The sequence below is a fragment of the Chelonia mydas genome, chromosome 4, assembly GCF_015237465.2.
Source record: "Chelonia mydas isolate rCheMyd1 chromosome 4, rCheMyd1.pri.v2, whole genome shotgun sequence".
NCBI classification, from domain to species: Eukaryota; Metazoa; Chordata; order Testudines; family Cheloniidae; genus Chelonia; species Chelonia mydas.
The window spans coordinates 6828175-7981607 of record NC_057852.1 but is presented as its reverse complement, the minus strand read 5'-3'; the positions used below and the strand labels follow the sequence as shown (position 1 = coordinate 7981607).

The 1153433-nt window shown below is 43.7% G+C and overlaps 1 protein-coding gene across 36 annotated transcripts; it reads right to left on the bottom strand.

The window, feature by feature from the left end:
- Positions 1-345169: 345169 nt before the first annotated feature.
- On the bottom strand, positions 345170-1151694 carry ADGRL3 (adhesion G protein-coupled receptor L3). 36 transcript variants are annotated; one of them, XM_043545207.1, is made up of 27 exons: positions 1151252-1151691; positions 1003668-1003734; positions 863467-863722; positions 803742-803955; positions 705854-705963; positions 660192-660206; positions 657295-658095; positions 592886-592966; positions 527942-528247; positions 524702-524805; positions 515325-515510; positions 512314-512352; positions 489300-489483; positions 487392-487514; positions 483318-483526; positions 482449-482622; positions 464478-464687; positions 458869-459089; positions 447453-447519; positions 445875-445966; positions 428305-428331; positions 423975-424143; positions 418915-419040; positions 413337-413433; positions 379486-379614; positions 375710-375727; positions 370843-373201 (listed from the first exon to the last, which is right to left on the bottom strand). In XM_043545207.1, the coding sequence occupies exons 3-27, from the start codon at positions 863519-863521 to the stop codon at positions 372399-372401; spliced, it is 4560 nt and encodes a 1519-aa protein (XP_043401142.1). In that variant the 5' UTR covers positions 863522-863722; positions 1003668-1003734; positions 1151252-1151691; the 3' UTR covers positions 370843-372398. The 36 variants fall into 36 exon arrangements, with proteins under 36 accessions (XP_037752503.1, XP_037752501.1, XP_043401142.1 ...); XM_037896545.2 differs by having other exon boundaries at positions 482449-482625; positions 1151252-1151690; XM_037896547.2 differs by having other exon boundaries at positions 482449-482625; positions 527942-528244; positions 1151252-1151690.
- Between the last annotated feature and the right edge of the window lie 1739 nt (positions 1151695-1153433).

Genomic DNA, 1153433 nt, shown 5'->3' with positions numbered 1-1153433 from the left:
AAGGTGTTCTTTTTTACTCTGCAGGGAACCAGTGATTAAAGAGACACTCAAAAGCATAGCTGAGGTTTTTTTACAACTTAGAAATGCCATCCAGATATCAGTGGCAGCAAAATAAGACTGGTAAACTATGGCTAAAACCTTTTTATTCTATTCCCCAAATAAAAGGTACTTTTTGTATTGAAGCTTGAATGTCTGTCCTCAAACTTATAAGTGAGTTTGTGCTTGTTAAAGCCACTGCAGGAAGCTTCATTATAAAAGAAACTTGGTACATGTGAGTCCAGGCCATTAGTTTGCCTAGAAGATGAATGGGCCTATTGATCTCTTTGAACCTAAAGCTTCTTATTACAGATACTAATTGTCTTATGGTGCCCCATTTCATACTTGCCAGTTCCGCTGTCACCACTCGTAGCAGCTTCTTGGAAATCTTGCCCACAGAAAATTATTCACTCAACCTGTCACCAGTATTTCTCAGAGGGAACTTTTATTCCAGAACTCATGTAGCTCACGAAAGCTTATGCTCAAATAAATTGGTTAGTCTCTAAGGTGCCACAAGTACCCCTTTTCTTTTTGCGAATACAGACTAACTCGGCTGTTACTCTGAAACCCATGGTTTAAAGGTTGTTACTTCTAGACTGTTTTCCCACTCTCTCTCTCTCTCTTTAAAAGGATTCCACATAATGCACTGCACAAACAAAACAAAAACCACCCTTTCTATACATAAGGGACACTCTCACTTCCCAGTGTACCTGACTAGAGGCCACATTGACACCTTGTTAGCAGTGGGAGGGCTATACCTAATATTAATTAATGGGAACAGATTGCCATGCATTCTCATGTCCAAGAGTGAGCTAAGGCCGAGGGAGATGTCTACAGTTCCTAGCAAGTAATGTTCTGAACTGATCCAAGTATCCAGGTCACTAAGATCAGGGTTAAGCATTACAGCAGGGAAATATGTCCTCCATGGGCTATGCATTTCTGTTTTACAGATGAGGGAGAGTGCAGCTCTTAGCTATTTCTCACACACACCTTCTTGTGTAAGATTTTAAAAATCATAAATAAAAACAACACACACACTATGGGCCTGATCCAAAGCCCAATGAACTCAGTGGAAGTTTCCCCACTGATTTTGACAGGCTTTGGATAAGTCCTGATGAAATCAGAGGAGGAAAGACCCATACAACAACTGAAATAACATGCTATTCACTCAATAGGAGCACTTTAATGGGGAAGTGATGTAGGATAAGATGACCTGTTATGAAAAATCAATGGAATGATGGAATTCCAATGACGGAATTCATGCAAAGTTAAAGCAAGCAGTGTCATGGAAATGGACAAAATAATTATTTTCATTTCTCAGCCTAACCACTTTTAAAACTAGAGCTGGACAGAAACCTGAATTCCCATTCCCTGGGAAATTCTGAAATTAAAGAAAAAGGTCAAAAATTTCCCACAGAATAGGAATTGCAAAAAAAAAATTGTTTAGAGAATGTAAAGGAGCCCAGCACCTAAGGAGCATGGTGGCCCTGGAGGCCCCAACCCCAGGAACGTCCACCTTTCGGGTGGGGGTACGGGGAGGGGAGAAAGAGCGGAGGAGAGCCACGGATCTGAGAAACATTTTCCAATGATTTGCAAAGAGTGAATTTTCTGTTGGAAAAATCATTCTGACAGAAAATTCCCCACTCTCTCTTATTAAAGGACAGTAAAGGCTGAAAATGTAGCTTTTGAATAGAACCTTAACAAAATATTCTGAGGAAGATTTTCAAAAGCTCTCAGAGAGACAGCCTAACTCTGCTCCTACAGAAATCAAGGACAAAACTCCCACTGGCTTCATGTAGGAGCAGTTAGCCCAATGCTGAGTGCTGCTGGAAATCGCACCCTATAATTGTTTACAAACGCTGGGAAACTGCAAATTCACACTTAACTTTCATTGATACCAGTGGGTTTGATTCTTTATTGAGAAGACATCAAATAACTCGGATCTATGAGTTTATTAAGCATAGACAAATCCGCACGGTACAGAAAGGGTTAATAATTTACCCAACCTGGAGAGCAGGTTTGTTGTGCACAGCTTCACTGTTCCAAAAGAGTGAGTGAAATTTTGATCATATTTATATAAAGGGCAGCAATAACAAGCACAACATACCGGTAATTAAATTTAACATCATTGTAGGGGGTGTGGGGGGGATATCAAAGAAACCTACCACAGTAGTATTTAACTTCAAAAAGGGGAACTACACAAAAATGAGGAAACAAGTTAAACAAAAATCAAAAGGAACAGTCACAAAAGTCAAAGGCCTGCAAGCTGCCTGGAAACTTTAAAAACAGAGGCTAATAGAGGCTAAACCGAAATATATACCCCAAATTAAAAAAACGAACAAAAGAAATAAAAAGGATCAAAAAAAATGTCACGATGGCTAAACACATAGTAAAAAGAGGTCATTAGAGACAAAAAGGCTTTAAAAATTGAAAGTCGAATCCTAGTGAGGAATAAACAGAAAGGAGCATAAAAGCTGGCAGAGTCAAGTGTAAAGTGATCATCGTAGTGTTATTTACCCCTTCATCTAATATATAATGAAGCAGGCCAAAAATCATTTGAAGAGCAACTAGCAAAAGACACAAAAACCAAACAGCAACATTTTATAAGTAATCAACAAGGAGGAAGCCTGCCAAGCAATCCATGGGGCCCCAGGACAACTGCGGTGCTAAAGAAGCAGTAAAATATGACAAAGCTGTTGTGAGAAGCTAAATGAATTCTCTGCACCGGTATTCCCTGAAGAGAATGAGAGGGAGATTCCCACACCTGATCCATCCTCTTCAGGAGACAAATCTGCAGAACTGTCCCAGACTGCAGTTTCAATAGAGGAGACTTCAGAACACATTGACCAATTAAACAGTAACCAGTCACCAGGACCAGATGACATTCACCCAAGAGTTTTGAAGGAACTCAGATACGAATCTGCAAAACTACTAAACTATTGCTTAAATCAATAGGTTACTAATGTAACCTATTGCTTAAATCAGCCTCTGGACCAGATGACTGCAGGATAGCTGATGTAATGCCATTTTAAAAATAAATAAATAAATAAATAAGGCTGAAGACGGGATCCTGGCAATTACAGGCTGGTAAGCTTAATTTCAGTAGCTGGCCAGTTTGTTGAAACTTTCATAAAATTATAGAATCGTAGGACTGGAAAGGACCCCAAGAGGTCATCAAGTTTAGTCTAGCTTGGCAGGCTTCCTCCTTGTTGATTACTTATAAAATGTTCCTGTTTAGTTTTTGCGTCTTTCGCTAGTTGCTCTTCAAATTCTTTTATGGCCTGCTTAATTATACCTTTAAACTTGACTTGCCAGCATTTATGCTCCTTTCTCTTTTCCACACTAGTAAAGTATAGTAAATAATAGAATTATCAGACACATAGATGAACACAATTTGTTGCAGAGGAGACAAGGTGGCTTTTGTAAAGGCAAATCATGCCTTACCAAACTATTAGAATTATTTAAGGAGGTCAACAAACATGTACAACAGTGATCCAGTGGATGTAGTGTTCTTGGATTCTCAGAAAGCCTTTGACAAGGTCCGTGATCAAGGGCTCTTAAGCAAATTAAGCAATCATGGGATAAGAGGGAAGGTCCTCTCATGGATTGGTAGCTGGATAAAAGATAGGAAACAGAAGGTAGGAATAAATGGTCCGTTTTCAGAATGGAGAAAGGTAAATACTGGTGTCCCCCAGAGGTCTGTATTGGGACCAGTCCTATTCAACATATTCATAAATGATCTGGAAAAAGGGGTAAAGACTGAGGTGACAAAATTTGCAAATGATACAAAATTGTTCAAGATAGTTAAGTCCCAGGGAGACTGCGAAGACCTACAAAAGGATCTCTCAAAACTGGGTGACTGGGCAATAAAATGGCAGATGAAATTCCATGCTGATAAAAGCAAAGTAATGCCCATTGGAAAACACAGTCCCAACTATACATACAAAATTATATGGTTTAAATGAGCTGTTACCACCCAAGAAAGAGATCTTGGAGTCATTGTGGACAAGTCTTTGAAAACATCCAAGAAATGGGGAAAGTACAGAGAAGGGCAACAAAAATGATTAGGGGTATGGAACAGCTTCTATATGGAATAGAGATTAACAAAACAGACTGTTCATCTTAGAAAAGAAATGACTAAAGCAGGACATGATACAGGTTTATAAAATCATGAATGGTATGGAGAAAGTGAATAGGGTAGTGTTATTTACCCCTTCATATAACAAGAAAATCAGGGGTCACCCAATGAAATTAATAGGCAGCAGGTTTAAAACAAACATAAGGAAGTACTTCTTCACACAGCAAAGAGTCAACCTGTGGAACTCATTGCCAGGGGATGTTGGGAAGGCCAATAGTATAACTTGGTTCAAAAAAGAATTAGAGATGCTCATGGAAGATAGCCATTGATGAACCTATCAGCCAAGATGGTCAGGGACACAACCCCATGCTCTGGATGTCCCTCAGTCTATGACTGCCAGAAGCAGGAACTGGACAACAGTGGATAGCTTGCTCAATAATTGCCCCTTTCTGTTCATTCCTTCTGAAGCATATGGCATCAGCCACTGTTGGAAGACAGGATACTGAGCCAGATGAACACTGGGCTCATCCAGTGTGGCCATTCTCATATCTCACTTGTTTAGAGCAGGTAGAAGATTGTACAGATTTTACTACATTACCACAAACCATTCATCCCTTTTCTATTCTAGTTATCTACATATTTGTAAGACTGCAAATACATCTGTACCAATTATCCCACTGGTCCTTGGCAGATATAAAAAGTGTGCTAGGCACCGTTGGTTATTTGGCATTGCTTCCAACAGGTTCTGCATACACAAACAACTGAGGTTACAGATAGTTCACCTGCTAATAAGTTTCCACAAAAATGCTTAGCATGAGTACACAGCGTGCTGGGAAATACCGTTTGTAATAGTACCACTTAGCATGAATACAGAACGGCCTCAGAAATATGCTATATTGGCTAACATCAACCTTAACTCTGCCCCCGAACTGCTGGGCCCTATAGGCCAGAGACCCACTTAGACACCTGCTGTGTTCACGTTTCCAAAATGGGGCACTGACCACCATTATCCAGACCCAAATTCTTCTAACAAACTAGCGTTGAGGCTGCTTAAATAAGAAACTGTGGGGCACGCACTGTACCAGAGCATATCATTGACAATGCCTTTGGCTCGGTCACAAACACTACCAGGGGCTTAACCGCACACGCACACAACTCAACCCTCCTTCAATGGCTAATGAAAAGTGGGGCGTTAAACACAGTGCCTTACTGTGTGCATGTGAATCAGCCCAGCGTCACGATGAAGCGCGGACGCTATCTTTCAGGTCGGAGTCGTGCCTCCAAGCAAAACTCACCAACTCTTCTAGCACAAACCCAGCAGGCTGCTGCCGAAATAAAAGCAACTCTAGAGAAGTGGTACGATAAAGAGAAACTACTTCTCTGGAGAGAAGGGAAGAAAATCCAACAGTGTCCTACTCAAAAGGAGTCACACAAAGATCTCGAAGGGTTTCATGATTTTATGAGTCATTCTGATCCCAATGAAAGATCTTGTTTAAGGAAACAAAAAAACACCAAGTTTTCTCAAACTTCCTCCAGTGTTGCTGGAAGCATTCCAATGGATAGTCTTTCATCATCTACTTAGAATGTAAGCGCTTTGAGGGACCATCTAGATGTATATCATATGTTTGTACCATGCCTAACAGAATGAGCTATGGGCCTTCTAGAGGCTACCACAATATACAAAAAATAAATAATAGTAAATCACCTTATCATAACTAGTTATTGCAATGGAAAAGCAGGTCCAATGAAAGGTGATGATGCTTCATTGGGCATGAAAGCATGTCTCCCGAATTACTCATCAGTCCCAAAAGCAATACCCCAGTCTTACAAATCCTCTCTGCTTTTCATGGGAGATTCAGGAGACTCTTATCATTTTGACTGATCACTCATGGAGAGGAGGTAGTATCACGAGAGATGCAGAAACTTCAGAGGTTCTGGTAAAACTTTTCTAGGATGCTTGCCCTGAACATCGGTGCTCTGGAAGCAGAGTTGGAATGCTAACAGGAACAAGCTTTCTTCTCTGGTTTATAGCAGTCCCTGGTTGATAAATCCACAAAAAAACAGCCTTTTTGGTATATCTGCTTCTATCCCAAGCAACAACATGCAGAGGGTGCAGTGTGACCATTCATACTAAACAGAAAACATGCCCTGGGCTTCAGAGGGTTTAGAAGTAGCTTCATAGGAAATGTCAGTTCTTATTTTATCTGACCTGGCTCAACCATCCCTAAAAATCCCTCATGAGGCTAAGGCCATTGAAATACTTCACTACTACACAAGTCCTCAGGCACACTTCGAAGCACTCTCCCATTTCATGTGTCTCTTGATGGAGTCTCCTCTACTGCAGAGATTCTCTTTCAGACAAACTCTTCTTAGAGAGAACCTTTCCAGCTAGCTCTGGCTCAGCCCTTTCACCGAAAGCCTCGTAGGAGGGCCCAGGCTGTCTCCTCTATTGCTGATTTTCTCTCTCCCGGACGCTTTCCCTGCTGGATTTTCCTTTTATTGTTCTTTTAAGATGGGGTTGTGCTCACTCTGCTTCTTATGACAGGCTGAACAGGAGCTCCAGACAAGCTCTTTCCAACACAGAAGAACCCTGAGAAGAGTGGCTATACCTGTGTGCAGAACTAAGCAGCCATTTTGTTCTGAGAGCTCAGTGAAGACTGTCAGAGGAGACACACACACTGTGCTCTCCAGTGTCCCTGCCCTTCTACAGCCGCTCCGCCACCACAAAGGGGCCACGCATCTGATTTAACCAAGTCTCAGGGAATATGCCCAGAGCAGGGGCAGAATAGTGCAGGCAAATTCTTGGCTTTGCTATGCTTGATGCTTCTGTTGTGTCTTTGCTATCCGTTCCTTGGGGCTTATAATACTGGTGAGTTTTGTTCCCCCATGACCCAGTCCTTGTCAGTGGAGCACCAGAAAGGAGGTACAGCATGGACTTGTTCATTTATTTCAGGAGTGATGGTAGTGGGAGCAGTACTGTAATTGCAACTGGTTCTTCTCCCTTATTCCCATTCTCTTCTACTTCCCCTCCCTTGAAATGCCAAGTCCATGGACAGAGCTGCCCCTGTTACTTCCCATTTACCATTGATCTTCACCAGAGGCTGGAGGTTTACAGTTTCTAGTGAAGAAGGGATGTTCAGTATGATCCCAGGGCACTTCTTCCTCTGGCCTCTTCCTCTAAGGGGCACAAGAATAATGCCAGTGGCATAAAAGACCAATAGCAAGGGAGCCACGGGTAGCAGTACGAGTGGTATATGCAATAACCAGAGGCAAACAATTGACAGGAGCAGCAGTAACAGGCCCAGGCCCATTAGGAGGCGCTAGACTGGGTAGTGTCCCCTATTCCCCTTTTCCCCTTTTCTCCTGGGCCAGCTACATGTCTGCACCAGCGAGGGGAAGAACACAGATGTGGGTATTTATTGACAAGCCTATCAAAGTTCTGGGCTCAATATCCATAGGCATAAAATGAGTGTGTGATGGGGGAGGGAATAACACATCGGGCTTTCCAAAGTACCTACTAGAACCTAGCATAGAAACAACTTTTTAGCAAAGTTATTTGATCAACCCTAAACACAGCTTTATGTCCTGAACTAGATTCCTGTGCTCAGAGAAATCCTTGTCATGACCTTTTCCTTTGGCAGCTGGTAGTCTGTTTCCCCCGTCGCCAGGCAGAATCAGTGGGGCTGATCCAATGATATCAGTCAAAAGACTGGATCAGGCCCCTCCTCAGCAGTCTTTTGACTATTAATGCTTTCTGGATTCTGACAGTTTGATCTTCCGCCATGAGCTCCAATGGTTAATAAAATAGTATTAAGCCTAGCTCTTTCCATCAGTTGCTCTCAAAGAGCTTTCCAAAGAAGGTCGAGATCATCATCGCCCATTTTACAGGTGGGCAAACTGAGGCACAGAGCGGTGATGTGCCTTTCTGGTCACCCAGAAGACCAGTGGTTGAGCCAGTAGCAGCCCTGGTCTCCAGAGTCTCAGGAGCACTCTAGGTCACACTTAACCCATGAGCATCCCTGGTTAATACTGTGAGGCCATGGGGCCAACCAACCATTCCACAGGATCCTTACAATAGGTCTGTGCTACATTTAAAAACCCACAGCGGCGGTTCTCAGAGCCCGGGTCCCACAGGCTTCCCAGGCTAGGGCTGTGGAGCTGAGACATTGTTGCTCAGGCTGGAGTTTGGGCTCCAAAACCCATCCTGGGGTTCAGAGCCTGAACCCAAACACCTATACAACCATTTTTAGTGCCGTAGCATGTGCCCGAGTTTGGAGACCTGGGATCGGAGACTTGCTGCTGCAGGTCTTCCAAAGCAGCGTAGACAGACCTGCCGAGGCGGTACCTTTAACGTCTCGCTCCTGCAAACACGGCACAACAATTCTGTGGCAGCAAAACCATAATAGTAATGCAAGAATTATGAAGTCTTAGCTGAACGATAGCGCCGCTGATAACTAGCTACTGCTCCTGGGAGCTGAATTCAAGTGCTCGTCCTCCAGCTCATACAGCTCCCCTGTATTCTAGTGCCGTGCCCTTCCTACTCGATGCTGCCTCCTGAGCTTTAGCATGTGTCATAACTATGAAGGGAAGGGTAACCACCTGTCTGTATACAGAACTATAAAATCCCTCCTGGCCAGAGGCAAAACCCTTTCACCTGCAAAGGATTAAGAAGCTAAGATAACCTCGCTGGCACCTGACCAAAATGACCAATGAGGAGACACGTTACTTTCAAAAGCTGGAGGGGGGGCGGGGAACAAAGGATCTGTCTCTCTGTATGATGCTTTTGCCAGGAACAGATCAGGAATGCTCTTCAGAACTCCGGTAAAAAGTTAGTAAGCAATCTAATTAGAAATGCGTTAGATTTTCTTTTGTTTAATGGCTGGTAAAATAGCTGTGCTGAATGGAATGTATATTCCTGTCTTTTTGTAACTTAGGTTTTTGCCTAGAGGGATTCTCTATGTCTTGAATCTGATTACCCTGTAAGGTATTTACCATCCTGATTTTACAGAGGTGATTCTTTTTCTTTAATAAAAATTCTTCTTTTAAGAACCTGATTGCTTTTTCATTGTTCTTAAGATCCAAGGGTTTGGGTCTGTGTTCACCTATGTAAATTGGTGAGAATTTTTATCAAGCCTTCCCCAGGAAAGGGGGTGTAAGGCTTGGGGGGAAGATGTCTGCAAGTGGGCTCTTTCCCTGTTCCTTGTTTAACACACTTGGTGGTGGTAGCATAGGGTTCAAGGACAAGGCAAAGTTTGTACCTTGAGGAAGTTTTTAACCTAAGCTGGTAAGAATAAGCTTAGGGTGTCTTTCATGCAGGTCCCCACATCTGAACCCGAGAGTTCAGCGTGGGGAAGGAACCTTGACAGCATGTGAATAGGAACAGAAGAGAATTAGTTTCTGGCCCTTGTAACATTTCCCCTTTCTAGCAATAACAGGCTCTCCCACAAACTCAAGCTCATGAATGCAGTAGCAGCTTGGTGCCAGCATGTATACTCGTGCCTGGATTCCCTAAATTGCATGTATTCCTCGCTCCTTAAATATTTCATATGGGAAGTGTGCTGAGTCCAAGTGGCACTGAAACCCTGTAGACTGGTGAATAATAAATAAAAGCCTGCCGTCTTTGTTAGCATCGCACGTCCTTGCTGACTGAGCTGCTCGCTGGGCCGTCAAAGGGAGCATATGTCTTTGCAACAGAGAAGCAAGATGCCATACCCTTAACTTCCCGGCAGCCTCCAAGGAAGTCCTGCTGTGCGCGCCTGTCAATTAAACCACCAAAGTCCCTCTGAAGGCACCTGAAGCAGCAGCGCTGCCTCTGAACTGGAACTGAATTTATCTTCCTTGTTTGGGCACTTGCAGCCATATCCGCCCTTGAATTACTCATTTGGGGCTGGATCCTGCTCCCACGCTGGCCAACCTCAGCGACAGCCAGATCAGACCCCATCTCGGTTTTTAATGACTCCCAGCACGTGACATTGGTTGAGCTGAATGTGAACAGGTTTTTGCCAGTGACAATCACACTGAGGACAAAGCGATCCAAACAACAACCCCATCCACTTACAACAGGGCCGGACCCGAAGCAGTGCAATTCTTTAATAAACACATACACACATTCAGCTGAGAAGATTCTACATCGAGCTAGAATGGAGTGCCTCGCCCCAATAAAGCAGTGGAAACAAATTTTCCAGCCATCTTCAACAGTAAAACAAGAAACATTTTGGCAGCAGAACATACCCCCTTACAGAGTTACATCTCACAACCCCCTTGCTACCATGGGGGAAACAGATTTACACTCATGCTAATAAACTCCTGTTCCCTTTAACCCTATGCTTTCCAGACAGTAGGCCCAGCAGTTTGCAGTGTGGCCCAGTGGACAGGGTATTGGACTAGGAGGTAGGAGTCCTGGGGTCTAATCCCAACCTTGCCACCCACCCACACAGTGGGTGCGTCTTGGTTTTCCTCCTGCCCCTTATCGATCTATGTGAGGTCTTTGGGGCTAGCACCAAGATTGCACAGCACCTCCCCTAACAGGACTCTGGTCTTAAACTGCAGCATCTTCCCACCAGCCTGGCCCTCTAACCCCCGCCCCACGCTGCTTTCTAACCCTGCCCCCATTGCGATGTAGACATTCGGGCTCAGGCTGGACCCCAGGCTCTGAGACCCTGCAAGGTGGGAGGGTCCCAGAGCTTGGGCTGCAGCCTGAGCCCGAATGTGGATGCTGCAATGCAACACCCCCCTAGCCTGGGTCAGCTGGCACAGGCCAGCGGCAGGTTTTTAACAGTGTAGACATACACACAGAGCGAAACAGCCCAAGCCAGAAATTAGTCGGAGCATCAGGGCTAACACCCCTGCTCTCACAAACAGGTCATTCTTTGTAATGCCTCTTTAGGGCTTTGGCTTTACATCTACACTGAAAAAACAAGAGCACAGAGTCCTCGAGCACTGGTCCTGGACTTTGGCTTTGTACTGACCGGAGTCTTCTGCCAAATCACTGGCACCTTTTCCTAGAGCACCTGGATGCTCTTATAGTTTCCAAGTGCAGACGGGACCATTTTCACCATCTAGTCTGACCTCCCGGCTAACTCAGGAGAAGCTGCCCCCCATCTGGGCCTCAGTGACTCAACCAAGGTCACACAGGTAGCTCTGACCCAGGAGGATCCTGTGCACTCTGGCAGAGCTTCTACATTCACAGCAGAAGGGGTGTGGTTGCTATCCCTCCCCTGCAGTGTGTGTTCAGACATCAGTGTGAGCTAATTAAACACCGCAGTCATTAATAATAAACCCAGGCCTGATGGTCTGCACATTATGCTTTCAGAGAAGGGAGTTTTCAGGAGGGTGTTGGGGGTATGAAGCAGGGAGCAATTGCAGCAGCAAGGGGGAAGCTAGGGGAAAGAGGACATTGAGACTCCTGCCCTATACATCTGGAGCAACATCATTTAGCTGCATAAACACAAGGCTTGACTGTAGAGCAAGTAGCAGCTCAGAATAAAGACTACAGCACATTTTCTAAGGGATCACACACCATAAAATACATCCTCTCCGACCTCTGCTACATGCCCAGTTTGATGCCGTATACATTTAATTTTGTGATCTTCAGTAAGGCACTTGAAGTTTCCAATACGACCAAAAATCTGCATAGCCCATGCTTTACAGCGGACATTATCAAAGAGGTTCTGTTGCCTGGTGGTAAGTGAGTAACCTGCATTGCATGAAGGACCTTGCTCAAGTCACCTGGGCTGTGTCGGGTACGTTTCCCATAATCACATTTAGCAATGGAATATGGGCACCACTTATCCTGCATGACTTTCATGTCACAAGGAGTAATTAATCACCATTATCTCTGCAGGGGAGAGATCCTTCTCAGATAATCTTGCCATTGCCTAGAAGCCTATGTTGAAAAGTTTGCTTTTTTGTGGGGGCAGGGTATGTGCCTAGACAGGGGCAGATTGCAAATTCATTGCTTGCATTGGTGAGCAATGACACACTTTTACTTCAATCAGACTCAGACCTTATTCCAGTAATATTCAGTCTCTGCATCTAAAGCACACTCTGGGCCTAGACAAATAAGCCTCTTCCATATGTAACAGTGGAACCATGACTGCAAATGTATAAAAAGCAAACCAAGCCCTAACGTGTAGTGACACCTGGAATAATCTTTTTAGTGTTTCCTGATACACCGTACAGTAGTTTGAGAGACCCGGTTTTTTTTCCTCCTACGTGTTATGCAAAGGAGGTAGTATTTCAACATGACCTCTCTCACTGGGCTTTCCAGCACTTCATTTCTTCCACCTCTGCTATCATGTAGCATCTTACTCGTTCATAGATTCCAAGGCCAGAAGGGACCACGACGGTCATTTAGTCTGGCCTCCTGTATAACACGGGCCAGAGAACTTCCTCAAATAAGACCTAAAGCAGATCTTTTAGAAAAAAAACATCTAATCTTGATTTTAAAATGGTCAGGGATGGAGAATCCACCATGACCCATGGTAAATTGTTCCAAATGGTTAATTACTCACTTAAAAATTTATGTCCTATTTCCAGTCTGAATGCGCCTAGCTTCAACTTCCAGCCATTGGATTAAGTTAAACGTTTCTCTGAGAGACTGAAGAGCCCATTATTAAATATTTGTTCCCCAGGTATGTACTTCTAGACTGTGATTAAGTCATCCTTTAATCTTTGCTTTGTTAAACTAAGTAGATTGATAGCTTTGAGTCTATTACAATAAGGCATGTTTTCTAGTCCTTCAGTCATTCCTGGGGCCTTTCTCTGAACCTTCTCCAATTGTTCAACATCCTTTCTCAAATGTGGGCACCAGAACTGGATACAATGTCCCAGCAGCAGACAAATACAGAGGTAAAATAACCTCTCCACTCCTACTCAAGGGGCCGAGGGCAGGCATGGTTGCAGTGCACCCTTTCCTGTATGAGTTTACCCTGTATAAACTTTATACAGAGTAAAACGGATTTATTTGACGTTTGGATCCCATTGGGAACTGGGTGCTGGAGATAGGTGACCTGCTGAGCAGTTTTTGGTTAAAGTCTGCAGCTTTGGGGGCATGGACCAGACCTGAGTCTGCGTTTGCAGCTGGCTAGTGTGTCTGGCTCAACAAGGCAGGGTTCTGGAGTCCCAAGCTGGCAGGGAAAACAGGCTCAGAGGTAAATTCAGCAAGTCAGGTGACAGTCCTAAGGGGGTCTCTGTGTGACCGAACCTGTCACACACGGAACCTATGATATTGGGGAAAAGACTAGGATAGTATAAGCAGACACAATGTACAAAGGCCTCTTTCTCAGTTAAAACATACTTGGTGATAAACTGGTAAGCTGGGCACTGACCAGCCAATGCTACAGCAACCGAAGAAGAATCACCTCACTCATACTCAGCAATAACAGATGAAGGCAAAAATCTTATGACGGAATCATAAGCATCTGCTCAAGGTACGTGAGAACGTGACTGAGACAAGTGAAGTGAGAGTAGACGTACAAGTTCCAAATAATTCACAACTGATCCTGTTACTGATACCGAGACTAAACAGTCTGTCCAAGACAAGGACATCCCTAAACAGGGTTTGCAATATGGCAGCCTGAGAAGATTGCTGAAACTTGCTAAGAGACTAATGGAGACATGTTAATGTTACGCTAAAGTACCTTGAAGGGTTGTTAAGCTGATTATTGTATTTGTTATAGTTTGCTAGTTTCATTTATTAGTGTTTCAGTTCAATCAGAGAATTTAAAAGAGGGGTTAAAAAAGGGAAGATGAGCTATAAAGTGAGTCCTTCAAGTAGTGTAGAGATGCTACACTTCCTGGACACTCTTTAGTCAGTCATTTGGTTTTCCCATGAGGCAATGCATTCTGGGTAAGAGAATAAACAAAAGGAGCCTAAGAGAGGGCAGTTATAACCTATAGCTAGAGAAAAGTAGACAGCTTTGGTATATTATTTATGTACATAGTTTCTGTCCTTAATAATGGGTTTATCTTGAAACCAGACTTGCTCATCAGTACCGTACCAACTGGTTCCCAGTCCTGTGTGTTCAGACCACTAACCCATAGCGGTTTCTATTCAACATATGGAAAAATTTCAGGATGTCCCAAACTGGCATGTTTCCCGTCTTAGGGTAGTCCATCAATATTCCAAATCAATTTTTATAGAGTTTGATCCAGTCCCTTGTGCCTACAGCACACAGTATAGGCTCCTCTAGCTACAAGTTTCATAACTGTGCCAGGCAGTACAGACTTTCTGAAACCCTTGCAGTCATGGTACCCACATATTCCAGCTTCCCTAATAAGGGGAGGCAATATCCCTTAGCAAGTGGGGAGTCAGGATCCTGAGCAGCTTCCTCAAGTGCTGAAAGGAAGGAGATAGGATAGCTGATTTTCAAGAAGCACAAAGAAAGAGGGTATTGCCCTGAAGAGGCTGCTGCTGATAGGACAATGGGAGTTAGGGATCTAAATACCTCTGAGGATCTGGCGCTGAGAGCCTTTGGGTTTTTTCTGGTAGATCTATAAAATCCATATCCAGGATCCTTTCTCATGGGTTTTTTCCTCCATCCCTGTACCACAAAAGGGTCTCCTGTTATTGTTGGTGAGGAATTCATACCTGGTCTTGGTCACAATGACCCCAAGGAGTACTGCATACCCACGGGAACTTTATGTTTGACTTGGGGTCCAATTCAGGAAAGCATTTAAGCATGTGCTCATGTTCCACTGAAGTTAAGCACATGCTTCAGTGCTTTTCTTAACTGGGGCCTTTGGGCCCAACTTGCACGGTGATAAGAACTTCCCTCTACATACTCCCATCACCCTATTTTTATGGAGGATGCTGCTGAATGCTTCACAGGATGGAGCCCATAGCCTAGATATATGTAGGAAGGGATAGCCTGAAATAGTTTGTGCTCTAGCTCCATTGTACTGTAACAACCTACAGCAGATATTTTAAAGGATTACCCAGTGCCTTGTGGGAGAACCGGAGTTGATGCAGTGTAAAGACACGATTGAAAGGAAAATTCCATCTGGTTGTTTCCATCCAGCAATCTGAAAATTCAGGAGGAACAAAGCACTTCTCCCCAGGAATAAACGGAGAGATTTATTTCATGATGCATTTGAGAATGGTTAGAATCGGCATTTCTGAGGCTCCTGCTGGCAGCAGCCATTGGGATGGATGGCATCTGTGACACAAACAGTGTGACAGCATTATGTAAGAGATTGCAAAGCCGTTTCTAACCCGCGTTTGATACTGCGTTAACAATCAGTGGGAAAAAAAACTCTGTTTAATATTTCAACATGTTTAAAAGTTAAATCTCTGCTGTCTTTTCAGCCCAAACAGTGCTGAGAGGGGATGATGTTTATATCGGCATACATTAGGCTTTCACACAGTCATCGCCACACATGAGCTGGCTTTCTGGCAAGATGGCCGACAGCAGCAGGGGACGAAGACATCCCAGCTTGCAACCATTTTTAAATGTATTTCATACTGTATTCACGTGGCTTTTGTTTCCACCTTTAAGATTGCTGGGCTCTTTTCAACTGGTTATCAGTCTAAAGGCTTGAGTGCAGCCTGAGTTGAATGGCTGTGCAGAGCTTTAATGGGGGAGAGACTCCCCCACTACCCCCCCTAGGACAGCTTCTCTAGTCCTGTCTCTGAAGCAGTGCAATTCTAGAGTAGGAGGCACTGTGCATCCATTACTCTCCTGCTGAATGACTGGGCAAGGGTATGAAGTGGGAGGAGCTTCAGCATAGCTGAGACCACACAAGAGTGGTTCTATGGTCTGGTTAGCAGATTACTTCCCCTGTGGGTAAGGAGAGAGAAGGGAAGGAATTATGCCTCTGTGAGACATTATTATTATTATTACCATCACATCTAGGAGCCAGAGTCACGGAGCAGGACCCCATTGTGCTGGGCGCTGTATAGACACAACAAAAAGACAGTCCCTGCCCAAAAGAGTTTACAATCTTAATTTCTTTGTTAGGACTCTCCTGGGGCAGTGCAGCTCTACACCACCCCTTAAACAGAGCAGATCGTGCTTTTACACAAGCTAGCTAAGTAAAGTGGGTTGCATTTTCTTTTAAGGATGCTCTGAGAATCTTAATTAAAGTTTTCCTTGTTTGTGCAACTTTGTCCCCTGCTAAGGACTGATTTTATGGTGAGGTTTTTATGCTTACATTTTAGTACTCTCCTCTAACCATACACATGTTCCTTCTCCTCTAGTTCCCAGGCTTGCTACCATTTCTGAACAATGAAGCCGACATTGGCAATGTCTTTCTGAAAGAGATATTCCAGCTCAGGCAGAAGTTACCTGCTCAGTTTCTCTGGCCTGTGTTATACCGGAGGTCAGACTAGAGGATCACAATGATCCCTTCTGGCAATGAAATCTATGAATCACATAAAAAAGTGTTCTGGAGAAGCTGTCAAATAAAAGGGCTTCGCCCCCCCACCCCCCGCAATAACTGTTTGAAATGATTTTTCCTATTCTAATGGCCAAGGGGACATTCTCTCACTATTTTATCTTATATTTGGCATTCCCCTATATACAGAATGGTATATGACATTTTAAAGTGGCCTTATAAATGGCTTCCGATAGAGTATTTTCATATTAAACCATCACAGTAAGCTAACAGTATTATAGCAGTATTATGCAAAAGAGATTTTCCCCACCATTATTTACAACTATTAATCAACTGCAATATATCTTTCATAAATAAAGCAGATTGCAATACTGTCAAGAGACATGCTACTACCTCGTAATTCAAAGGTTCTTTCAGATCTGTTTAACTTGTTTATTTGTTTTTAAATAATTTGAACTTTGTTTTCCTGTAATAAATCTGGCAATGAAAGTAAGTAACTAAGGGCCAGATTCAGTTACCTTCACTTCATGTTGAGGTGTCAAAATTCGGCTCATTGAAGTCAACAGGATTACTCATGCAATCACGTACTTACGGTACCACATGCTGCCAGTGGAATTGCAATTCTGAATAGTTCAGAGTGCCCATGGAATACCATTCTGGGCATTTTCCTATCATTTTCTTATGGCAGCTCAACCCCATATTTTGAAAAAATGGTAGCCACCCTTTCTCCTTAGACCCTCATAATTAGCCAGAGTGCTTTGTTGTACAATTAAATCTGTTTCGACAGTTTGGTCAGGGCTGCATCTGTTATGTATGTTTTCTCATGACAAGAAGCTATGAACAGTCAATTTTCCCTGTTGAAACTTTAATACATTTCTAATAGGTAGTTTATGCAGGTTTTGATGAGACACTAAATCATGCAGTAGTGAACAGTGGCCGAGATTGGTACAGTTTTGCAGTTGCTAGTAAAATAACCATGTTGGTTAGAGTATTATCAAAACCTGAAAATACGTAAATGAAGCTCTGGTGATAGACTAATATGGTTGTGGGGGGAAAAAAAGATTGAGGGACCTAGCTTATTCCCATTGAAGGCAATGGGAAAACTCCCCTGGACTAGGGCTGGCTCCATTTTTGGATGCCTAGTTCGAGACACTTGAAAAATTCCAGATTTTGCCCAAAGTGCTGAGCACCCACATTTTGGAAATCAGGCTCTTTTAAGGCCTCTCACTTTGAGCACCTAAAATTGCTAGTCAGTTTTGAAAAATCTTGCTTAGCATCTCTGTGATATGTTCATTGACTTCAGCTGCCATTGACCTCAATGGAAGTGGAAGGGACCAAAGCAATGGGCTCTCGATCAGGCTTCAGAATCCTTGCTGTAGGTGCTCAGCTCTTCACAAGATGGAGCCTTGCCTGTGGGAGCATGTTGGACAGGGATGGCTATTGCGGTGAAGCCAAGCACAACTTCCCTGTAATAGCCAGCCAGGCTGAGGAAGAGTCATACTGTCTGTTGGTTGAAGGGGCCAGGTATCAGATCAGTGTCTGGACTTTATCCACCACAGGGTATAGTCAGCCCCACCATATGGAGTACCTAAGGTATGTTATTTCTACCTGTCCCAGTCAGCATTTAGAAAAGTTCACAATAAGCCTGGCCTTTGAGTGCTTGAACAACCACGGTGACATGATATAGGTGGTCCTCCCAGCCATTACTATATATGATGATGACATCAATGTAGACAGCTGCGTACTGGTCATGGGCACAGCAATTGGTTCATCAGCGCCTGAAAGGTGGTAACTGCTCCGTGTAGGCCAAAGGGCGTGGTCACAAATTGGTAGAGACCAAAGGGAGTAGGAAAGGCAATCTTCTCCTGGCATACCCTTGTCAGCGGGATTTGCCAATAACTCTTGGTCAGGTCCAACATGAAGATAGTAGAGAGACTGTGAAGGGCTAAGTATAAGTCATCCACCCAGGGTATTGCATAGGCATCAAATCATGATATCGTGTTGCCTTTTCTAAAATTTATACAAAACCTTGTTGATCAGTCAGACTTTGGCACCAGTACAATAGGCCTCCTTCACTCACTGTGTAAGTCATTGATGACTCCCAGGGTCAGTATAGCCTGGAGCTCCTCACAGGCCACCTCCCACACTCTCTCATATTTTCTACCCAGTCATCATAGTGGTGTGGTGGTGGGTTAGATGCATCCTCCCTGGGAGAGCAGAGAACACCACGAGGAAGGCCTGAGTCAGCCATATTATTTGGGCCTGTTGTCTCAGGGTAAGCTCTGACCCCATCATCATGGGAATCAGGTGCAGGGCTGTCGACACTTGAGGCCCCAGTTCTGGTTCCAAGGGGCAGAGGGCTATCAGAAAGCTCGCCTGACCCTTCTAGTCCTTCAAGAGGTTGACTTGATAGATTTGCATCTCCTTCCACCTCCTGGTCTGTAGGATCTTGTAGTCTACTGGTCCTACCCTCCTGACCACCTCAAACAGGCCCTATCCCTGGGTTAATAGCTTTGACTCAGAGGTCAAGAGCAGCAACACGCTGTCATCCAGTTCAAATGCTTGCAGCTGAGCCTCTTGGTTGTAGGTGCGTTCCTATGTCTGCTAGGCTTTCAGAAGGTTTTCTTTAGTGAATCCCCATTGTGTTTTTAGTTGTTCTCCCAGCTGGAGCACAAACATCACTGAGCCCATGACCCAGGACTCTTTTTCTTCCCAGGCCTCCTGAAGGAGGCCCAAAATCCCCCTAGACTATCTACAGTACAGGAGCTCAAAAGAGGAGCACCCCGTGAAGGCTTGCATTTGAGACATGAGTCACAGAAATCACTCACTTCTTGGTGGACACCTGGCCAGAAGAACCTAAGGGCCACCTCTCCAGCATCTTTTCTCTCCCCAAGTGCCCATGACATGGCACCAAGTGGGCTAGGCACAGTAGCTTCCAACAAACTTTTTAGGTACCAGCAGTTGGCACCGTGTTTCCTGGGTTTGGGGGCAGTCTCTCGTCACTTGGTAAAGTCATTCATAGCAGAGCTCAAAGTGGGGCCACTGCTTTGCCCATTGGGTTTCACCCTCAAGGATGGCTACCTGCTCCCGAGCATGGCTCATGGCTCCTGAACAAAGTCTTTCTGGGCCCAGAGCTGCTCCTTAACCCTTTCCTCATCAGTGTGAGGTTTGTACAGTCGGTCACAGGGTGCTGGAGTAATTTTTATAGTGGGGATGTGAAGACTGTTCATGACCATGTGTTCGGTTGCTCTGGTTACTTGGCACCGGGGGTGTTATGGCACACTCAGCACCCCGAGCTCTGGCATTCCTACTTTCCTTTGCAAAAGCCATATGAACTATATATTTGTATGTGGACAATGTACTATTATTTGTGTTAGAGAAAGGACAGGACTCAGTCCCAATGAACATAAAGGAGATGCTTTAATGAGGCTGCTGGAAGCAGACTCTACAGTATTTACTGTCTACCTGGTGCCCCTGCTGACTAACAGAGCTCCTGCTGCCCATTGTCACCACAAAGAGTCTCCCCACAACCCAGCTTGGCATCCATGCAGTGAAAGGTGGATTGCGCTGGCCGTGCAGACCAAAGATTTAACACATCCGTACTTGCTGGAGTCATTTGTTTAGTGCACCTGAATCTATCGCAGAATTTCCACCCAAGGCTGTAGAATGCAGAGGCCTTACCTCAGGGTTTAAGGGCCAGTTTGTTGTGGCATACACAGGACCTGGGCTATTGGTATTTGTACAATGGGAGTGCCCCACAGCCCTAGTTAAGATCAGGGCTCCATTATGCCGGGTGCTGTAAAAACATAAAGGGGAGGGGGACCCTCCGCAAAATTGCTTACAACCTAATGACCTATTCCCAGGGTGTCAAGGTTCCTTCCCCACTCTGAACTCTAGGGTACAGATGTGGGGACCTGCATGAAAACCTCCTAAGCTTACTTTTACCAGCTTAGGTTAAAATTTCCCCAAGGTAAAAACTATTTTACCCTTGGACTTCCACTGCCACCACCAAACTTTATCTGGGTTCCTGAAAAAATGTAGTTTGGACACATCTTTCCCCCCAAAATCCTCCCAACCCTTGCACCCCACTTCCTGGGGAAGGTTTGGTAAAAATCTTCACCAATTTGCATAGGTGACCACAGACCCAAACCCTTGGATCTTAGAACAATGAAAAAGCATTCAGTTTTCTTACAAGAAGACTTTTAATAGAAGTAAAGGAATCACCTCTGTAAAATCAGGATGGTAGATACCTTACAGGGTAATTAGATTCAAACATAGAGAATCCCTCTAGGCAAAACCTTAAGTTACATAAAAGACACACAGACAGGAATATTCATTCTATTCAGCACAGCTATTTTCTCAGCCATTTAAAGAAATCATAATCTAACACATACCTAGCTAGATTACTTACTAAGTTCTAAGACTCCATTCCTGTTCTGTCTCCAGCAAAAGCAACACACAGACAGACACAGACCCTTTGTTTTTCTCCCTCCTCCCAGCTTTTGAAAGTATCTTGTCTCCTCATTGGTCATTTTGGTCAGGTGCCAGTGAGGTTACCTTTAGCTTCTTAACCCTTTACAGGTGAGAGGATTTTTTCCTCTGGCCAGGAGGGATTTTAAAGGGGTTTACCCTTCCCTTTATATTTATGACACAGGGGTTTCAAGGAAAGCAGAATATACTTTCTTGTGGTTAAAAGGAGAGTATTCCTGTAACAGCCTGACCTGCCCAGAGTGCTCCCTTGTGGCCTTCTCCGATAGTCTCCTGTGCTCAGGACCTGCCCCTCCTAGCAGATTCTTTTGAAGGCCTGTCCCTTGCAAGACAATAACATCCTTCAAACCCCAAATAATGTCCTCTGCCAACTTTAAAGCATACCCTTAAAGTGTCTTCCCTTTCTGAGCCTTCCCTTCAGTCTGCCTCACCAACAAAAACAGAGTGCAAATAATAAATACAGCCACTGCTGAGTTAGAGGTTTCAACTTCTCCTCTTCACTCCACCTCCCTGAGGACAGTGACTGGGAGAGCCACTTCCTTCAAGCCCTGCCCCTTCGCAGAGCCAGCTACAGGGCTAGTCCTGGCTCCTGCAGCTATACCTCTTGTCCCCCTTTCCTTATGCACCCTCTCCTCCCAGGAGAAGACTTCCACCCATGCCTGGTCTTCTCCATTGACTGCCCTACACTCTTTCTTTTGAGTTCTTTCCTGAGCCTGACCACCCTCTCACCCCTGGTGTGCTTGCTGAGGTTAATAGAGCCCTCCAGCTGCCTTTAACCTTTTCTGGGCCCCTCTGGGGTTCATACACCCCCACCACAGTTCCCAAACTACAGCGTGCTCAAAGGATATCTGAATCTGGAGCCTTGGAAAATATATTCACCTTTTACGAATGCCCTATGAACAGCCACACAGTCTCCAAAGTAATTGTGTGCACACAACTAGAGGAACCGATCAGGGTGTTGCAAGAGCTACCAAATTCACTCAGAAATGGACATGGTTGTAGGCCAACAAGGCAGATGTTTTTGGGTTGGTGATGCAGTGAGTGGTAGGTGCATTCATTACAATGGGAATTAGGCACCTCAATACCTTTGAGGGTCTGGTTCGAAGTGTCTCTAGCTGAAAGCAAAAGCTAACTTGACGAAGTGCAGAGGCGCACTGGAGTGAGTCCACACACAGAGCGCCTGCTGATGTCACTGAGAGCTCTGCCCTCTGACCTATCCCCTCCTTTTGCCAGTGCACTTTCTACTTCCAGCCTTGGGAGCCCAACAGGAAACATCAATCAGCACTCGCTACAAACTGAGTTTGACACCTTCGTTTTAGAGGATGCACTGAGAGAATCTATAATTATTCGTTCATTCATTTTTTCTCTTACTCTTAATCATTTGATTTCTGAGAATTGTTAGCTACATTTCCTGGCACAATAACTATAAATACTGCAAGATACGGGTATGGAGATAAAAATTCTATTTGAAGTTTTGATGACATTCGATATGAAATGATCCCCTGTTCTGTTTAGACTTGTATGCCACAGTAATTTTCAGAGGATAAGACTTCTGTATTTATATATTACTTCTCAGATCTATTGTCTTCTTCTAGCTTTGGGTGCCTCTTCCCAGCAGAAGCTCCCACCATGGGTTTTGACATGAGAGGCAGTGTGACCTAGTGGACAGAACACTGGACTGGAACACAGAAGACCTGGGGTCTATTCCTGACCGTCATTGGCCTGCTTGGACAAGTCACTTCCCTTCCCGTGCCTCAGTTTCCCTATCCCTGTAAAAGGGGTTAATGATACTGGCCTCCTTTGTAAAGCACTTTGAGATCTATAGATGAAAAGCACCATATAAAAATGAGGGCAATTATCACTTTATACATTTAAAAACTGGAAGGATCAGGGAGTTGGTTCTGCCAAATAGGGGAAGCACATTTGTCACCGACACGGTGAGGTGAGAGATTCTAAAGGTGTTAGTTATGCCAAGCATATGACAGATCATAAGCTACTTGCACCTTTCATCCGCAGTCAAGGAGTGCACTCTCTGCTGTACGGGCAGCCTGGCCCAATGGGTAGGGAACTAGACTACAAGTCAGGAGACCTGCAGTCTATTCCTGGCTTGTCTATTAAGGACCTGTTATGTGGCCTTGCGTAAGCCACAGCCTCTATTTCTCAGGCCTGTCTGTCTGTGTCTGTCTATATTTTAGGGTCTTCGGAGCAGGGTTTCTCACTCTATGGCTGTATCATGCCTGGCACACGGGGGTGTTCTTCAGGGTTGGGGCCCCTGGGTGCTACCGTAATCCTTATAATAAAATAGTCACAGGCTACAGTTCAACAGCTCTGAATTCCAAGCTTTCTGGGGGTTCAAGCCCATCACGTCCAGTTTCCGTCACCTACAAGGTAGCGAGAGCAACACAGGCTGCTAAAAGAATCCTGCACCAGAGATCCTGGATTAGCAGGACATGACAGAACACCAGAAAAGAGCCAGTCAGGCAGGTGCCATATCTAGGAAGAAAAAAGGCACATTACTATGGGGAACAATGATACAAAATTCATTTAATTTAAACTCCCACCTGGCTGTAAGTTATAAATGGACACAGCCACATGATGCATAACGACACCATAACGACACCAATCCGCTCAGGCATGAGCCCAGCTGCAAGGACACACCGGGGTGTGAGGAGCTCCTTCAGTCCACTGCGTGGGCTACTCACATTGCCAGACCCTGTGCCTGGAGAAAGCAACTGCCATCAGGTTGCATGTGGACACGGGGAGTAGGTGGAGCCTTGGGTGCACTGGCTGGCATGGAGGGCAAAGTAAGCTGAACAAGGAGAAGGGCTTGCCTTCCTCATGGATCAAGGGTCCAACTAGGACAGTGGTTCTCAACCTATTTACCATTATTTATGCATATGCAGCCCCCAGTGTGTTATGTGAGCTGCATCCAATGCTTCCAGGATGGCCCTGAGAATGTCACATGGACCACAGCTCTGTGCTGATTGGGCCCCAAGCAGCCCGCAGGCCACAGGTTGAGAACCACTGAACTAGGGACTGCCATATTTTGGTCCCTGCCTTATTTCTGGGGCAGCAGAGCTAGGCACTTTCTCTTACTTGGGCTGCATTGCAATCTAGCCTATATGAGCCACTCCTATTCTTTTCCATAGCAACCTCATGCCAGCATACTTCCATCTGCCTATAGAGAAATCACTCTGCAGATCCGTGTGGCTAGTTAGTAAAAAATCAGAAAAGTAGCAATACCAAAAACAGCTATGGTGATAAAATATAGTAAAAAAGAGAACTCTCTCAAATAAGCAAGCAAAGGGATGACAACTTCAGGGGAAATAGAGAAATTGGATATATCTACAGTTCCTTAGACATCACCTCCGTGAGGCAGGAAGTGTCTATAACTGGGATTTTTCTTTACTCACTTTGTTAGAGCTTTTATTCCATTGTTGCCTAAGCTTAAAAGTTCATATTTACATTTTACATGGGGCTCAAGCTTTGTTTACAAAGCCAGCAGCCTCAATCCGAGCGCCGTGAAAGGTGAAGAGAAATGCGAGGCAGTTTGGAGCTGAATACTGAAACTACCGAACTCCAAGAGCTGGAGTCTGATCTAAAGGATAGCCTGCCAAAGTTGCTGGGGTTCAAATGCTCACTGAAAGAAGATGACCAGGAACAGTCAGGCTTAGCTTGCAAATGGATATTTACTGCTGTCTTCTCAGCAAGTTGATCCATCTCAAATGTGCTTTCTAGCTTAACTCGAGAAAAGAGATCTGCTCTGTCATTTTTAAACTAAAATAATGAAAACTTCTTCCTCCTTTGAAATCCTCATTAACATGCATTAGATCAATTTCCAACACAGTAGCAGTGCTGACATTTTTAGATTTTTGTGATTCCGAACGTCAAACTCAGACAGAAGCGAAAACCCCATTGAGATGATTGTTTGGAGAACATTCTTAAAGAAAACAGAAAAGAAAAACAAGAGAGAGAGTGAGACTGACTGGAATGTTGATAAAGCAACCAGATCTTTACAGGAGGAAGAGAGATTATGAAGGATGGAGAAAGGAAGGCTCTTTAAAACCATGCAGCCAGTTGCAGTTTCTCCCTAGTGAATTTCAGATGAGATAATCTCATTCTGCCTGAGTCAGGTAAACTAAAAGTGTGAAACTCTCAAGAGGCACAGAGGCTGGAAAATCAGAGACACATTTCTCACCCTAATGGTCTTATTTGCTGGACCTTTACATGCCCCTTTGTACTAAACGAGGAGTGTTGGATCAGAGCAAGTATCGTTCGCCACAAATCACAACCATTCACCCTTGTTTTTAAGAGCACTGAATCAAGCCGATGCAAATTCCTTTTAATGTGTGTGGATGCTGGCACAAATCAGTCACCCGTGTAGCGGGCATTCCAAATACGGGTCTCACACAAAGAATAGAAACACGTCCATTACTGTCAAGTTTTTAGGTCATCAGTGTTGAAAACGAGACTTTTCTAGTTACTCATTAATAAAGAAAAAGAAATGGTAATGGAATCAACTGTGATTCCATGGCTGTTTAAAATATATTCCTGTCAAAGCATTATATTTTGATTCTCCCATCCAATTAAGCCGAGGCCAGGAATCTCACAGGGCATTCTGATGAAGGACATTGAATATGAACTTCATTTTAGGACACTGCAAATATGAATGAATATAAGAGTCCTGACATTTTAGGATTCAACATGGTTTTACCCAATCCCGACTTGAGCAAAATCTTGCTTGGAAGTTTTCCCCTAGTCGGGACTGAATAAGGACTCTGAGACAGATTTTAAACGTATCTAGGCCCCTGACTCCCAGATGGTTAGGCTCTTCTAAAAATCCCACTAGGCACCTAGCTGCATCTTTGGGCATCTAAATCCCCTTAAAATCTGGCCCTTTAGGATCTAGCTGATTGAGCTGGTGAATATCAACGTGGACCAGTGATGACGGTAACACGGAGTTACACAAGCCAAGTCTCGAGGTTTTAAAGCAACACTGGAAGTGTTTTGCATTTTGCCATTGAGCTGTGGAATTGGAGGACACACATGCAGGACTAAAACGTGATTCTGCCCAAGTTTGTTTGAAAAAAAGCCAAATTATCAAACACATGTAGGTAAAAAAAAAATCATTGCAACAGTCTCCTTTTCCCCCCTCTCTCCTTACAGCAGCTATTGATAACATAAGAAGAAATAACAAGGCTTATAATCCTTCCCCTTCCCTCACTCATGTTCTAGTGACACTCTGTTATTTAAGGTGTGGGACCTGCCAAGCTAGCTTCAAATGATTCTTTGTAATACTGACTGTCACAAGCTGAAGGGATCCATTGACTGGAAACCTCAACGTGGTGGAATTTAGCTTTCTGTGCTATGAGAGTCTGTCTAGAATCATCTTTGTACAGGCCTGAAAAATAAAAGCAATAAAAAGTGGGATGGGAAGAAGGCAATTTTCAAGTCTTTGCGGCTTTCAGAAAATGCCAAATCCCCTGATTTACAGTTTTAACTTGGAGTTCTAGAAGCTCTCTCTTCAAATGCTAGGTAGCGTTATCCTAGTGGCATCATCCAGCTGTGCTCTATGGTAGAAACTGAGGCTATGGCTACACTGCAGCGATTGTAGTGCAGATGGTCTAAGCCGATGGGAGAGAGGTCTCCCGTTGAGTTAATTATTCCAACCCCCACAAGCGGCAGTAGCTACATTGGTGGGAGAAACTCTCCTGCCAACATAGCACTGTCCACACCGGCGCTTAGGTTTGTGTAACGTGCATTGCTCAGTGGGGAGGCTTATTCAACCCTGAGCAACATAATTTATACCAATGTAAGCTATACTGCGTACACAGCCGCAGTAACGCAAGATGCTCTTAGCTCGGTGAATACGACAGCTGGGAGAGCCTCGGTTTGCAAATCAGATTCTGTATCCAGGCACGTAAATACAAACGTAGATGCCGCACTTTATCCTCCTATTTTAGAAAACTGGGTTCGCCCACAACAAAATAGACCATGTGCAGGTTGTCTTTGGGACGGCCAAACACGAAGTAAAGCAGCACTATAGCTTGGTAACATTTAACCCCGAGAGACCTTTGTCTGCCCCTTCTCTGCTAGGTCAAAATTGAGAACTGACCCCCCAATGTTCTTCCTCCCCCTCCTTCACTGAATGAGCCCCATCTCTTACCCTCCTGCTCTCTCCATCTTCCTCATGCTCATGTCCCCTCCTGTGTCCCTAATCCTCCCCTGCCTTCTCCCTGACTGCCAGACCATGTAATCCCCTCCACACACAGAGTCTTGCTTCACTCCTGTTCTGCTGCTCCACAAGTCCCATGCCAGCTCGCCAGGGCCTCCAGCCTCACTGCCTCCTCCCTTCCTGGTTGATGAGGTAAGGAAGAGGATTTTTGGTAGGGGTGAGGAAACCCACCCCACTGGTCTCACGTGAGGCAAGAATCCAGCCCCACTCCTTTCACAGCAGCTACTGGAGTTCCCAAACACCTTTAGGACCTGCCCAGTCTAAAAGATATGAAACCCCTGTGGCCATAAAGTCCCCTCCACTCCGAGGTGAACCTTGATGGTGCAACTTTCTCTGGCCAAGCAGCAGCAGGGTTATACCACCTCCCAGACACCATTCCACCTCCCATCCCTTGAACCTCAGGAAAGCCCTTTTGCTGGGGTTTTGTGAAGAAGTGTTCCTACGGAGTTTTATGGGTAAAGTAGTAGAGGACAGAGCAGGGGAGGTGTTGGTTTCTGCAACACCATAGATATCAGCCTGCACAGAATTCCTAATGGGAATTACTGCTGCAGGAAGCTGCCAGGCATCTGCCAGAGGTCTCAACCCATAGTAACACCTGTTGGTGTCATTTTTTTCTTGCCTTTTTACATAATAATACAGTATGAGCCACGGTGCCTTTGAATCGCAGGCACAGCATGCAAATCCCAAGGAAAGAGGAAATATGAATGTACTGGAAATATGGGATGGGATTCTAGCAGACACCAGTCTATCTACCAGCATCCTCTGTAGTATGTACCAATATCCCAGATGAGCATTTTCCATGTTAAATTAGCATCATGAAGCATGGCCTCAGACATCAAAAGAAAAGTCTAGGCTGTGATTTCCAGAAGAAGTGCCCAGTGTTGGCCTAACTCTGCTCCCATTGAAGTCAACTAGTGACCAGATTTAGGCCAGTGCTGAGAGCTTTTGAAAAATTCAGCCTTATTCATGCCTACTCGAAACTTTCAGCTTCCTTCTCACTCGAACATTGTCATCAGCCATTATGTAGAGCTGATCAAAAATATACCAAAAACATTTCATGAAAAAAATGGATACAATTTTGAAATTCTTCTACCCTTTCTCCAAGTAGGAACGAGGGTTAAGATGTTAACTTATCTTAAGGATTAACTACAGAATTGCCACCCTCAGATAATAAATTCACATTTTCGTTCATTACAGATATTTTTTTTAAAAAAAGAAACATAAGGCAGGTGGTAGCCTCAGATTATCTTTGTGAAAGCTTTCTATTAAGTCTCTTTCTTTTCCTTGTAGTATCTGACACTAATGACAACTCAGTTCATTAAGGTTAATTGTAAGGGATTGGAGACAAGGATTAATTTATTGCTTAAGCATACACAGTAATTATTACTGATGTTAAGGAGGATATTTAATCATTACCATGCTTCCAGTGCATTATTGCTGGTGGCACTGGCACCAAATTACCAGAATTGTATCTCAGGATTCATTAATATAATGGTTACCATTCTTTTTGTTGTTGTTTTATTCTGTATTGGGGGGGGGTTCCTCTTTTTTTCCTCGAGAATATTTGGGAACCACAAATAAACACGCAAACCCAAAACACTCAGTGGCCTTTGGCTCAAGACTTCAAAATGCAAAAGAGTAAAAAAATCGACGAGTCCAACAGAGTCTTAACAGGAGTACAAATTGGCCCAAGCGAACTGTTAGGAGTGCGAGTAACAATGCCTGTATTTTCACCTGAGATAGTAGTGTGGGTTTTGCTTGCCTGTTTGATACATATACATTCTTACTAATATGTGTGAACAAGGGACAAAGACAGTGTGTGTGATGCTTCTGGCTAGCCAGATGGGTTTGTTAGTATAATAGGAACATATAAGAGCAGTTAAAGTGTTTCTTGGCATGATGGGAGTATAATATACAAGCGCACACTTGAAGACTGCCTCCACTCCTATCTCAAGGCAAGGTCAAAGAACCAGTCGGGGGGAGGGGGAGGGGGCAAGGGGAGATTGAGGGAAAGGTAAAACACTAAAAGGACAGATAAAGGCCTTCCCCTGACCGTGGCACAACCTCACTCCTTACCCCTCCCATGCGGTACAAAAGAGGTGGGACGAAGACCCCAGATCCATGGCCCCCCAAAATGGAACATGACCATAAACTGTAAGGGGTGGGACTGTGGGCGTGCATTTCAGGTATAATTATGCCTAAGGAGCAGGGGGATGGGACACAGAGAAACAAGGCTCTGTGGCATCAGAGTTATGGACACGATTGCTGGAAACTAACCCAAATAACATCACATTCCCAGCACCCCGGACTGCTGATAGAAGCATAGAATATCAGGGTTGGAAGGGACCGCAGGAGGTCATCTAGTCCAACCCCCTGCTCAAAGCAGGACCAATCCCCAACTAAATCATCCCAGCCAGGGCTTTGTCAAGCCTGACCTTAAAAACTTCTAATGAAGGAGATTCCACCACCTCCCTAGGTAACACATTCCAGTGTTTCACCACCCTCCTAGTGAAAAAGTTTTTCCTAATATCCAACCTAACAACCTGCAACTTGATCTTCTAATTTCTGTCTGTGTGACAAGAACCAGGGGAGATGGTGAAGGGAAAGCCCTCTACCATGAACCTGGGCAGAATTCTGAGTTTCTAGTGAAACCCAAAACCATACCAGCAGGTTCCACATGAGACTAGCCACTGGTGCAGTTTTGCCAAGGGCTATGGGGGATTCGCCATCACTCCAAGTCTTTAAATCAAGATTGGATGCCTTTCTCCAGTTCAGCCACAAGACCTGGGCTTGGTGCTCCTGTGTTACTCAGGAGGTCAGATTAGATGATCAGAGTCACAGCCTTTATGAAACTTTAGGAACACTTTGCAAATGTTTGGTTACCGTGTAAAGTTGTAACTTTCCATTTGAGCAAACGGTGGATTAATATTTTGCCTACATAACCCACCTGACTTAGGCCATGTCACACTAAGTCATTCCCATTCTCTCCTCCTCTCCCTTTTGATGGCAGGGCTCACCTACTGTATCTGCCAGTGCTGATGGCTTTTCCCCTCCTTCTGCTTAACCCCTTCCAATTGCGTCTGAGCTCCTCTCTGGAGTACTGGCCCCATTCTACTTCCCTTCTTCACTTTCTGCCTTTTTAGACTTCTTTCTAGTAACACAGTCCTGTCTCTCCTCAAAAGCTTCCCCTTCAAAGTGAGGTAGGGCCGGAGAGAGTCACAGGGCCAATTTATTCTACTGGCAGGACACTTCAGGACAGTGCTTCCCATATTCAAGGGTTCATTCTGCTATCTGGGACTAGTTGATAAGGCTGTGACCACAACTGGTGAGTGTCTGGAAAAAGAGATTTGCCCAGTTAAAGGGGACCTTTGAAAAATCAAGACTGTAGCCGCAGACAGCAGTTAAAAACACACACAAAAACCAAACCAAACAAACCCACCTTTTTTTGGAAGCATCAATGACTCCGACGGTTACATGAGCAATACAGGAGTAGAATTGTGAGGTCATTTATTCCGCAGTTTGGGTCATCACTCAGGAATCTGAAATTCCTCTTCCATCAAGGATCTCTTCTTTCTCCTGCACTGTTCACATGCTTGTGCTATTTTGTATTATGGGATGGCTGCAGCTAGCCTATGGTGTAATCTAGAGACATATTCTCCTCCCACCAGCCCCAAGATCACTGGAGTAGAAAATAGCTTAGAGCCCCTGTTTTTCCCTGTCCCCCTTTCTTCTCCTCAGCTGTGGCAAGCGCAAACCCATGATAGCTGAGAATCTGGTTTGAAACATCAAAGGCATCCCAATCCTGCAAACACTTACACATGTGAGTAATCCTATTGACTCCAGTGAGTGTAGTTAAGTGTACACCCTGACATGCTGATTAAGTGCTACCAATTTAAAAACAAACAAAGAACCAAACCCAAATGGTCACTACATCACCTAGAACTGAGCTAACAAAAATAATGTGGCATATACACTTTTATTAAAGGCTGGAACGCAGCAACAGTGAAGTTGCTAAGGAGTATTTGCTACACGATGTAATGCCATTGATTCTAATCTCACGCACACCTATGTAACTCGGTTGACTTCGCTGAGTTACTCTTATTTACACCTGACAGAAGAATCAGGTTAAGTAGGGGTGGGTTGTTTTAACTCATCAACACTGATAAAAAATTGAATAGGTGTTTATCCAAGAAACACTAGAAAAACACCATAAATGTTTGCTTGCATCTAAGGTCTTGTCTGCGCAAAGTAGTAATGCAGACTACAGGAGTGGGATTTCTAAAGCTTCCTAACACGCTGCTCATTAATTGGTCCATATAGATCCTGCTGGTGCATACTAAAGGTTCCCTAGTGTGCGCTAACATAATGTGGTTTGAAACAGTCCTACATTAAAATGCACTAGGGAAATTACTCATTACAGTACTACTGCAGTGAGTAATTAATATAGTATATATTACTCATTATAGCATATGCAGAGAAAAAGCACCCCTCCCCCCAAAAATCTGATTTTTGGCCATCCATAGACAACTCAAAAATTGCTAGAAATAAACCCATAAAATGAAAATAATGAACTTCGAAAAACAGAAACCCTAATCATAAAGCCATTTATAGTCAATAATATGTCTCTTTCTTATAGTGAGCCTTTCCTGTATATGTCACAAAATGCTTTACAAAGGAGGTAGATGTCACAGTTGAGAGCAACTGCACCTCTGCTCCCCCTCTGTGGTCCTTTGAGGAACCAGGAGCCTAGAGTGTGTATCCTCAGTCATCACCTCTCTTGGGCAGAGACCCACAGCTCTTTCCCTCCAGACCCTGAATTTTCCAGGGTGTTCAGTTCACTGCTTGCACTGTGATATTCCCAGCAAACCAGATTGCATAAAACAGGCCAGTGTCTGTGCTTTGCTGTTTCTGTGAAGTCTAGGAACAACATAATTCCCAGCAGTTTATAAGCAAGCATATTTATTCTTAAAGGGAAAGATTAGAGCTAAAACACAAAAACAATACAAGTTCCTATACACTTGCTAAAAGCTTACCAGAGGTCACCCATCAGTCTTGCAGAGACTTAGTAAGCCAACTTTCTTCTAACCCTTCCCAGCAAGGATTTGAACCCCCCTTGGACAGAAGGTCCTGTCCATTTGCTGGCCCTGTATCAGTTTATACACAGGTAATTTATCCAGAAGTCTTGTCTGTTGCGCTCTAGATAATCCAGTATGAATTAGTATATGTGAACCTCTCCAGATGGTGGTAGCTCACTGTAAGTGATACAATCTGAGTGAGTTTGCCTAACCATCTTCCACTGTTCTTAGCTCTCGGATGGGCTGTGATCCCCACTCCCTGGCATTACAGACAATAACTGTTCCACAACGGTACACTAACTTGACACAGTGAGAGCTCCCCAAGTTATTGCAGGAAGTTGCCTTATCTGTCCTAGTTAGTATCTTTACCTCTGTTTTACAGGTTAGGCACAGAGAGGGGAGGTTACTAGTCTAGGTCATACAGAAGGTCATGGGACTGAGCCAGGACTGGAACTAGGTTTTCTGAGTACATACCCACTGCTGCTTTACCCATGAGGCTAGAAATACCTTTATGTCCACAATACCAAGGAGTAAGGTAAGTATTATTAGCCCCGTTCTACAAATGAGAAAACTGAGGCACCAAGAAGATAAAACCTAGAACCTGAAAAGGTATTCAGATGCCTAAATCCCATTGAAGTTAATGGGAGTTAGGCATCTAAATACCCTGGAGGATCTTGATTTAAGGATCTTACCACAGTCACATAGGAGGTCTGTGGCAGAATTGGGACTAGAAATCAGACCTAGTCCTGTAGACCCTGACTCTCTAGGGGTATGGCTACACTGCCCTACCGTTTGGACTACAGGCGGTGAATAGCAGCACACCCCAAAATGCCGCGCGGTAACTCCCCCTTGTGGATGCTGTGGGCACCAACTAAAAGGTTCCTAATTTGCATTAATGTAGTTGTGTTGGAAGAGGGCCACATTAGCGCAAACTAGGAACGTTTTAGTTCATGCCCGCAGCATCCACAAGGGGGAGTTAAAGAGCAGCATTTTCGGTTCGCTAGGCTAGTCATGCTCCCATAGTGAGAACTGTGGTGTCGTGTAGACATAGCCTTATGTGAGGCAAGAAAACTGGGGACTAGATTACTATTTGGAATGGCTGAAGTAAGAGAAGTGGCCAAAACATCATTAATCTTAGTTTCAGTTAGTTCCTCAATGCTGTGCATATGTATGCATATGCATAGTGTTTCCCTGCACATCTGGAAACTTGTATAAGAATTGACATCAAGCCTACTTCTCTGCCAGTGTCTTTGGCTGGTATGTCATTTTCTTTGTTCCAGTGGAAATTAAGCATTTTATTGTTTAGTGTCATTAATAATGAGGTCAACCAGCATCAACAGGGTTACTCTGGGAGCAAAGAAAACTAATTGCTGATAAAATGGCATGTTGGGAAAAACAAAATACAAACAACACTAATTCTTCCGTCTTTGAAAGCTCCATTTTACAGGAATGTAAACAAATAGATAAAATAATAGGAAGAAGATGGCTAGAAAATGTTTCAAACTGTTAGACGAAATCAGTGCTCCGGAAATCACACTTCTTATAATTGTAACAAAAACATCCCCAGTGAGAAACTTGCAAGCACAAGAGAGCTGATGGAATTGAAGCTAGAGCACAACATGACATATCTGAGCCTATGCAGCACCCATACTCACCTCTACACAACACTACGTTCAATAGCACAGTAGAGAAAATATGGTTCCCGGTCCCTATTGGTGTTTTCTACTGCGGAAGGACTCTATGAAAGTCATAGAATCATAGACTTTAAGGTCAGAAGGGACCATTATGATCATCTAGTCTGACCTCCTGCACAATGCAGGCCACAGAATCTCACCCACCCACTCCTGTAACAAACCCCTAACCTATGTCTGAGCTATTGACGTCTTCACATCGTGGTTTCAAGACTTCCAGGTGCAGAGAATCCTCCAGCAAGTGACCCGTGCCCCACGCTGCAGAGGAAGGCGAAAGTTTCTCTCCGCTTTGCTAGGACATTCATCATAGAATACCAGGGTTGGAAGGGACCTCAGGAGGTCATCTAGTCCAACCCCCTGCTCAGTGAAGGACCAATCCCCAATATTTGCCCCAGATCCCTAACGGCCCCCTCAAGGATTGAACTCACAACCCTGGGTTTAGCAGGTTAATGCTCAAATCACTGAGCTATCCCTCCCCCTGAGCTTCCCCATCAGCTATTAGCAATGTGTGATGCAGTGATGACAAGGGCCAGCTCCTCAGCGGGTGTAAATCAGCACAGCTCCACTGACTTTGGTGGGATTAGGGTGGTTTACACCTGCTGAGAAGCTGGTCTGACATTTTCAAGGGAGTCCTTTCAAAAACAGGGACAACTGGTATGGCAGGACCTACCAGTTCACCTCCTGGAATCTTCCCCTGCACTAGCCCCTAAACCCCTCATGCTATTGTGCATGCTGCTGCCGTCATTCTAGCTTGTGTCACAAGCCGCAGGCAACTCCAAGAAGTCTGATATAGTTTAATGCAGCCAGCTACACCAGAGCCTGAGTCTGCCCTACCACAGTGCAGAACAGGGACGATGCAAAGTTGTCTTAAAGCTACATCTGTACCCTCACCTCCTGCATGCACAGCATAAAATCTCTCTCTCCTTTACCAACATAGGGAGGGAAATAGGATACAATTGTTATAATCTATCATACAGTAGGGTTTTTTAGCAGAGGTATTGGGGGATGACAACTCCTCTGCCTGCTTCTCAGATGCATATTGCCAATAAATGTGTTGAACTGTAGGAAGTTCATAGATTTCAAGGCCAGAACAGATGACTGTGGGAATCTAAACTGACCTCCTGAATAACACAGGCCACAGAATTCCACCTAGTTATTATGGACTCGATGCAGGAATATCTGTTTGAGCTACAGCATAGTTTTTGAAAGACACCCAGTTTTGATTTCAAGACTCCAAGTGGCGGCGCATCCACACTGTCCCTCGATAAATTGTTCAAATGGTTAATTACATCTCACTGTAAAAATGGTGCCATATGCTCAGTCAGAATTTGTCTATCTTGTTATACCTTCACCTGCTGAACTAGAAAGTCCCCTGACTTCAGAAACGTCACAGCAGTGGCCAACATGACCTCACGCCTGGAATTACACTCCAGCGCCTCTTTCCGGGCCCGCACGAACAGAAATGTCTAGAGGAGGCAACACACTTTGCCGGTGGAAGGGGGGAAAGTGCAAATGCTTTACCAGACACTTTCAAACAAGAACATTCCGCACAGGCCGCTTAACTTCACAGTGGCGCCCAATTCTAATTATTTTCCCAGGTCAATATTTATAGAGAGACTAAAGTTTGCCCATAAAATGTGCAGGGTTTTTTTTATCAATGTACATACTCTGCTATTAAATGTTCTCTTTGTCCCTCGCTTAAGAATAAAGGCGATAGCATCATCCAATCAAAGGAAGCAGCAAGAGCAGTCCCAGGGGAGAATAATATTTATTGTAAATTTCCAGAGGGAATTAACCAATTTTCTGCATTATGATAGAATCAGCATATTGTAGATTGAACCTGTAGATAACGTCAAAGCAGAAGGGGGGCGTTCAGTTTTGTGTGCCGGCTGAATCCTAAATACACGAGGCGGCTGCTCTTCTGTTTGCTCTGCGGTTTTCTCATCAGTGCGCACGCTACTGGGCCTTGTTGCCACAGCTGCAGTGAGCATATCAAGCCAGCAGCTGGCACAAGCACAGATGTCCCTTTGGAGCTTGCGTGCTTTAAAACGGTAGGAAAACTGCCCCTCCTCCTCAATGCACTTGTGATGGAGAAAGTACGGGGAACAAGCGAGACAAATGGCAATCAAGAATGTACCATTTTACAAGTATGGGAACTTCCCATGCTGCTTAACCTGGGGAGGGGGGGGAAACAAGTTTCACATATTTCTACTGATTCATGATCTAATAGGTAAACTGATGGTTTTACGTGGAGGGGGCGTTGGCATGGGCTTACCATATAAAGGCAGTACAAGAGAATTCTTAACAAAAGCAAGAGAGGGAGTTCATCATCTTTGGAACCTGCATTCCAACTTTTAGACCATGATATAATTTTTAACAGGCCACCTACAATATTCCTGATAGTTACTTAGATTTTCATAGCACCCACATAGAGGCCCATGATGAAAAAAAAGGTGAAACTGGCCAAATGAAAGTTAAAGGGGAGGTTTAACTCTGTTTCCCTGATACTGATTCAACCCTGGGTTTTAGTGTGAGCAAGGTTTTGGCTTTTGTTTTTTGTTTCTAAGCAGGAATAGAACACACTGAGTAGAATGGCAGGGTGGTCTAGTGGTTAAGCTACTAGCCTACCACTCACGAAGCTTGTGTTAAATTTCCTGTGGCAGAGACTTCCTATATAATGCTGAGCAAGTCAGTTTGGCCTGGATCCTCAAAAGGAATTTAGATGCCTCACTCTGACTGAATTCAAACAAGAGTTAGGGACCTAAATATCCGAGGAACTGGCTCGTAGTCTCTCTATCACTGCTCCCAATCTGCCTAATGGGGGTACCAGAACTTCCCAAGCTCGCAGGGGTACTGTCAGAATGGCCCAGGGTGTGAAAATGACGGTGAGGTGCTCGGATACCATGGTGCTGTGGTACATAGATAAAGTTGACTGTTTTTCAACCAAGGCCATTGCTGAGTTGCTGACAAGAGAAGTGTTGAAAAGGCCTCATCACTTCAGCGCGATGCAGTGTCTGTGGGAAAGCGGACGAGATCCACCTTTTGAAAAGGCAGCGCTGTGAAGAGAGAAAGATTCCTAGTAGCAAACCGAGACCAAGCGAAACAGAAAGCGGAGCGCTCTGTCAGAGAGAAAGCAAAGCCCTGACTCTGTCAGAGAGAAAGATGAGAAGGAAAGCAGATGGGAAATAAGATGGGGGTGAGGCTGACAGTAACAAGTGTAAGTGCAGCACAGCGAAACCTGGCAACAGAGAGCTATGGCATAAATTTCAGGTGGGAAGTAAAAAGACTCTGAGATTTTAGGTAGTGAAAGCCAAGAACTGGCAACTCGGTTTCAGTGCGTGGCAGAATTACCCCCTACACTAGCTAAAGGCATCTCTACACCTCTGAGGTTAATTGAGGAGGGTGTCTGCCCATTTTTGCTGAGTTGAGATGAATTCAGACAACCCCATACCTGAGGTCTGTGACTGGAAGAAAAGCCAAGCCAGTCATAGTAAGCAGGAAAATCTAACCTGTGTCCAGCTCTCTGTTTCCCCTTGAACTCCAGACCAGTCACCTGGCCAGAATAATGATTAAGGGACTCACTCCTACAGGCAGAACGCCTGCCTCAGGGCGGTCAATATGCCCGTTCTACCTGAACCTTCAGATAAGTCCCTGGATAGAATACGGTCTAAAGCAACACAGATGGATTTTCAAACCTGCTCTGCACCCAGCAACTCTGGTTGTTCTTAGTGAGGAAGTTCTTCCCCATTGTTCCCAATGACAGCTGCTAACAGCACTTTTGAAAACCTGCCCAGGATCTGAAAGCCCTGCAGGCTGTAGGATCAAAGACAACATCCATGGTTAAAGCCATGCATTGAGAAAAGGAGGGTTGCTCCATTGTGAGCTGTTTAAGCAACTTTAAGAGTTACCATGTCTCTTGAACGAAACACCTTGGCTCTTTAAGTATGTAACCTAACCTGCCTTTTGGTTTATTTTAGTGGGTAGTAATACCTAGATCTTATACAGCACTTCTCATCAGGAGATGATCTCATTGTGCTTCCCCAAGAGGTCATCATCATCCTTTTACAAAAAGGGAAACTGAGGCACAGAGGTGAAACGACTTGCCCAAGATCACTCAGCAGGCTAGTGGCAGAAGCAAGCTTAGAACCTAAGACTTACGATTCACAGTCAGTACTCAAGCCAACAGACAACACTGCCTCCTTTAAAAATAAGTTATATACTTTAATAATAAAAGTACAATTTAATTCACTACCTCTGTGCAGTCCTGATTACCTAGAATGCTAATTAATGTGGGCTTCTTCTGCAGAAGAGGCAGCTTTCTCAGAAAGATTTGCAGAGTTACTAAAACTTTGCTTAGCTTGGTTTCCCAACGACCAGGAACCCCCTCACTCAGTTCTTTACAAACGATTGTGTTTTGTGATATTACTCTGTCTGCTCCTGAAGTGCAGCCACCTCTGGGCTGGAGCACCGCAACTCTAACAGAGCTCCTCCACTCCAGACCATCATTTAGGGGTCTGATCAAAGGAGCCCTCCACAACTGGAAGAGAAAAGCTGGGTCCTCACCCCTCCCCCAGAATCTCCAAAGGTTTTCAGAAACAGATCTTGAGACACCTGTTGGCTTATTGCTGGCTCCCTTCCCTCCACCTCTGCTGAGCTACTGGGAAAAGGGTCTAGTGAGCCATTACGTTGTTTATCCACCAGTCAGTGGGGCTCCATGATACCAAGAATTCAAGAAAGGGAAACAATGTCTTGAGGGCAGCAATATGGGGGAGGGATAGCTCAGTGGTTTGAGCACTGGCCTGCTAAACCCAGGGTTGTGAATTCAATCCTTGAGGGGGCCATTTAGAGTTCTGGGGCAAAAATTGGGGATTGGTCCTGCTTTGAGCAGGGGGTTGGACTAGATGACCTCCTGAGGGCCCTTCCAACCCTGATATTCTATGATACTGTATCGAGATTCAGAGCTTACATGTGAGCAGGAGCAACCAGCCAAAGCTGCAGAGAGAGAGAGAGAGAAAGAGGGAGGGAAGGTCAGGCAGCAGGCAGGTTGGGAGCTGGGGTGAGAAGCAGCCTGCCGCTGGCAGGGTCCCGCAGTAGCCGCTACAGAAGGATAACAATACTGGGCAAGGGACTGCAGGCAGTGTGGTGTGGATGGGTTACAATGAGTCACAGTTACCCTCATGTCCTGTGCTGGGCTGCCCGTAGGGTCTGGGTTAGGAACTCTTGTTGGTCTTCCATTGTAACTTGAGTACAAGGACTTCAAGCGTATTTCACCTGTTATTTCTGACAGCCCTAGTAAGCCATTACTCAGTGAGCATATTTATGGGAACCCATGAAGGCTGGAGCCCAGTGCTTAGAGAATGGCAGCGCCTGCTTTGAAGCTCATGGTACTTGGAGTATGCTACCAGATGTAGGCCTTGCTGGAGCCCAAGGCATAACAAACAGTATGAACCAAAGCCTGTGAACCAGAGTAGGCCTGGCCTTTGCAAAATAGCAGCACACCAGGTATTAGCCAACCAAGTAAGCACATTCCTGACCTGAGGGGATGGTACAGGAACACTGAGAGTTCTCAACTAATGACAGAAATGCATTCCTAGGAGATGGTACAGGGACCCACCGACCCCTCATATGATAAGGAGAGGGTGACAGGAAAATGGATGAGGATGTTTTGTTTGAACTAGCAGGTATAAGGGTAGTAACCATTGAGCTGGGGCACCAGGACCATCCTTTGTTGACAATGAACCTGGCCGAGCACCTTCACCACCGAACCGAGCCTGTGGCCTTTCTTTATGAGCAACGTTGAGATCTGCCGAGTCAGCCAGCTGCTATGGGACAGCTAATCCAGGAGCTCTGAGAACTGCACCAAACCACCACTCTGCAGCACTGCCACCACCTGACACCGAAGACAAGCGTCCCACAGCGCTCATAGCCACAGCCTGTGGACCTCAGCTACACAGAAGACCCTCCGTACAGGGCCCAGCTCTGACTGTGGGGTGGTAGCACCAGGGATGGAGAAGAAACATTTGGTGTGTGTGGCGGGGGGAAAAGCCTAGGAGAGATGTGGTGGTAGTTAAAAAGGAAAGCAGCTGACTAGCAGAAACAACTTCCTCAGGGTCAGATGTATCAGTCTATAGAAAGAAAAAACTGCCAGGCAAGCAGTGAAACTCCATGGCTCAGGACATTCAAAAGTGTGACTGGACCAAGCACTAAAAGAGAAGGCACAAGGAACAAGCATGCACTGGCATGAAGTTATTGCAGCGAGTGACCTCCATCGCTAACCTCTGTTATTCTATTCTTGGAGTTTCTCGCAATAAGGCCTCTGTTTCCCCTTCCCCTCTTTATCTATCCTGTCTATTATCCCTTATGCTCTTTGGGGAGTGACTGTCCCTTCCTCGGTGTGTGTACAATGTGCTCCGATCTCTGTGGGGATTTCTAGCCATTACTGTAAGAGATAATAGATTGTGCTTGGCACTGCTAAATATCAGCTACTTACACTATTGATTTTGGCCTCTTTCCACACAGGTGGAAATACAGTCTGAACTATAATGTACAGTACATGTGTTCCCCGGTATTTTAAGAATGCAAATAGGCTCAATATTGGCTTAATAAACTCAGGGCTTTTTTAATTGCCCACTTAGTCGTATTGCAATTATCTACCAAAAAAGAGTGCCAAACTGGTAAACACTGTACAATAATAAACCCCAATCTAAAAAGACTGAACAGAATTATTTCAAGAATCCAGTATCTAATAAGCAGGATTCCTTTGTGAATGAGAATGCCAATCCTTTTCTACATTTATTTTGCCAAGAACTCAATATCAGCCCATACAAATGAACTGTAATTATTCCTGTAACCCTCAAAGAGCTCAAGTGTCAGAGTTTGGTTGAAAGTCCACAATGCGTGCAACTGAGGTGTTTTCTAACTTGACATCTTTCTATTTGCTAAAGGTGTTTTTTAATTGGAAATTTCTCCAATACGGGAGAGAGGTTTTAATCAGGCATCAATCTCCAACTTGGGCTGGGTGGGGGAAGAAAAATGGAGCAGGGGAAGGAAAGGATTGTGAAACTAAATACTCCTACCTGAAAAATTCATTAAGTCAGGTCATTCACAGAGAGATAGGGTAAGAGATTTATACTTTAAAAACTATTTTTTAATTATGGAATACCTCTTCTGAACATCTCACTTTTTGTTATCAGCTAGCAAAATAATGTACGACATACAGTGTGCACATTATTCTCATAATAAGATAAAAGGCCAGGAGTTATGATTTTAATGACATTAAGATTTACAACCCTCATAACTAGGTCTGTAAAAATATAGATCTATCCTGTGTTCTAGACTATCCTGCTTTCCATGGTGATAGCCGACATGTCAGCGGAAGGAAAGACAACCCTCCATTGTACCTAGCTGGTTTGAAAAATTCGTTAAGGGTGGGATTTTGCAGAGTGGTCAGTGTAGGCCTAATTCTTCTGCCAGTAAAGTCAGTGGTATAACTCCCATGGACTTCAGTGGGAGCAGAGGTAGGCCAATGTTGAGCTCTTTTGAATACCCCACCCTTGATGCATGCAGCTCTCCAAACCAGGATGTAGCGTTAATTATCTGCATTTATCTATACCCTTTCTTCAGTGACCCAGCTGGAGATGACTTTTTAATGGCAGATTATTTAGATGCAACTGGCTAGGCCTTCAGCACATCTTAGAAATGGTGGCTCTTTACTGAGATTGAGTTATAATACAAAGACGACAATTGACAAATACACCTTTCCCCAATGCCGTGTCCCAACGGGATCTCTGTGTCCATACAGGCAGGAGCAGGGAGCATGGAGTGACACATGGTTGCTTCACAGGTAAGTGTTTTATTAGTCATAACCCTGAAGTGACATAGGAGAGACAGCGTGACTTCTGGGATGTGCAAGACCTATAACATTAATCTTTCAATGTCCTGACAGAACATCTCCCTTCTGATAACGAAGGAGCATTTATTAATACTGAAGAGGCCAGGCTATAACCTTAGGGCTTATCTATGCAAGCATTCAGTCTTGCAGCAAGCTGCGGTGAGACTCAGCTCTGCATTAAGATGCTGCAAACCAACTGTTCCTCTGGATTCTGATGACGTGATTGATACAGGACTAGATCAAAGTTCATTAACTAACCAACCAACCAACCACATCAGCTGGGCCCACAGAGACAGTTAGTCCGCAGCAGGCTAATGCAGGGTAGATTCGTATCCCAGCTTGCTGCAAACTGAATGTTTGCATAGACAAGCCCTTAGGCTACCTGAACCTCTGAGCCTGCAGTGTTGACAACTCTCATAATTTTATCCCAAGTCTTGTGATATTTGGTATTTTTCTTAAAGCCCCAGCTTCTGGAGTCATGTTATTACATAAGAACCTCTTAAAATATATGGAGGAATGGGGCAATTCATGCCTCCTTAGTGGCTGTTGTTTCAAACTGCCATGCATTGGATAAATTCTTCATATTGGTTTCACATCCAGAAGGGCTAGAAAATTAAATCTGTATAAAGGAAAGTTTAAATTCTGGGGAAAAACCACCTGCATACCAAAAAAAGAGAGAGAGAGAGAGAGAGAGATCACAAACCTCCTTGCATCTCCTGGCCTGGCGATCTGGGGAAGAGAGCTGCTACTTTCAAAAAACCAAATTGCTGCCATAGAGTTTTCTGATTTGTCAAGAGAAACTAGATTTGATTTTTTTTCTCATGCAAGATAAGATTTATGGTAGTGACCTGAAGCCAAAGAGCAACAAGCATTACCACTATCATCTACACAGGCCCAAAGCCCACGAGGAATCTGTAGCATTACCTGGAAATGGCAGGCTGACCCAGGAGAACATGGTGGGGTAATACTGAGCAAGACCCAAGAGCTCGTGATGTCAATTACCATCAATAGGGAAAGCATGCTGTGGACAGAAAGCGGTGGAGACAAATACTCAGAGGGGCAAGAAGCAACCTGGGCCGTAGAGCCAGGGAGTAGCTGTAAGAGTAATAATGCCACACACCGGGGCTCCTTTCTTTTTCATGCTTTAATGCCGAGCTAGTAACCCTAACATCACATGTAATGTAGGCTGGAACTTGGAGGTCAGGGCAGGAGATTGAACTTGTGATATCAGGGCCAGCGCACAACATTTTGGCACCTGAGGTGGAGAGCTCAAATGATACCCCCATGCCCCCTTGCTTGGGCCAAAACTTTGAAACTCTGGGTCCTAGTGGCGCCCCCGCACAGTCTGGTACCTTAGGCGACCGCCTCAGTTCGCCTCATGGTAAGGCCAGAAGACAAAAAGCCAGAGACGGGACTAGCACTGGGAGAGGGGACGTGATGAGAGTGATGGGAAAGGAAGGTGACTTTCATAGCAGTGCTCTGGATACACCGAGCAGGAGATCAGCCAGCTACAGAGGTGCCTGAGAAGCAGCTTTAGCATAGTCAAGCTACCAATTTATCGCTCAGGGTTTGAGCATAGGGACATCTAGGTCAGGATGCTTTTACCAAGGATGGAAAGTGACAGTTTCGTGGATAGACTCCTGACCACAGAACTGGTGCTCTGTGTTCTCCTCCTGCTTCTGCTGCATGACCTTGGGCAAGTCACTTTCCCACTCTGTGTTTTTGTTTCCCTTTCCACTTTTTGTCTCTTTAGATTGTGAGCTCTTTGGGGTAGGAACTCTTATCTAGCACATAGGTCAGTGTTCTCCTCAGCTAGAACATTGGGTCTTTGGATTGGTTTCGATTGACTCTCCCTTAAAAGAAAACCCATAGATTTAAGTTGCAATCCTGGGATAAAGTTTTCAAACCAGCTAAGTGACTTGGGCTGCTAACTCTGTGTAACAGTGGGAACTCACCACCAGGACAGCCCCTTACTCTAGGATGCAGTGCCGCTTGGATTTTTCCACACCACTGTCCCCTTTAAGTCAGCCAATCTGAGCCTGCAGCGGTCTGCGTCTTCTGGGGCCCAGGCCTCTGGCCAGGCTCAATCTCCTTCGGGGAAAACAAAAGTCTGACCAAAAAAAGCCAGATAAACCTCTCAACAAATGGTTTTTCTTGGACATTGACATTCCTTGCTCTGTGCCCCACTCCCAGGCCCTGCAAGCTCTTCTTTGCTTCCCGGGGCTTTTCCCTTGGAACCCTTCTTCCTAGCAGGTTCCCTGTACATTCCCTCCTTGGGGACTCCAGCAGCTTCTCCCAGGAACCTCCCTGCTACTTACAGGCCCCATCTCAGGGCCTCCCACAGGAGCCTAACCTGTTCCTCTGGGTTCCTTCTACAGCCTCTGTCACAGCTTCCTCCTCCTAACTGCATTCTTTCAAGCCTTTTGATGAGGTCCAGGTGTTTGCCATACTAATACCTGACCCCATTAGCCTCCCCTCCCCAGGCTGAGAGGCAGCTAATTATGGCACAGCCAGGGGTAATTGAACAAGGTTGGCTCAAATCCTTCTGGCCCTTAAAGTAACAGTACTACGGCCAGATTTGGAACCGTATGTAGGTGCCTAGTTCTAAAGAAGGTACCTAAATATCTTTCAAAATCTGGCTCTAAGTGCCCTAGTCCCTTTTGAAAATAGGACTTGGGCTCCAAAGTCATGTCAGTGCTTCTGAAAATTTTACCAGTAAAACACTAAACTTAAACTTAAACCTTCATTGCCTTAAACTTCATTATGATCTCCCCTCTTTATTTCTAGAACTTCTATGGGTGGGGTTTTCAAAAGTGCCTACATGATTTAAGAACACAGTCACGCTGACTTTCAGTAGCACTTGTGGTCTTAAATAATTTAGGTCCCTCTGAAAATCCCATCCTAGATGGACAAAACCAGTATCAGCAATTTTATATCGTAAATTGCCTTGTCAAAAAGTATGCCAATAACTGGCTTTATGGACAAGGTCCTATGAGCACTCCAGTGCTGAAGGACTGGTACAAACATTCCCACTCAATCTGTTCAATTCATCTTTGCATAAAAGTTGGTATGAGCCAAGTAACCAATGCCAGGAAATCATAAATGTTTGTGAACAAAGATAAACAGATACCCAGGGGCTAAAGTTAATCCTGGCAAGATTTGACACATTGACACAGCAGTGAGCTGAAAACATTTTCATGCTATTTATCTATTTTCCCCCCATTTGAAATGCTGCTGCAGCTCTGTTTGAAGATGAGCTTAATTTATTTAGACTTCTTCACCTGTGATACAGACTCACAGACAGTTCCCCACTTGGGATAATGAACAAATATAATAATTCAGCATGGAGTAAATTGTAAATATTGCCTGATTCTCAGGGCAACAACTGTGGAATAGCATCAAAAGGATGGAAAAAGTTAACACATGTGTGTGAAAGTAAGCCAATGTAGTATTCAGTTACATATTATTTGATTCACCGATTCCCCCTAGCAACTGCTGAGATGAACATTTCCCTTTGATGCACTTACACATCTGTTTAGGACACAAGAATTAAAGTGTCTGGCTGTAGTTTATTGGGGGGGATATTTACTGTTTTGTACAGGAGAGAGAAAAATTCCAGAAGAGCCAAACTGGCTCAATCACCTCGGTTCCAATTTCAGAAGTCAGGCCTTGTCTACACCGCAAACGTTGGTTGACACAAGATACATCATCATAAAGCCACCGCAGTTAGTATAGAGTTAGTTATTTTGCTTATGTTTGTGCACAGTTGGCTGCTTGCATTAGCGCTTTGTGTACTCACTGGGAGTGCTTGTGTTGACGCAAAGCATGGGGCACCAGGGGTTCAATGGGACTTAAGTTCCTAAGCAATTAACGCCCAGATCCTCAGAGGTGTTTAGGAGCCTAGCTCCCACGGATTTCAATGGAGTTAGGTGCCAAAATCTTTGCAGCTATGGACCTACGGTATTTTTCAAAATAGGACGTAGGCACCTAACTCACTTAGGTGCTTGAAAATTATACCTGAGGTCACTAAATTCTTTAAGGTGTCCACTGCTAAAAAGGGCACTATCAGAAATTGGAATGGTGATTGTGGCTGAGTAAAAGACTCCATCAGGCTGAGGTGTGTCATATAGACTCTGACTCCCCTCCCTTTCTTTGTGCTGAGGTGGTACTCCAACAGCTGCTTCTGCACTGGGACACATCTCTGAAGCACAAGCCATGGGACAGGAGTAGGTATGCATGCACAATCAGTGTGTGCATCTTTCCATATTGTCACATATCATGGATCAGGTTGGGAAACATCATGACAGGGTGATGCCCACGTGAACCAAGATTCTCCCTTATTTTTTCCTGCTAAATTGGGTTATCTGTCTCTTGCTGATGAGACTTAGCTAAGAACTCTCCCCGTGACACATACGCATAAGACATGTCACTCACACTTGCTCCTAGCAGAGGATGAATCCTGGCTATGCCATGTGTCACTCATTACTTTTACTCTGTCTAGAGTTTGAAGGAAGAATCACTAAGTCCCCCAGTTCCAGCTCCCTGGTTTAGTTGCTGTATGATCGTTATTACACAGTGAAGCATCCTGGGAGGGGGGATTGTGTGTGTAAAATCTCTCTTTTTATAGACAGCATAAGGGAGGTACAGATGCAAAGGAGAAGAACAAGGGCTCTATCAATAAACATGAGATATAAAATGACATTTTTCAATTTTATTCATAGAACATAGATTTTTGTGCCTCCTTTTGGGAGCAGTAAATGAGACAAACATTAAGACTGCACAAAACGTAAAGCAGCGGTTGGTACCTTCTGGCAGGTAATGTGGGAAATGTAACGTGGTACAAGCCTCCTGTCAGAGTGAGACCGAACACTTAGAATTGGTAGGGTGGACGTGATTCTGATTTCACACTGGTGTAACTCCATGGTCTCCAGTTCTACCACCGATAGGCACCAGCATATGATCCAATCAGATCGCACAGGCCTAAGGCTTACACTTTGCCCACCTCCTCAGGGTGCTCAGTTGTCCCTCCTTCAGTCACATTTCCCCTCTTCCCATTCAACACAAAGAGTGTAGGGATTTCACATAAGACTGAGGGAAGAGGCCTCAGCTCTGCATTGTTGGGAGTTAGCTCATGGAAGTGACATCAGCAAAAAGACCCAACCAGCCAGTCAGAATATTGGTTTAGATCAGAGGTTCTCAAACTACGGGGAGCACCCCCCTGGGGGAGCATGGAACGTATTCGCGGGGGAGGAGGATGAGAAGATTTAGGGGAAAAACAAACCACCACACCCCCCCTCCCTTGCTGCACACGTTCAGACCTGGGCATCTGGAGAGTTGCCAGCAGCAGCAGAGAAGTAAGGGTGGCATGGTGTGGGGTATTGCCACCCTTACTTCTGCACTGCTGCTGACGGCAATGCTGCCTTCAGAGCAGGGTGCCAGCAGCCGCTGCTCTCCGCTTTGCCTTCAGAGCTGGGCAGCCACAGAGTGGGGCTCTGGGGGGGGGCATAAACTACTACAGCCACAAAGATGGGGAGCATGATCAAAAACCACTGATTTAGACAAGCCATGTCCTCAGACAGGCTCCAACAAGAGTTTGTTCTCCTGGTGTGACTGGGTCTTGACTGGGAATTCTCTCACTCTGGCTAATGCTGCATCCACGAGGATGAGCTGGATTATTCTGTTAGGGCCCAGTATCCCCCTTTTTTTCCCATGAGCCGAGGTCTGGCGGAGCCCCTCCAAGGGGCAGAGAAGGGAAAAGTGCCGCTCACCTACATCCTCCTCCTTCTCAGACCCTTTTCAGCCTGGGGCTTGACGTGGTTTCAGAAGCGGAAGCAGGTTGGGAGTAGCTGCTCTCTGCAGCGATCCACCCCACAGGTTGTGATTACTCCAGCAACCTCAGTGCTGCCTGAAGGTGATGGCAGGATTTGTATAACTCACAGCATGAAGATCACATGTTGCTCCATTCAGCCTGCGTCTACCAGGGCCCAACCCTTCTCCCATTGAACTCAATGGCAAAGCTCCTGTTTGCTTCAGAGTGTCAGGACTGGGCCCTATGCATCCATCTAACACGCATTGTAGAACATGCCACGCTTTTGCCCAGCACCTTTCACATATACCATGGCTAGGGGAATCTCCAGGCACTACCCAAACTATACACCTCCAGCAGCCCTTCTAGCTACATCATTAATTACAAAGGGGCAGGAGGCTTGTTGGAGAGGATCTTAAGAAAAATGAAGACAAACTTGAGTAAGTAGGGGGCTGATGAATGTGGCCCATCGGCGCTTAAGATCCAATTAAAATTTCTATGGCTTCTGCAAAAGGAAGAGAAGGAACGGGGTGGGGAGGGGGGGGAACATATATATTAATGCAACACTTTAGGGAAGAAGCAGCTGCCAAAGAGTCCCATATATTTTAATTGCTATATATTGTGTGTCTATTTTAACTCAGCAGTTTGATAACACATTATTCACCAGGTAGCCACCAGGCTATACAATGCGCTGCACAAGGATCGGTTCTGCTGTGCTTCCGACAGAGATGTGTAAGGGACTGGTCAGAAGGTGGAGTCTCCCTTCGAGCATGCCAGATTTATTTGGCAAGAAACCCAGGTGGCTTTCCTCGCTGTCTTCAGAAAGGCAGGCAGCGTCCCCCATAGAAGCAGACCTTGTGTATAATACCAAACGCTCTGCTTTGACATCTTGTATTTGCCAAACTGTAAAACACAGAGATGCACAAATCAGTTCAGCGCTGTGGGCCCTGTGAACATGGCATGTAGAATCAAAGGCTGGGGTTTCTCCTTTTTTCATGTTAGTTCAGGTAAGTGTAACTAGCGTACATATAATGGGATGTACTGACAGTCTTTAGATCGCTAGTGGAGGGTATATTACAGAATATGGCAGAAAGTCTGGGGTTAAACTGGGGCAGGTGTTCCAATCTAAGGCACAATGGGCCAACTTCTGCTTCCGGCTACACTCATGACACCCTGTTGACGTCTCTTGCTACAAAGCACAGCTGAAAAGAGACCCTGGGTGAAAAATCCTAGCCCCAGGGGTGTCAATATGATTTTTACCATTGAATTCCATGGAGCCAGAATTTCGTCAGTCCCGTAGGCTCCTCGCCAGAACTGAAACTTTTTTTTCCCCAAGTGTAAGAATTTTAATTGCACAAAAGTCAGATCCATGTGAACCGCTTCTGCCTGGTTGGTGTGTCTGTGCCTTTAAGCAAAGGTCTCCCTGAGATGCCAGTGGACAGCAGAAGTAAAATGTGATGGCTGATATGGGAGGGTAGGGTAAAGGTGAGTTTGAGGCACAATGGTCCGGGCATGAGCCTGGGATTTGGGAGACGGAGGTTCAATTCTTTGTTCTGCCCATGGGACCTTGGATGAGTTTATTTAGCTTCTCTGTGGTTCAGGTCCCCATCTGTGCAATGGGACGACTGGCACTTCCTTACCACTCATGGGTGCTGTGAGGATAACTGCACTGAAGTATATGAGAAATTCAGATATTGCAGTAATGAGGTCATGAATCAAATACCTCAGATAGGTACTTTCTCTTATTACCTGTATGGCCTATTCAGAATTCTCTATTGTTAAGCAAAATAAGGAGCCCGGTTTTCACAACTGGATGCCTAAATTGGAGCACCTATTTCTGCACTTCAGTTCACAAATTGGCTCTGGGCTATGAAAAGCTAGTGTTTGGGCTGATACAGATCACTAATTTAAGCCGTCACCTTTGAAAGTTGGGCTCCATCTCCATTGGTGAGGTCTGAAAGTCCAGACCTTCTCTCACTCACAACCCCAGGTGGTGGAATTCCCATTAACGCGCAGGCCTTTACTGCCTACCCAACCCTTTGTCCGTTACCACTCACTTGGCACAGGAGGGGTCAACATCTCGCTCCAGCAAGGCTGACATTTTCTCTGCAAATTGCAAGGTTGGTCACGTGCCTCGCAAAGGGATTGGTTCAGCTTCTGTCCAAGTCACTAGGTATCCTTCCAATCTGTTCTACAGCAGTTGGATCAGGCCATAAGCAAGCAGGTACACAGGCCAATTCATAGATTGATTTATGGGGTAAATTCAAAGCCAAACCAGAACCTGGATCCTCATCACTTATAAGCAATTGCTTGTATAGATAAGCTAAGGGGAAAAGCTTGTTCCTTTCTCATACTAAAATTCTTCTAAATGTTGTCAATTCCAGACCCAGGTCAGGGAGCAAAGGAGAGGCTGATGCCATCTGGGTATTTCTAGCACCTATTCTTTATATAGTAGAATACTTTATAATACCAAAATTATGAAGATCTTTCAAATATATTGTAAAAAATATCCAAAAGCAATTCAAATTTATTAGGAAACTACTACTGAAATGAATAAAAAATAACCCTCATTGAGATTTGCAGCAGTCTCTCGGGTTTTCATTGTCGGCTCGAAGAAGCCACAGTTTTACTGGAAGTAAACTTGAAAGGCTGGATTTAAGCTTTAGTGTTTCCTATCACCTTCTGCACTGACATAATGAAAGCCTTTCACCTCTTTGTTCCCATATCGGCAGGTACAGTCAATAGGGTGTTTTTGCTTTCCTAGTTATCCTTGTGAGACATTGTTACAAGCTGGATTTCATTGGTACAGGATGGCTTTTGAATAGCACTTTTCACTTCTATTTTTTCACACTGATGCTCATCAAATCTACTGATGAATTGTTACAGGATGGCCTGCCCGCAATGTCTGTACTGCCTAGTGGTCAGCCCATCCCAACAGCTAGCATGCCCCTTAGGGATTTCAAAAGGCCCAATAAAGATACAAAGGACCTAAGGAGGAATAGGGATCGAAAGGAAGCAGCTCCGGGAATAAGTAGGGGTTGGGAGAAAGACAGGCACTGTTTCTTTTAAGGCCTGGGACCAGGAACCTGGCAGCATGAGTGTAACAAGATTCCCCTCTTCTCCAGACAATAAGGGGATAAACTGGGAGGAAGTGGCCAGCATAAAGGCTCTCAAGGTCAGACGCTGACAGGAGAAGGCTGGCCTCCTGAACCCTCCAGAGTGGAAGGTTAATTAGGGTGTTCATCTGAAGGGAGCTAGCAAAACCCCAGCTCCAGGAAGAGAGCTGAGGGGGAACTCCTTTCTGGAGGGCCATATCCACTGCTCAAAAGGTTAAAGACAGATGGACTGCTTGCAATATAGCCCAGCTGTTGCAGAGAAGGGATGAGAGCAGTCTCCAGGAAAGCAACTTCGTAGCTAGCTCAGGAGAAGCTGTGAGGAACCACAGATCCAGGCAGAGACAGCAGAGCCCAGAGACATGGTGAAGATATCAACGGGATGATGTTAGGAGTAGCGCACGGAAGTGTGAGTGGGGGGAATCAAGGAAACAGTGTTTCCCTGCCTAAAAGAGCATCCTTGATCTGGAACTCAGTGGGGAGTGAGGGCCTGAGACCCCCTACCCTTCCCCCAGATCAAGAGGAGAAGCCCCAGTATCAAGAATAAAAGAAGTCAAGAATGGAAGGTGCCAGAGAGAGGCCAGGAGATGGGCTTGAAGGTTTCTTATTCTCTGCAGTTCAGAAGGGGAATGGACCAAGTAGTGACCTGGCCGGAGGGCTGGCCACAGAAAACAACAGATCACTTTGGAACTGGAATGGCTGAAAGGGGCACTAAACTGAGAAAAATCCCTGCACTGCCACACTTCAACACAGGGTGGCGCTCTAGAGGCAAGATGCTCCATAGCGCATTGATGCTGTGTCCTGCCAGAGCAAGGGGTGATGGGAGCGCTGCTGCACCCCGTGGCTTGAAGTCATTATAACAACCCAAATGCATGGTTTCTGCCTTCAGCCCCCGCCCCGTAAAAATTGTTCCATCATCCCTGCTCTATTTCCCTGTCTCTCCATCTCTGTCACTCTTCAGCACCATGCTGAGAGGCAAGGGGTGAGAGAACAAGTGATTCTGATGATCGTGGATGTAAAGTTCTCTCCACACACAGTAAAAGCTGAGTGCGCGCATTAGCAAAGGGTTAGAGTTTGATGGTACTGGCGCGGTTTCCCCCAAGGGCATGCAGATGGCTGGTTAGGAGATTCAGGGTACGGTTTGTGGTTTTCCAAGAACATAGCTTTGGAAGTTAATACAAAGCTTTAATCAGCTAGCTTGATAGTGGCAGAAAGTGGTAAAACCAAGAGATGAAAGAGAGGCTGAGTACGCGGATATGACCATTTGGGTATAAACGCCACGGAGGGTTTCCAAAGGGAGGTAGGCAGCCCATTCCCACTGACAGGCAATAGCACTGGTGTGGGGAATGGTATGGCATGGGTTGCCTTTCTATTATTTTAGGTATGAGGGAGGTAAGATGTGGGTGGAAGCGAGGTGGTGGTTCGAAACCTAAGGACTCAATAAGGACCTACGGTTACCTACACTGTTGATTCTACTGTCAACAGCGGCAGGAGGGAGTGTGGACATGGGCCAGCTGGAGTTGGTTTGGTCCCAGCTGGCTGAAGATGCGAAACAAGGTCACTCCAGGGACTGTTCCATCAGGGATATTCTAGGTCCAGGCTGCTGAGAAGGTGAGAGTGGGATGGGAAGGGGAGAACATCAGACTCCATGGCTTCTGTACAGGAACTTCAGCCTGGTCTGGGGTATGAAATAAGACTTCCCAGGGCTGGAAAAGGACAATAGGGTTCATTCATAGATGTGAATTGTAAACAATAAGTTACGAGTTCATTCATTCTGGAGCGGCGCTGTGGTGAATGGGGATTTCACACCCATCAGGGCAGTGGTTTTCAAACTCTTTTTCTGGTGACCCACTTGGAGAAAATTGTTGATGCCCACGGAGCTGGGGATGAGGGGCTTCGGGTGTGGGAGGGATCTCTGGCCTGGGCTTGGGGTGCAGGAGGGGGCTCTGGGTTTGGGGGAGGACTCAAGGCTGGAGCAGTGGGTTGGGGTGCAGGAGGGGGTCAGGGCTCTGGGCTGGGGGTGCAGGCCCTGGGGTGGGGCCAGGAATGAGGGGCTTGGGGTGCAGGAAGGGGATCCAGGTTTGGGGGGGCTCAGGGCTGAGGCAGAGGATTGGGGTGTGGGGTTGGGGCACAGGCTTACCTCGGGCAGCTCCCGGTCAGTGGCGCAGTGGGGGTGAAGAGGCAGGCTTCCTGCCTCTCCTGGCACCACGGTCCATTCTGCGCCCTGTAAGCAGCCAGCAGCAGGTCCGGCTCTTAGGCAGAGGCAGGTAAGCAGCTCCACCTGGCTCTCGCCCACAGGCACCGCCCCACCCAGCTTCCATTGGCCAGTTCCCGGCCAATGGGAGTGCAGAGCCGGTGGTCAGGGAGGGGGCAGCACGCAGAGCCCTGTGGCCTCCCTGCCTAGGAGCCGGACCTGCTGCTGGCTGCTTACGGGGCGCAGCACGGTGTCAGAACAGGTAGGGATGAGCCTGCCTTAGCCAGGCAGCACCACCAATGGGACTTTTAATGACCCGGTCGGCAGTGCTGACCAGAGCCACCACGACCCAGTGCCTGACATGCCACAACCCAGTACTGGGTCATGACCCACAGTTTGAAAACCACTGCATCAGGGGACTCCATTCCTGGGGACAGGGGCCTTGTAAGAAGAGAGCAGAGGGTAAAATTTCCAACTGAAATTGTGGTAGCCGCAGGTAACAGAGCAGATCATGAAAAACCCAGGGTAGTGGAAGTTTCAATGGGAGCTGAGTGCCTAACTCCCTTAGCCACTTTGGAAATCCCCTATTGCAATTTTAGTTCTTGTACAAGCTTACCAAGATGAAACGGCACAAGGGGGGAGTGATTTAGGAGCACAAGCCCTGTTGAAAGTAGAGTTGGTTGAAATTTTTCATTAGGTTGTACATGTCAAACGTCCCCCAGAGTTTAGACTCACAGCTTGGGCATTGTGAGTAGAGGAGCTGGTGAACAGGAGCAGCAGCCAGGGGAGTTTTGCACACGGATGTGCCAGGTGAAGGAAGGGTGACTGCTTGAGTCTTGGGGTGAGACTGTTAGTTTCTGCTGAGTGCCTGCTTGCTTGCCGTATACCTGCTTGATTGACGTTTATAGTGTGGTCTCTTGGGAGTGCTGTGTGCCGAGCATAGCTGGTGGCTAGGCAAGGCTGAGAGCTTTTTAACGAGGGTCTAGCCTGCCATGATTTGATCCCTAATTCCTCTAGGATCCCTTGACAAGAAGGCAGGGTTAGCTCAGGGAGAGCAAGGGTTTGAAAAGCCAGCTCCTAAATGTAGGCTAATAACCACTACCACCCCCTGCAAAACACACACAAACAACAATCAGTTCAAGGGCAAAAAGAATGCAGGCAGAAGTCCAGCAGCAGAGGGGAGAATGTCCAGTTCATTTCACTGAATGCAGCAGGTCTTGTGGGCAGGTGGCATGGGAGTGCATTGAGTACAAAAGTGTGCGGCCCTCAGAGACCACGTACAGGCTTCTGCCACCAGAGCTGCTTTCTGGGAAATGGTCGAGTGGTCCCATCCCCGTCTGACAGCCTCTATGCTGTTGAAGAGGAGGAAAGTCTCAGGGAAGGAGAACATCAAACTGGAGCAGAGGAAAACAATTCCATAGTTGGGACCCTCCTTCCAGATGATGTCATGGTATCCCCTCATGTTGAGGACACCTCTCCAGGAGACACATTGAGGACACCCCTCCTGTTATTAGGAAGAGACAGGCAACAGTGATGCGGGGATTTGATTATTAGATATGGATGGATTGGTTTGTGATGACTGGAAGAGCTGCATGGTGAATTGCCTGCTGGATGCAAAGGTTGTGGATCTCTTGAGACATCCCAATAGAGATGTGTCCAGTGCTGGGGAGGAGACACAGGATGTGGTACACAGAGGTACCAGTGATATAGGGAAAGGCAAGAGTCCTGCTTTTTGGTCCTGGAGGCCAAAATTAGGCTGCAAGGTAAGGGATTGAAGTCCAGGCCCTCCATGGTAGCATTCTCTGAACTGCTTCCAGTTCCATACACAGGGCCAGTTAGATAGGCAGAACTGCAGGATCTCACTATATGGATGATGGTATTGGGAGGAGGGGGTCTTGGTGTATTAAGAACTGAGGACATTTTTGGGAAAGGAGGAGCCTGAACAGGAAGGATGGGTTCCACCTAAACCAAAATGGAACCAGATTGCCGGCATGACATGACTTAAGAAGGTCATAGAGAAGTTTTTTTAACCAAGGTCTGGGGGAAAGCTGATAGGAATAGGCGCACACGGTTCTAATAGACACATCCCTTGGCTGAGGCTGTATTAAAGGGAATACTGTACATCCTAGTAAAGAGAGGAGAGAATAAAAGTTGATAAACTGCAGGTGGGGACTAAAGAGAAACTGTAAAAAAAAGTCCCATTCAATTACATCACAGATAGAAGATAAACTATTGAAGAATTTTATAAGTGCTTGAATACAAATGTTAATACTCTAAATACTAACCTGAGTGTACTTGAGTGCCTGGTAGTAAATGAGGATATTGATCTAACAGGCATCCCAGAAACTTGGTGGATTGAGGATACTCAATGGGACACAGTACTGCCAGGGTACCAAATGTATCAGAAGGGTGGTGTAGGTCACGCTGGAGGGAGAATGGTAATAGAGTCAGATGTAGTAGAAGTAAAATGAATCAAATTGTATCAGAAGATTTCTAGATAGAAATTCCAAGCTTGAATAATAAGAGTACAGTAGGAATATACTGCCAGCCATCTGACCAGGATGGTGAGGGTCACTGTAAAGTGCTCGGGGAGATAAAAGACTACAAAAAAAACAATAATAATGGGGGATTTCAAGTAGTCTCATATTGATGAGATACATATCACCTCCGGATGAGATGCAGAAATAAAATTTCAAGGTACCATTAAATGTTTCAAAAAGAAAAGGAGTACTTGTGGCACCTTAGAGACTAACAAATGTATTTGTGCATAAGCTTTCATGAGCTACAGCTCACTTCATCGGATGCATTCAGTGGAAAATAGAGTGGGGAGATTTATGTACACAGAGAACATGAAATAATGGGTGTTACTATACACACTGTAATGAGATTGATCACTTAAGGTGAGCTATTACCAGCAGGAGAGCGGGGAGGGGGGAGGGAAACATTTGAAGTGATAATCAAGGTGGGCCATTTCCAGCAGTTGACAAGAATGTCTGAGGAACAGTGGGTGGGTGGGGGGGGGAATAAACATGCGGACAATGTATCACATCAGCGTATCACAATGTATACCTTCAAATCAGCGGCACTGCTATGGGTACCCGCATGGCCCCACAGTATGCCAACATTTTTATGGCTGACTTAGAACAACGCTTCCTCAGCTTTCGTCCCCTAACGCCCCTACTCTACTTGCACTACATTGATGACATCTTCATCATCTGGACCCATGGAAAAGAAGCCCTTGAGGAATTCCACCATGATTTCAACAATTTCCATCCCACCATCAACCTCAGCCTGGACCAGTCTACACAAGAGATCCACTTCCTGGACACTACGGTGTTAATAAGCAATGGTCACATAAACACCACCCTATACCGGAAACCTGCTGACCGCTCTTCCTACCTACATGCCTCCAGCTTTCATCCAGACCACATCACATGATCCATTGTCTACAGCCAAGCTCTATGATACAACCGCATTTGCTCCAACCCCTCAGGCAGAGACAAACACCTACAAGATCTCTATCAAGCATTCTTACAACTACAATACCCACCTGCTGAAGTGAAGAAACAGATTGACAGAGCCAGAAGAGTACCCAGAAGTTACCTACTACAGGACAGGTTCAACAAAGAAAATAACAGAACACCACTAGCCATCACCTTCAGCCCCCAACTAAAACCTCTCCAACGCATCATCAAGGATCTACAACCTATCCTGAAGGACGACCCATCACTCTCACAGATCTTGGGAGACAGGCCAGTCCTTGCTTACAGACAGCCCTCCAACCTCAAGCAAATACTCACCAGCAACCACACACCACACAACAGAACCACTAACCCAGGAACCTATCCTTGCAACAAAGCCCATTGCCAACTGTGTCCACATATCTATTCAGGGGACACCATCATACGGCCTTATCACATCAGCCACACTATCAGAGACTTGTTCACCTGCACATCTACCAATGTGATATATGCCATCATGTGCCAGCAATGCCCCTCTGCCACGTACATTGGTCAAACTGGACAGTCTCTACGTAAAAGAATAAATGGACACAAATCAGACATCAAGAATTAGAAAATTCAAAAACCAGTCGGAGAACACTTCAATCTCTTTGGTCACTCTATTACAGACCTAAAAGTTGCAATTCTTCAACAAAAAACTTCAAAAACAGACTCCAACGAGACACTGCTGAATTGGAATTAATTTGCAAACTGGATGCAATTAACTTAGGCTTGAATAAAGACTGGGAGTGGATGGGTCATTACACAAAGTAAAACTATTTCCCCGTGTTTATTCCCCCCCACCCCCACCCCCCACTGTTCCTCAGACGTTCTTGTCAACTGCTGAAATGGCAACCTTGATTATCACTACAAAAGGTTCCCCCCCCCTGCCCCGCTCTCCTGCTGGCAATAGCTCACCTTAAGTGATCACTCTGGTTACAGTGTGTATGGTAACACCCATTGTTTCATGTTCTCTGTGTATATAAAATCTCCCCACTGTATTTTCCACTACATGCATCCGATGAAGTGAGCTGTAGCTCATGAAAGCTTATGCTCAAATAAATTTGCTAGTCTCTAAGGTGCCACAAGTCCTCCTTTCCTTTTTGCAAATACAGACTAATAGGGCTGCTACTCTGAAACCTGTCATTAAATGACTGCTTCTTAGAGCAGCTAATCCTGAGGCGAGAGGCAACTCTTGAGTTAGTCCTCAGGGGTGTACAGGAGCTAGTCCAAGGGGCGAATATACCTGAACTGCTCAATAATAGCGACCATCACTACCATAATGGAATTAAAATGTAATAACCTTGTAGGGGGGAAATACCAAAGTAACCCACCACAGTAGCACTTAACTTCAAAAAGGGGAACTACACAAAAATCAGGAAGCTAATTAAATAGAAATGAAAAGGAACAGTCACAAGAGAGAAATAACTGGAAGCTGTATGGAAATGTTTTAAAAACACCATGGAGGCTCAAATTATTGTAAGCTCCAAATTAAAAAAAAAAAACCAGCAAGAGGACCAAAAAAATGCCAGCTAGCTAAACAGCAAAGTAAAAGGGGTGGTTAGAGACCAATAAAAAATATCGGAAGTCAAATCCTAGTGTGAAAAACAGAAAGGAGCGTAAAATCTGGCAAGTCAAATGGAAAAGTATAATTAGACTGGCCAAAAAAAAAAAATTGAAGAGCACCTCGCAGGAGGCAAAACCTAACCAGCAATATTATTTTGTAAAGTACATCCGAAGCAGGTAGCCTGCTTAAAAAAATCAGTGGGGACTCTGGATGATCAAGGTGGTAAAGGAGCACTCAGGGAAGACAAGGCCACTGCAGAAAAGCGAAATTCTTTGCATTGGTCTTCTCTGCAGAGAGAATGAGGGAGACTCCCACACCTGAGCCATTCTTTTTAGGTGACAAAACTGAGGAATTCTCCCAGATTGAGTTGTCAGCAGAGGAAGTTCTGGAACAAACTGACACATTCAACAGCAGTAAGTTACCAGGACCAGATGGTATTCACCCAGAACTTTCAAACAGGAAACTGCAGAACTACTAACTGTAGTGTGTAACGTATGACTTAAATAAACTGGATGAAACTATTCTGAAGAACAGAATTATCAGACACCTAGATTAATACAATATCTTGGAGAAGAGTCAACAAAGCTTTTGTAGAGGGAAATCATGCTTCACCAGCCTATTAGAATTCTTTGAGGAGGTTAACAAGCATGTGGATAAGAGTGGTGATCCAGTGGATATTGTGTACTTGCCCTTTCAGAAAGCCTTTGACAAAGTCCCTCACCAAAGGCTCTTAAGCAAAGTAAGCAGTCATGGGATAAGAGGGAAAGTCCTCTCATGGATCAGTAACTGGTTCAGAGATAGAAACAAAGGGTAGGAATAATTGGTCAGTTTTCAAACTGGAAAGAGGAAATAGTGGTGTCCCGCAGGGGTCTGTGCTTGTATGTGCTCAATTATATTCCTAAATTATCTGGGTGGCAAAATCTGCAGATGAAACAAAATTACTCAAGATAGTCAAGTCCCAAACAGACTGCAAAGAGCTACAAAGGGATCTCACAAAACTGGGTGACTAGGCAACAAAAAGGCAGGTGAAATTCAATGTTGATAAATGCAAAGTAATGTACATTGGAAAACAATCTCAACTATACATATAAAATGATGGTGTCTAAATTAGCTGTTACCACTCAAGGAAGAGATCTTGGAGTCATTATGAATAGTTCTCTGAAAATATCTGCTCAATGTGCAGTGTCAGTCAGAAAAGTGAACAGAATGTTACGAACCATGAGGAAAGGGATAGATAAGATAGAAATATATTGCCACTATATAGTTCCATGATAAGTCCACACCTTGAATATGGTGTGCCGTCCTGGTCACACCATCTCAAAAAAAGATACATTAGAATTGGAAAGAGAACTGAAAAGGGCAACAAAAATGATTAGGGGTAAGGAACAGCTTCCGTATGAGGAGAGATTAGAAAGACTGGGACTGTTCAGCTTAGAAGAGACTAAGGGGGGAAATCTATAAAATCATGAATGGTGTGGAGAAAGAACCAGGGGTCACCCAATGAAATTAATGGACAGCGGGTTTGAAAACAAACGTAAGAAAATACTTCTTCACAAAATGTCCAGTCAATCTGTAAAACTTGTTGCCAGGAGATGTGGTGAGGTCCAAAAGCATACATGTGTTAAAAAAGAATTAGGTAAGTTCACAGAAGAGGGATCCATTGATGGCTATTAGTCAAGATGGTCAGGGATTCAATCACACGCTCTAGGTGTCCCTAAACCTCTGACTGCCAGAAGCTGGGACTGGATGACAAGGGATGGATCACTCAATAAATTGTCTTGTTCTGTTCATTTCCTCTGATGTATCTGGCACAGGCCACTGGAGGAAGACAGGATACTGGGCTACATGACCAAATATGGTCATTCTTATGTTCTTGTGATACCTTTGATGTGTTTTTTTTTAAGGATCGGCCATTATTTTCTCCTCATTATTCTTCATAATGGAAAGAATTTTCATTAGTGGTGTCTGATCCTATGGTGGGCAAGGGGGAGAAGAAATATAATGTGTCTTTAAAAATCAGTTTAATCTAATCTGGGAATGGAAACATTAATATAGACTCATAGACCTGGAAGGGACCTCGAGAGGTCATCTAGTCCAGCCCTTTGCACTCATGGCAGGACTAAGTATTATCCATCCCTAACAAGTGTTTATCTAACCTGCTATTAAAAATCTCCAATGATGGAGATTTCACAACTTTCCTTGGCAATTTATGCCGGTGCTTAACCACCCTGAAAGTTAGGAAGTTTTTCCTAATTCCAACATAAACCTCCCTTGCTACAATTTGAGCACATTGCTTCTTGTCCTATCCCCTGAGGTTAAGAAAAAAAAATTCTCCCTCCTCCTTTTAACAACATTTTATGTACTTGAAAATTGTTATCATGTCCCCTCTCAGTCTTCTCTTCCCCAGACTAAACAAACCCAGTTTTTTCAATCTTCCCTCATAGCTCATATTTTCTAGATCTTCAATAATTTTTGTTGCTCTTCTCTTGACTTTCTCCAATTTGTCCACATCTTTCCTGAAATGTGGTGGTCATAACGGGACGCAATACTCCAGTTGAGGCCTAATTAGCACAGAGTTGAGGGGAAGAATTACTTCTTGTGTCTTGCTTACAATACTCCTGCTAATACATTCCAGAATGATGTCCTCTTTTTTTGCAACAGCGTTACACTGTTGACTCATATTTAGCTTGTGGTCCACTATAACCCCCAGATTCCTTTCTGCAGTACTCCTTCCGAGGCAGTCATTTCCCACTTTGTATGTGTGCAACTGATTGTTCCTTCCTAAGTGGAGTACTTTGCATTTGTCCTTATTGAATTTCATCCTATTTACTTCAGACCATTTCTCCAGTTTGTCCAGATTGTATTGAATTATAATCCTATCCTCCAAAGCATTTGCAACCCCTCCCATCTTGGTATCATCCGCAAACTTTATAAGTGTACTTTCTATGCCATTATCTAAACCATTGGTGAGGACATTGAACAGAACCAGACTCAGAAACGATCCCTGCAGTTATGCCCTTCTAGCATGACTGTGAACCACTAATAGCTACTCTCTGGGAACAGTTTTCCTACCAGTAATGCACCCACCTTATAGTAGCTCCATCTACGTTGGATTTCTCTAGTTTGTTTATGAGAAGGTCATGCAAACCAGTATCAAAAGCTTTACTAAAGTCAAGATATACCACATCTACTGCTTCCCCCCATCCACAAGCCTTGTTACCCTGTCAAAGAAAGCTATCAGGCTGGTTTGACATGATTTGTTCTTGACAAATCCATGCTGACTGTTACTTATCACCTTATTATCTTCTAGGTGTTTGCAAATTGATTGATTATTTGCTCCATTATCTTTCTGGGTACAGAAGTGAAGTCTTATAATTCCCCAGGTTGTTTGTATTTCCCTTTTTATAGATGGAGAAATATAGTGCCATTTTCCAGTCTTCTGGAATCTTAACCATCTTCCATGACGTTTCAAAGATAATTGCTAATGGCCCAGATATCTCCTCAGTCAGCTCCTTGAGTATTCTAGGATGCATTTCATCAAGCCCTGGTGACTTGAAGACATCTAATTTGTCTAAGTAATTTTTAACTTGTTCTTTCCCTATTTTAGCCTCTGATACTACCTCATTTTCACTGGCATTCACTGTGTTACATGTCCAATCACCACCAGCCTTCTTGGTGAAAACCAGAACAAAGAAGTCATTGAACACCTCTGCCATTTCCACATTTTTTGTTATTGTTTTCCTCCCCTCATTGAGTAAAGGGCCTACCCTGTCCTTGGTCTTCCTCTTGCTTCTAATGTATTTATAGAACTTTTTTGTTACCTTTTATGTCTCTAGCTAGTTTCATCTCATTTTGTGCCTTGGCCTTCCTAATTTTGTCCCTACATACTCGTGTTAGTTGTTTATATTCATCCTTTGTAATTTGACCTAATTTCCACTTTTTGTAGGACTCTTTTTCGATTTTTAGATCATTGAAGATTTGTTGGTTAAGCCAGGGTGGTCTTTTGCCATTCTTCCTATCTTTCCTATGCAGTGGAATACCTTGCTCTTGTGCCCTTAATAATGTCTCTTTGAAAAACTGCCAACTGTCTTCAATTATTTTTCCCCTTAGACTTGCTTCCCATGGGATCTTACCTACCAACTCCCTGAGTTTGCTAAGTCTGCCTGCTTGAAATCCATTGTCTTTATTGTGCTGTTCTCCTTCCTACCATTCCTTAGAATCATGAACTCTATCATTTCATGATCACTTTCACGCAAGCTGCCTTCCACTGTCAAATTCTCAACCAGTTCCTCCTTATCTGTCAAAATCAAATCTAGAACAGCCTCTCCCTTAGTAGCTTTCTCCACCTTCTAAAATAAAAAATTGTCTCCAATATATTCCAAGAACTTGTTGGGTAATCTGTACCCTGCTGAGTTATTTTCCCAACAGATGTCTGAATAGTTGAAGTCCCCTGTCACCACCAAGTCCTGTGCTTTGGATGATTTTGTTATTTCTTTAAAAAAGCCTCATCCACCTCTTCTTCCTGGTTAGGCGGTCTGTAGTAGACCCCTACCATGACATCACCCTTGTTGTTTACCCTTTTTATCCTTACCCAGAGACTTTCAACAAGTCTGTCTCCTATTTCCATCTCAACCTCAGTCTAAGGGTATACATTTTTAATATATAAGGCAACACCTCCTCTCTTTTTCCCCTGCCTGTCCTTCCTGACCAAGCTGTACCCTTCTATACCAATATTCCAGTAATGCATATATTATTCCACCAAGTTCTGTGATGCCAACTATGTCATAATTGTTTATTTACTAGCATTGTGAGTTCTTCCTGCTCATTCCCCATACTTTGTGCAATAGTATATAGACATCTAAGATATTGATTTAATTCCCACCTCCTGCTGTCTTGTCTCTCCCTTATCTCTGCTATAACAGCCCATGCTCCCCCCAAATTCCGATACTTTTCCCGAGTCTCCATGTTTTTGACTTACCTGTGGGCTTTGGTCACCTGCCCCTTCAAATGTAGTCTAAGGGTATGTCTACAGTATGAAGTTACTCCAATTTTACAGAAGTTGATTTTTGGGAACAGATTGTATAAAGTTGAGTGCATGCGTCCACATTAAGCACATTAATTCGGCGGTGTGCATCCACAGTACCGTGGCAAGCGTTGACATTCTGAGCGGTGCACTGTGGCTAGCTAGCCCACAGTTCCCGCAGTCCCCACAATTCTGGGCTGAGTTCCCAATGCCTGATGGGCCCAAAAATTTGTCACGGGTGATTATGGGTAAATGTCGTCAGTCAACCCTCCCTCCGTGAAAGCAACAGCAGACAATCATTTCATGCCCTTTTCCCTGGATTGCCCGAGCAGACGCCATAGCATGGCAAGCTTGGAGCCCGTTCAGCTCACCGGAGCAGTTATGACCATTGTAAACACCTCACGCATTATCATGCAGTTTATGCAGAACCAGAACCTGAAAAACCAGGCAAGGAGGCAACAGCAGTGTGGTGACAAGAGTGATGAGGACATGGACATAGATTTCTCTAAAACCACGGTCCCCGGCAATGGGGCAGGCTCATGCCAGGGAACGCCGATTCTGGGCCCGGCAAACAAGCACAGACTGGTGGGACCGCATAGTGTTGCAAGTTTGGGATGATTCCCAGTGGCTACAAAACTTTTGCATGCATAAGGGCACTTGCATGGAACTTTGTAACTTGCTTTCCCCTGCCCTGAAGCGCAAGAATACCAAGATGAGAGCAGCCCTCACAGTTGAGACGCAAGTCGTAATAGCCCGGTGGAAGCTTGCAACCCCAGACAGCTACAGGTCAGTCAGTAATCAATTCGGAGTGGGCAAATCTACTGTGGGGGTTGATGTGATGCAAGTAGCCAACACAATCATTGAGTTGCTGCTATCATAGAATATCAGGGTGAAAGGGACCTCAGGAGGTCATATAGTCCAACCCCCTGCTCAAAGCAGGACCAGTCCCCAAGTTTTGCCCCAGATCCCAAATGGCCCCCTCAAGGACTGAACTCACAACCCTGGGTTTAGCAGGCCAATGCTCAAACCACTGAGCTATCCCTCCCCCGTATCCAGATCCCTAAATGGTCCCCTTAAGGATTGAACTCACAACCCTGGGTTTAGCAAGCCCATGCTCAAACCACTGAACTATTCCTCCCTCAATCAAGGGTAGTGACTCTGGGAAATGTGCAGGTCATAATAGATGGCTTTGCTGCAATGGGATTCCCTAACTGTGGTGGGGCCATAGACGGAACCCATATCCCTATCTTGGGACTGGACAACCAGGGCAGCCAGTACATAAACTGCAAGGGGTACTTTTCAGTGGTGCTGCGAGCACTGCTGGATCACAAGGGACGTTTCAGCAGCATCAACATGGGATGGTCGGGAAAGGTTCATGACACTCACATCTTCAGGAACTCCGGTCTGTTTAAATGGCTGCAGGAAGGGATTTACTTCCCAGACCAGAAAATAACCGTTGGGGATGTTGAAATGCCTATAGTTATCCTTGGGGACCCAGCCTACCCCTTAATGCCATGGCTCATGAAGCCGTACACAGGCACCCTGGACAGTAGTCAGGAACTGTTCAACTACAGGCTGAGCAAGTGCGGACTGGTGGTAGAATGTGCATCTGGACTTTTAAAGAGTCACTGGCACAGTTTACTGACTCACTCAGTCCTCAGCGAAGCCAATATTGCCATTGTTATTGCTGCTTGCTGTGCGCGCCACAATCTCTGTGAGAGTACGGGGGAGACGTTTACGGCAGGGTGGGCGGTTGAGGCAAATTGCCTGGCCGCTGAGTACACGCAGCCAGACACCAGGGCGGTTAGAAGAGCACAGCAGGGTGCGCTGCACATCAGAGAAGCTTTGAAAACCAGTTTCATGACTGGCCAGGGTACCGTGTGACAGTTCTGTTTGTTTCTCCTTGATGAAAACCCTCCCCCTTGGTTGCCTCTACATTCCCTGTAAGCAACCTGCCCTCCCCCCTTCGATCTCCGCTTGCTTGCAAACGAAATAAAATCACTATCATTTAAAAATCATGTATTCTTTATTAATTGATTATAAAAATGGGGAAATAACTCACAAGGTAGCCTGGGTGGGGTGTGGGAGGAGGGTAGGAGGGAAGGAAAAGGCCACCTCAAAACTTGTTGAATGCCAGCCTTCTGTTGCTTGGGCTGTCCACTGGGGTGGAGTGGTTGGGTGCCCGGAGCCTCCCCCCTGCGTTCTTGGGCATCTGGGTGAGGAGGATATGGAACTTGGGGAGGAGGGAGGGCGGTGAAACAGGGGCTGCAGTGGCAGTCTGTGATCCTGCTGCTGTTCATAAACCTCCACCAGATGCCGGAGCATGTCCGTTTGATCCCGCAGTAGCCCCAGCGTTGCATCCTACCTCTTCTGATCTTCCTGTCACCACCTTCGATTGTCCCTCCTGTCCTCATGTTCATCGGCCGCTTTCCTGTACTGTGCAACTGTGTCCCTCCATACATTCCGCTGAGCTCTGTCAATGCCGGACGACTGCATGAGCTCAGAGAACATTTCATCGCGCGTGCGGTTTTTTCGCCACCTTATCTGAGATAGCCTTTGGGATGGAGGAGGGAGGCTTGAAACATTTGCAGCTGTGGGAGGAAAAAAGGGAGTGAAGTATTTAAAAAGATACATTTTACAGAACAATGGCTATACTCGTTCACGGTGAACAACACTATTCACATTACACAGCACATGTGATTTCGGTACAAGGTCGCATTTTGCATCTTATATTGAGTGTCTGTGGCTTTGGTGTTAGAGATCACACACGCAGTGCCGGGCAACAGAATTCAGCTTGCAGGTGGCCATGGTAAGCCATAGTCTTTCGACTTCTGCAACCTTCATAACAGCAGCGCCCTCCTTTCCCGTACCAAGCAAAGCACGTTGAGTTGGCCATTTAGCGCTGCGGTTTTCGTGTTAACGTGCAGCAGCAAAAACCAAACTAACCCCCCCACCATCCAATTCTCTGGGATGATCGCTTTACCCCTCCCCCCACCACATGGCTGGTATCAGGCAAGATCCCTGCTAGCCAAACACGAACAGCTCAGCCCCAATGCCCCCCCCCGACCGCTTGGCTAACTGCGTGGAGGATTTCTTTTCAGCCACAGGCAAACAGCCCAATAGGAATGGCCACCTCTGAATGTCCCCTTAATTAAATTCCCATATTTCAACCAGGTTACCATGAACTATATCACTCTCCTGAGGATAACACAGAGAGATAAAGAATGGATGTTGCTTGAATGCCAGCAAACACCAGGACCATATGCTGCCAGGCTTTGTCATGCAGTGATACCAGATTACTTGTTACTATCATGGCATGGTAAAGTGTCCTATCATGGAGGACGGAATAAGGCTGCTCTTCCCAGAAACCTTCTGCAAAGGCTTTTAGAGTACCTCCAGGAGAGCTTCATGGAGATGGCCCTGGAGGATTTCTGCTCCATCCCCAGAGACGTTAACAGACTTTTCCAGTAGCTGTACTGGCCATGAATGCATCCCAAGACCTCAGGGCAAATTAATCAGTAAAAAATGCTTGCTTTTAAAACATGTATTATATTTAAAAAGGTACAGTCACCAGAGGTCCCTTCTCCAGCTTGGTTGGGTTGGGAGGGTATTTCAGTCAGGGTGATAAAAAGATCCTGGCTGTCAGGGAGACCGGTGTGCTGTATGCTCTCCTCAAGCTCGTCCTCCTCCTCCTCATCTTCCCCATGTGCAAAACCCTCAGGCATGGCGGAGAGTACCCCATCATCGGAGTCCACGGACAGGGGTGGGGTAGTGGTGGCAGCCCCCCCTAGAACTGCATGCAGCTGAGCGTAGAAGCGGCATGTCTGGGGCTCTGTCCTGGAGCGTCCGTTTGATTCTTTGGTTTTCTGGTATGCTTGTCTGAGCTCCTTAAGTTTCACGCGGCACTGTGTTACGTCCCTGCTGTAGCCTCTGTCCATCATGGCCTTGGAGATTTTTTGAAATGTTTTGGCATTTCGTCTTTTGGAACATAGTTCTGATAGCACGGATTCGTCTCCCCATACAGCGATCAGATCCAGTACCTCCCATTCGGTCCATGCTGGAGCTCTTTTTCTATTCTGGGACTGCATGGTTACCTGTGCTGATGAGCTCTGCATGGTCACCTGTGCTGATGAGCCAACCTGGCCAAACAGGAAATGAGATTCAAAAGCTCCCTGGGCTTTTCCTGTACACCTGGCCAGTGCATCCGAGTTCAGAGTGCTGTCCAGAACGGTCACAAAGGTGTACTGTGGGATAGCTCACGGAGGCCAATACCATCGAATTGCATCCACACTAACCCTAATTCGAAACGGCGATGTCGATTTCAGCGCTAATCCCCTCGTCAGGGAGGAGTACAGAAATCAGTTTTAAGAGCCCTTTATGTCGACAAAAATGGCTTTGTTGTGTGGACGGGTGCAGGGTAAATTTGATTTAACGCTGCTAAATTCGACATAAACTCATAGTGTAGACCAGGCCTAAAGCCCTCCTCACTAGGGTACCAGTCTTTATCCAAATATGCTCTTACCCTTCCTTGATATGTGGGCCCCATCTTGGCTTAGCAGTCCTTCTTCCTGGAACAGCATCCCCAGGTCAAAGAAGCCAAAGCCCTCCTGGCAACACCATACTTGCAGCCAAGATTTAACCTCCAGGATTATAACCTTAGAACCATAATCATGCGGGTATTGAATGGCATCATTATAGCGCAGAGTTATGGTTATCTGAGTGCCTTAACTGCATTTTCATACTTAACTTGTCTGGATTTCAAACTGAACCATAACTGAATTTCTTGGGTTTACAACCCCATTTTGAAGACAACTACAATATCTCTCATGTATTTTACCCTCAATTGCTGATATCTACTCTGATCTTTAATTTATCTTATTATAGGAACAGACACACAACCTTACCACCCTCTCCCCAACATCCAAAGAACATTAAACTTTCAAAGTCAATCACTTTGAAATTGGGCCATGCCAGAACTATGGTTGCCTGTGTAAGATTTATTCAGTGCCCTTGTGCAATCTTACATGATCACACACTATTTTCCCCTCACAGAGCCTATGCCTCATTCAATGCACAAGATTGCTTATGATCCCATAATGAGCAGCTAGTCAATATTTTGTTTTCTTCTCATGTGTGGTCTGGGTCTTTTTCACTGCACATTGTTCAAACCCTGCTCTGAAGACACAATTACTGGGTTTTTTCCCATATTCTTTTGTATGGTATTTGTGTTGTGGCTTATTTATTTAGCTTGATTCTTTTTACTTTTCCAGATGTGCGACAGGCATTTAATTATATTGAGAGCTCTCTCAGCCACAATGGATACTTTAAGTCATTTAATTTCTTAGAAACAAATAATTTGTTATGTTTATTGATTCTTAAATAATAAAAAAGAAGAAGATATTTAGTAAGCAACTGAATAGTTGAATGATTTACAGTTTGATTTCAGTAAATTACTAAATTACTAAGTAAAAATAGCATTAAATAGTAATATCACATAACTGCAACATATTTGAGTTTATATTATTCTGTTATAACTCCCTGTTTTGCCAAGCAACCCTTCAACAGCAGTGGCTGCAGTGTTGTTCTTGGCTTCCAGTGGACATCACAATGGAAAAATACATACAAATTCCAGCACAGAAAGATTAAATGCTTCATGTCACTTTGCATGGCAAAAAGATCAGTAATCTATTTCTGCTGCCTTTCTGAAGGCAACCAAGGAAACTCACTAAGTTGTTCGAAGCACATCAGAACTGGTCACATTTCAATTACCAGTGTAATCAAATCATAAATGAAAATCACGCAGCTTTCAAAATACCCCAAAAGCTCTCCATTAGGATACATTCTTTATGTATAGAGGCAACTCACATGATTATGCTTTAAATTGATTACCACTAACTGTACCTATAATTAGATATAACTGATTCAATTTAAGGGGGAAGAAAACAATTATTTGAAACCAAAATACTGTAAATAATTTGCTGCCTTCCAATCAGTTTCCAAGCAGAAAATATATTATCTCACTAATATATGACTAGAAGCAACCGAGTTTTAATCTGGTCTCAAGACAGGATGTTTTTAAGGGAATATTTCCCAGCTAGACTTCAGCGTGTAAATGAACTTGCTGGATTCTTGAGTATGCCCCTAACATACACATCACAGAATGCACTGGAAGAGATGTGTCGTTGGGGAGGGATAGCTCAGTGGTTTGAGCATTGGCCTGCTAAACCCAGGGTTGTGAGTTCAATCCTTGAGGGGGCCATTTAGGGATCTGGGGCAAAAACTTGGGATTGGTCCTGCTTTGAGCAGGGTGTTGGACTAGATGACCTCCTGAGGTCCCTTCCAACCCTGATATTCTATGATTCTATGACAGATGCATTGGGGCCCAAGTCATTCCAGGAGTGGCTGGAGACAATCAGCATCCAGCCAGTAGGGAGCGCTGTTACTTAGGAAAACCTTGAAATGGCTGTGAACAACTACAGTATTGCCAACCCAAAGCATTCAAAAATCATGAGCACCCAAAAAAAAAAAAAGAGAGAGTTTTTTTTAAATAATCACATTGAGGTTCTTTTCATTGTTCTGGTTTCACAGCCTTTAGGGGTCATTTCATGTTTTCCATTTTTTTCTGTAAACATGAGGACTAAAGACTTTTCTTTTTAAATGAAAGCTGAGATTCACATGACTCCAGGAGCTGGGGCTTTAAGACAAGCACCCAATATCACAACACTCATGAAAAAATCATGAGAGTTGGCAATCCTGACTCTAGGGATATGGAGAATGTGTTTGATGGAGAAAGGGGTTCAGTGTGTGAGCACCAGGCTGAAGGCAGTTACCTATAGCAGTTCCCTACAAAGCTGCTCTTGTAGACACTCACTAGCTCAAGCAGAGCTACCCAAGCTGGGGATTTCATCTCCCAGCTGCTGTGTAGACATACCCTATGAGTTGGTTGAGGAGGGCAGGCAGCTTCGGATTTGGAACAAGGTGACCCAAGATAAGTTGGGATCTGACCAAGGGAAGTAGCAGCAGATGAAAAGGGAATAGTCTATAACCAGGACGGATAACTGCACAGCTATTTTAAAACACCTAGCACCCCTTGGGCACTAGTACATTTTCAGAAATGGTTAGTGATTTGGGGGCACTTCAATTTTTGGCTGCCCAACTTGAGACACCTTAAAGGGGACAGATGTTCAGAAGGCAGGTGCTCAGCTGTGCCTGAAAAAAACCAAGCTCAATAAGAGGTCTCAAGTTCAGCACCCAAAAACTGCAGCATCCAAAAGTCAAAATCATTTTGCAAGATGCAGGCCCAAACAAATCCTTCAGAAGGTTGTTATGAGGCTTACAAATATGTTTAAAGCATTTTGGAATAAGGGCATTATAGAAGTTCGAAGTATCATTACTACTACATTCCTATAAGGAAAAGGCCTCTAAGACTTGGTACCTTCCAAGGCCTAGAAATACCATATTAGTGCGGAGTCCTCTGAGGATGCTAAACAACCCTTAAGGGGTGCCCAGCACCAATTCCCATTACCTTCACTGGGAGATGAAGGTGCTCAGTATCTCGTATCCTCACAGAATCAGGCTCATGGGGTCAGCTGGTGTTTAGGCACCTAAAGATGCAGCTAGACACCCAGGGAGGTTTTCCAAGGCACCCAGAAAATCAGAAACTCAGAAAATCTCATTGTGCGTCTGTCTGCAGCTTGAAGTGCCTAAAATCAGGCTCTCAGTGAGGAAAAATGAATAATAAATGAAATCCTTGGGAAAAAAATCTTTAAAGATGTAAAGTCTTTGCTAAGGTTCATTGGATCAAGTGACAGGTGTTATATATCCAGTGTGCCTTTCTGTGCTTTCTCTAATTCAGCTAATAATTCTTCCTTGGGTTCCCAGACTAATTATGACTATGCACAGGTAACAGAATATGCAAATGTACAGATGATATTCCATAAAAGTTCTCTCCACTGGCCCATCGAGATTCTCCCACACTCTAAGATATTTTTTCAGTATACCTAGTCCTTCACCCATGAGTACTTCATCTTCCTCTGGGGCATGATATGCCACAGACCTTATCTCCTTTGCTGTGACATTAACCTTATATTTTAATTCTATTCGCTAGGTTAGCCAAAACCAACATAGCTATCATTATTGCATTAACAGTTCTCAGATTTACCACATTCTTCCCCCCCCACCCCCCCCACCCCACACACACACACACCTCAGTCCACCTGGAATGATTCCAGAAAGAGTATTAAACTGGTTGTAGCCTTCCTTATTGGAGGCGCAGGCAAAGCTAGCTTTCATTTCCTATTAATGTAAGGAGGAGGCTGGATGTGTGGATGGCCCATTAATCCAAGAACAATAAAAACTCATCCCGACTTGGATGCTTGTATAACTCTAGCTACTTCTCCAGAGCTGCTCTGAGCTCTTTAGATTCCCCTCCTCATAGAGTTTAAGGCCGGGGAGTCCACCAAATCATTTAGTCTGACCTCCTGCAGAGCACAAGCCACTGACCATCACCCAGCCACCCCGACACCAAGCCAGCAACCAGAACTGGACAAAAATATTACAGACCTCAGAAGACTACACTTATGTGACACAGGCAGAAAACAGGGGGGCCTGAGGTGCACAAATGCTCAAGGCCTTTACAATGGCAGGGAATTGATGGATAGACCCCTAGATATATATCCTCCTCAGTGTCATTTTAATGCATGGGCCCACAGGACCCCAGCCAATTTGGGGGCCCCCACAGGAGTGCTGGAACATGTGCAAAAGTGCGGGAGGCACCGATGCTGCAACTGTGCCCCCCGCGCCTCTGCTTCCCCTCGGGACCCCGCCCCCTAGCCAGACCAGAAGCCAGAGCCAGGCTGTGGTGAGAGCCACCCAGGGAGCCCAGGCTGTGGTGCGGAGCCCCAGACCCACCACCTGCCCTGGGACACTTTCTAAGGTGGTGTAGCTTATGTATCACCTGTTACTCAGGGCTGTCCTCAGGGCATAATTTAGCCCCTAGTGGGCCTATCAATTAACAAAGGCACTTTCATGCTATATACAGATAGGTAATGCAGGTGTTAGCTTGCTTGTAATTACAAGGAAATAAGACTGTTCCCTCCAATAAGTCAATGCAAATGATCACTTCTATCTCATTACACAACAGCTTCCGTTTACCCCAGGGCTGGAGCAACCTGACAAAGACAGTGGGCCACTTATCAAAGCTGATTAAAAATCTAGCATAACACTGGGTGAACCAGAGGAGGGCGGGAGCTGAACTTGCCCATGGTAGCTCTGTTCTGCCCTCCTTTGAACCAGACCGCCACTTTGCTGAGTTGGGGTTCATTCGGCAGCAAATCATGGTATGATGGCATTGAAACATGGGCAGACCAGGTGCCAGCTCATGCCAAGGCCCCAGACCTCACTGAACACTGACAGATGCACAGCTGGAAACCAGTCGGGCTCAGTGGTGGGTTAGTAGGGTTAAAAGAGATACTAGTGTTATCAGACTGTGTTTAGACTTTATGCTTATAGGATGTTGCATGTACGAATCCTACTTACAGTAGCTGTGCCCATGTTATAAGGTAATGTTTAAATGTTTGCTCTGTAACTACAATAATATTTGCTCAGACTGTAAATTCCCCAGAGTCAGGGGAGAAGCATTACCACCTGTGAAATGCTACCTTACTACAAGAGGGGTTATCGTCTCCCCAGTAGAAGAGCTACAGACATCTGCCAAGTCATTGTGGACAAAAAACACCCTGTTGATTCCTCAGGGGTGTGGGGCAGCAGATTATATGTGCAAGCCTGCATCCCATGACAGCATGAATGCTGGGAGAAGGGAATAAAAACGTCTGTGAAGAAATTGGTATCTTTATGCTGTCTGGACTCTGAGGGGCATAAGACATACGACAGAGATCCCCATGCTGCTTGGCGTGGGTCAGCCCTAAAAGACATAAAACCTTGCTTATATTAGCAACTTCTGTTACCTTTTGAATTTAAGACAAACTCATCTGTGGGTGTATGTTTCCTTGTAAATAACTCATTTCTTTTTCCTAGTTAATAAACATCTAGTTAGTTTATTATAGGATTGGCTACAAGGGTTGTCTTTGGTGAGAGAACTAGGGTGCACTTGACCTAGGGTATGTGCCTGATCCTTTGGCACTGGGAGTAACTGAATGCATCTGATGAAGTGAGCTGTAGCTCACGAAAGCTTATGCTCAAATAAATTGGTTAGTCTCTAAGGTGCCACAAGTCCTCCTTTTCCTTTTATGGATACAGACTAACACAGCTGCTACAGATATGAAGATTGAAACCTGAATATTGATGTGACTTTTGGTACAAAGGGACTATCTATCACAATGGTAGGCTTTCCTGGGTGGCAAGATAGACCAGAGTACCCAAGGGGACTGTGTGGCTCCATGGTAGGGCTCTTGTAGTCCTTAAGGAATTCACACTTGTTACTCGGTTGGTGAAATCTAAGTATAGAACACACAGCCCGTTTGAGGTTCATGCCCTGTTTCTTCTCGTCGTGATGCTAGCTCAGAAGAACTCTGCACTCTACAACCCCACTCTAGAGCACAGGGATGCTTGGGGTTAACCAATCCTACATCTTGCTAAGCTTTTACACAACCAGGCTAGCTGGCAGGGCTATTTGATCATAGAATCATAGAATATCAGGGTTGGAAGGGACCTCAGGAGGTCATCTAGTCCAACCCCCTGCTCAAAGCAGGACCGATCCCCAACTAAATCATCCCAGCCAGGGCTTTGTCAAGCCTGACCTTAAAAACTTCTAAGGAAGGAGATTCCACCACCTCCCTAGGTAACGCATTCCAGTGTTTCACCACCCTCCTAGTGAAAAAGTTTTTCCTAATATCCAATCTAAATCTCCCCCACTGCAACTTGAGACCATTACTCCTCATTCTGTCATCTGCTACCACTGAGAACAGTCTAGAGCCATCCTCTTTGGAACCCCCTTTCAGGTAGTTGAAAGCAGCTATCAAATCCCCCCTCATGCTTCTCTTCTGAAGACTAAACATCCCCAGTTCCCTCAGCCTCTCCTCATAAGTCATGTGTTCCAGTCCCCTAATCATTTTTGTTGCCCTCCGCTGGACTCTTTCCAATTTTTCCACATCCTTCTTGTAGTGTGGGGCCCAAAACTGGACACAGTACTCCAGATGAGGCCTCACCAATGTTGAATAGAGGGGAACGATCACGTCCCTCGATCTGCTAGCAATGCCCCTACTTATACATCCCAAAATGCCATTGGCCTTCTTGGCAACAAGGGCACACTGTTGACTCATATCCAACTTCTCATCCACTGTAACCCCTAGGTCCTTTTCCGCAGAACTGCTGCCGAGCCATTCGGTCCCTAGTCTGTAGCGGTGCATTGGATTCTTCCGTCCTAAGTGCAGGACTCTGCACTTGTCCTTGTTGAACCTCATCAGATTTCTTTTGGCCCAATCCTCCAATTTGTCTAGGGCCCTCTGTATCCTATCCCTACCCTCCAGCGTACCTATCTTTCCTCCCAGTTTAGTGTCATCTGCAAACTTGCTGAGGGTGCAATCCACACGATCCTCCAATCATTTATGAAGATATTGAACAAAACCGGCCCCAGGACCGACCCCTGGGGCACTCCACTTGATACCGGCTGCCAACTAGACATTAATCAGTGTGAAGTAAGTGCTGTGGTTTCCAAGGTGATCTGCAAGACTTAAAAAACCCCCACCAGTTGCAGTGTGCTCTGGAAGCCTCTCATAAACAGGTTCCATGCACTAGTTATTTAAACTCACCTTCTTATGTCCTGATCTGCAAACCCGGATGTGCAGCCCACCATGCACTGAGCATGACTCACCTGTCTACCAGGCAACAGACTGAGACCACCCACACATCACACAAAGGCCACAAAACAGCCATCAGAAATTGCTGCCATGACTCATCTGGCCTGGATTCAAACCAGCAACATCACCCTCTGTATCTCAGTACCAATGCCCCATTGCTAAGTTATGTTAACAGCATTTGGGGCAGTGTCTTCAATTATTCATTTTATAATCACTACTTTCACATTTCCCAGGCTTTCTTAGTTAAAATGACAGTCATTTTCAGTACTAGGTCTGGCATCAAATAAAGGAACTTCCTTTAAAAGGATACTTCTGTAGCATATATAAGAGGGGGGTCAAGGAGTGAGATGGAGGAAAAGATATATTTGTATATGGAAGTTGCCAGGGTCTGATCCAAATTCCATTGACATCAGGGGAATGAATCCACTGGTGTCAATAGAGCTGGATCATGCAATGGCAAGGTGCCCAAAAGCAAACCATTTTAAGAAAGTAATCTAGATTTGGAAGTAAACTGCCCCATCACCTCTCTACACCTATTTGCTCAAAACTTTGCCATCTATGATCAAGTATTTTCTAAGTGAAATTAATGCTGGTTTCATAGCCCTGGAGAGAGTGAGTTTTCTTCTGGTTGTCCAGATGCAGGTAGAGGCATGTCTGTAAACTTTCCCACACCGGCTCTCAAGCAGGTCTCCTCCCACTGACCTGTGTGGCATCACTTCCGTAAGTTCGGTCAACTCGTCCATCCAGTATTTGGTGCCTCTGCTGCGACTGGTGATGCTGTGCTGAGTAGCACACATTTCTGTGTAAGGGCAACATCACACTGGAGGGATTGTCCATTGCAGGAATCAAATGTGGGAACTCCGATTCTTAAAGCAGGAGCCTCCTCTACCTGAGCTGAAAGACCCAGCTCCAGCTTCGTTATCAAACTCCATGCATGGCCCAGCCGCCGTTAGCAGGGGACAGAGCACCACACTCAGTGGGGGTGGTTTACACAAGCATGTAGAAGATGTCTACCAAAGCCAAAAATAAAGCCCGTGCAAAGACATTCACCCTCCTACAGAGGCGGCAGCTCCACGGCAGATTCTGGTTTCCCGTTTGTGCTCCACGACTGAAACTTAGAAATAAAGGAACGTATTGAACACAATAACTTCTTTCTTGATTAACCATGGGGACTGATTTATGTCCATCACCACCAGACAGCAGCAACTTTTGGTCACTGTTCACCTGGACTGAATTAAAAAAGGACTATTACTGTAGATGCAAAAGGCTCTGTGTCACGTAGCTGTTCCCCCGTCCCCCTAAATATCATGTATGCAGCAAATCAGTTGAATTTTTCTTGTGGATGAGACAGAGTGGAGGGGTAATAATGCCCACCACTCCAGTCTACTCACACCTCCTCGAAAAGTGCCCAGGTAGAGCTAGATTTCCAGAAGTGCTCAGCCCTTTTGCAAATCTAGCCTCAACTGTGAGTGCTGGGGACATAAAGTCTCCCCTGAATTCTTTGGAAGTTCTCCCCCATAGTAACTAGGTCCCATGGACTGCAATACCTACAGCAGAGCCATGAATATCCTAGATTAGGCAGACTGCTCAGGAGAGAAAGTCTCTGGCAGAAGATGAATGGGAGCGAAAGAAGAAGCTGCTTCCCAAATGCTGTCTGGTTACAGCTCTAACGTTTAATCTAGTGGCACCATGATTGTAATTTTTAGGAACTGCAATGTCTAGCCTTTAATAATAGTCTTTGCCATCCATGTGAACAAATTAACCCTGACCTAACTAAAGGTGACCGCAAAGGATAAAGACCATGCTTTGGGATAATATGCAAAGCAGTAAAGACAGATGTAGGGAAATTAGCATTATGCTTTTATAGCTCCCAGGAGGATATTCCACAGCTGATGTTGTGTTGCACTGGACACACCATTGGTTCGTTAATAGCTGCATTCATAAAAGTCTTTATAGAAAAACGCTCTGAATTCTGACCACACGAGCAGAACGCTATATTTTCCTTTCCATTTCTTGGCGGATTAGCTCATTCGTGTCTGCTTTTAGTTTTCCATTCCATTCTGGTTTTCCTTCTCCCTTTTCGGGTTGCACTTCATTGTGAGCTGTCAGTCAGTGGGTAATAACTCACACTTGATTGTCAAAATATTGAAACAATTCTCCGTGTTTATCTCCTTGCTCTCTTTTTCGGAGGGTTTCCAATAAAAAATGCTTCTCGATTCAATGTTTGTGTTTAAGAGGCTGTGAGATCAGCTACAGAACCTCAAAGTGGAATCCCAGTGATATTACATACTAGGAAGCGAACATAAAAGAAAGCCAGAGCTCTCTGTAGCAGACATTTTACTATGTAACTCAGGAACAGACATTTTTTTTCCTCTCCCTGAGACAGTTCATTAAAAAAGCATCAGAAATTGCCTGCTCTTTTTGTGATGGATTTTGTGCTCATGGAAAGTGACAGATAGTGCTAGTAGCTGCCGTTTAGTCACTTGGATATAAGCCTGCCTGAGAAACTATCCCAATTCCCAGTTCAACAGTCAGGTTTATAAATTGCACAGCGGTGAGTTATGCTAAGCAGAAACAATCTCAGTACAAGGGTGCTCATTGCCACAAAATATTGTTTCCATCTCATAGCCATTTGATATTTTTAATGGGACCCTTCCTCTCCCGCTGGCGTTGTGTTTCTAATGGGTCTCTCTTATGGACTGTCATCAGACATGATACAAAGCACCCGCCACGTAACCGCCAATGGAATAAACATTGGGATGGAACGAACAGCGGTGAGGTGCCAGGGTACTGGTATTAGTCTGAGAGAATAGGGTACACTTAGCTCATCTCCCCAGAAGTTCTGGTGAGCGCATGCCAGGATTTTCAGTTGAAATATGACTCCCAGAGCCAGGGATCGCTCCCACAGCATGTGAGAAATCTTGTGGGGAAGCCTGATGCAATGAAGGCTCTGGGCAGCACAGCATGGGGAGGAGGTGACCAGCACTCTGTGGAGAAAGAAGTGGTTCAGGACTATTTAGAAAAGCTGGACGAGCACAAGTCCATGGGGCCAGATACGCTGCATCCGAGAGTGCTAAAGGAGTTAGCGGATGTGATTGCAGAGCCATTGGCCATTATCTTTGAAAACTCATGGCGATCGGGGGAGGACCTGGACGACTGAAAAAAGGCTAATGTAGTGCCCATCTTTAAAAAAGGGAAGGAGGATGATTCGGAGAACTACAGGCCAGTCAGCCTCACCTCAGTCCCTGGAAAAATCATGGAGCAGGTCCTCAAGGAATCAATTCTGAAGCACTTAGAGGAGAGGAAAGGGATCAGGAACAGTCAGCATTGGATTCACCAAGGGCAAGTCATGCCTGACTAATCTAATTGCCTTCTATGACGAGATATCTGGCTCTGTGGATGAGGGGAAAACGGTGGACGTGTTATTCCTTGACTTTAGCAAAGCTTTTGACACGGTTTCCCACAGTATTCTTGCCAGCAAGTTAAAGAAGTATGGGCTGGATGAATGGACTATAACGTGGATAGAAAGTTGGCTAGATTGTCGGGCTCAACGGGTAGTGATCAATGGCTCCATGTCTAGATGGCAGCCGGTATCAAGTGGAGTGCCCCAAGGGTCAGTCCTGGGACCAGTTTTGTTCAATATCTTCATAAATGATCTGGAGGATGGTGTGGATTGCACCCTCAGCAAGTTTGCAGATGACACTAAACTGGGAGGAGAGGTAGATACGCTGGAGGGTAGGGATAGGATATAGAGGGACCTAGACAAATTAGAGGATTGGGCCAAAAGAAATCTGATGAGGTTCATCAAGGACAAGTGTCCTGCACTTAGGAAGGAAGAATCCCATGCACCGCTACAGACTAGGGACCGAATGGCTCGGCAGCAGTTCTGCAGAAAAGGACCTAGGGATTACAGTGTATGAGAAGCTGGATATGAGTCAACAGTGTGCCCTTGTTGCCAAGAAGGCCAATGGCATTTTGGGATGTATAAGTAGGGGCATTGCCAGCAGATCGAGGGACATGATCGTTCCCCTCTATTCGACATTGGTGTGGCCTCATCTGGAGTACTGTGTCCAGTTTTGGGCCCCACAATACAAGAAGGATGTGGAAAAATTGGAAAGAGTCCAGCGGAGGGCAACAAAAATGATTAGGGGACTGGAACACATGACTGATGAGGAGAAGCTGAGGGAACCTGGATTGTTTAGTCTGCGGAAGAGAAGATTGAGGGGGGATTTGATAGCTGCTTTCAACTACCTGAAAGGGGGTTCCAAAGAGGATGGATCTAGACTGTTCTCAGTGGTAGCTGATGGCAGAACAAGGAGTAATGGTCTCAAGTTGCACTGGGGGAGGTTTAGGTTGGATATTAGGAAAAACTTTTTCACTAGGAGGGTGGTGAAACACTGGAATGCGTTACCTAGGGAGGTGGTGGAATCTCCTTCCTTAGAAGTTTTTAAGGTCAGGCTTGACAAAGCCCTGGCTGGGATGATTTAGTCGGGGATTGGTCCTGCTTTGAGCAGGGGGTTGGACTAGACCCTCCTGAGGTCCCTTCCAACCCTGATATTCTATGATTCTATGGATTCATATCAGAGTAACTGACAACAGAATCTAGCCTTCTATTTTTACTGAGGTTTCTCTTTCCCACCTGCTCTGGCAAATGCAAAGAGCAGAACCCGAAACCCCAGATTTTCTTGGCTGAAAGTTTAAATTACATGCTGTGAAGCAATGATCTGTGAAGAAATACACCACCCCCTGACACCTCATTAAACTACAGCACCCTTGTAAGTAAACTGTAAAAGTAGCAGGTATATGGGCTTGCTCCAACTCCTGTTGACTTCAGTGGGAGCTGGATCAGGCCCCAGGACAGGGACTGTGGTCTGGCGGACTAAACATTGGCTTGGGAACTAGGTGCTCCCAAACAGGCCCACAAAGCTTTGGTACAGTAGAACCGCAAAGGTACAAACACCAGAGTTACGGCGTGACCAGTCAGCTGGTCACCGTGGGAAACCGGAAGTAACCAATCAGGAAGCAGCAGAGACAAAAAACAAACAAACCGGCAAATACTGTACTGTGCCTATATTGCATCGTAAAGGTAGGCACATCTGGGCTGCCTGTCCCCACCCCACCCCTGCTCACGAGGGCAGCCACTTACAGGTAGGAGGTGGTGAGTGTTGGTTTCCCCCTCTCCTTGCCCCCTGGCTGGGAGGGGGACAATTCTGCAAGCTCAGAGCCTGGGAAAGAAACTCATAGACTCACAGATATTAAGGTCAGAAGGGACCATTATGATCATCTAGTCTGACCTCCTGCACAATGCAGGCCACAGAATCTCACCCACCCACTCCTGCGATAAACCTCTCACCTATCTCTGAGCTATTGAAGTCCTCAAATCATGGTTTAAAGACTTCAAGGTGCAGAGAATCCTCCAGCAAGTGACCCGTGCCTCATGCTACAAAGGAAGGCAAAAAAAAACCCCTCTGCCCTGGAGGAAAATTCCTTCCTGACCCCAAATATGGCGATCAGCTGAACCCTGAGCATGTGGGCAAGACTCACCAGCCAGACACCAGGAAAGAATTCTCTGTAGTAACTCAGATCCCACTCCATCTAACATCCCATCACAGGCCATTGGGCCTATTTACCATGAATAGTTAAAGATCAATTAATTGCCAGAATCTTGTTATCCCATCACACCATCTCCTCCATAAACTTATCGAGTTTAATCTTGAAGCCAGATAGGTCTTTTGCCCCCGCTGCTTGAGCTGCTACGGAAACCTGGCCCAGAGCTGAAACTGCTGGAGCCAGAGCCCAAGCTCCTGCCTGCATGCTGCGCTCTGGAGGAGCGGCTCCATTTTAAAGGGCCACATCCTGCACCATGCGCCCACTGACACTGTGGTGCCCCAGGGTGCCTCACTCATCATCCTTGCAGCCAGGGGGTTAGAACTAACTGCCTGTCCCCACCCCAACTTGCCGGGCAGCCACTGCGGAGCTGTGAGCCCCGCTCCGAGCAGTCTGCCCTGAGGAGCAGCCCATAACGGCTGGTTCAGAGTTACGAACATTTCAGAGTTACAAACAACCTCCATTCCCGAGGTGTCCGTAACTCGGAGGTTCTACTGTAAAAATTTGGTCAGTTAACATCTCCAGAATGCTGCACAAATGTTAAATGCTATGGGATATAAGTGCTAACTGTGATTGGGCAGCTGCCCCTCACTGGCTGGCAAAGGGTTAAAAGCAGCCCTTGGAGTGGCTTTGCATAACCGAGCCAGCCAGAGGAAGGTTTAGAAGCAGCCAGGCTGGACCCTATAAGAGGGGCTGCAGGGCAGAGAAGAGCCATCTCTCCCTGGAGCTTGAGGGAGAAGGACTGGCTGCCTGCACAGCACAGCACAGCACAGCACAGCAGTGCCGGGCAGGGTCAGGGGAGCAAGTGGAGCTCCAGCCTGGCTGGCTCCCAGACTGTGGTCTTGACACAGGAGCCAAGAAGGTGCAGGGGCTGCGGGGCCCAGGGAAAGCAGATAGTGGCAAGGGGAAGGAGAGACAATGAGCGGCTGCCAACTATAGGGTCCATGGGTCAGGGCCCAGAGTAGCAGGAGGGTCTAGGCCCGCTCCCCCCTTTGCCCCACTGGCTGCTGGGGGATGTGGCCAGCCGAAGGATTGCAGTTTGCCCCTGAGCAAAGGGCTGGACTAGGGGCTCCAGTATGCCACTGCGGCAAGAGGCCAGATGTAGGACTTCCGGTTCCCCTGGAAGGGGGGAGACAACACAGTTGGGGCACAGCTGGAGGGCTGTGCCCTGAAGAGGAGGCCGTGGTCTGGGAGCGACGCTGGTCCCCACAGACAGCAGAGACGGTGGAGAAGCAGTGATGGAGAGCAAGACACCACCAGAGGGGGGTGTCCTGCTGATGGACAGAGCTAATTACCAGAGCAACCAGAGGAGGCATCACGGAGGTGAGCACGTGTTACATAACTGAAACCATATTGGTGGTGATGCCCAGCAATCCTTGCTCAGATCTGTCTATGGGGTTTATACTATTGACCATCGCTACAGTATCTGAGCACCTTCCAGATACAATAAGTAGCATCAATGGAGTCCCTAGAGGACATCATAGAGTATCTGGCACTTCAATTTTTGGGGTCCAATCTCTGCTTAGGGCAGGGTTTGTTTTTTTATTTAGAATTTGTTTTTAGGGGTGAGTTAGGTTTTGAGGGTAGGAGGGTGTGCCAATTTTGTGAGTTATTCTAATGGTACAAAGAACAGGAGGACTTGTGGCACCTTAGAGACTAACCAATTTATTTGAGCATAAGCTTTCGTGAGCTACAGCTCACTTATGCTCAAATAAATTGGTTAGTCTCTAAGGTGCCACAAGTCCTCCTTTTCTCTTTGCAAATACAGACTAACACGGCTGCTACTCTGAAACCTGTCTAATGGTACAAAGGCCTTTTCAAAGATGAAGTCTTTGAAGAGTTTCCTAAAGACAGTCAGACTTTGGCTGTGCCTGATCCCCTGTGGAAGTTTGTTCCCCTAATCAGACCCTAAACCAAGAACGCTTTGTTCCAGCTCTCTCACTTCATCCTGACCTTAGCAATATCCACTGGAGTGCTGCAGTCATGGTGGGTCACAGACCGGAATTCAGTCAGTGCATGGATGAATGTATGTGGATTCGTTAGCATTATACAGATAATCAGAGTGAGTGTGGGAATCAGTAACAGAGTCCTTTAGGGGAGTATTTTATATTCTCTTTGTTAGAATACTATTGCTCTCTGCAGCTGAACTCTCAGGAATACCTTCTTTATATAAAGAACAGCTATTGATTTGGACTTGTATCCTGGCATGATGGAAGAGAGTCTTCTGAATTTTAACCTATGCATCAAAATTACAAGGAACACCAGGCTTGTCAATTTCAACCACAGGGGAAATTGACAAGCAGTTGTACTGGACTGCAGTACAAAACATCCAGGGACCCTGATTCATGAGCCCTTTTTTCCTGCACTCTGCCTCTGTGCCAAGCCTTTCCATATTATCATCCCCACATTCTGGGCTTCTTATGTATATTTAGCACATTAAAATTAGGGGTAAATTACATTATAAGGCAGTTTTGAGAGCTCCCAGGTGCAATGTAAAGTCTCAGAGAAAGCCTTGTGAGGTTACCAAGATATAAAGTTAGTTTTAAATCTTGAGCTGCCCACAAAGTCACTGCTAACAAGCCACAGACAGTACAGCACACAAACGGGTGAAAATGTGATCACCAGGGGTACCATAATGGTTCAGTGTCTGTATTATGGTCATAGGTTGGTGGATATCTCATTTAGCTATATATCTGTGCTTACAATAAGCTGTGGAATGTATCATTCAGATACATAACCCATTGATTCCACTTTGCACTGTCAAATATGTTTATATATTACTGAACAGGACTCAATTTGACAAGATATTGATGAGTAGATGAACTGTGTGGCTATTTAAACAGATAAAAAAGTACCTGACCATCACTCTCAAACTCAGAGTCCAGAAGTGGGACACCATGACTCCCAGTTCTCCTGTGTTCAGCAGATCATCCTGCCATATACTGATTTTCCTGATTCTACCCTGCCATTTTCAAATTCCAGTGTGGGCACTGCTCATGCATTTCACTCCCCACTCGGAACAAACAAAGCAGTTCCAGAAAATAAGAGCATTCCCTGCCCCTGCTAAGCTGCCCAGAATTTGAAGCATGACATACCACTAGACAGGCCGTTCTTTCTAGTTTCCAACTCACTTTTTTAGCTGCTCATAGTTTCAATGGATCAGACATGTCTGAACTGAAACCCTAAATGCTGAACCTTTTGAGGCTCACACATCACTACTCTCCACTTTCTCTGGTGGACACACTGTTCTGACACAAGAACAACCACACTGGGTGAGCCCAATGGTCCATCTAGCCCCCTATCCTGCCAGTGGCCAATGCCAGATGCTTTAGAAGGAACTAAACAGAACAGGGCAATTATCAAGTACTCCATCCCCTGTAATCCACTCTGTTAGGCATTTTCCCTGTATGCCACACAAGAAAAGGGGGGCCTTTGGGGCAAGGCATGGGACAGGGCCTCAGGAGCCATAAGTTCATATTGTATTAATAAAGCTAGAGACGTTGGACAAGGGTAGGGGGGAAAGGAAGCACAATGACCCCCTTTCACATAAGGAAGACCTCTGCTCAGAGTACTTTACTAAAGCACTTCATGGAGAGGTTGCTTTCGACTGCAGCTCATTCTCCTGGCCTTGAATGACTTGTTAGCCCTTTTGGCAACAGCAACCAAGCAGCAGAAGTGGCAGGTTCCTGGATAATATCAGTCTGTCCATTGGAGATGAGCTACCCTGATGCTTCTCTTCTGTTTTCACCAAAGGAAAGTAAGCCATGGTTACAAATGGTTGGATAGCATGGGTAAGCTCAGAACGCCAACTTTATTACTCCCAAAAGGAGTCCTCAAGTATCCAGGATGGGTGCTTATTATTAGGGTCCCAGGTGAACATTCCTCCAGTAAGCAGACCTGTGGTGCTAACGTGAGAGACCCAGTAAGAAAGTGAACATAAAATAAAGGAAGATGTTGATATTTTGAGGTAGTTTCCATTTTCCAGGGCTCAACACACACCAATTTTTTGTTACAAGCATGAACAATATTGTGAGGTTGTTTATTTTTCCCCCAAAAGCGTTGCCTGAGTTTGTAGTAGACCAAAAACCAGTAACCATCTCCATAAAAATCCCATTACCTAACTCCCCGTGCTAGTCTAGGGAGCCTGGGTACCAGACTCAAGTCTGAGGATAGCACTGGGTGACAGGACACCTAGGAGTGAGGTGGTGCACCACCTAACAGGTATCCTTTACCTGTTCCGAGAGCCGAAGGAGTAGATCCACACAGGTGACTCAGCTTCAGCATTGCAATGCCGAATGCTTCGGCACTTTGCTGCCCAGTGGATCCATAAAAGCCAGGAAGCTGAGTGGGGAAGATGCCTAAGCTAGCCACTAGCAACTATAGAGGAGAGAGGTAGGTCCTAAGCCCTGCCCCTTAATGGGAATTAAGCACTGAAGTCTTGGCTGGTGGGAGGCACCTATCTCCATTTGGGATTCACAGCTGTGAATCTTCTTTGGGAGTTAGCCACCTAAGCTAGTGCATGCGTACACACACACGGCATGCTCTACCAACCTCTGCCTTTCTCGCCTTTAGCTGGGTGATCAGACAGCTCACTCAGCGTGTGAGAGACCCAGGTTCAGCTCCCTTCTCCTTTTCTGGAGCGGGCAATTGAACCTACATCACCCATCTCTGAAAGTATCTACGGGCTCAGATCCTGCAGAGCAGTTAGATGGGGGACCGCTCGGTCTGAGGATCCCACCGGGGCTTACGTGTGAGCTAGATGCTTACGCATCAGGCTTTAGGCAGCTGTGCACATGGTCAGCAGCAAAACTTTAGGCACCGATAGGGTTAGACTGGGATTTTAAAGTTCTCGGTTTCTGATGCAGGCACCTAAATCCCTTTGGTCACATCGCCCTAAATGACTTGCACAAGAAACCTGCAGGAGAGCAGGGAATTGATGCCAGATTTCCTGACTACTAGGCTAACACCCTAGCCCCTGGGACATCCTTCCTCTTGACTGAAGATTCAGCTCAGTTGGCGACTGAGTTGACAGCTGGGGCTTTGGGGGACCTAACCACAAGACCAGCTGCCCTCCTCATCCAACTTTGAACAAACCTGGAAGCAGAAATTCTCTCCTGTATATGCACAGAAACGATACAGCACTGCAAGCTTCCACATGCTCTCCCACCCAGGGATGAAGTGTCCATGCCAGGGGTAAATGGGAATACACCTCCATGCAAGCCAACCAGACCTTGGGTTTGGGAACCTAGGACAGAGGTGAGTGGGGCTGGTGGGGAATAGAACATTGGCGTCAGTCCCTACACCTCATCAGTGCAGCTGACAGTGTGCAGGGAGCAGTGCAATTTGCTGCTGGTCTAGGCGAGTGGTAGATTCCTGTCCCCTTGAGCAAGGGAGGGAATTGTGCTTCTGGGGAGCGGGAAAGGGGCAGTGTTTGAGGCACTCTACAGCTTACACACCACCCTTTGCTCAGGGCTGCATCGAAAGCAGCAATCTCACCCTCTGTGCCTCAACGTGGCTCTGCAAGAGGCAGTTCTTGGGCACCGAGAGCATGATATATTTCCCAATGAGGCACTGCTCGACCTCTAACGAGACTGCCAGGGTGTGCCGGCTGCGGGGGTAGAGTTTGTGTTTCCGACAGTTGTTCAACTGGCACTGGACTGAGAGGACCAACTCGCTGGACTTCCTTTAAGCTACCAAACAGCCTCTAGCTGGGAATGATTTTAGGTTGCTACAGCCCTGGGTTGATCTATTTTAATTAAAATAAATCTCAACAGTGGGGGAAACAGATACAGAAACCCATTGTCTAACATCATTGAGATGCAGAAGAGACGTTATATAGTCTGATGTATCCTTCAGAAGTGTAATCATCATCATCACAACAAATCCAGCACAAGGATCTGCTTTGGCATTACCGCAGGGTAATTAGGTCATAATGGCTAATAGTAATAATTACAGCGAATGCACAGCTCCCAAACAGAGGCATGCCTCAATCTGTCTATAGCTAGGGTGCTGGGGCTATTCTGGCTGCAAGGACGTGAACATGGAAAAAACAAGACATTTTAACACCTTCAGTGCATGAATTCTTTAGCTCACAAAAGATGCAGGAAGTCAGTCAATTTCCTGTATAATTCTTCTAATAGGAAGTATGATTGTGTGTCCACATTGTGTGTCTGGATGAAAGTATAGCGCCTGTCTCCTAAATCCAACCAGTTTTAGCTCTGATTAACATGCTCCCTGCCGGCTGCAGGATTCCAATACCCCACTGTCTGAAAGGAACAGCATTTCATGATCTTCTCACACAGACCTCAGGGAGACTCAAGTGTTTGTAGGCAAAAAGCTGGACATGGGGAAAAAAGAATTTCTGGTGATTGCAATCCTAGATTTCAACACGTTCTTAAGTGTAGTCATTTATAACCCCAGTCATTTCTGATCCTTGATTGCTCCCAAGTTACCTATTGCGAAGTATATTGGATAACAAATCTATGTTTTATATCCTGGCCAGAAGAACAAGAAAGAGGTCACTAAGTCAACATACAGGAGCCCACAATTTTAATCCAATGAACAGATTTTTGGTGCATTGAGCAAATGGAACATTGGTAAATTTTCATTTCGTGGCTGAGATAATTGAAGCAGTTCTTTCATTAAATGAGCTTCAAATATGGCATGTCAGTTTAAATGGTCAATAGCGGGGAGTAAAATTCTGAACTGACCTCTTTCTCCCCACACCCCTGGGCATGACTGTCTTTTTAAGTCACCCAAAATGAGAGTGGAATTCCAAAAGGTTTGTCAAGACAATTTGTGACTCGGTGTCAATACAGAACCGGATATGGGTACAGGCCACAGGTGAACTGACTCCCATGTGGGAGGGGCAGACAAGACTTTGATGGTTTATCATCGGACTGAATTTCACAGCTATCACAAGCTAATTTTTGAAAGAGCAAAATGTGCATGCTGCATGGTTTGCCAACAACATCCAGATGTGAATGTTCAAAGCTTCAGTTCCTGGGTGGGTAAGGTCTATCCCCCCCCCCCCCCCCGCATCCAGTACTGAGGGTCCCAGGTTCAAATCATACCAATGGCCCAAGCACAGATGGTTAAGAGAGAGCACCAAAGTGAGGCTTGTATTCTGGCACACTCCAGATGCTTTCCCCCAGTGTGGGCAATATGGAACCCATGCTAGGAGACAATGCATCTTTGTGCCCTCTAATGGCTGGTCCAAATAGTACATAAATACCAGATGCACCTATGTTTAAAGAAACGAGGCTCTGTTCCAATGAATGTGAATTCCAGCAAAGCCAATCACACCTTCCTCATTCTAAAAGGGGAGATCTTCTGGAAAAGAACTTAAAAACAAACTGCCTCTTTGTTCTGCATGGATATTAACAATCCCATAAACCTTTGGGAGAGTCAGTTTGCCCCACTGCTTTGGCCAACATGTCCAATGTACATTTTTCCTCTTGGGTTTGACTTTGCAGTGGGAAGAGTTGGATAAGATTCTGCAATTCAGAATTTTGGAATGGGCTTTATTTGTTCCCCTTACAGTCTGCCATTATTGGGAGTGACCCCCTAAAGACTTTTAGCTGCCATGTATGTTGCCATACAAGTTCTTTCTACCGATCCTGGTCTGGATCTAGCAATTATGGGACTTGACTGCTGACCACATGACAACTATGGTCTGTCAAGGACATCTTGCAGTGCTGACATTTAGAAAAAAGCTTTATCAAATGAATGATACGGCACACACAGTGCTGCAGGTGACATTAGTACTGAACGGTTACACTATACGGTACAGCAGATGGTTGCACTCCTGTAGAACATGGAAGGGAGCATGGTCTCAGTTACATTTATAATATTTCCATTAAAGACCCTAGAGGCAAGTTACAAAGCATCTGCTTTTATTAAGGAAGATTCAAACTATGTAAGTAGAAGAGCTGCAGCCAGACTGATCGTTTAAGAAAAAACTTCCTGGCAGTGAGAGCAACTGGAAAACTCTCTCAGCAGACATGGTGGAAGTTTTGTCCCTATAGACCTTTAAAGTTAGATGGATCAAAGCATTTTAAAAACCAAGAATATTATCCTATAGGGAACAATTCTGGACAAGCCCCTTCCCCTACTTCCTCCGCCCAACAGCAGTTACTGATACAAGTTATTTCAATGGGAAATTTGCATGTTTCCTTCCTCATGGCCACAGAGGCTGCTGATGAAGTGATGTATGGTTTGTAAAATCCTGGAGAGGATTCCATGTTTGGTGTGAGGTTTAGTCCTATTGCTTTCTGGGGAAGATCAAGAAACCTTCAGAGAAAAAAAGAAACCTGGTGGGATCTAAACATGAAAACCCAAATCTGTTTGAGTATTGTTGTAGAAAAAAATCCAGCAGACAGGGTCACTCCAGACTTATTTGAGTACATATTTTTCAAGTTGTGTTCGTTTATTGCACTTTTTGTGCCTGGCTTCTGTGCCCTTCAGAACTGGCGTAGTTAGATGGGTTAAAAATGACTGTTTGAGAAGATGGTCAGGAAAGGGGTAGATTAACAGGGAGAAGAAAGAGACAGGAGTGGGTGGATTTATGATGAGAAGAAACAGGGGCCTTGAGAAGGGATGGTCTTGTGGTTCCTAGATGATTTTGATCAATGCAAGACCTGTAGTCAACCAAACATTAAATGACTTCATCATTGATGAGCCCCCCTCCCCCCCCCCCCCGACATATAGCCTATATTACCAAGACCTGGCTGCATGACACCAAGAGCCCTGTGCTAGCCCACATCATCTCCTCCCCTCCCCTCAGGAGAGACTTAATATATCACAGACCAAGATGGGAAAGGAGCCCACTGGTACCTTGTTGATGAAATATCCCAGACTTGTCATCCTGGGAGACTTCAAATCAGCTTTGTCAATATGCATCAGGCACAAAAACCCAAAAGCTCCTCTCCTCCCCTCGTCATCAACCTGCACAGCCCATCACACCCTGGACGGGATCCTCAGATGGACTGTTAAGATTGAGGACATCACAACCCAGACACTGTCTGGGACAGACCATCACCTCATTAAGGCAATAGTCAGAGACTTTCAAATCTCCCAAGCAACAAGACACCCCCACAACCCTGATTGGACCATGAAGATTCATGGGTTGCATCAGATTCCAGAGCCTGCTAAAGGACAGCACCGCTCCATTCAAGGATAAGAAGTCAAGGATGTAGTGAATCATTATTGCTGTATGCTAGCTTTGACCATACACTGGCCCTGAATGCCCCTTTCTCCTCATCACCCACACGTATCTCCTTGGTTTTTTGACCCCCTGCACTGCATGAAGACAGTTGGAGACTCAAGAGCCAATGGTGGAAAAATCACAGCTGATTCAGATAGGACAAAACATACCAAATTCCTCAAAGCCTCTTCTGAGGCAGAATTCAGGCCAAAATATCCTTCCCATCAGCAAGGTCACCAAATCCTGCCCCAAAGAGCTATCCTGGGTAATAAACCACTTCATCAGTCTTGAATGCCTACAGTCTGCATCAGAGCTGAGCACCAAGAGCTGGGAATGTCTTCTTCAGCAGAACTGATCACACATGTTCAGGGCGCCTCCTCAGAGCACACGGACCTACCTCCCCCAAACAGCTGCTCGCTTGCATTCCCAGAGATCAGTACGTTCACTCATCGAGACGTTCTGGTCTCCCCCAGAAGGCCTTTTGAGCCAAAACTTGTGAATCTGACCCCTCCCCTTCCTGGCTTGTCAAAGTCATGAACAACTGATGCCACTCCTGACTGAAATAGCCAAGCCTCATTCAGAGGGAATATTCCCTTCCTCCTTCCAACACGCAATAACCACCAGCACTGAAGAAACCCATGCTGGATACACTGGTTCTAGCCAACTACCACCCACTGTCATGCCTTCCATTCCTGAGCAAGTGACAGTCTGCCTTGGGCTAGCTTCTCCAAGCCCAGCTGGCACAATCCGGAATGAGGACATGGAACTGAAACTGCTTTGACAGCACTGATGGATGATCTCCTCCTGTCAATAGATAGAAGGCAGGCATCAATTCTCATTCTCCTGGACCTCTGCAGTATTCAATACTTACAAATAGGCTCCTGCATTTGCCATGGAGTTTACCCAGAATCTCTGCTGCCCCATTTATCGTAATAAGGGTCATGCTCTGGGCCATTCCACAGCCATGTAATTTAGCCTTTTTCAAGATACCACAAAATTCAGCATTTTTGCCACAATGTCTGCTGTTTTGCTATAGCCATTTTGTTTTGTCTCTCCGCCTTATCAGGACCTGCCTGCATATTCCTACTGCTTCCCCGAATTCCCTACATGAAGGAATTGACTGGATGTGAGTGCTCACGCCCAGTACTGCCCAATGGAGCCGGGCAGTCGGGGTTTGGTGAGCCAGAGATGAAATCCAGTTTGCATCCAGGGAAGCTAGACATTCAGGCCAGTGATGCTAGCTGGAGAACAGCACAAGAGCCAAAGCCCCTGAAAGAGGCTACAAGCTTCCCTGATGGAGCTCCTGTGCTGGGCTGCTTAGCCAGCACTGGGGAGCCAAGACCGGGAGTGCCAGGTGTCTTGGAGAACATAGTTAAAATCCTCACAGTTGAGAGCAATCCCTACTGGACGAAATCTCGGGTGAAATTCACCCCAGCAAGGGTTATATTTTTTTAATTCTGAGCCACAGCTGTGTGAGCCATGGAATAAATTAAAACATTGCCATAGATCTAGGAGGTGGTGCACTGGAATTTGGTGCTGCCGTACCAGTTTACACAATGCCCTGGTTCTGCTCTACTCTATTCTATCCAGTAACCATAGTATCGGAAAGCCACCTTCCCTTAGTGCAGGACTGGGAGGCAAACATCTGTTGTATGAGGTTCATATTCTCTCACCCTCTCTCCAGAAGGAGAAGTGTGCGTAGTGCAGGGTTTTTAGTTAATTGTATCCCGGTGCTGCGGTTGCCTTAAAGAAGGCCAGTCAGACATGTGCTTAGCATTTGGAGTGGAAGGTGGGGAGGTCTGTAATGGTCCTTAGGTCCTGTGGAAGTTCCTTCCAGTCTGGGCCCATCCCCTGTGATGCACAACCAAACAGTTTCCTACACAGTGATTTTCTCCCTTTAAAAAAAAAATCCCTTTTCTGAAAACCAGAAGAAAATAAGTTCTGCATATGTGTAGGTTAAAGTTTTCCTTTGCCTGCCAAACATTTCCCACGGTTCTCAGCATTCAGAGGCCAGGGCTGGAGGAAGGGAGGAACTAGCGCTTGGAGGAACTAGCTATTGATCCTGTGTGCTCCCCGCCGCAGAAGAAGTGGTGGGAGAGAGCGTGACTGCTGAAAGCAAGTCTTTGTTGAGGCCTTCTCTTTAAACTCTCAACTCTCTCCAGCACTGACATGGGTTTCCAGGCATGGGCAATTCCCCTGCAAGGCAGGCGGAACAATAAAAACGCGTATACCTTTCCCGTCCTACAGCGGACAAGGCAGGTGGCAGTGCTGGGTAGGTACAAAGACTACTTCTTTAAATTTTTAATTCAAGAGACTCAGATTTTCTTGTCTCGAGAACAAAGCCCTTCGGCGTGCACAATACTGAGTTCATTTGTACTTTGGGTCTATTATCCTAAGGCATACAATAAGCTGCCAGGCATAGTGCTGCTGATTCTGTGCAAAAACAGTGGAGTCGTCAGCTAGGAAAGAATTTTACTGCAAACGGCAGTATCACCGGTTGGATGCTACCCTATTCATGGAGTACATCAATCTAACGCAGCGCTCGGTCCTTTATCTGAGGTACTTATCTGAGCACCTCACAATCTCTAGTGTATTTACCATCACAAGGCTCCCCTGAGGCAGGGCAGTGCTATTATCCCCACTGGACATGGGGGGGGGGGGGGGGACCTGAAGCACAGAGAGGCTAAGTGACTTGCCCAAGGTCACACAGCAAGTCTATGGCGGAACAGGGAATTGAACCCAGATCCCTAGTTAGTGGCCTAACCACTGGGGGAATGCACATCACATGTTACAGCTGCAGTGCAGGTCAGACCTCAGAACAGGAGTGAGTGCTGTGATCAAACACCTGGAGGCACAGAGAGACGTGAGGACTATACACATTTGTATCAGTCAAATAGGGCAGTATTATTAAGTTATTACTATTGCTTTGTACTGCCACTCCTGCTGTAGGAGGGGGAGATTTTTGGTAGCCCAGAACCCAGGAACATGCCTAGACCGCTGGCTGCAGCTGGAATACCAATTGTTACGCTCATTGCTGAAAGCAGCTAGAAAGTTATGCTAAGGCTTCAGAAACAGCCTAAGCAGACCAGGGGGGAAGAGGAGCAATGATGTCAGAGGAGTAAACATGACCCTGTGCCCTCCTGACTTGAGCTTTTTGCCAAAGCATGCGGTTTTTCAAGATGGAAAGTCTGGCAACAATTAACTATTGCAGTTCTATTTCACATAGGGCACTCTTAAAGCTGCTGAGCAGAAGGTAAATTGATGAACAAGCTATACAATACTAACAAATTGGGTATAAAAAGGGGAATAAATCTGAGCGTGGTGGATATTTGAACACTTGGACACCAAGTTCCCCTGCAGGTGGATGGAATCCACTCAAGACCTTTTCAAGACCCTGAGTAACTATTAGAATCATGGAATATCAGGTTTGGAAGGGATCTCAGGAGGTCATCTAGTCTGACCCCCTGCTCAAAGCAGGACCAATCCCCAATTGTTTCCCCAGATCCCTAAATGGCCCCCTCAAGGATTGAGCTCACAACCCTGGGTTTAGCAGGCCAATGCTCAAACCACTGAGCTATCCCTCTCCCCCAAGGGTGCTCTACTAACTTAAACAGATGTGTTTAAGTGCTGGAGTCTAAAGTTGAAGCTTTGAGTGAAAGCACTTTTGTTTGCCTGGTTGCGTCAACTTTTGGCTGGGCAGGCTGTGTCCTCATAGATGTATTTCCTGCCACCGCCTTGCAAAGAGTAAAGTTACCAAGAGCTTTGGGTTCAGCAAAACTCTGTGTAACACTGGATCAGAACCCCTTTGTGCTAGGCCCCGTACAAATACATAAGGGGAAAAAAAGACTGGTTGTATAAGCTTTTTGGGGCAGGAGCGAAGTATAATACAAGAGACAACAGGTGGATACAGCAAGGGAGCACAATGAATCAATGACAATGCCGGTCAGCCTGGAAGGCATGGGAACAGCACACCAGCTCCCTGGCCAGTACTGGGGTTTTATAAGCATTGCAGCAGAGGAGAGTTTTAAGGAGGGCTCTAAAGTAGGAGAGTGAGAATTGCAGCATTTAGCTCTGTGTTTTTCCTTCCCTGACCCAGTAGGCCCTTCGTCTCATTACTTGTCTTGTGGGTTATTTACCCTAAAGCATAAACATGCTGTGTGCAGAATATTCCACAGAGTTTTAATTGCATTTCGTAGGAGCACACTTCTAGTCACCTTTCCTAGTCCCAGATGACATGAACGTCACTGCAAACTCACACATTGCAAGCTCACACATTGCACTAGACAGCACCCCCGGTCCCTAGCAATGAGATTTCCAGGGGGAACCATTGGGGTTCTGCTCCCCTCCTGCTGGAAAGCCTGTTGTGAGGCAGTTGGACTGAACACACATACTATCCAGCCCCACGGCTTAGCACAAGGAGCGGATGGACACTGCCGTTGCTAATTGCTTTCAAGCATCTTTGGAAAGTCACCAGCTTGCTGGCAATTGATCCCAGTGGATTCTCCAAAGCCATGAAGGCAGCTAGGCTTAATTGACAGCAATTATTTCAGGTTGACCCCTTGCAGCATAACTGAGTGCTAGGTGCTTCAAGGCCATAATGCATGAGACACCTCAAATAGATGTTTAACAGTGCCGTCTAGCTTGTATATAATGCTTTTTTATCAGTAGATCTCAAAGTTCTTTACAAAGGGAGGTGATTATTACTGCAGTATAATCCTCTTCACGGGGTTGCACTATCCCACCAACTAACAGAACAAGCTATTTCTAAACTGCTCATCACACTCCTGGATTAGGGTGACCAAATGTCCTGATTTTATAGGGACAGTCCCGCTTTTGGGGTCTTTTTCTTATTTAGGATCTATTACCCCCACCCCCATCCCAATTTTTCACAGTTGCTGTCTGGTCACCCTACTCCTGGATAGGCCCATGGAGGAGGCGGCATCTGCATCAGAACAGGACCTGAGCTTTCTACATCTGAGCCTGGCCACAAGAGCAGCTGTGAGCCACTTGGCATGTGCAGTTGGTGTGTTGGTAAGAACATAGCAGCAAGGGTGATGCAATTCACTGATCCAAAGCCCATTGGCGTCAAGGGAAAGCCTCATTGACTCCAGTGGACTTCTTTCTTATAGTCTCTAGGTACCACAGCTAAGGAGAGACTGGAAGCTGTCGTTAGAGGGACAAACAGAACCAATGTGAGTTCAGGTTCACAGCTTGGGAGCACAGTGTAAGAACCTAAACAGGGGAGACCAAGATACCCTTGAAAGCACCCCAACTAAGAATTGCTGTCTTCATTAACGGCCTTTTCTTGTAGTCCCATTAGCCAGAACTCTCACTGAAATCAAAGGCAGGTTCTCCTGAGTAAGATCTGAAGGATCAGACCCTTACATAGCATGCAACGCTACAGAGGATATTTAAATTTCAGCCAGCCAGTCTTCTGAAAGCTGTCCCAGGTCAGTGAAAGGACATCAATTACTGTTATTCACAGGTTGTGTGTTTTAAATAGCAAAACAAATGTTTCACTAATTTTATTTATTTTGGGGGGGGTTGTGCTGGAGGGTAATTATAATAGTAATTTCAGGATTACACAATCACTGCTACAATATCTGCATCTGTTTAGATTCAGCAAGAGCATCTCCCATATTAAATATTAGTGATACATGTGTCTGACAGTGCATTACATGGGGCTGAACTCCTTGATCACCACCATTAAGTTGGTACTTCTGCTAGTTAAGATAATGACATGGGTAATTAACCCTCATGCCTCACAGCATAAGCTGATCAACTCTGAGGGTGAGGCGAACATTGCACCATTTGCTAAATACATGAGGTTGTTTCCCCTTCCCTGGGGATTAGGTACTGTCTGCTAGTAGAGACAGGGTGGATAAGGTAATATATTTTATTGGGCCAGTTTCTGCAGACGACACAGACAAGCTTTCAGACGTACACAGGAGTTTCTTCTTCAGCTCTGTGAGAGCACAGAAGCTTGTCTTTCACCAACAGAAGTTGGTCCAATACAAGATATTCCCTCCTCCCGCAGTTTCTCCAATATCCTGGGAACACCAAAGCTACGACAGTGCAAACAACTGTTAAGGACAGACTGGCAAGGCACTAGGGTGCCTAGAGCATTGACCTTGGTGACAGACATGGGTTCTTTTCCTGGTTCTACCACTGACCGGCTCTGTGATGTCATGCCTCTGTTTCATGACCCGCCCTTTGTCAGTCTTGTCTATTCAACTGAAAGCTGTTTGGGTACTACGCTGTACAGGGCCAGGCACAAGGTGCTACTACAGAACAGACATATTGCTAGAACCTTGGCTCCATCCATGTAAAAACGTGGTTTGTCAGATCACTTATTTTAACATTATGAATAGTGAAGTTCTCTCTTAACTCGGTGCTGTTTACATACTTAATGCGTTTGAAGTGGAAGTGAAATGTGGTTTAGATTTGTTCATTTGGAAATTAATGAATCCTGGAACCCGTCTGGTACTGGGAGTTTTGCAATGGATTTCAATGAAAGCAGGATTGGGCCCCCACATCTGGGGGTCTATTCTGCATTCTGTCACTTCATCTTCGAGTCAAATGGTACATCTACCCAGCCCAAAAAACTCCACAGCAGCAAGTCTCAGAGCCCGGGTCAAACGACTCTGGCTCGTGGTGCTAGGGCTGTGGGCTAAGACTAGCAGGGTAGATGTTTGGGCTTGGGCTAGAGCCTGAGTTCTGAACCTGAGACCCCAAATATCTACACTGCTATTTCAATCCCTGAACTCAGACTTGCTGTCATAAATTGGGGGGGAGGGGTTGGCTTACCCTTGGAGTTTAAGGCCAGGCAGGACCACCAGATTACCTTGTCTGACCTCCTGTATAGCCCAGGCCATTAATCCCCACCCAGCCACGTCCACACAAACCCAGCAACCAGAACTGGACCAAAGTATTTCAGCCCTCAAGAAATTAAACTATTCTGTGCCACAGGCAGAGCATGGGAAGGACCTGAAGTCACTTGGAGTTGGGCAATTTCCTACATGTAAAATTTGGTGCATAATATTGAGTGATTATTTGAAGCATGCACTGCTCCAAATTCTAGACATTACCAGCCAGAACCTCCGCTGATGTAACTCAAGGCACTAGTGACTTCAGAACACAGAGATATACACCATCTGAGGACCCAGTCTGATCTCTCTTATAAATCTAATCAACTATAACCTCAGTGTCTAGATTAAAGCAATGCCACCGGGAAACCAATGCAGTGAAGGCACTGAGGAATCATAGCCATAAGAACAGCCATACTGGGTCAGACCAAAGGTCCATCTAGCCCAGTATCCTGTCTTCCGACAGTGGCCAGTGCCAGGTGCCCCAGAGGGAATGAACAGAACAGGTAATCATCAAGTAATCCATCCCCTGTCGCCCATTCCCACCTTCTAGCTCTCCCTTACAAATATATATATCAGATGGGTAGCCGTGTTAGTCTGTATACACAAAAACAACGAGGAGTCCGGTGGCACCTTAAAGACTAACAGATTTATTTGGGCATAAGCTTTTGTGAGTAAAAAACCCACTTCTTCAGATGCATGGAGTGAAAATTACAGATGCAGGCATTATATACTGACACATGAAGAGAAGGGAGTTACCTCACAAGTGGAGAACCAGTGTTCACCAGGCCAATTCGATCAGGGTGGATGTAGTCCACTCCCAATAATAGATGAGGAGGTGTCAATTCCAGGAGAGGCAAAGCTGCTTTTGTAATGAGCCAGCCACTCCCAGTCCCTATTCAAGCCCAAATTAATGGTGTTAAATTTGCAAATGAATTTTAGTTCTGCTGTTTCTCTTTGAAGTCTGTTTCTGAAGGTTTTTTGTTCAAGTATAGCTACTCTCAAATCTGTTATCGAATGTCCAGGAAGATTGAAGTGTTCTCCCACTGGCTTTTATATGTTACCATTCCTGATGTCTGATTTGTGTCCATTTATTCTTTTACATAGAGACTGTCCGGTTTGGCCAATGTACATGGCAGAGGGGCATTGCTGGCACATGATGGCATCAATCAGATTAGTAGATGTGCAGGTGAATGAGACCCAGATTGTGTGGCTCATGTCGTTGGGTCCTCTTATGGTGTCGCTAGAGTAGATATGGGGACAGAGTAGGCAACAAGGCTTGTTCCATGGATTGGTTCCTGGGTTAGCGTTTCTGTGGTGTGTAGTTGCTTGTGAGTATTTGCTTCAGGTTGGGGGGCTGTTTGTAAGCGAGGACTGGCCTGCCTCCTAAGGTCCGAGGGATCATTTTCAAGTCTAGGTTGTAGATCCAGCACATCATCAACAAATGTTACCAAATGCTTCACTCCACACTTATCTCAGAACAGGCAAGAGATGAGCAGTTTATGTGAGTATTCAAATGTTATGCACCTCGTGTCCTTCCACTGCAGGCCAGATGTCCAAGTTCAGTGCAGCTTTTAGCTACGCATTCTAGTGGTCTGTGTATTTCTTAATCCTCACCAGGTTGAAAGGAATCAAGGAAAAATAACTACAGAAGTGAACTGAAAATTCAGTTTTTCCCATAAATCAGGGACTGCAGCTTCTACCTCCTATTTCAGCCACCCAGGCCATCTTCAAGGAGAATTACAGCCATGACACAAGATCACCAGGTACAGGAATCAACAGCAACTGTTGGTGCTCCTCACTTTGAAAGTCAGGCCAGTTATTTAGGTGCCTACATATGGATTCAGGCCACCAAGTTTGAAAACATTGACCTTAATGTCGAGCATTCTTGTCATTACTATTTGCATTATAGTAGCACCCGGAGACCGCAGCTGAAGTCAGGACCCTGTTGTTCCACACACATTGTGACAGATGTTCCTTGCCCACACAAGCTTACAATTTAAATAGATGAGGGAGGGGAAGGGACTTGTCCAAGGGCAGAGAGCCAGGAAGAGAGGTGAGGTCAACACAGTCCCGGTGCCCTGGTCATTAGGTTACATTGTCCCCCATCCCCTCCAACTTCAACTTCCTTTCCTTCAACTTCAACTTCCCTTTCCTGCACTACCCTCCCCTTCCCACCTCCCCCAACGCCTATATATGGCATGTGCAAGATCTTAACTACTTAAGCCTCTAGGATTTCTGAGGGAAACCATTGGCAAATGCAATTTGACAAACAGGTATAGCGATCATATTGAAATGTGTCTCACGGCCGTACTGATGAAGTTTCACCAAGTCCCCATTGAGCAATCTGTCATGGTTTATCAATACCTGGGCATGTCGCTGTAAGATTAGATGGGCAGAACTACAAAGAATTTTCTTCCACCCCATGCTATTAGCACAACATTGAGGATTAATTTTTACAGAGTGGTTGTTAGATTTGGGTTTTGAGGGAGCGGTGTTTGGGGGTTGGGGGGGAAAGGGGGTATTTTGCCTGTTACATGCAGGATGGTGTGGTCCCTGAGCACCCCCTTGTGGGGAGACCCATTGTTGCAGCACTTCCAACCAGCTTCCCCATAGCGCTCTTCAGCCAACTCACTGTAAAACTGACACGCCCCTCTGGCCAACTCACTTCAAAGCATTCAGCCCCTTCCAGGGTAACAGAGTCCCTTAGTCCAAGTCCAGAGTCTGGGGTCCCCTCAGGCTCAGTTTTCACCCCTTGTTACAGATGCATCCCACCAGCAACAGCCAGTCTCATGGTCTAACCCATGGCTCCAATCAACCTGGCCACCCAGGTTAGGTCTACCCTCCTCACAAGGGTCTCTGGCAAGCCATAGCCATCAGCCAGCTCCTAGCTTGAGCCCAACTTCTAGATTTAAGTCAGAGAAGCCTGTCTGCTCTCCTCCCTCTGAAACGGGTCTCTAATGGCCCACGGCTGGGTGGATAATTACTGGTACCAGTGAAAAATTCTGTTACAATATGCTTAATGCAAAATAACTTATTTGAGAAAGAATCACACAAGCAGTAAAGGTTACATAATATGCATCTCCCTAATAAGCCTCAATTCCCCAAGCATAAAGCCTCAGTAACTGTTGGCCTTACACAGTATCCTGATTGGCAAACAAAGCAGGTATAGCTTCCAATTCTAGATGGGGACTTCTTTTCCTGCTCAGGTACTTGGTGTGTCAAACGTCCCCTTGATCAGGGCTTAGGTCACCCCAAGGCCTGCTGTTTCACTGTGTCAAGGACCTCTTCAGATGTTAATTGGGGAACTACCTAATTTACTTTGCTTAGCATTTATACCTTTTGCTCTCAAAGGAGTTATATGTCCCAGAAATATGCCCTGTGGGTATTTTATTACGGGTTTTTCTAATAAATATTTCAGAAGGGGGGCTGAAAAACAGACACAGACCAAAGCTCAATCAACATTTACCCTATTAATCATTTGCATGAGCGCTTAGTGCGGTGTCCTCCAAAAGGGGTTATTTTGTACTAAGCCCATCGATGGTGTGTTTTTACATATTCTTTACTTTGTGAACTGATCATCGGCTGACGTGTTTCAAAGTTTCATGTTGAAACACATAGACAAATCAAGCCATTTCAGCACTTCCAGTACATTTCCACACCATCTAATGCTCAGAGAATCCTGCTCCCAGAATCCTTTAGCAAATGCAGACGTACCACGCCATACCAAACTCCTGTCCGCCACATTCATTCATATCATAGTAATTTATAATAATTCAGCACCGTCCCAACACTCCCCCATCCAGCGCCAGGGATGCTGGGCTTTTCCTCTCTGGCCCTGAGAGGGGAGAGTTCCCAGCCATAAGAGACTCCCTGCCCCCCTCAACAGCTCTCCTTCTCAGCTAACCAGTCACTCCAGCCTGCCCTCCTCAGCAGGTTCTGTCGGCCTTCCCCAGAGAACACCCTCTCTGCTTCCGCTTTCTCTTCCTCCTCTTAAGTCCCACACTCTGCACAAGTTTAGCGTGGCAGAGCTAAAGTGACCAGGGCTGAATGGCCCCAGGCCTCTTGGTCTTAAGAGGCAGGCTGCCCTGCGACAGTCTTATCAACTGAATTCACAACAAACAGCATAGTGCAATAGACAGAAATTGACTTAGACTAAGTGAAATGACCAAATTTCCACTTCAGGGCCCCAATCCCACAAAGCAGTTCAGCACATATTTAACGTGAGTGCTGCCTTACCCAAGCGCTCAAAAATCATGAAACAGCCCCTCCCCTAAATCACGAGGTTTATTTTTTAACATACTACATAGTGGTACTATTTATCTTCTTCTAGCTTTTCTCTGCAACCATGAGGGCTAGAAGTATACTTTATAAAATACAAACAATGATTCTCTCCATCACGTGACTCCTGGAGATGGGGCTTTAAGAAAAAACACTACAGATGACATCATCCCTGCTGAGGCCCCTTTATGACACAGAAAAGCACTGTATGGGATGGAGGAAGATAGTTGTACAGCTCCCTCCCAAAGCTAGGTCCCCAGTGTAAGTAAGGGGCACGTCCTTTTAAAAGCTTAGCCCAGATTCTTATCTTAAAGATCACTAGACTCACCATAAAATCATGAAAGTTGACAATGCAAAAGGACAAACCAATTTAATTTGTGCTAATTAACATGAGCTCTCCTGGTATCAATGTAAAGAACATGACAGATACGACAGGAGTGTCAAAATATTCACAACATCTGCATGGGTCTTATATTCTGAAAAAACACAGCAAAAGCTCCAGTTCTGTCATTTTCTCTGCATTTTCATGTATTTAAGGGTTCGTGAGACTTGGCAGGGGGGTAAGGAAGAAAAAAAGAAAAAAAACTCAGATGCACTGAAATCAATGAGAGTTTTGCGATTGACTTCAATGGGGCCAGGATTTCACCCCAGGTCTTAATTCAGATCATTATATACACTAAATGGATACCTTGCATCTTTGATTTTCCATGAAAAAATACACTCACACTTTTGTATAGTTTCCAAAGTGACTTGTAATTCCTGAATAATTTTCTTCCGAACAATTTAATGGGAAATGATGTCACAGGCACTGAGCCAAAGTCATCGGTTTGCACACAATGTGGATGGTTTGGCCATTTTTCTGGAGTTTAGGGACTGAGACTCTGTTGCTGGCTGATTTGCAAATGGGTTTCCACTCTTAAAAATCCACATTTTCTTTTGCAGCTGAAAAGATGACGCCATATGCAGTGGTGAGCTGGAGCCGGTTCACACCGGTTCGCTGTAACCGGTTGTTAAATTTAGAAGCCCTTTTAGAACTGGTTGTCCCGCGAGGGATTAGCCTTAGGCACCAACTCCGTGGGTGCTCCGGGGCTGGAGCACCCACAGGGAAAATTTGGTGGGTGCAGAGCACACACCGGCAGCTCCCCTCCCTGTCCCTGTCCCCATCCCCATTCCCAGTTCGCCTCCACCCCTGAGTTATGCTCCGCCCCGGAGTTATGCTCCGCTCCGCTCTGTTTCTCCACCCCCCAGCTTCCCACAAATCAGCTGTTCGCATGGGAAGCCAGGAAGGGCTGAGAAGCAGGCAGTGGCTTCGGGCTCAGGCCCAGGGAGGTGGAGGTGAGCTGGGGTGGGGGGGGGTGAGAGGAGGTCCGCCCGTGCCGCAGCTGGTAACACGGGGGTGGGGGGGCGCAGGGGAACCGCTCCCCACCCCAGCTCTCCTCCGCCACCCTCGGCCTGAGCGCGAAGCAGCCGCCTGCTTCTCAGCCCTCCCAGGCTTCCCATACGAACAGCTGATTCGTGGGAAGCCGGGGGGGGGCGGGGCGGAGAAGCAGAGCGTGGCGGCACGTTCAGGGGAGGAGGTGGTGGAGCGGAGGTGAGGTGAGCTGGGGCCGAGAGCGGGGCGGGGAGCTGCCGGTGGGTGCTCTGCACCCACCAAATTTTCCCCGTGGGTGCTCCAGCCCTGGAGCACCCAGGGAGTCAGCGCCTAAGGTGCCACTTTTGATGTGATCAGTGGGGGGAGCGGCCGCTCCCCCTGCTCCCCCCCAGCTACACTACTCCGCCCCTAGGAGCCAGAGGGACCTGCCGGATGCTTCCTGGGAGCCACCCCAGGTAAGCACCACTGGGACTCCCCACCTCGCCCCCCGGCAGGTCCCTCTGGCTCTTAGGGGTGGGGTGCAGTGGGCACCCACTACGGTGGCCCACGAGACCCTCCTGCCCGGTTCTGGGGGCAGTCAGGGGAGGGGGGCGGATGGGGCAGGGGTCCCGGGGGGGGGGCGGGCTACAACCCTTTCGTGGGGTGAGGAGGGAACCGGGGTTGTTAAGATTTTGGCAGCTCATCACTGGCCACATGTTGCTGCATTAATACTTTACAGTGTCAGGTACCTATAACTGGTACTGTGGGAGAACTGTTCTTTTCAACCTGAGTTTTTGCACAGGAGCAGCCTACCAAACCAACCAAAGAATTCTTTTTATTAAGATTCACTTCCTTATTGTTTTATTGAATGTAGCATGACATGGTTCCTTCGAGGACCTTGACTGAAGGTATTACTGTCCGGAATAGCCACATTCTAATACCCAGTACGTTTTTATAGAGCTAGAGAAATTCTGCTGGTATTAACATAAATAAATTGAAGAGGTCTAACTTGGAACATTTCTTCCTCTATGTCTCTCTATTGTAATAGCCTCAAGGAGTCAGATTGATATGTTAATTATATTGCCTTTCAAGTCAAGTGCCATGCATTATTAATGATCACTACTTGTAGGGCTAGATCCTGCAAGGTGCTGAGTTTACTGGCCCCACCCTTCACTGGCAAAGCACTTCACCACAAGCATGCTATTAACTCTGCGTGGGAAACGGTTTTCCCATCCAGTGAGATTTTCCCAGCCAAGAATTTTTCCCATTCCCAGATCAGGACAAACACTCAAAAAAAAAAAATCTCAAAACTTTTCACAAACTGAAAACCTGAAAAAAACCTACAGTCATTGCTAGAGACAAGGATTAAGCAGCATCTTTGTGCTGAATAGAGAGCCAGGCCCCTTGGATCATCCACTCCAGATGCTGCTCCTAGATACAGGGACAGAACCCCAAAGAGCTTCATCCTCCATCCCTCACTAGGAGAAGACAGACTAGGACCTATTCCCTGTGAGTACAACTGTGAAACTGCAGGCTGCGTTGTACCCAGACGGATTAGACTGTGAGCAGCCTTTCCCCTTCTTGAAGGGAGAAGAGGTGTTCATTGTTGTAAGGCCCAACTCACCCACCCAAACCTAAGGTACAATCTGGTGACACATATTATAGTGTCTTTCTTTCTTTTCTTTTCTTTTTTTTGGGGGGGTGGGGCAGGGGGGGATTATGGCATAAAGGATGGGAATGTAAACTCTCCCTAGGAGCAGATGAGTGCTCAGTTACTTTCCTTCGCTCAGTGACTGTATCAGGCCAGATCCTCAGCAGGTGTAAAGCAGTGGACCATCATTCACTGATTTAATGAGAGCGACGCAGATATGCCAATACTAAAATATCTGGTTCTTATATTTTCGTTAGCAGATCTTAAAGCACTTCAGTCTTTAGTGTACATCAACTGAGACTGACTCAGTCACAATAAAACAGTCCCCAGTTTATTCCAGTTTATTTGAGCATGAGCTTTCGTGAGCTACAGCTCACTTCATCGGATCTATGCATCCGATGAAGTGAGCTGTAGCTCACGAAAGCTCATGCTCAAATAAACTGGTTAGTCTCTAAGGTGCCACAAGTACTCCTTTTCTTTTTACGAATACAGACTAACACGGCTGTTACTCTGAAACCAGTTTATTCCAACCACTCAAGATCATCTAAGAAGATAAAGGACTGGTTATAGACTGTTTATGTAGAAGACTGCCCTCTGGTTTCCTCAAACTCATTTGCAGAGGGTGGGGAAGACACCCCATCCCTTTCTCTGCTTTCTGTCTCCCTCATTTGCCCTTCAATTCCTTCCTTTTTCTAACCCACCTAGTCCTCTAATCTTACTTGATGTACAAACAATTCCATTTGTGTTCCACAGTTTACTTTCCTTTATGGAGTTTGCTCCAATGTGGCTAAGGTTAGGGACAAGGACAAAAAATGAGAGCTCTGGAAAATAAATGATTCATTTACATGTGGGCAGCTTAAGAATAATGTTTCATGATGGTACAATATGTCCTCTACAGAGCTGCAAGGATGGTTATTACTGCTGTTTGTATTGCATTACGCTATGCATTTGAATTAATGAAATACAGGCCTGTGCAAACCCACCTTCAGCACTAATACCTTGATCAATATGTTGAAAAAGCAATCCTCCAAAAGACAAGAAAGCAAAGGATCCAAATGAATCTGTGCTTCTCTGTGACATTCACTGAAATAGATAACAAATGACCAGATATAGCTTCAGGGCACATCTTAGCTAAACCACCTTTAAAAACAAGAAGGGATTTGGTTTACATTTAGAATCAGCTCTGAGGCCTCTAGCCATTCATATCTGAGAACGAACAATCAAATTCAATCGCAGGCAATTTCTTGATATTTTTTGCTTGTGTTACTAGTTAAGTTAACCTACCATTGCAAACAGCCAGATGGATGCAAACAGCCTAGTTAGAAAGGAGAGGTATAAATCACCAGGTCAGTTTCAGGCCATGGTTCAGCAAATCTCCCTGGTCAGCACAGCAGGTAAACACAAGTAAAGCTAAGTATGCTTAAATGCTTTGTTGAATAGTGATGGACTTAAGCAGGTTTGCAAGTGTTTTGTGGAATGGGGCCCTGGCTTGGTGAAATCTATAATTAAATAGTTTCTGCTGTTTAATCAATCTAAAATACATCTGATACTTTCATGCTAACAACTCTGATCTTGATTTTTTACTTCAAGTTTAAGTTTGATTTATAAAAATGTTTTGACTAAAAATGTGTGTCTCTCTCTCAAGAGAGTACTATAAAACTAAGTGAATGCTCAAAATCTAAGTGTTTGTGCTATTACATTTTGTGTGCATATACCCCACTTTCCCCTGCCTCCCCCCCCGGTGCTGACTGCTAGACTAGAAGTCCAGTGGGTTTGTCTTATGACCCAGTTCTCATTAAGCACTCCATGCCCTTAATAAAACCACAGTAACTCATTCAACTTCAGTTCTTTCACAAAAGCCTCAGTCCCAGAAATGGATTTGTTTTTTTGTTTCTTCCATAATACCCCTCAGATGGCATTCTGCACTACTCCATAAAGTTTAATTGGTCAATAATTAGCCTCTACCTCCTCACCTGTCATAAATGCTAGCCCGAACAATAGTAGCATTCTCCCATGGAAGTCCCTTGAGATCCTTCAGTAATTTCATGCATCAATAATACTTCATTGAAAACAAACAGACTTAAAACAGCTCCAAAGTTTCATGCTCTTTTGTAGCCAGGGAACAGTCAAGGAGCCATACATGTACTGATTTATGGCCAGGCTGCCTAGCGACCCTTCTAATTACATCATTTCATTAGTGTATCCCCAGATGGCCCACATTTCCTTCAGGGTGACAGAGCATATGTGCTCAGCTAGTCTGACTGGAGAGGTGTGACTAAAGGAGGCAATGAAACCTAATGATGTGGAACCTAGAGACTATAAATAAAGGCTAAGGTTCATTCAAGTGTTTTGGGTCAGAGGCATGGCCATCAGCTTGTGCTTCTGTATGAGGAGAATGGGATTTGTTTTGGTGGGGTTGCTCTGTTGCCTATCTTAGCGGGCTGTAGAGGACCTCTTTGGCTCCCAGTTATGGGCCAGATTCTGCCACTACCCTTAGACACATTGAACAGTATTTGCCTCAACTGTTTGCTGTCAGTAGATTGTCCATTGTGAAGACAGGCCTCCTATCTGCCATCCTGCTTCCCTCAGGTCTAATGGAGACCATGTACATCTCAGGCAAGAAGAGGGCAAAGACCAGGCAAGCCTGGGGGAAGGGAGTCCAACTATATGTGATTTGTCTCATCTCTGGCACTGTGAGGGCTACAGAGAAATCATAGACTATCAGGGTTGGAAGGGACCTCGGAAGGTCATCTAGTCCAACCCCTGCTCAAAGCAGAACCAATCCCCAAATTGACCCCCTCAAGGATTGAACTCACAACTCTCAGTTTAGCAGGCCAATGTTCAAACCACTGAGCTATCCCTCCCCCCTCCTTATATTATCATCTACTGCAAAGTACTCTCTGCAGCTAGAATCCTCAGATTAAAGAAGGAAAGTGGGAATCCCTGGCAATCCAGCTTTTATTAGAGCCAGAGTCCTGAACTGAAATGGATGCATGGGTCTTTCAGGCTCCCCGCTTCCCCGGTTCACGGCAAGTTTTGCAGCTTATTCCTTTCCCTCCAAATGGAACAATCTTCAATCTCCCCTGCTTCCCCTACCCCCAGCCTTACTGGTGACACCTCTCCATTGTTCCTAATGTACAATGGGATAGAGAAAAACTGATACACGGCTCCTGCCTGTGTCGGGGTTATGAGCAGAGCTGTGTGAATAATTGGTTTGTTTGTATTTTTTGGCTGGAGGGGGTGTGTTCAGCCACCGGACCAGAAAAAAGTTGTTTTGGGTCAAATCAAACTGATATTTTATTTTCATTTTGTTGAGGAAAATGAAAATAAAATGTTTCATTCAACCCACAATACGACATTTATTCTGTTGTCAGGTGTTTTTACCTTTAAGTATAGCAAAGTTACATAACATTTTATCGTGAAAAACTTGAAATGTTTTATATTGAAAATGGCAAAATGAAATGTTTCAATTTTCAGAATTTGTTTCTCCTTTGTTAGTCAGCCAAAACCATTTTTTCCCCAGATTTGACTCAAATTCAGAGACTTTTCTTTAACTGAAAAATTTGTTTCTTCCCAGAAGAAAATCATTCACTTTTCACTTGGGGGGGGGGGGGGGAACTACCCAGCTCTAGTTATGAGGCCCTACTGAGTACAAATTGTTGTAGAGTGCATGACAGATCATTAGAATAAGCAAATCATAAACACCAGGCACCCAGCCCAGTGCAGCTTCCCTTAGGCTACAGTTCACTTTGACATGGGAAAAATGCAGGACAAGCAGCCATTAGTACATATAAATCCAAAGAATGGCAGCTTCAGGAGTCTAGGTGGACCAGGAACATGCTCAGTGGAGAGGGAATGCTGAGATATTTTAGCAGCATACCTCTAACAAGTTCTGTTAAACATGTGGAAATGGTGATTCCTTTGTCTTAACATGAGAAAATGAGTATACTTTCACGATGACAGGAAAAAGACCTGACCTCAAGACTTTCCCCTTTCCCAATTTTGATTCCCTACTCCAAAGGGGACTCCAACATGTACACCTTACAACTCTTTAGAAAACTGGTTGGAAAAAGGGGTTAACATTGCAGTCACTTATTGGTTCCTAACTTCATTCTCAAAACAGCTGAACTGTTGTTGCTGAAACCAGAGGCGGAGACTAGGGAAGATTTCAGGCAGAACAGGTAAAATTTAACAAAGTTACAAACAAGTGAACCCAGGGTTTATAAATGTGTGGCATCCTTAAATTTAGGTGTTGCCTTCAGTGCCCCATAAAATATAGATCTACACAGAATGCACTCTAGTTTTCCAGTGCACATATCTTAGTTTGTTTTTACATATATATTACACGCATTCCGTTCATATGTATTTTGCCTTAAATTCAACTGCAATCATCCTACTCAATAATAAAGAAGTTTTCCCTAAGTTTGTCATTAAACAAGAATGCAGAGGATTTTGTTTTTTTAATAGCATGCCAAAAGAAACAGAAGAATGATAACATATCCCCATTATGATCCATTCTGTAATCACAGTGTAGACAGAATAGCAATCTTACTTCAAAATTTCTTTAACTGAAATCATTACATCTCATAATTTATTGAATTCTCAAAAACTCCAAATACTGAAATGTATATACTATCTGCAATTGCAAGATGACAAATACCATAAGATATACAAAAACTAAATTACCCGTGAAAACAATTATGCCATCCTTGGGTTGCAGGGGCCTTAGGAATTGGTGGCACCTTGATTTCTCCAATTCTTTGCCTATGGTATGCAGTTTAGTCACCCAAGGATTGAAATGCTTTGTTCGAAAGTCCTTGGGCTCAATACAGGAGAAATTTAGTGATCTGTGTTATACATGAACTTGTCTGACACTTTAGTCAGGATGATGCAAAAGGCTTAAGTGTATCAAAGAGCGAAGCCCAGCTCTGTGGCACCAGTCATAGGAACTGCCATACTGTAACAGACCTAATATCCACCTGGTCCAGGACTGTCTCCAACAGCAGCACCAGATGCTTCAGAGAAAGCTGCAAGAAATAATGCAATAGGCAGATTTGGGATAATTCACACGCACCCCCATAAAGATCTCATCCTAATTTCAATTAGATATTGGTTTCAACCCTTAAACATGAGGTTCTCTCTTCCCATACCCTTTTTGTTGTTAATTTTAACTCTGGATATTGTTATCCATCCAAATATTCTGTCCTTTGATTCTTGCTAATTTCATGAGGTCAGTGGAAGCCTGTGGCAAAGAGTTCAGCGGGAAAATAGTGTGTTGTGAAAAAGTCTTTGTTTTTATGGATTTTGAAATGTCCACCTTTCAGTTTAATTGACTGTCCCCTTGTGTTATCTGACATAAAGCTCCTGATATACCTTCTCTATATCATTTATCATCCTATTTCTTGTTTTCCTTTGACTATAGTGGTTCAGTGAGCAGAGGTCTTCCCTAAGTTGTCCATGATGATGCCCAGGTCCCTTTCCTGGGTAGACAGTTTATTTAAGGTAAATAAGTAGTTCAAATGTTTCCTTCCAACATGCACTACTTTGCATTTATCAACACAGAACTTCATATTTTGTTGTTTCAGAGTAGCAGCCGAGCTAGTTTCTATCAGCAAAAAGAACAGGAGGACTTGTGGCACCTTAGAGACGAACACATTTATTAAATAAATAAATAACAAATAAATAAATGTGTTCGTCTCTAAGGTGCCACAAGTACTCCTATATTTTGTTGTGTTGCCCGTTCACCTACCTTTGTTAAGTCCCTGTAAAGTTCTTCAGTCTCTCTACATGACTAAGCTTAGTCTCATCTGATTATTTTGCTATCTTATTTCTTACCCCCTTCCTTACCAGACAGTTAATATATATTTTAAACCACACTGCATCTAATACAGGCTTTTGATGCACTCAGCTGTTAACCTTTTGCCATAGTGAAAAAAAGAGCCAACCATTTAATCTCATTCTTGTCTTTTAGCGAGATCCCACAATTGGATCAATGCTTGTAGATCCTTGTGCCTGTGCAGAGCCCCATTGGTTTAGAGAGGATTCCATATACGCATAAGCACCAGTATCCAGACCCATACATTAAATATTGTAGGCTATTGGTCACATGGCTCTGGATGTGAGTGGGCAATGTAAAGAAAAATAAAATTGAAAAGGACAAGTTAACAAAGATGTCCTTACCTTTGTTCCCAATGCAGCTGGGTGAACTGTTAATATTACATTGCAAAATAACTTGCAAATACATGTGTCCAGTTTGGTATGTTACAGGGGCGAGGTTGCTGGCCTGGCCCCATGGAGACCTGTCTCTATTCCCTGCTCTGGCAGTGTGACCTTGAACAAGTGCTTCCACTGCTAGTTATCTTCCCCATCCTTTGCTCTATTTAGATTGTAAGCTTGTCAAGGGAGGACTATGTATTTGTCCAACATTTAGTACAAAGGACCCTGACTTTAGTTTGATCCTCTAGACGCCACTGTAATTAACACAACAAGAAGCAGCATGAATAATGATGGGGGATTGTCAAATAGTTAATTTGAAAAAAGACATTGTTAAATGCATCAAGTAAGTTATTCAACTGACTCTAGCTAGTCTTCTGGTGTCTGGCTTTGGATGGCAGAAACAGTGATAGACGCTGGGTAAGTGATATAGTCATTATCATGGAAAGAAAAGGAGTACTTGTGGCACCTTAGAGACTAACAAATTTATTTGAGCATAAGCTTTCGTGAGCTCACGAAAGCTTATGCTCAAATAAATTTGTTAGTCTCTAAGGTGCCACAAGTCCTCCTTTTCTTTTTGCGAATACAGACTAACATGGTTGCTACTCTGAAAATTATCATGGAAGCATCCCCCAGAGGTCAAGCGCATCCATCCACCATCAAGGTGATAAAGAGGGCAGTCCAGAACCATATGGCATGCTGCTTCTTCTTGAGCGCCATAGGGGGAGGGTGGGGAGCTCCAGAAGCCCAAACAGTAAGGACGTAAGTTAAACTGCCCATGACCACAACATATCCTGTTGTAACAAAGGCGGCTCTTTCAGTTCAGAACAGCCATATGAGGGGCATGCCAGAGCTGATCCAGAGAGACTAGGAGATGCGGATCTGAGCTGTCTATCTGCCAAGAAGTGAACCATTGATCCAAGATCTAGTCCCACACCACCTGTTGCTGCAGTTCCTTAGAAAAGTCATGCCTGATATACTGAGACACGCAACTATTTCAGAAAAGAGGTGTCTTGGCTTTAGTCGGCGTTTGATGCTGCTTCAAGATAAAATTGTGAAGTCAACTGTCTTATGAGTTGGCTGTACACAGCAGTGTGCCCAGAGCCATGCCTTCATACCTAATCACGGGAAGCAACTGCCTGGCTGGTACTGGTCTAGTTATTGACAATCTTAGATTAACTAAACAGATACATTCATTTAACCATTTCTCAGTTTACCTCACCTCACGTAGGTCAGTGACATTAGACAAGTCAGTTTAACTTTCTGGCTCTCACACACTATACTCAGTATTCTATTTGGATATACAACACTGCAGGGGAACTATTCATTGCAATGATTTGCAACTTCATAAGAATATTTCTGTGTTCATATTAAATTTATATGTGTTGGGTTTTTATTTCAAAACATAAATTTGGGGCCTAAATGACCTGACAGGCTACCTTAGCATAACTATGGGATTATTTAGTCAGCACCTAACTTGAAAATTTTTAACCCTTATTCAAATACATAAAAATGTAATATAGCATATGTCCAAAAAGAAACAATGCCAGAGCAATTTGCTACTGTGCCAACCTGTGTATTGGCTGAACACAAGTTCACCTTTCATGCTGTAAAGATCATTGGTCCATGAGAGAAGATCACACCTCTATCAAATGCATGAATAATAATGTTCCCTTCAATGCCATTTCTGAATTGTCAAGAGAGAAGTGTTTTCTGAAAGCTCTAAGTCATTCATTTTGCTCTCCAGAAATGCATTACTTTCAATGATCTGTCTTTGTTCAGTCAGCTTTGCCATTGGCTACAATTCCTAAGACATTCCAGATCCTCAACCCCCTGCCAAGTTTACATGAGCAAATCTAAAGTGCTCCTAGACACTATTTACATATTGGTATATCATAACGATGCAAGGGGTGCTTAGCATGTGGTTATTGATTGTGCAAAGAGCTCTTTATACTAGCTCTGAAGAAAGGAAGCCAGTTGCAGGACACAACAGCAAGATTTACTGGTCCTACAAGACACAGGAAATCAATGCTACAGTGATATTTATGGGCACCTCCTTTTTAATTCCCAACTCTACCAATGGCCTGCTGTGTGACCTTTGGCAAGTCACTCCCCATGCCTGAGCTTATTCCCTCTATAAGATGGGGACAGTGATACCAACCTCTTTTGTAGAGCACTTTTGTATCTACTGGTGAAAAGCACAAGATAACAGCTAGGGATTTCTGTATTATTACACAGTCATGTCTTGTTAACAAGGATCATGGGGTATAGCATCCAGCCCTTTGAAGAGGCAACTGTGTGCTGTTCTCTAACTCCTTGTGATGGGTTCGGTCACGGAGATCCCCTTGGGACTGTCACCTGATGTGCTGAAATTACCTCTGAGCCCATTTTCCCTGCCAGCTGGGGACTCCAGAACCCTGTCTTGTTGAGCCAGACATGCTAGCCTGCTGCAACACAGACTCAGGGTCTGGACCACGCACCCAAATCTGCAGACTTTAACCAAAAACAGCTCAGCAGGTCACCTCTCCAGCACCTGGACACCCAGTTCCCAATGGGATCCAAACCCCAAATACATTTGTTTTACTTTGTATAAAGCATACACAGGATAAACTCAAATTCTCCACCCTCTATAACACTGATAGAGAGATATGCCCAGCTGTTTGCTCCCCTGGTATTAGTCACTTACTCTGGGTTTATTATCATGGAATATCAGGGTTGGAAGGGACCTCAGGAGATCATCTAGCCCAACCCCCTGCTCAAAGCAGGACCAATCCCCAATTTTTGCCCCGGATCCCTAAATGGCCCCCTCAAGGATTGAGCTCATAACCCTGGGTTTAGCAGGCTAATGCTCAAACCACTGAGCTATCCCACCCCCCTAACTAAACAAAAGTGAGTTTATTAAGTATAAAAAGTAGGATTGAAGCGGTTTCAAGTAGTAACAGACAAAACAAAGTAAGTCACCAAGCAAAATAAAGCAAAAACATGCAAGTCTAAGCCTAATACATTAAGAAACTGATTACAGGTAATCTCACCCTCAGAGATGTTCCAATAAGCTTCTTTCACAGACTAGTCTCCTTCCTAGTCTGGGCCCAATCCTTTCCCCTGGTACAATCTTTGTTAGATTCAGCAGACATCTCAGGTGGTAAGCAGGAGTTTTCTCATGACTGGCAGCACCTTTTGTCCTACTCCACCCCCTTTTATAGCTTTGGCAGAAGGCAGGAATCTTTTGTCTCTCTGGGTCCTCACCCATCCTTCTAAATGGAAAAGTACCAGATTTAAGATGGATTTCATTATCAGGTAACATGATCACTTGTCACTGTAAGACGCCTAGTCTCCATTCCCGATGGGCTGCCTACACATACACAGGAAGGCTTTCAAATAACTAAGGCCATTTACAACTGATTGTTTCTGGGGCACCCTTAATGGCCTCCACTTAATATGTTTACATCAGTGATACAAATTTATATCTTATTCTCCTAACTCCAGATATCGAATAATACATGCAAATAAATAGGATGAACACACTTAGTAGATCACAAGCTTTCTAATGTCACCATACAAGGGGTATTTAGCATAAAGCATATTCCAGTTATGTCATATTCATAAGCATATTTCCATAAAGCATATGGAGTGCATCATCACACTCCTCCTAATGGAAAGGAAGCTAGCAGATTCTCTCTTGTCTCAGAGCACTGCTGATGACTGCCAGGCTGAAATCAATCTTAAGGCCTGGCTGGACTCCAAAGATTTCAGGAGTTCCAAGAGCATGTTAAGACTCCAATTCTACAGACACTTATGCATATGTAGTGAAGGGTCAGGATTTAACTCCATGTGCTCAGTGTAACCATTCCTCTCGAAAAACCTCAGGATTAAAACTTCAAGAACCCTTGCTGACTGAAAGCTTCCCCCTCACCCCGTACTGCTGAGTTAGCTGGTCCACTGCTCCAGATAAAGTTGGTAAAGCACTGGTGTTAAAAGTTTCACACCAGACGCCAGTTGCAGTGAAAACCAACCAACAAAAACAACTTTAGAGAAATAAGGTGGGTGAGGTAACATTTTATTGGACTGACTTCTGTTGGTGAGAGACAAGCTTTTGAGTCACACAGAGCTCTTCCTCACATCTACACAGAGGCCTTCAGGTCTGTGTAGCTCGTCTCTCCCCAGTCAGTCCAATTAAAGATATTACCTCACCCGCCTTGTCTCTAATACCCTGGGACCGACAACAACAACTGTATTGAACCTATTGATTTATGAACGCCACACCCTATGGGCTAGATTCACAAAAGGACCTGTGGCAGTTAGGCACCTAAATCCCAGAATCAGGCCCCACTGGGATTCACAATGCTCCCATTCACCTGCCACCTAAATTTGCTTGGTGCCTAAATGTTTGCAATAAATGGTCCCTGGTTGCCTGTGTTTCTGCCTCTGCCCATGTGCACTGCAGCCCCGAGCCAGGCATCCAGATAAGGTCCAAAGTAATACATTAACTGAGGAAAGACAGGTATTCTTCCACCTAACTTGCCTATGGGGTCTAATCCAGTAGGTAGGATCAGAGCTTGCCTACTGGCTAAGGGCCTCCTCTAGAGAAGCTTACACAGAATGGCCAGGGCAGGAGGAGTTGTCTCTTAGCCCAGACATTAGGACACTCAGCTGGGATGTGGGAAACCCCCAAGTTTGAGTCCCCCCCTCCACATTGGCGGAGATTGGATTTGAACATGGACCTGCCCTCTGTCCAGTGAGTGCTTCACCACTTGGGCTAAGGGCTATGCTGATGTGGGGCCCCCTCAGTCTCATATTTAAGCTGTTCCATTGTGAAATAAATAATTTTAAAAAAAAGTAATGAGAGCCGGGGGACTTGCATCTGGGTCTCCCACCTCCCAGGTGTGGGCTCTAGCCACCAGGCTAGAGAGCCAGTCTTGTGGTTGCTTACTCTGGCCAATGATTCTTTCATTATTTACCCAAAGTGCAGAGACAGCTCAGTCACCTGATCTCGAGAGAGCGGGTTTGTATCTGACAATCCCAAGCAGAGGGAGGAGGCTCCCTGCAGCCTGGATTTAGGCACCTCTTTCAGAAGGGGGTAGAGTTACCGTACCCCTCGACTTGGCATATCGCATTGGCTACTTTAGGCAAGGAGCTGTTCAGTATGCTGGCTTCTATGAATCCCATTCTGAGTCCCCCAGCTTTCCGCATTCATTGTACCAGGAGCCAAGCTGCCAGGCTCAGGCTGTGTGAATCCCACTGATTGTTCTTGGTGCCTACATTTGGGCGTGGCTAGACTCAGCATTACCCCCAGCTATTTTTTGTGACTCTAGCCCTGTATGCCTGTAGATAGCATAATCTTTTAGCCAGCTGTCTACATGCACATAGAGTGTTATATACAAGAGATGTCTGTCTCTAACAGTCTCTTTTAAAGGAATGGACAAGTCAGAAAAATCAGTAGTGTTTAAAATAGAAATGTAGGTCATGGTATACTTTTGCAGGTTTTTTACGAAGGGCTGAGATTCCTAGTAAAGAAATTAGATGCTAAAACTGGGGACACCTTTGAAAAAGCAGGCAGTCCAAATTTAGCTCTGATCAATGCTCTGTTCAAGCAATTTGGGTGGCGTGTGCATTCAGATCGTGAAAGAGGGAAGCAAATAAGAGAAACTTGTTCTCATTGATTCCTGGATAGAGGCTTGTTACCAATTACTGGCAATGAAAAGTGTTCAGAATTAATTCCAAGTAGATTTCTTTGGTGTTGATTTTTTTTCTGAGACTCCATTGTAACGATGCGTGGCTGCCTACACCAAAACAGAAAAAACCTAGCCACATCACAAGAATCTCCAGCGTTTGGAACAGGGACTTCAAATTGGATCACAGGAGAGTCACGAGGGGTCTTTTGCTGTTATCTTAGGACCCCTGCTTCATGTGCAGCGGAGACTGGAAGACACGCAGTGAATGAAGTCGAGGGTTGGTACCCCTTATGTGATGGTAAGCAATTGAGTATGGTTCACTGCTTGTATGTTCCTCATTCTCTGGGTGCCCAAGTTGAGATACCCGATGTCTCACTTTCAGAAATGCTGCGTATTCACAACTAGAGCTCTGCAGATAACAGTTAGTTTGCTAACAATTCTGGGAACAAAAAATCAGCAACAGGTGGAACTGAACCTGAAAATTAAGAAAAGTTTCAGCAACTGAAATTGAAAAAGGTCCATTTGGGGCTAAAAATACATGTCAAACCCAAAACATTTTGTTTTCATATTTTTAAAGGATTAGAGTCACAAAATGGTTGGACAAGGAGATGGTGGAAGAGGTCATGCTGAGTGTCAATACACAGTTATTTGTAATACCAAAAAAGAGTGAGAACTTTAGCCTGGTGATTAAGGCATTCACCGAGCACATGAGAGTTCCTGGTCTACTCCACTACATGCATCCGAAGAAGTGAGCTATAGCTCACAAAAGCTTATTCTCAAATAAATGTGTTACTCTCTAAGGTGCCACAAGTACTCCTTTTCTTTTGTGGTCTAGTTTACTTATAAAGAGTAGAACGGATTCAACATGAGAGAGAGAGAGAGAGAGAAGCCCCACAGCAGAATACCCAGAGCTGACCCAGGTACTAGTCTGTAATGTGGGAAATTAAAGTTCATCTCTCCTCCTCACCAGGTAAAGGGAAAAATTGAATCCATTCTCCCATGTGCCAGGGGAATGCCCTAAGCATTGGGCTAATGATGGAGAGGAAAAAGGGAGAGAACATCCTCCAACTATCTGGTGAATACACACCAAAAGCCCTAAAAAATTGGGGCCAAAATGATTTCACAAATTTGTGTAAAATTCAGTTTTGTGTTGATAGAAACTGCTTTTTTTGGTAACTAAACTTCCAGAAAAAGATTTCATGTAGCTCTGCTCACCATTGCAGATGAAGATCTCTGGCCTGTGTTATACAGGAGGCCAGACTAGATGATCACAAGAGTCCCACTCATTGAAGCTCTTGAAATTAGTGGCCATGTGTGTCACTTTTGGCCTAAATATCTCCACGCTTCTGTTTCTCACCTATAGAATGGGGATAATACTCAGCCCCCTTGCAGCAGTGTTGTGAAGATAATTCATTAATGTTTGTGAACAATTCAGATGCTATGACACTCTTCATTGTCGTAAGGGCCAGAAGGAAATAATAGTCCTTACTCCATGCAGGATTTGAATGGCATGCAGTAAATAAGGCCTGGACCACAGTGAATGAAAAGCATAAAAGGATATTGAATAGCTGTCCATTCAGTGAGCTCACTCCACCCCATGCACGTTCCTGTGGAGAAAGTAGTATGTGATCACGTAATTAAAGCCTGTATTGGAAAGCATATGCACAAGGGGGATGCATTATGGATGCCTGGGTAACCTTAATTCTAGCATTTCCTGATTTCAGTGCTTGATGTGGCAACTTTAAATTTCTTTTAACGTAGCTTTTTGAGAATTGGGTCCTTAATTTATAAAGCACAGTTCTCATTCCTGCTGGCACCAACTGAGGACACTGCCAAAATACTTGGCAATACATTATTGTTAGAGACAGAACAGAAATAAAAGGTGATCACCTTTTTTAAAAGCCAATCTATGTATTCAGTGGGTCCTCTTAGATGTTCAAGCCAGACTTAGAGTAAGGAGGTCAGGCTAGATCACAAAGGTCCTCTTAAAAATGGGGAGAACTCCTAGGTCTGGCAATACATCTAGAACCAACATTAACTTAAATGGGACCACTGTGCAGAGAATTAAACAGATTTTTCCCCAAAAATCAATAGTGCTATACTGTAAAAATGAATCTTTATAGCATTTTTGGGCGCAGTTATGTTTGTCACTTGTAATCACTTAAGAATTGCATGCAAGCACATTTCATTGAAGTAGCTAGTCTCTGATGGGGATTAATGTGTCATTTTAATAAAAAAGAGCCACACCCAATCATAAATGTGTAAGTATATGTCATTGGAGGAGGTGTGGTTTAAAAGTCTGTGGCAGGATATAATGCTTTTGCTTGCTTGGGATATGGCACAGTGAGTTACTGACACTAACAGTCCTGCTTCCACAAACCAATGTTCAAATCCTTTAAGGTTTTAAGTGACAAAAGTTAGATTCCTTTTGGGAGGCTCTGATTTATACATGCACAGTAGCTCCCATGCAGAATCCCCTCCTGCGCCACAATGCTAAATTATACAGTCCACTAATAAGACTCCCATTGAGTTCAGTGATAATTCTACATTTCCTTAGCTAGTCTAAACTTCAGTGAGGCTTGCCAGCTTCAGAGAAGAAATAAGGCAGGTATATGGAACTCAAGCAAGGAAAAACTTGCCCATACACACACGCATTTGTATAACATAACTGATTCAAGGAAAGAAAAGTTATGGGGAGAATTTTCAAGTGCTCTCAAACTTTGGCCCAGCTCTGCTCCCACTGAGGTAAATGACAGGGTCGTCACCATTGCTTTCAATGGAAGCAGAGTTAAGCCAATGTGGAGCGCTTTTGAAAAATCTCACTCACAGTATATGTAAGAAATACTGTCAAAGCCAAAGACATCCCTCCACTTCAAAGGGAGGCAGAGTTCTCAGAGGAGGTCTCCTCTCGAGGGTGTGGCCATTCTCTGGAGGATCTATAAATCAAGATTATACTTTGGAGGAAAGGGAGCAGTTTCTGATCCACGTGCCCTTTGGAATACCTACAGCTGTGTTTCTGGCTGTCTCCTAGGATATGCATATGTAACAACCAGCAGTGAGTCATATGGATAACATGCATCACCAAGGCAAAGATGGAGCACTTTCGTGACTTGTGCCCTAAGTGCCATTCAGGGCAGGTTTTGCACACCAGTGGTCTGTTCTTGCTACTGACATCCAGATTCTCTTTGCAGTTCAAGCAGTACTCAGCTAGGAGACAGCATGTGATTTGGAGGAGGTTGTTTGTCCAAAGGCACACATTGGGCTTGCCCAAGCATACTAAATTATTGCACAACACTCAGCAATCCTCATGCTAAGGAGGTCTCTGTAGAGTTTATTTCCCAAGCATAGACCCTGTTTTGCTTACGCCAGGAGGCAAACGGGCACAAACAGAAAGAGCATCAGAAAGGATGCGGTCCCCTTTTATCCTACCAACTATCAATGCCAGCAAGAAAGCAGTTCCTCCCTCTGGCGGGGCTGTTTGGAAAGGATTACTTTTATCCCAAAGCAAACCTGCATGGAACATGTGTTTCAAGGACACTTCTCATTGTCCGAACAGCTAGCTCAGCTGTTAGCTCAGCTGAGTAATTCCAGCAGAATGGGGATTACTTTTTAAAAGCTATTTTAGGAGGAAGGATGGGCTTTGGATTCAGGCAACGTGGGTTCAATTCCCAGCTCTGCCACAGAAATCATTTTATCTCTCTGCCTCAGTTCTCCATCTGTAACATAAGACTAAAACTCCTTTCCTCCCCCTTTTTGTCTGACTTAGATTAATGATCTTCAGGGTCGCGATTGTTTATTGCAGCGGTTCTCAAACTTCATTGCATCATGACCCCCTTCTGACAACAAAAATTACTACACAACCCCAGGAGGGGGGACCGAAGACTGAGCCTGCCCGAGCCCCATCCCCAGAGGCCAGGGGCAAAGCTGAAGCCCAAGGGCTTCTGCCCTGGGTGGGGGACATGTAACCTTAGCCCTGGGGCTTGGGCTTCAGACGAGCTGGGGCCCAGGGCCAACATCAGCCTTGGCAACCCCATTAAATGAGGTTACAACCCACTTTGAGGTCCCAACCTACGGTTTGAGAACCCCTGGTCTAGTGCTCTGGGTATGTACGGCATCTAGCACAGGGGGCCTCTGATCACATCTGGGACTTCCAGGAGCTATGTCATTGCTAATGATATTTTATTGACTTAATGTAGGACACAATCTTGGCATCCTTACTCATTCCAAACTCCCTTTGGCTTCAGAGAGAGAAGACTGGACCCATTCCCCTCTGTGCAAAGAAAGTTATAAAATTAGAGCCATGACCAAAAGTTTAAAGGCCAGATTTCCAGAAGACCACAGCTTCCATGTAGGCACCTAGTGAAATGGCCAGGTTTTCAACAGGGCTTCGCACCCACCAGTCCATAGATTTTAGAGTCAGAAGGGACCATCAGATGATCTAATCGGACCTCCTGCATATCTAGGCTTGTCAGAACTCAATTTTCTTTTCATTAATTCATTGATAATATCAATGTTTACTTTTAAACATTTCCCCCCTATTTTTATCTATTTAAATTTTCACAGTTGCAGGAAAATTATGGGGGCAGGGTCAGAAAAGAATTCAGTGTAGATGTTGAGATTCATAAAGTTAAAGCCTATAATCGTCAACATCACCTGGCAATAAAGAGTCAATATTCCTAAAGCAAACTAATCAGTTCCCAAGTTGCATTTTTCTTATTTTCCCTATCTGTAGACTTTGATGAATGGAAATATTTATCATTGTGTCTGTGTGGGGAAGCCACTATTTACCACTAAAAATCTAATCCTTCCAAGCCTATGCATAGCACAGGGCACACAATTTCATCCAGTTACTCCTATACTGGGCCCCAACAGCTTGTGTTTGACAAATACATCTCTTCCAGAAAGGCATCCAGTCTTGATATGAAAGTTTCGAGAGATGGAGAATTCATCACTTCCCTTGGTACTTTGTTCCAGTGGTTAACCATAACTGTTAGAAATGTGTACCTTATTTCTATCTTGAATTTATCCAACTTTAACTTCAAACACAATGGGATCTTCCAGCTGCTGGGCATCTGAAAATTTGGCCAGTTCTCATTTCAGTGCCTAAATGAGAGCTCTCGGCTCGTCAGACAGTCTGGCCTAAAGACATGGCAAAGCTAATAGATGCCACATGGTGGGAAACAAAGCAGTCATGGAAAGGAGTCATTTTATAAAAGTAAATAGACAAAAACCTAGTATCAAGAATGTGACTATTATTTCAGATCACTGTAGGGTTTGGTTTTATTCCCAAGCATTGCTATTCCAATAAATCCTCCTTCTCTAAAGTTAGAGCATTGCATAGGATAGAAGAAATGACATATAAACAATCTCAGTTGACAAGAAAGCAATTTTGTGTTAGCGTGATATTTCCAGGCAACACTTAATCAGCTAGAAAGTGCGACGAGATGACTGTTTCATTCCCAAGTTTAGGGAGCTCAGTAGGCATGGTGTATGAGGGGAAAGTCAAAGAGTAGAACCACCATTCTCCTCAGACTACAAACAAATGCACTGATTTTTTTTTAAATTAAATTTTACAAGAAGAAATTAAGTTCCTCTTAAATGGTGCTGAAGGCAGAGGCCTGGAAACCAAAGGTGGGGTTGTCAAAAGCATATAGTGTTGTCCAAATGATGCTCTGGAGGTCAAGGAGAGTTAGAGCAGCACTGAGTCAGAGGGGAGTTTGTATACCAAGCCCAGCTGTAACACGATTCTGCCAACAAACCCAGTGCCAGTGGATATGGTGGTGTCTATGTTGCAGGCACCTGGTCCACTTGGAACTGAGCAGACATCTTTGACTCATTTTACACAGGCCAAACATTAGATGGTCACGACTTCTGATCATGGACTGGATTCAAAGCAGTGACTATGCTGGTGGCCACTGACGGGTTAGTCTGGAAGGTCTCACCATACCAGGAAGTGGTGCTGACTCACTGCCTGTAGTTAGGTACTTGCCCCTCAAGTCACAAACCAGTACGTGTGCCCTGCTCTCACCTGCCCCACAATGTGATAGTGACCTCTTCCACAGCCAGACACTAACCTCACCTCCAATTTAAAAATCATTCCCTAACCCTTCCTTCCGCCTTACGCTTACGCCTTACGCCAACACGCTTACAAAATCTGGACAAAGTATAACTGCTGGCTTCTTCTCCCTTCCGTAAAAATGCATTGAATATGGTTACAGTATTGTCAATTGTCTATTAGACTAGAGGCTCCATCAAAATTCAAGAGCCTATTGTGATGGACCATGAGACAGGATCTGCCTGAGAGAATTTACAGTCATGACCTTAGGCAAGGCTGTCCCCTCTCTGGGCCTGTTTGTCCTCCCACACATTGGCCATCTTGTCTATTCAGAATGGAAACTCTTCAAGGCAGAGACTGTCTCTCAGTAGGCGTTTGTATAATGCCCAATATAATGGGCCCTAGTGTTGGTTGGGGCCTGTGGGTGCTACTATCACACAAAAGTAATATTATTAACCTTGCTTTCTTAAGGGGGAATAGAGGCACAGAGATCAACTGATTCATACTAAGTCATGCAGGAAATCTATAGCAGAATTGGGGATTGAATCCAGACCTCCCCATCGGTGCCTTCACCACAAGGCCAACCTTACTCTTTACCATTTGTTCCTGCTCCATTTGTGCCTGAAAATTCTTCAGGGCAAATTCTCCTTTCACTTTTACCCACGTAGACCCTACTGACATCAATTCACTGGTGTATGCAGAAAGAGAGCTTGCTCCTTGCTTTATATGATAATTTGTTAGGTTCTCATTTATGAAATTTGTCTAATACGTTCATTAAACACTGCTGTGGGGCATTTCAGAGCCTGCATTCCTTTTATCTTGCTCAGAACACACCACGATAACATAAATGGGAGGAATTAAGCAATCTGATTGGTTAATCAGCATTCTCAGCTATGTCTCTAAGTTGCACAGCTCACTAGATCAGATGCATCCGTTTATATCATATTACTTCATCCATGAAAGAGAAAAATAAATTAGCAAGGAAAGATATGTATGCCTTCTCCTCCTCCCCTGTTATTGCATTTGATTCTAAATCATTTTAGAAGCCCTGCTGGGTTCAGGGTCCTGAAGTAACTGCAGCCAATGAGATTAATACCTCTGAGTCCAGCTCTCTATTCTCCTCTCTATTGGCAAGACCCCTTGTTGCTGCCCAGGAAATAGGAAGTACAGCTGTTTCAGAGCATCAGATTCCTCCCCCCCAACTAACTTCATTTTCTGATCACAGTTGATTTTTAAAATACTTTAAAACCCACGCTCCTGGCATCCGCATCTGGCGGCTTTGACATCACCAACACATGTAGCATGATAGAGGCTCAAAGTTCCTTCTCATTCCCCTTGTACAATTTTTTGTAATCTCCTCACTTTATACATAGAATCATAGACTATCAGGGTTGGAAGAGGACTCAGGAGGTCATCTAGCCCAACCCCCTGCTCAAAGCAGGACCAACACCAACTAAATCATCCCAGCCAGGGCTTTGTTAAGCTGGGCCTTAAAAGCCTCTAAGGACGGAGGTTCCACCACCTCCTTAGGTAACCCATTCAAGTGCTTCACCAGGCTCCTAGTGAAATAGTGTTTCCTAATATCCAACCTAGACTTCCCCCACTGCAACTTGAGACCATTGCTTCTTGTTCTGACATCTGCCACCACTGAGAACAGCCTAGCTCCATCCTCTTTGGAACCCCCCCTTCAGGTAGTTGAAGGGCTGCTATCAAATCCCCCCTCACTCTTCTCTTCTGCAGACTAAATAACCCCAGTTCCCTCAGCCTCTCCTCATAAGTCATGTGCCCCAGCCCCCAATCATTTCCATTGCCCTCCGCTGGACTCTCTCCAATTTGTTCACATCCCACCCAAAACTGGATGCAATACTCCAGGTGTGGCCTCACCAGTGCCGAATAGAAGGGAATAACCACTTCGCTCAATCTGCTGGCAATGCTCCTACTAATACAGCCCAATATGCCGTTGGCCTTCTTGGCAACAAGGGCACACTGCTGACTCATATCCAGCTTCTCGTCCACTGTAATCCCTTGGTCCCTTTCTGCAGAACTGCTGCTTAGCCAGTCGGTCCCCAGCCTGTAGCGGTGCATGGGTTTCTTCCTTCCTAAGTGCAGGACTCTGCACTTGTCCTTGTTGAACCTTATCAGATTTCTTTTGGCCCAATCCTCCAATTTGTCTAGGTCACTCTGGACCCTATCCCTACCCTCCAGTGTATCTACCTCTCCCCCCAGCTTAGTGTGATCTGCGAACTTGCTGAGGGTGCAATTCATCCCATCATCCAGATCATTAATAAAGATGTTGAACAAAACTGGCCCCAGGACCTACCCCTCTTTCTCTTTTAGAAGAGGGAAATAAAAACCCACCCAACCTTGACAACACCAGAGATACATCTCATCTACAGAACAGAACTGCCACATGCTCTAGAGGGACCTAGAAGAGACAAAAGTCCTCTACATGTCTCTTTGGTCAATAGCGCAGACCTCTAGTCAATCTGTTGGACCACACTCAAGGTGCCTGTGGAAGTTTTTATCTGATCAACTTCAAAATGTGTTCCCATTTTGTGTGTGTGTATGTGTGTGTGTTCATCTTGGGTGTCTCTAGTAATTTTTCCATTGGCCTAGAAGATTTGAGGGCTTGTGACCCTTTTAAATATCACTCAGAAGCCATGACAAGGATGGTCTGGCCCAAGGGTCAGAAGCAGAATCAGGAGTCCAGAGAAGGGCTGCAGCAAGAGCAAGAATTATGGAGTCTATCACCACTATCAGGCAGAGGAGAGCTCCAACCCACAAAGTGACATTGAGAAGACTGAGCTGTTGTTTCTTCTGTGAGGCTTATATACCTGCCCTGAGAGTCATCAGACCAGCTCCTGGCTTGCACATTGGCTGGAGCCTAGCGCAGGAATGACTCATCCCTGCATGTGGCTGAATTAGGCTCTAGTTCAAGGATAACTCATCACCTTACCTCACCCTCTGGAACATGGAATGGGTGCTCTCTCCTCCATCTTATGCAGTCTAATTGCCCTTTAGGGGAAGTTAGAGATGTTGAATTAACATCAGGAAGTCACCCTGTGAGCAGTAAAATCATACTGAGAATTACAAATTAACACAACCCTTTAGAGAGACTGAAAAAATTGGCAATAGAATTCAAACAACACCTATTAGCCACAGTAGCTTATGACAAAATCGAAGCAAATGCAGATCCATATGTGATGTAGACTTTTAAACACAGATCTGTGGTTTGCTTGTTGGAAAAACTGTTCTCATTGTTAATGTCCATTCTATTTATTTGCCATGGTCATTATAGTGATATTTGAACCTCTTGGATGAGATTTTTCAATGCAGCATAAGTGGTTTGGACACTCAGTTCTAATTCATTATAATGGTGCACAAATGACATAGGCAGTGTAGAGTATCTTAGCACCGATGCTTTTAGTGTTCTTGGATGGTGATAATGGACCCAGTGCCACCCTCTGGTTCTGCAGCCTGTAAAATAGCAGTGTTTGATGTATCAGTCCAAAGGGGAGTGCCAACTCCTTTGCAGGCTCTGTCATAATCCACAAATACCCCTAAATGGGGGATCTGAAGGGTTAGGCCTCTGAAGCTTTGGAGGGAGTGAAGAAGACAGGCTAGTCTACAGCATCATTCCCCTCAGCAAGCCCATGGGGCATCCTGGCACAAGTTGACATGTTGAGTCAGTAGAGAGACAAGGTTGGTGAGGTAATATATTGTATTGGGCCATCTTCTGTTGGTGAATGAGGCAAGCTTTCGAGCCAACACAGAGCTCTTCCTCAGGTCTGGGAAAGGTACTCCCAGGGTCACAGCTAAATGCAAGGTGGAACAGCTAGTTTAGCATAAGGAGTTCATGTTGTAAGGGACCATTCAAGGTGGAGTAGCTTGTTAACTCCTCAGCAGTCAGAGGATAAAAAGAGGGAGTTAGTGGGTTACAAAATGTTTTAATAAACCAATAATCCAGTGTACCTGTACAGTCCATGACTTTTAGTGTCCACCAGAGTTATGAATTTAAGCTCCCAGGCTCATCTGTTGAAAGTGTTGTGCAGGTTTCCTTTGAGGATGAGGACTGACAGATCCGATATAGAGTGATTTCACACGCAGGTGACCAGGTGTTTTTGTCTTTTATCATTTTCTTGCGTGAGTTCATTTCAGAGTGTAGCGAATGTCTGGTTTCACCCACAGAGTTGTTGTTGGGCCATTCAGTGCACTGGATGAGGTACACCACATGTTGTGATAGGTATGTGTAGGGCCCATGGATCTTGAAAGCTGTGTTGTGGGGGGTGTTGATCATTGTAGCAGTGGAGATATGCATGCAGGTTTTGCATCTCTTGTTCTGGAAGCGTCTAGTACTGCTTTGAGTTGGGGAGCTTGCTTCTGACGAGGAGCTTTGAGAGGTGTGGGGTGGGGGGGTATTTGAAGGCCAGAAGAGGGGGTTCAGGAAAGATTTAGTTCAGGATGGGATCCCCATCGAGTATGAGTTGTAACTGGTTGATGATACCCAGTATGGGTTCCAGTGTGGGGTGATAGGTGACAACTAGGGGTATGTGGTCAGAGGGGGTTATTTCCATATCAAAGTAGGTTGTCTCGGGGTATTTGGGTTGCCCATTCCACGATGCAATCTACTTCTGTCAAGGTTCCTTCCCCACTCTGAACTCTAGGGTACAGATGTGGGGACCTGCATGAAAAACCCCCAAGCTTATTTTTACCAGCTTAGGTTAAAACTTCCCCAAGGTACAAACTATTTAACCTTTTGTCCCTGGACTTTATTGCTGCCACCACCAAGCGTCTAACAGATATATAACTGGGAAAGAGCCCACTTGGAAACATCTTTCCCCCCAGAATCCCCCCAAGCCCTACACCCCCTTTCCTGGGGAAGGCTTGATAAAAATCCTCACCAATTTGCATTGGTGAGCACAGACCCAAATTCTTGGATCTTAAGAACAAGGAAAAAGCGATCAGGTTCTTAAAAGAAGAATTTTAATTAAAGAAATGGTAAAAGAATCACCTTTGTAAAATCAGGATGGTAAATACCTTACAGGGTAATCAGATTCAAAACATAGAGAATCCCTCTAGGCAAAACTTTAAGTTACAAAAAGACACAAAAACCGGAATATCCATTCCATTCAGCACAACTTATTTTATCAGCCATTTAAACAAAACAGAATCTAACACATATCTAATTAGATTGCTTATTAAGCCTTTACAGGGGTTCTGACCTGCATTTCTGCTCTGGTCCCAGTAAAAACCAACACACACCGACAGAGAGAACCTTCTGTTCCCCCCCACCTCCAGCTTTGAAAGTATCTTGTCTCCTCATTGGTCATTTTGGTCAGGTGCCAGCGAGGTTATCCTAGCTTCTTAACCCTTTAAAGGTGAAAGGGTTTTTCCTCTGGCCAGGAGAGATTTAAAGGTGGTTAGTCTTCCCTTTATATTTATGACAACTTCTCTGGTGGAGTGTCCTTGTCTGGTGAAGTTGGTTTCCAGTGTACTAAGTCCTGTATGGCTACAACCATACTGCACACAACAATGGAAGGTATCGAATGTAGCCGTCTGAAATGGGACTGACACAGTTACAGCTACCCCACATACAGCATGTAGTGTCAGCTGTGCAGGCTGCCCTGCGTCAGACTGAAAGGAGGGAGCGGAAGCTCTGAGGCAGAGGACCACAGGGAAGAATGACTCACCATTGAAGAGGAAGGATTGTTCAGGGTTTAAGGTGCTTACTTGGGACTCAAAAGACCAGTGTTCAACTCCCTGCTCCACCACAGATTTCTTGTGTGACCTTGGGCAAGTCATTCAGTGTCCTTGTGCCTCAGTTTCCCACCTGTGCAATGGCGATAACAGCGGTGGCCTACCACATGGGGGGGTTGAGAGGAGAAATACATTATTGAGTGTGAGGTGCTCTGACACTTTGGTGATGAGGGCGCCACACAAATACCTCAGACAGATCGGAAAGAAGTGCTTGAGCACAGGTCACCCTTCATATGGGGCCATTTGGGGTTTGGTCCTGGGACAGAGAAGCCAATCTGATATGTGGGCACCAGAAAGAGAGCCAGGAGTTCCCAGCAGGAGAAAGACTGAACCTCCCAGCTCCTCCCACCCAGGGCTCCAAGGCAGGGAGGCCCATGACATCCTTGAACAGGCAATGTAACCCACATCCACTCAGTGTGGTACTGTGTCCCTCTCTAACAGCGGCTGGGCTACACCCAGCGTTGATGATCCTGCTACAGCCTTGCTTTAACAGAGCTGAGGCTTTTGGCTCAGCCAGGAGAGGCTCATACTTTTATAACCAACGGTCCCAGATTCAGTCTTTACCCCCAGCAAACCACTCGTGGGCATAGTATTCCAGTAACACTGTAGCGTAAGTGTTTCCATGGTTTCCAATATAGCATGCTTCTATTGTTAAATATGCCACTGGCGACTGAAGCTGCATGAGGAGCTGCTGTGTTCCTCAGAGGATTTCAATCTCATGGCATAACTAGGCCCACAAACCACTTCCCCTCCCATTTGAGCACACGGGAATGCAAAATACTAAACACCGCCATGCACAAAAGGGCATTCATTGCAATTATTGATTGCGTTTTGTCATCTGTCCCGATTAACAGAGCTGCTTCCCTGGTTGTGAAGAATACAAAGGGCAAAGCTGATCATCGCTATTATTATGACAACACAGAAAGTCGGCTGTTGTTACTATGACAATACAATGAAAAAATAAAGGAGTGGTGTTCCAACTACGTATAAACCTACAGCCCAAAGGCCTCAATGCACAAAAGGCATTGGGCACCTAACTGCCTGTTTTGGGACCACTACGATGCCCAGAATTTCTGCCAAACTCTGTAGGCATCTAAATTCACTTGGGGCCTACGTTTTTGCAGTACAAAGTTCCCGAGGTGCCTATGTTTCTGCCTGTGGGCATGCATACAGCTGCTCCACTCTAAGTGCCTGGGCACCTGTCTCCCACGGAAGCCCCAGAGCTATTCATGAACCAGGGGAAGATTGGAGTTCAGCCACCCAAATCGTGTGCAGGGGTTGCTCAAAGGTTGCCTCCAAGTGAGTTCACACAAAATGTTCTTACCACTAGGCTAGCAGATATTCTGATGTGGGGCTCCCTCAGGAGCAGTGGAACTGAATCCTGGGTCTCCCAAGTGAGTGCTCTAACCACCTGGCTGCAGAGTCATTCTCATGCTCTCTCTCGCGCTCTGTGTGTGTGTGTCATTTGGGCCAGAGAGAGACAGAATGACTCTGTAGCTTGGATTTAGGTGCCTATCTCAGAGAGGGCCGGGGCTTAGCACACATCTCTCTCGTCGGCATCTCCCATTGGTTAGCTTAAGCAGCTTCCTGCCTAGCATCCTGGCTTTTTGTGAATCCCATTCAAGGGTGCCCCTCTCTCTCCCCATTCACTACCTGGGAGCTCAGACAGAAACGTTTGTGAATCACAGTGATTTTCTAAGTGCCTAAGATTCGGCCCGGGGGTGCTCAGCATCGCAAAGACTAAGTTGCCCAGTTGCCTTACCATTTCTTCTGGTATTTCTTAATTAGCATGCAGCTGTACTCATGATGTCACTTAGGATCACAACTCAAGTCAATGTGACATATGTTCCTAAATTAGTTAGGCACCTTTGACTATCCCAGCTTATATGTGCATTTGAATGTGGGTCATTTAAAAGCCCCCAGTTGACCATGTCTTTTTCCTCCCTATTTATAGGTCAAAGCCCCAACCTGCTCAGGTAAGATTGTACCCCATCACCATGGACGATGGCCATGTGGGGCCCCAAGACTGGAGAGAATTGGACGGAGAAAGAAGCACCTGTGACCTGCCCCATGCCCACTTCATGTCACCAGCTCTCGTAGTTTTATCATGAGTCTCACAGTATTTGATGTTTTATTTAATGCCCAGCTCCTGGAGCCAGGTGTTTGTGAGAGAATCTCACTTTCATTAAAAAAAATACATTTCTAGCCATCCTGGTTGCAGAGAACATCTTTAAAAACATGGCCTATGTGCACCCAAAAGACTCCAAACTTATATGGCAAACAAATAGAACTTCCAACTTCCAGCCGTATGACTGTTTTTAAATGCTTGGGATTAGCTCTCTCCTCCCCGCTCCCCGCATCTGGCATAGCAACACCCCCATGTCCTGAGGCTTGTTACCCTGTCAAAGAAAGCTATCAGGTTGGTTTGACACAATTTGTTCTTGACAAATCCATGTTAACTGTTATTTATCACCTTATTATCTTCTAGGTGTTTGCAAATTGATTGCTTAATTATTTGCTCCATTATCCTTCTGGGTACAGAAGTTAAGCTGACTGGTCTGTAATTGTCCTTATTTCCCTTTTTTTTAATAGATGGGCACTACGTTTGCCCTTTTCCAGTCTGCTGGAATTTCTCCCGTCTTCCATGACTTTTCAAAGATAATTGCTAATGGCTCAGATATCTCCTCAGTCAGCTCCTTGAGTATTCTAGGATGCATTTCATCAGGCCCTGGTGATTTCAAGACATCTAAATTGTCTACATAATTTTTGACTTGTTTTTTCCCTATTTTAGACTTTGATCCTACCTCATTTTCACTGGATTTCACTACGTTAAATGTCCAATTGCCACCAATCGTCTTGGTGAAAACCGAAACAAAGAAGTCATTCAGCACCTCTGCCATTTCCACATTTTCTGTTATTGTTTTTTCCCCCTCATTGAGTAATGGGCCTACTCTGTCCTTGGCTTTCTTCTTGCTTCTAATGTGTTCGTAGAATGTTTTCTTGTTTCCTTTTATGTCCCGAGCTAGTTTGATCTTGTTTTGTGCCTTGGCCTTTCTAATTTTGTCCCTACATACTTGTGTTAATTGTTTGCATTCATCCTTTGTAATTTGACCTAGTTTCCACTTTTTGTAGGACTCTTTTTTGATTTTTAGATCATTGAAGATCTCCTGGTTAAGCCAGGGTGGTCTCTTGACATACCTCCTATCTTTCCTACAGAGTGGGATAGTTTGCTCTTGTGCCCTTATTAATGTCTTTTTGAAAAACTGCCAACTGTCTTCAATTGTTTTTCCCTTTAGACTTGCTTCCCATGGGATTTTACCTACCAGCTCTTTGAGTTTGCCAGAGTCTGCCTTCTTGAAATCCATTGTCTTTATTGTGCTGTACTCCCTCCCACCATTCCTTAGAATCATGAACTCTACCATTTCATGACCACTGTCACCCAAGCTGCCTTCCACTTCCAAATTCTCAACCAGTTCCTCCCTATTTGTCAAAATCAAATCTAGAACAGCCTCCCCCTAATAGCTTTCTCCACCTTCTGAAATAAAAAATTGTGTCAATACATTACAAGAACTTGTTGGATAATCTGTGCCCTGCTGTGTTATTTTCCCAAGAGATGTCTGGGTAGCTGAAGTCCCCCATTGCCACCAAGTCCTGTGCTTTGGATGATTTTGTTGGTTGTTTAAAAAAAGCCTCATCCATGTGAATGTCTACACAGCAAGTAAACAGCCCTTTAGTCCAAGCCCCATGAGCCTGAGTCAGCCAACATGATCCAGCTGTGGGTATCTAATTGCAATGTAGACGTATCCAGAGAGTGTTTAGTAGAACAAGAACTTGATCTTAGCTCTTCCACAGGCCCATGCTAGCAGACTAACCATTAAGCCATCCTTCATCACATAGAGCTCCAGAAAGGGAAGAGGGACCTGGACATCCCTAAGTGTCCTTTAAGGCCCTGTTCCTGCTATTGGACCCATGTTAGGTCCCATTCTGATGAATAGGACTCTGCACAGGGGGTCTGCCCCCATGGACAAGGCCTAACGTTGGCCATTAACCCACTCACTGATGTCAGTAAAGCAGTAAATCCAGTTACACATTGAGAGCCCACTCCTGCAACCACCCATACATGTGCCTCACTTTATACACCCGGCATGGCCCAAGTAGGTCCCTGCTTAGCTTTTAGTGCAGATCAGTTTCAGGCTTCTCCTTACTCAGAGTAGACTGCAAGATGACAAAGGAAGTAAGACTAGGGCAGATCTGATAATCGCAGCAAAATATCCCCCAATAGCTGGGGCTGGAGCTTGAGAAAGAACCAGTTTATTTGGCCATGTTGTCATAGGGTATGTAAAGAAGGGGAGGTGCAGTAGGGTACAGTGACCCACATAGTATTTATATAATGTTGCAGACTGGAGGGGCACAGAGAGTTCTTTAAAAGGCAGTGTGGTTAAAAAAAAAAGAGAGAGAGAGAGAGAGATCAAATAGAAATTGATGGGGACAATCTTCTGCTATTCCCAGCACCACGTCCTGCTACACAGCAAAGATGGAAAGCATTGACCAGCATAAAAAGAGATTTAGCAGCTGGGGGAATTTCTGCCTCCTTTCCCTTCCTGGAATAGCACCGAGAAATTTACTTAGGGGAAGGAAAAGAGCCTATTTGTTTTCAGATGTTAATTCAGCCATACAGCTCCTATTGGCGAGCAAAACCAAAATTCTGCGGCAAACAGGCAGGTGAGCCATGGGAATTGCCAGACAAAAGTAAACCAAAGGAGGTGTGGAGAAGAGCCAAGCTTCCAGCCATTAACTTGACAAACCACAGGGTTGGCTTGTGCCTGGAGCAGGACTCTTCCCTCACTCGCAGCCCCAACCACTCCTCCCTAGTGCCCTCATGGATGCGAGTCACCCCAAAAGGTGCAGCAGGTGATCTCGCAGGTGGGGCACAGGAGCTGGCATGCAACTCTTATGCACTGGGGAGCTCCAGAAGGGATTACGCCTTCCTATAGCATAACGCCTCCCTGTGGGGCGGTTAGCTCTGCTTTATTCTGTGCTGTGCTGTTAGGCACAACTGAGTCCACAACGTCCTCCATCCTGCAACTGGATGCACATGGGCAGAGTCCACCCACATGGGTCCATTTGCAGGCTCAGGGCCTACACCAGTTGTTATTAATGAACATTTCTATTTGCAGTACCACCTCGAGGCCTCAACCAGGTTGGCCAAACACAGAGACAAGGAAAGCCCCTACCCCAAAGAGCTCATAACTGTTTCAATATATGTTATTTCTTGATGCTTTGAATTCCCTTTGCTTTTTTCTGTAGGCTGTTTTCCCTACTCTTCCCATCCAATTGCCTGACCAGCCCTTACAATTTCCTATTTGTTTGTTTAAAATGAAGCAAGCCTGGGGGATTACTATGTTTCTGCATATTCAGTGACCGCACCGGACACTGAAGTTTCAACTCCCGTCAATGATGTTAGTCTCAGTGGCTGTTCCCAGACCCACAAGAAGAACAGATTCATTTTTTTAAAGTGCTTTGCAAAGGAATTTTTTTTTCTGTTCAAGCTTCCTGGGTTATTGTGGGTGAAAAATCCTTCATGGATTCCACAGAAATTTTTAATTACAAGTTTCCGTGCTATAGTCAGCCACTGTATTGTACTACCAAGAAAGATGATACAGATAACAAAGTATTTTGTACAGTTTTCCTATTGATTTAATAGTGTGGCTATAATGTCCTCTTCATGTAGTTTTTTGTATGGAATTTCCTAATGCCTTTTAGTAAAAAGAAATGAAGGAGGGGGAAAAAAAGAGAAAATTTAGAAAGAAGAGGCATCCTTGGGTGAGGTCATCTCTGCACCCACCATGTAGGCACAAAAAAGTGGGATATTATTTGTTCCTTCTCCCCTCCCTTGTAATTGGTGTAGGGCCAGACCCAATCTGGTTTGACCAAAGATTAAACAATAATCCAGCAGCAGATCATAAGAGCGGCCATACTGGGTCAGACCAAAGGTCCATCTAGCAAGTATCCTGTCTTCTGACAGTGGCCAATGCCAGGTGTCCCAGAGGGAATGAACAGAACAGGTAATCATCAAGTGATCCATCCCCTGTTGCCCACAACTGTGGACTAAGATCCACAACTTGGAAGTAAGACCCAAGGTCTTTAGTCTTTCAGGCCTTCGTTGTAATCAAGAAACTTTCTTGCCTCTTCCAGAAGGATGCTACCACACTTCTGATAGCCATGGCTGGGTGACCAAGTTTTCATATATTGACATTTTTCTCTGCAAGACCTAGGTTGATCCTCCTGAATTTATCTGAGTCCTTTACCATGACTGAATTTTGGCAGTCAACTTCTGCTCCCAATGCAGAAGCTCCTGCATCTGTAACAGCAAACTGTGAGCCCATATCTTCAAGTGTGCCATCAATGGTGGATCATGTGACCTGCTATTGTTCTACGTGTGCTTGGGGGCCCTGTAGCAAAGTAAAAGCAGCAGCCTGGAAACGATTAAGAGGTCCCAGCCTGCCACATGGCTGGACAGAGTATATAAGGAAGAGGAAGCGGGGTCCAGAAGGTCAGATGTGAAGGGTGTGTCTTCCTTCCCTAGGTGCTGGAGGCAGGGAAGAGCCTCTGGGGGCTGTGGTCAGTGTTTTCAGTTGGATGGATTTATTTTGCTTTGAGGTTTTTTGGTGGGTATTGTTGTAAACAATACACAGTGCCCACAGGAAAGTGTCTTTAAGAGGACTTGGGCAGAGAGTTTGCTTCTCTTGTCTGTCTAGGGTAAGAGCCCACCAGCCTCCAGCCCAGATTGGGGCCCCACTGTGCTGGATGCTGCACATACACAGGAACATCTGGTCTACACTTAAACTTTTACTGGTAGAGATATGTTGATTTGGGGGATGTTTTTTTTATTTGGCATAGCCATGCCAGTATAAACCCTAGTCGGGATGAAGTTACACCAGCCTAAGCACTTTTATACCAGTATAACTGCATCCACACTTTTGGTCTACACTAGCAAGTTAGGTCAACCCAGCTACATCGCTTGGGGTTGTGAAAAATATATTCACACCCCAGAGAGAAACAGTTAACCTGACCTAAGCCCTAGTATAGCCCTACAGCCTCTCAGAGAGGTGGATTTACTGCAGCAATGGAAGATCCCTTTTGTCACTGTAATATGCGTCTACACTACAGGGTTTTGCTGGCTCCACTACATCAGTATGGTTAAACTGGCAAACTGTTTCAGCATAGACAATACCTAAGAAATAGTTTCTACTCCAAAGATTTTAGTGTCTGAACAGAGACTCGCGGGAAACTGAGGCACAAAGAGAGGCAGTGACTTGCCCAAACTCACTGAGCAGATCAGTGTAAGTAGTGTAGCTGTAGCCATGTTGGTCCCAGAATAGTAAAGAAACAAGGTGGGCGAGGTAATATATTTTATTGGATTGATATAACCTCACTCGCTTTGTCACAGTGGACCAGTAATAGAACCCAGCGCTCCTGACTCCTACACCACTGCCCAATATGCTAGCCCATGCTGCCTCCCTGTTATGTCTCTGGCTCTGGATAGATTGCATTAATCCACGATACCCCATGCTTTCCCAGCTGTCAGGCAATGCTGTCATATCCACAACAGGGAGGGGGCAGTTTGACTGCAATGTTTGCCGTGTCCGAACACTTCATTTCCCTTTTGACACTGCAGATAAGCGCAGGAAACCAACAATGGCACAGTCACACTATGAAAAATTGTTCAACTGACTTAAAGTTAATCATGATAAAAGCAGCACTAAATGGAGCGGAAGCTCAGTTTATCAGCCCTTTTTCACAGCACAGAAACATCCCCTCCCACTGAAGTAAAAAAACAAGCCCTGTGAGATAAAGGCTAGGGCCGCTAGCTCCCCTTAATCACTTGATCGTAAAGCTTGTAAAGAAAAATGAATCAACAAATCAGAAATACAGCCAGGGCCAGAGACACAAATAACTTTAAATGTCAAGGCAGAATGCTGATAAGTTACTGGTAGCCATTGTAAGGATGCTGAAAGGAGGGGTGAGATAACACGCAAGCCTGATTTGGCTTGCAAGAGGAATGGACAGCCACATTTCGATAGAGAAATGGCAAGGGCGGAATTCAGGGCAGCAGCAGCAAATGAAAACATTCGTAATCCATTAGGATCCCCAGGGCATGCTTAGCACGGAGGGGAAGGCCATAGAAGGAACTCTGGGAAAAGCTCCTGCAGGGAAAGCCCAGTCAGGACTGACACCCACTTGGATTTCACTTCTTTTTGGGAGCTCATTAAAATAATGAAGAACTCATGGTCAGAGACAGCTGTAGAGTGGGCAGGATGCCACATTTCATGGTGGGTGCAGGAGGAAGGGCCATGGAGTGGGGTCTGCTGGATGACTTGGGAGGGCCATGGTTATCATGGCAACAGAGGCAGGAGGGCCTAGGAGGAGAAGATTGCAAAGCCAACTGCAGGCGAGACAAGGGACTGGACAGGAAACAATGGAGGCTGGTGACATCTGAAAGGCAAAAATGGCAGTTGACTTAGCTAGTAGAGATCATACTGAAGCCCTTGGAGGCTGCAGCCACCACGTTGGCAGCCAAGGGGTTAATTCTGAAGGGCCACCATGATAAGCCAAATTTTGGAAACGGGAGCCCCCTTTTGGCAAGAGCAATTTGGGGGATGACAAGTCTGTGCCTGGAATTGTGTAGCACATGCAAATCTGAGCAGTCATGCTCCTCCTAATTCCCTGGGTGCAGGTGTAAACTCTGCATCTCGAGGCAGCGTGATCTAGTAGGTTGGTCAGCACATTGGAACTCAGGTGACATGGAATCTATCCTTGGTGCAACCACAGACTTGCTGCATCTCCAGGCAAGTCACTCCACCTTTTCATTTCCCCTTCCACTTTTTGTCTGCCTTCTCTGTTCTGACGGTGAGCTCTTCAGAGCAGGGACTGTCTCTCACTATGTGTTTGTACAGGGCCTCGTGCCATGGGCCTCAGATCTCTGTTGGGATCTTTGGACACGACTCTAACACAGCTATTCAGATTTCCGCCATCATTTCTTGAAAAGACTGGCATAACAATACTGATGGGAATTACGCCCCTGTAAGAAAGTCCTTCTAAAAATCCGCTCCATTCATGTTTGTTAAATCTAGCAGCTCCTTGAACTGAATAAATGGATTTCTGCCAGAGGGAGATGTGGACAAGAGTGGTCTAGTTTTATGTGTGTCTTGTTTGTATAGAAATCAACTTTGCAGTCCCAAGCACTTGTAAAACTGAGAATTAAGGGGCCCAGGGCAGGTGTTCAAGAAATGTAAGGGCTGAAAGATTGCCTGAATTACTGTTAGACAGCACTTCAGCTAAACAAATTAACAGTGCAATCTCCAGACTCCTCGTGACATCTTTTCCTACCCAGCAAGTCCTCAGCTTCCTTCTGCCAAAAGCCAACAATTGTTAATGGGGGATGGCTGACCTCTGAAAGATTGCAGGGGGATACTCCTTGGGCATTCCTTAGACCTACATTGACAGGCAGCTTGAAGGCTTTAAGATAGCTAATTTGCAATCAGTAAAAGGTTCTGTTGGTAACAGTAAGTGTGATTCTGATCCTTTTTGCTAAACTGCAGCACAGAGACCCTAGAGGCATTCTATACCTGTCTCATCACAAGAGAATAGGGATGAAGTTCCTAATGTTAATGGCCAAAGATATCACACTACCCAGCAGCATGTGTTTGGAGAAATGACCTAATTAGAGAAAGGATTTTGACTGTCTGTAAGAGCAGAGACTAACACAGATTAGCTGTACAGTGGAACAGAAAGCTGCCTGCTTATATATCTGCCGAAAGCAGCTTTTTAGTGAACCCATAGATAAATGTGGGACATTCACTAAACAGACCGCCAAAAGCAGCGTGTATCCAAAAGGTAGCATGGGTGAATGGACATCACAACTTCTGGTTTCTGTTAACAGCCCTGCCATTAATCTGCCATACAACCATAAGCAAGTAATTTAAGGCGGTTAAGGCGAGGGCTCAGTGGACAACAGACTTTTCAGTTCGTTGGCGATTTCAAAGTTAAAAAGAAATTCATTTCTGATCGAGCTAAACATTTTTTTGACAAAATTGAAACATTTCATTTTGATTTCTAACATTTAACTTTTTTGCATTTCAAAGAAAAAAATAACATACATTTTGAAACAAAAAGTCATTTCACACCAAAAAAATCAAATTGTTTCATTTTGAAAATGCAAAACAAAACATGTCGCTTTGGTCAAAATTTGTCTTGCTCTCAAATGCACAATGTGATGAAACTGGCAGAAATTTGTAAAATGTTTTGGTGTTGCCAAATCTACGGTTTTTTTCCAAACAAGTGTCAGATCAAAAGTTTCACCCAGCTCTAGTTAGAGCATTAGACTGCGCCCAGATCAGCTTGGTTTAGTTTGTGTCTCTGCCAGAGGTTTCTTCTATGACCTCAGTAAGTTATATGACTTCTCTGTGCCTCAGGTTCCCTTCTATAAAATGATGTGATAAGATTTGCCTACTACACAGGCATATTGTGAAACTTAGTAAATACTTCTAAAGTACTTTGAGGTCTGCAAATTATTTTGCTTGGTTGTGTCCAGTATATAGCCCAATAAGAGTAAAAAATAGGGATCAGGCAATATGGTAGGGAATAAAGATAAAGCAAGTACACCAGGATTCAGAGATCACATTAAAAATAGTATTTCACCAACACTAATTAAAATTAATAACTGAGAGCATCAGTTACATAGTTTTCTGCCAAGGAATGAAACTGAAACCTGACTCACATGGTAGATATAAAGCACTGAGCTGCTGTACAAACATATCCTCCCTGACAACAACAAAAAATCCCTCACTGAATCTCAGTGTGCTCAGGGAATTGTCAGTTTGGGAAGGATACACTATTTTTCATGCATAACAAAGTGGTGAGATCTCTGCTTTCAGGACAAAAACAAAAACAAAAACTCAAGTGTTAGCCACCGCTGGTGCCTTCATACTAACAGTAACATCTAGGAGGCCCCAAACATACATCTGAGCACATCAGGATGTGGAGTGGGAGGGAAGGTTCATTTTTCTTCCCCCTCCCTTTTATTTAATGATTTTAGTTTTGTTTATGTTGTTTATTTTAAATTATTCATAGATTGATTGATTTTATCTGTATTTATTCATTTTACTCCAGCCATTGACGGTGTCAAGGCTTTCTCCAAAGGGGAGCAGCTACCAGCATCCCTGAATTGCTGTCGGACTCTGGAAAAGGAGCGTTTCACATTCTGGAGTTCATTCTGACTCTGAAAGTCAAAATAAGATACCCGGGGTGTGGACCTGCCTGAATCTCTGTGACATAAAACCAGATTGTCAGACAGCACTGCTAGCCACACAAAATCCACTACACAATATTTTCCGTCACTGCTTTGGCTGTGTGGGTGTGAGCCACATACACAGAGCTAGATATACGGATCAAAACTAGAAATGGTTCTCAGATCCAGTAGGACCTCAGGAGCCTGGCCCCTCCTCTGCACTTTGCATACTGTGAAGTTCAGAGATGTTGGTGTAATCCACCATTCAGTGTGTGTTAAGTAAAATTCTTTGGGCCCAATCCAGAGGCTATGGATCTGTTACATGTGCCAGTCTGAAATTCTGTCTCTTTAGCTTGAACTGGGGTTTTCAACTCAGGATGTCCCTGGTTCAAACCCTCATGATGCCCAAGATAACAGCATTACATTTCATCTAGGGTCTTGGTTTGGAGTGAGAAGCCAGATCTAAAACCTTCTCCTGGATTCAGATATGAAGTCTCCTTATAAAGTTCAAACCTGAGATTTTTCAAAGTCAGCTGGAGGATTTCAGCTGAACTGAAATCAAGAATTTTGAAGCAAGTCAATCTCTACTGGAAACACCAAGCTAAAATGACTTTCGTTTGTTAGACTCTAGCCTGTAACATTTAAAGGTGGTATAATGCTGAACCATGTGCTTTAAGGCCTATCTCTCCATACCTCTAGCTAAAAGATGATGTGTTAAACAACCAAAGTGAGCAAATAATTGTGCCTCTTAAATCAAGAGTGAATGATTTTGATCTCAGGGGGAGCAGTTTGACAATAAATGAAATAGAGAACCTAGTGCCAAATGCTGCAATATTACCATGCGTTTTGAGGTCACAGTGTAACCTCTCTGAGTAATTATTTTCCACTCTTGGCTGGAGGAAAAGTAATTGATTTACTGTACATGATCAATAGGACTCTGCTTCTGCTCTTTCATATTGTAGAATGCTTAGCGAATCCACAGGGCAGTCTGTGCCTTTTTGCTAGGCAGCTAAACCATCCCTGCACGTCTTTGCAAAACAGCACAATTATCTTTGAAGGCAGAAGAGAGATGTCATACAAAGCTAGTGAGCAGCTCTTAGTTTTATGATTAAAAAAAAATAAAGCTTCCTTTAGCTACTACATTTGATTTTTCAATTAAGATTTGAAATTCCTTGCTGGAAACCTCTGCCCTCAGTGACTCTTTTAATTAGCCAGTAGCCAGGATCCCACCATTTCTGTTTTCTCCACTTCAGTCAGTGCAGCACTGCTGAAAACACTGAGAAATAAAGGACACATTTCCTGGGCTGGAAAAAAGAACCTGGGCAGTTGGTCACAGAATACTAAGAGAAGAGACTGATGACCCCGAGCAGTCAGGCTTCAAGCCCGTATATGGAATGGGTTTGGCACTCATTGTGTTAACAGATGACCTCCTCTTCTCCAGAGATTGGAGAAGGACATCTATACTCATATTAATAGCTCTATTTATCTATTCTATTTAGGTTCTTACACAGGTTTTTAGGATGTGTGGATCTTTCTCCGGCATTCAGTATTGTTCAGCATCTATCTGAAGCCAACGGGGGAGGAAAGTGGAGGGGAACAAGACTTCATAGTCTCAAATGTCAACACTATGCAGGTAGTGCCCAGCTGTGTATCTGACTCACCTGCAGGGCTTAATGGAGTTTGAGCCAACTAGCTCATTGCCCAACCAAGATCAGCAACTGGCTGAAAAGCTGAAGCTAGACTCAGACAAGAAAGAGGCGAAGATAGCAAGGAGGTGGAGATATTTTGAAGAGCTGGCCACCAGCACAGCCTCTCCCACTTGTGAGGGAGTCTGGCCTGAAGGCTCAAGTCAGTTAATAGCCCCCCTGGCATTTAGTTTTACTTGTAGTCACTTGCTTACGGATTTCCACATTTTACCATCATCATGCACAGGAAGGGCTGCTGATTACTCACCCCTAAGCCCAGCTCCTTGACGGCTCTTAAGCATGCACAAACCAATTTTTGTAATCTCCTCATTCTTGATTCCTTCCCAGCTACCAAAAATAAGGACACTTGCAACCAGAAGCAGCAGCTCTCTCTAGTTTCCAAAGATCTTAACTCAGTCAGTCCCATGATAACCAAAGAGAACTGGCCCCCAGAACCTGCCGATAAACTGTCTCCTGAGCTGCCAAATGGGCGGAAGAATTGACACTGCCAGCATTGCTCAAACAGAGTTAGATGCTCAGCAGTTTCCTTTCCTCTGGCTAAGCAGTTACATTAACAATGAAAAAAGAAAAGGAGGACTTGTGGCACCTTAGAGACTAACCAATTTATTTGAGCATAAGCTTTCGTGAGCTACAGCCCACTTCATCGGATGCATGCAGTAGAAAAAATAGTGGGGAGATTTATAAGAGAACATGAAACAGTGGGTGTTTATATATGTATATAAATCTCCCCACTGTATTTTCCACTGCATGCATCCGATGAAGTGGGCTGTAGCTCACGAAAGCTTATGCTCAAATACATTGGTTAGTCTCTAAGGTGTCACAAGTCCTCCTTTTCTTTTTGCGAATACAGACTAACACGGCTGCTCCTCTGAAACCTGTCATTAAAAATGAAACTTCAGCTGCTGAGTCTCTTGCTGGTATTGAATCCAGACAGTCTGACGCTTCCAGACACACTGTTTCCAGCTCTCTCGACTTTATTGTGAGTCTTCTGCTGTTTGGGGTTTTTCTTAAAGTCCCAGCTCCTGGAATCAGGTGAAGAGATGAGAATCACACCTTTCATTTTTTTTTAAATAGTAAGCTCCGAGCCCTCATGGTTGCAGAGAAAAGCTGGAAAATGTGACCCAAATGCACACTCTAGAAGGTTTAGAGATCAGAAGACAATTAAAAATAACACACAATCAATTATTTTAGAACAATCTGGTGATTTTTTTTTATTTTTTTTTTGGTGTGACTCATGAGCTTTAAATGGTCAGGGCTGGCAGTATTCACAGACCGTGTTACCAAATTGATGTAAGAAAAGAAAAACTTCACAAATTCAAAATAAAAACAAAAAGATTCAGAGATACTTCCTTCTGACACTTAAAATAATAATCCTGATTTTAGAAATTATGATACCTTCAAATAAAGGGTTTGCAACCAATTCCATAAAGGTTGCATTAGGGGGCATATTTTTAAAGGTATTTAAGTGGCTATGGATGCAGGTAGGTGGAACTGAAGGGTCTGGAGAGTGCTTCCACCAACAGACAGGGGGCAGTTTCCATTCTTAGAGCTATTATGTCAAGCTGTCTACAGAGCCAGGCAGACATCTCTGTGTTTATTACACTTGGAACACGCTTTCAAGCTTTTCTTCATGTCTATGAGAGCTAGAAGTGTACTGTTTTTTAAATGAAAGCTGAGAGTCTGACATAATCACATGACTCCAGGAGCTGAGATTCTGGGTCTGGCCCCTGGGGGTTGAACTTAGGTTTTTCCTCAGCTCTTGTCCACTCAAATGCAGAATTTTCATATGCCGTTTTATACCAAATTTAGAATTAAGGAAAGCAAAGGGTAAAGGAGAAGATCCATATTTACCACTGCCCAGCTAGGGAGCTACATTACTGCAGTGTGCAAACTCACTGGCAGTTCTTCAACACAACAGACATACCAGTGCTCCATTACCAGATATGGGACACAACCAAAGGATGACAAATGACACTGTGATTTGGGCAAAGCAATTGGACAAGTCAGACCGTATAATGAATTATTACAGACGCAAAAGCCCTTTAAAGTTTTCTTTAAAAAAAATCCCAGTTAAAACTAGGCACAATGGTCACTAACCAGATCAAAACTATAGGGATTAGAAGTCCTCATTTATATCCAGGGATCACAGAAAGTCTTAATTGTATATTACGAAGGACTAAGACATTGCTTCACTCCCACCTTATCTTTTCTTCATATGGGGAGCTACTAAGAAAGAATCTGTGTTGCTCATCCCCTTCCCCACCCCACCCCCACCCCCTGTAGCTGTTCTTTGTCAAAGAGGCAGCATTCCCTGGATTGATGGTCATTTGCCATTGCGCAGCATGGGTTCACCTCGAGCAAATTAAAAAAAACTGTACACATTTTTACAAAGGTTTTTTGAAAGGTCAACAATTGGACCAACTCAGTGGATGGTCTAAAAAAGCAGGGAGGAAATCAATTTTTTTTTTTTAATTTTACCAAGTATTTTTAATTGAAATTGTAATTTTTTAGCAAAAAAAAATTCCCCCAAAATTAAAAATGGACAAAGAGCGAGCTCTAGTTTTGCCATTGTCTCCAAAAAATCCTTACCCATTCCACTCCACAGCTGGGGTATTTCTCTTGACATGTCCGTGATGCTCCCTGGGCTGTGAGGCACTTTGCTCCAACCTGCCCTTAGCATGAGGCAGCCTTGTCTGTGCTTGCTGTGGCTCAGCTCCCAGACACCACTGGCTGCTGGCAACACAAGCACGGCCTGCCAGGCCTCCACAGGCCTTGCTCTCTCTTTCCTGGTTAACAATAGGCATACGCCAACCTATAAGTCCCACAAGCCTCCCCTGTAGCATCAGCCCTGCTTCACTGGACTGGCACAGGCCTGCTGTTCCCAAAGAAACAGGACACCATCGTTTACTACTTCCAAAAGCTCAGTGTCTTTACTCAGAAACAGGATCATCCTGATGGTTTTGTTTTCTTCTTACAGGACCCGCAATCTATTGATTAGCATTTTGCTCCAACTGTAAATGGGCGTCCATTCTGAACCATACAATCCTCAGTTTGCACGTTACTGGCCAGCGTGGCGTCTCTCCCCCCACTTCCTAGCAGAAGTATTTGGATCACCTTTTAGTGATCTGTCTTGACTCACAGACCTAGAGAACACCGTTGTGTTCTCCATATGTACATCTCACAATGATTATGATGACCAGTGTGACACAGGCTTACATTAGAGACCTTACATGATATTCTTTGGCAAACTCAGGTGTAGATACCAGACCCAGAGGATCCCTGTAACCCTTCTGTCTTCAGGATGTAGGAAATAGAAGGGTTGCTCAAATTGCGAACATCACTAACAGGCTACACTAAGCACTCACAACTCCAGTTGAAGTCAGTGGGAGTTATAGGTATTTCTCACCTCTAAAAATCAAACCCTCATGTCAAGAGGAAGTAGATGCTCAGACTCTGGATTTGCCTGCTGTCCTCTGGCAGATGGTTCTGTAGTTGGATCCCCTAGATAGGGAATGCTTTGTCTCCAGCTCGCACGTGCTCCATCCTCGGCGTTCTGACCTGCTGTTCCAGAGGAGTGCAGCTTCCCCAGGATTCACGGATTAAAATTTGGTCTCTGAGGTAGCCAGAGCTTGGTCCATTAATTCCTTTGACAATTAGACCAAGGCCTTCAACTCGCCTTGGAAGCTGACTGGGAGCCAGCGGAACCTAACCACTCCATAAAGCAATCAGACGCTGGTGTTGCAAAGTTTAACAATTCAACATTACAATATTTTTTCACGAGTCAGAAGACAGGTATCCACTCTCTCACTGGGGCACAGGGAGTTCCACAAGATTCTCTGAAAGAGAGAGTTGGGTTGGTTTGTCCTCATCAGCCTCTGCCTGTTTTTTGTTGGGTTTTTTTTTGTTTGTTTGTTTTTGCCATTCCCATAGCCCTAGCAGGTGTATTAGTAGTCATAACAAATTTCAGAGAATTGTAGAAATGCAGGCCTGAAAGGGACTTCGAGACGTCATAAAGTGCAGCCCCCAGTGATGTGGCAGGAGCAAATAAAGCTAGACCATCCCTGACTGGTGTTTGTCCAACACATTCTTGAAAACCTCCAATGATGGGGATTCCACAATCTCCCTTGGAAGCCAGTTCCAGAGCTTAACTACCCTGATAGTTAAAGAGGGTTTCCCAATATCTAACCTAAATCTCCCTTGCTGCAGATTAAGACCATTACTTTTTGTCCTTCCTTCAGTGGACATGGAGAACAACTGCTCCCAGTCCTCTCTAAAACAGCCATTAACATATCTGAAGACTGTTCTCAGGTCCCCCCTTAGTCTTCTTTTCTCAAGACTAAAAATGTCCAAGTTTTTTAACCTTTCCTCATAGGTCAGGTTTTCTAAATGTTTTATCATTTTTTTTTCTCTCCTCTGGGCTCTCTCCAGTTTGTCTACATCTTTCCTAAAGTGTGTCACCTGGAATTGGACACAGGACTCCAACTGAGGCCTCATCAGTAGCAAATAGAGTGGGACAATTACCTCCCATGTGCTACATACAACACTCCTGTTAATACACCCCAGAATGAGATTAGCCTTTTTCACAGCTGCTTCGCATTGTTGGCTCATATTCAATTTGTGATCCACTATACTTCCAGATCTTTCCCAGCACTACTGCCACCTACCCAGTTATTTCCTATTTTGCAGTTGTGCATTTGATTTTTCCTCCTTCAGTTAAGTACTTTGAACTTGTCTTTATTGAATTTCCTCTTGGTGATTTCAGACAATTCTCCGATTTGTCAAGGTTTTTTTGAATTCTAACCCTCTCCTCCAAAATGCTTGCAATTCCTCCCACCTTGGTGTCATCCGCAATTTTTTAAGCATACTCTCCACTGTGCTACCCAAGTCATTAATGGAAATATTGAATAGTATCTGACCCAGGACTAATCCCATAGGAACCTACTAGATAGACCCTCCCAGTTTGACAGTAAATCATTGATAACTACTCTGAGCATGGTCTTTCAACCAGCTGTGCACTCACCTTGTCGTAATTTTATCGAGAGCACATCCCCCTAGTTTGCTTATGAGAATGTCATGTGGGACCGTGTCTAAAGTCTTACAAAAATCAAGATATATCATGATTATTGCTTCCCCACTATTCACTAGATGGGTAACCCTGTCAAAGAAGGAAATTAGGTTGATTAGGCATGACTTGTTCTTGACAAATCAATACTGGCTATTCCTTATTAATCTACGGTACTTATAAATGGATTGTTTGTTTCAGTATCTTTCCAGATACCAAAGTTAAACTATAATTTCCTTTTCATTCCCCTTTTTAAAGACAGATACTATGCTTGCCCTTCCCCAGTCCTCTGGGAGCTCAGTCATCCTCCAGGAGTTCTCAAAGATAATTGCTAACTGTTCCAAGATTGCTTCAGCTAGCTCTTTAAGTACCTGAGAATGAATGTCAGCAGGCCCTGCTGACTTGAATACATCTAACTTTTCTAAATATTGTTTACCTGTTCTTTCCTTATTTTGGCTTCCATTAAACACCTCAGTTTTCTTGATGTCATCAGTTATTAGCACTCCTTCCCCACAAAGTAGATCTACACTTTCCTTCGTCTTTCTCTTGTTGATAATGTATTTAAAGACCTTCTTCTTGCCTCTTACGTCCCTTGCTAGGTGCAAAGCATTTTGTGCCTTAGCCTTTCTGATTTTGTCCCTACATGCTTGTGCTACTGTTTTGTACTCATCTTTAGCAATTTGGCTGTTTCCACATTTTGTAGGATTCCTTTTTGATTTTCAGGGTATTCCAGAGCCATATAGGAATAATAGTAAGAGGTCAATCTTTCCTTCACATTGGGAAGTTTGGTGTTGGGCCTTTAATATTGTCTCCCTTCGAAACTGTCAGCTCTCCTGAACTACTTTTTCCCTTAGATTTTCTTCCCATGGGACCTTACTTACCAGGTCTCAGACCATTGTCTTTATTCTGCTGCTCTCACTCCTTCCTTTCCTTAGGAATTATGAAAAAGTGATCATTTCATGATCGCTTTCACCCAGATTGGCTTCCACCTTCAGATCTGTTACCAATTCCTCCCTGTTGATCAGAATCAAGCCTAAAATGGCTGTCCCCCAGTTTACTACCTCCACTTTCTGAAACAGACTGTTGTCCCCAATACATTCCAAGAACTTATTAGAAATATTGTGTTTTGCTGTATTGCTTTTCCAACAGATGTCTGGGTTGTTAAAGTCCCACATCACTAAAAGGTCTTGTGTTTTGGATACATCTGTTATTTCTAGAAATGTCTCATCTTCCACTTCTTCCTGATTTGGTGGTCTATAGTAAACCCTACCATGACATCACCCATATTTCCCCCCCTTTCTTCATCACACACAGACTTTCAACTGATCTGCCCCTCACGTCCTGCTGGACCTCAGAAGAAGTGTGCATGTACAGTGCAACTTCTGAACTCTCTTTCCTGCCAATTGTTCCTGAACATTGTACCAAAATTCCAGTCATGAGACTTATCCCACCAAGTCTCTGTGATGCCAGGGAAGTCATAATTTAGTTTATGTACTAATCCTTCCAGTTCTTCTTGTTTATTTCCCATACTCCTTGTATTCGCATTGAAACTTGTACAGAACCTTGCATTCAGGAATCTCAAAGATTATTTAAAGGAAGGTTCAGAACACCCATGCCATGCAGGGGTTACTATCCCCACTTTGCAGGTGGTTAAACTGAGATGCAGAAGTTAAGATGTACATTTTCAAAATCATCCACTGATTATGAGTCCCTCAGTTCTTGGGTGCCCACGTGCGAGAGATGTTGGTCACCATCACCTGGGCTGTGTATGGGAACACCCTTCCTGCATGTAAAATCTTCATGATACACTAGAGCCACCTATACATTAGCTATAGTGCTGCTACCAAGCTAATGGGGAGCTCTAATCACCATGCTGAAGGATATTCTTCAGATGCATAATAGTGCCTGGGAACTGTCTCTGCCTGCTCTTGATCCAGCCAAGCAATAGTCACGGCAATAGATTATTCATCATTAGAGATGGGCTTGAACCACAAAGCGGTTAATGAGACAACCATCAATGCTAGGGATTAAAGTGAGGATCTCTAGAGCTTTAATAGACCATATCCTCTGTGGACTGGGCAGAGATGTTGACACATAATGCACACCGAACTGCAGGTTACAACAAACCCTTTTCGACTCCAATTGAACTAAATTGGGAGTTCTGGGTATTTCTCACTGCTGAAAAATCAAGCCCTAGTTGTCTCAAGCTGGACACTTGTAAACTACCACACCCAAAACAAGTCGACATTTTGGAAAACTCAGGCCTCAGTGACTTGCTCAGAGTCAGAAATGTGAGTCAGTGGCAGAACCTGGAACAGAATATATAGATGTCTTGGCCACCACTTCACTGTTCTAAATGTGACACCAGATTGCCCTCGTGCCTCTCGTCATCTCCATTCAATACAATCCGTTTTTATTTCTAGAGCCCATTGTCTGAATTCCTACTGTGGTGTTTTGCTTTGATTTTATTTTTTTAAATACCCATTGAGGCAAAGGGGACATAAGTGTCTCCCACCCAATCAGCAGGTGTAAATGGGTCACCCTTCATTCAATTTAGGCTGCTCGGTTTGATCACCACCTCATTTACTTCACTGAAATCATCTTCTTGGAATAGGTTTGGCCAGGGCCTTTGAAAAGAAAGCATGATAATGAGTGTCAGCCTTTGAATGAGACCTGAAATACACGACTGGAAAGAAAGAAGGCAGTGTAAAACTGAAAGATTTAAACCTCCTCACACGCCTTCTTAAAACTAAAGCGATGGATCCACAAAGGATCTTAGCAAACTTGTAAATACCATTTTATACAGATCTAGAAAAACAACCAATCTGATGCAATAGTTTTTCACAGCAGAAATGGAATTTCATGGGGCTTGTTAGTTTTATGACATCATATGGGCTCCTCGCTGTAAACAGAATAGTGTGGAAAGCTCCCCATTCAGAGCAGGCCACAGCAAACAGATCTACAGTTTATTCAAGGCTTGTATAAATTTACTGTGGTCAAAAGCTCACCAAAAGCTTATAAAAGAGGCACCTGTGGCTTCTAAATTAAGTCTATTTTCTGTAATTAGCCTCTTTCTTTTTCACAAGTTTTCTCAGTCTCCCTGCATCTCTGCCCCAGTTCTTTCACACAGCAATGCTGAGAAGGCCATAAAACTCATGCACTTTTACTGGGAAGGGATTTGAGATTTTACAAGCCCAGTGGCAGAGAATTGAGGCCTCTTAGCTCAACCCCAAAATAGGAAAAAGAAACAGGGCATTTTGGTGGACTCAGACATGCTTGCCGGTAACGTAATCCTCATAAATTTGACTGGCATTAATTTCTTTCCATCTGGTTACATTCCTAACAGATTTGTCCTTTCCTTGGAGATTAATTCCCAACACAGTTCAAGATTTGCAAGCAAAATTTCTTTAACTCTTTCCAGCTGATAGAACAAAACCACATTTTTTAAAGAGAATTCTTACTTAAAGCAATGACTACCTAACCATTTTATCAATGCAAAGTAAGTATAAACAGCAGACATGTTCAAGAACAAGTCTATGGCAGAGAAACTTTTAGCTAGACAACGTGACTGAGGTAATTTTTTTTTATTGGACCAAAAGATATTACCTCACCCACCTTGTCTTTCTAATATCCTGGGACCAACACAGCTACACCTACGCTGTGTACAACAATGGAACTTTTTCCTAGTTAGTTGTTCTCATGCTATTTTAACAAATGGATTCTTTGGAGGACTGGGTGGCTCTGATTTTTGGGAATGGACTCAAGATCCAATCCCTTCTGCAGTACAGAGCTCGGTTGTGGTTTTTTTAGCCCTATATTGTAGTCAGTGCATAACACCTCAGTTTCATAAAGTGCACCAAGAATCATGATGCTCCCCACACGAGTTTCCAGTTACGCAGCCAGAGCGTGCCTGCTGATGAATCCTAGACAAGAATGAAGTATCTGACCAGCAGCCCACAGCCCTATTACAACCAGCAGAGCTGCTTGCCAATGCTTCACTCCCTTATTTTCAATGAAAACATTTCAGCCAGCTCTACTGGAAGCCAATGGCAGGCCTGAAGAAGACATGCAGACAAAGGCCTCATCTACACTTAAAATTCAGGTCCACATAACTACAAGGTTCAAGTGCTTGAAAAATCCACACCCCTGAGCACAGTAGCTATGCCAACCTAACCCCAAGTGTCGACCTAGCTACCATCACTCAGGGAGGTGCTGTTCTTACAGACATGGAAAGAAAAACCCTTCTGTTGCAGTAGGCTGCGTCTACACTATAGGGTTTTTCTGGGCTACCTCTGGCAACATAGGTATGCTGCTCTAGTGCTGATAGCATTGACAATGCCCGAGCCAACATGAACAAAGTTGAAGCCAGAGAGAGGCAGCCCCAGTGAGATAGAAACCGAGACAAATGGGAGCATGATTTGCAAAGAAAATTTCTTTCACCCTTGTAAGGGTTGCTTTGTAAGGAGTTGGCCACTTTTCAATTTCCAAACTCAAGGTCCTATGTTTTTTATATACTCCTTATGGTGACGCACTGGCCCAAGGGCCTACACCCATGTAGGTTTATCCTGCTTCCAACGGAAATAATCTGGTGAGAGGAACTGTCTTTTGACCTCTTGCCAGACAGAAATGGGAACATGAATGCTCACATTTGCAACTTACATGTGTCATTATTTACACAGAAGTAGGTAAACTTGGCCCACTGGATTGTTCACAGTTGAAGGGTTTGTTTCAGAGGAGCAATAAAGGTACCATGTTCCCAGATATTTAGTCCTGCTTTCTTCTACTGGTAGCAGAGAAGACTAATTCCATCCATGAAATTCCATGGATGACCATAGTGGTCCTTTCTGGCCTTCCAGTGAATCAGGCTCTTATTCCGTACTAAGAAACATCTCAGCCACTTCAGCCTTATGGTGCATCTACCACTTCTGTAGTTCCTACAAATGCAAAGAAAATGCCAATGAAAACACGAGGTGTCTTTCAATCAATGAAAACATCATTTAATTTAATACATGATCATTTGAAAATCTATGGTACCCAGTTGCCCATACAGACTATGCCATGGGTGCTATGAAGTCCAGTACGGTTTTTTTGTTTGTTTTTAGCAGAGACTGTTATCATCAAACTATGTTGAATTGTTGATGCTGTGAGATTTGGTTCCTTCACTATTTCTTTGTCATTCGGGAAGTAAGGTCACCTTTTTCCTTCATGCGCAGATTTTGAATTATGCCTGCTTCTGAAGCTAATGAGGCTGCTCCTAAAATAATGCGATGAAGCTGCTTACTAGCAATCAATCCCCTCAAATATCTGCAGAAATTAAAAATAAATAAGCCACAAAAATGACAGATCAGCAAGGTTTCGAAATGATCACCTAGTACAGTAGCTGGTAAGTTTAATTTAAATACAGGAGTAGAACCTATCATCTCCTTCTGATCATAGAATTTAGGAGCTTCTGAAGTCCTTGTTTATATCGAAAGTGTCACTGGCATATCTATCGGCACTGAAGAAATCAATTTAGCTACAGCAAGCTGTGCAAGTTACTTTCAGGGTTTTCCCCCACAAATAACCTTAAGGAATCTAGATTTTTTTTTTTTTTTTTTACATTTTATTTTTATCTTTCCTGCACTTCGGTCTGAAATCCTCTCTTAATTCAGTAGGAGATTTTTCAAAGCACCTAAGAGATTCAGGAGCACAAGTTCCACTGAGGACAAAGCTGGACTTTGTGCTCTGAGTCACTTAAGTGTTTTTGAAAACCCTACCCACAAACACCATTGACATTCAGTTGGGCTTGTGCTTCTAAGTTCCCTGAAAATCTCCCTCTTTCATGCCACGTATCTCAGCTACCATGTAAGGGACTATAAAAATAGCCTCCACAAATTCCAGTCCTAATAGTGGGCTCAAGTCTGGCCTTGAATATGCAGCAATATACTTGTTACATGATCATAATAATAGCGTAATGGTCTATCTAGACATTACTATTGTAAAATAAGCAAATCCTCCCTCAACCAGCTGTTCAGAGCCACACACATAGTATTCCCCATGGAAAAAACCCACAAGAGAGATGAAACACCCCTATTAATGCACCCAGCTCTCCATTCAGATCACTTCTCACTTTAGAAAAAAAAAAACTCATTTATTTGGTTCACTTGGTGCAGAGAGGAGGACCAACAGGGCTTTATGGACTCACTACAGCAGAGCTGGAATGATGTGTGAAATGAAGACAGCCAGCTGGCTGCCCAGAGAATATGGACAGCGAGCTAAATTCAGCTCTGGTGGAACTCCATGTGCTTCAATGGAGTTACAGCAGGGATAGGTTTGGTTCAGCAAACACAGTAGCTTCTTGATGCTGGCAGTACTGTGCGCTGCACAGACAATTCAGCTTTGAAGGAGGATGAAATTCACCCCGGGCAGAGACATAACAAAAGGCCTACCCACCCCTTACATCCTTTTAAATGGGACGTACAGAGAGCTGTGCCAACAATGCTTTTTTTCATTTCAAGGGGCATCCTGAAAATTGGGAAAGAAATCTTTTCTGGTGGACCAAAACCATTTAATTTTTTTTTCCAAGAAACAAAAAAAAAAAAAAAAATCTACTTTGGGTCAGACAAAATGTTGTGTTTTGTTGTCAAGCTTTTTTAACTTTTTAAAAACCTTTTCAATAAAATTGAAGTGTATTTCCAGACAAGAAGTGCTCTTGAATCAACTATCAAAATGTTTTGTGCAAAAAATGCCAGAATAAAACATTTGGAATTTTTTGGAATTTTTGGTTTTTAGGTTTTCTGCACCAGAACAGTTCAGCAAATTTGACAGAAGTCTACGAAATATTTTGGATGTGCGGAATCTGCCTTTTTCAGTGAATAAAGGTTCGGGCGAGAAATTTCACCCATCTCTAACCTTAAGTGTAGCATAGGAATCATGGCAGGGTGAATTTCATTCAAAATGAGATCTTACAAAAACAAAAGAATTTTTTTTTAAACGTTTCTTCTTTTTAACTTAATTTCTATTAAGGGAAAAGTAATTTTCTCTCACACACAGGCAAATTCTCTCCCCAGGCAGCCATTTATTGTATGGAAAATATGTAAGGAGAGGGCAACAAAAATGATTAGGGGTCTAGAGCACATGACTTATGAGGAGAGGCTGAGGGAGCTGGGATTGTTTAGTCTGCAGAAGAGAAGAATGAGGGGGGATTTGATAGCTGCTTTCAACTACCTGAAAGGGGGTTCCAAAGAGGATGGCTCTAGACTGTTCTCAATGGTAGCAGATGACAGAACGAGGAGTAATGGTCTCAAGTTGCAATGGGGGAGGTTTAGATTGGATATTAGGAAAAACTTTTTCACTAAGAGGGTGGTGAAACACTGGAATGCGTTACCTAGGGAGGTGGTAGAATCTCCTTCCTTAGAGGTTTTTAAGGTCAGGCTTGACAAAGCCCTGGCTGGGATGATTTAACTGGGACTTGGTCCTGCTTCGAGCAGGGGGTTGGACTAGATGACCTTCTGGGGTCCCTTCCAACCCTGATATTCTATGATTCTATGATTCTAAGTAAACCCATCACATGAGGACAAAACTATAGTTATTCCAGAAAACTAAAAAGCCTTTAAAAATCTGATCCATTCACTTCTAACTAATCAGTTAGGAGAACTCAGCCTGCGTGCGGAGTCCTCGCTCCTACCCCCTCCCTCCTGAATGCCGCAAACCAGCTGATTGCCACAGGAAGGAGGCAGAGGGGAGGAGGGAGAAGGCACTGATCCGCGGGGTCTACTGGCAGGCGGGAGGCGCTGGGAGGGGGTATAGGGGAGCTGATGGGGGGCTGCCAGCTGTGGTCAAAGCGGGCAGCCAAACCACATTATAGCGGAGCATTGCACAACTTTAAACGAGCATGTTCTGTAATGGAGCAGGGACGTAAGATCGAAACAACGTTAAGCGAGAGGATGTTAAGTGGGGAGTTTCTGAGTCACCTTTGGGGGGGAACTGTCATCACAGCCAAGAGAGCATTATTTGTTAACACGGGTTATCAACATTAAGGTTGCATCTACAGTACAGTAAGAAACTCCTTATCTGTTTCACAGCATCGTTACAGATGCACCAGTGCTACCAATGGTGTAAGTTGTCCTATAGTCTGGGTTCATTCTTAAAAGGATTAGATAACACAATGACAAAAACACTGAGACATGTGAATACTCAGTTTATATCACTGGTAGTTGCAGTGTAGCTACACAACTGCTGAAAAAGAAGTAAGAAATGTCTTTGTGTAGACAAGGGCAAACAAGTAGGGCTAGTCAAAAAATTTCCATCAAAACTGTTGCTCAACAGAAAATTGGACTTTCAACTAAACAAATATTTCCCACAGAAAGTATCTGCATATCACAGAAATTTTCAGTTTTTCATCAAAAAACCAAACACCCAAAAGACAAAATATTTGGGCCTAAATCAGAAATATTTCAGTCTGGCTATACTGCTGCAGTGCCTCACGGGACCTGCAGTTTGGTTGACTCGTGTCCCCATTTTCCTCTCTGGGCTGGATTTCCTGTGCAGACTACATCTCCCATGATCCAACTGCTTCCCCTGACCATGAGGTGAGACCATGGTTCATCATGTGAGATGTAGTCCCACCAGGGATCTTGGCCTATAGAGGAGAGTGGAAACATGATGCACACACCTGAACTACAACTCCCATAAATCACTGCACCAGCATTTCTAAATTGAAATATTTCAGGTATTTCAATTTACTCTGAAAAATAAAAATTGTCTCAGAGAAAAAAATCCTTTTTTCAACCAGCTCTAGTATCTGGCTTTGGGAACAGCTGTAAGCATGAAAAGGGTTCAATTTTTAATGAATTTTCCAGAGGGGCAGTTAGATTTTAAAACTAAAATCTAATAAACAGGGTCTGTTAATTGGATATGTTTTATAATCAATACAGAATGCAATTTACTAGTATAACCCCTTGCTATTGAATCTAAGGAGTGTTAGCTTACTAATTTTAACAATGGATTCTTTCCATGCTAACTTTTAACTTGGAAAGTATTTCTCAAATCAGGACATTTACTTATTCTTAACCAACAATTTATTAATTCACCTAGAACCACATTAATATACAATCAACAGTTCACCACTCAAGTGTAGACACAACCAGTATTCTAGGTTTGTACTACACATACAATACAGTCTTGTAAGCAGTTATCACAGACTGGAGTTGGGGCTTAGCAGTTATATTAAGAAACAATGGAAATTATCAAGATTTTTATTACATTTACTTATGATCATCACTTCTCAATTCTTTAGGACCGAACACCTTTATCAAACTTTCAAGGATGCACTTGTCTTTAAGACACGTTGAAGAGTGCAGTTAGTACAGTTTGAAAGGATAGGGACAAGTTTAGAATATTAAAAGCAATTGGTTAAAGTTATTGTTTTAAGTCTCTCTCAGGCCAATTTGCTTGGACTTATAAAGGAGTTAAAATCTAAAATAATGTTACTCAAGGTTTCACTAGAGAGTGTAGCCTTGGCAAGATAACCTACAGGTATTTATGTTAAAGAAATAGAAGGGGAAATATAATCTTCTCATTGAAATTTCACCACTTCTCATCCTCTTAACCCTGGGATGTGGGAGACCCCTTTCCACATGGCTGGTCTGGGTGTCGCTTGCACTTAGGATTCTGCAGCTTCTTCTTGGGTTCAGTCAACTTCGCTTGAACACATGGTGACTTCAGTATTGTATGCCTTAGTTTCAGAGCTTCCTATTAGACACATGTGGAATGAGAGCTCAGATTTCAGCTTGATCCATTTCTCTGCTGCTTCCATCGGTATCCAGTAGATGGCAATAGTGTATACCAAATTTCTTCAATCTTTTTCTTATCGGAGGCTTTTTATGTTTGATTCATGTCAAGGATTGAATTTTGTTAGCCCCTACTTTCAATTGGGATCCCCCCTTTTAAGCAATTTCTCTTAATGTTCCAACGTCATACCCTGGTTTATATCCTTCAACATTCCTCCTTTCTTGTGCCAGACAATTCCTATTACATCTAGTGTGCCACAATTGTTTACAGTGAAAATTAACAAAATCTCTTACACATTTTCTAAATTTGGAGGACATCCTCCACACATTCTTTGGCTGTACATAAGCACTTTATGTTACTTAGGACTTACAATAGGACAAGAGACATTTTCTACATATAGAATTATGTTGACCTGACTCACAAGGCAAAAACAGGTGCAGCTTCTTATCTGGGGTGGAAAACAAATGACCTCTGGTATTTTTGATTTATAAGGAAAACAATGTATAGTTTATAATTTGGGGTGAAAACTTGCGGTTTCGATTTCTTGGGGATTACAGGCAGTTTGCCCAATTTGACCTTCGATCTTACAGCCAGTCATTTCTAGTTTGCTTAATTTGCAGCTTCCCCACCCATCTCTTGATCCACTACCAATGTACAATGGGCCACTTTGCACATGAAAGCAGGCTGTGACCCTGCTTAGCAACTGGGAGTTCTTTTTAGCTAGGTTGAGAGGGAGAAAGACCTTTTACCCTTATGCAAATTATGATAGATTCTTGCCTAGGTATTTAACAATACTCTCACTTAGCCATTTTAGTTTCTATTCTTGGGGAGAACTCCAGACCCTGGCTGATCTGTGGGTCCTTTGACAAAGTGTCTTACAAGATGTGAACCATTTTCTTATTGTTTTTACTTCTCACATGGATCCTAATCTGAGATAAACAGAAGAAGAGAGCTTTTCTAATATTTGAAGGTCAGAAGGAATCAGTACTTATTAATCCTTATATCCCTTACCTAGAAGGGGCTGTATGATGTTTGGTCTTGGTCACATTTAGATAAACTCAAAAGATAATGATGAACTTTCTATCTATCAGAACCTCCATGCCGTAATTGTCTGTTCTTATCTGAAATAAAAAACTCGGACTCAGAAGAACAGTGTTCCGTTTTTGATTCAATTTCTCCAGACACTTGTGAGGAATAAAATGAACAACCAGAGCAAAAAAATAGTAAGTAATGCTGGCGTCACTTTCCTGACAGAGGAGGAGCCAAGGACTCCTTCATTATGACCCTGCCTTGAAGTGTGTAGGCTCCCTGTTCAGAAAGCACTTGATAAATAAATATAAACAACATTTGTTCGGTTGCTGGGCTCCTGGCTTGTGAAAAAATGCTGCTTAATTAAAAAATAAAGGGCCTGTCATTTTCAGGAAGCCCTCAATCTTGGTTCTCTTTTACTCTTTTTCCCCCTTTCCCCCTCCACCTCTTTAATAACAGATGGGCATATTGATGTTAATAGTCTCAGCATGCCCCAGTGACAATACAGCAGAATTCTGAACGGTTCTATTAACATTAGTTGGCAACATTGCCCCGATGGACAAGCTATTATCTTCTTGAGCCTTAGCTGTCTCATTCTGAATACTTATCTTTATCCAGTTGTTAAAGTCACACTCCCCCTCTGTTGTTTTCTCCTGCAGAGTGTGATCTATTTGATAATATGGTTTCAAACACAATTTCTTCCTGAATTATCCTAGCCATTCCATTATTCCCTTTCTATTAGCCTGAGACTCCAGATGACTAAGTGAAAAATGAGGTGCCAAATTCACTGGCAGTTCAGAAACTCAGACTGACATCTCTAAGTTCTTTGGCGGAGATTCTGTGATATCCTTCTCTCCTTCCCATTAACTTTAAATGACACAGTCCTGATAAAAAGATCTGGTTGCTGTTATTCTTTGAAATTTCAGGTAAATACCCATGTATACATTTCATCTACATGTATCCATCATTGTTATTGTATTAACATGTCTTTTTATCCACTAAAGGTATTACTCACTTGATACCCCTGCCTCAAAGATGTATGAAATGTAGCTGTAGCCATGTTGGCCCCAGGAAATTAGAGCGACAAATTGGGGGAGGTGATATCTTTTATGGGACCAACTTTTGTTGGTGAGAGACACGCTTTTGAGCTGTGCAGAGCCTGAGCCCCACAGAGCTGATCTGAAGAAAGAAAACGTCTTCTTGTCTCTCTATTTCCAAAGTGTTACATGGGACGTGATTAAATAAAGTGAATTGGAGAAGTTATTATCATGTGCTTCAAGGTGCTTTGTTTACAAAGATATGGCAAAACATCTTTATTTATTACTAGGATAGCCAAATCCTTAATGCATTATAGCATTTCAAACCTACATTATTTTGTAGATATTAAAATACCCTGGGAATTGGAAATTCAGTGCAGAGCGATTTCAGTACTTTAACTACCATCAGTCACTTAGATCCAGAATTTATACTCCCTTGTTATGCAGTTGGGCTGTTTCTAATTCAGTTATGTAGGTATTGGAAGCTCCCCTGTAGTTTTCTGGGAACAGAACAATTTTTTTGCACTGTTGTGTTTTTTCCCATTTATTCAAATTGCCTTCCCCCCTCATGTTGTCAGTAGAGCCCTACATGGATACAAAATTTGTATCTGTAGCCAATCCATGAGCCGCAAAAAGATCTGAGGATATCGCAGATTTGCAGGGCTTTAAATATAAAATGTGGATCCGCATCCATCCGCGATCTGCAAAAATGGTCCATAGATATCTGCATCTGCAGATGTGGATATCTATGGATATAAAGCAGATATCTGCAGATTTACAGGGCTCTAGTTGTCAGCATTGTCTTCTGTTCATAGAATGAGGAGTTCTTACCTCTAGTTGTGTATTTTAACTGACAGGCTGTCACTGAGGACATTCAAATGGCAAGGATGGGGGAGCAATTATTGCTCTTTCTCACCTTAGGGATCCTGAATGCAACACGGTCTAGAGCTGTTGCCCGCCCCCCGCCCCCCAAAAAATTGCCGGATAAGAAGATCCCCAAAGTGTTCTGATTTTGGCTGGCTGACTTCGTTCATAGTGGCTTATGGTCCACATGCAGAAACATTGCATACTTGGCCTATTTCCCGAAATTTTGCTCAAGACAAGTAAATATAGAATGAGCATAGAGACTGGCAAATTAAGTCATTTAGAATTCATGAAAGTCTCAAAGGTCATCAAAACTAGGGTCCCTACCCCTCCTGCAAACACATAAGAGTAACTTTATAGACTTGAGTAGTCCCATGGAACTCAGTGGAAGCACCAACATGCAGAAAGTTACTCCTGTGTGTAAAGGGATCTTCATAAGGTTTATGAAGTTACTTTAGCCAGGTCCCCTCCTTCAACGTAAATTGCTTCAAGTGGCATGCCAATTTATTTGTCTCATTTGGCCAGTTGGTTTACAATTTATATACACAGGAATGCTCAGGGTAGGTATAGCATCAGTGAGGTGCCTGCTTCTTGCCCACCTTTCTATCTGAGTTGACTTAAAAAAAGGAGGGCAAGTAAACTGACCAAGGTCACACAGCAAGTCAATACCATAGGATTAGAATGCAGAAAGGCCCAGCTCCTACTCAGCTCGTAGGTCTAACCCCCAAATCTAGAATCTACGACTGCTGGCAATTTGATGAAGTGTAGGAATCCCGTGCAGTTGACTCATCGAGGGTGGTACGTATAGATGCAGAGAAAATGCAACTCCCACCAAAGTGAACCTCTCCATGGAAGTTGCTGGTGGCCCACACCTCCCACACCTCTTAGCATTTGGCCCATATTTTATGAACAGAGTTGGAAAAAGCAGGTTTATTGGCAAGTGTCAATATCCACATACGCTCACAAACCAACAAAAAAAAATTTCCATTGATAATATTGCCTAGCTGCCAATTTCCAAGTAAGAAAAACGCTGCTTGATGACTTATTAGAGTTTGATTTAAGGATATTTACTTTGTATATTTCGACATGTGATGGTTTTGTGTTTTAATAGTCTACAAAGCTTTATTTTTTAGAAACTCAGTGTCTACTGTCATTAAATAAGTATTACCTGAGCCCCCCCATTGTCTAATCCCCCCCATAATTATCCACAACTGTGCAAATTTTAATCGATAAAAATAAAAGCTTAAAATCCTTAATTTTGTGCAACTGTGAAAATTTAAATCAATAGCAGTTGAACAAAATGCTTAGACTGAACTTCAATATTATACATCAAAATTATAAAAAAATAAAATAAAAATCAAATTGTGCCAAGCCTACATATAAAGTATTTGGGGAAGCTTTCGCATAAAAAGGAAAATTAAAACATAGCAATATTTGTATGGTCTTGTCGCCCAATATCTTCTCTTATCTAGATAATAATAAACTGTGTAGTATAGTGGTTATGGCACTTGAATATGAGTCAGAAGTTCTATACAAAGTTCGACAACCAACCTGTGTGACCTTATGAAAAAGTCTCTTCAGCTCTCTGTACCTTTGTTTCTCCTCTTAGCTTTTATTTAGATTCTAAGCAGTTTGGGGCATGGACTGTATCTGGCTATGTGTTTGTACAGCACCTAGCGCAGTGGGACCCGATCTCAACTGGGGCCTCTTTAGGACAATGAATATGTCTTACCTCTGTGCAGAATTATCATTGATCTGATCAAATAATCAATCTGATCAAATAATACATATCAATCTGATAATCAATCTGATCAAATAATAATATCAATCTGATCAAATAATACAAATATTTACATTTCTATCATTTATGCAAATATGTGCAACCATTCACCCATGACTGAAGTAGGCACAGCTCCATTGACTTTAATGGATACGTCCTTCCCTGTACAACATCAGCATTTCTCAGGCCCCGGCACACCGATGACTATGTGCGGTTACTCTATGAGGTGGAAAGGGTATTCCACTGTCTGTGCTCAGGCAGCATTTGCCTTCAGTGGTTCAGCAGTTTGGACTACTTTACAGGCCAGTCTCCCATTCATTTCAACAAAGGTTGAAGCACAGATGCAAACTCTTCTCCTTATCATGTGTCTCGTTGGGGCCCTGGTGAAACTACTGCACATTTACTCCCATTGGGTACTGGAGGCCCAGCACCTCTCTATCTTCAAGTCATGGCTTCGCCCTTGGATGTCTCCCTGTCCAAACCATGTGGCCGTACAGAAGGCTCTATTAACAGGGATTCTCCATCCTCGTAAGGAGGAGAGGATGGAAGTTGATAAAGCACAGATAGGAACTGAAGAGAAAAAGTCAAATACAAAAGAGTCCCAGTCATACATCACATAATGGCAGACAGCTAAAAGATGACAACTTTTACAAGTGCTTGTACACAAGTGCTAGAAGTCTAAATACTAAGATGGGTGAACTTGAGTGCCTGGTATTAAATGAGGATATTGATACAATAGGCATCACAGCAACTTGGTGGAACGATGATAATCAATGGGATACGGTAATACTAGGGTACAAAATATATAGGAATAAAAGAGTAGGTCGTGCTGATGGGAGAGTGGCACTAAATGTGAAAGAAAGCACAGAGTCAGATATGGTAGAAGTCAAATGAATCAAATTGTACCATAGAATCTCTATGGATAGTAATTCCATGTGTTAATAATAAGAATATGGCAGTAGGGATACACTACCAACTCCCTGACCAGGATGGTGATGGTGATTGTGACATGCTCAGGGACATTAGAGAGGCTATAAAATTAGAAAACTCAATAATAATGTGGAGAGGTTCAACTATCCCCATATTGACTGAGTACATGTCACCTCAGGGCAGGATGCAGAGATAAAGTTTCTTGACACCATAAATGACTGCTTCTTGGAGCAGCTAGTCCTGAAACCCACAAGGAAAGAGGCAATTCTTGATTTAATCTTAAAAAGGGAGAATAGGACCTGGTCCAAGAAGTAAATAAAGCTGAATTGGTTGGTAGTCGTGACCATAGTGTAATTAAATTTAACGCCCTCACTGGGGGGAAGGGACACCAAAGAAGCCCATTTAAATTTCAGAAAGGGGAACTATACAAAAATAAGGACGCTAGTTAAATGGAAATTAAAAATGCAAATGCCTGTAAGCTGCATGGTATCTTTTTAAAAACACCATATTAGAGCCTCAAATTAAATATGTACCCCAAATTACAAAACACAGTAAGAGGACCAGAAAAGTGCCACCATGGCAAAACAACAGAATAAACGAGGTGGTTAGAGGCAAAAAGGCATCCATTAAAAATTGAAAGTTAAATCCTTGTCAAGGTTCCTTCCCCACTCTGAACTCTAGGGTACAGATGTGGGGACCTGCATGAAAGACCCCACTAAGCTTATTCTTACCAGCTTAGGTTAAAAGCTGCCACCACCAAAGTGTTACACAAAGAACAGGGGAAGTGCCCACTTGGAAACATCTTTCCCCCACAAAATATCCCCCCAAACCCTACACCCCCTTTCCTGGGGAAGGCTTGATAAAAATCCTCACCAATTTGCATAGGTGACCACAGACCCAAACCCTTGGATCTTAAGAACAATGAAAAAAGCAATCAGGTTCTTAAAAGTGGAATTTTAATTAAAGAAAAGGTAAAAAGAATCACCTCTGTAAAATCAGGATGGTAAATACCTTACAGGGTAATCAGATTCAAAACATAGAGAATCCCTCTAGGCAAAACCTTAAGTTACAAAAAGACACAAAAACAGGAATATACATTCCATTTAGCACAACTTATTTTATCAGCCATTTAAACAAAACAGAATCTAACGCATATCTAACTAGATTGCTTACTAACTCTTTACAGGAGTTTTGACCTGCATTCCTGCTCTGGTCCCAGCAAAAACATCACACAGACAGAGAGGATCCTTTGTTTCCCCCCACCCCCAGCTTTGAAAGTATCTTGTCTCCTCATGGGTCATTTTGGTCAGGTGCCAGCGAGGTTATCTTAGCTTCTTAATCCTTTACAGGTGAAAGGGTTTTTCCTCTGGCCAGGACGGATTTAAAGGTGTTTACCCTTCCCTTTATATTTATGACATGAACACAGACCCAAACCCTTGGATCTTAAGAACAATGAAAAATTAAGCAGGTTCTTAAAAGAAGAATTTTATTTAAAGAAAAGGTAAAAGCATTACCTCTGTAAAATCAGGATGGTAAATACTTTACAGGGTAATCAGATTCAAAACATAGAGAATCCCTCTAGGCAAAACCTTAAGTTACAAAAAGACACAAAAACAGGAATACGCATTCCCTCCAGCACAGTGAATTTTACAAGCCATTAAACAAAAGAAAATCTAACGCATTTTCTAGCTAGATTACTTACTAATTTAACTAACAGCAATTTTTTTTAAGTACATCAGAAGCAGGAAGCCTGCCAAACAATCAGTGAGGTCACTAGAGGATTGAGATGCTAAAGGAGCACTCGAGGAAGATAAGGCCATTGCAGAGAAGCTAAATTCATTTTTTTGCATCAGTCTTCACTGCAGAGGATGTGACGGAGATCCCTACATATGAGTCATTCTTTTTAAACTGACAAATCTGAGGCACTGTCCCAGATTGAGGTGTCAATAGGAGTTGGAATAAATTTGTAAATTAAACAGTAATAAAGTCGCAACAACCAGATGGTATTCACCAGGGCCACCCGGGGTGGGGGGCGGGGCAAGTGGGGCAATTTTCCCCAGGCCCCGGGCCACCCCAACGAGAGTTTTCAGGGGCCCCCACTAGAGTTTTCAGCAGCAATTCGGCGGCGGGGGGGGGGTCTTTCAGTGCTGCCAAACACACCCAGAGTGAAGGATCCGCCGCCACTTCTTCCACTCCGGGTCTTCAGCAGCGGGGGTCCTTCCACTCCATGTCTTCGGCGAAGTGCCCCGAAGACCCGGAGCAAAAGTACCCCCACCGCCGAAGACCCCATGCCCCCTGAATCCTCTGGGCAGCCCTGGTATTCACCCAAGAGTTCTGAAAGAGCTCAAATGTGAAATTGCAGAAATACTAACTGAGGTATGAAACTTGTCATTTAAATCAGCCTCTGTACCAGATGAGTGGAAGATAGCTAACGTGACAACAATTTTTTTAAAAGGCTCCAGAGGAGATCCTGGTAATTACAGGCTGGTAAGCCTAACTGCAGTACCATACAAACTATTTGAAAACAAAGGGTAGGAATAAATGTCCAGTTTTCAGAATGGAGAAAGGTAAACAGTGGTGTCCCCCAGGGATCTGTACTAGGACAAGTGCTGTTCAAGATATTCAAAAATGATCTTGAAAAAAGGGGACCCAGAGAATGAACAAAATTTGCAGATGATACAAAATTACTCAATATAGTTACACCCAGGGATCTCACAAAACTGGGGGAGTGGGCAACAAAATGGCAGATGAAATTCAATGTTGATAAATGCAAAGTAATGCACATTGGAAAACATAATCCCAATTATACATACAAAATGATGAGGTCTGTATTAGCTGTTACCACTCAAGAAAGAGATCTTGACGTCATTGCAGGGACAATGTTCTCTGCAAACACCCGCTCCATATGTGGCAGAAGTAAAAAAAAAACAAAAAACTAGCGGAATGTTAGGCATCATGAGGAATGGGATCAATAATCATATAGAAAATATCATAAGGCCACTATACAAATACCTGGTATGCTCATTGCTTGTATACTGCATGCAATTCCGGTCACACCATCTCAAAAACGATATATGAGAATTGGAAAGGTACAGAGAAGAGCAACAAAAATTATTAAGGGTACGGAAAGCTTCCGTCTGAGGAGAGATTAAAAAGACTGGGTCTCGTAGTTTGGAAAAGAGACGACTGAGGCGGGGATATGACAGAGGTTTATAAAATCATGACTGCTGTGGAGAAAATAACTGAGGAAGTGTTATTTACTCCTTCATATAATACAGGAACTGGGCGGGGGGGTGGGTCACCGAATGAAATTAACAGGCACCCAGTTTAAAACAAACAAAATGAAGCACTTCTTCACATAACACGGTCAACCTGTGGGATTTGTTGCCAGAGAAAAGGCCAAAAGTATAAGGGGGTTCAAAAAAGAATTAGGTAAGTTCATGAAGGATAGGTCCATGAATGGCTATTAGCCATGGTCAGGGGCACAACCCCCTGCTCTGAGTGTTCCTAGTCTCTGTTTGCAAGAAGCTGGGAATGGGTGACAGGGGATGGATCCCTTGATCATTGCTTGTTCTGTTCATTCCCTCAGGGTCTCCTGGCATTGGCCACTGTCAGAAGACAGGATACAGGTCTAGGTGGACCAATGGTCTGACCCATTCTGGTTGGTCTTTTGTTCCTATATTCACTATCCTCACAATTCCTGTTGGTGAGCTGCAAGGAGGTGACTTGAGCCAAGGCAGAGCCCTCTTCATAGGATCTGGTATAGAACAGGTTTGCTTTATTAGGTATCTCTTCTTCCATCCATTGTTTCCAGGCTCACACAAAGCTCTATTAAATGGGATATGGACAGGAGCCAAAGCCACCCTCTTACCCATGAAATTGGGATGATGCTCCTTTGTAAAGTGCTTTGAGATCTGCTGATGAAAAACTCTATATAAAAGCGAGGTGTTGCTATTATTACCCACCACCACCACCACGTTGACTGATGTCATTTTAGACCTGCCCTGAGAAGAGCCAGCAGACGTCCCGACACTGTACCAGCACTCTCTGACACGGCCATAGGGGCCAAAAATTGATGCAGGGTGAGATTTTTTTAATGCTCGCAGGACTAGTCTAACGCTTCTCCCGTTGGACTCAAGGGCACACAAGCATAGTGTGAATATCACACAACGTGAATAGTGAATATCTAAATTACCGGTCATGGCAAAAAGTTCATGGGCAGTCAACAGACTAAAGTATATTCACATGATGTATTTGATGACCAACAGTTTTGAAAAATCAACACATTTGGGACAATCAAAATCTGATCTGGAATAAATGACAGGGAGGGGCTAAATTAGTTACATAAATTTCTCCCCGTCATCATGGAACTCTGGTTGCATCAAGTTTCACAAAACCACAGGTTAAAATAGACACAGACCTGCATCCAGAGACTCCACCCAATGGGGAGAGAAGCAGTCAAAGCCAGGAATTCTGGACATTGCAGCTATGTCTACATTGCAATTAAACACCCATGGCTGGCCTGTACCAGCGGACTCAGGTTAAGGGGCTGTTTAAATGTTGCGTAGACGTTCTGACTGGGGCTGCACCCCAAGCTCTGGCATCCCCCGACTTCGCAGGGTTGTAGAGCCTGAGCCAGAACATCACTATTGCAATTAAACAGCCCCTTAGCCCGAGTCCCGCAAACCTGATACAGCTGACACAAGCCAGAGTTGGTTTTTAACTGCAGTGTAGACGTACCCTTGGTGACCTTTCTACAGTTGTGACGGTACTTGCCCCACCCTGGGCTGACTGGCTGTTTGCTCAAACTCTCCCTCTCCCAACACATTCCCAGCTCACAGTGTAGACATGGCCACAGTCTCTTCACCTCTGCTTCTCACCCCTCTTCTCTCCGCCCTGTCTCCCTCACCCCCTCCCCTTTTCTTTCCATTTAGCTGATCCTATCCTAACTAAACCCATCCAAAATCATGGAACTAACTTGCCGTTTGCTGCCATGCCAGTGCGCTTTCTGCTTGTGTATTCCACCCCTTCCTTCACCCAGTGTTTGGTCTATTTGGATTGTAAGCTCTTCAGGGGAGGGACCACCTACAACTCAGTGTTTGTACAGCACCTCGCACAATGGGACGCCATCCTTAATTGGGCTTTAGAGTGCAACTGTAAGAAACCCATTAAATCAATGAAAATATCTATTCACGCTGGTCAAAAAGCAAGAAAGACTGTTGGCAGAAAATTTGGAAAATGTAGAAATAGCTGTTGTTCTCTGGGTTTCAAAAAGGAACCATTCTTCTTTTATTTGAAATCTCTCACGACTATTCTAACAAGCGTGCATGACTGGCACTGTGCAGTGGTGTGTTTTAGATAAGGAAATCTACTCCAGGCCACCTCTGGGAGGTTTGCATTCTCCTAAAACCCCTAATTTGGGGGGGGGAGAGGATTTTCAAGGGCATTCATCATAACACTGATTCATCTCCCACTGAAGTTGCCAGGAGTTTTATCCTTGAGTCCAACAGGAGAAGTGTTAGACTAGTCCTGAGAGCATTAAAAAAATCGCACCCTGTATCAATTTTTGGCCCCTATGGCGCTCCAGGGAAATGGACCAAATGTGGATTTAATTCAGTTAAAAATATGGCCCAGATATGAACATTTGCCTGCAGTATGTGCACAGATCTGTTTGCAGCATCAGTGCCATTCAGGATTTAGTTCCTCATTGCAAAGTGTTTCACAGTTACTCTTCTTTGCACATAGCATTAGTACTAACGGGACAGAGAATTTATGAGAGGCAGAGTGGTTTAGAGCACAGGATGCAGAGGATGTGGGTTCTAGCCCTTGGCCTGCTGGATGTTTTGCGACAAGTCAAGTCACTGCACCTCCCTGTTCCTCGGTTTCCCCATCTATAAAATAGGGATAATGATACTGACCCCCACTGTAAAGTGCTTTGAGATCTCCTAATGAAGCGTGCTATATAATATCTATGTGCTATTATTAATAAGACCAAGCCAAGAGGAACTCCCCAGAAGCGCTCCTAGTACAAAGCATTTAGAATACTGAAGACCTTTCAAACAAAGCATTTTTTCTTCCAAAAAAAAGGGGGGGGACAAAAAACCCAATTTTTTCAGGATTTTCCCCCCCATCGCCCACAAACCTCCACAATGAAACATTCAGTTTTCAGTGGCAAAACAAAAGTAAGGAGATAGGAAGAAAAGGTGGGTGGGGTCTGAATAAACCCACCCCACAATTAACATTTTCTATACAAATGTTTGCCAAAAAAAATATCAAATAAATGAAAAATCCTTCTCTTTTAAACCCTGTGGAGTGAAAATTATTTTGGCATTTAAAAAAAAACTGTAAACCAACTCTACAGTCACTCCTATAGAAATGAGATACTGCACCCTGCAATCAATGATCATATACTCTTTCATCTGAAATCGCCCAAATCCTTTTGTCATGCTGTCATGGGATTTATTGGCCAGAATTGCATGCACAGTCTTTCCACTGGGAACTTTGTCATTCCAGATCATTACTCAATTTGAAGAATCTCATTCAAATTAGAGAGGATTCCTGAAGATATTATTATATAGCATTGTAGCATCATAGCTCAGCCCTGATCTTGCAAACAGCTATTCCAGTGTGTAAGGCTTGGAACTGTCCCCAGTGCACCAAGTTAAGCATGTGTGTAAATATTTGCAGGATTGGGGTGCTAGGTGATTGCAAGACACTCCTCAATGCCCTGCAAAGAAAGCGCTGCAGAAACCATGGCTTCTGAGCAATATATAAATCACCAATTTTCTGTTTCCTTTGGGGGGGGTGCATTTTTATTAATGTGTATAGATTTAAAATAAACACTAACAAAAACAATACATAAAAGAGGAGTCAAGTGGGAAAGAGAGAAATTAGTGCACAAACCTAGTTTAAAAGCTGACAAAGACTCAAGCAATGTTTTCCCGTTTTAATACCGTGCAAACGCTATTTGCAAAGCATAAAGCTTTATGTTGGGTCTGTGGACCCCTGAGCTTTATCAGTGGAAGGGATTGTGCAACTGGTACTTTTATTTTCCTGACTTGATTCTGCTTGATCATTTTCACACAAGTTCTCTGTCTGACTTTCTTTCCTTTTCTGAGCAATGTTTGGTAAAATCCCCAAGACACTCCCCTGCACCTGTTCTGCGTCTTGCATTTCTTCCAGTTCTGGAAATCAGTGGCTTTATTTGCTTTCATTCTACATGCACTGTTTTGTATTTTGCTGGGCAACAAGCCATGCTGGCAGTGGTGTTGAATTTGTTTTATTCAGCGATTTCCTTGTCATGCATGTATAAAAGTTATTTTCCCCCCACCTCTCATTCAAACGTATTCCCCTCTGTTTTTCTGCAGTTGTGCAGTTTCTGGGTTTGCTTTATGACCTGCTCAGACTGGGAGCTGGCTGATGTTTGCCTTGGGCTGCTTTCTCATACAAAAGTTATGTTTCTCTTCGCTTCAGCAGAATTGGGATTGTGGGGGGTTTTTTTTGTTTGTTTTAAGTAATCGCAGCTTGCACCTGCTTTTGAGTATCTTTTGGTTTTGTAGATACCACTTGGAAATCTCGCTTTACAGAAAAGATCAGGCAGAAACCATGAAAAAGAACAAAACAGATCGCAAAAACTATCATGGATAACACAGCAAGTAAAATAATATAACTATTGTCTGGACGCACATAATATAACTATTGTCTTCCTGAGCACAGGCTTGAGTCCCCCTCCCCCGCCCCCAACTGAAGGCAATTGGCAGCTGAATTGGATTTCAAAGGAGCTTTAAAGGAAGCAGGTGCCTAATGCTATTGAATTTTGGCTCCTAACTGCCTTAGGCTCCTGGGACAATCCCCCCCTTAAATCTTACCAAAGAAGGAACTGGGGTTTAAAGTCTCAGTTGTGAGGGTCACCCAGAGTGGTGTCAGAATAGGGCTCATTGGCCATTTGGCTTGTAGCTAAAAGATTTTTGAAAACCCGCCATGCGTTTGTGAGCTCTCCAACGCCTTTACACACCTGTTGCTATCACTCTCTCATCCTCCAGCATGTCCCTTCCTGGCATACAGACACACTGCATCATCCAGCACCCCCTGCAGCCATGGCGACTCATGGGGAGACACAGACCCCTCTGCTTTTTGTACTCGCTATAGGAGGCATTGGTTTCTTTCCACTGTAAAAGAAGACAAGACTTTTGAGGTAGCGGATCACAAGGAGCAGCAGGATTCACTGAGACCCTTCAGAGTGTGCAGCAGGAACGGCTGAGCCGCCTGCGGCTCTCTTACAGTTAAAGGGTGGCTCCCGGAGCGCCCCATGTCCCTGCCCCCACCATTCTCTGCGTACCAGACTGGGAGTGGGGAGCTCCGGGCTCCTGCCCTGAAGCAGGGTGGTGGGGCTAGGGGCTTCTGCCAGAGATAACTGGTGCCTGCTGAGAGTGGGGGGGGGGCACAATTTAAAGGTTCGGCCCCCCAACAGCTTGAGTCATGCCCCACCAAGCATGCCCCCCTCTTACCCTCAGCCTTCCCCCCCTGCAGCTCCCAGGCGTTAGCTCCACATGGAGAGGCAGCGGCAAACAGCTGGGAGCTGCAGGGAGGGGCCGCTGCTTTAACTCCCTGGGAAGAGGCAGCACCAAAAGAAGCGGCTCTTCCTGCATCTCCCAGATGTTTGCCACTGCCTGTCCCCGGAGCCGCAGCTCCCAGCTGGCTCCAGCAGCTGCTGTGCAGGGAGGGGGCCCGGCAGCTCCAGATGCCTGAGCAGCATAGGCGCCAGTTCCATGGCTGGAGCACCTATGGAGAAAAATTAGCTGGTGCTTAGCACCCACCGGCAGCCAAGCCCCCCTCCCACCTGCCCCCAGTCCCGCCGGCCCCCACTGATCAGCTCTTAACCCCTCCCTCCCAGTGCTTCCTGCATGCTGCAGAACAGATGTTCCGTGGCATGTAGGACGTGCTAGGAGGGAGGGGGAGGAGTGGGGACAGGGCGCACTTGGGGGAGGGGACAGAAAGAGGCGGGGTGGGGTGGAGAAGGGCGGGAAGAGGTGGGGCTTTGGGGGAAGTGGTGGAGTGGGGATGGGGTCGCGGTTGAAGTGGGGGCGGGAAGAGGTGGGGCAGCGGAGAGAGGCTGGAGGAAGGGGTGGAATGGGTGCAGGGCTTGGGGCTGAGCAGGGGGTTGAGCACCCCCAGAGAAAATTAGAAGCCGGCGCCTGTGCAAAGCAGGACAAAAATCTGGGGCGGCATGTGCCCCCATGCGCCCCCCTACGCGTCACCTCTGGCTTCTGCCCAGCAGGGAGAGGAGAGTTGGGGCTTCAGCCCCGGCAGAACTTCTGAAGATGGTTGTATGCGGCTCGGAGCGTCTCTAAAGACTCTGGCGTCTGCTATTGTGTGTTCAGCTGAGTGAGCCTGTTCCAGCAGAGATGCACACAGCATGCTCTCTCACAGGCATTTCATTTCGGTCCTTGCTCACCGTGTTTTTCTCTCCATCTGCAAGAAACGTCACCTCGACTGAAAGTGCGGATCTACACTTGTGAATGGAAAACACAACAGAAGCCAACTGGAGTGGCCTGCCAGAGGTCCAGTCTGCCAGTGCAGGATCCCTGGAGCTTGCTCCGGCTGTCCCCTTCCCTGCGGGGCTATGAGCGGGTGGTACAGAGCCAGGTCCCCATGCAAGGGAATCCCTAGCTGACTGAGCCATCTGTCTGTCCCCTTTGCACTGCTGGATTATAAGAATTTGGCCAGTTATAAGAACCGGAGAGATACATCTACAGCACTGTTCCTCTGCATTTTGAGAGGTCATTGGGTACATTAGTAGTGCTCTCTGATCGTGGTTCCAGTTCAGGTGGAATCATCTCACTGACCAATCTTTAGTACGGTGGCTGGTGATTGGTCTGTTTCGTATTTTAGCACATGACACTGATCAGGACCCCACCGTGCTGGGCAATAACAGAACACAGAGACGGTCCCTGCCTCAGAGACCTTCTGCTCTCCACATTCGTTGTGCCACACATCAGGGGGTGAAGCTGAAAGGGGATTTACCTGATGGCTGGTTTGTTTGCCAAGAGCACACAGGATGGAAGCTAGAAGCTAAATTCTGACTCCACAAATAAATGCCCCCATGTCCTAGCCATGCTGCCACTATTGCATGTCCATAGCCCAGCCCCAGACTAAACCCTCTCACACAGGCAGATTATCCCTCGCAGCAGCATAAGTGATCTGTGGAAGTGGTTGCCCATAGTGACCACTGCTAGGGCGGAGAGCATACCAGCAAAAACATGCAGGCTGCACCATTCATCTGTTCTCCGGCTGGCGAGAGTCCCTCGTTGGCTCTTGTTGCAAAAAGCTTGCAAAATAGCCTCTCTTGCTTTTCAGGTGACCTTGTATGGGGGTGCTGTTTCATTAGCAATAGGTGATGCGACAGGCAGGCGGAGCTGTAGAAAGGAGATCTTTGGAACAAAGGCTGAGTGGCCAGCGCTGGGGCTCCAGTGTTTGAGAGCTAGCAGTCCGGACTCCACTCACATTTAAAAACTCCCTGATATCAATGAAACTAGATCCCTTCTGAAACCTGACCTTTTCTCTCCCAGGACAGGTGGTATGTTTCCTGGACATTCTCTCTTTGCTCTACCTGGGTTCCTCCCAAGCTTTAAAAAAGGGGCATGATCTAGCCAAAAGAGCCCCTGTGCAGTGCCTTAACCGCCTGGGTTCAATTCCGGCTTCTACCACACACTCCCTGACTTTGGGCAAATGGCTTAATCTCTCTGTGCCCTACCTGCAAAATGTGCTTACTCATCTCTGTCTTGCAGGGGCTGTGAGAGACTAAAACTCATGTGTGATGGCAACACACTCAGACACAATGGTAAGGAGAAGTCAAAATTGCTATACCACTATTTAAATGTGAAAGTTGAAGCTTCATTTTCTACCAACTTTGCTAAATCTTACCCTGCTCGCCTTCCATTTTTAACATTATCAGGAAGATTGTCCAGCTACCTATCCTATTCCTAAGGAAATGGCTGCATTATACTATCTCCAAAGGAAAGGCTGCCCACAGAGCTTTCTTGTCAAGTATCCATGCAGTGAAGGGGGAGGGGGAATTCCACTGAGGAAGTTTCAGAAAGGGAAATGGATATTTCTCCAGCAGAATCAGGTTTAAACAAAACTCTGCCCAAGATCACGGTGTTTAAGCTAACAAATTTCAGAGCTTTGTTAAAACTGCTTGTAACATACACTGCGAATATCACTTTGCTTATTCGCAAAAAGGAAAGGAGTACTTGTGGCACCTTAGAGACTAACAAATTTTACTTTGTTTATTAGTTTTCATTTCAAGTTTTCAAGGAACAGAAATAATACTCACGCTGAGTAGAGGTTTACCCCATGAGTAAGCCTATTGCTTTAATACCAATGCACAGCTATACCTAGCTACATTCCCCCATCTCTTTAAACATGCATAATTTTCCAGTCTATTTATGTACAGTATACGATTTGGAGATGATCAGAAGATCACAATTCGGTTTCACTGCAACTTTCAAGGTTTCAAAATTTGGTTTTGTTCTACACTGGCATGAAACCAAAACCTTCCAAGTATTTTTATGAAAATGGAATCACACAAAAATGTCTGGTGCTGGATTGAAACCAGAGCTTTGTATGTAATACCTGTTCATCAAGGCACTGCCTGGGGCATAGAGAACTCTGGTTTAAGTCCCTACGTTGCCTGATTCAGAGACAAGATTTTTTAATCCCAATCACTTTGAATCAGGGAGAGTTGGGACTGGAACCAGGGTCCCCCACCTCCCAGACCAGCATCCTAATCACCAGACTATAGAGTATGGCTCTTTCCTCTTAAAAAGCCTTCCCGATGAAAATGTCTTCAAACCCAATACTTCTCCATGAAACCTTTCAGTTGCAGCCAAGGAGTCTATTTCAGTGAAATTTCAGTCAAATGGAAATGTTCCAACTAGCTATTGTATTGTTACAGTATTTCATCAAAAGTACTTCTTGCAAGCATCAGGGACCTTGACTGAATTACAGACTAGACTTTGTTTAGGGATCCATAAACAAAGGCAGTCACCGCCAGCACAGAATGTGGGGTCCAGAGACTCGGCTGCTTCAACTCACTGTAACTCCATGGATTTATATCAGCTGTGAGTCCACCCCAAGATGTCCAAGTCTTGTTATTGCTTTCTAAGCCAGAAGATGGAACATAGATATGTGCAGAGGTGCTTCTGATATTATGTGCAGCTATCTAGGCATACAAACACATACTCATTTTCTTTTTCTTTTTTTTTAGGTTATGCATTTGGAAAATTTATGGATGGACCCAATCCTGGGAATTTTGCCTGTGCATGAAATATAAAGAGGGCCCAAACTTTTAGCCAACAGCTATTAAAACAAACAAAAATAAACCAAATCTTGAAGGCTCCTTGGAAGTTATACAAGAGGAGGAAAATATCACAATTTGGTCTTTTAACCTTTCTTTATACTTATAAGACTCTAAAATTCTTATCATGCTGCAAAAGGGAACATGCACTTCAGGGAAAAGCTATTTTGCAAAGTCAGAGTAAATTGGAATGAAAATAGATAAAATCTTCTCATAGTTCAACGTTAAAAATAATCACACAGCAATCTGCCGTCTCGTCTATAGCGGCATTACAATGAAGGACATGCTCAACCTTTCAAATCGTTCATTTCTGGAGTGGCTTATCACCTCCTACCTCTCAAGCTGATCATTCTCACTCGTTTAACATGCTTTACCGTTGACTTTTCCCTTTCTTTCCTCTCCCCTTTGGAACGTTTGATTACACTGACTGCTGTAGAACCCTAACATTAAGATCTTGGTCAGTGTGAGAGGGAAAAACTCATTTTCAAAATCTCTTTGCTTTGATGTGTATTATTAAACACTGCAGAGAGGGCTCAGTTTTGAGCAGCACCCACAATTGGAGCTAGATCCTGAAGAGAGCTCAGCTCCCACGTAAGCACCTCTAGTGGGGTACAACCCCTCCTCATGACCCAGGGTCGCTCTGTTTCGGTTTCCCCTTCCCTCAGGGCTCCTGAATAAACTCCAGCCCAGCTTCCTCATGGCTAACACCACCCCAGCCTGGGTCTGGTTTGATTCCAAACAGTTCAAAACAATCCTCAAAGTCCGTCACCACAAAACAAAAGCTCATACATAGCTCTGGTGCCCTCAGGCAGGCCTGGAGCTCCGCTTCTGACCCAGTCTCCTCCCCGCATCCGCTCCCTGCCCTTCCTAGATGGATTTTGACCTTCTTCATAGATTCATAGATATTTAGGTCAGAAGGGACCATTATGATCATCTAGTCTGACTTCCTGCACAACGCAGGCCACAGAATTTCACCCACCACTCCTGCAAAAAACCTCACACCTATATCTGTGCTATTGAAGTCCTCAAATCGTAGTTTAAAGACTTCAAGGAGCAGAGAATCCTCCAGCAAGTGACCCGTGCCCCATGCTACAGAGGAAGGCGAAAAACCTCCAGGGCCTCTTCCAATCTGCCTGGAGGAAAATTCCTTCCCGACCCCAAATATGGCAATCAACTAAACCCTGAGCATATGGGCAAGATTCATCAGCCAGATACTACAGAAAATTTTTTCCTGGGTAACTCGGATCCCACCTCATCTAATATCCCATCACAGGCCATTGGGCCTATTTACCATGAATATTTAATTACCAAAACCATGTTATCCCATCATACCATCTCCTCCATAAACTTATCGAGTTTAATCTTAAAGCCAGATAGATCTTTTGCCCCCACTGCTTCCCTTGGAAGGCTATTCCAAAACTTCACTCCTCTGATGGTTAGAAACCTTCGTCTAATTTCTAGTCTAAATTTCCTGGTAGCCAGTTTATATCCATTTGTTCTTGTGTCCACATTGGTACTGAGCTTAAATAATTCCTCTCCCTCTCCAGTATTTATCCCTCTGATATATTTATAGAGAGCAATCATATCTCCCCTCAACCTTCTTTTAGTTAGGCTAAACAAGCCAAGCTCCTTGAGTCTCCTTTCATAAGACAAGTTTTCCATTCCTCGGATCATCCTGGTAGCCCTTCTCTGTACCTGTTCCAGTTTGAATTCATCCTTCTTAAACATGGGAGACCAGAACTGCACACAGTATTCCAGGTGAGGTCTCACCAGTGCCTTGTATGACGGTACTAAAACCTCCTTATACCTACCGGAAATACCTCTCCTGGTGCATCCCAAGACCGCATTAGCTTTTTTCATGGCCATATCACATTGGCAGCTCATAGTGATCCTATGATCAACCAATAGTCCAAGGTCCTTTTCCTCCTCCATTACTTCTAATCGATGTGTCCCTAGCTTATAACTAAAATTCTTGTTATTAATCACTAAATGCATGACCTTACACTTCTCACTATTAAATTTCATCCTATTACTATTACTCCAGTTTACAAGGTCATCCAGATCCTCCTGTAGGATATCCCTGTCCTTCTCTAAATTGGCAATACCTCCCAGCTTTGTATCATCCGCAAACTTTATTAGCACACTCCCACTTTTTTTGCCAAGGTCAGTAATAAAAAGACTAAATAAGATTGGTCCCAAAACCGATCCTTGAGGAACTCCACTGGTAACCTCCCTCCAGCCTGACAGTTCACCTTTCAGTAGGACCCGTTGTAGTCTCCCCTTTAACCAATTCCTTATCCACCTTTCAATTTTCCTGTTGATCCCCATCTTATCCAATTTAACTAATAATTCCCCATGTGGCACGGTATCAAACGCCTTACTAAAATCTAGGTAAATTAGATCCACTGCATTTCCTTTGTCTAAAAAATCTGTTACTTTCTCAAAGAAGGAGATCAAGTTGGTTTGGCACGATCTACCTTTTGTAAAACCATGTTGTATTTTGTCTCATTTACCATTGACCTCAATGTCCTTAACTACCTTCTCCTTCAAAATTTTTTCCAAGACCTTGCATACTACAGATGTCAAACTAACAGGCCTATAATTACCCGGATCACTTTTTTTACCTTTCTTAAAAATAGGAACTATGTTAGCAATTCTCCAATCATGCGGTACAACCCCTGAGTTTACAGATTCATTAAAAATTCTTGCTAATGGGCTTGCAATTTCATGTGCCAATTCCTTTAATATTCTTGGATGAAGATTATCTGGGCCCCCCGATTTAGTCCCATTAAGCTGTTTGAGTTTCGCTTCTACCTCAAATATGGTAATGTCTACCTCCATAGCCTCATTCCCATTTGTCATGCTACCATTATCCCTAAGATCCTCTTTAGTCTTATTAAAGACTGAGGCAAAGTATTTGTTTAGATATTGGGCCATGCCTAGATTATCCTTGACCTCCATTCCATCCTCAGTGTTTAGCAGTCCCACTTCTTCTTTCTTTGTTTTCTTCTTATTTACATGACTATAGAACCTTTTACTATTGGTTTTAATTCCCTTTGCAAGGTCCAACTCTACTTGACTTTTAGCCTGTCTCACTTTAACCCTACATGTTCTGACCTCAATAAGGTAGCTTTCCTTGCTGATCCTTCCCTTCTTTCACTCCCTGTATGCTTTCTGCTTTTTCTTAATCGCCTCTCTGAGATGCTTGCTCATCCAGCTTGGTCTACAACTCCTGCCTATGAATTTTTTCCCCTTTCTTGGGATGCAGGCTTCCGATAGCTTCTGCAGCTTTGATTTAAAATAATCCCAGGCCTCCTCTACCTTTAGATCTATAAATTCTTCAGTCCAATCCACTTCCCTAACTAATTTCCTTAATTTTTGAAAGTCAGCCCTTTTGAAATCAAAAACCCTAGTTGCAGATTTATTTTTTTTAATCCTTTCGTTCAGTTTGAACTGAATTAGCTCATGATCACTTGAGCCAAGACTATCCCCTACAACCATTTCTTCTATGAGGTCCTCGCTACTCAGCAAAACCAAATCTAAAATGGCACCCCTTGAGTCGGTTTAGCAACTACTTGATGAAGGAATCCATCAGCAATCGCATCTAGGAAAATCTGAGCCCTATTATTATTACTAGCACTCGTCCTCCAGTCTATATCTCGGAAGTTAAAGTCTCCCATGATCACACAGTTTCCATTAGTATTTACTTTATTAAAAACATTAAAAAGGGCTCTATCCATATCCAAATTAGATCCCGGCGGTCTATAGCACACCCCAAGCACTATCCCAGGGGAGGCTCTAATAGTTTTCTTCCCCAATGTAATTTTTGCCCAGACGGACTCAGTCATATCCATTTCATTGCTTCTTATTTCTTTACATTCTACCTCATCATTGATATACAATGCTACTCCACCACCTTTACCTTTATTTCATCTCACTTGCACGCTCTCAGACTCAGGGAGGTCGGCCAACAAAACCCTCTCTGGTTCATGAGGGTCTCCTGCTCTTTGCAGCCTCTGCCACAGCTTCTTTTAGCACCCTGACCTCCCTGGATTGAGAAAGGTCAGCCTCCTCCTTTGTAAGGCCCAGCTGCCTTCCCATAAACCCAGCAGGACAGCAGTGCACTGGACCCCGCTTAAAGCACCGCCTCCAACTGAAACGGCCAAGTTTTCAAAAGGACCCAGCACCCAACAGCTGGGACAAATGGGAACCGCTGGGTTTTGAGCTCTTTTGACATCCTGCCCACTCATGTAGCTGCTTAAATAGAACTGTTGGGTTCTGAGTTCTTCTAAAAATCTACCTCTGCTTTAAGGGGCTTTTTTTTAAAGTTTACCTTCTACCTCTCCTTTTACAGGCTCATCAGCAGGTACATATTCTGTCAAGTGGTTTTGTTTTTTCCACGTTAGTTTTTGGACCAATTGGTGCAGTGTATTTGTTCCTGGTTTCTTTTAAATAACACCTGGTGTCAGGGACGGCAGCTAACATGGCACAGTCCTAGATTTGATCATTATATCTCACCTCAGCTGCTTGATGATAATATAATTTGAGAATCAACAGTACGTATTCCTGGGCTTTCTTTTCCCTGGTGTTAGGCATTTGCTCCCTTCTTAGTGGTGTTGGAATTCTGTCTCATGGCTCTCATTCCAGCCTGATTTATACAGACACATTGGCTTATGATAAAGAGCCGCCGTTTCCATAGGAACCTCCTACAGCTCCTGCGAATGTGATCGAGCGTGATCTGGATTACAGGAAAGATCTTAGCTCACCGTTGTGAATATGCAAAACTGATTACATGAAAGCACATGTGTTGCTAATCTATACACGTGTTCCTGCGTGAGATCTGTAGTATGAACAGACAGTGATGGTTCTATGAAAATAGAACCTCAGCCAATCAATGTGCAGGGATGCAGTACTGTGGTGGACCCATAGCAATGCTTAGTTCTCACCGATGCAATTTCCTGCTCTCTGATTGGCTGGAAGTGTTTAGGGGTCAAAGTTAATTCTCAACAATTCCCAGAAAGAGTGGCAGAACTGGGCCCAAAGCAGTCATGCTAATCTCTCTACTCTGATTGGCGGTAGCCTTTAGGTCACATTACTGGTCAGATGATTGTAATGGTTTCCCCTAATCTGTTGGGCCCATCTGGGCAGCAGCAGAAGAGAGGGCATGAGAAACCCTTTACGTGCTGCTGCAGCACGTTAAACTGCCCTCACTGTGCTGTGAGTGACACTGCACCTCCCCAAGCTCTCCCTGGGGTGTGGCAGCTACACCTGGCCCCTCTGCAGGGCTGTGGTCTAAAGCCCAGAGTAGATCTCTGAGCTAAAACTGTTCTTTAAACAAGGGTTCTCACTTTGCAAAGCCGTTGGGTGGTGAATTGATATCAGAGCTCTCTATGTGTAACATCATATCAACGGCCATGGCAACAGCATCTGATGTGATAAGGTCACAGCTGACTCCAGTAGAAATGTAACTGAGAGGTGAAAGGTTTAAGGCTTTAGTAAATAAATGAAGAAGAAATATAAATTTTAATATAAATTTCACGAGGAGGATGGGGAAGCACTGGAATGGGTTACCTAGGGAGGTGGTGGAATCTCCATCCTTAGAGGTTTTTAAGGCCCGGCTTGACAAAGCCCTGGCTGGGATGATTTAGTTGGGGTTGGGCCTGCTTTGAGCAGGGGGTTGGACTAGATGACTTCCTGAGGTCTCGTCCAACCCTGATATTCTATGATTCTATTAAAGTGCAGATGGGCAAAGAACAGGCTTTCTATGAGAACTTGATTCAGGAAGCATTCTGATTCAGGTAAGCACTTAAGCATATGTTTATGTCCCATTGATGTCAGTGGGGGAGCTTTCCAAAGGTACATGTGAGAGTTGAAAGTGCTTAAATCCTATTCTTTAATTCAATGAGTCTTAAATGCTTTCCTGACTTGTGGCCTAAATGTTCCTGTTTGCAAAACTGGCCACAATCTCTCTGCATGGATTAGTAATAATATCCATATTACATTCATATTGAGCCTATAATAAGCTCCTCCTCAACAGCATGCCGAGGGAGTATGATATGCTCAATTTTTTATTCAAACACTTAGGAAATTATTTTGATTCCAAAACTAATTACCTGGACTGTATCTTAATCATTCCTGGTAGTCTTACACAGACTGTAGGCGTGCTAGCATATGAGTCCCTAACAGACTGATATATTTCAATTTAAACCTAACTTAATAATTGCTGTGCCAATTAGTTAAAATGTAAGTAGGAAAAAACATTGGATGGAAGCATCTTAATTTAAATATAATCCATTAAGTAAAAACTGCTATTCTGATTAGTGATAATGTAGCACAATTAGGAAATAAAATTTGATTGGAACATTGGAATTTAAACTTAAGTAGTAACTGCTATTCTAATTAGTGGATGCAATATATTTAGTGCAGAGTTTTATCTGGGAGAAGAGATGGCAGTTGAGATGGCAGTACGGGAGGATGCAAGAGAAGAGTTGGACTCTCTGCTGAAGATATCTGATGGCCAAAAGTGTAAGGGTAAACTATAGGAGTGTCAGAAATCCATGCCTGAGTTTGTTTTATGGGTTCTGATTTTCTTTCAGCTGGCTGTTGTTAAAAATTTACACCTTATTTCCAGTCTGAATTTGTCTAGCTTCAACTTCCAGCCACTGGAGCATGTTAGACCTTTCTCTGCTAGATTAAAGAACCCATCATTGAATATTTGTTCCCTATTTGTTAAAGACTGTAATCAAGTCACCATTTAACCTTGTCTGTGTTAGGCTCAAGGAGCTAAATCTATTGATCTTATCATCATAAAGCATGTTTTCTAATCTTTTTATCATTCTCGTGGCTCTTCTCTGAACCCTCTGCAATTTCTCAACATCCTTCTTGAACTGTGGACACCAGAACTGGACATAGGATTGCAGCAGCTGTCACACCAGTGTCAAATACAGAGGTAAAATAACCTCTCTACTCTTACTTTAGATTCCCCTGTTTATACACCTAAAGACTGCGTTAGCCCTTTTGGCAACAGTGTCGCAGTAGGAGTTTACGTCCAGCTGATTGTCCACCATGATCCCCCAAATCTTTTTCAGAGTCCCTGCTTCCCAAGATAGAGACTCCCTCCCTGTAAGTACAGGCTACATTCTTTGTTCCTAGGTGTATACATTTAGCCATATTAGAACACATATTGTTTGCTTGCACCCAGCTTACCTACGGATCCAGATCACTCTGTATCAGACACTTGTCCTCTTCATTATTTACCCCTCCCCCAATTTTTGCATCATCTGCAAACTTTATCAGGGATGATTTTATGTTTTCTTCTAGATCATTAATAAAAATATGAAATAGCATCCGGCGAAGAATGAAATCCTGTAGGACCCAACTAGAAACACACCCATTGATGATAAACAGGGAATCAATTACATTTGGAGACTTATCAGTCAACCAGATTTTAATCCATTTAATGTGTGCCATGTTAATTTTTTATCTTTCTGGTTATTTAATCAAAATGTCATGTGGCACCAAGTCAAATTCCTTACAGAAGTCTTGTGATCTCTCCAAAAAAGGTATCAAATTAGTTTGACGGGATCTATTTGCCGAAAACCCATGTTGATTGGCATTAATTACATTACCAACTGTAATTCCACGTTAATCAAGTCCCATATGTGCCACTCCATTATCTTGCCCCAGGATCAATGTCAGCTGACTGGCCTGTAATTACCTGGGTCATCCCATTTACCCTTTTTTAAATATTAGCACATTAGCTTTCTTCCAGTCTCCTGGAACTTCCCCAGTGTTCCAGACTTATTGAAAATCAACATCAATACCTGTGTTTGTTAAAAAGCCCTCCACTAGCGAAAATGTAGGTGTACGCCATCTTCACCCACCCCTAACTTGAAAGATGAACATGAGAATTGACCTTTTCTAATCCATCCAGCAATAAGCTACTGGTCCACCCTGCACCTTCACCAGCTGCCCAGACCCTCCCCAACCCAGGCTGCTGGCTGTCTCTCTAGACACTTAACACATGCAATTGAGTGCAGCACCTCAGTCCCAAGTACATCAGTCCCCTCTCAGCTGGCAAAACTCTCTCCCACCCTGGCAGGGCATGTCACCCCAAAATGTGCTACAATGAAATCTGCCAGAAGCCACCCAAAAGCATATAACGGAGTTCATCCAGGCTGCAAAATTCCTATTACCAGCCCATGCTTGTAAGCCACCAGAGCTGGAAGATTCTCTGGGTATGTCTACACTGCAAAGAAAAACCTGCAACACTAAGTCTCAGAGCCCGGGTGAACTATCTTGGGCTGCGGGGCTGAAAATTGAAGTGTGGACATTCAGGCTCAGGCTGGAGCCTGGACTCTGCGACCTTCCCCCTTGCTGGGCTTCAGAGCCTGGACTCCAGCTACAGTCCGAACACTTGCATTGCTATTTTTAGTCGCACGGCCCGAGCCCTACAAGCTTAAGTTAATTGACTTGGATTCTGAGACTTGATGCCACAGGTTTTTCTTTGCAGCGTAGACATCCTCTGCAGCCTGTCTTGCAATACCCATTCAGGTTTGAATGCAGGAAATCACTTAAGCATTTGCTTCAAATCAATCCATCCCTATGCAGCAAAACACTTAAGCACATGTGCTAAAGTCCCATTGACTTCAGTGAGGCTCCAGCATATGCTTAGCTTTCAGCACATAAAGTGCTTGGCTAAACAGGGGTGCTTTCTTGAGCCTCACTCGGACAACACCTCGGCAACCTGCCCAGTGAACCCAGAGTTCGAAACTACTAGGCTCTTGCTAGTGTGCATGTGGTTTAGAAAATGAACAAAACGCTGATGTCAACGACTGTAATATGGTTTTTAACAACAGCTTTTTGGCCAGTCTTGTGTGCAAGCTGCCCGATTCCTTCTGCTCCCTTCGTTTTGCAAGAAACAATAATGCCGCTTGCTAAACAAGAAAGTCGCGGACCAGGGGGAGACCTCCTGAGAGAATAAAAGCAACGGCAGCAGGCCATCAGCTGCACAAATTGCTGTTAACAAACGGGAGTTGAGATAGAATCTCAGCCACTCTATTGAAAAGCTCCCCCTGACCTTGGTCTAACATTCCTGGAGCCCCTGGAGCTGTGTGCATCAGATTAAATGCACCTGCAGTTTTAAAAAGCAATTATATAGTTTTAGATTTCCACTGATAAGTTGGCATTAAACAAGGAAGGTAGCCCTACAGTTTATACCTGCCTCCATTTGTTGGTAGAAATAACAGCAGCCTGTGTGGATAGAGGTTCTCCCCTTGTTCCCCACTTTCATTGCCTGCGACTTCAAAACAAAGCAGGGACTGATCTACATTTGAAATTAGGGGTCTCCCAGTTAGCTGTCTGAGTAAAGGCACCCAGATAGCACAATGACAGGCACGGTATAAAAACCTACTAGAAAACAAGAGATATAGCTGTGGCTGCCCACTGGTAGCCAAATGCTGGGCAAAATTCAGTTCTTTTACGTGCCTTGAGCTGCCATGGAGCTAACTTTGCATTTATATATGAGGCCTTGCATTCCTTCAGAGAGCTTCACAAGCTCTTTGGGACAGAGTCTGTCCTTTTGTGCTGTGATTTGTGGTAGGTGCTGTACATAGAGCCCTGTCCAGGACTGGTGCCTGTAGGCATGACCAGAACACAAACTATTGATGATAATTATAATTAATAAATAAATAAGGCTCACAAAAGCCCTCTCTGACTGGTAAGTGTTGCTGTATGAACATCATGGGAAGCTGGAGACAAAGATTTGACTTGCCCAAGGTCACCTCACATAGAATTAGTGCCCAAGCAAAGACTAGGACCCAGCAGTCCTGGACGTTAGTAACACGCCTTCCTTGTGTTCACATACCCACATCCAAGAGCAGAATTTGGCTCCTACAGTGAACTTGAAATTAACATACCACTCACCTTTTTTGGAGTTCTACCATCATGCCTTAATTCTCCAGGGGGCTTTATCCTCTAAACACCTACCTCAGTTATTGATTTTTAAATGGAGCATCACAAAGAGGCCAACAATCAAGGATCAGAGTCTGTCCCCCCCACCCCGCAATGTGCTAGGCATTGTACACACATATAAATTGTTCGTGCCCTAAAGAGTTTACAATCTAAATGAATCTCTCCCCACTTTTAAATGACATTTGTAAATGACATTTTCTGTTCCAATCTCCAGTAAGCCATGGGTCAGATGCCCCAATTTTAATGAAGCAATTCGGATTGCCTTAGGCATATTTTGTATGGAATGTATGTGATTCCATATTGGTGCTGTTTGTTTAATTTAAAGGCGTAAATGATGACAAGGTAGGGAAAGGGAAACTTTAAAAATAAAGTTGTTAAATCTTAAAAGTATGCAAGGTGAGACACTGAGTTAAAAAACAGAGATAACAGCACATGAAATTGTCTAAATGTATTACAAAAGTCAAATACTGCTAGTCTTTTCTTTCTCTTATCACCAAAATGTCAAGGAGTAGAATTCATCAATGACTTACGTTTGCTCTTTACTCAGGAATTTTCTTGTGCCTCTAGGTCATACAGCCATCAGTTTAGCAAACATATGCATTATTGTGGATTCCAGTTTTCCATTTCCTTATTCCACCCTTACAGTTACCACAGTTACCAGCCCAAGGAGGATGTGACACAGAGCAGTGCTAGAGTTTAGTCTGCTCAGTTGGGAAATGGACAATGTCAGCTTTCTGAAGACGAAAAGAACAGTGAGATGGCAGCAACGTTCCCTATCCGTGATGGTGGAGAAGGTAGCATTGTGGCACGATATTGAGTGTTGATCAAAAACTTTCTCCTTTCAGTCACTTCAGATCTGCTAGCAGCTGTGTTTATGGCTTGTTTTCCCTAAATACTATATATGTATTATGCAAAGCCCATTAATAGGGGGAAAAAAACCACATAGTAGTGTCTGTTATCCAGAATGGTGGCTGTACTGCAAAGCACCTACACAAGAGGATTGGGTCTAGCTCACTTTAGTTCAGATAAACATTTAAACAGATTCATCACGAAAGGCAGAATGCCCCAGGGAGTGCAAAACACTAAAAAGGAGAACAGAAGAGAAAAGTGAACAAGCTGCATAGGAGCGGGACGCTTCTGAATGTATTGTGCTAAGGAAGAGTTCCAAAACCTGTGTTTTGCTTTTGCACCAAGCAGTGCTTTCATCAGCCTTCACAGGGAAGAATGGGTTCTCTCTATCTTTTGCTAGAGTTTCTTGCTCAACTTTAATATTCTCTCCTTGTGGGTATAAGCATAGGAAAGAGACTTGTGATTCAGGTGGTTTGCTACTGCAGGAATAATACACAGAGCCAGATTCAGTTTCCAGTTACACTGGCATAAATCTGGAATTACTCCAATGAAGTTACTCCAGATTTAAATGGTCCTGGAAGTCAGAGGAAATCCTGTGCAAAAATCCAGGTTCCATTCAGATATAGCAACTGCCCCCAGGTGTGGCTCAAGCTTCTTCCCCATGGCTTGCTCCTTGCAGGGGTATCTCCCCTCTCCTAGCACAGGCTAGGTTCTTTTTTGTGACGCCTGGTGCCTCCACCCAAGGTGATTCCTAGTGTGCCTGGGACACATGGGGTGCTGCCCACAGGGAAAGTGATTAAGGCTACCATTGCTGACATCATATAAAGGCCAATACACAGAAATCAATAAAGTACTTCAACACAAACTGCAGCAAAGAAGAGACAGACCCCAAAACGTCAGTGAGGGCTTTCTTGGGGGGCAGGGAAATAGGATCTGAGGAAGGAAATGTTTAGGGTTAACTAGTAAGTACTAAAACATCAATAATTCAACTAATTCCCCACTTGCCAACACTCACAATTCTTCCCAGCCCCCAGCTCTTCCCAGGCAGATGGGACACTGAGAATGGGTCCAGAGACAAGTGCTGTAGCACTGTGAATGGTAACCTGTTTAACCAAAATGGGTCCCCTTTCGGGTCTTCACCCCTCGATGGGGCAGGGTCCCCTCCTGGCTTCTTGGTCCAGAGTCCTGTGGAGGACTCAGAGGGCTCTCAGTAGCGGGCACAGGATGGGATCCCTGCCATTCTACAGGGTCGGAACTGCCTGACCCATGCACTAGATCCCACTGCAGTTCTCAGACTCCCTTTGTGGGGAGTGGGAATTAATCAGGGACTCCCTGAGCTGTTTGGCTTCTCTCTCAGCTCACCATCTAAAAACCAAAACTTAGCACTAGTCTCTTGGGGCTGGTCTAGGCTGCCAAGTTAAATCGGCTTAACTACATCACTCAGGGCAGTGAAAAATGTCATGCCCTGTGCGATGTAATTACGCTGACCCAGTGTAGACGCTGCTGGGTTGATGGAAGAATTCTTCCCTTGACCTAGCTACCATCTCTTGGAGAGGAGGATTAAGTGTCTATGCTACAGTGGTGCAGCTGCAGCTGTGCCATTGTTGCATTTCTAGTGTAGACATACTCTGTCTCTGTGTCAAGCTGTCCCCTTCCACTGAGGGGCCAAGCCGCCCTGGTTTATTATTGGCCCAGGAAACTGCTTGTCCACATCATCCCATGCAGAAACTCCCCATTAGCCACAGCAGGGGTTTCTAGTCCATTATGTGGCCACCCCTGACTCCAAGCATGCTGGGAAATGGGTCCAGGGGGCTCAGGTGGGCATTATTAGTGTCATGCATGAGGTAGGACCCCGCTAGAGGCAGAGCCCAGAGTACCAGAAGCTGACAAACACAAGTGTGTGTTAAATATCAAAACTCCTTCTGACTTCAACAGAGCCAGAGTTTCACCCCTTGCTTCCGGGGCTGGCTCTGCCATTGAGTTACTGTGTAACCCTGGGCAAGCCACTGCCTGTATTTGTGTGTCTGCTTCTCCACCAACCCACTGTCTGCCCTGCCTCTCTAGGCAGTGAGCTCTTCGGGGTAGAGGCTGTCTCTTACTAGATGGTGACCCTTGACAAAGGGTCCCCTGTTCTTTGCAAACAACTCTCTCCTCAGACCTGACAAACTCACTACACCAAATGTGTCTTTCAGGATATTTATCCAGAAAGAGTAAAACGTAAGGTATCTAAAGACAGCTTGTAACTTTGTCAAGACTCATAATCATTGTGAGATGCATGTCCAGGTAATATTTAAGGAATAATGTATCTATATAGAAAGTATGCTTTAGGGGCATGGTGTAAAACGTAACTATTAGTCACCAGGACATCTCCGTAATGGCCCGTTCAGGCTAGGGGAAGTTGTCACCCTGCCCTGCTTGGCCAGTGATGCAATGCCATGCTCCACTGTTCAGTCTTGACCAATATTAAGACTTTCAGTGGGAATCCATCAGAGGCAACAAGAAATAGGCAAAGCCACTTAAAGGTGAAAAAGAAACTTTACAAGACAGAGGTTTGCCCTATCTGTGAATAGAATCAAAAGGCTGTTTCAGTATAACACAGAGGACAAAGAAGCTCACTCACCATTCACTGTGGGGACATCTTAAGGGCTTTTGTGAATATTTGGATCCCTGATTCTTGTGAACCAGCCAGCTCTGCAATAGACTGAACTTTAGGGGGAACCCTACTTTGGGACAGGAAAGGTGACTCTTGATAAGTGTAGACCCAGGTTCACGGCTTATGACTTTGTGTTGTGTTGTAGCCAGTTATTTCCGCTGGTTTCTCTCACTTCTAGTTTAATCTTAATTCTTTCTTAAATAAACTTACTCCTGTCTGTGTTTTACAAGAGTGGTGGTTTAAGGTAAAATGGGGTACTCTGCCCCTTTGGGTGCAGAGGATCTGGGATTTCTCTGAGAAACCATCAGGGGCTGCATAGCACCAGGGAATGCTTCAGAAGGTCTTGCATCGTGCTTATTGTTAACCTGAAAGGCGGCGTGGGGCTGGCATAACCTAAAGGAGCGGCTGGTGTTAGGAAGCTGATACCCAGCCAGGTACAAGCAAGACTTTCTTGCCCTGAAGGCAGAGGTTAACAAGGTGACTCTCAGTCATGGATGTCCTGAGAACCATCAAATATTTGTCTCTATAGCACCTAGCACAAGAGGAACCTTATCTTGGTTGAGGTCTGTAGGTGCTACTTGAATATAAGAAACCAAAGAGCTATCCTGTGGTGGTGTTTAGCGAATAAAACTAGGAGGAGCTAGAATATCCTGCATGGCATAGAAAGGAGCTATCCAAGACTGGGTCTTTAAATTCTAGGTGGTTATTTTAGTGACAGATGAATGTTTTAAAAGTTTGGCTAGGCGTAAGTGCATAACCAAAGGCGGCTTATCCAAACTAAACCTGCCACTCTCATCTGCAGAACTGCGTGGAATGTCGGCGGCAGTGTGGGTATGCACACTTCCACCAGGAGATACCGCAGGAGCAGATTTTCCTCACATTGTCTCGGCCCTTGTGCTTCAAGAAAGGTTGTGAAAGGGACAAGGTGGCTGAGGAAAGATATTCTGTTGGCGGAAGAGACAAGTTTCACAGAGCTCTTCTTCAGGTCTGGGAAAGGTAACTAGAATGTCACAGCTAAATATAAGGTGAGACAGCTTGTTATGCATAAGGGGTTAACACAGGTTGCAAGAAATCACGTAAAATGAAGTGAGCAATTAACATTTCCTCAGTCATAGGACAAAGCGTCCATAGGTTACAAATTGATATAATGAGCCGTGTGGTCTGCTAGAATCGTGATTTTTAGTGTCTAGAAGAATTTATGAATTTAAATTCCCAGGCTCATCTTTTCAAGGTGTTGTGCAGGCTTCCTTTGAGGACAAGGACTGATATTTCTGATATGAACTGATTGCTCTATGAAAAGCATTTGCCCCCAGGTGATGGAGTGTTTTGTCTTTAATCATGTTAAGGACAGGTTGTGTGGTTTGGGACTTGAGAGATCCCTTTTCTGCTACTGACTCACCGAGAGACCTTGAGCAAGTCATTTTGCTTTTCCGTGCCTCAGTTTCCTCATGTGAAATTGGGATAATATCTGTCTCACAGGGGCAGTATGAGGCAAAATGAACTAATATAACAAGGACTATAAAGCTTGGGGGAATTCATACATCTATATTTTAGACTCTCACAAGAGGTTCATCATTGTGAGCATGGGTATAAAAATATGTGAACGTGGGGGGATTTGCTTTAGCCCAACTAGAATGTTAAGAGCCTTCCTGTTTCTTTCCATTTGCGTTTAGGTTGTTTACGCCAACTATTCATTTGTTTGCTTTGCTGCATTTCCACTCTCTGCATCTGTTCATTTGTTTAAGTAACATTCTCTTAGTTTTCCGCTTCTGTTTCCTCTCATTACAGTGCAGCAGCTGTTTAGCAATTTAAAAAAAATCAATTAAAAATAAAATCCTAATCCTATATTGAAGAGAAAAGTTTCTGAGAGTTTGGCTACAGAACGTTAGTGTTTGCATATTTCATTCATTATTACTTATTCAGGTGCCGGTCTGATGCAGTCTCCACACCCGAGAATGCCCATCTGAAGCAGGGGGTGCCCTTAGTATACATTTTAAAAGAGAAGAAGATGGTAGATTCAAGGCGGGGGAGGGAGAAATCCATCTGCACATCAACACTTCTTCGCATCCTTCTAGCACCAGTCATGGGAGCAATATAGATTACAAAGCCCCATAGTGCTTTCCCACTGGACAGAAATCCAAAAAGAAAAGGCCTTCAGCCAATTATTTCTTTACATTCTGCACAGGGCTGAATTTCGCCCATTCAAACAGCCAGTGCAAGGTCTGGGCATCACAGTGGCTTTAAGTGGAACTTCACCGACACAGACTTTGTGGGACTTCCGTGGCGTATTTTTCACCCTGTATTGGAACAGCTGGCTGGAATCCCACGAGGTTCAGAGCAGAGAGGGGTTCGGGCCACAACATTCCCCTCAGAGGCTGACTTTCTGCATAATCTGAGGATTGTGATTTTGGCCCAGCCCTAGTTCAAAGCTTTCGGTCACCTCAACAGGCCAAAATCTTGATTCTTTGGTGCAGTTGATCTAAAGTAGCTGAATGTTTTCAGGCCTTGCCCCCATTTCTGTCAACCCTTGCACCTCACCATTACCCTCTCACAGCTCCCTATCCCTTTTCTTGATCCCTGCCAACCCAAAATACAGAGCCTAGCTCACTATCCTCCTGTCTCAGACCCTCCCTTTATACTACCCCCCACCTTTGATGAACTGGTCATTGTGGCCTTCCCCCGCTCCTGGAGGAATCATGGCTCTTCAGGACAATCTGGGGATGAGCCCCTGACAAAGGAAGAAAGGAGAGAGAAAGCCATGAATGTGTCTCTGCCACTGAATATTCGGGACAGACACATATTCCTCTCCCTTCCGCAACTCTGAATGGAACAAATGGGTCCGTCCCCCCCAGCCAGGCAGCAGGGTTTTACAATGGGAAGCCACCCACCCCTCTTCTATCATTCGGGGACAGGAATCTTCAGAGGAAACATCCTCACCAGCCTATCTTCCTGCCAGGATAATGGGGGCGGGGGGTGAGAAGGGAAAACCAGCCACTTCCCAGGAGCTCTCACGGATTGTTCACAAAGATAAATCTCAGTCTGACCATGGGACATTTAGAGGAAAATGTTTTGCTGATTAAAGAAAAATTGAGGATCGGGTAAAAGTATATGGGGAGCACGTGAGAAGGATCCACAATGCCCTCTCCTGGCTAACCAATCTTGGCTAGAACCATTCGCTGCTGTAATCAGGTCAAGTGAAATGTCCGAGTTGCATTCAGGAGGCCGGCTTGGGTGATTACACTGAGTGGCAGAGAACAGTTCAACCGCATCTATCACCAAGGGCTCCTGCTCCTCCAATAACCAACCTTGCCGGCTCCCGGAGAGGAAATCATCATCATTTGGGTTGCAATTTCCCCCGATCACATTTAAGAAAATGTCCCCATTGTCGACACTCAATCACGGCTCCAAATTGTGCTTCTGTCTCTCACCCGTGTCCTCTCCTGCCGGCTCTGACCCTTCCCACTTACCACTTGAGTTCTGTATCTGCCACTTTCAAGGTGTTCTGACAGCATCCCTCATTAGAGCTCCTTTAGCATAAGGATCCTGAGTTATTAAAGGCCACACAAATGAGGCTTCTAAAATACTTACTCTGCCCTGCCTGCACACAGAATCTGTTCACACTTTGTATTAACGTTCCATACATGAGTGGTTTATAATGGGTTAATATATGATTGATAGGCACCTTACAGACTTGAGCACTATAATATCTAGGTGTTATAGATGACTGGAAACATAGTGGCAGCATGTGTTCCAGATGATTATAAGCCAGAGCTGCAAGCAACCTACTGACCTATTGATTAACGTTAACTGTCTATTAAAACATCTGTTCAACATATATTCATTCTCTTTAAATGGAAGCTTAATACAAAGTGTGACTGAAGATCCATTAGTTGCCTGTAATAAGCTTACACTCTATACTGTGTCACTTCTGAACACACAGGGGAACACAGAGATTGCCAGACTGGGTTGGACCCATGGGCAGCATCGGGTTGCCAAGAGTGGTCAGAGCCAGTTGGGTCAGAGCAATGTGCAAAGCACCCTGTGGCAGATACCCTGCTCTTAAAAGAAGTCAGCTAAATAGGCTCAGCTGTTTCCATCAGAGCCCATTTTTAAGGCTAAATAAAGCAGTCTAACCACCGGAGAAGAACAGTGGAAAATTGCCTGCCCACTCCCGCCAACACACGCACACACACACACCACTCTTCCATTTTACAACCTCATGTTTTTTAAACAACCTTCACGAGAACGGTATTGCTATTTTTCAAGGACAGAATAAGGAATGACTCGTTGGCTCAGTTCAAAAGTAGGGGAAGTCATTCTCACGGCCCTCTGCTCCTAGACTTGCCACACTTGCTTCTGTTCATTTGGCCTTTTTTTTTTTTGGACACTCTCACACCATGGAAGAGGGAGAAGGGAATTGCAGATTTTAACTGATACTTTGAGTTCACTGAAAAAGCATGCTGCAGCCATACCAAGGGCTTGTCTACATGGAAACGTTATACCAGTAGTAGCTATATTATTAATTTAAACAGCTATAATTATACCTGCCTAACTCGCCATGTGGACACTTACTCTGGTATCAGAGGGCATTTTTCTGGTTTAGCTTATGTTGCGTAGATGATTGAAGATAAACTGAAAAAAGCCACTCTGTACTGGAATAACTATGTCCACATGGGAGTTATATAGGTATAATGAGAGTGGTTTAACTATACCCTGTATAATTTAACCAGGGTAACTGGTTAAGCTTTGTCACGTACACAAACCCTCAAACATGGGCATACATCCTCATGAAAGGGTGGGATTTCTTTACTTCTTGGCAAGACTAGTGTGCTACGGCTGCAGTCCAAACAAACTGCCTTGGCATTCCCCAGATCCTGGGATCCCTGGCATGGAGTGGCCTCCGTGTTAGAGACAGGACAAGAACTCCGTCCTGTGCACAGACCATTAGACCGAAGCTCTCTCACTGAAAACTGGAGACCAAGACCAGCTGCTAGAGGAACACAACGGGACCTTGGTCTAGACAACCTGAAATGGTGTTTTGGCAGGGAGCGCCCATGTCTGCGCAGCTCGTGGCACGGGACGTCACAGCGCTGCTGGGAAGTGGCACCCACAGCTGCTGCGCTCTGCCGAGCATTCCCGGAGCCCTCCAGCGCCGGCATTCAGGGCCAGCCCAGAGCGCCTACGGCAACCCCCCTAGCTGGCGATGCAATGTGCTGGCAGCAGGGACTCTGGTTACACCGGCCTGTTCAGACGTGTCACCTACAGTGGAGTCCCTGGCTCCATCGCTCCGTGTTGCAACAGGCACCATCTACTGCACCCCGTGGCCTACACAGTGCTACCACACCATCCACTGCCCACTCTGGGCTGTTGACATCAGCTGGCTCGCTACTGGCAAGGGAGAGGCCCCTGAGCATGGCTGTATCCTGCCTGGCATCACCCAGGAGTCAAGGGGATCCTGGCAAGTACAAGAAAGGAAGAGATGCGACGGCAGTTCTGACACCGCTCCTCATCTGCGACTGGACATAACCACTCCCACTGGGCCAGAGCACAGAGCTAGGAGGGTGACAGAGCATGCATATGTAAGGGGACTGTTGCCCCCTTACTAACATTCAGTGGGGGTGTTTTGGTTGGCTAACTCCCAGTACTAAAAGGGGAAGGGTCTATGGGAAACCAGGACCCTGAGACTGATAATCCCCAGGAACAATGGGGAGAGGCCAATGCTCCAGGTCAGCCTGAATGACAGGGCGGGCAGGCTAATCATGGAGTCAGGAGGCCAGGGAGGTCCCGTCCTCCATGTGAGCTGGATTTGCCTGGGTCAGACAGAGTGGGGCAGAGCTAAGGAGAAGGCAGGGGCTCAAGCTGAACTGGGGAGCAGAGCTGGGCCAGATCCAGAGAGAGCAGACCCTGTCCTGGGAGCAGAGCTGCAGCCCCAAAGCCAGAGGCACAGCCCCGAGAGAGCAGATTTGCCTGGGAGCAGAGCTGCAGCAACCAGAGCCAGAGGGGCCAGAAAAGCAGCCCACGAAGCAGGTCAGTGCTGGGAGCAGAGTCACAGAAGCAGCCTGAGGAGCAGACCTGTCCTGGGAGCAGAGCTGCAGCAACCAGAGCCAGAGGGGCCAGAAAAGCAGCCCAGGGAGCTGGAGGCAGAGCAGCAGCAGCGGTGCAGAGACAGAGTGGTGGAGCTGGGGCTGGAGCAGTCCGGAGCTGGGTGCGGTGAGCAGCTGGGGAGTGCGAGGGGGACCCTGGGCAGCAGGCCCAGCACAGGGAGACGCCTCAGCCAAGGGGCTCTTCAGGCCAGGTTTGGATCATAACCCCGACAGGGTGGGGGTGACACTGGGAAGAGGGGTCCTTCCACTTAGAGCCTGAGAGCATGTGGCCACCACCAGAGCAAGTGTCCGACCCACAGCATCCCTGCAGCACAGCCAGGGCCAGAGCAGGAGGTCTGGGACCTACAAGGAACAGACTGTGAACTGCCCGGACGTTCCAGAGACGCTGTTTGTGATGTTCCCTGCCACAGAGCGGGGTGATGTGTTTCCTTTAACCTTTCCCATTGTTCCTTATTCTTTTTAAAATTAATTGTTGATTAAATAACTTGCATTTGCTTTAACTTGTATGTAGCGGTCAGTGGGTCAGAGAAGTGCCCATTGCAGAGAGAGTACCCCATAGTGGGGACACCCTAGCCCCTGCCCTAGGTAACCGCAGCAGGGTTGGGGGTCGAGCCCCCCAGGAATCCTGGGCCCAGCCTTGTTGGGGTTATGAGGACTCTGCCAGACAGGAGAGTGGAAGGGGAGTCCTCAAGGGCAGGGAGGCCATTGGGTAAAGGAAGTGGGAGCGAGGACTCAGATCCTTTCGCTAGCCCACTTCACCGGGGTAGTGCAGAAGCCAGGAAAGTTCCCCACAATAGCGGGACTATTCCCCCGCTTACACATAGCACTCCCCAGCTTTTGGGCGCGTTTCTCCCCCCATCAGCCCAGCTCAGGAAGTGAGGGGTTGTGGCTTGTGCTCTCACTGTGATGGGGGTGCTGGGGTCCAACCGGGCCCGCACTGCTGGTTATGGCACTCCTGAGGCCTGCTCTAACTCACCCACCGCATTGCTACGCTCCTATGGGACCTGTGGCAGTGAGGAAATGCCAGGGCACAGAACCAGCCTGGCTGCACCTGCTCCCACCCTATCCAGCACTGACACTCCCCACCCCTCCTGCAAGCTTGTCCCTGTCCTGGAGGCTACTGGGAGGAGCAGCGCACCAGTGAGTGTCACCAGGGTGGCATTAGACCTTCCCACAACTCCTTGGTAGCAGCACAGCTTGTGCAGTGGTGCCTGACAGGGTACACAGACCCCACACCAGGCCTGACGGGGGTGAGAGGCAATACTGGGCCCAGGTACCCCGTGCCTCCAGGTGTGCTTAGCATGCTCTGGCTGGAGGAGTGGGTTAGAAGGGGCTCAGAAGCCCAGGCAAAGGGTGGTGGACAGGCTGCAAGATGGAGGATCCCTTTTTCAGGAGGCCATACAGCCTGAGAGGGGACCACCAAGCAGGTAAGGCCCACAGGCAACTCCTTCTCCAAACACCATTCTCTTTGAGCACCAGCAGATCCTGCAGGGCCCTGATCCTTTGGACGCTTTTTGTTAAGCGATTGACTGTTTGGACACAGAGGCCATGGCCCAGACTTAAAGGACATATAGATAGGAAGTAGCCCAGAACAGCGCATTTAGACTCTCTGCAGGAACGGTCTGCCCGTTGCTTCCCCTAGAGCCCTGGGCTGGGAGAGGGAGAGCCCAGGTCTCCCTACCACATCCCCTTAAGGGCCGAAGCCGAGAGGCAGCTGGAGGCCAGAACATTGCTAGCTTAGGATAAGGAACGAGGCACCTGTACTGCTCAGACAGAGAGGCAAGGGGCCAGAGGCTAGGTGCATTAACCACTAGGCTGCCTGGCCCTCCAAACACCCTATCATGTGGTGCCACTGCGTAACAGCGCACCGAGCCCTCAGCACTATTTTTTGTGCCTATCTTGTTCCTTGAGGGCTTTTTTGCATGAAAGAGGATGATCTTGGCCCTCTCTGAAATTTACTAGCTTGTGCTTTCCAGCCAGTGGCGCATCCATTGGATTATTCTGTCCTGTTCTGTAGTCCATGTGTAATCTGCCACTCATATGCTAGAAAACGTGTTCAATCATAGCTCCGCTATGCTTCAACAATCCAAAGGAGGATAGTAAGAGATAAAAAATCTAGGCTCCATCGTGGGATGAACCTCTGCCTCATGAATAAAAAGACCCATCTGAGCATCTGTACTTATTCTAAGCTGTTTATTTAAACATTTCTTCCTCCATTAGCCTCTCTTCTTTTCCTTTCCCCGAAATAAAACAGGAATTACGTTCTACAGTGTTAGATAATACTTCCTACATAAAAGTCTTGTTTCTCTAATTAGCTGAAATATTCAAAACAATGGGGGAGGGCGGGTGGAGGCTTTTTCATTCTGCGATAAGCATAGGATATCATTCACAACATCACTTAATTAAATACGAGAAATGAGCTCTCATGGAAATGAGGACATTTTGGAAATGAATAATTCTTTCCTTAAACAATTCTTCCCTATGTTCAAATTTTGGCAAGAGAAATTTAGCTTTGTCACCGTGATCTGGTATTTAATTGATTTTTTTCATTTTTGATTCAATTTTAAAAGCATGAACTTTTGATGAAAAGGGAATGAATTCATTGGACCATTGGAAATGAATAATTGTTCAGTACGTTACCGAAGTAAAACCCCAACCTCCAGAAGTCCTTGTAATGTTTGATCTGCACTCCCCAATCTCAGCATCCCTTGTAAAGCGGACTCTGGAGGCATTTCTTTCACAAGACAGCATCAAGGGGAGGATTTTCAAAAGCACTCAGTGTGGCTCAAATTCTGCTCCCCCTGAAATCAATGGGAAATCACCACATTCAAAGGGAGCAGAGTTAGACCAACACTAATCACGTCTGAATATGTCACAGTCAGTCAATAAACGGCCAGTTTGTACAATTTATGTCAGTATATACGGGAGCACAGGATTCAATAACATCCTTACTTTAGTTCTTTTATGCAGCACATTAGGGCCCAGTCCTAAGCCTATTTAGAGCTGAGTGAATAATGGATTTTTTAGGAAAAAAAAAGAAAGAAAAAGAAATCTGGTTTCAACTAAGCTGATTTTGTTTCATGCCAAGATGAAAACCAAGCGGGGGTGAGGGATGAAACATGTTGGACCCAAAATGAAGTATTTTGGTTTTTTGTTTTGTTTTGGTCGGGGTTTTTTTTTTTGTGGGGGTGCGGGAGTTATACTTTTAACATTCACTTCAAAATTTAGCTAAAAAACAGTTCTAAACAAAAAAGTCAAGACGTTTCATTTAGACATTGTCAAAATGAAACAGACTTTTTTGGGGGTGGGGGTGGGGGTGGGGGAATCACTTTTTTTTTCCAGACAAAACCATTCGCCAGATTCAACCCACATTCACAAATAGTTTTGGTGACTTCAAAAATGCATTTGTCGGTAAATGTACTCTTTATCAATACACATTCACTCAGCTCTCCTCCCACTGCTTTCAATGGGAAATAGACCCTTATTCACCCGATTGTGTACATTTTCCGTTGCAGGAAAAACAGGAGCATGTAGTAGGAAGGAGGAGTGAAAATAGGGACAGTGAAGGAGCAGGGGAGCAAGAGAGATGAACCAAGGTGAGTGTTGTGCTATTGATGATGGATTACAGCATGCAAAGCCTTATATACCTGGTAGCCAGCTGGACCTACTTGCTGAATAAAAGTCTCTGGATTCAGCAATGCATACTGGAAACTCAGTTTCACACAGTAAGAATACACCTTTTTCTGTAGTGAAGACAAGGAAAGGAGAGTCACATGAAAAGAAAATCACTCATTGGATGCTGGGTTTTGATAATCCGAAGCCTGTACTTCAGTCTATTATCGCTACATAAAAGCCATTTTGCTTTGTCTTTCAGTACATAAAACACTTGCAGGTCCTTCGCTGCAGCATCTGTTTTATCCTGTTAAATTCAGACATTAAATGTTTACTATTTCTGATCACTCCCTTAGGAAACTCTACCAATCATGTCTTCTATTTATTAAACAAATGGAAAGTTTGTAACCCATATCTGGTTTATTTTATCCATTTTATGATTTATTTGAATTGCAGCAGTAACTAGGAGTGCCAGCCATAGACCAGGAGCCCATTGTACTCGGTTCTGTACGAGCACAGAACAAATAATGGTATTACTTATATAGCATTTTTCATCCATAGATCTCAAAGCATTTTACAAAGGAGGTTTCTTTACATTATTCCCATTTACTGATAAGGCAACTGAGACAGGAAGTGATTTGCCCCCCAATCACACAGTAGGCCGCTGGCTGAGCTGGGACTAGAACTCCTGAAACCCAGCCTAGTGCTTTTCCACTAAGCCACACGAGATAGTTTTTCCCTACTGCTAGGATAATCTGAGAAGAATTAATGTGGTACATCTGAACAGGAGCGCAAGGAAAGGAGGAGAGACTATTGGTCCGCATGATAGCTTTTTAGACGGCACCTGTCCCCCTAGTACCTAACAGTGAGGTACACTAGCACATGCCTAATTTTAAGCACACAAGTTACATTGAGACTCCTCGTGTCACAAGCTTGACACCTTGCTGAGTTAGTGCTCAGGAGATTTTCAAATGCTGTTGGGCACATAATTGCTACTTGTGCCTTTGAAAATCAACCCCTAAATACTGAGCTTCTCACTCAATATACCTACCAACTCTTCCTCTCCTCTCCTTCGGCAGATTACATTAGATTAGTGACTTCAGAGTAGGCCCTGTCAAGACCAGTTCAGTGGTGACCTTAACTGATGACCGTCAGCTCTTTGTTCAGTTGTCCACATGGAATGAGTTCTTCCTCTCAGTCTAGGCCCTAGCACTCATAATTGGGAGTCTCCCTAGGAAACCCAAAGGATTAGGACCTCAGCCTGCTAAGTGCCAACTATTTGAAATTGTTGGTGAATCAAAGAGTGGGGTTTTTTTTAAAATGTGTTTTAGGTGGAATGAAACAGTTTGTTCCACCCAAAATTAAACCTCTTGGTTCAGTTCCAATCATTTTTTTTTTAAAGCTTGACTTTTTAAAGAGGAGAAAATTAAAGAAAGTTTTGAAATAAAAAAAAAATTGCTTTGAACTGAAAACTGAAATGTTTTGATTTTTAGGTGTTCCTTGTTTTGTTTTGACTGAAACAATTCGGTGAAACCGACATGAATCCATGAAACGTTTCGGTACTGCCGAATCTGCATGTTTTGCCAAAAAAAGTTTCAGACGAAAAACTTCACCCAGCTGCAGTCTGAATAGCTAGAGCATAGGCAGGGGCACACAAAACACAGTACTATAGAAGTAGTGGACAGGGGGGCCCTTGTATTTTCTGTGGCGCTGCAATTTCCCAGCAGACCCTAAATGCTGTGACAGAAACAACCTCAAAAGGACTTTGGCAACATCCTTTTAAGGCTTGGTTCTCACAGCAGTCGGCTAGGTGGACAGGGTAGTGTTCAGTGCTTAAAGTGCTTGCAAGAGCTCTGCTTTATTTGATGTCTAGCTCCAACTGGCTGCGCATAGTAAGAGCTTCACCAGGCCCTGTCCAGACTCTTTGTCTGGGAAGCACAGTCCTTAAAGGCACAGCCCCTGCCACCAAAGATACCAAAGATGCCTCCTGTGAAGGCGACTTTCTCTTCTTTATCTGCCAACAATAATACTATTGAACTTAATAGGTTCATCTGAAAAATGAACAGCCAACTGCTTCGCATTATGCCAGTTAAAGAAGAGCTAAAAATCAAAAGACCCTCCCTCAGCATGTGAAATCAGAGCAATGACCTGCAGCTGCAGTGTCTTCACAGGAATGGGTGTGGAATGGTCTATGGGCAGTCTGGCTTCATAACAGGTTAACATTGATACCAACAGAACAAGAGAAGGCAGGACAGCAAGTCTCATTGGCCCCTTGCCTGAGACAGCTTTGCAGGGCCATATCCCTCAGCCATTCGGTCTGTATACATTTTCCCCACTCCTCTTGCATTTACCCTGGCCCTTTTTCTGAGCCTCACTGTTTCAAGTTATCAGAGTAGCAGCCATGCTTATCCACAAAAAGAAAAGGAGGACTTGTGGCACCTTAGAGACTAACAATTTATTTGAGCATAAGCTTTCGTGAGCTACAGTTCACTTCATCAGATGCATGCAGTGGAAAAATACAGTGGGGAGATTTATATACATAGAGAACATGAAACAATGGGTGTTACCATACACACTGTAATGAGAGTGATCAGATAAGGTGAGTTATTCTCACTCTCTCCCTAATACTCCCCATTACTGATTTCAACTTCCTCTGGGCTCCCTATGTAAGGCATTCCTGTACTCCCAGCTTCTGCTGTCACTTCTCAGGGAAGTTTATCTGCAGGACTATGGAGAGATACTCAGTTCACTGCTGAAGCTATGTCAGACAGCATGCCATGGTACAGTGTGCCCACCTTGCTGGACAACAGACGGGAGTTGTGTTTGGGGAGGATTTCAGAAAGTTTGGTTTTGAAAGGACAGTTCAGCTGCAAACAGCAGCAGTATTGTGCTTGCATTGTGCCCTTCAGTAGGCTAAAAGAAGCACTCTTAATGGCAGAGGACTGGGAATCCACCCTCTTGGACATACTCAGCTCTTCCACTTGGTGTACCATCTTGGGTGATTGCCTCACTCCGTGCCTCAGTTTCCTCCTTTGTGCACTGAGTGTAAAAATAATGCTTCCCTCTCGCCTACGGCTATGGTGAGATTTCATTCATACCTGTGTAACCCTCCACCCCTCCTGTTCACTGGCCCAGTGTTAGGTTCTGCAAGACAGGGTAAGTCTGCCTTGGGGCTTTTTTTACAGAGCTTTGGAAAACTGGGCTCCTCAAAGTGCTCTGCATTGCATGTCAGAGTGTGTTTCCCTCAGACCAGACCCACTCACACACTCCACCAGGAACAACGTTGTATTCTGTAAGGAAACAGACCAGGATGACAGTCCAGCAGCCTCCTCCTATCAGCTGGCTTGCCCCATGCTCCCAGCTTCAGTCATTGCCGAAACCTCCAACTGGGAGGGCAGAAGGGACCTGCTGGCAGGACCCCCAGGAAGTTCTCCCAGTGTGCAGCAGTTTGGAGTCCAGAACATGTAGTTCCCACTGCTGGAGCACACTGGACCTTGGGCTATGCGTAAAGCACTGGGATCCATGGATAAAAGGTGAAACCTAGCTGCAAAGTATGTGTTTTAGTCTAAAAGAATTATAATTCTCCTACCCTCGTGTAAGCCCACACACCAGTAACACTGTTAGAGCCATCTGAGATATTAACAACCACCAAAAACTGTGACGGCCTAACTTGTTTCCATAATGATGCAAACACACACCAACAAAACATGAGATGGGTTCAGAGTCCAAATTTTCTCATAATAGATGCAGCTCTTCACCTGTAATGAATAATCAGATCCTCCTGTTTTTCTGTTTTCAGAATTAACAAGGAGGCAGGGGGTGGGGGTGGGGCGGAGGCAGAAGAGAGACAAGGAGCTGGCTGGGCGCCATGGTTAAAAGATTTTTTTTTAAAAATCACACATGCACACAGAGCAGGGAAATGCAGAAATGCCATATGTAGAGTAAACAAGCTGTAGTGACCTTCTCGGGCTTTATCAAATATTCATGGGGAGTAGACTTGTGGGGATACAGAACTTATAATAATGAACTCATAGGCATTCTGGCGGCTCCGGTTCCCTGGCATTCCCCATGCACAGAGTTGCATCTCCATGTTACGCTCACAGATGCCTCTTAGCAAACTAACTTGAGTTAGAACAATATTAGGGCTGAGGGCAGAATGCAGCCTTTTGTTTCTAACAAGCTAAAGCAAAGAAGGCAGGCAAATTGCTCGACGGGATTTTGTTGCATCTGCGCTTTGTTATCGGAGAGAAGTCTGGGACAGCGAATGATCCTGTGGACGAGTGACACTCAACCTTTAACAGTGAAAGAGCCGTTCTGCAATTGCACAGAGCAGCAGAGAGCCGCAAGGGAATTCAACGTATGTAGCATGTGAAAATGCATGTGACAGTCATCACAGCAGTTAAATAAAGTTTACAGCATGAGGACACATAGTTTAAGAACTCAAAAGCTTCACCATTTTTGAAAGGTCAGGGCTTGACTATACATAAAATGATGCAGCACCATCTGGTGAAGACTCTCTGTGCCGATGGGAGAGAGCTTGCCCGTGGGCATGATAAAATCACCTCCGCGAGCGTCAGCAGCTGTGTTGGTGGGAGAATCTCTCCCGCCAACGTAACGATGTCCACACCAGTACTTAACTTATGTCGCTCGGAGCGGGGCGGGGGCGGTATTCACACCTCTGAGCAACATATGTTATGCCAACATGAGCTGTAGTGTAGATATAGCTTCCGACTCTACTCTTCATTAGAGAAGCTCCTCGAGCGTTAGAAGCAAAGCAGCCAGGTAAAGGTCCCCTAGTTGTAAATCACGTAACTCCCTCCCCAAGATGGCTGTGGGCAATCAGAGATTGTTTCAGAACAAGCAACATATTCAAAAACCTTTTAGGAAGAGCAGCAGGAGCAACATCTTCTACTGTGTGTACCCCAGAGCCGAGATCACCTCACAACCCAACTGCCAATAGTGTCTGGAAGTGGTCCCCAAAGGTTAGTGAGTGAGAGTCAGGCAGTCAACGCTACCTACTCTCTGAAAATATAGCAGCTTTTGTCAGGGCCAGGATTAGACACTCTAGAATCTAGGCTCCAGCTACCCAGTGGAGGTCAACCTTTAAAGGGCCAGCTCTCCCCCTCCCGTCCCCACATTTGTTCCAATGGGTGTCCAAGATAAAGCCGCACCAGAGTCAGTGAATAAAAGTCCCAGAGCTCTCCTCTCATACCTTTCATTATAAGGATCTCCTTGATGTTGGCAACATGGATCTCACCACCCTTTTCAAGACCACTGGGGAGGCCTTGCCACCTCTGAACTGCGCATGACAGAATCATTGATGCAGAGAATCACTGAGGAAGATCCACAATGGCATAAGTAGTGTGTCAAGGCTGAGAACCTGAAAACATCAGCGGGAAATCTTTTAAGACTTATAATTTGAACTAGGGCCTTAGTTCCTCTGCTTCTGTGGAACGTGACCCCACTGGGCACCGGTTGGACCCAAGAGCAGCTAAGCTCTATGTTGGCCAAATTTCTGGCCTTTGACAAGAAAAACCCATCATAGGCCCATGGGCTGTTGTAGCAGGGAAAAAGGAGAGAGAAGAGAGGAGAAAAGGAGCGGTAGGGAGAATCAAATTAGTATCTTAGATGTCTGTATACTAATGCGAGAAGTATGGGGAATAAGCAGGAAGAACTCAAAATGCTAGTAAATAAACATAACTATAACACAGTTGGCATCGCAGAGACCTGGTGGGATAATACACATGACTGGAATATTGGTATAGAATGGTACAGCTCACTCAGGAAGGACAGGCAGGGAAAAAAGGGAGGAGGTGTTGCCTTATATATTAAAAATGTATACACTTGGACTGAGGTTGAGATGGAAATAGGAGACAGACTTGTTGAAAGTCTCTGGGTAAGGATAAAAGGGGCAAACAACAAGGGTGATGTCATGGTAGGGGTCTACTACAGACCACCAAACCAGGAAGAAGAGGTGGATGAGGCTTTTTTAAACAACAAAATCATCCAAAGCGCAGGACTTGGTGGCGATGGGGGACTTCAACTACCCAGACATCTGTTGGGAAAATAACTCAGCAGGGCACAGATTATCCAACAACTTCTTGGAATGTATTGGACACAATTTTTTTTTATTTCAGAAGGTAGAGAAAGCTAGTAGGGGAGAGGCTGTTCTAGATTTGGAGTATTGTGTCCAGTTCTGGGTGCCACATCTCAGGAAAGATGTAGACAAATTGGAGAGAATCCAGAGAAGAGTAACAAAAATGATTAAAGGTCTAGAAAACATGACCTAGGAGGGAAGATTGAAAAAATTGGGTTTGTTTAGTCTGGAAAAAAGACTGAGGGGGGCGATAACAGTTTTCAAGTACATAAAAAGTTGTTAAGGAGGAGGGAGAAAAATTGTTTTTTTTAATCTCTGAAGATAAGACAAGAAGCAATGGGCTTAAATTGCAACAAGGGAGGTTTAGGTTGGATATTAGGAAAAACTTCCTAACTCTTAGGGTGGTTAAACCCTGGAATAAATTGCCTAGGGAGGTGGTGGAATATCCATCACTGGAGATTTTTAAGAGCAGGTTAGACAAACACCTGTCAGGGATGGTCTAGACAATACTTAGTCCTGCCATGAGTGCAGGGGACTGGATTAGATGACCTCTCGAGGTCCCTTCCAATCCTATGATTCTATCATCTTGGAAAGCTCAAATTCAACAATAGCAAGATGCATTTCTTCCAAAGCTTCCGCCCTTAACTTCCATGCTATCAAGCATTTTCGGAAGGAGAACTTAGCTCAGAGATCATCTATGCACCTAAACTCACCATCCACTGGAGGAACGAGAAACTTTTCTTTACCATCCCAGCTGAGATGACTTTTCCAATGGACAATGATGTACTTGAAAGCAACACCGGAACGCTGAGAGGGAATGAGAAGAATTATATCAATGAGACTACTTTGTGAAGTCGAACAGGTGAACACGTCTTTGCAAAATTCAGGGCTTTGGCTTGAATCTCTTATGAAAAGTAGCAGTGCTGTAATTGCTTGCAAGGTACATGCAGTATCTTGATTTCAGTATTCTTTGCCTTTTTTTAACTGCCTTTCTTTCTCCTACATATTTAAAATACCTATATTTAGCGAAAGGGGAGGTGGAAAGGAGAGAAGCAAAAAAACAGGCAAAGGCAAAGCAGTAGAAATAACCATAGAGAACATACAAAAAGCACCTGGTCTTCTAACTGAAAGGTCTTCAAACTTGTTAAAAAACATCCCAAATGGTGGAGTAAACAGCTTAGGGAAATTGCAGAAATTATCAGAAGCCCAATATTAAAAACCATTTGTGATTTGTTGTTGGCTGAATACCATTTTTGCAGTAACCTAGGGCTTGATCCAAGCCCAGTGAATTCAATGGGAGTTTTCCCCATTGATTTCAATGGGCTTTCAATCAGGCTCCTTAATGAGTGAAATTCATTCCTCAAATTCCAAACGGCATTCTCAAAACATCACTTGCAGTATATTGGGGTAAGTGATATCCCCATTAGTTTCATTGCTCCTAATAAACAACACAGTTGAAAGTTTGTGCTGCTTGCATATTGGAATCTTTCCAATGATTTAATCAGATCTTGAATATTAAAGAGTACGTCTCCTTCTGGGCAGACTCCTGTGGTGCCCGGCAGCTCAGCATATGCCCCTCTGATGTGGTTAGCCAGCTTCTGTAACTGTTCTCTTTCATTGCCGCAACAATTGCTGGTTAACCCCCAAGACGCCATCAGAGTCCTCTGATTTCCACTGTGTGATCCATGCTTGTGCCTCACTAATTGAACTTCTCCCCTTCAGAGGCAGTAATGAATCAATGCCCCCAAACAGAGTTAAGGGATATTGCTCGATGAGTGGAGTGAAATTACATGATAAACTGCAGAGCCATAGAATAAGCTGCATGTCTCATGCATCTTTAGCCACCAAAGCTGCACTCTGCCCATTAATTCAGTTCCCCTGGGACTATTTCTAATATTCCAAACCTCTGAACAGCGGCAGCTGACATTAAAAGAAGAAATAAAAGCCAGCTCGAATACACCAGATAAATATTGCGTTCTACCCTCCCCAAATGTGGCATTTCTGCCACAAAAGTCACACCAGCATGTTTTGTTTCTGAAAACCAAGTGACAAGATGTTTTTCTAAACAAGAGGAGTTGCATTCATTTTACAGGCTGAATTGCACTTCACATGATTTCATTGAAATCAGAGCAGAATTGAGCCCTTCAACTACAACAGATTTAAGGGGAGGGGGAACCCTTTAGTGTAAAAAGACAAAATGGGGGGGGAGTGAAAGAAGCAGAAGGTCCAGGGGGTGCTAGAGACAGACAAAACAACACAAGGGAAAAAATGTGCTGTGTGATCACAGCTACACAATCACATACCATACGTGACACCACTTATTGTGCTCTGTTATCCCCCAAGTGAAGTTAGCATGTACACATGCACACCTTCTCTTTTATATTAATGACATGCACGAGCTCAAAACCAACGACATCAGGGGTTCTCAAACTGGGGGTCAGGACCACTCAGGGGGTTGCGAGGTTATTACATAGGGGGTCCCAAGCTGCCAGCCTCCACCCCAAACCCCGCTTCGCCTCCAGCATTATAGTGGTGTTAAATAGATCAAAAAGTGTTTTTAATTTATAAGGGGGGGGGGGGCGCACTCAGAGGCTTGCAGTACCAAAGTTTGAGAACCACTGAACTACATCCACCTCCTCAGAAGTAGCCCGTGACTTTCTGTGACCCCCATTTGTGACCCAAGTCCAGGTGAAAAACAAATTTCAAACAGCCGCACAGAAACAAAGGCCCTTGGGGTATGTCTACACGGAAAAAAGCCACGAACTCACAGCAGCCAGTCTCAGAGCCTGGGTCAACTGACTTGGACTCCTGTGGCTCTCTTGCCAAAAACACCAGTGCAGACATTCAGGCTCGGGCTAGGACCCACATTTCAAACCCCTCCGCCTTGCCAGGTTTCAGAGCCCGGGCTCCAGCCTGAGCCAGACTGTCTGCACTGCTATTTGTAGCCCTGCAGCACAAGCCAGAGTCAGTGGAGACCTCTGAGAGGTTGGTGCCACAGGGGTTTTTTTTTGCTCCTAGAAGCCCGAGACAACCTGTGGCTGCCAATAGCGGGGGGGAGAGGAGGACAGAGTGAGGGCAGCCGGCTTCAGCAGTTTTACTGAGCATGCTCAGTCCATGTGATCATGCTCAGTACAAGCCGAACAAGAAATCAGTAAGGGAGGGGCACATAACCCCCCCATGCCCTCCCCATTCATTGCCTCTGCTAGAAGCTGTAGCCACTTCTGAAAATGCTGGTCTTAATCTCTATATATTTGTTCTTTCCAATTCCAGTCCCCCAAACTCCCACACCCCCTACAGGCAACTAATAAACGGAAAGGACCTGCAGTAATTCCATGGCACTTCTGCCTCCTGTTCATCGTAATATCACAAAAGAAGCTGTATTGTAGCCACTCCCCCTATCCGATTGCTTCCTTAGGCTTGGGGGATGCTATTGTTTGTTTTGATGCAGCATTTATAGTGTGTCATGAGTAGGGAAAGAGGTGGTCTATCAGGCCTTGGAACATAATGCTATAATTCCTTATTTGTTCACGCCAACACCCTTCTCTGGTTGCAACAATGGGTCCTAAACACTGTTCTGTATACCATCTGGCCTCTGGAAGTACTATATGCCTTAGTTTTAATTCAAGCTGCCCTTCCCTTCTCTTTGGTATTCTTTGTTCAAAGTCACAGCAAGAACAGATTCCTGATTGCCTCTCTACATGTTTATAATTAATCTATCTCAAGAGAATTAGAGCCAATATTACCACCAATGCATTTTCTAAGTATTGAATCAACAGCGGTTCCAAATATATATATGTATATGATTTATTCCCCCCCCCCCCCAGGGAGCAGTCATTTGTAAGAAGCAGATTACAGACATTCTGTAGCTGGCAAGAAAATCATATTAGCAATTAATACAGTATTTTGAAAGGAATCTTGACAACTGTAGAAATCTCTTAATGGCAGGAATGTAATAATATTACAGCATTGTGAAATATGCTGCAGTGATCAAGATAATAAGCAAGACTAGGACTAGACATTTTGATTGCAAACTCTTTGGAGCAGAGACCATTTTTTGTTCTTTGTACCTCATCTAGCACGGTAGGGTCCTAGTTCATGATTAGGGCTCTTGGCACTATGGCAATACAAATGATAATGCATAATAGATGCGTGAAGATGTTTGTTATTTTCAGATGGTTAGAAAGTGGTAAGTAGTTGATGTCAAATTCTGTGAAAAAAATATTTTTCAGCTTTTTCAAAATCTTTCATGGGATTTTTAGGGTGGGGGGCTCAGAGAAACTGTTGGTGCATTGCTTTTGAGTTCTGAACATTTTTCTTCAGGTTTTTCTTTTTGCAGTCAAAAAATACAATGTGTCTAAGCAATACAATTTTTCTGTAGCAAATTCTCCTTTAGAAAAGGCTATTTTTCATTTTTTTTTAAATCCCTAATTCCAAAGGAATAGTTTTGACCAGCTGTAGAAATGATAACGCAAATGGCCACAGACCGATCTAGTGGATCGTATGAATCAGTAAACTCAGAATAATACGTAGGGCCCAATCCTTTACCCAACGCAGTTGAGCACTAGGGCTAGACTGCGCCTTTGCCTCACTTAGCCAAGCCAGGTGGTAAAGGGACATGGAGTCCTGCACCCACTCCTGGATCTTCCATCTAGGTCTGATGTGTCCTTGCTTCTCTAGATACCCTCCCCCTGGGAGCAAGTTGTCCTTGGCTCTATCCCTCCAGCCCACCTGCCACAGTTGCTAACCAGGTTTGAGGTGAGGGAGAAAGCTACACCCTTTCAAAGGCTTCAGGAACTTACCTCATCCCTTGATTGTGGGACAAAGTAAGTGAGACATTGCTAAGACAGCAGAGAAATAATTGATAGGGCTAGAGTGTCCTTTGCTAATGCGCTCTCTATCAGTTACTAAGCAGGCTGGAGATGGGTAAAGGTTGCGTTAGTGGGTGATTTCAGGAGTCCATTAACCGCTGTTTGCCCATCTGTAAAACTGGCATTATAGCCCTTACACACCTCACGAGGGGCTGGAAGAGTTAATTAATGAAGGTCTGTAAAGTCCTTCGAGAGCCTAGATGCAAGATATAAACAAATTACACACTATAAGTAAAGTATTATTTATTATTGTTATGATGAGACTCTTGCAGCTTTACAGATATTTCAAAAGGTCATACCCAGGCACCACAAAAATCTGCAACTGCGAAAAGTCTGCAAATTCTGAGAAATTAGGGTCTCCCCAGGGATTTCCTGCTTTCTACAGCCTCTAAGCTTTCACTTAAGAAAACACTTTCTGGCTGTGAAGATAACTATCTAGTGTAAATTGCTGACTTTCTGAGTCTGCAGGGAGGTTGAAATAATCACACCGAGAGAAAAGAAAACCTTCCCCCTCCCGCTACCAGAGTGGTCTGCAAGATTTTCATACTTAATTATGAACATTTAAGGGGCAACACTCTTAACCTTTTCAGTACCAACCACTGCACCAGAACATCCAGGTACTGTGCTGCTTTAGCCTGCATGGGTGTGAATCCTCGGATAAAGGATGGCCTGTTATAATTCACCCCACACGTCCGGACTACGAAAATAGCATTTGGGTTGTGGTGATGAATGAGGAGTTTGCTTCTCTCTTGAAAATTAGAATAAAAGGAAGGATTACCAGGATGCCAGCTTAAAAAAAAATACACACACAAAATGTTACTCTCATCCCTCATCCAAAGCCAATCAAAGTTAATGGGAGTCTTTCCGTCGACTTTAATGGGCTTTGAGTTGAGCCAACAGTAAAGTTTGCATAAAAGTTTCTCTCAAACTTGTGCATTAGCTAAGGCAATTCACTTTAATAAGCCAATTACTATTTTTCAATTATTCTGCTTGTCTCATATGGTATTACCTAGCATTAAAATATGAATAAAGGCAAATAGAATAGAAAATGAAAAGCATCATCCCTGCTTTAGGAAGCCTACAGATTTGGGGGTTGTGGAAATCCCTCCAGATTTTGCCAGAGTGCTTTGCAGATGTCTTTTGCCCTTGGTTTAATTAACTGAATGTATTTCCCAAATCATAACAGCTTGGTTTAGGCCATGTATGATCACTTTGTTCTGCACAAATATGGCTGTAGCGTACAGACATAAATGAAAAGTTTCTTATATAGAGGATTTTATACAATCTATGGAGCAGAAGTTACTGAAGACTCCACAGTGCAATTAGAACAGTCACAAAATTTGTTTATTAACAGCTAAGTTCAACTGCTTAGTTGAAATTCCTAGCAAGCTGAGTTAGTTGTTTTGTGGAGCAAGACGGAACGGGGGGCTTATATATAATTTGTTTGATTTTTCAGGAATTTGGTGTTCTTCATTTTATCTACATGGGGGTGGAGATACCAGGTCTGGAAGGGAGGGGAGGACCACATGGGGAGTGTTGCAGAGCATACCTGCCTTGCAGTCACCCTGCAGCAGGAGCTCCTGTCCTGTGGGGCTGGGCTCAGCTCTCCACTCTGGGGATGGAGGGGCAGCCAAGCCAAATGGGAGTGAATGGCGCTGCAATGCTTTGCGGCAGGAAACATGGGAGAGGAGCTGCCACTGTTGGGCGATTGTGGGGTCAGGCCCCTGGTGGAAGAATATGCAGCTAACACCAAAGAGAGAAGCAGATTCTCCTCTTACTTACCCTGGTCTACATCAGGAGCAGCTGCCCTGAAGTCAAGGGAGCAAAACAGCTGGTGTCAAACTAGCTTAAACAAGTGGAGAATCAAGCACTGGGCATCAGGCATAACTGTCGCTCCCCTGGCTTTCCAGTTGGTTTGTGTATCCTACAGGCTCTGTCGGACTTGATTCCAGGCTGCATCCAGTCCAAGATCTGGCCTCTGCGAGTGGCCTATCCTTGGTGCTTCTGAGGGAAGGAAAAGCTCCCCACCAACTATCATAGTGGCTATCAACAATATATCTAAGCCCTCAGCTGTATGTGATGTCATAGCCTGACTGATACACATCTCCAAGGCAACCTAGAGGAATGTTCTGGGTACCTTTCTCTGGGGAATGCTTGACCCTGAGCTGGGCACAGGTGTGCCCCTCAAGTTCAGTAAGAGGGCTGGCTCTAGCTCACTGGCTCCTGAAAGGGGCTGAGACTGCCTGGAATGCCTTGTGCAATGGCTGGAGTCCTCCACCAATGCCTCCTCTCAACCCAAGCAAGAGAGAAGGGAGGGAAAATGGAAGGTTTTCCTGTTTCAGCTGGTGATGACATGCAGAAGAGAACTTCTGAGAGAGACATGCTGTGAGTTGGAGCTGGCACTCTGCTTGGTTTAGCTATCAGGTTTAAAGAACAGTACAAATCTTTGTGTTAGGAGAGGCAGGAGGTGCGGTGCTTCATGGCTTTGGCAGGTCAGTAATAATGAGAGTTGCCACCCGAAGGTGCATTCAAAATGTTAACACTTGCATGAAAAAAAAAAAAACAGCAGCATTTCTCAGTCCTCCAAACAGGTTCAAGTCTGAGTTTTGAACAACAGCTGGAGTCAATTGTCATTTGAGCCAAACCAGTTTGCTCCTCCCAAACATAGACTTGATCCCACAATTTTCTGACCTATAAATCAGAGCGATGGCCAAGGAGCCATGCTGACATGCCATCAAGGGCACCCCTGTGGTCTCCATTACTGTAGTGTCGGAGAACCTCGGTCGTTAACATGCTTATTCTCAAAACACCACTGTGAGGAAGGGAAGTGCTATTACCCCCATGTTACAGGTGGGCAATTGAGGCACAGACAGAACAAGACCCAGATCCTGGAAAGTACTTAGGAGCCTAACTTCTCTTGATTTCAAAGGGAGTTAAGTACCCAAATCTGTTTGAGGATCTGGCCTAAGCGACTTGCCCAAGCTCACACAAGAAGTCTATGGTCAAGCAAGGAATTGTTGACTCCTGAGTCCCAGCCTAGCCCCCAACAAACTAGACCAGCGACCACCCTTTTTCCCCAGCTAGGAGCACTGCATACAAAACATTGATCTTTACTGGGCAATAAGAACACAGGCCGAGCAACAGTGATCTCTGAGTAATTCACAGTCCCAGTTGCTTGCAATAATTCCTGCTGCCTTATTTCATCTCCAAAGTATGAATTCAAAGGACTAGCTCTTATCCCTCACTATAGCCCTGTCGTGCTGCTCTGGTGGACCAAAGAGGACATAAAGCTGGCTTAACCAGTTAACCAGGAATTCCTTCTGCATAAGGTGAGTCCTCACATAGCATAGCGCCAGCATCTTACCATACTGCCTTGCAGTTCCTAGGTAGAGTGCCACCGTTCCCAAAGTGGCTGCTTGGGGTCATAGGAAGCATGGCATAACCTAGAATGGCTCTTACCTCCCTTAATTGGGCCAGGATTCGGGTGGATATAAAAGTGGTCCTAGATTTGAGGGGCGGTGCACATCACAGGGTCCTTCCTTAGCCTTTTGCAGCGTGACATACTTGGGTATATCATAACCTGATTCTGAGACAGCTCTGGATCATTTGTATTCCCACAGTCCCACCTTTTCATTCAGTAACTAGTCAGAGTTTGGGCCACAAGGGATCACTCTAGCACTCAGGAACAGTCAGCATGGATTCACCAAGGGAAAGTCATGCCTGACTAATCTAATTGCCTTCTATGATGAGATAACTGGTTCTGTGGATGAAGGGAAAGCAGTGGACGTGTTATTCCTCGACTTTAGCAAAGCTTTTGACACGGTCTCCCACAGTATTCTTGTCAGCAAGTTAAAGAAGTATGGCCTGGATGGATGCACTACAAGGTGGGTAGAAAGTTGGCTAGATTATCGGGCTCAACGGATAGCGATCAATGGCTCCATGTCTAGTTGGCAGCCGGTATCTAGCGGAGTGCCCCAAGGGGCCGGTTTTGTTCAAGATCTTCATTAATGATCTGGAGGATGGTGTGGATTGCACCCTCAGCAAGTTTGCGGATGACACTAAACTGGGAGGAGTGGTAGATACGCTGGAGGGTAGAGATAGGATACAGAGGGACGTAGACAAACTGGAGGATTGGGCCAAAAGAAATCTGATGAGGTTCAACAAGGACAAGTGCAGAGTCCTGCACTTAGGATGGAAGAATCCAATGCTCCACTACAGACTAGGGACCGAATGGCTCGGCAGCAGTTCTGCAGAGAAGGACCTAGGGGTGACAGTGGACGAGAAGCGGGATATGAGTCGACAGTGTGCCCTTGTTGCCACGAAGGCCAATGGCATTTTGGGGTGTATAAGTAGGGGCATTGCCAGCAGATCGAGGGACGTGATCGTTCCCCTCTATTCGACATTGGTGAGGCCTCATCTGGAGTACTGTGTCCAGTTTTGGGCCCCACACTACAAGAAGGATGTGGAGAAATTGGAGAGAGTCCAGCGAAGGGCAACAAAAATGATTAGGGGTCTGGAACACATGACTTATGAAGAGAGGCTGAGGGAACTGGGATTGTTTAGTCTATGGAAGAGAAGAATGAGGGGGGATTTGATAGCTGCTTTTAACTACCTGAAAGGTGGATCCAAAGAGGATGGATCTAGACTATTCTCAGTGATAGCAGATGACAGGACAAGGAGTAATGGTCTCAAGTTGCAGTGGGAGAGACTTAGGTTGGATATTAGGAAAAACTTTTTCACTAGGAGGGTGGTGAAACACTGGAATGCGTTACCAAGGGAGGTGATGGAATCCCCTTCCTTGGAAGTTTTTAAGGTCAGGCTTGACAAAGCCCTGGCTGGGATGATTTAGTTGGGGATTCGTCCTGCTTTGAGCAGGGGGTTGGACTAGATGACCTCTTGAGGTCCCTTCCAACTCTGTTATTCTATGATTCTAACACCTGCACACTAAACCCAACAACTGGAATGAGACTAAAATATTACATCACACACGAGACTAGACTTAGTATGTGCCACAGGCAGAGAATAGAAGGGACCAAGGTGAACCAGCACCTGAGGTCCCCGTAATTGCAGGGAAGTGATTAACAATTATTTCACTGCTTTGGAGTAGTTTCTTAAAACATTGTGATTAGCATATGCACGTCTCATGTTGGCTCAGTGTAATAAAGTCAATGGCAGTTAATATCATCCTGAAAGATTACTGCTAAAAGTTTCTCTCTAGGCATATTTTAAGAGGAGAAAACTTGGTAACAATTTTGGAGTTCTGCTGTAAAATAATCATGCCTTTTGTATCATGTCTCTTTTTCTTGTATTGATCTTCCAAACACCAGTTCTATCTAACTCCAAAGAGCCAGGTCACAGTCTGCAAGCCAGCGGCAATCTTAGATTGTGAAGGACATCAGTAGTCTTCGGTCAAAAAATATATTCTTAGAGAAGGCTGGGACAGGTTCCCTTCATCACAAGTGTTCCTAGAAGTTACCTAGTAAATCAAAGCTCTTCTGCACATCAGTCTATGTCGCTGCTGGCTTCTCTATGTGAATAACCGTTTCCTGTTAATTTGTTATCTCCAGTACGCCTTTTAAAAAAAAATCTTCCTTTAGCATCCATCTACTTCTCGGTCAGTTATTTCAAAAGAGCTATTTCAAAATGGATGATGCTCTCTTTCAAGGTTCTGCGACACAGCCTCTTTTAATGGGACAATATGGGGGGTAGAGGGGGGGAAGGGGAAGAGGACCACTAAGCCCAGTTAGAAATATAAAGGGAACAACTACTACAAACAGCAAGCAAGGGGGAAAAGCTGGTCATACAGTTTGTTCATTTCATACCTAGCTGCCTCTATTCCAATAAGCAATCATCCAGTGCTAGAGGCTAGCATAGACTACATGACTGTCCGAGAAAATAAAAAAGTATTTGTAAGAAGATGATTCCTAAGCAGCTGCAAGGCAGTGCAAGCAACATGGCTGAATGCACATGTAGAAATCTTTGCGGAAATGTTTTTTCCTAAATGAATTGGAGGCTAGTTTGATTAATCCCAGCTGCAGGACCTGTCTCTCTCTCCCTCCCTGCCTGCAGGGGTTTTTTTTAATAGTTTCTTTTCCTCATCTGTTCACTTGGAAAGGATAGTAATCCATTGGACAAGCCGCACTTCAGCAAGAACAAAGGTGCTTTAGAAAATGGTTTTCATACATCTGGGATATTTCATCTTTCCCCGTTTTGCATGTTTGTTTGCAATTGTTGGAAGCAGCAGAAAGCAGAGGGCTGCATTTGTGTCTTATTTTTAATCTTATTTCCATGGATCATAAAGAAAGGCAGCTCATCTAGTTCTGCTTACTGATGTACAAGCATTTTAAAGCATTTTGCATAAGAACCTCGACATTCTCACTTTGAATTGTGCTGTTCGTCAGATCTCACAAGCCCAATAAAGTGGGTCTCAGTCTGAGGGGTGTACCTAGAATACTACAGAAAGTCACGCTGCAGCCATAGGAAGTGGCAGTCTCTCTCTCGGTGTCAGGCTGTGTCTATACTGTGGAGATTATACAGGTGTAGCTATGTCAGCATAGTTATACCAGCATCACCCCAACTATAGGTACAGCCTTCACTGACGGAAGGGGTTTTTCCATCGGTATAGGAACATCACCTACTTGAACAAAGTTAGCTACATTCAATGGAGTGTTCTTCCATCAACAGAGCTGTGTCTACACAGAGGTTAGGGCAGCATAGTCATGGGTGTTTCCCCGACCACCACCACCCTCCAGACCGACCTAGCACCATTGACCGAATTTAAGTGAAGAGCACGCCTCAGTGTTGAATAAATGCTCCAGCATAATGGGAGGGGAACTGTGTGGCAAGGGGGTGCTGCCTCCCATAAGAAAAGTAAAACCAAGCCCCTTTCCACTTACATTCGTTAAGGAGCACGTAGCAACTTTTGCAGGAGAGGGGATGCTAGCCCTTGTTTCCTGGCCAAATTCCAGCTTGAGTAGTTGCCTTGCGACGACTTCAAATACCCCCCTCCATTTTCAACTGGAGATGGCATTCCTCTTCATTGCCTGTCCCCAAATGCATGCTGTTGAGACAGCTACCACATTTCACCCATAAGGTAGCTGCAGCTAAGTTCTGGATGCTGTTTTATATTTTCCGCTGACTGGAGTGACTCCTGGTTTGCACGGGTGTGAAGGGGAGAGAACCAGGCTCACGCTTTGAAAAGCACTTTGGAACCCTTCCGAACGAAAAGGTGCTGTGACAAACATGAGACATCTTAGAAACCCTAGTCACACAAATATAACCAGCTTCCAATTAAGTGGCTATTTTAGTATGTTTTTGCCCACCTAGATATATGCCATATAATCAGGAAAGCGATCAACTGAATTGCAGGTACGGAGGCATCAACTTGTTATTTATATGCACTGCATGACATTTCGATGGGAAACGGTAACTACCTGCGTCACCTGAAGCCTCTTTCAGCTACAGCCTAGCAGCAGAGGAAAGTTCTCCCACTGAAAACAATGTGCAAGAATCCACATTACCCACTACCACAGTGTGCTGCATAGTTTCCTCCCCGTGCCTGGATCCTCTGCTCCTGGGGAAGGAGCACTTATCATTGGCAGTCATTGGATTTAACAGTGAGTGGACGATTGTGCATTTCCCTCTTGCTTGTTTCTTCCTCTTTCTTCCCCATTCTGTAGGTCTTTTTCCTTGGGTTGATTCCTTTTATTTGCTTGCCATAACTCCCACTGAAAGGACACACAGCTACCCCAAAGCCACAAAAAGCTTCCCCTCCCCAGAAGAGAGGGACAGATTGCTTTAATTTAATAATAAAATAAAACCATTGTCCTGAGGTGAGGATGTATAATGTACTCGCATCTGGAGCACAGAGCAGCAAGAACAGCCTATAATTTCCTATGATCTTTCTCTGGTCAAGTCCCAAAAGAAAATCCTTTTAATCTTGAGATTCTGATTGTAACAAGAGACCGAGCACTGGTGTATAACCCCTGATCAAAGAGTGTGCAGCCCTCGCCTACAGAGCTCCTTACAGAAGCAGAAATCCTATTGACTTCTATTGGAGTTATACCTGTTCACGTAGTAAGACCCCAGGTTGTGATTCTCAAAGCTAATGAAAGTTACCCAGACAGCTCCCATTCTGTTCACTGAGCTATTTCCTCTAGTCATCTTTGAGCCAAATCATTGATCTCCAGCCTCCTTTGACAGGGGAAAGGACTGAAAACCCAGCCAATTCCAAACCCCAGGGGAACCAAGGCACAAAATGAGGAATGTTTCTTTTGTGGCCTTGTTCTCCTGATCCAGGCCCTACAGAAGACCCTTTGTGGCTATGTGGGAATTGGGAAGGGTGGATGGCATCTTTCCCCAGACAGCTCCACTGTTATTGCCTGGCTAAGATTAGCTTGAACACTTTTCCCTGTCTGTACTGTAGGTTGCAGGGAGATGGCTTCAGGGCCTCTGCTGGGTGGGGATTTCCTGCCAGAGAGCTGGGGCAGATGGGAGGGTGCACAGATGGCCAATGCTCTGCAGAGACCATTCTGGTGTCTGGGAGCTCCTTCACATGGAGTTGGCAGGCCAGGCCATCTCAGCCTTCCACACAGCAGAGGTAGTCCTTCCCTTGTGAGTGATGGGGTACAAACTATTGCTGAATTGAATTTCAGACAAATAGTTTATTTCCCAAAAAAGTGCAGTTTGGGTCAACCTGAAACTATTGGTGCATGTGACACGAAATCACAATCATTTTGGCCAGAAAAAGAGGTCAGTGGCTGGAGGAAGAGGGGATACTGCCTCTTATAACCTTTAGCCCCATGGGCAGAGCACTCACCTGGGATGTAGAAGAAACAGATTCAATTCTCCCCTCTGCCTGGCAGGGAGACGGGATTTGAAATTGAGTCTCCTACCTCACAGCAGCATGCCCTAACCACCAGACTATTGGCTATCCTTAACTGATGCTTGCTCTCACTCTCTCTCTCCCCCTGTTGAAGCTGCTCTACGGGATTTAAAACATTTGAATAGTCAGTGGACCAGAGTGAGCAAATGCAAGAATAACTCTGCAACCTGGTCTTTCTGTCATTCAGATGAGAGCAGGGAGAGCCAAGTTGAACTCTGTTCTTCACATCAGGCAGAGAAGAGAACACAAGCCAGGTCTTCCGCAGCCCAGCTGAATGCTCTAATGTCTGGGCCCCTGGCTGAAGTTCCTCCTTGTCTGGTTCCTTTCGCAGCCTAGCCCTTTGCTTTTATTTTAAAAATGCCCAGAAGCAAAGTCAACGGGGAGTCCTTGTGGACCTTAGAAACTAACAAATTTATTTAGGCATAAGCTTTCATGGGCTAGAACCCACTTCATCAGATGCATGGAGTGGAAAATACAGTAGCAGATATAAATACACAGCACATGAAAAGATGGGAGTTGCCTTACCAAGTGGGAGGTCAGTCTAACGAGACAATTCAATTAACAGTAGGATACCAAGGGAGGAAAAATCACTTTTGTAGTGGTAATGAAAGTGGCCCATTTCAAACAGTTGACAAGAAGGTGTGAGTAACAGTAGGGGAAAATTAGTTTGCTGATACAGACTAACACAGCTACCACTCTGAAACCAGAAGCAAAGTGATTCTTTTGACCAAAACAAGTTGTGTCAACTTTTTCAATTCACCAACTTCTTTGGAATTTTCCGCTGTGGTTGAACCAAGCCCCAAATACTTTTTGTTTTTCAGAACTGCCAGCAAATCAACCAAAGTAGCTATTGACCCCGCTGTAGGAATGACCCAGTGAAAACACTGCAAGGTTCTCCTTGCAGAAACTCTCCCCCATACAGATTTCCCTCATGCAGGGGGTTAATCTTGCCATACATTAGTTTAGAGTCAGGACCGCACTCACCAGCCAGGTTCAAGTGGTAGACTGTCACTTTAATCTCCCTCCAGGTATCTAGTAGCTGCCGTTAGGCTAAGGGAGAGGTCCTATACATTGAGGAGAGTTCAGAATAAAGATCTTTGTTCTGTTGTCCTCTAGCTACAAAAGGACAGGGTAACTGCAGTTTTAATTTAAGGCACAAGGATTGGAAGTGGCAGATGTGTCAAACTCTAGGCATCTGAAGAACATGTGGTGTTAGCAGGTCATGTTACCAGCTAGATCTTAGTGATTGAGACAGGCAGTAGCACCAGATTTCATTTCCGACCAGGGCCATATGTTTGAACAGGAAGTCTAGTTTCATCTTCTATTATCCCAGTTACCTGTCCAGCAAAACAAGTCCCTGAGAAACCTGTGAGTTTCAGAGAGCTCTCGCATAACACATTCCACGCTAGTATCAAGCTGTGTTTTGGTTTCCTGTTCAGCATTTCAGACAAGCACAACAGTTACCCAGCTGCTGCAGCTCCTACGTCAGAGCTCGGGGTGGCACAATGCCTGTATGATGTCAGTGCGGGACAGTGGCACTGAGCTCTGAGGACACAATGTGCCATGCCACTGCTAGATTAACTTCTTACAAGGCATCCCTGCAGTATTTTCAGCAAGCCTCTTCAAAACACCTTGTTTTTCCCTGGGGAAAATTATCCCTCCTCCATTCCTGCAGCCCTTACACATCCAAAGCTAGCCCCAACCAGCCTGTCAAGGTTCTGCCTGGGATTCTGGAAGATACCTATGGAAATTGAGTGCCCAACTTCCTTGTAGTTCCAATGAGTTGGGTGCCAAACTCCCTTAGACTCCTTTGAAAATCCCACCCCTGACCTTTTTGCTAAACTCTCACCCTCATAAAAAAGATTCTAGCCAAGATTTTCAAAGATAGACCTTCCTCCACCAACAAGGCCAGCTTTGGCTTCCCTTTTATTCCCTTTTCCCACTCATATCTACACCATCTTCCACACTCACCCTCCCTATGGAGCCCACGAGGCTGATCTTCTCTACAAGTCCCGCTGTGTCCTGCATAGCATCGAGTGCTTAACTATTAAACAATAAATAATCCTGATAATGAAACACTTGTGAAAATCCCTAATAATGCCCCCAGATTACCCCATGCTCCTCTTAATAGCTTGTCTCATTGAGTCCTCCTAATATTGTCCTACTGGAGCTTGGAGTCTGCCCCCAGAAAAGCAGCATGGTGTACGGTCACTGTTCTGACAGGGCTTGGGGAGGAATGATACACATACCTCTAGCCTGCCCCCTCCCAACTCTTCCCTACACATGAATTGCTGGACCTATGGAATGGCCAGGGATAGAGCCAGTGGAAGAATGCTGCAGAGAGGACAATATGGCACTTGGCTGTCAGTGCTTCATTTGCTAGAAAGTTGTTTAGCTGGCACAGAAGCTCCATCTCATAGGTCTTCCAGCTGGTTTCTCTAGGGCACAATTTATGTCCCATTCCCTCTGTATATGCCCTGATATCTCTCCCTAGCCCTTGGGCTTAGAAACCACCCACAAGTTTCTTTTCAACTAGTAAAGCATATGAAAAGAGGCAGTGTGATCCAATGACACCTGCACAGTCTGGCAGGCAGGAGTCAGTCTAGGACTCTGCTTCTGACCTGCTGTGTGACCTTTGGCAGGTCACTTCATCTTCATTTTCCCCTCGCAGGCTTTGTCTGTCTTATCTATTGTGATTGGAAACTCTGCAGGAGAAAGATGGTCTCCTACTTTGTGCTTGTAGAATGTCTGATGAAGTCCCAATCTCAGCTGAGGTTTCTGGGTACTCCTGTAACAGCCTGCTTGGGGATTATTTCTAGCTAGTGAAGGGTGGGGGTTTATGAACCTCACACTGGCAAGGGTTAAGGGAAGCCAGTGAGCACAGATAGTGTCCCTGATGGCACCTGGAGGCTGTGTATCAGGTTTAATTAAGGATGAAACCCAGATGAGAAGAGGGGGAGGCTGATTTAAGGCAGGGAGCTGAGGCAGGGAGTTGATACCCTGGGTTTGGCCTTGACTGGAGAAGGTGACTCTTGAAGCACTGAGAATATAGACTGCAGGGCAGGAGCCTGAGGAGCACTGGGCCTCCAGGGAGAAAGCCCTGGGAAACAGCCCACTGTATTAGAGCTGCAGAGCATGGGATGGTGGCAGTTTGCTAAGGACTGGGGGCAGGAAGGGTGGAAGAGTGTGTGTCCCTTTGCATTAAGTTTGGACTTTGGGTAACTCAGAAGAGGTAGGACAGAATGTGACCAGGCCAGTGGCCCAAGTCACAGGACAAAGTGGAGCACTAGCAGGCCTGAATGGTGTTTGGTGGAGGCAATGGAGAAGGCCCTGCAAAAAACACGTACCTTAACAAAGAGAAGGTTAAGGGGTGACTTGATGAGTCTAAATATCTACATGGGGAACATATATTTAGCAATGGGCTCTCCGGTCTAGCAGAGAAAGGTCTAACGTGATCCAATGGCTGGAAGTTGAAGCTAGACAAATTCAGAGTGGAAAACAAGGTGCAACTTATTAAACAGGGAGAGTAATTAACCATTGGAACAACTTATTGAGGGTTGTGGTGGATTCTCCATCCTGGGCAATTTTTAAGTCCAGATTGGATGTTCTTCCAAGAGAATTATTCTGGAGACGTTCTTTGCCCTGTGCAATTCAGGAGGTCAGACTAGATGATCAAAAGAATGGTCCCTTCTGTCCTTGGAATATATTGATGCTGTGCCTGGCCACGAGGGGTGCTTTAGCTACTGAGCTGCTTTCCTAGAATTTAATAATCAAAGGAATCACTGTTTAAATTAGAGATAGACAAGCGTAAGACAAAGATCTGCAGGAAAACTAAGTCACATGCTTGGTTTGTATCTTGCCCCATAAGCCTGCCCTTCTGGAGAAGGTTCCAGTACGTTCCTCAGGAGACGCACTAGTGAAATAAAAAAATAGATATCAGAGAGATGCTTTTCATTCATGTTTGAGCATTTTCACTTGGTAAAACACAGTTATATCTCCCGCGCACTGAATATTCTCGACCTGAATCTGCTTTCACCGAGTCATGCTGCAAGTGGAAATGAGCCAGTGTGCGAGTCAGCTATTTTTTCCCCTTATCTAGTCACTTTCTAAATATTCCAAAGTGTACCCTAAGGGGAGAATGCCAAGACACAGGTTGGGAACCCTACAGAGGTGGAGAGGGAAAGAGTAGAGAAGAAAGGATCTGAAATCACTCTCACACATACTGCACACTTCCAAAATTCAAAAAGGCTTGATCCAGTTCATTTCAAGTTGTTTAAGGACCAGTATTAGGACTAATAATACTGAGAGGTCCCTACCAAGATCAGGGACTGATTGTGTGCTAGGCATTGTACATACAGAGATGCTGCCTGCCCCAAAGAGTTTACAGTCTGAATATACAAGACAGACAGCAGGTAGGAGAAGGGAAGAATTATCCCAGTTTTACAGATGGGGAACTGAGGCACAGAGAGACTACACCCCTTGAAGTCAATAGAAAGGGTCCCATTGACTTCACTGGGCTTGGGACCAGGCCTAATGACAGAGAGGTTCTTCTGTATAGGCCTTCTGTTAATGAGTCAGATCCTGCAAGGGACAAAGCACCTGCTGAAGTTTGCTGTACACTTTCAGCTCCCACTGAAGTCAATGGGCCTGATTCCCACCCCTGTGTAGTCATTTAGGGATGGATCCAGAGCTCACTGAAGTCAAGGGGAGCCCTTCCACTGGGCTTTGGGATCAGGCCTACACACCAGTCTCGATTTCAGGGCATCTTCCACCCACTTTCCACTGGGGTAAGAGACTGCACACGGGCAAGGCAGTGGCGAATCAGACCCCAAGGTGGGAACTGAGAGCACAGAGTCACTTATCCCATTGATAGATTATAGGCCCTATGACGGAGTCCAGCCGGCCTTTTCATGGCTGAAAGCCTTCTCAGCAAGAGGCGGCTTTAATATTTACATAGCAAAGCCGGAGAAGAGATTTATGACACAATAAAATCCCAATTTCATAGTACATTTCATTACTAATAATTAATCACTTAGCTTAATATTTCATATTACGAGTCTTCCAGCCACCACTTCCCATCATCCCCTCCTCCAAGGCTGGCATAAGACAGTCCTGGCACTCTCCTTTTACTTGCTTGCACTCCACTATGTTTATTCCCATTTAAACTAAGAATAATTAAAAATGTGTCATTGCAAGAGCAGATAAAAAGCACTTCAAAGTCAATCCAGAGCTCATACCAGCTCAATAAAAGCCTTTCATTTAGGCCATTTTTCAAATTCAGTCAACCAATTTTCCTAGGATATATTGGATAAATTCCTACGGTTTCTGGGTTTTAAAAATCCATTGACGGCTCTTAGGGGTTTGTTAGCCTAAAGGAGGATGTTTTTGCTTTGGGTTAATGATATTCTATATTGGTTATGCATCGCGATTTATGGAACGGTTTTGCTTTCGGTGCACTGCACCGTTAAGACTCTGCTGGAGAAACTGCTGTTATATAAAGCTGAATGACACAGCTTGGTACAGAGGAGACACCGGGCTTGCTCTCTCGCACATACGTGTACTTTACTTTTGTTCTTTCTTGCTTGGTTTTATTTTCTGACTCTGAACTAAAAGTCTATCAAGTTGGAAGTACACAGTTGCTCTTTGCAGATGGATAAACACAACGATGCTCACTAACTTTTTTCAGCAAGAATTTGGGGAGGGTTGAGGTGATTGCTGGTGAGGGTTACGCAGGGAACTTGAGTGGGGAGGGAATTATGACTTGTAACATGTTTGCTGCTTGGTGGTTGTGTGCATAGAGGAGAGGGATGGGTGTACAAATGCTATGCCATTTTGATTCGGTGTAGCAATTGTAGGCCTGTATTTTTAATTGAGGGTAAAAGCATCTAGGGCCTGGGATCAGGGTTGTTCTGGCTGTTTAGAGCCAAGTGAAGAACGGTAGGATTTTCAAAGATGCGTAAGGTCCAGACATTTAACAGGACTTGTGCTCCTAAACCCCTTAGTGTTTTGAAAACCACAAGGTATGGGCTTGATGCAGGAGTCACTAGGTAGAATTCTCTGGCCCGCCTCATGCTAGAGGTCAGACTAGATCATTATAATTGTCCCTTCCGGCGCTACAATCAAGGAAAAGCTTCTTCTAAGTCCATAAATTTATATCAATCCAGCCTCTCATTTAAAAACAAAAAAGATCTGTCTCAAATCCAGATCTTTCTTTGTCTCTAATTGGACAGAGCAAACAGTTTGCTTCCCATTTAGGGGACTGTTATCCTGTGCCCCTGAGGCTAGATACACTACATAAATGCTTCATCAAGATGTTTTCACTACATGCCATACATACCCTGTAGGGCACAAGGCAGCTTATCGTAAACGCTCAATGTCTGCTTTGAATCAGCATACGCCAAGTTCCAATTTAAGAGAAAATATATCTTGCTTTAAAGATGACATAATTCCCCATTATACAGAGAACAGGCAGCAAAATAAATCAATAAATAAGTTGGGATAAGAAAAAAAAATCTTCGGAATGGCATAAAACTGCAATAACTGCTACGGTAACTGTTTTAAAGATCTATACAGCCTGAAACGTTAGATGGATTTCAGACGGCTTTTCTTGATTTACTGAAAATGTTTAAGAGATTGCAAAAATGCATATTTACTGAGCTGGCAAGCTTAAATTCATCATGCATAAGATTTCAGAATCTTCAGGCCATACTACATATGCCTAGTTAGTTATATTGCTACCCCTTGTAGCCCAGAGATATGGTTACCGGTCGAGAACAGAAGATTTCTAGGTATAGAATCATAGAAGATTAGGGTTGGAAGAGACTTCAGGAGATCATCTAGCCCAACCCCCTGCTCAAAGCAGGACCAACCCCAACTAAATCATTCAAGCTGGGCCTTAAAAACCTCTAAGGATTAAGATTCCACCACGTCCGTAGGTAACCCATTCCAGTGCTTCACCACCCTCTTAGTGAAAAAGTTTTTCCTAATATCCAACCTAGACCTCCCCAACTGCAACTTGAGACCATTGTTTCTTGTTCTGTCATCTGCCACCACTGACAACAGCCTAGCTCCATCCTCTTTGTAACCCCGCTTCAGGTAGTTGAACGCTGCTGTCAAATCCCCCCCCCCACCCCCCACTCTTCTCCTCTGTCTTTTTCCAGTTCCCTCAGCCTCTCCTTGTAAGTCATGTGCCCCAGCCCCGTGATCATTTTCGTTGCCCTCTGCTGGACTCTCTCCAATTTCTCCACATCCTTTCTGTAGTGGGGGGCCCCAAACAGGAAACAGTACTCCAGATGTGGCCTCGCCAGTGCCAAATAGAGGGTAATAATCACTTCCCTCTATCTGCTGGAAATGCTCCTACTAATGCAGCCCAATATGCCATTAACCTTCTTGGCAACAAGGGCACACTGTTGACTCATATCCAGCTTCTTGTTCACTGTAATACCCAGGTCCTTTTCTGCAGAACTGCCGCTTAGCCAGTCGGTCCCCAGCCTGTAGCAGTGCATGGGAGTCTTCCTTCCTGAGTGCAGGACTCTGCACTTGTCCTTCCTGAACCTCGTCGGATTTCTTTTGGCCCAATCCTCCAATTTGTCTAGGTCACTCTGGACCCTATCCCTAGCCTCCAGCGTACCTACCTTTCCTCCCAGTTTAGTGTCATCTGCAAACTTGCTGAGAGTGCAATCCACACCATCCTCCAGATCATTTATGAAGATATTGAACAAAACCAGCCCGAGGACTGACCCTTGGGGCACTCCGCTTGATACCGGCTGCCAACTAGACATGGAGCCATTGATCACTACCCGTTGAGCCCGACAATCTAGCCAACTTTCTATCCACCTTATAGTCCATTCATCCAGCCCATACTACTTTAACTTGCTGGCAAGAATACTGTGGGAGACCGTGTCAAAAGCTTTGCTAAAGTCAAGGAACAACACGTCCACTGCTTTCCCCTCATCCACAGAGCCAGTTATCTCGTCATAGAAGGCAATTAGATTAGTCAGGCATGACTTGCCCTTGGTGAATCCATGCTGACTGTTCCTGATCACTTTCCTCCCCACTAAGTGCTTCAGAATTGATTCCTTGAGGACCTGCTCCATGATTTTTCCAGGGACTGAGGTGAGGCTGACTGGCCTGGAGTTCCCAGGATCCTCCTTCTTCCCTTTTTTAAAGATGGGGTCTACATTAGCCTTTTTTCAGTCGTCCGGGACTTCCCCCGATCACCATGAGTTTTCAAAGATAATGGCCAATGGCTCTGCAATCACATCCGCCAACTCCTTTAGCACTCTTGGATGCAGCGCATCCTGCCCCATGGACTTGTGCTCGTCCAGCTTTTCTAAATAGTCCCAAACCACTTCTTTCTCCACAGAGGGCTGGTCACCTCCTCCCCATGCTGTGCTGCCCAGTGCAGTAGTCTGGGAGCTGACCTTGTTCGTGAAGACAGAGACAAAAAAAGCATTGAGTACATTAGCTTTTTCCACATCCTCTGTCGCTAGGTTGCCTCCCTCATTCAGTAAGGGTCCCACACTTTCCCTGACCACCTTCTTGTTGCTAATACACCTGTAGAAATCCTTCTTGTTACTCTTAACATCTTCTTGCTAGCTGCAACTTCAGGTGTGATTTGGCCTTCCTGATTTCACTCCTCCATGCCCGAGCAATATTTTTATGCTCCTCCCTAGTCATTTGTCCAATCTTCCACTTCTTGGAAGCTTCTTTTTTGTGTTTAAGATCAGCAAGGATTTCACTGTTAAGCCAAGCTGGTCGCCTGCCATATTTTCTATTCTTTCTACACATCGGGATGGTTTGTCCCTGTAACCTCAATAAGGATTCTTTAAAATACAGTCAGCTCTCCTGGACTCCTTTCCCCCTCATGTTATTCTCCCAGGGGATCCTGCCCATCAGTTCCCTGAGGGAGTCAAAGTCTGCTTTTCTGAAGTCCAGGGTCCGTATTCTGCTGCTCTCTTTTCTTCCCTGTGTCAGGATCCTGAACTCGACCATCTCATGGTCACTGCCTCCCAGGTTCCCCTCCACTTTTGCTTCCCCTATTAATTCTTCCCGGTTTGTGAGCAGCAGGTCAAGAAGAGCTCTGCCCCTAGTTGGTTCCTCCAGCACTAGCACCAGGAAACTGTCTCCTACCCTTTCCAAAAACTTCCTGGATTGTCTGTGCACCGCTGTATTGCTCTCCCAGCAGATATCAGGGTGATTGAAGTCTCTCATGAGAACCAGGGCCTGCGATCTAGTAACTTCTGTGAGTTGCTGGAAGAAAGCCTTGTCCATCTCATCCCCCTGCTCTGGTGGTCTATAACAGACTCCCACCACGACATCACCCTTGTTGCTCACACTTCTAAACTTAATCCAGAGACACTCAGGTTTTTCTGCAGTTTCATGCTTGAGCTCTGAGCAGTCATACTGCTCTCTTATATACAATGCAACTCCCCCACCTTTTCTGCCCTGCCTGTCCTTCCTGAACAGTTTATATCCATCCATGACAGTACTCCAGTAATGTGAGTTATCCCACCAAGTCTCTGTTATTCCAATCACATCATAATTCCTTGATTGTGCCAGGACTTCCAGTTCTCCCTGCTTATTTCCCAGACTTCTTATCATGTTCTTTCTTCCCCCTTGGCTTTGCCTACCCCCACTTCAGAGTCAGGTGAGCATTACCTCATTGTAGTCCCAAACTGACCAAGGGAAGGGGGGTGCCTCACTCGAGAGTCCAACAGATCCTTTGTTGCTGCCTCGGCCAGTGTCCTTTGTTCCTGTGAGGCTGGGCTAGGTTTGTCCCATACATGCCCTGATGAGGTGTGAACTGCCCCTTTGCTTCTGGAGAGTTTTGCTTTGGCTTGTTTTAAGCCATGAGGACACATTTTCAGCCTCATAACTATATACATGAAATTACAACCTATAATATTACTATAACAACAATGCTCAGTGCATCATGAGCCTTCTGAAGACACCTGACATGACAAACTTTGCATTGGATATCACACAATAATACTATAAGGATGAACATGGGGTTGCAGGGTGTCACACCCAGGTTCAAACAATAGCTCTGTCTGAAATGGTGCACCCATTCTGGTCAGGGCCTCTGATCTGAATGAGGTGGCAATGGGAGCTGAACCTCCTACATCCCCAGTAAGTGCCTTAGCTGCAGGGCTATTGCCCCCTGTGACGTGGGTGGATATTTTGGGTGGGGAGTGAAAAATTGAAATGTTTCCATTTCATGACAATACAAAACAAACAAAAAACTCAAAGTTTGTTGTGAAACGGAATATTTTTTCTAGACCATCCCACTAATGACAAACAACTCTGATGGCCTTAGGCATGGCCTACACTACAAACTTCTCTCCGTGTTACTGTCACTCAGGGGTGTGGAAAATCCACACTCCTGGGTGACATAGTTATACCAACTTAATCCCCCTGGTGTACACAGCACTACATCAATGGAAGGGCTTGTCCTGTCCACATAGCTACCACCTCTTGGGGAGGTGGAGTACCGATGCTGTTGGGAGAAGCTGTCCCATCAGCATAGGTAAAGTCTTCACTAAGTGCTACAATGGTGCAGCTGCACCTGGGCATGGCTGTAAGTGTAGACAAGCCCTAAGCAATCTCTGATTTGCTGCACTAATGACATTAGCTATCTTAAGCTCAGCTCCTGCAATGGGATCAACCTTTGTGAACAGTGAATGAGGCTGTGGCCAGGCACCAAGGATCAACCTGTGCAGATCCAGTTCCAAGTTCAGGACCTAACTGATCCTCGTTTTCATTTAAGAACTATCCCCCCACCCCACCCCCCAAAAAATGTAAGTTAGAACCTCCCCTGTTGCAGAAATTTCTCTATGGCTTCAGAAAAGAAGTCATATGATCCTGCACAAAATTTCCAAATACTGGTATATGAGGACAATGGAAGATGTAGGGCTTGACTTTTCTAAGGTCTAACAGATGCTTGGCAGACTTCAGTGAATAAATTGCATTTGTTCTTTTAAAAATGTAGTTCTGTGAACAAACAGCACTGGGGTTAATGACTGCACTGCTGTCCTTGTAGAAAGCCTGCATTATTTATCTATAGGGGAATTTTAATGTACAGTAGGAATGGCTGTATTTGTTTTTTAAAATTTAACAACTCTATCATTAATTTTTTGATGGATCCACTCCGGAGTTGCAGCATCAGCCTGGACACAGGGGTCCCCACTCCACTGAGGTTCAGAATTAGGGCCAAGACAAAGCAAGAAACGGAGTGTGCATGGAACTTTGAGTCAGGAGAGCTAGGTTCTAATCCCGACAATGCTACTGCCCTGGCGCGTGACTTCGGGTGAATCATTTCACTTCTATGTTTCCCCTACTACTCCTTTGTCTGTTTAGGCTGTAAGCGCATTGAGGCAGAGACAGTCTCTCACTATGTGTATGTAATTGTACCGAGCCCAATGGAGCCTTGATTTTGGTCAGGGCCTCCTCTTAGCATCCCTGCAATACCAATAATGGGAATCGGTGCCAGTTCTGACTCACTTTCGTTTCGGCCATGTTCATAGCCCCTTTGTTTTCTAGGAGTGAGCCTTTGTTCACCTAACTCTGGGATATTCATGCCAGAATCACTCATCCCTGTTTATAAAGCCAATCAGAACTGAGAGTAGAAACATCTGGGAGAAACAGAACAGAGGGGGAAGGGGAGATATAATGAATGGCACAGAGAAGATACATGGAAAGCTCCTATTTACCCCTCTCAGTGCAAGAGCAACAGGTTGCTCAATGAAACCCGAGTCAGATTGGCTAGCAGAGACTGGTAGTTAGCTATACACATTCACTTGACAGCTGATGGATGTGACTTCCTGTCCAAAAGATCCAGATATATACCTCCTTCTCCTTTGGAGTAAAGTGAGGACAGACTGCTTTGACCTCATATGGGCTACAGGGACAATGAGATTTCCTGGAGACTGGGTGTGCATCACTATCCTCTAATACCTTCTGCAGGATCTGCTAAATGTCTTGGAAGAGGATGGTTCAGAAGCAGGGAATTGATCCTTTGCTCTTTGCAGAATGCTCTTGTTAATGGGAAGAGCCCGCCTGCCTGGACTGGAGAATATCAAAAGGCAGCGGGATTTCTCCCTTGCCCCTGACAATTTCCAAATGCATCTGGTTAGGCATCTGTGCTGGCTTATTTACGTATGAGAGCAGACACCCATACAGTTCACCACAGGATTTTGTTAAGTCACTTGCATTTGCTGTTGTGTTAGACAATGTCACTTTAGATTGGCTCCAGCCATTTCTGTCTGTCTGAATCTCTAAAGGGTGTGATCTCCCTTGTGGTGTTCTGAAAGGCTCTCATCCAACTGTTCAGTGTCTTTGAGGCTCCTACAGGATTTTCCAAGGTAACCTGGACACCCACATGCCGCTGACACCCCAGTTTTATGGCTTGTCCTCAGCACACCTGACTGCTGCGGCATGTTGGATTTCTTGTGCCTAGCTGACTTAAATGAGAGGGAGATGGCTGAAGATGAAAGAAAAGGCACCAGGCTAGGGAGAGGCTCCTGAGAGTGCAGCAGGTCACTCTTTTCCCCACTTCTGTGGGTGCTTGCTAAAGGGTTTGGCAGTAAAGTTTCTCTTGACTCTCTCTAGCTTCTGGCATCAGCCAAGGAGCAACAGGGTCCAAGGTGCCTTTATTCATCTGCACCACAGCTGAGCCCTTGGAGCAATGTTCCCCAGATTGAGAACTCAGCACAGCAATCCCTGCCTCCGTAACCTCCAAACCAGACAGTGCCTTGCCCATGATGTACTCTTACTTGGGACTCCATTTGCAGAGAGTTTGGAAGTGGCAGCCCGTGCAGCTGTCTGCCTGCTAGATGGTGTTGGGCAGTGGGAAGATATAGTAATTCCTCAGTCACTGTACCGGGTTCCTAGTCAATTCCAATTGCAATTCAATGTGTTGATTTGAGCTACACAGCTCTATTGGACTTTGGCCCCGGCTGCTTGGGAGGCAAAGTCTCTCCCTTTGATGACGTGATGACAACCGAGATCAGCTGAGACATTTAAATAAAAATCCCCAGATTTAAACATGAGGGGGATGATGACAGAGCCAATCTTGGTGCTGCAGTCTTACCTGCAGAACTCACTCTCCCTGGTGGCCTGAAGGAATCCCAGTTTATTGACCTTCCAGGGCCAGGGAATAGGCCAACTCCATTCTCAGACATTTGCTGAGAGTTACAAGGGAGTGGAGCTGGCTATTTGCAGGACATGGCTCTTTTTGCAGAGGTACGCCATTTTGTCCATGTCCCCAAAGCTTTATGGAAGGGAGCAATAGAAACAGATCTGAAAAACAAAGAGGTTTCCTCTTTCTCTCAAAGTCTGCCTGCTTTTCTGCAAGAACCTGACCTTCCTTTAGCTGCTTGGAACTGATTCTTTGTATGCCCTGGCTGTCCTAGAAATGTTCTGGGGGATAGTAACACCACTGACAAGCAGCCAGCCTTTATTTTTGGTTTTAGGTTGAATACGGCAGAAGTGCCCTGCTTCTGCAATGTGCACTGTCTACAATATTCATGTGTCAACTGGACAGGAAATCAAGCCTTGCACATCTCCCAGGAAATCTTGAAAAAACAAGCTAGAAGCTATAGGCACCAGTCCTGTTCTTAGGAAAAACATAATAGTCACACTTGCCCTGAAGCTTCTGTCTCATCCTTCAGCTTGGCTTTTTTCTCTCTGCCTCTATTCAGTCAACTTCTGCACAGAGCCTTTTGAATCATTCCCGCAGAGAGCATATGCAATACATTAGGGCCTTTCAGCAGGCTGCCCATACCCTGGGAGACAAGAAGCAACATGAACAGTGGCACAACTCTTTGGGTCAGACTTGTGGAAGTGATGGGCTTGCTTCTCACCTGGAGAGGACTAAAAATGTGGAGATATTCCTCCTGCCCTCCCACTCAGCAAACATATGCCTCCATTTGCCACGGTCTGACAATTATAGGCTCCACAGCCTCCTACTACGTAGCTCCCTGTCTTACTACTTGTTTCCTTCCAGGTTATGTTCAGCTAATTCCCCAGTGTCAGTTCAGAAAAGCACCCCACGGGCATACAAACCCACAGCCACTGGGGACCAGTTTTCAGACTGGAGTGCTTAAATTCAGGCACCTAAATACAGATCTGGCTAAACACCTAAGACTGGTATTTAGCCAGATCTGTATTTAGGTGCCTGAATTTAAGTCAGGCACCTTTAAAGTCAACATGTAGATGCTTAATTACTGAGTTAAGGGCCTAATTTTAGGCATCCAAAGTTGAATATTGCGATTCAGTCCCTGTGCTCTTAAAGCCACTTGATATATAAAAAAAAACAAACAAAAACTTTTCCCTGTTAAGCTAATCTCCTATCATTCCAGACATGTAACACCTCTTCCCCTACATCTTTTTAAATATAGATTCCTACTACTGAAGCTATTTATGGGGCCAAATTCAGTTTCTATTTCCACCCATGAAGCACCATGGACTAAAACCCTGACTGCTCTGACTGTATTCCACCCTCCATTCAAACTGGACCCTGGAATAAGAGGGCTGCCTAAAGGCAGCTATAGCTTACTCCACATGAAGCTGTCCCACAGGGACTGCTCTGCCCACTCCTGACCCTCCTTGCCTACACACAGGTTGGCAGAGTGGGCGACACTGAACCAATGAGATCAGCTTCACATCACCCAAGGTGATTCCTGTACAGTGGGGAAATCCCTGGTTGACGCTTTAGGAGAGTTTTCTGGTAAAATAAAACCAATTTATTAAAACATCCATAGGATTAAGTAAGTTGAAGTGTAAGGAATGAAGATAGACCGGTGTTTGGTTTTGTTTTACTTTTTCTAAAAGTCTGAAACTTGATCTGGCAAGGTACAGGCTTTGTTCAAGACAGTTTCTTTCACCAAGCTTCTTTTGCCCAGCCATGGCAGACTTCCATTCAGTCAGGACATTCCAGAGAAGTGCAAAGTGCTGGTTTCCCTTAGTGAAAGATCTTTGCCTAAGAAGGTTTCTCACCCTAGATTCAGTTTCCAGAGACGCCAACCTCCAGGTTTCTCAGCTTGAGAAAGCTTTGTTCCCTTGTGTCCGTCTAGTGATGAGTGCCAAAGATGGCTTCTGTCTTTGCTTAGATATCCTAAACTTCAATGACCTTGTTTCAAGAAGCAGAATGCTGCTTTTCCTTTCCTGTGGGCTTCCCATCCCACCATATGCAAATAGGGCTTTCATAGTTTTGATTACACCGTGCTTAATTTACATAGGAGACAAGTAAATAGCTTTGATGTTTCCTCCTTTCTGGGAGACCAGTTCCTCTTTCTGATCAGACTGTAAAGCATGATATTAATAAGTGTTCGTAATTGCTTATATAGTATTAGCATACATTTTATGCTATTATATTAATTGCAGTGTGTCAGAGGCTTTCATAAAACACATCTATACACATTTATAGAGCAATATTGTACACACCAAGTTGATTCAATAAAAACAAAACAGTAGTCATCACCAGGACCAGATGGCATTCAACCAAGAGTTCTGAAGAAATCCAAATATGAAATTACAGATCTACTAACTGTGGCAAGTAATCTTCCATTTAAATCAGCCTCTGTACCAGATAACTGGAGGATAGCTAATGTGACACCAATTTTTTAAAAAGGCTCCAGAGGCGATCCTGGCAATTACAGGGCAGTAAGCCTAGCTGCAGTACCAGACAAATTGGTTAAAACTATCGTAAAGAACAGAATTATCAGACACACAGATGTACACAATATGTTGGGGAAGAGTCAACATGGTTTTTGTAAAGGGAAATCCCGCCTCACCAATCTACTAGAGTTCTCTGAGGAAATCAACAAACATGTGGACAAGAGTAATTCAGTGGATATAGAGTACTTAGATTTTCAGAAAGCTTTTGACAAGCTCCCACACCAAAGGCTCTTCAGCAAAGTAAGCAGTCCTGGGATAAGAGTGAAGGTCCTCTCGTGGATCAGTAACTCATTAGAAGACAGGAAACAAAGAGTAGGAATAAACGGTCAGTTTTCAGGAAGGAAAGAGGTGAACAGTGGTCTAGACCCCGAGGGGTCTGTACTGGAACCACTGCTCTTCAACATATTCATAAATGATCTGGAAAAGGGGGAAACAGTGAGGTGGCAAAGTCTGCAGATGATGCAAAATTACTCAAGATAGTTAACTCCAAAGCAGACTGTGAAGAGTTACAAAAGGCTCTCACAAAACTGGATGAGTGGGCAACAAAATAGCAGATGTAATTCAATACAGATAAATGCAAAGTAATGCATATTGGAAAACAATCTCATCTATACCTACAAAATGATGGGGTCTAAATTAGCTGTTACCACTCAAGACAGATCTTGAAGACATGGTAGGTATTTCTCTGAAAACGTCTGCTCAGTGTGCAGCAGCCAGGGCTGGCTCTAGGATTTTTGCCACCCCAAGCAAAAAAAATTTTGCCCGCCCCCGCTTTTTTTCATGCTCCCCTGCCCCCGGCTCCACCCCAACTCCACCCCTTTCCAACCCCTTCCCCAAATCCCCAGCCCCGCCTCCGGCCCGGGGTGTGCCGGATTTACCCCCCCCCCCCATCACTTCCTGTGGCTTCCCGCCACCTACAGCCCCCCGCCGTAGCTCACCTCTGCTCCGCCTGCTCCCCTGAACACGCCGCCGCTCCACTTCTCCCCCCTCCCTCCCAGGCAAGGGAGAGACAGCACGTTCAGGGGAGCAGACGGAGCGGAGGTGAGCGAGGGTGGGGGGAGCGCAGGAAGTAACAGGGCGGGGGGGTAAAGGAACCGCTCCCCACCCCAGCTCACCTCTGCTCCACCACCTCTGCCCCTCGGCTTCTCCCCACTCCCTCCCAGGCTTGCCGCGCAAAACAGCTGTTTCGCACACGGCAAGCCTGGAAGGAAGGGAGGGAGAAGCGGAGAGGCGGTGGCACGCTCAGGGGAGCTGGTGGAGCGGAGGTGAGCTGGGGCAGCGGGGGCACATTTCTAGGGGCAGCATGGCCGGCGCCAGAATGCCACCCCTAGAAATGTGCCACCCCAAGCACCTGCTTGTTTTGCTGGTGCCTAGAGCCAGCCCTAGCAGCAGCAGTCGAAAAAGCGAACAAAATATTAGGAACCATCAATAAAGGAATAGATAAGACAGAAAACATCATAATGCCAGTATATAAATCTATGGCATGCCCATTCCTTGAATACTGCATGCAGTTCTGTTCGCCCCATCTCTAAAAAAGATACTTTAGAAATGGAAAAAAGTATAGAGAAGGGCAACAAAAGTGATTCAGGAGTGATTCCTTCCATAGGAGGAGAGATTAAAAAGACTAGGACTTTTCAGCTTGGAAAAGAGATGACAGGGATATGATAGAAGTCTATAAAAATCAATAAGGAAACATCATTTACTCCTTTACACAAGACAAGAAACAGAGGCACCCAATGAAATTACTAGGCAGCGGAGAAGTACATCACACAATGCACAGTCAACCTGTGGAATCCTTTGCCAGGGGATGTCTTGAAGGCCAAAACTATAATGGTGTTCAAAAGAGAATGTGAAAAGTTCATGGAGGATAGGTCCACCAACAACTATTAGCCAATTCAGTGAGAGATGCAACCTCATGCTCTGGGTGTCCCTAGTCTCCGTCAGTAACTGGGAGTGGATGAATCACTTGATTACCGGTTCTGTTCATTCCCTCTGAAGCACCTGGCATTGGCCACTGTTGGAAGACAGGATACTAGGCTAAATGGACCATTGGTCTGAGTCATTATGGCTGTTCTTATGTAATTGCTTATCACTTGAGGTTTACACACACATTCCATCTTTATTGTCCAGCAGACATTTGCACTGTGTTCCTTGAAAAGCCAAGACCAGACCAAGCTTCTCTCTTCTGCTTGGGCAAAGGTGTTATGCTATCTCCTCCCGCAGTTAGTAGTTTGATAGCTTTGTTTACACAATATATAGAAGGACCTAACTCAGGGTTTATGCCATGATAAATACCCCATTTCATTATGCTCATAACACATGAAACCTGCAGGATCCATCTTACACACATTTGTACAAAAGAGGTTGATCACAAAAACACTAACCCTCTACACCTCTTGATCGATTTATTCATCATAAACTGAGCTTCTGTAGAAGGAAACTGACATCACACCCCATATTCTTCATAGAAATATTGCTATGATATGAATATGGCATAACTAAGATATATTTTATGGAAGAAGGGTCATGTGAGGTATCATTGAAAAAAGTTATGATTTGCTGAATGTGATTATCCAATTTGTAGGCATGTATCATTTCTGTATCTGAGGTTAGGAATATTGCCTATGTAACAATTACAACTGTGTATGTATTTGGGGGAACGCCACCAGCCATTAGGCAATCACCCTGAATGAGCGATTTAAGAAGGACAATAGAACTTTGAAGATACTAATCTCCCACCCTCCTGAGGAGCTTCCTGGGTTGTTCCTGTGACACTGCAGGGTCATCTGATGATGTCACCTGGTACACAGTACCACCTTGGATACTGCTGATATTTTTCCACTGGAAACAAAGAGTTCCTGCCTTATGTAAATTCTATTTATGGCTGGGGATTAAATCAGTCAGCCTCTTCTCTATTGCCTAAGAAGGAGATTGCTAAAAACACCTGAAGGGAAAGGCAGAGGTTGAGTCCAGGCTGAGACAGGGGTCCAGTCTCTAAAGAGAAATAACTGGAACTCTAAGCTACAGAAACTCTGCAACTTTTCTAAAACATTTACGTGGTGAAATTATATTTTGTAACCTGTTTCTTGAGTGTATTAAGCTTTGTTTGCATGTTTTGTTTTATTTGCTCAGTATAGAATCATAGAATCATAGAATATCAGGGTTGGAAGGGACCTCAGGAGGTCATCTAGTCCAACCCCCTGCTCAAAGCAGGACCAATCCCCGATTTTTGCCCCTGATCCCTAAATGGCCCCTTTAAGGATTGAACTCACAACCTGGGGTTTAGCAGGCCAATGCTCAAACCACTGAGTTGTTTCCCCCTGGCAGATAACAAGGACATTCTGGTAATGCTGAGCGACATGGACATCAACGCCATCGCGGGCACCCTGAAGCTGTACTTCCGCGAGCTCCCCGAGCCCCTCCTCACAGACCGACTGTACCCCGCTTTCATGGAGGGGATAGGTAAGGCTCTTGCCTGGGCCTGCAGCTCCAGACCCAGGCCGGGGGGGGCGGGGGGGGGGGGGCTTTGCAGCAGGATGGAAGCAGCCCAAACCCCAGCACGCTGCTGGGGAGTCAGACGCATGCTGCCCTGGGCCATGCAGGGAGGCCTGGCTGGATCCTCTGCCTCGCTCCACAGCCTGCTTGGGCGGAGGGGGGCTGGTTCCTACTGAGATGCCGGGGTCTGCTTTGTTCTGTTTTCTATCCCTTATAATCACTTAAAATTTACCTTTTGTAGTTAAATATTTCTCGTTTATTTCAAAACCCACATTGTGCAATTCATATGAGGACGGGGGGAAGCTGTGCATCTCTCTCTCTCCACATTGAGGGAGAGAGTGAACTGTTACGAGCTTGCGCTGTGCAGATCTTTCTATATAGTGCAAGACAATATTATTTTGAGTTTATACCCCAAAGGAGATGTGCACGTGAGTGCTGGACAGACCCAAGCTGACCCCGCCCCCCCCGAGCTGATCTCAGTGTCTCTGTGTCCATTTGAAGCTGTGTGTGTGTGTGTGTACTGGAGAAGGCTTGTAGGCCTAGCACAGCTAGGTCAGGGTGAGGAAACCCAGGCTGGTGGAATGGGTAGAATCAGTGGGAACCCAGCGTATCAGGTAGCATCCTGGATGGGGAGATCCAACCCATCACATAACTTTTTTTTTAAATGGAAACTTGGAAAATATTTTCCAGCTGCCTTGAACTTTAAAAAACAAAAAAAGGAGAAAGTGCTACAAAAGAGTGAGGCTGTGGGTGGATAAGGGGGGCTATTTAGACAGGAGTTAACATGGTGAGCAACAGACAAGAGATATAAATAGCCAAATGTTTGAATAATGTCTCTTGCGAAGACTGAAGAGAGTGTTTCATATGCTCCTTCACCAGAAAGAGTCAGAATAGTTTTTTCTGACATTGTGTAAGAACATGCATCAGGTAAAAGAATGTCAGAAACATGAATTCAAATGTCAGAGGACTCAGACTCTCTGCAAATACCTGTTGGACTTGGGCAGGGACTCTGCCTAGCACAATGAGCTCGATCTTGGTTGGAGCCTCTAGAGTCTAGATGCTACCGTAAACATAATGCCTGAAAACTAGGGAGTTATCTATAGAACAGGCAGAATATGGGCAGCGGCAATAAGTGTTTCCCCACTGCTCACTGCAATTGGGCCACAACATCTTCTCCTCCAGGGACCAACTCTCAGCGTTAGAGTAAGTTGGTCTCTCCATGCCCACTCAGTGCCTGACCTCTCTGCTGGCTGAGAAGGTGTCATGTGTTGCCAGCCGCTAGTCTATGAGCAGCTGTATTAGGACAATCAATTCATTTCTCTCAGGCTAATGAATTGTTATGGGATATTTATTGGGAATGGCTGAGCATGAAAAGCTTTGGATTTCATATATTTTGGACTCCTACCCAAACCATATCCAAATTAGCCAAACCCTGTATTTTTAAGTCCTTAATCTTGTTGGCCCTAGCTATCTGAAATCTGTTTATCCAAAGGCCCAGAGTAACAAAGCACTTAAGCACACACTTGAATTTAAACATGTGAGTAGTCACATTAAGCTCATGGATAGGCCCACTGAAATCACAGTTAGGCACATGCTTAAATGCTTTGCTGAACAATGTATGTATTTATAGTTAAGCATGTGCTTAAATGTTTTGTTGTACCAAGGCCTTTTACTGCACTCATATCTGAGCATGTAACAAAATCTCAGAAATCTAAGATATTACAGCAAAACAGGAGACCAAACTCTGATCTCAACTACCTCTGTTTCATTATTTGGATTATGATGGCATCTTGGCGTCCCAGTCACAGACTAGGACCCCATTCTACTGGCGCTATACAAACAGAACAGAGACAGTCCCTGCCCCAAAGAGCTCTGTAAAGCTGGTGTGGCTTTGGTGAACTTACTCCAGATTTACCCAGGAGTGAACGAGATCAAACTCTAGCCTATGGTTTCATTTTTTCCCTTCTTGATAGCAAGTTTGATGGTTCCGTGAGCACTGTACTGACAGATACTTCACACCACACCTGACGTCAGCAGACATGACATTCACCTAATGTCTTCTCACTCTGCTTAAATCTTTTATTCACCTTAAAGGGGTTTTTTTAGACTGACCCAACTGGACCTATATTGATTCCCTTCCCATCTCCCTTTTATACTGGGCTCCCTCCTTATTTTTATCAGCTTGCATTCTAAGATGGTGGCATTTGATGCAGTTTGAACCATGCTGTATTTAATGGCAAGGAGTGTTATTATGGAAACTTCCCAACTGCCCTTGCAACCTCCCCCAGTTGAGTTTTCCCATTCACTCAATACCCCCATGATAGGAGTATCTCTATATACAAGCTTGTCTCTCCAACCGACTACTGCTCACACCATCTGCTCATTTCTTCTCACACTGAAATGGAGGTCTGTTATTCCCTCAGGTCTCCTGGTTGGGCCAGAATGAAAAGTCCTTGAGAAGGCTCATGAGAAATGCCTTCTACTCAAGCTGTACTTATTCTGTGGATAGAGAGAGGACTTAAGCCTCTGGGACCAGGTCTACATCCAGATTTCGTACCAGTATAGCTACTTTGGTTAAGGGTGTGATCTTTACCCAAATTGTTACAGTACAGCCCCTAATGGGGAGGCAGTTATACCAGTATCAAAGTGCTATATATCACTGTAGCTTATTCCCCTTCCCGTATGGTAATAAGCTATAGTGACAAGCACATTTATATCTGGAACACTGTATTTCCACTAGGCATGGTTGTCCTGCTTTAACTAGAGCGATATATATGAAACCAGTACAACTTGTGTGTTTAGACAAGGCCACATGCTCTCATTCCATGAAGGCTAAATTCACACCTCTTTTTAAAGAAAGCCCACAATTCCCTCCTCCCCCACACACAAGTTTTCTACAGCAATGCCTGCCCTTGGTAATATCTGAGCTTGGTGAAAATGTTTGCACATGTTTCCCAAATAAATAATGGTAACAAGACAGATGGAGGCCTTGTCTACACTACGGGGGGAGATCAATCTGAATTATGAAACTTCAGCTACGTGAATAACATAGCTAAAGTCGACGTACTTAGATCTACTTACTGCTAAGTCCACACTACATGATGTCAATGGAAGACGCTCTCCCGTAGACTCGCCTGGCACTTCTCGTTCAGGTGGAGTACAGGAGTTGATGGGAGAGTGATCTGTGGTCGATTTAGTGGGTCTTCACTAGATACTCTAAATTGATCGCCGATGCATCGATTGCTGTGCATTAAAGCCCCGGTAAGTGTAAATAAGCCCTTAGTGTTTGCACATTACATTTCCAAACCTCTTGACTAATATATTAGTATTATTAATAACCAGAATATAAACATTACTAAACATGTATTCCAGTACTACCAAGTATATATTGAAATTATTCTGCTACACTCGATTTATTGCTACTTGCATCCTAGCAATGAGCTATATAACAGGTCATTGCTGTAAGTAACTCACACTTACTGTACGGTATTTCTTGCAGAGATTTAGCTCTAATCTGAGTTAATTCCCTGTTTTACTTTTCACAGAGTCCCCATGCACAGTACTCCTGTCTATTCCTTTTATTCCAACCACCAGATATACATCTCTCAGATCAGTTCATAGCAGACTCAAACAGTGAGGAATTCAACCCTCTAGGTCCTCTGGCAGTTTGAAGTGTTGTCAGAGCACTGGGATAGCAGTGGCTAGATCTGAATTTGGTAAGGGATTTGATATCAAGCTTGAATGAAATAAATCAAATGGAAAAAACAATGGAATCAAATGCACAAGGCAAAGATCACAGGGGGTTAATTGGCAGCCTTTTTGTTTGATCATTGTCTAAGCATCATTGAAAGTAAAACCAAATGTTTGCTCCCTGAAAAAGGGGCAACTGGCCAGCTTAGACATTAAGAAAATAATTCATGATTTAAAAAAAATACAAAGGAATGTTTACAACTTTCCATGCAAAAAGCCTTCCTAGAGGCCTTGAAATAAAGTGAGTTTGAGAGATTTTGCAGGAGCAACTTAATAGATCATTTGGATCCAGTAAAGGTTTTGTTCTATTTAAATTTGTCTTTAAAGCTTCAGAGGGATTGACTGCCTTTTCATTGGGTTTCTTTTCTCACCTTATAAATGGCTTTTACTGTTCCTCAGTAGAACAGTCAGTAAAGCACATGGCTAATTATGCACTCAGTACGGGTTTCTGGGAAGAAATAGTTTATTGTGTAGTGTCAGCAACATTTCTATGCATCATTCAGATTTGTGCAATGTACATTATTTTAAAGTGATTCTCACACCACTTATTTATGTGCCCCCTTTTTATTCTTGATAGACAGTTTAGTCATTTTATAATGTAATGTAAGTCATCACACTAAACATTTAGGATGGTAGGATAGGATCTAAATTACTGCTGCACATACAATCATATCTAATCCAATTAACTGAAATGCAATGAAGCAGTATATGAGAGGTGTATCAGGCAACCGGCTTTGCTTTTTGAAATCTCTCTGAGAAGAAGCAGCTAAACAAGTTTGTCAGGCTAAATATAGGCAGATCAACACTCTTCTGCTTTTAATTTTAGATCCACATATGCTTTGCTTGCAGTGACACTCCTGCAAGATTAGGCACTTCTTTTGTGGAAGTGCTTTTTGATTTTTACTTCCTTCCCCTCTTCCTATTACAACATGTGTACCTATAACTGCTTGCTTGTGTCAGTTATAGTTTTCTTACCTACAGTGATGTCATTAATCAATGCAGTGGCAGCATACACCCGACACAGAGGACTTGTTAGCTTACAATTAAGGTCACTCTCTTCCAATCATTAAAAAGCAGGGAAATTGCCAGTGATGCCGAAATTTATGTCCCCATGTACCTTAATTCACATCTTACTATGCAAACATTTAAAGAAAATGCCCAAAGGTCCCTACAATTCATAACAAATTCCCTTTCCATTCCAAAGTGTAACCCAGCACGCAGTACCTATCCAGTCCTCAGAATCATATTGCAAAGCAAATGTACCCTGCAAAGCTTTTCTGATCTTGGTCCCTATTCCAACATGCAAGCCTCCGCTTCAGCCATTTCTCCCCTCCTCCCACCGAACCCATTTTGTTATTTTTATAGACAAGGGTGCTTCTGAATGCCCTTCTCATGGAAAAACCCAAGCGAGTGTATCCCACCTACTGCTGACACCGCAGTGCAGATAAGGTCAGGGAGGTCAAAGCGGGGGCAGAGCCTGACCCAGGTGAGCAGCATGAATCTGCTGAAGAGTGAGAAAGCTCATAAGGATTCCAGAAGGTGCTTCATTTGTAATCCCAGTTTGGGCACATTCCTCATTTCCCAAGTGCTGCTGGTCCCTTCTTACCCCACCCTCACCCCAAGACCTTGCTGGACCCCCTGCTCAACTGCCAAGCTGTGAAGGGTGGGGGAGAGAAGAGAAGAAACATCCTCTCCCTACAAACAAGGGAAGGAGGAAGGACAAACCAGTCCCAAGAGCTACAGGCCTAGGTCAGTATGTATGATGAGAGGCCCCTGGTACAGGGAGGATATGGTGTTGCTGCGTAAGGAGTTGTTTGTCTCAGCTGACTGTTTGAATGTTAACACCTCAGCTCTCCATTGTACCTCAGCAACATGACCATTGTGTTAATGGTAACGGTGCTAAGCTGTGGCTACCGTGCTTGGTGTTAAGGGGCGGGTCTCAGGTCACGTTAACTTACTTCACTTTTAAAAGCTTCATTTTTCCAAGTCTAGGCAGAGCCTGAGAAGGGGGGAGGGCCTGGCATCTGTCCCTGCCCCTAAGAGGTAAGGTGGTGTAGAGTCAGAGGTGACTCTACTTCAACTATGGAAGCCAAAAAAAATGAGATTTAATCAACACCATTTTTAAAAGTGAATGATTTGTAATTGTTTTCTCATGAAAACTTAGTTATGGATTTATCCCCAATGTGTCGAGGGAAATTCAATTATCCTCTGAACAGTAATTTTGTTACATTTCTAGACTAAAGTCACTGAAGTGTGAAATAGAGGAATTTTAATCCTGCTTTTAGCGAAAGGCTCAATTCAGCCTCAGCTATGAAGTCACCAGCAATGTGTCAATACTAGCTCGTCTCTTCTGCAGGGCTGCTTATTCCAGAGGAAAAATTCAGTCAATACCCTGAGAATTCAAAAGGTAATGTTTTTCAACGATCTTTTGCATGTTGGTTTGTTTAGAGATGTGGTATAGACAACAGAACTAAATTCCTTATCTAGATATTGGTAAAATAGTTCTGATAAAAATAGAATGATAAACCCTTATTGTCCCTCCTCACCCTAAAAATAAACAAAGTCACCCAAACTTTTGGGGAGTTTGGAAATTGTTTAACTTGGGGTGGTAGGTCATTTAAAAATGCCATGCCCCTTTGCACTTCCAAGTTCCAGACAGACTCAAAGATCCCTAAACAGGGCCAAGGAGGCTGTTCTTAATGTAGATTCAGACAATTTGTCATGCTTGGATAAGGAGCTGAGCGTCTGGATGCTTGACTGAACCGAAGCTCCAAGCCCTCTGAAGTTTTCTCATCACTAAATTATTTTAGTGTCTATGTTAATTGCCCACACAATGCATGCAAGTGATAGTATACCAAGTCAGCCTGGCTGTTCTGCATACAGCTATCGGGGCACATGTACTGGAGCCTTCTTATTACCATTCTCATCAGTCCAGAAATGAAACAAGTGCGGTAATTTATTTTTAAACACTATCTGTTATGGGTGTAAGTCAAATCAGATAGCTCCCAACAAGAGAGACAGTGGACTCAGACAACATCATGACAGAAATCCACAGGCACCATTTCTTCTTGTTAATTACTAGCTTCAAAAGAAACTCAGTGACATTATTACAAGCATAGAGGGGAGGCACAATACCTTCAGACAAGCGCTCTCCGCAGGAACCAATTTGCAAAATTTATACAAACTGGAGACAAAAACTAACACCTCTAAAACAAAAGTCTACTAAAACAAAGACAGTAACACTCTTCCTTCCATCCAAAGAAAATAAATGTATTAACAATGAATCATGCCAAAAGTTGTTCAAACTAAGAAACTGACTAAGTCCAGCTGCTAATTGTAAGCTAACCTAATGTGCAACATTTCTAGAATTATAGTTATAGAATCATGTAACCTTAAATGCCCCACTTTAAATGAGAAGCCAGCTTCGGGGTCTGCAAATAATTTTACAATCAAAATGGGGTTCCTTGGGTTGCTAAAGTTTGAGAACTGCTGAACTAGACCATCCCTGACAGGTGTTTGTCCAACCTGTTCTTAAAACCTCCAATGATGGAGATTCCACAATCTCTCTAGGGAATTTGTTCCAGTGCTTAACCAACCTGACTGTTAGGAAGCTTTTCCCAATGTCCAATCTAAACTTCCCTTGCTGCAATTTAAGCCCATTGCTTCTTGTCCTATCTCCAGAGGTTAATTAACCACCCTACTCCTTGTAACAACCTTTTATGTATTTTTAAACAGTTATGTTCTCTCCTCAGCCTTCCCTTCTCCAGACTAAACAAATCCATCCCCCCGCCAAATCTTTCCTCATAGATCATGTTTCCTACAACTTTCATCATTTTTCTTGCTCTCCTCTGGACTTTCCCCAGTGTGTCGACATCTTGCCTGAACTGTGGCACCCAGAACTGGACACAGTACTCCAGCTGAGGCCTAGTCAGTATGGAGTAGAGTGGAAGAATTACTTCTCGTGTCTTGCTTACAACACTCCTGCTAATACATCCCAGAATCATTGCTCTTTTTGCAACAGCGTTACACTGTGGACATATTTAGCTTGTGATCCACTATGACCCCCAGATCCCTTTCTGCAGTACTCCTTCCTAGGCAGTCATTTCCCATTTTGCATGAGTGCAACTGATTGTTCCTTCCTAAGTGGAGTACTTTGCATTTGCCCTTATTGAATTTCATACTATTTACTTCAGACCGTTTCTCCAGTTTGTCCAGATCATTTTGAATTTTAATCCTATCCTCCAAAGCACTTGCAAGCCCTCCCAGCTTGGTTTTGTCCACAAACTTTAAGTGTACTCTCTATGCCATTATCTAAATCATTGATGAAGATATTAAACTGGACACCAGAACCAATCCCTGTGGGACCCTACTCGATATGCCCTTCCAGCTTGACTGTGAACCATGGATAATTGCTCTCTGGGAATGGTTTTCCAACCAGTTATGCACCCACCTTATATAGTAGCTCCATCTAGCCTATATTTCCCCAATTTGTTTTAGAGAAGGTTATGCAAGACAGTATCAAAAACCTTACTCAAGTCAAGATATACCTCATCTACCACTTCCCCCCATCCAGAATGCTTGTTACCCTGTCAAAGAATGTACACATCACTTAAATATTCAGAATCCTACATACATTACACATCCTGATCAATGATGGTAAAACTATATACTAAGCAATATGCATTTGTAACCCACTGGGTGGTTTGTCCTATGTGTCTGTGTCCGTGTCCGATCCACAGAAGATATGGGTCTGTTACAGCTTTTGGCACAGGACCCCATCTGTGTGACTCAAGCTGTAAAGGCTTCTGCTTCAAACCCTGGAAGTCTCTAGTTCAGTGCCTCGTGTCAGCCGTATAAATTGAGATTTGAACTGCTGTGGGCCTCAGCTGCTTAGGGGGAACATTTTCTGTCCAACAGTCTTACGTAAACTATCGACCACTACATTATATACCTTTGTCTGTAGCTGACCACAGGGTAGGTGAGCACAACGGCGTGTGACTCTTCAGCTCAAGTGGTAGAGACACTTCCTTTTAGCTCTGGAAGCCCCTGGTTCAATCCCCAGTGTTGGCAGCTCTTACACCACTTTCAGCCAATACAAATACACAGCCATATCCCATCAGGCATGGAGCACCTGCTTGTCAGCCACACATCTCACTGGATCAAGTCTTCAGGTCCTTCTACAGTCAATAGAAGTTTGTCTGAGTAATGAAAGGAGTGAAAAATGTAAGAAAGAAGTCATGATTTGGCCTATTTTCTTCAAGAGGCGCTGCAGATATTTGGCACTTCTCAGGTTTTAGCCCGCTATGAATAAAGATCTTAAAACTGCTTACACAAGATGATTCAAAAGACTAACAGAGGGAGGAGCCCAAGACCCACTGATTTTCACTGAAGGTCAATGGGACTTGGGTGCCTAAATCCTTAAGATATACTTGAAATCTCCTCCAGAATCCACAGCAGGAGTATAAAGCTATCCTACCTGCCTGTCCTAGGAGACCAGAGCTCCATGACAGTGGGGACCACTGCTGAGAATTTACAAAACCTTCCCACGCTCCTGTGTTACTTAGCATACAGTATCTGATCCAACAACCCCTGAAGTCAATGGAAAGTCTCTGGGTGCCTTCAGTTCTCATTGCATCCGATCCACTAAGACTGAATTTCTGTAGCCTGTTGAAAGGAAGTCTGGTCAAGCAATAGTAAATATACCAGGAACATATCAGAGATCCCATTGTTCTATAAGCAGCCCTCTGCTTCATTGCTGCAAACAATGTTTATTGATGCTTCTCCTTGGGTTTGGCTTTATTGGTAATTCCTACAGTAATCACAGGACTACCTCAGACTCTGCTTTCTCTCCTGGTTCTTCCTAGGGTTCCATGCAGGATCTCCCTGTCTCTGCTCCTCCAATTGCCTCCGTTGAAAGGGAAATGCTCATCTCTCTCATACCCTTGTGCTGGGTAACAAGCCACACATGCCAGCACAATTAACTTAGCAGCTTTAAGCAGAGTTCTTCCTTGTGCTAACAGCAGGTGGGTCAGAGATGCCCTGCCTTCCTAAGAGGTCCTCAGCCTTGATCTGAAGGATCACCCACAAGAAATGGTTCATTTACTGTGTCCAGCTGATCTTAGACCTCTGGTTGATAGTTTCAGCAGAGAGGTCAAGGTGGCAGTGGTTTTATGATGCAACTCCGAGGAAGTGGTCCAAGACCACCATCTTATTTCAAATAGAGTAAGCCACCAAACAGTCATCAGGCAGCAGTAATCCTATTTGGTTACCACTGGCGTAATTGGGCCAGATCGAACCAATACCCTAAAGTCACCAAAGCTCATTCAGAATTCCCATCTCCCCCAGTTGTCTAGTCCTCCCCTCCATTCTGTTTTGATATGCACTACTTGGCAAATGCCAAATGCAGCGGAGTGGTGCTCTCACAATTTAATCCTAAAAGGCTTCCAAGAGACCTACAGATTAGCCTCCGATAATAGGAGGGCACACAATATGCATCCCACAAACACAGGCAAAATAAGGTTCTGGTTATTCTAATGTCAGACAGATCTTACCACGATTGGCCATCCTCAGTTCTACATTGTAATTTATGAAGCTACCTTCTCCCACATCCATCATCATAATATGCAAGTACCTACCAGAGTTACTGATTGAATTTCAGGGGGATAGCCCCATATTTAGATATATCCTAAAGGAACATTATTTCATTCCTAGGTGAAGGTTTTACTTATAGCTTTTGTCTTGCATTGGCTTTGGGTGTTAACACTACAATGCTGCTTAATTCTTCTGCCAACTGTAATATGCTTCTTCTTGGCAGCAAACAAAGCGGGTGCTAATTTGACATGCTTACACTTGTTTCAGCGCCTGTACAGTATTTATATCAACCAAAGTCTAAGTCACAGTGTGGTTCCAGTTTCTCTCTCGTCCTTCGTTATGCATACACCTTTCACGAGCAACACACTAACAAATCAAAACCATAGATATGCTGGAAGGCATACTTGGGCACGTTGGGTAGAAGACACTTGTGTTCAGTTTCCTCAAAGGTTTGCACAACAGATTAGCACCTTCCATTCAACTCTGAAAAGGAATCAAAGTATTAACCTACTCCTAGCTCTCCACAATTCAGCTCATTGGCTGGGATGTGGGTTTTGGTTTGCGCAATGGTTGCTGTCTCCTAGATACATTTGTTTGATTTCCCTCCCTCCCCACCACACACAAAATGTGTGTGGGTGTGTAAGCAGTTCCACTGGCTGCCACGGCACCCCCTGCTGTCAGAATGTGGCATTGCAGAGATATTTGTCTGTAGAGCCCTTGTCGACCATTTTTTGCCCCACGGTGGCCTGTCTCTGTCTACATCTTCCATGGCTCAGCCCTCTGTCCAGGTCACCTTTTAAGTTCAGTCTCTTCCTGAGGTACCAGAAGTCCAGACAGACAGACAGACAGACAGTCTTTCTGACCTCCAAATTTCTCTGCTCTACACTCCTGCTCCCAAGCCCTGCAGAGCTTTTCTATGCTCTGCTGGCTGAACATTGCCTCCCAAGGCTTCTCCCCAGCAGGTGTCCAGTACCTCCTCTCCCCAAGAACTCTGGCTATTTCTCCCTGCTTCTTGCTGGCCCTCCCACAGGAGCCTAGCCTACTTCATGTGGGCCCTTTTCAGCCTGCTTTCACGCAGTCCTTCCCAGAGAGGGCTATTCCCTTGCTCCTTTCTCCTGGGTCACCTTGCTCTGACGGAGGCCTCGATGCTCATAAAGTATTTAGGCTCCAAACTTCAGTTGATTTCACTGGACGTTAGGAGCCTAAATACTTTTGAGGATCTGGGCCCAAGTTTTCTTCCCTCTCCATGTAGTCCATCCTAGCCCTTCCACAGCTGGGATCAATAGCTGCGATTAAGTCACCAGAGCCAGATCAGCTGGGGGATAATTTCTACCTCACAGGAAAGGCTGAGTTCACTCTCTTGAAAGGGCCAGCCAACCTGTGACAGGGTGCAGTGCAACATACTGCCTGTATGGATGACTTTAGGGCAGCAGTTCTCAAACTGGGGTCCGCGAGGATACTCCAGTGGGTCCGCAAGCCATGTCCGGATCCAGGAGATCTGTGAGTCATGTCCGGGGCCACTGGCCCTGCTGATCAACCCCTCCCCCTCCTTCCCAGTGCCTCCTGCACGCCACGGACCAGCTGTTCAGCGGCATGCCGGAGGCACTGGGAGGGCGGGGGAGAAGTGGGAATGGGGCACACTCATAGGAGCAGGCAGAAAGAGGTGGGGAAGTGGTGGGGTGGGGGCAGGGCCTGTGGCTGAGCAGGGGTTGAGCACTCCCAGGGAAAATTAGAAGCTGGCTTGAGGGTCCACAAAAATTTTTACATCAAAATGGGGGTCCTCAGGTTGCTAACATTTGAGAACCGCTGCTCTAGAGCACCGTGATTATTCATTGTGCAGGATAGAGAGTAGGTACAAACTCACCTTCTTTTATGAGACAATGGCAAAGGCTATATTCCTTTGTTAGTTACATTTGCATTAGGGTAGCACCTGGAAACCCATGCCCAAGCCCAGGGCCATCCCTAGGGGGGTGCGGGGCCTGGGGAGGAAGTGACAAATTCATCACTTCTGGGACTGACCCATCACTTCCATGACCAACCACGCTGGCCAATCGCGCCAGCATCTGGGGCCTCCCAAAGTGCCAGGCCCAGAGCGGCCACCCTGATCACCATATACTAGGGACAGCTCTGCCCAAGCCCCACTGTGCTCGGCATCATACACGCACCTAGTAAGAAACAGTCCCTGCCCCAAAGGGCTTACAGCCTAAGGGGCAGGTTGTGGGCCCATTGCTCACGTTAATTGAGGAATTAGACCCAACGAAGCCAGAGCGAGTCTCATCACATGAAGAACCACAACCAAGGTGAAGGCAGGCATTCATAACCTGGTCCTGAACAGCCAACAGCCAGAAGAGGAAACTGGTGAAGTGACTGCCCAGCATCACAGCCCAGCCCAGCAGCAGAGCTAGGAGTAAGTCCCAGTCCAGGGCCCTACTCACTGGTCCCTTCTGCCTCTCTGGTTTGTACCAATAAGCCTGTACTGCCAACTGCAATCACAAGCGCCTCTGTACGCTCGGCAAAAGGTCTGATCTGGTCAATAAATCTAGTGGTGGATATGCCCCAGTCATCTGAGAGTGAGAGATTCTGATGATTTTCAAATCATTCTTAATTCCTTGTATTATAGTAGCACCTAAAGGTGCCAAACAAAACTCAGGGCTTCCTTGTGCTAAGTGCTGTCCAGACACTCTATAAGAGACAGCGCCGGCCACAAAGAGCTTAGAGGCTGAAATGACAGAACTGACACAGGGTGGGAGGGGAAGGGAGCACAGAGAGGTGACGTGACTTCCCTAAGGTCACACAGCAAGTCAGTGGAAGAGCCAGAGCCAGAAACGGAACTCAGGTCTACACCACACTGCTTCTCAGCAGGAGGAAATCTTCACAGGCCTGTTCATTTTGTCTGCTTCATTATGCCACAACAGTTCCACGCCATGTGCGGTGCCACGTAGAGAGAAGTGCCTTAGACCAACTCGACTCCTGTGCAGCGTAGCCCGGAATATACATCCGATCGGCTTCCTCAGCAGTGACTGCTGGGCTGTGGCGTGGTTAGGAGAACGGTTTACACTGCCGGGGCTATTACAGCAGCAATCTTCAGCCACACTGGCACTGCAGCAGTGAGGACCAGCATGGTAGAGGGCATCTCATCGGTTAACCATGCTTGATGTCAGTCTAAAAGAGAGTGGTTGTAATCCCAGGCATTGTGTGAAAAGCACGTGTGTGTGTGTGTAGGCACAGGCATAACAAGAGGGACCACATGAGGGTGAGCATGCCATGTTGCTTTAGGATCAAGCCTCTGCATCTAGCCAGTAGACCACATTGCTTCTTCTGCAGTGGTCCAGCCCATCTTCTCAATTGCAAGGATGCGCTGATACCATATCAGCTGCATCACCCCCAAATGATCAGCTTCCCAACATTGTCTATTTACCACCCGGTACAAGAACACTCTGGAGCCTCCCCTTTCCTGTTCTCTTCCAATTGCCTTTCATCTCTGTCTTCATCTGTACATCAGTGCATTTCAGTTCAGTCTGTCAGCTTTCTTTCCTTCCCCTTTAGGGAGGACAGAGACTCAAGAGCAGCCTCATTACACACCTGGGGTCCCACTGGGCAATGCTCTTTTAACACAGTTAAATATTGCGTCTGAAAAGAAGTGGCGGGGCGGGAAATGACCAGCTTAGAGCACTCCTGCCAAACTGAGCAGGATGCAAAGATGCTGCATTTATGTGGCCTGGGAGATTTCACACGGAGATGTTCTTTCCTTCCTTCACACTCTACCGTCCCAGGGAAAAAAAACAGCTATCAGAGGATGCTCTTGTATGTTTTGCAGTGTCTTGACAGCTGGTTGATATCTTGATTTTGAACTCAAAGACTGTACTGAGCAGGACCTGAAGGTTTATATCATCATGAGCACATTTATTTTGAAGAAACATGTGCAAATATACTGCAACCCTTGGACTAACACAGATTGTCCATGAGCACTGCATTCATGTGTCTTGCTCTTACCCACCCATCTAACACCGTTCCTTTGCTTCTCTCTTCTGTTAGGTCTTCTTTTGCTGTGCTCAGATCATCCTCTTCCCTCCTGTGCCCACACTGGCACTGAAAGGGTCATGGGGAGCGGGAGACCTCAATTAGGGTACATGGTGGCCACTACAGAGTGTGTGTCAGGCCCAGTGACGGATGAGTTCCAGCTGAGGGAGGAACTGGGTGGTGCTAGAAAGAGGAAGCCCAGCATTGATGGGGTTGCAAGGAGAGTCTTGCAGTCCCTTTTTGGTTTTAGAGCTGTCTGCAGAGACAGGGAAGGAAATCAGCACAGCAAAGAGGAAGCCCATGGAAAAGTAGGTCTTGGGATCCTCCCCTGAGTTCAGAACTCTGACTTGGAAAAAGTCACTGGGGTGGAGGCTTTGGTGCTGAGCCTGGATCTGACCTTCCAAGAAAGAAGTCCAGGGAGGCATTCAGTTGAGCAATGGAGCACAGGGGAAACTTACAAGAGATGAAAGTTTCTGCCTGAGGAGGGCAGAAGTAGTTTACATTTACATTTTCAGCTGGGATTTGGCTGACATTGAGTGCTTTTGAAAGTATCACCCAAGGTTACAGCAGGTTCAGTACCACCCAATGTCACAGGTGGTAGACCAGGAATAGATGGTCCTCCAGAGTCTGAGTCAAGGGCCCAATCCATTAGAACACACTCCTTCATTTGAGGGGGAGCCTCAAGAGATTGGACTGAATCAAATCTCTCAGATGAGCATCTAAATGTTCAAGGGACAGAGCTGCAGTGGGTGTAAGTCAGCACTGCTCTGCTGAAGTCACTGGGGCTATGCTGATTTACACCATTGAGGATTTGGCCTCAGCTGTTTAGCCACAACTTTTCTAAGCTGTTCAGCCCTCACATCTGCAAACCCGGGGAGGAAGTTGCATGAGAACAGGATCTCTCCGGAGGTAGCTGGCACTTCTGCATCTGCTCATGGAGAGAATGGAGGTGAACAAGGGCACCTAAGATACTTCAATTCACCAAAAATACTTCATTCAACCTTTGATTAGGGTTGTCAACTTCCTAATTGCACAAAACCGAACACCCCTGCCCCGCTCCCTGCCCCATCCCTTCCCTGAGGCCACGCCCTTTCTCCAAGGCCCCACCCCCACTCGCTCCATCCTCCCTCCCTCCATCACTCACTCTCCCCCACCCTCACTTACTTTCACTGGGCTGGGGCAGGGGTGCAGGAGGGGGGTGAGGGCTCCTGCTGGGGGTGCGGGCTCTGGCGTGGGGCCAGGGCTGAGATGTTTGGGGTGCAGGAGGGGGCTCTGGGTTAGGGGTGCAGGCTCCAGGTGGGGCCAGAAATGAGGGGTTCAGGGAGCAGGAGAGGGCTCTGGGCTGGGGCAGCACGTTGGTGTGGGGGTGAGGGCTCCAACTGGGGATGTGGGCTCTGAGGTGGGGCAGGGAATGCGGGGCTTGGGGTGTGGGCTCCGGGAGGGAGTTTGGGTGTGGGAGGGGACTCTGGGCTGGGGAAGGGGGTTGGGGTGCAGGAGAAGGTGCGGGGTCTCGGCGGTGCTTATCACGGCTCACAGGAAGTGGCCGACAGGTCCCTGCGGCCCCTAGGTGCATGGGCGGCCAGTGAGGCTCCCCACGCTGCCCTCGCATCTGCAGGTGCCACCCCCACAGCTCCCATTGGTCGTGGTTCTGCTTTCTGCAGACATTTAAATTGAATTACCAGTGTCACTGCTGTGGTAAGACTCCTCCTGCTGGGGATTGACCAGGCTGCTGTGTCAGGGTCCCACATTAGGGCCCCTGTGCTTTCAAGCTACGTTTCAGCCTGAGTCTCTCTTTGGCACACTTCTAGGCCCCCAGGACTAGGGCACACATGCACTCTCTCTCTCACACACTTCTTTAATCACACGCTTTCCCAGAGAGCCAGACTTGTGGGCACTCAATTAGAGCGTTTGCTTCTCCAGAGACATGTGAGACTTGGAGCACATAAGCAGAGTCTGCAAAAGGTTCCAGAACCAAACCCTTTTTGCTTTAGATGACAGAAGAAATGCACAGATCTCGGCAAAATAGTGAAACAAATACTCTTTCCTGCCTCAGTTTCCTCACCACTCAAGCAGCATATGCTATTAGAATCATATCAGGGTTGGAAGGGACCTCAGGAGGTCATCTAGTCCAACCCCCTGCTCAAAGCAGGACCAATCCCCAACTAAATCATCCCAGCCAGGGCTTTGTCAAGCCTGACCTTAAAAACCTCAAAGGAAGGAGATTCCACCACCTCCCTAGGTAATGCATTCCAGTGTTTCACCACCCTCCTAGTGAAAAAGTTTTTCCTCAATCCAACCTAAACCTCCCTCACATTACTCCTTGTTCTATCATCTGGCACCACTGAGAACAGACTAGATCCATCCTCTTTGGAACCCCCTTTCAGTAGTTGAAAGCAGCTATCAAATCCCCCCTCATTCTTCTCTTCTGAAGACTAAACATCCCCAGTTCCCTCAGCCTCTCCTCATAAGTCATGTGTTCCAATCCCCTAATCATTTTTGTTGCTCTCCGCTGAATGCTTTCCAATTTTTCCACATCCTTCCTGTCGTGTGGGGCCCAAACTGGACACAGTACTCCAGATGAGGCCTCACCGATGTCAAATAGAGGGGAACGATCACGTCCCTCGATCTGCTGGCAATGCCCCTACTTATACATCCCAAAATGCCATTGGCCTTCTTGGCAACAAGGGCACACTGTTGACTCATATCCAGCTTCTCGTCCATGGTAACCCCTAGGTCCTTTTCCGCAGAACTGCTGCCTACCCATTTGATCCATAGTCTGTCACGGTGCATGGGATTCTTCCGTCCTAAGTGCACGACTCTGCACTTATCCTTCTTGAACCTCATCAGATTTCTTTTGGCCCAATCCTCTAATTTGTCTAGGGCCCTCTGTATCCTATCCCTACCCTCCAGCATATCTACCACTCCTCCCAGTTGAGTGTCACCTGCAAACTTGTTGAGGGTGCAGTCCACGCCATCCTCCAGATCATTTATGAAGATCTTGAACAAAACCGGCCCCAGGACAGACCCTTGAGGCACTCCGCTTGATACCAGCTGCCAACTAGACATGGAGCCATTGATCACTGTCCGTTGAGCCTGACGATCTAGCCAGCTTTCTATGCACCTTATAGTCCATTCATCCAGCCCATACTTCTTTAACTTGCTGGCAAGAATACTGTGGGAGACCATAATGAAAGCTTTGCTAAAGTCAAGGAATAACACGTCCACTGCTTTCCCCTCATCCACAGAGCCAGTTATCTCATCATACAAGGCAATTAGATTAGTCAGGCATGACTTGCCCTTGGTGAATCCATGCTGACTGTTCCTGATCACTTTCCTCTCCTATAAGTGCTTCAGAATTGATTCCTTGAGGACCTGCTCCATGATTTTTCCAGGGACTGAGGTGAGGCTGACTGGCCTGGAGTTCCCCGGACCCTCCTTGCTCCCTTTTTTAAAAAATGTGCACTACATTAGCCTTTTTCCAGTCGTCCTGGACCTCCCCCGATCACCATGAGTTTTCAAAGATAATGGTCAACGGCTCTGCAATCACATCCACCAACTCCTTTAGCACTCTTGGATGCAGCACATCCGGCCCCATGGACTTGTGCTTTTCCAGCTTTTCTAAATAGTCCCGAACCACTTCTTTTTCCACAGAGGGCTGGTCACCTCCTCCCCATGCTGTGCTGCCCAGTGCAGTAGTCTGGGAGCTGACCTTGTTCGTGAAGACAGAGGCAAAAAAAGCATTGAGTACATTAGCTTTTTCCACATCCTCTGTCACTTGGTTGCCTCCCTCATTCAGTAAGGGACTTTCCTTGACTTTCTTCTTGTTGCTAACATAGCTGAACAAACCCTTCTTGTTACTCTTAACATCTCTTGCTAGCTGCAACTCCAAGTGTTATTTGACCTTCCTGATTTCATTCCTGCATGCCTGAGCAATATTTTTATACTCCTCCCTGGTCATTTGTCCAGTCTTCCACTTCTTGTAAGCTTCTTTTTTGTGTTTAAGATCAGGGTCCTCTAGGTGGTCCAGGATACTTCCTCTCTCCTGCTCACGGCTTCTCCTCCAGAATATAGACTCTCTTCTCACGCTGTCTAGTAGCTGTGATGAGACCATTTCTTTTGTTGCCCTCAGTCCCCTTTCTCATGTGACTCCCAGTCTCATCAGGTGATCAGAGATCCCTCCAACTGATGATACATTGCTCAGTTACCACTCCCTGGGGTTCAGCCTTGAAGAGCTGATTTACCTTGGGAAGTAGTCATTTCCTCATCCAAAGGTGCTCCACTTAAGTGGGTGACTGAAGTTTTAGGACCCTCCTGTGATAACTGTGCCAGGTGCAATAATCATCCCATGGGTCTTAGCTCAACAGGGAGGCAAAAAAAAAAGAAAGCAAACAAGCCCTATATTAAAAATGGAGTCTGCCATCTGACAGATATATACAGAGTCCCCCGTATCAAACAAAACCATCCATAAGCTGCACAGAGATCCCCCCCAACTCAAAATTGTTACAACCAGCATAAAGGCTTGTGGAAAGTGAATTGAGTTTGCATGTACAAATATCCCCCCTGGAAGTGTCGGTGTGTTCACCCAACCAGGAAACAGAAAAAATAATGTTATGCCATGGTGCACAATATAAACCGGTGATCCAGTGTGCAAGGCACTGAACTAGAACTCCGCTCCCTCAAGTTCTCTTCCTGGAAGCTTGATATGCGCCCTGGGGCAAGTTGTGTCCCCTCTCTGTGCCCCTTCCTACCCTTTGTCTGTCTTGGCTATTTAGATTTCAAGTCAGGCAGGGATAGTCTTACTGTTTGTGTGTACAGCACCGAGCATAATGGGGCCAACCTCAGCTGCGGCCTTGTCAGCATTTCTTCTGTGCTGAAATACAGAAGAAATAAAGGTAGTGTGAATTTGGGTTTAAAAAACCCAGCCTCTGGCCATCATAGCCCATTAATGTGAAGGGTTAGCTCAGAATGAAGTCACAGTCCAAGATACACAGATGCGAAGTGGTCTCATTGCACCAACTGATCTCTGCCCAATGTTTGGCAATGACTTGTGAAGTCTCTCTCCCTTCACATAATTGAGTACAAGAAAGGCATCTTTATCTGGTCCTTTGGAAAGTGAAGATAGTCCTCTGCCCTCTCCAGTTTCATTTTAATCATTTACACTCATGGCTGCCGAATTCAAAAGGCTGCATTAGCCTCAACTGAGTAATTTTTATCATCACTTAGCCTCATCTGGTCATTCAGCAGATGAAAGTTTCCTTCAGAGCAACAGAGCTTTGCAAGTTTTTGTAATGCACAAAGCAACTCCAAATAAGGAAGTTGGAACAGGTCTTTAAAAATCCAACAGAATCTGATTCAGGAAAGAGTGATGGTCCATTTACATTTACAACCGCATTTGCTCCAACCCCTCAGACAGAGACAAACACCTACAAGATCTCTATCAAGCATTCTTACAACTACAATACCCACCTGCTGACGTGAAGAAACAGATTGACAGAGCCAGAAGAGTACCCAGAAGTTACTTACTACAGGACAGGCCCAAAGATAATAACAGAACGCCACTAGCCTTCACCTTCAGCCCCCAACTAAAACCTCTCCAGCTCATCATCAAGGATCTACAACCTGTCCTGAAGGACGACCCATCACTCTCACAGATCTTGGGAGACAGGCCAGTCCTTGCTTACAGACAGCCCTCCAACCTGAAGCAAATACTCACCAGCAACCGCACACCACACAACAGAACCACTAACCCAGGAACCTATCCTTGCCACAAAGCCCGTTGCCAACTGTGTCCACATATCTATTCAGGGGACACCATTATAGGGCCTAATCACATCAGCCACACTATCAGAGGCTCGTTCACCTACACATCTACCAATGTGACATATGCTATCATGTGCCAGCAATGCTCTTCTGCCATGTACATTGGCTAAACCGGACAGTCTCTACATAAAAGAATAAATGGACGCAAATCAGACGTCAAGAATTAGAACATTCAAAAACCAGTCGGAGAACACTTCAATCTCTCTGGACACTCAATTACAGACCTAAAAGGGGCAATTCTTCAACAAAAAAACTTCAGAAACAGACTCCAATGAGAGACTGCTGATTTGGAATTAATTTGCAAACTGGACACCATTAAATTAGGCTTGAATAAAGACTGGGAGTGGATGTGTCATTACACAAAGTAAAACTATTTCCCCATGTTTATTCCACCCCCCACTGTTCCTCACACGTTCTTGTCAACTGCTGGAAATGGCCCACCTTGATTATCACTATAAAAGGTTTTTTTTCCTCTCCTGCTGGTAATAGTTCACCTTACCTGATCACTCTCGTTACAGTGTGTATGGTAACACCCATTGTTTCATGTTCTCTGTGTATATAAAATCTCCCCACTGTATTTTCCACTTTTATGATTCCGATGAAGTGAGCTGTAGCTCATGAAAGCTTATGCTCAAATAAATTTGTTAGTCTCTAAGGTGCCACGAGTATTACTTTTCCATTTACATCATGCAAGCCATGGAGACAACAGACCTAAAGGGCTTGCAGAACCTTCCTGGTTATCCTGCACTTGCTCCCCTGTAAAGTGCAGATGTGGGACAGCAAGAACGGTTGTTCTATAAACAATCCCCTCAGTGACTTTCATTCCCCCCTCCCCCCATCCCAACACCACCCTTATAACTCAGCTGTTCCCTAATGCCCCTCTTTCACATCTTTTCCTGTGGACTATTTCCCATGGCTCTGGTTGGTTATGTAAACAATACTCTAAGAAAAATCCAGAGTATCCTATGCTACTTGGCATATCTTTGGTCAGATCTCTCCTCTCCTATTTTATGTCCTCTGCTGTGCCCTTTGTGCTAATCAGATAACATTAGGGTAATGTAGCTGTCAGGGTTCCTTCCCCACTCTGAACTCTAGGGTACAGATGTGGGGACCCACATGAAAGACCCCCTAAGCTTATTTCTACCAGTTTAGGTTAAAACTTCCCCAAGGCACAAAGTCTTTGCCCTTGGATTAAGTAAACACTGCCACCATCAAGTGATTTAACAAACAACCAGGGAAAGGACCACTTGGAGTTCCTTTTCCCCCAAAATATCTCCCCACGCCCTTACACCCCCTTTCCTGGGGAGGCTTGAGAATAAACAAGATGAGCACAGACCAGCCTTGGATTTTTAAGACCCAACAAACCCAATCAGATTCTTAAAAACCAGAACTTTATTAGAAGAACAAAAAAAGACAAGAGAACAACTCTGTAAGCTCAGAATGGAAGATAATCTTACAGGCAGTCAGATTCAAAACATAGAGAATCCCTCTAGGCAAAACCTTAAGTTACAAAAAGACACAAAAACAGGAATACACATTCCCTCCAGCACAGTGAATTTTACAAGCCATTAAACAAAAGAAAATCTAACGCATTTTCTAGCTAGATTACTTACTAACTTTACAGGAGTTAGAGGGCTTGCATCCTTGATCTGTTCCTGGCAAGGGTATCACCCAGACAGACAAAAGCCTTTCCCCCGCCCCCCCCGCCCCCAGATTTGAAAGTATCTTGTCCCCTCATTGGTCATTTTGGGTCAGGTGCCAGCTGGGTTATTTGAGCTTCTTAACCCTTTACAGGTAAAAGGACTTTGCCTCTGGCCAGGAAGGATTTTATAGCATTGTATACAGAAAGGTGGTTACCCTTCTTCCCTTTAGATTTATGAGAGTAGCACTGCTGCCTGGCAACATTTTTGAAGCCAAATGGTCGATGACTAAAAGCTCAGCCCTGTTCTCTAATGTTTTGGGTGACAGACACATGCAGAAATAGATTTACAGTTGACTATGTGTGATCTTTTGGACAAGATCTTAAAGGAAGTCCCCTCTGCCTGTCCTGAAAAACTAGGATCCAGATTTTCAGGAAAGAGCTTGATGCCCACAAGAGAAGCCAGATTTTCAGAGTTGCTCAGCTCCCAGTTCAGTGCTTCCTAACTGGACGAACCACATTTTCAGAAAGGCCCTGGTGCCCAGCACCACCCACTGAGACAAATGGAGATGGTTGGTTTCTGAACTCTTGATTCCATGGCACTTTTCATAGGCCAAAATATCCCCTTCCCACAGTGCAACGCAGCATGCTCCTGTCATCCCTCCATCCACTTCAGTTGTGTGTCTGATGCTTGCTGTAATGTTGTAAAAGATCGTCCTGGAGAAGAACCCCAAAGCTGAACCCCACTGGGGGAGGGATAGCTCAGTGTTTGAGCATTGGCCTGCTAAATCCAGGGTTGTGAGCTCAACCCTTGTGGGGGCCATTTAGGGAGCTGGGGCAAAAATTGGGGATTGGCCCTGCTTTGAGCAGGGGGTTGGACTAGATGACCTCCTGAGGTCCCTTCCAACCCTGATATTCTATGAACTTGGGGAAGGTTCTGTCTGGATCTGACCTTTACAGTTTAAGCCCATCTCTTTGTATTGCCCTTCAGCAGAGGGAAGAGGAAATCAGACAAAGAGTTTGTGTGTGAAACGGACATAATTTTATGCCCCAATTACCAAAACTTCAAGACAAAGAGAGGGAATTAAAGCCATTAGAGGTCCCCCTGCTACAGACCTCCTCCCCACATAGTTCAAATTCTCAGGCCTACATTCAGGAAGGTCTTTGCCAACAGAACCATAGAGTTTGCAAGGCACTCTGAGATCTTATTGGGTGAAAGATGCTATACAAGTGCAAGTTATATTAATCCTTATGTAAGTCACACCAGCATGGTGTGGTGTTTGTCCCCCTCTGGTGGTGGCTAGGACACATAGGTTCAGGTTGATGAGCCTGCTGCAGGCTCAGCTATCAGAGCTGGCTCTCTTAGCTCGGACAGTAGACTAATGCTTTTAGATCTAGAGATGCCAGGTTTGAGCCCCAACGTTGATGACCCACTGAGGGATGTAGCATTACAATTATGTAAATTCCAGTAGGTGTCTAGCTGCATCTTTAGGCACCTAAATGCCTTTAAACATCTGGCTGAAAAGGCTTTGTCCGATGCCCACTGAAATCTATAGAAAGACGCCCATTGACTTCAGTGAGCACTGGCTTGGACGCTAAATTGACAGATAAATTGTTCGCTAATACTTAATCCAGCTCTAGTCCCAAAGTGTATATCTAAATATTGAGAAAAGCAAATCTAATAAGGCATTCACATCACTTATTTTATTCCTCAAAGCAATTTTTTTCCTGGCAGTATGTTGCATTTGGGGAATCATGTAAAGTAAGAGAAGTGGCATGGTAAATCTATGCTTGTATAAAATAAAAAAATACAGCCAAATTGTGGTTACTGAACTGAAATATAGCTCTCCTATCAATGGTGTAAAGAAAAAGTACATCAATAGGTTTTAAACAATATTATAGTTCTTATACTGTGACTAGCTTTCCTGACATTTACTGCAGTTTTAAATCGACAGACCATAGCTGGAGCATAGTATTGTTGAAACTTTTATTCTAACTGTCACAGTTCAAATGATAGAAACTATAATTTTACTGTTGGATAAAATTTTTGTGGAATAAATAAAAAAATCTTCTAAATTTCAGTTTTATCTGCAATTCCACTTAGAACATCACAAATTCACAACTGGTGGGCACAAGGGTCCAAGTTTTCAGATATTCCTGCAACAGGAAATTACATTGCTGTGTGTTTCGCCCCCCTCTTCCACTGCAGTTGTGGTGTGAGAGAGACGGGGAGAATGGAAAGCAAGATCAAGCGTTCTTTTTGGAGGTGGTGCTGTCTACTGCCCCCTATTGGGGAGTCTGAGAATGTTGGGTGGGATCTGGCTGCATATGTTATGTCACCATACGGTCTAATTGTGGCGAGTAGCACAAACAGGCAGAGATCCTGGGTCCTATCCCTGGCTCTCTCTGTGAGCTTCGGTAAGTCACGTACTCTTTGTTTCCCTCCCACTGTATTTGTCTAGCTCACCTAGTCAGATTGTGAGTTCTTCAGTGCAGGGAGTGCTGCTTACTCTGTATCTGGACAGTGCCTAACACAACAGGGCCCTGATCTCAGTTGGGGGCTCTGGATCCTACCATAATACAGATAATAAATGCTCTTTTAGATGCCATAATAAAGAATTGCTTTAAACTGTATGGGTGAAATCTGCTACTGCTGCAAAATGCCCAAATACTTGGTCTTTATATGTGTCCGTGCTATAGAAGGGATCAATCCAGGCACAGGATGCATGGCTGCAGCAAAGCCATTATTCTGGCCTATGAGCTGCAACTGTGGTCCCTGCCCCTATGTGAGGGCTCCTAGATGAAAGATCCATATAAAGATCCCTTCTGCATCCTGTCCCTAGGCCAGCCCTTCATGCCAGCAAATTCAGAGCCATCTCAGCCTGTGACACAACAGGATTCCAAAGGCCTTGCTCGGGATTGTTAACTCATGATTTTATCATGTCTCACAATATTACGTGTTTTTTTCTTAAAGCTCCATTCATGTGATTAGGTGAGGATCTCAGCTTTCATTTAAAAGAGAAAAAGGAAGTTCCTAGCTCCCACGGTAGTGGAGAAAGCCTTGAAAATGTGACCCCTGCAGTATTCAGTGCCAGAAAGCAAATAAGAAAACTCAAAAATAATTTTTTATCTCAGTCTCATGATCTTTGGTGGGGTGCCTGCCTCATGATAAAACCACACAGTTTGACAACTCTGCAATGTGACATGTTGTCCTCTGTATTGAATATTGACCTGTGTGATGCAGACCCAACTTCCTCTCAGCACAGTGATTGTAGTTAACACAGCCTGAGAGTGGATTAAAATAATTTCCCAGCACACACTGGAAGTTTGCTCAAGTGGACATTTTTCATTAGAGGTTTTATCACGGTTGCTTTCTTCAGCCTTTATTTTTTCCTTTTCTGCTATTGGGATTTCTTATCTTATATCCTGAGGCAAACCTGGAAGTGGTGGCTTTGCCACAGTCCATGCAATTCAGAGCTTGGAGAACACAAGACACTGCAACCTTCATCAGACTCAAACCACTGAAATGACCAGATAGAAAAACTTAGTGTTAGCTTTTTCTTGGCCACAATGCCTGGGTCTAGTATTATGATGCTGAGGTGTTCTGTAAGACTCCCAGTAACTAGCATTACAACAGACAGATTGACGTCTTCGGAGCTTATATCATGGTTCATGTGCCAGATCTATTTTCCACCCAGCAAACTAGCTAAAACCATTCGTTCCAGCTCTCTTTGTTTTGAGAAGTTTGAGGCCAACATCTTCCAAAGTGAGCAATTATTTTGGGTGCCTGGGTCCAATCTGGGACACTGTAAAGGAGCCAAGTTTTCTGAATGCATTAAGCACCCACCCTCTGAAAAAATCACCCTGTGTCATAAATATAAAGGGAAGGGTAAACACCTTTAAAATCCCTCCTGGCCAAAGGAAAAACCCTTTCACCTGTAAAGGGTTAAGAAGCTAGGATAACCTTGCTCGCACCTGACCAAAATGACGAATGAGGAGACAAGATACTTTCAAAGCTGGAGCGGGGGAAAAACAAAGGTTCTCTCTGTCTGTGTGTTGTTTTTGCCAGGAACAGAAAAGGAATGGAGTCTTAGAACTTAGTAAGTAATCTAGCTAGATATGTGTTAGATTCCGTTTTGTTTAAATGGCTGATAAAATAAGCTGTGCTGAATGGAATGGATATTCCTGTCTGTGTGTCTTTTTGTAACTTAAGGTTTTGCCTAGAGGGATTCTCTATGTTTTGAATCTGATTACCCTGTAAGGTATTTACCATCCTGATTTTACAGAGGTGATTCTTTTACTTTTTCTTCAATTAAAATTCTTCTTTTAAGAACCTGATTGCTTTTTCATTGTTCTTAAGATCCAAGGGTTTGGGGCTGTGGTCACCTATGCAAATTGGTGAGGATTTTTATCAAGCCTTCCCCAGGAAAGGGGGTGTAGGGTTTGGGAGGATTTGGGGGGGAAAGACGTTTCCAAGCAGGCTCTTTCCCTGTTATATTATTTGTTAGATGCTTGGTAGTGGCAGCAATAAAGTCCAAGGGCAAAAGGTAAAATAGTTTGTACCTTGGGGAAGTTTTAACCTAAGCTGGTAAAAATAAGCTTAGGGGTTTTTTCATGCAGGTCCCCACATCTGTACCCTATAGTTCAGAGTGGGGAAGGAACCTTGACACGCTGTTTTAAGGTCTCTCAGGTTGGGCTGCCCAAAATTAAGGCACTCCAAATCACTAGTCGTTTTTGAAAATCACCGATCCATGATGAGTTTAGAGATCTTGCTTTGATTTTTTTTGGATCAGATTCAACTTCTCTGTTTTTAAAAAAAATTGTTAATAGAATTTGCTACCCAATATTTCAAGGTTTGCCGAGAAAAAAAGATTTTTCTTTGTACCGCAGCTCTGAAGTCTATTACTTTTTCTTCATTTTTTATCCCTTTCAAGAATCTTCAGGTTATTATCTCAAACCTTTGCTGACAGAAATAAATTTATTATTAGATTCAGAAGATCTCTTCATTATAACCTTCCTGGTTCCTAATGCACAAATCCAGCAATGAGCTTGTAGTCTGTGCATAAGTTAATATAGACACTTATCAGTCTATCTAGCCATTTGTCTATCCATATGTCCTATATATCAGTGCAGAGTGGAGAAAAAGTTATGTCAAATGTCCCTTGCTTACACAAAAGTTCATACTGAATTTGATGTTTCAAATCACACTCTTGACAATTTTATTGTTGTCAGTGCTAAGGGAAAAGCTTGGATGAAACAAATGTCCTTTGCTGTCAGAGACAAGGGTATCTCCTGTCTCGAATGCCATCACAGGCAGGAAATTGCCTGGGCTGGTTTCAAAGACAGAAGAAGAAAGGAATGACTTCTTGACAAACTGCACCTTTTGAAAATTGTCTGTCGATCAGAGAAAATAAGCGTAGATTAGACTTTAACTCTTTAAGGATACCAGCCTAGATCAAGAGCTGTCCATGCAGAACGCTTAATTGTGTCCCTTACAACACTGGCTCTCAACATTTTTGGACAATTATCTCAGTTTACTACTTGACTGTATCAGCCAGCATCTATCACCTCTCTCTCATCTGCATTAGTTCCCACCGGCAACGGATATTGGGCTGTGGGTTAGAACATACACAGGTGACTGGAGTTCAGAACCCACCAGGGAAATAAGGAACTGTCATGCACAGGATCCCAAAGTTATTAAGGAAAGGAGGAGCCTAAGTCTGCTGTTCCAGTGACTTCCTGTGCAACAGTGGTTTTTACTCACTGCCAGAATACTTGACCTTATTACCACAATATACTAATCCAGTTGGAATCTACCAAAAGGAAAGAATGGGGACGATATATGTTTTTGCTAGAAATTCAAAAAAAAAAGAATTAATTGAGTATGGAGAAAAATGATGAATGATCCCAGAGGGAAATCAGAGATGTATTAAGAAGGCAAATTCAGCAGCAGAAGAAGGCAAGAGAACTAGCCTGTTCACTCAGCTGCACAGAACCAGTTCAGACTAGTGTTTTACAGAACTCTAGTTCTTTAGAGGAAGAATAGTTCCAGCACTCAGTGCGGAGTCAGGTGATCTGGGTTTAATTTCTGGTGCTGCCAGAAGGAACTCCCTGTGACCTTGGGCTAGTCAGTGAAGGCCAGACTTTCAAAGTGTGTATCTCCCCCTCAGAACAACAGGAAACCTTTGGACAATCCAGCCTTTAATTTCTCTCTGCTGCCTCAGTTTCCCATCTGCAACATGGGGATCACAACACTTCCTTTCTGCCATCTTTTGTCTGGCCTGTCCATTTAGACTAATTTTTGGGGGGGCAGAGGGGGAAGCAGCTGTCTCTTGCTATGTGTTTGTACAGTACCTAGCACAATAGGGCTTGTGATCTCAGTTGGGGTGAAGGGGCCTCTAGCCACTGCTAATGGAATACAAAATAAATAATATCAACACATTTTTCCTTTCCCCCTTGTCCACCACGAATGCTAACATTTTCACATATTGCCAGTGCTATAAATTCTGGAGCTTATGCAAACAGAATGTGATAAATGGGGAAGCTCTTCCTTATTGACTGTAAAGCAATACTTGAGTTGTAGATGGTAGGTATACTTGTATTGCAATGGGGCAGACAGGCCCCAGAGTGGCAAGAAGAGGGTTAATGAGAACCTGTGGACCCAAATGGCCCCATCACTAGACCCGCTGGTTGGTTGGGCGAGCCTCTGGGTGGAAGGGATAGCCAGACCCTGGGTCAAAGTACAGGTGATTGGCCGAAGGGTCCTGAAGAGAAGGTTTGTTGGATGAGTCTGTTCTTAGTGTGGTTTTGCCTGATTTGGGGGACTTTAACACCCTGGAGGGGTGAGACTGAACTGTGACTTGGCTGGAAGGCTAAAGCACTGCTACCGTTGGACCGCAGGAGAGGCAGAGGCCAACCAGCGAAGACCCTATTCCTGGGTAACTTGTATCCTTATGGACCAGAAGGGGGTGCTGAAGAAGCAAGCTTGGTCAAAGGCAAACTGCTCAATTTATGATATTCTTGCAAAACCATAAAAAGCTAAGTTCATTCAATCAGGTCAGGAGCTTTCTTGGTTCTCAATGACAGCAGGACTTCCTTGTTAGGCAGAAATGACTGGATTACATAGTCACGTATCAAACATTATTGAGGAGGAGCCAGCAACAGCTTTGTCATTGTGTGGTGCCTCTCATAACCTGCACCGGCCTAGAATTTTCTGAGCTGAAATCAGCTGGGAGATTTGGTGATAGGAAGTACAACTGTCTGGGGGTTCTAATTGCAGTCAATGGTCAAGAGACAGTAGATCGGGAGCTTCTTGTCTCCCTGTCTCACAAAAAGAACAAAGGGACAGTCAATGAAATTGAAAGGTGGCAAATTCCAAACCCCACACAAAGGGACTTGGGACACTTTGAACTATGGGGTGATTCAGTACGTGAGCGAGGAGTGCCAGCCCTGTGGAGACCAGTGATCAGGGGGGCAGAGAATCAACCTGGCCAACCAAGACCTCCCCAGGACTCCAGGCCAGGGAGCCAAGAGGGGACCCCACCCCAGTCCAAGGTGAATACACCGTACAGGAACCTCTCTCTTTCTGTGGAAGCCAGCCAACCTTCATAGTACTGTAGTACTCATCACAGGACTTATCCTCAGCATACCATCTGCCTGGAAAGGTGCTAGTGAGGGTGCTGAGGGGGGGGTGCATGTCTTGAGGAATGCAGGAAGATAGGGAATTTGTTATATTGTTGATCTTTTAGTATTTTAGTTAATTGTAATCCTTTCCTTCCCTAAAGCCTTTGTTTCCTGTCCTCAGTAAAGTTCCCTGTGTTATATTGTTAGTTCTGAGTGTGGCATTTCATTTGTAGGGGTTTGTGACAGTGTATTTTATTGTTTGTGTGCTACATCTTACTCCTTGTTAACAGAAAGTAGTAGGATTAGTTATTTCCCCCAAGGACAGCACCCCTTGTGTCCCAGGCACAGAGAGGAGTCACCTCAGCTAGACTAGAGGCACCTGCTGCTGAAATAAAGAATCCAGCACTCAACACATGCAAGATCGGGGGAGAAGCCACTCCAATTAGCAAGCACCAGGGAGGAGGCATAAGTCACACGTAGAGGAGGGGCTACTAGGGTGACCAGACGTCCCAATTTTATAGGGACAGTCCTGATATTTGGGACGTTTTCCTTTTTCAGGTGCCAATTACCCCCCACCACTGTCCTGATTTTTCACACTTGCTATCTGGTCACCCTAAGGGCTACACACGGCTCTGTTATCGCCAGGCATCAAAATGCCCCATTTCCATGATGGATAATCAAATTATCCATTACACTGCTCGATCTTGCACCCAATCCAGCACACAGGCTAAAGCCCTCGTCATGTGAAACACACCCATAAAGCTGGAGAACAAAATGTGTTCCTCACTGAGACTATATTTCCTCTTGGGGGAAATGTAGGGTGAGAGGAGCTAAGCATGCAACTACTCTGACTTTCAAAATGTTGACAATGCCACTCTGAAATATTTATAAGTCATAGTCATACTGTAAAAGGGGCCTCATTAATAAATGAACAAAATCCACATGATTGTATTGTATATCACAGCAGCGCCCCTGTCCTCAATCAGAGTCAAGGCCCTATTGTGCTAGGTGCTGTAACAAGCACCCAGAAGGGCCCACTCCTAAATTTCAAATGAAGGATTGGCTTGAAAAATACAGGGGTGAACACACGTTTCTACGATGGAGAAAGTGTACATATGATCTGTGTTGCAAGGCATGTCTGTATGAAGTTGGAATCCAATGACATGTAAGCCAAAAAAACCAATAGGCTAATAGATCAACACGCTTTTAGAGGAAGAAATAGGGTGCCTAAATCCCTTGGGCTCTATTGCAAATGCCAGCCAAAATCATGATTGATTGGACACAGTGGTGACGCATCTGCGTCCAAATCCCTTTTGTTCTTTGCCATTAAGTCCATTAAGGATTCCCAGAAGAAGCCATGAGTGTGGGATTCTGCTATCAATGCCTACAAAGTGAAGGCCTGCCAAGCATGATTCTGACAACTTTAAGAGCCAGAGGTCAACCTTTACGATAAAGGAATGATAACATAAAAACACCCAAAGATGTGCTTGGAAGTACAAAGCGATGAGGGTTTTCCCCCCCCGTTCCTGCTTATTCTCTGTGGAGCTCTTTCATGTGCTTTGTAGAAGTACTGTACTTTGAGGGTTGCCTTTGTGAGTTTGGAGAGGGAAGGGCTTTCGTTCTAAACTGCAGCTGGCTACTGTTAAATATTGCAGGTGATGGCCCCAGAGTCACCTCCCTGACTTCAAGGCCCCAGGGCGGTAGCTCTCCTGTCCCAAATAATACTGAGCAGGAGACGATAGGTGACCCGTTTGGAATTGGAAGTGTTGGGACAAGAGAGAAGTGCAAAAAGCAATTGTAGACAAACCAGGCAATAACAGTGCAGGTGCCATTTGACATAGCCTGTCAGGAAGTGGAATGCTTATCATTTTGTGGAAGGTAATGACTGAAAAGCAAACACAGTATTACAAGCTTCCTCACATTCCTAGCAGCAGATAGAGGGATGCTTCTCAATCAGCCATTGAAAGCACCCGAACCTTTTAAACTCTCTATCCCGCAGTGTTATCCACTGGGGCGTTATATACTGGCTAACAAAGAGACTACGTATTTAAAGCTGTTACTGAACTGGAAACAATATTGTCACTAATGGAAGACAAGGCAGAGGCTTAATGTGTTCCATCTTATGCAAGAGTCAGCCGGGCAAGAAATATAGGGCCAAAGTGAGACATTTAGCTACAGGCCTGAATAATGGAAAGTGCTGAGATACTCTGCCCATGGGGAGTTCAGGGAAGGACTGTAATCCAGATTATTAGAATTACATGAGCATCAAAGGTATGCCTACACTGTAAAGGAAGAGGTGATTGTAGTACAGGTAGGTATACCCACGCCCGGTTTAATCTAGCTAGCATGGGTAACAACAGCAGCGTAGACATGGTGGCACAGACTAGCCATCCGAGTACATACCCATAGTCTGTGGCAGGCTTGTTACACTGCTGCTGTTACCCGTCCCAATTCAAGATGGGAAAATATTTTGAGCTCTTAAAAATATTTGCAAGATGGGAAAACTATTTCCCACACAGCTCAAAGGATCTTTAAAAGGTGATAGTAGGGTTGCCAACTTTCTAATCACACAAAACCAAACACCTTAGCTCCACCCCTTCTCTGAGTCACCGTCCCAGCCCCACCCCTTCCCTGAGACCCCGCAGCCCCCTCACTATATTCCCCCTCCCTCAGAGACATGCTCTCCCCCACCCTCACTCACTTGCACTGGGCTGGGGCGTGGGGTTGGGCTGTGGGAGGGGGTGAGGGCTCTAACTTGGGCTACGGGCACCAGGGTGGGGCCAGAAATGAGGGGTTCAGGGTGTGGGAGGGGGCTCTGGGCTGGGGTAGGAGGTTGGGGTGCAGGGGGGGATGAAGGTTCTGGCTGGGGGTGCAGGCTCTGGGATGGGGCTGGGGATGAGGGGTTTGCGGGATAGGAGAGGGCTCTGGGTTGGGGGTGGCTCAGGACTGGGGCAGAGGGTTGGGGCAGCTCCTGGTCAGCGGCACAGCGGAGCTAAGGCAGGCTCCCTGCATATCCTTGCACTATGCTGCGCCCCAGAAGCGGCTAGCAGGTCTGGCTTCTAGGCGTGGGCCCAGGAGGCTCCACGCGCTGCTCTCACCCACAGGCACCGCACCCCCCCTACACACACACACACCACCCCGCTCCCATTGGCTGCAGTTCCCGGCCAATGGGTGTGCGGAACTAGGTGCCAGACCTACTGACCTCCCACCTAGGAGCCAGACCTGCTGTCCTCTTCCAGGAAAGGTAGGGACCAGCCTGCCTTAGACCCACAGTACTGCCGACCAGACTTTTAACGGTCCTCTCAGTGGTGCTGCCCAGAGCTGCCAGGGTCCCTTTTCAACCGGGCGTTCTGGTCAAAAACCGGACACCTCACAACCCTTGGTGAGGGAAGAAGGTAGAGCCCTGATGGAGAGTCACAATCAGAAGAGACAGAAGCCTGGCTGGCTGTCAGAGAGGACTATCTAAGGGTTGTGGAGAGAGCTGAAGAGATAGACCAGTTTCAGTTGGTTGGAGGAAAGGTCACGAAAAGGAAGGCAGGGGAATACGTGGAGCTGATATTGTTATGTAAAGATGTGGGGTGCGGCTACAAAAACCAGATGTCAGCCTCCAGTTTGGAAGACTGGGTTCTGGACTGCAGGGGCAGAAAAGACAGTGGCTAGTTGAATCTTCTTGCTGCTGCGTTACATAATGTTTTAATAAAAATAATGTTGTTGTTAAATGGAAGCTCTCCATACCTTAACAACACAGCACAAGGCCTGACTGAGGAAGATGGCTTCCCAAATGAAGCAATCCTGAACCTAAAAATAGATTCAGTCTGGAGAAAGGGCTGAAATTTGAGCCAGTTACACTGCATGTAAAAATAATCAAAAACAAAATAGTTTCCCCATCTCCGGTTGAATCCATGAAAATGATCAAAGAGATGCAATGCAAACATCTCAATCATGATCAAAACCTTGCAAATGAATTTAATGAGAAGGTACGCAGAAATGCTCCATGAACCCAGAAATTCTGATGAGCCCATCCATCTCTGCTTTTGATGCTATGATATGCTGGATGGCATCTTAGCCTTTAGGAGTAGGAAAATAGATTTTTTCCCCCCACCCAGGAGCAAAAGGTAAATCTCTTTTGAATTCAAACCACATTGCCAGCTAAACTACCACATGCAGTTTGGATGGACTAATCTACCTGTTTCCAATACTCGCTGTCCAATTCTCTCTCAGCCCAGGCTATTATACAATAGTCTTCATCATTACGCTTTGAAAGTAAACAGTGCCTGTGTTTGTATTTCCTGTTTTACCAGAGCCCTTACCTATCACTGCTGGATACGATCGTGCTTTCATACAGGCAGGTGACTAAACCAGATTCCATTGAAGCTGACATGCTCTCATCCTGGATTGACCAGTAGAGGGGGTGCTAAGAGTAGCATGACTCCAATCTCTCCCTGAGCAGATTAGCATAGAACACCCATTACCCTCAGCACTATTTCTTGCAACCATTAACACTGAATGAACCATTTATACTTAATAGAAAATGGTGACTTCACCTTGCCAGTGACTTATTGTTTCCTTGTTACTACAGAATACAGAGAGAATTATTATTTCTTGAAAGCTTTTTCATACTCCAAGAAGTATTAAATTGGTAACAATGGATTCCTCTTGTCTAAATTGTTTCCCATGTCAAGGTAAATTCTATACTTAGCTTTCCTCTAACTTACTCATTTCACTAAGCTTTAACAGATTGATTCCACCTTGCCAGCCAATTTTGCCCAATGTAACTTAAAGCCATCATCCATCAAGAGGTGTGGGCTTGCATTTATTTATCAGAATGAGGAATGCTACAGATAATGGGTCATTAAGAACTATGCCTTCCAAGCCACAAGATATCATGAGCTTGACTGCCGAAGAATGAGCTTTGAGATAAGAAGAAACTCTTAAGAGGGTCAATTAGGTTGTAATTGGTTTGGATACTTGCCCTATCATACACTGGTTTTATTAAAACCCTACAGTGGGAGACAATTGCTTATCTTTGCTTCAGCACAATTATTTTAAATTGGGGCAGCACAATTCTAGGATTGCTGACACATGATATATATTACTGACGAAACCCCAGATTAGCAAACCTCAGAGACTATCAGATTACAAAGCTAAAGGTCACCTCAGAGAGACGATTGCAGGGACAAAAGCTCTCTTCTTTGCAAAACTGAGCTCAAGCCTCTGCTAAATGTGACTGACTTCTGAAATAGGAGACCATTCCCCTCAGCAGAGTGAACATGCCAGGTATTACATGAGCTCTATAACTGAGATGTTCCTCCTGGAATTCAGATGAGGTTTCCACAGCCTGAAAATGCTAAGTCAACTCAGAGAGCTGCTCTGAAATATTCTCTACGTGTCAAGGGTTAAAAAAAAAGACCAAACCCCTAGCTTTTTGGAATCTCTCTCAGCATTGTCTCTGGACATCTATTTAAGAGCTAATGAAAGAAAAAAGAGGCTCTGTAATGAAATAGCCCAGTTAGTAAAAAAAGCCCTTTTGCCACTGATGTAGTATGTCCCGTCCCCCCCCTGCAGACTCAAATTGTATTTCTCTGGCTGGACCTTCAGAATTGAGTTTCCTGGTCCATTTCCGAGGGCTAATCCTCTAGTTTCTGCAGCTACAGGAAGCTTGATCTGGGCTACCTACTCAAACAACTTGATGACTACAAATAAAAATTGACCAAATAAGAGTGATATAAATGTTAAAAAATAAATTTCCACCATAGCTATAGAGCTAGTACAATGCTACACAATCTGTGTTCAAGAACATTGTTTAATACTCTTATTGTGACATTGCTCATATAGCAAACTCCCTGAATGGCACAACTGGTCTCATGTGGACTTGTGCCCAAATTCACAAAAGGATTTAGCTGTCTAACTCCCTGAGAGCGGCAGGGCTTCAGACACACCCTTCTCCTTGGCATCTGTTATTGGCTATCTGAGGGGGCTTCCTGCCTAGTGTACTGTCTTTGTGGATCCTATTCTCCAGGATATGTGGATTCCATTGGGTGGCTCAGCCTCCATGCTGCAGAGGGGTCTAGAGAAAGGAGGACAGGACTGGGGGTCAGGGACACTGACTCGTCACAATCCTGTCTCTGCTACTGCCTTGCTGCATGACCTTGCACAAGTTGCGTCTCTGTAAACTGGGGCTAATTTTACTTATCTACACACTTCCCAGGAGTATTGTGAGGATAATCAGATCATGGCTGTAAATGGTTTAGAAGTGTAAAATCCTATATAATGCCACATGCAGGACAATAATTATTATAAGGTAAACCAGCCCCACACCTTGGTCTTCACAACAGTGACAGAGCTTCTAACCAATCCAATTTATATCCAGAAACCACAGTGGTGGTTTGAGATAAGATTGAATGGATCACCGAGCTGAGGCCACCTTTCCACGGGACTCCCAAATTGTAAAGCACTTATAGAAGCCGAGTGGATTTGGGGACTTTTTTTTTTATCATCACTCCAGGCCATATTTACCCCTGAATTACCCCAGGACCCATTTCAAGAATTCTGCCTCACCAGCCACACTTCTAGTCAATAGCGAACCCTCTTGACAAGAATTTCTTCTTTTGCAATTCTTTCTTCAACTGACAAAGGCATAACTAGACCAAATGGCTGGAAGTTGAAGTTAGAAACATTCAGCTTGGAAGTAAAGGTGTGGCTTTTTAACAGTTTGGGATATTGACCATTGGAATAGCTTACCAGGTAAATGTATAACCACTTGGATGCTCTAAATCTAGATGGCAAATGTTTCACTGACACGCTAAGGACTGACCCTTAGTCTGTAAGACCCCGATTCATCAGAATGCTTAAGCATATGATCAACTTCATGCATATGAGTGGTCCCATTGACTTTAATTTGATTGCTTAAGTGTTTTGATGAATCAGGGCCTAAACCTCATGATAATATCCTTCCTCATGCTATTTTAGCACTTACAGTTCTTACCAGAATCCAAGGCACATGGACTGCAACCTTTTATTGCTTTTCCTTGAGGAGGGACAATTTTTATGATTTTCCCCCTGACTGTAGTCCATAGACAAGATTCACCCCTGGCATTGAAATCAATGGAGTTGTGTCCATGTACAACACTGGTTAAGTTATCCCCTTTGCTGTATTTGTCTCCCACACATCTTCCATTCATATCCCTTCTTTCTTTTTTAATATTATGGATAATTATTCTATTATTTCTCTTCCTTTTAAATAATCTTAAGATATTTGATCATTTTGAGCCACAAAGTGGTACAAGTCAGTTCTTATTTTCTCTCAGCTATTTCATCCATCCCTTACCTGTCGTGTATGTGACAACACTCAAAATAATGCAAAATTGGCCTTCCTCCATTGATAGATGCTTGTATGCTAAGCAGCCGATTTGGCCAACAAATGTATATTGAATTTAAAAAATGTTTTTAATAAGCAATCATGCCCATTTTCTATATAAAAAGAAAAGGAGTACTTGTGGCACCTTAGAGACTGACAAATTTATTTGAGCATAAGCTTTCGTGAGCTACAGCTCACTTAGAATCATAGAATCATAGAATCATAGAATATCAGGGTTGGAAGGGACCCCAGAAGGTCATCTAGTCCAACCCCCTGCTCAAAGCAGGACCAAGTCCCAGTTAAATCATCCCAGCCAGGGCTTTGTCAAGCCTGACCTTAAAAACCTCTAAGGAAGGAGATTCTACCACCTCCCTAGGTAACGCATTCCAGTGTTTCACCACCCTCTTAGTGAAAAAGTTTTTCCTAATATCCAATCTAAACCTCCCCCATTGCAACTTGAGACCATTACTCCTCGTTCTGTCATCTGCTACCATTGAGAACAGTCTAGAGCCATCCTCTTTGGAACCCCCTTTCAGGTAGTTGAAAGCAGCTATCAAATCCCCCCTCATTCTTCTCTTCTGCAGACTAAACAATCCCAGCTCCCTCAGCCTCTCCTCATAAGTCATGTGCTCTAGACCCCTAATCATTTTTGTTGCCCTTCGCTGGACTCTTTCCAATTTATCCACATCCTTCTTGTAGTGCGGGGCCCAAAACTGGACACAGTACTCCAGATGAGGCCTCACCAGTGTCGAATAGAGGGGAACGATCACGTCCCTCGATCTGCTCGCTATGCCCCTACTTATACATCCCAAAATGCCATTGGCCTTCTTGGCAACAAGGGCACACTGCTGACTCATATCCAGCTTCTCGTCTACTGTCACCCCTAGGTCCTTTTCCGCAGAACTGCTGCCTAGCCATTCGGTCCCTAGTCTGTAGCGGTGCATTGGATTCATCGGATGCATTTCTATATGTTATATAACCTGCCAACTACACTTTCCCTATATGAGCAATAGGCGTGCATTTAAATATAGAGGAACTGCATTAATTTTTTACCCATGTTTGGCCTGAACTGGATTCACAATTTATTACCTCAGTTTGCTGCTGCTTTGATTGAGTGCTGGAGTAATGGAAGCCTCTAAGCAAGGATCATGGGAATAAAAAGGGAATTGGCACTTGCAAGGAGCTGAGAATGTCTCACGCTTGTGGCCTCATTTTGACTCATATCAATGCCAAGTGTAAAATAATAGTCTGACTCAGAGCTAAAAGTCATCTAGATTTCCCACCGAGTCTATTAATTTTCTTTTTTATTGTTGCAGGAAGCATTAAATACCATACTCTAGAATCAGTTTCAAGCAGGATCCATATCTCAATTAAACAACTTTCCTTCCCAATTGTTAATACAAACCCTCTGCTCTCTTTTTTTTTAAAATCACATTTTTAATGAAAATGGACAAGTCACTCTCATTTTAGCCAAATGGCAGATGGCAGAATTTGTCACAAGCCCCCAGGTGTCAGAATCAGCCCTTTTGCGAGGGAAGTGGTGAGGTTACAAAGGGATATTTGTACACATTGACTTTATTATGTCTGATTAGATCATCTCGCTGCAATCTTTGGAATTCACAGTCGATTCTCATCTTCAAACTGACACCTGTCAGAGACGGACCAGATAATTATTCACAGGCTTCTCTGCTTCTGCTGGAGTTCTGGCAATGGGCTTGTAATGACTTGGGGCTGTGTTTCCACAAGAAAGCACATCTAGGTACTATATAAACTACTTTTTCCATCCAGCACAACTGAGATTTGCCTCTCTAGCACCAGGAAGGTGATATTAAACAGCTGTTCCACCGGTCTTATTCCAAAGCCACTTCTGCCAGTGACCAGCAGACTTAAATAATGTCTAAAGCTCTAATCCTAAACACCAGGGCTGAACTCTGTAATGGAGACTGAGCACGTAGATCATGGTCTTGAACTCCCGGTTCCTCATACACAAGGGAACAGCTGGCAATATTCTGGGTGGAAATATTTAGCAGGAGCCAATGCCATTCATTGTTTAAAAAGGACAGTGGCAAATGATGGTTTATAGTTTAATTATTTTGCATACTTTGTGGGAATCAGTCACTTGGAAATATTAGAAATGAATTCCCATTGAGGGGCTTTTATTTTTCTTTTCACTTGGCAAATGCAGGGGAGCAGGGTTTATTTGTATTTGAAAGAAGGATGGAATGAAAATGGCTGTTTTGGCTTAAATGCCAAGCAACCTAACACCCTGTCAGTGATGGGAAAACATCTTTGGACATGAGCCTTGTCCGTGCACATCAACCTAGGTCTGGGAGCATTGGGGCTGATTCTCAATTATGCTAAGGCTTTTTTATACCATTCTGGCAGCATAAAGAGAGTGATATCCCTCCCCCACCCCATGGGATAGAGCTGGCTTACGGGCCCTACGTTGGCCCAGTCCAAGCCTATCAACTAGAGCTGGCTGAAAAACTTTCTGCAGGAATGTTTTTCCTTCTGAAAATCCCAATTCATGGAAATGGAAACATTCGGCAGCACTGTCTCAATTCTCATGAAATTGCATTTAAAGAAAATGAAACAAAGCCTTTTGGTGAGGTAGAAAAGACTCAGCATCTTGAAGAGTGGAGTCAGGGGTCTGCCCTAAATCAATTGGCATATATTTCAGTAAAAAGTGAACAGTGCACTGTGCTGTTTCTGCATAGGAGGGTACCAAACCGGCAGAATTCTCGAAAGAGCATCCGCAAGTAAATTATGTCTTCCTTTGAAATGCACCAAATCAAAGTCATATTACTGCAACTGAATAATCCACTCCTGCAGCCTCATACTCAGCAGATTAATGGCTTTATAATAGATGCCCAGAATAGGCAAGGGACCCGCTTCTGAGGTGAAATGTCTTCTCGCTCAGTAGAACTTGAAGCATACAATGGCAGAACTCATTGCCAAGAACTCTAGCTCTACCTTGGAATATGTCACTTCCTTCGGGGTGAGTGGACAGGATGCAAATATAACCGGCCATCTCTCCTGGAGCAGAACTGTGCCAGACCCCAATTGCCCATGTCAGTCTGAATTGCTACAGGATTCCATGGATCAAAGCATGGGACTGGATCCAACAAAGGGCTTGACACAGGGTTTCAAAAGCCTGCTTTCCTTCTTTAGTCCAGACCAACTGTCCCTCCCCCCAAGTTACATCCAACAATGGCTTGGCAAGGGTACTAAAATGGGACAGGGCACAGCCACCTATATGTTGAGCTAGGCCAAGGAACGAACAAGACCACTACAATTTGTGGGTAAACTTGCAAAGCAACACCTTGTAGCCATTCACGTGTCGATTTCACCCCATTGGCCAACAGAGAATGGCCTGACAACTCTGCAGCATCTTTTTGCAAAACTGTACTTGGCTGCATTCAACTTTATGCCAGCCTGTTGCAGTCGGGTTAGCAACTGGTCCAGAATAGCATTATGCTTAGGAAGGGTCTTAGCAAAGACCAGAATGTCACCCAAACAGCAACATGCACCCTGGATATTATCCAAGAGTTGCAAGATCACTTTCTGAAATATCTTAGGAGCAGAGACTACGCCAAAAGGGAGTCATTGATACGGTACCCAAATGGTGTGCTGCCAGTCAATAAAAGCTGCAAACTGATTTAGTTGGGGATTGGTCCTGCTTTGAGCAGGGGATTGGACTAGATGACCTCCTGAGGTCCCTTCCAACCCTGAGATTCTATAAAACTTTCAGCCACACGAATCTGCCAACAAACAGATCGGTAATCCATCAAAGACAAAATCTGGTATCCACTTTCACGGAAAATCACTTCCTCAAAGGTTGGCAACTGAAACTGCTCATGTTTTACATACTTATTAAGAGTCATAAAATCTGTGCTTACCCCCCTTTTCTTTTCTTTTGTGTTTGGGGTGGGGGAACAACAACAAACCTTATTGCTGTAATTACAGCTGCTGTTTCTACTTGCTCTGAGTTGATATGGAAATATTCCCAGACAAGGTGGCAGTAGAGGGTCTTAGAATCATAGAATATCAGGGGTGGAAGGGACTTTAGGAGGTCATCTAGTCCAACCCCCTGCTCAAAGCAGGACCAACCCCCAGTTTTTGCCCCAGATCCCTAAATGGCCCCCTCAAGGATTGAACTCACATCCCTGCATTTAGCAGGCCAATGCTCAAACCACTGAGCTATCCCTACCCCCCAATCTTCAGTGACAGCAAACAATTGTTATTTCAGCACAGTAGAGAGAGGAAAACATTGTGAACCATGCTCAGTGGAGGTTTTGAAGCCAGTGTGGAAGGCTTCATTCGCAGCAAACATTCCTGCCTGTACGCACACAGCCCCTTCATTAGAAGCTGGAACCTCCTGGCCAATCATAGTGAGTTCGGTCAAAGGTACAAAACTGATAGCCATTTTGAGCATCAGTCAGATCCAACCCAGCCCTGCCGGAGAAGGTAGCATGGCCAGAGGTAACCCAGACTGAATCTGTGGTCTGGATCTCAATACAGTTTCCTGTAGTTTTACAGAAGTCAGTGGGATTGAGATAGGGAAAACACCATAAAGGAGGAATCGCAGACTGGAGGTCAAATGTCTTTGTGAGCGGTATTACAGCACTGAACCAAAAACAGCGTGTGAGCCTAACACCTACAATAATTGCCAGTTTTTTCTCATTTGAAATTGTGGGAGTGCTCAGTATTGCGGATGCTGAAACTACTGGTTATGTGGTATAGTCAAATGTTTTGTCTATTTATCAATATAATACTCAGGGTAAGTCTACGTGAAAGCAGAAGTTATCCAATTGTCAGAATTCCCAATCCCTGTATTCATTTGATAAGATATAAAGGTATATTTTAGGTCCTGTGTTACGTTATTCATTTTAAAGGAAAATACCAAATCTCTAGTTAGTGATGTTAGTCTAGCTAGGGTGCCTGGGAACGGCTGTGCTGTAATGGTTTATCTTTGGAGTTTTATTCAGATTAAAAAAATTTAAATTGTTAAGTGTCTGTGAGTCTTATGGTAAAGACTGATACTGGATTCCTAAGAAGAGAAACAAAGTGAATCCTATTATAAATTTCCCCTTTTAGTATTTAGAGGATTTCTATAGGAAATCCAACTATAGTCTCTCGCAAGGATATGAATTCATGGTCTGTGCATCTATTTTAAGTCAGGTAGAGGAGTTCTGTAGCACAGAATTCATAAGTAAATCAAATTACCTCCCCTCCCCATAGGTTATATGTGCACAGTCAAATATTGCCATTCTTTTTGTATACAATCATAGTGGATGAGTTGCAGTCTATAGGCCCTTCCACTTCTCAGATGATAGCATTATCTTCCACGTGCTGCAGTTCTGCTCAGATCTTGTCCACAAGTGTTGGAGGTTACATGATATGTAGGCTGTGCAAAGGGCATGGCATTCAAATCCAACTACAGAGAGTATGCATATCCCAAGGGCAGAGCACTGACACCGTTAAATAAATCATGGTGTTTCTGAATCATACTTTGGGTATCCCCTTCTATTCTAGCTGGCATAACCACACGTGAGGTGTCCTGTGTGAGTTTATGCATAATATATAGTTGTACACCCAGGTCACAGGACCAATGATGGAAAAGCATTTGCAGCTACACCTTTAATAATGCAAAACTTTTCAGTCAAGACTCTGCTTTTGTAGAGCACAGAGCTTCACCTGCTCTTTGCAAGGCATACAGATTCCAGGCTTTTATAACCCCTGTAGTCGGACAAATGTCCAGACTGTGAACTAACCCAGAGAGGAGAATATTAACCTGAGCTCCTGTATCCACCGTGCACTTCAGTGGTGTGCCAGGAATTTCCACAACACAGAAGCCCAGCTCCAGCTTCTTGCCGCATGAGAAGATCATACTAAAGGAAATATCAGGTCCCTGGTAAAGGTGGGCTCATGCAGCTCCATATTCACAGTATGCACTTCAGGTCTCTCAGCTTTGTGAACTGTTGCACTACGGCACGCTAACTTAAAGTGCTCTTCATTCTCCCAAGCCCAGCATAAGAACATAAGAATGGCCATATCGAGTCAGACCAAAGGTCCATCTAGCCCAGTATCCTGTCTTCTGACAGTGGCCCATGCCAGGTGCTTCAGAGGGAATGAACAGAACAGGTAATCATCAAGTGATCCATCCTGTCGCTCATTCCCAGCTTCTGGCAAACAGGCTAGGGACACCATCCCTGACCATCCTGGCTAATAGCCATTGATGGACCGATCCTCCATGAACTTATCTAGTTCTCTAACAACACATAGCAGTTCTAGCTGAGCAGGCAGAGGAATCGCCCAAGTGATGTGCACTGCTACAGTGGAAACAGTGAGGAGCGGGCACCTTTGGCTGCTGTGGCCATGGAGCAGGAATAAGTAAAAAGAAAAGGAGGACTTGTGGCACCTTAGAGACTAACAAATTTATTTGAGCATAAGCTTTCGTGAGCTACAGCTCACTTCATCGGACGCATGTAGTGGAAAATACAGTGGGGAGATTTTATATACACAGAGAACATGAACAATGGGTGTTACCATACACACTGTAACGAGAGTGATCAGGTAAGGTGAGCTATTACCAGCAAGAGGGGGGGAACCTTTTGTAGTGAGAATCAAGGTGGGCCATTTCCAGCAGTTGATTATCACTACAAAATGTCATCCCCCATCCCCCCCCCCACCCCGTCCTGCTGGTAGTAGCTCACCTTTCCTGTTCACTCTCGTTACAGTGTGTATGGTAACACCCATTGTTTCATGTTCTCTGTGTATATAAATCTCCCCACTGTATTTTCCACTGCATGCATCCGATGAAGTGAGCTGTAGCTCACGGAAAGCTTATGCTCAGATAATTTTGTCAGTCTCTAAGATGCCACAAGTCCTCCTTTTCTTTTTGCGGATACAGACTAACACGGCTGCTACTCTGAAACCAGGAATAAGTAGTGTCATATGGGTGACAGAAGTAGGAGACACAGCTGACAGTTTAAGTGTAGACACAAAGGTAGCAGCAGTCTGAGACACAGAACCTCTTTCAGCCCGAGCCCTCTCTCATGCTTCATACTTAGCCACCGCGGCATCAAAAGTTAGCGTTCCATCATCTTCAGCCAGTAACAGTTCATCCAGTCATCGGCTACACCAATCATAAAAACATCCCTGAGCACTATTATCATAACATCCCCAAATTCACAGTCCTGAGCCAACTGCCGCAAACCACATGCAGATTCACATATGGTTTTGTTGGGCTGCTGGCAAGCTTCAAAAAAATGTTTTAGCAGAACAGATTCTCCAGTGCCGAAATACTAGTTTAGGTGTCGCACACCCACATCAAAGGAGGACTTGAGCTCTGGGAGTCCATCATAAATATCAGTGCCATGACAGCCTAAGCAATTCTGCAGTGAGGGTATCCTAGCAGCACCGGAGAGTTGCACATTGTTCCAAAAATTCTGACTAAAGTACCACCAGACAACTGCCGAACAAAGTGCGTGCAGCATGGGTTGCGGGATAGAAGCACTCATCACAATAATGTTACACTCGGATGCACTACAGAATAGCAACCCACAACCACAAGAGAAAAACAAAAAATGAAGCAAGACATGCAGGTCGGGAGCCATCAAACCATATAATAACCATGAGCCAGTTAGGTCAGCAACAGTTTGAATAGAACATAACCATCCGAACAGCAGATATGTAGCAATGGGCCCTGAGTAGCTGCACATACCCAATGCTATGCACACACACACACACAGCCTTAAACAGCAACAGGAACATGGAGTTCAGGGAGCAGAAACCAGGAAAAGAAAACACGAATGGGGAACATACACACCCCAGTCACCACACGCCGCATGCTCACCTATAAAAAGGGTCTGTTCATTCCTAACTAAGTCAAAGAGATGATGTAAACCTTAATGACTGTTTGTAAAGTTCTTTCATCACCTCAAATGAAAGGCACTAACATAAGATAAGATAAAGTGACATTTTGAGTTTAAAATCTTTGGCAGTGTCCCTTTACAGAAGAAAAGTAGCAAGAAATACACTCTTTATGAGGCAAAACCCTCATTAGCTTCACAGGCATTGCCAGACTCTAGCCCAGTAACCAGTCATCAATGGGAGTTTGGATTCAGATTGGCACTTGGCACTGAGCACCTCACAAACATTAAGGAATTTGTTTTCACAACACCTCTGTGAGGCAGGCAAGTAGCATCACCCTCATTTTACAGATGGGGCACAGCAAGATTGACTGATTTGGCCAAGGTCACACAGGAAGTCTTTAACAGAGACAGGAACTGAACCCAGGTCACGTGAGACATTGGCTAGTAACAATCACAAGACCTTCCTTCCTGCCAAACTTAGCTCCTGCTGTCCCGTGTGTCCAGACTAATGTAAACCCCATCAAAAGTTTATGCTTTAGGATAGATTTTTCCCTAACTTATTGCTATGACCTGTCACTTTGGGGAAAAAAAATCAAAACTTAAAAATAAGACTTGCGGGGGGAAGTAGCTATAAACAAATCTCAGATGTCAGATTAGAGAGCCGGATATGGAAGAGAACAATGGAAAGGTACATGCCTCTGAACACTCATTGATAGAGAGGCAATCTAAAATGTTATTGTAACCATTTAGCTGCTGGGCTTCTACCTTCAGGCATTAAGGCATTGATTTAAAAACATAGGGCAGGGGGAGGAGGGATATTTACTGCTTACCTCACATAGGACAAAGTCAAGTAATGATTAAGCCTGTCTCAGCTGGCTCTTTTCTGATGATGCCCGTTGGAATCTCTGGTGACAGGATTCCATTTTTGTTCTGTTCCGACATTCCCTGGACATCAGTGTGACATGTCTTGGTGGACGTGGTATGCTGGGCAGCACTGAAGCACCTGGCAGCAGGGCATAAGGGGGACAGCAGGACAGGTAAAAAAGGGGAGTTCTTCACAAGAGGGGCTCTCTGGGTTTCCACTTTGCCCAAGGGAAGTAGGGACAGGACTGCGGGCATGGTGAGAACTCTGTATGTACAGGAAACCCTCCATGTGTGTGATGTGGGCCATATTTAGGTAGCTAAATAAGTGGCCTGATTTCAGAGGGGTTGAGCACCCAACTACTCCATTAGATTTCAGCTGCTTTGAGTAAAATTAGATAAGTATTTGGATTCAGCGCCAAGATTTTCAAAGCGAGGATGATAGAGCGGGCTCATAAATCCATATTTAGACACCTAAATATACAGGTTTAGTCTCAAAAGTGCTGAGCACTGTGTGTAAACAAGGAGTTTGGCTATATATATATATATATTGTGATAGACCCAGGACTGTTGAGTACAGCAGAGAGCAGGCCCAGGTTCCAGCCCAGGGACCCTAATGGTAGTAGCTGTTGGCAGCCAATCTTTCACTGCCAGAGTTGCTACATTTCCCTGGGCCACTTCCCCACAGCTCTCCTACTTCTCCCTTCCCTTAGGGCTCCCTTACTAATGACTTGAGAGTATCTTCATTAACCAGCCCTTCAGCCACACTTGCTCTCCTCTGCCTGACTGGAGTCAGCCCTTTTATAGTATCAGAGGGGCCTTAATTAGAGTCAGGTGGTTACATTAGCTTAATGGCCTCACCTGACTCTTTGCAGGTTAATTGGAGTCAGGTGTTCTTATTAGCCTGGAGCAGCCCCTGCCCTGGTTAGTCAGGGAACAGAACCCTGTTCATCCAGATGCCAGTAGACTCACCTTCGGCTCCTCTACTGTACCCGACTAGCCTGGAGGGAGACTGCTGCTAGGCCTTGGGCTCTTGCTGCTGCAACTGCCCCTGCTCCCCTGGCTGAGCCGGACACCACCCATCCCCGCTTCTCTGCTACCTGGTTGCTGGCTACCTGCTGGACTCCCCCACCCACCCTTGGGCGCTGTTGCTACTGTTCCAACTACAGCTCCTTTGGGGGGGGCTGCTCCCCAGAGAGGGGGAGTGAAGGACCCCTACCCCAGCTGTTGCTACTGCTGTTGTGGACACCACCACCTGTGAGGGGTCCTCTCTGCCTGCCTGGCCACCGGGCTGCTGCCTGGGGCTGCTGCTGCCTGGGAGCTGCTGGACCCCGAAGGAGGAGGGGACGAGGCCATCTCCTGCTGGGGGAGCGCACAGGGACTCTGCAGACCATTGTGGAGGGGGCCTGAAGGCTGAGTAACTTTCGGACTGTGCTCTTGTGGTGGGGGTTCTGACTGTGTTTGTGGGGACACAAGGGGTGTGGCGTGGAGCCTGCCCCCCAGTCCATCAGTGTGTCCCCCCCAACCCCCACCACTACCACCACCGTCGGCGCTGCCCCCTCCACCACCCGCAGTGGACACTTACCATCTGCCTCAAGCTCCTGCCTCTGGGACTCCGCTGCTTGCTTGGCCTGCCGCCCCCTTTCCCCACCTTTTGGGCCTGCAGCAGCAGCCAGCCCGCACTGACTCTTCTGCAAGCGCACATGGGCACACGTGCCCCATCCTGGACTGACCCCCTTCAGCAAGCCCTCAGCTTTGTCCCTGGCTCCCTGCCCCATTTTGCCCCTTGCAGCCTTTTTGCCCCCCGCCCCCCCCCCCTTTATCCCAGCACCTCGCTGGCTTCAGCTTGTTTGCCTGCCGCGCCCTTTTCCCTCTGCAGCCTTTGTTTGCCCTGCCCCTGCCTCTGCAGTTAGCCCCTTGGTTCCCTGTCCTGCCTCCAGCCTGGTTCTCCCCCCTCCCCATGTGATACCCCTGCCCTGATTGGCCCCGTACTCAGTGCGCCCATACACCCCCTCCCATGCGCTTGTGCCCTTCCCCTGTTTGAGTTTGCCCCGATCTCACTGCACTCCCCGAACGTTGTTATGACCCCCCTCCCCTAGTGCAGTTAGAGGAGCTGGTTTCCCACCCTGAGTCGGTGACTGTCCCCCACAGGCCCTTGATAGCCCCCCTGTCCAGCCCATCCTTTTGGCACCCTCCTCCCCTGCCTACAGCCTAGCGGGGAGGAGTGGTTGACCTGCCTCCCTTTTCCCCTCCTCTCTCTGGTGTCTTCCCCTCCCTCCCTGCTCATTATGGAGGGGGATACGACAGGTGGGGCCCCTTCAGCAGCCCTAGATACCCCTCCCCCGCCTGCCCCTCCGTCACCCCCCCAAGCCTCAACCACCGCTGCCAAACCACCTGCCACTGCCCCCGCCGGGGCGTCGGCAGCGGCGGGCACCGGGGTGACCTCCGTTGCTGCCATGTCCCTCCCCCGCTTAGATTCTGGGGGAGCCCCCCCAGCCAGGGGGAAGGGCCAGGGTAGGAAGAAGGGGAAGGGCCCTGCCAAAAAGACCAGGCCCTCCATGGCAGGGACTGCCCTCACTCCTGGGGCCCCGCCACAGGCCGCGGCGTCCCGCCCCGCTGCTCCCCCCCCCAGCTCTGCGGGTGTCCCTCCTCTGGCCCCCAGTGCGTACGCCCAGGTGGCGGCAGCCCCCCCACCTGCTGCTACGTCATCTCTCCCGCCCACCACCTCCGCTACCAGCTATAGCGGCCGGGGCCCCTTTCCCACCATGACCAGGAAGCACGGCATCCGTTGCCTCCTGGTGCCCGCCTCGCCCCACGTGGAGACGTACGTGTGGGCATTGGCGAGGGCGGTGGGGCCCACAGCCATTGTGGCAGCCTCCAAAATGTACGGGAAGGTGGTCTTCTTCGTGGCATCGGAGGCCGCTGCCCAGAAGGCGGTGGAGAAGGGCCTGGCCGTGGGGGGCGTGTTCGTCCCCCTTGAGCCGCTGGACGACCTGGGCGTCCGCCTGGTCCTGACTTCCGTCCCTCCCTTCCTTCCCAATGCCACCCTGTTACCTGCCCTCTCTACCCTGGGGAAGCCCATCTCTGTTTTGAGCCCTCTCTCCCTGGGCTGCAAGGACCCTGCCCTCCGTCACGTCCTCTCGTTCCGCCGGCAAGTGCAGCTGCAACTGCCGCCGGCGGTGCGGGACGGAGAGGCGCTTGAGGGGGCCTTTTTGATCCCCTACCCAGGGGGCCCATTACCGGGTGCATTATTCCACAGGGGAGGCCCGGTGCTACCTCTGCTGGGCGATGGGGCACGTCCGGAGGGACTGCCCCTTGGCCCGGCACGAAGAGGCATCTGGGACCCCCGAGCCCCGGCAGGGCGCCAGCCCTGTCATCGCTGGCACCCCCGGCGCCCGAAGCCACCCCTCCTCCTACTCAGTCCATCACTGCTCCCGCTCGGGCCCAAGGGACGCTCCCCCCAACACGCCCAGATGAGCAGGAGAGCCCCGGCTCAGCTGCCTACAATCCGGTGGGGCCCCTAGAGGAGGGTGCGGCAGGGATACTGCCAAGCATGGGAGAGGGCCCGCCCCAGGGGGGAATCTTCCCTCCCTCATTCCACCCCACCGCTGCCTCCCACGGTCCCTGAGCCTTCGTCCTTGCCCCTCGACCCAATCCCTGTTAGCCACCCCCCCGATGATGCCATGGAGGGCTGGGCCCTAGTCCAGGGGAAGCGGGGCAAGCAGAGGGCTCAAGCTCTGCTCCTTTCCACCGATGCGGAAGCCCCCCGGAAGACCAGAAAGGGGGGCGCCGATGCTGAGCCCTCTGCCTTGCCCGTGGGCGTGTGCCATCCCCTGGTGCCGGCTGGGAAAAACGTGGCAGCACGGGAGGGCAGTACCATCCCTCCATTGGAGTCCCTCCCCTCCAAGGCCCCCCCGATGGAGCCCCACCTGCCCCGTTACCATCCAGAACCCCTGTGAGCCCCGGGGCGAGCGTCGCTTCGGGCACTGGCGGGGAGACCTCTGGGGTGGTGGAAGGCGAGCTCCCCTCCATTTATGAGGAGATCGAGGCCCTGGGTCTGACCCCAGTCACCCAGGGGGAGGACGACCCTCTGCTAGCGGGCCTCGATCTGAGCGACCTCACCCCGGACCTGCCTTCCCCATGCTCCTTTCCCCTAACCACTGTTTCTGCTCCCGCCTCTGAGGGTTCCCTGGGCTTCTCCATCTGCCTGGCCATGGGTGGCACCCTGCTGTTGGCCGCCAAGCCCACCGAGGAGACCGCTGGTGCCGTGTGGCTGGGACCCAAGCCCTACGAGCTGCCCCTCAAGGGCGTGGGGCGACCGACCGACCTCCCGGGCGGGGACCTCACTGATGATGCTGTAACTACTCCGCCGGCCGTGGTGCCGGAGCCCAGCATCATGGAGGGCCCCCTGCCCCACCCCCAGCTCCCTGAGCCGGATCGAGAGGGGGCCATTTTCCAACGGCCTGGCTCCTGGGGCCCATGATCCTGCCTTTGCCCCTCTCCCTGGCTCTGCACCCAACCCCAGCCTTGTTCCTACTCTGGATCCCTGCCCTGCCCCTGATGTCAACCCCGCCCCTGTCCCCCCACCTCCCATGCTATCATTGCCACCCCTGGGGCCGTCATCTCCTCGTTCCTAGAGGATAGCCCCCAGGGAGTAGCTTCTGTATTTCCCAGTCCCGACTCACTAGGGGCTGCTACCTTCCCTCCATTGCCCCCAATTCGAGCCAGGGTTTGAGGGGGGCTGCGTGGTGCCAGCCCATCGGGCGCCACGTCGGGGGTCTGCCCCTTACCTGTCCGTTTCGGTGGGCCATGAGGCTGTATCAGTGGTCCCTCCGGAGGACAGCTGGGGGCTAGTGACTCTGGCCCCCCATACGCTGCGAGAGGAGCTGCAGGAGTTCCTTGAGGACGTCCAGGGCTCCTGTAATAAGGTGCAGCTCACCCTGCAGCGATGGGGGGATTTCCATCTCATCCTCCGGGCCGCGAGGGCCCTCATGGGGGAGGGTAAAAGGACCGGGAAGCAGGCCGCCGTGGCCTACCAGCAGGTCCGCCTCTTCCGTGACTCCCCTACTTACCTACGGGGTAGGTCACGGACTGTTGCACGGCCCATTGGGAACCACGAGCATCCCTGCCAGCGAGGATCCCCCCCCCAGCCCTCCTCATGACACCTCTCACCATCACCACGTTAAACACCTGGGGCTGTAGGATGGGAGCAGGTGCCAGGTGCTCTCCTTCCTTCGGGAGGGGGGGTACTCTGTGATTTTCCTGCAGGAGACCCATACGGATCCGGCCGCCGAAGCTAGCTGGCTGCTGGAATGGGGGGACAGGGTCTACTTTAGCCATCTCACAGTTCGTACGGCTGGAGTGGCGACCCTGTTCTCCCCCGACCTACGGCCCGAGGTGCTGGGGGTTGCCGAGGCTGTGCCGGGCCGTCTGCTGCACCTCCGGGTCCGTTTGGAGGGGCTCGTGGTCAATCTTGTCAACATCTATGCCCCGACATTGGGCCCGGAGCGGCTGCGTTTCTTTCAGCAGGCGTCCGCCTTCCTCAGCACTTTGGATCCTCACGAGTGCCTGGTCCTGGGCGGGGACTTTAATACGACCCTCGAGGAGCAGGACCGCTCAGGGACCAAGTAGTACCCAGCCGCCGCGGACGTCCTCTGGGAGATAGTCGACCATCACTCCCTGGTGGACGTCTGGCGCGACCACCACCCGGACGACGTCTCGATGTTCACTTTTGTCCAGGTGGAGGCCCATCGGTCACGCCACTTATGGTTGGACCGCATCTATTTATCATGTTTCCATCTTTCACAGGCCCACTCCTCCAGCATCCGGCTGGCCCCATTCTCCGATCATCATTTGGCCACCGTGAAGGTCTCTCTCTGCGCAGAGAGGCCGGGACCAGCCTATTGGCATTTTAATAACAGCTTGTTGGAGGATGTGGGCTTCGTGGCGTCCTTCCAGGAGTTTTGGCTGGCCTGGCGAAGGCAGCCGCGTGCCTTTCTCTTGGCGCGGCGGTGGTGGGACCTGGGGAAGGTGCGCGCCCAGCTCTTCTGCCGTGACTACATCCGGGGCACCAGCCGACGGAGGGATGCGGCGATAGGGCAGTTGGAACGGGAGGTCTTAGAGCTGGAGAGGCGTCTGGCCGCCAGCCCCGAGGATCCATCCCTCTGCGGGGCATGCCGGGAGAAGCGGGAGGAGCTCCGGGCCCTCGAGGACCATCGGGCCCGGGGTGCTTTTGTTTGATCCCGCATCTGCCTCCTTCGGGAGACGGATCGCGGCTCCCGCTTCTTCTATGCCCTGGAGAAAAAGAGGGGGGCCAAGAAGCACATCACCTGCCTCCTCTCAGAGGATGGCACCCCCATCACGGATCCGGCGGAAATGTGTGGGAGGGCCAGGGCCTTCTACGCAGGCCTTTTCTCCCCGGATCCGACCGATCCTAATGCTTGCAGAGTGCTCTGGGATGAACTCCCGATGGTCAGCATGGGCGACCGAGACCGGCTAGAGCTGCCTCTCACTCTGGCCGAGTTCTTGGAAGCCCTCTGCCGCATGCCCACCAATAAATCTCCGGGCATGGACGGGCTGACTGTGGAGTTCTACCGCGTGTTCTGGGACGTCCTTGGCCCAGACCTAGTCACCATCTGGGCCAAGTCTTTGCAGAGCGGGGTCCTCCCTCTTTCGTGCAGGTGAGCCATGCTCGCCTTATTGCCAAAGAAGGGGGACCTCCGCGATTTACGAAATTGGCGTCCCGTCTCACTCCTCAGCATGGACTACAAGGTCATAGCAAAAGCCATCTTGCTGCGGCTAGGGTCCGTGCTGGCGGACGTGATCCACCCAGACCAGACCTACACCGTCCCGGGCCACACCATCTTCGACAACCTGTATCTGGTCCGGGACCTCTTGGAACTCGGGTGTAGGGACGGTCTGTCGTTCGCCCTCCTGTCCCTGGATCAGGAGAAGGCATTCGACAGGGTGGATCACGGGTATCTCCTGAGCACTCTGCGAGCATTTGGCTTCGGACCCCAGTTTGTGGGTTTTCTCCAGGTGCTGTACGCCTCCACAGAGTGTCTGGTCAGGCTCAACTGGACCCTGACCGAACCGGTCAGCTTCGGGTGAGGAGTACGGCAGGGGTACCCCCTCTCGGGCCAGCTGTATGCTCTGGCGATCGAGCCCTTCCTCAGTATCCTCCGCAGGAGGTTGATGGCCTTGGCGCTACAGGAGCCGGAGCTGCGGCTGGTCCTGTCGGCATACGCCGACGATGTGCTCCTCGTGGTCCAGGACCTGGGCGACTTGGTGCGGGTGGAGGCTTGCCAGGCCGTCTACTCGGCAGCCTCCTCCACCTGGGTCAACTGGGTCAAGAGCTCTGGCTTGGTGGTAGGGGACTGGTGGCAGGCGATCTCCCTCCCACCTGCGCTTCAGGCCATCTGGTGGAGCGCGGGTCCGCTGCTCTATCTGGGCATTCACCTTTCTGCCACGCATCCATCTGCGCTGGAGAACTGGCACGGTTTAGAGGGCAGGGTGGTAGAGCGGCTCCGGAGATGGACAGGACTGCTCCGGTGTCTGTCCCTTTGAGGGCGGGCACTGGTGCTCAATCAACTAGTCCTGTCCATGCTCTGGTACCGGCTCAACACCCTGGTTCCGGCCCCAGATTTCCTGGCCAACCTCCGGAAGTTGATTCTGGAGTTCTTCTGGTCAGGACTGCACTGGGTCTCTGCAGGGGTTCTCAATCTACCCCTGGAGGAGGGAGGGCAGGGCCTGAAGAGTCTCCGCACTCAGGTCCATGTCTTCCGCCTCCAGGCCCTGCAGAGGCTCCTTTATGGTGCAGGTAGTCCGGCGTGGAGCGTACTGGCGCACGCCTTCCTGCGCCGCTTCCGAGGGCTCCGATATGGCCGGCAGCTCCTTTATCTCCATCCGAGAGGTCTTCCGTGAGACCTCTCCGGGCTGCCGGTCTTCTACCAGGACCTCCTCCGGACCTGGAAACTGTTCACAGCGACCAGGTCCATGGCAGCCTCCGTGGGAGAAGATCTCCTCGCGGAGCCCCTGCTACACAACCCCCAGCTCCGTGTGCAGGTGGCGGAGTCCCCCTCGGTGCGCCAGAGGTTGGTCCTGGCAGAAGTTACCAGAGTCGGAGACCTCCTGGACTATGACTGGGGAGACTGGCTAGATCCTCTGATGCTCACTCAGCGCATGGGGCTCTCCAGACCTCATACTCCCCTGCGCGTACTCCAGGAGGTGAGGGCCGCTTTGCCGCCCGCTGCTCGGGTTTACCTCGACCAGGTCCTGCAAGAGGGCGCGCCCTGCCCACCCTCCACCCCAGACCCTTTGGACCTTTTCCTCGGGCTCCTGCCCCGTGGACCCGACCGACCCCACCCCGCCCCTTCACCGTGAGCTGGCTATGCGAGCTGCAGCTGGTCCGGTTCCAGACCGCTCCAAAAAAAATCTATACACGCTCGTGCTCCACACCCTTCACGTCCTCACCCTCGCATCCCGCCCTGACACAAAGTGGCGAGACCTCCTGCCACCTCTAGAGGGTGAGGAGCCACGGTGGGCCAGCCTATATTCCACCTTAGTCCCGAGGCCCGCCGGGGATATCAGTTGGCGGCTCCTTCACGGGGCCGTGAGCACGGGCGTGTACTTGGCGCAGTTCACTCCAATCCCGGACACCTGCCCCTTTTGCAGCGTGAGGGAAACCGTGGCGCACGTCTACCTGGAGTGCGCCAGGTTGCAGCCCCTATTCCGGCTCCTCATGAATATTTTGTTAAGGTTTTGGTGCACTTTTCCCCTCACCTCCTTATTTATGCACTCCCTGTCCATGGCCCCACTAAGTCGCGGGACCTCCTAGTCAACCTCCTCCTGGCCCTGGCTAACGTGGCCATCTATAAAACCAGGATGAGGAGGGTGGCCGATGGAATCTCCTGCGACTGTGGGGCCTATTTCCACTCCTCTGTCCGTTCACACCTCTGGGCAGAGTTCCTCTGGGCGGCGTCCACTGACTCCCTTGATGCCTTTGAGGAGCAGTGGGCGCTGTCCGGGGTTCTCTGCTCGGTGTCCCCGTCAGGTTCCCTTCGTTTAACCCTTTGACCGCACTCCTGTCCCTGTTGTTCATTAGTTGTCCCCCACAATTAATTGGTTTTCCAGGTCCTGCAGACCCCCCCTTAGGCTGGGGGGGATCCTTTAGCAGTGGGCGGGCTTTGCCCTCCCACTTCCTGGATCCCAATAAGGCTACTCTGCTGTACCCAACTGGCCTGAGTCTATCACAATCTCTCTCTCTCTCTCTCATTTTTATATATATATGAGTGTGTGTATGTTAACTGAATGTATTATGTTCTTCTCACAATTCTGTTCAGCCATGTCAAGTATCCCACAACACTTTGCAAAACTGTCCCAGTTTCATCCAGTCCCAGTTTCAAGTAATCAATCTTAGGGACACCCAGAACATGGTGTTGCATCCCTGACCATCTTGGCTAATAGCCATTGCTAGACCCATCCTCCATGAGCTTATCTAGTTCTTTTTTTAACTCAGTTATACCTTTGTCCTTCAAAACATCCCCTGGCAACAAGTTCCACAGGTTGACTGTGCATTGTGTGAAGTACTTTTTTGTTTCTTTCCAACCTGCTGCCTATTAATTTCATTGGGTGACCCCTGGTTCTTGTGTTATGTGAAAGGGTAAATAAAACTTATGTATTCACCTTTTTCCACACCATTCTGTGCACTAATATCAAAGCAGGTTACATTATACATATATCAGGACACCAAGGCTCTGTTCCAGCTGTCACATGATGCATCGGCAATTCGCGTTAGACCTGGTCATTTTAAATCTGTTTTAGGTGGATAAAAGGAAATAATTGAATTGTAGGTATTGAAATGAAAAGGATTAATCCCTTAATTTAGCATGTGGTAGCAAAGAATTCCAAGGGTTAAAAAAATAAAAGAGAATGTTGGAGATTAAGTCATTAAAAAGAAAAGGAGTACTTGTGGCACCTTAGAGACTAACCAAGCAGCCTCTTGTTCATATTCCAACCTATTCATGATGACGACAGCACCTCCTTTGTCAGCCTTTTTGATTATGATGTCAGAGGTGTTTCTGAGGTTGTTTCAAGCATTCTTACACCTGCTGAAGTGAAGAAACAAATTGACAGAGCCAGAAGAGTACCCAGAAGTCACCTACTACCGGACAGGCCCAACAAAGATAATAACACAACGCCACTAGCCATCACCTTCAGCCCCCAACTAAAATCTCTCCAGCTCATCATCAAGGATCTACAACCTATCCTGAAGGACGACCCATCACTCTCACAGATCTTGGGAGACAGGCCAGTCCTTGCCTACAGACAGTCCCCCAACCTGAAGCAAATACTCACCAGCAACCACACACCATACAACAGAACCGCTAACCCAGGAACCTATCCTTGCAACAAAGTCCGTTGCCAACTGTGTCCACATATCTATTCAGGGGACACCATCACAGGACCTAATCACATCAGCCACACTATCAGAGGCTCGTTCACCTGCACATCTACCAATGTGATATATGCCATCATGTGCCAGCAATGCCCCTCTGCCATGTACATTGGTCAAACTGGACAGTCTCTACTTAAAAGAATAAATGGACACACATCAGATGTCAAGAATTATAACATTCATAAACCAGTCGGAGAACACTTCAATCTCTCTGGTCACTCGATTACAGACCTAAAGGTCGCAATATTACAACAAAAAGACTTCAAAAACAGACTCCAACGAGAGACTGCTGAATTGGAATTAATTTGCAAACTGGATACAATTAACTTAAGCTTGAATAGAGACTGGGAGTGGATGTGTCATTACACAGAGTAAAACTATTTCCCCCCCCCCTCACTGTTCTTCAGAAGTTCCTGTTAACTGCTGCAAATAGCCCACCTTGATTATCACTACAAAAGGTTTTCTCTCCCCTCCTCCCCCATGCGCTCTCCTGCTGGTAATAGCTCATCTTAAGTGATCACTCTCCTTATGTGTATGATAACATCCATTTTTTCATTTTCTGTGTGTATATAAATCTCCTCACTGTATTTTCCACTGAATGCATCCGATGAAGTGAGCTGTAGCTCACAAAAGCTTATGCTCAAATAAATTGGTTAATCTCTAAGGTGCCATACGTCCTCCTTTTCTTTTTGCGAATACAGACTAACATAGCTGCTACTCTGAAAAAAGTCATTAAGAGGCTAAACCTGCCCCCTCCACAGTAACAGCTCCAAGAGGCTGCTGAACCCAATCTGAATGCTGATGTGGCTTTATAGGTTTTGCGGTGTTAGGCAAACCAGACAATACTCACACTCTTACCAGGCAACCCAAACGAAGAATTACCAAACATTTTGCTCACCCTAAAATTTTGCTACTCAGTGGATTGTTGTGCATGTCCTTTATTGTGAAGCTGGATCTGCCAGGGGGCTATGGCACCTGATACATAGATGCTCTGAGCATATCCCCGTGCAAAGAAGTGCACGTAGCATGCTTGGACAGTGACAGGGATTCAGAGAGAGGCGGTCAATGGGGGGTGGATTTCTGCAGTGGGGAAAAATGTAACTTACTAGACCTGGCTGGGAATTTTCCACTGAAACGTTTTTGACAGAAAATGAAGCTTCTGCAAAATCAATATTTTCCTTGGGAATATTTTGATTTTGCCCATTTCTTTCCCCTCCTCGAGTTTCCCACTGGGAAAATGCAAACTAATTATTTTGTCTCAGGTTGGGCTAATCCAAATTGAAACACTTTGGTATGTTGAACTGAATAGAAATGTTTCTTTTGGAGTCTCCTCAATATTAATCTGGGTCTGTCTTAGCTGCTACCATGCTCCATGGCCCCCATTCAATCCTATGGGCCAGGCACTCGAGTCAGGCTCCAGGGATCACAGTACGCTCCTCTCCTAGCCTTTCCTCCCAAGCCTTTGGTGTCCAGTCCCCAAGGTGAGCTGAACAAAGGAGATACACCAGGTCCCAGGAGAGGGGTAGGGATGGTGAGCAGCTCTCCTCTGCCCTGCATTCTCCCGAGATGCAGTTCCACCCAATATTTGTCAATTAGCTCTGATTAGCTAAGAACAGGGGATGATCTGAGTCTAAACCTTTTCTGCTAGGTATTAATTCCCACCCATACCGATGGGAGCTGCTGAGGTCTTATTATGTTTGAAAACCAGGCCTCTTATTTAGGTGCCTATATATTGGCTGGGGAGCTTCACTTTAGGTACCTGGGGCTCTAGTCACAAAAGAATTTCGGCAAGGTAACACTCAACAGCCCCATGCCTACCTTTTAGGTGCCTCGACAATCACTGGGATTCACAAGGCTTGAGTGCGGCACCTCAGCTCCCTGTACAGTGAATGCGGAGAGACAGGTGCCGCAGCATGGGATTCACAAACACCAGGACACTAGGCAGGTCCTCACCTAAAACAGCCCCTGGGAGATGCCAAGCCGAGAGGTGTGTGCTAAGCTCCACGCCCTCTGCAGGGAGGCACCTCCCTCCAATTGGGATTTTCAGCTGAGGGCCCTCCCTTGGCATGAGTGGGGGAACTCCCTTATAACTTTACCCCAGCAGTTAGGGTACTTGTCTGGTATGTGGGAGACACCTAGTTCCCTCTACCACCTCAGAGAGAGAAGGGATTTGAACTGGGCATTATTACCTCTCAGGTGAGTGCCCAGCTACGGGCTATTCTGAGGCAGGGCTCCCTCATCTCTCCTACTGAAACTTTTCCACTGTGGATAAATAATTAAAAAGAGTTATTGGAGCAGGGGGACAGGATCCTGGGTCTCCTACCATGGGAACTACCAGACTGCAGAGTCATGTGCATGGCCACGCCCTTTCTCTCCTAGCCCGATTCTGGGATTTAGGTGCCTAAAGTGGCAATTAGGTACTTAAATCCTGTTGTAAATACAGCCCCTGGTTTTGAAAACCTTGACCATCATTTTTAGGTAATTCATAGTAAACAGAAGGGGGGAAAGTAATTATTTTATTACATACCAATCATTAAAACATCCTAAGTAATTTGGCTACAATAAGTAATTCTCAGTAATCACTCGTAAATCAAGAGTAATTATTTTCCTTGGTATTAGTAATTTAAAACTGCTAAGTAATTTCTAACAAGAATTCTAAAGAGTTTTAATAATTCTGGGCCAGGTCCTCAAGCTGTTGTAAATTGGCTTAACTCTATTGTCTTCAACAAAGCTCTGCCAGGTTCCACCACCTGAGGATCTGACCTTCTAAGTTATCACTAGTAATTGAGAAGGAATTACTATTATGCTTGTTTTCAATAACCTGAAATTACTAATTATGTTGATGACTTTTTGTCTCTGAGTTCATGAATGGACCAGGGCAGATATGTGCTCTGTGAATTTCTGATGTAGTGGGAGGGTGTTACTTTCTAAAAGATCAAGTTCCAGTTCATATACAAATCTCTGAACACCTGCTAGGCAAATAACGGATTTTTCAGCTCATTGGCAATTTTCAAAAGTTAAAAAAAAATTGTTTTGGGTCAGACCAACACAAACATTTACAAAATTTTCAATTACTTGAAAAATTGAAAAAATAATAATTGTGAGTCAAGCAAAATACTTAGATTTTGACCATTTTAATATGTTTGAAAATTTCCTTTAATTTAAATAGAAAACCATTTTAAACATAAAACAATGAGAAGAATTCATTTCAAAATGTCAAAACAAAACTTTGGAGGGTTTGGATTTTTTTTTTAATCAACAATTCAGTGCAATTGTAAAGAAGTCACAAAATATCATGTAGTCGCAACATATTTTGGTGTTGCCTGATCTGCATTTTTCCCTGGAAAAAACAATGCTGCCAAAAATTTCAGCCAGATCCACTCTCAACCCTTCCTTCAGCTGAAATAAAAAATCCAGCAAAGTCAGTTCATCAGCAGGCGATGCTCCTTGGACTGAGACTTGAAAGAAAGGAAATATGATGCACATTTCACTCTTTTTGAAAGGAAGATTGGGATTATCACAGATGTAGACAATTCCACAGGTGTAGTCTAGTCGAATCATCGTGTATTGGGTAAAACCATAGCTATGGCAGTATTTTATAATGTGCTGGGCTTTTTAAAAGGCTTTGCACATTTGGTACAATAAAAGAAAAGTTCCACAAGTGTAATGAGACCGACTGCTTAAGGGGAATTCTGCTATTAATTATCTGAGCTGTGTTTTGTATATCATTTGGCAACAAGTATATCTTTTAGTTTAGCTTTCATTGAGTGTGACTGATTATTTGTCTGATTCATTGTTTACTTAGCGATGTGTAGCAGCATAAGGTAACATATCCAAGGGCCTTGTGTTGTCTGAAATATTTTCTTTCCATACTGTAAAAATAGCATTTTATTTGTGTATGAATATGAATTTTCTAGCCCTAATCTTTATAAGATATTACTATAAAATGCTGTTATTACTAAGGAATGAGCAAATTTAATACTGATATGGATTGAAGCTATTAATTACCCGTACGGTATTTCTTTGACAGCATCAGTGGCATGCCACAGCATTGCTGGATTTTAGGCCAAGCGTTTCAAAAATGGCTAGTTATTTGGGGTGCCTGTGAGGGGATGTATAAACCCCACATGGACCAGCAAAGGGTTAACAGAAGCCTAAGAGCCCAATTAGCTCACCTGGTTGCACCTACAATTCAGTATCAGGCCAAGTTGGGGAGGAGGTGGGCGGTTGCCATAAAGGAAGGGGTTCAGAGGGGTTCTGAGAAGAGAGTCAGTGGAGAGAAGATCCTGGGTGGAGAGTCTAGAGAAGGACCCAGAGCTAAGGGGGAAGAGAGGCGTAAAGCTGCAGAATTCAGAATTAGCTTCTGAGGTCAGCTGGTAGGGAGGGGGCAGGACTGAGGGAAACGGCCCCACAGATCAGTGTTCTGACAATAGGACAGATGACACAGGGGAATCAGGAGACTGAAATCCCAAATCCGTTGGCTATTGTTTTGTTTGACATCGCTCTGTGAAGGGTCAGGAGGTGAAGGAAGACCCCAGATCAGACAGAAGAACATTGATGACATGAAAGGGGCAGGACTCCAGAGGGACCTGGTGGGGTGGGGGGAATGACCTCACTACGTGAGACTGACAATGCCACAAGAGGGCACTCTGAGGCATCATGCGATGACAACGATACATGGTTGGTGAGGCTGTTACTGTGCTCCCCTTGAAATACCTTCCAGTTGCCTGGACTTTCAGAAAGGCAGGTCCCGTGTCTTGAGCTGCATACTCACAATGGAAAAATCCAAAGTCACTAGTCACTGCTTGAGAACATTGATCTTGGTATTCTGGGGCTCCCACTGCTAACACCGTGCAATAGTTGGGACACATTGGCGTGCAGGCCGGTTGCTGAGAGAGATGTCTCTTGCACGCACACATTTAATTCTTGGAGCTAACGATTCTATTATCACTGTCTCTTGGGGACGGGGAAGGGAGGGAAAGGTCATTAGCACACACAGGGAGGGAAGCCTTCCAGGTAACTTGGTCACTCTCATAGAAGGTTTAAATTATGGGGATCAAAACCTGGAATTAGCCTGGTCTTCAACGGGCAGACTGGGGTAACAGGCTCTCAGCGGTCTGGCCTGCTGTGTTCTGAACCAACGGTCGCTTTTCTCACACTGGTGGTTTCTTACTTCAGTTCAGAGAGTTGCAACAACCAAGCCTGGATGCAACGAATGCCTAGAATCGCTAAGTCGGAATCCTACGGGGCATCATCTCTCTGCCAGGCATAAATGGGCAAGGATGTTTAATGTGGTCCTGGCTACAGCCTTTGGTTCTGAACGACTGAAAGAGAACAGTTATTGAATGTCGTTACCGATTCAGTGGATTAGCGGTACGTGCATTTTACTCTCCCTATGCACACATGGCTGGTATTGACTTTAACAGAAGTTACAAGCACCTTGGCAGGGGGCAATAGACCTTGAGGGTCAGATTTTGAAGGGTGCATGCCTAAGCTAGCTACTGGTAACTGTGTTACATGGCCTCATCTCTGCTGCCCCCAAGATGATATGAGTTGCTGTAGCCTCTCGCTCCAGAAGCTTGGATCCTTAGCCCAAGCTGTAGCAGCTTGTGCTTTTTAGCTGGGAAGTGCCCGGTCCAATCCCCTGGGTGTCAGCCAAGAGAGCAGCCAACACATGTTTCTGAGAGTATGTGTCCGCAATGGCTGGAGTCCCCAAAGAGCAAATCTGGATTCATATATACGTGTTGTTATGAACACCTCAGAAACCAATTACCCCAGTTCAGGAAAGCATTTGAGCATGTGGTTAACTTTAAATATGTACTTAAGCTCCATTGGTTTCAATGGGAGACGCTTAAATGTAGTCCTGAATCAGGACCACTGTTCACGTACATGCAAGTCAAACACATGCAGAAGCGTGCATGCACTTTGAAAAATCTGGATCAAAGAGCAGAGGAAAGTGAGATTATAGATTTTGGCCCCTGTGGCTAAAATGTACTTACTCTCCTGTAGTATCACTCCTTAAATAAATGCCAAGAAGTGTTACAGTCTGTGCTAAACAACAGTGTTATTGGGAGAGAACAAACCCGATTAGAAAGATGTGAAAATAATGTCTGACATGTAAACACATTTGTGCAAAACAATTTTTTCCTGTGACATTTCCCGTGTTCATAGCTGTAAAACATAGTGTGAGAGTAAAAAGAACTAGTTAGGGCAAAGTTTTCAGAGCTAAAATATGTCCATGAAATGCACATGCAGAGTGCAAATAAGCCATCATGCTCACAAAACATGGAGTTCCCGGCAAGTACCTCTTTAGGGCTTTAAGGACCATCTTCATATTCAGTATTTAAAAAACAAAGGTGTCAATTCTGCGCTCACATGTGCACATGCCTAGCTCCTATTCACTTATATGGATGTTCCGTTGGCATATTTGTGGCCATCACTGGCCTCAGCAGATCACCAATTCCTATCGTCCAGATTCTGATATCCTTACTCAATTTGAGTAGCACCTTGTTCCACCAGTAGGCCCATTGAACTCCATGGGGCTGTTCCTAGAGGTAGGGATTAGTCAGAGTAAGGGCCTCAGAAGGGTCTCTCTATAATTTCTTGCAAAGAATTCTGTGATCTCCTGCAATCAGGCACAGTGCATTCAGTTATCATTAATGCAGCTATTATTTTAGGACCAACATTGTTCAGCTTTTTAAATGTACCAAATGTCACCCAGAGTACAACCAATGCACACTGATAGCTCTTGTGGCCCTGCCAGTGATGTGATAACAGACATGATAGTATTACCTTCAAGAATAACTTACTATTTCCTCCTCAATCTTTTCATCTCTCTTCTCTTTGTTTTGGTTAAAGAAGCAATATAAAACTGGGGGTGGGGAGACATCACTTTTCATGACTTGGTTAGGGAATAGATAACTGCTTTGGGGAAAAATATTTCTTACCACTCTTATTTGTATTCAATAACTGGTTTTCCTTTCTACATACATCTATACAGTGCTAGAATAATTTCCCCTTTGTTTAGGATAGGGTTTTTATTTTAAAATAATCATTATCTAGGCATTTCATTTTAAACCGAGGTCATGTAGGAACTATAAAAGATGATGGGGTTTCTTTCCCTGTGATCTTAAAAACAAAAGTAAAATGTTCTGCTCTTGAGTTTTATTTTATGTGGAATGCAAACAAAAATAAATGATATTTTCTTTAGGAAGCAAAGGAACAGGGGATTAGAGGGAGTGAAGCAGCATGGAAAGTTTTACTTTTAAAAAGCAAAACAATGGTTTTTTTTTTCTTTTTATAAAGATATCAGTGTGTTCCTTCTACCTCAGTCAATCTCCCAGCACTCCTTCCAATTCTCTTCTGACTGTCCTATAATTTCACAGTGGTGACTTAGGTGAAGGGAGCTTCACTAAGTGTCATTTATTTTGTTCAGAAGGAATAAACTAAAATAAGTTTTGGAGGAATGTTTGGGGGTTGTGTGTGTGGAGATTGAATCACTTTTTCTTTACAATCTTGCAGACCAAAAATAAATTTCGATTCTGGTTGGCTCAAGCTCTGTTTCACTGAGGAGACAAGAGGTCTGCTTTTCTCTCTGAGCTCAGAAGGGCAAGATTCTCAAATGCGGGAGTCTAACTTTAGGCCCCCAGGCCTTATCCAAAGCCCAGTGAAGTCAATAAGATCTTTCCATTGATTTTAATGGGCTTTGGGCCAGATCCATAAGTAAGTGGCCTTATTGTCAACCGTGCTGAGCATCCAGAAACTCCCACTGAAGCTTGATTGAATTTGGTGGCAGCTGCTGGATGTTCAACACTTTGAAATTATGGTCACATATTTAGATCCCTAAATACAAGTTAAGCAATTGAACTTTAGGCTTCTGCTTTTCAAAATGTTGGATGCAGTTTTAAGTTCAGCAGCATTTTAAGTCCAAAATGTTCATTTCCATGGTGCCCTGGTCAGGATAAACAGCCATTGGACCTGATTCTCCTCACACCAGCTTTACGCTGGGATAACCCCATTGACTTGAGTGGAGCTGTTCCTATTTATCCTAGTGTAAGTGTGTATCCATGTAAGTGGTAATCCTCCCTGTCAGATTATGCCCACACAGTGCAGACATGGGAGGCAGGAGGGAAATATTAAATACATTGGGAAACAAAAGTTACAACCACCAGTTTTGAATTCGATAGTAGGGTTTTGTAACACCCATCTTCACTCCCCTCCTGTGCTACCAAGCTTGTATGTCCTTATTCACACAGTACGGCTGAGCCCTCCTCTCCTTTCCAGCACTGTTTGCAGTGGAAGGTTCGCGGTGAGGAATTTATCCCTAAGAAAATGACTGGATCCCATTCTCTCACCTTATTGTTCTGTCCCCCAAAGTCATATCAGCCGGAGATTACACACGGCAGCCCCTGGACTGCTCAAAAAAGAGGTTACATACAGCTCGCCTGGTGGCCAATCTCTGTCTCTTCAGAATGACAATATTTACTGATGCTGTGCTTGCTCCATTTCTTTCTCTTTAGTGTTTCTCCAATTGCACTTCATCTCAGGAACTTTGGAAACTAAAGTCACGAAGCAGGTATTGATTTGTGCCAGTTCTTTTGAAACACCATTTCAGGTGCAACCACCAAGCTATAGGGATGGATTCTCCACTGCTGTAAATCCACTTGAAATCAGTGGAGCTTTGTGAGTGATGCCGATTTATACCAGCTGCGGATGCAGCCAGTAAAGCTGAATTCCTTGCTCTACTGTGCCTAACCACGTTTGGATGTGTAAGGGGGAAGGGAGACTGGTCCCATCCCTGCTTGGCATCCAGTCACAGTCCTGGTCTCTGTGCTTCTGGGGCTCAGTGAATCTCCCACTGGGAACTTTTTCCATTGTCTTCAAAAGGGAACAACTGGATCTTTGGTGCACAGAGTCCAGGGAGTCTAGCAATGGTATGTTACATTCCCCAGCATGGCGGATGATGAGACCATAATGTCCCAATCATAGAATCAGAGAATATTGGGGTTGGAAGAGACCTCAAGAGGTCATCTAGTCCCACCCTCTGGTCAAAGCAGAACCAACACCAAGTAAGTCATCTGGTGGAACTGAGCTGGCACGGGGGAAGCACTGAAATTCCCTCTGTAAAAGGTTGCACCCGCTGTTACTGCTTCACGCACTCTTCCCATGCTCTTGGAAGTGAAGAAAGGTCTCAGGCACCAGGTGTCTTAGAGGCCCCCTTCCCTCCTCAAATTCAGTCAGTGGCTCAATGACGCAACCCTGCCCTCAGTACTGGGAAAGAATATGAGCAGGCCAGCATGACAATGTATCCACAATGCTCTGTGCATGATAGCTGCTCTGTGAGTATTATCTGAATGAAAAAAAGAAAGAAGGGCCAGACAAACGAAAACGATCTAATTCTCCAAGCAACTATATGCTAATCAGCCATTCATGATGCTAAAAATGCCTTGTCCATGCTGTTTTCAAAAAAAAAAAAAAAAAAAAAAAAGATGAAATGAATAAGGTAATGGTGACAGAACGGGGGACTGGAGTGGCATGCAAATGTGGGTATCTTCAGGGCCTTGAGGCTGGTCCTCTGCAGGGAATAATTCAGTTGGAGATTTCGGGAGGAAATGGCAAATGGTATTTGAGTTTATGGCCTCCCTGCCACTGGGAGGCATTGACTTGAACCAAGCAAGGCCAGGCTAGCCTTGACAGAGCCCTGAATGACATCTAGTGATATTCTCATCAGGCTCACCTAGACCCAGACCTGCCAAGGTATTTAGGCTCCAAACTTCCCTGGATCTGGGCCCTAGAGCTTGCTCACTTCCATTCCTAGAGAAGCCAATGGCACTGGCTGGCATATAATAAGGTGCTTGAAAAAGGAACCAGTTGCAATTACTTACGCCAGTGTTGGGAACTGTGGAGGGGACCAATTTGGAGCATGGTGCCCAGCCAGAATCTCAGGGCTTCACAGATGCACAAAGTGGGCTGGACGTAAGGACTCACTCCCCAAGGACACCAAATGGCTGCAGAGCCACTTTGAAGAGGGCACTCCAGGCAGACCATGTGCTCCCTACACGCCCTCCATCTCATCAAGCTGGCGGGGAGGGTGGTGGTGAGACAATCATAGAATCATAGAATATCAGGGTTGGAAGGGACCCCAGAAGGTCATCTAGTCCAACCCCCATCATCTAGTCCAACCCCCAAAACCTTGGGTTTAGCAGGCCAAAGCTCAACCCACTAAGCTATCTCTCCCTCTGGTATTTCAAGGCCAATCTGTAGCTCCGAAGAGTAGTTTGGCCTCACTCCTCCCACCAGCCTATGAGGAAGCCCTCGTAGAGAGAAGACTCTGAGTCCTCTCTTATACACTCACACACACATGCTGAATTACAGTATAGGACTATGGCCTAGAGCTGGTCCATCTCTAAGATGGAGAGAACTTGAGTCTTATCTCAGTCCAGTCCCACACCAACATAACTCCATTGCCTTCACCCAGAAATGGAGGCACCCAAAATTAGAGGTCACTATCAGAAATAGAAAAGGAGTACTTGTGGCACCTTAGAGACTAACAAATTTATTTGAGCATAAGCTTTCGAGAGCTACAGCTCACTTCATCGGAAAATGTGGACCTTAATTTCAGTGTACTCCAATTTCCTCATTTGCCACACAGGAACAACCACGACCTACCTCACAGGGGTAAAGTAATTCATGTTGGTGAAGTGGTGAGAGAGAAGGTTCCCTTGGAGAGAAGGTTACTTAACTGTTTTATAAAAATTTTTATACCTAGGCCTTTATCATTATGATTATTTCCATTGTGGTACCACCTAGGAGCCTTAGTCATGGATCATGACCCCATCATGTTAGGTGCTGTACAAATTCTCCATAACAGCCAGCTCTCCTCCTACAGTTTCCTCCACAAAATGCTACTAAACAGTAGAAAACTGAACGTTTTCTATGAACACAGATTCTTTTAACAAAATTAAAATTTCCATTTAATTGAAAAGCCACTTTCTGTTGGAAATATGTTTGGATGGAAAATTTTCCAGGAGCTCCATTGAGTTGCATCTCCATGTGCATCCATTGCATAGCTGAGAACTGTGTTCTGGCACAGAATGGTTTGCACAACATTCCAAACTGTATCTACCCTGGGTCACTGAACCCCTCTCACACTCATAGCAAAATAAATCTTATCTAAAAAATACAAAATCTAGATTCTCTGTTTAGCTTCGAACATTCTCCTCTCATATATATCTTAAGGGCCAGATAATAAGAGCTGTACAGTTATATTGAAATGTATAATAAAATAAAAACCTGTTTGGCCCTCCCTGAGTACAGTTATGTTGAAAATTGACAGTAGAAATCCATTATTCCAATTCCCTTTAATGTAAAATTCCCTTTTATATGAACGTGGTATGTTTTCTGGCATGGTGGATCACCCACCCAAGTACTCTCTCAATGATCCAGACCCCTTTTTACCCAAACAATTCAAGTAAAGGGGGCTCTGCATGAAAAGTATGCTTCCTTAAAAGATGTTCACCGTGGTTTTGCTAATATACCAAATGTTGACCAGGGTGTTTTCCCTGTCTGTGAAGTGATGAAGTAAGAGTTCATTCATTGAGGCTGGAGTGGAGCTGGGGTGACTGGGTTTTCCTGGCCTTCAAGGAGCACCTACCATATCAACCAGCCAGTGCCCCGCTCTTGGGGACAGAGCCCTTGGACAGGGCGCAGAGCGAGGGTGACAATATAAAATTTCCAAACCTAAAGCTTGGTGGTGGCCGCAGGTAACCAAGTTAGGGAGTAGGAAGCCTTGGGTCATGACACTCCTTTAGGGCAGCTTTCCAGCGGTTTTATATGGCTGCCACATGCACCCCAAAGCAGCCGGAGCCAGGGCCAAGGTGCTGGCCCAATGTGATTCAAGCCAGAAGGATTTTGCCACCGGTTTGTGCAGGGCAGTTTCTCAGGCTAGGACTCTGTTAGGGCAGATTACAAGGCACTGTCTCTTTTACAAGAAGGCAGGATAAGACCAGCCACCTGGAATGGTAGCTGGCGGGGAGGGAGCGATTACCATGTGAGTTGCTGGAAGGATGAAGCAGAGAAACGAGCACAGCTGCAGCCAGCAAAGCTGTTTCAAGTGCCCATCTTGGAGGATTAACTCAGTTCAGTTTTCCCTGTCGGTGGAGCCTTTCCAAAGGCCTTGTCCCCACTCTGCCTGCCCCAACAAACAGTCCCAGGAAGCCAACACCCCTCCCCCAGCAACTCCAGGCACTCCATTGCTGCCCCACTACCCACCCACCCCAGACAGACACCAACTTTCCCCAATCCACCACTGCCAAGTTTTGTAGAGGTCCATGCCCTATCTCCAGCACTGCTTGGGCTACGGTGTGTTGACTGTAAGCTGGTTTGTGTATGCAAATTTATAAATATGCAAATTATTCCATTAAGCAATTTGCATAAACGATACACAAAAGTTGGCTGCTGGGTTTAAGCCTCTGAGTGCTCCTGTTGAAAGCAAGGGGACTACTCACAGGCTTAGAGTTAAGCCAACACTTAAGTGGTTTACTGGATCAGATCCAGGGAGCACAGAGAGGACCGACTCTTGCTTTCGGTAGTTACAATCATCTCAGTCCCGTAACATCCCTGAAGGCCATACGCTCAGTTAAATCACACAGCACGGGTGGGAGTTTCAGAAACATGCAGTGGTGACCTACCTCCGTTCATGCTGAAGTCAGGGGGAATTTGACCATTAACAACATTGGGGAAAGAGTTAGGCCACTCAAAATCCCACTCCATACCACTGGGCGCTAAGTTTAGGGGAAAATCCTGTTTGTCTTATTGGCACAAATGGTCCCACTGATTTCAAAGGGACTATTCAACACTTGTGTAAGAAGAGCGAGGAGTTGGCCCTGCATGCCTATTAAGAATTGGTATAACCTTTAAATCCAAGCAACAGGGCTAAGATGAATTGCAAAATGGCCAGCCCTGCTTAATTTGCTTCTATTGTACCCTGCTTCCCTTTCCCAGCACTCATGGCATTCAGAAAGAACGGAGCAAACTCTACCTTCCTGGCTCTCTTGCGTCAGTCACAGAGCTGCAAGTTCTCATGGCCGCTGCCCAATCCATCTAATGATCCTGGCACCCAGCCTCCTCTTAGCTACAGTGGCCTCTTTTGTCAGTTGTCAGCTAATTATGCCTAGCAGGCCCATTACCATCATGCACAGACAGCAAGGCCTAGAACACAATTATAGATTTTATTTTAAAAAGGCAGCAGATGCTGCCTGCCTTTTGTCTTTATGGCGTACTTGGGGGCACCCCAACACAGCGGCATCTGCGAGCTTCCAAGCAGAAGGATTTTGTTAATTGTTTAATAGGCTCTGTTTGTATTCATCTCCCACATTTTACACTTTTCTCTTGGTACAACAGTGCATGGTAGGGTTGGATTTTCCTTGCACACCACTCGTCCTGGGTTTCAGAATATGCTGGGAATCTGACTGCTTAGCAAGGCTTTGGCGTAGAAATGACACACCTCTAAATGGTCAAAAAGAATGATGCTATGGAATAGCTTGACGGATCTGTGCCCGTCAGGGAGTGAGGCATCTAAATGGGTGCACGTGCACCTGCAAAAGTGGAGGCTAGTTTGAAACCTAGCTCAAAAGTAGGGTCTTGAAATCTGAAAAAGATATAGGGGGGGGTTTTTGGAAAGGGGGAAAGAGAGTGTACAAAATCCACTGCAGTACCATGATCTGTAGTCCAGATCATTTTCATGGCAGTCTATCTATCATGGTAAATTATTATCCATTAGTATTCAACAAGAGTAAATAATCAACAGAAGACAAAAAAAATTACATCTGATGGCAAAGCATAGTTATTACACAAATGAGCTATAATTTACCCGGCAACCAAGGAATTTAAAAGCGGCACCATGGAGATTTTCCCACTAGCTTAGCTATGCAGTAAACCCCAGACTCTCAGAGGGTACAATCTATGAGTGAAACACATTCAGTTGGTTTTCAGGTATAGCCAGCTGGTCCTGAAATGAATCTAGTAACATGCATGTAGAATAACCAAGTGGCTATAGTCTTGACATTTTTTAAAAGAAAACACCTCACAAGAAGTCACTCACTCACGTGTGCCTTGTTCTGTAGTCCGTGGGGACAGGTAAGTTTTGACAGCATTTTCTCAGATTGTTGAAGACATATACATTATACACACACCCTGCCCCTTTCAAATTTGTTAACGGAGGGGTAAATCTAAGTTTGGTTAGGCGATTGCTATGCTGGGCCACCAGCTGTAATTTATTTGGAGTGACTCTTTTCCAGCCTCACAATGGGGCTCCCAAAGAAGTTTCCTGGGAATTTTCATGCCAGCTGCAGTAAAGGAGCAATTGCCCGTATAACAATGGCACGTGTTGCAGGTAGGATTTAACAAGTGTTTTTTTTCTTAAAATAAAATATGAGAGTTACTCATTCTGGTTCCACAGCATTTCAGCATCTGACCTGGTCTCTGCGCTCCCCCAACCTGAGTATTCCGGTCGTCCCACCACCTCGCCGAGCCTTGTCGCCGTGGCTAATGGGGTGAGACTGTCTGCAGTTACCACTGTGTACATCTGCTAAGAACGTGACACTCTTTATTACAATGAGCCATAAACTGCCCAGTGACTGGACCCAGAGGGCTACTCCTGTGACTTGCAACAGAATCTATGCTCTGATTTTCAAAAGCACTCAGCATTGGTGTCAGTCTGCTCCCACTGCTGGCGCAGGGAGAACATCCAGTGGCTTCAATGGGAGCTTTTGAAAATCCCACCTACAACCGGATGCAACTCGAAGGAGGTGGCTCAAGGCAGAACTCAGAGAAGCTGCTGTGAAGCACCGATACCTCAGTGTGACGGGGTGGCAGTTTCTCAAGTCATTGACTTCAGCGGGGCTGCGGCTGTGAGGAGCCGCTGACCAGTGTGAGCCTGTCAGGGATGGACCGTGCAGAACTAAAGATAGTTTAACCCTGACTCCAATTAAACACCTCCCTCTGCAATTAGCCCCATTGAAAGGAGTGGGAGGGAATGCATAGTAAGCTACTAACTCGAAACGAGTACGGGCTGGCAGAATCTTTCCTCTAGATTAAACACAGTGGGTTAATTTTCCCCTCTCTATGATAATACCAATTTCTGCCAGGGGAAAAGAGCCACACAGTTACTTTGCGCATAACAAACTCAATCTGGGTCACAAACCCAAGGTGCTTGGGCTGCCAATACGCTGGGTGACAGGCAAAACTACCCTGCACGAGTTTGACGTTTCCCCAAGGTACTTTACTGAGATTAGGAATGTGTTGCTATTCCCCATCGACACAGCTTCGGCAGCCTGTGAGAAAGAGCTGCAGGTGGCTCCCCAGTCCAAATTCAGATGATTTAAGAAGTTCAACAAGCACCACCACTGGGCATTACAAACATTAATGGCTCCTTTTCATGACACCGATTAGAATGAGAACGGAAAGTGCCACGGCATGGACTCACTCCCATGGCTGGATTAAGGCATACACTAACTAAGCTACAATTCAGGGCCTCGCAATATGAGGGAACCTCTAAAAAAGAAAAAAAACTGACTCCATTTCAAACTTTATCAAAATTTTGGGGGGAGCGATAGCTCAGTGGTTTGAGCATTGGCCAGCTAAACCCAGGGTTGTAAGTTCAATCCTTGAGGGGGCCATTTAGGGATCTGGGGCAAAAATGGGGGATTGGTCCTGCTTCAAGCAGGGGGTTGGACTAGATGACCTCCTGAGGTCCCTTCCAACCCTGATATTCTATGATTCTATGAAATAAAGGAGATATGGGAAAAAGAAGATTCTTTCTAAATATAGACATTTTCGTTCAAGTATGACAAAAATATACACATCGGGCTACACAAATACCTTTACCCTACCCTTTTACCCCTCACAGATTGTTCATTATTGACAGGTGGGAGGCTAGGGCTCAGGGGAAAAAAAGATAATCGCTCTTCTAAAATGAGTATTTCTATGAGTAAGTCTGCTATCAGTCTTCTAAGGCAGGGTTTTTTTGGCCAGCTGGTACAGGTAAAATTCTGACCGTGCCTTCAGAACTTACTGAAATAAATAATTAATCTCACTGCCGATAAAAAAAATTGGGGAAAATGTGAGATCAGAGGCGGCAGTGTCATGAAGCCATCCGGCCACGCTCCTACTCGTAGGGGACACGTCCTAGGAGTGACGTCATGTATAGCGTCCCCCTTGTCTGGTAATAGCCGGACAGCCGCCATCTTTTGTTTATGGTCCAGCATGTTCAGTCATATAGTGCCTTCGCTCCCATTTTTCTTCGTTTGCTTAAGTGTTAGTGGGGCCTTTCTTCTTTTGATCTGTACAGACGTACAGCTGTGTATTTTAGTGTGCACGCTGCTTTCTGCTTCTTGCGATATCCCTGCTTCACATGATTGAGTTTGCAGGCGATCATCTTTTGGACTTGTGTTGGGTGGATCTTCAGGAGGATACATTTGTTTTGCCTTCCCTCTGTCAGTTTCGGGAACCTTCACAGTAAGTAGCAGAAAATGCTGACAGAAGGATAAATAGAGGGTTTTGAGAGAAGTGAAGGAAGATATACATATATATATAAATAAATATATATATATCAAAATATTCTGAATACTTGGTGAGCAAGTTATTTCAAACTATATGCATATATGATTTATTGGCTATTAAAACCTATAATATTCATTATATTTGCTTGAATATAGGCTAGTTTTTCTCACTTTCGCAATGCTTGTCTAGTCTTTTTTCTGGTAAATTCTTTCTCTCTTTCTCTTTTACACATATAGCTTGTTGTCACTCTGTGTGTCCGAGGTGTTTACTCAAGATTAATTAGTGGCCCTGGGGAAGACAGAGGATAGAGAAGTGAATGCAAAGAGAGATGTCTGCTTAGAAAATGCTGCAAGAAAAACTATCTGCCCTAAGCATTCTGTGCATCGAAAGTGACAAGCTCCATATCTTATCATTTGAGGACATCATCAATGACTTTGCTCTCCAAAAATCACAAAAGAAAATGTTTTAAATTTTAGTGTTAAAATTAATGTGATGTGCAAACAGACATACTGCAGGTTGTCCTGCTTCCATTAAGTAAGCTGGTCTGTGTAACTGTAACTGCTTTTGTGTTGCTGTAGATATAAAGTTTCCATAACTACTAATTAAGAAATCAGACGAAAATATGTTAATTTGAAATGATTTTATAATGCAAACAGGCATGTTGCAAGACATGTTTTAGTTAGATCATTATTCCATTTTTACAACTTTGCCTTTGTATATATGCAAATATGAAGCTTTCATGTTTAAATGTTAAATGGCCTTTCTGTGAAAATAATCAATTGCTTTGTTTTTTATGGTAGGGGGGCCTCTTACACTTGGCATAGTTCAGGGCCTCCGAATGTCACCATCCAGCTCTGTGCACATTATAAAATTATCATTTTATATTAGAGTTAATCTGGAAGTATAGTTAATCTGGAACTAAATGATCTGGAAATAGTTAATCGGTTCATCTATGTGACATCACCAAGGGAGAGGAAGAGGCATATCAAGATGACCCACGGACCTATTGTACAGCTGATAGTTTCAGAACCATGACAAAGACAGATACTCTTGACCTCAACAGTAATTTAATATAGGTGAAAAAGATCAAGTAGTTGCTTCAGTAGAAACCTTACAAATATATATAGCACACATATGTAATAAGGAAACATGTAATCCTTAGTCCACATAATAGCAAGTTTACAGTAAATATAGTGTTCCTTCCCCCTTTTCCCCATTGCCCGTACATCATGAGAGCTGTCAGGATGGATTAGATTGACGAGGAGCAGCAGGAGAGAGCTGGATCTGGTAGCTTCCTTAAAATGGTCAAGAAATATGCATGTAAGATCAAAGAAATATGTAAATATGCACAACAAGGGAGAGCTAAGTGGGTTACAGTTACAGAAAGAGATACAGACAAGCTAAGAGAGTTCAATTTATAGGTTACTAGAACGAAACATAGAATCATAGAATATTAGGGTTGGAAGGGACCTCAGGAGGTCATCTAGTCTAACCCCCTGCTCAAAGCAGGACCAATCCCCAACTAAATCAGCCCAGCCAGGGCTTTGTCAAGCCTGACTTTAAAAACTTCTAAGGAAGGAGATTTCAGCACCTCCCTAGGTAACGCATTCCAGTGTTTCACCACCCTCCTAGTGAAAAAGTTTTTCCTAATATCCAACCTAAACCTCCCCCACTGCAACTTGAGACCATTACTCCTTCTTCTGTCATCAACTACCACTGAGAACAGTCTAGATCCATCCTCTTTGGAACCCCCTTTCAGGTAGTTGAAAGCAGCTATCAAATCCCCCCTCATTCTTCTCTTCCGCAGACTAAACAATCCCAGTTCCCTCAGCCTCTCCTCATAAGTCATGTGTTCCAGTTCCCTTATCTTTTTCGTTGCCCTCTGCTGGACGCTTTCCAATTTTTCCACCTCCTTCTTGTAGTGTGGGGCCCAAAACTGGACACAGTACTCCAGATGAGGCCTCACCAATGTCGAATAGAGGGGAACGATCATGTCCCTCTATCTGCTGGCAATGCCCCTACATATACATCCCAAAATGCCCTTGGCCTTCTTGGCAACAAGGGCACACTGTTGACTCATATCCAGCTTCTTGTCCACTGTAACCCCTAGGTCCTTTTCTGCAGAACTGCTGCCGAGCCATTCGGTCCCTAGTCTGTAGCAGTGCATGGGATTCTTCCATCCTAAGTGCAGGATTCTGCATTTGTCCTTGTTGAACCTCATCAGATTTCTTTTGACCCAATCCTCTAATTTGTCTAGGGCCCTCTGTATCCTATCCCTACCCTCCAGAGTATCTACCTCTCCTCCCAGTTTAGTATCATCTGCAAACTTGCTAAGGATGCAATCCACACCATCCTCCAGATCATTAATGAAGATATTGAACAAAACCGGCCCAAGGACTGACCCTTGGGGCACTCCACTTGATACCGGCTGCCATCTAGACATGGAGCCATTGATCACTACCCGTTGAGCCCGACCATTTGGCCAACTTTCTATCCACCTTATAGTCCATTCATCCAGCCCATACTTCTTTAACTTGCTGGCAAGAATACTGTGGGAAACCGTGTCAAAAGTCAAGGAACAACACGTCCACCGCTTTCCCCTCATCCACAGAGCCAGTTATCTCATCATAGAAGGCAATTAGATTAGTCAGGCATGACTTGCCCTTGGTGAATCCATGCTGACTGTTCCTTATCACTTTCCTCTCCTCTAAGTGCTTCAGAATTGATTCCTTGAGAACCTGCTCCATGATTTTTCCAGGGACTGAGGTGAGGTTGAAGTTGCTGATACGTGCATCTTAGAAGAGCAGGACTGGGGGGAGGGATAGCTCAGTGGTTTCAGCATTGGCCTGCTAAACCCAGGGTTGTGAGTTCAATCCTTGAGGGGGCCATTTGGGATCTGGGGCAAAAACTGGGGGTTGGTCCTGCTTTGAGCAAGGGGTTGGACTAGATGACCTCCTGAGGTCCCTTCCAACCCTGGTATTCTATGATTCTATGATTGGCCCCAGGAATGTCTATTGGGGCCTCAAGGCTGCAAACTCTGGAAAAACCCATACCTGGTTAATCGATAATCAGAAGGAACCTCTCGCTTGACCATTGAAACTGCTTACTTAACAAGTTTGCTTTAAGGGACATGTCATTCTATTACTAATGTATAAATAAGGGGAAAAGTTTGAGGTAGGGGGAACTCTTCAGGCCTGGACTCTCCCTCTGGATGCATCTTGTGTTCCCCACCGGCAGTGTCTGCCGCTGTGCCACTCAAGAGCCACACTCAGCTTTGGTAATTATCAAGGGTTGGGGGTGTTTTACTTACCTGTTGCGGACGTGCATATAAGTGCTTGAGACTAAGTAAAGTTTAGCTTTAAGTGAGAGCACTCTTGTGTTGTCCTGTTTGTGCCAGCCATCTATCGGTTGGAAGGCCGTGTCTCCCCTGATAAATTTCCTGATACCACCTCGCACAGAATAAAAGTTACCAAGAGATTTGGTTTGGAAGAACCCCGGGTAACACCGTTACTAACAAACCACCTCCATTAGACAACACACAACAAGGGGCGTTGCAAAGTCTGGTTACTGAACGTTCAAACTAGAATTGACCAAGGTTTGTAAAGACCCTGTAGGAAGTTCTTTTCCACCCCTTCTGCCAGCAAAAGGAGCTTGAATGCTATTTCTTTAATGGGGTCAAGGGAGGGCAGGGAATCAATGCCAACAGCTTGTTACTTATAAGCAACCCTACAGTAACAAACTGATGTAATTGGGGGAAGGGATGGGACATTCACTAAGGACAAAATTCCAGCTCCGCTCTGCACATCAGGTTTCAGTTCCATTGGAGGGTAGGGATAGGGTTCAGACGGACCTAGACAAATTGGAGGATTGGGCCAAAAGAAATCTGATGAGGTTCAACAAGGACAAGTGCAGAGTCCTGCACTTAGGAAAGAAGAATCCCATGCACCACTGCAGGCTGGGGACTGACCGGCTAAGCAGCAGTTCTGCAAAAATGGACCTGGGGATTACAATGGATGAGAAGCTGGATATGAGTCAGCAGTGTGCCCTTGTTGCTAAGAAGGCCAACGGCATATTGGGCTGTATTAATGGGAGCATTACCAGCAGATCGAGGGAAATGATCATTCCCCTCTATTTGGCACTAGTGAGGCCACACCTGGCGTATTGCATCCAGTTTTGGAGTCCAGTGGAGGGCAACAAAAATGATCAGTGGGCTGGGGCACATGACTTACGAGGAGAGGCTGAGGGAACTGGGGTTGTTTAGTCTGCAGAAGAGAAGAGTGAGGGGGGATTTGATAGCAGCCTTCAACTACCTGAAGGGTAGGTTCCAAAGAGGATGGAGCTAGGCTGTTCTCAGTGTTGGCAGATGACAGAACAAGGAGCAATGGTCTAGGTTGCAGTGGGGGAGGTCTAGGTTGTATATTAGGAAAAATTATTTCACTAGGAGGATGGTGAAGCACTGGAATGTTTTACCTAGGGAGGTGGTGGAATATCCATCCTTAGAGGTTTTTTAAGGCCCAGCATGACAAAGCCCTGGCTGGGATGATTTAGTTGGGGATTGGTCCTGCTTAGAGCAGGGGCTTGGACTAGATGACCTCCTGAGGTCTCTTCCAACCCTAATCTTCTATGATTCTATGCTCGGCTCCCAGTATTCTGTTATTATTTGCACCTTACATGCTAAGTGGAGATAAAGGCCCCATTTTACTAAGTTCTGTTCAGACATTCAGTGAGACAGTGCCTGCCCCAAAGAGATTACAGTCTAAGCGGACGAGATGTTTATATATTATTATTATTTGTATTACGGAAGTGCCTAAGGAGCCCCAGTCAGGGACCAGGGCCCCATTGTGTGAGGCACTGTACAAATGGGCACAGAGAGGTGAAGTTACTTTCACACAACAAGTGACCAGGCAGAGCAAGCCGGGTCTCCTGAGCCCCACTCCAGAATTCTGAGCTATGGACCATGCTGCTTGCCACAGATTGCTGAGGCAGACTCCCGTCTACGGGGAAATCTGGGAGGACCTGAGAGGAGAATGGTAGGATTACATTTAATTTTGTGTAACTCATTTAAACCACCGGGCAAAAACCAAAAGCCAAACAAGTTCATGGCCAAATCTACATGGCTGTTGTGAATGTATCAGTAGAGCAGTGCAGTCAAATGGAGATCTACCGAGTGGATCTAAGAGCAGGATTTTGCCATGAGGAAATACTTCAGTTTCATGTTTCCAAATGGATATTACAAGAAGGGAGCAGGAAAACTGGATTTTAAAAAACAGTGATAAATATCATGACATGGTCCTTTTAATGAGGTGTGAGGAGCTAGCTCTCAAGACCCTACCCCGTAGGGTAAAGATGTTTTCCTGAGCTTTAGTGCTAACAACTTTTGCTTTGTTTCATTTTGGCTCCTAGAGGCATTTTCAAGAGCTGTTATGTAATCCAAGAGAGGGAGGAGAAGCCATCCAGGGAGGGACAGAGACCCTGATGTCACTTGCATACCTGGTTAACGTCACCAGAAATTGTCATTAGTAAAATATCTGCTGAATTTCCATAATCTTTTAGAGCTTTAGTGTCATCTCAACAGGAAGGAAGCAACTGCAGGCAGGGCCAATCAGAGCGGAGGGCAGGAGTGCCCTTTGGCCTGCACCTCAAGCTCAAAGGGGGCCTCAAATGTAGACACTTGTTAATTTTTTGGCATTTGATAAGTTTCGCAACTTATTTTTATGCGCATCCGTATCAGACCAAAATGTGACGCACACTCTCAGCTTAGAGCTGCACAGTTTAGAAAATAAGAGATGTGATTTGGTAAAAAACATAATTTTTTTGTTAACTGTGTAGCAGGGCAGTTGTCCTGCTCCTGAAAAAGGTAAGCTGATTGGGTGTGGCTGCAGCTATAGCTGCTTCACCAATCAGACCACAGCTGGCCCTGACAAAAGGACCGAGCGCAGAGCTGGGTCAGACTCTCTCTCTCTGGAGAGAGAGGGGCCTAGCTGCCTGAAGGAGCCAGTGTACCTGAGGCTGAGCAGTGCTCAGGAAGGGCAAAGGAGCTGGGGAGCTCCAGCCTGGCAACTCCCCAGGCTGAGGCCTTGGTTAAGACCAAAGCAGGTACTGGGGTTGCAGAGCTGCAGCACGGGGATCGGCAGAGGCAGCTGGTCCAGCCCCCTTGCCATTGTTGAGTGGCTATTATGGACTGCAGTTTGCCCCAGTAAGAGGGGGCTAGATGATGACTGGCAGTAGTCACTGAAGCAAGGTGGGGATAGATGGTTGGGGGCTCCCTGGGGATGGGAGGCCCAGAGCGGGGGTACTGTGCCGGGAGGGACACGGAGGCCCTAAGGCAGGTGAGACACCGGCCTGTAGACGGTGCTCTGGGCTGGACAAGAGCTAATTCCCAAGACGACCAGCAGGAGGTGCCGTGCTGGTGAGTCTTTGTGGCTACATATGGTGGAGAATGTGGGAATAGACACAAGGAGCAGGGCAAGGATTGTGGGACTATTGCCAGACAGAGTAAGGGGATGATAGATCCCGGCTACACTAGGGTTTTCTTGGCGGAGGCCCCAGGTGCCATCCCTGGTTGGGCCCTGGTGTCAGCTCCCCAGCGGAAGGGGGCAGATGACCTACAAAGGATCCGGGAGACTCAAGAGGGACTATGGGAGGTGCAGTGGGCCCCCCATGAACAGTTGGGAAAGCAGGCAAGGGAGCAGCGAGCCCTGGTACAACTCCTTCGGAGGGAATTCCAGTGGAGCCGCTGAGAGCATGAAGGAAAACCAAGCTCCAGGGCCAGGAGGCCTGGGGCAGAGTGCAGGGCTTGTTATGCCTGTGGGCAGCAGGGACATTTGAGAGGGGACTGTCCCTACTGGGTTGGGGGCAAGGAGCCTCACCCAGGACAGGGGAAGGGACAAGACCCTAGGAAGGCCCATTGCATGAAAAAACTCAAGAGGGGACTGACATGTTGGACCTGTGGGCAGCGAGGGCACCTATGGAGGGATTGCCCAGGTCCAGGGAGGGCTAGACCCACGAAGGAGTGAAAAAGGCCCAAGGCAGCAAGGAGTTGGGGAGCCTGCTGGGGCTGCCAGAAACGGCCACGTTAAGAGGCACTGCCCCCTCAAGGGAAGAGAGGGGCTGAAGACGACAGGCCACCAACGGTGGAGGCAGTAATGAGGACGGAGGGGACCCAGCGGGAGGTTGGGACCCAGGCCATCTCTGGGCATGTCTTGACCACAGGGACCCAGACAGAGTGAGACCTGCAAGAGGCCAGGACCCAGGTGGTCATGGGACAGGCCACAAAATGAACTCAGACCCTGAGGGTGGAGGGTCTGGGAGATATGGACCTTCAGGCTTGGCTGGAGGCCATGAAGCAGGCCCACTGGAAGGCGGAGGCACACACGTGGGAGATGGCCAGAGGCTGATGAAGTGGGTGGGTCTGGAGGGGCGGCCTGGGGGAACCCAGGCCAAGAGTCCCCCATACCCCCAGGGGTGGGGATTTTGAGTGGGGGAGGGTGTAGTGGGGCAGTTGCCCTGCTCCTGAAAAAGGTAGGCTGATTGGGTGTGGCTGCAGCTGTGGCCGCTTCACCAATCAGACCACAGCTGGCCCTGATAAAAGGTCTGAGCGCCGAGCTGGGTCAGATGAGAGAGAGAGAGAGAGAAGGGCCTAGCTGCCTGAAGGAGCCAGGGTACCTGAGGCTGAGCAGTGCTCAGGAATGGCAAAGGAGCTGGAGAGTTCCAGCCTGGCAACTCCCCAGGCTGAAGCCTTGGTTAAGGCCAAAGCAGGCACTGGGGTTGCAGATGGGCAGTCCGGGGACAGGCAGAGGCAGCTGGTCCAACCCCCTTGCCAATGATGAGTGGCCATTACAGACTGAAGTTTGCCCCAGTGAGAGGGGGCTAGATGATGACTGGCAGTAGCCAATGAGGCAAGGTGGGGATAGAGGGTTAGGGGTTCCCTGGGGAGGGGAGATCCAGCAATGCCCCTCTGCCATGTACATTGGCCAAACCAGACAGTCTCTATGCAAAAGAATAAATGGACACAAATCTGACATCAGGAATCATACATTCAAAAACCGGGAGGAGAACACTTCAACCTATCTGGCCACTCAGTAACAGATTTAAAGGTGGCAATTTTGCAACAGAAAAACTTCAAAAACAGACTCCGACGAGAAACTGCTGAGCTTGAATTAATATGCAAACTAGATACCATTAACTTGGGTTTGAATAGAAACTGGGAGTGGCTGGGTCATTACACATATTGAATCTATTCCCCCATGTTAAGTATCCTCACACCTTCTTGTCAACTGTGTAAATGGGCCATCTTGATTATCACTACACAAGTTTTTTTTCTCCTGCTGATAATAGCTTATCTTAATTAATTAGCCTCTTATTCCACCTTTTCATATTCTCTGTATGTATGTATATATATATATACACAATCTTCTTACTATATATTCCATTCTATGCATCCGATGAAGTGAGCTCTAGCCAACGAAAGCTTATGGTCAAATAAATTTGCTAGTCTCTAAGGTGCCACAAGTACTCCTGTTCTTTTATCCCTCTGTCTGAATCCGTGTCTGTGTTTGCTGTATATATGTCATCCCTTTATCTTCAGCTCAGCCTGTTATATTATAACTTGTGTGCTTGAGTTTTGATTCAGTAAAAAGGCTAATAACCTGTCTGTTTCATTTTGTATTCTTAATTAGTATTCCTTAGTTTTAAATCTTTTCAGCATTTGTGTACATGTTTACAGTAGAAGATTTCAAGTGTAGATAAGCTACTTATTTACAGCAGAATATTTCAAGTGTGGATAGACTACATATTGACCAGATAGATCACTATGAAGAGGAGATTAGAAAGTGGTGCAAGCAAGAGACGGCGAAAACAACTGCGTGAAGCAGCAGCTAAGAGCTCAAAGCCAATAACTTCATTTCTCAAACCGCTGGAAAACACACCTTACCCAACAAAAAATACAACAGATAATGAAAACTCCGCAACTGCAACAGGTGATATTTCAATGCCAATACCTGAACATGAGGACAGTAGTCAAGAAGGAGATGTGCCAATAGTAAAAGATGCAGCAGAAGATCCTTTGTACGATCAAGAAACTCAACAGCAACAGGAAGATGTAGATCTTACGCAGCAAGAGCAATTCATGAATACCACATGACTGTGACTGATATTGGAATTATTGACAAGAACCATGCTGCCCAAATGCAATCTTTTCTTCAAATTAGTTGTTTTGAAATTCCAAGTAACATTCTATGAGATGCTGTTAATAATGCTTTCCTTACTCGTCTGCTGACAAAACCGCTTTCAAATGGTGAGACCTGCACAAGAGACTGGTTATGCTGGAGTACGGAAAAACAATCTCTCTACTGCGCACCCTGCTTTATTTTGAACAAAAACAATGAGGAGTCTGGTGGCACCTTAAAGACTAACAGATTTATTTGGCCATAAAGAAGAAGTGGGTTTTTTACCCAGGAAAGCTTATGCCCAAATAACTCTGTTAGTCTTTAAGGTGCCACCGGACTCCTCATTGTTTTTGTGGATACAGACTAACAAGGGCTACCCCCTGATTTTGAACAAAAGTGCTGCAAATGCATCAGTTCTCTCTGATCAATCAGGTTAGAACATAAACAGAGGTAGGAGGAACTTGAAAGACTGAATACCATCACATGAGAGTTCAACGTCACACAAAGAAAATGATGTTGCTTGGAAATCAGCCAGTAGGACAGCATCAGCTGAAAGTTCAGTTGAGAATTTACTCTTGACTGAACTCTCTATAGAAACTAATAACTGGAAAAAACTTCTTGAGTGCATCCTGAATGTCATCCTTTTTCCTTCTGAGTGGGAATTGGCTTTCTTTGGTTCCAGTCAATGTATTGGTGATCGTGCAAATGGAAACTTTCTAGGCATAGTTGAGCTCCTCAGCAAATATGACCTACTTTTATCAGAGCATGTTAAATGTGATTGAGAACCGCAAGAGAGTCAAAAGTGCATTCATGCGAGTCCATTATCTCTCCACACGCATACAAAACGAGTTTATTGAGTTATGTGGGTCATTCGTACAAACAACAATTCTTGATGAGATTCGAAATGCCAAGTATTTTTCAATCATTGTTGATGCTACTCCAGATTGTTCTCACAAAGAACAGACTACTCTGGTTATTTGATATGTTAAGATTGTAGACAGCTCAAAATTTTCAGTTGAAGAAAGGTTTATTTTCTTTGATAATTTCACAAGAAAAACTGGAAAAGAAATTGCTGCTCGAGTACTAGCAATTCTAGAAGGTTTTAAGTTAGATTTTCAAGTTTGCATTGGTCAAGCCTGTGACAATGGATCTAACATGGCTGGGAAGTACAAAGGTGTACAAGCAGTTCTACTTGAGCATAATTCAAACTGTATTTTCTCCAGCTGTCAAAACCACACACTAAACCTTGTAGGTGTTGACTGTGCTGAATCATACAAGGAGGCAATTACTTACTTTGGAACTGTTCAGCAAATGTACAATCTCTTCAGTAGCAGTCCACAAAGATGGGAAATTCTGAAGAAATGTCTTCCTGTTTCACTGCATGGGATGTCCAAAACTAGATAATCTGCACGGATTGATGGTGTTCAACCAGGTTGCACAGCATTTGAAGTCCATGAGAGAGGCTATAAATGAGCTTGAATCTCTCGATCTCACTGGATGGGCTTGAACTGAACTTCAGTCTGTTCAGAAGCACATGTCCAAATTTGAATGCATTCTGATGTCTTCTTTGTGGATGACGATACTTTCAATGATCCACCAAACTAATCTGGTAATTGAAGCATGTAATGCTACACTTGATGTGGAGAGGGACAACACTGAAAGTCTTATCAATGACCTTCAACATGTGTGTGAACCATGGGATGCGATCCTGACTGAGACCAAATTAGTAACACAGAATATTGGCACGTCATCTGAGTTCTTCACCAACTGCAACTTACCTACTGAATCTGATGCCAAGCAGCATTATAGGGTCAATGTCTCCCTTGTCATCATTGACTCCATTCAATCAGGTCTTACACATCGATTTGAGTCACTGTGACTAATTTGTACCTTTTTGGGTTTCTTTGGCAGTTCAGCAGACTGAGTAATGAAGATCTACTTTCTGCAGCTGAACAATTTCAGCAACAGACCAAAGAAATCTCAAAAGATCTCAGTGACGAGGTCATCTTCCTCAAACGAGTATATTCCAAGAACTTTAAATTGGATTGCAAGCCAAAGGAATTGCTTCAAGAAATACTCGAACTTGGACTCTCTGGGGTGTTTCCTAATATCACAATTGCATTGCATATTTTTGTCAGTTTGCCTGCATCAGTGGGTTCAGGTGAACAGAGCTTCAATGTGTTGAAGCAGGAAAAGAACTATCACCGTTCAACTATGGGACAAGAGCATTTGAACGGGCTCGCCATGCTTAATATCAACCGTGACATTGCATGAAAGCTAGATTTTTTCCTCAGTAATTAGTGCACTTACACAGAAAAAGGCTAGAAAAGCATTTATTAAATAAAAAAATATTCAAATTATCTCTCACTCTTTTTTTGGTGCCTTATTTTGTTTTCATGTGCCGTCCTATTTTATTTTTATTATGGCTTGGGGCCTCAAAAGCTGGAAGTCGCCCGGGCCTCTCTGGACCTCTGAGAGGGCGTGGCTGCAGGGAAGCCACCCACCTGGCCAGAGCAACTATGACCTCTGGATGAGCAGGAGAGAGGCTGAAACTGGTGCTTTCACATGCTTCCCAGCTGGCTCTCCTGGTCTGAAAGCAATGAGCGGGGGGAGGAGCGAATGGTAGGAGGGGACTTATACTTCTCAGAAACTCATCGGGAGCAGGGCCAGATCTTTATCCCCAACCCAACTTTGTGGGCACAATCACCTTCCTCTGGGAGGTTTTTACCCACATCAATTTCACTCTGCGGGCAGATGTCCCTGATACAAATGCTGCCTCTTCCTCTGATTGAATCAATACAATCCCCCCATGTTAAGATCCCAACTCTAGTCCAGTGTTTTTGCTTTTAATTATTGTCACCTGTTGTATTTATGAACATATAAGTCACTTAACATGGTCTTAGTACAATGATGTCTAAATCCCTATGGACATTTATGGGGCAATCTTTATTTTAAAACCGCCATCAAGATGTAGAATAGGACTGTGAGGTTGCAGCTTTCCCTTTGGATGCATAGGAAAAACAGCAAGAATGCCTGCCGGAAATCTTTGTTAAATCGGGTTACATTGCAATTGTAGCAGTGGAGAGTTGGGCGGCAGAAACAGGTTATGAGCCCACTGTAAACTCCAGCAGAAGAGGTTTTATTTTAAGATGCCATAAAAGGCACGTTATTAATCTGACTTGCAGAGTTCCAGTAAAAAGATCATCTCTTCATAAACTCCAGCTTTAATGGCAAGCCAGCATCTGATTGATTCCTTAATGCTTCAGTATAACAGGACTAGATTGACCTCCTGGCCATTGGAAATGAGTTTTGTAATCTCTTTGCCTATCCCTTGTAAATGTTAGACAATTGGAGTCCTCCATCTGACGTTCCTGACTACCTCCCTGCTCCCCCTTTCTGGGTGTGTAGTTTTTCATTGTTATATGGAAAATTCAAAGCTTTCCACCTCACTTCCTCTGCCCAGAAGAAAGTAAAGGGCCCACCACCAGCAAACCAACTGTGTAACAAAGGAACCAGGATGAGAACCAACCAACGCTCCTGCCAAGCACTACCAGTTTCCCACTCTTCAATGGGAAGCTGCTGGGCACAGAGCTGTGCAAGTAACTGACTTTACCAACAACAACAACCACAAAATGGTTTGGGGGTTGACCTGAAACAAATTTTTCAACATTTTCAGGAAAAAACAGTGGAAAAAAATATCAAGGCAAACACCACATTTCATTCAGCACAAACCAAAACATTCCATTTCGGCTTTGAGGTCTTTTGAAAATATTTTTAAATTAAGTAAAATTTCAAAACTCAATGTTTTGTTTTGAAAATGTGGAAACACAGCTGGGATTTTTTTTATTGAAACGATTCAGCGAATTGGACACCAATTTCACAAAACGTTTCAGTCAGCCTCAGTCTGTATTTTTCAGCCAAAAAATGTCACCTTTGCAATGCCACTTTCCTAACACCAGATGATGCTTTTAAAGGTATAAATAGCAGCACTGACAAGTTCCACCCACGTTCATTTGACCAAAATGGAGTCCAGGAGCCTCCAGTTCTGTGGGTTTCTTGGTTCCAGATAAAACTCTGGCAAAAACATTGCATTGAGGTAGGAATGCTCCTCTCTAAGAGCAAGGCAATTAGAAGCCAACTCTGCAGTGTGCACCCTGCAATTGGATTTGCCGTCTGTATCTTCCCTTTGAGAATTTGCTCAGGAAAAGGTTAATTTAATAAGGGATTTTATAACTCCAATAGAGTTGTTTAATACCATTAACGCTCCTTAAAAAAACCAAACCAAAAAAAAAAAATCCTTTAATATATCTAGCTCTTGGACTTCCAACATTGCCTATGGCAGCTTTTTCCATCACAAACTGTCTAATGTCACTGCAGTTTTCCTTTACAGTTTATTCCTTAGCTATATAGAGATTTTGTTAGTTGCAATTTGTCATGCAGCCTTCACATTGTTCTCAATGAGTGCTGAGCCCCTTTTGAAAATCTGGCTTTTAAGGACCTAAATGGAAGCTGAGCTCTATTGAAAAATCTGGCTTGTAAGGCAGATTTTGCTTTGTGGGTTTCTTTACATTTATGTTAAAAGTAATTTTAGTGGAAAGCCGTATTTATATAAGGGTGTCATTGCAGCCTTTAACTTTATTAGAGTGTATACAGAGCAAGTAATGGAATTAGAATTCATAAAAAAATGTATTCCACATTGTGAAAAAAAATTACCGCATGTTAGTCAATGAGATTAGCTCCCAGTATGGAATCAGCACTAATTTGGGGCCTGTCACACCAATTTTTACGCAGGCGTTATTGAAGTGGAAAGAGTCTGGTGTCAGGCCAATAAAAAGAACAGAGTCAGGCCCTCTAATTTTACAGGACCCCAAATCCTTCTGAATTCTATATGCAAGGTAAAGTAGCAGGAAAATCCAACCTTTCGTTAGACACCAGACCATCCTTCCTTTTCTTATGTCTGAGTGGGAACAGATCCTTCAAAAAAAAAAAAAACATAACAAAGCACAAGCCAACAAGCAATGCACCCCAAAAAGTAGGTCACTGGGTGATTGAAATGGAAATTACTGCTTGGCCCTTAGAGGTGAAACAAATATTAAAAAATAAGAATAACACTGCATCAAGAAAAGTGATACTTGCTTAACCCAAGTAAAGCCTGAATAATGGGTGTGTGATGACCTGGAAAGACACTATGGGAGGGGAGTATGCACCCCAAGAGAAAAGACCCAGGAACTGAGTCTCATCTGAGGCTGTTTTTCTTTGCCTTTGCCCCCCTCCCCAAGAAAACAAAACAAAAGAGCAAATGTGGGACGTAAATGACCTGGGTGGCCTAGTGCGTGCTTTCTCCATTAGGGAGCATATCACATAAAAGTAGGGCTGGAAGGGGCCTCAAGAGGACATGTAGTTCTTCTCACACTTGGCCAAAAGACTAAGTAACCCTAGACCATCCGGGACAGGTGGTTGTCTACCCGGTGACAGGATTCCACAACCTCCCTAGGTAACTTTTTCCAGTACCATAACAGAATCCAAACGAGCACATTGTGAAACTCCATTCCTCTCTTGGACTGAGTCCTGGCTTCTTTGTGTGACCCCTGGAAGAGTGGATGACATCTCCTCTGAATAAAGTTAGGCCGTGCCTATTCTAAAAAGCTCTTGACTGTCTGAGCACAGCAGCCAACAATAGAATTGGATGACCTGCTGCTAAGCACAGTTTAACCACTAGTGTCTAAGAGGACAAATCATGTCTCCTAATTTGATTCCTTTCAGCAGTGTGGAGACGAGGCAGCATTTCGTAATGCAGAACAGACTAAAGGGGGCAGGCTATGACGGTTTGAATTTCTAGCGATGCTGCCAATTGCTGCAGGTGAAACACAGCGCTGCAATCTCAGGTCTCGATGAATCAAAAGCCTTTCAACTCTTCTTCACTTTTGCCTAGCATTGATATGATGTGCCACTAGAAAGTATACTTGAAAATCTAATTGTGGCCACAGAAGCTTTAAAATACATCATTTTGCTTTGCCTATAGGTAGGGTTGTTTAAATGTTACTATCTTCCCTCTGGCGTGAAGGAAAAGGAGTTGACCCATTTTCCTCTGCCACCATTTGTGCAGCCAAACACAGGTACTGGGTACTGGAGCAATGTTTTGACCAGCAGACTTCTTGTATGGACAGTGCGATCTAGTAGTTCAGGAGAGTTGGGTTCTATTCATGGCTCTGTCATCAGGTTCCTGGGTGACTGTGCTCAAGGCATCCGGGATGGTCAGTCATCTTGTTAACCCCTGCCTCCAGTGAGGGAGGGGGTCTTTCTTGTGGTAGCTGGGGGTCCGGTCCCTGATACCACTTCAAGCCACTCAAATATTCTCCTCCGGGCTAGGCCAGCCCTAACTCTGCCTTGAAGGTTAACCATAGGTGCATCCCAATCCCTGAATCCCCTTGCATTTTAACCCTATGGTATCTAGCCCCTGGAACTGGCTACTCCCAGCAATTCCAGAGCCTCTGCACCCAAAGGATCAGTGTATCTCAGTTTACCTGTTTTACCTTAAACCACCGCTCATATAAACCATACAGCACTTGCGGCATTTGTAATAAAACAAAAGAAGGTTTCATTACAAGAGAATAAAGAACCAAGAGAAAGCAATGTAAACAACTGCTTACAACATGAAACAAAACCATAAAACAGAACCAGGGTCTACACATCAATAGACTCATAGACTTTAAAGCCAGAAGGGACCATCATGAACATCTAGTCTGACCTCCTGTACATTGCAGGCCACAGAACCTCAGCCACCCACTCCTGTAACAAACCCCTCAGCTCTGGCTGAGTTACTGAATTCCTCAAATCTTGATCTGAAGATTTTAAATGACAGAGAATCCACAACTGACTCTAGTTCAAACCAGCAAGTGACCTGTGCTGCAGAGGAAGGTGAAAACCCCCTCGGGTTCTCTGCCAATCTGACCTGGGTGAGAATTGCTTCCCAACCCCGAATACGGTATCAGTTAGACCCTGAGCATGTGGCCAAGACCCACCAGCGAGACACCGGGGGGAAAAATTGTCTATAGTGACTCAGTAAAATTCCGGGATGGGAGTATGCCATTGCAACCTCATCAGACCATCCTCCGTAAATTTACCAGGCTCAATCTTGAAACCAGTTAGATGTTTTGCCCCCACTGCTCCTCTGGGGAGGCTGTTTCAGAAATTGACTCCTCCGATAATTAGAAACCTTTGTCTAATTGGAAACCTAAACATACTGATGGCCAGTTTATATCCATTTGTTCTTGTTACTTTTCCTAGATAACAAAATAGGGATTCCCCCACCCCCAAGTTCAGTCCATTGCAGAGCTGGCTGGTTTCACAAGAACCACAAACCAAACATTCATGAAAGCTACCCCACCCCACCCCCCACACTCCTCCAGGAGTTTTCTGCAGTGATTGGATGCAGAGGGCCTTTCCTTAGGGCTAGTCTACATTAGAAGCACTACAGAGACACAGCTGCACAGATGGTGAAGGCACTCTATGCCAACAGGAGAGAGCTCTCCCATCGGCATAATAAAACCACTTTTGCGAGAGGTGGTAGCTATGTTGGTGGGAGAAGCTCTCCCATTAACGTAGCACTGTCCACACCGGTGCTTAGGTCAGTGTAACTTATGTCACTCGGGAGGATGGGTGGCTTATTCACACCTCTGAGTGATATAAGTTATACCAACATATGTAGTCGCATGTACAAGCCCCTACACTGTGTAATACTGAAACAGTCTTTGGCCTTTCTTCATAGCCAGGGCACTCTCCCGCCTGCTGTCATGGTCCTTTTCACCTCCGAGGGGTTTCATAGAATCATAGAATATCAGGGTTGGAAGGGACCTCAGGAGGTCATCTAGTCCAACCCCCTGCTCAAAGCAGGACCAATCCCCAATTTTTGCCCCAGATCCCTAAATGGCCCCCTCAAGGATTGAACTCACAACCCTGGGTTTAGCAGGCCAATGCTCAAACCACTGAGCTATCCCTCCCATTCAGGTGAATGAACCTCTGATAGTGTGGCTGATGTGGTTGGGTCCTCTGATGGTGTTGCTAGAGTAGAGATGGGGACAGAGTAGGCAACGAGGTTTGCTACAGGGATTGGTTCCTGGGTTAGCATTTCTGTGGTGTGGTGTGTAGTTGCTGGTGAGTATTTGGGGGGCTGTCTGTAAGCGATGACTGGCCTGCCTCCCAAGGTCTGTGAGAGTGACGGATCATTTTCCAGGATAGGTTGTAGATCGTTGATGATGTGCTGGAGAGGTTTTAGCTGGGGGCTGTACGTGATGGCCAGTGGTGTTCTGTTATTTTCCTTGTTGGGCCTGTCCTGTAGTAGATGATTTCTGGGTACCCATCTCGCTCTGTAAATCTGTTTCCTCACTTCCCCAGGTGGATATTGTAGTTTTAAGAATGCTTGATAAAGATCTTGTAGGTGTTCGTCTCTGTCTGAGGGATTGGAGGAAATTCGTTTGTATCTTAGGGCTTGGCTGTAGACAATGGATTGTGTGATGTGTCCTGGAGGTATGTAGGTAAGTATAGCAGTCAGTAGGTTTCCGGTATAGGGTGGTGTTTATGTGACCATCACTTATTATCATCGTAGTGTCTAGGAAGTGGATCTCTTGAGTTGACTGGTCCAGGCTGAGGTTGACGGTGGGGTGGAAATTGTTGAAATCCAGGTGGAATTCTTCAAGGGCCTCCTTCCCGTGGATCATTATGATGAAGATGTCAACAATGTAGCACAAGTAGAGGAGGGGTGCTAGGGGACGAGAGCTGAGGAAGCGTTGTTCTAAGTCAGCCATAAAAATGTTGGCATACTGTGGGGCCATGCGGGTACCCATAGCAGTGCCACTGACTTAAAGGTATAAGTCGTCCCCAAATCTTAAATGGTTGTGAGTGAGGACAAAGTCACAAAGCTCAGCCACCAGGTGTGCCGTGGCCTCATCAGGGATACTGTTCCTGACAGCTTGTAGTCCATTCTCATGTGGAATCTCGGTGTAAAGAGCTCCTACATCCATGGTGGCCAGGATGGTGTTTTCAGGAAGATCACCAATGCATTGTAGTTTCCTCAGGAAGTCAGTGGTGTCTCGAAGGTAGCTAGGAGTGCTGGTAGCATAGGGTCTGAGGAGAGAGTCCAAACAGTCAGATAATCCTGCTGTAAGAGTGCTGATGCCTGAGATGATGGGGCGTCCAGGGTTTCCAGATTTATGGGTCTTGGGTAGCAGATAGAATACCGCTGGTCAGGGCTCTGGGGGTGTGTCCATGTAGATTTGTTCCCATACTGTAGCAAGAAGTTTCTTGAGCAGATGGTGTCATTTCTTTTGGTACTCCTCAGTGAGGTCGGAGGATAGTGGCCTGTAGAATGTGGTGTTGGAGAGTTTCCTGGCAGCCTCCTGTTCATAATCTGACCTGTTCATGATGACCAGAGCACCTCCTTTGTCAGCCCCTTTGATTATAATATCAGAGTTGTTTCTGAGGCTGTGGATAGCGTTGCTTTCTGTATGGCTGAGTTTATGGGGCAAGTGATACTGTTTGTTCACAATTTCAGCCTGTGCATGTCTGCGGAAGAACTCTATGTTGAAGTCCAGTCTGTCATTTTGACTATCAGAAGGAGTCCACGCATAATTCTTTTTGTAGTGTTGGTAGGAGGTTTCCTGTGGGTCAGTGCACTGTTCAGTGGTGTGTTGAAAATATTCCTTGAGTTGGAGACGACAAAATTAGGCTTCCAGATCACTGCAGAACTGTATCGTGTTCATGGGGGCAGAAAGAGAGTCCCCGAGATAGGACAGACTCTTCCGCCGGGCTAAGTGTGTGGTTGGATAGATTAACAATATTGTTAGGTTAGTTGAGGTTACCACTATTGTAGCCCCCTGTGGCATGTAGGAGTTTAGATAGTTTACTGTCCTTTTTCCTCTGTAGAGAAGTGAAGTGTGCGTTGTAAATGGCTTGTCTCATTTTTGTAAAGTCCAGCCATGTGGAATTTTGTGTGGAAGGTTGGTTTTGTATGAGAGTCTCCAGTTTTGAGAGCTCATTCCTGATCTTCTCCTGTCTGCTGTACAGGATGCTGATCAGGTGGTTCCTCAGTTTCTTTGAGTGTGTGTGGCACAGTCTCTCACCATAGTCAGTGTAGTATGTCGATTGCAATGGATTTTTTACCTTCAGTCAATTTGGGATGATGTCCCTCTGTCTGCAGTTGTTTGCACTTCTAAAATCCAGGCACCACAGGGGAGGTGTACTTGTCATGAGCCAAACAGTGCATGACGGCACTTCATGATACCCCAGCGGGACCAGCAGGGCAGCAGTTATAAAGATAAGTGGAATGGTAAGAAGTGGGATTACCCATTGGTTCTTTGTTCATTTGAAATGATTGATAGCAATGCAGTTCACAAGTGGCTCCACTTAGAGTTGCCAAAGTGGGTTATATATTCATCCCAAACGTGTGGAAATTATTCCACTCTACTGCTCAGTGAACTGCTTTATGTACAACATTGAGATGTAGCAATGCTGCACTGAGGGCTGGGACTACAGCTTTCTATTATAAGACCCTGTCGCTAGCTGCATGTGCATTGGTAGATCATTGTTAGTTTGTTTGCATGACAAAAAATGATGCCTATCGAAGGCTCTAGAGGCTAGATTTTTAACACATTTAGTGGCTAGATTTTTAGGTATCTAGGTGCGAAAAGATGCAGGTAGGTGCCTAGGGGGAATTTCAAAGGCACTAGGGGCTAGTTTGCAAAGGGAATTAGGAATCTAACTGCCACTTTAAGCATCTAAATCCCCAAATCAGGCCTCACTGGGATTCATAGAAACGCCACTCAGCGGCCACCAAAACCTACAGATGCCTAAACTCACTTGGTGCCGAAATTTTTGCAGTAAATATTGCTGGGTACCCATGTTTCTGCCTCTGATCCCATGCCGTGCAGCCCCAAGCCAAGCATCCAGGGTCCTAAGCCCCAGAGCGATGCACAGACCTGGAGAAGACAGGTGTTTGTCTGCCTGGTGTGGCTCAAACTGCTCAGCTCACCTACTGGACCAGGCCTGTTAGGCGTGATAGTGCCAATGTAAGATCCAGGCCTATATTTTTGCCTGAGACAGTATTTTGAGTTTTGCTGCCTGTTTCATTTTATATATATACACACACACACACACATTTTCACTAATATGGGTGAACAAAGGGATCCTTACTAAGAACAAAGACAGACACTGTGTATGTTGCTTTTGCCTAAGCCAGGTGGGTTTGTTAGTACATTGGGAACAAATACGAGCAGTTAAAGTGTTACAGGGTATGGTGGGAGTGTAATATATGAGCATGCACCGGAAGGCTGCCTGGCTCCTCTTTCAAGCCAAGGTTAAGCAACCAGTTGGGAGGGGCAAGGGGGCATGGGCGGGGGGAAGCATAAGAAATGCTAAAAGCCAAAGAAAGGCCTGGCATTGGCCAGAACACAACCTCACTGCTTACCCCTCCCATGGGGTACAAAAGAGGTGGGACAAAGACCCTAGATTCACAGCCCCCCAAAACGGAACATGACCATAAGTTGTGTGGGGTGGGACCGAAGGCGTGCACTTCAGGTATATTTGGGCTTGCTAAGAAGGAGGAGGAGGAGGTGGGAAATGGGAATGGGGAGAGGGAAATGGGAACACAGGCAAGGCTCTGTGGAGTCAGAGCTGAGAAGGGGACGCGGGGTAAACGCTTTGCAGCGTCAGAGCTGGGAAGGGAGACATGGGGTAAAGGCTCTGTGGTGTCAGAGCTGGGAATGGAACATTGGGAAACAGACTCAGCGGGGTGCAGAGCTATGGACATGTTTGCTTGGAACTAACCCCAGTAAACATCACATTACCTGCACGTCGGACTTCTGGTCTTCTGCTTTCTGTCTGCGTGACAAGAACCAGGGGAGAGGGTGAAGGGAAAGCCCTCTAACAAGGCCTTCATAAAGAAGCTTAAATAAAACACTGTGGGGTGGCTGGAAGAAGGGGCCTTCCCTCAGAACTGTTAGTCCAGCAGTCGGGGCACTCACCTGAGATGTGGGAGACCCCCCAGCAAAAGTCTCCCTCTGCCTCAGAAGAAGAGATTTGAACTGGAGTCTGCCACCCCTCCAGTGAGCACTCTAACAGCTGGTCTATGGGCTAGGCTGATATGGGGCACCCTCAGTCTCTGGCGCTGAAGCTGCTCCGTTGTGGGTAAATGACTAACAAGCCATTGGAGCAAGGGGCTTGGACTCTGGGTCACCCCCATCCCAGCTAAATGCTCTAACTCCCATGCTGCAGTCGGAATGCACAACCGTGGGAATATCTCCCCTCCTCACCCCCAGTGATTATTTACCCACAGCCGAACAGCTTCAGCACCAGGCCCGAGAGAGACACGAATAGCCGTGGTTCAGAGGGGCAGCCGTGTTAGTCTGTATCAGCAAAAACAATGAGAAGTCCTTGTGGCACTTTAGAGATTAACAAATTTATTTGGGCATAAGCTTTTGTAGACTAAATCTGTAAGTCTCTAAGGTGCCACAAGTACTCCTCGATGATGCTAATGCCTGTTATAGTCGAGGTTGTCTAAGCATTTCCCATTCAACCCCATGCTCTGTTCCTCAGAACATTCCAAAGCTCTCAGCAATGGTGGGAGATTTTTGCCCCCGTACCCAGAGAGTGGAAGACCCTGCCTCTGTACGCTCCAAAAAGGTCAGGACTTGCTTTAATAAAGTTATCTTTCCAGAAAGCACATCTCATTCTCCAAGGTGTGACATTGCCACTTATGGGGAAGACATTGCTGATGGAGCTGCAGAACCTTTTCCTTTGAAATCCTGCCCCCCAGCTCAGTAAGGGTGGAAAGGTTGGTCCCATTTAATGGAAGTGTTGTAGTCTCTATAGCAAATGAATGTGGTGAGTCCCAGTTTCGTCTTCCACAACTGAAACCAACCACCGTGGTTTTTGCTAGATTCTAAAAGGTTACGGTGAGGTTCACACAGTGCCTATGACAGTGGAGTGTACAAGATCAGTTGGTTCATCCATCCTTACTACAGAACTGTGACATTTGCAAGACTAATTGTCACATGCACACTGGGCGTGAGCAGGGAGAGGTTAAAAAAAAACCTAGAAGAGAGACCAATAACCACAATTTAGGCGTTAGCGCAAAAATCACGAGTTTGTTGTTTAAATCTCATGACAGTTTAGGGTCTGACGCATGATTTCTGAATTTTGGGGGCTGGCAATAATGTAGATACATTTCTTGTAAAATTTAAACAGCCAAACAGACTGGGGGCAGAATGTTGAAACTGACAACAGAAGAAGCTCTCATCCGGCAGAAGGGCCGTTGACTGTTCCAGTGAAGACGGGGCTGGATTGGGCTGCAGTCGAGCTACTGCAGGTATCGGCTGTGCAGTAACTTCACTGACAAGAACGGTACTTTGAAAGACACATGCTGAGTGAATGCATGCTGTGCTGCTCACGAATGTGTAGCCAACTTGTAGCCAAGTTCGGCCACCCTTGCTGACACCGAGGGTTACCTTACTCGGTGTGTAGCATCACGGAAATCAATGGGGGTTACTCATGTAGTTACAAAGTTTTCAACCCAATTAAGTTTAGCTCAGTCCGGCCCCTCACTGCAAGCACAAACATTAGATAATGGTGAGTTCCTTCCGCTCTGCAGCCCAGAAGGCTGACGTGATGATGTGCTGTGTGACTGCCACCGCGGCCTACTAGATAGGCGGGGGTGCGGCCGGTTCTCTTCCTCTGTGACATCCGCCTTTCCCCCCACACTGTAGCTCCGCCGTGCGGTGGTGTGTCCCTTTTTTTGCAACTCAGCCCTCTAGCTGGGCTACATGCGCTATTCCACTCCTTTCAGAGTACGCACAAAGACATCCAATAATGGGGAAGTCTTCAGGCACCTTCCAGGGTTTTCTCGTAGGTCAGGGACTTGGAGTCTGGGCCCTTGTATGTTCAGGGCCTTCACCAACAAGGTCCCTGCTGAGGGATAGGCTCCTATTATTGTCCTCTCTTTAGGGGTTGGTGCGGAGTCTATGCCCACCATCTCCACCAAACTTCAATCCAGGGCCCAATGGTAGGCAGCTGAGTCCTGCACCTAGGGGTGCTATGCAGATACCTTCCCAGATCACTTCTTCCAGAATCCCCTTTTTCCCACAGGGCAAATTAAAGAACCAAACACAAAATGAAGTTTCTGACCTTCACAATCAATCATCAGTCCCTCCTTTGCAGGCTTGGTCAGGTCAGCCTTGCCAGGCCTCAGGCAGTAAGAGCTCTTGGATACACCTTCCCATGAGCACAGGTCCGCTCCCTTCCACTATCTCCCTCCCTCTGAGCTGCTTGGCTTCCCTTTTTAAGCTCCTCCTCCAGCTTGTGCAGGCTTTACAGGTGTGGCCGGGCAGGGCCCGCCTGGGCCCAGAGCTGCTCCTTAATCTCTTCTTCATTGTGGGGTTGTACTCTCCATCACACAGGCATATTGATAACAAGCTTCAAATGTGTCTACTAAGATCTTCCATGGCTACATGAGTCTCCTGTGGAGCACGCAGACTGATTACACACAATGAATGAGCGAGACTCCAGAGGATGCATCTCATGATGTATACGAACAAGTGGGTGAGGTTCAGCTTTTGCAGCCTTACCTTTGGCAGTTCCTCACTGTTAAGTGCTTTCCCCTGCAAATCTAACAGTGCGATTTTTTTAGGTGGATTACGTGTTTGTATGTGGGTGCCTATATTCGTAAAATAGAGATGGAGGATTTAAACCAAACTTAACTAAAAAAAAAAATGTGTTAGTGAGATAGCTAAATGTCTCCTGCAATGACGAGTAGTTAGTTCAAAGGCAGGTGCAAGAAACCCCATAATGAACAAAACCACACTAAGATATCAGCAGGGAATGTTTCTTCCTAACATTAGGCAGCTATTAGCTGCTTTAGGCCCTGAAGCAAGAAAGTGTACATGTACATTGACACTTTTATCCTATTTAGTGTTACTGGATGGTCTACCCATAGAAATATGAGCTTTTTTAAAAAATCTTACTAAATACTACCTCATTGGTGTCTTGTGGCAGTGAATTCCCTGGGTTAATTATGTGCTGGGTAAAAATGTATTTCCCTTAACGGCTTTTCTACTTGCTGCATTTTCATTTCACTGAGTACCCTCATCTCTTGTATTATCCCAGTCGGTGTACTGGAGCATTCAATTCACCTGTTCTATGTCATTTGTTGTTTTGTGTACTTCTGTCATGTAACCCCTTGTCTGCACATTAAACTAAACTTCTCCTGATACAGATGTCTTTTCATCCATTTAATCGTGTCCTTTGCCCTTCTCATTCCTGTATCATTTTTGGAACAGGAGGAGCAGAATTTAATACAGCACCCAAAGTGAAGTTGTATCATCAATTTAGATTATGACTCAATCATATTTTGAGTCTTGTTCTCCTAAAACAGCCCAACCTCCATTTGCTTTTTGACCTCTGCTGCACGATGAGCAGATTTTTTTGCTGAGCTCTTCAAAATGATGTCCAGGTCTCTCCTGAGTTGCTGCAGCTAATGTAAAATGCACAATCAGTCTATAGCTGATTGGAACAAAAAAAAATTGACCTGTGTACATTGCCTTGTTATCTGGAATTGGGTAGTGTCCCTTTTAATAGTTTGAGACCCTTCTAGCGGAAGTTAGTTAATTCGGCCTGTGCATTTATTTTTAATATTTTCAATATGATCCTCCACGTGAGCTTGTTATCAACTATCACACCTAAGACTCTAATTCTTCCCTACATTTAGCTGTTGGTCACCTAGATATAATTCAGATCTTTTTGGATTCTCCTTGACGTGAAGATTATTCCCTTTGTTTTTTCTGTGGAGAATTTGAAGCCCCATCTGTGTCCTCATTCTGCACTCCTTTTAAGTGCATTATTGATTCTTTTGGCAGCACTTTCCAGGTTTCTGCTTTTGGTCTACAAGGCACAGTCATCAGCAAATCGTGTAATATCTATTCCTGTGCTCATCTACTTACCGAGGTCATTTATCATGATGTTAAAGAGGATTGACATAATTACATCCCTCCCCACTCAGTGGAGTTCCATTTGCAACTGAATATACATTGGAAAAAGCAGTCCCAATTTGGACTTGTATAGTTCTTTTGCTTAAGAAGTCCCTTATCCATTTGTACATTTGTCCTCTAATACCCATGCAGGCTACCTTATGAAGTAGTCCCTCTCTCCATGACACATTGTAGGCTTTTTCTGTGTCCAGGAAGGTTACTGTGGATATGGGGAAAGTGGTGGATGTGATATATCTTGACTTTAGCAAAGCTTTTGATATGGACTCCCACAGTATTCTTGCCAGCAAGTTAAAGAAGTATGGATTGGATGAATGGACTATAAGGTGGATAGAAAGTTGGCTAGATTGTCGGGCTCAACGGGTAGTGATCAATGGCTCCATGTCTAGTTGGCAGCCGGTATCAAGTGGAGTGCCCCAAGGATCGGTCCTGGGGCTGGTTTTGTTCAATATCTTCACAAATGATCTGGAGGATGGTGTGGATTGCACCCTCAGCAAGTTTGCAGATGACACTAAACTGGGAGGAGAGGTAGACACGCTGGAGGGTAGGGATAGGATACAGAGGGACCTAGACAAATTAGAGGATTGGGCCAAAAGAAATCTGATGAGGTTCAACAAGGACAAGTGCGGAATCCTGCACTTAGGACGGAAGAACAATGCACCGCTACAGATTAGGGACCGAATGGCTAGGCAGCAGTCCTGCAGAAAAGGACCTAGGGGTTACAGTGGACAAGAAGCTGGATATGAGTCAACAGTGTGCCCTTGTTACCAAGAAGGCCAATGGCATTTTGGGATGTATACGTAGGGGCATTGCCAGCAGATCGAGGGATGTGATCGTTCCCCTCTGTTCAACATTGGTGAGGCCTCATCTGGAGTACTGTGTCCAGTTTTGGGCCCCACACTACAAGAAGGAGGTGGAAAAATTGGAAAACGTCCAGCGGAGGGCAACAAAAATGATTAGGGGACTGGAACACATGACTTATGAGGAGAGGCTGAGGGAACTGGGATTGTTTAGTCTGTGGAAGAGAAGAATGAGGGGAGATTTGATAGCTGCTTTCAACTACCTGAAAGAGGGTTCCAAAGAGGATGGCTCTAGACTGTTCTCAGTGATCGCAGATGACAGAACGAGGAGCAATGGTCTCAAGTTGCAGTGGGGGAGGTTTAGGTTGGATATTAGGAAAAACTTTTTCACTAGGAGGGTGGTGAAACACTGGAATGCGTTACCTAGGGAGGTGGTGGAATCTCCTTCCTTAGATATTTTTAAGGTCAGCCCTGGCAGGGATGATTTAGTTGGGGATTAGTCCTGCTTTGAGCAGGGGGTTGGACTAGATGACCTCCTGAGGTCCCTTCCAACCCCGATATTCTGTGATGATTCTATGATCAATGGCTCAGTGTCTAGTTGGCAGCCGGTATCAAGTGGAGTGCCCCAAGGGTCAGTCTTGTGACCGGTTTTTTTCAACATCTTTATTAATGATCTGGATGAAGGGATGAATTACACCCTCAGCAAGTTTGCAGATGACACTAAGCTGAGGGGAGAGGTAGATATGCTGGAGGGTAGGGATAGGGTCCAACGTGACCTAGACAAATTGGAGGATTGGGCCAAAAGAAATCTGATGAGGTTCAACAAGGACAAGTGCAGAGTCCTGCACTTAGGAAGGAAGAATCCGATGCACTGCTACAGGCTGAGGACCGACTGGCTAAGCAGCAGTTCTTCAGAAAAGGACCTGGGGATTACAGTGGATGAGAAGCTGGATATGAGTCAGCAGTGTGCCCTTGTTGCCAAGAAGGCCAACGGCATATTGGGCTGTATTAGCAGGAGCATTGCCAGCAGATCGAGGGAAGTGATTATTCCCCTCTATTCAGCACTGATAAGGCCACACTTGAAGGACTGTGTCCAGTTTTGGTCCCCCCCTCTACAGAAGGGATGTGGACAAATTGGAGAAAGTTCAGCGGAGGGCAAAGAAAATGATTAGGGGGCTGGGGCACATGACTTACGAGGAGAGGCTGAGGGAACTGGGGTTATTTAGTCTGCAGAAGAGAAGAGTGAGGGGGAGATTTGAGAGCTGCTTTCAACTACCTGAAGGGTAGGTTCCAAAGAGGATGGAGCTCAGCTGTTCTCAGTGGTGGCAGATGACAGAACAAGGAGCAACGGTCCCAAGTTGCAGTGGGAGAGGTCTAGGTTGGATATTAGAAAACACTATTTCAGCAGGAGGGTGGTGAAGCACTGGAATGGGTTACCTTGGCAAGTGGTGGAATCTTCATCCTTAGAGGTTTTTAAGGCCTGGCTTGACAAAGCCCTGGCTGGGGTGATTTAGTTCAGGGGTGGCCAACCCGTGGCTCCAAAGCTGCATGCGGCTCTTCAGAGGTTAACATGCAGCTATTTGCATAGGCGCTGACTCTGAGGCCGGAGCTACAGATGCTAACTTTCCAATGTGCTGTGGGGTGCTCACTGCTCAATCCCCTGCTCTGCCCCAGGTCCCGCCACCACTCCACCCCTTCCCCCCAAAGCCTCTTCCCCTTTCCCCTGAGCATGCAATGCCCTCGCTCCTCCCCACTCCCCACCAGAGCCTCCTGCGCACTGCAAAACAGCTGATTGCAGTGGGTGAGAGGTGTGGGGAGGGAGGGGGAGGTGCTGATTGGCAGGGGTCCCCGAGGGCAGGAGGTGCTGGAGGCTGAAGTGGGGTAGAGGATGTGGGGGCTGCTGACATATTACTGTGGCTCTTTCGCAATGTACACTGGTCAATTCTGGCTCCTTCTCAGGCTCATGTTGGCCACCCCTGTCTTAGTTGGTGTTGGTCCTGCTTTGAGCAGGGGATTGGACTAGATGAAATTCTGAGGTCTCTTCCAGCCCTAATATTCTATGATTCTATCATGAATTCGTTGGTGCTCATGGTTTGAGTGTTTTTGTTTCTTTTTTGTACTTCTAGCTCTATCCTTACAGTGTGGTCAATCACACTCCTACAGATTCTGAATCCACTTCACATTCCATCTATGAACCTATTTCTGACTAGGTGAGCTACTAATCTCCACATTACCAGTCTCTCCATGGTTTTACCTAAACATGCTGTGAAGGCAATTGGTCTGGATGCCTCAGGCCTCGAGTGCAACTTACTGGGTTTCCTCACTGCTACAATAATCACATGTTTCCAGTCCTTAGGTATTTCACCTTTTTGCCATATGTCATTATACAATTTTAGTATCATCCTCAAGCTTCCTTCACTTAGGTGTTTAAGTATTTCAAAGATTATTTTGTTCTTGCCTGGTGCGGTGCTTTTGCTCCTTATTAGCCCTTTCTGGAGTTCTCTCAGACTAATGTTTAAACTTAAAACAATAGCCACATCCTCCTCCCACCTCTTCAGCACCTCATAATTATCCTTAATGAATGTTCTCTTTCTCTTCCTAATTTCTGTCCTCTGATTCTCATCATTACTGATATTTTGAAACATGGAGGCCAAAATTTCCGCTTTTTCTTTGTTGGAGCTTGTCACTCCATGCCCTGCAATGTCAAGACTTGGCATTATGTCAAGACTCTTACTTGTTATTTCATTCATTTTCCTAATTTGTGTATATGCCTCTGCTATATTGTTAGCTTTATCTACTTTCCCTCAGTATGTTCTCCAGCTTTCTCTTTTTGCTCTTTTTATAGACCTTTGTGCAATGGCCTTGCCTTTTTTATGTTTAAGTCCTCGCTATTTAAGGAATCTTTTGCTGTCTTATACTCCTTATTCCTTTCCCTAATTACAATTTCACATTCCTTGCTCCACCAGGGAACACTTTTCCTATCTTTAAGTAGTGTTGGTATCCTAGGAATAGCTAGGCTGGATGCCTTTATGATTTCCTTGGTAACATGACTACAGAATTCCAGTATCTTCATTTACACATTGCTCATTCATATGTTCCTCATTTTTGCTTCTAAAGAGTTTCCAATTTGTTTTTCTTTTTTTTAAATTCCACGTGGGGAATCTTATCTTCGTCTTCAGTATTTCTTTTTCCTTGATATGTAATTAATGTGGGGAAGTGGTCCCCATGCATTCCCTGTTCTTTGTAAATTTCCCAGCTGCATTTACTTGCTATGATGCTAGAAGCTATTCCAGATCTAGGCATGTGAAGTTTCCGTCAGCTATATTGAACCTGGCAGGTGCTCCATCATTTAATATTACTAAATTATTCTCACCAATGAATTGCTCTAAACATTTTCCACTGTAATATTTTTCTTACTTCCCCACAATCTGTTGTTACTATTGAGATCACCACAGATAATGAATGGGCACACGACATCCACAATTAATGCTTTCTGGTCCATAGCCTCTAGTTTCTTGCATGGCTTATAGCCATTATAAGTCTTAGAAATGCAGAATTCCTTTGTACTGCCATCTCAATATTATTATATTCAATATTTAGCTTTTTAACCTCTACATCAAGGCAGTTCAGGTTCTCCATAATAAAGGTGCAGACCCTTCTGCACTCTCCTATTTCTCTATCATGTCTATATAAGCCATATGCCGAGATTTTATAGTCTACTTTTTCTATTAACCCAGTCTCTAGTATGCATATTATATCAGGCTTTGTTGTCATGTCATTAATATTTTTCTTTCATTCCTGCCCATGCTCACTGGGCTATGGGCATTTCAGCTTTAAAGAGTCACCACCATTCTTTTAACCGTCAGTATTTCCTTCACTTAGGAAAGTATGAAGTGGCTTCACTGGCAGGATGCTGGCCCGTAGGTATTTAGCAGTAGCTTTAATTATAATTCTCATTTTCTCTGTTTTCTTTCCTGTTTGAGATGTACAAGTGATTACTTCAATCACAAATGCAGTGAATCGCTCCATTTCTGTAAGTAATACGTCAGCTCCTTGTATTCCAGTGTCACTCACTACTTCCTTCCCATTCATTTGTTGCTGGTTATTCCCTTTCTCCATATCCGCTTTCCTTCCCCGCCCCCCGCCTTTTTTTTTTAGATCCCTCCTCGCAGTTTCTGCATGTGAGATGTTATTGGTAATTTCCTTTTTTTTTATTTCCCTAGCTGGCTTTGCCTCAGGTCTGGTCTACACTACAAACTTACATTGGTAGAGCTGTCTCTCGGAGGGGTGTGAAAAATCCGTGCCCCTCAGAGCTGTAGCTATATCAAACTAACTTCTTAGTGTCGACAATGCTAGGTCAAGGGAAGCATTTTCCTGTTGATCTTGCTGCCACCTCTCAGGAAGGTGGGTTACCTTTGCCAACAGGAGAAGCCCTCCCACCGCCACCGGTAGTGCCTACACTGAAGCACTACTGTGTTTTAAGTGTTTTCGTCCACAATTGCCAGGTGCTGCCAGGTATGTTAATTGGCCTCTCTAGCCCACATGAACCCCTTCAGTTCCTGTGGGAGTTGCACAGCCCATCACATACCCACCCCCTCAAGACTATGGGTAGAGATGCCTTCTGCCACAGAGCTGGGCCCGCAGATTGTCTCACTCCTCTTCAAGCTCACCCTCCATGTTCGGCAGTCAGCCTTCTCTTCAGCAGTGTCCAGGTGCCTCTCTCGCAGAAACTCTTGGTGCTGCAAAGTGACATGCCAGGCCTGCTCTGCAACCTTTACCTTCTCCTGAAGCCTTATGGCTTCTGCCTCTGCACCCCCTGCACCCTGTGAGTCAGGGTCTGCATACCCACTGTGGTCTGCTTAGCTTCTGCGTTCATCCCTGTACCCATCCAGTTTCCCTTTCCGGGAGCCTTCCTCCCCTCTAGTTTCTTCCAACCCACTGCCAAACAGGTCTGTTGAGTAGGTACCCCCATCATTACTGCCACCTTAGGTCCTCCTGCAGCCACTGTGCTCTATGCCATATGACACCTGGTCCTTCCGCCCCCCGGCCAAGTCCATCAACAGTTTATTAAGCAAAACAGAGTCAAAAAGCCCCAAACCCCCACAACATAGTCCACCTGAACCCCGTGCATGTAGTCTTTGAAACTCAGCTCCGTTCTCACCATTCTGGTCTCTTCCACCACACCTGGACTTGTCAGCAGGCCTCATCTAGCTCTCCCCTGGGACAGCCACCCCAGCCCGTCAGTGTGGGGCACAGCCCCACTCTTCCCAGTGGGAACGCTCTCATCTAGGAGCCGTTCATGGGACCCAGCTCTCCAGCAAGGTGACACCAGCAGGTAAGGCCTCTGCTGCTCCACTTCCTTCCACACTTTCTGGCCCTGGGCTCTGGCTTTGGCTCTCTGGCTTAGGGCCAGCAGGCATCCTCCTCCGCTGCTGCTCCTCCTGCCTTCAGCCCTCTCCAGCCTTGGCTCTGCCAGCAAGCGAAACCCTTGCTGCTCTCCGGTCTGCAGGCCTCTCCCAGAAACCATCTTCTCTGTGTGACACCTCGCATCTCCTGCTCTCACTCCCCAGCAGCCCCTTCTCACCAGGCCTCTTAGGGTATGTCGACACAGCAACTAAGACACTCGTGGCTGGCCCGTGCCAGCCGACTCAGGCTCACGGGACTTGGGCTGTTTCACTGCTGTGTAGACATCTGGGCTCAGGCTGGAGCCCGGGCTCTAGGACTCTGCAAGGTGATTTTTCTTTGCTGTGTAGACATACCCTTATAGCTCCCAGGTGCTGCCCCACCCTCTTAATTACCTGTGACACTATCACAATGCAAAGACTAATAATAATAGTGACTAGGATTCTTTTTCACAGAAGCCAGGCTGGGTTGTTTTTTTTTTAATCATATTTTGTTCCTCTGTACATAAGTATTATAAAATTCTGCCTTTAGCTATTGTATTCATCATAATACCAAACCTGACAGACTGGCGTCTATCGTAGCACTTCCGAGATCTGTAACACAGACATTGACCTATGCACACATTCAGATCTCCTGTATTAGGGTTGCATTTTTTGTATGACGTATTGCAGGAGCTAACTGCTGTTCCCAGAAAGCATACACAAGAGAGCTTGCTGATTGCTGGTAGACAAAGGCACCTTGGACATCTTGACTTGTGCTATAGAGAAAAGTCAAAGAAAAACGCATTACCACTTATAATTTTTGTTCTCTAACAAATTTGTCTAGACAAAAATCGGAGTCTGGTTAAGTAAACATTTATACGTAAATTAGAGATGATCTCTTCAGTGATTGGTGTGCAGACAGGTCAGTCTCTTGTAAATAATACAATGATGAATTCTGTTGTTACAGTGCAAGATAAACCTTCCTACCCTAAACTCTTAAGCAAACTAATCCATACGTGTGAAACCAATCTGTTCATTTTTGTCATATGAGCATTACAGCAATGCCACTAAAATCAATGCCTGAAAGAAATAACAAATTAATAACATTCTCATGCAGTGCATCTAACTGGGCTAGAAACATACAGTATATAACTTCATACTGAACACAACTATACAAATAGTTTGAATAACTCACTTTAATAGAGAACTCAAAGGCAGGCCTATAATGAGCAGCATGTAAGAGAAAATCTAGTGCATTATTAATTTCAGGCAATACCAAGTTTTTTCTTATAATTTACATTTTATTAATACTCTCTGTGATAGCTTTTCAGAGCATTGCATCAATTGGAGTACAGTAATTACAATGTATTAAGATTCACTCCATGCCTGAGGAGTGTGGAAGTTCAGTTAAAATGGTTTAAGTAAATGAAACGTAAATCACTATTGACTTGGAGCTGGATTAAATAAGAATTCTGCCCTGGGGGGACTGGATGGCTCAGGGATTCACTAATGGGATACAGAGCCTTTTGCCAATTAAAATTTTGGATCAGTTCAGTATTGGCTGGGTGTCTTGATTGTCTGAAGGCTGTGCTGAGGCCCTGGTGCAATGAAATGGCAGTCTTCAGTCAATTTTCCAGTGGATAATATCTGCTTGAGTAACACTATCACCGCACTGGGCACATGAAGCAGGCTCAACAAATAGGTAAAGGCATGAGAACAGATCTGAACTGGAGACTTCAGGTCCGGGCCTTCAGTCAGATCCATGGGAGTAGACTCTGGTGCCCACGCTGATCCAAGAGCAGGATCAAGGCCTTCAGGCTGAAAGGTACCTGCTCCCATTGACTTACAAGGGCCAGGTTTTTGAAAGTGCTCAATACTCAATAATTCCAACTGTTCTCCATGGGGGCTGCTGGGAACTGCACTTGTTTGAAAGTCCGGGCCCTGGCTGCCAGTGACCATTTGCTAGCTACTACATGTGTACACACACACACACACACACACGATATAAGGTATGAAAGTGTTTATCAGCATGTTTTTAAGACGGCTTCATTATTTGTGAGTATAGAAGCCATGCATGGGTTATGCAGGTCTCCCCAAATGAGTGCTGAAACTGCACGACCCCATCATGTATCCTGTGTATGCCACATATTCAACACACATGCACTGGATAGGACTTACTCTTTTTATCAGGAATCTTTTGGGTTTGGTTTGTCTTTAAAGCAGGCGCCCTCAGTTACCATGCAGCCAGTTCTACAGGGCTGAATGAAGAGCATTATAAAGAATAAATTGTAAATGTCTGAAACAATAACTCTTCTAGACATAACATTCAGAGCTTAAGGGTCAAATATGATGGGAAGTTCCAGGGCTAGAAACGAATGCTGTGTGTTGCAATGAAAAACTGGGACTGTCTGCTTTCCAGTGGAATAATGCTCCCATTTATACCCCTGCTGTTTCATCAGATATCAGACCTTAAACCTATCACTGGTCCATGACTAATTAACGCCTGTGTATGGTGTTCACTACTGCCAACTTCATGGATCCAAAATCATGAGTCAGGCCTGCAAAACTCATGAGATTATAAAAAAAAGAACATATTTGGGGTTGTTTGTATTTACCATCTGGTTTTTGAGCCTTTCAGGTAAAATTGGGAGTATGTTTTTTAACCTTTTCTGCACAACCAGGAGGAGCAGAAGCTCTTTGTTATTTCCTAATTAAAGCTGAGATGTTCATGTAATCATACAGCCCCAGGAATTGCACCTTGCGGGAAAGCATCTAACATTGCGAAACTTGCGAAAAAACCATGAGAACTGGCAACACTGGAAGGAGGCAGGGACATCCATATACGGTGGGTAATAGGAAACATTTTCTGTTGGAATTGGATTTTTAAGTGGCTGTTTTGAAGTCCGAAAGTTAGAATTGTTCCTGCAGAGATAGATTAGGGAGCAGGTAAGGCACTTGGAGAAATGATAAATAAATTCATCATATGGCTCTGCAGTTTGTCACTTGGATATCACCTTCTAGCATTTTAAATGTCTGAGCAGCTTCAGACAACGGCCAGTTTCAGTTAATCAACCTGCCCGAGAAATGTTTCCTTCTTTTTCCACAGGTAGGACTTCACTCCAAAAATTACACTAACCCGACGCTCAGCATGGGCAACACCTCATGGCACATCAGAGCTAGAAATGGCAACTTTAGACCTCTGGAAAAAGGAGATTTCTGGTTTTCCAGTGGGGCCCACAGCACATGCTTTGTGCTCATGCTGAGATTCCAGGCTTTAAAACTGAGCTATTTTCATATATAGGCAAAGTTATTCTAGATAATTTAATTTTCTTCTTCTGCAAGAGTCTGTTCAGTGGGACTCACAGTTAATAAGGAAGTCTGGCTTTAATTAGGAAAGAATAATTAAAAAGAAAAAGTTAATTAATGCTCTGTGGCCCCAGTCCTGCAAACCCTTATGCTTGAATGCAACCTCTGCTCAGTTAAGTATGTGCATAGTTGCAGGATTGGGGCCGAAATAATTTTGAATTATTTTTGTTGTTAAATATGTGGCATATGTAGAATATATGATGATGTGGTGCGGAGCAAAGATTTCCTTCGTTTGCATTTGTTAGTTGCGTGCAGAGCTCGCTGGTGATTTTCTGTCTTGAATAGTATGGCAATCATTCCAAACTTATGCTGACCAAAACTTGATTCCCCATCATTACATATGCTCTCTCTGTTATTATATATTGCCATATATAGAGAGGTGAGTATAATATATAGTCCTATTCTCTCTCAGATGAGTCTCTCTCTCTCTCCCTTTCACACACACACGGCATAGGGTCTCATGTTCTCTTTCACACACACACGCAGGGGCATGTCTCTGTCTATCCATCTAGCCAGAGTTGGCTAAACACAAATGGAGAGCTTTGAGGTTTATTTAGATGACGTTTGTCTTTCCTTCTTCACAGAGAATTCTGCCTTACCTGTGTGAATGTCATAGGCCAGAAGCTCAGAGGCTGAACATACAAACATAAGAATGACCATACTGGGTCAGACCAAAGATCCATCCAGCCCACTATCCTGTCTGCCGACAGTGGCCAATGCCAGGTGCCCCACAGGGAGTGAACTTAACAGGGTAATGATCTCTCCTGCCATCCATCTCCACCCTCTGAAAAACAGAGGCTAGGGACACCATTCCTTACCCATCCTGGCTAATAGCCATTAATGGACTTAACCTCCATGAATTTATCCAGTTCTCTTTTAAATCCTGTTATAGTCCTAGCCTTCACAACCTCCTCAGGCAAGGAGTTCCACAGGTTGACTGTGCGCTGTGTGAAGAAGAACTTCCTTTTATTTGTTTTAAACCTGCTACCCATTAATTTCATTTGGTGGCCCCTAGTTCTTATATTATGGGAACAAGTAAATAACTTTTCCTTATTCACTTTCTCCATAACACTCATGATTTTATATACCTCTATCATATCTCCCCTTAGTCTCCTAATGGCCTTTTGTCTATGCAGGCCCTTTCACCGTTCACCGTAATTGCTGCAGGTTCATATAAGCTCTGTGTGGGGAAGCTCAGCTACATGATGCTTACGTGGACTTGGAGTCTGAGAAACCCCATGTGGCCATATGAAGGGACCCGGATAATTAATGGGGTTCCAGGTTCATTTCAGAACACTAAATGCAAAGAGCCAGCAGTACTCGAAGTGGGTGACTAATAGATTTTTCACTTCATTGGCCATTTTGAAAAGTAACAAAACAATTGTTTCGGTGTCACTGAATCTGCATTTTTTCCACCAGAAGAAGTTTTGGTTAAAACATTTCACACAGCTGTAATCATTGCCCTCAGGAGAATGAGGCTCACTCTAAAAAGAAAAACCAAAAAAACCAGAAAAAACCCCAGCTGTATTTACACAGGAAAAGGAAATCTGATCAGCTTTCACTCAGAAGTGCTCTGTTTACAGAGCTGTCAGAGAAGTTGATGTTAAATGTTTTCTATTTACAAATGACAATTACACACTAAAGTACCGTGGTGACAGTTTAGCTCATTTTGGAATGATAAGGTATATTTCTTTCTCCCCCTGCCCCTTCCCTCCCCCCATATTAGATCTTTTTACACAGCGACCAATATTTACAATAGCAACCAGTGACGCTGTGTGCCCCAGTTTTATTGTGCCCAACTGGAGATTCCTTAATGAGCCCTAACTTTCAGAGGTGGGTTTTTCTACAAGTCAAGCCCATTTAAGGCATCTCAAGTTGGGAACCCAAATCTCAGGCCACCCAAAATCTCTAGCCACTCTTGAAAACGTAATCCATTAGCTGCCACTAAAAAAATAACTTCCCAGGGATGTGTTGTACGTCACGGTTCTGCTGGGCTAGAGAGCTCATACAACAAAGCCTTTCTAAAAATACTTCTCAGCCGAGCTACGTAGAGACTCCAGGATCCACAAGTGCTTTGCAGACATTAATTGACTGGGCCTCACAATACTTCCTGCGCACTTACAATTTACTATCTCATTTAGAGATGGGCAAACTGAGGCACAGAGAGGTTAACTCTGAGCAAATGTGTAAGCAAGCCAGGCAGTGCTTAATTTCTGCCAGGGCTGAATCCCGGCACCTCTAGGCTTGGCAGTTGATAGCCAGGGCACCTCTGGGCTTGCTGCGTCAGTTATGAAAGTAAAAATATTGCTTGAAGCCCGGCACCTCTTTCATTACAAATTAAGCAGTGAAGCCAGGTATAGAACCCGGGAGTCCTGGGGCACTTCCTGTCGTTGCTAGATGACACTGTCTTCCATTGGGACTCTTCTAAAGCGTGGCTCCTGCTCTCGTGTTCCTCCACCTTCTGCTAAAAACAAGATCAGAGAAAGTAAACCAAGACCAAATAAAACCAGCAGCCCTAAGGGCTAGCAGAGCCACCACCCGCCTCCTCCCACAATCCTGCTTTGTTAGGGTGTGTGGACCACCTGCAGTCTCGCTCCCCCAGCAGAATCGAATCAGGATTTTCCACCGCATGGTCAAGTGCCTTAGTCACTGGGCTACAAGTGAGACCCAACTTCCTTTGTGGTTTTTGGACCTATGTCCGTCTGGTGACTGCTGCGCTAAGTGAATGTCTTCACAGCAGAGTTAACTCAGCGGATCTACACTCCAAGTTACTCCTCTCGAGTGAGAGTGGCCACACCGTGAAACAGCACTCTATCTGCTGTGTCCGCACTGGCACTGCACTCACTCGTGGTGCGGCGCTAAGTCTTCCAGGGACACATCCCATAGTTCTTTGTGCCCCAGTGTACTGAGCCACTCTAGGAATTCCTTCCCCGTGAATTCTGGGAGAACTTGTCTGTCCTCTCTGGATATGAGGGGGATTGTGGGATGGCGTTAGAGGAGTAGCAGCATTAAAGTGGCGATAAATTGCCTCCACAAGAGAGGGTGGTTGTGTTAGCAGCTGACAAGTTGCACTCAGTGGGACTTGAGTTAGGGAAGACAAGCCCTAAGAGGTGAAAAGCAATAGCGTTATAAGGTCTAAGTGGTACTAAGGCTCCACTTAAGCCCAATTTTAGAGAGTTTAAGTGGTGCATAGGCCTCTGCGCTGAGGTGAAGTTTGCCCAGAGAGCCTAGTATCACACCTTCATAGAGATTAAAGCCAGATCATCCAGTCTGACCTGCTGCACATCATAGGCCACCTCAACACCAAGTCCAACAACTGCAATTAGACCAAAGCATTACAGCCTGTAGGAAACTAAACCGTGACATGCTACAGGCAGAGAACAGGAGGGACTGAGGTACACCAATGCCCGAGATGCCTGCAAAGGCAGAGACATGAGAATTAAGTGAGACATGACCCAGGTTATAAAGGGGAGGTGTGTACCTTGTGCACACATGATATTCCTCCTGCACACGGAGTCAGGAGTACGTCCAGATGCTTCATGCCAATGTTTTCAGCCACCCCAGGATGGACAGAATGGGCGTACCACTCCATTGACACTGATGCTGATTTTAATTGACACAGTAATTCCTTTGTGCTTTAATTACGTCCTCTATCTGTCATTTGAGCTCCAGCTTTCTTCTCCATTGGGAAACCCCTATAACGCTTAACTGGATGAACATGCTTTACTTTCGCCTCTGTTTATTTTACTATGGAACACTTCCCAGTAAGACTGTCATGCACGGTTTACTATCCCCATCTAATCTGGGGTTTGTTTAAGCAAGTTTTATTATAAATAGACCATTTGTATAAATCATTGCAAACTAAACAGATTTGTTTTGATATCAGGTATTAACTGAAGGGCGCTTCACAGACTTTTCTCTAAGTGCTGTATTTTACAGCTGTTTTTATAATAATTGCAACCTTGAGAGGAAAGCATCTCTTTTTATAGATGCAGTTTGGGAACTAGGGAGTTATGGTGTGTTAGTGGCAAAATGATATATGTAGGTTTCTTTCTGAATAATATGGCACTCAAGAAGAGATTAGGAAAGGAAGAACTAGGTCAGGGAGAATTAGACTGTCATGGAGACATTCTTAAGGTTTACATTAGTTAACTTAATTTCCCCACATCCCTACAGGCCAGAGGACCTGTTTTACCGTCCATCACTGGATAGGAAATAGCACAAGGAAAGCTATTCTCATGCTGTCTCCCACCTGGCCAAAATGAGGAAGCCAAGTGAAAGGAGTGATGTAGGTCATATTATGTGATAACATTCTTCCCATTCCCCTCGTATCTCAGGAGGACATTAAGCAAAAGCTACTAGAAGGTCCAGAAGGGATCACCTCAAACAAGAAATCATCACATACACGCATACTAGAAGGGAAAATATCAGGAAACCTACCAGGAGAGCATACAAGAAACCCAAAACAACTATTCTAAAAACTTGACGACAAGCAGTCAACAGAAAAAAACAAAAAGTGGAACCAACTACAACTCCACAGCCCATGGCACACCACCTTCGGGAGCAACCATGGTGCCAGGACCCACCAGGTGGTCACTACATGACACACTAACATCATCAATTTACCACGACTATCCCTCACTGGAGCTGAATATCTGTACTCTCCCAGGATCTGGACTTCTGCCCTACCATAGAACCCGATACCGTACTGACTTGTGGAGAACTGAAAAATTCTTTTGCTGACTCTGCCTCAAAGAATTTTTTCAGGACAATGACGAGACCACCCACAACTACCACATCCCCACCAACAGTCATACGGAAAAAGTATCATCAGACTGGATACCCCACAGTGGACAAAACCACACTCTTGAAACATTACATTGATTGCTTCAGGAAAATAATTGACTGTGAAATTGTTAACAAATGTAACATCCATCACAATCTCATTGCCACCAAGAGGACAATTATACAGTCCCTGAAATCAAACCACCAGATAGTGATCAAACCAACAGATAAGCGAGTGCAGGGGGGCACAATAGTTTTCAACTGTGATGACTATGCCAGCAAGGCCAACTGACAACTCTTTGACAGCACCTATATAAAGAACTCAAAGAAGACCACACACCACAATTCACCCAGGAATTTAAGGATATCATGAAATCATTCCCCAACCAACTCCAAGAGAAACTCAACAACCTCATCCCCCACGAACCCACCTCGGGGACCTTCTACATCTTTCCCAAGATATGCAAACAAGGGAAGCCAGGCAGACCCATCATATCTGGCAATGGCACTGTAAGTGAAGGAATATCAGGACTCATGGAAACCATCCTCAAACCACTCACCACACAAAGGGCCAATTTCATCTGGGACTCAACCAACTTCCTGCAGAAACTCTGCAACATTAACAACCTCTCTCAGAACACCACCCTTTCCACCTTGGATATCACCTCCCTATACATCAAAATCCCTCACAAAGGCAGCATTGCTGCCTGCCTCAAATATCTACAAGACAATGGACAACACTCAGGTACCCACCACAAACACATCACCAAAGTCATCCATTTGATCCTCACCCATAACAATTCTATATTCAACAATGAACACTTTTTTCAAACCATCGGAACAGCCATAGGTACCAGGCTGGCTCCCCAATATGCCATTCTATTGATCGGCCATCTCAAGGAAGCATTTCTGGACAAATGCACCATGAAACTAGAGATATACCTGAGATACATGGATAATATGTTCATGCTCTGGACAGATGACCTAAATTCCCTCACAGATTTCCACCACAACTGCAACAGTCACCACCCATCCATTCAAACTCTCTCTAAAACACTCCCACACCTGCATCAACTTCCTGGACACCACCATCAGATTCAGAAATGGACCCCTACAGACAACTATGTACAAGAAACCCACAGATCACCACATTTACCTTCACAGATCCAGTAACCACCACAAACATACTAGCAAATCTATTATCTACAGCCAGACACTCAGCTACCACAGAGTATGCTCTGAGGAGAAAGTCCAGGATGTACACCTTAATACCACCTTTACAAAACTAGGACTCTCCACCAGAAAAATAGATTGCATCATGAAACAGGCCACCCAAATGGCCAGATAGAACCTGCTTCAATACAGGGGAAAAAAACAACCCTTCAAACGCACACATCTGGTTGTCACCTACCATCCCATACGGGGAATCATTAAATAACTACAACCCATTGTGACATTCTATACCTTGGGGGAGTGTGCTGTAACCCCCATATTCCTCATTTCATATAATCATGATCTTAGGTATAAAGCAAGCCTTCTAAGATATCGGGGAAAGGGTATGATCTGCTGAAAGTCATTTCTCTATCCACAGATGTGTATCATTAATGCATATGAGGTTATGAGAACTGTGTAATATGGTTGTCACTAAAACATACTGTAAATTGGGGGAATCAGCCAGATATTGCTCCCCAGAGGCAACAGTAAGGAAAGTAACCAGTGCCAGGGCAGGATGTCAGACAACCCAGCAACAAAAAGAAAAAGTGAGCTGTAGCTCACGAAAGCTTATGCTCAAATAAATTGGTTAGTCTCTAAGATGCCACTAGTACTCCTTTTCTTTTTGCGAATACAGACTAACACGGCTGCTACTCTGAAACCCATCAACAGTCATTGTCCAGCAAGGGAGCTACAATGCAACAACTCACCTGCATGAGGCCCCACCAGGGGAATTGCTCAACCTTGCCTGGAGAGACTCAGAAATGCCCCCCAGACATGCCTGGACTCGTGCTCCCCTAGCACATGGACTGAGAGCATAAAACAGACAGAGTGGACACATACTGAGCCCTTTTCCTGCCCCCACCTATGCTGCAAGCAACCAAGACACTAAGAAGAAGACAAGACTCCAACACAGGAGACTGGCCCTGGTTTAAGGAACAAACCTGTATATTAAGGACTGCAATATCCAGTGGAGTGAGAAAAACTGCTTAATCTAGTTGCTGCCTAGTCTAACAGGTTTGAGAGTTTAGACTGCGTGCTTATATTTTCTTTTCTTTTGGTAACCACTCCAGCTTCTTATGCTTTGACTTATAATCACTTAAAATCTATCTTTATAGTTAATAAAGCTGTTCGTTTATTCTACCTGAAGCAGTGCGTTTGGTTTGAAGCATGCCAGACACTCTCCTTGAGATAACAAGCCTGGTACATATCAATTTCTTTGTTAAATTGACGAACTCATATACGCTTGCAGTGTCCAGCAGGCATAACTGGACATTGCAAGACGGAGGTTCCTAGGGTTGTGTCTGGGACTGGAGATATTGGCTAGTGCCATTCAGTTGCAAGTAGCTGGGAGCAGCTTACATGCCAGAGGCTGTGCGTGAACAGTCCAGGAGTGGGGGTTCTCACAGCAGAGCAGGGTAAGGCTGGCTCCCAGAGTCAAGGAGTGGAGTGACCTAGCAGATCATTGATCCAGACAACACCAGAAAGGAACGTCACACCCATATCAATGGGGACACCAACCTGAAAGAAATCTTTCCCAACCTCCCCGCTTCTGCCTTTCAAACAACCCCCGATCTCACCAAGTGCATCCTCAGAAGCAAGCTCCCCACAAACCAGGACACACCAACTCAAAGCAGCACAAAACCCTGCTAGAACAACAGATGCAAACTCTGAAGACGTATCTCTATTGCTACAATGAGCAATACACCCTCACAACGCACCTTTCAAGATCCATGAGCCCTACACATGCCTAGCACAACATTTGGTGTACCTTATCCAGTGCACTAAATCCCCCAATAAAAACTATGTGGGTGAAACCAGACAATCACTACATTCTTGAATGAATTCACACAGAAAAGTAATAAAAGACAAAAATACCCTATCACCTGTGGGCAAACACTTTTCACAAAATAATCACTGCATAACTGACCCTCAGTCCTTGTCCTCAAAGGAAAGCTGCACAAATACCTTCAAAAGGCAAGCTTAAATTCATATCTTTGCTAGATACTGGAAAACATGATCTTAATAAAGACACTGGATTTATGGCTTTTTACAACAATCTGTAAACTACTAACCCCTGCCCTCTTTTGGCCTATGACTGCAGAGGTGTTAACGAGCTACTTCACCTTGACTGGTCTCTTAGACTATGTGCTAACTACTTATGCTAAACAATCTGCTCCACCTTGTGTTTAGCTGTGACACTCTGAATACCTTTCCAGACCAGAAGAAGAGCTCTGTGTATCTCAAAAGATTGTTTCTTTCACCAGCAGAAGTTGGTCCAATAAAAGATATTACCTCACCCCTCTAGTCTTGCTAAGCAGCCACTAAGCAGACATTTTTATATCAGCAAGTGTGGACAACCTGCATCCAAGAGTTTTAAAAGAGTTAGCTGAGGAGCTTGCTGGACCATGAATGATGACTTTTCAATATGTCTTGAAGCACTGGGAAAATTTCACAAGCCTGGAAGAAAGCTTATGTTGTGCCAATATTTAAAAAGGGTACACAGGCTGACCCACGTAATTATAGGCCTGTTTGACATCAATTCTGGACAAGATAATGGAGTGGCTTATATGGGATGTAATATACGGGAATAAAGAATTAAACTAATTGGACATATTTTTTGTGATTAGATTACAAGTTTGGTTGATAAAGGTACTAATGTTGATGTAATAGACTTCTGTAAGGCATTTGACTTGGTACTGCATGACATTTTGTTTAGAAAACTAGAAAGCTGTAAAGTTAACATGGCACACATTAAAAAGGATTAAAAGCTGGTCACGTGACATTGTAAATGGGGAATCGTCAATGAGCAGGTGTGTTTTCAGTGATCTTCTTCAAGGATCAGTTCCTGGCCACACATTAATTAACCTTTTTATTAATGACCTGGAGGAAAAAATAAAATTATCCCTGATAAAGTTTGCAGATGACACATAAATTGGAGGGTGGCAAAGAATGAAGAGGACAGGTCACTGAATCTGGATCACTTGGTAAGATGGGCACAAGCAAACAGTATGTGTTTTACCATGGTTAATAGAAAAATGTATACCTCTAGGAACAAAGAATGCAGGCTGTACTTACAGGATGGAGGATTGATCCTGAGAAGCAGTGACTCTGAAAAAGATTTGGGAGGGGGACCATGGCAGATAATCAGCTGAACATGAGCCCCCACTATGACACTGTGGCCATAAGAGCTTGTAGCCCAGTGGGCTAGCTTGCCTTTATTATATTTACTGCTCTGCATTATAGTCAGCAGTAACGCAAGAAACCTACAGGTCTGTATTCTGTAAGACATTAGCTTCATAGAATATCAGGGTTGGAAGGGACCTCAGGAGGTCATCTAGTCTAACCCCTGCTCAAAGCAGGACCAATCCCCAACTAAATCATCCCAGCCAGGGCTTTGTCAAGCCTGACCTTAAAAACTTCTAAGGAAGGAGATTCCACCACCTCCCTAGGTAATGCATTCCAGTGCTTCACCACCCTCCTAGTGAAAAAGTTTTTCCTAATATCCAACCTAAACCTCCCCCACTGCAATTTGAGACCATTACTCCTCATTCTGTCATCTGCTACCACTGAGAACAGTCTAGATCCATCCTCTTTGGAACCCCCGTTCAGGTAGTTGAAAGCAGCTATCAAATCCCCTCTCATTCTTCTCTTCCGCAGACTAAACAATCCCAGTTCCCTCAGCCTCACCTCATAAGTCATGTGTTCCAGTCCCCTAATCATTTTTGTTGCCCTCCGCTGGATGCTTTCCAATTTTTCCACATCCTTCTTGTAGTGTGGGGCCCAAAACTGGACACAGTACTCAAGATGAGGCCTCAAAAATGTCAAATAGAGGGGAACGATTACGTCCCTCCATCTGCAAATGCCCCTACTTATACAGCCCAAAATGCCATTAGCCTTCTTGGCAACAAAGGCACACCGTTGACTCATATCCAGCTTCTCGTCCACTGTAACCCCTAAGTCCTTTTCTGCAGAACTGCTACCCATTCAATCCCTAGTTTGTCGTGGTGAATGGGATTCTTCCGTCCTAAGTTGAACCTCATCAGATTTCTTTTGGCCCAATCCTCTAATTTGTGTAGTCCCTCTGTATCCTATCCCTACCCTCCAGCGTATCTACCACTCCTCCCAGTTTAGTGTCATCTGCAAACTTGCTGAGGGTGCAATCCACGCCATCCTCCAAATCATTTATGAAGATATTGAACATAACCGGCCCCAGGACCGACCCTTGGGGTACTCCGCTTGATATCGGCTGCCAACTAGACATGAAGCCATTGGTCACTATCTATTGAGCCTGACGATCTATCCAGCTTTCTATCCACCTTATAGTCCATTCATCCAGCCCATACTTCTTTAACTTGCTGGCCAGGATACTGTGGGAGACGGTGTCAAAAGCTTTGCTATGATTCAATATCAGGCCCTGATATGATTCTATATCTATCATTCTACATCAGGCCCTGATCCTCAAAGGTGTTTAGGCACCTAACTCCCACTGATGGTGCTTAAATACCTGTGAGTATTTGGACCTCTGCTTACAACCTCCTCTTCCCTCTATGTCCTGTTCTTCTCCCTCCCCTCCCCCCGACACCCTGTGTCTCTCCCGCCTCCACCCAACTCCCCTCCCCCGGATACCTTGTGCCTCTCCCTCCCCTCCCCAGCTCCCCTTGAGTAGGCCCATTGAGTTCAGTGGGATTGCCTGTAGGGGAAGATGCTATTCCCTGTCAGCAAAAGTGGATGGGAACCTGGGAGGCAGTGAGCATGAGATGTTGAGTTCAGGATCCTGACATAGGAAAGAAAGGAGAGCAGCAGAATACGGACGCTGGACTTCAGAAAAGCAGACTTTAACTCCCTCAGGGAACTGATGTGCAGGATCCCCTGGGAGAACAGCACGAGGGGGAAAGGAATCCAGGAGAGCTGGCTGTATTTTAAAGAATCCTTATTGATGTTACAAGGACAAACCATCCCGATGTGTAGAAAGAATAGTAAATATGGCAGGCGACCAGCTTGGCTTAACAGTGAAATCCTTGCTGATCTTAAACACAAAAAAGGAGCTTACAAGAAGTGGAAGATTGGACAAATGACCAAGAAGGAGTATAAAAATATTGCTCGGTTATGCAGGAGGGGAATCAGGAAGGCCAAATCACACTTGGAGTTGCAGCTAGCAAGAGATGTTAAGAGTAACAAGAAGGGTTTCTTCAGGTATGTTAGCAACAAGAAGAAAGTCAAGGAAAGTGTGGGCCCCTTACTGAATGAGGGAGGCAACCTAGTGACAGAGGGTATGGAAAAAACTAATGTACTCAATGCTTTTTTTGCCTCTGTCTTCATGAACAAGGTCATGTACTCGAAGGGGGATCAGAGCTGGGCAGTGGGTTGCGGCGCAGGAGGAGGTCAGGGATGCAGGCTCCAGGCTGCGCTTACCTCAGGCAGCTCCTGGAAGCAGCAGCGTGTCACCCCTCCGGCTCCTACGCAGAGGAGAGGCCAGGCAGCATGTTGAGCTGTCCTGTCCACAGGCACTGCCCTCGCAGCTCCCATTGGCCACTGCGGAGCTGACACTTGGGGCGGGGGCAGCACACGGAGCCCCTTGGCTGCCCCTACGTGCAGAAGCTGGAGGGGGACATGCCACTGCTTCCAGGAGCCGCTCAGAGCCAAGGCAGGCAGGTAGCCTGCCTTAGCCCCTCCGTGCCACTGACTGGACTTTTAAAGGCCCGGTCAGCAGTGCTGATCAGAACCACCAGCGTCCATTTTCAACCGGGCGTTCTGGTAAAAAAACGGACACCTGGCAACCCTATGGGAGAGGCACAGGGTGTTGGGGGGAGGTCGGAGAGACACAGGGTGTTGGGGGGAGGGGAGTAGGATGGAGGCGGGAGAGACACAGGGTGTTGGGGGGAGGGGAGTTGGGCGGAGGCGGGAGAGACACAGGGTGTTGGGGGGAGGGGAGAGAGAGGCTCAGGGTGCTGGGGAAGGGGAGGGAGAGGCACAGGGTGTTGGGGGGAGGGGAGTTGGGGAGGGGAGGGAGAAGCACAGGGCATAGAGGGAGACGAGGTTGTAAGCAGTATTGTAATGATTCAGTGCCCTTGCAAGACAAGACAGTTGGTAAATGACTGGAATTTAGAATATAGACCAGAACAGGGCTACTTTGGACTCACTGGGTGCCTGACCTGAAACCCTAGGGTGTGAACTCTGCCCCTCTAGGAATGGGAGATATGGGAGAAGTGATAAAAGACAGGGGGACCATTGCAGTGATTTCACAGGAGGAAGGAGGAGAATGGGCTTGAGGCAAGGGAAGAGAGGGAGACGGAGGATGAGGGAGGGGGTGTTTGTGAAGTGAGGGGTGGGGTAGGAGAGGGAAGGATGAGGGGTTTGTGGGACAAGGGAGCTGTGTTTGGGGACGGTGGGTTGAGCTTTACAGTGGTAGGAGGGAAGTTACACTGTTCGAGGTCTTCAATGGGCTAGTGGTACTTCAAGAGAGAGTCTTTGTCGCCTGTCTAATGACTCCTTCAATGGCAGAGTGTCTCCAGTGCGGGTCACATTGCCTGAAGCTGAGGTGAGTGGCACAAGTCCTTCATCCCTTCAGCTCTGCATCTGGCAGAGCCCCCAAGATCCATCCAGATCTTGGCGCATCCCCAGGCTTTGGGGAAAGGACTGACCCCCTTTTCCTTTCCCTCCTTCCAAGCCTTCCCTGAGGTTTCCTCAGAGTTCTCCATGGCAGAAAACCTCAGTAACATATCTGACTTCCTCAGGGGCATGAGAACAGAACTAGGCAAGAGACACACAAAAATCACTGCACGCAACACACTAACTCCTCTCCCACCCTCTGGCTGCTGGCAAACCCGGAGCTCTAAGAGAGTTAAACATCCAGCAGGTTAAGGGTATCGCATCTTGTTTTAGGAAGCTAGATGTCACCTTGTTGCTATCTGTGGAGCCATGCTTCCCCATTTAGCTGCACGGCATGCACCTGCATTCTTGGGATTTCTTTTTACAACAGTGGAATGCATTTTCTCATTTATTTCCCTCTCCCCTAGCACTGCAGGTTGCATTGTTCCCCCTTGTAGTGCTGTGCTTGTCAAGGCCAACTATAGCCCTGAACTGTTGTCAGCTAAAATGCCTAGGTGCAAAATGTCAATGCTGTTCAGTATGACACATTGTCTCCAGCTGGTATCAACAGCCACTTACGGAATGACCCTTTTATATAAATATACGAATTGTAGCAATGTGCCTCCATTGGGCCACACTTGCAGCTATTTTACATTGCCAACATCCCTGCGTAGTCACTGCGCATCCTGATAAAGAAACAGTATGATTGTTACCCTTTTATCTTCCGGGGAAAATAGTTTTGTTCAATACCACTGATGGCCTCACCGGCTTTAATTATTTTTTCATGCTATTATGCAGCCTTTGAGATATGCTTGCTTCAGAATTTGAAATGCTAACTACTTAAGCAGTATTGTAATGATTCAGACTGCAAGCCAAGACAGTAGTTAAATGACTGAAATTTAGGATATAGCTCTGAAAACTGGGCTAGTTTGGGCTCAGTGAGTGCTTGACGTGAACCCCTAGGTAGTGAACTCTGTCCCTTCACTGAACAAAACTGTGACTGAAACAGAATGATCAAGCATTATGGGAAGTCACATGCTGAAAACCTTTCTATAATGCTAGAATACAAAAGACTATATTTTAATTCTAAGGTACTATGGTTTTACTTTGATCTAGTTGATTTCACTCAAAAGGGGTAAATCTCATTAGCTGAACTGGAGCAGCCAATATATTTTACATATTTTAATGTCTTCACAGTGAAATGCTGGTTGGTATTGAAGCCAGTGATTATGACTGATAATTAGGCAGCAAAAAAAAAAAAAGGCCAATTAATAACGCCAGGTGGGCCAACAATTTGTGGACGCTGATGTTCATAAACCACCCAAAATTTAGACAAATAAGTGTAAGAGCATATGCAGACTTGAAATACGTATGCTCGAAAATGCAAGTACTATGGAATATATGTGACACTAAGAAGTAAAAGCAATATATTTGGGAAGAATTTTTGAGGTCTGTCATGTGGCAAGCATGTGGGACAAGGTAAGGGTTATTATAGCCCCATGATGCCTGAGCAATCACCCTTTTGTCTCAGGGTAGTGTAGCGTAGGGGCCAAAGTCAATGTGGCTGCCCTCTCTCAGGGCTGTGTGGCCCAATGGCCAGTGTCAAATATGGCTGCCCTTTCTCTGCAGGTGGCCAGAATCGATAAGGCTGCCCTCTTTCCGAGGGCTGTGTGGCCTAGTGGCCAGTCAGGGTCGACGAAGTAGGGGGACCTGGGCCCTCCCTACTTCACCAGGTCCCAGCCCAGGGCCTTGTCAGTGGCAAGTGTGCTCACCGCTGAGTCCCTGGGGATCTGACCGAAACACACTGACTTAATGCCTGGTTCTACAATTGGTCCACTGTCTAGTTCCCCTGGGCCACTTCCTACTGCATCTCCGGGTTCTTTGGCCTGTGCCGCTGCCAGTGGCTCTGACCTCTCTCGGGTGTCTGCAGGTACCTGGATATCCACTGGTGTCTCTGAGCCTTTGGCTCCTGTGGTCTGGGGCTTCAGCAGCTCCCTGCACTGTATGTCCTACCTCCTTAGTGGTCAGTCCCAACTGAGCCCAGCTGTTCCCTTTTATACTTGGTTTGCAGCTGGAGCATGCCCAGCAGGGGTGGGGGGGTGTGGCCTCCTCGGCCCATAAGGTGGAGTTAACCCCTGCAGGATCAGTGAGGGGCAAGCATGCCCTGTCACAAGGTCAAACAAAAATGCTACTTACCTGGAATCTCTTCTCACTTTGACAGATGAATGTTCAGCTAGTGCTGACTTGACTTCTGGGTTTATTTGTTTTTATAGTTACTCACATGAGAAGGGAGATGGATCCTGGATTTGCAAAACACTACTAGGACCAAGATTTTCACAAATGGGTACCCAGAAGTAGGCTTCTATGGCCACATTTCAGCACCTAAATAAGTGGCCTGTTTTTTTTCCAGATGCACACCCAGCAGCTCCCTTTGATGCCAATGGGAGCGGCTGGGGGCTCAGCACTTTTGAAAAATCAGCCCATTTAAGTGCCTCAGTGTGGACTTAGAAGCCTAACTTTAGGCACCGAGTCTTGAGATTCTTCACCTAGATGACTCAGAACAGCTAAGTGTTCAACACTTTGACCCAGCTTCCACTTTGTTTTTTATCACACACATCCAAAGGAACTCCAATGGAGTTATTCTAGATTTACACTAGTGTCACTGAAAGGTGATTGTTTTTCCTGTCTAGTTTTATTTATTTTTTCAATTCCTAAGACAGAGTACACATGACTCACGCCATATGTCAGCAGTCTTCATGGCCAGCATTTCCAATGGCATAGGTTAGGACCCCATGCAGTCACATGTCCTAGACTATCTTCCCTCTGGGAAGCAGTGCCTGTTTGTCATCAATCAATGAGTCTACCGAAATGGACAGGAAGACCAATGGCAGTAAAGGTAGTATTGAAGCTGACAGAAGTGGTTAATAAGCTAGATCTACTATTAAATAGAAGAGAGGGAGGGAACACGAGAAAGGAAGTGATATAATTCTCTGATAACTTGCTGTCTTAAGCAAAGAAGAGGGAGAACCCTGCAATAAATCAGTTGTGATGTGGAACCAATGAAAATAAATGTATTTTTTTTAGAAAGAGAATACAGGTGTTGTCTAGAATCAGACTGGGGAGGCAACTGGAAACCTGAGAAGCTGCATGTTTGGCTCACACAGAAAACTGAAGGATGATCCTTCAAACCATTGGTCATTCAGGAAGTCCTTACTTACTTCAGTATCTCATTGACATCAATGGCATTACATACATGCATATGGTTTTGCAGATTGGGCCACAAATCTTATGAAGAATAATGCCAGCATTCTGTCCAACCAGGCTGGAAAGCTTGATGCTACCAAATGCTCCAAAACTCAAAGGAAGTCTTTTGATCCAGCAAGGTGTATTGAGGATTGTATTGGAATTGCAAGTTATCACTTTAAGAGCAGGGATTCCTGGTCCCTCACACAGACTAAGGGATGTTGTAGTGAAGGGTACATTCAGTGGCAGTCTAGAAACAGCCAGGCTAACACAAGGTGTAGTGACTTGGGCTCTCTGCCTTAGGGAGCAGCCTGCTTTGTCTCTCTCTGTGTTTTGCTGACTGAGTATTTTCTTCTGAATTCTAAGTATATAAGCAGTGTTCTGGTGCAACCTTCCAGCAAGAGTACTTGATGTTTTCATCTAACTTCTCTCTGTGTATAGCATGAACATAACAAAGGTGAATTCCCAGGTAAAGCTGACTGTAGACTAAGCTACCTGGATGGCTAGGTACAGGACATTGTTGTGGGTTCCTAAAACGCTGCTGTCCTCTTGCTGATGTTCACTAAATGAAACATCTCTTTAGCACTTAGGAGGTGTTGGGAGTGCTGCTTTAGTGAATCCATAATTCCTTCCATCTGCAAGCATCAAGATAAGAATTGATATAGCGATTCTCCATTTGATAAATATCTTTATTGATTTCTTTTATTTTTATCCTGTTTAATTATAGGACAGTCATTAGAAAATCAGAAATAAGCATTCTAATAAGCCACTCGGTCATCCTCTTTAACCGTACTGAACTGAAGTATTAATTGGGCTTTCCATCTTTGGCAGGGTAAAAGGGGAACATGAGGGAATTACAGGCCAGTATGTTTAATTTCTATGCCCAGTCAATTGCTAGAGCAATTAGCAAAGCAGACATTTTGAAATTATTTAGAGCAAAAAGAGATAACCGGTAACATGGGAAGAAGGGGAAATTACCAGGGGAAAGAGGAGGATGTATAAGAAGATATTAAGGACCTGTTGGAGCAAAGGCAGTAAAAGGGAACAAGGACGTGTACAGGTACATGAGAGGCTGTGGAGATGACTAAACAAAATTTAGTTGTGTATTTAACAGGCAGGAAGAGCAAATAACAGACGTCAGGGAGACAGATGAAATGGCTCATAGCTACTTTGCTGCAGACTTCACTTAAGAAGCAACTCACAGCTTAATGCAATCGTAGTTAATGAGGAAACAGAGAGGTTACCAGGCAGCAAATAGGCTAAAGACGAACTACTGGAAAATATTCAGCTCATCAGACAGCCAGTGAAGTTCAGCCTAGAGTGCTAAAGGGCCCAACAGAACGAATATGGAAACACTGGCTCTTATAGGGGAGAGATGAGGTCCCCAGAAGGCTGGAAAAGGGAAAACACAGAGCTTTTGAGAGAGAGAGAGAGAGAGAGAGAGAGAGGAAGCACAGAACGAGTGAACTGCACTCACTTCTGCTTAGCATCAGTACTCAGTACACTTCTAGCACAATTAGAGCCTAATCCAACACCCACAGGTGCAACTGAGTCGTTCCATTGAAGGCAGTGCTGCGGTATTGGGTCCTTAACACAGAAGTCGCATTGTAAGCATCCATGGGACAAGAAGGTGATGTAATCGATGAAATGGGTTTGCCAATAACAAATTATGGTGATTTAACCTGAATTATTTTTCTTTGCTAGGATAATAAGCTGAATGGATCAAGGAAATGCAGTGGGCCTAGTATATCATTATGACATTTCATTTAGTTCCTTGAGGCATTCTCTTAGGGAAACTACAGAAACACAGATTAGCTAGATCGCTTGTAATATGGATACAAAAACAGGTCAGAGATTAGATATTCAGTATCTGAATCTAAAACTATTCAGCATACAGGCTTCACTAATTAACTTATGTGGAACCACTTTACCTTTGTCCTTATAAGAATCTCATTTGGTAAGTTTCAGACCATTTCTGCAGGCAATCAAGTCTATACTTTATATTACTGCAAGTCTCCAAAAGAATGTAGTATGGGTTTGCATAGCTGGGGCTAGTCTGACCTGTATAAAAGGAGATTCAGTAGGGACCAAGATGATGGAGTAATCAAAGGCACAAATACAGAGCTGAGAACACATGTTGGGAAGTTGAACCCCAAAGGATGGTCTGGGGAATTTGAAGGTAAACTGATTGGTTTAGCAGTGTGACATTGTCCCATACATACCCTACTCAGTACTGGCTAGGTCTCCACTGGGGTTCAGTTGTGGACATCACCAACCTAAAAAGAGACAATTGGAGAAGCCAAAAGCTGGTAGGATGATGACCTCTGGGAACAGATGAAGTGAGCGCGGCATACTAAGACCCAAGGAAGAACGTGCCTTTCATCAATCTGCACTGTAGTAGCATAGGCATGTCACTGAAGAGTTATTGGATTTCAAAGAGAGTCCCATTAGATATCCTTGGCCAAAGGGGCAAGGACAGTGCATCATGGATCTTTCTGGACATGGGGAAAATTTCTCATTGCTCTCAACAATGGTGTTGGACTCTTTTGAAATCAGATCTAACTGATCCATTATCAGTAAAACTAACAAGGAGGGTGCATTGGTCTAGTGGTTATGGCACAGGACTCCTGAATCTGCCGTTGACACGCTTTGAACTTGGGAAGGTCACAACTTTCAGTGCATCAGTTTCCTGAGGGAATGCTGAATTCCTGAACATATGTAAAGTGTTTGGAGTTCATTGGGGAAAGGTTTTATGTAAGTGTCGATATTTGTATAAAATTATTGACACGTAAAGAACTGTGTGTGAATTCAGCTAAGAATTCACTATGGTCACTAGGCTTCATTTAATTTACGTTTCTTTGTTACCCATTTAAAAATCTCAGCATCTGATAAGTGTTTCCACAGTACAGGCTCTGAGAGCACACAGTTATTTCCTAGACCAACCATATGGGAATGCTGTGTCTCAACCCCTGTGTGGCAACACGTGTTGACAGTCGCAACCCTATAATAATTTCGCAATGGAGCGTGGAAACTGGAAGGGAAAAGCTAACAGCAGTTTTCTTTTTAGCTGCTTAACTCCTTTTTACAAGTATATCTCCATACAGAACATGCATTTGGGACCTGTATTCCCTGCTACAGTGGGACCTCCCTTTTTGGAGGGGGAATCCTTCAAATGTCTAGGCTCACCACAGATTTCATTGCCCACTTTATTATGGTAAGAGCATCCAACATGTGGAACAAATAGCACTGTGAGAGTTGAGCAAATAATTGTGGGGGCTTTTTGTTTGGGTGGGGCAGGACACAAAATCTGGGAAAAGAATTTAAAAATTCAAACTGAAATTGAATTTTTTGGGATTTTCTCACCAAAATGAAAAACAAAAAATATTTTTTGTTTTAGATCAAATAAAATGTTTTGTTTAACCCAAAAACATTTTTTGCTTCATGTTTTGATTTTTTTTAACCGTTTTTCTTTGTTTGCATCTGATAAATAAATGTAGCTAAATTTCAAAACAAAATGTCATTTTGAAACATGGTCAAAATGAACCACTTTGACTTTAAAAAAAATCTTTCTTTTTTGGCTGAAACTATTCACTTAATTTAATTCACTCGATTCGTGATTAGTTTCAGTGGCTCCAAAATGCATTTTTCAGCCACTTTACTATTTGCTAAAAATAATTCACCAAGCCCGTAGTCCCTCACTTTTTTCTCCCCAGAGAACTCATGTGCATGGACTCTGGCAGAAAGAAGCTGGGCCACTATTCTCCTGCTGCAAAGGTGATGGAAAGCAGGGTGCTAGAGTCCTTATCCCATCCCATTTTATTTAAAATGAAGATTTGAGTTCGGTGCTGGCTCATAAAGCCTTATCTTGTTAATTCTCTCAGGCTAGCCTCTAAATGTGCACTCACTTCTTTATAGCTGGCCATTGAATGTGACTGAAAGGGCCGTGAAACTGAAGGCACCAGCAACAATGTTCTTGGCACATTCTAGCCAGACAAAGTAATAAGCACAGCAAGAACCAGCTACAGTCAAAGGACTTATTTTCCCCCTACTCCTAGAAGAGGGAAAAAACCCTAAGTTTTAATTGATGTGCCAGGATTATTATTATTATCGTGTAGGGGATTTGTTCAAAATTCCCATTAGTCTTTTGTTGGATCAATTGATTAATGGCCTGGTTGTTATCTCTTGATGCTCTCCCCAAAAGCTTTCTCCAGCGAAAGCAATGGTGTTTCACAGCCATCGAAGTAGGTGAGATCTTTGTTGTAACCATTATACAAGGCCTTCAGAGCATGTTAACATCTTGCTGCATTTGGAAGCAGACATTTAGATTTTCTGCCACTGCGATCCAAATTAAATGCTGAAGTAAATGCCTCAAAGGTAAGTGGCGGGAGACAGGTTGAAAACAGCTTTATTACAGCCATCATTTACCCATGGAGTGTCCTGCTGCTGGTAACAACCTTTTCAGAGTTGTAGGGTAACATGCAGTTGATTACAACTGGCATATGTCGATATTGAGTCATCTATATATGTGATGGGCAGCATAATGTTACTCTCTTGGCATTCCTTAGCTTTTCTCGCAGCCATAGAACTGCATATAATAATACATTACCCCCACTGGACATGGACGTGAAGAAAGCTAGTGTTACCACCACCACATATTGCATCACAGAGACAACACAAATGCTGCACAGCATAAGGACAAAAATCCTGTCTCTTCCACTCTGCTTAGCAGGGAAAGCTTATTTGTAGGGGGGGACTTCAATTAGACCAAGTAGCAGATCATCAAGCAAAGGCAGATTATCTTGTGTTGGGGAAATAATAGGCCTTTTAACTAGTGACTTGGCTTTTAAGAAGTATGTTGTCAGCCAGATCTGTAACTCAGTGATTTGAATGGGCCTATTCACATTTACACCAGCTGAGGAGTTAGCCTGCATATCAATTGAGCATGATGGTTGCTTCGTGAGTTTTCTGTTTTCTTTTTTAAAAAGCTCTGTCAAAATATCAACCCTTTGCTTCCAGCTCATAATAACTGCACTGTCCTACTGCTTCATCTTTATGGAGTTTTTTTATTGAGGTTTTTAGCTTGGGTGTTTTACATGTGATTGTACAGAGCATTTAAGGAATAGACACAAAAAAGAATATACACAGAGGAAAAGGAAACCAAGCAAACTGCTAGTAGTTAAGAAAATGTTTTGTTGGCAAGTTTTTGGGTAAGAATATCACCAGCTGAAATGTGTACATGAATTATATGACTGATAAGTAGCAGGCACCTGTAACAGCTATTTCAGTTTGGAAACAGAAGGTTTCCAAATTAAAACTAACTTGGCTAGACTACAATGTTTCCACGTTAAATAGAATATGTCTCCTAGGACATTGTATACATATTGTTTCATTTATCATCCATATGTTCTTACAACTTGCCAAAAATGAATAGCTTCTATAGATACCTTTTCCTTCCTGTTTTCTGTCTCAGTCTCCAGTGGTGGAGAAACCCATAAGATTTTGTTACATAAAAGCAGGAAGTTCTGACTCTTGATTAGTTAAAGACATTCGCTTGGCAAGTCTGTAGATCCAGCTGTTTGCCTGACCAGAGATCAGCAGTTTGGAAGTAACGGTAACCAAGAAGACTGTATATATAAGTTAGTTTATATCGACTCATTCCAACTGAGTAGTGAAAACAATTATTCACTTCTGATGAACCAATTAGAAGGCAGATGCAAAGTTCCTTCTGATTGGCTCCTCTTCAGAAGTGACTTGATGGTTCTTTTTTCTGAACTTCAGTCATCGTTTCCTGGTTAGTGCAGATGTTTGAAAGAAAAGCCACTTCACTTTATTAACCCATGGCTATTGTGCAACATTTTCCAACCTTGGAATTTCTGAATGTACATAACAACACACACACTGGGTTCACGTTTTGTTGACTGATCCTCAAACTGTTTATTGTTCCTCCTCAGGGGACTAAATTTCCATGGACGTCTGCAACTGGCACCAGGGGCTGTTCAGACACCAGTACCAAACCTTCAGCTGAATAGGCAGCCCATTGGATGGCCCTAGTACAGCTAGAGTGATGGTTACTGTTCAGACACCGGTGCTGCACTGCAAGGCATATGAGCTGCTTTGTACTGACTGAGGCCTCTGGGTTTGTAACTCAAACCCTCTGGGGACCATGTGGTCTCCCCTTTGTCACAGCACCACCTGGGACAAATCATGGGTCCTCCTCTTCCTTTTCAACAGGTGAATATTATCCACTGTACCCCTAGCTACTCCCCAAACACACACACACATGCATCACCCATTCTCTCCCTCTCCACCCTCACAGAGCTGGCATCACAGAGCAATTGAGGGCGGTGAGGAGGAGATAATTACCGCCCTTGTTGCCAGGTTGTGGGAGGAAGTCAATGGCTTTGGAAGAGGTCTCAGATGTGTTTGAACCAGCCCTAATAGCTGCTTATTGTGGCATTGGCTCTGTCCGGACGCTTTGTGCAACATCTTCTGAGCTGTGTACATTACACGTGTTATTCTACACTTACGTTGTATTCTCACTTGGGTTTGGCTTCTAGCTGGCTTGCTACTTTCTGGTGTACAACTGGGGCGAAGACAAGATGAAGACTATAGATGCATGCTGCTCTATCGGACTATATTGGAAAGAAGAACCAAATGAATGATAACAAGACATGCAGGGAAACAAATACTGTTTTAAACTCCTCAGCTGGTATTGGTGGGAGGGAGGAACAAGGGAGAGGAGGAGAATGGAAAGTAAAATATTTATAAAAGCTCTTGACAGTGTGCTTTTAATTTTTTTCTCTATCATTCCAGATTTTCCTTATCCTACAAATAAAATATATACAGGGAGTGATGCCTGGGTGTGACAGCTTAGAAGAGCACCTTTCCTGACCATGCTAGGAAGCTGTTTTCAGTGATTTTTACCCTTTTCCATATGACACACAATTACACAGAGCCATTTGAGAGTACTGCCTCTGATTCCAATCCTGTAATGACTGCACACCAGAGCTCCTGAGTAGGTCACAGGGATATCCACATGTGTAGTGATTACTGTATCAGAAGGCCTACAGTGTACTCAGAGTGCATCACATTTTGTCCAAATCTTTGGAGTGGAGCAGTTTTGAAATAGATAACCAGCTAGTGTCAATCAATGGGACCTACATTGATTTCAGTGGTGTCAGGCTGACATATATCAGCTAGGGATCTGGCTCACTGACTGCTGCGGGAGTTTGCAAAACTCTGGTTGTTTTGATCCCAGACCAACTGCTCCTACAGATGAAAATACTACAAACTGACCTAACTTCAATGACGTATTAGGAATGGCCAACAGCTTCCCTGATCACAGAGCTATTGTTAATTTTGTCTCTGCTGATCTGCACTTCAAAGACTCAAAACAACAATACAGAGGAAACAAAACTGAGCGCTTCACAAAACAAGGGAAGATTATCTGATTTCAATTTTGTGCCATGGGATGTTCAGAATTCTACACCACAAAGAAGACCCTGAGACCGCATTACACTTCTATGCTTATTAATATCTCATAACATTTCACCCCTGCAATAGTCACTAACCAAAATCGGCATTAAGTGAGGTTAAATAGCTAAAAGCAAATATGAGCTTGCCCCCTTTTCAGTTATTTTTCACGGAGGAGGGACACTAGCAGTGATCGCAGTTCAAGCTTGTGTGCTCTTAGGATCTCCATAGCCAGTTTTTAGTACGGTAAGATATCTTTTTAGTCCTGTTGCTTGTGGAAGTCTGCAGGGTCTTCTGTTTTGTGTATGCTGTTCTGCGCAGGTGTGTGTGATGCAAAAACGTGGTGTGACTGCTACATTAAGGATGCACTATTACAATTGCAAAGCTTGGCAGTTGCAATTCAGTTTCCAGTAACAGTACGTAGCGGTGCTATTTTTACATAAGCATCTGTACATTACGTTATTTAGGGCCAGATCCTGGCCCCCAGCCCTCCTGCTTTGGACAGTTTAGGCAGCCGCCTGGGGTTTGGCCTGGTGGCATAGGCCCAGCACAGTAAATTCTACACCTCTGCCCCTTCCTGGCTGCAGTTTAGGGGTGCTCTGACAGGAAGAGGGGATGGAGCCATACTACTGCTGCATACTGCTGACCCCCAGCTGCAGAAGAGACATTTAGAAGCCAGTGCTGCCGGATGCTATTTAGAGACAGCCCTGACAGAGAGGAGGAGAACAGACAGTAAAATATTTATAAAAGCTCTTGACAGCCTCTTTTAATTTTTCCTCTAGAGTTCCAGATTTTCACAATCTCTCTAATGCAAACTGTCCCTGCAGCAGCCTTGATGCCGACCAGGCCGGACAGAGACACTCTGCAGTCAGCCTATAGACAGAAGGGCTTCATAAAACTGTTGAAATCTTAGTGAGTGCCAGCGAGCTGTCACTTCAATTACCTATAGCTTAGCTGGCAACATGCCCACACAAAGAAGTACGTGGAAGTCATTGCTGTCTACACATTGCTTCCCCATCAGAGAAGTTTGGTTGGGAGGGATGGGAAATGGGTGGAGTCTTGGTTCAGTCCTCTAGCATGCAGCCGAGTAGAAAATTACAGGGAGCAAAGGAAACACTGGATCTCTGCGTCACAGCACCTCCTAGGCCACTCCTGGGGAATGCAGCTTACCCACTGCCTGTTGCTCAGGGCTGTCTAAAATCACAAAGTAGACATCATATCATGCTTTTCATTCTTCCCCCATTCCCGGCAAAGTAAGCACTCCAGGGAAGGATTGTGAACAAGATTTTTCCAAAAAGGATGTCTGAAGTTAGGCACCTAAATAAGAGGTCTAGTTTCCAAAAGGTGCAGAGCCATCAGCAGCACCACTGAATTCAGCTACTGTTGAAAATCAGGCCACTTATTCAGATACCTAAAAGTGGATTTAGGAACCTAACTTCAGACCAAAATTTTCAAAAAGTGGGAGCGTCCATCCATTTATCCATTTTTTGTTGAAGCCTGACCCCCTCCTTTTTTTTTTCTTTAAGTGTGATCAAGATATTTTTAGGCGGGAAAGATGTATTTATTTTTTCATTTCCCTGTAAATCAAAAAGGTAGATGACATTTTGCAGAGCCTTGGGGAACAAAATTCCTTCCAGTATAGGCAAAGCATACACATTTCAGCCCTCAAAGCTTTCTGTTTTGGAAAGTTCTGAGCATGTTAAAATATAAACGAATTTATAGCTGTAACTATAGCATTCACTGCTGCTGACTGTGATGTCTCTCTCATAGGCATGCTTGTGTGCACACCCCGCTCTAAACACACACTTCAGTTATTCTTATCTGCTGTGCTTTCCAGATGTTTTGTGTTTTCGAAATATTCTGATACTTGGGAAGTGCTTAGCAGCTTTGACTTTCTCACTGCTACATGCAGAAAATTTCAGACTTCAAGGACTAAATTCATGAACTTCAGAGTTCAATTTTATGTACTGCAGATTATGCAGATGACATCAACACATTGTAGCTCAGTTAAAATCGGTACTCATTGACACAGTAGAATCCACTGTCCTGCGACTACAGGTCAGCATACAGTAGCCTTCACCATGCCAGTGTCCAGATGGTTAACACAACATGGGACCATGCCTTACAGTAAAGGGCGAGAAATAAAACCAAGCAACAAAGGCTTAAAACTGGGCACGTTCAGTCCTGAGAAAAGAAGTCTGAGGGGGGACCTCTTAACAGTTGTCAACTATATTAAGGGCTGTTATAAAGAGGATGGTGATCAGTTGTTCTTCATGACCACTGGAGGTAGGATTGGATGTAACGGGCTTAATCTGCAGCATGAGAGATACAGGTTAGATAGTAGGAAAAACTTGCTAACTCTCTGGGTAGTTAAGCTCTGGAACAGGCTTCCAAGGGAGGTTGTGGAATCCCCATCACTGGAGGTTTTTAAGAACAGTTTGGACAAACACCCACCAGGGATGGTCTAGGTTTACTTAGTCCTGCCTAAGTGGTGGGGGAATGAAGGTCCCCTTCCAGCCTAAGTTTCTGTGATTCTGTGAAAACTATGTTGGATTAATTTCATTAACAGAAATAGCAATTTTATCCCCTCGGTTTTGTGAGTCAACCTTTTTGATGTCTGTATGTTGCAATAAGAATGGATATTGTAATGCAGGGTTGGCATGGGATGAAAATAGACCGGTGTAAAATGAAGCGTCTCCTGCACCCAGAGAGTTGAGAAGTGAGGGAAGTTGGAGGAGAGAGCATGGATTGACAAATGTAGGGAAAATAAGAGAGGTGAGGGGAAGGAAGCCTGTTGACTCCTCAATAAATGGGCAGTGGAATGGATAAGGTAGGGAGACCATGACCGTGCCAACATCACAAGGATAACTTTCACTAGGATACATTGATTCACCAATGTATCAACCATAAAAGAGCTCTTGTTCTACATCAGGCACACCAGTAAACGCCACCTTTATCAGCCACTGGCCTTTTATTATGACAATATTCACTGTGAAAGATCTTACCCTCTGTCTGGATTTAATTCTGCCATGTCCCTCTACAAGCATTTTGGGAGTCTACTGCTGTTGAAGGTTTTGTCCTTCTCAAAAATATACATAATTCAAGTATAGTAGAACATCAGCAGTGTCCACTTGACTCGCTGCACTGAAGTTATGTCCATAGAGAATCTGAAATTGTCTTTGCTTTGCATGCGCAAATCTACAGCATGCCATTTGTCTCAATCACACTGACCCCATAATAATAAAAAGGGCAGGAAGTTTTAGGGCATCAGGCTGACAGCATCAAGACCAAGAGGGAAGACTGGGTTGTAGGTGTTTCCCACAGGGCTACAAAGACAACTTGTTCCCAATGGCTAGGCACTGAAGTAGAATGCTGCTTGTTCTTGAGGGTAAAATCTAGCATCTGCAGCCAGCTCTCTGTGGTTACCTCCTACATTCAAAAATGGGGTTCCCTTCAACACATATTTCCAGTCTGAATAAGTGGCTAGCAGAATTCATCCAGATAACTAGCAATGTGTGGTGTTGCGTTGTTTGTGATTTCTCAGGGCCAGATTCTAATACCCTTAAATGTTGATTAGTACTTTATTTCAGGAGTAATGCCACTGAAGTCAGGATGGCTGCTTGCAGAATAAAGTACCACTCAAGGTGAGTAAAGGATAACAGAATGTGGCCTAAAGTCAACAACTGTGTAGCCAACGTATTTTGTTCTTCAAGCGGGGAAAGCATGCAATAATAGAGGCATCACCTACCCACCCCGAATCCTTCTTCTCTAACTAAAGTTAGTTGGAGTTTTGCCACTGACTTGCACGGAAGCAGGACCAGACCTTGACAGACCAAGGCACAAAGGCTCTATGAAAATTAGTATCTAAGTCACTTTATATCAGTACTGAGTGTGCCCCGAGGCACTTATTTTTGTTGTCAATCTTCCTGTTCTATTTTGTTGATTTTTCTAAATTGCATATTTTATCTCTGGGAAAGTTATATAATTGTGCTCTAGTAAAAAATGAATTTCGAGGAGAGTTTGGTATGGCAAACAACACATATAAAGGAGACACCCCAGATTAGGAAAGTAATTTATATATGTCTTCCCGGTTAAATACTCGGAGGAACCATCAAGCTCCTGTTAGAAACTGGAGGTCTCTATAAAGTGGCTGAAATTGACCATGGAATAGTTGGGAGGATCCAGTGTTCTTTTTTTAGATAATTTGTTTCTCACTGGTCCACACCATTAAAATATAAAGACCACAAATGGTGGCTAGGGAGACCTAATGTGGACTTGTTTTACTCTTTGCCACGCTACCAATGGATTGTAACATCAGAAGAACCGAAGTACCAAAAAGATATAATGGATATTACAGTGCTAAAAAGGTACAACACATGAAATACTGCACTTAAATTATCTTCATGTCATAGGCTAGTTTATACAGTAGAAACCCACTAGACCTATGCAGTGACCTTCTAAAAAGCAAGTTCACTTCCTCTCATCCCTACCCCAAGACAAAGTACACCTAGTTTGATTTTCTATATCCTTCCAGTCAGCCATAGCTATATAATTTTTGTGCTTAAGTTATTCATCTAGGGCTCCTTTCCTTGGCCCCTGCTCACCCGTGGCCTAAAGGAATCAAAACTCTCGCACTGAAGACAGGAAGGAAGAAAAATGAAGAGAAAGATTAGTCGTACAGTACATACAGTATCTTCTAAATCTTAATCAGTTGTTTATTGGTTGGCAAACAAGTTTCACTTTTACAACAAATATTAGTAATGAGGTCATTCAACTTTGAGACCATACAAAATGGATCATAAATTAAAAAAAAATTATAATCTGTGCTGCTAATTTACCTCCGGAAAGCCTACATTACTTCAAATCCTGTCAAATAAATAAATTCCCTGTTAGGAAAATAACGAACAGAGGATTTTTTTAATCACGTCAAAATAGTTGGTTTTCAAATTCTTGTTAAAAGACAGTCAAATTTCTTTTTTTTAACCACTGCAGTACAAGTGCCTAGATCGGGAACCAGACTGAGGCCTGAAGACTCTTAACTCCTACAGGGATATTGTTTTCACATGCAGAAGCCCAGCTATAACTATAAGAGATCTCTTGGCTTCTAGTACCGTGCCTACTGCCTGGGTGAGGGACGGCTTGCCAAATATGCTTCATATTATTATTATTATTATTATCAGTTGTGCACTGTAAACATAAAGTTTGCCCTGCTCTAATCTGCAAAATTTCTGTTGGCAATACACCGACTGAAGAAAGAGAAAGCATGAGAAAAGAAAATTCCATCGGTTGGAAAGAATTTGTGATCGTATTACTAGAATACGAGCCTTAGAAAGTGACTTTTTTTTGTTTTGTTTTTTTGTGTTTTTTTTTTTTTTGCCCAGTGACATTTTTAAAGAATAAAATGGCAAAAAAGGATTTATGAAAAACCTTGCTCCTACTGGTGGACAAATTTGCAAGACCAGCACAACAGAAAAAGTTTTTTTTTTCTTCCACTACATTAACAGGGACGCAAGTTCTGGAGGAACAAAAAGCAGACTATATGTGCAATGCTAGTATCTGTACATTACATAGAAATTGTTCAATTTTTTTTTTCTGCCATTAGTTTTTTTTATCAGTTAATACAGCAAAACATAAAATATGCGTGTAGCATATATAATTCTAGAATTCCCTTCCGTTTCATTAGATTTTGTTTTGTTTGCTCCCACAGCTAAGCGCGCTGCAGTTAAATCAAGTTGTGAGTGACCAAAAACCATTATGTGATACAGATTCATAATAAAGAGGTTGGCTATTTTTTGTTGTTGTTTGTTCTTTGTGCAGCACTCCCACCGAGATGCGTCCTCTCTACTAGTTTCAAACGCACGTTTTGGCCTTTTCTTTTTTTTTAAATCAGCTCCTCAGTAATAATAGCAACAGAGCATCAAGGATGTTTAAACAAACACAGCATAACTTGAGAAGGCCACGAAGTGTGCCATTATCTGTTGTATCTCTTTCATTAACATAATGAAGTCTGTCTGAGAGAGGGAGGGGAGGAAAGGGGTGGAATTTCATGAGTTATTATTCTCCCCGGGCTGGCCTAAAAATTCCAGTAAAAAAAAAAGTCTGACCGTTTGTTTGTTTTTTAGAACAGCACGAAGATTTAGGAGTACGCACAATATTACCACTGCTTGTATTAACTCAGAACGGTAAACCAGGTGTTAGGGACAAGAGGGAGGGGACGTTGGTTGTTTTACATTTTTGCTTAATCTTCTATAGACTAGTGACCAAGTGAGCAGGTCCTTTGGAACTCCCTTCAGGGGAAGTCCCGTCTTTGCTCGGTGGGACTATAAAACCATCACTGCTCCCTCGCCCCAGCTGGTAGTAAGTGTGTAGCTGATGGACGTGGTTCCTGGAGCCTAGATTTGGCATGCTTTTGTAGTACACATCGTCGGCATCACCAGTTTTGGCCGTGGGGGGGTCGGTCTGGGTGCTGGTGGTAACGCTTTCTGTGACGGGCATGCCAGCCAGTGCAGGCATGCTGGTATACAGAGAATCCCTGTTGGGTGACTGGTGGTCTTCTGTGTGCTCGTTGGTTAGCAAGGGGAAAAAGCTCTCACTGTTGTCTTGCGGGATCCGTCTCCTGGTGTAGTGGTGCGGCTGGTGGTTCTCGGCGGAATAAACCCTTGGCGGCAGCAAGGGGGCGTCGGACTCTTCGTGGATGAGTTCCAGGCCCAGGCTCTCCTCGTGGTTGAAGGAGGTGGCGTCATCGAGGACGATGGCGTCGTCCTCGGTCGCGCTGCCGATGTTGTTGACGAGTTTGTTCACCAGGTTCCTGTTCTGTTCGCTGGAGCGCTCGTGGTTGTTCAGATAGGAAGGGATGTAGTTGGAGGTGAGTTCCTTCAGGATCTTTTTCTCTAGGGCAGTCTCGGTGTGGTTATTATACCCACGGTCAATGATTTGCACACAGTTGCTCAGGTACTCGCCGCTGGCGATGCTGTAGCTGTTGCCGTGGTTACCATTCAGTGGTAGAGTATCCATGACACTTGTATCCCTGGCATTGTTCAGAAGCCCCTCTGAAAAACATCACACAAGAGAGGGTGACTTGGGCAAAACAGGACATTCGCGCAGGGTTCGCACAAACATCACATTTTCTTAATCAATCAATGCTGCACTGTGTTGCTACATTAACACAGCAGCTGTGTAAAAATAGATATCAAACAAAATCAAAAGTTAGATTGGGTTTGATAACAATCGTAGCGTTATGGAATAAACAAAAAAGCTTAATAATCTTTTACATGGGAACAAGAGCGCTAGCTAACAAGATTAAGGTTTTTCCACTGAAAATGATGTCTGGTATCAGGTATTGCACTTGATTTGTCAGTATTTTATAAGAAGGAACAGCCCCTCTCCAAATTGCTCCTGTTCATATCACACATAGCTGCTCCCAAATGCTATCTCAGTTTCTTTTATATGTTCCTTAAAACTCAGGTGACCAGACAGCAACTGTGAAAAAAAGGGACAGGGTGTGTGTGCGCGGGGAGGAAGGGGGGGGGGCGGAAATAGGCGCCTATATAAGAAAAAGTCTCCAAAAACGGGACTGTCCCCTTAAAAACGGGACATATGGTCACCCTACTTAAAACTAAGAAATCTATGGGGCAGATGTTCAACTGGTATAAATTGTCCTAGCACCACTGATTTCATAATAGGAGGACCTGTATTTACAGTGTAGCTATCCCATTCCCAAATCATGGTTTAGTAAACCAATTGCATACATGAGCTCTTGGGGGGATATTCTTATCTTCCTTACACCTATGCGACTCCTCTTGATGCAATGGGGTTGTATGGATATAATTTATAATTTTTGCTTCATGGTGACTAGCTTGTGTATCGGTGTTTGATTTTTTATATCAGTTTCTATCTTTGAGACATGTTTGCAAAGAAATTATACATCACATCCCTTCTGTAACAAGGGCATGGCCAAAATTATTTGCATGATGCTGTGCTGTGAATTTTATATCATAGTCATATGCTAGGGATTACAGTTCTGTGAGTGTTGTTATTGCTAAGCTCCATATACTATATTCTTTCAAAAGCTGCTTCTGAGTTTCACTTTTTCATTAGGTAGCTTTGTTCAATAGCAGGGACAGTGCATGCTGTAGGGATTATGGGCACTGTAGATTTGATGGGGTGCATTTTCATCAAGGCTGCTTGGGTATTTAGTCACGTTTGCATGAGTCAGCCAGTTATAAGCTTGCCTGCCATTTTGAAAATGTATCCCTCTAATGTTAGGAATTCTGACCTACAGCAGGAAAAAGTACATAGATAACTGCAGAAACGAGGCCAGTGCCTTCTAGGAATGAGCTGGTTTTGTTGAAACTATTTAATTAACTATACAAATTTTCATAAACCTACTAACACTGTAAAGAAAACCCAGGGGCTTGAATCTTCACTCACTTACACCAGTGTAGATAAAGAGTAACTGCTTTGAAGCTAGTGGAGTAAATCCAATTTCAGTGAGAGGAGAATCAGGTCCTGGCATGTTAAGCTATCACGCTAATGACTATTGTGGTCACTAGAATGAACACCCAACATAAGACTGTATGAAACTTTCCATGTGTTTTTTTAGTTAGTGCATTCAGATGCTGCCAAAAATCACAGACAACACTGAACCAGCAGTGGTGGATTAGAGCAACTCTGTGTTGACAACAAAGATTAACGGTCATTCACATCAGCAAGAAAAACTCTTAATACACTGCTAGTGAACCTTCTGAAAATATCGGGTTCAGTCTATATCTGTGATGCAGTACTTACAGTATAGCTATCTAAGACTGGGAAGTGCTACTGCAGACTTTGTTCTTTTTTTGAGTGAAATGTCCTGAATATGTCATCCCTATTTGGGATTTCTGGTGCATACGGTATATTGTTGTATCATGTATTTCCAAACAAACAAGGAAAGTCATGCATAAAATAAACTAGCCATCACAGACATAGAACAAAGCCATTTATTTTCATGTTAGAAGGTCTCCGTAAATGATCCACAACGTTTAAGGAAAATAAAAAGCAAATATTTTTAAAGGACTGTATGTAATGAGTGATTGTTCCTACAGTGTCTGCTTGATGGTCATGGCTGAGTAACTTATGCATTGAGACACTGCTTGTTATTTCTGCTGCCAATGCATAGAATTGGAGGCTGGAAGATTCTGTAGGAAAATAACGTGGATGCATTGCATTTGAAATAGAGTAAGTTTCATAATGAAATATGCCATATAAACTGATAAAAGGTTTATGACTTTGCAAATAAAAATGTTTAATTTAAAACAATGTAACACACACGTAGTTACATGAGACTTAGAACCTATGTTGGGTAAATGACACAGAAAAGGAAATAGACAACAAAAGCATCTAATCTGTATCAATATATATAATATCTATATATATTAATCCATATGGTTTTTATTCTTTTGTTTTCAGAATTGTGAGAGATGAACTGTTTTTAATAACTACATCATCTATATGTGATGCAATAAAAGTGAACTAAAAAAATTACATTTGATATGCAATGTTTAGCTTTACTCCCATACTTGTCTCTCTGTAGGGCTCTAAACGACAGCATGAAGAAAAGGAAAGAAAAAACAACAAGTAAGCTTACAGCGACAGTAGGAGAAACATGAGTAAAAAGCAAATTGATGATATGCAGAAAAAAGAGTTAACAGAAATAATTTCCACTGCCCAGAATACATGAATCTGTTACATGGTTTATTTCAGGTTAAAATACTGACATTTTAGCCAAAAAGAATGTTTTAAGCACAATAATAAACATGTTACTTTTAAAAAAGATCTCTTTTTGATTTTTTTTCATCTCAGTTTACATTTTTAGGGTGCAACACAAATCAAGAATAAACATCTGGAAATGTAAAGTTTAAACTGGCAATCCCAACTCAGAAAGGCAGACACCTTTAGTGTCATTAGAATGAATGTCTTTACTTACTGTTAGTTATAACCACCCCAGCAGTTAACACTGAAACCCATTTCCTTGTTAAACTGTTGTGTCTTCCATCTTTTGCACACACTGTTTTGTTACTGTGGGGGTTTTGCTCAACGAGGGGGTGCTGGCATTTTAAAATCTTTTGCAATGAAGCATTTATTTATTTATTTGCTTTTGTTTTTAAACCAAACACACCAAAGATGAGGATGAACTGTTAACTTTCAATTTCCCATTTTGTATTGGTTTGTGGCACACCTCATTTATGTTATCTTATTTCCTTCTTCTATTAAAATAATCTTTCACAAAAGCTGTTGTAAAACACCCATCATTTATCCAAGACTTGAATTGATTTCAGCCTATCCAGTGAAAACACCTCCTCTCTCAGGTCCAAATTGTGGCAACCTCTATGGTTCAGCAAACCCCACAATTTCTCAACTACTACCTTATTCACTCCTTATTGGCCAAACCCATAGCATCAAAGGAATCGAGCGTGTTACCACTGACTTCTAAGGCCTGACCTGAAGGGTCTTTCCATTGGTTTCAATGGGCTTTGGATCCTAATGGCAAACACCTGTTCTCAGACAAAACTGCCACAGTACAGAGTGCAAGTTGGGACCCTCAGGGCATGTGGTCTGCAAGTGGGCTATACACAGCTCCCCCTGAAGTCAAATAATTATGAAAACAGATTCCCACAAACAGTGCTGAATTCTGCTTTTGCAAGGGAGAGCAGCTGCAGAGATTCCCTGCCCAGAAATAGCAGATCCAAAGGGCTTATCTTGATTAAGATTTAGTGACATTTGGTTAGAATGTTTTAGCTAGCACATTATAAAAGTCTAGAGCAGAGAAGGTATCTTCAATTTGAACAGCGCTAACATACACTGGAACATAGAAATTGCTGACCTGGATCGGACCCCAGGTCCATTCAGCCCAGTACCTTGTCTCTGACAATGACCAACACCAGACATTTCAGAGGGAGGTGCAAGAAACCATTGCCTTGTCTACATTAGAGTTTTAGAACATGTTAGATAGAAGATGTTCTCTAGCGTGCTGTAACCATTAAATCCCAGTCAAGACAAAACCAAATGTGGTGACAATTCGTAGTGCGTGGGAAGCGCACAGAAGCCATGCTTAAGTGGCACCAAGCGTATATTTATAAAATGTGTTATTGACTCAATAGATTATCACAATGGCTCCGTTAGTTTGGCTATTGGGTCAGTATGCATGAATCTCAGGAGATTCATAAGGCCTTTTGTGGAACGTGTATTTACTAACTTGGGGCTGCAATATGGACTTCTGTAAAATTCATAGGGTCGTACGTCAAACAGTACGAAGAAACTCCTGCCCAGAGACAATCACCTAGTTTTGAAGGCAATATGTATTACATTTCTTACTTCCCAGGATATATGTATGATTAGCAATAAACTCGTAGTCTCCCAGAAATAATGACTCCAATTCTGCTCCCACTGAAGTCAATGGCAAATATCCAGTGGGTTATTGGCATCAGTACTCGCGGAGTTCTCTTTAATTTCTATTGACTGAACCCTGAACAGGTCTGCTTTTAGCATACTTATAACCTCTCTGGCCCCGGTTCTCCTCCCTTGTATTGAGGAACACCTTAAAATCAAAGGGACTATTTGTGGAATGACGTTCTACTCAGTGCAAATAACAGTTTTAGCATCTGGGCCTTAAAATTAGACGAACAAATTTTTTTTTAAATGCACTTTCTAGAAGAAACTTTTTGTCATATTTCAGCCCTGAGCACATTTGTAGAGCTGAGACACACAGCCAGGAAAATTGGGGATTACAATAAACCAAATGCTGACTCAACATTACCTGCTGCCATCCAGAAAGTACCTCTATAACCCAGTTTAAAACTTCCCCTGGCTAGTTTTGAAAGCAGATATAAAATGATGTTAATCTTAAAGCATAGCATCTTTTTAACAGTAACAACCTTAACACTTCTCCAGCAAGAAAATATAAATATTTACATGCCAAAACTGTACAGATTATCAAAACTTGCTTCAACAGTTGTGATATAACAAACTTAAAATTCAGAGCAATTCACGCTTAATGTTCATTCCTTTAACAAGAATTAGTGCAATCTAATTTATTGTGAGAAGTTAGTACGGTTCAAGAAATTTATGAACAGAAAAAAGGTCAAATGCATATGCTTTCCCCCTTGTTGTTGGAAATAAAAGACCCTGGTGATACAATTCAATATATAATTTCATCACAAACAATGCTGCATCTTACAACATATCTTTATTGCTTGCACTGTTGCTGTTATTTATTTACTTCCTATGAGACCCTTTACTGCAAAGGGACACCTTAATTAGAAGAGGAGCAAATAAAGAGAGCTGACATTTTGGAAAGTATTTGTGTTTGAAAGCAGAGTTACTCTCCAATGATTCAGTTGTCTATGGGGGGAAAAAAAAGGATAAAAGACTGAACTATTGAACTTAACAGATGCAACCTGATCAAGTGTCCAAATACCAGATATATTCCCCAAATCATTTGTAAATAGACCTATCCATAACAAAAAGCATTGTGACATTCATTTACAAACATAGTCTACTCATGCAACCAGAGCAAATACAGAAGACAAATATATAGGTCACAAGGGAATGATTTTTTGCAGTAGAATCATATAGAGTAGGTCCAGCTGACTCTTTGCAGCTATTTGATTCCCATTTACTAGAATAAGGTTACAAGAAGAGTTTCTAGTTTCCTGGAGCTCTTATTTGGTCTCTTTAGAGCACATGCAGTTTGCATTTATTTACATGACAATACATATATTACCCCACTCTAATATCTGCTCTCTTTGGAATCGGTTTAGATTTCTGCTTCCACATCCCTCTTAGAGCTCAAGGGTGTGGTTTTTTTTAATGCATAATCTTTGACAGACACATTGATGAGCTATTGACAATTTATTTTTCTATATGCTATTTCAAAAGCAATAGTAACTTTGGTATCAAAGGCCATTTTGACCTCACTTACCTTGAAAGGTGCTCCTCTTTCTAAAATGAATGACAAAGAAACGAACTGACAACAGAGCGATAAATGGATACAGCAGACAAAACACACACTGATGACTAAAACAATACAAAACCAAAAGAATCAAAACCACCACACATATTTGAATGGATCTGATGAGCGGCTATCAAACTGAGGTCGGTTGTTTGGTAGGGCTAGTGAGAAAAAACCTAAGGAAAATGGAAAAATGTACTGAGATGAGAGGAGAGATTATTTATACCCAGTTCCAAAAAAACAGGGAAGGGGGGGAAACAAAGGGAAAAAAGAAAAAAATGGCCCTAAATAAGCCACATAAAATGGGACTCTCACTAGAAAAATTAGAGAGAAACTCCTGCACACCTTGTGTGTTGTACATGCTGACAGAAGGGTTGTTATAGACCGCCGATTCCCCGAGCAATGTATTATAAGGGTTGTTAGTGCCATGAGGACGAAGCAGAGCATTGGTTATAAGATGATTAGCCATGGCTCCTGGAGCAGCCCGATAGAAAGACAGAGAAAAAAAAGGTCAATCAGGCAAATGTGGTATAAAAAAAAAAAGGAAAAAAGAACATTCAGCATGACAACAGTTGAAATAGTCCTGATTACAAGCAGCCAGCTAATTAGACTTGAAAACTATATGCCACTAAAGCAGCACAGATGTTTCTGACAATGCACAAATCCAAGTCGATGCAAAAGAAAATGGATTGGAATGCTGATAAGCCACATTTATGGCGGTTTCCCTAGTTGCTCAAAGTATAAGCAAGGATACGACAAAAGGTGACAGTCTACACAATGGGGGGGAGGAGGGGACCCTGTCCAGAAAGTGCCAAATGAACCAAACAATAACAATGACTCACATGAAAATACATTCACCTCTCACTGTTGACTCAGGTTTATTTACTGGTCGCTCGGAACATATATAAAAAAGGAAGGATGGAAAATGTTGGCTGCCTTAAGATTCTGGGCACTTATGAGAGAGCTCTTATTCAGGGAGCAGCTATTTACGTGCAATAGGGCAGGTACAATTCTATCCTCTGTGCTTTAAATCCACTCGGTAACACCCTAATGTGCAGCAGCAATGTGCCCTTACAAGCATGAGCATCATCATTCTTTCAAGAGTCCCTACAGACAGGACGAGTGCAGCCCAAAGAGGTCTTGCTATTCCAAGGCTGTACGTTGCCTTTGCAAATATAATTTTTCACTCACGTCCTCGTTGGCTGTCGTTTTGGAAATTACAACCTAGAGGAAGCTGAGGGGACACAACTCCAGCCTGTTCTTTATGCTAAATTTCGGGAGGATGAGCTGCTGGATTCTTGCTCTTCAGCATGTGACCAGAGACACCTACCTTGTTGTCTAAGGGAAGGAAGTTGGCATGCATGGCAATGACTTCCCTCCCCTGCCTTAGCCAATTTGCAGCAGGCCAAAAGCCCCTTTTGAAGCAGAGGTGCGGAATGATGGAGGTGGCTGGTAGGTCTGTGTGTGTGGAGAGCACCAGTGGCAAGGTGGAGAGTGGAGAAAGGGAGGACCCCAGCAGAAATACACACCCACGCAAAGGGGTAGTTGAAAATCTGACAAGGCTCACAGCATCGTTACCAAAGACCAACCTGCAGACTAGGAGCAGGGAGAAGGGACATTCCCTCGGTCGCTGGCCCGAAGAATCAAGCGCATACATGTTCTTTACTACCTGGCCTAACCTGGTCTCTCACACTTCCCTGCCAGGTCAGCAGGCCCTGCCGGGGCAAGAGGTGCTACAGCGGGCAAGAGGGGGCTTGCAGGACAGTGGAGAAGAGAGTAGGAGTGAAGAAAACAGAATGACACCTCTGCTTCAACAACCTGCTGCAAATGGGCAGCCGTGGGTGTAGATGGCTCTTCAAAAGGCACCAACCTGCCCTCCCTGCTTCCACTGCAGTACCCAACACAGGCCGGCGCCTCCGCTCCAGAGGTGCTCAGCTCATCTGTGGGGCATGCCAGGGGACACCCCCAGTCACAACAATATGCAGGCCTGCAGTGAGGGCGGGAGGCAGTGGGGAGTTGGGAGGGCAGGGGAGAGGAAGCAGAACATGACTTAGCAACAAAAGGGGAAAAATGACAGAACAGAAGGGGTTACAAAGAACATGTGCGAGATGGGGAGAGGACAGCAGCCATTTTGGGGCACGGCTCACGCAGACCCAGGACAGAAGGGTCTGTGTGTCACTTGGGGCTGTTGTCCCAGGAGGTGGCTGCATGTCATTACCTGCCCAGATCATTTGTATATTTCACTCTGTTACAAAGAGCTGGAAACTGCCCTATGGTTATCTACTGAAACTCCTGCTTCCTGCTTAGCACGGGCTCTTCCAATGGTCCCGTCTGTACAGCACGTGTTGCCCATGCCCTGGAGGCCCAGCCCTGTGCTTGGTGCAGTGCAGAGCTCTGCCACCCCACGGGAAGAGGAATTCTGCCCTTCAGGAGGTATAATGTTACCTCCTTTGCTGGTTGGGGGGCAGGGAAGCCCATGGCTCTGGCCTTGCCCCTTGGGGGGCATCTTGCCTAGAGGGAGCAGTCTGCATGTCCCTGAGGACAGGGACTGTAGCTATGCGGTGTGAAGAGTGTGGGATGCTTTCCTTGGGCACCAGAATGACAGCCAGGCGCACACACACACACATATATATATATTCTCATCTGGATTTACTGCTGATGGAAGGGGCTAGTTTGAGGAACCTGGAGACTCTCCCTCTCTCTATCTTAGAGCACTTCGGCGGCAGTGCACGTCTTACCTCACCACCAAGGCACCTCACCAACCCCAGAAGGAACCACCCCACTGATGACAAGTACAATCGGCCTCTATGGGCTGGCCTCTCTGTTGAGATGTAATGGTGATTTTGTGATGCTGACGCCTGCCCACCACATTTCACATAGGATACACAGCTGCTGATAAGAACCTTGGGACTCTACCATGGAGGTGGATTTCCTGAAAAACCAAGTGAACTACCAGGCTGTGTATGTTAGGGCCTGCTACAGTATTTCATTTAAACGAACACCCGACCTCTGATGGGAAACTTGAAAAAAAATACACAGTTGGTCAGACTTTGCAATTCTGACTCTTAATGAATAATATCTCTCCAATACGACAGGGACAGAAACTGGCCTCACACAGACTGCGTATAAATATACTAAACAAGAATAATAATTTATTTTCTCTCTCTCTCTTTCTTACTCAGGTCAATTCCATTAAAAATTATTTCATTGCACGGCTGGGGCCAAATTCTGCTCTTGGTTACAGCAGCGCCAATCTGGAGTAACTCACTCCGCTGAAGTCAGAGGGTTTAATCTGGATTTATAAAGTAACTGAGCACAGAATTTGGCCCTGCTTCGCTGTAAAAGGCGGCTGGGATCATGGACCTTGCTTCTTTCAAAAATGGGACGGTCAAAGCAAATAGGACCTTGGTCTTTACAAGAAAATAATACATAATGTTACTATTAAAGAGTTTGGATCCAGCCCCTAATTTTGCCTTCCAGACCCTCCCTTCTGCTTACTGGTCTCTTTTGTAAAGCACTTTCAAGCCTGTGGATGAAAAGTGCTACGTAAGAGACAGATATTATTATGAATCAATCTCAGAAGCACAATCTTCCCAGCTCCAGTGACTGCTTGGGGGCGGGGAGGAGCTCCAAATGACTGATAATTAAAGCTTTAATTAAAAAAATAATATTAAAAAATGACGGAGCTCTCTTTTCAAAAGGGAAGGTCAGTAATAAAAAAATCCAAACCCCTGACACTAGCTAGCCACACTTCTGACTTTCCATCCGGCTTTCTTTGTTAGACTTCAACATCACCATGGCAACCACCAGGGCTACTAGAAGGAGAGGATTAGGACTTCAGATGAGGAATGAGCAGCGGGGGGCAGGTGAACTCACAAATAACCCTCCTGTTTTCATGAAAATGTCCTTGGTAATAAATAATGAGCAAAGCCAAATATAGGAGACATGTGATCCGAGCAGCAGGGTTTCTAAAAATATCAAAGGTTTCTATAAGACTCCAGCTCCTCTGTAACAAGTGGCTGGGAAGAAAAAGGAGCGAGAGAGAAGCGAATTATTTCCCCAAAGAAACAGCGTGCCAGACAAACTAGAGCACTTAGCAACAGAGCCTGTGGGAGACGGTACGGCAACAGAGTGCGGACTGCGATGAGAGGGAAGTGTGTGGAATGGGGTGACAGGTTGGAAAGGAAAGGTGCTTTGAAAGTTGCTAGTGAAGGCCGGGGCACGTGAGTTTCAAAGTAGAAGGAAGCAGGCTGTGTCTGTGAACTGACTGTTCGGATTCCACTCGGTGTGAGGAGCCTTCCTTGCTATGTGCTGTCTGACTTATCCCTGGCTGTCTGCCCAATATCCTCAACCAGAAGCATCTGGTTCATAGTTTGTATTTTCTTATTTATTCACTTATAGCTGGATCCTAAGCTCCATTGCTTTCAATGGAGGAATGCCAATTTACACAAGCTGAGGATATGCCCCCAATATCTTCTTCATGTAGCTAGCATTTAATGATAGCCTTCCTTGCATAAAACCTCTCTGCTCAGTTTCTCATGGCACTTGCATATTGTGCGTATTCGGCAAACACATAATTTATTTGTTTAGTTACATGTGACTGGTTGTCAGCTTCTGTGAGTGGAAATTCCCGGGGTTCTGTAAGTTGAAGAGATGCTATCGATAGCACCTTAATTTTGCTTTCCAAAACATCATTGCACTCTACATGCTTGTAAGCGTGTGGCCATGGAGTCGGAAAGAATCAAGGATCGTCCCAGACACACATCTTGGGGTGTGCTCGTCTAATGAGAGGAGCCAACCAAAAACGGAGCCAGTAGCCAAAGGCGAGTAACCATAGCATACAAGGATCAGAAGTTGTAACTCTGAACAAAATAATACAAAGAGACAGCAACACTCAGGTTTCTGTTTCAACAACGCAAAAGTTCTAATCTAGGATTTGGTTCAATCCAACATATAGCTAAAAAGCAGCTGTGCAATTCAGATCTAGATCCTGGTTGAGATTCTAAGCACCTTCAAAGTTCATAGATACTCAGTTACAGGTTGCTGGTATGGGATTATCTCCAATAAAGCGTTTAAACACTATGATTATAAACAGAGATTTACCATGTGAGAATGGCACACTCTTACTCAACACCAGAGTTGGGTGAGTAATTCGTAGCAAATAATTTTTTCAACTCATTTCGCCACTTTTTCTGTTCATGAGTTTTCAGCAGACAGATCACAATTTTCTCAGATTTGTTATTCAGAATTACTTGTTGGATACATTCAGTGACTTATTCTTGGTCTGTGAGAGAGTTTGATATTTTATAGATGAACTTTTTTGATTTGTTACAAGATCTCTTTTTGTTGAAGGACTGGATGAGTGTCACTTGTAAGGCCAGATTCTGATACGCTTACTTGCGGTGAGTAGTCCTTTGCTTGGGGAGTAGTCCCACTGATTTCAGTGGGATCACTTCAGAGGCAAGTTTATTATTTAATGTGAGCAACTGTCATCTGCAACTGGTCCTTTAGAATCAGATTTCCTCAATGAAAAGTCAACATGATGAATCTGAAATCTGCATTTCACAAATATTCTGCTTACATTTTCTGTTTTGGCAAAAGTTCCTGTTAGGAAAGTCATCTGCTAGAATATACACCAAAAGCAAATAAAAAAGAGGTGCAAACACAGTCCAAATGAATTATCCTATAATCCAAATAGTTGTGTGCCCTCCCCCCCCTTTTTATTTTATTTATTTGCAATACTCACTCAGCTGTACTCAACATACCAACTCTGTGGGCATCTTCGAGTCATAGCTGCTTATTTTACTGACCAAGCCAACTTGGACTGTTGTTAACAATGCAGAACCAACACAGTCACTAAAGAGGGAACCAAGTTCTAGTTTTCTCCATGCATGGTTTTTACTAAGCTAAGTTCTGAACACAGAATCTTTATTATTGGTGGAGGTTTAAGAGGCATAATTTTTATATCCCAGGCAGCCGGGCTGTCAGTTCGAAAAATCATCTTTTGAACTGTAAACTCTGCAAATCCAATATAGAAGCCGAGGGAGAACAAATGACAAACACCATGATGCCAGTTTTTACAGTCACTCTTCTGACTATAACTGCACATAAAGGCTTTAAATTGTTAATTTATCTACTCTGTGTGTATATGAAAGTAGATACCATTTTTACTATAGCGTGCAACGTGAATTGTACCTTATTTCCCGCTTTGTTAGACAGAAATTCACGTCCTTGATGCAGGAGGATATTGAATGAAGAAATAATTTTGGAAGAGTTCAATGTGATGCATTTAATAGAGAACTGCACATCCATTAATAGGTATGCTTTTAAACATTCAATGAAAGCAAAGAATGAAAGGGAAGATGACAGGTGGATGTCACTCGAGTCTAGACTATATCATTCAGGACCACAATTCAAATAACTTCTTGCTGACAGCTGGCTGACAAAGCAGTGTGGAAGGCCTTTAAATGAACTTGAATTGTCTGTCTGGTCTACCCAGTAAACACCATAAAGGAAATGCATTCACGTGCTTCTTCATACTTGGTGAAAAAGCATTACCTTTCAAAAGCAATTAACAAAGTTACTCAAGAGATGTGCCTTTCTCTAGGATCACATGCCTGTGCAATTAATACCATGCTCACAAACCCAGTTTGAGGGAAACGGACCCAGTCTGTTATGCCTGGCTTCAACCCTTCTCCATTCCAGTCTAAAATTGTCCAGGCCTTAGCCAGCGTGCCCTTCAAAAAGAAGAAACCTCAACCCCTTTTCCACCCCAGTATGCTATAGTATTGTACAATTAAGTATCTACTCCCTGCAGCAGCTGGCACTGGCCAGTGTATCGTTCTATGATATTTATATGGCCTACATGACCACAGTATCTCTGAGCCTCACAGTCTTAAATGTATTTATCCTCACAACACCCCTGAGAGGTAGGAAGTATCACTGTACAGCTGCAGAACTAGGACCCAGACTAAAGGCAAGATCCACGAAGGGGATTTAGGGTTACAGTTGCAACACCTAGCGTTAGGCCCCCCTGCTGCCCAGTAAAATCCACAGCCCCTACTTAGGCACCAAGGTTCCCCATTGCAGTGCAGGGGGAGAATTAGGCACCTAAGACTCCGATTCACAGAAACCAGCATGCTGAGCAGGGAGCTGCCTAAACTAGCCAATAGGAAATGCTAAGGGGAGGCTTAGGCACCTAACTCCAGGAGAGGGTTCAAAGGGACTTAGGAACCCGACTCTGGGCCTTTCTCTGCTCAGGATTCTCAGCCGTGAACCCTCCACTGGAGTGAGGCTCCTAAGTCAAGTCAGCCTTTTCTCGCCAAAAAAAACCATGGAGGAGAAGGTGGCAGTGCCTCCCCCGCCCCTATGCCCAATAGCCCAGATGTTAGAGTTCTCGCTGAGATGTGGGAGACCTCACTCAGTCTGATTCAGAGCTGGAACCCAGCTCTCCAACTTCGGTACCCTGACCACTGCGCTATGGAGGATTCTGGGGTGAATCTCCATCTCTCCTGTTGAAGCTGTTCCGCTTGACATGAAATACTTTAATAGCTGTTGGGCCAGAAAAAGAGAGAGAGAGAATGACTATATAGCCTGGCGGCTAGCACACTCTCCTGGAAGACCTGGGTTCAAGTTCCTGCCTCAAATCAGGCAACTCGGGGACTTTGCCTGCAGACAGTGAGATGCCTAGCGACTTCAGAGGCCTACAGCTGAGTGGGGATTTTGGGATCTAAATTTCGGATTTGGGTACCTGAAGTGGCAGTTAGGCACCTAAATCCTAGATCCTTTGTGGATCTAACCCCAGGTGGCTTGCGTGAGCTGACAAAAGAAATTTGAGTCAGAGCAGGGAATACAGTCTGGTACCCTGACCACGGGATCATCCTTTCTTCAGCCGGGGTCAATGATATTGAACTAGACCGGGTCATGAGTCTCTTGTTGAAAGATTTCACTCACTAACATTATTGGAGCATGGCCCTGAGGCAGGAAATTCTCATTCATTTTTGGAGACTGGTGAATGAGTCGAGAAACACAGGTTCACAATACAAATGACTGATTTGAGAGGATTTCTTATTCCAAATTCCTAAGGCTAAACTCTAGAAGAGAATTCAACTCTCTAATTCTGCTGGTACTGAAATAGCTGGGATATGCTGATAGAAGTGTGTGAATTCTAGCCAGTTTTTATTAATTCTGGTATAAATGTATTTATTTGCATTCTTTGAAAATTGTCTGAAATTAAACATTTTTCATTTGCCTACATAAAAAGCAGGAAAGCAAGCTTGTCTGAGCCAGACCTGGGGCTTTCCTTATCAGCGTTCAGTAATGTCCTTCACAGGCAGACTTTCCAAGTCTGTAAATGATTCTCTTATTCAAGTTCTCATTCAATTTACTTAAACCATTAATGCAATGATGAAGAGTCAAATGAGACATGTTCATTGGGCGAGGTGTGTGTATGTGTGTGGGGCGGGGACGACAGGTATTCCAGCATTTTGCTGGTACCCACAAACAAACGCTTGGACATTTAGATTTATCAAAAAAAGAAAAGGAGGACTTGTGGCACCTTAGAGACTAACAAATTTATTTGAGCATAAGCTTTCGTGAGCTACTGCTCACTTCATCGGATGCACGAAAGCTTATGCTCAAATAAATTTGTTAGTCTCTAAGGTGCCACAAGTCCTCCTTTTCTTTTTGCAAATACAGACTAACATGGCTGCTACTCTGAAACCTTAGATTTATCAGGCTCTGTTCTTCTAATAGCCAACAAAATTGAGCTAATAAACTTCAATAAACTGGCCTATTAAATTTCTCTCAAATAGGTTTGTTGTCACTTGCAGCATCTAATCTATTCATTGAGAAGCTATTAATACTCAATGCGGTGAAACAGAGTTTCAACAAATGAGGTTCTAAAGCTCTGGGCCATCTTTGTCTGAAATTAAACATTCCATGCTTTAATGCAGAAATAAGAGATATATATGCATGCACGCACATATTTGCATTTGATATATTAAGACCAGAGTCCTGTGCAGGATTGTAACTTGCAGTTCTTATATCAATCATTTGGCCATTTGAGTTTAACTGGCAAACACTGGAGCTTCCACCATTGCAATCTGGACTTTCCTCTGATATTCAGGAAGTACCTGAATGAACCTACATGTTTATTGTTTATATTTCCTTTTCCTTATACCTGCTGAGATCCCAGTGTCTGGGACTCCCTTTAACTGAAGCTCTGTGACTGGATCCGAAGACACACACAGAGTCAGATTTTCAAAACTGCTCAGCATCTCCATCTGGAGACAGACTTCCAAGGGCCCATCGGCCAGTCAGGCACCAAAGTGAGCGGCCAACTTTGCAAAACAGCTCAGTATGTTGAATGAGGAGAAAATGTTCCAAAAATGGGTGCTGAGCCCTTGGAAAATGGGCCCTGAAAGCTTTTGAAAACCTGCCCCAGGAAGTCTATATGCGGCATGTGACATTATTCACATGGTGCTCTCCAGCTTCTCGCCCAGCATGTGCTGAACTCTGCCAAACCTGGAAAGGGTTCCGGTGGGATAGTCTTCTCTTTGTTTCTTCCACAGTTCTGGCTGGGACCCTGGAGGGTTAAGGGGAAGGGTGTGTGTGTTCCCAAGACACAGCAATACCCCTTTCTACCATCATCATGCCTTCCTGAATGTGTACACCCTTCATATACTGGTACTGTGTGCTTTCATGTCATCTCAGATCCCCTCTAGTTGCATTTATTTCTTAGGGACACAGCTCCCCACTCTCCTCACAGGCTCTGAGTGCAGAAAAGTGGGGTCGTTCTGCCATGCAGGGTGCCTTCCACCCTCTGTGTCTCTCCAAGCACAGTTGCAGGGGCGGGTGTCCCTGAACCCTGCTTTGGAGGCATGCTCGGAGCAGGTCAGATCCCACTGCATGGGGTTGGGTTTTTTCCAGAGATACCAAGGCCAGAAGAGACCTTTGTGAGCATCTCGTCTGACTCCCTGTACAACAGAGGCCAGAGAACTGCCCCCAAAATAATTCCTACAGCAGATCTCTTAGAAAAACATCCACTCTTGATTTAAAAATTGCCAGTGACGGAGAATACACCACGATCCTGGGCTAAATTGTTCCAGTGGTTAATTACTCTCGCCGTTAAAAAGTTATGCCTTGTTTCCAATCTGTTCTTGTTCTCGACAACTCCCCTGGGTCTGCAGTAGTCTCCATGGAGAAGCTCTGCTACTCTTCTAGGCTATGGAAAAAGATTCCATCCCCCTGACATCTGCAGATCTCCCTGGTGCACGGCCAGATTACTCAGTTTGTTCATTCCTCCTCCAAAGTCACTACCTTCAGACTGCTCTGCAGTAATACAGCGCTGGGTCTAATATTCCCCAAAGCTTGCTCTGCTTTCAGAAACTGCCTTGCCCTCCATTTTCTTCTTTAAATTTGATCCACCTAATGACCGACTTCCAATTATACGTCTGTCAATCCCAAAATCACAGCAGCCTCGAGGATCTCCCAAAGGTAGGATGCCACATCATTGAAATGTCTGCAACAAATCTTGGCTAACATAGCTTCAGGCAGCAGAGAGGTCAAATAAACTAGAAGACAATCGGCACTGGGATTCATTTTGCACATCACTAGAAAAATGAGTAACTGTAAATTCCCCAAGTCTTTACCCTCGATGCTAGAAATCATAATTTTTCTGGCATGAAAGTATGTCTGATAAAAAGTGCAGAGGCAATTGTTAGTGCAAAGGGGATCTACATTTTACAAAGTGAAAATAAACTGGTAACAACCTATTTAGTCCCATCTACCAGAATTCTTTCCTACCATGTATTACAGGAATACATGGTTAAAATGTAAGCCCTTCATTGTCAAGTCAGCAGCTGAAATTCAGCCCATGTGCACAGACAATCCAGGAAGTTTTTGGAAAGAGTAGGGGTCAATTTCGTGGTGCAAGTGCTGGAGGAACCAACGAGGGGCAGAGCTCTTCTTGACCTGCTGCTCACAAACCGGGAAGAATTAGTAGGGGAAGCAAAAGTGGAGGGGAACCAGGGAGGCAGTGACCATGAGATGGTCGAGTTCAGGTTCCTGACACAAGGAAGAAAGGAGAGCAGCAGAATACGGACCCTGGACTTCAGAAAAGCAGACTTTAACTCCCTCAGGGAACTGATGGGCAGGATCCCCTGGGAGAATAACATGAGTGGGAAAGGAGTCCAGGAGAACTGGCTGTATTTTAAAGAATCCTTATTGAGGTTACAGGGACAAACCATCCTGATGTGTAGAAAGAATAGTAAATACGGCAGGCGACCAGCTTGGCTAAACAGTGAAATCCTTGCTGACCTTAACCACGAAAAAGAAGCTTACAAGAAATGGAAGATTGGACAAATGACCAGGAAGGAGTATAAAAATATTGCTCAGGCATGCAGGAGTGAAATCAGGAAGGCCAAATCACACTTGGAGTTGCAGCTAGCAAGAGATGTTAAGAGTAACAAGAAGGGTTTCTTCAGGTATGTTAGCAACAAGAAGAAAGTTAAGGAAAATGTGGGCCCCTTACTGAATGAGGGAGGCAACCTAGTGACAGAGGATGTGGAAAAAGCTAATGTACTCAATGCTTTTTTTGCCCCTGTCTTCACGAACAAGGTCAGCTCCCAGACTACTGCGCTGGGCAGCACAGCATGGGGAGGAGATGACCAGCCCTCTGTGGAGAAAGAAGTGGTTCAGGACTATTTAGAAAAGCTGGACGAGCACAAGTCCATGGGGCCGGATGCGCTGAATCCGAGAGTGCTAAAGGAGTTGGCGGATGTGATTGCAGAGCCATTGGCCAGTATCTTTGAAAACTCATGGCGATCGGGGGAGGCCCCGGATGACTGGAAAAAGGCTAATGTAGACCCCATCTTTAAAAAAAGGGAAGAAGGAGGATCCGGGGAACTATAGGACAGTCAGCCTCACCTCAGTCCCTGGAAAAATCATGGAGCAGGTCCTCAAGGAATCAATTCTGAAGCACTTAGAGGAGAGGAAAGTGATCAGGAACAGTCAGCATGGATTCACCAAGGGCAAGTAATGCCTGTCTAACCTAATTGCCTTCTATGATGAGATAACTGGCTATGTGGATGAGGGGAAAGCAGTGGATGTGTTATTCCTTGACTTTAGCAAAGCTTTTGATACTGTCTCCCACAGTATTCTTGCCAGCAAGTCAAAGAAGTATGGGCTGGATGAATGGACTATAAGGTGGATAGAAAGCTGGCTAGATCGTTGGGCTCATCAGGTAGTGATCAATGGCTCCATGTCTAGTCGGCAGCCGGTATCAAGCGGAGTGCCCCAAGGGTTGGTCCTCGGGCCGGTTTTGTTCAATATCTTCATTAATGATCTGGAGGATGGCGTAGACTGTACCCTCAGCAAGTTTGCAGATGACACTAAACTGGGAGGAGTGGTAGATACACTGGAGGGTAGGGATAGGATACAGAGGGCCCTAGACAAATTAGAGGATTGGGCCAAAAGAAATCTGATGAGGTTCAACAAGGACAAGTGCAGAGCCCTGCACTTAGGATGGAAGAATCCCATGGACCGCTACAGACTAGGGACCGAATGGCTAGGCAGCAGTTCTGCGGAAAAGGACCTAGGGATTACAGTGTATGAGAAGCTGGATATGAGTCAACAGCGTGCCCTTGTTGCCAAGAAGGCCAATGGCATTTTGGGCTTTATAAGTAGGGGCACTGCCAGCAGATCGAGGGACGTGATCCTTCCCCTCTATTCGACATCGGTGAGGCCTCATCTGCAGTACTGTGTCCAGTTTTGGGCCCCACACTACAAGGAGGTGGAAAAATTGGAAAGCATTCAGCGGAGGGCAACAAAAATGATTAGGGGACTGGAACACATGACTTATGAGGAGAGGCTGAAAGAACTGGGATTGTTTAGTCTACGGAAGAGAAGAATGAGGGGGGATTTGATAGCTGCTTTCAACCACCTGAAAGGGGGTTCCAGAGAGGATGGCTCTAGACTGTTCTCAGTGGTAGCAGATGACAGAACGAGGAGTAATGGTCTCAAGTTGCAGTGGGAGAGGTTTAGGTTGGATATTAGGAAAAACTTTTTCACTAGGAGGGTGGTGAAGCACTGGAATGTGTTACCTAGGGAGATGGTGGAATATCCTTCCTTTGAGGTTTTTGAGGTCAGGCTTGACAAAGCCGTCACTGGGATGATTTAGTTGGGGATTGGTCCTGCTTTGAGCAGGGGGTTGGACTAGATGACCTCCTGAGGTCCCTTCCAACCCTGATATTCTATGATTCTATGACAGCACCACCTGATGGCTTTTCCATAATTTATATGGGTTGCAGCGATATGGGCTTCATATCACAGAGCTTGGAAATGATAACCCCTTCTTAGGGAGTCTGATGTGACTACATCTGGAATAGTGCATCGATATTCCATGCCATTTGTGGTGAGGAGCTACTAGAGAGATGTAGAGGAAATGGAGGGAGTTTGGAGAAGCGCTGCTAAAAGATCAGGGAGCTGGATGCATTTATGCAGCAGGAAAGAGCTCTCTCTCTATATATATATACACACACACACACACGTTGGCTAAGCGGAAAGGGAGAAAGGAAGTGAATTAGTGGGATGTTACTGGGAGTTTTGGCAATGAACTGAGAAATTAAAAAGCCAGTCTGCTTTATCAGGAAATATTGACTGGCAGTGTGATGAACAGGTCTGAGAAGTAATCCCCCAAGGGAAGGGCTGGAAGCCCCATTGCTTGTGATGTATAATCCTGTGCTGCACAAGATGCTAGAAAATATACCATAGCATTCAATTCTGAGCTGGCAGAGAGAAGGCATGGGGTGACCCACTAAGTCATTGCCAACTCTTACATCTATGGTTCCATCAGGGGACAGGTGCCCACTTCAGAATTCACCTCCCCCGAGAAGGACTGGAGGCCAAACAAACCTCTGACAGTCTAGAGACTGTCCCTTCAGGGCAGGCATGCTAGCAAGGCAGCAAGGGGGAAGCTTGTACTGCTGTGGAAACCCACCTTTTCCTCGGCCTGAGGACCAATAGAAAGCTTCAGTCTAAGATGATGTGCCCCTTTCACAAGCATTAAACCTCCATTACACTGGCTTTAGTAACAGAGCTCAAGTCTCTTTAAAATGTAAGCTCTTCGAGGCAGGGTCTGTGTCTTCCTCTGTGTTTGTACAGCACTGAAGCATACTTTGGGCATGAAGAACACTGAGGGATAGAGTACAGCAGCTTGTAATAGGCACAACAGCTTTCTTGCAGGGCTGTCAATCTCTTTTTGTGCAGGGGGGTTACATTAACCCTTAATAATATCTCCTGGAACGAGACATTTCCAGTGACTTATCACTGCCCTTGATCCAGAACAGGCCCACTACTCCTAAGAATGGGAGGTTTGCACACAGACTGAGGGCAGCGTTGAGGCCATTGTGTAATAACAAAGCAGTATGTTTGCAGTATGTTCACAAATTCTGCATGCCCAATTTGAGACACCTGGACCCACATTCTCAATGGTACAGTGCATTTAGGCACCTCCCACTGAAATCAATATTCAATAGGAGTTAAGGACCTAAATATCTTTGAGGATCAGGGGCCTTGTGCTTGATTTTCAGAGGTCCTAAGCATCTGTAGCTCCCCTACCAGAAGGACTCAGCACCTCTGAAAACTGGATACAAGGGATCTCAAGTGGGGTGCACAAAATTCATTGAAAACTCCTGAAAATTTGGCTGGAAGCTCCCTAGTCCTTCAGTGGGATTACTCACATGCACAGAGGTAAGTGTCTGTAAAACCAAGTCCTTTCTTAGTAATGTTAGTCCTATATTCATCATCATTAAATAAAAAAAAAATTGCAAGGCTCTTTTACTGCAACCAGTGTTCCTGCCACTTCTCTTTGGCTATTTGTGCGTGCAGTTATGTACATGAATTTGATATGTAACTGTGTGTTCTTTAGCTTGTGTATTCTGGAAGTCTAATTTAGGAAAGCTAGCCTTTCAAATGCCATCATTAGGTTCCAGAGTCAAAGGGGCATCATCAGCTTGAAATATGGTCAGTTTAAAAATTTGAGTTAGAAGTGAATTCAGGATTACAATTGCCACTGAGTCTGTCTGCCTTTTTTTTTTTTTCGGTCTCACAATCACATTTTCCGATTAAAAAATTGTTCTCAACTGTTGCTTGCTGTGTGGAAGGGTCAAATGGAGGAATCTGATGACCTAACTGGCTGTTCCAGGAGAAACAGTGATGATATTGTTTGCTGAAAATTGTACATGGGAAACAAATTGAAAAAAACCTGTGAAAATATTTTTTCTCTGATATTTTTTCAGCCACAAGAATACCCTTTGGTATCACTTGTAAAGCAGGTAAAAACACATTCAGACAGACTTGTGATATTTAAGTTGATGGTGTCCTTTTAACGCCCTATTGAGAGGAGTGAATCAGTTCACACCTCTCTCAGAACTGCACTGTTATTTTTAAAAAAATACAAGGTGAATTCAGAAGAATCTCAGGTTGGCATGGCGGCCAGACAAATATATCCAGTGGGATACAATTTAGGAACTTGATACATCCCCATAGTAGCACTTAAAAGGGCCAGAGCTGCAAATGAACTCAGCTCCATTTAGACAGCACCCATCAATTTCCATTAAGAATGAAGAACTCCTGGAAAATCTGTTCCCATAGGTCTGTGAGAGGTGGTGTTATTTGATTTGGAATCCCATGGGATCCCAAGAATACTGGATCTTAGACTTGGCTAGTGTCAAAATTATTTTCTTTTTTAACTCTCTATTTTCTGCCCTCCACTGTGTTTTATTTTTAAACTCTCTTGATTTCTTCTTGTTCTGATAATTTATTATTGGTATTGCAGTAATGCTCAGGAGCCGAAGACATGGACCACAAACCCATTGTGCTGTATCAACTCTCCAGAACTGCCAGCCCTGCTCTTGCAGCTTCCTCCACAAAATGCCACTAAAAATTCCTGTTCATGCTCGTTCACCATGTGAAATGTCACATCTGACTCTCCTGTAGCACTTCAAGAATGCTCACGATAGACATACCAGGAGACTGGCTCTCACGAGCTATTTCTAGTTTGTGGGGCTGGAAATTCTAGGAAAATGGCAGCCCTGCTCCTCTATTCCTGTTGATTCTTACTTAGTCCATCTCTCCGCATTTTTCAGAATGTACAGAACCAGTATTCATTTCTGTGCCCATTTACTGTTTTATACAACAAAGTACAAACTCTGGCTAATTATATTTGGACCTGAATGCCAAAAACTGATTAAAACATGACATTAAACATCTTAATTTCTGGAAACTCGAGGAGGACATGTGCAATGTTGACTGTCTAACATCACAACAGACCCAGTCTACTTGCAGGAGTGCATATGACTAGCTGGATGCTTCAGATTACCAAATTTAGTTTAAGGCACTCACATCCTCTGCACTCTGTTTAGTGGCTTTGTAAGCCAAACCACAAGGTCTCACGGGTTGTTGGAAATAATTTTCTTAATAAGATCATCAAGATTCACCATGTGTCAGTTTCCCCACACACATTCCTTTATTAGTCTCAAAGGCCACTAGCTGTTGGTTACATCCAAAACAGAAATATAAATGTATACACCTATACGCTATACCCTAGCAACAATACAGTTAGAAGCATTGGCCAAAATACTTACAACAGGATCAGGTCCAGGAGACACCTTCCCGTCATGGCATGACTCCAGAGGGGTAAGGAAAAGCTCTGTCAAAGAACCCCTAGAATACACTATAACAAACAAGTGATGTCATTGCTGGTTATTAGACCTTAGCTAAAGCCCGATGAAACAGTTAATGGCTGAACTCTCTTCAAAGTTGTCTTCTTATCTTACCTTGCTGTATTTTTTTCCCAAGCCATGGACTAAACACTCCTTTCTAAACAAACTTTTATAACTAATTATTTACTGGTACCCAACTAACCATGTTTTCTTCATTTCTACTATATATCTCAAACCTTAAATAAGGTAACACTGGTTTTCAACGGTCACTACAATTTGAACACAAACAATTCCTCTTTTTCATGATCGTACTCTTTTTGGTCACATGCTTTGGGCCTATTGCTCGTGCTAATATCCAAACTCAATTTGAACCCATAGTTCACTCAGGCCTAATATGGGCCTATATTCCTATACATGTCTGGGAGTGGCTTTCTACTGCCCAGTGTCTGACTGGCTTTGGTGCTCTATGTTTACATGGCTCTCAGGCTGTATCACCTCACAACCCTCCCCGTAAGATAGGGAAGTGCTATCATCCTCATTTTACAGATGGGAAACTGAGGCATAAAAGGTTTTGTGCTTACATCAAGCCATTTTCCTTCTGAAGAAGTTTGAAAGCTCATCTCTCTCCCTGACAGAAGTTGGTCCAGTACATTAATTTCAGTGGAAGTCAGGAGCATAAATACCTTTGTGGATCTGGACCCAATTGAGTTGCCCATGGTCACAAATGAAGTCTAGTTGCAGAGGAAGGATTTGAACTCAGGTTTCCTAAGTCTTAGTCCAGTGACCCAACCATCAGACCATCCTTCCTGCCTACTGTAGTTTTTCCCCTTTCTTCATTTTTCTGTTTGGTTTTTCTTGGCCCCTGATTGGTGAGTTTTTTCCATCACTGGTAGCAGTTTCATTTAATGTACTGATTTATTAATGTTGGTGTTGCTAACTATTTCTGAGAAGGGTGGAGTTTTTGTTTCATGGAGAGGGTTTTTCTTTCAACTGCTTTAGATAAAATGGAGAAGGGTCATCAGCCCCCATGCTTCAGAGTATTCATTGTTCACCTACTGGCCTCAGACCATAAATCCCCTCCCCTCATGGAGCACTGCACAAATAGGACCACTCTGAGTCCTTCCTCTGATGTATCAAGCGTTGAGCACTGTCTGAAACAGATTACCAGACTAGCTGAACCATGACATGACCAGTTCCTGCACCATCTTACAGAGTTCTGCAGAAAGAGTCACCTTGCTTGACAAAACACCATAGCAACAAGGAAGGTGAGGTAATCTCTCTTATCCTGGGCCCTGCATGGCTACAACAACACAGCAAACAAAACACTATTAAGAAATTCATAATAGTGGAAAATCCTTCAGCACCTGCAATCCATTTTGAGAGAGCTGCAAGCCTTATCTCTTTGCCCAGGCTGTGCAGTAATTGTTGAGAAATTAAACACTGGGCACTTAGCTGACTGGACAGGTATTTCTAATGCTGGGGACTGAAGGGAAGTCTAGTGGGTTTGCTTCTCTTAACTGGAAATGTTAATGACCCAACTTTGACTAGCATCCACATAACCACAAATAAATACATAGCCAACTTCTCAAGAAATACTCAAAGGAAAAGGCCAAAATGGGGAAGACCAAAGAACAAACGCCAAAGAGAAACTGGAAAACTCATTTGATCCCTCGCCCAGGTCAACAAGATCTTCAAAGACCCAACTAATCAAGGGATACTGTGGCCTTTGCCCATGAAAGTCCTTGAAAGGTGTGGGAGGCATAAACACAAGTGGAGGGCACATCTAAGGTGAAGTGCGAGGTGCAGTCCTCCTTACTGAGTGATATCCAGGTCATGTCCCCAGTGCCTCGACTTCGCTAGTGGTGAGCATGCCCGACAAAAAAGGGGCATTTGAAAACTATTCCGTGCAGGACCTATCTTGTACTCTGTTTGCACCGTGCCTGCACAACTGGGGTCTTGATCTTGGTTGAGCAATACTGGAATAACAATAATCATCACCGAATCATAAAAAAGGACGGCTGGAAGCAAATGCAGCCTGATGGTCTGCAGCTGGACCAAATGAACTTAGACCATCTCTGAAAGGTGTTTGTCCAACCTGTTCTTTAAAATCTCCAAGGCTGGGGATTCCAGTGCTTAGCTACCCTGACAGCTAGAAAGTTTTCCTAATACCTAACCTAAATCTCCCTTTCTGCCGAGTAAGCTCATTGCTTCATGCTCTACCTTCAGTGGACATGCAAAACAACTGATCACCGTCTTCTTTATAACGTCCTTTAACAGACTTGATGTCTTCAGTCGTCTTTTCTCAAGACCAAACACGGTCTCACAGAATGGGTGGGTCTGATGGGACGTCAACTGAAGTGCAAGCATTGTCATGCAAATGAGGTGCTTAGTCATGGATTTCTTCTCAGGCCTCACAACTGCTGGCATGCACAGTAACTCATTCAGACAGCTCAGGTTCCCTGGCACCCTGTCTTGCTCATCACTTTCCCCCCTGGATTTACACACGCAAGGCCCAGCACCCCTACTGCAGAGGAACCCACCAGACACCCACTTCCAGGTCACGGTGGGAGGTGTTGCCCAGCACAAAGCCGTCAGCTGGGAAATCCGCTGATACATCCGCCTCGCCAGATGACACTTGCAATGCACATGCCCTTTAACGTCCAGTCCTTCAGAGCTACATGGTGCCATGCAGCCCTTATGTTAATCCTATTATTATTATTAATATTATTATAGCAGACTTCATCCCTGAACCAACAAAACTCTTAAACACTTTGTGCACAAGTAACCCCGCTGTGCCAGCTGGTGTCAATCAGCAAAGCGCTTTGATTGGAAGATTGATGCTGATCTATACCAGCTGAGAATCTGGCCCAGTGACTGCAATGGGCCTCCTCACTTGCTTAAGTGCTTTGCTATACAGGGGCTTTAATTCTCAGCATTTGCAGTTTGCTTTCCTGTTTACATTACTTTCCCTTTGGCCTGCTCTTTGGGTTTTAATGCATTTGAAAACACTATGCTGTTTATCGCAAGGAAGCGAAGAGCCACAAGTTGGTGCCACCTACTTAGCAACAACAGTTGACTTGTGGTTTCTGAAAGGTCTTGTAGAGACAGATGGAAGCTATATTAATTCTGTTCTGGTTATGAGTCACTGCAGTTAGGCCACAGATGAATGTGCAAATCATTTTTATTTGAGATGTTCTATTCTACTGATACTGTGCTTTGGAAAATTGCAACCCCTTTTATGAGAATGCTTTTAACAGCTTATATAAGGCTGAGTTCTGAAAGGCGGAGCATTCCCTTACGCTACACTGAGTACCCGCTAGCTCCCATTTTAGTTATTGGGAGTTGGGGATGCAGCTTGGAAACCCCATTAGAGATGAGAGCCAGAACTGGTTCAGATCTTGCCTGGAATTTACACACGCTATAACCTTAGAAAGATACATGCCAGACAGGCATTTCTGGAGTTGTTCTTATTTACCTTTGATAAAGTGATGACAGGCAGTCATTTCATAGACGTTACTCGAGATGGATGAAGCAGTTCAGTAATAATGGAGCCAGCCCAATCACTCCACAGGTCCTGAACTGAACTCAACCATTTATTCAGGTGCAAAAAAAGTTCAAAAAAGGTTGAGATCCTCCTACCGTCCTCATTTCTCCTTTACTCCCTTTACTTCTCTGTGGATCGGCAACAGTTCCTGGGTTCTTATTCCCTGCCAAAGGGACTCTATGTCCTCTCCTTTGCCAGCAGGCACCCAAGTGGCCCCCTGGCACCTCCTCTGAAGAACAGAAGATTCAGTAGCTCAGCCAGCCTTGGTTCTGTGCCCTGAGTCGTACTGAAATCAAAGCTTGGGCCCACAGCAGTGGGTACACAGCGCCCGAGGACGTGAAATATGAAAGCAGCAGCAGCCACTGCTCATTGTAGGTGCTAGGTCACACCACAAACTCTCCCGAGGCAGAGGGGTAACTGTGCAGAAGAACACTTCACTGGAGAATCCAGGGCTGGGCAATACCATGGCGATGCCTGCTCAAAGGTTGGAAGGAGAGAGCCAGGATGCTACTACAGTACAGCTCTGAGGTCTCACAGCAGGGTTACCGGCCCCTCCAGAAGTTCACATGTGGGTATACATTTTTGGATGCGGAATGCGAACTTCCATTTAACACATAAGCTCTTGCTAGACTTATCATGAATTCTGATATACTGTGTTAACACTGTTTTGCTTGAGGGAGGAATGTGATATTATCACACAATGTCATGAGAAATCTTACATGATCTCACAGTAATTCCAAAGATGCCTACTCACTGTGCATTGCCGGCACAATGCTTTTTAATGGTTGTGGCAAATGCATGATAAACCAACCCATACAGCTTAGTTTTATTGATCTGTTTACATGACTTTGTTTTACTCGCAGGTACACTTTTGAGAAGTAACTCACCTTTCTGTATACTCTGAAGCACATTTCCTTGTTTAATAAACTGGTTAGAAAGCTATTTAATTCTATCCCAGTAAGTTTAATAATTATTGTAAATTACACTGAATATCAACAGTGTGATTAGATGTTTATAGCTTGTGTGTGACTAATCTGTATATGGACTATAAGAGTCAGTTAATCATCAGTTTCAATTTTATTCACTCCGATTATATTACTCAGTATAATGGTTAGAATTTGTATAAAATCTTTTGCTGGAGCTATAAAGTAGCATTTTTAAGAGAGATGAATCAAAACAGAAAATCTTGAATTTGAACCCCTTAAAATTTAGGGTGCGGAGGTTGGATTTGAATACTAGACCCACTTTCACACTTGGTTCCAGGTCACATCCAAAGGGTACGTGTGGTGGGTGTAGGTTTATTTTGTGGTTTGGATGCCATCCAAACCTCATGAGAACCTACTCAAGGGAGCAGAAAATCTCACAAGATCATCTGATCATCAGCTGGCAAGATTTCAGTGTTGCTAAATCCAAATCCTAGCCTTCCTTCCACCTCAAACTTGAATCCAGTCCCAGCCTAAACCAAATACAGAGCTGAACACTGCAATGTTGGCTAATCTCTGCTTTTCAGTTTAGCAGTGGAAATTCCCACAAGGCCATGCACTGCCACCACCATGCCTACGGGCAAAAAGTGAATGACTGGGATGCCTTTTGGAACCAGCCAAAGCTACTCTTTTATTTAACAAAAATATGTTAAATAGTGAGCATTAGGGTTACATTTCAATTAATATGGCCAATTTCACAAAGCTGAAAATGGGGTAGGAATAAATGGTCAGTTTTCACAATGGAGAGAGGTAAATAGCAAGGTTCTCTAAGACTCTGCATTGGGACTTGTGCTGTTCAAAATGTTCATTAATGATCTGAAAGAGGAAGTAAACAGGGAAGTGGCAAAGTTTGTAGATGATACAAAATAATTCAAAATAGTTAAGTCCGAAGCTGACTGCAAAGAGTTTCAGGGGGATCGTACAAACTGGGTGATGGGGCAACAAAATGGCAGATGAAATTCGGCATTGATAAATGCAAAGTAATGCACACTGGAAAAAATAATCTCAACTAAAACTATATAGTTACATAGATACATAGATATTAAGGTCAGAAGGGACCATTATGATCATCTAGTCTGACCTCCTGCACAACGCAGGCCACAGAATCTCACCCACCCACTCCTGCAATAAACCTCTCACCTATGTCTGAGCTTACTGAAGTCCTCAAATCGTGGTTTAAAGACTTCAAGGAGCAGAGACTCCTCCAGCAAGTGACCCGTGCCCCATGCTACAGAGGAAGGCAAAAAACCTCCAGGGCCTCTGCCAATCTGCCCTGGAGGAAAATTCTTTCCTGACCGCAAATATGGCGATCAGCTGAACCCTGAGCATATGGGCAAGATTCACCAGCCAGATACCCAGGAAAGAATTCTCTGTAGTAACTCAGATCCCACCCCACCTAACATCCCATCACAGGCCATTGGGCCTATTTACCATGAATATTTAGAGATCAATTAATTGCCAAAATCATGTTATCCCATCATACCATCTCCTCCATAAACTTATCAAGTTTAATCTTAAAGCCAGATAGGTCATTTGCCCCCACTGCTTCCCTTGGAAGACTATACCAAAACTTCACTCCTCTGATGGTTAGAAACCTTCATCTAATTTCAAGTCTAAACTTCCTGATGACCAGTTTATATCCATTTGTTCTTGTGTCCACATTGGTACTAAGCTTAAATAATTCCTCTCCCTCTCCAGTATTTATCCCTCTGATATATTTATAGAGATGGGTTTCAGAGTAGCAGCTGTGTTAGTCTGTATTCACAAAAAGAAAAGGAGTACTTGTGGCACCTTAGAGACTAACCAATTTATTTGAGCATAAGCTTTCGTGAGCTACACCTCACTTCATCGGATGCATTCAGTGGAAAATAGTGATGGATTCTAAATTAGCTATTATCTCTGGATAGTTCTCTGAAAACTTCAGCTTAGCACACAGCAGTGGTCAAAAAGGCTAAGAAACTGTTAAGTACTATTAGTAAAGGGATAGAAAATAAGACAAAATATCATAATGCCACTATATAAATCCATGGTGTGCTGACACCTTGAAATTGCATCTTGTTTTGATCATCCCATCTCAAAAAAGATTGGAATTGGAAAGGTTCAGAGACGGGCAACAAAGACGAACCAGGATATGAAACAGCTTCCACGTGAGGAGAGACTGAAAAAATCAGGGCTGGTCCAGTTTAGAAAAGAGATGATTAAGGGGGGATGTGAGGGAGAGCTATAAAAATCATGAATGGTGTGGAACGGAACAGAGAAATATTATCTACCCCTTCCACAATACAAAACATCAGGAGTGACCCAGTTAAATTTATAGTCAGCAGGTTTAATACAAACACAAGGAAGTATTTTTCACACAACACACCATTAAACTGTGGAACTCATTGCCCTCCGATGTTGTGATTGCCAAAAGTATAACTTGGTCTGAAAAAGAACTAGATAAGTTCATAGAGGATAGATCCATCAATGGCTGCTGTTCTGTACACTCCCCCTGATGCTCTGGTACTGGACACAGTCAGAGACAGGATACTGGGCTAGACGGATCACAGGTCTGACCCATTATGGCAGTTCTCATGTTCTTAAAGGTCATAGGATAGTTGTTGGAGTGTTGGATCCCATATTAATTTTGAGACTGAGCCTTGAGAAATTCTGATTCAGTAAAGATGTGTTCCAAGAACATTTGTATTATTATCTCTATTAATTCAACAGAGAGGTTTGTTGGTGGGTCACATCAGACACTTCCAATGATTGGGCATGCTGTCTCCACAGCAATTGCAGCCTCTGTCAGCCTGGGGAGAAGAGAGACGGGGACACAAAGTAGGTTCACCTGCAAGACAGTGGTGTGAGGCTACTCCAAGGGCCTTCCCACTCAGTGTACTTTAATGCCTCCCCCACTCCTTTAGAATTCCGCACCTTCTCCGTCCCTTGTGCACCATCACTGCTCTGCGCTAAGTCTTCTAAAGTGCTGCTCGTTTCTTCGTCTTGCATACATAAGAAGCAGGTAAAAATGGAAAGAGCTATCCCTGCTTACATTGTGAAACAACATGGCTGCCACTGAATGGTCTGCATATTTCAGGGTGTAGAAGCAGGTATCTTCTTGGACCTGCCTGAATCTTGCAGAAAGCACCAGTTTGATGGCTATTTATTATTTGTATTACGGTAGCATCAAGGGTCCCACCACACCAGGCCCCAAAGAAACCACTTCAAGTTGGAGCCTTGAGTTGCTTTCCTGTGACATCTTGCAGCTGCCGCTGTGTGTGTGTGACATGTGACATCCGTGGGTGGGTGGGCGTGCACCTGAGTTCAGGTGAAATGAAGACGCAAGCTGAAGCTTTGCTGAAAATCTGAACAGAACCCATCTCTGTCCTTGGTAAGTGCTTGGAAATTCTGGTTATGGCAAGAACTGGAAGTAGCAATATTTGGAGTACCAGGAATTTAACAGTGCCCCCTTACTACCACCTAGGGCACTGGTACAAGCACTGACACAGGGGGCAAAGTCCCACATCAGACTTCTGCTGCATGGAATTTCAATGCATTTTCTGAAAGCCTGCTGCCTAAAAATTCAGCATAACATGGCCACCTGGACCGAATGTTAAATTCCACCCACCCGCCTCGACATACACTGAGAGCAGTCCCTGCTGAGTTCACCGCCCAGATACTGTTTCAGAATGGAAATCAGAATTTAATTATATTTTGGGGTGGGTGGGAGGGATTTGACAGGAGATTTCGTTCTGAGAACCATCAGGTCTCACTTGGGTTAGAAATCAGGATATTAATGTTACTTATTTTAATTTTCTCTCGGAGTCAGATTCCCACTGTTTGAGTTTGAGCTCAGTTTGTTCTGTTCATTATGATGGAATCTGCATGAATTTGACATTAAACTGATTATCTCGGAAAACAGTAGCAATCATTCCCCCTTTTCCTGTGTACACTTGAGATTATATCTTTGTGGCTGACATAAAAAATACAGAGCAGGAATAATAAGGCAGAGAGAAACAAAAACATTTATTTCAAATGTTATGGATGGGGTTCTTAAGAAACAGGGGCAAATTCTGCCCTCGTTTACATGGGTACAAACCATACTTCAGTAGTTTTACATGGGGTGACTGGGGATTGAATGTGGCTCTGTGGTTTCTAACTAGGAAGAGAGTCTTTCCTTTCCAATCACAATCACCAACAACTTGGCATCATGCGGCCTCTGGACTTCACAATGATCATAGTTTAATATGTGGCAATTCTGGCCCTAACTCTTGACCTGTCCTCCATGTACATGACCACACATACACATCTGTGCACAGTCTCCCACAGCATGCATCCTTGCTTGTCCATATTTAAACATTCCCTACTTCACACCAGCACTCTGCCCCTAACAATCGCCGCTTCTGTCCCTCACACAGCGCCCCTACACATTTCGGCCCCAATCCTGCAACTGAATCGGTTTGGATAGATGCCCATGCCTGGCACTTTTATATAAATGGCACTTTGGGGGTTTGTTGCCTAAAGTTCAGACTTTGCCTAGGTTGTGAGAGGTCCTGGGTTCAATACCTGCCCAAGTCCTCTCGGAGAATGTGAAAGTGAGGACCCCTTTATGTCCTCCTAAAAATGTGCTGTGGTTCAATTGGAAGTTATGATGCAGGCACCAGGGAGTGAAATTCTCTGGCCGGTGTTATGCAGGAGGTCAGACGAGATTATCATAATGGTCCCTTCTGGCCTTAAAGTCTATGAAGTCCCAAAGGTCTCGGACTGTCATAAGGGCACATACCTGCATGGATCCAATGGCAGGATTGGGGCCTGACATGGATTTGCAAGTCAGCTCACATATATAGGGAGTCAGACAAGAAGAGACTTTCTATGGTAATGAAATAATAACCTTTCTGCAGCATTCTTATGCCAACCATAGAATTCTAGAGTTGGGATATAGTTCTCTATTCAACTTGACAGGCTTTAAAGTTCATTTCTTTAGACCCCTGTTTAAATTCTGTAGAACTCTATTGGTATCATCTCTATCCCATTATTTTCCAAAAAGATAAAATATATTAAGACATGATTAACATTTGCAATCAGTGAATTGATAGTGAATTGACACCTCTTATGGACACACGCAGCACCTTCGACGCACTTCGTGTTAAAAAATAGCATCTGATGACAACAACAAACTGTACTGCACAAGCCCTTTTCTCGGTGACTAAAAAAGAAGGAACATTAATATGTATAACCCATCAACAGCAGACAACCCCCATTTACATTTTTTTCCACTTGCATTTTCCTCCAAAACTATATTAAAAAAAACCCATCCCTAAAATATGGTTGGAAACCTGAACGCAAATAAGGTGCTGTACGATTTATTACAGAATTTCTTCTACTCTGACAGTCTGGTACCCTGAGAGAGACAATAATGGCTCTGACAAGATATGAGTGAAAAATGGATTGGAGTCACATCACTGCTTTGCTACATGACTGGTTATTGAGGGAGGCTGTCTGAACTGCACCAGCATTCTCGTGGAGAGCTCTCTCAAAGGCTGCATGGGACACCAGAAAAATTGAAAGGGCAGGGATGTTCAGATTAGTCATTGCTAGGTGGGAATAAACAGGGAAAGGCAACATGTGCCACATCACTAATCTGTAAGGGAGGAAGAGGAGAGAAATCTCTTCTGCACTTTGATTGCAGCACAAGGAAGGTTCAAATTTCTCTAAGCAAGTCCCCTGTTACTCTACACTGATTGTTCCGGATCTACTCAAAAGTTTTCTGCAGAACCATCAGACCCACAAATGAGGTCTCTGTCTCACTGGCAATTTGCAAAGCATAAATCAATAACTGCTACTTTCAAACAATCTAACTCAAAGCTGAGATGGAGATTGGAAGGTCTTTGCAGCAGGGCCCATTTGCACAGAGCCTAGCACATTGGGGTGCTGAGCCGTCACTGTGGCCCCTCGGTCTTACTGCAATACAAATAATAATTAATGGCAACGTTAGCTTCCCTATTCCTGTACCATGTGACATGCTATTACAAGAGAGCAGCTACTAAAAGGGTTCCTGCTCTACAATCCCCATGCATGAGACAACCACACTGCAGAGCTCTTCCCCTCGCAATTCTTCCATACCTCCCACAGTTCAGCCTTCCAGAAGAAGAGGGGCTCCCAGATGTCAGTACTTCCCTCTGCATCCCATGACTGAAGGTCAGTTGCAGTTTATGAATAATACACACTTCAAATACAGCTGTGTCAGCGGGCTAAAAGGGGACACATACACAAGAGGGGGCTGACTTGGGAGACTGTTCAGTCAAAGGGATGGCAATGGGAAGGGGACACAAGCAAGTGGTTACACTTTGATTTCACAGTCCATATAACACACCCGCTATTGCAGTGCACGCTGTGACACTCTACCTTGCACTTGTATGCCTCTGGCACAATTATCACCGAAAAAGATGCTCAACATGTTAGCCCTGTGTAACCCACACACCTCCTGGGTGTGGTGTTCTGTCCCATCTAGTGGCACCGAGACCACTTAGAGATTAATGAGTCTGCTCTACAGCCTTAGTTAAGGGCCTTGTGGCTTTTAGCTCATGAGGTAGAGGCTCATACACTAAGCTCCAGAAGTCCCAGGTTTGATCCTGTCCGCCGATGACCAGGGTCTGTCAGTGTTACACCTGTAAATCAAGAACTTTAGAACCTCTTGCCCCATGAACGTCATACAGATAAAGGGAGACTCGTTCCTCAACCCATGCTCTTACTAAGGACATTTTTTTCAGTTTGACTCTCATCGTTGTCACCTCTCAGATCTGAGACAGTGCAGCCCGCTATATGCAAAGGCATCTACACCACGATAGCACTGATTGCAAGGCAGAGGAGGAGTACAACACAATACACTCCACAGCACCTTTCACAGAGAATGCTCCAGGGCAGATTAAAGCTCACTCCTGGATGATAGAGGTAAAGTACTGTGTGCAAATTACCCTGTGTCACGCAGGAGAGATGTTACAGAGCAGGAATGCACAAGGAAGAGATGACAAGACTAGAGAAGAGGCATCATTATGGGGAGTTTGAAAGGCTCCAGAACTAAGATCTGATGCTTTTACTGCACAGAGCATTGGTGTTACAGGCAAGACAGGTTTGAAACTGCGATCTGGAAACAGTCACGTCACTAAGAGGTTTGATTGCTGGACGGAGAATCTCAGAGTGGAGAGAGAAGAATGGGGAACAGAAAGAGAAGAAGGCAGACTTGTGGTAGAAAAAGGGGAGAGAAAGATGTGGAGATTGAATACTAGAAAGACGCTGTCAACTTGGATCCTGAAACAAGCAGAGGGTCCATAGGGATTTCTGATTATGACAGTTACGTGCTCTTGCTTTTGGGAATGGAGGAGAACACAATAGATCAGATTCTCCACTCACTTCCTCCTGAGTTACAATGGTACAATGCCACAGTAACCCACACTGGGGTAAAGCAGGCATAAGTGAAAGGAGAACCAGGCCTGGTGTATTTTGGACTAATCTATAACTAAGTTGCCACCAAGAAATGACCAGTATGATTCTTAGTGTCAACGCAATTTTGGAGGGTAAGTCAGCACATTTTCAGTTAGCAAATGTGGCACAGAGAAGGCCAGAGAGGAAGTTTGGGCCAAGCCTTAAGTTCTTGACAGGATAAATAGACTAGAATAACAGAGGAGGTGAAGGGGTGACGTTATAGTTGACAGGGCTCTTTCACCAGTGAGTGGAATATCAGTTTGGATATACAGAGCTGAAAGAAGCAATGACAGAGCAAGTATTTCATGGCAGAAAACGAAGACATGGTTATATCTGCAGAGGGGGATGCATTAGCGCAGAGGGGATGCCTCAGGCTGATCCCAAACCAGAGACCCCAGGAAGACAGAAGAGAGAAAAGAAGGGGACTAACAAGACTGGCAGGTGGACAACTCAGATGGTGGACTGTTGTCCACTGCAAATCGCAATAAAGGGACAAGCATGGAGACAGAATTGAAACTGAGTGAGCAAGGTGCCTGGTTTGAGAAGGACGTGATGCGATGATTGGCAGCAGAACTGAGATTAAAGAGAGCACGTGAACTACAATTAGGCTTGGCAGAAATCAACTGGTAAGTGTTAATAATTCCAAATGGATAATACCAATGTTTATTTTAAAGCACTTTTTTCTGATTTTATCTATTTAAATTTTCACAGGTGTGCAAAATTATGGGGTTTAAGCATTTTTAATTATGCATCTAATTGAATTTTTACTGTTGCAGGAAATTATGGGGGTTGAGCAACAGAGGGGTCAGACAATAATTATTTAATGATAGTAGGTCCCGAGATTCAAAAAGTTAAAACTTTATAACCATTAACACACAAGTTGTCAACTTCACATGTCAAAATATACAATGTAAATATCCTTAAATCAAACTCTATTAAGTTCTCAAGCAGACTTTACTTTCTTTGCCTATCGGTAAATTTCGATTATTACTGATCAAAATAATTTTCATCAGTTTGTGTGTGTATGGTGAAATCATTTATTGACATTTACAGATAAAAATCCAATCCTTCCAAGCCTAACGATAATCAAACGAGAGAGGTGATCCTCTGACAACAGAAACAGCACTATGACGAGGGCCAATCCCAGACTGCAGATTGGCAAGGGGCTGTTTTGGCTGAGACAGATGAACACCTAAGAATAGGGTGACCATATTTCCCTATGCTGAATACAGGACAGCTGATAAAATTACTCGGATTCAAGCGAGTTCAATGGCAAATAATCAGAACTATGCAGTACAAACGTTAAAATTGACATCAACTTGACGGGGCCCCCTTTAAAAAGAAATGCTATGTAGTTGGATTCTTTTTATTTACCTCCTTATCTTTCAGGCTTTAGGGTTCACACAGGGAGGGGTGACACACACAGCCCTGCCCCCCCACACACATGGGAGAGGTGACACACACACGTACACCTCTCTCACATGGGGTGGGGTGACCGACCAACCGACCTGACCCTCCCTGCACTCTCTGCCCTCCATGCCTGGCTGGGCCCCCGGGATGGACCCGCCTCTCCTGGTACCTGGCCAGCAGCAGCCTTTTGGCACTGTGCAAGAAGAAAGGGACAGGAGCTGCTTCCAGCTGCAGGGCTGGAGGTGGGGAGGGATGACCTGGCCCATGTCTTTGCAGAGCTCATCTCTTCTTTTCCCTCCTCCCCTCTCCGTGGCTACAAGCAGCTGGTCCCTTCCTGCTCGCACAGTGTCGAAATGCAGCTAACACCTCCAGGCTGCTGCTGGACACCGACATAACCCAGCCGCCTCCTGTCCCCTGCCTACAGCGCGGACAGGAAGGGGTTAAGCCCTAGGGATGCATTGTGCACCAGGGCCCAGGAAACCTGACTGCACGGGCTTCAGTGAACCCGGCCAGAGAAGTGACTCAGCAGGGAAGGGGGCTTAGGGGATTGAGCAGCCCCACGCTCCCTGGGGGCAGGACCCAGGGCTGAGGGGGTGAAGAGGTTGCTAAACCCCTGCCCTAGGGGCTGGTGTGGAGCCTTCAGGTTTGGGGCATGAATAGACTGAAAATCGCTTCCCCCCCACCATTCCAGAGCTTAGCTGAGGGGTGGAGAGGCTTCCCCGTGCTAATGCTGTGCAGGGCTTTGGCACATTCAGGACTCAGCTCCTGGGCAGCGCCCTGGGCTGGAGGGTCTTGGGCTTTCCCGGGGCGCCAGCCCAGCCAGAGGCAGGGGGGAAAGGAAGGAGCCTGCTGGCCAGGCTGTTGGTGAGCTGAGCGCTCTGACCAGGGGTTGGTTCTCCACACAGCGCTGGGAGAGGGATGCGCCCTGCCGGTGGGGATATGGAGGAGCAGCGGGGCTAGGGTGGGTGAAGGGGCAAAGCAGGGTTGGTTTAGTGGGGGATTGGTCCTGCTTTGAGCAGGGGGTTGGACTAGATGACCTTCTGAAGTCCCGTCCAACCCTGATCTTCTATGATTCTATGACAGTGACGGGGAGCCCGTAAAGGGCTGATAGGTGGCCAACAGAGGCAACATGTAACAGGCCACTGCCTCGCGCCAGCCTGCATTCACCAGTCACCGCAGCTTGCAGCCAGCGCTGGCCGGAAATGGGACGGGGGGCAGGGCCCTGCTGGCCAAGAGCTAGCACGCAGCAGGAGCTGTGCTGACGGACCAGCAGGGGGAGCTGCAGCTTTGCCTTGCACACCCACCCCCATCATTAGCCACTGGACCCCCCCTACTCACTGCTGATGACAGGGCAGCTGGTGAACAGGGACCTGGCCAGCAGCAGGAGCTGCCGGTACTGATGGTGGGGACGGACAGAAAATATGGGACAGTTTGCCCGTTTTTAAGAAAAAATCAGGATACCTGCAGGAGAGCTTAAAAACAGGATGTCTGGTCACCCTACATAAAAAGATGCTTAAAAGGGGAACCATGGAGGCAAGATAGTAGCCTGTGGGGGAGAGATTCTGGTGTGGGGAGAGTCTTTTATTTCTTTTTTTTATTTTATTTTTTTTTTTAAGAAAAGTGGTGAATGTGGCAGCTGCTTGGGGGCTATGGGGAAGGACACCAATGAACAGAATGTGGTTAATTAGAAAGGAAACACAATGTATACAAATAGAGTTAAACAACATTGCTAAGACTTGGTCAAAAAGTGTGAGAGGGGACATCCCTTCCAAATCCACAGGAACGAAGTTTCAGTCAATGAGTACCTTTTACAAACAGGCCGCCTAATAATGAACTTACAGACGGGCTCAAGGAGTTGTGTTAATTTCAGACACGGTGTTCTTGCCTAGCGCCCTTTGTAACAAGAGGTCACGTGCTTCTTCAAAGGTGTTAACTCCCAAGGTGGTTTTATAGTCCCCATTTGTACAGATACTTTTGTCAGTAGAAAAGAAAATGTGGAATATGATATCCACGTCCACGGGTAGGTGCTAACCAAAGGCAGCACAATCAGGGCTGCGCAATCAGGACCTAATAATACGGCAGGGGTGGGAATCTCTCAACGTTGTCCTGCCAGACTTGGGAGGAAGCTGCAGAAGGTGACCACTTTGGAGCCACATCCCGATGTTCTCAGTTTAAGAAGCCATTTTCATCCTGGAACAAAACTGACTGAGCTGACAGAGGAAAGATGCCCTTCCTCCCCTCATGAACGCAAGACATTCTGCTTGCAAAAGCATTGCTTGCACTCTACTTGGATGTGAGGGCAAGTCAACCGCTGCATTATCTGAAGGGATTCACAGCTCATGCACTGGAGAGAGAACAGCTGAGACTGGGTGGTGGATGGGGCAGGTTGGTTCTGGCTGCAAACTCCCTCATGCTGCAAAGCAAAACCCCCCTAATTAGCCCCACAAAAGCCATACTTCCCCTCTCCGCTCTGTGTTAGGGATAGAAGGAGGTGTAAATGGCAATCAGCTTGGACAAAACAAATTTAAAGGAAGTTTCTGTGATGGGGGTGCCCTTTATAAGACTGCATTTACCCTTTGCTTCAATTACTTAACTGCAAACAATTATATTAACAAGTCAAAACAATTGATGACAAGGGGGTGTAATGGGACAGCAACACACACTCATGTTTACTAACCTGCTCTCTCCTTCAAAAGGTTGTGGGGAATGTATCTGAAGAGTAAGGGAACTCAGTCCAACCTTCTTGATCTCCCAGAGTACTGTAGTGACCCATCACTAATTAGAGATTCAAAATCTTCACGCCCTCCCCACCTGGTCTTACTTAGGCAAAACTCAAAGTGAAGTCAATGGGAATTTTGCCTGAATAAGGACCAAATAAGAACCAAAGCTCCGATTCTCCTCTCACGTCATCTTTACACGGAAGCAACTCTATGGATTTTATTGGGATTACTTCTGACTTACATTGGTGTAAATGAGCGGTGAATCAGACCCTAAGGGCCGAATCTTGTCCTCTGTTTACACCAGTATTTATCTAGTTGATTTTTATCTGTAAAACAAGGAGCAGAATTTGGCACCAAGTACAACCCTCAGGATTCGGAGTATAGCTCTTAGGATTCGGCCCACAGTTATTTACTCAAGGCAAACCATCAAAATAATTTAACTAGAGGCGAAACAGGGCAGCTTGTGAGGCTTAGTAGACCCAAAAATTCCATACGATCATTTTTCCTGGAAAAAGCTCAACGGGAAACCTTTTTAAAAGGAACCAAGATTTCACACTGCAATAGGTGCTGTATTTTGTTTAGCATTACTCCATTGCTACACGCTTCCGATAATGTTTCCCTCCCAGAGCTCTGAACAGCTCACATAGGTCAGGTTTCAGAGTAACAGCCGTGTTAGTCTGCATTCGCAAAAAGAAAAGGAGTACTTGTGGCACCTTAGAGACTAACCAATTTATTTGAGCATAAGCTCATGCTCAAATAAATTGGTTAGTCTCTAAGGTGCCACAAGTACTCCTTTTCTTTTCACATAAGTCAGGCACTCATTCTAGATATTAAGATCACTCTCAATTATTTTGTTCCAAGTGTACATGTTTGTCTGAAGTGTGTGTTCTGCAGTATTTTGTTACTTCCACAAATACTATGAAATTGCTTTATATCTGGGACAGTGTGGCTTAACAGACTACACAGTCACATAACTGCCCACTTTTACTGCTAGCAATGAGGCCTGATGGCTCACCAGCTGATGGCTCTAGCTGTCGACAGTAGGACAAAAGTTTTTTTTTAAATTTCCTAACTTTTTCAGAAATTATATTCTTGAAAATGCAGGTGTAAAAATATGGAAAAAAACCCCAACCAACCAAACAACCCCTCCCCAACAATAAAAAACCCTTCCCAGTTAATGAACACTGGAATACACTGCACTCCAACTGCATTTCATTCTGTGATGTAACGTTCTTATCACAGGGAATAAGGTCGGAAACAAATTGAAGTTTGGGGAGAAGGAAGGGGGAATACATTTCAGACTACTTAAAAATAATCATAAAAGTTACAGATAAGAAAAACAGTTTATAATTACCTCTGTTGAGTGAAGCTGAACTGTTTATATCTCCGGTAATAAAGGAAGACTCGGACTGCTTTCGAACTGTGTCATTCCACATTCTACGGATCCGGCTCTGAAGAGGGATTGAACCACACAGGTAATGAATTTTTAGAAGCTGCAGATACATTTCTTTCTGCCTCACTAAAGCTGGCTTACTGGCATGTCTAGAGGATGATGCGTCTTCCTATCCAGTTGTAAGTAAGCAGTTTCTGATTGGCTATCACCCGCCTATTGCATACCAGGCGCATGCTGCCTGGCTTCAGAACATGAATTTCTATCTCAAATAAGAAGTGCATCACAGGATACCATATAGCTTCTAAATATTAATAAACAAGCAGAACAGACCATGCACAAAATAACCTCCATGCAAGATATTGTTCCAGCCATGTAGTGTTGAATCACTGAAACTAACTCACAGAAAATAGCACGAATGCTTCTAAAATTCCCTTGTGGTATATTGATTTGTATCTGTTTTTTCAAGTATACTGGAATAGTTGTTTCATGTCTAGGCCTCTCTTTGGATGTGCTCAAGTTTTCTACAGGTTTATTATCCACTGTGGGGAATGTGAGAAATAAATAGAACCACGAAACAAGAGAAATTATATTCCCCTAATGAAAAACGGTGAAGATTTTGACATTTATGGTAGAGCATTTATTGAAGAGGTCTTGCTGTGTTATCCTGGATTTAGCGGTCTTCTCTGTTTTGTCTTTCAGATGGGTCATGGGCATTTACCTGTGTCACTCTCACCACACCACCTCCTCCCCAAGTCTGTGCTTTGGAAAATCTACTGACAGATTTCCAACAAGCTAGCAGCTGCAAGCAGGGGCAGTTTTTCAGAACAACTCATCTCCGAGTAGCGCCTGCGGTTCCTTGAAAATCTGGTCATTTCTTTTAGGTGCCTGAAGCTGGGAGCTGATCCCCTTTGGAAAACCCAGTCACTTATTTAGATGCCTAAATGGGAGGCGTTGGGTGCTGAGCTCTTTTGAAAATCTGGCTCCTGCTTGCTGGTTGTTTTTCTCCCCATTATTTGGAGGAAGGGTCCAAAGAGACATATTCCCCAGCTGCATTGCTGAATGTCACGATGAGAGGTGGCCAAGTGAACTTGCTGCAATGCTGTACAACTGGGACTGTCGTGGGCCTGCATACATGATCCGCCTTTGCTATGGGGAAATCCACTCTGGGGTTGTGGCTTCCGTCATCCCTCCTTGTCTCCTGATACAGGGAGAATGATTCAAGATGCACTAGCTGCAAGCTACGGTATAAAAATGCTATTACACTAATAATAAGGGGCCTGAATCATGCCTGCCCAGCTTCAGCATGAGTCTGGTGTTATTCCACTGGTTTCAGAGGAGTTACACCAGCATCACATTGGGGTATATGGCTTGAGAGAATGAGGTCCGAGGTACACATGGCTTGTGCTGGAGTGTCGCCATGGGCAGCCTCATCTATCCTAGCTTGTGTGTCAAAGAGTCGGTGCTCCTCAGTGCATGGGAGCTAAGCCCCGGGAGAATTCCCAGAGCAATAAGCATTATACTTTTCCATGTAGCCAAACATGGAAGGTGTTCTTAACTTTGATGAGTTTGGACAGACCCAGCAGAGCAGGCTCAGAGAACAGTGACACACAAGGAGTTTGGGACGTGATAACCCCCGCCTGATGAGACAGGTTAGGCAGGGAAATGTGTGCAGTGTTGGCGTATATGTGTGGCTATGCTTCACGCCTGCAAACTGCTGTGCTGAGCTACTTATCCCCAGATGCTGGCAGTGAATGGAAAGCAGATAGCTTTATTACCTGCCTCAATTTTTAACAGAGTCCTACACCACCAAAAGTATTCCTCCGGTACAGAGAATGTAAGGCCAACTCTCCTTTTCCCCAATGCAGAATGTCATTGGGGCTAATGGGGAGTACCGAACCTCAGCATGGCAGAGCTTTGGAAGTGCAGCCAAAATTAAGATAACTTAAGTGAGGCTAGCGTCACCTGTGTGACACTGCGAGTCAATAATTCTGCCACGTGGGGGAAAATATCCATGTACCTCCAAGGACACTGAGAAACCCAGGGAGGAGCGCAAGGGAGACACCTGCTCAGCCCTCCCCGGTGTCATGGGTAAGATGGCATGAGGGAGAAGCAGCATTGTTCTGCACTATGGAAATGTGAACCGTGGGACTTCCAAGGCATTTTAAAGGAGCTAGGCAGGTGTCCACCACCCTTAGGGTTCTTCAAAATCCTAGCTGAAACCTTGACAATAACCCATTTTGGTCACACTTTATATTAAGTTTCCATCTATAAATGGTTTATAAAGCGTTAATAGACGTCATAAGCAGGTCACAGACACGAGCAGTGTGTGTTATAGTTGTAAACGTTTCAGCAGAAGGTGCAACAGATGGTTTGAGGAGAGCGGGTTGGGAATTTTCCAGCTAAATATTTTTTCATTGGAAAATGCCAATTTGTGGGGAAAACAGAAACTGCTCGCGGAACAGTGTTGGTTTTTATGAAACACGTGACTCAAAACATTTTTGGTTAATAGAGTTTTGAGATTGTTGAACAGGAAAGTTTCAGTGTTTTGAATAAAACAGACTTCTTGTTTCGAAATGTTTGTACGTGTACACTAAGAGAAGGTTAAAAAAACCCTGAAATGGAAACAAAACATTTTGGAATGATCAAAATGAAATTATTTGATTGAACTGAACTGATTTTTTTAATAAATTGATTTTTGGTTTTTGAAAATTTGTGAGATTTAGATCAGAAAAAAAATCAAATTCTCATGGGAAAACTGTTTCCCACTCCTACTTATGAGTCACAGTGTAAATATCCATTGGACTCTACGACAATTGATTTACTCGGCATTAAATCATCTATTAATCACTTATTAATCCTTTATAAACATTTTTATGAATGGAACTTTAATGTAAAGTGTGACCTTTTTTAATATTTAATTATTAATGATGGAGAAGCTTGTTGAATGTCTTTGGCGTAATTGTGCCTGATCATTAATTATGATGTTTTGGAGTATCTTTACAGGGAAAAATATTTTATGTGGTTTATCTTTGCCTGCAGCTTGTATTTTGCTATTAAATAATAGAATGCTTCCAAGCAAACCCCATGTCATTTCTCTGTAAAAGACTCCAAGACAATGCATCACAAATATTAAATAAATGGCATTAGATACTCTCTATAACTCAGCAGGATCATCGTCCATTTTCTGCTGTAATTTTATTTCTGTGTTGTACTGCTCGTGAAAAGTGCCCGATGGCCAGCCTCAGAGACTGGAGTCCTCTATTGATACAGAAAACAAGCACAGCACAGGAAGGTGTAGTAGAATCTTCCAAGCACAAACCTGCCAAAGTGTCTCAACCTTAATCTGGAGGGACCGCTAGAAGGTTATGTCCACACTGCAAAATTAACCTGGGTGATTGGCACCTAGTTCTGAACACCTGAGTTAACCTAGCCTGGGTGCAAGAATGAAATTCATTATAGGCTTCTTAAGGAACTAGCTGAAGCAATCTCAAAACCATTAGCAATGATCTTTGAGAACTCCTGGAGAACGGGTGAGATCCCAGAGGACTGGAGAAGGGCAAACATAGTATTTATCTTTAAAAAGGGCAAGAAAAAGAACCCAGGGAATTATAGACCAGTCAGCCTAACTTCGATACCTGGAAAGATACTGGAACAAATTATTAAACAATCAATGTGTGAGAACCTAGAGGCTAATAAGGAATAGTCAGCATGGATTTGTCAAAAAAAATCATGCCAAACCACCCTAATTTCCTCCTTTGACAGGAGTTACTGGTCTAGTGAATGGGGGGAAGCAGTAGACATGATACATCTTGATTTTACTAAGGCTTTTGATACAGTCCCATATGATATTTGCATAAGTAAAGTAGGGAAATGTAGTCTAGATGAAATTAATATAAGGTGGGTGTACAACTGGTTGAAAGACCGTACTCAAAGAGAGTTATCAATGGTTTGCTGTCAAACTGAGAGACTGTATCAAGCAGGGGTCTTGACTTGCACAATGGAGTGTTGAGTATGCTTATAAAATTTGTGGATGACACCAAGCTGGGAGAAGTTGCTAGCACTTTGGAGAACAGGATTAGAATTCAAAACAACCTTGACAAACTGGAGAATTAATCTGAAATCAACAAGATGAAATTCAATAAAGATAAGTGGTAAATACTATGCTTAAGAAGGAAAAATCAAATGCACAGCTGAAAAATGGGATAAATTGGCTAGATAGTACTAATGCTAGAAAAGCTCTGAGAATTATAGTGCTTCACAAATTGAATATGAGTCAACAATGTGATGCAGTTGTGGAAAAGGCAAATATCATTCTGGGGTGTATTAACGGGAGTGTTGGGACATGCTAGATTGGGGTAGTCAATAGGCAGACCACTGGCCAAATCTGGACCACCAGACACTTTTGACCAAGAGGTGCAAGGCTCCATGTTCCATTACCATATGTGCTGTGTGTGTGTAGATGTCAGAATGCAACTCTTGCATGACACCTTGGAAAACTTAAAATAAGTAACAATTTGCTTCCAAAACAACATAAATCATAAATTATGTTTTCCTGACAGGTTATAAACTGTTATTTCCTGCATGTTTCTTTCATAATTTAATAGGTGAATTAGCAAATATAATTAGATCCTTCAGTAAAGTAGAATAAGTGTGTGTTTGGTTTCTCTTGATTAAGGAGTCAGCTACTTCATTTTATATGAACTGCTCTTCATAAATCAGCATCCTTACACAAGTTAGGGAGTAAAATGCCAAACTCTCAAACAAAATAAAAATTGATTTTTTGGTTGACCAGAGCGTAATAAAGTTTAGAAAATAAATAATATTATTTGAATCTCAGTTGATTCTTTCCAGAGATCCATAAACTATGGAAACTGAGTAAACCAACAAACAGATTAAAACAACTACTGCCAGAAAATGACAGGCCTCAGCACCCAGCCTATGCAAGATTTTTAGCTGCTGTTGGTTTTTTTTAATCAGCAAAAATATTTTGTTAGGATAGCACAGTAACCTTGTCATATAAAACACACATTTCTTAGCCTTCGGGAAAAACACCTTTGTTTTCATCTCAGTTCATTTAAGGACTGCTTAAGGGATGCTAATGGTAATTACAACTTAAGGTCAACAAAGTATGCTCAATTCAGGGCTGTCACATCTGAAAACATGGGGTCAAATTCTGTTTTGCATGACATTGGCGTAACTCTGAAGCAGCTCCTTTGACTTCTAATGGAACTGCTACAGTTTACACTCCTATAACAAAGAGCAGAGTGTGCCCCATGATGTTCAGAAGTGAAAGAATGACAACAAACAGAAAGTCTTTGAGCTACCCATTTATCAAATCAGTTTTATCAGCAGCTTATTCCCCCATCAGTTTTACAAGCCTCCTCGACTGATGGATTGTTGCTGCACAAAGTGATGTACCTGTTCGAGAGGATGTCTCATTTCCAGAAATGAATCCTTTGCCTACAGATCACCTGATGCAAAGAACTATATTAGCAGGGAGGTAAGAAGCATTCCATGCCAGTGAACACACATGGTTTACCTGTGAGCCTGTGGAATACCGTCCTGGAGTCCGTGACCCAGATGTTTTTCCTGAGCCGATGGAGCTCTCTGTACTTTTCCCACTACAGCAATGTGTGCGCAGGCATTTTCCATATTCTTTACGTACCTAGCCAATTAAACAGTAATTTCCATTAGTGGGCAACTCCCTCTCCAGCCTGAGACTTAAGATTTTCAACAGTTTTTTTTCCTCCTCTGTGATTCATTAAAATTATAGCTGTTACTGTGCATTTAGAAGAATTCCATTACAACTTTCAACAGTGTTCTCCTAACACATTAGCTCTACATTTATGATGTCATAAGGGACTGCTTTTATGTAGGAAAGCGGTTCACTGATATCCGTAGAATTTAGCTACCTCTGAAGCACATCAAAGCACTATGAGAGAAACTAAAGACATTCTATTTATGCCCGAAAATTAATATCTTCATAGATTTGATATGAACTGGCATATTGGCTCATCATGGTGCTACAAGTTATTGCTTCTGGCAGGGGACAAGGAAGAAAATTACAAAAAAAGTAACATGTAAGAGGAATTGATTTCATATATATATTCAAACTCCAGAAAACTGTGAAACTGACAGTCTTTGAAATGAAGTCTTCTGTGTGCAGAACTGGTGGAAACGGTGCAAATGTCCCCCTAAAGCCCTATAATATAACAGACAAGACTGAGAAGGAGTTAATGGGGTAATTTCTCTAGCACAAAAAGTGAGCCAGATCCTCAGCTGGCAGTAATTGATGTTGTTCTCCTGACTTCAATGGAACTATACTGACATACCCCAACTGAGGCTCAAGGCACTGCAAAAGTTTGGAGTATATGTATAATTTAACCTGCGCATACATGGAGACCAGGGAGAAGCCAGAGTGAAAATGGGTCATCTGCTGAGCTGGGTGATCTCAGGCTGTGCCACAAATGTGAAAAAAAGGCCACTTTACTTCTCCACGTGAAATGTAAATGCAGTAGGAAACCAGCAGAGGTTAGTCTGCAAGCACATTGTGCTCACTGCTCTCTGATTAAATCTCTCTCCAGTCTTTCTATGGGCATTTCAGAAACCTATCTGTGAAACGATTATTTAAATAGCAGATTACAGGGTTTTTTTTTTTTATTAGGCCTTTCCATAAACGCTTGAGACAAACACAATACCATGAGTGCCCAATGTGCTCTCGAGTGCCTAATCAGTCCTTTGCTGAGAGAAAATAATTCAATTCCTTTAATTAGCCACCGACTGCTTCCCACTGCAGCTATGTGCTGATTTCCCAGTCCATGACAGACAGAAAATGTTTTTTTTTCCCTCTCCCAACCCCTTGGTTCAGGGAAAGAGATTCCCAAGATCCAGGGACTGGACTGGATTCTCTTCTCTCCTACCTTGGCGTAAATCAGGAGTAACCCCACTGAAATGAACGACAGCACACTGTCGTCAAACTGGCATGAGAGAGGAGAGATTCTGGCCAAAGCGTGTAAAATAGGCATCCAGAGCTGGAATGGCCACAATGCTATAATGCCATTAAGCGGTGCTCTGCTAGAAAACAAACATTTGCAAGAGGGCTGAGAGTTAGAGCAACGGGGTGTACAGGAAACACAGACTAGAAAGAAATCCAACTTCTTCATAAAAGGAAACACTGACTAGAATCATTAAAGAGTCAGAGAGCACAGCAAACCCAAAAGACTGAGACCTGAAATGGGTTTAATGGAGAAATAAAGCCCCCATCTCCACAGAAATATACGAACACCGAAAGAGCACAACCCACACCTCAGCAGCATCTGCTGAAATTAGCACTTAAGGGGCCAGATTCTGATATGGGCCTTCTGCTGAATACAGTACAGGCAGATCCACTGAAGTCAATGGCACTATGCATGGAATAAATGCTACTGGACTGGGGTAAGGGCATCAGAATCTCCAAAGTAAGCATGGGATGCCCAGGCTCACAAAAGAATCCCTCTTTAGGACAGCACATAAAGCTGTCAATGGCTACGTCTACACTACCAAGCCTGGGCTCAGACTCAGGTTTGGGGGTTGGATCCAAGCCCAAGTCCTGCTGAGAGTCGGGTCGAAGCCCCGTCGTTTTGCAGTGTGGACGCAGCTCAAGCCGCAGACTTGAGTCAGAAGGTCTGTCTACTGCAGTATGGCTGCATTAGCACTGCTCTGAGACCTGGGCAGGGGTGCTGGAACAATTTTTTAGCAACGGCGCTGATGATGGTAGCCATGGAAACCATGTATTTGGTGTTTGTTGTTACTACTTCAAGCCAGGGGGTGTGGCAGAACCCACAGCACCCTTAATTCCAGCACTGTTGAACCTGGGTCCAGCAACTGTAACTCAGATTTATAATGCATGTGGATACCGAGGCGTGGGCTTGGAAACGCCAAGTCCACAAGCCTGGGTCCCACAGATCTGGGTTTACAAGGCAGTGTAGACACACCCCAGGAACCTGAGCACGTGTTTAAGTGCTTTCCCTCTTTCCCAATCTGTGGTATATATAGACTAGTAAAGGCTCAGACAATTGTTAGAAATATAGAGCAGCGGTAACACACAACAAGATTTGCACTTCTATCAGATGCCCTCTCATAGTCAGTGCTGGAAAGGCAGGCAGGCCTTTGACCTCAGGAGGCACTGAAGGTGTATAGGTACTCGGGGTATAACTGCATTCTTTTGTCATCGTTATACAGCTTAGAGGATACTACAAACAACACTGAAACAGATGCACAGATCCAATGCCAATGCTTTTGAACAGGACAGCAGAGAATTGTTACAAGGACATGGTCATGCCATCCCCGTTTGCTCTTTTTGACTGAGATTAGCAGGATTCCTTTCTATTTTATGGATTATGTATATAGATGGTAGAATTTACAAAGCCTAATATGCGACAAGCTGATTCCCCTTACTCAGGCTGAGTAGTGCCTGATGCCCCACGACAAAGCGACTGCCTGTGGAGTAAGGTGCTACTCAATGTGAATAAGGGAATTGCAATCTCGCCCTTAATGATTCATTTATTAAAAGGTCAAATGAACATTTCCCCACACATGCTGTAATAAAGAAGAATTGGCTCTCCTTAAGGCTCAGAAGCTCTGTAATTTTCTCCACATTTCAGTGAAAATGCCGTTGGTTCATTTCAGCCCATTTACAAGCAGAGTTTTCTTTTCTCCTCTAAACCCCAGTGGATTTGGTGGAGAATGTTGGTGTTTTTTGTTTTGTTTTTTAAACCTGGGTTGTAGCAATATGGTTGCTTAAAAGCGACTAAGTAATTACATTGTTCTTACTGAGTATACACCAGCAAAGCATTTAGGCATGCGCTTAACTTTAAGCATATAAATAATCCTCATGATTTCCATGGAGCTACTCATGTACTTAAAATAAGGTATGTGCTGATGTGTTTTGCTGAATTGGGTCATTATCATTAAAACAGTAACAACACATCATGCGCCCGATGCCAGTACAGCCGAAGCATCAGTAAATGCTTGGCGTATGACTATACATACATATATAGGTCTGCTTAGTTTCTTACCTTCATGAAATGCTTGAAACCAATCTACACTGTGCAGTCCATGATGCTGCATTATGCTACCTGAGATGCTAAATAGCAGCTCTAAACTTTTAGGTCAAGATTTTCATAAACAGTAGCCTAAAGTTAGGTGGCAATCTCCAGAACATTTATGGATCCTCAGCCAACTGCAGATACTGTAGATGCCTTAAGATGTTTCTGACAGTATGTGCTCTGTTCAGCTGACCTGTCTCCTTAAGGTAGTCAGCATCTTCCTACGTTTTTATTATTATGCATGAAAGTTAAAAAGTTTTAGAATCATTATCACAAATTTGGATTTTAACTAAAGCATTCAAGTCTGTTATGATGATCGCTCTTGAGATGAAATGACATGGAACAAAAATCTAACTCCAAGTTTCTTTCTCCAGTTTTAAAGCACGATGATTTAGCGCAGCTGGTTCTCAAACTGCTTCCAAACAGCTTGATGGCCAAGGCTTTCCTTGTCAACCTACCAGTTGCAATGCAGTGCACTGAGGCTCATCAAGGGCTTGTTCCTGTTCCCATTCAAGTCAATGGGAGGATACCCATTCACTCAAATGGTGCAAGGTCAAGCCCCTACATCCTTGCATACTAAAGTCAATGGGAGTCTTTCAAGTGACTTCAGTGGGCTTTGGATGTGGCCCGTAGGTGGAGAACAGGATCAAACTTCAGCAAGACCCCAATCCTACATTGTTATTGTCCAGCCACACAGGTCACGAGGCAGGATCGGAGCCTACATTTACAAGTGCTTACATTCTTTTCTATTTTAAGCTGAAAAGAGAAATTGGCCTTATTATTCCAGAAGTACATTTAACATTGGTAGAAGAAATTAATTTTTTTAAAGAGCTTTCATACTCCTGAATTTCCATGTTGTACAGAATGGATCTTAAAAAACTCTCCATGACTTTTTGGAACAGCTTTTATATATATTGCACAATGCCATAGGACCTGTGTGCCTCAAATTTTTGAAAATCTTCCCCTTAAAAAAAATAAGTGAAGCAGTTCCTACTAAAACACACACCTAATATGTGCATCTATATGGACAGGCAATTCTCAAGTGCTTTCTTGTATTAAATTAAGCCAAGATACACAGCCCCCTTCTTCTCTCATTTATACCCATGCAAATCAGAAGGAAATTCATTGATGTTACTGATGTCTCCATTGATGCCAATGAAGTTGTCTCAGTGAAACACTGGAGTAAGTGAATGGAGAATCAGGCCTCTGAAATGCAAACAACTCTCACGGGTATTACATTCCTCCCTCCAAACTACATGCTAGCATTTTATATTGCATTCGATAATGTGATCTCCAACATCCTGATTGTTGATATGCCAGAGCCATGCATCTCATTTAGCATCTCATTCTCATGCATCTCTCCAATTTCCAATCTAAAAACAGTCCTTATTATGTAAACAGAAACAAGTCTGTTCAAGAAAAATACAAGGCACACTGGTAACATTATAGTGTGGTTTTTAGGCAACAAAATACCCTGCATCACTACTATGAAGCGCGGAATAATCTGTCTTACCTTTTTCTGGAGGACACAATGGAAAATGAATATAAACATTCCCTGCAGGGAATTGAAAATGGTGAAGAGATATGCCATGATGACTGTGCTTTCATTAATATACATAAGTCCAAAGGCCCAGGTCAGTCCTAAGAGGCAGAGTAGGGCTATTGCACCTATAACCCATGACCTGTGGAGAGAAAGAAAACAAATACAGAAAGGAATTGGTCTTTGATACATAGAGGAATTAGCACATCCACTAGCAGTGATTATATTCCACTATCATTTTAGCAGAAGACAAATAATCAGATAGAGTTACAAAGAGGTGTTGGGTTTTTTGTTTATTTTTGACTAAAGCGCTTCTCAAATTCCATGCACTTTACTAATCTTTGAGCTTGAGGAGAGATACAAAAAATGAAAATGTTATGAGGACAGAAATTTCTCTTAGCCAAAGCAGATTTGTACCATAAACATTTTTAATGCAGCAGCAGTGAAGATGCAAATGATATGTAGATGCCGTTTTTGCAAATGGCTGAGAAAAAAAACACTTTTAAGGAGCTGTTTTGTTAGCCTCCATTGGTTTCACTCGTGAAGTTGGATTAGCTTCTTTAAATGCCCCCTATTTAACAGTCACTAAGGCACCTTTATTCCTGTTTTTTCCCCTTGTTTCTGATTTGTTGGTAAACTTTACCGCTGCCAGTTAAAATAAGGTAAAACTGCTACACATGGCTGGGCAGGTGAAGGGAAGCTCTCTGTGCTTCTACTTCAGAGTTTCGTTCTGAAGTGTAATGGTGGTGGGAGGAACATTCTCAATGTGTGGCTGCTTCCCCTCAAAAATGCATTTCACTTGGGTTGCTAGGATGGGCTGCAGGGGTAAGAAGTGACTCTAGACATCGGTTCACAGCCTTTTCCTTTTTGAGAAACCAAGACTGCTTAGAATCATAGAAGATTAGGGTTGGAAGAGACCCCAGGAGGTCATCTACTCCAATCCCCTGCTCAAAGCAGGACCAATCTCCAACTAAATCTTCCCAACCAAGGCTTTGTCAAGCCGGGTGTTAAAAAGCTCTAAGGATGGAGATTCCACAACCTCCCGAGGTAACACATTCCAGTGCTTCACCTCCCTCCTAGTGAACTAGTGTTTCCTAATATCCAACCTAGACCTCCCCCACTGCAACTTGAGTCCTCTGCTTCTTGTTCTGTCATCTGCCACCACTGAGAACAGCTGAGCTGCATCCTCTTTGGAACCCCCCTTCAGGTAGTTGAAGGCTGCTATCAAATCCCCCCTCACTCTTCTCTTCTGCAGACTAAATAACCCCAGTTCCCTCAGCCTCTCCTCATAAGTCACGTGCCCTAGCGCCCTAATCGTTTTTGTTGCCCTTCGCTGGACTCTTTCCAATTTGTCCACATCCCTTCTGTAGTGGGGGGACCAAAACTGGACACAATACTCCAGATGTGTCCTCACCAGTGCCGAATAGAGGGTAATAATCACTTCCCTCGATCTGCAGGCAATGTTCCTACTAATACAGCCCAATATGCAGTTGGCCTTCTTGGCAACAAGGGCACGCTGCTGACTCATATCCAGCTTTTCATCCACTATCCCCAGGTCCTTTTCTGAAGAACTGCTGCTTAGCCAGTTGGTCTCCAGCCTGTAGCGGCGTGTGGGATTCTTCCTTCCTAAGTGTAGGACTCTGCACTTGTCCTTGTTAAGGAAAGCGCTCTGAGCTTTGGACAAACAGGTCAGCTGGTGTGTTTTACTTTTGTTAACTCAGTGTAAGGAGAGCTGGAACCGCCAACCAGGAAGGGGCAAAGCTATCTCAAGTCACACTGAAACTTTAAATACTAAGTCACATGGAGGGGTTAATACCCTCCTCCATAGGGGTACCCAAAAGCCAAAGCGTGAAGAGCAGGACAGGGAGCAGAAGGGAACCCAGTCCTGACTTAGGCTCTGCTCTAGCACCCACTGAAATGAATGGGAGTCATCACACAGACTTCAGTGAACGCTGGATTGGACCTTAATCAGAGTGCTATTCTGCTGGCACCACATGAACTTCCACCCAGTGGCCAAAGTGGGGCGTGCAGGGCAAGCAGCCGCAGTTGAGGATCACTCTTAAGCCCAAGGTCCAGGTTTCCCTCTCGTTTATGCTGGTGTAAATCAGAAGTAACTCCACCAAAGTGAATGGAATTATAGTATGTAAACCCGGTTTAGGTATGAGGAGACTCAGGCCTAGAAGCCTGCCCAGACATGCTCATTCTCCACTCGCATCTCTCCTCTTTTTAACTCTTCTTCTTTGAGAGAGGCTTTGGATTGACTTCCCCTAAGCATGGAGGCCTACATCATAACGCTTCACCACATCTGTGCCTCTGTTTACTTCAGACCTGGAGTGCAACAGCTTTGAGCTATCTGCTGGGAACAGCAGAAGGACCTGAAGGATCAAGGTCCTGATAGGGAGGAGTGAGCTCGAATTCTGCTTAATTTTCAACCTGCTCAGACATTGCAGGCTTGAAAAAAACTTGGCTTGAGATAGAATAGAGTTGGGTTTGCATTCTGCTAAGGGAAGGGGAGGAATGGGGGGAGGGGGAGAGAGAGAGAGAGTGTGTGTGTGAGAGAGAGAGAGAGAGAAGAGCTGGTGAAAAATCCTGTGAGAAACCCAAAACATTTGCAGCCGGGGATGACAATCTTGTAGTCATGCTGCTAGGACAACATGTCAGCCTTCACTTTAAATCCCTGTGCTTTTATAAGGGTTTGTCCTAAACAGAAACACACTCTTGTTGTGTTAATGTTTCTCACTGTTCTTCTTTAAATATTAGAAAGAAAATACAGTATTAGATCTTCCATGCGATTATGTATTATTTATCCATGCGACCAGAAGAGCTCCCCTGAGGTAACTACTTATTTAGACAGTTTTTTTAAAAAAATCCCTATTATCTATCTAGCAAACCAGAACCAACTCCTTTGAAGCATTTCCAGTCAATTCTGTGAATAAATATTTAGCACTATGCAAATTAAAAATGCAGTCTCAAAATCCTTCTGAAAAGCAGTCACTTGATAAAGTTTAATAGCTTGGCTGTTTTAAATATTTTTCCTGCCAAGATTCCACCAGCAAGGAGACCACATTATGATCTTAATTGCAAAATCAAGTCATTTTTACAAAAAAACTAATAATGCAGCAACAAAGATTTTTCCCTTGTGTACTTGTATATTTTGGTCGTTTAAAAATGACCCAAATGGTAATTGAAAATTGCCCTATCTCCAGTTTCAGCCAGTTCTTGAGTCTAAGGAGAGCGCCTCAGATGACAGAGATGCATAGGAAAGAGTGAACCGTTTATATGGTAGTAACAGAAATATGCTACCTTAGCTGCTGAAAGGAATCTTTGGGTTAGAGGAGCCACACAGCAAAAAGTGTGTAATATACAAAGTTCTGATGTAGAAAACAGACCTGGAGGTAAAGAGGGGGTGGAAACTGCATAAAATTGTTCCCTCCCCTACCCTTGAAAAAAGAACTGAAAAATGAAAGAGAATATGACAATGGTACTGGAAAAAATGAACACAAAGGACTCTTCACCAGAAGAACAAACTGAAAGTCTATTGCAAAGTTGTTATGCTTCCGTTATTCTACTTTTTCTCTTTTTTTTTTCTTGTTTGGTTGCAGGACAAGAAATGTTGATATAAAGTGCATAATTTGTAAGTTTCTTGCTTCCTTTTGTTTTGAGCTCTTTGTACAGACTTGTGTTTCTGTTACAAGTTTTTCACAGTCTTTTTTTACAATTCAATTCTAAAGAAATGGAAAAACAAAACATAAAATGTTGGCATGATTGAAACCCTGAAATTGACAATTTGTGACAACTGTGCATTCTCATCTTTAAGGAGACATTTTTTCCAAGCCTTGCACAGAGATTTAGCCCCCATTAGCTTCAATAGGAGTTATATTGATTAATACCCATGCATCACTTTGAAAATTTACCCCTAAATTGCATTAGGAATCCCAAGCCAAAGCCCTCCTTACCAACACAACACACTTGATGCACAGAGAGATAGAGCGTAATGAAACAAGAAAGCTGCTATTGGTATAACAAGTCTGTACTACATAAGATTGCTTTAACATTTGCAGTGAATTCGGGTGATGTCCAATCAAGAATTGTGAAGCAGATAAAGTGACAATTGTTTGGCAATGCATATGCAGCATGTTTACTCTGCATAGAAGCTGTATGCCTGGCCATTTTCCTGCAGTTTGCTCTTCTGCCTCAAACGTGAATGACAGAAGCTTTAATGATTTTTCAATATTGATCTGCCAGCTGGTTCATGAGACCACACTGATAAATGGGATTTATCAGCCATTCAGGTCATTCTTACTTGATGAAGGGTCTGTTATCCTCATAGCTAAAGAATGCATAGACAAAGACAAGAACACCAACATTAGAATATAATGCCAGAAAGAATATTTTGTAAGAAATAACCAAAGCTTATTCCCAGCCTACCAGAAACAATGCCACAGCCTCCTCCTCAGGTGTATCCCCCAGATACTGACCAGACTGGTTTACTTATCAGAGGATCTAAATTACAACAGCAATCATGGCATCACTTATGAAAGTAGCCATCATTCCCTGAGTTCTGTAGCTCCCCAGCTGCAGTCTTCTTCTGTTGCTTATAAAATTTCAATTGACTTAGAAATCTATTTTTTAAAAAATCATTGCTGTCTATGGAGAACATTAATAGAGGAAATCTAATGTAGTCATCCTGGAAAGCTTTGATATGTTTAGATGGCAAGCTTCACTGTACCTCAGGCATTCTTTGTCCAGTGTATTAGGATGTACTATGGAAGACTTATCTTTTCATTATTAGTTTTTTTCATAATTGTAACTCCCAGGTTCCCTATTTATGAGTCAGACTGCGACATTACCCTCTTTTAAAGATAATGGCATTAGAATCGTCTAAAACCCTCTCCACTGATTGCAAGGAGATAGGAAAATGTTTACCTATTTACTTCCATTTTATGGAGAGCAGGGAGGGGGAACAGTGTTGTTCACCAAACAAGATGGAGAAGCAACCTCACTTTAGCCAATTACAAATAATTTAAAACTGCCTGTTCGAAATAAGGTTCTGGAACACACGATTATTTGCAGCCATTTTTCTAGTGGAAGCACTTCAACCTTTTAGGACTAACTCTGCGCTTTAGGTGCCTAAAGATGCCAATAGGCCCTTAGTGGATTTTCAAAAGCACCCAAGAAGGTAAGTGCCTAACTCCAATTGATTTCATACTTCTGGCTCATGTCATGTAGGTTGCTAAGTACATATTTTTATTCTTTATTTTGATTTAAAAACAAAAGTAGCTTTATGAAGATTAGCTCACATGTAAATATCTGAACACCAGAGCAGACCCTGCTTCCTGGTAAAGTTCAGGGGTGTTGTATGTTGTTATGATTGCTAGTGTAGCATTATGGCCTGTGTTGAACACAAGAAATTACAGGAAAGGGACTACAGCCTTGGAATGATATATTACCAAATCCTGACTGAGGGAGAATGTAGCTGATAGCCATAACATTTTGGCATGATACTTAGATACGATACAAGGAAGTAAAAATCGACCCCAAGTCTTGGTGAAATGAACATAAGATATCCCCAAAACTGTAACACATGTATAAGGAATCAGTAGAGAGTCCATATTTAAAATACTGTGAACCCCCATCTGTTTCTTCCTAACCCCTGGCAACTAGTGATTAGCTTATGCCCCGAGACATGAGGATCTAAATCACCACATTTCTTTGCATCCTATCTGACACCATGGTGGATGGCCTTATTATCCATATAAACAACCAGTCCATTTTTGAATCCAACAAAAGCCTCAACTGTAGCTTGGGGCAATGGGTTTTATAGGTTAACTATGTGTTGTGTAAATCTCTTAAAATCCGATTTAAATTACATGTCTTTCAATTTCATTGGGTCCCCTTGTTCTTACATTGCGAGAAAGAAGTGTCCACTTTACCTCCGGTATTCCCTGCAATGTTTGCAGGACCAAACAGTGTCTAAAGTTAGGCTCCTACATCCCCATTTAGGCAGCTAACTAAATGGCCTGGTCTTCAAAGCAGAGAGCATCCGGCAGCTCTCCAGATACAGAAGGGATGGCGAGGGATTAAACAGGCATCTGTTTTTTAAAATCTTGGCCTACACTTCTGTGACCCTAATCCCTCAATGCCAACTGGCAAGGGCATTACAAGAATATCCTGATTCCGATCTGTACATTCTGGTTCACCAAAGAATGTTTTATGTGAGGTCTTAAATGAAAGCCAGAATCACATTGGTCATTGATACCACTGTGAAATATAGGCACAGATACTATGCAAGCAGTTATGTATGTCTACTAAAAACGTGTTCCCAAAGTCTGTATTACGGCACAGTTGACAGACAGGTTTTCTGCCAAACAAAAGATGTTAAGCCAACAAAGTGGAAGCCTCATTTACACACAAAGTCAATGGAGAGGGGAGAGTGAAGTCAACAGGGAGGCAACACACTGGAGAATAAGCTACAGGAGGTTATCCTGACTCTGGGTACAACCACTGAACTTTGGGGGATATAAGGAGAAAGCCAGGAAGACACCCCTTTATCCTTCCCTTAAGAAGTAATCAGGCAGAGCAGTTACGTTCATGAAAACAGGATCACAACCAGGCTTGGTTGAAAATGCTGCAGAAGACATCTAAGGTGAGATAAATGTCTCTAGACCGAAGGTTAGCTTGTTAAGTTTAGTCTCCAGAAATCATGTTATGATTTTGTTTTATATGTAACCTTTTGTTTCTGTTATCCTTTCTCAACATTTCCTGCCTCTTGAACCTTTGCTAATACATTTATTGTTGTTTTCACTGTAAACATAACTCAGAGCTGTGAGATTAAGCTAGGTGCTGATCCTGAGTTGAACCGTACAAGCTGGTGTGTACGCTCTTCCCTTGGGGACAGTAGACCTGGTATCTCTCTGAGTGTTCAGCAGAGAAGGGGTTGGGTACAGAGGAACACTTCAAAGGGGGCTGGGGACTGGGTCACACCAACTGTTAACTTGCAAGGCGAAGTAAGGGCTGGCATAGCCCAGAGGAGATTGCTTAGGTGGGTAACGGGCTGATGGTGTCAGGGAACTGACACGCAGTTAAGTACAAGCATTTCTGCCACTCACAGAAGGTGGGGGGTAAAAACTTGACTGAGTCATGAGTACCCTGAAAAGCATCACAACTTCTAAAATCTCCCCTATTATTAATTATATATTTTTATTACACACACACACACACACACAGAGTATTACCATAATGCCTAGGACCCCCTCATGGATGAGGATCCTTTTATTCATCCTCTCCCTTAAATAAACAGTGCCAACCTTTCCGTTCTCTAGTTCACTCAGAAATCAACCTATGGTTCTAATAATTTTCATCTCCAGTCTCCTGACCCCTTCTATTTCTGTTCTATGTGGGATTTGCTGAAGCATTTATGTAACTTAGGAGCACAAATCCTATTGACTTAGGCTCTATTTAAAATCCCAGTCGGTATTTTTGGAGACAGAATGACCAGAAATGTGAGAGTGCAAGTGAACAGCACAGTCGTGCACTTCAAAGGGACATCGACAACCTCAAAGTAATATACTGTAGACAAACAGACTTCCTCATGTATGTGCTACTTGCAACCTAGATTATTAAAACTTGAACAAACTTTTGAAATTCAATTACTTTAACGATTTATACTGTTTGCTTGCATTTTTTGCAGCTGGGACAAAAACAAATGAAGTAAGTCTGTATTTTTTTTTTATTGGAATCATTTCTGTTGGCCTTATGTGGTATACGGTAAGTTTTTTTGGTTTTGTTTTTTTACAGAATCTAACTTTTCAGCCAACTTTGAACGGAAAGCATCCCATTAAAGTAAGACATAAATAACCAACAACAGATGCTATGATTTGTGCAGCTCGATACTTGATAGTTTAATCTTAGGTACCTCTAATTAAAAAATACCTATGACATTTCAAAGTGTTTCCCCTTATTCCTGAGACCAATAACCGGTTCAGGCTTGATAAACGTGGACAAAGGGTGCTGATACCAAAATCCTTACTCATATGGGTAGTCACTATGAGCATAAATAGTCTGCTGGGCAAATACGGCAGAAATGAGCCCAAAGTGAGTAGGACCTTACTTGGCTTCCATGGGTGATCAATGCTCTGAAAAGCAGAGAGGTTATGCGTGCTCCTCAAAAATGATTTGAAATGATGTGTATAATTCATTTTCACAGCAAGTGATTAAACTGTAGCTTCCCTGAGATGGGAATTCCTGTAGTCAAATACTAGAAGGAACTAAAACAAAATGTGATGTTATTTTCCATTCGTATCTGCCATGGGATATGGTGCGTGTGTTTTTTTCTTCAGTTTTTTTACATTTGTAACTGATGCAGTAAGTTACGGCAAGCCCTGGCAAACCCTGGCACTGCATCTGTGGAATAGCTTTTGCTAGATTAACATAGCCAGAATCAGCAGGAAGGCCCAGATGAGAGTTTAAGAGCTTACTGCACATAAAAGAAAAAGAGAAACATTAGACTGCCTGCTTTTTGGCGATCCCTCTGGGTGTATTGTGGGGTAATCGGCCCATTCAGCCTTGTTCCCAGAAGATACAGCAGGCTAGCCAGCTGCTCTCAAATAGCTACAATGGTGCCTGGGCTATCTACCCAGTCACTGAAGATGTTTAAATTGGGTAGCAGGCTCCTTGCACTGTGAAGGATTTATTTCAGGTAGGAGGGATGGGTACTTCTGTTGGGGGAAAGGAGGTCAAGGAGCCTGCGAGGGGAAGAGAGAGTGGCCCTAGAAGAGGAGCAAAATAAGCCTTGGATAATTCAGGTAAATGCTGGGCAAGGATCTGGGGCCCAGTTCATCACTCCCCTGTACCTGGGGCAGTCACCTATGCCAGTGAAAACTGATTGCCAGGTGGGTGCATGTCATGACCACATCAGAACGGGAGTGCCGTGTCACACTGGTGTCAATGAGGACACAAAGGGTAGGGCAATGGGGAAACACAGCCACAAACAGGATCAAGTCACTAGACAGCGGGATCCTTAAAAGTGCCTGTTGTTATCAGACACTCAATTCCCATTGACTTTCAATGAGAGTAGGACTCCTAACTCTCTTACACACTCTTGCAAATCTCACCCACTTAATATCCACCACTCTAGGCCACCTTCTTCGGTCATTCAGGCACAGGATTTGGAATTACTGCACCATTTGCCTGGTTATATCTTATAACATCAGGCCTCTTATTCCCTTTTGTTTCAACAGGAGGTTTTCTGTGATTTGTTCTTAATTATTGTAATTGAAAAGAGCAATTTTGTTAAGCTCATCTAATTTCTGTAAGTAATTAATTGCCCTTAAAATTGCTTACCCTGTTTATTTCCTTCCTTCTAACTTTGCAAAGACGTGCCATAATTATTCAAAACACAGTAAAGTATAACCATGTATCTGATTGTTTCCGCATGATACAGATTCAATAAGGACTTTGGCCACATTTGCATTTTTCAAGCAGGGCTTTGCAGATAAAATACTAAATCTGTGAATTTTTAAAATAATAATCTTGACGAATGGTTTCATAGCAAGACCTTGGGTATTTAATATCTTCCAGGACACTCTCTCAATCAGTAATTATTGATTGGCTTTTATTTTGGAAGGAAGACACCTGTCAGTGGAAAGATTAGTGCTTCCTATTGCCATTCAACATTAATGTAGCCATCATGAAAACAATAGCTAAACAAGCAAAAAAATCGATAATCTATTATTAATAAAAAAAACTAAAACTCCGTCCAACAGAATGGACAAAATATGATGTTGCAATCAACGTTACCATCTGGACAAAAATGTGCATCAAAATAAATGCAATCCCAGGTGGTTTTCCATTTCAAAGACATAAAATATTAGCAATTTTCCTTTAAGGTGTTTGCAAAGGCTGCACACTATTAAAAATAGAATATGTAGCACATTTGCTTGGTAGGACTCTTGTAAGCACTTAATTTTGTGTATGTGCAGCAGATGAATGTCTTTCTTCTGGTTTTGCATATTAGAAATTTGATCATGCAGGGATGCGGATGTGGGTTGCATGACAGGAGTACTGACCAATCTATAGGGCTGTTGAGCATGATGCTTTGGTACATAAGATCCAAAAAGGTGTAGTAAACTGACTGCTAAGCTTGTGAGAGCACTGTGCCAACATGCATTAGAAATTATAGGGCCATAAGGAAACGTTATGATCACCCAGTCTGACCTCCGGCACAACACAGGCCAGAGACCCTCACCCAGTAACTTTATCCATCTAGCCAAATAGTCTGTGGTTAAACTAGGTGAATAATATCACCCCTGATGTGGGGTAAGTGACATAGGATCTCAGACCCATTTTCAAAAGCACCTAAATCACCTAGGGTATGTCTACATGGCAAAAACCAAGGTGAGTCTCAGAGCCTGAGTCTACAACTTGTGCTTGTGCTATGGCGCTAAAAATAGCTGTTTAGATGTTCCATTGGGCTGGAGCTCAAGCTGTGAAACATGCCCCCCCAGTTCAGACCCCAGGCTCCAGCGCGAGCTGGAACATCTACAGCTACATGGCTACTGAGCCCAAGTCTGCAGATCCAGCCTCTGAGACTCGTTACTGTGGGTGGGTTTGGTTTTTTTTGCCATGTGGATGTACCCCTAGACTCTTGGAAATTTTTCAAGTGAAGCTGGAACTTTCTGTAAAGTTTCCAAGTGACAGAGAATCCCCCATGTCCTTTGGGAAGCTGCTCCACTGGCTATCTGTCCTCACTGTTAAACTTTTGCACTTTATTTCCAGCCTGAATTGGTCTAGCTGCAACTTCCAGCCATTGGCTTTTGTTATGTATTTGTTCCTTAGGATGAGATATCTTTTCCCAGTGTAGGTTCTCATATGCCTCTATATACTTCGGAAGGAAGTACTGGAGGAAGTGAGTTGAACCTATAGTTTCAAAAAGACTATAATTAGTCCAAACAGGCCAGTTAGACTCTTACACTGCCTGGGAAGGATAGAATTAGAAGCACTGCTGTGTCGGTGGCTGGCCCTGCTCTCACTCTTCCCTCTCAACGATGTGCTCGAATAGCCCCTCCTCCTGGTTAGTCGAAGTAAATGGAAATCCTAACAATCACTGTTATTAATACCTATGCCTATTTTAGTTAATTCATTACACATTATGATGAATTCATCAGTCAGGCTTTGGGGTACAGGGTAATAGAAATATTCACTTCTACTACTGCAAATAATCATTTGCATTCACTGGCTTGCACATCAACACTTATCCCTGGGTGGTGCCCTGGCTCATCCCCATCGCACCCACTTCCCGGATATACTCAGGAGGGCTTGGTGTGGGTGCACAAAATCTCCCATTATTTAGCACTGTGCACAGGTCTCGGAATAATGGTCCCGATCCTTAGTGCTCATCCTCGCTTCCCCAGTGACAGGAATTGAGGGGTGCTGAATGCCTTGCCGGATTGGGCCTTACAACCAAGCCTTTCGGCTCAGGTGCTGGGCTGAGCAGACTCTGAGCACGAATACGTTGGTTCTCTGGTACTTTTTCTCCGCAGCCTTCAGCACCCTGTAGGATGGAGCCACAGGCGGAAAGTTATACAGCATGATCGCTGCATGTTGATAGGCAACTGTCAGTGCAGAAGTAATGAAGGATTAAAATGTTTCTTTTCTGCAAGATGAGCCCCCATCTGAAGCTGGTACAATATTACTGCCAGAGCCTGCAGCACCACTAACCATTTCCAAGAATTGTGTCTTCAGGTGATCATACAAATTGCTACAGAAATTAACAAAGATTTAATATATGGATATGAAAAGTGATCTCTATTATCTTTGTATTTTCATTTGTTTTCAAAAACACACCTATACTACTGAAAAATTAATCTGGCTTTGGTAAAATGACATTCAACATAAAAAGCATTAAAAAAAATCCTTACCAACATTACTGACCTATTCTCTTATTATTAAAGTGGAAGGAAGCTTAAAAAATTAGAATCTAACTTACTTTCACTGCCCTGAAAGCAATTTGTTTACTTTATCGCATTTCAATCCGATTGGTATATGAAACTGGATCCATCAGTTTCACTTTCTGTTTTGCATGATGCTGTGCCTGAGCACAGATTGTATTAAACATTTCTGTAGATTAATATTTATTTTTCTTTTTAAATTTCATTATTTTTTCTTTTCAATTTCATTTCTATTTATTAAAGGTTTTCTAGGTACTTTTAAAAAACCTAATTTTGGGGCCTGAACTACTCACAACTGTGTCTTTAAATATGGTACATAACTAAAATATGAAAATGAGCTTATACTACACCTACACCATATATATAATACATCATCGATGAAATGCACCGACTTCAATGGCAGTTACAGGTGCTCAACACATTCCAGGATTTGGGTCACTGTATTTTGGTTGGATCAGTTAATTTCAAAAGAAGTTGTTTCCCATGGCTGTAGTAATATGAACAGATGTGCCATCTACAGACTCATGAGTTAATCACAAGCTGTAGCTGCCTTGGCAATCAATGGAGAACAGGACATGAAAATGGGTAGCATAGTTAGATGGGCACTTTTTCGAAGTGGCTTGTCATTTTTAGTGGCTTCATTTCTGGGTGCCCAAATTTACACACCAGAATGTGATTTTCAGAAGTACAGATTGGTCTATCCCTAATGTTAAAAAATCATAAATCAGACCCAGCAAAAGACATAGGAGTGGCTTTAAAAAAATCAAGAGATTTTTTAAACAATAAGAAATGGTGGTTCTTTCCTTTGCCTCCTATCTTTGAGCCTTTAGGACCCACATTTCCAAGCATATTTTCTGCAAATATAGGAGACTAGAAACTTATTTTTAAATGAACGTTGCAATTCTCACATAAGCACATGACTCCAGAAGCTGGGGCTTTAAGAAAAAGATTAACTATTGCGAGACACTTGATTAAACCACAAGAATTCAACACATCCCAGGAGCTGATAAGAGTGAAAGTTGTAAGGAGCTTCAACTGGAGTTGTGGGTTATCAGCACCTCTGAAAATTAGGCCAGAGTTTTCTAAAATTGGGTGCCAAAAACGAGAGAATATGGGGGCCCGGTTTTCCTTCCCAAGCAATGAGTGCCACAGCTTGGAGAGTTGGCTGCTCTTGGTACCCCCCTATGGAAACAGGCAAACAGCCATTCTCCCTATCCCTCAATCGCATTTTGTGCTGCCTTGTTTTATGTGACAGAATCTATTAGCGTGCACTAGGCTACCAGATGTCTCTCTTCAGATGACAATGGCGAGATGAGAAATATGGCTCTTGTTGTGGGACAAATGATTCAAGAGTGTGAAAATAATTATTGTAGTTGGCTGAGAGAAATTGGTTTCCCTTAAATTAAATTCTGAAAGGACTATTTTTTTGGTCTGTAAAACTTTAGTGCTCGATCCATCCTCAGCTCCCGTGGAATTCAATGGGAACTGAGGATGTTCATCATCCCACTGGATGCACTGTTGTATTAATTTAGATGGAATAAATGGGCCAAAGGTGTTAACCTAACTCAGTTACTGCTTAACATTAAATCAGTGTTAAACAAGGCCTGGGGTTTGGTATATAGAGACTTCAGCCTGCTTAGTACTATTGCAAACATCATTAATGTTTTTTAAAAAATTGTATGAAAGAGACAGAAAAGAAGGAAAAACAGTTAAAACATTTGAAATGTAAAGTATTAAATAAGGCTTTCATTTTAACAACTTTTTTGTTTCTTTTCGTTTTAGCTGGAGAGAGTTTTAGAAGAAAAGCCCCCTGTTTGATCGTCTCTTAGAGGGTATCAAAGGTAGTAACAACTGTCCTTTTGGGGAAGAGAGAAGAAGTTATCTGAGCTGGGATGGAGCTGTGGTTAAAATTCCATTTGATTTGATATTAGGTGGTATCTTGGATTTGGCTGGACTGGGATAGGTGGTGATATTATTCAGGTACCTTTCTTTGGCTTGGTTTGGTTAGGACATTTTTTAGGATTAAGATGATGAAGGCCTGAGATCCCAGGAGATGATGTAGGTAGCAGCCATAATGGTGAAGCTTGCTTTACCGGTAGCATCCATCTTCTGTTCCCTTTTTTTAAAATTTCATTTCTCCTTCCCTCCAAAAAAGGCTCTTTCTTGAAGGACCCACAAAGGGAATGGTGGGTGGAACAGACTACCCTTCATTATTTTGCCTATCAATTAGGCCTAACATTCAACACGGCAATTTCGATTCCTTAACTTTTTTACAATTATCACAAATTTGTAGGCCCAATTATTATAACAGGGCTCACAGTTGTGTGGGATCAGGTCCTCAGGATCTCAATTCAGGGAAGCACCTAAATGTTGATTTCAATGGGATTTAAGCATATGTTTTCCTGAACTGGGGCCTCGGTAACTAACACCATTCTTTCTCGCTTAGAAAATAGCACAAATAGAATAAATAATGATCCAATGGAACCTGAGTTTGTTAATTCAGTGTTTGTTGTATTGCTAAAGAAAGAGGAATGCTAGAAGGTTGACACAGAGCAAGCAAGCTGCAACAACAATAAAATATAGGTAAAAGGATTTAATGCTGGGATAAAACTATCTTGAGGTCCCTAATTAATTCTCTCTTTTTAAAAACTGAACTAACCAACAAATGGAAAGTTTGGGTACCAATAACTAACATAATGGAAAATAAATTCCGAGGAGGATGCTTTTTGTATGTGCCGAGATTTCCTTTGATGGACATTTTCACTGAACACAACTCTCCAGTCCTACTTCTTATTCTTTGTGAAGGCCCACCCTAACTGTGTTTTAAAGGGCCTCCAACTGACTTTAAAGCGAACTTTGAGACGGGTTTTCTATACTATGTCTATAAAATGACAGTGGCACAAAATGCGCGGAAAAAGGGAAGGAGAGTTAAAACAAATTGAAAACTCCTGATACACGGCTTCATTTTTTCATGGGTTTGTAACTGCACTTGGCTATAAAGGCATATATTTCACCCTTCCAAAATAGATAAAATAAAACCTCACAGCCACATATTGCACCATGTGAAAATGTCAGTGACAGCAGTTTGGCTAAATGGAATGCTAGCAAATCTAACCACAATTAAAAGTGTGGGTGTGGCAGGGGTGGGGGTGAGGGGGGGACAACACACTGAGATTTCAAAAAATATGTTACCCTGTTTAAAAAATAGAATGCATGACTTATGGGCTCTCGTTTTCTGGAATGATGAAGCATGCTTCAATCCCTCCCCTCCAGCCATTCAGAAGCACATTAAGATTCCTGCATAACTTTAGGTATGGCAGGTGTCCAATATCATTGAGGAATTCTTTCAAACTAATTACAGAATCTGCCTTTTATTAATCAAATAATCATTCCATCCCTGGAGCCAATACTTTCATAATAGGATCAGTTTTGGTTACTGTAACGGCCCCAAAATGATGTCATGCATAATTCCCAATGACACTAGACTGCAAACAAAGTAATTCAAATGGCAGTAGGATGAGGAAAGCAATCCAAAGGGGAGAACATAAGCACCCTCCACTTCTAACAGTACTGTGACCAGAATAACCATTATTTAAGTATTTCTGATTAAGGAGCATGCCTCTTATCGACCTAATGTAATTGTGTTACAGCCATTGGGGAGGACGGGGGGCGGGGGTTATAGGAAATAACATTCTTTTTCACAAAGAACAGATATTAAACAAATAGGAAAATGTCTGAAAACATGAACAAGCCTTGGCAGGTCACAGTGTTTGCAACGGCCAGTGGAGAAGAGAATGCATCAAGGCCCTAGTACAGTAAAATACTGACACATGTGGCTAACTCTACGTGGTTCCATTGAAATCAGTGAGACTACCCCTGTGGTAAAGTACCTTGCTGGATCAGGGCCTAACTGCACAAAGAGATGCGATCCTTTGGTCTATAAGGCATTCTGGATTCATGTGAGTATCAAAAAATACACATGTGTACCAGGCCCCTGAAAATCTGGGCCACATTCTCTCTTGTGCCCAGCATCCAGTGGGCACAATGGGACAACTGCACAGCGACTAACTGTGGCTCCCTGATCCCATGGCTGGCTCTGCACTGGGTTCAATCTACTTTAGAGCAGTGTCAGAGCTGCTCTAAAGTGTTCCATGCAGCAATGCCTCCCTGCCAGGGACCATCTCCCAGCTGGAGATCTCTGGAATGCAACGTTGTTCTATACCATTCTCTCTAATCTCCATGCAAGAGGCTATGGGAGCGTGGGCATGGCGTAAGAGGCAGATAGATTGGCTTTTCACCAGCTGGGCACTCCTCATGCTGCCACAATCCCCAGCTTGGAAGATCCATCCATCTACATGTAATACACTCTCCCAGTGAGTTTGGAAGGATAGTGGACAGCACTCATCTAAGACGGAGCAGTGTATAACAGCAATACACCATTGCTAGGTCCTTTGCTTTGGTCCCTGAAAGCACAAGGTCTATGCACCACTCCAGCCCATTTAAACCCCCAAAATGGGCCCATGGCACAGAGGTGAATTTCGTCCTGACAGAACTAGTCGACACATTCTCAGCTGGCTTTTTCTTTCCTCTGCCTGTTGAGACTCCTTCATACTTTTCAATGGCAGCAATTTTGTGGGCGCAAGTTTATGGCCATGACTATCGAATCTACCCACCGCTCTACCTAATAATTTAGTGATCAGCACCTATAGAACACGTGTTATGGTAGTTCTCACTGGCAACACTGCACATGACTTAAACAACTTAAAGAGTGAGAATGCTGCAGGGAAGAGGGCTAAAACCCAGATGGAGCCATTTTATTTCTTTATTACATTTCATAATATTCCATTCATTTAAAACCTTCTGAAGCAATCCTAGTTTTCACTGAGACTGAGCCCTAAATATTTGAAAACACAAAGAGGGTTTTTGTTTTGAAACTTACTGAGGAGGGGACGAGAGAGTTAAAATCAGCTTTATCAAAAGACCCCAGTTACAAACTTGTTTGTTATAATTACTTAATACATACATCACGATGGTGCCCAGATGCTCAGCTAGGGCACAGTGTCCTATTGTGCTAGGCATGGTATAAACATAGGGTGAACCCTGGGTCTGTGGAAGTCAATGGGAGTTCTGCCATGGACATCAGCAGAGTCAGGATTTCCCCCACAGATATAGACACTGGCCCTGCCCTAAAGTGCTTATGGGTTCTCCATGAAATCATAAATTTTCCCATACAAGATGAAAACTTTTCATTTGGAATTACAAGGCAGATCAAGACTGGCTTAGACCAGGGCAAGTCTGCTACCTCTCCATACTAAACTACATGCCTGAAGAGCCAAAACAGAATGCTGGACTTATTTATTATTGGTAGCACGCACTCTGTGCTGGACTCTTTCCCAACACTTAAGGAGCGTGCCCCCTGTTCCAACGAGAACACAGACCAAGGACAAGCAAGTGGACAGAGCTCAGAGGAAGGCTTTATACACTGACCTAAAGCTACAAACTAACAGATTATAGATTTATCTTTCTGAAAACTGCTTGTCAAGCTGGAAAAAGTAACATGGGTGAGAATGAGGCGCCTTCTGATCCATCTAAATGTCAAGGTGTTTCCTTGACTCTTTGAGCATAACTCATGGATGCTGAGAGTTAAATGGCTGGACTTTCAGATTCTGCCATGTTAGCCCAATAATAAAGCCACTGTACCTCATGGTCTAAGGCTCAGGATGTTTATTTCTGCAACTCTGCAGAAATCCTTCAGCCATACAGCACCTGGCTCAGACGCTGCCCTTTCAATGGCTCTTCTGTTGGCACAGTAATTCATGGTACCCCAGGGGACACCCCAGGGCTTATCAAGTTGATTTGCTTAAGTGGAGTTATTTGGCTATCCATTTTCTATGTTTCATAATGTATTTCCAACCTTAAAGCGACATAAGCAAGCACCAGATTGCCAAGGTGCTTATTAATTGCCTATTCAAATGTTTTACAGCTTTTATTTTTACATCGCCACAGGGATTTGAATATTTTGTAGTTGTCAAGTTGGCTGAGGATTTATGTTGCGAGAACTTTGTCATAGCTTAATGCAGAACAGCAACAGGAAATGAAGTGGGAGAACAAACTTCCATTCAGTTCCCCTAATGCTGTAAAGCTGTCATACAAGCATCACAGCCAAGCTCTTCATACAAAATGCCTTATTTGTTTACAAAAAATAAACAAAATAAAAACAATACTCATCAGCGATCTAACATTTTGGAACCACACTAAAGGCTCACAGAGGTCAGCTGAATTTTTTGGCACCTACAAGTTTTTGTTTTCATAGATTTAAGACAAAAAAGGACGATTCTAATTATATTGTTATATAATTCTTATACAATTTAGGCCATAGCATTTCACTCAGTGATTGCGGAATGAAGCACATATCTTGTAGTTGAGCTAGAGCATATCTTTCAGAAAGAAACAAGGAAACTTGATTTAAAGACTTCAAGTGATGGAAAATCTACCACCTCTCTAGATAAGATATTCCAATAGTTAATTACCTCCAGTGTTATAAATCTATATTTATTTCTAGCCTGAATCTAATTTCTAATTCCAGGTAGGTACTTATAGAATGTGATCAAGTAACCTCTTAATCTTTTCTCAGGCAAGTTAAATAGATTGAGTTTCTGTCTTTCACATATTTTAAAATGAAGAATGTTACTGGTAATGAAGCAACAGGTTTGGAAAGATATCAGTAAGGTGTTTTAAAACATTTTTATTGCTTGTGTTTTCAAAGCATTTTAATTTAGTCAAATCAGGAACAGACACTCATCTGTCACAGAACCTATAAAATATTTTACAATGACACTGTAATTGACATAACCTGTAACATAAATGCCTGGCATTTTAACAAAGGTACTAGAGATTAGCACAAGCAAAGATAACTCAGTAGATTATTGGTATCTTTGCCTTAATTATTATATTAGTTTATTATTAATTATTATTATTATTTTAATTTAGAAAAGTTCTGAGCTTTCTGGACAGGTGACCTTGAAAAGATTCTTCTCAGACAGCAAGTCTACACAGCTGATATAATATGAGTGGTAAAATTGCTAGTCCCGAGTGTAATTAAATGTATTGTTGATTTAAGATCTGATCTTTAGCTCACTGAAATGAATGGGAAGACTGCCACTGACTTGGGCTTTGGATCATCTACACTCTTAAAGTGGACTGATTGTTCCTAGTACCTAATATAGCCAAGAGTCTGAAATAGTGCTGACGGAAGAGGGGGCATTGTGGTACCTAGCAGCCTGCCACCAGATCAGGAATGGACAGTAATGACACATGGCCAAAGGGGATCACAGCTGAAACACAGGATATAACCATGTTCCCAGGCGGGCGGGGGAGGGAGGAGGGTTGTAACCTGTCACATACCTGAACGGAGCGGCTTTTTCTTACAGTGGCTTTGGCAACACTTGTTGTGCCAGTGAAGTGTCCCTGAACTGAATGGACAGCAGTAAGGGACTGGAAATGGATGTAAAAGATACCACCCATAAAATCAAACTTTGCAAGCTTCTTTGTCGCGATATCACCTGTACATCCAAGTTCCCCATGCCAGAACACCTCGCTTTCCCAGGGGCACCATGTACCTTCTGCTTCTGCAAGCAAACAGGAGCCAAAACTGGTGGATCTGGCAGCTCCACAGTCTGTCTCACCTTCCACCAGCCATTGGGAAATGTCCTGCATTTAGGAGCTCATGAGCAGGGGCTGAAAGGGGGATCTTAGAGAGCTCAGCCATTTCCCTGCACCCACAGCCTCTTCTACGGACAAGTGATTGTTTAGGCTGCTACAGTTTGTCAAAGGAATCTACCTTTCCAAATAAACTCTTCTCTTATCCCAGAGATTTTCCATCTGCGTTGCAAAGTGGAGGCTGAGAATATAGAAAGAAACAGGCTTTGCTCAAAGAGATCATTCTAATTGCCCAGGACATCTAAGGAAGCGCCAGCTGTATTAAGAGAAAATGAAATAAACCCAGCAGAGAGACATATACTGCTGACCCTGAAATGAAAGTTCAGTATGGATAGGTGATCTACAAGAGATGGGGCATCATGGGAAAAAACTGAAAGGGAAAAACTACAAGAAAAAATATAGTGTGAGGCTGAAGGGATACAAGACCCAACCTATTACTCCCTTGGGGAAGGGAGTTAGTGGAGGGGCAAAGGGGCAGGGCACGTGGGCTTATTAACTGCACAGAGCCAGACAAAACACAGGGAATCTTAGGTGTAGTCTATGCTACAAAGTTTTGCTGACATAGCTATGTCGGCTAGCAGTGTGAAAAAAATCGCACCCAGTAGCCGCCATAGCTATGCCAGCAAAAGCCCTAGTGTAGGCACAGTTACACCAGAAACAAAATCCTTTTCCTAGAAAGCTGATCGCCTTACACCAGTATAGCTATGCTGGTAAAGCATATGTAGCTCAGACAAGCCCTTAGACTCAACCCCATGGGGCTCAGAGCATCCTAGCAGAATGCCCTCCTCTTCACATGTCAACCTAGGCTCCCCCCTCCCTAGCAGAGATGCCTCATGGCCATGCTGCTTGGTCTATGGCGAAGCACCACTCCGTTCCCCTCCTCTGCGGATTGCATGTTAATGCTTAGAGTCATTGCTCTCTTGCACCACCTCTGCAGAATTACCGGGAACACCCACATCTCAGGGGTTACACTCAGGGGTCACTGGAGCTTTGTGGGGAAGGGTGAGGGGCACTCTGCAAAGCTTTCGCTCCCCTTCTGCAATTTCCAGCGGCTCTCAGAGCTGCCCTTCGCCATGCCCGCCCCTGCTACAAACAACTGGTCTTTGGAATCGGAAAGCTGGGCTGGGGGTACTGCTGTTGCACTTCAAACCCCTGTCCAGCTTGAGAATTTTCCGGCGAGGCCTGGCCTAGTTTAAAGGAAAGCACCATCTGTGAGAGCAGATACAGCCGCAATGACAATAACCTCTTGGAGAAACGTGCTATTCAGTCATTATATAATGAGTTCCCTTCCCGTCCTCTCCCTCCTCCCACCTGTCAAAGAGGGGATGAGAGCGCCCTTTAGTGGAGTCAGATATTGTTCTGCCTTGCTCTCTACACAATGAAGTGCTGATGCCGACCATTTCCTCCCCACAAAGTTCATTAGATGGTCTTATTAATTAGTTGACTCCACATCCTATCACACACTGCCACCTGAAATCTCACTTGCATTTGTAAAGCATGCAATTAAAGCCATAGGCATTGTCACAGGCAGGCACTGCCGGGCATTAATATTCTATTCAATCAATAGCTAGACAATATGATGCCGTGCCTTGGATGCTCACCAAAGTACAGGACAATATACGTGCTGTACAGAGAGCACACAATTTTGATCTTAGGAACTCCAGTGGCGCTCCACTAAAGCCATATGGGTTACTTTACGTTTGGACTGAGGGCAGAATTTGAGCCAATAAATCTACTGCAGAGAAACAAATCAGAAGTAGGCTGTGGCACTCAAAGCAGAGAGAAGTAATAGCAATCCACACTTCCACTCCTTTTCTGCACAGTACTGAAATAATAATTGCCAAATTGTAATTCCATCTGACATTGGCTGCAGTTCCATCTTACTTTAAAGAACCTGGCCGTTGTCTTTTTCAGTGCGGGCACACATAACTGTGCTATGCAAAACTGAATGAAAACGGCCACCACTCGTCTTAAACACACACTAATACCAGGGCCCTTTACAGACAGGCCTTCATCCTCCTCCACCCGTTCTTGCTCATTATAAACCACTTCTGCAGTCAAAAACAGGATGACATGAGATAAAGACAATACCTCACCCCTTCTTGTCATTTCTGTCAAGGGGGTTTGTTACAATATACTCTGTTCAAAGAGTAAGGAAGCTGTAAACAGCAAAAGAGAGAGAGAACTGGGGGGAAAAGCCACTTACTTGATATTGTCGAGACAGCCGGATTCAGGTTTCAGGATGGCAGTATGATGGAACATTTTATAGAGAGCAATCCCCAGGAAGATTACATTAAGCTGGAATGAAAAAAAAAAAAAAAGAAAGAAAGAAAGGAAAAGGTTGTGTTACATAGCAGAAGTGGGGGGGGGGAGGGGGAGTGAGTCTTTTCTTTGTAACAGATGAGTTGCTCTGGGAAATTAGTTCTCACTACAGTTTTACAGAGACTAAATCATAGATGATTGCCTAGTATTCTATAAAGGCAAGGCAGCTTGCCGAATGAGAGAACAGCAATACAATAGGTGCTGGATGAAGCCAGCCCTTACACCAACAGCAGCGTTTCAAGTGATGTTACAGAAAATTAAAAATCTTTGCTGTAACTGCTCTTCTGTGGCTTTGTGGTGCATACTGATGACAAACCATTCCAGGTTTGTTGTTCACCTGCTCCCGTGGAAAGGGCCACAAGGCCTGCCTTCATCCGGGGTAGGGGTGAGTATAAATTTTCAAATACAGCGTAACTTGGGAGATGCGTGGGCAAGTGACTGTTAAAAAGACACACTGCAATATAATGACCGAGAAAAGGAGCTTGGTCCATGCTGTAAAAGATAGGTTGTGATTCACTAGCTCTGTGCTAGAGAGGCTCCCAGTGATTGGAAATGAGTTACCAAAGACTCAGACAAGAGGTGGCAATCACAGAGGGAGAAGCCTTTTATAAATGTATTTAATAAAAATATAGATTAATGGTTCTGTACAGAAACGTATAAAATACGCAAGCCACTACATCCTTCAAACGGCACGATCCCCTGATTTGCACACAACTGGGCTGTTTTTGTGTGTGACATATGATAGTCACTACAGATTTAGCAAGTGGCACAGGCCTCAACCTGGACGGCTAATGAAACACTCTGGATTGAAATAAGAACCAACTACAACATCTGCATTGAAATGAGTATGCTCATTCCTCGCCGTGTTGGCTGAACTACTTCATATTTAAAACAAAGCATGATTTATATAAGCCATATTGTAGTGATTGCAGTATGGGCAAACTCCAGCTGTCTCTAAAGTTTGGTTCTTTACCTTGTTGCTATGTTATCTGATATGGTGACAAAGCGTGTTAACTGTGAAATTACCCTTATTTTGTTTTAACTTCTAAAGCGAGAGAAAAAAATCTTTTCCATTTTTGACTTTGCTCCTATTTCAGATTTCCCTTTGTGCATAAACGATGTACTGCTTCACTCTGGAATCCAAAGGGATGAGCATACAGTGGTGTCAAAATAGAGACCAGCGCTTCTAAACGTCTGATAACATCAAACAAGCTTTGCAAGAGACTATTCTGAGCAAGTGTCCACAGCACAAACTCGTACTGAAACATACTTTCCTTTCCCCAACATGTTTTGATCAAGTATTTCAGAATGCACTCTCTTATAATGAGAGTCTAATTGCTTGTGTTAGGTGGGGTCAGATAAGAACATGCTTCTCCCAAATTAATCTATGTAAATTCAAGATACAGAGTGAAAGTTTTATTTCTTGACCTGGGAGATGGAGTAGTTAATTAGGAGTTCTTACCATAATTATCAAGGTCGCTGGTCCTATAAAGCTCCAAATGAAGTAGGTGTCAAGTCTGAGCCAACATCTGTAATGAAACACAGGGGATAGAAGGCATTCAAGGACTGAGCGCAGGACATACATCAAGATTGAGCGAGTGACAGAGAAGAATGTGAGCTGCAAAACATTCCACTGGGAGACAGGAAATATTACATTGCTTGTTCATTTAAATGCTGAATTATGTGCCCAATTTCTGACAGTGCTATTGATGGAGGAAGATAATTACTTCTGGAGGAAGCAGGGGGGAAAAAGGCACAGGGCCTAGTTGCTAAGGCCTTTTGCATCTGTCATAGAAAACCTTATATTAAAAAAAGAGTGGGGCGGGGGGGGTCAGGAGGAACTATGAGCAGCCATTAAATCTCTGCTCTTCTCTCCAGTTATAATGCAACACAACCTGCCAGTCAATTGTCAAGTGAGCTGACATTTTTCTGTCAAGAAGATCTGAGCAAATTTGGTGCAAAAAGGAAATAAATTTTGGTACTGGAGAACTGAAGATTAGATTAATTAGATTCAGCAGCCTCACTTTAGAGTTTTTACCGCCCTGAACCTCCCGAGTGCCTTGTTGCCCCCAGTGTTTCTAAGGTTGCAAATGATCTTCAGTATCACATAAAGCTGATTCATGACCTAAAACTAAATTATTAATCACTTAATTTCAGCTGCACTTAATACTTCCCCAATTTTTAAGGCCCCTGGGAAATTATATTTCCATTCCTAGTTCATTCAGGATGACAGGAAGATAAAATGGAAGTGACTAGTCACAAGACAGATGAATATAAATTCTGAGGAAGCTACATATGATGTTTAAAATAATAATGTCTTGTCGTGTTTGTCATGTTACTCATTAAAGATGTGTTTATAAGGGAAAAACTACCAAATTGTAAAAAAATACTTTTACCCTTGAAATTACGTGGATTTCCTAATTAAATAAAGTGACTACAATTGTGCATATCAATTTATCCCGAGAGTATATAGCCTAAGACAGCAGTTCTGATCCTTGGGTCTGGGTTGGGTCCTAGTCAACTCAACTGAACTCCACAAGGAATCCAAGAAACGTAGGGCTGCAAGGAACCTCAGGAAGTCGTTTTGTCCATCATCTTGCACTGAGGCAGGGCAAAGTAAACCTAGACCATATCTCACAGGTGTTTGTCTAACCTGCTCTTAAAATCCTGTTCCACAACTTCGCTTGGCAACCTCTTCCTATACTTTGTTAGTTTCTATAGTTAGAAAGTTTTTTCTTTTATCTAGCCTAAACCTCCCTTCTGCAGATTAAGCCAATGAGCACAGGGGTCTGTGCTAGCAGATCCAGAGAAGGGGTCAAAGCCTGGAATTGAAATGCTACGGTGAAAACAACCGTCTCTTTGTACACTGAAGAATTTCAGGATTCGCAAAATCAAAAATTAAACCATCAAACTGCAAAATTGTAGAAACAAGGCTTTTGTTCCCAACTTTACCAACCGAGGGCTCATCTATGCTGCTGGCTTCTTTCGGCATCATGCGGGGTACAAATAGCGAGGCACAGCTTAGGTGAGTAAAGACACTCCTGAAGAGGGAGGGTATGTCCCAGAGTACATACTTTATATGGCTCTCTACTCACCCAAGCAGTGCCTCCCTTTCCACACCACTATTCTTGGCAGTGCAGTGTCCTGCTGCCTTTGCTCTGTGGAGCCTTTCCCATCTGCTGGACAAGACTCTGGCACAGGGAAAGAGTCCGGCAGTAGGGAAAGACTCCACCAGCTCCCTGCTGCAGGGAAAGACTCTGGAAGCAGGGAAAGGCTCCGGCAGCAGTCAGATGCTGAAGCCTCTTTCCACAGCTTCCCCCCTGCCACAGCCTTTCATTGGCAGGTGTAGCTACACGACGCAACATGGACGCAGGCCACTTGTCATTGCGACATGTAGCTACACATACCCTACATACTGCCACCAGCAGTGTGTCGTGCAGACGTAGCCTTAGGGTCTGAATGGCTATAAAAATCTAAACTGGTTATACACCAACATAATGATATTTGCACGGAGCCAAAACAGAAACTGGAGTGCGGAGAGACTAAAAAATATCTGCTACTTAGGATCTAACTCCTGAATTGGAACTGAAGCCATGCATCAACATCCTAACGTGAGAGACATGCTGAAAAGGGTTTCTTAATGTCAAGACAGGAGTTCTGGATTTCTGCCGCCTTGGTGGACGCTAAAACTGCTTTAGATGTGTCTGGCAGTAGCTATGCACAATGAGTGATTTCCAACTCTCTGTTTTAAAATGTCTTATTACTTGTATTGCAGCAGCTTCCAGAGGCTCTCGCTGAGATCAGGCCCCACCGTGCTAGGTGCTGTATAAACACACAGTCAGACCCAGCTCTGAAGACCTTACAGTCAAAATTGACTAGACAGACAAAGGAAGTATTATTACCCATATTTTACAGATGGGGAACTGAGGCAAAGAGATACAAAATGATTTGCACAAGGTCTCAGAGCAGGTGTGTTGGCAGAGGCAGGAACTGAACTCATGAATCATTGTCTGGTATCTTAACCTCAGGAGCATCCTTCCTTTCAAAGCATGTTTCCCTGGGGTGGGGCAGTGGGAGAGGGAGCAATAGCAAACCTATACAAAAAGTCCTGGATGCTGATGAAGACCTTGATGAGGTTTTGGATCTTGAACTGTTCCATCCAGTCAGGCTACAACATATGGCCCCACTGAAGGCGAAGGAGTTAAGCCAGCCAAAGATCTGGCCTTTTGCTCATTTTACTTGATAATTTTTTGGTTGACAGGTAATTATTTGGGGAAGCGTAGAATAACACCGCGACTCTGAATTCACTCAGGAACACGGGATCTGCCAAACCCCGATGCCGTACCTTATAACAATATTGTCAGTTAAGGATAGGGCATTTTTTGTGATTTTAAAATAAAAATTCTCCAAGTATTTCAAACTGTCTCATACATTTAACAGGGAAACCATCTGCCAGCAGGCAAAATGACCACATCTCACTGTCTGCAAATCCTGCTAAGCAGGTTGAGAGAGCATGGTACATTTACAACTGCAAAGCAAATTGTTCCTCCTTGAGTACTTAGGCTTTTACTAGCTCTTGGCGAGCAGGGTGGCAAAACTCCCTTTTTTAGCTTGATAGCCATATGGCCACAGCTGCTGGTGCTGTTTTTGGCCACAGACTCTCTCATCATAGGTCTCTGACCCATACACTGTTCCTCAAGGCCAGCATTGTGCCCTTCCCATCCACTGGCAGCCCCGCAAACCATGCATCCTGCCTGCTTATCTGCCTCACTTGCAAAACTGTGATGCAGTCCCGGAGCCTGATTCTCCATTGGTGTAAATTAGCACAGCTCCATTGACTTAAATGGACTGTGACTAATAATGGATCGTGAACAGTGAGGGGCATGAAGATGGCAGATTCCCACAGCTGATTAGAACCCGAAGGAATGTTTGAGAGTGGTGTTTTGCTGTATTCGCTGAGCTCTAGTTATCAGTACTACCATCAGGAAATGAAAACAGGACCTTCAATTGAATTCTGCAGAATCCAGAAAAGCATGTTGATGCACCATGCATTTCTCCTTCTCTGCTAGACGGCTACACCTGTTTACCTTTCGCACTCTGTCTTACATTACAGGGAAAAATACAACGCTGCAAAAGGAGGAAAAGGGTAACTGAACTCAACGGAAGAACAAAGTGAGTGACTTCTTTTGTGAGCAGCCAAGTCATTAGTGGCTCAGACACTCAATGGGAAGTGTGCAGTGTTGAGCTCTTTAGAAAATCTGGCCCATAGATTCCAGAGCACAATCTTGGTCATGGGGTGGATTCTGTGGCAAATTCTGTGGCTGTGGAATGGCCAAGATCCAAGTGTATTATTTCTTATTATTTGCATTTTGATAACACCTAGCCAAACCATGGCCCCATTGTGCTAGACATATACAAACACAGAGTAGGAGATAGCGCCCACCCTGACACGCTTACACTCCACACAGACAAGACTGGAGCATGGACTGTCAAGATTAGCAAAGGTTCTTTTTGCATGCAAACCTTAAAGGTTGCATTGCAATTTTGCAGTTGTTCTAATGGAAAGGTCTCTTTCTAAGAAATCAAGTACCGCTCTCTTGAATGACAGATGGAACTCTGCAGTAATATGTCTAATCCATAAGGGGGTAAAAAGTCAGTCTTTTTGTGGTCAGTTTATAATGATGTAACGTTGAACCCATTTAGTCAGACCTCATTAAAAATGCAAATTAAGAACAAAACATCAAAACTTGGGCATCCTGCCAATTCGTTCACAGAGATGCAAATCGCTAATCAGACAAGTACCACACTGAGCTTTTCTTTCCTTAAAAACAAAAGCACAAACACAATGAGCTGAATAAATGAACTCCTTGAAAGAAGGAAGCAATCAGGCAACTCAGCTCCAAAAGTTGCTAATCTCAGGCTGCGGAACTACTTCTGACCCTAGTACACAGCTGCAATCTGAACGCTGACTTGTAATATTGCAAGTTTACATTCCAACAGCCGTTAAACAAACGAGATGCTTCTGCTTTTAGCACAATGCATATCATATGATCTGACATTGCACGGATGCTGAATGCACCATACATTTTACAAACAATAAAACCATTCCCTTCTTCTCCAAAGAGATGAACAGACACGTTCAGTGCTGTGCTATTAAGGTGGTGTGTGGCATTGCTTTTCTTCACTTTTTAATTTCCTCCCTCGCACAGTGACAAGTTAGCTATCTTCAACCAACACTTTTTTGCAAGTAATAAAGGCTACAAAGGGTTTGCTCTGTTTTTTGCATGAAGAGAAATCAAACACTAAAGTATCCCTAGTGTGCATTAAATGGAACCAATAAACAATCATTAGCTGCCATTGGACCATAACATTTGAAGAAATGTAAGTGAGCATACTCTTCATGGGAGTTTGGGAGTTTGCTTCATAGAGCTATAGAGCCTCCATCACGGTGTGTGGTAACAGTAATTGGATATATATGTATAATACATGCCTTTGAAGGGTGGAATATGCTTTCTCTTTTTACTACATTTCAGTGTCCACATTGCTCCCATGGGTCTGAACAAGCAAGGAGCGGGCAGTGTAAAAACTGAAGATAAAACAAGCACACCGCCCTATCAAAGGCATACCCTTTAGTTAGCAGTTATTTTTCAACAATATGATGATGCATAAAATATAGGAAGCTGGACACTGAAGTTAGCGGCTGTGACATCATGATAGATTTATCATTGTCAACTGATACCCAGCTTTATCGCATCCCAAAACCAAACCAAAACAAAAGGCAAACAGAGCGCTGGCATGATGCAGAAAGGACTTGGCTCGCTACAGGATGAGTTTACCTACAAGTATGTTGAATAAAAAATACTAAGATGGCCAATGCCTCATTCCTCTTCCGTGAGCTCTTTAATGGGCATCAGTATAGAATACATGAGGGGTTATGGTGATAGGACAGTTTGTTGTTATCGGGTTTGGCTAGCCACATTACTTAAGTGAGTTATGCAGGTCGTCCCAAAAGAGAGCGAGTTAAGGCCCTGATCCAGCAAAACATTCAAGAATCTCCTTAACTTTAAGCATCTAAGTAATTCCATTGAATTCAACAAGACAACTCACATGCTCAAAGTTAAGCACACGCATTAATATTTCGCTGGATGGGGGCCATCATCTAAAATGGGAGCCAATCAAACCTTTCTGCCACACTGCATACCCTCAGGTATTTTGCTCACACTACATTATAGGGAAAAATCATTGTCAAAGTTTTTTAAAAAACAGTTTAAACATTCCCCCTTCCTTTTGCAGATCCGCCCAGCACACAGCTTGACACTTGGTCTGGGGACTAGAAGGAAGGATTTTGCCATCAGAGAGGCCAAAACAAATGATACAGCATCGTCAAACTCCATCTTATTTTGCAGCTAAACTAGAGACCAGTCCCAGGTGGTGATTTGTTTGTTGTTCATGACATTTGCTTTCAATTATCTGTAAGAGCTTCAGTTTTCTCACACTGCTAAGAAGGAGACCTAGACTGCACGAACGGTTCATGACCTAACAAGCCTGTTAGCTCGAGCGCTAAAAATAACCATGTGGATGCTGGAACGCTATCATCTTGAGCGGCTAGCCTGAGTCCCCACCGGAGCCACAACTTTCACACTGCTTTTTTTTAGCACACTAGCTCAAATCCTGGTAGGGTGAGTCTGGCTACCCATGCTGGGAAGCTCACTCCCTGCTGCAGTGTAGACACGCCCACTGTCTGCAACGGGGTTCTATCTATTTCACCTTTACATACGAGACAACACAGAACCAGGGGAGAGACGCACACATTTTTTTTGTTAATCTAGGTGCACTGTTAAATATCATGTATTAGGGATGATGGGTAAAAAAAGGCTAAATCCTGCTCAACTAGCTGTCATGGATAGCCCCGTTCAGCTCCAGATGGGGAAATCTTTTAAGGTAATCAACATGCAGCTGCCTACTTGCAGATCATAAACCAAAGTAATTAGCCCCGCGTCTCATAATCTGGCTGGTGTGAACTACTCCTAAAAAGTCAATGCCAGCCCCTGCTGTAATTAAGCTTAAAATAGTATCACTATTGAACAGCTACTGCAGGATGTCAATATGAATACCAGAGCATGGGATGCTATGGAAAGCCATAAACAACACATGATGAATAAGGGAATAACACAGGAGCAAATGACCATTTTCTGACAGTATAATCTGGGCATGGGTTATACTAGCAACAGATTAACAAACAAAGAAACCCCCAAATTCTACATTAGGCATCTAAATTGATCATTTGGAGACATATAATTATTGTGACCAACTGCTAGACAGAAAAAGATATTTTATGAATAATGTTAGAAACTCTATAAACTCTGTTTAAAACAAATACAAAATAGGGGGATGCAAGAAATATATTCTGCAGATTGTCTCACAAATAACCAAGCAACTTCGCACAATTAAATTATGTATGCCTGGCATATAGTTTACCACAAATTCTAATCAGTTCTACCCTTCTAATAACATTATACAGTAAAATACATCATCATCCATCAACCAGATGGAGCATGTTAGTTATACAAAACATCTAGTATGTTTTTATTTTCCACTGTTAGAACGTGATAAAATTGACCACTCTGAAATTACAGATTATAAACAAATACTTTATGCTTTATAAGTGTCTGCATAATATTTTATGTGTGTGTGTATTAAATAACGAGACAAAATTATGGTATAGCAAGGAAAGGAGGTTTTTCGGGCATGAATATACAATGGCTGTATTACTCACAGGTGGAAAATTTATGTAGTTCATCCCAGCTGAGGGTCAATAAAATTTCTGTATGTTCCTCAGATGATACAGAGAAATTACTGTAGGTAGAGGTGGTTGGAAAATGTTTTTCCTGTAGACAAATTTCTATTTTTCAGTGAAAATTTGAACATCAAAATATTTTGGTCCCAAACTGAAATATTTCAATATTGAAATACCACCATGGTGTATTATGGGAGTTGTCGTTTGGGTGACTCATGCTCCCATTCTTCACTATAGTCCGAACTCCTTTGTCAGACTGTATCTCCTACAACCCGCTATGATATCATCTCATGATGAGGGGGAGATGTCGTCAGGATGATAAACCTAGTCCATTAAGGAGAATGGGGGGAGGGGAAAGAAGTCAACTGAACCACAACTCCCATGAGGCACTGCAGCAGCAGATCCAAATCAAAATATTTCAGGTTTGGGGCATCCAGTTTGTTCATGAAAAACTGAATTTTTTCTGAGCAATCTGTTTTTGTGAAAACATTCATTTTGTCAAAAACCCAATTTTCTAAGGAAAAGCAATTTGGACAGAAAATTTTCAACCAGTCTTCATAAAAGGTGTTTTCCTTAGTGTGACTGTTACTATTTTTCATATCATCTGAGCTGTAAAGCCAGACACTATTAGTGCATGTATGGGGGAGAAATCAAAATAACAACTAATACACTTGAGAAAGCTCTGAAATTTTCCACATACAGTACTAAAATGCTACATTTTTAAGCTCTGATATTTCAAGAATCATCAAGGTAATAAGCATGTACTAAAACTGAAGGTGGAAATCAACAGCCAATTTTTCCACCTTTCAGGATTCAAGCAGAGATGGAAGACAATCTAGTTGTGATCTTGGATGGGTGACATGAGTTTGGAGTGACAGTTTTACTGGATTTTACAAGCTAAATTCTCAGGTGTATACACCAGTGTAAACCTGAAGTAAATCTGCTGAAGCCAATACAAGTATTTCACATTTCTAACAACGTAACAGATTAAAATCTGCCCCTAGTTGTTACAAGTTTCCTAGCCCCTCACTGTTTATGTTTGTTACTGAAGTGTGGCGTAGTAACAACAACAGCTATAACTGGCCTGTACCCAGGTAGTACATGGAATATGTTGCTTTAAAATTCTACCCTGACCGTTTCTATTCTAATCCACGGTTTTTGCAGCTCACAGCTTTGAAATTTTCCAACTGCGGTCTCTATACAGAGGTGACTTTTTATTTTGTTTAAAGTTGGAGGAAAATGGGTCAGTCATTCTCAGAGCACCAGAGGACAGGAATTATGACTTTCTGGAACATTATTATTAATGATTTCCATTATTAACAAAGTCCTTGTGATAATCTAAGTGGGTAGAAAGTTAAATTTTGGTGGGCAAATAATTCTCACTGAAGAGGGTCTTGCAATGTTCTGCTGACGTTTCCTTTCGATTCCCTCCCAGTGACGACCCTTTGGGAACTGCCCCCCCAACGTGCTCTTAACATTTTGTGACACTTATTGTCTCTTCTATTCTTCAGACCTGAAGGCAGGTCTATGGTGAAACTCCTTTGATTAGGTTGATAGGGAGCTTGGCATCTACATACAAATTCTTGAAAATGTACTCTCCCCTACCTGATACTGTGCGCGCCACTCAAAGTTCCCCAAAATGTAAACCTTCTATAAAAGCCGGTAAGACTTCCACAAGCCCTTCTGTTAGAACAAATATGTTTGAAAAGATTTCTGAACGTTCAAAGAAGAATATTTTCTCAAAACTGAACTCACACCCACAGATGGCACACAAAGCAAATGTTCAGCTGCCATCTAAGTCCATCTCCCGATATTGTAACAGAACATAAGCAGCTCCGCTAGATTACAGAGTCACTCCAGCAAAGAACTAGAAGCATCTATGCTGCTATTATTTTGGGCGGAAATTTTGCAAATGGAACGAACGCGGAACTAGCTGTCACTGCGGCTGTGCCCTGAGCAGCTGTCCTGGAGAGCTCTGGGGCCCCACTGGCTCGCTGTTTTGTCTGCCTTCTCTTTCTGCCTGTATCGTTGCTAAAAAGAAGGGGAAAATATAGGCCTCACAAAAGAAATTGAAATAATAATAAAATGCATTGCTACAGTCATTGTAAGGGAGCCAGCAGAGAAAATCAAAGGCTGAAATTTCCTTTTGTTTGCCATTAGACCGTGTTGCATGATAATCTAAAGAGTGCTTTGATACCAGTTTCAGCACTGATGAAAACACTTTAAAATGTTCATAATTATAAATGATGTAGCTGTCCCAACTTGCAAAGAGTCTCATACACTCTCTGGTCACTGCCTATTTTGCTTGACGGCCCTGGTAATTGTATAGAACACAGTTTTTAGACATGCAGTGGTTCATCATTTAAATGAGAAACACTCTTTTCTTAGAGAAGAGGGACAGACTTGTGACTAAGGTACTGGACCAAGATTCAGGAGACTGGTGCCCTTGAGCAAGTCACTTTGTCTCTCTCTGCTTCCATTCCTCATCTGCAAAATGAGGATAACAATCCTTCCTTCCCCCACCATTTGTCTGTCTTGACTATGTAGACTGTAAGCTCTTTGCGGCAGGGACTGTCTCTTACTATATGTTTGTACAGCGCTTAGCACAATGGGACCTGGGTACAGCTGAGACCTCCAGGTGATAGCCTAATAGATACGAAGATAACAAGAGAGTGTGACATGACAGGGTTTCTTCCCAGCTTCCAAGGATAGCCTGTCATGCCCAGTCTCCTTTAAGCAGGCTTACCATCCAAATAAAAACAAACAAAACAGTCCCTCAGCTCACCCTGTGTCCTAGGGTTTCATGGCTCCCCTTCCCAGGGATCTCTGGTGTCCCTACTTCTTGCAGCTTCCCAGCCCCAGCCAGCTCCCTTATCTTTCTGGAACACCAGCACCAGGCTTCCTCTCTGAGCACCAGGTCCCCTGTTCCAGGGACCCTCCACTCCCCTGTGGTTTCGCTCCCTCCGCACAGTCTGTCCCAGTCACTCCTCCCCTTCCTGCCCTCTGACAGGACTTTAGAGGCCAGGGATAGCCCTGCTCCCTTTAATTGACTCAGTTGGGTCCACCTGCTGTGACCCAGGGGCAGTGGTCCTGATCCACTCACGGGGACCAGCTACCCCATGATAATGAGGCTTCATCAATATATCCAGCATGACACATTCATTTAAACTTAAATTTTCCAAAGAGGTGGAAAAACTGGTCATTTGTCCCTAAAACACAGGTCTGAGATTTGGGCGCCATGTTCTTTTTCTCATCTAAATGTGGAGGGGAGCCGGTGCCCTCAGAAAGGGTCGGGGGGGAGGCTGCCTCTGTGGCATTCTGCCCTCTTCCTCCTGACTGTGTGAAAACTCCCTACCCACAAGGGAGGCGAGAGCAGGAGAGGCTTGGGGCAGAGGAGCTGGCTGAGCTGCTGCTGAATCTCACTCTCCCAAGCACTGGAAGCAGTGGCTGGAGGCTGCACTCTGTGGCTGGCCGCTCTGAGCTGCAGAACCTCCCTCTCTTTGGAGGGTGGCCAGAGGCAGCCCAAGGCTATAGAGTCGTTAGCAGTGCAGCTCCAATGGAGCTCCAACCCTCCTCACACCCTCCTTAACGAAAACATCCCTGTGAATCTCTGCCAAGGGGGACAGCTGCCCTGTATGTCGCTGAGTGACGCGGTGTGGTTGGCAGTGGTCCATGAGACAAGGAGCCCTTTAACAGTTATAGGGCCAAGTCCTGCTATGGGTCATGGCTGCATAGCGCCTGCAGACTAATGCCCAGCATATAGGTGAACAGAGGGTTTCAATGACTGTGCAGGGTCCAGAGACAGGTGTGGGAGAAGGGTTACTAGGATGAGCAGAAGAACGGAGAACCTGCCTCATGACAGGAGACTTAAGGAGCTTGGCTTGTTTAGCCTAACCAAATGAAGGCTGAGGGGAGATGGGACTGCTCTCTATGAATGCATCAGAGGGACAAACACTAGGAAGGTTTCCCAGCCTGGTTCTCATCAGAGCCACAGGAACTGGGCGGGTCCTTCCCCAGAAAAGTTCCACAAACTCCCATTGCTTCTCTTCCACAGGTCCAAGTGTGGCAGAGTTCAACTCACACTTTATCTGTGCCATAGCTCCTGTAGTCGACGGCCGCTGAGACAGCCACGATGAGCGCGGGCATTCCGTAGCCAACCAGATAGAAGTACTTCCTTCGCGAGTGTTCACTCTCAAACACCTCCACCAGCATGATGTATAGCTGCACCCCCTCCAGGAACATCCAGGTGAATGCCGCCAGGAAAAAGAAGTGCAGGAGGGCAGCAAACACAGCACAGGCGATCTGGGAGAGTCCAAAAAAAAACAAAACAAAAAGAAAACAGGCAGAGGTTTGCTCCCAAACAAAATTATTATAATTATTGTAACAAAACCACTGATATCCTTGGTTATTACACACAATATTAATCCTAGACTCTCTCTCTCTCTGTATGTGTACAAATATATATACGTGGCTGTAATTTACCCAAAGAAACTTATGTTCTATGCATATTATCCTAAGCATATCATTGGCTGAAACTCTGGTACCCAGCTCCTACACTCCCACAATATCAAACTGGATTCTTAGTAGGGAACATCTTCAGATTCAAATCATTGAAGCAATTGTTCCCTGTTTCTTACTATCAATATAAAACAGGAATAAGACAAAGAAATATTCTAACACCTTGGTTTAATAAACAGACATTATATGAGAACAAAAACTCAGATCACTTTAAACATATTTTTCTTAAAAATATATATTTCTGTTGTATATTACTTATAAGTTATATATGTCTATAGTATATACATATGTATTATATACATATATGTATATATTTATATACATGTGCATGTGTATAATTTTCTATATAATGTAGATTTGTGTAATATATGCCTGACACATGTATTATTATATATAGACACATATATTATTTACACATAGACACACACACATATATGCACGTGTTTGGATTTGATGGCGAAGTGCCTCAATACATCAAGGGCTTATGTTGAGGAATCATAAAGACCATGTTTCTATTTCTGATGCCTCTGTTGACTATTGTTGCGTGAGCAAGTTTCAAGATGTTGACTTGCCATGTGAATGCTCTTGGGTGCTGTCAGCAGGGGCGGGCATATGCTGCGGGCGCCATTGCTCAGCAGTTTGGGTGAGGGGCTGAGATAAGAGAATTTAAAAAAAAAAGGCAGGGAAGGGGAATGTGAAAAGACAGAATTCCAGTGCAAGACCTTATTTCACACCCATCCACTGAGATCAAACTGGCCCTGAACAGATACAATGCTGGGAACAAGCCTGCACTGACAAAGGGTTGGACAACAACATAACCTCAGTGATCTCTGCAGTCTTCAGCTTCTCCCCAGTGCCACGGGGCTCGAGCCCAGGATGTCTATTGTATTGTACCTGGCCATGTGCTAGAGGTAGCCCATGATCCTACAAAGAGAGTGAGGACACTGGCATATCACTGAAAAAAATTGTGAAAAGGTGAAAACTCCCTGCTGCAACAGGTTCCCAGTGAAAAAAATGTCAGTAATAATGAGAATACACTAGCCAGGAATGAAGGAGTGCCCCTATGTTAGGAAAGGATCGCGTGGCTTTGAATATGGAGTATATGCAGTGACTGTTTGGGGAAAATGAAGACTGGAACCCCGACAAAGCATATTTCTAGAGACACTCACCAAAGGGCGGGGATGCTTTGGCAAATGAGAATAGCATTTCTAAATGGAGTTTAAAAACACAAAGAACATGCCATTTGTCTATTTTGACATGGAATTACTGAAATGATTATCCAAGTAGGGCACTGACACATGACTTATGCTGCAACTTTCCAAAGAACCTAAGGGAATAAGGCACCCAAACCATGTTAAAGGTCAATAGGATTTGGACACCTAACTCCCTTAGGCACCTTGGAAAAGGCTAGAGTCAGGGCACGGTCTTGCTCCTATTGAGGTCAAAATTCATTTTGCCATTGATCAAGAGAGGAAGGTCAGCACCGCCCCTTTTATGCCCTAACGGACGGTTCTGGAGGAGTGAAAGGAAAACCTCCCTCTCCCACTGGCCACACCAACAGCAGAGCATTGGTAAGCACGGCAGGTGACTGAAACCGTTACGGCTTTTGGTTCAGCTGCCATCAGGCTTAACCATCCCCTCCTTCTCCACGAGTGGAAGGGACCAAAGGGAGGCAGATTTGGTGTGAGGAGATCTGCCTCCATGGAATTTTTCCCATCCTTTCCCTGATCACGGACAAGCCCCTTGCCCCAGATGCACTCTGGGGGCTGGATGTTCCAGGTGGGAGGGGTGAGGTTGGGCTACTCTCCATGACATGGGCCCCTTCAACCCTGCCAGGGATTCCTCACGGCGGACCGTACTGACTGAGTCAGCATCACCTTATGTGGGCTCCCAAGCCACCACGTGCATCGAAGGAGGGAGGGAACAGCCGCCAGGGACTGCTTGGCATTGGTGCTGGCAAGCAGGGCATGGCTCCTTGTCCCTGCCCCAGCTCCCTGCTCCAGGCGGGAGGGGACAGGAAGAAGTGGTTATGCATTAGGCTGTCGTACAGATGGCTCTGGCCTCCACAGGTTTCCCCAGATTGGAGCATATCTCAGGACATTCACTGGTTTTGAGGCTGAGTGTCCCACCTCTTCCACCAGGGGAGCAGAAGACGTCCCAGCCTTCCCTTTCCTTTCTCCCTCCCCCCAAAACCGGACAGAACCTGTCAGGATGAATTTCTGGGAGCCAAAACTCACAACGTTTCCTGTCCATTAGGGCTCTCCTAAATCAGGGTTAGGCCAGCCCATGCCAGTTTTCCCCTCTGCAGTAAATGTCAAAAAATACACATGTGAACGTGCTGCTTGGACAGTTTAAGAGACTCTAGAAATGTTTTCTTTTGATGTTGCAGTGCCTTAAAGTGAATGGCTGCAGCAGCAGCATAGCCTAGTGGATAGAGCACAGGACTGGGACTCAGAAAAGCTAGGTTCTATTAACTGCTCTGCCACTGGCCTGCTGGGTGACCTTGGGCAAGACCCTTTCCTTGGCCTCAGTTTCCTCATGTGTAAAATGGGGAGAATGATACTGACCCTCATCTGTAAAGTGCTCTTAGATCTGCCGATGAAAAGTGCTGTGTAAGTGCTAGGTGATGGTTTGGTAAGTGATTCAGATTCTCCACTTAGCAGATGCGTAAGGGCAGCAACTATTGATACAGTCCCTAATGGCCACAGTTATACCATGCTCCAGCTTTGCTGCCTGCCCACGGTGTGTGGGTGTGAATCCCAAGTCCAACCTCCGTGGAGTACCCAGCACAAAGGTCACTTCCCTGGGCCTTGCGCGGACTGGAGTAAAACTTCATGGGCTGTTGGGAACCCACAGTCCCGCCCCCTGCCCTTCCTGCTGGCAACCCACAGCCCTGACCCCTTCCTGCCACCAACCCACAGCCCTGACCCCTTCCTGCCACCAGCCCACAGCCCCACCCCTCTGCCCTTCCTGCCACCAACCCACGGCCCTGACCCCTTCCTGCCACCAACCCACAGCTCCACTCCCCTGCCCTTTCTGTCACCAACCCACAGCCCTGACCCCTTCCTGCCACCAACCCACAGCCCCACCCCTCTGCCCTTCCTGCCACCAACACACAGCCCTGACCCCTTCCTGCCACCAACCCACAGCTCCACCCCCCTGCCCTTTCTGCTGCCAACCCATGGCCCTGACCCCTTCCTGCCACCAACCCACAGCCCCACCCCTCTGCCCTTCCTGCCACCAACACACAGCCCTGACCCCTTCCTGCCACCAACCCACAGCTCCACCCCCCTGCCCTTTCTGCTGCCAACCCATGGCCCTGGCCCCTTCCTGCCACCAACCCACAGCCCCACCCCTCTGCCCTTCCTGCCACCAACCCACAGCCCTGACCCCTTCCTGTCACCAACCCACAGCTCCACCCCCTGCCCTTTCTGTCAGCAACCAACGGCCCTGACCCCTTCCTGCCACCAACCCACAGCCCCACCCCTCTGCCCTTCCTGCCACCAACCCACAGCCCTGACCCCTTCCTGCCACCAACCCACAGCTCCACCCCCTGCCCTTTCTGCCAGCAACCAACGGCCCTGACCCCTTCCTGCCACCAACCCACAGCCCTGACCCCATCCTGCCACCAACCGACAGCCCCACCCCCTGCCCTTCCTGCCACCAACCCACGGCCCTGACCCCTTCCTGCCATCAACCTATGGCCCTGGCCCCTTCCTGCCACCAACCCACGGCCCCACCCCGTGCCCTTCCTGCCAACAACCCATGGCCCTGACCCCTTCTTGCCAGTAACCCACGGCCCTGTCCCCTTCCTGCCACCAACCCACAGCCCCACCCCCCTACCCTTCCTGCCAGCAACCCATGGCACAGAGCCACAGCAATGCAGAGCTCCACAGAGCTAGAGCATCCCCTGGATGGCTTTTCCTGGGTTTGGCTTCGGCAGGAATGCATCATTTCTGCTACATATCAGGCCGCAGCTGCCTATGGAGGGAGGACAGGATCTGTCCCTCCGTGCATTTCTCTGAACAATGGCACATTCAGAAAGGGAGCTGAGGTTCCAGTAATTGCTCTTTGAACTCAATCACCATGCAAGGTGCTGAGCCATCCTGATGGGTGCTGAGCACCCTCCACACCCACTGACTTCAATGGCAGCTGAGGGCAGTGCACACATCATTGGGAGCCCAGCAATCAGCAGGATTGAGCCCCAGGAACAGCTGTTGGATTATCATGGCCACGTAGGCTCAGCCATTCTGATGAAGGTGCCATCCCAAGGGGGACTGTGGGGATGAAAATGCCAAATGGTGAATGTGTAATCACAGCAGTAATATTTCTGTCTGTCTGCAGAACTGCACACAGGTGACTGCTTGTATACGGTGTACGTTTCCCTTGCTATCTAGTGTGTCACAGACATTTATAGAGTCAGCAGAATACAGCAGATTGAACGTGCAGAATTTGTTCATTTCAAAGTTTAGAACCCTGAGATTTGTAAACCAAATTGCTTCACAGACGTCAAAGGTGCTAATCCTTAGTCTTTGCCAAGTTTGAAGGCTTTTTCTCTAAAAAGAGCCATTTTGATGTATGTGAGCACAAACAGAGCACCTGAAATAGTCTTGTGAAAAAGGCCTTTTTTTCCCTTTGGATTTTTTTCGCTCAAGCTGAGGTTTTCTCAAAAACAGACAGATGGAGTTTAACTCACTACTCAGAAACATTGACGTGAAGAAGAAACAGTAGGAATTTCAGCCCCCAAGGATAATTTGTTCAGGAAATCATATGGGCTTGATCGGAAGCCTATAGGAGTAACCGGAAAGTTTCCTATTGACTTCAATCAGCTTTGGATCAGAAAGGAGGGCTTATAATAGAAAGCATCTTCTTGCGAATTACTGTGCTGTTGCCGGGGAAACATGAAACAACACACACCTTTGGTATATACGTTTTAAACAGACATCCAGGGTGACATCCTGGTCCCACTGATGTCAATGGGGATTTGGCCACTGGGCATAATGGACTAGGATTTCACCCTTGTTTACCAAGCAGGGCCCCAATCCTGCAATGAGATGAGCATGAGTGTAGGGTGTATCCACATTCATCTCAATCCAGGATCAGGCCCAGCTACCTCCACTGGAAGGTGGGAGGAGACGTTTCCATATTTCCAAGATAAGCCAAGTATCTTACTGGCTGATCCGTTCGATTGATCCCGATGAGGAAGAGGAGCTCGGCCACAAACAGGCTGATGCACAAGTTCTTGTGAATTGTGTTCCTGTCACTCTGGAGTCCGCGGAAAAAGCAAAAGGTGAAGATGCAGATCAGGAGGCAGACGAGTGACAGCAGAATGCCGACCCACGTGATAACATCCAGGAGCAGGTCGTGGACCGTGTCGCTGTGCTGGAGACACAACAGAAAAATAATCAGTCACACGCCGCACGTCAGCTAATCAATACTGAAAAAAGCCAGGTTGTCTAAGACCCTTTGATAGACTCCTGTATCCACTTCCCAAGAACTGGCACAAGGGACCGATAGCTAATGAAGGGTATTAGGACTAAAACTACCCAGAATGGAGTTCTGCATTAATGTGGCCACAACCTGAAAGCCACGCTCTGTTCTCTCCCCCTCTCCTTGCTTGGGTTTGTTTGTGAATACAGCAGTAAGGCAGTGGGGAAGGTACCTGAACAAACTCAAATCCCAAGACTGGGTTGCAGGGACCATTAAGATAATGTATGTCTCAATGCCCAGCATGTGGCAAAAACAGGGATTATTTTCCTTTCTTTTTTTCACAAGGGAAGGCAAAAAATATTGATTTATCAAACCCTAGAGCTGGGAATCCAAAATGAATATCGGAACAATATCCTGGATAAACAGAGACCTTTTATTGATCACATTGTTTTTAAATCCACATTTAACCAGGATTTTAATGTGTCTCAGAAATTGTGTGTTCCCCCTTGTGATGTGGTCTAGTTTCTGCTTACCCAGAAGTAATGTCCACATGGTCACTACTGCAGGGATGTTTCCCTTTCAGGCTACCATATGCCCGAAGAACAGCAGCAGCAAAGACTGGTCTAGGGGGTAGGCCATGAGCTCTCACGGTGGAAAGCAGGATGCTGAGGTCCACCAATAAAATGCCACTGGACCTATTCCTGTGTTTGTCCGTGCATTTGCTTCTCAAACCAGGGCACGGACGCTTGGCGCTCTCAGCTTGGAAGAGAAAGACAGGGTGTTTTGCTATGGGGAAAAGTCTATGACAGATGGAGGGGAACGCTGATTCATTTACCCTTTTTGTTGCCTCCGTGCCAATGATAAAGCTACATCAGTGTCAGGCACTTATTGATATAGACTCCTGCTATGTCAGCACCCATCAAAAACAACTCAAATCCTTTCAGCACTTTGGCTTTATCGGCACGATTGATAGGTATCAAATGAGAATGAAAGATGGTGAGTGAGTTTTTTCTTCCCCCTAGAGGCTGTTTATAAAGAGACTAGACAGAAATTACAGGCGGTTTTATTCCCACAGCACTCCTGCCATTTTTCTTGGGAATTTCGAAGGTTTAAGAGACTCTATGATTGCAGATGTACCACAAGGGCACAGATTTAACATATGCCTATCACAACACCAACAAAAATGTCTATTCCATCCCCACTGCACACACAAGGTGGAAAGGAAGAAAAGGCATATTCTTTTCCTGATGGAGGTGCATTGTTTTATCTCTGGGTAATTCCATACTCATTAACTTTCCTCTTAACTTGATGCAAAAACGTTAATATAAATCCCGATCCTTGCATTTACTCTGCTTTGCACGAAGCTGCTTGGAAGCGGTGGATAGCATCTCCCCTAACAGCCCCGCTGCAAAGCAGGCCAGCTCGCCTGATTAGAAGGCAGTGCTAGGCACAGCTTCAGCGACCTGCGAGACACAGACACAGGAACTACACAGCTGGCACAGGCAGATAAAGGGGAGAGACAATCAGGTGAACTTCGGAAAGCGTGGATCAATCGCCCAAGGCTATGAGCACAAACGCAGTAACACTCCAGACAAAAAGTCAGCCTTGTACGTGGGGAGCTTTCCGGAGTTCTCCTTCGTCTGATAGCAGAGCACCCCAGCTTAAGGGGAAATGAGCAAGAACCCAGCCTGTTCCTTTTACACGCTTGGCTCCATGCACACACCAAGCCTGTGTGGAATAAATGAAAACCACAGGTCTCGCTTCTCCACTGCTCAGCTGCTTGCAGAGTTATTTACACCTCCGAGTGCAAAGTGGGCACAAAAGGCTGTCCAATCAGATCCTCTGGCACACTCCCCACTGCTGCCCTATAGGGAGGAGGTGGTGAAAAAAGGTCTGACAGCTCCCCAGGACCATGCAGGAGAGGAGAAGAAGAGAGCTCAGAGGGATTCTGCCACCAGGGCCATGTATGATGCTGATATAGGGGGTGGGGGGAAGAGACACCCCTGCTGAGATGACAGGGTGGGAAAGAAGAGATCTCTTATCATTCACTGGTTCTGGACTACACAGGGGCTGAGCTGAGAAAGGGCTGGGTAGTTTGGAGCAGGAGAAAGAGACAATTCTTCTCTCAGGCAGCTAGCACCTCTGGGAGGATTAGTAAGGAGCTGTGCTGATGATCTCCAGTGCACAGCCCTCGAACAGAGGCATGGCCCCTTGTGCCTGCCAGCCCCCGGCTCTGTGCAAGCCAACAGGAGGTTGGGCACCACAGCCCCCGGAGACCACATTGGTCCAGCTTGCTTTCTTTTGACCATCACTCTCACCTTCCAGTGCCCAAGCGCTACCACAGTCAGATCTGCTGTAGGTGACAGGGCAGAGCCACCATCCCACCCAGCAAACACTTAGGGTCGCATGCCCTGGGTTGGGAGCCAGGAGACCAAGGGATCTAGTTTCACTGCTCCTACTGACTGGAGTCGGTATTTCTGTGCCACTGTATAGCACCATAAATATGACACCCTCTTAAGTTAGGATGAGAAGCCTGGGATAATGGTAACTGTTGGAATGAATGTATATTGCCAAACATGGAATGTAGAAGTGAGTTGGGATGTTGTGTTAATATTTGCATAATTGTTATGCTTTTAATGCTGTCATTTTGGTTAATGGAACTGGGTGGGACAGTTGATGGTAGAAGACTGAGCAGGAGATGGGAGATGAACCAAAAGAAATCTGATGAGGTTCAATAAGGATAAGTGCAGGGTCCTGCACTTAGGACGGAAGAACCCAATGCACCGCTACAGACTAGGGACCGAATGGCTAGGCAGCAGTTCTGCGGAAAAGGACCTAGGGGTGACAGTGGACGAGAAGCTGGATATAAGTCAGCAGTGTGCCCTTGTTGCCAAGAAGGCCAATGGCATTTTGGGCTTTATAAGTAGGGGCATAGCGAGCAGACCGAGGGACGTGATCGTCCCCCTCTATTCGACATTGGTGAGGCCTCATCTGGAGTACTGTGTCCAGTTTTGGGCCCCACACTACAAGAAGGATGTGGATAAATTGGAGAGAGTCCAGCGAAGGGCAACAAAAATGATTAGGGGTCTGGAACACATGACTTACGAGGAGAGGCTGAGGGAACTGGGATTGTTTAGTCTGCAGAAGAGAAGAATGAGGGGGGATTTGATAGCTGCTTTCAACTACCTGAGAGGTGGTTCCAGAGAGGATGGTTCTAGACTATTCTCAGTGGTAGAAGAGGACAGGACAAGGAGTAATGGTCTCAAGTTGCAGTGGGGGAGGTTTAGGTTGGATATTAGGAAAAACTTTTTCACTAGGAGGGTGGTGAAACACTGGAATGTGTTACCTAGGGAGGTGGTAGAATCTCCTTCCTCAGAAGTTTTTAAGGTCAGGCTTGACAAAGCCCTGGCTGGGATGATTTAATTGGGGAATGGTCCTGCTTTGAGCAGGGGGTTGGACTAGATGACCTCCTGAGGTCCCTTCCAATCCTGATATTCTATGATTCTATGATTTTGCCCTTGTGCCGGGGAGTGGAAGGTTCTATCTGTGCAGGCTCCAGGAAAGGTCAGAACTTGATTTGATAAATGCATCTTTCCAGGCAACAAGCCTCATTCTCAAAGGTGTGACACTGGCACTTCCTGGGGGCCTGGATGCCTCAGTGCATTGCTACAGAGCCTATCACCTGTAGGCCACTACAAGCTCTTGCCCAACAGAGGCTTGATGGCCCCTACGTGGGATGAGTTTGTGGGTGTTAATTCCAGCTCTCACAGCACAAACTCAGCATCACACTTTTCACTGACGGTCAGACTCAGCAGAGAGGCCAAAAACTGCATGGGCCATGGAGACTGTTACCCCAAGAGAGAACGTCCTCAAAGCCTCCAGCCCAAAGTTCATGCCTGGTGGTAAGGCAGTGTTTGCGGGAAGCTTGTCCAGCTTTTAAACCAGGACTTCACTGACCAGAGCTGTTAAGCTGACCTTTCAAGAGCACTAAACCTGCACATTTATTACGCTGAAGTTTATGGTTACATATAAATTATTTTTAAAAACGTAAATTCACTCATTAAATAATTTGCATAAAATATCACACATAGAGCCTGTAACAGGGCAGCCACCCTCGGGCCCCTCCAAAACAGTCTTGGATGTCTCGATTGTCAACACCTCTGTGAGTTTGTACTGATGTGATCTCCGCCAAGCTGCCATCACAATCCCCGTGCAGCACTTCCACCTGCAGTGTCCTTCAGTCCTCAGTACTTCCTTCAGGGAGAAGGAGAGGAAAAGGAAGCCATCTCACCAGCCAGAGAGCTGGCTGCCCCTGAGCTCCGCTAGCCCTCTCTCCTTCCCTTTGCACATCCTTCCTGAGCTTCTGAACGACATTCTCTGGGAGTCTGTGGGGGAGCTAGTTAATCCCTAGCTACGACTACGCTGCAGTGTAAGACCAAGGTTGATAGAACTCGAGTCGAGTTTGTCAACCTAGAGCTTGAGCATCTTCACTCATCTCTAACCCCAGGTTAGGAATTGTTGCAACCCAGGTCCCAAACTGGGACTCCAGCATCTAAACTGCATTTTGCAGGCCGGAGTCCAACCAGACTTCCTAGCACCCTCCCAAAATGGGGCTGCGCTAGCCCTGTGCTTGTGGTGCAATGTGGGAAAACTCGACCATCCAGAGGACAAAGAAAGTTGGCCCCTGGGATACTTTTGGCAGACTCCCAGAGCACGAGTCCAGCGGGGCTGCATCTACACTGAAAAGCAACAGGACTTGAACCCTGGGTCCCAGCTTGACTTGGGCTCGGATCCTCCACACCTGGGTGGTCCTGGGACCCTGGGTACGAGCCCTGGGTCAGAACAATTTATGTGTCGGTGGATGGGGTGGGATTAGGCTTGAGGCTGAGTTCAAACCCTGGGTTTACACTGCAGTGTAGACATACACTAAGTGACCAGCATGCTGGGTCAGTGGCTGGCTTTCAGTGCTCTCTCACCATACTGCTCAAAATCAGGCAGCTGTTCTTTTCTGGGTTCCAAATCTCTAAAAAAAGGTTTATTTTACAGAAACAAAGTGCTTGATGAAATTCAAAGAACAAACCAATAAACCCAACAACTTTTGTGTTTGTGACAAGTTTTATATCTAGGGTTGGCGTTCGGGGCCAGATCCTCGTCCACGCAAAGACTCCCCTTGACTCTCACAGCTTTTGGATTGGGTTCCGAGTTGCGTCGGTGGGAAGTAGACTGGCTGAAACAGATTGCTGCTTTGAAAACCGTTGTGTGTGTGTCACAGACATGGCTGCCAAGTCCACAGCAGGGTGAGTAGGCAGCCCAGAAATTGCTCAGGCTGTGAAATGTGTAAGAGATGAATGACGGTTCCAGCAGTGCACTGCCTGGGCTCCAGAGCAGAGTTAATAAAAAACAACTCCAGTGAATGTCAGTTTATGACAGAATGGCTTGTCCCTTAAATGAAGGGTCCTTTCTCTTTCCCTGTTAAAAAGCTCAGTAGAGGTAAATGGTGCTGAAACAGAGCTGCTGGCTGCGGGGGGTGCTTTTGTTCAGCTAATCTTTGCCTTTAGGAAGGGAGACGGTAACATGCTTGTGGGTGGAGGAATGACAAATGGTAACTAAAGAAAGTGTCATTGGCTTGCTGGAATATGGCTGTTGTGCGACCGGTGGGAGCTGGCTTGGAAGGCAGCAGCATGGGTCCAAGTGGGCCAGATTTAAGCTGGCAGTGGTGTATAGTTTACACTGCTCCTGAGATTTGTAGCTGCCCAGAATGGACTGGAATCCTGTTACTCCTTTTAAAACTATTATCAACCATAGTGTGTTATCGAGAGCTCATCGTTCTTATGTCCACGTTGCATTTCCTCACTACAGTATGTTACACTGATAGGGTGAGATCACAGGTGGCTTTAAATCAAGATTTGAGGACTTCACTAACTCAGCCAGAGGCAGGGGCCTATTACAGGAGTGGGTGGGTGAGGTTCTGTGGCCTGCAAAGTACAAGAGGTCAGATTAGATGATCACGGTGGCCCCTTCTGGCTTTAAAGTCTCTGAGTCTATGATACGCTAATAACTGAATCCGAAGAGCCAGAGGAAATGATGGGAAGGTCAGGGACGTGATCTACCGAACCAAACAACATCATTATAAGGAAAGCGGGGGAAATCTTGTTGAATGTACAAAATTGCAAGTTTATGCTGAACCCTAAGGATCAACTCCCCCAAATGTGGCTACTACGGCATGTAGCTGGGGGAGGGATTAAGGAGCCTTTCCTCTCCCCCTTGCATAACCCAGGTAAGAACAGGTCAGGACCCCAGTCCTGCACTCAGAGGGAGCTCACGGGTTATTCTGTACCTGCTCCCCCAGGTACATGTGGCACCGGGGACAGGGTGGGAGGCGGACTATGATCTGAAGCTATGGTGTAATGCCACTGACTTTCATGGGATATGTTCTGATTTACAGCAGTTTGAAATCAGCTTCAGGCTCCAAATCTCTTATACACAATGGGAGATGTATCTCAGGGTACCCGGTTCATCCAGCCTCTACGTCCCTGAGACATTTCTTCCTAGCTGGTTTGGTGTCTCCTTATGACACACACTTAAACCTTCACTCCTCTTTATAGAAGGTCATTCAGCAAGTTCTAGCCCCCAAAACGTAGTCTCCCCACAATCCCTCCAGCTGTAGCTGACACACAACCTTCTCCAAGACACATCTGGCTTTTCCCCAGTCATTTTTAAAAACCTGCCAAAAGATGCAAGGACTTGTCACCCCGGAGTTACTGGCAGCAACCATTGTGAAAGACAAGGATGTAAGTACCAAAGCAGTTTGGTTGCTAGGTGCCGAGGTGCAGAATTACAAACCCATTGGCATCACTAATTTCAAGGTCCCAAGGCTCTCGGTAATCTTGATCACTGCACGGGCCACAAAATACCAGAGACATTTTCCAGTGTCCCAGGTCAGCAAGGTCGTCTCCAGTAGGTCTACTCATGAGCTTAAAGGTAGGCACATGGTCTAGTGCCTTCCTGAACCAGGGCCCTAACTCCTCCTGGTGAGAGGGCCGATGGGATCTGTACCACCTGGTTTGGCTGTTGGGATGGGAGCTTAGGAGGTCTAGTTCACAGTTCACTGAAGTCAACGGAAGCTGAGGGAAGTCAGCACCTTGCCAGCCTGGGCAGCTAGTGAGGATACCGGGATGAAAAGCGCTCTTTGGCGCTCTACGTTAGTGGAGTCATTGTCGGAGCAGTAACGAGAGATATGGAGGGGATTTGCTAGTGTGGAGTTGCCCCAGACGTCAGCCCGTCCTGTCCCTTATTATGAACAGCCAAAACACCAAACTGTAGAGAGGATATAAAGTTGTCACCTTCTTCTGTGTTACTAAGTGAAAAGCTGAACTGCAGGTTACCATGGATACAGTGTGTGTGGTGAACGCTATGGGGTCCCATTCTGGTCTCATTTACACAGGTGTCACTTCGCTGCTGTAAAATGAGTGCTACACAGGTGTGAGAGAGAGGTAATTCAGGCCCAGGGATTGCATCTTTCTTGCTCCTTCATTCTGGCTTTGTTTCATCAGTGGAGCGGCTCTGCTTACCCAGGACGAAGAGCTTTCGGCCAAGCGCCATCTGTTTTATTTGGAAAGACTAGCTACAGCAGCTGATTTAGCCTCCCACAGCCCTTGTGCTCTGGCCACATTGCTGCCAGCTATTGGGCCCAGCCCTTGGGCAGCTATGCAAGATGGCAGGACACCTGACACTGTCTCCGCTTGCCTGCTCTCTATACCTTTTGGGGAAGTTCTCTGGCCTGTGTTACACAGGAGGTCAGGCTAGATAATCACTATGGTCCCTTCTGGCCTTGGAATCTATGAATCCAACTCTTATTAAAATGGTATCTATAACGGACAGCTTATTGCCACTCTGAGAGGTGAAAATAAGTCATGACTGAGAAATTCTGCCTCCATTCTTCCTAGGGACAACAATCTCCCTAGTTTAGTGTCTTTATTTGGTGGAGGGAACAGGATGAAACTGATCTTGGGCACACGGATCAAAGAGATTCCTCAATTACACACAGCAGAACTGCATGTTACAGAGAATACAGAATCTACTCAGAGAGGAAGTCACCCTGAACCTCGTTCTCCCCATGAGGAAGGCGTTGATTGTGAAGGTAAGCAACAGGGGGAAGCTTAGTGCTATTTAAATTCCATGGAATAAGGAAGACTTCACAGAACCCAGGACTACGAAGTGTTCCTACCCCTCTGGCCCCTTCCCATGGCTTTCTCCACAGAGAACTGCCTGTAAAAAAGGGCAATGAGCAAACAATCTATTGGGTTTGGGGTAGAGGAAGCAGCTGCAAACAAAATGCTGTCAGAGCTGGTTTAATTTAACATCTACATCCATGCTTAGACTTGGGAGGATTCGATTTTTATTAGTAAATGTTGGTAAATGTTGATTTCACCGTACACCCAAACCAACGAAGAAATATTTCCATCAATAATAATCAAAATCCACTGTTAGGCAAAGTATGAAAAGTGCTGCTTGAGAACTTATTAGAGTTTGAGGTATGGATATTTATGTTGTAGATGTGGACATGAGATGTTGACAATTTGTGTTTTAATGGCTATAAAGCTTTAACTTTTTAAATCACAGAGTCTTTTGTCATTAAATAATTATTGTCTGACCATCCTCCCTCCCCACGTAATTTCTCAAAACTGTGAACATTTATATGGATACAAATAGAAAAAAATGCTTAAAAACAATAGTGTTGTGCAAGTGGGAAAATGTAAATAGATAAAAAATGAAAAAAAATTGTAAAATAAACATTGATATTATCCATCATCATTATAAAATATAAAATCTGAATTCTGCAGAGCCTGTCCATGCGCAAGGACTCTGGGACTAATGTTTCCAGTATTGAAGAGTGCACATAAATAATACAAAGTGACAGAGAGGTTAGAAATATAGAAAGGAAATAACAGCTCTCCCTGGAAAAAATACAAGCGAAGGCATCTGGAGAAACTACACAGAAACAGAGATGAAGTGAGAGGGATATACATGCAAAATAGCTATGCTGAAAAGGACATAGGGGAGAGAGAGTGCCTAGTAAGTAATTAGATATGAGCTTGCAATGTGATATAATAGCACAGAAAAGTCATTGTAATATTAGACAGTACCATTTCACAGGTTGGGGATACACAAGAGGCCTTGCTTGCCTTTGTGCAGCTGCAGTTGGAATAAATAATAATAATCCTCCAATTATAAATAAGCAACAACAGCTGTTTCTAGAGCACAGGCAAGAGTGCAGCTAGAACACTGCCTCTAGCTCTTTGGGGCACTCTAGTATTCAAAGGACATGGAGTATGCAAACAAGGAGTCCAGAGAAAGGCAACACACACAATGCTGGAGAGATTGATTTATAAGGAAAGATCAGAAGTGGTCAACATCTTCTAAAATGGCTGCTGATTTTAGGATGCTGGCTCTATTTCTGGGTGCCCAACATAAGAACGAGCTCTTTGCAGATCTACTTCAGATTGGAATTGTAGGAGCTTAGCACTATTGCAATTCACTCTGGGACATCTTGAAGCATTGTGGTATGCCAACAAAAATAGTTAACAGCATCAAGGCTTTCTATCAAGGTGCAGCATGTGAAAGTAAATGCAGGCCTGAGTGAATGGTTCAACACAGACACTTGTGTCCAGTGATGATGTGTTCTCTTCACCTCCACTGTTTGGCATTGCCATTGACTTCATTATGAGACAAAGTGTAGAAGGATACAACGCAGCCATTGCACAGCTCACAGCAATACACTAACTATAAGATCTAGATTTTGCTGATGACATAGCTTTTCTAAGTGGCAGCTCAACCAAAGTTCAAGCAAAGACCGAAAAACTATCCAGTACTCCAAAACAGATGGGATTAATAATCAGTCATGAAAAAAACCCAAATCTAATGAGAAGCCTGGCAGTGCCCAACTCAAGCATTACTTTAGAAGGCAAAACAACACAAGAAGTGAGTCAATTCACATAACCTGGCAGTAATGCACAAGCCAATGGGGCTGTCCAGAAGGAAATATTGGCACAAACTGGCAAGTTGGCAGCTGCATTCATCAGCTTACACAGGAATTGGTCACCAGAAATCTATAATTTGCAGACCAAACTACGACTCTTCAACTCAAATATTATTTCCATCTTAGCATATGGATGTGAAAACTGGAAATCCACCAAAGGGACAGATGACATCTCAATGCCTGTGACAGCAACTGCTCCAGAACAATACGAGGTATTATACTGAATGAATATATAACAAGTGCCAATACTTGTCAGAGTTCAACACCCCCTTATATCTGAAGTTATCCAGAAAAGAAGATGGAACTATCTGGGAGGCGTGCTAAGAATGAAGCCAGAGCATCTGCCATGGCAGTTGTATTATTGGGCAGCTGAAGGAACGTACAAGGGGGCCAACTGAACGAATCCCTCCATTGAACAGTACTCAGAGAAGGAAAACTTATTCATAGATTGCAAGGCTAGAAAGGGAGCCTTTGTAATCATCTTTGATGCCCTCCTGTAGAACACAGGCCAGAGAACTTTCCCCAAACAATTCCTAGAGCAGATCTTTTTTTAAAAGCACCCAATAGCTTATGGCTCTTAACAATGTAGAGGGCATGCAAATAGTGGCCCAGGATATACACTGGGATGGTGGAGCCTTGTTCATACTCTAGGCATTATCTGACAGCATGGGAAGGACTAAGATTCAGAGCCTCTGAAATCAGGCCCAAAGTGTCTCCAGCTGGACACCCAAAAGGTGACTATGTGTGGGGATATGGGGTCTAAATGGTTCAAACACCCAGGAGGAAGAAAGAGGAGATATTTAGAGCAGTCCAATTAGACAGAAGCAGGAATAATAGGAACAAAGAAAAAATTTGGCTGAATATCTGGAAACTGTATGATCTTTCAGACTGAACCTCGGGGACCCATGAGAACGGTTATAAGGACTATATCTGGAATGATTTAATGCTCACCTAGACAAAGGTCTCAAGGATATGCTATTGCATACAATTATGTCTTGACACTGTAGGGATAGATTACATGACAATTTCAGTTTTTCCAGCCACAATTTCTGTGCTTCCATGAAAATTTAGTCAGGAGAGTAGGCTGTATTTTCTTAACAATAAGGGTTGGGTAATTTTCCCAAGGGAAGACAGACAAATCACCCACAATACTCTGTAAGTGACAATTCTTCACTGGCAAAGGAATGTAATGGATTACTGAATATGTCTCTTACATCTCTTAATTTGCTGATTCCATTAAGTTCCCTGGTTCCTGTTCTTGACACACGCTCAAATAGTCTTTTATTTTTCATTTAAAAAACCCGGTGAAGACAAGCTGATTTAATAACTTTTCTGCTTAATTGAAACACTCCTTGTTTAACACATTTTTGAATAAGTCAGCATAATAAAACTCTCTGCAGAGACTTAACCCTTTAGCAGGTGCAAAATCCCTTTGCCCTACTCAATGTATAACACAGCAGCTTTAGAAGTTAGCTCGGATATTTTAACACGTTCTAGACCCTGGGCCTAATTCTGCTTTTTGATACTGCCATTCAACCCCACTCATGTTAATGTATGTCTAACTGAGGGATGAGTTGATCCTGTTCTTTAGATCTGAAATTCAGAGAGTGGTTCTAGGCAATGCACCCATACGTTCCACTTAGACTTTATAAATGTTTGTTCTTTTCTCTCCTCAACTCTCCTCGTTCCTTGATTTCCAAAATAATTGATGATGATGATGTAATTTATGTGTAGCATAGTATAACATTTTAAAGCTTCAGATTAATTGCTGTACTTAAAGCATCTTGTTGGAATAGCGATTTGTAGTGCACAGTAGACGTTGCTCAGCAATATTTGTCTACCTTAAGGTACTCTGACTCAAACAGTTGGGTCTTTTTAAATGGATTTTTCCCACCAGCACTGAACTAGTTTTCTGGTTGCCTGTTTTTCCTACGATATATTTAAGCTGCATCTGCTATGGCTATTGTGATGCAAAGTGCTCGCTTTTATGAAAATCAGCTTGTAAATTTTGAAGGATAATTCTTTAGCTGTTACCACACAGGTAGAATGGGTTATGTCCTTTAACCATGTGCTTTCTTCCAGGGCATAAGAACTAATGTAATCTTATTGCATCTAAGGGTTATATAAAACCATCCAAAGTTATTTGTAATCTGATGGAAAGGTGTTTCATTTATTTGAAAGTCTGAAGGCATCTAAATGAGAAATGAACATTTTAATTTTCAATGGTACATTCTCTGAAAGACAGGAAATATTCCGACTTCATAAGGCAGACTGCACACTGTGTTATGTAGATGGAGAGTACAATAGTTAGATAACCAGGGATGGCAAACATCTTCTTTATACCTGACAAAGATATTATGAATCCGTGGAAGAGGTCTGAATAACAGCAGGCAATGTGGTCCGCAGATAGGGTGCTGGATTGGAACACAAGAGACTTGAGCTCTATTCCTGTTCTGCCACTAATGTGCCGAGTGTCTCTGTCTCCCCTCCCAACATGGGCCTGTCTTGTCACTTTACACTGTACACTCTTTGAGGCTCGGCCTGTCATTTATTGTGTTTGTACAGCACCAAGCACAATGGGGCCCTGATCTCTCAGTGATACTACCATATAAATGATAATTCATAACTAGCACATCATTATTTTGTACTTCTGTGCAGAGACACCACAATATTTCCAACTCTTATGTGACATGGGTTTTCTTTGAATTACAGCATGCATCTCTGGAATAGCCTGTGAATTTCTATTCACATCATGACTTGTAAGTGCATTCGCCGTGGGGGACTGCCTGACATGCCTGTCAAAAGATATCCTGCTGGGAATGAAGTCAGCTTGTGTGATTATCCTTACTCCACGTATTATGTTCCAGAGGCCTGGAGGAGATGGCCGAGCACAGGGTTATTCCTCAGTATTATGTATCGGAGAAAGGGCACCCAACTCAATGCCTTTTAAATTGAGGGGGCATCAGGGGAGACTCTACTGTTCCCAGAGTCCCAGGATCTTGGAAAGTCATGTAAACTTGGCAGGGAGCCCATTGAATTTGATGAATAAAGCCAGCTCCAGGCTCAACTAACTCTAATAGGCAGATAGCATCTTTTTAAAAAAAAAATCTTTCTTCTTAATTGAGTAGAGTCCTGTTAAGCCTGGAATTGATCCCATCAACTCCCAGTCTTAAGACACACAGATAAATCACAGCTCTAATGGTCAGCCATTGATATTTGTTTTTCCTTAAGACACAGACATATAGCTATTACTGAGTAGAGAAGCAGAAGGCTATCAATCATTTGCTGAATAAATCAGAGGCCCTACCTCTCCCTCACCTCAGTATGCTAATAATTAAAGCACAGCCCATAACTCAGGGAATGTCTGCAGAATTCTCCTTTAGAGGAACACACAGCATTACCATCTTACTAAGGAGGGAGCTAATTCATGGCCAGAAGTGACATTTGTCAAATCATAGTTCTGTCAACTTTAAACTAAGAAGAGGGGCTCAGGTGTCTGTTCCCCACGATATGTTGTATTCTCTATCATTAGGTAGGATATTTCAGGTAGCCAGGTGAGGATATAAGCAGTTGTTGATGGTATACTGAAAACTGTAAAAATTATAAGCTGCTAATTCAAATCCTAAGGAGTTTCCTGGTCCTGCTTGCCGGGTAGGAGGCTCTCCAGGGAAGTGTGGAATCAGAGGAGTCAGTCTGTCGAAGGCCAGCCTAGAGTAAGGTGGAGTGACTTGTCTCTTTTGGTTTTTAGGGAGCAGCCTGCATTGTCTCTCTCTGGTTTAGGGTTCTTGTGTGTTAACATTCTAAATTCTAAGAAATGAAGCAGTGTTACAGTGCAACCTTCCAGCAAGTGCATTTTATTTTTAATCTAACTTTTCTGTGTGTGCGCCATGAACATAACACCTGCCAACCCTAGCTTTCCTCCATAAGGACCAGGCTGAATCTCTGTGCTTCCAGGAGATCTGGGACCTCACTCTTCCTATTACCCTGAGCGCATGCAGTGGGGAAAGGGAGTCACATCTCTCCCCAGTGTTCTGGGTCAGAGTATGGGGAGTAAGCTGCATACAAGGGTACTAGCAGCAGTGTGCGTGCTGCCCGAGAACATTCTGCTGCTCTGAGGCAATGCTTCTCCGTACCGCTCCCTTGCTAGAGGCTGTGCCTTAAAGGCACAGGGTAGCCAGATGGAATCTGGCATTCCCTTCTGACTCACATGTTCTGAAAAGTTATGCGTTGGCCACAAAATTATTCTGCGCCAAATGCTCCCTTATATTTTATCCTGAATCCTATTTAACACATTGGGCTTGCTTCTCTGGAATCACGTGAAGCCATCAGACCAATTCCCTTTCACATAGCAGGCTAAACTTAGACTGTAATGATCTATGAAGCAGAGAGAGGCCAGCAAGCTGCCCTTCTAGGTTAGAGTCAACAAAACAGAGCTGACTTTACCATGGCAGCAGCGGTGTTTTGGCAGTAGCCAAATAAAAAATGAACAAGACTCTACAGCCATGAAAACAGACTAGTTAACATACAAAAGAGACTAACATGATGTGAATCAGTGCTGCCTAGTGGATAGGGCACTTGACTGGAACTCAGGAGATCTGGATTCTATTCCCAACTTGGCCGCTGGGTGAGTTTGGGCAAATCACTTCCACTCTCTGTGCTTCAGTTTCCCCGTCTGCAACATGTTGATAATGCTACAGACCTCTTTTATAGAGCAGTTTGAGATCTAGTGAAGAAAAGCTCTACATAAGATATTAAGGTACTATTATCTAAGACTCCATTATACTTATATGGCCCCATTATTGGGGTATCTGAGCCCCTTTAATGTATTTACCCTCATAATACCCCTGTGAGGTAATGATCCCAGAGTTACAGATGAGGAATGGAGAGACAGAGTGGGGAAGGGATTTGCCCTTGGCCAACAGGGAAGTCTGTGCAGAGCAAGGACCTGAACTCCGGTCTCATGGTCCCATACTATTGCCTTAATCACTGAGGCATCCTTCTTCCTCAATTAAACTCTAGTAGGATTCATTTTCCTTTTATGCCTGGTATACTTTTCCAGCTCCTGAGGGCCTTACTCTGTTTTTATTTCGCCCTTATGGTTATTCAGTGAGAGCTGCCCTAGTAAAGACTGAGTGAAAACTGAACAAAGTCCTCAGAACCCATCCCTTTGTTAGTTGACTTATTTGGGGTCAGATATGTACCATACAATAACCACTTCACTGACATCTTTATTAGGAATAGGGCTGGACTCTGCACTTAGTAACACCATTCAAGGGGCAGAAAAAGTCTAAAATACTTTTCCCCTCTCAAACCTCCTCATTTTGTTCCAAGCTGTTAGCTGCTGTCCAGATCCCCATCCAAGTTATCCACATTTCCCAGACATGACCTCTCACCTCTATGACATGGCACATTTATCATCTCCGGACAGGGGACAACCAGACAAACACACATTCTTTTGGTAAATCCAAACAATTCCAGACCGTCTACAAAAAACTAAACTTGATCAGCAGAACTGTGTTCGCATGTTAAACATTTGCATTGAATATTCCCATTCTTCAGGCTAAAATCAGACCTTTGATTTGTCTTTAGCTGGCCAATCCCAGGCAGTCACTGAAGTCATGTATAGCCAAATTCTGCTCTTCATTGCATGGCACCATGTATCTGGCAGCACACTCTCCCCCTTTATCCTCAACCTATCCAGTTCTGCCCAGTTGCACTCTGTCACAACAAGTGTGCTACATGAGTGTTAAAAGAGCTGCAGGTCCCTTTTTTCAATTTTGCATGGCTTTTGTCATTCGTAAGAGAGCCTTAATGCATATTTGAAGTCAGTGCTTTTAACTTCTCTTTAGAAAAATCATAAAAATGAGAGCAGACAAAGGAGCAATGTTGGAAAAATATTCAGAAGTTCCTGGGATACCATAAGAGCATTTGCGGTTACATCTCCGTAGTTATGGCAGCAGCTCTGAACTGTTCTATCGGACTCTCTTGATAGAGTTTGTATGGAAGATGCTGAATGCAAAACAGAGCCCTAGCCCTGCAATTGGACCTGTGTGGACAGAACCCTGCATCCATGCAGAGCTCCACTGAAGCTGATGGGACTCCCTATACATCTAATTGCAGAAACAGGGCCTAATATGCTCAATACAAAATAGCACTGCAATGAGTAGTTAACATAAAAGATACCACCATTGGGGAAAAAAAAAGAACAACGTCCAGTGTCATTGCTTGATGTGACAAACTCCTTCAGACCCAATACAATGTCAGTGCAGTCATTATGATTCTTACATTACATTGGCAACATACCGGATCCATTAGTCACTTGGACAGCATTCCGTGTCAGAGGAACCAGTGCTATTCGATTGTAACATTATCACTATGGGCTGGTGGCTCAATAAACCTGCTGTGAGAAGTAGCTACGGCACATGCACTGTAGCGGACTTGAAAATGAAGCTGAATTGTTTAATAAAGACCTACTAAATGCATCATTGGCCGGCCTACAGCTTGTAGAATGTATGCTTTTAAAAAAAGTGTGAGCAAATGTTTAGTCACAAGAAGCAAAACAAAGACAAAAACTGGATTTTTCACTAAAACGATCTTTGAACCATGATTCACTTATCCCTATAGAGAGAGAGAGAGACTATCATGAGGTACTCCCTTTTAAAGAATAATAATTGAAACTGGGCTAATAACTTGTTTTACAATCTCAGCTACAATGTTAGAAATAGCACACCTAGTCCTTCTCTCCAGAGTATCCATCTCCAGTACAGATGGGCAAACCTGTTCAGATAATATAAGAACCAACTCAACCTTTCGCCTGTGTGTGCATCAAACCTAAGCGGACGTCTCCACCTTACAAGCCGTGAGCACACTGAGAAGCAGTTACAGACACAGGTAGTTCTACCATCATCAACGGGATGATTCTCGTGAGTAAAAGTCCTTTTGGAGTGAGTAAGGGTTACACCATCTGGCTCAAAGCAAGTGATGCCACTGAAGTCAATGGGGCTAACCGTGGACCGCTTGGCCCTAACAGGAGGGTGCCATGTGGCAAGGAAGGTGTAAGGAACTTCTCCTTCCTTGCGCAGCCTGAAACAGAGCCAGGCCGAATTCCAAGCAGTGACTTATAGGAGCACCCAGGCTGCCATTGGGGAAGGGAAAGAGGCATAGTTCTGCCCCCATGCACTGGCCAGAGGTGCTGACTGGCTGCATAGGGGGCAGTAAGCCACACCCCCAAAAGAGCTCTGTCAGCATCACAGGGGTCTAGAGAGGCAGAAAGCCCCAGCAAGGCAGATCCCTCCTGCTACTCCCCACCAGCCACACTGCCAAGCTGGGCCTCCAGAGCACAGTCAGACCCCACATGAGCAAAGATGCAGCATCGAGCTCTCTGTCATCATGGGTTTGGATGCAGCATCCACAACCAGCCTTTTGAAGTTCACCGCTCCCTGTTCTTCATCTCATTTGGCAGCTGGTCACACTATGGGACAGCCACAGCCATGGGATACTCGTGCTCAGCTCCCGCTGAAGTTAACAGGAGTGACACACAAACAACTTGGGGCAGAGTTACATGTTCTATGATTGGAATCGCCTTCAGACAGCAACCTCACCGAATGTTTATCTCTTCCCAGCAACAAAGCAATATTGTATTAATCATGCAGCCCAGGGATGAGCAGTGCCTACCTTGACTTCCACATGTGCCATCAAGACTGCAAAGTTGGTGAGGTGATTACAGGAACATGTGGTGTGTGTCTTGTTTGTGGTCAGAAGCCGACACCCTTGCTTTGACCAATACCCTGTCATCGTGTGTTTTGAATAGTTCCAGAATGAACAGTTAGGGTTGAAAATTTCTTCTGACTGCTGCAGAAAGAAATGAATAAATGCAATAAAAATTCTAATGGCTTCTGAGACTTCTAAATGCACTCTCTTTCCCCAGAGTCACTCTGTAACTCTTACCCTTTAATTTCATATAAACAATCAGCAACGGTTTATATGTCAAGTGTTGCACATGCCGGAGAAAGTTAGATTGTTGCTGCTCTCTTTGTTACTGCCAACTTAGTTCTTTGTTCTTGATTAATTTCCACCACAGACTAAATTCAACTCTTCAGAACCAGATTGCTTCATTTGCATTGCAGAGCAGAGAAATTAATTGCTTTAAGCAATCAACTTTTGAAATTACAGTACTTGGCTAATGGAGGGCTAACTGTCCTCTTTCACTGAAATCCTGTTCCCTCTAATATCCCCTGCCACCAGGATAAAATAATATTTTGGACTATTTTAATATATTGGTAACTTTTAATTATGGAATGGCATGCGTTAGCAATTGAATGATGGGGCTTCTACATAATAGAGACCCTGATTAGGACAATGTAAAAGAGACATTATCTATAAAACATTAGATACAAAGTAATAAACACATAACTCAAAATTTAATCCAAGGCTACTGAGTGCTTGAGGTGCCCAAACTTGAGAACTTTTTCTGTGTTAGCTTCAGAAATAAAATTAAAATCTCTTTAAATTTGTGGTTTCCAGATGCCCCCGCGCTCCAGTACCTTGATGTGCTTGACTGTAAACACCACAGGATCAGCTAGATAAACCTTATTGCTGAACTCTTTGTTTATTGCTGCTGTAATGACGGGGGAGTTGACTATGACAGAGTGATTGGTTGACATGGCCTCTGTTCCCAACTTCATGCTGGCGTTCTCCGTGGAGAGATAGTGACCCAGGTTGTTATACAGCACAAAAGCCACCCTGATTTCACCTACAAAGTGCAGAGAGGAGTTAGAGATCAGACCAGTCCAGCCCAAAAGTTGTGTTAAGAGATAACAACTGTCCCTTCCAAGCAAAACGTTCTGTTAGCTATGACTTCCTCCCTCTTGTCTGCTCTGCCGAAACAAAGAGCTGTGTGCACTTTAGGAACGGTCCAGCCTACGTTGCTAAAGGGATAATGTATCATTGGCTCACTCTGTGAATGCAACAAAAAGTCAGGAGTTAAAAGCATTGAGGTCTGGCGCAGAAAACTCAACTTCCACTGTCGCTGCAAATACCTGAACTCCATGTGGCCCATCAAGTTGTCCAAGGGTGGGGAGAGCTGCTTATTCGATACTCCTCTCTGTGAGCAAGTGGGCAGGAAGAAGGTGAAGGGAGATGGGGAATTGGAAGGGACTCCAGCTTCTGGCACACGCGGGAATAACCTGCTCCATGGAAAAGAGGTGAAGTAGCTTACTCCTCTCAGAGCAGGGAGGAGTTGGGTGTCTACAAATGACCCTTTGCTGTCTGCTCTGCTCCTTGGGCAGTGCCACTCCCATCCTTGGGACACACTGTAAGTGACAAGCTAAGCCACAGGGAGCAACCTAACACTATTTCCATTCAAGACTGTGGGGTGAGGGAGTAGGGGGGCCGGGAGCTGGTCAGAAATTATCCATAAACCATCAGCAACAAAAGAGAAAAGAGAATAAAATCCAGGTGCCCTACGCCCCCATCCAGTGATCTGTCCTCTAGGCCATGCAGTAATGACAATGAGGTATTTGCACCTGATTGTGCCAGAGGAGAAGATAGGTAGCCCTGAAATGGCAATACAATATGGTGATCTTATTTGAAGATTATTTATCGTAACTAAAGTAAACTTTACAAAAATTGAAATGCCCCTTCTATATTAATTGTCTAGTTATTTTTCCAATGTCCTGTGCTCTGGGGAAACTTCAGGATGAACAGAAGTGCCTAAAGATGAGAGACAGATATTACTGGTTCCAAATGTATTTCATAGCTTTAGGCCAGATCCTCAGCTGGGGTAAACTGAGGCAGTTCCGCTGACAATAGCAGAACTATATCGATCGACGCCAGATAAGGATCTAGCCCTTTGGTGAATCCCTTTGTTACCACTTCCAAAGTGGAGCTAACAATAGCAGACAAAATTCTGATATATCTGCCGCACGGTAAACCAGCTGGTGGTATCAACTACCCTTCTCAACAGTTATCACTGTCTTCGCAACAGCAAAGCACAGTGCCATTTTGCCTTTTCGGAGCTACTCCTGTCTGCCGGGGGAAAAAATTGCCAAGTAGTTTAAAGAGCAAATCTGGTCTTCTGAAAGAATATAAAATGTTCTCACAGTCCTGGGCTGTAACATCTGAGTGCAAGTCTATTCTGGTCACCAGGTTTAGCAGCATGTAATGCGGATTTCTCCTCTGTCTTCCAAAGCTTTTATAAAGAGTTTCTCTTTCCCTACAGAGTTCTAAAGTCCACTCACACATGGTGAAATACTAGCCCTGCTGAAGTCCATTGAAGTTCGGCCATTGACTTCAACAGGCCCAGGATTTCACCCAATTAAATATTCTCTTTTAATCCTACAATTTCGGAGATAATCTAGATGCCACCGAAATGGCAAAACTCCCACTGATCTCTGCAAGACCAAGACTCAGAGTCTTCAGGATTCTTAATAGTTTAACCTCGGTTACCTAGCTTTATATTATCCTACTGCTTTATATTTTGCTTATTTTGCAATGATTAAAGTACTATAACATTTACAAACACACATGCAGGCTAATGTTTAAAAGCAACCCCCACAGAATACATGCTCATTACAGAACAATAAAATAAATGAGCAGAGTATTTACTTTAATGGAGCTCATAAACAGAAATTTGTCAAGCCCTATAGTACAAACAGAGCCTGGCACTTCACAGTTTGGGTTACGATGGATCTATACAGATAGATCAACAAATGCTTCTGCTCAAATTACTGAAGTAGAAATGAACAACTTGGCAGCTTAAAGACAGTTCCCATCTAACATTATCTTTAATTTATAGCATATCAAGAGGCTCATAAGCTTTAGAGATAGAGACACTGAGGATTTAGATTCATAACTTTTAATCATCTCTTTTTGGTGTGTTGGCTTTTCGTGTTGTTATCATTTACTGGGCTTCCCTTCTCCCCATTCCCCCGCCATCTTTCAAATGTTTGTACAGTGCAGTACTTCAAAACAGTTTTTCAAATCAGTCTTTTACCCTGTGTAAGTTTCTCACCATAGGCAACAGATGCTAACTACCACTGAGGCTCGGCATCATTCCCCATTGGCCCACTTGCAGCATGATTTACGAAACCAGTGCACATTTACAGACCCTGGACACTTCCAAAGATTGACAGTCACTTGGCAGTAAAAGAGATTTCCAATCAGCTGATTTAGCATGCAGTCAAGGGCATGGGACAGTTCATTAATATTAAATATGTCTGGTGCACAACAGGTTTATAGATGCTCAAAAGTAAAAAAAGAAAGAAATAAAACTGACTATTAGAGAAGCTCCAATCAAAGTAACAGAAAAGATCTATAAGATATTAGGACATCACAGAGTCGGGAAGAAAATGTAGTTACTATTATAACATTAATCCGTTTGCACTAAAGCAAGATTTACAAGGCACCTTATGAAAGAACTCCAAGCAACTGATTATCAATATACCCACACAAGTGCAGTGCTACTAGACTTGGCCTGGTCGGTTTTCTACAAGAGCCACTCCTGTTTCTGCTGCTGCACAGGGTTTGCTTGCATTGCTTCTAAGCAGAGGAAACAAATCTGAGGGTTGCAGAATGAATCACTAGATCTCGGCTTGCAATTCAAACACATAGATGTAGCCTTGAGTCTCTGGCAATCTGGTAAGGCCTGGCTGGCCACTAAGGGAACATCTATATGGCAGGGAGCAGACCACAGCAGCGACTCTCAGAGCCTTGGTCGACAGGCTCGAGTGCTACAGTGCTAAAAATAGCCATTGTAGCTGTTCCGGCTCAGGGTCTGTAGGCTAGGGCAAGGGGTGGGCTTAACGCCCAAGCTCTTGCCTGAGTGTCTACACAGTTATTTTTGGCACCTTATGGTATGAGCCTCACAAGCCGGAGTTTGTAGACCTGGGATCTGAGACTTGCTGCTGCTTGCTGTGTGAATGTATCCTCAGAAAAATTGCATCTGGCTTTGTAGGTTATTTGCCTTCCTCGGATATTAACAAGAACGAGCCAGGAGAGAAGGGGGATTTAAAAATGTGCACATCAGCGAAATAAGTTAAGGTCACACTTTATATCAAGGGTACCTTCATTAAGGGTTTATACAGAGTTAACAAATGCTTAATAGATATTGTAATGAACAGTTAATCACTTGTTATAGAATCCAACAGGCGAATAGGTTACTTCTCACTGTTGCGGGTTTAGTTGATTTATTTGTATTATCAGAATGCCTAAAGTCCTAGTCATGGACCAGGGACTGTACAAATGCAGAACAAAAAGAGTTTGCTATGCCAAAGAGTTTGCTGTAGCTCTACTTATACTACAAGCTCTTTGGAGCAGGGACTGTCTTTTGGAACTGGTTTGTACAGCGCCTAGCACCATGGGGTCCTGGTCCATGACTAGGGCTCCTAGGTGCTACTGCAATCATCATCATCATCCATAACACCTTTTACTGATATTGTAACTATCTATAATACCTTCAGCAGATGTTCTTATAACGACGACAATTTCTACAGCTGATGTCTGCAACATGCTTATAAGAGTTATTCATTACTTATTCACCCTTTACAGGCTACTTTTAAAGGTAACCAAGTGGTGACCCAAATCAAAAGATGTGAAAAGACTCATAATTCAGCACCCACCATTTCGACCATTTTGTTTCAACGTATTTGCCGACAGCTGGATGGCGCTTCCATGGCCCAAGTTCTGTGGAAATTTCAGGTCTTCCAAATTCCCATCGGTGCTTAGCCTTGCAACTTCCAGTTCTGTTAGCAAGAGAGAAGTGAGCTACTGAATTGTAACACAGAGAAAAAAACCACAATTTAAAAATAACTATATACAGCTAAGTTACAAAACTGTTTTCCAAATAAAATGCAAACACTAGACTCCATGTACAGTGTTTCATGCTAGACTCTGCTTTGGACTTCTACTTATTTTTGCCCTGAAGAAGGTTTAAACATAATTTTAAAATAGCAAATAAAATGTAGTCTCTGTAGTAGACAAAGACAACCAGTTAATGTAAACAAGCAAACAAGCACCCAAGAATATAAAAGACAACAATTAACATGAAAATCTGAAAGTGTTGGTAGTTTGCCACTGCCTCTTGGTATGTTCTGTAGATTTTATCGACACTCAGCATCTGCATTCAAAGAAAAGAAAAGAAAGGCTGTTCTCATTTTACGTGAGCACTGCAGGAGGCCTGGCACTTTCCATCTCCCTTGTTTTTTAATTAAAACCAACCGTCAGCTAAATAAAGACAAAAACGTGAATTCAATTGAATATATTTGTATTAAGTAAGATCAAGGATCATAGCCTTGTAAGCTGGTGCCCTCACGGATATAACAGATGTAGATTATGGCTGGGATTTCCAAAAGAGAGGAATGTAAGTGTCCAAGTTCCGCTGAAATGCAATGGGAGTTGGGTGCCTAACTCCTTTAGGCTCTTGAAAAAATGTAGTCCACGCTCTTTAGGGCAGGGTCTGTCTCTTTGTTATATGTTTGTACATATACCACAATGGGCCCCTGGCCTGTAGGCACTAGTGAAACACAAATAATAGATAATCATAATCCACCTAACCACACACAAGTAGACTTAGCGAAAATGCTTATAAAGTATTTTACCCCCATAGAATAGAGCAACTAGGAGTCAAAACCTGCAGTTCTTACTCAGACCTTAGTCAGCCAAATCTCTAAGATCCTAGGGACTGTCTTTTAATGTTGTGCAGCCAACACAGAAGCTTAGCAAATAATGACTCATAACAATAAAGGGAGTTTTGTTTGGGAAGGACTTGAGGCTTTGGCTGTACAAGAGGGGTTCTGTACCTGCTAAAATGTAATTTCTCCAGGGCAGTGCACTGAATCAGCCGGCAACTTTCATTCTGTTTCACTATAAATCACTAGATAAGAGTTTACTATCGATGAAGTCCTGCTATACCCGAGTTCACTATCAATGGAGCCCTGCTATACCAGAGTTCACTATCAATGGGTTCCACTGCCGAATCTGTCCATCCAGCTATTGCTCTTCCACTGCTTACAAAACTGACATCTTTAAATCCTACTGGCTAAAAGGGAAGCCTTGTCTATGGGCCATCAATACAGTTACACCCCACAAAAATTGCAACTAATTTATTCATGGCTGGATCCCTCTGATAGGGCCAAATCTTGAGAAAGTGCTGAGTGCCGGCAACTCCTAGATTTTACCATTAGTAAAGAGCGACAGGGAAGAATCCACATTACTGAAGGGAAGGTTTGGAAAGTTGCACTCGAGGGGAAGCAGACACCACTATTCAACCCCCATGTTTTATTCCACAGTTGTTGGTGACAGAGGGACACTCAAACAAGAGAGGAAGAGTCATTTACGTAACACGTACGGAGAGAGGTTGAATTTCATTCAGACTAAGTGAGCTGTACTAAATTAGAACTAGAGGGTGAAATCCTGGTCCCCCATTGGCGTGAATGGGACCAGGGCTTCACTCAGGATTCCAAGCCCGTTTCCACGTCTTTTCCTCTCCCTGGCCACCTTTGGTGTTTCCAGTTGCTCCAGTCACTTACGGATATTGTCAGTGTTCTCCCTGACAATGTCCGACTTCAGGAGGTTATCGGCCAGCACAAAGGCACTTTCCTCCACTGTGTCCAGCAACATGGTGGCTGCGCGCAGCTGGTCGCTTGCGGTCAGGTCTCTCCATGCGTTCAGAGCCTGCGGCTGCAGGAGGTTATTAACTGTCTCGACCATGGCCTGCAAAGAAGAAAAGCAGAGTGAGAAAGGGCTCCAGGAAGTCTGCATGAGCTGTCAAGCTCTCTACAGATTCATCCTACCCAGTAAGCAGAGGACTGTCCCATCTCCTCACCCCTGCGGGCAATCTACAGTAGAGCTGCCCATTATTTCCCCTTTGGCCAGGGAACGTCAGCAAAAAGGTTCTTCTCATCAATAGCTCTGAATTCAGAGCAAGTGAGAATTTTTTTTCTCTGAACACACACAAAGGAAACTACATTTGAAACCACACATCCTTGTGAAGCAGGATGCTGGTAGTTACAGTGTCTACTGAATCCAGAATTAAGAATTAGACCTAGGACAGCAAACAGATCTGTTCCCAATAAGGTGCAAAACCTGCACTGCTTAGCCAACATGAACAGTGTTTAATGCATACCAGGGCTACTGTTCCTAGAAGAACACACCATCACCACCACTGTGCTGCTCTCTATGGTAAGGCAGCTAAGCAGTGGGGCCACGGTACCTATAATTCTCAGGTGTGCCTGCATCCAAAGGCGCAGCAGGTGCTGTCAGAGATTTACATAGGGCATCACATTTCAAATCTCTCCAGTCAGTAAACAGTCTTCAATGTAGTAACAACTTATATCCTTCCTGCCACGTAGATTATGCCCTAGGTTGCAAAGTGAAACAGAGCACTCCCATCGTGAACTTCCCAAGGATTAATCTGGATGCACGTTAGGCTGAAAACTAAACCAAGCAATTCTTGTGGTTTGTAAATTACAGTCCTCAGACCCTACTGACTGTGAAGATTTCACTTGACTAAAAAGAGCAGCTCAGTTGCTAACCACGGCTAGCCCCAAGGTGTGTGTAGTTAGCACGTTTTTAAATGGGAACCAGCAGTGCACTGGTTAGCAAAATTTACTGCTCGTGGGGAGAAAAAAAAAACAGCTAATGTTTTCTTCTGCTGGTTAGTGTTTTCATGGTTACTAGTTACTAGCTGCTAAAAAATCCTGCCTCATAATGAAACACCTCCACTGCCAATTAGCACCAGCCTCAGCAACTAATTTGCCTTTTGAGATAAAGTTGGCTTTTTTGATGTTTTTCCATGCGCTGGAAGCCCTGGCATCAAACCCACATCTACTGCTATTCTGTGCTGCAAGGACAACCCTGTGTGACTTTGGCAATTTGCAGCTCCAAGGAACTCAGCACTCAGAGTAGCTGCTGGGTCTTTTCTTTTTTCCCACCTAGGTTTAAAACACGACTTATCAAAGAGACAGAGCACGGTGTGTTTTTTAGGAAGTGATCTAGAGCCCTGGTACTAAAATGACGTGATCAGAAGGATGTGGCGCATGGATTAGAGGCCGGATTCACCACTGCCCTGCCCCTTCTGCAGTCATGCCCACCTGTGCAGGGGTAGGATAAAATATTACCTGATCAAAATGATAGCCTTTCACATCCATTTTGCACTGGTGCAAAAAAAATAGACAATGCAAGGCTATGGTGAATTGCTCCACACACGATTATCTTGCAGTAAAGCCCAGGGAAAAGCAAAGACCTCAGGACGTTCCAGGCCTGGGGACCAAGCAGCTTTTATGATTATTATTTATTTATCATACCATGGCCCAGGACCCCAAACTGCTGGGCGCCTTACAAACAGAACAAAAAGACAGTCCCTGCCCCAAGGAGCTGACAATATAAGTGTAAGACAAGAGACAACAGATGGATACACAGAGAAGGGGGAGTACAAGGAGACAATGAGACGCTGCTGGTTAGCATGATAGGCTGTGCTCTCAACACACCTGCTACCTAACTATTGTCACATTTTGTGTAGTATTCACGGAGAAGGAGAGTTTTAAGGAGGGTTTTGAAGGACAATACATCCTAATGACACTTTTAATGAGATAATGCAATTATATTAATAACCACTGCAGGTACACAGTGCATTCTGGTGTCACCGGTCACTTTCATCAGCAGAGGACTGGTTGAAACTTCAGAATTTTCCTTTCACAGAACCCCATTATCCTGCACCCAGCTTTTACAGTACTGATAGAAGTTGCAGAAATTCAGCATTACACAGATACAAACGATGCAAAGATGTTCTTTGACTCTCTCAAAGCAGTCTACGGATCATCTAAATCCATCACAGCTCCCCTGAAGTTGGCAGATGGCACAGCCCTCATCAAAGACAAGGAGCGAATTATACAGAGATGGGGTGAACACTTAATAGTCCACTCAATAGGCCATCCAAGGTCGATTGGCGTGCCCTTGATCAGTTACCTGAGAAACCCACCAAAGGGGATCTGAACCTCCCTCCATCAGTTGAAGAAGTTACGAAAGCCATCAAACAATTGAACTCTGGCAGACCGACTGGAAAGGATGGTATTCCAGCAGAACCGTATAAAGTAGAATCATAGAATATCAGGGTTGGAAGGGACCTCAGGAGGTCATCTAGTCCAACCCCCTGCTCAAAGCAGGACCAATCCCCAACTAAATCATCCCAGCCAGGCCTTTGTCAAGCCTGACCTTAAAAACCTCAAAGGAAGGAGATTCTACCACCTCCCTAGGTAACGCATTCCAGTGCTTCACCACCCTCCTAGTGAAAAAGTTTTTCCTAATATCCAACCTAGACCTCCCCCCACTGCAACTTGAGACCATTACTCCTCGTTCTGTCATCTGCTACCACTGAGAACAGTCTAGAGCCATCCTCTTTGGAACCTTTCAGGTAGCTGAAAGCAGCTATCAAATCCCCCCTTATTCTTCTCTTCCGCAGAATAAACAATCCCAGTTCCCTCAGCCTCTCCTCATAACTCATGTGTTCCAGTCCCCTAATCATTTTTGTTACCCTTCGCTGGACTCTCTCCAATTTCTCCACATCCTTCTTGTAGTGTGGGGCCCAAAACTGGACACAGTACTCCAGATGAGGCCCCACCAATGTCAAATAGAGGGGAACGATCACATCCCTCAATCTGCTGGCAATGCCCCTACTTATACATCCCAAAATACCATTGGCCTTCTTGAGGTGTTTCATGACATCTTGAGTAGTATTTGGAAGGAGGAAGAAATGCCAGAATACTTTAAAGATGCTCTTCTTGTATCACTGTTCGAAAACAAAGGCAGCAAAGCTGACTGCGCAAATCACAGAGCCTTTGATCTCCTCTGTATAGCAGGGAAAATATTAGCTCGTATTCTACTGAACAGACTCATTGCAAACATATCTGAGAAGAATCTGCCAGAAGCACAGTGTAGTTTCAGATCAGGTCGTAGTACTACGGACATGATTCTTGTAAGGCAGGTCCAGGAAAAATGTTTAGAGCAGAACATGGACCTGTATGCAGTTTTCATCGACTTGACCACAGCTTTTAATATAGTCAACAAAGAGGGTCTATTCTACCTAAACTGGGCTGCCCAAGAAGGTTCATACAAATCATCCATTTGTTCCATGACCCCATGACAGTGCAAGTGCTCTCCAATGGTGACTCTTCTGACGTGTTCAAAATCTCGAATGGAGTGAAGCAAGGCTGTGTACTTTGCTCCAATGCTGTTCAATTTATTCTTTGCCTTCGTGCTCAGCCATGTCACAAGGGACTTGGATCAGGGGATATACATCCACTCCCCATTCGATGGCTTCCTCTTGGATCTTTGAAGACTCAGTGCAAAGACCAAGACACTGGGGAGACTTTTCTTCGAGGCAATTTTTGCAGATGACTGCACCTTGATGGTCCAGAGACATGACAACCTTCAGGTCATGTTCAATAGGTTTTCTGAAGCATCCCAGCTCTTTGCCCTCACTCTCAGTCTTGGGAAGACAGAGGTCTTATTCCAACCAGCACCTCATTCCAATGCCCCAGTGCCAGCCATCTTACATCCAAGGCACACAGCTGAAAAATGTGGATCAGCTCAAATATTTGGGCAGTGCCATCTTGAGCAATGGTTCCCTTGATAAGGAAATTGCCTCCAGAATTAGTAAAGCCAGACAGGCTCTTGGCCAACTCCAAACAAAAGTCCTTAACCAACACAACATTCGTCTCACCACCAAATTGAAGATCTACAGTGCAGTGGTCCTAACATCTCTCCTGTATCGATCAGAGACGTGGACTATTTATAGACGGCACATTAAACAGCCTGAAAAATTTCACATATACTCCCTCCACTTAATAATGAGCATTCACTAGCAGGAGAGAGTGACCAATGTTAAGGTCCTTGAGAGAGCGAGCAAACACAACCAGCATTGAGGAAATGCTATTGAGAGCACATCTTACGTGGACCAGACATGTCATCAGAATGAAAGACCACCATCTCCCAAAACAGATCTTGTATGGGGAGCAGAGGCAAGGAAAAAGAAAGAAGCGTTGTCCGTATAAGCGCTTCAAAGATAACCTGAAGAGCAGTCTCCAGTGGGCTGGCATGAATCTCCAAGAACTTGAGCAAATGATTCAGAACAGGACTTACTGACCGTCTCTGACAAGATCAGAATGTAACAGTTTTGAGAGGGATCGACATAATTGTCTCCAGGCTTCATGTGAAAGGCACCACAATGCTGCATCGTCAAACATCATAGATATGGACTTCCCAAGCCCAGTGTGGCCAATTCTGTGCGTCAGGGTTTGGACTTCAGAGTCATATGTGTAGCCATCGATGAGAATTGAAACAATAACATCATCATTGTCAGCGATGGACTACCAACAACAGCAGTATGGAGTTCACGAACAGGAAATTTAGCTTCTAGACTTTTAAACTAATTTTTAAAATAAAATAAAATAAAATAATAATACAATAAAATAAAATAATAATAATAATAATAAAACTTTGGAAGTTTGGCAACTGCATCTAAAGTAAAATGACAAATTTATCAGTCAAAAAGACTCATTAAACTACACAGGGATAGGTATGTTTTCAATATTTTTAAATCTTAAAGTCCAATCTGAATAATGTTTCATACATTTTCGTAGCTTACATTGGTAGCTTTGTCTCCCGAAAGAGCAAAGAGAAGTGTTATTATTTTTGAGTGATCAAAGCCATGCCTATTTTGCTTTGCATGTCTATGCAACACGGCTGTGTTTTTCTTGCAAAGATCCCATATTCAAGGAAAGTAATCAGGCACTCCAGTCAGAAAATGATGATTCCCCACACCCACCCTCAACATTATTATGCAGAACACAATTTGCATTACTTTCGTCTAGCTTGCTACTAATGGGCCCTTTAAATCTTTGCTAAAACAACATGTTGGATTTTATTTTTTAAAATATTTGAATGGTAGAAAGAATTAGTCTTAACTACAGCTCTAGCTCCTGGGTTTGGGTGAGACGGTAATGCATATTTGACGAAACTTGAAACAGGCTGAAACACTTGCATTAGTAGTAGTGCAACATCTGCTACAAAGATTCTGCTCTTAAAAAACTATTTTTTTTCTCATGTGTATTTGAATTTTTGTGTGCGTGCACATCTGTGAAAGACAGAACGTGAATGAGACATTATACAAACTCTCTTGCGGAGTCAGCAGTCAAATCGGTTTGCTACACTGAAGCCAGCACATGTATGTCACCGATGAATTGGGATCTGATTCAAAACTTATTAAAATCAACAGAGAGATTCCCATAGACCTCAATGGGCTTTGAATCAGATTTGAATATATCCAGTAAAACTGCCTGCGCAGGAGTTACACCAGGCTTGAATATGGCCCATTGTTTTCCCCAAAGAAGCATTCCCTCACCCAGTCTAGTGCATTAACCTAACCTTCCCAGCACTTCATTTTTGAGCAAAGCACTTCATTATGGTGTAGCATTGCAGGCAAGGCCGGGGAGATTAAGTGTTAATGAAATGCTTGGGTTTGGAACTTGGACAGAGGTAGGTGTTGAAATGAAACCAAACAGCTGTTAAAGGAACAGCTTCTCCTGAGATAGAGATTGCAGGAAGAGGACAATGGAACAAATATGGACAAACAGGACAATTGACAGTGCTAGTCAAAGCACTGATCCAACAGCTGGGCTCTTAGCTTAACAGCAGAGCTCTGGCCCGTGCACGGATTATACAGATTTGACTCCTGCCCCCATCTGTCTTGCCCCTGGTCAGTCAGGGTATGTCTACACAACAGCTGAGCGGTGTCTCCCAACCCCAAGCAGACAGGCTCACTTTAGCTCTGCTCAAGCTAGTGTGCTAAAAATGGCAGTGTGGATGCTGTGGCAGGAGTGGCAGCCCCAGGTAGCCACCTGAGCAGTACCCAGTGGGTCAGGCAGGACGGTACTCAAGTGGGTAGCCGGGATTTCTGTCCATGCTGCAACATCCACACAGTTATTTTTAGTGATCCAGCTTAAGCAGAGCTTGGACAAGTTCAGTTACCTGGCACACTCCCAGCGGCACCGTAGACATACCTGAGGGGCAGGGAAACCTGCAGAAACAGAATGCTCCTCCAAACACAGTGAGTGCCTTACAACTAATCATCACATCCGTGGGGGGGGGGGGGGGGGGGGGGGGTTAGCACTGCCAAACTCCAGACCCAGACATTCAACTCCTAGCCCTTCTCAGCCAGAAGGCTGAGAGTTGCAACACAGGGACTGAAACATGAAGAATGGGCGCAAGGTGGGTGTGTTTGGGCGCGGGGGTGGGGAGAAGAGGGGCTGAGTATCCCAAGAGACACTGATAAAGGTTGGGATTTTCAAAGGTGCCTAAGAGGGCGTTGCGCCCAACTTCCATTGAAAGGTTGTGGGTTCCTAACTTCCGTAGGCTCCTTTAAATGAATAAACAAACCGAAACTCCCACCGGTTCATACTATTATTCTGTGAATTAAACATTTTCCATTTAAATTTCCCAGCCCCCCATCCTCTTTTAAGCACTAACCAATACAGCTCATCTGATAAGAACTGTATACAAATTAGCAGGATTGGCCAAATAGCTTTTGTGAGACCTCATGCAAAACGGAATTTGGGGACGTGGGTGTCTCATCCAGTTCTTCCCACAGCTACGAACAGCCTCTCCCACAATCTTTGCATGCCCACAACACTACACTGAGTACCCCTGAGGTTGCGGGGATGTAGGTAAGATAACTAATATACCAGGAGTGTAAACAAAGAGAGGGGAGACCTATGACAGCAGGAAACATCTTTTGTGCAAATGAGCAAGGAGTGTTTAGCTAGCCTGTAGCCCCAGGACATGGACAGACAGATAAACAGAGAGAAACATCAGGGTAGATGGGGCCCCAAGATACCAAGAAAGCTGACATTCCTACTGTAGTTCTACTACAGGAGATGTCTATTACCCACAGCTGTCTGGTAGCAAGGGTGTAGGGCCAGGGGTATCTTTATATGTGAGGCCAAGTGCAACAAATATAGATCCTAAATGTAGAAAGAATAGTAAATATGGCAGGCGACCAGCTTGGCTTAACAGCGAAATCCTTGCTGACCTCGAACACGAAAAAGAAGCTTACAAGAAGTGGAAGATTGGACAAATGACCAGGAAGGAGAATAAAAATATTGCTCAGGCATGCAGGAGTGAAATCAGGAAGGCCAAATCACTCCTGGAGTTGCAGCTAGCAAGAGATGTTAAGAGTAACAAGAAGGGTTTCTTCAGGTATGTTGGCAACAAGAAGAAAGTCAAGGAAAGTGTGGGCCCCTTACTGAATGAGGGAGGCAATCTAGTGACAGAGGATGTGGAAAAAGCTAATGTACTCAACGATTTTTTTGCCTCTGTCTTCACGAACAAGGTCAGCTCCCAGACTACTGCACTGGGCAGCACAGCATGGGGAGGGGGTAACCAGCCCTCTGTGGAGAAAGAAGTGGTTCGGGACTTATTTAGAAAAGCTGGACGAGCACAAGTCCATGGGGCCGGATGCGCTGGATCCGAGAGCGCTAAAGGAGTTGGCGGATGTGATTGCAGAGCCATTGGCCATTATCTTTGAAAACCCATGGCGATCGGGGGAAGTCCCAGATGACTGGAAAAAGGCTAATGTAGTGCCCATCTTTAAAAAAGGGAAGAAGGAGGATCCTGGGAACTACAGGCCAGTCAGCCTCACCTCAGTCCTTGGAAAAATCATGGAGCAGGTCCTCAAGAAATCAATTCTGAAGCACTTAAAGGAGAGGAAAGTGATCAGGAAAAGTCAGTGTGGATTCACCAAGGGCAAGTCATGCCTGACTAATCTAATTGCCTTGTATGACGAGATAACTGGCTCTATGGATGAGGGGAAAGCAGTGGACATGTTATTCCTTGACTTTAGCAAAGCTTTTGATACTGTCTCCCACAGTATTCTTGCTAGCAAGTTAAAGAAGTATGGGCTGGAAGAATGGACTATAAGGTGGATAGAAAGCTGGCTAGATTGTCGGGCTGAACGGGTAGTGATCCATGGCTCCATGTCTAGTTGGCAGCCGGTATCAAGCGGAGTGCCCCAAGGGTCGGTCCTGGGGCCGGTTTTGTTCAATATCATCATTAATGATCTGGAGGATGGCTTAGACTGCAGCCTCAGCAAGTGTTTGCAGATGACACTGAACTGGGAGGAGTGGAAGATACGCTGGAGGGATAGGATACATAGGGACCTAGAAAATTAGAGGATTGGGCGAAAAGAAATCTGATGAGGATCAACAAGGACAAGTGCAGAGTCCTGCACTTAGGACGGAAGAATCCCATGCACCGCTACAGACTAGGGACTGAATGGCTAGGCAGCAGTTCTGCAGAAAAGGACCTAGGGGTTACAGTGTATGAGAAGCTGGATATGAGTCAACAGTGTGCCCTTGTTGCCAAGAAGGCCAATGGCATTTTGGGATGTATAAGTAGGGGCACTGCCAGCAGATCGAGGGATGTCGTTCCCCTCTATTCGACATTGATGAGGCCTCATCTGGGGTACTGTGTCCAGTTTTGGGCCCCACACTACAAGAAAGATGTGGAAAAATTGGAAAACGTCCAGCGGAGGGCAACAAAAATGATTAGGGGACTGGAACACATGACTTATGAGGAGAGGCTGAGGGAACTGGGATTGTTTAGTCTGTGGAAGAGAAGAATGAGGGGGGATTTGACAGCTGCTTTCAACTACCTGAAAGGGGGTTCCAAAGAGGATGGCTCGAGACTGTTCTCACTGGTAGCAGATGACAGGACAAGGAGTAATGGTCTCAAGTTGCAGTGGGGGAGGTCTAGGTTGGATATTAGGAAAAACTTTTTCACTAGGAGAGTGGTGAAGTACTGGAATGCGTTACCTAGGGAGGTGGTGGAATCTCCTTCCTTTGAGGTTTTTAAGGTCAGGCTTGACAAAGGCCTGGCTGGGACGATTTAGTTGGGGATTGGTCCTGCTTTGAGCAGGGGGTTGGACTAGATGATCTCCTGAGGTCCCTTCCAACCCTGATATTCTATGATTCTATGATCCTGATCCTGCTCCCATAGAAGTTAATGCAGAACCCATTAACTTCAGTAGCGTGGGGTCAAGTTCATAGACGTGTGGTTAGGGATTTTGGAAAGTGCCCAGGACAGACAGGTGCAAAGCTGCCACTGAAAATCTCTGTAGCCCAGGTGCCTTTGAAAATATCAGTAACCTTGCAGTCATTCCTGACAGTGACTAATGCAGAGACCAAGAAAATTGTCCCATTTCTTTGTGCTCCCCTCAATGAATCCACCTCTTGTCTCTTGTTGTATGCTTAGATTGTAAACTGCTTGGAGCAGGAACCATCTCTTTGTTCTGAATTTATACAGCACCTAACACAATGGGAGTCCCGGTCTGTAACTCCTAGGCACTGCCAGAATACATATCGTAACAACAACAACAAATGACAGAGGAGAAATCTTTCCCAAACAGGGCAAACACATTGTTCCCTGGCTTTGTCCTGGGATTACAATCAATCAATCCATCCATCCATCCAAATATAATTCTTCCTTTTCATAAACTACAAATTGATATTAAAATACATTACTGTCAACAGGCAACTAGTTAGGAGCTTTACAGTAATTATACATTACTAAAAGATTGTTTTTACATATCCTGTTGATTTCCTTTGTGACAGTTGCTTTGTTCTGTAAAATTGCATTTTGCTTGTGTGTTTATTTTTATCTTCTCGCCTTTTAGAAATGTCTAGTGAGAGTTTCTGGATAAGTGACAGTCATTCAGTTTTAAATCTAGCAGTCTGCATATATATTAGTGCCATAGAAGTCTTGCTATCACTCCACCAAAGCTTTAAACTTTGCATTTTGAAAACAAATGTCTTTTCTACACTCAGAATCCCTGACTTTAACTGGGAATTGACACTGGAAAACACTGATGGCTGTAAAATCCATTCACCCCGGTCCTGTTACAGTCTGCAAGCAGATTGTGTGTCTTACAGTACCACAACATTTCAACCTTGACCTCAGAAAACTGGTGGCTTTCCTACAATTCTCAGCTCTTTAAACATGTACTTTAGCCTCTTGAGAGAAGGCCATCAGCTGAAAAAACTGAAAAAACCAAACACAGCTACTAAGGGATGCATCCTTCCTATCTTCCCATCAGTGAATGATAAAACCTTGGTCCAAACCAAAGTGGTGAGTGTCAGAGGGGCTCTACGGGAAACAGGTCTGAATTCCTCTTTTGACCCTTCCAATTCTACAGGACATTTCAAACTGGCCTCTATTGCAAAGAGCATATGTTTAAGGTAGACCTGAAAACATCATGCAGATAGCTTCCTATTGTGTTTCAGTCCTAACTTCCTGGGAGTTTTGCATGAGTGTGGACGGTGGAACTGGGGCTTTAATATACTGCTCTTGTTATGACCCTGCTGGTTAGAAAATATATAAACACAGAACTTTGACTTTTCTAACGCTCTTTCATGTTATTAGCAATTACATTCCTTGGCTGAACGTGGATTACACCATGCAACTCACATCACAGTATTAACCAATCAGGAACTAGCAATAGTACTGGACACAATGGGAGCAACAAGGCAAACACAACCTAGGATAGCTTCAACAGGTCCTGACACCCCTATAATGCAAGATGATTCCACCAATCCCCCAGTGTAATGGCCACCTCCAAACGCCACACAAGCCAATGGAAAGATTCCCACAGATTGTTTAATTACAATTTGTTTTGGTTCTTGTTACGTTATTCTAGAGGTCCAAGTACCTTCCCCCAGGGACAAACCCAGAGAACATTTCCCAGTTTGGGCTCAGTCATTACTCAGCTAAATATGCTCAGTGGCTTCAATGGCAGCAGATCCGGCCCCCGCTCAGGCCGGAGCCCTCAGTCAGTACAGCACATGCTTAACATTAAGGACTGAGCCAGGACTACAGACTCGGCCCTCAGTGCCATGTTCATATATGTAGCTTACCAGCTTTTATAGGGTAAATTTAACTCCCTGTGTCCTGAACAACAAAACCAAGTTCAGCTACAGAAAATTTTATTCTCTAGTTCCAGACAACTCACTGCAAACAAAAACTGATTTATCAAAGGCCACTCATGGACACGTCTGGCCATAGGGACTTTGTGTGTAAGAACACTCGCACACACGCACGCAATCTCTCTCTCTGCTCCCCTCCCCATTGAGAGCCAGATTGTGTCTGGCCCCTGTGCTCGGCATGGGCCAGGGTGCCGATGGGCACAAGGAATTCCTAGCCCACCTCTGTGCAGGGGACAGTTGCACTCCTGGGGCTCAAGGAAGTACAAGGAGTGCACCCCAAAGGCACACACCACCCCAGGGTAGGTGAGGAGGAGGCATGGTGTGTTCTTGCCTTACCCTCCTGCACCAGCTGGCGGAGCTTTCCTGCCGTAGCCAGGGGAATGTGCCGCCCCATCCCGGTTGGTGGTGCCGCATGCATATTCTTCTACACTTGCTGGAACGATTGTACCTGCTGAGCGAGGACCTTTCCCAGGGCTTCCCGTGAGCCTCTGCAGTGCCTACTCAGGGCTGTGACTACACACCACAATCTAGCCTTGCCCACTGCTCCTATGTACATCATCACCACTTTACACCACCACAGATGCATGATGATTAATATCAGGGCAACCTCACTGTATATGGCTTTAGAAATCTTTGTGCAACCCTGTGGCTCTACAGGGGGCATACGGGGTACTGCACAACACACAACTAAACCTTCGCTGCCCTCCTGTTGCATGCAATCCAACTGCTGACTTGATCAGCCAGAAAGGGGTGTCCATTCAGACACTGCCGTCCTTGTTCGAAGAGACACAGCCCTCTTGGACGAAACGACCGTGCTCTAAAACGATCAGGTGCTTTCTTTGAGCTGCTCAAAACCAGGTCCAGATTCCTCTGGCCACCAGCAGCAGAATCAGCTGCCTGCAGGGCTGCTTCGGATGAAAACCAAATTAAACAGGAAACAGCCGATCGGTTTGTCTTGCAGCGATATTTATTTTAAGTAAATGGCAAGACAAGGGAGGATAATGAATCTCTCGGCTTTCTTGTGCCCGCTGGCTCAAAGAGGAAAGTACACCGCAGCAATGTGGTGAATAATCAGCTTTACAACGTTGTTCAATTATGGTCGGCTGCTCCAACAGCACTTGCCCTTGTTTCTTTGTTTATTAATCGTGAATTTAGACCACTGGAGTAGCACAGCAGCTTTGGGAGACAACATTCTCTCTTCCTCCAGGGATCACCGTCAACAGAGACGGCAGCGAGGTGAGTTTCTCTGCTCTGTTGGAGGCAGCACAGCCCACTGGCCTGGGATTCAGGAAGCCTGGGTTTTATTCTTGGCTGTGCCTTTGGGAAAGTCACCTCGTGTGTGTTTTCACTTCCACTTTTTGTTTGCCTTATATGTTTCAACGATAAGCGCTTCAGGGCAGGAATTATCTTCCATCACACGTTTGTTGAGGGCCTATCACGGGGCCCTGATCTGATTGGTGCCACTCGGTGTTATTGTGAAGCACACTGGTCATAACGTATTTATTAATTATTATTACTATTATTTGGAACATGCACACAAATATTAACCCATTTTTTATTTGCAGCTTGATGTTCTGTTGCAAATTGCTGGAAAAAACCACCCCTGAGTTTCACATCATCTGGCAAATACTGGTAATGGAAAAAGTTCCTTCTCCAAAGAAAACCCCCTCAACAAATGAGTATGCTTCGTGGAATTCAGAGAGAAGAACAATGCTCTGTGAGTCAAACCCACAACATTTACGCTCTTCTAGTGTTCGCTGATTAAGAATAAATACCCTTTCCTCAGAGGTCATGTTTTCTAAACCTTTGATCTAAACCATTTTTTGTTGCTCTTCTCTGGACTTTCTCCAAGTAGTCCACAGGTTTCCTCAAGTGTTGTTCCCAGAACCAGACACAGTTACTCAGCTGAGGCCTCACCAGTGCTGAGTAGAGAGGAACAATTACCTCTTGTGTCTTACATATAACACTCCTGTTAATAAACCCCAGAATGCTATTAGCCTTTTTAGTAGCTATATCACATTGTTGACTCATATTCATTTTGTGATCCACGGTCACCCCCAGAACCTTTTCAGCAGTACTTCTGCCTAGCCAGTTATTTCCCATTGTGTAGTTGTGCATTTGCTTTTTTCTTCCTAAGGGAATTGCTTTGCACTTGTCTTTATTGAATTTCATCTCTTGCTTATGAATTTCCTATTACGTGTTATTTCCAATTATCATTTATATTGCTCTGAAAAAGTCAGTGGAAAAACAAATCTTTTCTTAAAACAAAACACATCAGTGTTGGCAAGCCCCCCAAATAAAATGAGCAAAAGCTACAACTGTTGAGTCAACAGTGTGCCCTTGTTGAGTCAGCAGTGTGCCCTTGTTGCCAAGAAGGCCAATGGCATTTTGGGGTGTATAAGTAGGGGCATTGCCAGCAGATCGGGGGACGTGATCGTTCCCCTCTATTCGACATTGGTGAGGCCTCATCTGGAGTACTGTGTCCAGTTTTGGGCCCCACACTACAAGAAGGATGTGGAGAAATTGGAGAGAGTCCAGCGAAGGGTAACAAAAATGATTAGGGGACTGGAACACATGAGTTATGAGGAGAGGCTGAGGGAACTGGGATTGTTTAGTCTATGGAAGAGAAGAATGAGGGGGATTTGATAGCTGCTTTCAACTACCTGAAAGGAGATTCCGAAGAGGATGGATCTAGACTATTCTCAGTGATAGCAGATGACAGGACAAGGAGTAATGGTCTCAAGTTGCAGTGGGGGAGGTCTAGGTTGGATATTAGGAAAAACTTTTTCACTAGGAGGGTGGTGAAGCACTGGAATGCGTTACCTAGGGAGGTGATGGAATCCCCTTCCTTAGAAGTTTTTAAGGTCAGGCTTGACAAAGCCCTGGCTGGGATGATTTAGTTGGGGATTGGTCCTGCTCTGGGCAAGGGGTTGGACTAGATGGCCTCCAGAGGTCCCTTCCAACTCTGTTATTCTATGATCAATGACACTGCCAGAAACTTCTGCTGGAAGTTGTGTGATCATTGCCTCTGGGCATAAAGAGTGCCATCAGTGGAGGAGTACTCCCATTAACTGCGAATGTATGTTGTGCTGCTTGAAGAGACTTCATAGATACGGGGGGGGGGGGGGGGGGCAAACTGAAAGCTTGGATCTGGGTGCACAAGGAGACATGGGACTGGAAAGGTTAATGCACTGAAATAGACCAGCTCAGGAAATGTCTGGCCCCTTTGGAATATCAAATGACGAGAACGCTGTAATCTGTATAAAAGGGTCACAAGTCAAACTGAAGCAGTCATCAGCCTATGCTGGGACAGTAGATCTAAAATAGACAAGCATATTATTCTTTTAGCTATTGTTAAACAAGAAAAATGTCATTTTAGTTAAACGATGTCATTAAATTCTGTTTCTCAGCGGGGAGCTGCCTTCAAATCTATTCAATAAGGCTCTTCACTATCACACAACTCCTTTCCTCGTAAATTACTCTTTTAAATCCAGATTAAAACTTTTCTTTAGTCGACGTATTACATTAGAGACAATGTCACAAAGGGAGGCCAGCCTGATCTCCAAGGCTGTCAATGCACTGTAATATGCGGTAAAATGGCATAACATGCACTTCACCTGAGTTTGGTTGAAGAGTGATTAATTGTTTTTCTAAAAAATGCTTAAAATGTAGAAGCTAATTTCTCCCATCACCCTCTACACCTATCTGAAATGTGCGTCTACGAATGAAGCACTGGTCTTCATTTAGTGCTAAAGTAGGTGACTGGTGATTGATGGCGTCAACGTTGATCTGAAGTTTGGGTCTAGGGAAAGCGTGTTCTTTCTCGAGGGAAAAACAAATGGAGAACATATCCTCATATTAAAGTGTGATTTTCCTATGGGCCTAATGAGCCCTTAATGACTAAAACTAACATGCTCATATTTAGTCTGGGCACCAAAATCCATAATTTAGGTACTGAAATAGAAGTGGCCTAGTTATCAGATGTGCTGAGAGATCCAAGCTCACATTAAAGTCAATGGGAGGGCTGAGATGCAATCAGGACACTTGCTGAGGCCCTTAATATGGATTTAAGGTCCGAGCTCTAGGCACCTCAGTTTCATAAGCTTGGCCTTGAACTACAGATAATCTTTTAATGGGAGATCACTAAAAAGTTGGAGACCTAATGCAAGAGAAGGAGGCTATAAATTGGAGACTGTGTTTTTTGCTTTTCAGTTAGCACATGCAAAGGAATGTTCTAAGGTCAGCAGGCATTTGTGGGGCTGAAATGAAAGGAATTCACTAGGAAGAAGAAAATAACATATGATCATTTCATCTAATAAGATCTTCCATGTGGAATAGCTTTCTGAGGATTGCCTTTATGAATCACCTATATTTACTGTTCTTCTGTTTGGGAACTGAGAGTATACAAACAGCAGGTAGCTACTCACTTTGGGGAAGTAAGCAAAGCTGCAGAGAGAGAGGAAAATGCTCACATGCAACCTGTGTTTCTCTGACAGATTTTCCGTATCCTTCAAGGGGACTCCCAGTGAATTGGAGACGTGCATTCTTCCAACTGTCCAAATAAAAGCAACATCTCCCAGTAGCATCTATGGCAGTTTGTCTTGAGACTTTTCCCAGTGTCAACAGATTTAAGGGCCAACTCCAACCAAAATCCCAGATAATCACACAGCAAGCTCTAAGAATATTTCAGTTTTGCTATAATTACTTGTGGACCTTTCTCCATATGGTATAGTTTAGTTAGAGTTATTTAGGCTATGTCTAACGCCATCAGCTAGGTCTGAGATTCCCAGCTCCCGTGGACTCGTGTTAACTCTCATCTGAGCTAGTGCGCTAAAATGAAGAGCGTAGTAGCAGTAGCATGGGCAGTGGCAGCCCGGGTTAGTACAAATCTGCCTAAACCCTGCGGGTACTTACTCAGGGGGGCTAGCCCCTGCTGCCGCCCCTGACTACTGTGACTACACTGCTGGTTTTAGTGTGCTAGCTCTCATGACAAACAACAGGTCTACAGGAGCTGGAGATTACCCCTCTATCCTGCGTGTAGACGTTGCCCTGGTCACAGAAGTATGCACTCATGTTCCTTGTCGAAATTTATGCAGATAAGGTTAGACTCCAAAGATAAACTAAAGTCTGTTTCTTTGATCCTGCTCTCTCCTAACAATAGGCTCAGCACAGTAGAAACACGCAGGGTATTTTCTCTCGTCCTGACACAAATCAAGTGCAGGTTGCTCAAGCTGTGAAATATATTAAGTTCACAGAGTTTTAACAAAGGTTACCAAACCACAAAATCCTGCTGCGAATCAAACTACTTTCAGATGTCCTTTTAATTATATTAAATGAAAGTTTGGGCTGCTTTGATGCTTATGGGCAAACATCTAGATCTCTTGAAAAGCTGCTAAAAGTACTCCCTGTTGCTATAGTTAATATACTACATTGTATGCACCCTGCTAGCCAATTTATTCCAGCCACTTTAACAAGGATACCCAACCTGACAGGCCACATAGAACAGCATCAGGAGTCAAGCCAAGCACAAATCATTAGAGGACTCCAAAAGTTGTTTAACACACACACACCACAGAGCTCTTTGTCATACAGCCAATTAAGTGACCAAATAAGGAACTTGAGAATCTTCATTAATTTGTTTCTCACTCTATAAATGGAGGTTAAAATCTCTCTTGTCACGTGCACTGCAAGTACACAAGTAAATGTGGCATAATTCAATTTACACTCTGTCCTGAAGGTGCAAGATTCTTCTTTGGTTTAGACACAAGCAGGCATCAATAAGAAGTGGGACAGGAAGGATTAAGCCACTTTAGATATCAACAGACTCAGTCCCAGATGTATCTTTTATCTGCCAAGAGATATTAGGTTTTCAAAAAAGACCTCTTCCTTTAATCAGTCGTGAACTTAATGCCTTGGATCCGCTGAGAAATGTCGATCATTTTCGCTTACTGCAATGATTCAGACTGCCCATATCTTCAGGGAGAAACACGGGAGAGTGATACCTGAGGATCAGAACTAACGGGACCGCTTTGATCAAAACAATAGCAATCTCCACAGACTGGAGATGTCAAGAACTGAAAGAACACAGGCCAGTATCGTAGCAATGAAGCTATTCGCTTCATGGAAGATCCTGTGTTCTTTACTGCATGGGTAGTACCTTCAGAACACTTCCACTATTGTCGCCGGTAAGGTAGTAGTAAAAGCCTCATCCAGCTTCTAACAGGCGAGAAAATGGCACTTGCAGGAGTGAAAAGCACTTATAGTTTTGGGGTGTGGCAACAGTATGGTTCTGACTTAGAATAAGAGAAGGAGGCTCTTCCAGACATGGACAGTATGTCTGTACAGCAGATAGGAGGCGTAAATCCCAGCTCAGGTAGACACAAATGTTAGCGCTGCTCAAACTGGTGCCCAAAAACACCTCTGTGGCTACAGTGGCACAGACTAGTGGCCAAAGTACAATCCTGGCCGAGTCCCGGGTACAGCCTTGGGTGGCTAGCCGGAGCTGCTGCCCATGCTCTTAGACTGAGCAGAGCCAACGGGCGTACATCTACCTGAGCTGGGAATGCCACCTCTGCGCTGCTCTGCAAATGGACCCTAAGTAAAGAGTGGAGTGCTGGCCAAACTCTGGTAATCTGCGGAAGGAAAATGTCTCAGCTAGAACTGGACAAATACTGAGAAGACTTGTTTTCCCCACCCAGATTAAAACCATTTGCTTTGGCTATTGTGTTCACATTCTATAAATGTTAAAGAATTAGGATTCACTGGCAAAAACACTTGCGGGAGGCTAAGGTGACACTCTCTCCTTTGAGCATTTGCCCTCCTTGCGGTTAATTTTACACATGAAGGGATCAGTGCATGGCAAGACAGGGAGTCAGGGCAATGCACACTGTTCACCAGAGCCCTGGCACAAACTGCACAAGCAAGACAAGGATCCGATCTCACCCCTTGTAATGAGGCCCACACTTGCAGTAGAATCCCTGACTACACACCCACAATATGGAGCAAGCGGTGTCAAGTGCCCCCTGAGTCCCTTGTGCATATTGTCAGCAGCCATGCGGGGGTAGGTGAGAACAGCCGAAGCAGAGCCAGGACTCTGCCTCCTGCACAGGTAGGCAGAGCAGGGCAGTGGCTGGCAGCAACTGGGAAGCAATTTGCCCCAGGGATAGGGCTGAGCAAGACCACATACACCCTGGAGCAAAAGGGGGACGAATCAGAGACCCCACTGAAACTCTCAGAGTCACAATCCGGTTCCTGCTCTGTTCCGGGGGCAGCGCAGCTACAGAGTCTGTTCCTTGGCATATGCAGCATGGCTACCATTGAGCCCTGATTTTAAACTCTGCACACACTCAATAAAGCTTGCAGGAGACAAACTATTTTTCAATATACCTGAACTGCTTATATAGCCCCCTTTACTGTAGTAACTGAATAACTGTATCCTTTAGTGTATTTATGCTCCCCACGCCCACGAGAGACAGGCATGATCAGAATCGCTCCCTGTTGTACACATGGGGAACGCAGGCACACAGAGGGTAAGGCCCAGATCCTCTGAGGTATCGAGACGCCTAACGTCCATTGATCTCCCCCGTGTGGAAGCTCTCATTCAGAATTAAAGTAACATTAATTCAATTTAGTTGAATTCACCTTGGAGGTCAATACTTAACTTTTAAACACGCGAGGAGCCCCACTGAGTTAAAGGGAAATACTCACATGCTTAAAGTTAAGCATCTGATTAAGTCTTTGCAGGATACGGGCCTTATTTTGCAACCTCCACTTTTTTTTAAAAGTATGTTAAATCCACTATGCATTATTGGCCAAAGGAAAAAATAAAACCAAATATAAGAGCTTGCTTTTTCTTTTTTACACAGCAAAATCTAGAAGACAGCAAAGAAGAAGGAGAAAACTGTGTTTGGCTACTCTCTCTGAAATTTTAAGAGTACTCAGCTGAGGAATGGAAAACATTTACTTATCTTTACTGATGAAAGCAAATCAGTGTACCGGTATAGTTAGCTGGGGTAAGGCTAGATACATCTCCCACACACCTCAGGATATCCACACCCAAAGGGATCAGACTGGGTAATGAAGAGGAATGCAGTTTTATACACATTTTACATCATAGAAATCCAAGCACTCTCACCCCAAGTGCTCGAGGATGCATTGGTAAAGTAAAGCATATCATAGCATAAGAGGTCATGTTTTGTAGGTGCAGAAACTAGAAATGTACAGATGTGCAGAGGGGACCTTAAACATAAATGTGGGTTTTGTTTTAATGTCTCTGTGTGTATCATATACATATAAATAATGGCAAATCCTGCATTACTGCAACATTAAGATTGCAAAATTAAATGCACAAAGATCAAGAGATTAAAAATAAAATGTTCCTTATTGCAAAGTTAACTCATTCACATTGCATGTACTGCTTTATAAGATTCACTGGATCTATAGTCAAGGTAACAGGACAAATTGTACTATCGTTCCGATCCTGCAAAGACTGTGAGTAATAATATCATCTAGTGCTTTTCATCAGTAGATCTCAAAGCTCTTTACATCCCCATTTTACAGATGGAGAAACTGAGGCACATACAGCCGGCATGACTTACCCAACGTCTCCCAGCAGGCTCGTGGTAGAGCCAGGAATGGAAGCCCAGTCCAGTACTCTATCCAGCAATCACTAAGACAACTAGCAGTGCATAAAGTTAAGCTGTCTTGTAAGTCTTTGCAGAATCAGGGCCACAGATAGCAACTGGTCATCACTTTATGACAAATGTCCCCTTCCATCTGAAGCTTTCCATGGCTGGTCTCAGCCACCAGGTGGATTTGGGGCGAAAGTTTGAAGAAAACCCTTTTCTTATTTCTGAGTTATCTGAGGAGGGTAAAATGTAACTGTTCCACTTTAAATGAGAATTCTGAAGATTAGGGGGAGGTTGTGTATGGAAACTCCAGATTAGCTGAACTCCCAAGGCACAATTTGGCATATTCTCTGTGCAGACTCCTGCTAAAGTCCATGGATGCTGTACATGAGGAGGATTTACCGAGATGGATTCCACAAAATTGAAACTTCACCTGTGGCAAATCCTCCATGACAAATAGGTGCTGTGGGAGTTGGAAAAAAATATTTTAAAATTAAGAAATGATAGACTCATAGAAGGGTAGGACTGGAAGGGACCTCGAGAGGTCATCTTGTCTAGGTCCCTGCACTCAAGGCAGGGCTAAGTATTCTAAGTATTATCTAGACCATGCCTGACAAGGGTTTGTCTAACTTGCTCTGAAAAATCTCCCCAAGACAAAGATTCTACAACCTCCATACGCAATTTATTCCGGTGCTTAACTACCCTAACAGAAGTTTTTCCTAATGGCCAACCTAAACCACCCTTGCTACAATTTAAGCCCATTGCTTCCTGTCCTATACAATTTTTCTCCCTCCTCTTTGTAACAACCTTTTATGTACTTGAAAACTTTTTCAGGTCCACTCTGTCTTCTCTTCTCCAGACTAAACAAAACCAATTTTTTAATCTTTACTCATAGGTCACGTTTTCTAGACCTTTTATAATTGTTGTTGCCCTCCTCTGGGCTCTCCAATTTGTCCACATCATTCCTGAAATATGAAGCCCAGAACTGGACACAGAACTCCAAGTGAAGCCTAATCAGCCTGGAGTACAGCGGAAGAATTACTTCTCGTGTCTTGTTTTCAACTCTCTTGCTAATACATCCCAGAATTATGTTTGCTTTTTTGCAACAGTGTTGCACTGCTGACTCATATTTAGCTTGTGAACCTCATTAAGGAATAATACCAGTGGGTGTAGCCCCTCCCCCACGGTATAGCTTTAGCCCTCCCCCTTTTTCTCTTCTGGGTGTTTGCTCTTATCAATATTTGGAGCAGCTTGATTTAAGCAGGCATATTGCATGGTGGGAGTAGCTTCTGAATTGCCTGCTGCACTAGACAGCTGTACTCTATCTCAGGGCACACCACCTCACCTGTGCCATCTGCTTTGGCCAGTTGCCAGGCAGGGAGCTGGGTTTGGAGGAGTCTTGGAGAGTTAGGAGGTGGGGATGTGGCTTAGTTATAAACTTTTGGTAATTATTAGTCAATCTTAACCCTTTCTTTCCTCAGCTCTCATCTTCCTGTTCTCAGTAAATCCCCCTCCCTTATACTGTTACTTTGGGTATGCCATTCCTTTGCTGGGGTTAAGTTTATTGAATTTTATGGTCCTGGGAACTGGACTGTACATTCCTTGCCAGCTTGTAGCATTAGCATTGATTTTCTCAAGGGAGACCACCCCTGGGTATCTGGCCCAGGGAGGAATCCCCTGAGTGGAGGCGCCAGAAAGGAACACAAGTCCCAAACCACGAGAGGAGAAGCTGCTCCAAGTATTGGTGAAAGCAAATGCCCAGAAGAGAAAAAGAGGGTTGGCTTAAGCCACACGAAGGGGGACAGGCTACCCTCACATGGGATTATTCCTTAATGAGGATAAGCCGCATGTGACATTCAGTTGTTTTTGAGTGACCGATGTGCAGAGAAGCTTTACCTTCCTTTTCTAAAGTGAAAATACGTGTGCACAGGCAGAACAGACGCAGCCAAAACAGGGGCTGCTCCATGGGGAGGAGGGGCTAAAATGGGACCCAGTGCAGCCACCCCTCTCCCAAATCCCAGCCCGACCCAGATCTGTGCAAGGTAGACCCCTCACCTGAACTCTGGGGGCACCAGGTGGTGCTTCCCCGCCACCTCTCCATGTGGCCTGAGGAGGAGAACATCAGAGAGGAACTGACTGGAAATTCCAGCCAGTAGGGGCAGGAACAGCCAAAGCAGAGACCTCAGGATGCTCAGAGAACTTCCTAGGGTTCTTATGGGTGATTAGCCTGTGCTGATTGTCTGTTTGCTCCAACCTTCCCGTGCCCTCACAGTGTTCACCATGGCTTCACGTCACACTTGCCCCTCGTACCGTCTTCTCCCCTGCCATGTGCCCCTACCCCTTTGCCTTTGCATTTAGCTGATGCCCTCCTAATTAAAACCAAGTTCCCCCACCCCGAAAAGTGGAACCAACATGCCAATTGCCATCATCTCTTTATTCACGCTGCTGGTGTGCTCCACCCCTACCCTTACTTTGTGTCTCTTTTGTCTATGTATATCATAAGCTGTTCAGGGAAGGGACAATCACCTACCCTGAGTTTGTGCAGCACCTCGCACAATGGGGCACCAGTCTTGGCTGGCCCTTAGGTACTATAGTAATAACATGATTAATAAATAATAACAATATGAATAGTAATATATATAAAAAACTGCCTTCCCCATTTGGATAATTCAAAAAATGGCTGAAAGAATTTTCTCCAATCTTTCCCCCAATTTTCTAGTGAGTTTCTGCCCCAACCATTCCTGGAAGTTGTAAGCAATGGAAAGCAGAATTGTAACGTTATCCTGTAGCCCACAAAGGCTAGAGTGATCAGATACACAGACACAAGAACAGCACCAGACATTCAGTCAAACAACTTAACAGATTTATAAAAACACTAGAAATACCTGGACATAGGCCCTGCAAGAGCGCTCCCTTTTCTGAAGCTGAATCCATAAAGACAGCAGATTAAAGACGGAATAGAAAAAACAAGTTAGTGACAGAAGAAAACAAGGGAAAAAATAAAGAAAACATCTACACAAAAACTATCATTTCTCTGTTGATGAGTTTCTAGGAGAACATGCAAGCTAAGCAGCAGTGGAATGCTGTAAGTACTGACTCTAGAGACAGTTGGTTAGTTCTTTTCAGGAAAGCACAGGCTGGAAACTCTGCCACAGCAGCTGTTAGTCAGGGCAGCAGACCTTGAGGCAAACTGTAACTATTCTCAAAAAGAAAAGGAGTACTTGTGGCACCTTAGAGACTAACCAATTTATTTGAGCATAAGCTTTCGTGAGCTACAGCTGCTCACGAAAGCTTATGCTCAAATAAATTGGTTAGTCTCTAAGGTGCCACAAGTACTCCTTTTCTTTTTGCGAATACAGACTAACACGGCTGTTACTCTGAAACCTGTAACTATTCTGTAAGCTAAATTTACCTTGCAAATATGAAATCAGACATTGTACATCATGTCAGACAACGCCAGAGATTTCGAGCCTTATTCTTGTTTGCACAAGGCTCCTTTACCTTGCTCTGACAGTGTAAAGGGCCCTTAAAGAGGTGTCAATTACAGTTAAATGAGAATCAGGCTGAATGTTTCAGGCTATTTTATCTTTGGGCTTGCCTATACAGTGCTGGGTGTTGTGAGCTAACTGGGCCATGAAGCTGCTGCTGGCACACGCTAAAATCTCCCTGGTGTATGTTAACATCGTTAACGTTTTAACAAATGAAAAAGATGCCCCACCATCACCCCAGTTCATTTCAATTCATTTTACTTCAACTTGTATGAAAAAAATAAGAGCCCAGGTGACTGGTTTCAGGCCAAGTATTGAGCGAAGTCCTTTTGGTGGACTTGAACGTTTCTCCTAAAGATTAGATGAATATTTGATGGCCGGTGCTTGCTTTCTTTTGCTTTCTCTGACAAAACAGAACAAAACACAAACTCTTTGCTAATTACTTTTTCTTTTCAGCGCATTATCCTTGATCAGCAAAGGGGATAATGGCGCAGTGACTCTGCTGCCTATTGTTTGCCCAATACTACTTCCAGCACTAATCCATGCATTCTTAAATGAACACAGAGCAGTTGCTCCTCTAAAGAAGTAAGTGGGGAATGAGAGCAAGTAAATTACTGAGCCTGTCATTTGGATCACTGACTCGTATCACTGATTTGCAGGACTCCACACACTCCAGAATTTTAATGTGCAGCACAATTGATTTGTACTAGTTGACTGTGGAAACCTGAGGGGGGAGGGGGGGGGAACTGCTAGAGGGGATCACAGGAAGGTAAAGCAGAGTGAGAAACACACTGTCTTGATATGTTCTTTTCCCCTCTCGCTACAAGAAAATTTTCATAGAAATGGAGAAATGTCAGAAGGTGAAATAGACAAGGATTAAAAACATACGCTTTGCAAAGCAAAGGTGACTGGATGCTGTATGTAGCTAAGCAATATTCAAAGTAGCAAGCAAATTAGAATAATGTAACCAGTTAGTATGTGACAGTAATTGCCAGTTTTACACAATGTTGTCAGATATCAACATAATTTCATATCTAAAAGCTTTGCAGTAGGTCTGTAAGACACATTGTTGTGTCCCTGTAACAGTTAATGCCTGCACTGTTATAGGAGAGCGGGAAACAACATTAATTAATAGCATCAAGTTAACCCAGCTGACAGCACATGCAAAGCACAGGATGCACAGGTCTTTAACTCCTAGAGTTGTTTTTTGTTTTAAATATAACAATCCAAAAGATCCTTTGTGCTTAAAACAGCATAAATCAACAATAATAATGTACATCAAAGAGATAACTTTGCTTTTCATAGAATTATGTGGTTTTGCGTCCCAAAATACAGTAAACACAGAAAATATCCGGTGTATCTGTGATTCCAACACCCCTCCTCCGCCCCCCCGCACACACACACTCAATCTAACCTTGGAACCAAGTTCTGCTCTTAGTTACACAGATGCCTCTGCCATTAAAGCCAATGGTGTAACTCAGAGCTGAATTTGGGACCTTGTTTTACTAATACGGTCTACATAACTGTGTATGTCAAACTGGGGGATCTATTCTTTATCTTAAGAGCCATTGCAAGGTCTATATGAACCACCGCTTTAATTCCATATAGGTCCTATTTTGTGGGCTTAACTGATACTTAAGTGATGTGTAAGCCCTGGGGTGACACTTTAAACAGGAGTGGATTTCACCTTAAAGGAGCACATTTATTTGTATGAACTCCACAGCTAAGAATTCAACTATCAACCGCTTTCTGATTTTTAACATTTAAATTGCCATCTACACCCAGCTCCCAAGATAACAATAATTTTCCATCTAGACATCACAGGAACTACACAGTAATCATATGATACTAAAGGTAGCCCTGGAAAAAGTTATACATAAAAAGAACTGTCCAATGTTAAATTACCTTGCCAGGTTGTGCTATTTAAAATAAAAGTGTTTTACTAATTAACATTCACTTTGCCATTTCAAATACCTTTCCCCTCCTCCCATCAATGTAAATTCATTGGCTAGGACTTTTATAAACCCAGATCCCTCATTTTGTGGTTTAGAGTGCGAGGGCCGTTTCATAAGTAGATTCAGCAATAGACTCACTGGGCAAAATTCCACTACCAGTCACATAGGTGTAAATCCAGACTATTTCCAATTGCCTCAACAGAGTTTCTCTCGAGCTGCACTCAAGCATTCGAGTGTAGACATTTTCCAACACTACCAGCACGCTTGGCATTAACAACTGTTCCACGACTCAACAGACTAAAAATACATTGCAAATTAAAAGAGCCACGTGCTCCCATCTACTTAGAAAGAATCACATCCCAACACTGGCAATAGTGAGGCCTTCTAACAGCTCTAGACAAAGCACAACTGTTCCTTATCCTCCTCACCCTTCCCAAGGCCTTTGCTTCTTACCTTGTTTAAACTGCGCGCAGCACTGTCTTTCCCACCTGGAGTCAGGTTTCGGAGCTGCACATCCAGCAAGCCCACCAGTTGGTCCATGGCTCGGACTGAATATGTGATGTCTCCAGCGTTCAAGTGATTTTTCGTCTGCTCTGCAAGCTCTCTGGCAATGTTGGCAGCTGTCTCCCCGGACTTCAACTAGGAGTTAAAGGACAGGAGAAAACAGAAAGATGTTTCACTGTTCCTGGCTAAGTGGTAAAAAGCGTAGAAGGAAAAGGATCCTATTTTCTCCTATTAGACGCATGCATAAGGATCATTGTACCATCAGCCTGGATCTTTGTTGTGAATGTAAATATCTTCAATTACCCCAGCGTTTTAATCTGATTCAGTTTGCAAGTATGCTGACCTAAATTACTCATTTTCTTGTGAAAGACAGCTGTGTGTCAGAGTGGGCAGAGCAGAAGAATTAAAAGGTGATGCAAACGTTTAACAATTCGATGCATTTTTTCCCTGCAGCAATGCAATAATTTTGTATTTTATTTTAATCATTCTGCAGTCCCTCCTACGCACAGAGAGTTAAGACAGCAAAGTGTTTTGCAAAAGAAAGGTTCAAGCAGGGAATACACCACAAGAGAGTTCATCATTTAAAATCAGTGGAGCTGAATCTGATTAAACACACACTGCTTTCTTGCCGGCGTGGCGGCATTGACTTCAGTGGAGTTACTTCCCAATTTCCACCAGTGTAGTGAAAGCAGAATCAGGCCCTATAACTGCATGGTACTGGAATCTATCGGGCACGATATTCCTTTGTACTGTAAACCTGCCAGCAATTATTGTAACAAAAATAAAGATGTGGAGGTGGGAAAGAAGGAGCAGCTGCCTTAAGTGGAATTACACAATGGAATTCCTGTTTTCTTCAGCCATACGGTAACATCTCAATACCTTCCCTAGCACAATCAATGTGTAAATATGCATGGGCTTATCATCAAAATAACAGCAGCTCTCAAACCCAGCAGATTACTTGATGATGAAGAAAGAAGTTACATTTCAGCTACTGGTCTCCACAGCAAAACTGACTTCTCATAAAAAAGAACAAAATGAGACTGCTGTAACCCACATTAACTAGGAAACAAACAGCAATTTTCATAACTTTGATTTAATAATTAGAAGCGTATTCAGCCGTTCAAGGCACTGCTGAAAAGAAGAGCTGTTTAATACGTTGCTCACTGCTGCAATTTGGGAGCCATATTAAACAGTGGGAGTGCTTCACCTCAATCACTTTATTGTTTAATCTTAAAGCTTGAATTTAATGGCTTTACTGCATCTTCTGACTGGCAGCATGAAAACACACAAAGTCAATGGGGAAAGAGTGTCAGCTTCAAACAAGGGACAAAGCTTTCCTGGGCCGCCACAGAGGAGCATCCAGTCGGGACCGGCAAATAGGCTATTTGGATTATACTGAAGTTTAGCGATTTTAATATCTGCATCATTAACAGACTCCTGAATCTCAATATCACCGAAACCAAACCTGAACCTGGCATTACCCTGGCATATTTGTTTCCTTTTTGGGCTTTCATCCTTCCCTTGAGCTGTTTTACCTTGCTGGCTTTGTACTTCCTTCCTCTCCGTAGGGGTGAAGGGAAATTGCACAGAAGCAGGTATAGGTGAAGTAACAAATTCCCTCCAGGGTGAAAGGGTCACTATCAAATTATCGTCCAAGAGATAAAATCAGATATTTCTCTTGTTCCCCATTTTGGGTGCCTATTTAAACGCTGGATTGTAGAAACATAGAAATAGCAGGGAGAGTTTCTGTCTCCATGTACATCAATTAATTGGCTTATAAATGAATAACTACCACCAATTCAACAACTACAACTGTCTGATTTAATGAAACCAGAGTGAAGATGCTCATATACTCATCTTCAAAGAATTAAAGAGAGATATAAGCTGGTGTTCTTTCCATTATAGCGATGACAATTTATATTAAAGGATTAAATTATTTTAACCTTATTGTTCATGCATCCTGTATCACCGAGACCAGATTGTACTTTTAAAAGGTGCCTGCCACTCTCTGCTCTGATGAGCAGTCAAAGAGCTATGCATTCTACTATGGTGGCTGACCGCTTGTCCTCCTGAGATACCAACTAGTAGCCTTGCAGAATGGTAACAGCTATTCCACACATTCTTCACTTTTGATCTAAAACAATTCATTTTAAACTTTTCTCTTTGATTTCCTCTAAGTCCTAAAATAACTGGTGACCTTCAATGCGTCACTGGGGCTTATAAAATTATTCTTCTGCCACCCGTTTTTCGTGTGTGTGTGTGTGCGCGCGGAGGGAGAGTTGAGCCGAGTGGCAGAAATGCCACTGCTTCTTGCAGTTGTGTTGGTACGGCCATCATATTGTTAATGAGTGAGCCCAGTGGTTCCAGGCCACACGTGTTTGTATCCTTCCAGGTGCCACAGGTCACTGTGGTTAAAGTAGGTCCCTGGGTTGTAATGAAGATGAGTCCGCCAAATACAAAAGTCCTCTTCCTTTGCAGTCAGCATTTTGTTTTATTCAGTTTCAATGCACTGTCCCCAGCAGCCTACGGAATTTTATACAGGCCTGTCACTGGGTTCCTGTTCTGTGTTGTCCCAAATGATAAAAGCATCTGTGCAGCCCAGGAGCTGCTACACCATTCCATAGAATATAACAGAGGCTAACAAACACCAAAATGGAGGCGTTGGAAATGATGCCTGTCAAAAGACATTAAAATGCCATCAAGAACTCTCTTGAGTTAGGAACATCTGCCAGAACGAATCTGAGTTTTTTCCTACCACTGCCAGCAGAATGCACCCATGGTCTGTAGGTTCCTCCACTGTTAAGTTGCTCCTCACAGCCACAGGAATGGTGCTGGCTGCACATATGGTAAAAAAGGTGCACAGACTTAAGGCTACTTGCCATGTTACTGTTAATTTGCCTAAATCCTTTAAACATTTGTCATATATCAGAGTGATATGGCATCTGCCCACTGCAGAAACAGGGCAATGTGTGTTTTCAGGATATTTGCTTGCTGCATAAATTGGCATCTATCAGTCAGAATGTGTCAGAATCATACCGGTAACACCTTGATTTCAGTACCTGCATCCACTTTATATGCAATTTCCATTCCTTGGGCTTTAAGGGTAATAGGCCAGTCTTTGCCAACGGCGATTGAGATATGGAATCGCTGTACAGCGTTCCACCACTGAAGTTATCAATGTATTCCTTCAAAGCATTTACATTTTCCTTTTGCCTGCATGGGTTTGCAAACTGGTTACACTCACAACAAATGCTGCTCTTTTGGCCAGATACTAGACAGTCTGTATGTGCATATTCACTTCCCGAATTCCTACACAGCCATCAGCCTGCCTTCTGGTTTTGTGCTCTTCCTTGTGCTGACTGCGTGCCCCATGGGTTTTCTTCTCATGTCTGTCCTTTGTGTCCCTCTGAGCGATATCCTCATGTGTGCTTCCTTGACTCTCCTCTTCATGGAAAGCTTGCAACTGAGTTTAGCTTGTTCCATTGCTTCGCAGATTTGTATGGCTGTTTTTAGGGTTAGCTCACCATCTCTCAGCAAACTTCCTTCCCCAAAGCTCACTGCCATCCTGTTTCTAATGGGGAAATCTGTCAGTGGAGCCAAAAATAAACATCACACAAATTTCTCTTGAGCTTCCAGTCTATAAAACACTTCTCAACCACATCTTTGCTGTTCTCATTCTCATGCAGAAGAGGAGTCTTTTATGACTTACTTTCTTCCAGAGCACACAACAATCTTCAAGCTGTGCTAGGACTCTATCAAAATTAGAACAATCCACAGGTAAGAACTGGAAACTATTACAACTAGATAAGGCCTCTGCACAACATGAAGTTAACATTAGGGTCACTTTCCTGGCATCATTCGGGTCTCCATCCACGTGGTCAGACATAGTCAAAACCTGTCTTTAAAATGCTTCAGTGAATCCACCTCTGTTTACAACTGTAATCAGCAACTACATTATCTAATGGTTACTTCACATATATCTTAACAGCAGGCAAACCTGAGCTTGCACTTAGGTGCAGCCTGAAACTAGCTACTATGCTGAGCAGTCACAAAGTCCAGCTTCTATGGAAGACGGTCACCTATTGACCACTACTGCCATCTCCCACAGCCTTGCACAATAACAATCAGGACAAACAAATAACTTTGTAAGACAAACACCGTTGATCAGAGGTGTCAAACATCTAGCCTGTTTGATACACTCATGTGTCCTACACAAGCTTTCATTTTAAATACATTTCTAGCCCTCATGACCGCGAAGTTAACCTTCCAAATTAGAACCAAGGATTGTCTTCTTGGGTACCTCTGCACAGCAAAGAAAAACCCACGATACCGAGTCTCAGAGCCTAGGTCAACTGAGTCAGGCTTGCAGGGCTTGGACTTTGGGGATAAAAATCACAGCACAGACATTCCCACTTCGGGCTGGAGCCCGGGCTCTGAGACATTTTCCCTTTGCTGGGTTTGAGAGCCTGGGCTCCAGACTGAGTGGAAATGTCTACACTGTTAATTTTAGCTTCATGAGTGCGAGTCAATTGACCCATGCTCTGAGACTCAAAGCCGCAGGTTTTTCCTCGCAGTGCAGAAGTAACCTTGAGTCTGCAGATAGTCAAGTAATAGCTGAGGGAATGCTGACACCCCCACTCCTTGTTCATATAACTGAAGTGTGTGTTGACTCTAAAACCTAATGACAACACTCTCCATGTTATCATGGGAGGAGGGATAGCTCAGTGGTTTGAGCATTGGCTTGCTAAACCCAAGGTTGTGAGTTCAATCCTTGAGGGGGCCATTTAGGGATCGGGGCAAAAATTGGGGATTGGTCTTGCTTTGAGTAGGATGAGGTCCCTTCCAACCCTGATATTCTATGATTAACCATTTAATCAGCAATCATTTTATCAGCTGGACCAGGGAACAGGCTGGGTGAGAAGCCCAAGCAGGTGGGGACTGGGAGCAGTTGCAGGGAAGGAGATTCAGAGGGAAGAAAATTAAGAGAGACAAAGAGAGAGATGGGGGATGGAGACAGAGAAAGGAGGATGGAGAAAGGACAGAAACAGCTGTTGTCTTAAGGTGAGCGAGGCTGAATAGGCCATAACTCCTAATAATGAAGATGACAGTAAAGGTTTAGCTGGGATTTTCCGAACTAGGAACCTAAAGTTGAACTTGGAAATCTTCACTTAGGCTCCTAAGTCAGTAACAACATTTACAAGGTATTGAGCTTCCCACCAACTTTATTCAGAGCCACTGGCTGCTCAGCACTTTGGCCAAGATGCCTGAACATGGACTTAAGAGCCAACTTCAAACTCCTCCATGGCTTTACTTACCACATTAAGCAGGGGATTTTCAAAAGCAGCTAAGGAATTAAAAATTAATATGACATGGGCTCCAGCATCACTTAGGTGAATCTGAAAACCTTCCCCAGGGTCACAAGCTACTCTTTATCTTTGTGAAACCCCCTCTTGATACCTATGGGAGATCCTCTAAGGGTAGCAAAGGTGCCCAAGTTCAGACCTCAGCCCAGGTTACAAAATGGAATTTGGCCTTCTCCAAAAATGAGTTTGAAACCCCGGCATAGATAATGACAGATATGATATACCTACCCACCTACACACACACATGCAAACTGATTGATAGACTGACAAATACCACAGACAGACACTTTAGATTGGCCAGAGGTGAAGAAACAATGAAAATCAAATTGAAATATTTTATTCAAAAAATGTAATGAAATTTGTATAATTATGAAATGTATTGAGTACATTACATGACAAATAAAAATGCCTACCCCCAGTCCCTGCATGATCTCCCTTGCTCAGAAAAGTGCCTCTTTCTTGCTGCATAGGTCACCCTAGGCTTCTGCACTGATGTCACTGTTAAGGTGACACACAAATCTTTGTCTGTCTTCGTGTTTGGCATACAGTAATATGAACAAGCAAGCTGTGTACTGGGGGGGTGGGGGTTAATTGTATTTAAATGTATTTTATTTATTCATTTTTTGGCTTCCTGCTTGTTTACTTCCCGCTCCTATCTAAGAGAAACGGCCCTGCGTATTCTGATGCAAAGGAGGCTGTTTTTTCACAAGGCTAGAAGATGAGATAAGCCGACAGTTGTTCTCCCAGGCAGCACCCACAACTAAAACGGCCGCCGGGACATCTTCAGAGAAATCACACACTGGGTGGAAAGGCTGTGACTGATGAAAGCAAGTGGTAAAACAAACAGCGTAAGGCTGATAACATGACCTCAAAATCAGGACAATGCAACGGATCCAAAGATGACCTTTTCGCTGCCTCTTACTACATGTAGCAGTGCGTAACTCAATACACTTGGCAAGTTTATTCTCCTGCTGTGTTATGAGGGCACTGTAGGCACCAACAATCGAGTTACAGGAAATGTCAGGAGGCCAATGAATTGCTGAGGTGGATATACATTCCGAATCCCCATCAAGCACAACGACTGTAATGGCAGCTAATACAGGATTGTAAAACTTTTAATACCATGCTCTGTGTGGGTGAATGGCTGGTGCATAGTAAGAGCAAATGCTCCTAAAAGAAGTATAAGGAGTCAATGATGCTTTTTTATTGTGTGGGTGCCAGCTTATTTTTAGGGACACAAAATTAAGAGTCCTGATCGACTAAAGCCCTTAACGGTTTCACTGAATGCTGTATGGGGGACTCCCACCCTCTGCCTCTATAGCCCAGATCCTGGAGACAACAGTAGGAGGAACTGTGATGAGACAGGAGCCTGAGGGCCGGGAAGAGGAAGCATGCAGGCAGAGCCCCTCTATGCCAAAGGAGTATCTCTCCCAATGCTGCCACCTCCTCCAAGCAGTGCTGCTCCCCCCACGTCTCTGGCATGAGAGGCAGAGGGGAGAACAGAACCGTGGAGATCAATCGGTGAATGTAGGGAGGTGAGCCAGCTGTGCAATATGAAAGTCTCCCTGTCACTGCAGTGGAGTTTGCTTCAGTTCCCATGGCCTGCTCCTCCCCTTGCCCATATCCCTGGGCTCCTAGAAAGGAGCTTGGGCAGCAGCCGTGTTGGAAAGCAGGCAAGGGAAGGCCCTGGGTGGCCTCTGGAGATGAAATGCTCCTTCGCAGATTTGGAGACGTGCAGGAGAAAGCTGGCAGTGGCTTCTCCCCATCCGCCCCTCACACCTAGCAAACAGCCCTTCTGGATTTTACCCCTGGAATTCTCTCTCACTCACTCACTCACACACAAACACACACACCCCCAAAGCCATGAATAACTACGGTGAGGTTTATCCAAGAGGCTAAGGAATTCCGAGCAGCAAGGTGGCTGGGCCTTTACAGCCAGGTTAGCAAAAGAGCCCAGCAGTGCCCACTTAGACACCTAAACCAGGGCCACAGCCCTTTGGAGTCGATGGCAGTTTTTCCACGGACCTCAGTGGATTTCAGATCAGGGCCTTACATGGCTGGATTTTCAAAAGAGCTCAGCTCCCACTTAGGCACCCAATGGAGTCATCAAGTCTTCCAAAGCGCTAAGCTCCCATGAAGAAGAGTGGAGCTGCTTGGATGCAAGTGGCTTTGGGAAACCCAAGCCCAGTTGTCAGTGCTGAGGGCTTTTGAAAACCTGGCCCTTAATTTTCAGCCTGCTTTGAAAGCGCCTCACAAATGAAATGGAACAACTCTACTGCCCAAATGACATCTGAGGTGTGAAATAAAATAAGCCTAATCTTGAGGGGGATCTCATCAGTACAAGTTATTATTCCCCCCTTGCTAACGGCGAATGGCCCAGCCATCTTCAGCGAGCTGCAAGTGGTCTCCCAGCTGCCGAGATGAATTATGACTAGCATGAGTAATATTAACCCCACTGGGATAAGTCAGTGGGTAATAAAATAAAAACCGCACAGCTGCTAATGGCAGCAAACAGAGTCTTTATTAATCAGCAAGTCTGATCATATCATGAGAGAGTTACCCAGCCTTCTGTCCGGGCCGTGCTGCAATAAAGTCAAGGGGCACCACGCTCCCAATGTTTGCAGTGTGCAGAGCAGTTCGGTGCTAATCATTATCCTGCCACGTTTTAAGGAGGGGATACAAATATATACAGCTTATCTGTCATGCCATCTATGGGGGGTGGCTGTGTTAATAGTCTGGCCAGGTTACTGAACCTCAAGGTAGTTAAAAAAAGGAGGGTGGGGGAAGAGAGAGAGAGAGAAACAGAGAAATGCTGTTTCCTGCAGGGTCTCCCCATAGTGTTCATTTGCAAGGCCTACTCGGAAGAGCAACCTTTCAGACACACAGCAGCACAGCTAGTTGTCATACCAGGGCACTTTTACTTAGTCATAAGGAGTGAATAAATTCACATCAATTGCTATAAGAAGGATTCAGCTCGCAGACTCTGTGGTGTAAACGCATGTCTGGTCTCCATTTGTAATGCAATCAGCTGACAGCACCACTGAGCATTGGTAACAAAAATGTTCAGTGTATTGCAGCCAAAGTGGGCCTGTTCATTTCTGAGTCGGAGAGCTTTTATTGTCACATGTTAATGTGCTTTTAACACTGATAAATGATGAAGAGCTACAAAACATTCATCAAATGACTTTGTCAAAAGATAGGGGTTAGGTTGTCCAATTGGCTAATCCAATACACTCCAGTTCCTAGTTCCCTTTTCTCTGGGAGGCTGGTTTCACATCCCCATTAACTATTCTCTCTGTAGTTTTCCATGCTGTGGAAAGTCTGATCAAAAGTAACAAAAGCCTTTGTCAGACTGCACTGGGGGCCAAAATGTAAGCACCAGAAACGTTCACAGGGACTAGGCTTTCCATGCTTTAAGAGAAATTAAAAATAGCAAGCCAGTCTACAATATGGAAACCCAATTGTACTGTGCAATTGTGTCATCGGGAAAGATTTCATTACAGGATTATTCTACTCTATTATTCCACAAGAAAAATCTTTAGGAGACACGAGGGAAAAAGATCCCTTTCTTGATAATCTCATATTTTCAACATTCTTGAATCACTTTTCCCCCTCAAACTCAAGGTCTCTTCTCTTCCCTCCCTTTTCTAATTCGCTGTGTCAGTTTAAATCTTATTTCCAACTCTCTCTGTCTCTCCCCATCCTCCCAGTGCTACAGACACCAGGCCTTTAAAATTCCTGCTCCACCCCATTCCATGGCCCAAGGATGGCTTACATTTGCGCCAGGGCATCACAAGTTGTTGGCGTGGCCGTCACGTCTTTTGGTTATTGTTATGTTTTGGTTTAAGCACTGTTTCCTTTGTCACCTTTGGTGCCAGAGGTGCCATATAAATATGATGCAATGTAATTGACAAAACCCCCGCAAGCAGGCTCAATGAAGGTTCTTTGGAAGTAGAACTTTACCTTCTGTGTGATGTGGTTGACCCAAGGAGAAGAGCAGTTGCTGAGGTCCGGCCCTTGTGGGTCCCAGATCCCATCAGGAGCGACACACAGGAAAGTTGAAACACCTAAAAAGACAGCACAGGAAGGACTCTCTATATTATCTGCTACCAAATGCATTAATAAGCCTGGGTCTATTTTCACAGGCTTCAATCATTTCATAATGAGAGAATGTGTACCCAACATTTGCAACCCATGTAAGCTATGTTTTGAGGACCTCAGTGGGACGATATGCCTGGCCCACATTACTATAGTATCCAAGCACCTCACAATCTTTAATGCATTTATCCTCACAATGCCTCTGGGAAGTAGGGAAGTACCATTATCTCCATTGCACAGATAAGGAACCGAGGCACAGACAGACTACGTGACTTGTCCAAGGTCATACAGGGAGCCTGTGACAGAGAAGGAAAGTGAACCTGGGTCCCACAAGTCCTAGGCTACTGCCCTAACCAACAGGCAAGCCTTTATCTTTGCTTTGCCCCCCCAGGATCAGTCCCTCAGACGCACCATCCCCCTCCCCTGCCATTTTATGAAGATTCTGCTGCACTGTGAAGCCCTGAAACCACATGGATGGAAACACACCAAGTTTAATAGCTACAAATAAGATGCAATACAATTCAAATAAGATGCAATAACTCACACTCCCCCGATCCCCACCACCACACACATAGTAACAAAAGGGACTTTAGGGGAGAAGCTGCTTAGCAAATACTTCCTAAACACTCTCCTGAAAAAGACAGCAAAATATACCAGGAGCTTACAGACAAAGAGAAACTCAGTTTCAATGGTTCAGCGAGACAGCTTTAGAAAGCAAGGAAGCAGAGATGTAGATTAAAGAGCCTGCATCCCATAAGGTGCTCTGCACTGAAGAGCCAAACTTTTCAATAGGGAAGTAAATGAGATATGGGGCCTGATGTTACTCCCATTAAAGTCAAAGAGTGTTTTGCTGATGTCTTCAAAGGGAGCAGGAACCGGTGTACTGACAACACATGGCAGCTTTAATGAATCATATGAATCACAGAAATTAGAGCTAGGAAAGGTCTATTGGCCTCTCTGGACCATCCCCTGCCTGCGGGGAATTTTTCCATATTCCAAAATACTTCATCCAATCTAGTTTTCTATAACTCATGCAATGGGGGCGTACAGATTCCCTATAAAGACTATTCCACTGCCTCATAGATCTTGTTGTTAGGAAATGGCTCCTGATATTCAGCCTAACTTTTCTTTTGCTTCCTTTCTTTCCTTTATTTTATGACCAGGACTTTATAGATGATTATTGTATTCTCCCCTTGGTCATCATACAGCTGAGCAATGGGCCTGATCCTCCAATGACCTAAACTTTGCGTAATCATTTACATCTGCATAAAGTGCCTCTAAAAGGCACCAGAAGTACTATTTTATACCCGCTCTGCACTCACTGGGTCCAATTCTCTTCTCACGAACACGGGGTTTATATGTATTTTACGCTATTGACTTCACCTGGTGTGAAAGAAGGCTCAGAAGCAGCGCATACGTATGTAAATGATGACACAAGATGCACGGCACTGCAAAATTAAGACCTAACGTATTTTGCTCCTTTAAACTTTTCTGCACTTCTTCCAAAGCTGTATTAATTTTTTGTTGCTCTTTAGTGAATTCCCTCCACCTTCCTCATATTTTATCGGTATATGGGTTCTCAAAACTGGATACTAGAACCAGTTCCAGATTTACAATGGCACCAAAGGAACTGTGGCGCTGGGGCAATGCTCAGAAGCGGCCCTGTCTGCTCGCTCCACCTCGGCCTCTTCCGTGGTGAGGCCCCGCCTGCCGCTTGCTTCTCTAATAAGAACATAAGAAAGGTCATAATGGGTCAGACCAAAGGTCCATCTAGCCCAGTATCTTGTCTTCCAACAGTGGCCAATGCCAGGTGCACCAGGGGGAATGAACAGAACAGGTAATCATCAAGTGATCCATCCCCTGTCGCTCATTCCCTCCAAAAAAGAGAGTAGCTTTTCACCCCAGACAGGACTTGAACCCACAGCCTCTGGTTACAAGGCTAATGGCTAAAGCATACTGGGTATACTCCCACTCCCACTCCCTCTCTGCCCACTCCCACTGTGTGAGCAGGGGCAGGGCCTCGAGGCAGAGCACAGGTGGGGTCTTTGGGCAAAGAGGTTGTAAAGGGGCGCGGCCTCAGGGTAGAGCGTGGGCAGGGCCTCGGGTAGGGGTGGGGCCAGGGTTCGGGTACCAGGGCCCACAAAAGATTAATCCAGCCCTGACTAGAACTGGCTAAAAACCTCCTGAACATTTTCACCAAAAAACAGACACATTTTTCTTAAACATTTTGGCGGAAAAAAAAAATCAAATCCAGTTGTTTGACATGTCGGAGAAAAAAATAATTTTGAATTTTGGCTTTTCAAATTTTTTTCCCCATTTTTTGGCCAGCTCTCCTGTATGTATTTGACGGGAGAAATCTGCCTTTCCTTCCCCAGGAACTTCAGCGGGAGCTGGAATTGTGTGGTATTTCTGAAAAATCAGCCACTTCCAGTTAGGTGCCTAGCTATGGATCAGGGATCCCAACTTTCTGCACCCCAATTTGAGAATCTTGGCCACAATCTTTAAAATGATATCAATTGAAACAGCCGAAATCACACCATGGCAAACGATAAGACTTAGGATAAACTTCAAACAACCAAAACCTCATCAATCAGCCCAGGCACTGCTCATCCATATACAGAACAAAGATAATACAGTGTATTGCATAATGTACTCAACAGGGCATTTCCCTTGGGGCACCAAGGCCTGATATTGCCAGATCCTGGGCAGCCTCCCCTCCCACTCTTTTCACTGGGAGTTGAAGGTGTTCAGGATCTTGCAGGGAGTGCTCGGCATATTCAGGAGCTGGTTCTTCATACAGCTGGGAATTCCTCAGCTGCCTGCCACACTTCCTACATAGCCATTAGCTTATTCCACTGGTGCCAGGCCATGTGGGCCTGCCTGCCTGCCAGGAGACAGTGTGTATGTTATAAATGATAGTAGCAAGCAGATCTCTGACCAAGTCACTGAAAGAACCAGACAAACGGAGACAGAGGCAGAGCGTCACAGAATTAAAGGCCAGAAGGAACCACCAGATAATTGATTATGACTTCCTATATATCACAGGCCAACATCACCACCCAGCATCCGCACATGGCTTGCTCAGGCCAATTCAATGGGGCTCACCTACTGTTCCCATAGGGCAGGGCTGCTTTGCCATCTGTCCTTGCCGGGTCCTAAACCACATGATCTCACGGGCTTCCACAGCATCACAGCTCTCTGCCCCTACAGCGGGGAGCTGGGAGGAGGCAGGTGGAAGGGGTGTAGTCATTTCATTGGGGACATCTACCACCAGAGAGGGCGTGCTTGTGCTCCTGTTCCTTCTGCCCGCGGCCGAGGTGGTGGTGGTGCGCCCGGTGCTTGTGGCAGTGAGGAGAAGAGGGGTGCTGGTGGTGGTGCTTCCCATGCCATGCGCCCCAGATGTCGATACTTCTGAAACCAAGCAAAAGTACATTAAAAAAATGCAGTTGCGGATCTCTTTGGCTTAGAGATGTTCTATCATAGAGGATACATAAATATTTCATGATGCACTGTTTACTCTACAAAATTAGCAAGGACCATAGGAAGCGACTGCATCAAAACTGTGTCCGAGTACCAAACAACTCATTAATTACAGCTTTGCGAAAGGTAGGCTTTCATAGTCCTTCCCAAAGCATAGCAAAGACACTCTCTTTACAGAGTGCAACTACATTACAAAACACATAAGAGGTGTTCGGTTTCTTCCAATCAAACATTAATTCCTTATTAAACCGTCCGCTGGTGACCACTGTAGGCAAGGGTGCTATATAAATAGGCCTGGAAGAATTAGATTTTTATTGCTAAATCTCAGCCAATGTCGACTTCACCTACATGCACAAACTGATGAAAAAATATTTCCATTGATAATCATTACAATTTATAGATCGGCAAAACAAGAGAAATGCCGCTTGAGAGCTTATTAGTGTCAAAAATCCAGAGATATACAATTTTGAATGAGGCTCATTACAAATGGACTAGCAAATGCATAGTAAAAACAGGCATAATCTGTTGATTTAAAGATATTTACTTTGAATATTTTGACATGTGAGGTTGACAATTTGTGTTTTAATGGTTCACAAAGCTTTAACTATCTCAAATCTACTCTCTCTAAATAATTGCCAGACCTCCCCCCGCCCCAAAACCATGAATATTCAAATAGATAAAAATGGGGGGGAAATGCTTAAAACCTATAATTTTGCACAACTGAACATTTAAATTGATAGAAATCTAAAACGATTCTTACAAATAAACATCAATATGATCTGTCAAAATTATCAAGACATAAAAATTGAATTCTACCACACCTACGTATAAGTATCTAAAATTACAACAGAATAGAGTAGATCTTTCAAGCAAGCTCATGTCACTCAGTGGTATTAACTGATGGATGGCTAATTTTGGCTGACCTGGAAAAGCCTTCCCCAGGAACTGCTGCTCAAAGAGATTCCCAGCACCCTGCTCAATGTCAGCCCCAGTGCAGAACTGCGCTAATGACTACCACCAATGACTGTGTGAAACATCCTTCCTGTATACATCACCCTCTTGCAGTGCCTGACAAGAGTACTGTCTTATGGAGAGTCATTCCAGCCACAAGTGCACACACAGGGATTAGCCCAGAGGTGCTTTATGGAACTGATTCATTCACATTCCGTAACAACTCCCGTGCTGATGCCTGATCCTACCAGTAATGCTGGCGCCCTCACAATGGAGCATGTATGGTGGCCTTAAAGGAACACCTCACAAAAGGCACATTCCTTGATGGTTTAATCATTAAAAGGATGTTCCATTAGAACTGTTGCTGACAAGAGGGGCCTGGCAGCAGTGAGAGGTTAACTAATTTAAAACCACATTAACCTGCTCTATGTTGCATAATTGCTCTGCTAAGTATTGTGTGTGAAAATATGGAGAGACAGTCCCCTTGTAATTACATTATTTTGCCTGCTATTTAGACCCACATGTTGGCTCTGATTAGGACTTCCGAAAAGCTGACCAAATAGAGCACTCTTATTAGGTTCTTCATTACAATGTGCACTTCAGGCTGAGACAGAGCTGTGGGTCCTGGCTCCCTACTGCCTTGTATCTTGTGCATTCATTTAAAGTGCCTCCATGCTGCACAGAGGGGGAATGAGTACACAATGCACAAGGGTAGAGGAGAACTGGCTTCCTGTTATCGCCACCGTCGAAAAAATGGATGCCTTTTCCACCACCTTTTCCTCACTGAGCAGGGACCCACCCCCATGACAGTATATCATACATTTTTGGTAGGAGACTGAGGCCTTCTGATTTTTCACTTGGCGTAACATTTTGCTTCACTCTTGAAACTAGGGCTTGCTGAAGTGTCCAGTTTGGGGAGAAACAAGAGTCCCACAAGCCCAGTTTCATGGCAGGAGAGTCACTGCAGCCCATGACACTACACAACACCATTTAAAGATATGTTGGCTTTTTCTCCTTAAAAGCAAATATACCCCTTGAGGCCCTGGAGACATACACTTTACCTAGTACTCCCTTGAGTGCAAGGGACTGGACTAGATGACCTCTCGAGGTCCTTTTCCAGTCCTACATTTCTATGAGTCTATGAACGTAGTGTCTGAGCACCTCATAATTGTTAATGTATTGATCCTCACAGCACCTTGCATGGTAGGGATAGGTTATCATCCCCATTACACAGGTGGAAAACTGAGGCAAAGTAACATGGGGAATCCAACCCATGGATTCAAACCCAGATCTCAGACCAGTGCGCTCACCATTGGACAATCTCTCTCTTCTATATTGAGCACTATGACTAGCTAGCTAAATATTCTTGGATGAATCTTAAGTTTTTAATGGGGAGATTTTTATCGGACTCAATTATCAATTTCTTGCCGTTTACATTTTTTTTAAAAAATCACTGTTTCTGTGATAACATTATTAGTTCAATGTACTTGCTTTATGGCTTTCCTCAGTGACAATCATACTGGGCCCAACCCTGTGATCTGTTCATTCAGCATCAGTTGCATGTGTTTTGCCCCTTTTGGGATCAGGCCCTTTATTATTAATCTCCTGACCCTAATTTGCCAGCATTAAACACTGTGGTCTATATGTGTGCATACAAGAACTGGGTTTGTCATGAGGCGGCTTTGAAAATCAGGGTCGTTTACCACAGGGCTGCTGATCATATTTTCTAGCATGTTCACACTGACTCACTTTCACTCTGTGTTCTGGGTTTGAATGAATCTCAAAAAAAGGCAAAGCAAAACTTCACAGAAATCACCAGGTTTCCCCTTGTTTCTGTTCAAAGCTGCACTAAAACACCAAGATACATATGCTCTCCATCTCAAGTTACTGCATGGCTAAAAGGTTCTTGAGAACTTCAGCAAATATGCTATAGTCAAATTTCACCTGCTTTTACTTTACAATGTGATTAGAAAGAAAGAAAGAAAGAAAGAAAGAAAGAAAGAAAGAAAGAAAGAAAGAAAGAAAGAAAGAAAGAAAGAAAGAAAGAAAGAAAGAAAGAAAATTGCCATAGGATGTTTCCAGTTGCCTTAGGTAACTATACATTACCTTTAATTTTCAGAATAACATATACTAAGTAGTGTGAATATAGAGATGGTCATGTCTATATTAGTTAAGGCACCTAAGGCAAAACTGACCTGTAATTATGAGTGACCACTCAATTTTTACAAACATTTCTGAGCGTAGGTGCAAAAGACAAATTGTTTTTCAAGAGTCAGTGGAGAACAATACCAGAATTAATGCCCAAGTATACATGGCCAACATTTTAATTAATGGGTGTCAAAAATTAGGGGGTAAGTCCATATTCAGGCAACTCACTAAGTGACCTGGTTTTCAAAATGATGAGTGCTCAGCAGCTCCCATTGACTTGAACAGAAATCTCGGGTTTTTTGAAATGTTGAGCCTGCCTTTTAGAAATAGTTATTGTAAATCTTGGAGTATATTGGTTTTAGGTTGTAGCTCTGTAAGGTTTATTTTATCAGGTATGCATGGGGAATTTACAAATATGTTCCCTTAGTCATAAAATGGCAGTTATTTTATCTGCCTAGACCCCTGGGCATTGATGCAAGAAGCAGTTTCAAGGGTATTCTTCTCTTTCTTTTGTATGTGTGTGTGTGTGCTTCTCTATTACCGTTACAAATAAATAAATAAAAACAATCTCAGCACTGAATGCAGCTTCACATGAAGGACAAACAATAAGAAAGGACAAAACAGCTGGTCTGAAGTCACCGAACAGAATTAGATGGACGGGATACTACCGAATTCAGTTCAAAGGTCTAATTATTCAACAAGTCACCATGATAATGAGTTCCAAAAGACAAGACTGCCATATTAACAGCAGTGAGTTTTACAGAACACAGAAAGCTCCCACTGTAGATTTCACGGACACATCCATGTACTTTAAAACCAACTTAATTGGTTAGTTGGAAAAGAATAAGAGATTGGAATCATTTACATATAAATAACTCTTAAATCCAAGTAAAACCACGAATAGACTGCAACTTGTGCAAATTTACTTGAATTTCTACAGTACAGAATACAGATGAGCTACCCAGATTTAGCCACATTGCCAATAAATGGTCAATTTGAAACTCGAAGAAAATCAGTGTTGCATGGGGCCATTTTAATAGAAGACACTACTTCATAATACAATGTTTTCTTACAGAAGAGCAGTAACCTTTAAAAATCATTAACCTTATTATAACTAGAAATGCGGATGTCTGGTTATTTTATTTTTATGGCTTGTTTTATTATGCTTTGCCATTTTGAGAGTTTAAGGTTAGATTTAGGGTAAATTTAGATTTCTATAACAAGCTTTAGATGCAGAACATTTGTGAGACTCTACACTTGGATTCTATGGAGCATCGTTCTGGTGCTAAATGTAACCCACAGAGCTACTGGGAAAGTCTGAGCCCTGGTTTAGGCAACCGTCCCTTCCCCTGGATAACCTAAAGCAATACTTTATTTTTTCTCCCCATATCCTATACGTATACGGAAAGTCTACATCAATAATATAAGACTAGCTTTTCCAGACATGCTCAGACTAGAGTGACAGCTACAAAAGGGCATTTCTAAGGTCCTCAGCAGGATAGCTGCAACTCACTAGGAAATATATAGATCTGCCTAATGGGCTGACTGTGTGAGGAAAAGATATGACCCATCTTCCCTGCTCTTTCTATTTCTCAAATTTCACAGAGTTCAAGACTTCAAGATCCATGCTCAGGCAAAACTCCCATTAGGCTCAGTGGGAATTTTGCCAGAGTAAAGACCAAGTAAGGACTATGCTCAAAACAAGCAGTGTTTTCAAGCACGTGGAATAACCACATCCTTTATTTTTTACTTCATTGCCTAAAGTGATAGCCCAGCTGTATTCATTTGGGCTAAGATCACTGTATGGGTTCCTGACACAGGAAGAATCCCATATGTCATCTCATACTCAGTTATATTCACTCCTTTGTGGCATTGTCAGACACCGGATTGTGTTCACCAGTGACCATACACTAGACTCATAGACATTAAGACCAGAAGGGACCATCATGATCATCGAGTCTGGCCTCTTGCACATTGCAGGCCACAGAATCTCACCCGCCCACGTCTGCAATAGGCCCATAACCTCTGGCTGAGTTACTGAAGTCCTCACATCTTGATTTAAAAACTGCAAGACTAATCTTTTTATATTACAATACAAACTGCTTTGATTCTAGGCAAGAGTGCCTGTCATCACCAAATCTTCATTTGCTCAGGTAATCTTTTAGCGTGTCTAAACATCAGGAAAATTACCCTGGGTAATTCATCTTTGGAACAACTTACCTAGGGACATGGTGGATTTTCCATCACTTGAAGCCTTTAAATCATTTCTCAAACTGGGGGGCCCGACCCAAAAGCGGGTCACAAGGCTGTTGTAGGGGGGTCGTGAGATCACAAAAATATTGCCAGGAGGAAGAGGGAGCTGGAGGGGGAGTGGGGATACAGCAGCTGCCTCTCTCTGGCCACCCAGTTCTGAAGGCAGTACTCCCACCAGCAGCAGTGCAGAAGTAAGGGTGGTGATACCTATGAGTATGTACACTAATTTGCTATCACTATTTTGGCGGGGAAAAGAGGGGTCGTCACTGCCTGAAATATTTTCAGAGGGGGGTCCCAGCAAAAAAGTTAAATCAAGGCTGGATATCTTTCTGAAAAGAGGTGATGCAGAAATTGCAGGATGAAGTTCTATGCCCTGCGTTAGGGAGGATGTCAGACTAGATGATCATCAAGATCCCTTCTGACCTGAAAACCTATGAATCTGTGGATCTAAAGGTTTGTTCTAGTATAAAGACACACAAAGAGTCAGTACTTCCTCATTTCAGAGGTGGGTGACGGAGTGCCTGCAGTTTCACAAAGGATGTTGTTAGTCTCTATTCGTTTTGTGGATACAGACTAACACGGCTGCTACTCTGAAACCAGCTAAATGAAGTGATTCTATAAGGCTCTACAGCAAGCTTGGAGAAAGCATGACATTCTAACAGATGTTGATGGCCAAGAAACCATGCATGTTCATCAGTTTGGATGCTATGAACAGGTCTCCCACTGAAAACACTGGAACAATTATTTAGAATGAAATTGAACAGTTCAACTACCATTGAAATTTAGAACAATCAAGTTATTTTCTCATACAAATCTTCTGTGTCTGCATTCACAATTATTTACATGTTGAGAAAATACAGCATTGCTAGTTTGTGAAAGGATGTTAGAAGCTCAAAACCTAAAAGTCTTTCTCTGCTGATTTTGTCCTTTTTCTATATGATAAATATTTGTTTTGCTTAGATCATTTAATTCCTTTCCTTTCTTTTTCTATCAAACAAGATATATTTATATGCTTAATAGGAAGGTTTAGATACCTCTTGAAAGAAAAAAAAATTCTGGTTTGAAATTTTTTTTAAAATCAAAACAGCTGTTTTTCTCTCTTCCACTGTCTTGTAAACATATCTTGAGTGAATTAGTTTCCTATTGGCATTGTCCAACACTTGTCACTGCATTTTTTTTAATCTTAGTAGAAAAAATATTTTTAATTGAAAAACCAGCCCTGTTTCTGTTTCTTTCTTTATGGATTTGATCCAAAGTCCACTGAAATCAATGGGAAGATTCTCATCAACTTCAGTAAGCTTTGGGTCAAGCCTTGCATGCATACTGGCATTATTAACAATGATATGAGCAAATATCTTGGAATATGACTTGTTGATTAACCACTAGAGTGAAATATCATCTTTGGTACATGAGGCGAAAGGGCAGCACCTTCCTGTGCTGTCCCATGTAATGTGTTTGTGTGTCTAGCTAGCTAGCTATATATCTCTGTACCCATTTGAATATTGTCTCCTGTATTCTACTGTCACATAGTAGCTATGGCATCAAAAATAGATTACCTTCCATTTCAAATAAAGAGAATTAACTATATATAACAGGAATAATTACTTGTGTTTACTAAAGAGGAAGGCCAAGTGTCTCTCATACCAAACCTATGGATTGCTCTCCATTATGCAAGGGCTCTCTTGCCAATCACAGATGAATCTGAACCAGAGACATATAGGAACACAAGAGTAAAATATGATTCTCCTGGACTCTTTCAGTAGCTGGGACTGCTGAAGGGATACATACAGGAAAAAGCCTGGGAGATGGGATTGGATGGAAAAAAGCCCAATGTGTCTCTATAGTCTGCTCAAGGTCTTCTATACCTGAACTCTTTGGAAACATGGGCCCAAACTAAGCCAAGTCAACTTGAAAGACATTCTTTAAGACAAGCTGTTCTTCCATCTCTGCCACAAAATCTAAGATGAGTGGGCAGTCGCTGGAACACGCTGATTTTGACGTTGGTCCAAACATTCACAAACATTTTGACAAACATGGAAAGAGGTTCACATGGATCCAGACCAAATTTTAGGTGAATTCTGAATGCCAGGACAGGATTTACTGCAGCGGCCCAAAATCTGATGCAAACTCAATAGCTTTACCTGGATTCAACCTGAGGCCAGTTAAAACATTGTGATTTATCCAAACTTCACTTTGAGCTTTTAAAATGTATTTGAAAACCAGAATGAACATAAAATTCAAGGGTGGGAAACCAAAAAAACCACTGTGCTCCACTGCAGGATGCTAGACTCCTTCTCTCCCACTAACCCACATTGCCCCAGTGATTTAATTATTCAGATTCCAAATGCTAAACATGCAGAACCAGACTGTCCAAAGAGCTCAGCGTTACAGCTGGGCACATTTTTTCCCATCAAAACAGTTTCTTTCAATGGAAATTTAGGTTCTTGACTAAACTAAACTTATCACAAAAAAATTCTGTCTTCTGTGGACATTTTTGAGTTTTTCTCAAAAACCTTCTGGCCAAATCCTGAAAACGTTCTGGTTTGGGCTGAAAATTTTTGGTTTTGGGTTTTTTTTTTCCTTCAATAAAAAGGTGACAATTTTATGTGGGAAAAATACCCATTTTCCAGTCCGCATTATTGAGCACCCAGCAGCTCTCTTATCGGGCCCCTTCAATTTTTATCTGAGAAACAGATGTTCATTCTCATTCCAAAATACCCGTCACCTTTGATCTTTTCCAAAAAGTCACAGGACCTGACGTCTCAGTTTAAAATGTAAGCCTGTAGAGAGCCATTCAAAAAAGATGCGTTTCTTGGCCCAACTATGGGGCTACAGCAACCAGATTTAAATATTTAACTGCTGCATATTACATTTAACACAGGGAAATGTGAAGAATTTCCCCGGCTTTGGCACCAGGTAGTTAGGAAAGTGCTATATCACATCTGTGTTTATTATCATCACCCTTCTCAGCTTCTATCAGGCCATGGCTAGATAAAGATCTTACCCAGAATCTTACTTGCTCTCTCTTATTCAATGCCCAGGCTACCTCTGTGAATCTCTCTCACTCTTCAGAAGCCTTCTAGTAAGATCACTCATCACAAGCTTTTACTCTCACCTTTTGCAATTCCTTCTGAACATTTGGACAGAAATTAAAACTGGGCCATCAGTCATAGTACAGGGGAAGCTAATGTCTCTTCACTATCATAGAATATCAGGGTTGGGAGGGACCTCAGGAGGTCATCTAGTCCAACCCCCTGCTCAAAGCAAGACCAATCCCCAAGTTTTGCCCCAGATCCCTAAATGGCCCCCTCAAGGATTGAACTCACAACCCTGGGTTTAGCAGGCCAATGCTCAAACCACTGAGCTATCCGTCCGCCCCTCATGTCGTAATGCTTTTGGAAATGCAGACTAACTATGCCTATAGAAGCCCTGGTAAACAGAGAAACGTTACAGAGGAGCTGATCTAATAGACAGTGCATCAGGATTTATTATAAATGCACTAATCTAACAGATCTGAGAGTTCAGTCGAAGAGCTATTTTTAGGTGATCTAGCTTTAAATCACTCCATTTATGTGCAAACACTGTCATATGTGGCTGCATTATTTAGAATTAACGTATTTTAAAATATCAGATCTGCCTTTTTTATGTCACATGTTATTTCAAAAAGGATGATCATATCCCCACTCCTTTTCCCACCCCCGGGGTACAACAGCTGCATATTATTACTGAAAGTATGTAGGGAACTTCTAACCTCCTAAACAATCTATGTTCCCCAGTGTGATTCACATCCATCAGAGCCTTGGTTGCAGGTCTGATACATAGAATCATAGATATTAAGGTCAGAAGGGACCATTATGATCGTCTAGTCTGACCTCTTGCACAACGCAGGGCACAGAATCTCACCCACCCACTCCTGTAACAAACCTCTAACCTATGTCTGAGCTACTGAAGTCCTCAAATCGTGGTTTAAAGACTTCGAGGTGCAGAGAATCCTCCAGCAAGTGCCCCACGCTGCAGAGGAAGGTGAAAACCCCCCAGGTCCTCTGCCAATCTGCCCTGGAGGAAAATTCCTTCCCGACCCCAAATATGGCGGTCAGCTAAACCCTGAGCAAGTGGGCAAGACTCCCAGCCAGTCATCCAGGAAAAAATTCTCTATAGTAACTCAGATCCCACCCCATCTAACATCCCATCACAGGCCACTGGGCATATCTACTGCTAATAGTTGGAGATCAATTAATTGCCAAAATTAGGCTATCCCATCATAGCATCCCTTCCATAAACTTATAAATCTTAGTCTTGAAGCCAGATATGTCTTTTGCCCCACTGCTCCCCTTGGAAGGCTGTTCCAGAACTTCACTCCTCTGATGGTTTAAAAACCTTCATCTAATTTCAAGTTTAAACTTCCTGATGGCCAGTTTCTATCCATTTATTCTTGTGTCCACATTGGTACTGAGCTTAAATAATTCCTTTCCCTCGTGGTATTTATCCCTCTAATATATTTATAGAGAGCAATCATATCTCCCCTCAGTCTTCTTTTGGTTAGGCTAAACAAGCCAAGCTCTTTGAGTCTCCTTTCATAAGACACGTTTTCCATTCCTCGGATCATCCTAGTAGTCCTTCTCTGTACCTGTTCCAGTTTGATTTCATCTTTCTTAAACATGGGAGACCAGAACTGCACACAATATTCCAGATGAGGTCTCACCAGTGCCTTGTATAATGGTACTAACACCTCCATATCACTACTGGAAATACCTTGCCTGATGCATCCCAAGACTGCATTAGCTTTTTTCACGGCCATATCACTTTGGCAGCTCATAGTCATCCTGCGATCAACCAATACTCCGAGGTCCTTCTCCTCCTCTGTTACTTCCAAGTGATGCGTTCCCAGCTTATAACAAAAATTCTTGTTATTAATCCCTAAATGTATAACCTTATACTTTCCACTAACCCTAAATTTCATCCTATTACTATTACTCCAGTTTACAAGGTCATCCAGATCTTCCTGTATGATATCCCGGTCCTTCTCTGTATTGGCAATACCTCCCACCCTTGTGTCATCTGCAAACTTTATTGGCACATTCCCTCTTTTTGTGCCATGGTCAGTAATGAAAAGATTAAATAAGATTGGTCCCAAAACCGATCCCTGAGGAACTCCACTGGTAACCTCCCTCTAGCCTGACAGTTCACCTTTCAGTGTGACCCACTGTAGTCTCCCCTTTAACCAATTCCTTATCCACCATTCAATTTTCATATTGATCCCCATCTTTTCCAATTTAACTAATAATTCCCCATGTGGCACCATATCAAATGACTTACTGAAATAGAGGTACATTAGATCCACTGCGTTCCCTTTGTCTAAAAAATCTGTTACTTTCTCAAAGAAGGAGATCAGGTTGGTTTGGCATGATCTACCTTTTATAAAGCCATGTTGTATTTGTCCCAATTACCATTGACCTCGATGTCCTTAACTACTTTCTCCTTCCAAATTTTTTCCAAGACCTTGAATACTACAGATGTCAAACTAACAGGCCTGTAGTTACCCGGATCACTTTTTTTCCCTTTCTTAAAAGTAGGAACTATATTAGCAATTTTCCAGTCATATGGTATTATCCCTGACTTTACAGATTCATTAAAAATTCTTACTAATGGGCTTGCAATTTCATGTGCCAGTTCCTTTAATATTCTTGGATGAAGATTATCTGGGCCCCCCGATTTAGTCCCATTAAGCTGTTAAAGTTTGGCTTCTACCTCGGATGTGGTAATATCTACCTCCATAACCTCCTTCCTATTTGTCGTTACACCATTATCCCTAAGCTCTTCATTAACCTCATTAAAGAATGAGGCAAAGTATTTGTTTAGATATTGGGCCATGCCTAGATTATCCTTAACCTCCACTCCATCCTCAGTGTTTCTTCTTTCTTTGTCTTCCAACTTGCATACCTCAAACTCCTTTAAAGAGAAAACCAGCAGGAATTCCCCAATACCTCATCGTTGTAGAAATCACTTTTGATTTCAACAACAGATACTGTCAGTTTTCATTCTAGCCACTTTCACGCATGCACACACACACACAAATAGCTTGAATAGATTTACTGCAGGTCAAGATTTTCAGGGGGGGTTCTTGTTTTTTAATTACACTAGCTGTATTACACCCACAAAGGGAAACATGGTTTTTTGTTTCTTGAGAGAAAGAGCAAATGTAAAAAAAAGATTGAATGTAGAAAACTATTTTTTCTTGGCAGTTTTGGAGAGAGATCGATGTAATTTTTATTGAGGAACTGTAATTTTATTGCATCTTACCTACGCTTTTTTGTATTTTCCTCCGTATTTTGAATTGCATACTTTATATCCAGTCAGTGCCATAAAATCCTTTTTTTTTTCCTGCCATTTGACAGCAGTAGTCTGTGTCTGTATTTGCTACCTTTCAGCATATGGAAACATAACCGAGTGCCAAAAAAACTGAAGGGTTATGACCAAGTGGCTTTAGGGGATGATAGTGACTGACCTAATCAATGCAGCCAAAGCTCACAATGAGTCCTTCCATTAGCCAAAGATCTCAGCTACAGAATGTCCCCTTGCATTTTGACTACTGGCTACTATATTTGCTTTTTCAATTCAGGCTATAAATATAACTTTACTGCAAAATAACTATTTTTTGAACTTCTTCTTATCCTTGTGCATAAAGTCTTTGATCTGGATTTATTCAATGAGATGGGCTATTGCCCACTGAGAAATGTCTTGGGATCTTTTAAACATATAATAATTTAAACATGGAATGGCTGGATGGTTGCTTTTCAATTTGCGAAATGGCTCAAAGTCTGTAAATAAAACGGAATTGGATGGCTTTCAAAAGCACAGATTATGTTTTTCAATTCTCAGTGACTCAATGCTTCCAAGATGCACTCCAGCAAGTCTCATATTAATATTTAAAAACTGGTTGTGTTTTGCTGTTACGCTTGAGAAAGAGAGCATGCACTACAAAACAAAACAAAAAAATAACACTGGAACTACAGAGATGTAGCTCTAACCCTTTGCAGTACATGCATGTACAACGTGAGTGGGTGGGATGGAAGCAGGTTGTGGAGGCTTTCTTCCCCGTGCCTGATGACTTAAGAGATGAATATGGTAAAGAACGCTTTCCGCATTCAACTTGTTTACTACATATCTGCCATGACAATATTTTCAGATTCTCTTAATTCCCAGGTGCTCGCAGGCTAGGGATTTGAGCAAACGTGCTTTGCCGATGTGTCAGCAAATTGAAATTAAAAAGAGGAGAGGGAGAGGAAAATGTCAGAAAAAGCAAAAGTCACAGGGAGACTGCTTAACCTTCTTTTCCCCCTTCAATCCAAGTGTGGATTAACTACATTAAGATGCAAATCAGACTGCACTACAGTGCACTGGACAAAGGACTGAACGCAGGGCTTCTTGTTTACATATTAGCTGTTGAATGGATACTTTTCTTTTATTATCCCCTAATAATGATTTTGCCTAGTCAAACAGCAGCAAGAATGATAACCCCCCACCTCCAACACACACATTAAAGTTTGTTTTACTTCTCTCATGAAAACCATGCATTTTCCCTAGTGTCGCAGGGCCACTGTTGTTCCAACACAGATAAAAAATTCCCACTGCTAAGGCAAATCTGAATGCTGCTGAGTGCTTTTCTCTAGAGGGCACTGTGCTCTGCCTAGTCTCTGCTTGTAGTGTGTTTTATTTATTTCTTTTACTGTGTACTCCTTCATGAGTTGTCAATAGATTAAATTACAAAGAGAGTTGCTGATTTAAACCTCCAGAAGCAGGGAAATGCAGAGAAAAGGCAGCCTCTCCCCGCCCTCAAAGCTCACTCTCTTGTGCCTAGCTGTGGCAAGTATATGCTATGCTGTCATTGTCCCGAGACTTCTCCCGTAACTCGGCACTACAGAATGAAGAGCGGACAAAGGTTTCAGACTCTGACTCGCTTCTGATTCTGAATTTCATTGCTTGGATAATTTCATACCCTTCACGTTACTTCATCAAACCCACCTGTGATTTAACTTCCTCCTTTGGGGACAGGGGGAAAGCAGACAGAAGGGCAGGGAATATGTTTGCATTAAACAAAACAAACCTCTCATGTGAACACATTACATTAACCTGACAAGAGTCTATTATGAGAACATCAATATTCAGATCTTTTTCAAAACAAAGCATGTTCCCTCACAGACCATAAGGCACTCTTTAGATCCCTTCCAGTATGCTTTATTATTTTGCATAGGTATTTAAATATTGTGTAAAGCTTGGTCCGGTATTGTTATTATTCATATTCAGCGATCTGCTTTCATGCCCCTAACTACAGGATTGAGGCCTAAATTGATTTTATGGAGGACTGATATTGTACAAAGGGCTTTCACACCAAATGAGATATTAACATTGTGAACAAAAGTTGTTACAGTGTGGCGGATTTTTAATACACACACACACACACACACACACAGAGTATATTTTCGATAGATAGATAGAATTAAAAAGCAAACAAAAAAAGACAAAGGGCAATCATTTAAAAAGTGCCCATGGCCCAGATCCTCAAAGGCACTGCACACCTAACTTCCATCCACATCCTCAAAGGTATTTCGATACACTACTAGAGCAGAGCTGAAAGAGGCTCCATACGGCTCCTACCCCAAGTGAAATCTTGGGAACTGGGGAATGTTGGCCAATCAACACCCACCCCACAACCTGGCTGGCCAATGAGTGCCAGAGACTCCAACAGATGGGACACCAGGTATCCTTCCGCGAACGTCTCCTTCACTCACTGCTGAGGCCACCATCTTTACCACTGTCCACCAAAAGTGTCTCCACCCACTGAGATGGGGGTGACACTTGACGTGGACACAGCAGTGAAATGAAGATAGAACCATGGATGAATTGTGTCAGGAGGGGTGCTACCTGCCCATCACCCACACTCCCCTATGCCAGGCATTGAATTTGTTCCAGTTCAAGGGCTGCAGGTTTCCGACCATATAACCCATAAATTGCAGTAGACTCTCTTCAGCCTACCCCTCGCTGGGAGTCAGGCAGCTAAACACCTTTGAGGCTCTGGGCCTAAGTAATTTATGACCCCAAGTCCCATTTTGTCCCCAAATCTAACCTTGGTGCTTTAAGGGCCTCAGTCTCATTAACTTTCCATGACACACGCTGCGACGTCACATAAGCACTTTTGAACGTGTTACCCAAAATCTTGATTTCAAAAACAAATGTTAATAAGAATATGGCGAAAACCACGAATGCTAATTTCTAATCTTAAAACTCAGCACCTAAATTTTACTTTGCCAAAAGTTAATTGAGGCAAACACCTGGCACTGTCCACGGAGTTTAAGCCTGAAATAAATCTTGCAGTAAATGAGAAGATGCTCTGTTGACTTTGCTGGGCTTTAAATCAGGCCCATAAAAAGGAGAGACATCAATATTTGTAATGGGGAAATGAACATCGATATAATGACAAGAAACTGAACGTCAACACAGTTCGAAGAAAATGTAAGATGTTGAAGTAATGAAATCAGGTTAATAAAGTCCTCTGGAGTCATTTTAAAATGTTTTATCTTATTCTCCTTGAGTAACTCTAATAAGAACAAATAGGTTTCAGAGTAGCAGCCGTGTTAGTCTGTATTCGCAAAAAGAAAAGGAGTACTTGTGGCACCTTAGAGACTAACCAATTTATTTGAGCATGAGCTTTCGTGAGCTACAGCTCACTTCATCCGATGAAATGAGCTGTAGCTCATGAAAGTTTATGCTCAAATAAATTGGTTAATCTCTAAGGTGGCACAAGTACTCCGTTTCTTTTTAAGAACAAATAGCTGCCATGTGTATGGAACAAAAGTGACAGTTTAATCGAAAAAGGGGAATGTCTTCTAAACATACACACACAGTAAACTGGTGCATACCCAACTTGTCATTTAAAAAAAAAATCTATTAGTTGGCTAAACTTGCACACATTTCAAATGTTTTTATTAATGACATAAGATATGAACATCTATTAGAAAGCCAGAAGAAAAAAAAGCAAGAGAAGCATGCAATCTGGATCAGCTTCAAAAAAGGACATCAGAGACTCTTTGTTCAGATTTTAGCATAAGTGCAGGATAAAATTACTGGTTCAATAAACTGCTAAAGAAGCACACTATGTTTCTAACACATAGCCCAAGACTAATTTTATATTTCTTATGATTAAAACAAAACAAGGAAATAATAGCAAGCTGTACTTTGATATTCTCCCCTTCAATTTCTAATCTACTAAAATTCATTTGCATTGTAAATATTTGCCAGAGAGATGCTCACCCCATCTGCCATTAATGATTTAGATAATGGCATAGAGTATACACTTATAAAGTTTGTGGATGATACCAAGCTGAGAGGGGTTGCAAGTGATTTGGAGGATAGGATTAAAATTCAAAATGATCTGGACAAACGGGAGAAAAGGTCTGAAGTAAACAGGATGCAATTCAATAAGGACAAATTTCAAGTATACCACTTAGGAAGGAAAAATCAGTTGCACACATACAAAATGGGAAATGACTGCCTAGAAAGGAGTACTGAGGAAAGGGATCTGGGGGTCATAGTGGATCACAAGCTAAATATGAGTCAACAGTGTAATAACGTTGCAAAAAAACCAAACATCATTCTGGGATGTATTAGCAGAAGTGTTGTAAGCAAGACACGAGAAATAATTCTTCCACTCTACTCTGCACTGATTAGGCCTCAACTGGAGTATTGTGTCCAGTTCTGGGCACCACATTTCAAGAAAGATGTGGACAAATTGGAGAAAGTCCAGAAAAGAGCAACCAAAATGATTAATGATCTAGAAAACATAAGGGAAGGTTGAAAAAACCTTGAGGGAAGGCTGAAAAAAATGGGTTTGTTTAGTCTGGAAAAGAGAAGACTGAAAGGGACATGATAACAGTTTTCAAGTACATAAAAGGTTGTTACAAGGAGGCGGGAGAAAAATTGTTCTCCTTAACCTCTAAGGATAGGACAAGAAGCAATGGGTTTAAATTGCAGCAGGGGAGGTTTAGGTTGGACACTAAGAAAAACTTCCTATCTGTCAGAGTAGTTAAGCGCTGGAGTAAATTACCTAGGGAGGTTGTGGAATCTCCATCATTAGAGATTTTTAAGAACGGGTTAGACAAACACCTGTCAGGGATGGTCTAGTTAATACAGGACTGGACTAGATGAACTTTCGGGGTACCTTCCAGTCCTACTATTCTATAACCTGTAATGTTATTAGCTTTGGGCCTTTCACGTTCCATGCATGTGACAACAGACAAGGAGCCCTTGATATATTTAGTGGGCATTAGGCATCCCAGTCTCCCTAAATTTTCTATATACTAAAATGAAAACAGAGTCTTTGCAATGGTTTCCCTACACTAAACAACCTACCAGTCTCCAGCATATTTACATTACCTACACAGAACTGACATTATGTAATAATGATGACAACACTGTGAAAGCTCAGAACCTGACTTACTCTGGTTACCAAAAGTGACTCGTCCTCCATTATGTTAAATCTAAGTGAGAAGAAGCACAAGGCTGAAGCTCAAGGGATAGTTTATAAGGAGAGAATGGTCTGCCAGGTCACAGGAGCTACAACATCAAAATCCCCTCAGAAACAAACTTAAATAACAAAATTCGTAGCCCAGCTATTTGGTTTCTTCCTCCAGCTGCCGTTACACTATTGGCAAAGAAACCAGTGAACATGCTAGCTCCAAATGAAGTTTAGATGAGTTTAAAAAGTGTGATTTCAGAAGCTAAGGCCTTGCGGAGCATTTGTCAAATCAGGCTAATTTTATTGACCTAACAGCCTCGAACTTCCTCACAAACAAAGTCTCAAACATGTGAGCATCAGGAAGCCAGGGGTCTGTATTTCGGGTGTTCTTTCATTTTGTACATCTACCATACAAATTGATTCAATAAAGCAGAAGGTAAATACACATTTAGAGTGAGAGGCAGAGGGGTCTGTCGTCTTTGGAAGATCAGGAAATGTCAGATATTAGCAATATAATGGAAGAGGTCAGTTAGGAAACCAGCATTTGCCAACAAATTCCACTGAAAGGTACCTAGGATACTACCCTTTTCTCTTATTCTTGAGACAGGAAATAACAGTAGCCCAGATCTTCAAATTTCCCATGGGAAGGTTGAAAGAAGGCAGAGTGTTGCCTCTGTGGCAATTAGCCCTCTTTCCCTGGTCAATGGGGATGTTCCACCACTGACACTTCCCTCTGAAAGAATCCTGCATTGGATCGAGCACACCAGAGGTTGAACAGAGAACGAGCTGTTTTCCACAGCATCATCCCCCTGCTTTGCACCAGGATTTTCATGTGACAATCTTTTAGGCAGAAAATAACATTGCTCAAGTGTGACCTAGCCCTCTGGTAGCTGCATTTTCTCTTGGCAAATGCAAGATCTTGGATTGCCATCACTATAGGTGCAAAAAAAAATTGTTAATGTCTGGACTATACACAGCTTCTAAAGTGCACCCTTTTTACAGGCTCTGTTGCTGGTTACAACTCAGTTTAGGGTTTATTAGAATTGAAACACACATGCAAGAGACATTCTGGCTGAGGATGACAGTAACATTAAAAATAAGCTGGTAACTTGATAGAAGCATATTCCACAAGGGGTTATTCATCCTGTCTCATACTGCAAGAAGGAGGAGACAATCAATGAAAATGAAAGGTAGCAAATTCAAAACTGATCAAAGGAAAAACTTTTTCACACAATTAGCAGGTGGAACTCACTGGCAAAAGACATGGAGGCCAAAAGTTTAGAAAAAGATTTAGACATTTACGTGGGCAACCAGAATACTAGATTTCAGAGTAACAGCTGTGTTAGTCTGTATTCGCAAAAAGAAAAGGAGTACTTGTGGCACCTTAGAGACTAACCAATTTATTTGAGCATAAGCTTTCGTGAGCTACAGCTCACTTCATCGGATGCATACTGTGGAAGTGAGCTGTAGCTCACGAAAGCTTATGCTCAGATAAATTGGTTAGTCTCTAAGGTGCCACAAGTACTCCTTTTCTTTTTTCAGAATACTAGAGTTATAATAGTAACTATTAATATGAACAAACAAGAGCTTTACAAGGAATCTAAACCCCATTTCAGGGCATACAACCTCTAAATTAACTGGGGTTCAATGAAACTCTTCTCCAGGATCAGGTTATTCCATAAATGGTACTGCAGGGTTTTTTCCCCACTCTTCTGAAGCATTTGGTGCTGGCCACTCTCAGAGGCAGGATACTGGGCTAGATGGACCACTGCTCTGATCCATTATGGCAATCCTTATGTTCCTACTATGTATTTTCTCAATACGACCACTTAGTCCTCTTGGCATCAGTCAGTTGTACAGGGCCAGGCCCTCTGACCTACAAGATACTATGCTGAGTTAAGCTGTTATTTTCCTTTATTAAGCCTCATATTATTTGAAAGCAGGGATACCAATCCACTTACAATCAACACACAGTCTCCAGCTCATTTCCAGGGCACAATACTCAGAAAATTCAGACACTGAGATGCCTGGGAACAGATTCCAAGAGAGCAACATACTAGAAGTAACCGAGAGGCAGCATTCGTTAAGCACTACTGGCTCCAGACAGATAACGGACTGCAATGGGAATTACATTTCCTGGGCCAGATTCTGCCTTTGGTTACATCTGTGGAAATTCAGTTACTTCAGCAAGGTTCCAGTGGGTAGAACCTGTCACCTCTAAGTCTAGGGATTTGTCTACACTGCAATCTGAGGCGTGGCTGCAGCTCGGGGAGATGTTCCCACACTGGCATGGCTAACAATAGCTGTGTAGACACAGCGGCTCAGGCTTCAGCACTGGCTTTGTAAGCACACTGGGGACCGTAGGTACATATTGGTGTTGCCAGCCTGTGCTAAAGCCCATGACCCCACATCTACACTGCTATCTTTAGCCATGCTAGCTTGGGTATGCCTACCCGTGTTGTAACCACGCCTTGGACTGCAGTGTAGCCATATCTTAAGTCAAGGGTATCTACCAGAGCACTGTGACCAGCTGTACATTCCTCCCATGGAGCTTGCAGGAGAGAGGTACAGTCTTTCCTCTGAGTGACTGAATGGAACTTCTCCCACCCAGCAGAGGGTGTAGTCACAGCCAGGCACAGAGACTAGAGCCCCAAAAGAAACACACTTAGTTGCCTGACAGAGAAGAGCAGATCCTTCCTGAACTTTTCTTAACACCCTTTGGTGTTTGCCCTGGATGTGGGAATCCTCTCCCAGCTAGGGAACAAGGCAGAGCCATGTAAAAAGTGGAAAGGACTGTCTCAAAGAAAAAGGGACCTTTTGCTATTCATCAGCTGAGAAAGTGACTCTCTGCTCCCCAGCTGAGAGAATAGAAACCTGTTTTCCTTCACTCTTTCCTAACAGGCTGCTGGGAGTGTCTCTGTGATAAAGGATCAATGGGAACATTAAACATGCAGGCTGTCTTGTGTCATGCTTTCTTTGGTTTGGAGCGATGAAGCTGGCCTACACTACCGGTGAAGCTGACCCAGTGCTCTCAGGCATAAAGGTTCCCTATCGTCCCATGGAACCTGCAACAAAGGGGATTGGTGCTATTGGAAACTATTTAAAAACCAAACCAAACCACAGGATTTTATTTATATTTCAAAGTGCACTGTGCTTTTTCGATAGTGCGTTGTCATGATAGCAGGCAGGAAGTTAGAAGGGGTTGAGCAAAGGGGAAAAAATAAAGCGTTGTCAGTTCCAGCAGAGTTTTTAAATGAGAGTGAGGAGGTCAACGAGTACCAAATTTGATGAGACAGATTTTGCTGAGTGGGTTCTCACGGAAAACAAATGTTAACCACAACGACTACAAGCAAAAAAAAAAAAGGGACAGCATAATCTAAAAATCAGATATTAGATTGTCTCTATTGCAACTATACAAATATTGTCCAAGGATGCTTGACAATCTGGTTGTCAGCAGAAGCATGCAGGGCTCTGCTAATGACATAACAGAACATTGTGTGTCCACTTTTATCCAGCTGAGGTGAGGCTGAGGCACGTCATTTGCTTAACAACCATGTGGGAAGAATCAGCCCAGCTGGACATAGGAGTGTGGTGAATGAGATGTCGATGTGCTGTGAGAGTTGAGACTGGAGACGAGGATAAGTAAAATGAGAACAAAGCAATGTTTAGACAGCACATTAGCCTAATGACACTTGCTTTCCTTATTCATTTAATAAACACAAACTTTCCCCTTTCTCAGTTATAATGTTTTTTCTCTTTGTGCATCACATTGGGGGCTTAATATATTAAAACCCAGACTGTGAATATGAAAGCAGCCCAGCTTGTGCACTGCCTCATCCAGCAACGAGAGAAAACGTTCTTGGGAGCAGCAACAGCAGCAGACCTGCTCCACAGGGGACCATGACGATCCCCCAGTGGATAACGCTTGCTGCACGGCCTGCAGCAGCGGCAGAAACTTGGTTTACATTTCAGATCCACCCCCCTGACCAAACTCCCGCCGACCTGGCTTCCCCTGTCGACAGAGCTACCTCCTCTTGGGGTACCTACACTGAAAGGAGAAGCTCTCCCATCAGCATAGTTAACGTCTTCACTAAGGACTGCATCCGCGCTACTGTAGCGCTATGTGTAGACACACCAGTTCTGACACTTATCCCTAGAGCTGGGTTCACAAATGACTTTTTGGTTCACTGGCAATTCTAAAAAATTGAAAAAAAAGGGGGGGGGGGGGCTTGGGTCGAACGAGCACCCTCAGCTTTGACGAGTACCTGGGCCATGCTCAGGAAGAGACTCACATGCCCCATCCGAAGAACTTCGGAAGATCCACCAAACAATGCTCAAATGTAACTCAGCTAGGAGCTCAGCTGGCCAGATGATATGGGGAGGGAGGCCATCCAAGTATCTAGACCTAGGACACACCTCCCACTTCAACTCTGTGATTCCCCTTGGAGAGGCCCCAGACCCTAGAGATGGGCCTGCCGCCGATAGTAGAACAGTAACTCACCCCACCTTAGACAAGGATAGGGCAGGAGAGCACAGAGGGAGAATCTCTGCAGGACCCGTGAGTTTTGGGCCCCAAGCCATGGCTTCTTGCATTCTGTTTCACTCTCCGCCCTAAACTCCAGTCAGTTCACATCTCTGCTTGTCCTTTGAACTTAGGGGAATTACAGAGGCTCCACTAGTCTGTCAGAGCCATAGGGTTTTTTAAATTACTTTGTTCCCCTTCAGGCGTTTCTGTGCAGGAGGGGAGCATACAGGCCTTTGTCTCTTACATTGCCTAGTCTATCCTCCTAAGTGCCTGCTTTGAGGTTCCCAGCACCCCCTTGTTAGATACTCAGGGTAGGGGGTCTAATGGACTAAAGAGAGCTCACCACACGAGGCATCCTGGTATTGAGATCAGATAAAGCCCACAACATTGCAGGCACTTCTCCACGTTTATCATCTTATTTCTGTCTGAAGAATCCCCCACTGTGGCCTCCTGCACAATAGGATCTAGGAAAAGATTTCTTCCTGGCTGCTTTTGTCACATCCCAAAGATAATGTTTGCTGCGTTTTACCCCTTATTCCTTTTTTGCAGAAACCAAACTATGATGGTGGTGAGAGGCTCAAATTGCAAGGCAGAGACAATGCTTCCACACAACATGTTGTTAGAATTATGATCTGTATGTATCTTCTTTCTTTCTTCCCCCACAAAACAGAATGCGATTAGAGTTAATTGCACCTGATCAAATTGCACATGAAAAATGGTGCAATGGGGGATTGGCACTTGGAACACCTGGTTCAATATAATTAGTGTCCTTTAAAGGTAGTTCTTTTGTGAGGATACTTTGGCACAAAACCAATATTTGTAAAGCATTATTTTTGTGATTCCAGCCTCCTTCAAATGTTCACTGAGTGTTAGAACTCGGGTTGTGTGACTATCTTTACCAACAACAAATAAGCACATTAATAAAATTAAATTACAAGATAATCAAATCTGCTAATGACTGAACTTAGACCAAGAGCATCTTCCATTGACTAGAATGTATTTTGTAAAATAAGGATGTTAAAATAATAATATTAACTAATAATAACAGATTTCACAGTACAATTTTCCAGTGTTGCCTATCTTTCACTATCACACTGCCATCTTCGGTGAGTTTAAACATGAAAAGGAAGCTAACAAGAAGTGGAAACTCAGACAGATGATGAGGGAGGAGTATAAAAATATTGCTCAAGCATGCAGGGGTGTAATCAGAAAGGCCAAAGCACAACTGGAATTGCAGCTAGCAAGGGTTGTGAAGGTTAACAAGAAGGGTTTCTATAGGTATGTTAGCAACAAGAAGAATGTCAGGGAAAGTGTGGGACCCTTACTGAATGGGGAGGGCAACCTAATAACAGATGATGTGGAAAAAGCTTTTTTGCCTCGGTCTTCACAGTCAAGGTCAGCTCACAGACTGCTGCACTGGGCAGCACAGTATGGGGAGGAGGTGAGCAGCCCTTGTGAAAGAACAGGTTAAGGACTATTTAGAAAAGCTGGACATGCACAAGTCCATGGGGCCGGATCTAATGCATCCGAGGGTGCTGAGGGAGTTGGTTGCTGTGACCGTAGAGCCATTGGCCATTATCTTTGAAAACTTGTGGCGATCGGGGGAGGTCCTGGACGACTGGAAAAAAGCAAATATAGTGCCCATTTTTAAAAAATGGTCGAAGGGGAATCTGAGAAACGATAGACCGGTCAGCCTCACCTCAGTCCCCGGAAAAATCATGGAGCAGGTCCTCAAGGAGTCCATTTTGAAGCACTTGGAGGAGCGGAAGATGATCAGGAACAGTCAACATGGATTCACCAAGGGCAAGTCATGCCTGACCAACCTGATTGACTTCTATGATAAGATAACTGTCTCTGTGGATATGGGGAAAGTGGTGGACATGATATATCTTGACTTTAGCAAAGCTTTTGGTACGGTCTCCCACAGTATTCTTGCCACCAAGTTAAAGTATGGATTGGATGAATGGACTATAAGGTGGATGGAAAGCTGGCTAGATCATCGAGCTCAACGGGTAGCGACCAATGGCTCCATGTTTAGTTGGTAGCTGGGTATCCAGCGGAGTGCCCCAGGGGTCGGTCCTGAGACCGGTTTTGTTCAACATTTTCATTAATGATCTGGATGATGGGATGGATTGCACCCTCAGCAAATTAGCAGATTACACTAAAATGGGGGGAGAGGTAGATACGCTGGAGGGTAGGGGGATAGGGTCCAGAGTGACCTAGACAAATTGGAGGATTGAGCCAAAAGAAATCTGATGAGGTTCAACAAGGACAAGTGCAGAGTCCTGCACTTAGGATGGAAGAATCCCATGTACCTCTACAGTACAGGGACCAACTGGCTAAGCGATAGTTCTGCAGAAAAGGACCTGGGGATTACAGTGGACGAGAAGCTGGATATGAGTCAACAGTGTGTCCTTGTTGCTAAGAAGGCTAATCGCATATTGGGCTGTATAAGTAGAAGCATTGCAAGCAGATGGAGGGAAATGATTATTCCCCTCTATTCAGCACTGGTGACGCCACATCTGGAGTAATGCATCCAGTTTTGGCCCCCCACTACAGAAAGGATGTGGACAAATTGGAGAGAGTCCAGCAACGGAAATGATTAGGGGGCTGGGGCACATGACTTATGAGGAGAGGCTGAGGGAACTGGGGTTATTTAGTCTGCAGAAGAGAAGAGTGAGGGGGGATTTGATAGGAGCCTTAAATTACCTGAGGGGGGTGGGAAGGTGTTCCAAAGAGGATGTAGCTAAGCTGTTCTCAGTGGTGGCAGAAGACAGAACAAGAAGCAATGGTCTCAAGTTGCAGTGGGGGAAGTCTAGGTTGGATATTAGGAAAAACTATTTCACTAGGAGGGTGGTAAAGCACTGGAATGGGTTACCTAGGAAGGTGGTGGAATCTCCATCCTTAGAGGTTTTTAAGGCCCAGATTGACAAAGCCCTGGCTGGGATGATTTAGTTGCAGATGGTCCTGCTTTGAGCAGTGGGATGGACCAAATGACCTCCTGAGGTCCCTTCCAATCCTAATCTTCTATGATTCTATGATTCATGTGAAGAGTGGGGATCAGAACTGTAAAGCACAGTTTGAGCCAGACCTGTGGGAAAGTCACCCTCATCTTGGTCTTTCAGACAAATTCATTTCATGTTGTCCTTCTCCATGCGCAAGGTGATGGACAGTGTATTGCCAAAGAATACTAAGTGATGTCTGTGACAGACATGGTTCTGTTGTGTGGTGAACCACTAACCCAGGAACCTATCCTTGCAACAAAGCCCGTTGCCAACTGTGCCCACATATCTATTCAGGGGACACCATCATAGGGCCTAATCACATCAGCCACACTATCAGAGGCTTGTTTACCTGCACATCTACCAATGTGATATATGTCATCATGTGCCAGCAATGCCCCTCTGCCATGTACATTGGTCAAACTGGACAGTCTCTACGTAAAAGAATAAATGGACACAAATCAGATGTCAAGAATTATAACATTCAGAAACCAGTCGGAGAACACTTCAATCTCTCTGGTCACTTGATTTCTGATCTAAAAGTGACTATTCTTCAACAAAAAAACTTTGAAAACAGACTCCAACGAGAGACTGCTGAATTGGAATTAATTTGCAAATTGGATACAATTAACTTAGGCTTGAATAGAGACTGGGAGTGGTTGAGTTATTTTACAAAGTAAAACTATTTCCCCTTGTTTATTCCTCCCCCCCCCACCCCCTGTTCCTCAGACGTTCTTGTTAACTCCTGGAAATGTGCTGGAAATGGCCCACCTTGATTATCACTTCAAAAGGTTTTCTCTCCCCCCACCCCACTCTCCTGCTGGTAATAGCTCATCTTAAGTGATCACTCTCCTTACAATGTGTATGGTAAACATCCATTTTTGCATGGTCTGTGTGTATATAAATCTCCTCACTGTATTTTCCACTTTATACATCCGATGAAGTGAGCTGTAGCTCACAAAAGCTTATGCTCAAATAAATTGGTTAGTCTCTAAGGTGCCACAAGTCCTCCTTTTCTTTTTTCACAGAAAAATGCAGATTTGGGTCAGCTGTAACATTTGGCAAATTCACATCAATTGCAGAGAATTATTTTCAGTCAAAGGGAAAAAACAGTGAAATGTTGAAAGGAATCATTCTGACATTTCAGAAACAAAAGGAACTTTTTAAACATTTCCACAATGAAGCGGTTTGATTTTTCAGCCTAGATCAGAGCAGGGGCTGACACATGGGAGCTAGTCCTACCAGAGTACCTACGTGGAAGATGGTTTAACACCTGGTAAGCTAGATATGCATGTGTTTGATTGTTTTTGAGATGTGTTTTCTCTGAAATGTTTTGTTCTAAATAAATTATACTTTGCTCTAAGGAGGCTGTGTGGTCACTAATTTCCACTGTCGTTGCCGTGCAGGGAACAGATTCCAGGGTCTGGACATAAGTCAGACCTGCTGAGATAAATCAGGGTTGCTACACATGGGACTGCAGCCTGGGGACCGGTCAGAGAGTGAAAGTGTGTGATTCCACCGCCAGGAATAGGTGACAGCTTGAGGTCTGAGACCTATCGAGGTTGTCCACCTGGTATCTGTGACACCTTTTGGAAGTCCCTCATCCCTATGCCCTGACAACTATACAAACCGGAACCCTGCACAGTTTTCTTTCTATTAATTTTAATTAAACATTTTTAATAAAATCAACACAAAACCCAAGACATTTCTGTCCAGATATTAAAAAACAGGAACTTAAAATTAGACTTCCAAATACATGGGCTGATTTCTACAAGTGCTGAACAATCCCCACTGACTTCAAACTGGGTGCTCAGCCCTTTGGCAAAGCAGGTTACTCAGTTAGGAATCTAAACCTTGTTCTCTCTCAGTATTTTGTCTTTAGACAGGAAAGGCTCAGCACAGCATGAGAGCAGTCTACACTCCATCACAGCGACATTCTGTAAAGTACCGGTGGGATTTTCCAAAGAAGTCTAGAGGTGTTGGGTGCCTCACTCCCTCAGGTGTTTTGAAAATGCCACTTACACAGGTGAGGTGGCATTTTCAAAACACCTGAGGGAGTGAGGCACCCAACACCTCTAGACTTCTTTGGAAAATCCCACCGGTACTTTACAGAATGTCGCTGTGATGGAGCGCTGGGTAACAGGAGCTCTCCAGCACGCTGATCACTGCAACTTCAAGTCCCTGCCCCACGCCCATCTGAATACGGGAACTGTGCCAGACTGACAGACTGAGGACAGGCTGGGGAGAGTTAACAGGACCTCGGAAGGCACAAAGGGACATGAAGGATGTTTAAAGAGGGGAGAGAGACAGTGAGAGAGCTGTAGGGTAGAGCCATGGCCCCAGGAGGTCTCTCCCTTCCTGGGCTCAGGAGCTTGCACCATCTGTAAAGGCGGTGGGAACAGCCTTTGAAAATCAATCACTGGCTGTTTTGCCTGAAGGAGGTCTCCGGATAGTTTGTTTGTCTGGACAGAGACAGGGAGTGGAGCGTCCCCCTGCCCACAGCTGCTTTTTGTAATCACACCATACGTGTAATACTACTTATTGCTAGATCAGAACCAGTTTAGTGCCTCTACATGACATCACATTTTAGTGTATTTTCCCCATTTTGTCACCCATATACAATTATTTTCTGTACTAGCTGTGTCCAAGAATCTGACTGCAGTGGAGATGGGTTGGGTTTCCATTTTCTGCGTATTACGTGTTTTGCGACATGTAGTGCCCATTTTTTGCTATTCATTGGACAAGGTTAGCAGCACGCTAGCATTTACCATGGTCAGCTAAATCTGCTTAAGTAGGTAGGTATTTCAATACCCAGGAATATCTGCTCAAGACTTGCTCTGGAAAAACTAGAGATGGCATTCTGCCATATTTCTCCCCAATCTTCTGTCAAGAAGACATCTAACAGCTTCCACCAACTTTTTGCCTCCCATGTTGCGTTAAAGCATCAAGCCATTTGTCTCTATTGTCTGTAAGGTGTCCTTTATGACCAGCTTCGTAACAAAATCCACAAATGGAGACATTGGTTTATTCTTCCAGGTAATAACTGACTGCATTGTGTAACCGGTAATCTGGAGAAAGTGCCACGTAAAATGGGGAGGTGACAGACTTTGCACAGGAATTGCAAGTGTTCTAAAACTTTACAAGATTTGAAGCATCTTTTCAGGAGCTTAGATTTGTTTTCTTTTTTTCCTGGGAGGTATATGGATTAATAAACAATAACAACAATAGCTAACACAACTGGGGCACTAGGTCCAGTCAATATCATGACAACCCAGCTTCACTTCAGTGTGAAGTCCGTAATTAAACAAAGCACTTCAATCTATACTTAAAGTTAAGCACAGGCTTAAACGATTTACAGAATCAGGTTCTTGTCCTTCAAGCCAAACCTGCAAACACTTATCCACACAAAGGGTGTGTCTACACTGCACACAAACTTGGGCTCTGACTCAGATTTTAGCCCAAGCCAGGGGTGAAAGTAACATTGAAAACTTACCGGTACGGGGGCCGGCTCCAGCTCCGCCCCCCACCCCGGGAAGGGGCGGGGCCTCGGGCGGAAAGGGCAGGGCTGGGGGGGGTCAGCGGCCCAGCCAGCCCTTCCACATTGACTGACCCGCACCGCCCAGGGCTCCATCAGCGATTTAAAGGGCCTGTGGCTCCGACCGCTGTTGCCACTACCGCAGTGGCGTCCGGAGCCCCGGACCCTTTAAACCGCCGGCCCCAGGGCAGCGGCTCCTTTTGCCCCCCCCCCCCCCCATTGGCAGCCTTTAAGCAGGATCCTTAAATCGTTGCCGCGGCAGCGCTTTAAAGTAAGGTGGTAGGGGCCAGTACCAGTGGCCACTTTTTACTGGCCCAGCCCGCCTCACTTTCACCCCTGGCCCAAGCCCCCCTTCTGTGCACACACAAATCAGTATGAATCAGGTCAGCAAGCACCCAGGACCTTGGTCCTACGACCCTGCTAGGGGGGTTGGTCAGAGCCCAAGTCCTGCTGAGTCTCGGGTCCAAGCCCTGTCATTTTGCCATGTGGACTCAGCTCAAGCCATAGACCCGAGTCAGAAGGTCTGTATAGAGCAGTATGGACATGTTAGCATCGTGAGATCCAGCAATTGTAAGCCCAGGTTTGTACAGTGCGGTGCGGATGCTCAAGCGCAGGCCTGGAAACACAGAGTCCCACAAGCCCTGAATTTACAATGCAGTGTAGATATACTCACAGAGACAGATAGTCTAGCACCAAAAATTAGCAACATAAGGTCATGCAGGTGACACATTCATCCAGTGCCTCTCCTGGACAGCTTCTACCAACAGGGACCCTACTGAGCCCTGGCTGTATTTTAATACTCTCCCCAAGGGCAGATATTCTTGTGGGAGAAGATATATCCAAGACCAAAATATCAACGATCAATGCTGAAATGAGGTAGATCTCCCTCTGTCTGCACTGTCAATAAGTTCAGTCTCACCAAGGAGTGAAGTGAGATTTAATCATCTTTCACACAAACTCCACCAAACAATCTTTTGATAGAAAAAAAAATCAACTTAAGGTTAGATTGTTTTCACACACTCTCCACACAACTACTGGTAAGACAGTAGCAGGACAGATACTAAATCATAAAGAAGTTAGGCCTATTTTAAAATACACGTAGAGTTTATATTTGTCTCGTGTTAAACTAAGCTGCAGTAGCAGTTAGAGAGAAAGACAGGAAAATAGGTAAGGTAGATATAGGCTAAAAAATAATGATAATCCCATGTGCCGGAATTTCCATTACTGTAGATTCCCATACCCCATCCACATTTTGAAGTACCGGACTCTGCCAGTAGTCCCATTTACTTCAATGGGATTTCACATGGAGTAAGGTACTACATGAGTGAGTGAGAGTATCACAATCTGGCCTTGTGTGATTCAGAAATACCAAGACCTTAATGAGAGGCAGTGTTGCCTAGTGGATAGACTGCTGGACTGGGACTCAGGAGACTTGGGGGTCTAGCCCTGGCTCTTTGCTGGGTGACTGTGGGTAAGTTACTTCCCCTTTCTGTGCTTCAATTTCCTCATCTGTAAAATGGAGATAAAGATACTCACAAAAAGAAAAGGAGGACTTGTGGCACCTTAGAGACTAACCAATTTATTTGAGCATAAGCTTTTGTGAGCTACAGCTCACTTCATCGGATGCATTCAGTGGAAAATACAGTGAGAAGATTTATGTACACACAGAACCTGCTGGTAATAGCTCATCTTAAGTGATCACTCTCCTTACAGTGTGTATGGTAACACCCATTTTTTCATGTTCTGTGTGTATATAAATCTCCTCACTGTATTTTCCACTGAATGCATCCGATGAAGTGAGCTGTAGCTCACGAAAGCTTATGCTCCAATAAATTGGTTAGTCTCTAAGGTGCCACAAGTACTCCTTTTCTTTTTGCGAATACAGACTAACACGGCTGCTACTCTGAAACAAAGATACTGACCTCCTTTGTAATGAGCTTTGAGATCTACAGATGAAAGGCACCACATAAGAGCTATGAGGTGTTATTTACGAAAAGATAATGGACTTGCCTTCATTGCAAACTTCACTCTGTCAGTTGCAGCAATGCATATTTGAAGCCAATTTTTCCCATATCCTTTTTAACCGGGTAAGAAAGCTTCAATCAAAGGAGAAGAGAAATGCAAACCAGGTGAAACATGAGTGTTGAACCCTGAAAACCAAACTAACTTTTATTTGCCAGCAGACCAGCTCATATCAGATTCAAATCATCTACGCGATAAAGGGGGTGATTTTTAAAAATAAACTATTAGAGGAAGAATATTTCCCCACTATCCATGCAACACTGATTGCTAGTGTTCTTCGTTCAGAAAGCTGCACATTTGACATACGACATACAGACGGTACTACAAATAGACCCAACAGGAGGAACTACAGAGGAAATTCAAAATCTTGCATCTCCGCATCTTTTAAAGCTGATTTTGACGTGTTGTAGAAAACTCTGAAACACATCTTATTTACAAACAATTTTTCATCTTCTTTTTTCACTACTCCAGGGACAAGAAAAATTAATCTTTGCTACTTACAAGTCTGTCAGCTCCTGCTGTTTATCCCCCAGTTGTAGCTATGACCCTCTCTTGACAATATAAGAACCAGGTGGTGACAAGGATTACAATGTCATAGATTTCAGAGTAGCAGCCGTGTTAGTCTGTATCCGCAAAATGAAAAGGAGGACTTGTGGCACCTTAGAGACTAACCAATTTATTTGAGCATAAGCTTTCGTGAGCTACAGCTCATTTCATCGGATGCATTCAGTGGAAAATACAGTGGGGAGATTTTATATACACAGAAAACATGAAACAATGGGTTTTACCATACACACTGTAACAAGAGTGATCAGGTAAGGTGAGCTATTACCAGCAGGAGAGATGGGGAGGGGGGGTGGAATCTTTTGCAGTGATAATCAAGGTGGGCCATTTCCAGCAGTTGACAAGAACGTCTGAGGAACAGTGGGGGGGTGGGGGGGGGAGGAATAAACAAGGGGAAATAGTTTTACTTTGTGTAATGACCCACCCACTCCCAGTCTCTATTCAAGCCTAAGTTAATTGTATCCAGTTTGCAAATTAATTCCAATTCAGCAGTCTCTCGTTGGAGTATGTTTTTGAAGTTTTTTTGTTGAAGAATTGCCACTTTTAGGTCTGTAATCGAGTGACCAAAGAGATTGAAGTGTTCTCCGACTGCTTTTTGAATGTTATAATTCTTGACGTCTGATTTGTGTTCATTGATTCTTTTACGTAGAGACTGTCCAGTTTGGCCAATGTACATGGCAGAGGGGCATTGCTGGCACATGATGGCATATATCACATTGGTAGATCTGCAGGTGAACAAGCCTCTGATAGTGTGGCTGGTGTGATTAGGCCCTATGATGGTGTCCCCTGAATAGATATATGGACATAGTTGGCAACGGGCTTTGTTGCAAGGATAGGTTCCTGGGTTAGTGGCTCTGTTGTGTGGTTGCTGGTGAGTATTTGCTTTAGTTTCGGGGGCTGTCTGTAAGCAAGGACTGGCCTGTCTCCCAAGATCTGTGACAATGATGGGTCATCCTTCAGGATAGGTTGTAGATCCTTGATGATGCGTTGGAGAGGTTTTAGTTGGGGGCTGAAGGGATGGCTAGTGGCGTTCTGTTATTTTCTTTGTTGGGTCTGTCCTTTAGTAGGTAACTTCTGGGTACTCTTCTGGCTCTGTCAATCTGTTTCTTCACTGCAGCAGGTGGGTATTGTAGTTGTAAGAATGCTTGATAGGGATCTTGTTGGTGTTTGTCTCTGTCTGAGGGGTTGGAGCAAATGTGGTTGTATCGTAGAGCTTGGCTGTAGACAATGGATCGTGTGGTATGGTCTGGATGAAAGCTGGAGGCATGTAGGTAAGCATAGCAGTCAGTAGGTTTCTGGTACAGGGTGGTGTTTATGTGACCGTCGTTTATTAGCACCGTAGTGTCCAGGAAGTGGATCTCTTGTGTGGACTGGTCCAAGCTGAGGTTGATAGTGGGATAGAAATTGTTGAAATCATGGTGGAATTCCTCAAGGGCTTCTTTTCCATGGGTCCAGAGGATGAAGATGTCATCAATGTAGCGCAAGTAGAGTAGGGGCATTAGGGGACGAGAGACGAGGAAGCGTTATTCTAAGTCAGCCATAAAAATGTTGGCATAATGTCATAGAGAACACTGAGGGAATAAGCAGCAGGAACAAATGATTTTCTAGAGAAGAATGATCCTGCTTTCAAGTAATGAAAACCTAGAACTTATGAGATACAAGACAAGTGCCAAATTGCCTCAGAATAGAATGTTTCTCAAGGTTTCCATGGAGGTATACACGTCCCTGAAGTAAAATACTATAAAAAACCTAATAATACCATCTCCTGTTTTAACACTTCCATGAACCCGCGACAGACTTTGCATTTCTTAACCTGAACTTGTTTTCCAGGTGTTGGTTGCAATTTCTCAATGTTGTAACTTTTGCTCAGTGAGAAGAGGGTTGTATCCAGTTATTGCTATTTCCAGGTCTTCAATTTTTCTTTCAGCCGCCTACAAATTTTCAGACTTATTATACACTGCAACCCTTGTGGCCTGGATCATCTCCAGCATTTCGCTAACATCAGCCAAATTCCTCTTACACACAACATCGGCTGATGAGTGCTTTCTGATGGTGTGAAACTTAAAGCACTTAACTAGTGGAAACTTGGGAGCAATTAAAATTTAATCAGAACTAAGTTTACTTTCTGGCATTGTGAGTTGTCTCTAGCTTCTAAGTAGCTAATATATACTAACCTCCTCCCCCTTAATAATCAATGGCATCAAGCTGCAGAGGGCAAGAAAAGCAATAGATTCCAAGGCAGCGTTTCCCATGAAAACCACCCACCATATTAGTCACTTATGTAGCCTTTCCTCCTGACACACCTTTTATGTTTCAAATTGCTCATTCCTGTTTTCAATGTGGAACCAAGAGACAGATATTTATTTATACAAAGATGTCTCTGCAGGGCTCTGGCAGCATAAGGGACATTAAAGTGAATGTGAATTATGTGCTTTTACACTGATTTAGTTAAGCCCATGCAAAGGGCTGTGGGAACACTCTTAATTCGGTTTAAGAGTGGCTTATTTCAATTAATTTAAGCTGATTAAGAACAGTTTTAAGCTAAACTGCAATAAGCCTCTCTTAAACTGATGTAAAAGTGCCCACACAGGGGTTTGCATTGCTTTAACAGAACCAGTTAACACTAACTTGCACCAGTTTAATTAAACAAGGACTAACTCAGCCTTTGATACGGTGAATATAAATAGGTATATTTTTTTCTGTAAGAGGCAGAAAGAGGCTAAACCACCCAAGAGTCCCATAGACTCACCTCTGCATTTGGCCCTTAAAATTTCTGCTTCTGTTTGCTATGCTCACTCCTAGCACTGATTTAGTGATCAGAGAATCATAGAAATGTAGGGCAGTAGGGGACTTGAAAGGGAGCAGCATCTAGCCCCATGTCTTTTTATAACATTGCAACAGAATATCCCAGCCACCGTCTGCTCTTCATTTACACCATGCACAGGTGGGACCATACCCTTAGCTTAGAGTTGTTTCTACCTCTTTAGCTTGCTTTTGCCTTGTTTCTTTCCTTCCTCCGCGAGCCAGCTCTGGTGCACTGGGCCAGCCTTTCCTCTTTCTCCCCAGACCCTTCTCATCACCGACTACCAGTTAACATTGGACTCTCCCTACATAACCCCACCATTTCCCAGGAAGGGTTGACTAATCCTCTCCACCCCCCAGTACTCGTAAATATGCAACAGGAGACAGACAATTCCCTATCAAAGAAAACACGCCATTCTTCATGTCTATAAATGATGGATACAATGCTGTGCCCATGAGGCCAGTAAGACACCAACATCTCCCAAGTTCAAAGTTCTTCCACTGCCAAGTTACAGATTTGGTTCATTTTTTTTAGTGCATATTACCAGATCCAGCCACTCCCAAGCCAGTCTTTGCTGAAAATATATTCCACAAAAGGTAACATTTGGGGCTAGTGCTCTGGGTACTGGGAATATAATAGATCATGCAGAGACTGAGCATGAGAATCTTAGTAGAAGCCACATTTTCAGTAAGGAACCTTTGCTGTAAGATAGACGTGTGATCAGCATGGGGTTTCAGGGAAGACACAACATGGCACTAGCTTGACTCCGGGGATCAGGTGGGAAGAGCAGAGAGGGGAGGAGCTGGGTTGTTTTTTTTTAAATAACCCAATACCCACACAGTACACTGCTGTGGGTGTTGGATGATCAGCTGCCCAGAATGGAACACTAAGGCTTCCATTTCACTTGTCGATAACAACATGGAACAACAGAAAATCAGTTGATGTGGAAAAGCCACGTTTTTTAAGGATTTAGGGCCCCATACTCTGCTGTCCAGGACCTGGTGTAGCCATTTACGCCAGTGCAAAGTAGGGAAGAGTCAGTGTAAAATGCTACTGGATAAGAACAGTGGTGTGAATGACTACAAGTGCTGCAAGGCAAAAAAAATCAGTCCCTTAGCTTATTATTTTTGTTATTATTTATTTGTATTAGAGAAGGAACTCTCTTAGCAACTAAAAAACAACCCCCCAGATTTCATTTGTTATTATCACCAACATTCACAGACCACTGAAGGACATACATCGCTGAAACACAGCCATCTTTGGTGCTGACTATGGCAGCAGTTTAATCACACATGGAAGCACTAACCAACAGCACTGGGGAGGAAATAAATAATATCATATCCAAAAGAAACTGGAGGGGGAATATAGTCAGGGAAAATGCCATTACAGTACCCACATCAGAGTGTGCTACCGCTCCCTTAGCAAGAAGAAGAGATGTCTTTGGATTATGCAGATTCATAGTTTCTAAGGCCCGGAGGGCGCATTAGATCATCTAGTCTGACCTGCTGCGTAACACAGGCCAGAAAACTTCGCTCAGTTACTCTGGTATTGAGCTCAATCACTGGTTTCTGTGTTATTGTGAGACAGTTCTCACAGCATCACTCCTGATTTTCGGAATCTGCCTGCTGAGAGACAAGTGCTAGAAGAAGAATGAAGATCCACCACGGATATTATATACAGATGCAAACTCTGAAGGTTACTACGTTATTTTGCCACCATAATTATAACCATATGAACGCCAACATCTTTAACCAGATTGCTACTGGTTGTCTTAGCAACTAATAATCTTCAGCATGGGCATGCATAGGAAGGAAACGGAAAGTAAGGTACAAACTGGCAAAAATGTTCACCTTCTTGTTAAAAAACAACAACAAAAAAGAATATTCAGTTACTTTTTCCAGGTAAAACAAATGTACTTCTAGACTTTGCGCATGGAATGCATTGATCGCCATGGCAACCAATGAAGAATAATGATGGTCTACTGATTTTTCAAATGGTTGAGAGAATGGTTACAGTACTTAAAATAAAAGTGCCGCACTTAACGCTGCTCTTTGTGGGCATGCTGGCAGGCGAGCTGAGTTTTATTTCGGGGCTTAGTGAGATACGACAGTAGCATTTCCCAGTCCTTGAAGTCAACTGCATCCAACCCAAGCCCTTCTCTGCACCACCGAACACCCACCACCTCCATCCAAGTGTGAATGCTTTAATCCTTTGATGGAGCTTGATCTGCATCGAGCAATGCCTGCGTAACATGCGTAACGTAAACACACAATAATGCAGTGTGTTTTGACTGACCCTCATTATCTTACAGTGCTCTATGGTACTCTTTTCCCCAGAAGTTTTCAGTTATTTATTGAAGGAAAACAGCAGAATACTGTACAGTTAAAGCAAAGAAACCAGATTCCCTCAGAACCAATGGAGAGCGGGGTGGGGGGAGAGAAAACCTTTTGTAGTGGTAAATACCCATTTTTTCATGCTTTGCGTGTATAAAAAGATCTTCTGTACTTTCCACAGTATGGATCCGATGAAGTGAGCTGTAGCTCACGAAAGCTTATGCTCAAATAAATTGGCTAGTCTCTAAGGTGCCACAAGTACTCCTTTTCTTTTTGCGAATACAGACTAACACGGCTGTTACTCTGAAACCAATAGTAAGCAGTAATTTATAGCCACCTCTCCGGAGAGCTTGTAGATTATAACCATTTAAACCCACCTCCTAAATACCACCTAGCAATTTCTACCACTTCCTGTTACCTCACAGTCCAGGGGATAAAAATCCCCCCCAAAATCCATATCAGAGGTATGATTTGAAAAGAGGATCATATCACCCTGCTTGGGAATTCCATCGTATTTGCAAACAACAGACATCTTGCTATGGACAAAATTAAGTTCACTCTCACAGAAATCCTCTCTGGCATTACTCAGACATGGCTAAACTCAAATAGAATGGAAAACCGCATGAAAAGCCCATGCACTAAAGTGATTTCATTCATGTGGGCTGAAAATTCTCCTCTGATTTCTCTTCTCCCTACTCATGAAGGAGGCACTGCAGTGTATTATAATCTGCACTCTGTGTAAAGCTTGGAAGTCTTACATTCAGCTGCCCTCATCATTTTAAGCAAATGATGTGCTTAACCCCCTTCTTCTGTAGAGGTTAAATCCTGTCGCTAGATTATTTTCCCTCTAATAATCCACCTCCCAGCTTTTCGGAATAGCAGCACGTATACATTGGGAATACTGGCTGCCAACAGGAACAGAAGCATAAAACAAGTGTCAGGGTGATTATAGACTCAGGGCAAGCCTAGTCTTGCTCAGTGCCTCCACTGGAAATACCTTTGGCTCCCCTTTATCTTAAACTGCTGCTGTAACAAGGCAAACCGCCTGACCCTTAAAGAGCTGCCCTCGATTGTCTACCATTCAGAATACTCTCAGCTATCCAATTAGTAACGTCAGCTTCCCTAAACAGCTCTGCTACACTGTCTTTGTTCCTAAATGGAGAGATCAATGACTCAATCTTTTCTGCAGCCATCTCCACAGGGGAGTCCTTGGGAGACCTCCGTTTCCCTCTCTTTGCTCATCCCATCCTCTATAATGTATTACAAAACTCCGGAGTTGTCTCCTGAGGTCACTAGACAGTGGGTTGAGATGTCTTTTCCCTGCTGATTGGATTCTGACCTCTAGTCTCATACTCTGATCCCCTTATCATGTGACAGTGTATGGAGTGCCCATTCAGAACACACCTCAGCTGGCCTGAAACAGCCTTGGGGGGAAAAAACCCATATGAAATGCATGTCACTTGTCTTTAAATGCAAGAATCGGGGTTAGGCGTACAATCCACTGCACAGAACATTAAACTTACACCCTGCCTCCTCCTCTTTCCTGTTAGCTAGCAAGGTGCGGAGATGCAATAGCTGCCCTACAACCATGAGGATACAAGGAACACAGGCCACCATACATCTTAAACCTGCTTGCAAATTGCAGTTCGTGTTTCCTTGCTGAGAACAAAGAGAAGATCAAAGCACTGGAGGGGGCTGGATGTTTTGCAGTCCCAGCTGGGGGCATGGCACAGGGGAGTCTGCAGCAGTTACTTGCCAACGTTGTGCTAGGCACTGTACAAACACAGAACAAAAAAATGAAGTCTGGCCCAAGGAGCATACAATCTAAGTACAATACAAGAGAGGGCTACAGACAGTAGGTTCTTCAGGGCAAGGACCATTCATTCGTGTGTGTGTGTGTCCCTGATCTCTGAACCTCCCATTGACTTCACCACTGAAGTGGTGCCCACTGCCCCGCAGACTGGGACTTAATGTAAGGGGCATGTTGGGGGGGGGGGGGCGAGGAAGGGGACAGTTCAGAAACAGAGGCGCCGACTTTCTAATCTGCCAGGGGGTGCTTGACCCCACGCTCTGCCCTCACTTTGCCCCTTCCCCCATCCTGCCTCTTCCCACCCCTGCCCAGCCCCCTCTTCCCACCCCATTCACCCCCTTCGCCAAGTGCGCCCCATCCTCACTCCTCCCCTCCCCCCCCCCCCGAGCCTCCTGCACGCTGTGGAGCAGCTGATCACGGTGGGCGGGAGGTGCTGGGGGTAGGGGTAGGGTTTTTTCCAGCCCTGGACCACCCACGGAGTTGGCGCCTATGTTCAGAAAGATGAGTGAATAACACTTCTCCATTCCAGACTGACCAAACTAGGGTTGGCTGTGGAGAAGGGCCTGAGGCTGTGACTGAATTAAGCCCTTTGCTTGAACGTGCCCTGTTGGACAGGGGCAGCCATGCAGGTTTGCTTCCCAGTGCCCTCCTTCTTCTCTCTCTCCATCCAGGAAGTGTAATATGGTTGCGAAAGTGCCAGGTGCTGGGCTCCTCTATTTATCCATCGGGTCACTTGCTGGAGGATTCTCTGCTCCTTGAAGTCTTTAAACCACGATTTGAGGACTTCAATAGCTCAGACATGGGTGAGAGGTTTTTCGCAGGAGTGGGTGGGTGAGAGTCTGTGGCCTGCATTGCGCAGGAGGTCGGACTAGATGATCATAATGGTCCCTTCTGACCTTAGTATCTATGAATCACAGGAAGCATCCAATACATAGTCCTGCCATTACACTTCCACCTGAACTGGGGAGTCAGCCTTGGAGTGGGGCTGCGAGAGCCTCCAGGGAAAGGAGACAAAAGGGCCCCTGGCCCGGTTGAAAGTCAGTGGTGGTGTAACCCACTGCAGAGTGGTTGTTAACAGGCTCCACTATGCTAATCCACAGAGGATAGGAGTTGTGAGTGGGGTGAGCCTCTTTCCCCTTAAGATAAAGGAGGGATGACAGAATTGCTACCACGGCGTCATGCTGCGATTCTCTCTGGCAGGCCCCAATGTCTCACTCTTTGTTCTGCGGCAGGCCCTGCCCTCCTGCCATTGGCTGCCTCTCGTGTTTGAATTTAGTAGGCTACCGTGCGGTGCCTCAGATCACGCCTCATAACATGCGATGCAGCAGCATACTCAATGCAAACACAAGTAGTAACACAGGGAACCTTGGCCAACCTCCCTCCTACTAACCCCTGTCCCCCTATGCCTAACGGAGAGTTTTCCCTAACCCTCCAGGCATCTACGTTCTGCTGGGCTCCAGACGTTCTACCAGGGAGGATTCAGACAGACACCACTGCTCAAAGGTGTCCTAGGAGGGAGAGACATTTTCAGGTAGGCCAGTTTGACCCTATTTGTGTCCACTGTCCACTCAAGCCTGTGAATGGTGCAAACTGGGGCGGGGTTCCCTTTATGATGGGAACACTTGTCCATGTTACTAGAACTAACACCACCAAGCAGTTACGGCAGGGAATCAGCTTTCCTGTTAGGAAACATTCAAAGAGATATTTTGAGGGTGGGGGGACCCTACAGTTTTCAGTATATGAATCCACTTCAGCCTCTCTGCTGTTTCCTAGATGATAAGGCCAGAAGGGACGTTGTGATTATCTAGTCTGACCTCCTGTATAACACAGGCCATTGGACTTCCTTGAATTATTTTTTGTTCGAACTAGTACATATCTTTCAGATTTTTTTTTTCCAAACTTGAGTTTAAAATTGCCAGTGATGAAGAATCCACCATGACCTTTGGGAAGCTGTTCCAACAGCAGAACACCACTGCTTCCCCGCTTTTCTCCTTTGCGGCTGAATGGAATCTGCACTATTGAGTGGTTCATGCAACTCTTTGTTTTCCGGTATTTTACTTTGCCTTCCACATTATTCTTCTTTTCCTTTTGTTCTGAATTTCTGCAAGACTTCTACATTGGAGCCAGCTACATAGGCTACTACTGGGGCTGAAATGCTTTTTATTCACATAGTTCCACACCCCTGTGTCAGTGTTCTCTAAAACCCCTCTGAGCATATTTTCCGGGTCTAATTTATAACTGTGCAAATAAGCAGAAGGAATATGCTAATATCTCCAGATATTGACTGCAAAAGCAAATTGCTCATGTGCCATTTTTCTATGGTATTTTTTTCTGAACACACACTCCCACAGGAAGTGCAAAAAAAAAAAAATCTCATTCCTGTGTGTGGATAAATGACAATGGTGCCCAATAAATACAACAAAGGCATTACGTGTCCTATTTCACTGTTATGTGTGCAAAATAAAGCATGCCTTTCTAGAAATTGTCTTTCTGTTTTAAAAACTACCACCTACATTTATTATGCTGTGTCAGCAACAAGAGGCCAGCTGAGATGATTAGATCCCCTCCCTCCCGCAACCCTCTAGAGCTTGTAAAGTTCCAACGAGAATATTTCCCATTACCTAGAGAAAGTATGCCAAATAAATAACCAGAAGGTTATAGGGTGCCATAATTGAAAATCACTTACCAAGGAACTTGGACGTATTCATGACAGCATGAAATAACTAATCATATACCCAGACCAACAAAACAAAATAATAAAATCTGGTCTCTAAATGACAGAGAACAGCTTCTAGTTTATGCCAAATTTTTCCCTTTGTTTTCAAGAAGAGACCTTTTACTAACAAAACAAAGTATCTGTAAATGGTTTTGTAGGCGGAGTTGGAAAACCTGGACTGACTTCAATCATATCACGACTACAAATGGCGATGGATGATGTTACTGATAATTTCTTAGGCTTTCTGTTGGCTGGCTGACAAGCTATAACCTCCTAATTTTGCCCACTGTTAATTAAGCCCATTTTCATCTACTAGTAAGGGAAAACTGCACATCCAAGAGAGTAGGGTTGATAATGTACAGAAATGTCTCCTCTTTAATAAACATCTGACTAGTTCACAAGGAAACTGACATTAGAGATGACTGTCATAATATACTACTGTTTGCAGTGTTGGTGTAGGTGTGTTGGCTCCAAGATATTATTAGAGAGACGAAGTTGGGGGAGGTAATATCCTTATTGGACCAACTTCTGTTGGTGACAGAGAGAAGCTTTTGAGCAAGAGAACCTTCTTCAGATCTGGAAAGGTACTCAGAGTCTCACAGCTAAATTCAAGATGAAACAGATGGTTAAGCGTAAGGAGTTAACACATTTTGCAAGAGATCATTCAAGGTGAAGTGGGCATAATCATGTTTATTAATTATTAATTAATATTCTTATTATTTCAAACTGTTTCCAATCAAGAGGTGGACTTGATTCGGTATTTCTGTACATTCCCTTATCCTGGAATTTTACTTGTATTTTCATAGTTTTGATAATTAAGTGCTCCTGAAAGGGGATGGATTTGCAGGATTGGGTCATGAAGCTCTTCACTCCCAGCACAGGTACAGCATGAATGGAGGAAGCATGCATTCACACCTTTAAAACACTGTACCTCAAACCCACTTTACAGGGACTGTGCTTAAAGACGAGTAGTTCAAACTCCAGGACCCACTGGGTATGTCTAAACTGCAGTACAACACCATGTCAGCTGGCTCAGTCTCACGAGACATGGGCTGCAATGCTATAAAATTGCAGTGTAGATGCTGGAGCTCGGGCTGGAGCCCTACAGCTTGAGCCTCGCAAGCCCGAGTCAGCTGACACGGGCCAGTCACGGGTGTTTTATTGCAGTGTAGACATACAAGTCTATTGCCTCTCTGAAAAGACTACAACCCAGGTTGACAACCAACGACGACTGTGAGGGCAGTTTTGTGACGTAAATACTTCCATGCCTTTAACAAGTCTGTGACCGACTTATTTCATATGTGCCTCTGAAAAGCACCATGGCTTTCAGTCACCCACTACAGTCCAGCATTTGATTTAGACTTGTGACCTAGAGATGACTGGTTACTAGAGCGGGCAGAAAATTTTTCAAAACAATTTTTTAATGAAAAATGCCATCTTCCTTGAAATAGAAACATTGTTTTTTAAAGAGTGTCAATTACAATAGACTTTTCTCTGGAAAAAAATATATTTCAAAATAAAAAAAAAATCATTTGGGAAAATTTTCATTTTGAGGAATTCTAAGAATATCTTTCAAGTTTTACTTCATGGCATTTTTTCATTTTTTGTATTTTTAAAATTATTTTTACATTATTTCTTAATATTATTTGCATCCAAGTGTCAAACTTTCATTCCAATATAAAGAGAAGACATTTTGGTCTAGAAAACAAGATAGCTTGTCTCATTCAGTAATGAGCAGCAGCTGCCCTTAATGATTTCAAAAGTAAAATAAAAATAATAGACTATTTAAACTATTATATATGTCATTAGTACTGCATATTACTGCTGGCATGACATGCTTTCCCGGAGGAAATGACTCCCCGTCAGCAGCTGTGTTGTTGCATATGTGAAGCCAAGTGGAGGAGAAGTCGGAGGTCAAACTATATTAAAACACCATGTGGTAAGGTAGCCTCTTGAACAGTAACTCAAAAGCAAGAATTCACCTACAAAATTTTGCTCAGCGCCTACTGCCCTTCAGCCATGTCTCCATTCATTCCAAAAACATACAATAAATAACTCAAATCTGTAGTCTAAAAAAGGTTTAGTCTGAGAACAAAACAGAAGCTTGATTAAAAAGCTCACGGGAAAAAAGAAAACAGGAAAGAAAAAATAAAAACGAAATAAAGTCAATTAATTGGCAAGACACCTGCATAGAATTACCTCTAAATTTCCTACTTGCAGACTACTTCATCCTGTGTTATTTGTTTTCATATACTTGGGGTAAGTTACATCACTACTAACCAAAAGAGGGATTTTTTGTTGTTTTTCACTCACTTGTGCATTTTAAACTCTTTGTATTACAAGCCCTCCAGTGTAGATGTTGGGAGTATGCCATTTCATAGACTTTTCCCCCAAGAGCTTCAGCTACTTAAATGAATGATTGCAAAATACCTATAGTGTCAACCCTGGTGCTTATAGTCGGGGCATCGACACCAAACTGCAGTTATCCAACCAACAAAATGAAGAGCAACAATGTGTTTCTAAGATAAGAATGAAACTTAGGCCATTAGGGGGCACATGCTTTTAAGAATGAGCCTGAACTTGGTACATCACTGTCCGACTGTGACCTTATGAGTCACCAGGTGTAGTCATCAGGGTCTGCCTTGACAAGGAAGGGGTGAAAATGAAGACTTTGAGGTTGAGTCTTCCTATTATAAGTCAATGGATTTAGCTCAGGAGGACAATGAGTAAACTGATCTGCTCTGGGCTTTGAGGATCCTTATTAGTTGTTGGGTGTAGTGTTAAAGTCTTCCCCGGATTGAAACCCTTGATTGTGCAAGGTGGGTAAATGGGGCAAGAAAGGCATTGCACTTCTCTCCATGATATTTAAAAACCCACCCAGAGAATGGACTCAAGGAGTGATGTAAACTTGTCTACAGAGTTGTGCCAGTTTAACTTAAAGTGTGGTTTAATAAACAACTGAGTTAATCCATTGCTGTGTGGAGGCTTTTATGTCAGTTTAAACCAGATTTTATTTCCATTTTAATTTAAGTTGATTGGGACCAGGTTGAAGCTAAACTAAATAAGAGCAAATTTGTGTATAGCCTTTCTCTAAGCTAACAGGACTGCTGACTAGGAGTTCATAAAGGCTTCTGGGTCAGAGGTAGCAAAATGATTAATGCAAGAAAATAAAAGCTGCTTAAATGTGAAGGGAAGTTGCCATGCATGGACCAGTGGTGACTTGCTCTGAGTGGGTAAGTTTGGTGACCCAACGCTGCTGTACATAGAATCATAGAATATCAGGGTTGGAAGGGACCCCAGGGGGTCATCTAGTCCAACCCCCTGCTCAAAGCAGGACCAATCCCCAATTAAATCATCCCAGCCAGGGCTTTGTCAAGCCTGACCTTAAAAACCTCAAAGGAAGGAGATTCCACCACCTCCCTAGGTAATGCATTCCAGTGTTTCACCACCCTCCTAGTGAAAAAGTTTCTCCTAATATCCAACCTAAACCTTCCCCACTGCAACTTGAGACCATTACTCCTTGTTCTGTCATCAGCTGCCACTGAGAACAGTCTAGATCCATCCTCTTTGGAACCCCCTTTCAGGTAGTTGAAAGCAGCTATCAAATCCCCCCTCATTCTTCTCTTCCGCAGACTAAACAATCCCAGTTCCCTCAGCCTCTCCTCATAAGTCATGTGTTCCAGTCCCCTAATCATTTTTGTTGCCCTCCGCTGGACTCTCTCCAATTTTTCCACATCCTTCTTGTAGTGTGGGGCCCAAAACTGGACACAGTACTCCAGATGAGGCCTCACCAATGTCGAATAGAGGGGAACGATCACATCCCTCGATCTGCTGGCAATGCCCCTACTTATAAAGCCCAAAATGCCACTGGCCTTCTTTCAACAGGGGCACACTGTTGACTCATATCCAGCTTCTCATCCATTGTAACCCCTAGGTCCTTTTCTGCAGAACTGCTGCCTAGCCATTAGGTCCCTAGTCTGTAGCGGTGCATGGGATTCTTCTGTCCTAAGTGCAGGACTCTGCACTTGTCCTTGTTGAACCTCATCAGATTTCTTTTGGCCCAATCCTCTAATTTGTCTAGGGCCCTCTGTATCCTATCCCTACCCTCCAGCATATCTACCTCTCCTCCCATATGTGACATTTCTGCAAAACATTTGGTGGCAAACCATGACAGACAGTTTCACTATCACAATTGTCCTCAGCCCGACCCCACCAGTACACGCTGGTATATGGGGATTTACCAACACATCCATTGGACCTTTCTCCTGATCCTGAAAGATGTTCTGACAGCGAGAGGAAACCAGCTGACACCAACGTTCATATAGCAGAGTCTTCTGCAGCTCCTGAGATGGGAAACTGAGGTTTCTTTCTGAATATGTTTATTTCCACCAAATGTCTTTCTCCTCCACCTTTCTCTGTTTCTTTCTGTCTAATAAGAGTCTGGCTTAGTCAGCCCGGGCAATTGTAACCTTGCAACAGCCCTCTTCTTGCAGCCTTTTATTACATTTTGTAATGTCTTACTTTATAATTGTGTATCTCTAGAATCCATCTCTTCCCCAAGTATTAAACCACTGATCCACTGTCACCTCTAACACAGCCACCTCCTCCATGCAGCTCATCTTTCCTGCTGCTCTCAGCCTATTAGTCCCTTCCCAGATTCCTTTAGTAGCTTCCTTTCTTTTCCTCATTAAGTCCAAGCTTCTCATCTCCACACGGTTCCAATCCACACCTATATATCTGCTCCTGTTTCCTCCCACCCAATCCCCTTTCCTGCGCATGAAGACATTTCCCTCTCCTTTTTTCAATCCCTCCTTCACACCCATTTCTTTCACTTAGCATTTCACTGCTGACACCCATCCAGTTGCCAACTGCTGCTTTTTTCCATCTCATCTCTTCTCATATTGTATTGTTTCTGTCTGAATTAGAGGGAAAACACTCAGGTCAGGGACTGGTCCTTTTAACGCTTTATTAGTCATGTATACACACCCATGGCAGGCTATAAATATTTGTATTATTATCCATTAATATTGTGGTAGTGCTCTAAGGCACCACAAAGGATCAAAGGCCCCATCATACTGGACCCTGCAAAAATACCTACAAAGAGACAAGCCCTGTCCTAGAGAGCCTACAAGTTAAAAGGTAAGAAGACCCTAACAATAACGGAATAGAGTGACCACAAGCTGAAGTTAATCGTAAACAACATTTTACTAAGGTGTAATAGCCCTAAGCTCCTCACTGTTTTTGTGAACTCATCTCCTAACCTAGCGTATGGGAAAACGGAGCTAGTCCTAGTTGGGTAAACTGCTCCTTCAGTCCAGACTGGGGAACAGGTTTAGGAGATGATGCTGGTTGGTTGGTTCTGACCTTTGCTGTTCCAGGTGCTGAACTCAGCTTTGGGTTCTTTCAGTTTCTGGCCCTTAGTAGTTACTCTTGGGAGGAACCCTGTTTAAATATGGCAGATTTGAATTTCTGCCCTCAGTGAGTGCCCATTGTTATTGAAGTTCCCAAGATTAGTGATTCTGTGAAATTCCAGGTGCCATGTCATGGCAACTCCTGCTTGTTTGCTAGTAATACTGAGAGTATCACAATCCAGTCAGCTATACAGAACACACATAATGTAACAAGGGATATATTGGATTTTAAGTGAAAGTTCAGGTCAGTTCTTATTTTATCTGAATCACTTTCTTCATACCTGTTTGATGCAAAGGCAGTGCTGATACTGAAGACATATTTTAGAATATTCCTTTAAGAAGAATGCCAACATCCTTCCTTATTTATTTAATTTATAGGCATTTCTACAGTGTTTATCTACACAAAAAAGTTGTTTTATTGTAACTTGTTACTGTAACCAACCTAACATTGAATAATTCAGAGAGCACTTAAAATGCTTTGTAGGTATCATTTGGTCAGGAAACAGCAGAATTAAAGACCAAGGTACTGCTTATATGCTCAACACATCTATTCACGAGAATGCTTAACGAGAGACAAATTCTTTACCTAGAACGTTTGGTAAGTGCTTTTTGTTTGCTCTTGCCAAATTTCTTTGCGAAGCCAATTCCAGATCCCTACTGTTAAGTAAATTTAAAGTGCTGTCAATAAATTCTTTAAATAGTTCTCTTTTCTCACTCTCATTTTCTGTATGGCTTCTTGATTTCAAACTTGCTTTCTCTCTTAAAATATAAGCTGCAAGAGATCAAGTCACCCATAAAAATGGTGCATTAACGTCACCCTTTTTTCCTAAACTTGTCCTGTGTGATAGAACCCAGCTTGCACAGTCATTATTACACAATATTTGCATAATGTCCCTTTTCCTTAGCAACTCTTATGGAGTCTGGACAATCCATAATAATACGGCCTGATAGAGAAGCACCATGAAATATAAATAAGCTTGTTACACTTCAGTGGTGTGTAGGATTTGCTGCTGTGGGCCCTCGTGAATTTAGAAACGATATATGTGTTTTATTCACAAATCAAAACATATGAAGTTTCAAATAACCTGATGATGCTCATTCTCATTTATGCCTAAAATGCCACGGTATTGTTTAGTCAGTTACACCAGTGTTTTGCTTCATCTCTGTTAGTGCGTGTGTGTACATATAAGTTTTAAAAAAAATGTTTTCTATGCAAAACAGCACTTAAAATGAAATAAAGATGAAAGCAGGCCTGCAATGGAATTCTGATTGCAAACCCAAGATATGAAACTGCTAGTATCCATAATCAGAGCAATTTTTAATGAACACAGTTTGACCATTTTTCTCCATAAGAACTGGGTGCCATCCTGCCAGGGATCCACTGGTCAAATAAACAAATTCCACAGTCAATCTGGGATTATATAGATAGGGGACTCCCATCACTTTAGTCTATGAATCCCTCAAGAATATTATTTATAAAAGAAACAATTGCTATTGTCTCATTCTTCCTTCTTTCCCATCCTCTAGGAGAAACAATTTGATTCCTTTCTAGGATATGTTTGTCTGTAGCTGCGTGTAAACTCTTGCACATGCCTCTACCCCTTGAGTAAGATTAAGGTCTCCAGTAGCTGCCAGCTGTAGAAAGAAAAGGAGTACTTGTGGCACCTTAGAGACTAACAAATTTATTTGAGCATAAGCTTTCGTGAGCTACAGAAAGACTCTAATGTTCTCCCTCCGTCAAAGATAGCCACCAGATGGCAGAATGCTCACTACAAACAGATGGAGTCCCCACGTCACTCCCCAGCCACCAACAATCACACAGTAGGGTCTTGCCCAAAACTCATCGCCCCTAGTTATGGTTTTTGATTCATTCTGCAGCTGTAGAAACACAGCACAAAGCCCATATACAGGAAGGGATGATATGATGGGATAGCCTAATTTTGGCAATTAACTGATCTTCAACTATTAGCGGTAGATATGCCCAATGGCCTGTGATGGGATGTCAGATGGGGTGAGATCTGAGTTACTACAGAGAATTCTTTCCTGGGTGTCTGGCTGGTGAGTCTTGCCCACATGCTCAGGGTTTAGCTCACAGCCATATTTGGGGTCGGGAAGGAATTTTCCTCCAGGGCAGATTGGCAGACGCCCTGGGGGGTTTTTGCCTTCCTTTGCAGCGTGGGGCACGGGTCACTTGCTGGAGGATTCTCTGCAACTCAAAGCCTTTAAACCACGATTTGAGGACTTCTATAGCTCAGACGTAGGTTAGAGGTTTGTTACAGGAGTGGGTGGGTGAGATTCTGTGGCCTGTGTTGTGCAGGAGGTCAGACTAGATGATCATAAGGGTCCCTTCTGACCTTAAAGTCTATGATTCCATGATTCTATGAACTGTGCCCTCAGTTCTCCACACACCCTAGCCCAAATAGCCTCTTAGGTTGGTTTACTCCAAGGATTTCTCCATGCAGAGCATCCTCCCATTGTTCTTCATACTCCATGGAACTCCGCAACCTAAACTCACAGTGTCAGCCACACTCCAACATGCCTACATGCACAGAATCACTACAATTACATTCAACCATTGCTAATACCTCTGTCGAGCAACATACCTGTTTCTTCAAATGCAGCCTTCACACTGGTTTTCAAGCAGATATAACTACATGGCTAATGTGAAGGCACTCACAAGCCATTTCTGAGCAAGAGGGACTCACATGTCTTCTGAGTAAATACAGGCATTATCAAGCCAAATCAATTTTCCCAGCCAAAATGACAAGAGACGCATATAATAGAACTGTCAGGAATCAGGACTGGCACCTGAGCCTAGGACCAGCTAGCTCCACCTCCCTAGTGAGCAACAGAGGACCCACAGCTGAATCACAGCGGGCTTGCAGCAGAATCACCTGATTGGCCAGACCACCCAGTTGGGTGGAAGAACCAGCCTGCCTGATCTTAAGCTCAGCAGCAACATTAGGCAAATTAGGTGCTCAACACATAACCGTGTACCTGCAATTGCTCATGTGATGGTCTTGTTCCTAGCCCTGCTCCCCTGATCGGTTCCAGACTTCAGGTTTGGCCCTTGGCTCTAACTCCTAGTTCCTGACTCCAGTTCTGAGCTATAGGCCTGGCCGCCCACTGCTCTGACCACCCGTGTTTTGGTCTGTGATGGGAACCAGGTAACAGCCTTAACTATGGAGCCATGACCAAGGTTCCATAACATCGATCAATCTGTGTATCCTTATTGAACAAGTATTTATTAAGGATGGGATTTTCAAAAGGGCCTACAGCAGTTAGGCACTCTACTCCCAAAAGGCAATCTCCCCCTGAATCTATTATGCCAAACTGCTAGAATTTCCCTCTCCTCAACAACAGATGAAGGTAAGAGTGAAAACCTCAACAGCCAAAGAGCTGGGCTCAAAGAGGGAACATTTCAGAGGCAACTGTCTCCCTGATGCTCCAGTGAATATCTGTCCTTCTCCTCTCAAATCATTTTTTGATTTGATTCAAGACAAACACCAGCTGCCTGGCTTTAAAGCTCTGTTTACTCACAGATGAAAAGTTAAATCACATGGGGAGGCTCCTTGAGGAGCGACCTAATGAGCACGTTTTCTGTTTCGATGCAGCACAGTACCAGATGACAGCAGTAACAAGAAACGTGTGCCTCACACATTTTCTTGCAAAGGCACATGGGAAGTTGATTTTAATAACTCTTCAGTGTGTGATCACATCATGGCTAAATCTGATGAGCTCCAATTAGAACACATTAAACCAGCTCATCAACCATTAAGATACATCTAAACTGTATGAAGCACAGAAAGACAGATGGACTATGCTAAAGAGTGCCACTGCACTTTATTAACCTCTCTGACAACTCGTCAATGAGGCTTGATACTCACTAACTGGTGACCTAGTTGGCATGACCTAGGCACATGGTAATTCTGAGTCACTTGTTCACTTATTTTCCTACTATTTATACCAGGGAGACATTAGTTCATTAATGCTACTGGGCCAAATTTATCCCTGGACTTCAATGTAATTAGACGAGGGATGAATTTATGATTTATGTTATCATGGTGCCTAGGAATCTCAAGGATGGATCAGGACCCCACTGTGCTAGGCACTGTACAAACACAGAATGAAAAGGCAGTCCCTTTCCTGAAGAGCTTAGCCACTTAAAACTCTTTTTTAGGGGAAGCTGTCTTTACTAGGAAGTGGTCTGCATTAGTAAGAAAGTCTATCCAAAATGAATGTCTTAGCAGCTTTTTCTTGTTACCTAAGTCACATCATACTTGCTGTAACTGAGGAAGGGTACAAACAAAATTTTTCCAGGAGGAGACCCCCAAAACAGAAAGGACCGCAATATTTCTCCTAACGTAAGACCCATATGATGGATTTTGAATGATAAATCAAAGATTCAGGAGGCATTTATATTTCATTAGCTAAATATGTACATCTCAATCATGAGTTAATCCTAAAACCATTTCACAGAGACAGTGGGAAACGTTCATTAACTCTGCTAAAAAGTTAGCTGACATTGCAAGGCTTGTTAAAAGGCAGCTGACATTACAATCCTTGTTAATTGTAGACTTTTTTCATCCATCAAATAATAATAAAAAAAATTAAGATGACTAAAATAACTATTACCCTTATAATTATTATGGCATAAAGAGGGACAAACAGATTTCTTGTTTCCTACAAGGTAAGCTACAACCAACCGCTACATTAATTACCGTGTTAAAAAATAAACCTTGAAAAGGAAGGTTTGCTGTAACTTCGTAACTGCAGGTCACTAATAAGTACAGCAGAACCTCAAAGATACGAACACCACAGTTACGGACTGACCGGTCAAATGGACACCAGGTGAAACTGGAAGTAACCAATCAGGCAGCAGCAGAGACCAAAAAAAAAAATAAAATAAAATAAAAATACTGTATTGTGCCTGTATTGCATCTTAAAGGTGTAGGCACATCTGAGCTACCTGTCTCCACCCCCACCCTCACTCACAGGGCAGCCACTTACAGCTAGCTAGGAGGTGAAGGTGCTGGGGCTGCCAGCCCAAGGCAGCCAGAGCCAGCAGAGCAGGACCAGGGCTGGGGTCTGTGCAGCTTTCACTCCTCCCTCCTCCCCTTGCCAGGAGAGGGCCGTGCTGGTTTCCTCCCCACCCGTGGGACACACTGTTTTCACACACACATACACACACACACCCCCTACCTGCCGGGAGGGGGACAAGCTTGCAAACTCATGGCGCGGAGTAAGACGCTCAGCTGCTGCTGAAACCTGGCCTGGAGTATCAGCTGCTGGATCTGGAGCCCAAACTGCGCTTTGTTCAGAGTTCCGAACATTTAAGAGTTACTGACAACCTCCATTCCCGAGGTGTCCATAACTCTGAGGTTCTACTGTACAACCGTTCTGCCCAGAAACTGGGATCTGGATGCACTCTACCATTAAAGTTCTAACCCAAAGGATAGTCTAGATTCCAGTTTTAAAAAAAATCTAGACTGGGCCCTTAATCTAGATCTTCCTCATTGTTTCATATTTTAGCCACTGTTCCATTAGCAGATATCCATGATCCCTTCCTTTTTCCATGTCCAAGACAGCAAATGGACTTCACTGAGACTAATGCAGTTGTATAAAACAGTCAACAGGTGAGGCTCATACAACAGACAGTCATAAGTAAACCCAGCCTAAAGCAATAGTTATCCCAAGAAACATTGGCCAATGGGTTGCTTACACATTTGTGACTGCCATGTACAGACTCAAATGAACTGTTAATAAAGTTCTATGTCAAGGTTAAAGCTTATGGGGCTTTGGTTGAATACAAAGAAGAATACAAAGAGATAGCCTATGAAAATGTTCTCTCTCACTTTCACTATAGATTGCAAAATCTCCCAAAATACCAAAAGACCAACCAGTTTTTCTCTGCATGAAAGCAGGACCAGGAGGAGACGTCTCCCTCCACAGATGGATGAGTGAGTTCTGAGAAGAAAGGAATGAGTGGAGCATGGCAAAATGAAAGGAGGAACAGCAGAAGAGGAATGGGGACAGAAGTGAGTGACTTATTTACTCATCTGTCTCTCCCCTTTCTTTTCTCTACCCTCATCTCCTGTCTCCTTTCTTCTCCTGTACTCGGAGGTCTCCAAAGGCCCAAATCCTGCAGTCTTTGCTCCAGACTTACTCAGGCAAAACTTCCATTGATTTCAAAGAGAATTTTGCCAAAGGATGTTTTCAGTAAGGACAGCAGGATGAGGCCTGCACCTTTTCACTAACAGGAAAGTTTCTCTTAGCATCACTGCTGAACATCTGCCACTCTGCAGAGTCCTTTGTCCACCTCTCTTCCCTGTCTCACTGAGAAGAAGACTGCTGCTTGTGATGCTAATTCAACAGACCAGTGGAACAATGGCACAAGGAACTGGAGGGAATTCAGCACTTCAGTTCAACTGGCAAGAAGGAAACAGAACACATGCCTACTCACCACCGTGTTAGAATGCTTTAATGCCAAATTCCTCTGTTCCCCGTCGCCCTCCCTTCCCTACCTGCTGCTGTGAGGATGCCTGTCCTACATTGGACGGTATCGGCTAGTGCATTTTTTAAAGCAGCACAGCCCCATGGAGTAGCCCCCTCTCCCAGGTGATGCTGATTCAGCGCAGCAGAAAGGAAGACCCATTAGAATATAGTGTGTATGTGGGTTCTAAAAATAATCAAGACACGGGACAGGGTCTCCTCTGACAGCACAGGCTATATTCATGGCTCTTTGACTCAACCTGCACCTCCAGACCTTTGCCAAACAACGCTCAGATCACTGCTTGACTGGTCAGATTTCAGAAGAGTTCAGCGTCCAACAGCTCCCGTTTAACCCTGAAATAAAATGTAGGGTACACAGCAACTTGTCTCCTAAACACTTCACAATCTACAGTCCCTTGTGGGAGGCTGACAGGAGAGAAACCACTGGAGCTACCCACCCATGTGAATACATAATACTTAACACAAGCCAGGCTTGCAAAATCAGGCCCTTAAATGCCTACCAATGGAGCTTGCATGTACATTAAAAGGGATCTTCTAAATGAACAACAACAAAAAGCCCTTAATTTTTCCAGTGTTGACAACATATGTCAACACTCATGTCACTGTGCACTTCTACCGGTAGGTGTAGCCTAACATAATAGAAGCAAAGAAGCAAAATGTGGCTGATGATTAAAATGGCTGCTGTGACAGATGAAGCCTTTCCAGTAGCTAAGCTCTTCTTTGATCACATCAGAAGCCTCCCAAAGGAAGTGTTCACTAACATTCTAAGCCAGGAACCTTTTTAATGTCTCAAAAAGGGGTACAAGGAAGGCCATTTATGCTTCACCATAAAATTACCACAGACATGTACTATTCTTTTTAAAACAGATGTACGCCATGGAAATCGTTGGACCTGAAATTTGATCTCATGTATGATTTATGTGCCCTTTTCTCTGGTTACACAAATATAAATATAACAGGCCTTTTTCGCAGCACTGAATCAGTTCAGAATTAATACCAGATGACAAAATGGACCAGGTACCAGGAGAGAGAAAGTTACGGTAAAAGCTCCATCCCATTAATGGGGCCATTCATTCATGTGGCCACTATTCCACAAGGGAGCCAGACATAAATTATGTATCTGACATCTAGTTATAGACGATTATTTCTGACATAATGAAGTTATAATGGAAGGAGTTTGCACGTTGTTTGGTTATTAAGTGCCCATTTATTGTCCCTGCACCAGGTGCAATGGTGATAGGCCATACAAATCATCTGGAAAAAATGCCAAAATGGGCTCCTTTACTGATGAAGTACCACACATGTTTATTAATTTAACAGCTTGACTTCTGCCTCCCCCATCTGCTCATTTAAAACAGTTATTTGCCCTATAAATATTCCACAAGAAAGTTTGGCCAAAAAATTAGTCTGGGGGTGGGGGATGTGATAGGATTGTTTGAGAAGGGGCTCGTGTTGTATATAGAATGGCATTCCTCTTCCACCGTGGATTAGTTAACAGATTTTTGTTTGTTTGTTTGTTTGGGTTTTTAATAGGACATTCACTTTAGATTAGTGCTGCTTGAGTGTATGTCATCATGAATGGTTCCAATCTCCAGCTGTTGCCAGTGTCAGGTGGGAGAATGAAAAGTTCCATCGACGATGTCACGGTGCATAGTTCAGTAAAATGTAAAATGAAGCACTCTAGTAAAGAAAATCTCTGGGGTAGAAGTCTATGTCTGTTTTAAGCTTAGCACATAATATTATAGCTCAAGGCAACTTATAAAGAAAAAAATTTCTAGGGATCTTAAATTAGACCACATGCTGATCTCCGAGGGAGAACTCCCTTACAATGCGAAGATTAATTGGTGTAAATATATACAAAAATCCCTTTTTAAGCAAGGACAATAGGAAAATATGTTGTTTAAAAGGAGTTAAAATCTCGAAGTGAAATGATGTTTTTCTTAGTTCCATCAATATTTTCAAGTGTAAATACAGGGTTACACCACTTTCCATCTGCATGCTGGATTTAGCGTGCCTGCTTGATAAAGTCTGTTAGCTCATGCTTTCTGCTAGAGAGAACACTGTTATCTTATAAATAAACAGCAATGCCCTGTGGTGCCCCTCTCAAATGGAAACACATATTCGAAGGAAGTAAGTGCAACAGTTCAACAGCATTTAAAAAAAAAGTGAAAGGCACGCAACTAACAGTCTGTGACTATGGGTGTAGACTGGACTGCATTCATTAAAACACACAGAAACACAGCAGGCTTCCTGAAAAGCTTCCTGGAGATTTGTTTATACAAGTCCAAGTCACTAATATTCACTTGCTATGCTTATTTTTTAAAATAAATAAAACATTCTGGTATGGGCCAAACTCAGGCAAACTGGTTTCAGTGTGGGCTTGTCGGGTGTCCACCAGGGCAGAAACTGGATCATGCAGCCAGATTTTCATAAAAGCTCAGGACTAGATTTTCAGGTGCTCAGCATCCACACTTGGAGACAGATTTTTCACAAGAGTTCCCCTCCCATTTAGGCACCTACACAAGGGTCAGACTTTTCAAAAGGGCTCAGCACCCAGCAGCACCCTCTGTACCACTTATGACCACATTTTCAGAAGAACTCCGCTTCCAACCTGCTAAGCTTTTATGAAGAGCTGGCTCTGATTGTGGGTGTGGAATGCTTTAAAAAACACTGGCCACAGCGAAGAAGAGAGAAGTTCAGTAAAACAGCCATCTGACTTGTGAAGATTTTTCCCATCATCTCACTATGCTCATACCAATTGCAAAGCTGGCCTTCCTCACTGGCAGTGAAAGGCTTCTCATTGAACAGCTGTGATAAATGAAGGCAGGGGTAAGCTCCTTTTTATGGACACCAAGCCAGCCAGTTAGCTATAAATCCCTCTTGGTAGTTGTTCTCTACTTGCTTTACCTGTAAAGGGTCAAAAAGTCTCCCCGCATAGGTGAAAGGAAGGGATTGGGCACCTGACCAAAAGGGCCAAGGGGAAGGCTAGAACTTTTTAAAATTGGGAAAAAACTTCCTTTTGTCTGTCTGGTTGTTCTCCCGGAGAGCAGAGGCAGGGCTGGAACTATGCTGTAAAAAGCTTTGGGCCAGGTATGAAAATCACCAGATCATACCTAGAAACCACTCATCTGAAACCCCAGATATGTAAGTAGATCAGGAAATGTCTAGGAAAATGCAATGAGGTTTCTCTCTTTTATTTCTTTATGGCTTGTGGACTCCTTTGTGCTAACCCCAGGTGCTTTTGTTTTGCTTGTAACCTTTGAGCTGGACCTCAAGAAGCTATCTTGATGCTTAATCCTTGTAATTGTTGTTTTTTAAATCTAGCAAAAAGCCTAAGTTTCAAATGTATTTTCTTTCTTTTTGTTTTTAATAAAATTGACCTATTTTTAAGAACAGGATTGGATTTTTGTGTCCTAAGAGGTTTGTGCATATATTGTTTAATTAGCTGGTGGCAACAGCTGATTTCCTTTGTTTTCTTTCTCAGCTCTTCCCAGGAGGGAGGGTGAAAGGGCTGGAGGGTACCCCACAGGAAGGAATTCCCAAGTGCGCCTTCCTGGGTTCTCAAAGGGGTTTTTGCACTTGGGTGGTGGCAGCATCTACCCATCCAAGGTCAGAGAAAAGCTGTAACCTTGGGAGTTTAATACAAGCCCGGAGTGGCCAGTATTGATTTTCAGAGTCCTTGCAGGCCCCCACCTTCTGCACTCAAAGTGCCAGAGTGGGGTATCAGCCTTGACATGGTGGCAGAGCGATGGGATCATTCTGAACCAGAAACACAGACCTCAGGATTTTAAAAGGACACATTTTTTTCCTTTTGGCAGCCTGAAAAGCCAGGGAGGGGTTTTTTTCTTTTCTTTTCTTTTCTTTGCTGCCTGAGGGAGAACAAGCATGCAAAGGGTTCAGCCTGCAAAGCCAGCGAGTCCAACAAGCAGTTTATTTCTTTTTCTAGCTTCATGGCAACGAAATAGCTAGGCTAGAGCTGTGCATGAGGTTGTGGTCGGGCACTGAAACCCTAGAGAAACCAGTCTTCCCAAAACAGCACGTCAGGGAGAAAACAGACCCAGATCAAGCCCAGACATCCAGCTCCATGACAGAAATCCAGGGAGGGGGTGGGGGATCACAGACTTCCCAGAAGGGAAGGGTCAGCCCTCCCCCACCCGAGATCCAGGTGCCAGGATGGAGAGATGCCCTTAATCCAGGCCAAGTTCTAACGGCGGAAGAAAGGAATTTCTTCCTAGAGATGAAGCACTTGGAGGTGGAAGCGGAGGCAAAGCACTTGGAAATGGAGCTGAAGCGCTTAGAGCTGGAAAAGAGTAAGCTGGATCAGTCAGGTAGCCCTAACAGTCCTTCTCAAGGTACTGCTCCCCATTCCAAGAAATTCCCCATATACAAGGTAGGCGATGATACAGAGGCCTTCTTAGGCAGTCAGTAAGCTATGGCCATAACTAACTAAAGGGAGGCTGGAGGAAAGATAAAGGAAGGGCCTCAGAGAGAAACAAGAGAATAGCCTAAAGAATAAAGAGCACTCTCTGCCAAGGGGGCGGCTATTGTGGTGCAGCTCAATCACGGAAAATGAAAAAACGTGGGAAACATGGTTATGATCTGGCTGCCAACAATAAAGCCTGTGGGATTCTCACCAGCATCCCTCCCACAGGGCAATAAATATGGAGTGGGGGTAGAGGAGACACCAGAGAGTGACAGGGGGAGTGAATCTCTCAGCATCTTGTGACCAAAAGTGAATACGTCTAGGGTCGTCATCTGCTGTGGGGCAACGGGGGCATTGCTCCTCGACCTTGGTTTGCCCCTCCTCCCATACTCTGCAGGTCTATAAGCTCCATTATGTCTTCCACTTTTAAAGAAACAGATTAAGGTTCAAAGAAGAGACCAAGGATCTGACTGGAGGTCTAAGCTGGATGGCTGCCCGGAGAAATCTTACAGAAAGAGGGTGAGCCCACAGAATATCCCCTCTATTCAACTTACCTATCATTCCTTTGTAAAACCGGGACTCATAAGTAAGTTTGACTTGTGTATTAATATGTTTTGACACAATTTCAGTTCAACTTTAACAATCCCCCTGAGCCACCCATCCCCCCACAGCCTTCACCCAAAGGAACATTTTGCAGAACAGTATCTCAGCAATGTAGGTTATTGCCTTTGTCTGTCTAGCTTTAATGCCAGGAATATATTTTATGCTTAAAATAATTCCAAGTATAGAGAAAAATCTGCTTCTATAAAGCTTTATAAATAGCTTTAGTATGTGGATTCGGTGAGTTTAATTCAGTTCATTCATTGTATTTTAGTGCCTGGCGGAATTTTAGTCCAAACGCTACAGTTCAGTTATTGCTATGCACATGAATTCTGTAAAACTTCCTTTGAAGCCAGGACGCCAGAGTCCCACTTATCTTTGAACTTCTTTACTATCGTCAGAAACAATCAAACCATTTTTGTAATGTAGGTTATAATCCTTAGTTTATGAGATCACAACCTGGGGATCCAGAAAGGGTTTGATGTCACAAATTAGTGATTAACATGTAATGCTCAGAACAAAGGAACTGTCTGAGTGAATGAAAGAGGCTTCTTAAAAATGAAAGGCTAACAGCTATCTCTCGAGGACAGGAACTAAAACTCAAAAGAGTAAACAGAGTTTCCCTTATCTTTACACATGAGCCCTCAGTCCAGACAGTTAACAAGTTCAGGACCATGCATAAAGAATAAGACAAAGCCACAGTTGTTGGAACACTACGTCTGAACCAACAGACCAGTGCACTTATTTCTAGCAGTTCTAGGTCTCAGCTATAGAGAAAACTGCCTCAGCTACCTCTGGAATTAATTTGCATATTAACAAATATAAACAATCACATAAAAATAACTGCAACATAGTCCCACTTGTTTTACTAAAGGTAGATGTAAAAATAACGATTACGGGTGCTTCATATATGAAACTAACTGAAAACCATATTTTCTAATTAATGGGGGGTGTGGAAGGAGAAATAACTTTAAAAGTGAATGATGATCTAGGACCTTATTTTTATTAAATGATTTGCAGTGCCATTACTATGTTTCTATATAGAGCGGTGGCTCGAGGTAATTACCTTCTAATGTATGGTGACACTAATGTGCTAGTAAACTACTGGAGTTTACACTCTATTCAGTAAAGTGAAGGGTTGGAAAACTTCATTGCATACATCAATAATATAGGTAAACGTCACCAGTGATAAAATAAAAACAATTAAAAAAGATAGTTACAAATAAATCTGCCAGCTGAAAGTAGCAATTGACTATAATCACAGCAGCAACTGCATTCAAAACGTACAATTTATTTTTGCTTACATATGCAAAATCAGAAGGATTTTATTTTTGTTGTCCAGCTTTCTTTACTTGCAGTGTGATTAAAGTTAAAACTGCAACCATGCTCTTAATGCTCTAAATGCAATAGCAACCTGTACCCAGTGGTTAATTAAGTGCTGAGGTAACATTGAGGTGAAATTAAGGCAGCCAAAACAGTAGCAGGATGTAAAGCAGCAGAGGCCAAAGAGAATAACAGTGTCAAAGAAACATGGTGTGGTGGGAGCAGGAGGAAGAGGAAGAGAAGAGAGGGAAGTGATAGTGATAATACCCAACCCTTTTTACCAGTAAGTTACAGCAGGTCTCTGGCCTGTGTTACACAGAAGGTCAGACTAGATGATCACAGTGGTCCCTTCTGGCCTTAAAACTTATGATTCTAGGAATCATCTCAAAGCCAAAGATGCTGACAGAACAAGGAGTAATGGTCTCAAGTTGCAGTGGGGGAGATTTAGGTTGGACATTTAGGAAAAACTTTTTCACTAGGAGGGTGGTGAAACACTGGAATGGGTTACCTAGGGATGTTGTGGAATCTCCTTCCTTAGAAGTTTTTAAGGTCAGGCTTGACAAAGCCCTGGCTGGGATGATTTAACTGGGGATCGGTCCTGTTTTGAGCAGGGGGTTGGACTAGATGACCTCCTGAGGTCCCTTCTAACCCTGATATTCTATGATTCTATGCTGCTAGCTTATATTGTGTGGCTGCTGAAGAGGACCACTTCTGGTATGGACCCAGCAAATGTTACTGTAATTGGCCTATGTTCTGTTCCACAACTAAATTTCCTGCAGTGATGAAAGGATTTTATATTTTGTACCAGTTTTGTTTTATAATGTGATTAAAATAAAAGAAAATTAAAATTACAAGATGTTTTAAAGGCAGAGCAAGTTTATCGTGTGAGATTACACCCAGGTGGCCTATAGCAGAGGAGGTAAACTTGCACCCCATTTTGTACTTTGAGCCTTGCATTAACAGTGTTTCAAATGATTACAACTACTATGGTCTTGGGAATGTGTTGCTGGGTAGTGAACTTAAAAAAAAGAAAGCACAGAAGGACAGGAATATGATGCAAATGAAATGTATGCTAATATAGAAAAGAAAAACATAAGCAGTGCAATGTAGGCCTGGCTTGACATGAATAACTGGAGATGGGTGAGGCCTCGTTTCTTGGGAGGCAGGATGAGAGAGGTCAATGGATCAGCAGGCTGGGAACAGAATGTCTGCACTAGTTAAGAGAAGGGGGGACCCCCAGTGAACCATTGCCAATGGACAAGATAACAGTGGATAAGATAAGCCTGGAATGTAAGATTAGATAAAAGTAAGTCGTACATGGACAGTGCATGGGGTGAGCATGCTGCACAGGGATTGGTTCCTACTGAGTGTCCAAGCCAACCCCAAAGCATGTGACGCAGTGTATAGTAAATACAATGTGATGTGTAAATGTATAAAAAGGAAGAGGCTTGCTGTGTAACTTTGGATGTGTGGTATACCCTGTATCCGCCCCCCTACGCTTCAGTCTGATCAACTCACCATAACTTAGCTCTCTGCCAAATAAAGGAACTTGAGTCATGAGACTGGAGCCAAACCGAGTTCTTGGGCAACAGAGTGGAAGAGGTCTTGGGGGAACCCCAACAATGGTGACTGAGGGCAGAACCACAGCCTCTTCTTCAGCAGCGAAGAGCCTCACTCCCCATCTGCCTAGCTTCCTACAGTGAGCACATCACCTGGGTTTCTGAGCCCCCTCCCCATAACGGAATGATACAGAGGAGCCTCACAGACCCCTTTGGACCCCTGCCCTGGACAGCACAACACGAGGTGCAATCATCCCCACTGAATCCCACCAGCGTTAATCACCTATGCAATCAGAGTTACCGGGCAGTTCTATGAGAAGTGCCACACAAGTAAATAATGTACCATGGATCTTTGTGCAAGTATTACTTGAAAATCTTTTTACTGGGGCTCAGTGGAGGCCATGCCAGGGAGGCACGATTATAGCAGCGTATTGGGTGTGCGCCACTTCCTGCTATTGCCAGTCTCTCAGCTGATCTGACTCTCGTCAGCATGTGGATGTGTCATTCTGGACCTAGCCTAGGGGATGAGTTATGCCCTCCTGAAAGCAAATTGCAGAGGACTATTATAGGCCCAGGGCTGTTGCATCAGTGGCTAAGCCCATGACAGCACCATCTTTGGCTGCTGCTGACCTAGTCACTCTTGATCTTCTGCAGCAAGCTATGGCGATGATTTAAGTGCAGCTATTGTATATAAGTTCTGAATCACCACAGCTGACATCAGAGAAAGCAGAGAGAGGCTGGGTGTTTCAGTTGCCCAACCTGAGACATCATCTGCCTTGCTGGAGTCCTCTGTTAAAACAGGGCACATGGTTGACAAAAAGATTTTGAGAGATCTTAAAGGTTACAACCACTGTTTGGGGGCAGTGGAGAAACAACTGAAGATCGAGACTATAAAGACAGTCTGGACTAAAGACAGACTCCGATGGGGAAGTGACAGAGACTGAACCAGGGGTTTAAAGCCATATGACAGGTTTCAGAGTAGCAGTCGTGTTAGTCTGTATCCGCAAAAAGAAAAGGAGGACTTGTGGCACCTTAGAAACTAACAAGTTTATTTGAGCATAAGCTTTCGTGAGCTACAGCTCACTTCATCGGATGCATGTAGTGGAAAATACAGTGGGGAGATTTTATATACACAGAGAACATGAAACAATGGGTGTTACCATACAGACTGTAACAAGAGTGATCAGGGAAGGTGAGCTATTACCAGCAGGAGAGCGAGGGAGGGGGAGGCCAGGTGAAACCTTTTGCAGTGATAATCAAGGTGGGCCATTTCCAGCAGTTGACAAGAACGTGTGAGGAACAGTGGCGGGGCGGAGGAATAAACAAGGGGAAATAGGTTTACTTTGTGTAATGACGCATCCACTCCCAGTCTTTATTCAAGCCTAAGTTTGTACATTGGCCAAACTGGACAGTCTCTACATAAAAGAATAAATGGACACAAATCAGACGTCAAGAATTATAACATTCAAGAACCAGTCAGAGAACACTTCAATCTCTTTGGTCACTCGATTACAGACCTAAAAGTGGCAATTCTTCAACAAAAAAACTTCAAAAACAGACTCCAACGAGAGACTGCTGAATTGGAATTAATTTGCAAACTGGATACAATTAACTTAGGCTTGAATAAAGACTGGGAGTGGATGTGTCATTAGACAAAGTAAACCTATTTCCCCATGTTATTCCCCCCACCACCGTTCCTCACACGTTCTTGTCAACTGCTGGAAATAGCACACCTTGAATATCACTACAAAAGGTTTCACACACACACACACACACACCCCACTCTCCTGCTGGTAATAGCTCACCTTACCCGATCGCTCTTGTTACAGTCGGTATGGTAACACCCATTGTTTCATGTTCTCTGTGTATATAAATCTCCCCACTGTATTTTCCACTACATGCATCCAATGAAGTGAGCTGTAGCTCACGAAAGCTTAAGCTCAAATAAATTTGTTAGTCTCTAAGGTGCCACAAGTACTCCTTTTCTTAAAGCCTTATGGGATTTTTGATAATCAGCCCACCTGTTTTGGAAGCAGTCCACTTTCTTCCATGAGAAAGATCAGCTTTGGTGAGAGATGCAGAACAGGTCACTGACCATCATGTCCTACCTGTGGGGAATGGACCTGCGTTCTCCAAGCAGGAAAAACGAAGAAATTGCTTACATATATAGTCAGACTCAATCAGTTGTTTGTGATCTTTACTGCTGCACTTCATAAGCATGCACTCACATTCACAGTGAAAGACAGCAGAAGCCTTACGTTTCGAGGGTGAAATCCTGGCCCCATTGATATGAATGGCAAAATTCTCATGGACTTCAATGGGGCAGCACTGCACATAGAGTATGCTTGAATTTAGGCTGCAAAGTTCAGGGGTAACTTTTGGGGGCAAGGATATATTTCAGGGCCCATGCACATGCTGAGACTTCCTCAATCTTCAAAAACTGGGGGCAATGGATGGGTAAGGCAAAAGAAGCCTTTCCAGGTCAGATTCTGATATACTTACTCACACCAAGTAGCCCTGATGGGACTACTCACAAGTAAAATACTAATCTGCTGGGGTAAAGGTATCCAAACTTGCCCTATGACTTTACTGAGCTCCCATAGATACTGACGACAATAGGGCACCTCATGGGCCCAGCAGTCCACCCGTGCTGCATTAGTTGCAGGATCAGAGCCTTAGAGTATGAGCTTTTGGGGGCAGGGACTGATTTGCCCCCATGTTTTTGAAGCATTGAAAACACTGTTTAGCACCAACAAATAAGAACAATCTGATAGGGGAAGAAGAAAGTCCCGATGTGATAGTAATCAACGAGCTGAGTCAGTGTAGAGACACAGCAACCGCCTGCCATTTGTGTCTTTCTGCTGAACCATCCCTTTGAATATCTAGCACGCCACTCTGTGCTAATGGAGTGCACTGGCTGATGCAATTTAGGAACAGGTCCTACCCACATGGTCACATGTTAGTGTACTCAACCTTGCACTTGCGTGTTGCATTTTAAACATGGTGCACTCAGAGAAACACACGTCTGCATGTGAAATTACACACGTTGTATAGTTATGTGACAGGAATTCCCATACTGTATTAGATCTGAGGTCCTGGTGCCATGCCTTGTCTCAAGCACTCATCAGTACAAATTACTTCTGAGGAAGCTGCAAATTATACTGCAGTAGGTAGTTATGGAATAAGCTGCCTATAAGGAAATTCATCTCCATATATTTCTTAACTACTCAAAAAGAAAACGAGTACTTGTGACACATCCACTCCCAGTCTTTATTCAAGCCTAAGTTAATTGTATCCAGTTTGCAAATTAATTCCAATTCAGCAGTCTCTCGTTGGAGTCTGTTTTTGAACTCTTTTTGTTGAAGAATTGCCACTTTTAGGTCTGTAATCGAGTGACCAAAGAGTCTGAAGTGTTCTCCGACTGGTTCTTGAATATTATAATTCTTGACGTCTGATTTGTGTCCATTTATTCTTTTACGTACAGACTGTCCAGTTTGGCCAATGTACAAACTTAGGCTTGAATAAAGACTGGGAGTGGATGTGTCATTACACAAAGTAAACCTATTTCCCCATGTTATTCCCCCGCCCCGCCACTGTTCCCCACAAGTACTCCTTTTCTTTTTGCGAATACAGACTAACACGGCTGTTACTTTGTTAATTACTCAAATGTATTTAAAGGGATTCCTAAACAATTTTCTAGGTGGCAATTAGTTTCTTAGTTTCTTCTTTCGTCTATAGATCATCGCCGCTCGCTCCCTGATCAAATGTTACTCTCCACCCCAAAATGTAGCACCCTACTTTTAAAGTAAATATTCCTATGCATTCCCCTGGCTCAGCAAGAGATTTCTCCATATCCATCTTTGGTTTCAACTTACAGATCTTACTACGATGCAGCCAAATACAGTTGACTTGGTATCTTAGAGCTCTCATATCTGAACACATACAGACTGATCCCAAACAAGCACAGAAAAAACTCAGAACTCTGCAAACCATCTGAGTACATCTTTTAGGGGCAAATCTGCTTTCCCAAGCCAAGGCCAAAAACGTACTGTACTTTGCAGGAGTTGATGAGATGGGAGGAGAATTCTGCAAATCAAGCTGTGAAATGGAGTCACTCCATATCATTGGTGCAGCCTCACCACCCTTGAGTAGCTGCAGATCCATCAGATCCCCCTGTTCCTTTACCACCTCTGCTCGCACCAGAGTGCAGAAAGAGTCCCCACCAAAACTGGCTATGCAGTGGAATCAGGGAGGGAGGTAGCGTTGTGCGAGGATTAAGAGTGACAGTTCTCCAGCACAAATGCATATTGTACTGTGTGGGAGAACTACATGGCCCTGGGATAACACAGTAATCTCAAATCTACACAAGAAATGGAGAGCATGAGCCAAATCTATGGTTGGTGTAACTCTATTTAAGTCAATGGAATTAATTTGCCCCAGTGAGTGCCACTGGATGGCACACCGTAACTCTCTTCATGGAGGCTCTTCTGCATAAACAAATAAAATACATTCATACCTATGGCTATCTGACCATACACATAGACACAGATTGTGTCACGGACTCACCCTTTGAAGGCGGTCTCTCCGGGTCTGAATCAAGATGAATTGGTGGAGCAATGTAGGAAACCTGCCCATGGTGTGCCTGCCCTGTGGACAAATCAAGGGTTTCAGTGTCTACTGTTTCACATTCAGATCTGTAAAGATTTTAGTTCAACACGCACATCACACCACACGCTTACAACATGACCAAAAGCAGGCTCAAACACATTCTACTTTATCAGGTATTTTTCTCGCACATAGAAATCAATGATGAAGATTAACCTTATGGAGGACATTTGACCTCTTAGTACGTATATCAAAAACAATTTGCTTCCTCCAAACAGATATTATTGTATGTTTAAATTTAGCCATATCTCCCATTGCCACTCATAGTGAAGGCTCCACATGCTTGATCATCACCACGTTTCTCCTGGGATCCAATATGACCCGTTATAGAGAAGGCTAGTTGCAGTTTCATAGTGAATTTTGCATTGCATTCACTTATGGGGCCTCATATCCTGTTTCGTTTGCAGATTCTGTATTTCAAACTTGAGGGGGGGAAAGAACATTCATTCTGTTAACCTGACTCGAAATGGAAAATGAGCAGTTCCAGGTTATAGCAATCTTTGCACTTCATGCCTACCAGAGCTGTTACTGAAAGTATGGTGTAAATCACCACAAATAGTTGTTTGACATTTGGTCTGCAGTAGATGTAAAGTTTGGTGTGCAGAATTACAGTCACTTTCACATGAATGAAAGCTGTTTAATCGTCAGTCTTACAATGCAGTTCTTTAGTTGTTAAAGACTTCATTCTTCTCCAAAGGATCACTAGGTAACTGCTTATATTGAGAAACTTTTATTTATAATAAAAACATGCTATAATTCATCTATTTACTATAACAATTTTCTGGGTTGTTAATCTCTTTTTCTAAACAAGGAAAGTTAATGATACATAGATTATGATAACAGCTAGAATAACCTTCCTGTTTCAAGTAATATTCATGCTGTAATAAAAACAGTTGATTCCTCTTATGAGGCACATTCCAAATAATTAATATGGCTCCCTGTTGACAGTTGCTGTTGTTGCTCCAAGCAGTTTTCAAGCTAGCCTCATAGACAGTGGAGAATTGGTACAGTCTTCAGGGTTCTTCATAATGGCATCCAAGAATACGGAGAGTGCACCATGCTGGTGTAAGCAATATACTGAAAACATCTCGTCGGGGGTGTAAAACATTAAATGGAAAAAAGGAGTGCCTGCATGAATGGGATATATTTACGGCTATGCACTGAGACTGACTCAGATAATTTGCGTTATTAGCCACTGCAATAATTGTATATTATTCAGCTTTAAAATCTGTTGGCAAGTCATAAACTCTACATTTGCTTTTAAGTGCTTTATCATGGGAAATGTGCTTCATGCAAATGTATGTTTGATAACACATTAAGAGGCCTTTCACTTCTCATTTGCATGTTCATATCCCATTCAATGTCAACAGTGAACAGAAGTCACCATCTGATAACTGTTCAGTCATGCAATAGACATTAATTCATCGGTCTCCCTCTAGTTTGGTGTAGATCCATTGCAGGATCAAAGCCTTAATGACTTAGAGGTATGGCTCTCACTTATGGTGCCAGAGGTCATGGACCCAAACCGCAGGGAAGCACCGGAAAAGGAAGTAAAAATTATAAGAACTTTTAAAAGATCCACTGGCTAGAATCTGAGACAAATTCAGAGTGGTAAAAAGGCCCAATTTTTTAACGGTGAGGGTAATTACTGGATCAATTTATCAAGAATTGTGGTTTTTCCATCACTAGCAATTTTTAAATCAAGAGTGGATATTTTTCTACAAGACACGCTCTAGTTGAGACAGGAATTATTTCAGGGAAGTCATTTGGCTTGTGTTATGTACAACAGGCTCGACGATCACAATGTTTCCTTCTGGCCCTATCGAAGTAAATGGGAGTTTGGGAATTGATTTCATTATAACCAGGATTTCACCCTATGATCCTATGCTAGATTTGAAGGGTAATATACTGGCCCAGTTGAAGTCAGGGGGAAAACTTCCATCACTTTAAACCGAGCCAGGATTCCACTCTGAATTTTAATATCTTGTAATCTATTTTATTCCCTTCATCTTCCATATACCAGTCCAGATCCTCTTCTGATGTGAATTGATGTTGCTTCATGGAGCTAAACAGAGTCATGCTGATTTATACCAGTGGAAGATCTGACCCAATCTTTTTTGTAAATGAGTAAAACAGTCCTCTCTCTCTCTCTCTGTGTACATATGGTTAAAAGTTAATTCATCAGCTGTTCTAAACTGTTTTCTCCTTTCAGATCTATGAGGTCTCTGTCAGAAAAAGCTGTCATTTTGTACTCCTGATGTCTTCAATCATGCCATCGTTTTCTTAGTTCAGTCCTCATACAGTGTGGCCAACTTTTGCAATTTTATTGCAAGTACTGTAACCCTGGCAGTATTTGGTGTTTACTTCAAGCAAGTCTCTACTACCTTCATGTGGCACACCCCCGCCCCCATCAGTAGCAAAAAGCAAAACAAAAGTAGATAAAATATGCAATTGGAGCTCAAGTTCTCAGGGTCAAAAGAGAAAGACAAATACAGCTGAAAAGAATCATCCTCCAATGTGCTCCCTTTTATGGCCAGCATCAGAAATCCTAGCACTGGGGTCGGCTCTCAAGCTGCTGCCCTCAATAGCATTGGCATCTCAATGGCCAAGAGGGGTATCCTTCTCTAGTTGATTGTAGAACATGAAGCACATGTCATCTTGCTTCAGGAAACACACTCTAATGCTGCCACCTAACTATCAATTCCTGACTTTGCTGCTGTGTCTCCCCTCCAGCACAGGATGGCACCCTACATTATGGAGTCATTCCATCACTCTAGTCTCACCATCAGGTCCAAATCATGACATTGAACGGAAGTCTATAAAAGTGATGGACCCAACTCTTTTTATCAACATCTACAATCCTCCACCTGCCATCTGGCCCACTCCTGTCATCACTTTCTCAGGACCTTCAGTCTACTGTGGCAATTTTAATTCACACCATTCCTACTGGAGATTCCTTGATGATGTGTGGCTGGCATAAGGCTAGAGGAGTGGGCATTGATAGTCGACTATGATCCTAAGCAACCACCCACTTTCCATAGCAAAAGTTGAATGGACTCAGATTTTTCTCTGATGTTGCCTTTTCTACCACTGGACAACATTGTCAGGTTGTCATGAATGTAAAATGCTGGATAAGTTTCCCCAAACCCAGCATCAGCCATCCCTGATCACAACGGACCCAAATCCTGAGGAAGTACTGGAAGAGGAAGTAAAAATTATAAAAGCATTAAAAAGATCCAATAGCTGGAATCTGATGCTAAACAAATTCATCCTGATGCAAATTTCAACTACAGATAGCCTCCAGAAATGTTGGTGGAATTTCTGAAATCAAGGTGGGATCTGATCCAGTCTCATTTGGAGTCTCTTGTGGGTAAAGACTCAAAATCAGATATTCAGAACACCGTCAGTGCCATCTGCCAAGCTTTTTGTGACAAAGTTGTGGACACGTCAAAGAAATCTATTTCTTGAGGACTTCATCAACAATAAATTCATGGATGGTCATGTGATGCAACCAGACTATATGAGGAATTTAAATATACCAAGAATGAATAGGAGGTTTTTGATAAAAATAGAGACCTTTTTCACCTTCTACATCAAACCAGACAAGAGAGATGGGGGCTGGGGGAGGGTGTATTTCCAAATTGAACTTCACATATTTCAGACACCAAAGCCTGGCAAACTATTAAGAGAATGGATGGAGATTCCAGTCTAGGCAAGAGGGAACATGCAGTCACGGCAAATGCCATTGCATCCCATCTGATGGCCCGTGGCAGAGTCCTAGTTGAGACAGTTTTCATCCATGCAGTTAAAATGGTGGCTGTTGAGAATGTGGACATAAACCGGATAGCTCCTTTTACTGATCAAGATCCTGATCTGGCTATACATCAGCTGCAGCCTAACAATGCTCCTGGTCTAGAAAACATGCACAAGATTGTCTCTCACTTTGAGCCAATCACCAAAAGCTGGTTTCTTCGGTTTCTGAATCATGGCACCCAGGAATGCAGCATGGCAAAAGCCATGGAAACTATTGACAGCTCCAAACAGTGTTACCTATAAACCTATAGATAGCCAAATCCTGACTTGGATTAATGAGGGAGTCAATCCCCAGCTGCCTTAAGATCAGACTGGATTCAGGAGGGGACGGTGCACCCAAGATCAGGTACTTTGTCTGACTCAAGAGATAGAAAACACATCTGAGACAGGGAAGAAAGTTGGTGCTGTCCTCATCGCTCTGACAACAGCCTACAACACCATGTGGCATGTTGGGCGGAGTGCCAAGTTGATGCAAGTTATTCTTGTAGGCTGATGGTACGGTTCATCCACGAAATGATTCGCGATTGAAACGTCATCCTGTGAGTCATGGAAAAATTCAGTCACCTTTTATGACTCCACAATGGGCTTCCATAAGTGTCAGTTCTCGCCCCCTTTTGTTCAATTTATACACATACAACCTTCTAAAAATGCAGGTCAAAGAGTATTGCTATGCTGACATCAGTACTGCTGACACTGGAAACATCTTCCATAGGATTGAAGAGAACCTCAGCCATGACACGGCTACTTTGACCACTTCCAGCAATGGAGACTAATTCTCAGTGTGACAACTACTTTCTACCTAATCAATTGTCTTGCCAATTAAACCATCTTGATCCATGTCCAAAGATAGCTACTGCTATTCCATCCAGGTGGCACATACTTGGGAGTAAAACTTAACGATAGCTTGGCTTACCAGCCTCACCTGGAACACCTGAAAATTAAGATCTCTTGCTGGGAAAATTATAGGAACCTTGATAGGAAAATGATTGGCAAACTCCTGGGGAGCAGTCCTCCTGCCATCTGTGTTGGCCCAGGTGTTTACTTCAGCTGAACACTGCTCTGTCGTCGGGAAGCACAGCCGCCACACTGAGCTTGTGATCACAGAGCTGAATTTGGCCACTCATATTATTAGTGGCTGCTTGAATTATACACTAACCTCCAGATAGTGTGTTCTACCACTCTCAGCTCCACCAGACCTCTGACAAGATGCCATTATTGTAGTCTGCCTGGCTGTGACAAGGTGAGACCAACCTACCACATTTCTGGTTGGCAGATGCCCCATTCTCAGACAGGAAACAACATGCAGAGCCAACTCAAAGGTCTGCTCACGTTCAGGGGTGGAATCCCACTCCTGCAGACCGGGGACTAGCCTGCCTTAGCCCCAAAGCACCACCGACAGGACTTTTAATGGCCTGGTTGGCGGTGCTGAACAGAGCCACCAGGGTCCCTTTTTGACTGGATGTTCTGGTTGAAAACTGGACACCTGGTCACCCTAACCCCCTCCCGCACCCAAACACCCTCCCAGAGCCTGCAACCCCTTCTGCACCCCAACCCCCTGCCCCTGCCCCAGCCCTGAGCCCCCTCCCACACCCAAACGCTCCCCCGGAGCCCACATCCCTCACCCCTTCCCTCACTCCAACCCCTGCCCCAGGCTCAGCCCGGAGCCCCCGGAGGGAGTGGGGATGGAGTGAGTGGGGGGTGGGGCCTCAAAGAAGGGATGGGGCATGGGTGGGGCCTCGGGAAAGGGGGAGGGGAAGGGTGTTTGGGTTTGTGTGATTAGACATTGGCAGCCCTAGTGGGAACCATGGCTGTGTAAGGCAAACACTGCTTGAGAAGTAAGGCAGACATTTTCCAAAGTATTTTGAGAATTCAAAAAATAGACGAACCTCTTTAAACAAATGACCCAATTTCTCATTAAAAAAACAAAAAAAAACAAAAAGTAAAGTCTCTGCTACTGATGGAATACCAGAGGTCAAGATGTCTCTTTTGCTGATGAAAAGTTGGACATGCCTAGAATTATAACAGCTTGCATTGCCCTCTTCAAATCCCATTCTGTCTATAACCATCTGGTGTTTCTGAAGCTGGTTCTCAGGTAAAAATGTAAGCAGCAATCAAATGTAATCATCAGAGGAAACGAATGATAAAGTTGCCAATTTTGTATCTAATCTCTTCATTCGGGTTTCTTTTTCCCTCTCCCTCCCCCTTCATCTCATTTGTCATTGTTCTCCTCCGCCACATTAGCAATGTCTGAGGGAGCATCAAAGCAGCTGCATGCTTCACTTACTCAGGAAATGAAGTCAGTGATTGCGGATCAAAGGTCACTGATGGGCTTCTCCCCACTGACAGCAACAGGAACACGGGGAGAGATTAAAATGAAGGAGGCATACCACCCAACCTTCTTTTGTTTAAGGGTAGCGGTAAAAGTGATGGTCATTGATAGAAGCTGGGAGAATGTAACTCATTAAGCCTAATTGGACTTTATGATGTCAATGAATACTGAGAGTGAATGAGAGGAAGGCTTGAGAGCCAGGATGAATTACAGGCGGGCAGGTGCACAAATGGAGCGTGTGCGTGTGCACGCGTGCTACAGAATACAGGATGTGCCGTTTGTTTTCAGGTCTGACACGTGAAAAATAAACTCAGTGGCTGTGCAGTGAATTTTAGAGACAACACTGTACAAAAACATCAGACGGGCCGAAAGACATCCATTTTGTCAAGTGCCACAACAGGCCACCTCCAGACTCTGCTCCGTTGGCTGGTTCATAAAGTACAAAACAGTATTGACAATTTCAGGGACCAGCAGAAACTGCAGATACAACAAACATTAATTTATCTAATCTATCTAGTTAAACACAATCTACCTAAAAAAATAATACGAACGGTGTGACGATGCTTATCTCCCACTGTTAGTGTAGCCAACTCCCATGATTCTATCACAGGGCTTGAAATATTTGGCATCCTTTTGGAAAGCCTTGGCTTCTGGAGTCATGTGATTATGAGGGAAACTCAGGAATTTAAAAAAAAAAAGATTTTAGCCTGCATGGTTGGAGAGACAAGCTGGAAAACAAAGTCTTAAGGATGAAACAACAAAAACAAAACAAAACAGGAGGCAAATAAAGAAAAAAATTTTTTTTCGAAAAGCTCATGATTCTTAAAGCCAACCTCTTGGTTTTAGAGGGCCTGGCTCATGATTTTTGAATGCTTGGGGTTGACATTATGGTTAGTGTAGCTGAAAGAGAGTGGAGCAAAAAAAATAAAAATATACAGTTCTCTATTTTTGTCCCCTTCGTTCACTCTGGGCACGTGGCATCATTCCATGTACTAGCAGTTTCACTGTTATCCCTGAATGGGCAACTTCTCCCCATCTTGTGTGTGTGACTCTTTCAGAGAGCAACATAAAAAATGTGATTGAAAAAACACACAAAGGGCAGGGAATTTAGGAGCAGGTGTAGTTATTAGAGACTACTTTTAACTGTTAAACAAAGAAAACAAAAATTAAATTTCAAGTTGATAGTGTCCCTTTAAATATTTCAAATGGTGGGAATTCCTTTTGGAGACTGCTTCCCAATCTATCAGTTGTCAGTCAGGAAGACTGTCTGCTCTGTCACTCTTCTCTGAACTCCCTCTAGTTTCTAGAGAAGAGATGGCCAGAACTAAGCTATTTCAGGTGTGTTTTCCTTATGAAATTTTCATCTATCTAGCTAAGGTATTTATCTATCCCTCATTACTGTAGTATCTAAGCACCACCAGTCATTAATGGATTCTATCCTCACAACACCCATGGCAGGTAGGGAAGCATTATTTCCAATTTCAGATAACACAGCAGATTAATTAATGTGGGCAAGGTCACACAGGAAGCTTGTGGTAGAACCACAAACTGAACACGGGCTTTCAGCCCAAGTCCAGTGTTCCATCCACTGGACTGGAGAAATTTTATTTCTTATTCTGCTACATGTTGCCTCTATGTATTACGTGAGCATTGCACCTCACTTTGTTGACACTATATCAGATAGCAAACGCTAGTTCAGTTGTATCTAGGTCTATTTTTGGCATCATATTTCACCTTCCCACTGGTCACCTATGGTATTTGTCTCACTTTCTGAGGTATGCTAGCTTGCATTTCTGAAAGTGGAATTTTATTTAATTTAATGCTCATATTCCTAACCACTCTTTTGTATTACTTCACTCCCCACTGACGTTTCTAACACCTCCCAATTTAGCATCATTTGTGAATTTAATTTAGACTGTTTGCCACCTCTCCCAGATCATTAATAAGAAGTTAAATAGCACTGAATCTAACACTGGTCCCTGCGGCTTTGTTTTCAGCCCATGTGACTAGTTTTCAATCCATGTGACATGCTCCAGGACAAGCCAATTTGAATCAATTGTGAGAAAGATTTCCTGAGACACTATATTAAATGCCAGGTTTCAGAGTAGCAGCCGTGTTAGTCTGTATCCGCAAAAAGAAAAGGAGTACTTGTGGCACTTTAGAGACTAACCAATTTATTGTTCGTTGCATGCGATGAAGTGAGCTGTAGCTCATGAAAGCTTATGCTCAAATAAATTTGTTAGTCTCTAAGGTGCCACAAGTCCTCCTTTTCTTTTATATTAAATGCTTTACTAAAATCTACTATTGCACTATATTTACCGTGTCTGCTTCATCTTCTAATTTAATCCTTCCACTTCTAAAAGCAATCCAGTTTGTCTGGCATAGTTTGTTCTTTATAAACAAATGTTGGTCTTTGGTCATGGTTTTGTAATTCTTTAGATATTAACCAATTTTGATGTTAATATTTGATCTGTTATTTAACCAGCGATTTAATTTTGCTTTGCGGGATGGTAATTGCCAGGATCATTAGTTTTTCTCTGAAAGTTAGCACCATGTTTCTTTTTTTTTTTTACCAGTGATCTGGAAATCACCCAGTTCTTCATGACTTTTCAAGAAAAGGATTATTATCAATGGGCTGTAAATTTGTTAACAAATATGCCTAATGCACCATAGGATAAATTTCATCCAGGTCTGTTCATCTGTCTAGGTTCAGATTCTTCCAAGTACTCCGTGACTGGCTTTTCATCAATGACTATTTTTAAAACACTTCTTTCACTTCCCTATTGGCCAAACCTATTTTCTTTCGCTTTCTTTTTACAGATACACTTTATAAAGCAGTTAATTAAGTCATGTTTAGAGTTTGCATTGATTTTGTCCACCTCCTCATTTATTAATGTAATTGTTACCAAGTTTATCTTTTTCTTCAGAAAAACAGGCTTTCTTCCCCTTAACTCTTTTGGTTAGCATGAATTCTCAGTTTTTCTCCCCTGGAGCTTATTTTCCCCCCGTAAGTCTTTAATGACTCCTATTAGAGGAAATCCAAGAATATTATCTATCTAAAGAGGGGAGCTAATAGTACAATACTTCTGTTCTTTTGCCATTTTACTTCTTGCATTTTGTGTGGGGAATGACAGCAAGTATAAAATGTACACCAGTATGGCTGGAAAGGTACAATATTAGCAACTAAAGCCACCTTGAGGCTATAGAGTTCATGTACATTATGTAGATGATAGACACAGAGCTGAAAGGAAAAGGATACTGTTTACTGCACTCTTCCAGTATAGTCTGATGACCAGATCTCTGAGTAGTAATGTTTGCATGCATTAAGACCCCTGCCCCTCTCCAGACATCTAGTAATGCTGGACTTGTATGAATAGGGATTACAGAAAATGGTCGCCTCAAAGGAACAAGTGTACAGAAAACCCACAGACCACGTTGTCAGGCTTACAGGACAAACTGCACCTTTGATGCCTTTCAGTCTGTCTTTAGTGTACCCCTCGGGTAACGAGGCCTGGCTTCCCGCACCTCATTCTGAATGGAACCATGCGGGACAACCACGTTGGGACTGGATCTGTGGGATGCAGCTCCCCCTGTGCTAATGCAACAGGCCCATATCGGTTTGATAGGTCAGCCCTTTCGCTCAGGGGACCTGTGACCAGCGAGGGTGGCTAATGAGACTCAAAAACAGCTTCTTCGAAACAAAGCACTATTTATTCATTCACCCACAGGTACAAAACATGCAAAGCAAAGGGTAAAGCATTTCCCTTTCCCTAATCTTTATTCTTCCCTTGCAAGCTTTCATACATTTCAGCCTGACCACTCACCTCTATCACCACATTGTGAGAAGCTCACTGCCGCTGCTGCAGTTTCTATCTGTTTCTTCCTCACAGTGCTCATTGGCAGTCCCTGGGCTGCCTCGGGCCACTCACTCAACCTCTCACCCCCTTTACTAGGCCTGGGTTCCTCTACAGTTTAGTATGTGCCTGGAGTCAGGCAGAAGGTATTCCCCAATAAACAGTTTCCCCAAGGACTCTTATCTGTGTTGTCATTTTATCTTTCCTGCTTGGATCCCTTAGCAACCCCTTTTCATCTAACTCCTTCGAAGGTAACCCATCATAAACCAACGCACAGAGTCATCCACCTTATTCACAAGAAATATTACAGGTCTGTTCTAGTTCATCTCACAGGGGTATACCAAAACTTCCCAGGCTAAGACAGGCATAGGAAGCTAACATTTCTTATCTATGGCTATTACGCGTATGGCAGAGAGGAACAAAGCTGCAATACTGCACTGAATATGTTGGCTTAGCTATATATTACATTTAGTGCTGTCATACGCTGAGTATAAATGATCACATTTGAAGCACAAGGTGTCTTTATTCATAGAAGTCATGTAGATTCCTTGGTTATGGGATCCAGGATGGTAGAGGCTCCTTGTTTCTTTAGGAAGCCAGTCTGATGATCTAGGGAACAGAACTAAGATTGGCTTCAAGCCATGGCCTCCCAAGCAGATACAGAGTTACTATGATATTGGTCACTATCAGAGCAAGTGGCTGGCTTGGAACATTGCTGGGTGCTAAGGAGGAGCTGGGTCAGAGAAAGAAAGCACAATCATGGAAGGAGGAAGAGACGTGAGCGAGGGAGATAATTAGTTAAGCCTTCACAATGCACGCTTCTTATTTTTGAAAACTAAATGGAAATATATAACCAGTATCTGGCAGTGGCTGTGTAAACAGACAGCACAATAAAATGAGCTAATTTGCTCTCAGAATGCATCATTCCTATTTTGAATTTCCATTCCACCTTTAGGCCTTGGCCGTGCCATCGGATTTGCATGGGTGGACCTTGGCACTCACGCAGAACACCACTGTCTTCCAGGGAGCCCTATGAGGGTGCAGTGGGTCCGACTGTGCAGATCAGATGGCAGGACTGGAGCCTATGTCACCTAAATAAGAGAGGCCCCATTTTCAAAACTCCTGAGACAAAAATCAGTCTCCACTGACTTTAGTGGGAAGAACTGCAGATATATACGTGTGTGTGTGTGTGTGTTTAATTATAATAAGAACTTAATATGTAATGCCTCCTATGAGAAAACCCTTCCCCCCATTATTTTAGCAATTAAATCTCAAATGAAAATTATCCTTCTAGATCTTGCGGAGCTGGAATATTTCAGCCTTGTCCTCCTGACCTGAGTCACAGCACCAAGGAATATGCTGCAGTTTGTGGAACAAAGCAGTCTCTTTACATCAGCCTTTCCCCAGACAACTGAGCCAGAGAGCTGACCTGCAGGGCTTTATGTTTTCTAAGTTCTGCTTCCAGAGCTTTCCCAGCATGCTAAAGGAAACATGACACATTAAATTATTCTTTCACTCCCAGACGTGCTTGCTATGCTAGGAAATATCACTTCCCAGTCGCTTTAGCTGGGGAAAACAAACAAAGAAAAAAGTGGTACGTGCAGAGGAGATGAAGGGAGAGTGGGATTTGGAGAGCAACAGAAACAATCTGAACCCAGAAGGAGATGAGAACTCGTGAATGAGAACGGCACAGAGCAAGGTCAGCAGTGTGAAAGATAATTTAAGTTCATCTTGCTCTGAGATCTTGCAGCCGGCGGGGCCATGGATGGACAGGTCTAGTGATGGAAGTGAGAGTCTGGCCTGCCGGTTACAATTGGGTCTAGGGTGGGCAGAGTCCAGGAAACAAGCTGAGAGTCCATACCAGAGGGGCAGAAGACAAATGGCAGAGCCGAGGGGGGAGGGTATCCCAGAGTTGTAAGCCTGAGGCAGAGCCGGTGATCGAAACCAGAAGTCTGATGCTAGAGGAGAGCAGGGACTACAGCAGAGTCGGAGCAGGGACTGGAAACAGGAACCTGAAGCAGGCTGGAGCAGGGACTGGACAAGGGTAGAAGCAGCTGCGGGTGTGGTAAGTGTTGAGCAGCCACCGATCTGCTGCAGAGGCCGGGCTTATAAACAGGGTTGCTAAGCCCTGACAGCCAGTCTGGGGCAGTGGCCACTCTGTCAGTTCCAAAGCAGCGAGGCTCATTGGTTGCCAAGCAGTGAAGTTAGGATGCAGGCCAGCAGCTGGTCCTAGGCCATGTGGTGCCTGACAGATGTTGTCTTGTCTAACCTCAAAAACTGAACTTAACCTGAAAATCGTGGCACCATGGCCTGCAGCCCTTTCTCAGGAGAATGGTCTTGATCTAAAAGTCCACTGGGACTCCAGTGGGCTGTGGGTCAGGCTCCATTGCGAGTTTTGCTTCAAACAGGACTGTAAGATTGGGTCAGTGCGGGCTAGAGATAGAAAAAACCCAACACTATTCAATGGCATCCGGTCCATCTCTTGCCGATGCAAGACTGTTGCCTTTGGTGCATGTAGTGTTTTGCCCAAACTAAGCTAAAATGTCCAAAATGACTGTTTATCCCTTCCTTCCATGGGGACACTATACAATAGATCTCATTGTCAGGAAGATTTCCTTAATATTCCACCTGCACTTTTCCTTTCTTAATAAGATCCTATTTCTCCTAGTTACACCTCTGTGTATCAGCCTAAATAAATAATCTCAGTCTCTGCTGCTTACCCCTCAGTAATATTTCCATGCAGTTACAGATGCCCCCTTAACTGTGGCTTATCTCAGCTACACCGTAATCTGACTTTAAAAAACCCACTCTTCCGAGGTCCCCTAACCATTTCTGTTGCTCTTCTTTGAACTGCCTCTATTGATTTAACACTGCAGTCCAGAATTGCATTCATTATTGTTGGTGTAGTCTCACACTACTCATTGGGCCAGATTCTGATATACCTACCCATTTTGAATAGTAACTTACTCCATGAACAGTCCTATTGCCTTTAACTGCTGAGGAAGGGTGGTAGTAATGAGGCATAGAGAAGGGGAACAGTATCACCTCTCTGCTCTGCAATGTTATTCAACCCAAGCCAGTTAGTCTATTGTGCTGCCATATAGCAGTGCACATTCATGACTACTGTTAGGTTGTGACAGTCTGGATCCCTATGTTCACCCCTTTTACAAGACCATGATACATTTTGTACAAAGTATGCCATGTGAGGTATCATTTGAAAACTCATAATCTGCTGGTCATTATTGTCCTGGTAAAATATGTGTGGCAACATTGTACATAAAATTATAACATTCTATTATATGACTTTACTGAGACCTGTTCCCAGTTTAGAAAAACAGGCACAAACCAGTTCCTCAGATACAAAAGGCAACTGACTCGTCAGCCAGCTGTCAACAAAATCAAATGGATTATCACCTGGTTAAGCGGTCATTCTTTGGCAGGAAAAAGGGTGTGAGAGAGAAATTTACATTTTGGCAAAGGAAGTTCCCATACCAACAGACTTTCTGTCCCCTGAACCCCAGCTGGAGATCATTCCCAAAGAGGAGGAAAAGTATAAGAAATGGAAACAAACGCCCCCAAATATTCCTCCCTTTCTCTCGGCTCATGGCCTTAACAACACCTGGAAAAAAGCTTTGAACTGGGGGAGGGTTCCCAGCTGAAAGGCATCCAGCCAGCAAGACTGCAAAAGCATGTGCTGAGAGAGACACTTTTCTTTGATTTCACTTAGCCTGTTAAGTTAAATATTAGTTGCATTTTACCTTTTGTTTTCTTGTAACAAAATTCCAACTCTTCTGCCTCATTATCTGTAACCACTTAAAATCTTTCTTTCGGTAGTTAATAAACTCGTTTTATTGTTTTATCTAAGCCAGTGTGTTTGGATTGCAGTGTTTGGGGAACTCCATTTGAGATAACAGGATCTATGCATATGATTTTCTATTAATGAAGCAACATACTTTCTATGACAGGGATGGGCAAACTTTTTGGCCCGAGGGCCACATCTGGGAATAGAAATTGTATGGTGGGTCATGAATGCTCACGGAATTGGGGTTGGGGTGCAGGAGGGGTTGAAGGCTCTGGGGTGGGTCCAGAAATGAGTTCAGGGTGCAGGAGGGGGCTCTGGGCTGGGGCGGGAGAGTAGGGTGTGGGGGAGGGCTCCGGCTGGGGAGTTTGGGGTGTAGGAGGGTGCTCCGAGCTGAGACCGAGGGGTTCAGAGGGCAGGAGGGGGATCAAGTCTGGGGCAGGGGCATGGGAGGGGGCTCAGGAGTGCAGGCTCCAGGGGGTCGTTACCTCAATGGCTCCCAGAAGCAGCGGCATGTCCCTTCTCCAGCTCCTATGCAGAGGCGCAGCCAGGAGGCTCTGCGCACTGCACAGTCTGCAGGCACTGCCCCTTCTGCTCCCATTGGCTGCGGTTCCCAGCCAATGGGAGCTGTGGGGGCGGTGCTTGGGGCGGGGGCAGTGTGCAGAGCGGAGACCCCTGGCTGCCCCTACACGTAGGAGCTGGGGGGGGCCATGCCGTTGCTTCTGGAAGCCGCATGCAGCAGCACCCGACCCTGCTACAGCCACTATAGCTCTTAAGTGAAGACACTCCTATGCCAACGGGAGAGCTTCCTCTGTCAGCGTAGTCAATCCACCTTCTCCCAGACACGGTAGCTATGTCGATGGGAGAGGCCCTCCTGCTGACAAAGTACAGTCAACACCAGGGGTTAGGTCAGTATAACTATGTCACTATGGGGTGTGGATTTATCAAACCCCTGAGCAACCGATACAAATCTGTAATGTAGACCTGGCATTTGTTTCCATAACACTTAGCCAAATGCATTATTAAAAGCCAGTTGCAGTATATCCACCCATTTCTCTTCTGGGCACTAAAAATCCAGTCCTGTTTACACCTACCACTGGCCACAGTCCCTTTATTATTAAGGATGTCATTGTCAACACAGATGGAGCAGGTTTTGGGAGGAAAAGATCAGGATGTCAGTTTTGACCATTTTTCAGAGTAGCAGCCGTGTTAGTCTGTATTCGCAAAAAGAAAAGGAGTACTTGTGGCACCTTAGAGACTAACCAATTTATTTGAGCATAAGCTTTCGTGAGCTACAGCTTATGCTCAAATAAATTGGTTAGTCTCTAAGATGCCACAAGTACTCCTTTAGTTTTGACCATGTTAAGCTTAAATTGCAATGGCAAACCATTCAGAAGGGGTTCTCAGTGAAACAGGCTGAGATGCTGTATTGGATGGCTAGAGACAGATCACGAGTGGATAGGTGGCTCTGCGAGTCATTAGCACAGAAATGATAATGGAAGAGTCCCATAGTTTCAAACACTGAGATTTGATCCAGGAATTTGTCATTCTCACTCTCTTTCCAACGTCATGGCCTGTAGCAGATGTCCATTCTAATTTCACTTTTATTTTCCTTTCTATGTGTCTTAAGAAACAGGCTTCATTTACAAGCTGTACCTCACTGCCACTGTACATACTTGTGATGTGGAGTGCCCCTCTCCACCCCCCCTTCCTTCCCTGTCCCTCCTAGGAAGACTGAACCCATCTGCACTGGCATTCCACTTAGGATATTAATTTTGCCAGTGGACCGTAATTGCAGTCCTTCATGTAACATATCCAGCGCTTCATTCCTTTTCCCAGCCTCTTTGCATTTGTGTACTTGCACTTCTAGCATGTTAACAGTAAAAGGGCTCAACGAAGCAAAGCAGTCACACTTAACAAATCAAGACAACCAGAAGCCACATAAATTTTTTAATGTATATCCACTAAAATGCACGTAAGTGTTCACCCTGAGAAAGCTGGGCAAACATCTGTGCAGTACACTGTTTGTCTCTGGGCAGTTCACACTTTCCATTACAGTGAGCTCATCAAGATTATTGTTGAGATGATGCAATACAAATGGGACTGCCAGATAAGAAGTCAAAGGAGACTTTTTAATTATGGGTATTTCTATGAACTACTCTCATTAAGAAAATGCAAGAAGAAATGTGTAATTTCTTTTCTAATTGGGTCACAGCACCCTCACTTCTTTTAATCAATTCTTTTGATCTTCTCCACAGCCTTGAAGCCGGCAATACAGCATGCCTGACAATACTTCTAGTTAGCTGGGTGAACTTTTCTGTGGTTCAGAGTCCTGGCATAAAGAAAGAGATACTTAAGCTTAAAGGATGCAGTCGAGAGAGAGAGAGAAGATATGAACATTACATTTATGCAGTAAAGGTGTCACATGGGACCAGGGGTGGGGATGGACACTTTCTCCATGAACAAAAAAGAATGGTGATTCAAGCCACCTTATCTTTTTTAAGACACTATAAAGTTTGCTTTAGCACGAAGGACGTGGCTGCCTGTAGAGAAATTTTGACAACTCCCCTCTGAGTGCTAAAATGCTGTCTGCTGAAAAACTGCACTGTTTGAACAAACTGATCAAACTCTGACAGACATGCACAACGCATTCATATTTTCTCTCTCAATCAAAAGCCTTCTAAAAAGCCAGGATTTTAGGCTTCATGGGGGCAGGGTGGGGGGAAGAGAAGGAAATCACTTACCAGCTAAGCTCTGAGACACTGCTTATCATGGCCTTATCTATATGGACAATTTTTCAAAACATAGAGAGCAAGATTTCAAAGATCCCAGGCTATTTCCTCCTCAGTGTTCCACAAAGGGAGTGAGGATTTGAATAAAAACAGATTCTCCAACCAACAAAGAGGAATAAAGATTATATCGAGAGTATGTTTATCAAGTGGGGTGAGTCAACATTTTTGGAGGGAATGTTAAAAATTGCTAGGGGGAGCTTTTATTTCTGAATTTACTGGGGATGCCAATAACAGCGCTCATTAACTGGATCAATTACAGGAGTCTGTTGGACTCCTCTCAAAGGTTGAAAATCAATTCCTTCTCCCACCCCAGAGAAAATGAAATTAAAGCACTGGGAAGGGCAGTTCTTAATTCTTAAAGCTATAAACCCACTGTATCAATGAATAAGTATAACTGTAAAGCTAGCGTATCAATGATTATTATTAGGACAACTAGAAACTTATTGCATCAATGACAATTTTTTTATATAACTGTTTGATGTTCAGATGCTGAAAGTACCATAAAGATTTATCGCAAGATTAGGCAAGCCCATGTCATAACCATTGAGAGGGTTCTGCCGTCCTCCTTATATCATCCAATAATGTGCAGTACAAAGTTTTCCCCACTCCCAATAAGATGAGCAGGTACCAAATAGCTTGAACACGACTTTCAAAGACACCTCAGTAACGCTGAATTGCTTCAGTGCTTTTTTTCACTTGTGGTTTGCAATACACCTTTAAAACCGATCCACCATATTTTCATTCGCCAAACATTGGAGCTTTCTGCAGAGTTTTTCTAACCTGATGGTAGCCAGCATGTTTGTGGCACTTGGCAACATCACTGTCAAATCTCTGGGACTTGTCTTTTTTCCCTTCCTTATAGGCTGCAAAGCCAGCAGGGGGAGCCCACACTCTCCTTGCCAGTATGACCAACATTTCTAAGAACAAGGATCAGCATGGCTTAGTGGCGGATTTAAAAACTCAAAAGAACTTTAATACTCAGAGTGTAACAATTGGGTTTTCGGTGGAGTTGTGGGCTTTAGAAACTTCACAGGGTCCTTTCTCAGTACTTCATTCATCAAGGAATAATACAGGAGGTTTTATGATTTGTTCTTTTTTTCTTCAGTTCTGCGATCTTTCATTTCCATGTGGTATGAGACTGGCAAGAATACACTGGGCCTGATCCTGCCTTGATCACACCTGTGCAGCCATCATGAACCCAAAAGAATTACACACCTGTAACTGAGAGCAGAACATAGCCCTTTATATTAAACTTCATCCCACACAGGACTGAATCCATGAATAAGTGAAATATCTAAGATCTTTTCAGGTGACCTGAAGAAGAGCTCTGTTGCAGCTCAAAAGCTTGTCTATTCCACCAACAGATCTTGGTCCATTAAAATATCTCACCTTCCCCCACCTTGTCTCTCTTCTACCCTGGGATCAACACGGCTACATCAACAAAGCAAAGAAATGTCACGGATTGTCGAATGCCATTTCCTAATATCAGAAATTCTCAATTTGGGACCCAAATCTCTTCCAATCTGTATATTTATAAATAGAAATTCACCATATTACTGTAAACTCTTTGGGGAAGGGACTGTCTTTTTCGTAGTGTGCCTCACACAATGAGTTTATAATTTGTGCCTTCAGGTGCTACCATAATAAGAAAAGAAAAGAAGAAGAAGTTGTTGATTTCCTATGCATTGTATCACTCAAATTGCTGTTTGTAATCTGCATGAGGAAGTGCTGGTACTCCAACTGCACTATTCTTGACAGTCAATATCAGACCGAAGAGGTAGAGGCCATGTCAGCATTCCTGACCCGTATGATCCAGAAGGATGGATGCAGGCTGATGAGACCCATTATACTGTACAGCTTGCAGTGCATGTGCCTGGTTCCGAAAAAGATGACAGCAAACACCGAGAACGATGAAAGGCCATGGGGTCTACAAAGTATGCTCCAAATGAGGGCACATTTCAGCCCAATTTATAATTCTTTCAGCTCACTTTGCCTCAGGCTCCTGGTCCTTCCAAGAGAAAGATGTCACAACAAAATTAATACAGAGAGCTTTGGTTCTGAATATTTCCCTTTGTAGTAGACTTAATATTCAAATTAGCCTCAGTGACATGTTACATGACCTCTGAAACAGAATCAACCAGTAATTCCATGCAGGATTAACAGGATTTGTTAAAAGTAAAATCTCATGGTAGTTTTAATTAATATATATATTTACACCTTGGTATGCCAAACACCCCTGCCATATCTTAAGCAATTTTCTCCAGTAGGCTAACCATTGATCTCTTCATTATCCTCTTAATCAAGGACTTAACATTCTCAGGTTTAAATTCTGTGCAAATACATATCTGTTAGTGACAGAAAAGTGGACAGGACCTACCTATACCCCTCCTGGGAATTGAACACAGTAGAACAAAACCCTGTAATTCAGGTTCATTATGGGAGGTGGGGTGAGACCTTATTTAAAACATTTTAAGGGCTAACACCAGTCTGAGGAGCAGCTAATGGCTCTCTCTTGTTCCTGAGGGACTAACCCCTTTGGGGTTTAGAGAGAGCACGGCCCCTTTAAATATGTTTCATGAGGGGGAAAGTGCTGATTGTTCCAGAAGGAGGAAGTGCTATTGGTGGGAGAGGGAGGAAAGAGAGCAACAGAGAGGGTGGGGGTGTGTGTGGGTGTGTCAGAGCATGTTGAGCACTGTGCCAGCTGCCCAGAGCTATGAATACCAGGACTTGTGACTTTGCATTGGGAAGGAGGAGGGAGGCTGTAGCTAGTTAAGTGGGGAGATGGTCGCTCTGTGTGGCTTTGCAGAGCGCGGCAGAAGGCGGCACCGGAGGGGTTTGTTGGGGGAATTTTACTGGAGCCAAAGACGACCAGGAGGACCCAAGACTCACTGCCAGATTGGAAATTTGCCCAGGACTCCTGAACTCTGTGTGCACACATATTGCTCAGTTCTTTGCCCTGTCAGACTGCTACCACTGGACCTGTGAGGCCTTGAGTTGAATGCAACCCTGTTTTACCGCTCCCCTATCTTTCCCCCTGTTGTTTTCCCCCTCTCATCCCACTGTAAATAAACATTTCCATTTCCTATATTCATTGTTCCTTTCCGGTGTGTGTGTTTTCACTTTGGGGGGTTACAACAGGTCCCCCTGGGGTGAAAGGGACTTTCCCTGCTGCCTGCACGTGCCTTCTCTTAGCTAGAGCTGCCGGCAGAGCAGACTCCATCTCGGCCACAAGGGCACTAAGGTTACATACAGATATAGGCATGTCTTCTGTGGAACAGGAATCTGTCAGAGCAGCAAAAAACCAAGGGCCAGAAATTCACACTTCTCTAGACAGCATAAAGGAAAGGAGGGGCACAGAACTGCCATTCAGACCTCAGCACTCAGACCTGCTGGACTTCACCAACTGCACCTCTTCCTTTGCTCCCCCAGGCCCTGTCCATGGGTTCACTCTGCATTGATAGAACTGCAGGAGAGAGAGAGGGATGGTCCTTGTTGATTCACAGTGCAATCTACACCAAAACTTCCCAGTACTGCTAGAGAGGCAGCCAGTCGTCCATTGTAAAGGTGATGCATGTGTATGGTAGCCCTGTAACGTCTCTATTTCCCTTTTTCTAATGGGCTGTTCTTGGAAAATGTCACCATGACAGCAGCTAACCAACACTAATATCAAGCAACAGAAAGAAAATACCCCAGTCCCAACAGTAAAGTATTTTTAAGTGATACTATTAAATCCCTCACCACACAAAATACACATTTGTAATGAAGATTCTTTGTGGAAAAAAAAATATAAGCCCACCACATAAGTTTCCTATGGCCACTGTCAGAAGACAGGATACTGGGCTAGATGGACCCTTAGTCTGATCCAGTAGGGCCATTCTTATGTTCTTATGCTCTGTTTCAAAGTGAATCACAAACTTGGAAGCTGGCCTCCCGTGACATGCACTACAATGGAGGCTTGGGGACTCTTCTTATCCGGGCAGATTGCTGGGGAAGAATGTGTCCTCGTGGCTGATCCCTCCTTCCAGGATGGAGACCTAAGAAAGAGAGGGGGTCTCATACTAATCTTCACCAATAGAAGTGTAGACCACCAGAGGAGTCTTCCAATGGAGAAAGTCTTCTTCAAACTGTCCATTACCACTCTGATCACTCTGCTTAGATCTTACTGACACATATTCGGGGGAAGGGATAGCTCAGTGGTTTGAGCATTGGCCTGCCAAAGCCAGGGTTGTGAGTTCAATCCTTGAGGGGGCCAATTAGGGATCTGGGGCAAATATTGGGGATTGGTCCTGCTTTGAGCAGGGGGTTGGAGTAGATGACCTCCTGAGGTCCCTTCCAACCCTGATATTCTATGATATCCATCTCTCGGGTAAGTGCAGAGCTAATGGGCTTCAGTGCCATGTAGGGGCAGACGGGGCTTCCTTATTGGCCCCACAGGGTAGACGCATCCCATCCCAGGATTCTCATCGACAGTACTGATCACTATAACTTTGCATTATAAGAATAGCTAGTCCTCAGCTTTGCTCTGTTTTTCAAGGCAGCATCATTTTATTTAGATGCAGCTGGCTGCGGTGGCTATCTCTGCTAGAGGATTTGGCATACAGAGAGGACCCAGAAGAACCTGATATTGTGTGTTCAGGAGCCTACATTAAAATGTACAGTGCACTTACTGTGAAGAAATTCTTTCAGCTGCATAAGCAGCTTAAGAAAAAAAATAGAGGTAAGAGATAAAAAGCCATTCATGTGGAAGTAATTAGCTGTGAACACACTGTGGCAATAAGTGGCATTCTTTAGAATAACACGCAGTTAGGATCTGCAGAAAACAGGCCTTGCTAAGAACGGTCATTAGTCCTTGGGCAAACATGACAAACCAAACAGCGAGTGGTAAGCCAAAGGTCTATCTCATTTATATGCCACTGCTCGAGATGCCTGAAAGTGCCACTTATGTAGCAAGGTTACACTATTCTCTGAGGCAGTCAATCTTTTCCAAGTGTGTTCAAGGCACTCTTCACTGGGGATGTCTTTGTGTACAAGCCAAGCATCATTTGTTTCCTTTCAGACATATCTTAATTAGAAATCGATTTTGCTTTTTAAGAGGAACCATTACATTATCATCATCATCAGGTAAACTGAATATATGCAAGAAAAGAAAAGAAAACCACAGAGGCGATTCTGGGGTTTGGCTTTCATCTGGGGATGAAGGAAAAGCTTTACATCTTCAAGACTGCAGCATGGGGTTTTTGGAATAACTGGTACTTTCTGCTCAGGGTAAGCAGAGGTTTCAATGAGCACAAAACTCTGTTAGTGCAAGAGACCAGAAAAGGGGAGAGGTCTCAGAGAGGGGGAAGTGTGGAAGGCTACAGAACACATGAGCTAGGGATAAATCGCTCAGTCCCTGAGTCAATGGGACTGATATCCATTAATAAGCTTCATGGTTAAAAAAGCCAGAGTTCCACACCAAGTCATTGTGACTGATTAAAATGATTACATATTAATGGAATAAACTTTGGTATCATACAACAACCTTAACAGGCATGTTTAAATGCAGGAGTTCATGGGAGCCTTGAAATGACAGTGCTTTGACAGCCAGCCCATAGTAAATTTCACTATTGTCAACTCCAAGCATTTATAAATCATGAATGAGGTCCCCCAAAATCCTGAAATTGACTTAAAAATCATGAATATTTAAAAATAATACTAATAATTTTTGGTTTCTTTTTATCTGCTGACTGGTGTTTGAGGCTTTTGGGGTCATACTTTCAAGGTTTTCTCTGGAACCATAAGGATTAGAAACTTAAAAATAAAAACAAACCTGAGGTTCTCACATAATCACAGGATTCCAGGAGCTGAGTCTTTACGAAACACACCAAATACCACAAGCCTTATAATACAATCCTGAGAGTTGGCAACACTGACTGGTTTACCTTAAAAGTCCAGAATTCAGAGCTGTTCTCACATTTTTCTCAGGGCTATGAGAACTTTGTGGGGGGAGCAAACATCTGAAGAAAGCCAAGCGGCCTTTCAGATGCCCGATCCTGCAGAATCACACCAGCATGTAGTTTCTTTAGCACAAAAAGGATATGGGGTCAGGAAGAGTGTCTGAGGAAGGGGTACCCTATGCAGCCTCAACTATTGGACAGACAGGTCAGCTGTTGGTACTTGTGATGATTTACTGCAACCTTCCCTTTAAAGGAAACCTCAGCACTGACTGTCCTCTATGTCTTGCTGTGAACCAATCCAAGTGCCTGCAAAAGGGGTGCTGTGCTCCTGTCTGGGAGTCACATATTGCAGTGGTGATACAAAAAGGGTGGATGTTAAGCAACATGGTCCTTTAAATCGATTCACAGATTGCAAGGCCAGAAGAGACCACTGTAATCATCTAGGTTGAGCTACTGTGTAACCCAGGCCAGAGAACTTCCCAAAAATAATTCCTAGGGCAGATCTTTTAGGAAAAAAAACATCCAATCTGGATTTACACATTGCCAAGGATGGAGAATCCATCACGCCCCTTGGTAAATTGGCCCACTGGTTAATTATCCTCACCAGTAAAAACTTACACCTTATTTCTAGTCTGGATTTGTCTAGCTTCAACTTCTAGCTTTGTGAGACAGTTCTCTGCTAGACTGAAGAATCCATTATCAAATATTTGTTCCCCATATAGGTATTTATAGACTATGATCAAGTCACCTCTTAAGAGTCTCTTTGTTAAGCTAAATAGATTGAGCTCCTTGAGTCTACCACTATAAGGAAGGTCTTCTAATCTTTAATCATTCTCATGATTCTTGTTTGAACCCTCACCACTTTGTCAACATCCTTTTTGAATTGTGGGCTACAGAACAGCACACAATATTCCAGCAATGGTCGCACCAGTGCCAAATACAGAGGTAAAATAACCTCTCTACTCCTAGTCAAGATTCCTTTGTTTATGCATACCAGGAGTGCATTAGCACTGGGAGCTCATGTTCAGCTGAGTATCCATCATGACCTCCTAAATCTTTTTCATAGTCACTGCTTCCAGGATAGAGTTCCCCATCCTTCAGCTATACATGTGTTTGTTCCTAAATTTTGCTGTATTAAAACACATATTGTTTGCTTGCAGCCAGTTTACCAGGTGATCCAGTTCACTCTCCATCAGTGACCTGTCCTCTTCATTATTTACCACTCCCACAAACTGTGTCATCTGCAAACTTTGCCACTGATTATGCTATGTTTTATTCCAAGTCATTGTTAAAAATGGTAAAGAACATAGCCAAGAACCGATCCCTGCAGGACCCCACTGGAAACAGACCCACTTGATGACAATTCCCCATTTACAGTTACATTTTCAGACCTATCAATTAGTCAATTTTTATCCATTTAATGTGTGCCATGTTAATTTTACACCTATATATACATACATACAATATATATATACTAGATGTCATTAATATATAAGTTATTAATGGTATACAGTACACATATATTAATGTTGTGACAGTCTGACAGACAGAGAGATTACAGATGATACAAATAAATAGCAAGCGGAGTGTAAAACATGTTGGTATATCATACTCTGATTTAACTGACAATTAGATAAGTGACAAGCAAGTTGCCCTCACAGGGAGGAGATGGCATAGCCCAGTCTGAAAGACAAAGGGCCAGGTACTCAGCTGGTGCAAACAGGTGCAACTTCACTAACTTCTGCTGAGCTGGACCCATTTACACTAGCTGAGGATCTGCCCTTATCAGGCCAACCTGGGACAAGAACAGCTATATAAATGGTAATGAACTGTATTCAACTGGGAAGAAACCATTGTGTAGGGAATACATAAACTGACACTTTACAGTGGTTTCTAATACAATATAGAGGCTTGCAACACAGTGACTGACTGACTGTAAACATTCACTTTTGTGTTACCATTGACTCAGAATCTTGAAAGTTGGTCCAGTAGTTGATTATGGGGCACTGGGTGAATGGGGAGCTTATAAAACGCAAGGGAGGAAATCCAAGGGTTAACCTGTGGCCTTTTCATCAGAAGTCAGCAAAGATCAGCAGTCTTATTTTTTTTAAATAGGATTTGATCAATTTAAATACTTTTCTGAGCTAAAATAATAAAGCTGTTTAAATTCATTCATTATGAATCACTGATTACAGAGGGGAAAAGAAATTAGACAATTCTGTCAGTCACCAAAAGGTAACGAGTTGAAACATTTATTAAAAAAATACATTAAATTTCTTCCAGGATGGGCCCCTACTGAATACGAAGTCTCTGACACAGAGAAATGGTTCATCTGAGGTCAGTAGTTCTAACTTATCAAATTTTAGCCAAGTAAACTGTTGTACATGAATGAGTGCACTGGAAGCATCAGTGCTGATATGTATGTCTAACCGAAGGGTAGGCTGCTGTCAAGCAGTAATTGTATCGGAACATTTTGATGTCAGTACACACCTTTTGATCATCTAGTCCTTGTCTCCCAGTTGCAGACCAGGGGTCTGGAATTCAATTTAAAATACAATCAATACAGTAGGAACATGGGCAGAAAGGAGCAGGTGATAAGGTGGAATGAAATAAGAAAAATATCACTGCCCCTATGAGGATGCAAAATACGAGATTTTGGCTTGAACGATAATGCAAACGGTTCAGATCTGAACATTAAAATGACACAGCAGCACAACAGAGAAAATTCAGTGACACTTGGGGAGCTGAGACTGTGATCCCACCAAAGGGCCCCCTTATTTCATTTCAGTGAGAATATTACCAGAGTAAGAGAGGCAGAATTAGACTCAGAGAGAGAAGCTGGAAGGACTGAGACATAACTGTAAGGACTAGTAGGATGCTTACTCAGACACTTTATTAGACTGGATTTTACACTAATTCCCTTTTATCTGTTTTGATCGTCTCTCAATTTTGTAATAAAAATTGATTTATTATAAGTGGAGTTGGCAGCTCTGCCCATTATTAAGGTTTCTTGGCACTTCCCATCATAAGACCTTGCTTACATTTGCTTATTACATTGCCGAAATTTGACCATTTAGGCTGAAATTTTCCATGCTGGATGTTTGCCTGAGGCTGACTTTGTCTTGAAAGTTTGTCAAAATGGCTTGGCCATTTCTGGGAATGAGGCGAGGGAAAAACACATTCTTTTGCCGTGTTAAAATAATTCTTACAATTGTTTAATTGAGACGTTCTAGCACCCCCATGCTTTGCAGCAGGAACTTGAAATTTGGCAGGACGAAGGCCATTGTTTCAGCGGTGTGACTTTTGCAGTTCCTGTGAAAATCTACACAAATTTACCAATGTTATACGCCTTTGAAAAAATCTCAGCTTGCACATGCTCAGTAAATAGCATGGTTGGACCAACTGATGGAGCCAGATGATCATCCAATCAGGGCTCCTGTGGGTGGTGCCTTGGCTGAGGCTGTAGTCCTACTAGCATCTCAGCTCACCAGGTTTCAGCAGACACTGGGTATAGGCCAGGATGCAATGGCTGTCTGGGAAGTCATAGGCCTGGTATCAAGAAGTGGGACATCACATCAGCATCCTGAATGCATACCCCACTGCGTATCTGCTCAAGCTCAGCCTGTGATGGCTAACAGCTCACTGGGCTGACTTCCTGCAGCATTTTGGCTGTTTCTTGGAGGTCCTTCCTCCAAACACTGACTAGGTCACAATCTGCTTAGCTTATAATTTATATTTAGCTCCGCTGGCCACCAAGATCTCATGCTTCCTTTCCCAGCATTTGACATATTCAACTGCAGCTTCTCTGATTATGTGTGTGTCGGCTCCCCTTGCTGGTTAATTGCTAGTGTGATGCACCCAGCCATCACAAAACCTGGCACATGATGCATCTACTGTTAAATGCCAATCTTCCCATATGAGCATGAAGTGAAACGCCTGCCTTATGTAGCACGGCTTTAGATTAGGCTGTAAATAAAGTCTGGACAATCACGGTTAGCTAACTCTGTTTCAAGGACGGTCCGAGTGAAACACAAAAGATCTGTTCCCACTACACAGCTAATGGATTTGTTTTTACATTAATGACATGTGCCTAACACGCCACCTCTGGGCACAAGCACAGCACAAGATTTATAAAAACAGGGATTCCTTCCTTCCATGTCTCCCAGGTTTGGGGGTGGGAGGGTGCGCAACCACCAGTTCACCCTGTGTGCCTGCTTCCCCTTGCCCAAAGTCAAAGCTAGAGAAAAGGGAGGGATCTTGCACTACAGCTTAATGCTCAGCGAACTCAGGCGCTGCTTGATCAGCCGGGAAAGTAAACAGCATAGGGCCACATCCTGCTACCTTTCCTCACGTGGGGTAATACCTCCCTCTCAGCTTAGCCCAACTGAAACTACCTCACCGAGTGCCATGCTACTCTGCATGGTGCACTGCTCTAACTGAGACTGTAACAGCATCACACACAGCACTGAGCAAGGGAGGGACAGATTTTGGGAGGCCTAACAGGGTAGTACACTCCTTGCACACACAGAGGACCCCCCCCCCCCCCGCAAGGTGCTATGCAGCACTGCTGCGTTAGACTACAGGAAGTGGTTTTACTGTTAGGTAGCTCCACCAGTCACTTCCCCCCCCCCCCCCCCCCCCCCCCTCGCATTAGAATTCAGGAGAGAAGGGAGCATCTAAAACCTCAAGTTTATGATAGAAGCCACAAAATGGCTCCATAGGCTGGTTGGGGGGTAGGGGGTGGGAAGAAAGTTTCTTGGCTCTTGTCCACTTGCGCTCAGTGTACACTGGTTTTAGGATACAGGGCCTGAGTCTCATCTACATCAAGACCATTTTATACCTCTTTGGCAGCATAAAGGGTCCAGAAAATGGGCGTAAATTAGAGCTGGTTGGAAAACAGGAATTTCCATCCCACGGGAAATTCTGACATTTCAACATTTGTTTTCATTCAGAATTGGAATGAAAAGTCAAAATTAAGTCTGGAAATTCCTGAAAAAAATGATTTAGAACCATCAACACATTCAATTTCAAGAATGTTGAGGCATTGCAATATAAAATATTAAATATAATGTCACCTAACACATACATAAAATATTAAATTTTAATATAAAAGTCAAAACAAAATGATAAAGTTGAAACCAAGCATTTCAACATTATTAAAACTAAACAAGAAAGTCAAAACATTCAGTTTATACCCTTCCCATCCAAAAATGTGTTGAAATGGACACATGCCTGTAAAATACTTTGATTTCAACAAAATAGCAATTTTCAATAGAAATCTATGCCATCACATTTTGTTTTCAGTCAGCTCTTGTGTAAATGTAACATGTTCCTGCTTGAAGGTTCATTTAAAGTCCCCGAGCTGTGTAAACGGGCTTGGAAAAAGAGGTTCTACATCCTTAAAGCATGAAGATCATAACAGACTCACTATGTCAAGAGCAGAACGGCTTCTGGGCTCCACTGCAAAATGCAGCAAAACTGCCTGACTAAGACTTGCTTTTTCTGATGTTGCCGCTTCACAGCCGTTCTCAAACTTCATTGCACCACAACAAAAATTAGTTCACGGCCCCAGGAGAGGGGACTGAAGCCTGAGCCCGCCCAAGCCCTGCTGCCCCGGGCAGCGGGACCAAAGCCAAGGCCCAAGCCACTCCACCATGGGTAGGGGGCCTAAAGCTGACGCCCATGGGCTTCCACCACAGGCAGGAAGCCTGTAACCTGAGCCCCACTGCCCAAAGCTGAAGCCCTCAGGCTTACGGCTTCAGCCCCGGGGGGTGGGGCTTGGGCTTTGGCCCCAGGGGGTGGGGCTCTGGCTTCAGCTTCACTCCCGGGCCCCAGCAAGTCTAATGCCAGCCCTAGCAACCCCATTTGGGGTCCCAACTGACAGTTTGAGAACCGCTGCGCCTAGCAAAAGCTATCCCAATATACTGCTCCTGATTTTCTATACACCTTCTGGGTAAGTCAGGGGATGCTTTCCAGATCTTTATGAGCTAAGAAGCAGCAGCCCAACATCATTCAACAGAGACAATGAACTTTACATCCCTTCCACAGCTCTACTGCACAATAATCCTGCAAAGGGACCCTACAGAACAAAAAAGACATGGAACAAGGGGTGGAAATGCATCTGTCTCCCATAATATGACTGGAAGGATGCTGGGAAACAAAAAAAAAAATAGCATCAGACCTATCTCAATCTAAACATAGCAGTGGCAGGAAACAGAAGGAATGAATAATGTTTGTATATGATATAATAGATACATTGTGCATGAATCTTTCATATATGGAAAAAGAAAATACTGCATCTGTAAAGCTGCCAAGTAGATACTTATCTGCCATAACAATAAATTAAATTGGACCACCATGGGAACTGACCAAACTTGCAAAGTCTATTTTTCCAAATGTATATTTACAGATTAATTCCCACAACTTGTTAGTTGATGGCAGTTCCTCCAATTTTACGAATTGCAGAGTAGTGTCTGATTTAACCTGTTAAAAGATGAGTTATCAATGCTGAATAGGTCTGCTATTAAACTTTTCAGAGATGGAATTATACCCTTTTTCTAGCATACAATCCTCTTATGAGCTTCAAGGCTGAGAGGTGATTTGATCACAATCTATTCATAGGCTTCGTTTTAGATAGATAGATAGATAGATAGATAGATAGATAGATAGATAGATAGATAATTGAAAATTATGGGGATGGGGTCAGACAGGTATTTAATGAGAGCAGACACGGAGATTCAAAAAGTTAAAACTTAATAACCGGTAAAACAAAAATTGTCAATATCAACATCTCAAAATACACAAAGTAAATATTCTTACATCAAACTCTAATAAGTTGTCAACCAGCATTTTTCTTACATTTCCTATCTGTAAATTTCAATGATCATTGATGGATTTTTAGTTATTTATTTTTTGACTTGTGTGTATATGGTTACATCAATGCTTACTGACATTTACTGATAAAAAAATCTAATCCTTCCAAGCCTATCTATAAATATCTACATGGGGAACAGAAATTTAATAACCGAAGGGTCTTCAGTCGAACAGACAAACGTATTAACATGATCAAATGGCTGGAAATTGAAGCTAATCAAATTCAAACTGGAAATAAAGTACCAATTTTTAACAATGAATCAAGAGGGAATATTTTTTCGCAAAAGATTTAGTTCAGGGAACTCCTGTGGCCTGTGCTATACACATTAGATCAGGGATCAGCAACCTTTGGCAAATGGCCCGTCAGGGAAATCCGCTGGCAGGCCAGGACGGTTTGTTTACCTGCAGCGTCTGCAGGTTTGGCCAATCACAGCTCCCACTGGCCGTAGTTCACCGTTCCAGGCCAATGGGGGCTGCAGGAAGCGGCGTGGGCCAAGGGATGTGCTGGCTCCTGCTTCCCACAGCCCCCATTGGCCAGGAATGGCGAACCGCAGCCAATGGGAGCTGTGATCAGTCAAACCTGTGGACACTGCAGGTAAATAAACCGGCCCAGCCCGCCAGTGGATTTTCCTGATGGGCCGCGTGCCAAAGGTTGCCGATTCCTGCATTAGATGATCACAATGGTCCCCTCTGACATTATAATCTAAGAATCTTTTTACAATAACATTATTTTTATTTAAACAAGGAAACCAGTCCACAACAATGAATTCTTGAGTCAAATGTTAAAAGTGTTCTTGAACTTTTCTCTCAAACTTCATAGGGAATTAAAACAGCCTTCCTGAGCAGAGGTGCTTCCCTGAATCAGGGCTGGTAACTTCAACCGCACCATTCAGATGTTTAAAGAGCATATGTCTCAGGACTTTCATAGACTGGGACCTTAAATCCTGATCCAATATAGACTGACAAGTGTTAGGTAAAAAGAAAAGGAGTACTTGTGGCACCTTAGAGACTAACCAATTTATTTGAGCATAAGCTTTCGTGAGCTACAGCTCACTTCATCGGATGCATACTGTGGAAAGGGTAGAAGATCTTTTTATACACAGAGCATGAAAAAATACCTCCCCCCACCCCACTCTCCTGCTGGTAATAGCTTATCTAAAGTGATCACTCTCCTTACAATGTGTATGATAATCAAGTTGGGCCATTTCCAGCACAAATCCAGGTTTTCTCCCCCCATCCCCCACACACAAACCCACTCTCCTGCTGGTAATAGCTTATCTAAAGTGACCACTCTCCTTACAATATGTATGATAATCAAGGTGGGCCATTTCCAGCACAAATCCAGGGTTTAACAAGAACGTCTTGGGGGGGGGGGGGGGGGGGGGGGAGGAAAAAACAAGGGGAAATAGGTTACCTTGCATAATGACTTAGCCACTCCCAGTCTCTATTCAAGCCTAAGTTAATTGTATCCAATTTGCAAATGAATTTCAATTCAACAGTCTCTCACTGGAGTCTGGATTTGAAGTTTTTTTGTTGTAATATCGCAACTTTCATGTCTGTAATCGCGTGATCAGAGAGATTGAAGTGTTCTCCAACTGGTTTATGAATGTTATAATTCTTGACATCTGATTTGTGTCCATTTATTCTTTTACGTAGAGACTGTCCAGTTTGACCAATGTACATGGCAGAGGGGCATTGCTGGCACATGATGGCATATATCACATTGGTGGATGTGCAGGTGAACGAGCCTCTGATAGTGTGGCTGATGTTATTAGGCCCTGTGATGGTGTCCCCTGAATAGATATTTGGCACAGTTGGCAACGGGTTTTGTTGAAAGGATAGGTTCCTGGGTTAGTGGTTCTGTTGTGTGGTATGTGGTTGCTGGTGAGTATTTGCTTCAGGTTGGGGGGCTGTCTGTAGGCAAGGACTGGCCTGTCTCCCAAGATTTGTGAGAGTGTTGGGTCATCCTTCGGGATAGGTTGTAGATCTACTCTTGTCTATAATTCAGGAAACTTGAGCACAGCTGAGGTAAATGCTTAAATACTACAAAGCTCAAGTTAAAGAAAAATCAATTCAAAGTTAAATTGTCCATCTTAAATTTCAACATAAGGGCCACCAGAAATATTCAATAACTGAAATTCAATTAATCTTTAACTATTAAAGATGGAAGGACACAGATCCTTTAGAATACCAGAAGGACAGTTGTGAAATATTTACTAGTTTAAGCACATAGACCACTACTGCTGTGAGTTTCATTTCCATTTCCCTTTGACTTCCACAGGTTTTTTTTTATATATATATATACACACATACACACACACACACACTTTTTTCAGAGACTAATTGGCAGAAGTGCTTGTCAAGGTTAAATAATTTAATTTGCACTTTGTGAAGATATTTGGGCAAAAGGGAAAATAATTAAAAATTAATTATGCTTTCTCCCCTTATAATGAAGAACTGTTGCATTCCTTGGAGATTGAGCTCAGAATGAAACATTTTTATTTTTATTTTATATTTATTCATTTTTATTGTTAAGTACGCAATAACAGAATCAACGGTAAAACTCTTCTGTTAGCAGAGTGACATATGCCCAGCACGCAGTAGGTAAAATATATGTTCTCTACTCAGTAAGGGATGAAGTATATTTGGAGATGTAAGGGATAAGCTGGCACATCAATTACCTTGTATGGACATGTACATGCGCGTGAGAGGGGAGGGCTCCTGCCTCATACTGAGAAAGAGGGGCAATCAGCTGGTTACCTCAAGTGCCTATATACAAATGCACGAAGCCTGGGAAACAAGCAGGGAGAACTGGAAGTCCTGGCACAGTCAAGGAATTATGATGTGACTGGATTAACAGGGACTTGGTGGGATAACTCACATGACTGGAGTACTGTCATGGATGGATATAAACTGTTCAGGAAGGACAGGCAGGGCAGAAAAGGTGGGGGAGTTGCACTGTATGTAAGGGAGCAGTATAACTACTCAGAGCTCAAGTATGAAACTGCAGAAAAACCTGAGAGTCTCTGGATTAAGTTTAGAAGTGTGAGCAACAAGGGTGATGTCATGGTGGGAGTCTGCTATAGACCACCAGACCAGGGGGATGAGGTGGACGAGGCTTTCTTCCGGCAACTCGCAGAAGTTACTAGATCGCAGGCCCTGGTTCTTATGGGAGACTTCAATCACCCTGATATCTGCTGGGAGAGCAACACAGCGGTGCACAGGCAATCCAGGAAGTTTTTCAAAAATGTAGGGGACAATTTCCTGGTGCAAGTGCTGGAGGAACCAACTAGGGGCAGAGCTCTTCTTGATCTGCTGCTCACAAACTGGGAAGAATTAGTAGGGGAAGCAAAAGTGGATGGGAACCTGGGAGGCAGTGACCATGAGATGGTCGAGTTCAGGATCCTGACACAGGGAGCAAAGGAGAGCAGCAGAATACGGTCCCTGGACTTCAGAAAAGCAGACTTTGACTCCCTCAGGGAACTGATGGGCACCATCCCCTGGGAGAATAACATGAGGGGGAAAGGAGTCCAGGAGAGCTTGCTGTATTTTAAAGAATCCTTATTGAGGTTACAGGGACAAACCATCCCGATGTGTAGAATGAATAGTAAATATGGCAGGCGACCAGCTTGGCTTAACAGTGAAATCCTTGCTGCTCTTAAATACAAAAAAGAAGCTTACAAGAAGTGGAAGATTGGACAAAGGTCCAGGGAGGAGTATAAAAATATTGCTCGGGCTTGCAGAAGTGAAATCAGGAAGGCCAAATCACACCTGGAGTTGCAGCTAGCAAGAGATGTTAAGAGTAACAAGAAGGGTTTCTTCAGGTATGCTAGCAACAAGAAGAAAGTCAAGGAACATGTGGGCCCCTTACTGAATGAGGGAGGCAACCTAGTGACAGAGAATGTGGAAAAAGTTAATGTACTCAATGCTTTTTTTACCTCTGTCTTCACGAACAAGGTCAGCTCCCAGACTACTGCACTGGGCAGCACAGCATGGGGAGGAGATGACCAGCCCTCTGTGGAGAAAGAAGTGGTTCAGGACTATTTAGAAAAGCTGGATGAGCACAAGTCCATGGGGCCGGATGCGCTGCATCCAAGAGTGCTAAAGGTGTTGGCGGATGTGATTGCAGAGCCATTGGTCATTATCTTTGAAAACTCATGGCAATCGGGGCAAGTCCCAGACAACTGGAAAAAGGCTAATGTAGTGCCCATCTTTAAAAAAGGGAAGGAGGAGGATCCTGGGAACTACAGGCCAGTCAGCCTCACCTCAGTCCTTGGAAAAATCATGGAGCAGGTCCTCAAGGAATCAATTCTGAAGCACTTAGAGGAGAGGAAAGGGATCAGGAACAGTCAGCATGGACTCACCAAGGGGAAGTCATGCCTGACTAATCTAATTGCCCTCTATGACGAGATAACTGGCTCTGTGGATGAAGGGAAAGCAGTGGACGTGTTGTTCCTTGACTTTAGCAAAGCTTTTGACATGGTCTCCCACAGCATTCTTGCCAGCAAGTTAAAGAAGTATGGGCTGGATGAATGGACTATAAGGTGGATAGAAAGCTGGCTAGATTGTCGGGCTCATCGGGTAGTGATCAATGGCTCCATGTCTAGTTGGCAGCCGGTATCACGTGGAGTGCCCCAGGGGTCGGTCCTGGGGCCAGTTTTGTTCAATATCTTCATAAATGATCTGGAGGATGGTGTGGATTGCACCCTCAGCAAGTTTGCAGATGATACTAAACTGGGAGGAGTGGTAGATATGCTGGAGGGTAAAAACCACTGTGGAACTAACATACTATTTGCTGCTGTCCCATCAGTCATGTTCTACTTCTGCTGGTGTGTTCTGCTTCTTCCCGCATCCTGCATCTGTCTTGTCTATTTAGACTGTAATCTGCCCAGGGCAGGGATACCTGTGTTTGTACAGTGCCAAGCACAATGGGACTCCATTCTTGGTTGTCCCATAGACACTACCATAATAAACATGTTAAAATGTTTCAGGAGAAAGGAAAGTACCGATATATTGTCTAATTTATTTTGTCACGTTGTGGTGTACTTTCTACATTTCTAAGTATTATTTAATAATGTAATTGTATTACATATATTTATATTAAATCTTATATTGTGACATGCTGTATTCTTATTTTCACCCTTTTTACAAAAGCATGATAAATTCTGTACAAAGTAGGTCTCATTTGAATACTCATAATCTGCTGAACATCATTGTCCTGGTAAAATACGTGTGGTAACATTATATGTAAAGTTATAATAGTCTACTGAATAGCATTACTAAATTTAGAAAAACGGGCACAGAACAGTTCTTCAGACACGAACGGCTAGCCAAAACCTCTGCCTGGCATCAACAAAGTCAAATGGACTTTCACCTAGTTAAGTGGCCATTCTTTGGCAGAAAGAAGGATGTAAGTGACATTGGCAATGGAACAGCTGGGGGCTCCCATGTAAACAGACTGGGTGTCACCTGAACCCCAGCTGGAGATGACCCTCAAAGAGGGTAGAAAGATATAAAAATAAAGAAAACAAATTACCTCTCTCCTCCACTCCTCTCTGCTCACTGCAGCAATGCTGCATGAACAAACACTGAACTGGGGGAGGGGTCCTGGCCAGGAGGCTTCCAGCCAATAATTGATGACAACAACCCCTCATCAGTATACCCCCCTGTCAGAGGGTTATGAAGCACGGGCAGTGGGAAGACTAGTACATTCTAGACTTCCATGGAAAGTGCCAGGTTGTATCCGTGTACCCTTTGGAATGGAAGAGTTCTAGAACAGAAGGAGGGGCTAGGGAGAGGGTTAAAATAGCAGAGGGGAAGCCTGACTGCTCGGCTCGGGTTTGCTACAAGACTGGAGCTCTAGGAAAAGGAGGATTGCGATGGGTGCACTTTCTGTCAAACACTAGTAGGACGAAAGCTCCTTGGGAAGAACAAGTTTGAAAGCCTGGGATAGTTGTAACAAAGATACATACTACTAAAGATATATGCAAGACAGAGGGTCTGTCTACACTGCAATGTAAGCCAAGGGTTAGTGGGTCTCGAGTCAGCTGACCCTGTTAGGGAGTCCTGGGCCTGAGCATTTACATTGTATTTAAAGACTATGTTAATGCTTTTCTAACCCATGCTCACAGCTAGGGCTCTGGCGTCCACACTGCAGTGCACAGACCTGAGTCAAAGTAACCGTATCCCAGGGTCCCTAGAAATGTGGCTGCTCTAGCCCTAGGACCATGGTGCACTGTGGGAAAACTTTATTGCCTACCCTGCATGCTACCAGGAAGCAGCTTGCTTTGCAAAAGGCATGATCTGTTCGGGCTCCGCTGCAAACCCAGGAGGCTCTCTGACAGCGTGCTTGCAGTGTGGTGATCAGAACAGAATGGGTTAACGCCGACCTGAGCTGCTGCCATTTGCCGATGTGGGGAGGGGGCTTCCGTTTTCAATAGAATGGATTGCAGATTGTTGGGCTACAGAGGACCAAGGAGGTTGTCCTGTGGAATCGTCTGTATATTTGACTGATCCAGTATTGATTTCTATATTTCTATTCATTCGCTTACAAAAAACTGGAACCCATATGTAAATGTGGGTGTAAACAATGCTCTTTTGTTTCATGTGACCCAGCTGGAGCATTAGGTGTAAGTACTTTGTCTGAAAGGAAACTCTGCTTGACAAATCATTTAGGAGGTCACTTGCCAGTCGATTTGTCCTGCTTGCCATCAGTGATGGAATTGTGCTCAGAGCCTGGTGAGGAGGACAGTTAACACATACACACATTGTGGCAGACAAAGAGAGGGATTATTCACTGCAGGGGTTCTGTTGGAGGACCCCAGGTTGTGGGTGCCAGTGACAGAAAATCTGTCTGTGACAACATACACTGTCTGCATTTCCCACCCAAAGGTCTTGGAGCCAGCTGGGGCAAGACAGGACTAGCCAGAGATATGACTGGACCAGGGCACCTGGTTGATATGCTGGTTCTTTACTTTCTCTTCTACAAAACATCTTTTAAATGAGCCAGTCTGAAATTCCTGCTTCTTGTGTGACTCATAAATGAAACGCCTCTAACATAGCAGCTCGTGGGCCTTTAGCATTCTTCTGATTTGTCTGGTGCTCATTGTGTTCGTTCTGGGGATGAATACTTTTGAATGAATGAATATTTTTTAGCACTACTTATTAAAATTCATCTCTCGAAATCTTGTTCAATATTGTTAATTAACCTCTTCATTACCACCGGCATTCTGCAGCACTGCACCACAGATCTGCAAGCTTTTTTTTTTTTAAAAACTAATGAACAAAGTCAAGAAGTATAAACATCTGATGCAGCTGGTTGTTGGTTAAACAGCTCAGCGGATGAGTGAGCACTTCGGGCTGAGTAAGCGATCAGCACTCCTTCCCAGGAATGAAACACAAGGACTGTAGATAATTAGGTTGGGATAACGCTCTCTTTTGGGTAAAGCAGGGCACAGAAGTCAGGCCTCCTGAATACTATTCCTGACTCTGCCAGTGACCTTTAGTCTGAGCTTAGGCAAGTCAATGTCTTTACACCTCAGTTACCCCATCTGTAAAATGGGAATAATGCTACTTTACTTACTTTGCAGGGCTGCTGCAGAACTTCATTCACATTTGCAAAAGACACTCAAATCCCCAGAAGAAAGGTACCCCTCCAAGGCACCAGCTCCCAACAGATGCAGGGCTGCTTTGGAGATAAAACACTCACAAAGCCATGTGTTGGGTTGTCCTCAGTACTCAAGAGATGAACACTGTCTTCATGCCTGAACCTACAGAGGCTTTGGCCAAGCAATTCTGTAAGGGCCATGGGACTGGGCATCTGTCAGCAATAGTAAGTCTCTTGATCCTGCTGCTTCACAAACTGTGGCATCCTTGGTTTTGGTTTCCTCAGATCTGGAAATTGATGCTGAGTCTCCTACTGCTCGTCCAGCTCCGGTGGGGCCCTGGGATCTGAAGGATGTTTTGTTTCTGACAGTGAGCTCAAGAATATAACGATCTATTTTCCTTTCTCACTAGAACAGAGAGTTCTAAACTGGGAGGAGTGGTAGATACGCTGGAGGGCAGGGATAGGATACAGAGGGACCTAGACAAATTGGAGGATTGGGCCAAAAGAAATCTGATGAGGTTCAACAAGGACAGGTGCAGAGTCCTGCACTTGGGACGGAAGAATCCAATGCACCGCTACAGACTAGGGACCGAATGGCTAGGCAGCAGTTCTGCAGAGAAGGACCTAGGGGTGACAGTGGACGAGAAGCTGGATATGAGTCAACAGTGTGCCCTTGTTGCCAAGAAGGCCAATGGCATTTTGGGATGTGTAAGTAGGGGCATTGCCAGCAGATCGAGGGACGTGATCGTTCCCCTCTATTCGACATTGGTGAGGCCTCATCTGGAGTACTGTGTCCAGTTTTGGAACCCACACTACAAGAAGGATGTGGAAAAATTGGAGAGAGTCCAGCGAAGGGCAACAAAAATGATTAGGGGACTGGAACACGACTTATGAGGAGAGGCTGAGGGAACTGGGATTGTTTAGTCTGCAGAAGAGAAGAATGAGGGGGGATTTGATAGCTGCTTTTAACTACCTGAAAGGTGGATCCAAAGAGGATGGATCTAGACTGTTCTCAGTGATAGCAGATGACAGGACAAGGAGTAATGGTCTCAAGTTGCAGTGGGGGAGGTTTAGGTTGGATATTAGGAAAAACTTTTTCACTAGGAGGGTGGTGAAACACTGGAATGCATTACCTAGGGAGGTGGTGGAATCCCCTTCCTTAGAAGTTTTTAAGGTCAAGCTTGACAAAGCCCTGGCTGGGATGATTTAGTTGGGATTGGTCCTGCTCTGGGCAGGGGGTTGGACTAGATGGACTCCAGAGGTCCCTTCCAACTCTGTTATTCTATGATTCTGTGATTCTCAGTTTCTGATTTCACAGGACAAGGGGTCCCAGGTCTCCACTTGCTATCTTCTGAGGACACCTGACTTGAATCCAGGCTCCAGGATTGATTTGGATAGCATCTGGAATAGGCTTAGGGCTTCATGCTCTATTGCCAAGAGGTCACCATCTACAGCAAGTGATCCAACACTCATCCTACTTATCCTAACCATGCGAGAGAGTCAGTTCCATACTCCTCATCCTAGGGATGCACCTCTTCCATTGCTCAGTCTAAATAATGACCTCCCAAGTGACAGACAAAGAGGAAGATGCAAGGAGATATAGAAAAGCTCTGATCACATAAAAACTGCCCCTTCAACTTCTGCCTCTCCAAGTGTCCACGACTGCTGATTCCTCCTCCTCTACTGACAACTTTAAAGCCTTCCGAGAGAGGTGGGACCACATAGCAAAGGATCTTGAAATGCCAGACAAAGACCCCATAAGCTGTTTGAAAGGGAAAGACTGCCCTTCCTGTCCACATGGCAACCTAAAATGCACCTTCCTCATCTATTTGGCATGGCAGCTATGTGAAAACAAAGAACTTGGGATGTGAAATAACACTGGTAAAACATTGTTATAATGTGTTCATGCATATTGGAGAGTTGGTCTGTTGGCTGTGCATGTATGCAAAGTAAGAAAGTGAAATACTCTTACAGGACCAAAGCCTGAAGTCCTTGCACCGTTTCCATTCAGCACTTACTCAGGCAAACTTTCTGAAGCCAGTGGAAGTTTTGCCTGATCACTTCAGGACTGAGTCCATGGTGAATTTCTGTTTGCTACAAAGCACATTTAATTTCATCGAAGGACAATCTAAGACATCAGAAAAGTAAAACATGATGCTACATGCTGGAATGGATAGCAAATATCCATACAAATTCAAATCACTTGCAATATCTGTCCTGCTTTTTTATGTTGAAATGACTTGTGTATTTGTGATTAAGGGGCAACACAGATGACAAAGGCTTAGTTAAAAGGGTTGTGTCCATTAAAACAACCCAGTGATTGCTCACAATAACAGGATTTCTTCAGTATAACAGGATTTTTGCTGGATTAAAATGCACTGAATGGAAATGAGACTTAAGGACAATTTCACTAACATGGGATTCAATTTAAACAGACTTGCACTGTACAAGCAAACTGGGTATTTCATTTTAGGGAGTCACTTTTTTTCTGTATCCTCACAAAGCTATCAGCTGTTTGTAACTCAAAAGGGAAGAAGCACCAGACCTGAAAACCACAGAAGGTAGGCAGAGGCCTTGACACAAGATGGGCAAGTCACCTGCCTTCATGCCCATTGGTGTTGGCATAGTAGGGTGCCATTCATGCATACCTTGAATAGGTGGAATAAATTAACACAGTCGGTGGAGCAAGTGGGCTTTAGGCAGCTATACAGGACCGAACAAGAGCTTTTCATCTGCTTATGTTTCGGGAAGACACTGAAAACAGACCAAGGAATGATGTGATCATTTGCTCCTGACTGAGCAGCTGTAATAGATTTAGCAAAAAAACAACCACCACCAAACACTGAACCTGTTAAGCAACAATCAGTGTCTCCCCTAATCAGGCCTGGGATGCGAGAATCTGTTGTTCACTTAAAATAATAGATTTCATAAGGTACAATGAGAGAAATTAAAAAGGACAAAGACTGTAGATATGCTAGGAGAAGAGCAAAGCCTCTATGAGCTTTTCACTCCCTGGGAAGTTATAAAAGTCTATTCCCAGTGTCTTTCCCAAACACCAGTTGATGATGAGCTGTTCTGAAGCACTGTATAGCTAACTACAATTCAATTGTCCATCTAAGAGTGTAAGTCCACTACAGCTATTCAAGGCTCTCTAGTTTGGCAGGGCCGATCGGATAGAATGCAGGTGACATGCCCACTCTGTGTCTGACCACTGTACCTTTGAGTCAAGCAACTAGCCCGTATCTTTGTGAGAACACAGGGCTGTGTGATTTCATAAGGGAAAAGCTGGAAGAGGTAAGTGGTGCCAAGGAGAAAAAAGCAGGAGTGTGGCTTGTGGGGGAAAGATAATACAATGTGTCTAGCTGGCTGGAGTGTGCCTAAACTCAGGATGCACAGTGACTAATGGCTATAGAAAAAAGGGACATATCTGGCTTGTCCTCTTACACTTTCTCTTTCCCCACTGAATAATATGAATAACTGCCAAATATTCGCTTGTTACAAGAGTGAGAGTTAGTTACACGTAAGTGACCTCACTGACTCTTTACCTAACTTTGACTGTTCATCTGAGGGATATTCTTGGAGCGACTGGATCAGAACCCCCAAGGGGAAAGTGATGGACTCTTAAAAGTGAGAGTGACAGTGCTACTACCGTCAGGTACCAGAACCCAAAGCTGGCAGAGCACAAGTCCCCAGGAACCAAGTGAGGGTGGAGAGGCAGGTGCTGGGAAGGTTCTGGCACTTTGTTTACGAGTCAAAGCCTGGAAAAGGATTTCAGGGATTGAAATGTGTCCTCGAGACACACACAGCCCTGTAGCCTGAATGAAAAAAATAACTGAACCTCATTCCCGCCCTTCCTCCCTTTAGCCACACCCTGGAAGATGAATATTTATTTAATTTACTGAGGCGCAAGTTCACTCTCCCATCAATAAGTCAGTTCCACCCTACCACCCCTCGCTCTTAACAAGACTCCTGCCGCTGCTGCTCCCTCCTTGGCACGTCTACGGCTCTGAAGCTACCAGCTCTACCCCCTGAACCCGCTCCTTGGTGGCAAATTTAACCTCCCACTGAAGTCAATGAAAAAAAGACTCTCTCTGACTTCTGGATCAGGCCTTTAGGTGGCCTGTAAATGCCAGCACATCTTCACTTCTACTCTGTGCTGCACACTCAATTAGATTATGTTGAGTGAGAAAAGTTTAATGTGTTCTCTTCATATAAATGACTAATTGCCTCTAGACAGACAAGGTGGGTGAAGCAATCTCCTTTCTTGGACCATTAGTTGGACCTGTTAGTGAAAGAAACCAGTTTTTGAGCTACACACAGCTCTTTTTCCGCCCTGGGAAAAATGCTCATTATGGCACAGAGAGTAGGAAGGACAGTGTACTAAACAGCGCACACGGCTCAGTCCTAGATTCTCAGGCCAGAAGGGACCATTAGAACATGTAATCTGGCCTCCTGCATAACACAGGCCATACATTTCATACAGTTCCTTCCTTCCTTCATTCAGCCTGCTAACTTGTGTTTTACTGAGGCACGATGTTCAGGAAGACATCCAGTCTTAATCTGAAGACACCAAGAGATGGAGAATCCATCACTCCCCTGGGTAGTTTGTTCCAGTGGTTAGTCGCCCTCCCTGTTAAAAATACATGCCATATTTCTAATCTGAATTTGCTTGGCTCTAACTTCCAGATGTTGGTTCCTGTTCTGCCTTCCTCTGCTAGATTAAAGAGCCCTTTAATACCTGGTATTTTCTCCCTGTGTATCTAAGGCTGTTGAAACACAGTATGTACAGAAAAAGGCATACAATCATGCAAAGAAAGACAGTATTATAATGGGACAAAGCTAAGGATGAGTGTATAACCTTAAATTTGGCATTCCCTGGCTGCAAGGTGCTCAAAACTGCATCCTTAGCATCTCCTTAATGTAGGGACTTGGGGGGGGCGGGTGTAAATCTAATTAAATATGGCTTTTGAAAGACTGAGCTTTCCTTCACTAAAAAGAGACAATGTGACTGTTAGTATTAGTTCAAGGCATCATAGTTGTAATAGATTTTGAAAACATTCAGGGAAAGGCGGCGGGGAGGGAGCACAAACATGATGTTTGGTATGGCTTCTTTGAGCCACACACTGGTTTGAAGGTTACCTTCTGCAGGATCCTTTGGTTAGTCTACATTTTTTGTTGTGTTTTGAAAAAAATATCAGAAGCTCGCTACTTTGAAAGGGAAATTTCAGAGTACAAAGAAAGGGCATATAATTAACTAGTAATTAAAGAGATATTTCTATACTGATAGAAAAAAAAACACCCTCCATTTTTAGGACATTTACTGTATGCTGAATATTAATGAACAGATTACCTAACCTATGTTTCTTTCTTACTTAGATTAAACTTTCACTCTGCAAAGTGTACATATTGTTGTTCCCTGACTGGCACTTCTATTTGCATGAACTGGGGTGACATTTAACCCTTCACATTTTAGTTCCAATTTTATTGTTGATGAGAACATCGTTCCAATGCAAAAGACATAAATCCATTCAAACAGACTCTGTGTTAGATGATAAAAGGTTTGAGTCATCACAGATGTGGGTTTTTTTATTTAGACTCCTGTGATTAAGTTAGGTACAGCAAGGTGAACTGAGGAGATAAAAACACAGTGGATATCAAAAGTTTGGAAGTGACCACTGCAGGACGTCAAGGAACTCATTGTATGAGGGTTCCAAAGCCATAGCAAACAGATGTATTTTCTGGTGGAAAGGTGCACTAAAAATGCACGTACACAGCTTTGTTCTGCAATGAAAGAGTGCACATTTTCCCTTTAACTTAACACATTTTGTGTCACTTCTGATACACTTTATTTCCCACCTCTTCCATTATTGCTATTATTTAACATTGGAAGTGGTGACATTAGAGCCCTCAACGAGAAAGGGGCTCCATTGTGCTAGGCACTGTACGAACATAGACAATCATATTGTCTTTTACACTGAGGCCCTTTTCCACTTCTCTGGCACTGTGAAGGTGCCAGACACTGGATGTAAATTTAGGCCCACTTTCAGTCCCCTTTAAAATGCCAGAGAAGCAAAAAGGTCTAAAGTTTCTTTTTCTCCTTTTAGTTCAAAACAATCTTGGTACTCCCACTTTAAAATACTTCCCATATAAGTATGGTTGGCACTTTTACAGGTGTCTAAGGCAGTTAGGGGCCTAAACCCCATTGATTTAAATGGCGATTTGGTCCCCTAACTCATTTAGGCTCTTGTGAAAACTGCAGCTCCTTGACAGCTGGTGTGTCAGCTACATTTGGAGAAAAATAGTTCTAGATTAGCAAGGCTATTTGCAAATTTTGTAGTGGGCAGTTTGGGGACACAAATCTGCTCCCATTGATGGTAATAGGAGTTCTCTACCATGACTTCAGAAGAAGCAGGGTTGCCCATCACCACCCTGATTCACCAAGGCACTTAACCAAGTGCTTAATTGCATTGCTGAATCCTGGACTATCTGTGCATAAGTAAACTGCCATCTCTTGGTTGCTTGAAGCTTGGGGGGAAAAACACAAAAGTTTATTTCTACAACAAACAGACATCAACCTTTAGGCCCAGGGGTAGAGGCCTGTGGGTTTTTTTTAACCTAGAGGCCTTAAATTTCATAGTTCTGGGCCTTCAAGTGTGTGATACCGTTTTATTCTATATAGTTCATCTCCTCTCTGTAGCTAAAGTTGTGGCTACAGTCCAATTATAAAGAAGATTTTAAGCCCCTTTAGCAACAATGAACGAGTAAATAAATACATGTATTTATATTTTTTAGGGTTAAGTGTCATTGAAAACCAGAATATCTTCTGAAAATTCAGACTCAATCGGGTAAGTACTTCTGGAGATGGAAATATTGGCTCCTTTATGATATTTTTTGCAAAATGTCTAATATTTCTAGATCTGGCCAACAAAAATCACACTGTGTCACAAAACTTGAAATATAGGTAGCTTTTGGCACTGTCTCATACCAGAGCCGGTTTTCAAGGGCAGCAAGAGTAAAATATTTAAGAAATTTACTCGATTCAACAATTAATCAGGATTCTTTGTCCTCAAAGCCAATGGAGGAAAATACACAGGGAAAAAATATTTTTGCTGTTTGTCTATTTCTCTGCCTACATTCATATAAGACACCTATCACCATTGTTATTTCAAAAATAAAGTGCACATTAAAAGATACAGTTCTCTCTTTCTTTCTCTTCACTTTAGGCACCGGAGTTGGCCTCTGTTTATGTTCTTTTTAATTTTTTGGGGTATGTGATTAAATGTAGTGTTACAGTGGGATGCGTAGGTCAAACATGGGTTTTCCTCTGAACCAGCCAGAGCATGAATTAAAACTCAGGGATGACGGGTGAAATCAGAGCTCCCACTGACCTCAATGGAGCTAGGATTTCACCAGTTGTGTAATTACTTTATTTCCTGAATTTTCCCCAAAATGCCTCCTCAGCCCAAGAGGGGATGGGCCAAGGAAGGTCCATCTTCTAGATCAGCAAGTGAGAAACAGAGTTAAGTCACTTCCCAAAGGTCACACAGGCAGGTTGTAACAGAACTGGGAACAGAACCCTGATCTCCAAGGTGATGGTGGATTTATCCGCTATAACACAGTGCCTCTGCCAAAAAGTGTGTTAAATCTCTATCCTTAGGAAGGCAAGTTGTAAAAATGGGATAATATCAGGGTGGATACAAATAAATTTTTTTTTAAATTAGGGATATTTTTATTTAAACGAAATATATTTTTCTCCTTAAAACTAAACCCATTCAAAATTAAATTTGGAATGCTGACAATCTATGTTACGGCCTAAACTTACTATGATTTATCAAAGCAATTTAAATTAAACAATAATAAAAAACAAGCAGCAGATGTTTGCTGTCTAAGTTTTAAAGAAAGTCAGACCACTGAACTGGTGGAAGTCACTGTCTAAGCACCTGGAACCAGAGTCTGCTGGAGCGCTAAATTGCCTGAAGACAGCAGTAGGCTCTTCTTCAGGAGCAGAGAGAATATTTTCTTCATTTCAATTTATTCACCTAATTGAGTTCAATGAATAGTTCATTCGAAGCTGAGAAACTGAGGCAAAAAGCAGTAAAGCTTGTTTGCTTCTTCCAATCTATGAAAAAAATTAAATGCGGGCAGATGACATCTAATACTTCTAAAATCTTGAAGGATATGATGACCAGAAACAATCAAGGTCTTGGAAAAAATTTTGAAGGAGAAGGTAGTTAAGGACATTGAAGTCAATGGTAAATGGGACAAAATACAACATGGTTTTACAAAAGGTAGATCGTGCCAAACCAACCTGATCTCCTTCTTTGAGAAAGTAACAGATTTTTTAGATAAAGGAAACGCAGTGGATCTAATTTACTTAGATTTTAGTAAGGCGTTTGATACGGTGCCACATGGGGAATTATTAGTTAAATTGGATAAGATGGGCATCAATAGGAAAATTGAAAGGTGGATAGGGAATTGGTTAAAGGGGAGACTACAACGGGTCCTACTGAAAGGTGAACTGTCAAGTTGGAGGGAGGTTACCAGTGGAGTTCCTCAGGGATCGGTTTTGGGACCAATCTTATTTAATCTTTTTATTACTGACCTGGGCACAAAAAGTGGGAGTGTGCTAATAAAGTTTGCAGATGATACAAAGCTGGGAGGTATTGCTAATTTAGAGAAGGATAGGGATACCATACAGGAGGATCTGGATGACCTTGTAAACTGGAGTAATAGGAATAGGATGAAATTTAATAGTGAGAAGTGTAAGGTCATGCATTTAGGGATTAATAACAAGAATTTTACTTATAAGCTAGGGACGCATCAACTAGAAGTAACGGAGGAGGAAAAGGACCTTGGAGTATTGGTTGATCATAGGATGACTATGAGCTGCCAATGTGATATGGCTGTGAAAAAAGCTAATGTCGTCTTGGGATGCATCAGGAGAGGTATTTCCAGTAGGGATAAGGAGGTCTTAGTACCGTTATATAAGGCACTGGTGAGACCTCACCTGGAGTACTGTGTGCAGTTCTGGTCTCCCATGTTTAAGAAGGATGAATTCAAACTGGAACAGGTACAGAGAAGGGCTACTAGGATGATCCGAGGAATGGAAAACTTGTCTTATGAAAGGAGACTCAGGGAGCTTGGCTTGTTTAGCCTAACTAAAAGAAGGTTGAGGGGAGATATGATTGCTCTCTATAAATATATCAGAGGGATAAATACCAGAGAGGGAGAGGAATTATTTAAACTCAGTACCAATGTGGACACAAGAACAAATGGATATAAACTGGCCACTAGGAAATTTAGATTAGAAATTAGACAAAGGTTTCTAACCATCAGAGGAGTGAAGTTTTGGAATAGCCTTCCGAGGGAAGTAGTGGGGGCAAAAGATCTATCTTGCTTTAAGATTAAACTCGATAAGTTTATGGAGGAGATGGTATGATGGGATAACATGGCTTTGGTAATTAAATATTCATGGTAAATAGGCCCAATGGCCTGTGATGGGTTTTAGATGGGGTAAGATCCAAGTTACCCGGGAAAGAATTTTCTGTAGTATCTGGCTGATGAATCTTGCCCATATGCTCAGGGTTTAGCTGATCGCCATATTTGGGGTCGGGAAGGAATTTTCCTCCTGGGCAGATTGGAAGGCCCTGGAGGTTTTTCGCCTTCCTCTGTAGCATGGGGCACGGATCACTTGCTGGAGGATTCTCTGCTCCTTGAGGTCTTTAAACTACAATTTGAGGACTTCAATAGCACAGATATAGGTGTGAGGTTTTTTTTTGTGGGAGTGGTGGGTGAAATTCTGTGGCCTGCGTTGTGCAGGAGGTCAGACTAGATGATCATAATGGTCCCTTCTGACCTAAATATCTATGAATCTATGAATCAGTTCAATTCACAAACTACAGCTAATACTTCCTTTCTTTAATAAATCAGTTAGTTTTAAATGCAAAACATGTTTTGATACATTTACTTTATATAAATATATATATAACCCCAGCACATTTAAGATAGTTTTGTTTAAGTAATAATAAAATAAAGAATACTTTTAAAAAAGCTGATTTTGTGCATTTTAATTTATTTCCAATTTTAATCCAAATGCAGCTTCACACAAATAATATTTAAAGAATTAATTGTTGTCTAGTAAATAAGAAATGCATCATTCACCATTTTCGAACAATCAGAAATGTAAAAACAAAGATACAGAAAAATATATGTTAAACTATTATAACTGCTTACAGAAATGTGTGTAGATACAGTATATCCTACTGGTTAGCAAAACAGAAGCCCCAGATTTAAAGTAAAGACTGTATTTAGTTGCAAGTCAATATTTGAATGGTTACTAGCCAGTGAGAATCAACTCCTCTTTAGGAAAAAAAACTAAAACATATACATAAAAAATAAGATTAAAAGTGATTATTTAAATCAAGGTTTCCTGCTTGCTGATTGAAATCATGATTAAAATCTGTGATTTAAATCAAGCCATCCTGGATAACAACACTTAGGGCTTGTCTACACTACCGCGTGGGGTCGATCTAAGATACGCAACTTCAGCTATGTGAATAGCATAACTGAAATCGACGTACTTAGATCTACTAACTGGGGTGTCTTCACTGCGCTAAGTCGACAGCTGACGCTTTCCTGTCAACTCTGCTTGCGCTTCTTGTTCTGGTGGAGTATCAGAGTAGACGGGAGAGTGCTCAGTGGTTGATTTATCATGTCTAGTATATATAAATCGACCCTCTCTGGATCAATCACTGCCAGCCGATCTGGTGGGTAGTGTAGACAAGCCCTTAGTGACCATAGTGCTTTGAGCACTAAGGATGAGAAAGCACTATCAAGGTGAAATACAGTATTAGCCACAATCTCTGGAGGAGGCTAACTAGACAGAAAGAGGCTGAGTGACGTAGCTGGGAGGTGCTGCACAATAAAAGACTTAGGCCTCTCCTCTGACTTCGGAGCCAGAGTGCATACAAATCAATGATTTTTTTTTAATTTAAATCAGATTGTTTTGATAAAATGCGTTTTAAGGAAAAACCCTATCTAAAGATAGTTTTAATTAAGATACATTATAACTGAAAGATATCTCATCATGGAATAGGGATTATACATTCTAATTCTATAGTATGAGACAATATATTAATGTAATGTTTAAGAAAAGTTTTGTAAATGAGTTCCAATAGTTCATGGATTAGGGACCCAATTTTATGGGGTTCCAGGGGCTTCTCTTTAGGTTATTTAGGTTAATCTTTCTATCTACCCTATGGGACTCAGTGCTCAGTCTAGAAGATACCATCAGAGAGGCTTAGTTTTGCAGTTCTCAAATTGTGGATTTGTGTCTCCAGAAATAACATGCTTTTTAACAGCAAAATTGTGTTTAAATCAATCAATCAATAATACATAGAGGTGAGAAATAACAGACCTCAACCCTATTGTCCCTCTGCAAATTTGTGTACACAGAGTCAATCCCTAACCTTTCTCTAAAAGTGCAAAATTTCAAAAAGTTCAATGAACAGAAGATTGTTGGGGGCAGAATAGATCTAGACAAGGAGAAGAAGTCTGGAGATAAATGTGAGAAGGCAGAGACAGGCAGTAAAAGCAAAAGTGAAACTGTTTGAGCAGCATATTCCAGAAGTCTTGAGGTCTTTCAAAGCGTAGCCTTCATTGATTTGAGATCTACCATACCATTCTCTTACGAGAAGGGAAAACCTATAATGGCAGCAGGCCACAAAAGAGACCCAGTCTGGGAATATTTTAATGAAGTTCCTCTACCTGTGGGTAAGACAGGCATGCATGCAAAATGCAAACAGTGCCCGAGTGAAACATCATGAGAAGTGTTCCTTCTCAGGAGGAAGCTGCGTTGAAGATGATGAAAGGAACAGGTCTGAAGATGCAGGATCTTCAGGTTGGTAAACTTTTTTTATTTCATACTTCTTTCTTAAGGACTGCCTGTCTTCCTTCTGGACTATTCTTTAATTCTCATGTTTGAGCAAAAAATACAGTTGTTACGCTCTGGTACTATCATTTTAGATGCAGTTGTGATAAAAAATAAATAGCTGAAATAGGCAGATCTTCCTTTTACAATTTCACCTTTAAAGTAGTACTGAGTGTCAGTGAATGCAATGAGTAATACTAAATGAGCAGTATGGTAATAATACTTAAATAACTGCACTGACTTATTTTGTTTAGGAAAATCCACCCTCAACATACAGGATTCTGAAGACTATACACCTTCAAGATCACCATCATTTTCTATAGTTTCAGAGTTATCTGCCAATGACAGTGTTTCAGTCACATCGTGTATGTCACATAGCCACAGTACATCACCTGTAGCAAAAAGAAAAAAAAATCTCCATCATCCAGAAACAACCATAGATAAGTTTGTGATAAAATCCAGCAGATTACAAAAAGAGGTAATTGATGAACAAAATTGCCCAGTTTGTTTATGCAACAAACTCTCCCTTCTGTAGGATTGAGAACCCACAGTCATTAAGACCGGGATACAGTCCACCCAACGGAACAGATGTTGCAGGCAAACTGCTGGATAAAGTGTATGAAAGAGAAATTGAGCAGTGTGCAAAAGGTCTAGAGGGTGAAATTGTTAACCTGAGTCTTGAAGGGTGGAGCAATGTCCACAATGATCCTGTTGTATGTGCTGGTATGACAACAGAAGAAGGGAATGTATTCCTTACAGTAACAACTGATACATCAGGAAATGCGCACAAAGCAGAATACTTACAAGAAGTAGCAGTAAAAGCTATAACAAACTGTGAAACAAATTGCAAATGTCTAGTATGCAGCTTGGTCACAGACAATGCTGCAAATGTATCCAAGATGAGAAGAAATTATTTAGAAGAGAGTCCCAAGCTAAGAACATACGGTTGCAGTGCTCGTTTGATACACCTCCTAGCCAAAGACTTCAGTGTTCCAGAAATAAAGGCTAAAGTTGTTGAAATTGCAAAATACTTCCACAACAACCACTTTGCTGCAGCTGCTCTGAAAAAAGTGGGAGGAACCAAGCCAACTCTCCCACAAGACGTGCGATGGAACTTGGTAGTGGACTGTTCTGAGCACTGTATCAAGAACCGGCCTAATCGGATGACAGTTTGTGAACAAAATCGTAAAAAAATAGATGGCCCTGTCACAGCCAATTTCTCAGCATTGGGCTTAAGAGAAAGGTTGAACACGTGCTGAGTACCCTGAAGCCTATTTCCGTAGCCTTGAACAGAATGCAGGGAAATCGCTGTTTTATTGCTGACACTGTTGAAATTTGGAAGGAACTGAGTGAGATCTTAAAAAGAGAAATACGCAACGACAGCGTTAAATTACAAGCATTAAAAAAACGAATGGGACAAGCACTATCACAAGCTCATTTTCTTGCAAATGTTCTCAATACTCGGTACCAGGGTCAAACCTTAACTGCTGAAGAAGAGGAGCTGGCTAGGACATGGACATCCAGCAATCATCCCTCCATAATGCCAACTTCAGAGCTCAGGGTGAAGCCTTCAAGAAATATGTTGGCTGATGATGTTTTAAAGAAAGTCACACCAGCGAAGTCGTGGAAGTCACTGAAGCACCTGGATTCAGAGACTGTTGAAGTGATAATCTCACTTTTAACAGCAGTAGCTTCGTCTGCCAGTGTAGAAAGAATATTTTCTTTCTTTGGACTAATTAATTACAAATTGAGAAATCGTTTGAGATCTGAACAAGCAGGAAAGCTTGTTTGTCTTTTCCAGATTATGAGCAAACAGGAAAATGAAGGTGAAGACGACTGAGTTAGCTGCAGAAGCCAATACTGTAAGTTTCTCATGTTGACCTGCCTGACAAAGTCAATTTAATTTTGTTTTTTTTTTAAAAAATATTTCATTTAACTATTTTGGTTAAAAACAATTTTAACAAAAACAAACCTGATTTAAAAAAAACTTGAATGTTTAACTCAATTCAGGTTTCAGAGTAACAGCCGTGTTAGTCTGTATTCGCAAAAAGAAAAGGAGTACTTGTGGCACCTTAGAGACTAACCAATTTATTTGAGCATAAGCTTTCATGAGCTACAGCTCACTTCATCGGATGCATAAAAGTGGAAAATGCAGTGAGGATGTTTTTATACACACCGACCATGAGAAAATGGGTGTTTATCACTTCAAAAGGTTTTCTCTCCCCCCACCCCACTCCCCCGCTGGCAATAGCCCATCCAATGTGATCACTCTCCTCACAATGTGCATGACAATCAAGGTGGGCCATCCCCAGCACAAATCCAGGCCCTCTCTCCCCCGACCCCACTCCCCCGCTGGCAACAGCCCATCCAAAGTGATCACTCTCCTCACAACGTGCATGACAATCAAGGTGGGCCATTTCCAGCACAAATCCAGGGTTTAACAAGAACGTCTGAGGAACGGGGGGGGGGGGGGGGGGGGGGGGGGGGCGGGGAATAGGTTACCTTGCATAATGACTTAGCCACTCCCAGTCTCTATTCAAGCCTGTGCTGGAAATGCCCCCCCCCCCCCCCCCCGACCACCACACACACTGCAAGAAGAGCGACCACCCCAGATAAGCCACTACCAGCAGGAAAGTGGGGTGAGGGGAGAGAAAACCCAGACCTGCGCTGGAAATGGCCCACGCCGACCACCACACACAGTGTAAGGAGAGCGATCACTCCAGATAAGCCACCACCAGCAGGAGAGTGGGGTGGGGGTGGGCCATTTCCAGCGCAGGTCCGGGTTTTCTCTCCCCCCACCCCACTCTCCTGCTGGCAGTGGCTTATCTGGGGTGGTCGCTCTTCTTGCAGTGTGTGTGGTGGTCGGGGGGGGGGGGGGGGCGCATTTCCAGCACAGGCTTGAATAGAGACTGGGAGTGGCTAAGTCATTATGCAAGGTAACCTATTCCCCCCCCCCCCCCCCCCCCCCCCCCCCCGTTCCTCAGACGTTCTTGTTAAACCCTGGATTTGTGCTGGAAATGGCCCACCTTGATTGTCATGCACGTTGTGAGGAGAGTGATCACTTTGGATGGGCTGTTGCCAGCGGGGGAGTGGGGTCGGGGGAGAGAGGGCCTGGATTTGTGCTGGGGATGGCCCACCTTGATTGTCATGCACGTTGTGAGGAGAGTGATCACTTTGGATGGGCTATTGCCAGCGGGGGAGTGGGGTGGGGGGAGAGAAAACCTTTTGAAGTGATAAACACCCATTTTTTCATGGTCTGTGTGTATAAAAACATCCTCGCTGCATTTTCCACTTTTATGCATCCGATGAAGTGAGCTGTAGCTCACGAAAGCTTATGCTCAAATAAATTGGTTAGTCTCTAAGGTGCCACAAGTACTCCTTTTCTTTTAACTCAATTCAAAAATTCATACGCTTATTTTGTTAAAATAGTCTATGTTTGCTGTTGAAGAAAAAATCCAGAATACGTAACATTGTTTTAGTTAAATAAAACAATTTGAGTGTCTCTCTGGTGATGTTCTCCTCCTAATACAGCATGGCAAGAAATCCTCCAAATATTAATGATTAACCTGTTGAATTGGAGATAGTTCACCTCCCAATGACTTCATAAATATCTGCTTCAATTACCTTTGGTAAATGAAAGAACCAAACAATCATTCATTTTCTGATATAGCTGTAAAACTAATCTGAAAAGTTTTCAAAATAAATCACTTTAAAAATGTATAGTGTGTACCTTCTAAAAATGAAATACATCTATCTCAGAGTTGTGAAAAATATGTATTAAGGTTACAACAACCAACAAGAATGCACTTTTATGTAGAAATCCATGATTAAATTGAGTCTTTCTGACTAGTGATTTAAACCATGATTTAAATCAAATCCACCCTGTTGGGAGCAGATATGAAAAAGTTATTCTGGGGGGAAATAAAGGATCATCAAACCTCAGCCCTCACTAAAAGATACTATACTGCTGAGGTGTAGCATGTAGATATACACAAATGATCATAAGTAACCAGTGAAAGGAAAACACATTTAACAATTTCCTGGTTTTAGATGGTGAATTTACATTTCTTTACAATGGTGTTATTTAAACCCTAGAGAGATACAGCTGGGTCTTCGAAGCAGCAAAATATGTGTCCGGCTCTCCCACTGGCAGGGCTGCTGTGACATTTTCTTCAGGACGATGTGAATACGAGCACAGTGAGAAGAGCAGTGATTGAGGGAACACTATGAACCCTCTATTGTTGGATCACCCTGCATTTATAAATAAGAAGCAGTGGTAGGCCTTAGTTTGATATACAGCAGAGAGGCTAACAGAGGGAGTTTGCCTGGGAAGAGCCCACTGAGGCTTACATCTTGCCGGCTTCTCTGAGTAGTTACTACAACTCCTGACGAAGCTCACAGAAGGAAAGTAATATGGATTGGGAGTGTTCAGCTGTTGTGACCTGCACTGGATGTGCCATGTTTGTCTTTCTTCCACAGGACAGAAGCGACTTTGTCTGGGGCACGGGTCACTTGCTGGAGGATTCTCTGCTCCTTGAAGTCTTCAAACCACGATTTGAGGACTTCAATAGCTCAGACATAGGTGAGAGGTTTTCGCAGGAGTGGGTGGGTGACATTCTGTGGCCTGCATTGTGCAGGAGGTCAGACTAGATGCTCATAATGGATCCTTCTGACCTTAGTATCTATGAATCTATGAAAGTGCAAGCTGGTCTCTAAATTGGAAGAGAAGGTTCAAGGTCTGGAGCTACAGGTATTGGCCCTGCGTTGCATAAGAGAAACTGAAGATTTCCTAGTCAGATGTCAGGATATGCTTCTACGGACACAACGTTCTGAAGATTCAGAGCAGGCTGCACTGCGGGGACAGGAGGACGGTGAAGAAATTTGGCAGCATGTGACCTCCAGAAGAAGAAAGGGGAGCGTACATGTACCAGCAACGCAGACACAGGTAAGTAACCGTTTTCATGTTCTCTCCACAGGTACTAATGCCGAGAATGGACTAGATGATACTTCTGAGGGAAGGGATCAGAAGGAGACTCCGCCGATTGGAAGGCATGAGATGCACTGTCCTAGGGTTGCGGGTTCCACGACCACCGCTCCCAAGAGAAGGAGGCGGGTGGTGATGTTTGGGGACTCTGTCCTAAGGGGGACTGAGTCATCTATCTGCCGCCCCGACCGGGAAAACCAAGAAGTCTGCTGCTTGCCAGGAGCTAGGATTCACGATGTGATAGAGAGACTGCCGAGACTCATCAAGCCCTCGGATCGCCACCCCTCCTGCTTCTCCACGTGGGCACCAATGATACTGCCAAGAATGACCTTGAGTGGATCACTGCAGACTACGTGGCTCTGGGAAGAAGGATAAAGGAGTTTGAGGTGCAAGTGGTGTTCTCGTCCATCCTCCCCGTGGAAGGAAAAGGCCTGGGTAGAGACCGTCGAATCGTGGAAGTCAACCAATGGCTACGCAGGTGGTGTCGGAGAAAAGGCTTTGGATTCTTTGACCATGGGATGGTGTTCCAAGAAGGAGGAGTGCTCAGCAGGGATGGGCTCCACCGAACGAAGAGAGGGAAGAGCATTTTCGCAAGCAGGCTGGCTAACCTCATGAGGACGGCTTTAAACTAGGTTCAACGGGGGAAGGAGACCAAAGCCCTGAGGTAAGTGAGGAAGCGGGATACCAGGAGGAAGCACGAGCAGGAGCGCGCGAGAGGGGAGGGCTCCTGCCTCATACTGAGAAAGAGGGACAATCAGTGAGTTATCTCAAGTGCCTATACACAAATGCAAGAAGCCTGGGAAACAAGCAAGGAGAACTGGAAGTCCTGGCATAGTCAAAGAATTATGAGGTGACTGGAATAACAGAGACCTGGTGGAATAACTCACATGACTGGAGTACTGTCATGGATGGATATAAACTGTTCAGGAAGGACAGGCAGGGCAGAAAAGGTGAGGGAGTTGCATTGTATGTAAGGGAGCAGTATGACTGCTCAGAGCTCAAGTATGAAACTACAGAAAAACCTGAGAGTCTCTGGATTAAGTTTAGAAGTGTGAGCAACAAGGGTGATGTCGTGGTGGGAGTCTACTATAGACCACCAGACCAGGGGGATGAGGTGGACGAGGCTTTCTTCCAGCAACTCGCAGAAGTTACTAGATCGCAGGCCCTGGTTCTTATGGGAGACTTCAATCACCCTGATATCTGCCGGTAGAGCAATATAGCAGTGCACAGACAATCCAGGAGGTTTTTGGAAAGTGTAGGGGACAATTTCCTGGTGCTAGTGCTGGAGGAACCAACTAGAGGCAGAGCTCTTCTTGACCTGCTGCTCACAAACTGGGAAGAATTAGTAGGGGAAGCTAAAGTGGATGGGAACCTGGGAGGCAGTGACCATGAGATGGTCGAGTTCAGGATCCTGACACAGGGAAGAAAGGAGAGCAGCAGAATACAGACCCTGGACTTCAGAAAAGCAGACTTTGACTCCCTCAGGGAACTGATGGGCACGATCCCCTGGGAGAATAACATGAGGGGGAAAGGAGTCCAGGAGAGCTGGCTGTATTTTGAAGAATCCTTATTGGGTTACAGGGACAAACTATCCCGATGTGTAGAAAGAATAGCAAATATGGCAGGCGACCAGCTTGGCTTAACAGTGAAATCCTTGCTGATCTTAAACACAAAAAAGAAGCTTACAAGAAGTGGAAGACTGGACAAATGACCAGGGAGGAGTATAAAAATATCACTCGGGCATGCAGGAGTGAAATAAGGAAGGCCAAATCACACCTGGAGTTGCAATTAGCAAGAGATGTTAAGTGTAACAAGAAGGGTTTCTTCAGGTATGTTAGCAACAAGAAGAAAGTCAAGGAAAGTGTGGGCCCCTTACTGAATGAGGGACAGAGAATGTGGAAAAAGCTAATGTACTCAATGCTTTTTTTGCCTCTGTCTTCACGAACAAGGTCAGCTCCCAGACTACTGCACAGGGCAGCACAGCATGGGGAGGAGGTGACCAGCCCTCTGTGGAGAAAGAAGTGGTTCGGGACTATTTAGAAAAGCTGGACGAGCACAAGTCCATGGGGCCGGATGCGCTGCATCCAAGAGTGCTAAAGGAGTTGGTGGATGTGATTGCAGAGCCATTGGCCATTATCTTTGAAAAATCATGGCGAACAGGGGAAGTCCCGGACGACTGGAAAAAGGCTAATGTAGTGCCCATCTTTAAAAAAGGGAAGGAGGAGGATCCTGGGAACTACAGGCCAGTCAGCCTCACCTCAGTCCCTGGAAAAGTCATGGAGCAGGTCCTCAAGGAATCAATTCTGAAGCACTTAGAGGAGAGGAAAGTGACCAGGAACAGTCAGCATGGATTCACCAAGAGCAAGTCATGCCTGACGAATCCAATTGCCTTCTATGATGATATAACTGGCTCTGTGGATGAGGGGAAATCAGTGGACGTGCTGTTCCTTGACTTTAGCAAAGGTTTTGACACCGTCTCCCACAGTATTCTTGCCAGCAAGTTAAAGAAGTATGGGCTGGATGAATGGACTATAAGGTTAACAGAAAGTTGGCTAGATTGTCGGGCTCAACAGGTAGTGATCAATGGCTCCATGTCTAGTTGGCAGCCGATATCAAGTGGAGTGCCCCATGGATTGGTCCTGGGGCCGGTTTTGTTCAACATCTTCATAAATGATCAGGAAGATGGTGTGGATTGCACCCTCAGCAAGTTTGCAGATGACACTAAACTGGGAGGAGAGGTAGATAAGCTGAAGGGTAGGGATGGGATACAGAGGGACCTAGACAAATTAGAGGATTGGGCCAAAAGAAATCTGATGAGGTTCAACAAGGACATGTGCAGAGACCTGCACTTAGGACGGAAGAATCCCATGCACCGCTACAGACTAGGGACCGAATGGCTAGGCAGCAGTTCTGCAGAAAAGGACCTAGGGATTACAGTGTATGAGAAGCTGGATATGAGTCAACAGTGTGCCCTTGTTGCCAAGAAGGCCAATGGCATTTTGGGCTTTATAAGTAGGGGCATTGCCTGCAGATCGAGGGACACGATCGTTCCCCTCTATTCGACATAGGTGAGGCCTCATCTGGAGTACTGTGTCCAGTTTTGGGTCCCACACTACAAGAAGGATGTGGAAAAATTGGAAAGCGTCCAGCGAAGGGAAACAAAAATGATTAGGGGACTGGAACACATGACTTATGAGGAGAGGCTGAGGGAACTGGGATCGTTTAGTCTGCGGAAGAGAAGAAGGAGGGGGGATTTGATAGCTGCTTTCAACTACCTGAAAGGAGGTTCCAAAGAGGATGGATCTAGACTGTTCTCAGTGGGAGCTGATGACAGAACAAGGAGTAATGGTCTCAAGTTGCAGTGGGGGAGGTTTAGGTTGGATATTAGGTAAAACTTTTTCACTAGGAGGGTGGTGAAACACTGGAACACGTTACCTAGGGAGGTGGTGGAATCTCCTTCCTTTGAGGTTTTAAAGGTCAGGCTTGACAAAGCCCTGGCTGGGATGATTTAGTTGGGAATTGGTCCTGCTTTGAGCAGGGGGTTGGACTAGATGACCTCCTGAGGTCCCTTCCAACCCTGATTTTCTATGATTCTATGATATAGATATATATGTTATAAGGATTTTTTCTTTCTTTCTTTCTCATTCCGTCCCTGAACAAACCATATTCCCATTTTGAGCTTACCTCTGTAAGGATTGCAAGGCCAAAGCGCTAATTATCTCAGGCTGTTACGGGGACTGAGTTAAAGTTTGTGTTAGAAAGTGATAAGAATGGCCGTTACAAGACAGAGAGTCTGTACCAAGGCGTGATAAGAACTTCGAGAAAACAATGCTGCTCTTTGAAGCAACACGCTGATACTCTCACCCCTTGGGTGCTTTATCATGTCTATGTAGATTTTTATATAACGAGAGAGGGAAAGGGAATTGGATTAAATTTGTTACACCCTGAAAGTCATGAAATTGCATTTGAAATGTAAGAATGATGAGTGTATGGGAGTGAGTGTTTGAAACAGGTAATTGATTGGTTAGTTGATGGTGCCAGCCTACACCTAAGAATTATAACTCCAGTATCGATGGGCCGAAGAGAATGCAGAGTGGAGATAACCAGATGATCCGTGGCGGGCAAAGCAGAATCCACCTGAGCGCATCAAGGAAGGACAGAAGAACTGAAGATAACACCCAGCCGTCATGAATGTACCATCTGCTGATTAAACTGATTAATTATCATCTTGAATGCAACGTCAGCATGATGAAGCAACCTCCATAGACTTGTATTGGGCCAAAGACCTATAAAGACAGAACCAAGGGACTGGGTTCTTTGAGTCTGGTTCTGCGACCACCCTCCAGGAGCATCGGCTGCGCATCTGACAACGACTTGGCTCCACCCTCGTGTCCAGGTCACTTGGCCAGTGACTTGGCACGAGCAATCTTTAGGCTGGTAACTATAACAACTTTGCAGAACCTGTGTGAATGTTTGTATGAATGAATAGTGATAGTGATTGCATTTGCTAATTTTCTGTTGTATTTATAATAAATGCGGCATTTTGCCTTATCCCTCTTATAAGATCCTATTGGCATTATTTTATTAGTGTAACATAATCTCCCCTTCGCAAAGCTATTTCCCATTCCACAGCCCCATTTATAGAAGGATGTTTTTATTTCGGGGGAGCAAGAAGCCACATATCTGTTTTTCCTGGACAGGCCCAGAAGACGCTCACTTTGCGTGAGCCAAGTTCTAGTAAAATGTCTGAGCAGCTCCACAAAAGGAGCATTTGGAATATTGGGGATCTCACCCTTCAGGAATGTGAGCGTTCTCATGAGAAGGCAGAACAGAAGAAAGTTCCCATTCCAGCTTTGGTTGCCGAATGGCAGGATGACCATTATAAGATCTTCCTGGATATTCTATAACAGACTTGAAAGTAGCTATACATGAACAAAAAAAATTCAAAGAGAAACTGCAGAATTAAAATTCATTTGCAAATTTAACACCATTAATTTGGGCTTGAATAGGGACTGGGAGTGGCTGGCTCACTACAAAAGCAGCTTTGCCTCTCCTGGAATTGACACCTCCTCGTCAATTACTGGGAGTGAACTACATCCACACTGACTGAAGTGGCGCTGTCAACACTGGTTCTCCACTTGTGAGGTAACTCCCTTCTCTTCATGTGTCCGTATATAATGCCTGCATCTGTAATTTTCACGCCATGCATCTGAAGAAGTGCTTTTTTACCCAAGTAAGCTTATGCCCAAATAAATCTGTTAATCTTTAAGGTGCCACCGGACTCCTTGTCATTATAAGAAGAGCTGCCCATAGTACTACCTTATCATTTTTAACAAGCACCATTTTTAATGAGTAAAAGAAGAAGAGAAAAAGACAGATACGCCATAACATCCAACAAATTTATTAACTGGTCTTTGGGCGTTATCTCCTTAGCTTGGTCCTTTTAAATAAGTAGCTAGACCAACAAATTACCACTGAGGTGCCAGTATCATTCCAAACACAGGGAATCAGTTGAACTGAATTCTTGACCTTGCCAGGATTGACATACCTTTCTGGCTACACAGCAGAAAGGAACACGATTTATTTAAAGGGTAACCATCTTCAATTACTGGGACACAGTCACAAAAAGGGAGGTATTAAAGACTATAAGCAAACAATTTAGCTCATCATAAACATCCATGTGACTGCTACTGTAAGCAATAGCTGGGCTTTCTTTTATGATTCCAGCAATAATGTATGTAAGCCAGCAGCCACTGCCACGAGCAGTGAAGAAGAGCTGGAGAGGAGAGCTAGGGATGCTCAGAGGAAAGCAACTGGAAAATAAAAATACAGAATCATCTGCAATTAACAACTAGCAGCCACTGAAATATTGCCCCCAACCAGCATAAGGAGATGTACAGCACCAAGGTTCAGTAAGGATTTTGAAATGCACGTGGATTAAATTTCAGAAACAGGAAATGTGTCTTATCACACTGGGATCTTGAAACTGTAGCAATTCATATCCTGTACGCAAGCGTGACTTAAAATTCTACAGCTCTCTTGATGTATTTCCCTGGCAAGGATGTTTCAAGCTGAACAATGCAGGAAGCCGCTTTCCTGCACCTATTAGCACGTGACTGCTTTGAAAATGTTCAGGATTCTCTGCCCACCATTCACATTACTCAGCTGTCAAAGTAAAGGGCTCAGATGTATGATGTGAAAATTACATTTTAACGAGGTGTCATATGTGTTTAAAGTTCTTATTCATCACTACACTGCCACATCTTTTAACTGAGACGCAAATGCACTTAATTAGCATATTTTAAGGACAGAGGGTTCACCTTATCTACATTGTAAAACTGCTTAAAAAAAAGAGGATAAAGAAGAAGCAGAATAATTTACTGAATTAAATGGTTGCCATCACATGTCAAGAGAGCATATTCCGATATTAAACACAAACCTAGGGTATAAAAGTTTAACATGCATTCTGTGCATTTTTTAAATGTCAAAGGTAGGTACAATAGTTTAGTACCACATTTCATTGCATACCTGGTAAAACACAGTGCTAATATACAATATATAGATGTCTCCAACACACATGTAGGCATTATATGAATGCTACCTCTTGCCAGATGGGCATAACTATTTATTAATTTCACATGTTTGTCAGGTACACAGCACTGTAATGGATGGGCTCCTGGACATAACTTAGATCAAGAGAATAAAACATTTCCTCCAAAACAGGAAGCATATATTTCTAAGCCCACTAAAGCAAGCTAATCAGCTGTCCTGAACAGACCAGAATCAGAGTGGAGGGTTTCCAGCTAGGAAACTGACTGCCAAGGAAATTCCAACACTCACAGTTACTAAAAAAAGGCTGAATGAAAATGTGAATCTTGCATCATGTTCTAAAAATAGATTAGCTTAGACTCTGACAGATTTCCAGCAGGAGATAATTCTACATAGCAGCCAATCTTGCTCCGGGAGATTTCACTCTAAGGAGGGCAGGTTTCAGGTGTCACATCTGGGCTCATGAGTGGTCTCTAAGGTAATTTGGTGCTAGACCATTTAGAGTTTGCAGATAGTGATCAACATCAGAGAAAGGATCTGCAACCAGTTTGGATTAGGCAGTATAGTTGTAACATGCTCTTGGTGGCCTCTGTCCTACCTAAAAGGCAAGGCAGCCCCATTCAATAATAATTCAAGCTGCTTAAGGGCCTTCCAAGTTAGCCTGGCTAGAACACTTCACAGAAGCTTGGCTGTTGACTGACAAAGGTGTGGACCGCTGCCATGAGTAAAGGAAGCAATCTCCAACCAACTGTGGGCATTTCCATCCACCTCTGTTTCTTGAAGTGCTAGGAGCAGTGGATGAGTCTAGTAAGAGCTTGAGAAAGCAAAGCATTTTAACACCCAGAGAGCTAATGCCCTCACAACTAAGAGTGCACCCACAACAACTGACACTTCCTCAAAAGGTTTCTCCTGCCAACAAATGTCACCACCATTGTATCCAGGGTGAGCTTAAGGGCTTGTCTTCATTGAAGAGTTAACTCAAGTGCTGCCCCGAACCCAACTCCCACACACAGGCAAGAATCTTTAGCTGGAATGTGATAGCACTTTAAATTCAAGCCTGCTGGCCCAGCAGGGATCTAGCAACAGCTTGAGTTAGCACAAATCAGCAACTGCTCCCATCATTCAGTGCAGCTCAAAGAGAGTTATTTTGCAGCCTGGCTGCTGTGACTCAGGCTAGGCTAACTGAAGTGTAGATATCTCAAGTTAACTGCAGTGAAGGCATAGCCTAAACCAACCTGTTTTCAGCTCCGCCAAAGAAGAGGTAAGCAGAATATATGTTATATTGTGTTACCTGCCCAGAAAACAGAAACTGTACATGTCTTGAGAAATGTATTAAAAAGTTCATTGGTTTGACTGTAGCTGTTCAAAATTGACACCGTGTCCCACACAGTGTCACATGTAACTAACTTCCTGCAATAACACAACACCCAAGAGCCCTACACTCCTTACTGCAAGAGTATACAGGAGAAACTAGGTTCCGTCCCCCCACTTTCACTAGTGGCAGAAGTCCGTCTGTGTCAAAAAGGACTGCATTAGACTAGACCCTGAACCCTGCATATGTATGTCCCAGCATGAATTACACCTAAAATCCAACAGAAAACTCTTCTCTAGAGGGTGAACATATGTTCATGGACAGCTTGCTCTGGTCAAATCATTCTGCTCCCAGTGACACTGGTGTAAATCCAGAATAACGCTGCTGAAGCCAGTGAGATTACTCTGGATTCCCACTGCGGTAACAGAGTGGAACTTGACGCATGACCTTGAATCCTGACAAGCAACATTAATTATTTCTAATCCCAGCGTTTTGTTATGGGAAGGGCTAGGGCTTAAGGGATCAATTCTGCAGGTCTCAGTCACGCTGAGTAGCATTTACTTACACCAACAGCCTCAAATGTCAGCAGACCAGACGGTAGCTGTCTCTTACAGGGGTACAGAGCAGAGCGAAGGACCCCACGTAATGAGTAGGGGCAATTACAGCTCTGAAGGACTACTTCCCAGTGAGGAGGCAGGGGCGGCATTGCTGCTGTGGAGAATAAGCAGCACCCCCTCAATGGGTGTAACTGTCCAAACACCAGGTTTCAGAGTAACAGCCGTGTTAGTCTGCATTCGCAAAAAGAAAAGGAGTACTTGTGGCACCTTAGAGACTAACCAATTTATTTGAGCATAAGCTTTCGTGAGCTACAGCTGTAGCTCATGAAAGCTTATGCTCAAATAAATTGGTTAATCTCTAAGGTGCCACAAGTACTCCTTTTCTTTTTGTCCAAATACCATCCTTGTTTTACTCCAGTAGTACAGAAGGAGACAAGGGTGGGTTTTTTTAGATTATTTATACCAGCCGGGTCACCAGATGGTGGTGATCAGAATAAATAGCTCGGGTTAATGTTAGGATCATAAAAGGTACAGGGAAGGGTCTTCATTTCATGTACACCACTCACAATTTTGTCCTCAGCTCAAGTCTGGAGCACGATGTTGCAAGCAGTACACCAGAACATGCTCACTATTATTTTAGTTGACGTTCTTGGAGCATTTGTTATGGAGAATACTGATGGAAGTGCAGAGTCGTTTCCAATGTTACTTCCACCCAACAGGCAAGGAAACAGACTAGCAGAAGATCTTTGTAAGAAGGGCCCAATCCACCGACAGGCACCCATGAACCGAATGGCCCCTTTAGAGACTGAAGAGCAGGAGGGATAGACCGTTTCCTTCTATCCGATATAACCTCCTGGAGATATGCGTTAACAATCAGCTTCATAGGTTTTGTGGACCCTAAGCAGACCTTTCTTCAAAAGATTCCTTTACAGTAATTGAATCCAACTCCCAATAAAATAACAAAGGGAGGTAACTCCTTCAAAAGCAGCAATTAATTAGCAGTTTTTGAGAAAAATCAATATTCGGTTTCACTCTGTAAAAAGCACTGAACCGGCCGTCTCCAGCTCAATTGAATTTAATTTGACTTTGTTACAGATCTAAGATTTCAGTGTGCCCCCTTGTCTACTTCTTTAAACCACGACAGAGGGCAAGCTGACACATTCCCATGATCCTTTGCCACTGATCCCCTGTAAGGAGTAAAGGCCTATTGTTTCATTTCAGCAATCGCATGTACAAAATATTTTTATGGCAATGCTCTCCAGTGTGTATACAAGCTACATTTGGAGATGTACCTTTAAATTAAAGTCCACAAAAAAGTATTAATTGGGGGGGAAAACAAATTGATGCAATTAAATTACTTATTCCTCTAGATTGTTTTAAGAGAAGGTAAAAAGAATTGCTTATCTCAAGGAAAGCAAAGACTCAAACAACTGTTTGTTTGTTTTTATGTTTGTATGTTTGCACATCTCTGGGGACAGATTCTCAGCTCATGACATTCTTTAACATTTCATTGACTTCATTGCAGCCACGCTGATTTAAACCAGCTGAGGGTCTGCCCCATGGTATTTACAATAAGAGCAACATCTGAGCTATGTTTCACAAAAGTAATGTTCTGGCATGGTCATAAAAGCAAAGGGGATTCATGGATAGAATAAATGCAATGGAACAGGCATCTCCACTGGTGATTCTGATGATCCGAACAGGAACTTAGACATTTGGAGATTGGCTCAGGCTTATCACTGACAATTTATTCCCATTTTCATTTATTTTCAAAGTAAGCTATAAAGAAAATGTTCTGTAAACACTAAAGTGTCTCTTTGAAGCAGCTAAGCATTAAGGGTGAGGAGAATTAGGCCTTAAGTCATGCACACACACATGCAATCAAAGAGAAATATACTTTAACTTCACAGAAAAAACAAACCAGCTTCAGGTTATAGATAATGGAAGCCAAAAGCAAAACTTAGCACAGAACCTTACCTGATCTGCTGTCCAGTGGTCCAAAATCCAAAGAATATTTCACCACATGATAGTTGTTCCATACATAAAGGAGGTTGTCCCTGGGGTTATAATCCACAGCAGCGATGTACTGGTAAGAGTTTGGAAAGGCAACATCCACCAGACTATCCTTGCTTTGGTCAGTATTGTAAATATAGTCTATCTTATTTCCTGTGGCTTCGTTGTCGTCATCTTCATACACAGACTTAACCACATATAAAATCCCACAGATCATGAAAGCGTTGGAAGCTGACCTTTTGTCATAGGCTGTATCCCACGTCCCTTCGATCCTTAAGGTGTAAGGGTTTAACTGGCTAATGACAATTTTGCCATTGTTTTGTTCGGTTGCATAGATTACCCATAGCCCGTTCTCATCAACCGCCAGGTCTATGTCAGACTTGCCTCCCCACCTGTAAGGAGAGGTGTCATGGTAATTGGCATTTGCTATGATAGCCTCCCCACTTTTTATTCTTGTCCTCAAGTCAAACTTGACTATATTCCTGGTTCGCTCCTTGTTGAAGAACAAAGCCCCATCGTACACTACAAATCCAGTGCCATCCACCCGGTGAGGGAGTTTATAGGTAGTCGTTGGTCTCCCAGCTATGAAATCATCCTTGGAAGAATACTCCGTCAGGGTGTCCGTTCTATACGGGGTCCAGGGCATGTAATAAATCTTGTCAGAAGCCTGTAGAGGGTCCTTGCACCAAGCCCCAGACTGATGGTCTGACTCAAATAAATGTTCACTCTGGTATACACCTTTTAGTAGGCCAGGACAAAGAAAAACTGTTGGAGGGGAAAAGAGTTAAACACAAAAAAAGAAAGTTAAAAAGAGCTCTGATGGTTTGGTATTAACTTCTAATAGTTTATAGCTCTGCAGCAGAGTACGATCAGCCCACAACAAATGTAGTCTATTTGCAGATTACCTTCACCACGGGCAGCGTGTGGTCTAGAACAGGACCATATTGATTTTTGCTGCCTTTTCAATCAACATCAGTTCATTTTCTTACTGCCTTTGGAATCTATTTTTACTGGTGTACTTACTTGGACTATTCGCCTTTCTAAACTCTGAAATGAATATGTATTCCCAAAGGGTTTATGGGTTTGTATTTTCAGATTATATTCTACACTATATCTATACCTGCTAGGTGAAGGGGTAAATTTCTGGGGAATTGTTCCACATATTTAGTTTGAACAGTCTGCTGAAGATTGCCCTAGAAATGGAAATTAAAAAAAAGCGCCCATCCTTACAGCCCAGGTGGAATTAAATATTTAAAAGGTACCATGGCAAAGCAGAGGCAAATCCCTCAGCAACTCAAAGGAACACTGAAAGCAAACAGGAAGACAAAAATACCCTAGTATGGGTCATAACTAGCAATAAGATTTTTGAAGCTGCTACAGAACACACAGAACATGCAGTCCACACAATTAAAAATGAACAATGGATGAATACTGAGAGGAGAAAGAAAAGACAGGAAGCGAGGAAGGAAGGAAGAAAGGAAGGAAAAGAATAAAGTTCACTGGAGAGGAACCCAAGATCTAGATTTTAATCAGTTAAAAATGTCCTGTTAAACACAGTAGTATTCAAATTTAAAACATATACCTTCTACGGTTACATGAGAGGAGCATACAGGAACGGTTTGGCTAGCTGTGCTTTGCTGCTCAGACTTCAGAATGGGAATGGAAATGGGACAGGGATCAGCTGGTTCGGTTTGGTTTTAGGGTGATATGTTGCATGGACAGAGGTTAGGAGAAGGCACCGCACATGTGCCTTGCCGATGTAAGAATTAAAGTAACACTTAAATCTGATCTTTGCCTGATAAGCTGAAGGAGAACTATGTGCTACAGTGCAGTACACACAGCGTGGGCCAGAGCACAACCTGGCAAGCAGTGAAATGATTGCAGTATGTGACAGCGAAATACAGTGCAGTCTAGTTTATATTCTCCCTTTGATGCCCAGATTAACTCTTATTCACTGGAGTTATGCATCTGTATTAAGGGAAGAATATACTGCAAATGTATGTGTGTTGGCACACTGGGAGTGCGACGGGATATTACAATACAAAAAACAAATTGATGGAGACAAAGTAACTTCAAGTGCACACCAAGGTCCTAATCCTGCAACTGATCCAGGGGTGGACCCGTGCTGATGCAGACGGACATGGAAGAATGACTTAAAGCTACATGAGTTCTGGACACAATACCAAGAGGCGGACCGAACTCTCAGTCAGGTCAATGGGAGTTTTGCCATTGACTTCAATGTGAGTTGGAGAGGGCTCATCACATATTACAATTGAGTCAATGTTCTTGTGTGTGTTATTGCGGCATGAAGATGACCTGAAACATAACAACTGGCCAGGCACAAGTGCCCCATTAGACATTTCTATTAGCATGGGGCTGGTATACGGGGCAGTTGAATTATCACTTCTTGCTTAGAAGTCAACCAATTATTTTCAACAGTGCAGAAGTTGATTAAGCCCCCTGAAAAAAGAGAGAATATGGGAAAAATCACAAATTCAAACGATACACAAAATTTTGGGCCACATCCTCAGCTAGTAGAAACTGATAGAGCTCCGTGGAGCCAATGAAGCTGTGACACTGTTTTACAGTAGCTGATGTACGGGGCACTGTGTCTACAGGGTCTTTTAAAAAAAATAATCATGCTTTTAGAGTAGAAGATTGAGAAAGAAAACTATACCAGTAAATCTTTTCAGCAAAAAATATATATTATCTTGTGAAGTTGAGCAGCAGAGAAACTAAATAAACTTTAACAAAAAAAAAAGTGAGAATTAATGACAAAAGTATTTCAACTAAACGTTAAACTGTTAAATAACTTAGCCTATAAATAAGTAGTATATATAATTTGAAAGGTATTTAATTACCTTTTTGTTCCACTTCTATTGTAGAGAGAGAAGTAAAGAGAGAAAGGAGAAAAGAGAATAGATTAATGGTACTGTATTGGCCAGGTACTTTTCTATACCTCTTCCAAATGAAAGGAAGTATTATTAATTTACTTCAGTTATTGCTATATTTTGTGAATGTTATATATATATAAATATGTAAAACATCTTTTCCTCTGATATACACTAGATAAAATACAGGCACATGACTTAGGCGTACTACAATCTTAAAAGCAATCAGGGCCTGATCCAAAGTCCATTGAACTCAATCAGAGATCTTTCCATTGCCTTTGGATCACGCTCACAGCATAAAATAAGAGTTTTATTAATTGAAATAGGGTTGAAACAGATTTCTAGATAGAATAAACTATTCAGGATAGGGTCTGTCTTGATATCCATGTCCCAAATCCTGAAAAATCAAATGAACCTGCACAACTTTATCTAGGGGAGTATTTCCACTGGACGTGAGTGGACTGCTCAGGTCAGTAAAGTCACACAGGTCCCTAAGTGTTCACAGGATTTGGGTCTAGGTCTTGTACAGAACCAAGCACGCCATCAGCACTTATAAAATCATCATCATCAAGATGGCCTTCCTCATTAACAACAAAACAACGGGAAGGATTTAAATACACCGCTATTTTAAAATACAAATGTAAATATTCATGGCTGTTAAAATATTAACATGTTACTAATATTAATGCGCTACCAAACAGCCCATATCCTGTAACATAGATCTATTCTGTTTATCAGGCACTATAGTGCTTTCAATGAGTTTCATCCTTTTTAGCAGACCTGATCCCCTCAGTGCTGGAACAACCCTATTCAGCACATGTGTACGCTACTGAAAGGCTTTGGTGCCATAACCTTACACCCTATCCCAAGAAGAATTTACGGCCTGAGCCAAAATCCATTGAAGTCAATGGAAAGACTCCCATCAACTCAATCTTCTTTGGATCAGGCCCTTGAAGACATAGGCGGTGGGTATCATAGGCTGGGGGAGGCTGTGCCTCCCCAAACAGCCTGACATGGCCCCGCCCATGCTCTGCCCCCAGGACTTTCTTGCCTACTTCTAGTTCCCTTCCCGCTCTTCCGGAGCACAGCGGCTGGGGAAGAAAGCCTGGTGCCAGTGCTGACAAGGCCTGGAGCTGGGGGCACTAGGGCTATGGCCGTGCCACGCTGCCTGCCCGGTATTGGGGGTTCTGGGAACACGCCACTCACCCAGCGCTCCAGTGGGGGCCCGGGAGGGGGGTACTCTGGGCTCTTGGGGGGGGGGGCAGAGGGGGAGGAGCAAGGGGCTAGCTGCCCCCAACAGCTTGTTCACCCGCCACCCATGTCTGCAGAGCAGATATAGATTTTCACCCAGAAGTCTTGTGTAGAATCTCGGAAGAGATGGATGTCCTACACTTTCTCTTCCACTGCACTGCACTACTCCATTTTATATGCACCATTCCTAAATGTGATGTTGTCTAATTAAAATATAACCATGACAATCATTATTGCTACCACTGTTATATAACTGCAACGAATCTTATACAAAGTATAACACATGACCAGAAAGCCTTAAACAGCTTGCAGGCTAACTAACCCAAAGCCAACCTTTAAAGACATGTTAGAAAGTATGTGAATGGTAATTAGGGCCATTGGATGCTAAATAGGCTAGAACTTTGAAATGCAAACCTGTATTGTTACAGAATTAGAGGTGATGATAATTGTATGTGTTTACTTATAGATGCTGGCCATGTAAACAGACAGCTCCTGTCTGTCACTATAGCTATTGATTCAGAGATCAAAAGGGGATATTAACATTTAGATGAATCTTGGGTGCAATGATGTCATTGTCTATATGTCTCTTAAAAGTTTGTGATAAACTGCTTAATGGATAAATTATCTTACGTTAATAGATGTAGTTAATTACCCGTGAGGTTTACGAAACAGAAGGTTACAGCAAAAGCCTATTGTTCACCCAGGACTCTATGGTCAAGTGGCTGCTAGAAAACTGTATAAAAGACTCTTGGGTCCCAATCCTTTTTATCTCAGATCTACTTAAGCTTCATCAGGGGAAGTTTGAGTCGCAAGATTGAGATCCCAGTCCTAAGCTGGAACACCTTGAATATGATATTGGACATTGGACTATAACCTATGGACTAAATTCTAAAAGAACTCTTTGCAACTACAAAGCTCACCATCTCTGCTATGAATCTGAATTTCAAGACTGTACTCATGTCTGTATGTATACTGATCTTTTAACCATACTCTCTCTCTCTTTTCTTTTTAAATAAATTTTAGTTTAGTTAATAAGAATTGGCTGTAAGCGTGTACTTGGGTAAGATATGGAATATTCATTAACCTGGGAGGTAATGTGTCCAATCCTTTGGGATTGGTAGAACTTTTTTATATGATGAATAACATTTTCAGTAATCCTCATCATATTTGACTTGGGTGTCTGTGTTACTTTAAGGGAACTGTGTTCTGGGCAATCAGTGAGGTAATAAAGAAGCTGTTTTATGCTGGCTTGGTAAATCTACATATTGGAATGTCCACCAGCTTCGGGGAATGCCTGCCCTGTTCTTTGCAGTTCATCCTAATTGAGTGACCTCAGTTGGCTCCCACGGGACTCTGGTCACAGTAACCCTCGCACAGAATCAGCAGTTAGCGGGCCCCTTTCCTCTCCTTAAGACCACAATACAGGCAGGGATTTTAACATTCAGCTCTCAAACTGCTGTTGTCACCAGGTAAACTTGATGTTCCTACAGTAGATGAGGCACTGATCTATTTCCTGTCTGCCCTCCTGCCTGTGTCATGAGGTGGCACTGTATTAGGTCACTAGTTGTGCAGTCAATCTGAACCAAGTCACTGGTGCATGGTAATGCAGGCTTCAGTGGTGTAGCTTATATAATGCTGCTAGCATGCTTGCATCTGTTGAAAATCACTCCTTCGTGGGAAGGAAAGCACACTGAAGACAACAAACAGCCCTGATAAAGAACCAACACCTTCTATGGCCCCACCGGAGAAAATCAGAGACACACAAAGTCAGCCGCTGCAGTATCAAAGTTTAAGAAAGAAGTTGTGATCCATCTAACGAAACAGACAACACACCTTAAAACTAATGACAACAGGAGAGGCAAGAGGAACACTGCACAAATTTGCTCTGAATGAGAGCTATAGATAATTGTGCAGGGAATAGGCCGTAGTCCAGTCAACAGAAGACACACCAAATGGCTCACCATTAAAAATTCAACATTTTACAGAGCACCACTGAAAGCCTCAGAGACTTCTGAAATTAACAGTTCCTCCCTGTACTTAGAATTAGGAGACATCAGGTAACGGTGTGAGAAGAGTTGGCAAATTATGACGTGTTAATGATTCTGTTGTAGATAATGTGATTTCTGTATTCATAGGTAAAGATGCACCAGTCTTAATCTTGGACATCTGCATTCATGATGAGAAGCAGACTTACAACCTAAATATTACTGGATGATTTAGTTGGGGATTGGTCCTGCTTTGAGCAGGGGGTTGGACTAGACGACATCCTGAGGTCCCTTCCAACCCTGATATTCTATGATTCTACTGTTACTGTTAAAAATCTTATTTTATACAGCAATGTACATGGTGCTTCACTGAAAAGAAAAATAAGAGTACATCTATCTAGGGTCATAGGCTGGAAATGGTTTATGTGCTACCCAAATTCTGTTCTGCTGGGCTCTTGGTGCCTCATCCACTGGAGGTGGAAGGCACAACAAAACCCATAGAATATCACTGGGGGATGTCACTTGTTTCTGGGAGAAGTGAACATTTACTGGTAGTATGGCAAGGTTCAGAGAACAGAGAGCGACACTTCCAAGGACAAGGGGCAATACCACAGAGGAAGGTACATGTGTTTTGATTTTGCCTTCCAAGAATTCACAACACGCATTTCCAGGCTGTGGCTCCTCTGTGAGATTGATCCTGCCAGCTCTCCAAGTTCAAAGAGAAAAATTTCAGGAACAGGTTTGAATATTATCTATATCTATTTTTCTATATATGGGGTTTCAATTTACAGCTCCTGATGTGGAAAGAAGCATGAACTACCCATAGGGGGTCAGATCCTGCTGCAAATTTCTCCAAAGTTCAGCGGTCTCTGGATGTGGGGCCTTGGTTTAGACTCATCTCTAGCTTAAAACAGATTGAGGTGAAGAGTGAAATGACTCTAGCTAGTCGCTCTCAAGGCCTCAGTGGACTTAGCTACATGGCTGATTCTGCAGGAGAGAGGGTTGACACTAGCACTGCAAAAGCAGTGATGCAACCAGTCAGGATTAAAACCAAGTGGACCCAGCAGTTACAGAGAAACTTGCACAGCACCTGCCAACACTACACCTGGCTGTAGCTGGCCATAATTAATTTTCTTGAAGAATGAGGGTGGTTTTTTTTAAAGGCATAGGTGATGTGTCTCAAAGCTTCTAGCCCCATAGGAATTGTTACTGATTCATCTTTCCTACTGTACTGCTGGCAGTGTAGTGGATAGGAATTTATGCTTCAGAGGATGGCAAAATCCTCTCATAATGTGCCAAAACAATTGTGCAATGCTATAGGTAGGAGGAAACAGGCTGGAGGAGAGAATTTACTCATGACCAGCTGAGCATTGTGAAGAATTCATTGCCCTTATGTTGCTGAACTACATGTTATTAGTGGTTGTAAAATGCCAGCCACAGTAGATGACCACCTCCTGCTTGGTGGTTTCCATAGGTCAAGCAAATAAGTACGTCCTTCTATTGGATCTAAATTTACTGCTCTGGAATTTCAATGGGCCAGATTCTCCTCTTGATTATACAGGTGCAACTCCACATTGCTTCCAAGGAGTTGCACTGTGGTATCTTGGAGGCCTGGAGAATTTAACCCATTGAGTGTCCCTTGGTTCTCATATCATATAATAATATGAAAAAAATTAAACGTACTGAGCAACTTTCACCATATCTCCGATTCCTTCATAGCGTACTATGGAATGGCATTTCAAAACTATCAGCACTGCCATTCACAGAATTTAACAATTTGCTCAGAAAGCATGAATTACAGAGAAGTCTACGTCATAGTTGCAATGTCTGAATGGGCTACAGTACTTTAACGATAAAGATTTCAGTTCACAAAATTCACACACTGCACATATCACTGAGGTGGTCCTAACACTTCATCACAACTTAAACAACTGTAGACATGTTTATTTCTCTTACAGCAAGTCCTGCTACATCTATTCTTGTTATTGCACTCATTAGCATGGATCAGCGGTATCCCCTACACCTCCTGTGCTGTTTGCAACGTGGCCACCATTAGTATCAACATCACTATGCTAGCATAGAAACAATTCAAAGAACCGCTGTACAAGCCTGGGACATGTTACTCTCTCCACACCCCAATTCCTTCCAGTGTTTCTTTTGACTAGTATAGTTCACATGTACTCCTTGCAAGGACAATATTTGATCTCCATAGGTGCCACAATAAATACACAGATTCCATGATGACACCCAGGATCCCTATTAACAAAACACATGTTGATAGCACTGAATGGCCATCTCTCTGAAAATTGCTTCTTAAAAGTCTCCAGCACACTTAACCCACTTGAGCAGAATACAACATTAATTGTTGTCTTCCTAATATATACTTAGAAGCAAGTCTAGTTCTTCTCAGCCATTCATAAGGCATATTTCGGAGACAACCACCACTGTGTCACAGGAACAGTCCTGCATGACACTCTCCGCTTTTGTAGCACGCACAAGGGAATAACAGGGGTATAGTTACCTGCCCCAATGGCTGGGAAACTTGATGGATCTTGAAGTGATTGAGAGAGCCCCAGTAGAAGAGAGAGGGGAGCACATACTGGGGGAATGCAAAGATGGCCGCTCCTCCTCTGGAGACTCTATCTGCTCATTGGTCAGCCAGGGTAGGTGCGGGAACTGATTGGTCTCTTGCTCTTCCATTTCATCAATTTAAACCTTAGCCCAGGTTCTTAGGACCCTCCCCTTGCTCCATTTGAGCTCTGCTGAAGAAATGGGCAGTTCTGGAGCAGGGTGTGGTTGCACCAGAGTTTGGTATGCTCTGAAAGGACATAACAGCAATGGGGCTTGTGCCATCTGTGTTCGTTTGGGTTTGAATATTTAATAACATTCCAGTTTTATAACTGTTTGTGGACTGGAAAAGTAAGACTTTTCCACACTTTCAAACACACAACAGGAGCAAACAACTCAAGGATGAATAGTTTAAGGAGAATATAGTGGGCGGGGGAAGGTTTAAAACTAAAAAATTGTGTTCAGTGCTTTTCAGCTTTTATAAAAGGTGTCACACCAGACAGTATATTAAGAGAGAATGGCTCCATTCTCCTCTACCCTCAAGAAGAGTTAACAATTTACATCCATCCATCCATCTACACCTTCGTTTAACTCAAGTTAAAGATTTTTTTTAGTGACAAAATACTCTCAAGGACAAATCATCCAGTCTGTGTTTATTCCGTCATGAAAAAGGAGATTTTTTTTTATACATCTAAACGATCAAAGGTCTAGAAACCATGACCTATGAGGAAAGATTGAAAAAAATTAGGTTTGTTTGCTCTGAAGAAGGGAAGACTGAGGGGGGGGGGGCATGATAACAGTTTTCAAGTACATAAGAGGTTGTTACAAGGAAGAGGGAGAAAAATTGTTTTTCTTAACCTCTGAAGATAGGACAAGAAGCAATGGGCTTAAATTGCAGCAGGGGCGGTTTAGGTTGGACATTAAGAAAAACTTCCTAACTCTCAGGGTGGTTAAGCACTGGAATAAATTTCCTGGGGAAGTTGTGGAATCTCCATCGGTGGAGATTTTTAAAAGCAAGTTAGAAAAACTCCTGCCAAGAATGGTCTAGATAATACTTAGTCCTGCCATGACTGCAGGGGACTGGACCAGATGACCTCTTGAGGTCCCTTTAAGTCTTACAATTCAGTGATTCTGTGTAAAGCTGTTTGAGCTAGGAGTGAAGGACTGCATCAGCCATCCCAGTGACTGTTGGTTTATATCCTACACCTCTCTCCATGGTGAATGGTCACCATTGAGATCAGGGGAAGTGCTTGAACTCTGGATATAAACAAGAGGTGACTGGGGGTCCTCAGCTCCAAACCTCGATCTGCCAGAGCCCACATTTGTTAAGGTTCTGGGTGCACTGCAAAGGCACACATTGGGGGTGGGGTGCTTGAGAAAGAGGGTGGGCTGAAAGTTGAAGGAGTTTGTTGGATATTTATTTATATATAAGTAGCCTTGTACACTGGTCTTTGTACTGGTTATTTTAATTAACGGGGTGCCCATAAACACAGGCCAGGGAACTATAATCTTAGAAATCTAAATAAATACATAAATCACTCAAGGAAATTAAGAAAGTTAAGAGTGTCGGAGAGGTTGGAATAGCAACAAGATCTTCAGTGAGGCCACTTTCTGTCTTTCAGAAATTCTAATGCATGTAATCAATCGCATCACACCATGTATTATATAAAACTGTTGGATGCTGTGACACAGACATGCCCTGGCAGGAATATTACTTCTGTGGCCAATAGTCCACTGGAGGGGGTTATGTGGGATCTCTACCAAAAGCTTAGCACTAGCTGGTTGTCATGGTTATTGCAGGATGTTTACACAGAAAACATTTTTAGAGTTATCTGACATGTAGAATACTGGTTTCCAAAACTAGTGGAGGTGAAACTTGTCACCTGAGGTGGGGTGGGTCTCAGACCTGACTCAGTCCACAGTGAGAACAATTAGAGAGACACGGTGAGTGAAATGATAACTTTTATTGGATCAACTTGCGTAAGCGAGAGAGACAAGCTTCTGAGCTTGCACTGAGCTTTTCCTCTGGTCTGGGAACAATTGACATCCATTGCCCCAGCCCAGCTTTGTGTTTACAGGCTGGGGAAGATGCAGACTTGAGCACTGATAAAGACAAATGTCTGAGGGCAAGTTTACACTACAGTGCTACGTTGGCACAGCTGCATGTCGGCATAATTACTCCACCTCATTGAGAAGCAGAAGCTTATATCGGCAGGAGACACAGTGCCAGTGTGGACAGCACAAAACTTGCGTCGCTGGGGAGCGGTGTAGACTTTTTCACACTCCTGAGTGACGTAAGTTAAATCGACTTAAGCGGTAGTGTAGACCTGTCCCACGACTGAAAAAGGGCACACATATTATCTTTTAAAAAGGTAACATTCTACTAGAGAGTGTCTCATGAAAAGTGGATCCCAACTCTCTGGACTGGACAAGCACTGTACGAACTGACCACTGGGTGAGAAATAACTTATTAGACAAGAAAGTTACTTGTTGTTAGGCTATAGATTGTGTTTCATGTTTTTCTTCTACCTGCATCATTGTTTCCAATTCCTTGTACTTGCTTTTAGTTGAATCTTGAACTCAAGCTTTGTTAAATAAACTTCCATTTGGTTTTATTATAGACATCTCTAAGTGCCTTCTGCTAAACAGCATGCTGAACTGAGGTGAAGCTGGTAAACCAGGATGAATTACTTCTATGGAGGCAACAGACTGGGGTACGCTGCAGGTGTCCAGAAGACAAGGGGCTGAGCACTTGAGTGCAGAGTGTAAGGAAGTGGGCTGTGACAATCTCTAGCTTGCAGAGAGAAAGAGCGGGGCAGGCGGAGCCCCGAGCAGAGCTCTTGTGCTGCCAGTGGTAAGCAGAGGATTTCTGCCAGCGGGCACAGAGGCGGCTCTGTCACGCTGTAAGCAGGTGTAGCAATTCCCTGGACACCACGGGTAATCCCAAGACGTGTCTCAGATGCACATTTTGGTTACTGTATTAGACTTCGCCTGTCATGTTAGGTTACTTCCCACATCAGACAATAACAATCCAAACAATGCTGCTAACGTCCTTCGCAAAAAAACATAATTAAATAATTTTTGTGACAAGTCTTCATTTGATGTCAGGGAATGTACTGTTCACTGTATTGATCTGAATGCAATCTGGGGCTCCCATACTAGGCTCTGCTCCAGGCATGTAGGGGAGAAAAAATGAGTTGATCCAGTATCATGCAGAAGTGAAACTCTACTATGTCATACATTGTTTATTGCACATAACTAATGCCAACAACCCATGTTCTGTGATGCATACTGGGAAAAGGGATGTGGCTGGCAGTTGAGTAAATTACCCTCGTCTCAGTTGCGTAAGATGCTGCTGCTTAGAGCAACATGGTCCCTATGACCACCATTGAGGTTACACTGTCTCCCCTGCAGGATTGCAGACTTTGTCCATCCAATAGCATCACATCAGCTGTGCTGACAGTGCTTTGGAGAGGATGCTGGAAGGGGTATGGAGCCAGGGCTGCTGCACGAGGATGGCCAGAGACCCAAAGGCTTTTCATTTTCCCATCGATCCCAGGCCCCAGGCGTTCCTCACGCACCATTACATGGCAGCTAAGAATCCACAGCCAACCCCGCATCACAAAGAGGCAGGGTGGGAGTATGTGATGAACCTTGCTATTCCAAATTATTTCCCCCTCCCTTCTGTGGGTTTTTTACATGTAAGGGAAACATATGATGCAGAGTCTGCAAGTGAGTACCAAATGAGCACGTCACACCACAGCACACAGAGTAGCACTGGAGTCTGCATGGAAGGCCGATATTGTTGGATTCTGATGGCGGATGTGAAGACCAGAACTTCTTCCCCACAGCCCTCAACTCTCTGGCCCAAACAGAAGCAAGCCTAGGTGCTTGGCCACTCTGCAGGATTGAGTCCAAAGAAGGTTCAAGTAAGTAAATCATGCATTTAAATCCAAGAGACCAAAGCGTATCCACTAGCCAACACCTTCTGAAACGTTACCATAGCTAGGAATCAGAGGGGTAGCCGTGTTAGTCTGTATCCACAAAAACAACGAGGAGTCCGGAGACTCCATGCATCTGAAGAAGTGGGGGGTTTACTCATGAAAGCTTATGCCCAAATAAATCTGTTAGTCTTTAAGGTGCCAATGCCACCAGAATTCTCGTTGTTTTCATAGCTAGGAAGAGTCTTGGTAGTGTGGAATAAACCAACAGCTGTATCATTATTAGACTGATGGATCTAGCCACGTCTCTGCTAGTGGCCTGCACCAGGTGCCTAAGAAACCCTGCAGTAGGTTACAGGATAGCCTGCCCTCAGGAAAAGGTCTGAGTCTCGGTCACACAATGGGGTGTCTATACTGCAATCACAGAGTGTGACTGCAGCTTGGGTAGATGTGCCCAAGCAAGGTGAACTACCAGAGCAGTAAAGCTGTGGCAGCGTAGGCTTCCGTGCAGCCTAGCTTTGTGAGTAATTATCCAGGATTACGGGCTGGCTCGGATAGCCCACGCTGTTATGGCTTCACTTCTCCATGACCAGAACTAGACAGATGAAAGCTAGCTTGGATATGCTACTCGAGCTGCTGTCACACTCCAGGATTAAGTATAGACATACACTATGGCCCCTTTACACAGCTCTGCCAGTAAAAAGGGATTCTAGTGTAGATGAGAATCAGGTGCAAAGATTCTTCCTAACTCTCAACAGAGAGAAGGTGGTGATGGATGTGTGAGTCAACTGTGGGAATGGACAGGCAAAAGACAGGAAGAAGAGTGTGGGGCTAAGACATCCATACAGTACCCTACTCACGACTCCTACTCTGCCCGACCTCACCACCCGGGAAGATCTGTTTAGATATGATCGTTAATACTAATATTGGCCCCAAACCTGTGATGGAACACAGGGGTTTCACAGGGAGGTTTTGAGAGGACTGTGGAGGCTGCAGGGAAAGTAGCACAAGTTCTCCACAGCAGATTTTCAATAAACAGACATAAGCCCTGGTAGTGCACATACTTGATTCCTTCTTATCTGCAGTTAAAAACCACAGAAAGCTTATAAAAAAACCACAGAAAAAGGCAGCAAAGCATATAAACGGCACAAACTATTTTGGCAAACAAACTTGAAATGCTTGAAACCCTCAGTGTGTCTGAATCTCTGCTTTGTTGTATTTTCCCAACATATCATTAAAACCACACCGCCAAGGTTAGATCCTGCCCAATCCCGCGCCGATGCAAAAGACCTGGGGGGAAGAAAACCTAAGGAGTTGCTACTTCTGTGTATTCAGCAACACAGGACAGTACACTGCTGGACATGAGTGCTCCAGACAAGGGACCCAGGGGCTCCCCGTGCCCTGTAGCTGGAATACAGACACACACCACACTGCAGTCTGCTAGCAATTCTTCTTACATCAGCAGCAAGCTCTAGCTAGCGGCTGGCCAGCGTGCACTTCGCTTCTGGGCATCGTTGTGGCACAAGCAGGGCAGTGTGCTCACAGTTTGGAGGCCTCTGCCCACGGGCCCACTGGGAGGGTCTCCTGCCCATGACCAGACAGACTCCTGCTACAGCGGAGACATTGAGCAGCAACCCGGCTCATCCTCCATGTGCTGGCTGCCTCCGCTGAAGGGCAGGATTTCGCTCCGGTTTGTATTTGCCCCAATAAAGCACCCATTGTATGATCTTTTCATAGGCATGGTTCTTTCAAAGAAAAGGACGCAACAGGGCAAGACCTCTTATGGGGCACATTTAGCTTGAAATGTGCATATTGCCATGAAGATATAAAAGTGCTTCAGTAAACAAATACAATCTATATCTCCACCCTCAATATGGTCGTCATTAAAATCTTTATGTATTATACAGCAAAAATGCCTGACAGCCATCTGTCTCTCTGGGCAAATGAAGTGCTGCTAATCCTTCGTTTAATAAGAGGCAGGAGTAATCTCAGTGGCTCAGTTTTTAAATTATGGTTTTCAAATAATACCCATGCACCAGTGAACGAAAGTGCCGCTCAAGCACTTCGTATTGCAATGGCTTCCTATAATGTGATCCCGAAATTATCACCTCCTAACGAATTTCACTGTGAAGTGGGCAGGCTGAAAATGTCATTAATCCATAAATGCTTTCACCAGCCACATTCTAAATTAAACTCTTAAATGTGGTATCTAAGGATGATGTAGAAACCAATGTTTTTTGCATAGGTGTTTTCTATTAGCTTTTCGTTCATCTGATTGATTTGTAAAACCTCCCACACTATTAACGTAGTCCTTCACATGTAAACAGTGATCTTAGTCTGCTCTTTTGAACATAACACTAAACGTAAGAGGACACAGGTTTTTTTTTAGTTAGTAATATCAAAAGTAAACTCAATATAATATTTAGTTAATCAGGAACTAGAATGCCCACTGTTGAGCACTATCTGCTGTCCACTAGAGATTCTTTAGGCCAACACCTGTGTGATAAGAACAGTAACATTTTGCACACAAGTTACTTAGTATGTCTTTTTTATTGTGATTGTGTCTTCACTAGAAATGCTGCAGGAGTGCCACTGAAGCATTTCAGTCTAGACACTCACTGCAGCGATGGGAAGGGTTCTCCCATCACAATAGTTAATCCACTCCCCAATAGATGAGAGAATTGTTCTGTTGATCTAACGCTGTGTACACCGACTCAATAGCAGAGCAGTGTGGATTTTTCAAACCTCTAACCAAAGTAGCTGGGTTGACCTAACTTTTTAGTGTAGACCTGACCTTAATTTTAAGCTCTTTGGGGAAGGGGCCATCTTTTTGTCAAATGTTTGTATAACACCCAGCATAACGGGGTCCTAATCCCTGATTGGCGCCTCTTGATTAATACCACAATACAAATAAATAAGTAATGTTTTCCCCTGGTGTTCTATTATTCCATTCAGGCTCATTAAACTATGTACTCAATTGCCAAGCTTTAGGCATACAGAAGTTTCAAAACGGGTCCTTACATTTTATTAGGGAAAAATGTTATTTTGAAGCTCAATTCAAGCTTATGATTCTGAAGGCCTATATTAAAATCAACAACAACAAAAAACAAAAAGTACGTTATAGGCCCAATTATGCAAGTGCTGAAGATCCAGTACCAACTTCAATGAACAGACAATCCCATTCAGATGGCCACTCTAGAGCGAGAAAAATACAGTTTTTTCAGTTTGGTGGCCGTTCCGAAATAAATAAATAAATCAGGGGTGGGGAGATTGATTTGGGTGGAACCAAATCTGAAATTTTACAGAATGTTTGGCCAAATGAAAAGGTCCATTTTGCGTCCATTGCAAATTTGAAGGGATTTGAAGCTAGATGTGCTACATTGCAGGTCAGTGCCCTAGTCACCTAGCTAAAGCTGTGAGGGTTTTTCATTTGTTTGTTTGTTTGGGGCGGGGGAGGGAGCACAGCCGGGGTCCACCATCACTACCTTCTCCAGCCATTTTGGGAAGGACTGAAACAATGTATGTCAAATTCATGGCCAGTTTCAGGTCAACCAAACTGCATTTTTTGGTAAATAAATGATTCCTCTGAAAAAAATTGTCCAACTCTAATGGCTCCAAGCAAGGTGCAGGAACGCTATGCTCAGATTTCCCCAAACTCTATTCGTCCAGTAATACATGTTGTGGATTTTTAAAAATAAATTATACCTCTCATCCTAGTCACAGTGAATGAATTTCCTGATGAATATTCCATTAAGCAGATATTGAATTCTGTTGAGCTGAATACCTACATTTAATTTATCCAAGAGGATTTTTTTCCCCTCAATCAAGATATTTCACTAAAAGGGACAATATCTACCTCAGTGGAAAACAAAACAAAACAAAGCAAGTAGTGTTATATACTTAGTACATATCTACTAGAATTAGTTGGAAATATTTTCTTATGGTCATGAATCTCAAAACTGAAGCAGGCCCCTCCCGAATTTAAAGTAACTTTCTGAATAGCAGATGAAGTCTAAAAGCCTATTAATCGCTGAGAAGCCATTCAGGAAAAATATTTCCATATGCTGTCTGATTGGCTCATCAGAAGTGAATAATTTTTACTGAACATAACTGCATCATTTGCACATATGATCTGTTTGCGTAAAACAGTCTGCAATGCTATTAGGTCGTGATAAGACAAATAGCAGTAACTTCTTAATCTATAGTGACTATTAAAAATAAGCAGCAAGATGAGTTAATGTAAGACAGTTTAGGGCAGTCTGTTCAGTGCTGTTGGAAACTGAATTATGCGTTCCATTTATCCAGAAACACTTTATTGGCAACTGAATTGTTGTTTCCAACATGGCAGCTGAAGAGCGGGGCCCTATTAGATTGCACCACGATTAAACATAACTCCTCCATAAAAAAGAAAATAAGCTAAATCTTAAAAATACTAAAATATAAAAAGGTGAAAAGCAGTGCTCTCTGAAATTTGCTTGCCCATTTTGAGGATAGCTTTATAGAACCCACTTGTAGATGTGCTTCAGTCTTCACTGTATAGTCATTGTGGCCATTCATGAAATTCTGATCCTAACCTATGATTGTGTAATGCAAATATTTTCATCCTAATAACCATATATCCAGAATACATCCTACTCCAAGAATGTCCAATATTCATGGCATTAAAGACTAATCTGGCAACCTTAGCAGGATCCCAAGGACTGCACCTAGTTAGACATAATTTGCATATTTGCTTGTATCTTCCTTGCTAGATTGATGTTAATGACTTATTGTTTGAGTTCAAAAGGGATAAAACCCTGATGTTCATTAAGATTTGTCGTCCTCCAGTCATGAGGTGAATTTGGGGATGCCAACAGACTCTCATAGCACTCAGGAAGTATCTCACCCTAAAGAATGAGGTGAAAAAAAGTCTGAAAAATCACAGGAAATGTTGTTGCTTTGGGGGAGAGCTAAATCAAGGCTCCATGTGTTCTTATAATATTTCCATCAAGAGGAAGAATGAACTGTTTGTCATACTGCCAGCTAAAAGACTGGCTGTGTAATAGTGGATTGCACAGGTCCAAAAAGAAGCTCATAATCATTGCTCAGGCATGTCTTTGCTGAGAGAAGTATGAGTGAAATCTGATTCTCCTCAGAGAAAATATTTTTGAAAAGCTCTCAGCTCTGCAGTAATGTAAGCCTTGGCTGGTATCTCATGTCTTTGTGAGTTAAAGTATCTACCATATTTCTTGTTCGATCACACAGCATGGTGCTGACATCAGCACCTATGGCTGCGTTTCCCTTTAATAATTCTCGGTCGGTCTAACACCACTTTAAAAAGAGCTGAAAAGAGGGGTGTAGCATGATGTGCCCTTCTCAATATTATCTACATTAGCCATAACACGATGCAGTAGTGAAGGGCTTTTTTATGATCCACAAAAGGTGTCCACCAAACAAACAAACAAAAAAGGTCTGTGGGAAACCTTTCTTTCTCTCTTTTTCTCTCTCCTCCCCTCTAACCTGTTGGGGAGACAGCCTAATACATAGTGAACAGTTGGATGCGAGGGGTTTTTGGTCATGACTCATTTTGGAGATTAAGTGAAGTGTAGGGAATGGTGTAACTGGTCTTTTGGGACCAAATTTAACAATCTAACAAATTGTAACGACACACATAAAAGGTGACTGTTCTGAATACAGTTACCACCAAAGCAAAGGTGTGACCTTCTATGTTTTTAATTAAGATAATTAACTGGAAAGCGATATATTTAAGCAACGTGCGACACAAAGGTAATGACACTGATTGAGCTTGTTCCCTGGTCCCATTCAGAAAGCACTCCATAAGATCCTGAGGGCTGCCAAACAGAAACGTGTGATCTCATCAGCCATGTGCCAAAGTAACTGTCACAGAAAACTGTTCGAGAAACTTTACTTTATCTTACCACTTATATCAGCTAGCTTTAGCTTTTGAAACGTATAGCCACTAAGTCAGAAAGGAAAGACAATCCAGTGGTTGAGGCACTGGTCGAAGTCCTCAGAGACCTGGTTTTGATTCCCTGCCCCATCACAGGAGATGGGCACTGCCAGGACAAAACTGCCTATTAAAATGTCATGAAAAACAATGCCCCTATGACTGAGTCAGCCATGGGATAGACACAAAGCTGCAGCTAAGAGATGTTTTATAGAAGGATATGAACAGTGGGGATGGTTAAAGGAAAGACCCCAAAGCAGTGTCTGTAACACCTATACACAAATGGCTGGATGTGAAGTGGCGTGCACATGTGTAGGATGTAAAGAGTCTTCCCACATTGGCACACTTGACGGAGCGGGGCGGGGGGGGTGGGGGAGGGGCAGCCAAAATGTAACTATTTTCACTCTCTGAGGGCAGCATTACATTCCCCAACCATATCTCCCTTCTGATGGGTGGGCACTGGAGGGAGCACATGCTGCCCCTTGTAAAGGGGGTAGCAGTTGCCACATATGCATGCGTCTCCCACGGATTCTGGTGGCCTCTTCTGCACATCTGTACTCGCAAGAGCAGCTGTGGCCAGCGTGGCCGGTGCGCTGCACCTCACATCCACAGTCATGTGGCTGTGGCTTCAGCAACCAAAACGAATCCCCAGTCATTTCCAACACTCCCTTAGGAAGCATGACGCTGGAATATGTTTCCGTACTGAAATGCACACACATTGATTAGTTCATGCCAGACCAGATCTTGAAGCTCTCAGCGTTTATGCAGGCCTTATTCTGACTTCAAGGGGCATTTGCTTGTGTAGAGATTAAGTTAAAAAAAAAAAAAGCATAGAATTCAGGATTTGTCTCCTTGATTTCATTTTAACTGGGGACAGTGGAGGATTACATTATGTGTTAGGTTGGTTTATTTTTTAAATGAACTGGTACAAACTATGTCAAAGTGATATACGGTAAGGACTTCTTTGTATTGAACTGGGCACTGCCACTTTAAAGAAACATAGAGGAGCACTTTAGCTTGCACTGGTCTATTCAGTGAAGTAAAAAGGATATCCTGCTTGTGAAAACCACAAATTATGAACAACATACATGTAGTTACTGCACAGATATATAGTCTTATTTGCAATGAATTTAACACTATGCATACTAAGACCTACCATCTTCACCATTCATGAAAAAAGACTAATTACATTTCTAATTTAAAATGTATGAGTTCATAAAGGTCCAGAAAAGCCCTTTGTGTGTGCTTGAGTTCAAAATCATGAATGGCATGGACAAAGTGAGTAGGGAAGTGTTATATACTCCTTCACATAACACAAGAACCAGGGGTCAAACAATGAAATTAACAGGCAGCAGGTTTAAAAAAAGGCAAAAGGAGGTACGTCTTCACACAACGTGCAGTCCTCCTGGCAATGAGTTCCACAGGTTATGTTGTGAAGGCCAAAACTATAATGGGGTTCAAATAAGAATTAGAGAAGTTCATGGGGGGATAGGTCCATCAAGGCTAGTAGCCAAGATGGTCAGGGATGCAACCCAATGCTCCGCATGTCCCTAGCCTCTGACTGCCAGGAGCTGGGAGTGGACGACAAGGGATGGATCACTCGATGATTGCCTGTTCTGTTCATTCCCTCTGAAGCACTTGGCACTGGCCACTGTTGGAAGAGAGGATAGTGGGCTAGATGGACCTTTGGTCACCCAGCATGGCTGTTCTTATGTTCTCTACAATGGCTTAACCTACCATATATTAAGCATTTGAAATCAGGGTAATTAAGCTCTTGCAAAGTATTTTCTGCACAATATGTATTATGGGAACAGCCAGTGAATAGTGCCTTTTCTCTATGTCATAGCTAATGTAGCATTTTCTCCCTGTCATCAATAGATTAAAACATTCCTTACCGGGGGGTAGGGGGGTCAGGAGGGATTAGTGGGGAGGAAGTATGTGAAAATGGAGGAAACACATTTTGCTATGAGGTAATTCAATAAATATGTCCAGTTTACTGATGCTCACTTTCAACTAAAAGCAGAACATATTTATCTTGCAAAATTAAGCAGGGAAAAGAATTAGGGCTTCACTTCAGTTTTTATGTTTGTCCAGTCTCACAGTTGTGTTAGTAACATGAAAGGAAGAGAGAGATGCACAGAATCTTAAGACCACATTTTCAGAGGAGCAAACTGGCATAGCTCCATTGTCTCCAATGACATTAAGGTGACTTACACTAGCTGATGATTTGGCCCACTGAATTCCCATGGAGCTACACTGAGTTACAGCAAGGGAGGACATGGGCCAACATTTCTTATGCAAGCTAAAACATGTCTTAACTAAGATGAGCAGATGGAGCACTGGGGACCTTGAAGTGGTAGTTCTTGTTTTGTCTCTTCTGTACCACTACAATGCAGTACGTTTGGTGCTGTAATAAATGAATTTGATATCATTTCTACAGTCTCGGCATCACCTGGGTTCTTTTGTTCGTAAATTACCTTTTGAAACTATGAGAGTGCCTGACTGTATCCCCTGAGAAGCCAAGCCAACCGTATAACTGCGCTGAGAAAAGGCAGTGCTTTTGACAGCAGTCAGACAAAAGCACAGCGAGGAGAATGGGAGAAAATGGTATGGCTGGTGGTGGGAGGAGATGGGGGATGGCTGGGGTGGGGAAGTGCGTGCTATGTTTGTGGAGAAAAATAGATCATTTTCCCCCAGTCCAAAGTGAAGAAAAACTGTCATAGTTTGCAAAATTCACAATTTTGTGGCCATGGGACACCACTTGGCTCAGCAAGCAGCTGTCACAGTTGATGCTTATGGTGAACTCAACCTGCTCTTTCCCCACACACGTCTCTGTGGTAGAAAATGATTTCTGTAGAGTAACAAAATAGCAAATAAAATAATATAACAAAATACAGGGAGAATCACAGAAACATTGGGCTGGAAGATTCCTTGAGAGGTCATCAAGTCCAGCACCCTGCACCAAGACGGGAACAAGTATACCTAGACCAACTTTGAAGGTGTTTGTCCATTCTGTTCCTAAACAACTCCAGTGATGGGGAAATAGAGATATACTTTCCTTCCAGTCCCAGCCTTAAAAATCCCATGTGAAGGGGTTTGTCCTGCAGAGCCCCAATCATTTGAATCATTAGGCCTATTTGCAGGAGTAAGGATTACTCAGATAGTAAAGGGATTGAGCCCAAGATTCCCGTATTGTGACTTGGCAGTATGGAGGGCTATCGTAATGCCAGCACCCTGTGCATGTTGTTGTAGATATGTTCCTAACAAATTCAAATTCCTGTGGTCATTTCAGAAAAAAAATACATAAAGAGACTCTCTTAACTTAAATTTAAAACGGGAATGGAACACCACTTCTCTGGGATTGGGAGGTCTCCAGGATCACTGGAAGTGGGGATCAAATATCAGACCTCTGGATCTTAAAGCATGAGCCTCTGAGACTTGAACTAAAACATCCACCTCTGTCAAACAAGGTTGTAGCAGGCTCATCGACCTCCACCCACGGCCCAGCTACCACTAGAGGGTGACAGCACACCAAGCTGAGTGGGTGTGGATTACACAAATATATTACTTTACCAAAATATGAAATAAGTTAAAACAAAACAAAAAACCTGATGATATTATGACCTTTATTTATTTATTTATGTATGCATTTTTCTCAGCTGGGCTAAGGACGCCAGCTTCCTGTTACAGAGGAGGTCAGACCAGATGATCACAATGTCCCTTCTAACCTTATAATCTATTAATCTTGTTTCACTTTGTGGATATTAGTGCTTCAATATTTGGGTTGTAAACACAGTTGGAAGATGCTTATTTGTGTTAAAAAAACAGCACTGGAATTGGAAAAATAAATGTGAAAACCTGCCTATTGGCTTTAGCTTTCACAAAAAGCTCATTTATACAAAATGTAACTTTTGAACCAGTTTAAATTGACTGTCTCCCTTTAAAGCTCTCTTGTCTTTGGGATCTTTTACACTATTCTCATCTTGTTAACATACAAAACGTGGAAATAATAATAAACAAAACAGGAAAGTAATTATTGTTGTTCTCCCCTATGACAAATTTATGAAGATGGCAGATCTGATTCACAGCTTTAGAGATTGTTAAAATTGTCCTAGTGATTTTGGGCGCCACTTTCTGAAAACGTAAGTTGTCTCAAGTTGGACACCTGCAAATTGTGCACTCGGCACTTTCAACACTGTAGGCCTATATTCAGTCTGCTGTGCAGCCAATTAACCACATGAAACTAGACCACATGCGTTAAATATAGACCATATTTCAGAATGGAAAATGCGTTCCTTAAAATATAAGGCAGCACCAAAAAATACACCGTTTTCTCAGCCTCATTCTCTTCCATACAGTAATCACATTTTGCATTTGTTCATAAAGTGATAGCATGCTATTATTCTAAACTCACTGGGTCTGGTGGCCCCTCTGTTACACTGGGTTTGCACTGGTATAACTCTTTTAGCCTCAGTGGAGTTTTGCCATCCAGTATAATGGTGCAGAGAATCAGGTCCAACAAGTCGATTTTGGCGTCTGAGCCGACTGCCTTTTTCACCTAGTAGTACGCTGCAACTCCAATGCACTCCCTAATCACCCCAGGTTAAGCTAATGGCTCAAGAAAAAGAAAGGAAGGAGAGAGAGAGCTAAAGTTGATAGGTTACGTAGAAAGGCAACATACTGATTTATCTGACAGCAGCAGAAAGAAATACAACAAAAAAGACTCATCACAGCTGGTGCTGCAGATTCTCGTGTCAAACTGAAACGGAGGAAGGGAAAAATTCTAAATGGTTGAGCTCATACACTATGTGTTCATAAACAGCTGAGAAATGCAGCTGACATGGGGATGTGTGTCTTGTAGTAGAGGGATCTTTTTGTTTGAATGCAGTTCCACAGGGTGATGCCACCGGCCCAAGCCCGGCTTTCGATGCCCCATCATATGGTTAGGAGTGCAGGTGTGAACATCAGCTGTGGAGTTCCTGCCAGTACAATACACAGTTTCTTACACTCATGCTGCTCTCTTTTCCAGGGCAGTTTGGTTTTGAGCCAGCCCTTTCTCCCATCAGTTAATGGACACTGTGGGCCTGAATTGCCACTGCCAAACCAGAAGTACGTCCAAATCAGAATGGAGGTGCTTTATACCCACTCTGCACTGAGGTAAATCACCAGGTCAGGTGCAGGGCAACGATCAATTTGTCACTATGCCATTAAGGGCTTCTGTGGGGGTGGTATTCTTACCATTTCAGCGCGCCACACACACACACACACACACACCTGAAAACAGCCAAAATCCCTCCTCTTTTCACCATCAACCTCTGTTCTCCGTCTCTGAGGAGGAAGAGGACTTCCAACAACTCAGAGGTTCCTCAAAGCGCCTCACCATCATAGTGGCAAAGGATCTATCAGGCACAAAAGCAACCTAGCACCTGAGAAAGGCACATGTAGACATCAGTCCCTGACCGCAAGCAGAAGAAAGGCTACCAGAAATGACTGCAAATACTGCAGCTCCCTAACTCTGAGCCACATGCAGTACCCATGGCTGAGTGAGGTGTGGACGGAAAGGAATGAGGTTGCACTGTGGACCATGTCACAGATAACATGAACACTACACAAGATGTCAGGTGGGATACAGAAAGAGGGTGGGAAAAGGTTTGTCTGTGACAGACACATATGATTTAAAATATATATGTCATAGGAGAGATTAAATTTGAAACCAAAGACATGGGTATAATTGGGAGAACATCTGCTGTCAGAATATGCCAGTGGAATGGAATCTAAAATGTGGCTCAAACCTCTCAGCTTTGTCTCTACAGTCACTTCATTCTAAATTTAAGGGAGGCAAAGAAAAAAATAATTGCGCTCTTTTCTTAGGACATTTTCAAAATCTAACATACTTTAACTGAAAACCAACCGAACAATAAAATCTGACTTTCTGATCATCTTCTGTTCCAGTCCTGTGACATACTATCCGTCTCATCCAAACACATACTTAAATCTATCACCCCGAAGTTGTGCAGCAAATACAGCATACCCCATGACAGCTGTGAAACCTGTAGGTAAAAATCATAGAATCGTAGAATATCAGCGTTGGAAGAGACCTCAGGAGGTCATCTAGTCCAACCCCCTGCTCAAAGCAGGACCAATCCCCAACTAATTCATCCCAGTCAAGGCTTTGTCAAGCCTGACCTTAAAAACCTCAAAGGAAGAAGATTCCACCACGTCCATAGGTAACTCATTTCAGTGTTTCACCACCCTCCTAGTGAAAAACCTAAACCTCCCCCACTGCAACTTGAGACCATTACTCCTCATTCTGTAAAGACAGATCTGATCAGTTTACAGGATCCCCTGCTGCTGAGCTGAGCCACTAACCAGTTCATAACCCCAGCATATGCCTCTGTTTCTAAGCCTCTGGGAACCTTAGGGGCAGGCTGTTGTATCACTCCTGTCATGACAAATGGGTGAGAGCTAAAAACTGGAAACGGATTGCTTCCCTGGTATCCAATCATTGGTGTCCGTTTTCATCAATTTCTTGGGGAGTTTGCAAAATTACACTATTGAGGGACAATTCTTGTACTGTTGTAACACTATGTAGCACTTTGCACATTCAATGCACTGAACATACATTGCCCAAGTAATCCCTCCAAAAATCCTTGCGAGGTATGTATCATGCCCATTTTACAGTTGAGGAAACTGTAACACACATTGCTGTGACCTGACCAAAGTGCGAGCATGAGGCCACTGCCCAGCTGGGATTAGAATTCATGAGTAAAGCTGGGTCCAGAATGGAATCTTTAGTTCACTGGCGATTTGCAAAATAAAAATAAATTTAAAAAAGGTTTTGGGTTGAACCAAAAATGGCACTTAAAAAAAAAATCAGTGAATCAGAAACAAACAAAAATTCAAGTTGAAACGAATCAAAATGGCTCAACATTTCCGAGACAAAAAATGTGAGTCCAAACATTTGGGTAATGTTGAAACAAACCATTTAGTCTTTTAGGCGTTTTGACCAAAGCAAAGGATTTATAAAGCGTCCAGAAGAGGGCGCGCCTGCCTTTAAAGCTTTATTCCAGTGGGTTAGGCACTCCCCTGGGATATAGAATTCCCCTCTCTGCCTGATGTGGAAAAATGATCGGAACTTGGGTCTTCCACATTACAAGGAAGTAACCAAACCACTGAGCTCTAGGATATTCCGGTACGGGGCTTTCTCAACCTCACCCCTTGATGCAGTCCTACTCAAGAGCTGTTGGAGCAGGGAGCTGAGGATGGGTCTCCCACACCATACCCGAGTACCCTAAGGACCAGACTGTAGACCAGAGGTGAAAGTAAGCTGGTATGCCCCAGTACGGCGTACCGGTAAGAGCCGGTGCGCCGTACCGGGACCGGCTTTCCCAGGGGGCAATTTAAAGCCCTGGGGTAGCGGCGGCGGGGCTCTGGTGGGGATTTAAAGGGCCCCGGAGCTTCAGCCACCACTACTGCCCCAGGGACCTTTAAATCCCCACCTGAGCCCTGCTGCCCGAGCCCTGGGGGAGCGGCGGCGGGGCTTTAAAGGGCCCCGGAGCTCCAGCCGCCGCTACCCCTCCGGGGCCCTTTAAATCCCGGCCTGAGCCCTGCTGCCGAAGCCCTGGGGTAGCGGCGGTGGGGCTCTGGCAGACATTTAAAGGGCCGGGGCGGTAGCGGCGGCTGGAGCCCCGGGGCCCTTTAAATCCCCGATGTAGCCCGGCCACCGCTACCCCAGGGCTCGGGCAGCAGGGCTCAGGCGGGGATTTAAAGGGCCTGGGGCTCCGGCAGCTACTACCACAGCGGAGCCCCAGGCCCTTTAAAGCTCTGCCAGAGCCCCGGGATAGCGGTGGCAGCCAGGAGCCCCCAGGGCTCCTCAGTGATTTAAAGGGTCGGGGCTCTGTTGCGGTAGTGGCGGCTGGGAGCCCGGGGCCCTTTAAGTCACCCCAGAGCTACCAGCTGCAGAGGTGGCTGGGAGCCCCAGGGCTCGGGGGCTATTTAAAGGGCCCAGGGTTTACCGCAGCTGGAGCCCTGTCCCTTTAAATCAAGATTTAAAGGGCCCAGGGATTTAAGGCCCTGCCTCTTCCGGTTGAGGCCACTCTCCCTGCTCAGGACTCCGGCGTACTGGTAAGTCCTCTAACTTACTTTCACCCCTGCTGTAGGCTCATTCTCAGTATGTTTCTCCCCAGTGCTTAGCCACAATCATTCACAATGACAGTTCACAGTCATTCATGATGATAATGGACAGTCATTTGGCCAGAGAGAGCAAACACTGAACCGGAGGTGGCAATGACTCCCCTGCTAGACCTTGTAAGGGTGGATGGAGTCACTTCATGGTAATTTTCTTTCAGAGATCCCTGACACGAAGAATGGGTAATTTCATGTCTCCTATGAGTCCCACGGGGTTCAATCCTGGCAGTTCTCTGGTTCAGCACATGCAGTTAGCCACTGGGGGACATGATGCAGTGCTGTGGCATCGGGTATTGTCATTCAACTCTCTGACACCTTTTCTCTGAGTGCAGACAGAGATATCTTCTTCCCCTCCCGGTGTCTGGCTGGGACAGGCCTTGGCTGAGAGCTTGCTGGCATGGCCTTGGTCTGGATTAGACTGAGGTGATGCTTGCTGGCAGGGGGAGGCATTTTCAGGTACTGAGGGGTTATCACTTTAGCCTCCACTAGGGAGTTCACCTGCCAATGGGCCTACCTCGACCGGGTCCTGCGAGAGGGCATGCCCCACCCATCCTCCACCCCAGGCCCTTCTGACCTTTTCATCAGGCCCGGGCCCTGTGGACCAACCGGCCCCCCTGCCCCTTCACTGTGAGCCGGCTGCACAACTTGCAGCCGGTTCGTTTCCAGACCCGCGCCAAGGAAACATCTATACACGCTCCACACCCTTCACTTCCTCACCCTCGCGTCTCGCCCCGACACAAAGTGGTGGGACCTCCTGCCAGCTTTAGAGGGTGAGGAACCCCGGTGGACCAGCCTATACTCTACCCTGGTCCTGAGGCCCACCGGGGATATCAGTTGGTGGCTCCTTCACGGGGCCGTGAGCACGGGCATGTATTTGACACGGTTTACCCCTGTCCCGGACATCTGCCCCTTCTGCAGCGTGAGGGAGACCCTGGTGCACGTTTACTTGGAGCGCGCCAGGTTGCAGCCCCTATTCCGGCTACTCATAAATATTTTGTTACATTTCTGGCTACACTTTTCCCCTCACCTCCTTATCTATGCACTCCCTCTCCGTGGCCCCACAAAGCCACGGGACCTCCCGGTCAACCTCCTCCAGGCCCTGGCTAAGATGGCCATCCATAAAACCAGGGAGAGGATGTTGGCCAATGGAGACTCCTGTGACTGTGGGGCCTATTTCTGATCCTTCGTCCGTTCACGTATCCGGGCAGAGTTCCTCTGGGCGGCGTCCACTGGCTCCCTTAATGCCTCCAAGGAGCAGTGGGCGCTGTCCAGGGTTCTCTGCTTGGTGTCCCCATCAGGTTCTCTTTGTTTGACCCTTTGACCACACTCCTGTTCCTGTTATTTTATTAGTTGTCCCCCAAAATCACTTGGCTTCCAGGTCCTGTGGATCCCCCCCTTAGGCTGGGGGGGGAGACCCTTTAGCAGTGGGTGGACTTCTGCCCACCCACTTCCTGGATCCCAACAGGATTAAGGTGGTTTTCAATGTCATAGTCTTTTTTGGACTCAGTGCTGCTAGATTCCCAGAAAGCCACCAGAGTCAGAAACTCCTCCTTCCCTCTTCAGCTCGTCAAGATACCTTGTCTTTTCCCGTTACAGGTGGGCTTTGCCTTGCTTATTGTTACCTTTGTCACTATAAGACTAGTCTGTATAATGGGTTAGTGCAAAGAAGTTGTTGCCCATCATTTAGATCAGGTAGATGAATAGAGACAGGATCTGCGTTCCATGCTTTGTACAGGCTGCCAATCCAATTCACTTCCCAGTGCAAGTCAGGCCACCAATTACTAAAACACTCGAAATGGCTTAGGAGTGAGTCTGTCCTCCGCACCCCACTATCACAGCACTCGTGTTTTCAGGGCACTCCTGGGCAGTCACAACCATCTGGAAATGGCAGAAGAGCAGAGCTGAGAACTGGCCATCGCCTCTGGCACTCAGTACTGCTAGGAATCCCTCCAGGCCTAAGCCCAGCATCCTGTAGGAACAATTAGAGAGCACAAAGGTCTGAGCCAACTGGTGAAGGGGAAGAGGGACACTGCCCAAGCTGCAGTAAGTGCTGCTGGAAGGCATATTTTTGAGAAGCATGCCCCGCTGGTACCAGGTGCTACAGCAGACAGGGCTGTCTGCTCTCTCCCTCCTCCAAAGTCAGCTTCATTATGAACTTCACTTACACAGACACTTCCTCTCCTTCATTCACTGCTACCGCAGACAGCCAGCCCCAATCTGCCCTGTACTTCATCATAGGAAGCATCTCTTTGGTCCGGTTTCCGCTTAACAGGTTATTGAAATCTTCTTGGCAATTAGACTCTTGCCTGGTAATCTCACCAGTCTGCTCCATTTTATGGTGTTGGTCTGGTCACTGTGGGAGAATCCACAGTACACAGTATCGACTTCGGAAAAATGGAGAGTCAGATCCTCAACTTGGGTAAATCGGTAGAGCTTCATTAACGCTGGTTCACATCAGCTGAGGCTCTGGCTCATAATATTTTCATTCTTAATAACGGAAAGGGCAGTCAGGTACTACAGCAATGGTACCTTAGAAAGACACAGAACCATCACCATTACAAGGTATGAAAAGGCACAATGATATCAGGAACACGGAAAGACAACAAGGTGACAGGGTTCTAGTGTTAGCCCGAGAGAAGAGAAATGAAACAACCAAAAATGTCAGGAAAATACATACTGAAGCACACCAATACAAGCAGACACAAGGAGTTAAGCCGGTTATAATGCCCTTAATTCTGCCCTGCTATGCTTACAACAGATACTGCAGCACATATGGTTGTTCTGCCAGGGGTCTCAGAACAAAGAACGGTTTTACAAATTGGAACATGTGCAGGGACATAAACAGAAAGGATCAGCTCAGGAAGCCGTGGAGTCCTGGGCTCTGAATTTCCCAACGTTGAGTGGTTTGCCAGCTCAGCCTTAACAATGACTGTGACGGTTCAGAATTCTGGGTGATAGCATTCAATGGTGGAACAAATCTTACAATCCATTTTACCCACACAACCTTTTATTAATTTAAGAGGAGTTTTGCTTGAGTAAGGCTGAATGAAAATTGACTAAGGACCTCAAAATTTGGCCTGCTAGACTATATTTGAGATTATTTTTGCATATTTGTTCTATTAAACCCAAGGTTTAAAAAAACATTAACTGAAAAACAGGTTAACAGCTGAGTAACGAATTCCAGCTGGGAAAGGGTTAAGTTCAGTTTGTTGACTCACTGAGGTAGGTGACTCATTACCCCTCACTCACAAGTAAGGGAGATGGGGTGGACTCAGTGGGAAAAGAGGGTCTAGAGTGAGCAGCCTTGGAAGTGGCCTTCGTGCTGTCTTATTGTTGCTTCTTTGTTAAGAAAACTGCACTCCAGGAAGAGGGTGAGTTTGGGGTTTACATATAGTTGAGACTACATGGACTGAGCAGGTGGGGAAAGGGTCCTGCTTACACAGCCGATACAGAAAAGTGTTGTTGCCACACACAGCGTTATCATGTTTGGGGTTGGAGTGTGGAGAATGCTGATCTTGTTGACTGCAATCAGAATTTCTGCTCAGTCCTCTAACCTTTAGCCATGTAATGACTACATTACAAGAGGGAAAACGGGAATGGAAATGTTAGCCGACAGTACAGTACGATTCCTTTTGGTCCAGAGGCTGCACAGTAACACAGCGCTTGCAATCATGACCTTGGGCAATTATAGCTTCACTTTCCTGTTAAAATGTTTTAGCCAGCAATGATTTTGCAGCCCCATGAAGCATTCCTGATTAGATTTTCAACACTGTTACACATCCTGTCTTCTGTACAACATCGTTTCCATACCAAGAGTGCCATTCAGCACTTTTCAGTACACAGGTTCTCCAGGACAGTAGAATGAAACTGTCAGCATTTCATACACTAAGACTTTGGACTAAGGTGGGGTACCTAAAACATCAATGGACAGCTTTAAAATCAAGGTGTCTTTATAAATAGCATACTATGTTTTCATTCAGTATAATGTAGAACCAACCCCCTGACCACCTCATCTCACACACACACACTGAGGGCTTGTCTACACCACACAGTTAGGTTGACATAAAGCAGTTTATATCAACCTAATTATGTCACTGTCTATACTCCAGCTTTCCACCCACTGATGTAAGTGCTCTATTACACTGACATAACTCCACCTCCACAAAAGGCGTAAAGCTTATGTTGGCATAGTTAGGGCGACACAGTGTCTGTATAGACACTGTGTTACTTATATCCACTGTCTTGTCAATTTCACGGTTCACTGAGCTATGAAATTGACAGGACTGCCCTGTGGGAAGCAGGCAGGGCAAGAACTTGGGGAAGCTAAACCCCACTCCCTGGGAGGGTAAGAAGCCCCGGGTGTCTTCCCTCCGCTTCCAGAGGAGAACAGGGCGTCCAGAAGCCCTGTGTGGCTTCCCCCCACTCCCGGCAGGGAACGGGGGCCAGAGCGTGGGGCAGCCCATTGGGAGCCTGGGGGGCAGCCAGGCTCCTGACAGGGAGCTGCCAGCAGAGCTGAGAGACCGGGCTCTCCGCTCTCCACACTGCCCCTCTTCGGTGGTAGAAGCGCTGCTGATGAGGACGCACACCAGCAACCCAAGGAAGGTAGTGTGGACATGTAGCACCCCAGTGATTACTGTAGTGCCTGTAAGTAATCTAATATAGGTCGATTTCAGTGTAGACATACCCTTAGGGACTGTAAACTTCAATCCAAATTCCCTGCAGTACCACAATATGTTGTAAACTGATTTCAGAATTAAAGCTGATGCACAGATAATCCACTCAATTTGTCCATAACCAATTCAATTCATTGTGGAAAAAAACAGCATTTCCTACTGTATATTACCTGAATATTTCAGATTTAAAGACTTATTTTGAGCACATTTTTAGAAAAAAAAAATGTAATAAAGCTATTCTGTGGCCAAATGGCACGGAAGCTAGAATTTGTCAACCTTTCTACAATTAATATGCTACGAAAGGAGGAGGTGGAGGGGCAGTTGTTTGTACCTAACCAAGAACACATACATGTAGCTGCAACATAACACTCGATGGATCAGATCCAGGTCCCCATTGTGATAGCACAGGGAGGCTGGAAAGCCAGTGGATCAGGCCCCATGAGAATCCTCCCTGCATGGAGGAATGTCCAGGAGAAGTGGCAGCAGAGTGGAAGTGGGTTCTGTACTACCTCCCCACCTGGGTCACGGTATATGGCATAGCCAAGGTGTCCCTATGCGCCACTGAATGCCAATATCTGCTAGTCTTATGCACCACTTGGCAGAAAGCTCACACCTTTGGGCAGGACCATGCCAGACCAGCAAGCAACCCCTGCCAGCTACATATCTTCCAGCTCTACGTTGCCTACCATGTTAACCATTGCTATTTAGGGTATAAATATGTGGGTAATATATCAGGCTTGATTCACCTCCATGATCACAGACTTCACGCCCTTCACCCCTGCTATCCACTGTCCTACAGGGGGTTCATCGGGGAGGGCTGCTTTGAACCCTGACTGTGTCTTCATATTGTAGAAGAAACCTGCAGGGGAGCCTCCAAAGATGCTCTGAACTAGTGTATGTCCCACATGCCCTGGCCCCCTGCCAAAACAGCCTGCCCTCTTTCTGGGCTGTACCTGCTGCTTCTAAGTCCCCTGATGGAGTAGTCCACTGCCGGCCCTATGGCATTGCTTCAGGCAGATTTTCCACAGCTTGGGACCTGCAGCCTGGGGCCTGCCACCAGAAGCCGGAGGAATCCAGGGAATGAACTCATCCCAGTGGCTCTACAGTAACATTCATGAATTAGAGTAATAGTCTGATTTCCAGAAATGCTGATCCCATTCATTTCAATGAGGGATGCAAGTGCAATCAGTGTCTTCATGTCACCAATGGTAACTGCTAGCTTTTGCAAAACATACAAAAACCCATACCAATGGTGAAAAATAAAGATAAACCAGGGAACTACAGTGATAAGATTCCTTTGGTTTATCTATTTTTCTTACTACCACTACAATTCTCAAAAAGAAATTTATAGTAAGAAGCTGGGAATCTGCCTACAAGTTTATAGGCTTATGATAAAAGATACATGAACCCGTAGTCAATGGACTCTATTTATTATTATTATTATTATTTTATTTGGTCAATTTTCTTAAAGACAATTAAATCCTTACATCAATACTGCTGGCAAAATTCCATCTTAAGTAAATAGAAATGACATTTTTAAATGTCACTCTTCTAACAGAGAGATTGTATTAGAGATTCGGGACAAGGAGAAAGGGAATCCAAGAATTTTAAATAAAGATGATGCTTTACTTTATCTCTGATTTCACTTGTAAAGTTTCTCCTGTCAAGCTCACTGTTTTTCTCACTTATACTTTTACAATTAGTCAGCTCCCTGTGCAGCCAGGAATAGAACAGACAGTACAAGATGTCCACCTCAAAGCACCCTTAGCATGACAACCATCAAACAAGGATACATCAGTCATCACTTGTAATTTAACACCAGCAAACTTGAAAAATGCCTTATTTTATCCTGCAAGACTGTCTCAAAATGTTCTAAACTTTTTAATTCAGACCTATACTGGGGATAGTCAACATGGAATTCACCTGCCTATAGCCCTTCTTGAAATACTTTATCCTGGTGTGGAAAAGAGCGGCAGCCATAGATTAACAAAGCCTTGTTTCAATTTCCTAGATATAAATATATAGCTCTGTGATGGTAATGTATAGGGTATCTGTGAAAATTATGGGCTTGGATTGGTAGACATTGGGCCTGATTCAAAACTGAAGTCAATGGGGGTCTTTCCAGTAAACTTCACATGTAAAAGGCCCGGAGAGGCATAGAGAGGCCCTAAAAGCCCCTTTTGCAGCTGGGTGACAATTGCCCTAGTGCTGGCACTGCAGTAGGAAGAGTGAGGCAGGGGCAGGGTGACAGCATGCAGTGCTGTGGAGACTCCAGGCAGCAGGGGAATCCCAGGAAGCTGCTATAACTTAGACAGCCCCCCAGTGCTATTTAAATTATGCCAGGGGGCCTCTCCAGCCCAGGATTGGGAAGTTGCAAAGCTGGCTTAAAGTCACTCTAGTCCCCTCCCTCCTCCTGGGCTGCGAGTTCTCTTAGATGCACAGCACAAAACGTCACCCCAGGCTTGAAGTATCCACTATGCTCCCTATTTATATACTAGACATTTCACAGTTGTCTATCTGGCTGCTTTCCTTTACCCTAATATGATCAAAATTCAGTGGCAGGTGAAGCAATTTCTCTTTTTAATTTTATATGCAAATACTCATAAGCATATGCACAAACACACTTGTGTGTGTGTGTGTCTGTGTGTATACATATAGCCTACGCACACCACCTGCCTCTCAGGATTACTTCTAACATTTCAAACCTCTAAGCAGCTTCAAAAAGCAGCCTTTTCCCCCCCGTTTAAATCACCCTGCTGGAGAAATGTGTCTTTGCTGTTCCCTCTAACCTTAAATTAGCCTAAGGCACAGGATGGGAAACATCCAGTCCAGATTTAAGGTCAATATATCATCGCCCTTCAGAACTAGAAGCAGGAGTTTTACAATCGTATGGCACATTTTTCACTTATTGTCCTAAATGGCTACATACCTTTGCTGTGCACACTTACATAGATACCACTTTGAACCTCAACCATGTCTTCATTTCAGTAGCAGGTGAAATCTGGCTTATGCACCTACCCCACAGCAGAATGTTGTTAGACTTAATTAATTAACGTGTATGAAAGAAATTAGGGATCCGCAAACGAAATGTGCTACCGAAAGACACAGTATTAGTATTTCTGTTAAACAGGGCTAAACTCTCAGCCCACTCACTATGAAAACGGCAACCAACGAAAGTTTTATTATAAAACATTAATTTTCATGTTGTGCCTCCAATTTAAATTTTCTGGTAAATATCACTCTTTGGAACGTCAATGCCTACTTTTGAATTGACTGAAAACAATCAGTACTATTTCATTTGAAAGAAAACCCTCTTCAGGCTCTGAAAGAAAGATCTAATTGACTTCTTTGTTTTCTGAAATAATGTGTCACTGAATACTTAATATAATACACAGAATTTCCATCCTGCTGGTTATCATAATGAGTTTTGAGAATACCAAGCTGGACAGACCACTTTGCTAAAGAGCTTGCATGATGTGGCTAAGACTGGTGATTGCAATACAAATGTCAGTTTGAAGAGGAAGTACCATTTTAGGCTTCTGCCTCTGTCTTCCCAGGCCTCAGTCTCCACTCTCTCATGCTGGTGTGCATCAGGAGTGACATAACCGAAGTCCCAGGAGTCATGTCAGCATAGAAATAAGCTTTTCATCACTGCACAGGATTTTTCCTTATGAAAATGGAATCACTTGACACCTACCAATGTATTGTTAGTCTTACATGAAGCTTGCTTCTCCTTCTCATTGGAACCGCTGCATATACACAATTCAGGTGGGGAAGGTTTGAAACTCAGCTTTGAGTCCACTACGTAGAACATAAGTTCTTCTCATTTTGAGGCTCTCTTACTGACCATTCGCTACCATGCAGCTGGCAAAGAAACTGGATCTCATTGTCTTGTAAATTCGATAAACACATAGCTAGGTCATGTTATTGCTCCGTATTGTCTTCAGCCACTTTTACAGGATGTAATTTAATATCCATTTGTAGAAGAGCTGATGCTACCACTCCATGCTTGATCAATATTGGAAAATTTAATTGGATACCTATTTTACTTCAGGCAAACACCAATGAAAACCAGATAAACTTTAAACCCCTTGACCTTATTGACTGATCAAACTAAAACAGAATATCAATACCCTAGCAGCCACGCATGCATCAAGCAGGGTTTAACTCTGCACCTCTGAGGCTGTGTAGCTTTTCAGGACTGTTCACAAGGGCGAGGGGCAAGAAACAACTTGTAGAACTTCTGAGCTCACTGATAAATTGCAGATCCAGCATCCTACAAATGGAAAGGCTGACGTTACTCCAGAATCTGGTTTTCCATGAGGGGCTTTGCTACTTATGGGGGAGGGCGGATTTAAAAAATGACATTTAGAGTTAAACTTTTCAACATATTTAAGCCTTCACCCACAGGATTTATTTCTTTGTGGCAGGACAGGGGAGAAACAAAAGAGCAAAGGAGAATAAGAATAGAAGGGCAAGAAGAGAGAGATGAGGTCTTAATGAACCCTTCCTGCCTCTGGTCAGAGGGAGAGAAGTGGGAAATCTGGCCTTCAGGTAGACCTCTTACATGGACTACTTCAGTGCTGTAAGATGCTCAGATACCATACAGGTGGGCATGATCTAAACAGGGGTGTTGGAGCCTTCCCAAAAGTGGGGACAGGCAGGGGCCCCTGCCACCTCCGTGGCTCCTTCCACCCAAGCTGGAAGCCGGAGCGGGTCAGGACCTGTGGACCCTCCACCTGCCCAGTGAGGGGGGCAAAGAGCAGCCCACAGCCCATGTCCCTGCCCCGCAGGCCTCCCACTTAGGGAAGGTGTCAGGCCCACAGCTCCCAACAGCTGCTGGTGCAGCTCTGCGGGGACAGGGCCTCGGAGCCACAGCCCGGCCATGGTAAGAGTCACACGGCTGGGCAGCTGTGGGGATCCATGGCACAGACCCTCCACCTACTGTGGACAGGGAGCCCGGGGGACGGGGACATGGGCTGGGGACTGCTCTCGGCCCCCCCCCCAACCCCCGGGCAGGTGGAGAGTCTGCGGTGCAGCGCTCCAGCTGCCAGGCTAGCCAGGAGGGTGTGGCCTCAGGGGGAAGAGTGCTGAGTAGTAGGGATAATGCCAGCCTCCAGCGTTGGGTACTGTGACCAAGACTGTCTGCTGTCATTTTGAAGCCTATGGAGGAGAGTTTCTTTAGCCTCCACACAAGCTCACTGCACCAAGCTCAGCTACGGTGGCTCTGGGTGAGGAGGGGAAGTTTTAGACTGGGGGAAACCTGTCATAATACGGTAGTAGGACATGTCCTCAAGAGCCTATCATAGCCTCAGTCAGATGGGACTAAGGACAAGGTGCAATAATTCCCCCTCCTCCCGGCTAGTAAAGAGTAGTGCAATCCAATTTTATCTGACAAAATTGAAAAGGAAAGAACTTTTCCCCACTAAAATATGTTATCAAATTTAATGCACTTTTCCAAAAAATAAATCTTGCTCTGTTTACTTTCCAAATTTATTTTGAATTGTTTATTTTCTTTGAATAAGAGAGAGCAGTGTAAACTCTGCAATGTTGGAGGAAAAAGTCCAGCCTTTTGTAAAGGCCTTTTCTTCAAGCATCTTTTGGCATGCTTCCCTGGGTTTTAGATTACTCTGTATGGTGAAGCATTACAGAGTAAGATAACACTGTTATCAAGGCACTAAAGAAAGGCTGAGTTCTAAAGAAATTGCCAGAATTTCTTTTCAAGGACAGCAGTTAGTGCATTTTAATAAGGGCTAACTTCAACAAGGGAATAACTAATACGATTGATTTTAAGAAGCAAAAATAATATTTTGCTGTATTATGAATGTTAAGCTTGAATACAGAAAAGCAAAATGAAGTACGTGTGTGCTTTTCAGTCCCGATCTCAGCCAGAAGAGAAAAGAACATGCCGTAGAAATGTCACTAATTTACACTTACTACACATTGCAAATTTACTTTACAAGTAAGCAAGCAAGCAAGCAAATCAACATGATTTTGTTTTTTAAAGGCTACTAGTGTATCACAAAATATATTTGGTCCATTTATTCTGACCACATGCAGCTTAATGTTATAACATTTCACATTATAGTAGTTAAGTCCATGCATTATGTTTTGTAAAAGTAATAAAGACTTTGTAACTACTGTGGCTCTTGCTACTGCGTTAGGCCCCTCATCTAGCAAGAAATGGTCAGCCTTGATTGTGACAATTATCTGGCTGCAGATCAGCAAAATAAACATTAATATTCACAAGCTTATTATCTACATCCAATTAAAAGAATTGGTTCTACTACCTCCTCCCCCAAAATTATTGTGCATGTACAGGCATTTCTGAAACCTATTTCATAAAAAAAGTAACACTATTGTTGGGGACACTGGGGCATGGCCACTAGGTAACTCGAGGGGATGGAAGACAACGAGTGTCGATGAAGCCCCCTTGCACTAGGCCCAAGTGTCCTTGCCCCCCCGCCGCCTGGAGGCACTCGCAGCAGCTCTGCGTACTAGGCCCAAGTGTCCTTGCCCCCCCCCGCCTGGAGGCACTCGCAGCAGTTATGCTGAGGATCTGCAACAATATGTTGCAGAGTCAGACTGCCTGAAACTAAACAAGGCCAAACAAGACAGATATGGAAGAACAATGCTGAATAAAGCAGCTTTATGTATGATTTAACAGCTGGTACAGAGAACAAGGGAACTAGCTGGTAACGGGATTGGCTGGCTATATGGATACTTAGGGCAGCTTGCTATTGGATAAGTATGCTGAAGAAAGGATGTATAAAAGCCTGTGTAACTTCCTGCTCTGTGTGCAGGATTTGAGATTCTAATCTCCCTGTACCTTCTTTGAAGCTTCAAATAAACTTTTCTGCTTCTCCACCCTGTTATGATTATTGGGTGACGCACACCGAGCAGCGAACCCCCTGCTGTTGCTCGCCTCTGGCACTGGGTGCCGGCAACACTATAGAAACATGTTTAGAAGAAAATCAGACTATTTAAGGAATACTATACATTTTTTGTATGTCAATTGTTGGCTAAAGCACTGAGCTAAGCTATTCATTCCCTTCAAGACACATTGTTTAAACTTGTGTATCTCCACAGGCTAAGGCCTCTTGGTAAAACCATGTGCCTGATCAATATTCGTACTAGAAAGGCCAATTGCAGCCCTGGCACAAACAGGTGAAACCCCGAGTGAGCTCAGTGAGAACTGCATCCTCCTACATCAAAGTCTACATTTATCCAGTGTTTCCTACCCTGGTACATTTCATGATCTCCATCTTAAGGTTATTAAAACAGGATGCTGTCCAATAGGGGGGAAAGTTGGTTCTCTTCGATACATGGTAGCTAAAGCTGTCGAGCAACATGTGTTTTCATTTTACACTTATCACTCATTCTTAAAAACAGTAATACATACCATCTGTCACACAACAGCCATTCATAATTCATGATATTTGGGCTGAGTTTGACTGTGAAAAGCCATTTAACATGAGTATCAGTGGGTGTCTGATGAAGTGTTGTAAGCAATTCCTGGGAGCTTTTCCTTCCATACATTATATCATGACAACCAACTGTCTTCTCTCGTGTACATACTGTTCTAGAAGCCTGGTTTATTGAGTCATCACAGACAGTGTGCTTAACTTAGGTCAGTCTCATCCCTGATAAAACTAATATAATCATTTGGCCCCTTGTCCCATCGGACTGCTAAGAACAAGTGTGCACCGCTAGATGTTTGCGGCAGTGTGTGGAGTGGCTGACTGGAGGTCAAGGAAGATGCCCAAGCGCAGAAATACACCACACCAGCAGCATTTTCCTCTCCCCTCTTAGTATAAAGTAACACACTGAAATGGTTGCTGGTGTTTTCTGAACCTGCTTCTGACACTTTGCTAACTCCATCAACTGTTAATTGTGCCACTTGGGGAAAGAAGACGAGAGAGCAACCAACCTGTGGAAAAACATACACTCTCTCTATATTGGAAGGGGATTTCTCCTTCCAATCTTACCATCATGCCACAAATCCCGCAATTTATAACTCCAAGAGTGAATCCTGGTCTCATTCAAGTTAACGGCAAAACTCTCACTGACTTCAGTCGGACCTCATGGATAGATTTTACACAAAGAAAATGCTAACCCTAGCAACTAAGGGTTTGATCCACAGCCCTCTGAAGTCAATGGAAAGACTCCCATTGACTTTTGTGGGCTATGTATGGGCTAGTCCTTGAGTCAAAAAGGTAGTGTGAACTCAAACGGAAACATATCTTCAATAAGTCTGATACCCTTTTCAGTCTTAAGACATCATTTAAATTAGACATAACTACAAAATACACCAGGATGTATTTTAATTGATTCCATTTGAAACAATAGATGAGCTATGTTAAACAGAAAAGCTACATACAGATTATGATACATAGCAAACAACAAATAAACTCAGGAACCTGACCGGTTGCTGACTTTGTCTAGAATACATAGTCATGGCACTTTAGCATTTTGAAACAAGGATATGGCCCTGGTGATCAAATCCTTAAGGAAACAAAGACTGTGCTCTTCCTAACTACAAGACAATATTGCCTTAATAAATGTATACAATAAATTCTGTTTGCTTGAATTATTTGCTTATAGTATGTACCAAAGGGAAAAATTTAGGCTTTCATCCAACAAGGTAGCAAGCTTTGCCACACGAGTAGTCCCACTGAAGCCGACTAGGGAAAAATAGATGTCACTGTATTTTGAATCCTAACTAAAGTATATTCTTTACTGCCTGGAAATAGCCAAACTGAGTGCAAGTACCCAAAGTAGCAATAGAATCTGAATTGTATGCACACTTAAAGTAAGTACTATTCCTGTGTATGATTTTTAAAAGTCACGGTGACAACAATATAATTAGGTCTGGCAATTTTCTTTGTTTGTTCGCTTAGTTTCAATAGACAACATTCATGTTTATTTTAAAGGATTTTTTGCAGATTTATAAGTATTTAAGTTTTCAAATTGTGCAAAATTATGAGCTTTAAACATTTTTTAAAATCAATTTAAGTTTAAATTATGGGGGTTACACAATGGGGGGGGAATAATTATTTAATGATGGTAGATGTAGAGATTCTAAAAAGTTGAAGCTTTATAACACTTAAAACACACAAATATCCCTATACCAAACTCTAATAAGTTCTCAAGCAGCTCGTTTCTTACTTTACTATCTGTAAATTTTGATTACCATCGATGAATCTATTTTTTCATCGATTTCTGTGTGTACAGTGAAATCAATGTTTACTGACATTTACCAATAAAAAACTAATGCTTCCAAGCCTAAATATAATTTTACAGTTAGAGAACAACCCAGCCACGCAGATTTCCCTCTCGCTTAGAATATTGAAGCTATTTATCTTCCATTTGAACATTCTGGGACAAATTCAGGAAAAATAGTCTTGAAGATCAACTGTCCATTTTTTCTAGGCAGGTTCCCCACCACCTCTTCCCCCTGAGGGACAGATTGTCAAATCTATGCCCACAATTGCCAGGAACATTTTAAATTTTCCTTTTTTCCCCCCTTTTCCCCCCAGTTTTATTGCAGAGACATGGAATCATCTTTTAGTCCCCTTCTCAAGACAGCATCCCTATTTAGGAGAGAACTTAAAAACAGGCTTAAGTCTTACTGAAGTTAATAGGTTTTAACCATATGCTTAAGTGCAATACTGAACAGGGGTTGACAAACATGGGTTTGAGTGCTTTCCTGAATTGGGGCCTTACACAGTAGTATAGATGGCTTAAGTCTCTCCAGTTTGTTTTCTAACACGAAAGAACTGATTTTCAGTAGAACTTAGTTCCTGCTTGGGCACCAGATTTTCAAAAGTGCTCAGCACTCAACAGCTCCCATTGCTCTCAATATTAGCCATTGTTTTTACAGATACTGATGCTGCAGGAGCTTTGGAGCTCATATGGATCTTGGTGAGGGCTGCAATTATGGAATACACCTAAGCGGAACACACCGTTACATCTATTCAAAGAACAAAACTTTGCTTCTGGACAAATTAAAAAAAATGTTTTCCCCCTCTTCTGAAAATCAAGACTACTGCAACTTTTAGCTTAGGGAGTGCTCTTGGTAACATTCCACCCAGCCTGTTTAATCGCTCCGTTATCCATGATTCTCACGAACCTTAAACTAATAATACAGTAGTAATTCCAGAATACGTAAAACACGCCCTGGTCGGATTCCACCTCTTCCACTAAACCATTTATTAGTGGTTTTAGCTTGGAAATGCACCTAACCCAAAACCCTGACTACCTCTGAACGGTGAGGATATGCAGATCTAAGTCCGGTCTATGTTTGAGCTAAGATGGATCAATATCTATAAATCAGGAAGTCAGTTTAAAGGGCTGGTGATAGTCTTGACAAGTGTCTCTGTTAAAAAAAAATAAGACATGGTTGGGTTTATAATCCTTCTCCCTGACTCTTCCATAACAAATAGGTTCACTTTACAAGCCATAAGATTTTTTTTCTAAGTGCTAATACATGTCCAACAAGCCGTGTTCTTACTGCCCTCGACACATCACCACTGTGCAATAAAAGCTCTCCAATCAGAGATCAGCTGACAGGCTCATGGAGATTCCAGCTCTCTTTCCCATATTTCTTTTCTGACCTTTGCAATGGGTGGACCAGAAGGCAGCTAGGTGTGGGATTTTTGCTCAGCACACACTCCCTAAGAACAGCTGTAACCACAACGAGAGAATACTGCCTTGTCCTTACTGCCATTAAACATATGCGGCTCATTTGAGATGGTGTTGCCATTCCTGCAGCTAACTGACAGGGGCATTTAAGAGCAACACATGGGGAGGAAGGATGGTCCAGTGTCTAGGGCACTAGCTTGGGATTTGGGAGACCTGTGCTCAAATCCCTTACCCACCACAGACTTCCTGTGTGACTTTGAGGCACAGAGAGGCTAACTGATTTGCCCCGTTTCCCATCTGTTAAAGGGGGATAATAGCACTTCCTAATTGAAAGGAGTGTTATGAGGATAAATAGATGAAAGGTTGTGAAGTGCTCAAATACTATGATAAGGGGAACCAAGTAAGTACCTTAGATAGAGAATACAGACTTACCTTCCGTGAAAGAGACTGCCCCAGTCACCTCATCTCTATGAGACCTACTGGGCTGCTTGGTTGGGCAATGCTTAGTGCAGATTGATACATACCAGAAAGAAATTAAAAAACCACACTGTTTTAATGGGCGTTTGTTAGGAGCACACTGAAAATTACATGGGAAGCTGGTAGCAACCCTAATATTTAGGTTGCATAACAACCCATTACAACAGATCTTTTCAACCTCTCTTTTTTGAGAAGCTCTAACACCTCCATTGCTTTCATCACACCTCTGACGTGTGTGTAAAAATTATGCCCACTAACACCTGCTAAAAAGGCTTAGTTCCTTTAAATTGGGCCTTCAAGGTTAAAACCAAACCTAGGAAGGAAAATACCCTTTTTTATTTGTGAATCTGTTTCCCAGAGTGTCTCTGGATATTTCGTTTTAAATTTCAGCCTCCTAAGTTTCTTGATTCATCTAAAATATTTATTCTTCCTGAACACCAGCATCAGTTTTTATTTCATTCTTGAAAACTGTGTGCACGCCTATGCTGATATCTACACCTGCAGGCTAAGAGACTGCTGATTTGCAAAACTCACATAGTATTATATTATTTCAATCACGGGCACATTTCTGTTGGCACTTGTAAATGTGCACTCGCCCCACCAATAATATAGTGAAAGGAGACTGGTAGGGTAAGTAATGCTTCCTTTGTTTCTGACTCTGAGGAAGAAAAAGAACTAACAAGGGAATCTGGGAATTCCAATGAATACAAAACTGATTTTGTTTTGTTTTGATTTCGTTTGTTTGTTTGGCTGCAATGCCTATGAAATTGTATGCTTTGGAAGAAAGGCAGTTTGTCAGCAGGATACAAAGTAAAGAGTCTTTGCTTAGAATCAGAAATAACCATAACGGGTGGTTAGGTTAGTATTTCTTATGGTCCCCAGCCCACGCATCAAAGTCATTCATTTAACTAAGTAGAACACGGGAAGCTTTGCTTTAGCAGGGATGCTTTCATTACCAAACCAGAGTATACACAGCCATGTTTAACCCCTTAGGAACATTTGTCATTTTCTTTTGGGGGAGAGCATGGACGGATGGCCTGCCCCCTGGGAAGGGAATAACACAGAGGGATGGTATCTGAAGGAACCACAGGACCATTTATGTAAAAACTGGCACCCAGCAATGCATTGCTGTGAGAGCTTGAAAACATTGTTTCTCAGCTGTCGGTGGTTAAGAACTGCAGGAAGGAAACCCCCACAAAGAAATGCAAGGGAGGTGAGAATACAGGATTCAAAAATGGTATGGCACTCAAAAATAATTAAGAACAGTATTCTTGGGAGAAGTGGTTTCATTAAATTGTTTTCAGGTTGCAATTTTCTCTCATCTTCCCCCCTCCCCCCGCCTCAGCAATCTTAAAGCAATAAAAGTATCAGATTGCTTTCTAGTGCTTGGATTCTCTTAAAACTGTCATTATTCAATTATCTGTCTATTCACTGGCCCTAAGGTCCAGCGGAGCAGATATTGTGAGCTTTCATTTAATGTTTTTAAACGCACTTCTGTCCACTTGTGATACAATAAAACTTTATTGAATTCTGTTCCCACATCACACTTAACATCCTTCACTTTTATTGATATGTAAGCCAGCCCACTCTTCTGTCAGCAATAAAAAGAGTATTTCTAGCAAAGAAATTACCCTTTTTTTCATCAATACCACAACAGGGAAATGTGAATTCAACATCTATGTTTTTTTTAAACCAGTCTTTAACAAAGAGATGAATGATAGTTAAGTGTTGCTTCTCCCCCGTCCCCCATCACCTTGTCAGCATTTAAAAATATAGGGGACTATTCTAAGCATGAGAGAGAGTTGGTCACCGGTTGATGTCGACTAGCCCTGTTTAGCCAGAGGGGAAAGAAGTCAGGACAATCTATCCCTCATCAGAGGTCAGATCCATTTTGTTTCTAAAAGCAAATAATTCCCAGAGTCAGTGAGGCTGGCGGAAGCAAGGACTAGGGACAGGTAATACACCAGCCATTTTCAAAAGGGAACATGGGCTGGTAAAGTCATAAGAGGCTACATTTTTCCAGAAAGAAATGGAGAGGCTTTCGCTGGACAATGCACTGTCACCAGCAAGTCTCCCTGCAACTGATGGAAGTTATGGGAAATTAGAGAAACAGGAGAAAAAACAAAACCAATGCAAGGCAGGATTGGGGAACCAACAGATAGTTTAAAATATTCCATATGTTTTTCTTTGAGGGAACAGGCACAACCGCGTTCTATTGAGCATCAGCGTCCAAGGTCAACTATACCATCACACTACAGACAGTTCCCAAATGATGCTCTACTGGAACATATACTCAACTTTCCTTTGCTGTTCAGCGAATATTTCCATTAATGCTATGGCAACGTCTATAGCCCATGATTTGAAACCTTATGGCGTTAACCAACAACTTAGACATAGCAGGCTGAGACTACATTCTAATGGAACGTGTGATGAAACATTAATGCCTTAATTACAGAAGCTGATGCACTTCTTTAGGAGAATAGCACATTGCAAAACTTAGTTCAAAAAGGTAACAGGGCACTAGGTTTCCAGCTTTAGTAACAGTCTGAATCCAAGCGGTTCCTGAGAATAGCCCCACTACGCCATGGAAGATCTGCAATGGAGGCAGGAAATTGCCCAAAAACCATAGTCCATTTTACCTCAGCAAATAGCCAAGAAGGAATTCAGGTTTACTCAGTGGTACTGTGCAAGCCGCTTTTAACTTGTAAGGCACTCAAACAAAAGACAGCCTAAACCTCACCGTCTAGACCAAACTCAAAGCAGGAGCGGCTAGGTAGGTCTTGTTGGACGAAATTGGAGCATAGCCATGGGTAGAGATAACTTCTGTGTTTGATTGGCCAAAAGATGGCAGATTTCACTGCACACAGCGTGTTGGCACTAATATGGTCTGAAGTCACAGATTCAAGGAAGGGCTTGTCTACGCTACCAGCTAGATCGACGGGCAGCCATCGATCTAGCTGGGGTTGATCTGTCGTGTCTAGTATAGACACAAAAAATCGACCGCCGATCACTCTAGCGTCAGCTCTGGTACTCCACCTCAATGAGAAGCACAAGGGGAATCGAAAGGGAGAGCGTCTCCTGTTGACACAGCACAGTGAAGACACCACGGTGAGTAGATCTAAGTACTTCGACTTCAGCTACATTATTCACGTAGCTGAAGTTGCATAACTTAGATCAATCCCCCTCACCACGTAGTGTAGACCAGCGCGAAGAGAGAGGTTCCGCTCAGCCATTCATTTATCACTTGCTCCAGCCGATGAGTGCTGTGAACTGCATGTGCCCAGCATGCCCTACGGATGGCTGTGGCTGCAGGACTGGCCTCACTGTATCTCCCCTAAGGTGACCCAGAGGGTGCTCTCACATGAAGAGAGTGGGTGGTCTGATGATTGGCCTGTTTGCCTTCTCAGAGGATAAACGCCTCCCCCATACACTGCTGCAAGTCATCAAATGAGACTGCTAGTAAATGGTGTGACAGCTTCACAGTCAGCAAGAAAGCCATGTGGTAGATAATTAGGTAAATAAAGTGTTATCATCCCTATTTCAGAGGAAACGGACACCATGAAACTCACATTGACTTCCCAGGGGGCAGTGCGGCTCAGTGGGTTAAGCACAAGTTCTGGGGTTCAATCCTGGCCCCATTAAAGCCAAAGGCAGCTTTGTCATTGACATCAATGGGGTAGGATTTCACTCCTGGACTGTAATGTTGCTCTTGACACTCTCCTGCTGTGTGAAGCACTTTCACTGTGAAAGCCACAGGACGATTGTTCCCTGCCTCATGCAGCGGAGATGTTGTGGGGCATAACTAAATAGTGTTTGCAAACTACTACAGAAGTGTAACACGTTGCCAATGCCAGGCACTGGCGAGAACGGAATAGAGAAATTCTGGTCTGCAAGCCCTGTGCTCAGTTCACTAGACCCTGTTGCCTTTGGGGGGGCGGGGACACATGGACATACCCGCACAATGTGCCAGGTCCTTTGCTGGTGTATGGTGTTGTCGCTCTCTGTAATTAAGGGAGCTATACACCAGCTGAGGATCTGGCCCAAAATGTTAATCACGAATGCTGCAATTTTGCAAATCAGAAGATAAGTTGTCAGAATTCACCACAATTATTATCCCTGCCTCCAGCAGTATATAAAGATTACTCCAGTAGGTATTAAAAAACCACAGCCATACAACACCCTAACCTGATTTTAAAGGCATCATTTTTCACATTTGGATCATTAAAAACATTCAATCCCTACTGTACATTTGGTACTGAACAGCCTACCGCAAGAGTTATTTTTCATCATGCACATAAGACCGATTAGCACCTCAGGGCATAATATTCACATATTACCTCTCTAACAATGCACCGCTATTCTTCTTTGTTTTCTATGCAACAAAGGCTATTGGTAATGACTAGTTCTTTACCAGAATGATCTCAGGAGGAAATAATACATGCCATGTAAATTGCAAATTGTAAGAAATACGACTTATGGTAAGTACAACCTCCTCACCCCCACTCCCCCCCCCCACTTTTTTTTTTTTGGTAATGAAATGAAACACTGCCTTGCTAGGAGGTCACCTGCAAACCAGTAATTTTGAATAAAGCACTATGGGTCACATCCAAAGCACATTGATACCAATTTTTTCATTGCCTTCAATGGGTTTTGAATCAGCCCCAATGTAAGACATCAGTTGTTGCATTTAGAAGCTTCGTGGTTTTTGTTTTTAATACTCAGACATGGACATAGTCCTAATGTTGAGCCCTGTTTTCCCCAATCGGCGGAGACAGACTAAGGGTCCCTTGGCGAAGTAAGTCACTTTTGTTCAGTGACAAGGGCAGTGAGTTCTTTTGTATTAATTGCATCCCTCACTTTTCAGTTCCCAGCCATCTCTCGACAGCCGTATCACCTTACAACCCTTTCAGTTCCCACAGCAGACAGGCAGCCAGCTCCTCGGTGAGAGGTGCATACAGTTTGAGGGACTGTAAGCATGAGCGAGGAAGCTCATAACTTTCCCTGAGGAGATCACGCTTGTCACTTCCAAGACACATTCCTTCTTCTGTGGCTTGACACCAAGCACGAGCGTATTTGTTTATGATCCCAGCTATCTTATTCCACGGGTCAACTTCTGTGCTTCGGAAGAATGAAATGTTTTCTGGCTGGCTCTCACTACTCAATCCCACACATATTAAACTAATAAGGGAAGACCAGGGGTGATTTTAGTTTTGCCTAATTTGTTCCCTGAGGTGTACAATTTGAGAGCTTTAAGAAATCCAGGGTAAGAAACCCAGAAATTATTTAGTTTTGCATGACTTGATTCTTTACTATTGCTAACCAAATATTTATATTCCTCTTTGCGATATACAATTATTTTGACAGCAGAACCGTAACTGAGTCCTGCTGCTATGAAAAGCAAATTCTGAGGCATCTTTACTTTTTGGTAATGCTGATTTTGCTCTATTAAAAATATAATACTACAAACACAGATGAAGATTTTTCTAAACCTAGAAAAAAATTAAGGCTTTCAGGACCTGCATGTAACTTCCCTTCACCAATTAAGAAAATTACAGTTTCATAATTCCTACCATCAACATTACACTCTCATCAATTAGCTTCCTATTTGCTTGTCCCTGCAAGGAGATGTAATACGGGACTTAAAAGGTAGCAATAAAGTGTCACTAATTAAAATAACGTAGATCGGTCTAAAAAATGTTTGATATACAAATTACAATTAGAAAACTGTATAGTAAGCAATAAAAAACCTAATTAATAGTAGTGTTTCATTTAACAGGAGTATACTTCACACTGTGTGTGAGATTTTCAAAGCCTTATCCACTGAATCTGGTGTGGTGTACACACTTTTGTCAATTTTGTCAGAGTGGTGGTTTGTTTTTTTCCCCATGGGTTCAAGGCCTAATCTTCAAGCAAATGAGATCTCTATCAATGAGAAGTGAAAACAGATTAATATACATACTGTAGGGGACACATTCATACTGCACTTCCAGGTATTTGTACGTTCCCGGGCAAGGATCTGGAAACACATCAGGGCCCGCTACCACTGCGCACTGTGTACGATTACTGCATCTGAAAGACAAAGACAATGACAGTCAAAATACGGATGGAGATGATGATGGGTAAAATTTTCATAAGTGTCCAAGTTACTTAGGCGTCTAAGACCCATTTTCAAAAGTGATTTCCCTGCCTCAGCCTCACTGACTTTTAATGGAGCGTAGCAGTACTTCACTTTTGAAAATTGGGAATAGGCTCTTATGTCACTCAAGTGCTTTTTTTTTACCTATTATTTATAATTTTAGTTCCATCTAAGCTACTGAGAGCGAATAGTTTTAAGTTGTTCGGAATTTCTTTTTTTAAGCTTTTACTTCCTTTTTATTGTTTTTTGTACGACGGTTATACAAGAGAACGTCTGAAGTGTACCCATTCAGTGTACCCAGTACATCAACAACAAATTTAAACCATGAAGCATGCAGCTGAAATATCCACTGAGGTTCTGATCCTACAAAGGGATCTATGCAATCAGACTCTCATACCCATAGGGCTCACATTGAAGTCAACAAAACTACTGATATGAATATGAGCCTTGACAGATTAATTTATTTAGGCCCTAATCCTGCAGACACTTTGCACATCTTTTAGTGATTGCAGGATCGGGGCCTTGAATTATACTAAATGGTCACAGATATGTCACTATGGAGACTCTTGTTCAAAAGACAAAGAGACCTGATCCCACAACCCATACCCAAGTAAGTTCTTACTAAACCAAGAAGTTTCAAGGATGACTAGCATGATTAAAGGTTGCACAGACATTTGCAACTAGATTCTCCCTAGTCAGTCAGACAATAATCAGTCTTTAAAATCTAAACAAAGCACTGCATTAACTGTGTCAGTGACTTGATTATAAATTATTGTATCCATTAATTGAAAAATGCTGTCTTATAGTTTAAACCTAAAATTTTGTGGCTTTTCTTTGCTTGTAAATGTTTTAATGTTGTTTTTACTTCAATGGAAACAGGGGTTGTATTTTTTAAAAACACTCTCTGTCAATGTTGGAAATCCAAACTCAACTGCGTTGTGCTAAAATGAAGGGGAATAGAAATCTAATGTAACTTTAAGTTGCACTGTTCAAGACAAAGTGCAAAGAGTAAATCAACATATATCAGATTTAGTATTAGGTGTAACTAAACACAAATATTTTTAAATGAACACAAATATGATTTTCATATCAACAGTGTCCCTTTAAATAGCATTCTATACAATAATGATGTATAATTCAAAAAGGTGACTGGAAACAGTGACAAACAGGAAAGAAACAATCAATCATCAAGTAAACTGTCTAAAGAACAGAGCTGTTCTGCTTTAGTGCCCAAAGAATGGTATTTTACACCCAAATGCACAGTACATTTACATTTGTCATACAGAGCTACAATGCACATGACTCCTCAGATATTACATATTTCCAAAAGTACGCTTGTTCTCACTGGAGAGCCGATTCTAAAGACACATTGAGGCAAGAGTTACCTTACTCAGGCAAATAGTCTCTTTGATGTTAGCAGGGTTAATCACGTAAGTGAAGTTATTTGCATGTATAAATGGTTGCAGTATTGAGACCAGAGATACGGCCTCCATTTGACACACATACTTGACCTGAAAAATGTGTGTGCATCCAAAGTTTAAAGTATACATTTGAACCGGGTATGTTCCTAAAGGAGCTATTGGAATATTTTATTAATGTGTTTGGGATACTCATACAGACTCACTTAGCAAACAGTGGTTCTAAACAGAAAATTCCTGAAAGTGTTCGTTCAGAGGGGGAAATGACAATATACTCCTTCGTTTTCATCCTTTTCCATGCGGGATATAGAATTCCTCAGGGATAGAGCATTGCAGTTACTTTCACTAAAATGTTTCTTCCTCTGATATGACATTGGACCTCTGACCCCACCTTTCTATTGGCAGAAGCACCAGCATCCAGAGTGGAACTCATTTAGCTCTGGAGTGGAAATGTTTTGTGTTTACCTGAGGCTACAGTTTGTCAGCCTTAATGAGAATTTTATTTTAGCCCAGAAATTAAAACTGATTCATTAGTGAGTGCCTCAAGCTCAATATTTAAAAAAAAAAAAATTACAGAAAGATTAATAAAACCTGATACCCTACTCATCAGGCAATTTAGCGGGATAACAGATAATCCAGAGGGCTGGAATGTTGTAATGTTTTCCCATTGAGATTTATGCCAGCCGATGGTTGTCACAGACAAGAGACTACTTTTATCATATAAATGGAGGAATAAATGTATTAACTTGAGGGCTAATTTTGTTGTCCTCACCCTGGCTACTGAGAGACAGGTGGCTTGGCAAGGATATACAGATAGTTAGGACAGTGTGTGCAGGCAGGCTTCCAAGCAGAGTCTTTGAACATAATCCAAAATTTCACTTCTAACAAAAATCTTTTATTGAGCTCAATGTGCCTTTCAAAATGCAATCGTGTTGGACTAATCCATAGTGTCTACAGCTTCACGGACAGTCCCCGCCATGTTACGTAGAATAACAATAATGCATCTTCAAGATATGCTTCAGAATCACGAGTCAGGCTCAAAAAAATCATGAGGTTGGCTTCAAAATCATGAAATATAAATAAATAAGTAAATAAATAAATAAATAAAATGAGGGTTCTTTTTATTTACGTTCTGGTTTCTATAACCTTGTGGGATGCACTCGCTTCATATTTTCAAGCTTTTCTCTGCAACCATGCCAGCGAGAAATTTGCTTTTGCACTGTTTTGTAAGTGAAAGCTCAGATTCTCATGTTAGCAAATGAACCAAGGTGCTGATGCTTTCAAAAAAAGCACACCACCAACACCCCTCACAAATATTGTGGGAATCGCAATAAAATCACAAGAGTTGGCAATTCTGGGCACAGCAACTTTCCAAACACACATTCTCAGCATCGGTCCTGAATTCAAGTGTGAATCTTTCACTGTCTTCCAGAACAGTGTGTGTTCCGGGACACCACCAAACAGGCAAAAAGGATCGAGCATTAAGGGAGGGAGGGGTGTGACAGTAGTTTATAAATTACCAGCAATAACTACTAGTTAGTTCCTGAAGTGCAAAGGTTGGTGGGGAGCACTGGGTCACCCACCAGATTAAGAACAGCCATACTGGGTCAGACCAATTGTCCATCCAGCCCAGCACCAATGCCAGGTGTTTCAGAGCGAATGAACCGAATAGGTAATCGTCAAGTGACCCATCCTCCTGTCACCCATTGCCAGCTTCTGGCAAACAGAGGCTAGGGGCACTTCAGAGCATGGGGTAGCATCCCTGCCCATCCGAGCTAATAGCCACTGATGGACCTATCCTCCATGAATGTATCGAGTTCTTTTTTGAACCCTGCTTTAGTCTGGGTATTCACACCATCCTCTGGCAAAGAGTTCCACAGGTTGACTGTTCTGTCTGAAGAAATGCTACTTTTTGTTTGTTTTAAACCTGCTGCCTATTAATTTCATTTGGTGACCCCTAGTTCTTGTGTTATGAGACGGAGTAAATAACACTTCCTTATTTACTTTCGCCACACCAGTCATGATTTTATAGACCTCTAACATATCCCCCCTCAGTCATCTCTTTTCCAAGATGAAAAGTCCCAGTCTTATTAATCTCTCCACATATGGCAGCCATTCCATTCCCCTAATCATTTTTGTTTTCAGAGAACTATCCACAATGACTCCAAGAGCTCTTTTTTGAGTGCTAACAGCTAATTTAGACCCTATCATTTTATTTAAATGCAAAGTAATGCACATTGGAAAACATAATCCCAACTATATATAGTTGGGATTATGTTTTCCAATGTGCATTACTTTGCATTTATCAACATTGAGTTTCATTTGCTACTTTGTTCCTCAGTCACCCAGTTTTCTGAGGTCCCTTTGTAAATCTTTGCAGTCTGCTTTGGACTCAACTATCTTGAGTAGTTTTGTATCACCTGCAAATTTTGCCACCTCACTGTTTACTCCTTTTTCCAGATCATTTATGAATATGTTGAATAGTCCTGGTCCCAGTACAGGCCTCTGGGGGACACCACTATTTACCTCTCTCCATTCTGAAAACTGACCATTTTTGTTTCCTATCTTTTAACCAGTTACTGATCCAGGAAAGGACCTTCCCTCTTAACCCATGACAGCTTACTCTGCTTAAGAGCCTTTGGCGAGGGACCTTGTCAAAGGCTTTCTGAGAATCTAATTATATTATATCCACTGAATCACCCTTGTCCACATGCTTGTTGACCCCCCCTCAGAGAATTCTAGTAGATTGGTGAGACATGATTTCCCGTTACAAAAACCATGTTGATCCTTCCCCAACAAATTGTGTTCATCTATCTGTCTGACAATTCTGTTCTTTACAATAGTTTCAACCAATTTGCCTGGTACTGAAGTTAGGCTTACTGGCCAGTAATTGCCGGGATCGTCTCTGGAGCCTTTTTTTTTTTTAAATTGGTGTTACAATAGCTATCCTCCAGTCATCTGGTACAGAGGCTGATTTAAATGATAGGTTACGTGCCACAGGTTACGTGTCTGCAATTTCACATTTGAGTTCCTTCAGAACTCTTGGGCGAATGCCATCTGGTCCCGGCGACTTGTTACTGTTTAATTGATCAATTTGTTCCAAAACCTCCTCCAATGACACCTCAATCTGGGGGAGTTCCTCAGATTTGTCATCTAAAAAGAATGGCTCAGGTCTGGGAATCTCCCTCACATCCCCGGCCTCAGTGACTGATGCAAAGAATTTGTTTAGCTTCTCTGCAATGGCCTTATCGTCCTTGAGTGCTCCTTTAGCATCTCAGTCATCCAGGGGCCCCACTGGTTGTTTCGCAGCTTCCTGCTTCTGATGTGCTTATTTTTTTTTTTCCCCTGTTACTTTTTGAGTCTTTTGCTAGCCGGTCTTCAGATTCTTTTTTGGCCTTCCTAACTATATTTTTACATTTCACTTGCCAGAGTTTATGCTCTTTTCTATTTTCTTCAATAGGATTTAACTTCCACTTTCTAAAGGATGCCTTTTTGCCTCTAGCTGCTTTTTTACTTTGTTGTTTAGCCACGGTGGCGCTTTTTTGGTTCTCTTACTGTTTTTTTAATTTGGGGTATACATTTAAATTGAGCCTCTATTATGGTGTCTTTAAAAAGTTTCCCTGCAGCTTGCAAGGATTTCACTTTTGGCATTGCGCCTTTTAACTTCTGTTTAACTAACTTCCTCATTTTTGTGTAGTCCCCCTTTCTGAAATTAAATGCTACAATGGAGGAATTATTTAGTGTCCCCCTCCTCCCTCCACAGGGATGTGAAATTTTATTACGTTATGGTCACTATTACCAAGCAGTTGAGTTATGTTCATTTCTTGGACCAGGTTCTTTGCTCCACTTAGGTCTACATAAAAAATTGCCTTCTCTCTTGTGGGTTCCAGGACAAGCTGGTCCAAGAAGCAGTCATTTAAGGTGTCCAGAAACTTTATCTCTGCATCCCGTCCTGAGGTGACATGTACCCAGTCAATATGGGGATAGTTGAAATCCCCCATTATTATTGAAAAAAGAACAGGAGGACTTGCGGCACCTTAGAGACTAACACATTTATTAGAGCATAATCTTTCGTGGGCTACAGCCCACTTCATCGGATGCATAGAATGGAACATATAGTAGGAAGATATATATATACACACATATACATACAGAGAAGGTGGAAGTTGCCATACAAACTGTAAGAGGCTAATTAATTAAGATGAGCTATTATCAGCAGGAGAACAAATCTTTTGTAGTGATAATCAAGGTGGCCCATTTAGACAGTTGACAAGAAGGTCTGAGGATACTTAACATGGGGAAATAGATTCAATGTGTATAATGACCCAGCCAAGAATGAGCGGGGAAGGGGATCAGAGTGGATTTGCGAAGCTGGATAGACAATTTCACTAGTATAGATAAACAACACCCATTTTGTTAGCTGCTAAGTCACAGCATTTTATAAACTGAGTTTGAAGCCTTGTGAGCATCAAAGGAGTACTTAAGGTGCTTTTAGCTTTCTTTATTTCCATTTGCTATGAGATCTGACAGGGAGCTGTAATCTTTTACAAAGTCGTCTTTTTTCCAACTCCCCTCCCCTCATATTTCTACCTGCAGTCATTTTTCTCGCACGTGAACTCTCTAGGATGAATGGGAGAAGGGACTTGGCTCACTCAGCAGAGAGAATGCCAATCTCACCCTTTCACTGGGAACACCACACACTTAATCACTGCTGTGATTTAGGACTTTTCTACACATGAAGTTATTCCTGACTAACTAGCCTGGAGTAACTCCATATGAGGACACACTAATTCTGGAATAAAAGGGTCCCAACATGGAGTTACTCAGAGATAGTTAATCTGGAATAACTCCACATGTACACAAGTTCGAAGGGCAGGGAAGTTTCAGACACCACTGCTTTTCCATTTTGCAAGAAATCTAATGCCTGATTCTCCATTGACTTGACCTTGTGCAGTCATTTATATCTGTGCAAAGAGGGGAAATGATTCCAATTAGAATTCTAGAGGGTTGCAGCCACTTTGCCCAGAGATGAATGCCTACAGAAGAGGTGAGATGGGGGAGTCAGATCCTAGTATCCAGATTCTAGTACAAAAGTTCTGTTCATCAGACCCTAGGAGTCAGTCGTCATAGAACCGATTTGCTCTCTGGTTTTCACCTGAGAGCTGGGAAAGCACAAAGTAAAATCTGAGCAGCCTGCATTTGCCAAAGTGGCAACCCAACATGAGACAGCTGGGCCCTGATTTTCAAGGGAGCTGTGCACTCAAAGCTCTTCTGAAAATCAGGCCTTCGGTTCAGCATCCAAAACAGTATCCATCCATAATTAATGCATACTTTCAAAAACAGTGAGTCCTCCTCAGTTATAAGAAATCCCATTCTCCAGTACCACTTCACTCCAGCTACTCCCCCCAACCCAATCTCTCGATGTATCCATTAATGTTCTTCAAAATGTGGACAAATATTTACCCCAAAAGAGTTGTGCCAATCTAACATAACAAATGCACTAACTATAAACCGTACACCTACCTCTAGGTTACATTTCAGTAGAACAATTCCTTGTTCCACTTCAAAAAGCCTTTTTATGCTGTTAACATGAAACATTGAATATAAATGTGGTGTTTTCTTGTGCTGTAAGCAGTGGGACTGAAGGAAGCATTTCAGTTCAGTCAGATTCCCGAACTAGCTGCAGGGCTCAACTCAGTTTGTGTCCCCTGATTCAGGCTTTAAAAATCACCATCTCCCTTGACTGCATCTGCATGGCTTTTCTTTACAAACATGCTAATGCTTTTTAAGTGACAAGGTCATCTTTTGGTGGGGATGGGGAAGAGACACAGTATTGACATTGTAGACATTAAAAAAAAGGATATTCTGCAAGGTAATGTTTATTTTAAGTCTTTGCAGGAACACAAGGCATTAGTAGCATTGGCTCAGTATCAGTATGAGGTTAACCAAGTTTGGGGCAATATATTTGTTACTACAGAAATGCAAAGATGGCATAAGATAGATGATCAATCCTAAAGTGTGGCCTTTCAGAATTAATCATTTTAGTCTCAAAACCACTAAGCGCACTGGTGGCCTGTCCAGCTGAACTGAACTACCACAATCACTGTAGAAAAGTGGCCGTGAAATATATGAAGCAGCAGAGAGACCTATTGGCTTCCAGGAGCTAAAGGCCGCTCCCGCAGCCTAAGGGAAGGCGCCACTGAGCCCAGGACTCAAATAAATACAGGGGACAACAGAAAAAAACAATAAAGACAAGTGTGAGTGCCAAAGGGTCAAAAATAGGGAACCTGAAGAGGACACTGAGTAGAGAACCCCGGACAGCGCCCACTGCTTCTCAAATGTGTCAAGGGAGCCAGCAGACACTGCCCAGAGGAACTCTGCCCAGATACATCAATGGAGAGAGGAACGGAGAGAGGCCTCACAGTCGCAGAGAACCCCTCAGCCATCATCTGCTCCCTGGTGGTATACACAGCCACTTTGGCCATCGCTAAGAGTAGGTTGATGAGGATGTCTCACAACTTTGTGGGGCCGCGGACAGAGTGTCCATATACAAGAAGACGGTGGGGAGAAGTGCAGCCAAAAATACAGAAGTGGGTCCCAGAAGGGGCCAGAAAAGGGGCTGCAACCTGGGGCACTCAAGGTAGGTATGTGCCAGGGTCTCCCTTACGCCGCAGAAGGAATAGGCATCAGGGATAGAGGTGAACTGCAACAGGTACATGCCCATGGTCATGGCTCCATGACAGAGCCGCCAACTAATATCCCTGGCAGAATACAGGCTAGCCCACCGGGGTTCCCCACCCTCAACAGGGGGCAACAGGTCCTGCCACTTAGTGTCCGGGTGTGACACGAGGAAAGAATCGAGCATGAGCGTGTCCAGATGCGTCCTTGCCACCGTTCAGAACAGAAGCAAACTGCCTGCAGGTCGCGCAGCCAGCTCGAGGAGTGCAGGTGGGATGGCGGACGGGGCTTATGGGGCAGGAGCCCAGTGGAAAGGTCCAGAGAGCCCGGGGTGAGTGGTGGGTGGGGAACACCCTCCCGAGGAAACTGCTTGAGGTAAACCCAAGAGACGGGCGATAAGGCTGCCCTCACTTCCTGAAGTCCTAGGGTTGCCAGGTGTCCGGTTTCCGACTGGAACGCCCAGTCAAAAAGGGAGCTTGGCAGCACTGCTAAAAGTCTGGTTGGTGGTGCAGCCCGGCTAAGGCCGGCTCCCAGCCTGCCCTGTCTCCGTGTGGCTCCCGGAAGTGGCAATATGTCCAGTGGCTACCAGGCTGCCCCCGCTCCGAGCCCCCTGCTCCATCCCAAACCCCTCATCCCCGGCCCCACATAAGAACCCACATCCCCAGCCAGAGCCCTCAACCCGCCGCACTTCACCCCCCTGCCCTAGCCGGAAGTCCCCTCCCACAGTCCAAACCCCACATTTCTGGCCCCACCTCAGAGTCCAAACCCCCTCCTACATCCCAACCCTACCCCCTGACCCAGAGCCCCCTCCTGCACCCCAAACCCCTCATCCCAGGCCCCACCCCAGAGCCTGCACCCCCAGCCAGAGCCCTCATCCCCTCCCACACCCCAACCCCCTGAGCCAGCCCATTGAAAATGAGCACATGAGTGAGTGTGGGGGAGAGTGAGCGATGGAGGGAGTGGAGATGGAGTGGGGGGGGGGCCCTCGGAGAAGGGGCAGGGGCAAGGTAGGGGCGGGGCAAGGGTGTTCATTTTTCTGCTATTAGAACGTTGGCAACCCTATGAAGTAAGCACTGGGGAGTTTGAAGAATGGAGAGCCCCATGTGCGGACTGAACGCCAGGGGATTCACCGGGCCTCCCCAGTCATTGTCCAGGACGACTCTGATTCTGGTAACTCCTGCCAGGACCAACCTCTGGCGCACCAAGTTGGGGACTGTGTAGCAGGGGCTCTGCAAGGAGATCTACCCCATTGGCGGCCACCTGGTTACCGAAACCAGCTTCCGGGTCTCGAGGAGGTCCTGGTAAAAGCCCGACAGCCCAGAGACCTCTCAGATGGAGATAAAGGAGCTGCCAGTGATATCGGAGCCCCCAGAGGCGGCGGAGGAAGGCGTGCGCCAACGTGCTCCACACCAGACTACATGCACCATAAAGGAGTCTCTGCAGGGCCTGGAGGCAGAAGACATGGACCTGAGTGTGAAGGCAAATCAGGCCCTGTCCTCTTTCCTCCAAGGGGAGACTCAAGACCCCGCAGAGACGCAAAAATCCAAAGGAACTCCAGAACTAACTTCTGGAGGTGGGCCAGGAAAACCTGGGGCCGGGCTCAGGATATTGAGCCAGTGCCAGAGCACACACAGGACTAGCTGGTTCAGCACCAGCGCCCTCCCTCACAGGGAGAGACACCGGAGCAGTCCTGTCCATCTCCGCAGCCACTCATCCATCCTGGCCTCCAAATCCTGCCAGTTCTCCAGCGGAGAAGGATGCATGGCAAAAAGGTAAATGCAGAGATAGAGCAGTGGACCCACGCTCCACCACATGGCTTGAAGCGCAGCTGGGAGGGAGCTCACCTGCCACCCATCCCCGACCACCAGGCCACAGCTCTTGACCCAGTTGACCCAGGCGGAGGAGGCTGCTGAGTACATGGCCTGGAAGGCCTCCACCTACACCAGGTCGCCCGGGTCATGGACCACGAGGAACATGTCACTGACATACGCCGACAGGACCAGCCACAACTCTGGGTCACAGAGCACCAAACCCACCAACTTCCTGCAGAGGAGACGGAGGAAGGGCTTGGTGGCCCGAGCGTACAGCTGGCCTGACAGTGAACAGCCTTGATGCACCCCCCACCCAAAGCTGACAGCAGCAGCAGAGGGAGGAAGGCAGGTAAGACAGTACAGCATTCCTTTGTCAGTTAGATGTGACACGCTGCGGTGTGGACGGCCTGAAAAACATGCCCAGAAATCTATACAGAGACTATGCAAAACCCATAGATTCTGGTGCACGTTATGCATGCATTGCCCCCACCCCTTTCCCTGGAGGTGGGCTCATGTGATCACTCTGACAGTGGTGTGGTCACAAAGCGGGCAAGGAGAGCTATTTATTTTTGAGATGGTATTTTCTGTCAATCTGCACCGAATGTACGGTTTTAAGCTACGGTGACCTAACAGACCTTGGAACCTGCTTGCTTGACCTGCCCTTCCCAGCCCTGGGCCTGGATGCATGGCGGGAGTGAGAGGGCAGGTGGCCAGAGAACAGAGCACTCCAGCAGTTCAGAACTGTAGAGAATCCTATGAGCAGCAAGTTAATACTCCTGTAAATTAGAGCAGTCTCCCGCAATGGAGCACGCTCAGTGCCTCTGGAGTGTTCAGAGGTTTTCGCAGCAAGTCTCTAGCAAACCCCACTGAATATAGCAATTTCAGAGGTTTATAGTTTAGCTGAATCTGGGGGAATTTTCATGGGGGGGACAACAAAAAATTACATGTCCCCACTACCACTCCCCTGCCAAATTTCACGTTCCTATGCCAAATCCTGGAAATGCTAAACTCCTCAAAGAAATTGTTGGATTTTTTTTTAACATGGCCAAAAATATATTTTTTCCCCAACTTTGTTCTCCCATGTTGCTGGACTATTTTTGCTGGATCTTTCAAATTAAAATCGGTCTGAGACACAGACCCAGCATGGAGAATTTCAGCCCAAACAGTTAAAATACAGCAAAGTTATAAGTGCCTGAAAACAAAGGTTTATACTGGAAAGTGTTTGGCTATTCTAACTACAGGTGTCACTACCAGCTCCATTTGTAATTTTGGCTATCTTCTATTTACAGATGTTTATAACAGGAGACCTCTTTAATGTCTGTGTGTGCTTCTCAAGAGAGCACGTCTGCACTCATTATTGCAAATCAAGAAAACAGAAGTATTCTCACCCCCCTCAACTGAAACTCAGAAATGCATTTTACATAGACTTCATATTTCTGCAAAGGCAGAGCAGGCTCCACATGACCAGACACACAAATATAGCTGAGCCATCAATATCCAAGCCTGTTTCTCAAGGCCTATTATACTTTTCTAATGGTTTTACAGTAAGAGACAGACTTAATTCATTATCCTTCATGGCAATGCTGCAAGATATCCTTTTTCCTCTCTGAAATGCAAAATCTCCTCTCTGGATGGCTGCCTTAGCAAAGAAGCTGTCACAGTAAATAAGTCAGCTAGGAGTGCATTCTTCCCTGTCAATATGTGATATTTCCAAATCAACCCTTTAGGAAGGACCGAGGGGGTGGGAGGGAATAATAGCCTGGAGAAAGTAAACAGGAAACAAAGAGAAATTTCACTCAAAATAGGAGTTTAAATAGAGTTCAAATGATGGCCTGCAAATGCGGGGAGGATGCATGTTGGGGGACACACAAGTAGGGAGAAAAGTCTTTGGCTCACCACATTTGCTTTCAATAACGTGCTGTGCAAAAGCAAATTTAAAGTCTCTGTTTGTGTTTAGCTTTCAGAAACAAAGAATCCCTACACAGAAATGTTTTTTCTTCCCTCCAAAGGACAAAGGGGAAGGGGGTGGTGACAAGGAGATGATATTCTCTAACATTTTCTTCATTATGAATGGTCCTTTTATATTGATCTTTCTCAGCACAGAAAAGCTGACTTTCTAACCTTTCCTGAGGTCTAATGATCAGTGATGTGTAATGTTTGCACAAGAGTCTTGCTACCGGCTGCATTTTATTGTTTTTTATTGACAGGTTGAATTCTCTATCAGGAGGCCTAGAGCTTTTGGATAGCCCTTACTCACAGGATCAAACTGAACGAACTGCAGCCTGTTCAAGGCTCTCTGTAGAAATATGCCAAAAATAAAAATTCCAGTCCTCATGAAAGAATTACAATTATGCATTATTTTGATTGCATTTAAGTCTTGTTGGGTTTACTTCAGAAATTTTTTCCTTCATCTACCTTCAGCCCCAGTTTGTTACAAGTGACTTTTTAAAAATAATTAAAAGAGAGAGAGAGAGACAGAGAGAGAACCAGCCCAAGCCACAAGTGATCCAGACTCTAACAAAATTCCTCTAGATGAGGTATTTCCACGGGGACCAAACTAAATAGGGCTTGTCTACGCATGGTGTTGTTCCTGATTAACTCCATGTGTGAACACTCTTATTCTGGAATAAGAGTGCCTTGATCCTGTTTAGCTTAACCCACTTTCAAAGCACATTTCATCCCATTCATTTAGAAACACAAACAAAGTTAAATTTGGTGAGGTATTGCATCATTTTGCATCTTCCCTTTCTACTAAGTAAAACATGCTTAATATCCTTTGTCACTGCTGCACTTCTTTCCCCTCTCTCTTTCCGTTTCACATTTCACTCTCTCACCCCCACCTTTCCTCTGCCACGGATCTTCTTATCTCTTTTCCTCTCTCTTTCACAAACTCTTTCCCCCTCAGCATAGTTTTCCTATGTTGTGTAATAATTGTTTTCTCTTTCCTTCTCTTCCCCACAATCTTCTTTTTCCCTCGGTTGCGCTCTCTTCCGCCTTCACTCACACTTTGACTCTCCTCTCTCTCCCTCCATCATTCATTTCCATACTCTCTGTGATCTCTTAGAATCACAGAATATCAGGATTGGAAGGGACCTCAGGAGGTCATGTAGTCCAACCCCCTCCTCAAAGCAGGACCAATCCCCAATTTTTTTTGCTCCAGATCCCTAAATGGCCCCTCAAGGATTGAACTCACAACCCTGGGTTTAGCAGGCCAATGCTCAAACCTCTGAGCTATCCCTCCCTCTGCACCTTCATCCTCTCTCACACACTCTCCTGCCTCCCCCAGCAAAAAAACACACACGCCTCCTTCCCACTGACTCATTCTCTCCTGCCTCATACCTGACCCCCAACCTCTCACAGGTGCTGTGACAGCATCCCCTCACAATCAAGCCAATGCACAGGTGCTTGCTGCTCTCTCTGCTGCAGCTCTGTGCGGTGGAATCCATGGCCACCCAGCCTGACTGCCCTACATGCCATTGGGTGGTAAGAGGCAGAGACTGGGTCAAATTCTCAAGGAGAACATCATGGAGAGATGGCTCTAAAAGTGATGTGAGACCATGATCTTATTAGATGGGGCCCAACAAGTCAGAGACAGGCACATGCCTGACAACTGGAAAGGGGAAGAGGAGAAGATCCCACTCCTAGTGGCCAGCCAAATTCCTAGCACAACAGAGGCACCCATATCCATTCCGTCTCTTTTCCTCCCCCACCCCAGCCGCTGGAGCTACACAGACCATGGCCTGCTGTGATTCCACGACTGCCCAGCTGGGTGACAGCCAGCACCAGGATCAGTGTTAGGCATTTAGGGGAACAAAGAATTTATTTCCATGAGCTTGCCACCATCACCCCAAGCAGCTCCAAAACTGCTGCCCCCATGCAAGTTGTCCCCTCTGTTCCACCTTCCTGCAGACCCGAATAACCATCTTCCTGGAGCCCCAGAGCATGGCTGTTTTGTATGCCAGTATAGGGCTATGCCCCCCTGCTCCCCATGCCCAGATAAACTGAGCAGGATTTTGGCACAAGGAACGTTTATTTGTAAAAAGTGCAAGCAACACTGGATTTTTCAAAGAAACAGGGCACCATTGTATGAAAGATTTTTGCTCAATAACCTGCAACAATACTATTGAGTTTGCCTATTTTTGTAAAGAGCAACACCCTAGCTTTTCACTTATCTATGTATCAAGCTAACTAGCTCTCTCATTCCTACACTGCCAACTTCAGTAGCACCCAGATAAAAAATATACTTTACACACATTCACAGTACAGTCCGAGAGCTGAGATAACAAGCCTTTCAGAGCATTGTTTTCCCTACAAAGATTCCTTGTTACTCTCAAACCCCAACCCCACCACCAACATAACTCCCACCACATCTGCTGAGTGGGCAGCAACCTCTAATCTGGAGCTAATGTTGAGCTAAGGTCATTTGATAGAGAGGTACAATAGCATTCGTTCTACCCCCATCCTGAGATAATGAACATGCCACTCACAGCTGGAAAGACCCAGCTTCACAGCTGAGGATTTAAGAACCAAAAGACTCCACTAGTTGATCCATCTTATATTGACTCCAGTGACAGCAAAGGCACTTCCTAGTGAGAGCCAACCCTGTCTGCAGGGAGCACCTCACATTTGTCTAAGAGCTGGCCATGAATCTAAAATTAAGTAAATACACTGGGAGGAGAGGGCAGCATGGAGCTGAAGTCCACACGAACTCTGCACCTAGTTCAATGGTTCTCTGTCATGGCAACTCAAACATTTTATCTCGAGTTTTCTCATTCCTGAGTTTCCATCCATTTCTTAAGCGTGCTTGTGTGGATAGAAAGGGCTAGTTATGGTAAGCATTCTGCTCTGTCCGTAATGAGGGATAAATAAAGGACATAATTTTCCTTTGTTGTCACTCTCAAGGGAAGCTACTGTGTTTTTTTTTCCTCTCCTCTTTCATCAGTGAAAGTTAATTATACTTTAATTTAATTACAAGTAACAGTGAACGTGAGAATTTCAAAGTATTGTTCATAAAAAGGCGATGTGCTCTCAGTTATATCGTTAACAAAAGGGAGAAAGACTGACACTCTTTCCACTGCATTTCTGTGGATTAATGCGTCACTTTGGGGACCTAAGCGTTAAAAAATAGCCTGGCCACAATTAATTACTGGCAGCTCTGTTGCCATTTTTAACCACTCTGTAGTTGGTCACCAGTCAGGTGTGTCCTCCTTCCAATCAGCAAAGACTGGAAAAGGACAGAGAAACATTAAAGGCACTTCTGGGTTGAAAGCATAGCATCCAAGTGTGCTATGAACATTTGTGTGAGCGGGTTTAATGTACTAAACTTCCACCTCTAGATTGCTGGGTTAAAGTATGCTTTAGACTAAACTCATTTGTATTGAACGCCAGCTCAAACTTGATACAATAACTGAATGAGTAGATGGAGTATAAACAAACACAACCTACAGTCCAGAAAGACAAAGCTAGGTAACCCCCTAAGAAATTTAGGCACGTAGGGAAGACATCTGTGTAGCACTGTAGTTGTTAAATAAAGAGTGGCCTGTGTCTATGTGGACGTGCACATGAGCTTTCCATCTCAGTTCAGCCATGTCAAAAGATTTGGATAAGTGAAGGGTAGATTATCGTTAACCTTAGCAGAGTTATTTGAACCTATCACTGTCTACTAAGTAATCATCTACTTTGGTGCCCACGGGCAGAATGTTCTGAGTATGCAGGCGGCAGCTTGGGAGCCTCTTTGTCGAGAGCCTCTGCCCAGCAGCAACAAAGCCGCTTCCGTTGTGGCACTCAATAGAACAGTGAGGGACGCCAGGCAGCACACATGCCGACCGACTGTGACTACCCACCAGAGCGACCCTCCCCTAGTGTGCCTGGACCCAGCCTTCCCTGGGCCCTAGGATGCCTTTTGGATCCTACTTCGATGGCCATCCCCTCACCCTACTTGTTCACCCCTCCAGTAAGGGCAGGCTTTTTCCACACAGTGTAACTCTCTGCATAGAAGGTAAAATTATAAATATATATATACCCACACACACACATATACATGCCCTGGATTGAGAACAATCTGATAGATAAGGGGACTTTTGAACTGAACCTTTGTGAGATAACACCAACTAGGAACAATAAAACTTTGGAGGGCTTGGGAACCATCAAGGCTGTTTTTTCTTTAGTTGGCTGAGTTTTGCAAAAATATTCTAAATGATTTAGACATAATTAAATACTATCCTACACATGCAAAGTTAAATTGTCCTTGGGAAAATGAAATGTTCAAGTCCAGGTTTTCAGAAAAGCTCATCTCCCACAACTGGGCCTGGACTTTCAATAGGGTTCAGCTCACACTCAGGCACCTAAACAAAGTAGCTTTTCAAGAGGGCTCAGTACACAGGAGTTCCCGTACAAGAGCTCCTGGGCAGTGACTGTTTTGTTTTTTTTTGCAAACCTCCTCATTTCATTCAGGTGCCTGAATGGAAACTGAGCTCTTCTGGTAATCCAGCCCTGACATGTTTATGGAAAGAACAAGCTGTCACTGGGTCAGTACTGAAGCTCACCCATCCCCTGAGCCTTAGACAGATGTGACTGGGGCAGGAACTGGGAATTCTAAATTGGAGGGGACGAAACGTTGCTGTGGCAGGTTGACTTTTGAAAAAGGTGACTGGTTGAAGCCTCTCAGGCCTACTAACATGATCCTACGGAGTTGGATTAGAGGGCAAAGGCGCCTGATAAATTAATCGCATGACTCCACAAACCATCATCTTTCAAATAAGTGCTGTGGTTTTGGTTAAATGTATTTGAAACTATTTGGTGCCTTGGCGCAGTGGGTCCAATATGGAGAGAGAGAGAGAAATTATAATATTCATTTTGGAAACTTTGAAAAATGACTTCTCTAAATGTTATTGTCAAGCATTTTGGAGACCAATTCCTCATACCCATCTACCAGTGCTAGAAGAAAGACCTGTGCCCTGCTAGCAAGTGGGAACTCACAACTCTCCTCCAGTGCTAACAAATTCCTACCTCTGGCCATAAGAGTTTGCAGGACATTGGATCTGAAGCCTGTCACTGCTGCACAACCGAAACTCATCTGTCCTGCCTCTCAGACTCTATAATTTTGGGGGGAAATTCCACACTTCAGAGAAAGAAGGAAATAAAGAATGGTGGGTGCTTGATAGCTAGACTGAGCTCTGGAATATCAGACGCAGTCCTGGTGCAATAGATAGTATTTTACAAAAACCATTAAAGTTTCTGTCTTTAACTTTCACATTTAATGAAAGAGAGTGATAGCAAGAGATCTGGATAATTCTTGTGTTACATTAACAGATAATGCCATCCTTTCTGTCAAGCATGCAGTCCTGTGAATCTTACTGACATCACAGCTCCAGCATCAGTCCTGGAGGAAGGAGGGAAATGTACTGTGAAAGATCAGTTTGGCACAGACAGTGTTCACAACAACTTATCAGGGTCCTGTTTTCAGAAATTGTGGGATGTGAGAGAAGAGAAAGTACAACACATTCCTCTGTCTTTGGAGTTATTCTGCAACAAAAGCAGAGACTTATTACTGAAGAACTGTAATATCTGGCTAGTCAAACAAAACAAGTGATTCCACAAGTGAGCAATTAAAGACCATTGGACATCCAGCACTCACAGAACCTTACTGTTGAGTAACTAGGTTCAAAAGTGGCTATGCTCCTGGAATACTGTTTCATTTCTGGTGCCCACAATTCAAGAAGGATGTTGATAAATTGGAGAGGGTTCAGAGAAGAACCATGAGAATGATTAAAGGATTAGAAAACCTGCCTTAGAGTGACAGACTCAAGGAGCTCAATCTCTTTAGCTTAAAGAGAAGTTTAAGGGGTGACTTCATCACAGTCTATAAGTACCTACATGGGAATCAAATATTTAACAGTGTGCTCGTTAATCTAGCAGAAAAAGGTATAATACAATCCAATGTCTGGAAGTTGGAGCTAGACAGGAAATAAGGACATTTTTAAGGGTGAGAGTAATTAACCATTAGAACAACTTACCAAGGGCCATGGTGGATTCTCCATCACTGACCATTTTAAAATCAAGATTAGATTTTTTTTCCTAAAGAGGTCTGCTCTAGGGATTGTTTTGGGGCAGTTCTCTGGCCTGTGTTATAGACAGGGTCAGACTCAATGATCACAGTGGTCCCTTCCAGCCTTGGAATCTATGAAAAAGACACTTAGCTTTTTTTAGAATCCAGTATTTTTAGTTAACACTTGAGCATCAGTTAAACAGCTGCCAACACAATGAAACTATTACTTGGGACTGATCTATATTTGGCCCCATTGCTTTATTACATTCAGAAGGAACTTAATTAAGCTTCTGTTATTTAGCAAAAGCAAATAATAAAATTAAATTAAAATCCATAGTTTATGACAGAGATCTGCACCGCTATACCGATGCAAAATTTGAGGGTTATTTTAAATTTTCCAGTTGGATTTCCACCCCTCCCCCCCCAAAAAATGCACTCCCCTCATGTTGCAGATTCCTTCAAATTACATTAGACTGAGAACAACATACTTGCTCATTTTGCCAGCAACATCATAAGGATGGACACCATGATATGTCCTACCTTGTAAACGCCTTCATCACATGGGTAAGAAGTCACTATTCACCCAGGGCTGCTCAGGGAAGTAAGTGCCTATCAGTGTGAATAAAGGGTTTACAATCTGGCCCTGCGTAAATGTTATGCTGGTAATGTATCATCTGTGGATGGATAGCTTGATATCAACTGCCCCTCAAGTCAGTGCAATGACTCCCACTGTCTTGAATAGAAGCTGAACCAGGTTGGTATGGAAGATATTACTTGGGTAACCAAAGTATAATTGAGTGTATATTGAAGGGCCCTGATGCTACGAGGAGACCAGCACAGGAGAGTAGTTCACCCTGTGTCTGTTTTGTCTCAATATATGTATTTGTGGCAGGGACCATCTACTACTCTATGTCTGTACAGCACCTCGCACTGTGGAGACCTATTCTTTGTTGGTCCTTAGGCACTACCAGAATAAACATGATTAATATAAATAATAGTTTGTGAGATCACTAAAAATCCCTAAATCCATTTCTTGCCTTCTAAAGCCTCTCCTTCCTCTCCTCTCTGTATTGGCATACACAGTGCCACCACCTTTCCTGCCTCACAGTCATTTCCACCCATTTCCAACGCATGTATCCTGGCTCCCTCTACATTCTCTACAACAGATCAAAAACATACTGCTTCTTCACCATCCCATTGGCTAAAAACCTTGTCCACACCCTTGTTTTCTGCTGCCCACATTGCCATAAATCCCTCCTCTGTGGCCTCCATTTCACTTCAGTGGGGTGAAGAAGCTGGTTTAGGGAAGCAATCCGGTCCTTAGCCTTTCACAAGCAATAAAGCTAAGCATTTAAAGTGTTCAAAGCACCTGCAGACGCATACTCAGAGCCAATGGCTTAGATTCACCGGATAGTCCGGTTTCTTCTACTAAACATTCACAAAATCAAGCTGTAAAAGTTTCAGTGATGACTACGGGAATTTCTACCCAAAGAGAAGCAAGTCCAAGATGGCAGTCACAAACAGTGTGTGAGGAGCCAGTGCTCTGCAGAACATTAACAGCTCTCAGGTCCACACTTGAGAATGCCAGGAAACATGGACTTGTGAGAAGTGTGGACTTGAGGGCTGTAGTTTTTTGCTCCAGTGAAACACTGTGCCTCAAATGACATCAAAGCCCTCAGAGGACACCACCACCTTTGGTAGTTGTCACTGGGCTTTTTACCATATCCAGTTCCGTGTGTGCATGTTTACATTTATATTTATCAATCCCTTGCTCTCTCAGGCAGGTGAAAGCTGTGGTGCAGAGGTGACAGACAGTCTCCTGGGGCAAGTACAGGGCTGACTATTTCCTTCCTAGCATTCCCTGATGTCTAATTATAGAGGTGCACTTGCGTCAGACTGAGGGATACCACTCTCTTGCCGGCCCAGCCAGAGGTACACTGCAGAAACCATTAAAACTAAGCAGGTGGCGCCTAAGCAAAAGAAACATGAAATAAAGTCCAGGAAGATTCAGAGAAGCCCCCACTGGCCTTCTCGCTCTTGTTTATTACAAAGGGCTTGTCTATATTGGGTTTGATTTGTTTTGGGGGTTTTTTTGCACTGGTGTAGCTACGCTGATGGAAACATATCTGTGTAAACCCCTAGTACACACGTGATGTACCCCTGTTAAATGTGATTTGCAACAGTGAGACAAACTTGTTTCAAAGTGGGGTAGATTTTTTTAAAATTTGATTTAATTTGATTAGTTTGATATCTTTTCAATTTTTATGGATTTGATTAAAGATACCTGAAGCAGCCCAAACTAATTGTGGCTGATCTGATTAATTAATTTATGTTTCTTTATAGATTTTTCTATATAGTGTTCATTCCAGTAGCAGCTAAACAGCTCATGTACATTAATACATTGATGACTGGTGTTATGATCTGGGTTAAACCTTGTGATGGGTGGAGCTAATAAATACATGAATAAATAAATTAGACTGCATCAAAGGAAATACCAGAGTCCATCATTCGTTTCTGCTTCCCAGTGGAAAATCCCCATGGCCCCGAAATGCGATTGGCCACTCAGATCAAAAAGGAACAAGACTATTCACGTGCTTAAAGCAAAACATGGGCTAACATGACTTGTTTGATCAGAGCCTCAGAGCTTAGCACGTTGCAGGATTGAGCCTTGTATCCTCACAACACCCCTGTCAGGCAAGGGGAATTATTATCTCCATGTTAACAAATGGTGAACCGAGGAACAGAGTAATTAAGGCCAACATTATGAAATGGGGCCACTGATGGTTCTCAGAAGGGGCCTTTATGATCATTTACTCTGACTTCCTACATGTCACAGTGTCTACATTTTCGGGAACCTCAGAGCCTGCTTTTTAGAAGCACTGCACGCACACAACTCCAGTTGAAGTCCATGGAAACTGTGAGTGCTGAGGGCTTCTAAAAAGCAGGCACAAGGTGTCTAAAGTGGATACCCAGAAACTGAAGCACATGAAATAGTGGCCACTTACCAAAATTTTGGCTTGGCCTAAGGCCACGGCAAATATCTGCAATGGACCCAGGAGAGCCAGGCCCCAAATCTGTAAACTGGTCCAGTGCGTTAACCACACAATCACGTTCCATTGTGGTGCTGTTATTCCAGAACTACATATGCTTGTAAGGAATTCCGGTGGAAATACTTGTGCAGGTGAGTTTGAAGGTTGTTTTCCATGACTACTCATATAAGCAACTTCCTTCAAAAATTTTTATTCTTAAAACTTAATTCTCCATGAAATCACAGAAAGTAAACACAAAAAGCCAGCACTCTCCTAAGAAAAACCATGCAAGATTTCAAATTATTGGTAGAATTTTCTTTTGCATTATTCACCCAACCCTGCATCATCCCATTCAGGTTTACATGACTTCAAATATTGCATTTGATATTTAAAACCAAATATGGATAGGAAAAAATCAGATGGTAAATCATGCCCCCCCGCCCCGCCCCAAGAAACATACTAGACATATGCACTAAATATAACATACCATTCAGACTTGGTGGACAAGACGGAGTAACTCTGAGGCCCAAGGGTAGTAAAAGGCAAACAAAAACAATGAAGGCATTGTATTTACTCTATTAGTGCAAATAGTGCTTGTCCCATAAGTCAAAGGGGACATTCAGCCACATATAGCACCCAATTAACTCCCGTCCATTTTTCAGCAGTTCTCTGGAAGTTCAACATTGTTCAATTGCTGGGAAGATTAAAACGATTTTTATGCAGTAAATGCTCCTTAAAGCATTGTTCATGTTCCCAAATACTCTATACTTATAAAATCAGTGCCTTTCATTATACTAATTTGGCCAGTATGCACACACGGATGCTGCTTAGAAACACTGCAGTGTAAACATATTCACAGAGAAAGGCTAAAATATTGACCAACTCAAATAATCTCTACAATACAAATGGAAGTACATGTCTGTAAATTCACTTGAACCGGTTGGGAAACTGGCATACCATTCCTAACTAAAGGCTGCCGACCCATGAGGCAGTTGCAGAAAAACCGGATTTGGAGAGTTATGGCTAAAATCCAGCCGTGGTGTCCCCAGCCTTCACAAATATTGTGCCATCTTTCTCAAAAGACAGTGAGATCCTTATTCCAACCTCACTGAGTAAATAAATAAATGCTCTTTATCTGTGGCGCACACACTATTTGTCAATTCTGATCTTTCATCGCTCATGCAGTAAAAACTATTCTGAATGTTATTCAAACGTCTCCGCTGGTGTGCTAAATGCTTTATTCTCATGACACCATTTTGGCTTCCAGAAACATTGCTATGCTAATATAGGGCTCTGAGCCTCTGGCTGCATTGTGAAGAGGGATGGAGTGAGGGCTGGGCTGGAAGGGGAGCCAATGGAGGCATTCTGGCTGACTCAGCCACAACTCCATCTGAAGCTCTGAGAGGGCACGGTGGAGTAGCAGCGCGGTCACCCACTGAAAAGGCACATGTGCTCTGTCTTGCGCAGCTCTGCTTGACTGCCCAGTTGGAAGTGGACACGTGGCTCTGTTCTCATTGCAGGCCTTTGAGGAGGTCATTGCCAGTGCCAGCTCTAGTCTAGCACAGTGCTTGTGATTCCCATCTGAGCCAGGGCACTGTCCCTGCGCCGAGCGCCAGCTCCGCAGCTTCCATTGGCCGGGAACCATGGCGTGGAACCGACCTGGTCGCCCCTGTGCCTAGGGGCCACAGGGACATGCTGGCCACTTCCAGGAGCTGCCTGAGGTAAGCGCTGCCCAGACCCCATTCCCCAATCTCCTGCCCCAGAGCTGAGCTCCCTCCCAGAGCCCGCACCCCCTCCCACACACCAACCCCCTCAACCCCAGCCCGGAGCCCCCTCCTGCACTCCAAACCCCTCATCCCCGGCCCCACACCAGAGCCAGCACCCCCAGCCGGAGCCCTCATCGCCCCCGCACCTCAACACCCTGCCCCAGCCTAGAGTCCCCTCCCGCACCCTCGATCCCTCATTTCTGTCCCCACGCTGGAGCCCGCAGCCCCAGCCAGAGCCCTCACCTCCTCCTGCACCCCAACTTCCTGCCCTAGCTCGATGAAAATGAGCGAGTGAGCGAGGGTGAGCGATGGAGGGAGCGGGACTGGAGTGAGTGGGAGCGGGGCCTCAGTGAAGGGGCGGTGCAGGGGCGGGGCCTTTGGGAAGGAGCGGGCCAGGGGCAGGGCAAGGCTGCTCAGTTTCCTGCAATCAGCAAGTTGGCAACCCTACTGAGCTCCTTTGTAACGTGCTTGGAGATCTACGGATGAAAAGCGCTGCACAAAAGCTAGGTGTTGTTATTACTTACTTACTGACAGCCGGACTTTGATACTCGTACTCATACGGACGAGCTCCTTACTCCATAAATATCCCCAATAACTCCATTTGGACTTTGTTGGAAGCAAGATACTATTCAATGTGAGTAAGGCCATCAGAATACGGCCCTCATTTTTTACCTTGCATACACAAGTCAGGAAGACTTGAGTTGTATCCAGCTACTGCATGCAATGGGACTCACCCACACATAGAAAAGTGCCCATAAAAATTATCCCTTTTTTGTCATTGTTGTTGTGGGGAGGAAAGGCTGATTTCCAATACTTGGGCTTCAAGTCTTTAAAAATAGGGGATTAATTAAGAATTATGTAAACAGACATCAGAATCATGTTTATTGCCTGAGCAATAAAGGATTGGAATTGACAAATGGAGAGGGTTTTTTGGAGAGACAGATGCTACAATCATTTTAATATAATTTGGATTTCCAAATCAGTAATTACTCTATCACATATTTATAATGTTGTAGACACTACTGGAAATGGTGATGCCTTTTTCTATGCATAGTAATGAGCAACAACAAGGGCTGTTAATATAAAGTCTGTAATGTTTGCATTCATATGTAAATAGGCTATATAAACGTTGTAGATATTTCTCACTAAAACGCTGAGTTCTGATCTGAATAGCTCTATTCCTAAACTAGAAAATCACATTCTGCATAGAAACTGTTTACTGGTCTGCCAGCAGAGATGCCAAGGCAATGAACTGAATTTGTGGGTGGATTTAAATCTCTACATTAGCGGGATACCAAGGTCACTGGCACCTTATAAATGCTGAAGGCTGGTCTCACTACTGTAGTGGTTTAAGTGTAGAAATAACCCTAGATAAATATGGGAGGAGCTAGCTAGACTATTGCCCGCTTGCAGGCACCCACCCCCAAACACTTGTCAGGGACCCTTCCTGGAAAATGCCTGTTACATAAAGGCAATATGGAGGAATCTTAGGCCTCATCTGCACTAATTTAATTAAACTGGGTTTGTTAAACTGGTGCAAACCCGTGTGTGGATACTCTTACATCGGTTTATGAGTGGCTCATATCAATTTAGATAAAATTTGTTTCTAATCAACTTAAGATACACCAAAATAAGTCATCCTTAAGCCAAAATTAGAGTGTCCACACATAGGTTTGTGCTGGTGAAACAAAATGGGTTTAAAACCACACCTTTAGTTAAACCAGTAGGACTGTCCAGAACATGAAAAAGACCATAGCTTTGCCCTTTTTCCCCATCCCAGGAAACTTCTCCAACCTTTTCCACTGCATGCATCTGATGAAGTGAGCTGTAGCTCACGAAAGCTTATGCTCAAATATATTTGTTAGTCTCTATGGTGCCACAAGTACTCCTTTTCTTTTTGCGGATACAGACTAACACGGCTGCTACTCTGAAACTTCTCCAACCTTGTCAGAGCTGTCAGGATCCTGGCATTCTACCCCACTCGATACCCTTTCCCTCCAGGCCACATGATCGCCGCTTCCATTCGACCAATCTGGTGCACACAGAACTAGATAGAATGCACCTCTAAGCCCACAGCCGCAACTTCTGAATTGGATGGACCAAGGCTATTCAACTGAGGCACCATCCCTTCCAGGCATCTGGAACAGCTAGTGCCCCAGAGAATTTGAGACCAAGATCTCTGTTGCTGTGCTCACTGCAAGGAGGAAGGCAAGGACATGTCATATGTATTTTAACCAGGCCATGACTTTATTAGTCAACCTGCGGGCTCCCACAGAAGGGGGAGCCAATCATCACACAAGGAGGGTTTCTGGGTGCCTCCGCTTGCCCACTAGCATCCTTCCCCCTTTTGGAAGTTGAAGCAATAGAGGACCTTGACCCCAGCCAGCACCTCCATCAAGTACATTAGCAGGACAGTTCCCCCCTCCCCAGGGTAGTGCCCCAGCCCTGGGTTCACCTTTGCCCCAAGGGGGTTAGATACAATGCCCCCATCTCAAAAGGAGATGCTTCCAGGATGCCCACTATGTTTTATGCTCCAAATCCAACAAGTTGACAATGAGTTCATGCACCGGGCACCTGTCAAAAGTTGTGACAACTAAATGACTCTCACAGAGGTCAAGCTGTGATCCCCAGAATGGAGAGAAGTCCAGCCTTCCAGTTGCCCAAAATCCAACCCCTAGATTTTGCTGCAAGGAAGGAGAAAAAACCCAGCCAGCCTTGGACAAGCTCCTTCCCACCCCTAAAGCAGTGACTAGTACAACCTGCAGCGAGCAAGATAAGGGAGGGAGGATGGGCCCTAAGGACCCATTGTTCTCCCACAAATTGATATAACTGGAAAAAAAGAACCAACTGAAATGGTACAACACTGGTAGCAAGGATGCATACGTCCCACTGCTGCTCCACCAAAGCTTCTCAAACCAAACTGCATGACGTACTGCTGGGGTATGTCCATGCTGCAATCACACACCCGCGGCAGGACCGTGTCAACTGACTCAGGCACACAGGGCTGTTTAATTGCAGAGATGACATTCGGCCTCAGATTGGAGTCAGGGCTCTGGCACCCCCATGAAAGGGGAGGGCTCCAGAGCCTGGGCTCCGGCCTAACCCAAGCATATACACTGCAAATTTACATCCCAGCAGTCTGAGCCTGAGACAGCTGACCTGGGCATTTAATTGCAATGTAGACATAACTTAGGGGTACAATGATTCAAGTTTACCCTAGCTGTTCGGTTCTTTACCTGTGCTGGGCCTGCCAACAAAGCTGCCAGCTGTAACTCTGTGCTTTTAACTTTACTCCTTCCCCTGTATTTTTTATTTTTATTTCCCCACTCCACCACCCCCACACCCCCCGCCTATTTCTCTTTTATCCACTTTCAGGATTGCAGCTGGGTCCTTGGAATCCAACCTGTACTTACCTCTAAACAAAGCACGGCACATTTAGTTCTCTTTCCTTTTTCAAGCTAATTATGCTGATCTCTTACTTATTATTCCAAACAAGGAGATAAAATATCATCATCCATGCAACAGTAAAGAATTAGTCTGTTCTTCAGCAATGCTCGAAAAAACAAAAAAACACCCACAGCAACTATTCCAAACCAGTTTCATTACTGTGATTTAAGTGGCGACCTAAACTGAGGTAAAATGATTTGTGAACAGGCAATTTCTGCTGGAAAACAGGAAGGTTATGCCGGCATATAGACAAGCATTAAGAATAAACTTCTCCAGGGTCAGATTGTGGGTCCACTACTCCCACTGGTGAACAGTTACTCACATGAGTAATCTAATTAGAATCAAAGGAACTACTACATATACATCTGAGTACAATCCAGCCCTCCGTATGTTTCCAGGAAAGGAAATACTGAGCTCAATTCACCTGTGGGTCACTCCAGTTTTACACTGGTATAACTGCACTGATGTCAATTGAGTTACCTCAGTGGAAAAGTGGAGTAATGTAGCAGTGAATCAGGCTACTGGTTTACCCTATTTATGATGGAGAGTATTATGATACCCATTGCTTAGAAACATGGGTTTTTTGGAAGGGGTCACTCCTGAGTGTGATAAATGGTCAGCCCTTTCACTTGATGATGTAAGAGTAAAACCCAGCTCGTATTTAAAAAAAAATACACACGCACACACACGTTAGGAATGAAAGCAATTTTGACTGTCCACCTGGCACTCGTCACACCAAGTGAAATAACGGACACTAACTCATAGCAACGTGACAGCTTTCTTCTTCAGTTTGGTGAAACTTCCGCTATAAGTTTGAGAGGGAAAAAAGTAATAGCTCGTATGGTACATTTGTTCAGCTGTTCTCATGGTCTGACATCACTATTTTTTAATTATAATACACACACACACACACACACACACAACCAGACTTTGTATTACCTAAACATTTCTTCTGATGAGGATGACGAACATTATTTTAACTACCAGCAAGATCAGGGCCCCACTGGGTTAGAAGCTGTACAAACCCAGAGTAAGAGATAGCCTCTGATCTGAAGAGCTTACATTCATCTAGGGCTCAGATCCTGCAGTGAGCTCCATGCAGCTGCTGGGTCCACGAGGGAAAAAATGCAACTGGTGGGTGTAATACACAGATGATGGGCAGGGAGGGGGATGCAAGGGGCAGTGAAGGGAATGGGTGGTTACCCAAAGTAGCTGTGTGCAGACTACAGACATTGAGTGGGTTGGTTGGCTGGCTGTTGATTTTCTGGTGTAAACAGAGAAGGAGTATTAATGAGATCAGTCGTCCCTGTTGGCCACCTGCCTAACCACTGCATAACAGCAATTAATTAAAACAAACAGAGTTAAAACAAACCCCAAAGTTAAACCTACTTCACACTGAAAATCAACTTAAACTGAAGCCTTCACCTTGATACTGTCCCCATTAAAGGATTTCACTTAGCAGATATCAATATGCATCTCCTTGAACATCGAGATGAGACGACAGAATATTGCTGCAGCACTTGTTTTCCCCAAAGAATAGAGACTTAGGGCCAAATTCGTAAGGGTATTTAGACATGTCAAGATACAAGTCTTGTCTACACTTAAAAGTGTTTGCTGGTACAGATATTCAATAGAGCTATAAGGGAGAAACCCCCAACCCTTCCAACCTAGTGGAGATGCAACCTATAATATCAACAAGAGTCCTTTTGCCGATATAAGCTACCAAATTACCAGTTACCCAAACCAAATAAGTAGTACCAGCGAATTAGCTTGTTTGCTCGTGTAGCTGCCCCTACACTAGGACCTTTGCTGGCATAGGTATATCAGTTAGGGGAGTGATTCTCCCCCGCAACACACATACACTCCAAACAGATTTAGCTACACTGCTAAAACTTTCTAATGTAGACAAAGCTGCAGATAGCATCTACTGGGATATTTTCAAAGGTGCCTTGGCATCTACTTCCAATGGGTGTTAGATGCTTAGGCACCTACATGTGTCTTTAGGTGCCTAAATACCTTCCAAACTCTGGTGCTGAAGCCCTGACAATCAGGGTCCAAGCACCCCAAGGGGAGAACATGGGTCTGAACCCCAAAGAGTAAGCAATTGACTCAACTGGGTATATCCAATGTTGTTGTGAATAAATATTACTCCTGGGGGAATTCTGTCCCACTGTGTGCACGCAGAATTCATGTCCCCTGCAGATTTCTTTGGTTGCCTGCAGAAAAATGATTTTCTGACAGGGAAGCAAAGGGAAGCTGCAAGAGCAGTCACACACCGCTCCCTAGCAGCACAGGTACATCGTTTCAGGCACCCGAAGCAGCCAGAGTTCTGTGTGCACGCAGAATTGATGTCCCACTGCAGATTTGGGGACCCCCAGCCAGTGGCTCCTACCCTGAGCTGGAATCAGCTGCTAGTCCCAGCTGGGCTGGAGGCAGGAGAGGACAGGACTTCCTCTTCCCCTGTAAGGAGTGGCTTGGGCTGGTCAGACCCACCGCCAGAAATTTTCTTCAGCTGCAGGAAGCTCAGCATCCTCCCCTGCTTCCTGCCCCCATCGCTCCTCAGCTGTGGGGGAAGGGGTCACTGTACGGGGACCTGCTCCCCTATTCAACCAACCCCTGTGCATCTGGACCTCCCGTATGCAGACACCCCTGCCAAGCCTCACCCAGTACACCCAGAACCCCCCCAGCCCTCCATACCCGAACCCCACTGAACCTCAACCCCTGCATCTGGAGCCTCCCTGAACTGAGCCCTCTGTTTCCGGACCCCCACCCCTGCACCTAGACCACCCCCAATGAGCTCCCCCCACTCAAACCCTCATCCCCTGCACCACCCTGACCCCCACATCCAGACCCCCACACTACTGACCGCCACCTAGCTGCACCCAGCCCCACTCCCCCAGCATCGAGACCCCCCTGCTAAGACCCCCACACCCAGACCCCTCCGCTGAGCCCCAACCACCTTCACCTGGAAGCCCCTGCAGAGTTCCATTGTCTCTTCTCCTGGAACACCCCCCGCCCCCCAAAGAACCTCTGTGCATCCAGATATCCCCACACCTAAACCCCCCACTGAGCTGCCTGCACCCAGATTATCCCACACAGAACTCTCACCCCACACCTGGATCCCCCCACACTGAGCCCCTCCACACTCGGATCCTGCCTGCTTCAGCCTACTTGCCTCACACCTGGTGCAGAGGGGCATTGCCCCACAGTGTTTCTGAGACAGGCCCAGGTCTTGTCCTGTGTCAGGGTCAGGGGCAGCTTCACCACTGAGTCTGCGTCCTGGGGCTGGGAGGGCTGAAGGATGATCATCCACCTTCATGCAGCCAGTGGCCTGTGCTCCCCGCTACCATGCCGGAGCCTCGGCATTTATTTATTGACAAATAAAACTTGCCGAATTTTAAAATATTGTGTGCAGAATTTTTATTTTTTTGGCACAGAATGCCTTCAGTAGTAAAATATATGTTAAGTAAGGTATTTTAGGAAAGCTTGCAATGTTCTGAACTTGACAGTCATTAGGAGATCTGTACCCAGGTTACCGTTATGAATGTAGGCATATGTAGAAAATTGCCATTGTTACTGTGGTGCAACCCAAGCATCACCTCGCAGCAGTGTGGGGAAGCAATCTGGCAGGGGCACCTCCCAGGCTAGTTGTTTACTGGAAACTAACTCCAAGCACCTAGCATTGAACAACCAAGGAAAAGACAATGGTGGACTTAATGGGAAAACTTAATGGGAAAACACTGAAACTGAAAAGAAAACCCCAGTCTCACAGAACTTATAGACACCTGAGGTGTGTCTCTCTGGTTATTTTCTGCCTAACTTGCATGTGTTTGTTTTTTCTTACTATTTCGCCTTTTAATCTGTGACTTTCCCATTAGATATGTATTTTCTTTACTTTCTCCTTGTTGTCGTGGAATTTGACATGAATCCACACATGCATCTCTTTCCCATCAATAGAGCTTTGTAGTTTAATACACATACTTACTAGAGCTAGTCAAAAGTTTTCCAACTGAACATTTTTCTGTCAGAAAATGCCGATTTGTAGAAACTGAAACTTTCTGCAGGTATGTGTTGATGGCAAGGAAATGATGTGTGTGTAAAAATAAAGTGTTTCCATTTTTCTTGGTGAAATGACTTTGTTAGAAATGCATTTGATTAAATATTACATTTATCTTTTACAATTTAAACATAGTATATTAGAATATGTGTTTTTAAAGTCAACACATTTCTATTTACAAAAAAAATAATCAAACATTCCACTTCTCAGGCAACTTCAAAATTCTTTACATTTGTTCTAATTCAGAATGGAAAAAAAAATGTGAAAACTGCAGAATATGCCATAAAATGGAAATTCCAGCTCCCACACGCCTTTTTGCCTCAATGTCCTAATCTTTCCCCAGTGAGAGGTTTTTTTAGCTCTACAATTTCTACCTTCCTTGGCCTTTCCCAGTGCATTCTCCTCACTTTGATCCTCCCTCCCTTGGTCCTAGGGAGATACTTGCTGGCTGGTTACAGTATTTCACAGGGTGGGGAAGTGTCTGAGTGTATATGTAGACATCAGAGACTAAATGAGGTAAATTGATGGCCTGGAGAGAACAGCTGGCTAATAGGGAATGGAGGGGTAAATGTGGGGGTGGGGGGAGAGACCCTGTGTCTAGGATGAGGTGTCTCAGTGAGAAGGAAGAAAGTGCTAGTCTGACCCAAGTGCAGGGAAACATGAAAAAACCCTGACTGATTTGGGGATTTGTTATACAAATTTACACTCAGCTCTGATAATTTCACATTATCACAAAGCCTTTTACACATGCTTTTTCTCTTGAAGACTGCAGAAGTATTGCTGGGCACCCAGTTACAATGCAATACAACCATTGGTTGTCATAGGCAAGAACAAAATGTCTATGCAGGTCTTACAATAGCTAGCCGTGACATTTGTCAGTATCACATCACCAGGACCTGCCCAAATTCAGTCCATTTTGACCAATTTCATGGCCAGAGGGTTTTTAAATTGGTCAATTTGTAACCGTGGGGTTCCCAACCCAAAGTGGGGTTGTGGGGGGTTGCAAAGCTGATGTAGGGGCGTTGTGGGATGACCACCATCAGTTCTGCGCTCTGAAGGCAGCAGCCATGGAGGTTCCTGCAGCTGGGGAGGTACCCGGAGTGGGTCTGATCTCCCGAGAGCGGCCACGCAGGGGAAGAGGAAGTTCCAGGCACAAAGGTAAAAGAGTTCCCTTTTACCTTGTAAAGGAGAGATGAGGGCCTGCAGATGCTCTGCCTGCTGAGGGAGTGTGGAAAAGGCCAGGCTGCGGTAGAGAGCCTGGGAAGGAGTAGGTTTCAGAGTAACAGCCGTGTTAGTCTGTATTCGCAAAAAGAAAAGGAGTACTTGTGGCACCTTAGAGACTAACCAATTTATTTGAGCATGAGCTTTCGTGAGCTACAGCTCACTTCATCGGATGCATACTGTGGAAATTGCAGAAGACATTATTATATACACAGACACCACGCAACAATACCTCCTCCCACCCCACTCTCCTGCTGGTAATAGCTTATCTAAAGTGATCATCAAGATGGGCCATTTCCAGCACAAATCCAGGTTTTCTCACCCTCCGCCCCCCCACAGACAAACTCACTCTCTTGCTGGTAATAGCCCATCCAAAGTGACCACTCTATTCACAATGTGTATGATAATCAAGGTGGGCCATTTCCTGCAGGAATCCAGGTTCTCTCACCCCCTCACCCCCCTCCAAAAACCACACACACAAACTCACTCTCCTGCTGGTAATAGCCTATCCAAAGTGACCACTCTCCTTACAACGTGCATGAAAATCAAGGTGGGCCATTTCCAGCACAAATACAGGTTTTCTCACCCCCCCAACCCCCATACACACACAAACTCACTCTCCTGCTGGTAATAGCCTATCCAAAGTGACCACTCTCCTTACAACGTGCATGAAAATCAAGGTGGGCCATTTCCAGCACAAATCCAAGTTTAACCAGAAGGCCGGGGGGAGGGGGGGGGGGAGGAAAAAACAAAGGGAAATAGGCTACCTTGCATAATGACTTAGCCACTCCCAGTCTCTATTTAAGCCTAAATTAATAGTATCCAATTTGCAAATGAATTCCAATTCAGCAGTTTCTCTCTGGACTCTGGATTTGAAGTTTTTTTGTTGTAAGATAGCGACCTTCATGTCTGTGATTGCGTGACCAGAGAGATTGAAGTGTTCTCCGACTGGCTTATGAATGTTATAATTCTTGACATCTGATTTGTGTCCATTTATTCTTTTACGTAGAGACTGTCCAGTTTGGCCAATGTACATGGCAGAGGGGCATTGCTGGCACATGATGGCATATATCACATTGGTGGATGTGCAGGTGAACGAGCCTCTGATAGTGTGGCTGATGTGATTAGGCCCTGTGATGGGAAGGAGTAGAAGCTTTCCTTGAAAGAGTCTCCGAAGTGGGTACAAGAGGAAGGGCAAGGGACTGTGGGGAGGGGGCCGAGGGGGAATCCCTGGGTGATGCTGGCGGGGCTGCTCACAGAGGGGCTTTTCCTGCAGCATCCACAGAAACCAGAAAATGTAAGTAGTAGCCCCGAGGAAGGTACAATATGGACAGGGTTGTTTTGGGAGTGGATAGTCGTTTACAGTCTAGGGCCAGAGGCTGGTGTTGTGGGACATGGAGCTACAGCTCACTTCATTGGATGCATTCAGTGGATGCATCCGATGAAGTGAGCTGTAGCTCACGAAAGCTTATGCTCAAATAAATTTGTTAGTCTCTTAAGGTGCCACAAGTACTCCTTTTCTTTCTACAGGACATTGATGGTCAGCTTTTCCATCACTCCCCCAGCACACGGAAATCTTTAACTGCAGGTTGTTTGCAACAATGATACTTTTCTTCCTCCTATTTTTTCCTCTAGTCATCACAGGGAAGTAAAACCTTGCTGCTAAGACCAATTTTTTATTTAATCAATTGCAACAACAATTGAAATTTTTAAACTTGACTAAGCCATGCAATATATTATTTTCACAGACATCCAAGAGCTGCAGTTTTGCAGCCCACCTTGTATATCATGTGGCATCAGTGTCAGGGCAATGCAACAACCACACAATCAAATTAAAAATCACAACATATTAAACACTCAAGCTACAACTTACTTTCTTCCTAGGTCCAAGCGCTCAGCATCAGATAAATAGAGACATGAATTTTTCCCCTCTCATTTGTTCAAAATATTTTCTACTATATGTTTTTATTTGAGTTGGGAGATGGCTATATAGTGCATTTACTTTTGCAAATGTGAAAGAGGATTTAATCAGTACAAGAATAAAGCTTAAAGAAACAGAAAGCTTCCAAATGCAAATGCAGCTGTGGCTGATAAGGGAGACAATGGGCAGAAATTCTTGACTTGATTAACATAGTGACCTAGAAAGAGGGATGTGTCTCATTCCAGCAGTGCAGAACAGAGAAACACTCATTAAGTGTTCTATTCATCTGAAAGGATCTGTGAATCTCACTTCCGCACCCAAAGAAGCTATTCACTAGAAACTTGGACACACTATGGAAGCCTTTCTTTCTGTTTCTGGCAGCAGAAAGTCAAACAGAGGTACAGACTTCATATAAATAAGGGTCCCTCTCTCTCCTTCTCACCCCCTGCACTGGCTTTTCAGAGGATTCAGCTGGGACTTAAACCACATACAGTAAGAAAGATTATTTCAATACAACTTAATTCGCTTTGATGTTTTTTTTTTTTCCTGGAGATTTTTATGGGCAGTGTAAGAACTTAACTATTTTATATCTGAGGATGTACACACACACACAATATAAATACATGCATGTTTTACACACACACACACACACACACACACACACACACACACACACACACACAATGTCTTCTAATCCTTTGACTCCAGCTTTATGAACAGCATGCTACATGTTAACTTGGCAAATATTAATTTTTGCCTACTGCCCTTCATACAGTATTACACAATGCTCTAAGGATCATTCATACAGAAAAGAAGGCTTTAAGCTGCGGTGAAATTCATAAAGGGAAAAGTAACTGGATCTTGAAGTGGGGTGGTCGAGCTGTGACAGTCTGAACTTGAGTGAGATTCAAAATACCCGGCTAACACATGTGAGAAACCCCTTGATCATAAGAGTGAGATACCTGGAAAAATTGCCTTCAGACTAATCCACATTTAGGAAATCTCCCTCCAGCTGAGGGAAGCTTTGATTTACTCTGGAAGGCAGTAAAGGAGAAAAGAGAGAGTGACACCTAAAGGAGAGGAAAAGTTTGGGAAGCCAAGAATGGGGGAGCAAAATAATTGGGTCCAGGGGTAGGGGGGTGTTAATTCTGACAGGGTGGGTGTAGGAGGTCAGCAAATACAAATCACAGTCAGAGAGGAAGGGAAGAAAGCTGGAAGGATGGAGGTTATCTTAGCAATAACCTTGAATTTTGGCAACAGGAGTTATCCTTACAGTTGTAGGTGTTAAACTACCATGCCAAGTCAGAGTTCAAAAAAGATGGAAGCCATCCTAACAATGCTTGCTAGGTTACATATGTCAGCAATGGGCAGCACAGAGCTCAGTGATTGCCAAAATTATGAAATTCTGCTGAAGACTGGGAAAGTTTCTTAATACAAGTCTCATCCTGGCTTTGTTGCTGACACATTCTGCGGTATTGAGCCTGTCATTTCAGAAAAGGAGCTCCAGATGATTTTGCTGGGTGTTAAGAATGACACCTAGACCACTCCAGAACAATGGTGTTACTCTAGATCAGGGATCAACAACCTTTGGCACGCGGCCTGCCAGGGAAATACACTGGCGGGCCGGGACGGTTGATTTAACCTGCAGCGTCTGCAGGTTCGGCCAATCGCAGCTCCCACTGGCTGCGGGTCACCGTTCCAGGCCAATGGGGGCTGCGGGAAGTGGCGGCCAGCACATCCCTCAGCCCGTGCCGCTTCCCGCAGCCTCCATTGGCCTGGAGCGGCGAACTGCGTTCCAAAAGCTGCCAATCCCTGCTCTAGATATTTAGGGACTGGATGCACAAGAGAAGTTAACCATGGTGATAATGAGCGTCACAGCACTTAAATTCTAGGCACCCAGAAAATCACTGTGATTCACAAAGCCTGAGTTGGGTGCCTCAGCTCCCTATACAACGAATGGGGACATATAGGTGCCTTGGACTGCAATGCACAAGAGCCTGCATGATAGGCAGCTTCCCACCTAAGCTGGCCAAGGAGAGGTGCTGACCAGGGGGGGTGTGTGCTAAGACTGCCCCTTTCCCAAGCTCTGGGACTTGCTCGTATGCTTAATGATAAATTGGTAAATTGAAACAGCTGTTGGAAGGAGGGGGCCTTAATTAGAAAAGAACAAGAGCATTAATAGTTGTCACATCTAAAGAAATGGTGTTTTACCCACGAAAGCTGATGCCCAGATAAATGTTAGTCTTTAAGGTGCCACCAGACTCCTTGTTGTTTTTGTGGATACAGACTAACACGGCTACCCATCATGATACTTGTCCCATCACTGTGCTTTTCATATGATGCATAGACTATAAACTTGCTAAAGATCTTAAGAAAGGCCAAGATGGCTGTCATCAGCTTCTGTATGGAAAGTAGACAATAAAGCACCTGTAAACAGTTTATATTTTGATCCCTCCAATTTAAATACTTTGCTTTCACTATTAAACACACATGATTCTTAAACAGAAACTAGTCTGATCCCCAGCAAGAAAAATAAATTCCCATGGAAAACACAAAGTTTTCATTCACCATCCTTGAAGTTACAGTGGCTGACTCAATCCATAGTAGGAGAAGATCACAGAAGATTAGGGTTGGAAGAGACCTCAGGAGATCACCTTGTTCAACCCCCTGCTCAAAGCAGGACCAATACCAACTAAATCAAGGCAGGACTTAAAAACCTCTAAGGATGGAGATTCCACCACCTCCCTAGGTAACCCATTCCAGTGCTTCACCACCCTCCTAGTGAAATAGTTTTTCCTAATATCCAACCTAGACCTCCCCCACTGCAACTTGAGACCATTGGTCCTTGTTCTGTCATCTGCCGCCACTGAGAACAGCCTAGCTCCATCCTCTTTGGAACCATAGGGAAGGCAGGAAAACCTTTTTCAGCTGAAGAGAGAAATACTGCCAAAATAGCTTTGAGAGATACCTGCCTGGAGGAGACAACACCAGCCCAACATCAACTATACTAATGATTTTAAGAAAAAAAAAAGACTATTGTTAAATCCTCCAAAAGTGGGGGGGGGGGGAGGGTGAGGAGAGATTAGTAGCAAAGGTTCCCTTATTTGTTTTTACTTTTCAAAGGCTATTGTGAGTATAGCCATTGGCTTTTAATGACCACCTGCACATACACAATACAAATCTGCATCAAGACATTACTTAAGAAAAATATGAACGGTAATATTAGAGATAAAGTACAAAATAAAATTGCTCCTAGGAAATCACTTTAAGCTCCCACTGAGACTGGAGAACAAAACTCAATTAGACTAATATTAATAATACTTGTTTGTACAGCACTTGAAAGCACTGTCCAGACACCTACTAATAAAATCCTACAGCCTACCTGAGCTATCAGGTACATATGGTTACCCCCATTTTTGAAATGACAGGCTCAAACTCACAGAATGCATCAGCAACAAAGCCAGGATTAGAACTCATGATCACCTGACTCCCAGATCTGTACACTTTCCTCAGAATGACCCTGTTGAACAATATGTATTATGTCAACTGATCACAGAGGACTTTATACAGAATCAGTCAAACACTGACAGCATCCGGCAGGGAAAGACAGGATAAATTGTGTGTGGGAAGGAGGGTTAGTGGGCAGCATTTTTTCCAAACTGTGAAATGACTTGTTCAGTTTCTCACCGAAAGGGTGATTTGCCAACTCTCTCACAGCTGCTTGGTATGCAGGAGGAAGAGAGCCCAAGACTGTAGCAGACCTGGCAAAGAAGTCACAAGATCTTATCTCACCAAATCAGTCCCATTTTTCCAAATAAGAGAGGTCTTCATGATTAATTAACACTCACAAAAGAAAGCTTGACCACAAAAGGCAATACTAATTAGCTAATGACAGTCCTGACAGAGTGTTTATAAGTCCAATCCAGCTCCCATCAAATTCAACGTAAGCAGGGTGCAGGCCCTAAATAAATAAATAAAAGATATTAGAAGATCGTTAGCTAGGGTTAACACATGGATAAAGGGGCAAAAGTGGTTTTTGGGTTTTTTTTAGCTTTGGCATGTGAGACTGTAGGCTTGAAGAATGTCTTTTCAAAAAGATTATAAATACTGCAACAAAATTAAATAAGTTTGTGACTACATATCCATATAGCTTAACCCTTGAAACCTTGATACAGAAATACCAAATATAGCCACTAGAAAATAATTGAGCACTCACCCCTAACGACAACAACATAAATATTTGAAAAATGGATGCCCAAGATGCATGGTGACAAGGAGAACTGTCCTTACACAGAAAAAGAAAAGCAGCCCCAGCGATACTATGAATTATAGGCCAATCAGGTGTATAACCCACTACTTGGGTCCCTCGAACAGCAATTTTGGCAATGGAATGCTGCCTCCTGAGCAAAAAGGCTGCACAACAAACATGAAAGGGACAAAGGACCACCTCAGGCTGAACAAAAGGATCACAGAAGATGCAAAACAATACAAAAGAACAACAACAAATTAGAGACGGTGTGGTGTGACTCCCAAAACAGCATATGACAGTGTCCCACATTCGCAGACTGAGAAACTGAAAATGCATCTTTCAAGGAGATTCCTTATCCCCAGTGTTGTTTGTGGTAGCAATGTTGCCTTTGACACGGATGTTCTGTGAGATAAAGGGCGGCTTTCATATCAGCAAACAACCACCACCAGTTAATCATTTGTTACACATGGATGATCTGAAACTATATGGACAGCCAAAAAGATGATTCAGAAACTGACGACACGTGCTGAAAAGTCTGGTGAAGATATAAAACTGTGGGTTCGCTTGGCTAAATGTGCATCTGCATCAGTAAAGGGGAGCAAGCTGGTACAATCAGATGGCATGCAAGGTAACAGTGGTACTATCCAAGATCTCTCTCAGCACGTCCCTTACAAATAGCTTGGAATCAGGGAACTGTCAGAGTTACAACATAAGGAAGTCAAAGAAGAAGTGAAGAAATAATATTACAAATAATAGTAAATTCTCTGAGGACAAAACTCAACTCAAAGAATTATTGTTGAAGTGATCAAGTGGGATCAAGAAGAGAAGAAAAAAATTGACATCCAAAACAAGAAAAAACTCCTAATGATGCACAGAGCAATGAATATCAATCAAGGCGCGGACAGGACATACATCCAATGATGTGATGGAGGAAAGAGTCTACTATCTGTGAAGGAAACAGTTGGCAATGAAAAATATAACATCAAAATATATGAGTCAGGCAGAGTAAAAGATCATCTGGTTGCAATAATAAGTGATGGGCTGGGATACACGCTCTGCCAAGAAAGCATAAAAGAAAGGAGAAAGCAAATCACCAAAGAAAGACTCAAAAGATCTACACAGAAATCAATGCATAGACAGTGGTGGAGAGAGATAGAACCCATTAGTGATAGAAGATTAACAACATTATGGCTTGCAGAAGAACACCTCAGAAGAGATAGGGAGCCTCATTCTGAGTGCACAGAAGCAGTCCTTATGGCTTAATCACATTCCAAACAAAACTGACCGACAGAACTGCTCCCTGAACTGCAGAATGTGTTCCGAAAAGGAAGATAATGGAGCACGTGCTGAGTGCCTGCAGGAGCCTGGCTGGTTAAGAACATCGAAACAGACACAATGAGGTCACCAAGTGTCTGCATTGGAGCCTCTGTCACAACTACGGATGTAAAAGCACCATGCAGTATTACGCCCACCAAACTGAAAGCACTCTAGAGACAGAAGAGGCTAAGATTTTATGGGCTCTTGCAATTGTCACAGGCCCAATCGTGAAAGCAAACAGGTCGGACACCGCTGTTGCAGAAAAGACGATGAACAAGCCCATGTTAATTGATATTGCCAGAGCAGCAGACAGAAACACCAAAAAGAAACAAGAAAAGATGGTGAAGAATGAAGAACTCTGCCACAAAGTGGAACGACAATGGAAAACTAAAACAAAGAAGATCTCAGCCATTGTTGGAGCACTTGGAGGGATCCCTACGGGTCTGAATAAGCAGCTCAAGAACACGATAGTGATCTCCAGCGAATAGCACTCTTGGGCACCGGGGGAATTTTAAGAAAAGTAAAGAATGAGTGCATCTGAGCATCTAAAACACAGGAATTCTGCAAAGGGTTTAACACAACTCCTGATTACCCTAACCTGCAGAGTTGGTTCATGGTCAGGATTTATTGGTGACTCTTGGGGATAAATTCTAAACATTATCATTGCTCTTTGTAAGGCTTAAAGATCTTGTATGTTGTGAAGGTTATTTGTTTAAAAACAAACAAAAACATTTCCATGATATAATACTGAGGGATAACAACAATACCTAGCTCTTACGTAGTGCTTTTTGATCAGTAGATCTCAAAGTGGTTTACAAAGGAGGTCAGTATAAGTATCCCCATTTCACAGATGGGGAAACTGTGACACAGATATTTGAAGTCAAGATCAACCAGCAAAACAAGTGGCAAAGACAGGGATTGAACCCACATCTCCCAATTCCCACTCCAGTGTCGTACCCACTAGGCCGCACTGCCTGTCTTAATTGTACTAACATTTTGAATGCATTTTGCTTAAGAATAACTAGGCTTGGCAGAATTCAATTTTTTATTTTCTTATAATTTTGACTGACAATATCAATGTTTATTTTAAACATTTTTTCAATTTTTATTGATTTTAATTTTCTCAGTTGTGGGGAATTACGGGGGAGGTTAGACAATAACAGGCGACAGACAATTATTTGATGATAATAGCTGCTGAGATTCAAAATGTTAAAGCTTTATAACCGTTAACATACAAATCGTCAACATCACGTGTTAAGATATACAAAGTAAATATCCTTCCATCACACTCTCACAAGGTCTCAGGTAACACTTTTCGGACTTAGTCTAACTGTAAATTTCAGTTATTTCAAACGGAAATATTTTCCATTGGTTTGTGTGTGTATGGTGAAATCAATGTTTACCAAAATATACTGATGAAAATATAATCTTTCCAAGCACAAGAATAACCTACATATAGGGTGTAACATATGCTATCAGTCGTGCATATAAACAACCACTAACCACCACTACATAAATCTCCAAATTAAATATATTGTATCTGGTATTAGGATCGCGGGATGGTAAATTACGCTGTAGTTATAACAATCTATGATCACGACGATCACTCTTCCAGCAGTAAGAACATAGTCTGACTGCAGCATTTAAATACAAAGAGTAAGAATTTCAGCTGATCACGGAATTTTGGGGAAGTTCTATGGTCTGTGATATTCATCATAATGGTCCCTTCTGGCCTTAGAATCCATGAATAATCAAAACTGGAACTAACTCATGACTGGAGGAGGATTAGAGCAGAGGCAGGATCAAGGTGGGGATGCATTTTGGCAATGCCTGTATTGTACAGTGGATGATAGCTTTACAATACTACACTTGGTTTGCGATTGGTCCTGCTTTAAGCAAGGGGTTGGACTAGATGACCTCCTGAGGTCCCTTCCAACCCTGATAGTCTTATGATTCTACATGAGAAAAGACTTCTGAGAGGTTCAAGTGCTTTGGGGATCCAAGGTAAGACAAAGGTGTCTGGCCTTGTGGGGCAGTGAAGTTAGAATGTCGTCAAATTTTATTCCGAACAAAACGGGTTGGGTTTTTTGGATCACATGGATGTTTTCTCAAAAAGTCCCATTTTGTCTTTTTTTTTTTTCCCAGAGAACAAAACATTTTTGACCAGTTCTAATGTCTGAATTCAACTGAGAGTGAAGTCAGAGACAAATAGGATTCAGAGGAGTAGGACAGGGCTTTTATACACAATAAGAGAAGGACTTTCTATCTTTGAAGGATTAGGTGGTAGGAAATATAAGATGCCCGTGTGCTGGGAAGCAGATAGGCTTTGTGACTGCATTGGCAGAGATGTACAATTAGGTGTTTTTTCCAGAGAAGTAGAGTCTAAGGCTGAAGGCTAGCAAAGTAACATACTAGAGAGAGGGGATGGAGTGGATTGGGTGTGAGGAGGGGGCAAAGACAGAATCTTGAAGCACGAGGCTCAAAAGGAAGACGTAAAGCTTCCACCAGAAATGAAAAGGGAACAGTCAGAAAAGTAGGATTCCAAGCAGAAGAAGAGAAAACAAGACATTGACTTTGTCCTCAAGGCTCTCAGAATGCAGAAAGTGATCAATAGTATTGAAAGCTGCAGTAAGAAAAAGGAGGATATGTAAACAGAGATAACTGTGATCAGAGGGAACAACTAGCTGGTTTGCCCATCAGAGATTAATAACAGCACTACTGTGATAGGGTCAAAAGCCAGATAAAAGCAGTACAGTAGATTGCCCAGGAATGGGTAGGCCAGAAGGACAAGAAAAGACCATATTTTCCTGAATATGGGCTAAGGAAATAAAGGCAGATGAGTAAAGAATGAGCCAGGGTCAAAAATCAGGGTATGTAGAGGCATTTAGAGCAATTTGGAGCCAGACATGGAAAGATCCAGTGGAGATGGAGAGGAGTAGCTGATAACAGTAGTGACAGAGCGCACAAGTAGTGAGCCAAGAAGTGACCAAAAAGGATGGAAGACTGGGTCTCACAAGATGGGAGGGAATCAGTTAGTTATAAATGAAATGAATAAAACTTCCATTTAAAAAGCTCACTACTTGATAATACTGCTCTCAAATGGAGTACCACAGGCCTGCCTGTATTAGGCTAGCAAGACAAAGGCCAAACAGACCTCAAATGTTTGTTTTTTTTAAAGGAAAATAAAGTACCTTGGTCTCCTGCTGTGACTGAGTCACAGAAATTTCACAGCCAGTAGAGGAAGATCTGGGTTCTTTTAGATGAATAAAGCCCTAATCGCATGATGCTGGTGGAATCACTTGATTATAATCAATGGAGGCAAAACACATACAGGTAATAGTTGTTTTAACAGAAATTGCTAAAATTACAACGCAAGAGTGAAAAATGGGGGCAAACGATGATCGGGACAGAACATGATGTGAGATGCATTTTCTGAAACTGAAAAATGAAGAAGTGTGGCACTAAGCAGCTAGTTCCAATTAAGAGTGCTCAGATGCCGCACTCAAACACTACTTAATTCAAAGCAAAATATTCCAGAATTTAATCCGCCATTTTAACCTCACCATCGCTCTCTGACCTTCCAGCCACCATAGCTAATCATTTTCAGTAGGGTTTTATAAAAGATTGTATTAACTGCATTAATAAAATCCCTTATTGACTCCAAATCCATACTGGATGATAGAAATCCTTTCCAGGTGGATTTTAATTTCCATTTAATCCTTTACTCTATTGCCAAGTACACAGGCTATCAGAACTGATGGCCTGATGTCACCAGTACGGTGATGGATGCTCTCTTGAAGGTCTGAGAACACTATATCTATATGAGACAAGGATAATTTAGGCCCCAATATTCCATAGGGATCTATGTGGGCACACTCCCTGAACCCTGACAAAGCCCAATGAGATCTGCTTGCATGGATGTGATTGCAGTGTCAGAGCCTCCGATTTCAGGGTATGTTGAACATTCAAGTTCATCCCCCTACCCTTTATTGTGACCAATCCTGTTTGACTGATGTCAATGCTTGTTTGGGTTGATACATTACTTATTTTGGAAGAACTGTAGCTGTGTGTGTGTATCATGCGTTAACCTGACTGCCACAACAAGGGAGCCATTCAACAATGTTTCTTCCCCACCTCTCCCCCTCAAAGCAGGCCCATTGAAAAAGAACACCTCTAAAGAGTGAATGAAAGCTCCTTCTAAGATGGTCATTTTGGGGTAAAGAAAGGCAGAAAGAGTAATACAGACTGCACCTTCCATCAGTCATTCTTAAACAATATAGCCTTCTTTGTCACTATGGCTTCCTTGCATTGTCTTGAATGAACAAGCTGTTTAAGGGATTAAAAAGCAACTCTCTCATTCTATGTGACTGTCACATAATAATATATGTGACTACACTATCCGCAAGTAAACCTAATAAACAGTTCTCTTTAAAAATAAAGGGCAGGCGGGGGGAGGGGGGGAGGGGGAGAGAGGGAGGTCTCCACTGAAAAATTCATGCCAAAAGAAAAAGGCAATATCTTTACTGAAAATAAAGTAAAATAATAACTTGTCATTTACAAAAGCGCGCTTAGAAGTCTCTCTCCCTCCTTGGGTCATACTGTCAAAAGCATCTAAGTGACTTAGCCTAAATTCCAATGAAAGTCTTGGGAATTATGTAGCTAAGTCACTAAAGGTCTGTTCCTCATTGGATAGTTCACTGGGATGATTGGAACTCAGCTCTGAGTACCCAGGTTAGACTAGACCAGGTGTGAACAGCAATACTGCAAAGCCCTAATCTCATTACTGTGTCCTCACTGTCTCTGCAATTGCCTGGGTGTGTTTGGGGGCATATTCCGCGGTTCTTTGTTCTGACACACTCTGGGGTTCTTTCCCAGTCAGTCTGGCCTTTCCTTTCGGGGGAACTCTGGGAAAGCACTTGAGGACTATCAGCACTTGGGTGTTTTAGCCCATGTCCTCAATGCATAATGGGTGCGTTCTAAGCCAAATTAAAGGAGAGATCTGGTTCTAACCCATACTCCAAGTCATGTAAACTAGTCTGGCCTTAAAGCACCTCCAAACCTGGGTCAGAGGTTTGTGTGGGTGGATAGTAAGGAAATTTGGGCTAAAATCAACAGAAAAGCCTGTTAATTTGTACCGTGTAGACATACCCTTAGGCACTTTTTTTAAAATGTGACCCCTTATCTATTCTAGAAAAAATTACCAGCTTAATTAAACCCATTTAAAAACTGATATAGTTAAACTGATGCAAGCCCCTAGATGAGATGCACTGGTACTGGTTTAATTTTTACTCATGTCAGTTTAGCATAAATTGGCTATTTACCATTGCACTTTCTAGTATAGACAAGGCCAAATGGTTTCTGCAGCACCTATCGATGTAGAATCCAAATGCTTACTGAGCACTCAGAATTCCTTAGGAATATTAACATTTTGTTAAAAATTACTTAGGCACCAGATTTTTAACCCCAAGGGGAAATCCCTTCCATTCAGACTAATCTAGAAAGGAAGTCCCATCTTTTATCTTGGTATAAACTATTGCAAAACAGTTCCAGTTACATTCATTCACATACTCTTATCCTATTGTATCCACATAGAAGCAAATAACAAATTGTCTCCACTAGCCATTATGAACCAATTGTGGTAAATCAGCTCTGACTCCCCTCTTTAATATCTGCTTACTCTAAATGGAACAACTGAAAATAGCATTAGTTTTAAGGGACAAAGAAATACGAATCCTGTAACAATAAATCAGGGTTGCTCTTTTCCTAATTAATGTTCCTATTTCTTTTAATGAGTTATGCTATGTCTACCCAGATGGCATTATCAAATCCCCATTGATCAGACTTTTTTTTTTTCTTTCACCTTCATTCCCATGTAAGTATGTGGGGTGAAATCCTGGCTTCATTAAAAACTCCTGTTGACTTCAACAGGATCGGGATTTCAACCATAACCATCATATGTTGACTTGGAACTTCTCCACACACAGTTTTTGTACTTATTTAACTATATCAACACAGAAATTATAGCTCTAACCCCATATCAAAATGGTAAAAAAAACCTGTGTGCAAACCAGGACTTAAAGGGAAAAACATTAAATATTAAACTGGTAGAATTTAAGTACATTTTTACTTATAGTTCATTATTTTTTAAACCAATTTAAAGAAAAAAACCCAGCATCACACTGGACAGAACAAATGAAAGAAGAGAGTTTAGTCGTGCTTGAACTTTTCATACTGTATAAAGATAAAACAAACAACATTAAATCTAGTAGTGTTCAGGTGTAAATTATGGCAGTAATTAATGCAAAGCTAAGATTTGGGGTTCTTTGTTTTGCGATAAAATGTACTTTCTGTAAAAACACTCCAATCCAAAACGCCCTTATGCCTGTGTTTATTAGGGAAACTTCACTATAAACTGAGTGCTAGCACAATCCCCTGGAACTGTAAGAACTGATTGCAAAGCATTTGAAAAGACTGTGTCACAATCAAAGGGCTATTGTATTGTACAATACCGTAAAAGTTTGAGAAAGACAACAAAGCTCAGAGACCTCAAACATACTTGTACTCTGAAATTACCCATGCTTCACATTCAGTACACACTGGGAAGTTAATATAGTTCTCATTTTGCTCGTCTCCTTTTGGCTATTCAAATGGAAGTATGGAGTGGCATTTACCCAAAGATTGGCAGAGAGTCTGTCAAAGATTTAGCATAGTAATTGATGGGAAATCTAGTATGTTTCGACAGCATTTGAAATTTGACTAATTTGAAATTAGTCTCTACAGAATACCATGCCAAAACACTGATACAATTAGGACATGCGTCCAATGCAAGTGATCCAACTTTTGGCAACTTGAACTATGCTTGTTTGGATGTGACCAAATCAATTACATCCAAAGTACAGCACATCTATTTACTCTATGAGCTAGTAAGATAGGCACACAGAAATAGTATATCGTTTAACAGTACAAGCATATGAGGCAAGTGACATCACTCTCACCGGGGTGATAATATAAGCCATTGTTCACAATGGACCAACAAGATTAAACAGTCAAGAATCAGTTCTCTCCCCCCCCCCCCCGCCCCCCACACACCACCAAATAAAAACAACACAGAAGTTGATACTAATAAAGGCATAACTTTCTGTAGTGCTTTTCAGCTGGAATGAGCCTCAGACTACAACACCTATAGGTAGACTTGGAAGGATTCGATTTTTGTCAGTGTCAGTAAATGTCAATTTTCACCGTACACATAGATATCAACAAAATAAATATTTCCATCAATAATAATCAACCTTTACAGATAGTCAAAGAAAGAAAAATTCTGCTTGAGAACTTAATGTTTGATGTCAGGATATTTACCTTGTATATTTTGACATGTGATGTTGTCAATTTATGTTTTAATGGTTATAAAGCTTCAACCTTTTTCATCTCAACGCCTACTGTCAGTAAAATTATTGTCTGACCCCCCTACAGTCTGAACCACCCATAATTTTTCACAACTCTGAAAAGTTAAACAAACATTAAAAAAATGCTTACAAATAAACATTGATATTATCCATCAAAATATTACAAAATAATCAAATTCTGGCAAATTCTATCTATAGGAATTACTTCACTCATCAGTTTAGGTGCATCTCAAGCTGGGGAGGAATGTGGCAGGTGCTAAAAAGTGCACAGCAATAATATGTAACAGATTAGGGCAGGAAGTGAAGAACAGTGCTTCCAGCTGAAACTGCAGGGTGAATTTAAACAGACAAAATATAATTGCTTAATTGGCAAAACACGCCAGAGACATTTAAAAGCTCAGTGCAGTCAGCACCCATGTTCTACATCTCTTCCAAATACAATTGCCCAGTGCCCTTTAGCACCATGCTGCGGAACTGGCTCAGTAGTGACTCCCAAGAAAATGCGACAGCCTCTATTGAATCACCACCACCACTTTGACTTCCTCTTCCTAGCTAGTAAAGAATGCTGAGCTGACTTAGCTGGAGGGATAGGATAGGCTCACAACCATCATGAACTTGCGTTATCAGTAAGCTTTCATGATAAAGGTTATACTTATAACCTAGAAACACCTGAGATAGAAAACTTTAATCCACCAAATTTACCATAATGAGCTCTTGTGACCTAGTTGTTTAAACAATTGTGTACATGAGAATTGAATTACATATGAATTAGCAAGTTTAAAAAGAACACTGATGTCATCACAACCTTTACATATGAAACTGAACATGTTCTATTTTGTTGTTTTTTGTAGATTTCCCTGGGGAGAAAAATTGGTTCATTACTCCAAGGTCCCCAGAAGGCAATATATAGCTGTCATGGGATAAGCCCCCAGGGATCAGATAGAAGAAAAGTCTGTTCCTTTAAATGAGTGCTTGAAGAAAACAATTTTCAACGAATTCTGGCTCACTTTGGCATAGCTTAAAAAAAATCATTTACCACCTTGTTCGGGCATTGTGTAATAGTAATGAGAGTGTAAGCTGTTTGATCACACTGGATACAATTGCAAGATCTGCTGCATTTGCTGAGATTATTACTATACTGTGTCTGGAGGACAAAGAATGATTAATTGCTCAATGCAAACTGTTAATGGGTTTTCACCCTCCCAGCCCATACCTTAACGTTATATCTTGTAAGAAAACAAAATACATGGCTGCATTCAAATCCATTTCTTAAAACTTTGATCTGTAAGTGGAGGCGTTTAATTGAAAACCTAGATTATATTTATGGCTACTGAGTTTTGCACAATTTTCATGGCTAGTACAACAGTAAAAACCTCCAAAACTATGTGAAATTATAAACTGGATACAAATGTACTTGTTAAAATAGCTATTTTCACAGTGTAATATCTGTGTTTCCTTTAGTACAGTGCTTTATTGCGGAATAAGACAAATGCATTTCATAATTACTCAACGAGAGGCTTTTTCTTTTCTGTTTGTCATTTTACAGTCCACTGATAATAGCCAATCATGTAAAAACGTCCAGATTCAAAAGTTATCAAACAAACAGTGCTGGGCTGAAACAGAGAATGAGATTTGGCTAAAACTTGCTGTTAGTGACAACTTCATAATGTCATAATATCACCAATCCCAAGCATTCCATTTTCATGAGCCAACCCACCAACCCCCAATCGTGTGATTTGCTTAACAGTTCTTTTTATTTGCCTTCTGAGTTTTGAGCTTTTAGGGATCACATTTTCAAGCTTTGTACTGCAACAAGGGGAGAGACTTACTTGTTTTAAATGCAAGCCGAGTCTCTCACATACAAGAGCAGGCGCTACTACACCCGAAAACCAGCACTGCTTCTTCTAAACCCTGAGGGTGGAGCCCTGGTTCTAACAGCCTCAGCAGCAAAACTCCCACTGATTTCAGTGTGGCTAAGGTTTTATCCTGAAAGCTTCACAAAGCAAACTATGGTTCCTGATCCAGCAAACATGAATGGATGGAAGTACCTTGCATGTGTCTGCAGGATCAGAGTGCATGAGTTCAAGTGAATAGTGCTTCTCTTTCTGTTCTGTTGGTTGAACTAGCTAGATCATCCCAGCTTCCACATGCATGGGTGTAAAACAAGCCGTTGGCAGATATGCAAGCAACTTAGATATTCTTATGCTTTGCAAGCCGGGCCTGTAATTTATTGTTAGCAGTTGTGATAACTACTGGGGCAAATGATCACAAATTAAAATTATACAGATGCTTGGGCTCTAAATCAGGACTATCTGGAAACACAGGATAGGCTGCAGTTCAATAATTCAATTAGGCATTGTTTAAAGTGGAGACATCCTTGGAAATGACGTAAACATGGACAGATTGGCGTAAGGCTGCACAGTCATACTTCACCAGTAAAGGTGACCCAAAGGCTGCAGATCCAGAGGAAGGGATGGGTACAGAAAAGGAGAGGAGGGCTACAAGAGGACAGAGGAGTGCTAATTCTGCAGTATATTGCACTTCCCCCAACCCCAGGGAAGTACCCAAGTAGGAATAAGGCTTTTTAGTAAGGGAAAGGGCGAGATGGGACTGGGTGTATAATGACTGATATACCTGGCATTGTGTCCTCGATCACCAGCACCCTCAACCCCTGGGAATTCCTGACCTAAACTGATGCTGACTCCATCAGGATTGATTTATACTGTTGCCCTCCACTATAATGTGAACACTACACACACAGAGAGACACACGCACACACCCCAAAGGGTTCAGGCAATTGTGAGAGCTATTGTGAGAGCACAACACTTTTGAAAACCTGGCTATTTAGTTAGATACCTCAGTACAGACTAAGAGTCTGTCTACCCTGCCATCACGAGGTGTGACTGCAGCTCGAGTAGATACACGTACCCAAGCATACTTTAATGTAGCTTGCTCAGGTACCGGAGCAGTAAAGCCATGGCTGTACAGGCTTCAGAGCAGACTTGCGCATTTCCTGGAACCCGGGGCAATTACTTAGGGGGATAGCCTGCGCTACCATGGCTTCATTGCTCCAGCCTCCCAACTAGCTAGATTAAAGCTAGCTCAGGTATGCCTACTCGAGATGCTGTCACACCCTGAGCATGCAGGGCAGACATACCCTTAACGATGGGATTTCCCAAGGTGCTTGAACTATGCTCCCACTCATGTCAATGCAAGCAGAGTTAGGCCAACACTAAGGACTTCGCAAAATCCCACCTTAGGAGCTATAAAGTTAGGCTTCCATTTTTGAAAATCTTGCCCTTCGAGCCTAAATATCATATATGTTTCCTTACAATAGACTCATAGACTTTAAGGCCAGAAGGGACCATCATGATCATCTAGTCTGACCTCCTGAACATTGCAGGCCACAGAACCTCACTTGCTCACTCCTGCAATAGACCCATAACCTCTGGCTGAGTTACTGAAGTCCTCAAATTGTGATGTAAACAGGATTTACACAGAATCCATCATTTATACTTGTTTAAACCTGAAAATTACCCAGGCCCCATACTGCAGAGGAAGGCAAAAAAACCCCCCAGAGTCTCTGCCAATCTGAACTGGGGGAAAATTCCTTCCTGATCCCAAATATGGCAATCAGTTAGACCGTGAGCATGTGGACAAGACTCACCACCCAGACATTTTGGAAAGAATTCTCTGTAGTAACTCAGAGCCCTCCCCTTACGGTGTGCCATCACCAGCTGTTGGAGATATTCGCTGTGAGCAGTCACAGATCAGCCACATGCCATTGTAGGCAGTCTTATCATACCATCCCCTCCATAAACTTGTCAAGCTCGGTCTTGAAGCCAGATAGGTTTTTTTGCCCCCACTGTTCCCATTGGAAGGCTGTTCCAGAACTTCACTCCTCTGATGGTTAGAAACCTTCATCTAATTTCAAGCCTCAACTTGTCGTTCACCAGTTTATATCCATTTGTGTTTGTGTCTACATTGGTACTTAACTTAAATAACTCCTCTCCCTTCCTGCTATTTACCCCTCTGGTGTATTTATAGAGAGCAATCATATCATCCCTCAGCCTTTCTTTGGTTAGGCTAAACAAGGCAAGCTCTTCAAGTCTCCTCTCATAAGGCAGGTTTTCCAGTTCTCTGATCATCCTAGTAGCCCTTCTCTGCACCGGTTCTAGTTTGAATTAATCGTTCTTAAACATGGGAGACCAGAACTGCACACACTATTCCAGATGAGGTCTCACCACTGCCTTGTATAATGGTATTAACACTTCCCTGTCTCTGCTGGAAATACCTCACCTGATGCATCCTAGGATTGCATTAGTCTTTTTCATGGTCACATGACATTGGTGACTCATAGTCATCCTGTGATAAACCAATACATCATTTCTCCTCCTCTATCACTTCCAACTGATATGCCAGCTCATAACAAAAATTCTTGTTGTTAGTTCTTCAGTGCACAATCTTATACTTTGGACTATTACATTTCATCCTAATTCTATTACTCCAGTTTTCAATATTGTCCAGATCCCCTTGTTGCGATATTCCGGTCCTCCTCTGTGTTGGCAATACGTCCTTTGTGTCACCTGCAAATTTTATTTGGACATTCCCACTTTTTGTGGCAAGGTCATTAATAAAAATATTAAATAAGATCAGTCCCAAGACCGATCCCTGAGGAACTCCACTGGTAACCTCCCTGCAGCCTGACAGTTCACCATTCAGTCTGACCCATTGTAGTCTCCCCTTTAACCAGTTCCCTATACATGTTTCAGTTCTCATATTAATCCCCATCTACTCCAATTTAACTAATATTTTCCTTGTGGAACTGTATCAACTGCCTTATTGAAAACCAGGTAGATTAGATCTATTGCATTTCCTTTGTCTAAAAAATCAGCTATCTTTTCAAAGAAGAAAATCAAGTCGGTCTGGCATGATCTGCTTTTTGTAAAACCATGTCGTATTTTATCCCAATTACCATTCACCCCTATGTCCTTAACTACTTTCCCTTTCAAAATTTGTTCCAAGACCTTGCACACATTTGAGAGCAAACTAACAGGCCTGTAATTTCCCGGATCACTTTTGTTCCATTTTTTTTTTTTTTAAATAGGAACTATATTAGCAATTCTCCAATCATAGGGTACAAGCCCCAAGTTTAAAGATTCATTAAAAATCCTTGCTATTGGAACTGCAATTTCATGTGCCAGTTCCTTTAATATTGTTGAATGGAGATTATCCGCCCCTCCCTGATTTAGTCCTAGTAAGCCGTTTGAGTTTGACTTCCACCTTGGAAGTGGTCATTTCTACCTCCATATCCTCATTCCACTCTGACGTCAACCAGCATCTTTAGTCTCTCTGAAAAGCTGTTGTTGGTTTTCTCACACAGATGATCTGCACACAAACAATTTAGAATATGTGTCATCTCTACCATGTGAGAAATTCTTATAGACAGGTTCCGGTCCAAATCTCTCCAGGAAGGTTTATAGCAGGTGACTCAAAAGGCCGTAAAGGCTCCTTGTTTCTGTACTTACACCAGTATTTAAGAAGCTTGTGTAGTGTTTACTGGGTATAGAAATGTATGTATTGACTTTTACATTATTGTCTGCTAACCTGAACACCTTGGCGGTATGTGGATTCCTTCAAAATATGGCCTACAGCCTAGTGCTGGGCATGTGCTTAGTTCACTGATCATTGAAACAGTGAGACCCCTAAGTGACTGTTGTGTCAATGCAACCGTTCATACTCTGCGTATTCTGATCAAACATACTGCAAAGATTTAAAGAGCTTACTGTACTAGTCCATGTTATGGACTTACATCCTGCAATATTTTGGTTGTTAAATGAACTACCCTATTTTTGTTTAGCAAGCCATCTAGGGAAGGAATCAACAAACAAACCAAACTGTCATACAACGAGAAAGGCACAAATTGTGTTTGGCTCAAAAACAGCCCAATAACTGATTAAGAGGAAATGCAGATAAAATAAATATTATGAGTTCTGAATGAAAACAAAGTGCTTCTCACAAAGATGTATTAAGTCACCTTACTATTATTTTTATTATGATTATTTTTAATGCATTTATAGTACTAGAAATCCTTAGTTCTGGCGTGCAAATGTTATGTTCTCTGCCTGGAATTGTAGCCAGTTTTCTTAGACAAGAGCTTTAGGGCAAATTTGTTTCCATCACTGGAAAGCACTCATACTTGATTCAAAGGGTTAGTGATTTTATACTGTACATCTACTGCCAAATCTCTGTCAATTTACATTCCAACTAATTTAATCCAGCTTGAATCTAATGTGCTTTTTAAATTTTCTCCCCTGTTGATATCGCAATGTCGGAGATCAAAGCGTTGTCCCTGTTTTCCATGTTCATGCCACAGTCGAGCAAATCACAAATATGTTACGGAGAATTTACAGCTCTCACCCAAACACAGTCACAAGCAAACAAGGAGATCTTTGAACACAGAGCAAAGTCACGGGAAGTTGTCAGGATGCAGTTAGATAACTGGGCTAATGAATTATGGTAATTTGTCCCTTCCTACATGCTGCCCACAGAACGTAAATTATCCACAAACAAGCTCTAAAACCAATCTCAAAATCTCATGGAGAAAATGGCATGGCCCCTTCCGTTTCTGGGAGGTGGCGGATTTGGTTTAATAAAGCTGGCAAGGAGATTTGTATGGCTTTAGCAGGTCTTCACGGATTTTAACCTATTCTCACCCATGTGAGTAAAGAAAGGTTTATGGAATGCTCAGAAGAAAATAAAGAGCAACTAGCTGGTAAAGACCAGGTCAAGCATTTCTAGCTCACCTCTTTCCTCCTTTCAGGGCAAGCTAATCCTACTTTGGCACTGAAATAAAGAAACACCAGCACAAATCCTCTCTCTGTTGGCTGCATGCCTGAACCATAATGTCTGTAAACTTTCAGGAAAGGGATCAGTGAAAGCCACACTGGAGTGAGGATAAATTTGCCACTGCCAGCTGATAGGTACAGTAGGTGGTTCCTTTATAAGAAAACATACACAGCAGCTCGGTTACATGGCTGGGATAACAGAAAATGACACACATATACAGCACATGGAAATGTGCAAGGGAAGTATCTTTGCCCCAAATTTAAATACAAACCCAGAAGTATAACAGAGCCCTCGGATCCGTGGAACTGCAAGCAGTTAATGCAAGCAGAGAAGAATTTTTGCACTGCAATTTCAAATGTTCTCTCGCTCTCTCTCAGAGACACACACACAGCTGCAGTCAAAATAATTAGCTCTGATCTCCCGAAGACAGTAAGTAAAAAATAAATTAGCTGTGTGAAGGGATTAAAGCAAATCAGCGCCACTGAGCTAACACCAGGGCTGGATTGGTGCCTGGAGCCAAGGATATTCTGCAGAGAGTTCTACAGTAACATAAAGAACATTAGAGAGAAGATGTAAAGAAAAAAAAAAGTCCCTGATGGAGAAAACAAATGCTGCTGTGAGTACCAGAAGACAGCCAGGGTGAAAATATCACCTAAACACTCAAAAAGCTCCAAATCCAATTATCTAAATTAAAAACACAACAGAATCTACAGGTCTGAAGGCTAAGACAACATCCATAGTAAGTGCACCTGATTGACAATTCAACTTCTATGTTGTTGTTTTTTACTTGAATAAAATTAGCATCTCAGAATGATTGCATTCATGCATTTTTTATACCCAAAACAATCCAACAAAATTTAACAAATATTCTAAATAAACCCCCAAACAAAAAGCCCCAAGATCATATCCGGCAAACGCAATAACCCAGTTTGTTTTCCTTTCACTATGCCCTTTATGCCTCAGTTTACTCAAGTTATTAAAACAGATTATGAATCAAGCACCGTAGAACCTCAGAGTTACAAACACCAGAGATACAAACTGACGAGTCAACCACACACCTCATTTGGAACCGGAAGTACGCAATCAGACAGCAGCAGAGATAAAAAAAAATGCAGTACAGTACTGTGTTAAACATAAACTACTAAAAAAACAAAGGGAAAGGTTTTTTTAAAAAGATGTACTCGGTATGGAAACTTTCTGTGCTTGTTTCCTTTAAATTAAGATGGTTAAAAGCAGCATTTTTCTTCTGCATAGTAAAGTTTCAAAGCTGTATTAAGTCAATCATTAGCTGTAAACTTTTGAAAGAACACCCATAATGCTTTGGTCAGAGTTATGAACATTTCAGAGTTATGAACAACCTTCATTCCTGAGGTGTTTGCAACTCAGATGTTCTATTGCAGTTTGAGAGAGAGCGAGAGAGAGAGAGAACACAGGTCACTGCAGCAGAACAGGAGCAAAAACAGCTGGAACACAGAATTATTAACTATAAAATTCTTCTCACACTAAGCAACTGATTTATGGGAATGTGACTATGATGAGTCTGGACTACAGGGAAAAAAATCCAAATGGGATCTGTACTTTTGCCAGCCTTCCACAGAGAGAAACTTGACAGGTTACAACTGCTAAAACAAGAGACAGATTAAGAACTATAAGTAAAAAACACACACCCACTCAGCTGATTTAAATTATGGCACCAGTTTTCTTTTTCTTCCTCTTTCCTTCTTTTCTAATGTTCCTGAACAGGTGGTGGCCAGGGCAGGGATAATGTGAGGAAGAGGGGGGAAACCAGATTACTATGTGTATGAAATAATTTAATTTACTTCCTTTAGTAAAAGTACATCGGGGCTTGATATTTATCTAAGTAAATCAACTGAAGATAGCAGAGAAACTGAGAAAAGAAATGGCTGAATATTCCTAGTACCATTTATGACTGATGCACTGACACATTATAAATACATAGATGGACAGATAGTGCTACAATGTGGAACTTTAAGAAATCCCAAGAAAATGGGCAGAACACCACTCTAAAGTACAGATCTTCAGCTAATGTAAATCAGTGGAGCTATGACCATTTATACCAGGTAACGATCTATCCCAAAGTTTCTTTGGGCCTGTTCCCGCTCACATCGTAGCCAAGAGCAAAATTCTCAGTTCAACTGGAGCAGAAACGGGCATTTAGGTTTTCCATCATGTTTCAGGACATGTCATGTGATAGACAATGTAATTCAAGTTGTATTCCATTTATGTGATAGGCATGTTGCCTTGAAGTCATATGTGCCTGAGCAAAAGGAGTCTATTGGGGATGTAAAGTGTATGTCCATGAAGTATGTCTATAAAGTGGTATCCATACGGACCAATGGCTATACCCACCTCACCCTGCAAAACAGATCAGTTACAGAAATTACTCTTTGCAAAACCCCTGATGCCATGAAGTGGAACTTGTTATTAACATAACTGTGTAATATTATAATTACTAATATTCCCATCCATTTTTGCATACAGACTAGAATTGCTAAAAATCCACCTTAACTTTAAGCACATCTGTATGTCCCATTGACACCAGCGAGATTAAGCATGTGTGTAGGTGTTTTCTGGGACCTTAAGTGTATAAGTGCTCTTCTTGACCTAGGCCTACGCCTATATGATTAATAGATAATCGTTACTGGTTTTAAGTTCTGCTAAGAGAGAGTTAAAATGGGTACTAGTAATATCATTGCAATAGAATTAATAGGTGCTGGAACTGCGGCGGGGGGCAGGCTGCATCACCCCGACTTGAAGTGGGTTCCATTATAGACAGGGTTTACTGTTTGGTTCAATGGCTCTCACCACCTGAACTATAAAAATTGTTCCAGCCCCCCGATCGAATTAGTTACTAACAGATCATTCCATAGTGGAGACTGTGGCCCAGATCCTGAAAGGCATTTAGGCTTCTAACTTCCATTTATGTCAGTGGGAGTTAGGTGCCTACATAGCTTTGAGAATCTCGACCTGTCTTCCAACCCACAAGCACAGTGTTAACATACACACAACACACAAGAATTTAACTCTTTTGGAATTCTGCCTTCCCTATGTTGTGAGAACATGCTTTAGTTCCTGCTGATGCTACAGCCAGCCTAGAATTTGTTAAAAGCTCATTTTGGCGCTTTATATTTCTCTTTTCTTTTACATCCACATGTGCACATTCCGCAGCATGTAAACTACACACTTTCAAAGCTGCTTTCCTACCAGTCTACTACACGTCAGAGCTGGCTCTATGCCTTTTTGCATTAAAAACGAACACAAAGGAAAAGGTAGTTGTACCCACAGCTTCTCAAGCGTGCAAGGGAGTTTTCTTTAATCTTGAACGGAGGGTTGTCATCTCTGCAGTTCTACATTAACATGACCTGCGAGACATAGTGAAACTGCAACTCTTGCACTAAGTCCCCGTTTCTATTAGCTTTTCTTCAGAGAATTAGTAGTTTTGGATCTAGATAAAATGACAGAAGATCTTCCTCAAGAATGAAAGTGATTTTCTGGCCTTTGATTGCCTAAAGTGTGCTTGACAAATTGAATGGGAGGGAAAAAAGAGGGTGAGAGAGAACAAGAGATGTTAACAATGGTGCTGTTATGTGAGGAGGATTCAGCTCATCAATTTCCCTTCAGTATGAATCAAATACTGTTAGCAACGTGGAAGGAGCTCCATGATAAGACACGCGTCCTAGAAATTTAATGCTGCCCTTGTCGCTGAATTTACAGCATTTAATTGGCCAAATGGAAAGGTAGAAGGCTCTTATCAACTGGAAAATGGAAGGAGTGACAAGAGAAAAGGCAAGGATAACGAATGCAGAGTGAAGTCATCGGGCTGTTTGTAAAGCAGCTCTAATGTTTCAGCCCTGCCTGAATTGAGGCTCTCCGAGAGAATTAAATTACATCTCACCTTATGGGAGCAATCTCATTTTGAACTGTAAAGTGCTAACACAAAAGGCTTGCATCCTCTCCCACAGCCAGGGGAGATTGAGATTAACTGGGGTAGAGATCCTTCAACAGGTTTGACCTCTCACAAAGAAATAGTTCCTCTCTGCTTAACCCCTATAGACATCCGCCCTTACCTTAATACTGCATGTCTTCCTCCTCCTCTTCCTCAGTTCCTCTCCTCTCCTAAATGTCCCTTCATCCCCAACATCTCACAACCCTCAGGTAGGCAGCCATTATTGTTGCTGCCATTTAGATTAATCCTTTGGGCTGTCAGAAACCACAGATCGGAATAAGCTTAATCCTGACCGTGCCCAGCGGCCTCAGTGCTGGGCCCACCATGTGCACTACCCACCTGCTACTACCTGAACTCAGTATGCTACTGCACTATGCATGCTACTGCTCTATGCATCAGGGGCTGAAATCACTGGTCCAATACAGTGAAACTCAGTGAAGACAAATGGAAGGTACTACACTGAGAAAGGAAAAATGCAGTGCACAGCTGCAAAATGGGGAATAACTGAACACGCAGTAGTACTGCTGAAAAGGATCTGGGGGTTGAATACAACTCAACAATAAAGGGAGGGGGGAGGAAATTTGATTCTGGGATGCATTAGAAGGAGCACTGTAAGACACAGGAGGTAACTGTTTCTATTTGCTAAGCACCGGTGAGGCCTCAGCTGGAGTACTGTGCCCAGTTCTGGGAACCACACTTTAAGAAAAGATGTGAACAAATTGGAGAGAGTCCACAGGAGCACAACAAAAGTGATTAAAGGTTTAGAAAACCTGATCTACAAGGTAAGGTTGAAAGAATTGGGCATGTTTAGTCTAAAGAAGGCTGAGAGGAACATAACAGTCCTCAAATATGTAAAAGATTGTTTCAAGTGATCAAGTGTTCTTCAAGTCCACTGAGGAAAGGACAGGAATTCATCAGCTTAGTATGTAACAAGGGAGATTTAGGTTAGATATTAGAGAAGAATTTTTCTAACCCAAAGATAGTTAAATACGGGAAGAACTTACCTAGGGAGGTTGTGGAGTCCCCCTCCAAGAACTGAAGCCCAGTAAATGCTCGAGTGTGATTGCTAGGGAACCACAGAGGATTCCCTCCCTACTGCATGAGGCCTTCTGAAATGCTGCTTCCCCCCAGGCTTAAGTGCTTTGAGAGTTTCTCTCATCCAACAGCCCTGTGGGATGGGATTCAAGGTGCTTCCTGTCTACCCTGGGGCCTTGCTGGGGGAGGGAGAGGTGGCCCTCCTCACAGCCACACCAACAAGACATGACATGGAGGAACTGGCGGACAGAACCACTGGAAGGACCAGGGCTGAGCCAACACTGCTCTTCCCCAAAGACAGCGGTTGGGGGATAGAGAATTCCCTGTGAGGGGGAGAAAGGAGGCCAACTGGCTGGCTAAGTGCTGGTCTGCATGGGGAAAATGCTCACAGTAGCTGGTGTGCCCCAGCTCCTCTGCACTAACTCCCTGTGTGGACACTCCTACTGTGCACTAAGAATGCCACTGGGCACATTAGCAGAGCGCACTCTGGAAGTGTACTAAGCTAACCACCTGAGGACATTCTTAGTGCTCTAACACATGCACGAACCAAGACGTTGATGACCGTGCCCGTGTAACAGCTAATAACAAGGACGACACTAAAGTACTTTGCATTCTCAAGCACTGTGCTGCAACCCCAACAGCCCGTCTGCAAGGCAACTGAAACACCCATTATCCCTATTTCATAGATTGTGACACAGAAACAAACACAGGTGAAGTGCGGCAGGCACCTCAGAGCTGGCCAAAATGTTTTTCTCTGGCCAAAGCCCTTACCAAATTTCAAGGGCGAAACACCTTTTACTGAGCAACAGACAGAGTCAAAACTTGAGCGCAGAATCAAAAGCTGGCAATAGAAAGACAAGTACCTGCTCATTGAACTGCTCAACAGGTTCCACTGTCTAGGGTCAAAAACCTGGTGACCTTAAATTACAGAGAAAGAAGGCTGATTAAACAGGGCACTGGCATCTGTCATACAAACTCACATATGTTTTCAGCGGATTCCTTTCATGATGAGCTTCCATCCCTGAGCTGGTGTCAGTGCTGCCCCGCTGCTTGACCGCGAAGCTAAGTCTATCGACTAAACGTACACTATGTACTTCTGAACAGCCGCTGAGTTTTCTATCCAGATAACAGAATTTCCCTCCCCCTCTCCTGCAAGATAGAGCCACAGAAACTGTCAGAATGCGAACATGACAGAGGCGGCAGCTGGACTGTCTCGTTTGATAGGTTGCTGTCGTGCTTTTGTTTGCCTTTTTGGGATGACTTAGTACAATGTTTTCCTCACTCTCTTTGACATCTCTCATCTGGGAAGGGACCTCGTCCTTCCTAGGTGTTCATTTTTTACACCATGTACATTAGCAATGAAATTGGGGCTGCTGAACAAAAGCGTTATCAGACCCACCTCCCCAGCCTCCTACTGCACTGAAGTTACCAGCCACTTTCTACCCAACAGAATCACACATTTCTCCTTTTCACCCCCTCTGACACAGTGTTCACAGCCTGGGGACAAGTATGCTGATTACACAGCTACCCAGTATATCAGCTGCCGTTGCATCACAAACAGTCGTGGTTGGATGGCACTGTTTCGTAGGATCATTCCATTTCGGAAAATGTCTGCTGCTGTACAGTTTGGAGAGAGACCATCACTGGCCTTGAGGTAAGCACACAGATGGCCATTATCAGGACGGTCTCTGAAATGCTGAATGCCTAAGAGGCTTCGACTATACTTACCAACCACCACTTCTTTGACGTTTTTGGTTACAAAAACAGGCAGTGATGGTGATTTGTCACACGGCAATGGAGTGTTTTGAATGACTCCAACTCTTATTCCGAGCAGTAGGGCTATTATACATAGCAAAAAACCACACAATGTAGCAACCCCTTAAAAGTTTTCCTTCTTCTTGGTGTAATTTGGGGGCTGAGTCTCCAGGAGCAGCGAGTTTGGAAAGTTCACACTGCTTTGCCCTCTCAGCCTGACATGTTAACAGTGTGTTTGCTTCGGAGCAGGGATCTTAGCTTCTCAACAACTGTAGCCCAGTGGGCTAGTTTGCCTTCATTATATTTACTGTTTTGCATTATATTCTGCTTTGCTTTATATTCAGCAGAAATTGCAAGAAATCTACAGGTCTGTATCCTGTAAGACATTAGCTTCAGCAAGTTAGCATAAGGTTTGAGACCTATGATCTTTGAACAGATAGACAGCCCAACAGAAAAACCCCAAGTATTTGGGGAGCTCAAAATAGAGTTTAAGGGGAACTTCTGACCACAGGTAAATAATTCAGTCACAGAAGTGTCCTGGCAATGAACTGACGTACATAACAGGTACATGAGATACACTTAAGGCTAGCCTGCTTGCTTGCCTATATATCTTTGACTATTTGTTTTATTATAATAGGTTTATATTAAGGTATATTTTGTCCTAATATAAGGGACCTGAAGGCCACATTCTGTATGGTAAGCTAATACAAAGTTAGCATACATATGTCTGGGACCTTTCACCTAGATAAATGGAGCTAAAGTGTAAGGTCTATGTATGACTGCAACCTTTAACATAGAGGATGCATTAAAGAAGGTTGGCATAGGGGCTTTCCTAAGTTCATACCCTTTTAAACTTAACAGGTACACCACAACTTACAACTTGGAAAGAACTGAAATAACCAGTTAGGACAGAAATAACAAATGTGGTATCTAACCACAAAAGGGCTACAGTAATGAATTGATGTATATAATAAGTTGAGATCATTGATATATTAACCTATAGGAAAAAGACACTCCAACATCAGTGGGGTGAGGAAATAAAAATAAGAGAAAAGAAAAATCACCTACTGAATATGAACTGAACATAACTGAGTCAGCATAACATATTATAAAAGTGGCATCTGAGCCTAGGGGAAGTAGGAGAGAGAGATGTAGTCCTTGGGAGGTGTCAGAATGATGGCCACTGTGATGATGGGGAAGGTGATGGTGCTGAAGAAGACGATGGCTAACATTTCAGGTTGATCTACAGGAGATGTTGTGAGCATATGGGTGTGTAGATGTACATTCTGTAGTATCTCTATCTACCTTACTAAGTTGGGGTGTTTGTGACTGTGCTAAAAGTATTAATAAACTATATTTGTAAATACAAAAGAGTTCCTATATTGTGAAAGTTGCAACTGTGTACATCAGGGTTCCCAACTATATAATAATTTAAATAATACTGGGTCTGATCTTGGGGCAAGAACCTGTCAACCCTCACAGTGATAACTGGGGATTCTTAAGTAATCAATATAATTAATACATAATCTAAGATCAGGTTACAAATTGGCACCCCAGATAGGACCCTGAGAGGCACACAGGGACAACGTCCCTACCGGGAATAGGAAACTCGAAGTAAAACTCTAAGTTGAAATCCAAATGATCTCTCAGCCAGAATTTGATGCCAGTCAGAAACACCGTACATCTCACCAGGGACTTCCTCTTTTTCCTCAACTGTTTCCTTTCTGGTTTTTTTGCCTGTAGCACATTATTTCTGCTTTTCTTAGCTGATTAATTCTGCAATACAGAGAGGAATACGGCCTCCAGGGAGAAATTGTAGACATAGACACAAAGGAGCGCTTGAGGTCTTGACCATCAGACTAATTTGATGTGTCTTGTGGGGGAACACCTGCCTCCCACCAGTAGGTCTCCATGGATATTGTAATTGTGTAAGGACCCCTCACTGCACTCCGAGGGCATCCTCACTGGGTATTATTAACTAGTCACTGGGGTTTAGAATCTCGCAAGAAGGAGATTCCTTTATACACGTGTTAAGGGGGCTTTGTAAGTTGAACTGTGATAATATTACGGTACCTGAAGTTAAAAATGGCAGTCACACAGAGCTTGGTGACCCATACTCCATGATGGTGGGAAAGTTGATTAATTTATGTATTAATTGCCACCAAGAGGCCACAGTAACTCAGAACTTGTACGGTTCGAGCTACCTTATTTCAGTCCCCTCAGCTCTTCTGGGCTGCGACCAAATCCATCTGCCACCAGCCTCCCCATTGCTGCTCGGTAGGTCCGGACTGGGTAATAACCTCTCAATCAGCTAAGAGCACATTAGCCATTGAGGGAAGAGAGAGGGAGCTGCCCCTCCTTCCCCTCTGCTTTTTCTTGGGACTTGTTTAAGTCATTGTTGAAACTGGTTAAGGGGTTAATTATTTAAGGAGGGATGCCTCTGTGTATGTATCTCTATACACATATGTATAGCATGAAGTGCTAATTAGACTAACTAGTAGAATTTAATTGAGCTCATCTGGGGTAGGAGTTGAAGGTGAGTGGAGTAAAGTTACCCGAGATTTCCGGGAACCTAGTTTGGTCGACCAAAATACAGTATAAAATATTCATTCAAGATCATGAAGGAGGTTTCGTACGAATGCAATATAGCCTGGCTATTTTAACAACCCTAGTCAATGGGGTTTGATCATATGATCATATGTTTAATATGTGGTATGATATAGTCAGGGAAAGTACAAAAAATTGTACACAGAAATATCACACACAGCTAAGACTTATCAGGGGTAATGAAAGTGCAGTTTGTAAGCATGAGCCACACTTCCACCAAAGCAGGGCGCTAACAATCCAGGAAACTAAATTGCATAGGAATGGTTAAATAAAATGTTAAAAAAAAAAAAAAAAAAAAAACTTTTACATACCAGAAAGTACCGAAAGCTCAGAACCCCGCAAAACTCTTACCAGTTGTAGAAACCCTAAGCCATATCTTGTACTCTGTCAGGCTAACAGTCACTGTGCTTTTATTTTATAACTTCTATGCCAACAGGAAACAAAAACACTGAATCTCTGACTAGCAGCTAACAGGTTGCTGTAAAAAAAAAAACATAGGGGAAATGCTTCGGAGCATCTTGGAGGAAAGAGGAAGTGGGAATAGCGAATTGCTTCTGACAGAATAATATTAAAAACTCATAAAACACCTAATTCAGCATCCTTTTAGACTCATTGAACTATGTCTAATGTACATGTACAAGGTAAAGTAAACTCTTGCTAACTACCCCCCACACACACACCTGTAAATAGGAGGCAGTAGGAAAAGAAGCGAGGGTAAGTATTAATATTGTTTTGTTACTTGCCTATTTATATTAGCCAAATTGCAGTCACAAAACTTTGGGATTTAAATCAGTTGCTGTGCATTATTATTCCAAAAATAGGTATCAAGTTAGTTGCAATTTCAGACATATCCAGCATGCTAAAGGAAGCCAGCAACATATAATCTTTCTGCTTCTACAGGAAGTATCAAAGCAAAATGCAGCTGCCTTTGCCACCCACAACCTAAATCATAGCTACTGTTACAAGTCTGAATTCACCAAAAGAAAATATTCTGCTTATCTCTTGCAATTTTCCCTTTACATAGCGTAAACAAATAAAGTTAATACTTTAATATATGTTAACATTTTTTTCTCTCTTACCCACTTGTGTTTTAATCTAGGGTCTAAAGAAAACATATTTGGCTCCTAACTAAATCATTAGACCTCTTCTATAGGCAAACCAAGCTGTAAACCACGAACGATTAATTATTTCAACTCTTAGGTTTGCTGGACCTGCTCTGAACAATGTTTAATCCATTGGTGGTATGGTTTGTTGGTATGTTGCAATTACTTATCTGTGAGTTCTATGTTTTGTGTCACATGACTAAATTATGGTTTTGGGGAGTTTTTGTTGCAACAACAATATTTTTGCACACAAGATTGTGCATAATAGTAATAATAAAAATATTAATAATCAAACATTTTTCTTTGTGGTACCACACTATTTATAATTATAATTTGGGTTTAACCCTCATGGGTGTGACCTTATAAAACATCAGTGGTGGTTCAATCTTTGCAAAAGTCAAGTCATAAATATAGGTGTTTGTCAATGAACAATTTAATTGTAACTAATGTTTATGTGTGTGTGTGTGTGTGTGTGTGTGTGTGTCCTTTACAATATGCCCAATACAATATTATGCCCAATACACACACACACAATTTTGATTTGAAATTTGTCAGGCAATGTGGCCAGTTGTTTGGCAAAACCCATGTTAAAAGGCAGAAGTTCATTGGGCAAACCACCATAATATTAATGTAGAGTTCTACCTTTAATAGCTATATTACAGCTACAGTGTTTTATAGTATATAGTATAGTATACATGTGTGATATAATATACAATATTATATGTATAATATAATGGTGTATAGTATGGTATAATATATTAATAATAAATCATAATAATAAATATTGTTTGGTTCTTATAATCAGACTTAATTAAAATATAAAATCCAGATCTAGCTAAAAATAACATGGTGTTGAGATAATTATCAATATTATCCCCGTAACAAAGGGGTGTGTGTGTATATGTCTATACTGGGATAAAGTCTTGTTAAATATTTGATTTTGAATTTGTAGAACTTGTGTCATTCTGAGGTTTCTTGACAAAGAATTAAAGGAATTAAGTTACCAATTCAAAGCTAGTAAATATTCATAACACCAAGTCCCACAATGTTGTACGAGGAAAGGGACATGTCTTTACAGGTACTCAGCAACAATACAAACAGCTTCAGAGGGGACCCACACTAAGACAGGATCACAGCATCAGGTAGCATTGTTCCTCCTCTGCAGCAGCCGTGATGTCCTAACAGTCAGTGTGGGGAGACACCTGGCCAATTAACCTCCCAAGCTCTAGTGTTTGTACCACGTGAAGGAAGCTGACAAAACTCTGGCGTAAACCTCCAGATGGTGAACTTTAACTCTGTAGTAGTTGTGGTCGGAAGCCAACGGCAGCAGCCCAGTACAAGGACACCCTTGGGTGTCCTGGTGCAAGGACACTCTTTTGTGCACTGGCATCATCTTTGGGGCAATATAATCTCATTCCAGTGAACAGTACACAAAACTTAGGGAGGACTGAACATCGACAGTATGAAGTTTATTGCCTAAACTATTGGTGTCATATATATATACACACACACACACACACACTTAAAAAATATGTATCTAAAATGGGCATATTGTAAAGGGCATAACAGGTGAGAGTGCAACCCTCAGCTATGAGCTAGTGAATGTAACCATGTCACCTTTAGTATCCGGGAAAAGGGTCTATTTCCAAATCAATATCTCCAAAGTGGCTACATCTATACCAGGTGTAGCAATGGGTACAGTGTACACATAAAACACCATCCCATAACTTTAGAATTGGAAAAGGTCCCACATTTAATCAAGGATTAGCAATAGCTAAATTGTATTGTTAATTACTGCTTTTAAAACATGAAACCCACATGTTTAACTCTTGTCACCAGTGCCACTGGAAGCAATTCAGGTATGGGTCTTTAACACTGCACCCTAATTAATACTTTATTTAACTAAGATTATCATAGCAAAACCTTGTGTGTCCTGTTCACAGCTCTTTTCCTGTGTTCAATCCAGGTGAGAATGTGTTTGATCACTTGGCAGTTATCCACTCAGAAGGTCACCTTGAAGACAACGTCTACAATAAACGCAGCAATGTACCTCCTCCGGTAGTTTATCACCCAAATGGGAAAATTCCACCGATGGCCTGTTGCTCTAAAAAGGGGTCAGTACATTGGTGGATACAATGTGTGTGAGGTGAGGCCAGAAGGAAGGTAACAAAGCCAATCTTTAACTAATGAGGGTTGGGAGGAAATTCTGATATATGCCATCATGTGCCAGCAATGCCCCTCTGCCATGTACATTGGTCAAACTGGACAGTCTCTACGTAAAAGAATAAATGGACACAAATCAGACATCAAGAATTATAACATTCAAAAACCAGTCGGAGAACACTTCAAGCTCTTTGGTCACTCGATTACAGACCTAAAAGTTGCAATTCTTCAAGAAAAAAACTTCAAAAACAGACTCCAACGAGACACTGCTGAATTGGAATTAATTTGCAAACTGGATACAATTAACTTAGGCTTGAATAAAGACTGAGAGTGGATGGGTCATTGCACAAAGTAAAACTATTTCCCCATGTTTATTCCCCCCCTCCCCCACCCCCTACTGTTCCTCAGATGTTCTTGTCAACTGCTGGAAATGGCCCACCTTGATTATCACTGTAAATGTAAACAAAAGGTTTGCCCCCCGCCCCGCTCTCCTGCTGGTAATTTCTCACCTTAAGCGATCACTCTCGTTACAGTGTGTATGGTAACACCCACTGTTTCATGTTCTCTATGTATATAAATCTCCGCACTGTATTTTCCACTGAATGCATCCGATGAAGTGAGCTCTAGCTCACGAAAGCTTATGCTCAAATAAATTGGTTAGTCCCTAAGGTGCCACAAGTACTCCTTTTCTTTTTGCGAATACAGACTAACACGGCTGCTACTCTGAAATCTCCCAGAGGGGATGTTCTCTCATTACTTCCTACTGCAGGGCTTCTTCCACCTTCCTGTGAAACAAGTGGTGCTGGCTGCTGCTGGAGAGAGCAGACTACGTGGACCAGTGACCTGATCTAGTATGGCAAATCCTATATTTCTATGCGTCAATGAAGTCAACTGGAGCTACTGGATGCTCAGCACTTTTGAAAATCTTGGCTGCTACCCACAGTTATTAAAAATCATGGTGCATGACTGTATGTCAGCATGTACTGTGGGTGTAAGAGTAACAGCAAAAATAGTGAATTCACTCTGGCAGGAGTCAGACATAGAGAAAGTTGAGAAGTGGCTTCTCTCCCCAGGTTCCACTCACAACACACAGACTCCAACCACTCTAATTCATATTATGTTGTGCAGATCTTCATAATAGGCTGATCATGCCCCGATCAACTAACAGTGGCTTTTTTTTTAATAAAAGGGTCCTTTGTTCTCCCACTATAATGCAACCTGAATCTTCCTTTATAGATACCTCAGCTACACTACTAAAGCTCTTGAGGCTGCTTAAAGTAAAGAGCTTTCCCATACATTCATCAGCACTGGCCCCTCAAAGATGTATGTAATTAATATAGTCTGAGATATGCCCATGCAAGATAAGCCCTCTTTTCTTTATGAATGCATAACACCTTTATTTTACCTACAGACCAGGGTCACAGAATTCAAACCATTTGTTCACTGTAGTTATTGACTCTATTATGTACACACTGAAAGCTTCCTGGCTCAAATGCGCTCTCTTCCTCTTTCTCTCTCTCCATGTAAAAGGGAGGAATCTTAAAATACATTTATAAATGTAGCAAAAATAAGCAATAAAATAATATTTTATAATGATTGTGTGTATGCGTAAGAACGTATTGTTTAAATTCTTCCTATCATGGATTTCTCATTTCTTTTTTTTCTCTTAACAAAATCAAAATAAATTGTTATACAATTAAAACAGATGATCCATCAAGAACAACAAAAACAACTTTAATTTAACACCCAAGTGACCGAGCCATTCCTTCTGCCCCTCCTTATCAGACTGTGTTAAACAATTTAAATTGCCTTTGTTTTTTCCTGGCCTTTCTGGACAGCACACCATTTAAAGAGAAGAATCTAAACCAAAGCCGCTTCCATTTAAGAGGTTAATGCCTAGACTATGTGATATGATAACTTGTAACAAATATTAAAACTGTAAGCTCTTCAGGGTGAGAATTATGTTTGTCCAGTGTCTAGTGTAATGGGGCCTCACGTGACTTGGGTGATACAGCAATATAAATGATAAATAATAACAACATGCATGTTTCACAATATTTTAAGACCAGTTTACATAGTGCTATTCAACACCTTCCCTTTATGTTTTTTAATTATGTGTTACAGCAGAGACGCATAGGAAGCATAGGAAGAATATCAGCCATTCTTCCAACCTGGATTGAATTGCCGGACTTTCTAGAAGTCTAATTGGATGTGTCCCTAATTTGATCTGTCACCCTTGGCCATTTATGTTGGTCATTTATCAGTAGTCAACAGTTACAATCACCCGCACAAGTGCAATCATTTGTATATTAAAATATGTTTGAAGTAATACATATCACTCTAGAAATACCTTCTCCCATTTGTAACAAATAAATGATTACATTGTTTTAAGTGTTCTAATCTACTGATGTCTGTAGAGGCCTTCATTTTGGCTACTACATTTCAAGAAGCTTTGTTTGTCAATTCAATATGGTTACAGTCATAAATCAACTTCCTTCTTCACTGTGCAGAACTAATGAATTTACTACATTATGAAAAGAATCATTTTTAAAGCGAAGAATTCACTTTAAAACTGCCTCTGTTATTGTTTCCCTGCACTTTTATCTTCCTTCTCTCTTTCTTTCCTTCATGGTCTCATGAGATCAGCAGCATGAGACATAAGAAATCAATGGGCCAGATTCTGTAAATACTTACACACAAGAGTAGCTATTTTCACATGAATAATCCCTTTGAGTTCAGTAAAAATACTCCTGTCTAAACCCCTTCTGTCAACATAACTCGTGTCATTAGGAAAATGGTGTCCTAGACTGGCAGAAAAACGTCTGTTGGCCCACACTGCATCTACACTAGGGAGCTATGCCAGCACAGGCTTTGCAGTGTAGACATAGCGTCGATGTTATTTCTGCTCCAAAGAGTAGTAAACATCTTTACAAAAGTTGACCAGGCTAAAGACTGAGCAGTACTCACAGCCAGTGTATGTCATTGTGTGCCTTGCAACCTGCAATAGAATTTGGCCTGTCCTGCATATCTGGAGCATCAGTGAAGCATGAATGTCCATTTGAAACATAGTTGAAACGGGGGGAGGATCCCATATTCTCAGGGGTATTACTATCCCACAATGCAGTCTGAGGCAGTGTGTGGAAGTATTTAAACATTAGTATAATTTGCATTATAATAGCACCTGGAGATCAGGGCCCATTGTGCTTGGCATTGTACACGTTCATAGTGAGAGACAGTCCCTGTCTTGAAGAGCTAACAATGTACACTGGAAAAGTGCCTGATTAGCAGGCACAACTCAAGGGCTACTGAGTGTGTCCCAAAGTATCAGGGACCCTACTGAATAGAAAAGAAGGCAGGTCGGTACAAGAGCTGAGAAGTAAACACTGTAAGGGGTGTCACATTCTGGAGTGCAATCCAGACCAATGAGGGGTTGTGTCACTCTCTTGCATTAAGATGCTGTTAGGGTTACAGGGGGCTGAATGGCAGAGGCCAATCCTGTGAAGAGGAGACATGCTAAAGGAAGGCACCTACTCTAGCCAACCCCTAAGAGGCAAACAGACAAAGTGAGAGAAGCTGGGAGCTACTTATAAGAGGGAGGGAGGTGGGCACAAGGACAGCAGAAAGGCCTGTTAACATGTTTTTACAATCACAGTAACTGTCCAGACTCTGGGACGTCTGTCTCAAACCAACTGGATATACAAACCTTTTGCAGTTGACTAATTACTGTTTGTATCACATCTTCTACTGCCTCAAGATGTTCTTTGGTCTCTCTATGCTATGCATCCGATGAAGTGAGCTGTAGCTCACGAAAGCTCATGCTCAAATAAACTGGTTAGTCTCTAAGGTGCCACAAGTACTCCTTTTCTTTTTGGTCTCTCTGTCTCTCTCTCATATTTGCCTCAAAGCATATTGCCGGCAGTGCCTTGGTGCCAGACTTGGCCATCAGATACGTACCCACAAGTTCCACTGACTTCAAAGAGGTGTCCGTGTGTGTGTGTCTGCTTACATCATGCAGCATTTATGACTTAATTAACTACTCACAGGAATCCACTGAAAAAAAGAATCTGCACTAATTACGCCAACTGGTGGCAATATATCTGAGGCTTTCTAGACACAGCAGGCACCTACTATAGTTGCATGAAATCTACAGTTTACAAGGCCAGACCCACAACTGCTGTAGACCAATGCGGTTTCATTCAAGGCAACAGCGTTAGCGTGATTTATAGTTGTTGAGGGTGTGGGCACCCTTTTTTCTTTTCTTCTTTTTAAATTATTAAATGTAGCCAACCAAAATATGCCTGTGCTACCCAGCAACTAGATTACAAGGATGTTTCAGCCATTTGGAATTACACAGACAATTTTCTTGGTTTCACAGTTCACAGTGAGATGTGGTGGTTTCCTGGAACTGTTCTAAAAGAAAAGGATTTGGAGGTTAATACCTACTGCACGGCTGGGGAGTCCTCTGCAAAGCAGAGTGGATCTAACATGAAGAGGAAACAGAAAATGTTGAAGCAAAATCTGACGCATTCGCCACCACTTAACAGCAAGTGGGTATTAAAATTAATAGAATAATCTATGAGGTGTACCGGGGGATTTTGGCAGATATAATCCAATGGCTAAATTCTCCTGTGGGATACTGTGGGGCGGGTTCCATTGGCCAAAGAGAGACTGTCATTAACAAATTAACTTGGCTCTTCAAAATTCTATCTCATTGTGTGCAACAGATGGTTAAGACTCAGAACGGTTTGGAGGTGCTGAGCTCAAGTGTCCATGACACTTATGTGCAAAATAAGAGCAGCAGTATGCAAATGCCTCTTAAAATTAAGTTTTGAAGCAGAACAATTCTAATGAAAATTTGGATTAGTGGAGTTTTCTTTCTTTCACAGTTTGAAAGAAAACCCTATAATCATCACAGTAAAATACGGAAACATGCTAAAAGATTAATAATGTACATAATGTAAAATAAACACATTTTTCAGCTCCTCATGGCATAGCTAGTAAGTAGAGTATTCTCATTTCATTATCTTCTTGCTAAGTTTTGGTGCACTGCTGTAGCTTTCTACTCGATATACTCTTTTTTCTTTCGATTTTAGATCTATTCTGCTTGGTGGAGAACTCTCCAAGGATGCAGTAGCTGTTAGCATTGAAGTGCCTTTTTTTAGAAAGCTGTTGAGTATGTAATTTATTTTTATGTATCTTTGTATGCATTTTGCTATACATTTCTCTCTCATATAGATAGACCTCCACCCTTATATATTTATGTATACACATTTACTTACAGACTGTATTTATAGTGTTTCCTGGGCATTAGGAGGAAAAAAGATTTTATACAGAGAACTCAAATTCTTAATCAAACTAACCTATAATTTATTTCCTATTGCTCTGTAAATACTGCACAGTAACTGTTACCACAAAAAGCTTAACCTACAGCCAGACGGACACATTAGGAAACCGGCTTTTCACTGACTACTCTTGTCATCCAAGGATGCACCCGAATTATTTCTGAAAAGGACTTAACTGCTAGCCTAGATGGGGCAGGCCCATTTTCAGCAGGATTAGACGGGTCATTCTTGACATTTAACTCCATGATGTTTCAAATCACGTTTTCTAGTGGGATTGAAAATGTTTTAGTTCTATCTACACCAGCAGTTCACAACCATTTTCAAGATCAATTCAGGGCGAACTATTGCTGTTAAAGACCATCATCACAAGGGAGAGATTGGTGGCTTTAGTCTCTGACAACATCTCATACTCCAACACTTTAAAAAAAACAAAAAACAAAACAGCTCCCTCTTACCATCATCTCAAGTGTGGATTTAAGTGGTTTAACATGAAGTTGTTTCAGTTTCAGTTCAGTTCTTATTCTTCCTGCAATACTTGTATGGAATTATGCATAAAAACTTGACGGAGAAGTTTCTCTCCTGAAAGAACAAAAATGTTCTACATGCTCAGAATTCAAATAGGAACCTGAAAGGGCCCTAACTGCATATACATGTTATCAATATGTTACACATTTAAAAATCTCACAGTACTTGCCAAATCCCAGGGTGTTCCCTGGGGTAAAGGGATTAAGATGTAACCTCAGGGCAAAACAGGTTACACAGTCAGGATTTCCCATACCGACACCGAGGAAATGAAATTCATGGTGAAGATATTTAGACACTCAACTGCAGAGAAATACTAAAAGAACTAACATGATTAAAAACATGAATTAATTCTTTTATGGAGAAAAGCCCCCAAATAGACTTGGCAGGACTTTTCCATAAACTCACTTATTTAGTCATTCATTTTAGTGGCCACGTTGCACTTTGTAAATTATTCCTAAATCAAGCAGACATGCGAAGAGTATTCTGTCCCAGCATATGGCTTTTTTAGAGCAGTGAGAATTAAATAATAATGGTCAATATATTTGTGTGTCATACACAGGCAGACAATGAATGTGAGTGTAAGTAAAACACCTGAAGACATGGGATCTTTTTTAATCTCTTAATTATATTTCTTCACCCTTAGTATATTAATTTGGTAATTATAGGTTTGTCTTCTCACTGAAGACTGACAGACAACAGAGCCAATGACTGGCATGGTTTCTGGCACTCCCTCTTTTCTGCTTCATTCTTGCTGCTACTTCCTCCCTCTAATGGTTATTAATTTCACACACATAGATTAGCTTTAAGTGAAGACTGTTTCAAAACTACACTAAATCACTCTTATTAAAACACGAGTTAAAAACTCAGGGTATCAGTCTTGATCTCAAGCAGGCTGTTCCAAAATGGTGTGTTTAAGATCCAAATTATATCACAGGTAAAATGGTCAAAAACATCTAAGTGACTTAGGAGCCAAAGTCCCATTTTCAAAAGTATTTGGATTAAATAATATACGTCTCTGATGTAATTATCTGATTACGGTCGATATCTGAATGGAGATCTCTGCTCAAAGTGCAGCTGTGGTCAGAAAATCAAACAAATATATTCTAATGCGTAAGGAATGGGATGTTGAATATTACAACTACTATAACACCTTTACATAAATAAATGAGGTGGAATAGGATATACAGTTCTGATCAACCCATCTCAAAAAGACACTGCAGAACTAGAAGGGGTTCAGAGAAGAACACCAAGAATGATCAAAGCCTGGAAATAAGTCTCATAGCAGGAGATACTGAAAAGATTGGGACGTTTACCTTACAAAGGAAATGAATAAAAGCATGTCAAAGAATGAATGTCACAAAGATGCTAGATCAGGAGTTTTTGTTCTCCTTGTCTCAAAACCAAGAACCAGGGGACAGGCAATGGAATTAAAGGTAGGAAATTCAAACCTGACAAAAGGAAACACATTTTCACACAGCAAAACTGTGGATCTCATTGCCATAGGTGGTTGTTGAGGCCAAGTATTTAAGGGAATTCAAAAAGGAACTAGATATTTATATGGTTATCAGGAATATTCAGAGTTATCATAATTCATGATCACAAACAATCTGAAAGAGATATGCTTCAGGGTTTCAGCCAATCTCAGACCATTAGAGATCAGGATAAGACTTAATGTGGCAGATTATGCTACCATCTACTACTGCTGGGTTCTTATACCTTCCTCTGAAGCATTTGGTATTGACCACTGCCAGAGACAGGATACTGGCCTCTATGGACCACTAAAGTGATGCTGAGCAATTCTTGTTCCAACACCTTTGCTCCACGTCAACTCTACTTCCTTACACTCAATTCCTTCCCCTAATGTTAGCTTTGTACTACAGTACATTTTATATTAGCATATTCTACCCCTTGCACTGTCTGGGCAATAAACTATTCTCTTCTTTGTCACTGGGTCTACACTGAGTAAAATTGTATGACATACTGTGTAATACAAATTGCAATACCCCGTAGCAGACCAAATACTAAGGCCATAATTCAGTCCTAAGTTTCTACTGCTGCTCATAAACTACTTGCTGTCTCCCAGTTTATGATGTCAGCAGGACTCCTCAATTGAATTAAACCTTCCACTGTATATAACTAACACCAATGTATTATTCTGTGTGTAATGTTTAGAGCCTGGTTCTGATCATAAATCTGCCCCTTTCCTGATCAAAGATTCTGGCAGGCACCTCATGCACACAGCACTCTCTCCACTTACCAATGAATAAAATATTCCTCCCAAATCAGAACAAAAAGTAAACCTTTTCCTTGATCGCTGATTTAACGTAAATCTGTTCATACCGCCCCCTGCCTCCCTGCATTCCCAAGAGACTGAAATAAACAATAATTTATGTTGCTGGCAAAATTTATCCTATGATTTCAAAATCATGTTGAACTGAGGGTCAAGTAAGATTGCATGTGACATTTATTTTAATTTTTGACATTGGCAAGCAAATGATTTGCAATTCTAGACCCACTGTTACCCTCTTGCATTTTCTCCTCTTCGGCTTTGCCATCACATGGTATTTAGATATCTTGGCAAAAATGTTAAAGTTGAAAAAATATTTAAAACTAGCTGAGTAGTTGCAAAAAAAACAAAGCCAGAAATGGCTGTCGAGCTGCAAGTGTGCATAGCTGTGCGAATGCACATATCTGTAGATATATTTCTGGGTTTCTATGATATAGACATATAGATCTCTCTCTTTCTATGCACACACACACACGCACACCCCTCATCCCCCCGTGCAGGCATGTCCAGTGTGGATTTCACAAACGTACAAAAGAAAAGTCATTGATACAGAAATAGTACTGTCAGTCACAATGGCCCCTTAGAATATTTGTTAACTGCTTATGCTAAACCATCTGCCCCATCTCATATTTAGCTGTGATGCTGAGTACCTTTCACAGACCTGCAGAAGAGCTCTGCATAGCTTGAAAGCTTGTTCCCTTCACCAACAGAAGTTGGTCCAATAGAAGACGTTACCTCACCCACCTTGTCTCTCCCTTACCTCATGGGACTTTAGTAACTATTTCAAGACAGACAATGAAGTAGAAGGGTAACACAGCACACACATACACTCACATTCACACACACAAGCATAGAAATGTAGGGCTACAGGACCAAGTATACCTCCTAGACCATCCCTGACAGGTGTTTGTCCAACATGTACTTAAAAACCTCCAGTGATGGGGATTCCACAATCTCCCTTGGAAGCCTGTTCCAATATTTAACTATCCTTAGAAAGTTTTTCCTCATATCTAACCTAAATCTCCCTAACTGCAGATTAAGCTCATTACTTCTTGTCCTTCCTTCAGTGGACCCGGGCCACACCTGATCAGAGTCCTCTTCATAACAACTCTTAACATATTTGAAGACTGCTCTCAGGTCCCACCTCAGTCTTCTTTTCTCAGGACTAACTCTGCCCAGTTTCTTTAGCCTTCCGTCATAGGTCAGGTTTTCTAAATCTTTTTATTATTTTTATTGCTTTCTTCTGGACTGTTTTCAATTTGTCCACATCTTTCTTAAAGTCTGGCATGCAGAACTGGACAGAGTACTCCAGCTGAGGCTTCACCAGTACTTAACAGAGTGGGACTGCTACCTCACGTGTCATACAGGGAGGCTGTGTTGGTGAGTATCTCAGTGTCTGTTGTGGGGACAGTTTGATGGTTTGACCGTGTGCTTGATTGGTTTTTTGAAAAGTGAATTGGGAGTGCTTTGTTCCAGGTGAGCCTTGAGTGGGCCAGACTGTTATAAAAAGCCAGTCAGCTGCGAACCAGCTGAGTGGCAAACAGCAGAGAGGCTAACAGAGGGAGTTTGCCTGGGAGTTCTCCTGGGGAGAGCCCACTGAGGCTTACATCTTGCCGGCTTCTCTGAGTAGTTACTACAACTCCTGAGGAAGCTCATAAAAGGAAGGTAATATGGATGGGGAGCGTTCAGCTGTTGTGACCTGCACTGGATGTGCCATGTTTGTCTTTCTTCCACAAGACAGAAGCGACTTTTGTCTGTACAAAGTGCAAGCTGGTCTCCATATTGGAAGAGAAGGTTCAAGGTCTGGAGAAACATGCAACGCAGGGTCAATACTTAACAGAAACTGAAGATGTCCTGGAGAGACATCTTCTACGGGCACAATGTTCTGAAGATTCAGAGCAGGCTGCACAGCGGGAACAGGAGGATGGTGAAGAAATTTGGCAGCATGTGACCTCCAGAAGAAAAAAGGGGAGCGTCCATGTACCAACAGCGCAGATACAGGTAAGCGACCGTTTTCATGTTCTCTCCACAGGCACTAATGCAGAGAGTGGACTAGATGATACATCTGAGGGAAGGAAACAGAAGGAGACTCCGCCAATTGAAAGGCATGAGATGCACTGTCCGAGGGATGGGGGTTCCACAACCACCGCTCCCAAGAGAAGGAGGCGGCTGGTGGTGGTCAGGGACTCTCTCCTCAGGAGGACTGACTCATCTATCTGCCGCCCTGACCGGGAAAACCGAGAAGTCTGCTGCTTGCCAGGAGCTAGGATTCACGATGTGACAGAGAGACTGCCGAGACTCATGAAGCCCTCGGATCGCTACCCCTTCCTGTTTCTCCATATGGGCACCAATGATACTGCCAAGAATGACCTTGAGTGGATCACTGCAGACTACGTGGCTCTGAGAAGAAGGATAAAGGAGTTGAGGCGCAAGTGGTGTTCTCGTCCATCCTCCCCGTGGAAGGAAAAGGCCTAGGTAGAGACCGTCAAATCGTGGAGTCAACAGTGTGCCCTTGTTGCCAAGAAGGCCAATGGCATTTTGGGGTGTATAAGTAGGGGCATTGCCAGCAGATCGAGGGACGTGATCATTCCCCTCTATTCGAAATTGGTGAGGCCTCATCTGGAGTACTGTGTCCAGTTTTGGGCCCCACACTACAAGAAGGATGTGGAAAAATTGGAGAGAGTCCAGCAAAGGGCAACAAAAATGATTAGGGGTCTGGAACACATGACTTATGAGGAGAGGCTGAGGGAACTGGGATTGTTTAGTCTGCGGAAGAGAAGAATGAGGGGGGATTTGATAGCTGCTTTTAACTACCTGAAAGGTGGATCCAAAGAGGATGGATCTAGACTATTCTCAGTGATAGCAGATGACAGGACAAGGAGTAATGGTCTCAAGTTGCAGTGGGGGAGATTTAGGTTGGATATTAGGAAAAACTTTTTCACTAGGAGGGTGTTGAAACACTGGAATGTGTTACCTAGGGAGGTGGTGGAATCCCCTTCCTTAGAAGTTTTTAAGGTCAGTCTTCACAAAGCCCTGGCTGCGATGATTTAGTTGGGATTGGTCCTGCTCTGGGCAGGGGGTTGGACTAGATGGCCTCCAGAGGTCCCTTCCAACTCTGTTATTCTATGATTCTATGAATGGCTACGCAGGCGGTGTTGGAGAGAAGGCTTTGGATTCTTTGACCATGGGATGGTGTTCCAAGGAGGAGTGCTAGGCAGAGATGGGTTCCACCTAACGAAGAGAGGGAAGAACATCTTCGCAAGCAGGCTGGCTAACCTAGTGAGGAGGGCTTTAAACCAAGTTCACCGGGGGAAGGGGACCAAAGCTCTGAGGTAAGTGGGGACATGAGATACCGGGAGGAAGCACGAGCAGGAGAGTGCGAAACAGGAGGGCTCCTGCCTCATACTAAGAAAGCAGGACAAACAGCAAGTTATCTCAAGTGCCTATACACAAATGCAAGAAGCCTAGGAAACAAGCAGGAAACTGGAAGTCCTGGCACAGTCAAGGAATTATGATGTGATTGGAATAACAGAGACTTGGTGGGATAACTCACATCACTGGAGTACTGTCATGGATGGACATAAACTGTTCAGGAAGGACAGGCAGGGCAGAAAAGGTGGGGCAGTTGCACTGTATGTAAGGGAGCAGTATGACTGCTCAGAGCTCCGGTATGAAACTGCAGAAAAACCTGAGAGTCTCTGGATTAAGTTTAGAAGAGTGAGCAACAAGGGTGATGTCGTAGTGCGAGTCTGCTATAGACCACCGGACCAGCGGGATGAGGTGGATGAGGCTTTCTTCCAGCAACTCACGGAAGTTACTAGATCGCAGGCCCTGGTTCTCATGGGAGACTTCAATCACCCTGATATCTGCTGGGAGAGCAATACAGCGGTGCACAGACAATCCAGGAAGTTTTTGGAAAGGGTAGGGGACAATTTCCTGGTGAAAGTGCTGGAGGAACAAACGAGGGGCAGAGCTCTTCTTGACCCGCTGCTCACAAACCGGGAAGAATTAGTAGAGGAAGCTAAAGTGGATGGGAACCTGGGAGACAGTGACCATGCGATGGTCGAGTTCAAGATCCTGACACAGGGAAGAAAGGAGAGCAGCAGAATACGGACCCTGGACTTCAGAAAAGCAGACTTTGACAACCTCAGGGAACTGATGGGCAAGATCCCCTGGGAGAATAACATGAGGGGGAAAGGAGTCCACGAGAGCTGACTGTATTTTAAAGAATCCTTATTGAGGTTACAGGGACAAACCATCCCGATGTGTAGAAAGAATAGTAAATATGGCAGGTGACCAGCTTGGCTAAACAGTGAAATCCTTGCTGATCTTTTAAACTCAAAAAAGAAGCTTACAAGAAGTGGAAGATTGAACAAATGATCAGGGAGGAGTATAAAAATATTGCTCGGGTATGCAGGAGTGAAATCAGGAAGGCCAAATCACACCTGGAGTTGCAGCTAGCAAGAGATGTTAAGAATAACAAGAAGGGTTTCTTCAGGTATGTTAGCAACAAGAAGAAAGCCAAGGAAAGTGTGGGCCCCTTACTGAATGAGGGAGGCAACCTCGTGACAGAGGATGTGGAAAAAGCTAATGTACTCAATGCTTTTTTTGCCTCTGTGTTCACGAACAAGGTCAGCTCCCAGACTACTCCACTGGGCAGCACAGCATGGGGAGGAGGTGACCAGCCCTCTGTGGAGAAAGAAGTGCTTAAGGACGATTTAGAAAAGCTGGACGAGCACAAGTCCATGGGGTTGGATGCGCTGCATCCAAGAGTACTAAAGGAGTTGGCGGATGTGATTGCAGAGCCATTGGCCATTATCTTTGAAAACTCATGGAGATCGGGGGAAGTCCCGGACGACTGAAAAAAGGCTAATGTACTGCCCATCTTTAAAAAAAGGAAGAAGGAGGATCCTGGGAACTACAGGCCAGTCAGCCTCACCTCCGTCCCTGGAAAAATCATGGAGCAGGTCCTCAAGGAATCAATTCTGAAGCACTTAGAGGAGAGGAAAGTGATCAGGAAAAGTCAGTGTGGATTCACCAAGGGCAAGTCATGCCTGACTAATCTAATTGCCTTCTATGACGAGATAGCTGGCTCTGTGGATGAGGGAAAGCAGTGGACATGTTGTTCCTTGACTTTAGCAAAGCTTTTGACACAGTCTCCCACAGTATTCTTGCCAGCAAGTTAAAGAGGTATGGGTGGATGAATGGACGATAAGGTGGGTAGAAAGCTGGCTAGATTGTCAGGCTCAATGGGTAGTGATCAATGGCTCCATGTCTAGTTGTCAGCCGGTATCAAGTGGAGTGCCCCAAGGGTCGGTCCTGGGGCCGGTTTTGTTCAATATCTTCACAAATGATCTGGAGGATGGTGTGGATTGCACCCTCAGCAAGTTTGCAGATGACACTAAATTGGGAGGAGAAGTAGATACGCTGGAGGGTAGGGATAGGAGACAGAGGGCTCTAGACAAATTAGAGGATTGGGCCAAAAGAAATCTGAGGAGGTTCAACAAGGACAAGTGCAGAGTTCTGCACTTAGGACGGAAGAATCCCATGCACCGCTACAGACTAGGGACCGAATGGCTCGGCAGCAGTTCTGCAGAAAAGGTCCTAGGAGTTACAGTGGACAAGAAGCTGGATATGAGTCAACAGTGTGCCCTTGTTGCCAAGAAGGCCAATGGCCTTTTGGAATGTATAAGTAGGGGCATTGCCAGCAGATCGAGGGGCGTGATCGTTCCCCTCTATTCGACATTGGTGAGGCCTCATCAGGAGTACTGTGTCCAGTTTTGGGCCCCACACTGCAGAAAGGCTATGGACAATTTGGAGAGAGTCCAGCGGAGGGCAACAAAAACGATGAGGGGACTGGAACACATGACTTATGAGGAGAGGCTGAGGAACTGGGATTGTTTAGTCTGCGGAAGAGAAGAAGGAGGAGGAATTTGATAGCTGCTTTCAACTACCTGAAAGGGGGTTCCAAAGAGGGTGGATCTAGACTGTTCTCAGTGGTACCAGATGACAGAACGAGGAGTAATGGTCTCAAGTTGCAGTGGGGGAGGTTTAGGTTGGATATTAGGAAAAAAATTTTCACTAGGGTTGTGAAACACTGGAATGCGTTACCTAGGGAGGTGGTGGAATCTCCTTCCTTAGAAGTTTTTAAGGTCAGGCTTGACAAAGCCCTGGCTGGGATGATTTAAGTTGGGGATTGGTCCTGCTTTGAGCAGGGGGTTGGACTAGATGACCTCCTGAGGTCCCTTCCAACCCTGATATTCTATGATTCTATACATACATACAACATTTTTTTAGCAGCAACATCACATTGTTGACTCACATTCCATTTGTGACATACTATTACCCCCAGATCCTTTCCAGCAGCATTACTACCTACCCAGTTATTCCTCATTTTGTAATTGTATATTTGATTTGTCCTTCCTCAATGTAGAAGTTTCCACTTGTCTTTATTGATTGTCATCTTGTAGATTTCAGACCCATTCTCGAATTTGTCAAGGTTTTTCAGCATTCTAATCCTGTCCTCCCAAGTGCTAGCAACCTCTCACAGCTTGGCGTCATCCACATATTTTATAAGTATGCTCTCCATTCCATTATCCAAGTCATAAAGGAAAATATTGAATAGTACCAGACCCAGGACAGACCCCTGCGGGACCCCATCAGACATGTCCTCCCAGTTTGACAGTGAACCATTGATAAGTAGTCTGAGTATGGTTTCTCCACCAGCTGTGCCCCCCACCTTACAGTAAAATTTCATCTAGATCACATTTCCTTTGTTTGCTTATGAGAATGTCATGCAAGAATAAAAGGAGTACTTGTGGCACCTTAGAGACTAACCAATTTCATGCAAGAATGTGTCAAAAGCTTTAGTAAAGCCAAGATAAATTATAGCTACTGCTTCCCCCCATCCATCTATGAGGCCATTAACCCTGTCAAAGAAGAAAATTAAGTTGGTTTGGCAGAACTTGTTCTTGACAAATCCATGCTGGCTATTACTTATAACCATATTATCCTCTAGACACTTCCAAGGGTATTATTTCATTGTTTGTTCTAATACCTTTCCAGGTATCAAAATGACGCTGACTTATCTGTAATTCCCCAGGTCTGCTTTTTTCTACTTTCTTTAAAAAAAAAAAAAAAAAGAAAAAAAAAGGGTACTACATTTGCCCTTCTGCCATCTTCTTTGGCCTTTCCCATCCTCCATGAGTTATCAAAAATAATAGTTAATGGTTCCGAGATTGCTTCAGCTAGTTCCTTAATACCCTAGAATGAATTCCATCAGTCCCTGCTTGCTGACTTGAATACATCTAACTTATCTAAATCTTCTTTAACCAGTTCTTTCCCTATTCTGGCTTGTGTTCCTTCCCCCTTGTTGTTAATATTAATAGTGTTCAGTATCTGGTCACCATTAACATTTTTACTGAAGACTGAAGAAAAATAGGCATTGAACACCTCAGTCTTTTTGATGCCATCTGTTGTTACCTTTCCTTCCGACGAAAAAGACCAAGACTTTCTCTAGCTCTTAATAAGAACCTATTCTTATTTCCTTTTATGTCCTTGCCAGGTGTAACTCATTTTATGCCTCAGCTTTTTTGATTTTGTTCCTATTTGCCTTCCTATTGTTTTGTACTCATCCTTAGCAATATATACACACTGGGTTCTTTGTTATTTTTAGACAATATAAACCAATACAACTCATGTGGGCCTAGCACACAATGCTTCAGATCAATGTATTGCTGACAATCAGAAATCCCACCTTAACTGTTGGGTCACCAGGGATGTGTGTTACATATACTATGGGACATTTAGGGTGGCATTCTGCCCTGGGTGACTGCAGTGGGACAAGGGAAGAGGATGCAGGCCGATCCAATGGAGGCTGCTGGGTGCTCAGACAACTTGCTTACATCTCTTAATATGGATACCTAACTTTATGCTCTTGTTTTTGAAAACCTTAGCCAATGCACTGGATAATACAGCATGTATTTCAGAAACTGTAGAGAATAGCTGCAGGGCTGGACTGCAATCCTTATGTTGAGTAATACCATACCCACCAATTTCAGTGGCATTACCCAAAGTCAGCATGGGGAAAGGTAGCCAGGACTTAGCTACATGGGTACAAGCAGGAAAATTAATTTCAATTAACAAAAGGTGTGAATTTGAAGTGGATTAATTAAATCACATTAAATCTCTGTGCGGATGATGTTATTCAAAATTTAAGTGCCCTTTTTAGCTTAATTCAATTTGAAAGTTAATTAAACTAAACCCAGTTAAGGCTATTTTAATTCTGAAAGAGGATTTTCACCCAGGAGTTTAATGTGGTTTAACTAATCCACGTCAAATTCATACCTTTACTTAATTTGGATTAATTTTCCTGGATGTCCCCATATAGACAAACGCCCCCGTCTGGCCCTTATTAAGCTAGCTCTCTGTGTTAGTTACATAGATTGCACTCGGACATTTTCCACTGTAAGTAATGGTCAGAAAATCCTACTGTACATTGGGGAGGGGGGTCATTTAAGACACTCATCCAGCTCTTCAGAATTAATCTTTTTCATCCCTCATTTGCACTTAATGGAACGCCTGCTCTGTGCTCTTGCACACATATGGTCCAAGGTAATAACAAAAATGCAGCACACCTTCTTCAGCTGGCAAGCTACAATCTCAGCAATGTTTCCCTCTATGCCAAACTCTTCCTGCACAGGTGCTAATTCGTAGCTGATGCTCCCAAGAAGCCTCAAACACTCAGGAGAAAATTATAAGAGGAGCATCTTCCCTTCATGTTTCCCCAACGCCATTTTTCAAGAATAAACCTCATCCATTCACGAAACAACTCACCATGGAAGTCAAAGTCCCCCCATGCCAATGGCTCATCAGGCTGATACAGTAAAGGCACACCAGATTTCACAGTCAATGGTAGACAAGGCAGTGATGTGGCTGACAACACGTCCAACTGCCTTTGACTGCTCTAACCCAATGGATCAGGTACCCATTTTGCAGCTGGATGAACTGAAGGTGGCCTTTCAGCATGAGATGGAGTGAGACTTGAGCCCACGATGTTCAGAATGGTAGTCAAGCATCTTGCTCACTCAGCCACCACAGGACAGATTTTCAGGATGCAAAGAGGACATTTCTAGCCCAATCCTGACACGGTAGCATACGAGCTCTCCCAACTGCCCCTCAAACACACATTAACATTTGCCCCCAACAAACTTAGTGTTATTTCACGTATCCCTGGAAGATCTTCATGTGAAACAATACAGCGGAAAAGGAATGGGAACACATTTTAAAAAAGAAGCACCAAGTCATTTCAAAATCTTCTGTGGTGTCTTTTAATTAATCCATGGGAGGACCATCTCTCTTATTCCATGACTGCTTACTTTGCTTAAGAGCCTTTAGTGAGAGACATTTTCAAAGGCTTTCTGAAAATTAAGTACACTATACGCACTGGATCACCCTTGTCCACATGTTTGTTGACCCCCTTAAAGAATTCTAATAAAAGGGTGAGGCATGATTTCCCTTTACAAAAGCTGTGTTGACTCTTCCCCAACATGTTGAGGTCATCTACGTGTCTGATAATTCTGTTCTTTACTATAGTTTTAACCAATTTGCCTGGTACTGCAGTTAGGCTTACCAACCTGTAATTGCCAGGATCTCCGCTGGAGCCTTTTTAAAAAATCAGAGTCACATTAGCTATCCTCCAGTCATATGGTACAGAAGCTGATTTAAGCAATAGGTTACATACCACAGTTAATAGTTCTGCAATTTCATTGATGAGTTCCTTCAGAACTCGGGTGAGTACCATCTGGTCCTGCTGAACTATTACCGTTTAATGTATAAGTTTGTTCCCCAACCTTCTCTACTAACACCTCAGTCTGGGACAGTTCCTCAGATCTGCCACCCAAAAAGAATGGCACTGGTTTGGGAATCTCCCTCACAACCTCTGCAATGAAGACCAATGCAAAGATTCATGTAGCTTCTCGACAATAGCCTTGTTTTTGTCAAGTGATGCTTTAGCACTTCAATCGTCCAGTGTCCCCACTGACTGTTTGGCAGGCTTCCTGCGTCTGATGTACTTAAAGAAAATTACTCTTAGGTTTTTGGGGTTTTTTTGCTAGTTGGTCTTCAAATTCTGTTTTGAATTATAATTTTACACTTCACTTGCTAAAGTTTATGTTCCTTTCTATTTTGTTCATTAGGATTTCACTTCAAATTTGTAAAAGATGTCTTTTTGCTTCTAACCACCTTTTTTACTCTGCTGTTTTGGTGGAATTTTTTTTCGCTTTTGGCCTTCTTACTGTTTAATTTATTTAGAGAATACATTTAGTTTGAGCCTCTATGGTGTTTTTAAATAACTTCCACACAGCTTGCAGGCTTTTCACCTTTGTGACTGTTCCTTCTAATGTCCATGTAACTAGCTTCCTCATTTTTGTGTAGTTCACCTTTTCAATGTTAAATGCTACTGTGGTGGGTTTCTTTGTTTTCCCCCCCTACACAGAGGTTACATATAATTGCATTGTGGTTGCTATTATGGAGCATTTCAACTATATTCACCTCTTGGACTAGATCCTGTGTGCCACTTAGGACTAAATCAAGAATTGCATCTCCCCATCTGGGTTCTAGGATTAGCTGTTCTCAGAAGCAATCATTAATGGTGTCTAGAAATTTAATCTTTGCATCCCGTCCTGAGGTGATATGCTCCCAGGCAATATGGGGATAGTTGAAATTCCCCATTATTATTGGGTTTTCTGTTTTTGTAGCCTCTCCCTGAGCTTTTCACAATCACCATCACCATCCTGGAGAGGTGGTCAGTAGTATATTTCTGTTACTATATTCTTATTATTCAAGCTTGGAATTTCTATCCAGAGAGATTCTATGGTACAGATTGATTCATTTAAGATTTTTACTATAATTGACTCTGTGCTTTCTTTCACATATAGTGCCCACTCCCCCATCAGCACAACCTACTGTGTCCCTCCGATATATTTTGTACCCTGATATTACCGTGTCCCATTGCTTATTCTCATTCCACCGAGATTCTGTGAGATCTATTGTGTCAATATGTCCAATTAACACCAGGCACTCAAGTTCATCCATCTTAGTATTTAGACTTGCAGCATTTGTATACAAGCACTTATACATGTCACTTTTTAGCTGTCTGCCTTCATGTGATGTAATTGAATGGGACTCTTTTTCATTTCTCTTCAGTTCCCACCTGTACTTTATCAACTTCTATCTCTTGCTCTTTACTAGGATATAGAATATACCCTTTAATAAATCCTCCCTCAGGGATGTCTTTGTCCAAACCATGTGTTACCCGGCACATGTCAACTTTCCCCCAGCCCTTACTTTAAAAACTTCTCTACAACCTCTTCCGTTTTACATGCCAGCAATCTGGTTCTGTTTTGGTTTAGATGGAACCCATCCTTCCTGTACAGGCTCCTCCTTTCCTAAAAGGTTCCCTAGTTCCTAATAAACCTAAATCCCTCCTCCCAACACCACAGTGCCATCCATGCAGTGAGATCCTGCAGTTCTGCCTGTCCAACTGGCCCTGTGCATGGAACTGGGAGCATTCCAAAGAATGGAGGTCCTGGACTTTAATCTCTTACCTAGCAGCCTAAATTTGGCCTCCAGGATCTCTCTCTTGTATCTTTCCCTAACTCATTGATACCTACATGTACCACAACCACAGGCTCTTCCCCAGCACTGCACGTAAGTCTATCTGGATGTCTCGAGAAGTCTGCAACCTTCACCCCTGTAAGCAATTCACCATGAGGTCCTCCGGGTCATAACAATTCCAACTATTTACATTTCTAATAATCAAATCCCTCTTTACTCTTACCTGTCTCCTCCTAACAACAAGAGTCCTCTCTCCAGGAAGAGTATACTCAGTGTAAGAGGATACCATGACATCATCTTCAAGGAAGGTTGCAACTATGGGATTGTTTACCTGCACTCCTGCTTGATGTTCTCCTTCCCCAAGACTTTCATACTCCTCAACAGCCAGAGACTGTCAGACTGCCGGTGGAGCTGCTCTACCGCATCTCCAACAGTCTCATCCATGTACCTCTCTGTCTCCCTTAGCTCTTCCAGTTCAGCCACTCTGATCCCAAGAGCCCATACTCGGTCTCAGAGGACCAAGAATTGCTTGCACCAAATGCACACGTATGCCATCTGACCACAAGGTAACCACACATGCTGCATGCAGTGTGATAAATTGGATAACCCCCACTCTGCTGCTCAACTGCTGCCTGTGTTATTTTTACTCTGGTAGGGGTTGGTTTGTTTGTTCTTTGTGGTTTGGGTTTTTGCTGTTGTTTTGGACCGTAGTAGCTTCTTGCAAAGAAACAATAGTTGAGCACTTACTCCGCAATCAGTCTTTGGGTATCGCCAATCCCGCCAATAATCCCTTATTTTGTCTCTCATCTCAGGGGAATGATCTTTGAGATGGTAGAAGAGGCCACTCCAACACTACCTCAAGTCCTTATGCTTTTTGGATCTCCATCAACTTGTTTCCAGACCTGGCTCAGAGACTGAGCTGGATCATGGGTGAGAGCTAGCTGGCTAAGGCTCAATTAAGAGAAGACCGAAGGAATGCTTTCAAGCTGGAGAAAGCAATAGTTAGAGTTGGAAGAGATGACACCAGGTCTCTCAAAAGAGGGAGCTTGTCTGACATTTATTACTCAGGATTACAGCCTTGGTGTCATGTTGGATCCTTTTTTATTCCTAGACATTCAGGCAACAGCAGTAGCCAAGATCACTTCTTTTCCATCTCTGCTTCTCAAGAAGGCTGAGAACTTTTATTTTGGAAGTGGATCATGTCTGCTGTCTGTGCCTTTGTCACATTAAAACCAGCTCATGGCAAAGAGTTGTGCATGGGGGAGCAACATGTTAAAAGCAGTCAGGAATGTCAGGCAGTGCACTGTGCCTGGCTGGCCTGTTTATTAAGCTGGGTGCTTTCATCTGCACCGGCTACTAAAGCAGTCTAAGGTATTATTTTTTATCTATAAAGCTTCACATGGTTTGAAACCTAATTGCAGTACTTTAAAAACCACCCCCTCTACATATCTGTTACCATGGCAGCTGCAAACAGTGAAGGTGCTCAGGCTGACAGCCTGGTACTTGCTCTCTTCCTTGCTGAGAGTATTTTTCTGATATGCTGGAGGGCTGGATTAGGCATGATGATTGGGAAGTTTCATGCATATTGATCCATTAGAACTGTCTATGGATTTTTTTTTTTTATTACAACATACAGATTGCTAGAGCTTGGGCAGAGGCTCCTCAAATGAATACTTTGTGCCTCATTTTAAAGTGTCTTTCTGCAAGTCACAAGTAACAGACTAACCAGAAATCTGGTAAGGTTTTGTTTGAGTTCAAAGATCAGAATCAGGGCAATGTGAATCTCAATATTCTCTATTCTCTCTTGGGTAAAATCTACAATTCCTTCCGATTACTGGAAATGCTGCAGTTATCAATAATAACAGTTTGCCTATCTATACTGCCTTCCATCTGTGGATCATACAGGGCTGCGTAAGCACCAGTGCATTAAATCTTATGACATCCCTGTGACAGAGGTCTGCAACAACATTCCATTTTGTTTTCTGAGAAATGTGTAATTAATTGTGCAGAGTATGACACAACTGTGCTACAATTTAACTGAAGTCTTCTAATTCAATCCTCGTGGAAGCATGGTCTTCTCTTTAAGGCATAAGACAAGGTGTGTGGTGATCTGTGTCCCTTACACACACTTTCCATGGGGCCTAGAGCACATCACTTGATTCAAAGTTGTCAACAGGGCATCCCAAAACAGAGGCATTCCAAATTAGTAGCCACTTGTACAAATTGTTGGCCTTAACCTCACTGCACATCAGTTCCCCCTGTACAATAAAGTGACAATCCTCTTCTATTGCATAAGGGTAGCTTAGTTCATTATCATTTTCATAGATTACAAGGCCAGAAGGGACCATTATTCCATCTACTCTGACTTCTTGTAGAACGTAGGGCACAAAACCTCCCCGAAGCAATTCCTCTTAGAGCAGATCTTTTATAAGTGGTCATCGAGATGATGGAGAATTCACCAGGACCCTTGGTAAGTTGTACCAAGAGTTGGAAAAGTGTTTTGAAATTCTCAGACAGAACATGCCACAAAATGCACATTGTTTGCATCATCATCATCACCACATTATTTTTAGACTGATTTTTTTCACAGAAACCAACCAAAACATATTAACAATCAAGTCTTCAGGAGGCGGTAAATCCCTGCCATGTCTTTCCAGCTGCACCTGACAGCTTCCTAATTATCTACCCATGCTATAAGGTAATGAGTGCCCTCACCTCCTTCAGGTAACAGGGCAAGATGAGGGCACTTCACATCTCATAGAATCAGACCCTATGCTACAACCAGATGATGTGCCTGGAAGTCAATGCGACATGACAAGACCTACATTTCCATTGATGTGTCTCTTACTCCAGGCCGGTAACACACATACCTCCTGGGTGTGGTGTTCTGTCCCATCTGCAAGGGAGGGAGAGGAGAGAGACAGACAGACTGACAGCTCTACAGCCTTAGCTAAGAGCCATGTGGTAGAGGCTCATGCACTAAGCTCCAGAGGCCCCAGGTTCGATCCCGACAACCAGGGTCTGACAGTGTTACAAGTGGGGGCTCATCTGGGATTTCAACTGGGAAGTCTCTGAAGCTCGGGATGCGCTTCCTCAGCTAGGGGAAGTATGTAACCCACACACCACTTGGGTGCAGAGTTCTGTCCCATCTAGGGGCACCAAGACCACTTACAGAGAGAGATTAATCAGTCTGCTCTACAGCCTTATCTAACAGCCATACGGCTTTTAGCTCATGCACTAAGTTCCAGAGGCCCCAGATTCGATTCTGCCTGCCAACAACTGGGGTCTGTCAGTGTTACACAGTCACTGGGGGCACTACCAGCATTGTAACCAGTGGAAAAAGTGATAGCACAAGCCACAGAAATGAGTCAAAAATCCAGGAATAACCTACTTCAAACAACTATTCCCCTGCTGGACACCTGGCAGCTACCAACTATGATTCCTGAGTGGCTATTAGAAATAGTTCGGATAGCTCCCCATCCCTCTTTGCACAGTTCACGTAGGAACCAGGGAGAACACTACTCAGGGTTCAGTCCCTTTGGTAGCCTAAATACTCCCCTGGGGGCACCCGAAAAAGGTGTGGAAGGGCAGAGGATAGGTGGCTGGCCACCCCACGCAGAATACACTCCATCTCTTAGAGACACAGCAGTTTCTGCACTACCCAGAGGAGAAAGTAGCTCCAGGAGGCACTTTGCCTGCATAGAACAGGATGCCCACAGTATTTCCGCTGGGATTGGGTGCCTTTGCATGGCCCCCAATATAGGGCTTCACGAGCAAGATGCCTTCTAGCCACTCGCAGTTATTGTCATATCCTCAATAATGCTGATGACAAACATTCTCAATCAGCAGTAAACCAGTGCTACGTGATAGCATGACCTGGTGGAGAAGTCCCACAATAGGATCCTGTGCAAGCCTGTCCCTTTGCAAACAGGGCTCTTTGCAATGTAGGGACGATAAGAGCGCTCCCAGACAATGGCTCTCAATACGCTGGGCCTCCAGAAGGCATAAGCAGTTTTGCTTTGATTATAAAAACAGCTATACAAGCCTATGAACGCTTCCTCCTTGGTCCTTTGTTCCACCTATTGGTATGGTCTGGTTATAACACAACCCCCACAACACCACATGGCCGTTCGAATGGAGGAGGATCCCAGCAGCCCTGACATTTTGAGAAGAGAGGAAATTATTGAGCTTACCTTTAAAGTTAAAAAAAAAATCAATATTTTTCTGTATTTTCTTAACTTTACTGCTCCTCCTCCTCCCACTCTCTTTGACTAAAAGACACAAGGTTAAAGCCCAATGGAAAGGCTACCACAAGTGAAATGATTTGTTTAAAGTTAAGCATTAAAATATAGGGAGGAAAACTCCACCATATATATATATATATATATATATATATATATATATATATATATATATATATATATAAAAATATGCTCATTCTAGGGTTTTGATATATATGAGCATTAACTTGGCATACCCTTCTTTCCATTGGCTTTGGTCCAGCAATATACTTAGGCAGTCTCTGGTTCAGTAGCCCCTCTCTATACAGCAAAGCACTTAGGAACACCCTTAACATTAAGCACGTGCTTCAGTGCTTTACTGAATAAGGAGAGACATAGCACGTGCTTAAATGCTTTACTGAATTGGTGCCGTAAGCATGTGTGTGACTTCAAGTATCCAAATAGCCTCATTGACTTCAATGGGGGCTACTCACATCCTTAAGGTTAAGCACATGCTTAGATGCATTGCTGGATCTGGGCTCTTCCAGGGACAAAGCACCCAAAGAGGAAACTCAAGAGAAAGAAATCAAAGGAGTTTTCTGCTTTTTTAAAAAAATAAAATCATTTGCAATGTTAATGCGATAAAGTCAAAGTCTTTTTTTTAATGAAAATGTGACACAGCTTTTTCCAATTCTGCCTAACTCTCCCCAGCTGCTTGGATGGATGATATGTTAATTTTGGGGCACAGTTGCTCGAGGGAGAACAGTACAATCTCCCATGGTACACTGCACTCCATTTATAATGGACACGGTTTGGATTCAATCGTTTGTTATAGTCCTCAGAAAGTAATTTCTCCAAAGCAAACATTCTATGAAATACAATTTTCTCTAATTATACCAGACAAACTTCAATCCAAAATGGACTTTCTGAGCTTTTATGGGCATCTGCTGCTTTAATGCTGGAAGGAAGAGCTGGCAAGTGTAGAAACGGAATGGAGAGGCCATAGAGATTTAATTTCCTATAAAATAGCTCCCCATAAGCTGTTTAAACTTTCCTTAGCTAGACCAATTCTCTGAACAGGAGATTCCACAAACACTACCGCAGATTTATGGTGTTCCCTTCCAAAACAACCCCATGTTCCCAGCTACAAAATTAATTTAAACAAACAGAGAAGAAAGGAACAGACTCACTTGGATGGTTTTTGAGTAATTTTTATAATCTACCATAAATCTGATCACACAACCTGTTTCACACACTTACACTTCTGTCACACACACTTCCTTGCTTCCACAACCAACCCACAGAAATAACGTAATACATATGAAATTGGGCACACAGAGCTGCTGATTAAGAATCGACTGTGGTCATACAGCTACTAGCAAACCAACAGTGGGACTGTGTATTTATTAATTCAGGTTTCCGAGTAGCAGCCATGTTAGTCTGTATTCGCAAAAAGAAAAGGAGGACTTGTGGCACCTTAGAGACTAACCAATTTATTTGAGCATAAGCATCATGAGCTACAGCTCACTTCATCGGATGCATTCAGTGTATATAAATCTCCCCACTGTATTTTCCACTGAATGCATCCGATGAAGTGAGCTGTAGCTCACGAAAGCTTCTGCTCAAATAAATTTGTTAGTCTCTAAGGTGCCACAAGTCCTCCTTTTCTTTTTATTAATTCAGTGAATGAGAATGAGATGTGTGTGTCATGTATGTTAATCTCCTTTCCACATGCAGATTGCATTGCACGGGATTCACTGTCATGAGGAGTTTGGTTTCCAGTCCTTTTGTTATTATTGTTGTTGTTAATATTATTATTACTGGTAAAGCCAAACTCATGGAATTAAAATCTGCATTCATTTGTGAATCCAGCATAAAAACTGCTGAACTGATGAATGTTGCACTTGGGGCACTGGTCATAAGCAATAACCTGTCAACATATAGATGCTTTTTAGGACAAAATGGCAATGTTAGAGCTGCTGCATTTCCCATTCTGTCAGCTCATCTGGTGCAAACAACTCTTCTCCGAGGTTCAGCTGTAAACGTGTATTCTGAGCTGAACACTTGTGGACTGGGAATGTGTTTGTTCGGTCATGTAATGGTTTTCTTTTAACGCTGTTTCAGCTGTTTGAATTAATGGAGATTTTAAAAAATAATAATGGTATAAAAATGCCAACCATTTTTTCTGCTCCTGAAATGAAAACTATGTTTTGGTTATTTTTGTGGAATTCAGAGGTGGCTCGTTAATACTGTGACTTCGCAATTCTTGACAAAAAGTCCATTACAATTGTCCAACAGTTCAAATGGAATAAGTGGCTATACTTTATTGAGTCTCCCATTGTCTTCAGTGGGCTTTGGCCAGATCCCATGGACATCGTTATTTAGTAGGGTTCCCTGTATCCATTTTACCTTCCCCACTCTAACCAAAGTACCCTGCCTATAATGACCACATCATCACCTGCACGACTGAGAAGGATAGGGAATCAGCACAAGTCTTCTGCTAACCCAATGAGTTTTTGCTAAGCAACTTGGATCAGGTGGAGGCAACAAGAGCTAGAGATTAGTCATTAAAATAGGGGTTTCTTAAAACCCACAGACACATCGTTATCTCACAAGGTCCTGGCACTGACTCCTATGGCTAACACTTCATTCAGATTTACAGCATGCTGGGGAGCCACTAGGCCTTCTTCATATATTTTGGGGAAAAGGCTGGCACATGATGGACACCACCAGATACAAAACAAATCTGCTTCTGGCCCTAAGGGGGCAGAATGTTTTTTTATTCTGCCTGCACTCAGCGGATTAAGGGCTTCTATTTGAAGGCATTAATGTCCTCAACAAGAGAATTATCGTAATTCCACTACAATCCCACCACAACCAAGCAACCGGCTGCTGTGATGTTGTAGCCATTGCTCTTTATTTTAAGAGGCAATATAATGAACAAATTTCCACAGATAGCTCCAACAAAAATCTGCACTTGAGAGTTTGATTTAAACATACAGGAATTCTGAGTCAAAAGGGCTTACTTTCTACATGCAACAACAACAGCAGTTGTCCAGAGAGACCACTCAGTTGGTATTTTCAACTTTATACCCCCAACATTGAACCATTCTAAGTAAAGCTAAAAAAATACCACATTAATGTGTCAAATACAAATGTAAACTATTTTTTTCATGTGGCTTAATTCAGTGGAAGAGAAGGGCAGAAATGTCTTACAATCAACTATAAAACACTCCACCAAAACATAAAGTTACCTTAATCATTAAGGGCTACATAAATGTTGTCATGACTTCAATGAGCATTCTTTATCTAAGTTGATATTGTAATAAAATCAGCATTGTGTGATATTAACATCTTAATCAATAATAAACTGGATTTAATAATTCTGTATGTAGTTATGAAGGGAAATACATTGAATGTGATTAATTGAACAGGAACAAGCATTTGTGAATCCTTCACAAACATTTTGAGTGCCAGCAAAAATCCTGAAATGTTTAGCAGTTAACAATTGCTTTTCACAACCATGCTGGATTACATTTTTGGACCCAGGTCCTGCAAATAAACTCCTACAATAAACTCCATGTAGGTTGACACCTCCTGGTGAAATTGCACACACTCAGGATTGGCACTTAAAGTTTAGCTGATACAGTACACGTGACTCCTATCTCAGCCCTGGTCTACACTATGAGTTTAGGTCGAATTTAGCAGCCTTAGATTGATTTAACCCTGCACCTGTCCACACAACAAAGTCATTTTTGTCAACTTAATGGGCTCTTCAAATTGATTTCTGTATTCCTCCCCGACGAGGGAATTAGCACTGAAATTGACATCGCCGGGTCAAATTTGGGTTAGTGTGGATGCAATTAGATGGTATTGGCCTCCGGGAGCTATCCCAGAGTGCTCCATTGTGACCGCTCTGGACAGCACTTTCAACTCAGATGCACTAGCTAGGTACACAGGAAAAGCACTACAAACTTTTGAATTTCATTTCCTGTTTGGCCAGTGTGGTGAGTTCATCAGCAGAGGTGACCATGCAGTCCCAGAATCACAAAAGAGCTCCAGCATGGACCGAACATGGAGATACTGGATCCGATCGCTGTATGGGAGACGAATCCGTGCTAACAGAACTCCGTTCCAAAAGACGAAATGCCAAAATATTTGAAAAAATCTCCAAGGGTATGAAGGACAGAGGCTATCACAGGGACCCGCAGCAGTGCCACGTGAAACTTAAGGAGCTCAGCAAGCCTACCAAAAACCACAGAGGCAAACGCCCGCTCGGGGTCAGAGCGCCAGACATGCCACTTCTATGATGAGTTCATGCAATTCTAGGGCGTGCCCCTACAACTACCCCACACCTGTACGTGGACTCCTGCAAGGGAGTCTCACGCAACAGGGATGAGGATTTTGGGGACGAGGAAGATGATGAAGAGGAGGTTGAAGATAGCGCACACCAGGCAAGCGAAGAAACCGTTCTCCCCGACAGCCACACACTGTTTTTCACCCTGGATCTAGTACTCTCCCAAGCCGGGCTCCCGGACCTTGAAGGCAGAGAAGGCACCTCTGGTGAGTGTACCTTTGTATATATAATACACAGTTTAAAAGCAAGCGTGTTTAATGATTAATTTGCCCTGAAGACTTGGGATGCATTCGCGGCCAGTACAGCTACTGGAAAAGTCTGTTAACGTGTCCAGGGATGGAGCGGAAATCCTCCAGGGACATCTCAAGGAAGCTCTCCTGGAAGTACTCCCAAAGCCTTTGCAAAAGGTTTCTGGGGAGGGCAGCCTTATTGCGTCCTCCATAGTAGGACACTTTACCACTGCAGGCCAGTAGCATGTAGTCTGGAATCATTGCATAAGAAAGCAAAACAGGGTGTGGTCCCAGTGTTTGCTGGCATTCAAGCAACATCCATCCTTTATCTCTCCGTGTTCTCCTCAGGAGAGTAATATCATTCATGATCATCTGGTTGTAATAGGGGAATTTTATTAAGGAGACATTAAGAGGTGGCCGTTCCTGCTGGGCTGTTTGCCTGTGGCTGAAAAAAAATCATCCCCGCTGTTAGCCATGCGGTGAGGGGAGGGGTGAAGCGATTACTGCAGAGAATTTTGCTGTGGGGGGGGGGAGGGGTAGCTGGTTTGTGCTGCACCCAACCACTCCACCCCAGAGGACTGCCCAAGCAACAGAAGGCTAGCATTCAATAAGTTTTGAAGTTCAGTGTGGCCTTGTCCTTCCCTCCTCCCCCACCCCTCCCGAGCTACCTTGACAGTTATCCCCCTATTTGTGTGATGAATAAATAAAGAATGCATGAATTTGAAACAACAATGACTTTATTGCCTCTGCAAGCAGTGATCGAAGGGGGGAGGCGAGGATGGTTGGCTTACAGGGAAGTAGAGTGAACCAAGGGGGCGGGTTTTCATCAAGGAGAAACAAACAGAACTGTCACACCGTAGCCTGGTCAGCCATGAAACTGGTTTTCAAAGCTCCTCTGATGTGCAGCGTGCCCTCCTGTGCTCTTCTAACCACCCTGGTGTCTGGCTGCGCGTAATCAGCAGCCAGGCGATTTGCCTCAACTTCCCACCCCACCATAAACGGCTCTCCCTTACGCTCACAGATATTGTGGAGCAAGCAGTAATAACGATGTAATAACAATTACAGCAAGCAGTAATAACAATGGGAATATTGGTTTCGCTGAGGTCTGAGTCAGTAAACTGCGCCAGCGTGCTTTTAAACGTCCAAATGCACATTCTACCACCATTCTGCACTTGCTCAGCCTGTAGTTGAACAGCTCCTGACTACTGTCCAGGCTGCCTGTGTACGGCTTCATGAGCCATGGCATTAAGGGGTAGGCTGGGTCCCCAAAGATAACTATAGGCATTTCAACATCCCCAATGGTTATTTTCTGGTCTGGAAAGTAAGTCCCTTGCTGCAGCTGTTCATACAGACCAGAGTTCCTGAAGATGCGAGCGTCATGTACCTTTCCCGGCCATCCCACGTTGATGTTGGTGAAATGTCCCTTGTGATCCACCAGAGCTTGCAGCACCATTGAAAAGTACCCCTTTTGGTTTATGTACTGGCTGCCTTGGTGATCCGGTCCCAAGATAGGGATGTGCCTTCCATCTATTGCCCCACCACAGTTAGGGAATCGCACTGCAGCAAAGCCATCCACTATGACCTGCACATTTCCCAGACTCATTACCCTTGATAGCAGCAGCTCCATAATTGTGTTGGCTACTTGGATCACAGCAGCTCCCACAGTAGATTTGCCCACTCCAAATTGATTCCTGACTGACTGGTAGCTGTCTGCCATTGCAAGCTTCCACAAGGCTATCGCCACTCACTTGTGAACTGTGAGGGCTGCTCTCATCTTGGTACTCTTGCGCTTCAGAGCAGGGGAAAGCAAGTCACAAAGTTCCATTAAAGTGCCCTTACGCATGCGAAAGTTTCTCAGCCACTGGCAATCGTCCCAGACCTGCAACACTATGCGGTCCCACCAGTCTGTGCTTGTTTCACAGGCCCGGAATCGGTGTTCAATGGCATGAGCCTGCCCCATTGCCACCAGGATGGCCAAATTGCCGGGGCCCATGCATTGAGAGAAGTCTGTGTCCATGTCCTCATCACTCTCATCACCGCGCTGCCATCGCCTCCTCGCCTGCTTTTGCAGGTTCTGGTTCTGCATATACTGCATGATAACGCACGAGGTGTTTATAATGCTCATAACTGCCACGGTGATCTGAGCGGGCTCCATGCTTGCCGCAGCATGGCGTCTACAGGAGAGCAGAGTTGCAGGGGAAGTGGTGGTTAGATGACCAGTTTTGCAGACCTACTGCACCGTAGGCTGCCAGGACACAACAGATGAGCGGGCTGCATAGTTGCCATGATACGGTGAGACAAGAGCAGCTGAGCAGAATTGCAGCAGTAGCAGCCCTGCGAGACCACCAGGAGAGCAGAGTGCCAGCGGAAGCGATGGATGACGAGGGTCATATAGACGACCTGTGAGGTGGATTCATAGCATCAGGAGAGCAGAAGAGCAGTGGATGACGACGATGGTTAGCAGTCCTACTGCACCGTCTGCTGAAAGCAGTATGGCGCCTGCTCGGAAAAAAGGCACGAAACGATTCTCTGCCGTTGCTTTCACGGGCGACTGATGACATGTACCCAAAACCACCCGTGACAATGTTTTTGCCCCATCAGGCATTGGGAGCTTAACCCAGAATTCCAATGGGCCACGGGAACTGTGGGATAGCTACCCACAGTGCAACGCTCCGAAACTTGACGCTAGCCTCAGTACTGTGGAAGCACTCCGCCGACTTAATGCACTTAGTGCATTAGTGTGGGGACACACACAACCGACTATATAAAATCGCTTTCTAAAAATCGACTTCTATAAATTTGACCTAATTTCGTGGTGTAGACATACCCTCACAGAAAGGTTTCCATAAAAGCATAAATCAAGTCATCTTGCATGGGATTTTAGCTTTTGTATCAATCTAATGACCATGGCAAACTGCAAGCAATCAACAGTGTGTATTGATTAAATCAGCTTTACAACCTTTCTGTATGACAACAGCACAAGAGAAGGGAAAGGACTTTTGTTATATAACAAATGTCTCAATATTCATGCATTTTGGACACAAAATCAAGGCACAGGAAGAGACAGAATTAGAGTGACCTACCAATAGTCACAAATATTAGCTATAGCATGTCTCTTTTTACCCTAGTATACTATGGAACATGCTCATTTCACAGCCTGTGACCATTCCACCGTACCCACACACACAAACTCCCCGTACCTGTATAATCTCTTGCAAACACACAGCAATGCATATATACGTAGTGGATTAAATCAAACATCCAACAAGCAAAGCATGTTAAATACCATACCTTTGAGTCATAATCTTATAGGCATCTGGCAGATAACAGCGGATATTCTCCATCTGAGCAGGATCAGAGTCACAGATTTTATCATCAGTCCTCCCATAGTTGGCACTTTCAATCATGATGACATCTGTTCCCGGGCAGCGAAGTTCTATTGGATAGCTCTCACAGGACAGTTCCCGTCGGACCACGGCCATAGGAACTGGGGCACGACTGAAAGCTAGAGAGGATAAAACAAAGCATTTATCTTTAGCATGGAGAATAGGATTAAAAGCAGGAACACTGCCTTTTTTATTGTTTTTGTACCATATATTCAGACCTTTTCTAAAGGGTTTGGCTCTGGGTGATACTCACACTTGACTACCCTTGCAGTGTGGATAGAGCACTGGACAGGGACTGAGGAGACCTGGGTGCTATTCCTGACTCTACCATGGACCTGCTGGGTGACCATGGACAAGTCACTTCATCTCTCTGTACCTCAGTTTCCCCACCTGTAAAAAGGGGGTGATGACACTGACTTCCTTTGAGGTCTACTGATTGAAAAGTGCTACAAAAGAGCTAGATATATTATTTCCTTCAGTATTACACCATGGGGATGTTCTGTTTTGTTTTTAAACAAATAGCCTTCACAAGTTACAAGAACTTTAAGCATAAAATTATTTTATTATTGCGTTCCATGTGAAAAGCTTCACAGAGTTACCAAGTTCCGCATTTCTTTATTGTTCTTGATTAAGGGGGGAAATTATCTTTTGGATGAGACTTCAAATGCCAGGGTTCAGTGTGCTCTGTCTCTCTTGCATAGGGTAACCAGATTGCAACTGTGAAAAATCAGGACGGCGGTGGGAGGTAATAGGTGCCTATATAAGAAAAAGCCCCAAAAAATGGGACCGTCCCTATCAAAATGGGACATCTGGTCACCCTACTCTTGCATGACACTCTTTGTGAGGGCACATGGGTTTGCCAGTGCTCGTGGATAACATTTCCCTAATGACCTCCCTCAGTTTTACCAGTGGCTTCGACGGAAGCAGAGTTAGGCCAACGCTGAGTACTTTTCAAAATCACACACACACACACAAAGCACTCAAAATCAGCCCTGGAACCGCCTCTGTGTACACCTGAATTTGGTCCAGGTCCTTCAAATGTTGCTAGAAATCTGAGTAATTTTTATATGTGGATAACTATGAAATGTATGGGAATGCAATTTGCAGTATACTTCATCTTTGATCCTGGTCCATTGGGATACATCACATGACATACCCTTTGTGTCAAGTCACATTGAATTTCTCCTATATTCTTGATCTGACTGAGCTTCTCCCATATGATCAGGAGCCTGCTTAGCAGAAGCTATTTCTTCTGGCTTTAATCAGTAAGAGAAGGGTCCTCTGATCCAGCCATGGAAAATATATTTTCTCCCTGTCCTCGCCCCTGTGTCTGAGCGACTGATTGGCAAGCAGCATCCAAGCAAATTATATTCATTTCTGTATAGTGTTCTATCAGTGCACACTGCCTTGTCATTCATTTGTACTTTGGCTCCAGTAAATATATTCTGGCATTTAGACGTTGGTAAGGATTACCCTGAGATCAGAGTTTTGTTGTTGTATCAGAGCTGTGGTCTAATCCTTGTGAACTGCTGAAAGAGGGCTGTGCACTCCTTCTCTAATTCCCCCACTTAGTATTATTTCATGTTTTCGCTCATAAAGTAAATGTATCCCAGTTTTACACAAGGAACATTCTTTCCCAGAGATCAGAATTCTATTGTTTCCTTGACGTCTCTGTTGCACCTATGGTTGCCAACCCTCCAGGATTGTCCTGGAATCTCCAGGAATACAAAATTAATCTTTCATTAAAGATTATATCATGTGTTGAAACCTCCAGGAATACATCCAACCAAAATTAGCAACCCGAGTTTCACCGAAGAGTTCAACTCAACCATAGAAGGCAGGGGGGACGGGAACCATGTTTGCTCACGTCCTGCCAACCCAGGTGAACACCTTCTCACACACAAAAAACTTGCAACTCCATTTTACAGTACATTTGGAAGGGTTTGCACACCCCAATTACAAAGGTAATAGGTCTGAAAGTTCACCCTGCTTTGTGGAACACTGAGCTAAAAAGTGGCCAGGGAAGTATTCTTGTTTGCACATATTTTCTTTGGTGTTGGCCCCTTTCAAAGGCAGCCAGCTTTTGGGGAAGAGCTGTGCAAATTCTCACTGAAGCAATTTTTCTACCAATCACTGACTTTTTGAGCAGAATGGTGGCTTTTAGCACAGAGATAGGGCCGACCTCATCCCCTCCTAGTGCCAAGTCCTCAGAGAACTCTTATTAGCTGCCAGAGATAGTGGCAAGATGAAGAGTCCAACCAACGTCTGCTGTTTTTGGCTGAGTTTTGGAGCTTTGTTTGTTGGCTGGCTCCTCTGGCAATCTGGATTTTCTCTTAGGGCAGACAGTAGCCATCTGTGTTTTACACACAACGAAGAGGAAGTCTGCAATGAAGAGGAACTTTTCGGTCATTGTTTGCCCCACTTTGGGGGGTTCTGGCACATACATGGATCTCAGCAGCTTGAGAGACATGGTCTAAGTACCTCTTATACCTTGTAGCCACCTCAATATATATGAGCTCTAAATCTAATACTTTCCGAAGTAGGTTTCTGCTTTTGATTTCTATACTTGAACTGAGTTGTTAGGTTGTTTTATTTATTTAAGCAAATCTATGCCTGCAAATTAATTGGCCTTCAAAATGAAGCTGCTAGAGAATACCAAATTTACACAAACAAAAATTAACCACTCTGTTGTTCACTTGTACAAATCTGATGCATTTGTCGAGTGGCAAACTTGAGCATATATTGTTGAACATCATTCATAACACAACTGGTGTAAAATGAAGATTGGTAGTTATTACTAATAATAATGGTTTTGTTAGAATATATATTTAACTGAGGGATTTCAGTCTGACCCGACTGCTCTAATCTCAAATTGACACTACAGAAGTTGACTCTACAGACAGTAACAGTTCAATATTTGGGGTTCACGCTGCAGAATTTGATTTTGCAATTACTGTGAACGTACAGAGGATTAATAAAAGCAGTATGCATGTTTTTCAATGAGGTGTGAGAGGACATTTCAGTTTCTTACCTCTACTGTAAGATACACAAGGAAGATGGAGTCTGTACGCCATTGATCTGCTGAACACTCAAAGTTAATCTCCAAATATAGAGCTTCCAAAGAAACATTTATGGCTTACTTCCCATTAAGAGACAACAATAGCACATGCTACCCTAGCGCATGCTGTGCCAGACTCAAACATGAGCAGACATTATTTTCAATGTACTGGAAAACAGTATTCTGACATAGGCTACTCAAACAATAACGTCCCAGGGACACGAGTGCCGGCCCTCAAAAAGACAACACTAACAGAGATACCACATGCGCTGTGCAACAATAGTCATGTTCTAGGTCGAGTGTGAGGAAATATCTAAGGCACTGTAGATAATTATTTTCTCTTTATTGAAAAGAAAAGGTAAATATCTCAGATACCACAGTGTAATAACCAAAGGCTGCTGCCTATATTTTATGGAAACCACTGTTAATTGCCCTTTCCTGCTTCCTCCAAATATTAGTGTAGCGCATATCACGTTCATCTTTCATGACGGCTGCAGTAAATATTTCAAGTGTTTGATATTTTGAGGTCCTTTTAAGCAAATCTATTATTATTATTTAATGTTTTGGTCCTACATAATAACCTCACTTAAGCAATTTCCCTTGATTTCTCTATGAATTGCAAAAATTTCTGCTATGAAATCACACATGTCGAAGTCCAAACATGAAGGATAACACTCATTACAAGCATCCCATAGTTTGATTTATAGAAATGCTTTTTCTTAAAAAAAAAAAAAGCTGCCTATCCATACACTATAGGCTCCTTTGATATAACTTTAAAAATATACCCTCGGTGTGCAGCAGTAGTTTGTACAACCTATCACCAGTGAGCCAGGCAATTTCAAAACAAGGCCTCCCCTGCCGCCTTTGAATAACAATCTTTACAATCTCCATCTCACACACAGATCCTTATTGTGGTTCCTAAACAAGTGACCTGATTGTCCATTTGTGGGGCAGACAATTGTCCATTTGCAGGAAGCATCCAGGGGCGCACACAGTCTGAGTGGGGTAAAGTGCTTTATTTCAGACAAAGTCAGGAATGACACAGACTCAACATGACTCCTAGATGTTGTGAGAACTTCCAAAAACTCTGAAATGCCTCCTGCCACATTGATTTTCAAAATAGCTCAGTACCCAACTGCTCCTACTGAAATCAACTGCCTTATTCAGGAGCCTAAATGCAGATGCAGGAATCACTTATTTTTTAAAATCTTGACCTAAAAGATATGAGGTGCAAAAATCAATGGTAAGAGGCTAGTGTCTCTTCACATCCGAATGATAGAGCTATCCTATTATCCTTTGTTTAATGTCAGTAACCTTGCTTATTGGCTAGCGCTCAGTAAGAACAGTTGCACGTTGTTTTACTCAAAACTGCTGAAGGCAGATGTGGTGACTATTTTACTTTTGAAACGACATCCAGGACAACCCGCGATGGAACCTCATGCTGCTGAAATTACACAGGGCCAAGCGGTAACAGAGGGTGAGATGGTAACAGGTAATGACAGGATTTATCTAGGCAATACAGAATTTCTTCTTCTTTGTTAATTTCTAGAGTTGGAAAATTAAACAAGTCATCAGAATCTTTTGCTTTCCTCCTGACCCCTTCACTTTTGACCTCAAAACATAATTGCCTCTTGTAATGCCTACAGGGCATCCATCAGCTCGTAGTTATTACTGCTGCACTTAATCAAATGCTAAAATATCCTTTAAATTACATGTATTCTTGCTTGCTACAGACTTGCTGAGCTTCATTACAGTTAGAAACATGATGGCAGCAGATGTACTGTTAAAGAAATTGTGGATTGATGTTTTTAATTAGAATTCATGTGTTATTTCCCCTGAAAAAGTATTGCAGTCTAGATTTTCAGAGTGCATTTTAAGTGTTCACATTGGGACAATGATGCAGAAAAATGCACATGCAAAGAAATAATTATTTTCAGTAATTCTATGCAGGTAAAAATATGGGAACTGCCCCGTTAAATACCTTACTGCTCCCAATTTCAAGTGCAATGCATCATTTTGCCCCTGCAAATTCAGGGATATGTTTTTGTGTTTGCAATTTCTCACTAGCCGACATCCCCATATTAGGCCTTTATTCAGAAAAAAAAAATCTATTCAGGAAGGCTGCTTAAGTATGCGCTTAACTTTAAATCACTGAAGACATTGGGCCTTAAGCACTTACTTAAAGTTAAGCGTAGGCTTAAGTGCTTTTCTAAATTGAGGCCTTGTTTAGAATACTTGCCTCTTTCTATTTAAAACAAAGTATTATTAGTGCCCTGATTTGCAGTAGGTAAACATACATCTAAACGCTTCTTTTTCCCCTCTGGCCTTCACCATCAAGAAAAAGAATAGTGGAAAGTGAAAATTCATTTAAAGATATTACCGCAAATGTTTATTTAACTGAAAAGGATTCTCCCCTTTCCAAATCCCCTTTAATTACACATATTCATTCTGGTTCGTCAAACCTCTTTCTCTGAAATGCTTGTTATTTCAAAGTGGCTGAAAAACTAACTCATGATTGGAATATGAGGATAGAAATCTCTCCCTTTGTCTCATTACATAGACTGAAAATATTTAATAGTTAGGGATTGTGCATCCTTTTCTGATTATGTTCCTGCCGTGGGATAGGGAAAAAAACAAACTACACTGTTCCCAGAACAGGAAAGGGTTAAAGATCTGTCCTTGAGACAGAGGCTGATCCTGGCCTGCCTCTGTGACACCAATATCATTATCAGGGTCCTTTGCAATGTGGAATTTCTGTATAAAGGCCATGATTCACCATGGCATTAGTCTAATTTAACACTGGTATGCTTCCACTGATGGAGCTATGCTGGCATAAAACCAGAGTAACAAAGTAGTAAATCATGCCCCCTACATTCATCTTTAACTCTAGTAGCCAGCAAGATAGTGGCTGATAGAAGCTCGTAGATATTCAAGTTGGAGTCTGTAATGAGATAGTGATCTGAACGATGCGTTTCTAGAGTCTGCTGTCTTAGGAGCCACGAGGGCTAGGCATTGACGTTGTATACTACTGGGAAGCCGGGCACGTGTACTAGGGGTGGTTGAATGGTCTTGTGTTGATGGCACTTGATTTCAGCGTGGCCAAAAACCATGAGACTGGCTTAAAAATCATGAGGTTAGAAAACCAAAAGGGTTTTGTTTACTATCTGATTTCTGAAACTCTGTGTTTCACCCAGGTGATATTTTTGGGCTTTTCAGGGCTAGAAAAAGTTTTTAATTGACACTGAAATTGTCACCAAATCACTTGCCTCCAAGAGCTGGGGATTTAAGTAAAGCACCAAGCAGCAGACAACTCAGGGTAAAATTGCAAAATGCAGCAAGGAGATCTAGGTTTGATTCCAACTCTATCTCAGGTTTCCTGGATGACCTTGGACAAGTCAATTAATCTCTCTGTGCCTCAGTTCCCTTTCTGTAAAATGGAAATTATAATACTTCCTTTTTCCTTCTCTTTGCCTGCCTTGTCTATTTAGGCCCTGACTCAGGAAAGCTCTTAAGGACATGCTTAAGTCCATCCCTTTTCAGAAAATTACTTCAATGGGACATAAGCAGCTTATGGTTAAAGGTAAACGTACTTATATGCTTTCCTGAATTGGGCCCTTAGATTGTAAGTTCTTCTTCTTCCTATGTATATATACAGCAGCCAGCAAAACAGGGCCCCAATATCAGTTAGATCTGGCATGTGTATTTTAATATAAATAATGGTACTAAAAGGGTTCAAAGTCTGTTCATGAGACAACAGACCTTAGAGTTGTCATTGGCTCCTCAGATATCAAAATTTTGTCCAGGAGCGTCTGTGTGCACTGGTCCCATGTCCTGGACTTAGACCAGTGCAATTTTCAGTCCCAGCTGTTACTGGAATGTAAATCATGTGAAACTCAGCTAGTGTTTCTGTGCCCTGCTAAAATGGACCCAGGCTGCTTCCCTGTTAGTGTCACTCAACCACGTTCTGTTCTCATTAACTGAGTCGCAGTAGTCTGAGGTGATATTGACTTTCCTGCTGTTCTACTGGAATTAAAAGAAGGTCTCTATTAGAGTCTGGCTGGGGACTCTAACCTAGCCCCGAGAGCCCTACTCTTTTACAACCCTAACCCTAGTGCCGAGAACTTATCCTTTGCAGCCCTAACCATAACCTGGCCAGTTGGAGCTGCCAGAGGTACGCCAAACAAGAAACAGCTACAAGGACCTTAGTTCTAACAGCAACTTCCATCTAAGTTCCTTTTATATAGACTATGGTGCCATTAGCAGCTTCATCCATCCCACTAGAAAACTCAAGTGACCCTCACTGGGGATTCGCTCCCAGACTATGTGAGTGGGAAATAATAAAGGTCCTGCATGGCCATGCTGGAGCGTTTGAACTATACAGTTCCCTTATGTTGGAGAAGGGGCACATGAGCAGAGTGCGGTGAACACAAAAGGGCACTGCACACACTGCCAGGCTCTCCAGCTCACCAAGGTCCTGGCCTGAGCGAATCCATCATGGAATGGATTGCCGACTGCACTACAACCTCTTCCCCCAGGCTCGGCTCGTGAAGGTTCATTTTCTTCCCATCTGCATTTCATTCACTGAGAACATTCCTTGTTTTAAATTTCTAAACATCTCTCAGGCTCGGTTCTCCTACAGCACCCCAAGGCAGGAGACCCATCCCTTCGGCAGGCCCACAGTCAGTCACCAGCTCCGCTCTGGTGCCCTTCAACGACCGCTGCTGCTACACCCCAGCTTTCCACCACCAGGGGCTGATGATGGTCCGTGCGTACATTGCAACCTCCCTGCCACTCGCAGCTCACAGATCTCCACTTTTCCCCTCCCATCTCCCCCAGCTCTAAGTGCAGAGACCACTCTCTCATACCACAGTCCTAAGAGGGGAAAGATGAAGACAAGGAGGATAGGTATGGGAGGGAGAAAGAGGTATAGGAATACCCTGGAAGCCATAAAAGGAAGAAAGATTGGGGGCATGGCATTCAGAGGGCCACATGGGGAAAGTGACCTCAAAGTCATGGAGAGGGGAGGTAAGGAGAGGCCAATTTTTGTGTAAGGAGACCTAGATCCAGAGAGATGAGGGATTGGGGGGATTATTTGGGAATATAAATTGACAGGGAGGGTGGGGAAGCATAAAGAGAGAGAGAGAGAGAAAAAACACAAAAGCTCAGACACCGAGGGACAAAAGCCTGGCAGTGGGAGCAGGATGATAAAGCGCAGAGGGAACAGTAACAAGAAATGAAGGCGTCAGGCCAGGAGAGGTTTCACAAGGACAAAGCAGAGCTGGACCTTCAGGAACAGCATAGAAGTGTAAAGGGTCTTGGGCTGGAAGGGACAGAGCCAGGTGAATGATCTTCACTCGCAGCCTGGCCCTTCCTGGCATGTTTATGTTTGTTCACACTGCCAGTGAGAACAGGACAATCTCACGCTTTTGGCCTTTATATCTGTGGCAGGCGACAAGAGCCACCGCCCTCTAGAGCAGCGCTGCAATGCCCTGCTCGCAAACACAAGAAGGGCAAATGAACTCGGTGGGGGTGAGGAAGACTGTTTTCCATCTCATCAGTCATCACAGGAAAGGCCAGGTGAATATTCATACAGTTTCCATAACAGTTTTGCAAAGCTCTTCCAGCTGATCCTCAGGGAAGGATGGCACTGAATATCTGAGATAGAAGGCTTAGCCTCTGGAAGGACAAAGACCCAGGATCTCAGGAGTAGAAAGGGAGATGGTCAAGAGAAATTCCCTGGGCTAGGGCTCTGGAAGGAAGCACACTGGAGTTGTGTAAGAGGGTGGCCTAATTTAACGCAGTGCTTGGTGGGCAGTGCCCAAGGATAATCAGCCTTCCTTAAAACCTGTCAGGAAGTTTTGGAGTTCAGGGTACATTTCTGGTCTGAGCTAAAGCTTTTTCATATGGGCTTACCTGGGGAAAAAGGAACAGAAGGAAGGAAATTTGACACACAACATATAGTTTCCAAGGGGTCACTGCAGGCCAAGCAAGCACCACTTATGTTTTGGGTTAGTCTACACATGGAGTTATCCTAGAATAGCTACATAGGAATAACAATTTTAGAATAACTATTCCTGCATAGCCCTGTATGTGGACACACTTATTCCTGAATACGAATGTCCACACATGGACTTAATTAGGAATAGCTATCGTGCTTTAAATTCACTCCCTACCTTAATCCAAATTAAATTCCCAATGGAGACAACCCCTGGAAGGAGACTGAGTAAGGGACTGAGGTGTGGGCGGTCTGGCCAAGTGGTCACAGCTGGGCTGTGGTCCACATGTTAGGGACAACAGTCAGTGAGCAGGCGTTAGAGGAGCTGCTGGAGCTGAGTTCAATAAGCAATAGTCAGGGGCGAAGTCAGACTGGGGTCGGAGAGAAGAGATCAGAGGTCGTACCGGGCTGGAATCAGGAGGCAAGAATCAAGGTCAGAGTCAGACTGGGATTGGAAGCCAGCGCTCAGGAGACAAGATAAGATCTGGAGTCGCAGCAGGCCCACACAACTTCATGGGGCACGCTCCAGGGTTAAATAGGGGGCTTAGCCAATCAGAGAGTTGCAGGGTGCAGTCACCCTGGGTCTCTTGGGTGGTACTTCCTGCGGTGCCTATTCTCTATGGAGCAACCTGGCTGCGCCTCTGCAGCACCTCCTGCTGGCACTGAGGGAACATTAGCTGCCCCACGCTCTGCAGACCTGGGTTCGTGTCCCTGGCTCCTTACACTCAGGAAAGCTGGGTTTAATTCTGACACAGACTTGCTACGTGACCCTGCGTCTCAAACTTGCAGGGCCTCGGTTCCCCATCCATAAAATGCAGACACTGAGACTTCCTTTGAATAGCTAGATTGTAAATTCATAGCAACAGGGACTGCCTCTTATTGTGTGTCCATATGGTGCCTACCACAAAGGGGCCCTGACCATTGTGACTTCCAGGAGCTACTCTCACATAAACAGTTATATTGTATTGCGTCCAAGTCGGAGTTACTTGGCACCCAGGGTTTAATTGTAAGAGAACAAGCTTTTAAAAAGAAAAAAGTAATAATTCTCCTTATTAGCCCCAATTATAGTTTATATTGAATCATATACTATTCACTGGATATTAGACTTTTCTTTATGATTATGTCAACTCTGAAACAATGGACCAAATTCTGATCTGTTTTGAACTGGTGTAATTCTGGCCCACTGATGCCAATGGAGTTTTTTAGACATACACTGGCGTAACTGACGTCGGAATCTGTAATTGACATTGAAATCTGGCTCATCGTCTGGGTGTTGCAATCCCAAGTTGAAGGTCCTGAGCTGAAAAAATAAAATGTTAAGGACCTGATTCTCCTCTCACTTACACCATCGTAAGTCAGGAGCAGCCCCAACAAAATCAATGGAGTTATACTGGTACAGAAATGGTGTAAGTATATGATAGGAAATAGTACAATGAACAGAGCCAGGTCTGATTATTCTCTCACTATGGTGTAAATCAGAAGCTGCTCCAATTAAGTCAAGGGAACCACAAAGGTATAGAAAACTCTGTAAGAGAGAAGAGAGTCAGACCAGCTGGGTGCATCTGGAATTTACTGAAGCACAGAATGACCCAAAATAATGTATTCCTAAAATCTCTTCAAAGTTAAAGTTTAATCCGGATTTGTGGTCCCTTGAGTCATCCCTAAAGGGGAACGTTAAAGCTCCTGTAAAAATATTTGCATTATTAAAGAAATGATGAATGGTGAGATAACGATTGCTTTGTACTGTTTATGGACTTATTTACTATTGCATTAAATCTATTTTAAGCCATCACTGACCAGAAGGAGGATGTGTATGAAATAGGGCTGTCAAGTGATTAAAAAAAATAATCGTGATTAATCGCGATTAATCGGACTGTTAAACAATAATAGAATACCATTTATTTAAATATTTTTGGATGTTTTCTACATTTTCAAATACATTGATTTCAATTACAACACAGAATACAAAGTATACAGTGTTCACTTTATATTTATTTTTATTACAAATATTTGCACTCTAAAAAAACAAAAGAAATAGTATTTTTCAATTCACCTAATACCAGTACTGTAGTGCAATCTCTTTACAATGAAAGTTGAACTTACAAATGTAGAATTATGTACAAAAAATAACTGCATTCAAAAATAAAACACTGTAAAACTTTAGAACCTGCAAGTCCACCCAGTCCTACTTCAGTCAATCGCTCAGACAAACAAGTTTGGTTACAATTTGCAGGAGATAATGCTGCCCACGTCTTGCTTACAATGTCACCTGAAACTGAGAACAGGCATTCACATGGCACTGTGGTAGCTGGCATGGCAAGGTATTTACATGCCACTTTGTATTCTGTGTTGTAATAGAAATCAATATATTTGAAAATGTAGAAAAACATCCACAAATATTTAATACATTTCAATTGGTATTCTATTATTTAACAGTGTGATTAAATTTTTTAATCGCAGTTAACTCATGTGATTCACTCAAAAAAAGTAACTGCGATTAATTGACAGCTCTCGTATGAAACTTGAACAATTGTCCAGAGACGAATAAAAAGAAGAATCTAGACATACATATCAGACGCTCGTTGGAGTTCCAAAACTCTTATGGGTGTCTGGGGACCAAAACCAAAAGCACCACTCACAGGAGTCAGGAGAACAAGATTCAGTCCTTATTACTTCATTTTACTGAACATTATCCAGATGTTGAAACCTAGCCATATTCAGTTAGTTGTATGATTGACCTGTAGAACACTAAAATAACAAATGGGTTTGTTTTGGTGCTTCAGACATCACAGTTTGTCTGGGTTGCTGCCATAAATAACTAGAGAGAATGTGTTCTTTCCACTAATTGCAACTGTGTGAACCTTTAATAAAGAAACCTGAAATTGGTTGAGATTTGCCTGGTTTGGGGTAGAAAACAAGCAAAACTCAAAGGTCCAAATTTCAAACAGTCCCTAGGGACCTGGGATGCTCAACTTGAGACCCTTAAAGCCACCTGAATTTCGAAAGTTGGGTGCTTATCAGTGGATCCCTCCATCTCTGCTCTATGCAGGCAGGTCGTGCCTGAACTTGTTAACTAGAGTCTCCATAGTCCAATGCACAATATCTGTTAGGCTATTGCCAGACACTCAGAAGTAGATAAATTAACAGTATCTCCTTGATATTGACCCAACAATGGAAACCCAACATACCCATGTCAAGCCACTACTTGTAATCCTTTAAACTGGTTTAGGCTATATACCCAGGCCAAAAGTGAATTCCTGGAACAACTGAAGTCAATGGCAAAACTCTCACTAACTTCACTGGGATCAGGATTTCACCCCAAACATGTAACTATCACCTCACAAATGCAGAAATATATGCAACTATTTGTGAATCTGGCCAACGACAAAATTTCTCCATTTCCTTGATTTAAAAAAAAAAAAAAAAGTGGAATTAAAGCCTGGGACTAAAGTGAAAATTTCACACATTTGCCCTAGGTTAAAAATAAAATCACAATCAGCACAGTGACAACAGACAGCTCTTTAGGGAAATGGCAGTCCCCTGCCAGCAAACATCACCTACTTTAGTAGAAAATGGTAAAGCCTTTGATGGGAAGCTGCACGTTTCACTTATCAGGAAACCACTGGATTTCCCTCCTCCCGTTTGTGTGTGTGTGTTGCAATTTTTATTTATTTCCCACACAGCTCTATCCATGATGAAATCCTATCCCCTGTTCAAAGTTCAGCAACCTGGTCCAGCATAGATAACACTAGGCATACAAGAAGAAAAGGAGTACTTGTGGCACGAAAACCAATCGATAGACGTGGCATGGCAGCTGAAAGCATGGAAAGTAAGGCTGTCAATTAATCACAGTTAACTCACGCGATTAACTCAAAAACATTAATTGTGATTAAAAAGATTAATCGTGATTAATCACAGTTTTAATTGCACTGTTAAATAGTAGAATATCAACTAAAATGTATTAAATATTTTTGGATTTTTTTCTACATTTTAAAATGTATTTATTTCAATTACAACACAGAATACCAAGTGTACCGTGCTCATTTTATATTTTTATTACAAAAATTTTCACTGTAAAATGATCAACAAAAGAAATAGTATTTTTCAATTAAACTCATACAAGTACTGTAGTGTGATCTCTTTAGTGTGAAGGTGCAACTTACAAATGTAGATTTTTTTTTGTTACATAACTAAACTGAAAAACAAAACAATGTAACACTTTAGAGCCTAAAAGTCCACTCAGTCTTACTTCTTTTGCAGCCAATCACTAAGAGAAACAAGTTTGTTTACATTGCAGGAGATAATGCTGCCCACTTCTTATTTACGTCACCCGAAAGAAAGAACAGGCATTCAAATCCACTTTTGTAGCAAGGTCTTTTGTAATGCAAGGTCTTTACATGCCAGATACTCTAAACATTTGTATGACCCTTAATGCTATGGCCACCATTCCAGAAGACAAGCTTCCATGCTGATGATGCTCATTAAAAAAATAATATGATAATTACTTAGTGACTGAACTCCTTGGGGGAGAATTGCATGTCTCCTGCTCTGTTTTACCAGCATTCTGCTATATATTTCATGTTATAGCAGTCTCGGATGATGACCCAGCATGTTTTTCACTTTAAGAACACTTTCACTGCAGATATGACAAAAAGCAAAGAAGGTACCAATGTGAGATGTCTAAAGATAGGTACAGCACTCGAACCAAGGTTTAAGAATCAGAAGTGCCTTCCAAAATCTGAGAGTAACAAGGTGTGGAGCATGGTTTCAAAAGTCTTAAAAGAGCAACATTCTGATGTGGAAACTACAGAACCCAAACCACCAAAAAAGAAAATCAACCTTCTGCGGGTGGCATCTGACTCAGATAATGAAAATGAATATACGTCAGTCCGCACTGCTTTGGATCGTTATCAAGCAGAACCCACCATCAGCATGGATGCATGTCCTCTGGAATTGTGGTTGAAGCACGAAGGGACACATGAATCTTAAACCCATCTGGCATGTAAATATCTTGCAATGCCCCCTAAACGAGTGCCATGAGAACGCCTGTTCCAACTTTCAGGTGACATGATAAACAAGAAGAGGGCAGCGTTATCTCCTGCATATGTAAACAAACTTGTTTGAGCAACTGACTGAACAAGAAGTTGGACTTGTAAGCTCTAAAGATTTACATTGTTTTTTTTTTTTAATGCAGATTTTTTGTACATAATTCTACATTTGCAAGTTTAACTTTCATGAGAAAGAGATTGCACTGCTATACTATTAGGTGAATTGAAAAATACTATTTCTTTTGTTTTTTACAGTGCTAATATTTGTAATCAAAAATAAATATAAAGTGAGCACTGTACACTTTGTATTCTATGTTGTAATTGAAATCAATATATTTTTGAAAATGTAGACAACAGCCAATAATATTTAAATAAATACTATTCTATTATTGTTTAACAGTGTGATTAATTGCAATTAATATTTTTAATCGCTTGACAGCCCTAATGTAAAGTATTAGATAATTCATCTGTAGACTTCAGAAAAGAAACTCTTCACGGACAAGTGTTCCTACTAGAGTTGGGTGAACAGTTCCACAAATGGTAAGAATGTTTCTGAACTCCATGTGTTCACACGGGTCCAACTACGGCCTAATCTCATCACTGGCTCAACTTTGGCAGATTGATCGGACGGAACCACAATGGCATTTGTATAATGACATCACATCACGATGCAACCTAAAAAATCCAGAGCTCCATCAGCTCTTGCTATTCATTTTCAACCTCTGGAGCACAGCTCGTACCGGGTGGGTGTGACACACACCACCTCAGTGCAACTTCATTAAGGCTGGCTGTTGTGTCAAAACAGCGGGAAAAGCCATAGTGGCTTCATCACGATAGAAACCCCCATCCGCCCAAGAAGTCAGAATCTGCCTTTAAAACAAAAAGGAAACATCACAACATGCAATATTTTCATTCTTTTTTCTGTGACAAAAGCTGTGGGTGGTAGTTTAAAAGCATATACAAATAATAACAAAAAGCACCAAATGTGTGTGTGTTGGGGCGGGGGGGAGGATTAAGTAAGTGTCTTGCTCAACACAAGACTAACTGGGTAAAAAGACCATAATGTTTTATAAAAATCCCTATAATCACCACCATTGATTTGTATTAACGTAGCACATTGGAACCTCAACCAGGGACCAGATAGGTGCTGTACACACAGAGAACAAAAAGACAGCCCCTGCCCTGATAAACCTGACAGTCTAAGAACACGACAACAAAGAGACCAGGGGGACCACAAGGAAACAATGAGATGGTGATGGTCAGTGTGACAAACAAGGTTCTCTCTGTTCCACTTCTGAATTGTGGATGATTGGTTGAGTTGCATAAGGAAATAACTATGTGAGGGAAAGTCTACATGTAGGTAGATCCATCCTCAGTTAGCCAGTCAGTCTGCCAGACCAGAGACAGTGGTGAGTGATCAGCACTCAGCGATCTTCCATTCAAAGTAAAACATCTTGGGGGCAATAGGCTTGCTCTACCTGAGAGCAAACACTTCCCGCTCATGTCTGAAAGGACCTGGGCTTGAGAGTAATGGGAAGCTACCAAAAAGCAGAACAAAAGGAGCAGGTGACCTCAGCAGGAGACTCTAAAGGGACTCAGGCAGGGAAAGAGCTATCTTGCACCAGATTAAGATGAGGGAGGCTGCTGCAGGGGTAAGGGAGGCAAAGGGAAGGAGGACCCTGCCTGCCTGGACACAGATGATCCTTTATCTGGGTTAAACCAGCTGGAGGGTGGTGCCAGATAGGTCTTTGCTCTCTGCATGGGTAGAAACCCTGAGATTGGGGCAGTGGCTGGACTCCACTCAGGCTTCAGGAGCTTGAAACACGCCAGGGATCCAGAGGCCTGGATTCCCCCTACAGCAGTCTTAGTGAGTGGCCACGAAGGGGCGCCTGCTCGGATGCGTTACATGGAAAGAAATTGTTACAGCACACCAGCGACATAGCCGGGGTTGAGTTTTTACAGGTATCATAGCACAGGAAAGGTTCAAGGAAGGATTGGAAGGAGGACAATGAGGTGGCTTTTCAGAAGTTTTTCAGTCACAAAAATTGTGGTTGCAACAATCCAGCCTTAGGCTCAGGTCCAGAAAAGCAATTAAGCACATGATTAACTGAGTTCCATTTAAATCAACCGCACTGCTCATGTGCTTAAAGCTAGGCATATGCCTAACTGTTTTGCAAGATCAGGGTCTTAAACGTCATTAAAGTCAGAACCAGCTTAGTAGTTCAATCACAAACCAAAGAGACTTTGGATTGAACCCTCAACATACAACTTTAGATTCTACATTTTAGGTCTCAGTTTAGCAAGGTATCTGAGCACGTACTTAACTTTAAGCATAGGAGTGGTCCCACTCACTTACGACAATAGTCAGGAGGTTAAAAGGTCTTTGTGACAGAGAAGTGTTCCTGCAGTATCTGAAAAGATGGCCACACAGCGACACATGGATGCAGATACTACACAATGAGGAAGGTTTCATGCTCCCAAGTTCAATGAAAAAGTGTCTGCCTTTCTGACTCACATGGTGGTGGAAGGAGTGAATAGGAAAAAGTTGCAAAATGATCAATTCTTAACGAGACAATGGAGTCTTGAAACAGACTTTTCTTTCCTAAGACTGCCTGAAATATCTAAGGTGGAACATTGAAAATTTCCATGAGTCTGAAAAGGCACCTAGGAGAGGTCTCCAGAGAGCTTTTTAGAAGCCAGTCCATGCACTGAAGATTTACATCTAGGCTTTATGTACTTTTTCTGAGTTGGCAAAGAAGTACAGGGGTAGCTTTTTTAAAAATCTATGTGGACCTAACAGACAGCTTGGGGAGAGGGAAGAAATTGTTGAGTGCAAATCAAGGGAGAGATTACAGTCAGAGTTTTGTTTTAGTAATGAGCAATGCTCTGCATAATTCAAAAGATTTTTAATTTGTTGTCGTGTGATATATAGAGAGAATGGCTTTAGCATGTGAATTGTTTTCTCACCCATTGTTTATCACGTACAGTAGCTCTTCCTTATTGAAGATGCAATGAATTCTAAGTGACAGGCACCAATACCGAGGGAAGCTTGTTGAAAGGAAGCCCAGTTTAATCACAGCTATTTATCAGTAGTTTTGCTCTCTAACAGGGTTAGCTAATGAGCTACGATAATGCAAAATCTGTTAGCTAACCTCTAAATTGGGTTAGGTTACTTAACCTTTGACGTGAGCCTCGTGCAATATAAAATAAAGGAGAAAATGTGTATAGATTGTCAGATCTGTCCTCTATTCCTCTACCAATCCCTTTCCCTGCCTTCTCTTACCTGTCCTTTCATTTTCCTTGGACTGTAACATCAGAATGAGTACAAAACCAGGCTCATGCACTTGAACACGGAGCCAAGTGAAAGTTATCTAAGGCCTGGATGCCGCAAGCACTTATTGCCATATGCATTGCTCATTACCGTGATTAGTCCACGTAGATAGATTTCACCTTCAGCATGTGTATGTTTGTGGCTTTGCAGCAGGCTCACGTTCTGTTAAGGTTTTGGACTATAAAGGAGTTGTTTCTACTTGTATTTCTATTCACCTTTAAGTTAAAAATAAATGTGTTTAAAGATATCGGTTGTGTATATACACGCTCCCATAGACACACACTGCTTGAAAGACATACTTCATCTTTAATTAGCATGAATCCATACACAGAGTATGCAACCTAAACAAATTTCTATTATGAGTCCTTAATGGATGCATGGTTTGGTTGTTTGTATTACTAATATGTTACTGACTCTCACAATACATTACAACCTCTGGCACCAGGATCTGTTGGAGTCCTAAGATCCAGAATGGAGCTTTAGTCAAAACATCAGCAAAGGCTGATAACCCATTCATTACCAATGTGTACCCTATCCAGAGTTAGCAATTTTAAAATTACAGCTTTACCATTCTAGAAGAGGGACAGCGTGTGTGAGGTAATGTTTTTTGCTGGACCAACCTCTGTTGATTGAAGAGACAAGCATTGCCACTACACAGACCTGAAGAAGAGCTCTATGTAGCTTGAAAGCTTGTTTTTTGCACCAACACAAGTTGGTCCAGTAAAGATATCATCTCACCCACCTTATCTCTCTAATATCCTGGAACCAACATGGCTACAACACTGCAAACATTCTAGTGGATACAGTTGCCTTATAGTGGCATTGATAAGTCATTATTAATGTAAAATTAAACCAGGCTACTTCTTTCACTTTTCTCTAATGTCAAAGTGCTCCAGATCTCGAGAGTCACAACGAATAAGAGCGCTCAGAACTAACCTTGTAAATCTCTCATAAGGTGTGGTTCCTCTGAAATCAAAATATACACTTTGGCTCTTTTGCTTTGAATCAATGAACAGAGCTTCATAGCCCTTTGCTCCTCTGCACATCAAGAAGCTGTGATTGATTCCTGCAGTTGCCCATGAGAAAGAGAACCAGACAGCTTGCTTCTAGTAATGCTAGACAGGGAGAAGATGATCAGATTCCTGTGCTGTAAAAGACAAGCAGCTAAGAAGAACCCAGAACATATCACTGCAGTTCAGCAAACGAAGACTTCAGAAGAAGCATAAATCTGTTAATAATATTGTCACACAATTAACTCTGAAATGTTTACTTCGTGTAACAGACACTGTAAGCAATGAGGATTTAGGGATCCAGTGACTCTGGATCAATAATGCTATGTAGTTAATGTATAGATTTAGGCAATAAAGACACTGCAGCAGGTCTGTGTCTTGCTGGGATATCATCATGCCTTGGGCAAGTTTGGCATTAAGCCAAAAGCTGAGCACAGCAATGTGATAGCCCAAACATCACGCACCCTAGAGCAGCTGAGTGTGATTACTCTACAGCACATTCTAAAACCAGCTACTCTGGATGGATTATTTGATTTGTAACAGTGTAAGAGAGGTCAGAATCTGACTCTTTGAATATGAACTCTTTGAGCAGAGACTGTGGGCCTATGCTATGTATCTAGAATGGGAGTGTTTTACATCCATTTTGCAGAAGAGTAAATGATTACACAAAGTGCATGGCAATAGAGGATCAGGCCCTTTCACTTCTGTCTGTAAGCTGTCATGTACTCACGTGATGTTCCATAAATAATTATAATTAGAAAATGGCCCTGTGTGAATATTATAGCAATGAAAAAAGGGTTATCAGTCGCTTATGTCCCTTTGTGTGCAAAAGGAGTAGGGCTGCCAACTTTCTAATCACACAGAACTGAACACCCTTTCCCCACCCTTCTGCCCCACCCCTTCTCTGAGGCACCGATCTCACTCACTCCATCCCCCCACCCCCACTGGGCTGGGGCAGGGGGTTGGGGTGTGGGAGGGGTTTCGGGGTGCAGGCTCTGGCTGGCTGCTCCTGGAAGTGGCTGGCATGTCCAGCTCCTAGGAGGAGGCATGGCCAGGGCGTGCGGAGCCCCCGTGGCCACCCCTGCTGCCACCGACCGGACTTTTAGCTGTGCTGACCGAAGCCGCCAGAGTCCCTTTTCGACCAGGCATTCCTGTCAAAAACCGGACGCCTGGCAACCCTAAAAAGGAGTTACATTAGGTTAAAAAGAAAGTTAAGTTAAAAGAACTGACCTAAAATGAAACAAAATGTTTCAAACAAAAGCAGCTTTTTACACCTTAATCACAGTCATGGAAATGTAGGGCAGAGTGGTATCTCAAGAGGTCGTCTTGTCGACCCCCCTGCTCTGAGGCAAGATTAAGCAGACCCAGACCATTCCTGACAGGAGGTTATCTAACCTGCTGTTAAAAATTTCCATTAAGGGGGATTCCACAACCTTCCGAGGTACTCTGCCCCAGTGCTGAACTACCCTTATAGTTAGAAAGTTTTTTTCCTAAAATCTAACCTGAATCTCCCTTGCTGCGAACGAAGCCAATTACTGCTTGTCCTACCTTCAGTGGACATGGAGAACAATTGATCACTGTCTGCTTTGTAACAGCCTTTAACATATTTGAAGGCAATTAACATGTCCCCCCTCGACCTTCTCTTCTCTTGACTAAACACACTCAAATTCTTTCAACTTTTTCTCATAGGTCAGGTTTTCTAAATATCTTATCATTTTTACTGATCTCCTCTGGACTCTCTCCAATTTGCTCGCATCTTTCTAAAAGTGTGGCACCCAAAACTGAACACAGTACTCCAGCTGAAGCCTCACCAGGGCCAAGAAGAGTGGGACAAATACCTCCTGTCTCTTACATATGACACTCCTGTTAATACATCCCAGAATGACATTTGCCTTTCTCACAACTGAATCACATTTCTGACTGATTCAATTTGTGACACATTATAACCCACAGATCCTTTCATAGAATCAAAGAATCAGAGAATATCAGGGTTGGAAGGGACCTCAGGAGGTCATCTAGTCCAACCCCCTGCTCAAAGCAGGACCAACCCCCAACTAAATCATCCCAGACAAGGCTTTGTCAAGCCTGACCTTAAAAACCTCAAAGGAAGGAGATTCCACCACCTCCCTAGGTAACACATTCCAGTGCTTCACCACCCTCCTAGTGAAAAAGTTTTTCCTAATATTCAACCTAAACCTCCCCCACTGCAACTTGAGACCATTACTCCTTGTCCTGTCATCAGCTACCACTGAGAACAGTCTAGAGCCATCCTCTTTGGAACCCCCTTTCAAGTAGTTGAAAGCAGCTATCAAATTCCCCCTCATTCTTCTCTTCTGCAGACTAAACAATCCCAGTTCCCTCAGCCTCTCCTCATAACTCATGTGTTCCAGCCCCCTAATCATTTTTGTTGCCCTCCGCTGGACTCTCTCCAATTTTTCCACATCCTTCTTGTCGTGTGGGGCCCAAAACTGGACACAGTACTCCAGATGAGGCCTCACCAATGTCAAATAGAGGGGAACGATCACGTCCCTCGATCTGCTGGCAATGCCCCTACATATACATCCCAAAATGCCATTGGCCTTCTTGGCAACAAGGGCACACTGTTGACTCATATCCAGCTTCTCGTCCACTGTAACCCCTAGGTCCTTTTCTGTAGAACTGCTGCCTAGCCATTCGGTCCCTAGTCTGTAGCGGTGCATGGGATTCTTCCGTCCTAAGTACAGGACTCTGCACTTGTCCTTGTTGAACCTCATCAGATTTCTTTTGGCCCAATCCTCTAATTTGTCTAGGGCCCTCTGTATCCTATCCTTACCCTCCAGTGTATCTACCTCTCCTCCTAGTTTAGTGTCATCTGCAAACTTGCTGAGGGTGCAATCCACACCATCCTCCAGATCATTTATGAAGATATTGAATAAAACCGGCCCGAGGACTGACCCTTGGGGCACTCCACTTGATATTGGCTGCCATCTAGACATGGAGCCATTGATCACTACCCGCTGAGCCCGACAATCTAGCCAACTTTCTATCCACCTTATAGTCCATTCATCCAGCCCATACTTCTTTAACTTGCTGGCAAGAATACTGTGGGAGACTGTGTCAAAAGCTTTGCTAAAGTCAAGGAACAACACGTCCACTGCTTTCCCCTCATCCACAGAGCCAGTTATTTCATCATAGAAGGCAATTAGATTAGTCAGGCATGACTTGCCCTTGGTGAATCCATGCTGACTGTTCCTGATCACTTTCCTCTCCTCTAAGTGCTTCAGAATTGATTCCTTGAGGACCTGCTCCATGATTTTTCCAGGGACGGAGGTGAGGCTGATTGGCCTGTAGTTCCCAGGATCCTCCTCCTTCCCTTTTTTAAAGATGGGCACTACATTAGCCTTTTTCCAGTTGTCTGGGACTTGCCCCGATTGCCATGAGTTTTCAAAGATAATGACCAATGGCTCTGCAATCACATCCGCCAACACCTTTAGCACTCTTGGATGCAGCGCATCTGGCCCCATGGACTTGTGCTCGTCCAGCTTTTCTAAATAGTCCCGAACCACTTCTTTCTCCACAGAGGGCTGGTCACCTCCTCCCCATGCTGTGCTGCCCAGTGCAGTAGTCTGGGAGCTGACCTTGTTTGTGAAGACTGAGGCAAAAAAAGCATTGAGTACATTAGCTTTTTCCACATCCTCTCTCACTAGGTTGCCTCCCTCATTCAGTAAGGGGCACACACTTTCCTTGACTTTCTTCTTGTTGCCAACATACCTGAATAAACCCTTCTTGTTACTCTTAACATCTCTTGCTAGCTGCAACTCCAGGTGTGATTTGGCCCTCCTGCATACCCGAGCAATATTTTTATACTCCTCCCTGGTCATTTGTCCAATCTTCCACTTCTTGTAAGCTTCTTTTTTGTGTTTAAGATCAGCAAGGATTGCACTGTTAAGCCAAGCTGGTTGCCTGCCATATTTACTGCTCATTCTACACATTGGGATGGTTTGTCCCTGTAAGCTCAATAAGGATTCTTTAAAATACAGCAAGCTCTCCTGGACTCCTTTCCCCCTCATGTTATTCTCCCAGGGGATCTTGCCCATCAGTTCCCTAAGGGAGTCAAAGTCTGCTTTTCTGAAGTCCAGGGTCCGTATTCTGCTGCTCTCCTTTCTTCCCTGTGTCAGGATCCTGAACTCGACCATCTCATGGTCACTGCCTCCCAGGTTCCCATCCACTTTAGCTTCCCCTACTAATTCTTCCCGGTTTGTGAGCAGCAGGTCAAGAAGAGCTCTGCCCCTCGTTGGTTCCTCCAGCACTTGCACCAGGAAATTGTCCTCTACACTTTCCAAAAACGTCCTGGATTGTCTGTGCACCGCTGTATTGCTCTCCCAGCAGATATCAGGGTGATTGAAGTCTCCCATGAGAACCAGGGCCTGCGATCTAGTAACTTCTGTGAGTTGCCGGAAGAAAGCCTCGTCCACCTCATCCCCCTGGTCCGGTGGTCTATAGCAGACTCCCACCACGACATCACCTTTCCTGCAGTACTACTGCCTAGCCACCTAGTCTACATTTTTTGTTTATGCATTTGATTTTTCCTTCCTAAGTACAATACTTTGCATTTGTCATTATTGAATTTCATTTTTTTGTATCTGACCAATTGTCCAATTTATCTAGATCATTTTGAAATCTAATCCTGGTCTCCAAAGTGCTCACACACACACACACCAGCTTGATATCATCTGCACGTTTTACAAGCACACTCTCCAGTTCATCATCCCAGTCATTAGTGAACATGTTGAATAGTTTTGGACTCGGCACAGCATTCTACTTGATACATCCTCTCTGTCTGGCAGCGAATATCCCACTTAATTTCTTTTTCCTCTTTCCCACTCCTGATATACTGCCAAGTTCTCACCTCCACACCCGTTCCCCGACCGCACTAAGGCTTCCTACTTTTTTAATTCCCCTCCCACCGACCTCAAACTGATTTTTAAACGATGTTACATGCTGGGACTGACTCAGCTGTAGCATAGCCTCCAGCTCTGCAGCCGAGAGACGCCTGCTCGCGTCTCCGGTGGAGCACCGCTCACAGGGGCCAACGGCAGGTGAGTCTGCTTTGGAGAAGTGCATGGTTGCCGAGTGTTCCCCAGCCCCACGGGTGACAGATGATGCAAAGGAGATGATTTGCCAACAATCCACATATCAGTTTTGAGATAGCCATGCAGGTGTGGTCCTGGTGGGAGGTGTTGGACTGACACCGCCTTTCCCTCCCAGGGCTGCCCTGGGTAAGGGGAGGCAGGCCTGCCTTCCTTCCACACCTCTCAGAACAGATGGGGGTGGGGGATCACATAGGTAGCCAGAGGAGGGGAGCTAGATGAATGCTGAGTTTGTACAGCACCTACCACAATGGGGCCTGGTCCATGCCAGGCTTTGTGATAATGCACACCACCACCAGGGACTGCTGAGGGTGGGGTGCATGGTTGCTGGGTAGGAACAAAGCTGGAGGAAGGGTTCCCACAGGTCGCACTGGCCCCTGGGCCCCCCATTCCATTTCCACATTAGCCCCTGCTCCCCACAACAGATCCTGCTCTGTCTGTTCCCCCTTTCTCCCCTACCCTGCCCCACAGGCCTTCACCAACCCTGCCTGCGGGACACTGAGGTTGCCAACCCCCCCTCTCCATTGCTCCATGTGGCTGGGAACAGCAGGGGAAGTAGCGAATGGCCCGACAGAGTCTAGGCTGACCTGCAGCACAACCCACCCGCCCACTGAGAAGCTAGCTCTGGCTGGGCTGCAGGCACCCGGGAGGGGAGGCTGCATGCAGGAATGTCATGCTCAATCCTGGACCCTGCCGTGGCCTCCACATGCCACGGAAGGGCCCTCGACAGGCCAGGGAAGAATTCCTTCAGCACAGGGACAACACAAGTGATCGTACACTTCCTGCACCTCCCTGCAGGCCACACTGCTGGGGCAGGGCTGGAGATGGACCAGGGCAAGAAGGGTACACCCATAGCGAGCCTGGGCTGCACAAGCTCCTGGCAGTCATGGGCGGCTGCCGCAATTCAGAGTGCCCCCAGGGCTGCTCTAACTCACCCCAGGCAGCACTGTGGCCCCTGCAACCATCAACAATCCAGGCAGCACAAAAACACAACTCTCCCCCACCACCCTTTGCACCTTCCCATTGGATGTGCCTCTCGGAAGGTCCAGTGCAGACTCTGCCCCGGCTCTGAAGCCACCCTGGGCCATGTCTCTAAGCTTTGCTTTTGAGAGAGTCACTCCACCGGCAGTCCTGTCTGCTTCCCCTCCACCACTCAGTGTGGAATAGTAACGTTGGCTAATGAAGGGCAATAACAGAATACCCTCACATGAGGAAAACACTGTAAACTGTTTGCCTTAATTAGTAATAGCCCCCTTCTGGCATTGCTTTGGCCCAACGCTATGGGGTTAGCAGGCCAGTCCCAATCTGTGAAAATGTTTATCATCTCTCCCTCCCAGTTACCTACACCCACACAATGGAGAATTCAGTCAGCATGGAGGAAATTGCTCCATAAGAAGGGGAAATGTTCACAAGAAACTCAAAGCACTGAAGAAAAGGGGTGGAAGGAACAAACACAAGAGTAAATTATCCCATGCACAAATAAATGCATTCCTTACAAGTGGCCCAGATTTCCTGCCAATGCCAATGGGATCATTGGGCTCTATCCAGCTGTTTAAGGGTCCCGCTTTTGAGTGAGTGACACATTAAAACACATGCTCAGGAGCTGCTCTTCCATTCCCTTCAGGGGCTTCTCAGAACACTGGCCAACCTGTCTGAGCAGCACACCAGCTAGGAGTGAAGCAAGAAGACAGAGGGAACGGTGTGCGCATGTGTGACCGACAGACAGACAACACTGCTGCAAGAAAGATGATTGGCATGGCCATGAAGAAGTCAGTTGGTCCCAGTTAGTAAATCACCTGCTGGGAACTCATGAGGCATTAGTGGGAAAGATTCTGCATTTTGTTCCTTTCATTTTATTGTAAATTCTGACTCACAGACAGGAAAGAGAGAGAACCCAGCCTCCACTGAGCAGTATGAAAAAGTGCAACTCCACATACAGAATACTCAAGCACAGCAAATAGCCTATCACTCAAAAGGCCGCTCTGCGACTCTCCGTATTGGAGTGGAACACTGCTGCAGCCGACTTCCACACACATAGAATCATAGAATCATAGAATATCAGGGTTGGAAGGGACCCCAGAAGGTCATCTAGTCCAACCCCCTGCTCGAAGCAGGACCAATTCCCAGTTAAATCATCCCAGCCAGGGCTTTGTCAAGCCTGACCTTAAAAGCCTCTAAGGAAGGAGATTCTACCACCTCCCTAGGTAACGCATTCCAGTGTTTCACCACCCTCTTAGTGAAAAAGTTTTTCCTAATATCCAATCTAAACCTCCCCCATTGCAACTTGAAACCATTACTCCTCGTTCTGTCATCTTCTACCATTGAGAACAGTCTAGAGCCATCCTCTTTGGAACCCCCTTTCAGGTAGTTGAAAGCAGCTATCAAATCCCCCCTCATTCTTCTCTTCTGCAGACTAAACAATCCCAGCTCCCTCAGCCTCTCCTCATAAGTCATGTGCTCTAGACCCCTAATCATTTTTGTTGCCCTTCGCTGGACTCTCTCCAATTTATCCACATCCTTCTTGTAGCGTGGGGCCCAAAACTGGACACAGTACTCCAGAGTGCAGACGAGAAAGAAAGCTAAGCTCCTGGCTACTCTACCTCTGTCCAGACTGTCCCAGAACTCACTCGTCCAAAGATGGCTGTGGTAGCAGCTGGGACACAATAATGGGTGACACACAGGGTGGGGGAAAAAACAAAGCTGTTCTGTGGACACGTCTCAGGGGGGTTTGCTGCAACCTTGTAAAAAGAAGTGTGTCACAAACTGGATACAAAAACAGGGTTATACCTGTAGTGCAGATATGGCCTGAATGCTTACCAGCTCCATTTTTTTCTGTTTGCCCTTTAGGATGAGGGACAAGAAAGAAGGGAATGACATTAGCTTCCGATCCTTCCCCCACTGCCTGTACCTAACACACCAGGACAATCATTTAATCTCAGATGCAATCTACAAAACTTCCCTGCCACACATGTAATATTCATGACACAAAGTGGGTATAATGGTTAGACAACGAAGGTCAAAATAGCTTGTATTGTCAGAGGGACTGAGAACGCTGTCCATGAACAGCAAATCAGCCAGCCCACTGAGTACTGGCTTTCTGTATCTTCCCCAAGTGGTCTCAAATGATCTTCAAACTGATATAAAATGATAAAAACACAATCCCCTCTCCCCTAACATTGTTGGGATGGGGTGGCACAGGGCCTAAAGGAGACCAGAAACTAACTGCCAGTGATTACACAAAATCACACACCTCCAGTTTCCCAGGTAATCACTTATTTCAACCATTTAAAATAATTGCAGTCTCCCCCACCCCAATTTGATTTTGCTCCCAATTTCTCCTTTAATATTTGTTCTTTTACCTCAAATACTAAGACCAAATGTAACCCCTGGGCACGGCCAGACAGGAGGCTTGCATGGTGCCAGCAGAAAGAGAGGTCACACCGAGGACCACAGGCCGAAGACACTCTTACACTGTAACCCTTGGAGCACATTTTTTTCAAACGCGTGTGTCCAGAATTAGGCACTTCAACCAACCATCCACAAGCGGCCTCCTTTCCGGATATGCTGAGCACTTGCAGGTCCCTTTCCAGTCTGTGCAGAGTGGGGTGTACCATTACCGACAAGAGAGCCAGGAAGCAAAAGACGCTGTGACTCCAGGTGGGTGCATATTGCCAGATGCTCCCCTCCTTCCCTAAAGAAGTGTCCATCAGCAGCAGCTATCATACAGACAGACAGACAGCAAGGGAGCCAGGCGGAAGCGTAATGGGGGAAGTGGGTATCCTGACAGAGATAATTACTAGTGAGGAATTTGTTCTTGTAGTGTATCTTGTCTTCCTTCCAGAGAACTCACGGTGCCTCATAAAGACTGATTTATTCAGACTCTCAACACTCCTGTGAAGTAGACCTCGTAATGTCCTTTTCAGTGTTGGCACAATGAAGGGAAAAAGAAAGACACACACTGTAATTCTAGTCTTCCCACAACTTGCCCCAACTCTGCTGCCCGTTTCCTCAATACAAGAACCACAGTGTGTAATCTATGCCTCTATCGCTGGTTTCTTTCTTCCTCTTCCACACTGCAGCCCTCACACAACCTGCTGGGTTCACCCTCCCTGACTATCCAACCTGACTCCCAGCTTCTGCTCCCCACTCTATCAGTTGGCCCTGGAACCAGCTGTTGGCAGTAGGGTTGGCTAGAAGCCCTTGTGCAAGGGTCAGGGAGGGGTTCTGACCTAAAAGAAGGTGGCTTTAGGGAACCAGACTCACTCTAGACAAGAGTCCTGCCCTGCCCTTTCCCCCCGCTACTGCACACCCCCCTCCAGCCCATAGATTCACACCAAACTCAACTCCCAGTTCTTAAAGCAGCGAGTTTCTAGTTATCATCCTGGAGGCCTAATTATACAATAACTATTCATCAATTGCAACGCATCCAATAACCGACAGGAAGATGCAGCTGTCAAACAGTTATTCTGATGTGTAAAAAGAATTAATTGGGCTCCGTGGCCCTATTTTAGAATCAAGGCAATTTTACATTTTAACAATCAAATTAATTTCAAGGCTTCATTTTGTTCTTGCCATTTTAAATCACCATAACAAAGATACAGTGGTTCTGGATGATAATAAAACATTTCCCCATGATCTCAGGCATGGATTTTATTCATACAAAGCACTCAGCTTTTGGCTGCTTCCTCTCCAGCAAGGTTCATATGGGATCCACGCAATAATTCAGGCTGGATTCCTTTTTTGTCCCATGCATTGGAGGCACTTACTTACTAAACTTTAATTGAATGTATATGTTGTGTTAACTGTACATGATGTGAGCTCTGTCCACAGAACATTGCAATTATGGGTTTACCAACCACAAGCCAAACCCCCCACTATATAGTTCTTACCATGGTATGTGAAACTGCATGTGAGTGCTGTAATATGAAAGCAGTCACGGACTACAAACACCACTGGAGTGTCATTTCAGAAACAGGCTACAGATTACGTTACATTACAGGGTCACAGACTCCACAGCAGCAAACAAATAAGGCCAAAAGGAAAATATTTTTTGTGTAAGGGCATTTACATACTTTGCATGATATAAGCAGCTCTCCAGCTAAAAATCTATATCTATGGCTTAATAATACCTGGCCCCTGAATTACTTCTGTCTTTCTTCCCCACCACCGCCCTGCTGCAAATTATGATGAGTGCTGTAATTACACTGAGATGTTAATGTTTCAGACTGTTTGAGAGAGCTTTCTGAATCATTATATTTTAGGAATTTGAGTAATATATGCTTTATGAACAGTAATACCTGCCTCTAAGGTTAGTTAGGCAAGGGAAAAACAAACAAACAAACAAACAAACAAAAAGTTAAAAGCCCCACAGAACAAGACAGCATTCTACAAAGAATGCAAACCTACTAATGGAACAGTGTGAACACAGCTGATTTACAGAGTCTGGCGTGGGAAAGCAAAACATGGCTATAGTGCGTTTCATTTCTATGCCATTGTACTTTACAAATCCTATAACCACAGATTCCCCAATTCATCAAGGCACCTCTGCATGCGCCTAACTTCAAATACACTGACAGTCTCACTGAATTCAGCAGGACATCTTGCATGCTTAACTTAGGTATGTGCTAAAAAACTTGCTGAATTGGTGTCAGGGGCTGAATTCCCTGTGATGGCTGGTTTCATCAGGCAACTTTACAAATCGGAGAACAGATTTTAGTCTGCTTACACACCTGACTCCTCAAGTAACCCCACTGAAATCCATGGGATTATACATATCTCAGTGTGTATAACAGTGGCTGAATCTGATCCAGGGAGTGAAATCCTGGCCACACTGAAGACCACACAAGTTTTGATGTTGACTGGTTTGTATTTTGCTGTACTGATGGAGAAAGAGCAAGACACTGACAAGATCGATAAGAAGATTGGAAATTTACTGACATTAGCAACATCCTGAACACATTTTAACACTGGTTTCCTATAATACTAAAAATAAAATCATGTTCCCAAGGGGCTTTTCCAAGAACTAGTGACCTAGAATATGTATCCTCACGCCTCAAACAAAACTTGGTATGTACCTTCTTGCAGATTGTTTACAGCAGTCTCTCAAGAAATCCCCAGTTTAAGTGACTAACAGTGCTTGTTAGGTTAGAACATCCCTTTGTGGACTTGAAGGAAGCAGTCACCTTCCACAGCCGAAAGCTCTTCTGGGTGGGATAACTGATTGGAAGAACAGCTGATCCTTGAAGGTGAAGAATATTCATGCCAGTGACCCACAGCTCTGTATTAGAGAATCTCCACATTTCCTTTGTATTGAACAAGTTACAGCCTAATCAGAAATGCCTCCATCTGCAGGACACCTATCTATGGCACTTGCATGGTCCCCCTCACTCGCAGTCTTTAACATACTATCCTCACAACATCCCCAACAGTCAGGGCAGGGCTAATATCCCCATTGCACAGACAAGGCCCTGACGCTCAGAGATGCGAAGTGACTTGCCCAAGTTCACACAGGAAGTCTGTGGTAGAGCAAGGAATTGAACCAGTGTCTCCCAATTCCCAGGCTAGCACTCTAGCCACTTGGCCAACCTTGAGAGAGGCAGCATGGCCTCGTGGACAGAGCACTGGACTTGGGAAACCTGGATTCTACTTTCAGCTTCATGTGTGACCGTGGGTAGCTCATCTCACCTTCCTGTGCCTCGGTTTCCCCATCTGTAAAATGGGGGTGATTGTACCAACCTCCTTTGTAAAACATTTTGAAATTTACTGACAAAAGCATGAGAAGAGCTTTATTGTAAGAGGATTATTATAATATCCACCTCTCCTAAAAATTAGGGAAATGGCAGTTTGTGACTTGAAGCCAGGTATATAAAATATGGTTTTCAGATCACACATGCCATTTTTACTCTGATTAACTTGAGAGTTGACTTCAGAAAGCAAAGAAGCCATGGCCCTATTGCCCCGTTATTATTTCAGTTTCAAGTATGATAATAGTTTTTAAAACTAGCAAAACCACATACTTACTTTCTACAGCTCAAGATACATATGAAAATGCCTGCCCAGTAAAACAGTCATTTGTGAAGAGTAACTAAATTTGGCCTGTTGTGAAATTTACCCACCTAACACAACAAACTAATAAGCTGAATTCTTACTAACTAAGGAAACCTTGTTTGCTAGTTCTCTCAGATGTGGTTAATGTACATTTTGGTATTCTCTTTTTATTGGTGTAAAAAGCAGTGTGAGCAATCAGATAGTAAATTAAGATGCACAGGTGCAACACAATACAAATCAATTATAAGAATCTAAATTAGTCTTGAAATATCCCTTCAAACCCTATGATTCTAAGACCATTTCCTGCCCATATCTACTTCTCAGGTAGGGTAATTGTGTTGTTATAGCAGAGGGGCCATGCTCAGTTCCTTTACTAACCAGACTGGCTACATTCTGCCCTTAAATTTCTGTGACAAATAAGAGTTAACGAACAAGAATAATGAATGCAACATAACCTCTTTATATTAAATATATATGACACAATATAAAACAAAACAAAGCCTATCATATGCTTCAGTTCTTACTAAGTCGAATATCATGGGGGTAATAAAAACAGTAAGCTGTTCGAAATGTCTACACCAACCCTGGGTCCTTTGGGCTGGCTGGGTAAGTACAAAGAGCTCCCAAAATTTCTAAATCACTAACAGCAGGAAGACAGCCCAAAGCCATCTCAGGCAGGGAATGCAGCGGGATACAAGTTGGAGACATCTACAGCAGCAGGACTCTCAGTAAAGACATCAGTAAAGCTTCCCTGAGAGCTAACTAGGACTGGTACTTTCACCTCATATGCAGCTCTGAGGAGTTGGAAACAAATGACTTCTTCTCTCTCCACCAGCTGCCACGGAACGCCGTGTCCCCAACTCTAGGGAGCATACTTGGGTGTGAGCGACCAAGGCCCAAATTCACAAAGATACCCATGTCATTCTGGAACCAAGTGTCCTTTCCCAAGAAGACAGTGTGAGAAGGGAAGGAGATTATACTTCTGGCACACTCCTGTGGTGGGTTTGTTGGGGCGGGGGGGGGGGGGCGGTTTGGTGAAGGTTTTTTTCAGATGAATAAAACCTGATGATCTAAACTCTTCTCTCAGTCGATAACTCACTTGAGAAGTACAACCCAATTGTACAGTTGTAACACAGGGAAGACTATAGTTCAGTATTATGAGTGAGTTTGCAACTGTTTAGAAGCTTAGTCAGTTATAAACTGCTCCCAGGAGTATCCAGCAGTACAGCCATCATGCTAATTGGGATCTGACTGAACAGCTGGATTTACAACAGCTGTATTAACAATTTACGGCATTTTTAATACAAGAAAGAGCTACACTTTATAGGCAGAAGTAACAATGGCTGTCTGAAGACTAATTTCTCACTGGGACCCTTGGGGTCAATGCCATCAGAGGAACTATTTCTGAAGAGAGGTACGGTGTGGGAGTGAACTGGTGAGATCAACAATAATGAGCAACTCATGAAGGTCACAGCTGTTGAGGAGCTAATTGTAATTTGAGAACCTGAGTCCCAGGTTATTAATGATCCTGATGATAAACTCCCCCCCCCCCACAGTGATAATCACTTTCGCCATGTCTTTAAAGCATAGTTAGTGTCATTCACACTATGAGTATCATAACCAAGTCATTTTTTTAAATGGATGCCTGGTTTATTATCTCCACTGGTGACCTCCATATTAATTCCCTCTGACTCTGAGAATCTACCTTGAAGTGAGGACAGCAGCTGTGCCAAGTATTTGACTTTTGGCTTGCTGAATTCTCTGAACTAGGGACTCTCCTATTTACAGTGGGGAGAAACGACAAAGCAGCAATCCACTCAGGGGAGTGAAACCACCCATTGAGTTAAGCTCTGATTCATGTACTGGAAAGACCACCTTGGTTTGAAATGGGGTGGGGCCAAAGTTCAGATGCATTATATCAGTTGTGAGTAGGGTAGAAGAGCAGGGGGAAAAACAACTTGCATTTGCTGATTGTAATAGGTCAAGCAAGTAAGGACTTTAAGAAACAGATTTTATACTTTATTCAAAAGCTACTTGACATGTAGATTTATTGCAGGAGATAGTCTGGCCTAGTGGATAAAACACTAGTCTGGGACTCAGGAGGGCTGGGTTAAATTTCCAGCTCAGCTGCCGGATGACATTATACAAATCACTTGCTGCCTCAGTTTCCCCATCTGCAAAACAGGGATAATGATCTTCTATGTGCTGTGCTTTGAGATCTCCCGATGAAAAGCTCTACGTAGGAGCTAGGTATTATCATCATTTGCTGGTATCCTCTTGCTCTTGTTAAACTTCTCAGTAGCTAAAGAAATGGATGGGCACAGTTGGTATGTAGCCTTCCAAGATGGGCGTGCTGCAACATGAAACATCATCACCTTTGTTTCATGACTTACAGATACAACATCTGTGTTTGCATTAATGTTCCTAGCAGCTAATATCAACTGCCAATACATTTCAACATGCTTCTCACTGCTACCCCTCAGTGCACCTATAAAAACGTTAGAATCTCAAATTGAGCCCAAATGCCTACTCAATTAAAGTAGCTGTCATTTATCTCAATGCTTTTGACATTAATGTGGCACTGCCAACAGGATCGGCTCACTTTAAGCAGGGATGTGGGGAGAAGCGATTTATGAATTGTTTCATGACCTCAAATCTCCCTTCCCAAAGTAACAGAGTTTGTCAAAACAGTAACAAGGGACAAAGTTTCACAAGGAACAGTTATAAACTCTCAACCCTTCAAGCACAATTTTTCCTCCCAGATCCACTCTGTTATTTTGCTCTCCCTGTTATTATCTTTAATGTCTGTAGGGCCAGAAATGTACATGGCACCTTATCAAGCAAAGGAGATGACCTTAATATCTGACACTGACCAAAACAGAGAACAATAGTCAGGCGTGAGAAGGTGTGCATCCACACTGCGGACAAGTTCAGGCGAGTGAGGCGCTGCAGAAGAAAAAGTTTTTAAGGAGGAGGTGCCTCTGAATGCAGAATGCAGCATGGGAAAAGGTGTGAAGCCATGAATGGGGGGAAAGACAGAGGGGAAAGCAAGGAGAAAGGACTGACAGATATACATTAGGAGAAACAGCACGGCTATGAAGGTTTGCAGTGTTGTTGTACCCGTGTTGGTCCCAGGGTATTAGAGAAACAAGGCGGGTGAGGTAGTATCTTGTATTGGACTGACTACATTAGATCACATTTCCCGGACCCGAAGAAAAGCTCTGTGTAGCAAAAAATCTAGTCTCTCCCACCAAGAGACATGGGTCCAATAAAGTTATTACCTCACCCACCTTGTCTCTCGAATAGCTATGACGGTGCAGTTGCCCAGCTTGAACGTGATGCAGAAAGACACAGGAAAGTCAGTGAAGGGATTCATGGCAGTGGGCAAGTGCTGTCAGTGGAACTGCAATGTAATGGATGGACTGGGAAGAGCTAGGGAGTCAGCAGGAGGACACTGAGAGAAAGCTGTAAGAAACGTGGCTCAAGGCACGAACACAGATTTAGGCAGTAAGTGATGGAATAGAAAGGACACATTCTGCCCCTCACAATAGAACGCACGTGAAAGAAACCCCATGAATGCAAACTTGTGGAGCTTACCCAAACCCCTAGCTATTTTTGGAGACCCCTTTCCTTTTCAGCTCCCCACACAGCGAATTTATGACAGTTTGGAAGATTAAACACTTGTTGCAGGGTCCATGAGCTCTGTACATTTAAAAGACAATTACAATCTTTCACTGGAACCATGCAATTTAAACGTATTGTTTTGCCTCTCTGCTTATTAATTCCATGCCACCTTCCTGAAGCTCTTCGCTTTTCAAATTATTTACTAAATACATTAACACAAATGACACCAGCAAATGTATTATTCATTTAAAAAGGAGATATAAACACACAGTTAATATTACCCATGCCTTCCATGCCTTCATTAAAAAATAAATTTTAAAATTCACCTGTAGTAGCTATTATAATAAAACTCTTTTTCATTAACTCAGTGGAACTCCTTTCACATTCCTTTTATTATGAGAATGAGATGTAAAAACAGACCTAATTTTTCCAAACTAGAGACTTCCTCCAATAAGGAAGCAAAACTATTAAATTATCAGCCTGCCATGTTCAGTAACAGTGAAAGAAAAATTAAAAATGCATATGGAAATCATTAGCCTTCCTCAGGAAAGAAAAAAATTGGTCATATGTCATCTGATATTTGCCTCCATACCTAGGAATGCTGCACTAATACAGTCCAAAAAACACCCAGTAAAATTATTATGGGAACAAATGGTATCTTACACATATTTTAAAATTAACTCTATATATCCTATATGGCTCCCAGTACCCGAGTATTGCCAGTAAGTGAGCACCTCACAATTTTTAATACACACCCTTGTGAGATAGAATCATAGAACTGTAGGACTGGAAGGGACCTTGAGAGGTCATCTAGTCCACTCCTCTGCACTACTGCCAGGACTAAGTTTTATTCTAGACCATCCCTGACAAGGGTTTGTCTAACCTGCTCTTAAAAACCTCCAATGACGGAGATTCCACAACCTCCCTAGGCAATTTATTCCAGTGCTTAACCAGTGCTTCCTGACAGTTAGGAAGTTTTTCTTAATGTCCAAACCAGCCATGCTGCAATTTAAGCCCATTGCTCCTTGTTCTATCCTCAGAGGTTAAAGGGAACAATTTTTTCTCCCTCCTCCTTGTAACAACATTTTATCAACTTGAAAACTGTTATCACGTCCCCTCTCAATCTTTTAAACAAACCCATTTTTTTCAGTCTTTCACAGGTCATGTTTTCTAGACCTTCAATCATTTTTGTTGTTCTTCTCTGGACTTTCTCCAATTTGTCCCAATCTTTCCTGAAATGTGGCGCCCAGAACTGGACACAATATTCCAGCTGAGGCCTATCAGCGCAGAGTAGAGCAGAAAAATTATTTCTCGTGTCTTGCTTACAACTCCTGCTTATACATCCCAGAATGACGTTTGCTTTTTTTGCATTATCCCCATTTACAGATGAGTGGTTTCAGTACAGAGAAACTAAGGTCTGGTCTACACCTAAAATTTAGGTCAGCCTAGCTACATCACTCAGGGCTGTGAAAAACATCATGCCCTGGGCAACGCCTTTAGATCGACATAACCCCCCTTCTCAACAGTACTCACATCTAGATAGGCAGAAAAATTCCTCAATCGGTCTAGTCACTGCATCTCAGAGAGCTGGATTAATTACATCAATGGAAACAAAAGACCCTCCATCTACGGAGGATGCATCTCCACTACACAACCGAGCAGGGAACTGAATCTGTGTCTGAGGTCCAAGACTAGCACCCTAATCATTGGATCATCCTTTCCATGGAAGGACATTCCCCAGTGGACACAAGCACAAACAGTCATGGTCCAAAGTGACATATCACATAATTAGGGCTTTCTGGAGGACAACAAGGCGCTCAGATACCATGGTGATGACAGCACTTAGAAGTGCCTGATCCAAATTCCCACTGCAGTCAATGGGAGTCTTTCCACTGACTTCTATGAAGCTGACTGGGGTCCTAAATTGCTAGATTAGAGACAGGTGTCCGAACAGGCGTCTTTCTTCTGTGTATGAATCTTTAAGACGAGGAAGCAATGCAGAGGCTCACCTGCTGACAAGGCTCGTTTCCGGCATAAATTAGAACAACGGAGGCCAGACAGACAGAAAATTGGGCACTGCTACATGCCCATTGTATGCACAATTCTTAGAATATACAGCAGGCCAGAACCTCAGCTAGTGCTAACTGGCATAGCTCCAAAATGGATTTAACCCAGTGGAGGGTTTAGCCCAGTACTGTAATCTGTGGATAACTGGACCAAATACTCTAAATAGAGAGAAAAGACACCAGGAACCTGTGTGAAATGTGTCTCATTCTGGCTTTTCTCTAGCTCCACAACATTCTTTTGCCAGTGAAAAGGGTTCCAAGTAACCAACAACCACGCTCAGCATGTGACAAAGCACCAAAATGATATGGACAATTCATTTTTCACCACCGTGAGGCCCAAAGAAATTGTATATTTTAAGAGTATATTTTCCAATTCTCCCGACTTTCCATTAATGGGCCAGATGCACAATGGGTCTCAGCCACTATTTACACCCATTCAAAGTGTGCCTCAGTATCTGAACTTACAGAACAATTCAGTCTAGACTAGGGCAGTCAATTAATCGCAGTTGACTAATGCGATTAACTCAAAATATTTAACTGCGATTAAAAAATGTATTGCAGTTTTAATCGCACTGTTAAACAATCGAATTCCAATTGAAATTTATTAAATATTTTGGATATTTTTCTACATTTTCAAATATATTGATTTCAGTTACAACACAGAATACAAAGTGTGCAGTGCTCAGTTTATATTATTTTCATTATAAATATTTGTACTGCAAAAATGATAAACAAAAGAAACAGTGTTTTTCAATTCACCTCATACAAGTACCGCACTGCAATGTTTTTGTGAAAGTGCAACTTACAATGTAGATTTTTTTTGTTACGTAACTGCACTCAAAAACAAAACAATGTAAAACTTTCGACCCTACAAGTCCACTCAGTCCTACTTCTTGTTCAGCCAATCACCAAGACAAACAAGTTTGTATACATTTACGGGAGATAATGCTGCCAACTTCTTATTTACGTCACCTGAAAGTGAGAACAGATGTTCACAAGGCACTTTTGTAGCCAGCATTGCAAGGTATTTACGTGCCAGAAATGCTAAACATTTGTATGCCCCTTCATGCTTCAGCCACCATTCCAGAAGACATGCTTCCTTCATGCTTCGGCCACCATTCCAGAGGACATGATTCCATGCTGATGACGCTCGTTAAAAAAATGTTAATTAAATTTGTGACTGAACTCCTTGTGGGGGGGAACTGTATATCTCCTGCTCTGTTTTACCACATTCTGACATATATTTCATATTATAGCGGTCTTGGATGATGACCCAGCACACGTTGTTCATTTTAAGAACACTTTCACTGCAGATTTGACAAAATGCAAATGTCTAAAGATAGCTACAGCACTCAACCCAAGGTTTAAGAATTTGAAGTGCCTTCCAAAGTCTGAGAGAGATGAGGTAGGGAGCATACTTTCAGAAGTCTTAAAGGAGCAACACTCCTATGTGGAAACTACAGAACCTGAACCACCAAAAATGAAAATCAGCTTTCTGCTGGTGGCATCTGACTCAGGTGATGAAAGTGAACATGCATTGGTCTACACTGCTTTCAAACTTTATCGAGAAGAACCCCACATTAGCATGGACACATGTCCTCTATAATGGTGACCGAAGCATGAAGGAACATATGAATCATAAACACATCTGGCATGTAAATATCTTGCAACACCGGCTACAGAAGTGCCATGTGAACGTCCGTTCCCACTTTCAGGTGACACTGGAAACAAGAAGTGGGCAGCATTTTCTCCTGCAAATGTAAACAAACTTGTCTGACTGACTGACTGAACAAGAAGTAGGACTCAATGGACTTGTAGGCTCTAAAGTTTTACATTGTTTTGTTTTTGAATGCAGTTATTTTTTGTACATAATTCTACATTTGTAAGTTCAACTATCATGATAAAAAGACAGTATTACAGTACTTGTATGAGGTGAACTGAAAAATACTATTTCTTTTGTTTTTTATAGCACAAATATTTGTAATCAAAAATAAAGTGAGCACTGTACACTTTGCGGTCTGTGTTGTAATTGAAATCAATATATTTGAAAATGTAGAAAACATCCAAAAATATTTAAATATATGGTGTTCTATAATTCTTTAACAGTGCAATTAATCATGCGACTAATCATGATTAAATTTTTTTGATCGTGCAATTAATCATGATTAATTTTTTTACTCGCTTGACCACCCTCGTCTAGACCTGTGTGCCAATCTGACATCTCATCCAAAAAAGCATAGTTAAGCTACAATTCATAGTGGAAATCTAAGCACAATCAATAAGATTTTCTCTGCAAGAACAGTGAGTAGCTGAGACAAATGGGTACATACACTGTAGACACATTTATGAGGCATTATTTTATTTCAGATTAAAATAGAGTGACACAACATTTATTTCAAGAACACTGATTTCAAAACAAGCAAAATTAAACATTCAGTTTACCTTGATATCTGTTTCTGTCATTTCTGGAATTTAAGCACATTGGATTAAAACCTACTTTGCAAGGTAGAAAGACGTGAAAAAAGGCAGTTGATGTCTCTATGAAAATATTTTATCACTAGTATTTTACAACGTGCTCAATATTCTTACACAATCACATCAAATGATAGCACCTGATATTTAATAGTGACATTACAAGCTTTAAACCAGTCCCTCAGCAAATCTCCCCCGCTGCACGTCCACGTTTTGAAGTCTATGGGAGTTGCACCACATAAATGAGAGCAGACTTGGGCTGCCAGACCTAGACTGTCATCTTCCGCAAGTGAAAAAGACTGAAATCCTGTGAGTCTCTCAGAGGGAGTACAAACCTCAAGGTCCTTCCCAGGAAACTAGCTGTGTAGTTTTTTGGGGGGAGTGAAGCTCAGGGGACCAGCCACTAGAAACATTTTGGACACCGAGCCCTCTAACACTTTGCAGCACACATTTCAGCATTTGCACTCTTAACTGTTTTGTTAGAAGACAGAGGTTTGGCTACTAGTCTTGGCCATTAGTAGTATCCTTTTCAGCTCATTTCTGCCCTTTCCGAAGGACACACTCTACCTCCTGGTCATGTACAGGTAACGTGACCAGAAACAGTACATAGACTCAGCTCCCATATAAGCCAATGGGCCGGGAAGGTACTCAGCACATGGCAAAGGGTCTTCCACAGCATCTCACAGGGTGCTCTATCTTGAATATAAACCACATTGTGTGGCTTGTCCAAATCGCTCACCAAAAATATAATATGAAATCAAACCCAACGTAAGCACCATTAATACGACAGCAGAACACAACCCTTAATATAGAGTAATGCTATAGTGCCACATAAAAGCAGGAGAGCTCACACAGCATTTTAAAGGGCATATTGTATTATACTGGAACAAGACAGGCTGCATTCACGTGATTGAAGGCTCCGTCTTGCAAGCTCCTGTGAGGTGCTATGGGGCGGAACACACATACACAGGATGAGGTAGGAAATCTCTGCAAGCTTTATTCTCTTTGCAGACTCTCCTCTTGAATCATTCTCTCAAGAACCAGCTGTCAAACACACAAATCCTTGGGGATCTGCAGCTTGCTTGGGTTATCTGAATGCACTGGCTTTGCCCCCCATTGCAGCCTCTAACAGACTGACTCCTATGCCCCATGACCCGCTCTGAAAAATGGGCTCCACACCACAGAGAGAGAGTGAGTTATGGGAATATAATAGAGGATGTAATCCATTTTTGCCTTGAGTTTCATGGGACCAGCTGGGAGGGACATGCATCCATTCCTTCCTGACCTGCCTACTTATCCTCACAGACTCAGAAAAAGAGCTGTGCAAATAAATGATTTTTCAGATCACTGGCAATTCTGAAAAATTGGAAAACCAATTAATTTCAGGTTGACCCAAAACCAGAGGGTTTTTTTAATTCAAACACATTTCATTTCAGGATGACCACAGTTTGTTTAGATTGAGTGTTCCCCGTCCCATAAAACCAAAGGAAATCTCTTTTTTAAAAGTCAAACGTCTAATTTTTTTTTAAAATTACAATATTTTGTTTGCTTGTTGACAAGAGCAGTTTGGCAGAAGCAACAAAAATTTGCAAAATGTTTCAGGGTCACTGAATCTGCATTCTCCCCCCTAAAAAATGTTTAGGCCCAAAACATTCACCCAGTTTTACTTCTAGCTCCCTGGAGAGCTCACCATACAGTCCATGGAGTGAAAGCAGGGTTGTGGAAATGGGGTAAGATCTGCATACAGTGTGTTTCCTTGATGTGCAGATCTCCCTTGCTACTGCCAGCATCTCAGCTCAGCAGGAGGCACCCTGCAAGGTGGAGCCCTCCTGAGTCTGCAAAGCAAATCATACAGCTGATCCTGCACTGTGACAGCATGAACATCTCCATACCTTTGGTAGAAGCACTGAACAGTACACACACATAGAAACACTACTTAGAGCGAAAAGCAACAAAAGCAAGAATACATTTTAAAACAGCCCTAGCAAGAGCATGAATATGAATAACACAGGAGAAGCAGGAGAAATACCAGAACAACATTTTTGTTCAATTATTTTGCACCACAGGTTGCATCTGAGAAAATATAAGCCAATCAATTTTCCAATACTGCAGGATCAAGGCCTAAGGTCATGACTTGCTGAACATTAATACTCGTTTGGGTCTTTTTAGCAAGTTTGTGCAATGTTCTTCAACAAAGTAATATTCACCACCAGCTGGGGCGTCGGTGCTAATTACTGGAGTTTGAATTCACAGTGTAATGAGTTACCGTGATACCATTCTTTATTTAGACTGTATAACCCTGAACATTTAACATTATTTGGTTTATTTAAAAAAATCACTTTAGCAGAGTCATCTTATGGGACTTGTATGTTTTAATCATCAGTTTTAATTAGACTAAAAAGTAGAGTATAAATCAAGGCGCTTTTTTGAGGCACTCTCAAAAGACACAAATAAAGGTTGCATTTTTTATTTGACTACAGTGTGCATTATGCTAAAGTGTTAATGAAAGCAAATGAGAGTAACTGAAATCAGTCTCCTGCTAATTTTCATAATTTGTAGTGGAATATTTCTCTAATTAATGATAGAGTTCTGGAGACAGCTATGTCGACAAATACAAGTTCATAACCTTTACTTTACATTTCTGGTACCGCCATTCATTACTGATGCACCACAAAGGTATAATATATGACCTTTCCTTCCCAAGTGACATGGCGCCAGGAGTGTGTTAAAACTTTTCATTGAACTACATCTTCTTGTGTGTTGGGTAGAATGGTATAATTTTGCATTCCTAGCCAGCCATACATTTAAAATGCATCACAACAGGCAGTCTAATGTAATATGTATTGAACAGACAAAGTAAAAAATAAGAATTCAAAGAAATGAATCTTTAGAGATCCACACCTCTCCATTCTCACAGACTTTCCACTAACTTTTTACTTACAAATCAGTGGCTGCTAAAAAATACATGTGTCAAGGTTCCTTCCCCACTCTGAACTCTAGGGTACAGATGTGGGGACCTGCATGAAAGACCCCACTAAGCTTATTCTTACCAGCTTAGGTTAAAAACTTCCCCAAGGTACAAATTTTGCCTTGTCCTTGAATCGTATGCTGTCACCACCAAGCGTTTTAAACAAAGAACAGGGAAAGAGACCACTTGGAAACGTCTTCCCCCAAAATATCCCCCCAAGCTCTACACCTCCTTTCCTGGGGAAGGCTTGACAATAATCCTCACCAACTGGTACAGGTGAACACAGACCCAAACCCTTGGATCTTAAGAACAATGAAAAATCAATCAGGTTCTTAAAAGAAGAATTTTAATTAAAGAAAAGGTAAAAGAATCACCTCTATAAAATCAGGATGGTAAATACCTTACAGGGTAATCAGATTCAAAACATACAGAATCCCTCTAGGCAAAACCATAAGTTACAAAAAGACACACAAACAGGAGTACACATTCCCTCCAGCACAGCTTATTTTACCAGCCATTAAACAAAACAAAATCTAATGCATTTTCTAGCTAGATTACTTACTAACTTAACAAAAGTTGGAAGGCTTGCATTTCTGATCTGTTCCCAGCAAAAGCATCACACAGACAGACAGAACCCTCTGCCCTCCCCCCACCCCCCTCCAGATTTGAAAGTATCTTGTCCCCTCATTGGTCATTTTGGGTTAGATGCCAGAGAGGTTATCTTAGCTTCTTAACCCTTTACAGGTGAATGGGTTTTGCCCCTGGCCAGGAGGGATTTTATAGCATACAGAAAGGTGACTACCCTTCCCTTTATATCCTTGACCCAACTAAAGTAAAGTAATAATGAAGGGAGCAATGTGGTATAACCGAAGAATGTACACACCCAAGGTCTTGAACACTGCAGATCAGAAAATCAATTTGAGGACTCACTCTATTCCCTATTAGTTCATACCACAAAGCCGCTATTAGCAAGGTTGGCTTACAAAAGACACAAGATAGGGATAACATGAGCACTGCAAGTGAACAAGATATGTTAAATCTCCTCAAATGCAAAGCACTACACATTTAGGTTGACTTTATGTAAGTCGACACTGAGCCTCTGATTCAAGCAAGTCGATCTGGCGTGTCCACACTATGCTCATTGTGTCGGCAGAGCACATCCTCACTAGCAGGGTTTGCATCAAGGCACACAGCGCTGCACTGTGGGTAGCTATCCCACAGTGAACGCAGACGAGTGGAATTTTGGGTGGGGCTTGCAATGCCTTATGGGACCAAAACATTGGAGTGGGTGCTTATAGGAACATGGCATTAGTGTCCCATGATGCACTTACCTCCCTCACTCCCTCCCTGAAATCAACAGCAAACAAACCAAGCCTTTTTTTGTAAGCCTGGGTTACCCATGCAGACGCCAAACCATGGTAAGCATGGATCCCGCTCAGCTGTACACTGTTGTTGTGAGCATTACAAACACCTCACCCCTTAGTATTTAGATAGCCAATACGGGAGCTGCCTCGCGGAACAATGTGATGCCACGCAAGCAGCCCTGTTGGAAGACATAGAGCGGAGCTGTTGCTGGCGAGAGTCACGCATCACCTTGACACGGTTGAGTGCTGCTTCTGGTCCCAGGAAACAAGCACTGGCTGGTGGGACCGCATCGTTACGCAGCTATGGGATGATAAGCAGTGGATGCAGAACCTTTGAATGCATAAGGCCACTATAGGATTCATATTGCTGTGGGGCATGCCTTTTCTTTGGCTCCCAGAGAATTGCCACACACTAACAGGAACAAACTGCATCAAAATGACAGTGTCACTTAACACAACTACCTCACAATGTCAAACCAACCACACTTATTCTTCAGAGTCATCACCTGTGTCAGTAGGACTTGAATTTTTCAAGGGTTAGAAGATATATGCAAAATTAGGTAGCAGCATTTCAGTTTGGTGTGTTTTAATTCCCTGTCATCTCTCTCCCAGGACTGTTTTTTACTCTTTGTTACTTTTATTTGTGATTTGCTGATGGGCTTCAGCTCAGCTTCTTCTCTTTCCCTTAACTGCTCAGACTCCCCCCCGCCTGCAAATAGCACTCTCTATCATTACTGATCTTACATATACATTTAGTCAATGTCGCTACTCTTTCTTTTATGCTTAAGTCTTAAGCCCTGATGCTACAAAGACATATGGATGTGCTTACTTTTACATACCAGGAGCAGTCCCCACTGAAGTCAGTGTGTGTGAAGTTAAGCACAGAAGTAAATCTTCACAGAATGAAGGCCATATTTATAGCCCTCTCCCCTTCCCTTACAATTGTCTCTTGTTTCACTCTGTATGTTATTTAGACTCTTTACTTAGACTGCAAGAGAATGGCACCTACCCTTTGTGCCTTTGAAAATCTCCCCATATAAACTCTTCAAGGCAAAAATAGTCATTTTCTTGTATGCGGCTACAATGTCCAGCATGGGGGGGGGTGGGAGGAAGCTTATACATGCTTAAGGCCTCCAGGCATTATTGCAATACAAATACATAATATATATTTTTAAGAAACCACAGTGAAATCCTGGCCTTACTGAAGTCAATGGCAAAATTCCCATTGACTTCAATAGTATCATATCACCTTAAGTTTTGGGTTTGGGGTTTTTTGTTGTTGTTTCCACAACCAAATGAAGAAAAAGATATTTAACTGCAAAGGCCCCGAATGTACTATTATAAACAACACCCATAGATGCAGGTACCCTGCAGCCAGAGGTCTACAGAAGGAAGTGACTGAACAAGCTCATTTCTATAACTACACTACCTGTGCATGATACATGGCACAAAATCTCTGTGTATTGTTCTGGGGCCTGCCCTACATCAGCTGCTCTGCTTCTGGACCTTTCTTCATGCTACTGTGTTGTCTGATTTCCTTCACTGATATTCCCCTTGCATAACCTCCCCACAGCATATGTCTGTGTGCCAGCGCCTATGCCAGGTAATGGGGAGCTGTGACTGGGTTACGGGTCTTATTGGAATCCACATGGCTTCTTGGCTGGGGCTGAAGGAATGGGTATGTACTTCTTCTCCATCACTGATGAGATTGTGTGTTTCCAGGGCTGGTTACTATCCTAGGCCATTTTAGGTTTGCTTTTTCAGAATATAAACCAAACAAGCCACATGGCACTCAAGGATAGTGGGAGAACTGGGCGGCCCCATGATTTCTCTGCTTATTTTCCATGCTGTGTACAGGACGTTCTGCCCTCTCTTTTGAGTCTACAGTTTGACCCTTTTCCCTTGCTTGAAACTTTTCTTGCACTCAGTTAAGAGCATAAGCACCGGGTAATGAATTCAGAAGACCTCTTCAAATGGTAACAATATCACTTACCCAAAGCATGTGAAAATCATGAGCCCCCAAAAATCAAACGACTGGCTTAAAAATCATGAGACTTTTAAAAATAATATAGGTTGGGTTCTTTGTTATTTGCCCGTTGGTGTTTGAGGGTATGTCTACACTATAGCTGCAGGTGTAATTTCCAGCTCAGACATACCCATGCTAGCTCTGACTGAGCTAGTGTGCTATAAATAGGAGCGTGGCCACATCAGCACCAGCAGCAGGAAGGACTAGCTGACCTGAATATGTACCTAAGATCTCAGATAGGATCATACTCGGGATGGCTATCCGCTCCTGCCGCTCACACCCTCCATGGCTACAGTCCTATTTTTGGCACCCTACCTCTGATCGAGCTATCACTGGTATATTTCCTCAAGCTGAGGTGCAAGTTACACCTCCAACTACTGTGTAGACATATCCTGAGCTTTTAGGGGTCGTGCTTCCAAGCTTTTCTTCACAGACCTAGGGACCAGAAGCTAATATTATTTTTAAATGAAAGTGAGATTCTCATTTAGTCCCCTGCCTACAGGAGCTGGGGCTTTAACCAAATACTCTGAGATCTGTGATAAAAATCACAAGAGTTGTCTAAGCCCCTCCTTCCAACAGGCCAACAAGAGGTAATGATGCTTAATTGGTCTTCAAGAGTTGTAAGCAAGATAAAGATTTGACCCCACCAGCACATACTGTATGGTTCCAGCCAGACTCATCTGACATCTGGCTCTGATGCTGCAGAAGGAAAATATCAACACTTTAAATAGGAAAACGTTTTCTTTCTAAACCTCATGAATCCAATTAACTGTTCCCTCTGTGTAGGTTCCCAGCATTTCCATGGGACATAGCTATTGATATTAAAGGCACAAGCTATTTGCATCACAGTAAGGTTAGACGTTGCATAGAAATCATCAGTGCAGGCACTGTATCTAATGCAATGAATCTGCCCCAGATTGCTATCAATATAGGCAGTCCAGAAAAGATATATTGTTAAACTCCCAGTCATCAGTTACCAAAAAGAAAGCTTCTCTATAATCATATTTTGTTGGGCTTTGTAAATGATGGGAGTAGGGGGAGTGAGCAATAACAGCAAGGAGAGGTCAAGAGGAGTGGGGAGTGACTGAAAGGCCGTGGCAGAAAGAAGGGAGAAAATGCAGTGAAGGAGAAGGAGAAGGAAGGAAACAAAAATGGACAAAGGAAGATACTAGACATGCAACAGACAGGATGGAAAGATGGGATGAAAGAACAGGAAAGGAAGAGAAGGGAAAACAAAAGCAGCAAGTAGAGGAAGTGAAATATTTATGGCTATTCAAGAGAAAGTCAAACACTGAAGGAGCCAGAAGGATGAAGGTAAAGATGGTCATGCACAGGGGTCACATGGGTGCATGGAGGACATTTCTCTGCCTTTGGGGGAAGTCACCCTTCGTCCAGTCCCTGCCTCCACTGACGCTTATCCCTAGAGCTTTAGTACTCTTGGGTGGTACTCTTAGAACCAGATTTTCAAAAAGCAACAGCTCCCAACAGCTCCCATTGCTATCAGTGGGGCAGAAGTAGTGGGGAATTCGCCATTGTTCTCAACGGGAGCTGCTGGGTGCTGAGCACTTCTAAAATCTGGCCTTAAAAATATAAAGCTTTAGAATACAAAACCAGGGTACAGCAAATAATAGGGTGGGTAGCATTTCTGGTTCTTTTGGTTTTTCTTTTCCTCCTAAACACAGTTGCTGGGGGAGAATATCCCAGCTACCCCCATTTCCCTGCTCCCACCCCCCACCACACACACAAAGGGCAGTTGTTATTTCCCTTACAATAACTGCTCTACTTTTGGAGTTTGGCCAAAAGGGATCCCCTGGGGCACCTCAGAACTCACCAAAGTCTAAAAACAAGCTCTGGCAGAACCCCGTCCTCAATTCAGCACCAGACAATGACTGATGGGGAGATAGGGCAGGGAACCCATTTTGATTAAAAATCATTAAAATTAGGGCTGTCAAGCGATTAAAAAAATGAATCACGATTTGTAAGTTACACTTGCACGATAAAAAGATTGCACTACAGTACTTGTAATGAGGTGAACTGAAAAATTCAATTTATTTTGTTTATCATTTTTACAATGCATATATCTGTAATCAAAACTAATAATATAAACTGAGCACTGTGCACTTTGCATTCTGTTTTGTAATCAAAATCAATGTTGAAAATGTAGAAAAACATCCAAAAACATTTAATAAATTTCAATTGGTATTCTACTGTTATAAGTGCGATTAATCACGATTAATTTTTGTAATCGCGATTACTTTTTTGAGTTAATCGCGTGAGTTAACTGCGATTAATTGACAGCCCTAATTAAAATGTATGACTTGTGGGGGAGTAGGGAATGGTAAGAGCTCACCATGACTGTTACGGTGGCACCTAGAGTTCAGGGCTGCATTGTCCTAGGTGCTGTTCAAACATAAAAAGAGAGAGAGAGAGAGAGCCCCTGCCCCAAAGAGTTTACAATGGAAGTGTGAGGATGACAGATTTCCATTCATTAACAGGTGCAATATGGCCCACTTAGCCTTCATGTTGGAAGTTGGATTTTTACATTTCTTGATCTCTGATTACTTACTCCGCAGACTCAATGCTGCGTTAACAATGGGATTTTAAATTTCATATATAATTTAAATACATATAATATTTAGCATAGCCATTCTGTACTAGGCACATCCAGACAATATATACTATAGATCAACATTGATCTGTTCTACTTATATGGAATCTAAGCGCACTCAAGATGATCTGTTTGGTGCACAAAAGTAGTTTCGTTCAATATTATTGTATTTTTATTTAATACATGGTTTTGTTCAGTTGTGCCAGTTACTCAGTGCAAAGTCTTATTCAAACTCCTGAACAGGAAAATGGATTCCCTGCTCTGAAAAAATACTTTTTGTGTAAACACACAATGGCATAGAGAAAAGCAGACAATCAAAACCCATGAAGAATTAATTTCTATATACAGCAGAACTTAAGTATTAGTTTACTGCTAATTCACTGTCCTACAAACTCCTGCCAAATCAAAATAAACACTGTTTGGTTTAGGAAGTTAAAATAGTCTTTTCAGGCTAAAACCAATAAAAATTATCTGTCAAATTTGCAATGTGCAGATGAAAAGCATTTGAAAGTTAAATCTGAAACCTTGACTGAAGTAACACTGTGCTTTAAACACCTTATAATACATGGTTATTATTACCTTCTCTACTCAAAGGGTAATTTAAGTGCCATTTTAATATTCTGTATGAACAAAGAGGTGTCACATTAAGGAGACTGGTGCGAAGTCCAGAAAATTTGTGAAAATCAAGCCCCGTCTCTAATTGTGCCCTAGAGCATTTCATTTCAATGGCAGTATCACGTATCCTCATTGGCATCATAACATTTGCATTACACCCACCCCTGCCTCTATGTAAATACTGTACCACATCTTTACGTTGGTTACCTGTGAGAATATAGGGGTTGTTCTCTTCATATAATTGCTCTGCAGGCCAACAAGCAGTTGAGTCAGCACCAGCATGTGAGAATGCTGGTGTTCAACTACAGCAGGGACCTGCGTTCTTCCAGGACATTGTGAGGATTGACACTAAAGACCTAGCAGCTTCCTTAACTGTCTTTGCCTTTACACATCAACGGTTATATCTGCTAATAAAACTTACTGTTGCCATGTATCCAGTTCTGCCTGGGAGAGTTCCAGCTTTGATGGGGCATTATGAAGGGTCCAGCCAGTATGGAAATACCTTCAAGGCATATGCCACACAGGGTCCTGACTTGATAAGGCAGTGGCATTTGTCACACAGGCCAAACTTTAAAGGGTTAATACCCCTGACGAGATCTCAAACATGAAGCGACACTGGATACATAGCAGTATCTAATTACATAGACTGCTAGAATATTACAACTGTCATCAGTCAATAAGAGCTATGGTTGGGGTTTTTTGTTTGTTTTTTAACTGTCCTTTTTATAGGCTATTGCATGGTACACCTCTTCCCCACAGCATATGAGACAATTAAGTTGTATTAGCATTAAAGGTGTATAGTCCTCAGGTATATGTGTGAGCTTGTTTATTTTTATTCTTTTTTGGGGGGCCTCCAAATTTAGCGTTGAATTTTAGATTTGGATAAAGTCAAACACTAGAGGAAAGCCACCCCTGATGGCAGAATATATAAGAAACCACCAAGATTTGTCCAGTTCAGGGATGAAACCATGCAAAAAAACAACAAATTAATAAGCTGAAAATAGTTTACAACTACAATTGCACACAGATGCTTACTAGCAAACTTCAATCAAGCTTTTAGTGAAGTTCAGGGTTAGTAGGACTGGTCAAAACATGGCAGTATCCGTGCCACGCTGGCTCAGCGTGCTCTCTTCGCTGTGCACAGAAACAAGCAACTAGAGCTTATTTATTTTTACGGCTGTCTGATATTATAATATATGACTTCCAAGCACTTCTGTCAGTGGTGCTTGCAGGCTGCCGGGTGTCTACTGATTTTTTAAATTTATTATGTATTTGGCTTCTGAGCAACAGGCCAATTTCTTTTTTCAATCAAATGAAGTAAAACCACCAAACATTATTAATTTTGAGTGCCCGGAATCCCTCACAATGATTACTAATAGTAAAAATTTTAATTAAACATGCCTGTAAGATCACAGACGGCAATGACAGGACAGGTTTCAATTCATGTCAGTGAAATGGAAGTGTTAAAAATAGAACCCTTCCATTATTCACATTTTAGGTGACTCATCTGTGTAAAAGTCTAGATTTTTGCTTGGTTTTTAATATTCAGTGACCTGGATTTGGATGGAAGATGGGATTCAGCTATTAAAAAAAGAGCTTTCTCACATGAAACATGCTGCCAATTACACACTGCTATGTGGGCAAATAAGTTGGCAAAACATTATTTCAGTGATAAACAGGTTTGGCAATAAATCCATCTTGTTATTTTAATGGCCGACTTCTGTCTTGCAAAGCAAAACTGTGTCTCAGCCTGTGGAATAACAGGACTTCTTCCCACATGAGATTTTGTCAGCCTTAATGCCTGAATCCTCCTTCCTAACAGAGGGGGCCACACATTGAAAGGAACAGAGACGATATGTTGAGTGATATACACCCTGTGTGATTATTATCAGGCTTCTATTTTTTATAACGACACACTCGTTTTATCTGCCTGTAGAGATTCTGCCATACAGCAAGGTTCACAGCAGCCTGTAATTTACAAAGCTGCTGAGCCACTGGGGCCATTCCGACTGTTCCGCACTATTGTGGCCAATCTAAAGGCCCTGCTTCTAAACCACTTCATAGCATTCTCCTGAGAGAGTGTACCACGCAAGACAGGCTGCACTGAGGTGTATTTGTGAGCCACCCTCATTACTAAATCATGCCCTTTGCAACCTCCAGTGTTCAGAATAATAAAATTAAACATTAATAAAAGACCATCACCAATTTTTATGCTGTAGTAAGAGAAGAACAATCCCAACCTAATTGGAGCAGTATCTATGGTTGCTACTTACTGCTAGGACACTTTGAAGGTGAGCAGCAATGCACAATAGAGCGGCAAATACATTATCCTCACCAATCGTGGCCTGAATTTCTTCTTCTCACCCCCATGCGATGTGTTGGGCTCCAAAAAAGCAAATGATTGAAGGCAAGATGTGCTCGTTTCTGAGAAGGGGCAAGGCAAGTACCCCACATGAGCAAGGGCTGGGCACACAGGGCTTCGTTTGCTCCCTGAGCAGTGAATGCCACCACAAGCACTGGACTCTCCACATGAGCAGGGGGGAGGACGACGACAGAGCTCTCCAGGCTCAGAGGGGAGCGAGTACTGCACCCTTTCAGAAACACCACCCTAGCAGAGACTGAGGGTAGGAGCCAAGGCTGCTATAAGTTAGACAGGCCATTGGGACAATCTAAATGATGCCAGGGAGCGTCCCTCCAGCCTCCAGATCAGGAGGGCACACAGGTGGCTCAGAGCCACCAGCCATCCCCATCCAATGCACTTTCAAATGTCATTTCTTTTATGGATGCTACCGCCACCTTTTGAAGAGTAGCTTTAGAATATGCAGTAATAACAACAGTGATATGACAAACTATTAGACAAGGCCACTGCTCAGACAGTTATGGCTCAATTCTGCTATATAGGCAAAGCACAACAGTAAGGCCAGTGTGGAGTGCAGCATCCCAGGTGGACCTGATGGGATTCAGAGAGGAATTGGAAGACAAATGTCCTCTTAGTTCACAAGCATGCAGATGGGGATGCAGCCTACTCCTCCCTCCCCTTGCTGTACCAATCTCCCTCAGCATGGCTCCAACCCCTTCGGAACGCCATGCATGCCCAGAGAGTGAGGTAACACACAGTGCCTGTATTTCCCATGTGCACTGACTGCAATTAAGCCAGACCTTATGCAGGCTGCACTTGTTGGGACGAAGCTCCTCATGTCATACTGCGCAGCTGGGCAAGGGCCAGGCTAGCCACTAATGGGTCACCTTCCTTCAGCTACACATTTCAATATTAAGAGCATTTTAAGAACGAAAAGACAGTATAAATACTTTAACAAATCCAGAAAGGAATACCTTAGAAGGGAGGGAAAGAAGAGGAATTAACAGGGATACCTCTTTCATAAAGGTAAACATCTACAGTTATTATGAGTTATGAGGAGAGGCTGAGGGAACTGGGATTGTTTAGTCTGCAGAAGAGAAGAATGAGGGGGGATTTGATCGCTGCTTTCAACTACCTGAAAGGAGGTTCCAAAGAGGATGGATCTAGACTGTTCTCAGTGGGAGCTGATGACAGAACAAGAAGTAATGGTCTCAAGTTGCAGTGGGGGAGGTTTAGGTTGGATATTAGAAAAAACTTTTTCACTGGGAGGGTGGTGAAGCACTGGAACGCGTTACCTAGGGAGGTGGTGGAATCTCCTTCCTTAGAAGTTTTTAAGGTCAGGCTTGACAAAGCTCTGGCTGGGATGATTTAGTTAGGGATTGGTCCTGCTTTGAACAGGGGGTTGGACTAAATGACCTGATATTCTATGATTCTATGATTATCCATTATTTGTATTATTGTAGTATCTAGGAACCTAATTGAGGATCAGGGCATCAGTGTGCCAGATGCCATACAAACAAGAAGCAAAGAAAACAGTTCTGCGCTCCGGGAGCTCACAATCTGTAGTCATAGTGAATAAAATATCAAACATGCAATGGCTTCTTGTTAATTTTATTTAAAAAGACACTAAGAAAAGAGGGTTATAAAGGGAAGATTTAGGCAACCTTAGCTACAGGTGCTCCAACCATAACTGACAAAAATGTTGATGTTGTTTGAAGGGCAGATGAATTACTCTACAATAAAATGGTGTTCTGTAATTTCATGGCATTTCAGGCCAAGTGGGACCCTTAGATCACAGACTCTGATACCCTGTGTATCACAGGTTTGTTTATTTTAAAAAAAAACTTATCTACATGGCTATGAGCATGTGACGCAGTGATGTTAGCAACCCATGACTACCTGTCCCAGAAAGGATTTACTGACCTACAGAATGAATTCCAATGAACAACACTGTATTCTTATCATTAAGACAACCCTTTCCTGCAGAACAGAACACATTTTAGACATAAGGTTTTAAGGCATTTTTCCATCATTTTCTCCCAGTGTTTTTGTGCCAATTTTTAGAGTCTGTTTTTATGACATGTGACGTGAGCTGCAGCAGATCAAACTTACCAGCAGCAGCATCACCCGAGTGCCAATTTGCTCCAGACAGTGCAGTCTCTATGATTATTCAACCTTCGCTGAGACTGGTAACAAGGGTGCCATCTGTGATGATGATTTTTATTGTGGGGGTGTCTGTCTGCTTGATGAACTAGGCAGAGATTGAACGGCTCAGAAGACTGGCCCTGGGCTAAGGTCTCCAGATCACATCAAGATCAGGTAATACATAACTAAAAATAAATTACCCTACAGAATGACTGTTCGATAGCCTATGTGAAATGAGGTGCTGATCCCAGTGCAGTTTTTGGCAGACAGGTGTCCACATCACAAAACTCATTTAGTGGCTAGGGTGAATAAATGCATTCTAAAACAACTACTGAGACCTTAGGACCCAGCAAAATTCCTATCTTTCTCTCCTGCTGTCCTCTTCACGAAAGTGTGTTACACTTCTCAATACTATATTTTGGGGCATTTTATAACTTATTAAAGAAAAAATTAAAACAAAAACATTTTAAAATTACAGTCAAATGTGATGGGGAGTAAATTATGGTATAATAATTCACACTTAGATGCACAAAGGCCATTTGGCCTTCATCCTTTGTGCCTAAATGCTTTGGGGGTGAATTACCACACTGTAATTCACATGCTGTCATATTGTATGGCTTAATTAACACTATGAACTCAGAGCACACACACTTAGTTGACTGCCAGGGCTCAGACACCAGGCTTCCCATGAAACAGCTACAAGCTGGTCACATATCATGGGTAGTAGCATACAGATTATTCACTAAGAATCCCACTTTCCTTCTATAATAGTGAGAGCAAGTCGATTAATCTAAATCAGTGTTGTACAATGGTTTGGTCCAGAACAAAAAAACCTATGTGTTCTGGATCTATGTAACATACATATTTGAAAAGCAAAGGGAGGTGGCAATCCCTTGGTATGTTTATTTGCATGCTCATACCCAGAATGATTTGCCAACTCATAGCTACTATCTAGTTTTCCAGGTGAGAGAGATCTGGGATATTCATGAAAAATTTGCATGTGCCTAGCAAACACTGTGGATTGCAAGTAAAAGAAGATTTTGCTTGCTTTTAGCCTCCATAATGCATTGGTGTGTATGAACTCTTTGAGCAGGCACGTTTGCAGAATACTGAAGAAGTATAAAAAAAATCCAGAAATCCCCCTATTTACTCTGTGTGAAATTCACCCCTGTGTAGAGAGGGCACTGCACACTGCCCTTTGCACCACTTAATGGCTTAAGTGAGAATTAAGTGGTGCATAGGACCTTTGCGGGGTTGAATTTCACCCTCTACCAGCTTATAGATCAGACCGCCATCAGCTGGAGAATTTAATACTCCTGAATTTAGTACTGTGCTGCTAATAAAAACACTGTGGTATACATCTGTGGTCAGCCCTTTTACCAGGAAAAGCTTTTCTTTCATCACCTCCTCTCCTATAAAAATGGTGGCTCTGTGGCAGTAATACCAACTGCCTAGCCGAGCAAATATTATAAATATTTCAAGGATGATTAATCTTTTAAAACAATGAAGTTAGGCAGAAGCCTGGATGTCAACTTGGCTATTTCACAACTAATAAAACATGTCTCTTGTGTTTCATTGTGACTATATAAAGAGTAGCATACAAAAAGGCAATTACCCACCGTTCACAAGCTAACATAACACTTGTACAAGTATAAAAGAAACATAGTATGTATTTTAAAAGGTGACAGTGCTTCCACTGTTTTCCAAAAGTAAGAAGGTAAACGTTCAGCTCACATTAAGCAGCTCTCTATCAACAAGGACCGGCCTGCTAGCATCATATACTTCCCCAAGAAAGATAACGCTGATTGCTTTAACAGAATCGTTGTCACCAGACAACTTCCAGTGCTGATGGGCAATAAATATTTCCAAGGCTCCCACCAAAAACAACACAGAACCTGGCCCTGTACCCTGACCTGCTAATGGAGTGAGAAATCAGCTTGTCCTGTGAATGCCATCTCCTTACAAAGAAGAGACCACCTCCCTCCCGCACCACCAGAGCTGCCCACCAAAAATGTCAGTAAAATGGTACAAAGGCCTTAGGAAGGCTGGGAACAGAATAGCAGGTGGGACTCTCTCCCCCCAGCTGCTGCAATGCATGACTGGACAGGATTGCAAATTGCTTTTCCGCTTGGCAAACAACAGTTACAGTACTTCAGCTCCAGCTTAGACTAGTTCTCTGAAACAGAAAGCCAAGATAGCCCATGTCCTAAATATACAGAGGTCACTTGAAAACGATTTTGCTAGATCTGCCTGGAGTACAAATCCTCTTGGGCATCCTGGTTTCTGGAAATCCAAAATAGGACCAAAAATAATCATGTGACAAGACATTATATAGATCTCTCGGGGCTGCAGAGGTTTGCATCACTGTTTCAAAGTTATTAAGATGTTCAAAGTAAGAGATCATTATTTGGTTAGAGACCAGTGTAATTTCAGACCACACACACCTGTGTTGCACCTCTGTGTTGCTGGTTAGTGATACAGAAGACTGAATTTTGTTTTGATACAATGCACTGAGAAGCTTTACATCTAAACACACCTTTAACAATACTTTGTGTTTAAATAAGATGCCAGGTCAGCCTAGGGTTTTGCTGCTCATCATCAGTGTCTGAGTGTTTTCCACACTAGATTGGCATTAGAGCAAATGGAGTTCATGGAGTCTCTGTCTGATCACCCATTTTAAGACAGAAAGAAATCCACCTGGTTGGTGGGGGGGAGGGCAGGTTACTTGGTGGGCTTGGGAGAGGAGGGGCCGTCACATCTGAGAAGGTCATTCTCCATCTATGATAAACATGCTTGTTCCAGAACAGGCTAAGGGACTTCTCGCAAGTGGCTTGCTCAGGTGCACATTGGGGCAAGTGAGCAAAGACAATGCTCCCTGGAAGTCCTGTTCAAAGGCCAGACACAAGTCTGGACCTTATGCTCCCTGGACAATGAATGGATTTTCTTCAAAGGGGACCAGCAATGGTGGGACCAGGGCCATGGCCTTATACTCCCTTCTCCACTCGCCATCTTTCAAAGAGTGGCAGATCCAGCTGTGTGCCACAGAGCCCCCAAGAGGAATTGCAGCAGACCCCTTGTCATCCCCTCCCCAAATGCAGTGTGGAGCCAATGGCTCTGGGCTGCAGTCTGTCCTGAAATGTGCATCTACCACAGACACTGCCTGGCTTCTGTGAACGCTAGCGAGCTCAGCGGCAAATTCCCATCATTCAAGAGCCCTCCAAAGTTAGTTTTTCTTTTAATGTTGTTGTTTTCCACTTCAACTAACTCTAGAACTTTGTGTACCAGGTGCAGCTAACACAGCAACGGGTCGACTCCTGGGTTGACAGGCTTCATTTGGGTGGCAGCAGCACCTTTCAAACGGGTCTACGGTGGGGGGAGTTTCCTACAAAGTAAAATAGCAGGTTATGGTCTTGCCTAGAGGTACAGAGGGCCAGCACAAATCCTGTGCATCACTTCAGTCCCACTACAGCCCAAAGGGGGACACAAACCTACAGACAGGGAGAATTTCACTGGTCTGCAAGGCATGAAGCAGCACTGGACAAAACTGGAGGTCTGTCTCTTGCTGTTTATGGTGCAGCAACCATGACAATATCACCAAGGAAATGCAACGATTGAGGCTTTTTCCCTGCATCATTTCTGCTGAACAGCAACATAGAATCCTAGAATACCAGGGTTGGAAGGGACCTCAGGAGGTCAAATAGTCCAACCCCTGCTCAAAGCAGGACCAAGCCCCAATTTTTTTGCCCCAGATCCCTAAATGGCCCCCTCAAGGATTGAGCTCACAACCCTGGGTTTAGCAGGCCAATGAAAGCATCCCACTCAGGCAGCATCTCCAGGGGCTTGTTTTCATCTCACACAGCAGTGCAGTCATGCGTCCTCTGACCCCACACCTGACATCACAACCTGAGGCACACAACATGCACCCAGAAGTGGAATGCCTGGCCCATCTTCTTACACAACTCTGTCACTTTGAACTTTACACATTTATCGGAGGTGGGAAAACATAGCCACAAAAACAAATGTGTGGCAGCACTGGCCATGCCTAAATTAAAAAAAAAAAAAGCAGTGTCCCTTCCATTGTCCCAACATACAAGAACAAATTGTAACTTACAAGCTGCAGATGGAAGAAGGGGCAATCACAGTACTCTAAAAACAATACTCAAAAACCCCCAATACAAATAAAACCCCACCAGTTAATACACATCCTTGCAATTATCCTGATCACCAGATACTTTCACAGTTTGTAACAACAGAATCCAAAACATTAAATCTTGGTACGGTCTTAGAAGACAACTTTCCAGGCAAACCTTCTGTATACATTACAGAGATCTCTTAGCAAACAAGAATGAGAAGGTCTTAGCCGGACTAATTTCATATTTAGCAAACGGCTGAATTCTGGCTGCTGTGTGCACTTACACAAACTCTCCAGAATTATCCTCAAGCTGGAGAGCAGAAAATTCCACACTGAATCTGCTTGCCCACACCACTCATGGAGACACTGTTGTGCAGGTGCAGGATAGGGCCAGAAAGGGCAGCAGGTATTGAGCTTTGTAGATTTTGAGACCCAAAGGAACCATTAGATCAACTACTCTGACCTTCTGTGTAACTCATATTTTAGTGGGTGCACCCCTTCCTCTACCTGAGGATAAATGCATGCTCACAAATTACTCCTATTACCCTCCTCCTCGCAGAAACACTATGAACTGCACTGAGGCCAGGCTCCGGTGGGATGGCTGCTGTCTTGGCCACCAGGAGGGGCTGAACCAGAGCTCTCCAGAGCTCCTACCGCTCGAACCAAAAAGCCAGGTACTGTAGCTGTAACAGACTCTTCACCTCTGTGGATCAGCCACACAGGAGGACATGTAACACACACTGACTGGTGAGTTACAAAGGGTCATAGCTAACACTGAGGGGCCTGATTTCCCACTGTGGTGCCCCTTGTGGAGTCACAGACACCTGCCAGGCTTTCCACTCAGTTTGCGTGGGAGTCAATGACTCTCCAAGGAGCTTATCTGTGGGAAAAATCAGGCCCTCAATTTTTGCATCTTCAGTGTCTGCTCACTGGTGGGGCGACGTGGCTCCTAGTATTCTTCTGGCATTTTCATTCAGCAAAACTAGCAAGCGAGCTCTCAGACTACACTGGCATTCTGACTAAAACCAAAACTGCCTGAGGGGCATTTAAATTGTTAATTGCTTTAACTGTTAATATTGTTTAATTATAAAGATTTACAAAACAACATTTACCATTTAACTTCGTCTGAGTAGAACAGACAGCTCCTTCCATAATAGCTTGGGTTTTTTTTCCAACCACCATTTTTTGACACCATTTAATTATAAATTAAAATCTTGAAATCAGTGGGGAAGTTTGCTTCAACAGTTGAGAGAGAGAGCGCGCGCTATAGGGCATAAAGGTGGTAAAAGCGATGCCAGTAGACTTGATGCACTCTGTATTTTTGTTGCTGTTTTTCCTTCCCCACTAAAAGTTTAACCCTAAAGCCTTAGCTCTGGGAAATTACCCCATGCACAGAGTGGATGTGGAATTCTCGCCAAGATTTTCAAAAATAGGAGCCTAAAGCCTACACCTTACTCAATGGCTTGGATTGTCTAGGGCAGCGATTCCCAAACTTGTTCCACCTCTTGTGCAGAGAAAGCCCCTGGCAGGTTGGGCCGGTTTGTTTACCTGCCGCGTCCGCAGGTTTGGCTGATCGCGGCTCCCAGTGGCCGCGGTTTGCTGCTTCAGGCCAATGGGAGCTGCTGGAAGCATTGGGAGCCGAGGGACGTACTGGCCATCGCTTCCAGCAGCTCCCATTGGCCTGGAGCAGCAAACCGCGGCCACTGGGAGCCGCGATCAACCAAACCTGCGGACGCAGCAGGTAAACAAACCAGCCGGGCCCGCCAGGGGCTTTTCCTGCACAAGTGGCCGAACAAGTTTGGGAACCACTGGTCTAGGGCCACTAAGGCCGGAATTTCAAAAGAGCTCAGTTCCCCTTAAGGCCCCCAAATGGAGTTGCCAGATTTTCAAAAATGCTGGCCCCGCCCCAGCACCAGGTTCTTCTAGGCATTCAGCAATTTAGAAATCAGGCCAATTATTTTAGGAGCTTAACTTTGGGTTCCTATTGTTAAAAACGTTGCCCTATAAGCCCTGTCGACATAGTGAGATGGATCCATTTTCACTTTTCCTTGATCTGTGATGAAGAATAGATTATAATTACTTGCTTCAGACAATACAAAATATGATGGCCACCGTGACACGTTAATATGCGTGCTAACAGCATCAGTGATGATAATTTAGTGAGATCCCATCCTCTCTGTAGCTGTGGTTAAAGTCGGTTACGCTGTACAATGCTTCTCAGAGATATCTAGTCACACAGAGTGAAATTCAACCCCCACGCACAGGGCCAGTAAAAGGTGTGACTTAAGCGGTGCCTACCCTGTGCACTGGCCCTGAACATGGGGCAGCAGTTCAGTTATAATGTACTGGACAGACTGTCTAATGTAAGTCTCTCAAGTGACCTCGCACACATCAAGCAGTTTTGTTCATAAACAGCTTTTTACTTAAGGCCAGATGATGGTTCTTTATTGCAGGCCTGTTTTGTAATAATGGAGGTTGGGCTTTTCAAAGAGGTGTAAAGGAGTTTGGTGCCCAATGGGATTTGGCCTCCTCACTGCCATAAATCCCCTTGGCCCTAGAAAAACCAAACTCACACAGATTATATAGGCAAAAAACCAAAAGCACCCCACCATTTCCCTCCACATTTCTCTTACCATGCACTGCTGGTGCTAAGAGCATTGTGAAGAACAGCAGCTGTGATGACCACATGACTGTGGAATATGACTTGAAGGTACCGCGGCAATGAGTGTTTCCAAATAAAATGAAGTAAGTGTCCTCCTGTTCCCTCGTCCAGCACTCCTCTGTAGGTCTTCAGTTCACATCCACAAGGGAAGGGGAAAAAAGCCAATCAAAAATAATAATCATAAATTTTTTTTTAAAAAAACCACAACCAATATCCAGACTCGAGACCTGCAAACAAAAGAGAGACAGAGCGCGGTCAGTAACAAAACCAGGTGATTAATGCACGGCAATCAAGACAGCAGGTTTAAGTACAACCAGGGGCTCCCTTAATGCAGTGGCTCTCAATCTGTGATCCACAGACTATGTCTAAAGGGTCTGCGAAAGACAGACAGAAAACTGACTGAACAGAATTCAACTACATACACAGACAACAGACTTCCAAAGGCGCCCGCACCTCCGTTTGAGATATTTTAGGGGTCCGCAAATGAAAAAGGTTGAGAACCACTCCCCTCACAGGCCTTTCTTAGCCGTTCGGAGGGAACATACAATGTACCCCTGTGCAGAGGGCCAGCACTCCATCCTGTGCATCACTTATGTCCCACTTACTCTTTCAAAGAAGGGCTTCACTGGCTGTAGATGGTGGCCAGACCTCATGGGGGCCTTCTGCACAGTGGTGAATTTTAACCCCAATAACCCACTTTCCTGCTCCAATGCCTGACATACAGGAGAGCGTGCACTTGAGGTTGTAGGTGCACCTCAAGTGACTGCACATGCGAGACTCCAGACTCGACCGTGCCTTTAAGCACAGCCTTGAGCAAGAGGTGGCGCGTAAGCTGCCCTCTCCCAAGAGTAGCCCCAGAAGGCGCTGTGACTCAGACACTTCTCTGAGGCACTGTGCCCTCTCTGCTTCCCCCTTTGCTCCGAGTGGGGAGGAACTTCCTGCTGTCCCACAGCAGCGGCAAATGACCACACACCCAATGCCAGCTCAGCTTTGCAAGACAGGGAACGGGGGTATGGTGCCCTGGCTTAGAAGTAAGGGGAGTTCTTCCTTCCCTTACTCTCCCATGCAGACACACAGTCCTAGCCACAGGCCAACGCTTAGCCATGTGTGAGTACATCAGCCGGAGCAGCTCCAAGCAGGGTCCCAGGTGTGCCCTTGCACATGCACCATACGCCTCCTTTTTGAGATATTTGTCTTGCAAAGGTTTTTTTATGGGGGATGGGTGGGTTTGTCTATTTCTCCTTGTGACACAAGCCAATGGGACAGCCCTGGACACTGGCATTCTCCATACAGCCACGCCCAATACAGGGGGAAGCAGCGCAAGGTTCTGCAGGCACCCCCACACAGAGCCACAATCATTACCTTCAGGAACCTTTTAATTTGTCCTGTGGCCTCTCTTTTGCAACTGCCTCCGAGGGTCGTCTACACTGCAATTAGAAATCTGCAACTGGCTTGGGCTTGGGCAAAGGGGCTGTTTTATTGTGGTGTAGACATACCCTGGGTGGCCAGTCAGTACCAATGGTGCTGGGGTTGTGTGATATGTGAGCTAGAAACTGGCTTGAGACCTTCTACTCAGGCCTTCAGAACAGACATCAGATGGAATAAGCGTTGGGTCCCTGACTTCAAACCAGGCCAGGTTTTGAACCAATAGACATGGAATGAAAGGGTCCATATCTCCTTTCCAACCCCCTATCACAGTGCCCTCCAACACCTCATTCAACCAATTTTAGTTCAGCCCTGCAATTACTTATTTGGGGACCTAATGAAATGGTCTTATACATCCTACACTCTTATATAGGGAAGTGTAGGGAAACTGGAAACTGTATGCTTGCATGGAAACAGTCCCCTGCTTAATTGCAAGAAAGATTCTGACTAGCCACCATTTTTTGTCCTCATAGAGGAGGACTGAAGGATATAGTGAACCAAACCTTGAAGAAAACAATAACTATTGAGCTAAATTATGCCATCAGTTTTAAGCTTAAATTCCCTGTTGACTGCAGTGGTGATTTCTGCTTAAAACCAATTTGTGATCAATTGTAAAATATTTTTCAGCTTTGTTTTGAAGTCCCAAGACTTAGTAGCCTTCACAGCACTGGCCTAATTAAAAATCTCTCCAAAATCTGTAATCAGGGTAGGCTATTCTTGTCTGAGCAATGCTTGCTGTTTTTGCCAACTTTGGTTCTTACACAAAACCCAGTGTGAGCCAAAAAACATATGAAAAAGCTTGTTGCATGCCACTGCTATCTGGGTATATTTCCGAAGCTTGGACATAACAATGCTGCCTTTGTTTTGCCCTTCAGTCCTTGCTAAATCAAACCCCGCATTGTTCTGATTTATACTCTGTATAACCAAGTATCATTGCTTCCAACAAAAAATATTTGCTTGGATCACAGTTTACTCTGAGCTATTTTTCCCCCCGCTCTCATTTGCTCACTCAGCTGAATGGTGGCCCTTGTTTTTCAAAGCTTTTACCCAGCTTTGCAGCTGGAACGACTGGAAGCCCAAGTTTAGTAAGTAGTCAAGTGACTTGTTTATGGCCACACTGCTAGAGATGATCTCTGTTCACATCAGATTTCAGCATCATGCAAGTTTTCAGGGCTTTGCTATTCTAACCATGAGTCATCACGTCCACTTACAACATTTTAAGTATAATTTCTAAAATGCAACAAAATTATTGAATATTTTAAATTATAGCTCCTAAATACAGTGAACATCTGTAGGGTAAAAATGAAATTGTTATGGGTCAAGCCTTTTGATGGTAGGGAGCAGGGTTTAGAGGAACACACACACACGAAAAGAAGCAGAAAGAGGCTTGCAAAATAAACAAATTCCATCTCGTGGGTTCTCAGGAGGTAATATTTGGCCAAAGACAAAGAGAGAGCAGCTCTGAATTGTTCAGCATAGAACATTTCATTTATTGATGGCAAGCAAGGGACACACCTCCAATGCAAACAAATTAAAAGTTACATTTGACCTACATGTTGCAAGTGGGGGAGGTTTAGGTTGGATATTAGGAAAAACTTTTTCACTAGGAGGGTGGTGAAACACTGGAATGCGTTACCTAGGGAGGTGGTAGAATCTCCTTCCTTGGAAGTTTTTAAGGTCAGGCTTGACAAAGCCTTGGCTGGGATGATTTGATTGGGGATTGGTCCTGCTTTGAGCAGGGGGTTGGACTAGATGACCTCCTGAGGTCCCTTCCAACCCTGATATTCTATGATTCTAGGATTCTATGATTCTACATGGTATGCATCCGATGAAGTGAGCTGTAGCTCACGAAAGCTTATGCTCAAATAAATTGGTTAGTCTCTAAGGTGCCACAAGTACTCCTTTTTTTTTTTGCGAATACAGACTAACGTGGCTGTTACTCTGAAATTTGACCTACAGGGGACTGGATTTGAACCACCAAGCAAAGGCATGCGGCATTAAATTACAAGAAGGTTCTGCTGAACTCTGACCTTTCTGGCTACAGTGATGCCATCATGAGCATCACATCTTGATCCGCTGTCAAGCATCCTGCTAAAGGGATTTACACACTAGCAGCTAAGCAAAACTCTTCAGAACAGAACTGACGGAAAAGCAGAGAGCCAAAGGAAACGAAGACATCAGGAACTAAAAATGTACTGTCTAATACTTGTTCAAGATGATCATTCTTTGAAAGGCATTATGGATATACTGATGGATACAACACCTAACAAGTCCATTCTTCAGTGCTTTATATCAACCAACACACCAAGGAGTCCTTGTGTTAGTTTAAAGACATTAGTCTAAGGGAGGGAAAAGAAATAAGGAATTTGACAAGATCTAGTCAATGGCTAGATGTGCGGACTTCAAAGCGGGACTACACCAGCACAAATAAAATGTGTTCAAATCGTACTGAGCCTCTGGATGTGCCAGTGCCTTGAACCATGTGTGATGATTTACAGTGGTGCAAAGAGGGTGTAAAATACGAGCACTCTGATTGGCATTGTTACATAACCAAGCAGGCATTCATAGTGCACATGGGTAAAAGACCACACGAAGTGCAAGAATCAGCCCCATTATTAATCACTATTTTTTTTTACAAAAAAGTAAATTTAATATCCAATTTAACATAGCTGTTAAGTATGCATGGATATAATTTAATAGCTATGGAAGAAACATACTGAAATTAAGCACAAGAGCAAACAGCTTTGGAAGGACCCAATAATAACTTGATCTATTAGTTTTTTCTTTAGATCTTCAGAAGCACTAAAGCTAGGCAGCCAGACAGCCAGCAAGACACTACTTGCCTAAAAGTTTTAAACAAAAAAAGCATCACAGCTTTGTATTCTTTAATAGAAAAACAGCACTGCATTTCTTATCTCTGTCTTTTGTAAAAGTTGCTTACTTAGTGGGAAATAAGCTGAATGCTTTACACAGATATTGATTAAATTCACTGTTTGCAAGAGAAAAATGCCTGCAAGTAATTAACCCTTTGATGCTAGTGATTATGGGAAAATCTAGCCCCATGATGAATGCAGGTCTCCATTCTCAGCATCTGTCGTTTAACAAGAAGCTGCTTCAGGAAATGTTTTCATAATTTCACTCAGTGTGGGGGAGAGATAGGAGGGGTAATGCAGCAAAATGGAAAAAAATATACCTTCTGAAAAAATGCCTAAATTACCAACAATAATAAAGTAAAAAGAACTGTTCAAGTTAAAAAAAAATTACCTGTCTTACTAACACAACTTTAGATTGTTAAAAACAGAAAGAATTGTAAACACTTGGTTTTTTTCTCTCTCTGCATGTTTTATGCATGTCTTTCAGCTCCAACAACGAAAAGAAAGTGTCTCTCCGCTCTGCCCCCCACCCACCCGTTTCAAATCATTTTCACTTTCACGCTTCTGTACACTAACACCACACTGCAATGTGTGGATTGTAAAGACTGCAGGGACAGTTATTTCTTCAAAACTCTTTCCACTGGAATATTTAAATAATCAGGCAAACATTTCTGAGGTATTGTAAAGGCAGATTTGTCTGAAAACTTAGATTTGGTGCTGAGGTTGACCTGACATTGTCCCTCTTGAAGTTTTACTCCAAACCACACAAGCAAGGAAATTCAGAGGTTTCACAAAAATTGTCTCCATTTTTCAAACAGAAAAATTTCAGAATCTGAAATGTTTCCACCTGCTCAACTAGACAGTTCCCCTTTTGTACTGTGGATCCCAATTCTGCTCCCTTGGGCCTGTAAGCACAACAGTTGCCAGCTTAACCCTTTCATTATTCATTCACTAACCCTCAAGAGCGTTTGGACTGCTCCAAACCCCAGCCTCTATGCTGCAAGAACAGGGTTTAAAACAGCTGTGGGCCTCCCTACACGGCACATTAGTGTAGGGAAGCGCACCACAAGCAGGGTGTGTCTACAGCGCACTCGCTTGCTGCACAGGAACGTCCCACATGAACACCCCTACAGCATACTAAAACTTCTGTAGCACCCTTTTGATGTCCTTTCGTTTCAACAGCAGAACATCAAAGTGCACTGCAATACTTTTACTGTCCTTGAGAAGTGTCCACATAGGACGCTGCTGCATGACCAGCTAGGGCGCTGTACATTCACACCCTGGCTTACGGTGCACTAATGCCCCATGTAGACATGCCCTAATTGTCCACTGCATGTTCACACCTACATCCCTAAATGGGAGGCAGCAAACGTTGGCTGGCATAGCCCAGGTCTTCCTCAGTGAAGCAGCAGAGTTGCTCAGAAAGTTTGGGTATAGTACGTTATTTAAATGCACTAAATCCATTCCTTTATTCCTTCTCTACGTATTACGCAGTTTCTCTTGATAAATATTTTTAAAGGTGTATAGTAAGCAAAAATAGTGGCAACATCTCACAAACAGCAGTTTATGAGCTTCTCAAATATCACTACAATGCTATTTACATTCCCCTGAGATGAATAGCCCAAACAGCTTGGGACTGTCGATGAATCAAATATAGTCCCATGAACCACCTGTTTAACGTATAATTTAAAACAACAACAAATCCTTTGGATGTAGTAATAGCTTTATAGCAAAACAACTCACAAGGTCACTATCAAAGGTTAGCAGAGTTAATTCATTTCAGATTTAGCAAGCCCTTGACAAGCAAACACAAATGCAGACCAGTCAAGTCTACTGGTTTTTCCCCTGTAGGCGACATAGTTTTTTGGCCCTTTCTTAAGGTCAAAGGGAAACGTAAGCAATCTACAGTTTATTTATTCCCTGAATCCAGGTTCACGACTCAGAGCAGGGGGGTTCATACACAATCAGAGAGTGGGCCGTGTGCATTAGAAACTGTTTTGGCTCTAAGTGTATGTCTACACTGCTGAGCTGGGAAGTGTAGTTTCCAGCTCGGGTGGACACACACACACGAGCTCTGCTCAAGTCGTGCACTGGAAGTAGCAGTGTGGTTCAGCAGCTTGGGCCGGCTGCCCCAGTCTGTAACCAGAAGGTCGGGTGGGACTGTACTGGGGTGGCTGGCCTGAGCTGCCGCACTGCTATTGGTCAGTGCCAGGCTGAGTAGAGGTAACACTTATGTCTACCCGAGCCGGGAATCACACCTCGAGCTGCTGTGTAGACTTACCCAACATGATTCAGAGACATTTTCCATTTCCCTGAGTTCTCTCAGGTTAGGCTGGAGTCTGGATTTGGCCACAGACTTCACCATATAAGCAATCACCACAATATTTCTCTCTCCCTTTTTTTTTTTTAGTTCACATTTCCCCTTTCATCAGTCTCAGGATGAAATATACCATGAGAACTTCCTAGAGTGGAATTTTTACAAATTGCTGTCTGATATCAGAAAGGAAACACTTGTCGATTTGTAGGAGATGTTGCCAGGGGGCGAGGCACAAGATGAGAATGATTTTGACTTTCCCATGAATGTTCTTAAGATATTGTACCCAGTATTTCTAGAAATACCAGTTTGAAATACATTATCAATGGCTGGACGGTCTCCATTTCCTTTTGATATTTTTGAGGTCCAATTGATAACTAAACTGGGTATGGTCCTATCAGCTACTTTTCCATCTACATCTTCTTGCAACTTTATTTCAATTTGCTGGAGGGGGTTAGTTAGAGGATGTTGTAAGGGATGAAAATATTTATATTACATTACTGCATTTGGATAAGCTGGAGTTGCAAAAATTGAGTAGAGGGTCTCCCAGTTGTTAGGAAATAAATTCAAAGTAATTAAGCAGATCGGACATGGTCAACCAATTAAAGTTTAGGGAAATATACAACTGGGGAACAGGGTACAGTTCTGGATCAGAAGTTTCACAGCACCCCAGGCCTCAAGCTGTCCGGGACAATCCCATTTCAGCATAATATGGAACAGCTCGCACAGTCATGTTCTAAACTAGGTTATGTTTGGGTTTACAGATACTATCTCTATCACTGATTCTAAAGTATTACAAAACTTCTAGGACCTATCCAGTTGTAGTTTTTCTACTTTATAAAGAGGAAATATCACAGTTCTCTAGCACTACACCAGTGTTGCCAAATCTCATGACTGTACTGAAAGTTTCATGATATTGGCTATTTCCTGGAATCATGAGAATCTCAACTTTCATTTTTTTAAAAAGGAAGTTTCTAGCCTTCATGCTTACAGGGAAAAGCAGGAAAATGTGACCCAAATGTAACCTAGAGAGGCTCAAGAAACAGAAGGCAAATAATATACAACCCCAAATGTATGTTTGTTTATAAATCTTGTGACTTTTAGGGCTGTCGATTAATCACAGTTAACTCAAGCGATTAACTCATAACAATTAACTAGATTAAAAAAATTAATTGTGATTAATCACATTTTTAATAACACTGACATGCAACAACAGAATACCAATTTTAATTTATTATAAATGTTTTGGATGTTTTTCTACATTTTCAAATATACTGATTTCAACTGCAACACAGAATACAGTGTACAGTGCTCACTTTATTTTTTTATTACAAATATTTGCACTGTAAAAAAGATAAACAAAAGAAACAGTATTTTATAAATTCATCTCATACAAGTACTGTAGTGCAGTCTCTTTATCATGTAAGTGCAACTTACAAATGTAGATTTTTTTTTACCGAACTAAACTAAAAAACAAAACAATGTAAAACTTTAGCACCTACAAGTCCACCCAGTCCTACTTCTTGTTCAGCCAATTGCTAAGACAAACAAGTTTGTTTACATTTATCGGAGATAATGCTGCCTGCTACTTATTTACAATGTCACCTGAAAGTGAGAAGAGTTGTTTGCATGGCACTATTGTAGACAGTGTTGCAAGGTATTTATGTGTCAGATATGCTAATCATTCATATGCCTCTTCATGCTTTGACCTGCTGATTGCACTTTTGTTTATCTTTTTTTACAGTGCAAATATTTGTAATCAAAAGTAATAACATAAAGTGAGCACTCTACACTGTAGAGTAGAAAAACATCCACAAATAAATTTAAATTAGTATTCTGTTATTGTTTAATCATGATTAATTTTTTTTAATTGTTTGACAGCCCTACTTGTAAACCAATCTCATGATTCTTTGGGGCCCGGCTCATGATATTTAAACACTTGGGGTTGGCAATACTGCTTATTCGCACATACATGCAAAGCATCCCTTACAATTGTTTTGTGAAAAACTAAATGTACTTGTGTGGGTAGATGCACACATGCGCATGTCTACAAAGATATATGCTCCAAAAGTGCCATTCTAACTTCCTTAAGCTAGCATTGTCAATCTCTCTCACACAGGTCCACTTTGTTCTCCCTAAACTCAAGTGTTTTGTCAGAGGTATAACTGTGATATATCAGATTCTGCATTAGGTCTCACTTTCAATTCAGAAATAAAGAGAGAGACTCTGTTGGAGTAAGTATGCTAAGGAAAATTATGGGGAACAAATGAAAGATCAAGTGGCTGCCTCTAAGTTTGATAGTTAGGAAAATGTCTTCAACTAAGTGCCTCTAGGCTGACTGATTAAATGAAATGGTTTTAATTTGTTTAAATCATTCCGTAGCATCATTTCTTTCACCTTGATCTCCTTTTCCTTCTTGCCTGCCCTCTCGGCCCTGTCTCCCTCAACCTCTCCCTCATTATAACGGTGTACCTTAACCCATGCTGACCAAAGGCTGCCGATGTGAGAATGGAGAGCAGAGTTGAGCACCGTTGACTGTCCTCAGCTTCATTTCTGCAGCTAGCCCCAAGTTCCACACGTACAGAATCACAGAAAACTAGGGGTCTTGGAACAGACACAGGGATCAACTGAGCAATTTGCAGTTAACTTGTGTATGGGGTGGGGCAGAGCCACACTGCACCAAGAGGACTGTTTGTCTTGCACAGGTGCATGAGCGTACGCTGTGCCATTCATCAGGATGCTACAGATTGCTCCCCTCAGCCCATCTGCCCAGGTCTGGCAGTGAGATGGAGTGAGGGGGTCTATGGCACAGTCTCCTCCCTACCCCTTTCTGAGCTATTACTTCCCCAAAGGGAGGAAGCATCAAGGAGACTCTGCTCACAGGAAAATATTGTGATCAACCTTTCCGTGCATCATGCTGGATGGGGGGGTAAGGGTGCCCTTACTTACCCATCCCCATACCCAACACAACAGGCATGGGCCAGACACAGTGTGCTCTTAGTATATTAATGATAGGCTACAAAAATGAAATAAATTAATAGCTGAGGATGCCAGGCAATCTGGACCTCCCTCAGGGTGCACTTCAGACACTGCACTCTATATGATCATTAGGTTCGGGGGCCCAATGGCTCTAGCCCTCTGACAGACAGTCACAGGTGAATTACAATACTTTGGATATAATGGCATTCGCCATGACTAGAAGGTTATCTTAATTCTGGATTTCCTTACCTGGCTGTGACCTCAGTTCAGACTTGGCTAATTATTTTGTGTCTCCATTCATTCCCTTCATAAATTCTTTTCTGTTTGTTTTACAGTAACAGAACCTGGCTGATCAGTTGCACTGACCTTTTGTGTACATGCAGGACACGAGTCACATCAGCGCATTTTTGAGCTGTGCTCATGGTCACTATTTCCTTCTCAAATGGACAACAAATAACTCAGATAATTGTTTCTTCGAACCAAGAGAATGTAAGTGTGCCCGCTCTTTATTTTTCTGCTTTATAATTAAATAGTTTACCCGAGATTAATTGGTTTTGATTTTAAAAAAATGCTGACAATCAGATCAATGATCAAACAATTTTAAACTACTGAAAATGTGTGTGGGTGTGTGAGCACGCGCGCACGATCATCATATATGAACTTTACTGGCAAATGAGATAGCAACAAACTCCATATGGGTAACAATTTTTAAGGAGAAAGTTCTATATGAAAAAGGTAAGTTTAATTGCCTTTCCAATCTGTTGTGATATAACCAATGTCTATTAATGTTTAGTAGCAAATTGGGTTTTAATGATCATTGCTATTTTTGGCTGGAAGGTGACATGTAGTTTAAGTCTCAAACAGATTTATGTTTTACACTAGGATGATTTTCTTGCAAACTCTCCTTGAGTTAACTTCTTCACACCCCACAAGACATTTAATATAATTTTATTTCTAATAGACTGCAAGCCAATAGGACCATGTTTGCCATCATTGATGTTTTCAGTGAGAAATAATATCAATTAGGTCTATGCTGAAGATAAGTATAAGTGATTACTTAAGTGTAACTGGCTTGGAAAACATTCGGAGGGTTATATTATTCAACCAAATGATACAAATTAAGAACAGTATTGATAGGAATCAAACTCACAACATTCCTGACCTTGCCTGGTTGAGGGTATCTTATCAGCTCTTTTGTGGATGTTCTCAAAAACCAGGGATTAATAAGTGAGAAATACCAAGTTTTAGAAATCTGAGTTCATTTCTTAACACAAGTGCTCAAGATGAATGTTCTCCATATTAGAAGGATGACTCATCTCAGGTCCTTGACATGCAATCCCCAAAGTCAGTGGACCAGCCCAAGAGGAGGGCATGTGTGGTAGGGAAGGGAACTAGTGAGAAAAATATAAAAAGCATTTTGATGCAGTCTGACTTGGAGGAGCAGCTGAGTAAAGCAAAGTCACTACAGAATTAAATAAAGAGATAAGGGCCATAATGCAAAAAGAAATTTCTGGGTCAGGGAAAAAATATAAATATGGAGACCAATAACTATTAAATCTAAATATCAGATGTGACAGGTCCACAAAATTAAATAAGCAGTAGAAATAAGAATAAGAAATAGGGCAAAGGTGGCTTCCACACATACACACACATAGCTCCCTAAAGCAAAAACAAGTGTGGTACTAAAAAAAATAAAATAAAAAATAAAAGGTTATTTTCCACATTGAACACACTATTTTCCCCATGTTATAATTTAAATGAAGGGTGGTTCCTTTGATTTTGGAAACAACAAATATTTACCTATTGCATTTTTTTTCTGTGTAGGCACGTTTATTATTTGCATCCCCGTAGTGTCTAGAGGCCACAGCCCAGCCCAAGGCCCCATGGAGCTAGGGTGCTGTACGTATCCATAATAAGTAAAAGTTCCTGTCCCATAAAGCTTACAGTGCAAATGGACAAGATAGGCAAAGGGTGGGTGAAAGTTCATTTTACCCCTATTTTGCAGAACGGGAACAGTGGTTCAGCGACATTAAGGCTATGATTTTCAAACTTGGGTGTTTAAAGTTAACCTCGAAATTTAGGCACTCAGTGTGCTGCTTTTCAGCTGGCCTCAGTGAGAATGGCTGGGTAGATCAGCCCTACCGAAAATCAGCCCATTTATTTCAGTACCTAAGTATGGGCTGAGAAGCCCAACTTTAGCCACTTTTGTTCTTCAGTGACTTCCTCAAAACCACACACGAACAGTTTGCACCAAGGATGAGAACTGAATCCCCACTTCATTCCCTTACACACAAGACCATCTTTCCTCTCCTAGGTACTGATCTGTTTTCTTTACAATTATTGTAAGAAACCATGGTTATGTTTAAAGAGACTGTGACAGGGCAGGGTTCTCTGAATCCTCATTGCAAACAGTGCAGTCCTTAACACACACCAATGGCAAGGTCAACACCCAGTGCTTTATTTACAATGTGCTTTACAAATGTTTCTTCCCCCCCAGCATAAGGCTGTTCCACCAGGCTTTTCCTACTACCAAGGCACAGGACATAAGGGAGCTGAGATCTCACCTTTCTGAGCTGTTGGGCTCCTCCAGCCCTTCCTTCTGGGCTTCCCCCGCCCACCTGTCTCTCTTTTAAGTGTTTCCATCTGAATTGGCCAGCCAATTAGTTAATCACTTGGTACTTAAACTATTACCTCATCAATCTACCCCACGTGGGGGCACTTCCAAGTACACACAGTGGTGTATCAGCCTTAGCTACTCACACTCTGTCACGGAGACCCAACAGCTATCACTAGCAAGAGAGCTTCAAGTTATCACTCCCCTAAAACTCTTCCAAGATTACCACCACAGGGCTGAATTCCACAGGTCAATCCGGATGCCACTGAACCCATTGGCAATGCTCCTACCGAGTCCTTCAGATGCAAGACAGACTCTTCCGTCCTTACTCCGCCACCTTCCCATCGCCTTCAGTAGCTAGAAGGACACTAGAGAATGTGGCTAACACTGCACAACCAGCATTTGAGCAATATGCCCATATGACTACTTTGGTGCCAGTTTCTGAGCTGTTACACTGGTATAAATCCAGGATCAGTCCACTGGTCTCAAGATCAGAATGTAGATCACCAACTACACCTTCTTTGCTGTTAATAAAGAATACCTTATAATTCTGTGGTACTTTCATTGGGAAGAATGCCAAGCACTTGACAGCCCTTGGAATCACTGCCCCACAATTAAATAGCTGCTCTTCTCTGGGTGTAACAAGGCAGACATTATGTACCAGAAACACTACTCTTAAAAAAAAGTAAGTAAAGTCCAGTATTTCCAACTGAAACTACAAGGGTGAATTTAGATACACAGAACTCATTAACCAACTGGAATTTCACCAGAAACTCTAGGTTAAAACCCCTATTCTTGCAAAACATGACATGGCATTTTTAACAAACATAAGCTGGGGCTTTAGGTGAATGAGTAACCCTCCAAACTCTGATTTTTAAATAGAAAGCACCTTTTCTTTCAAATTAAAACAACCCATTTTAAGCAAGTGTCCATTTTAAAGGGTACTATAACATTTCTAAACAATAAAACGTTTGGGTGGGCGAAAGGCTAAAATATAATTAATTCCTTGAGTGCTTTCTTGCAGAAATTAATTACTAGGACAATCAGGACAAGTATGCTTTTAAAGAAGAGAACTGGTTTTGGTTGGCTGAATAAGGAATGTGATATACTTTCCCTATTTTTCATGCCTCGTAGACAGAGTACGGGCATTAAGCAGCCAAAAGAGAAAATACACCTATTTTGAAATTAGCCAATCTAAGATGTGCTTGCCTGGATAAGCCTCAAATTAAACACATTCCTTAATGGCCCATTATAGAGTATCAGTCACTGAAAGATCCAAGGGGAATTGAAGGCTGTCCCTACCAAGGGAGGTTATCTAAGGTTCCAAGCAGCTGATGCAACGTTTCTGCTCTAACATTTTAAAGAGAGACTTTACAGAAGACAAAACAAGTATATTTTTCTTCCACACTTTCTATTTATTTAGCTTCCATATGTATTCTGGATAGTTCTGCTGACTACATATATGAAGAGAGCCAGATTTCCTGGACACCATGAACCCCAAGATCATGTTTTCTTTTTATATTTTTCTTTGTTTTTTTAAAGCAAAGTTGGAATGTTTTCAGCATAAACTTTTCCAGTGCTGAGTTTTCAAAAATGTATATGTTTATAAAAATAATTATTTAATATGCTATTCTCACCATCCTTTATTGGTCTTCTGTACAGTGTGGGCCTGCAAAAAATAAGCGTGTGCTTACATTTGTGCACTGAGATTTGTCCCACTGAAGTCAATGGGATGAATCATAAACTTGGATTTTCAAAGGAGCCTATGGGAGTTAGCCATCCATCGCCCACTGAAATTCACAGTGCATGAAATGAAGCATGTATGCAAGTCCTTGTCACATGGGGGCCATTGTGAGTGATTTTACTCATATTAGGAGTCTCAACTGCAGTTTACAAAATTGAAGGAATTTTAAAAAAGTATGAAACTTTTCAGTGACATTTTGCAACTTTTTAAAAAAAATAACATGACAATATCTATGAAAATAAACACGTTATACACACACACACACACACATATATATATAAAGTCAAATTTCAAAATAGCAGATAGTCAGGCATCTAATGCAAAGATATCATTCAATTAGACTCTGGTAATAACACAAAGTATGAAAATGAAATGAAGTGCATAGCTAGAATAGCTCTTTAGAAGGCTTTTTGGATATTTTGCCCTTCCACTAATAGGACTTTTTATCTTCTGCCTTAATACATTCATAGAATTACTAGATTATGTGGATTATTACAAGGAAAACCAAGCTTCTGATTTTATCCACAGTCTAGTGGCATAATCAAGCAGAGGTAAAGTGTCACACTGGTCTGGAAAAAATGGTTACTTTTGGATATTATGTTTCATTCTAGGGAAGTAAATAAGCATCTGTGTCATCTGTACAGTAAGATAATTTGTCTGGTGCATGGAAGTGTCAGCTGCTGTGTTTTGCAAGACAGCTCTGTAGTGAGCCAAATTTTGTTCCACATATAAGACTGTTGTGTGAGATCAATGGGTAGGAGGGGGAATCCCCTTTTATGGAGAACACCACAGTAAGTTCACGTTTCAGACACCCCACAGGTGGAAATTTCGAAAACACTCAGTACTGGCCTACCTCTGCTCCCGTCAATTGTAAAACTCCCATTCATCAATGAGCAGAGTTAGGACAACACTCCGTTCTTTTCAAAATCTCACCCTAAATATAATGGGCATGAAGCTAAATCTCTGTACTTTATGATCAGGGCTGCAAAAGGAACGATTATAAAAGTAATATTTCGCCCAATAATTTGAAAAGCCATTCAGGACAGACAATATATGATAACTGTTGTAACTCCTATGAGTTTCTATTTAAAAAAAAAAACAAAGAGAAAAGGATTCTAATGTTTTGTTAAAGCCATCACTCCTTTGTCTGCATTCTTCCCTTTAGAAGGGAGATTCATGTAGAGCACCGGGCTTCAAAAGTAACCACAATTGGCAAATTGTGCAGAAACATATATCATGTCATTGTTTAGCACTTGGCTCCAGCCAGGAATTGAGCAAGAGAGAACACAGATAGGCTGTGATGGGAAATCTATCAGATGTAACAGAGCCAACTGATGGCTAAAAATCTGACATGGCGGCCCTTTCCCCCAACGCTTACCTTACATTTATAGCAGTCTCTCTCTCTCTAGCATGACGATACATGAAGAGACCCCAAACAAGTGATAAATACACCGAGGAAGAGTCTATTTCAATTAAAGCAAGGTCGAGATCTCTAGCTGATTTATGTTTGCCAACAACCAAAGAAAAGAAGATTCTTAACATTAATTTTCTATCAAGGAATATTCTCCGGTTCAGCCCACCCCTTCTTCCAGTTATAGTCACTCATTCGGAAGGGCTATTATTTTTTTGGTTCTATCTCTCTCCCAATATAGTTCACAGAATCATAGAATATCAGGGTTGGAAGGGACCCCAGAAGGTCATCTAGTCCAACCCCCTGCTCGAAGCAGGACCAATTCCCAGTTAAATCATCCCAGCCAGGGCTTTGTCAAGCCTGACCTTAAAAACCTCTAAGGAAGGAGATTCTACCACCTCCCTAGGTAACGTATTCCAGTGTTCCACCACCCTCTTAGTGAAAAAGTTTTTCCTAATATCCAATCTAAACCTCCCCCATTGCAACTTGAGACCATTACTCCTCGTTCTGTCATCTGCTACCATTGAGAACAGTCTAGAGCCATCCTCTTTGGAACCCCCTTTCAGGTAGTTGAAAGCAGCTATCAAATCCCCCCTCATTCTTCTCTTCTGCAGACTAAACAATCCCAGCTCCCTCAGCCTCTCCTCATAAGTCATGTGCTCTAGACCCCTAATCATTTTTGTTGCCCTTCGCTGGTCTCTCTCCAATTTATCCACATCCTTCTTGTAGTGTGGGGCCCAAAACTGGACACAGTACTCCAGATGAGGCCTCACCAACGTCGAATAGAGGGGAACGATCACGTCCCTCGATCTGCTCGCTATGCCCCTACTTATACATCCCAAAATGCCATTGGCCTTCTTGGCAACAAGGGCACACTGCTGACTCATATCCAGCTTCTCGTCCACTGTCACCCCTAGGTCCTTTTCCGCAGAACTGCTGCCTAGCCATTCGGTCCCTAGTCTGTAGCGGTGCATTGGATTCTTCCATCCTAAGTGCAGGACCCTGCACTTATCCTTATTGAACCTCATCAGATTTCTTTTGGCCCAATCCTCCAATTTGTCTAGGTCCTTCTGTATCCTATCCCTCCCCTCCAGCGTATCTACCACTCCTCCCAGTTTAGTATCATCCGCAAATTTGCTGAGAGTGCAATCCACACCATCCTCCAGATCATTTATGAAGATATTGAACAAAACCGCCCCCAGGACCGACCCCTGGGGCACTCCACTTGACACCGGCTGCCAACTAGACATGGAGCCATTGATCACTACCCGTTGAGCCCGACAATCTAGCCAGCTTTCTACCCACCTTATAGTGCATTCATCCAGCCCATACTTCCTTAACTTGCTGACAAGAATACTGTGGGAGACAGTGTCAAAAGCTTTGCTAAAGTCAAGAAACAATACATCCACTGCTTTCCCTTCATCCACAGAACCAGTAATCTCATCATAAAAGGCGATTAGATTAGTCAGGCATGACCTTCCCTTGGTGAATCCATGCTGACTGTTCCTGATCACTTTCCTCTCATGTAAGTGCTTCAGGATTGATTCTTTGAGGACCTGCTCCATGATTTTTCCAGGGACTGAGGTGAGGCTGACTGGCCTGTAGTTCCCAGGATCCTCCTTCTTCCCTTTTTTAAAGATTGGCACTACATTAGCCTTTTTCCAGTCATCCGGGACTTCCCCCGTTCGCCACGAGTTTTCAAAGAATGGAAGGTAGTTGTCCATTACTACCTTCCATTCTCAGTGCTCCCTCTCTCTCAGCCTTTATTTCCATTGGGAAAACAGGATTCGGATGCATGATTATACCATGAATCAGGATGGCAAAAACCCAGCCAAAGACTGCCTTCTAATTGGACAAAAACAGCAGCAAGCCTTTATAAATTGGATTCAAGCGCCATGAGCAGCCTGTCAGTTTGGTGACAAATGCTTAGACAAATGCAGCAATGTAAAGTCAATGCACTAAATCTCAGCGGATCTCAATTCTGGGGGGCTGAAGTCCCAAGCTGGATCTTGGGGGTGGGATGGGAGAGGGTGTGGAGGGTCAGCAACATGTTGCCCATATTGTAACAAGGAGTTTCCAGAGTCATTTGTCTTATGAGTCTGTGACAAAAAAAAAATCTATGCTTTACTCAGAAGGGACCCAGCACCTTTAGTTTAAATCATAATATCAGCGTCCCACTTAGCAACATGACTTTATCCAATTTCAGATGGAATGTCACTTAGACTGATTCACCCCATCTAATGAAGCCAGTGCCATATGTATAGTTTCATGGAACAAGCACAATACGCTACAATATTGTATTGGAATTGAGCTTTCCTTATCGCCGCTTACATTTTCTGTATGTCTCCTGGGTGTGATTTAAATTGATGTAGTTTATATAAAATACAGTGGCCACCCTTAAAGAAATTCCACTGTCATTGTAACTAATGTTAACACAGTATAGGGACAAATAGGGATCATCATAAATAACCACGATCACGTTTTCTAGTTATCAAAGACAAAATTGAAAAGTCTTTAAGGATGACCAGTGTAGCAAGAGCTCATCTGTACAAATCCAACAATTCTGTACACAGGTCTTTGCAATTCCAAGGGAAATCCATTTGAAAATCACTGTGGATTGAAGACATATGAATTCTATCTCCTTGGTATAAAGCAGACCTATGTTATAATGATAGAGAAAAGCAAAATCAATATTGTTCAGCACCAATATTGATAAACCTCTAATCAAGGGAACTGTGATGTAAAAATCTACTCATTCTGTACCAGTTCTAACCCATTCTTACTTCTGTATTATATCTCCACCTTATTCTCTCCAGCTTCTGAAAGAGTTTTTTCCCCTTGTAAAAAAAATTGAAGTGGAGATGAACACTACTAATTTTAATAGTTTTAATAATACTGAAATCATGTATCACTTAGAAAACTGCACAGAAACCTCACCTGAACATTGCTGCTTGTCATGTCTGTCAAAATACTGTATTTTGAGAATAAAACAGGTTTTAATTGATTCTTCTACAGCATTATCAGGACGAAAACTTAATTATGACAATCTGAGATAACAGAACAAGGGGATGTTTATCAGTGTACTGGTATGCCCTGACTTTGATTGGCAGATAATTGTTCTTATTGACAACATGGTAGCGTATACAAAACAAAATATCAAAACATGTCTTAAACAACATTTAAATCAAGGCATCAATGCATTCATCAAACATCAGTAATTAAGGTCTGATTTTCTGAACTCTGCTGGACTGTTCTCCTGTTTACTAATGTAGCTTTTGCTTATCCAGTCAACAGAAAAATACATCTCCAGCTTATTTCAGAACAGGTTTTTAACCCCAAAATATCAAAAAAATTTAGTCCCAAAAGCTACGGGGTGGTAACCTTAATCTGTAAATTACCATAGACACATTCAGGATATATTAGATAGCTAGAATTGTGCACATTGGATAAAGTACTACATGACACTGAGAGGTCAGATTATTATATACTTTAGGTCCACACAAGGAGATATAAACAAGCATTAGCTGACCACAGAAGACCCCGGTAAGGGACTGTATACCTCTCAGCCATTTTGGTCTTCTCATCTCCAGTGAGCTCAGCCATTTTTGAAGCTGTGCTGACCCCTCCCCCGCCCCATCTTTGATGGTTGCATGCACTGAAACCAGGCTTGTTGTGAGAAAAGGGCTAGGCTATAAAGCACATTGCTAAAATAATAAATACCAGCTACATAACTACCAAGGTCAGAAAAGACTGAGCAAAAAAATCAGCACAGAACTGCAGAATTTGTTGGCTGGTGTAAGCAGATTCTGTTACTTCTGAACTATGAACATGAGTTCCAGGAGGCTAATAGAAAGGACTAGAATGTGAAGGATGATTGTAGAGAGTAATATACTGATTCTCCACCGGCTTGGGCTGAGACTCTGAGCAGTGCACAGCAGGTGTACAATGCCACCATTATGATCGGGCAGTGTTTCACACTGGGAATGGCAAAAAGTTTTGTTTCTTTTTGACAAAAAATGCCTTTTTGTACTATTCAAACATTGTCACCATTTATTTTTCAGATCACTCAAAATTTTCCATTTTTTTAAATGAAAAATGTTCAGTTACCATCAAATAGAATCAGAACAAGATATTTATTTAGTTTCCCCTCCCCTGTCCAGGAGGGAAAAAAATAAAAGCATAGTGATGGCGGTGGGACCAACATTTTGTTTTGAGCCCATTGTGGCAGAGTGCTGGGCATTAGCAGCTGAGCCAGCACTCTGGTCACTGCAGCTCTCATTAATTGATCTAGAGAAGGCCTGACTCAGAGGAGCTGTCACTCGTTGATGGATTGGGATGGGCTGAGAATAACTAAGAGGCTAATTAGCCTATTAGTCAGAAGGTGGAAAAGACCCAGGAAGGAAGTGCAAAGACAAGACAGAGAAAGAGAGGGAGTATTTCAGAGCAAGAGCACAGAGAGATCTTCCCCCTCCTTGGCCAGAGGAGCTAAGGAGTATATGTTATTGTAAACACAGGGCTGGATGCCTCCCTAAAAGTGGTGGGGAGGACAATGAAATGAACCACACAAGGTGCTTACCAGAAGAACTCCGAGCTGTTTGTAACTTGACAAGAGACAAGAGCAGGACCCCAATCTGCAACATCCATTTTTGAAGAAAAGAAAGCCTTGTTGTTCATCCACTTTTCCCAAGTATATACAGCTACACAAGGTCCTAATCCTGTCTCTTCTCTCATCACACTGGCTTTACACTCGTGTAATTGCATTTAAATCAATGGAGATGCTCCTGTTTTACACTGGTATGAGTGAGAGGAGAATTAGGGCCTCTGTGTTCTTTTATATCTAGTTATATGAGGTATTAAATACACCTCAAAGATGACAACATCACACCTATGCCTTTTAGCACAGGAAGTCCTGTATGTGCAGGGAGGTTACAATAATGGTAGGCATAAGCCTCATTGCTCCAGATTTAATATCTTAGAGTTGTCTGAGACTTAAATCCCTGAACGGTCCAAAGACACCAGCATCATCAGAAGAGTTTGTAATTTGGCCGGCATTTTTCACCAAATGAAGACGACCTAGGTTGTGGGTTTTATGCGTGTTAATGGACACCTCTGGCACACTATGCAGACATCATTCATCATTTAAAAAAAGAAAGTGGTTTAGGACTTGCTAACTTTTTTTCCCAAAAAAATTCAAATGTTAAAGGTATCCTTTACAGAAACTGTCTTGCCATTAACACTAACTGTTTCTTATATGCATCAGGAAAGATGTAGTGCCACAAGGACTAAATGGGACTTACCGAAAAGAAGCCATAAATCTTTGTCAGCCTCTTAGAAATCAACATTTAATACAACTAGCTTGGAGTACTTCACTTCTCTCTCTCAGTTGAGGTACCAATTATAGTATTTCTGCGATAAATTTTAATCATTGTTGTTAATGGCTCCCCCAATTTATTTTATCCCCTTTCTGCACAAATGATCTGTGCTTAAAATCCCATGATTCAAATAAATTTCTTCATGAGCAGAATACAGCAATCTTTTGGACCATGACCCATAATAAATGCTGCAGCCCTACTCAATGACATATGAAGGAACACCAGACATGCCTTGGTGTACGGCAAACTCGGTCAGAATTTGCAATTATAGCGCAGCCACAGGATGTTTACTTCATTGGGGGGGTGGGGAGGCGTTCTGTTTTCTAGAATCCTTTATAATCTTTCTCAGGATATAAATATTTTCTTTTCTTACTGTAAGAATTGTAAAAAAAAATACATGTTTAGAGTCACAAATGTTGCATTGCCTGATTGGTTAGTTAAGATTTAATGGGCATTTAGCGAGCAGTTTGTTAATTTAACAAGCAATTTTATATTCCTCAAGGGTGGGGGAGGGGATGATAGAAAAGAAGAACATCACACTGCTTGTAGAAAATACAAGTAAGAGTGAAATCTATTTATCCCATAGCCCCAAAAGGGAGCCAATAATTAATAACTGTCAAAGCATGAGTAAGTTATAGATGCCTTTTCTAATATGCAAAATGTACTACTGGAGCACATACCTCATTGAAAACTCTTGGAACAAACAGTGCATTTAAAACAATGTTAAAAGGGGTGATAAAAGCATATGAAATAGTGAATGGTATAGAGAAGGTAGAAGTGGAACTGTTAGTCGTACTGTCTTAAGAAAAGATCAAGGGGGCATACAATGAATTTTGAACAGAGTAAATTCAAAACTGCTAAAAGGAATTACTTTTCTCAGACAAATCACAATTAGACTGTGGAACTCATTGTCACAAGACTTCTACAAGGCCAAGAGCATCACAGTATTTTAAAATTTATAAATGTGTCTAAATAAATTAGACATTTATAGCAGAAGCTGAGACATGGAGAGGAAACATCCTCTGGGGGCAGGTAATCCCATATCAGCCCAGTGCTGGGCTTCTTTCTCTGATGCTGGGGGTGCTGGTCACTATTTGAGGGAGGACTTTGGACAAAATGGACCAGTGGCATGACCCGGTCTGGCAATTGCTATATTTTTAAAGGTCTAACAGAACAGGATAAACTACAGTGCAAGACATAATCAGAAGGACTTGCATATTTGTGTCACTCTAGCACACTGATAAAATGTGAGCCATCTACACCCTTGGCATTTTCTCTGTCTCACACAGGGTTTGTAGTAGAACTGGTCAAAAATGTTCAAAAAAAGTGACTCTATCAGAATAGCTAGAAATTTGGAGAAACGTTTTACTAAAAATCTGTTTCTTTCTAGCCAGCTGTAGTTTTTTATACTTCCTTCTTGTTGCTGTGGCTAGTTCTGTTCAATAGAACTTGGGAGTCTAAAAACAAAAACAGTACCTTACAGTGTCCTGCTTTTGTAGGTGGGGCAGGCTGGAGGAGTAGCAATCATGTCGGTCTTTGGACTCTCTGGCTGTCTAAACTCAGAAATACATGGAAAAGACATTGATGGATATCTGTAATACGAAGTCTACATTCTGGCTGTTACCTATATCCCCAGTTGATTCCAACCATCTGGGTTTTTCTATGGGTGGTAAATTTCCCTACAAACAAAGCTGTGCTCACTGACTGCTCCATCCCCTGCACAGACTTGGACCTTGCTGTGATACCAGATACCTTCTGGGCTCTTAGCCTGTGACAGTTTTTGGTATGATGAAGTGTTCCATCACTCTAAGCACAAGGAGGCCAATTTCAGGGTTTTATCATGGCAATGATTAGGCAGAGCATGGACCCATCAAACAAAGCAATACATTTCATGGGGGATTTCCTCTTCGCTTTCAGCATACAAACGATAAGCCATATGGACAGTTGGCAGAGGAGAGAGGACAGATGTCTGGAGACATTATAGTTACTCTGCTAACTGCTTGTGAGTTTGTTCATCAAGATTTGATTATCTTTGGTTCCCTTCAGTGTTTATTTTTACTTTCTTTGCAGCTTTTAGAGTGGGAGGGACATGTCTAATAATTCTTTATTATACAGCTCTCAAAACGCACATGCTGCTTTGCTTGCAAAGAAAAGGTCCTTAGCCGGATATAGCTAAGATTAGACATGACACACAAGGAGGAAGAGAACAAGGAGAAGATGTGGGGATAACGGAAGAGAAGATGAAGTTTACGCACCAGGCACATGTGGTTGCTCTGCTTGGCTGGGAATCTAGCACAAGGGTATGGTTGGACAAAATGTAATGACAAGAGGATACAAGTGAAACTACCCCTCTGTTTTTCAGAGACTGAGGAATGGGATGTGTGAATTCTGGTGCAGCTGGCCAGCCCCTGGTTTATATACTCACCCTCAGATGTCAGGCTCTACACCATACAAAGAGGATGAACAGCTCATCACAAGGTATCATTTCTCCATGGTGTTTCAGACAGCTAGAGTTTCCTTTCGATTCCCCACCAATCAGTTTGGAACCCATTCCTGTTGGATTCGGGTGACAATGTTAAGTGGCTAGGGGAGTTCGGGAGACACAAATGGTGTGTGGGGGGGGTGGTTCTGTGCATCTTCTGAGGAGCTCCTTGTTCACTCTGTTTCGTGCCATGTATCTGGTTTTGCCCTGGCATCATTATCCCTTCCCAGGAGTCAGGTGACCACTAGCAATGTGGAGCTGCAGCCTGAGAATTGTGCCTGGGGCCGGGAAGAGAGAGTCCAAGTGGGACTGCAGCTTTCAGCCGGGCGTGGAGCCCAAAAAGCCTGTCACTGGAAAGGCACTGGCCTCATCCAGCTCCATTTAGCTTACAGTACAAAGGAGGCCGGCCAGATTCCACTGTATCGTAAGGGAGGTAAACGCTTCATGAATCAAACAGAGATAGAATTACTGAGCTCTGCGAGGAGCTATAAAATATTTTTTCCATGGCCAGCAGCTATTCTTGGTTGGGTTTGAAGGGAAGCTCTCAATGCCTTTTGCAACAGCGAGATCTCAGAAACTGGGTCAGACAGAGATGTGGCAGGTGGTGACACTGCTTGTGACATTTTTGGAAGAATGGGAGCATCACCTATCATTGCCCCCACTGGGAATGCACCTATCCAACATCTTCCACGCACTCATGTTTTGATAGCAACAGATCTCTCTGCAGGCCAGGTAGGCTGGTAGGGAGAGGATGTGACCCTTTGAGTCCTCTTCATAGCAAATAATTTTTTTCTTAAGTGCCAATAGTGTGTTTGAAATTGAGCAAGTCATAGAAGAAAGCAGAGCCCTTTCTCTGCAGAGTTTAGCATCATTTCCTGATGTACTAGGGGTAGTGCCACCTGCAAATTGTGTATAATGTTAGGAGGATGAAAGGCTCTGTAGGTCTCAGAATATAACACGGATTACATGCCTATGCCATCTTATTGTTCTGGTGTCTGACAAAACTGCTGGCCTGTGTTCCACCAAAACTCATATCTCCACCTCTCTTTCTTAATATCATGGCAGGACTGCAAACGCAGCATACCCCACATTGCAGGCTGTCAAACATGACTGCAATGCAGGCCAAGCACGCAAAACCTTATTTGGGCACAGAATCGCTCTTTATTCCCACCACAATGCAAAACCCAGTAGTGCAGGTGGAAGGGAGGTATAAGTGAGCAAATACACCTCTCTCATTTCTCTGCAACTAACAGGATTCTCTAATGGGCAAAGAGTTGCAAGGGCGACCTGTGTTTGTACAGAGGGAGGTAATCTTCCTTTAACATGGAAATCCAACTCTATAAATAGTGAAATAAATATGTCCGCTGACATGTGGGCTAACTTTGTAAAATGCCTGCACCTTTCTACCATCCCCTGACTGCAAGCCTGCCAAGCCAGTAAACAAGCACAGGGATATAGTCCCAAGTTCTTGACACAAGAGTATTTTAAAATAGTTGCTTTTCAGAGGCTAAGAGGATGTTAACAGCAAAACAGATGAGTTGATAATTAGCTGCTTGCAAGAGCTTTATCTCCACAAGGAATAGATCTGTTGGTTTTAAATTCTCTGCCAGCAGATAATGATGAAACTTATCACCCATGGGTGGACTGACCAACAGTAAACAGTGTTGTTGGGTTGTTGTTGGGGGGGGGGGGAGGTTAAGTTATATCGCTTCTAATGGAACCCTACTAAACCACCAACATAGTTCATGAATATCTGGATTGAACCATACACCTCTCCTGTCTTAATTATGGTAACAACCTTAAAGCCATGGATAAAGGGGTGAGTTTAATAACTAGCTTCCCTGATTATTTTGGAAAGGTGTTATATTTCACAATATATCTCAGTCAATCATTTATTTGGTTTTAATTTTTCAGAATAGAATAGAAGATGCACACAAAACAGAAACACACAAAATTTGGAATAATTATGTGTCCAGTTCTCAGGTCCAGCCTTTTGCACCTAATGCAGATGAGGAAGTAGTAGTGCAAAGGTGGCTTTATGCCAACTTCACTCTCCTCCAGTCCCTGGTCTCTGAGCCACACCCCACCGTATAATGTAGAGCAGCCTGAAAGCTGCTCTCAGTATTCTCAAACCCAAGTGTTCAAAAATTACTAGTCTGGCCTGAAAAATCATTAGATTTTAAAAATAATACATTCTGGGATGTTTGTCTTTAATGTGTGTGTGCATGTGTGTATTTTAAGTGGAGATTCTCATGTAATCACCTGATTCCAGAAGTTGGGGCTTTAAGGAAAACACCAAATATCACAAGACTTGTGATACAACTGCAGGAGTAGGCAACACTTCAGTCCACTTTGCACCTGTTGCCCTGAGCCTCCAAGGAGTTGCTCCAGCATCTAGCCATGCAACTGTACCACCAGCCCTAGCCACAGCATCTGAAAAGAAGAGGGAAGTATCCTAGGAGATGCTAGAGTGTTCCCTCAGCACCAGAGGAATCCCCCGCTCCAGGGAAGTCCTGCTATGAGTCTTGAAACTGGGCTGAGGGCTGATTTGCACTGCCAAAGCAACACATAGAGGGTATTGTCTATGCTGCAGCTGGGAGCAAGCCTCGCAGCTGCGTCAATAGACTTGTGCTACCTTCGCTTGAGCTGGCACATTGAAAATAGGAGTATGGCTGTTGTGGCTCCAGCAGAGACTCAGGGCAGCCCCCAGAGATCAATCCAAGGGGGCTGGCTGGGTTTGAGAGGGTCTGGGTCTGAGCTGCTGCCCGAGCTGCACCCTCCACTCTGCTCCTTTGAGTGCACTCGCTCAAACTAGCACGAGTCTGTCTACCCATAATAATACTGACCCTGCCACCGACATAGCACTTTATCATTTCAAAGCATCCTAGAAGGGCCCGCTCCAGAGCCCACTGAAGTCAATGGTAAGTCCCAAGTCCTACTTCCATCCACGTTAATAGCAGAACTCTCACTGATTTCAAGGCGAGCAGGCTTCAGCCCTAATTAATTAAAGCTTAAGTAATGGGATGAATTACCAAATGCTGTACAGGATAGCTAACTATTTAATTATGCCAAAGTAGTATAAAGAGGCAGAGATATTTTAATCACAGCATAAAAATATCAATATACAATCAATACACGTGGAAGCAATCCCTAGATGTGCAAATTAAAAACATTAATTTTGTATGGAATAAAGTAAAAGGCTTTTAATCATAAAGCTAAATTTTAACAAAAGACTGATTTTCAGAGCTGCTGAACTCCTCAATGCCTCTGGACCTATTGACCACCTATAGTTGGTTCTAAATATCTGTCTCCCCCTTATCCTTTTCTTATGTTAAAAATCAGAACAGTTTCCATTAAAAAACATAGTTCCTAAGGCTAGACATATATTTAATTCTAACTGAGGAAGCATTTGCTTTCCTAGGTCTTACCCTCCTCCTTAACCTGCAGTGCACACAATTAAATGCGAACACCTTACAAACACAAATGAGAAGGCCTGGACAACAATAGGATTTTGGGTGATCATCAACTCAGAACTAGACATATCTAATGTCCAAAATACTTACCCTTTCTGTGCAGTAGCTCTCCCGATGTACTGTTGGGAGCAATGTTCCCTCTAATTTTTGACAGGCCGTGTGCGCAAAAAAATTGTTCTGTGCAAATTTTTGACAGGCCGTGTGCGCAAAAAAATTCTTCGGTGCAAATTTTTGTGCATCTGTGCAAATTTATATGCACGCGGTGTTTCATCATGTGCACAGGGCTTAGGATCTGTGTGCGCACGCACACGCACGCACACAGCTTAGAAGGAACAATGGTTGGGAGTGACTATGCTACCAAGGTGTGTCCTTTCACCAGTTACTCTTTACTCTTCAAATAAAGGCACTACCATCCTGATAGCTTGAGTGGAGCCTCATGGCACATGTCTGCACTATACCAGTTTCACACACACCCACTCAGTATGTGGTCTGCACACACTGAGCTCAAGGTAGACCCCGGGGTGGCTTTTGTGGCAGCAAACTCTTCTTTTGTTATCTTGAAGTCCTGATCTGGAATCCAGAGGGGCTGTCCCAAGACATTACACAAAGATCCTAGGTTTCAGTGTTGACTACGTGGTTCTGCTACACACAATATCTCTTTGCCCCTCTGTGTTCACTTTGATTGAGAAGCAGAGCTTGTAAGGGCACAAGTGGAGAAGAGGCAAAGGCAGGAAACAATTACATTTAATATAGCCGGTGAAGAGTTCAAACTGCCTTGGTTTACAAGAAAGACTTGGGATGCAGGGTCAGGAGAGCCAAATATTTATGTCACAGCTCCAGGAAACTGCACCTGTATTTCCCATCCGTGGTTCACCAACAGGACCCACTCTAGGCTTCTGGCTGCTCAGCCATCACCTCTCAATCCTGTATTTAGCTGTGACACTCTGAATACCTTTCCCAGACCTGAAGAAGAGCTCTGCGTAGCTCAAAAGTTCATCTCTTTCACCAACAGAAGTTGATCCAATAAACAATATTACCTCCCCCACCTTGTCTCTCTAATAACCTCTCCTAGGCAAAGACCCATGTCTCTCTCCACCCTGACCGGAGATTTTCCAGGCTGCACAGTTCCCTGCTTACACCGTGACACTCCCAGCAAGCCAGACTGACTAAACAGGCCAGCATCTGTGCTTTGCTTCCTCTTTCTACAAACAGCTGTAATTGCCAGCAGCTGCAAGTTACCTCACAACTCATTATAAGCAAGAGCATGTATTGTTAAGGTGAAAGCCTCACAGAGAAAACACATTAAAACAATAAATAAACCTACTCACATGTTAATAAGTTTACCAGAGATCAACCCCAACCCCAACAAGAGTCAGTAGGCATCAGTCCTTCAAATCCCACCCAAGCTTTTTTCTGTGGTTACAAATTCATAACAGCCCCAGCTCAGAATAAGCACACCCATGCTAGTTAGTCTTTCCTTTACACAGTGTGGCCCTCTGAGCTTCAGATTCTGGAAAGGGGTAAACCACTGACAGTGGTTCCATCCTCAGGACATAGCTCCAAGACGCTGAGTTTTTGCATAACCCAAACTGGTGCATTCACCTCCCACTAGAGATTCCCCAAGCAAACCACTTGTCCAAAAGTCCCTTCTTGTCAGCCATTTTTCAGTACAACCCTCTGAAGTTCATAACATCTCCCAGAGCCCACAATAACATATGAAAATTGTAACTTCTCTCTGAAGCACCTGGCATTAGCACCTGGCACTGTCAGAAGACAGGATACTGGGCTAGATGAACCTTTGGTCTGACCCAGTATGGCTGTTTTTATTTAATGAAATGGACTCCAAAGATCCTTGAATCTAATTCAATGAGATTTTCCAAGGTTATTAAAGGAAATTGCCCTGTCATCCCCCTCCCCAACGCACCACTCTGCCAGGAATATTGGGTTCTGGGGTCCTCCCCATACACAAAGCTAACTGGGGAAGTAGATGACAGTGGTGAGGACCAGACAGAGCATAAACACGGACACTAGCACTGAGAACTAGCATAACATTTCGTATTGCGGTGACAAATGGAACCTTTTAAACTTACAGCAAACTTGGATGTTGTGCTAGGTGACAAAAAAGTGATTTTTCAGGGGCAGGGACTATGTTAAAGACAGACATTGAGAAAGTAGATTTAGACTATTGGAGTGTTGTGACCACAACTAATTACACTACTTATTATAATCTCACTATTTGCTTGTATGCCCCTTGCCCATAAATTGTATCCACTTGCTGTCCCATGTCGTATACTTGGATTCTGACCTCTTCGGGGCAGGGATTATCATTCGCTATGTATGTGTACAGCACCTAGCACAATGGGGACCAAATCCCTGATTGGGGACCTCATGATGCTATCATGACACAAAGATTAAGATGATTTATGGATCCTAGGATTGGTTATAATATTGATAATAACCATAATAATTAACAATAATAAATATTTAGCATTTCTGTTGAACATCTTTCAAACACAAGTTACTGGGCTCAAAACAGAAGCAGCTGGATGAAATTCTCCAGCCTATGTCATCCAGGAGCACAGACTAGATAATCTAGTGGTCTTGTCTGGCCTTAGACTCTGAGTCTCTATAGTGCTGTACAAACATTTCTCAGCCAAGTCATTCTCCCAACTGCCCTATAATGTACGTAATTATACTTATTTTAAAGGTGGGGAAACGGAGACATAGAGAAGTTAAGAAATATACACAAGGCTGCCGAGGAAATCAGTGTCAGTGCTTGGATTTGAATTCAGGAGTTCCTGGCTCCCAGTTAATCCACTAACGTACAGCAGCTTTTTCCAGTGGTCACCTTCCTTTCAGCTTTGGTCCAATGAGACTCCACTTTCATTATGTCTACCGTGCCCCTGTACTACCTCAGGGCTAAGTTCTGCCACGCCCTAACTATCTTACAATGCAAGTAGCCCCTGCTGATTATGATGGAACCCGTCATGGAACAAGGTACTACTAAACGAGAGCAATGTTGGCAGAATCCAGACCTAAACTCAGGGGAAGACTAGGACAGCAAAGGTGGCAGAAGTCTCCAAAAGAAAGGAGAAAAAAGCATTAACTCCCATCGATTTCTTTCTTCATCTTGTTATAAGTGCTGGCTATATCTGTGCAACATCATAAAGGTCCCTCTGGGAGAAAGACAGATCAACAGGATCATTTAATTAGCACTGGCTAGTTATGAAAAAGAGTGACCCTGTTGAGTTTGGCTCATTTCTGGGGGTTGGGTTACTGTCACTATTTATTCCAGCCCTCAGGAGAGCTCTACAGTACAAAGAGAAAATTAAAGGATTATAAATAGTTGCGTGTGTTTTTGTTACAAACACTGAAATTGCACAAAACTGACCTGCTTTCAGGATTCACTAAAATCTAAAACTCAACCACTGCTTCTTGCTTCCAGGTGTTTCCCAGTGTCTCTTTTGGCGGGGAGGCAGAGGAGAACCTTGATGAAGTCATGCTCCTGCCTTATATAGCTTTTGTGTATGATGGGAACCCTTTGTCTTCCAGTGGAAAAACCCTGGCATTCCAGGGGGTGGGGTCCAGTACCAGGTGACTCAGACCCATGTCTCTGCAGGGTCGTAGCACCCATTACTCGCAAGGTGTTTGGAGCATCCACAGGAAGACTAAGCTCTTTCACAGTCCATTGTCTTTGCTAATGGCCCATTTGCTCTGTCTCACTTTTCCATTGTTGTACCTGAAAGGCTAATTGTGGGTAACACCCAAAGTAGTACATTTGAAATACAGATACATGATCAGTATGCCTAACTTCAGATACCAAAATGATACAGGCATACAAATTGGATAATCACATTCAGTAAATCATAACCTTTCCAGTGATCTCTCACATGAGCCCTCTTGCGTAAAGCATATCTCAGTTATGCCATATCCACATCAAACTATATTTCCATAAAGAATATGGAGCGTAATGTCCAGAGGGTCCCTGACTGAAAGGTTCAGCAGTAAGACTGCTAAAACATGTGGTGAGGGAGATCTTTACTTTAAATTCACTCTGGCTTGGTAAGTTAGCCCTTAGCTGCCATTTACTTTTATTTTCTTGTAACCAGTTCTGACTTTTATGCCTCATTACTTGTAATCACTTAAAATCCATCTTTTTTAATTAGTAAACTTCTTTTATTGTTTTATCTAGACAGGTGTGTTTGGACTGAATTGTTTGGAAAACTCCATTTGGGTGAACAGGATTTGTGCGTATCATTTTCTATTAATAAAATCAGCTTGTATTGTCCAGGAGAGTGCTGGGCAGTACAGGATGCACATGGCTGGGGGAAAAGTCTGGGACTGGGCATTTTCTGGTGTTGCTCTGCAGTGTAATTCGAGGACGGATGGTTGTAGCACTCTGGGTGTAAATTACATTCTGGAGGCTGTGTGTGAGCAGACCAGGAGTGGTTGCTGTCACAGCAAAGCAGTGTAAAAGGCACCCCAGGTTGGAGAAGTGAGGGGACACAGCTGTTCATGGGTCCAGATTGTATCCTGGATAATGTCACACTGAGGTTCTCACATCTCTCAAGCGAGGGCCATAAACTCAGACTGCCCTTGCTTCCTCATCAGTGCCAAGGTGGGATCATAGAAAAGTAAGGATGGAAGGGACTTCAGCAAGTCATTCCCCCCACCACCCCCATGCTGAGACAGGATTAAGTATCCCTATATCATCCCTGACAGCTGTTTGTCTAATCCATTCTTAAAAACCTCCCGTGACGGAAAATCCACAACCTCCCTAGTAACCTGTTCCATTACTGACCTATCCTAATAGGTAGAAAGTTTTTCCCGATCTCTAACCTAAATCACCCTTACTGCAAACCATGTGTCCTACTTCTATGATTCTATTATTTTTGTCCTACCCTTGGTGGACATGGAGAACAACTGACCCCTGTCCTCTTTATAACAATATTTTACATATTTGAAAACTTGTCAGCTCCCACCTCAACCTTCTCTTCTCTAGACTAAACATGCCCATTTCTTTCACCCTTTCCTTATAGGTCAGGTCTTCTAAATCTCTGCTCATTGCATTGCTCTCCTTTGTATTCTCTCCAATTTTTCCACATTATTCTTAAAGTGGGGTGCCCAGAACTGAACACAGTACTTCAGCTGAGGCCCCACCAGTGCTGAGTAGAGCATGGCAATTACCTCCCGTGTCTTACATATAACATTCCTGTTAATACAGCCCAGAATGATATCATCATTTTTTTGGAACTGTATCACATTGTTGACTTATTCAGTTTGTGATCGATTATAACACCCAGATCCTTTTCAGCATTACTACCACTTAGCCAGTTATTCCCCAGGTTGTAGCTGTGCATTTGATTTTTCATTCCTAAGTGTAGTACTTTACACTTGTCTTTACTGAATTTCATCTTGTTGATTTCACACCAATTCTCCAATTTGTCAAGGTCATTTTGAATTCTAATCATTCTCCTCCTGCAATCACTCCCAGCTTGGTGTCACCTACAAATATTATAAGCATGCTCAGTACTCCATTAGCCAAGTCATTAATGACAATATTGAATAGTACTGGACCCAGGACTGACCCTTGCAGGACCCCACTACGTACATCCTCCCAGTTTGACAGCAAACCATTGATAACTACACTAATGGTCTTTCAACCCATTTTGCAACCACCTTATAATAATTTCATCTCGACCACATTTCCCTAGTTGCCTCTGAGACTGTCATGTGGGACTGTGTCAAAAGCCTTTCTAAAATAAAGGTATATCACATGTACTGCTTATCCCATGTCCACTAGGCAAGTAACCCTGTCAAAGAAGGAAATTAGGTTGATTTGTCATGATTCGTTCTTTGCAACAGCATCACACTGCTGGCTCGTATTCAATTTGTCATACAGTATAACCTATGAGATCCTTTTCTGGGTTTATAGCTTTGACTTGAAACCATGTGTAAATGGACAATTTTGTATGGGGTCAACCTGAAATCTTAGTTTCACTTTACATTTTCAGATTTGAATCTAAGAATTCAAGATGATCCTTAAGGGGGCGAGGGGACTCCAAACTCCCTCCAATACAAGTTACGTTATATTTCAAATCCTACTCCTGGTCTAATTCCCCAAAGGTGCAAGGGTTCTTCTTACCTAATGCTTTATTTTGTTTTGTGATGACGAACCGGTTCATTTCTGGTTCTGATGAGGGAAAAAAAGAACAAGGACTGGACCAGCGTAAAACATTGCTCCTACCAACCAATGCCAGCATCATGTCACTTTCAAGGCAAGGCACAATGCTAAATTGACCCCATTGTGCAATTTGCCAAACGAGGTGAGAGGAGTCGTCTCTCTCGATCTTCCCCTTCAAAGTTTATGCAGAAGAGCTGTGAAAGTGACTGGTTCAAACAAAGGGATCCTTCACAATTATCAGGAAACCTTTAGAAAAGCCTGATGTTAAATGTCATGTTTTATACGGTTATCTCCCAAGCCTGAGAAAGAATGAATCTGATGTCATACCCAGTGTTTGTTTCTCCTTCTGCACAGAGATATATTCAGTGCTGACGACTCCTTTCAGCAAGATGCATTTGTTGAGAGAGATTATATGAAAAAATAATGCCTTGAAATTATTTTTTCCCTTTTAATTTCAAAGTTTTAATACAGCACCCAAGATAATGAGACCAGATTCTGCCACCCACTCACACTCACTGAATGGTGCATACCATAGAATAGTTCCCAATGAAATCCACAGGGCTGCTTGAAGTAGTAAGAGCTTCTTAAGGCAACTAAGGGTTGCAGAATCTGGCCCAAAATGTCCCTGTAGCAATAATACGTGTTCATCTGTATGGTGCTCAGATATTTTATTTTTAATTAAAAAACTCATGTACCCCCTTCCTTAAGATTGTTGGGGGTGGGGGATTACATTAATAGATAGGACTGGAGATGAGTTGTCATTCTGAAAGGGACTTTGGGCCCAATACAGCAAAACACTCCAATACATGTTTAATGTTAAGATTGTGCTTAAGTCCCACTGACTTAAAGTTAAGTGTTTTGCTGAATCAGAGCCTTAGTGTGGAAGTAGCTGACAGTCTGTAGACATCTTCTAGAGACCTCCCTGCCATACTACCCACTAACCAGTCACTTTCCTCATCTTGATGCTGAATTTGGGGCCTACCAGTGTCTCTACTGAGCCTTAATATGACATCACTCACTAAAATGCCACCATATATCGTATGAATTCTAATCCTTTAGACTCCAATTCTTTGCCAAATGGATTGGAGAGTTGTTCATTGTCTGGTGGTTCTGCAGGTACCTCTGAAATGCATGGTTGCCAAAATGTTCTTTTGAATCCTCTTAGAGCAACGCTCCCCGTGATTGCCTTTCTCCTCTTACAGCTACCCGCAAGGGCCTACTGAATCTCCTGAAATCCACAACTCCTCGTTTTGTTTTTTTAAATAGGTACTATGATCATTCTGAATATTTTTGTTACCCATACAAATGTCTAAGCTCGTGGCCTCAGAGAGATCAGCTGGCAGAACACCTCAAGAATGTTTGAAGTAGTACTTTTCTAAGACAGAATAAGCTACGATGCATTTGGTTTCTTTGTAATTCATTCTCCTCTGCATCAATTTACAAAGTAAATTGTAAAACCGAGTACAGAGTAACATAAAAGACCCCGCAAGGATGAGGCACATCTACAACACCTCCACTACACCCTGATCTCACTGTGGAGTAAATGTAGAAAGGCAGCAGGACAAAGGGGGTTGCGAAACAAGTTAAGCTAATGGTGGGTAGACTTAACTGAATAGCTTGCCTAGCAGTGCAAAATGACATTTCTTCTGGGGAGGCACATAGGCACCGCATGGCTCTCAGAGCTGCCTGCAGTTTTGTGCCAAAGAACGCATGCCAGATCAGAGCGCGATGAGTGGGAAAGCGACTGTGGCTGAACAAAAGGTGTGACACATGCCTCGGACACACATCATGGCCACTCAGAGTTGTCAAAATATATTTAACTGGAGAATACGTAGCACATTATGTGCTGACAGTAGCCTCACATCATGGGACGAACTGAACCACAGATCCGTTAGCCTGACATAAACGACATGCACTGTGTACTCAGTTGAAGCATATGGCCTGCCAAAGGGCTATAATCCAATACATGTACATTTGGTACAGCATCTCTCATACAAACTGTATCCCCAGTGCACTGTGATGAGCGAAGTAGCACAATTACAGAAAAAAAACATCAAACAGCAAAGGAAGGGGGAAATTAAGAGGTAGGGGCCAGGGAGAAGAGACAGGAGAATTTGAGAAGCACAGGAATGCAGCCCCAGCTGTTCCAGCAGTGAGGAGATTGGGTGGAAGGAGAAAAGGAAAGCGCACACAACGGGGAGTGGTGGAGACAGAGATAAAGTCTGTGAGGTGCCTACCGTGAGGTGGGACAAGTCCCACGCACAATGTTTAAAACAAGGAAGGCAATGCTAACTTTTATAGAGAATTAAATAGCATAATGAACAAAAGCTATTAAATGCATGTGAACAGAGGCCAGGATGAAAAGCCATAACATCGTATAGGCCTTTAGGCTTCTGTAATGACCTTTTCCAATCCCAGACGAGGGACTCAGACCCGCTCCCACTGAAGTCAGCAAATGTAGTATTGGGCTCATGCGTTGGAATAATAGTCAGTTTCATCAGCTTGTAAAGAAAAATATATACATCTTAATTGTTTCATTTCCTAGACTTTGAGTAATATTTTCAAAAGCACCCAAGGGACTTAGGAGCTTAAGTCCCATTGACTTTCAAGTGCCCATGTCGTTTCTGAAAAGAGAACTTAAGCTCCTAAGTCACTTAGGGCTTGTCTACATGAACATTTAGTCCATGACAAGCTGGGGTGTGAATCTACCCCACACTAGCCTGCCACACACTAACTGCTCATATGGACCTTGCTGACATGCATTAACGGTTCATCTATGGGTTTTGATGTGGCCCTCTACATCAAAGCGCACTAATGCGTTAATGAGCAACAGCACGGTCACATGGACGTCAGACTGTGTGGAGCAGATTCACACCCCTGCCTGTAGACAAGCCCGGAGACACTTCCGAAAATGTGACCCTGAATCTCTGTTCTCTCTCTAGGCTGCACCAGCAGCACTGCTTCAGGCACTCTGATAACACGATATAATTTGCTACTTACATATTTTCTGCTAATATACCCATCTGTCTTTTTCGGAGACGATTTTCAAAAGTGCTCACCCCTGTTCCCCCGGAAGTCAGTGGTAAAACTCCCACTGGTGCAGAGTTAGAGCAACACCGAGTGCTTTGGAACCCCCCTCCCAGCCCCACCCCTTTATCTCTGCTCACACCTGCAACACCGCACCTCCTGCTGCCCTGCCCCATCCAAACCACCACCTTTTAGAAGCTACTTAGAAGTTTTGATGTTGGCAGCCTTTGAGACTCAGCCGGGTGGCAAAGATTAATTGGATAATCTTAATTTTCATGATTAATTATCTTCTGATAATCAGCTTTTTTTTTTTTAATAAGAGTGTAATTATTGCTCATCCCTCCCCCCAATCCATCATACTGAATCTGGTCCCTCTGATGAGCTGGTTTTACGTCACGAGTGCGAGTCGCTTTCCATTGCATTACTTAAGCTTGGGGCTCAAGAGCAGTCCAGACTGAGATCTTGGCATGAAATTAAGTTTGGAATCATCCAGTTACCTTGGCAAGGCTTCTACAGCTAAATGCAGGGTGTCATAAATATAAAGGGAAGGGTAAACCCGTTTAAAATCCCTCCTGGCCAGAGGAAAAATCCTCTCACCTGTAAAGGGTTAAGAAGCTAAAGGTAACCTCGCTGGCACCTAACCAAAATGACCAATGAGGAGACAAGATATTTTCAAAAGCTGGGAGGAGGGAGAAAAGCAAAGGGTCTGTGTCTGTCGGTATGCTGCTTTTGCTGGGGACAGAACAGCAATGGAGTCTTAGAACTTTTAGTAAGTAATCTAGCTAGGTATGTGTTAGATTATGATTTCTTTAAATGGCTGAGAAAAGAGCTGTGCTGAATAGAATGACTATCCCTGTCTGTGTGTCTTTTTTGTAACTTAAGGTTTTGCCTAGAGGGATTCTCTATGTTTTGAATCTAATTACTCTGTAAGGTATCTACCATCCTGATTTTACAGAGGTGATTCCTTTACTTCTATTAAAAGTCTTCTTCTAAGAAAACTGAATGCTTTTTCACTGTTCTAAGATCCAAGGGTTTGGATCTGTGGTCACCTATGCAAATTGGTGAGGATTTTTACCAAACCTTCCCCAGGAAGTGGGGTGCAAGGGTTGGGAGGATTTGGGGGGAAAGACGTGTCCAAACTACATTTCCCAGTAAACCCAGTTAAAGTCTGGTGGTGGCAGTGGAAATTCCAAGGGCAAAGGGTAAAATTAATTTGTACCTTGGGGAAGTTTTAACCTAAGCTGGTGAAAGTAAGCTTAGGAGGTTTTCATGCAGGTCCCCACATCTGTACCCTAGAGTTCAGAGTGGGGAAGGAACCTTGACACAGGGGCACTCAAATCTAACGATCTGTCTGATGAGCAGGTTGTTCTTGGCCCTTTCCAAGGTACCATGATGGGCCAAGGCTGTGAAAGGACCAAGTACCACTGCCATCCCTCTGTGCAGCCCTGGGGGCATCCAGGACTCCAAAGGGAGCCATGATTCTGACCCCTTCCACCACTCATTGCACCAGACCACAAAGTGCAGCTAGTGTATCATGGCAGTAAAGTCATGCAACAGCAGGCTCCCTCTGCACAGCAAAGGACATGGGAGGCATCCTGTGTCCCCGAGACAGTGCTGCCCTTCGCACTACTCTCACCAGAGGGTTGTGACCTCAAGGCACAACTCAACCATCTGCAGGAACTGTATATTTGCAATAAAAGCAGACGAGGACAATGTCTTATCCAGTGTCTGCTGCCCACTCCCGTTGTCCTGAAAGAAAGAGCCTGTTTACTGGTTCCAAATCAGGAAGCTCTGCGCTGCTACTAAGAAAGCCAAATGAAAAGAAAAATCAGCATATGTCAATAAATTTGGGAACAACAACTAAGGCCTCTATTCTACTTCCGTACTCAGCTCTGTGGAGAGGTGAGCACCAAAGCAATGGCCAATAAGTGACAGAATTCTTTGGAAATGGGGTGGGATACTCTGGAGAAACATGGCCCTTTGTTGCCCTTCTGTGGCTGCAGAGTATGAACTGAGCTCCCAAAAAGGATGACAGGCCCACCCACCGGGATGAATGGGAATAGCCCGTCTAAGAGGCCTGGTCTCTCTTTCAGGGGAACATTCCGTATGATGAAAATGCTCCACAGTAAGTTACTGCTGGAACTCTCCTCTGGCTTGGAGACCCCACAGAGGAGATACTGCATGTGTGGTAGGCAGGCCAGTAGCAAAGAGAGCATGAAAACTGGCAGCCACACATCCTTGGCCGTTCTGCTTCACTGGCAGGGGTATCTCCAGCGGAGACGATGCAGGGGAAAGTGGCCATTGCTTGTAGACCTCTGCACCCTTTCCAAGAGGTCACCTTCTGCAGGTTGTTATACAGAAAGGGGAAGCGACTGGCCTGGGTGGCTCAAACTTTTAATCACGAAGGCTACATTATAAATGTTGGTTCTCAAATAAAGTTTTGGGGAAATGTTCAGCTCTGAAATTAGAATGAAACACATTTCAACTCTGCTTACTGTCTGCTGTTCTCCAGCAGCCACTTGGAGAGGATTTTTTCTGACAGAGCTGATGGGAGTTCCAGCGTTGCTGAAGAGATTTGGTTTTGATATCTTTCAGATGTAGCTGGCATGCAACACTTTCAAAGGCATTCCACGCACTCTACCACCTGCATTCTCTGCTCTGGGAATTAAGTGCACATTTTTCATTACAAACACTGACTGTAGTTCATTGATGTCTCATATTTTCTATTCTGCATTTGTTCAACTTCATTTCATTTATTTTAAGATAGAATAAAGATGGCTCATTAGATGTGCTCTTCGCAGACTGCTTTAAATATAGACTAGCCTACATACATTTTCATCTTCTATATCTTATAGCTGTAACTTGAGTTCTGTTTCTTTAGTAGCTAGTCACAAATCAAAAAAAGTAAGCAATACCATACAGTAAATTATGAATCACCATTTAAAGCACTTCTGCCATGTTCATTCATTCTAAATTGCTAATCCTAAAATATCCACAATATAAGAAACTGAGCAACCCACACATCAGGATTTATTTCACTGCTGCCTTTGGAAATGAAGTAGTTTTTCGGGTGTATAGAGTGTTCTATACACTACCACTCTGACCTAATGATCAAGCAATTGGCCAGTTGGCGGACTCAGCTTAAAGAGAGAAGAGAAAATAGCTTAAGGGGTTTAGGAGCACAAGTCCGATTGAGGAGCTCTGTGCTCACACATCTCTTAGGTGTATTTGAAACTCTCCTCGTTGTTAAAATATACTCTTGTTTTAAAGCAGCTATACCTTTATATTATTGTTGGGGGGTGGGGGGTGATCGAAAAAGCGTGATGCTGTGCCTTTGAGTTTATAACTAAGACATGGCGGGCCAGATTTTCACAAGCACTCGGCCCATTCAGTGCTCTCAAAGGGGGCTGAACTCTTCTGAAACTCAGGCCCAGCATAAATAAGATTCTCTAAGATGTTTTTTTTCAAAATTTACAAGAATTATTGAAAGGTGATTAAACTCATCCACATACTCGATTCTTTTCCCTTCAGGGAATAAGCTGCCATGCCATATAACTCTCAGGGCTTCAGTAAGAGTTTTGAGAACATGCAGCCCCAAGTCTCCCTGGCAGTAGGCTTGGTTATGCCCTTCCGGCAGCAGGAGGCCGATGGAAAGCTGGCTTAACAGGCTACTTGGGCCTTCCCTTGTAAATCAGCAGAGCACTTCCACCCCTTAACTCTTACAGCAAATTCCCTCTCTGTATCTTGCGCTGCTTTGAGTTTCACCCTTTCAGGACTCAGTTAATGTCTCTGAGGCCTCAATCCTGTATCCAAGCATGGTTGAGGGCTCTGTCTGGTTAGAATATCTCAGCTTCAGAGTGACACAGACAGAGTGACAATCCTGGAAGTTTTGTGTTGATTTGTGTAGGTGGTGATTGAGGAGTGTGCACTGCAGTGAGGGGTTGCATGTATTTGGGGTTATTGTGTGTGCTGGTTGTGTTGTTGCCTGGATGGTTTTGAAGACCTCTGGCAGTCGGGCCAAGAAATCCACCATATGTGCAGTCTCCCTCATGCAACCAATGAAATTGTTACATGCAAAGTAGCTGCAGAATAAGAATGGTGATTGGTTGAGTTACCTCTGCTATCACAGTGGTCCAAGAATCATGGTATGGCATAGATACATGGTTTCCTGAGCGCAACACTGCATCGGTGTAATTCATAATGTCAAAATGACTAAAACCTTAAAAATTGGACGGTAGCAGGCCATGAAACCATGATTTTCTGAACAAAATGAGCTCTCCACCACGTTTGTAGAGGCTGCCATTGCTTCGTGCTGACTCAGTAGACATTCTAGGCTTCAGAGTGACACACAGAGTGACCGTCCTGGAATCTTACTGTATACTTGTGTTTGCAGGATATTATATTATATATAGACACGTTTGCCTTAAAGCTGTGGTGCGCAGGGGCTGAGGACACCAATCAGCACCAGCTGAAGGCATTATGCCCTGTAATACAAAGGCAGGCATCATGCCCCCACGCAGGCCTTGGGGAAGCGAGCTCATAAGTGGCCACAGATGCACTTTTCTCCAAAGGGCACAGTGCGCACTCCTCCTAGTGCCAACCTTCTGCAGCTAGCCTTTGTGCAGGGTTCTGGGCCACCCACAAGCCACTGGGTGTGAGGGGCTGGCGTCAAAAGGTGCCCTCCTTTTCAGCTCAAGGAGCACAGGCAGCTACATTATGACAGCCTGCTTTGTGGGCTACAACAGCACAGGGAAGGAGCTCCCTGCCCCTTCTTCCCTAACCTCACTGCAACTGGGCAGTGGCCGGTATCATTTCCCTCTCCACCTTTTCAGCTCAGAATGCAGGAGAAGCACGGCTATTCCTCTGGCTTTGCAGGGTGGTGGTGGCTGTCATCCATGGAATTTCCAGATTAGCTTGTGTCCCTTTTGTGTCCTCTCACTGATCCAGAGGGCAACCCGCATGTCTTGTGCCTTGCCTTAATATTAAAGAAGACCCATCTGCATGGAGAGTACAAGCCCTTCCAGGAGAAGGGCACCATTGCATTTCACTGCCTCTGCTGCATATTTGATCACCACCTAAATCCAGTCTCAGGCCTGCAAGCCCAAATCATCTAGCGGCCCTATGAGGAAGGTTATGATGCAGTAGATTAATAGTCAAGGAAAAAATAAACATTTTCAACGGGGTGCATGTCTCCTGCGAGCGTAGGCGGGAGGAAGAGAGACGTGCTGTACTAGAAAGGTTTTACTGCAGAAGCAGCACAATAAAAAGGGCAATTGTAATGATTAGAGAAATTGTACTAAAGACACTAACTACTTCCGATTCCCAGCCCCTCCCCTTTCAAATGTTTCAAATACTGGCTAAGCATCACTCTGCCCAACCAGTGTCTTGGCATCAAACAGGCATTCCACCCACCATTGCGTGAGCTGCCCTTAGTTTAAATCAGTTTTACAGCCAGTTCGCCAATGAATAAATACAGACACATGACTGGAGAAAGGAATTAGCATTTGTAATCCTGAGATTACATAAATCCCTTGGGGCAATCAGTTATTAATGGCTGTTATATTTATTGGGGTTTATAGCAGGCCTGCAAACCTGAGCCATCACGAGGAAGCAGGGAGAAATAGTGAAAAATGTATTTGTTTAGCGTGGCTCCTCCCGGGAAGTGTTGATAGAATATAAATTTGGCTCTCCTTCCTTGTAGTGGGTCTGTTAATGAGCATGCCAATTAACAGCTGAACTAAAGACCTTGAAGGGAAAGTTGTCAAGAAGGTGAACTCTCTTGCCTGCTGGAAATGGATGCGGAGCTTTTGATATAGTACATCTCTACTGCTTCTTTCCAATATCACCTCTGACCTCTTTTCTTTCCACACTTTGTTCATTTCACCCAGGATATACAAACTCTGGTAAAATACAGATGTGAATTCCAGCGTGAAGACACTTAAAATAAATGTGTTCCAAAGAATAATAAAACATGCATTACTCTTTCATCATTACAGAGAACTAGGGATGATTACTCCCCCGTGTCAAATACTTAACACGTTAGGAGATTTCACAAGGTTAGAAATAATAACTTGGTTAGATGAGTCTTTCTAACTCCATGGCCTCTTTTGAAAATCCCATCTTTATAGCCATTAATTTTTCCAACAGCCAACAACCATTTTCTTAATGAAATTTAGGAGAGAAAACATTGTAAAAGGAAATATCAAGGGAGGAGTAAACACAACCGGTCAAATTCTCTGGGGATGTAAAGAGTGTTGTAAGTCATACACTTGGTTTAAATTGGTCAGATAATGTGTATGAGCAGGACAGTAGTACAACTTGCACCAATCTGGGCGTGCGATGAGTGTGACATCAGGCAGGATGGCTGCCTCATCTGACTTCCTCCTCTTAGCTGCTGTTCCTACTATCCCGCATTCCTCCGCCTTGGTGCGTAAATTACACTCGTTTCTCACACCTAATGAATTCCAGATCAAAGCTACTCCATCACACACACCTTTTTTCTGATAAGTCATTCAACGGGTAACTAACACCAGCATTTCCGTCACCAAAGAACGTGACTCCTCCAGAAACAACACCTGCTCACTGTATGGAGAGTCTAAATTCTATCACGACATTCAAGTCCATGGAATCTCATGGGATGTAACTCAACACAGAACTGGACCCCGGTCTGAATTTTATCTAGCATGTGTAAGTCCCACTTTATCTTGCCATGAAATTCCAAGATTCTCTGGAGTCACCCTATGAAAAAAATCTTTATCAAAAAGTTCTGTACCAAAGTAGAGTAATGCTGTAATTTCTTTAAGAGCAGATTCTTCTGCTGAAACTAATTATGAGAAAGCTGTTGCCTAATGAAAGCTTGCTTTAATATGACTTTTGTTATTCATAAGTTTGCTTTGAAGAGTGGCCAGGCTATTAAAATTAAATATTAGCAGTCTGTTACCTTATCAAACAAACCTGAATATGTCAAGTTAATATTTTTAATACTTTTTTTTCCTCTCTCCACATTCAGTTTTGTTCTTAATTGACTAGCTTGTTTTCTTTAAAGCCAGTAAACTCAAAGGTCTAAGTAAAGGAGAGGATTTCACACTTTAACGATTTAGGAGTTTACACTTTGTCTGGATGATTGACGGATCAAATGTGTGCCTGAGAATGCTGCAATGTTTCTTTCATCATCGTTGTTCCTCATGGGATATGACAACTGGGCTGCCTCAAACTCATTTTTTGCTGCCAGCAACAATAGTCAAATTATTACCAATTTTAAAGTATTTACTTTTCTTCAGGGATGTTATTAAATGTGTGTTATTGTGTGAGCATTGGCAAAGGCATAAATGAAAGCCTACTGGCTGAATATTGGTGAACATCTGAGTCCAAATGTACTTCTTTAGCTCTCAAGCTTGGTGTAGTGTACTGGCTGTTCAGACTCTCTGCTATTTGTTATGAGACTGAAATTGCCCGATGAATGAGCTACAGGGCAGATGCACAGATATTAAGGTGTTGGGCACTTTTGAAATGTATGTAATAACAGAATAAAAGGTACCATTCAGAGATGGATAGTAGAGAAATGTGGAGGTTTGGCATAAAAGTCAAGGATTATGCATCAGACAGACACTAAATGTAGATTGCGATCATTTATTAAAAAAACAGTAATGATTTTCAAGTGCTTTCCAATCATATTCTATTTATTTTCACTCCTTACTAGTCAAAAGGAGAGTAACTTTACTGGCTTAGAGATCAGTGTTGAAAATAAGAAAGGGCTTTTGAAGTGCATGCACGTTCTCCAAAGTGACTAAAAATCGCTGTGTATATTTTCATGTTTATATCAAATGTCCTCAATTTACTAGTACATGGATTGTATTTCTACCCGGCAGTCCTGCGATTGGGATATGAAAGTCAGGCAAGTACCTTCTAGTACTGACATCACAAGTGATGAAGATTTTATATATGAAACAGTATTGACTCTGCTATTCTAATCGGAGCAAAGAAGGGAGTACGAATTTACTTCAGTCAGTAAAGCGAGCAGCATGGAACAAATCTATTAATAAGGCGGCGCCAGGCTGATGCCCAGCACCCACAGCTGGCAATGGATTTTTCAGTAGATCTCAGCTGCCATTTCAGCACCTAACAAAACAAAATGGCTCAGTGCTCAGCAGCTCCCGTTCTTCTCTGAAAATCAGGCCATGTCACTGACCTGCCTCAATGGGAGCTGTTGGGCGCTGTACTCTATGAAAATCCAGCCCCGAGTTTCAAACAAACGTGTTCTCATTACAGAGCATGACTCTAGCTCTCGGTTTGTTTTTCACGTGACAGAGAGAAAAGAAGAGTTATAAGATGTACTGTTTTCAAATATGACTCTTCCTCCAGTGGGACACTATGTTACATATCTGCAGACGGGTGGATGCTTATCATCTAAATTATAATCTAATTTTCCAGTCTCTGATATGTAAGATCTCATCCTGTAATTAATATATTTGCATCAACATTTCATGAATGATTCCACGACTTGGCCTCTGTCTAAAAATTAACTAAAAGTCATCCTGTGCAGTAGTCAAAGGATGCCCATGAATCGCTAATGGGAACACCTGATTAGCATCCCCATAAGTCAAAGGAATAGGGAAAGGAAGCAATATCAGCAGTTGTATTTTAAGGTACTGCCATATCTGAAAACAGGAACAAATAAATAGGTTCAAGATTTCACTCCAGATTTGCTCAAGGGAAAAGAGATAAATCCCACTGCATTGCACCGAAGAGAAGCAACCTCATGACGGATGTCCCAGGCAGCAAGGGTAAACAAGGAGGAGGGTATGAGGAACACTTTCCTGGCTGGTTATACTCAGAGCAGGTTATGGGGGAGTTGCACAGCACAGTCATATTTCCTCTTCCTCTTCTACTTGTCTTCCTATGTTCCTGGTGTTTCTTTTCCCCCTTTTTGTTTTCTGGCACGGAATCCTGATGAGACAATACTTTATCGACCCTCAGGCACTTATTTTCAGACAATTAACTTAGCCCCAGAGAAGCACTTAACAGCCCTCCCTTTCCAGTCTGGGAGAAAACTGTCTAAGAAGTCAGGTGGGGCAGTAAATTATTGCCAAAAGGGTGTAAAACAAACCAACCAACAAACAACCCTCAAAGCATTGTTTTGACAGAGGGCGGCTGCTACTCTTCAACCAAAGTTGGGAGGGGATAAAATGAGCCAACACCATAACTAGAGCAATTGTTAGCATTCCTCTAATACCAACCAGTCTGTGTCCCCAGCCTATAATTGCTACACTTTGCCATTAGAGGGTGGGTAGGTTTTTTTGTGACATCCTTATTAAAAGTTACTAATTTATCCTTCAAAAATGACTGAAGTACCCTCTCTCTCTCAGTATATTGCGCTCGTTATCTTAATACTCCTAGGGCCTTCCAATCATTAATGCACTGTATTGTCACCCCACCCTCGGAAGCAGGCAAGTTCTCACTCTCTTTACAGGTAAGGAATTGAGGCTAAGCCAGGAATTAAACCTAAGTCTCTTGAGCCCATATAAGGTACCCTATCCACTAGAGCACGGGTGGGCAAACTTTTTGGCCCGAGGGCCACATCTGGCTGGGGAAATTGCTTGCAGGGCCTGGGGTTGGAGTGCAGAGTGTGGGGGCGGAGTGTATGGGGGGCTCACGGAAGGGGGTTAGGGTGCAAGAGGGGTGTGGAGTGCAGGAGGAGACTCAGGGCAGGGGGTTGGGGTGCAGAAGGGGTGCGGGGTGGAGGAGGGGGCTCGGGTAGGGGGTTGGGGTGCAGGAGGGATGCGGGATGTGGCAGGGGGCTCAGGGCAGGGAGTTGGGGGGGCAGGGTGCAGGAGGGGTTCAGGCTCCAGTCCGGCGCCACTTACCTAGAGCGGCTCCAGGGTGGCAGCGGCGCACACCAGGGCCAGGGCAAACTCCCTGCATGCCTGTCCCGGACCCAGCCCCGTGCCGCGCCACTCCGGGAAGCGGCCGGCACTACATCCCTGCGTGGCCCCTGGTGGTGGGGTGGGGGCGCAGAGGGCTCCACATGTTTCCCTCGCCTGTGGATACCTCCCCCGAAGCTTTCATTGGCCGCGGTACCCCATTCCTGGCCAATGGGAACTTTGGGGGAGGTACCCACAGGCAAGAGCAGTGTGCGAAGCTCTCTGCCGCCCCGTCCCCACCCCCAGGGGCTGCAGGGACGTGGTGTGAACGCTTCCCAGAGCAGCGCAGAGCCTGCAGTAGTGGCAATCCTGAGGGCTGGATTCAAAGTCCTGAGGGGCCGGATCTGGCCCATGGACCGTAGTTTGCCCACCCCTGCACTAGAGCAACCTTCCTACCTTTGGCTGGAAGATGTCTAACTTCTCTCTCGCTTTAAATACTCCATTGCCTTTATGCTCTTCCTAGCCTTGTAAACCCTCTCCCTCCAGATCAAAGCTAAAAGATATTACCTCTCCCACTTTGTCATTCTTAACTTTCATTCATTTCCTCCACTAATTTACACACAAGCTACATTTCAGGCATATGAGGAGTCTCACTGACTATTTCCTTTGTCTATTTAATACAAACACTTTTAATTCAATTGAAGGAGAAGCAACCCATGGAAATGGCTGGCATGTGGACAGACAAGACTGTCTGCAGGTTGTTCTGACGCATGGCATCATTCATTTAGTGGGCACTGCCTTTACCTAGCACACCCTGGCACCAATTCTCATTTCCTCACTGGGGCTCTGCATTAGTGTTTCTATGAGAATATGGAGACATTTTTAAAGATCTGAGGCTACAATTACAGAAAATACCAGCCCTCCCATTCGTAGGATCTGAATTATGGCCACAGCGGGAAGGCAAACGAATTTTAGGGGATCCTCAAAAGGTATTTAGGCACCTAACTCCCACTGACTTCAGTGGGAGCTATGCACTTAAATGCTTGTGAAGATAGGGGCCTGAATGCCTTTGGGTGAATCTTAGTGAATTCACTGTAATCACAGTCCTGCACAGTGATATGCATACCCGACATTTGCTGCAGTAACATCCTATGTCCTGCTTTCCCACCAGTTCTTTAACATTAGAGCTTCTCTGTGTTCAAGTTTTGTCTGAAGGCAATTTATCGTGCCGGTCACTGCTACTACTTCCTAACCTTATATCTGTACTAATGTTGGCATTGATTAATGACTCAGAGTTGGAGCCATAGTGCAGTGGTCACGCATACATGGGGAGCTGGGCTGCTGGCAAATACAAAAAAAAAAAAAAAAAAAGGAAAGAAGTCTATTCTTCTCAATTTCAGTAATTTTGAAATTAAAATGTTTCTTTTTAGCCTCTCAGAATGATGTTAACTCTGTGTATAAAAAGCTGGGGATGAATAAAGAAAAACAGGCTGCTTGCTTAGCTTGCTTTCCATGGTCTTGCACCAAATACAGAAAAAATCAAACCTGCAGCAAGCCTAATGTTGTAATTTATGACTTATTCCCATTAACTATTCAGGGCTATAAATTAAGCTCTCCATGCTGTAATATCCTGTACATCACAGCTTTCAAACAATAACATCCTAACTACACCCCACCCCCAATAAATCTCTCCCTCAAAGTAAAATGTAAACTGAAAAATATTTCGTCTGTGTTGTATGTTATCTGAGCAATGTCCTAAAAAGAGAGTTTAAGGGAATCAAACATGCAAGAAGTTAGGCAGTAGCTTTAGGAATTATGGGCCCAACCCCCAGCTGGTATAAATCAGTTTAGCTCCACTGGATGCAGTGGGGCTGCGCCCATTTACACCAAGCAAAGATCTGGCCCTATGACTTTAAAAAGCAATTAATGCTGAGGGATAAACACTGAGCTCAGGATACAGCCTGAGTTACAGGGTACGTGCTGGGTAGTTGCACGAGGAACAGCAAGAACTGTTATGAGCCCCACCCTGCACATCCCTGCCCTTTCCCCAGCCCAGCTATGCCACACCACCTGTGCACTGCAGTGCAGAGTGCTTCTTACTGCAGATCTCTGCAGCATGCATCGTGCACGAATCAGTGTGTGCTCTCCTCGTGTGCTGGAACTGCACCAGTTCTGCTGCCAGGGGAGCCTCCATGACTACAGGGGCAGGGGCAGATCTTACCCCTTGTTCCTTAACAGCTTGGCAGGTAAATGAAATGTATTTGCCACGCTGAACTTCTTCTCTATACCTCATGTTCTCCATTCATCTAACTGGGCATATCCAGATATTCTAGCAGCGATCGCATCTAGAAAAAGAAAGCGCCACCTCCTACTAGCAGATGCCACTTATTCATCCAACCAGACCCTGACTTAACCACTGCTGTGCTTCTCCAGACAAGCCACTCCATCACCAAACTTTTATCAACATCTTTCATAAAGCACTACCCCAGCTGTGAAAATATTCTCTGACACTTCATTAATACCAAATAGGGCCCACAAGCATGAGATGTGCAGGTTGTGTTAAGAAAACCAACAGAGAGTTAAAAGGGGTCCTTTTACATCTAATGCTGGTGGTAATTTGCAGGGTGAGTTTCTGAAGATACACAAAGCGTCAGAGAAGTCAACATGTCTCTTATGTATAAAGAATCCAGGCCCCAATGTGACTCTAGACTTTTCCAGCAGTAGTCAAAATAAGAGCGTATTCTGACTGATCCTAATGAAAATCTCAGATAAAGGATTTAATCACAGTAGAGATTTGTTCGTAATAAATATCCACCGTTCCAGTGTTGTTCGAGCACTGGCATTATGAAACAAACAAAACAAAATGAAAGTGAGGAAAATTCTTATTCAACTCTACCCCAATGGCTCCAGCCAGCCTTCGTCTACAGACACAGCTCTCACATACTCATGAACCCCACCTCATATTCAGCAAAGCACTTCAAAACTGTTTCAGTCTTAGAAATGGGGCCAACCTCTATACTCACATGCTCCCCTCAGGAAATACACACCCACCCTAACTCCCAACGTCTCTTGTGGTCAAGAAACCACAGCATATTGTACTTCCTTGTCCACCTCCAGTCTAGAAACCACACCGTGCTCTGTCCCCCTAGGCTCAGAAAGCCGAACCTTCCTCCTCACTCTACCCACTCCACTTGGACTGGAAATCCCAACTATATTTTTCATATTCGCTTATGTCCGTCTTAAACGCCACCTGCCAGACAAAGAGCACAGACACACCTTTAGCCCATCCACACAAAACATACAGCTGCAGATTAGGCCACTTATTTACCACGAAGGAGAAAGGCAATTCAACCCGCCTCTACAATATATTACATTGTAACTTGCAGTCAGTGTTTTCAAAATTATCTGTTTGTAGGTGGGAACTGGCTGGTCTCAAAGTGGAAGAGACGGGTGCCACTCGCAGAGAGAAAATCCACAGCAATGAAGAGTGGGGGAGAGTTACGAACAGTTGTGAGTTTCCCCATGGAACTGGTAAACTTCATGAGTCCTAAAAGGATGAATTCAGGGCTGTTATAAATCTTAATGGAGCCCCAGAAGAAACTGGGTAATAGGTGACTTTAGCCCACTAGTTTACCTGAGAATTTGACAATTCTGCAAACCCTTTCATGGAAGGAACCCATACAAATTATAACGGCCATCAGCTCGCTGTTGGAGTTTTTAAAATCTCTGGACCAGAAAGGAAAGATTCAGACTTTACGAGTACTTCTGGTCGGCCTGACGGTCTTTTAAATTTCATGAGCCCTGAAATGAATGACTAACTCACGGAGATTACATAACGTATCATTTTGCCAGAGGAGTTTGTCAGCTCAATAAAACCTGAAATGAAGGGCTCAGGGAGCATTTTAATTTGCACTAGAGGTGATGCCTGCAGAGATTATAAGGTGCATAGATGCAGTCAGGCCAACACAGTCTCTGAAGTGCTTGTCTTGCAAATGTTGCAAGGGGTTTCCAGTAATCAGAACAGAATTTAAAGCCTGCATATCTTATATCAGCAGCAGAAAAACCTATTAAATTTGTAAGCTCAATAGGCAATGCCTGTGGACCTTACAAGCTCCTTAGATGTATATGTTGGAGTCTGTAGCTTTATGTTTATTAGTTAGTCCTGCCTTAAGTGCAGTGGACTGGACTAGATGACCTATTGAGGTCCCTTCCAGTTCTACACTTCTGTGATTCTATGTCAAGTCTATAAATGCCGTATGTGCTGCCCTATGAATCACATAAAGAACAAACTGCACTCAAACAACTTGTAATCTTCATGGTCAATACCTGAAGACAGTCATGGTTAGATTTTCAAAAAAGCTCAGCTCCCTTTGTTCTTCTTAGGAGCTGCTGAGCTCATTGGAAAATCTGCCCCCCTCCCCACCCATTTTCTAAAAACAGTGCTGTGCACTAGTTCTCATTGAGGACAAATGAATGAGGACTTGTGTGGAGTTTCTAGACTGAGCCATCTTTGAGGAAGAACGTTCCAATAAACATTAAAAGACTTTTCAAATAATAACAAACCTGTTAGCACACTTTTATATCTCTAGACATTGTGTCAGATTAATATCACCCTTTCCCCAAGTATTTCCTCCTCTTCTTTTTAAGCCACCCCACCCCAATATCAGGAATTAAATGTGAATGGTGGCAATCTGTCATTGACATGTTCTTGCAAAGCCATGAGATAAGAGTGCAGGTTCAGCTTAACTTGGAATTTCTTAGCATTAATGTATGTTTGCTACTTCTCCTTTCCTCCTTTTAACCAACTTGATTACCACATCCTGAAAGCCTACTTTACAAATCCTGAAAAAAACCTGCAGGGACTCTGAAGCACTACATTCATATACCATGCGTTGGAATTACATCAGCAATTGCAATATAACATCATGACACTGCATTGCACCATGATGATAGACTGTCATGACACAACAGTTTCTCCCACTGAGCAAACTCTCACCCCAAGCTCTCCTAATGTTTATACAGAATTTGGAGAGTTGCTCTACATATTCCACAAATTCTGCCTCTTAAGAAAAAAGTAACTTTGGCCTGAACGTACAAAAGGAGTTAGAGGCACCTAAGTCCCAGTTTCGGGACCACTGCGATGCATAAAACTCCCACTGAACCCTTACAGGCACCTAAACTCACTCGGCACCTAAGATTGCAAGGTAAAAGTTCCCTAGGTACTTATGTTTCTGCCTCTGAGCAAGTGCAATGCTTCCAGCCTCTAGGCCTATCTCCCGCTTAAGCCCCAGAGCGATTCACAAACTAGGGGAAAATCAGGACTTGTCCACCTAAGTCACATGGGGAGCCCAATCAGGTAGACATGCTCAGAGGCCACCTACCAGACTGGGCCATATTCAAAATCCAGACAGAAAAAGAGGAGGTGGTTGTGCTGCCCGCCTTATAACTCCCCTAAGAGGGGGAGACCTCCTGTTCAAATCTTCTCCCCCGCTCTGGCAGAGGGAGGGAGGGGGACTTAACCTGGGCCTCCTCCAACCCGACAAGTGTTTTTACTGCTGTGCACTGGGCTATTCTGCTGTGGGGGCCTACCTCAGTCACTCCTGTTGAAGCTGTCCCACTGTTGATAACCGATGAAAGAGTGGTTGGACCTGGTTGGAGCCTTAGGCATAACTAAAAGTGTAAAACAAAGGCTGTGAACCTAAGTAGGCCTGGCCTTGTCTCAATAGCAACACACCAGGTATTAGTTAATAATACCAAGTAAGCACATTCCTGACCTGAGAGGATGATATAGGAACACCCAGGGTTCTCAAGTGATGGCGTAAACACATTCATAGGAGACAGAACAGGAACACAATAAGACTGGTGTGATGGGGTGACTACCCCAAACTCACCCTGTAGGGTTTAAAAGAGGCCAGATGGGCCAAATAATCAATTAGGCTGCTAATTAAGGAGGCTCAGCTGGGCAGGAATGGGGGGGGCGGCTATAAACCCCAGGAGCAGGTGTACAGCCAACACGAGTGACTATGCGCGAACCGCGGACGGGGAGGGCGTCGGCCTGGAGCTAATCCCCAGAGTACCAGGAGGAGGCGCCAGCTCAGCGGTGCACCCCGTGACAGATGGGATGGCAGGATAAGGGGTAAGGACATTTTGCTCGTACTCGCAGGTTCAAGGATGAGGGCGATAAACATTGTTTGAATCAATGGATAAAAGGAGAAGTACTCGCCAAGGGGACAGCATCTTGGTGTGCTGACTGAGCGGGTACCTTGTCGCAGACACATGTGTTAGCGTACTGTACCCAGGGAGCCAGGGCGCTGGTACTGTGCTTTGTGGACAATAAACCTGGCCACGTGCCTGTGGTTTCTCGGTATGAACAACATCCAGGTCTGCTGAATGGGCAAGCTGCTCTCCCTGCTAGCGCAGCTGACGTCAGCGCTCCGAGAACAGCAGCACGGAGCAGCATTGCCACAGCATCGACAACAGGACCCAGAGCGTCTCAACCTCCCAGGCAGGTGCCCCAACCACTCGACTAGCGGCATTCCCACACTCCGTCTCTCTGCCCCACTGACTGTTCCATGGTGAATAAATATTGAAACAGTCATTAGTCCTCCTCCGGCTGAAAAAGCACAGGCGCCTAACTCCAGGAGAGGGTTCACAGCTGAGATCCACAAGCAGATAGGTGTCTAGGTCCGTGAGAAGGATGAGGCTTAGCACCAACTCTCAAGCTGGCATCTCCCATTGGCTAGCTTAGGTGGGAAGCCGCCTAGCATGCTGGCTTTTGTGAACCCTGTTCTTCTGCATATCTCTCACCCTATTCATTGCACAGGGAGCCTAAGCGCCAGGCTCAGGCTTTGTGAATTGCAGTGATTTTCTAAGTGCCTAAAAATTAGGCATTGTGAGTGTTACAACACCCAACTCCTTTTGTGCACCCAGGCCCTAGTAACTAATTGGAGACATTCCTGGCGAATGGAGGGAAGGGTGAATTAGAACATTCATAAAACTTCTGTTCCTGTAGCGTTTGAAACTTTTATTCAAAAATTAAACTCAGAGCACTAGAACGGAAGGTCCAAAGCTGAATCTTGCCAAGTTGAGTGGTAGGATTGGTCAGAGAGAAAGAGCTCTTGTTTGGTGAAGAGATGAACACAGGACTTTTCAGAAGATGAAATAATTGAGCCAGACATCTTTGTACAATGCACAGCAGGAGGTCTCTCTTATTTTAGCATTAACTTCTTCATAAATGAGGTAAAATGTAGATGATGCATGGAAAATAGTGACCATTCACAGCTGTATTTTGCTCAAGTGTAGTAATGGTTTCTGCAATAATTAATATTACAACATGCAGTCTTACTGTACATATTGACATTTGCGATGCCTATGGGCTCAGCCTTTTTTAGGCCCCAGTCCCACAAATCTGTGGACACAGTTTCAGGATTGAGGCCAAAATATTTATCACTTATAGAGATACGTTTTCATCTGAATATCTCAAAGCACTTTACAAAACTGGGTAACTGTTATAATCCCCATTTTACAGCTGAGAAAATTTAGCACACAAAGGGTAAGTCTATACTACATAAGCCTGAGCTCAGACTCAGGTTTGAGCCAAAATGCCCCCTTTCAGCCACACACAAATCAGTCTGAGTCTGGTCAGTAAGCACTCAGGACCCAGGCCCTAGGATCCTGCTAGGAAGGTGGTCACAGCCCGACTCCTGCTAAGAGACTCAGGTCCAAGCCCTGTCATTTTGCAGTTTGGACACAGCTCAAGCTGCAGACCTGAATCAGAAAGTCTGCGACATTCTGAGAGACCTAGGCCCAGGAACTGTAAACCCAGGTTTAAAATGCAGTGTGGATGCTCAAGCGTGAGCTTGGAAAAAACACTAAATTCAGAAGCCCAGGTCCCACAGACCCAGGTGGCAATGCAGTGGAGATATATTCTAAGTGACTTGCCCAAGATCAAGCAGGTAACTCAATCACTGGCAGAATCTAGGAAACCTGGCTCCCAGACTCCCTGCTCTAAAGACTCTACAGAGCATGCCCACTACTGGCAATGCGAAAGAAACTATGTAATTATTTGTTTGGTTATAGCCATATGCACAGTGATTTAATTAAGAGGGGGCCATTCCTAAACACTTGATTTCTAGAGAGTGAAGTGAAAGTCAGGAATAGGATCTATTGCATTTAAAGTGATTTCAGTTACATATGGACATTTAACCACCAAAGAGCTGCATATTGATTATTCTCAGCTTCTCTCCACTTCCATGCTGATTATCAGGATTTAGAAATAGCACATACAATCCTTTGTTTTCCTCTATGTCATCAGCTTTTCCTTCTGTGTTTTCTTATATATTGTTTGTTTTAAAATAAAGCAGCGATTCTACCCATACAAATGTAATTCCCCTCCCCCTTAGGCAATTATCAGATTAAAAGTAATACCTACACACACGTTTCGTTTTGCATAGGTGGGTGGGTGTACCTAGTTTGCTCTTATTTACAAAAATGTAAAAGAAGAGACTCCATTAATTTCTATGCATGCACAACTGGTGCAACTAACAAAGTCAGGCATGTTACAGTATTTGCCATCATTCTGTTAGATTCTGGAACAGTCATCCATGGGAAGGGATGGAAAATCACCTGAGTCAGTTAAAATTGAACTGATCAGAACAGTAAATATATACATTATACTAGAGAAAGTGTATGGAGTGGACTAGATAATCTAATAAGTTTCTTCCATCTTTAATGCTTTGTTTTTTAGCTCTATATCCATCGTGGTTTGCCTACAGTCAATTTCAAAAATCTCCCCATCTTCATTTAAAGATTCATTCCCGGGAGCTCTCTCTTTCCCAAGCTCGGCCAGCAACATCTGTATGAAAGCAATACCAGCATATTCTGTCAAAGTCCACATGTAGCTTAGCCCTGTGCATGATCAGCGCAGATGCACTCATTTCCCAAATGGCAGACGTTAAACTCATTAAAGATTTCCTTCCATAGTGTGTCATATGAGAAAGACTGGGAAAAATAAGAATCCCAGGATGAACATCATTCAGATTATTTTACTCACAGCAGATGCATCTGGATCTCTAACTGAAAAATTACCAAGAAGTAAAATGTTATCTTTATGGAGATCCAAAAGCTCACCACAATAAGGGCATTGTGGTGGTTTTGATATAGAAAGGAAAATGGAAAAGGTGTCCAAAATATTAGCCCTTATTTTCTTTTGAATATAGCTCAGAACTAAGCTGCCTGACCCAAGCAGTGTATCTTGATGGCAGTAATAGTAGAAATCTTCTCTTCCTGCAGTAACACTTTACCTTAGAGTAACGAGCAGCATACAGAAAAGGAAAGTTTTTTATTAGACTTGCTATAAAACTGAAGACTAAGAGCCTGCAAAAAACACTGCCCAAACCTCTGACTTCCAGTCACTCTTTTGAAGAATAGATCCCATTGTTGTTTCACCAGTGCCTTGGTGATGTATTTTGATTGCATAAGTCACTGCCCCAAAGACCTTCCAGCCAAAAGGACTATTTACAGTGCCCCACAGTTTGGACTACAATGGCGGGAACAGCAGTGCACATCAAAGCGCTGTGCGGTAACTCCCCCGTGCGGATGCTGCAGGCACTAACTTAAAGTCCGCAATTCACACTAATATAGTCCTGTTTGAAGAAGACATGTACTAAGTAATTCTCCAAGACAGCTCCCACTGTCTGCGCCATTTGACCATCTTCTGAAAGTAAATGTGCAGTTGGAGAAAAAAGCTCTGGTAACTCCCTCCACCGCCAGCCATTATCACTATCAATATATCAGCTACCATGTAAAACGTTCAGATTCATCCTTGCAAAGTACCCGGGGACAGAATCCCCTCCCCTCCGGCACGGAGACTCAAAATGATACCATAAGCGTCACTGGCATATTCTACATTTTCCATTCTCCTCTACAGAAAGAGATTTGCTCCAGTAACAGCATGAAGTTGGCCTGTATTTCGTGCTCACTTAGCTACATTTCCCAGCTTCTCCATGCTCATTTCAGAAAAGAAAACTGGAGGGCAAAACAACTGACAAAGACGGACTCATCGAAATTGGATAAATCCTGACTGGTCCTTCAGCCTGATCAAAAGGAGCAAAAGCAGAAGATGTCCAAATTGATGGCATCTAATGAAAAAGAAGGAGTCAATAGATCCTAGCTTTAAACCAGAACACTGTCAAATTAGGCTGCAAATAGCATATTGTAGCTAATGCTCGGCTAAAGTATTATTCTTTTTATTGTCTCCCCCCTCCCCGCCCCATTAAGCCGCTCTAACCATTTTATAGAGAAAAAATGAATTTAAAGGAAACCGATGGCATGAGGATATGTTAACCATTCCACATTTTGGCTGAACGAATGTGGTGTAACAAACATGGTCAGTGGCCTACAGTTACAGTATCCTAGGGACTACACCCCATAGGCATTCAGAATTGCAGTCCAACCCCAGGGCTCTCCTCCATTTCTTTTAATGGAGTATAGCTTGCACCCGAGGATCTACACTTAGGATTGGAAATGGGACAAGCACCACTTCATGGCATGACTGTTCCATCAGCTTGAAGCTTCACAGTGTTGCGGGAGGCAGGAAGGAAGGGCAGGCTGGGCACAGAAGGAAGAGGAGCCGGGCAAGTTGCACGTGATTCTTCCCTCTCCCCACAAAAGCAAGGGAAGGCAGCATAAGTCACGACACACAAAGGGCCAGAATTTCTGCTGCACAGCAGCTGGTTTATGCTTGCGCAGAGTGAGTGCAAAGTGGGTATGAAGTGCTACCATTCTGATTGGTTTGCATTTTACATCAATTTTTACATGCGTTTTGCACAAGTGCAAAGAACTGCTAGTTGTAGTAGAGAATCAGGCTCAGATTCTCCCCCAATTTATAAGGGTTCCCACTCTGGGAAGGCTTCTCTTCACTAGGATAAAAGATGTGTTTTTAACATATGCTAACTAACAAACCCTAGTGTAGACAGGGAAGTTCACGTTTTAGCATGTGTTGGCTCATAGGGATTGATCCAATCCCTACCTTATTGCACATGTGCCAATAGACATTCTCCTGACTACACTGGGATCACAACACTGGCTAGCTGGCATGTGTTATAAACACATCTCCTATCCTAGAGAAGATGGAAACCACCATGTTTTAGAACTGCAGTTTTCTTCTACGCCTATTCAACATGCCATTTTCAAACACAAATAAGTTATCATGAGCTATCTAGGCTGCGTACACATTGTTTCCTGAATGCTAGACAGAATAGTATTGAAAGTGACAGTAAATCCTTTCTACACTGCATGACTTTGAAATTACTGCCTCCATTGTCTGTCTGAGCCCCAGAAACCAAATAAGTTCAATATAACTATTTTCCCTATTTCTTATCTCCGTCTTTCAGCAAAAATGTTCCTAGAAATATAAACAAGGTTCTAATCTTTATCCATTGTGAGAGCGTGTAATGAATTCAGCAGGCAGGCTAAGCAGGGGGAATGTACTCATATAACAGTGCTTAGCCTCCATGACATGTGAGGTTCTCCCTTAATGGCTTCTCTTATTTAATATTAGAAACTATTACTGTCGTGGATGGGAAGCTCTCATCTGTTTCTCCGTTGCAAAATGCCGTCTTCGGAACTACCTCAGCCAGACTCATGATCAAGCCTTCAGAAAAGTGAAAGGAGAAACTGCCCTCAGGAAAACCCACCCCAATTTTTTCACTGACCCCAGTGAACAGAGACAAGATGCTGAGAGTTCACTCAGCGCTGTATGAACATTTATCATCTCTGCACTTCATGATTAAAGCATTTTGGGCCAACTTCTGATCTCCATTGCACATTTTCACTTCTAAGTCAACACAGGACCTCAGACACGATGGTGAGGAGCATGAGGTACAGAGATTACAGCAGGGCTGTAGCAACACTTAAGGCTCAGGTCAGTTTATTGTTTATCGTCTGATTTTTCTAGGTGTTCTGACATCCACATGCTGCACCAGACTGCCCAGAAAATTGCTGTTCATCACTCAGGGCTGGAGCAGGGTTTGTGCACCAAATGTACAGTAATTTCAGCAAGGGGTTCCTCAGATACAAGTCCCCTGAGATATCGAGACATCCAAATTTTACAGTTTATATAACAGATTTTTGGGCTCACCTTGGGCTCAGCCAATAGTTCTGCTTTGCCTCAATCTGATGTTATCCATTTGGGATTGATCACAGCTAGTACCCGGCCCCCACTGCCTCTTTGGGAAGTCGTGTTTAAAAACGTATTCGGTTATTAGAGAATAACGGCACCCATGTCACTCAGAACAGAATTTAACCCATAGTTTCATACCTCACTATTGTTTCTTATTACTTTGATTAAAGAACTCTTGTTAACCAGGGACAAAGATTTACAAAACACAGAAGAATGAAAGACCTGTCTAGCCATTTTAGGAACCAGTATGCTTCTCCCCAATAGTCCTTAGTCTGGTCTTGACTTCCGTGGGACTACTCATGGGATGAAAGTCGAACAGAAGCCCTAGTGCTTTCAGGACTATGGTTTTAAAGACAAATAATGATTAGACATAACCCACTAGAAAACCTCAAAAAAGGGAAGCAATCTCGGTGAAATCCATTAACTTGCAAAAAAATTAAGTCACTCCTTGTGGGCATTGCACAAGACTTGAGAAGGTGGCAGTGGCTTGTCATCCCAGGATTGGGACACACTCCCATCCATAAGGGGTGGGTAGACTATGATTTATCCACCTAAGAATGTATAAATCCAAGTCTAATATGGGCGTTGTCAGAAAAATGTCAGTTTCTTGTTGCTTTGAGTTTCCTGTGGTCTGTATGTGTTTCTCATTCTCTTTATTAATATCTCCATTATCTGGAATGCCAGCTCTGCTGTGTAGTGGTCTGATGCTCTGGCTTGTAAATCACCACACAGTTACAAATGTGGACTACACAAAGCTCACAGTGGCCCAGGGCTCCTCTAGTAAATTGGGCTGATGATACTTGAGATATATGATGGTGCAATTACTCACTTTAATGAACACCATGTTGGAAAAAGAGCAGTCTCATATTCCATGGATTTCACAGTGATGTTTTTAACAGCTAGCAAAGAAAATGTAAAAAATGGCATTGAAACAAGGATCATTTTAAAAAACAATAAAACAGAGCATGATTCTCCACTCCATTAAACTGGTGTCACTCTGCTACATCAATGGTGTTATACTGGCAGAAAATCAGCGTAACAGAAGAGAAACAGGCCCACAAAGTTTAGTTTTTCTGTTAACAGCTTTTTTCCAGACCGCACTTCAGCATTACAGCCCCAGTTCAGGAAAATACCCCTCTTCATGAAAGCATTTAAGCTAGAACCGATCAAGAATTTTTCAACTGTACAACAGTTTTTCATTGGACAATGCCAATTCATCCAAACAAAAACTTTTCATAGGAAAGGGTCAGATTCCACTAAACTCGTGTCGTTAAGGGTTCTCTAGTCGAAGGTTGAATTACTGGTCAAAACTTGAGAGAGAACAATCCATCCCAGACTAGCCAATAGACTGGAGATTAGGGGATCCCCACCGAGTATGGGGAAGACTTGAGTTCATGTCTGTATTCTAAATCAGGCAGGGCAGAGATTTGAACCCATGTCTCCTACACTCCAGATAAGTGAGCTGATCACCAGGTGTTTGGCTAGTGTGGGGTGGGTGTAATGCTTTTTTTGCCCCTGTTTTCACGAACAAGGTCAGCTCCCAGACTGCTGCACTGGGCAGCACAGCATGGGGAGGAGGTGACCAGCCCTCTGTGGAGAAAGAAGTGGTTCGGGACTATTTAGAAAAGCTGGAAAAGCACAAGTCCATAGGGCCGGATGCGCTGCATCCGAGAGTGCTAAAGGAGTTGGCGGATGTGATTGCAGAGCCATTGGCCATTATCTTTGAAAACTCATGGCGATCGGGGGAAGTCCCGGATGACTGGAAAAAGGCTAATGTAGTGCCCATCTTTAAGAAAGGGAAGAAGGAGGATCCTGGGAACTACAGGCCAGTCAGCCTCACCTCAGTCCCTGGAAAAATCATGGAGCAGGTCCTCAAGGAATCAATTCTGAAGCACTTAGAGGAGAGGAAATTGATCAGGAACAGTCAGCATGGATTTGGCAAGGGCAAGTCATGCCTGACTAATCTAATTGCCTTCTATGACGAGATAACTGGCTATGTGGATGAGGGGAAAGCAGTGGACGTGTTGTTCCTTGACTTTAGCAAAGCTTTTGACATGGTCTCCCACAGTATTCTTGCCAGCAAGTTAAAGAAGTATGGGCTAGATGAATGGACTATAATAAGGGGGGTAGAAAGTTGGCTAGATTGTCAGGCTCAATGGGTAGTGATCAATAGCTCCATGTCTAGTTGGCAGCTGGTATCAAGTGGAGTGCCCCAAGGGTCAGTCCTCGGGCCAGTTTTGTTCAATATCTTCATAAATGATCTGGAGGATGGTGTGGATTGCACCCTCAGCAAGTTTGTAGATGACACTAAACTGGGAGGAGAAGTAGATACGCTGGAGGGTAAGGACAGGATATAGAGGGCTCTAGACAAATTAGAGGATTGGGTCAAAAGAAATCTGATGAGGTTCAACAAGGAGAGGTGCAGAGTCCTGCACTTAGGACGGAAGAATCCCATGCACCGCTACAGACTAGGGACCGAATGGCTCGGCAGCAGTTCTGCAGGAAAGGACCTAGGGGTTACAGTGGACGAGAAGCTGGATATGAGTCAACAGTGTGCCCTTGTTGCCAAGAAGGCCAATGGCATTTTGGGATGTATATGTAGGGGCACTGCCAGCAGATCAAGGGACATGATCGTTCCCCTCTATTCGACATTGGTGAGGCCTCATCTGGAGTGCTGTGTCCAGTTTTGGGCCCCACACTACAAAAAGGATGTGGAAAAATTGGAGAGAGTCCAGCAGAGGGCAACAAAAATGATTAGGGGACTGGAACACATGACTTATGAGGAGAGGCTGAGGGAACTGGGATTGTTTAGTCTGCAGAAGAGAAGAATGAGGGGGTATTTGATAGCTGCTTTCAACTACCTGAAAGGGGGTTCCAAAGAGGATGGATCTAGACTGTTCTCAGTGGTAGCATATGACAGAATGAGGAGTAATGGTCTCAAGTTGCAGTGGGGGAGGTTTAGATTGGATATTAGGAAAAACTTTTTCACTAGGAGGGTGGTGAAACACTGGAATGCGTTACCTAGGGAGGTGGTGGAATCTCCTTCCTTAGAAGTTTTTAAGGTCAGGCTTGACAAAACCCTGGCTGGGATGATTTAGCTGGGGATTGGTCCTGCTTTGAGCAGGGGGTTGGACTAGATGACCTCCTGAGGTCCCTTCCAACCCTAATATTCTATGATTCTATGATTCTGTCTTGTTTTTCATTAAAAGCTTCAGAAGGACTTGTGTTCATCCCAGTGCAGAAAGGGAACATTTCTGAAATCTCATAAAACAGTTTCCCTCCCAGCTCTAATTGAAGCATTTGCTTAACTTTAAGCACGTGTTTAAAGTTCTGAAGCCAAAGGGATTTAAAAGCATGTGCTTAAATTTAAACAAGTGCTTCAGTGCTTTCTTGAATCAGTGCCTAAAACAGGATGCTGTCTCTCAACATACTAAAGTGAAGTGCCTTCAAAGTTAATTTTATGTCATCAACATTTGCCTCACTTAGCTGAAATCTGTTTGGCAAAACAATCGTGCTGTCCAGCTCATTTCTTTGACGTAAGAATTTAATACCTTGTCATATTACAGTCATACCCTTTCCCCCCTCTCATTTTACACAATATTAACTACAGATAATCTCCAGTGATTTGCTTCTGATGAAGTGACCTACATATGTTGCCAATGTATATTATATAGTAACATGAAGAAATAAAAATGCTTGACTCACTACGTAGGAATGCCACATTTAAAACATCTAGGGAGGTTTCTTTTCTCATCTCTCTCTCTCAGCTGCACAATCACAAACAGACAAGCTTTAGGGTCTCACCTCCTATCAATGTGGGAGTTCTTTTTTTCATATTAACAGATGAACAGACACCTTAGTTTAATGTTCTCTCTATACAGAACAGTATTTCTCAAGAAACATTATAGGTTTTATTTATTTTACTTTGCAAAATGCATCGCCTCAACTATCATATAGCGTAAGTCCCACATAAACTTAAGTACAAACTGTGACAGATTTTCCATTTTATTTCTCCACATGGAACTGCTCGCATGTGTAAAGTAATATACGTATATAAGTCTTTGCCGAAGTGGGGCCTTAAAAATCTCTAACCTGCCTCAGTTGCTCATTTGTACAATAAGGAAAATAATCCTTCCCTTTTCCCACCCTTTGTCTGTCTTGTCTATATAGAGTGTACATTTTGCAGGACAGGGACTGTCTGTCTATGCACCTTGCACGGGGGGGGGGGGGGGGGGGGGGAGTGCTATATAGATGCGCGTTCTAGCGAGGGTCCGGTGTATTTGGGACAGTTTCAAAATAAATTACAAAAAAAAAAAAAAAAAAATCAGATCAGACTGGAGAGTTTTCTCTGGAAGAACATGAAATAATTTTAAACCACTTTGCCAAATCTAATGTATAGCCAATATAAGCCAATTAATATAAATTGCTTTGTGCTATCGCTGTGTGAGTGCTGGGGTTGTGAAAAGAAGGTTCTATAGAAAAATGTTCTTCAGTTCGTATAGTAAAACAGAGCCTGCTTATACGGAGTTTATCAAGTGACCAGCTAATAGGGTGGAAGTCACTCATGGAGTATGTGCTGTAGAAAGCCCCAGTGCAGCATAATCATAGGACCATAAGAACTGCCGTACTGGGTCAGACCAATGTTCTATCTAGCCCAGTATCCTGTTTCCAACAGTGACCACCAGTACCAGAGCTTCAGGGAAACCGAACTACAGCACAGGGCAACTTTGGAGAGATCCACCCCTGTGTGCTCCTCCCAGTTTTTGGCAGTCAGAAGTTTAGGGTTCCCCTGAGCATGGGGGTCCATCCCTGACCATCTTGACTAATAGCCATCAATGTACCTATCCTCCATGAACTTATCTAGTTCTGTTGTGAACCCAGTTGTACTTTTGTTGCCCATCTCTGAACCGCTTCCAGTTCCCCTATATTCTTTCTGAGATGGGGCAACCAGAACTGGACACGATATTCAAGGTGTGGGCATACTACGGATAGTGACATAATATTTTCTGTCTTGTTTTCCATCATTTTCCTAATAGTTCCTAACATTCCATTAGCCTTTTTGACTGCTGCTGCACATCGAGCAGTTTTCAGAGAACTATCCACAATGACTCCGAGATCTCCTTCTTGAGTGGTAGCAGCTAATTTAGACTCCATCATTATATATGTGTGGCTGGGATTATGTTTTCCAATGTACGTTACTTTGCAATTAACATGCGGCTGGTGAATCTTGCCCATATGCTCAGGGTTTAGCTGATCGCCATATTTGGGGTCGGGAAGGAATTTTCCTTCAGGGCAGATGGGAAGAGGCCCTGGAGGTTTTTCGCCATCCTCTGTAGCATGGGGCACGGGTCACTTGCTGGAGGATTCTCTGCTCCTTGAAGTCTTTAAACCATGATTTGAGGACTTCAATAGCTCAGACATAGGTGAGAGGTTTATCGCAGGAGTGGGTGGGTGAGATTCCATGGCCTGCGTTGTGCAGGATGTCAGACTAGATGATCATAATGGTCCCTTCTGACCTTAATATCTATGAGTCTATGAATTTAATCTGCCATTTTGTTGACCAGTCACCCAGTTGTGTGAGATCCCCCTGTAACTCTTTGCAGTCAGCTTCGGACTGTCTTGAATAATTTTGTATCATCTGTAAATTTTGCTACTTCACCTTTCACTTCCTTTTCCAGATCATTAATCACTGTGCAGTCTCATTCTGCCATGGGCTCTCTCAGGAGGCCTCTACATTTCACTGCACTGTTGCTGGTGGTGCTGATCTCAGGGATGACATTGTGCGAGGTCTTTACTCCACCACCACATAACCCCACCATTCTACCCTATTCCACCCTCCTTGGGCTCTGACATAAGGTGAGTTGGAGACAGTCAGGGGAAACGGGGGTGGGGGGGCTATTAGGTTTGAGATACAGCTGGTCTATTTTTTTTGTAGGGAATTCTGAAAAAAAAACAGTGCTAAATTTCCTGTGAAAGTCTTGCAGTCTTTCAGTGAAAAACATTTTTTAAACCAAAACCCAAACATTTTTTCTGTTTAAAAAAAAAAAGTTCAGTTTTGTTTCACAAGTGTTTGTTTTTTGTATGTTTTTTTTTTTTTTTTTTTTTTTTTAAAAAACCCAACATTTTCCTGGGGAAATTTTCTTTTAGGAATAAAACTATTTTCTGTCAAGAAAAAAGAAGGCCAGCTGCGTTTTCAGTTATATGGAATCAGTAGTCATAAAGCCAATATAAGTGATGCATGGCTTTCATGACATCTCTTCCAGCCACAGGGCAGAACAGAGGTCATAGAAGGTCTGTTGTGGATTACTTATAAATTAGGGATTAATGAATCCCCCCCCCCACATACACAGCCTCCACGTGGCTCCTCAGCCAAACCCGTTCACTGTAAGCGAGTAGGAGGAAGAGCCCCTGCAGATGTCTGGGCTAGAAAGGGATAGTGGATGTCGTTTTCTCCCTCGGTGACGCTGTTTCAATATGTATATAATTGGATGGAGTATATCACGGTGGATTTATAATTACAGAAAAATAATTCTGGTCCTTTGCTGCTACTTTAGAAAACAAAATATTCAGAAGGATATCCCGGCAAACAAAGCTTCACAACAATGCAGCCTAGTCTCTGTTTCTGAACTGCTGTAACTCAACTGTGTTACATTTGTGCCATATTTAATCTACGTGCAGGAGGTCTACATTTGCTTTTAATAACAGGAGGAAAGTAATGAGATGTCAAGGAACAGTTTCCTTAGGCCAGAGACTTCAAAGGTGAGTCTGGAAGCTTGTCCTGCTCTTTTTGTTTGAATCAGCCTTAACCTTTTTAAGAGTAACTGCCCATTTTAAATAATTATCATTAGCAATTTGAAACCGTGCTGCATGTGGATCTGTGGTAGAACACTTATGCCATCATCTGATGTTCAGTGCCAGCTCTACATCAGAAAACAACTGAATCCAGATGCTGGATTAAAACAATAAATAAAAACTGCAAGTGGGCATATAGTTCTTTCAGCTTATGTGACATGCTCATGCGGCTTAATGCTGCGGTTTGGTTAAACGAGAGTTATGGACTGTATTAACTCATTGTTGAAGTCTCATACATTTCCTTTGATTGTCAGGGCTGTGAACTGTCTTTCCTGGAGAAATACCAAGGGCATGTATAGATTCCACTGCAGACTTCTTTTGTATGCCTGTTGGCCACACAAGATTCTTTTTTTCCTTAACTACTACGAACACCTCCCGTGCAGTCCAATGTATACACCTCAGTATAGGCAAGAAGCAAAAGAGACCTTTTTTTTCCTTTGCAAAAAACGTGTCTGATTTCCTTATTTGCGCCATCCCTATGCACCCCTCCCCAACACATTTCTTGGTTTGCAGACACTTGCATGCCTATAAAACCACAATGCTAGTTTCAGGCCTCCTCTTGCTCTTTTTGAACTCAACATTACTTTTGCAGTGGACTCAGGCTATTAGATGGAAAAGACACGTGGGTGGCGAATGCACTTGGAACACCTGTTTGTGTGGCATTGCGTATGAAAATCTCTCTGAGCAGGATTTTTGCATTGTTCTGTCAGGCAAACGTTATTTATACAGCACAAATGTGAGTGGGATTCTGAAAAGCACTCAGCACTGGCCTAGTTCTAGTCCTATTGAAGCCAATGGCAGTTTCAGCAGTAACAGAGTCGGGCCAATGATGAGTGCTTTTGAAAATCCCACTGTCGGAGTATTCAGGCTCTTTGTTACTTCACCTTCATTCGGGTGTCGCTGAGAGCAGACACTGGCCCGCATAGAGCAATGACACCTGAAATGATCACAAGTTGTACGAAATGATTTTGCCTTTGCACAAAAGGATTCTAAATCTATAAGTGCTGTCACATCATGAAAGAGATAATGTGTTCATTTCAGCTGGCAACACACCTATGTAGAGTGTACACACACATTTCACTGCAATGGGATTACCGCTTGTAATTTAGACACTATGAATATCATAGCCCCATCTCATTGCTTAATTTGCACTTGTGGAGTCTTGCTGCTGGCATCACTTGTTTATTTTTCCAGTGTGTGACGTCTGGCTTATTGATGTACAGTCAGAACAGACGCTGGTGTCAGGCAGGAGAAGGAACAATTGGAGGTGCTAACAAGGAATATCAGGATCAGCTCTGTGCGTGCATTCTGAGACAGTCAAAATTAACATAAATTGACTCAATTTGTGTGAGAGACAAGGTAGGGGGAAAATATCTTTTATTGGACCAACTTGTGATGGTGAGAAAGACAAGCTTTCAAGCTACAGCGAGCTATTCTTCAGGTCTGAAGATACTACCTCCCTCACCTTGTCTCTAATATCCTGGGACCAACATGACTACAACATTATTGCATCCAATAGCATGTAGCAGACCTGACCTCCAAACTGAAAGGTACATCTACTTAAAAAATACACCCGCTTTATTGTTTTATCATCTTTTAGCACATACTGAGTCAGCAGATAGAAACAAATATATTTGGGCAGTGTTTAAAATGACACCTTTTACAAATGGAACTACCTAAATCTGATGTGAGAGAATTAATGAGCTTCTCATGTAAATCACGCATAATTTACAGTAGAATCTGTCCTTGTCCCAACAGGCACTTACTTGCACTGCATAGTAATGAAAAAAGGGGGTTGGAGATGTAAAGCTATCTGCAACCTCGTTGTTTCTTGCCTCTGCTTCTGCCTGGGTAGTCAAACCATTTCAAAGAGCAGCATGATTATTTGCTGCACAATGTTACCTTCATCTTCCATTTCTTGTTCCACACTCAGACTCAATGACATTACTGAGGACATCAGGGATCATTAATTTTAAATATTAGCAACATATTTGGGGCACAACTGTGACCTGCATAACACCTGCACAAAGAGGCAGAAGGGTACCTGTATGACTGCTAGCAGGATGGGGGAACAACAGCTTCCATGCGACTGTACTTCCCCTCCTCTGCCGGACATGATTGTGGCTCCCAGCATGCCAGTCAGCTCAGATGGGCAAGTATGGAGGATGTAGAAATCGACCCCGGTATACCGCTGGTGGAAATTACTTGCTCCGTGGGGCAAGTAAGGAACCAGTGGCCATATTCCAACTAAGTTACAATACGGTCCCTGGAGTGCTACACAGCTGCTTTGCTCCTTATTCAGGGCTTGTGGTAGAACCACAATCTGGTTTTGGGTTACCAGAAAACACACTCCAATCAAACAAAAGATCCCTCAGGATCTCACATAACCAACACTCTGCAGTGCTGTGTAATGACAGCTATAAGGTACTGGATCTCATCCCACCTATCCCAGCGGGAGGCACGTCAACCTTTTAACCTTTCCCGTAAGAGAAGTTGTTGAGCGTTCTCAGAACCTTTCTATTCTCAGACACAGCACACGCCCAGCGTTCCACGGCCACAGCAACTGGGGGTGTTCAAAGAATTGTTTTCTTCTTCTTTAGCCTTGAGTATAAATATATTTGCTTTCAAATCACGTATTTACAAGAGTTCCCCCATTTGTCTCTTTCTGTTATTATAACATGTTATTTGCTGTCTGGCAATTCAAAAAACCACTCGTCTGTGTTTCCTGGTACTCGGTACAGCCCAAATAACAGGTAAAAGTTCATTAATAAAAATCATAGAGACAGAGGCAAAGAAGCTAATATCACAAAGCCTAGAATCATCACACCACTGTACTAGTCCATGCACGTGCTCGACTCATATTATCACAAACAGTGTGAAGGCAGTAGGTTCTAGTATCTACAACAGTCTTGGGAGACAGCAGGGTCTAATGACTGGAACATGGGATTGGTAATGAGAACTCTTATTCCCAGTTCTTCCACTCACTGTATCACTAATCTCTCCTCGACTCAGTATTCCCATCTGTAAGAACAGGGCTACAGATAGTTACTCATCTTTGGGAAGAGACTGGATAGGTTGGGGGTGAAAAGTGCTACATATGCATTATTATTACTGGATGGTAAGAACCAGCTGGCCTACAAAAATGATATCAATTTTCAGAAAATTCACAGCTACCCAGAAGTTTTCTTTGGCTTGTACTTTTGTTGCTAAAGATTCTGTGCTCTACCCCTGCCGCCTGATGTAATTATTCATTTCTTTGACAGTAGTGCCTAGAGTATCCAACCGTGTTTAAGGCCCCATGCTGCTAGGCACCAGGCAGACGCATAACCAGGCAAGAAGCACAAAGGATGGAAAGGGAAAGAGAGTTGCCCAAGGTCAGTGACAGACCTGGGAATAGAAACTGGCTCCTCCTGATTTCCAGGCTAGTACCTTGTCCCCTGGACCACCCCTTAACATGCATGAGGTATGGCTGCTGCTGCTTCTTTCTATGTGTGTGGGCTGCCACAGGATTTACTACTCTGTTTCCATAATGGTTATTACAGGCAAAAATGCAGCTCTTCACTGATGTGCTGTCACCTCAATGATTTGCTTTGGAAACAGAACCTTTGAGTCTCCCATAGAGCAATGCAACGTGCCCTCCGACCAATGAGCTGATACACATTGCCATTTAAAGCCAAAGCTAGGAAACTGATTCTTGCATCTAGATAAAACAAATAAATCCTTCGACCAAACTTTAAAAAATATGTGAACCTTTAGAATGGCCAGCACTGTAAATAGCTTAAACAGTATCCTGTGACCAAAACCAGTTTTTTTTCACAATCGTATTCCTAGCTGTCCAATAGTTTTTCTTCGCATAAATCATGAAGGATCTAGCCTTGTGACAAGCTCACATGGCCCTGTGACCTACAGTACTGAACCCCTCAACATAAGAAATGAAATCCTGGGCCCACTGAAGCCGATGGCAAAACTTCCATTAACTTCAGTTGAACCAGGTCTGTACTTAGGCAGCTCAGTGTCTAGCAACTTTCCTTATTTGAGACATTATAATTTGTGCCCACAATGCTGCACTAAGCATGGGATATTTCTTAACTTTGATGCTTTTTGTCAAACACTGCAGAATACAAAAATATTAAGAAAAATTACAAAAATAGCAGGAAGAATATCCTCAAAAGACCTCAAGAGTTGTCCCCAACTACATGTAAGTAAGATTTAGATTTGAAAGTGAATATGAAGAACAGAAATTGTTAAAGTTCAAAATATGTTTCCCTTTATTTATCCAAACTCATCATCCTCATTGTTACAACTACAGCTCTGCCACTGGTGAGGTCACAAGATCTTAGTTTAAATGAACTAAGTTCATAAATCTCAACCCAGCTGCAGCTAATTTAGGCCAAATGACCTTGGAATAGGTTATTGTTCTCTCACGTACATTAGTTTACACAGGTGCAATTACAAGGACCTCAGTGGAGTTACTCCAGATTTAAACCTGAGAGAGAGCAGAGTCAGGGTCCATTATTGTCAAAGAAAACAGATGGGAGCTTTTAGCCGATCGTTTCCCCCACTGCTCTTTGGTTTGAAAATATGATCTTGAGTGGGCATTATATTATGCATAATAAATTTTATCTAAATGACTTCATGGGGCAGATTCTGCCATCATTATTCAGTTCACTAGTACCTTCTTCTAAATAATCCCACTGAAATCAGCAAGTCTATTTGGGCAGTAAGGCACTAGTCAATGTGACTAAAAGTGGCAGAATTGTCCCTGATTTTGCACAGCAAATAAGTGTAAGCGGGTGCGTATCTGAAGTTTAACTGATACTATGTGACAACTTCCCAATGTCAAACATCCTGGAAAACTAAAGAAAACCTCAGTGGATGCCAAGGAATGACTGCAACTGCACATACAAAGATTGTGCCAAGTTCTGCTCTCATTTACACTAGCACGAATCCTGAGCAACTCTCCTGCCTCTTACAGAGATCCTGATTCACAGCAGGTCTCTCAGAGCAGAGAGGGGCCATTAGCATCTCTGAGGCTGATACGCAAATACATTTCTCAACTGTGTTTCAAAGACTGTATTAAAGTCAATAGGAATTACAACTGAGCAGGGATCCTGGAAATCTGTTTGCTGCAGAAAAATGTGGAATTTGTGGTTTTACAGAGAATCTTTAGTTTTTACATTTTGTGAAAAAATAAAAACATACAGTAGAACCCCATTTATCCGAGCCTCCATTATCCACCTGTCCATACTAGCCAAACTGGGGCTCCCGCTGAAGCCTAAACCCTGCCACTTAGGGCTGAAGCTCTCTGGATTAACCACAGTTTTGATTATCCAATCTGGCCCCAGTCCCAATTAGATCAGATAAATGGGGTTCCGCTGTATCAATAAAACATCGTGTTCCGCTGATACCTATATATATTATGGCGACTGAAACTAAAGTTCAGCATTTCATTTTAAACATGGAAATCCACAAATCTTTATGTTTTTTATGGGAGAATTTTGGGGGGTTTATCACAGAAAACTAGAATCCCTGAAGCTGAGTAACTGAAAGCAGAATTGAGCAATGAAGATTACAGATTAAAAACTGCTATCGTAAACATGACCATAACCTTTGAACTGCTACAGCTGAGCCTTCCCATTTCAGAACAGGACAAAATAACGGTTTGAGTCTGTGGTGAGCAAAATCTACTTTGACCATTCCCTATTCATCCGTGGTGTCATCTCCTTCTTTCACTTGCACTTCTTAGTTTTGTAACAAGTCTCTCTGTGTCATTCAATCTCAACAATAACTTTCCCGCTAACTAAACAGAGTACACTGCTAGCTGTCGTGTCACAGCAACACCTGGAGTCAGCAGATGGTGCTTCCCAGATAGACTCTCTGAATCACCCATTTTATCAGCGATAGGAAGTGTCATGGCCTTCAGCTTTCCAATGCCCAAGTTCTTTTAACAGTATAAAGTCCCCTTGTTTCTCTAGCTAAACTATCACTCTAAATAGTCCCATTTATTGGTATTGTACATTACAAATCATGTCAACAGATAGAATATCTGTTTCACTTATACTTGATTTGAGAGTAATTTATATCTTAAAAAATACATAGGAGGACTTTTCCAGAAAAACCAAAGGCAATTTGGCACCCAACTTCCACTGAAAGTCAGTAGGATTTGGGCATCTAATTCCTAGGCTCTTTTGAAAATCCAGTTGATTGTGTAAATATGGAATGAAATCTTTGCCCTACTGAAGTCAATGGGAGTTTTGCCATTGACCTCAACAGGGCCAAGATTTCACCCCTGATATGTACGGGTTCCAACGATACAAGAAAACTAAACAATGGTCAAAGGAGAATTTTATTCAGAGGTAAATATACTGTTTATGTTTATGAATCCCTAAAATAATCTGTTGAATACTATATCATTATTAACTCCCACAGGGTTTTGGTTCCATGGAATATGCACAGAACATGTCAGCAACATTATGAGTTTAGCCACACTGGTTTATTTCTACAGCCTCACACAGTGTCTTCTGGTCAACACAGCAGTGAACTCATTTCAATTTGTTGTCGTATCATGTAATGGAAAACAGGTTTCTCCTGTGCTTCTGATTAGCTGTTTATGTACAGTGATTTGAGGAGATGTAACAAAGCGCCAACAGGCCCAATGAGGAGCTATGCTGGAAACATGCTTGCAGTAGTCTGTTTCCCTTTTCTGATTACCCCTTTGGTGTCCTAACTTCTAGGAAAGGAGGGAGTCTTTCCTCTTTATGCCCTCCCCTGGCTGCTTTAAGGGATCTCCCATTATTCTTTCATTTTCTCATCTCTTAGCCTGGCTGCTGCAAAGGATGGAATATTTTCCCCCCATCCCTCGCTATGTCTTAGCGGGTATGAGGAAAGAGTATTCTCCCCTTACTAACTTTAACTGGCTGCTGAGAGACCTATAGGGTGACCAAGCAATTCCCACACCCCTGGTGAACATGCTCATACAGGAAACATTCTGCATACTCCCCACAGGTCAGAGTGAATGAAGCACTGTCAGATCCACAAACTCTGTGAAAGCCACTTACAGGTTGACAGGTTTCAGAGTAGCAGCCATGTTAGTCTGTATCCGCAAAAAGAAAAGGAGTACTTGTGGCACCTTAGAGACTAACAAACGCATCCAATGAAGTGAGCTGTAGCTCACGAAATCTTATGGGTTGAGTATCACTGAGTCGTTTAAACTAAGGTTGGAGCTTGTTCCCACTGAAATCAATGGAAGCAAGATTGGGTCCCTAGCTTCCTACATTTAGGATTATATTACGTCTATTTTTCACCTGCTCCTCCTCTTTTGTTTCAACACTACGACCTAGCTATGGCAGCAATCCAACAGAGCATGTGTATCCTTTTCAGATGTGAGCAGACCCGTGATTTTAACGGTACAACTCACCTCATAGTGTCATAGACTTTACAGCCAGCAGGACTCACCAGAACATCCAGTCTGACCCACCGTGCATGACAGGCCACAAACACCACCCAGCACCCACACGCTAAACCCGACAACCAGAATCAGATCAAAGTATTCCAGCCCTCAGGAGATTAGCTATTGTATGCCACAGGCAGAGAACAGATAAGCACCTATTTAAGTACTTGGCAAGACTGCCATACACATTCTGCCCTCAGTTACATCGGTGCAACCTTAGTGATGTCAGTGGGGCTGAATGAGTATCACTGGGGCAGAACTGGGCTCACTCTTGGCCCTACAGTCTGGGAAGTGGTCTCCCTAATTTCTCAGGCAGCAGTTTATGAAATTTGATATTGTTATTACCGGGTCTGTTTATATTTTCACAGCAAACTCCATTGACTTCAATGCAGCTATTCCTGATTTACATCACCCAACATCATAGGAGAATCAAGTACTCAAAGTACAAAATAAAACTGACTCATGTATTTTAACATATCAGGGAACCACAAACAACAAAATAGACCAAGATTCTCAAAATGGAAAATTAGACCTCCTAGACCCATACTTAAGCCCCAAAGTGTCCTGACTTTCCAAATCACCTAAGCAGCTCCCATTGGTTTCAACAGGAGCCAAGTTAGACCAGCTCTAATCACTTTCAAAAACTCCTACCCACTGTCCTTAGAGTGACCGCCCACCTTGTTGAATGGCTGCTTAATGATCTCTCATCATTTCCCATCAAGAGCTGGGATTTTTCTACATTTTTTGGTGCTGTTACAAAGAAAACACAGACTGGATGTACAATGTGATTGCAATCCACCAACCTGTGCAGTCCATTTTGTACTCATCTGAAATATCCATTAAAAGACCTCCACAGAAATAATGATCCCTCTGTCTATATTTCTTTGATGGTCAGGCAATAACTAGTTAAAGCATTAAGCACCACTAGCTTCTCATTAGCCTACGTCAGTGATCATTAATTGGTCATTACTGGCACAGATGCAGGCCAGTAATGCTTACCTATAACTCAATGAACTGCTACACTTGGCCACCTCGTGGGCACAATTACATAGCAATTCATGATAAGTGCGAGAAGTTTAGTCTCATGAAATATATTCACAGATATATAACACATTAAAAAAACTGAAAAGGAAGGTAATGCGGATGAGGTGCCATACCACATACACAATCGCAACAAAAGCCCTTGTGGTGCCTCACATTCTTTATTCGGTGCCTGTCAGCTCTGAGCGTTGATTATATGTAAGTAAAATTAATTCTCATCGTGATATTCCTCTTAATGAAATTTCTCTGAGCAGCCCAGAACTACAAACATTTACATACTAATTTACTCCGTAGAACCAATTAGGCATTCTTAAAAAGACTTTTCACTAGCAAATCTCAGCATTGCGTCAGACACGTTATATTTGGGTCTGATTTTCACGTCACCTTTGCTCTCATTGCTTGTGTCTCTGAGGAAGCTTCATTAGAGTTTCACGTAGCACAAAATGGATCTAAATATTCCTGAAAAGCATGGGAGAAATTAGTCAGAAGGAACTGTGATTTACTGCATGTTGGTGTATACACTATATATGTCCTGATGCAGGAACAAGATGGAATTCTGTGGCCTATACCAGGGGTCTCCAAACTTTTTGGATCGCGCACCCCCAGGGCCAGCTCTAGGGAACCAAAAAAAAAGAAGAAGAGCTGCCAGCGAGGACGGAGCGGGGAGAGCCGAGAGCTGCCCCCAGGGCATGCCAGCGACGATGGAGCGGGGAGAGCCGAGAGCTGCCACCAGGGTGTGCCAGCGAGGACGGAGCGGGGAGAGCCGAGAGCTGCCGTCGGCGTGCCTCCGAAGAATCAAAGATCCAGGAGCACTGCTGCCGCGCACCCCAGGGATGGTCTTGCGCACCCCCTGGAGTGCGCACGCCCCACTTTGGAGACCACTGGCCTATATTATGCAAGAAGTCAGACTAGTCCGTCTAAATTGTCCCTTTCAGCTTTAAAAAACTAAACATATGAAATCATGAGTACAACCACCACCCAAGAAATATCATTACCTTGGAGTTAAGGTTGAACAGAAGTTCCATCAGTCCTTTTAGAAAAAGCCTTAAAAGCAGTTTTTTAAAAACTTAGACACCAACTTTTAAGGTGCTATTTATAAAACCAACTAAGGCAGTTAAGTGCCCATCTTCTACTGACTTTCAATGGGAGTTGGCCATGTAACTCCTTCAGGAGCTTTTGAAAAACCCACTCTCAACCAACAAGTTAAGGTTTCACTTAACAACAAAAATAACAAAGAGGAAAAAATATGAACCACGATAAGCCACAAGTGAGGGCTCCAAACAACCTTAACATGGCCACAGAAAAAGAGATGCTCTGTGACACAATTATCTGTCGCAAAGATTCGTTGCACCAGTGACCAGACGAAGCATAATACCTTTCTCCATACTCAGGCAGCCCCATTCTGTGACTCCCCCTACAGCTGAGAGGCACTTTACAATGGCAGTAATCCCATTGTGTGAGAGGCAGAGCTACCCAAGAAGCAGTGCACAATTCCCTCCCTTTTTCCTCTTGCTGTAATAATTTGCTGTTGGCCCATGCCAGAAGCAAACTGCCATTCCTTATGTGCTGGCTCTACCCACCTCCCCAGGGCGGAATGGCAGGCATGCAGCAGCCAATTACTTCTGAACAACCAGAACTAATGTCCAGGAAGGCTACACAGGTGTTTAAGGGGGATTCCTACCCACCCTCTTTATGCCCCTGCATGCCTGCACATCCCAAGGGACATTCAAGCCCATGGAAATCAATAGGACTATTTGAAAGGTAAGGTTACACTGTCTGCGGGAGATTCAAGGCCTCTGGCACCTCTTAAGTCCCGTCACTAAGATACAGTCTTTCCTCACCATTCATGCAGCTAAGACGCTCATCCAGGTTCTCACCATCTCGGCCAATGCAACATTCTCCTCTTGCCCCATGCTCACCAATGCACAATGCTATTGCAAAGATCCTTTTTCTAGTGCGTTGTTTGACCATGTCACCCCTCTTTGTATCTCTTCACTGGCTCCCGCTTCTCTTTCTTTCTCTCTCTCTCTGGTATGGCAACAAACACAAACTTGCTGTCTTCACCTTTAAGGCCTTTCACAGCCTATCCCCACGCTACCTGTCTTCTCTTCTGTGCTACAGAGATGTCCCCCACCCCTCGCTTCCGCCCTGCCACAAATGCTGCCCTTCTTCACCTGTTTCAAACAAGGTATTTGCTGTTTCAAACAAGCGTCTTCGTGCTTTCTCCCATGCTGCACCTCACCTATTCCAGGCGCTCACCACAGGCATCCACACAACCTCCTCAACTTTCTCCTTCACATTCTCCTTTGCTATGGCACCTACAAAACACTCGACAACAGTGGGTCACAGTTAGAGCCAGAATTTTAAATTGCCTAAAGACACAGATAGGTGCCTCGTGGGATTTTCAAAAGTGTCTAGGCCCCTAACTCCATTGAAATCAATCACTGATTATGCAGGCTCTGGACATGGTGGGTGATGAAGTGACAGCAGAATTAGGATGAGGGCTGATGGGCCTCTCACCCCACTCCCATCAGCTGTCCCAGCCAGCTCTTTCACCCCCAACTTTGGCCAGCCCCCCTCAGCCCTCCCACTAGCTGGGTCCCTTGCTATTGATGTTGGTGAAAATCAGAAAACAGAAAAAGCCTGATATTAGTGGAGGGACCTGGCTGGAGTGGGGTGGGGGCCCACTAACCCTCACCTTCTCTCTGTACCCCTGGATCCAGAGTGACTGGTCCCCTGCCACAGGCTTTGTTGAGATCGTTGCCTTACTCAGTACCTACGTGACCGAGTGGTGATTTTGTGGACATCAGGCTTTTCTGGTTTTCTGAGTTTCACCAGAATCAGTGGGGTTCTGCCCACTGATGACTAGGATGTCACTGAAATTTTGGAACTGATCAGATGCAGCATTCAAAAGCATTGCAAAACATTCAGACCAATGCTATTGAGGCTGGGGTAGGCCCTTGCTTCACTCGGCCAATAACTTAAGACCTTGAAACAAGAACAAAATGGGATGTAAGTGTAAAGCTTTGAGCTGGCCCTCTGCAGATCTCTCAACATGAACAAAAATGGTTGAACTGGGCACAAAGTGATTGCAGTCCACAGGAAAAAACCTGCACACTTTAATGAAAATGTTTAATGCCCTTTAAAGAACAGCATAGTGAAGCAATAATTTCCTACTACTCACAAAGATTTCATGGGCCACTACTTAGACAAGTGTTTTTAGACACTGAGGAAATAGGTGTACATTTTCAAACTCTTAAGCTGAGATGATGATGTTATGGCACTTACACAGAAAACCCAAAGCTCATTGTGATGATAAAACATCAAACTTAGTATCAGAGGCACATCTGTCCGAAACCAGTTCTAAAATTGGTCCTCCATAGGTCACATCTTCCATAATCCGCCCACACACCATACAACTTGAGTATCTTCTCCAGATTTCAAGTTACAACCTAAGACAGAAGTGTGACAGTCCTAGAGGGCCAGAATTAAAGTTGTTTGAGTGACCTTTACTTGTGGTCCTGTAAGATTTACAATGGCCTAGTATTGTGTGCTGGGTTGGTTAGTTTGTTTGTTTTTTAAAATGGAACCTAAACCTTTTTAACGGTTTTTCTAAAAAGAATGGTAATATGTCAATTCAAGCATAATCACTAGTTTAAAATTAGAGCTGGTCAAAAAATGGGGTTTTCCCCAGCAGAAAATAGCTATTTGGGGTAGAAATTCAAAACACATTTTGGCCCAAAAGGGGGAAGCGCATATATGTTTTCATTATTTTTCTAAAACTTGCATCCTGACTGTTCAGTGGGAGATGTTTGGCACTCCAAATCTTTCGTCCACAAAGAGCATAAACAAAGGTGAATTGCAATTCAACCTCCTGACAAGTCTCTGTTCATACTGCTCTCTTATCTAAAAGCTCTTCTCCAGCTGCAGTTTGTAGACCATCACTGGTCCATGGAGGAAAGGTAGCTAATGTGAAGCTCTATTATGGAGTAGCCCAGAGAATGAAAAGTCTGCTATTTAACATAGAGGAGTTTGAGCTGTAATTTTTGAGTGGTGAGTTCTGAAGTCTGGTCTGTGTACATCAGGTCAGACTGCTTTGTCTCTCTAAAAATGGAGTGATAAGTATTAACAATAGCAAAACACACTCGTATATATTAGGGCTCCTTGTTAATACAGATACAAGGGAAATCCCTTGTAATTCTTTCATACCTTTGCCAAGTCACTCATCTCTAAACTCCACCAATTAGCATAGCGGAACATTAATCTTTAGTGAAGTTGGTTAAAGCAAGCTCACTATTGATTGCAGCACAATGAACTGACTACTGAAAAATGTTGCTGAGGAACAGACATGGAAATAGACAAGTAGTTACTGCTTCCATGGGGTATAATTGTGGTGGTGGGTCTTACAAGAATCTCATCCTTGCATGTCACTTCAGTGTAAATTTGAAGTGAATTGAAGCAAGACACTTCCCCCCCCCCACCCCGCCGCCTCTTCTTCTTTCTTCAAAAAGATTTATGCCAAAACACTCATGCCTTTATTTCACTAGCATCCCCAAATCTTAAAGAGCAGTTTTAACAGCATGAGTTTTTGTTTGCTTTAAGAGCAAGGGCTCAGAAACAGAGTCCTTAAAGGTCCTTGACACCACAAAGGTAGTGAATGGGGGCCAGAGATTTGGCTGAGCTATGCTGCCGCGCAGGAGGGTTGTGATCTCTACCCAAAGGGTTCTCTCTGTGTGGTCATCAGGGGTGCAGGATGGGCCCACTGGAACATAACTGCAGTTTGTGCAACACAAGCACAACTGCAGCACATCTCCTCAGGAACTCTGTAGACCTGCTGTCCATGACCTACACTGGCTTTCCACAGAAGAGTGAAGCAAGTTCTTGGTCCCTATCTTCAAAGTGCTCAATGGCCTGGCACTAGGCTACCAAAAAAGAGCCTGAAGCTCTTTGTTGAAGACCATGGCCAACAACTCTGCTCCTGTGGCACGATGGAACTGTCTACAAGAAAGGTAAAGCTTGTCTGTGCAAAACACTCCACAGCACTATCTCTCCCCATGGGGAGGGGATGAGGGAACAACATGGCGCAGACATTAGTCACGTTATTCAATGCACTATTGAGAGGCACTCAAATACTACAGTGATGAGCACTGTATAAGACTAGAACTCAAAGAGAAGCAGTCACACATAAAAACACAGCACATCTGACCCAACCCAATTAAATAAGCATAATTCTGTTCGTCTGTGTTCAGTTTAAAATGCCCGTGTACAGACATGTTTATCTGTGTGTGTGTCTATGTAACCGCATAATAAAAAACCTTATGATAGTGTATACATACAAAGAAGATGGAATGTTGTTGCGGAAACATTGTTTATAAAATTTCCTGACTTGTCTACAGTTAAACCTCTGCTTTAATATCGAATGTGTTTTGCTTCTTTTTTTTATTTTTCAAAGCCAAAAAAGGAGAAATGAAAGGAAAACAAGAAATAATGGATTAAAACAAGCCCCAAACAACATACCTAAGGGGGGCCTCATTCCTGCAAACATTTCCACACATTCTTGCTTTGAACACCTGAGCAGTGCTGCTGAAGTCAATAGGATGACTCAGGTATCTACGGTTAAAGCCTTGGAGTCCGGTTGTGATCCCACTGATGTTAATGTCAAAGTTCCCATTGACTTCATAAGCTCAGAATCGAGGTCTTCATGGGAATGTCCAATCCTCAACCAGGGCTGAGTGGAATTTCTGCTCACTCCTCCAGAAAAACAAATTCACAGATGAGACCAGATCCGAGAAATTTTGCTCCCCAAACTAACGGTTTGTGAAAGTTATAAATCCCTGAAAATAGGGACTGGGAATGAAAGCTCCATCTGAATCACAACAGCTAATGCAAAAGTGCATTCTGGAAAGAAACATAAACCTGCAATGCCTTATGTGAATTCTGCAGAATACAAGGTGGTCACCAACTGAGTAAACATAAATGAAGGCTTATCCTTATTTATGAGGAAGCCATTCCAGCAAGAAATTGAATCGGGGACTTTGGTATCCAAAAGCAACATGTCTACCTATTGAGCTGAAAGAGAATCTGCTCTCTCTATCAATAATGGTCCTATCTGAGATCTGTACATATCAGTCTGATGCACAAAAAGAGACATGTTCCACAGACTCCCTTTTCCTTTGGATACCTCCAGTGTAAGTATGGACATCATCCAGCCCTGATTATCTGTTAAAGCCAGATGAGACCAGGCACAATATTTCAAAAACACAGATTTTGTTCCTTCAATTGCAACTTTCCATGACTTCATGACTTATTTATCTTAGGATGCACTCAAACATCTACTATATCGCTGTGATCCCTACAGAGCATCCTATTAGCCTAAAAATTTTATAAGCCACTAAGTACTTGACAAGTTAACAAGGGTTAAAATGTGGGCGGGGGAGGGGGGAGAACTTACTGAGATCAGATCAACCCAACCCCAAAATCCTAAGCTTTTTAGAAAGCGCAATGCAAAGGTTTATATTAAAAAGTAAGAACTTATCCTTATTGACTTTATTTCAATAAGTGTCAATATTTTCCTATTCCTGAACTGTTATCAATGTGATAAGATCAATGCTTCCTTTTTAATGAAAATCATATTTACCTTACACACACTGGCTGTAAAATACCAAATAGGCTCTCCACCTGATGAATAAAGAACACACCATCCCTCTTCCCCAAACAGCTTTTCAATTAAAATTGTATGTGTGAGGTCTGAGCGCACATCACTCATAAGGATATATACAAGAAGTTACGGAAAACAACCTCGGGCCTGATCCCAAACCCACTGAAGTCAAGGAAAGGGCTGTGGATCAGGCCCTTACACTGTGAATGTTCAGTAATCAATATGAAATCTACTGTAAAATGGTCCTCTCTTCCTCTCACGGTCAATCCTCATTCAGGACAGCACACATGCCAAGTGTGTGACTTTAAATAACGGATAGGTTATCCTAATGCAATTTTTTTTTTTTTTTTTTTGGGGGGGGGGGGGGGGGGGGGGCAGAGACAGGAAATGGAGTTCAAGAGAGAGAAACAGGCACTGCCTGGCCTAGTCCCCCATCCCATGGAACCAGCCCAGCCCCACACCCTCGCTAGCTCCGCACTCAGTTCCAGTCGAGACCACTGCCGCAGCTGTCTGTCCAGCAGCAATGGTGGGGTGGTGCTGAGAACACAGAGATTAGGACCCGCAGGCTGACCTGCCATACAGTGGCCCCACAGGCCTCAGAGAGACACCCCAGCATAGAATAGGCCACCAAATCCTGCTAAATTCTTCCCTTCAGTTATGTCAGGTACTAACAGCATATTGGGCTGCATTAGTAGGAGCACTGCCAGCAGATCAAGTGAAGTGATTATTCCCCTGTATTTGACACTGGTGAGGCCACATCTGGAGTACTGTGTCCAGTTTTGGGGCCCCCACTACAGAAAGGATATGGACAATTTGGAGAGAGTCCAGCAGAGGGCAACAAAAATGATTAGGGGGGCTGGAGCACATGACTTATGAGGAGAGGCTGAGGGAACTGGGCTTATTTAGCCTGCAGACGAGAAGAGTGAGGGGGGATTTGATAGCAGCCTTCAACTACCTGAAGGGGGTTCCAAAGAGGATGGAGCTATGCTGCTCTCAGTGGTGGCAGATGACAGAACAAGGAGCAATGGTCTCAAGTTGCAGTGGGGGAGGTCTAGGTTGGATATTAGGAAACACTATTGCACTAGGAGAGTGGTGAAGCACTGGAATGAGTTACACTAGGGAGGTGGTGGAATCTCCATCCTTAGAGGTTCATAGAATCATAGAATATCAGGGTTGGAAGGGAACTCAGGACGTCATCTAGTCCAACCCCCTCCTCAAAGCAGGACCAATCCCCAATTTTTGCCCCAGATCCCTAAATGGCCCCCTCAAGGATTGAACTCACAACCCTGGGTTTAGCAGGCCAATGCTCAAACCACTGAGCTATCCCTTCCCCACACCTGACAAAGCCCTGGCTGGGATAATTTAGTTGGGTCCTGCTTTGAGCAGGGGGTTGCACTAGATGACCTCCTGAGGTCCCTTCCAACCCTAATCTTCTATGATTCTATGGTGATGTGTGGTGCACAGGAATCTCTGCAAAACAGAACAGTCTTGTGGCAATGAATTCCACAGGCTAAGGCTCCGTCTACACTACAGACCTTACAGCGGCACAGTTGTACTGCTGCAGCTGCACCGCTGTAAGGTCTCCCTTGTAGCCGCTCTACATCGACAGGAGAGAGCTCTCCTGTCGGCATAAGTAAAGTACCCCCAATGATTGGAAGTAGGTATGTCAGCGGGAGAGCATCTCTCACCAACACAGCACTGTCCACACCAGTTGGTACAACTTATGTCAGTCAGGGGTGTGGTTTTTTTCCCCCACACTCCTGCCAAAAGTGTTAGTGTACACACAGCCCAATTGTGTGTTAGGGGGAATATTTGTAACTTTTTTACAATTGAGAAGTTTCTTCATAGAGATGAAGCACCAGAAAACTCATCACAAAAGACAGCCGGGATGAGGAGGGTTAGAGTCTGTTGACTTTGTGGTTCTCATATTAAAATCAGTAAAATAACATTATATGCAGAGAAACAACTGGGCTCCCTCTGGCAGAAGTAGTGCGGGCACTTGAGACTGACAGGACATCAAGGGATTGGGCAACTTCTACATGACAGCAGCTCCACTGGAACTTAGTCCTTGGGGGCGGGGGTGGGGGAGATAGGGGATCCATTGCCAGAACTTTCCAATATCTGGGTCACGTTTTGGACATCAAGCACTACATGGACACCAAGTCAAAGTGGCATCTGGAGCAGCACCATAGCACCCTGAAAGAGGAAGATCTGTTCCTCTGGTTCCTTGTGGAGATACCCAGCAAAAAGCTTAATCTTTGTGCTGCATGCTGAATCCCTGGATCTGGCCCTTTCATTTTCTGCTTTAAAAAATGAAGGGAAAATAGCGGACACAGGTAGGCTGAGATATTCACAGCCACATACAGGGTTGGGATGCCCAATTCCTCTTAGATGTAATGGTGTCATAATCCCTTAGGCGGTTTTGAAAAGGTCACCTGTACTGCACAAACCTAAAACAGGTCAAGACAAACCCACCTCAATGATTTGCTGATCACCACATCAAGTTTTAACCAAATTAAAAACTACTTTTCACATCATTAAACAGTTCAAAACAGCTTAAAATTTCCATGGCCTGGTCACTGTATTTCTTCATGGTACCAGTAACAACTCTATGTTACTCTCATACCAAACTGAAACAAAGTGCTATCTACTTAAAGCAGGAAACTACGTGTGCACTGCAACTGAATATCTGATTAACACTTCCAAAAGAACCTGAGTGCCATGGAAATTTCCCACTGTACCATACAGCACGACGCTTTTATTTTACAAATGCAAATTGAATTGAAGCTGCATTTCCAAAGTCCATTTTGTTAAGAAAATCCAAGAGTGATGTTACAGGCACTTTGTTTCATCCCTCTGTACATTATCAAGGGTGATCTCAAATCTGTGTGATTTGATATATATTATATCAGGCTTAGTAGCAAACTTAGCAACTTTGCTGGATCAATGAAAAGTTTGGTTCATTTTCAAGATCACTTGGTGAACAATGAACATGGAGACTATTAAAAACTGCTGCAAAGGAGTGTTTTTGAAGCACTGATATTACAAACTCAAACAGTAGCACAATTTAGAAAAGCCAGTGGGATTCAGAGTAATAATAAAGCTTGCCATGATGAGAAGACTGAAAGAAACTACTCTGTGTGTGTGTCCATTATCCCCTTATTCTCTATTATAGAAACAAAACCTGAGAATCAGACTGTCAGCCTTTTTCATCGCTGGTGGGTTCCTATGGACTTGGAAAAGTAAAAATATTGTAGATTCTTTTAAGGATAATTAAATATTTTCAAAGTGAAAAATATGTACAGTAGACTATGTTCAGAAGGAAGCGACTAGCAAGTGACAAACAGCCCAACATTTGGATCCACAAGATGTTTGTATTCAGACTTCCAAATATAAATGTGTATCTGACCTAACCCCTCTCTGGACAGAGACTTTTTTGCGGGGGGTGAGGAAATCTGCCCTCTCTCCCACCCTTCCTGAACTGAATGACTGACAGTACAGGCTCATTCCAGCGCACATACACTTCTATACTTGCAAGGGTCTTCAATTGCAACTCCCTCAGGCCCATTCAAGTCTTTGGGGCGCATGCAGTAAACCAGTGAACTCTGGAGTGTCTCTATCGCCCCAAGGTTCAGGGGACCTGAAGGAGAAGCAGGGGCGATGTGTTGGCCACGGCTTCTGTAGAATGGAGCAGACAAGATGGCTTTGGTAGAGGAAGTAGGTCTACATTCCTGGTCCCTAAAAACACGGGATGCAGCAGCAGGCCAGGCGTCCATTATATGAAAATCTGAGTGGAAAAAATGGCTCAGGCGTCACCCTTGTGAAGCTCTACTTAGAGTGGGGGAAGCCACTGAATATAAGTAAGTGAAGGTGTGGGGAGCCTGACAAGATGTCTGTTCTCCCTCCTGACTCAAGCTAGGGGAGTGGGTTTATCAGGATTTCTCTCTCCCCTCCCTCCCCCTCTGGTTTTATGCAGCTCAGAGCAAAGGGCCGGTGTTCAGGACTTACAGCTGCACCTGGGTCACCAGTGGGTATGCTACCAGCTTCACGGGTCCTGGTCATGTTGCATAGGGATTAGTATTTGTTAGTCAAATATTTAGCTTGTCTAATAGCACGCATGCGTGCACACACAAATTTTCTACTGATTTACCCACCCACCTTAGAACATTGACTGTGCACAAGTACTTCTGGCAAGACAGCTCAATAAAGAGAAGAATCTTATCGCAACACTAGCTTTTTAAAATTCTGCATCAAAAATACTTTAATTTTTGCATATATTGTGACATTTTACAACTTTTCCAGACAATGCTACCACTAGCTCTTATCTCCTCTCTGTCAGTTTCATATCCAGACAGATGTTTAAGTTCAATTCTTTCCAGTGTTAAAATGTTATGGACTTTAAGTCAGGTGGTTTCTCGGAAAATGTTAAAATGTATATAGCATTGCATTTTCAAATGCTAATAGGGTAAAAAACTCTTGAGGCAGATGGAAACAAAGAACTCAGTAAGGAACTTAATAAAGCTAATCGGAGTTACATACATAAATCTCTAGGCTACAGAATAAGAATATATTCCCCAAACTCCCAAGTGACGTCTACTGCAATAATTTAACCTAGCGATGTGGATTCTTTTAATCTCTATCCCCCACCACTCTTCTAAAAATGAGCTTCTTGTAAATCAATGTTCCCTTGTGGAATGATGTTCCTTATGCATCTGCCCAGCCATCTCAACAGCCAGTCTGGTGTCACACAAACTTATATCATAAATCTGTCATCACTGGTTGACTCCTTCCAAATTCCATTCAGAATCATCGAGTCACATCACGGGGTTTTTCTAAATTTAATTATTTATAAAGAACTTCAATGGCATTTGACAGGCAAAAATGTACTTGGTTCTTTAAATCTATATTTGTTAAAACATCTTCAGTCATCCCTGCTTCAGATTTGCTAGAGTACTATAGAAAACATACCTCTTCATTTTCCTCTTCTAAATAAGAGCACAGTTGCTATTTTATTTTGTATTATTAATTAATATTATTATTAATTATTATCATTATTAGAAAGACAAAAGATTCAGTCAGGCCCCTCTTGAAGTAGTCAATAGGCCTATCATTCCCGAGGACTACCCCAGCCAATATATAGATAAAATCATTAATCACGTCAATTCTACAAGTCATGATTTCTAATTGAAAACTAACATATAAATACCTATTTTATTGCGAGGACTGTGTAGTAAATAAATTCTAGTGGTCAGTAAAATATTCACAAGGGAAATTACCATTAAAAATGACTTTTCATTTCCAAGCGTATCTTCCTAATTAAAATGGCTGCTTCCCATACACATCCCAGAAGTGCAGTCTGCAATAATTGAAGAGTCTTTGAAAGCACAATTCTCATCACAATAATTACAATAACTTCATGCCATCATCTTCTGACTGCTCAATGGAAACTATAGCTTTTTAATATATACCATGCTCCTCAATGTTGACATTATTGCATCTTTATCTCTCCACTAGATCACAAGGAATTTAAATGCAGAGTAAAAGGCAGACAAGGTGGGTGAGGGAATATCTTTCATTGGACCAACTTGTGTTGGTGAGAGAGACAATCTTGAACAACCAGTTGCTATATTAAAAGATATTCCCTGACCCACCTTGTGACTCTAATATGCTGGTACCAATACGGCTACAACAACATTGAGTAAAAGAAAACACGTCAAATGTTCAAATGCCTATACGTGCAACCTCCTAAGTGAGGGTTAAATTCCCCCCAGTGTAGAGGAGGAGCACAAGGTCCTCCATCTACCATTTAAGTCCTAAAGTGAAAGGCAAATCCAGACCCCATTACCCAACTCAAAGATTCCACCATGGCAGGGTAAGTGAGAAGAATGCTTTCCACATGGCCACAGAGTGGCAACTAAGCTGCTTGAAAGAGACTACTCCAACTGGGGCCCTGTGTAGACAAAGACGATCTCTGTTTGGGATGAGGTGTAATTAAACACCAGTTGGCATCTAGTGCAGACAAAGGCAGTGGTGTTTAAAACCACATTTGCTGGTCATGGGCAATGCTGCAGTAATCTTCTCAGCCCTAGCAAGTCCAATGGAGGGTGCACGTCCCATGGGGAAGAGTACAGAGTATCTATGTAACATCCAATTTCCTCCTCCACCTCTACTCCAATCTCCCCCCACCTCTGCCCCCAGCACTGTCTTAACTGGTGCATTGGGCCTTATGGCCTTTTGCATCTGGATTAATTTGAATTATTCTGTGCAACAATAACATTTCTGAACATAACAAATAGTACCGATGTTTATATTAAAAGTTTTTCCTCTTTGTTGCTTTGTGTTTGTGTGTAAGAATCTTATCTATTATTCTGATACACTGCCTATAAAAATCATAGATCATAGAAGAGTTAGGGTCATTATTTCAAGATCGCTCAGCTCCCATTTAGGCACCCATGTGAACTGGCCAGATTTTTAGAGGGCTCCACACTCAACACCTCCTACTGAGAACAGGAACTGCTGGAGCCCCAATTCCACAGACTGCTTAAGCACATGCCCAATTGGAGCCTCCGTGCTGTGACCTTCCAAAAATCAGGCCAATTTGTTTAGGTGCCTCAATGGGCATTAAATACCTTTGCAAATCTCTCTGTAGATTGACAGAACAAAGCTGCTGATTGTGCCTAAATCTCTTCTCTTAAAAACAATAATAATTCGGAAAATCTCAAGTTGCTGTTTTAAATCCTGCACAAGCAGAGTTTATCTGAAACATTTATAACAAGCCTTATGTATTACTAGTTATTTATTCTTTAGTATAAACACTTAAAAAGTTAATTACACGCTCTGTCAGAGCTATCTAATATATGGGCAATCTTAACTATAAACCACCATTCTGCTCTCCCCGCTAACCTCTCCCACTCTTTGAAATTACCTTCAGATGTTTATGAGGGAACATTAGTGCCTGTGAAATCTATCAATAGATAGAGGTAAAGTGTGTCACTCAGTCCAGGGCCACAGACTTAATTATTGTGTCATCAACTGCTGGCCACTAATTTAATTCTTAAATGCTGATACGATTTTATGGAACTTTTCCTGAGGCAAGTTCTTGTAGCTTTTCCAATTTTGGGGGTGGGAGGGGAGACTTTTATAATTATTATATCACTAGCTGTAATCCTCCAACTCAACTAGTTTTACAAAGGTGCTCTGAATGCTTACGTTAATTGCACTTCTAGGGGAGAGTTATTCAATTAAAAATCCCAGGTGACTATAGTTTAGAAAATAATCCTCCATCTGTCTGAGTGCACAGAGCCCACTCTTTAGCAGGACTTGTCTGCAACATCACTTAGATTTAGCTGGGAAGGTTTACTGGAAACTAACTGGCAGAAAAGCGCTAAAGCTATGCACAAAGCAACACCAGACAAAGGACATTAGAGAACTGACTAGCATATTTATGTTTGAACTCAAAAGAGAGAAATACAAGCAAGAATATGGTTGAAATTTACCATCTGCCCTTTCTTGCAGGGTTGCTATTATTGGCCAGTGTAGAATAGATCTCTACATACTGGAAATTATGCAGGAGGAATTGAAGACAATGCATTTAGCAAGAGGTGTTTTCCCTGTTTCATGAACTGCAGGGTGATTACCAATTAGTTGTGAAAGTTATGAAAGCAATTTGTAACTTTATGCATCTGATGGCATTTATACTGCAGGGAGTTGGCAACAGCAGCACATAATGCAGCCTCTAGTGCTGGGGTGGGGTTTATTTAATAAATCAGAAGTGAATTACAGCTGTACTTTCAACGTATCGCATCAGAATCCTGCCCGCAGTATGCGCTATTAATTTGCACATTTTAAACTGACTGAAACTATCCTGCAAAATGAACTAAACTAATCACCATCCTGGGGACAGCCGTAAACCAAAAAAGAATGAGGCTTCATGGCAAGCCTCAAAGGAAGATTAGGACGTAGTCTCCACACAGGTGTCTCATCACAGCCAGGGTGCTTTGACTGAAATCATAAAGACATCCCAGTAATGAAGTGGCAATGCATCACAGTTCTATGACATAGTTCCTCACGCCCTGATCTCACTTTTTAGATAGGAAGCAGAAAACTCACACAACACACCTTAAAATTAGAGTTCACTTTAAAATGAACAGAACATCTCTTTTACTTAAAACAACATATAAAAGGAACATCGTACACACTGTAGATTGATGAAAAACTGCTTTGACAAGGTACGTCCTAAATCGCAGCTTGCTTTAGGTCTCATGCGATGCAGAGTTGCTATGGTAAATATGCAAGGTTTACTCCTGAACAAAATAAATGAGTCCATGTAACCGAGAGAACACTTCTTGTATTCATCAGCAACAGGAATATTTTCAAACTAACCGCATCAGTTTTAACTGTAAACAGAAAATGGCCATTATTAATATTAATTAGTTGTACTGCAGTAGCACCTACAAGTCCAAGTCACAGACCAGGCCTTCACTGCGCTAGACACCGTACACACACAGAACAAAGAGACAGAGAGCTTCCCATAGTACTGTACAAACTGCAAGCAGGAGTAGGGGGGAGAGAATTGATTTTTTAAAAAACACCTTGTATTAATTGTTGCAAGGGCAAATTGGTTTTTACAAGTAATTTCAAATATGAAAGAGTGAAGATACCTTGAAGATGGAGGCATTAATAGTCTTGTGTCGACCTGGTGACAGTAGACCCCAGTGTAAGTAAAAGGGAATTTCCCCCAGCAATTCAGCCAGGGTATCTATTCCTCTCTAATATGGGGATAATACTTGCTTATCCCCAGCAATGGGGTATTGTGAACATTAACTAGTTAACATTGTTCAAGTGCATGGAGGCTGAAATCACTATGTAAGTGCTGGCTAATTATTAAAAGTCTCCGCTGAATAACTAAAGCAGTTTTGTTCCCCAAAAGAATATGGTTGGGTGTATCAACAGCATTGTAGAGCAGGGATGAGGCCCAGGAATATCAAATCGAGTGGAATAGGAGAGAGAAAGAGAGAACTCAACGTTCTCCAGACTCCAAGACCTGCCTAGGTTCCATCTCCCAAGTTCTGCTCTTTAGCCAGTAGGCCAAAATGGGAAAATAAGTGAGAGAACTGACTGTCTATTACAGGCCATGCAGCAATGGCAGAAAGACCAGAACAAAGATAACCCCTTTACAAAGGTGGGGAAGGAGCGTAAAAGGTAACAGAATCAATTGTGTGATGGACGCCAACTCAATTATTAACGTGTATCCAGTACATTATTCTAGAGATGAATGCAGGTCACCAGGCATATAAGAAATCCCTGATGAAACTGAGTTTGGGGCCAAAAGAAGATGATCAGTGGAAGCATCTCTGGGACACAAACACAGCTGCCGTCAGGACTCAAAGGGAAGAGGCACAGTGACTTTGATTTCAAAGGGATCCAGAAGGTCTGACCTATCCCTCTACCCCTAAGAGCATTTTAGTGCAAACTGGGGATTTCACCAGCAGCTGGTCATTTGTGGCTCATCCTGGACGTTCCAGACAGAACGGTATCATTGTTCAGCAGTTCAAAGGGTTTAGCTGGCTCCCTGCCTCCATCGGCTTCCCCTTCAACTTCCCATTGATGTATTCTGGGAGTAAGACCCCAGAAACAACAGGCAGAACAGGACAGGCTGGAGCTGCACACATTTTTAACAAAATCTTCCCATTTTGTTTTGTCATGTTTGCTCTCCTGTAACCTGGTTGGTCACCGTTTATTACACACTGTAACATCCCGTCCAGTTCTCTAGACAAAACTAGCAATGATTTCAAACTCATTATTTAAGAGAGAGATTACTTTATATGAGACCATGTCTGACAGGTCAACTTGAATAGCAGTGAGGTGGCATTTTCGCTAAGAGATTTGGGGAAATTATTAAAGTTTCTTAAGCAGTAATAAAACTGTAATAAGCTCTTCTAAAGAAGACCATCAGGTAGAAAAACTACAGCCAGGTAAAGAGTGCAAAATTATTATCCATGAAAATTTCTTTGAATTTTTAAATAAATTCACTTCAGCCATCTCCATGGCCCTTTTTGCATTTGCTTTTGATATACATCTAAGAGACTGAGTTTTACTAGCAGAAACCTTAATGGAAAATGAAATTCAAAGTCACACACACAAATGTTTGTGGAAAGAGTATCTTACATTTATGCCAGATATGCTTGTGCATATACCCGCTTAGAGACAAGAAACAATCCCGCGTGACTTACCCAAGCAATCGTAACCAACCAATCCAGCCTCAAGAGTGAACACTGAACACTTGCCTAGAATTGTCCATGATCAATCATCCATAAGGTTAAATCAAAGTTGTTGAATAACAAATTCAAGAGCAGAAAGTAGGCTAAATGTGTTAACTTGGACAAGGCGTACACTCAGAAGGCTTTGCCGGTAGAGCAGAGGTGAGCATACTATGGCCCGTGAGCCACATCTGGCTCCCAGCCGGGGAGGCTAGCCCCCGGCTCCTCCCCTGCTGTCCCCCCTCCCCTGCAGCCTCAGCTCACCATGCCGCCAGCGCTCTGGGCAGTGAGCTTCTGCCGGGCAGTGCAGCGGTGTGGCATGGCTGCCAGTCCTGGTGCTCTGAGTGGCATGGTAAGGGGGTTGAGGGGTTGGATAAGGGGCAGAGGGTCCCGGGGGGCAGTCAGGAGACAGGGGGTAGTTGAATAGGCGTGGGAGTCCCGGGGGGGGGGGGGGGGGGGCTGTCAGAGGGCAGGGGTGTGGATAGGGGGCAGGGCAGTCAGGGGACAGGAAGCGGGGGAGTTGGCTAGGGGGTGGAGGTCCTGTGGGGGGGCAGTTGGGATGCGGGGTCCCCAGGAGGGGGTGGTCAGGGGACAAGAAGCAGGGGGGGTTGGATGTGGCAGAGGTTCTGGGGGTGGATGGTCAGGGGATGGGGGGGTTGGATAAGGAGCAGGGGGTCCCGGGGGGCAGTCAGGGGACAAGGAGCAGGGGGGGTTGGATAGGCATGGGAGTCCTGGGGAGCCTATCAGAGGGTGGGGGTGTGGATAGGAGTTGGGGCAGTCGGGTGGGGGGGTTTGGATAGGGGGTGGGGTTCCGGGGGGGGCGGTTAGGGACAGGGGGTCCCAGAGGGAGCGGTCAGGGGACAAGGAGCAGGGGGGGCTGGATGGTTGAGGGGTTCTCAGGGGGGCAGTCAGGGGGCAGGAAGTGGGAGGGGGCGGATAGGGGGCGGAGGCCAGGCTGTTTGTGGGGGCACCGCCTTCCCTACCCAGCCCTCCATACAGTTTCGGAACCCCGATGTGGCCCTTAGGCCAAAAAGTTTGCCCACCCCTGCAGTAGAGCTATATTGGCAAAGCACCCCTCGTGTATGACAGTGTATACCAGCAAAACTTCATTTTTGTCAGCATAGCCTATTTCGGCCCCTCGAGTAAAGTTAGCTATGCAAGCAAAATGGATTTTGCCAGTGTAGCTGCATCTACAATTGGGGCTTTTGTCAGTGCAGTTTTAGTTGCAAAACACACCTCACTACACCTGACCAAAATAGCGATGATGGCAAAATCTGCAGTGTAGAGCTGGCTTAAATTATTCATTACGAACTATTCGCTCAGCTCTAACTAAAGCCTAATGTGATCTCAGCTGGAACCCCACTGGAGAGAAATAACTGAAATCCCCATTTGAATATACTTTTGGCTTTTGAATTGTTACTGTAACAACAATTAAATAGCATGAATACAGACACGTGTTAGAAATAATATGATGTATTCATATCACTGAAAAAGCCCTGGTAACTTTTATACTGTACTAAGACATTATTGCCTTATTATAAGCCTGATTTCTAAAACCCTTTTTTCTGGGTCTGGTACTAATTCTGTATTCCTCTCTTCATTTTAAATAGACACCAACTGTTTTCAGTGGTAGACTACCACGATTGCATGCCTTAATTTTCTGACATTAAGTACTTTTGCATTTCTAAAGGAAGAACGTTTTAGAAAGTGCCAATCAATTTGGCACGGCCTCAAACATCCTTTGCAGAATTGCGTGCAGACCCAGATCTTTCATAGGAACTCAGCTGCCATTTAGGCATATAAGTAAGAGCCCAGATTAAAAAAAAAAAAAAAGGCTCCCCACCAGGAAGCCTATGTTAAAACAAACGGGAGCTGCAGTGCACTGATCTCTTGAAAAATCTGTCCCTCAGTCTCCAGTTCCTCAGCATTCACTCACAGAAACAGAGCCCGAACTGCACATTATTGTTTGTGAAGACAGAATATTAATTATAACAAGAGACTGGCAGAACTTGCTCTGCTTCGGCTCCATTGGGGCTTTCATTGTAGCTGCCTGTTTTCTCATGCTCAGAACCTTCCGAAAAACTCCCCTTGTGGACAGAAACTTTCCATGTTTGGTCTTAGCCCAGAGGCGAACTGTTCTGGACAATGTGAACAAAATTTCTTCAGGAGTTTTCGAATGACATGCAAATGAAAAATAATTATTTTCCTTTGGGCAGGAAAATGTTAAGATGATGTTTTAGCTCACATGTAACTCAAAACTCACTGAACTTTAAACATTAACATTTTCAGGTTGCACAATCCTCTCCGAGATCCTTGCATTACTGGATAAAATAAAGATGACAGAAAGGATTTAGAAGCATTTCAAATATTGGCTCACGCCTAAAATAAAAACCACACGCGGAGGAGGAAATTTCTGTGAGATTACGGTTCCCCCAGCATGGTGAAATTACGAATAATGTATAGCAGGTTGTGCTGTTTTTTCTTTTTAAATATGTACTTTAACGCCTGGCTTAAACTACCTAGGATCGGCACCACAGCAGAGCTGGCATATTTTAACTTTGTCATTACTCTTAAAGTATGTCTGCCTGGGCAAAGGGATCCTTGCTCTTTAGTTTTGCAGCATCACATGTATATCCTGCAAACACAAATCTTGCCCTTACCACACATATCCACCTACGGGTGTGGGTAAATGCAGTGGGAACAGCTTCGCTTTGGATTGAGCCAGCCTGACAGAGCAGGTCAGCTCAGAGTATGATGGTTTATTTTGTGAGTGCATGGGGGAGGGGGAGGGTGCACGAGGGAGCACAGCTTACTGCTTCTCCAAAAAAAATAAAAATTAAAAAAAAAGCCGTTGTCACTCCCCTCTAGGGCATGCCATTGCTACAGCATACACAGAGCGCGTTCTGGATGGCCAAACTTGCAGACAAGAGCAGCACTAGGTATAGAGGTACCTGAGGTGAGGTATTAGCAAGTTTCTTGGTTAATGATCAGTGGATGATTACGGCTACCATCCTGCACCCACTGAAGTTGCTGAGAATTTTGTCCTTCGTTCAATGGATGAAGGATTTAGCATCACATCCCAGTGCTGTTCCTTGTTCTCCCTCTTGCAAACCTGCACAACAGAGGGCTCATCTTTGCCCATAATTTGTGAAGTCTAGACAATAGTTCATAATTTGTGAAGTCTAGACAATTAATGTAACAATTTAACATTCTTATGTTACCAACAAGTTATTGAAATGTGCTCCATTCCATTATGCTATATTACACACACACATATACACAAATACGTATATATGTGTACACACCTGCGAATGCAGATATGTAAATTGTATTTTGGAACAAAAATAACCGAAGAAGTCACTTATCCTGCACATAACGATCTCTTATAAAAATGGATAGTTGCTTTAAAGCAAACGTTATGTAATTGTGAAGCATTAGAAGACGTGTAATGAACACAAGAGATATATGTTTAAGGTATGTCATGCCATGTAACCAACAGAACCTCAGTTTGCATTTGGATTTGTTAGTGGCTTACCTAAGACTGTTCCAATGCCATCTTGTATTATTAAATAGTATTACTTAAAAGAAGTGTCATAAAGTTCGGGGCTGGAGCCTTAAAGTTCCAACCCTACCACAAAGGATCCCTTGCCCTGTGGGGTCGATTCCATTAATATCACAGAGTTCTTGAAAAAATAAAACCACATTCTATTCCTACAAGGCACCTGGAAATTTAAGGCTCCAGCACTGTAGTTCCTTGTTACGCATAACAGAAGCTGTTCACAGGACATGAGGGGATGGCAGGCAAAGAAAGCAACCAGGTACAGGTATTAAAACTATATTGATACACTGGTTTAATGGGGAGGATAAATAGACAAGTAGGCATACATCAAATGCTTGGGATTTAGCCAATTTAGCTTCATTTAAAATAGTCTGCATCATGGGTGTTTTGAGCACCAGGCAGGATAAATCAGATGTAGACAGTCAGGTAAGAACAGATCGGACTTGGCTTTGCCATCATTAGCTATCTGGAAAGTCTGGAAGGAAAGATCTTCAGCTGAATTGCAGCAGCACAGTTAATGACATACATACATATATTTGCACAGCTATATTAGGGTTTGAAAACAGATCACTGTTATAAGTAATATATACAATTTTGGTTATCTAGTGGTTTTCATTTGGATAAAAGCTGAACAATGTGCACAAACAAAAATATTACCAGCACAAACTGAGGAATAATTCATCAATTTAAAAGAACTGCTCATGTAAATATGTACAAGTATTCCTGGAGAACAATGTGGAAGCTGCAAGTCTTCTGTTTTGGCTATTTCCTCAAACTTGCAGAACTCTTACTATACTGTGCAGTCGTTTTTCAATTGTTGAGTAAGCCCCTTACTTATCAATAGTAGTAACAGCTACATATTTCTGTTCAAGGAACAGTAACAATTTCAAACTCCTTACCTTTACGGGCAAGTTACAAACATGTCTGAAGCACAAGAGGAGTAGAGGGATGGAGTAAACCTGTTAATCAATACGAAATATATTCTGAGGGAGAAAACATAGTCATACAGATGAGTTATTCAAACTTCCTCATTCAAAGTACCATCTCTTTTTCCCCCCAACAGTGCATGGAAAAAGCTAATTAAGTACTACAAGGTGGAAACGCAAGGCAAAATAGTTCTCATGCAAACTACACTTGACCTTTCCTCTCTTAAGGTGACAAACGAACAACATGCTAATTATTGTCTCTTCTTCAATTTGCACTTAAAAACACATCAAGTTCTGCGTAGCAGAGGGGGTGCGGGCAGTGAATTTATAGAAACTATACAACTTGGCTTAATTGTGTTTTGCTTTTGATGTCAAAGAACCATTTATTCAAAGATCCCTTTGCCCAGTTGTATGGTTTAAGCAAAGCTGCTAATGTGGACATCAAACAGCTGTCATCTCCATTCTGACACGCTGAATTGGACATCACTTGGTACAAAATTTAATATGAATAAGATCAGGCTTATGGAATAGCTGCCTCGTCCAAGATAACTTTGATCATATATGATAAAACTGGACTTCTGTCACCACAAAAGGAAAAATAAAGAAATGAGCTCATTAAAGTTGATTAAAACAGGCTCTATCATGCTACTTCCCCTCCGGGTTTTTATATAGTATATAGGAACAACACACTTTGGCCAATTATAGCTCACTACTTCCTGAATCTGGGATTCCCTAATGTTCTAAATGGTCGCTATTTTGTAAACAGGAAGCCATCATCCTCACAGCGCAGGAAAATCCTGTCATTTTCCGTCCACATCTACACAGCGGGGACTAACCAAGTCTCATATACTGTGTGGTGGGAAATACTATTACTAAATTTGGGCAGCAATTGATACAAATCTATTAAAGAACAGGTCTCCTACAAACACACACATGCACCACCTTACTGATATGTCCCTACTCACACAAGCAAAGTGATACCTGTGCACAGGTGTTTGCAGAATTAGACCCTTGATGGTCACATAAGTAATGTTTCTAGTAAGCATCCTGCTCAAAACCACCCACCCATCCCCCAAAGATAGCCAAAAACATAGATAACCTCCTTGAAGAAGCACCACAGCCCATATGGCAGAATTTGGATTAAGCACTCAGGATGCCTGCAATCAGCAGTATCGGAGTCCTTTGCAGTGAAAGATGCAGCCCAGACACACTCAAGGTTTGCAGATGGCCCTGTGTGCTTTCATCCCAGTCCAAGGTGTGGCTTTCTGCCAATAGCAAGTTGCTGTTGGACAGAGAAGCAACAACTTGCTTTGTATTTTCAGTAGTAAGTTACCCTAGAAAGAGAGAAGAAATACAGCGTAATGTGTCTTTTCCCTGACTACACTCATGCCTCCACAGCTCATGCCCCCATTTATGCTTTTTGCTGATCTTTTCAGTATCTATTCCATGGGACTCTTTTGGAATTGTCAGGAGGGATGACTTCATACCAAGTAGGAGGTTTTGGCTCAGACTTTTGAGGCTGCCTTTGTAGGAAGTTTTTATTCACTCTGTGACCTTAAACTGTATCAGGGCGCATGGCCCCTTTAATCCTATTCAGTGAAATCCTTGGCGATTTAAGCCAATGGCAAGACACCCACTGACATCAATAGGGCTGAGATTTCACCCTTGGAGGACCAGACAGAATTTTTCAAAAATGACTTTCAATGGAACTTGTGCTCCTGAATCCTTTAGTTGCTTTTCAAAAGTCACCTATTACTTTTTTATTTTATTTTCCACAGCCAAGACCTTCAATAACAGAAGTCTAAAGTTAGGCTCCAAGGGCAAAATTTTCAGAAGTGACTGGATAATCAAACAGACTCAGGTCCAGATCCTCAAAGGTATTTACGTACCTAACTCCTATTGAAATCAGTGGAAGCTAAGTGCCTAAATCCTTCAAGGATCTGGGTCTAATTCTCACTAAACCCCAAAAGGGCCAGAGTCGCCTAAGTCACTTAGGTACGTCTGAAAATTTTACATAAGCAATCTGATTTCTAAAATTGCTGAGTGCCTAACAACTCATACAGAAGCCAATAGGAGCTTCCAGGTGCTTAGCCCTTTTAAAAACCAAGTTTCTTATTTTACACATCTGTTCCTGAAACATCTTGGCTATGAACATAAGATGGAGTTAAAATGACTAATCTTTTGTTTTATTTTCTCTGGAACATCAGAAACATCTCGGAAATAGAGCCATTGATTCAAAAGCCCATTAGCTAATGCTAGAGAAGAACACCGAACTTGCAATTATTTTAAAAGGCTTAATATCCAAAAGGAAAACAGTTACTTTATGGTGCATAAAACATTAAAATTCTCTTGGACCACTGAAAGACAGGAAATTCAGACCAAAAAAATGAAAGTATGCCCTTAATGAAACCTTGTTCAACCCAGATATTGATGTATATGTGGTACAAATCAGCAGTCACTGTCCTGAGATACTTTAATATCAAAAGCAGAAGAAAAAGAACAGGTCAAGAAACCACAAGAAACACCTGGGAAGGAAAAGCAAACCAAAAAAAAATCTATTAAAAGAAATCAATGTCACAAACATAGCTGAAACTATCTGTACGTTAGGGAGAGTCGAAGGCTGTTTGCTTGGAGTTATAGAAGTTCACTGGCGAGCCACATTTTATAAAAGTAAGCCAGGGTTCAAGAGATTATTTCCAGAAGTCAAGCTTAGGGTCAGGAAATGCCTTGGCAAAATAAAAGCCATCAGATGCAGACCGAACAATGTTTTTAAAATAATAAAAATGCATATTATAATTTATCAAAATGAAAACGAGCTTTCACTGGTTAAATAATTTTTCCTCTTGATCTATGTGCAGTTATGTAAACGGGAATGAAAATAGTTCTGAGAGTCTTTAAATATTTTATTGTTTGGATCAAAATGCTTCTTTTATGCCAAAAATGGATAAAGATATATTTTTATAAGTGGGCTCAGCCACAAATCTTTTAGAAATCTTTTATCAACATTCCACGTTGAAACCTCCGGGCTGTAACTTTTACACTGAAGTATTCATTACATAATTGTATGTAGCTCTAACCAAACTATATCAGCGTGCTGAAAATCTCAACATAATTTGTGCTTCATGTATAAGTTATACACAGACGCAACAAGCAAACTTAGCACAAAGTGCATATTGGATGACAGACTACCCTGTTCCCAAACTTTTCTGAATATAGACACGATAAGAGCAAGTGAGCTGTAGCTCACGAAAGCTCATGCTCAAATAAACTGGTTAGTCTCTAAGGTGCCACAAGTACTCCTTTTCTTTTTAAAATGCATAGTAAATATGAATAAGCTCTTTTGAGTTTTCTCTGAGAGATGACAAAACACACAAATTCTACACACAGTGAAATATGTAAGCCCAAAACAATGGAAAAAAATTATGCATTAGTAAATCGTGTAATTTATATGCAAATTTCATATATACGAGCCCAGATGGTAGGTTGTCAAGACAATTAACAAGTAGAAGCTAGAAATAAACTGGAGTTTTGGTTTTTTTTAACCAGGTGTCACAGTTCAGGGCCACTGCACCTCTATTCCCCCTCTATGGTCCAGCCAGGGCAACCACTCTCGGGCTCCTAGCTCCCCAGCCATCACCGCTCTTAGGAGGAGACAAGCATCTCACTCCCTCCACACTGGGGTTTTAAAGCTGTACAGTTTCCTGCCTTCACTATGAATCCCCCGATAATACAGACTTCTTCAGCAGGCCTGCTTTGCTTTCTCCTCAGAGGCTACAAACAGCATAATTACCCACAGTTAAGGTACCACAGAGTTTTCTAAGCAAGCATATTTATTCTTAAGGTAAAAGCACTACAGAGAAAATATAAAAAATAAGAGAACCTACACACATGCTAGTAAGCTCATCAGAGCTCACCTCCTGATTCCAATAAAGGTGTTTTCAAGCCTCACCAAGAGGTGTTTCTGTGGTCACAAGTTCATAACAGCTCTTAGCTCAGAACAAGCATACTCGTGAATCTGAGATTCACTCTTTTATCCAGTTTGGGCCTCAGGTCTGGTCCTCATGTAACAGGTGATCAGCAGACAACGGGTTTCTCCTCAGGGCACAACTCCAAAGGTAAGGTCTGGAGGTGAGAAGTTGCCTTCCTCTCCTCCCAAGTATTTCCTAGAAATCCCACTTAACTTTGTCTAGCACATTGTTTCAAAGGGACTTTTGAAGCTCATCACACTGCCCAAAGTTTACATTAGTCATGGATCCTTGAAAAGTTACATACAACCCCACAATAACACACAAACATTTGCATTTATAATACAATGAGCTCTTAAGACACTTAAACTTAATTCATTAAGGTTTTCCCAGGATATTGCATGAAATTGCATTTCTATCAACAGGTATGTTCCAAGATTCATTAGTAATATTTCTTTCCAGCAGAGCTGGGTTTTGCTTTCCTTGGGTTAAGATCGAATCATTTGGGGATAAATTTTCAAAGGGATTCTGAGCCCCACAATAGGGCCTGGATTTTCCAAGTTCTCAGCACCTAGCAACTCCCATTGAGAACATCCCTCAGAATAATGGGAGTTACTGGATGCTGATACCCTTCAAACATCCGGCCTTAACCTTCAAGGCACAAATCATCCCATCAAGAGGGGTACGAATGCATATGGATCCCTTGCCAGGAAGGGCCAGTGCTGACTCTGTGGCATCACTCCCCATCTCTGACTGTGGTCTACCTAAGGTCAGGAATAGACCTGGTCAGAAAATAGGAATGTATAGGACGGTTTCCCCAGAAAATTTCTAGGGAAGAAAAAAAAAAAAAAAAAAAAAACCTTTGCATCAAAAATTGTCCACAGAAAATTTCAACTTGTTATCAATTCCCTCCTGGGAAAAAAAAGAAAAAACAAAAACCAACAACAACAGTAAAAAGTTGTCCAAAAACCCAAAGTTTCCAGTCCGAAAATCTAAATGAATGATTGCATTTTGGGAAGCTTCCACCTGAATAAAAGCATTTCATAAAAAAACAACAAATCTAAACAGTATGTTTTGGAGCAGTTTGACATTAATGTGTGTCTACCTGTGCTGCACGATGCCTCATGGAGCTTGTAGTTTTGATACTTCATGGCCCTATTTTCCCCTATGGGCCAGGCTCCCTAGCTGGATTACATCTCCCACGTTGCACCATGGTCCCCCCTCTTGCTCACCCCTCAAGGGTGCATCACTGGAGTTACACAGCTCTGATGCATCATGGGAAATGTAGTTCTGAACTATATGTTTTTGGTTTTGGGGTATTGCTATTTTGGACAAAAAAGTTGAATTTTTTTTAAAGAGACACTTTTCCTAAAAAATAATTTGTTTTGTCAAAACCCCAAATTTACACAAGAAAACAATTCAATAGGAATAATTGCTGACCAACCCTACTCAGGAACCTGTTTGTGGGAAGGAAACAGGTTGGGGGAAAAAATTCACCTTCCCCTGTAGGAAATCCCCAACTCCTGACATTGTATTAACTCTTGCTTGAAGTCTGTCTGTACCAAGGAACCCTGCAAAGGGGAATGAAAGGTTTTCATGGGTAGCATGGTTCATTTTGGTCAAACTACAAAGTGAGTCCGAAAACAAAAAATCAGCTAACCCAGAAGGACAAGTTTACTCAGCAAGAAATAATTATGATTTGTTTTACTGTAGCATGTATGAGCTTTAGTCATCGACCCCACTGTGGCACATGCCATATGGACACAGAACAAAAAGACAGTCCCTGCCTCCAGGGGTTTATAATCTACTGTAGGAAACTCTGAAAAAATTCTAAGGTGCCACAAGTACTCCTTTTCTTTTTTCTGAAAAACAGGTTTCAGAGTGGTAGCCGTGTTAGTCTGTATCAGCAAAAAGAATGAGGAGTCCTTGTGGCACCTTAGAGACTAACAAATTTATTTCTGAAAAAACAGGTGAAGGGGCTCTTAAGTCAGCAAGCAATAGCCACAAAAGTCTCACTCACCTAAAAGCAGTGGGCAGAAACAGCGGCTAGAAAACTTTTAAACTTTTTTTTCCCCAAAATATTGCTATCAATCACACCTGTGAGCCTAGAAGAGGGAGAACACGTTAGCAGCTTCCTCACAGTCCCTTAGAGATGCTCCTAGCTCCTTTCCTTCCATCTCCCAGTCAGCTTCTTCTCCCACAGGCTGGTACAGCCTGTGGCTGCTGAGTGCGTAAGCAGGGCCCTGAAAACGCACAGCTCCTCATCCCCCACTATGTGCCAAGGCAGGCTAATTTGCACTGCAGCCACCGCCAGGTGGAGGAAGTGGGGAAGAGAAGGGACAGGGAAGAAGAGAAGAGGGACAGAAGCCATCCCCAGGAAGGAGAACTAGGAAGGAGAAAAGAGACTCCTTCAAACAGAGAAGATAAGTATGTGGTGGATACCAAGCGAAAAGGGAAGGAGGTGGAAAAGGAATAAAAATATAGGAAGCTATTAACGTAAACAAAAATAAATTGCAGATATGCACTGCTTTTAATCTATGATTTCATGATGGCTCCACCATGAAAAAAGTTAGTATAAAAAAACAGTATGAAAAAAATCCCCTCCAAATCCCAAACACAACAGACATTGGTCACATTACTGGAAAGCACTCAGATAGGATGCTGATGACACTGTTGTATGAACCTCTGTAGAACAGAACATCAGAACAGAAACTTTGGGTGGGAAGGAAAGAAGAAGGGGGTGATGGCTGGGCTAGTTACATCACTATATACCTATTACCTGCACTTTCATTGGGAGGCGCTGACAAGTATGTTTTAATATTTTAGGAATTCATTTCTAAGTGTTCTTATGGGGCCTCGACCAATCCTGGGTCTAACCCAATCAGTGGTGGATCCTGCACTAGAAGAATAAAGATATTCACTGTAATTTTCTTAGTGTGATAGCATCAAGTTCCTTTTACCCACACCACCTTTTAGCTTGACCTCCCAAATTAACTCACAGGTGGTGGCTGAATACTGTTCCTAGAAAGGATATTTCTACAGCATATCAACAATCAGATCTTGAGTGTGGCAAACGTCTGACTCCTGCTACGGTCCCCTTAAGTGTCTTCAAAATAATTCAGTTTATTTTATTGGTCTGACTGGGACCTCCTGCCACAAACCACTTCTGCTGTATTGCTTAGGCAAACAGAGATACCAGTGGGACTGAAAAATGAGCACTGCTGTAACTAAAATGATGATCTGTGTCTGCAGAGATAAAAGTTGGAGGGAGGGATTCAATGTTTATTGAGCTTCTTGGCATAATCAGTGGGATAGAGCATTTAGAATGAGCCAGCAAAAAGCCCAGACTGCCAAAAGGAAGTTAGGATTTCATATGGCCACACTTTACTACCTTGAACTGGAACATACTGCTTACCAAAAGGGATTCACTTCTGCCTAGAAAGTGAGCTTCCATTTAAAACACACAGCTTATACTGTATACAACATGAAATATGTATGACTAAAAGCATCCTTATACTTTGATTACAAGACAGGACAGGCTAATGAGGGAACAAAGCAGCAAGATGCTCCCAGTCCCATGGCAAAGAACGCTATTGTCATTTGCTACAAAAAGGCACCATTGTTCCGAATGACATGACAGACTTTAGGTGGAAGGAATAACAAAGGAACTGTCATATCAGAAGAACAAAAAGCAACAAATGTGGGGTCTATTCACTATGAAAAAACACCACCTTTTCTTTTCTGCTGACCTGTGTCTGCAGCTTATTGCGACTTTCTCAGGAAACAGTGCAAGCTGCATCTTGATTTTGCAGCACCTAGTAATGCCATGCACATATTTTGGCATCTGATGTATTCTTTGTATTTCATTGGCAATCAAAGATAATGAACAAATAACAGGTTCAGGGTTGGTCTGTTTGTTTTTCATTTCAGTAGCTTAGTTATAGTGTCTAAAAATGTATGTGATAATTCTTACAGGAACGGTAATTGCAATACAGTCTGTTTTATTTGTGCTTTTCTTTAGGGAAAACACAGTTTCAAAGCAAAACTTTTCCTTCACACATCTATACAAAGTCCCTTACAATCCTCTCATTCTAATTCCCTTCCCTTTGGAGGCAACATGTCACAGATAAAATCCTTGCATCTAAGGAGAGGCATTTTCAATTCCTCTTCCAATTTCAGTTTCAAATTCTACCAAAGGAATCAGAAAAATATTCAGTGTTCCCACAGAAAAGCATTTCTTATCCATATCACACAGATAGAAAGATCTGTTCTAGTAACTACCTAAAACTTGCCAGGTTTTTGAAGTTATTCAGTATTGCCAGATGCATTTTTGATAGTACATAATTTTGATAATAAATGGTAAATGTCTGTGACGTAGTCTGCTTTTTCTTGGGGTATTGAACTCAGACAGCCAAATGGTCAGTTGGCATTTCAAGGGGTCAGGGTGAGCAATGGGTTCCTGGTTCAGCAAGTCTTCCCAGGTTGGCAGGCTTTAAATGTAGTCAAGGGAAGGAGAGAAGACAAATCTAGTCAAGGAAAGAATCTAGGAATATACTTCCAGACTTTCACCCCTGGCCTAAGTCCATTGGGCCAGAGAAGTATGAATTTGAAGAGCTGAAAGCTGAAAGGCAAATGATGAACAAGAAGCTAGAAGAGAAAGAGGACACAGACATGGCAAGAAAGTCATGATTTTTGGTGAATCAGTCCTGATCATCAGAACTTCTCCTCATATCCCTCAGCCTTCAAACTGGCCAGTGGTAAGACACGTGACAAATGGCCAAGGCATGGCACATGGATACTTAGTCTGGAATCTCACCAGATTTACAGATAATGGATTTTTTAAAAAAGTTTTGTAAATGATAATGTCTGTTTTAAGGCGGTTTCCTTACTGTGAGTAAAATACACCAGTTTTATCAATGACGGGGGAAAGGGGGGAGTACCAGGATGCTTGGAGACTGTGAGGTTTGCTCAGAGGACCCTGTTTTTCTCATGGGGCACTTGTGAGGCCCTTCCCAGGGGTTCCCAGGGTTGTGAGGCACCTCACCATCACTTCCCCTTAGCGTGAGGGAGCCTGGTCTGGACTTGCTGGGGATCAGTTCCCTGTCTCTGGCAACACAAGCCTGGCCTGCCAGGGCCCCGCAGGCCCCGCTCTCTCAGTGCAGGTTAATGATACGCTCTCACCAACCCCAGCGCCCTCCGAGCGTCCCTCTGGAGCACCCACCCCCTGATCCACTCAGCTCACTGCACTCTGATTCTCTGCTCCCAAAGGATCAGCGCACACCAGCTTCCTAAATCCAACTCAGGATCCCCACACCCCTTCACACACAGAACTTAGATGTTCTTGTTTTCACTACAAATACAAGCTTATTATCCCAGAACAGAGATTCAAATGAGAGTAAGTAAGGCCATTGGAAACACATGGTTACACATAAAAGAGAACCATAACATGCTTTCCAGAGCCCAAACTTAACTCACAAGATGTTCCCCTGTCTCCTACAGAATAGCTACACCAAGTCTTTCTCCCAATGTTTTCAACCAGGATGGCTGAGATTCCTCTTTCATAAGATCAAGCCTATGAACAGCTTGTCTTCCCAGACCAAAGGATGCCCGGGCATCTCTCTGCACCCCCAGATATCCCAGACCAGACTGCTGATCTTCAATGCCCCCACCTCCTGGCTGTTTACTTCTTCCTATTCATTTCCTTCTGAAGGCTCCACCAGCTCTTCATTAGCATTTGCCTTAGTGTGGGAATAGACTTCTATTGTCAGACACACAATGGTCCACCAGGGTGATAAATGGAGACGTTTGTCTCAAGACACACTACTTCTGAGTGCCTGCCTTTCACTACAAGACCTAGAGAACATAATTTCCAGCACACAGACATAACTCCTCATTATGAAGACTAGTGTGAAACAGGCTTTCAGTAGAGACCTTACCTGACGTTCTTTTGGTGAACCCAGGGAATCCCTGTACCCTTGGGTAACAACTAGAAGGAAGGGGGCTTGGTCCTTCAGCCCCAGTGCAGTTTATCTAAGGATCCCTCCCTCACACCCCACAGTTAATTCATCTCACCCTTCCCCCCATACACTTAATCAAGGTCTGGCTCTACTCTTCCTCAGGGCTCCACTGCTGCTCTGGTTCCCGGCTGCTCTCTCCTACCAGCTCTGATTTCCAGAGGGGAGTGCAGCAGGCTGGGCTAGTGTATTTCTCATAAGGGGAAGGAAGGACCAGCCTGTGCAGAGACCAGTGATTCATGGTCTGCTACACTCTCTCCTCCTCACGACTAATGTAACCACCCAGCTTGCTCCTCCTCTATCCAAAACACTCGCACCCCTTCCCTGGGAGCCTGTCTCTGCTCCTGGGAACCAGGACTCCTCCACCCACTGCTCCAGGACACCATGGCAGCATGTAGCACAAGTCTAACAAGTCACAGGGATTGAGAGCATGAGTCACTGCACCTTGAGCTTAGGAGCCAGAGTGGGGGTGTAACAATCCCATAAACTCTGTGGATTGGTGTGACATGGTGTATTAGGCCCAGTGTCCCCTGGCTGGAGGCCTCAGGGTCTTACCACACCTTGTCCTAGAAAGGAGCATTAGAGAAGTCCTCCAAGCTCCCTAGAGTGGCTGCAGGGGAAGCAGCCAATGAGAGAAACGGCAAGGAGCAGCCAATCAGGGCCCAGAAGGACCATATAAAAGAAGCGAGCTAGAGACAGTCAGTTGATGCCTAGAGCTGAAGGAGTGAGCACTGTGTTCCTTGTGGCTGAAGGAGCAGCAGGACCACTGACAGATCAGTTGCTGGAAGAGACCGGAGGCACAAAAAGGAGCTGCTGGAGTGCTGCTGGCACTGAACCCAAGGCAGTTGCTGGCAGGGACCAGGGGATCAAGAAGGAGCACTTGGCTGGCTGCTAGGACTGAGTAAGACTTGTGCCCTAGGATAAGGGTGAAGCATTTGTGAAGGTGCTGGGGCCCTGGGGAAGTGGCCTGTGAACTGCAGCAGCACAGTGACTAGTTAAAGGGAGCGCAGCATCATGTGGCTGCTATTCATAAGGTCCCTAGGCTGGAACTCTGAGTAGTGGGTGGACCTGGGTCCCTCCCCCCACCCATTAGCCACTAGGGAAGTAGCATTAGCCCCAAAGAAGGGGAATTTACGTAAGCCCAGGAAAAGGGTTGAAGACCCGGAAGAGGGTGAGCCTTTGACTCATAGAAGATTAGTGTTGGAAGAGACCTCAGGAGGCCATCTAGTCCAACCCCCTGCTCACAGCAGGACCAACCCCAACTTTGGTGCTTTGATACCTCCAGAAAGGAATGGGATGGTTTAATGGCCCAGCTGGGATCAGAAAGGCCCAGAGTAGGTGAAGACAGTGTCTCCAGGGAGAAAGCCCTGAGGGTACAGCCCCATACCAGGGCTGGGACTATTTAAAGACTTAGCCATAGAGATACCAATGGAGGGGCACTGGGATAGGCCCCTGTTGAACTGTTTACCTGAGAAGGGATTTGTTTGTTTCACATACAGACTGTGTGTGACTCGGCCTGAGGGTTGTGTCGTTGAAAACATGCCAGAGAAACCACCGACAGAGGTCAGTTCAGACTAAGAGTGCAGGCACACACACACCTGGTCGGGGGCACTCCCGAGAGGGAAGTGTGACCCCATTACAATCGGGCACAGAGGGGGAATCTGTAATACACTGAGTCATGGGTTCCACAAGCAGATCAGGGAGAGAATCAACCCTGATGGGTAACTTAACACCCCCCTATGGTTGTGATGTCTGCTCCACCCACATCTAGAAAGATCCCAGAGTTGCTGGACTGTGGCAAGACAATGATCCAGAAGCTCACTTGACTACATGCAAGAGGACAGGCCACTCAATCTGGATATTACAGGAACCATAAACTTGTTCCACATTGAACTGGAAAGGCCCTGTGAGATAGAGCAACAGTAAGTGCAAACACCAAAGCACCTTCCTTTATGACTTCTTGGTCCCCACTAATTCTCTGCAGTGCAGGGTTGCCATCTTCTAGGAACTACCCCACTCTCCATCATGTCGATCTGAGATTGGCCCTTTATATTTGGGAGACAAAACTACAGCTGCATTCCTTAAAGGTCCATTTTATAACTACCAGCTGCTGTTTGCTGCATCTCTCTTCCTATTGTGTTTTCCCTTTCTGGAAAGTTGTGATGCATCTGGGGCAGACAGAGATTCAGGAAGTTTTGGTACAGAAAGGACAAGGTAAAAGATTGGTTCTGTAAATGGACAAAACCAAAAATCTGACCTACAACACAGAGAAGGAGAGTTGTTTTTCTTAGGACAGTCGCTGTCCAAGCTGAATTACGAAAATGGATGCTGGAAATAGGAACACCAGCTTGAGATATTTTGGGAGGGTAAGGGGAAAGAGAGATGTCTCTTTGGCAGAAATTACCACCATGACTTGGAGGGAAACAGACCTAACAGGCCCACGCTGAGATACATTCCTGTTACACTTCAGGAGTGGAAAGCAGATGGTTAAATATTCAAAAGCTTCCAATTTCTTATTTAGAAGCACTGGGAATAATTTATACTAGAAATTAGGTCCTTACAAATAAATGTGGAATTACAGTGACCTACTGCTAACACCTCAGAACAGCTTGACTCACAGCATTTCAAACATGCCAATTCAATGCAAGGCACTCAGATCATATTCAAGTAATTTTTCTGTTAAAGATCAGTTTTGTTGCTTTCAATCTCAGTTGTAATATAAAACCTTATAGTATATTTCTATGACTGCTGATTTCAAGGAATGATTTGTGCATCATGTTTTGCAGTTATTAGCCTAAGGAAATACCAGTGACATAATTTTGCAATTACAGCAGATAAGCTCACCTATTAAAGAACAATGCTAGCAGTGTTTTTCCTTTCTCTTTTTAATATTCATCCCAAACACATTTTGTTCAGTAATTCATGGTTACTTAAACTTTTACAATTCTAGAAATACTTTGTAGCCTGAACGAGATGCTAATCTTCATTTTTAAAAAAATGTTCATAAGCACAACAATGAGATAACTTCAGTGATTAATGACCCAAATTTTCCATCATGTCATTTTTGAAAGATCGTTAAGGAAAACTCCCTAGTGAAATGTACTTTTAAAACATTACTTGAGGTCTGGATTTTTTTATTTTCCTCTTTAGTGTTTCTAGTCCAGAAAAAAATATCTTTCTATCCTTAAAAAATTAAACATAAGAAAGCTTATCATTTACAAGAATTAAACGACCGAACTTCACCAGCAAAGCAGAAATGAGTTTTCTGAACCTTGAAAATTTTGGTACTGACTACAAAAGGAGTAAACAGAAATCTGTGCAGAACTCATGTTAAGAAGTATACCATATATCATTTACTCTTGCATGACAACTACTCAAAATCGATAAGATAGAAACCCTCTCTTCAATAGCTATGGAGTGGTAAATTGTTTTTTGCCCTAGACGAATCAAAAATCACAGGGAGGGCAGCCCCTAACAAAACAATGCTAAACATTTTGACACTTTGGTTGATTTCCAGTGTAATACAAAATGAATAGCTAATATCACTGCACTCCACATAAATACTGAGGCCCCGATTCTCATTGGGAGATAGGTCCCACACCGGAAGATGGAGGGTTAAAGCAGCCCTCCCAGGGGCTGCGCACACCCAACCAATGGGAGGAGGGCTTGTACAGAGCCAATCAGGGGAAGGTTTGTTGAATCAGCCAATCAGGGCCAGGGAGGGTCATATAAGAAGAGCTGCTCAACAAAGCAGAAGCAGTATCTCCCTAGAGTGCTAGGGAGAAGTACTGGCTGCCTTAGAAGAGTACCTTAGATAGAGCGGGGCAGAGGAGCAATAGGGAGCTCCAGCCCGAGGACTGCCAGACTGAAGCCCCTGATACAAAGGGCTGGGAAGGGGTTAGGGCTACGGGGAAGTGGTCCAGGGAAATAGGCGGTGGGAGTTAGAGGAACAGCAGCATCATGGCTGCTGGCTATAGGGTCCCTGGGTTGCCCCCGCCCCCCCCCCGCCCTTGCCACAGAGGGAATGGCCAGTATTCAGACTGCAGTTTATACCTTGAGGTTAGGGACTAGATCGAGGGCTGCAGTAAGCCATAGCGGCAAGTGGATGGACAAGAGACAACCGGTTCCCCCTGAAGGGGGTAGAAGGCAGAGTGGGGCACAGCCAGAGGGCTGTGCCCAGAAGAGGACGCCGCGGTCAACAGAGTGACGCGGGTCTTAGAGGTGGAAGAGAGAAGTGAAGGCGGTGAGACACCACTAGAGACAGGCACACTGGCAACCAAGAGCTAACTCCCAGCACGAGGCCGTGGTGGTGAGCCCTGCCTCGTCACAGCTCCTAAATACTTTCTAGGATCTGGGATCTTAGAGCCTTACATTTTGATGTATGCAACACCAACCCCTTCAGCTGGTCTGTAGTCATTTCTCCCATTCACTTTGAACGGAGTTCTGCCAGAAGTATGAAATATATGATTTGGCCAATGGTATATGAATTTACACTCAGGAATTTGACACTCACTGTTGAATTACTCTCCCTCTAGACCCCGCTTCATAATTTCTGCTAAACCTTAACAAATGAAGCATTTGCCATAAATTTATACTGAAAAAAGCATACAAATCCCATGGAGAAGTAGCTAGCTGTGATCTACAACTGTTTCCGCAATGGGATAATCAATACCGTCTAAACACATCTGATTCTTTGCTTGGTCTACATTTATTATGTGAAAATGGAGTATAATTAAAGGCTGCATTTTAAAATGTTGCAGAAAGGAGCATTTTTTAAGATTGCATGAGGTTCAGATTATTATATTAGTGATTATTTCTCTTGGAAATTCTCTCTCCTAGTAAATCATCTTTTCTATCTTCACTTAGGAAAGTTTACATACAGCTTCCTAGGATGTCAGTGAAGTGTGAGCAAACTATTTACATTTCTGCCATATGTCTACTGATATCCTGCAGCTGTCTATATAATTTACAATTATATACTAAACTTCTGCTTGCGTAATCATTTGCATACTCTACTAATTGCATGTTTTTAACGCCACTTAAGTAGATTAAATAATTTTTTAAAATTAGACGTTGGATTCCCCCCCCGTTAATCAGGTCTGTGCACATACTGCTGATTTTAAGCTTTCTCCCTGGGACATTTAAAGAACACCTCTATTGTAAGGGATGAGTTATTTTACTGAGTCTGAATGGATCCGTGCAGTTCCCCCCCCTCCAAACCTTATGTTCAGTCAGATTGTGGCTTGCCCTTGTTCCTTGCTTGTGCCCCTGGACTTTCTCCTACTGTTGCCCTCCCTGCCCAGGGACCTAAGAACGGCCATAGCAGGTCAGACCAATGACTGATCTAGCCCAGTACCCTGTCTTCCAGCAGTGGCTGGTGCCAGGTTCAACTGTAGCCCCCATTCATTTCTGAGCTGGAGTCCATTAGGGAATAAGTGATCCAAAAAGAAAGGGCAGGGAGAAGGCAGGATCACGTCATCCCCTACCTCTTCTGCACTGCCCAGCTGCGAAGACAGATTCCAGAGCACTCTCCTAAAGGGTGGTGCAGCGAGCAGGCTCACACAGCATTCTGCAAGGTCTGACGTTATGGATCTGATTCAGCTAAGTATTTATGCACATGCTGAACTTTAAGTATGGGAGTACTCCTGCTGACTTCAGTGGGACTGCTGTAATACTTAAAGCTAAGCACACGCTTAGGAGCTTTGCTGCACTGCCTGTGAGTCACTGCTTCCCCAAGCTCCCCCTGGGCCGTGTGGGCTCCACACTGTAAGGGCACAATCTGGCCCTGATGATGTTTTGTGTGGATGATCACAGTTCTAACCTACACAGCACAGAAGTGACCAAAATCTGCTACAGCTCAAACTTGAGATGAAACTGAGCCAAAATGTAGACTCCAGGAGTTGCTTCTCCAGTAATCCATTCAAGAACATATTATGCAAATTTCTTGTTTAAATAAAGTGACTTTTCACAGGCCAGAAGCAGAATTTCCATGTTTAGCCAAGATAATGTTTTACTGTCAAATAAGTTAATCTGCATAAAGCTCACAAACAAACAAAGCTCTCAGAGTAATTTGCATAGCCAGCAGGCCACTAGCTTTCACACAGTAAGCCAAGGCAACGCAACACGCAAACAGATAGTAATAAAAGGTGGCATCACAATTGGGGCAAGGAACTATGGGAGGCTTTTCAGATTCAAACAAGCAATCAGGTTGAGGATGGATTTAAGGCACAGCTATCAGTATTTAGTGGGAATGCACAATGACTAGACAATAGAAACCAATCATCATTAACCAGCAGTCTGAAATGAAGTTCCTCCCTTTCAGTATTTTGGTTGATTTTTCCACAAGCATTTCAGTGCTTACAATCCTTGGTAATTTCTGAAGTGACACTTTAGGCAGTGCTTGGCTTGGTACGCTGTGCGCGGCCCACTGAAAGGCAGCGAGAGCATGCCGACACTGCAGCTGGCAGCAAGCCTCCCAGCTGGTAGACAAACTCACACTGGCAGGGCTCAAGCTAGTGTGCTAAAAATAGTGTGGACCCTGGAGCTTGGAGTCTCACACATAGGGGGTCAGGTGGCTCGCCCAAGCTGCAAACATTCGCACTGCTATTTTTAGTTCACTAGCTCAAACCCCACTAGCACTAGTCTGCAGTGTAGACATACCCTGAGAGGGCCTGGTTGCTAGGTGTAGACTGCAAATCCCAAGGCAGCCCATGAGCTAATTCAGTGGTAACCCTGCAGAAGTAAGGGTGGGGGTGAGGGAAGATGGGATGTTCATCACCCCCGCTCTGCGCTCTATACAGCCAGTAACTTCTTTCTGGGAAAGATTATTCCTGACACTCTGATCCATCTGTACTGACAGACTGATTTCTCACCCTACACTTGGTTGTGAGACAAAGGCAGGAAATAAGAGCATTTTGGGGAACCCATTCCGGCTGCCTCCAGTTGAGTTCTTCCCAAGATAAGCAAAACACTGCACTAGGAAGGTGAAATCCTCTGGTAACTTCTACTTGAAGGAAGTAGCCGGGCACTGAAACAGCGAGCAGAAAATCGGGGCTGTGCACCTAACTGCTTTCAGAGGTCCAAGGTCAGGCCTTCTGGGAGGAGTAGCATCTCATAGGGGCCTTCCCCATGTTCTGCTGGCTTGGGACAGCCAAACCTTCCACCGTTTCTGAACAGTGGGGAATCACACAAAGCAAACACGGCATAGGGGAACGTGCTAAGTTTTCTATCCTTTACATGAGAACAAGTGAGGTTTAATCAGCAGCCTTAAATCATTAGTATGGTCTCCACAATATAGGCTCACATGACTCTCACAAAGGGGATGGATTTTTTCAGGGTTTTATGCTACTCAGACCAACTTGTTTCTCCACTCAGGTGGAGAAGCCACTAACCAGGTTTTTCCCAGAATTTCTGGGTGTACTGGGGAGGTTCTGGCCATTGGATAGTTATCTGAAGGAGAAGTTGTTCTCTGATCCTGAATATATGACCACATATTATACTGAAACCAGCTGTAGACTAAATTTCCAACTCCCGTTAAGGACCCTCTTCATGAATCATCAGGCCATTTGTTTAATATTTAATACAACTCTTAGCGATACTAAAATTATTTAACAAGAGGGGCCTATAAAATTTGAAACATGCAACTAAGATCAACAAAGCCTCTTTCTGCTTTGGGATTGCAACACAAATCCACTTGATCTAGGCCCATTAAGTTTATTTTTTCACTCTTGAGATGGCAAGAAGTGACGGAACACTAAAATTTAATATACACATATCTGATTACAGCCTCAAGAGAGCCTAACATCACTCATTTGAAAACCTAGCAATGGCACTGTCTTGTGGCTAGAAAGACAGATTCAGGGATTCAGAAGTCATATAAAGGGTGGGAAATTAAAAGCGGGGAAAACAGCAGCCTTGGGTTTTTTTATATGTACAGAACAATATAAATGGTGTTACATAAACTCTTACGATCTCTTACAAAATAATGTAATTAGTGTGCACTTTACAAATAAAATTCAGAAGATAGATGTTTTAAATCTGTATGCAAAACATTTCAATACACTGTACCAGAGCCAGGATCTTTCCAGTAAGATGCCTCTCTGAATAAGACTAAAAATATGTTGTTGTAAATGCATTTGCTTTTTTTTATTTTAAGTAGTTCTGATGATTCTAACTACTACTGAACTTGACATATGCAAGGAGTCTCATTAGCTTCCATGGGACTACTTGTGACGCAGTAGGGAGGGGGGACTGTTGACCTGGGAATGTGGCAGGGGAGTTTCACTGAGAATGGGAGACCTGAGAGCCTGTAACCTGAGCCAGGAGGGGGATGGAGAAGGTAACACCTCTGCCCGGGAAACTGGACAAAGGCTGCAAGAGAGAGCCGAGGGGGGGCGGGGGTCAGTTTGGTGCCGGGTGGTGGAACGCAGGGAACCCCAGGGCTGGGGTCTAAACTCCCTGCCCCCCAGAAGGACTTGACTGAAGGGTCCTGGTTGTACCCACAAGCTTTGTTTTAGACCTTCCGTTGTACTGGCTGGCTGAGAGTCACAGTGAATCCCAGGAAGAGGGGTGCAGGCCCCGGACTCCCCCACACTCCGTGACACTACTCATCTGAATATGGTCTGCAGAGTCAGGCCCAAATCCATTTAATGTGCTGTGGGCTTGATTCTGTGTGGTGCTGTCTTCCATTCCCGCACAAGCCAACTTAGAAGTCCTAGGTTATTTCTCCAACCAAATTATATTAATATAATGCATCCGATGAAGTGAGCTGTAGCTCACGAAAGCTTATGTTCAAATAAATTTGTTAGTCTCTAAGGTGCCACAAGTACTCCTTTTCTTTTTGCAGATACAGACTAACATGGCTGATACTCTGAAACCTATTAATGTAACTGTTGATACACTGGCTTTATCTGCCACATCAGAGTAATCTCCACTGAGTATATCAGGGGCATGGGGTGGGAGAGGATATATTAAAATCCAATTTTATAAAGCATCTTGAAGAGAGTTTTCAGGCCAAAGCAGGGATTAGGATTCAATCTATTGCAGATTTCCAAGCAGAGGAATCTCTTTACAGTCTCGCTACTCTGAAATGAAGCTCTCCCATGTCTTTTCACTCACATCCATTTTCCAAATCTAAGATTTACAATACCAAAAAGTTGCATGAGAAGAAGGGAACAACACTGAAGGGAACACCACTAGCAGCTCCCTTTGTGTTTGGACATGTCAAGAAAATGAGAACCCTTGCCAGTTTCACTGCAAGGGATTATAAAAGCTTCTCAGGACAGCTTTCAGAGTGGTAGCCGTATTAGTCTATATCAGCAAAAACAACGAGAAGTCCTTGTGGCACCTTAGAGACTAACAAATTTATTTGGGCATAAGCTTTCTGATGAAGGAGGGTCTAGCCCACAAAAGCTTATGCCCAAATAAATGCGTTAGTCTCTCAGGTGCCACAAGGACTTCTCGTTGTTTTCTCAGAACAGCGTCACCCTGACATAAATTATGTCAGCAGAACCAATGGCTCCTGGCTACACAGGTATTCTTACAGAGCAGCCTGAGTGACTCCCACCTCCCAACCAGTAGATTAGGAGGCATGGCAAGTGAATATTAATAAATATGAGTTCTGGAAGGGATATAAGTCCATGACAAGCCAACTAATGGGGTTTAAAACAAAACTTGCCTGGGACAGGATATTCCACAGTTACATCCTGCAGGGCTTGCATCTTCCTCAAACAACTGATGCTGGTCACTGTCAGTGACAGGATACTGGGAAAGATGGACTGTGGATCTGATCCAATTTGGCAATTCCTATGTCTCTAGCTAGGAATCTCCTCTGCGCCCTGGAGAGTCCTAGCTAGTGATGCCTCTTGTGGCTATTGGCAGAACATTGCAAGCAACCTTCACAAGAGGAAAGGAGTACTTGTGGCACCTTAGAGACTAACCAATTTATTTGAGCATAAGCTTTCGTGAGCTACAGCTCACTTCATCGGATGCACACTGTGGAAACAGTTTCCACAGTATGCATCCGATGAAGTGAGCTGTAGGTCACGAAAGCTTATGCTCAAATAAATTGGTTAGTCACTAAGGTGCCACAAGTACTCCTTTTCTTTTTGCGAATACAGACTAACACGGCTGTTACTCTGCAACTTCACAAGAGGGAAGAGCAGTGCCAGGGCTGGGGGAAATGCAAAGGGCACCGAATGGTCCCCAGTAATAGTTGAGGATCTGACACAGTGGGTCCAACTCTGCTCCTGCTGAAGCCAATTGCAAAACTCCCATTTGCTTCACTGGGAGCAGGAGCAGGGCCAACAACAGCATCTTAGCAGTCTTTGAAATTCTATAATCCTGAATGCAACAAAACTCTGCTTCACTTCCTAACACACAGCAAAGATGGGGGAGCTCAGCAAGTAGAGAGTCCACCCCAGCCTCAAGCTGACTGATACAACTTCATCAAATTACACCAACGTTTCACAGTTAACTAGTAATTATTTCACAGTTACTTGTCATCTTCCAAAGGTTCTTTTTTAAAAATACAATCACTGATTCAGCTGATGTGGTATTATATATCTAATATAAACACAGCGGATATAACACATTTCTCAAATGAGAAGCAGTGTTCCAGAGCATCCCTACAAGGCCTCAGTGTTCACATTCAATAGGTTGTATTTAGCACTTTGTCTGGTGTTCCACAGCAACACAAATAAAGTAAACCATGAAATAATTATAACTACTTTTATTTCTTGACTCATGATCAACATACGTAATAAACTGCCATGATATTTTAATAGTAAAAGGCCAAATCCTGCCAATCCTGATGCACTATCACAATTTTACTCCATCACTATTTACACGAGCAAAGAAACTTAGGCATGATGAGACTGGTCGTTTCAGCGCCTAACTTTTAGGCTCCTGGAAAAATCACCGGGATTTACAAAACCTGCTTCCGGCGCCTTGGACTCTTATACAATGAATGGGGAGAGATGGGCACCTGCGAATGGGATTCACAAAGTCAGCATGCTCAGTCGCTCCTCGCCAAAGCTAGCCTGGGGAGATGCCAAGACAAGGGGTAAGCCCTGCCCCTCTCATGGAGAGATGCGCCTACATCTCGGCTGCAGGGAGGAGCCTCTTTCTGCTTGGGATTCTCTGCACTCTCTTGGGGTTAGGTGCCCACAGCATTTTTGCAAGAAGGCAGCTCTCCTGATAATTTTAACCCAGTCACCAGGGTTCCCACTCCAGCTGAGGGGGAGAAGGGCTTTGAAAGAGACTCCAGCACCTCTCAGGTGAGTGCCGTGGGCTATGGGATATTCTGATGTGTGTGGGGCGGCGGACGGGGTCTCTCAGTCTCACCTACTGAAGCTGTTCCAATTTCGATAAGTAATGAAAGATTAATGGGGCCAGAAGAAGAACAGGCATGGGAATGACTCCGTATCCTGGTGGTTAGAGCATTCACCTGGGCAGTGGGAGACCCAGGGTCCAGCCCTCCTGCTCCAATGACTTTTATGAACTATTTGTCCACAGTGGAACAGCTTCAACAGGAGAGATGAGGAAGCCCCACCCCAGAATATCATATAGCCCAGTGGCTCGTGGACTCACAAATGATATGGCAGATCCTGGTTCAAATCCCTACTTCCCCTCAGGCAAACATTTAGGCGCCAAGGAAATTTAGGCACCTACAGGGCTTGGGGGCAGCTGTGCTGGGCTTTGTGAATCCCTGTGGGGTCTGATCTTGGGGTTTTAAGGTGCCTAAGGTGGCAGTTAGATGCATAAGTCCTTTTGTTTTTTTGTGAATCTAGCCCAGGGTCTCTGGGGTGCCGGCAGCCAGGGAAATCCCAGTAGCCTGGTTCTGCTGAAGGCAACTGGCATGGTGGCAGAGTTCACACCCTATTCCTTGAAAAGCAACACCTACCCACCTGATGAATGCCCAACTACTGGCCTTGCTAGCAAGAAAACGTTGCCCTTGCCATCTCGCTCGCTCTCCCCCTTTTCTTAACCTGCAAGATCATTATAATAATACTTACTTGTATGCTCCCCAGCAGGGTTAATTAGTTAATGTTTGGAAGCACTCTGAAGATGAAAATTCCTGACTGAGTGCTAAATGCTGGGCCAGATCCTCAGCTGGTGTAAACTGGCATCGTTCTGCTTGTAGGAGAGGATATGGCCCATGATTACTTTGCCTTACTATCAAGATTATGTATAAATAAATAAACACAGGGTTCTATTAAAGTAATAACCTTCATGCTTTCGCCTATGTGCCCCCTTATGCATGGGAAAAGCTGCAGAACCATGACCGTAGTGTATTCTCCTTCAAACCTCTCCTTAAAACTCACCTCTGCTGCGATGCCTACAAATCACTTGGCAATGACTAGGCAGCTGGTTTGCTGTGATCGCTTACCATCATCATCTCACTCATGCTTTGTGCTGCCTGATCTGTTCATTTGTTGTCTCTCATCTTACGCTTGGATTGTAAGGTGTTTGGGGACAGGGACTGTCTTTTCATTACATGTATGTACAGCGACGAGCACCCAAATACATACCACAGAAATAATGACCTTTGTTCGTCAGCAGAGTCTGTATAAGGTTACAGCTACAATACTCAAGTCGAATACCAAGACTGATTCCCAGGTTAAATATTATGAAGACACTTGTTAATTATATGTATATACTAGTCCTACTTGGTGAGTGTGGGGGTCTACGTAAAACTCAGAAGCATATAAAGCAATTGAAGAGGTTTAACTTGTGCACGCTAATGTGGTATACAGCCACATGCACTTATAAAAGAGATTGTGCTTTTGCAGGTTTTTTTTTTTTTTTTTTTTTTTTTTTTTTTTTAAAGAATAAACAATGTTTATGCAGGATTTTTTAAAAGCTTAAAATTGCAAACATATGGCTTAAAAGAAAGTTTCCTCAGCAAATCAGTCTATCACTTGACTAAACTAAAGTAGTTATAAGGAGACACAAAGTGACTCTTTAAATATTATAGAGACTGGCAGGCTTGCCTCCCTCAGGGGGCTTACAATAACACAGCTGCTCCTGGAAGGAGAAGAGACACAAGCAGCTTGCATACATCTCACACCAGGAAGCCCTGGCTTACAGAAGGAGAAGCACCTTCATCCTCTGAACATATGCCAAAGAGAGGTTCTTCAGCAGCATAAAGTGCCTTCCAATTAGATTGTTTTTTTTTTCTCTTGGATAAGCCTGGCATGCAAAGAGAGAAGGAGAATCAGAGACCATGGGGCTGCAGTTGTGCATGCTTATGATAAAGTGAAACACGTTATCATGCTAAACTGCAAACACTGTCGCTTCCTAGTGCATTTATTCCTTCGTAGTAAGTGGAATGATTTTCTAATTAACTGCTTCTAGACAGTGGGCCTGATCTAGTCTCCCTGTTAGCAGTGTAAAGTCAGGAGTAAATGCATCAAAGTCAGTGGGGTTATGCCAAGTTAAAGCCTATGTCAGTGAGGTAAGGATCAGGCCCGTTGCATAAGCATTAAGGAACAGTTCCTTACCCAACTTTAACTGAAGATCTTCAAATTGTTGTAGTCAGTGAGAACCCCACTGGCGGTGCGCATGCGCGCTTTGCATGAGAGTTGGGATTTTTTTTTTAAAGCAGTGTCAGTCCGGGCCACACACACAACCCATGCCTCCTCGTGCTCACAGGCAAAGGCATAAACCCTCCCCAGTTTCCTCAAAATTTGCATCCTGTGGCAGCTGAGGACTCCAAAACTCAGGGATGGACTGGAGGGTGGGTTGTGGGATCCACGCTGAGCACATCTCAAAGAACCACGGTTACTGTAGGGTAGGTAACTGTTCTCTCTGCTCGCTGCAGGGGAATGGCAAGCAGTATCTCCTCAGGGTAGTGGGAGTGAGTGAGGAGTTCCAGCTGCATCAGTTGAACAGTGATTGTAATGCTCATCTCCAGAACTGGGCATCCAACCTAGTGGTCAAGTCCTAGACAGAGTTCTCGACAAAGATCAGTGGGTTTCTCCATGTCACCACCCTGTAGGTCTGATCATCTCCTTGTGTTAGCAGTTGGATGTAACTGTGTGATATATTTCAATATCCATGAGGCGGCTCAACTTTGCAACAACCATCTATAGCCAGAAACACAGGGGGCAACAGTCTGAACACTTTAGTTTTGTCGATGTAATAAAGCAGAGTCCCTGCTACACCTAGCATGTGCTAATTCTTTTCTCCCAGCGCTGAGTGTGGGTTTAGGAAGAAAACGGGTAAATTGATGTATTGGTTCAGATAAAATTCTACAATCCTCTTGGAGATGAATTTTGGGTGAGGTCTAAGTACCACATTGTCCCTTTGCAATGTCATATAGGGAGGTTTGGCCATAAGCACCTGAAACTCACTCCTGAGTGTAACACTCTGTATCTCAAAGCAGCCCCCTGGAACCCCATATTCACCACCACCATCTGATTAGGATATGTTTTGTAGAAAGTATGCCTTGTGAAGTATCATTTCAAAAGTCTTCATCTACTGAACATTAATATTCTGTTGGATTGTGTGTGCTTTCATTGTATGTGAAGTTATGAAGTATTGCTATATGTGTTAATAAAACGTGTTGTGAGGTTGGGAAACACCCGCAGCCACCTTTCGGAGGGACAAAGGAGCAGCCATCAATGGCCAGGCAGGCGTTATTGGCTCATTAAGAGGAATCCACTATCCCAAAGGCTTCTCAGAGAAGGCACATAAGCAATGGGGTTGACTAACCCATGTCACAACAAGGATCTTTCTAGGAGCTGGAAGAAAGTATAAAAAAGGGGAGTGTTGTGAAGAATCCCAATGGCAGCACCTTGTACATAGAGTGATTTACCCCACTGGGAAAAGCAGGCAATTCCTGTGGGCTGGGTGCATGGGGACTGGATTAGATGACTTTCTGAGCTCCCTCCCAGTCCTACATTTCTATGATCCTATAATTCTATAGCAACATGGAAGTCCACGTCCTACAAGTCAAGAGCCCTGGACCAGTCCTGAGCCTGGAGGGAGGAGGATGATAGAGGCAGCATCACCATCCTGAATCTGAGGCGGCATATGTATCTGTTCAGTCTCCTTGAGAATAGGATAAGACAAAGATCTTATTTCTTCTTCGGGATAAGGAAATACTGTAAGTAGAAAAACCCATTGCCACTCATGTCTCTGCTGGGTCAGTGCCCTGGAGGGAGGTCTCCTGTACCAACTCAAAAGCCACTTCCAAAGCATAGCACAGAGGCATCCCCGCTTGACACCAATGAGACTGTGTGATCGAGCAGTGGTGATGAAGAGAAATATTCCAAGAGTGGTGGTGCTGAGGGGTGATGTTCTCAACTCTGGACTCACTGCCGCATAAGGACCAAGGACATCCCTGGAGGGGGTTCCAACAGTTCAGTGTGGGTGTGTGCACCTCAGGCCCGTAATTGGTGCCAGTGCCTTTGCTGGTACCAGTGCTGGCAGTGTCAGCTAGCTTTACTCCACTCCTCTGGCAGCACACTTAGATGCCTTATCCCCGGAGCAGTGATGTCTTTGTTCCTTTCTACGGGCAGCGTCTCTCTGCGTTTGGAGCCACAGCTGGTCTCCACTTCATCCTACCTCTCAGGAGGGCTTCACTGCTGCCGAGATCAGCGATAGATCTGTTGGTGCCAGAACCGAGGGGTTGTCGGCTGCCTCAACATCCCCACTGCCAGAACAATTGGCGTTGATGAGCCCCATGCCCATTTTGATAGGGTTTTCCTCCCTGTCTTCTGCTCGATGCTGGACCAGAGTGCGGTGCCAGCTCAGAGAGAGGCACTTGCTGAGATGGATGTCTTTGCCAGGTCTGAGGCAACACGTGGCGATCGCTTGAGCAGGTAAAGTTATAGCCACATGCCCCTCAACAAAAAGGATTTATGCCGCAAGGTGATGGGCCTTCCCTCAGATGGAAAAGATATCGTCTGTACCCACAAACCAGGCGGATGAATCTGCCACAGGTCAGGCAGGGATTAAACCCTGAAGGTTTAGAGTCCACCATGGTGGTTGGCCCACTGTACAGGGAGCAATATCCTGTGGGTACCCTGTAGGCCTTTTATTTATATTTAAATGGCCACCTAAAAATAAACAAATTAGAAACGTGAAGAACAATTTCTTCACAAAATATAGTTTAGAAGTTAAACTGAAGAGACTTGTGGGTCAGACCCTCACCAGCTTCCATCTCTCTGCCACAGCTGCTCTGCCCTGTACGTCCATGCATGGGAGCATGAGGAGACACAGGGCGCATGCATGGCCTGAACAGACATGGCTATTCCAAAAAATATCTGATCCAATACCTTGGGCACACATGCACTGTGGTGGGACACACACTGAGCACATACTCAAATAATAATTACTAGACACTCTTATAGTGTCTTAACACTGCATACTGAAATGGATTTTTCTGCCTGAAGGAATTATCATACAACAGACAGGGCATCTCATTCACTCCTACCTTATTTTTCCTCTACAAGTTGCCAATATATGTAGATGAATATTGCAAGCCACATTTGTAGCATACAAGAAAACTGCAGACATGGGCCCCAACCCTGCAGAAACAGACACACATACTTAACTTTACGCATATGATTAGACCTATGAAAGTCAACAAGGCGACTCATACGCCTTATGCATAACCGTGTTGGCTGGACTGAGGCCATGAAAAAAGCTGCTTTTATAAAAAGTTTTGATAAACCATTCTCATGAGTGCTCACCATATAGAAGACCACGAGTGACCTTCAGTCTTTCCGGCCATTTTTGAGAGAGAGAGAGAGGGAGAGGGAGAGGGAGAGGGAGAGAGAGAGAGAGAGAGAGAGAGAGAGAGAGAGACTCTCAAGTTATTCAGCAGCACATGGCTCATGCTGCACATTTTAAATACCAAATGGAAATTAGGAAATCGGTTCCCAGTGTCAGAGATTTCAATGACTCCAAGCACCACGGAATTTCTTCACACCCTTGTTCCAGAGAAGTCAAAACCAAAGAGAAATTTATGGCTGTCAATCTGAAGGCTCTGACCTGAAGTCCTGGCACGTGGAGTGATGCTGCTGCACTTCAGATACGACAGCATCACCATAACGTGGTAACACTGCTGTCTAAAAGATAGGGTGCCCGCCGTTACAAACCAGTCATGCACGATGCTGAAAAGCTGAATGCACAATTTAACCTGTTAACTTTAGGGCACCAGACTTTCGGTTTGGGAGACTGGACAAAGCTGGATATTTGTTAATGTGGGTGCAGATCTTCCTCCTCCAGTTTGTTTCCTATTCTGTGTCTCATTGAAACTTCTCTATTTAGAAAAATATATCCCTTCTTCCCTCCCCGGAGGGTGTGGCATAACCAGATGGAGCTTTGCATTAGGGATCTTCATCCCTAGAAATCCAGGGTCAGATTTTCTAAAGCACTTAGAGCTGGCCTATATCTGCTCCCAATCAATTAGACTATATTAAGTTATGTTGACCAAAATACACACCGCAAATATTCTAGTTCTAAATATACCCTGAAGCACTCATCCAATTTCAGAATGAGATTTGTAGACTCCTAACTCTACATTTACAGTCCTAAATAATGGACCTGATTTACAAAAGTCGTGAGCACACATCAGCTCCCATCCAAGTCAGTGGGCTGGCTACACAGCACTTTTCAAAATCAGGTAATTTAGGATTTGATCCTGTTCCCATTGACTTCAATGGTGCAGGAATAGGGCCTTATGAGGAGCCTACAACCCCAATCCTGCAAAGATTTACACATGCGCTTAACTTTATGTGCTATGACTAGTGTTACTGAAGCCCACTGTACTGCTTACAACGTGGAAAGAGGAGCAGGAGTGTAAGTTTTTCCAGGAGCAGGACTTAAATATGGATTTAGGAGCCTAACTTTAGGCCTTCAACTTTGAAAATCCTGGTCAAAGGGTTTTTTTGCATATACTTCTAATTGGCATAACAGCTCTTGCCTTCTACACAGAGGCACCGGAGAATCCTCTCAGACGTCAAGCCAACAATCTATAGTGATGAGGCTCAAGGCAACATTAGAATTGTGGCCATAAGCTTATAAAACATGGCGATGATTGGTCCTGTCTCAGGTCTTTTTTCCCCATTCATGTACTATACTTTATTCCACTGTAATTTTTTTCTTTTAAAACTTAAAAAAACCAAACCTGACTCTATAATTGGTCTATCTAAATGATTGACAGCATATGTGAAGGAACAGCCTGTTAGTCCTGACTGCTGGAGTAATGAATAGAGAATCTGACATGTTAAATTCCTTCACCTCCAATTGGAATAATAAATTATACACTTTCATATCATCATAATACTAAACTCCTCTTAAAATAGAATTATTCCTTTGGGGTATATTTATAGTAAAAAAAAAAGTATCCAAAGCTATTACATTTAAAATATCTTTATATTCATATAATCAGATTCAATTTTTTCTCTTGCATTTTTAGGAACCTAGAAGAAGGGCCTGTGAATTTGGAGCCTACATTTTCAGACTGGTCCCTTCATTTTGGCTTGCCTTTAGTTGGGCACCCAAAAATTTGGGCCAGTCCGCTTTCTTCTGCAGTAAAGAAACATGCACTCGGTCATGGCACTTTGCTATGCTGCAAGGGATGCCACTGCTCAGAGGAATTTTTGCCCCTTCTCACTTAGGGCATGTCAACACCACCCCGCAGTTCGGACCACCTGGATGAGCACTGCAGCGCCCGCGGTGCTGCACCGTACCTGTCCGATGGGGACGCTGTGGCATGAACAAAAAGATTATTAAGTTCGTATTCACTTAGTTCCCTTCAAACAGGACGACATTAATGCAAAGTGGGAACCTTTTACTTCGTGCCCCCGGCATCCACACAGGGGAGTTACACCGCAAGGCTTTGGTGGGCATTACTGTTCACTCTCCCGTAGTACAAACTGCAAGGGCAGCATATACGCGCCTTTAATCAATTCAGTCTTTCTATTGACTTTGATGGGAGCAGGGTCAGGCCCTTGCAGTTCTATAGGCACTGCCATTTCTACCCTGTACTAGACCCTCCAAACTTCATCCTCAGGCCATACAACTTCTGTGAAACAAATCATCAGGTCAATTCAGTTTGTTTCACAAAGTACACAGTCATAAACCGCAGGGAAATGACTAAGCCAAACTTGGTGCATTTAAACCCTTCAATTTAGTTTGCAAGGAAGGACACACAGTTTTAAGACTTTCTGATTTATACTTTAATCAAATAGCTACATTCTGAGACCTTAAGGCTCAGCTGTGAACGGTGTTCTGCACCCACGAAGAGGACTCAGGAGAGATAAAGCACCCCCTAACTCCCTTGCACAGACTACCTGCGCCACAGGGGGCAAGAGAAGATTTAACATCTGCGTGTGGGTGGGAAGTAGGCCAACAGGGTCGGGGAGCTGTCCCCCAGCTTCATGCATCAGCCAGTGCAGCTGAGCTGACACACCGAGGGAAGTAACTGGGCCAGCCGTAGGGCTGGAAAAGATAAATCCCCCTCCATCACCTCACCCCAGAATAAGGCAGGGAACCAGGAACCAGACTGAGTCACAATACGTCCCCCAGGGCTGGGGCAGCACGACAAATTGCTGCCCTTCCTTGCGGCAAAGCCACAATTGAGCCCTTGGCTGCAGGCAGAGATGGGAATGGGAATATAGGGAAATGTTGCACTTCCACTCACCTAGCCTTCCTGCCAAGTGACTGTAGGTGACCCAGTCAGCCATGGCGTTTCCTAATGAATATTGCATGCCATGTGGAAAACTAATCCTCAAGCCACCCACACTGAGAATTCCACCCCCTTTTATTTCGATCAGAACACAAATGTAAGAACATAGGTCCTTTCTTGTCTTCAGTTATAGTTTTGTATCTTGATCTGATCAGGTATCTTCTCTTTTAAGAACAATTTTCACACTTGGGGGGCGGGGGAGGGCAAAGATTTAAGTAAAATCTAAGACAAGGGGGATTCCACCCCCTCAGGAGAAATCTTCTTACATCCCAAATAAATGCACCTTATTCATTTATAGGGCCATCCTCATAATAATGCAATTACCTGTCATGGGAGAAAGACCTGCGTATTGTCTGGGGAATGTGAGCTATCTGTGATCTACATATTCCCAGAAAACTTTACTTGCAAGTTAGAACAGAAAGCATTGGTCATTTTCAATATTTAAAATAAAAAAGGAATGTTTTAAAAAATGTTGAACTGGGATCAAATCCCAAAGGTCTTACGGAGTTTTTACATGGTCCCTCACCCAGGAAATTCCTAATGGAGACATTGGTTGTTTGCCTGGACAAGCAGTGTGTGAAAAGGGAGGTTCTGATCATACCTCTCAGCATTAACACACCGATAACCCAGATCTAGCAGAGCACTTAAGAAAACATTTAGGTCCCAGTGAAGTCAAGTGCGTTGCTGAATCAGGGCCGGTGTCAGGGTCCTCTTATGGCATTCCCTCCGCCTTCTATTAGGGAGATAGGATTTGTCTCCCCCCTTCCCTTCCACAACCTGTGAGAAAAATCAAGGGTCAGACCCACAAACCTGGTGGCTATCCTAAGAGGTGTCTTGTACTGGGAGATCTGGTAGGGAGCAAAAAGGCTCGCTGTATTAGCTTTCTAGGGAAGTCTCACCTGGATGTGAACTTGTGGGACAGAGAAGGAAGGAAAACAGGACATTATCTGCAGCTTTAGACACCTAAAGACCTTTAAAAACCAAGCCCCATGTGTCCTGTCTGGAACCACCCCAGTTCACTCACTCTTCCATTAGTCCATCTCTCCCCGACATGAATTCCTGGACTCAGGGAGCACCCTCTGCAGTGTCCCAGGAAAGGGAAAATGTTGCTGGGGAACAGGTTGCCCCCGCTTTCCCAGTGCAGAGGGGGAAATGAGATCCACACACCAAGAGGACCCTCCATGAGGTGATCAAAAGGCCCAAGTGGGACCTTTGTAACGGCTGAGAGAGTTGGTCCATAACTGAACAATCTTTGCCAAACCTCCCCCCCGCCCCAGCTACACTGTTGGGAATTAATACTTTATTATTATCTGTCATACAGTAGCCCCTTGGGGCATCACCTGATATTGGGACCCCATTGTGGTTGGCACTGTAGAAACAGAAAGTAGGAGACAGTCCCTGCTCCAAAGCACTGAAGTGGACAAGACAGACAAAAGGTGTGAGGCGAAACAGACAGAGAGGTGAAGTGACTTGCCCAGGGTCACACAGCACAACAGTGGCAGAGTCAGGAACAGAACCCAGGTCTCCTGAAACCCAGTCCAGTGCCCTGCCAACTAAACATGCTGGCTCCAGGAGCTGAATATGGCCCAATAAGTATGGATTCCAGCACATGCAACAACAGCACTGTACTCTCAACCATCTTTTACAATGCTATTACATTCCATGCATTTTCCACTTCGACATTACATTGCAGCACTGCTGTGGAGCCTCACACCTCCTGCCATTATGTGAATTAGAGCAGTGTTTCTCAACTACCGGTCCGTAAACCGACACTGGTCTCTGAGATCTCCCTGACACAATTTAGGAAGGCAGCAAACCAGTTCCTGGTACCCAAAATACTGAGAAACACTGAATCAGACAACCAAAGCCACATGTTATTCCAATTGCTGTGGGTCTGATAAATTGTAGCCCAAACTCCATCAAGAGCTTGGTCTTTATTAGCCCATTCTCCATCATTCAACATGTCTATAAGCTATTGCCAAACAGATTATACAGAGTTATTCCATTTATATCCTGCAATCAGTAAGTACGAAGCAAATTATATTATTCTGGTAACTATTTAATGTTTGCCACCAGACATTCAAGCCCATGAAATGCTTACTTCCCCAATAAGCCCAAAACACACTATTCATCTGAATGGAAGCCACAAAAAATAGCTGCGAAGAAATCTGTGCTCTAGCCTACAGTAAGAAGAAAATGAGCTGATAAATACTGACACAATGCTTCTGAGCACACAAAGTAACATTTTAGTAATGCTTGAAGTTAATATGTGCCATTTTGTTGTTATCAATGCACACTCAAAATGCCTTATCCTTTCCACACCACAAACTCTACGCTTACAGGGTGAGATCAAAATCAATATTCAGAACCATGAAAATTACAAGCAACATGAACTATTTTAGTTTTGCCTACAACATTTTCTTATCTGTTATTTTCCCTCTTCTCTCTGGCCTAACTATAATCTTTCAACTACATGACAGACTTGTGAGATAAAAAGATTTCCTAACTTCCAAGTTACAGTAGAACCTCAGAGTTACAAACACGATGGGAATGGAGGTTTGTTCATAACTCTGTTCAAAACGTTATGGGTATTCTTTCAAAAGTTTACAACCGAACACTGACTTAATACAGCTTTAAAACTTTACTATGCAGAAGAAAAATGCTGTTTTTAACCATCTTAATTTAAATGAAACAAGCACAGAAAGTTTCCTTACTATGTCAAATTAGTTTTTTAAACTTTCCCTTTTTTTTTTAGTAGTGTACATTTAACATAGTACTGTACTGTATTTTTTTCTTCTTCTTCCCCTGTCTCTGCTGCTGCCTGATTGCATTCTTCCGGTTCCAAATAGGTGTGTGATTGACCGGTCAATTCGTAACTCTGATGTTCGTACCTCCGAGGTTCTACTGTAATACCCTGACATTGGTGAGGCCTCACCTGGAGTACTAGGTCCAGTTTTGGGCCCCACACTACAAGAAGGAGGTGGAAAAATTTGGTTACGTCCAGCAGAGGGCAACAAAAACGATTAGGGGACTGGAACACGTAACTTATGAGGAGAGGCTGAGGGAACTGGGATTGTTTAGTCTGCGGAAGAAAGGAATGAGGGGGGATTTGATAGCTGCTCTCAACTACCTGAAGGGGGATTCCAAAGAGGATGGATCTAGACTGTTCTCAGTGGTAGCAGATGACAGAACAAGGATTAATGGTCTCAAGTTGCAGTGGGGGAAATTTAGGATGGATATTAGGAAAAAAATTTTCACTAGGAGGGTGGTGAAACACTGGAATGCGTTACCTAGGGAGGTGGTGGAATCTCCTTCCTTAGAAGTTTTTAAGGTCAGGCTTGACAAAGGCCTGGCTGGGATGATTTAGTTGGGGATTGGTCCTGCTTTGAGCAGGGGGTTGGACTAGATGACCTCCTGAGGTCCCTTCCAACCCTGATATTCTATGATTCTATGAATACCTTTGAGAATCTAGGTCTAAGCACTGAATAAACCTGTGGGACCAGCTTGTGGCTTTTCAATCAGTGGTCTGTTCCTGGAGATTGTGCAGAGGTGCACTGCCCCAGCGAGTAGGTACAACGACTCCAGGTGAAATGCAGCAGCTGCAATGCTTTTAGAAAGCTGTTCATCTTCACGGAGCAACTTATGCTCTGCTGCTTCCCTTGGGATAGCTTCCAACCCCTGACAGTTCCAAAACCCAGGGAAGAGCCTAGTGACCCAGTTGTATCCCACACGCCCTTTCCTTCAGGCTTTGGGATCTTGCTGGTCCCTGTGATGAATGAGCCCCTCCCTAATTCTGTACTTTGGGTCTTAGGAAGAGGGACATCTTTCCAACCTCTTTACTATTCCCCTCCCTGATTCCTGCAAGAGTCTTGGATGCTTAGCAAAGCATATGATTCTCCCTGCCTCCATGTAGGGCTCTGGGGGAAGACGGAATTCCCCCACCACCGCCAGCCTCTCTGCAACCTATCAATTTACTATTTAGAAATAAGTGTATTAATCTCACTTAGGGAGTGTCAGGCTCAGCCCCTCTGAAAGCTCTGCAGCTCCACCCAGAATAGTGCAGGAGTGTGATCTCATTATTATGCTAGTGGAATTGCCCATCCACACAGAAGTACAATGGACTTACTACAGAGTGCTGTCAAATGACCACGGTAAACAAATTGAAGGGGTGTGTGGGGAAGCAGTTCTAGTTGCCTTGAGTGTCACTTATGACAACAGCATATTGAGTATACAGTCTTTAAAATACTGAGTCATGAAAAGGATGAGTTAAGGTCTACACTTCCAAAAGTGGACAGTGATTCTGGATGCCTCTCATTTTGACTGCCCAATTTGAGACACCTTAAAGGCATCTGATTTTTAGAAATGCTAAGCACCCACCTTCTGCAAAATCCAGTTCCTTTATGGTGTGTCAAGCTGGATACCCACAAAAACAAGGCATCCAGAATCACCAGTCACTTTAGAAAACATAGATAAAAAGTGGAGCTTGCAAAAGCACCTAAGTGGCTTAGAAGCACAAGTAGTCCCATTTACTTTCAATGGGATCTGTGCTCCTAAGTAACTCAGATGGTTCTGAAAATGCAGTCCTAAATTTTAGACTTTCTAGTCCAGTAAGGCCTCCTGTTTCCAATTACAGCAAACAATACAGGCCTCTGCACTACCGTTGTGTGCAAAACGCAAATCCACTCCTTGCAAGGACTTTGGCACTGTGAGACTAAGACACCTGATGTTCTGGATCATCCTTTAAGGACTGAAGATCAAATCCAGTAAGAATTGTGATGTGACGGAAATTAGAAAAATTAATCCTTAAAGCCTGTTGTTGGAATAATTTTACAAGTCAAAAGGTTGGTGCATTTACTTTTGGAGACAGTGAAGGGGCATGTAGCCACACAGTCTGTCTACAGAGTTGATATTCTTTAGTTTTATTTAGATATATAATAGATCAGTTAAACACTCCATTGTACATGTGTTACAACCAAGCTTTACAAAATCTGTCAAATTACAATCCTTGGAAAGCACGCCAGCCAAACAACTGTAACAGGCAATTTGAGAAGATACTCCCTAGGAATTAAAATTTTGTAAACATACATTTCAGCTAATTGCATTCTTGTTCTCGGTACACTGAAGGCACCATTTAGCCAAAGCATTTGTCGACAGAGTTTAGTTCCTTTATTTTAATGAACACTGAGCCTGTGTTAGGCTCAATTGGTCTATGGTCAGGATCAACGTGCAATGCTAATGGAGAAAGGATGTCTAATATCCTTTCAAGTGTTTAAGTTACAACCAAGTCTATTTGGCAAAACTATTTTATCTGTTTTGCTCAGGCAAACAGTCAGACAGGTTTGAAAGAGTTTCCGTGGAAAGAATTGACTCTTAAATGATCAGAGAATTAAATTTCCACTATTAATTACAACTAGCATGTCCAAACCTGCAGCTGGAAGTGGTCATTTTGCCAACAAGTTATATCATTAGTAACATCAATACAGTACTGCTTCTGTCATGAACCACCTCACTTTTTAAAAGCAATATGGCTGCCCCCAACAACAGGCTTCGACAGGACAATGCCAGCTGTAGTTCAGAACAGAACCTCTCACTGCCAATGCAGTCAGTGTCAAAACTTCATTTCAGGAGGACTGGCCCCGTATTTGCAGTTCCATTTCACCACTCGGGTGGATTATCCATTATATGAAATCTTTGCATCAAGAATGTTTGAGTTTCTAAAAGTCATGTTCTAGCCCAGCCACAAGCTATCAGGCTGGATGCAGGAATCACTGGTAGAATTCTCTGGTCTGTGCAATGCTAGAGGTCACTAGATGATCATAATGCTCTCTTAAAATCTATTAAGTCACGGGAAGAAAAGCATCTTAGTTTTCAAATTTTCACGCTTCTAAGCTGAATCACATGGGTAACATTCTGCTTAAAACGATGGCAGTGACTGGGAAAAAGCAGAAAGGTATGCATTTGGTGGGAAAACTGCTTTACTTACTAACAGTCATCTGAATACAGTAGTTGTGTCTGTTCCAGTCAAGGTAATTTCCCAGGGAACTATCTGCGGAATCCATGTACTGTGCACTTAGGGGATTTCAGAGAAACAAGAAGAGAGGTTGAATATTTTCTAAAAGATATTGGTCTTCATCTGTTCAGAGAAAAATACATTCAAACATGCATAGTGTTTTAGAGTAATACTGTTCAATTACTTTCCAATGATTAGGATATGGCTAACCTCTTTGAGAAGTTAGTTATTCCTTCCAGAGGTTCCTGCTATACAGTCAGTTTTGACTGGAAACTCAAAATGTTGTTTAAGGCACTAGCAGCAGCCAGACAGTTCACGTTTTCCGCATTTCACTGGCAGCTATCGTTCCAAATGCTAAAGTTATCTTCATGCAGATTTCAAAAGGCCAGTGTTTATGCATGTAGATTCTGAAGGGCATTTGCTGGATGGCTGACACACACTGACAGCAAGCACATCTCCAGGAATGGAATGAGCAGGAAAGACTGCCTGAATAATTGATGTGCTTTTACTCTGCCCGATGGCCCAGTTATTACATTGTTCACTCTCTTCAACTGCCTGTGGTTTCTAAATTAATTAGAAATCTTAATGTCATGGCCAACCAGTTAAAAAAAGGCACTGAATACAAAATGAGATGGGAGTGGTATTAATGCCCTTGAGCCCTGGAAACTCTTACTTTGGCCTGGTCATGCAGAGAATAAAACATAGCTGGGTTTCTTGAATTCAGTATCTCTGAGTAATCCTGGTTTCTGAGGTTATAAGGGACCCTTATGCCAGATGTATGAAGCCTCAAGAGTAAGACTGCTATTTTATATGGGTGGGGGTTCAGCCCAAGTGGTCCATCATGACAGCTGCAGAAAACACTACCCTGGAAGAACTCATGTACAGCAGTTGGGATTTGCTCAACCTGATGGAGAACAATGTAAATATACAAAACATACTTCAACCAGAGCTGCCGGTATCTCATGCCATATTGCACAAAATGTGAAAAGCCCTCCGATGAAGTGAGCTGTAGCTCACGAAAGCTCATGCTCAAATAAACTGGTTAGTCTCTAAGGTGCCACAAGTACTCCTTTTCTGTTAAACCTAGTAGCTACTGTATGCAAAGTTACTGTATGTACAGCCTGTAGTTTATCCAGCCAAACGACTAGCCAGGAACCCTTCCACAGCTAACATGAACTGCTGACTACTTACTGCCTGATATCAGAGAGAATGAGAGAGGCTACTAAATGTTACATATGCATCAAACAGACAAATATGACAATAAATTACTATTTGTTTGCACCATGCATAGACTTATTTACTTACAATACTGTGCTGCTCCTGCTTAAATTCTAAATCAATAGTGTCTACAGCATTTCAGAAAACCAATGGGAATAATTCAGATGTTTGAGGATCTACAGTCACATCCCATTAAAGCATAGAGTCTTTCCAAATCCTTGGAAAGCATTTAGCCATGCCGTATTTTGGGGGCATTTTTTAGTTTCTTATTTATCTGAAAACAGCAATAGAGTTTAAAATCTGATTTACAACAACTGTAAGCATTCCAAAAACATAATAAATAACAATGAATGGTTTCACTGACATTAATTTAAATTTCTCAGCTAAGTTAGGGACTGTGACATTATTGACAGGAACTGGGACCGTATAGATCACTGTTGCAACCAAAGTCCTGTAGTGGCACCAAATCTTGTATAAAGGCGGTCAAATAGGGTGTCTAAGACAAGGTTATGGTTATGCTATCTGTCTATGTGTATCATTTCTGTAGTTGAAGTTATGAATATTAGCTCTATACTGTCTGTATTTCAAACTTATGCTATGCTTCTGGGTGACACCCCAGACAAGTTGGTGTCAGCACTGCCTAGCTTGCTTGATGGCCCATTAAGGACCATCAGATATACAACTGACCCATTGAGAGAAGGCAGATACACCTTGTGACTCAACAAGGTATGCAGGGACCTGCCTATGGACAGAATTCTAAGGTTTCTGCTGCTATGTGCCCCAATGCTTGTCTTCGGAACAAAGAAAGAGACACCACATGACAAAAGACTATAAAAGACTGCTGCAGCTCCTCCATCTTGTCTTCAATCCTGCTTCTTACCTCTGGAGGGACTTTGCTACAAACAGAAGCTCTACACAAAGGACTGATGACCCATCCCAGCTGTGGATGTACTCCAGAGACTTGATTTGAACCTGCAGTTTATTCCATCACTGCTACAAGCCTGAACCAAGAACTTTGCCAGCACTGTATGTAATTGATTCCACTTAACCAATTCTAGCTCTCGTCTATATCTTTTCGCTTTTATGAATAAACCTTTAGATTTTAGATTCTGAAGGACTGGCAACAGCGTGATTTGTGGGTAAGATCTGATTTGTATATTGACCTGGGTCTGGGGCTTCGTCCTTTGGGATCAAGAGAATCTTTTTCTCTTTTACTGGAGTATTGGTTTTCATAACCATTCGTCCCCATAACGAGTGGCACTGGTGGTGATACTGGGAAACTGGAGCGTCTAAGGGAATTGCTTGTGTGACTTGTGGTTAGCCAGTGGGGTGAAACCCAAGTCCTCTCTGTCTTGCTGGTTTGGTTTGCCTTAGCGGTAGAAAAACCCCAACCTTGGGCTGTAACTGCCCTGCTTTAAGCAATTTGTCCTGAACTGGCACTCTCAGCTGTGTCCCACCAAAGCCAGCATCGTTACAGGGACAAATATTTCACTTTCCTATAAAAGAGCACCAAGTAATCAAAATGTCAAGTAAAATACAATAGCGCAGCATAATCTCTCTCTTTGCCAACACACAGCACGTTATTGTAACCTGCAGGGTATCTAGAATATAATTCTACAGGAGCCATTAATACCTTTCTATTGTTCCCTTTTTTAAAACTTCAGGGGCTTACATGATTTTAGAAAAATCAGATTGTGATTCTCCCTTTTTGACATGCATGATACAACATGCCCTCAGAACAGTGAGTGTTCAACCCCTAATAGACAACTATCCCCAATTACCATTTAGGGATAACTAGTCTCCGAATTATCATCTCGGGTGGAGAGAAAAAAGCAAGCTAGGCTGGATGACAGGGAGATCTCAAAGACAGAAGTTCTCATGAAGCTTTAAACAGCATTATAATTCCTAATGCAATTACTTGCTAAAAGAATTTTACCCATCATCATTACCAAGACAATAGAAATCTGTAAGAGCAGAAACTACAGAGGGTCATATTTCTGTGAAAAGACCAATACAGTTATATTTAAACACCTTTTGGAGGCTAAACATTTGGTCTGTACATTTTCCCTGCATGTTTTCTTGCCAGGTATATATTTGATATTAAATGGCAAACACTGTACAGCACTATAAAAGCCAATCACAGGACCTGAATCAGCCATGTGTGTCATAGACTCAGATTTTAGATGATCATGATGGCCACTTCTGGCCTTAGTCTGACCTCCCACACGTTGCAGGCCACAGAACCTCACCCACCCACTCCTGTAATAGACCCCTAACCTCTGGCTGAGTTACTGAAGTCCTCAAATCATAATTTAAAGACTTCAAGTTACAGACAATCCATCATTTACTCTAGTTTAAACCTGCAAGCAACCTGTGACCCATGCTGCAGAGGAAGGCAATCCCCCTCCCCACCCACCCTCAGGTTCTCAGCCAATCTGACCTCGGAAAAAAATCCATCCTGATCCAAATATGGTGATCAGATGGACCCTGACCACAAGCCCCACCAGCAAGACATATAAGAAAGAATTATCTGCAGTAATTCAGAACCCTCCCCATCTAGTGTCCCACCACCAGCTGTTGGAGATATTTGCTACTAGCAGTCACAGATGGGTCACATGCCATTGTAGGCAGTTTCTTCATACCACCCCCTCCATAAATTTATCAAGCTCAGTGTTGAAGCCAGTTAGGTTGTTTGCGCCCACTTCTTCCCTTGGAAGGCTCTTCCAAACCTTCATATAATTTCAATCCTAAACTTGTTGATGGCCAGTTTATATCCATTTGTGCCTGTGTCCACATTGGTCCCTAGCTTAAATAACTAATCTCCCTCCCTGGTATTCATCCCTCTGGAATATGTATAGAGAACGATCATATCTCCCCTCAGCCTTCATTTGGTTAGGCTAAACAAGCCAAGCTCTTTGAGTCTTCTCTCTTAAGGGAGGTTTTCCATTCCTCTGATCATCCTAGTAGCTCTTCTCTGCACCTGTTCCAGTTGGAATTAATCTTTCTTAAACACGGAAGATGAAAATTGCACACAATATTCTAGATGAGGTCTCACCAGTTCCTTGTATAATGGTACTAACACTTCCCTGTCTCTACTATAAATAGCTTGCCTGATGTATCCAAGGATTGCATTAGCCTGTTTCATGGCCATATCACATCGGCGGCTCATAGTCGTCCTGTGATCAACCAATACACTCAGGTCCTTCTCTTCCTCTGTCACTTCCAACTGATACATCCCCAGGTTTTGGCAAAAATTCTTGTTAGCCATTAAGTGCATGACCTTGCACTGTTACATTTCATCCCATTTCTATTACTCCAGTTTTCAAGGTTGTCAAGATCTTCTTGTATTGACATTCCAATCCTCCTCCATATTGTCAACACCTCCCAACTTTGTGTCACCACAGATTTTATTAGCACACTCCCACTTACTGTGCCAAAGTAAGTAATGAAAATGATGACTGGTCCCAAGACTGATCCCTGAGGAACTCCACTAGTAACCTCCCTGCAGCCTGACAGTTCTCCTTTCAGTGTGACCTGCTGTAGTCTCCCCTTTAACCAGTTCCTTATCCACCTTTCAATTCTCATATTAATCCTCACCTTCTAAATTAGCTAATAATTCCCCATGTGGAAATGTATCAAATGCCTTATTGAAATCCAGGTAGATTAGATCTACTGTATTTCTATTGTCTACAAATATTAGTTATTCTTCTCAAAAAAAGATGAAGTTGGTCTGGTATGATCTACCTTTCGACAAACCATGCTATATTTTATCCCAATTACCACTTACCTCTATGTCCCTAACTACTTTCTCTTTCAAAATTTGTTCCATAACCTTCTACACAACTGAGGTCAAACTAACAGGCCTGTAGCTCCCTGGATTACTTTTTTGCCTTTTCTTAAAAATTCTTGCTATTGGGCTTGCAATTTCATATGCTGGTTCCTTTAATATTCTTGGATGGAGATTATCCAGGTCCCCCGATTTGGTCCCCTTAAAATGCTTCAGTTTGACTTCCAGGTCAGATTTGGTAATTTCCATATCCTCATTTCCATTAGCTATCCTGCCACTACCTCTACCTTCTTCATCGCCCATATTAAAACCTGAGACAAAGTATTAATTTAGGTGTTGAGACATGCCTACATTATCTTTACTCTCCACCCCATCCTCAATGCTTAACGGTCCCACTTCTTCTTTCCTTGTTTTCTCTTTATTCATATACCTGTAGAAACTTTTACTATTGGTTTTAAATTCCTTTGAAAGGTCCAACTCTGCTTGGCTTTTGGCAGTTCTCACTTCTCCCCTACACTTTCTGACCTCCAAGAGATATCTTCCTTGCCGATCCATCCCATTTTCCACTCCTGCTTTCTCTTAATAACCTGTTTGAGATGCTACGATGGAATACGCCCCTGTTTTCACACCCTACGTACTATGAAAATAATCTTTTCACAAAGTATGCCTTATGAGGTACCATTTGAAAAATCCTAATATGTTGGATCAATAAAATCATGACAAAGTGCACATAGCACCACAATATGTGAAGTTATAAACAAACTGAGATCATGACTAAAAGTATGTTTTCCAAGTAAGTCTGGGGACTGGCAAAACCAGTTCTTTGAATATAAAGCTCAAGAAGACGCCTCAGCCAGGTGTAAACAAGGCTGATGGACCATTACCTGCTAAGCGGTCATTCTTTGGCAGGAAAAAGGGGGCAGGGCAAAAATCTACATCTTCGCAAAGAAACAGCATGGAGTTTCCTTCCACACAGACGTTCTGTCGCCTTGCTCCCAGCTGGAGATGTTTTTCAAGAGGGGGACTGAAACTATAAAAAGCAGGGGGAAACACTCCAAGGCACCACCCCCTCTCTCTCCTTGCCCCATCACATTCACTCCACCTGAACAGACAACGGAAGCAGCCGTTGGACTCTGGGGGAGGGGTCCTGATCTAAAGAATTTGGTCAGTAAAACTGCTGAAAGCATGGGGTAAGAAAAATTTGTTTGAATCTAATGTAGTCTGTTAAGTTAGGCAGCAGTAAGTGTTTTCTCTTTGTTTTCCTTGTAACCATTTCTGACTTTTATGCCTCATTACATGTATTCACTTAAAATCTCTCTCTCTCTCTCTAGCTAATAAAGTTGTTTTCTCTAATCCAGTGTGCTCAAGCTGAAGTGTCTGGTAACTCCATGTGGGATAACATGTTCTGTGCATATTATTCCATTAAAGTAATAACACACTCAGTGTATTTGCAGTATCCAGGAGAGGACTGGGCAGTACAGGACATATGTTTCTGGGGGAACATGTGGGACTGGGAGTTTGCTGGGGTCACCCTGTGGCAATCTGTAAGGCTGGTGAGAGCCAAGGTGTGGCTGGCTGGCTGGCTGCAGCACACACACAGACATAGCTGGAAGTGACTTGCATGCTGGAGGCATGGTGAGCAGCAAGGCATTGTAAAGAGATCCCCAAGCTACAGGGCAGGCGTGACACAGCTACTCAGTAGTCTGGATTGTGCCCTGGTACGTCACAGATGCTTGCTCATCCAGGCTGGTCTGCAACCCTCCCTGATGAATTCTTCTCCTGTCTCCCCCTTTGCTTGGGATGCAGGCTTCAGGAACTCTGACAAAGTAATTTCAAACCTCCTCCACATTCAGATCCTTGAGTTCTTCAGTTCAATCCACTCCCCTAATTCCCTGATTTTTTGTTTGCCCTTTTCAAATCAAAGACGCTGGTTGCAGACTTATTTTTGTTTATCCTTCCATTTAGTTTAGACTGAACTAGCTCATGATCATGTGAACCAAGGTTGTCCTACCTGTTAGCATTATCAGTACTGGCACTATCTTTCTTCTTAATGTCCGTTCTCATACCCTCTGCTGTTCCTTTCTTCATTGATGCATCCTCTCTTTCTTGATTTCCTATCTGTCTCCCCTGAACTCCTAGTTTAAATTTCTTTTAATCAGTTATGCCAACCTCCATCCCAGAAGTCTATCAGAACAGTCCTCTGTCCGTGAATGCCTCCCAGCGGTCAAACATCCCAAAGCCCTCCTGATAGCACCGCTGCCTTAGCCGTCTGTTGATCGTCATCATTTTGTCTCGCCTTCATTCTCCTCCTCTGGGGACAGGTAAATTTCCACTGAAGATCACCTGGGCCTCCAATTCCTTAAGCATCTTCCCCAGCCTAGCACAGTCTCCCCTGATGCCTTCCAGCAGGAATCTAGCAGTACCATGTGTTCCTATGTGAAGGGCAATAATTGGATTCCTTCCTGCTATCATTAGGATCCACTTCAGACTCAGGTCCATGTCCTGTATCTTAGCTCCCAGCAGACAGCACACCCTTCTGTTATCCAGATCAGCTCTGGTGATCGGCCTGTCCGTTCTTCTTAGTAGGGAGTCCCCAGTGATGTAGACTTGCCACTTCCTGGTGTTCGTGTGATTCTCTGGCCTTCCTCCTCCTGTTCTTTCTGGCTCCAAGTCCTCTTCTCTTTTTGTTCTTCCTTGCAATCTTCTAAGAGTTATCCTCTATCCTCCAGGGGCTCCAAACTCTGGCTATCTCCATTGCTTCATCCCCTCTTCTTGTAGGACTGTCCACTCTTCTCTTCTTCCTTGCCTTCCCACCTCTGTGACTACCTGCTGCACGCCTTCATTATCCAACTCAAAAACCGGTAACTGAGCTCTATTTCTCCTTCACTAGCCAGTTTTGACCTCTGCCTGGTTCTTCCAGACACATGCTTCCATTGCCCACATTCCCCTGACAGTTCTCCAGTCCATAGTTTCTACCTGCATCTCCAGACTTCGGATATTCTCTTCCGTAAGCTCCATCAGTCAGCACTTCATATAAAACAAACAAATCTCTTTTCGGGTCCCTGCTCCAGGATAATGTACATCCCACAGCTTCCACATCCGGTTATCTTCATTGTCTCTTCCATTCCTTGGGTCACAACCACTGCTGCCTCTGTATCTGTCATAGTTTTCCCACCTAAACTCCTGGCAAGAGAAAAACCAATCCACACACAAAACAAAACCACACCACCACACACCCCCTTCCCCAAACTCCCCTTACAAACTCCCTCTCAAACTCTCCTGTTTTCAGATCTGTTTACTAGCTGGCTTCTTTATGGGTGCCCTTATCAAGGAAGCCACATTATTCAGGGCTCTGCTGTGATCAAAGGCTCCGCTTCTCTCACAGCACATTGCCCTCTACCAGCCTTTCCTGATGAATGAGGAGCTAGATCTAATTCTAGACAAGAAATATATACATTTCTAAAGCATGCACATGCCTACATAACAAAAGATATCCTTGTAATATTGTAGTCTATTTATTTTAGCTGTCTTTGTTTATTCATCACTATTGAAGTGCATTGTGCTAATTTATCAAGGATGCAGCAATGCAGATGTAGAGAATTTAAGTCATCACTCCACTGCATTTTTCAAAAAAGAGCAGTGAAATAATATCCCATAAGAATCCTTTAAATGTTTCTGCAGGCTCTTTCCTGATCTTCATGTAAATTTCCTCTCCTTAGGTTCTTTGCATTTTGGTTACATTTTCTGGCAGGTTAGTTCTTAAAGTTTGTTTATTTATATTAAAAACATCCCACATGTACAATCTATGTATTTCCTTTCACTTTAAACTCTGTGGCATCTCTGATTTCTCCCCACTTTGAAACTATAATTTGACGAATGAGTTTAACAATCTAAGTGAAAGACTGAGCCCAGCACTGTATAAATCCAATCGAATTACCAGACTGTACTAATGCATCATCCCCTTCATACACACATGCTGTAAGAATGTTCTATGTACCCTGGTAAATAACACATACTTCCAAACTTTGGGACCCATTCCCTCCCCTACATCCTGGCACAGAGGGAAGTCTGCACCCCTGGTTCCAGGCCTTGGAATCACAAGAGGGAGGAATGCCTTCCCCATCCAATGGAAGCCAGCCATGGGTGACTTGACCTCTGCAGAGCTCGCACAGGTAAGGTGAGGAAGCCAATCAGGTGAGGAAACCCTCCCAATCTTGCAGAGCAGCTTGGCAAAGAAACTAGAGATTAAGGCTATAGTGACGTACATGGGTTCCCCTTCTACTCTTTGCAATCCCTTCATTCAGGAGCTGCCCTGAGCAGTACGGCTCATGCAAGCGGGATGACCACCATTTTGTTTGATGCTGGAGATTGAACCAGGGACCTCCACACTTGCCCAAAGCTATACAAGTATACGGAATAGCTATACCAGGTGAACAAAGCAAAAGTAGATGATTGTGCAGCTCTTTTCATTGGCGCATATGAGCACTAGTTTTTCTCTTTCACCTCTTTAACCCATATGCATGCTGCATCATTCCACAGTGTGATAGTCTGCAGCTTTTTATTTCATCCACATCTTGTTTTGTTACTTTTATTCCCATATTGCTCTTATGGAAAGGAGCACTATAAAGAAATATGGCTGTGCCTGTGAAATGAAATTATCTAATACCATAAGCAATGACAGTGCTGCTAGAGATTTGCACAGTCTGATACATTGAACAGTTATCTATACCAGTGCTTCCAACATTTTGCAACAGCTAACAAACAAGGTGAGACTCTATGAACTAATAATTACCTTATCTTGTTCTTCAGTTGCTAAAAATCCATACGCTATTTTTTGCAAATTACTGAAATCAGCATTTCTGGAAGAAGAAGAAAAAAAAAGAAGAAAAAAATTAGGCTCATTTACTCTTGCCTCTGAGGACTTTATTACACAGCGAAGAAAATGCTTTTCTGACACATGTTCACAACATACACCAACGAGCGCAGGGTTCCCAGGATACAGAGATCTGGTTTATTAAGGACTATGTGCATTTATAATGTGAGTATTTACATAGCATGTCTTTTCACAGGAAAGCAATAATGGTGCATACCTCCCCCAGATTAAAGAAAATACTGACAGCTCTCAGTGCTGATTAGAAAGAAAAGAACATTGACAAAGAAAGGGCTATGTACTCACGTTACATATCAGAAACATTTTTGTATTTATATCATTCTAAGGTGCAAGCCTGCTTCCATTTTATATCAACTGTTCCATTCAAGAGGTGCAGGAACAAGTTCTTATGCCTCAGTTTTCTTTCCTAATTTATTTACACATCTGTTACATTTCGATAATGTACAGGGGAGGGGACAATGACTTATTTCATTTATGAGTCACATATTAAAATGACAAAAACAAATTAAAACCGTTAAGTCCCAGTAAGATGGAATCCAGTGTTAATGAAGTTGAAGTCATTGCCAAGGACTAAAAAGCAGCAGTTCTCTAAATCTTTCATAATATGAACTATTTCATTGGAAAGAGATTTCTTCTGAGTCATCTCCTCTACCAGACTCCAAGTTCTCTGCTAGGTACTTATCAAGAAATTTCATTCTACACACTGTCGGATCTGCAAACCAGAGATGGTCCAAGCAGAGGTGGATTAAGGTTTCCTGGGGCCCTGAGCCAGAGCAAGTGGGGGGCCCGTCCCCACCCCTTCCACCTGTGGTTCTGCCCCTCTGCATGTGACCCCGCCCATGGCTCCACCCTTTTCTGCCTCTTCCCCGGAGCCCCGCCCCAGTCGCACCCAAGGTCCCCCTCTCCCCCGCACTGCAGCCCCAAGACCAGAGAGCACTCTGTCCCTCTGCCACATCCCCTGGCCGCAGCGGGAGTGACAGCTCCCCAGCACTGAGGCTGCAGCAGATAGCAAGAGAGCCTCCATTCCCAGGGCCGCAGCAGGAGTCTCGGTGCTGGGGCTTCCCTTGCCGCCCACCAGCTTCTGCCAGGGACACGGTGGGAGTGCTGGGGGCTTCCCCTGTGGCCAGCTGGCTTCTGTAAAGGGTCAGGGTCTGGAGGAATGGGGGGCTTCCCCCACCCACTGGTGGGGAGCAGGGTTGGGTGCGCGGGGGATTTCCCCTGCCCGACCACCAGGGGGCAGGGGCACGGGGGTTCCGCTCGCTGCTGCTGTCTGGAAGTTGGGTCAGGATGCGAGGGCTTCCCCAGCCCATCCGGGACTCCAGGGGGCCCGAATTCGCCAGGGGCACAGGTCCCGTAGCTAATCCACCACTGGGTCCAAGGACCATGGGTTCAGAACTATCAACCAAAAGTGGAATTCTGGCCCCACTGACTTCCCTGGGTCAAGATTTCACCACTGGAGTGAGAGATATCCAGGAACTAGAGGCTCTTTGCCTTTGAAATGATGCCCAATGAGCCTTATTCTGAATAGGGATATCCGTCCACAAATGAGGACCCCACTGAATAAAATGATAGCAACAATGTTGAATCTTGGTCAGTTAATGGAGCTATATAAGGTGGCACGGGTGAAATCCTGGCCCGACTGAAGCCAATGGGAGTTGTGTCCTTGACTTAGCAAAGCCAGCATTTCAACCCAACACTTCATATGCTTCTGCTCCTTTGGCCCTGTGAAAGGTGGGTCTTGCAATTAGCCTAGGACTCTGGCTTACTTGGTTAGATGTACAGAAAGGCTAAAGAGCAGTCAGTCGTAGCTGAAGATGCTCAGCACTTTTGAAAATCAGGCAAATTTATCTAGGAACCTAAGTGTGGACTTAGCCTCACAGACTATCAGGGTGGGAAGGGACCTCAGGAGGTCATCTAGTCCCACCCCCTGCTCAAAGCAGGACCAATCCCCAATTTTTGCCCCAGATCCCTAAATAGCCCCCTCATGGATTGAACTCACAACCCTGGGTTTAGCAGGCCAATGCTCAAACCACTGAGCTACCCCTCCCCAGCCTATATGTCATGGTTCATGGCTGACTGGGCACGCCCCCTTGTAGGCGGATGTGGTGTTGCAGGTGAGCCCTTACTTGACTTTTTCCTCACCCAGGGTTTCACCAAGTCCAGACAGATTGCTAGATGCTAAAGAACACTCCTTTACGGTGGGTCCCATTTCGTAACAGAAAACCCAATGCAGAACATGAACCAAGCCTTCGCCCCAACATCTCAGCAGGTCGATCTTAGCCCATCTGTCCCCCATCTGAGTCCAGTGCTCGCCTCTAACCACACTCTTCCCTAGGGGGTGTCTCGGTAGTGCTCTCTGCCCCTGCTGGTAGACCTCTTGCCTCTGCCAGAGTAGGATCCTTCTCGGGGGTCTAGGGAGGTCCTTCCTCTGTGACTCTACTCCAGGGACAGCGGGTGATCCTTGCCAGGCTTGCCAGTCCTTCCCAGTGACTGGGGGACCCATGGCTGAAACCAGACACTCTTGGATACAGGGCTAGATTTACACACGCCTAGGTACAGCATCTTCAGTGCTCCCCACCCTTGCCTACAGCTGTCTTTCATGTTGCACACCGTTTTAGAGAGGTAAGGCCTACTGTGCCTAATTGGAAATCTGGCCCTGCTTGGATATCTGCCAACTGCTGCCCGCCATTTAGGAGGCTCTCATCTTACACACTCCCCATTCTGATGGGTTCCCCAGAGAGCTCACCCTCTAGGCTCCCAGCTCAGCCCTCTGGCTAAGACGTCTCCTGGGAGCTCCTCTCCACAGGAGCATCCTGCCTAGAGTTCCCCACTAACTGAGCTTGGGGAGCCTTTATTAGGTCCAGATGCTCATTTACTAATCAACCACCTGGGAAAGTCAGTTACCCCCAGATGGGGCCTTCGTAAGACAGTCACGGGCTGAGCCCTAACACCCCATCCAGGGCGCTGCCCCATGGCACTAACCTTCAGGCTGCCGTTTTTTTTAAAGTTTGTCCATAGCGTACAAGTACACATGAACAGGAATAATTCTTGTGAACTTTTATAAGAGGTCTGATCCTACATTCATTCAGCAAAAAGCCAACAAGAGAGTTTTAGCCAACAAGAAAGAATTGTGTACTTGGGCTCAAGGTAAAGTTAGCTGTCATTTTACCCTGCACATGAAAGAACCAGATGCTAACTGCTTCCGGTCTTGGAATTTGATTCAAAGTGGATGATTCTGAGAAGGAAATATGGTTTTACAAGTGCAAAATAGACTATGCAACACCTCAAGAGGAACATCTTTTCTAGAAAAAGTGTGATTTAGTTGGACTACGGCAGTTATATATTATAGCAGCCACTACACTATGCTTCAAAAAACCACTGGAGAATAACTTTTATCTGACTGCAGCACTATATGGCAGAAACAATGGTTTGCCATAATAGTCTCAAGAAGTTAATATTAGTTTGCCTCCCAATTACCTGGCAACAATTTTTCAAATAAAATTCAAACAACAGGCTCTTAATTTCATTTACAACACCCCTGATTTCACATTTCCCTGTATATAAAATTGTACAGGTAGCACAATGTACAGGGTTTTATGGCTCTGTTGTGTCAGTTTCCCATTCAGTGCATGTTTCCCCTCACCCCCACGCATCTTCTTTTATAACACGAGAGTGTTGGCTTCAGAATATTCTTCCCCACAAATTCCAGATGCATAACCTTGAGCTGGCCTTTGCACAGTATTCACATGCTGATTTCAGATGTAGTTTGGGGATTCCTTTTGTTATTTTAATCACAGAAGGAACCAACGAAATGGATGTGTGCTGGACATACTTTGCAAAGTATTTGGCAGGGCAGAGGAACTGCTAGGGCATCAGATGACTCTGAATCCAAACTCATGGAAAGTATGTTATATCCCATCCTGTTCTCCCCATGATACAGTTTAAATACAGCAGGTGTAGTTTTAACGCTGACTCTCGTTAACATTAAGAGGAGTTACGTTTAATTCCCCACACAGACCGGAAGTTCCCTCTCAGCCCATCCTACTCAAGCTAGCCACTCCCTAAGTCTTAGTCCCCCATCTCCGCACTTGTCCAATGTGTTCTCAGATACCATTTGTTGTTTCTAACTCGGTTTGCAGCCTGACAACAGATTCCAGGTGCATCTTGGAACTTTGACAAGCGGCATCACCCAGGACTCTTTGATGAAGAGCCATGTTAAGTGGGGAATCTTATCTCTCTCACTCCTGTCTCTCTCACTCCATCCCACGTTGCACAGTGCGGGAACAATCTAAATAATCGACATTCAGGCACAACTGCAAAGATTAATGCTAAATGGATAGCACAGCTGCATCAACGCAGTCAACTCCTGCTAATGGTCTTGCTGGTTCTCTAAAGGTTCATGTCTCCATATTCTCTGCTACAGGGACTAATGCATTTGTGTAAATGGAGCAAGGGCACCACTCAGCCTCTACATGTGCCAAGATGAAGATAATTAATCTAAAACTATTGTGGCTTCCTAACTTTCACACCACCCCAGACAGCATGATTAGAAGAAGCAATGATAAATGTCATCTACTCTACCAATTTAACAAGATATAGATGATGTCAGCATAGGTTGTTTTACTCCACCAATGCTGCAAAACAGAAGACTGCTGAACATTCACACTAATGCTGAGACCCCCACTGGCTTAAACTTCCAAAAGTGAGTTTCAATTTTGGGTGCCCAACTTCAGACACCTTAAATGTGCCAAGCACCCAATCTCTAATAATGAATGCCTTTAATGTGCCTCAAATTAGATGTCCCAGAAAAAAATCACACTTCAAAATTGAGATTGTTGTGAGTTTTGTAAATTAATAAGTGAACTCAGTGAATGAGGCGCATGAGGCTAATGTTCTACAAAATGCATTTGGTTCAGTTTATCTGGTGTGTTCAGTTTAGTTTTAACTGGCGAGATGTTACAAATATTCAGCGTTGGTCCTACATATGGTAGATTGCTGCCCACAACACAAAAACCACCACCATTATCACTAAGTCTCAGCCGAGAGAAACGAACAGTCACTCAGTCTCAAGAACTCTTAGATCCAGGTCATGGCGAAAACCAATCATGGGATAGTGTAGGGAAGTTTCCATTGTCACTTCCCTTGCTGTACCAGTTCTGTGGATCACAATATGAACTTCAGCCTGCTAGAATTACATTAACAAACATGCTTTTCAAACCACAAATATTACCATTCTCCACTATGGAACCATTTTGATGACCGCTATTAAAGTTAACAATTATTAGCAGCATTACAGTAGCCCCTAGAAGGTTCAACAGAGACCAGAGCTTTTTTGGTCTCAAAAAACAAACAAACAAAAAAACCAACCAACCAACCAACAAAAAACCTCAAGGAGCTTACAATCTAGATAGAATTTCAGGGTTGGAAGGAGGTCATCTAGTCCAACCCCCTGCTCAAAGCAGGACCAATCCCCAATTTTTTGCCCCAGATCCCTAAATGGCCCCCTCGAGGATTGAACTCACAACCCTGGGTTTAGCAGGCCAATGCTCAAACCACTGAACTATCCCTCCCATCCCTAAATAGATAAGATGTGCAAAAGTTGGGAGGGGAAATAAATGCATGGAGAGGGGGGTTGCACTTGCTAAAGCTCACACAGCAGGTCTACAGCAGACTCAGGAATAAAACCCAGCTCCCCCATCTCCCAGTGCAGCTTCCTAGCCACTAGGTCATGCTGCATCTCCAGTAATAAGGCTGGTCAACTAGTAATCAACGTGATTGATCAAATGCAAAGTGAAGATCAAACAATTCATACTGTACCTAGCTCTCATATGCAGCAACATGAATGAAACATGGTTGATGCAGTTACACCAAGGGTAAAATTTTCAAGAGTGCTCAGCTGCCATGCATGTGAAGCTCGACTTACACCAGAGCTCAGCTCCCATTTAGGTGGGACAAGCACGGGTCCCCACATAGGGTGGGTATAGGGCCACAGATGTCCTCAATTCAGCCCTGCCAATACAAGGTGGGTCAAGAGCTAAAACAGGATGCTGTGATGGCGTCAGCAAGTCTACTTATCACACTTCTTATTCATGAATTTGTGCAACACTCCTGTAAAGAAAAAACGACTCCTCTCGCCACATGGACGCCGCTACCCCTGCCCTTTTCTTTTATCTTCCAAAGGAATGGTTTCACACTTGCTGGGTATATTAGAGACACATCGATCTCCTTAGCTCTTTCTTCTTCAATTGCCACTTTCCACAGAGAGGCTGATTGCTCATACATTCTTCTCAACCTCATGTTTACAACTTTTAAGAAATGGTCCAGCTAGATATGCACAAATATCAAGGTAAATCGGCCATTTTATCTCATGCTCTTAAATTTTAATAGGATTATGTACTGTAAATCTACAGTAACATTTGCAAGTCAGAAACTCAAGTCCCTCATATGTATGTGTTTAGATACTTAAAATATTAATATGTAACCAGTGATATTACAAAAGGTTACATTTCTAACTATCTTTCTCCTGAAAATCTATCTTACTAATGTCAAAATAAATGTGATATATTTTCTGCAGATTACTAGCAAAGTCTTTCAAACACAGTGTAGCTGGAATTTTATTAAACTTCCTTCTATACAATTAATCTGAAAAGGAGAAAGAATTTCGCGTTTCACAAAGAAAGAATGGATAAAAGTAAAAGTGTGCAAAATGAATAAAGCTTTTAGCCTTCACGAACAATGTTAGCACATAAAATATTAATAGCAATGCTAAATTAATCTTTGGCAAGAATTAGAGGCAACTGGCTGCAACTCATATTATGGATTACTTTGGTTTACCATTTAAAAAATGTTAGAGCCTACCACTATGGCTGCGTATCACAGCGCTGTACATTATCCTCTGTAACATGGTGCATTACAGTAACACCAATCCTGCTCTCAATTAAATGAATGGTAAACTCCCATTAACTTCACCTGGAACAGACACAGGCCCATAGTGGCCAAATGAGGATTCAGTCTAGCAATCTAAATACAGCACAGACATAACAGATTAATGATTCGAAGCAGAGGGGCTGCTGGCTCTCACTTTAACGCTTCTGCGGTAAAGAACGGAGCAGCTCATTCCCCAACCGAAGGATAACTTGGTATGTTTCCCGAACAATTTCCTCTTCAGCAATTTTTGCTTTCTGTCTCTCTCTCTCCTCCTTGCTCTAATGCCTAATGATTTTCAAACTCACTATGTGAACGTACTGCAAGCTTAGAACCTATCCATGACACATCCCTTTGGGTCCACAGCAGATCAAATTTTGTTCTGCTAGAGTTAGCAGGAAATATTTACAATTTCTACAGTTTAAGAAAATTACACATTTTTAAAAAGATCAAATTACAGGGCAGAATTTTCACCTCCGGCGCACACAGCAGTTTTTTCTTCCCATGGCAAGACTCTTTGTTGTACATTATAAAGCACAGAAAGCCAACCAGAGGAAAAGGCACACCATCCCTGTAAGCAGCTTAGATTCCAAAGTGAAATTCTGCCCTCTGAAAAATATATGCAGTGCATACTAACATCAATGGGGCCAGGATTTCACCCTAGACTGAGCCCTACTGCAGCTCATAGGGATTGTTCATACATGTAGGAGAGCAGAATTTGACCCACAGTTTGGAACTATGCAATATTTACAGCTAAGTTAACAGCGATTTCCCAGCAATATCTTTTTAACAGCTCTTCTTCAAGCACTGGGTATTATGTTGGCACAACACCCTCCAAACTCTTCTGCTTCGTGTAAATTCCTGGTGAAGTATTTAGGAGATAAAAATGATTAATCCTAATTAAAATGAAAATCAAGAAAATGATACAGTCTGTTGCATCTACTTGATGACTCAAAAGCCTCTCTCATTTCAGTGTTAATTGTCTCTTTATACAAATGTGCAATACTCTAATACACACAGAATAATGTTTTTGTATTTTTATACACTTGCAATATTAAGGGCCAGATGTTCGAAAGTGCTCAGCATCCATCTAGGCACCTAAACAAGGGCCAGATTTGCTCAAGTGCCAAAATGGATGCTGAACATTATCTAACATCTGACACTAGGGGCTCATTTGGTATCTTAAAACCACAGTGGATAGCAGGGAACAGCACAGAGGCACCCACCATCCCAGAGAGTGCTGCTTTGGGCACTGACTTTAAAGGGGTCACTGTCTTCACACTAGGCGGAGTGCCCTTGGGCTGCTCCTCCAAGTCAATATTACGTTACATCTAGTAATTTTCTGCAAAAACTGTTTCCCTAGAGGCTGCCTCCATTTTGAAGTGCAGCAAAGGAAGCAATGTACCAAAATCCATAGGCTGGAGAGCATGTGACTGCATCTCAAAGGGAGGCTTTTCCAGTGACTCTGGGAGATACAGGGAGGCCCGACCGCATTTGGCCAGCAATGAGGCAACACGACCTGATCAGTGAACTGCCGCCTTACTGTCTTCCACCCGAGAAACACAAACCAAGAAACACCAGGAATATCATCAGCAACACACACCCCCGGAGCAACGATTCCCCTGAAAAACATCAACCCTACAAAGCCAACCAGCTGCAGAAGAGAGGCAGGCGGGACAGGAGGGCGAAGCTAACAAGCAAAGCAAAGGTGGGCTGTCTCTCTCACAGTGGGGTAGAGAGGAAGAAGAGTAGGTTATGTCTCTACCAACAGGCCACGGGCAGGGCAGGTTGACTCCTAGGTGCAGCAAAACCCTGTTTGGGAGGTGAGGCATCCTCTCAGTGGGAAACAGGGAGCAGACTATGGTTCAGGAGAGGCTGTTGTCTATGGATTAGTGCGGGACAGGGGAAAAGGGCAAGGCTTAGAGAGGTACATAGGCAGATCGGGTATGACTTCTGCGTGCACCACTCAGGGCCGGTGCAAGGATGTTTCGCTCCCTGCTGCACCCTCCCTCGGCCCGGGGAGCCGCATGCGGCGGCTCCCCTCTGCTCCGCCTCCTCCCCAAGCACACCACCGCTTCTCCCGCCTCCCAGGCTTGCAGTGCCAATCAGCTGTTTGGCACCCAAGCCTGGGAGGGAGAGAAGCAGAGCAGGGTGGTGCTCAGGGGAGGAGGTGGAGCAGAGGTGAGCTGGGGCGGGGAGCAGTTCCCCTGTGCGTCGCCCTCCCCCACCCCATTACTTGCTGCAGGAGGACCTCCCGCGCCCCCCCTGCCCCAGCTCACCTCCGCTCCACCGCCTCCCCAGAGTGCGCTTTTGGCCGCCCCCAACCACTTGGCACCCTAGACAACCGCCTAGTTCGCCTAGTGGTTGCACTGGCCCTGGCAGCACTGCTTCCTGGCCGGTGACCCAACTACTCTAACTTTGCCCCAAACCCATTAGAGGCAGCACAAGTATCAAGGGGGAAAGGAAACTGGCACTTTAGACTGATGATGTAAAATGTAAGTAGTGAAGTCTGGAAAGTGGAAAACAGTCCATATTCCTAGTGGCAGGTTTCAGAGTAGCAGCTGTGTTAGTCTGTATCCGCAAAAAGAAGAGAAGGACTTGTGGCACCTTAGAGACTAACAAATATATTTGAGCATAAGCTTTCGTGAGCTACAGCTCACTTCATCGTGGCGTCACTGGAACAGTAACACTCGAGCAGTGAAATGTAACCAAGACTTCACCAAAGCCCAGTCTCTATATTCGTTTGCATGGTGTCGTCTAGTCCACATGAGCTGGGGGACATACGCAATTTCTTCTCGCTGCTGAAGAAAGCCCTTAACCCATTTCTCATAACAAGGCTATCGAAGTGCCACTGTCGGGACATGTGGCACAGGCATTAAAGTTCTAGAGTAGGCATTATGACAGAAACGCAGGGCAGAGACCGTGGATTTAGTCTGTAAATGAAAACATGGAGCGAAGAATCTATCGCCTGTCTCACTCCAGGGACTCTACCTATGGTGGATAAGGGATGGATGTGGCTTGGTATCAGTCTCCTCCTCTGCTATCTACCGCATTAAAAAGAAATCCAAATGCAAACCATATCCAGTCAGAACCTTTAGAATACAGAGCTGCTTAAAGGAAAAACTTGAACTAAGTTAAGTGATGAAGACAAACTGGATACAGGCCAGAATCTGCCGTTATTTGCTTAGACGCCATTTAGTATGGTTACATTTTATTATACAGTAGTAAAAAATTACAAGGCAACATCCTGTGTTATTTCCCACTGGGATAAATGATACAGATGGACTATTAAGTCTCAACACCAGAACCAGCATGCCAGAGTACATTCCATTTGTGCCTTTATAACGTGTCAATAGCCTGACATTTATGTCTGTTGATGGCAGAGCTATTTATATTATAGACATTTAAATGTGCCATAAAATAAAGCAGCAGGCTAAAAATCTAGAACCCTCACAATTCCTACAAAAAACAGTAAACCTACCACACAACACCCAAACAAGCACCTGGACCCTAAACTAAAAATACCACCTCTGTTTCTTCATGCCTGCCTAGTGTTTTTTTAAATGCTACTGTCCTCAACACAGATAATTACTACAAACACTGTCCTGTACTTGTCCTTCAGTAAGAAGTCATGTTTATCTATTTATTTCTCTGTTTGCTCTTTCACACACACTGGCATCTTTATGATTTAGATCTCAAGCTTTTACAACACCTTTGAGCCCAACTGCGTATTAGCAAAAGATGAACTGTGAAAACGAGGTGTCTCAAGGGTTTGGTAAAGAAAGAGCCCTGCCCAGTTTAATTGATGGTTCTAATTTAACCTTGGTTAGCAGTGACCAGAAATTGTACTTGGACAGCTGTTCAGTCACATGGGTGACTGAGATCACTAACGTGAATTGCAAATAATGAGTTGCAACAGGGTTTCAGGACCAGGTCCCTAAGAGTATTTAGGCACCTCACTGCCATTGATTTCATTAGGAATACAATGCCAAAACACCCTTGAGGTGATGGGCTTAAGTGCCTAATTCCCACTGACCCCTCTGAAAATCCCACCTTAGTTACACAGGATTTCAAATCACAAAAAAGCACCCACGCAACTGATATTAACTAACATTCTTCTTGGAAGAGTGAGGACCCAGGCCAAAGACTGAACAACTAAGGCACAGTGGAAGTGATGCCTGGGAATGTTCAGAGGGCTGCTACCCAGTTTTATTGACCAAAGAATCCACTCCTTAGTGCTGTCACCCCAGCACCTTTCACAGGCATCAAGCTCACTGATCCCATAACAGGAAACTGGACAGGCGTTGCGGTGCACTGAGAAATATGCAACCTAAGAGGGTCACCTGTTCTAGTTCATATTTCCTAGCTGGGGTAAGGAAAAGTTACCAACATGCAAAGTCCAGGGGCTCATGCAGGGATCATGTCTCAAAACAACTTTGAAATAAACAAGTCTCTGAAGCTGCCAGTGCTCCTCAACAATCCAGTTAAAGTGAAATCACAAGAAGGAAGAAAAGCTGGTTTGTTCATAATGCCGCCCATCTTCAGGGCTAACATATCAGCGGCATGGGGGCAAAACGTACCTCCCGTGTTGCCCCAAGACTCTGTAACAGCCCTGTTTAAGAGTCTGACCCAAAGCCCATTGATGTCAGTAGCTGTCTTTCCATTGACTTCCACAGGCATTTGATCAGGGATACAAGTGCTGATATTCACTTAGAAGAGTGCCACCATGCGCCATTGCATTACAGTGGCTACAGCGGAGAAAGTCAGAAAGTGGTTCACTACACTTAGTCAAGGATTCCACACTGGTGACAAGGTTGCACTATATGAAAACTCATCTCCTAATTTATGTTTAGCTCTGATTCTCTACACAGTATTCACCTCAGGATAGGTCTGTCATACTTTTTTATTACTAACGTGACACCAATATGTTTAACTGAAATTTATGCCACCTGAGCGGACTTCTGAAAATGTAGTTTATCATTAAAAATTAGCATCAAATGTGACTGAAATGTAAAATTATCTTGACCTTTTATTCCTCATGCTCTAGCAGTCACAATTCTTCCTTCATGTGAGCAGCCATGTTTGTGTCATTAGCAAACTCAGCAAGTGCTGAGTCGGGGATACATAAATATCCTACTGAAGGACAGATTTTCCCCTTGTAATAGACTGATTCAATCACAAGCACTAAAGAGAGGTGCCCAAATCTGATTATCAGCTAACAAAAGAAAACAGTTGTTACATCTCAAAACAACCTGGCCCGGCCTGGATCTACCAGCAGGCCCGTATTTTCATGTGTGCCATGACCCACCCCTTTTTAAAAAAAAAAAAAAAAAGGGGGATGCCCCAGACTTTGCAACGTATTTAAGAAATCATGCACTCCTGAGATGATGGAGGGTCACCGTGACAAGTGGAAAAGTAGGATTACTGAAAGCACATGCATCAGAAATTCTGCCCTATAGCATGAATTAAGGGTCTGAGGATTTTCAATAATTACAAAGTATTATGTGGAATTCAAACTTTTTATGAAAACACAACCATTTTCTATTTTTTGTGAAGATACCCTGACAATCACAACCCACAAAAATGCTGTATATTCCTCAATTTTCAGATAACCTGAAGAGCCCATTTTCCCATTCATCTGAACAAAATGGGAACTCTGAAACCTCCTGATAAAGCAATTATCAACATTAACTGTTTTAATGGTATCTGTAATGGGACTCAGGGCTCCAAAGCCAGTGTGGAGACACAAAGATTCTGTGCAGATGGTCCTGTGCCTTCACGGATCCCCTGAAATCCCTGAAGCTCTTGGGGGAACTGAGAGCCTTGGGGACCAGAACTCCTGCTTCTTCCATGCTGGGGAACCCCTGCTTAAAGAATTCAGAGGAAACACCTTACCATCATCTCCTCCCCTGGGGTTTTCGTGGGAGCAGGCAAACCCACAAGCTTTTAAAGCTGTGTAAAACTAATTTTAAAGCCATTTAAAAGTCATTTTAGTTGTAAAATTCAACCAGAGGAAACTATTGGAAATACTTCCCATAGTGGGAATGTACATCACACTAATATACAGGAGCAGTGAGCAATCATTTTATTCTGACCTGTGAATTATAAAAGAACACTGAAATACATGATATACACATAGAGACATCTCTGGGTACAGGTGTTATGAAAGTCACTTAAATCATCCTGGGTTTGATCACTTGTGTGATGTGATGTCATTAGAAGCCTTTTATTGTTTTCACCTTTTTTTTTCCAGTTACTCTTAAATTATTGTGCGTGTTCTTTCTTTATTTCTACCGCTATGTGACGAACAGCAGTACCATAAGCTAAATTGCATTCAGTTTGCATATTTAACCTCCTCACTTGAATTCAGCCTGCTAATCCATCTCAGCTGGAACTATTTCTAATACACCATATGTCCAAGTAACTTTCAAACAGCTGTAGCTTTTTGATATGTCTTTTCAACAAAAAGATTTTCTTCACCCCCGCCCTCACCCCAAAAAGTGACAGCAGAGACTAAAAACAAAACTCAATACACACAGCTCGAAACTAGTGAGAACTCTGAAGATCTAAATTTCTAACTTACAGGTCCCAAAACACACAGCTCTTTTTATCTCATTTCAGAACGGGGGCCTGCATGCTTCCCAGCTACCCATATAACACTGGTACAGTATGAAGCCCTTGTGCTTCATGAGATGTTACACCTCAAAGTGCAAACTGGCTGATTTACGGGAAAATTATTGCAGCACCTGCCCATACTGCTGGTAGCTCTACACTGAAGTGTCATACGTATCTTAACCACAAGGGAGCAAGCACTCTTAAAAGAGCTTGGCCAACCTTTTTGAATGTGGGTGCCTCAGCATTAGGCACCTAAATCTACAGTGAGGCATCTACATAAAAGTTGCCTGATTTTTATAGCTGCTGAAGGCCCACAACTCTCATTAAAGCCAGTGGCAGCTACAGGTGCTCAAGACGCCTGGAAATTGGGCTATTTGTGTTTGTACAGCACCTGGCACAATGGGGTCCTAGTCGTTGATGGGGTCTCCTAGGCGCTATGATAGTACAAATATATCATAACATAATAAATAACAAGTACTATCGTATGCCTTAATATGGATTTGGACATCTAAGGATCAAAGTTTTGGCCTTGACCTGTATCATCCCACTGAAGAGTGGAATCCCATATGGATGGGTCTACTGTGATTGGTGTAAGCCAATAACAAAATAGACAACTTATCAGTGTGCTAATAATGCACTGAACAAAAAGCTAAACACACTGAATATTCCCTGGGGCTTTTAGAGTAAAGCTGCTGCTTTTTCTGGAGGGGAAAAAAGGCAAAAAACCTCAGATAAAAAGCCACCAAGAAGCAAATCAATTCCATTTCTCATTCCTGAGAAATCAACTATACTCTAATTACCACCTGTATTGGTACACAGAAGTGGATCATAAACCATTCCAGCTAACACACATTTTCTCTGTGTATTTGACAAGGTCACTGCTTCTAAACAGCCTAAGTGTTTGCCTTTTAAATTTCTTTGCTTGGTTTCATCCTAAATTTAAAAATAAATAAATAAATAAATGATAAAGTTTTGCTTGCAGTCAGCCAGCATAAACAAAGCATCTTGCAAACCTTTACCATACTTTTTCAGGGAAAGGACAAGAATAAGTGTTATAATAACTTGCTTAAATATCCGTGACAGAAGAGTTCTGCGGTTGGGAGCTGCAGTTTTCATTAGACACACCTGACCAAATAACAAAAATGCAGCTTTCCTTTTCTCTTTGCATTTCAGATAGGATGGGTTATCATCTCAAGCCAGTGGCGAACACTCATTTGTCATTTAATTTACAGATGCATTTACCACTTAAGGGAATTCAGGAAAGCACTTAAACACGTGTTTAACTTTAAGCATGTGCTTAAATCCTACTGAATTCAATGGGACCTAAGCCTATGCTTAAGTGTCATCCTGAACCAGTGCTTAAAACACAGCATTAAGTCCCCTCAAGTAAATCTCTTAGGCACACATCTAACTTTAAGCACGTGAGTAGTCTCAGTGGCTGCAGTTATACTAGTGACATGCTTAAAGTTAAGAATGTGCTTTGCTAGTCTGGGATCTAAATGTATTTTTTTTACAACCAAATTCTGGTCACAGTAGATGCACAAACATAACTGGATTAACCAATTAGATCTGCATTTGTTACAAATCCTTTAATCTAATATTCATTTAATTATGTATTATCATTAGTAGTCTGGCATATTTGTAAGAAAACAAGCATAAGCAAGTAAAACTACATGTTCTTACACATTTGCTTCAGGTAATAATTTAGCTCCTTTTCATCCACTTCTAAATATATATACTAAATTACACACATATTTACATTCTATAAACACTCTGGATGGGATGTTTGGAATCTACATAGTACTTGTTATCAGTAGATCTCAGAGAGCTTTATAATCTTTAATGTATTTATCCTCACAACATCCCTATAAAGTAGGGCAGTGCTATTATTTCCCTTTAACAGATGGGGAACTGAGGCAGAGAGAGGCTAAGTGACTTATCTAAGGTCATGTAGGAAATACATAGCAAAGCAAGGAATCAAACTGGGATCTTCCCAACCCTAGACTAGTGCCCTAACCACTGGACAAGGCTTCCTCTCCCAAAAACTAGATTGGTTTCAGTTTTAGATTTGATATTGACAGATTCTATAATCACAAATAGCTACATATATCTTCACCTCTGGTGATGAAAAATATTTTGCACAAAGCCAACCTTTGCTAGCAGAGACACCAGAACAGGAGTGAAGCAGAGATTCTGCCCCATAGTCTAGTATAACATGTGTAGTAGTGCACACTCTAGATAAGGTTGAATTTCTGTACCCATTATAAGCCCACATTTCCTGCAGCTTCTAAGTTTTAGGAAATCCAATTCATCTGCAGCTGATATTTTCCATACCTGGCCACCTCCTAAATGTAGGGTTCTTAGTTTTATTGCTGTTTTGAGAAAGTTAGGCAAACTGAATCAGCCATGGTTGAATTCAGCATGCTCCAAAAAAAGTTCACTTTACAGATATGTTCCTATTAGAAATTTCACATAAGCATATCTGAGTAGTTGCAGTGATGTTATTCAGCCTGGGCTTATATTTTAGATTTCTGTAGGAAATAAATATCAAGCCATGTTTGATTTTAAAAATAATTTTCATTGTTTTAAGTTTGAGCATTTTCAAAGTTTTTCATACACTGGTTAAGCAACTCTCACCCAACATCTTTCCGGAACTATGGGTTACACCCAGTAGTAGAGAAACATTCATCTCTAGATATAAACAAACAAACAGTCTTTTGCTTTTAGTTATGGGATTGTCCCATTAGGTACAGACATTAAGGCTTGACAGAATGTAGGGTTTGATTCACAGCCTACCTAAATGAATGGAAAGATTCCCATTTACTTCAAGGGTTTTAGAAGAGGAAAAGGAGTAGAAAGGAAAAATAATGAACAAAAGCAAAATGACTGTGATGCTGAAACTTGAAATGAGGAGGCAGAAGACAGACTAGGGAAGAACGTGCAAACATTATGAAAGGAGTCAAGAAACGACACAAACGGTAGTTGGTTGGCCATTGAGATGGCTTGCTATCTAGGGATGAGTCTAAGTCACACATTAGTACTGCACTCTGAATATGCAAAACCGAGGTACACTGCTAATGAAATATATATAAACAAACCGTTAAAAAAGTGTTTAGGAGTAAAAATCAAAGACAGTGCTGCCTGACAAACTCTCTATGCCAAGTTCTAAAAGCTGTACAATTGTAGCAAGGAGCCAGAGTCAGCGTCTTCAACGACAGAAAGAAAAGTGGTCTCCTCCAGGTAGGTGAAATAAGCTCATGACCCTTAAGGCAGGTGAAATGCAAGGGTTCTACAGATGCAACATTATGGCTGGGCTACCGCAAGGATGAGGGGACTACAAGTGCTTCCAGGAGGTACTCCAAATGGGACACCAGCTGGTGATAGAACACTATTATTTATCGTTTGTATTGCAGTAGTACCCCCAGTCATGAACCAGGACCCTACTGTGCTAGACGCTGTACAGACAGAACAAAAGACAGTCCCCTGCCCCAAACTGCTTACAGACTAAGTATAAAGCTTTAAAATGACGGTGGAGGAAAAAGCAGAGGTAACCTCTGAGCATTTTCCTCTGCCTAAACACGCATTCTGCCTGCTTCTGTGCTCCATAGGATGAATGCTTCTGGGACTGGGCGTGGTGCCTGCCAGCTCCTAGAATGCAAGACGCCTTAAGAGATGAAACACAAACAGACCAAAACTTAACCCAGAAAGTAATCAAAAGGCAGCAGGTCTTGTCTTACTTGGGGTAAGAGTTCCAGAGCTTTACGAATTACAGCAAGAAAATACCAGAAAAATGAAAGGACTATTAAACTGTGTGATATGCATACAAAACTGCTACCCATTCTGGGCAGTACCTTTGTTCCTGAGTGGCCACAGGTGATGCCAAGGAGTAGGCACTACTCAATGTCACTATGGGAGGAAGATGTGGGACCACTGGAAGGCCAAGAAAATAAATTCGTTTCATGGATAATCTGACCCGAAATAAGAAAATAAAACTTCTGGCAATTGATGCTGAAGAAAAACAAACAGCTCTGTTTTCCCTCTTATTCTCATGACTCATTACAGACATAGTTTAGCCAAAATGTGTCAACTGTGGTACAGAATGGAGAAATCTCTGCTCAGAGCCATTCACACTAGTACTTCTCCACAGACATTCAAAACGTTTTACCAGAGAAAGAATGTTGGCTGAAAAAACATCAGACGACTGAAAAAGAAGAACATGATCCTTTAAACAGCATGAAAAAACAGTGGTAGTCATTTAACAGAATATTGGGTGGCAATATGTTCTCATCAAGTATTTTGTATTATCAGCAACATTTCTACTGTGGATAAAGCCTTTTATCTGGTTTTATGTAGAATTACGCACACAAATAAAATAAAACCCTAAAAAAGTTATTTTCATGCGTATTATGTATCAACGACTCAAATTTTCAGCTATTACTATTGAGCAGCAAATTTAGAATAGCAGTCACACAGTTTACACACAGGTCTGCAATCAGTAAAAATTAGGACAGTAGCATCAGTCTGCACTATAGCACATCTTAATCCCCATAAAAGCTTTCAATTCCATAGCTTGTGCATAGCCACCGGATGAAAAACATAAAAAAGGAACTGTCTAGCAAGCTTGTAAAGATCCTGCCCCAACTACAATCAACAGTAAAATGCTGACTTCAATGAGAGCAGTATGGAGACTTCATTCCCAACCCTAGAATACTATCAGCCTTTACAAAGTGTAGTTTACAAAGAGTGCAAAGTTGGCCAGCATTCTCCATCATTGATACTGTACAATACCACTAAACTTTGACCAACTTGATTCAAGTAAATCAGGGTCTTTTTAAATTGTTTTTAAAGAAACCCACCACTATTTCCATGTTAATACCAAGTGACTTTGCTAAGCACTCAAAAAAGTAGTACTGAGCTAAATCATGACAGTGCATGGTCTCAATGGCGCTTAGATCAACCTGTTTATATACATGAAAAACATGGCATGGTTAAAGTTACTCTGACCAGCAAAATGGGGCATTAAAATTACATTACAGGGTTTAAAATTAGACGGCACTGCAATGAAAGCCCAGCCTATAATGTCCCAGAGTTTCCCATTTAAACACATCACATTAGTGCAGGACCCATCATCAAATGCATTTCAACTCTACCATTAAAATATATGTTAATGAGACACAAGCCAAATTCTGATCTCTGTTGCACTGGTATACATTTTTACTGGAGCCACTCTGAATGCACACTGGTCCCTGGAAGCCCTGGAATTTTAATTACAAAACCTCAGCACTCCCCACAGTCTACTAGTCTACACAGTATACCGCTTCCCTGCCCCCAGTCAAACAGGCTTGGCCCTCACATGCACTCACATAGCTCATCTCCTCTTCCATCACCACCAAGACAATATTCCTCATATGGAACCAGTGGAGAGGGAATGGCAAAAAGAAATTGAGCTGGAGTAATCAACAAAATGTGGAATATAAATGAAGTTGCATGGAAGGCACATTTTTGCTGAGCCATATCAGAGAAATAAATTATAAAGAAATGTAACCACTGCCTATTAAGAGACAGATTTATATGATAGCTAAAGCTTTCACAGTTTATGAAACAATGTCCAATAAAATGGCACAGCAATGATTTAGTATGGTATTTAAATTCACTGTTACATATATTTTATATTTCAGACTGGTCTTCTCTGGTTGGTCATACATCTGCTTTGCCTGATATACACATTCGCTTTTGCATATTTAATACGCTTATCAACTTCCAGTGGAAACGACAATTTAAGACATCTCTTCTCTGAAGGTTTGCTCTTAAATATACCAGATGACTCATATTCTCTGTTTTAATATATGCTTGGGATTGAAAAGGTGAAAAACGTTAACAGCTGATATTCAGTGCTATACTGCCTGGGGACAAAGCACCAAGATGGCAGCCCCTGGATTGGAGGCGGGGAGGGGAACAAGTGGCTTAAAGCCACATTTATGGTCTCCCAATTCCTGGCTTACCCCAGAAGATGGAAAGGCCCCCATATAAGTTAGGATGCCCAGAGCAGGCTCGTCTAAATTACAACAACCTGGCCTGGGCTTTCTGTCAGTAGCAGTGCAGCCTAAAATGTCCCTAGCACCGACCAACCATGACACCCTTCTTCCTGCCTCCTTACAAAGTTAAACACCCCAGATGGCACCTGTACCAGGCAGGGGGTGGAATTCTTCCCCAGTCCCCACAGGGCTTTTACAAGCAATGTACAGGGACAGTAGCAGGGATGACAGTCTCACCCAAGAATTTTTAGAGGAACAAAGCCCTCCTTGCATATCGTTTCAGCACTGTATGTTCATAAAGGCTCCGGTGTTACAACCCTGGATCAGATGAGTAGTCTATACTAATTGAAAACAACAGAGCTACCTGTCTAAATAAGGCACATTCACATGAGCTTTGCAGCAACAGGGCCAAAGATGTTCCGGGAGAAAGGAAAATGGAGGCTTATTTGCAGCACTTTGACACCAATCCCTATAGATATTAAAGCATCAGGTAAGTGGTCAATAAAGGCCAGATTCTGCCACCCAATACTGGAATACTGCCCTGTTCCACGTATCATCCTATTGATATCACGCCTATCTGAGACACTCACTTCTTGGGGGGGGGGGGGGGGGGGGGATAAGGCCTGGATAAACAGATTAGATCAGTGGTTCTCAACCCACGGCCCAATTAGCACACAGCTGTGACCCATGTGACATCCTCAAGGCCATACAGGTAATATATTTATTGTGTGGATGCAACCCACATAACACAGAGGGCTGAATGCGCAGCCCACAATGGTAAATAGATAGAGAACCACTGGATTAGATTAATAGATTCTAGGGCCAGAAGGGACCATTAAACATGTAGTCTGATGTCATCTATAACACAGGTGCTTCTGCACTGAGCTCAGTAACTGGGGACAGACCCAGCTAATGGACAACCAGAGGCCACTTGCACCATCATAAGTATCCTTACATTCAGAAGGACATACACCTGCTAGGATCATTCTCCCTTTCTATCCTGGAGACATACACACAATTTACTCCAGTCATAGGGAACAAGGAATGGTGACAGGTGGCATGGCCCCAATGGGGGAAATGAAAAGATCCAGAATACAGAGCTGTGATCAAATTACGATAAATATCATAACTTGTCAAAAAATGCCAATTGTGTTTTGCTGGGAAATATTTTTAAATTTCCCCCATATGTTTTCCACAATTTTTCAAATTGACAATCCAGTAAAAATTGCAACCAAAATTAAAATGTTTGTTCTCAGTGTAAAGTTTTTTTTGTCAAAAAGAAAATGTTTGAACACTAGCTCTACTAAATAGGAATGTAAAGCTTTGCATTTATATAGTGTTCTTCATCTTTAAAGCATAAATACAAGCTAATGAATTACTTGTGGTGCTGCATGCATGGGAAGTCTGTGGTTCCCTAACTCCTGCAAATCTGCAGAACACTCATTTTCTTACAGGTTTTTTTATTATTAGTTATTATTATTAATTATTATCATCATTAGGTTTGATGTTTCAACCTGATTTGTGACCTCAACCAATATCTGAGGTCTGAAAGGCTGAGACTATTTGAAGATGGAGAGAGCCATAGGCACTGTGCAAAAATTCTGCTTTAGATTGTCTCAGCTGTCATGAAAAGGTCCAAGTCTAAGTCATCTAGCAGGCAGGATGTGGTGAATGCAGTTCGTAAAACTAAATTAAATAGAGAAAAAAGAAAAGAAGGAAAAGTCAGATAAGACCTTTTGGATCCATTTTAACAGTGTCTATTTTCCAGAACATCAGAGAACTTCTAATATTCATCCTCGAAGACTTCCAGAATTCATCTCTATCTTTTAATGTGGCAATTAGGAGAGTAAATAGTCTGGATTATTCTGTGCATCTTTGACTATATCAGCAGGGATATGTCCAGCTATACAACGGAGAAAAGAAAAAGGAACTTGTGCATATTCTTTGCCGTCTAGGAACAAGCAAGCTTCATGCAATGGGTATAATACAATGAACACTCTTGGAATCAGCCTATGAACTACAGACCGTTCAACACCTGGCAGAATTTACATTAATGTCAAGGCAACGCCATGGATGGTTCAAGAGGAGAACATACATCTACAGCTAATGTGGTATTATTATTAATAATTATTTGTATATTCTATATAGCTTCTTATATTGCCTGTATCACCATACTATTGGAGATCCATATTTGCATTGTGGTAGCATCTAGGAGCCCTAGTAATGGACCAGTGCCTCATTCTGCTAGGTGCTGTACAAACACAGAACAAAGAGACAGTCCCTGCCTTGAAGGGCATACAAATAAAGAAACAGACAATAGACAACAGGTGGAGACAGACAAGGTACGCAGGGAAACAATGAGACAATTTTGGGCAGCATGATAGGCTGCAGTCTCAGCACAACCACCGCCATGTCATGCCATATTTTTTGTAGGCATGACAGCAAAGGAGAGTTTTAAGGAGAGTAATGTGGTGTTTACGGCAAAATCCTCTGAAATGTGAGAGGCAGCATGGGGGGAAAGCATGTGCATATCTGTTTGAAAATGTAACACATTTTCTAAAAGTTACGAGCTACAGGAAAAGTGGTTTATACTGGGCACAGAAATACAGCCTTAAGTCAAGTGTGCATTACTGCACCCATTGTAGCCTGTGGGAGAGAATATCTGCTTCACCCCAATTTAACAAGTGGGTGATGAAGGCTTGTGTCACCATTAAGACTTTCTTCAGATTTCTACAATCCGAACATAAGAACGGCCATACTGGGTCAGACCAATGGTCCATCTAGCCCAGTATCCTGTCTTCTGATAGTGGCCAATGCCAGGTGCTTCAAAGGGAACAAACAGAACAAGCAATGATCAAGTGATCCATCACCTGTCGCACATTCCCAGCTTCTGGCAATCAGAAATTAGGAACACCCAGGGCATGGGGTTGCTTCCCTGTCCATCCTGGCTAATAGCAATTGATGGAGCTAATCTCCATGAATTGACCTAATTTTTTTTTTAACCCTGTTACAGTTTTGGCCTTCACAACATCCCCTGGCAATGAGTTCCACAGGTTGACTGTGCACTGTGTGAAGAAATAGCACAGATTCATAGATATTAAGGTCAGAAAGGACCATTATGATCATCTAGTCTGACCTCCTGCACAATGCAGGCCACAGAATCTCACCCACCCACTCCTGCGATAAACTTCTCAACTATCTCGGAGCTACCGAAGTCCTCAAATCATGGTTTAAAGACTTCAAGGAGCAGAGAATCCTCCAGCAAGTGACCCGTGCCCCATGCTGTAGAGCAAGGCGAAAAACCTCCAGGGCCTCTGCCAATCTGCCCTGGAGGAAAATTCCTTCCTGACCCCAATATGGCAATCAGCTGAACCCTGAGCATATGGACAAGATTCACCAGCCAGACACCAGGAAAGAATTCTCTGCAGTAACTCAGATCCCACCCCATCTAACATCCCATCACAGGCCATTGGGCCTATTTACCATGAATATTTAAAGATCATTTAATTGCCAAAATCATGTTATCCCATCATACCATCTCCTCCATAAACTTATCGAGTTTAATCTTAAAGCCAGATAGGTATTTTGCCCCCACTACTTCCCTTGGAAGGCTATTCCAAAACTTCACTCCTTTGATGGTTAGAAACCTTCATCTAATTTCAAGTCTAAACTTCCTGATGACAGGTTTATACCCATTTGTTCTTGTATCCACATCGGTACTGAGCTTAAATAATTCCTCTCCCTCTCCGATATTTATCCCTCTGATATATTTATAGAGAGCAATCATATCTCCCCTCAACCTTCTTTTGGTTAGGCTAACCAAGCCAAGCTCCTTGAGTCTCCTTTCATAAGACAGGTTTTCCATTCCTCGGATCATCCTAGTAGCCCTTCTCTGTACCTGATCCAGTTTGAATTCATCCGTCTTAAACATGGGAGACCAGAACTGCACACAGTATTCCAGGTGAGGTCTCACCAGTGCCTTGTTTTACGGTACTAAAACCTCCTTATTTCTACTGGAAATACCTCGCCTGATATATCCCAAGACCACATTAGTTTTTTTCACTGCCATATCACATTGGCAGCTCATTGTCATCCTGTGATCAACCAATACTCCAAGGTCCTTCTCCTCCTCCTCCATTACTTCTAATTGATGTGTCCCCAGCTTATAACTAAAATTCTTGTTATTAATCCCTAAATGCATGACCTTACACTTCTCACTATTAAATTTCATCCTATTATTATTACTCCAGTTTACAACATGCCAAGGCCTAAACATGGGACTTCCAAGACCCAGAACTATTCATGCAGGCAACTTAAAATGATGTCATACAGTCACAGAATATAAAGCTAGAAGGGCAGACCAGATCATATAATCTGACTTCCTGCATATCACAACCACCACCACCACCCAGCCACCAATACACCCAGCCCCCAACCAGAATTAGACTGAAGTATTACAGTCCTCAGTGTACTAAACTACTGATGTGGTGTTCTTTCCTTTAGCCTGAATAACTCCATGGAAAACCTATTTTGGGATTCTTTTAAATAATTATTTTTAAAAAGAGTGATGAGTCACCACATTCTATGGAACACAGGTAACCTCTGACATCCCTCCACATATGGTACCCTTCACAGGTAGGCCCTAAAGGGATGGATATACATCTTGGGTATGATTTTAAAAACTGCCACAGGTCCTTGGATACCCAATTAACATAAATTTCTAACGGCAGTTGGGTGTTCAGATCCTTTAGGTGGCTCTGAAAACCTCCCTAGTAATTTTCCAGGATTTTAAATTGTTTTCTGATGGTGGCAGGTTTTCACTGCTGAATGGTGATGGAAATCTCCTGCCTTGTTCAGAGCCTATTAAGTGAATCCTCCTCTTGCTGACTCATCCTATTTATTTCGTCTCATGATGGAACTTGAATCTAACCAGGGATATCATAGCAGAAGCTCCCCTCTAGAAAACCTTTGACCAGTACCTCCCTCAAAGAGAAGTCTCCTCTCTCAGTCGCTGACGAACAGGGCTGGCCATTGTTCAGATCTTAACACATGCTGCTATGAGTTTCACAGACAAGTCTTTCTAGGATTGGATCCCAAACACTTGCTTCGTTATGATTAAGACATATAGTTAGAGATTTCTCATTTGCAGACTGCCCCAATTGTGCTCCTTGACTATTTATTCCAATTTGTCACTAGAGTGACTCCCCTTAGGGAATTGCTGGAAGGACTTGTCTCAGTCTGGATGCTCGTTCTGAGCTGAAGCTGTAATGACCTTGTAACTACAAGAAAAATCCCTGTGTGGGGATTGCAGAACTAAACACCAACCCAAGCCCTGGTTGGTGTGAAGGGATGATGTCTGATAAGCTAGTTAGCATGGGTGTAGGTTCTTTTATGGTTTTTCATATGTTTTTTCTGTCATGTCTTTCTTGAGAATAAATGTGCTTGCTCAGAAAGAACTGTGTATATCTTAACTTTGGGCAATTATGCTGTTTATAGCCTCTGAGAAGAGAGCTGAAGAAGGCTTATTTTAAGCAGTCTGTCTCTTGCTGGGGGGGGGGGGGTACCACAGTATAGTCAGGGGACTGTACAGCCTCAAAATACCTCAGTAAAAAGGTGAGAGAGATGCAAGTGAGCTGACAGCTGAAGAGCCAGGAGTCTAGAGCAGGTGTCCTTGCTGGACAGAGAGGGGCTATACAGAGGTAGTTACCCTGAACTGTAACATCACCCTTCTGCACCTTCAGCACACTCCTAGCAGCAGGGGCCTTTGCGGCAGGTGATGTAGAAGAGTGCTACATCAGCTCTATGCCCACAAGTAACTGCCCCGGTGCCAGGTGCATCCCTAGTAGTAGTGTTCAGGCGGTTTCCACTCCCTTTGCATTGCCTGAGTGGTGCAAAGGGAGCAGAACAAGATAGAGAATCTGCCTTGAAGGTCCCTAGTCCTGTTTAAAATAACCTGTTTGGCCAAAAGCTAAACAGCCTGACACCCATACCCTTTGCGGGGAAGAATAAAAGGTATTTTTCCCATTATGCAGGACAAACATCTATGCTCCACTGTACATTTTATGTCAGACTCTGCTTTGAAACAACACTCTGAGACCCTATCTTACCAAAATACACACACACACTCCACCTTATCCTGGCTCCCCTAGGGATTAGCTCGCCATGCTCAAACACCCCTCCCTATGGTTCCTCAGCCCGGTGTCTCAATCTCATTCTCCAGGACTCAGGGCAGTCGTCTTCTTTGTGGCTTGGCGGTCCCTCTTTCTGACTTGGCCCTCTGGCCAGCTCAGTATAGTCGCCCCCTTCCAGGGTCTGTGAATGTCTCTCTGGACAAGCTGTCCCTCTGCCGTTCCAGGCAGTCTTACGCCCAAAGCTATGCCACTTCCACAGGGGCTGATAGGGGAATCCAGGCCCGCTCACCCACCCTCTGCTCTGCTTTCCAGCTCAGGGACGCTGTGCTCCAGAACTATGGTCTACTTACTCCCAGACCTGATTGCTGCTTCCCTGGGCTCTGTCCTACTTCCTCCTCCTATCCTCTGGCACATCTCGGATTACCATCTGTCCAAGCTCCCTCCACTCCCCGTGGCTGCTTCCCCTTTTGGGTACCTGCCAGACCCTGTAATCTGCAAAACACCTCCTTCCTGTCAGGGAGTGATAGACTGTTTGCCCCTGTAGCCCCCTTCTGTTCTCAGCCTCTTAGCTTTAGAGAAGCCTTGCCTGTTCCTGCCCAGATAAGCTTCATCCTTCATTAAGTACTGTTGAGCCCTGGCTCTCCTCCAGGTGCAGCTTGTGTGGTTAATTGGCCCATCCAGCTCCCTTAACCCCTTCAGGAATGGTGTGGAGTGAATGCTGCCACACTGCTTATATGATCAGATATTTTTGTTTGCCATCCTGGCGGTGGTACGCCCTTCAACCATCCGAGCATGGTTTTTCCTCATACCAGCAGCCAACCTAACAAAGGATGTCCTGATGATCCCAACCCTGCTATTTGAGAAACAGGTATCCTCATTTTCCTCTCCTTGCTGAATTCTGCTGCCTTCTGCCCAGATGCACCTGAGCTTCCTTCTCAGAGAAGGAGTCAGCTGGTAGGAAGTCCTCATGCTGAAATCCACAAACCCAGGCAGCAAGAGAGCCAGGACTGGTCTCAAAAGTCTCCTATATTTCATCATGCATAACTGCTGCCAATCTAGATGGCCAGCTTTGCCAGCTAATTATATAAGCGAGCTGGTAGCACCAATGGGCAGCATTAATTCTGGCATTTCCAAAATGTTGAGTGCTTGATTTTTATCATAGATTTTGTAGGTGTAACATCAATGCACACTGCATGTGTGTTAGTTACAGGGCTGGGCATGTGCTTGTGCCACCTGAAATAAAAGATGTCTGTTTGCTAAAGGGGAAAGGTTAGGAAACAGAACTGACTTCTCAGAGACGAGGCATAGTTTACCATTCTCAGCTAAAAGAAAAAGAATTCAAGCTTCTTCAGCTAGCCTGTACTGCGACTGTCAGTACACGATATTGCTTGCTATGAAAAACGTAAAGGTTAGAATACCTTAGAAATACAGTCACTTAGATGTTTCTGGACACGTCCAAATCAGTCATAGCAGTCAGTTTCTCAGAAGGGCAGGAAACTGTGTAGTGTTTATTGCTGTCAGAACAAACCGACCTTCAGGCAACCAGGGGTGTTGGTTATCTGAAGCCGTGTATCATGAAGGACCAGATTATCCCCTCTGGTTCCAGGCAATAACAAGAGACGAGATCTAGCTGGAGAGACTTCAGAAGAAGGGAGCACCAACTCTGCAGCATCATTCCACATCCCCCCTAGAACCTCAAGCAAGTTCCAACATCCAAGCTTCAGAGGGTCACAGCTATGTGAGATTTTGGACTGGACTAGTTTGCAGCTAGCAAGTTGCCCTTTCCTCAGGTTGGTCATCTCATCAATAATTTCCACTTCTAAAGGGAACCCCGTTATTTCCACTTGGAAGGGAACAAACATCAACGCTTACTGAGCATGCTCCAATGCTAACTCTCCACTGACGGGGAAGGGAAAGGAAGGTGTATGTCACAGAGAGCTCATCCACCACAACAAAGCGGAGTGAGCAGCACAGCACAGATGATCTCCTACACCAAGTTGGATCTATTCTGATATTGGATCAATGGCTCCATTCAGTACTTTCAGCCTCCTAAACCAGTGCATCAGAGCCCCCTTTCCGGGCCCCAAGATGTTTGACAACGCAAAGAAAAGCCCCGGCCCGTTTGTTTGTAGCTGTTTCTCAGGCTATTTTCATCACCTCTCTCTACCCCTACGGTGAGCCAGAGCCAGACGTGAACAACAGAACACGGCACAGGAGGTGGCCCACCAAGCCACAGACAAGCTTTTCACCCTTTCTGCTCAGGGTGTTTTAGGGTGAAGGACCCTATAGGATTGCTCTGAGGTGTGGGTGCCCTAACAGGGTCTGTAAGGAAGAACTAACTTACTGCCTGAAAGGAAAAAAAGAGAAGACAGCCAAGAGACATCGGTCTGTCATGCTTATCAGCCCCCCATTACTGACGTACGTATCTGAGCACCTCACAATCTCTAACTGGGTTCTCACTACAGCACTCCTGTGAGGTAGGGCAATGTCGTTATCCTGATTATATGCCGGGAGAGATAAGGCACAGAGCGTGCAAGTGACTTGCCCAACAAGATCACACAGGAAGTCTGTGACAAAGCACAGAATTGAATCTGGGTCTCCTAAGCTCTAACCATTGGACCCTCCTTCCTCTCAGACTGCTGCAGGAAATTTCCTGCTGTCTCTAATGGGGAGTTTTGCCTGATTATGGGCTTTGAACTTTGCCTGAGTGGCTATATTAGCTTGTTCACCCTACCTCTGCACAAAATCATAGAATCATAGAATATCAGGGCTGGAAGGGACCTCAGGAGGTCATCTAGTCCAACCCCCTGCTCAAAGCAGGACCAATCCCCAATTAAATCATCCCAGCCAGGGCTTTGTCAAGCCTGACCTTAAAAACTTCTAAGGAAGGAGATTCTACCACCTCCCTAGGTAACGCATTCCAGTGTTTCACCACCCTCCTAGTGAAAAAGTTTTTCCTAATATCCAACCTAAACCTCCCCCACTGCAACTTGAGACCATTATTCCTTGTCCTGTCCTCTTCTACCACTGAGAATAGTCTAGAACCATCCTCTCTGGAACCGCCTCTCAGGTAGTTGAAAGCAGCTATCAAATCCCCCCTCATTCTTCTCTTCTGCAGACTAAACAATCCCAGCTCCCTCAGCCTCTCCTCATAAGTCATGTGTTCCAGACCCCTAATCATTTTTGTTGCCCTTCGCTGGACTCTCTCCAATTTTTCCACATCCTTCTTGTAGTGTGGGGCCCAAAACTGGACACAGTACTCCAGATGAGGCCTCACCAATGTCGAATAGAGGGGAACGATCACGTCCCTCGATCTGCTCGCTATGCCCCTACTTATACATCCCAAAATGCCATTGGCCTTCTTGGCAACAAGGGCACACTGCTGACTCATATCCAGCTTCTCATCCACTGTCACCCCTAGGTCCTTTTCCGCAGAACTGCTGCCTAGCCATTCGATCCCTAGTCTGTAGTGGTGCATTGGGTTCTTCCGTCCTAAGTGCAGGACCCTGCACTTATCCTTATTGAACCTCATCAGATTTCTTTTGGCCCAATCCTCCAATTTGTCTAGGTCCCTCTGTATCCTATCCCTGCCCTCCAGCGTATCTACCACTCCTCCTAGTTTAGTATGATCTGCAAATTTGCTGAGAGTGCAATCCACATCATCCTCCAGATCATTTATGAAGATATTGAACAAAACCGGCCCCAGGACCGACCCCTGGGGCACTCCACTTGACACCGGCTGCCATCTAGCCATGGAGCCATTGATCACTACCCGTTGAGCCCGACAATCTAGCCAACTTTCTACCCACCTTATAGTGCATTCATCCAGCCCATACTTCCTTAACTTGCTGACAAGAATACTGTGGGAGACCGTGTCAAAAGCTTTGCTAAAGTCAAGGAACAACACGTCCACTGCTTTCCCTTCATCCACAGAACCAGTAATCTCATCATAGAAGGCGATTAGATTAGTCAGGCATGACCTTCCCTTGGTGAATCCATGCTGACTGTTCCTGATCACTTTCCTCTCATGTAAGTGCTTCAGGATTGATTCTTTGAGGACCTGCTCCATGGTTTTTCCGGGGACTGAGGTGAGGCTGACTGGCCTGTAGTTCCCAGGATCCTCCTTCTTCCCTTTTTAAAAGATTGGCACTACATTAGCCTTTTTCCAGTCATCTGGGACTTCCCCCGTTCGCCACGAGTTTTCAAAGATAATGGCCAACGGCTCTGCAATCACAGCCGCCAATTCCTTTAGCACTCTCGGATGCAACTCGTCCGGCCCCATGGACTTGTGCACGTCCAGCTTTTCTAAATAGTCCCTAACCACCTCTTTCTCCACAGAGGGCTGGCCATCTACTCCCCATGTTGTGATGCCCAGCGCAGCAGTCTGGGAGCTGACCTTGTTAGTGAAGACAGAGGCAAAAAAAGCATTGAGTACATTAGCTTTTTCCACTAGGTTTTTCTCACTAGGTTGCCTCCCTCATTCAGTAAGGGGCCCACACTTTCCTTGGCTTTCTTCTTGTTGCCAACATACCTGAAGAAACCCTTCTTGTTACTCTTGACATCTCTTGCTAGCTGCAGCTCCAGGTGCGATTTGGCCCTCCTGATTTCATTCCTACAGGCCCGAGCAATATTTTTATACTCTTCCCTGGTCATATGTCCAACCTTCCACTTCTTGTAAGCTTCTTTTTTATGTTTAAGATCCGCTAGGATTTCACCGTTAAGCCAAGCTGGTCGCCTGCCATATTTACTAGTCTTTCAACTCATCGGGATGGTTTGTCCCTGTAACCTCAACAGGGATTCCTTGAAATACAGCCAGCTCTCCTGGACTCCTTTCCCCTTCATGTTAGTCCCCCAGGGGATTCTACCTATCCGTTCCCTGAGGGAGTCAAAGTCTGCTTTCCTGAAGTCCAAGGTCCGGGGGAAAATGGCCAGGGGGAAATGTAGGGTCACAACTGAGCCCTGGTGCCAGCACAGTGCCAACCAAGCATTATTCACGGAACAAAGTGGATCTGCTGAGACAATAATCCCTTTAAAGCTACACCCTTCCTAAGCATGCAATAAGAAAAAGGACCAGACTACATCTCCATCCTTAGCAACGGGGGCATAAAAAAAGAAAGACAAGGGGAACACCCCACCCCAAAGGAAACACTAACCCTGTGTGTTTATTTTCCATTTCTATGCCCCCCCCTTTTTCCTGTGTCGCCTGTGCATAATGAAGGACCTCATGTTCCATACTCATGAATGACAGCTAAGTGAGTACACACTGTGCAGCTGTCAGGAAAGTCAGCAGATCACTTTACAAAGATCAAATAGTGCCACAGAGGTGCCTGGCATGTTTACAAGAGAGCAAGAAATGAGCAAAGAGGTACAGTACACCTTAGCTCCGTGATGTGATCACAAGTTAAGGACCTTGTAAATAGTTTATTCAAATTTTGTAGTGGTTGCATATCTAAATAGCACACCTGGCATCCAATTGGCTTAGGACCTGGATACATAATTCATGCTTAAATGGACATGACCAACTTGAAAGCTATTCTAATTTAAAAATAAAAATAAAAAAAATGAGTTAGATAGTTTCAGGAACTACACATTTGCCAGTTTTGCCATTTTACTGTCATTTTCCTATTTCTAAAAATGTTCTTTTCTTCCCTGTTCCTGTGTGAAAAACGCACACAAAAACAATGGTGGAAACTGTCTAACTAAATATAGAGGAGAAACAGAGAAAATGACTCTTTGCAGAGTGCCACAAAACTGTGAAGTGAAGAAACTGAACAGAAGAAGAAACAGTTTTTCCTCTCTCAATCACAGTTATTTCAGGTGTCACTTGTAACAGCAGGTTAAAAGTAGTTAGGCAGGTAGGTGATTTTAAAGTTTATGGTGTTCCGTTTACAGAGCACAGATCCTCTTTCTAAGAGCTGTTTTTATAACGCTGAGGGTGTGGGTGACAGCACAGGAATGAGGGACACTGTGCATAATCAGCACTCTCTCTAAACTATGTTTTTTCTTTATTATTTGCAAAGGTGTCAAATGCCTAAAGGTTTCCACCAGATTCATTTGCCATCTCACTGTATTTAAGGCTGGAACATGAAACTTTTTAAAATTGGTACCTCTGTACTCTGACAGCATGACAATGTCTTGTATTGCCTAAGGCAAGGATATACTTAGCATGCTATGAAAAATAAACTCCAAAGTATTATCTCATAGCTAACCAACCATTTCACAGGGTAGATTTTTCTATACTGGTCTTAATGAAAAGGACACCAGATAAGAATTGAGATTAGTGTGGTCCATCTTATCCTAGCGTAGGGGGAAAGTCCAGAGAATAATAAAACAATAATAGTAATGATGACAGATACTTATATTGCAACTTTCGGCCAAGGATTCCCTAAAGCGTTTTACAGATTTTATAAGATCATTTTGCCCATCCCTCAAAAGCAGCCACCTCAGCAATAAGGCCCTAGTTCAACTAGGCACATGAACAGATAATTAAAAGGTAGGCAGGTACTTAACTGTTTTGTTGAATCAAAGTCTGAACAGCAACATTATACAAGAGTTCTGAGTGGGAAGTGAATTAGAACGCCATAGTGAGTCAGAACTGTAGGGAAATTTTGAGGAAGTAGAAAGTAATTACTCAGTGGAATCTGGACAGGATACTGGGACTAAGTTAGCCACTCTGCCATAAAGTGCTTTGGGATGTGGATGTATGCGTATATGTATGCATATAAGATATGGATTCATACACACTTGGATCCATACTTAGGAAACTTAAGTTACGGTTGCTCAAGAAAGAGATTTTCAAAAGAACCTGGGATTTGTGGTGCTAAATCTCTTGGGCCCTTTTGAAAATCTCCCCCAGAAATCTAGGAAATCACCAGTCAAACCTATGTTTACATGCAGCCCAACATAATATACTTCTCCTGCCACTTCACAGTCAATACAAAACACTCTCTGATGCCTCAGTTTCCCCAAACAACTTTCATTACATTCTACATCCAACCACATACACACCAGCATCACCTGATATTCACAAACACACAGCCCTAACCCAGCTGGATCAAGATACTGTTGTTTGTACATGAGTACTGCAACACAGCTACAGATGTGCATTTGGGGCCTTATCCATAATCCACTGAGGTCAATGGGAAAACGTCCACTAACTTAAATTGACTTTGAATCAGGCCTTTGAATGTGGATTATGAGGAACAAAATGCTGTTGTGGAACCTCGTTAGTGGATGAGCAAGCTCCATTGCTCAGGGAGCCGTGGCTGGATTGCCCTCCTCTTTCTGTCACTTCTTGATAATATGGGCTTGGACATGGTAGGAGAGGAGAGGGAACAAGATAAAGCTGAAGCCAAAGCAACTGGAGGAGCCAAGCCTGCAGCTCTACTTGGAAGGAATCTTGTCAGCCCGGTGACCCTCCTGTAGCTTGCTAGAGAGCAGCCTTCAAAGTGACATCGGAATGGCGATTCCCTTGGTAAAAGAGGGTCCTGTCCCATGGAGGATGCAAAGGGGGCATGGATGTTGTTGGGGAGAAAGAGGCAGGGCTAGAAAGAGCCTGGTTAGGGCGGTAGCGAGGAGCCAGGGAGGAAGACAAGGTGGGAAGGCCAGAAAATGTAACCACTTAGGAAAGGGACCTGGTGGGCATCAGTGTGTACACCTGAGCAGAGACCCTTGATCTCCAGGCAGGTGTGGCGATCAACAGGCAACTCAGATCTGTCTTCGGTACTTACCTGGCTCCATTACCGCAGGATCTGAGCATGACACCATTTTTAATGCATTATCCTCCCAACACCCTTGTGAAGCAGGGAAGTGCTCTTATCCCATTGCACAGATAGGGACCAAAGAGACTACCGCCCAAATGCACAAATCTATTTACGTTCCTAATGTCCACTGATTTCAGATCACATCATTTGAAATCAATGGAAGTTAGAAGCCTAAATAGCTTTGTGCATCTGGGCCAAAGCAACTAGCTGCAGGTCAGACAGGAAGCCCATGGTAAAATAGGGAACTCAACTCTGGTTTCTAGAGACCCAGGCTAGTACCCTAACCACTGGACTATCCTTCCTCGCTCATAATAAGATGCATAAGGAATGGGATAGAGAATGAGACAGATACTTTTGTAATCCCCTCACGTCAATGGAATTCTGGTCACAGTCGGGGGTTCAGAGGCTGCTCACCTGAAAAGACTTCTGGATGAAGAGAGACTAAAAATATTGCGACAGCTTAGCACAGAGTGAATAGAAATAAAACGGTACAGAAGAGAGGTACGCAAAATAATTAATAGTATTCAGATGGTAAAAGAGGTGCTCCAATCTATCCTTTATCAAATAGAAGACTAAGGGAACATTCAGTGAAACAGAAAGGTAGCAAACATGGGACTGACTAGAGGGGTTTGTTTTGTTTGCATGCACACAAACACACACACACACCCACCCCATGGCACAGCACATAATTATCTTACAGAACTCAATGTCACAAGACATTGCTGGGGTCAAGGGCTTAGTAGGCTTCATAAAATGGTTAGACATTTGTATGGATAATGAGAGCATCCACAAGTGCATTCAATAGGATGTTAAGCCACTCTTAGAAAGGATAGAAACCTTACTGTTTCAGGACACAAGCCAGCCATTTCTCCGTTCCCACTGGTCAGGGAGATAGCATTGGAGAAGAGACATTACTCGTGGATCTGGGCATTTCTTTTGACTTTTCTGTGCAGAGCTAAATCCAATTATATAATAGGAAGAATTGTCTGTGTTCTTTGTGTGCGCGAGAGAGAGAAGTTTAGAGTTTGATGGGATTGCTACAAGGATGCAAAATGAATCAGACTCTTGGGGAACATTTTTTAAAATGGTATTTCAAGGTTTGCTCTGCGAAAGCTAGTAAATAGTCTAACAATCAAACACTGCAGAAAATCCAATTGTGCCCTTAAGAGTTATTGTGCTAAATTTGGAGGCTAAATTCAATTATTAAAGCATGAAATAGAGAGACATCCATTTGTTGCCTTTTTCATCAGTCAAGCTGCTGTTCCTATGTCTTATAAACCATCTCTGTTTCTGTCCCTTATATAAGTTGCAACTGCTCCTTGCAGCCAAAAGTGGAAGGGACATGCAAGTCCAAAATGTACATCCTTCAACATTTTGGCATGTAGATTCATAAGTAAACTTTAGAACATAAAAATCATTGCTGAATGATAAATTTGCCCTGAGTAACCATACATTTTCTCATGCATTTATAATCACTCTAGAAAATAAATAAATAAAGCATGAAGTGGAACCATTTAAAAATTCATGTTGTGATTCTTCATTACTGGAATAAACTTAATCAGTAGTGACAAAGACCTGCTTAATTCCAAAAGAATTAAGTAGTTACAACACAACAATGGCACAGAAGATCATTGGTATAAAAACTTTGCAGTTGCCTGTCACAACTGAAATATGACTATTCCCGCTATTTTGAGCGGAAGAATTTCAGCATTATGTGCTAAGTATTAAGTTTCCTAAGAATGCTGCTCTGTGTCCCAGCCCTTCCACTGAACTTGTCAAGGTAACTACTCAATAGCTGTTGAAGAGCAGTCCAGAAATACCAGTATGCTCAATTTTACAGCAGAGTGAGACTCCCCTGTGCATCTAAAATATACACACCTTTTTATTGCCAAACTATTTTAACATGGATGTATATTTTGCCTATCAAAAGAAAATTCTGATGATTCTACCGCTAAACTTTTAAAGTGATAAATTCTTGCGACTAATTCTAGCCCATTTTGGTCACTAATGATGACTCCTCTTCAAAAAAGAATTCTCCGAATCAGTAAAATTTGCTTTAAAAAATGGGTCACTTGGCTAATATGTTTTATAACTTTGAATGTGGTTCTTTAAGTACACATCTGTAAAAACAAAACAAAGCCAGAAAACAAATTTAAGGCTGTTCTCCAGTAAGGCTAAATAGAGATCTTAGAACAAGCACTCAAGGTTTTTATTCAGTAACTCAAGCAATGATGTGATCAACTTTACAAAAATTTCAACAGCAATTCTTTATTTTGGTATAGCACCCTGCACACCTCAAGGGCTTTTGCACGTCAATTTTATTCTCTTCAGCCTGCCTTGCTGGAACTATGCTGCACCACTAAACTGATTAAATGAAAATATAAAAAGCTTCAGCAGGTAATGAGATTATACAGATTGGGATATCCAGAACTGGCACTAAAAGAAACCTGTGAAAGCTTGGCTGTCTGGACAATCTACATATCACCTATTAATTGCTACACTGACTCATGATTGTCTGAGACCAATTTGCCACCGATATGGTAGTCTTTTAGGCACAAGATGTTACACTGCTTATGAGAGATAACAACACATACCATGGTTTCCTCCAATGTTCCCTCTAATTTTTTTCCATCCATGTGCAGAATGAATTTTGTTATGTGCACCAAATTATTGAGGTAACGTGTGGATGTGCGCCCCCAGTAGAAACAAAAAACCTAGATATAACACATATATTTTAAAAGTTACCAAAGTGATAATTACTCCAGCCAGGACAGGTTAAGCATTTTAGAACTCACTACTCAAGGAATTAAATTTAAGTGTAAGAGAAATAAAAATTATGAAATGAATAGACCAGTCAAAAAACTCAAATAACAGCACTTTGAAAGAATAAAATTACAGAGAATGTGTGTGCATTGCAGGAACTACCAAGAAGTAACAACAACAACAAAAGTATGTGTTGGGAGGTAAGTGTGAAAGAGAGCGCGCGAGAGAGAGAGAGAGAGAGAGAGAGAGAGACAGACAGACAGACAGACACAGTGTGAGTGTGTGAGAGAGAGAGACACATGTTGCCCCTTTAAGTATGTTGCCCTTATAAGTAAATTGGCACTCAAAGCAGACAGCAGCAGTCACCAGCAAGCTCTCTCTGTCCCACTCCTGAGCTCTGTCACATCCCATCCCCCCGCTCTGCAGAGATGGGGTACAGGGAGGCAGGAGGGGTGGGGGGAGTGAGACTCCCTGATACCAGCGCCTGCCCTCCCCTCTCCACTCTGCATAGCAAGTGGGAGACTCCCAAGAGCAGCTCGAAGGCAGAAGCAGCGCGGCGGTGGGGGGAGGGGCATCGAAGTGCACGCAGCTAGAGGGAACTTAGGTTTCCTCCCATTTATTATTTGTATTATGGTAGCAGTTAGGAACCCCGATCAAGATCAGGGCCCCATTGTACTGTACATAGACTCAGTACAAGATCATCTCTGAACAGAAGGGTACACAATCTAGACTGTTCAGAGCAGGCATAGACAAAGGAAGTATCATCAGCATGCATCCGATGAAGTGAGCTGTAGCTCACGAAAGCTTATGCTCAAATAAATTGGTTAGTCTCTAAGGTGTCACAAGTCCTCCTTTTCTTTTTGCAAATACAGACTAACACGGCTGTTATTCTGAAACCTATCATTACCCTTGTTTCACAGATGGGGAAGACAAAGAGTTTATGGCCCAAATTTTCAAAAGGGACTAAAGATTCTGGGTCAGCTCATCCAACGAGAGACACCTTGAAGTAGCCTGATTTTCAGAAAGTGTTGAAAACCCCCCTCTCAAAATCAAGCCCTTATGAGATGCTTCCAATTGGGCACTCAAAAGCTGAGGCATCCCAAGTCAATAGTCACTTCTGAAAATTTGGGCCTATCTGACTTGCTCAAGGTCACACAGAAAACCTATGCCAGAGCCAGGAAATGAAAACAGATCTCCTGAATCCCGGTTTAGCGACTTAACCACAAGACCATCCTTCCTCTTTGAATCCTAAATGAGTGATATTAAATCAATGGTTTTCTTGTGTAAAGACATTTTATGTACCTTTCTAGGAAGAAACATTCTTTACCTGTATTACCTGGAACTGGTTGGTGGTGAACATACCAGTTTGGCATGTGTCCCTGCACCAACACAGCAGGACGTACAATCCCACATAAGGATGCAGAACTCCCCAGGTGACCCACCATGCTGTTAACAGGTGTTAAAATCCCAAATAAAATTCCTGCTGACTAATCGAGGCAGGTGCAGCTTGTTGTACCAGGGTGTTAAGGAGGTGGGCATGACTCTCTGGTTGTGGGGGAAATGGGCAGACGCAGAGAGGCCTTGTAGAAAACCCAGGCTTGGGAGGGAACATGTCATGGTGCTTCCTAGTGAGTTATCCCATGGAATTCACTAAGAAGGTTTGCATGAGTAAGGAGAGTAAAATTCCTAGTGACTCTTCTTAAGTGCTAACGGTCTGTGAGGGGTATGTCTTCACATCAACTTAACACATCCACATTTTTACAGCCACTTAACACCTATTAACACAGTAAACATTAGTTATACCTGAGCACTGGGAGGAGGTTAGCCCTTGCATTTTCTCTGAAAGTTTTCATAAGGGTTAGCTAAGTTCAACAGCTGTTCTGAGCATAATTCACTTCAAATGTAATATTCAAACGGCATTTTTATAACCATGTGCTGAGTTTGCTGTGCAATATTTTAGTATATTTTGTTCCACCAAATGGACTTTTTGACCAAGGCAGCAAAGTTAAAACTAGCTTCTTGGAGTCACAGTGGAGGGAATAAATCCTGTCATTTTACATCTTTGTCAATCATAATAGTTATCACAGAGATTAAGAGTTCGCCCATTAATGGCAGATAGTTGTTATTCTACAGAGTATACATATATCCCGGGATCTTTCATAAGGCTATAAATTCTATATCCTCAACATAACAGATCACAGAATTCTTCCTGTTGCCTGAACCATCAAAATCACTCCTCTGCTCACGTTACTACTGAATTTCAGAGCAAAGGGTGCTGCCATAGAACGAGAAAATATTTAATACAGAAAAATCAGAAGATGCCAGGCCAGATTCACAGCTGGTGTGAATTGGTGTAGTAACTCCCCGGATGTCAACAGCTCCATGCCAAGTTACACCAGCTGAGCATCTCACCCACAGTCAAAAGGCTCCACTTGAAAGCCAATAGACTGAGAAGTCTGTTGTGCAGAAAAACGCATTACAGTGGGGAGAGCTGTGGCCAGGTGGGCATTCCCCAGATCTCCTCAGTAGGAGCGTGGTTTTGTCCTTCCACAGAAGGCGCAAGGGGCTTCCATTCACAGCCTATGGATCTCAGGGGATGCAGAGAGGTGGGTGGACAGGGATGTTTCCATGCCTCTGCTGTAGCTCCAGGGCCCCTCCACCCTCCCCCTCAGCACAGACCCGCAGAACTGCCTACCCAGCAATTGCCCTGCTTTTGCTTCACAGCGTGGAAAACGTCCTGCAGGACAGTGAGTACAGCATCTGGCTGGGCTGATCGATGTTCCCTGCAGGGCCTGTAATGCGGGGAGGGTCTGATGTATGCCCTTCTCTTCATCTAGTGTCTCCCCCTCCTACCCCCAGGCCCCAGTATCCTGTGGGGTCTGAGAACAAAGATGATCACGGCTGACCTCCTCCTCTGTGCTCCCTGGAAAACATCCGACCATCACAACCAGGGCTTGAGCTGTCAGGCTTAGTAGCCAGAGCACCACACAGGTTTGAGTACTTTTTAAAATAGTACCATTTGAATATGTTAAAGAGATGCTTCTGAATAAAGTCTAACAAGTCAGTGCTAAAAGAAAAGGAGTACTTGTGGCACCTTAGAGACTAACCAATTTATTTGAGCATAAGCTTTCGTGAGCTACAGCTCACTTCATCAGATGCATACTGTGGAAAGTGTAGAAGATCTTTTTATATACACACAAAGCATGAAAAAGCAGGAGAGTGGGGTGGGAGGAGGTATTTTTTCATGCTTTGTGTATATATAAAAAGATCTTCTACACTTTCCACAATATGCATCCGATGAAGTGAGCTGTAGCTCACAAAAGCTTATGCTCAAATAAACTGGTGAGTCTCTAAGGTGCCACAAGTACTCCTTTTCTTTTTGCGAATACAGACTAACACGGCTGTTACTCTGAAACAAGTCAGTGCTATATACTCATGTCAGGGGACACTGGACTTTGTCAATACATATATTATCAGCCCAGCTGAAATCCGTATACCGGTGGAACGGGAGAGAGTAAAAAATTGCCAGGGTCTTATGTGTCTAGGGTCTTCAATGGTCCTGTGTAAGGGTTGAGGAAAAGAGGGCAAATTTATGGGCATGTAAGAAAAAAAAGTATTTAAAAATGAGCAACACATGGCGCCATTTCACAGCAAACACACTAATGGGCCCTTTACTAGGCTGGCACAAAACTTCCTGCTGGCCGTAAAACTTAAACTACGTTTCATGCTACATGATTAGCGTATCTCCAAGTGTGGTCACATGCTGTAGCTGGGGAGTAGAAGGATTTGGCTTTTGCTTTGCACTGTCCATAGACTGAAAACTGTTCCTAATCATTCCTGCTGCCCTGGGGGCAGTTTAGGGCTCCCATGTATTTACTCAAGGCCAGACTGATAGGCTCCTACGTAACACAGTTCTGCAATGGCACAGGAGGGAACAGACACACACATACACATCCCATTTCTGGTCCATAGTTGAGTAAAGCAGAATCATAGCCCTTGCATTCAGGGCAGCTCAGGAACAGCTGCTGAGTTCTTCCTCCCTGGGAGCAACTATCGAAAAAGAGGTTTCAGAGTGACAGCCATGTTAGTCTGTATCAGCAAAAAGAACGAGGAGTCCTTGTGGCACCTTAGAGACTAACAAATTTATTTGGGCATAAGCTTTCGTGGTCTAAAACCCACTTCACTGAATGCATGCAGTGGAAAATACAGTAGGAAAATATATATAGACACAGAGAACATGAAAAAATGGGTGTTGCCATACCAACTCTAATGAGATTAATCAATTAAGGCGGACTATTATCAGCAGAAGAAAAAAAACTTTTCTAGTGATAATCAGGATGGCCCATTTCCAACAGTTGACAAGAAGGTCTGAGTAACAGTAGGGGAAAAAATTAGCATGGGGAAATAGTTTTTAGCTTGTGTAATGACCCATCCACTCCCAGTCTTTATTCAAGCCTAATTTAATGGTGTCCAGTTTGCAAATTAATTCCAGTTCTGCAGTTTCTCATTGGAGTCTGTTTTTGAAGTTTTTTTGTTGAAGAATTGCGACTTTTAGGTCTGTAACTGAGTGATCAGGGAGGTTGAAGTGTTCTCCGACTGGTTTTTGAATGTTATGATTCTTAATGTCTGATTTGTGTCCCATGTATTCTTTTGCACAGAGACTGTCTGGTTTGGCCAATGTACATAGTAGAGGGGCATTGCTGGCACATGATGGCATATATCACATTGGTAAATGTGCAGGTGAATGAGCTTCAAATATTGGCTTCAAACACTCACCAGCAACCACACACCCCACAAGAAAAACACTAACCCAGGAAGCTATCCTTGCAACAAAGCCTGTTGCCAACTCTGTCCACATATCTATTCAAGGGACACCATCAAAGGACCTAATCACATCAGCCACACCATCAGAGGCTCGTTCACCTGGAGTTTAGCTTGTGTCTTTAATATACAGATGGGAGTGAAAGTAGTAGACCAAGTTTGATACCGATACAAAAGTGTGTTCTGGCCGGCTTAACTAAATTGGTTTTGAAAGTAATTTTAGTTTATCAGTGCAACTCTTGCACGTAAAAATGGCCTGAAAGGCATGATCTAGCCCTAAATAGGTAAACAAACTCCTCTGTGGACTTAGCATCATCTGAAATGAGCTTTCTTAAAAAAATAAAAATAAAAAGTTGATATAGAAATCCTTGTGTGTGCGCCGAAGTTAACTTGAACCAGGATCAGAGAAAGCTGCACGTGTACTAGAGCAGTGTTACTCAAATGCTTGGGACACAGGAGCTAAGGTTGTATCTGCCCCTGGCTCTACCCAGTTGTGGGGAGAAAAAAATAAATCAGTAAAGCACCAGCACTTCATGTCTGCTCAATTTAGCCCTTTCTGTGAGCACAGATAATTCCTGATGGCAAACATCCAAAGTGTCCGAATTTCAGAGAGCCGGATAGCCTTTTCAATCAGGTCAACCCTAACAAAGACAATAATCAGGCCTCCCCCGATGAGTTTCATTCACAGAGTGAGGTTGATTATGGAGTGGGTCGAATCCTTGCACAGTATTGACTGGAGATCAATTTTCAGCTTGAGGTACTGTGGAGAACATTGAGCACACAGTGAAGCTGAGGCAGAAGCAGGATTCAATAGCCTACCCAACCATGTCAAATAAAAGCCTGCACACAAAGAGACCACTGTTTTGTTTTGCTTTTTAATCCCAGAACATGTTTTTTAAATGTGAGTTCTATAATGAAAATACCCCCTACATTTTAAAGCATGTACTAAATTATTCTTTTTTGCTGTATCATTCAAGCTATCCAACTGAAGTTAGATTTCCCTCCTCTCCCTATTTCTTTAAGGCAGTGTTTCCCAAACTTTGGATGCCACTTGTTCAGGGAAAGCCCCTGGCAGGCCAGGCCGGTTTGTTTACCTGCTGCGTCTGCAGGTTCGGCCGATCGCGGCTCCCACTGGCCGCGGTTCACCGCTCCAGGCCAATGGGGGCTGCAGGAAGCAGCGGCCAGCACATCCCTCGGCCCGCACCGCTTCCCGCAGCCCCCATTGGTCTGCAGCAGTGAACCACGGCCAGTGGGAGCCGCGATCGGCCGAACCTGCGCACGTGACAGGAAAACAAACCGGCCCGGCCCGCCAGGGGCTTTCCCTGAACAAGCAGCATCCAAAGTTTGGGAAACACTGCTTTAAGGGAAAGAGCTTTATATTAAAGAGAGACTTTGCATGAATTGCTGATCCTATGCTCCCATCTTCCAATAATTAAAATCTCTGATTTGCTCCTTATGCATATAACTTCTTTCCCCCCATATATTTCACAGCTTCTGGCTCTCACAACACAATACAAGCCCATGATGGTGCTACCGTTGTAAAAGGGAAATGACTAGTGATGGCATGTACTTTGTAGACCTGCCACTTGCCACTATATGTTACTATTTACTTCTAGCCATTCTGACTCTTAGGAGGAAACAGCTTTAGTATAATGGAATAAAACATACATTTGAAATTAAAACCATTTAAAGTAGGACCAGAATGTGGCCTTTATCAAATTAAAGCAATGCTTAGGCAAATGAAAGACAAAACACAGTGCCCAGTTGTCAGACATGGGCACCTAAGATAGGGCACTGGGTTCCACAGTCCTGCATGTTGCTCTCCACTTGCAGCGTGCCACATACCGACCTGTAGGAGAAGTGGAGGGAAGTCAAAGTGGCATGACAACAAGGGCATTCTCCATTGTTCCCCCCAGACACTCTGGAATTCAGTGGCAGGGAGGGTGGGTTCTAGAATGGTGGACAAGAGAGTCACAGGTGAACTGCCTCTCTGCATGGGCTGCTTCCCTCTGGTCTAGCACAATTCTGGTCAGAAAGCCAACCCAGAATTACTGCTGCTCGGACCAGCAGTGACTTTCCAAACATGACTGCAAACACCCCTTGATCTCCCCAAGAGGGAGGTGTTGATTCGGCACAGCACACCGCAGGACGAGGGGTGGAGTGTATGGAGACCATGTGCTCATGCACTTGTGCTCATGGCCCTCTTCAGGTGTCCTCTGTTTGGCTCAGATCTACGGGGGAGTTGAGTCCCCAAGTTTGGAAACTAGGCATGGATTTGGACTAACCTGCCTTACACTGAGAGATGCTCAAAGCACTTCACAAAACACGCAGAACAGTTTTAACACATGCACAGGACCCAGGCTCTATTCTTATCAGAGCGGCTTCTGTTGAGCAGAGTGCGCTAAGTGAAATGTATCCGCTTTCTCTCCCCCATACTGTGTAAGAGCTGCCACACAAACGACAGAATCTGTACGCTGCAGAGCACTAATTTGGAGACCTATATAACTGCTGTCTTCTCTGTCTGCTGAAAAAACGTTTTCAAATCTGCCTAACTATGTATTTATACCACAGACTACAATAGTGCTGGTTTAGCATCTAGTCTAAAAACTATGGAAGCATTAGGGGGTACATTTTCAACACAGAGAGTGTGGGGATTTAGCCAAGAGATTCCCATTAAGGCCAGTAAGAGTTGCATGGCTCAATCACAACACATACTGTGCTGAAAATTTACACCCATGAGACTAAGTGAATCCTCCAAAAGCAAGGAAATATGGTAGAAGATATTCCCATTCCTAACTCACTCCCTGTGGGTCGAGATATTACTGAATGTATATGCTGTATTGACGGCCTTTCTTGTTCAGATTCCCTACAGTGTCTGCACAGACCAGGGCACTAGTTCCAACTGCTGGTGCTATGTACCAGGAGAGGCTTTTAGTGTGGTTGCAGTACTTGTCAGACAGTGGCACACCATCCTTCTTGAGGGATGCTGTTGTTGAATCCAAGTGCCAGTTGGGATGTAGGCGATACAGCCTCCCCCTTGAACAAGAGTATGTCAACCCACCACCCCATGCCAACAGAGATGGGATCAGGAAAAGCATGCTGACTCAATGTGAAATCTGCTGATTGCCCCATTTGAGCATGGCATCAGGCTTGGGAATAGGTGTCCGGCAATTTGGACACTCAGGGACCGATTCCCCTTGACATCAGTTGAATTGCCCAGCACTAAGTGAGACGAGGAACAGGAGCTCATTGTTATATGAGCTCTGAAACGAGGGTCGGGACAGTGCAGGTCTAGCATGTCCTCACCCACTGTCAGATGACGCCAGGTGTTACCCTGATAAATTCAGAACAATAAGGTTGTGACAGCTGCGCCATCTCATGTGGTTAAATGCCAGGTGTTCCTCTTTGGTCCCTGGCCTCAGCAATGGGTCAGGTTCAGAGCCAGATTCTGCTCCCAGTCAAGTTACTGGCAGTCCTAGCAGGTGAAGACAATGGATCCTTGAGTCAGACACCGTACCAAAGGCCACACCCCATGCCCCAGTACAGTAGGCCAGTACATCTTAACAGGTATACGACTTCCAGCTCCAAATCAAATGACCACAGAGCCCACTATAGGGAATCCTCTGCAGACAAGGAGGGGCTGCCTGCATCTCCTCAAAAGGTCTTTCAGCATGCCTACAAATGATCAGCCAGCTAATTAACAAAGGAAGGAAGGTTTAGGCAGAGCCAGATGTACATGAAGTGCATTATTTAATTATTTATTTTAAAGGTCCAGATTCCCAGCTGCTGTAAGTCAGCCGTAGTGCCCCGGAGACAAGGGAGCCAGAGACCCAGCTGCTGTACGTCAGCGCAGTTCCACTCAGGTCAATGGAACAATGTCAGTTTAACTGCAGGTGTGGCCCACAGTGGACCACCCATTGACTCTTCTTCGCATTGCTCCTGTACCACGAAGCAGACACACAATTGGTTTAAGTGTCCCGCTGACAAAGTGGCCTTGCACAGGGGAATCCTGTAGACCCAACATGCATAAAGTACTTACACAGTTTCATTTCTCACCAAGTAACCTGCACCCTCTCAGGGCAGTGCTCCTTCCCTTGTAGTGGTGGCTGGGACACACAAAAGCTGATGAGCTTGCTAAAGCCTTGACTGAGAGATGGGTCTTTCAGCCCAAACAGCAGGGCTCTGGGTTTTATATCCAGAGGTCCCAGGTTCAATCCACAATGCAGACAAAACCACCCACAGGCATGGCATTATTCTAGTACTTCCACATCAACCATTCCTGAGGTTTCCCTGAAGTTCCTGAGTTGTCTCTAAGACTATGACTTGGCTCCCCCAGCTTTCAAAAGTATTATGTATGTTACTTGTGGCTTCCAGGAGGTGATCCAGAAGCTTGTTTTAAGCATCACTTTTTCTGACCAGAGATATTTTTAAAATATGTCTAACAAGGAGAAAAACCTGTTATTGAGCTGCCTTCCAAAGAGATCCAACCACATCTTTCACTCTCTGACACTGATCCCACCAGCTAGAAATGCCCTTTGCAATATTCATTTGGATTTTAGGTGCCTTGGCAGTCTCTCCAACGCTCAGGAAGAGGTGAAAGCCACACAAGGTCCAATTCATTTTGACTTAGAAATCCTGGGCTGTCCCCAGGCGTTTTTCCAGCAGGATAGACAGAGTTTTCAGTGCTCCCAGGAGCGCGCGCGCGCGCGCACACACACACACACACACAAAAAGCCTGACCAGTCAGTGGAGCAAAAGGAAAAAGCAGCCAGTTCAGCACCCGCGGGAAGCTGGCACCCAGAGCAACCGCTCTGCCTGCCCATCCCTAGAACCAGCCCTGTATAAATCACTAGCTGCGTGATCATTAAAAGCATCCAAGCACCTCCCAGTCTTTAATCCTTAGAACATCCCTGTGAAGCAGAGAAGTACTATTGTCCACATTTTACAGAAGGGAAACTGAGGCACAGAGCAACTTCGTGACTTACCCCATTTCACAAAGGAAAGGAAGGGCTTGAACCCACTTCTTCCAGATCCTAGGTTACTGTCCTAACTACTGGACCGTCCTGCCTCTCAGAACATATAAAGTTCAACAGCAACCTTAGAGCTTGCTTTACAGTAACTACTCACGGCAATGCTTCACAGCTAAGCAGTTAATAGCACCACTTCCAATGGCGACTTTTCATTGGCAATTTTTGGGTGCCCAAATTTAGACAGCTTAATAACATGTTCAGCAAAGATTTTTGTACGTTGTATACAATAAAGAAAAAGGACACAAGACAGTTTTCACAAAACACATTTAGCATTTCCCACAGAGTTTAAACAGCGAGAGTAAAATGTTTCACTACAAACCAGTCCCAGACACTGGCTCTAGAGCTGATCATTACTACTCTATTTTTACTTCTAGCTCAGCTAAAATGAAACCTACTTATAATGAACGCTGACAAAGTGCACCTCATCTTACCGGGAAGTAGAACAACATTCCTAGTTGGTTCCCATGACTGCAGTATGGCAAGAAACTAGAGATTGCCCAACACTTGCCTCCCCATCTCACGCTCTAACTGTTCTACTATATTAACAAACAATAATCAAGGTGTCCACAAAAAGTATTAGGTATATTAGGTCAAATACTGACTCCACTGAAATCAATGGAAGTTTTGCCATAGTCTTCAGTGGGGCCAGGATTTCTTCTACTGTATTTGCATATAAACTACACCAATTTATAAAGAGGTATATGGTAGGATATGCTTGAATCTTTAACGTTTTTCTATTTCTCTTTATTTGCTTTAACTAGTTCTATTGGTTTTTATTCCTGAATTCCTTCTGCTTATAGACCAGTTGAGTGCTATCCTTTATAATCTCTTCTTCCAACTGCAACTGTCCTTTTCTCACTCTCCCTCATTTTCTGCATCTCAGACATCAAAAAGATCACATGGGAGTCAGTTGGAAGGTAACAGTAAAAGCAGCAAAGCTTTGGAATCCAGGAAACTAAAATAAGCAAAATGACCCTGCACAAACCTGACAGCAAGCACGAGACCTACTAACAGCATTTAAAAACGCAAGTTGCAGAGCATGCCATTTTCATGCTGCTGCTTATCTTTCAACCTGCTAAAAAGCAAGTATAGGACAAAGTCCCAGAATAAAATAAGCAAGGTAAAATTAGCAATGAAAGCTTAACCTGGGAGGGTAAATTCTTCAGTCTAAACAACATCTATAAACACTGAAGTGAGATAATAACCAGACTCAGTAAGGCAAAAATTCATCTTGGTTCAAAACAAGGGATGGCTCCTGTAGTGAGAACCAGTTGATAGAAATTACTGCTGAGTGGCAGAGCCAGTAAAGTTTCAATGTACTGATTAAAAAAAGTAAGAGTCATTAGAAAATGCTAGCTGCCACGCAGCCGCCCTGTGAGCATACGTTCAAGTGGACCACAGGTTCCCCTTTTATTAGTGTGCTAACGTATGCAGGTGGGGAAAGTACACCAAATGAATTAAGTAACTTCAGAGTGGCTTAGAAGTAGAAATCATTTCAATTTAAAAAATAGCCAGAGGTTTCCAAAGCACAAAAATCCTATTTAGCACCGAAGGTATTAAATTCTTATTATTAGGCTTCTGCAGCCTTTTACTCCAAAGCAGAACAGATGAGCTGCTCCTCCTTTCTCAACTGATAGCAACAGTCCGTTTCTAGCTCCTCCACTCACAATCCCTAACAAAAATAAAAGGAGGACCTGTGGTACCTTAGAGACTCACAAATTTATTTGAGCATAAGCTTTCATGAGCTACAGCTCAATTCATCGGATGCAACAACACCACCACATCCCTGTATTTTTCCTACGGCCACCACAGTATTGTAATATACTGCAAATTACAATTCTTTGGAACTTCTAACCAATACCTGGTTATTTAATCCCCATAACTAGAGGGGAATAAATGCAGAAGTACAATTAGGAAGTATGGCCAAGATTTTCAAAGGAGACTAGCAATTCTGGTGTACAACTCACAACTCCCACAAGGACTTGGTTGTCAGAGGGAACTAAGCACTCACCCTTTGAGAATCAGGTCTCTTTAAAGAGTTTCAAGTTGGGCTCCAATAACTCCGGCACCCAAAATCACTTGTCACTTGAAAGTCTTGGCCACACTTCCTAACTTTACTGAATTGTCTCTTAGCTTCTGGAAGGGTCGTCCTGAGCTTGTGTTGCAGAATTGAGAAATAAAATTAACAGGTGAAAATTCTCACTTCTGCAGCATCACTGCTGCATTTGTTCACTGAATGGACCTGCTTCTTAACCCCACAAACTGTGATATTCAAGTGAAAAGGGGCAGGAGAGGAGGACTGACTCAGGAAGGAGACTTCTTTTTGACACTTACTTCCTTTGGTGGAATGAAAGGATCCAGCAGACAGTGGCATAAGTATACTCCCTTCATTGGGCACTTCTAATTATGAGAAGGACCTCAGACAACTTAAGATGTAGAATTCTAGCAGACTCATGAACAGCTTTGCAGTTCCAACCACACCACTACATGCTTTATGTCAAAATGATCAAACCCAACTGGCTCAGATTAGGTATCTGAATCCACATTTAAAAACCTAAATAATTTGCCTTGATTTTCAGGTGGCTGAGTACCTCTGGAAACCAGGAGAAACTAGTTAAGTGCTTAAATGCAGATTTAGGTACCCGCATTTGAAAATGTTGCCCTAACATTTTACTGATCAAAGCCTGTCAATACTTTTCTGAAAAAGATTTCTCTTTCTGCAACACAAGAGCTTATATTAAATAACTTGTTTTGATTACTAACATGTGTCCTCACTTATATTTTATTTCATGGTGAAATTTAGATGCAGTTATGATTTCAAGTTTTAAAACACTGTAACAGCCGATTTGAGTGGATAAACAGACTAAGCATAGTTAAGAGTCCCACTGGGAAATCTTAAAAAGATGAATTTATTCATACGCAAACATTTGCATGTCACTCAACTCAGAAAAACTCCAGTTATGTTGAGATCACGGGAAAAAAGCCAGCTACACGAAGAAAATCTGATACTAGAGAAGCCCAAAGATTGTAAGAAAATCTATGAAGAGTAGTTATGTTTTGAAATGTTATCCTACACAAAAGTTAGTTCCCTTTCATACATATTGTTAATAGTTTTTCCTAGGTGGAAGGAAAGTTTAAATTATTAAAATCTCATTCTGTTATGACTGACTTCTTTGTGCTTTAACCAAATAGTTAAAAGTCGTTTTGGATATTTGAATGCAAATAGCCTGTTATCCTCTTCCATGCAATAAACAGCACAAGTAAAACACGGATTTTCTCACCCGGATACACAGTTACAATGTAAGAGTTCTATTATAACAGTGCTACATCAACTATTTAGAAAATAATAAATAAGCCAAGGAAATAATTATCTACCTAATATGCTTACTTCCAAAGCGTGTCTCGTATGTAAAAGGACACCTGAGTATCAAACACAAAAGACGTGTGTTAATATAATATTATAGGATGGGGTAGGATTTGCAATAGAAGCCACTGCTGGCCTAACTCTGCCCCGACTCGACTCAGCAGCACAGCTCCCATCACTGGATGAAATCCTGGCTCTGCTGAACTCAATGGATGCTTTGCCACGGACTTCAGTGGGGCCGGGATTTCATGCATATTCTTTAATGAGAGCAGAGTTAGGCCACCAACAAGTCCTTTAGAAAACCCCACCCTGTCGTTTTCAATATTCAGAAGTCAAAGACTGAAAAAGTTGTGGCTCTCAGACACATTAATTCTGCCACATTGCACATTCCGTTTCTTTCATGGTGCACATTCAACACATAGCCCCATCCTGGCTTGACGACACCCCAGGGTTTCATCCCCAAAGCACCACTTAAAAACCTAAGGCCTTGTCAACAATAAAGGGAAAAACTGATCTAAGCTACGCAATTTGAGTTTCATGAATAGCGTAACTCAAAACAACATAGCTTAGACCTACTTATCGCAGGGTCCACACTACGCGATGTCGACAGGAGAAACTCTCCCATCAACTCCCTCCTTTGCTTCTCGATCCAGTGGAGTACAGGAGTCGACGGGAGAGCGATCTGCGGTCGATTTAGAGGGTCTTCACTAGACCCGCTAAATCGACCACTGATGCATCGATCGCCGCACATCGACCCTCCAGTAAGTGTAGACAATGTAAGTGAAAAGAAGTTCCTTGTTAGTAATTGTACAATGCTTGGGTGGTTGCTAATGTCTGCTCCCTGCCCTTGTTATTACATTAAGGTAATATTTAATACATACAAACCCTGATCAAAAGAAGAGTTGCCAACCAGATCTGCAGGTTAAAGGGAAGTGAGTTAAATTCCCTGGATTCCAAGAGCAGGGTTAATCCCTTTGGAGCTGCTAAACCAACCTTCCCCCCTCCCCCAAAAAAAACACTAAGAAAAAAGGCTAAACAGGTACATTTTTCTATTTCTATGAAATGATTCTGCTTCTACTTGTATATGTGGGGCCAGGTAGGTAAAGGACTTCAGGGTCACAATTACGGCTGTTGATTAATCACAGTTAAGTCACGCAATTAACTCAAAAAATTAATCACAGTTTTAATTGCATTGTTAAACAATAGAATACCAATTGAAACTTATTAAATATTTTTGGATGTTTTCCTATATTTTCAAATAAATGGATTTCAATTATAGCACAGAATACAAAGTGTACAGTGATCACTTTATATTATTTTTATTACAAATATTTGCACTGTAAAAATGATAAACAAAAGAAATAGTATTTTTGAATTCACCTCATACAAGTACTGTAGTGCAATCTCTAATGTGAAAGTGCAATTTACAAATATAGATTTTTTTTTGTTACATAACTGTGCTCAAAAACAAAACAAACGTAAAACCTTAGAGCCTACAAGTCCACTCAGTTCTACTTCTTGTTCAGCCAATCACTAAGACAAACAAGTTTGTTTACATTTACAGGAGATAATGCTGCTGGCTTCTTATTTACAATGTAACCTGAAAGTGAGAACAGGCATTCATGTGGCAATGTTGTAGCCTTCATGCTTCGGCCACCATTCTAGAGGACATGCTTCTATGCTGATGACACTTGTTAAACAAAATGCGTTAATTAAATTTCATTGTGGGAGAACTGTATGTCTCCTGCTCTGTTTTACCCGCATTCTGCCATATATTTCATGTTATAGCAGTCTTGGACGATGACCCAGCACATGTTGTTCGCTTTAAGAACACCTTCACCACAGATTTGACAAAACGCAAAGAAGGTACCAATGTAAGATTTCTAAAGATAGCTTCAGCACTTGACCAAAGATTTAAGAATCTGAAGTGCCTTCCAAAATCTAAAAAGGACAAGGTTTGGCACATGCTTTCAGAAATCTTAAAAGAGCAACACTCCAATGTGGAAACTACAGAACCCAAACCACCAAAAAAGAAAATCAACCTTCAGCTGGTGGCATCTTACTCAGATGATGAAAATTAACATGTCGGTCTGCCCTGCTTTGGATTGTTATTGAGCAAAACGCATCATCGGCATGAACACCTGTCCTCTGCAATTGTGGTTGAAGCATGAAAAGACATATGAATCCTTAGCGCATCTGGCACGTAAATATCTCATGATGCTGGCTACAATAGTGCCATGTGAACGCCTATTCTCACTTTTAGGTGACACTGTAAACAAGAAGCAGGCAGCATTATCTCCTGCAAATCTAAACAAACTTGTTTTTCTGCGCGGTTGGCTTAACAAGAAGTAGGACTGAGTGGACTTGTAGGTTCTAAAGTTTTTCATTGTTTTATTTTTGAATGCAGTTATTTTTTGTACATAATTCTACATTTGTAAGTTCAACTTTCATGATAAAGAGATTGCACTGCAGGACTTATATTAGGTGAATAGAAAAATGCTATTTCTTTTGTTTTTACAGTGCAAATATTTGTAATAAAACATTAATATAAAGTGAGCACTGTACACTTTGTATTCTGTATTGTAATTGAAATCAATATATCTGAAAATGTAGAAAACATCTAAAATATTTAAATAAATTGTATTCTATTATTGTTTAACAGAGCAATTAATAGTGCAATTAATTGCAATTAATGTTTTTAATCGCTTGTCAACTCTTTTCACATAGTATGACAAGTAGATGAGCAACTTTTCAGGGAAGGAAGAGCCTCTATAGAAGGGATAGATTCCACCTTAACCAAAGTGGAAACAGGCTGCTGGCAGAGAACATTGACGTAGTTTGAGGGATTATCTGAACTAAGTAACAGGAAAACCAACAGTTCTGAGGAACACTCAGTTCAGAGAAGGACATTTGCTAGAGGTATAGGTAGCTGGAGGTAGGATAGGTTGACTTGAGGTTTGCATTCTACAAACATAACAGGGTGTCAGACAAAAAAGTTTAATAAAAAGAGCATCTAGCCAAAAATAAATGATCATACACCAATTGTGAGAAGTTTAACAACACAAGGAGTTGAACTGGAATGCCGGGCAATGGAAGAGGGCCTTGACATAGCAGGTACTTCTGAAAGATGATGGAATCACAAAACTCAACAGCATCCCAAAATACTTAGCTACAAATTTTACAGGATGGACAGGACAGGTTGCAGGTGTGAGACAGTACTATAGCAGTACTATATAGTAGTACTATAGTACTATATAGACAGTAGTACTATATCTAAAAGGATTCCATAGATTATGCAACCAAATCATAGCATCATAGAATATCAGGGTTGGAAGGAACCTCAGAAGGTCATCTAGTCCAACCCCCTGCTCAAAGCAGGACTAATCCCCAACTAAATCATTCCAGCCAGGGTTTTGTCAAGTCTTAAGAAAAGACATATAATTAGGGCTGGCTGAAAAATGAAAAAAAAAAAAAAAAAAATCTCCAACAAAATCAAAGCTATTTTCTTTTCATGGAGTTTGAAGTAGACTAGCAATTTTCTATGATATTTACAGATTTTATTTTAATTCTTTTTTAATCAAAGAGGTCACCAAAACTGAACTTATTGAAACTCCCAGTATTTAGTAACTGAAAGTTTTCTGTACCGCTCTGAAAAACATTTCAACAACATTTTAAAAATTGTGAAACAGTTTGTGCTTAATGAAAAATATCTACAATGCTGATGATTTTTTACAAAATGTTTGATTTCAAAATGAGGCCATTTTTCAATGAAAATACCCCTTTCATCTGAAAAATTTCCATTAGCTCAAACATAAACAGGAAAAAGATATTGAATGTACAATGTGGAGAACCAAAGAGACTCTGAAAAATAGTAATAATGGGTGACTTCAAATACCTGTATCTAAATGGATCAAACGCCCAACTGATATGTGATTTAGAGGAGTAATTTACTGATAGCTTAAAGGACTGCTTCTTGTAAATAGCTAGCTCCAGGACACATACAATGACAGACTATTCTCAACTTAACCCAAAGTAACCATAACTGAGACACTTATAATAGTGACTACAGAATCATTATCCTCAATATCCTCGAGAAAGGAAAGTTACCATAAACAGTTGCACTACAATTAAAAAAAGGTTTGTTTTTTCCCCCAAACAACGAGGAAGAAAAAACGAGGAAACTGAACTCCATACACCCAGAATGGAGGCTCCTTAAGCATGCCACAATTGACTCTCAGAAGGTATTCATACCTCTAAAGTAAAAACAGAAGCAGGAAGGCAAGGGGAAAAAAACACATTAGGAGAGGTAAGAGAACCTGCAGAACCAACAGCTGAAGACATAAAAATATATGCCACAATTTTTTCTAAGTATATCAGAAGCAGGGAGAATCAGAGAGAACTGGGAATCAGCTGGACTACCAGGTTGTTAAAGGAGCAATTAAAAAGGATAAGGACATTGCACAGAAGGTCGTCTGGAATATGATGTTCAGTTCTGCTAACCGTGTCTGAAAAAAGCTACAGCAGAAACAGAAGGGGTCCAGAGACAGAGAAAAAGAATGATCAGAAATGCCTGGAAAAGCTTCAGTAGGAGGAATGATTGAACGGATGTTTAATTAGAAAAGGAAGATAACCGAAGCATACGATATAATAAATAGTATAGAGAAGGTCAGCTGGGGGCGATGAACATAAGAATGGCCATACTGGGTCAGACCAAAGGTCCATCTAGCCCAGTCTCCTGTATTCTGACAGTGGCCAATGCCAGGTGCCCCAGAAGGAATGAACAGAACATGTAATCTTCAAGTGATCCATCCCCTGTCACCCATTCCCAGCTTCTGGCAAACAGAGATGAGACTATATGATACTACAATCCTGGAGCGGTTTGCAGTGCATAAACTTTCACTTTGTTCATGGAATAACTTACATTTTTAGGATGTTTTAACAGTCATAGAAAAGTAGAACATTAAAGACAAGTGGAAAGGACAGCTAACTGAGTTATGTCTACCTCCCATGCTGCATCCACCCTACTACAATAAAAATGTATCAAAAGAATTTATTAAAAGAAAAAATTGTGATTGACCACAAACACAATGTCTCTTTGATACTATAAAAAGAAAGCATCCCTAGTCCAGCCTTCCACTGTAATGAATTGTGACTGAGGCCTGGGGCTCTGCTTTCTTTGACTAAGCCACAAGCACCAGTATCCAGTGTCAGAGGAGCTGGAGGCAGGCTTCTAACCATCTGACTTGATTCATCCACCAGATTGTCTGGGGCCCCGTCATTTTCTTTGCCTGCAGGAGAAACTTTCAACCCCTCCCTTCTGGGGTTTGGTACACTCATGGCTTTGCTAACGCCTTCTACTTTGTTAGCAGCAGCTACACTGCTTAGAATTTGGAACGTAGTAATCTAGAAAGGTGAGAGAGAAGAGCCATGAATCCCAATGCAAAAACTCCCATTCCAAATGTGGTGAGCAAAACCCCCGTTTAAGAACCTCAACCAAAACACTTTCCCCTCCTTCCCAAAAATGAACTATTGCTGAAAAGGATTTAATTTTAGAAAGAGGCAAACAGACAAAACCCAATAAACATTCCAGGGCTAGAAGTGCATTTAACTGTTCCCGTTAAAGCACCACATCTCAAGTGACAGGCAAAGCGCTAGTTTACATCGCGCATTGTGACTAATTTGGTGCTTGTTTTTCCTGCAGCACAACCTGCATTACTGGGTGTGGCATTAATCGCTATATCAGAGGTAGCAACAACAAAAAGCAAATGGACTACACTGTACCCAGGCCCGTCAGAGGGAATATTTCACAAAGTGCCAGAAGAGACTCCCTGGAGAGCTACACCTTTATTTGATTAAAATAAAATACACATATACATAGATGCGCATTACTACCCCTCTCCCTCACCCCCCCAAGAACCCCAGCAACAAACAAGGAAACACTCTTCAGAAGGAAGCAACCTTCACCACCAGGTTTTCTACAAAACAAAATAGGAGGGATCCTGCACAAATATTCTACAATTAACAGCAGCTGCTCGTCAAACAACACTGCATCTCTCATTTACCTGGAGCGTTTTTTCACATCTGTGCACAGCAGACACAGCTGCTACCTTCGTCAGGAAAAGATGCTCTCACCCTTGAAAAACACGATATACATTACAAGCAACTCCTACACAAAATTCAGCCATATGTACAGCAGCTTCCAATTTACAGTAATGTAGCCAATTACCAGTGTTTCATTCATTATAACATGGTACCCACACAGATTTTAATACTTTAATACCTTTTAAAAATATATTTTATGCATTCCATTGGCCTATTCATTGTAATAACAGCAGATACACTAGTTGGTTGCTCTACTCACAGTAAATTTAAAAGGACCAAGTAGGGTTTCTAATAATTTAACATACATGCTTTTAAAGCCATTCATAAAGCTAGTTAACTGCCTGTTACTCCATGTAAAAACTACTGCAGCCCAGCACTATATGCCAGTTCTGATACTTCTGATACACCATGTATCTGATGCCTATAAGGCTTCACATCATCTGCCAATAGCGTCGCCAGAGATTTAAATCCTCATCGCCTAACGGTGCAACACCTGCCCTCAAAATGTGTGACAGAGACTCAAGCTAATGGACAGAAATGCAGAGGAATCTGTGTGTGTTATAAGGCTCAGATCTGTCAGAGAATTCACTAATCACGGTTTCATGATGTGACATTTTGATGTCAGTAAATTACAGCAGTAAAAAGGTCAGTTCATAGCAAATCCACTGGGGCAGAAGTAAATATTTGTCTCAAATGAGAGGCCTCTTTCCTTACAGAGACCTGAGAGCAAAGAGGACACTCCACGCTCTTGGGTCAACTAACTGAACATCCTCCAGGCATTAATCTCTGGTCAAATCCTACAGGCGACATTTCCGTCGAAGTCAAGGCTAAGCCAAGATTGCAGGATCTGGCCCACAGTCACAGAAAGAACATCAATTCCAGAACTCAAAAAGACAGCTATCAGGGTGTCCCAGGAAGAATAAATTAGTAGTCCACAGTCCCAGGGTGATTTCAGCTTTAAACTGACACCTCATCAGCAAAAAACAGCTACATTTTTGTTAACAGAGCTGGATCTTAAAGCTCAGGTATTGGAGGCACCTGCATTAACATCCAGAAGTCCCAGGTTCAATCCCTGCTGCTGACAAGCCACACAGGTGAATCAGTGTTTCATTGAGGAGATGTTTCATCAATAACTTGTGGAGGGGAATAAAGCCTTCTCTAATCTGCGATTCTTCCCCTTTCCATCTTCCCCACCCCATGGGTCAGAATCACTAGGAAACGATTTGCCCACCAACTGTGCTTCATTAAAGCCTTGATAAACATGACTATTCAAGATTAAAAAATTATAACAGGTCACCACATATGCCTGATGTTAGAGAAAATTCATTTTTGTGCGTCGTGTGTTAGAACAATTTTTTCACCAAGAATACTAATTTCATCCACAGGCACCTAGCCTTGCAACACTGTCACAGATAAGGGAGTCTAACAAGCGTGATCTGTACACTCAGCATAGTTTCTAGTCTCGTTCCATCTTTTTCATTCTTTATTATATTTTGACTTAAGTACACATTGCCTCTTCCATGCATCTCAGGCAGAGAGTGGCATGTATTGACCTGTACAACTCTGTAGTTTATGCAGATGAAGAAATAGAAAACGTACACTGTGTAACCTGCTTATAAACACACTGTGAGCTGATAGACCATTAGTTTGGTCCAAAGTACTAGGTCCTAATCATTTACTGCATTCTGGTCCTGAGCCAGCACCATGCTTAGAAATATGTGCAACTTTAAGCACAGGAGCTGTCCTGTTGAAGCTATACATGTGCTTTACAAGATCAGGGCCTTAGATTGCAACTATTATTTCTGTTGCAATAGGCTCTCCACTCAGAGTAAGGACCCCCATGGATAACTTGCTATACAAGCAGAAAAGAAAGATATAGCACCGGCTACAAACAAACAGTTTACAATCTTAACATGTAGACACCTGACAGCATGCAGACCACATATAAAATAATACAATCTGAGAGCAAATCACTATTTCAATGTGATTTAAAAGCAATGCGTTCTGATTTTCAAACGCAAGCTAGAAAAAAGAAAGTTAACATGTCTGAAGGTAAAAATTAACAGCATCCACTGTGTGGAGAAGCTGTGATTATTATGTAATGCTGGAGGTGTGGCTGCAAAGCCCAAAGGTCACCTTGCATTATGGAAGGCAGAGCTCATGTCTGGCCTATTCAGTCAGGAGACATTGCAAACCATCTACACAGGCTGCAATTCCCACCCACTCTTGCAGATGAAAGGATACCAACGCAGAGCTCCTGCCTGCAGGGGGCAGGACAGACTGTCAGGCGGCTGTTGTAGCTATGTTATGCAATGTTTAAATAAAATAATTTAATTGTTATATACACACTCTCCATGCCTTACTTAAAAGAATAAGCCAAAAATACAATTAAGTTACATTTTCTTTTTTTCTCCCCAATAAGTTAACAGGACCAAGAATGGGTTAGATTAGAAAGCCTCATATGGACCACACGTGCAGGTTTAAGCAGAAGAGTAATCAAGATTGTTCAGAATTGGGTTGCTCCTGCATTAAAATATAGAGTTAAAAATGGTAACATACCTTCTCAGGGTGAACAAATGCAAAACCACCCTCTAGAATGTAAGACATTCCCCTGCTGTTATGAGAAACAAAGGAGAAATCAAAGACCTTTTAACATTATTTCTATCACTTCTTGGCTGATGCATCCAGATCCATCTGTGACTAAAAAACAAACTGCAGGTTTACCTTGTTCATTTGCATCAGTGTTTAAATCCCATTTTTATTTGGATTAATGAGGTGATGGCACAGGAATGGTGTAACACTGGCTATCACTTAAGACTTTTGGATAGCAAGACATCTGGATCAATCTAGTTGGGATTAGTCAAATACTGTGCAGATTACAGCAACCATAACTTGGACTCAACTTCTGTTTCACATGTATATAAATCTGTACAGGAGGCCACTACAAACTGGAAAGAATAATCCTGCTTCACTTTGAAAATTACATTCCTCATCATGACTAAGGAGGAGGAGGGAAGCATCACGCTAACATTACGATGTTGTCTTAGTTAGCTTTGCACTGCTTCCAACACATACTTAAAAAAAATAAAAAACCAAACCATATAAAGCCAGATCAGTGACTTTTTACCCATTTACAATCCTTGGTATGAACCAAGCAACATCATATTACTTGATGGGATGTATTAAATACATACCCCAAACATACACTAACATATCAGTAACAGAGCTGCATATAGTATAACATGTGAGCAAGCTAAAATACGTAAGAACTTTCATGAAGTTATGCCAGTGTAAAATAAAGTTTTTCAAATACATCCAGAAATTGGGTAGAACTCCAACTCCCGCTGACACTAAGAGGGTGTTTTGCCTAAGTCAGAACTGCAGAATGAGTCTTATAATTTGTTTGGAAAGCAAAGCCTTTAGAAGCTTTTGCATAACTGAAGCATCGTTCAGACAAACTCAGTTCATTTCCCGAAATGAACAGATTTACTTAAACATACGCATAAAACAGAGTGAGGTGGTGTGCTGCAAACATATAACTGACTTTTCGGCAAAGATGTGTCAAAAAGCAAAAGACAGCAATATGACTCTGTGCATGTAAGGACCTTATTCTATTAATCATTTATTTATATATTTATTAAGAATTATTTATTATTATTAAATGCAGAAGTGGTTTTCCTGATGCTTATTATTTGGCTGAATGAGCTGAAGTGAGACTCCCCGGGCAGCTGCTGACATAATGACTGATTGTGTGGTAGAGCTGAGAATGTGAATGATGATGAATTTTGAAAGGCTCTGGAATTTGTGAATAACAAAAGTAACTACAGTTCCGAAAATCTCACCATTTGTTCTCAGCAACAAAGGAAGACTCAAAGGCCTTTGTTTAACAAAATGATTCAAAAACCGGATAGGAGAGGAATTAAGGGTTATCTCTACTGGCATAATACAGCAAGCAGATTGTGTCCCTAAGCAGAAAGAATTGTGAATGTATTCTGGTTAACATATTGTAAGCAGAATTACTATGCTTCTGTTGCTTTTATTCCAATTCCGATACTCTTACAGGATTTCCCATGTAAGTAATTCTCAAGGTCCAGAGGGGTCTCAGACAAAATTCAGCCCTGGTGTAAAAGGGGGCACTTGACTATAAGGCAGGGGCGGGCAAACTTTTTAGCCTGAGGGCCGCATCCTGTTTCAGAAATCATATGGAGGGCCGGTTAGGGGAGGCTCTGCCTCCACAAACAGCCAGGTGTGGCCTGGCCTCCACCCCTTATCTTCCCCCCCATCCCCTGCTTCTTGCCCCCTGATGCCCCTGCCCCCCACCCCCTGTCCTGACCGCTCCTGGAACCCCCACCCCTGACTACCCCCCACCTTCCCATCCAAACCCTCCTCTCATTCCTGACTGCTACCCCCAGGACCCCTGTCCCATCCAACTACCCCTTCTCCCTGACAGCCCCCGGAACCCCTGTCCCTGACTGCCCCTCACCACCCCATCCAACCCCCCCTCCTTCCTGACTGCCCCCATTCGTCCCCCCTGTTCCCTACCCTCTGACTGCCCCAACCCCTGTCCACACCCCCACCCCCTGACCACCCTCCCCCCAAACTCCCCTGACCTCTATCTAACCATCCCGCTCCCTGCCCCCTTACCGCGCTGCCTGGAGCACTGGTGGCTGGCGGTGCTACAGCCGCGCTGCCTGGCTGGAGCCAGACACGCCGCCGGGCCCTGCAGCTGCGCTGCCCGGCAAGAGCTTGCAGCGCCGCCGCCCAGAGCATTGCACGAGTGGCGCAGTGAGCAGAGGCTGAGGGGGAACAGCAGGAGAGGGGCCTGGGATTAGCCTCCCAGGCCAGGAGCTCAGGGGCCGGGCAGAAGGGTCCCGCAGGTAGTTTGCCCACCTCTGCTATAAGGGGAGTCATGCCTGCTTACTCACAAGGGGGAATTTGGTCCTTCATGAAAAAATAATACATATGGAAGTGAACATTTAAACATCTTCCCACAGGTAAGGACACTGGCTTGATTAGATTCTTCTGGAACATAATTAAAATGCAGTTATTTTTCTCCTTAAAAATTGAGATTTAACATTAAACAAATAGCTTTTAAACACACTGTGATCAATAATATGTATTGGGTTTATTGCAACAGCACCTGTCATGGACTACAGCCCATTGTGCTAGGTGCTGTACACACACACCAGCTGGCATTTGGCCATGACAAGAAACAAGCACTTTTCTTTCAGACAGCTGACTGCAGGAGTATGTATTAACTCAGCAAAAGATGTAAACCGGCTGCAGGATCATACCCTACAGGCAACTGCTACCCAAATAAACCGAAACTCAAATTAAAAGACTCTGTTGTGTGAGTAAAAAGAAAAGGAGTACTTGTGGCACCTTAGAGACTAACAAATTTATTTGAGCATAAGCTTTCGTGAGCTATAGCTCACTTCATCGGATGCATGTAGTGGAAAATACAGTGGGGAGATTTTATATACACAGAGAACATGAAACAATGTGTGTTACCATACACACAGTTACCAGAGTGATCAGGTAAGGTGAGCTATTACCAGCAGGAGAGCAGGGGGGTGTGGGACGGACCTTTTGTAGTGATAATCACAGAATCATAGAATATCAGGGTTAGAAGGGACCTCAGGAGGTCATCTAGTCCAACCCCCTGCTCAAAGCAGGAAAAGCAGTGATAATCAAGGTGGGCCATTTCCAGCAGTTGACAAGAACATGTGAGGAACGGGGGGAGGCGAGGGGGGATGTACATTGGTCAAACTGGACAGTCTCTACATAAAAGAATAAATGGACACAAATCAGATGTCAAGAATTATAACATTCAAAAAACAGTCGGAGAACACTTCAATCTCTTTGGTCACTCGATTACAGACCTAAAAGTTGCAATTCTTCAACAAAAAAACATCAAAAACAGACTCCAATGAGAGACTGCTGAAATGGAATTAATTTGCAAACTGGATACAATTAACTTAGGCTTGAATAGAGACTGGGAGTGGTTGGGTCATTATACAAAGTAAAACTATTTCCCCATGTTTATTCCCCCCCATTACCACCCTCTGTTCCTCAGATGTTCTTGTCAACTGCTGGAAATGGCCCACCTTGATTATCACTACAAAAGGTTCCCCCCCGCCACCCCCCACCCCGCCCCCCGGCTTCCTACTGGTAATAGCTCACCTTACCTGATCACTCTTGTTACAGTCTGTATGGTAACACCCATGGTTTCATGTTCTCTGTGTATATAAAATCTCCCAACTGTATTTTCCACTACATGCATCCGATGAAGTGAGCTGTAGCTCACGGAAGCTTATGCTCAAATAAATTTGTTAGTCTCTAAGGTGCCACAAGTACTCCTTTTCTTTTTGCGGATACAGACTAACACAGCTACTACTCTGAAACTTGTCGTGTGAGTAGTAAACGAATGCAAGAATAGGAAAAACTTCTTATTGTGAAGGCTGTCAAGCATGAGAAATTAAATATCAGCCAAAAACATTTTTGGTTCAGCATCGGAATTGGACATCATCAATCAGGAGAAGTGCATTAAAAGGAGGTGGGGGAGGCCATTAGGACCAGTTTTTCATGAGCTCAAAGCCTCATACGGCATGGCTACACCGCAATAAAACACCCACAGCTGACCCTAGTCAGCTGACTCGGGTTTGTGGGTCTTAGGCTGTGTAGATGTTTGTGCTCCAGCTTGCATCTGAATATCTACACTGACAGGTTTCAGAGTAACAGCCGTGTTAGTCTGTATTCGCAAAAAGAAAAGGAGTTCTTGTGGCATCTTAGAGACTAACCAATTTATGTGAGCATAAGCTTTCATGAGCTACAGCATGCATCCGATGAAGTGAGCTGTAGCTCACGAAAGCTTATGCTTGAATAAATTGGTTAGTCTCTAAGGTGCCACAAGTACTGCTTTTCTTTTTGCGAATGTCTACACTGCAATTTTAGAGCCCCGCAGAGTCTGCGGGCACAGGCCAGCCATGGGGTTCTTTACTGCAGTGTAGACTTACCCACAGACTTCAGAGCCAGCACAATCACCTAGTACGCACATCACCCAGCCACTCCTGCAAGAGGACTGTACCCTCTGGCTGAGTTACTGCAGGCCTCAGCTCTTGATTTAAAGCTCAGCTCTCCTGCCATGCCATTAAGGCACCTAAGGGAAATGACTGTGTTTTCAAAAGGACTCAGCACCCAGCAGATTCCATTGTTCTCAAAATGACCCTCCTCGGAAACCCTGGCTTCATTGTGGGTGCTGCGCGCTTTTGACCCAGCATGGCGTGTCTCCTACAGTTATGCCTGAAACAATTATACTGCATTATCTTCTGTAGCACAGAAGATTAGTTTGAAAACTTGGAGGTGTTTCATGGATTCAGACCTAGCTATATTCCCCTCTAGGCTTTAGAAACAAATCTTTATATAAGAACAAAGCAACCTGTCTCATGATGCTCTATGCTAAGAGCCTGCTCCAAAGCCCATTGAACACAATGGGAAGACTCCAACTGATTTCAACTGGCTTTGTATCAGGACTTAACAGGGAAAATACAGGCAAAATGTTTCAAAACCATGTAGGTATCATGTGCTCCCTACTGCAATAAGCAACAGCTGAGGCCCATATTGCCTTTGGTATATACTTCACAGTTTGCCATGATACAGAAAACTCATTAGCTGCATATGCTGCAAAAGGACTGGGGGGTAAACTCCTGGTCCCCTTCAAGTCAACTGGGCTCTTTGCCATTCACTTCAAAAGGGCCAGGATTTCTTGGGGCACGATTCATCCTTGGTGTAAGAAAGTACAATTCCCCTAACTTCAAAGTGAGCCTCATCGATTTATGCTAGACTTGATCCTATATCCTGGAGATAATAATTATTAATTTCCTCTAACAAAACAGAGGAGTAGAAGGATGAGTCAACAGATAATGTTGCTCAAAATGTGCAGCATTACCTAGGCAAAAGGCAACTTTAGATCCACCCCTATGTTCCCCATACACCAAAATCCCTCACTACAGCAAGGAAAGATGTGCCAACAGGCCCTAAGAATAACAGCACCATGAGGAGTGATTTGCCAGGGTATCCTCATTAGTCCTTTGATGGGCTACCTGGGTTTGTGTGCCCTGACTACTCTGTAGAAGGTATGTCTAATTCTGCATGCAATAGTCCATATCCCACTCTCAGACACACATGCTCCACCTCCCTGGATTGCAATGGGAAAGGCAGAAGCAGAAATCAGAATTGCCAACCCCAAAAATGTCCAAATATCACAAGTTTGCCCCTCCCCAAAATCAGGAGATTGGCTTGAAAATCAGGAGGCTTTGGGGTTTTTTTTAAATAAATGTTGGATTATTTTTATTTATCTCCTGGCTTTTGAGCCTTAGGGTACACTCACTTCACATTTTCAAAGTTTTTCTCTGCAGTTATGAGGACAAGAAACTTATTCTTTTTGTTTTTTAAATGAAAGTGGAGATTCTCATTGGAAGCCCATGATTCCAGCAGCTGGAGCTTTCAGAAAAACACTAAAAATGACAAAAATCACAAGAGTTGGCAACACTGAGAATTTGCCCAAAGGGTAATAGATTCAGAAGCTGGGTATCAAATAGTCATACATAGCATAGAGAAAAGGCATGTAAAACAATAGAGGTTTGGACAGTTTAAAAAAATACACTTTCCAGTTGTAACGTCTTTGAAATGCAGTTTAACACCTGTTTTTAATTCTGCTGCATGGCATGTCTGTTTGAACGCTTACTTTTCTAGCCTTAGTTATAATCACACAATATCATGTCTGATACTGATATTAAACTATGGAAACACCACAGTCATAGTTCACCAACCCTACGTTTCAAAGCGAAGTCTTCTGTTATTTACGTTTGCTCAGCACTTTGTGTTTCGACATGCAGTAATCTTAGTTTACTCTTTAAAAGAAAACTCTTAATTCCAGTCCAAGACCTATTATCCCCACTGCCAACCCCATTTTATCCTTTCGTCTACAGCAATAGTAATTTATGTTTCAAAATATAAGGCATGGCAGTGTCTGTAGTCTAGCTGTTGGTTTCCATTTCTCGTGTGTATTGAAATCTGCTGGCCTGCTGAAAGGCATATGGAGTTCTGAAAGGTTTCCTTACTCCTACATTTGCAAGATATTTACTCAGCACAAGTAAAGCATTTGCTTTTGTTCCTCTCTCCTGACATTCCATCAACCTGAAAGACCTGTTCTTCAGCAAAGGGATCATTCTACCTTCTGTTTCATTTCCTGTGCCTCTAAGCTAGTAGTGATCTGGTTCTGATTTTTCATCACTGCTTTCCAACACAATGCTAAGTTGTGTTACCCCCTCACGTGCGGCCTCCCAAAGCTGAAAAAGAACTAAAATATTTGCATTGAACCCAAACCTATTTATTGTTATTGGAGCAGGGTGAATCTTGTTATACTTGATTATATTTTGGGTGTAAAAGTGAAAAATACATACAAACACATACACATTATATATATAAAATAAGCATTTAGTTTCAGAGAATAAAAAATGTTCAACTTGTATTTCTAATATTTAGGATCTGAGTCTCCTCTCCCATCAGAGTTAGGAATAACGGCGCTGAAGTGGCATTACAGGAATTAATTCAGGGTTGTTCTGTGACCTGTGTTAAACAGGTGGTCAAGCTAGATGATCACAGTGGTCCCTTCTGGCCTTATGATATCAATCTGACACATCACACCCATTTTACGCTGGTGTGAGAGGAAAATCTGGCACTTTGCACTTATATAGTGCTTTCCATCTTCAAAGCACTTTACAAATATTAACTAATTAATCTTCCAATGCCACTGTGAGGTGGGTAAGGAAATAAATCCTCCTTGCACAGACAAGAAACAGAGACTCTAAAGCAGTGGTTCCCAAACTTTTTCCACCGCTTGTGCAGGCAAAGCCGCTGGCGGGCCGGGCCAGTTTGTTTACCTGCCGCATCCGCAGGTTCGGCCGATCACAGCTCCCAGTGGCTCTGGGACTGCGGGAAGTGGCGGCCAGTACGTCCCTCGGCCTGCATCGCCTCCAAGAGCTCCCATTGGCCTGGAGCAGCAAACCACGGCCACTGGGAGCCGCGATCAGCCGAACCTGAGGACGCGGCAGGTAAACAAACCAGCCCGACCTGCCAGGGGCTTTCCCCGCACAAGTGGCGGAACAAGTTTGGGAAACACTGCTCTAAAGGTACGTCTCCACTGGAATAAAAGACATGCGGCACGACTGCGGCTGGCCTGAATTGGCTGACTCAGTCTGAGAAGGCTAAAAACTGCAGTGTAGATGTTCAGACTTGTGCTGAAGCCTGGGTCTCTGGGTCCCTCCCCTCTCCTGGAGTCCCAGAGCCCAGGCCCCTGCCCAAGCCTGAATATCTACACTGCAATTAAGCAGCCCCTGAGCCCAAGCCCCATGAGCCCAGGTCAGTTGACACAAACTGGCCATGTGTGTTTAATTGCAGTAGGATAGTGAGGTGACTTGAGCACACAGAACCATGTCCCTGAAAATGTGGATTTTTGCTCCCTGCTTTGCTACACTTTGCCATGACACTTTGGGCAAATCACCACACTTTTCTATACCCCTCAGGGTCTGTCTATGCAAAGGATTTTTGCTCTGGTGTAGCTTAGCCTCAGGGTTAAATTGTACCCACCACTACAATCCCTGCTTTGTACTGATGCACCACATCTATACTCCGGTTTTGCATGGCCTAACTATATCACAGCAGCCACATCAGTGCAAAAATCCCTCATGTAGACAGTCCCTGAATCCCTCCACCTATAAAAATTAGAATACTACTACTTCAGCTATCAGGGGATGCTGTGAACTTTAATTCATTAATGATCATAGAGCAACTTGAGATCTTCAAATGGGAGGTGCTATGTAAGTGCAAAGTATTATAAAGTGACTTGTCCAAGGCCAAAGAATAAATCAGTGGCACAGCTGGGATTGGAATAGAGGAATATCTAGCTCTCATACCCATGGTAAAACTAGTGGTATGTCCACACTGCACACCACTGGCGGCAAAGGCTCTGGAAGGGAGAAAGCAGTGGGGAAAGACTCCAGCAGCAATGAGCCTTTCCCCACTGACTCCCCATTGCCAGAGCCTTGCATTGCAGCTAAGAAAGGCTCTGGCAGCAGAACATTACACAGCTAAAAAAAAGCAGTGTAGACGGGGGAGGTACTGCTTGGGTGAGTAGAGAGCCATGCAAGGTACATGGTTCTGGCATGTCCTTACTCACCTAAGCAGAACCTCACTGTCTACACTACTATTTATATTTGTGCTAGCAGGGCTAGTTACATGGGTTATCTCCATGAGGCCCTAAGAGTTGTGCAGTGTAGACATACCCTACAAGACACCTTGCTTCTTCAGGTCAGCCTGTGCTGCCAGCCAGTGTGGGAAGCTGCCAATGTAAAAATGAGACTATTATATTTACCAAGTCTGTTTGGAGTGAGACAAAACAGAGAGTTATACACCAGTAACATGTTTTGTACCATGTTAAGAAACAAGATCATATCAGCCAGAGCAGGTGCTGAGAAGATGCAATGCAATGCTGTCCAGCTAGAAAGAACACTTACATTTTCATCTTTAGCATAAGACTTTTGGAACCTCAGGGACTAGACACAAAGATTCCAATACTGCCATCTACTTCCATTGCAATCAGTGACAGGACGTTCAACCATGAGCCAATTATGACAGAGCGACATGGTTCAAGTCAGGAAACGGCTACTGACCTACCCGTCTATATCCCCAACTGGTGCCTGGCTAGGGAGACGTGGTGAGGGCAAATGGCAGATAACCTGCGGTCAATATGGCCTACGGATGGAACCTGACTGTCACATAAGGCCTCCCTCCCAACCAGATCCCATAGCCTTCCCTCAGGGACAAATCCCCTACAGGGCCAAGCTTTTGGTTCAGGGACAGGCAATTCGGCCTGTCAGCAGGAGGAAACCAAGCCCATGATTTTATGAAAAGGGTGGGGAGGGACCCAGGGGCAAACCCAGGGTAGTTCCACCGGCTTTAGTAGAGTCACTCTGCATTTACCCAGGTGGATTTGAGAAGAAGAATTCGGCCCTGTGTTTTTCCAACTGCCTCTGATCTCAGTGGGCATTAATGTGCAGACCGACACAATAGGCCTAACCAGCATGTCCCTATGCCCTCTAAATGACCTTTAATCAGCACCAAGACACAATGGAACAGAATTGCCGATTCAAGCCATTCCTGTCTACAATGCCTATTCGTATTTACTCCTAATAATCTATAACAGCTGCTTCCTGCTCAGCCTCTGGTTTCATACACAAAAGTTACAATTCTATTTGTCAGTGCTCTGTTGGAGGACGTATACTTGTGTTTTTTTTTAAGCAAGGCTCAGTTTAATCTGCATAGTACGCTGCACAAACAGTGCCCTCCGGGAGCAGGCACTGGCGGAAATATAGATGTCTGTCATAAAGAAACAAGCTGGCAGCTTGACTATTATTTTCAAAACTCCCAGAGATGATATTTTACCTGATGTGCTAACAACCAATTAAACTTTGTGTTGCTAACTAGAACTCTACGCTGCAAACTAGAACGCTACGCAGACTTTTCAGGGGCACTAAACCGAGTGGGGGAGGGAAGTCTCAATTTTTTCTCTCCACCCGCCCCCCGGTAAAATGTTACGGCTGAATTATAAGCCAGCCACTGAATCCCTCCCACATATACACTACCTGCTCCCTGCAAAATTACATACCCATTACTGCACTTCCCTCTCCCCAATCAAACCAGACACACATGCACACTGCCCCCTCCCTCCCCTGCCCCACAAATCTCCTTGCCCTGTTCAAGTCTATTCACACACACTGGAATTTGGGTTTTTTTTTTTTTCCATGCACACTCTTAGTTTATCATTCTCCCTCCCTTTACTTTCTGATGTCCCCATCTCCCGCAGTGTTCAAGGTAGGAAGCAGGTTTTGAAGCGGGAGGAACTATTCCAGCATCTTGCTTCCTCCCCCTGGAGGCTCAGCAGGGAGTGGCAGGAGGGGAAGGGGAGACAGACAAATGTTTGGTCAGGAGGACACTGGCTAGGGGGGGCTAGCAGCAGCAGGTGGGAGGGTTCCAGAGGAGAAAGAGAAGAGCATTTTCATTTTTGCCTATGCACTTACTTATGTCACACAGGAGTCAGAGTCCATCCGTCTGATTTCACAAGGGATCACTGGAAGTCAATCACAGCAGATGGCCCTCAAGCCTGGCTTAACCTTTCTGTGACTTGTTTTTCTTTAATTTTCATACTTTTTCACCCAACCTGTTCAAGGATTATTGACCCAGATCCAGTTCTCTTTACTTAGACAAACCCCAGTTTGGCTTCAAAGTAAGTAGAGGCAAGATCAAGTTCTGCGACCACTTTGAGTTCCAAATGTCAGTTTTAGCTAGTAAGGAGGCAGGGAAGAAGTATGGTCCATTGGTTAGGGCAGCAGCCTTTGACTCAAGAGACTGGGCTTCAGGTCTCTGCTCTGCCTTAGAGAAGTCACTTGTGCCTCACTTTCCCCATCTGTACAATGGGGATAATAGCACTGGCCTACCTCACAGGGTGCTGGAAAGATAAATGCATTACAGACTGTGAGGTGCGCAGATACTGTGGTGATAGGGGCCAGATAAGTACCTACACGCTAGCTCATGAGTGGGTACCTGCTCCCACCTCACTCGCCTGCAGGGAGCGGCCCACTGTGTGACCCAATTCATCACCTAGTCAGCAGAGGTCCCCATGATGTCTGGTGAGGTGGAAAAGGCCACCGCACCTGGAAGGCAAAGGGGGAGTGGGCACTGGGAAAGAGCCAGGAGCAGCAGGCACAGCCTAGAGCTGGCTGGACAGGGGATGTTTGGGTAGGCGGCAGCAGGGATGGGTGACAGACCAGGAGCAGAGCGCTGGGACGCAGCTGTGGCAGCAGACTCCTCACTGAAACAAGAAAGAGGGGGCAAACAAATAGAGGGAGGATGAGAAGAGACAACAGGAAGAATCTTGGCCAATGATAATTAGCTGTTCTCTAATTCAGGAAAGGATTCCAGGCACTGGATCAGAAGAGCCTCCTGGGACAAGCCTAGCTGTGCATCACCCTACTGGGGTGCTCCCTAGAAATCAGGATAGGAATGAATCCAAAAGTTTATTGTAAGTGTCTATCAAGCCACTATCCCTAGGGCATTTGCACCCTCCCCTGCCTGCCAGCTCCAGCAATTAAACCTTTCCTTTGAGCCACAAGGGCAAGTGCTCCTTGGGAGTTCCCCAGAGAGAAACCCCACTGAACCTAGAGGCAAAAATGTCATCAGCCTTAGCCTGGCACTACTGGCTATCTGGGAAGGGTTAGGGTTAGAGTTCCCAGGGATTTGGTCAATCAGTTTTTATTAAAATAAATGGAAACTGGGCATGCAAACCTCTAGGAAGTGGTAAAACTCTGCTTAGCCCCCCAGCAGCAGAGAGGGACAAGTGCAAACAAACTAACAAGTCCCTCTTTTCTCTTCTTGTACCTCTGCTTTCTCATTTAATGGGAGAGGAGATTTACAGCTTTAGACCACGGAACTTACCACTAGACTGTAATTTACACAAGAGTACAGTAGTTTACTCATCTCATGTTATGATTATGGCACATACACAAAAGTTGGATAAAAATGTAAAATACTCTTTCTGGGAGGCTGCAACATAACACTACTTTATTTCTTAGAATCCAGAACCCCAACACACACAAAACAAAAGCAGAGACATAACAAGCAGGCTGCTCCCTCAGGCAGAGGCGCACAACTCACCCCCAACCTCACTTAAGCTAGCTCTCTCTCTACTAACTGTTCCCAGACCCACATCACACACTACCCTGCAAGCCCAGGACCCGAAAACCCCTTGCAACTCATAGTGATAGCTTATAACTTTAAAGAGTTTAAAATAACCCATACCATGCATGCTCTCACCACCGTATATCCCATTCACTGGCAGCACTTTCCCATAGGGCACACTGGTAATTATAGCAATGACTGCATTTTAAATTCTGCCATCTCTTGCATTGCAGCTTCTTAAAAGGTGTTTCATTGTTTAAGGTAGTATGATCTTCTGAGGTGGAGCACTGTTCCCAAAAGGCTCTGACTGCATCTCCAAACTAGCTTAATAAAGATTTAAATTCAGGTGCTAAGAGGTGGGCCAAGCATAATGTAGACTCAGCTCCTTGTGACTATGTCTCCTTTAAAAGAGCCATAACTTAAATTAATAAAAAGGAATGATGTTCCCCATGGGTAGAGCGGCATCTTTTCCTCACAGCCTGATCGCCATTTTATTAGGTTGGTTACAGAGAACATTCCAAGGTTTATACAGGCTCTGAGAAACTGCAACATTTGTTCAAGCATAAAACTTTCCCAGAAGTAATACTACCCTAAATTACCTATCATTTCTTCAAGTGGGCTGCTTTCCTTTTCCCATGATGATTTTTATGCTGCTGGTATGCATTAAAGGTAGACTTACCAGACAGGTATAGTGCACTAAAATGGTAATGTCAATATAGTGAAATGGAATGTATCACATTTAACAAGATCATTACATATAATTATACTGCAGAAGGCAATGACCACAAGATGCAATATGATTGTAACCTTACCGGTATGTTACTAAAAACTTCTCCTCTAGCTGGCCCAGTGACACGCGAGCACACAGTGTGATGTTTATTACTATCAATTGGAACAACCACTTTTCAAGAGCTATTAAGGGCTCAAGAAAAGTAAACTCTGGAAATAGCTAATTTGGCTTTTTGTATTGATATTGGGAGTAAGAAATCTGCATTATCCTTTGCTAGTCAACTCAAAGAACGGTAAGTGGTTTAGTGACCACAAGCACGATCCACAATTCTCCAGAAGATGAAAAGGGATGAGGCATTTTAAAAAAAAAAAATTTCCCTAGAGGGGAAAAAATAAATAAATAAAAGATGTCAACGGAAGCCTCTCTGACCTGGAAGGGGAAACAATTAAATTCCATTTGCATGTCAGAAGTAGACATGCCAAATTCCTGTAAATGGTATGTCTTATTCTACAGTACAATGTTCTTTTCAGAACAGCTAGCCATGATCTACTGAGAAATTTTAATTCTGGGCATGTGACTAGACTGAGTTCATTCTAAACTGAAAGTGGCACATGCCTCATTCACTGCCAGTCAAACTGAAGGTGACATTCAAAGTCCTCCTCTTGAATGGGCTAGGGCCCAATGACCTCAGGAATCAGCTTTTGCTATGCAGCCCACCTCATGGACCACCGTGACTCTTTGCCTGTTGGACCCCAGGTGTCATTTTGCAGTGCTCCCTCCAAGAATTCTCTTGGTACAAAACACATTGGAGAGGGAGCTCATATCTCACTTCCTGCAGAGCATCCTGCTAGACACACCTGTTTAAACAAGGTTATCCACCAACAACTATGTCAGAGGGACATCCAGTGCAAAAGGAATCAATCAACGTCACTCTTTCTTTAGGAAGAAAGTGCTATCTTTCATACAAACTGTAATGCATTTATCATTATTGGGAGGTGGTCAGTTCACATGTGTTTGAGTTACACACTTAGGAAAAGTACACAGTTTTTGCACATGGTCTGCCCATGTACAGCTCAAAACCAGAGGTAGAAGCTACAAGCCAGGCTTGTTCAGCGGAGGTCATGAAACTTTAGAAAACCTTTAAGGAAATTAATTCAGTAGTTTAAAACTTTCGAGCGTTTAATGTGGTAATGTAGGAGGCTGACAATTCCTCTGTCCAGTTTTGTGAAACACTCTTAGGATTCACTTGTTAAGGATGTCTCAGCTAAGGACACATTTGCTGAATTTAAAGCATCATACCTTTACTCTACCCCAATATAACGCGGTCCTCAGGAGACAAAAAAAATCTCACCGCGTTATATCGAACTTGCTTTGGCCCCCCCCGTTCCTTGTTCCCTGACTGCCCCCTCCGGAGACCCCCATCCCTAATCACCCCCAGGACCCCAACCCCCCTGCTCACTGTCCCCTGACTGCTCCGCCCCCCTGATAGGTACTCACCGGCAGCGGCAGGAAGCAGAGCAACACGGACTCAGCCCACTCCACTCCGCCACCTCCCAGCCACGGCACTCAGCTTCTAGGGTGACCAGACGTCCCAATATTATCGGGACAGTCCCTATTTTAGATGATTTGTCCTGCGTCCTGACCTTACATCAATCAGGACGCCCTTTGTCCCGATATCAGGACCATCTGGACCGCAGCTGAGAGATATGGCTCAGTGGTTTGAGCATTGGCCTGCTAAACCCAGGGTTGAGAGTTCAATCCTTGAGGGGGCCATTTAAGGTTCTGGGGCAAAAACTGGGGATTGGTCCTGCTTTGAGCAGGGGGTTGGACTAGATGATCTCCTGAGGTCCCTTCCAACCCTGATAGTCTATGATTCTATGGGAGGTGTGTGGAGAATGCTGGGCATAGTGAATCCAGGGGGTGCTGGGCAGGGGAGCTGTGTGGTGCAGCATGGGCCCACCCCCATGTGCCCCCTCTCATGGCTCCGGTCGGGGCTGTGCACCTGTGTCTGTCTCTCCCCCGCCCCTCCGCCCAATGTGTCCTGATATTTCACTCTTGCGATTTGGTCACCCTATCCTCTTCCTGCCGCTGGTGAGTGTGGGGAGGTTGGGGAAAGGACGCCCCCCGCACTCACTGGAGGTGGGAAGCAGAGTGCCATGGCTGGGAGCTGGCAGAGTGTAGCGGGCTAGGGCCGGGCTGCTCCACTTCTGCCGGTGAGCGTGCGGGGGATCCCTTCCCCCAAGTCACCTCCCCCAAGTGACACAGCTGGGACCGGGGCGAGGGAAGTGGAGCGGGCTGCTCCAGGCTCCCCGCTAATCCCCCGTGCCACTCTGGGACTGCGGGGCCCCCAAAAGTGCCCCCCCACAGCTCCTGCCTCCCAGACCTTGGGGGAGAGCCCCTGACCGCCCCCGAGACCCTCTGCCCCTTATCCAACCCCTCAGCCCCAGCCCGGCCCAGCGCCCTTAACACGCTGCTCAGAGCAGCGTGTCAGAGCTTTACCGCGTTGTATGCGAACCCGGGTTATATCAGAGTAGAGGTGTACACCAAACCACTGTTTCTCAGCTTTGGTTTTCTTTCATAGATCTTTTTCAGAATAAGAAAAAAAAACCAAGCCATATTTGAGATATAATGATTCAGTACTTTACAGTTAGGAACGTTTGAAGCCAGCACATTGAAACTTTATTTGAATCTGCAGATCTATTCAAAGCTCTAGCAGTTTGGAACATCATGAGGCTCTGAGACGCTTTAGACGTGAATTGGTGAACAGTAACTGCAGCTGCAGCTAAGTTGGCCACAGGGGAAGAGCCCAGATCCACAAAGGGATTTGGGCATTGCAGTGTTCAGAGCCAGGGGGTTGGCACCTAGCTCCCTATACAATGCATGGGGAGAGACAGGTGCCTGAGAACAGAATCTACCAAAGTCAATATGCCAGGTAGATAGTCACCGAAGGTACACAACAGAAGATGCCAGCGAGAGGGGTATGTGCTACCAGCTGCTCCCGGCTCCCCGCTAATCCCCCTGCTCCCCTCTGGAAATTGGGCACCTCAGTCCAGCCCAGAGGAGGGAGCCTATCTTGGCTTGCAATCCACAGCTGGGAACCTCTCTCCAGGAGCCAGGTGCTTATGCCATTTCTTGCGAGACCGGGGTGGGGCACACCTGACTCCACATAAACGTCCAAGAGAGGTGAGAGGAGGCGGCTGCCTACCTTATAACCTTTAACCCAGCGGTTAGGGATCTCACCCAGGATCTGGGAGACCCAAGTTAAATCCCCCCTCCCACATCTGATGAGGAGAAGGAGTTGAACAGGTGTTTCACGCCTCTTGGGTGAGCGCCCTAACCACTGGACCAGAGTCATTCTTAAAAGTTAAGTATGTGCTTAAGTGCGTTCCTGACTAGGGATGTGTGTAAGTGTGCCCTTAAATGTTTTGCTGAATTGGAGCCTGGCTGAGGACATTTCTCGCCATTAGACTAAAGTTTCTGCAGACAGGAAGAATTTAGTTCTGAAGTTTGAAGTGCCGGTATCTGCCATTAGTGACTCAAGCTCTATCCAGAGAGATTGCATCTGACCTTTCAAACAATTTTCCTGGTTGTCATTAACTTGTCCTAGTGGACTGAGGAGATAATGGCCCCGTCACTTCACCAACCATACTTCGTTCTCCATATGGACATGATCAGATATTTGCCCAAACTGCCTTTTCAATTCCATCTTTCATCTTTATTTGCACTCTGCTCAGCTCCCTTCACTCATATGCTGATACAGTAAATCTTTGCTTAAGTCTATAGTTTTCTAAAACGTGTGTACAATGCATCATCAATCTTGTGTTTGAGTAATCTATAAAAGAGTGCTTACACTGTGTGTAAGCATTTCTTATTAATCTGAACCATAAAATACAGTGTAATATTTTCATATGTTTTGCAGTGAGGCAAACTCTCTTAATGGTCAAATAACTCAATGGCTTATATAATTATTTGTCATTACAAAATATTATAGCACTTTGGTTCAAATATAGTCATCAGCTAAAAGTGATCAAGGTGGTTGTGTTTTATTACCATACGCTGTTTGACTTCTAAAAGAAACGGACACAATACTTTGTTGAATGCCTTCATTCTTAGGTGCCCAGCGGGACACATCTCAAAGAGGGCTGGTTTTGGCAGGCCGGTGCCAGCAGTCTCTGAAATTAGGCCCCTTTCAAGTACCTCAAGTTACCCATGAACCGAGGTACCCAGAATCATTCATCATTTTTTACAGTTTTGGCCAATATCAATAAATATTTAGTTATGGCCATTTCTATGGGGCTTATCACCATAGTATTTGAATTTTGTTCTCATCTTCTCTCTTCATATTCTCTTCTGGGCAGAGATCACCCAGAAAAAAAATACATTGGGTATTTAAGTATATTATAAGCAATGAAAAACATTACTGTGAAGTGGAAGCTGAAATCCACCGCTAACTAGAAGAGGTGCTACTTCCACCTATCTATGGTACTTTTCCGGCCCCATCACTGTTTTATCTGAGCCTCTCACGATATAGATATATGACATTTACCCGCACAACGCCCCTGTGAACTGGGACAGTGCTATTACAGATGGTGAACTATGGTAGAGAGAGAGAAAAAGTGACTTGCCCAAGGCCAGAAAGGGAGACTGTGGAAGAGAAGTAGCACCACCATTCCTATACCCACTATAGTACTACTGATAGATCATGACATTTCAGAATTAGCTAATGCAATAATAATAATATTGGACAATGTGGTTACAGAATTATACAATACAACTATATGCAGTCCATAACATAGTTAGCTTAGCAGAGAGAAACAGAAATTAAGCAGCCCAGAGTCGATAAGGGCTGATGGTAGTTTGTCTTGCAATTTTGCTGACAACTTTGCTGTACATGAAAAATTCCCTCAGCTAAGCTGTTCATGGCTAACGCATCAGCTAAAAGATCTCCAAACCATTCTTACAGCTCAGCCAATTGACAGGGGAGAGATCCCGCTGCAGGTGGAATCGGACACGAACAGCCACCAACACCGGACAAGGTCAGCAAACATAACTGGGGCTAAAATGTAACTGTACCAATTACTGAAAAATGTTCTTGTCAAAGGCCCCCCTGAGGACTTACAGTCCTAGAAAAGAAATCAAAGGGAAAGAGTCCATCCGTCTGCAGCTCGAGGGATCAATAGAATACTTACAGCTCCTGTCCTCTTCCCCACACCTGTTAACGACGAAGCCTCTTAGCTACATGCAGCTCAGCTAATGCAACTGAAAAGTTCTCATTTGAGACATCTGGACATAGTTGTCTGTGAGTAAAGTTTAACTTCCTACTTAAATATTATGCCTTCTGGTGCAAGTCATTTTCCTCCTTTCTTTTTTACACCAAGGTCAGAAGAAAGACTCTGTTTTTGTAGAATGGATTTTTTTATTGCTCATGAAAGCTAGTGAATAATGGCACTGGCTACAGCCAAGCATCAGTTTCAAAGTCCCCATCTGCTTCTCCCTCCAGAGAAGATGTACCTCTATGATAGGACCATTTTTTGTTCTCTGTGAGCTACTGCATTCCAACAGCCAATGAGATAGTCAATAGCTTGCTGAGATTTTACAACTCTCAGGTTCTCCAGGAAAAGCAGAAAGTGCTGAAGGGACGAGAGGTGGTGAGCTCTCCACTGAAACACAGAATGCTGTGCTCACCCTCCTAACAGAGCTTTAAGCATCTTCTCTCTCCCCTGCCACTAGAACAGCTTCTTGAAGCTGTTTTAAAGAATTTACCAAACTATGCTATATGCTGGGAGACAACTCCTCCACGACGATACGGCCAATTGTCCTCAACAACTAACAACGCTCCATACTGGTTGGTGAGCCAGGAACTGCAGTTACCAGAGATTCAGGGGCAAGGTTTCAACTCAGAATATGGCTGCAGGAAGTATGTGCTTTTCTGCTGTTCCCCACAAGAGTCCTCCAACTCTCCATCACTACCAGAGAGAGAGAACTAGGGGCAAGAGGAGAACAAAGAGGAGAGCTTGAACTGGACAGGTGTAGAGAAGGGGAGAGGAAAGCAGAGCATGAAGATGTGGATGGGGGAGTGTTGTGGGGAGATGAAGGAGAGCGAACAGAGATTTTCAAAAACTGGAACCTGCTCCTGTCCTCTCAATCTGAAAGAGCATGTGCAGGAAATCCTCATGCTCCAAAGCAGTGACCGTGAAAGGTCTATGGCCCCAACCCTGCAAACACTTACACAAATGAGAAACTTCATGCACACGAGTAGCCCATTGACTTTAGTGTGATGACTTGTGTAAGGTTATTCATGTGTATTTGCAGGACTGGGAGGAATATCATGGAAACAGTTTCCCTGACATTACCTTAGCACTTAGCTTCTGGTCCTGACTAGATCTGGATGGTGCAGAGTGACCAAGGAAAGGAATTTTGTTTTAATAGTTTAGCGCAGCCTCTGGCCCTTCAGAAACACTTTCACAGTTCAAGGCAGTTCTGATTTTATCTGAACTTGTTCACTCAACCCTAACTTTGAGCCAGTTTGTGGATTTAAAAGGAATATCTAGAGATGTAATGGAAATCTGACCAGAATATGAGTCGATTCTGTAATGAACTGGCTTCTCGGTAATACATCCACATTGCAGAAAATGGTTTAACACAGTGTGGTGGAGCAGGGTCTTATAGAGCTATGGAAGAAGCGGGACCATCTAAAGATTATAATTACATGCAAGGGGTGAAATCCTGGCCTTGCTGATGTCAGTTGAAGTCTTCACATTAATGTCAGTGGGGGCAGGATTTTACCTAAGGTGTTTAAAAGGGATTTGTGTACATGTTTAGCAAAATAATTATTCTAAAAATTCCTAGGCTCTGCTGCATAAAAGATCTTCACATTTGACTGTCTAATTTTTCAGCAGAAGTCTATACAGGAAGATAATAGACTGCAAAGATAGATTTTTAGGTCATAAGGTTTGTCAAACTTTAATTGGGGTGTGTTGCACTAAAGGATTAGAGCCCACAAGACATTTATAACTTATTAACTCAAAGCTTCACATGGAAACTACAAGCAAACCTTCTCACACTGTATTATAGGAGATCCTTGTTTTGGACACTTGTCTACCTGAATCAAACACGACATGCACTTTAAAACGTTCACTTTGGTCCTATGAAGAGAAAAATGATACATGAACATGCCATCCAGTGTAACAAAAAATGGAGCAAGCTTTGAGGATTTATTATAGCCGAGCTCCTGTTTGAATATATATCTGCCTTGTTTTCAAAACTCATGATGTAATTTAGCCTTCCACAATACAGCTTACATTCCTGTTGAAGTCAATCGCAGTTTGCTGCTTTGAAATACATTTGTAATATCACTCATGAATTCTCTGCAATCAAACTGATGAAAAGAGAGAGCTTGGAAGAGAAACCAGAAGTGCAGTGAAAATTGCTCATTGAACATTTATTTAAAACTTCTAAATGGTTAAAAAGAGAGAATGACACTATCCGTAATGAGTGAAGTGCCAGCACATAGGCACAAAATCCAACCTCTAAATAGAAACCAGTGTGCTAGGACCAAACAGCCGCTACTCAGAACCTATGGACTGGAATAATACCAACACACCACTTATGCAGGGCAATACACATCCAGTGGGACCTTGCCAACTAGTTACATGCTCACCCCATGCTGACCTGCGTAGGGCAGGCAGAGACCCACTGCCACTCCAGCAGGGGCTGCTGGGGTTCCTTCCATTTACTGTACTATCGCATGGTGAAGAAGGCACTTTGGGTTTCTTTTCATCAGTAGTCCATAGACTCCCACACCAGGCTGACATATTCTTGTAAAATCTGGGCTTTGCTCCATAAGTTTCTGTCTTTATAAATATTTTTTTTAAAAGTATTTACTTACTTCTGTAGTTTTTCTTTGAAGAAGCCTGAGGTAGGAACAATAGAGATCTAAAAATTTCTGGAAGCTGTGTCGGTGAATGGGAAATGGTGTTCTATTATTTTTCTATGTGGTCCTATTCTTCTATGTTAAGACTTGCTATCGCCATAAGAGTGCCATTCAGAAGCACGAGAGAGATGATTAAAACGAAATGATTGTACAGATGCAGGGTTCAATGTGATAGATAATTAATTACGCTGCCCTACAAGAATCCAAAACTTTTTAGCCAACAGCAGTACACAGCAAACAACATTTTTTACCCCAAATTTAAGGACATTAACAAGTGCCTTAATTATCCTAATAACCAAAGAATCTCTGGAGCTAAGCATTATGTTTGCATTGTTTTCAAGCTTACATAATTATTTAGTGTGTAACATTCTTTTAACGCAAAACATCAGGAAGTTCCAAACATACATCTGTGAACGTTATGAGTAAACCCACTGGCTGGATCTCACTGGTATAAAATCTTAGTATTCAAATGGTCATAAATTTTAATATTACCATCAACTTGAGCTAGGATTCAGAAAGGTATTTAACCAGAACTTAAAGCTAGCCATGGGCTTAAGTGTCTTGTTGAACCTGGACCTAAGATTATTGAAGTTAAAAAGCGAGAGCAGAAAGTTGAAAACTGTTCCCTCCCCCGTACTTGTAGCTAACACTAATTCGGTTGTATTTTCAAAAGTGCTCGCCCTAAGGGCCAGATTTTCAAAACAGCTCAGCTCCCATTTAGGCATAAGGAAAAACAGAAACCTCTGGGTACTGAGTGCTTTTGAAAATCTGGCTTTAATTGTTTTTGGTGATGATCCTTTTAGATTTCATAAAGTCTGCATCTCACTTTATTGTATCTTACATATGTGATTAATGGAGAAGGTTGGTGGAGTCACCTCTTCTCTGGACTCTCCTCTTTCATTCTATCACACTACCTGGTACTTGGGAATCAGCCAAATTGTAAAGGTTAATAAAAAAACAAAATTAAGAGAAAAAAAATCTGTGTTAAATTCCCAATTCATCAGAAACCAGAGATTTTTTTTTGCACATATGGGCCCTTTTCCATAGACCCAGGCCTTGCCTCACAGCTCCAACAATATCAACTGCACATTTTAATAGCAGAATTAGCAAGTTGTGAAAGCCCTGCAGAAGCTCAGTGGACTCTTTTTCAGATCAGCGTGGCCAGCAGCAAGCTCATGTATTTCCCTCTGTGCAGCTCAATTTCCCCTCAGTATTTCCCTATGTACAGCTCAATCTTAGATCCATTTGCCTGCAAATTTATTTTGCAAAAACATAAGAATTGATTTCTCAGCTTATCTAAGGAGCAATAATACATTCCATATTAACAGGACAAATGCTTCTCTTTTCCTAAATCTCCATAATTAAAATGTTGAAATTACTTTAGGGAAAAGTAGCTTCTCGTCCCCTCGCTAATGCTCTCACACGAACGGTTGGGCAGCACGACTTTCTGAATGAAAGACGATGGGCAGATATGGTGAAGAATGATCTTTGGTCACAGAGAGGTCAGTCTGGTTTCAGTCAAGGAAATAAGCTCACAATCATTTTGGGGTAGACTGTCAAGTGCTTACAGGACTTTGAGGCACAAATCCCAGTGACTTTCAGTGGGACTTGCACTCCTAAAAGTCTTAGATAACATTTTTCACAAGCACTGTATTGACTTCAGTGTCTAAATTCCACTGACTCTCAATGAGTCTTAGGGCTTGTCTACACTATGCACTAGTCCACACTAAAGCGGTGTAAATTCTACTGCACACAGGGTGTTGCACACTGACTGGCCCATGGGGTAACCTCCTGGCATTCACTCTCAGTTCCCTAGAGTACATTAATGCAGTCCATTTCAAACAGTATTACATTAATGTGCACAGGGGGGCAGTTAGTAACACGCTAGTGAGCACTAGAATTTACACCTCTAGTGTGGACTGACACACAGTGTAGGGAAGTGTTTAGACTCCTTAGGCCCAGGCACATAAATACTTTTGTGGATCCAACTCCCATTGACATTAATGGGGCTTGGGTGCCTAAATTCCTTCAAAGACCTGGGCCTAAGTCACTTTTGAAAGTGTGTACTTAGGTGCCTAAGTCACTGAAGTGGTTTTCAAAATGTCCCTCTCCATACTCCTCACGGCAAATATTGATCATTTTACCTCCTATCACTTAGTAGTGGGGGGAATATTTTTCCATGTCTCTAGAAACAATTCCCTTTGGGTGACTGATTTTCATAACACCACTGAAAACAAAATGTCAGAAGTTAAATAAGGACTGTCATAATAATGAAAGCAGCTCATTATGATTCTGCGTCAAATATCTAATTTTATTACTTTCTGTCACATTTTTCGCTTACACATTCTTGGCTGTTTCTCACTCAGAAGCAAGACATCTCATTAAGAGATAGAGCAGTTGCGGAAAGAATCCGGTTGAAACATCCTGCTTCATTACCATGAATGAAAGAATGTTCACCTTCACTTGTTAAAGGTGTTTTCAACTTTAAGATTATATTATGATTTAAAAGAGAGAGATGGGCACTAACAATTCAGCATATAATACCCTTGCTCAAAGTGTCTATAAGCCCTCTGTAGCCCATGCAACACAACATACGCTTTAGGGTTAGGATTCCCAGCACTGTTGAAATTAGCATGTAGAGTTGGGTATATTTTTTTCAGTAAATAGTAAATTCACCAAAGAAATGCTTTTTTGGTTACCCAAACTATTAATAAATTCAGCAAATCATTCCAGAAAGAAGCGATTGTCCGAAAATGAAAACATATTTTTCTGAACATTTTCAAAATTTTAATTGAAAATGTTCAAAATGGACCTTTTTCCAATTTGAGGGTTTCAATAGTTTTGTCGTCATTAACAATTGCACCAAAATGTTATCAAAATTTAAAATTTTCATATAAAAATTGGAAAAAAAATGAAAATAGGCGCAATTTTATTTTGCAATGTCAGCAATTTTTATTGAAAAATTTTGATTTTGTAAAAAACGCCATTTTACAACAAACACCTTTGTATTCAGAAAAGCTCTACTAGAAATACAGGCTAAGCAATTATCCTGTGTTTCTCATTATTTCTTTCATTGTATCACATATCTCATTATTTCTTTCATTGTATCACATATTTTATTCTAAAAATAATAATTATTATTTTTAGAATAAAATATGTGATACAATGTTGAAAAGTACTGCTTTTAAAATACAGCACGAAGTAGTAAAATCATCTCAGATCAAAAAGACTTCACCCATAGCCCAAAAATCTAATTCTCTCTGAACACTGACTTTGATTGTAGCCACAGTATATTTTTAGTGTATCTAAGGTCATGTCTACACCACAGCGGCTACAGACTCATAGCTCCCATCAGCTATGCCACTGTAATGCTATCATATAGTACAGAAGCGTCTTACATCATCAGAAGGGGGTTTTGGGGTTTCCAACCCTCCAGGATTGTCCTGGAGTCTCCAGGAAAATAAAGATCAATCTATAATTAAAAATTATGTCATGTAATGAAATCTCCAGGAAAGCGTACAGCCAAAATTGGCAACTCTAGGTTTTTTCCCTTTCAATTCAATTCTCCAAGATCCCATAACTAGGTTGGTAGAAAAATTCTTCCATCAACCTTGCCGCATCTACCTTAAGGATTAGGTTGACTAAGGTGCAAAATTCTTCACAGCCCTGAGCAATCCAGTTGGGCTGATCTAATATTTAGGTGTAGACCAAGCCTTAGTAGTGTAATGTAAAATTATCTAAGTTCTGCAAGCACCAATCAGAATAATCACTTTGGGAGGTTTAGAATGGAGACAGAAACTGAGCACGTTTTGCTCTGTTAAAATGAAGACGAAGAAAATATTTCATAAGAGAAAAATCTACCACTCAACCCCTGTTGCCTAAGATCAAATGTCATTGCTTTACTAACATTTTTTACTTTCCACTCATGTTTTACTTTTAGAGGAGGAGCTCCTATTCTTTGTAGTTTTACTGATCTTCTACCAAGCGTAGACTTTTCTAATCTCTTTTCAGCTTCAAACCCTGACCTAAATGGAAACACACAGCAAACCACAAACAGCTGTTCAAGGTTGGTCAAGATTTTTAAATTTTGTTTTGTACCGTGCACGACAGCTTTGTTCAGCGCATTTTAGGGCTGTATCACATTCACATCTTTCTTATGCATGCTCTAGCCATTCCCTCTTACTGATAACAAGCTAAGTGCCTTCTCCCAAATTAAGAGCTCACCAGTATCAGCCTCTGCAAAGAACTGATCAGTGACAACATTTCCATTCATTCACCCATAGATTATTGTTGCATAAGCAATGCACAGAACTCTCTGTTCGAAACCTCTCTCTTGGAAAGGAGAGTGTATTGTATAGAACCACTGCTTAAACTTCACCTCTGTTTTGCATAAACCACAGCTGGTTTGCAAAAAACAATGCTTATCTGCCCTTAGGACAGGCAACACATGAACTTCTGGACTGATAAGTATGCATAGCACAACAGCTTGATGGGTAACACCTTACATTCTCCTAGGCAGCATTTAGACAAAAACAGCATACCTTATTCTAACTATAGAGCTGGGAACACTGCAGAAAGCATTCCACTAAACCTCCACTGGAGTCTACTCCATCCCCTGATTTTCTAACCCCCCCAATCTAGATCTACTAAAAAGGGATTTGCTGCAGTGCAGCTACCAATACTTAGGGGATGCAGAAGTTGGGTTTAGTGGGCAAATTTCTGACTTCGAATGCTCCTGAACCACTGGAGATAGAGTATGTTCAATTGAGGCAAAAATGTGGCCCACTGGCAAGAAGGTTGAAGCATGGCTATATCTCCCCACATCGGCCTTGTGTTCCTATCCAAAGTCAAAGTACTCGGCATGGAGAAGGAAATCTTCCCCACGGCCCAGAGTAGAAAGATGGGCATGCACAGCAAAATTACTGTCCCCAAACAGAAAAATCTGACCATCCCACATTAATTTAGTCAGCACAGATTACAGAGCAATCCTACAGCAAAGTTAACTGAATGCTCCATGAAAGCCACTAGGGCTGAGCTGATCATCAAGAAAATTATATTGACTGATCTCTTCACATTTGGATTAAAATGCAGTCACTTTGACAAGCTTATGAGGTAGAAGATCTCATTCCTGAAAGTCTTAGGAGACAGCCGGAACAGAAATATAATATACAGCAGTCTCAGTCAACAAAATGATTGCAAAATTACTTCACAGCAGACTTTCACTACTGCAAATCCAGTTATTTTGAGTAATTTTGGTCTTTTTAAGAAGATATCAACTACTCGAGATTGAACAAACATAACAAGGTTGATAAGTGATCAGGACAATTTTCCCTACTTGTAAAATAACATTCACACACAATGGCTTTGATACCCCTCAATTTGAGAGGCACTCTTCAAGTACAGCCCACCCATCAGTCAGGAGCAAAAGATTTATTTGCTGCCAAGCCAAACGTATCTTCCAGCCTCGACATTGACTTCTTCAGATTTAAAACATTAAATCCAGTGAGGCAGCTCAGGAGTTCAAGAGAGAGAAAAAGCAAAAGGGGAAAACACAATTACCTCTGTCATAAGCCCTGAATACTGAGAACCCCCACATACAGCCTCAGGAAAACAGCTCCTTCTTAGCTGCCAACATGCATCCATGGAATGCAGAAGGCTCACTGGGGCAGGGGCCATCTTTTTGTTCTGTGTTTGTACAGCACCTAGCACACTGCGGGTCTGGTCCATGACTGAGACTGCTAGGTGATTTCAAAATACAATTAATAAATCATCACAGAAAGAATCCAGTGTAAGGGAGAGAAATTTAAAAACACAAACAAACCCAAATGAGCAAAAGTTATTAAATAATGCATGAAGGACGCAAAAGCTGGCAACAGCATCCATTGCAGTAACATGCCACATGTCATGTCCGAAGGCCATGCTGCACTAGTCTGGGCTCTATCTGCCCAAGGGGCCTCGTTGATCTCAGAATCCCAGGAAAATCCTGCTGAAATACATAGGGTTCCATCAACTTTAGGTTTCCCCCACCTGGGAACAGTTGCTTTATATCCCAGATTATGATTTCCACACAGTACAAATAAGACATATAATTTCCTGAAGCTCTCAGTCCTGCTCCAGTAATATTTAATTGCCTGTTTGACATCAAAGGTGTACAGCTGGACCTCTTCAAGGTGACATGGACCAAGATAAAATGAGGAGAACGAGGCTTTGATTCTAACAAAAGGCAAAATCGATTTTCTGACCTGGCTCTGCTGCTGCTCATAAAACCACCCTGACAGTGATTCTAGGAAGGGGCTTTGGGATGGCCCACCTTCCCCATGAACTTATACTCCTGGAAGATGGAACAAGCAACTGTGTATAAAAGTGGCTTTTCTAGAAGTTAGGAAATGTGCAGATTCCTGCCAAGCACCCAAAACGGGGTTTAGAAAGGGCTTCTAGGACCATCTTGCAAAACACTATTCTGCTAAGCCAGCGTGGTACTGTTAAAAAAAAAAAACCACAAAAGTGGTACAGGGAGTGATCCTATTGTTACTAGGATCACAATTACAGCAGCACTCAGAAGCCTCACTCATAATAACATCCCATTCTGTTAATAAGCAGTATTCCAACATAGCCTCTAACCCTGCAGAGACTTACAGTGAGTCAAGCTGAACAGTACCATTGCTTTCAATGGGATTATTCTTAGGGAGCAAAGCTAGCACGTGCAAAAGCCTGGGCAGAACTGGCCTTCTTAAAAAAAAAAAAAAAAAAAAGTCCCCAGCCCCCACAAACTTACAATCTAATTTTATGACAAGATGCAACAAGTGGGCATAAAAGACACAAAGGGGAACGACCACAGTTACAGAGGCGAGTTCATGGGTTGCCAAAGCACAAGTTGTATATGACCCACAGAAGAACGGTCCAGTTATGGGACGTTGCAAACCTGGGTTCCTTTCCCTGTTCCACCACAGACTTCCTGCATGACCATCAGCGAATCAGCTGGTCTCTCTGTGCCTCGGTTCCCAGACTGTATCAAATAATAATCAAAGGGTGTTGTGGGGATACACTGGTTAAACAGACTGTGGTATGGCAGCCACGTGAGCAGAAGCCTATTTCAATTTTTTCCTCATTTTAACCTCTTTTCTTATTTTGAAAAATAACTCCCTGCTTTTCCTAGTTTTATTAATTTATTCCGCCGGCCCTCCCCTAACCCCCCCCCCCCCATCTACTTTTGTCTAATTCCAATTACTTTTAAATCTTCGCCTCCTTCTGTGGTGTGTGGTGGGATGGCCACTGGTGGACTTTTTTTTTTTTTTTGGTTTGGATTTTTTAATAAACCCCTGACTTTGTTTAATCCCAAATTTTATATATTATATAAATATAAACCCTTTTCTAGTCATCCTTTTTATTTCATAACTTCAAAAAAATAAAATCCAAACAATCCTAATAGACTCAGATGTCTGTTAGTTACTTTTTCTACCACTTTTGCTCTTCTCAGTCCAGTCACTGCCATTTTCTCCCCAGGAAGTCAAGTCCCCTTTAAACTAACCATCCACAGTCAGTCACTGGGGATGAACCACAAGTACCTGCCACCACTCAGCTCCTTTTGCCTTCTAGAGAGATCTGGGACCTTTCTGAGGGATGGGCAGGGAGGGACACAGCTCCATGTATCCCTAATGGCAGGAGTAACTCAGACCACACCTCCCTCATCAGCGTCTCTCTCCAAGGGCAGAGCGTGTGTATGAGGCGGAGAGATGTCCTTCGTAGTTCTTGCCCGTCCTCTGCTGCTGTTTGCTCGAGCAGTACAACTGAGGCCTTTCACAGACTGATCCTTGGCCAAGGAGATCACTGCTGACCCATTTGGGTGGAAAATGGTGGGGAAAGTGGGTACTTGGGCCTTGCCGCCTCAGTCTCCCTCCCCCAAAGGGTTCAGTAGGGGCTGCTCTGACTACCTCTTGCTACTGCCAGTTAATGCAGGACTGCCAAGCCCAAGTGTTCAGAAATCATAAGTCAAGCCCCCAAAAGTGAGACTGTTTTAAAAATCAGATGTTTTGGAGTCTTCCTATTGGCCTTCTACCTATTGAGCTGTTAGGGGTCAGATTTTCAAGGTTTTCTCCACAAACCACAGGGCTAGAAAGTTGGGCAGCGGGGGGGGGAAGAAAGCTGAGCTTCTCCTGGGATTCCAGAATGGGGGCTTTAAGAAAAAGCACTTAATCTTGCAAAACTCACAATAAAATCATGAGAGTTGGCAACACAGAGTCTAGTTTCCCACTGAAACGCTAACACAGATCTTATGTTAACCTTAAAAAGAAAAGGAGGACTTGTGGCACCTTAGAGACGAACAAATTTATTTGAGCATAAGCTTTCGTGAGCTATTATGCTCAAATAAATTTGTTCGTCTCTAAGGTGCCACAAATCCTCCTTTTGTTTTTGTGGATACAGACTAACACGGCTGCTACTCTGAAACTTGTGTTAACCTTGTGAATCAAATCCCAGGTTCTTGATAGCAAAGTCATCCACCTGCTATTTTAATTGGTGTGAGAGAAATCCATTGCCACAAGCAGCCTGCTAGCCCTTACAAGCCTAGGAATCCACATTTGCTGGAAATTCCTTCCTAAGAATCTATGGCACATCAGACAGAACTACACACAGTACTGTCCTGATGTGAAACATAATCCGCATTTATTAGGAACCAAATAATTAGGCAAAATTTGTAAAATTATCAAAGGACATCTAATATCTGAAGTGTACAAGATGTTACAATAACGGCAATATTTGCATAATCTGTCAGGGGCAATACAAATAACTGAACATTTTTCTTATTAACTGTGAAATAATATTTAAACCTATTACTATCAGTTTGGCCTCAGACCCAGGGAGGAGAAAGGTGGTCAGCAGCATGCATGCTGACTGTAAGAAAGAGGAATCTAGCCATGCTTCTGGATACAGTGTTTCAAACAGTCAGCAGGCTCTGGAAAAAAAAAAAAAAAAAAAAAAAAAAAAAAACCACCACCACCCCACACATTACTGCTTGATTGTACAGGACTGGAGATCAAAAGAGAAAGAAAAAACAAGTAAAAAAACTAACCACTGTTTTTTCTTTAAATCTTGTAAAAGTATAAAAAAAGAACAAAAAAACACACAAAATAAATGTCATAAAGTTAAGATCAAGCTATAAATTAAGGAAGAAGTTGGCCAAAAAAAAAAAAAAAAGGCAAACGTATTCCAATTAAAGACTATCACCTGCCCAGAACAGATACTATGCCACCATGCTAAAAGGTAAATTACACAATACTGAAAAACAGACCCAATGTAAAAACGTGCAAGACACATACACCTCTCTAAAATCAGGGTTATAGTTACCAATTGCTATTTTTGCACAACCAGAAAAACAGTTCATGAAGCAAATAATTTGGGATGGAATAACATTGCATTAGGGAGTTTCAACTGCACATAGATTTTGTTTAAAAAACGAACACACACACAGGCTCACGGAACCGAGCTTGAGCCTGCAAGCAGGAAGCCCTTGGACCAAATGACAAGCCACAGAAGTAGGGCAGGGATGATCGTCAGTGTAAGCCACTGGAGGCTAAAAGCTAGACCTGTGGTATTGAGTATTTGCCCTAGAGTATCAATAAAGATCCATTTTTCCGACTGAACAAGTAATTTAGATTGAAAAGTTACTCTCTGAATAGCACGGGACACACCTCATTTCTCAAGTATAGATACCCACTTAATGCACAGGATATCAGATCAGTTCTGTAAATGCCAGATCTTGATCAATGACCAACACTAGTGGAACAGGCGGCAGGATGGCTCCAATGGCCGAGGCCTGACCCCGCTGTCAATACTGACTCCGCAGCACACTGTTAGAAAAAGGTAGGCCATTAAAGCGTCCGTTCTTCAGACAAGTTACATCAAGGTGACTTCTCTCTCAGAGCTAAAGCTCTATTTCAGGAAAGTTTGCTTGAGAATGCTGCCAATATTCTACCTGCCAGTAAAACATCCTGATGCCTAAAGCAGCATGTAAGTTATACCTGATTCCAAGCCTGCACCTGGGTGTTCATAAGACTATAGGGGGGGAAAAAAACAAAAATCTTAATTAGGTCTGATCCAAGAAGCAAAGTATAGCTTCATTATTGCGGCTTCTATTTCATGCAGACATAGAGATTATTGTTTTACAAGATATGAGATGGGGAACGGAAAAAAACGCCTTGGGAGTGAATGCAGCCACAAAATCCCAAATGTAACCTAAGAAACACAAAGCCAGACTTCAAAAACGTTAGCTCTTTGGGAAAATTCTTTACAGGAATTGACAGTACTACCGCCTCTGCATCCCAGCAGCAGGCAACATGCTCAGGAGCTCCAGCGTGCAAAGTGCTTTGCACCTCGCTCAGGCTAAAACAATGGAAGATTCTATCCCCATAAAGGCTGAAAAGTGGGTATATTAGGTGGGGGAACGTCAGGGCAGTGACTCTGCATGCTGTGCGGGTCCAAAGAGGTGTGTATTAAGCCTATCACAGTGATGAAATGTTCCAGCATTACAGCTGAAGTAACAGTCACTACACAACAGAAGCACTGATGGAGCTGAAGTATTCCAATCACGAAGTACTGTTTCAGTGCAACAGAGGGATACAAGGATCTAGAAGGCTGCAGCTCATTGCATGCATGCTCTACACAGATCAGATGCACGTTTTTGTTTGCAGCATTGTTTTGACAACTTACATGTGATTGCCTGAGCTATCCAGGTTCATCTGGGAGCTGGGGTTTTGGATTTCCTCTGAACAGCATCACAGCAACTGGTAGCCAATTCCAGCCTCTGGTCTGTGGCTGGATAGGGAGGGAGTGGGAAATGGATCCTGCACACAGTAGCAGGTCCATATTTTGTAAAACTGGACCCTTAAAGGCTCATTTTCCTTGTATATGAGCAGCTTCTCCAGATAAACTTCAGGTGATTTAGAAGGGATTAAAAAGTTATTTCTATTTGGCTGGTCCAAACGTATTTTTAACCTACGGTAGCTTGGATATGAAAAAGGGTTGATGGATTTTCAGAACATGAGCTAGGCAACCACTTATTTTTAGTTAAGTTTTAGTAATCAGCTTTCCTGATCATCGTTAGTATCATTCCCAGGTTTTGTACTTTAACAGAATGTTTACCACTTCATGTTCTGAAGATTCCCTGGTATATAATTAAGACCAGAGAAATACAGCAGTCAGCAGTTGCATTAATATGATACAGTGATATACAATATCTAGCATATAGATTATGTAGCTTGTGTACATCTAATCTTCATTCCTTCATGCACCAACCCCTTCTATCCATTCTATGCTATTTATAGTTGTGGACTTCACAGCACTATATTTCTAAAAGCATTGTTTATATATCACTTTGCATGTTTGTTTACACTGCATATTTGTAATTAGCTATGTGGGACATTTCTTTTGTGACTGTGTTGAAAAATATACTATAAAATGAAGCTAAACACAATTCTGCAATTGGCCTGCATATTTTGTGGCCTGTTAAAAGGTTGATTACAAATTAGTTAGGAAGTGGAGTAGGGAAGACAGGAATACACCATTTATTAGTGCTCTGATATCACACCACCCCTCTTTTGAAGCTCTGCTCTGCCTAACAATCTTGCTTTTGAAAAAAGACAAGAATAACTGTATAACTTCAGAGGGTGAAATCTTGGCTTCATAGAAGTCAATTGCAACACTCCAAATGACTCCAATGAGACCAGAATTTCACACAAAGTCTGTTCAATAAAATATAAGATTCCTGCCAAGTGTAAACATGGTTATGTTGGTTATGCAAGATCCTGGACATAGTCAGCTGTATTCTGCATACCAATTTATATAAGAACTCACCATTATGAGTTTACAGAAAAGTTACTTTGCAAAGGTCCTTCATATACTATGCTATTAATTATACTGAAAAGAATGAAACCTGCACTCCTTATGATTACTTATTGGAGTCAGGGGAGTTGACTCATCTGTGTTTATTTAAAGTCAAGCACTAGCTCCTGATTAAAAAAATATAATATGAAGACAGAGCTGAAATGTCAGCCTCCATCTCATACCTAATCCATGGATTTAAAGAACAGAATATTAAAAAAAGGACTATGAAAATTTACTTGTCTACACTTGATGTGGGCATGGCAGGAAGGGTAAAAGTTCTAATCCAAAATTACTGCATTCATCATTTTCTCCACAAGTTTTTATACCAAGTTGTTGTTGTTGTTTAAAACAAGGCACCACATCTACCCGTACAACCAAAATGGGCTCATCGTCTTGCAAATAGAAAATAATCCTACTCCTACTGAACTCACTGATAATATTTTCATTGATTCGCTGAAAGCAGGAGAAAGGCTAAAATATTTAAACTTCCACCCTCCTTAGGCCATGTCTTCACCACCAAAAGTGCGGTGTTTTACAGCTGGATAGCAGACGCACACTAGCTGTAGCTCACTGTAAAAACCCTAGTTCAGACAAGGCTTTGTAGCTCTTGTTGTGGTGTAGCTAAGAGAGGTCGCCCCAGGCAGGGGGGATAGAGAGGATTTAGCCGAGCAACTTTGCGATAAAAACTTCAGGTTCATTGTCTCTAGCAGGATTTTACAGCAAGAGAGAGCCATAGCATGCATTAGCTATCCTCTATATAAAACCCCTGTTTTGGCAGTGAAGACAGCCTCAGAGCTTGCTCCTTCAGAGCAACAGGGATCACACATGTTGTCTTTGATCTCTGCTCTATGCTTCCTTCTGAAGGCTGGACCTTCTCAGTTCCAGGACCCCATCTTTCCCCAAGTAGGGTTCTGATGCTGACCCAGTGAAGTTAAGGAGAATTCCACCCCTGATTTCAACAAAGGACACTCAGGCTAAGTTGCAAAAGATCTAGAGAGCTCAGCACAAGGCTCTTCTATTTAGGCTGGATGTCTATATCCCTTTTAACCATCCTTTTGTCTCCAGCCCTCCATTTTGAATTCCTACCACCCCTGCCTTGCCCAGTTCTGTTGGTCTGTTGTCTGTGCTGGCCGCACAACTTTCTTTTAAATATCTGGTACTGCGTTCCAGATAATCCATCAGGGGATGGACACTTTAAGAAATAATAAATACATCGAATAAATAAATCTCATTTAACTTTGTAATAAAGTGCTGCAGGCCAAAAGTCTTAGACTGAAAGTAGTTTCTCATGTCATCTTATTCACTGTCACTATCCTCCATTTACTGGAAACTGACTTTCCTCTGCGATGAGCTATATTTCCTTGTTCAAAAGCCCACGGTATCCAGTATATTTAGTAATTTATCATTTGAGTCGCATATAGTTCACAAACTGGAGCTTTTAATTTAAACTCTCATTTTACCCAACAGACAAAATAAAGTTCCCAAGAAAGTATTTAGAAGAGCAATGCAACCACTTAAATAATTACCCTTCTTTTGCAGTTCATTGTGATTGGCCAAAGGAAGAGAGCAAAAATCAAGATGAAAGAGAAACTAACAAATTTGCTGTCCTGCCGAAATTCACATTACAGTCTTTCCCTGCATTCATTGTAGCCAATAGCTTATAGGGAATTCAGTACTGCCAACCTGATATATTGAAAAATCATGAGAATGGCTTTAAAGTCATGATATTTTTTAAAACAACAACTTTGGGGATCTTTTTATTGGTGTCATAGTCTATACCGGGGTGGGCAAACTTTTTGGCCCTAGGGCTACATCGGGTACAGAAATTGTATGGAGGGCCAGGTAGGGAAGGCTATGCCTCCCCAAAGAGCAAGGCATGGCCTGGCCCCTGCCCCCTATCTAGCCCACCAGAACTCCCATCCCCATCCAACCCCCCCCCCCCCCCCCGCCTCTGACTGCCCCCTGGGACTCCCGCATCCTATCCAAACACCCCTGCTCTCTGCCCCCTGACCATCCCCCCTGCTCCCCACCCCCCCGGGGACCCTCACCCCTATCCAATCTCCCCTGCTCCCTACCCCCTGACTGCCCCCTTGTGGCCCCCCCGCCCCCTAGCCAACCCTCCCCGCTCTCCCCACCCCACGTTACCTGTGGGGTGGGGGAAAGGGGGGGCTCAGTCCTTTCCCTGTGTGTTTCCCCTGCTTGTTTGGCTGCTCTTCCTGGTAGTCAGGCAGGGTTCACTCCCTGTCTGGGCTTGGCTGCTGGGGGTGTAGGGGGGCCCTGGCTTGCTCTGCCCCTGTCCCTGGCAGCAGGGCCCAGGCTCCTTGATCGCCCCCTGCAACCCTCCCTGCTCCTCACCCTCCCCCCCCGGAACTCCCCCGACCGCACCACCCTGGAGCACCAGGTCTGGTGGCGCTATAGCCATGCCGCCTGGCCGGAGCTGCAGCCACGCTGCCCAGGCGTTGCGGGAACTGTGACTGCAAGGGCAGCAGGGAGGGAGGGGAGCAGAAGGGGAGGGGCCAGGGGCTAGGCTCCGCCCCATTCACTGCGCTGCCCAGGAATTGGACTGGCTCCTCCGCAAGCCTGTCCTGACCCCGCTCCCTGGCAGGAAAGGTCCTGCAGGCTGGATGTGGCCCGCGGGCTGTAGTTTGCCCCCCCTCTGATCCATATGGTTCGTATTTTCAAACTTTTCTCTGCAACTATGAGGGCAAGAAACTTACATTTTAAATGAAAGCAGAGATTCTCTCGTAACACACATGAATCCAGGAGCTGGGGGTTTAAGAAAAATACCAAATATTGAAAGCTTACAACAGAAATTCAGAGAGTTGGGAACACTGGAAATTTCACCTGGATCAGCAGTGCAGGTCGAAGCCTTTATTTGTAGCCTGTAGCGTCATTCACACACACTATCCCAGAGTTACACAGACTTAAAAAAATGCAGCTACCCAGTAAAAGTTTGTAAGCTTTTCAGAGAGCTTTTCTTTTACCATGTATCCGCAGGGAGCCCTGATCCTGGCTGGAAGGACTTGGAACAACTGTAGTACAAATAAATAATAGTCCTGTAGATGAAAGATGTGCTTGTAACATACTAGCGCAGAGAAGGCTGGTTAAGTCAATAACTATAACGAGCATCATTCACAATACTATCTTTAAGGGTTAGCATTCCCTTTGATAATGCAAAGCTCTGTTGGCTGTCTGAAAGGAGGGAAAAGCTGATCTTTAATTTTTATTGTGCTTGTAACTGTGTCAGAGGCGCCTAGCACTTAGGATAGGTGTGTCTATTTATTTTTATATAAATCCTAAACAAACAATAAAACAGATCCCAGTTTATAGCATTTTTACAATTTGCACAGAAACTTAGGGCACATGGGGCTGATTCTCAGTTACCCAGCAGTCAAATCACGTCTGAGAAGCAGGTATAAAAAACTACCAGAGTGGAATGTCAGTGCTTCTCACCCATGTGAGTCACCGTGCAAGATGCTGGAGAAAAGCATCTGTCCCAAAGCCTCAACCTGCAGGCAATGGTTTTAAAAGCAATACTTACACAGAACTCTTCGTTTGTCACTTGCAACAAAACAATAGTAAGCTTTTTCGGGGACTGATTCAAAGCTTATGAAAGTCAAGGGAAAGTTTCCTGCTGACATTAATGGGTTTAGAACCAGGCCCTCTGAGCGTACTTTTCTATTTTTTTTTTTTATTTTTTTTTTTGGAGGGAGGAGAAGGTTTTTTAATTTTGTAAAGTAATAATTTAACTGGATGCGTGCACTAAATCTAGCAGAGTGGTTTCACCTGCAATTTTCAGGTGTCCACATGGATGTGTGATGCTCTGGTCAGTGGTTCAAAAGGATAAAGTCTCCCATGAGAGATTTTACAATTTACCTTTGAAGCCATTACTATGTGACGCTGCTTTCAGTAACATTTCCTAAAATTACACATTTACCAATCATATCATTAGGGCTGTATGGTCTCCTCCTCTAGAAAAAGGAATGAGATGGTGTGAGCAGAGTGACCAAAAACCAGGAGAGCAACTTGAAATGCAGCAGGCCATTGTTCATGCACAAGTGTACATGTCAGATGGGTGGGGCACAGGGAGACAAACACCGGAGAAACGCCCTCCAGCCCAGGCCTGGGCAATACAAAAAGCAGCAGGGCAGAGTAACACTGATACAGACCCACTGCCCAACTCCACACACAGACAGACACCACCATATGGAATCTGTGGAAGCCAGGAAAAATGACCCTCAATATCTCCTTGGGCCTAGCATCTCCCTCGGCAGTAAATGACCTTTCCTGATACTGTACTTGGTAAACTGTCAGCAGCTAGTGGGAATTGTTAGAATAAATTGGCTGTCAACTATCTAGGTTGCCAGCACACCACAAGTTGCACCTCTGGCAACAATAACTTTCAGTGCCTTTAGCTTGGGAAGCGTTCATTGCAGATGGCTTCCCAGCTGACCCCAGATCCCCAAAAGTAGGTAGATGCCTAACTTCGTGCCTAAATATCTTCGAGGATCTGGGCCTTTATCTCTGCATAGGAACATTTAAGGCTCCATTGATTGTATCTTGCATCACACTCCCTCACTTGGTGTGCACAAGTCAAGGGACCCACCTTGCCCCATAGTTTATATGGCATACACTTCTGAAACAGGTTTCAGAGTAGCCGCCGTGTTAGTCTGTATCGACAAAAAGAAAAGGAGGACTTGTGGCACCTTAGAGACTAACAAAGTCTCTAAGATGCCACAAGTCCTACTTCTGAAACAGTCTCTGTTATTTACCAAACAACAGAAGGACTCAGATTTAAGGGGGGTTCGAATTTTTCTTAAATCTCGGAGTGAATTAAAAATAAAAGCTATGTCTGGTACTGTAGGGTACTGACGCTGCGCACGCACGCACACACACACACCCCATCACGGGTATAAACAGCAGTGTAGCAGTACTTAGGAGAGCAGAGCAGAAGTTCCTTACACCCCTGAACCCGCAAGGTATACAGCATCCATGGTTCTCTACATGCCCAAGCAGTGCCTCCCCTGTCTACACTGCTATTCTCGGCAATGTAGCATCCCACTACCTCCCTGCTGCCAGAGCCTCTCTCTGCTGGGGGCAGCCACACACAACAGAGACAATTGTGGACATAGCCTGCCTTTCATTGCAGGGCGTAGCTACACATGTAGTGCCTGTACTCTACACACCACCGTAAGGGCAGACAGAGCCTAAATCATGAAGTAAATGCCCAACACAAATATATTCTAATGACAGTCTGTCTAAGGTACTTAGGTACCCCACCCCCTCGATTAATATAGTCTCTGAGCACCTCACAATCTTTAATGAATTCATCTTCACAATACCTGTCTGAGGCATGGAATTGCTGTTATCCCCATGTTACAGATGGGGAACGGAGGCTCAGAGAGGCCAAGTGACTTGCCCAAGGTCACACAGGAAGTCTGTGGCATAACATGGAATTCAATCTGTTTCCCAAATCCCAGGCTATTATTATTTACCGTTTGTATTATCATAGCAGCTAGGAGTCCTGTCACGGACCAGGGCCCCATTGTACAAATACAGCTCTCTCCTCCCTCTGACCACTGGGCCATCCTCTCGGGGTACAAGCTTTGAAAATAAATAATATTCCTTTTATTTCCACCTTAATTTGACACGGAGATCTGATCCTTGGTGGGTGTGACAAATGAAATGATAAGAAAGACCCATTGCACCCACAGTGCTGCAAACCCTCACCGTTTTATCATGGGCAGGTCTTGCAATATCAGATGTTTTTGTTAAAGCCCTACCTTGTGGTGCTTGCTTTCTTTCTTTCTTTTTTTTTTTTTAAAAAGGGGAAGTCTCTAGCCCTCATCACTGCAGAGAAAAGCTTGTATGCATGACCCCTCAAGGCAAACAGCTCAGACAGCAAATAAAAAGAACCCAACATTTATCATTTCTTTAAAATCTCATGCCAATTATGCCAATCTCATGACTTTGGGGGACCTGACTCAGGATTTTTGAAGGCTTGGAGTTGGCACCACCGACAGAAGCCCAGTTCACTTTGTAAGCTGCTCCCCTGCACACGACTGGCCATGGCTGTGCTCCTTGGGTCCATGTGACGGCAGGGTCAGGGTCAAACTGGGTCAGGATACCAAGGAGTCAGAGTCAGGCCCCAGGTTACAGACACAAGGCAAGCAGCAGAGTGTGGGACGAACCAAGGTCAGAAGCTGGAGTCTAGGGTCCAGGGAAAAGCAAGGTCTCGAGCGGACGCAAGCAGTCTGTATCACTGCTCTGACAGCTCCGCATGCTGGCTTCCAGGTTCATCTACCAGCATGACCCAAGCAGTCAGCTGCGGGGGGCCATCACTCAGGCCCCGCTAGGCAGTACGGCGTTCAGCATCTAACTTCACAGGGTCCTCCAGCAAAAACCCAGCCTGAGCTTCCACTGGCGATGCAGAGGTGTCGGCAGCCTAGAACCACCACGGTCCTGGATTCTAGTCCTGCAGCTCCTTACAAAGGAGTGGGGAGGAGATAAGACTGTGGCTTCTCCCTCCACCAGCCTGCGGAGCTGGCTGGCCACAGAGGGAAGCGTGTGCTGACCCCCTGACACCACCACATCATTTACGCTGGAGAGTTCCAGGAGGAAATTACGACCCTGGAGCCACATCTACATAACCCAACTGAGCCCTTAATTAGAACAGACGTATCTCTGTAGGGGCCAGACCCTCCACTGCCCTGTGCAGCCATTTACACTGGTGCAAGCATAGTGTGCTACCCAATGTACAGCTGTAGTCACATGCAGCAGACAGCACAATCCTTTGCACTCGTGCAGCAGGATCACAACACTCCCACTCTGCTGCAGCTAAGAGACCACGCTCCCTTTTCACGGGCGCAAGGCAGAGGAGAAGCAGAGCTCTTGGTTGAGGAGGGGGAAATAAAAAAGCAAAAGCTTTTTTGGTGGGTTTTCTGGGCTGTAGCAATTGCTGTTTAATTCCTCTAAAATCCAGTCTACTAGAATTACTGGCTTTGTCCCAAGCAGTTCTCTAAAAAGCTTACCACCAGCTTAACAGAATGAAATCAGAGTCTGCAACCGTTAACAATTCTCCAGAGTAGTACTTGTCACTAGACTGAATAAATTCAGAGTTAGCAACCAGCTACCATTGCCTATGCAGCAGTAATCTTCAACACTTGCCATCTTGTGTCTGAATCCACATAGTTATGCCCTCTCAGGCAGGTCCTCATTTCCCCACTCCTCACCATTCCCCCCCCCACCCAAACATCAGAAAACCTTTTCTCTACAGTATACAGATTTTTTATTGTAAGACAAAAAGCCAAGCAATTAACCTGGACCAAATTTGCTCTAATTGGTTCTAAATAAAGAAACACCAGCCTGTTTGCAAGTACAATAGCTTTGCTGTCCATTCATAATTTAGCATGTGCTACTTCACTCCTAGGAACACCTTGGTATTCAGCAACTTCCCTTTCACTGGCAGCCCATACCCTGACCTTTTTATTTTAGAAACTGAATGGCCATTGTTAGTGTCCCTGCAGCTGGAACTGACACAGTAACACAGCGCAATACTCTGCCCGCGTTTAACGACAACTTTTATTAGATGCTAGCGGCATACCAGGCTCTTTCTGGTGCCCTTATCTCAGAAATACATTTGCCATCGCCCAGCCAGTGAGTACAAAAGCATTTACTCCTCATATTAGAACATGCTCCAGCCCTGTGTGAAATGGGGTCAGGTATTTATTATTCATTACCATTGCAGGCATTTTTAGGACATTCATCGCCATTGCACAAGGATGCATTTTACATGGTTTAAAGTTGGGCCTGTCCATTCTCTCCAATAAAATGGAGCAGGTATGCTGCTAACCACATTTCTCTTTGGTCCCTAAACATATGCGTAAGTCTTTCATTACTACAGAGTAAGTATGCTGCATACTGTTGGATTTTTACATATCCACCCTGGGGCAGAAAAACTCAGAAGTGACTCAGAAAACGGTGACGCCATGGAGCTGCTGAGGCATTATGCTACAAGGGGGACAATCTCACACTGGCCTTCTCATGGGGCAAGGGATATGGCCATCCAATCCCATAAACATCGCAAGAACCACTGGAATTTCCCAGTGTATACATCTAGGATATCTGCATGGAGAGGGGCCCCTCTGCACCAGCCTTCTCTCCATGTGGCAGCATAACTTTGTTTGGAGCAGTGTTCTCACCCAAGCCGGTGCTACATGAGCCCCTTCTGAGGGTAAAGCATAGAGAGCACACTGTTACATATGGTCATGCTGACAGCTTCAGCATTAGTGCCTATGGAAAATTCCACTAAGCCCTCCTTAGGGGAATGATGCCATGTAGAATAGCTGTGCCCCTGCTATACCTACCATCCCCCATCCTGAAATATGGTATGTTCCCACCCTGTTCTCAGAACAGGTAGTTAAGGGAGACTTTATCGCCATGCACACCTGAGCCTTCTCAGTTCTAAACTTCTTGTCCCTGAAAGAAGAAACCTTCCAAACTGACTGATTCTCTGCCCTCTCCCCACCCCAAATGTACACTACTGATGTACAAAGGTTTCCCAGGTTCAGGTGAGGTAATGATGTCATGGAATCTCCTCTCCCTACTTCCACCCTGATGGGCCAATTCTGGATGGCATTGGTCTGTGCCCATTTCATAGTACCCACCTTGAAAAGCAGAAAGGGCCCTCTGTGCCTTACCGTACGAACACTGGGTACAGTCACAAATCTAGTCAAACATTAGTTCATTCTTTCTGCCGTGGCATTGTCCTCACCTCGCACAAAGGTGACAGATTTTATCAAATGTAATGCTTACCCTAACAGATAGTATTGTGACTGGCACTCACTTCAATCACTGACTTGAAAGCCTTTCGTGCCTTGATGTATAAATCCTACATAAATAAGCACAATAAAATAAATCCCATTTTATAGCATTTTACAACTTTGGGCAGATGAGGCCCAATTCTTGGTTACCCAGTACATTATGTGGTCAGAAACATACCTTTCCTAGCAGTGAAGACAAGGCCAGAGCTGAATAGCAGCGGTAACCTCAACATGAAGCAAAGAGATTCATCACAACCTAGGTCAACTTTTCACAAAGGTAGGTAATTCTATCTTTACACAGTTGTTCCTCAGCACTACTAAAGCACTTCCATCAGCACTGTTAACAGAAGCTGCTTTAAAAGGCAGGTCTCAGCTCTTTAGAGCTACAGACTTCCATAAAAACAGTCATTTTTCACCCAGGTTTGATATCCAAAGGATTCTCTTTGAGAGATGTTGCCCTCTTGTAGATGCATGTTTCCAAGCCACCTGTCACGGAGTCCAATGGCGATGCTCTGGAACTGCTCCCCATGAAGCCAGTCAGGACTCTGGGGCGGTCGCCTTCCGGTGAGCAGCCTGTCTGCAGGACACACAGCTCACACGGCTTCCACCTTCCTGGGTCTGACCTCGGAGCATTCAGCATCCTCTGCCCCTCCGTGTGCTTCCCCCAGCGAGTCCGCTCAGGCGGGGCTCCTGGGGAAGCCAGAGGGTCCTGCACCCCAACTTCGCAGTCAGACTTGACTCTCAGCCAGCCAGTAAAACAGAGGTTTATTAGATGACAGGAACATGGTCTAAAACAGAGCTTGCAGGTGCAGAGAACAGGACCCCTCAGCTGGGTCCATTTTGGGGGGCAGTGAGCCAGACAACCACGTCTGCCCTTCACTCCATGTCCCAGCCAGCCCCAAACTGAAAGACACCCTCCAGCCCCTCCTCCTCTGGGCTTTGTTCCTTTCCCCGGCCAGGAGGTCACCTGACTCCTTTGTTCTCCAACCCTTTAGCTCTCACCTTGCAGGGCGGAAGGGCCCAGGCCATCAGTTGCCAGGAAACAGGGTGTCGGCCATTCTCTGTGTCCAGACCCCTGCACACACCTGCCCTCTAGGGCTCTGCAATGATCATACACCCTTCTCCCACCCCCTAGATACTTAAGAACTGCATAGGGGAAACTGAGGCACCCCCACAATATTCGGAGGAAACATTAAGAACAGTCCCACTTCGTCACACCACCCTTTTGGTAAATGCGAAAAAAATGGTCCCAGTCAGGAGAAGGGGCAGAAGATTCATAGCATCAGGGCAACCCAGCAGCTCTTCTAGTTGTGTTCTGATCTTGATCATCTAGCCTCTGATATCTTTCTCCATCTAAGAGATGCTCTTTTGGAAGGCCATTTATCTGCAGTCAGTAAAAAGGCCTTCACAATGGTGAAATAGAAACCAGAGCCTGAAAAAGGTCATTGTATTTCATGCTCAGACTGCCAGAAGCTTGCTCTGTCCACATTTAGTTCCAATTTGTCAGTAAGACGTGGTTTTAACTTTCCAGATAGCAATTTACTTTTTAAAATGTGGCAGACATCACTTAAAAAAAAGATCAGACTCAATCCAGTGTTCCCATCCACAAGACACCTACAAGCTTGGGTTAAAACCCAATTGTCCTGAAGTCACTTCTACATGAGTTGTAAGTTTCAAACATAACCACATGGCCCAACATTTTCATGAAAAGTAAAGCCGTGGGCACAAGAAAGAAATGAGGGGTCTGTCTACCCCTATATTTGCTCAATATTTTTGCCCTAGAACCCAATTTTTTGAACTTGGCTGCATAAAGCTAGGCATCTAGTCACCTGTTGAAACTGCCCAAATGCAAACAGGTGCCTAAGGCCTTGTCTACATGAGAAAGTTTCACTGGTTTAGATAACAGTGTGATTTTAAACCAATTTAGCAAACAAGAACAAACTCTGTGCAGACACTTTGCTTTAAGGATGGCTTATTTGGGTTTTGCTTCAGTCGCATAGGAAGAGGCTTAAGCGAAACCAAAACAACCCACTATTTACCCAAAATAAAAGTGTCCACGTGGTGTATGGCAGTGGTTTAGCTAAACAGTTTTTAAAACCAATTTTTGTGAAACCGATGCAGCTTTCTCGTGCAGACAAGGCCTAATGTTAACAACCAACTCTCCAAAATGAGCCTCACATTACCAGAGAAAACTTTGATCTGACTTCAACCGCAAAATTTTACCTGCTTTTCTTTAAAAGATCCCTGGAAGCAGAAAAAAAATGAACAATGTACAGATAACTGACTGGCATGGCCACTAGGTCTGAAAATAGCAAGGACTGTGGAATAGGGCTGTTCCTGAACCTGGTGTGAAACTGGGGTGTTCGTCTGTCCACTAATTTTGATTGTACGGTTTCATGTGTTTGGTATGCACTGAGAACTGAATGCTTTGCACCAGCTCTAACAGAAAGCTTGGAGAACTTAGCAAAAGCACTGCAATGAACAAATGAGACAGTGCTGAGTGGAGAAATGGAAGGTTTAGGTGCCATTTAATGAACAGATGATTAAAGTGCTATAAAAGGGTAAGTGGTATCCCTCTGTGGTGTGCTGCAGCAGACTGTAAACCAGGGATGGACAGGCAATGAATTGCAGCTCTTACGTTCTGTAGATTCCAAAACGTGCAGGCACTGCGCTTCCCACTTGGGAATTGTGCACAACAATCCCCCCTCTATGTGGGGTTGAAGAGATACCATATATTTAGAGTGTTTTCAGATTTGGAGTGAGCCAGCCTTGTTCAACTTCCCCATCTCACGCAAGAAAGCGTGCAGTGACTTTCACCAACAAGGAGCCCCAAAAAACACAGCTTGAAAGGAATGTTGTTAAAACAATTCTGAGCTGCCCATATGCAGCAATGAGAGCTCTAGGAATGGAACCACACCACAGACACAACTGGCTTCTCCATTCTTTTTTTTAAGAGATTTCCTTACGCATCATACAAGATGCATATGAGAAATGAACTGCCATCTATACTCTGTTATGGAGACTGTGTGCCTGGCAGGAACTCAAAAGGGTAAAGGCTTCTTAGTCTTAGATCCATGATAAAAACATAGGAATTGCCAGACTGGATTACACCCATGGTCCATTTAGTTCTGTATCCCAACTCAGACAGTAGCCAGCACCAGATGCGTTAGAGGAAGGTGCAAGGATCCCGGTAATGAACAATGATGGGATAACCGATCCCCTATCAGTTCGTGTTTGACTCTGACCCCAATTATCTGCACAGAGGAGGACAAAACACTGGCAGATATGAACGACAGTGAAGACACGTTTCCTTCCCCATGCATGGCAGGCATTTTGAGAGAGACCACAGCAAAGGTGACCATATTTTAATGGCAAAAGAAAGCATCTCGGACGACTGGCACAGGAAATTTCCCAACCTTTTCTATTGAGAGATTTCAACTATTTCTTCTGGGGTCTATTTTAAGATGATTTCCGTGACATTCCTTAACGGGGATTACATTGTGTTTCAATTAATTTTGAACAACATTATAATTAATCATTTGGTGCTACCCTGGAAAAAATGCCAAACTGTTAACAAAGCTCATCAGTTTGCACCACGTATGAACTATAGCCGAGGTGGAAGAAACAAGACAAAAAACATTTGGCATCTCCTTCCAGGGCAGAGGGAGGCAGTCCGATTGGACAGTTTCCGCTTGAAGGAGCAACAGGTTACAGAGGGCCCAAGGGCTAAATACCAATAAAGTCTCCCTTAACTAACTGGTACAAGAGGCTCAGGGTAGGAATATACCCTGGCATTCTGAATTATACTTATGCCCATTCATGCATACAATACTCAGGGCTTGAAAATTTACCCGGACACATTCTCAAGCAAGTATTAGCCTTAGCCCCAGGCAAAAATGGCTGAATCACCAACCCTGCACACCTCCATACGGGCCCTTTTAATTTATAGTAGCAAAGCTTCACGTCCGCCACTATAAAAATCTAATTCCAGCCCTTCCTGTGGGCCCCCCCAACATACATTAATTCTCCCGCTCCCCCACTCACTTTGATAACCTGCCCAAACAAGTAATTCCCCACTCTGACCACCACCTCTGGCCAGGACTTCTTTCTGCTGCCTTCCTGGGTAGGCAAAAGGCCCCCTGCCCCCAACTCTGCTCCTTGACCCAGTTCTACCCTCCCCTCCTCTTAAAGAAAGAGCACCTGATCTGCTTTGCATCTTTGCTCTGCTCCCTATCTCTACCCTTTCTAGCCAGAGAAGGAGCCAACTTCCAGGCACGCTGGTTTTTCAATACCCAGATACTTATACCAATAAAGAAAGGAGCGACCTGATCCAGCCCTCACTTAAGTCAATGGAAGTCCTGTTGCTTTCAGTGTGAGATGATTGGGCCTATAGAGGGATCCACCCTCTGATTATCTCCAACTGAAAACAGATTCCCTTAGCTATTCAGCAAGATCTCAAGCATTCGAGTGTACCACAGATCCCATGGAACTGTGCAGAGTGCCAACAGTGCATTCACTGAATGGCATGGTTCTGTGCAATATGAACTGAAGCCAAAAACTGGATTGATTACAAAAGGGTGGGCTTTCAATTTTATTAATAGGTTTCAGAGTAGCAGCTGTGTTAGTCTGTGTTTGCAAAAAGAAAAGGAGGACTTGTGGCACCTTAGAGACTAACCAATTTATCTGAGCATAAGCTTTCGTGAGCTACAGCTCGCTTCATCGGATGCATTCCAGTGAAGCGAGCTGTAGCTCACGAAAGCTTATGCTCAAATAAATTGGTTAGTCTCTAAGGTGCCACAAGTGCTCCTTTTCTTTTTATTAATGAGACTCAGTTTTCTACCACTTTAATAGGCCACACTATGGCAAGACTGCTTGAGAAAACTCTAGGGGAACTTAGACACAGACTGTCCTGTAATCTTGCTTATTCCGCAACTTGACTGACTGTCAAGGTCAAGCAGACATGATCGAATCAACACCTCCTTTTAAAATCTAAACCTAATAACAAAAACACAAGTCTTTCTAAAACTTTAAACAATGTGACAGCAAGTAACTCATGCTCCAGGAAACTCCATTAACGTCCAGCACAGAAGTGGACGTGTGTATTAATCATCAGTAACTTTGTAATGAATTAAGGCTCAGCCAGTAGGACTCTGCAAAGTGATGTGCTACCAGCAATTCCACAACAGCTCCTGCAGAAATGATCTTCTTTAGTTTGTGATAAAGCTTCTGTCTTAGGAGTGCATGTGCTTACAGAGTACAGGGAAGAAGGAATCTATTTTTTCCTCCTATTCAAACAAACCCAGTTTCTTCAAGCCACGAGCGAGGAAACAAGCAACACCAACAAGTGTGGTTTACTGGTTATGTTTACAGCCGATTCCTGAAACAATACATAGAGTCTATTGATAACGTAGCGTGGACTTCAACATGTGACTTTTGAAATGGATTGTGGGTAAGACATTGTAGTGGGGAGAGGGTGAGTCAGATACCTTTCCCTAGGAATTTACTTTGGAAATATCTGACTCGATGCAATCTGGAGTATTTCCATTGCAAAAATATTGTGCGCCATCCTCAGCAGGTGTAAACCGGCACAGATCTGTTAAAGTCAATGGGCCAGATATTCAGCTGGTGTAAATCATCATAACCCTGTTTACTTCAAGGGAGCTGCACTGATATACTCCAGCCAAGGATCTGGCCCATTGTCCTGAAGTATTTTTATGAGCTCCAGAGCTCAGTCATCTCTGATAGGAATGTCTGAACAGTATCCACGGCAGCAGGGAAGGCACCACAGCCTTCCCTTCCATTTGATGATGGAATTTTAACTAACAAAAAGAAAAGGAGTACTTGTGGCACCTTAGAGACTAACCAATTTATTTGAGCATAAGCTTTCGTGAGCTACAGCTCACTTCATCGGATGCATCAAAAGCTTATGCTCAAATAAATTGGTTAGTCTCTAAGGTGCCACAAGTACTCCTTTTCTTTTTGCGAATACAGACTAACACGGCTGTTACTCTTAACTAACAGTTTCTGGAAACCACCGAGAGCTTCTAGCACATCACCAATTCTGTAGAGTGTATTTATGCTACTACATTTCATAAGGTACCTTGATAAAGTATCAACCTTTGCTCCTTAGAGAAAACAATTTAACCCCCTTACACCAGACATCAAAAATTTTCTGACCTCTGTTCTTTAAAACAACACATATACGTTGTGTTCTCGTAAGTTAATCAGATATTCACGCATTTTCTCATTTAAAAAGAAGCTTACATTTGCTGCCAGAACCTCAGCTGGTATAAATCAGTACAGCTCCACCAACTTCAATGGCGCTGCATCAGTTTACACCATCATCATTTCAAAGTGCTTTTATCTGCAACTGTTTAACTTTAAAACTGAGATTTAGGATTTATAAAGAGCAAGTAGCAGAAAATATGAATTTGTGATGACAGCCTTATGTTTATGGTGACAGAATGTGAAATCATAATTTCTGTTTCAAAACAGCCTGATCAGAAATGTAATTAACAACTAGACTCAGGTTTGCACTTCTGCTCTTTGAAGTGGGTGACAAACTTACACAAACTATCTGTTCTAAATCCATTTTCAATCACTATTAATGTTCCAAAATATTCACCTTTCAAGATGAAATTCTCCAGGCTAGCGCTCTTCCCAAAGGTCACTTTTTAGAAGTGTGTCAGCAAATGCTGTTAAGTCACTAGCACTAGAAAAAGTATGGAAAGGAGAAGGACCCACTTCCTCCATTATATAAAATATTCTTGTGACTTTTTTTGAAGCTAGGCTTATGTGGCAAAGGGTTAGGGGAGAGCTGAAATTTGATATGGACATATCGCTCATTGAAAAGCGTCTGACTCCAGTGAAAACTGGTTTTTATTCAACCCAGTTATGGGCCTTTGGGGGGGAAAAAAATCCACATTTTGTGCATGCCTGGTATGATTTCTCAGCAATATAATAAGAGAAAGTAGACTTTCATGCATTTACATGTGTGGCTGTTAGCCATGCATTAGACTCTGCCTCTGAATTATTCTGAGTCAACCAGGAGCCATTTCCAAATGTTTCTGGAAAATGCTGGATCTGGTGAAAGGAATTTTCCTTCTCCAGGAACATACATAGGGCTGAGAGCTATACAGAAGCCCCATGCTAATCTCAGGAATCTGTAGGTTTGAGAAAGGTAGAACCTCTGGCTTCTTTCCTACCCACCTCCTCAATGAGAATGCCAGGGAAACTCAGACCTAAAACTCATGAACTTCTGACTCCCAGATGCAGGTGAGCAAGTATGCAGAACAGGATCCTTTACAACGTAAGTTGCCACACATGGAGCAAACAAGTTACAGTAGAACCAATCTCTATACCAGTCTTACAAATGACCAGCCATATGAGCCATTTTCTCAGTGGAAGAGTATCACATAATGGAAGTGATGTCAACAAAGAACAGATAAACTGCCCTTCACATTGAAATGCCATGTGAAATCACTCTGCAAGGGTTTGAAGGACAAGAAGAAAGTGACTCCGTGAACCACTCCGCAGCTTATGTGCCATACCAGCTGTGATTCTGAGATGTTCAATTTTATGAGCTTTCTGATTTTACTAACTCAATCTCCAATGAGTTTGTAAAATACAGCACGTACTGTATGCATATAATTTCCAGTACCCGACAGATGTCACATTTTCCAAGGGGCTGAGAGCTGTCCTCTCTTTTTGCATCTACAAAATCAGCCCTTTCACTTTTTCCAACTTGCAATGGAATTGTGGGTGCAAATCTAACACCTAACTATCTGTATGTGCAAGTCCTACAGAACACGATTATGCAGCCTGTATGCCTGCTGATCAGCGTTCAAACAAGCTGTGCTACTGATGTGCATCGTTAAGTGTTCAAGTATTCTAATCTGCAGGTGCAAAAACAGTCTTTGGAAAATGTACCCCTGTTTGGTTTGAAGTTTAATAAAGTTACTGTACAAACTATACAGTTCTGCCTGGCTCATATGATAAAAATATAGAAAAGGTCTGCCAGGAGAAAGATATTTGGGATCGAATGAGAACGGCTACAGCTGGTTGATTATAAGCTATATTCGCTACACGTTGGGTACAACCAACCAAGGAACTCTCCCTATTATTTACGGAGTGACAGATAAAGGAAAATGAGGTATAGCCTGATGAACAAGCTCTTTCCTAAAGCAGATTTAGACACTATTCATCCCCTGCTTTTTAGGGCACAGTCCTCCTTAGCTGGAATTATAAAATAAATTCCAGCACTCAGAACATTTCAAGGCGGAATCATTTTTACCACTGGCTCTGGCTTTATTTTTTCCTCACTTTGAAATTGATTAGATGTGCTGCTGAAAGAAAAATTGGCTTGTGTCTCTAAGAATATAAAAGCATTTTAGAAAAACGCAAGGAATCTAATTTTAAATTCATTAAAGATTTTGTCCACATGCTTTTGGTTATTAACTATTTCATCACCGCCATATTGCACATGTTATGAAACAAATCTTGGAACACATGTTCACTCGGAAGAGGTAAAACTTAATAGACCAGGTCAAAGATTTAAAGCCAGCTTCATATGTTTAATGCAGCTCATTTATCCTGAGTACAATGGCTCAGCAAAATGCCTGCTGCAAAAAAGTTATACAAAAGTAAAAGGAACCACAGTGTATACAATAGATCTGCTACAAAAGGGAATGAAAAAAAAATCTGTATATTTTATATTGCTCATAGGTAAAAGCTGAGAAAGTCAGGGGTGAGATTTTTCAAAAGCTCTCAGAGAGGTCTAACTCTGCCAGTGAGGTCCGTGGGAGCTGGGTTAGTACAATGCTGAGTGCTTTCGAAAATCCAACCGTAGCTCTATCACTTTGATGAAAGCATTAGATAAACAGCCATTATGACTTCATCCATCTAATTGAAAATAACCATAGTTACATGGAACTCTGTGAATTAAGAAGCATTTCACTAGTAATGCAAGAAGAGAGAGAAGCCTTTGCTTTGAAATCTATACATCTATAGAAAAGTGACCTTATGGGCAAAAACTGCACCCTTAGGATCAGGAAGGCAAGGCCTGAAAAGCAGCAGAAATGCTGCAGCTTCATGGAGGTGTGAGGAGGACAATAGGTGCAAGAGAGACATGGAATCTGTACACTGCTCGCATGGCAGAAAACAGGGGTTCACAGCAATGAGGGGTATGGGAGGTGGGATCACTGGAGCCATGACTGCATGGCGGGGAGTAGAAATGATAAAAGTTTTTTTCTGTGTGATAATGTGTGTCAAAACACCACCCCACAAAAAAAAAAAAAAACACCTAAATGTTTTGCAAACTTGTGTCAACATTATCAAGATTTTCCTTTTTAAAAAAAAACAACACATTTTTTAATAGAAAGGTTTACCCAAATCATTAGAGATTTTTCCATTTACCAAAAACTACACTGGATTCCTGTGAAGAATGCATTTTGACATGCGAAAAAATTCCATTAAAATCACAGAAGAGTGCGGGAGAAGGGAGAATAGGTCCATTTCAAAGCTTGTGAACCAAAAGTAACTTTGAAAGTTGTCCCCCTAGCCTTTCCCCTGTTCTGGCCCGCTCTGCTGGGGAGGACTGCAGGAGGCCTGGAAGTGACCCCAGTCCTTGAGAGCGGAGCTCAGCTCTGCTGCTTCACACCCTGCAGCTGGACTGTGAGGGAGGATTCCATCCCCCAGCCTGCACACAGGCCCCCTGTGCAAACCTTGTTTTCCTGGGCTCACTGCAGGAGGCCAACGTCTGACCCTAAACTGACCTTTTGTCTCTTTGCATAGGTGCGAACTTGGCTTAGCACCCACTGGCAGCCAGCTCCCCGCATCCCCTCCTGTGCCTCCCGTCCCCCAGTGGCCCTGCCAATCAACTCCTCCCCCTCACTCCCAGCGCCTCCCACCCGCCGTGGTCCACTGTTCTGCGGCATGCAGGAGGCACTGGGGGAGGGGGAGGAGCAGGAACGGGGAGCACTCAGGGGAGGGGGGAACTGGGCAGGAAGAGGCAGGGCAGGGGTGGGGCCTGGGGGGGGGAAGGGGTGGAGTGGAGCGGGGCCTTGTTTGAAGGGGTGGAATGGGAGTAGAGTCTGGGGCTGAGTGGGGGTTGAGCACCACCAGGCAAAGGAAAAAGCCAGCACCTGTGTCTATTTGCTAGAGCAGCACAAAGATTGAACTGAAGTGTGTCCTTCAGTTTTGTAGGTCAGTTTAACTTTACAAGTGCACAGCACCACTTCCTTTCCTGGTTTCCAGGTGGTTCCCCGCCCCACTCTCCACCGAGTCCCCAAATGTGGGTGGGATGTAAAGAATCCTTAGGAAACAACCAATGGATCAATTGTGCCTTGGAGAGGTTTCACATATTGTAAGAGAGCACTAGTATTCAAGATTGTCTAGGCACTGGCCTCCCCCGTGTGTCACCACGAGCAAGCAGAGCTGGTGTCCTTTTTCATTCAGTTATGATCCCTCTATAGCTTGTTAAGGGGTGGTGATAACTGAATAAACATATCGCCTCATCTAATCATGAGATACAGCGATGATGGCCTTAATCTAGGGTCTTCCTGGAAGTGGGATAAAAATAGGGAGGAAAGGGCACTTTAGCCTCCCAGGACTGGATTATTTCTCCCCCGCACCCCGGCGGGGAATACACTGAAATAAGTCATCACTCCACTGCACACACTTCTCCATTTGGGGAGAGGATGAGAGAACAAACACCACTGGACAGATGTTAGTTATGCTGCTTAATGCACTACTGGAAGATGCTTAATTACTATGGTAAGGAGCACAGAATAAGAGACAATATACAAAGATAAGAGTACATATTTTCATATCTCCCCATGTGAAATGTTCTACTCCATAGCTTCGCAGAGTTTAAATGACCTTTTGGAACTAGCCTGGAAAGTTAGTGCTCTGTATAAGACTGTCCTAAGGTACAACAATTAACATTTTAAAAGGACAACACTATTTTACAATTCACAAAACACCATGCAAGCTCTTATTTACTTGCATGCTGACTACATATGTTGTACTTAGATGTCACTGCAGATAACTTACTAATTACACTTGGAAATACACAAGTAATTACCAGAGAATCTTCCCTTTGGTTCAGAAGAGCATTCACTTTTATTTGACAAAATATCATGCCTACAACAAGCAACTAGTTCAAACAAAAAGTATTTGTGGAATCTGGCCAAGTGTAATTAAGTGATCAATTGTTAACGTGCAATACCTGAAACACATGCAATATAAAAGAGAATACTATCAAAAGTTAAAAGCTTACACCAATCAGGCCAACTGTACAAAAGCAAGCCCTTCCCTAAGCTTGTATCGAATATTTCAGACTGATAACTTTTTTTCTTCTTCTGAATGCAGAAAACCATATTACCACAGCTGATATTCATCAGAATATTTTGAACTGAATATTTGAACTGCTTTAACTGAATTTAAATCGATAACCCCACTACTGTGGTTAGTTTTATTGAATTGCACATTGAAATAATATCATTTCAATTATATTATTATCACAGTATGAAACTACTATAGGTTTTATTTGTTCAGCTGGAAGGAAAGATGTGCTACTTCTTTATTTGAAAATCAGATACATGACCGCTTTTAATGTTATTTTATTGAATGATCTCTCAGGGTTTACACTACTATAAAGTGTAACATGACCTTTCCAAGAAAGGTCAATAACTTGAAAGGATTTGGTCTTTGAAACTATTTCTTTTTACTTTCTGAAACAGCCAAATAGGGAAGTCAAAAATGTGTTTTAAAAAGGGTCTTGTTGGAGAAATTAAACAAAACTTAAAAAGATTAATTTTCTTTCCCTTCTACATTAGGCAATTTATACTACTTTTAACTTGGCATATCTTGAAATTCATCTGTTCTCACTGGGCCAGTTGACTATGAATAAGACACTCGTCTTTTAAACATCTCAGGGACGTATAACATATCTGTAAATGGCTAAGTGTTAACCTCAGAAGACAAAAATTACATGCACAGTACTATATTTACACAACAGAAAGGAAAATCTTCCTAAACAATTTTGGACAAACTACATGCTAACATAGCCTTGAGGCATTAATAATAACTTGTGCACTGGGAATTCCTATGCATATTCTGCATTACTGGCTGTGCTATTCATGAAAAATGTATGCCGGCTGCAAAAACCACTGATCTACAAAGAGCTCATGTTATTCAGGCTTTTAAAATGCAGTCCAGACACCCCATTTAATTCCAGAAAGGTAACTTTTACTGACCTTTGATTCCATTTCACAAAGTCAACAGTATGTTACAAAAGTGAGGAGGTGGCAAAAAGGGAAGGATTAGGCCAAGTGAACTGAAAATTGGGCTAAAAAAGGAGGAACAGTTTAAAGTGAAGCACATGCTTATGTGTTTTGATGAGTCACTGCTAATACCCCCATTCTACAGACCAGCAAACTGAGGGAGAGAGTTGTGAAGCTTTGCCTACAACCTCAAAGTCTGTGACAGAGCTGGGAACAGACTCCCAGCCTTTGGATTGCCAAACCCTTGCTCTCACTTTCAGACCACATTAGCAGCTCAGGAAAAGGGATGTTTCTTAATGCTTCCCTGAATCCACAGGCCATCTTCCTTGCAAATAACCAACAGTATCAAACGTACAAGAAAGCATTTCTAAGTCAGGTCCATGCTGTCCTCTTTCTTCTTAGCAGCTCCATCCAAAAAGACATGCTGGGTCCATAACATGGACTGTTCCTTCATATAAGGATAAGCAAGAGGCAAACTGAAGGGGAATGAATTGCTCAAATGGTCTAGTTCAGAACCAATACTAATCCCTAGCTCTTACCTAGTGTTTTTCATCAGCAGATCTCAAAGCACTTTACTCAGGAAGTCAGTAGCATTATCCCCATTTTGCAGTTGGGGAAACTGAGGCACAGAGCAGGGGTGTGACTTGCCCCAGGTCACCCATCAAACCAGTGGCAGAGCTGACACTAGAACCCAGGTCTCTCACACACACACAAAATGTAAAAAAAAACCTGTTTGAGTTGCTTTTTGCCCCTTAGTATTTAAACTTAGATGCACTGAAGTGAATTAAACTTGTTAGACAAATATTCACTAAAATCACCACTGGCTTCAATTACACTGATCGAATTACATGGATAAAACACTATTTGATATGCCTTCCCCCCACTATCTCAATGACAAACAGCTCTTACTTCCAACATCAAGCATTTATGTCTACTTTCCATCTATTTTGAATTAAACTGGTTTATCAGCACCATTGGAGGAAAAGCCTGCTTTCCATTCCCATTCAGATTCCAATACCTTCTATATTAGAATCCTTATAAACCTCTCAGAGTATCTCAGAAGAGTGATAAGTGTTCAGTCCTGTTCCAAACCTCTTGCTTGCTTGAGTGGAACTAGCTGGCATCACCAGCAGACACAATACACTGTAAAGTGGGGATGATCTCTCTCTACCTCACACAGCCGTTGTGAGGATAAATACATTAAAAATTACAAAGTTCTCTGATATTTACTGATGAAAAATACTGTACAAGAGTTAGATATTATTGCTCTCCATTAGGAATTGATCTCCAATCGTGGGTAAATTACGCAGTGAGCTTGAAGGTGTGCATAGGTTTATTACAATGTTTTTGGGGTTGGGGGGGGGGATTTAAGAGGGCAATATAGTGCTCAAATGCCCAGATGCCAGTATGTAATGAAGTGTTTTGGACACTCAAGTTACATACCACCCATGCAGTGAAATGTTAACTGCAAAGATAATCTCAGATGAGAAACATGCAGTGTGAGATCATGCTTTTCACAAAAAGGACTTGAAGCTGAATCAAAATAGGATTATAACAACCTAGAGATGCACCCTATTTTCACATTCGGAAACATGAATCTGTATGCATGGGCCCGAGCAGATCTAGCCAAGAAACTATTGCCACTGCAATGCCTTAAGCTTAAAACTTTCAGTGTGTGACAATTAGCTATATTAATTTCCAATAGGCCCATAAAAGTGATTATTTAACACGCATAACACATACCAATCATTTGTATGTAATTCTTCTGTTGGAAATTAATCCACTAGAATTCACGTGCTGCCCACCATAACACTTGTGTACTGTGCTTTTCTCCCTAAACTTACAGGAGCAGGGCTGGGAAGAGCCAAGTTAGAGCACTACCTATAATTTTATTCTTCTTGCTGACAAGCTTAGCCTGGGTCTTTTGCTACATGTACAAATGCTAATTACAACTCAACACTAATGCTAATCCTGACATGTGCTAAATAGAAGATCACATCTTCTGCTGAATCAGCATCACTTTTCAAATGAAAGCATTAATCAGTTTGCAAAATTCAAAAAAACAACATGAATCCACTAGAAGTAGGAATTTAGCCCTTGGTTCAATGAATAGTAAAGTGCAACACTGAGAGTGCGCAAGAGCAAATGTCGGCATTTGTATGGTTTTGCAAATATGTGATCGTTTCAGTGAAACAAAAGATTTTTCAGCAGTGCATTATTTTGCCTGTTCTCAGCGACCCATGTTAACTTTTTCTTCTCATCCCACTTGTTTCTTCTTTAGCCTCCCTCTCTCTTTGGAATTGCAACACTGCTGATATGCAAAAAGAACCTTCCCCTAAAATATGTCAGGGTATTGCAAACATAGGTCCCAGTCCTGCAAACACTTATGGAACATGCTTAATTTTAACCCCCAGAGTAACCCCATTTAAATCAATGGGACTATTTACATGCTAAAAAGTTAAGCACGCACAAGTGTTTGCAGGATTTGGGCCAAGGTTGGTAATTGTAACAACTGGGTTTACATTCTATCACCTAACTGCTTGCAGTAAATGGTGACCCAGAATCTCTGCATGTTTAGCCAGGTGCATTACACACACAGAAGAGAGAGCTGTGGCAGAATGTGAAGAATGATGTAAAGAAACTATCAATGAGTTTAATGCAAGTGGAAATTGTTAGACAGACGGCAGTTCTAGAGCAGGGGTTGCCAAGCTTTTCCCGTAGTGCGACCACCTCTTAAAAGAGGTGCCTCCACAACTGCGTAACAGCCTGGTAGCAAATTCTTACACATGAAGTGGGTGAGCATTTTCAGCAGTTTTCATTATGAAAAGTGTAGGGGAGGGAGGAGTTACATCTTTTGGAAAAAACATTAATCTCACTTTCTCCTTTTGCTCTTCATTCATCTGCCCTCCCATCTACAGCACCCCTTTTTCCCCCACAGCAACACAATCGTCTGGTCCTGGTCCTATCCCTGCCCTGCATGTGATTTCCTGCCCCAGGGTTCTTCCTCCCCACTCCTGCCCCAGACATCCTGCTGAGCTGCCTGGTGTCCCTCTGCCCTGGACACACTGCTCCTGCTGCCAGCTCCAGTCCCAGAGGGGCTCCTGCCCTGTTTGGCAGGAAGAATAAAATCAGATCAGTTGCCATGAAAATTGTAAACCTTTAAATGATTATTCCCACTCTCAGGGCCACGCTTAATCTGTGAGGCCACAGCCCTCCCCAGGCAAGACACTTAACCCCTCCGTTTCTCAGCTTCTCCCGCAGTAACATTACACTGTCTGAACCACAGAAGTTCCATTGTCCGAGGCTGCAAATCCTAGAGGCAGAGAGGGATTAATCACCCTCCTCTGTCACCCCCCTCAGTTCTGCACATGGTAGTACCACGCCGGATGGAATGTATGGACACCGCACACACACACAGCAGCATTGTGCTGGATACCACAGCAGCACCAATGCCCGGCCCTGGGGCATAGCGGTCCCTGCAGGTGCTGGGGGGCTGCAACCAGTAAACCCTGCACCAGCAGGGTGGGAAAACGAAGCCTAGACAGGCGAAGCAAATTGGCCATTTCTACCTGTCTGGGTTTCCCAGAGCGCTGCGATATTATGGTCGTGGGTGTTTCACAGATCAGTGAGGGCTGTACAGACTTGAGCAGTGTTTAGCACTGTACCGTCTTGGGAAGGAGAGGGTTCTACATGCATGTCTCTCTGGCTCTCTCCCTTATTACTCTGGCTATGGTGGTAATGTCTTGTTAAAGAAGGAGTTCCCACAGCATGCCCTGAAAGCAGCCAGAACCCTCTGGAATCTAATTTAATAGCCAGACCTATTCAGCTGAGAACAATGTCTCTGGTTCTCCTGGATTATGAAATGCACTACCCTGGAAGAACAAGTTGTCTTGGCAGGTCGAGGAGAAGATGCAGTTGCTGGGGTAGCTGTGCCTTGACCCTACTGGCAGCCTTGAAGCTCAGGACTAAGGCCTAAAGACCTTTGGGGATCTGGACCTAAGGCCTTGAACTCACCCTGCAAATAGGCTAAGAGGCAATGGAAGGATGGTTGGAAATGGGACGATATTTAACAGAATATCTTCATCCACTGTTGACTTTTTGGGGACCAGATGGACTATTGTGCTGTTCAAGGAGGTTGGCAGGTTTGATCCTCTGAAGAAATTGCCGATGACTGGAAATTGGAAATTCTGACTGCAGTGAATATGGAACCCTATGATATGCCATAACACCTACTGTACGCCAGAAGAATATCTATTGATGGAATATGGGACACGGGAAGTAGTCACCTATCAAATAATGTCCCATTTTCTTATCTCCCCTCACGAAGCATAAGAAACCCACACTGAAAATAGCAAAATTTAAAATTCATGTTAGGACAGTAATAAAAGAAGGTACTTAAATTATTTAGCACTGAGCTAGCTTAAAATGCTTCCTGTGTGTTGCTTTACTACCCTTGCCTTGGGCGTGCTGGTTTATATTTGTATTTCTAGGAAATCACAAGCCATGCATACTGCATTTTTCTCCATGTTAATATTAAAATGTTCTTTTCGCGTGTGGTGTATTTCTTATCTTTATCTACCATATGTATCTCTATACTCTATAGGGATACCCCTGGACACTCTTTTAAAGAAACTGTCATCATACAAGTACTTTACAATTTCTATTTTGGGAAAAGTGGTACTCTGCAATACATCTACAGCTAATAATACACTGAAACCAGTTATGAATTAGTCATATTGATAAAAGGTGTAACAAAATTACCAGTATAATTTTGTAATGGACAAGCAATACTACCAAAGCCTGATTTAAATTGAATAGGCAATTCAATCAGGAAAAATGTGAAAGAGGCTTCCAGCTGAAAAAAAAAAGTCTTAAATCATTAATGAGGCTAAGTTTTTTAATGTATGCAAATTAAATTATATCTGCATATTTCACTGGACTAAAGTCTGTGTGCATACTTTACTTGGGAAACAGTCTTGCGATGAGACAAGGAAGAAATGGTGACAATTTTTATCTTTTTTTATTACTTTGGTTTGTAAAGAGTTCACATAACTTACACTCCCTTTGTGAAAGATACAAAATCTATCAGCAAAGCCCAGGTCTTCAGGAGGTATAAATAGGCCATGCCTCTGTTTAAGTTAGTGGACGCTATGTTCAAGTATATCAATTTGACCTTAGTTTGTACAAAACTAACATCAGACTAGTTTACATCAGTAACTTGCTGCAACAGCTAACTTTTGCCAACAAAAATAGGAGAAAAAATGAAATTTGATTAAATATTATTTTACTGACATTTCTGCTGTAACCCAAAAAAAAAAAAAAAAAGCTGAGGTATAAGTCAGAGATGAACACCTTCTTGGATTGGATCAGTGTTTGTATGACACTGAACAACACCCATATGTTACCTCATACGTCTAATCCAATTGGATTTAGGACATGAAAATCCAGGTAGTCAATAGACTCCTTAGAAATAGCAGGCCCAGCATCCCTTGTTCTTCCAGAAACAATCGTTTCACCCCAGTGCACCACTACATAGCATCAGTAATGACTACATAAAATTGCTACAATGAAAGTATCAAAGATCAGTGCCGTGCAAGAGATTCCAGATATCTCACTTTATATTCCATAGAATCATAGGACTGGAAGTGACCTCAAGAAGTCATCTAGTCCAGTTCCCTTCACTCATGGCAAGACTACGTATTATCTAGACCATCCCTGACAGGTGTTTGTCTAGCCTGCTCTGAAAAATCTCCAATGATGGAGATTCCACAACCTCCCTAGGCAATTTATTCCAGTGCTTACCCACCCTGACAGTTAGGAAGTTTTTGCTAATGTCCAACCTAAACCACCCTTGCTGCAATTTAAGCCCATTTCTTCTTGTTCTATTCTCAGAGGTTAATGAGAACAATTTTTCTCCCTTCTCCTTGTAACAACCTTTTATGTACTTGAAAACAGTTATGTCCCCTCTCGGTCTTCTCTTTTCCAGACTAAACAAACCCAATTTTTCAATCTTCCCTCACAGGTCATGTTTTCTAGACGTGTAATCATTTTTGTTGCTTTTCTCTGCACTTTCTCCAATTTGTCCACATCTTTCCTGAAATGTGGTGCCCAGAACCGGACGCAATACTCCAGTGGAGGACTAATTAGTGTGGAGTAGAGCAGAAGAATACTTCTCGTGTCTTGCTTACAATACTCCTGCTAATACACCCCAGAATAATGACTGCTTTTTTTGCAGTGTTACACTGTTGACTCATATTTATCTTGTGATCCACTATGACCCCCAGATCCCTTTCCGAAGTACTCCTTCCTAGGCAGTCATTTCCCATTTTGTATGTGTGCAACTGATTGTTCCTTCCTAAGTGGAGTAGTTTGCATTTGTCCCACCCTGAAACAGAATTTACTAGTCTCTTATTCAATAGTTTTAAAAGTTCATTTCACATAAAACAGGAGAAATACCTTCAGTAAATGTCTGAGTTTGTTAAGAAGGGATGCATTCTAAAGCAACCTTAAACCAAATCAAAGCTGTCTGACTTTCTTTACTACTTGCAAGCAGAGATGGTTAATTGGTGACTCCGTTGAACTTCTACTTTGCTCAACATGTAATATTCACCAGTTCCTCCTGCTGTATTTGGACCCACTATTGCAACGCACTGAGCGCCTCCTGTGTGGTGCTGAGCCACCTCAACTTGAAATAAAAGTCCATGTCTTGCAGCATCAGACTCTTGGGCTCGATTCAGCAAAACATTTTAGCTCACACTCATACTTTAAGGGCAAGTTTAAATCACATTAGCACGCATGCTTAAATGCTTTGCTGCACCCTACTTTAGTTTCTCTCCAGTCAACCAGCAGATCACACAATACCCAGTGACCAATGAAAAGAACAAATCCTACAGCATTTGTAATTCTGGCTTCCAAACACCTCTAATGTTGATTGAGCATAACAATTACAGCTTATTAATCTTCAATTTTCTTTTAAACACAATAGAGTGATTACATGAAGACGATAACTAAATGTCATTCACTAAATGTCAATACACTTATTTTATTATTTACAAAAAATGTAAGCTGCAGCAACATCGGGAATTGAGCTAAAATGACAAACATTCTTTCAAGTTATGTACCAAACATTTCATGTGAAAAAAAGCGCTACTATTAGAGAAAGCCTACCAGAAAAAAACATTACCTTATAATGAGATCACTTTTCCCCTAGCAACGAGTCATGCAGAAAAAATATTAAACCTGGAAAGGTGCTTGACAAATGTTACCCTTATGGATATTGTTTGAGATACATACCTTCTCTAACTGAAGATCTAAAATAGCCACACAAGAAACAATCCAGAAGCATGCACTCACTGCCTTCCGTTGGAAACAAACTGCAGAAGGCAAAGCGAATTAGTTCAGCCTGCTGAAGAGGGTCCTACGTTTTAAGAAAGGCCCTTCATGAAGGAGAGTTTTTCAACAACTTAAAGAAGTTGTCATCTAAATGGGGCTTTCTATTTCCCAGGCTCCACAACTCTTCATCCCAAGGCAGGTCCCCCTTTCCATTGCTAAGGGACATGTTCTCTGGATAGTCACTGCCTCAAGAAATGCCACCCTAGTGCTGTGAAAAATGTCAAATAGTCAGGAAAGGTATGGAATCTGAAAGCTTGACGGTAAGAGGGTATGTCCCAGCCACCCCTCCTACCTTTTCATAACACAGAGAAAGAGTCTGCCTGCCTGCCTCCTGTGAAAGAGGTGGAAGGAACTGAAATAAACAGTACTTGAATTCCTAATAAAGATCTACGGTCCAGCAAGTTTCCTGATCTTTCACCTATCTCCAAGGAACAGGTCTCTTCAATGATTAAGGGCAAGCTGAGGGGAGAGAGACATGGAAAATACTACCCACGTGAACTACTGGCTCCTATTTTACCAAATTTATGATTTAGATGGAAAAAATCCACACACAGATAAAACTTGCCAGCTTGGTTAACTGCTACATCTTCCGAGTAATACACAGTAATTTTTTGCTACCTTCGGAATTTCCTCCAAAGGCTCTACATATACTTGCAGCCTTGACTGTCTTTTACACCAACAGCTAAAAATTACAGTTGTCATTTGACTCTCCAGTTTTCACACATCACTTAAATGTAAGGAGCAGCAGGGTGGCACTGATGAACTGAAAGCAATCTACACTTATTAAACATTCTGGATTTAAAAAAAAAAATCACTTTATTATAATGTGTTCCTTTTAACTTCTCGCTGCTCAGAAGCTTGAAAATAAGTTTGTTCTTCGCAACTGTTGTCCGTTTACATACGTATGTCAAGCATTTCCCCATGCCCCAATTTTTCTAATGGAGCTTGAAATTAACATTAAAAAAAAACCTTGAAAAATCAACCTCACAGAAGTCAGCACAGTTCTAGGAACAGTATGTGTTAACAGCTGCTGCAAAACCAGAGGGAACAAAAGCCCACATTAAAATAATTAATATTTAAGTTTCTCACAACAAGAGTAGCAAATATGCAAAAATGAAGATTGAGATTGAGAATCCAGGAGGGAAATGCTCCCTACGTTACAGGTTTAAAACAGATCAGATTTTAGCTGACACTATTCAACTGTGTCCTTCACTTAAACTTAGTGTTACTGTGCTGCTCCCAATTCAACCAATTTATTTTTTAGGTACAAACATTAAAGCTCTATTAACCTGGCTCCTGGATGTACCTTCAGGATCCAACTGGAAGTATTTTCTTTATTACAATTAGGATTTGTTTATATTTTATTGATTTTTTTTCTTTCAGAATTTGAAAAATTTGAAAAAAATAAAGAACATATTCTAGAGAAGACAGATATAATAAAGATTGATGCTTAAATTTAAGCATGTGTTTAAATCCCATGGGACTTGACCACATATGTGGGTGCTGTCCTGAAAAGGGATGGATAGTAAACTCATGCATAAGTGCCTTCCCAAATCAGGGCCTCTCTGATACACGTTTCAAACTGTATGCACTTTTTTCTATGGGTTTTTGTTTAATCCAAGCAGGCAGATCTGTGCATAGCATTTTGTTTGGCCACAAGAGACTGGGGCTAATACCAACTTTGCTAAGTAACAGACACAACATTTTAAACCAAAACAGAACACCTAAATGTGGGTATATCACATTTAACACCCATGTTGATAAGAACCATGTAGAGTGTCACTGAATCAAAACAATTGCAATGAAATATACACATTGAATCATAATGTTATGGGGAGGTATAGGGCAAGACATATATTTATTGTCTGTTTCAGTGATTTTATTTTGAAACATGGTTGGCAAAATGAGGAAGCCAAAGGCCTACTTAGTAATAACAGAATATAGTAAAACATCTGCATTATAACTACTTATTTTCAACAACAAAGCTAAAAAATTAAACGTGGTATTTTTTTCCTCTTTTCCTTGCATTTGATTCATTGTTCTGATAGGACATTTACAACTATATGTAAAATGAAAAAGTGAATGTTTAATCTACAATTCAGTGAAAACTCAATGACATTTTCAGTTAAAAATGATCTGGAACACAAGGAGTTTTACACATTCCTTCATAACTATCAGATATGCTGTATTTAACTGCTTCTGTTTATTTTCCTTTTAGTCACAGAAAAAGATGTACATAATGTTACACAAGCTTATTTTGTGTAAGTCACATTAAAGCAGAACGCTTAAACAATAGCATTACACAAAACATATTGTCAGTTTACATATGATTTTCTTTTCTTGGCAAAGCCTAAAAAATGCAGCATCTCAATAGCAGAAGGTGGCTTACAAATGTATCTGCTTTACATACTATAATTTAGAATACTGAGGTCACTAGCTCTTAGCTCTTGTGGGAGGGATAGCTCAGTGGTTTGAGCATTGGCCTGCTAAACCCAGGGTTGTGAGTTCAACCCCTGAGGGGGCCATTTAGGGATCTGGGGCAAAAATTGGGGATTGGTCCTGCTTTGAGCAGGGGGTTGGACTAGATGACCTCCTGAGGTCCCTTCTAACCCTGATATTCTAGGATTCTATGATTCTAACTGAATGCAACAGCTACCAGAGAATTCACAAATACTGATATCGCATTGAGTAAGCACCTTTGAAGTACAAGGATCTCACAAGTCAAATAAAAGGAGCAGACTGTGTTCCTTTCTTCGCTTATTCTTCTGTAGCAAGTATTTTTATGTTAGTCCAAATAAATTTTTCCATATAAGCATACTCCTATGTTTAATTCAAGAGAAATGGCAATTTAAGAATGTAGTCACCTGCTTAAAAAATAAAACCAACAGCCTAGGCAGAAAACTAGCATTAAGTAGCTAGAAACTGGGACAGTATGTTTAGCACATTACGTTTGCAATACCGATAGGGTTGTGGTGTAAGCTGTGTATACGCAGAACTCTGTCTAAGGCACTGGAACTATAGTTTTCCCTCATATTAATTCTCAAATTTCTGCAGTTCTGCACGAGTTTCAAAATGATTCTCCACAAATTAAGGAAAAAATGCTGTCCTGTCTTATATGAGTATGCCAGAATTGGGAAGAAGGAACATAACCTTGCAGAAGTAAGGCAAGATATATTGATCTAGCACTCTCTGGAGCGCTAGGCACAGAGCCCAACTAACATGGCAAAGGTCTGATTTTCAAAGGGGATAGTCACCCAGTTCCCACTGGAATGAGGGTGGACCTGGGAGCCCTCAGAAAACCAGGTCAGTGGGATCTCTCCATTGATCACAGAGTCATGGAGATAGGCCCAACCCTCATGTACCTATTCTGTCATCCACAGCAGATATTATGGAGGGGAACATGTTCTGCTCCTTTTGGGAGCAGCACAAAAGGGCCACGTAGACCCTGAGTGCCCGTTGCAGGCCCCCAGCCTTCATCTTCATCAAGAAGGATGTTGATAGATTGGATATGGTTCAGAGAAGAGCCACAAGAATGATTAAAGGATTAGAAAACCTGCCTTACAGTGACAGACTCAAGGAGCTCAATGTACTTAGCTCAACAGTGAGGAGGTTAAAACGTGGCTTGATCACAGTCTATTAGCACCTATACGGGGAACAAACATTTAATAATGGGCTCTGCAATCTAGCAGAGAAAGGTCTAACATGATCCAATGGCTGAACATTGAAGCTAGACAAATTCAGACTGGAAATAAGGCGTACATTTTTTAACAGTGAGAGTAAATAACCATTGGAACAATTTACCAACAGTCATGGTGGATACTCCATCATTGACAATTTCTAAATCAAGGTGGGATGTTTTCCTGAGAGATCTGCTCTAGGAGTTGTTCTGGGCAAGTTCTCTGGCCTGTGTTATACAGGAGGTCAGACTAGATGATCACAATGGTCCCTTCTAACATGAGAATCTATGAATCTTTACTACCGGCTGACTGACTCAAGGAACCATTGCTGTTCAGCTGCCTCTGTTCTTCTCTCCTCACACACCGATCCCCAAGACATAGTTTTGCCCTAAGTTTACAACCTTTGTAAAGAAAAAGACGTTAATAAGGCCTCCAGATTGCAGCATACACATACCCACTATGTGTTTGCACAAAGGGAACCAGACCTCAGCTGGAACTACTGTTATACAAATAATAATGGTAACTCCCACTGAAGTCAATGAATATCTGAAAGCAGATATATCCCCCATGATGTATTAACTAAACCTTTGCCTTTTAAACATCTCTTTAGAATTGCTTTCAATTACATTTTCAGTCTTTATGACCGGTGGTAGTGTGTCTCTACATGGAAAGATTACTATGAAAAATGAAAAGGAGAGTGAGTGAGTGAGTAGCAAAAACACATAACAGGGTGTCACAAGCTGTATATTCACAATATGTAGAGCACAGATGAATTCTTGACAAGTGGCTAAAAAACAGAGGGAAAACTGCCAGTCATTCAGATTCCATTGTGCTTTTAATTATTTCTGCAGCATTCAAGGTACGTGCCTTGTGCGAATTCAACATCAGCCACCGGCCCTTAGGAGTAATGGAGACCTTTTTACAAGGGTCCAGGACCATGTGTTATTTCAATGTATTTGAATAAACTTTCAGCCATTGGCTGGACTGACGCTGTAGCATTAGGTACAAGTTTGCCACACAGATTAAATTTAAAATTGGAAATGAATTTCTAGGCCCTAGAGATTGGTTTTCTACTTTTTCTATTAAAAAAACTCCATTTCTATCACAGAAAATGTGGTTGTCCAATAGAAATACCTACTTAAGGAAATACCTGTGGCATAAATAGACGAGGCAGAAGTATACATGTCCTGTGGATCAAATTCCAGCATTGCCACAACAGCCTTTTAAAAATCAATGTGTGCTAACCACTTTCATGTTCTACAGACCATCACTCGGCACAAATGAACCTCATCCCTTGGCTCTTTGTCTGTACGTGGCTCTTCAGGGCCCTAGCCATGGCACTTCTGGGCTCCATCAGTCTAACTGGCATTGCAGTTGGTACTTGTGACACAGTCCATTTTAGTAGGGTGTAGTGGAACCAGAGGATGCAGGTGGATGCCCAAGCTAGGTTCTCTTATCAGTTGGTACTCCAATTCCTTAGTCTGCATACCAGGCAAAGTACACAGACCACTGGTTCCTGGAAAGCTTTCCAAGTTCCTTGAAAGTCTCAGACAAAGACCTTTGTTCAGTAATTTAAGGGTTAAGCAAAAAAACAAACAGGCAAGCTTACAAGATCACTGCAACCATCAAAAAGCAACCATTGGAAGCCCAGGAAATTCAGAGTAATGGTAAATGTAAAAAAAACCCAAGCATTTGTAAGTATGGAAATATACGGATAAGGCACCGAAATAACGTAACTCTACCCCTGCATTAACATCATCCTCTCAACTTCCCTTCCTTCTTCCTTTCTTGTCCAGTATGTAAGAGATTTTATTTTTGGATCCAAGAACTCTTCTAAGGTCTTTCAGAAATCTGCAGCCATTGGCCCATTGTGCGTTTCATACGATTCGGGAAGCCACTTTACGAATCCGCCTTTTAGGTGGAGAATCAAACTTGTGATTAAATAATTGGTTTCATGCACAAACCTCCCCAAAAGCAAGTGTAATTCATGAAATAACAAAAGGTTATTGTCAAGGTGGGTTGATTTAAATCAAAGCAATTTAAATCAGCAAGCAGAAAACCTTGATTTAAATAATCAATTTTAATTGTGTTTTGCATTTGTACTTTTTATCTATTTTCCTAAAGAAAGGTTGATTCTCATTAGTTAGCAGCCCTTAAAACGTGTTGGTTTGCAAAAAAATACAGCCTTTACAATAAATTTTGTATTTCTTTATGCTAACCAGAAGGACAAACTATAGCTATACTTATTTATGTAAGCAATTACATAGCTTAACATTTATTCAGATTCTTATTTATTTTTATGTTAGAAAATGGCAAAGGATGTGCTTGTTATTTACAAGATTTTTTTTTATTTGTGATGTATGTCAAGCTCCATTTGGATGGAAATTCAAATTCAATTAAAAATGCACACAAACAGCATTTTTAATTAAATAAACCTACCTTGGAAGTGCTTGACACAAAAGTTTATCAATCCATGTTTTGCATTTAAACTAACTGATTTATTTAACAGTTAGTGTGCTGTGGTTAGTGAACTGAACTGGTTGTTTCTGGTCATCATGTCTTCAAGATTTTAGAACTAGCAGATTTCACACCCTCTCACAACTAGTTTTTATTGACCGAGTGGAAGGAAAAAACAAGCTTTACTGCTTTTTCAACTCCCACTTGGTTTATTAACTTTTAATAAACTACTTATTGAACTGAACAAATTGAATACATTTGAAATGAAGAAAATATTCTCTCTGTATCTGCAGAAGAGGCTACTGCTGTCTGAAGCTGTTCTAACATGGCAATAAACTCTGGTTCCAGCTGCTTAGCCAGTGATTTCCACCAGTTCAGTGAATTGATTTTCTTTAAAATTTGACAGCAAACATGCACTGCTTAATATTACCTTTTGCATTTAATTAATTTAAATATATTGTAGTAAGTTTAGGCCTTCATGTAGGTTGTCAATTTCAAATTTAATTTTAATATGTTTAGTTAATAAACCTGTATTTAAATTTAAAATTTAAATGACCTGATTTAAATTAAAAAACCTGATAAAAATCCAATACATTTTATTTTTTATGCCACTGACTTTTATCCACCCTGGTTAGCATGCAGACAAAGCATGTAGATTAGTTTCATAATCTGGTGTAGGCAGTTTGTGTATATTTACTCCTGGGGGAATTCTGTGACAAAAAATAAAAAATTCTGTGCACGATATTTTAAAATTCTGCAAAATCCTGAAAATTTTATTTGTCAAACATAACACTACATAATCACGCCAATTTCAATTATTTTGGTAATTTATTTCAAAATACCTGTCAGCAAGTATGTCTGTAACAATTCAGACACACACACAAGTCCTCCCAGGAGTAGAGAGTTAAAGCAACTCCTATGACAGCCCAGTTCCTATTTCTCTACCCCTCCCCCCCCCCCGAGACTAGCTGGGGGGCCAAACACCCACAACCCCTCCCCTCCAGAGCCAAGCTGCACCCCCCAGCCATTACACCCAAATTCCCTACCCCAAGAGCCTAGTCACAGCCCAGATACCTGCACCCCTCCCCCGTGCCAAGAACTCAGCTAGGTGGTCCCCACAGCCCAGATGCCCCAACCCCGCCCCTCAGAGCCCAGGGACCCAAAAAAAAAAAAAAGCCTGATGCTCGATCCCAGACTTATGTGGATTTTTCTTTGCTCCACCCCTCCTTCCTTCCTCTTTGCAGTGTCTTCTATGTGTGAGCTGGGCTCTACCTGGTCCAGCAGCCCCTACTGGCAGCCAGCAGCACTGCAGCCCAATTCTGTGAAGGAAAAAGAAATGCTGCGCAAAAAACATTAATTTCTGAAAAATTCTGTGTTGTGCAGTGGCGCAGAATTCCCCCAGGAGTACATATTTAACTGTGTCCAATGACACTTGTATAAGTCTTGCCACTTGGAATCTTAATTAACTCCTTAGATCTCAGAAATAACTTCACAATACAGTCAACTCAGTGGAACTTCATTACCCCAGGAAGGATTAAGGGGAACCTGTGCTGGATCACATATATATTCTCCTTATTACGCAGTCCCTTTTGGTAGGGTGCAGTGGGGGCACAGGATGCCAGAAGTAGGTTCCTGAGTTAGGTGCTCTTGCTGCTTGTAGAGACGAATTAATAATTCGTAACTAATAATTCATCAAAGTATTTTCGCCTCTTCTTCCATTCATGCAGGATCAGTGAGCAGATAAACATCTCCAGTTCACAACCACTCAACAGATTCTTCTGCAAATGTTTTAAACTCTATGACTTGACTCAGAACTTTCCTCTGTGAGTATGCTCGCTATTTGATTGAAACATAATACTGTTTCTGGTCCCTGAGCAGACAAGTAGGCAAACAATTTCCACACAAATACTCACAGTGCAACTCTGAAATTTGCTTTCCATAAACAATACACACCAGCAAAATGTGATCATTCAAATATTCACAAAAAGCAAACAAAACAGGAGTGTAAACACGGCTGAAGTAAATTCATGTAAAAGTTCAACTGAATATCCACAGAACATTTTTGCACTATTCACTAGCAAGAGTACAAACCATGACGGGGGCTGGGATGAGTTGACTATAGGGTTTTGTTTGGGTTTTCTTTACATATTCATAGTTTTCTAAGGCAAGAAGGAACCATTATGATCATCTAATTTCAACTCCAGCACAGGATACAGAATTTCACCCAGTGATTCGTGCATGAAACTCAACTTCTTAACTAGCACATTCGTTTTAGAATTTTCGGTTTAAAGATTCCAACAGATGGAGCATTTACCACTTCCCTTGGTAATCAGTTCCAATAGTTAATTACCCTCTTTAAAAAACTGTGCCTTATTTCCAGTTTTGAACTTTGCTGACTTCAGTCTGCAGCAAATATCCCAGGTGTACATTTGAACGGTGTCTGTTTGTTCGGAAAACGGCTAGAGGACACATTCTGAAAAATGAAAGCATAGAAGCCCAGCATTCCACAGACTATTCTAACATTCCTGAATCACCACGGAAGTATTTCTCAAGTATGCCCATAGTCAATTCAAAATTGAATGCACTAGATCAACTTCAAATGAAGTTTCTAGGCAAAGCCAGTTTTGAGATAAGATGTTGTGCGTGAGGGGACTAGAATTCTCTAAACTTGATTAAGACCTATTTTGCTAAGTCCAAACTCCATCTTAAAAATGACTCATCTGAATCACTGCAAAATTTTGGCAAAAAATATTCTCTGCTGGCTAGAGACCAAACATGCAAAATATGAAGTGGAAAGGACCTTTTTGAGGATTTAGAGAAACAGCGAAAATCAGGAGTATAAGGGAAAGCAGGTTTCACCTTAATTAGAGAAAGGAAACTGTCTCTCCATAAAAAGAAAAGGAGTACTTGTGGCACCTTAGAGACTAACCAATTTATTTGAGCATGAGCTTTCGTGAGCTACAGCATGCATACTGTGCATCCGATGAAGTGAGCTGTAGCTCACGAAAGCTCATGCTCAAATAAATTGGTTAGTCTCTAAGGTGCCACAAGTACTCCTTTTCTTTTTGCGAATACAGACTAACACGGCTGTTATTCTGAAACCTGTCTCTCCATAATACATGAGCAAGAAGCACCAAGCAAATAGACCTAGCAATAGGAAAGATAGCGGGATCCATTTCCCAGTGATGACTTCTACCAAAATATAAATGAACAGGGACCTATATTCAGGGAAATAGATAAAAAGAAAACAAGGATTGCCCCCTTCACAGTAGTCATAAAATGGAAAGAGGTGCAAGGATGTTCATTTATCTTTTTGCATCAATCCATGCTGATGTCTTGTTGCATGGTAGCAACATCTCCCCATATTGCTGAACAGCACAACACAAATATTGCAAGACATCATGATGTGAAACAGCAAGACATCGTGATGTGATAAATTTGTGGTTCCCAGCATCTCCATCAAACGATGAAGTGCCTCTCCAGATGTTGAAGGCTGGTTACACAAAGTGGCACTCCTACTGATTGTTATTCTATGTGCCCCTATTGATGAAAGATGTCCTCTTCCTTAATTTAAATATTTTCACCACATTACAGTGGTATAAGTCTTTATATATCACCTTTTCATACTTTGGATCTCAAAAAGCACTTTGTATAAAGAGTTAGAGAATGGTGGTGCAAGGATTGAAAGAAAACAGAGCAGTCATTGCATGCCTGGAGATAGGAAAAGGCATTTTGGAAGTTCAAACCTGTTTTATTGAAAGGGGAACACTGGCCAGGACACAGTTTTTGAGACCAATGGGATCTTCAATTTCCCTCCCCAATCACTAACAAGACACTAGCAAGGAGGGTACAGTGTTTAACATGGAAGCAGCTCAACTGTCAATGCCTACTCTGCAAACATGCACATCTTTAACTGCTCCCATTCTACCAAGAGACAAAAAAAAGTTAGAAACATGCAGGAGTGGGGCCATAAATACCAAGTTGATAGATGTCTTAGAAATAGTTGATTAAACAGAGGCTAGACTGCCTCTCCTGTCAACCATAGATAGGAGCCCAAAGTCTATAGAGAATGTATTTAATAAATGACAACAGGTGCCTAATTTGCACCCTAGGCAGCTATGCTATCTTAAGAAACAATAATTCAACGTAACCAATACGCACATAAATCAAGCAGCAACCTCACAAAACAGGGTAAGCAAATAGCCAAGCTGCACAAGCTTAATAAATTACTTAGTTTGTTCTCACTGCAGGGCAGGTACCATCCCTCTCGTTTATGTTTTGTACAGGGCTACTGCAATGGGGCCTGGCCTCTAGGGGCTACCGCAATACTAGAAATAAATAATAATAAATTCCTCACTTTGCCTGCCTGTCATACTTCGTGTAGCACTGACTTCCTCCACAGCTCTTACAGGAGAGCTTTGCAGGAGTGCTCACTGAAAGTCAACAGCTTGGAGATATTGTGCACAAGATGCCTGGGGAGGGAGAGAGCATTCCACAAGAAAAGGGGCTCCCACAAAGAACTTCCTGACAGCAGCCTTCTGAGATTGTGGGGGGGCGGGGCCGGGGGGGGGGAAGCATGTCAAGATCTGCACGGGCACTCAAACTAAACTGCAGCACTATAGGATAGGGAGAGAGGCAGTATCTCGCAGGTATGCAGGCCCTTGGTCATTTAGCCCCAGATCCTCAAATGTATTTAGGCTACTAACTTCCACTGATTTCAAACGAAGTAAGGAGCCTAATTAGCTTTGGGGACCTAGAATCATAGAATCATAGAATATCAGGGTTGGAAGGGACCCCAGAAGGTCATCTAGTCCAAGCCCCTGCTCGAAGCAGGACCAATTCCCAGTTAAATCATCCCAGCCAGGGCTTTGTCAAGCCTGACCTTAAAAACCTCTAAGGAAGGAGATTCTACCACCTCCCTAGGTAACGCATTCCAGTGTTTCACCACCCTCCTAGTGAAAAAGTTTTTCCTAATATCCAATCTAAACCTCCCCCATTGCAACTTGAGACCATTACTCCTCGTTCTGTCATCTGCTACCATTGAGAACAGTCTAGAGCCATCCTCTTTGGAACCCCCTTTCAGGTAGTTGAAAGCAGCTATCAAATCCCCCCTCATTCTTCTCTTCCGCAGACTAAACAATCCCAGCTCCCTCAGCCTCTCCTCATAAGTCATGTGCTCTAGACCCCTAATCATTTTTGTTGCCCTTCGCTGGACTCTCTCCAATTTATCCACATCCTTCTTGTAGTGTGGGGCCCAAAACTGGACACAGTACTCCAGATGAGGCCTCACCAGTGTCGAATAGAGGGGAACGATCACGTCCCTCGATCTGCTCGCTATGCCCCTACTTATACATCCCAAAATGCCATTGGCCTTCTTGGCAACAAGGGCACACTGCTGACTCATATCCAGCTTCTCGTCCACTGTCACCCCTAGGTCCTTTTCCGCAGAGCTGCTGCCTAGCCATTCGGTCCCTAGTCTGTAGCGGTGCATTGGATTCTTCCATCCTAAGTGCAGGACCCTGCACTTATCCTTATTGAACCTCATCAGATTTCTTTTGGCCCAATCCTCCAATTTGTCTAGGTCCTTCTGTATCCTATCCCTCCCCTCCAGCGTATCTACCACTCCTCCCAGTTTAGTATCATCCGCAAATTTGCTGAGAGTGCAATCCACACCATCCTCCAGATCATTTATGAAGATATTGAACAAAATATCAAGATATTGACCTGGACCTTAGGGCGTTATACATCAATACCAACCCTTTTCTCTGCACTCAGAACCCCATAAGCAGATCACAAAGCACCGGTTGAACATGCTCGCAGTAAGGTGCTGCACTTATCAAGCGTGCTTCTGTATTCTGCACTAGCTTTTACTGTAGTACAGGGACCATGACTCTTTCACCTTGCACTGGAGCGGGCTGATGAAACAAAACCTTTAAAGAGGCTCTGCCAGAGTCAGAATCCTCAGCTTCAGTCTTACGGCCCTAAAACAAAGGAGGTGGCTTGTCGGCTGAAGATCCAGCCCATGGTCTTTTTTCGAACAGACTTTCACCAATTATTCAGCTGTTTGGGGAGTTGGGTTGGGGGGGTTGGGGGTTGGGTTGGTTGTTTGTTTTTTGCAAACGCCTGCGAAAGCAGAGGCCGTACTGGCATGACATTCAGGTATCATTAGCACACACCAACATTGCACGCACAAGGCTCCAGAAGCCTGCATACACTCCTCTCCTAGTACCTTGTAACTGAAGCACAGTGACACAGACAGGACTCTGCAAGGCCTTCCAAAGTGAACGACTGTCCAAAAATGTGGGCCTGACTCTGCTGCCCTTACACTGAGTAGCATCTTAGTCTGTGAGCAGCCTCACTAGAATCAACAAGACTTCTCGTCAAGTGCTATTCAGCCTCAGAAAGGGTGGCAGAACCTGACCCTGTGCTATTTAGTAGTCTGTGCTGTGAGCACTCACTAAGGGCTAGACTCTGAATCCCTGATTTGCGCTGATCAATACTTAACTCCACCAGTAGCCCTCAGTGAAGTCAATGGGTCCACATCTGGAAAAAGGGGCAGCTCACAGTAAGGGTGCCAAAATCTGTCCCTATTATTAATTATTATTATTATTATTGCATGAATTTAGTGGCAATGCAAGGTAAGGAACCAAACTGAAGTCCCAGTCTTCACTACCCAGTGGGCATCCCAATTCCACCACAGCCAGTCCCCTTCTTAAATCCAGGTTCCTTTGTCTAAAGAAAAGGAGTACTTTGTCTGATCACCTTGCCCTGCCCAAGAGGAGAAGCAGCCATCCCACCCTTCACCCAGCACAAGATAGATAAGGAGTGCAGTCTAGGTATCTGCCTCAGCTAGCGTGAGAGACACCGAGCAACAAGCAGCCACAGCAACCAATTCTCTGACAGCACTGGAAAAGGGGAAGGGGCAGCTGCAGTACAATCTGCAGTCTCCAGCTGCTAGCCTGGACTTGCACATGCATACATCCTTACACCACAGGCATGTAAGCCAATCACCACCCTGCTGCACTCTTCCTTTTTAATTAAAACTTAACTTCCGTTAAACTTCAACGGCTGCCAGATAAAATTGACTCTTTTTTTTTTTAAAGCCACTCTTGAAATTTGTCTGCAGTGGACCTTTTAACTTTACAATCCTTTTAGTAGCTACAATGTTAAGTATTAATACTTCTTTTTAATGTTGCTGTTCTGAAGTGTCTCACCTAAAGAGGAAAAATGAAGATGTGCATTTTATTTCAAATGACCATTAAAATTTCAGAAACACATTACCAGGATTTTTACAGAGGCTCAGCTTTGCAATTTTCCTATTGGGCCACTATCTGAGAACCTAATTAGGCCGTGTATTTCTAGAGAAAATTAAATGATAAATAGGGTTTAATCTGGCCAAGTTTCCAACTTCATTTTATCTACTGACTTCCAACTTCAATAGTACAGAATGGAACCGGACCATAAACTTCTCCTGAAGGTGAGGAAATGGCTCTAAGGTAAAAATACATGGATATGCAGGGTCTCTCCTTAGGCCTACCCCTCAGACAGGTGAGTGGAGAGGACAGAAGATTCCTTGCCCTTGCCCCTGCCCCTTACATAGTGCATGTAACCGACAGGCCCGTCTGTAGCCTCTGCACTCCAATGAGCACAGGAACTGCTCCTTCCATCCTCTCCCATGGGTGCATAGGGCCCCTTCCAGTGCCCAGTGGACGGAATGAGAGTGGGCATTTGACCAGGGAAAACAAACGCCAACTTTCTGATTTCCCTGGGGCTGCTCCACCCCAGGCCCCACCCCCATTCCACGCCTTCCCCGAAGGCCCCACCCCTGCCCGCTCCGTTCCACCCCCTCCACCGAGCACGCTCCACCCTCGCTCTGCCTCTTTGCTCCCCGCCAGCACCTCCTCTCCACCACTGAACTACTGTTCAGCAGCAGGCAGGAGGCGCTGGGGGAAGGGGGAGGAGCTGATCAGCGAGGCCCGCTGGTAGGTGCTGACCACCCATTCTTTTTTTTTTCCCCCGTGGGTGCTCCAGCCCCGGAGCACCCATGGAATCAGCGCCTATGCCAGGGGAAGTAAGCTGTGCCCTGGAAAGAGCTGTATTAGTGGCCATGTTCCTGCAGAGCAAAAAGGGGGAATCCTTTCCTGAGCTCGCTCAACAAGGCACAGCTCCACCCGGCCATCAGCACTGGACTACGCCCAAATGACGCCATCCAGGAATTCAGGGATGATGATTTTTGACGGTCCTTGTTATTCTATAAAATGAACATCTATAAAATTAGCTACTTGAGGTTATATGAGTCGAGAGCTCATTCTGGTGTTCCCCATTTCTAACTCCCACACTCTACCTATACTGGAAAAACTGCTCCTATGAGATCTAGTTGTAGATTTGTGGACAAGCACCTCAAAACCAGGCTCGGGGAAAGCTTCCTATATGCCACATACTTATCGATGACCCTCTTTCCCATACACTAGGAGACAATGCAACTCACTGTCCCAGTAGCCTGATAGCAAGAAGTAATCTTCTAGCTAAGCCAATCAAAAGTCATAGCAGAATGCACAGGGCTCCCAGACGCACAAATTCCTGTATTTTACATTAAACCTACTGAGTCTCCAAGAAAATATTTCACATCCATTGGGATTAGTTAGGCTGAGAAAGGAAGAATTTCTGTGTGATTGGAAGTAACAAAGGTCCAGATCCACAAAGGGACTTAGGTGCTGGGATGCGCACACAACACATAACTTTTAGAAAGTGACAGGAATAATGTGATCCCCAAAGCCTGAGTTAGGCACCTAGGCTCCCAATCCAATGCATGGGGAAAGCTAGGTGCCGTAGAATGCAGCACCTAAAACCCTGTATGTTAGGTGGGAAGCCGTCTAAACTAGCCAACAGGAGAGGCTGACAAGAGGGGTGTGTGCTAAGCCCAGCCCTGCTTCAGAGATAGGTGCCTAAATCCAAGCTCTAGGGAAGCACCTGTCTCTGCTTGTGATCCACAGCCAGGAGAGCCTCTGCTGGAGTCAGGCAGTTTGCACGCCTACGTTGTTCCTCGTGAGAACGAGTTAGGTGCCTACCTCACTCCACACACAACAGCGGGAGGAGCAGCCGCCCACCTTCAGCCCAGTGGTTGGAGCACTCACCAGGGATGTGACAGACCGAAGTTCAATGCCCCCACCTTGCCAAAGGAGGAGAAAGGATTTGAAGAGGGGTCTCCCACACCTCTCAGGAGAGTGCTCTAAGCACTGGGCTATGGGATACTCTGATGTGGGGCTGCCTCAGTTTCTCCTGCCAAAGCTGCTCCATTGTATATTAAATAACTGACGAGAGAGAGAACAGCTGGATTACCTGGTGGTAAAGGCAACCATTTGGGAGACCCAGGGGCTAGTCGCCCTGCTCCCATCACTCTTTCATTATTTATATGCAGTGGAATGGCTTCAAGTGACTTTAGGTGCCTATTGGGTGAGGTGGCAGCCGAGCAGGAATTTTGTGGATTGCAGTGGCACCTGAGTACTTTCATGGATCTGGGCCACACAACTTAATATAGCTTTACAGAAAACAAACTAATCAGAGAGCACAGAACATGAGCAGCTGGAGCATCAGATGCTAGTGGACTCAAAAGGCCACACCTTGCCATATCATAAAAGCAATGAACTCACATCCTCGACTGGCTCATACAGGAAGTGGCTTGGTTTTATCTCTAGGAGGAAAAACCACTTAATCACCACTCTGCCCTGAAATAAAAGAGTATATACAGCTGCTGCTCAGTGCAGGGGAAAACCAGGTTGGAACAGAATGCAGTCGTACAGCAGAGGTGCTCCAGGGCGTCCTTCCTTCATGACCAAATTTTCTTTGGGAGGAAAAAAAAAAAAAAGGTCTTCTTTTTACAGGGAAAGCACAAGTTGCTCTAAAAGTCACATTTCTCACCTTCAGAGCTCAGCAGCGTGTGTGTTTATATTTCAACTATGTAAAAATACTTCCAGGTATTTTATGTTCATTCTCAGCCCCACATACAAGGAAAAGTAAGGAACGTAACCATGTGTCAGCAGCTGGAAATTCTATGCGCTCCACACACTCAATGAAAACTCATCCCTGTGAGCCTAGGAGTTACATAGAAAATTACAATGAAGTGTGTTGGTGGGAAAAAAAAACATGTTTTGCATGCATCAGATAACATACCATGGACTACTTTACAGGAATGAGTATATTTACCATACTTAGACTGGAAGTGCCATAGTAACCGATTTCATAAGGAAGCACTGTGATTGTATATTCCTGGAATCTACAAAAACCTGAAAAAGTTGGAGAACATTTATCGAGAGTCCATATTTAAGCAGCATCAGAACATAACATAACATGTAAGTACAGATTCTGTCACCCATACTAGTACCCTACTCCACAAGTGGTTCTAATGGGTCTACTCATAAAGTATTACTCATTGTAAGCAATAATAGCTGAATCTGGCCCCAGGCTGTAAATGCCAATTAAGCAAAAATGTTTATTATATACAACCAAATAGGTGTGCAAAGGATTACATATGCTTCAAGATAGGCTGACATACGGTCCATAAAATTAAGCACCTATATAACTCTACAGGATCAGGTCCTAAGAGGTAAACATCAACCTTTGTAAGGGTTCACATTTCTGCTACAAAGTATGGTAGACTGATTTTCCTGTGCATACAGCCTATTCTCTCTTGTGCACTTGTGTTATCTGTTCATTCTCTCTCTCTCATCACCCTCTCTATGCGGGAAAAAAAACCCATCGTTGCACAGCTATCTTACTGTCATCTATTATTCAAGAAAGGTCTCATTGAATAAATGTCTGTTCAGAGGCTCTAAACAAATTTCATTTCTGAACACCAGTGTCTGCAGCCCAGCGGGCTATTTCAGCAAGATAAGATCACACATTTAATCAAACGCTTCAAAAAAGAAATACACACCAAGTTTGCTTAATAACGTCAAATAATAAAAGTGCAGTGTTGACGGCATACTAATTTTTTAGTGTTCTTTCTTCTTTGAGGGTTGACTCAATAGCCAAGGTCAAGCGTACATGGGATTTCTACTAATTAGGGTTTCTGGTAAGTGCTGGCTACTCTCTGGACCTGTCTTCTCAAGCCACTTAACCATAGTTTTGCCCAAAACTGTGGCAGTCCCTCTTCATTTTAAATGAAACAGCTGCACACATTCTATCCAAGTATGACTGACATAAAGGCCTAATACAATGGAGTCCTAGTCCAGGATTGACGCTCTTAGGCATTGTGATATAATTAATTTGTGTTAACACCACCACTGCTAAATCAATGTATTGTGTGTAGATTGATGACAGAATTAACAACCTTAGTAGTTAATAAGGAACCACCAACATCAATGGCTGCATAGCTGTTATTACGTATAGGTAAGTTACAAAAAAGAGCTCTCCTTTCTCAATTGCCCACTCATTATTTGAACTACAGCTTCTGCTGAGGTAAGCTGGAGCTTTGGTTAAGTAAGGAATCATGGCCAGAACACACAATGTGAGCTTTGCCATTTATTTTGACTGCAGCAAGACTATCCCCTAAGAACAGCAGGAATCAGCCCAGCAATTCTGGACTTTATGATCTGCACCAGTCAGGCCAGATTTCCATTATGTGGTGTGACAGCGTGGAGGGACAGCTCAGTGGTTTGAGCATTGGCCTGCTAAACTCAGGGTTGTGAGTTCAATCCTTGAGGGGGCCACTTGGGATCTGGGGCAAAAATTGGGGAGTGGTCCTGCTCTGAGCAGGGGGTTGGACTAGCTGACCTCCTGAGGTCCCTTCCAACCCTGGTATTCTGTGATTCTATGGAGATAAAGTAGTCACCGATAGAAGTCTGCATGATATACAGGCTAAGTCTATGATCTAATTTTTCATGTTTCCAGCAACGCTACAGAGACAGACACTGTGATCTGCTTTGCCTCAAAACTACATGAGTTTTGGAGCAAATCTGGAGATCCTTACTCCGGGCCAAATTGCAACCCCTACATCTGTGGGATTCTCTACACCCAGAGCTCTCCCTCCCCCACAAATTTCTCAGGAGGGTGTTCTATGGATACTGAGATCCACATGGTGGAAGGGGCTGAGTAGGTAGGGCCAGATTTATGGGGGGAAAACAAACTGACCCCTTCCAAAGATCAGGATGGAAGAATAATACAGACCCAAACTGTATTATCTTCCACTGCAACAGGGAGCCCCCTTAACGGTGTACTCAGGGCCACGAGGTGTCTGCTGCAGGCGCCCTGTCACACATTCTCCAAGGGAACCATACTACAAGAGGGCACTCACTGGAGACCCAGGTTTTCCCACGGGAAGGGACCATCAGACCCTCTGGTCTGACTCAGGTAAACTGCTCATAAAGTCATTAGAGCTGTGCCTAATAAGGCCAGAGTAAAAACTGAGGCCCAGATCCTGTCTCACACCAAGTACTATCTTACTCCTCAAGTATACTCCTGCTGAAATCAATGGGATTTCTCACAGAGTAAGGTGTTCTACTCAGCTTCAGGGGAACAGAGTCTGACCCTGAAGAAAGAACAGCAGGACTGAGCCTTTGACGGACAGGGGATGTATATCTGCACTTCTTGGCAAATTAGGAGTGCTAGAACATTACTCTCGTTTTGTGTGTGAAGTCCAAGGTTCCAAAATTAACACTGTTCTACGTGGAAGGGCCATCTTCCACACGGTGTTTGTTATACATACTATCTACAGGCAAGTCCTGATGGGTCAATCCATCTCTAATGATCCACCAAGTACACTACAGTACTAACTGATTATTACTTGTCTATAGTAACAATTTACCTCTCCATAAAGCAAGCTGAGAGCTATTTAAAACACCTCTCAGACTGAATTTGGCATAAGAATGCATACATCACTTTGGAACCAAGTTTTAAAAAACAATATTTAATTTTTAATATTTCTTACCCCCCCCCAAAAGAAAAATTATATCCATTAAAGATAATAGAAATGACCTCCCACTGCAGCAGCTTTACACTATGAAACATCAATGATGTATCACACTCACACTATTCACTTCCTCTGGAAGAAAATGGAGTACAGACTGTATTCTAATGACTCAAGGCCCAGATTGTGACATCTTCACTCACACTGAGTATCACCTTACATCACAAACTGTCCTCTCAATGGGGCTACATGAGGAGTAAGGTACTACTCAATGTGAGTAAATACATCAAAGCCAAGCCTAACACAGCTATCCATTTGGCATAGTCTCCAATACCCTATTATTATTGAAAAATACAGATGCAACTAAATAAAATACATACAACAGCAACCAAGGGTTTCATGTTATATGGCAGACATTTTTGGTACAAAAAGTGTAGTATTTAGGGCTCATTGAAAAGAAAGAGGGGAAAAAAAAAAAAAAAAAGGATAGCCATCCTCCGTGAAGTAATTTGCAGCATTTTGAACTGACAAAGTGTCAGACAGTGACACAAATACTGGCAAAAACGCTGTGAAAGCAAAAGAGTTAAACACAATCTCTGAAACCCTCTTCAGTTCTACCCAGCGGTGAAATCTATTCACAAAAATGACTATGAGGACTCTCCCCCCTCTTGCCCCCACCAGCCTTTGGAATAGCTTTGAGGGAAGGAAGGTGAAAAAAAACAGGGAGCCATTGAAAAATCTCCTTACGGGGTCAGCTGTCAATGGAATGCATTTTAGTATTCAGGATACCCACCCATGCAGAACATCAAAAACTGGGCTTTGGTCCCTCCCCTATTCTCACAGGCTTAAGCTAATGCTCAGTTTCTGGAGCTGTACTGAATAGCAACACACACTGCCTCTGCGGGACTTGTAAACAGCAATACAAGCCAATCAAACAGAACAGGGGTGTAGTTTCTACTTCATGTTTCCCTTTTCTTGTGGCATACTCTAGCACAACAAACCTGGTACATTAAAAAAGGTCAACTGCTCCAAATCTCCATGTGTTAGTGTCCTTTAAGGTACAGCCTTTCCCTCATCCCAGTGGGCAAGCAGATCTATACATATATGGATACAGCCGTTTAATTTAAATGTTTTATCCCCAGCTTTTAAAAACATGTTATTCATTTCTGCATAAAAAGAGAAATTTGCTTATTTCAGATTTAAACCTGTATAACTCTGGAACTCCTGTAGTACCTTTCTGATTTAAATCCTCTTTGAAATCTGAGATGCAAGGTCTCATCTTGATTTACAACAGTGATGTAAGCAAACTTTTTTAGGGTATGAGTGCCATCCACTGAAGGAATCCCTCAAATCTTTTTTATTTATTTATTTATTTGCCGATTTCCAATTAACTTCAGTAATACAAAGCTTAAAAAGCTGGTGATAAACTTGAAAACAAAACATGGTTTGTACACAAAAGTCCTGGTACTGTCAAAATGATGTGTCACTGTCCGTTTTTTAAACCTTTTTTTTCCCCAAAGTTTTCCGTAAGATTCATGGCTCTTCGCAATATATCCCTCGGTTGAAGTCAATCCTCCGATGCCACCATTAGTAGCTGTGAAATTTACATTCATGATGAGATTACAGTTCCAATCCCATTCCAGTTGAAGCTAGCTGAAAAATTCCCATTGACCACAATGGAAGATGGACTGGGTCCAATCACTCCAGAGTGGAAACAGGCTACAGGAGTACATAAACAAGGGCCAACACAGATTTCAACGAAATCTGTGGCTCCTCAGTGCTTCGGAAAATTGGGCCACTTTTAAAATCAGTGCTTAAATTTGGATGAATAACTTCACTCAGCCATGTTTGAGCATTTTGACCCAAGATTTTCTTTTCTTCATACCTACATCTTTAACACATAAGGGAAGGGACAAAGGAAAAAATAAACAGCAAAACATTTTCTCTCCGCACAATTCTCTCCATGAAGCACTGAAAGCATCTTGAAAACAGAAAACAGAGAGCTACAGCTTCTCCACTAGCCGCACTTTGTTTCCATTTTCAATAGTTAGAATGAAAAATAACGTTACCTCACGTCTAACAGAAATCACTGGATTAGCCCAGCGTTCCTATCCCTCTAACAGAGGGTCCCCTTCAAAAGTTCAAACAGCAGATTTACATCTGTAATTAGCTACTTGGCTGGTAAGTGGGGGGGATGGGTGAAAGGGTCATTCGAGAGAAGGCTGACATCTTTTAAAACACATACTACATAATGTTTTTAAAATCATTATACACACACACACACAAGTAGTTTACGGGAGATTTACAAATTGCTCAGAGGTTCACCTCCTTTAGGACAGTCTTCAGAACAGGAGAAATCAGCTTTTGGGGCACTGGAATCAAACATTTCAACTCCTTATGAGGGACCTAATTATAACAGAGCCACTTATATTCACACACTTTAAATCAGTAATCCTCCAAAGACCCTTATGCCAATACACTGTCCCAGTGACTTCAGTGTGACTCCGCATGGTCATAAAATCACAATCATGGAGATTCCTTTATAGAATCAGGCCTTTAGTCTTGATGCTTGACTTAAGTTTCAGAAACAGTCAATTCCCATAGCTGTGTTCAGATACAGTGGGTCGGATTCTCAGATGGTATAATCAGCATATGCCAATTTATACCAGTTGAGGATCTGGCTTAATCTGCTCAAAGCAAATGCAGTGAGAAAAATTAAACCAAGGGCCCAACCTTGTATCCATTGAAGTCAAAGTTTTGCTATTGACTACAATGGAAGTTAGATTTGAAGCATTCAGTTTATAATTACTAGAATTCCTCCTGCTTAATCACTGAAATGTTGACTGTGTTATTTACCAAATAAAAGGTATCATTTCATAAAATTGACATTGTTATGCAATATCTTAACAGATGCTATGTAAACTTAATGACAATTAGGCATTTAAGTTACATGTGTAATTTAATATCGGACTCACTGCTTCTAAATACAGCTTTACTCTCCTCCGAGCAAGATTCCTTTCATGACCCATGAAATGCAACCTATCTTGATTTTCATTTATATGTTCTCACTATAGGTTTAAAAATACACAGATCAGACTTCAAGTTCTCAATTATTTACACTGGTTCATTAAGACTGAAATATTGCTTCTTACAAGGATATTATATCAACTCCTAGAACAGTGATGCTGAAAATATATAGAAATACATTTGAAACAATACTGTAGCTAGGTCTCCTTTTAGTGTCAGTCCTTTTCAATTTTGATCAATAGATATTCTTTTCTCCATCTTGACTGTTCATTCTAAGTGGTTCCGAAAAACCAGAAACTGAAGACTTGATCTGTGTTAGGTCTCCTAGCTGAATTTGTTTCAATTGCACACAATATATTCTACAGACTATGCTGTCAGATGTTGGGCACTTCTGTACTGAAGTGTTTAACTACAGATGATGTGGTAGAAGTCACAATATTTTCCAACAGCTCAAGTTTTCAACAAAATGATCTGTTGGTTTATATGTTCAAATATATACTCATGCACATACATATATATTATACACACACGCACCCACCTTCCAACCCCCAAGGTCCAATCCAACTCTTGCTGAACTAAATCGTATTCCCTTAGAAGAGTGTGCAAATTGTTTGAAGTATAAATGAAAAAACGTGGCAATGAAATTCTGATTAACTGGTGGCAGAACTGCAATATTGTATTGTATTAATTTGTACCATACCATGATCCGCAACAAAGACATTTAAAAATGTGTTTTGTTTTAGTCTATGTACACCAAGTTATCCCAGTCTCTCCTAGAGGAAATGAATGGTGGTTTCAATCAGTTAGGATAAATCCCATTGGACAGTGCTGTTGTACAATCAAAAAAGTAGTCCAGAAAAGAGAAACTTAACTTTTGATTGCTTGCCAAGCAAGATTCTACCCTACCATAAACAAACCTTTGGTGTGCTAATTGACCAACACATCCATCCTGCAGCTGAAATTGGAAGCTGGCTTCGTGCTTCAAGTTCCTCATATACACCACTGAATGGAGGAACTCACAATTTGCACAATGGGCCCATCAATTTATCAAATTTCTTTTCTGCCTCACATCTCCCAGTTGGCCCCATACTGCCATAGATACTTAATTACAGGCTCTAACCTCGCATTAAATTCAATAGACGTTTTGCCACTGGTGACTTTAGAGGGAGCAAGAACACATATACATATGCACTCTACACAAAGCGTAGTCTGGAATGAAACTGCTTCTTGCTGACATTAATGAAGAATTTGTAGCTAGAAGCCAGTATTCATTGGGGACAACAAAACTTAAAATCAAGTTGGTCCCTGCACAAGCCAACTTTAAAGCACCATGGCCGGCATACAGGAATATGACAAATGACAAGTGTCTTAAACTAGGTATCTTGTGCATTACTCCAACTACAGCTAACTCAGAGCTACAGTACGGACAACGGAATACAATTTTAGGCTGTGAGGAATCACATCAAAGATTTGAGTATAAGTCAGTTTCTCTATAGATAAATAGCCAAGACTTTAAAAGTGGGTGCCTATGGTCAGGCTCCTACAGCTCTGTTTAGGCACCTAAAGTAGGTGGCCTGATTTTCAGATGTACTGAGCACACAGAAGCTCTGAGTGTCTTCAAAAATCATTGGTTACCGCTGGATGCTCAACGCCTGTGAAAATTAGAAAACTTGCATAGGTGTCTACATAAGGAGTTAGGAGCTGTAACTTGAAAAGCTTGCCAAACAGCAGTTGTGAAAACTTTGTATCAGAGGCTGGCATAGCCATACTTAAGGATGACAAAGAATGTTCCAGTGTTCTACAAATATCCCATAGGAGAGTAAATGGCTACAAACAAAGCCTAGAACATGGTTCTTCACACTGTAAACATTTAAATTTTTATATATAGATATGGATAGAGTGCATTTTCAGTATTCTTGCTATAGCAACTGGGCAGCTGTAGGAGGAAAAAGACATCAGCAGAGAACAGCTAGAAGTTCAAGGAACTGGAGTGAGGTCATTTGAGTTCTTACACATGTAGTAAGTGCCTCTTAATCCCACTACAACAACCAGCCCAACCAATGACAACAGCAAAAGAAAAGGAATACTTGTGGCACCTTAGAGACTAACAAATTTAAAAACAGCAAGAGAGTGGCAAGTCTCTGTGCGTCTCTATGCTATTCAACAGCCCCAGAACTCTCCCCAATAAGCTACTAAGATTATGAGACCCAGCACTCAGCTTGACCTAAGCATCTCTGAGATCAAATTTTTAGTATTATTTCTGGATTTTCCCTAGATAGAGCATACCAAGAGAATGAGTTTTCTAGCCAGAATCACCCTAGATCCTAGCATCGACCCTCTCACATCTACTGAGCAACTTAATTTTTTCAAGAAAAATATGGAGCCAGCACTCATGTGAAAAAACTTAAATGAACCGATTGCACTCCAGGTAACGTTTCTGGCCAAAACTCCACGCTACACACCCTGTCTCTTCCTATAAGCCCTTTCTGCTACCTCAGTCCCACCTCCCTCACCTGTCTTTGCACCTTATTTCAGGTATGGACAGTGTAAAATAAACCTCTAGTAAACGCACACCAGCCCTCCCCCTTCTCCCCACATGCACTTAGATCAAAAGTTCATGAAATGTCCCCAGTTCTAGGGAGCATTCCCGTTCCAATGACCACACTCTTCTCTATACCTCATACTTGTTTTTATTGGCACTGTACTTATTCATGCTTCCAACGTGAAAAATCCTCAGGGCAGGGAAAATATTTTTGGTTGGACACACTGACTAAGTGTGTAAGTCAGGCATGCTATACAAACGTCAAATACTAATACAGTTTGCCCATCCTTAATTCTTAATTGTTTTGTAGATTAGTCACTTCCATAACTCCTAAATGAATCAGAAAATAATGGAAACAAATCTATTTTAATGTTCTTCAATCTTCTCAGATCAAGAGAAATTATTTTTAATAAAATAACAGTGTTGGCTAAAGAGGTCCATGCCACACCTTTATAAACTCACCAAAAAGGAGACTGAACAAAGCACACACCTCCAAAAAAAACCATTAAATGTAAGAGGCTTCATCTAGCACAAGTATTTTTAAAGATCTTCCAATTTAGGCTTCATGGAAAGAATAATCTGGTTTCTCTCACAAGGCTGTGAAATACCTTGAGGAGTTTTGTAACGTACTATGTGGTAACACGTGCAAAATGTACCACTGTCCAGTCAGTAGATTCAATGGGAGGTCTTACATCTTCACCTAAACTCTGCTCACATTTTACATGTACCTAACGAAGCAATCACTTCTTTTATCGTCTGCAGACAATAGAACCAACTGTATCTCAGGGAAGCAACAGGGTGTGTGCTGTATTCTTTAATTAACAAGATCAGTTGGGGAATAAAACTCAAGCACTCCTACCACATCACCTTCGGCTAAACCCTACAATAGAGATGGACACAACCCAGATGACATCACAACCTGTGGAATGTATGAATACTATGGAACACACGCTGCTAGGAAACAAAGGACATTGATGATACCAAATCTTCAAATGTACAGCCTTGGACACACTTAGGATAAATTTTCTAGATTGAGAAACAAATCATTCCATGTTCCCTCCAACCAACTCCTACCTTGTGCAGAAAAACAGCTGAAGGGAGACTTGGTAACCTTACGCTTGCTAAACAGTATTAAATTGCTTATATATTCAAAACTTATAGCTCACTGATTTTCTGCGGCTAACCTGCCTTGCAATTAAACACGCTTTATACTAATATTAAATGTTTTGTCTCCCCCATGCATTCCAAAAGATAAACTATATCTTAATTAATCTGAGTGAGGGGTGAGTCAAAATTCAATATTTTCCTTTTAAGAACCTCAGAACATGTGGAAATCGATATGCAAAGGATTTGCATCTGTGTTCATTTTGTTGTTGTTTTGGTTTGGTGTAGTAACAGGAGACAATACAGTTACCTTTAGTATTCTATGCTAAATAAGGAAAACGGACTTATAACAAACACCAAAACAGCAGCGGTTTGAATCACAACAAAGGGATTGTATCACCTCTATTAATATTGTGGCTAATGAAATTTGAGGTGAGTTGTTCTACCTTAAGAAAAACAAATCATAATAGAGCACTAACCTTAAGTTTGTAACCAAACACTGGCACTGATACATGGAATTTTTTCTCTTCTTGCTGTTAAATAAGGACAGGGTAGATTTTTCTCTTTTTTGGAGAGCGGTCCCTTTAAATTGTATACCTTATATAGCCCATAAAACTGTAGAAGAATTTTTCCAAAATGAATACACAGTGGAAGCATTTTTGTACCCCGAACCCTGGAAATTATGATATATTGGCTCCACAAAACACACACTATTTCTCAATATCTAACAGCTAGTATTGGCTACGCTCTCTTACTAGATAGCATTTCAAAATGATAACGGAGAAGCCTCCAAAAGACTTCATTGAAGAATGATTTTTTTTTCTTGGCTTGGTTTTGAAAATCTTGATCTAATGCTTTGGAATTATCCGTGCAAAAATACAGAAAGCAATCATAAACTAGCAGGCTGCCTATCTGCCTTATAGCAAGACACAGAAGGCATTTTCCCCCTTTCCCTGTCTCTTCCCATCTCCACATTTCCTAAGCAACTGGCTGCATGGAATCCAAACCGGGAGTGCAAGAATTCTAATACTTCCTCACCAGTAATGTGAATGGGAAAGTAAATACAACAGACATCAGTTGTTTTGGCTGTAGCTACGATTGTTACAGAGATACACAGCAATTCGTTTTTTCGGCTGTTTACAAATTGTTTTAACTACCACAGAGAAAAATCACACACGAAGCCTACCCGAGAGGTTCCTTTTATACCTACCTCCTAATCTCTCTCGCAAAAATATAAACATCTGTGCATCGGGGGGGGGGGGGGGTGAACAAAACAACCTATCCCGGGCTATACTGTTGCCACTGGCGACATTGTACTTAAGTCTGTTAATGAGATCGAGCCCTCGAAGACAAAATCCCAGGGACACAGTGCAGATTTTGGGGCGCTGCACCTAACATCTTCACGAGCACTAAATGCGCCGAGCTTTGTTAGACTAGAATATGCGGACGGGTTCCTCTACCGGGCTCACCGCCTGTACTAATCAGCAGCCGTGCAACCAGATTTCCAAGTTAAACAGTCACAGGATGATTGCAAGGGAACAGCAAATAAACAATTAAATGGGCAAATAAAAAGAGCGCCCAAGAAAGGGATGCAATTTTCATCCTCCACCCTTCTGTGCCGGCCCCTCTTGCTCACATCCCTCGCTCTGCTGTACGCCAGTCCTGTTCCCGTAGCCGGCAAAGGGGCTGCTTCAAAATCCAGATCTCCAAGGGAGGAGGGGGGGGGACAAGCTTTGATGGCTCTTAAAATCCTTAAGACACCTCAGCCGTGTCTCTCTCCCAGTGCCGGGTGAGGAGGTGCCCGGAAAGGCTGGGGAAAGGTAGGATGGAAACCTCTCTTCCCCCACCCCTCAGCTCAGCAGCATGCACGAATATCCCCGCTCGCCGCCCGGGAAAGCGGTGGCTTACTGGGGCCATCCTTCCTCGCATCCCTCCCTGTCTCCAGCCACGGATGGGTTTGCACAGCCGGCATTTCGCAGGAGAACCCCGACCAACCCAGCGGCCGGGCGCGGTGCTTTGCCTCTGAAGCCGGAAAAGGGGAGGCGGGGGGAGGAAGAAAAAATACAACCAAAACCCACCGGGTCTCCTTTCACGCCCCCTCCCCAGTGTGCGCCGCCCCTCCCTGTCGCCCCATCACCTGCACAGCTCCCCGCCGGCCGGGCGCCCAGCACTGCCCGCGGCACAGCACCGCCCGCCGGCGCCCCGAGACGCGCACAGCGCTATTTCCAGGACAACCCACGCTCCGGGCTCCGGGCGAAAACTACCCTGGGGGACCCACGCCGTGCAGCGCCCCCCGGGGGGTGGGGGGGGGGGAGAGGCGGGACTCCTGCGCTCCGCGGGGGCCGAGGCAGGAGAAGGCGGGGGGGGGGGCGCGGCATTTAGGGGCAGTTACCTTCAGTCCTCGCCCGGTCCTGGGCGCTCCGTCCCCGTCCGCTCCTCAGCAACCTGCAGCGGCGAGCTGCCTCCACCAGCCGGCCATGGGAGCCGGGCGGCCGCTGGGTCCCAGCCCCCCGCACGCAGCACCGGGGTGGGGTGGGGGGGGGCTAAGCACGGAAACGTGGAGGAGGTGGGGGGGGGGAATAACCCAAAGTCGCTCCCTCGCCTTCTGGCCCCTCCGAGGGGCGGGCGCTGCCGGGGAGCCCGGCGCTCTCCTGGCCTCCCCGCCCCGCGGCTGGCCCCCCCTTCGGGGCGAGGTTACGGCCGCGGCCGGCGGCCCCGCGCACCCCCCGGAGCAGAGCAGCGGCTGGGCTGCGGCAGAGTCATGCCCCGGGCGGCCGCCGCTCGCGGAGAAAAGACGCCGCCGCCACCGCCGCCGCCGCGGAGAGACCACGGGGAAAAACCATCCCCCCGCCCCCTTCCCCCGCTCCCCCGCCGGGCTCAGAGCCCCCGTCCCCGCCGCGCGGCCGCCGCGCTCCGCATGGGGCCGCCGGGGGCCCGCCGGGCTGCTGCGCCTCAGCCCCCCCGCCTGCCTGCCGCCCCTTCCCCCGCAGAGCCCACCCCTGCCTGGGCGGCGTGCGCCGAGGGGGGCTCGGCTTAGCGAGCCGGGCAGCTGCGGGCGGGCGGGAGCCGCCGCCGCCTCCTCATCGCCGGGCAACCAGCCGCCGCCTGCAGCCCCGCAGCGAGCGAGCGAGCGCGCGAGCCGGGCTGGGGACGCGGGAGGGCGGCGCGGAGCCGAGAGCCAGCCGGCGGCCGCACGCAAAACCCGGCTCCGGAGCTCGTGCTGGCTGCGCGGACGCGGGCTCCACCTACCGCGCGGCTCGCGCACTGAGGGGCTGGGGGCGCCCCCCGTTCCTTCGACGGGCTAGGGCTCCGGGGGCGGCCTGAATCCGGGCTTAGGGTCTGAGGTCGTGGCGTGTAGCACCTTGGAGCCCCGCGGTGCTAGGCGCTGTACATGCCTACACTCAGAGCCAGGCCCTGCCCCACAGAGCTTACCGGTTTATCCCGCGAAGCACACAAAGGGGGGCAGGGTAAACTGAGGCACAGACAGGGGGAGTCGCTTGCCTGTGGCCACCCAGCAGGTGAAGTTGTAAGGCCTTTGAGGAAAGGCGTGTCTATTACCGTGTGTACGTACAGCACCTAGTACAACTGGACCCTGTTCTCAGCAGGGGCTCTAATACAAAGAATACACACATATTTATTATTATTAAAGAGAGAGGAAGGGAAAGCCCCCCTCCCTATCCCGCACAACTGCGCAATGCCCCCTGTGGGCCTCCGCCCAGGAGCAGTTGTTTCCCACTCTTCTGCCTTCTCCACCCAAGCACTCCAGCACTTCAGCGCTGCCCTTTGGCCATGCTCCTGGAGCAGCACGCCCATGCACGTCCAGGTTTCCTCAGCTGCAATCCGTATCTGATGCCCATGCTCTCCAGCATCCCTTTCTCTTACTCTCTCCTGTCTCCATTGCACCTACCATCCAAAACCTCCTTGTTCTCCACACTTCTTTCCTGGTACCCTGACCACAGCTCTAGTTGCCTCTCTTACCCCTCCATTCAACCCCTCAGCTTCCCTTCACTTCCCTCTCCCTCTGCACACAAGGGCTCTCAAATTTCACCCTCCTCCCTCTCTGAGACCCTACTGCACTCTCATTCCCTCCCCCACCCCAGCCTGCATATTCCCCTCTCCTCTCCCTGTCCTGCCTCTCCTTCGACTTCCCCTCCCATCCTTCCAGCTCTTCTTACAGGAGGGTGATTACACTGCTACTGCCAGTTCTGGCAAGTAACTAGATCTTAGCCCCCCAGGGAACCAGTCTGAGAAGCTCCCAGTCAGGTGGGATGTTCAGCCATGCTCAAGAGGAAACACCCCTCTAATTGGCTGGCTTCCCCGCTGCCCTGCCTCCTAAGAGAAGAGCAGCCAATCAGCCTGGCTGGAGGAGGCAGGCAAAACACTGCCCCCTCCCCTATCCCAAAAAAACTCTGGAGAGAGCGCAGAAAGCGCCCAGCTAGTCATATAATGAGTCAGTCAGTTCTCTCTCCCCTCTCCATACAAAATTACTTACTGTGAAAAGCTACAAAAGGATCTCACAAAACTGGGTGACTGGGCAACAAAATGGCAGATGAAATTCAATGTTGATAAATGCA

Coding starts and splice junctions, on each gene's coding strand:
- ADGRL3 (XM_037896545.2), bottom strand. CDS start 863,521: ATGTGGTCATCACAGCTGCTGTTCTTCACAATGCTCTTAGCACCAGCA. Junction 803,956..863,466: donor CTTAGCACCAGCAGTGCATG/GTAAGAGAAATG, acceptor TATCCTCTCTAG/CTTTCAGTCGTGCCCCAGTT. Junction 512,353..515,324: donor CTGCGCGCAGTTTAAACAAG/GTAAGAAGCAAA, acceptor TTATGGATTCAG/CTTCAGAAAAGGGAGCGCTC.